Source organism: Platalea leucorodia (assembly GCF_965183815.1).
Source record: "Platalea leucorodia genome assembly, chromosome: 7".
NCBI classification, from domain to species: domain Eukaryota; kingdom Metazoa; phylum Chordata; class Aves; order Pelecaniformes; family Threskiornithidae; genus Platalea; species Platalea leucorodia.
The window spans coordinates 60,727,139-61,880,571 of record NC_138829.1 but is presented as its reverse complement, the minus strand read 5'-3'; the positions used below and the strand labels follow the sequence as shown (position 1 = coordinate 61,880,571).

At 38.5% G+C, this 1,153,433-nt stretch overlaps 17 protein-coding genes across 59 annotated transcripts; 9 read left to right on the top strand and 8 right to left on the bottom strand.

Annotated features, from left to right (window-relative positions):
- Positions 1 to 4,012: 4,012 nt before the first annotated feature.
- LOC309593239 (suppressor of IKBKE 1-like) lies at positions 4,013 to 4,516 on the top strand (the record flags this gene model as incomplete). Its single annotated transcript, XM_082317428.1, has 1 exon — positions 4,013 to 4,516. The coding sequence occupies one exon, from the start codon at positions 4,013 to 4,015 to the stop codon at positions 4,514 to 4,516; it is 504 nt and encodes a 167-aa protein (XP_082173554.1).
- Positions 4,517 to 206,300: 201,784 nt separating this feature from the next.
- On the top strand, positions 206,301 to 218,453 carry EIF4G2 (eukaryotic translation initiation factor 4 gamma 2; the record flags this gene model as incomplete). Its single annotated transcript, XM_082317302.1, has 22 exons — positions 206,301 to 206,570; positions 208,621 to 208,685; positions 208,853 to 208,918; positions 209,355 to 209,480; positions 209,883 to 209,985; positions 210,696 to 210,827; positions 210,921 to 210,987; positions 211,070 to 211,221; positions 211,675 to 211,785; positions 212,388 to 212,471; positions 212,555 to 212,653; positions 212,894 to 213,035; positions 213,127 to 213,287; positions 213,718 to 213,831; positions 214,609 to 214,734; positions 214,970 to 215,074; positions 215,174 to 215,389; positions 215,700 to 215,958; positions 216,154 to 216,358; positions 216,837 to 217,048; positions 217,199 to 217,320; positions 217,629 to 218,453. The coding sequence occupies 22 exons, from the start codon at positions 206,301 to 206,303 to the stop codon at positions 217,692 to 217,694; spliced, it is 3,003 nt and encodes a 1,000-aa protein (XP_082173428.1). The 3' UTR covers positions 217,695 to 218,453.
- Positions 218,454 to 218,592: 139 nt separating this feature from the next.
- CTR9 (CTR9 homolog, Paf1/RNA polymerase II complex component) lies at positions 218,593 to 258,515 on the bottom strand. Of its 2 annotated transcripts, XR_014228824.1 has the most exons (27): positions 258,380 to 258,515; positions 256,135 to 256,233; positions 255,302 to 255,541; positions 254,674 to 254,791; positions 253,944 to 254,033; positions 252,466 to 252,614; positions 249,779 to 249,886; positions 249,215 to 249,322; positions 248,860 to 249,096; positions 247,959 to 248,048; positions 247,727 to 247,855; positions 247,438 to 247,621; positions 246,309 to 246,397; positions 245,851 to 246,036; positions 245,583 to 245,670; positions 245,185 to 245,333; positions 243,107 to 243,223; positions 242,786 to 242,931; positions 241,140 to 241,211; positions 239,822 to 239,957; positions 239,155 to 239,301; positions 238,575 to 238,732; positions 238,198 to 238,294; positions 237,736 to 237,848; positions 233,418 to 237,480; positions 225,409 to 225,505; positions 218,593 to 224,728 (listed from the first exon to the last, which is right to left on the bottom strand). XR_014228824.1 is itself a non-coding variant. In XM_082317952.1 (25 exons), exons 1-25 carry the CDS (start codon positions 258,422 to 258,424, stop codon positions 237,072 to 237,074), a joined length of 3,504 nt encoding a protein of 1,167 aa, XP_082174078.1. In that variant the 5' UTR covers positions 258,425 to 258,515; the 3' UTR covers positions 228,381 to 237,071. The 2 variants fall into 2 exon arrangements, 1 of the variants encoding a protein (XP_082174078.1); XM_082317952.1 differs by lacking the exons at positions 218,593 to 224,728; positions 225,409 to 225,505 and having other exon boundaries at positions 228,381 to 237,480.
- Positions 258,516 to 264,740: 6,225 nt separating this feature from the next.
- On the top strand, positions 264,741 to 383,132 carry IRAG1 (inositol 1,4,5-triphosphate receptor associated 1). Of its 8 annotated transcripts, XM_082316836.1 has the most exons (25): positions 264,741 to 264,757; positions 266,783 to 266,884; positions 313,058 to 313,170; positions 331,572 to 331,669; positions 335,468 to 335,521; positions 336,249 to 336,434; positions 344,541 to 344,641; positions 347,464 to 347,534; positions 353,427 to 353,600; positions 354,610 to 354,687; positions 355,127 to 355,176; positions 355,610 to 355,651; positions 356,795 to 357,388; positions 359,701 to 359,779; positions 362,227 to 362,347; positions 364,048 to 364,078; positions 366,179 to 366,319; positions 369,161 to 369,292; positions 370,047 to 370,188; positions 370,893 to 370,942; positions 372,900 to 373,007; positions 374,178 to 374,245; positions 377,405 to 377,524; positions 378,433 to 378,564; positions 379,858 to 383,132. In XM_082316836.1, the coding sequence occupies exons 6-25, from the start codon at positions 336,369 to 336,371 to the stop codon at positions 380,096 to 380,098; spliced, it is 2,541 nt and encodes an 846-aa protein (XP_082172962.1). In that variant the 5' UTR covers positions 264,741 to 264,757; positions 266,783 to 266,884; positions 313,058 to 313,170; positions 331,572 to 331,669; positions 335,468 to 335,521; positions 336,249 to 336,368; the 3' UTR covers positions 380,099 to 383,132. The 8 variants fall into 8 exon arrangements, with proteins under 8 accessions (XP_082172962.1, XP_082172967.1, XP_082172964.1 ...); XM_082316841.1 differs by lacking the exons at positions 264,741 to 264,757; positions 266,783 to 266,884 and adding an exon at positions 303,038 to 303,165 and having other exon boundaries at positions 344,593 to 344,641; XM_082316838.1 differs by lacking the exons at positions 264,741 to 264,757; positions 266,783 to 266,884 and adding an exon at positions 303,038 to 303,165 and having other exon boundaries at positions 354,613 to 354,687.
- Positions 383,133 to 386,415: 3,283 nt separating this feature from the next.
- On the top strand, positions 386,416 to 396,302 carry LYVE1 (lymphatic vessel endothelial hyaluronan receptor 1; the record flags this gene model as incomplete). The annotated part of the gene is made up of 6 exons (XM_082318634.1): positions 386,416 to 386,497; positions 391,202 to 391,361; positions 391,468 to 391,607; positions 394,155 to 394,454; positions 395,224 to 395,302; positions 396,042 to 396,302. 6 exons carry the CDS (start codon positions 386,416 to 386,418, stop codon positions 396,226 to 396,228), a joined length of 948 nt encoding a protein of 315 aa, XP_082174760.1. The 3' UTR covers positions 396,229 to 396,302.
- Positions 396,303 to 399,829: 3,527 nt separating this feature from the next.
- On the top strand, positions 399,830 to 412,196 carry RNF141 (ring finger protein 141). Of its 4 annotated transcripts, none has more exons than XM_082318872.1 (6): positions 399,830 to 399,918; positions 401,896 to 402,098; positions 403,615 to 403,723; positions 404,723 to 404,904; positions 408,103 to 408,210; positions 409,428 to 412,196. In XM_082318872.1, the coding sequence occupies exons 2-6, from the start codon at positions 401,914 to 401,916 to the stop codon at positions 409,576 to 409,578; spliced, it is 735 nt and encodes a 244-aa protein (XP_082174998.1). In that variant the 5' UTR covers positions 399,830 to 399,918; positions 401,896 to 401,913; the 3' UTR covers positions 409,579 to 412,196. The 4 variants fall into 4 exon arrangements, with proteins under 4 accessions (XP_082174998.1, XP_082174997.1, XP_082174996.1 ...); XM_082318871.1 differs by having other exon boundaries at positions 399,837 to 399,918; positions 401,899 to 402,098; XM_082318870.1 differs by lacking the exon at positions 399,830 to 399,918 and adding an exon at positions 400,239 to 400,456 and having other exon boundaries at positions 401,899 to 402,098.
- Positions 412,197 to 415,137: 2,941 nt separating this feature from the next.
- Positions 415,138 to 450,388, bottom strand: AMPD3 (adenosine monophosphate deaminase 3). Of its 4 annotated transcripts, none has more exons than XM_082317794.1 (15): positions 449,926 to 450,388; positions 446,218 to 446,443; positions 443,967 to 444,162; positions 443,329 to 443,518; positions 440,791 to 441,010; positions 438,156 to 438,285; positions 428,145 to 428,339; positions 427,773 to 427,904; positions 426,741 to 426,904; positions 425,415 to 425,541; positions 424,404 to 424,567; positions 422,210 to 422,330; positions 420,563 to 420,736; positions 419,325 to 419,435; positions 415,138 to 418,393 (listed from the first exon to the last, which is right to left on the bottom strand). In XM_082317794.1, exons 2-15 carry the CDS (start codon positions 446,436 to 446,438, stop codon positions 418,217 to 418,219), a joined length of 2,322 nt encoding a protein of 773 aa, XP_082173920.1. In that variant the 5' UTR covers positions 446,439 to 446,443; positions 449,926 to 450,388; the 3' UTR covers positions 415,138 to 418,216. The 4 variants fall into 4 exon arrangements, with proteins under 4 accessions (XP_082173920.1, XP_082173918.1, XP_082173919.1 ...); XM_082317792.1 differs by lacking the exon at positions 449,926 to 450,388 and adding an exon at positions 449,365 to 449,558; XM_082317793.1 differs by lacking the exon at positions 449,926 to 450,388 and adding an exon at positions 449,365 to 449,558 and having other exon boundaries at positions 443,329 to 443,494.
- On the top strand, positions 450,307 to 776,953 carry SBF2 (SET binding factor 2). Of its 5 annotated transcripts, none has more exons than XM_082317789.1 (41): positions 450,307 to 450,426; positions 451,313 to 451,385; positions 548,245 to 548,330; positions 611,411 to 611,548; positions 627,031 to 627,144; positions 628,801 to 628,911; positions 631,281 to 631,386; positions 652,654 to 652,786; positions 654,358 to 654,466; positions 655,189 to 655,302; positions 656,138 to 656,215; positions 658,778 to 658,891; positions 659,401 to 659,529; positions 660,294 to 660,392; positions 666,996 to 667,200; positions 669,505 to 669,614; positions 670,968 to 671,117; positions 697,658 to 697,726; positions 714,764 to 714,934; positions 716,534 to 716,796; positions 718,082 to 718,254; positions 718,522 to 718,595; positions 718,986 to 719,181; positions 720,382 to 720,509; positions 722,772 to 722,947; positions 723,875 to 724,020; positions 727,924 to 728,122; positions 730,359 to 730,555; positions 735,811 to 735,948; positions 743,769 to 743,953; positions 748,229 to 748,405; positions 751,492 to 751,593; positions 752,833 to 753,018; positions 759,634 to 759,760; positions 761,109 to 761,236; positions 762,668 to 762,901; positions 769,381 to 769,485; positions 770,924 to 771,117; positions 771,549 to 771,636; positions 773,990 to 774,121; positions 774,426 to 776,953. In XM_082317789.1, the coding sequence occupies exons 2-41, from the start codon at positions 451,322 to 451,324 to the stop codon at positions 774,522 to 774,524; spliced, it is 5,547 nt and encodes a 1,848-aa protein (XP_082173915.1). In that variant the 5' UTR covers positions 450,307 to 450,426; positions 451,313 to 451,321; the 3' UTR covers positions 774,525 to 776,953. The 5 variants fall into 5 exon arrangements, with proteins under 5 accessions (XP_082173915.1, XP_082173913.1, XP_082173914.1 ...); XM_082317787.1 differs by having other exon boundaries at positions 548,242 to 548,330; XM_082317788.1 differs by lacking the exon at positions 450,307 to 450,426 and adding an exon at positions 450,664 to 450,695 and having other exon boundaries at positions 548,242 to 548,330.
- ADM (adrenomedullin) lies at positions 486,685 to 489,649 on the bottom strand. The gene is made up of 4 exons (XM_082317147.1): positions 489,565 to 489,649; positions 488,864 to 488,974; positions 488,439 to 488,579; positions 486,685 to 487,924 (listed from the first exon to the last, which is right to left on the bottom strand). The coding sequence occupies exons 2-4, from the start codon at positions 488,959 to 488,961 to the stop codon at positions 487,615 to 487,617; spliced, it is 549 nt and encodes a 182-aa protein (XP_082173273.1). The 5' UTR covers positions 488,962 to 488,974; positions 489,565 to 489,649; the 3' UTR covers positions 486,685 to 487,614.
- Positions 776,954 to 837,039: 60,086 nt separating the features above from the next.
- SWAP70 (switching B cell complex subunit SWAP70) lies at positions 837,040 to 878,839 on the bottom strand. 2 transcript variants are annotated; one of them, XM_082317720.1, is made up of 13 exons: positions 877,542 to 877,618; positions 875,306 to 875,365; positions 870,482 to 870,622; positions 863,898 to 864,071; positions 853,760 to 853,987; positions 850,069 to 850,215; positions 849,697 to 849,805; positions 848,208 to 848,389; positions 844,294 to 844,401; positions 842,526 to 842,692; positions 841,535 to 841,733; positions 839,887 to 839,983; positions 837,040 to 839,136 (listed from the first exon to the last, which is right to left on the bottom strand). In XM_082317720.1, the coding sequence occupies exons 2-13, from the start codon at positions 875,306 to 875,308 to the stop codon at positions 839,027 to 839,029; spliced, it is 1,665 nt and encodes a 554-aa protein (XP_082173846.1). In that variant the 5' UTR covers positions 875,309 to 875,365; positions 877,542 to 877,618; the 3' UTR covers positions 837,040 to 839,026. The 2 variants fall into 2 exon arrangements, with proteins under 2 accessions (XP_082173846.1, XP_082173845.1); XM_082317719.1 differs by lacking the exons at positions 875,306 to 875,365; positions 877,542 to 877,618 and adding an exon at positions 878,685 to 878,839.
- Positions 878,840 to 889,138: 10,299 nt separating this feature from the next.
- Positions 889,139 to 908,005, bottom strand: WEE1 (WEE1 G2 checkpoint kinase; the record flags this gene model as incomplete). Of its 4 annotated transcripts, XM_082316953.1 has the most annotated exons (14): positions 889,139 to 890,439; positions 892,936 to 893,081; positions 893,172 to 893,342; positions 893,595 to 893,680; positions 893,762 to 893,857; positions 894,263 to 894,409; positions 895,064 to 895,185; positions 896,123 to 896,295; positions 896,379 to 896,445; positions 896,955 to 897,163; positions 901,413 to 901,536; positions 902,011 to 902,094; positions 906,409 to 906,447; positions 907,939 to 907,995. In XM_082316953.1, 12 exons carry the CDS (start codon positions 902,064 to 902,066, stop codon positions 890,289 to 890,291), a joined length of 1,548 nt encoding a protein of 515 aa, XP_082173079.1. In that variant the 3' UTR covers positions 889,139 to 890,288. The 4 variants fall into 4 exon arrangements, with proteins under 4 accessions (XP_082173079.1, XP_082173080.1, XP_082173081.1 ...); XM_082316954.1 differs by lacking the exon at positions 906,409 to 906,447 and having other exon boundaries at positions 907,939 to 908,005; XM_082316955.1 differs by lacking the exon at positions 907,939 to 907,995 and having other exon boundaries at positions 901,413 to 901,533; positions 906,409 to 906,444.
- On the bottom strand, positions 907,939 to 951,881 carry ZNF143 (zinc finger protein 143). Of its 12 annotated transcripts, XM_082316945.1 has the most exons (19): positions 951,756 to 951,881; positions 946,567 to 946,682; positions 942,392 to 942,603; positions 941,796 to 941,940; positions 937,807 to 937,937; positions 936,913 to 937,005; positions 936,347 to 936,430; positions 936,040 to 936,120; positions 934,709 to 934,905; positions 930,669 to 930,743; positions 926,288 to 926,407; positions 925,193 to 925,268; positions 923,146 to 923,271; positions 919,949 to 920,128; positions 918,590 to 918,817; positions 917,183 to 917,331; positions 914,433 to 914,594; positions 913,467 to 913,613; positions 909,243 to 910,475 (listed from the first exon to the last, which is right to left on the bottom strand). In XM_082316945.1, exons 5-19 carry the CDS (start codon positions 937,928 to 937,930, stop codon positions 910,392 to 910,394), a joined length of 1,926 nt encoding a protein of 641 aa, XP_082173071.1. In that variant the 5' UTR covers positions 937,931 to 937,937; positions 941,796 to 941,940; positions 942,392 to 942,603; positions 946,567 to 946,682; positions 951,756 to 951,881; the 3' UTR covers positions 909,243 to 910,391. The 12 variants fall into 12 exon arrangements, 11 of the variants coding, with proteins under 11 accessions (XP_082173067.1, XP_082173071.1, XP_082173073.1 ...); XR_014228707.1 differs by lacking the exons at positions 941,796 to 941,940; positions 942,392 to 942,603; positions 946,567 to 946,682 and adding exons at positions 907,939 to 908,005; positions 908,311 to 908,335 and having other exon boundaries at positions 910,357 to 910,475; XM_082316947.1 differs by lacking the exon at positions 942,392 to 942,603.
- Positions 951,882 to 954,161: 2,280 nt separating this feature from the next.
- On the bottom strand, positions 954,162 to 993,607 carry IPO7 (importin 7). 3 transcript variants are annotated; one of them, XR_014228740.1, is made up of 26 exons: positions 993,350 to 993,607; positions 984,109 to 984,190; positions 982,311 to 982,464; positions 981,787 to 981,945; positions 978,846 to 979,002; positions 978,108 to 978,197; positions 977,575 to 977,669; positions 977,391 to 977,475; positions 972,986 to 973,120; positions 972,342 to 972,441; positions 971,217 to 971,293; positions 970,743 to 970,859; positions 969,280 to 969,369; positions 968,589 to 968,754; positions 967,720 to 967,880; positions 966,645 to 966,773; positions 964,959 to 965,025; positions 964,755 to 964,880; positions 964,346 to 964,443; positions 962,831 to 962,926; positions 961,600 to 961,820; positions 961,289 to 961,494; positions 959,828 to 960,034; positions 959,350 to 959,466; positions 956,100 to 957,117; positions 954,162 to 955,347 (listed from the first exon to the last, which is right to left on the bottom strand). XR_014228740.1 is itself a non-coding variant. In XM_082317499.1 (25 exons), the coding sequence occupies exons 1-25, from the start codon at positions 993,431 to 993,433 to the stop codon at positions 957,020 to 957,022; spliced, it is 3,117 nt and encodes a 1,038-aa protein (XP_082173625.1). In that variant the 5' UTR covers positions 993,434 to 993,607; the 3' UTR covers positions 954,162 to 957,019. The 3 variants fall into 3 exon arrangements, 1 of the variants encoding a protein (XP_082173625.1); XR_014228741.1 differs by having other exon boundaries at positions 954,162 to 956,175; positions 956,722 to 957,117; XM_082317499.1 differs by having other exon boundaries at positions 954,162 to 957,117.
- Positions 993,608 to 1,006,263: 12,656 nt separating this feature from the next.
- On the bottom strand, positions 1,006,264 to 1,010,561 carry LOC309593070 (uncharacterized protein). The gene is made up of 4 exons (XM_082317169.1): positions 1,010,086 to 1,010,561; positions 1,007,778 to 1,007,989; positions 1,006,885 to 1,007,151; positions 1,006,264 to 1,006,342 (listed from the first exon to the last, which is right to left on the bottom strand). Exons 2-4 carry the CDS (start codon positions 1,007,914 to 1,007,916, stop codon positions 1,006,296 to 1,006,298), a joined length of 453 nt encoding a protein of 150 aa, XP_082173295.1. The 5' UTR covers positions 1,007,917 to 1,007,989; positions 1,010,086 to 1,010,561; the 3' UTR covers positions 1,006,264 to 1,006,295.
- A 3,651-nt stretch (positions 1,010,562 to 1,014,212) lies between these two features.
- Positions 1,014,213 to 1,027,483, top strand: TMEM41B (transmembrane protein 41B). 6 transcript variants are annotated; one of them, XM_082318820.1, is made up of 9 exons: positions 1,014,368 to 1,014,923; positions 1,015,412 to 1,015,590; positions 1,015,736 to 1,015,758; positions 1,016,677 to 1,016,794; positions 1,017,947 to 1,018,075; positions 1,019,809 to 1,019,902; positions 1,020,760 to 1,020,864; positions 1,022,767 to 1,022,905; positions 1,023,769 to 1,027,483. In XM_082318820.1, the coding sequence occupies exons 4-9, from the start codon at positions 1,016,757 to 1,016,759 to the stop codon at positions 1,023,936 to 1,023,938; spliced, it is 675 nt and encodes a 224-aa protein (XP_082174946.1). In that variant the 5' UTR covers positions 1,014,368 to 1,014,923; positions 1,015,412 to 1,015,590; positions 1,015,736 to 1,015,758; positions 1,016,677 to 1,016,756; the 3' UTR covers positions 1,023,939 to 1,027,483. The 6 variants fall into 6 exon arrangements, with proteins under 6 accessions (XP_082174942.1, XP_082174946.1, XP_082174944.1 ...); XM_082318818.1 differs by having other exon boundaries at positions 1,015,736 to 1,016,794; XM_082318816.1 differs by lacking the exons at positions 1,014,368 to 1,014,923; positions 1,015,412 to 1,015,590; positions 1,015,736 to 1,015,758 and adding an exon at positions 1,014,213 to 1,014,351.
- Positions 1,027,484 to 1,033,117: 5,634 nt separating this feature from the next.
- Positions 1,033,118 to 1,104,601, top strand: DENND5A (DENN domain containing 5A). 3 transcript variants are annotated; one of them, XM_082317588.1, is made up of 24 exons: positions 1,033,118 to 1,033,314; positions 1,053,604 to 1,053,675; positions 1,054,270 to 1,054,379; positions 1,055,085 to 1,055,745; positions 1,063,249 to 1,063,325; positions 1,072,636 to 1,072,953; positions 1,074,744 to 1,074,959; positions 1,075,886 to 1,076,120; positions 1,076,584 to 1,076,734; positions 1,077,383 to 1,077,476; positions 1,080,604 to 1,080,735; positions 1,082,310 to 1,082,462; positions 1,083,322 to 1,083,426; positions 1,085,692 to 1,085,776; positions 1,087,252 to 1,087,336; positions 1,088,321 to 1,088,449; positions 1,092,308 to 1,092,429; positions 1,094,392 to 1,094,537; positions 1,095,099 to 1,095,217; positions 1,096,415 to 1,096,596; positions 1,097,482 to 1,097,564; positions 1,098,889 to 1,099,012; positions 1,099,588 to 1,099,756; positions 1,100,511 to 1,104,601. In XM_082317588.1, the coding sequence occupies exons 1-24, from the start codon at positions 1,033,206 to 1,033,208 to the stop codon at positions 1,100,692 to 1,100,694; spliced, it is 3,861 nt and encodes a 1,286-aa protein (XP_082173714.1). In that variant the 5' UTR covers positions 1,033,118 to 1,033,205; the 3' UTR covers positions 1,100,695 to 1,104,601. The 3 variants fall into 3 exon arrangements, with proteins under 3 accessions (XP_082173714.1, XP_082173712.1, XP_082173713.1); XM_082317586.1 differs by having other exon boundaries at positions 1,063,138 to 1,063,325; positions 1,100,511 to 1,104,600; XM_082317587.1 differs by lacking the exon at positions 1,083,322 to 1,083,426 and having other exon boundaries at positions 1,063,138 to 1,063,325; positions 1,100,511 to 1,104,600.
- A 5,993-nt stretch (positions 1,104,602 to 1,110,594) lies between these two features.
- On the top strand, positions 1,110,595 to 1,152,715 carry SCUBE2 (signal peptide, CUB domain and EGF like domain containing 2; the record flags this gene model as incomplete). Its single annotated transcript, XM_082317234.1, has 22 exons — positions 1,110,595 to 1,110,697; positions 1,113,061 to 1,113,183; positions 1,113,631 to 1,113,756; positions 1,116,786 to 1,116,920; positions 1,122,677 to 1,122,802; positions 1,123,198 to 1,123,314; positions 1,124,191 to 1,124,280; positions 1,125,897 to 1,126,013; positions 1,127,016 to 1,127,138; positions 1,128,986 to 1,129,102; positions 1,131,551 to 1,131,673; positions 1,132,209 to 1,132,325; positions 1,132,937 to 1,133,023; positions 1,133,729 to 1,133,833; positions 1,135,125 to 1,135,280; positions 1,135,645 to 1,135,848; positions 1,145,518 to 1,145,685; positions 1,148,295 to 1,148,456; positions 1,149,670 to 1,149,867; positions 1,150,460 to 1,150,612; positions 1,151,711 to 1,151,790; positions 1,152,563 to 1,152,715. 22 exons carry the CDS (start codon positions 1,110,595 to 1,110,597, stop codon positions 1,152,713 to 1,152,715), a joined length of 2,883 nt encoding a protein of 960 aa, XP_082173360.1.
- Positions 1,152,716 to 1,153,433: the final 718 nt, after the last annotated feature.

Sequence of the window (1,153,433 nt, the reverse complement as noted above, 5' to 3'; positions counted from 1 at the left end):
TAATTAAAACAAACCTCTGTTCTCTCTTTCTGCTATGTAGAAACTACTAGGAGCAGCTCCTGGGTACATGCTGGGATATCTGTGACTTAACTGCATAAGTGCTAAATAACTGAAATGAAACACGGTAACACAGTGTGTCCTTACCACCAACAACTCATGATTTTGGATGACTAATTTGAAATACCCCTAAGAGGGCCTGATTTCCAAAGGCAGGTGCTTAATGCTGTCTAATAAGAATCACAGCTCTGTCATGTTTTTTAGTATGGACAATCACACTCTAGAAAAAACAGTCAGTTCTGAAAATTGAAGTCTTAAACAAACTGTAAAGATACCGGCCTCAAAAACATACTGTTTAAAATTTGTTGCTGTTCTTTCTAGCAAATGACCATTCTGTAGAGAAGCTTCATTTACAGGGGGATTCCTATCCCCTAGCTTCAGGAATCACAGCCACCCATCAGTACTTCCTCTGCGGTCAGGGAGGAGTGATTGGTAAATTGAGAGGGCAATCCACCCCACAGATTCAGACTTTTCTTAGGATAGGACAGATTATTCTCTCTAGGCACCTCTCAGCTAACTGAACTAGCCAAATAACTTCAGAGAGAGAAGTGATGGACATGGAAAAAGAGAGTATCTTTCATTAAGCCAACTAATACAGCTAGAAAAAAATATTTCAGGCACACAGATCCTTCACATTAAGTAAACAATAAATTTCATCATAGATAATAAAAGCACCATAGATTAAAGGAGAATGAAGATCAATAATTTACATATCTAATATATTTATTTGGTGCTCAGATCTCATTTAAATTTCATTCAAGCAATGTTTCTTTAGCTAAATACTTTATTAATGAGTATTAGGGAAAAGGTGGGCATTTGGGAGTTTGGTGTTTTGTTTTTTTTTTGTTTTGGGAGCTTTTTTGTTGTGTCTTTGGGTTTGGGATTTTTTTTCAATATAAAAGTCCTGAAAATTCATAAAGCACCTCATAGAAGCACCATCTATTCCAGTCACTTAGTTTTCAAAAGACACGTTAGCTTTCACTACTCAAGATTCATTAAAAAACTCCATCCCCTTCACTGATGGTTAAAAGCTGCCCTGATCCCTTCAAGAGAGTGTCATCTCACAAGTATCTGTGACTGTTTCACCTGAGTGTATCCGGCATCAATTTATGCTTGGAAAGACTTGCTTTATAAGACAAAGTTTTTTCAAAATTATCTCCTTGAAGCTGGCAAGATTTGTGTAAGAAATATATTAAAAAAAACAAGACAACAACAGCCACCTGCTTCACTTTGTTGTTAATGCAGTGAAGAAATAAACACAAAAAATACCTTAAAATAAAAGCTCTCTACAGCATGCATGACAAGGAGAAAAAAATCAGTATTGCAGTTCCTCTGCCCCCTCTCCTACTGACTAGAAAGAAAAGGCCAGTTCTAGCCGCCCCTTGGGACTTCAGGGCTTTAGGCAGGATATATCTGGAGGAGAGACTCTGCTCTCTGGCCTGAATTCAGCCAGCTGCTCTTTACAGTTAATGCCTCACACCATTTTGCAGACCCAGTTTCTACAGTAAAAATATCTCCTCTAGGAACCTGTTCCCCAGATGGTTCATTAGCATAAAATTCATCCCTTTAAAGGTCATTTGGAAAGAGTAGATATATGTTGTATGTGTCTCAGAGTCACTGTAAAGATGACTGAGGAATATTGCCTGAGATAGCTATTTAGTCACAAAATTAACTGCAATAGTTTGAAGGGAAATCAATTCACACCTAGCAAACTGTACTGCTAACTGCGGCATGGACCTACTCCATGCTATTTTTTCCACTGTGATGTGATGGCATTAACAGCTTCTTAGCCACCTTGGAAAGCAGGCTACCACTGAGACAATACTACTAATAGGACTTTAGCGTTGAGTCAGCTTGAATGCCACAACAATACAAAATGCAAAAACCTTGATATGGACCCACTACTGGAGAAACTAGGAGGGGAGAAAGGGGAAGGGCAGCTAAGTGAGGTGCTTTCATATATCCTTAAACTACTGCCCAGTTTATCATGTTTCCTGATAATGCTTTCTTAGGATTTTGCATCTTCAGCAAAGCAATACAACAGCAGCATTAAAGATACACCAAGCATGCGACTGGGATCTCTCTTGGCTCAGAAGAGAGAACAAAGGTGAGGAGAAATTTAATAACCATCAAGGTCTGTGTGTGTGGTCTGTAAAAGTTTTGAAATTCTATGGATAAGCTTGGGCCTGTGTCTTGAAAAAAGGGAAAGTCCAACAAGTCTCATGTTGGTGATCAGGCATTAATTGATACTGTTACCTGATTCTACCTCACTACAAGACACTTCTCTTTTTCCATACGTGAAGAATAAACACATGCTAAAACAATTAGTTTTATAAAGAAAATTATAAAGAAAGACTACTTTGTAACAGTTCTACTGGATTATAACAGGCTACAATAACTGTTACCATAAATACCATTTGCTTTCACATATCAGAAGGGCTCTTAAAAGTCCAAGTGAAAACAAAGATCCCTTAGTTTCATAGCTGCGCACACAGTAGTAGGACAAATGGATAAATGGATAGCGAAGGACACACAATTTCTCTTGCTTAGTGACTTTACTGTCCATTGTCAAAACTGCAATAGCTATTAGGTGTGTACCATTGTCAGCTTTGTAGATTTTAGCTCTTTATTTCCCTAGATGCATTTCTTTAATTGCCAACTGCTGTCCCAGTGAATGTATTCCAAACAGAATTTAAACTGATGAAGTAAATATTTGTACAAGATATAGCAGAATATAGGATTTGCTGTAAATATTTGTTTATGAAAATGTCTCTCATAGGTATAGTGGCATATTAACTGCCAAGCCGCTTGACAAATCAAGAGGTATATTTACAGTTAGGGTAACACATAAGAATAAGCAATGAACAAATCATAAGAATATGAGGCATATGTAGAGTATGATTGAAAGTGAACGGTTAGCTGATACCAAATGATTTAAAGGTTTTCAGCTGTAAGGCATAACCAAAGGCATACGTTTATTGAATGTGTGTGCCTCTCAGAAAATAAATTACTCCTGCAGGCAAGAGTTCAGCAGTGTATGTAGCTTGCTATCTTTGGGCACAGTGCTCAGTACCACTTTCCTCTCTGCTCCCTTTGGTGTAAAATCAGCTGCCCAAAATGCTGAAAACCACTGTTAATTGATATTCCACCAGTTACTATCCCCACAAGCCTCTAATGCCACCTGTCCTTCAAAAAAGCAATAAAGTAGAGAAAAGTCATTTATCTGTACCATAGGTCCCACTCTCCAGATCAGCATGTGTGCAGAAGCAGATGCACAGGTGTCTCAGCCAGGACTTGTGAGGTTAAGTAGTGAGCCAGCTAAACAACAGCCCCAGTGCTGGGGAATGCAAATAGACCAGATAATTGTCTGTAGCACTGTGGCACAGTATTAAAGCAGCTTGCATCTGCCACCAGAGCAACCTTCTTGAACCAATGCTATGCTTCCTGTTCTTCCTTTAATTTACAGAAACATTGTACATCCTGTACAATGCTACACATTTTTAAAGGCCTGCATATCTTTCAGCCCTTCCCCGCTGTCTCCTGCTACACATACTTTGGAAAATGTCAACATTGCAGTGAAAGAATCATAGAATCATAGAATCATTAAGGTTGGAAAAGACCTCTGAGATCATCGAGTCCAACTGTTAACCTAACTGCCAGGTCCACCTCTAAACCATGTCCCTAAGCACCACATCCACATGCTTTTTGAACACTTCCAGGGACTGTGATTGCACCACTTCCCTGGGCAGTCTGTGCCAATGCCTACCCACTCTCTCCGTGAAGAAATTTTTCCTAATATCTAATCTAAATCTCCCCTGGCACAACTTGAGGCCATTTCCTCTTGTCCTGAGGGGCTGCACTGCCAGGCATGGGGCCACCACGAAGGTGAGGAGCGCTACTCACCTCGGCGCCCGCCGTGACCTGCACCATCTAGAAGATCCTTACGGACGCGAAGATGCTGCTGGAGCGGCTGAAGGAGCACGACACTGCAGCCGAGTTGCTCATCGACCAGTCCACCATCCTGCACCAGCGGGTGGCCACCATGAGAGAGGCGGGCGCGGCGTGGGTCGAGAAGGGCCGGGATGCCGTGGCAGAGCAGGCTGACCCACCTCGGCTGCAGCCGCATGTGCTGTTGTCCCAGGAGAACACGCAGATCCACGACCTGCAGCAGGAGAACAGGGAGCTATGGATCTCGCTGGAGGAGCACCAAGATGCGTTAGAGCTTATCATGAGCCAATACAGAAAGCAGATGTTAGAGCTTTTGAAAGGGAGAAAAGGCGAAGATGCAGAACCAGTCTTGAAAGTTCATCAGGCTAATTCCTTGGCAATTGAAAGTCAAATAGACAGAATATGTAAGATGGGAGAGGTAATGAGAAAAGCTATTCAATTCAATGATGATCAGTTCTTTAAAGTTCAGGAGAAACTAGCGCAGTTGGAGCTTGAAAACAGAGCTGCATGAACTATTGTCAATCAGCAAAGAATCTTTTGAGGTGGGGAAAGAAGATCTGCCTGACTGTGAAGCTTAGGTCACAAAATAACCTTATCTCCAAATCTTGACTTCAGAGTCTATTATGGAACTGCCCTGCAAGGATGGGTTTTGATTTGTTCTTTCAGGTGTTTCCTTGTATGTTTGTTTTATCTTTCAAAATGTATGTGCTGTTTTCTCTGCATTTTTCTGAAATTACATATTCTTGATCTCAAAGGCTTGCATTGCTGCTCTGTCTTAGTAACTGCAGTATACAGATGCTTATTTTTCTAATTAAAAAAAAAAAAAGAGAGAGAAAGGGGGGAAAAAAAAGAATGCTCTTGCATGCCTTGATAAGAAGTGGAACAGTTAACATCACCTTTTGCTATACTGACACTGAGCAGCTCAGTTACCACTCTTGTGCTTTAAAATTCTTTTCCACGTTCAGAAATGTATACAGGAGAGGGGGAAAAAGCAGTTAAACCTAGGTAGAAACATCACCTGTTTCTCAGACCACTATCCTTGTCTCACCTCCTTCTTCACTTGACAAAAAGTCTGACTGGCATCAAGTTTCAAAGATGGAAAACAAGGTCGGATTCTGATAGTATGTACCATGATACTCGTAAGAAAAAATACACAGTGAAGAAAGAAAGATGAGAAAAAGACTGGCATATATAGCTTCTGCTGCTCATGTTTTGTGGTCACATTCTGGCAGATTACAGATGTGCCTGGCCAAAACCCTGATTCATAATGCATTTGTTCTACTTTAGTCAGGTTGCTAAAATGCTCAAACGATGTATAAACTCACCCCAGTTCTCAAACCCTGAACAAAAGGTTCAAGACTTTTTAAAAAAATATTTTTTTCTACACTCTTTTTCATAACAAATTTTTTTACATTTGCATGCAAGTTTCCATCCTCCATAACCCCTACTTAGAGTGGCTGAAAAAGTCAGCCTTCTAGGCCCAACAGCGGGAATATTTCAGAAGTCAGGAACTTCAGAATTCAATTACATTCTGTCCTGGTTTCAGCTGGGATAGAGTTAATTTTCATCTTGGTAGCCGGTATGGGGCTGTGTTTTGGGTTTAGGATGAGAACAATGTCGATGATACACTGATGCTTTGGTTCTTGCTAAGTAGTGCTAAGCTGTCTCTAAATAGGTGCTAAGTGGCGCTCACACTGGTCAAGGACTCTTTCAGCTTCCCCTGCTCTGCCGGGGGCACAAGAAGCTGGGAGGGGGCACAGCCAGGGGGGTGCTGACCCAGACCGGCCAAAGGGCTATTCCATACCATATGACGTCATGCTCAGTATATAAGCTGGGAGGAGAAGAAGGAAGGGGGGGACATTAGGCGCGATGGCGTTTGTCTTCCCAAGTAACCATTACTCGTGATGGAGCCCTGCTTTCCTGGGGATGGCTGAACACCTGCCTGCCGATGGGAAGTAGTGAATGAATTCCTTGTTTTGTTTTGTTTGCGTGCACGGTTTTTGCTTTGCCTATTTAACTGTTCTAATTTATTTTACTTCAATTATTAAACTGTTCTTATCTCAACCCACGAGTTTTCTCCCTTTTACCCTTCTGATTCTCTCCCCCATCCCACTGGGGGGGAGTGAGCGAGCGGCTGCGTGGTGCTTAGTTGCTGGCTGGGGTTAAACCACGACACATTCACAAACACGGTAAACTGGACAGACATCGCAGTCCACTATTATGCCACCTGACAAGGTCATTTGAATGATATGAGGTATAAGGTAATAGGAAGCATGTAGCCTCCTTGAAAATCTAAATCTTCTGTCTGTTTTTTACCTGTATTTGAGAAAATTACCCAACCAAATTCATAAATAGCCACAATTTTTTTCTCTGCAGTAGAAAAAGCAAGAGGTTTTGTTCCCGCCCCCATCCCATCCCCATGTTCATCGTGATTAAGAAAGGAGCACTGGAGCTAGGTATCATGCCACACACAACCTTCTGCCAAATGTCACAGTCTAATCCAATGAAAGTTTGTCAGATCGCATTCTGATGAAAAATAAAACGCTTGATTCAATGAAGTGTTCCCTTCATGGTGCGTTAGAATCCCACTGCAGAGGCCAAGCTCAGAAAGCTGCTGTACACAGCTTTCCTCTGCAACTGACTCTGACTGGATTTCAGTGCAAATTTGTATGACCTGTTGTCTCCTGTTTTACCACCATTTCACTTTTGGTATTCCCCTTGGCCTTTACTGGCATTGCACAACTCATTTTCCACTTTTTTTACATTGGCCTTTGTCCCTTATGTCTGGTTCCCATCATCCTCCTAATCTGCAATCAAAATGCATGACCTCTGCTGCTGCTTATTTCTCATTCTGACAAGATGCAAGGTTTCAGGTCCTTTATCTTGTTCTGTCCCAGCTGCCTCACCCAAGTTAAAATGGCAAGGAAGACTTACTTATTACACTTCCCAAGTTTCCGCTGGCCAGAAACCCAACACACATTACTTTACCAAATATGTTTATATCAGAATACTTACACACAGTGCACAGGACACTATACAGGTATCAGTAACAAACCAAAACCAAGCAAAACTTAAGGTAGATAGGTGAATAACTATAGTTTCCTTGAATATTATTGCTCTACGCAGTTTACACACATCAGCTACAGGGCTATTAAATGAATGAAAAGGCATTTTCCAAAATTATTTCTACTACACAACTTACATTTTTCATTTGGAGACCAATTCAACTTCTAATTTCCCTGCACAGAAGTTTTGCTTGATGTAGCAGCAGAATTTTGAGCATCTGCCATTCTTTCTTTCCAGATGTCTACCACATCTCCATTACTTTCACCATACGTGAATTAAATCATCTTTCTTTTCCAATTTCTCTAAACATACTGAAAGTTTTTGCAGACTGTCATCCTCACTGTCCCTAGAGGAAGGACTTCATTAAAAAAAAAATCCTACTTGATTTTGGATTTGTTCTTAGATTTCATATTTAAAAATTCATTTTATAAAACTCACTGTATTTTTGCAAAGTTTAACAATTTAATCGGTTAAGGTCCCAAAGAACATACCTGTGTAACTCTTCACTGACAATCCTCTAGGTAAAATCATACCACAAATAAACCCAGTAAGAAATAGGTCTCTTTCATGGTTTTAACTGAAGAACAGAAGTACCACATCAATAAAATGCCACACTATAGCAAAGAAATCTCAATGAAAGAGTCATCATTATCTCAAGCCTGCTTTGGACAGGAGTAGCATGTTATGGATCATCTCAAAATCAGTTAGGACATTTTGGGAATAATAGTAGCTGTTACGAACATGCTATTCCTCCCCTCATAAGAATCTTTGTGAATGAAGGAAACTGGTTTATACTGCAGATTTAAAGTTGGCAGCAGGATTTAGTCTTATAAGTTACAGTTACTAACTTCAGGGTCTTACATAATTAAAAGTCAGATTAATACTTTGTTGTATTTTTATGAAAGACACCTGTTCTTTCAAATATTACTTTGATTTACTTGAGTAAATACTTACTTGATTTATGTGATTACTTGATTTAATTCATTTAATAGAGGACAGGAACAAGACCTTGGCAGTAAAAGAAAAAAAATCTCCTCCTACAACATCTAAAACTGAAACGATTTATGATTCACACACACACAGAAATCAGTTCTGAATAACCAGAACCACTCTGAAATGACTTGAACTATGACTGCAGCAAGGAAAGGCTCACAGCTCTAACATCAAATTCAAAATGGCAGCTTTGAAAGAGTAGGATGCTATATTTCCATGAAAGGATAGCACATGACGGTGTTCGCATCTCAACCCCATTTGCCACTCTATCACTTCTTAAAATGTACAACATAAGAAAGTAACAAATTATTGTCATTTTTTTAGATTTTATTGTTTAAAAATTATATTATGATTGACCATCGAATAGTTCTTTTTTTAGGCTTTAAAGACATATTTTTAATGACAAAAATATTTAACTAAAATTGCTGTAGCAAATATACTACGTATGTACTGACTGCAATTCTGTTACTGGATACAAATACGAATGTTTCCAAAGTTTAGAACTTGCTTTTTGGGTTGGGAGGGGGAGCGTTGTTGTTTCTTTTCTTCACAACACATTGGTTCATTGTTTCCATCTATAATAGAGATATCAGGATCTGCCACACATTTGGCTTCAAAGAAATTAAGAAAAAAATCTCAACTGAATGCTCATTTTTAAAAAAATGTTTTTAATTTACATTGTCATAGGACAATTTAAGAGTCCTATGGAATTTTCCATTTAATTTCCTTCAAAATGAAAGGATTTATCCTGGCAATGGACAGCTTTCAATACACTACTTTTTTATACTGATTGTTAGCTGACACTGCTATTGAGATTTTCCAGCATCATTCTTTCAATTCTTGATTACTACAGTATTTTTCATATTATCTTTTCTTCACATGCTAGTGTAAGCTATTTAGAGCAGAACAGGAAAACTCATAATTTGCCTCCTCCTATAAGCATGAGATCCTTAGCTGGCATAAATCAGCTGATACACACCTGCTGAAACCTTGGCCCATAGAGAGTTCGGGATTTAGCTGAGATGAGAGGGTTGGGTTTTTTAAAATATTTAAATAATGTTTTTCAACCTTGCAGCTTTCATTTATTTACTAGATGTCACCCTAGTAATTTTGGGTTTCAGATTACTAATAAGGCTACCGATTTCTGATGAAGGACACAGATACTCCAGTAGGTGCTGATTTAAAATCCAGCTGAAAGATCTTTGCAAAAATCAATTTAAAAGAAGCTTTTAAAGATATGACTTTGTCAGCTTCCTAAAAAGAAAACTGACAGATCACCATTAGGAGCATTTGGTTTAATATTGGTTACTCCTTGGACTGTTCAATTAAGCTTCTAATTAGGATTGATTTGTTGTGTCCTTAGCAATGAAAGCAAAGATGGCACCTGAGAAAAATAAAAGGGTTGGGTAATTTTTAATTAGTGTGAACATGCATGCCATTTGAAGCAAGCAAGAACTTGTTATATCTTACACTTCTTTCTGTTCACACACACACATATAGACAATAAGCTGTATCATCTGAAAATGGGCTGTATTACACTCGGACTACATATATGCAATCAACTGCATCTTAGTCAGAAACCTCTTAATGTGATTCTGACTATCTGAACAGAAAGCACCAGGAGAACGCAATGCTTTTTTCTCATAGTGCCTGAAAGGATACCTCATACATTCAGAGGGAAAAAGAGAAAAGAGACTACCAGGCCATTAAGTTTCCTCACAATTGATTCCCATGACATTAGAAACTATTCTCTTCTTTCTGTTTTGTGTTCTGCTGAAGGAGTTAAAATTCACATGCGAGAGGATTATGATCTCACAGTAGTGCCTAAAGAAATTTGCACTCTTGTTCCTCACTTTTGCACATCTATTTTGAAGCAACTATTTCTGCCTCAAGCAAGTTACTTGCTCAGAAGAGGCAGACAGGCCTAGCCTGTAAACTCTATTAATCAGTCAGCTGAAAGCAGGGCCATCCACAGGACTTTGAACTTCCACAGTCTTTATCCAGATTAAAGAGTATTTAGCACTTACTTCAGTCAGGTGACACTTCCCTCTCCCAAACGAGACAGCATGATTGACAGTGTCAATCACTATCCTATTTCTATTGACTCTCCACCATCCTCCAAGATTATAGAATCACAGAATGGTTTGGGTTGGAAGGGACCTTAAAGTTCCAACCCCCCTGCCATGGGCAGGGACACCTTCCACTAGACCAGGTTGCTCAAAGCCCCATCCAACCTGGCCTTGAACATTTCCAGGGATGGGACATCCACAACTTCTCTGGGCAACCTATTCCAGTGCCTCACCACCCTCATAGTAAAGAACTTCTTCCTTATAGCTAATCTAAATCTACCCTTTTTCAGTTTGCAGCCATTCCCCCTTGTCCTATCACTACATTCGCTTGTCAAAAGTCGCTCTCCAGCTTTCTTGTAGGCCCCCTTCAGGTACTGGAAGGCTGCAATAAGGTCTCCCTGGAGCCCTCTCTTCTCCAGGCTCAACAACCCCAACTCTCTCAGCCTGTCCTCATAGGAGAGGTGCTCCAGCCCTCTGATCATCTTGGTGGCCCTCCTCTGGACTCGCTCCAACAGATCCATGTCCTTCTTATGTTGGGGGCCCCCAGAGCTGAATGCAGTACTCCAGGGGAGGCCTCATGAGAGTGGAGTAGAGGGGGAGAATCACCTCCTTCGACCTACTGGTCACGGTTCTTTTGATACAGCCCAGGATACAGTTGGCTTTCTGGGCTGCAAGTGCACATTGTGGGGTCATGCTGAGTTTCTCATCAACCAACACCCTTAGAATATTTAGAAGAGATTCTCTCTTCTAAACAATTTTCCTTGGCCCTCCTGTAACAAGTTACCAATTTCTTCATGTACTGGGGAAATGCAGAAGCTGAGTCCTGTCTCCAGCTCCCTGCACCACGATTATCCTCCTTCCTCACTGTCTTCATTTGGTAATCCCACTATGTTAACATTAATATATCTTCCAGTTGTCTGGAGGCTGTGACCCTAGTCTATCTTTTCATTTAAATGCTTCAAAACCAGGTCGCCATAAACTTCAGTCAATAGTGGATCCTTTCATCACCTTAATGCAGTCTTGCTGGATTTGCACTGACATCATAAAACTGGGCACACTACTTTCTATTAATGTATAGCTACAACATTGCAGTAGCATAAATCCATGTAAAACTGACTTTGAACGCATAAAAATTTAAGCATTTACTAATAGCCACATTCATTCAGGTCCCTTCAGTTTTGACGTATACCAACATTCCTGTGGTGACAGAAATTACTGCTATCTAGTGATATCTTGAGAGCTGGTTAATTGACTTTGTACTGGCAGGTAAGTGTCATTAGCTTAGGATGAGGATGCACTAATTGTGCAAAGTAGTCAACTGCGGTAAGTAGCTTTTGCTTTCTGGAGTATTTAAAAGCAATTCAGGGATTTATTCTCGTTAATGGCAGTAACATTTGTGTATTCAGAGTAGAAGTAGAGCCTACCTCTGTCTATTTGATGTTATAATTGGATCAGGTAGGCTGCAATGAGCCACAGTTTATGAACCAACCTCAACCTGACTTAAAACTAAAAATCCAAAAAAATTCTCATTGTATATGCTAACTGAATCTCATTTGTACCAGTTATAGACAGATTCAAATAATTTCAGGTAAACTTCAGAAACCTTCGGCTGGGGCTGCACGGCTAGAAGGCGCGTCCCCCGGGTGGTGGATAGGGGATCCCTCTCTGGAGGGTGCACCGGATAAAATTGAAGAAGGTGCCGCGAACCAACGCAGCCTAAGGGAAGGCCACCCTGACAGAAAAACCACTGGCCCTCCAAGTCATGGGGGTTGGGCAGGAGGCCAACTACCTCCTCCCGGAAAAAAAAAAAAAAAAGTTGCAGAAACGACGAGCATCAGAAATGGTGGGGATGGAGAAAATCGGTAACGAAGTGAGGAGGAGGAGATGGAGATGGATCGGTCGTGTCCTGAGGGGGAACCGACGGAAGACTGCGCTGTGGCCCTTGACTCCAGAGCACGCAGCCGCAGACCGATCGAAGTGGAAGAACGATGTTCGCGCCTTGTGTGCCTCCTGGCACTGAGAGAATTCAGATCATATCAGAAACTTCAGAAACCCTTAATATATCTACTAGCAGCTGTAAACATTATTCTTCAAAGGCTAATTTCTGTGTAACTGTACTTAGCATTAAGGGCTGACTGAACCACTGTAATATCAGGCAAGGTTAATTTGTCCTATTATTTATGCTTTATGAACTATTCAGACTATGGAAAGCTAGCAGTTTTCCACATCCAGGGAAGCAGCAGATAAAGCATACAAATTTTAATATTATTTCAACAGTGACATTTGTTTATACCATTTGGAATGAACTTGATTAATATTTCATAGGTAGCAGTCCAGTATGTAGCACATTATGAATCTGTGCTTCTCAGTGCTTACCAATTTGAGTAAAGCCATAGCAAAGGCCTCAAAGGTCTTGAAAGTCTTTGGGATTCTACTGCTCTGGACATCACTACCTATGATTTCTATAGGAAATTGTAAAGTAACATAACAAAACCTAGAGTACAAGGACTTAAAAGTATTTAAAAAACAGTAGGCCCCAATACGAAAACCTCCACAGTGACCTTTCTTAGAGCCAGGTGTGCAAGTGAAAACTGCAGGTGATTTTCAAGAATTTAAGAAATCAACCTCAGAGTAAAACTTTCCCCCCAGCCGCAGAAAGGATTTGGGGCTAAAGAAGTGCTTTACTGTGTTAAAAGGGATTGCTTTAAAGGGAAGTGGAGTATATGCCTGTATGGCTGGTGTTCCTAAAATCACGGACTATGATATGGTTAAAGAATTGTTACTCATACAGTTCACTGCAGCTGCATAACAACTAAAATCTAACAAACATGCTGGGATTCTCATGCCTCTATTACAAAAATGAGCACCACTCAAATACTTAAAATATCGTTTATACTAGAATTTGGATTTAAAGACAGTGAGAGGGCACTAGGAAAAGCATAAGCCTTTGTTACACTGGGTCAAATTTAATCCAGGGTGAGACAAATAAAACATTAGGGCTATGAACAAAATAATTTGGTTCTTAGAGTGATGATAGAGTTGGAGCTTGAGCTCCAACAGTGTTCTCATTGCCTGCTCTGCTAACCATGGATTTTGCAATGAGGAGAAAAAAGGCATCAGCGGTCACAAAGGGTGCAGCAAGTGCCCCCACTGGTGTTCTGGCAAAGTGCTTCTCACTCACTTTCATTTGGGACATGGATTAGTCTAAATGGATTCTGGTCTGAAGTTTCTCATTACTGATTCATAGTTATTCAGGCTGCCTCCAATTATGGCTTGAAATGTTCTCCGTGGATGCAAAACTCATATAAGTGCTCACTCTACTAATGCACCCTCCATCTGATATGCAACTTTTCAAGGCAAGGGCAGAGACCAGGCACTATTGCAGGCTTTTCCCATTTCCTAAATTTGCACTTCTAACAAAATTCTTTGTTACCTACACTAGGATTTTGTAAAGTCTCTGGATTAGAGTTCCTCATCATCAGAGCTGTGATGTCATCTGTCCATCACATTGAAGTCAGTCATTCTACATCACCCTACAAAACTCAGCATCCCTTACTTTATTGAACAATGAGAGAGACTATGGAGTGCTGAAGAAGCATAACTGTACTCTGAAATGAACCTCAAAGGGCAAAGTGTTTATAAACAAATAATTCTGATCCTTGGAACAGATGGGTGTAAGAGTCCTGTACGGTAGTAAATTGGTTTCCAGTACAGTCTAATAATTGGCTGTCACTTTGAACAGCCCTTAGCGCAGCTGAACACCTCAGTAGAAAACATGCTGACAAACAAACAAACAAAAATTGAGAATGGGCTGTGTTTGAATTTCATTTTTAAGACAAACTCCCCTCGGCTTAAAAAAACAAATGGTAAAATATGGCCCCAGAAACCATGACATATTTTATCCTTTACATGAAAATAAGAGCCAGTATCATCAATTTTTAGGAAAAAGAATGAGATGTTTTTATACTGAATATCTGGTGGTCTTTTCTTTTTTACACGTGAAACTTGTTGAGAATTAAAATCTGCACTGATCCTCATTAATTTGTCCAGTAGTCAGAGACCCAGAGGCAGAACAATGTTTGTACCCCTTTGAAATGCACGACAGCATGCACACCATCCTTCACTCAAGTGGTGCAAAGCGGGTCAGTATCATGGTGCCATTTCATCTTCTGTCCAGTTAACTAATATCTGCCAGAGTGGTAGGCTGGAGGAATGAAGTGGAAGGGAAGTGGAAGGAGAAATGGAAAGGAGGGAGTCTGTTAAATTGGTATGAAAGTGGTGGAAACCAGTTGCAGCCTTTGCTCTTTGCTTTCAAATCAAAAGTTGCCTTAATCAATTCCTGCGAACAGAAGGGCCCAATCTGTAGTCCTGCTGGCAGTTCACCATGTACCGTTTATACAAGTGCCTGCTTACAAATGCGGTTGATAACTATTTGATGAATCTGCCTTGACACAGTCTGGTCAAGGACCTTATGCAACAGTCATGGTGCCAAGCGACTGTGATTCCATATTTTGTTTTACTGCTTATCTGCTAGTCAGCCACACACAAGTCATTTTAATTCTTTGACTCTGCTTGCTTTCAAAACAAATAAATAAAATCTATTTTCAGATTGCAGCCTTCAAAAACCAGGGACTACCTCCAATGTCACCATCCCCCAAGACTCATACCACCTTAAGACACTCAAACAAGCAATCTGAATCTGGGCCTAAATACATGTCAAAGTCCAGCAGGGTGCATTGCCCTGGGAGCCTCTAGGTGCAACGGTAAAGCCACATGTAAGTAATAAATACTGTTCAGTTCTGCAGTTATACTCCAGCCCTGGATTTCTCCACACAGACAATCACTATGGCTACCAAACTGTGAGTACCAGACTTATAGTGGAAGGGCACCCTCACAAAGAACCACAAGGACCAAATATCATCTGCGAAACTGTGCAACAAGCAAATGTTGTCATAACATAACTCTGACAGGGGTTTAGTTTCTGATAAAATGATAATCTGGCTAAATATAATGGCATTCTTTTTTCAAGATGCTATATACTCGTAAATATGTAAATAGCTTGTAAAAGGATCATCTTGGGGTTTCTTGGTTTCTCCTAGTTCATGGATTTTCTGGGACTCATTAAAACTATTTCTCTTTGTAAATGACTTCCATTGTGCACCTCTACACGATTCTCTAGTGTAAACTGCTAATCACTCACTCTCATTGTTAGTGTCTGAAAATTCCTTGGTGCTTTTTATCATAGTAGCGCTGGAGTACAAGGGAGACGGTTTGTTGGACTGAAAAGGGAGCAAAAGGAAGGGGAATTTTTCTATCTACTATACCATGGAAAGTACAGGAAGTTTCCCTCTGCTTTTCAATAGAAGAGTGGAAGCTGCTGGTTGCTCTTTTGCCCCTCTCTCCCAGCTGGCAAAGATGCACTGTTGTAGTGAAACCTGGATGCTCTGGTCCCTGCAAGTAACGGGGCAGGGGCGGTGAAAGAAAAGTTGCCTAGTTTATGTGAATGCATTTGTCTCTATGATTCACACAAGTCAACTGTTTCTCAAAAGCGCTCACTACATCCTGACCATGCCTCAAATGTCATCAAACCTGACTATTAGAACATCACTTGCACACACCATGGTTTGTTTTAAATCATCCTCCTATGAAAGACCATGCTTTAAAAAAGAAAAAATACCCCAAACCCCTTAAGATTCCAGAGCAATTACCTTAAAAGCATTTACGCTAGGGAAAGTGCTATTGATTGTTGCTCATCAGCTTTCAGCACATGTACACTACAACAAAAGGAGAATTAAATTTAGCTGTCTAACTACGAGGGATGCACTAAATTACCAGAAAACAATGCAGCAGCTCGTTTTGAGAGCAGATATTGCGGATATAGCAGATATATGGCATTCGGTAGCGTAAGTTCAAACTGTATGTCTATCAATGAGGGTCTCTAAGTTTTTCAGACAGTTGCAACATGCTTTTTACATGTCGTACAATGTATAATATAATATGCTACTGCTAAAAGCTAAAAACTAGGACACATAACTGCCTAATATAAGCATAACTAAATACGCCATGTTACTTAAAACTGAATTGTATTTATTTCAAGCCTGGAATAATAAGATTAACTTTTTTTTTTATAAAAAGGTGAATTCTTTCTGAATTGAAAAAAAACCTGTCCAAACTGAAAAATTAAAATCCTAAAAAATTACTTTCTCTGTCTATCTATAATTGATAGTTGGAAGGAAATGAAAAAATGTATTTGTTATTTCAAATGTGATGTACTTGAAGCCATGTCCAAGTCTCTTAATCCAGTTGCATTAAAATTTGCTACCCCTAACATGTTTACAGACAGGTTTCAAACAGCTAAAGAAAAAATGGCCATAGAAATAATTAAATATAATTTAAGAAAAAAAGCACACTAACAAATTCCAGTATTAATCACAGAAGCACATAACGTTCATCTACCAAATCATCCTTAAAAGTAGACAAAAGACTTGGAACATGTTGAGAATGAAGCCAATGCATCTGGCATACAAAGCTGGCTATTGGGTAGGCAGAGACACATGCATAAGGATCTGACTAAAATAATCCCTCCACTAAACACTACTTAGAGATGGAAAATTTACAGGACTTAGGAATAGAGAGGACAGAAAGAGTAGCCAGCAAGAGCTTGATAGAGCAGCCTTGTTTATACCATAAGCAGCCCATCTTGTGCCTCAGAAACCTCTTATTTTAAAATCTTTTTAGTAAAATTTGATGACCACACCTGTATTGCTGAGATAATCATAAGACACTCACCAATGCAGCCTCAAACTGCAGAAAGAAAGCACTGACAAATATAGCCAGAGGATATAAAAGATGGTGAGAAAATTAAAGAGGCACACTGAGAAGACCGAAAACATTCCTCACGATATTTTTTGCTTAGTTTTCAACTACAAGAATCCACAAGTTTGAGCATTTATTGTGAATCAATTGACACACAGCCAAATTAATTTACTTTCCATCCTTCCACCCTAGTTTAGGATGGAAAGTCAGGAAGATGCCAGTATATTTTCTACTTGAAATATTAATGAACTTAGCTTCCACTAGAAGTTTTGTTCAGGATGGCCACCAGGGATTTAAGAAGGGAAAAAAGTATTGTTGAGGGATTCTCATCACATTCGTTTTGTCACTGGACTACCACCGCTGACTTTGCTGGAGTTATTCTATTTTGTTCTAGTGTAAATGAGAGATAATTCAGTTTCATATACTTTAGGAGCTATCAGTTTTCACATCTACTGTAATCATAGAATCATAGAATCGTAAAGGTTGGAAAAGACCCTTAAGATCATCGAGTCCAACCGTTAACCTAGCACTGCCAAGTCCATCTATACCATGTCCTCGAGCACCATATCTATCCATTCTTTAAATACCTGCAGGGATGGAGACTCAACCACTTCCCTGGGCAGCCTGTTCCAATGCTTGACCACCCTCTCAGTGAAGAAGTTTTTCCTAATATCTAACCTAAACCTCCCCTGGTTGAGGTTGAAACAGCTTGAGGCTGTTTCCTCTCGTCCTATCACTCATTACTAGGGAGAAGAAACCGACCCCAACCTCGCTACACCCTCCTTTCAAGTAGTTGTAGAGAGCAATAAGGTCACCCCTCAGCCTCCTCTTCTCCAGACTAAACAACCCCAGTTCCCTAATCAAACCAGCTTCTTTTGCAGTAGCTAGCTCTTTCCTATCTGTAGCTCTTTTGCAGCTGAGTAGTTTGATATCTGCTAGTGACAACTTTGAAAATGATCCACGAAACTAGCAGGTGGGCACTTGGCAGATTTATACTCACTGCTGTTGCAAGCAACAGCCAGAAACAAAAATCAAAGCAAGAAACAGTTATCACACTTTTAAAAATGTGTATAACTAGTTCCACAGAAATAAATAAAAATATGTTTTCTTCTATTAGCAATATTGGTCAAATGAAACAAAAACTGAGCTCAGCTATTAGAATTATTATTATATATTGCTCAATTTTTATTACAATATGGCTCAATCTGATGCACGATTCCATGTCAGTTGGTTGCTATGAATATTACAGCACAACATAATGACACTGTACACCACTATCTGGAACTGCTCGAGTCGTAAATATAACATCAGGATTTGAACAGACAGTGATAACGCGGAAGCTCAGAAGTATTAGCCCAAAAAAGAACATATTTAGACTCTCTAGCCACCTCCTAAAGCATGTTGTGCTGCCAGTTGTACTCTGCACACATGCATTTGGAAGTAGCTTACTACCAATGATACACGGGAACATTGTTTATTACAGGAACAGTTTAAATGCATTGTTTACAAAGACACTTACAAATCTACAAACACTCCAGCAGTAACTTGCATCTTGCAACTGATGATCAATGAGCTCTCACACCGGCCAAGCTTCTCCCTTTTATCAGGATATACTGAGTGGCATTCTAGTGCTTCCACAGCTGATTTTTCCATGGTAGTAAACAAGCTTTACTACATTCAGACAGTATAGGGCTGATAAAAAAGACAGCCAGAGAGAGATCAAAGATTACACAAAAGGAATCCATAATTTGTTCTTTATTAGTATTTTTCAGGTAGATCCATCAGGGATAAAACAGATGGTGGCATGAAGAGTGGGCATCTACAGAACAGGTTCTGTGAGGGAAACCTGAAAAAATTACCATCGTTTAGCCTACAGAAAACAGGTTTAGAGAACATATGATAACAATCTTCAAATATATAAAAAACCTGCTGCAAAAATAAATTGCTTTCCAGCTATACAATGGATATGACAAAAACCAATGAACTAAAATTTCTACATGAAAGATTGATATTGGACATTGGGAAAAAATTTCTTATGGCAACAATAGAGAAGCACTGCTCTGTATTTCCTGCAGAAACTCTGGGGTGTCTAGTATCTCTTAGAAAAGATGATGAACTTCTGTATGGAATGACTCCAATCCAGTTGGATTAAGTCAATGGTTTTGAGCTTTTCTATATCAATGTATCTGTAAGGTAATTCACAAACTATTTTTGACAAAATGGACTTTCATCAAAATGAACTTCAGATTCCAGATGTTTGTTACACATTCATTTATTATTCACCCTTGCTTCCCTATTCATTTTTTTTTCATGTGTAATGAATGTGTAAGATTGTACTTAAAAAAAAATGCAATAGTTACACTGAAATTTTATGGACAACCAGTGGTAGGGAACAGAGTAAATGACCTTTTGATTTCTTCAAAATTTTTCAACTGGCTCTAATTATAACCTGTTCGCAGATTCATAAGCAAGAAGAAAGTCCCATATTCATCAGCTAAATTATTCCCTGTGAATAATTTATTTAGCATGAGCATAAAACCATACATTTTAAATTGAAAGAAAACATGTTTTAGAAAAGGTAAGTGATGAAAAGTTATCAAATAAATACCTGTATTTCTTGACAAGCTAGATTCTAAAGCAGAATGCTTGGATTTATTCAACTTTCTACTGGGCCTTTGTGGATAACAGCATCACTTACAGACAAAGAATTAATCTCTTTAAAAAACAAAACATAACTGTAATAGCTTTCTCCCATCAACCCCTATTAATCTATGAGCTGTCCAAATTATATCAGAGAAGGTACCATGGCATCAGACAGCAGATGCTAACCCTTGACCTGAGGCCTGTCTCAGGATCTAGGTCTCTGACCTTCCCCGGAGTCTGGCTATCACTACGTACCTTTGGTTGTGAGTAACGAGACAAGTGAACAATGACTGGCAGAGACGCTTGTTCTCTGATAGGCTTCAGCTTTGAAAGAAACTTGATGATAAGGCCTTATGTACCTTCCCGATCTCAGTATGGAAAAAATAGTTTAACAGTGTAATTCAGTTTTAGTCATCAATCATATACCCTGTTTTAATGGGGTGTCTCTAATCACCGTCATTGTAGGAGGCATCAATGATATAAAGAATATCTAAAGATGTATAACCTTCCTATGCAGTAGAAACCTTTGACAAATAACATCTCCAGTGTCTTTCCTTTAAGCTGGAAGTCATTCATATTTCAGTTATCTTAGGTGTACATGAATACAATGAAAGGACTCTGGTGTAAAATTAACCAACATGCAAGATCATTCTGTTTTTTTCTAACCTCCAGTAATAATTAAAGCATTTTGATGGCTACACTTCAGTGCTAATTTATAATTAACTTCAGGTGCTTCTTTGATCTTGCTGATATGTTTTTCCTATTTTCTTATCAAGAGTCTCCATGCAGCCTGTAATTACGCTTCTTAGTGTGACAGCAACTTTGAATAAGTAGATGCATTAATATATGCTTCAGGAAAATATCGGTTGATCTAAAGAAAGCTCTTACCACTGAGCTGGAGTATCATCTGAAGCACTGCTGATTAAAAACGTAGTATTATATAAGCTCATAATAGGTTTGTCATAAAAATAAAACAATGATTCTCAATGTTAAGCTAATGGATGACAGAAGCAGTAAAGCTAGCACCCTACCAGCAATACACACATTAAGGCATTCAGAGCATTAATATCACAACACTACAAAATGCAAGTGTCATGTTTTATATCCACCTCGGCTCTTCCTCTAAAGAGGAAGATATTTCAAACTTTTTCTGAATAATGAATACTGAACCAAAAGATTTTTAAAGAAAGTGTTAAAAGCTGTTATAACAATACAGTGATACAGCCTATCCTACCTGAAGCAACAAATAAATACATAATGCAAGGGAGCAGAGCAGTATAACTCATTTCCTCAGTTAAAGGAATGATCTGTAATTCTCAGAAGACAAACTCTAATCTCATATTTTCAACACACAAATAAGACATGCACCAGGGACAATGTAACTGAGATCCTCCTATTAAGCACTTTCTATCTGAGAAACATTAAATGAAAATTGCAACAAAAATGCTAGGGGCAGTTATTTTGTAAACACATCAGTCTACCGGTACAAATTGCAACTGGTACGGCTTCTTCAGTCACGAAACTGATGTTTCACTGATATGCTACTCCAAAATCCAAAAATGACGACAATTATGCAGGTATAAAGTACATTTTATACCATACATTTCTCTCCCCAGGCAGAGAAAGTCTGACTGCTGTAGAGCACTTTTATGATAACCACATTAACCTGCAGCATGGATGAGTATGCGTGCACAAACATATCTGGTTGGTTGGAGAGGACAAAAATGGGGAGGTTAGTTATTACTGTAACTCTAATACAGTACAATCTTATAGTGCATAAAAGTTTTAAGAAAACTATATGTGCAGATGTATCTTGTGATGTCATTTCACAAACATGTTTTTTAACTCATTGCTAAACATGTTAGCAGCAGAGGTACATATCAATCTTGACATACTACACGATTACTTTTTCAACTAACACAACCTCCCCACTCTAGGACCGCTTTCATTCAAATCAATAATTGTGACAGCACTTGAAACATCCATGAATTAACTTTCTGGGCTCTGACAAAAGGATAACTGCAAGGTGCATATGCCACTTGCGTGTCTGTACCGAACAATATCGGTACCTGCTCTGCCCTACCTCTCCTACCAGGTTCTGAGATGCACTGCAGAGACAGGACTGCACATCAGCTGTCGCGTTCCTTTCTGAAAGGAAAAAACAGATGTCCGATGCAATAGCGCTAGCTCCCTTCAGCTTCTGCCTCCTTCATAGTGGAAATGGAAGGCAACTAAACTAAAAACAAAGGAGTCGGAGCAAAACCGTTCAATTTTCACTGCTTAATTATCATCTGGAGTACCCCATTGATTGCGCCTTCCAAAAATAGTCACAGAATCATGGTCAGGAAGTACTGCTATATTAAAATGAAACACCAATATGCCTACTTTGCAAAAGAGTAAAGCTTTTTGTGGAAACAAAAACATTCCACAAAAGATGGAGAAAAAAGAATTCCAGAATGTGTGAAATTCACAAGCTGAAGCTAAGACTGATGGGTGACTAAATATGAAGCCACATCTTTCATCTGATTAATTTTTTTCCTTCTGCACAGCTGAGATAAAACCAGACAAAGTAGCACAGAAATTTTCGAACATTACAGATACAGCAGCCTCCACATCATACATCATCAGATGAAAGGCATGTCGTGCTTCTTTTACTGCAGATCCATTCATTATTCTACCTGGCAGCAACCTGGATTTTTTAAAATAAATATCCCTAGTACAGTCTTATAGTCATGCCACACAGCACAAACTGGACATCTGCCAAGTGCAAATCAAGTGGTTTGAGGAACTTTTTTCCTGTGCTGACAGAAGCAGCTGTCAATCCTCACAAAATCTATGTGGGATATTATATTCTCCTGCTTAAGAGCCAGAATTTTGTTGTGTGTCTTTCAGATAAAAGGTTGAGTGTTATCCATAATGGAGCTCCCACTTCTGCAAAGCAGTACTCAAGTACCCCTATAAGAACACTTGAAAGGACCTTACCAAAGAAATTTTGGGAGTGAGAATTTTTTTCTCTTTCTATTAAAAAAAAACGCATTTGTCCCTTTCTAAAGAAGAAAGAAACAGGAACTTCTCTCAGAAATGTATCAGCTATAGTATATCTTTATACATGCAGAATTTTTACGAGAGCTTCAAACAATTGTGTAAAACATCTACATAAGAACGCACAAGAAACTATGAGTATCATCAATATAATAAACAAATTAATGTAGTACATATTGATCACAAAACTAAAACCAAGAGGGCTTACTTTTAATCCCATTTGGAACGTTTGCCTTTGTGGAAGAAGTAGCCTTGGGAAGATTACACTTAACACTATTATCCTTCAGTTCAGCTCTTTCATGTTTTTCATAGCAAATTTTATCTATACCTGTTGCACTACAGCAGATAGATTTACACTCTATGTTAGAAATTCACTGTGATACTCAAGCATCATATAGACAGAATATCTGAGTGTTTTTTATGATTCAAATCTGTACAAAAATACCTACCTAGATGGACAGCATCTCCAAAAAACCACAATTAACTATACCAGAGTAGAGCTCTGAGCAGAACAATGCAGCCAGCACTACCACACTGCTATAGAATGATCATTAATGGTAACTGAACTAACTAGTTTAAAACCATCTTACATGCCTCTAGACTACTTCTGCACAGCCAGTGTACATGAGCTTTGCCTAGGATTCTTGTCTGTCTCTCTAGTATAGTCCACTGTTGACATAACACCAGATAAATGCTAGTATTTTTGATCCATCAATGTTCAAAAATCTGTATCCTGTTTTTTTACCACATTTTCTTTCAAAACATTCCTGCTGCAGCTGCACAGGGGAGGAGAAAACGGGAAGAAAATGGGATTTCATCGCTACTGAACTTGTTACTGATTACTGTATTTCCTATTCAAGTAGTTTTGCCCTATTCCAATACCTAAGAGGAGGTGATCAAAAAGATGGAAGCAGGTTTTACTGAGGTGCGTGACAGGAAGCTGAGAGACAATAGTCACAACTTGGTACATGGAAAAATATTCAGCTAGAGGATAGTCAAACACTGGAACACATTGCCCAAAGAACTTGTGGAATATCTGTCCTTTGAGGTTTTCAGATCCAGACTGGATAAAGCCCTGCGCAACCTGCTCTAAATTAATTCGTTACCCTGAATTGAGGAGGAGATGTTTTGGCTCTTAATTTAAAAAAAAAAAATCAAATAAAGAAAAATATATCAGTCAATAACTAAGCTAAGACAAATTCAAATGAGATATCAGTCTCAAATTTGTAACAGTGAGTGTGACACTTCCTTATGCTTTCTGAGTCTATTAGCTACTCAATGCTAAAATCTGTTAGGTATTTTTTTGTTTGTTTGCATTTTGCTTTTTATAGATGGCTTCTTTTTCACAGGCTTTTCATGAGTTATTTGAGCTGAAAAATGTACAGTCACTGTCCATCACAAACATTTTTGTTGACACCAATCATATGAATAAAACAATGTTTGAGCAGAATCTGCAGAAAGTGCTGCAATATAGAAAAAAAACTCCACAGAACTAAACAGATTACCCAGAACTAGAATGGCTCATTGCCTTGGGGAATTATAGAACAGTCTTTTAGGACAGAAAATTTCAGCTCCCAATCTATCAAAATAAACGCTTGTTTTCTTAAATGCATTCAGTACTATAAAGCACAAACCAAGAACTAGAATGAAAATGAAATAACAATTTAAATAATTGAATGGGTTAGATTCAGTATGGGAACAATTGCATGATTCAGTAAGGGTATGGTCACCTGAAAAAGTTATCACAAGCTGAGCAAAGGTATGAATGTACCGCACCTCAGCTAGCTATTCATAGACATGCTGCTATTCTGTGGTAAGACACATCACATTAATCATGAGGTGAAGCCAAGCACATAGGCAGCTACCAGAGAATACTAGCACACTAGAAAATCCATACTTCACTTTACTCATGAGGTCTGTTTTATGTGCTAATAACTTACTTCATATTTTGGCAACAAAAGCTCCTAATTAAAGCCAATTTCTTCTGAAAAGTAGTTGCAGCTCTGGATGCATGAACACATTATCATAATGAACCTCTGCCTCCTCTGAGGGAAGAGGTGTACAAACAACAGTCTAGACAGTCAGTGACAAAAACCAATGCATGTTCTTTGCACATGCTGTACTAGCAAAACGTGTAAACACCGCAGTGATCTCTACGCATTTCTGCAGCGAAACGCTGAAGGGAACAAATCAAACATTTTAGAATAAATTTTACAGCACCATAAAGAGGAGAAATGCAGACTGAATCCTAGTGACTAAACTAAGTGCCTCAATATAGACATATACAAGTTCACATACACAGAGACAGATACCTGATCTGCATGTGTAGATTTATGCTGACATCATCAGGGACCCAGTATCTTTAAAGACATATGAACAGACATTTAAACCAAGCTATTCATGAAAAAAGTCATTTGTCAGCAGCAAACATTAAGGTAACTTGAGAATCAGAGAAAAAACTGATACAGTGACTTTGTGCAGTAATGGCTATATGTGACTGCATCGAAGTGTTGTTTGATGCACATTAAAAAAAGATCAACCCAAGGCCCTGAAACATAAATATACATAAAGCAACTGACTATTTGCCTTTTAATAGAAGTCCCCATAAAAATCTAGTTAACTTCCTCCAAAAGCGGTGTCATTGCTGAAGAAGAAATAATCCTGAGACAATAAAGCAAGGCTCAGGCTAGCTCTGAGGGCCTTCCATAAAACCTGTGACAAAATTCCTGCCGAGTTCAACAGGGCTGCATCTTCACTTGTGCCTTTGGCTCAAGTCTGCATCACTGGGCATCACTTTGGGCTACAACTTAAAAACATTTGCAAGCTAAAGCCACAGCAAAAGCAGCAGCCTAATTTGTGATCAGAATGCCTTACTACAATGTACTGCTGCCTGCTTCCCAAAGCCACACTGCCTGCGTGAGAGCTGGAAGCTTGCAACCTCTCTGTGAGAAGTCACTTCTCCATTTCTGATGTACTGCAAAAATAGAAGTGCTGCAGAATGCCGGCACTAACTCGCCCTCATTTTAAAAGCTGGGAGAAGGGAGGTAATGCATGAATACACTGAACTATAGGTTTGTTTCCATTACAGTAGACAGTGAATTGTTAGAGGCTGCACCTATAAACCTTACTGTTTGCTTTATTCAGCAGAACTATGTGAAATAACTCTTTCTACAACTATGCAGGTAACAATTGAACACTTTGCACTCCTACAAAAACAATCAGACTAGAAAAACAAGCAATACCACGTGAAATGCTACAAAACATACATATTTCTTTGTAAAGGGGGAGAGAAAAGCACAACCCTCCAGCATCCCTTATTTTCACCATCAACCTTTTTCCCAACGTCCGTAAAATCCCTACTTAGCAACAAATCACTATGCATCCAAGAAGCACTAAATAAAATTGTTTCTGCAGCTTTTCATCATCTTTGGGTAAGCAGGTCAGAAGGAACTACCATCATTAGAGAGGAAGACCTCTGTCTACAGGGAGACTGCCTCCCTGCACAGCTATAGCAAAATATCACACTGCTATCCTTATTCCACTTTAATGCCGCAGATAAAACTGAAATAGCTCCCATGAATAAAAATACATTCAAACCACATCTCAAATTTGAGGTTAAAATCAAATATTTATTCCTGAACAGAAATCATATTTTCAGCAACTCTATAAAGGACAATTCTACAACAGCTACAGGAAAATTAGTTACTGCTCTAGTTCTTTGCAAAAAAAAAAAAAAAAAAAAGTCCTTTTCTCACTATCACAGACATCTCTAGAGACAACTCTGCCTCACACCACCCGTTCCCTTCAGAGACTATTCAACTGCAGACTGTTCTATGTGCTCACACCTTGAACTTGAAGCCCAGCATGGCAGCAGGTTACATCCAGGACGCCACTACGTCACTCCACAAAGACATTAACGTAGCTCCACAGATATAACCAAGCGGCATTTCTGTATTTCATATATGTCATTCCAATAGCATTAATTACAATAAAATTACAAGTAACCTAGCTACTACCTACGTGCAATTATAGCCACGCTGTACACTGCACAAGAGGAATGTGGGCTACTTAGTAGTCTCTGCTATATAAATAAGTCTAAAAAAAGGGTTGTGATTAGCAAAGAAATTGACTTTTTCAAAAAAAATACATGGTGGGACTGGGAAGATATACAGCATAACTTTTCTGACCAAGCCTGACTGCAGAAGGCAGCCCACGGAAGCCAGCAGCGCGGACTGCTGGCCCCGAGGGCTCAGTCAGAGAACACCGCCAGCCCCTCTGGGGACGCTGCAGTCATCTCTGCCGGTCATACCCAGTCAGTTTTTAGGAATATGGCTATTTGCAACAAATATATTTTGAACCACAGCCTACCTCCAGCTTCCAATAACTAAGGGCAGGTAGAAGGCAGCGTAAGATAGGAGGTGGCACACCGTGGTGGGTTTTAGGTAAGGTTTACTAACGAGAAACCCTTCGTGCCTACACCCGGAGCGCACAGAGCCTCACTGCACCTCAGGGCACCCCGAAGGCTGCCTTACTTAGCTACCTGTGTCCTGCTTTAACACACTGCTGCAGGAACTGATTGTTCCTACGGTGATTTCCCAACTGCTCTTGATACAAACCCCTAATTTACATACCGGTTTGGGCGGCACGCTTGCTTGCCTCTCAGATTAAAAAAAATCAGTCCTGAACCCACTTCCCCGGGCTGCCCTCAGCCTTTTGAAAGGCTGAAGCGCCACGGAACGGCCAGCGCTCACCTCCGGCCCTGGGTGGAGCAGCACAGGGCCGCCTGCCGCCGCCTGAGGGGAGCCCCCCCCTTGGAACCTTCGGGAACGGGCCCCGGGGGGCGGCGCGGCGCCCGGCGGCTCGCCCGGGGCGGGCAGCGCCCAGCTGGCAGCGGCGCCTGCCTGCAGCTCCCCGGTTTGCCCACCTGCCTGGTCCGCCACCAGCTGCCGCTCTGCTAGGCTCTCCAGCACAGGTGGTGATCAGCCCCGCGGGCGTACGCACACCAAGCTGCTCCCTGTCTCTGGCTATGCCGAAACCTGTTAGAATACCGTGTAGGGGCCTAGCAGCAGAAGAGCTCGCGGCCCTGGGTACGAGGAGCGCGCCTCAGCGGGGCAGGCTGCGTGCCCCCTTCCGCGTGCCGGGGCGGCTGGCGGGAGCCACGTACACCGGGCGCGGGGGGAGGCCAGAGGGGAGCTGGAGCTGCGTTTCGGGACCCGTGTCTCCTCCCAAAAGCAGCAAAGATCCATGCTGGCAGCAGCTCCTTCGCTGGAGGCTTGGACGTTCTGTGCATCCCACATCCAGCTGCAGCTTAAATCCCCATCCGTTTGTCTAAACTCCAACAGACCATGACAAAAATAAATGTGTCTAGGTAACCTTCATATCCAGTGCCTGTCTATAAAATATTTTTAATAAAGTCAATGATAGTACCAGTGATGTGTGGCAAGAGTTTAAGTAGTTACTAACATCAAACAAAAGCAATGATAATCGCCTCATGAATTACATGTTTTTATTCAGAATAACAACTGGGAAGTCTTATTTGCAAAGACATTTAAATCTGTAGTAACCCCTTTGTAAAAAGTCACTATAGAGCAAAATTTCTGTTTGTTGGTTCTACAGTTTCAGTTTTGTTGACAAACCAGAGTTTTACAAGCACACACTGGGGGATATTTGGATTCAGAGCTGTATCTCCTGCCTGATGGAGGGCTTTCAGCCATCCGTTGGTCATGAATTGGCCAAAACATTTCCTGACCCCAAGAAATATTTCATTTCACCACAGCCTAGCAAGGATTACCTGCTCAGCCCATGGGCTTGCATGCCTACGCTCCTGAGCCAGCTGACGACGTACCGGCGCTGAGCCTGTCCCCTGCACCTCGGCACCACGTCCCAGGTAACCTCCCACGCCTGCCAGCCGCGCTGCGGCCGTGCTCGCTCCCTAACCTGGCTCTGTCAGAATAACCCGCCAGGCAAGGTTAAACTCTTGAAGCAATAAGGCATAATGCCCCAAACTGAAGTTCCCATTTAGCCCTATGCAGACACCAGCTTAGAGATTAAAACATTTCAATTTGGAGGTTTTTATTCTTATACTGTCAATTTGAGATTTTTCTGAGACTTTCATTCAGCAAAAAGTTTTGATACTTGGACTTTTTCATTAGTTCAGGCTGAAAACAATGTTGAAATAGCATTTCCCTCAGGAAAGATTCTACCTTTCAGTCCTTTCTAGTTATTATTTTAATCATGGCTCTTTAAAAAAAGTTAAATGGCCTATCTAAGCATCAAACTGGGAATTCGCAGAGAAAGTGCGCTCTAACTGTTTCTCCATTTCTCAAAAATCCATTTACAGGCTTGCAAAGGTATTTGCTTTTATATGCAGCCAGTGTTTCTTTCTGCTCCCACCACAATTTTGCCCTATATCTGAACTAGCACTTTAGGAAACAGAAAACGGGAATACTTATTTTCTGCCCTTAGAATTAGTTTTTAAACTTTGAAACATTCTCAGTCTTCTGTTTATAAACAAGAAATGGTACTTGGTTCTTTAAGATCTACTTTCATTTTACTGGGAATATCTTGTGTTCCTTTCAACTTTAGCTTTACTAAGAAAAAGTCCCTGAAATGCTTGCATAATCAAATGCATTATAGTTCAGATTCAACAAAATATTTAGCCTCCTACTCCTTTTGATATCAACATGAAGTTATAATCTACACAGAAACTTGGAGCCAAAGCACTTCAATGAAGCTGGGCCCAGTTCAGCAAAACACTGAGTAATGTATTTTTGGCTCACTGAGGACAATGGGAATCAAGCATGGACCTCAAGTACTATAGGTAGGGATATATTTAACCACTCACAGCACGTAGCTAAGTACATTTTCCTGTAAGCTGCACTGGCTCATTTGCTATTACTATCCAAAATAGTAATTCTCAGGAAACTGAAAAAGTTGGTCCTTGTATCTACATAATTTATAGAGTTTGAGTACTTGCACTTCCAGTTCTGTTATGCGATTAGACCTAATAAAAATGGGGTCTTAATATATCTATGAATGTAAATCTGTAAAGAAATGCCATTTACCATGTAAGAAAAGAACTGCTAAAAACTTCCCTCTGTCCCAGTTATTCCAGATCAAAGCTATACAGGGAAAACCTGTTAAAAGAGAACCAGATAAAGAATAAACCTGTTAGGCAAATCAAACCAGCCAGTGGTAAAATAATAAAATACTGAAATAACTATTAAAAAAATGCATCCCTAAAACTCACAGCTAGATGAATACGTATTTTAATACTGCTTGACAAAGTGTGCTGTCTCTCATTTTTCTTCTACTACGTAGTATGTATAAGGAAATTCTTTTCAGGAATAGATCTGGTTACCAGCATGTTCATGTTTCATTGGCATATGTATCTCAACACTCCATCCTTCTAGTATGAAGGAAGTTTGTTTTATTTACAGAAGTTTGGAGCTGGAACCTAATGCTTTATTTGCCCCCCCATATCATAGAAGCAGTTTCACCATCATTCTTGTATACTGGCCCCTAATCCTGTTCCCAGAGAGGAATGTACTGGGTACATGTAGGCTACAATGTAGTACAACGGTAGACAGCAGCCCTCTTTGACATCCTACCATTTTTTTGTTCAGTAACTTTTCAAGCTTTGGAAACTTCTATGTGTTCTCTGAGAGACAGTATGCTGCTCAGAAAAATCTGCTATTAGAAATGCCTTTTTTCCAGAGTCCAATCAGAAATATCCTTTTAGAAGCTGTATGTGACCATTACATCATAACTATAATAATTTTATAATGATATTTCATATTTATAATAAATAATTATTTGCTAATTCCAGTAATATTTAATAATTTTAATTTTATTAATATTGTTAATTTCCATAAAATATATTGGTTCCTTATTGGATGTGAACAGATTTGATTTACCAGTTGATGACCTAGGTCATAGTGTTTCTTCACAATTGGGTCTTAAATTTGAATGAGCAAAGAAAGGAGGAGTGTGATCCTCAAAGGCAATTATTTTTAAAAAGTAAAGAACAGTGTGTATTTGAAGCAGTTTTATGATTCAACACAGTGCCAAACAGCTAATTTCTATCACATCCTGGTTCCCCTGAACATTACACCTGCTGTACATATGCTGTTTTTCGGTGAGTGTATGTATGATGTATTCTATGAAATGTGTGCACAAGGTGGCCTCATTGCTTTTTATGGTTCTGCATCCAGAACTGCGTATTGCCAGTAATTAGGTACACAGATAGTTACAAATTAGATCTAAATTCACAAGATAAATGATTAGGAGGCAAGTTAGAGACAGGGTAGCACTGAAAGATCTGAACCCTCTAATTCCAGTATATCCCCATTTAAACTGGATGCCTTAGAATGCCTGCTTCCTCAAACAAGTGAGTCAGGATTAAAGATAGACTTGAATTATTAATTATTAATTGTTTATTAAGACTCCAGTTTACATATTGTTGGGATACCATCTTTACTCATCAGTGCCTAAAAATTGTGTATATAAATTCAATATACTGCATATTTGCAAGTATTAGCATACAAAAAAATTACCAAGTTCTCTGGAGTTATCAGCCGACTTTTGAGACAAGCTCATTACTACCACTACTCTAATTGATATCAGTGGCAGTGGTTTATTAAGCTAGACTGAATGAAAACATGGGTTTTCTGCCTGTACATGCACACAGACACATGCTCACATACAAACACACATACAAGCACAGCTTCAGGTGAAAACTACTTGTGTCCTCCATTCTCCTCAAACATGAGCTATGTAGCAGGAAACAGGCTCTTGCCTTCTCCAAACAGAATAGAGAAAACTAGTAGTTCTCTTGCTCCACTGTTTAATCTCATCTTCCAAAGACAAACTCACATTCAGCTTCATCCAGTTTACTCATTAATTTCAGTTAAAACTGTCGGTATTGTCACATGACTCTTAGGAAAATCAAGCCTATAAAGACAATGTGTAATGCATATATTAATCATCTAACACATACATGTAATGCACACAAGCACTTTGCAAAAATAACATGAAGCATGATCACTCACACATATGCTATTTGCAAGTCACCTGTATTTTTCCATGTGAAGTTATTTTCTTATTGTTGCTGTTATTCTTATGTTCCTTTTATCACCATAATAAACTGCCTCTACCAGGAAAACTTTATCATACTGCATTTCCTGGCCTTAGCAGAAAAACATTTCACTTCTATGCGATGGAGATATATTTGTTTCCAGGTCAAGCAATCAAGTTCTACTTCTTACACATCATCTCTTCCACAGTCATCCATCACTGCTAGCTTTACAGTAACTTTCGTTGCAGTGGGCCAACCCCATCGGGCAGTTTCATTATCATAAACCCATACTATGCTTAGCATAAATATTGCCAAACACAGACCTAGTTTTCTAGTAACTTATTAGGTATGTCATGTTAGCTAATCTGCCATAAAATATTTATCCCCCTACAGGGATTAACAGAATGACATGCTGCTGTTGTGAAAGTATGAACAAGAAAAGTGGTGATTTCCCTGACAGGCCTGGATGGCTTTTGTGAGTTCAGCAACATTAATGTATGGAAAACAGAGCTTCTATGCTCTACTTCGGCTAGAACATGTCAGTCTATCATGTTAAAAATATCCACGACTTCAGTCAGCAAACATAAGTACCTTATCCTCCTGCCTCTGATCTTAAAGCCATATTCCACTGGACTTCATCTGCAGAAAGACTGGACAGAAAGTTGAGTAAGCATAAAATTACTCAAAAACTCTTATGAGTCTGTGTGTCATATTTCTTCCACTACCATTAGTAAATCCCTCGTCTGCGTCAGCTGTGTAAGCATATTTTAATCTAGAAAATTAACTGAACACCATGGTATTTCCATTCCTTATGCTATTAATAAGGACAGTAAAAGAACTGATGTATACAGAGCACATTCTTCTTCTGGCAGATCCGGGCTATTAGGGAAAGGAAGACATTTTTTAATGATACGGGTATATGTCCTGCTAGCTATCTTCACATTTTAGCTGTCAGAATGAGTAAACCAGATACTTTTGAAGAAGGAATTAGAGGTCCATTTGCTAAGCTGAAGGCACTTAGCATCCCTGTCATATCATATCTTATTGGGAAGACAAGTAAAGGATAACAATTGTTAGACACTGTTCTTATTTCAAACCTTATGCTGTTAAAAATATTTTAAGTTACTTTTCTATCTCAAAAGACTTTCGAGTTACTAAGACGCTGTCAGAGAGAATAATGAACTAGCTTCTGAGAAGCAGAAGTTGGGGGTTTTTTTCCATTCCTGTCGCCACTGAACCTGAAAGGTAGAAGGTTATATGACATGGGAGGCTCACACCATATATGCTTCCTGTATGAAACACAGTTCCAATTTGGATCGACGTTGTAAGCAAATAGTGCAACCAGGGTGATAAACTGTTACCACATCACCCACTGTTTGAATAATTACTTACAAGACAACATTTGTGTCCCCCACTGTTCCCACCAATCCCCAGTAAGGCATGGAGTAACTTGAACACCTGCTGACTCTATTCCCTCAAATACAAAAACCTCACTCAAGATTTTTAAGAGTTGGGATTTTTTACCTACTTGTGAGGCCATTCATTCACCCCACCTAACTAACTTTAGCCATTTAACTAAAGCACCCCTGTTGAGGATGCAGTCCGAGCTAGAGTATCTTCTGCAAGATGTGTTTTCAATGCTGCAAGCACCAAAAATGCCAAAAGAAAGCATATCTTTAAGTCTGTTCCACTGGGTGGTGTACAGTTACAGCTCTCATTGAAACTAAATGTCTCAGATAAGCCATGCAAATTATAATGCAGCTGCCTCTTTCCATCCTTTGGAAAAAAAAATACCATTTTCATTTTGCAGGGCTTGTGATTAAAAGCCATGCTTGAATCTTCTTCCTTGCAGGCAGGGCAGATGTGCAGAATGCTTGGGGGAATGCAGAGGTCTTCTCTGCACACTGTGTTATTCCTGGAGGTAAAAGAAATGTTTCTGCCTTAGAATATCCATGCATAGCTCAGCCTCCTCTGTGCTTCTACTTGAATCTCCTCATATTTCAGACTCGTGCACATTTCTGGACTCTGTTTGGTTTGACTGAGCCCCTTTTTCATCTCTGTAGCCCACAGGGAGCATAGTTCATACATCACTCTTGTAAATTAATTGTGTTAACAGATGAAGGGTGGAATCATATCAAAAAGTGTGCGTGTACCTCTCTGAAATCACCTAAGCCAAAAGACTCTTTCCTTACACAAATAGGGTCTCTGTTTCTGAGAAAGCCTGAGGCAAAACCTGCAAGACTGCTGGGGATACATCCCATTGGCTTCCTTACTCATTAAGTCAGTCGAGAAACAGTGGCAGCTCTGTAGTGTTGGGAACACCCCATATGGTAGCTGTTTTTTTACCGTGCAGCTTCTGGTTCCATTGTCAGCGTTAGTGCTGTCATTCCGTGTTCCTGCTTCCTTATCGTTCCTTCTTCTCTACCAACACCACTAATCACCACATGCCAGAGCACAGCATTTATTTTAAAATCCTTTCAAACCTTATTCACCTTGTAACAAATAATCCTGCTGTGGTCACTGAATAGCCACACTGTTCTTTGTATACATGTGGCCAGGCAAGGTGACTGGATTACCTCAATCAGCAGATGCTCAGCTGTGCTAAATCTGTGAGATTGTATCTGGTCAATCCACTTCTGCCAACCCCAGCATTTGTCATATGTAACTACTGTTTTAAGGGGCACTCCACAACATAGCTTCTGAAATTTAGTATTTTACTTTTTCCAGATACAAGCGTTTCCTTAATAAAATGTACCATTTCAAATGCACTTCACTTTCAAGCCAGATTCCTGCGTAACTCACCTCTGTAACAGTACTGTTTACTTTTTCTACATGCCAGGGAAATAAAGCAGAAAGGCTAAGAAAGCTGGTGTAACTAATAAAACAAGTAACAATAGTGTAGCACAATTTATCTCATTTGATAGGAGAAAGTGTCAGGAGAGATTTAATTCTTGGGGAGTGGTAACCATTTTGCTTTTCATCCTAAGGCTTTTCTTACATTGCAAGAGATTTTTACAAGATGAGAATGAATATTTAGTTGAACTTTAACTACAGGGCATCAAACTACAAGCTGAGGGAAACAGAGAAATAACATGACAACACTGCCAGTTCTTTTTGCAAGAGACCTGCGGCATCTCATTGCAAATGAGATGTCAATCCTGTAATTAGCAATTCAGTCAGTATTAATTGTGTGTATGTTACTTCACATCAATCACTGTCATTCCCATGTAGTCAGGATGTTTTATAGAACCTAATTTGTAAACAATATGCAAAAGTTTAACCCACTTTAAATTAAAATTGTCAAACATCTAGCATAACCTTCAGTGAATACAGATAACTGTGTGCAATTGTGTTTTGGCTCCTAAGTAGGAAAAGGGAATGTTTTAGCTATTTGTTTGTATAAACAGACTTTTAAAATCCTAGCAGGTCTTAAGGGAAAAACAAGCATGCATTAAAGGCCATTAGTCTACATTCAAAACCATTGTAACCAACCTGTAACACTTACTTTCTTGTCAAGAATAACACAAAACTGAAAAAGCAGGGGAACAGACTTCAGAATCAAAGGCAAAACTCATCCAGCAATTCATATTTTATAAAGCAATATCTATTCTTGATCTAAGATGTGTCCAGGGAAGCATAATCCATGGCTTCCCTGGCAAATGGGGGTCCAATTTTTAAACAAATATTTAATCTCCTGATTCTCAGTTTGTCGAGTTTCAAACATCAGAACTTGCTTTATTTTCATCTGATAGATTTCAGAAAGCCCTCTGTAGGAAAATTATATTTTTCATATATTATGAGAACGTATAAATTCTATTTCTCATATAATGACTACTACAACCACCCTTTCACCTTAAAATTGATAGATTAAGTAGATTGAGCTCCTGGAACTCTTCCTCTTTAATACATTTTTCCTATGCTTTAATTATTCCACTGGCTCTTCTCGCTGGTGATCAACAACCTTGCTGAATTGTCAACATTAGTCTTCCACTTGGAGACCCCTGAAAGTGCCAAATAAAACAAAACTTCTACTTAATATTCTCAGGATTGCATTAAAACCTTTTCTGCAAATTACATTCTTTCTCTCCTAGACCATAACTACTTCTGACTCAAAATTAATTGCTCATCCATTGCCTGTAAGCCACTTAGATCCTGTGCTTAATATGGGCAGTAGGTTCCTTAGGTATGTTTCTCACTGTGAGACTCATAAACACTGAAGCACAACAAGCATCAGAAAATTTTTCATGTGGCTAAAAGAACGTCATGAAATGAAATGAAATGAATCACAAACTGTGACCCTGTCTTCAGTCTGTCTCCCCTGGAGAGCTCAGCCCAGACCACAAACTGTAACTCTTGTGTGAAGCTGCCAAAAATGCAAATTCCAAACTGTCTACCACCTTTCCTTTTGCTTAAAACCAAACTTAATCTAAAAAGTATATACATTGTACAGCTTAGGCAGGTTTGCACAGTTTTCAGGTCAACTACCTCTTTACAAGTCAAACTTTTTAATAATCTGTTACTTTTGTGACAAAATATCTATGTATAAAAGTTGCCAGAAACAGAGGGGCATCTTTTCATATGTAGTATCATTTTTCAATACCTTATGCCCTTTCCTTACCCCCAGTTTGGGATTCACAAGCCATCAGGCCAGAAATGCTGCCTAGAAATACTCACACCTCATTGGGTTGGAAGACAGAATGAAGTTGATGCACTTTACTGGTCCTTTAAAACCTGGGACTTTCCTTTTAGCAGGTATACATTTTCCTTTGAAAATCTAGCAGATATGCAAAGACTGAAAGATGTGCTACATCTACTTAAAGTATAATGGATGTACAGTATTCATGTACACCATTGCCATTATGGCTAGTAGGAAGGTGTTCATACGAAGGAGACGACATACCCCAAGGAGTTCAGTGTTTAGAAGTTTTCAGCACAGGCCTAAACTCTGAATTCTTTACGTGCAAATACAATGTTCTCTTGATTAAACGATTAGTACAAATGTACTGTACAAATAAAATGAACGTAAATCTGAGATTAGGAAACAGATCAAGGCACATGGCACAAAGTTAGAATAAAGATGCACCAAATACACTCACAAAAACAAAACTAAGATTTGAAGGGGGATGGCTATGGTCAAAGTATCCAGCTCCCACTAAGCCTGATGAGTTTCTCCATTACTTGCATCTGGAACACATATGCATTTTACATTAACACGAGTGGTTCTGTGGCGTTTCTCCAAAGAGGCTGTTCTTTGCAGAGCAAACAATCTCCTCAATCGTGCACATCGCTAATGGATGAAAAAGAATAGGAAGAGCCTTCGACGAAAGATCACAAACTATCCACACTGACACCTTAAGTTATATTCACATACTTTCTAGGACAAAAGATACGGAAAGTAGAACTTAGTATGAGATGAGTAAAAGATTTACTTACCTTCCCAACTAACAGCACATATTCATTTTACTTATATCTTCTGTATTCTGATATGCATACATGTTTTACACTGTTTTACTGTTACCTCTAAATAACTGATGATTTATCTGTAAAACACTTATACACTTTGGAATCCATTTAAAAATATGGATAAAATAATGGAGAAGATGGCTGTGCTGAGGAATAAAATCAAAAAGGTTAACAAAGTTTTGATGTTTAGGGGACTTACAGATGGCATTAATGGGAAGCAACAAGATTTATCAGATTAGTAATTTGCTGTGCATATTTTTTTCCACTGGAGGTACTACGGCAAAATAAAAGGACCCCAGGGAAGTCTGAGCCAATGTTGTTCTAGATTCTGGAGCTGCTGTTTAGGAAGATACTTAACCATGTGGTTGGCTTCCAGCAGGATTAATCTTATTACTTTTAATGGAACTATCCACACGCTTCAATGAGGCATCCTGAATGAGAGTACGTTTACACAAAGTAAAAGGAAAAAAAAAAAAAAAAAAAAAAAATCACTGCCTTCCAGAGCATCTATTGTTCACAAAACTCATTAAACTAGCACTTTGCTGTTACAGCTTCTGCAATTGGCTGGGCTCAAAGAGCATTACAGCAATCTCCCCCCCCCCCCCCCAAGCTTAAAGCAACCTATCACTCCTTTTGTTTTTTGCAAAACTTTTTTGATCCATTATGACTGGATTCCTTGCATATACAGTACTTCTCACTTTGGCTTCTTTCACTTAGAGGATGGATCTCCACTGAGAATTAGCTTTCTCACGATTCAGATGCAGTAGGAGACACTTTACAGTGACACAGGACAGCCTTTTCAGAAAAGACAATATTTATTAACTGCTTAGAATACAGTACCTTAAGGTCCCTAGGTCAGAATGGACAAGCAAAGAGTAGAATCGTGTCAGTATCTGGAAGCATTAATTGTTCTTTTCCTGAAGAGCAGTTTGTGATTTCTTCTCTCGGTGTGCTTGCCAGTCAACTCAGCCCTGCATTTCAGCCTGCTCTTGTAGAGTTTTCTTATGTTCAGCATCCCTTATAAGCAAATGCCCAGTCACAGTGTGTCTGTTGTATCTTCATGGTAACATTGCTAATTTGAAGATAGTTCTTGAAAGTTCACTTGGATTTGCCTTTCTAACCAACAGCTCAAGAGAGAAATTAGTACTTTCGGTCCTGTTGAGACATAGCGCAAAAGTAAATGAGTAACAGCATCAGGTACGTTTTATGTAAAAAAGAACACAGGGATTGACTGTTTCCTCTACAGCTGTCATTTCCCCTTCAAGTAATTCCAATTTCTTTGAAAATATTATAGTGAATTTCTGCCCTTCTGAAACTATGGGCACTTTAAAGGAGTCAAGACTTTACACAGATTTGTTCCCTCCACCCCCATACATTGATGTCTGGCCACACATATGTTACTAAGTGAAAAGTCTGGTACACACCTGGTTTTTGCTCTGGTACACCAGGATCCACCAGCAGAACTGTGATATCACCTCCGGATATCATCTCCATGCTTCCACCCCCTCCTCCAAAATGGGAAAAGCATGTTTTGTTCTTTCGTGGGTTAGAACACATGCCATTCCACGAGTGACAAAAATACTGTCTCCAAATTGCTCATCTCAGAAAGGAATACAAGAAATCCACTGGGCCAAATTCTTCCTCGAGTTCAGATTAAATTCCACGAGATAGAAATATTAACATTCTGCTCCAAGTGTAAAGACAGCTTTCCAAGGAACTAGGGGATTAATCTAGAACATAATAAACTGGACAATAAGCTATGAAAACGTCCTGGGAATTTGTAGCAACTACTTTACATGGATGCTGTGATATTAATAATCCAGTCTTCCATATGCAATTGAGCAATGTTCCACACTGCTTTGCAACATTTCTGCTTCAACAACCTCATCTGCATAAGCTAATGTTGACATGGGAGCTAACAAAAAACTCTTTTAAAGCAGAGGTTTGTGATTAGCTTTTGTATCCAGTTGCACACACAAATACAATAACAGATGGAAGATTACTAAAGAGTAGAAGAGAATGAATTTTCCGTGCCATTATCTTTCAGAGATGAGAAGTACAAAACAACACCTATTCTATTACACGTCTGGCACAATGGGCTTCTGTCTTTGGGCCAGATGTGATCTGCTTTTTAAAGGAAAGTGCACATCTAATTAGAACATGCTGTGGAGAGACTGACCTTACACTCATCTGAGTTTTCATTAAAGTAGCTATATAAAGCACTTGATATGTTGCAGGCTGCAGCTGTCACCTTCAAGAGCTACTTCTGAAAGCTCTAAGGAAGAATTAATTGCACAGTAATGATTGCAGCACTATGGTTAGTGCAGCTTGCAGTTCCATTGCAAGACTAACCGTTTAATTACCAACAGTTACAAGAGGCTGTTCCTACGGACTCTGGGTCAAATTCTAGGAAGTGTTAAGTACCCACAATTCCTGTTAATTTCAGAGGACCTTGCCAGCATTTATCACCACCCAGGTTTTCACCCAGTAATGGTAATTGGATTTTTTAAACCAATACTTTCTTCTGAAGTTTCAGATATCCAGCCATACCTGTGGTAGGGCACCTGATAAGGTCATTTGCCTTTTTTTTTTTTTTTTTTAAAAGGTGTATTTGCTTTATAAAAATGTTTACTTTAAACAGCCTGCAGGTCTTTATTTACAAATGCACTATATTTTTTGACAATGACATCAATATATCTCATCTGCTGGTTTTGCTCGTCATTATGCAAAATTACTTAAGAGGATGTCACAAAAAGAACTGAGTAGTTGCCGGTTCATCTCCTCTCCCAATTAAATTCATAGCTTTAAGAATCCAGACCTTTTCCTTGATCTGACAGGTAGCAGAACAAAGCGCTTGTATTTTACGTGTTGTCTGTCATGTTTTATCTGAGGAAGACATTTACATACTTCAACAATGCCAAGAACACAGGCTTCCAAATTAATATACAAAATGGTAACTTTCATTAATCATCGATTAACTAGGCAGCAATCCAGAAGAGCAACTTGCTCTAAGAGCTTGATACCAACTGAACATCCATCAATAGATTTCCAGTATATCTGAGAACATTTTGTACTTCCACTAAAAATTTCAGCAGCAGAAATGTCAAGAAGAGATTGCAATAATGAATAATTATTTGTTATTACTGCCAACGAGTTAATATACTAATGGATCTCTACTTTATTCCCCACTTGTAAGCTAAATGATTGTTAATGCATGTTTTTATGTGGTAACATTACTCAAACTCCAAAACATGACATTACTCTTAGCAGGAAGTTCTGATACTTTGCTGAGTAAAAACACTGTAGTGTAGAATGAATGCTGCATATTGTTTTATTGCAACATTGCAGTTCTGCAGATAGCTGTGTTAAAAGCTGGTGTCTCTTGAATACTGAGTTTCTAAATTAAGATGTATACTGTAACTGAATACAGAAACATGAGAAAAACATGCAACAAGAATTTATTTGTTCTGTTTTCCACACAAAAAGGCTTAAAAGAGATGGACTAATCACCATGGTCACTGTAAGTCCTTTAGCATCAAGTACAGAAGCCTATAGTGGAGGCAGATGACCCTAACTGACAAATACAAGATTGTCCATATAGGTATGAGTGATATAAAACTTTTGCCAGATGCACAGTGATATTCATCTCTTGAGCAGGTCTGTGGCTTCATTCTTCACTAAAGCCTCTTTCTTGGACAAACCAAGACACTGCCATTGAAAAAGGTTTATTATGCTGTCTCTAACACTGGCACTTCACTGCTGCCTATTGGTACCCATGAGCACAAATGTTAACCAGAAGTTTGCCCTCCATCAATTCACTGGGTAAAAAAACTGGCTGGATGGCTGAGCCCAAAGAGTGGTAGTGAAAGGAGTTAAATCCAGTTGGTGGCTGGTCACAAGTGGTGTTCCCCAGGGCTCAGTACTGGGGCCAGTTCTGTTTAATATCTTTGTCAATGATCTGGATGAGGGGATCAAATGCACCCTCAGGAAGTTTGCAGATGACACCACGTTGGGCGGGAGTGTTGATCTGCTGGAGGGTAGGAAGGGTCTACAGAGTGACCTGGACAGGCTGGATCGATGCGATGAGGCCAACTGTATGAGGTTCAACAGGGCTCAGTGCCGGGTCCTGCACTTGGGTCACAACAACCCCATGCAATGCTACAGGCTGGGGGAGGAGTGGCTGGAGAGCTGCCTGGCAGAAAAGGACCTGGGGGTGTTGGTCGACAGCCGCCTGAACATGAGCCAGCAGTGTGCTCAGGTGGCCAAGGCGGCCAATAGCATCCTGGCTTGTATCAGGAATAGTGTGGCCAGCAGGACCAGGGAAGTGATAGTGTCCCTGTACTCAGCACTGGTGAGGCCGCACCCCAAATACTGTGTTCAGTTTTGGGCCCCTCGCTACAAGAAGGACATTGAGGGGCTGGAGTGTGTCCAGAGAAGGGCAATGAAGCTGGTCAAGGGTGTGGAGCACAAGTCTTCTGAGGAGCGGCTGAGGGAGCTGGGGTTGTTTAGCCCAGAGAAAAAGAGGCTGAGGGGAGACCTTATTGCTCTCTACAGCTGCCTGAAAGGAGGGTGTAGCAAGGTGGGGGTCGGTCTCTTCTGCCAAGTAAGAAGTTGCAGGACAAGAGGAAATGGCCTCAAGTTGCGCCAGGGGAGGCTTAGATTGGCTATTAGGAAAAATTTCTTCACTGAAAGGGTTGTCAAGCACTGGACCAGGCTGCCCAGGGAAGTGGTTGAGTCCCCATCCCTGGAGGTATTTAAAAGACGGGTAGATGTGATGCTTATTGACACGGTCTAGTGGTGGACTTGGCAGTGTTAGGTTTATTGTTGGACTTGATGATCTTAAAGGTCTTTTCCAAACTAAATGATTCTATGAATCAGAATTGCCTTCAGTGTTATCCTTGAAGTACTCTTTTTGATAATATGCTGCCTTTTTTCATATCCATAAAACCAACAGCTGCTTGCACCTTTATGTGCTAGCATGTTTTTCTGTACTATATTGTTCTGCACTGATACTTTATACTCTTCACTTCCATCAACCCAAGTAATAAACTTCAACTATCTGAAATATAAAACAAGCAACATTTGTGTCTCTGGGAGTAATTATGATAAGTACTTCCAAGTAGCCACCAATCCAGACAGCATGGCCAGTTTGGCTGAGGTAATATAGGATCTGAGTCTGGCTTACTGATGATGTGAAACACCTCACAAAGATCATACAAGAGTTTTATAAACAAATAAAGAATGAATAAGTACAAGCCTGTCTAGCACAGCCAACAGCAGGAATTCTAGGGACACAATATTTCACTTGGGTGATAATTTTCTCCATTACTAAGAGGAGATAGATATTTGCAAATCACTTTGGCTCTGATTATAACCTGGTCTATCTCTTGATGGAAAAAAGCAGAATTTTTTTTTTTTTTGACAAACACGTGGAGTTTGTGCATGACTACAGGAATGCTTAGATATGAACTGCTACTTAACTCTCCCCCAAGAAAAGACCAGTGGTCAGGAAAGGGAAAAGACTAGAACCTTAACTTCATCTTCCCATTGCACAGACTAGTACAGAAATGTCCTAATTTGCTGATGTTACAGGCCAGGAATGAATGGGTCATGTACGGAGCCAGGAACAGTTCTTCAGAGAACACACCATTTGTCTGGCAGACCTGCTGTATAGCACAGCTCGTGCATCATACACCTCCTGCTTTGGTTCAAGCCTCACAGGACAATCCAGCCCATCAAATAGTGAGGAAAAGCAACTTTTTCTCCAGTGAGCAGCAAAAATTATTCTAACTGCCAGAAAAATAAACCAGTAAGTTTTCCAGCCCTGCTGCACCTTCCTAATGAAATCACAGACAGGTCTGCAGGGGCAACTTTGTTCATCTTCAAAGCTTTGAATAATCTTCATATTCCTCTTGTGGGCAGGAAAGTATTAGTATCTGCCAATTAAAACCATTACAGAAATAGAGACACAGAGAAGCTGTAACAGCACAGTTCAGATGTTCTGAGTGAGTAAGACTGCCCACGCATTCTTGAGCTAGAGAACGTTTTGCTTCATTTGAAGTTCTGCTTTTTTCCTTTGCTTTGCTAAGAGCCAGCACAATTGGTATAAAGATGGGGTTCCTACTCTTCCTCTCTTCCCAATGCAGTCAATGGTAATAGGAGATAAAACAAAAGGCTCTGAGCAGCATTTGGAGCATCAGCTCTGTTTTGCTGTCTTTTAAAACTCACAGAGAAAGGTTGCCTGGCCGAATGTCAAAGAGAAACTCAGCTGTGCCTTCTATAGGAATGCAGTGAATCCATTGCAGCTCAAGAACAAAAAATACAAGAAGAAACAGGGCACACTCACCTCTGAAAATTATATCCATAAACATGCCCCAACATACTGCTTCCTGCAATAAAGGACTTTATCCTATTCCTTCTCATGTTCCACAGAGATAATTCAAAATGCATTTTAATAATTCAAAGTGCATCAGTACTGAGGAAATACATGAGAATCCTTAAATATTTCCTGGCTGCAATATTTTGAAAGATAAAAAAAAAAAAAAAAAAAAAGATAACTGCATGCAATTCACAGTTCTGAGAATCTATGGTCCATCATGCTAACCTGCTGTTCAGAAAAAGGCAGTCGTTAACACACACATGTGAAATCTTGCCTGCCAGTTGTAAGGGAAGGAGGGGAACAGGGAGAAGGGAATAATTTTTCACTCTTCTATCCTGAATCACAGTCTTTGCACAGATGGAAAAAATTTGCAAGTGGAAGCCAATTATGCCTGCCTAAACTACAATTTCTGCCTCACAGCAGGAAGAAAAGAGTAAGAGCTGAGATTCACCTTTCTCAGGCATAGAGATGCTCCGTCAGAACTTCCATCACAGGCACTCACCCCTCCAGTAGGAGGTTGTGAAAAGGCACCCAAGAGCATTGGAAGGCATATCAAACCAATTGTGGTTTTTCATATTGCCCCAAACAGACAAAAGTGTGATCACTCACTCATGGCTCTCACTTCCCTTTAACAAGAAATAGTTGTTCTAATTGTCTAGACTATAGACAGAATGACTCTTTTCCCCACTCATGAAGGTGAGATCCTTCATGATCGTGAAGGTTAGGTCCAGGCTTGCTTCCACCTAGCATGATCAGAGATAATAGTAACAATCACTGAAGGGAAACACCCAGAAAACCTTGTCCTTAATCTAATCACAAATTTATTTTCCAAATGCTTTTTAAAAATACCAACAAATAGGTTGAAAACCTGTAGTCTGAAGGTACTTGAGGATCCATGGACTACCTTTCATGTCTATAAGACATATCACCAAAGGAAACAAGCTTATGCCAGTAAGATTTAACTAATTAGGACCCAGGCCATCACTGAAAAATGTTCAGAGGTATTCACACCAAAAAAAGTTTGAAACTATTGTGTTAGGGTAGTTTTTCATCAAATAAGGCTATTAGATATACCAATCACTATATTTAAAGATATATCAGGTCTTACTATTTTCATGCCAAATTTCATATTTACATTTTTCTTGCTTGCTACATCACCACAATTTTCCCTGCTGTATTTTAACATCCAAATGCATTCAGAATGCATAGCAGATCCAGGTATCATATGCAATTTCATAGATAACTGAAAAATTAAATGTATGATACTATAATGGAATCAGAGGAACAGCTGGAAGCTCCAACACTTACTTGAACATAGGGCTGAGTTGGAAAAGATGTGGCAAGTTTCCTAAGTTGAGAAGAATGGTATTTTACCTAATAGTGGGAGGCAATACCTTCCTAAAAAAAAGCTTTTTAGCTTTGCATCACATACCAACCAGCACTGACTGCACAGGATACACAGCATGGGTTAGTTAAAACTCTGGTATGAAGCACATCTCTTCCACCTAAAAATTGCTTTGGCATGCCCTTATTTTCAGTATTGTTTTCCAGCCTCTACCATCATCATGCTATAATGAAAAAAATGGTACATTCCATTCAGTTTTACTGCCAGTGTGGTCTCTCTGATTTCCTTTATCTTGATAACTCAATGCTGGCCTGAAAGAAAGAATGAATATTCAGTCTTTCTTCCAAAATGAGAACGGAAGAAGGTGCGCACCAGGGAGTGTCTATCACAGGTTTCTTATATTCTCCGCCTTCTACATTTTGGGATATGTGTACCTTCAACTCCATGTCAGTCATTTACGCCTCTTCATGGAACTAGTCCTCCATGGATTCAAACTGAGGCCTCTTACACCAATCAACTCCCTGGCCAGCTGCTGTACGTGTTCCAAGGACATCTTTACATCCTAATGTATTCTTGCAGAGTCTACCAAATACAGAAATTGCACATTGACAAATATATTAGAACTATGAGCTAAGTCTTTAAGAAAGTATTTCTTGCTTTCTTTTGTACAGCTAGATACCCAGTCACCAGCCAAGTAGGACATGGTCCTAAGTTTGTTTTGTACTACACTTGGCTTAGCTCTTTGTGGTCTGGTCTTAAAATCAGCTAGAAAATAAATGTATTTGAAACTGCACAGGCAGAACTGGAACAATTCCATCACGAATTCTTGAAGCAGGAAGTTTCATAGGGCATTCTGCCCTGATGCACATCTGTCAGATTCTGAGAAATGGAAACCAATAAAGTGTAAAACCAGAAGAGTTTAGCATAAACTGTAATCTATATTTTAAAATAGAGTTCACAGTAGCTCGTTTTCAGCCTTAATGGAAATGTTTGTATTCACTGTGCAAAGAATTGTACCTCAGATGAAATTTGTGGTATTGCCTAGTTCTTGCAGATAGTAGAGTCTACTAAACAGTGGCAACACTGCATTTATTTTTATGATTACTGTAATAATGATGATATTTTTACAGAGATGCAGCATGAAAAGACACAATATTGTACTATTTTCTCAACATTTTTACTCAATTACTACACTAGCTAAGGTCTGTGGGCTTTCTGCCTCAAGTCACAAATTGTAAAATAACATTGTCCTGTCTGGTCTCCCCATTTTCATTTCCTGCATGTTTATCTTAAGGTGAAGATACATTCCAATATCTACATTATATATGTCATAGGCCATTAGAATAATAAACTTTTAAACACCAGAAGCCAGGATGGTCCAACAATCTGCAAGTCAAAGTTATAACTTAGACTTCAGTGCTTATCATCAGCCTTACTATACCTTGAGCATCTAGCTAGTCAGAACAACAATGGTCTGCCAGGTTTTACAGCATGATAATGACTAGAAAAAACAGCATTAGTTAGTGATCCTCTACTTTAGTTAACTGGTAAATGGACTGATTAATTCTTTATTGTTTATTTTATTGCACTAAGGTCACAACCAAGATGAGCGTTGCCCTGTAGAGGATATGTAGTACATTAACACCTCGCAGAAGACAGTCCTCATTCTCCTTAATTAGCAAAAACAGGCACAATGTAGAAAACAGAAGAGACTTACTGAAGCCAAACAGCAGATGAATGATTAAAAAGATCCCAAGACTCCTAATGTCTAATTCATCAGCACAGCCCCTGGACTACAAGGTGCTCAAGGTATTTTTCTGTGACAATAAACTACCATCTCCAATCTCAGTACTAACATTAATCAGTAAAAACAAACAAACAAACAAACCCAACCACCTTCTAGAAATAAACTCTGAAAATGCATTGGGGAAATCTAGCAACATTTATTTACAAGCAGCCAAAGCAAAGGCTTTATTTACTTCAGTCTGCAGCAAGACTGTGTTGTCTTTTTCTGCATAATAGTTTGCACAGCTACAATAACACTTACAAAGTGAAATGTGAATTGCCTATGTACATTTAGGCTAATTTATTGCTGAGAAATGTGTGCTCTGTTTACTATGAATTCCATGCTATCCTTTGGATTGCCAAATGTATTTCTTCTCAGGGAACTGTTTTGTTCGATACTGTGCTTTTGTTTGTTTAACAGACATGTCCTCATCCTGTTTCTTTTGATAAGAGTGATAGATCACAATGTAATTAATGGATAAATACACAGTGAAGTTTGCAGACCTGTCCCAGGATGACACAATGTAGAGATGCCAAAAGTTTTACTATAGAATTACTTCCAATGCTACTGGAATCCTAAGAACACACTTCACAGATCCTCTCTTTGAAGCTCCCTGAATAGATAAACTGCTACAATAACCTTAAGAGTAAATATTTTTCATAGAATCATAGAATCGTTTAGGTTGGAAAAGACCTTTAAGATCATTGAGTCCAACTGCTAGCCCAGCACTGCCAAGTCCACCACTAAACCATGTCCCTAACCACCACATCCACCCATTCTTTAAATACCTCCAGGGATGGGGACCCAACCACTTCCCTGGGCAGCCTGGTCCAGTGCTTGACAACCCTTTCAGTGAAGAAATTTTTCCTAATAGCCAATCTAAGCCTCCCCTGGCACAACTTGAGGCTGTTTCCTCTTGTCCTGCAACTTCTTACTTGGCAGAAGAGACCGACCCCCACCTTGCTACACCCTCCTTTCAGGCAGCTGTAGAGAGCAATAAGGTCTCCCCTCAGCTTCTTTTTCTCTGGGCTAAACAACCCCAGCTCCCTCAGCCGCTCCTCAGAAGACTTGTGCTCCACACCCTTGACCAGCTTCATTGCCCTTCTCTGGACACACTCCAGCCCCTCAATGTCCTTCTTGTAGCGAGGGGCCCAAAGCTGAACACAGTATTTGAGATGCAGCCTCACCAGTGCTGAGTACAGGGGCACTATCACTTCCCTGGTCCTGCTGGCCACACTATTCCTGATACAAGCCAGGATGCTATTGGCCGCCTTGGCCACCTGAGCACACTGCTGGCTCATGTTCAGGTGGCTGTCAGCCAACACCCCCAGGTCCTTTTCTGCCAGGCAGCTCTCCAGCCACTCCTCCCCCCAGCCTGTAGCATTGCATGGGGTTGTTGTGACCCAAGTGCAGGACCCGGCACTGAGCCCTGTTGAACCTCATACAATTGGCCTTTTTTTAAAAAACAAACAAACTTTGAAATAGATTTGTTTTCCTTCCTTAAAATTGGGAGGATCCCTCTGAAACCATCCCAATATACTTAATGGGAAGGGCTTGATTCCTCCAGTCATTCCCATCTGAATACCTGCCAGTGTGCTGCAGCTTTGACAACCACGTATAGAAACAGAAGTATCTGTCAGTCCTTTCTGAAACACCAGTTTACTAGCCTGTCATGAAGTACAATGATCTCTGAAATCTCAGCATCTACCCTCGATTATCACACAGCAGTATCTAAGATAACATGGGGAAAGAAATACTACTGTGTGCCAGCTGCAATCACAGCAGGTTTTTATGGTGATAAAGCTAGTGAAAAATCACTATAAGCAAATCCATATATGAGAAGAAAAGGAAAAACAGAAGATGTGAGAGAGGAAGATTAGAGGAAGATTTGTAAGAAAATAGTAAAGAAAATGGCAGCTGGAATAAATCCTGGAATGACAAGAGGAAGATAAAAAGCTGAACACAGAAAAAAAAAGAAGGGGACTATAATAGATGACTGGAGAAAGAGGCAGAGGCCGACAGAGGTTTAAGGGCTGGTCTGCAGATGGAGTATGTTAAGGAAGGAGGGTTTCTGTAGCCATAAACAGACAGTCATTATCAACAGGTTTGGAGTAGTGAACTCCCCAATGTTTACCTAGCTCCACTGATTTAAAAAAGAAAAAGAAAAAAAAAAAAAAAAAAAAAAAGCTTGTTCTCTTTCCTGGATGGGAGTAACCCTACTGGGAAAAAGAACCTTTATACCATCTGCAGTGAGGGTGATGGGAAGTAAAGCTTTTGAGGGTGTACAAGACTTTGCATGTCATTTATCTCATACTATTAGAGCTAAGGAATTTTACTTCCCTCAGAGGGATATCTAACTGTCCATTTTCCAGAAGTGAAAAGCAATCAGTAGAAGGATTTTCACTAAATGTGAGCTTTTATTGTGCATTTTCACCTATCGTTGTCAGAATTCCTTCTTTTAAACAAGTGGTACAAAAAATAATCCTTATACAGTTTTCTATGAAGCATATTAATTCCCAACATATTTTTAGCCCTGAAGTAGCAGGGCATACAGTCGCAACAGCCGTATTGTGCAGTTACCAGTTTTTTATGTGCTGCTTTGTGCTATTGGCACCTGGTTCTCTTTCCTCCTCTCTTTTCCTTTCTCTCATCCTGTAGTTACCATTTCATCTTTACTTTGACAAATCTATTATACGAAACGCCACTCAAAACAACAGAGGACAGAACTCTATCTATCTCCTGCTAAATATCTAAACAACTAGCTCTGACCATCCTTGAAACTTTGAAAAGAACATTAGAACCGAAACTTTCCTCACCATTTCATTTTAGGCATGTTGAATGTAGTCACTTTCCTCAAAAATATATCAACTCTGCAGTACCTTGTTGTGTTTACTTCACGCTTTTAATTGATTCAATTTGATTTTTCATATTGCTTAATTCTAAAGTACTGTAAGCTACTGTCTTCATTAACAGGCTTATTGGACTAAATTCAAAAGCTTATCAGGATAACGTTTAGAAAATGGCTACTCGTTTATGCTGTTTCTCCTCCTCTGATCTTGGACTCTGCTACATTAATGCCTCTCTTACAAGCCATGGAGTGTTTTAGAGTAGCCAGTAATGGCCATCAAGGGACTTAAATATCACATCAGGTGCATCCACATAACTGAGTGAGGTATCCAGAGAAGGAAGGATCACAGTTCATTTTGCTGCAATCTACTACAATTCCAGGACCAAGTGTCCACATTGTATCTTTACTAGCAATGAGTTCAGACTGGATGCTGCATGCCTGAGCGCACATCGTGCATGAGAGCTAACTGCTGGAGAACTCGACATCCACATTTCAAGTTGGTACTCTAAGTGGCAACCAGATACACAATTTCAATCTCAGTTCTACCAGGGATGAAACCACTTTGAGCACACCACTGACACAGCTGAGGGCATATCCCAGTACTGACACAACGCAAAGTTGTACCAAAAAATATCCTTACTTCACCCTGAGTTGCTAATATAGATGTACATGTAGACTGCATGTACTCTCAAGTGTACACTTAGTCTGTGTAAACCCTGCTTCTAAAAACTATGGCATACATAGAATCATTAAATTATTTGTTACCTCCACATTGAAAACAAAGGTACTAAGTGGGATTACTCACAAATTCGCTCTCAAAAATTCTGCAGGAGTGTCTGGTTTCTTCAAAACAGAACACAAACGTTTCAGTTATGTAATCAAAATGTAAATAAATTATCATAGGTTTGTTGAGTAGGGGAGGTGGGACACTTTTTCTTTCCGACTAGCTTTTGGACAAACACATACAAACTTGGGATTCAGTAAAGAATTCTGGAAGAGTCTAGTACATTAGGAACATTATCTTATCTATAGGGTACATATCACTGATGTATATTAATCACGTTCTTTCAGTCTGTGCTGACTCAGTTGAGATTCTGAATCACTTTCAGAAAATAGAAAGGATACATTTTGCATATATATATATATATATATGGTATGCACACACAAGCACCTATCGGATTTCCTTTACCTTCTACCAGCAACAACAACAAAGAAGTAAGGTTTTGTGTACAGTGTTACAAAAAGTCAATCTACTACTAGTAATTTCTTTAAGTGCCATATATATTTCCATTTCGATACAGAAATTAATTCACTGTTGTCTCCGATTATTGCCTCTGCCAGTTCACTTTTTTTTTTTAAACCCTGGAATAATAAGGGATATCCTTGCTATGTCAAAAGGCTTAAACTAGGATCTTCAGAAAGATGTTTATATCCAGAACCTGGAATTTCAGTAGAGCTAAGCTCCCCTTGAAGAAACAAAGTAAAAAGCAGGCAGATCGCCACATAAATTCACTGTCAAGAGTCTCAGTGCCTTGTAAGAACATCAGATGGTGAAAGACAGACTGGTTAATATTTAGCCTTTGAAAATCTGACCCTTTGGCCATAACACTGCTTGCTGTAGTGGAGGGCCTTCCAAAGCGTTCCATGTATGCCACTAACTGTATGTGAGCTACATCAAAAGTTATATACTGCCTAAGTATCCAAAGCCTGCCTCAACAGCCTACTGCTTTCTCCTGAGACGGCTCAGTAGCTAAGGCAAAGCTGAAACCTGGGATATCAAAAGAGGGTGGATAAAGGCTCACATACCTTTTCTTGCTCCTGCTCATCATTCTTCCCAGTCACAACATTGAGGAGCTTATGTTAGAGCACACAAAGTGCAGAAACCTGACGAAATATGTTCTTAGAAAGTTCTCTAGTAAACAACTGAAAACACACTGGCTTTTAATTTGTAACATGCCCAACAGAACTCTTAAATACACTAGTACTCTACCTAATACAAACCAAAATTTTCAAACATATCACAGTCAATCCACATATCATTAGCCTCATCCACAGTACACATCAGGGCAACAACTGCTTCAAAGTTCATCAAAACACAAACTCCTTTTTTCCTCAGTTTACTTCTAAGTGAGTTTTCAAAAATAGCACACATTTCAAAATGCATGCATTTACCTCTTATGTTAAATTATTCAAAAGTTTTGTGGGTGTCCAGCCTGTGGTACCTGAAAAGGGCCTAGTTTTCAGATTGTGGTGTTAATACTGAGATCAATCACATTGCTCAAAACTTAATATACCAGTTTTGGAATCCAGTGATTGGAAGCTTATATTAACTTGAGGCTATCCCACATCTATAAGCAAAGATACAAGAATCACAATCATCATTATTTCTGTTACAGATATCTCTAGCTCTCCTTTTTTCATTGCTATGATAGCTCACAATACCAGATCAGAACTTCTTGAAAAACATCTGTTCTCCTAGTAAGAAGTAGCAGCAAATACGCATTTCTGACATTGCAGGGAAGACAAGAAGGCAACAGATCATGAAAAAATGGTCTGGAATAGATTTTAAGAAGTCATCTAGACCATCTCTCTGCCTGAAGGCAAGATCAGCTATGCAGAAGCCATTTCTGACATACTAGAATACCAGTATTGAATGCTACTGGTTTAAACACTTCAGCTGACAACAGATAACTCTTATAATTTTAACCATTGACAGCTATCAAGTATATAGGCCTTAAATTTTATCATAAATATTTACCAAACTGCCTCTCAGGTTCAAAATAAACAACTACTGAAAATGAAATCAAATATCTCCACTAAAAATGTCGTGCCAGATTTATGGGCCAAATTGTGATTTTAGTCAAAATTAACTCCAGCAGAATGATTCTGGATACATGCTGGTTACTGAAGACTAAAACGTATTCCTGCAGCTTGGGTTACATCTCCATTTAAAAATGCAATGGCATATGCACCAGTGTGTGTAGCCTACAGTATGGGTTTCCCAACATGTTCTCATTCTGCACACCAGTCTGTCAAACAAAAAGCATGGAAAATGCACTTGTACAACCTCTGATCTATTCTGTAAGCCATAACATTTGCATCAGAAAAGAGGTGAAAAAGTATAGAAGTACTACAGCATATACTATTCCATAAGATATATGACATTGTTTAGGCTCTTTGTAACTGGACTTTGGTTTTGTCTGTGACGACTTCTTTTTTTCAGGTCAGAAAAAAAAACACACCACCATTTGGTCTCTGCAAAAAACCAAAATAACTCAAAGCACATGGATTTGTCTGGCTCTCAGTTTATGATTTTGTCATTGTCACGGCACTATTAATGTAATAGTAAATGTAAAATTGTATAATTAGAATACTAATTCTGTTAGCATGTTTCAAAGTAATATTCACCTCTTTTTTTCAGAGATCGTTTAGTGACCACAAGTTATGGGCGTGACAGTTCTGAACAACTGAGGTTTTCGTTTAAGCATAGTGCAAGAAGTAACATTTCTGTTTTTCACTTTAGTATGCCTGAACAATAGGTTCTTGAGCAAAGGGCCAGATGCTGCCCACCTTGGCAGCCTCTTTGCTGTGCGCAGCTGTCTTTCATTGCTAGACTGACAATGTGAATTTACATGAGCAGCCAGTAATTACTAAACCACTTCTGTGGAATAGTTTTGTATGCCAGAAGCATACCTGTTACACTAACTTACAAACTCGCGGCCTTCAATGCTGTTTCAGGAGACTGCCATATAGACACATGCACATGATACAAGACAAACCTTAGCATGAAAAATGACTTTTCTATATTAAAAAGGGACATAAGTACAAACATACTCAACATATGGTACACTGTTCTGCTGTATTTTTATTACTTCCATATATGCATATTTATTTTTAGTGAGAACATTTTTATTGTAAGAGTAATAAATGTTTGCCCCACTAGAGGAATCTTTTATTCCTATGAACAATGCAATTTACATATACTAATTGCTAAAACAAGAATAATAGAATAATAGAATATGGCGCTTGTCTTTCTTGCACAGTTAGTTACAGATTATGTGAGGATGGTATGCGTTCACAGTTAGGAATGAACAATAAAGCTCATAAAGGAAGAAACAGCAAGTCTTTCAACAGACATTCTGCATGTTGTGATAATGGAGATAAGTAGAGATGCAGATTGCATACGCAGGGAATGGGATAACTAACACATAAGCAAAATTAAGGAATGGAAATTACTTGACTGGATTTAGATTAAATTCTTGCTGTATGTATCAGAGGAACTACAAGTTCTCTGTTGGGATATTCCTTCTCTCTGGCAAGGATGATTCAGAAGTGATTCAGGGTGTCCAGCGCCTAAGAACTGACAATAACAGCATGCAGTGCCAGTGTAGCCAGCTGCGTTTCAGAACATATGGCATATTTTTATGCTGCCATTCTGAATGTTTTATACCTTTGGGCAAGTTTTACTGTTGAGGAACAGCTGGCACCTTTTAAAAGTCAATATCCTTTTAGATGAAATATCCTGGGTAAACCAACAAAATCTGGAATCAAAATCTGGCTTCAAACTTGTAATGCTGTGAAATACAATCACCTGAACGGGACCTATATCACAAAAAGAAAGTGTGATCTATGTCACAAAAAGGCTCCTACATTGGTAAAGTGATGCTTCAGATTTGGTGCAAGAAATGTACCTGAGAATACCTTTCTTGTCATTTTGCAGGTTGCTGAACATCTACTCTATGAGAATTTGACCTACAGTGGAACAATATAATGAAAGAAGCTTTTCTTTCCCATCACAGCAGAGAAACAAGGTCATTGATGTTTTTTATTTCTGATCCATCTTGTAACTCATAATGTGCTCCAATAATGGGTGAGTCTACGGTTACAATATTGTCAATGAGTCAACATGAAATCATCTTGGTGGAAAGAGATAATTTCCTGAGCTATCGTTCTTTTCTTAACATGATTCATGTTGCTGGCATTGCAAACTATCTTTGGGCAAGCAATATATCTGCTTTTATGACAACTTTGCCAAAAAAGGTGGTGTTCAATTTTTTGTTGATTAGAATACCTATATAGTTAGGCAAGAGTCATTAGAAGAGGCAGTATCTTTTCTTATACTGATTGATAACTGCTGGAAAAAAGCACTCAGATTTTCAGAAACACACCCTTTCTCAGATTTGCTTCTTCACTATCTGTCATTTCATCAAGCCACTTAGAAAAGCTCTTTTGACTCCTGGCTATCATTAAAAGCAACAAGCTTGATATACGGTGTCATATTTGCCCAGAGCCTGTTGACCAAACCAGGCTGTGAGCGATGCAAAGAAAGTAAAGAACGCAGATGTGCTGACCCCTCCATACATACATTTGTGGGGGAAAACTGCATGGAAGACCAATCCTTAGTAAGAGTCCGTGAAGTCTTATTGCAAAATTCAGTGAAGATTTTTCCATCTAAAACATTGTTAGAGAATTGTCTGGGCTTTAAGTGCACACAGGGGCCTTTTGTCCCACAAAACAGAGTATCATTGTGCCAAATGCTGCACATATGAAAGAGGCAGACCCTACACTGAAAAGCTTACAATGCATATGTGTGGAACAGACAAATTGTAAGAGAATCATTGCACCCCTTTCGTGGAAGAACACTGAGGCACACACAGGTTAAGAGACTTGCCCGAGGTCATGTAAGAAATTTCAGCTCTGGTTAGGAATTTAACCTCAAACATCTTGAGTCCTAAGCTTGTGCTTTAATCACCATACCATTCTTCTGCTATACATTAGCAGGCAAAGCTCAAGATCCAGTGGCGAAGTGCTTCAGAACTGGTATTTATTTTCGGCATATTTTCACTCTTGCTTTTTGCTGTAGAATTTTGAGGGCTTGGTAACACAGGTGATACTCTTTGGTTAGAATACATTTATGACTCCTGAGGTTAAATTCTTTCATTGCTATGCAAACAATATTGTAAATGCATTTATCACTACGCAGAAGTGAGTGCTCAGTGCCCTTGTGGTAAATAGGTCATTCACTTTCAGCTACCCACTGCCCTTATCTAGTGTATATAGTTGTGTAATTGTCCATATTTTATAATTTTCTCGTTATTTTGCAATCTGAGCACTTTATTTATCTATATACTTTTATTTTCATATCTAGAAAAATAACTAAAATATTGACTAAAAATATGACCACTTATTACTTGAATCTTCCAAAAAAAAAAAAAAATTCTATCAAAGGAATCTTGAGATATGTCCGTATATCCTTGCAGAAGATATTTAAATGTATTTTTAGATCAATTCAGTCAAATGCTTCTTACAATTCCCCGATTAAAATAATCACTGTCTCTAACCAATGCGGAAAATTCAAATTATTCACAATCTAAAGATTTTATTGTTTAGCATAGTCCTCTTTGAGCTATTCCAGGAAATCAGAAGCCTACTGCATGCTAATGTATAATTTGACTCAAACCAGGTGTCCTGCTGAAGAAATCAATATAGGAAGATAGCATAGAAAATAAATTCCAACAAAGTAACAACAACAATAAAACAGATAGATAACATCTGGGAAAAAATTGTGTCTGGAAAAACAGAGGAAGCTTCTAGCAAAGCCAAACACATGCAGGGGTGGGCCCATTAGTCTCAATACTCATGCAGCAAGAAAGGATACAGGATAGACAACATAGGGGTTTTTTTTTTATATAGCATATCTGGGCCAAAAGCAAATGTGAAAAATTTGAGCCTCAAATAATTTCCTGGTGGTAAAAAGTAACTGGTGAGGTTTAAGAGGAACAAGGTATTTCATATATATATTTCTCTTACCTAAAAAAGAGCAACCCAGAGATGTGCATGTTTAGCTGTTACATTAGTCTTTAACCTTCAAATACTCATTCACCTCTTAGTTTCTAGTGGCACACTAGAAACTTGGTACACCAAGTTTATGTCCCACCTGAAGCATGCAGATCGTCCCACTGAAGTCAATCATAACTCAGCAATGCATGTATGTACTATAACCAGTTAGAAAATGGCACTTCCAGTCAGTTGTTATGTTTTCTACATACAAATAATGTTACAAGTCTGGATCTCTCAAAGATGCTTGAGCTGAATGTTATTCATTGCTTAGTACCAATGACTTTAATAAAGCTTACCTTCGGTAAGGTTTATGACACTTTCAGAAGAGCAAAGAGTTTGGAAATCATAGTTGTTAGCTTGCATACATCTCAGTTATAAATATATTTGAGGAAATTATTTCCATGAAATTTAACAGAATATTATTTGACATCGATGCATTTTAGTTAACATTACCATTTACCATCTTGCACAAAACAACTAATACAGCATGATTTCTGTAAAATTGGGTTATCTCTATTCATTTTGAAACCACATAACTTCTGTGTATTAAGTAGATACATTGTAGCGTTAAGCATAACAAAAAGTAGTGTTATGCTACAGTCTCACAGATAAAGCTAATTATATGGAAAAGTCATTCAACTGAGTTTGCATCGCTTGACTTGATTCAGAATTAGAAAGAATTGGCTTTATGTTTAGTTTTCTAACTCAAATGAACAAGAAATGCACACGCACATAATTTTTCTCTAAACCTCTGAATCAAAGAAGTCTCTAGAGCTTGAAACTCTTGCTGTTCAATACATACAGAATCTCAAGGACCTCCATGAACCTTGGCACAGGCATAAGGATCTCCACATGAAGAAACAACTGCGGAAATGGGGCTTTACTTCCCCATCCTGGCTTTTACTTCTCTGGCTATATTTCTAACAGAATTGCCATATTTTTGGATGGGTCCTAATTAACAGTATATGAACTTTTGGAAGCCCTGAAATTACCTATTTTCTCTATCCTTGAGTATACTCCTAATACTGTAAGCATGAAAACTGGCATACACTTGGTGTTTTACAGAGGATCTCTCAAGAAACTACATGAATTTGATGGATGGGACATGCTGTTTTTTTCTCTCCTAACTTAGAGGTCTGCCCATGGATATTTTCCTCTTTCATAAATGAAACAACACAGGAAACATTATGGAGAAATCTACTCTCTCCCCCACTTCAGGAATTGAGACTGGTTATTTTATGAAAAGCATAACTTAAGAAATGTTCAAGCAAGCCTCAGAAAAGAAGAGATGATAATTAGGATATTCGTATCATTGTTTTGATCCCTCCGAAGTTTGGAGGCAACGTGTATTATATCATAGCCTTGCCAACAAAAACCAAAAAAAACCCCACGCAATATTTTGGAGAATTGAGCCCAATTGAGAAATAGCAAATTTAGACTCTTTTATTAGGGAGGCAGGACTAGGGGGCATAAACTCTATAGTGAACGACATTATGCTACCAGCAGTTGTCAGCTATCCATTAAGAAGGTGTGACGACATCAGTATGTTTACAGGGAAGAAACAAGAGATGACATATTCTCCGTACACTATAATGCTCTATAGAAAACTTGAATTAATGTAGTGAACATGCCCAGGATACATCATAAGAATTACTCCAAATGACTACATTGCAAAAGAATATAAAGGAAGATTTGTTTGTGGAAGTGAGCTTTAGGGAATGTGATCCTTCATGATGCACTTAAGTAGAACACAAGATTAGTTTCACTATATCTGAAGCTACACTTGTGAAAAATGTCATAATCCCCGATTAAAACTTTCACAAGCATGCACAGGTATCCAGAAAAATTCCACAGGAATTAATTATTGAGCCAGGATACAAATGCACTGTCCATAATCTTGAAAGAGAACAGAAAGGCAGGTTTGACTCCTGCCATCTCTCACGAGAACAATGGAAACAACAGGCGATGTGAAATTCTGAGGAAGCGAACATACAGATATGAATTCCAGGCAGTAGCAACAGAACAGCTCTGAAGATAAGAAATATGGTAACATGAAAAATATAATGAAATTGTTGGAATATAATCAGTGATAGAGTCAGAAGAACCACAGAAGAGACTACTGCAAGAATTTAAAGAAAAAAAAAAAGAAGTGGGTACAGTTTAAGACTGACAAGAGAACTGAGTGTGAGTATACAGTCAGGCTGGCATGCCCTCCTCAAAACACAATTAGCCATGATCTGTTGCAGGCATTGAGCTACACAAAACAGCACAAAATAACACACAAAATCCAGAATTTTCATGACTTGTTGGAAAAAATGAAGTGTAACAGAAGGAAAAACACTGTAAAGCATTATATAAGGTACTAATATATGAAGGAAATTACACTGATGCAGACTTGTAGAGAATGGGGGGAAAAGTTCAGTTTCAAAAAATACAACCCTAGAAAGCTCAGTGAGTTCTTCAACGCTGAAATTGCTACAGGGCAAGAACAAATGGCTGTTTTCCAATAAATTATCTATAGGAAATGCAGCTTCAAGGAGATTCTAGAATGATCAGAAATAACGAAAGCATCCATTGTTGACAGTGTTTCCACTGAGTTATTAAAAGCAATAATAAGTAGAAATAATATGTGATAATGAGTAGTAATAGGTAAAAATATTTACAAATTAATTCTGGCGCCCTACACTTCAGAAATCAGGCCCAATTAATGTAAAACTACAGAGGCATCCTCTCCTTACAGCAGCTTTTAAAATCCTAACTGAATTAATAGAGTATGCAGTAAAGACAGAGGTAATCTCAGTCTGGATTACAGACATATTAGTCCAGTGCTGAAAAAAATGTTTTAAATTCATGATGATTCAAGGAAGGAAAGGAACATGTCAGAATAAACAGTTTTTCAGGAGGAAAAAAAAAACAACTAATATGTTGTGAAATAGTCCTTATGTCACGGCAGGGTATTAAAGAATCATTATTATATATTAAGACAGCACAACTGCTTGTTTATAAAAATTGGTGTGTGAGAAAGTAAAAATTTGTCTCATTTAATACCAGTATGAAATTAATGAGGAAAGATTCCCTATCCTTGATACTCTTTAACATGACCATGGAAAAAACTAATGCCTTCACTATGTCATTTTCAGAATGAGGTCAATTCAAGTAGATTGAGCCAATACTTGCTGATGAACTGCCTCCTTTAGGAGTCTGAAAAAAGGGGGAAGACAAGTATGACTTCAGATCTAAAGTGTAGCTGTTGGCATGATAGAGTATTTCAGTTGGAAGGGACCTACAACAATCATCTAGGCCAAATGCCTGACCAATTCAGGGCTGACCAAAAGTTGAAGCATGTTATTAAGGGCATTGTCCAAATGCCTCTTAACCACTGACAGGCTTGGGGCATCGACCACCTCTCCAGGAAGCCTGTTCCAGTGTTTGACCTCCCTCTCAGTAAAGAAATGCTTCCTAATGTCCAGTCTAAACCTCCCCTGGTGCAGCTTTGAACCATTCCCATGCATCTTATCACTGGGTACCAGGGAGAAGAAATCAGCACCTCCTTCTCCACTTCTCCTCCTCAGGAAGCTGTAGAGAGCAATGAGGTTGCCCCTCAGCCTCCTTCTCTCCAAACTAGACAAGCCCAAAGCCCTTAGCTGCTCCTCATAGGACACTCCTTCCAGCCCCTTCACCAGCTTTCTTGCCCTCCTCTGGATGCATTCAAGGACCTTCACATCCTTCTTAAACTGCGGGGCCCAGAACTGCACACTGTACTCAAGGTGAGGCTACACCAACGCTGAATACAGCGGGATAATCACCTCTTTTGACCGGCTGGTTATATTCTGTTTGATGCCCTCTTGGCTGCCGGGGCACACTGCTGACTCATATTGAGCCTGCTGTCAACCAGCACCCCCAGATCCCCTTCTGCAGGGCTGTTCTCCAGCCATCCCTCTCCCAATTTATACTTGTGCCCAGCATTAGTCCGTCCTAGGTGCACAATCTGACATTAAGACTTTTTAAATTTCATCCCATTAACCGTTGCCCAATGCTCCAATCTATCTAGATCCCTCTGCAAGGCAACTTGTCCCTCAAGAGAGTCAACAGCACCTCCCAGTTTGGCATCATCAGCAAACTTGCTAATGGTGCATTCAACTCCTACATCCTGATTGTTGATAAATATATTGAACAGGACCGGCCCTAGAATTGAACCCTGAGGAACACCACTGGTGACCAGTCGCCAGCTAGATGTAGCCCCATTCACTATAACCCTTTGAGCCCTGCCATTCAGCCAGTTCTTCACCCAGCGCGCCGTCAACCTGCTCATCCCACAGTTGGACAACTTGTCCAGAAGGATGCTGTGAGGGACAGTATGAAAAGCCTTACTAAAATCCAGAAAAACTACATCCACTGCCTTCCCTTCATCCACTAGGCAGGCAAGATGAAGAGATATTAAACAGGTCACTAATCAATCAAACAACCAAAAATATCGGCACATTCGTTTAAATACCAAGAAGGAACAATTATTCGTAACAGCTTGGAAAGGAAACTAAGGCAAAGGTTCAGACCAAGAAGGCAAACCATTGTCCTTTATATACAGGATGCAAGACACAGACACTTATTAAAATGGAAAGAAATGTAAGAACTTTTATAAACAGGGTGCAAGGATGATAAGTTGAAGAGAAGTTCCAAGAGGACATGGCATAAAAATACATGAAGAACTAAGCCTAGAAAATGCATACAATCCTATTGACTTCATAGGCAAGACTTACAATCAGGGTAACAGAAGGCTGGTGTCCTTGGAATCCTATGTGCCTGTTGCAAAAGCTGCAAAATCAACCAACCAAACACAAACTGCTCTTGAAAGTAAGAGCTTGCAAACAGGAATATCTGCTTCCTAGGTAGGTTTATATTCTTCATGGTTTCAAAGGCAAGCCTAATAGACCAAAACTCATTGGACTACTACTCAGATTCTGCTTCAGATTGAGTATATAGATAAAGCAATCACAGAATACCTAAGGATTTGACACTTTTTGCTTCATTAAACTTAAACTCAATTTATGAGGTCAGCTGAAGATAATTCCTTACATTTTAACTATAAAGTTTAAGTGAGGGATTCATTTGACCAATCTTTTGACACCTAGAATTTAGACATCTAGCTTAAGCTGGATGCTCCCACTTAGGGAGGGAGATCTCCCTCTCTAGTCAATAGACAGAAAAAAAGACACTTCCAGAGCAAGTCTAATGCCAGCTTTCTCTGACATTATTGTGGATGGTTAAATATTCAAAAATAACGTAAGGCTACATACAAGTAAAAACTAGCTTCTATATATAAGCACAGCAGGCTTATAAAACAGTGTGCCTATCCAGTCTATTTTCCATTAGAACAGTATTCTATATCTCCAGAAGAATTTATTCGACACAATCACTTCCTAGGTTGGGTTATTGCATATTGTTACAATACATTGGCTGAACACTGAAATATCTGTCATTCTAATGTGTTCCTATTTATGAGACAATGACTTACAGCTCTCTGGTCATCTTAAATAATAATACATTCAACAACAAAATATTGTCAGTGGTTCAGGGTTTGTGTTTTGTTTTGTTTTGTTTTAAGAAACCTTTAACTTTGGCATGAATCCAGTAACCTGTGACAATATCTTACTACACTGAAAGCAGAACTGCAAATTCAGCTGGAAACAGCCAGTCAGTCTCCCTTCCTGAACACAAGCTGACGTTTTTCAGGTAAATCAAAAGCTAGTGCTAAAGATTTCCACAATCATTACTTTTTACATTCAAAAGTCAGCAAGTTGTGTTGGCGATGAGGACAAAGAAACATTTTAAAATGTAAAACTAGAGGATGCTATTCAGCAAAAGATGCCACGTGAATTTTGGTTTAGTGGCTGAAGAGATGTTAACTAGTTACCTATATTGAACATGCAGTGCTGTTGTAGTCATAGACAGTGATATGTCAAGAATAGCGAATCCAATTCGTTTATGTTAAAATATGCAGCCGTTTGTTACTTGTTCTCTTCCTACACTTCCTTCCATCTGTTGGTTTCATTTATCTGCTCTGTCTAGACTGTATTTGTTGAAGACTGAAAATTCTTCCTTATATATGTCTAGTGCGTGACTGTGCAGGCCCCTGACCTGGATGGAGTTCTGAGATATCCAGCTAAAAAAAAATTAAAATACAGGTTAAAGTGGCTTCCCCTTCTTGCAGCCTCTCTTTAGTCTTCAGAGCCAACCAGCATGTGCAACCCTTTACACCTCCCCTCTAGGTCATGGGCTGCTTTCAAAAGAACTATCTTCTCTCAGTTCTAAAGGTATTCCTATTAAAATTTTAATCTTTTTAGAAATTAAAATAACTTGAATCGCAAATATCTTGCATCCAGAAGTTCCTAAACTTTGGATCAAACCAGGCAATATGTTCAGCAGATACAGCACTTGTAAAAAGCTGTGTAACTAGAAAGCCAATAGCATTTGTCAGGAACATTCAATATGATACTTACAACAATGGCCATGGAAATTTAAAAGGTCATAAAGCCAAGTCAACATAGACATGGAAAAGAAAATGTATGGTCATCTGGTTTATTTAAGCACTCATGAAGATTTTAGATTGAGCAATAGACTGCTCCTATCAGCGCTACTAAATCCAATAGACAAATTTCACTCCATTAGATCCAATAGACTCCATTTCTACAGTGTTTCTTGCAATATTAAATTACCAGTGTCCCTTCCTCATCTGAAAGGTCTCAGCACGAGTTGACTCATATTATCTGTTTCTAAAGTAGGCCAGAGAGTATATATTACCTTTGTAAAAACTAGGCTGTTGCTTTACTCTCTGAACACATATATGCTTCTAAATGGAAGCTACTTTCAATTACGTAGAGCTGTGGGTTAACAAAAAAAATCCATTTTATTAAGCCTCCAGTCGGGAAGAATTACTATAATTTTAAGTCTATTCTTTCTGTTGATCAATAGAGTCTTGACTCTCGGAAATTAACAAGAGGGATAAACAACTCTATAAGCACATATGTCTAGAAGTACCTCTATTTCATGGGATTAGCTATTGTAAAAAAACAAAAAAAACCAAAAAAAAACCCAAAACAAAAACAAAAACCAAAAACACCCCAAACCATGAAAACCAAATAGATCCAACATCAGGCATAACATAACCTATAGCGTCTGATGATAAAGTGATTAATTAGTGCTCTAGCTGAATTTTTTTTGCTTTAAATCACAAAGTCACTTCAATGATATAACACATAGTTTAGTAATATTAAGTATCTCTTCAGAACAGAGCCTGTCTTTGATACTAGAACACAATGTGCTACCAATCAAGATAATAGGACTGTTTTACTGTGAAAAGGAGGAGGAATTTCTTGAATATTATCTGTTGGGTACCCCTTGTGTTAGTTCTGTCATCCACATAAATTCAGAAACATTTGACACCCCCATCAGTATCTGCTGAAGAATCAAAGGAAACTGAAGAGTAAAATAACACAGACCAGGAGTGAAACGTATAATGCTCTTATCCATCCTGTTCCAGCCTGTTAACATTTCCAATTTTCCTTTAATTCCAGGGTGACAAACAAAGATTAAAAATCAAAGAGGGAAGAAAATGTAATTTCTGCCTTCCAAAAACTTGCAATTTCTGAAATGCTGTTCATCACAAAAACAACTGCCCCCTCCACCTGAAGTTTGTTTTCATGAACTCTAACTTGTAAAAGTTTCCTTTGGAAGTAGCAAAGTATTCAGAGGTGAAAGCATTAGCATAAACCGTTTGTCTTGTTTCAAAACAGCTAAAGACAACACCAAAACAAAACATACTGACCTGCTAGGCTCTGAATGTGAAGGGCATTTTATTTCTTTCTCACTGTTTTGTTGTAAGAAAAGAGTAAAGAGCTGGACTGTAGCTAGCTCTTGGGAAAACCTGTCCTTCGAACATTCTCCAGAGTCCAATGCCAACAGACCCACGGACGCAACAGGCCGAATTCATTCCTCACACAGTGCTGTTGGCTCTTGTTCTGGCTGAAGGTGGTTTATAGATTCTATTATGAATTTTGCCCAAGTAAAAATTAATAATATCTTGACATCAAGATAGAGTGTACAGGTATACCCTGAATTATGACGCTGCAGAAAATAGTTTCACATTTTATGAAAATCTACTGAAGTTACCAGCCACCTGAACATTCAAACTGTTTCATTGTTTCTGCATGTTGTCAGAACTATACAAAAGTGCTAACTTTACAGAAGTGCTAATTTTTGAACTGATATCAATCTGCAAGCTATCTTAAAGATTTGGGGGTGAAGAAGGGGGTTTACCTCCTTTGATGTATGATTATTTGTCCAACACTTCAGCACATTTGCATTTTGTTTCCCCAGGTAATCTCATATACTTGCTTGTTAAGATCAAACCTGGGAAAAAGCAGATACATTCCAATAAGAAGATTTTATGAAACAAGTATGTAAGCTAAGTGGAAGCGTATTGGCTCTGAAGCATTGGGAAGACCTACCGAATCAATCTTTAATACCAAATACTCCGGCTGGGGAGACATTACACAGTAAAAATACTTCCATCTATTTGGGAAGAAAGATATGAGATTATGAGAGATTAAAAGGGATCAAAAAGGGATTTGTTTTTTAATACAAAGAACAAGGAGTTCATAATATTTAGATTATTACATCAATAGGCACTTTTACACAGAAATAAAAGCAAAATGTTTTGTTAAAAACTCAAAGAGTTTATTTAAATAGAGTATTTAAATACTATTTGAAAGAGTGTCTAAAATAAAATATTCACATTTTTATTTTTTAAAAATGGACATTTCAAAACAATAGATGCAACAAAATAGTCTAAAAATGCAGAAAAGAATCCAATACAGGATACAACCACTTCGGACACATTTCCTTCACTAACCATTGCGCCAGCTATGGAATACACCCCACCAAGTGTAGTTTTAAGCTGATCTTTATTGGAACACTAAACACAGCCAGCTAAATCCAGCCAGCTGTTCATGGTAATGTGTCTCATTTGGAGAACCAGACTTCAAAAAAAAAAAATACAAATGGATGTGAGCACTGGAATCCTAAGAGGACGACAATGCATGACACATGGAAAGACTGAGTGCACTGGTATTTCTATAGTCTAGACAGGAAGAATGAGAGAAGACAAGATTCTTCAAATTTATGAAAAGAAATTACCAAATCTCCATGTCCAGCTTAGATGATAGACAGGAAAGAATGTGTTTCAAACGCAAGAAGGGGGAGGGAGTGGGTTTAAAATCAGGCTATATAAAAAACATAGTAATAGAAAGAATAGGGAAGTATAAGACAATACTGCCCAGCAAGGTTGTGATTCTCCACAGCCACAGGTTTTCACAGAGCAGACCAGACAGATTTCTGTCACAAATTCTCTAAGAATAGCTCATCTTGCCCTAGAGAAAAGGAATAGGCTATATGATTTCTTGATGTCTTTTCTAGACATATTTCATCTAAGACCTTACAACACAGGGAATCTTACCCTCTTTTACTACCCTTTTGCATAACTGTCGTAAAGCCAGGGTCTGACAGATTCTGCCAACATAGAGCCTGACATGGGATTGGCATTAAGGTTATATTAAACTATCCAAAATATTGACCAAATTACTTAACTCTCCACTTCCAGTTTCCCTGTAAGGGACATGAACACTGAAATCCTCCTGTTAACCTCTGAAGCATAGATTAGACTATAGCATTCTTCGAACATCGAAAATACAGCATGTGTTGTCAAAACAGTGCCCCCATGCAGTAAATATTTACTATTTCCTTTTGATTCAGGCAGTTGTAAAACAAGAAACCCAGCCAGACCAAAATCTAGTCTCTCCTTAGATCCTTAAGAAAATACAAACACTTCTAGTTAGTCTTCATTATGTTAATTTTGTAAAGCGGTTTATTTACAGCGGGAGCTTAGGAGTTCAGTGTAGCCCCACGTTTTATGTACTTAAGATGGCACAAAATGTACTAGCTCTGTGCAATGTTCCATCTCCTGTCTCCACCAATATCACCCTGAATTAGGGCAAAAAAGTGTCTGAACTATGATTAATGCTTTCCTCACATATGGTAGGCATCCCACTGATAAATTTCTACTTCCTGAGTCTGTCATTAGAGTATTAGTTTTCCCACCAGAATGGTATCTTACTTACCAATCCAGTTCGAAGGAATGTTCTAATCCTACCTATTCTGTCCTTCCTCTCTCTTGTCCTATGCAAACCCTTCTTCAGTACCACAGAGTACAGTAGTGGGATTCAAGCTGCTTGTTAGCCTAATCTTTCTAATGACTTTGGAATTTATTTAATCCACCTAGAAATGCATGAACATTTGTGCATAACAAAAATCACACATGGAGAGCAATATTGTTGTTTCACTGAGAATATAAAAATTTTAATTAGTTTAATTACTACCAGACTTGATTATGGCATGTGTATTGAAATTTTTGATGCAGTCAAATTCAGGATCATATCATTCAGGTCAAGTGGAATGTATCTACAATGAAGGGGAAATACGAGTCACTGTACTGCAGCACTAGGCAACATAAGTTATTAATATGGCAGCTAAAGAGCTGAGAATATCTAAGAGACTTAAGGCTGGTTCAATGGATGTTCATGATTGGAATCAGCACTACTGAATCCAGGACCCTACATGCCCTTCTCTTCCGCCTTCTCTGATATTCTATAGTTGCAATTTGGGTTTTTGCAGCCTCCTCACTGTAATTCTATGCACGTCCATTCAGGAATCTATGTCAGAGAAGATATAGTATCATTTCTGCTGCAGAGCAGATTCCAGGGCAAGACCATTATAATCTCTTGGGATCCCAAGAAATTTCATCCGAATTTTTTTTAATCTATGCTGAAAGTAAAATGTTCACTAATTCAGTGAGAACCACACTATAAAGACTTCATTGAGGGCTGATCGGTCCTCCAAAGACTTTTACAGAAGCCAAATAGTCTGACCCATGTAATGCTCCCACTATAACAAATACAATTACTTAAATGCATAAAGTTGTATATGTGCCTAATGACTTGCAGGATTGCATACACTTCTACTAGTACACGCAGAATGTAGAAGCTATTATGGTAAGATTGAAAATGTAAGTATGTATAAGTATTTTTCGTCTTAAGCCTTTGTCACATATGGCTTAAAAAATTGTTCAGCATATTTCCTAGAAGTAATGAATAAAGTAATGCATGCTTTCAACAATGAACTGACTTAGAAAATTTGAGCATTTATGACTATAAAGAATATTTTTTAAAACAATAATGGCTTATGACTTCAGATTACTCTGAAGCTAAAATGACAGAGAACTGGAAAGCAGAAATCTGGCCTGAAAGCTACTTTTTCAGAAGAGAAGTTCCTTCAAACATTCAGAAAAATGGTTTTGACTTCATAAGACTGAAAATTGTTTTCACACTAAATTCTGATAGTACTTAGCTAAAAATGCCAAATAGCACACATAACTAAGTGAAACAGCAAGCTAAAAAAGTATCATAAAGCAAGTATGTGCAAAACAGAGTTAAATAAAGCCCTAATCTTAGCCAGAGAGCATTATCATTACTTCTGTGCTACTTCATCTGTGTTAGCGTCATCATTCTCCTTTGGACTGAGACAGAATATTTCAAGAATTTAATTCAAACCATTTACATCAAGAAATCCTATGGGAAGTTTTAGTTTATTGCTCCTTATAGTAACATTTTTTTCAAAAAAAACCACTCTGAGTTCAAAGACTTTTCACTCTTCTAAAGTAGATTGCACAAATTTTTTTGAAGCAAAAAGGGACAAAGTAAAAATATGTTTTCATATCCGCGCATGCCATTCCTACATTAGTTTGTCATATGCCTTGTGAACATCTCAGAACAGTGCACAGTGTTTTTCCTCACCTGCACTCTGAGAGCTACGTTTAATATGAAATTTATCATTCTCTGTCTGATCTGCTTCAACCAGAATGACAGCCAAGAACTATGGAATGCCAGTGCAAAGCACAACCAAATAAATGTAAGATGCAGCTGTGCATGCCCAGCCATGGTCTTCCTGCACCTGCAAGGCAGTAATGATGAGATAGCAGTTTCCTAGAGTTTCGTCCTCCTCAGCAAAAGAATGTGATTCCAACTGTTAATCATAACTTCCCTCTGTTCAACTATAAGGGTGTCTTAAGTATAGAAGTCTACATAGATGCCATAGAGGACAACCATCCAGGATGAATGATATTTTACATCTCTCTAGCAATATAACAATATTGCGATTTACAGGAAAATCAGGTCCTAATCACACTTCATATAAAGGAGCTAAACAAATGTAACATGAATATAATGCACAGGGCTCTCGCTGCATTAAAAGCATTATTTCATCACAGAGCCTTGAAGCTGATACCAGAGAGTAAGGGAAGTTTTTCTCCCGCTGTGAAATTGACCAGTAAGACTGACAAATTGAAAATAAAATCCTGCCTTACATCATCTGCCTCCTCTTGCCTGAAAAGAAATTACGGTGGAAATGCAATGCTAGAGTGGCTAATAAGGCAGGACATTTCTGCCAGCTTTTATGCAGAGAACAGAAGATACAGAGACACCTTATCCCCCTACAGTTTATAAATACACTGTAAAAGATTTGGTGAAAGTGTAATTGAGAGGTTATTTTTGTCTTAGTTCTCTGGATGCGCACACAATAGATGATGCTGCAGTTTTGTAAAAACATTAAAAAAATGTATGGATCTACAAAGACAGTTAAGGATTTACTTTATGCTGCATCTTGCAAAGCACAAACACCATCCGTTACAGTATCTTTCATGCTGTAGGCACTTTCATGCTATAGGGAAGAGAAGACATACACCCTGCTTATTGTTTTCGGTCTAAACATACGTAAATAATCTGTCAAATAACCACCTGGGTAAGAGGGAAATAATTTTTTATCCACAAAGCACCAGACTAGGGCTAAGAATATATATGTACACACACACACAGACACAGCTTGGATGGGTGCACTCTACACCAGTTAAAAACTGGCTGGACAGCCGAGCCCAGAGAGTGGTGGTAAATGGAGTCAAATCCGGTTGGTGGCCGGTCACAAGTGGCTCAGTACTGGGGCCGGTCCTGGTCAACATCTTCATTGATGATCTGGATGAGGGGATCGAGTGCACCCTCAGTAAGTTTGCAGATGACACCAAGTTGGGTGGAAGTGTCGATCTGCTGGAGGGTAGGAAGGCCCTACAGCGGGACCTGGACAGGCTGGATCATTGGGCCGAGGCCAACTGTATGAGGTTCAACAAGGCTCAGTGCTGGGTCCTGCACTTGGGTCACAACAACCCCAAGCAACGCTACAGGCTTGGGGGGGGAGTGGCTGGAGAGCTGCCTGGCAGAAAAGGACCTGGGGGTGTTGGTCGACAGCCGCCTGAACATGAGCCAGCAGTGTGCCCAGGTGGCCAAGAGGGCCAATGGCATCCTGGCTTGTATCAGGAAAAATGGGGACAGCAGGACCAGGGAGGTGATAGTGTCCCTGTACTCGGCATTGGTGAGGCCGCACCTGGAGTACTGTGTTCAGTTTTGGGCCCCTCACTACAAGGACATTGAGGGGCTGGAGCGTGGCCAGAGAAGGGCAACGAAGTTGGTGAAGGGTGTGGAGCACAAGTCTTATGAGGAGCGGCTGAGGGAGCTGGGGTTGTTTAGCCTGGAGAAGAGGAGGCTGAGGGGAGACCCTATTGCTCTCTACAGCTACCTGAAAGGAGGGTGTAGCAAGGTGGGGGTCGGTCTCTTCTCCCAAGTAACGAGTGATAGGACGAGAGGAAATGGCCTCAAGCTGCACCAGGGGAGGTTTATGTTAGACATTAGGAAAAACTTCTTCACTGAAAGGGTGGTTAAGCATTGGAACAGGCTGCCCAGGGAAGTGGTTGAGTCTCCATCCCTGCAGGTATTTAAAGAATGGATAGATATGGTGCTCGAGGACATGGTATAGATGGACTTGGCAGTGATAGGTTAATGGTTGGACTCAATGATCTTAAAGGTCTTTTCCAACCTTGACGATTCTATGATTCTATGATCTACTGTTTCAGCTGGTTGCACAAACTTTAGAAATGATAATGACAAGTTCTGTCACATACTAAAACTGTTAGGTTAAAATAAATAGAGTACATGTTGTTCATTGTTACCTCGCCCAATTCAAACCTTCCAAACCCATAACAGAGAACAATGCAGAGAGACTGTTATTTAAATAAATTAAAAAAAGAAAGAAATCACTTTGTGAAATTGACTGGAATTTGACCAAGAACTGCACATTTCTTGACAGTTGCTTAAGATTCAACTGCGGAAGATGACATTGAAGGTTGTATTGGGTGCATGTGTCTGCACTGGGGTGACTGTTGAAGGATTCAGTCAGTCTCTTTGGAGAATCAGAAGAGTAACGACAAATACACACAGTACTTTTTTTGCTCTGATGTTTTTAAAGCTACCAAATTTTTGTTATGCAAAAGACCTCACACTCTCCCTCTTCCCACCCCCACCACACAGAAAGCTCCAGAGTTATTGTATGATTGGCACAGCACCAAATCCTGATACTTTTAAGCTAATGGCAAAACTCTCACTAATTTGCACAGGGACAAAATTTGATCCATTAACAAACTGCAACTGTAAACAAATAAAATCAATGTGTTCTCAAAGCCAGAAACAGAACTCGGCTAAGAAACCTCTTGGAGAATATGAGTCAGTGGCAAATACTGCCATACCAATGTAAGGCTCTCAAATGCTCCACAACTTTTTATTTTTCATTTCAGCAGGCAGGCATCTGTAGAAACTAAACTGGATTGTCACAGTCTGCTATAGTAAACAAACAAAAAGTTTTAAAGCAATAATGCCAAAATAGCCGTACATCCTTCAGGTTTGGAAACTCAGAAGAAGATTCTCTCCTGCAGCCAAGCGCTACTCAGCACCAGCTGAGACCGGAACATCTTTGACAGCAGGTCGCTGATGGTGCATAGCCCAGCCCCAGCCGAGGTTAAAGCAGTTCTCAATTGCTTTTAACCTAGTATCAGTAGGGGCACAGGTCCCAAACATACATTGCCCTTGACCCCCTAGGGAAAGGTAGGATGTCAACTGATGACACGTCAACAACTTGACAGTAACAGTCTGTGTTCATAGTCTAGTAGCATAGAAAATGTGAAGTGGATCAACCACAGTGATGGTGACATTGCATTTACCCAGAAGTCAGAGTATATGTTATCATGGACTAATTGACACAGTATATATTTATCTATTGTATTGAAAGCTAAGGTGCATTCGTGTGCATGTAAGTCTTAAATCCTGAGAGAAAAATTTAGAGAAAGTTCTTATCAACCTATTTCGTACCAGTCTCAAAGTCAGGGTATCTGTTCTTTATGCAACTTGGCCCATATGTAGAGATGGCAGCCTCGTAGAAAAGAAGCGACTCACAAGCAAAGAGAAGCTGACTACCTCCAAAGATAACACAATATAAACAAAATACTCTGAAGAATCCAGTCCCGCCACAGCAAGACTGAATGAAACAAACTTCAACCCATCCTGTTTTTCTTTGCCCATCCTATAGATTGCATATTGCAAATGGGTATCTGCTGTTTAAAACTTCTTAGAGTTCCTATGCACAAGAACAAAGAGTTATCGCAGAGTCTGAACCGTTATTTGAAAGGTCTTGCTTTTGTAAGTACTTACTCAGTGCTGACAAACCTATTGGCTGCTTAGGGTGACCTTAGTGGGTCTATTTCTGGATAGTATAAAGGTGATTCAGTGCTCTTCTATGGGAAACAATTAGTCAGCAGAGATCCTAAAATGGCATAAAGTAAGGAAGTTGGAATACTGAAAACATTCTCCATGATAAGCAGCACTGGATCCTATTGTGATCATCAGATATCTAAATATCATAACAGTCTACAGCAAACTTCTAAAAGTTAGAACAGGCAAATGCCTATAAAATGATTAAAAGCTATAAAGATCAGCAGACTAAATTATCTGATATATCTATCTTAAAATAATAAGTTTTTTGCATAGATTTCATTACAGAAACTATTACAGAAATTTTCTAGAACAAATAATCTCTAACTGTTGTGGCAGTATGCAGAGCAATTTGAGGAAAACAGAAGCTTGTTTCACAAAGATATGTTTTACCTTATCTTGGTTGCATTTATATAATTTTCAAGGCAGATTCTTCATCTCTGAGTATGTTCTGTTGTCATATTAGCCATGGAGAAGGAAAAGGGAAATAAAAATGGAACAATTCTTACAGCTTTCTCTTCCAACTCTTCATTGTTTTACAGTACACAAAAAAAATCTAGTTCTTGGAATAAATTTGTAAGGGTATTATACTGCCTCTTCCAATATTCTTTGGGAAACAACACGTTTTGTGAGACATTTCACACTGTACTGAGTTTATAATAATTTATGCTGTGTGCATTCAGAACGTGAACTAATAAAATGTCTATTTTGACCCATCAGATATCATAGGGTGCTTGCTCTACTGAAGAAATTAAATTCAGTTGAGCTGATTGCCTGATGGTTGATTAGGCTCACATTTTGCAATTTATTGAAACAAATAGAATCAGAAGGAAATTATAAACAAATTAATTTTACTTCTAAGACCAACAAGTCTATCCTGATAAAGCAGTAAAGCTATGGTAATATTAATAGCGTAATTAAACTATAGTTGCAAAGTCTGATATTATTTTAAATTATATGAAGGTATAAGAAGCTTGGAATGGAGGCTGTAATTTTGACAAGCTTTGATACCAGTCATTTTCATTAATTATTAAATAGAAAGCTTCATTACACTTTCTGGAAAGTTGATCACTGTGTGTTTCTTTTTTCTAATTTTAAGAATGTCCTGGAAGAAAAAAAAAATTAAGGAAAAAAAGAAAAAAGGGATTTACACTAAATGAAATGTTGCTTTTTGGAGTGAGATAGCTGTGTTGTATCACTCTTTTTTTGCTTTTTGTGATGAATTGATCCTGCATTTAAAGTCATTAAACTTTGTCACTATTTTTCAGTGATCTTGGCATAGAACTTCAATTCCCAAAGCAACAAACCCTGAAGCTCTTCAGAGTCAAGAATGAAATTTGCAAGGATGCGACGGGTCTTTCACAGCAGAAAGCTTTTAAATTCTTTATCAGAGGAGAGCCACAAGCCTTACTGGATTCAGAACAAGACAGGAGATATGTTTCAATAAAAACAAACTGAAAAAAATAGGAAACAGAAAGGAAATAGAAATGATAGTCACACAGAAAAAATGGAGACAAAAAGAGATGGACAAATGAAAGAAGGGGAAAAAACAAAACCTTAAGTGGCCTGTGAAAAGCAGAGAGAAGAACTATAATACAGGATCAGCATGTACTTAGGCATTGTTGCTTTAAGTACTCTGAAATAATGCTGATCCATTAATTGAGTTTTCATAAAATCACTGAATGGCTGAGGTAGAGAGTGACCTCTGGAAGTCATCTTGTCACCTGCTTGCTCAAGCAGGGTCATCTCATAAGCGTTGCCCAGGACCATGTCCAAACAGCTTTTTAATATCTCCAAAGATGGAGACTCCACAACCTCTCTGGGAAACCTGCGCCAGTTCTCAGTCACTCACTGTCTTTTCAAAAGAAATGTTTCTTTTAAAATTAAAATGGAGGGGAGTCTTCCTTAACTGAGTGGAATCTTCCTTGATGAAAGTATTGTTGAAAGTGCTTCATGTAAATGAACAAGAAATGTTTCTTTTCAAAAGAAACAATTTTCAAAAAAAGATATGTTTTGAAACATTGCCACTGTAATCAAATTATTTTACGTTTATGCGAAAATTGATGTCATAATTATGTCCCGAATTATTACTTTAAAGTCAAAAATTACATTAAAAAAAGCTTTGACTATCATTGAATCATAGAACGTCCCTGACTGCTAGGGTAATGACTATGAATTTTCAACTAATACTACATGAAAAAAAGAAAATGGTTAAAATGTTAAATATTAACATTTTTCATGAAAAGGCCACTGGCAAAAAAAGAAGAGAAGTTCACAGGAAACATTCTTATCACCTCTACAGCAAATCAAGGAATCACTCTCTTCACAACTCAGGTCCACGTTGTTCATTTTCAGCCTGAAATGCACCTCTTCTCCAGGAAGTGTACTACTGCCCTCATCCTACAAAAAAAAAAAAAAAAAAAAAAAAAAAAAAGGAAACAAAAACACTTTTCAAGGGGTGAGAGTTGCCATGTATTCAGTCTGGTTTTGTTTGTTTCCTTATTTTTTCATGGTCATAGAGTCAATTCACCATTTGAGTCCTCCTTAGTCTCTCATTTCCTTCACCATATTGGAAATAATCTAATTCAATTGGTTTAGTCTCTTTATAGACAACCTCCATGAAGAAAATCTATGGAGGTTTGGCTTTATCCTACAGCCTCTGGAAATTTTGCAAACTACTAGAAGACTGCAGGGGGGTCCGTTATCCCCCGCAGCTATAGAGAATATTTCAGTTCTTGTTCATATTTTCCTTTAGGTTAGCACACTGAATATATTAGCTTACATTAATTAGAATCCAAAACAGTAAGTGACAAACTTGTAATCAGCTCTATTAGTATTTACGGAAAGGCACAGAATTATAAGCAATTGTTGAAAACTAAGCATGCTTATCACGTTGCTATTTCACAGTCTATCCTTTTCAGCTTTGTTGGCTCTTATCACATCTGAGTTCTTCCTAAAGAATATTTGCTGATCTTCAAACAAGATGGGTGTGAGAGGCATGAATTACAAGATTAGTCAAACTGCACAATAATCTAGCCAGAAGAGGATGGGAGATAAATGCCACTTCCTTAATGCAAGTGTTGTTGAAATTGCTTGATGCGAATGAACAAATTAAAGCAAGCTCCTAAGAAAGTTCATTTTCAGGCAATTCTGCAAATTACTGCTGATGACTCTGTAAGTTGCTCCTGGCTGCAGACCTACTTAATAGCAATGTACATGATAAACTAGGCGTGGTACTACAAAACACCAAAGTTCAAACAAGGCTATGTGGCAAGAAGACAAACAGTTCTTTTTCCTCTTTCTCATTTATGTACCAATAGCTTTAATTTTAGGGCAATGTTACATTTTTGTTAGATGGTTAGGTGTTAGTATGAAATAGTTGGATTCAGAAAATAAATTACGTGGATCTCTTACTGAATCCTTTTGACTGAAACGAATGAATACATTTCTTACTGTCATTCATCTCAAAATTTAGAGAAAAGAGCAGTGTGAAAACCTAGACCTCTCCATACAAAAATCTCTGTAAAAGAAAAGATTAAATCTGTGGCTGATGTTAATAAGCCTGACTGTCACTCTGTTACACCAGTTTTATGCAGATCTCACAGAACTAATACGCGACTCCACACCACAAATATGTAATAAGTTTTAAGAAGATACTGCTAAAATACTGAACTCTCTTCTGCTCACAAACTGTCTATGGCCAACAGCAAATTTGTGAAATAAAACTTCAGCATGGTATTAGAAAGAGGGGCTATGTTGACAGTCATATAAGCTCAGGGCCAAATACCATTCATCTGAGCTCTTACAAGCAGTCCCTTTTCTCCCCATAGCTTTGGTTTGCATGTGGTCCCACTTTTCATATAACATCATGTCTATGCCACTCAGGTACTATTTAATGACATGGTTGGTTTTATTTGTTAGAAAATTCTGGATTATACAGATTTTTAAGGAATTTTTTTTTTCAATTTACTAAAGGCTAAAGTGAGTGAATGACCCGTGTGTGGTCATATAGAAAGATACCTATCTGCAGGAGTGGGGAGAAGAGAAAAACACCTGGTTGGTACAACCAAGGCTGGTTCTAGGGTTGGACAGAGCAGGTGCTTGCCTGGTGCTATTGAGTGATGGGAGCAACACACCACCCAGGGCCCGTGGCCTAAGCTCCCTCCACCACAGCCCTAGCTGACTCCCTCTTCACTCCTGCCTTGGCCGCCGGGGAGGGAAAAGCTACGATGGGTGAAACAGGAGCTCATCAAGGAGTTGGGATTGAAAGAAAAGTCTTTTCCACTAAGAAAAGTTACCCTCCCATCCCTCAGCCCTTGCATGAATATGTCAGGCCCTATCTTTCCCCTTGTCCCTCTGCTTCCCTCAGGACAGCCAGGAAAAAAAGTATTTAAAAAGCCTTGGGCTACCTTAGAGCAATCTCCCTTGAACGGTGGAGTTCAAGTCTCCACTGCACCATATTCTGGCTATCCCCTCTCCCTCTTATGTTTAAAATCTCAGCCTGATGTAGTATAAGAAATATTTTAACATCTTGAAAATATTCAAAGCATATGAAAAATATTTTTTGTCTGCTTTCATTTACCAGTGGTCCTACATTACTTCATCTTACTTATTTCATTGCTTGTTTAATTTAACATAGCAAAACATCTTACAGGTTGGAATACACTAGTCATTTCAAACAAACATTGAATTACATAAGCTAAGAATGGTATTCTCACAAGTCTTCCATTTAGGATTAAGCATTTGCATGTTTATTAATTTAAAATTCATGTTCAGTTTCAAATGCATAAGTTCATGGAGGAAAAAAATTTTTCCAACTATGATGAGGAATAGCTTCTCCACTGACAGTAAATTTAAAAAAGCTTAATATTTTTTCCACTATTTCTCCTGCCTGCTTCTCAAATTTAGAGTAACTGTCAAGAAATTATTTCACCACATGCAAAATCCCACTGAAGTTGCAGTCACCATCTTACTTTACTGTACTGCTTATCTGCTTACCTGCTGCTAAAAGAAAGGTTTGTTTAACCTAATCCTCTCATCTTTGAATCATGACAGAATATCAAGCCTCAAACCAGCCAGTTGAAAACCTGGAATAATTTATAATTGGAAATGCTTCTCTGCATACATCATTTTCTCCTCAGAGATCAAGGAAAGACAGGCAGAAAACTAGCCTTGTTTCTAACAAATTATGCCTAAACTAACAGGACTCAAATGATCTCTCTATGGAGCACGCAGGTAGCTATGTTGGTTCCCTTATAAACATTTCTGGAGTGGAGTAGACAGAAGATTTTGTAACAAGGAACCTAACATTTCCTAAAACATTGGTGCATGTTTTTGCAAAAACAACAACAAAAGGCATATAGATATCAACAGAAACACTATTTGTTAAAACAAGCTTATATTCAATCGTTGTGTCATTTTCTAAGAATAGGTGTGACAAGTCATCCAAAATAACAGAAGTTGAAAATGGTAGCAGAAATCAACTGGGAAGTGTGATTAGGCAGTTATGAGAGATTTTCCCATAAAATTGGAATTTAAATAAAGGGTTTTCCTTTTAGAAAAAAAAAATGAAACAGATGAACTTTATAAAGCTACCACAACATATTTAGATAAGCAGATTTATTAAAATTATGTTTAACATTTCCCAAATATCTGTCATCCTAGATAAGTGTTCTCCTTGATCTGTTAAAATTCACAGAGGCTCCAGAGAAGACTGAGTTCCCAATTTGTTCTAAGCACACAGTGAAAGAAAGCACTTCTCTAAGGAGATTACTGTCAGTAGGAGAGAGGGCAGGATATGGGTCAGGATCCTCACCCTGCCTCACTTACATATATTAAGGAAAACAGACGTACTGCCAAGTCAAGTGACTTAAAATGTGACAGCTGTGGTGTCTTGAGACATTGACTCCAGTGTCTAGAGTTTGGTTTAAGAAGCCCTTGATATTCCTGTGCCAGAGCACTCATTCCTCCCATTGCATTTCAGTTCCCTCCTCTTCGCTGCAGTGACACAGCTGTTTCTGCAGCCATGCTATAACTCAGATGATTGAAATGATCCAGACTAAATATAACCTGGTTTGTGTTTGGAAAAGGTCTGAAAGGTCTTTATAGCTTTAATGGTAGTGGAAGGGGAAGAAAAAGTAGGCGAGGAAACTTCAGGCTTTGACTGGAAATGTTACCTATCTAAATTTTCACTGGACATTTCATAGCCAGAATATTTCTGCATCTCACAGTTGTAGTACAGTTCCCCTCCAGCCCTAAGCCTTTCTAAAAAACAGAGGGAGAATAACTAATTCAACTGATCGTCACTTCTCTATTCTGAGCAGCCTAATCTGGTCTGACATAGCTAAAATGGATGTCCTCAGACAAGTGAGAATCTAGTCAATCCCATTTTTAGTATTCTTTCTGATAGCAATGTCATTTCTGTACCTCTGACTAAGGGCTACAGTAATGTCACACATATTAAGCATAAAACACAGTAGAGAGATAATTATATTTTAGGCCCACAATCAGTTCTGCAGATCTCTTAAGGCAGAACTGATATTACCCAGAAGTTTTGGGTGTTGATCAGCAAGAGCAGCAGGTCCCAATGGAATTCTAAAAATGCAAAATGAGAACAGAAAAAACCCACCAATCTACAATATTAGCAGTTATGTCACTGGGAAGGAAGAATTTTTACATTCGTCATCCAAAATGCATAAACTCAGAAAAATTATTCAACTGCTAACTTACAGCAAACTTGTTTAACTGAAATTCCAATCTTAAAAGCCTCCTCTTCTAACCTAGGGATGATTTCATAGCCTCCTGCTTCATTGGGTTTAAGATTCCCTTGGTTGTAAAGATTTCTCTAAGCTGCTTCCCTTCATGAGCAGTAGATTGAAGAGGAATAATTTCTCTGCAGTATTTTTCTTAGTGAAAAGGTCCGCAAATTGATTTTTCACCCTTCGCCCTCCCTTTCAAGATACAAATTCAAAATAAACAAGCCAGACTGTCACTGAACATATGTACATCTTGCTCCTCAAGTGGCTTTATAACAAGGCAACATAAATAAAGTATTAGACTTGCATTAATAATAAAACCTACTCGAAGAGCTCACAGCAGCACTGCGGGGTTTCATAAAATTTCAAAGAAAAACCCTCAAAAATTTAAAAAAGAACACACTTTACTAAACTGGAAAACCTGAGAAGATCAAAAGTATTTCCTCCCTCTTAAACTAAACGAAGGAGTTAGATCTCTTGTTCTATGGGAATCCCAAACAACGAAACATTTTGCTATGATATTCTTAACATTGTAATAATCTTACAGATCTGCTTATACTATGTATGCTCCATACTTAAAATATTTCATCCTGCCACTGTATCACAGGAAAGAGTGCAATCTCAGAGGAAACCAGGACTCAAACTATTAAAACATTTCATACATTTAAAGACATTTCTTAAATGACACCTTGAAATGAAGCCCACAGGTAGAATACATTCCCTCAAGAAAAGGTACCTATAACTGTCAGTTGCATTCTGCTGAACTTCCTGACTGCAGCCTGCAGAGCTGATAAAATCTGTTAACAAAATGCACATTTTCAAGCTAAACAGCTATGACAATAAAATGCTTGGAGATATTTTCAATATACATGACATCTTTCTTCACAAATAGATCTATTCGTACTCAAAAGCAAAAAAACATCTAGCACTGGATGACTTCGCATCAGATACATTTTACATTTTCTTTTAAATAAAGTAAATTAAATTTCTATGTTATTATACATAAGATTTTCATAGTGTAAAAGACATCCCAATTATATATAGCTCTAAGCATCATCCTTGAGAAAGTGCCTTGAAAACTGGCACTCTGTGCTACTGTCCACTAACCTAGCTCTCACTGTGATTTTGGCCAAGTCATTCTCCCTTTTTCTCTCTTGAAGAGTGATTGAACCTTCCTACTTGCAAAAATTAGATTATAATAAATACATAACATCACAGAGAACTGGTGTGACTTAGTGTAGCATTTGGAAAGCCATTTGTAGTTCTAGAGCACTAGCGAATGCTAAGTCCCATTCTTTTTGTGTACAGAATATGAAGTAGTGACCTGCGTTACCTGAGAAGAGAAATATGTGAGGCCACAGCTGTGGGCACCCACTGTTTCAAAAATGTTGTATGCCATAAATAACTGGCACTTTACATCTTTATGACCTAACTTTATTTCACCTGATATTCAGAACAGTTCTTTGTCTCAAAAAGAGCATGCGTATGCAACTTGTAGTTTGCTGAAATATCTTCCAATCGCAACAGCCTCTAAGTGGTCCAAATTTGACAACTTTTACAACTTGACAACTTAAGTTGGAATACACTCGTCATTTCAAACAAACATTCAATTATATAAGGATTGGATTCTTACAAGTTTTCTATTTAAGATTGAGCATTTGCATGTTTATTAATCTTAGAATTTAGAGCTCTATCTGAATGCCAAGCTGTCAATCCTTTGACACACAATGAAAAGCTCTTTAGTCTCGTCACTATTTGAATTCCAACAGCAAAACCGAAGATTTTGCTGGGATTATTCCTTCACCTCTTCTTTGAAATTATAAAGTTATTTCAAGAATTGCTTATTTTTTTTTTTCCCAAATCCTTATTCCTCCACAAAGCTAACATACATTTCATTAAGAGAATGTTGATTTTGTTTGAATGTCGATTTCACTTGAAATCTCTCTCCTGGTAAAGAGTGATCCCTCTCTTGTCAGAGAAATTCTATACTAATAAGATTTTACAGGAGGTTTTTTTCATTATTAATTAGGGAAATTATTGCAACTATATCAGCTATCTTATAAAAAAAATTCTATAGCTTGTGGGGACACATAACTTGTCTGGCATATCCCAACCTATTCTGGACTCAAAGTACTACAAAGTCACCCCATTCAAGCCCTTTTAAGGAAACTGAGGTCTATGCCTCCCCTTTTGCCAGTCAGGAAAGCAGATACCTCAGTACTAGAGACTACTTCTGTCAATAAACATTCAGCATTTTTCATACTTCCAGTTGTACAGATTGAACTCTGCTCCCAGACCAGTATAAACAGGAGTCAAACCCCAATTTAACAATGTTGACAAATTGCAGACCATCAGAAGAAGCTGACTCCTGGCTGCATTTACACTGGGAAATTCGAGTACGCTTGACACATTAACTTGTTGGTTCAGAATTAGCCCAACTTTGTGATACTAAGAGTTTTAATCCATGAGGAGAGTCTGAGTCCATGAAAAAATGACTGTGTTCTGGATCGGTTTAAAAAGATTGTCAGGAATGCATTTCTTCTAGCTAGATAGCCTCTGAAATAAATAAATATAGAATTCTAAGATGAAAAGATTATACAGTTCGCATTTCATGGAATATCAAAGTAAGGGAGAAATTAATGTCCTGCTACTTATTTGCCTTCCACCAAATTCTATTTTGACATATTTCCTGGTTATGAAAATCTTGCAAATAATCCAGATAGCAATCCAAATTCCCGCAACTGCTTTCAAAAGTTTAAGGAGACTGTACCATATTGTGAGGAGTTTCTCAAAAGGCTGTCTGAGTTTTACATTTCAAGCCTTCTGGAACAGAAGTGTAATGTCCTTCACAATATTTAGTATTCTTTTAGTTTCACCCCAAGGTTGTGAAGGGTGTAGCAAATACAGATGTGGAAGGGCCTTTCACACACTTTCCTTCACTTTGCTAGTGAACTGTCTCCTTTAGATTTCTCTTTTATTGACAAGCCCCAGTAGTCAACCCTATACCCTGTTAATAAATTTGCTGCAGTTTCTGCGATATCATTAGATGCCAGTAATTGCCCAATTTATAGCAGTAGGTACCCTAAAATACTGTGAACCTTACTGGTGTCTAATTATTTACCTGAAGCCAAATTCTACTGTTAAATCCATGAAAACTTTTTTCCAGTACTAATTTTCACTGTAGGTATTTGCTATGGCCAGTAACCAACCTGCTGATCTTCAGTTCCCCTCCCCACTATCAATTATATTGACTCTCTAGGACATCAAAGGCTGTGATTTAGAGGCAAGGGGAGCATATTAAATATATATTAATATATATTAAATATTAATACATATAAATATATATTAAATATATGCAGAAAACCTGTTTTTAAAGCATATACTCACACCAGTACTCTACACCCAAGCATTATTTTAATCAGGTGAGAAAAACAGAAAAAGAAGGAGGTTTGTGTAATGAATTAGAACTAACCAACACTATTCACATACTGAATGAGTAATAGTTACTATGCACTGAAAAGTTTGCAAACCAGAACTTATTCCTAGATATTGGTAATTATTATTGAAAGACTGCTGATTTCAAGAGAATACTGCACTCCTACACAAATTGCAAAAAAGAAAAATGATGTTAAATTAGTTAGCTATAGGATAAGGTATGAATTATTTACTAAGCTTGATTCATGTGCATAATTCTTCACAGTCAAGCATGCAAATCACGTCAGGTAATTTCACACAATCATTCGATTACTAATTTCATATGCAATTACTTCATTGGTGTCTGCAGTTGCAGTATTTAGAAGTACAAATTTGATATATTCTTGTTTACATATCTTACAGACAGCTAATACGTTTTTAGACTCTATGCAGGTACTTAATATAGACTTTTAATACCCAATTTTTATACTTCAGATATCAAGATAAGGCCATATGCTCATAACAAAAGTTTTCATCTAACTGTAGAAGAGTTACTTGCAACTTCTATCTTTCTTTGGTTTGTAAGGCATAAATGGTAGTGTGTTACAAATCAGAGGTATTTTTATTAATGTCAGATAACATATTTCAATATTCATTTGAGAGAGAGTGGACAGCAAATGCAGAGTAGCATTTTACTTAAGTCCTAACAATTGCTACCATTAAGACTTAAGTAACAATCAAATTGCTGCTGCTATATTTGATAGATTGCTAACAAAGTTTTCTTCTGAAATGTTCTTTTAGCTTCCTATGTAGGTAGAAACTTAAGAAAACTGTATTCAATATTCAGAATTTCTGCCGACGGTTATATTCAACAGCCTGTTCTTATTTGCAGTTTCTATGACTACTGGAGCAGCACTAATTTCTTCAGATTGAAAGAAAATAGAATCCTATTTGTATATTTAAACAAGAACATGCACAATTTTCTTTGAAAGCTATTCCAGCAGAAAGAGCGCGCGCGCGCACGTGTGTGTATATATCTCCATTGTAATGCAAAAACACAGGCATATATATTCAATTTCAAAGATTTAACAGAGCAGAGAAAAGCACGATAAATTTTAACTACATATTTTTTTATGTAATATTAAGAAATTTTAGCCAGTATTGAAAGAATTTTACTTTTACCTTTTCCAAATGTTCACTAGAAGCCATGTGAATTTTTTTAGTGGGATGAAATAATACAATAAAAAGAACAACATAAATAGCGTGTTTCTTTCTCAAAGACTTTCCTATGCATCCTATATGCTTTCAGCTTACAAGGCTTAGGATCATTTTCTTCCTGTATCACTTACACCTGTTATTTAATTTGAATTCCCTGAATCTAACACAAGGAAGCACGAATATATATGCAGATGTTGTGAGATTATGACTCATTGTATTGATTTCAAGTCATACATTTGTGTAATGTCTTTTCTAGTAACTCCAGTTCCTTTAAATATATTGTGGTCTTAGCCACAAGAAGTCTAATGACACCAGAAAAGCACACTGCCAGAAAAAGCAAAATTCATCATACCTACTGAAGGTATTTCTAACTGAAGAAACTAGGGGTTTTTTACGCTGTTCCTATATTTTTACTTGGCTTTAATCTATCAGCTTTTAAAAAACAGATTTAATTTAATGCATTTTAAGCATGCGCTTACTGGTTTCACATTCAAAAGAATCCCTCAGACAAAGAAAATTTTAGGTACAAAAATTACCCCTTTGATAAGCCTCACTGCTGTGCAACTGGGCAGCCACACAGGCAACTTGCAGCACTGGACAGCCTGCACAGCTGCTAGTTAGGGAACTCTGAGTTCTGGATAACCACAGAGCCTCTCAGTCATCTAGCCCGACATCCTTGTTTCATGTCAGCTGGCTCACGTGGCCAGTTTCCCTTCAAATATTGATGAATTGACATAAAATACATGTCTGTTGAATCAACATTTTTCAAGGCACTGCTGTTCTGCCAGAAAAATCATAACTGGATTTAAAATTAAGTACTGGAAAATAAATTAGGATTTAATTTTCTGATTTAAATCAAAACAGTGAATCCATCCTTTTTCCTCTAATAATTCTCTCACCCTCGTTTTCCTTTGTGTCGAATTACTTCTTTTCTTTGAAAAGCCGTTCAGAGGGAACGGAAAACACACAAAAAAAACGTCTTCTAGGGCACAGTGGAGGATGTTCTCTAGTTTTCATTTCTTTCAGTGAACACCCTGTATTAAACACCATTCAGCAACCTTAAGTCTGACCATGTACTTCCATATATATCTTAAGACACACAAAAAGCTTTCCTGGCTAACAGTAAAAGATATTTCCTTCTTTATCAACCCCTAAACTATCAATTTCATGAGTCAGTTGGGTAGCTATGTGAAGACAGCCTTTCTTACCTTTTGGTTGTCCTCAAGAAGAGAAATGTGAAGGGCAGTCATCTCAAGAAAATACAGTCATAACCACGTTTAGAATCACAGCTCAACAGAATGGAAGACTTGAGGTTCAATTGTTTGTTCTGAAATTGCTCTTAACACAGGTCTTGGCAAGCTAAAAGCAAATAAAAAAATGTATTTTTAATTTTTAAGAACAGATAACAATCATCACATTAGTTGGGAAACAAAGGGAAAAACCCCATATTTTACAAGCACTTATATGTGTGCTTAAGTTAGATCATTAGGCTTCTCTTACCCTACAAAATTTAGTTAATATGCTAACAGATACTTCACACCTTTTCTAGCTGAAGGCTGTGATAAACATCCAGTCCTATACCTTCCATCTACATTAACAGAAAGCAGTTCAGATCAAGCAGCCTAAATTTTTTCTGGTTTTGGTAGAATTAAAATAAAATTCCTCTGCCTTCCATTCTTCTCCCTCTCCCATTTCCCCATCATTTAGTATCCAGAAAGCTGAGGAGGATTTGTGATTGCGGTCCGTCTTTTTCTCTCATGTGCCACCTTCCATTTTGGGGATGGTGAGATAACATTGGTCTGAACTATTTTTTCCTCTGTCTGCTCTGATGGACAGAAAACTTGGTGAGTTGTGAGAAACCAGTGATCTCTTCATTTTACTATGTCCATCATCAGTCTTATTCCAACCAAGATGGAAAAGCGGTATTTTGTAAGAACTGTCCATATACAGTCTTGCCACTTCTGTTAAGTTCTCAGAGAAGAAACTCTATAATTGACATTTGTAACCACACTGTAGTTTACTACAACCTCTATAGACACTGAAGCATTTTTTTTCTGACAAAAACAGAAATAAAAGCATAGGCAATGAAATATCCCTTTTTTTATAGATTAAGTAGCAATATATTGTTATGCTGCTATCAAGAAAAATTAAAATATCTAAGTTTAATAATCTGCACATGACAACCAAGTTAATATGGCCATTAAAACTTAAATATTTATCTTTTTCCCCATATAATTCATACAAGTCTGAGAAAAATCCACACCTTTCAAAATAGCCAGCTTAAGCTTTTGAGCCTCAATCCAGCAAACACATGTTTACAACATAGGAATTGTCCCATTTATTTTAGTTATAAATGTTAAACTTATCTTTTGTTGGATTGGAAACTTGGACTTGTAACTTACTTTTGTCATTAACATTCCTTTCACTGGTTAACAAATAGCTCTTGAATCTGGCAATTCTTTGGAGAATGAATCAGACAAAGAATCACTTGCTTTGGGGAAGAATAAAGCTGCTGGGTTTGCCTGTATCACATGTAATAAATGAACCCAGTTAACACCATTCTGATACTATGTTTCCAAGATACACACAAACGTTTTGCTAGCACAGGCTTATCTCTGGCTCAAGGCCTAAACGTAATTATGGCTCTAGGGTAGAAATGGAAGATCTTTCTCAAGCATTGGTAGGGCAGGCTGCCAACTGAAAAGGAAGGTAGTAATCTTGACAGATATGAAATACAAGAACTTATCAGGCAATAATGCCATATTGTAAGCATGTCATGCGGTTTGTTTGTATAACAGCTAATGAAAGTTTTTACACAGCAAAGTCCCTCCCTCAGGAGTCAAAAAGAATAACACTCACTACGGATTAGAATTTGCCATCTTACTTAGAAATCTAAATAACAAGCTAAATGTGAAAAGCACATGTGTCATTAATTACAGTTAAAAATAACTAAGTATGTAATTTGCTTTTGAGATGCATCTATTTAAGGTGATGTTATGCTTTACTCTCAAAAATCTTAAAAGTCTCCCCATTTCATTAAAAAACTTAATACTGGAATTCCATAGGCAGGGAAACCTATGATTGTCCAGGACAGGCAAAGAAAGAAAATAAAATGCAAAGAAAGAAACAAACAATAAAAGGAGTTGCGGAATTTATCAGTCAAATGGTTTATGTTAGGATAAACAATTTTGCTCAGTGTGGACTCAGAATGGCAGATGACTTTAGCTGATACCACATATGGCATTGCAAGTCAGCCATTATGCCACCACGTAGCTTTTACAAAGCTACAGATGAGTTCTGAGTCTTGGTGAAAGACAATGGGATTCAAGGTCATTGCCAATGTCTCTTTGGCAAATGAGATTTGAACTATATTATCTAGAGTGCCATCATCAAATCTGGCTCCAGACAAACCCATCCAGCTTATCTAGTCCTACTGAAACATTTATTATTGCTCTGAACATCAGAAAAGGAATTCCTGATTAAGGGAACTCCAAAAATAAAGTAGTACAGACAGCAGAAAGATCTTGAAAATCCAAAATACAGATTATAAACCTGCACAGTAAGCTCATAAATTGACAAAATGTATTGATAAGGCCCATTCCCACACGACAGTGTATTTCATGAGTCCAGAGAGGTTGTCATCCACTGTCTCTGAATAATTCAGTGTGCAAAACTAACTCATGAATGATGAAGGTGGGATTACGCTGTTTTGAATTATTGGGTGGGATAATCTATGAATTTACCCAACTGCAGTGGAGAATAATTATTGCTAGTCCATTTAGGACAAAATCTAATTCAAAATCTAAAAGTCACAAGACTTTACAGCTACTACATCTGACCTAAATTCCATAATCTCCTGAGTTCCACATAGTGAGTAAACCTAGGCACAAGAAGGTTTCTTGCAAGTGATGGTTGATATTTCAGCAGCTAGGTTACAAGGTGTTACCACCTTTTTATGCTGTTTGTTTTTATGCTATGGTTATACTTGCTGCTTGTACTATTGCCTGTATACTGAACTCTGTGTCCTTTATATGTTTTCAGAGACAAATGATTCAGTATTATTGACCTCCATGAGATACAGAATAGAATGGTCACCAAATCATGCATACTACTTACTGTTTGAGGCCAACAGGTTCACTCTTTAATGAATTACTCCAGTTCCAGTGATACATAAAAACCAATCTGTTTGCTATTTTTGGTTAAAAAGACACCCTGCCTCTGTTATCACAGTTACAGAGTGACTGAAGTGAAGCATGTTTGATGTTTTGATGATAAAGATGAAAACTGCAGGCAGGAAAACAGAAAACAAAATGGAACTTCAGTTAAAATGCTAGCTTTCATTTCCATTCCACACTATGACTATATTACTGGCCCTGGATGTGTCTTTTTCACTTTTTCCCTCCTTTCTTCTTTTATTTTCTGGGGGCATGATTGCCCAAAGAGCTATTTTTAACAGGACTTACTTGTTCCAGTTTCTCTTTCCAGGATTCTGTTTCACAACATTAACAACAACAAGCAAAAGGCAGTGGAGTGTTGCAATCATAATACACACAGGGTGAGGCAGAGATGAAGTCTGAATGATAAATCCTTGAACTGAAGGAATCCACAAGCGCCTGTCCAGGTTTCTTTGCTGGTATCATTATACACTAAACTTATTAATAAAAATGAATGACCAGCAAATCTCTTTTTGAAGTAACCAAGAAAATTCCAATCCTACCCAAAGACTCTCTTCATTAGGATACGATTGAGGCATCTGTAAGGTTTTGAAGGGTTTCTTACTCTAATCACAAAACATTTCATGAATCAACATCTTCTAGCTATAAGAATTAAGATAGGACCAAATCAAATTTCTTTTGTCTTCTTTTATCATGAATAAGCATATTTTAAAATGTACTGCTCTTTCTAAATTAAGAATGAGCATGAGTTTTCTTCTTATTTTTGTCCAAAATCTTATGGTTCACCTGTAATAAATGCAACAAGAACTAAGTAATTTGTATTTTCAGGGCTCCCAGAGAATTTTCCTAACATGGATCACACGTAATTAGTCATAATCAGATAGGTTTAACATTGAAAGCCATTTCTGTTTAGTTAATTTATATATTTATCGATAGAGTATAGTAAAGTTAGCTGGCTAAACTGAGCAAAGGAATAAGAGATGCTGAGTTTCTGTTATTTTAAATATTGCTTGTTGTTGTTCAGTGCTGAGCTACTACCCATCTTTTGCAGGCATTTCTTAGCATACCTATAAACTCAACTTCTGCTGTGATGCAGTTTAGATCCTAGATGACAACGATGTTTGTCAGACTGAATCAAGTAAGAAATAGTTTGATGTTCCAAAGGCCCTCTAACATGTAAGATGGTAAATAGACCTGCAGTAAAAAACAAGAGAAGTGGTTTTCTTCTAACACTATAGTCAAGAAATTCCAAATTGTCCCCTTAAGAAGTTTAGCACTATCACTGAGTTCAAGAGAGACGAGTACTTTTAGAATAATACCTTGTCTCTGGCTCTGTTACAGATGGCAGAATGGCAAACTGCCTCACCCAAAAAGGAAACCAGGACCACTGTTAGTGACAAATTAACTGAGGACTTCCAGAAGGTTACTTAAAACATACTAGCATTCTCCGTAAAAGTGGTACTTAAAAAGTAGAGTAGAACTTTGTGGACCTAAAAAAGACATTTGCAACATTTCCTTGACAATTTGTTTTACTCTCTCAGAGGAATTTCTGAAGTTTACTTGATTTTATATTCTCTGCTATTAATCATGAAAGGAGCTGCATCAGACTTGTCAACATACCAGGTCCAGATTATGTAATCTATAGAAATATCATATGATTCACATGCCAGAAGTGGTCTCCTCATCACAAAATAAGTATTTTGAATGATCTCTGTTTCTACCCAATCTTTTTCAGAACACTGAGGAAAGCTCTCTATTTACGTAAGCGGGCACAGTACCAGGTGTCAACGGAATCTTTTTTGTTTACACCACCAGCCTCAGACAACGGCCTGCTAATTAGCAAGTTGTTAATTTTAGCAATCATACTGCATATTACAGGTTCAGATCAAGGTTTACATGAGATTGGAAAAATTCATGAAATGGAAAGCCACTGAAGATTACTGAAATTATATAAATCTGGCAAATTGCTGAAGATAGGGAGAGGAGTCAGAGAAGGTTTTACTACAGCTTTGCTCATTCTTACAGCCTTCACTTTTGGTCACAGATGCTCAGGTACACAAACTTTCAGTCTGGCACAACAGAGTCTCCATGTAATTTAAGAAAACAGGAATGAAAGAATGAAAACATTGCTCCCTTTTATCACCCCAGGAGTCACCACTGAATCTCTGACTCAGTAATGTTCTGTGTCTTACTCCCAAGATCTCCCAAAATTCCATTTTCTGTTCCATTTTTAAGAAGGTTGACACTCTCAGTCAGGGGAAAAGAGACTCTAAAAAATTTTACCATTTAACCTTAAAGCATTTAAAGCTTGCCTTACTGCTGATTTCCATGCTTTATTTTCAGCTGGTGGCCACTCATAATTAAAATATTCAGCCTTGTGATTAAGTTAAATAACTTTACTCTCAGACTACTGGCAGTTGCAAAGTATGCAGCAAGATTTTTTAAATTTCTAATTAAGTTTCTTAGTATGAGTCACATTTGTAGAATCAGAAAAGGAAACACTTAAAAAGACTGCATTCGTCAGGCTCCCTCTCCCCAAAGCAGCTATGTATCTAGGGAAGAAGCTACATATCTGCCCATCTCCTAAATATTTCCTTAGTTCTCACTGGCAAGCTCAGTTGGAAAACGTCTGCAAGGAACAAAAAATGGGTTTTGTCAGACAAATGTTCAAGTCGCTTATTTTAAGAATCTGCAGTTCAGTAAGTTGTGCTTTTAAAATCCTTTGCTGATAGTCCATAGAAGTTTATAAGAGCATTCACAATATTTTTTTCATTTCTTGCTAATTGCTGTACTTCAGTTCTATAGAGAAGTGCTTGCCATAATGATGATGCTGTTCAGACTAAGGATTTAGTTTCCAGAAAAAGTTGTATTTACTGAGGAAGAGGCACATTACCAAAACCTAGATAAAATATAAATTTCATTGTTGAGATCTATTTTTCTACACTCCAAAATATTATTATATCTGCAATTCTCAAATTATTTCAGGAAGAGTGCCAACATCATAAAATACAGGAAACAATAATGAGAAGCCCTCTTGCCTCTGTGATGGCACCTTAAATTATTTTTGATGAACGAGGCAGGCTTCCAAAATTTCCTTTTCAGAAATCCAAGCCAATACTCAGATTGAATAAAATCAAGCTTGGCTCAGCGGCAGGCAGTTAAAGTCTGGGGGAAAGAGCCTTCAGTTTCCCTTCCCTTTCCCAGGACACTTTTGCTTAATAGCACAAACCCACCGGACCCAGACTGTTAGCTCACAAAGCCATATGCTTTTTAATAATCTGTGAGAACCATATGAGTATTTAACTAAGTGCTATCCTCCTTTAGACAGCTTCCTAGTCCCAGATTTCTTTAGCTTTTCCTTCATGAATATATTTAAATCTAAGAAGCTTTCCCTCATCTTTCTTGTCTGTACTTAGCAGTTTAGCAGTTTGAAGGATGGAGAGCTGAATTTTTTTAAACTTATTTTTTCTTTTAAAAAGAGCCACCAATAAGTACCTGTTTAGAATGTGACAATGAAATAAGCTTGTGTTGTTCATGTCAAACAAATCAGAACAAGAAAGGGCACATCCCACATTTGTTTCTATCTTTGCCACAAGAAAGAGGAGCCAGCATTTCAGTGCCTCATTTACCTCTGAAAGATGGCAGTAAACATTATTACTGTGACCTTTTGTACGTTCCTTAACTTGAATTGCTGGTCGTTCCCTGTTCTTCCCATTTACAGTAATCAGCACAAGGGCATGGGAGCCAAAGAAATACGAAGTAGCCACTCAAAATACAGAATACTGATTTTTAAAAATTTATATTTACAGTTCTTTAAAACTTCATTGCTCTCCACTGGCTTTGTTAGACACTAGCTTGCTTCTACATCATTTTTGAAGCAAATCACTAGCAGGAACAGTATCTAAGCTATTTTGCTGTACCACTGACCTGCAACATCTGCATGAGCTGATGTTCCGCTTGACAGGAGCACAGGTTTCCAGTGCAGATCAACCACATCAATGGGACAGCAACATGTGCTGGGAACATAAATAAAGAAATTATATTATTTACCTCAATCCTTATTGTTCCTCTACCTTTGTGAACTTGGTGCAATCATTAGATAATGAATACAAGTCCTTGCATTCACTTTGTTTTGTATCTTACTATCTGGTGACATTCAAATAAATTATATTTTCCATTGTTACAATTAATCTCACAAAGATTACATACTGCCTTTGTCCTTCATTTTTCCCCACATTGGTAACCCCCCCTCTAAAAACAAAGCAAAAAAAAACCTCATAGTTTTGTCTATGAGAACATCAGTCTATAAGCATATATAGACTGATCTACAGTGATCTATGTATGAAATGAGAAGCTGATGTTCAGCTTCTCAGAAGTGTGTCAGGACCAATGATTCCCAAGTCAACAGAAGATGATAAATATATACAGCTTTTGAAAATCTATAAACTGGTTCAGTTCTGAACACCCAGCTACAGTTTCAGTTATATGCCATTCTATGGATCTGATCACAGAGCAGAAATAGATCAATTTTAAAGAGCTTAGGGAAAAGCATTAAAAAAAAAAAAATCTTAGAATTATTAGGAGTTTCAGTTTGTGAAGAAGAAAGGTGTCAGAACAGTATATGGCTAAACTGCTTTCTCGGGTAAAACAGCAAACCCATTTTTAGCATTAGCAAGGCTTAAACATAAATAACGTTACTTTAAATGATATACTGAGTTACAGCAAGCAGTGGCAAATAACAGTACTTACTCCTCCAGAACTCTCCAGATGTGCACTCCACACACCTACATTTTCTTCCCTGTATTATCCTCAGTGTTCAGGCAGGCCTACGGGCTATATCCTAAGATTTCAGCAACATGTAGGTAACTAAGCTGCCACTTCAGATTTGAATATTTGCATTTCTCAGCAGTGCCAGGAACAAAATGAAAGTTCCCTGATTAGAGTAATACAGTGGAAGTACACCAAGGGAAGATTGAAGGGACATTAGCAGGTGTAAAAGCAAGAAGGCATAATCTGTCTCATAAAAGGGCATGTTTCATCAGTATCAACAAAATTGCATGTAACCAGATGACTCCTTTACATTTCCAAAATAATACTGAACACCCTTCGCAGGAACAACCATGTAAACGACTTCCTGCTGTTACGGATGTGAAGGAAATGTATGCTTACTACGTCATATAGAGACTTTGGGACAGAAGCATTTCTTAAGTCAAAAGAAGGGTGAAGATATATACTGGTTTTAAATGTATCCCAGAAACTAGGAATGGCTGAGAACATAGAAACCAAGTTCAGGGCTTTCACAAAAGCTTTTCCATATATAGTTCCCTTGTACAAATTTACTGCACATAGGACAGTTGATAGAATCACAGAATCATTTAGATCTTAAAGGTCTTTTCCAACCATCAAATCCAACCGTTAACCTAGCACTGCCAGGTCCACCACTAAACCATGTCCCTAAGCACCACATCTATACATCTTTTAAATACCTCCAGGGCTGGGGACTCAATTACTTCCCTGGGCAGCCTGTTCCAATGCTTAATAACCCTTTTGGCAAAGAAATTTTTCCTAATATCCAATCTAAACCTCCCCTGGCACAACTTGAGGCCATTTCCTCTTGTCCTATTGCTTGTTTCTTGGGAGAAGAGACTGACCCCCACCTCGCTACACCCTCCTTTCAGGTAGTTGTAGAGAGCAATGAGGTCTCCCCTCAGCCTCATCTTCTCCAGGCTAAACAACCCCAGTTCCCTCAGCCGCTCCTCATAAGACTTGTGCTCCAGACCCTTCATCACCTTAGTTGCCCTTCTTGGGGCACACTCCAGCACCTCTTGTAGCGAGGCGCCCAAAACTGAACACAGTATTCAAGGTGCGGCCTCACCAGTGTTGAGTACAGGGGGATGACAGTTCTGGCCAAAGCTCTCTGTTCAGCCAGGCCAGTCGTCTTCCCTGCTGGCTCGTCTTTCAGCACATGGGGACAGCCTGCTCTCGCACCTTTAAGATTTCCTCCTTGAAAAATGTCCAGCCTTCCTGGACTCCTTTGCCCTTCAGGACTGCCTCCCAAGGGACTCTGTCAACCAGGCTCCTAAACAGGCCAAAGTCTGCCCTCTGGAAGTCCAAGGTAGCAGTTCTGCTGACCCGCCTCCTTCTCCAAGAATCAAAAACTATCATTTCGCAATCGCTATGCCCAAGACGGCCTCCAACTGTCGCATCACCCACAAGTCCTTTTCTGTTCACAAACAACAGGTCCAGTGGGGCACCTTCTGTAGTTTGCTCCTTCACCAGCTGTGTCAGGAAGATATCTTCCACATACTCCAGGAACCTCCTAGACTGTTTCTTCTTCACTGTATTGTATTTCCAGCAGACTTCTGGTAAATTGAAGTCCCCCGCAAGGGGGATCAAGACCTATTACTTTGTTGTAATCTTAATCTCTTAGCAAATAAGGAATAGATTCCAATTCTTGAAAATGGTGACAAACAGTGCTCCTTTTGACCAACTAGCTGTGGTCAACTACAATTAGCACTGAAAAAAAAAAAAAAAATCAAATTTGTGTCATCAGTAAACCTTATCTGCTCCCACAGACTGAATTCAACAATAATTGTACTTGATTCTCAGCCAAATCTATAAGATTTGTCCAGGGGCATTTAAAAAGAAGTGTAATTATAACTTTAGGATTAACTATAAATTGTAAGGAGAGGAACGAAGGAGAATTCATGTTACCATGAAGTAAAATGGAAATGTTATACCAAGAAAATAAATGAGTCTGTAATAATGCAGATAGAAGAGACACATGTGCTTTTCCATTTTTCCCTGGTAATTCATTGGGAACTTTCTTCATTTCGTTCATGCCAATTATTCTAAAATTTCTGCTGCCATTACTGGCCATGAGCAGGGAGCTGGCGGGTCCAGACTGTCAACAGCTCACAGCAGCAAGTTTCTAGAAAATAATTTCCAGTTCCTAATTTGAGTCTGGCTGTTACTTAGTTTGATAAAGAAATCTTTCCACTTACCTTGTTCTTATTTCATCCTCTCTGAGGAGCTAGGCATATGTGAATCTTTCTGGGTCTTGTAATTCTTTAATAAGGAATAAGTCTCTATGGGGTAAAGAAACAACATGAATTAGACAGGGACAAGGATAGGAAGAAATCCAAAGCTACTAGAAATTTGAAATTCAGAATAAAAATCTCTCAGTCTGTGTAGCTATATATCAAAAGCGCATGTTGTATAATTTGAAAATCAGCTCATCATTAGATCTGTGTTATACAATGAAGCATAAACTTATTTTTGTTTAAACCACAGGGTATTGGATCCTTTGCTCACAGATCACCAGAACTGAAAGATGTCTGGTTCAATTATTTCTCTGAGATTTTCTGCAGATATTTCATAACCATAATGTCACTTATCAAAGTGCAATTACATCACCTGTGTGCCAACATCAGCATTTGTCCTTATCAGCATTCCATTTTCTGTCTTGCTCCAATCCTTTTTTTCCCCCCCAGCTTTCTCTCTCTCTTATTTCTTATTAATCCACAAGACAGCAATAGTGAACACACAAGAAACACTACAATATATTGTAACTTAGACAAATATTTTGCAAAGAGCTTTCCAGCTAAGCAACTGAAGTGAGTAAGTACCACTTTCAAAAGACATTAGGTTCCCAGCTGCCCATCTCACCCGTTTGCAGAGAATTACTGCCCCCACACCAGAGCATAGCAGGGTACATGCATGCAACCCTGCTCCCCAAGTTCACCACATAGCATATTAGTACCAACTTAGCATCAACTGAAATGCTAAGCTGTGAATAAGACTGGCAGAAGCTTCTGGCACACAGCTCACTCTTCTGGGGCAGGAACTTCTGGCAAGGACTGGAGTGCAGCACAGCGACAGCAGAACTCCCAACAGCTTCCACTAAATCACCCAAGTCCATCTGTCAAAGTCCCCAAATTACCTGGTATGTCTCCAAAATAGTAGTCCAGGTTTTGGAAGCAGAAGAGCCAACAACCATGACACCCAAAGGAAGCTTCTTGTTAGAGCAGTTAGCTCAAATGCTGACACTATGACTGCTACCAGCACAAGAGAGCTTTGAGCTAACTCTGGTACCTTTACAGGACAGTGCACTAAAAGCCTGAATGCCACTGTCCACTGAGACTCAGTTCCTAACTGCCTACCTGAAAAACATAGCAAGTTCCTAAAAATCACTGTGTTTTTGGAAAAAGAAAATAGCCCTAGTGTATGAGGAAACACAACTTTAAGTAGTCAACATTTATTAATGGTGAAGTGTCCTAATGTGCATTGTGGAGGCAGGGGGAAGGGAGAATGGAGAAGAACAGATCTATAAAAATTGTTACCCTCTTCTTCCTGTCTCGCTACCAGTTTTAGACTGCCCTCACTGCACTCTCCTCACACACCCTTTGGGACAGGCAACATTGACTACACTACTTGAGAAACAAGTCCTGTAGAGATGACATGCCTGCAGGCTGGTAGATGTAACGCGAAAGGGGAGACAACTTCCATTTCCGTACAACAGGGAAGATACCAAGAATTTCAGGAGACGGGCTCATCCCAAAATAGCTGCTCTGTCTCTATAAACACCTTTGAACTTCTGCAGAGTAGAAAAAAAGATATTTCAAACAAGAGGAATCTGCTTAGCTTTCAGTAGAGGCAGTTCCTTTATATCCCAGGAGAATATGCTGATCTAAACAATCTTTTAAGGATTTTTAGATTTTGTCACAGATACAGTAGGTATAGACAAACTATACCATGAAGACATTTTTATTCTGCAATAAAATCTGAGCATTTAATAAAAATTAGAACATATTCTATAGATGATTGACTATATAAAATCTTTTCAATGTTACTCTAGCACATCTCTAATGCAGAGATACTTCTTAAAATATTCAAAAGCAACATTAAACCATGTCACTAACAAAAGCTTTTATAATAGACTCAGTTCCCAAGAGTTTATAAAATAGACGTTTGTACAAAAGTTCCACTTCTCAGGTCTGCCTCCTAGCAGTCTCATTAAAAAAAATGCAGTTAAGCTATTCATACTTAAAGGTACTCAAGCACCCAGGAAAAGCAGCAGAAAAGATGGAGAATGCTAACTGGATATTGGAGATGCTGATGCTCTGTCAGTATGGGAAAAGCCATTTTCAAGACAGGTGAAGTAAAGAGGACGCTCAGACCAGTTGCTCTACATTTGCAATCTATAACTAGTTTCACTCATATATGCCTAAATACTTACATATATTTGTTTTTCATCCACAATACTAGCCAGTTTTATTGAATGGAGATAGATCATCTTCAGAGTGCCTAAAAAACAAATGCAGCTAAAAAAAAAATCTCTGATCTTATGCTGCAGTTATAACGTGTTAGATTGACTTTATACTTCAATAAAGCCATAGAAAAGTGTTACCACTTCACTTCCTTGAAAACCTGTTAATCAAATGTCTAGCTTTCATTAGCACAAAGCTTGCATTTACTAACATTTTAGAAAAGATAAACTAGTTTAAAAGACTTGATTCAGCAAAGTGCTCAAACCTGAAATCCCAATCCATTGCTACCACAGCAAACTATATGAACAAATACACGTTTCTTTCCATCAATCCCTAAATATAACTAAAACCAGAAGATACACATCTAAATGCCTAAAAGCCCATTTGAAACACTGATAACAATAATATGAACCTTTCTGCAGCAATTTTTACATGTAGTCAAGTGAAAACATTTTGACAGATTTTTTTTTAGAATGTTATTCAATTTTAGAGTAGCTCAGTTTTGAAGTACAGCAGATGCTGTGATTTTAATAGGGTATCATTGTACACGTTTATGCTTCTTCTCTATAGTCTCAATGTCCATTCCTAAAAGCAGAGATTTACAGGAGAATTAATTATTAAAATGTTTTGGTTTCAGTCTTGCGGATAAAAAATTTGTTTGGAAAGACAGCATTACCAGAGTGTACTTGAAACGCATTTACTTTGAAGAGTGGTTTTTCCTACACATACATCCGTGTGCATGCACACAGGCACAAACATTTATGTTTTATAAAGGCCAGTCATCTACCGACCTTGCTGTAGCTGCCTCTCAGAGAACCATATATAATCATAGCTATACACCTGATAACCAAGGCAGTATCATCAGGAATTTCCTCTTAAAACAGCTGTGACAGAAAGCACAATCAATGTACAAGATTAGAAGCAGACTTCATCTTTCCTTCTCCTTCTGATATTTGTTAACATAATAATAGGCTATCTAGAAAATACTGTTTGTTTCTCTCTCCTGGATGTAGCTCAGCAGATAAGCAAAGCTACAAGAGCTCTAAAATGCTAAAACACAAGTTCTGTCTCCTGGTGCACAAATACTTCTGTTTTTTTCTTTTAAAAGCTTAAGCCCAGAGCTTATCAAATTGTTGCTTTGAGTAGACTCCAAATCTCTGACATGTCAAAGTATGTGCTGTTATTCAAGGGTCCTATAAAAATTCAAGGCAGAGTTTAAATCCTTAAAAAAAAAAAAAAAAAGAAAAACCATCCTTTAACACAGTAATTCCCAAATCATGTAGATTTGTATGAAGAGGTTTAAAGATGAACCACCACCAGGTTCTCCGATCTTTACTTTTGCGAACCAACTCTGACTGGTAGTAAGATGTAAGGTGAATTTACCAGCAGTGAAGCCACTAGAAACGTCCTGAAGTATAATAGGATGAATAGGATGCCATGAAAAGGCAGCAATCAAGTATTTTCTAAGAATTAGGCCTCTAAAGAGCATCTCAGAAATGATGCTCAAGATGTTTGGCACCCAAAAATCTCCAATCTCTCAATAATCCTGGCCCACTACAGCACAGCCCACAGGCCCAGGGCAAAGGACATAGCTGTAATTCCTACCCTCCTAGGACTCAGCAGCCTTGTTAGTGGCCTAAGCAGATATATTGGAAATACTGCCCTTCTTCACCCTCTTCTTTCAAAGATAGAATTTATTTATGGGCAAACACGGGAAACAAGCTGGCTTCTTAAGCCTTGTGTCAGGGAATACCAAGGACATAAGAAACAGAAAACCACTCTGTCATGATGCTCCTGTTCTGTGACTAAACAAAGAATGAAGATTCTGAGGTTTTCTGACCTGGCATACCTTCTATGGCTTTGTACTCACTGCAAGGATTTTAATTAAAGAGAAACTAATAATATCTCACCCTTCGTCTACATTATCATTAACCTGCTTTCTTTACAAATGAAAGGCACTGAAGCAGGATTTTATTTTTTTAATGAGGCTATTAATTTCATTCTCTTGGATCTTTTACCTTTCTTGCACAGATTACTTGCCTGCGTTACTTTTAGTCTCATCTCTCCTGAGAGGTGATCCATTAGGTGAGTTATTTTTAATAATGCTGCTGCTGTCAAATACTTGGGTGTGAAATTTCTTCTAAAGTTTCTGCAGTGCTCACAATCCCTACCACAAGAGAAAAAACTAGCACATCTAGATCTGGAACAGTGTTCAAAAGGATGCTATCAACTTAAAATTCATACTGACCCACATCCAGGAAGTACGAGTTTCTCTCTTCTGAAAGCATACAAAAAACAGAAGTAGAAGACTGAAAAAGAATGACCACAGAAGAAAACAGAGGAAGAGTACCAGGGAGGAGGGAGCGTGCAAGATTAAATGACAAGCTGAATGGAGATGAGCTGAGAACAGATGATGAGAATAAGAAAATGGAACAAAATGCAGCAGGATTGTGGAAAATATTGAAAATGTTTTTAAAAACCAAACCAAAAAAACAAAAACAAAACCAGACCCCACCAAACCAAACCAGGAAGAAACTGGAATGTGGAAACACGAGACAATGCTAAAAAATATTTCCTCACATTGCTGATTGGTGGTGAGTAGTTTTTTTGGTCGACTGATACTCTGTAAGCAGGACTGAGTTAGGGGCATTCCTCACTTGTCCATCAGAAGTTATGTATAGCATACAGGGAAACAATCCCATTAGATTCTGTTACCTTCCCCACATCCTATCAGGTCTCAGTTCTCTGAATTCCCCTTCCCTTTCTCTCTTTCTTATAGTTCCCAAAACTATGTTGAGTGCCCCACAATAAGAAAATGCTCTGGCAAATCACAGCATGGCAATTTAGACAAATGTGCCTGATACCAAGCAGTACTATTTCACTTCTGTGATGGTTATGCAGAGGCACAAACTGAACAAGTGCTAACAGGTCACCCAAGGTGGATCTGACATAAGAAAAGCTACAAAGCCTGCAAGCAAATATTTGCCCTGCTGCAGGTATTTTTTAAATTTTTTGTTGCCTATTAAATATCGCACGGAACAGATCAAAATACAGAGTAAGGGTATTTTAATCAAAATGCATGGAGGAAAGATGCATATCTGTGTCCTGTTGTTTGGGACAAGATGCATATACATTGACATACCTGTGGAATAAAGCTCTCTACATTAATCTAGACAATTTAAAGCTTGTCCTGTGGAATGTCTCAATACCATGTCATGTTGATTAGTACTGTTACCGCAGTGTTGAAAAGCTAAGGGATTTTTTTCCTAATTTATCCCAAAGAACATTACTGTGCATATGTATTCAAGGCTATTTCAAAACTCAGTCTCAGGTTCTTGGAAGAAAACATGTAGACTTACAGCATTCAAGTCCTTAAGTAATTCAGTTGCAACATGAAAAACAGAAACAAAGTATCTATATAATTTGAATGAAGGAATTTTTAAAATAGTGACAATTCATTTTAAGAATACACTTTTGTTCACAAATGCATAATCTGAAATTAACACCTAGAAGTTCCAGGATATTGGGTGCATTTACAATATCAAGTAGTGAGGTGCAAAGAAGGAGGGGTGCAGGTTTGATGTGCTGCACTCCATTATGGTTCCAGGACCACATATCCACACTGTATCTTTACCCACAATGAAGTTCTTGCCACTTGCCAATCCTCGGCGCACACTGGGCATGCACAGAGAGAGCTCACTGCTGAAGTGCCTTCATTTACCCCACAGGCAGAGAAGCCTGAATGCCACCCCAGTACATGACTTCAGGCTTGGTTCCAGCAGGAAGGAAAGCATGATGCATTCCAGTGCATACAGCAAGTCTTGTACAGGCACAACATGAATTCGCACCCAAAAGAACCGCTCTAGCTCACATCACTCACCCCTAGTGACCTGCAGTTCTTATCCCAGCTCTTATCATCACAGACAATGCCATCAAAGACAGAGGCTGTGCCATTTTGACAGCATGCTCAGCACAACTTCCAGTCTGATTTCTGTGAGGAGAGATGGCACCTGTCAATCTGAGTGACAAGACATCCAAAATTTTCAGCATTGCTCTGACATCCATCCCTACTATGAGGTTTAACAAATAACTGCTTCAGCTTTCTCCTGGTAAAAAGTGAGGAATTATCCCACAAGAAGGAATATGGGCCAGTAGGAAGTACATGCCAGAGTAATTATGTTACTTGAAAGATCTTGAGAAAACAGCAACTCTCTTCTGAGGAGTTTTATAATACTTCACACACTCAGAATTCTCTCCATATGCAGAAGGACCCAGGGGCATCGCTGCTTGTAGTATTTTCATGTAGTGGCAAAAACATATGTGCAGCAACCATGAAGGAGTTAAAATGAGATAAAATGTAGGGTTACACTGGAAGCTGTAACAAATTAGGACCTGAAGACACACAAGCCAGTGAGAGTTAGAAGCTTCTGAGGGTCATGCGAGTCTCAAAGTTCAGTGAAGTACTGCCAAGCCTAAGCCCTGCTGTCACATATTCTGAAGATTTCCTAGGAAAAGTATTTGGTTGGTTTCCTGAGTCTCTACTTTTCAGTGCATATTACAAGATACTAAATGCATATCCAACTTAGATCAGCTACCATCTTTGTTTTCCCTCTAGGACTATTAAGGAAGTGCCAGTGGCTGCAAAATGTTGCTTAGAAGATTTAAAGTAAATTCCTGGTCAAATATTAAGCTTCATTCATCTTTTTCCTGTGGTCCTAAATCTTTTGGGAGGCATAATAAAGACCATGCAAGCAATAACAGAGTTGATAAATTATTTATAAAAAAAAGTAAAGGGAGAACATTCTCAAATGTCGGTGCAAGAAACATTTCCATTAACATATGAAGCATAATACATACACTCCATTTTAAAACAGACAATTAGATAACTGCCATACCCAAGCATGCACTACAGTGGGAAGATGTGAATTATGACTGGCAGAAAGCAAGCAATCCAGTGGACATTCAGCCAGTTCCCTTAAGAAGCAAGTTTCTCAGTGAGAAAATAGGAGTCCACCTAGCTAATATGGTACAACTCAGTGGATGAATTCAAGCTTCTTGAGAAACAGCCTCAAAACTTACTGACAAAGACTATTGTGCTTTATTAAATAATGAACTGTGCACTTGTCTTCTTTCATCAAATAAGTAGACTGATGTTCACCTACTAATACTGTCCACCCATTGCAATCAAGAGACATATGTTGTTATTTTTATTTTTGGAATTTTCTTTATCAATAAAGCATTTTTTCCACAGGAAGTAGACAGAGTAATGACAGCGTCATAGGAATCTCATTCTTATGAAGCTCAGGTTTTGCAGTCTCCAATGATATGCTTTAGCACACTCACACCAACTTCAACAGTTTTGCCAGTTCACTCTTATAAAGGATCTAGCCCATGATGTTCTGAGGTCATGTTAACTCCAGATAAGAGAACTGGCCTTTTAAAAGTTTTGGCTGCTTTCAAATGCAAAATGAAGTTTTTGGGATTAAAAAGTTACCACAGAAATTGATGCGTGGTTACCATCTTTGAAACTTCTTATGCTCAGTGGATATTCAGGAGTTAATTATTTGCAGCTTCAGCATCAATTCCTGTCACAACTAATGAAAGACTTCATATTGATAATATTGGCAATATGTAGTAATAGTTGCCTGATTTCTATGGACAGTGTTACATGAATGGAGCCCTTCCTGCCTTTACATATGTGCTAAATGGTGATTTTTACAGAATGTAAATTCTTTGTCGGGTACGTTTAGGTTTGCATGTTTAAGAATTATTAAAATTCACTGAACTTTACACAATTAGTCATGACATTGTATAATTATTTGCCCTTTGTCTTACCCACTGTCAGCCATTCTGATTTTGCACACATTAAAACATTCAAATAAATCACAAGTGTATACATAAACTTAAAGCAATTAAAGGGATTTTGTTTGACCTTCAATACTTCATGACTACAAGTTAACGCACCTAGGAAAACCACAGGAATCAGACAACAATCTAGAACTGGGATTAGTACTTTGCTGATGTGTTGAAATTCTGAGGTTTGTTAGTAACAAGCCTGACCCAAGGTCTGCTTAAAACAAGGAAGAGAATGTCTTCTTCCTTTAGAAACATTTTGGATCTGGCTCTATATTCTCTGTGAAGAAAGAACAAGCCCATTTCTTACTTTAAAAAAGAGAACACTATCTCTAAGCAGAACAAAATAAAGCCGTCCTCTACATTTATCAGTGAGAATTAACTTGACAGAAAGACATTAAGGGTTTTACTAACAAAGCAATAAAACAACTGTGATAGCAAGATGCAACCAGTAGTAGGGCTAGAAATCCTTCTACAATTTTTCCTGTAACATGCATATCTGTACTGTACAAGCATAAGGTCTGTAGACTGTTTGAATTATTCAAAATTGACTGAGCCTTCTTTCAGAAGGAAGCTCCCAGGAACCTAATAGAGAATCAGGGAGAAGATCACACAAACAGACTTGACCTCTTTCCTGCTTACAATTCATAATATAGCTACAGTGTCAAACAGCAAACCAGACTTAAATAATATTCTTCTTATGAGGATTAAACAAATGAGTAAGTATAATCAGTAAAACTATAATTACCAGTGCAACATTCCCATTACAGCAATAAAGAGAGAGTGCCTGTAGAACAAACTCTAGTTTCCTTCCTTCCAGGATAATCAACCACTGAAAGAAATGAGAAAACCATGAATAATTCAGGATTTTACTTGCTTTATGTAAAAAAGGGCCTTGCATGTAAATTTCAGATGAATCCCACATTCACTGAAAAATCAACTCATTTACTTCCAGAATAGTAAATGGAGAAAATGATTTCCTTTTAGACTACTGCACTGTATGCCTATTTTGCATCCTGTTGAACACTCAGTGAAGAATTAACTGGCATAAACATCTCAGCCCTTTACCCCGAAGGTGTGAACAGCACTGTTAAGAGCCTTCTTCATCTCTGATTTTGCTTTTTTACTAAATAAGCATACTTGCATAGACAAGATTGTCAAATACTAGACAGCAGAACATATTAAACAATAAACGAGGATAATTAGATCACATTTGAATACCACTTTTTGTAACTCCAGTGAGAGGAAATGAATAGAGTGACCAGGTCTCTGATGCTTTTGTCCCCAAATCTAATTCTATTAAGTCATTTACTCACTTTCAAACAGCTACCAAAAAGTAAAATGGAAGAGCATCCCACGTGATGCATGATTACCATAGTTTTAAATTTGTCCTGAAATAGAGTTTTACAGCATACACCAAGGAAAGCAGCAGAGAACTTGCTATCGCATCCTGGTGTCCTTTTACAGCAATCACCAAACCAGACCAGGTGTGAGAATGATCTACTTCCCGTCTCTGACAGCAGGTCTGGCCAGGTACATCAGAGGCAAGTACAGAAGCCTGCCCAGTCAGGATACAGTATTTTTGCTGATGAATTCTTCAGTTCACATCTCTGCAGGATTTTACATTAAAAACAGGCATCCTGTGATGTGCCTTAACTATTAAACCCCTATGCAAAAGGTGGATGCAACTGTCAAAATGAGAGGCTGCAGAACATTAAGTGCCATCAGTGCAGTCCCAAGGAGTTAACCCTGATCTGACCACAGAAAGCCTTTCAGATTTTCTTCAGGATTAAGGCTGCATCATTCTCTTAGTCACAATGGAGATTTGTCTTCTCCATGTCTACAACTCAAGATGATTCCAGCCATGCCCAACAGCCCTTACTTCTGTCCCTAAAAACAGTCTTGCTTCCAAATGGATGAGTCTTGTCACTTCTGTTAATTCTAGATGTATTCAGGAGTATGATCTTGTTTGCAAACAGTCTCAATCAGTCTTAGAAACTCTGAAACCTAAACTTTTCTTAGCATCCTACCATTGGTGATACAATCTCATATCTGTTGCTGTAGCATTGAGATGCACCCAGGATCCAAGACAACATACATTTTAGCAGCACAGGAAGTGAGAGGCATTAGTTCAGTCATATTCTTACTTACTTTGGTTGCAGTCACTGCAGTTTAATTTTTTCTTTACAACTTTAAAAATATCTGGATCTTGGACAAAACTTGAGTTTTCACAATCGTGATTTTAATCTGTTTTGCAAATATCTGTGCTCACATGAACATAAAGAGGCATTAATCATCTGAAATGGTTTCCCAACTACAGGATTCCTTGATATAAAGGTTATCATCTGCATCTTGAGACAAAAATCATATACAAACTTAATTCACGGGAGAGCATCTGAGAAGCCATCCCATCCATGTATTTTAATACAGATCTCCATCTGAGAAGGAACAAAACCTAAAAATATATTCATGGGCTTCCTTATTCAGAACTAAGGCATTCTACTCTGGAATGTAAATCTGCAGGTAGTATTTCAAAGTGAGTTGCAAATTGCTGGTTGCAAATTGACCACAATGACTATTATGACAAATGGCTAAGTCAGATGAACAGCAAGGTAACAGCAATCAAGGGCACTTTTAAAGTTTCTATTTGTTGTTTAAAACCAAACAGAAGAAAAACTGTCTTTTGGCTGAGGATAAGGGCACCTGAAAGAAGGTCAAAGAATACTTTAATAAATGAAGATTAAGGGCTCTCATCCCCTTAATCTCCCCCATGCAGAAGTGTTGCAGGTAGGAAGGAACGACAGAGGATTCCAGCACATGTGTATCAAGTGGCAGCTTCTTCAGGCAGGAAAAGGCGGGCAGTACACAACCCATTTCACAGTCAGTATTTTATCTGCATCATAGACTGCTTAGAAATTCTACTATAAAGATAACAAAGAAATGGTGGCTGCCTAGGAGAGCTTCCTGTTGTAAGCTGTCTGCAGCTGCCCCCTTGTGTATCATCTGTTACTCACTACCAAATGTTAATAGCCTCTGTCACTTGAGCTATGGATAAAATAGGACAACCAAAAATTATAGTCATATTAACAGAAAGTTCTAGATGCCCTAAAATACAGAAAAGAACCACTTGGGGGAAAAAGAAAAGAAAAGATATACAAATTCCATTATCTTGTTTCTGTCACTTTTCCTTCTATGTGCTTAAAAGAAGAAAAAGTCATGTAAAGGCACACATGCTGGATATTTTTTCCTATAAACACATCAGGCAGTCTCCAGAGCATAAATGGACTGTTACTCCATTTCACCCGTAGAGATAAACAAAAAGGCCAGCTGCTTATGGATTTGACTCACTGAACTCAAAAAGCTGCAGTGAGTCATATGTTCCCTACACTCACTGTGGGGTTGTCATAGTAATGATTTCTCCCTGTCATTTTTTCACTTTACCACATGACTCCATGGGATAGACTGTGCTTAGCTCAGCACAGATAAGTATATATACGTAGTAGGCAAGGGAATGTCATTGCAACTTTTGCTTTTCCCCTCACTCCATTAGAAAGTATCCCTCCATTCAAATGGCAGCCTGTTGGAATAGCATTAGAGTTCCTAAAAGAAGCTAGGCAGTTACTATAGGCACATCAGCTGGCCCAAAGCAAAAGAAAAAACCCAATTTACAGGGCCACAATCAATTCATACACCCCCAAGGAAAGTAAAATGCCTAATTTATACTCAGGTATGTTCTTACATACTCCAAAGTATAAGTGACTTGCTACTTGCCTTTAGGCATAAGCTCATGATTCTCTTCAGTGTTTTGTAGGAGGCATATCAACTTCACAAACTGCTGAGCATGGTGGTAGCTGGTACAGTTGCACCTTCACTGTGGTTCAGAGCCTTGCATTAGGTCACTTGTTAACTGAAAGGAAAACAGTGATACAGGGTCAAGATATTTTCTAGCATCATGTTTTTATTTACCCTGTACAGAAAGACTTAGAAACAGCATGTGGCCAATTCCTTGCAGAAGCTGCAGTTACAATGTCAGCCCTTTCAGCAGTTTAATATGCTGGCATTGTCTTGACTTTTCTTGTCTTAGACCCTAACTTTCTCATCTTGGAATTGCCCAGACCAACGTTACTCATCTTAAAGTATGTACACTGGGCATAACTGTTCTTCAGAAAAAAGGAACTTCAGGTAGGTTACCCAGTTTTTGACCCAAGGAAAGCACTTAACCAACGCAAATTCTCTCAGTGATCAGCAGCATACAATTATTCTGTGGGTTCCCACATGTGAAGCTATCTGAGTTTAACACTAAGGTAAGTTCCACACCGAGGGCTTTCTGTTCACTTTTTTTTTTTAACTGAGCATTTACTATGGAACTTGCACAAAAATGTCTCATCTGTCCATTTTAAACAAATAAATACATAAATAAATGAAGCATTAAATTTTCTCTCACTAACTGCTTGCTTTTAACTGAAACAGTTGTGAAACTCCTGTGTCAGAAAAGAAAACACCAGGGCAAAGTTAGAGAAACATAAGGAAAATGGGTTTAGTTACTGAAAGACAGAATCATACATTTCAGGAAAAGAAAGCGCCTTCTGGGTCACATAGCTTATATCCCTAGACAACAGGATGGTTGCTGCATGGTCTCTAATGTGTTTTCATTGATTTTTTATTTATTTTAATACTCCAGAGAGACAGCATCTCATCAAACCACCCATGATAAATTCCTCTTTGTCCACTTAATTTACTGCAGAGCTGGAAACCATTTCTTAGTGTCTGCAGAATTTCCTTTAATTTACTATGTTATCTTTAAAATATTTTAAATAAAGTTCCTTTCTTTTCTGATTGTAAAGTGTATTCTGACTTCAATACTACAGTAGAAAATGCACCAAGTAGCTTCCACGTTTCTCACATGAGAGTATTTGTGATCTGGAGTTCATGAACTGTGCTGCAGTTTGATACAATAAACAATACTTTGGCACATTCTTTTTAGAAGGATAAGCAATCACAGACTTAATTATTCAAGCATATTATTGAACAAATTCACCCCAGAGTTACTTATTTAATTTTACATAACCATTTTCAAAATATTAGTTTGGAGTTTTCCTGTCATCTTCATTAAAATATGTTTCCCTAAATACCAAATGTTGCAGACAAGCACGATTTAAGAGTCTAAAGGCAGCATCCCAAGCCAGACATTTTCAGATTTGGCTGTTCTGAAAGATTTAGAAGCTGCACACTGGCAGTTTACTTCACAAGTGATCACTGGTTCATAAACCGAAAACTACAGTTTCATAGTCACCTACAAGTCAGCAATTAATCCAGTATAACGATGACAACTATTACTAATAATGGTACAAGAAGTGGTAAAACTGGAAAAGGGGTTATTAGCAGGTTAAAGTCATCTATTCAGGAAGTAGAACACAGCTCAAAGTTTCTACTCTTAAGCAACCATGTCTGAAATTTAGAGATTCAGTGTAACTTGTAGATGTCTATATATTAAATTACTATTGCATAAAGACAATAAATCGTGTTTTACAATCCATCAGAATTTTAAATCAACTGCTATTAATAAATAAAAACCACAGAAATTGGTAATATGCAGAAAGTCTAGAACAAAAAGGAAAGGAAAAGCATAAGAAAAGCAAATAACACTGAACTATTCAAACTTATGAACAGTCATATTGGGTTCTTTAATTGCCTGTTTGCACAAGCAATTTTCACCCAGTTTTGAAAACGTAGCCTACTTTTGTTTGCAGGCTTCATGGAATATTGCAGTTAGCATGTTTGTAGCCCCCAGTGCAAAGTGTTCCTTCTCTGTTGACTGAAATTAATACAGTAAACATGGAACCATTACTTTTTCTTTGCTTCCTACTTTATTCAAACATCATAATTGAAACCTTACAAAACCTGGCATGCTATTAGACTCAGACGCAATAAATGATGACCCAGAATGTTTTTGAGACATAATCCCCTGAAGCTAAGTATTCCACATAAAGCCCCATAGTCCAAATTTCAGAATTAATTACTTTTGTCATTTGTGACAGGGATTATGAATCTGAGTTAATTATATTAAGAATGTCTGTAAACAGAGTAACAGCTCAAAGGAAATGCATCTTTTTGATAAAATTTGCCATGCATTTTTGATGCTGAAACACAGGGTCTGTTTGGGGAACAAAGCTAAATCTACCCAGAAAATTAATTATATAATACGGACATACTGCCTCCACTGGTTAATATGTTTAAAAGCCTGGCTTGTAACAACTGCTGTAAGAAAACTGACCTGTCTGATTGACAACAGCAGTACAAGCAATACTGGTATCTTAATAAGCATATGGCCACCAGTCCTAGAGGAACAACACAACTCAGGAACAGCACTGACCATATTTATCCGCTTCAAGGCTGGCAAAACAGCACAGTTTCTCTTTGAGAAAGGATGCAACTCTTCAAAACTCCTCCTGATAGAAGACAAGCACAGCAATCACTCTGAGGTACAGAAAATGAAGATTTATTCATAACAGTATATTTAGAAGTCCTTCCATAGTAAAAGCATATGATGGGCTAAGACATTTAATGATGTTTAAATGAACCTTCACAATGATTTCAGAAATTTGTCGTTGTCTCAAACCACACCATCTGCACATAATATTTTGTCTTGGACAAACATTTCAGGATTTGACTCCTTAGAGCAAGCAGAGATATTTTTTTTAAAACTGAATAACTAAAGTGCATTTACTTGAAAATGTTTATCAATCATCACAGCAAATGTTTATTTTAGTAAGTATTTTAATTAGGTCCCATTTTAATTTATATAGCAACTAACTTAGCTAACCGATTTTGGGAGTTAGCCTAGCCCTTTCCAAGCACTGTGCTGGAACTTTATGGTAAATTATAAACAGTCAAGTCCTCAAACAAAAGTTCGTGGAAACTGCATTAACATTTACAAGTATATTAGTCAAATTAAGATCACAAACTCTGTGATGAAATACTAGATGCCCCAAATGGATCCAAAATGATGAAGCATCAAGGTTCATAGAGGTTCAGTGCTATCTACATGAGATAGAGATCAGGTGTGTAAGATCCAAACTGCAAAACATCAGAAATGACAGAACCGACTCAGATTAACTTCCTTAATGCAAGATACTCAATACAGAGCCCAGCTGCACAAGCCATGGTTATGCTATCCACAGAGATGTCACTGCTAGGTTTTAGAGGTCCAGAACATATAGGAAATAGTCTGAACTTTAAACTGATGATTGCCTTAAACTGTTCAGACTTAAGTGATACCAGAGAGCGCACCAGCAAACTGCCAGTCCTCTTGCACAATATAAACAAGACGCAAATCAGTTCACTGTAGTTCTAGCTTAATTTATTTTAAGTTTCTTCTATTGTAAAATATTTCCCCCTCATTTCTTCCTTCCTTGAGTGGGAAATACACAATATTTAATAATGGCTAGTAGTCAGCCCAAGAGTAAACTAAATTTATTTTGGCTTCATTGAAACAAAATCCAAAGGCCATTTCTAAGAAATTAATGGAACAGTCAGATAATCTCATTTTTTTGACACTAATGTAAAATAAAACTACTCAGACCTTTTCAGGTGATGACCAAGACCTCAGTTTCTGTGACAATGTTACTGTTTCCATAACGCAAATGGAATACAGTCTCCTGGGTAAGAATGACACAGGGAACTTCAGAAGAGCATAAAAGCTTTATGGAATTTTTACATTAAACCCCAATAACATTGGCCAGTGGCATCTGGTTATCATCAAGTTTCTCCTGCCTTCTGCAAAAATGATTAGACTGTTTCTATATGTCAAACAGTTCCTAGTAGATTGCTTATTTGTATAAAATGATATATTATTGATCAAAGTCAGTGATTGTTGCTAAAATAACTCTTCCAAGTGATGCAAAACAATTGCATTAGGTTACCATCAGAAAAAAACCTGAACACATTTTTTTAAAGTGCAGAATCTTATCAGTTTCTGTAATTCATAACAGGCATTAAGGTTTTGTCTCTTTTGGAAGTTAGAAAGTTCACAGTTTTGATTAATTTTGTTTTAATTAGTATTAACTTTGGGAAACCATCTCCTGGATACTGAGGGAATATCAGAACTAACTTTTTTTAAGCTTTTAGTTTCAGTATGTAAAAAAACCAACCTATTTTTTTTTCTTTAGACAGTTCATTCCTAAGAAGAACACAGGCAGAACATTTTCAAGCCTGTTTTATACCGCTCTGGAACATTTCAAGGATTTCCTAAAGCATTTCAAAATCCTTTCTGTAAGGAAGGTCAGGATTTTTCCATGGAAAATAAACAAAAAACCCACTCTGCATTAAGATCTTTTTGAAGGGAATATGTAATGACATAGTTTCAGCACATACACAGAAACAAGTCAGTCTAGAATCTACCCTGAAATTCCCACAGGGTGCTTGCATGTTGGCCATATTTACGTGATTTGTTGTGTAAAGACCCAATACATGTTTGGACAGGATTTGATCTTTTTGCTCACAAAAGATGAAATGGTACACCAGTACAAACAGATACATACGTGTAAACCTTTAAGCACCTCACATGGCTATGAAGAACTTAATTTTTTTTTAAATTTAAAAAAAGTGAGACCAAGCACACAAATGAAGATGGGAGTAAAAGATATTAACAGAGTCTGCCTGCCTTCATTTGCAATCACTGGGGATGAAAATCATGCTTATTCATCTGTTTCTTTCTCATTGCAGGAAGTACAAAGCTATTCATCTCAGGAATATACTTTTTGTGAAGTAGCAAGCATAGCAGTCTAAGAAACAGTAGAGAAGTACACTGATTCTGTAAATTATAATGAGTCTTGCTTTGTGAACCTGAAAACACCCCAACAAAGTGTGTATCTCTCAAACCAGAAACCTTTTTCCAACATTTTCTTCTCCAAAGATGACCTATTAATCCCTGGCTGCTGTCAAGAAAGATTCTCTCCGATTTGTTACTGTTTGCTTTTTCAACAAATATTTTACAACAAACATTTGAGAGAGCCTAGTGAGGAGGCTTACTCATCAAGATTTTCAAGTACCAAAGATCAAACTTCTAGACCCTGAGCTTAAGCTCTCTCAACAGCAGAAGTTAATCATATTGGCTGTGCCTCAGTGACAAGAAATACATATGTAAAACAGGACACAAAAAATGTATAAGATACATCATATAAATATACTTCAGTATTGGCTGTTTACCCTAGTAGCTTCTTTCATAACTGCTAAATTTGTCTTCAGAACATGAAACAACAACCCATTCATGCAAATTATCATTCATATCATATGATCTTTCATTCACTCCACTTGTATCCATTCCTAACATATAACAAAGAATTATCCATGGGACAAAATGTCCAGCTAAAGTCCAGACTAGTCTTCCAAGGCTACAGCTGCTGTTTCATTAGTACAATGTAGTTTATGTTTTGTAATACTTTTCTATTGAAATTGAATCAGGATCGCTTTATTTGTCTGCAAAATATGAATGAAACATCGTCATCCTGATTACATAGTCTTTCCAATGCTCAATACATATTTTTGAAATATAGCGAGTACAGTCTTAAACCACCATTAGTAAACGTAGCAATCGGATTTTAGGAAGGTTCTGAATAGGGTGAATAGGGTGAATCTAGGTAGCAAACCTCCCCACTGAGTAACTAAATATTGCTGGAGATCAAAATATTTGCTTACCACTAGGACCTATTGGGACCATTGTCTGAAAAAAAATTCCATATTCTCATAGTGCTACTGTGGATACTAGTAATTTTGAATGTCAATGATCATTACAGATATGGTTGCTCAAGCCTCCATAGTCTCACCATGTCTTAAGGCCACATATATCTTCAACATTGTTATGTGACGAATGCTAGAGAACAAACCATAAAGTGTTTTAGGAATCCGGGGCGGGGAGGAAATGATCTTTGTTGGTTTGGGGGTTGGGGAGGAGAGGGTTGCATTTAGTCTGACAGCCAGATTAGCCTGAGGCAATTCCTATGTCTGTAGTATTGTAGTATGTCACAGTGTTTTGTAATATATTTCCTTCTATTGTCTTGCCAACTTCACCTTTATGATCATTGGCTTTTAGTTTCCAGACAAAAAAAAAAAAAAAAAAAAAAAAAGAGGAATAAAAGGATTTAAGGATTTTTTTTTTTTTGGTCAGTCTGTCATTAGGCTTTAATTGACTTTTATTGCTCACTACATCACTTGAAAATCCATTTAAAATTTCTATTAGTCTTCATATCACTTTAAAAACCCTTAAGATTTCTAACTAATTAATAATTATCCTTGCATCTCTAGACCAGTATCAGTCCCCGTTGTTACCCCTATACTCCATTTCCAATTTGGCAAATGTTATCGATCAAAGAGGGAACCACCTACACCAACTTCGCATAACGAGCATGGAAGGGGTCTAAAAAAGAAAATTACTTTCTTCTAATGTATTTCTTTAAATTAGTTCCTTTGCCTCTCCTATTCCACTGATTCTTGCCTCTTCATACAGCTAATTTTATACTAATGAACTTGGTCTGTAAGATCAGCTGCTGCCCTTATGCTGTTGTTTTTTCCAGCCTCTAATGGTGTACTCACAATACATTTAGTGCAGTGCATTTCTTTTCTCCACCTTGGTTAGGGACTTGCAAACACTTTAGTATGAGAGTTGTTTCACTGTCTAAACTATTTTTGGAATATATGACACATTGAAGTAAGCCAAAGCATGAACCTTATTAGGAGAATTAATCAAAGAAGAAGAGAATGACTTTTCAGGAATGATGAACGGCTTTTCTCATTTAAGAGCATAGATCATGCATCATTACGGCATCCGGTCAGGTAGAGAGCAGTGCACATGCAAAAGGCTTCATTGTAGAGATCACTCTAATGACACTGTCAATATGGAGGCGGGAGGAAATTTAGGAAAGCACAGGGGCTGAGAGAGAAACATGATTCAGATTAACAATTAAGGAAGGTCAGTCTCAGGGCCTAGCTTTTAAAACATAACAGCCTAGTATTTTCTCTGAATACTTTGCTTGTCATATTTTACTAGCATCACCAAACTCACTAGCACAGCACAATGGATTCACCATGCTAGCTCCCCTTCAGCAGACGTGTAGTTTCAAATGGTAATTTAGTTTTCTGGAATTAAAGACAAACTTTTCAGGAAACAGCACATAGAAGTCTACAGATTTTCTATTTTGAAAGCTAACGGAATTTCTAATAAATCAATATGATCTTGTTATAGACTGTTAAATTTTATTTCCATACAAGACAAGTTCAGCTATTAGAAGCAAGCATTATTTGTTAGAGAAAATAGCCTTCTCAACAAAATTTTCTTCTGTCACATAAAAAAATATCCTTTTTTAAGTAGATAAAAGCTTTTGGAATCAATCACCAATGGGGAAACTATGGCTTTTGAAGAGTATTGCGGACTTAAAAAAAAAATGTGTAATTTGCAGTTATAAAAACATACAATTATTTTTAACAAACGACAAGTAGATTATTTTTGTGCTACTGTCAATGACGGGATTATAATTTCTTTTATTAGGTAACAAAGTGCAGAGGTACCAAAAATTATAGCCCATAAATAAAACTCACGCTTTGTCTTTGTAGAACAAAGGCTATTACCAAATCATTGAAAAATGCTTTAGTCACTAACTAAAAGCTTTTTATTCGCCTGTCAGGCAATACACAAAAGGCTAACCGGATCTCAAATCTCACCCTAAAGGAACAGCTACCTTCCCTTAGTATTCAACTGTTCTGTGACTTTGCTTGTTTGAAGTGTTGCAAAAGGACCGGTTGCAATTCAAAGACTTTGTGAGTACTAAAGTAATATTCCAAAGTGGTACTAAAAAGCTGTTGCACGAGTTCTCCTTTGAATGAAACGGGAAAAAGCACCCCAACTTTCAAAATCCACTCTTATTTCAATTAGCAGTAACACACATTTTCAACTTTTTTCAGTGCTCTATCTTATGTCCCACAAAGGTGCAGATTATAGATAAGTGTTAACTGCTGTAGGGCATAGATGACATTGGTTAATAACGACCTTTGGCGTACCATTTAGAAAAAACCCACATGCTTTAGATTACATATCAAAACCCATCTCTACCTGTGGTATCTGATCTTATTCAAGCTGGACTGCTTACTCATCCTTCATTTAAGTAGCTGTCAAAAGCAACATAGAAGCATCTCACTACCCCAAAATGTAAAACTACTCAGGTATTTGGATGTTATTCAAGGGACTTTCTTGCTGTTCCTGAGTGCAAGAGAGACATTTTTGTTCCGGCTAAATAGTGTAAGTATCAGAGGTAAGAATCTAACTGGCTTAATTCCTCCTGCTTCAACTGCATTTTGGCTGCACAAGTTAAAACATCAGGAACTAGTACATAATTCAAATGAAATCAATCAAGCAAGAACTAACCCTTTATGGAAAACTGAGCCAGGTCACTCTTGGCTGGTCATTCAGACTATTTGTGTCTGAAATTACCATGTTGAGAAACTTACACTGAACAAGCCAGTGGAAAGATGGTACACGTAGGACATACAGGATTTGAGCTAGCTTTCACTTTTCAAACTTACTAAATTAATATTCACATGATGTTATTGTTAGTATCAGAAAGTTATGTATTAAGCTTGTTGGCAGAACTCATGATTTTGCGATGCTAACAGTAACACTGTACCTGCATAACATGCTATTCTAAGCTCAGCTCATCAATAATACCATCATCAAGAAGCATAATGAACTTTATACTCCTTAGATTCCATCTTTTTCATGGCTACCTCAGGCAATTTCTAAGGACTTCTCATTAAGATTATAAAAATGCTTCTTCCTACGTACTCCTTGCTCCATATATTATACTTTTTAAAAAAAAAAAAAAATTGTGTTCTCAGTGATCAATGGGAAGATAAAGATATGAAAGAGCATGTCATGCTTCCAGCAGACAATTTAGTGAGCATTTTGGGGCAGCAAGCTCCTGGTCTCTCCAGCTAACCTCTGAAGATCAGATACTACTGTAGTGACAAGAAAGCTACTGTTCATCATCAGAAATCTATAGGTCCAGTTGGAGAGAGGAAGTTTTGGAAGCATTTGCAATTTTGGCTCCACTTTGAACAAGTTACAAAGGATAAAATAGCTGTAAAGCAGCTGAAAAGTGACAGGTAGCTTGTAAGGTATCACCACGCAGAGATCAGGACAACACTAAGTGCAGCTAGGAGCCCGGGTGACTTGTAAGATGAAACAGAGTGCTTTGAGAGTAGGCATTTCTGCTTAAGACTTAATTCTTGGATATTTTTTAAAAGTTCTTTTGGCTCCACATAAAATGGAGTGCTAGAAGTTTGGCTTTGCCTGCAAATCTAGTTTCCCAGAAAATCAGAACTTAAGAGCTGGAACTTTTAAGTGAGCTAGAGTAGTTCACACAGCAAGTTAAGGCATTTTTGAAGTTCAAGAGAAGGCTGAACTACCTGTTTGGACACAATCTAAACCTAACAGCTTTACAAGACCACCATTACAGATAGAGCTATTATGACTAAAAGACCACTAATGATCTACATTCAAGAAATGTTCTTTCTTCGGAAGTTTATTTCTGAGAATTTTGCAGAAACCATGAATTAAGCAAAATTAACCATGTGGTAACAAATAATTACCAATTGTTAGATGAAAGTTATCATCTTTAGTTTTTCAGATTTACCCCTTAAATACTAAACTGCTCAGAAAAATTTAACATTTTTTCTGTTCCTACTGACTAGATCCAACTGCATGTTAGTTTTGACAACTTGCAGATGGTACTCAAAAGCATCACTTTTCTCCTTTGCTAAAAACCACTCTGTGCTAATGGCCATCATTGGAATCTCAGTCATAAAATACAAAGGGAAAAACATCCCTGTATGTTTATATTTTAGAGACAGAATATATAAAGCAGTGCTGTGAAGTCACAGCTGGACTGAGTGGTGCCAGATACAATAAGAGAAAAGCTCACTAAATGCTTTCCCCATACTTTTGGTTTAAATTTTTCCTAGTTGAGGTGTAGGTTTGTTTTTTTCTTTTTCCCTGTTATTCCTCCATTAAAAACTGACATTTTTAAACTGAGGAGAGAGGTCTTTTCACGTTACATTTACCTCCATAGCTCTCGTCTCCCTGTTTAGTCTTCTTTAAAAAGCTGAAAAAAAAAAAACAACCACCACCCTGTTTTGAGCCTCAACTTGAGCTCTCATAGCATCTATTCTACATTTGTCTCATAGCAAAACCAGTATTTCAACAGTTTGTTTCATGCTCAAGCTGATTTCCTCTATTTTAGTGATTCTATTGCTCAAGTTTCACCATACTTGTCCTTGTACTTCTTTCAACATGACATATTGTCATGACTTTTATTTGATGGTTTCAATTAATAGAAGTGTTTATATATTTTAACCATTTAAAATCCTGTGGCAGATAAGTGTGTCAAGTCTCTGCAGACATTTTTTTCCTTAGCCACTATCTCCCTATCTTAAATTGCACTCCAATTTGGAAAGATTTCAAATAACCAATAAGCTTTGCCTACGTAAGTCCCTACCATCTTCTTTTATTAACTTAAGATAAGTCACACTCAAGGGAAGGTTTTATAATTGAATAATAGTAGGGAAGAAAGTCTTAAAAAAATTTTATGTGTACATGGCTAAACTTCAAGACTCCGAGTTCTTAAGCTAGAGAGCATAAAATATTATTTTGTTCCTGCAATTCTGTAGAGGTATGAAAAAAAATGTTTCTCTCAGAAGAAGTATTTCACTAAGGTTGGTTTCAACCCAATATAGAAATAGTGAAAGTGGAATTATATTTGAATGGATTAAGAAGCATAATACAGCTGATCACAGAATCACAGAACAAGTGAGGTTGGAAGGGAACTCTGGAGGTCACCTGCACCCTCACAGTAAAAAAGCTTTTCCTTATGTTCTGACAGAGCTTCCTGTGTTCCAGTTTGTGCCCATCACCTCTTGTGCTGTCGCTGGACACCCATGAAAAGAGCCTACCCGCACATCAGGTATGCACATCTAAAAATGTGTGACAAACGTTAAGTTCTTTACAGAAATTGAGCAGTAATGGTGTCAGTGCTTCAGCCTACAGATTTATGACATCTTCAACATATTTGAAAACATGCTCCTCTGTGTCATTTTCAACTGAAGCCAGGCTACAATATTCTATGTTTGAAAACAAAGGTAAAGAAGATTAAAAAAAACCCTAAGTTTCTGGGATCATTTACATCTTCTTTACAAAGATCCTCAATATTTCTACAGACTCTGTAGTGGTCTTTAAATATACTGTGTGTTCCTGAAAGTCAGAAGTCTGAAGATACTAATCACAGAAGTCAGTAGACAAAATAGCCCTCCAATGCTTAGAGATTATAGCCATAAAACCTCAGTCTCATCTGTTGGATCCAGTTTCAAATTAGGATTTGAACACATTTTTTTCAGAAAAAAAAAGGTTGAGTCCCCATCAACTGCACCTAGAATTCTACTGAACACTGGATTAGTATATATACGCCCATTTAGCTAATTGTTTACAATTATTTGTACACTATTAACTTGGCAGAGCTTAAGTAAATTAGTACTAAAGCACTGATCTTATACCTTTATAGCCGAGAGTTGAATTTCTCATGACCTATTCAGAGGAACACAGAGCATGGCCAGAGGGGTGGTCAGCACACCAGGGAGCAATGTTCAGTTGGCAAACCATCACACTGCAATATGAACTTTTGAAACAACAAACAAAAAGATGACACTAGAAAAGCTTATTTGTCAGCTCTTTAATGCTCACCTGGTGTGAGTTCACCATGGTTTCAAGCCATTTCTGAAAAACTATTAGGATCAATACTGGTGTTGGCTACTCTGTTACTTAGTTGTGTTTTCAGTTTAAGTAATAAAGAAAGATCAGTGTTCTCCCAGCTCGTATTTCCACTCATTTCTTTCAATGTGTGACCTTTATCCTTCCACTGGGAGGACAAAGACAGTAGCAGAAATGTTCAAAATCAGGTACTTTAACTATTTCCTTTCTCTGCTCCCTTAAGCACTGTGCTTTCCAAATTGAACCACGTAAAATTATAATTTTAACCTTGTTGATTAAGTCAAACAGTTCAAATCATCTCAACATCAGTCAGTCATATGTATGAAGAGGTCATCGAGAAGACGGAACCAAGCTCTTCAAAGGGATGCATAGCAGGAGTACAAGTCAGCAGGCATAATGTGAAGCAAGAGAGACTCTGACTGGATATATGAAAATGAACAACTCTCTCCCAATGAAAGCAGTCAAGCACTAGAACAGGTTGTGTAAGGTACAGTCTCCATCCTTGAGGGATTTTAAACCCGACCGGATAGAAACTTGAACAACCTGGTCTGACCATGTCTGACCAGCATCACGTTGGACTATAGACCTCCTGATGGCCCTTCAAACCTGAATTACTCCATGATCCTATGACTTACTGCAGAGTGTTTCACCCACTTGCAAAGAGTGTTTGCTGAGTGTGATGGTATATTCAAGCTTAGCCTCCACTTTAGGTTTTTAAATCAAGTGGGTGGGTGTTGTTGGGGGATGGGGGTGATTTTTTGTTGGCTTGTTGGGGGGTGTGTTTTTGTTGTTGTTTGGGTTTTTTGGTTGGGGAGGTTGGTTGTGGGTTTGGTTTTGGTTTTTTTTTTTTTAACCATAGTATCCAAGTGCCTCACAAGCCTGAAATTTATATATCCTTACTACATCTCTGACACACAGAAATGGAGAATGGGAAAGCAGTAATACAAAAGACTGTATTTTTAAAGGATTCTGATACCTAAAATACAAATAAGAGTCTTATGAGAGTCTCCTAAATACCTAGAACCCTAGCTCACCAAAATCAAATTTGGACATGAGTGACCTAATAGTCATGCAGACACACGCTGTTTATGCTGGAAAAGAATTAGTGAGAAGTTGAAACTTAGACTAACTACTTGATGAACCAAATCCAGAGCAGCCTCAGCTAGCATTGTTCACCACAGTGGCATAACACAGCAAAAATGAGACACACAGCTGTGTTACTTGTATCCATATTTATAGCTTTCTAGTATTCTCCATAGAAATTAGTAACCACTATTCTGATTCCCAGACAAAATGACTTGTCCAGAAAGCAATAGGTACCTTGAAACAATATACTCAAATTTTTTTTTGTGCCGATGGCACCTGGCATATAGTCCCATCAGCTGCAAAATCATCATGCAGACTATTTTACTTGATGGATAAGCCCTTCACATGGAAATGGTCAAATTATAAGGTTTTGTGTACTCCTTTACCCTTTCCTCTCCTATAAGTAAACAGAGCCTAATTCGTTCTTCATTATTAAGAGTCTTGATGTGAAAACTTAAAATTGCTCACATAAAAAAATATCTAGGAGTAAGAAAAATTTAGCCTAGAGCTTCAGAATGTATTACAAATACTCTATTACCCACCAAAGCTTTTCTCCAATTAAAGAAGAGGAAAATATTTACATACATATTGAAAAACATATATAAATTTTAAAATTGCTTAGGTAGCTAAAACAAAAAGTAACACAGAAATGGTTCTAGCAAGGACACTATGAAGCATTACCATGACACTATAGTAAAAGTTACATAGCATCTAGCACAGAATAGCTACAGATTAAGCAAATGGCTTCCACTTCAGTCTACAACACTGTACTTTAGATATTATCAATTACAAAACAAAATTACCAGTCAGAATTCCGTTTAACAAAGTAAAAGCCACACAAAAAGCCTGGGGGACTCAACCTTTCTGCTGGCGATTGAGAACTGGAGTTTCACAGTTGAGTTTAGGAACATGTAATTAATGCCATCATAACTCCACTACAAAGCAACAAATGTAGCAACAAAAAAGGTGGCAGTAGCTCTGATAGATAAGTGTGTCAATATCTTACCCAACAGATATTCCAATACACTTCTTTTTCTGAATTCACAAGTCTAAAATGCATCTTCAAATAGTTTTGTATTACTATAGCACTTTAGCTCCTCTGATCACCAACTTGCCAATTTACATCATTATATGGAAAAGACGTAAATGACTTATGATCATCAGGCAAGGTCAAGTCCATTTACCTATCAGAAAACATGATACTGTTTAATCACTGTGATTTGGGTTGTGAAAGAACATTTCTCTCATACGACTTACCTTGAACTCTAAACCGGGTATAATATGGTATCTTTCAGTGCACGTATTACTAAGGTTTCCCACAGCATACGTAAAATTCTGAATCAATTTTTTTCAGATTTTTCTAAAACAATTTCATTAAATATTTTTTTCTTGTGAACTCCCCAGATTAAAAGCTGGATAGGAACAGCATTTAATTATTATGAGTAAGTAGGTATTCTTTCAGAGATAAGAGATGCTACTGGAATCCTGGCTTGTATCGGAAATAGTGTGGCCAGCAGGACTAGGGAAGTCCCCCTGTACTCAGCACTGGTGAGGCCACACCTTGAGTACTGTGTTCAGTTTTGGGCCCCTCACTACAAGAAGGACATTGAGGGGCTGGAGCGTGTCCAAAGAAGGGCAACGAGGCTGGTGAAGTGTCTAGAGCACAAGTCTTATGAGGAGGGGCTCAGGGAACTGAGGTGGTGTAGTCGAGAGGAGTCTCAGGGGAGACCTTATTGCTCTCTACAACTACCTGAAAGGAGGCTGTAGCGAGGTGGGGGTCAGTCTCTTCTCCAAAGTAACAAGCGATAGGACAAGAGGAAACGGCCTCAAGTTGAGCCAGGGGAGGTTTAGGTTGGATATTAGGAAAAACTTCTTCACTGAAAGGGTGGTCAGGCACTGGAACAGGCTGCCCAGGGAAGTAGTTGACTCTCCATCCCTGGAGGTATTTAAAAGACGGGTAGATGTGGTGCTTAGGGACATGGTTTAGTGGTGGACCTGGTAGTGCTAGGTTAACGGCTGGACTTTATGATCTTAAAGGTCTTTTCCAACCTAAATGATTCTATGATTCTATGAATTAAACTAACACTTCTAACTATTCATAAGTAATGGGTTTTAGCTACTTTCCGTGATACATTATATTTCCTCTTCCTCTTTAAAATAAGAGGGGAAATTCATAATGTAATAGAAATGAGCTCAGAGAAATGCCCCTTTCTAATCCGAATCCATTCACTCAGCTGTCCACTCAGTGCATTTACAGTCAGACTACAGTTTCCTTTGTTTGGTCCATAGGCTACTGGTTTTGTCATGCCAGTGCAGATACCTAGTGAGACAGGCGCTCCACTCTATCATCTACCTTTTAACGTGAGTTAAAGTATTCTGTTTTCTAATTCTTTCATTTCCTTGTAACTTCTGCAGTTTTGACTGCTACCTTTCTGTACGTAAAAGTTTTGGAATTCTTTAAATTTTGCCAAGTCAATGATGCCATGATGATCTAATGTGACAGAATCCAATGGTGAACTTGTGTCTTGCCCTTGGCTTAGTCTTCAGCAGCTTAAAGTAGTTCAAGTCCACCTTCAGCATGACGAGAAGGAGACAGGGATACCCTAGTATGAATATCATTCCATGCTGAACTTGCTTTATAAGGGTTTAACTATGACTATTCTGAATGCTACAGAAGGAAATGCTGCTGTCTTCCTCTCTTGGGAAAGATTTATTGCATATTCATACCAGTTAAGAACATAAATGCTTTTTGGTGCACATGCTAAAGGATTTTCAATATTGCCCTTGAGTTCCAGTGTTCTTTCTTTTGCCTCTACTATCCCTCCTCCTCCTTACATATCTATGCCTGTTGGATTTTATCACATTATTGTTACCTTCCTCCTTTGAGGGCTCCTTCTGCTCAAGACTAATCTGCCTCTCTGAAAACATTAGTCAAACTAGACAAAATACAACATTGTATTAAAATTCTACACAAACAGATTAACTTGTTAGAAACCATATCAAGTGTCACTCAGACAGATGTACAAAAGTCATCTGCATTTCAACTGGGAGGGCAGCTGAGGCTGATTTTCCAACAACCCATTTGACATGAGGTGTCAACATATTTGTGTATATGTGTTTGTGTGAAGTGGATAAAAAATTGAAAGCCAAATGTAGCACCATCGATAGAAGTGATATCTGCATTACCAAATACTATCATCACTTGAACAAGAGGTATGTCTTAGCAATATCATCACTAAAAATCAATGAAAGATATGCTCCCTGCTTTTTCTCTCTCTCCCTACAAGACACATTCTTGCAGTTTGTTTTGTACACTTAATGTCCACTCAGTTTCACTGTCCTACATCCATAATCCATCATTTAATTTCTTCTTCAAATGTAAATATCTCAGAGTATCAAGAAAAAGAAAAAAAAGCAGACAAGAGGTATAGGTATAGGTACCTATTGTGTCGCTTAATAATACTTTTAATTGACTTATTTTAGTGTAGATGTTGCTCCCTCAGTTTCCCCTGGAGAGTATCCAGGCCAAAATGCAATGGCTCAAATTCTGAATTTTTCACTTTCTAATGAGTACTCTTTACTAATTAAATATCTTTAAAAAAAGATAAACTTCTTCTGTGGAATATAGTCAAGATCTGAGTATACAGATCTGTGGGGGCGGAATCTCTGAAGCAGCAGAAGCTCAAATGTCTGTCTTATAATGAAGCAGACAAGCAGGCTAATCAGCCAACTAATAGTAGATTGCTTACTGCTTAATAAAAAAAAAATATACATATTTTATTCCTTTACTTATGCTCTATCTTGTTACTACAGTAGACCATTAAAGTTCATCAGGCTTAAAGCAGCTATGAGAATTACCATTCTTAAGACTGTAACTATGCATTGCACTGAATCCTGTAAATTCTTCTTAATATCTAATTTCATTGTCCTTGGGAGAAACTATTTTTACAAATTCCAAGAAGTATGGCCTCCTGACTACAGCAGCCCATTTATCTAGATATATAGTCCAGATTTTAGACCTCAGGTTTTCATTGAGTTAAAAGCTGTTCGCAATACTCTAGCCATCTTCTAGCTCCACAAATTTTTTCAATACAGGATTAGAAACCTGCCAGGCAGCAGGGAATAGATTCCAAACAGAGAGAAGTCTTTCATGGTCTAGGATTACATAATTCACTAAGTCAGAGTTTCATGCCTCCTTCTTCTGACAATATCTTCTCTTAGAAAGACGATGTCAGACTTGTTGGTTAACCAGCCTTTCTTCTCATGACGAACTACATACCTAATTTTCACTTTTACATCTCTGAGCTAAACAATAGTATGCTTTACAGAAATCTACTCTACCTTTAAACTTGTTTTGTATATGAGTATCATTATGCTTATGTAGAATTCCCTTTATTTATCCTCTAGTTTCTGGTAGTGGAATCTTTCATTTATACAGTGGAATCCATACCTTTCAAGAATATATTTGCTTTGTACAAAAGGCATCAAACCTGTGCGGTATTCCAGTTGCAGTCTCTTGAAACGCTGAATCTTGTGTTCAGCCTCTTTTTGGCTTTTTTTCCTCGAGGCTCCCTTAGTCTCTCACCAACCACAGGACAGCAAGTTCACCCATCCAACAGGCAGGCATCCCCCACATGGTCTGGAGCTCTGAAAAGATCATAAACAACAACTGCGTTTTAGCTGTGGGACACCTTCCAGTTATGCAGTAGGGAAGGAAACAGGAATTCAGTCCATGAGATGTTATATGGCCTGTTCCAGACCTGGCATTAGTTTGTACTATAGATAAACTCACATCTCACTACTTAACAGACAACCAAGTCAAAGAAAAAAAATCATTCCCCTCTTCCCAATCAGCTTTCCCTTCACTTTAGATACTCTGATTTAAAACAGTTGTCCCTTTGTACTTCACTTATTTGTATATCCACAAATATCCATTCTTCCAGGTCAGCTAACATTATATGAGATATATTGAGAAATAACTTCCTGAATTAAAAATGTATAAATTAATCTCTTGCAAGGGCAATCCGTCAGCACTTTTTTCCTTACAAAAACTTGTGCTGCATTTTAAACTCCAGTAACTAATGCTGTGAGTATGAAAAGTGCAATAATAGTTACCTAGAGGGACTAGGACTGAAATGTCCAGGCTGGTTTTAATCAATGTATTTATTAAACTTCAGCACATAGCATCATCCCCTATTGCAGAGGGAGGGGAAAAAAACCCCACCTCATTACTTTGTCAATGCTATTTACGTGAGGTTTACTTTACAAGGAAACTATGAATGCTTGCTTTTTCTGTGCTTGAAGCCTACTCAAATTCAGCAAACTATGTGGCTGTGAAATTTACTATACATTTTTTATCATAATTATTAGCCTAAAGAGAAATCATGCAGTGGTTTTGGCTATTCTCACAGCATTAATAGCCATCATTTGACATAACAACTCTTCAAGATTCAATATAATATGAGAGCAAAAATATTACTCTATTGAATAATTTCTTCTCATTTTGGATCAGGTAATGTAGGCTACAGATTACATCATTATTTTAAAAACCAAGAGACTACTTTTGTTCAAGTTAAACTGAAAAAATGAAATCATAATTTCCTTAAACTTGGAAGACTTATGGAATTCAGACACAAATGAGACCATCCAAGCTTGGACCTCTCTTTGTGAGTGACTGTTTTTAGGCAAAGAGATTGCCATGCTGATCACAAGGAAACAAATGGCCTAGTAAAAGCTTTATTTTAAAGATCAGAGGGTAAAGTTAGCAGGACAAGAAGCTTAACAGTAATGTACGTTTCCCCCACTCCTATCTCATGCATGTTTAATACACAGATGCAATCATTACAGTAAATTGCCCAAGAGCATGACAATTATTTCCAGTTCAAAAGACAGCAGAAGCTATTGTTTCTCAGACACACCTCCCGATAACGTAACAAATGCTGAGTTTCTATTATTTTGAGTCACAACTGCCATAAACAATTTTCTCTAAAACAATATGCTGCTTCATGTGAGTATAACAAGACTTGATCACTGGTGGAACTATAACATTTGTTGGGCTGCACATATACCATATTACTGAATATGATCGACAAGGATCCTGGACAGGGATTAGAAATTTACAGCTCAATTACAGTACTGCACACAGGATAGTAAGAAGGCTTTTTACATGTACGAATGAACTGCTCCATTAAGACAAAACAATCCTTTCAGCGAGGGTGGGGACGGGGGAATTAAAAATCACTGCTGTTGTCTTTCATGGTCCTCTTCAGATTGATCCAAAGTGGGTTGATGTAGCCCCCTTCCCCCTCCCAATAACTAAATCACTTTTGTAACCAAATCAACTTGTCACTTGCCAACTTTATGTTATTTTTGCTTCTGATCCCACATATAGGTACTTTCTGTCAAAAATGGTCTGGATTCAAACATGAAGTAGTTGTCACATTAATATACAGAAAGACATTCTGATTTTTTTCACTACTAATGCTTCTTATCAGTTACGTTCCTGCCACTGAGCTGTCTAACATTGTGCTTTTGTCCTATAGTTTTGCATTACAGTGTCTTTCCATTTCCATTGTCATCTAATGCTTCTATTTACGCAAACATACAAATATTTTCTCATCTCTTAAATCCATCATCAAGCTACCTAGTTTATGTAACCAAATAATCCCATCACTTCTAAGGCTCACCTGTTTTCCATGCGCTCTACCCACTCGCTATCTATCTAATTCTAATATCCATCTATTATATTGGCATTGCTTTTCAAACATGCAGTCCAGACTGGCTCAAAACACTTGATGAGCTCCCACAGCTCAAACTGACTTCAAATACAGGGATAAATTCTTCATCTCAGGACTGGTCACTGTGTCAAGTACACCATTTCATAAAATGTTACCCCAAAGTGTTCTTTTTTGTATAAAGACAACTTGGACTGAGCATTTTTTTTTTCCCCGGTAGCCGAAGTACCTTCAGAAGTGAGATATTTTGTCTCACTTCTTCCTCACAAAATATTCAGTGTAAAGTAGAACCATGTTAATTAAAAAAAAGAAATATAGCAGCTTCAGTCTTCATCCAGTTCCTATGATCTTTTCCCAGTCTTGACTCCATCTACATAGCCCCTGACTATATTTTGTAACAGCCCTGAGACCATTCTATGTTTTATCCTGACAATTATTATCCTTAAGAAAAAACAGCACAGTGAACAGACCCATGCTCACCCTGGAGTCCAATTTTTTTGGTAATTCTGTCCAAGTCCCGTGTTCCATAATAGCTTTCCATTTGAAAACATGACAAATGACCACTATTGTTAAGAACCAATTTTAGCACAGTTGGTAAGCATCCCCAGTTTAACAGAAAAGTGTTTAGCATTTATGCAACTTTTTCTATCAAAAGATCTCCAGTAACAATAGGAGTTTGTCTTTAACCCTTTTGTGTCAGTAATGTTCCCGTCAACTTTAATGGTCCATATTCTGAGTCCCATACTGAGCCACAGTGATGTAAAAAAGAGCAACTTTACAGATCAGTTTCTGAAAGCACTAATTTAGTGACAGAATCGAAGCAGGATATAGAACGCATTTCTGATATTTGACAAGTAAGTAAATAAGAGATTAGGGATATTTTCAAAAGATAAAAATATACCAAAGGTCTTCCCTAGAATATTATCGGCTGTATTTATAAAGACATTCCCATCATAATTGATAGCTATGTAGATTTCCATTTCTCATCACAGTCAGTCATATTGCAAATAGCATCATTATTGGCTCTGTAGAGCTTAGACTGAAGAAATAATAAATTCATTTCACAGATGTCACTCAGAATTCATGACCAAGCTGTCCCAAATCCCAGTCCTGGGCAGGAAATAAAGATCTCTGTAGCTCATAACAAGCTCTTGTACCAGCCCCACATCATTCATAAGAAAAACATCAGATTGTCTTTGATTTTTAATTTTGGCATTTTCTCATAAAGATCTACACTGTAACAAAGAGCCAGTATTCAAAAATATCATCATTTGGTAAAAGTATTCATGAAGAACAATGGATTAGTTCCTGAAACGCCCCTGTTAGGCTAGTGGTAGATTCAACATATTTATCAATAGAATCTATTTTCATCTAAAACACCATACAGCACATTCAGTAATTATAAAGCAATATGCAAGCCCTCTGTTCCTTGTGATAAACTGCACTCTTTCTATTTGCTGTTTAGTTGACCAAAACCCTTCCAAAAGAGGTCTTCAATTAGTTGCTGAACAAGAAAGCAGTGTTGGATAAGCATGTTAATGTTTGGCCAGCTCAAGGTTTGTCCAAATATTCCTGCCAGGAAGAATTTTTTTCCTGGAAGGTCACAGAAAACTGCCTTAAAACAGAACATCAAATAAAATTTAATAGAAAATTCTACATTAAGCTATGGGTTTGCAAAGTTAACCCTCACTCCTTCCATTCTATACATGAACAGAAGGATTTTATGCAGTGTCTTCTTTAATGAAACATACTAAAGAAACTTCATTAATTTCTTCATTTTTAACTTCTTTCATTTAATTTTCATTTCTTTAATTACTTTCTTTACTGAAGTGAATTAATGAGTCTTTCATCTATTCAGTATCACAGCGTGGGTTCATAAAGAAACAGGACAGAGTTCAGAAAGATAGATTACAGAGTCTGAGCCTTCAAAAAATAGCATCAAAGACAATATCCCATAGACTTATCCAATTCAAATACTATTAAGTTCAGAGGGTTTTGCCTAGCTCATCTTTTGCCTGAATAATGTCTGATAGTATGGCCTTCGTACAAAGAAAAGAACAGTTAGACTAAGGGAAGGGGAAAAAAAAAAAAAAAAAAAAATCTTGAAAAAGTCCACAATCCAGGAAAAATATCTGGATCTGCTGACTCAAAGAACATCAAGAAACTATGATGTCAGTGAAGATTAAATTCCAGAAGATTAAATTCCCCTTTTGAAGACATTTAATCATATTTTCAGATATTCAGGGAAACTTTCATAATATAATAAAGGAGATACAGATATTTTTTTCATTTAGAAAATATGTTCCAAACCTCTGTGACCCAAGGCAAAGATACAAAACTAAAGTGACTGTGATTTCATGAAGAATGGTATATGGCATTATATCATTTAGCATACTAAAGCTATTAAAACTCATTTCAAGACTTCATATTGACTACAGAGAATACACAAGTTCTCCCTCTTGCATGTTTTAATTTTAGCAATTACGAAAATAGCTATTTGATTAAAAAATACATGGCATCTTCAGCTCCTACCTGTGTCAGCAGAAGCTACAGATGTCTCTGAATCTTGAATTAATTCTGATTAGAAGTTTAAAATATGCTCATTGATGTCTAAATTTTATACAGTGTATACAAATTTACCCTCCAAGCAAGAGCCATAACATGTGCAGCGACTTACAAAACAGGGATTTTGTACATTAATTATATTAAGACATCCTTTTTTATCTTCAGTGATACACAAACAGATATGATTAGCACATAACACAAAGTATATTTATATATCATATAACAACAAAAGCCAATACATTTATATCATTTATATACTCTCAGTCCTTGGCACTACCATTAATTACTGTTTTTCTGAGTGAAATACAAACATTTTAATGTGTGTCATTTGATCTGACAAAAGATACTGCCTTGCAAACAAAACAAATTTCCCCTCAGAAACCCTACTGCCTTTTATATCATAGGCTGTCACAGCTATAAACAAGGTAACTTATTATAGCAAGATGCACATTTGCCAGTCTGACACCTCTGTTCTCTATTCATTCGTTCCAGCTGTTCTCTGCACCATCAGCAGCGCCAAGCACCCCGTGGTGTGAAGAGCAGGGTGTGACACGAGGGCGTAAGATGAAGACGACACATCAGAAAGAAGGTGGGTTTTTTTTAGTCAAATGAAGGTGGAACATCCACAACTGCTTTTTCCCAAAGGAACCGGGCTTTCTATTAGTCCAGAAACACACTGTGCTGGGGTGTTTGCTCTATAAGTTCTATCAGCCTTGAAGGCATCTGTTGTTCCATGTCAGTGGGAGGTGCCAGGAGAGAAGAAGAAGAAAAAAAAAAAAAAAAAAAAGAGTAGGGCAAGGCAATCCATTCATTGTAAAGCTTCCAATACATATCACCACAAAACCATGGCGTATTCACAAAACTGTTCTATTCTGGATGTTTGGAAAGCAGATAAAAAAAGTTGATTTCATGAAATCTTTGAGAAAATGCACTGAGCCACAACTGCATTCACATTCACCTAGCAAAATGAGCAACAAAAATTCTGCATATAAACTATGAAAACAAAGCTGAAGTAAAAGCCAGGAGCGTAACAGGAAGTCCAGCTCAATCAGGTCCCAAGTTATGCTTGCTTTTAATTCTACTGCCCATTCGCATGTGCATTTTTGTGAAGTGTTATTCACCTACTGATTGCATTCCTGGTTTGGTTTAGATTAAATTAATTTTATCGATGCAGAATTCAGCCAGCTAACCTTTACTATTTATTTTTAATAGGTTTGATGCAATACATTTTTAGTGCTGAGATAAGTATTGATCAAAGCCTCTGCCTCCGCTCATTTTGATTGCCTCATGTAATTAGGAAGTCTAATAAGAGTATTAAATACAAACAACATTTTACATTTGTATGTAGACCTGTGAATGACCTTTACAAATTCAATATATTTCAAAATACACCTGTCCCTGAGGTAAAGGACAGCAAATAAACAGAAGCCAGTAGACATCTCAAGGCATAAAAAAGGAATATTCTATAAAGTGCTGTGAAGTAGCATGGCATCTTCAAAGTCTGGACAGAATAGAAAGTATTCCCATGAACCAAGTCTAACCTGCCCTGCCTAATGCAGAAAGCTAAGTTTATACCGTTTAAGAGGATATACTCCTGATATTTTAAACCGTGATTTGAAGCTTTTTAAGCAACGCAGCAATTCCAAAAACTCCAATCCTACCCAAAGCTGTAAGATGTGGATGGGTAGTCACAAAGCTACACTAAAGTAGTCAAAGGTTTATGTAAGTGCAGAAACACAACCACAGAAAGACGAAAGCAAGGTCAGGGCCCAGCGCTTTCAAACAGGCAGGGAAGATTTGCCGGAACTGACCCGACTGTTTATCCGTGTGAGCCAACGTCCTGTCGGCAGCAACTGCCAACACTTGTTGACTCAGCTGGGAGTATAAAGAAGAGAAATGCCTGCTGAAATTTTTCCCCATCTTCTGAAAACTAAAGATCAGATTTGCCACAGATACAATCTCGTTTGCTAGATAATCTCCCAAGTGACATTATAACAACATTTAATGACATTTGGCTTTTATGGAATGGCTGATTAGACTAATTACAAGTGCAAAGAAGAGAACTTTGAAATATATTCTGTGAATGGATGCAGAATACATTTTCAGATAAAGCATTTTTATTCCCAAAAAATTGTTTAATTCATTTTATAAAGTCTGAGAAATCAGGTTTGGAAAGCACCAAGCAGGCCCATTTTCCTTCTCTCGCCTAGCGTGGGGTGCATTACTCATTTACTGTACTGTGCTATGTTTTCTAGCCCTGTCTCATTTTAAACACAACTTCAAATATATGAAGCATCCCACACTTCCCCTGGGAAACTACTCCAAAATAGTACAGAGGTTTATTTCTGACTTTTAATATAATCTCTCCTCCTCAGTTTCATCCCATTACACTCACTCTGTCACCTTCTAACAGAGTTTGAAAATAAGCAGACACGGATTTTCTGAAATCTTGTTTAAGTTTTGGACACTGTCATCCATATTCTGAGAAAAACATGTTACACCACCCCAAGCCTATCCTTAGTTATTTCTAAAATGCCACCCCCAAAGCCACACAGCCAGACTTACAGCCACTTTCCTCTCTCAGGGAACCTCAGTGAAAAAGGAAATTAACAGCTTTCTTCTATAGCCATGGCTGGGAAAGGCTATAGAAATATGATCGCAGTCAAGACATTTTTCCATAGCCCTTCATCAATCCCAAGCAAATTCACCTACTAGAGACCTCTGCTGATCCATAACAGTGGAGGAAACGTTAATGTCTATTTCTCATAGCAAAATAGAGTATCCTGCTGTATGAGTAAAGTTGGTTTTCCAAAGGAAATCTGATACATCATGTATTCTATGACACAGATCCATTTGACAATGGTATCCAGTCATAATAAGAAAATAATTATTTCAGTGAAACAAAGGTGAAACAGGTTACGAGGAGATCTGCTGCATACCAATAGCTGAGGTTTCCAGCTCCTTGACTGCGTAGTTGCTGCATATTGTACTGCACGCTATATAGCGGAAATTCTGCTTTTTACATCTGATGGACAAGAAAATGGTATTCCTCTCTCCAGACTGCAAGTACAAGTTGATAACTTCACTTTTTTCAACATTCATGCCACCAAAGCTTTTCTAGTAATGCGACAGCATTGCATACAAATAAACTGAAGTGACTAGCATAGGTACAATCAACTGACTTTGCAATGGAGTTCAACCTTATTTTCTTTTAGTTCTTTTTGTATTAATCTGGAAGATTATGCTTTAGTTGCCCTCAAACTGGATATAGCTGGAAGAATAGCATCCTGTGTTACAGCACTTGTTTCACTTGCACTGTGTTTGATACTCTGCACCTTGCAGGCGTTGTTTCTGCTATCACAGCATCTCTATTTTCTCACTTTCCTCTCCATAGCCATTCTTTCATTCCCATCTTCATTCCCTTCAGTATATTCTCTTCTGTGTCTCCTGCTGCCTCTATGAATCTGCATAGAAGTACCGACTCCTGATGATGGCTCTTACTGCATGGCAACTTGGGATTTTTCTTTATTTCCCTGCAGTCCAAGTTCTAAGTATCCAGTTTTCCCCATTATTTCTGTTTGGTTAAGTCTAGAAATTGTCTTCTGCATCTCCATGCTCTGCTTCATGTCTAGTTCTGACAGGCAGACATGTTTTTTCTCTACATGCTCTTTGCACTTTGGGACTCTGCTCTTCTAGTCTCGTCCAGTGCTTTCTTACTTTTTCATGATTTCTTCCTGTGATTAGTGCCTTATATATGACTGTTCTGGTTTCTGCTTCTACCCTCTCCACTGAAGAGCGAATGCCATACCAGATGAGCTACAACCCATCCATTTTAATAGTGCTACCTATCTCCACTACTACCAATTTCTGCTGCTGGTTACTTCCAGATCAACATCAAAGACAGGAATACTGAATTGAAAGAACTCTGGCTATCATATCCAAGGAGCCATAATACAATACTTTCTTCTAAAACAGATCAAGCTCCATCCTAAAAGTAGTTAGGGTTCCTTGGCACTATTGATCTTATTATGGAAGCGTTCCAGATCTTCACATCTCTGAACTTCAAAATTTTTAATCACATCACATCTACTTAATTCATTCCAAATAAAACAAAATTTTCTATTATTATTTTAAAAAATTCTAGGTGGTTTGAAGTTGCTTAAATTGCTGTCCCCATAGACACACAAAAAAGACTACAAAGAGATAATTTAATTAAATTTAATCATAGGAAAATTAACTAACAAAATAGGCAACTCGAGACATTCTTCTACCATATCATGCTGTAACTTTAGAAAAATCAGTGTCCTCATTTGACCTAGCTGGAGTAACAACCCAGCTGAGTTCAGTGAATAAGATCCTTACTCAAACAAACTGAATCTGAATATAAACTCCACCAAAAATTAGTAGGAGAATGACAGTGAGTTTCTTAATTTGGCAGATCTCAAGTATGAACCTAGATGGTCAACTACGTGCAAAGGACACTCTTCTGTTATGGCCCTTATGTAACTTCTATGGCCACGCAAATAAATAACAGCTTTCATGTACATAGTCTTTTGAATACCCATAAGCTGAAAGTGTTGATGCCCTCTCTCAGTCTTTAAAAGGAGGTATGTAACCTTTAAGTAGAGTTCTCTTATTATCTAGCATTTTTAAGTTTCCTTGGAAACTACAAGACATGCCTGCAGGAACAGAGTGTAACTACTTGGGTTTAGTGGCCTTTACTGTTTAGTTTTACCACCCCGCATGTTGAAGTGAAAATACAATAGGCTACAACAGAAAGATACATGAATGGAAGCCTGTCGCATACAAATGGGAGCAAAGGGAATCTAGCTTTGAGCTATAAATACATAAAGGTCCCAAGGGTACGTATGCAAGCAAAAATGCAGCAGCTAGCAGCTATGACATTTTCCTGAGACAGGATAGAAATTCCATAAAATAAGGGAATAATGAGACAAATAACAAAGCAGCACACTATGAATCCTTTGCATTGGACAGAATAGTATCAGACAGAACTTGCATAAAGGGAGTAGGGTTTGATCTCATTTTCCCTAATGGAATTTATTTCTAATTAATACCTCTTTACCACGATGAAACTAGCATGAAAAGATCTACAAGAAGCTTTTCTCTGTCTGAAGCACGGCCTTTTACATTTTGTCAGCACTACCACTGAGATCAGAATAAGCTCAAAAGGAATGACTGTATATTTTCAGAATCATTATGGAGCCAGAGGAAGGACTGGTACCAGATTTGGGGTGAACTGATGGCCCACTAAACTTTTAAATTAAGTTTTCCTAGGAAGCCAGAGTTTCACTTTAGGGAAAAAAAAAATTAAAGGAAGTGAAAACTGACAACTTAAGAATTGTGAAACTTTCAAATGAATCTTTTGTCTGACTTTTCCATTGCTTTTATCCTTCAATATTTTTTGTTCTCCAAAAGAACAGCACAGAGCCTACCAGTTGCAGTAGCTTCCTCTGACACACAAGATTATGATCCAGTCGGGGACTGTTTTAAGGGTTACAGCTGTGCACATATGAGGTTTCTGGATTAACAAAGGCAAACAAAATACAGATACTAAACAGAGGTAGGGAGTTAACGACATCAGTGGTGGTTTTTAAGTGTGTGATAGCACTAAGGAGGAGTAAGATCTTTCTTATATGAAAGGACATGAAAGGGTACTGTTAAAAAAATAAGAAAAATCAAGCAAAAGATGACTGCCCAACCTTTTTTTTTTCCCAGGAAGACACACTGACTTTATATGCAGCACCTTCAGAAACACACATGAAAGTGATCAAATGATATGGCTGACTGTAACGGCTAAGAAAGGTATCTAACGTCATAAGGTCCCTTACAATTTAAAGGTTCCTCTATACATGGTAACTTTGATACTAGTTTCTAATACAGAAGCATTTTCTTCACATAACATTCTTAAACTGGACTGTTTGGGGAAGGTATGCAAGTACAGAAATGGAATCTGTGTTTCCAAATTTCTGAGAAGCTTTAGTCCTCTAGATCTACCACTCAGGGGACAATCTTAAGAAAAAGTTACCACCTGTTAAGTATTTTTACTTAATCTTGTCATTCCCACTGGCTTTTCATGGCATTTTCATGCTTCCTTGTTTCAAGTATGCCTGCATGCAGAAATACAAATACGCTCAGAAATACAAATATGCTCAGGAGCACTTTGAAAGATCAAGCTCTAAGTGAATATGGTATTCAAAAGCTTGCTCATAGCTATCCTTGACATATTCTGTGAATTCTTTGAGGCATGATTATGGGCTGTGAGATATTCAGCTAAAATACACTGGTACAGATACTTAGTACTGATAAAATAATACTGACAAAGTAAAAGTCATACCATGTAATGAAAACAGTATTTAAGAAGGAAATTGTAAAATAATTAGAGACAGGCATATACCGCCTGCAAAAGACTGAGGAACTTCTCAAAGGTAAAAAGCTTTACTGACACAAGAAAGAAAAAAGGAAAAAAGAAAAGACTTAATGCACTTTTACAATCTCCAATGGTTTAAATTCAAAATTTAGAGTGTAGGTTGGAAGATCAACCAAGCAAGTCTTTTATGGAAAAGCCTCTGGCAAAACACCTCCTGAAGGCTAACAATCAGTTAAGGACTTCCAGCAATCTGTTTATACTTTTTGTCAAATCAATGAGTGCGGACTGAGAAACCTAGAGACAAGTCTGTTCCAGTGTTTATGCAGCCTTCGACGTGAAATTCATAACCAGGCTGAAGGCCCAGAAAGATTCAGTTATCAACCATCTAAAATTCACACACTCAACTTGGAGCTCTCTCTGTTCCCCATAGATTGGGTTGATTTCCCTTAAGTGTATGCACAGATAGTCACGGCAATGAAGTATTAAAGATAAGAATACATCCCAACTAGAATTAGAGACACGTCAAAAACATTGCAGAATTTCAAAGTGAAGAACTGCATGCTGATGCATTGAGTCAGGCTTATGTGTACTTTGGGGCACTCTGACAGAATTACAGAATAACTCAGGGTGGAAGGGACCTCGGTAGGTATCGTAGCCCAGCCTCCAGCTCACAGCAAGGTTGGCTGTAAGATCAGACCAGGTTGTTCAGGGCTTTATCCAGTCAGGCCCTGAGAAAGTCCAATGATGGAGACCACACCGCCTCTGTGGGCAGGCTGCTCCAATGCTTAGCTTTCCTTGCGGTAAACCTTATGAGCAGTCAGAACTGCTCTTATTTCTATTTATGCCCGTGCAGTCATGTCCTCCCAGTCTCCATCTTAAATATATGGTTTTAAAGAATCCATCTCTGTCCAAAGTCTACCTTTGCATTTTAAAATACAATACTTCCCACAGTGTACAAACTACAAACCTGTATACTGGAACATATGCCTTGAGTACAGAACAATTTCCCCCTTAATATCTTTTACTGATCATAGGTCTTGTGGCTCAGCTGGTAGACTATCTGAACTGCTGCCAGAGGGTTCCAGTCTAGTTGCTGCTTAGGTCACCTACTTTCCCAAGAAACAGCTGGGTGGTAATGCCAAGAGATGAGCTAGCGTCACATAAAAAGTGCTCCAAAGGCAAGTTAAATCACTTAGTAACTTTCAGCATAATAGAAGCAAGAGCAGAGGGAGATACTTTTCATTCAAAAACTGCTTCATGGAGAAGTGATTATCTAATTTTATTAATGTCCCTATACACATGGAGAGTGCCTTTTCCCCCTTATCCTGTTTCTTTATGTATAACGTTGTGATATATTACCATCCTTTCTGAATTTTGACACAGATGACACTGATGCAAATTACGCATCTCAATAAGATTGCAGTGCTGGAATTGAGATAACCGATACACAAATGTTTTTTTCTTTTCCCACAACTAATTAAAATTCCAGGGTTTAAGTAGCTGCTATCATGTCCAGAGGCAGAGATAACTGGATGAATACATAGAAAGCTCTGCATAACACATGCATGGAATAACTTCAGAAGACAAGAGAGGGCAGAATTAATAGTGGTTCTCAAATTGATAACAGTCCTAAAATGCCAGCAGTGCTTTGCCTCTGAACCCAGTACATCCTTTCATTTATGCATCCATAGCCTATGAAAGAAAAGCTAATTTTAAAATCTACACAAGGAGAAATTTTTAAATTTCTTCAAAAGAGCTTTTAGAATACTGAATAGGCCTATACATGGAGATTTGATTTGAAGGAAATTTTCTGTTCTTTTACTAGTCCTCAGTATTAATGTATTTAACTTGAAACATGTACATAGATTATATCTCAGTGTAATTACATTATTATAGACATCTCATGCTGTCCTGGTTTCAGCTGGGATAGAGTTAATTTTCTTAGTAGCTGGTAAAGTGCTGTGTTTTTGATTTAGTATCAGAATAATGTTGATAACACACTGATAGTTTAGTTGTTGCTGAGTGGTGTTTATACTGCTCAAGGACTTTTCAGCTTCCCCTGCTCTGCCAGGTGCACAAGAAGCCAGGAGGGAGCACAGCCAGGACAGCTGACCCAGACTGGCTGTTCCATACCATATGATGTCATGCTCAGCATATAAAGCTGGGGGAGAAGAAGGAAGTGGGGGACATTCAGAGTGATGGCGTTTGTCTTCTCAAGTAACCATTACACATGATGGAGCCCTGCTTTCCTGGAGATGGCTGAACACCTGCCTGCCGATGGGAAGTAGTGAGTGAATTCCTTGTTTTGCTTTGCTTTACCCATTAAACTGTCTTTATCTCAGCCCACGAGTTTTCTCACTTTTACTCTTCCGATTCTCTCCCCCATCCCACCGGGGGGGGAGTGAGCAAGTGCCTGTGTGATGCTTAGTTGCTGGCTGGGGTTAAACCATGACATATGCCCATAGACTCTGTGCACAAATAGTTCTGGTTTATAAATAAAGATAAGAATATGGGTAGGAATCTGACAGCTGGGACTTCAGAGAGAAGCATTTGTGAACTAGCACGCCATTTTCAAAAAGTCTTAAGCTATGTTCAAATAAAGCAGCTATAAGTTCAGATGCTGAGCCAAATTTTATACAATGTCTCTTTGTCTACAAAAGCCAAACAAACACTTACCATAAAAGCACGCTGAACATTAGTTAACTTCTTCCTTTGTGGAAGAGGAGCTGCACAGAAATAAAAGGGAAAGAACCATCTTATCTTTCAAAACACACCTATCAGTTAAGCAAACTTCTTAAAATATTCAGGACTTGATTCCTATCTCCTTGATAGGAATAGTTTGATAGTTTGAATAAATTCAGAAATTACACCCTTTCATGAATGTTTTTGTATCTTTCTTTTCCTTTCAGCAGTAGGATGCAAGTAGAGACTATACATTGGTTTAGTTAAAAAGCCAAAGCACAATTAAAACAAACACATTTTCTTTTAACATCTGAATTGTCAATGTGTAAAATGAAGGTATTCTGCTTGTAGAATTCCCATAAGTAATTTCTTTTTTTTTTTTTTTGTTAAGAAACTATTCCCTTGCATCATATTACAAAGGGTCAAGATTGAAACCACCAGTGTAATATTTACTTGTGCACAAGTGCCTTTAGGGGGAAAAAAACAAAACAAAAATGAAACCCAAACAAGATTAGTTTCCAATGAAGTAGCTGAAGACAAAGTAAGTAAATTAGTTTGGGGATTTACCTGTCACTAGTGGAGAGTGTTCTTACAGAAATAAATCAGAAGACTGAAACATTAGGAGAGCAGACGTGTTCCCCTTCAATTTGCTGTTTTATCAATCACAGTTTTCAAGTTGTTTTTCTATACTGGTTTAAACTCAAGGAATAAAATGGCAACCGCTGTAATAACTATTGCGGAACACAAGGTGTAGTAGGGAAATTTTATTCCCTACCAATGGCAATGTCCTGAGAAATACGTTCTAGAAGTAAATCTGTTCTGTGGTTAATATAGCTCATTGTACAGTCTGCCACAGACCCTAGTGTTGTCTTTCTCCATGTTGACAGTCACAAAGAAATGACTTCCTACTATATCAGACAGTTTAAAAAGGGGGTACAGGGTCATATTGATCTTGCATGACAGAACTAAAAGACGGACTTCCCCACTATGATATTTGGTTCAAAATCATATAGGAAATACCAGCAACAAAAAGCAATTCCCAGTATATGTTTAAAAAAAAAAACCCAAGGGAATTAAATTACATTAATTTATGGGTTCAGATAACTTTTTTCTAGATGAGGATAATAAGCACATGTAACTTCACTTACTTGCTTATCAACAGAAGAAAAAAATTTTACTCTGGCCCAGCCACACATCAATGTGTGAAAGAATTTGTGATGAATGACATTGTATCACACTTTCAATTGTGCTCCTAGTATACTGTCAAAGAGATAAATCCACTTATTCTTTCCTTTACATGTTGTATACGTAAAAGAAAGTACAGCAAGATTAAAAATCCAATAAAAGATGAAGTAATGTCTTAAAAGAAGGAATTCAAATCTGATTATTATTTTGGAATAGGTTGTATGCAAACATTTTCATTCTTCAGGGCAGTTCCTATCAATTATTTTGTTCAAGTAGTTGGATTCTGCTGACTGCAGTAGGCAGTAGATCTAATGTTACAGCACACAAAGGAGTAATGCTATTTACTCTTTACATATATCTGAGCATACATCTGAAACTGTTACACCACAGAGTATATAATTTTTCATAGATCCCAATGCACTGAGATTTCTAGAAAAAGGGACAATTTAAGATAAAATCTGTATCAAGACAGAGGAAGTAATATTCCCATTTTTGTACTTTCTAACCTTTAGAATAAAAAAAAAGTCTAGAGCTGTAGCAGGCAACAGCCATTCCAAAGAGAGACATAAGACACATCATCCCATCTCCTCTTTCAAAATCAGCCAGCATGGGTCTAAGGAAGAACAGCTGTTACATGGACTTTTTGGTTATTTTTTGCTCTGCTCCCTTGACTCTGCTGTCTGAATCTCCAGGACACCTTTTCTGTCAGTCACAGTAGATGACCCTCTGTCCTCACTCCACTACTATCTGTTAGCAACCATACTACATCAGACAGCTCTATATTATTTAGCTGTATTTTATTAGGTCATACCACCTACAGTATGTTTACTGTTATATTTTGGATTTCTCCCATATGCATCTGATGGGACTAGGATGTTCCCTTTCATACAGGCTAGTTTCACCACGTATCTTGGACTGCTGAAATCATTCAACCAGGGTTTTTTGTTTGTTTTGTTTACTTTTTTTTTTCCACTATTTCAGTGCAAAGCTCTGCTGTAAACCATCATCACACAAGTGTTTGCAACTCTCAGCAACAACACCTTTCAAGAAATACGCTCCTAGCTAATAAGAGCATCCAAATCAAGATTTTCATGTGGCTTACAGCTTTACTGCTAGTGCTTCATAGGGCAGCAATCCAAAACTCCAGCATCAATGACTTTCCAAGACCAACGATGCATTATCGCAAAAGATGGAAAAACTGAAGTCCCAATATTAGTTCATATATCCCAAAGCATACAGGCATCCAAAACACCTGTTGTGGATGTTACACAATGTAGTCTGAATTTTGGAGGAGTAGGCAAATACATTTTTCAGTAGCCAGGGATGGAAGATGAAGACTATACTGATTAATCATGTATCTTTGTGGCACAGATGGTAACATCTTAATATCTATCAGGTAGTTTACTTAAAAATGAATCCAGAAGTCATTCACAGTTAAACAATCCTAGATCTCAACACAGTAAGACTTTTCCCACCCTATCTAGCTAATCAGTGTTGTAACTGCTGAAGCACTTTGTTCTTATGATGGCTTCAGTTTACACTAAAAAAAGCAAACAAGGTCAAAAGCACAATATCTAACCATCACTACAAAATTCAAATGTAAGCTGAACACAAGGGAGAACATAGGGAGCCAAAACAGAGTCAGACTTCAATTAGGTGAATATCTTGGCAGCGCAAACTAAGGTGACTCCAAGCCTCTTTGCATCACTCTCCTGGCAAACTGGCTGGCTTATGTCTCCCTCTTCACAGCATAAACACAGCCTTCCCGATATGCCTCTGAAAATTCAAGTTCCTGAACAATTAGCTTTAAAAGTCCTGCCTGTCTATACAATGCAACTTTTGATAAAGCAAAACACACTTTCTAAAAATTATTTGAGAAGTATAAAGCAAATCAAGTATGTTTTCTCTCTGCCAAGTATTCATAAGACATTGACAGTACTTAGCTTGAAGCCAGGCTTAATCCACATAAAACATTTTGCTTCATTTATCTTTTTGCAAGTATGTACTACTGCACTGTAGTGTCTTGCAAGGAAGAGTATCTATAGTAAAAGCTGGCATTTTGGAATAAAAGCCCACCCCATTAGACACACATATATTCAATTAAAAGGCGCAGTTCAAATTCTTTCTTTCCTCTGTATGTACAGTTTATCTGCATTAAAAGTTGTCTTAGTGTCAAAGCTGTATCAAAGCCATAACAAAGCCTAACCAGAATCATAATCTGACACTTATTCTGCACCAGAAAACATTCTAGACTCGCATGCAGAAAAGCACAACTACACGTCTTTGCTAGAATGGCCCTGATGATCTGTACCAGTAAAGTAGCCTCAGAACTGGAGTGATTATTTGTATTCATATTCCAGAGAGCCAAATTGTAACTTTGTATCTCCAGATCCTTTACATCCTACTTGCAGGAAAGAGCAAATCAGAGACCTATCCTCTATCGGAAGAGCTGTGAACCAACCACTAAAAGCTTAACAGCATAACAACATTCAGTTACGATTACTAAAAGGAAAAAGGCACCCTCTCGGTGATGTAGCAGCTCCACAGAAGGCACCACTCAGCAGCTGACACAAGTGGGAAATGGCTCTGTATGAACTGCTTATGTTAGGGGGTGAGAACACAGAGGTAGGGCACTGTTGGTCCATTATTCAGGCAGATCTTGGTATGTAAGAAAAGATCCTAAGAGTCTCATTTGACATTCCCCAGCACTATTAGGGATAACTATCCCAGCAGCCTAGTGATGATGCAGCAGCCAGATCAGTCCAGCAAGAACTGGAAGCCCTGCCTGCACCACAGAATTTTTTAGCAATTAGGATGTACTTGAGACTATGGCATGTGAGATCACAGAAGCGCGGTCTACATCACTTTTCCTGGTAGCCTACAATAACTCCTGAAGAGAGTGAATCTGAGGACAGGGTGTCCAGACTGCCTCCAGGAATACACGGGAACATTCCAAGTAAGCAGCCTGCACCAAACCTCCTACGGTCAAGACCATGTAGCTGTTTATGGAATTTGTCCCAAGAAAACCACCACGAAGGCTTTAAGAAAGGAATGTAAATACAGACCTGTTGTAAAAACAGGTTTATGATCTGATGCCTCCAATGGTACAAAACATTAGCGAGCGTAGAAACAACCTGAGCACAGGCGTTACCTTTTCTGTCAGTTCTAAAGGAGGTCAGTGAGAAGGTTAGGGTCTTTCATGCTCTGTTATCTTTCTTCTTTTGTAAGAATAGTACAATAGGCATAAAGATGATTCCAAGTGGAATCCTAAACCCCCAAATCCTCCTTTCCAAAACAGTAACTTTTGAAAAGCAGCCAGCTGATAGAACTGCAGGTTTTAAGGGCAAGAAGCGTTATGGCAGTCCAAGAGCTTGCATGCAGAATTACAGCCAAGTCAATGTTTACATGCAGGTTGCAAAAATCAGACTGAAGTGTGGCAATAGGCTAGCCACCACAGTGAGAAGAATTGCATAGGAACACACTCATAAGTTGTTTGTCAAACTAATTTCCAGAAAATCACCATATTCTCAACTCTTCCCCTAGCCCCCAAAAGCTTACAGAATGCCAGCTTTCTCTGTGCTGTTATATGAACTGGTCCATTGATTTTGTATTTGATTTCTACAATCCCCTGCTGAAAAACTCTTTCAATAACAAATCCAGTTTCATGACATACTTGAAGTGATCTGAAATTGACTGCAAAACATGAGCAAACTTTCATTGCCCTGAAAAAAGAGGTAAGATTTTCTCAGGTATGCCCTTTGCATTAGTGTTAAACAACCTGAAGGCCTGAACTAACTTAGAGTAATTTAAGAAATATAGCATAAGGGTTCTTCTTTAGGAAGATTTTCCTCATCCACAAGTGCACTGAACTTTGTATTTTTTCTGTCATAATTTGATTACACACAGTCAGGTACCCTGTACACTCTGGCATGCAGTAATCCAATACATCAACTGCAGAAATATGACCTGATCTTTCTTGCATTTAGCACATGATTGGAATTCTTGCAGCATCTTGAGAGAGAGGTTTGGGTGCCCTCCCATATCTCTCTCAGATTTCATTTTGAAAATTACTTCCTGTGTTGAAATGTGTGCATAAGCCTAGTAGCCTGAGAGAAAGAAAGAACTGCCTTCCTAGGAATGCCCTTACAAATGAAATCCCATTCTTACTGCTGCTCATCAGTGCCCAGCAGGGTTGCACATGACATCTCATACTATAGCAGCCGCTTTGCACTTCAAGCAGCCTTGAGCTCTGTGACTGCAAGATGCTGTTTATTATAAGGGATGTTAATGTTATGTCATTAATATGACTCCTTAGCTATTATAAGAAAGGCATCTATATGTCTTTGAAAATCTCCATCCAAGTCATATATAGGTAGATAATTGTTCCTATTGCAAAATGTAAACCATTATTACAACCTGAGAATCCATCTAAAATAAAATATCCTTAATAATCCTCACTGGAAGCACAATTACAAGCCTTTTAAAACCCTTCAAGGCTATAGAAAATGTCTTCTCCTCCCCCCCACCCCTAATTCTTTTTCAGTGAAGTACCCAAACTGTCCAGTCTTCTGCAGATGTGCCAACCAAAGGCAGCCTCCTCCTCCTCCTCAGGCTCTGAACTTTTCCTCTGAAGTCGTTTTATCTCTCCTACTCCATCAGAATCACAAACTGGTATCTATATCTAATCATTTTAACTGATATCTGTATCTTATCATTTTACCCGGCAAATATACATAAACAAGTTTTGGAGAAAGGACTAGAAGGCAGGCCTGGTCTCTTCCAGGTAAGTGGTTTCATCACTAAGATATGGGTTCAGGCACCCTTCCCTCTCTAGCCCATGCAATCCTGCCTTTTTTTCTGCACAGAGACACAGCTTCAACAGGATCAGCGAGTCTTACCTCACCTCACCTCTGAATACCAATCCCACCCAAGAAGGGCATACCACCTGGTAAGGAGATGTTTCTGGAAGCTTGAGAAACATATCTGAAATTCATCAAGGCTTGAGGTAAAAAAGGCAATTGAATCAGGTTTCACATGTGTAAGACCATGGCAGGTGTGAAGACACAGGCTTTTCCACACACTTTCGGGATCATCAATGGAACAGGCATCTTCCAGTCCTCTCTACCCCTGTTCCAACATCTATCAATTCTACTTCTGTCTCCTGACACTTCTCACTCATCTTGTAATCTGCTAAGGACTAAGTATGCAACTTCTTCACAATTTTTGCCTAACCAACTCCAATTCCTGAATTTTAGCCTGAGCATTAAATCATTCACCAGCTCCGCCAGGACCTTTTCCCCTAGACTAACCTCAAAATACCCTGCCAGGAAAACAGGGAAAGCATACCGTAACACACTGGAGAGAAAAATCAAACAGGACATATGCGCATTATGGGAGACAAAATAAGATGCCAAAGACTTCTGTGGGCATAGATAGCCTGTCTTCTGCTCTGAATAATTAAACATAAATGTAATGCTCTCCTCATGCGTGATCCAGACCAAATTTGTGGTTAAGTGATCTAGCAGTGCACAAATCCATTATTAATGACTGTGAAACCACTTGTGGCTTGAGTTATTTTATGTATCTAGCCTTAGAAGTTGAGTATAGAGCCTATTAAAAAACAAAGGAGACACTTTATTGACTATAGTAAATTCTGAGAGAAAAAAAGAAATCACATAAGAATAAAAATCTTTGAAAATACTGAAAAGTTCATGTTTAAAGCTGATTATTCAGCTTGAAAGGAAGAATTTTTTAAAATGAAAATGCATATCAATGCAACCAACTCTAATTGGCTCTTTTACCCAAAACGAATTCTAATGCCTAGTAATTGCGAAATATTCAGTAATTATAGCCATTTAAAAGAGTGTACTTTGTACCCTTTTATCATTTACAAAACCAGAGAACAAGTCACAGCACTCCGTTCTCACTTCTATACTCAGTTAAGACATACATTTGTCTAAAATGAACTAAAGTAGAAGAGTCTTCTGATGGAAAAGGTAGTAAAATTAACACTGTAAAAATGTGAATGCAATATTCAGCTTTGCCACCAAGTTCCACCATGACCCTGTTCTCTCCATCTGTGCAAGAAGAATATTTTTCTTTTAGCTGTTCTGTCTACTTAGACTACATGCTCTTTCAGATGTGGTCTAACCATTAGTCCAAATGTATAGTGCCACACAGAGCAGGACACTGACTCTTAAAGGACTTATTGAGTGCTACCAGAATACGTTAGAAGCTATGTATTCTTTATGTATCTAAACAGTAAATTTCTAGAACTCCCCCTAATAATTAAAAACTAATTAGGAAATACATGCCAAAAGGCATATATTGTGCTTGCTGATATGCAAGCTAAGCCATTTAAAGTAAATAGATTTTCTAAGAAGGTTCCTTCTACATCATGTTCTTTGACACAGGAAAGGTAGTAAAACATAACAAAACCATGCAAAAATGTATGTTCTATTCTTAAAGGAACTTCTAAAGGTTTTACTGTCTAAGCAGAAGGCCATATACTATCACCAACGTATAGGGACATTGGAGCATTTAAGTCTTCTAAATAATACTACACTATGTATTTTCCCACATGCCCCAGAACACACACAACACAAAATAACTCTTTAGAAGTTCACTCAACTGAGAATAGTAATCTAGTCTGTGGAAGAACTGCATCTGAAGATGCCCATTCCTACAGGTTGCAAAGCCACTTTTCTGCCATTTAAATAAGAGCTTGTTAATATTCCCAAGACAGAAACTGTGACATTCCAGATGACAAACCCCAGTATTTTTCCCAAAACATCTGCCATGAATCAAAATAATAATCTCTTATTTTACATGTCAACTCACATCAAAGTCATTCTAGGAAGCACGAAAAACAATGGAGATATCTGAAAGATGACATGGAATAATCAGAAATATTTCTTAAACGTTCCCAGAAATTGATATTTTCCATCAACCTAAGGAGATCTGAGTCACTCTCCAGCCCTATACTTGGAGTCCGTGACACTAGAAGGAACTAGGAGCAGTGTTTCCCAGAACCTGCCAAAGCCAGGTAAAGGTAGTTGTCATGCTAATGAAGCAGTATTAATCTTCTATTAGTTACTATTTGTTGCCCACTCCATCATTCCATTCAAGGAGTCTTTAAGCAATGTTTTAGGTCTATTAAACGGGAAAAAATTAACTTCCAGAGACAGCGTGGCTGCTTTCTGGTTTCTTTGCAGTTTAGTACTTCTCCTCATTTACCAGCTTCCTAAATTGTCTTTGGTAAAATTTGATCAGAATCAAACACCAAGGAACTGCAGCATTAGTTGGGGAGATTACAGTAGTAAGACACCTGCTTGAAAGCATCAAGAAAAGATTTTGTGATAATCAATGTGCAATGCTGCAGTCAGACAGTGCTGACAGACATGGTGGAAATGTAGTTTCGTAATCAAACTTTCCCAAGCACTGGGTAACATCAATCTGGTGGGAGTGGAGTCTATTTTCCTAGCAGTTTCTTGATATTACTTATTTCTACAAGGAAAAACATGCTACAGTTGCCACAGCTGGCAGTGTGCCCAGGTGGCCAAGAGGGCCAATGGCATCCTGGCTTGTATCAGGAAAAATGGGGACAGCAGGACCAGGGAGGTGATAGTGCCCTGTACTCGGCATTGGTGAGGCCGCACCTCGAGTACTGTGTTCAGTTTTGGGCCCCTCACTACAAGGACATTGAGGGGCTGGAGCGTGTCCAAAGAAGGCCAACGAAGTTGGTGAAGGGTCTAGGCACAAGTCTTATGAGGAGCAGCTGAGGGAGCTGGGGTTGTTTAGCCTGGAGAAAACGAGGCTGAGGGGAGACCTTATTGCTCTCTACAGCTGCCTGAAAGGAGGGTGTAGCGAGGTGGGGGTCGGTCTCTTCTCCCAAGAAACAAGCAATAGGACAACAGGAAATGGCCTCAAGTTGTGCCAGGGGAGGTTTAGGTTGGATATTAGGAAAAATTTCTTCATGGAAAGGGTAGTCAGGCACTGGACCAGGCTGCCCAGAGAAGTGCTTGAGTCCCCCTTCCCTGCAGGTATTTAAAAGACGTGTAGATATGACGCTTAGGGACGTGGTTTAGTGGTGGACTATGGCAGTGTTAGGTTAATGGTTGGACTCAATGATGTTAAGGGTCTTTTCCAAACTAAATGATTCTATGGTTCTATGATTCATACTGGGATCTGGATAGACAGCAGTCTGCATAATAAAGGTCTGGATAATCAATCATTACTGTAAGTGTTCGATGATGATTGTAAGAAACACAAATACATAAATTTATGTTTTGACTATGCCTTGAGAGATGTGAAAGGATGAAGTTCGTTCTTTTTAGAAGCATTACTTATCTACATTGTCCATTTTTCTCCCCCAAACCTTCTTTATTTATGCATTAACTTTTGTGGGATAAAACCAAACAAAACTTACAACAACCTGTGTTTATTCAAATTGATAGTTATTTTTATGTCTCCCAACACTACAGTCAACCAGGTCCCAAATTGCAATATACAAGCTACTTCCAAATTACATTAAATATCTTAGCAGACTAATGTTACATCCTCCATGTATTGGTAGGAGAAGCTTCTATCACTTCCATGATAGGCTGTGCCCAAGGAAAAAAAACAAACCTCATAAAAGTCAGCTAATTTAAAGAGGACTCATCTTGCTCCCTTTGAAGTTACTGGAAAAGGTACTGTCTGAGTATAGCTATTACAATTATTTTAAATACTCATTTTCTACTCTTATGAATATTAATGTATCTTTATTCTACCCAGATCATCTTATCAGTAATACAGCTGATCCTTCTCTTGCCTACTGTTATGAAAGACTTCTTTTGATCTTCATGAATACCCAACAGAATCATTATGTTAGCCTGTGAAACCTTTGGAACACTGACGCTATCTTTCAACAAGTACCAACTGTCTCTGTAGAAACAATAGCATGACTTTTGAAAGAACAGGAAGCCCATAAGCCACAAAATCTTTAAACATTTCCTTAAAATAAATAAACTGCAGTGATGAAGTACTAGACTAGCTTTCAGCCCGTTTTAGCCATCTGTGGAACATTTATTCCCATTAAAGAGTCAGATTCTGCATTTACTGCTCTCAATTAGAGGTCACTGCTGATACATTGACATTAAGAAAAGGCATATAAATTGTAACTTTTTCAAATGTGGGCTGTTCAGCTTTGGTAATGTAAACCCTATGTATTCTTAAAAGAACTGATTTTCAAAGGTGCTCAGAGATCCTACAAAATTTTTTTTAGAGAAAGAATAGAAATGTGAAGCGGCATTACACAAATACTCATGCTGATTTTCCCATAAAATACCCAGCAGGTTCAAAAGAATGGACTGATATATCTACTCCAACCGAGTTCCAGTACAACAGATCAAATTGGATGTTTGCACAGTTTCAGTGCTCAGCGGCATGCCACAACAGATTTATTTCAGTTCTCCAGGTGGCTGGGCAAACAGTAAACCTTTTGTAGACTCTTGCATGATCAGAAAATATGTTCTTTCCCCAAGAAGGCCTGCCACCTGGAAAAAGGCATGGCAGAAGCACAGTTTGTCCTATATACCTACTAGGGCTGCAAGCAAAGGACTAGGCCACTGACTAGGCTGTGGCATGAGCTTAAGCCAACTGCAGAGGACATGGAAAGCTACTGAACATGGCATGGAAAAATGCCAAAGGTGAGAAGCTGACAAGAGTTACAGATAGCACTGTGAAGAATGGCTGGGCTTCACTGGTGGTAATGGGGGAGTTACACGAAAAACAGATGAAATCCGTCGATAACAGAGAGTGCTGGGGACTTTCTGGAGAGCAGAGTTGTGCAAGGCTGGCAGCATTTAGGTAGCCATATCAGTGACACCACAAAAGGCTGAGATTATCTAGGTAATGCTATCAGAAATGCCAAATCTGGGTATAGATGCAGCAAAACTGGGACTGATGGGGAAAAAATAAGGCAGGGTGAGGAAGAAAAAAGACTGGGGTGGAGAAAAGGAGGTACACGGGCAGCAAAAAGGAGGCCCAGGAAATGGGAAAAGGGATAATAAGGTATGAAAATCATGCTGCCTTGGGATGCTTGCTGGGAAGCCTTGTGCTCAATCAATCATCTCAATCTAAATCAAGATAATAAAACAAAACCTGTTCTGGCCATGCCACACAGCCCAAACCAACTCCCATGGTTAGGAGACACAGGAGGAAAGGAGTACTTTCCCTGGCGAGCAAGGGAACACCCCAATGGACAGATCAAGCACGCTAGTATTGCTGTGACAGCACCAGTTCCAGCAATGGTGCTACCCACCACCTCATAACAGTATCACTTCTTTAAGAGACTACTGAGTGTCTTAGGAATCCCGACACTCTCAGTGGACCAAACACAATTGTAATTATTCCAATGTTGCTGAATCCAACTACAATACAGAAACAAGCTAATATATGCTGCTTTTATCCAGTGCCTGAGTTATCAGATGAACAGAGGTCTTAGAAAGCTTATTACCCAAAATGAAACAAGAGCAAAACCATTGAGGACAGCAAAACACATTCACCAAACAGATTTAGAACTCAAAACTCCCTTCAGAACAACTGATGTTGGGTTTTTGGTTTTGGTTTTTTTTGATCTAGTACACATCTGAAATGCAAGCCAAGACTTGCAAGCATATATCCATGTGAAAAAAAACAAACAAGTCTTTGTGCCATAAAGCACAAATTTTATTATAAATGTGATCTAGAGTTCGGAATTTCCTCCATTGCAACTAGAGGAGAGTTACACCATCACGTACTGCCAAAAGCATACCATTTATATAAAGACCCTGTTAGTTAAAGCACCCGTAACCAGGATGAGGACTATTCCAGGTCCTTACAGCACAATTTGCAAAGCAGTCTAAAGCTGCATTTGAGATACTCGGAACTAATTCAGATTAAAGATTAACATTTTGCCTCAATGGACAAAGCACATGACTAATTCAATACGTTATATTCATCACAGCACTGAGTTTAACTACTGGCTCAATTTACAGTTCTACCATCCAGTTATACCTGACATATGGTTGTTAGCTGTATATAAATGCCAATTTTAACACACTCTGACTTGGATTTTTAGTAAGAACATCTTTTGCTTCTCACTCTCAGAAGCAGAAAGAACCGCCAGTGGCCGTCTGTACATATTCATAGTTATTTCACATTTTCTGCTGCATTTCTGAGCATCTTGTTTTATGGAGCTTGTATAAATATATGGGTGAGCATCTGCATCACAGGCCCTGTAACTGCAGAACTGTTAGATACTAATAGGGAAAATATCTTTCAATTGGAAAGATGCCATTCTCACACTTCACTCAGAAAGGATCACTTTCCATAATGCAGACTGCTGTTGGCTAATAGCCTCTTTTCAAACCATATGCAATGCAGCAATATAAGTGATAGAGATTTGTAATGCAGGCACACAGGGTTAACTGAAGAAGAGTTTGGGGGTTTTTTTGGTTTTGTTTTTTCGTTGTTGTTGGTTTGGGTTTTTTGTTGGGTTTTTTGTTTGTTTGGGGTTTTTTGTTTGTTTGGGTTTTTTTAAGATAAAGGAGAATACAAACCATTAAGCATGCCAGGAGCTTGCGTAACTATTTTAGGCTACCTAAGCAATGACATGCAAACAGGCTCTGACACAGGGCCAATCTTTAAGGGACCAGCAGAACAAAGGACACAAAAGGCAGCTGTTTCTCCTCTAATTAGTGCACAGAGCTATCAAGGCAATCATAGGCTCCCAAGGATCCTCTGGTCACAACTCACTGATCAGCTGGACCTGAGCTGAACAGGAAGACATAAGTAGATTGAATCATGCTTTACCATCAAGGCTGCAGCCCAACCACGTTGGGGGCCAGGGGGGTGGGGAAGGAGGAGAACATAGTTAAAGCAAACTCCTAAATTAATGGAGGAATATACAGAGCAACTCATCAAAAAGTTGTATACTGAAAAATGTTTCTAAATTCATCTAAGAATAGTAACTATCTTCAGATCTTCTACAGTCATTTTTCCTATCATACATGGCTGTCAATCTTTATTCTTTAAATGAATCAATATATAAAAACACAGACCAAATTAATAAAGGCAACATAATAATATTTCATGTTTGATGGGACAAGACTGTTTTCTGACAGTGCTTAGTTGAAGTGGAATGGTCATTTTATTGGAAGCCTGCCAACTGCCTTTCCAGTTACAAAAGGAGGCAAGTTTGTCACATCCCCTTTCACCATACTTCTTTTCCAAGCCAAACAAGAACACATAAACAGTCTAATGATACACCCTGCAGGCTTAGTCCTTTCAGACACTGCAGAATCAGCTACATCTACTTAAAGGCAGTTTTTAAAATAGCACTGAAATAGAAAAGCACTAAGCACCATCTCCACTGTGTGTGAGGAGCAGGAGTCATTCTAAATACACCATAAAACAGACATTTATGCACCAGCGTCAGGCACTGGAAACAATCTTCTTGCATAGCAAGAAGCCATCAGGATTTCTCACAGGGTGTACTGCAGGGTTTTGAACTATCAATCTGGAAATACTGCATACAGACTTCTTGACATAAGTGAGCAGTGCTGCAGCCCCACTCAGCCTTTTCTTAAATGCTTTGTGCAATAACTGCTTAAAAAAAAAAAAAAGACAAAAAACAAAAAAACCTGTTTTCTCATCCTTGATCTCCAATCCCCTAAACATTTTTCTTAGGTCCAGGAAACACAAACAAACCCAGAGATTTTGAGATCCCTTTTGCATGTTGGAAACACTGCAGATATTCAATAATCCTCAGTTTAGTCACCAAGAAGTGCCCTTAGGCAAATTTCACAGAGCTTCAGTGTTATTTTTAAAAAGCAGTGTACTACTGAAACAGGAAACTGCTATGTACTAGTTGCCAAGAGTACGTTATTAAGGAAAAAAGGAGTTAAGTCCTTAAAATGTAATGAGAAGGATTATTGCAACATGAAGCCACTCTCTTGAAACAGATTATATCTGGAAAAGAATTCAAGTCCCATTAGAAACCAAGCAAGTTTCAAAGAGATTGCAAAGTAATTTCTTTCAAATTACTTAGTTAATTTAAATGTATTAAACCATTAAATTAACAGAAAACATTTCTTAAGTTACAGAACTTCCTTTAAAGTAACTTTGAAATCAAATCTCACTGGATTCAAGTATGGTCTAAAGGTTACTTAGTTTTAATTACCACATTAAAAACCCCAAACCTTTATCTTAAATATGTATACTTGAATGTGTTAGGGCCCATTCTCCCATTCCATACTGTTTCCTTCATTTCTTGGTCACACCAAGACCACTCGATTGAATGAAAAAAATGAGCTACTACACACTAACAACACAGGCTTTCATCTCCAGTGAAGCCAATGTGGAGAAAACAGGACTAGAGATACTGCAAAGAACTTTGATAGTAGAACAAAAAAAGACAATTAAGTTAATGTGTATAAAAGTATCAGAAAACAACTGAATTTTGGGTTCATTCTTTCAAATATACCTAGTACCTTAGATGATACCAACTACTACTATTTTTTGAAAAGTATTTCAGGTGGAACTATGTGGAAACAGATCATTCTAGGATTCACGTTCACATACATATCCATTAAAGTAGCATGAGGGTCTCCCATGTAAATCACTATAAGAGTTTAGCTTAACTTTTTTTTTTCCTACCTATGCACACTACAAACCAATAAGAAACAGGGATCCTTTAATAACTCTTCACAATTGTACAACAAAGGATCTCTTATAAAGGTAGATTAAGTGATCTGAGCAGTGTCATTCCTGTCAGCGGCAACATTAGGAATAGCTTTTAAGTTAATGAATCTCACAAGTTTAAGGAAGGTTTTCACAATTGCCTGACTGGGCTTTTGCTGTTTCAACCCGATTAAACTCCACTGACATGGAAGCTAGTTAGCTCAGTGCAGAGTTCTACATCTGCCTGTAACCCCTTCTGAGGTCATTTGGGATAAAGGAGGTCATTTCTGTCACAAGCAGTTTCTTGAGCACCTGCAATTTCCAAGTCATTATGGCCCAAGCAATTCTTCAGTTTCTAAATACAGCTTTAGTAACATCTGAAAGTGTAAGGAGAATATGATCCAAGCTAGCTTTTCTAGCTACCTCTGTTAATATTAATTGATTTACAACCTTCTACACTGGAATCAGAATTACCTGAAACAGACCAAAGATCACAGTTCAGTCTTGTTCTGATTTAACAAGAATTTCAAAGCCCAGAACACAAATAGGAAATAGGCTTAGAATGTCTTATTATGCTCATTTGGGTTAAATGCCTAGTTATGATTCACTTTCTTTCCTGTTTGCTGGACTCGATCTGCAGCTTGAGCAGCATCACAGTTGTTTAATTAATATAGTGCCAAGGAAAATGCAAATACTGTTAAATCTCAACTAGAAAAATGAGCTTGTAATGCTATTGTCAGCAGGCAAGCTTGGCTAACGTCCCTTGGTTCAACGCACTAGGAAAATTTAAGTTGACTCAATTGTGCTTCTTACAGCATTAGCAGTAATCCAGACATGCATCACTGCACACAAGAATATCCACAAAATCTTCATGACAGCAAGTTTCTCTTGAAGCTCATTGCAAACCTTTTAAGTTACTTAACATTCCTATTCATGCAAAAACCAACACAACTTTAACAACAAGGCCCAGCTTTTTACAGAGTTTGATTATTATTTTTAACAATTCCTATTTTACATGTTCATCAGAGCAAGCGTGAGCTTTGCCTAGTAAATGGAGGCCATTTCTCACCTTTTCTAGAGGAGGCTAGTATACATCCTCCTCCCTATACATCAGTCTTATACATCCTATTAGGTTCTGTCCATTTCACAAATATCCTGTTGCAGCAAGCCAGCTTCATAATCCAAGTACACTGATCATTGGGGGAAAAGTCAACACTAAAACCAGTAAGATAACCCATGCAATGACACTGCATTTACCTCTCAGCATGACAAACGCTACTCTGTAACCACAGTTACAGATTAGGACCACAGCACTGTAGAAACTTCTAAACGTTCCTGCTGCCCATCAGTAGAAATTAGATAATATATCCTGCATTATTTCCCCTCACACACTATCAAATAGATTCATGTGAAAATGTCTGATACAACATTTGACTGATAAAATCAGATTTCACTACATGCATTTTCTTTTGAGCTGGATAGGTTGGTATTAAAAATGTTCAGGAAATTTTCAACAAGAAAAAATTTCAGCAGAAAATGTTATGTTGGGGGTGGAGGGCAGTGCAGAACGCAGAAAAAAAACACAGATTTTTCCATACTTTTCATATAGCTTCTGTCAAAAAAGGCCTTCCTTGTGCATAAGGAGAAATTTTGGTCCTGTATATATGTGAGGACAAAGGTTGCGGCTTCCCTTCTCCACAATTTAAAAATTTCTCCCTATCTCTCTGCATCAGCCTTTGCCCCACGCTCAGTCCTGCCTCCACTGTGTTGATGTAATTGTGTGGGAAGCCGATTTACAAACCAGACAACTGAAATGCTTGAGTTGAAGGTATAAAAAGAAGAAGAGCTCAGTGGTTAAATCATCTCCCCAAAATGTAAGAAAGAAATGCTGAACAGGATTTATGTTCAAATATTCTCCTCCACTGTGCATCATATATCAAGCAGTGATTGATTATTTTTTTTTTCCCCCAGAGAATCTCCAGTTTGATAGTTTTTTGTTAAAAACTGGAGATAAACTCAGGGGAGGGGGTGCAGAACAATAGCTGTCTGAGAAACAGTATATGAATAGGGAAATAAATATTCTTTAAGAAGTCACAAGACAGGAATGTAGATTTTCACCTGTGCCTAACTAGCAAAAATAAATGATAGGTCATATTAAGTTGCTTTGATAACTGATAGATCCTTCTACCATGAAGACAGGATGGGTGGTATAGACTTTTTGACTCATTTGCCTAGCAACAGTGGCAACCTCTTTTTACACAGAGTCAGCTAGAAAAAGAAAATTCCTACAGTTTTATGTAAACAAAAAAAAGTAGAGTCAAACAAATCAAGACTATCATTCCCTAGAATTCTATGAAGATAACTTTATAAGAACATTAACGGGAGAGCTGCAAAAAGAAGAGTTCAATCTCTTTTTGAGCTGTAAAAAAAAAAAGTGACTAGAAACGTCAAAAGTTGATAGCTTTCCCAAAAGGGATTCTAAAAGTTCTGAATTTATGTCAGTTGGTATTTCTGCATTTCCAAAAGACCAAACACTGCACCCTAATTCTGCAACACTGCTTTGATGATCACTGTTTAATGAGAAAAGCCTCAGAGAAAAGTTCAGAGGTACTTGCAGCAGAACATATAATGCAAAGTAACAACATAGATGACATAATAAAGTAACAACAAAAGTGCTAACTGTTCCTTATGAAGAAAACAATAGAAATGCAATATAAACAGAAAATTAAGCAAACTGATTTTACAAAGCTTGATTCAGCAGCAGTCCTTCAGCCATTTTCTTACTACACTATTAATTTAATTCCACACTCATTGGAGGCCTAAGGGGGGGGGGGAAATCTGTATCTTAGGAAAAAATAATAATGTTGGTACAGTAGGGTCATTGTTTTTTGTTCTATAGTCCACTTCAAAACAAGGAAGCTGTTTTCTCTTCTTTCCACTTACTATTTTCATGATGACAACTTACAAAAGAAAACCTTCAAGACTCCCAATAAGATCCTGAACATACCTTAAGAGGTAAAATAATGAAGCAAAAATGTAAAAATGAGTCAGTACTATATTTAGGACGTTTCAAAGACAGAAATCATAAACCAAAATTGTAGCTGTAACTCTCAAACAAGTAATGGTTAAAAAAAACACCTAACCCCCCAAAACCCCTGTTGCTATTGAAACATCAAATAAAAGAGACTGGTTCTAAATGAATGCATGCAAAGGCAATAAAAAGGAGTACAAATGTAAACTATAAATGCAAGAACAAATAAAAGGTGGCATCTACGATCAGTAACAAGCCTGACATGCCAAGACAGCCAAAGGAGAATCCAGGTAAGTTGGAATAGTGGCAGACTGTTTCTAAGGTACTTAACGTGGAATGGCCTCCGACCAATGTACCTCATACACCAAAACAAAGGAGGAACACACATGATAGTGCTGTAGGTGCCATTTTTAATTCAAAATGTCCTATCCTTCCTTCTCTTCAGGAACCTCCAAGCAGAACTAGGAGTCCGATTCATTCTTTTTTCTTTACTTTTGCCACCTTTCCCTCCTTTAAGTGTCTAAAGGCTCACATTGTTTAGAAGTAACATATACCTGGACTCTTATCTATATTTAATATTGCAGATAGTTCCAATGAAAGGAGAAATACATTGATTTCTACTGCTATATTTCCTGTTTCAATTCTAAAAAATGCAAAATTGATTTCTGTGAATCGTACTAGATTTGCCAAATGTGGAGAGGGAAATTCTCCATTTCTTCATACAATTGGCACCTGCTAGGTAGCAGCAATTTAATGTAACTCATATATCTTAATCCTGGCCCAGGAAGAGCATTTCTAAGTTGGCATCTATACCAGTTTAATTTTAATAGTTTAAGCTGTGAACTCATTAAAAGTGCTAGTCAGAACAGAATTACAGGTGCCTGCAAATAAATTCAGTATCTAAATACCCTAAATATGGTGTTAAACACACACACTTCTTGTGCCCTCATTTCCTAGAGCCCCCATGGACAGTACCATGAACACAGCTTAACTATTCATCTCGTCCTACCTACAGTTCAGGAAATCATCTGATACTTCAGTTACCACTGCATCAGCCTTCTTTCTTTATATTATGTAGAAAGCACAGATGTGGTTAGCAACACTATGCTGCATTTCCTCATATGAACATTTTCTTCTGAGATCAACTAAATCATTTCTCATAGACTGGTACATTTCATTCTTAAAATGGTTCCCACAGTGAATTGGGACAGCATGCTGGATCAATACCTTCCAGTCTGACTCTTAGCAACAAACTGCTGCACTAGCAGAGAGATTCACTGTGCTACTGATCCATGTGTTTGGATCACTACCTGTGGGAAGAAAAATTTACACATTGCCAGTGTGTAAAAACATCTAAATGCCATTCCAGTATTTGTTTATGAATTGTTGTGTGATTCAAGGAAAAAAATATATATAGTTTCCATTGCTGTCCAGGGAGATTCTTGCCATTAATTTCCAGAGTAAGAGACAGACATAGTCCTTTATATATAACCGTTTTCCCTTCCTTTAAGCATCTATTTGTCAACCTTTTTAAACCTGTATTTAAGCCCTCTTTCCCTTCCAGGCCTTTGTTTATCTGGTTATTTCAGATGAAGCAGCTACTATTCAGAAGCTCCATCAGATAAATATTAATAAGTATTTTTTCCAATACCTAGTCACAGTCCACTGCTGCTACTACTACATCTGAATTCCCACTCAAAAATACTGCAAGACGTATTCCCAAATGTAAGAAAACAGTGCAACTTCTTGCAGTTTAAAACAGTAACAAGTCAGTTACAGAGTAAACAAAATACTGAATACCCTGTTACTGAAGCATAATCGAACTTAATAAATGAGTAGTATTTAATGGAACAACATTGGAAAGCATCACTGTATCTCCAGCTAAGCTCCAGGCCTGCCTGACTCCATCAGCTCCTTAGGCTTCCCTCAGGCAAGGTTCAGACAATATTCACACATTAAGAGATGCTATTTCAGCACAGAAGCAAATACCAAGCACAATCTGTGATATTATCCTCAAATCACACCATTTTTCTTCATCATCAGTTGTGCACAGTTCTGTCTTCAATGTTAGAAATATAAAGAAATAAATTTACAATAATTTTTTCAAAAGTCTTAATGAGCATATAAATGAATGTAGCAAGTATTGCGAATACAACAGAAATAGCCCCTCAAGAGCTTCCCTTTATAAAAACTGATACAAAACCTGTTCTGTATAGCTATAATATGCCATTCACATGACTATTTTGCTAGAGGGAAGGTGAGAAAAGGAGGGAAGATCATGCTTACAAACTTCTGCCTTTCAACAGGAAAATCATGACAACTGATATTATGAGATAATCATACAATCAAACCCATTAACAATTTGCATTTCAATGCCTAATGCAAGCATATGTTTGGGATAAGATGGCATAACCACACACCCTGAAAATTAAGCAATTACGGATGGACACACAGAGAAGGGGTTTATGTTTACTATTATACGTATTAAATGTCAGAAAATTGAGGGTGGTAATTTTCCCAGTTGCACATAAAGACCTATATATTCAAACTGTCTCTTCTCATCAGTAAATGCCTGTTTGATCAGACTGTATGTCAGCTTCTCATTTTTAGTGAATGATGCAAATGCACGTTCTGAGCACAACTATGAAGGCTTGAGCTGCTCAGAATATAATTTTTTCAAGATTTTTTTTTTTTTAATTTCAAAATACAAGCAGGAGTTAAAGAGTTAAACTTACCTCATAAATAATCTGTAGTTAGTTCATATGCTATGCCCAGAATTCAAACCAGTGCAAGACTCAATTACTGGTAGCCAGTGTTTTGCTGAAAGTTCCTCCAAGGAAAGAAAAAAGAAAAAAAAAAAAAAAAAAAAAAAAGAAGAGAGCAGAGCTGGAACTGGGAGGACATTCATCCTGTAACTTCTAGGGAACATGAGCTTTACAAAATGCATGCAAAAGACTATGCTTTTTACAAAGGATAATATAACAGTGTTTTGAAAACTAATGGATTCAAGAGAGGAAATGAAAAATGGTTTGTTTAAGCTGCCGTGTACTGTCTTCTGCCTCTAAACTGGACAACTCCTTTTTAGCAGGAGACCAGGCATGAAAACACCATTTACCAATTTACCATTTGGTAAATACCATTTACCAATAACCCCCCAAAAGTCAATCAGACAGTAGGGTATAAGGTGTATTTGTAGATCCTGAATGCTCAAATACTATCGTCAAATACATTAATCATTATCATTGCCAACATTTTCAACAGAAATGTCAAAGAAAACCAAATATAAATATTAAAATTATATTCTTCCAAACAGGAACAAAAAGTCTGTATAGAGGTAACATGAAACAAAAGTCCTATAGTACCAAATCACTTCACTTGGCATGAACAAAAAGATGCTAGATTCCTCACTGCATTTAGTAGAGCAGATGACTGCAACAAATAATCCAAGTTGCCACTCTCTGGGTGGGATGTTTCTTGGTGTTCATGCAGATGTTCTACAAGCACAGGTTCTACATCCCATTTGCTCTTTAATTATCCTTTCATTTGTTCCCCCACTCCAGAGGCTGTAAGTGGGGTCAGGTGACCATGCACAAACTGTCATCCATCTCTCTAGCAGACACTGACAAGAAATCAGCCTTGTCAGTGCCTAAAAGACCAAGGCAAGGAAGGCAGCCAAGGCCCATGTATAAGCTGCAATAATTTAGGCCTGCTTATGTTTGTACAATAACTCACAGATGAGACTGGAATACAAACACACTGATTTTGCATTTACGGGACACACATGGACTAAATGTTACTGACAACTGAAAAACTTTGTAAGTTAAAACAGATTGGCATACTTAATCTCTGTATTGTTTCTGGCTGTTCAAACTTGCATCAGCTGTTTAAACTAGCTCTGTGGGAGCAAAAGCCATCCTAGTACATTCCTAGTAAGGAATTCCAAACTCAGCCTTGGTGCTTCACTTTCAGCCCACGTAAGTGTTTACAGTAATATGCGGTCACAGGGAAGAGAGAGGAGGTTCCTGCATCCATATAAATTTTGTCCCCTCTGCTCTGACTTTGAATCAAAGTAATGCGACATTTAAGCATCAAAGACATGAACTTCACAAATCACCTTAAAGGAATGTTAATTTCAAAGCTCATTTGTGGCCAATATAGGTTGACATTGCTAGTGTTGAGCCAAAGAGCCAAACATCTGAGTTGTGTCATTGAAATGCAATTACAGAGGGACAGCTGTGTGCTGTTCTGTGTGACCCTGAGGAGTAGTGCAAAATAAAATGCCACAGAACCAGAAGCATCCTGTGATAACTTGACGGAACACAAGCAAACAAAACCTATGCGTGATATATTTTAAATTGCTGCTGCTCCTAATGGAGCATTACAGAACACCAATTAATGAGCAGTTTAGCTCATTGCCATAACGTAAAATGACTTTCAGGAGTATATTTACTAGGGTCAAATCTCTCTCATATTCTGAATGTATGAAATGGGCAGCAAGTGATGGAAAGGAGTGTAATTTTGTCCACTCCATGCCAGCCACTTCTGTCTCGGGACTGTAGCAACGCTGCATTTCCCACGTGTCACTTCACACTGGAGAAAGGAATAACTGTATTTGTGCATGCTCCAAATGAAACAGATAAACACATACTTGTGTACGCAGAGGCTCTGCTGAGAATTAGGAGATGCAGCCACTGTATTGGCATCCTCTCAGTCCCACAGTATCCCACTACAATCCACAGAGATCCTACTGTTCCAAGGGCAGTAAGAAGTAGAAATAGGATTGGCATGTTGGAACATCCTACAGTCTAGGGAAGGACGGCCCTTCTGGGTCCACAGAATAATGCTCCCTGCAATCACTGGAAGCCATTCTGTAAGCTATAAACTGGGAAGTTCAACGTCAAGGATTAGTGAATAGCAATACTGTCTGGCAGGCTGCAACGTTTTTCCCCTAGACATAAAAAAAAAAAACCTAAAAGCTATCCTTGAATATCCAGTTAACCCCTGGACTTCTTGCCTCAATTTTCTGGAGAGAAAAAAAAAAAAGTAATTCTTTAACTTCAGTGGATTTGGATTTGTCTTCTGAAAGGCATGTCAGACAAGTAACATTTTTCTCTCTTATTACACATTATTTTATCCTCTGCTAAAAATAGAGTAAAGATGAACAAATACTAATGAATACAGTACATAAACTGTCTTTGGAGGCTAAAAGCACATAGAATTCATGAGAACAGATATGAGTTTTATAAAGCTTTAAGACAAAATTAAGTTTTCCATTGATATCCACATCTATATACCTAAATGATGATGTTTTAGCAGACGTCTTTTTAGCAGAATCTTTTTATTCACTAGCTCTATCAAAAAAGCAATTTCAAGCAAAGAGACTAAATAAGGAAAGGTTAAATATCAAATGAAAAAGAAAATTTATTGTGGAGTATCAGGTCTACCAAGCACAGGGGAATTGCTTGCCACAGACTCATATTAATGCATTCTCTTAATACCTAAGAATCTTATCCAAATGTTTCTCTACAGTATTAAGTTTCACAAATTCATCCCCTATTCAGAAACACACTAGAATCAGACAAGTAAAAACTAACTAACTCCATAGATCATCATTGAAATTTTAAGCACTTTTTTTCCTTAAAAAAAAATTCTTAAAGCCATGAGGTTAAATAAACCTCTTTAAAACAAAAAACCACTCCAGCAAACCAGGTATCAGGTTTATGTAGACAATGCCTTAGTATTAAGCTACAGCAGATCCAAGCTAAGAGTGACATCCAGTGGAAAGACAGTCTATATCCTCTTCTTTCTTCATGCTATTGTGGAGACAGCTTTAGCTCAGATAAAACCTATCATAATACATTTATGTCACGAATATTCAGAAAGATGTATCTGTCTTGTATTATACACGTCACTGGGAAGGCAAAGGTGTGCAAGAATGACAAATAGCACTGGGTTTCCATGGAGTTGAAAGTTTTGCTACACCTTGATTCATTTGGCCCAAGAGACAAAATTCCTATCATTGTTTCACCACCACAAATTATCTGCCTTAGAGTTAACTATTAAAACACGGAGCAACTGAAGATTTTGCATTAAAAAGTAACATGCTTCTGAGAATGTATTTGCACAGGTATTTATTGTCATAGTAACTAATTAAATTATCCTTGGTAATACTCTGCCCAACTTCCTAATGGCAATTAATTTTACGAGGAAAGAGAGATACTACAAACATGGAAGCTGCTATGTTTTGATCCAACGGAGTTGAAGTGTGAAAAAGCTAGGCAAAGGTTGACAAGATGAAATTTTTTTGTACGTGACGGAAGCAAATCCTTGTAAGTGAACAGGACTGTTTCCCCAGTTCATTCCTTTGGATATACATTCTTCTTGAGCAAAGAAAAAAAAAAAAACAAGGAGATAGACTCCACAGAATCCCAGGTACATTTCTCTGCACTTGTAAGCTGTGGGAGATCTGAATACTTCAGCAAAGGGAGATGTGCTCCATGTCACCAGCATCCTTTTCCCTACTTTCTTTCCTATACACATAGGAAGGAAGAACAGGCATCCATGATGCTATTCTCCCCCTTCCTCTCTGGAATTCCCTACGGTTCCAACACACTGGTTCTAATTCCATTATTGTCTGACCAGACTGGGAAGAAAGCTCCCCGCTACTCTGGTTCCATTTTCACTCTATCTGCCTCCTACCTTGCTTGATCTTAGATTCAACATAGCTTGAGAGAAAGGGTTGGGGGAAACAGTGTTTTTGTTTTTCACCATATCCCTTCAGCTACTGGCTCGTATCACATCAGGTCTCGTCTCTGCAAACTCATACTTAAATCAGTCAAAATCTCTTTGTTAAACAGACAGCATCTGCTGCAAAAGTCTGGTAGGCATGGGAGAGTCTCCATGCCCCTGTCAATAAAGGCAGTCAGCGGTTAACAGGCACCGATTGAAGACAAAGTAGACAAGTTAACCACGTGGTGATTGTAAGAAGCCTCTTGCAAGATTTCTGTGCTCCTGAAAGAATTTCCAAGTATCTTCTAATCCCAACGGCAAAGTAAATCCATACTTAATATAATGAGACACTGTTTCATAGCTAGCCAAATTCATATCCACAATCAGGAGCTCTTATTCTATCACCTGCTCACTACTGCTGTCCTACATACAATATTGCCTCTCCAAGAAAAATGGCAGTATTTAACTCTTGGGTTTAACAGTAACTACCTATAAGGTATGGCAGAAAGATTCTTCCTTTGGTATAGTCATATTTACAATATTCAAAAGCACTACCTTTTTTCCAGTTACATCTTCAATTAAATTTTCCCCAATATATTCTCTGGCTTCCAAATCAAATAAATGTTAATAAAGAAAAGATAACATTTATATTTCTACCATTCTGCAATAGAATTCATGTATCAAAAGATACTGAAGTAATTACAATGTTGAGTACTATTCCAAATTCTTAGACAAAAAAGGTAAGACACCAAAGCAAGAACAAGTACCCCCCTTATTTTAAGAAAGGCACCTTTTCAGTGCTTAGCTTTCCACGCACAAAATCTAACAAGGACTTAGTGTACTGACAAACTCTTTATTCAATGAAATTCTTTTCTTACAACAATAACTATGCACAGTATCAAGTACTGTAGCATAAGGGGGGACGGGGGTGGGGTCCTTATTCAAAATAAATCACCCTATACAATATTCTTTCCATAAGTAAATAGTAAAATTACTTTCTTTCAAAATTTCCTTAGAGTAGTAGGACCTCACTAGGGTGGTAAAGAAAGCCTAACCAAATGATCAATGGCACTATACAAAAGCAGAATTTCACTCCACAAAACCAGTTCATACAGGCATAAAGGACCAACCTCTCAAAGACACAACAGATGAGGTACACATCTGCATACACGCAGAATCTCATGTCTAATCAGTATGTGCACTTCGTATAATATTATGAATTACTAAATGGGCAACCAGCTGTGGGAATAAGTGTCATAACTAAGCAATATTGCATAACAGAGTGTATTTTAAAATACGCAAGAAATCAAGTAAAACAGAACACATATCTCCTGTAGCAAATAGAAAGCATGTAGATCTTCTAATTATTGCATTGGAGAAGATGGAGCTGGTTAAACCAGGAACATGACTGGAAATGTGAAATATCACAAAGATCTTTCTTCAGAGACAGAAATAGTGCCTATAATGATTGAGAATGATTATAAGTCTTATGAGAACATTTTGGATGGGAAACATGGAAGATAACTTAGATAAAAACAGAATGGCATAGTTTGATGCACTGGCTGTGCTATAATTATGAGTGGAATTTTCCTCAGTAGAGAAAAAAAACCCAAACAAAACAAAAAACCCCAACAGTTCTTGATTACTGAATCCTTTGAAAGCAAATCATCACTTTCTTTCTCATCCATTTATACCTCAGTCCTGCAGCTGGAGCTGCATGAAGAGGCAGTTATTCTTTTTGTACTACACCTTTATTTTAGTGGAAGACTTCATTCCAGTGGAAAATATATCAACCTTACTATCTAGTACATTTATGCAACAGCTCAAGAAATATTCTTTCTAAGGATAGAACCGTAAGTCTGCTTTTTTGATAGAATTTGTCAAAAGCCTACTGTTGTCTCACTGTAATTAAAAGCAGCCTGGAAAGTGAAAAAATAGCCCTACTTCTCAAAAACAGAAGTAGTTACAGAAAAGTAAAATGAGATTATGAACCTAGTACTGAACACATTGAGCACATGTTAAATTGCAAGCACTACGAATAGCCCCAGTCATTTTTGTGTGGCTACTTCAGTAGCTACAACATAGCAAGTACAGTTTAAGAATAAACAAAAACGTATTAAAACCAGAGGACAATTCTTTCACTGGTTTAAAACACCACCGTTCCATTTAAATCAATAGAGCTGTGAATGCTGCATCAGTTGAAATGAGAATTTGACATATTTAGACAGAAAGGCAGTTGATTACAAAACTTCTGTTTACATGCGTTACCTTAACCCCCTGGGAAAAATTACACAAACGGGGTGCTGATGCCACCTGAGTAGCCAAAGAGTCACATCAGATTAAATAGGCTTCAAGCTACAAACAATGATAACCAGTTCTTGAACCCAGGACACTGAATCAACAGCCATTCCTATGAGGTCAACGTTGTGAATGAAACAGAGGAAGAGAGCAACAAGACACTAGGAATGACTTGCACAGGCAGCATAGAGCAAGGGACTACAGACTCCTACGTAAACAGTATAAGAAGAGATCAGAGGTAGGAAAGGATATTTCTGGTCCTCAAATCTCTCTTAACAACAGAAGAATAAAAAGGTTCCCTCTGGTCCAAATTCTGCAATGAGCAAAGGGAGGAAAGATCACTGTGTCTGCACAAACTTCTATCAGCCTGGGCTGAGCTTTTATATACCCAGTGGTTTGTCAATAAAAGCTGACAAAAAATTGAAAGAGTAACTATATGGGATGGAGTGCAGCAAGGTAAAAGCAAGAAAGAGTTGCGTAACCAGATTTAAATAATTTGATATTAAAAGACAAAGGGAATTTCATTTTGCAGTGCAAAGTACACCACCTAGGGACAAACCAAAAAAAAGGAACTATATATTAGATAAGACAACTGTACTGCAAAGTTGGTAAAAAGAACAAATGAAGCTCCCTGAAGTCAATTCCATGAAGTTAACAGCTCACACTGACAATAAGAGAAGGAAAAATGGGTACAAAGATTCATTGCCCACACAGAAAAACAGTCACAAAATATGATGCAACTCTCAAGGCAGGTTTATGTTATCGCAAAAACAGTCTGAATAAGTATGATCTGTGTATCCTTACTCAAGCTTCTGAAGCATTGAGGGACAAGCAGTCATTAAGTCCAGAGCTCTAGGTTTCCACAGTACCTCATGCAGCATAACACAAAAATCTGAACATGGACCCTATAACTACTCACCACAAAAACAAGAGGAAGGAGAAATTTTGAAGTATCCATCCTTTCTCTCAATTATTTTCTCTGTGTCAGGAATGTGGCCTGAAACACTGTGAATAGCACTACGCAGAAAGTCATTGTGTTCTCCTTGTCAAAACAGCTTCAGAGGGAATGCAAATCAGACTTACTCTTTTACAGCAAGAATTCCACTGGAACTATAATTAAATACAGAAGCAAGATAAATCTGCCACTGGTACCAGGAAAAGCTCAAAAACCACCACAAAAATAACAACAAGACATAAAAGAGGACACAAGCCTTCTAACAATGGAACAGTCTTTAAATGGAGTGGGAAATATGTTCAATTTGCTGTAAATTACAGCCCTGATGGAATACTGCACATTAGGTAACAACATTGAGTGGCTGCTACAACAGGCATAAATTTTCCAGAAGTGCCCAGTACTACAGCACTGCCAATCAAAGTGAGTGTCTCTGAGGCACTTTGGAAAATACCATTACAGGAATAGCCACTGCAGATTGCTTGTGCTGAAACAAAACTAAATTTATTCAAATAGCAATAACAGCCTTGATCTGCTGTGTTTGCCTTACAATTAACAGTCCAGCTTAATGCATTCTGTGAGGATCATAAGGGTGTCAAGAAGTTTTAGCACATTGGGGTGGTTTTTTGTTTTTTTGTTGTTGGGTTGGTTTGTTTGTTTTTTGTTTTATTTTACAGTTTTTTTAATATATGCACTGCAGCAGCACCTAGAAGCTTACAGCTCCATTAGAATAGCAGAGCAAAACATTTGAAAAGAAACAGTTCCATGCAGAGTTGATTGGGGGGGCAGAATAACTGCTGTGGAAAATGTCATAAAAGCAGTTCCAAAAAAAATAGTCACAATTTGTCTTTAAAAGATTTCAGATCTTCATTTAAAAGTTACAGATTTCATTTCTGGCCTAAACACATGAGAGAACAGACTACTTCTGCAAAACATTTTCATTATGTTGAAATTACTTTTTTTTTTTTTTTTTTTAAGTTCTATGCTTAATTACTACTCAGAAAATTCGTAACCTCATTTAACACAAGATATAATTAGAGAATGAAACAAACACGAAGGAGGCACACAGAAATTGATAGCATAAGTATTGAAAGTACCAATTAAGTTGGTACTTAATAATTTTTTGAGGCATCTGTATTTCAATATTGGCCTTGTTGCAGCCCTTAAACTGCCAGTTTACAGTCTCTCGAGGACTGGTTATTTCTAACCTGAAACTCAATTCCTAAATCTTTTACTCAAGCTAACTAATCACACATACTAGTAATTGTGGATTTGTAGAAGAGGACAAAACATATTAGCAAAACAGAGGTTGAACATCAGATCTAGATCCAAAACTTTATTCAGACCTAAAGATTATAGAGAAAGCAACTAAAAGTCTAATTACTCTTTTCTTACGAGCTTTTGAGAAACCTATGTGGTAAGGAATTGAAATACTCTGTATTCCATTGACCACTGAAATCAGCGCATGAAGTGTTCTAAATGTTTTAAAAGAACGTCCATTCTGCAATCAAAAAATCTGTGATTCAAATAATCTGAGGCCAAAAGCTCCAAAGACTAAACAGTATGCCTAACTTTATCCTCCGACTGTATTAACACAGTGCTCTGCAGAATAGAACAAAACCACACAGTATTGAAGAATATCAATAGAGATTAAATTCTCTATATTCAGTCTATTTAACTCAGCCATTGTCCACCAGAGAGAATAGACATTACGTTGTAACAGAAAATGGAAAAAGCATATTCCATTTATCTGTATGTATGTGGGAATAATTCTCATATCTTAGAGAGAATTTAAACCATTTTAACTTATTCCAAATTGCCAGAGGCCAGCTGCACAAAAGCTTGTATAAAATTGCCAGCTCACCAATGACATCTATTCTCTACAAACCTTCCATCAGGGCCTTGAGCGCACCAACTGCCCTTAAATGCCCTGAGCAGCCCGACCGGGGACCTGTACCCACGCAACCACTGCCCAAGGGCCAAGGGACCTTGCTGTGGGACTGCACTGTGGTCAACAAGGGCACTGTCCTGCCTGCGTCATGGTCACTCTCGGCTCCTGGCTCATCCTCTCTCACAGGACAGCCCACACTCTCTGCTCCCAGACACAGGTACTCCAAAACATAACTTATCTCCTTGGGAAGGATGAAGGGGGGGAGGGACTACCCATCTATTTGATCTAAGTGGCCAAGATGTCAATTAAAAGTTATTAACAGGATTCCCTCTTTCACAGCTACAGCAATTTCCTTTCCCTAGAATTAAAAATTTGGAAGTCTGCCTTCCCCTTTCAATTAACTTGCCAGCTCCTTGTCTCGTTCTCCACTTAAAAACATTAAAGACAATAAGTTGGAAACAATTGGAATAACAGAGAACACAGTCAGTGACCAAGGCCAGACAGAGACAACACTGAGTCAGACACCCAGTTCTCAAAGATGAAAACTGGTGTGCCTCTGCCGACTACGGCAACGAGGCAGCATCATCAAGAGGGAGCACTGGCCTTCACTCACACCCATCGTGGCAGCACAACGAAACTAATTAAATAAGAGTAAAATATCTGGGAAAGAAGTTGATGCTTCAATGATTTCATGGCAAGTGATAAGACTGAAAATCCATATTATTAGTTGAATTTGGTCCAAGTGTCAGGTAGAACATTCTTTATCTCACAAGGACTTCCACCGATATCTTCAGACTGAAACTCTTAAAATTTAACAGAATATATCATTATGCTATTCTGCAAACACCCGAGTGGAAATATTTTATTTTCCAGACCCATTCATACATAACTCTAGAGTACAAAGCAGTAACCTTTAAAGAATTTAAGTGTTTTAATAAGCAAAATTTGGAGAAGAATGAGACAAAGACCTCAGTACAGGATTAAACCCATCTTTAAAAAAAGGAAGGTTAGATGAAATCACTATCAGTATATAAGGGTTTAATTTCAGCGTCTCCATAGACCCTGAAATGGCTGTCGTTCCCATTGTACTCTCCCAGCCATCTGACCGCCATGATAACTCTGAAGGTTTATACAATTAAAATATCAATATAACTGTTTTTCTGCTAATTATTTTACTAAAAAAAAAAAAACAAAAACCAAAAAACCCTAAGTTGAGGAAATCAGCCACTGTTCAGGATATTTTACTGTGCAGACACTGCAGAACACATACTACTCTGCAGGACTGTGATGGTGAGAAATAGGGAGCTTAAGACATTATCTTTCTTTCCAGCACAGAATGCTGGAATTTGCTAATTAGTGTTTGAATAAGGACTTGATCTTTCAAGTAATTTTTTTCCCCCCTGTTTCATCACTCAGGAAATAATTTGGTCTTCTGTGCTGTAACCACAATGGAAATGGTAAAAGTGACTGCAGCGCTAAGCTGGGAGGGGAAAGAACAGGCTATCAGAAAGAAAGCCTACTTTTGGAAATTACTATCTGCTTTTCTGGAGGGTTCTTTCACCAGATGTCAAATAATTTTATTTATTTTTGTTGCTTGGTATTAAAGTTTCTTCCACTGCAACTTCCCCTTTCAGATACATTTTAAAAAAAAAAAAAAGCCAGTATTCAACAGAACGCAAACTAATTGCTTGATAATGACCTTTTAAATGCCCAGATTAACCTTAATGGCTTTAAATGGAATTTTAATGAGTTATTCTGAGTATAACTAATTATTTGCTATTTATACACACAGACATGGACAGAGTATTTTTGATTAAATGAAATTTTAGCATAAGATGTTGTTTTAAGCTGCATTTTTTGCACAGATATATACCATGGGAGAGGCATACATATGAATATATTCACATACACTTGTGCTCTGGCTTGATAAGCCTGTCTCATGGCATGGTTTTAAACAGGGAATCCATATTCAAGTTCTGCCTGACTCTGGGTAATGCAAACTAAACTGCTCTGAAGCAAGAATAACAATAAGAGTAATAGAGAATTAGATCTAGATCTCCCACATTTCATGCTAGTGCTATATGTATGATATTGGTGATAGCCACATGCATATTTCCCAAAATCAAAAAGCTGAAATTCTTACTTTGACAACCCAATTTCAGGAAAATGGTCAAAACATTTCAAATTTTTCTGGAATGAAATAGAAAAACAACTTGAAATATCAGGCGTTCCTGAAAAATAGGTGTAGGAAGTGTAGATTCGCACAAGTGTCTTACTATGAAAAAATCCATTTTATCTTCTTGAGGAAGGAGGTAAGCAAGCCACATTTGCCAAAGTCCTAATTTATTTACCCTCTCAGTCAACTGAGAAGGTGAAGACATGGTTTTTTGCTTTGCTTTTGATGTGATTTTGTTTTTTTAAAGGGGTAGTCAAGCAATACTTCTTTTACAACTCTTAATTCCAATCTCTGCAACTCCTAGGGTATAAAGATTGAGGCAAGAAAATAGTACTAATAAAATTTACCAAGGACAGAGAGGAGAAAGAAGAGACAGCATCAAAAGTTGTCTTACGAGCCTGGGAAGGAGCTGAAGAACAGTGGATGTTTTGAAAAATTGGCTTCCTTCACAAGTCCCTAAAAACAACTCTGATGATATGTGCTATAGCATAGCATAAACTTGGACAGAAGTACTAGTACACTTGAGTTTGAGCTTGAACATTCATATATCTTCCAGACTGAACTGTCAGATTAACTTCATCTCCATTTCAGCTACTCTAAAACTACATTTCAAAATGTTTTAAATAAGGTTGCACAAGCTGCCTTTAACTGAAAGCATGTCACCTAGCTATCACAGAACTTCAGGATATAATACCAAAAAAATTACAGATAATCATTGAATTCTACTCTCTTGGTCTTAATTTAGACCAATTCACTCATTTTTATTGTGCCTTTCTCATTAAAAAAAAGTATATCTCATGTTGTATGACATCTGCCATCTGAGGTGTTCACATACAAACGCTAAAAGATCTGAAATTTACTTAAAATATCTATGAGAAAGTGACTTTTTCCCATTTGTTTCCTACATGACAAAATAGAGGTTCTCACACACAAAAATAAACTAAAAGAAGTTTTTAAGCCACAGTTAGGAACATTAGTAAATAGCTAAGCTAGTTCTTTATCAGGAAGACAGACTGAACAAACTAAAAAAAGAAGGGGTTATCTTAGAAGATTTCAGAAAATAGATATCAAATTTGGGAATCTAGGGCTAAACACCATGTTTTCTGGCAAAACAGACAGTTGCTGTAATTAAAGGAGCATTCTGCTTTGCCTTTCTGGCAGACATCACCTTCCTTGTATTTTCTAACAACGAAAAAACCAGAAATGGCAGTCAGCCACAGTCATTTATACCCTTACCTCTTCAAAGCTTTTTGTTGAAATTATTTACGGGGGGTGGGCGGATTAACTTCATTTTATATAAAAAGTAAGATATCTTGAGTCAGATATACTACCCTGATGTCTACCAGGTATGCCACACTCCACTAAAACCATCAGCCAAGTTCCACGATCAATCAGATGATAGCTTTTATGGGCTAGTCTCTTCATTGCAAAGCCTCTTGCCACAACCGAAGAATATCATAAAAAGAAAAGAAAACCATGCCCTCAAAATAGAGTGGGAAAATGAGGACACCGAAATACAGTTTTCATGAGCTAGTACACTGAACAGCAGAATTTAAATATTGTAAATTACGATAAAAATAAGATACCATCCCCCAGACACTATCAGATTCTTTTTTTCTTAGTCAATGTATCAAAACTTAGTTCTGCATGGAAACTTTTCAAACAGAATTCAGAGTTCAATTCAGTGCAAATTAAAGTTCTGCTCATCCCAACAACAGTTAAATTGAAAATCTTTAGAGGAAAATTGTTATTAAAATCCAGAACTTCCGTTTCTGAAACTGAAGTGTTCCACTTCGGCTTACTAAACGGACTGAAGACGTTTCAGAAATTTCAGTATTAGTGCAAGCTTTACCTCATTGCTGCATTACTCTTTTTGGTAAAGGAATTCAAATTCTTTCCACTTTTTTGTTTGGTTGTTTTTGGGGTTTTTTTTCAGTATTCATATGAACAGTTTCAAAATCTCATTAATAGTTTCACTTTTTATCATTAGAAAATTTTCTAATGGAAATCATACTTTTCTGTATGTTACATAACTTTTTTTGGATACAAAGATTAATTGTTTGTTCATGTGACTAGCAATCTATTCATTCCTTTGTCTTTTCATATGTATAAAGTATGCTCCTGGCTACACTAACTTTTTTTTAATTTCCCACTGAAACATATGCAAATGTCATAAACAGAGCTCTGATTTAAGTAGTTCTATTAAAATCCATGCATTGACTGAAATAACAAAAGAACTCAAGACAAATTTTGCAAGCTTTGTAAATCTGGTTCATACAGTTCTTTAGAACAAGAAAGTTAAAAAAAAAGAAATTTCTCATACCTTTAGGCAGCTAACAAAAAAGCAAAGCCAGTTTAAGAGTCAACTTAAATAGATTCTTTATAAGTGTCAGCAGAATTCCTCCAAGTAGCAGTATTTGCTACTACATTGCTCTGTCATACTTCTCAGACTTCAAAGATAACTTTACCCTCAGAAGTTCACTGGACAAATGTGTGTACAGAAATTTTTTTCTTCTTTTCAAATAATTAAAAGGCTGTAAAACATTCTTGCCTTTGCCTGACTGACAAGTTCGTGATCTACATTTCTCACACAGGAGACAAGCTGAAGAGAGCTGAAGCTGACAGAAGACTTGAAATATAAATCACCAGCATTAAGGGTTTTGCCAAACAAATATAAAAATTCAAGTCGTGAGTAGTTTGGCAGAGTGATGCATTTGTTATTTAAGCACATCATAACCCTCTTGTCGGTGATGTTGTGTGACACACAACAATATGGCATGCCTAAACAATAAAACATGGGCACTTCGCTGAAGAAATACACACTTATTGTCACCTTGGTAAGCTGCAATCACTTCGTATTTCTATGATAAGAGGAAGCAGAAAATTGGTGTGGCATAAACAGAAAAATGTCCATGTACATTATGTGCTTACAAGCAGAAAAGGGAAAGTTAGCTGACCCTCGGGAGTAGAACTAAACTGTTTTATTTCACCCTCATCTCCTTTTGTCTTCTCATTTTACCCCAATACTTGGATTTCTCAGTATTACGCATTTCTTTTCTTTCCTCAAAAGGAAGATCAGACATAACATTGGTCCATTATTTGTTGAAGTCGGTCACCTCACAAACAGGGATGTAGACAAAGCAGAGGTTTAATGCCTTTTTCACCTGTGTCTTTAACATCAATGATGGGTCCTGGGACACCCAGAGCCTTGTGTTAGAAGACCATGACTGGGGGGATGATAAACTCCCAGCCAATTCTGAACTCATTTGAGACATGCTGCTCCAGCTGGATGCACTTAAGTCTATGGGGCCCAATGGTATTCATCATAGGGTATTGAAAGAGCCGGCTGATGTCATTGCGGGACCTCTCTCCACTATTTTTCAACGGTCTTGGGAGTCCAAAGAGGTCCCAGTCAACTGGAAGCTGGCAAATGTCCCAATTTTCAAGAAGGGTAAGAAGGAAGACTCTGGTAATTACAGGCTGGTCAGTCTCACTTCAGTGCCTGGTAAAATTATGGAGAAGGTTATTCTGGGAGTTATTGAAAAACACTTGAGACAACGCAATCATTGGTCATAGCCAGCACAGGTTCATGAGGGGTAAGTCCTGCTTAACCAACTGAGTTTCCTTTTATGACACGGTCACCCATCAAGTCAACCAAGGGAAGCCAGTAGACATGGGTTTCTTTGGATTTTAGCAAAGCTTTTGATACTGTCTCTCACAATATCCTTCTGGACAAAACGTTCAAGCATACAGCTAGACAAGTCCATAATACGTTGAGTGAGCAACTGGCCGACAGGTTGGGCTCAAAGAGTTAGGGTAAATGGGGTTACATCAGGCTGGCAGCCAGTTACCAGCGGGGTTCCCCAGCGCTCAATTTTAGGGCCAGTGCTCTTTAATGTTTTTATAAATGATCTGTATGCAGGAATCAAATGTACATTAAGTAAGTTTGCTGATGATATTAAACTAGACAGAGCTGTGGACTCCCTCAAGAGTAGAGAGGCCTTACAGAGAGACCTGAATAGACTAGAAAGCTAGGTGATCACCAACAGTCTGAAATTTAACAAGAGCAAGTGCAGGACTGCACCTGGGATGGGTAATCCCGGTTATACATACAAACTGGGGGACAATAGCTTGGAGAGCAGCCCTGCGGTAAGAGATCTGTGGGTTTGGGTTGATGGCAAGTTGAATATGAGTCAACAGTGTGCCCTGGCAGCCAAAAGGGCCAACCGTGTCCTGAGGCGCATCAAGCACAGCATAGCTAGCCTGTTGAGGGAGGTGACTGTCCCACTCTACACTGCATTGGCGCAGCCCCACCTCAAGTATTGTGTGCAGTTTTGGGCACCTCAATATAAGGACATCAAACTATTAGACTGTGTCCAGAGGAGGGAGACCAAGATGGTGAAAGGCCTCGAGGGCAAGACTTACGAGGAACGGCTGAGGTCACTTGGTTTGTTCAGCTTGGAGAAGGGAAGGCCGAGGGGTGACCTCATCACAGCCTACAACTTCCTCAAGGGGGGCAGCAGAGGGGGAGGTGCTGATCTCCTCTCTCTGGTGACCAGCGATAGCACACGAGGAAACGGAATGAAGCTGCGTCAGGGGAAGTTCAGACTGGACATTAGGAAAAGGTTCTGCACCGAGAGGGTGGTTGGTCACTGGAACAGGCTTCCCTGGGAAGCGGGTCACAGCACCAAGCCTGTCAGAGTTCAAGGAGTGTCTGGGCGATGCTCTTAGTCTATAGTTTAGTTTTAGGTAGTCCTGTGAGGAGCAGGGAGTTGGACTTGACAATCCTTATGGGTCCCTTCCAACTTGAGATATTCTATGATTCTAAGATGCCTCCTCACATCCTTTGTCTCTTCCTATGTCTATTTTTTTTGGAAGCAGCATACCTGACTGTAGTTTAGAATATGAGAAGTCCCAGTCCCCCCCTTAAAGTTCCTCCTGAAAGATGCTCATAGAAATTGCAAGCTATAGAAAGAAGGTTGAAATACAGCAATTACATTTCTCAGAACAGCAAACAACAAAACAGATGCTTTAGGATTTTACCAGTAAACTGACTTTATGCATTACCATCCTGAATAACTATATGCATGCACCAAATTATCATCTACGTAGTATGGTATAGTATGTTAAATAATTAGTGATAGGAAAGTAGAAAGCCACAGGTACTTCCATAGAAACTCCTGAATCTTAAAGTGTGAGCAAAGAAAATTGTGACACACCAAGATTCAGGAGTCATCAGAAAAATAAATGCAGCATGACTCTTACGCTTACGAAACACCATTTGCCTATGTTATAGAGTAAACTCTTACTAAGCACTTAATAATGCAATTCCAAAATAGAATTTTCACAAAAGAATATTTACTGTCCTGGATGAAAGTGGGATAAATGTCAATTTGTTTGAAGTAAAATAAGACTATGACATCTGAAGCCTAAGCTTCTTTCACTACGTATCAGTAGTACTGTATTTAAATAGTTCAATTAATGGTAAGGCAAATACACAAACTAACTGGATAGGACAAATAAAATACTGTAGTCAAAACACAAAGAAGTTACATTACTGGCCATGCTTGGGACCTTTCTAGTCGGATTCCAGTATATCGCAGTTGAAATGTATCCCATGTTTGATAAACAAGCTTTGAGAATACGCAAAATAAAAAGATATGAAGTAACCTGCTCCTGATTCAAGGTTTCTTCCTGTCAAAGTTCACAGCTGTGAATAGTCACTCAGAAATTATCATACTCTAATACTGTTAACCTCAAATACAATTTTACCTACTGTAGACAATTTTGGTTTTATAAAATATAATCCTTTGAATAGATTTGTGCCCCATTACATTAAACAACAACAACAAAAAAATGCTTTCTACAATCCTAATACAAGGAAAGCATATTTTAAAACAAACTTTTATGTAGAGTACAGCTGGTGAGCAGAGGAGAAGAATACAGTTAGCCTAAATCCTATGAGAACCTAGGTTCTCACTTACAAAGAACCTGTATTTTCATTATAGCCGATATATCCTGATATTCTTAGTCTTCAGCAGGGCTGATTATGAGGCTGCAACATTCAGAATATATTTTTGCATTTGGAAGTAGAACTCTTCTTTAGACAAACATGTATTTGCCATCATGCCAGAGAGTACAGTAGTATGTGTCCTGATATTAATAACAATACAAATAGCTGACCAGGTCTTCTAGTTTCCTTTTCAGTAAAGGGACAGAAAAAAATCCAAGCTTTTTCCATTTGCAATTCTTCCAAACAGATGCTATAGTATAACTTGAAATCAAAAAGCTAGATACTTCCTACACACAGAAAAAGTTGTAATTCTTCTACACCAACATTTGCAGAGCTATAACACTGCTACTTACCACAGAATTCTCATACAGCAAATAGCAGTACAGAGTGCTATTAATACCACTTCCAATTTCATACTTAATTTATGAAATCTTCCTTTAAATCTCTTTGTCAGAGGGTTAGAAATTAAAGATTAATTGTACTTTTTTAAAATTTCAATTTAAATTAAGCATATCTTTGATAAGTGGATCAGAAGACTCTCTGGAGTTTTGGGGGGGGTTGGTTTGTTTGGGGGTTTGTTTGTTTGTTTTAAACAATCATTGTTATCTTCTCACAATTTCAACAGATCAATCCGTGCGGAAGGGCATCTGAATATCATGACACAGCAAAGATAAAAGCAATTCAACAGTAGCTGCAGAAGATTCCACACTAAGTAAGAATAATTAAAGCATAAGTAGAATAAAGTGATGAATAAAATAAAAAGCTTACATACAGATCCTGTAACAGGTATATTTTGGTGCTTGGTCCCAAATCAGAGTCCACAACCTTAAGAGATGTTGCCACATGCCCCACACAGGGCTCGAGAAGGGACAGAATAAACTTAAGTTAGCAGGAAAAGAGTAGCATTGCCAAAAGCTAGCATAGACTAAAGTTTTATTATAGACAACAGTATGCCTCTAAATATCTTTTTCAGGTTTGATGGAAAGCATTTTCATTCACTAGAGATCCATAGCCTAGATATCCCTCCCCTAAAAAAGGTACAGAGTCCATAAAGAGCTGGCTGGCACCTGTTCTACTCCTGTAAAATACAACTTGAGGAAAAGAAGTTTTAATTGTTCATGGAAGAGCCTAGCAGTCACCTATGAAATAAAAAGTTCAGCTTTGATTTTCTCCTCACAATGAGGGAGCTCAAATTCATGTCTTCCTTTTTCCCAGAGAACGTATTAACAAACAAGCTGGAAACTATTCTACAACACTCAGCTGAAGCTACACTACTGTAAGGAAAATAATTCAAGACTTCTTAGGCCAGGTAGATAGATCACATGAGAGCATGCAACTTGGCGTCTCACTAATGATTCTTACATTTGTTATTAGTGACAGAAACTTTACTGGAAGCCAGAACAAAGACTCAAGATATTCCTCTTCTCAGACAGATGGAATACAAAGATATACATTTTCTTGATGGCATAAATACAATTACATATGCCTTGAAGCCTGCTCACCACATACTTACACAAAAGAATAAACTATTCCATTAGTTTCTAATGCTCAACTGGTCAAAATTGAGAAAATTTAGTTGCACTAGGAAACTTCCAATTACAAAAGCAAAACGAAAATGGACTCCACGTGCCACCAGAAAGCACTTGCAAGCATTTTCAGAACTGCTATTTAAACATGTGAATTTGACAAAAAATGATGCCTTTAAATGCCTCATCTTTTGGGAGCAGGAATAAGATTCAGGCTTTTACTCTAAGCCACTGAACATGCATAAACAGAAGACAGCCATGGAAAGACAAAAAGAATGCAAAATCCAGAATGTTTCAATATACTACAGCCTTCCACTGTTAATCTTCTGACAGGGGGTTGGTGTTTTAAGGGATTAAAGGTCAAATAAGTCCTATAATGTTTAGCAGGAACAGAGACAAGTCAGTCAGGAAATATGCAAGTTACATTTCTGCCTTCTGTAGTCTTATCTTCAACATGCAATGCTACAAGGAAACAGGCATAGCATTTTTCCACGTCTACCCATTAAACACAATCCTCCTCCAACATAAACTTACCAGGGAGAAAGGTGGCACCAAACTGACATCCTCAAATGCTAAAGTGTCTCATTTCTGCTTCCCTACTGCTGCTCCAGGCTTGAAATCATTCCACAATATTTGTTATCATCTGCTGGATAATGGTATTCTTTCTCTGCCATAACGATAAAAAATATTTTGAGGATACCTTTTTAGAACATACTAAATAACCCCACATCTGATAAACATAGCAACAGCTCTAGCTGGAGTAGAGACTGAACTAGTCTCTCTACCCCTCACAGTTAGCAGCTCCAATGCATTATAACCTCGCTTGGGGAATACCTACCTGATTGTAAACCAGAGAATTTTATGCCCTGTAAAAACAGCAGTGTAAGATCATTATTTGACATTAGATCAGACACAGACCTCCTAAAGAGACAACGTGACAGGAAGTTCATTTAAAAATTTTCCCCAATTAAGTGTTCTTACCTCAGGTGATTAGATCACTGCCTGAGTAGCAAAAATGTCTGAGACAGTAATCAAACAATTGGACTAACAAGAAGACAAATACTATCATTGTTTAATGGTAAGTTAATTTAAAACCAGCTGTTATTTCAGCAAAATCTGTAAAAAAAAAGGTGTGTTGATACTATTAAATTAAAGGAAAATATTTGGCATTAAACATGCTCAAACTGTTCACATTGCTTGTCACAACAACACTCTTGATAAATAACTGAATAAATCTGAGTCAAGCTTAGTCTACTGCCTCTGAGGAACTAGAGGCTCATTACCAATATCATTATCTAAAACCAATTAGTAGTTGGTGATTGTAGCCTGTTGGCACTAGGAAGCTGATTAACATTCCTCAGAAACAAACAGGGCTGGGTTGGGGGAGGAGAGGGATATTTCCCTTTTTCTTCAGCCTCAAATAGCAGAAAGGGAATTAAATAATTAACTATTTATACCTGTGCACATTGCAGCTTAGTTTCTTTCATTAATCTATAAAACACAGTGATACTGGATGTACTTGAGGCATTTTCATTGCTTGACATACATTGAATTCTGAATTTTTTGCCTGGTTGGATGACAGAAATACAAATCTTGAAGTGCAATTAAATATTTTATTACCACTGTTTAATTAAATAAATACTGGATTAACTTGTCAAAGCAGATTTCACTGGTGTGCTAGAACAGCATTTTCATTTTGGTTCATGAATGTAATCTGTGCCTAAATACTGTGATGATCAGTGTAATTACTTTAAATAGTACTGGCTGCATTTAGGGGAGAGGGATGGACCAATTACTGAATATTCCATGGAAAACAGTTCTTTTCATTTCCCTAATAATATTCTGTGTAACTATTTTCCTCCTTTTTTAACTGAAGAATGGGTCCATTTAAAAGTCCTAAACTGAAGTTTAGGTCAAACTTAAGTTCCATATCAGAAGAAAGCCCTGCAGTGTGACCTAAGTCTCAGTGTCTTATTTAGTGGACCCGGTAAGAGTCAGATTTGCAAGTAAACTTTCAAAAATTTAGATATCTGTATTGGAAAATTTTCGTTTTGCTAGTACCCAGCCACCTTGTAAAGCGTGTGTTATTACAAATAGTTTATGCCCAATGTACATCCCTACCATAGTAAAAGATCAGATGAGCAGGAAGAGGTGAAATTTTACTTGTATCTCTGTTGGTCTCTGTATGGTGAGAAACGCACATGCACATATATGCATATATAAATATACACATGGATAAAGTATAGAGAGAAAACAGATCTGTCGACTCTGCTGCAAACAAAGCCGGCGGCGGGGTAAGTCCTTTTTTTGGTTAACAGTCTGAAGCACTAGATTTAATCACTGTGACACAGCTGGGAGGAGTCAATGCTCAACGGCACACTGCATCAATCGCATTACTGACCTCCAGTGGATGCAGGTGGTCAGCACGATCATCGAAATTCTTAAGGCTGCTGAGATTCTTCTTTAGTTCAAATATTTTCCTTTATTTGGAATAGGAGGATGTGAGATTATCCCTCTACTTTTATGAATCGGATGAAAACTAGCATTCATGAAGTCCTAAGTACACAAAAATATGCTATGTTAGCATTATAAAGTATACTTGATTTTGACAAAAAAATTGCTTAAAGCAAGAAATAACATGGCACAAATTAAAGGACAAGTAGTATGCTGTATCTAAATTTAAAGTCTGTATTTGTGCCATGCCTCAAATACAAGTACTAGAAATTTTGTTCAAAGTCATTTATTCATAACAAGATTAATTATAACTCTCACATAATGTGTGCAACATTCAAATCGTGCCTTGGTGCAAAAAAATACACAACTAGCACGAAATATTTGTACAAAGTAGTGAGCAGTACCAATAACGCTAAACTGGACTGTGTTCATTACAGTCGAACAAAACGAAAACGCTTCAGTTTCTTAAGCTTTGGATTTTAACGCAGGTATTTATAAGGCTGTATTTATAATGCTCAGACTCAGAAGAAATGTTCACAATTCATATACAGCAACTGAAAAAAATTACATAGATCCTTCTGATTAGAGTAATAGTCTGTAACAAGATTGATACCTTTTATATAAATACACATCTGAATGTTACAGAATTTTACAGTTGAGATCAGAGTGCATGCATTCAACGATTCTAACCTAGGTTAGGAGGACATCATGTGGCAGAATAACATATGAACAGACCCTGTAACTTTCCCACACTCAAAAAAACCTCTGACTACAGCTGCTACCCCTTGCTGACAAAAATATTAAATACTGTTGACAGACTCTGTGAATGTAGAAGCAATGTCCAATATTTGATATTAGGACAAAAGAGAGGATTATTAAGATGATCTGCAATTCTGTTACAAAGGTGTGGATGAACGATTGGACTCAGAGGAGGTTTCCTCAGTTACTAAGCCCTAAGTAGCCCTTTTAAAACTTTAGAAGTACACAGTCCCATTTACAGGATTAAATTTCACCCTTCCATGCACTTAGATCAAACTGTCTTTGCCAGAGCCCTACCAAAAGCAGTAATTTGTGCATCTGTGACCTGAAAGCATCAATAAGCAACTCCAAGGAATATATGAAAGAGCCCCATCCTACCTCATCAGTAAAAACTCCCCGGAACAACTCCATGATTACTAGCACATGAATCCAAAAAATAAAGTGCTAGACAGGTGTTTCTGGAACTATGTGGTTTATGTTGCATTTCTCTAAAAAATCCGTATTATTTCCCTTGTCAGAGGCCGATAATAAATCCTTAGAATATCAGATGAAGATGGAATCTACTTAAACCTTAATTTTAAAAATTAAAAATAAAGCAACCCAGTTTAGTTTTAATACTAGTCATAAATTATGGAATCAATTCAGATTATTACGATATCAGTCCAGGAAATCAGATAGAACTGGAAGAAGAGAGAACAATTTAATAGCATGGCTAAGGATGGACAAACCTCTACATGTTTAGAATTTCATTTCAGATAATCACTGAAGACAATGGAAGTTCTGAATCAGAAAAAAAAGCTGGAAAACAGAAATTCTAATGAGATTTTTCTCTTTCATGTTTCTGGCCAGAAGACATAGGCTTGGGTCATGCTATTTCCTTTCACAAAATCATTGAATCGTTCTTGAAGTTTTTTGTTTTTTTTTTCACTGAATTGGAAAAGCTATCATAGAGACATTAACACTACTTTTCAGTGCATTCTAAAATTAAATCCCCCCTATGGGCGAGAAGAATTCTGTAATGCTGACTTTAAACACACAATTGAGATGTCCTGAAATATTTCTATTTACGAGGCTTTTGTAATCAGTCTCAGCCTGTAACACTCAGAAAAGCCAAGCATTTCTTCCCCTACTATAGTATCATTTAACAACCCTGGATCTTCCACCCTATTCCTACATTCTTTATGGAATACATATTGACAAAATAATAGTTTGTGCATTCCCATAACTCATCTCAGTGAGCAATCTGAGACATATCTTAAACAATGCTTTAAAAAAAACTCCCCAGAAGAGTTTTGGCAACCCAAGAAAGTGCACAATCAAGTCTGCAAGCTGGGTAACTACCTTTCAAGCACAGGCTGACTAGCCATGAAGGCTGGACAAAGAAATCGGGTTTCTAATCAATGGGGTCCCAGAACAGCATTCTGGCAGGAGTAACTGGAAAGAAACAAAAACACCTACACACCATATTTTCATGTGTATATCCTGCATTTTATCAGTTGGAAAAAAGCTTCCTTAGCAGTAGTGCTGTTAGAAGAGGGGAAGTTTATTATGAAGAGAGGCCTTCTCTGCTAGCAGTGAGCAGAGCTGAGGCCTTTGAAGTTGCATGAACAGCATTTTTAAAACAATGTGGGATATCTCAGTACAGGTGAGGTGGGTGAAGAAGTAGTTTCAAGACTGAGTTTGGTTGTTTTTAACAGGATTTATGAGATGTGATGCCTGCTGCAGCAGAGAGGCGGATTCTGTGATCCAAAGAGTCACTTCCAGTCTCACATTCCTGTTCTGCAGGCAGAGATTGGGAAAGTATTGGAAAAGTAACAGCAGCAACTTATACCAAGACCATAGTTGTTCACTGCCTTGATCAGAATCAAACTTAAATACAAAAGAAAAGAAATCTGCTTTTCAGATTACCCTGACAAAGAAAAAAAGAAAAGCGCACGGCTAAAATCACACCATATAAAAAGGGTCACAGGGTCACCGAGTCTCCTAGTGGCTACATTAAGTAAAACTCATAACTGACTCCAAAAGAAAAAAAAAAATTGTCCTTACCTGCTCTCATCAAACCTGCTGTTGAGTAGTCAACAGTATAAAGTTGTTCTTCTGTCATAATCACTTAATCTCTTCTACTTTATCTGCTTTTGCTTTTTCCTAGGCAAATACATTAATAAACACAATATAAAAAAAGAAAAAAATCAGTATCAATGAAAGCACATTGGTGTCGCAGAGGAGGCTTCTATTTGAGCAACACACCCCTACAGATCTATTCAAGTGAAGCCACAAAAGGATTACAGAGAATGTACCACCAGAGTGTTATTTTACCTCAGTGAATGGGGGAAGGGAAAAAGTGGTGTATTTACGAATGAACACACTGTTTTTAGAACCCTGAAGGAACACTTCCCAAGGTCTATCTACCAAATACTCCCTGTGAGGGACAGAAAAATCTCTGCATGCCAGCAAGGGACCTTACACAATGGGAGTTCGGTCTCACCTGCTCTCATCAATCCTGTCTGATAAAGCCAGCAGGATAAAATGCAAAAAGTAGGCATGCAAATTTCTTCAGCCACAGTGCTCAGACAGCAAGGAAAAGGCTTCTATCAGCCAGCATCCAAAATAACCCAAGGTCAGATTTCCTGGAACTCAGCTGCAGAGGGCATGCACTTGAGCGTACAACCCTCTGCCATTCTCATGTCTCCTGATTCTCTCCAGGCTACTGATTTACATCTCCCACCTGCTGGGTAATCATATGCTATCTATCAGTAAGATTTGTTCACACTGTTGCACGGATTGCTGTTTTTAATCTCCGGATTGTTGAAGTCCAAAATCTCAGGTGACTACCCTCCAACACAGTTCCAAATGTAATCTGGAGGAGTTTCTAGCTGCCTGAGACAGGATTGGACAGTCTTGCTGCTTGGCAGGTGTTTTGAAAGGATTTTCCATCTCATCTTCTTGCCTTTCAGCAGTCAGATGAAAAATTTCTTGAGCATCTGGGATGACATGTATTTGGGGTTTTACACTTAGTCAAAAAAATATTTATCCAACAGATGGAAACATGATAAACTAGTCTCTAAAGTAAGCATGCCTTTTGAAAATCTCATGCCTGAGTCAACATTCATAGTTGGCAGTAGACTGTTATGATTTCAAAAGTGTCATTGCACACAACTGAGAAAATGTCAGAATCAATACCTCCTTCTTCTTTATATAAAAAAAAACGTGTTTATAACCTAAGAAACATATGGGTAATCTGAGTAATTGAGAAAAATCTAATACCTTAGAGGAGCTATTTATACACAGGATGAGTCAAAATTACATTTGCTTTACTTGCTCTAATAAATTAATCCAATCTTTGCAAAAATCCTCAATAAGGCCTGATCTACAATTAAAAGTTTCTGCCATCCTAGAAGGTTGGCTAAAAGGATGACCAAAAAAATCACAACCCTACTCAGTACTTTAATGCAGCGATGCACTCCATAAAGGCATAACTGCATTTGAGAAAAGAAAATTGCTTTTGAGTTTACTTTATTAAGCTGTAGAGGCAAAAGAATTATCTGTGTAAGTAGTTTTTATGCAAGTGAGGATTGTCAGTGTAAGCACAGAAAACTATGGTAGGAAACAAACTAAACACTGGACCTAAACTAAACAACAAATTGAACACTGGTCATCTTCGATATTTAGTTCCAGATCTGAACTTTGCAGACAGAATTTTTATCTAAGTAGTACAGCTGTGTTTGTATTTGCAGGTGCAAATATTACCTCAATTTCCTTTACTTCCATCACATATTGCGGCTTCAGAGTTACAGGCAACTGAAAAACCTTCTGGGCATGTAGGCATAATGAACTCTTTCCTAACAAAAAATTAGTCAACCTAACATTTTGATTGTACGACTTATCACAAGCCACAGGAAAAAAAGAGGTGTGACATTTCATCCTGAAGAGCCTTTTGTCAACAATTATTCATGGAGGTAAAGTTCAGTAAAAATTGCTTTCTACTTCCTCACTGATAACATTTATGAATATCATAAATTAGATCGTAAGAGTATCTTTAAAGCTTTTGTTCTACTTCAAGGGAGTTTATAGATTATCTGTACATAATATATTAACCACATCAGTAAGTATAATCTGTATATATTACCAGAACATAGCTGTCTTTATTCTTCACACTTTTTTTTTTAATTTAAATATGTACTGCTGCCTTCTGGAATAGAAATTAATGAAAATGGTCTTCTCAAGACTTCATAAACATGACTATGCACTTGGAAATCAATTACTTCTGCAACACCTAATGTTTTGGTAAAATAACTTCCACTCTTGTGCGGAACCTTCAACTTGACAGATATCGAATATCACCTTGAAGAAAAAAAAAAAAAAAGCACAAAATATGTTGTCTTTTACTATTGAAAAAAAAGCCCAAAGTATTTTCTATATGAGTTCTTCAATCATCAGAATATATTCTTTTGAGATTATACCTATGGTCATTCTGTTAAGGTTAGGGCAAAAAATTTCAGAGGTGAGTGAAATTAGGATTTTAAAGTGTACTAGGCTCATATGAAAAAGTTGATTTCCGAAAATATTGAGTCAGTTTCCTTAAGTACTCAAATTCCTCAGCTTTCAGTGATCTTAACTGTTCAGTACTTCTGAAAACTGCAATGACATTTGCTTAGACCGCCCCCTGCAAATTAGTGATTACTTCCAAAAGTTTTGGGTTTTTTTTTTCACTTGTCCAAATACACACAGTAGAACAATTAGCAAATGTGTTCTGGTTTGCAACAATGTTACTTTGCCTTTACTTAGGCAAAGTAACTTTGCCTTTACTTAGATCTATCACATCTGTCACAAGACTTCCCTTGTCCAGGATATAGCCACTAATGTGCTTTCAAGTAGCGTATATATCTGCACATGAACTAAGCATATTGTATCACGTGTATCTAAAGGCATCTGAGTGTATGTGAGAGTCATCTATGCAATTACACTCACACAAATTTCAATAAACAGAAATCTTTTGGGTTGAAATCTTTTTTTCTGGATCTCACTTATTGGTATTGCCTACTTCTCAGACTGAACAAATCAGGCCAGGTAAGTTAAATTCTGAGGCATTTCCTATTTTTTAAATGCTTTAGTTTGCAGATTTAATACGTTTTCTTTTTCTTAACATATAAATATACCTTTTGTGCTGATTTCTCCTTTTACTTGTAATTATCCAATTACAAGTTATATTCCAATTGTATTTGAGGTTAAGTAAGTTTCATGGAACTAAATAAGCAGATCACAACCCTATGGAAATAGTGAAGTTACACTCGAGCACAAATAATTTTTCCCCAGGGAAGTCTCTCTGAGTTCTACAGGACTGCTCAGTAACTAATTTTTGTAAAGGCGAGTATTTGTGGGGTCAGACCTTAATACATGTTATACTTTCTTCTTTGCTGCTTTCTCAAAACCAGTGCTTTTAACCTGCATATTACACTTGCTCATTGCTTATAAATTGTCACATCACACAGAAATTGTTCTTCTCCATCTGTATCCAAAATTTTAAAGTAACCTCTGATTTCACCATCAGACACACTGAGGAGCTCTCACAGATGTCACATATACTTCAGCGGAACTAATTCACCATCTTTACAGTGCTGCTGATAGATGTTTCAGCCTTAAAGGTATATTGCGAGCCACCAATTCTCAAAAGGCTTCAGAAGAAACACACTTTCAAACTTCATTTCAATCAATAGTAATGAACAAAGATTACATGGGCAAAAAATGTTGTGTAGTTATTTGTTCTCCTAGGTCTCAAATCAGCTGGCAGTAAAATTCCTGACCCTCTCTGTTGCAGTTATCCTATGAAAGGCTGGAGGAGGGAAATGCCGTTTTGGTATTTTACAGTGACCTTTTTTTTCTTTAACTATAGTTGCTTAGCTGCTGAATACATATGAACATGCAGAAAGATCCAGAAAATCATACTGGGAGTTGAAGAGAATACAAAGACCTGCAGGGAATTAATTAATTCTTACATATGCCACAGCCTTTTTTCAAAAAACAACCCTGAAGGACCAAGTAGCAATTAATAATCAAGCAATGGTTAGAATTACTCAGGCCCTAAATATGATTAAAAAGTAGATGTTCACAGCAAGATACCAAAGCTCAAATGCTCAGGGGTCAGAGACTTTTCAAATGTGTTGCACTACACTATGCTCTTCTTTCTCAAATGAGAGGCTGAGGATGCTGACAGAAACCTAGCAGAATTTAAAAAACCCTCCAACTCAAACAAATGAAACACTGCTCACCAGATGATCTTAAAATCAGCAGTATGATGAAGGGACTTCCCAACTCCGGGATTTCTGCTGAGTTCTGAAGAAGGTATTGGTCTTCTTAGCCAATTCCCTCAATATGTTATGGCTCCTAACCCCTTGCTAACTCTGCTGCCAGGCTTTCATAATCTGTAGTCATGGGTTGCCAAAACCTGCTTTAGACTGTACTCTGGCAAAACTCCCACTGACCAGCAGACATGCTGACGTAGTGCTGAAGAAAGCACTACATGTGGAACACCAATATATAATGATTCAGAAAAGGGGAGAGAAAGTTTGAGTTTAAAGAATGCTCATTTTACACAGTTTTAAAAATACAAGTTTTTAGTTATGGATTGATTTCCTTTACATAAAGCCAATAATACTCATGTTTAAAGCTACATAAATGCTGCAGCTATCATGCTAAGGCTTGTAAAAGCTTTGGTAACAAATTTCTATATGGCTCATTACCTCTGCTCACTTGATCGATTACCTATTTTTAGCAAAGTCTGCATAAAAAATGAAATGGTCTCTGTCTTTCTGTTTTTACCTATGTGGTATATATTATGTTACCAGTTTCCATTGAGAACCATACCAAACATAAGTGCAATAAAGCATTGTGCGTTCAGTTATTTAAACAAAGTTTGAACACTAAGATGTACGGTTCGATTCCATCGTGCTCTAGTATTCCATTACTAGGCTACCTCATGAAAATGAATGCATTCATTGCTCAAAGCAAGTCCTGCTGCATCTGAATAAGAATCAGCCTCCTCATATTGTCTTTCCACATGTGCTTCTATGCTAAAGCTCCTGTAAACAACTGCTGTCTCAGAAGACAAGCCTTGGCAAGAAATCCACAATTCTACTAATTTCACGAGTGTTTGAATTATATAACCTTCTTCAGTTCCATCATTATTACAGAACTATCACATTTCTCTGTGTTCACTTCTGTAGTATATTACAGTAACAACTCAGAAGAATAAAGGTAGCAATAGTTTCACTGCATTGTCTGCAACTAACGCTATAGAATTAAAAGTGGTGTACTGGATTTCATGCAAGGTCTTAAATTTATCAGTTTTCAGATTGTGGAGAATAAAAAATTTGAAGTCAGGGAAAGTTCTCTTAGTTGTAGCTTTACAAAAAGGTAAATATTGAAGGCTTTCAAATAGTCAAATCACATATATAGAAGATACATTTCTGTCCATGTACCCTCCATTTTAGTTTTGAAACAGTATGTCATCACTTACCAGGTTAGTCCTTTGTTATTAACCTAGCAAGTAGCTTCCATTGTGAACACCTTTATATTCTACCATCATGTTTCCCTCTCCCTCATCCTAGCACAGAGAATATACACTGGCATGACTTTTTTAAGCATCAGTGAATATAGAGATAATCTATTTTCAAAGGGGAGAAGGTACTAATTCCCTACAGTCTGACCGCATGTGTTAGCTTTTCAAACCATCCCATCAATGGCTGCATCTACATGAGTCTTTAAGTTCAGATTAGGAGTATGCTTTTGAAGTGAATCTCCTGTTCATTCCCTCTTACCTCACTTTGTTTCACACAGCACAGATCAGAGAGCACAGCTAAATATCCCTCAAATGACACAGAGCTGAAAGATACACTCTACAGAGCATCTAATGTGCTCCAACTATTAATGGACTTTCAGTTCACAGGAGCAAATTGGAGGTAGTTCAAAGCAGATTCCCTCCTTTCCCCTCACTCACATATAATGTGGACATCAGGTTCTCGGTACCAACTATAGATTGCCTCTTACTGCACAATGCTTCTTGCTAATGTAGATATGGACAATGGTAGCTCAGGGCGGTGGGGAGGCTGGAGCCAAATTTTGCATGGCAGGATGTATTTCCTTCTTCCATTTCAGCTTTCCTTTTAATAAAATTTCCTTTGATGAAATTATTTTAAAAATAGATCTTTTTGTTTGCATAGGAGTGATGGATGCAAGTTAGATTCACGTATGTCAGAAAGTTCAGGATGGAAGCTCCAAGTTCTAGCAATCACAGCCTGGCATGTTACAGGCACGTACATGCATGTTATCTGCATGTACAAAGATGAATACACCGAATGTGTGGTTTACATATATTTTTTTTATCATGTTTAGAATCTGCTATCATGCTTATCCTGTGACTCCAACATATTTTACCTGAAGTTTAAAAACCTATGTATTTATTTCAGAATATTTTGTGGCAAACAGCTTCATGTCTCCATTGAAGCACAGTAAAAAAATGCAAGTTGGGAAATCACAGCTAAATCAGTAACAGAGAACTAAGAAATCTGATTGATAGATTAATAAAATGCACTTATTTAGTCTGGATATGAACTCACGACTGAGATGAGTTTTGCTATTTTTGAAGCACCACCATGGAAAGGCTGAGGAGGGTGGATGAACTAGCTCTATTAGAAGACTGATCTGTTCTTTGAAAATAACCTCAATTTTTCTGTCGAACAAAATGAAAATGTACTTATAGAATAGAATAGAATAGAATAGAATAGAATAGAATAGAATAGAATAGAATAGAATAGAAATTTCAGTTGGAAGGGACCTACAACAATCACCTATTCCAACTGCCTGACCAATTCAGGGCTGACAAAAAGTTAAAGCATGTTCTTAAAGGCATTGTCCAAATGCCTCTTAAACACCGACAGGCTTGGGGCATCGACCACCTCTCTAGAAAGCCTGTTCCAATTATATCTTCACAGAATCTTAGTCCATAGAAAACGCAGATACAAGTTTTTATAATCTAGAGATTGGGTGATGTAGGTTAAGAAAATTGTCCTATAACAAACCAAACCCAACAGCATTGTTTTAGTGAAACCAAGCTAAACTCACAAAAATATAGGATTTTTTTACAGCATAAAATATGGAAATATTATTAACATTGCAGGTGTTATTTGTAATTATTTAATAATTTATTGTTTTCATGCTTTCATCTGTAACATCTTAGAATTAGCTGCTCTGCAACAGAAATCTCATATTACAAGAAAAAAAAAACCACTGGCTAGAATCAGTAAGAGAAAATAGCCAGCGTATAATATAATATTATATTAAGAATAATATTTATAGTAGATACAGCTCGGTTGGATGTAGCAACTTGGGATTTAAACTGAAATTTATAACTGAACAAACAATATGAAATATAATAACATCATTTTGTGGATATTGGACAGCTTAGTGGATTCCTAATGGGAAGATGCAAGCCTCTCTTTAACTGGAAAGCTATTTGGTGGCTTATATGGAACACACCTGTGTTGTTGGTTTGGTTTACATCACAGAGGTACATCACCACAACCAGCATCATCTGTCACCTATTTTTGCAGTTCAAGGAGGGGCTAATTGCTGCATAGGTATGTAATAGAGATACTATTTCCTCTTTAGAAGTGCTCTCTTCACTTTAAATTGTCAGAAATGGAGGGAGAAACTTATGCTATTTCCACATGTTCTGTGTCCTCTGCTACACAGTCTGCTGCCTTTGTGCGCTCAGACAACTGATACATGATGACCACAAACTGTCACGTGGGCCAGCCTGAGCAATAGTGTGCTCTCACTGCCACCAGTACACTGCGAGTGCCCGCTCGGCCCCATCAGCCTGTGTTTCCCTCCACTCAAGAAAAGTAACGTCTCTCACAGTCCAACACCTGTGTCAATGCATACTTCCAGGAGGGCAAGACTGAGAGGACTTCAGCAGCTCCCTTCCAATCTCCCACATCCTTGGCACCGCTGAGAGCACCACTAAAATACTAAGTATAGTGCGGTCCTACAGCTTTTCTCCATCTCCTCAACTGTACTTGCCAGATTGCCTCAGTTCCTAAATACGGCAAGTGAGATTGAAGAGGTGAGAAAAGCAGTGGTGCTGTGTGGGAAACGCAAATAATAGCAGTGCTATGACGGCAAAGCAGAAAAAAGGTTTTAAACCCTACCTCCACCTGAAGCCCCATTCCATGGGATCACCCACAGCATGCGATCATTTCTATTTTTAAATGCTGTATTTTCTAACATTGAGTCAGTTACCAATCTATTTCTAATCTGAACAGGAAGGACAGCGGAACAACTTTAATCACAGCTGAACCAAAATTAGAACAGAAAATGGCTCAGTTCAGTTTCCTTATTTATACCAACCAATTTTAGGTGTACCTGTATGAGCCAATCAGAATAAAAAAAAGACTATCTATAAGCTCCTTCTGTAGATACTGAGGATCAGAAGCTCGTTTAAAGTGTAATTCAAAACACAGAATTGGGTATTGGAAGGCACCTGTTCTCTCCAAAGCTTTTACTTAGAAAACTGGCTAAGTAATTCACCCAGCTAAATGAAGTGATCATGTAAGGGGTGGTGCCAGTAGCATGCCTAAGCAATGCCTGTAAGATTCACCTCTCCGTCACCTTGGTTTCGTTATGGTGTTTGTGCGGATCCAAGCACACCGAGGCCCTGACAGAGATGGGAGCTTCTAAACACCAGTATAGAACAGGGCAGCAAGTTGAACGTGAGTCAGCAATGCACTTCTGCAGTGATGAAGGCAAACCACACACCCGACTGCATTAGCACATGCATAGCTAGCATATTGGGGGAAGCTATTATTCCCCTTTGCTCAGCACTTGTGAGGCCACATCCAGAATATCCTTTACTGGAATACTGTGTCCAATCTTGGCAGTCAGTATTGGAGAGAGAAAGACAAACTGGAAGGAGTCCAGAGGCTGCCTCCCCCAATGGCTAGGGGACTGCAGCACATTACACGAGCTGAGACTAAGAGAACTGGGTTTGTTTAGTAAGTAAAAAAAAAGGCTGTGAGGAACCCAATTGCAGTTTTCTACCACCTAGAGAGCAGTTACAGAGAAGACAAAAGCAGACTCTTTCCAGAGGTGCGCAGGGAAGGAACAAAAGGCAATTCTGGCTGCGCACAAGGAAAAAAATTTTCACCGTGAGAGTGGCTAAGCACTGCAGCAAGGCCCTGGAGAGGCTGTGCAAACTCCATCTGTGGAGATTTTCAAAACTGAACAGGACAAGGCCTTGAGCAGGACTGTGAACTAGATGATCTCCACACATCCCTTCTGACCTTAATTCTACAATTCTAAAATGGAGACTCACACATCACACATACAAATATACATGTTAAAAGCATGACATGAACTGGTTAAAAATCAATATAAAATAGTTTAAAATAAAAGGTCATGCCAATGTGTGACATCAGAAGCCTTTTCCTCCATGGCAGACCAGTGATACTCTAGCTACAAAAATGGCACTGAAGAAAAGAAGAATAAATCCTTAGTAATAAGACTATGATGTTATTGAGGACATCTTATTATTAGATCAACAAAATAAGCTGGATGGCACTGGAAATGCAATCAAGCACCAAGATGGCAGAAATGAACTCATTAAAATATTAAATGTATAAGCATTGTTAAAACTGCAGAAAGACTGCTGTCTGTATAATCTGCTGAAGCCCTGCTGTTGGTTTTTCAAACTAACTCATCTGTATCATAATTCCTTTGGAAAACTTGCAAACAGAGAATTACAGTAATCAAAAACTTACAGAGACATTAATAAAAATACAGAGGTATCCTGATGTAAAAAGATAGAGATTGTAGTGGTTAACATAAATAGACAAAAGTAATTTTCAGCACCAAGGCTGCCCTGAAAGCTAGTTGCATGTGAGGCAAACATATCTAAAAAGGGGGAGGGAAAAATCTGTGTCTTTTTCCAAGCTGTTTTGACTACTAACAACCCAGTTTCAAGATAAATTCAATATGCGTAATATATGCAGCATATTTACATTCGGTGTTTACAGCTGCACTTAGGTAATTTTATAGATGTATGCACAGATAAGCATAGGGTCAGGCATGGATACAGTAAATTGCTTAATACAAAGATGGAGATTTCTTGTTTAGTTGCCTAGCAATAAGATCTGACTCCTGGAAGCTAACAAATACTGATTAGAGAACGGAATAGAATTATTTAATGTATCTATGTATCATACAAAAATGAACATAAGGCTATTGAAGAAAAGGAAATGCTAGGCCAGAAAAAAACAATTCTATCCAGCAAAATCTATTCAGGAAATATGTGATATAAAGAAACTACAATATCTAAATTAAAGAAAGCCTCAGTCTGTTCACTCTGTCAATATTTTTCATCGTTCTTCTTCTTTTAGCAGAAAGTCTAATTCCATCTTGGCTAATGGATCTGGCTTTTGAATTGCTGTGTTTAACTTTGTCCAGCCCCCTCAATAGTGCTTGGAAGCTGGAGAGAGAGATATTTTTTAAAATTGAACTGGATGAACATGATGGCATTTCTCTTCTTGGAAAACACAGTATGATACTAATGGAAAGTTTGATGACATTTACTACACTGGTGGAGAGGCAAAAGTCCACACGTGTGTTTTATTTGTTATGAAGAGCTTTAAAATTGCACCGATGCCTTTTAACACATTTATAAGGTCTCTTCTCTCAGTTCTTTCAATATGACAAATGTTCTTCTCTCAATACTTCAGAGGCACAACAGGAAGGTCACAAGCCAAGGATAGGCAGCATACTACAAGTCCAGCACAGATTGGAAGCACTTACTTCTTGGAGCAGTACTCACATTGACCTTTTTCCCTTATAATCTAAATTTAAAGAGATTAGTCTACATTAAAACCGGGAAAACAGAGGCCACTGGATAGTATTCCAGCATTATAAGCAGTGTGGACTCGTAATGCACTATTCGTGCATTATTTAAACTTGAAAGAAGACATGACTCCTCTTTCTGCTATTTCCAACCTCTCTTTAAAACATTCTTCTTTAAGAAAGCCTTTAAAAGAGTACTTCCCAAGATCTGCTCCTGTTGGACCTGTCACTTAACAGTATTCTGTCTGCTTGGCACAGAAACAGTCATAAAATTTCTCTCACGTGTCCTGTTACACCAGCATAAATTTAGAGTAACTCCACAGACTTCCTGTGTGACGCACTTACTCAGGGTTTGTCTACACAAGGAAGTAAACATAAAGGAAAACTAGCCTCAATTCAGAGCACAGTACCAACTCTGAACTAACTCCCAGTATAAACATTCTTACCACACAGAAAGCAAAGGCAGCTTTTCCCACTCTGAATATAGATTAAACTACTTTGAACAAAGACAGTCCTAGTAAAATCCAAAAGTGTAATCACATTCCACAATGCAGTGTTTTACAAAAAATAAATTAAATTTTCAGTATCATAAGCAGCATTTCTTCCATCTAGTCATATATATCCTGCTTCTCAAACGTTCCCTAATTTAATCTAGGGGTAGTTTTAGATACTGTACACAGCTTTTCATTTTGGCATGAAAATACCCTTTCACTGTCCATAATGTACATTTTAACAGAATAGCCCATAACTTCGTACTTAAACAGCGCTAATTTTTCCATGAAGACAATGCCTTTATTTCTTAATCTTCTTTCCCCAGTTGCAGACTGGGGACTACACAGACTAATTAACTACATCTTGATTTGGTCTTGTACTGTGGCTCCTTTGTCCTTGTTACAGCAGTGTGAAACACCCTTAAATGGGATATAAACTATATTTACTACACGAAAGGTCTTAATAAAACAGGAATTTACATTACTGATTTTTCTGTGTTGTTCAGACACTATAGTGATAGAAACTACACAAATATCTAAAACAGTAGAAGCAGATAAAAATGAAAGACATGCAAGTGAAGATTTTGATGTATGAATCATGGTAAGTAATTCAACCAGTGTTAATCTACTGAGATGTAAATTGAGTGGCTGTTTCATTACAGTACTTTCTCTATAATAGTAATTTACAGATTTCTAATAATTGAATCACCTATGCTCCTACCACCTATATGCTAAAAAAGCTAAGAGACAATATTTGCACACAGCCAATAGTGGATTAAACAATATTCAAAGATCTGCTGTCAATTACATAGCAAAGATCATGCCTAATTTGTAAGATGAATTGAAAGGAACTGGTATTTATGAACATATTTATCTACAATACTCACCGCTTCCAAACAGATCTATGTTGCCAATCTACAAGACAATGTATCTTACTTGGTGTGTTGTGACAGTAACAGGTTATTCTGCATTTGACATTTTCCAGTGCTTCACACTGCACAAGAAATCAAAATACTTCATGTTCCCAACCAAGATCCAGTAATCCTGGTTACTTATGGTTACTCCAGTGTGGAGAAAGTGAAAGGGAGATGCTCTGGTGAGCATTTATAAACCCCCCGTATGAAGTGTGACTACTCTTTTCTACCTTTTTATCTAAATCATACACCAGCAAATAGCCAAGAAACTGTCTTTTCAAATTAAATTTGATAATAAAACATATGTAACACATATATGTAGTCCACAACATTTTTCAATCATCTGGCCTAATAGCAAAGGTTATCAAGCTAAATGCACCACAAATTCTACTCACAGTATCATTAGCAAGGTAGTAATGCCCCTCTTTCTTCAAGTAGATGTCAGTATGGTGTATGCTGCTTTAGGTAGTCTTATCCTCTTCCTTTTTTACCACCCAAACCATAAATGTTGCTTTCACTGGCCATTTCTAAAATTCCTCTCAAAAATTATTAATTATAAGGCCTGCACAAATCCTGCAACTGAATAATAAAAAAAGACATTTTAGTGCAAGCATATTTTGTATACTTTTATCTACAGATATGGAGATTTATACTCACTGTCTAAGCAACCTACTTAAAATTGAGGTAAAGCAAGTGGTGTACTCTCTCACTGTAAGTAGGAAATATCCATCCCACTTTCTGTGTTTGTTGTCGTCTTAGCCAGGTACACCTCAGGCATATCCTGCCTGTGAGGCAAGATGTTTCCTTTAAGTGAATCCCTTTGAATTCTCCCTCTTACAAACCAGTCCATGAAAGCAAGAATCAATTTTGTAGTAGTCTGACCATAATTTTTTCGAAGGGGTTAATTACAGTTATTATCTGTAATAGGTTATAACACCACACAGAGGAAATGGCATCATATGAGGCTAGATCATCAACTGACATCACAAGGAGGCCAACAGTGTTCTCAGGTCTTTTTTTTCCAGGCAGCCCTAGTTGCATTAGTAGTGATTTCCCTTCAAGAGCTGAGTGACAGCAATTCTGAGAGGGGACAGTAGAAATGACAATTTTACATCTTGTAAAAGAACAAACAGTTTGAAACATCAGTGCCAACCCTTTTAAGATCAGCTCTAGCAAAACTGAGGAGTGAGATTTCTGACATCAGTTTTGTTGTTTACTTTCCAGTAAAATTTCTAGCTGCAAAAGCCTCTTTTGAAGCTTTTCTCATTGATTCTGAGACCTTGCTGGCCTAGAGTGTAAATACTGAAGTGGGTTTTTTTTTCTCTTTTTCTTGATAGCTGGCTAAACCCCAAAGAAAACAATGAATGCTTCTTAGTAATATTTACAGGGATTGGGAGAAAAAAAATCTCGAGTACTGTGTGCAGTTTTGGGTGCCACAGTACAAAAAGGATACAAAGCTACTAGAGAGTGTCCAGAGGAGAGTCACAAAGATGGTGAAGGGTTTAGAGGGGAAGCTGTACGAGGAGCGGCTGAAGTCACTTGGTCTGTTCAGCCTGGAGAAGAGGAGACTGAGGGGAGACCTCATCGCAGCCTACAGCTTCCTCACAAGGGGAAGAGGAGGGGCAGGCGCTGATCTCTTCTCCCTGACGACCAACGATAGGACCCGAGGGAACGGCAGGAAGATATGCCAGGGGAGGTTTAGGTTGGACATTAGGAAAAGGTTCTTCACCCAGAGGGTGGTGGAGCACTGGAACAGGCTCCCCAGGGAGGCAGTCATGGCGCCAAGCCTGACAACATTTATGAAGCATTTGGCCAACGCCCTCAGACGCATGGTGTGATTTTTGGGGTTGTCCTATGCAGGGACCGGAGTTGGACTCAATGATCCTTGTGGGTCCCTTCCAGCTCAGGACATTCTATGATTCTATGAAAAGATATTAAATTTCATCAGATATAATAAATAGTTAATATTCTTGATATGACTGAAAACATAAATACCATGGTGATATTCTGCACTTTTTTAAAGAAGCCTGAAGACTTTAGATTCTTTCTGCCTAAAACATATAAATCAATGAAATAGCAGTTTGAATAAAGGTGCAATAATTGACTGAATAAAGGAGTAATAATGGACCGATCATATTTTGCCATACCACCTAGGATGTGTTTTCTGTTGAAATATCCTTGATCTTGATAAAGACTTGTAACTTGTGAAACCCACTTGTCCTGCAAAGATTTGTGGAAAGAGACCACTATCAGAATAGAGGAACTCACTAATGAGTTTAATATATCAGCCACACAAATATCAGATCTTCAAATGCTGTATCTTACTCAGAATTTCTGCAGATCTGGGCAGTCACCAGATCTGAACATGAACTACAATTTATTTTAAAAGACTTTTTGTTCTTATTTCCATTGAGAAGCGACAACAATCTCCAGCAAGTATAGAGTTAAATTTCCTGTTCTGCTTTCACACAGGTGCTCAAGGTAGGGTAAACTGCAGCACTGAACTAGATAAGATTACACTCAAATGTTTGGAGGGCCTATGCAACTATGATAAAAGAAGAGAAAGGCTTTCAGAAGAAGTATCCAAAACATAGCTGCTAGGAGGAGGAGTACGTGGCCAGGTGGGTTGGGGTTTTCTTGCCTATATTCTATCTGATGTTTCTGCAGCAGTTTTGATACAATTTGGGCAGGATGAAGCTTGTTACAGATAAAATCTGTCTTCTGTAACTTAGCTTCTGCTGCTTCGCAACTTTTGCTAACACAATAAAGAAAAAACAGTTTGAGGGGAGCACTCTGCACCCACAATTCACCTCCAGTCAATTCAAATGGAATATAACTGTTCTGGCATCTTTCTTTGCATTGCCTCTTCATGTTGTACTGCTGCTAACAATTCATGGAGTGCAAAGCAATCGTCAGTCCCTTTAAGTGTAGTCTTCTTAAAGAAAGTATGTTTTCTGCGAGTGACCCTCTTGGTAATGCATCATCTGTTGATACCGTTGTGTGTTAAACTGGAAGAGTATAATGCTGGTTGATTACAGGTAGGAGGACAGATAATCTCCTATTCATATATAATCTAGCTTTGTACTAGTTCCTCCTCATCTTAGTCAACTGATGTGACTACACCTGTTGCCTACCAAACTTCATCTGTTTCCTGGAAAATAATGCTTACATTGAATTAATTAATGGTATCCATGGTTCTTGCTAGGAAAATACAGAGGTTAAAGATGCCACCCTAATCTGTTGTTAAAGAAACAAATGTGCATTATATTTTTACTATTAATTGAAGGGCACAAATATGAAAACAAGGAACCTGTATCTTATATTTATGAGGAAAATGTGAGTCAGGAAAAGACAAAAAAGACAGAACAAAAATGAGGTTTATGCTAAATAAAGCACAAGTGATCTTTTTTCCATTTTTAGTACACCCAAACGCCATAGCCTATGTCACCAATATTTGTGCAGGAGCAATATACCATTTGTTTTCCCTTTTGCAAATGTCAGTATTACCAAAATAAGCATATTTTTTTCTGTATATATTGCACTTGAAACCAATCCCTTACGGGTTCTGATTGCCATGAAAAGTGAAACTGGGAAACGTAGCTTAGAGTACTGGAAAAAGGAAAAGGGTTTAATAAAGACTCACAGAATATAGCTATTGTTTCACTACACTTTGAAGGCAGACAGCTTTAGTCCTTATTTACATATAAGAGGTGAAATGCTTTCCTTTAAGTCCTTGGACTTTTCTCTGTGGCTTCTATGTAGGCATACACAGGAAAAGTAATCTTAGTTATCTTTTTAAATTACCAGTTAAACTGTGTTATATTTCTAATCAGACATTCTTATTGCTCACAATTAATTTGGTTTAACTGGGTTTTTTTTAACTTACTTAGAAAGTGCTTTAATAATTTAAGACACCTGGCTGAAAGTAGCAAAGTTCTAATTGCAATTAATCCATAAACTCTGTGCATTTGGACTAATCTTCTGGAGTGTTCTCCTGCTGACACATCCTCAGCCTTGTACTTTTTCTATTTGTCACAGCGCTATCATGATTCTATCTGTGTGGCTAAAAGACATAATGTGAGTATATTTATACTGTGGTTGCTGGAAGTGAGACAAATGTGGAGCTGGCTAAGAATGTATTTATTACTTCAGAAAATCAGGACCAAGGAAGAGAGGGACAAGTCTAAGGAACACCAGAAAGCTTTTACCAAGCTAACTGAGGATAGAAATACCCATTGGCAGGAATAGTTTTGACATCATTTGTATATGCTTTGGCTCCTGCATGTGAGGTTGTTGCCAGGTGGCAAGGCCATACTTGCAAAAGAACAAAGTTTTCATAATCTTTTCTTTTCAGACCTTCCATTTTTACTCAAAATTGCACAAAAGAGAATCCAGACAAATGGGATCATGTTATTCCAATACACCTCTTAAGTCCTTTTTAGCTTTTGTTGATGATTATTCATTTCCTAAGTTCACTAAACTTGTGAAGCTGGCTAATGGGAAATAATTGTATGGTGCTGAAATGGCTTGTATTGCCCCAGAGAATTAAATATTTTCAATCCACAGAACACATTTAACATTTTCATAGAATCATAGAATGGTTTGGGTTGGAAGGGACCTTCAAAGGTCATCTAGTCCAACCCCCCTGCAATGACCAGGGACATCAACAACTAGATCAGGTTGCTCAGAGCCCCGTCCAACCTGACCCTGAATGTTTCCAAGGATGGGGCATCTACCACCTCTCTGGGCAACCTGTTTCTGTGTTTCACCACCCTCATCGTACAAAATTTCTTCCTTATATCTAGTATGAATCTACCCTCTTTTAGTTTAAAACCATTACCCCTTGTCCTATCGCTATTGGCCCTGCTAAAAAGTCTGTCCCCATCTTTCTTATAAGCCCCCTTTAAGTACTGAAAGGCCGCAATAAGGTCTCCCCGCAGCCTTCTCTTCTCCAGGCTGAACAACCACAACTCTCTCAGCCAGTCCTCAGAGGAGAGGCGTTCCATCCCTCTAATTGTTTTTGTGGCCCTCCTTTGGACCTGCTTAATTTTTACCGTATGACATAAAATCATGCCACATGAAGCCAGAAATACCTACTGGTTAATAAAAGCTAGCTTCAGAGTCAGATCTGGCTTTTTTTTTTTTTTTTTAACATCTGAGGGTTTTCAGATGTTTGGCCTGATTTAGGTCACGTTCTGACAGTGATTTCAGTTCTCTTCGCCTGTCTCTCTTACCAAAGTAGGTATAAGCAACAACTTGGGTACAAACGGGAAAAAGCATCCTTTATGCAATTTCTTTAGAAACCAAACTTATTTCACCAAAATAGGAAAAAAATACATAATTTCAATCAGTAGCTGCACTTGCTTTAAATGGGTTAAGGACTAAAGAATGCCAATATAAAAATACTCTACAGAAGTGCAAAGCAATTTTAACAGACTGTAAGTAGACTGGATTTAATAAAGGGAACCATAGGTCAAACAATGGAAATCCTGTTTATTGTAATCTAATGGTTTAATGTTCTTGAACCTATTCAAAAATACAGGTTTGTAATAACATGCTCATATGTACAAGTAATTATCTTTTTATACTAAGGAAAGGTCTTGAACTTTTCAGGCAGTTAACAAGGGAAAACAGAAGGACTTCACTGAATTCCAAAAGGTTAACCTGGATTTATAACTATTTGCCCGATTTCCCTGTATTTTTGCTTCCTCTTGATGACTGAAAATACTAAGTAGCTTTTCCTCACCCTTTTTCTAGCTCAAGTGGATCTTTGATCCCTAAATAACAGAAAATTTGTCCCTTACAGAAACCTAACAGAGTATTAATGCTATCCTTTGTCATTAATAGCAATTATATTAACAGCAACTATTGATAACTATTACACGTGACTATTACCTTAAATTGTAAGAAGGCATGCTACATTTCTGCCCATGGAAAAGTCAGGCAAACAGCAAGGAGTAGCTCACTACATCCAACAAAAGCCCTTTTCTACGAGCAACTAAAACTACATGTTCTGTGGTATATTCCTCGTGTTTCCTACTCACGCAAACTGTGACACAGCATTTTCTGCAATGAAAAAGATAGTACAAAATTATTTTGATAACACCAAGTGCAGCATTTTAATAATAGTAAGTAATTTCCTATCCATGCTTCTGAGTTCATCAATAATACATTTTTATAAAGATAAGAGTAATGCAATGCAGCTATAGGACACTCTGATGCTCTTCTAACTCAATCAACTATAATTTATGTTCAGCTCCAGTAGGTGTTTATGAATATGATAAGTATTTCATGTAGAAGATGACTGCCACAAAACCACTTAAGCAGGCAGATTACAATGGAATCAAGCCAATACATTTTAAAACCAATACAAGGCTTATTACTTCTTAAACACTGTACAATTAAACAACAGAACTTACTAAGACATGATATTGGAGGGGCCTAAAAAGTTGACAAAATTAGACATTAACATAGAAAATCAAAATACTAATAACTACAAAAATTACAAATTATAGACATGCTTTAAGTTAATTCAAAGATGGTGGTTAGGAGAAAGAAAAGCTCTTCTCTTGGCAAATGATGAAAATGATAAATTCTAAAGCTTTCTTACCTTATTGTAAAGTTGGTGCTAACCAATGTCAGAAACAGAACACTGCAGTACAGCACACTCACTCTGCTGATGCTAAAGAATATTAACAAATTTGTCATTTTAGAAGACTAGAGAACGTAAAAATTTTGCAGCTTACATGTTTCATTGAACTAGACCTGCTGAGAAGACAGTCACTGTTGGGTTTGGTTTTTGTTGTTTGTTTGTTGTTTGTTTTTTTTTTCCCCAGACCATTCTGGGAATACATTTGCAATCTTCCCCTTTGAAAGTTATGATGATTATGCATTAGTACAATTATATCAGCTAAAAATATTCACTGTTCTAAATAGGACTCTGAAAGCAAAGCAAGCTGTACCGTTATGGGCATTGCCTCACTTTCCTTAGTTGTCTGTATAAATATTCATTGATGAAATATCAATATCTCCGACACTTGAGTATTCTAGGCAGTTTTCACTGGCTAGCTATAAAGTCACACCCCAAATATCTTTCCAAATTTCTGACAAAAACCACCATAAGAGTCCTGTGCAATTGTAACTGACAGACTAATTGTTATACTTAACAAATCTAGCAAGTCTTCAGGGTCTTAAATAGAGAATAAGGAGATTTTTAATTTTTTTTTTTTTTTTAATATATCTGATAAAGGACTGGCTCTAAGCAGCAGGAAATCCAGGTGCTCTAGTTAAGATATAGGGAACACCATTCCAGAAGACAACTGGATGAAAGCAAAATTATTTGTTTTATTAGATAGAAGACTCACTGATATCTACGGCAAAGGATTTTCCAAAGAAAGGGAAAAGTGACCTCCCAGGTAGTTAGAAGTCCACCACTGTTTAGGAGGGTTGGAAAGCTCTTGCCTCAGTGTGTATTGTTAAATCAGCTTCCCTAAAGGTCATCTCTACAGATATTCAGAAGTTTTATACCAATAAATATTCTACACATTAAAATCCTGTAGAGAACAACCACAAAGTCTTCTACAACACTGTCACACCATTTGTGCTATATTGTACAAATTAGACACATAACCAACATATTAGTGCATTTTTGCAAAAGACAATGCAAACAATTCTTATAATAGTGCATCGGCACTGCATAAATGGGTTTGCCATTAAGAGCATTCTGCTTCAGCAGAAGTGCCAAAAAAGTTGTTTAAATGAAAAATATAGGTGTGGTTTTCAGTTTGGGTTTGGTTTTTGTTGTTGTTTTTTTTTTTTTCCCCCCAGGCCTTTTTTCTACAGTACAGCTCTCTTTGAGACAGACTTCTATCACAGGAAAAACTATATGAGTACATTTGGTTAAATGTTCGTGCCAGCTGCTTCCTTCATGGGGTGGGTCAGGAACTATATATACATGGCTTTGGAGAAAAATGAGGCTCACTTGAAAACGCAGGCAGAAAAACTGTTCGGAAAGTAAGAAGGTGCAGGAGGTGATTATTTTGGAGAAATTAGCATGGAGTAAACGAGGGTGTGAATTTTCAGTGAATTACTTACTACGCAGTAATTCTCTACATGGATGCTTTGGGTCATATTATATGCATGTCTATACTACATTAATGGGGCACTCTGCATAAAATCCAACCTAGCCAGATCCACAACCAGTACAGTGATGAGATGCAGTATTTACTGGAGATGGTACAGCGCCACACTGCTACAGCTACCCTGTCATCAGGACACTGTCTGGAATCTCCACCCAGCAAGGCTCAGCTTTGTAATCATTGCAATGCAGCCTACTACACAGGGTAAGTCATGGTGATTCCAGCTTGGCAATAGTAAGGAAAAACTCCCAGTTCTGTAAAGCTCCTTTCCCACTTTTTGCGGGTTGTTTTGGTAGACAACAGCAGCCAGTCCAGGTTCTGAGCTATGCCATATGCGCAGCAAGATGCATTCCTCTTCCTCTCAGCCAGATGCTGCGTCTGTGGCAGCAACTCTTGTTTCTGTGCCACACAGTCTGCAACACAGGAGGTTCCTCGTGACACTTTACAGACAACCCTTCTCCTCCAAATAACCAGTGGCAGTGCACTCAAGTTGGAATTATGCATAGATTCTGCAAGTTCAGACTTGCAGAAACAAATCCAGAAGCACCACTATGTCAATTGTAAAACAGCTTATTTGAATTAAAGCATCCATCACTGGTGTTCAGAGCAAGTGGAAGAGAGAAAGGGGGAAAATACAAAGTGGGAGGAGGAATTTGGACAATGCAGTAAGGTGACTGATAGATGAAAGGTGACACTGAAAGTGATAGCTATTAAATTCTGTTTGCTGACTTTGTTGTTGTTGTGGAGTCAAGGGGACAAACTGAAAAAATTCTTTACGTAAATTTGTTACTGAATAATCATATAAACAATTGCTGCTACATTCTCAGACATGAATAATGGTGTCTTCCATAACAGTTTACAGAATTTAAGAAGTAGGTGAGACCTATAAAATAGAAGGCATTTCATAGAATCATAGAATAGAATCATAGAATCGTTAAGGTTGGAAAAGACCCTTAAGATCATCGAGTCCGACTGTTAACCTATCACTGCCAAGTCTGTCCTCTGTACTACAGTTCATAGCCTTCATCAATCGTACTAGTGCAGCTTATCTATGAGGCTGACAAAGTGTGGCACAGATGTGAAGGAAAGCTATGAGCAGCCAAGCGCAGAAACTTCTTAGGTTCCCACCTGCCAAAGTCAGCGTGAGCTATGGAATAGCATATATCCTGCTGGTCTTAATATAATGTAGGATTGAGTCCCAAACAACCAATCACAGTTTTAAGGAAACAGTGATCATTTGCTGCTATTCTCTTACTGACCAAATGTTGGGTTTTTTTCTGTTGTTGGTAATAAGTATTTTATAGTATGCTTGAAAATAAACAAAAAAAGGTGATAGTCTGTCAACATGTACCTACCATGTTTTCCAGGTTTTCCATTCTCTTCTCCCCTTCACCACCCCCCCCCCAAAAAAAAAAAAAAATTCTCCTTAATTTTCACTTGTGGGATCTCTGCCCTAAACAATGTTGGAATGCTTATGCTGGAAACATAGCATGAGAATATTCTGTCATTCAATGCAAAACAAAATCCTTGCTTTCACTTCAGTTTTTAAGATTTACAAGTATTTTTATTACCCTTTTTACTCTGAGAATGTTTATTTCAATAATATTAACTGGTTTTAATATTGGTTTAAATCTTGTTGGCTTTGCTGTTGCCTTTGTGCCCTTCTTTCAAACTGGATTCCATTGATTTCAATGGAGTTCTGCAGAGTTCTGTTCTTGCAGATTCACATGCAAGGTCCAAGCTCTTGCAGTTAATATGAATAGTTAAATGCAGGAAAGTGTCATTATATGAAAATTCTGGTATGATAAGTACCTGTCACAGTTATGTTCACCCTTATGTGCCCAAAAATGTATGTGCTCAAAACTTACTTTCAGGTAGTTTACTCAAGATTTTCTGTAACACAATCTGAGAGGTAAACCGCCCTTAATGCTTACGGGTATGAGACAGGTTTCCCTATCTTGAACAAACTTCATCCCAGATATGATGTGACATAAGAAGTCCTGCATGACGGCACCCTTTAGGCCTTATATAACCCTTGGGACACTGTGGCACACTGTGTTGAAAGCATTAGGAATGAGGCTGGCTCTGGGAAACTGGAAGTTCTGTAATATCATCTGTTTGGACTTGCCATCTATATGGTTCAAGAGTTATTACATGTATCACTTTCTCCCAGTCATCTGAATTATGAGTCATACGAACTGAAAGCGGAAGGCGTATGTGTGAACAAAGCAGATGTGGCTGTTTCTGGAGTTTGTTGTGAGGTTTACTTACCTGTTGTTTTCTGTCCTGCCCCATCTAAGGGCAAATATGTTCAATTCTTTGGCAAGCCAAAGTTGCTACCTCAGTGACAATCCGGGACTGAGACCTGACTGTTAAAGGATAAAACCTCACACTGCTAAGTCTCTGGAATTCTCCCATGACTCAAACTTCCACCTACAGCTAAAAGCCTGGCCATCTTTGTTTTGTTTAACTGAGCAGGAGCAAGAAAACTCCACCAGCTGTGTGCTTAGCATCATAAATATATAAAAATGTCTCTCAAGAATCCTGGTTGTCCATGGGTTGCCTGCAGGACGCCCTGCCGCAGACAGGCCAGTTAATAGCTAGAAGCACATGCAGAGATAGAAATAGTTTCCAAACCCAGAAAGCAAACCTGAAATTGGATCCGCACAGACAGGCTCTTGGAGCTCAAATGGCAAGTCTCCTCCTTTGGATCTGATTGCAAGCTCAGGACCACAGTCTATAAAAAGCTAATTTTTTACCTCAACCAAAGTTGAAATGTGGTCTGACTGAAGGGAAACCTAGGCTTAAATAAATGTATTAAATAAAGCCAAACCAAAACAAAAAAACCTTATGAGAACACGTATATATTAAACTATCCTTCTATGAACGTGACAGAATCAACTGTAACTCACACGCTAGGCCTCTAGAACTGGGGCTCTGTAATGCTTGAAGCACAGGAGCAAACGGCGAAGGTAAGAGGCAGCCAAGCTGCCACCATTAACGGGGTACGCCACTTGCGCAAATTTCCCTTCCCTCCTAGGCCCTACCGCCAACCGTGTGGCGTAACGGCTTTCGCGAATACGGATGCTGCACTGCGGCGATGGCACACTTCAACCAAACTTCCTCCCTCGTCCTCCCACTTCGACGTTAAGGCCACCCCCTTTCTCGGTTCTGATTGGCAAGACGGGCGGAGCCCTTCGCGGCGATTGGCGGCTGCTGGGGGGAGGTGGGGTAGGTTGCGTGAAGGGTAATAAAGTTAGTGGGGCTGCCTCGGTGCGCTTTAGACGCGGCAGCGAGTCGGCTCTCTATGGAGGTGGCGGAGGGAAGTGTCGGGCCGGTGCCGCTCCTGCTGTGGTGACTCGGAGACTCGCCCTGTCTCGCGCGCTCCCCCCTTCCCCTCCCCAGCCCCGGTCCCCGGCTCCCTTCCCCTCCCCCCCCTTCTCTTGCCTTTTCCCCTGCCCTTGGTAGCCGCCGGGACCCGGGGAAGCTGACAAGGCCTTAGGGAAGGTGAGAAATGCGGGAGTGGCGGGAGAGTGATCTGGGGCCGGGAGGGAGCGGGTACTGCTGCAGTTGCCGCTTAAAATGGCGGCTGCCCGAAGTGGCCGCCATTTTCTCGTCGGCTTCTTCTCGCTTTCGAACAAAATGGCGGCTCGGGTCCATGGCCGCTCCTGCTGTTTTCGGATTATCGTGGGCGCTAAGCGAAGGGGTAGAGGAGATCGCCAGCCCCCGCTAGGCGCGGAAGGGGAGCCGAGCAGAAGCGTTTGAGGTTAAAGCCGCATATCTGCAGCGAGGGAGATGGGGTCGGGTAGCGCCGGGTCGTAGCTCTGCCTTTCGGGGGATCAGATGGGCTGCAGGATCCTCATCTCTCGCTGCCGTCTTTGGGGGCCCCGGGTGCCCGAGGGGTTTGCCCTTGGAGGGGAGTAGCCTCGGTACACGTAGCGGGCTGCGGTCTGAGGATCTTTAAGGATCCGCATGGAGGGGGACAGTTGTTTGTTCTCGAGAGTAGGGGGAGAGAGGATTTTCTTTTCTCCGCCTCGTTCACTTACTCTTGTCCCCGCTCCTCGTGGAGGGGAGAGCGGACTGCCGAGAAGCTGCGTCTGTCGGCAGCAGCCTCGCCTCGCCCATGTTTCCTGTGCGGGCTTGGGCGGCGAGTAAAGCGAAGGCGCTGCTTGAGCGGGGGTGGCGATGCGGGGGGGCACGGACCGCTTGCCGCCTCCCCCGCTTTCCGGGCGGACCGGGGCGGGTGCCGCGAGCGGAGGGCGCCGTTTTCCGCCGGCGGCGAAGGAGCGGAGCCCGCTCGCCTCCCTCGCAGAGAACAAAGAGCCGGCCGGGCTCCTGGCGGCGCCGGAGCCTGGAAACGGGCGGCGCCCGGTGGGGGAAGGGGAGGCGGCTGGGTGCGCCGGGCGCCGCCAGCTCCATGCGGCAGGGTAGCGCCTGCCTCCTGCGGGGGGCGCCCCTCCCGCAGCCCTTTTGTTCGGCGGCCGCCATGTTGGGAGCCGTTCCTCGTGCCCGCGCTGGCTCCTGCGCCTCGGCGAGCGGCCGGTGGCGGGGCGCGGAGGGCGGCCGGGGCGCGCTGGTAGCGGCCGCCGCCGCCGTAACGGGGAGAGGTGCGTTCTCTTCTGTTGGGCGTTCCTCAGGCTGGCTTTCCGAGGGGGTGGCTGTGTGCTCAGTACTGTAATGTCTCGGAGCAGACCTGTGATGGAGCCTCAAAATGCCTGTGTTTTTTTTTTACGCGCTCCCCGGGCGTTTCTATCCCTGAGATTAGCTTTCTGCTATGTGACCGGTGCATTGAAAATCTTTTTCATGCTGTTGCCTTGCAGGCTAAAATTTGAAGTCGGGAGGGGCGATATTTTTTTCATTATTTAGTAGCTTAATTGGCTGTTTGGACTTGGATGCAGAATACATCCCTTCTACTGTATTAAGCGTGCATTTTGTGATCTGGTTCTTCTCACTTTGAAACTTGATTACTTTGTCTTGCCATGATTAATCGTAGTTTGTAAACCATATCAGTAAAGGATTAATTTAATTATGCTGTACTAGCAGGAAAAAAACCACTTTTTTTTCTGCAAGTGGGTTGGGGGGGGGTAACAGGGTAAATTTGAGATTCTTACGTTCTCAGTCTGTGATTCCCTTATCTCTCCTCTCTCACCCCTGTTGGAAAACATGGCTATGATGACGAAATGTGCCGTTCTGTGCGTATCCTGAGTATCGCATAAATACGAGTTTTCTTACCTTTACTGAAGTATAGTATTTGGGGGTTCCCCTTTCTCTAACGAATGTTTGTACTTTTATTGTAAGTTAGATACTTTGGCTGCTAGTAAAACAACTATAATATGAACACTTGATTTGTCTTTCTAGGTTTTGTTTTTCCCCACCCCGTCAATTTAATTTTATTCTTTTGAAGATTCTTCGTTGTCAAGCCGCCAAAGTGGAGAGTGCGATTGCAGAAGGGGGTGCTTCTCGTTTCAGGTACTAGTCCTTTTGTTTGTTTGTTTGTTTGTTTGATGAGCACTTGGCAGTGGAAACTGTCCTTTGAGGAGAATTCAAATTTGTCTTATGGGTATACCAAAACTGATGTGGAATTGAAAGCATTGAGATTTTGAACTTACACAAGATTACATGGTTGTTTTTAACAGTGCTTCTTCAGGCGGAGGAGGTGGTAGGGGTGCACCTCAGCACTATCCCAAGACTGCCAGCAACAGGTATGTCATCTTGCTCTTCAATTTGGAATGATTTTAAAGGCAGAGAATTCATGATGGTGAATACTGAGTTGAAAATGGAGTGTGTTTAAAGTTGTACAAGAAATACTGAGTTCGTGACACATTAATGTCCTCCATTCTGTGGCAGGATAACATATAATGCGTTGAAAGTGTGTGTCATGATACAGTGATATGAGGTGCACAGACTTTTTCATGCATTTCACTTCAAAAGTTTAGAGGAAAGGTTTTCTTAGGTGTCTTTTTTTACTATTGTTGAGTGAATACTATGCAACAGATGTTGCAGTCTTGGTAGGGGTAAGTGCATGCTCTTAGCAAAGCTAGTAACAGAATTAGCCCAAGTGAGGCAATACTGAAAGGTTAAAAGGCCAGTTCTTGAAATTGTTTCTGTTTAACAATCATATTCTTAAAAACTTTACAGCGAGTTCCTGGGGAAAACCCCAGGGCAAAACGCTCAGAAATGGATTCCTTCACGAAGCACTAGACGAGATGACGACTCCGCAAATGACAAAGAACGACATGATGCAATCTTCAGGAAAGTAAGAGGGTAAGTTCTTTGTAAGACTTTTTTTTTTTTTACCCCCCCTCTCTTTCCTTAGTGTTTATTTCAGCAATATATATCTCTAATAAATGGGCTGGAGGAAAGGAAGATATGGGTCTTGAGTTCTGTGGTGGGGGCGGAGTGGGGGCTTGTGGTGCCCTTGGGAGGGAATGAGGCAGAAACTGATAGGCCAGCAGCAGCGAACGCTTGAGAAGCGATTCTTGTGAGAGGGTTAGTCTTTTCAATAATACTTTACATTCTAAAGATCTCAAAAAAACTGGTTGAATGGAAAATTGCACTTTTCAATTTTTGTTTTATAGATTTAAGAGGTAAAGCGGGGTCTAAAATGACTTGTAGCATGCTTAAAAGATCTGTAATCTGGATTTTTATTTTTTTGTTCCTCTTTAGCATACTAAATAAGCTTACTCCTGAAAAGTTTGACAAGCTATGCCTTGAGCTCCTCAATGTGGGTGTAGAATCTAAGCTCATCCTAAAAGGGGTCATACTGCTGGTAAGTTGGCTGCATTTCTTTTAAATACAGTTTTCTTGCATGTTAGAAATAGAGGTTGTCTGTTTCTCATGGGATACAGAAGTAACATGGCTAATGTGGTGTTTGATAACCCAAACATACAGAAATGTCATTCCTGTTTTTTGTGTGAAAAGGATACACTGGGGAGGAAGTAGACTTAATGCTCTAACTTCCTGTTTTAGAAGTCTCCAAGAATCACTAAATGTGATAGGGGATTTGTTTGTTTGTTTGTTTGTTTTTTAATAATCTAAGATACTAGTTAGCAGTCTTACTTCCCTGGCCCCCCCTTCCTGTTCTCCTGACAAACAAGCCTAATAGTCTTGGAAAAGCTACCGCAGGTGATCTCTTGGTGGTACACTGAATTAACTATCATGTCACTTTGTTTAATCAGGGAGCAGATTGGTGATACTAACTTCAGTGTTCTGATGATAAATTTCAAATTTGTCTTGTTCGTTGGCTAAGGGTTATAGAAGGTCTTTGGTAGCATAGAGCAGCTTTTTTCTTTTGCTTCAGCACTAAGATTAGTGTTGAAACAAAATCTGTTATTTCTGTGTTTGACAAAACAGGAAAAAATAGTTAGATGTCCTAGATCACATAGAGTGGTAATATTCCACTGTGTGTCTTGCAACTCGCTTTCCTAATAATGTTTGTATCCTACTACATGCTACCTTACTCAAAATAAATTTATTTAGATCGTAGACAAAGCCCTTGAAGAGCCCAAGTATAGCTCACTGTATGCTCAACTATGTCTGCGGCTGGCAGAAGATGCACCCAACTTTGATGGCCCATCAGCAGAGAGTCATCCAGGACAGAAGCAAAGCACAGTAAGTATCTCTTTCAATCTGGAATGATAAATTTTGCTGGCATGTGTAGTTGCAATGATTAGCTTAATTGTTTTCTTTGTTCTCTTTTCTTAGACATTCAGACGCCTCCTAATATCTAAACTTCAAGATGAATTTGAAAACCGAACCAGAAATGTCGATAGTAAGCTTTAGAACCACTTTAATGCAGAATTTATTTATCTTGGTTTGCACAGCGATGTTAAACAGGCTTCTTTGTTTTTCAGTCTATGATAAGCATGATGGTCCCCTCCTCCCTGAGGAGGAGGAACAGAGAGCCATTGCCAAGATCAAGATGCTGGGGAACATCAAATTCATTGGAGAACTTGGCAAGCTTGATCTTATTCATGAATCTATCCTTCATAAGTGCATCAAAACAGTGAGTATTCAGATTGGGTGGGGGCCAAGAGCAAAATAGGATTTCTGAACTAAAAAATGCAAATTTTTATGTTGTTTTGGGAATCTTTGAGCATAAATACAACAAAAATGTTTCCTGTCAATTATCTGCCCCCCCCCCCCCCCCCCCCCCGTTTGAAATAAACAGTCTTTTGGTGTGATTAAAAAGTACAGTCGGCTTTGTTCAAAGCCATGGGTTGTCTCCAAGTGAAGATGTAGTTTAGCCTAGACAGAAGTACCACGGGTACTTCAAAGTACATACACTTATGAGTAATAAGTAGTTCAGTTAGCAATTCTTAAAAACTAATCTTCGAGTCCATTTGTCTTCAGAACAAGATGAAATGTTTCTGCATGTCCCTGTGTACAAAGTTGTTAACTTACTATAAATTGTTATTTGTAATACTTTCAAATGCCTAATTCCCCTTTAATATTTCAGCTTTTGGAAAAGAAGAAGAGAGTCCAACTCAAAGATATGGGGGAGGATTTGGAGTGCCTCTGTCAGATAATGAGGACAGTGGGACCTAGATTAGACCATGCAAAAGCCAAGGTATGTCCGTATCCACTGCAGTCATTAACTAGTTAAATTCTATGGCTAAGACTTCAATTGTCTGAACCTTCTGTATTCAATGTTCCATTCGCAATTACAGAACTGAGGTCTGACGTTCAGAGAGCAGGAGTGCCAGCTGTGGTTCCTGCATCAAATCTCTTGATAGCAAAAGGAGCCAATCTTGAAATGATATTTAAATGTCTTCCCAGAATTCAGTTAGGGTCATTAGGAAGTCATAAAAGCAAGAATGTTGTTTCTCTAAACGCCGCTTGAAAAGATGCGGTGAGGAACTCTATTCTGAACACAACTAAGTTGTCTGACAGATGTATCTTGGACCTTGACTTCCAAGCTCTAAATGTAAACTTGAAATGGTGTCACAGTAATGAGAATTTTGGGCAGGTTTTTGTCTCTGACTCAGATGAGATGTTTTGATGCATTAGCTTTCCTTAAGCTCTACTGCCATCAAGGAGATTGAGAGGGCAGGGAAAGGGCAGTCCATTCTGTTTGATCTTAGATGTCTTGAATGTGGTCACCTTTCCTGAAAATACTGAAGACATTGATAGAATTAGCCCTCACTTGTAACATCACTTTTGTTCCCCCAGTCCTTAATGGATCAGTACTTTGCCCGTATGCGCTCCTTGATGTCAAGTAAGGAATTGCCAGCAAGGATTCGTTTCCTGCTGCAGGTATGATGATAAAATGGCTTACTGCTTCCTTTTTGTCTCAAAGTTGTTTTGAATCCTTTCCTAATAATTCATTGTGTTCCAAGGATACTGTGGAGTTGAGAGAACACAACTGGGTTCCTCGCAAAGCTTTTCTTGACAATGGACCAAAGACTATCAATCAAATCCGTCAAGATGCAGTAAAAGTAAGTGTTGCATGTAAAGTTTTGTGCTTGGCTTTTGCTTAAGTGTTAACAGTGAATCCTTATACTCTTTATTCCATGTTGCAAAATGCCGTGCGCTTATGAGTAGTTCTCACAGCAGAGGGTGACAGTGAGGGGTTAAGGGTTAAACTTAGATGGACTTCCATAGTTCAGGGCTAAAAACTTGACTTTCTCAGGGGCTATTACTCCAAACTGACCAAAGTTATAATTCCTGTTTTAAAGGATCTGGGAGTTTTTATTCCTGCTCCTATGTCTCAAGGGATGAGAAGCGACTTCTTTCTGGAGGGACCCTTTATGCCACCCAGAATGAAACTTGACAGGGACCCACTCGGAGGGCTTGCTGATATGTTTGGACAAATGCCAGGTACACTGAAACTGCAAGGCTGATGTCATGACTGCAGCTGTACTGTACTGAGCAAGAACTAAAATTGTCTTTTGTGTCCTTAATAATACAGGTAGTGGAATTGGTACTGGTCCAGGGGTTATTCAGGATAGATTTTCACCCACCATGGGACGCCATCGTTCAAACCAACTTTTCAATGGCCATGGGGGTCACCTCATGCCTTCTGCTCAATCCCAGTTTGGAGAACTAGGCAAATCTTTTCTGAAAAGTCAGGTAAGGAAGATGTTGCTCACAGAGTGACTTCAGCATGTTTAGAAGCTCTTCTACAGATGCGTATGTTATGGATTATAGTCTGCTTATGTTGAAAAACTTCTTCAGATTTGATTTTGATAAGAACTGATGCTCAGCTGATATAAAAACTCTAAACCACTTTTTAAATTGTGCAAGAGAAGCAAGGAATACACTTTTTTTTATGGCAAGAAAAGGTGCATGTGGCTTTGGTGGGTCAGAATGGTGTGTTTTATTTAAAATATAGCCCTGTTTTTAGGGATAGATGCTACTCTCCCACCACCCCTGCTCCTTCTTTCTCCCTTCCTGGCAAATAGAATCTTTGTTCCTCTGGTCCCTCTGGTACTACTTACCATATGATGTACGCCACTCCATCATCTGCACTTCTTTCTCTATATCTCCCTTTCTGAAATAGGGGCAAAGCCAGCTCTACCATAACCAGAATCAGGGACTCTTATCCCAGCAACAAGGACAGTCGAAGGATATGCCACCTCGGTTTTCTAAGAAAGGACAGCTTAATGCAGATGAGGTACATTACATGCCTACATTACTTAAAGCCTATTCTAAATATTGCCCAATGATTATAGCAAGACGCGTTATTATGAGGACTAATGCTGGAACTCTTTCTCCTCCTCCTCCTTCTTTGTCCCTTCCTCTTTGACCTTACCCCTCACTTTCCTTAGGGTATCCAGCGTCCTATGAGCAAGACTGAGATATGAGGGCAATTTCTTGGGGTGTCCCTTCCTTCCCCCACATCTCCCCAAGAACACTACTCTGACATCAGTTCCCATGCATCATATTGATAACAATACATTTAATTAAAACTTCAGAAAATCCTGAACTTTAGAAATTTTAGAAACCCTGAAGTGCTGGACCAGGCTAAATTTTTTAATTTTTTAATTTTTTTTTTTTTTTAGAACTGGCTAATAGGCAAAATGCCAAATGCAAATAAACTGCATTGTCCTGATTTCTGAGCAATTGGTAGAGTTTTATCTTGGCTGTAAAATATATCAGCAAACATGCTAATTATCTTCTTGGGTCTCTAACATACTGCATCTAAAAGGAGCAATTCCAGATCTTGATAGCAATGGAACTAAACACCAGTAACTTGCAAGCTGTGATTCATCGAGTCGTGCTTTTGGGGGAATTTCAGTACACATCTGGCTTAATCTGTATTTGAGCGTTAACATTGTAGAAACGGAAAAGTCATGCCTCAGTGGGATCAGTTGGTGTGAGCCCGTGGCTGTGTATTCTTGGTCAGAATACTTGAAACAGTTTGAGTTTTTTGTGACTTACCTGTTTACAGATTAGCCTGAGACCTGCTCAGTCTTTTCTAATGAACAAAAACCAAGTGCCAAAGCTTCAGCCCCAGATAACTATGATTCCTCCCAGTGCTCAACCACCACGCACTCAGACGCCACCTTTGGGACAGGTAAATATAAAAATTACTATATATTGTTGGCTGTACTTGATTTCTTAATGTATGTTTCTAATACGGGAAGAGAGAGAAGTCTTTTACTGCACAGAGCAGGGTATACAGAAAGAACGTCTGAAAACCTGATTAGACTTTCAGTTGCCTTTGTACATATTTAGTGTTCTTAAACTTGATTAGAAACGTAGGTAGATGTGTACTGTAAAGAAACACATTCTGGTACTACCTTTTTCAGCCTCCTCAACTTGGTCTTAAAACAAATCCACCACTTATACAAGAAAAGCCTGCAAAGACCACCAAGAAACCACCTCCTTCTAAAGAAGAGCTACTTAAACAAACTGTAAGTTGAGTATGTAATAGTGCTTCTTGAAGCCTTGTATATGTGCTTTAAAAATGAATGTTTGATTAACTATACTTTTTTTTTTCCCCCCCCCTCTAGGAAGCTGTTGTGACTGAGTATCTGAACAATGGAAATGCTAATGATGCTGTCAATACTGTGAGAGAAATGAGAGCTCCAAAACACTTCATTCCTGAGATGTTGAGCAAAGTAATCATTCAGTCCCTAGATAGATCAGATGAAGACAAAGAGAAAGCAAGTACTTTGATCAGCTTGCTCAAGCAGGAGGGAATAGCCACAAGTGACAACTTCATGCAGGTACTGCAGCCTAATAGGCTCACAGTCCTTGTTGCTTGGCTGTTCATGATATTTAGCTTGCGTAAAGGCAGTGTGCAGATCTCTCAAAGTCCTGTTGATCTGAAGAGGTAAAAATAATGTATAAACCCATGAGGGGCATAAGAAGTGATGAAGAAATGTAGGTACAGGATTTCAGGAATTGGAAATGGGGAACCTCTTCGCGAGAGATTCAATGCAGAAGAGAAACATGAGGCTCCTATGTAGTAAAAGTATTACTGTGCACAAGAACAAAATGACTTCGGCATTTCAACTTGTGTTTACTGTTTCTTAGGCATTCCTGAATGTATTGGACCAGTGCCCCAAACTGGAGGTGGACATCCCATTGGTGAAATCCTACTTAGCACAGTTCGCAGCCCGTGCCATTATTTCAGAACTGGTGAGCATTTCCGAACTGGCTCAACCACTGGAAAGTGGCACCCATTTCCCTCTCTTCCTGCTTTGCCTTCAGCAGTTAGCTAAGTTACAAGATCGTGAATGGCTAACAGAATTGTTCCAACAAAGCAAAGTGAATATGCAGAAAATGTTACCAGGTAAGAGTTACCGCATAGCTCTTATGTGTAGTGTTTTTTCCTTAAGTTCTTTATACCAGAGTAAAATAACATACAAGGTCATTTTGATGCAGTCAACTGTCATGATTCTTAAGAGGTGGTTAGACCCATGAACCATTGATTATAGGTTTTGATTAACACCAGCACTTAAGTGTGTCTGTCTTATTTGCTTGTCAGAAATTGACCAGAACAAGGACCGCATGCTGGAGATCTTAGAAGGGAAGGGGCTTAGCTTCTTGTTCCCACTTCTGAAACTGGAGAAGGAACTGCTAAAGCAAATAAAATCGGATCCATCCCCTCAAGCCATCTATAAGTGGATTAAAGATAACATTTCACCCAAACTTCATGTAGATAAGGGATTTGTGAATATATTGATGACCAGGTGAGATGCTATCTTGATGTAGTTTAGGCACATGTTTTGTTAAGCTACCAATAAGTCACTAACTCTGTAAAGGCTGATGTAGTTCTGTGCAGAAAAAGATGGAGTACATGGGGAGATAAATTGTCTGGGTGGACCTCCCCTGTATTAAACACCCATTGTATTTGAGAAGAAAAGCAAGTCTCTAGGCTTGCATCAGTGTGAAGTGTTGCTTTTGCTTGGGAAGGAGAAGTCTAGACCTGTGTATTCTTTTTCCAAAATGTTTCAGAGCCATAACAGAAGCGGAACTAGGATTTTTGTGGTGTGCAGTCAGCTGCAATACTGATCTAGTATGCATGCACCTAACTGCTGATACAAGCAGGGGAGGGTGTTTTTTGTGATAGCTACAAACTGAACTTGAGAGTACTTCTCTTACTGTTTCAGAATGTGAAATCTAGCTTATCAGTTTACAGAACTTACCTTTTTCTTTTTTTTTGTCCAGTTTCTTGCAGTATATTTCTAGTGAAGTAAACCCACCTAGTGACGAATCAGATTCTTCATCTGTTCCATCTAAAGAGCAGCTAGAGCAGGAAAAACAACTGCTTCTTTCCTTCAAGCCGGTAATGCAGAAGTTCCTCCATGACCATGTTGATCTGCAAGTGAGTGCTTTATATGCACTCCAGGTGCACTGCTACAACAATAACTTTCCAAAAGGTATGTGCATCAAGATCTTATCCAGAATTTAACTTGTGCCAGCTTGTTTATGTCTGTGTATGGCTTTCAGGCTTGTCACTACATTTCTTACAGTCAAGTAAGCTGTCCAGAAGGTTACAAAGCTAATGTGGTTTAAATTTGGTTCGATAGGCATGTTACTGCGCTTCTTTGTTCATTTCTATGACATGGAGATCATTGAAGAAGAAGCCTTCTTGGCATGGAAAGAAGATATTACTCAAGAGTTTCCAGGGAAAGGCAAAGCTTTATTCCAGGTAAATTTGCTAACATGGGCGATTTGTCTGTTGTGATCCCTGCTGCACTGGAGTGTTTGAGAACACTTTCAGACGGTGTGTAAGGCTTGTTAATATCTGGAAACTTCACAGAGTATTTCACTAGGAAGGAGTGAGGCAAGATGAACTAAATGTTTTTTCTTTGCACTAAACGTAGGTCTCTGGTGAAGTGTGGCTGAAAGATTTTTTTTTTTTTTTAAATTAGTTGGGGAAAAAAAAGCAGTGTTCTGCAGAAGTACATAGTGGGGAAATAATTCCTGCTGCCTTAAACTAATTTTATGTAACTGCAGGTAAACCAGTGGCTAACCTGGCTGGAAACTGCTGAAGAAGAAGAATCTGAAGAAGAAGCTGACTAAAGAACCAGCCAAAGCCTTAAATTGTGCAAACATACTGTTGCTATGATGTAACTGCATTTGACCTAACCACTGCGAAAATTCATTCCGCTGTAATGTTTCACAATATTTAAAGCAGAAGTATGTCAATAGGATATCTTCTGCAAAAGGTTTTTGTAGTATGTCTTAATAGTCGACAATAAAAATATTTTAGAGTATCTTTAATGTTTAGGTAACAGTGTATTAGCAGCATGCAATAATTACATCATAAGTTCTCGAGCAGAAGCAGTCTGTTGCAAGGGTCTTCTTTGCTGCCAGTTATCATAGGCTGTTTTTAAGTTAGAAAACTGAATAGCAACACTGAATACTGTAGAAATGCACTTTGCTCAGTGTAATACTTGAGTTGTTGCAATATTTGATTATCCATTTGGTTGTTACAGAGAATCCTTAACTGTAATCGATGGTTGTTGCCGTAATAGTATATTGCCTGTATTTCTACCTCTAGTAATGGGCTTTATGTGCTAGGTTTTAATATCCTTGAGCCTGGGCAAGTGCACAAGTCTTTTTAAAAGAAACCGTTTACTTGCACAAAAACTGATCAGCTGAAGAGATGGTTTAATGCCCTTTGGAAGAGGTTTTTGTGGGTGTGAAACATGACATGGTGAGAAATTTGAATTGGTCCCTCTATTATAGTACTGAAATTAAGTCTACTTAATTTATCAAGACATGTTCATGCCCTGATTTTATATACTTGTATCTATCAATAAACATTGTGATACTTGACTTGTTTCTGAATGTCTCCCAGTAGAAGAGCTTTGACTGACAACTAGTTTACTTCTGCAAGGAAACATCAGTGGGAGTTGACTTAGACTGGGACCATCTTAAGAATCTTTATAATAATTGTCTTAACATCCAAATGAATTCTAAATGTGGTCACAGACAAGATTAGACACTACAGAATTGCTGTGACAGGAGGAAAATTAAGGAATTCTGCTGAAGAAATGGTAGGAGTTTGCCTTGTGGTCCAATGTATGCTTTATCAGTGAGTATGTGCTTTTTAACTTCTAATGCTTTGAACTTTCCCCAGGTCACATGCATGTTTTTTAATCAAGCGTCACTGACTATTAGCTGCCTGTTTCTCAAATTGGCAAAAAAACCCCACAAAACTGTTCAATGATGTTGCATTGTACAGGCTTGAAATGTCATCTATTAAATACTCAAAATACCTTACTTCCTAGAACCTTGTCCCTAGTGAAATTTTTTTTTCCTCATTGATACTCAGACTTTCACTGTTGAAAGGTGATGTATTTGTAATGGCAAAACAGTAGCGTCTCCTTGACCGAAACTTGGTTTTGCCAGTGCTGGAAGTGCTTTAGACTGTGTACTGTCTTCTGCATCGTGGGAGATTAAAAAGTGGAGTGTGAGAAAGCTACCAGAGATCATAGAAGGGCTCACTTTGAGGGGAGGGAGAGTTTGCATTTATGCACCTTAAGGTGCTATGGCTGGGGGAGTGGGTCTGGTTCTCTCATTTTGCTGGCAATTTGCTGTGACAGGCAGGTTTCTGAACCCGCAGTTAGAAGTAGCGGCCTCTGGTAACTTAGATTCCTTCAGCGAGTTTCTTCAGATACCTCAGTAACTTGCTGTATGATGTGTAGCCCAGTAAATCAAGGTACCATGCGTCTGCAAATCAAATGCCATTCATAAAGGGTATTTTAACTTCTTGAATTGCTGACAAAAATTCCGTGACACTTAAACACTGTCTCTGCATCTCAGAAATGTGGCTTATCTAGCAGTAAACGGGAGAGCAGGATACTTCTGTGGATTCTAGTTCAATTAGGAGAAAAAGCGCTAACTACAGTGGCTTGAGGTCAGGAGCTGGCTGCTTTTGACGTAGCTGCAAGTTCTGTGTAACAGTGGGGAGCAGTGACATCGTGGGGCCTCCAAAAAAGTTCTTAATGTACGTTGTTCCTTCGAGTCGTGATGCAGACTAATCTTCAACGTATGGAAGTATTTCCTTTGCTATCTGTAGAGTAATACAGTCGATGCTAGATCTACAGCGGCTTCAGAGTTTACCCCTCACTTGATGTCCATTCTTGGGTAGATAAAGATGCTTCTCCAGTGGATGTCCTATATGCTCATCAAGGTTCTGCGGTTAAATACCCTTCATTGGGACAGAGGAACATAAGTATAGTTTCAAGGTTTATTTACTGCTAATTAATGCCAAATTCTGCTGTTTCAGCATTGCAGTTTTACCTGGAGAGTAGTAAGATGCAGTGTAGTGAAATTCAGCATTGTTTCAGTAACAGGGTTGTGTTTCTCAAAGTCTCTTAGTTCTGTTCGTGTGGAAATTTTGCTGTTAGAGCTGATGAGTTCAGTGGTGCATGCCACTATAGTACCGCTTTTTTGTACTTAAGTTAGAGGTTACTAGATAGACAATGCACTTCATTCCCATGTGCTGCAAAGCTGAAGATGGGGAGGAACTACCAAGTGAAAGAACAGTCCTAACCGGTAGTTTCCAACTAAATTTACTGTAGAGGTGACAGAAAAAGGTCATAGTAGAAGGAGGAGTGCAAGTAAAAAGAATTCTGAGTTAAGAGTTGAGGAGAATAGAATCAGAACCTGCAACTAACTTTTTTTTGGCCAAAGTTTTTGAAAAAGGGTAAGCTGGAGATTGTTCGAATAGCATAACTAAGCCTTGTATTCTTGCCCAGTCTAAAATGTAATTACTACGTTCTTACGTACTTGTGCATGGAGGCTTTTGCTGCTTGGCTTGTTTGAAACTAGTCACTGAGTTAGGAACTCTGTTAGGGAAGAGTAAAACTCCTCTTAAGAACTGTGACCAAAAATGTGGAATAGAACATATGCAGTAGAAAATGTCACTAAACTCTATCATGAGACACTTGCAAAATGTACAGGCAGTTAGTATGAACAATCTGGTTTCTTGAAACTGGTATAAAAATGGCTCTTTTAACTGCAGTGTATGTATGTATGTATCAAAATGGTATTTCCGTAGGTAAGGAAGGGGAGCATCTTGGTCTTGAGCTGCTTGTTAAGTTTTTAGTGCTTGACTGCAGTGCTTGTGACTGAGTCAACCTGGAAAAAGGGATGGGTGTTCAGTTGGTCTAACTCTTGTGTGGCTTTTAACTATGAGTTGCATTGTACTTTCAATGTAAACAGAGCGTACTCCATTTTAAACAGTAAAGTCAGTCAAAATTAAACCAATGTAACTGATGAAAAATAATGGCTTTTATTAGTATTAATTTTTTTAAATGTTAGGTGTAACATACACTCACAGGAGGATTGGAAAAGATTGCATATTAAATGCATTTCACACCTGTTAGAAGTTTACCTTCTGAAATGTTGAACGGTTTGCAGTTGCCATTCAGGAAACTTGGCTTCCACGTGTCAGTTGCCTGGTGTACTTGGCAGCTAAGCGCTGAAAAGCGCGTCCATTTAAATGCGTCAATCCATGTCAGATTTAAAGGCCTGGAAGAGGAGTTTGGGCTTGGTAATTGAAAATGAGCAGTCGCTGTGAATTCTCACCTCTTCCAAGAAATAAGCATAATAGTTGGACTGCTCTTCGGTGTCGGCGTTTACACCGGTAGAAGACTAGATCTCTTCTTCAAGCTACAATTGTCCCTGGTGCTTGGTTATGTTAAAATTAGATAGTTCAGGAAAGTGTTCTGATCAAAGTTTCCAAGAGTCAAAACATCTTCGTAACTGCACAGGCATAATTTTTCATGGGGAAGATTGCAGGAAGAAGCCTCACGGGGTTGCAGGAGGAGGAGGGTGGGTACCGAACAAACTTTCTGAGTGTGACTTAGCTGACATGTTTTTAGCAGATGGAAGCTGCCACCTGAATGCTATTTGGAGTTGTTTTTTTCCCCAAAGCCGTGAACAACTTCAAACAATGATTAGGTAACTTCAGCACAGTCTGCAATAACAGTAGTTGTAAAGTTTTAGAATGCATCCAAAACATGGATTATCATAGTTTATGTTGCAATCCAGGCTAGCAACTGCAGTGATGGATAAAAAATGAGTTTATTGCTGGTTCATGCTTATTCTCTAAAATCCCAGAGAGCTGCTGCACCAAACTAAAGGCGAGAGCTTACTCTCATGCGTACCTGGAGAAACCGACATTTATTAACTGTTGCTTGCTCCAGTGCTGACTTCAAATACTGCTCATCTAAGGACCGAGTATGCTGGCGTGTCCTTGTCCTGCGTGCAGGGGGTTCGGAGTATGTGGCACCACTGCTGTCACATGTATTCCCCTAACCCAGAACAAGGCGGGAGGGAGGAGGTTGGTACTTTGACAGCTGATGAACAGCAATAGTGGAACGCATATAATTCCCCGTGTTCCCTGCTGTTCCACCTCTCCCGCTTCGGGATGGGCACTGATGCGGGGCTGTTAGAGCAGTTACCCCAACTGACGTGTGTCTGGCCAAGGTTAACAGCCGAAGGGAAGCAAGGCTGATAACGGGGGGAATAAAGCAGCAATGAGTGCTTTGCACTCTCCTGGAAGGAGGAGGCGGGCTGTAGGAGAAAAGGAGGGTGGTGCTGTGTGCCACCTTATGTTGAAGTAATGGGGAATTGCTGAGGCATAAGTACACTGCTTAAAATGGGGCCTGGGCTCGAGTGTTTTTGGAATAGTCTCACCATGTGAGACCCATGTGTTAATTTTGAAGAGTTGCTTAAGTAATTATTTGCATTGAATACAAACCAGTTTTGAAACCGGTGACTTCATACAATTATAACTTGAATATGGAATATTCAAATATGGAAAATGAAAATTAGAAATTCAAATTCATCTGCTCCCAGAACAACCAAGCCAAGACCTCCAAAGAAAGCTTGCCGTTGCTTCAAAAGCAGCTGCAGGCAAAACCTTTGCTATCAAGTAAGAGCCAAGCAGTTCCCATGTCTCCCTCGATGTGCCCCCATCCAGGTCCTGCAGAATAAGCTTCGCTTCTAAATGGCCACAAATTCTCTGGAACAAAACCAGGCCTCTCCCTCTGAGGTGCGGGGACTGAACAAGATTCTTTAGGTAGGAGTCCCTTGAACGGGGTGGCTTTTAATGTGGTGATGTCGCAGTGCTACAGGCTCATCTGGATTCATTTTATAGCGCCCACATCCATTTCCTCGAACAGATGCCATACAGCCGGTAGTTGGAGACTAGCGAAATGTTATTTTTGAATGAGTTGACTAAGCAGCCATGACAACAGAGTTACACTTGGCATAAATACATGGTTGGAATGAGGAAAGCAGCTATCCGAGTGGGATTTTTATCTTCAAATATTCCAAAGTTTATAACAACATAAATCTTATATTTAGTTTTTGTTTATGCTAGCAGTGAAAGTGCCTGAAGGATCTGATGTGTGAAGTATTCCCAGAATTTTATTATCTAAGAAGCTATGCAAAACACTTAAGTTTGTGAAAGGAAGAGAGATCTTTTAACTGGTTTGATAAAGTATGTGGAGGATGAGGAGTTTATAGAATTTGTTATGTTATAGAATAGATGTGTTTCTTTTTGGTGGGACAAAGTGAAATTTGATAAATGAAGGGTAAGTTAGCAAGAACATGAGAGTTAAAACTGAAATAGAGGTGAAGGTTTGATCTGCATTTCTGTAGTGGTTTTGTTTAGCCCTTTAAGGAATGATTGCATATTCTTTCAGACATCCTAGTCAGTTGAAGATTAAATCGCTTTACGGTGTAGAAGAGTGGGTGACTGGCCCTTCTCAGGGAGGAAGCTTGCAGGCTTAGTTTAAATATTCAAAATAATACTAAATTACACCGAAGCGGGAGTTCACTGCAGTAGAGGCTTGCTTTGTTTCTGCTGTTAGCCAGGGCCAGTACTGTCATCTGCATCGCTCAGGGACCCACGGTATGATCAGATGCTTGAAAATATGTTTCATTGGAATTGGTCTCCTAACATTTTTCCTATGATGTATTAGTCAAATTGTAAGCCCAAAGTCTACGAGGCGCTAATGTACATTCTGAGGAAATGAACTTTGCAGATTCCTGTGATACTATGCTGCTGTTATGATTCAGCGATAAGGTGACATCATACAAGTACAAGTCTGGAGAATCAGTTACAGCTGCTGCTTTAGAAAAGAGTTGCTCTCCACAGCAAAGTCATAAACGAGGTGCCAAGCGTGCGCGTTTGGCCACCTCGGCATTCCTTCTGAGCCAGAGGCGTAAAGCAGGGGAAGTACTTAAGGCCTTTGTCTTGTCTATACGTATAGACACACACACGTGTATTTTGTATGTATGTACGTTATATACATATTAGATATATTGCCATTTATTTGTATTTCTTTTGTTTCTCTTAGACAAATGCCATTCAGTTACTCAATTATTTTAAGCTTGCGTTGCTTGCTGAGTTAATATTGCAGATTCTGATTAATAGTAGAAGCGTTAATACTAATTCCCCTTCCCAGTATGGATACCACAAAACACCAGGAACTGTACTCAGGTACAGCTGATGTTTTGACCTTCAGTATTTTCAAAACACGTAGTGCAGTGAGCCCCTCGGAGACGTGTAGGACGGTCTCGGTTTCATGCAAAGAGAACTGTTGTGAAGCAGAGCCCTACCCCGCCTCCTGCAGGAAGTGCCAAGCGTGACAGAGGAACGAGAGGGAGGGTAGAGATATTGCATTTTTGTTTTTCACTTCCAGCTTTGTAAAAGCTTGACCAGAGATGCTTTCAGGAGGGCATAGATAACGGATTATTCGCTCGGTCAATACATCAGTTTCATTTCCTGCTCCAGTGAACGTTTCCATGGTGACCTGCACTTTCCCATAGCTTTCCAGCTATAGAATTGATGTGATGACAGTACCAACTCGATTAACTTTCAAGACCATGAAGTATTTCCATACAATGGAAGGCCATTCATAAATTCAATTAGAGAAATAGTAGATTTACAATGTTGGTAGGGATCACAGTGCAATAAAAGCCAACCCCCCCCGCATTGTGGCACATACCTTCAATAGGTTAAACCTGTGGAGGCCCACTGAAATCAGTAGGAGTGCACTGGTCGTGGCAGGCAGGTGGCTGGAGTATCTCTGATAAAATATGTCAGTAGTATAAACCATATATATATATATATATATAAAAAAATAAAACATACACTTTATGTTATTCTATTAGCTATCCTTACTGAACTCCTGCCGGTGCAAAGTGCACAGTAATCATGAAGGACTGACAGCTCAATTCAGGGAGGGGGCCAACATCCAAATAATTTAGTATTTTGCATATTCTCCAAGAAGACTCTGCACACTTAATCTGGTTTATAAGAGGAAATGTCATTGATTCGATTCAAACTCTTCCTTTCCCTTTCGCTTTTATAAACAGACTGCTCTTCAGTCAAACAATAGAAATTCAGATAATACTGTTATTTCTGATGTCATGAGAGCTTTGGATTTCATCTTTAAATAGGAAACATTCAAGATAATAAAAGAGATTGAGTTGAATCCTGGTAATCCACCTATTATCTGTGCAGTAAAATACATAATCAGCAGCTGAGAAATAGGACACTGCACCCTGGAAACACTGACTTAAAAGCACAGGCTTTTCTCTAGAACCTAGGGCATGCGTTAGGACAGCTCAGTCGTGCACGTACGGCAAGATGAGCCCTCCGTGATACCGGTACGTACACCCAGAGGGGAAGGCTCCCCCACTCGCTACACCACTATAAATTTGGGTAAGAGTTTAGTTACACACTGTCCTGTCTTTGCGTACTTACCACAAAACTTCTGAGAGCTCCATCTTGATTTCTCAGACGCTAATTTCCTAGGTGCTGTCACAGATGCACAAGAAGTAGTTCTTAAGTTTAGCTGACACTATGGAAAAAAAGCTCAGTGTTGACATTTGCTGAAATAATAGCAGACCTAAAACACACACAAAAAATTTTTTTAGGGAAAAAACCCTAAAAGTAACAAAAAAAAAAAATTCCATAAAAGCCAAAAGGGAACTGGTAGATGAATACCAACTGTATGCAAGGCTGTTCTTGGAAATCTCCCTTTGGAGAGTGTGATCAAGGCTCACATAAACTTGATTCTACTCACTTGTTCTCCGGGGAAAGGAGAGGGGTAAATTCCATCTAAAATTCAAAGCTAATTCCAATGAATAACAAAGATTATGTCTGAGCTACCGTTTTGCTGGGTGGGATTCCTCATTCTTAAATTTAACTATCCAAATGTTGAGTGTCTAGACATCTGTATGCTCCTCAGGCAACAGGCAGAAACAGGTTCCTCAGAAAGTGATTCATGCCACCTACCTTAGATACTGATCTTAGGAGAGGAGGATTTGCCCTCTGGGGATGCCAGTCCATGGGCCTCCATGGGCCTGGGCAAGGCGTCTAGACTGCTAATTTTTAGATGTCTGAAGATAAATGAAATTCATCTAAATCACCTGGCCATATGACACGGAAATGAAATTTGCCGTAATTCTGCATTAACACGTAATTGCCCTGTACTCAAACTGTGAGCTGTCCCGCTGCTCTGGCACGATGAGGCACATCCGTGGTCTGACACCTGCTGAAGGCAGAGCACAACTGTCCCTGAAAAGCGTTGGCATTAATAGGTGCCTGTTGGTTCATCACGACAAAGTTTTTAAAAATACATTTATTGCGTTTTAATAGGACAAAATAAAATGTGAGAATGTAACAGGGAAAAACATCCATCGAAACCCAGTTTCAAACTGTATTGGTGGAACCAGCTAAAACTAGCAGTGTTCTGGAAATGCAAATGCCTAGGTTTCTAGAACTGCTAGAAGTTCAAATCGTTTGAGTTAGCCCATTTGGCTAATATACAGAAGTTACCATTGGCTTTAAAGTTTGCACCCTGGAAAACCTAAGCCCCACTCTGGGGACTAGCTGGGAACACTGAGCCTTTCATACGTCAGCAATCTCCACCACTTTTCAATGCCATTATTAAAAACGGACACCTTATTTCCTGTTTAAATGAAGTTATATGTTCAACTTTCAGTCACTGACTCTTGCGATCTTGTTGGTAGAGGAAAACTTAGGAATCTGATTGATCCAACCCTAAATTTCTCTTTTTTTGTGATCGCAGTCTTAGATTGACTCATGTTTGGGAAAGAAACTTAGAAATCAACATGGGAATTTTCTCTATACGACACTTAGAGTAACCCATTTAATTAGCGTTTTAAATTCAGATATGTGGCCTGTAAGAAAAATGAGATGTGATGCAGGAAATACATACCTTTACATAAGAAAAACAAAAATAGCAATACGCATAAAGAAAACGTCACTTAACGTCTCTAAAATTAATATTTTAAAAAATACCTCCTATCAAATGCTCATTTTATCACATTGGTAATCAATATATACAGATTTATTTTGTCTTTTTGTTTTTCCTTCTTGATTTTTCTTCTTGACGCTTCAGGAGTTTCTCTGAAGCACTGTATTTCCACATCTATAACCCATTCTTTCCCCTTCTCTTCTTTGCCATACTCAAGTAAGTGTTTCTGCCTTTCGACCTTGCTCCTCAGGCCCCTGGCTTTCTCGACGGCCTCTCCAGCTGCTGCAGCCCTGTCTCTTCGACACAGGTCTCTCAGTCCAAGGGAGACAATTAGTATGAAATTCAGAATCACCATAAAGGATAAGCAATCCATGCATACTTCTCCATGCATCACCGTGTGTATGTGCTATTTCCCTCCTCCTCTCTCATTTTCAATCTCAGCCATTCAAAAACGTGAGATGGGTCCATCAAAACCTTAATCTAGAAGGTTGGAATCATAAATCTTGACATATAGTAAAGACTGGTTTGGTTTTATTTGCTTTTCCAGTTTTGCATCTCCAGGGGACTTTGCTTCAGACATTCAAACTTTTCACTGCAACCACAAGGGCTAAAAGCTTTAAAAACAAACAAACAAACAAGCAAACAAACAAACAAGAAAGCCAACCAAACCAAACGCAACCCCAAACCACCAAAGAGTGTTAGTAGTTTTTATTATTCTTGCAGGTGGGGTAAAACCCCAGGTAAAACAAGAATCCGGATCCAATGAGCTGGTGCTACTGAATGCAGAAGCTTGATGCTCTGTTTCTCAGGTACATCTGTTTTAATCAGAGGTACCTTCTGGGAAGTAGACAGCAGTTAAAGAAGTCTTGTAATCTGACAAAAATCACTACATACATTTCGATATCTTTTAATTAAGAAGTTTGCTTTTCTTTAAAGTAAGAATTGCCTGCCCTTGATTCTCTCAGATGGATTTTTAGCTTATTCTTTTCATGCTCTACATGACTGTTCTCCAAGATAACTTTTTTATGGTTATTCTGTGCAACTCCAAGTTGCGTTCAAAATAATTTTTTCCCCACTAGACATTAATCGTGACTGTAATTCCTAAAACTAAAGTGACAAGAGCATTCCCTTTTACATCTCTAAACTTCATAGGTTAATATGAAGTTACATACTAGTGATTTAGTTGTCAAAGTACTGTTACTGCTTTTGTTAATAAATAGCTAAATAAATAAATAAATCGCCGAGTAACGACTTTCTAAACATCATTCCCAAGATCAAGTGTGGATTTACCATAGTCACTACCAGGGGCTACAGCACTCTGCCTCTCCAGGCAGCACGCACACCAGCTCACATGAAAGGGAAGCAGCTTAACCAGTGCATGTCTCCCTCTAACCTCCCCCTCCCCCTCCCCTGGCCCCCTCAAAAGAAAAACTGCAGCCGAATCCTGCTCGCAGTGGTGATTTTTTTGTTTTGTTGGTTTTGGGTTTTTTGGTTTTGTTTAAATATATATCCCATGAGACACTTAAAGCATATACAAGAAAGCATATTCCACGTGTTGATCAAAATCGTCATCCTCATCAGAGAGATGCAAATCTGAAGGATTTCTACTTTCAGAAAAAGAAATCTGGCTATGGAATAACCAGCATTGCCCTATCGTCTCCTATACCCCAAAAGTTATAACACTAGCTCATTTTAGTCATATCAGATTTACCAATTCTTAAAAAGAGATCATAAAAATGCATCCTCTTAACTATTACTAGAAATGACGTCTGTGTTTGTAGCAATTAATAGCATCATGAAACAGTTGACCGGTGAGTTGACAGCAAAGAAAACTACAATTGGGTGTTAAACGAAATCAAAGTGGAAGGCAGGGGGAAGGATACTAAATATTTGGATAAGCCCAACAGTCTAGTGAGATACATTCACTCAACTGCATCTACTGCAGTTCTGATTCACTGATTATGGTATCATCTGTGAGCTTGTAGGTTTGTCTAATGAAGCTCCTCCAGATAATCCACTGAATAGAATTTATGTCAGGATCTACCAGTTGTTTGAAAGTAAAGTATTCTTGATGTGAAGTCTACACCGCTCTGTTCAGCTCTAAGTTTTCTTCTTTTAAATTGTCTCAGGCACGCCTGCCTCCTTTTTCTCTTGACAGTGTTGCTCCTGGTTGTGAGCTTCTGCCCAGGATTTCTCTGCCTCTGCTAGAGCCAGAGACGCCTCCGCTAAGCGTGAAGCACAGATCTGCTTTCTGCTGGGAAGCGTACAGCTTCGGCCTCAGCTGTCAGAGGTCCCAAAGATGAGGTGAACATTTCTATAACCCAGCCTCAAGCACAACTCAAATACTGAAATTTCCTAGACAGTTGTTTAGTTAGGCAGCTTCTTCAAGAAATTCTGCAAGGAAACACGTCTGCAATGTCCCCTGCTGTCAAGGAATGAGGGTTACTCCGGTATGGCTGGAACCCTTTGTACCAGCTACCTCTGAAGTGATTCAGAGCACTACAGGTGCCAGTACCAGAGGAACTGGAACCTTGCAAGTCTTAGTTACCTCAGGCACCAGATAAGTCTTAGTATGCTTCAGGCACCAGGAAAGTGTCTTCTCTTTTCCCTGTACACTAGGAAAGCTAACTACAGCATGATAATTCTGTTAGTCTAAGTTAGTTGTCAGTCTTCCAGTGATGTACAAGCTGCTCATTTATACTCATCTGGGTTTTGGGAGGTTTGTTTTTTTGTGGTTTTTTTGTTCCGCATCTCCCGCCCCCCCTCTCCCCCCCATGATTGGTTTGTGGGTGGTTGGGGGGTTTTTGTTTTGGTTTTTTGTTGTTTGTTTGTTTTTTTTTTTAAACAAATCATCATGGGAGATTTCCACAAACAAAATAAATGCATGTGATTATTTGGCAACCTCAATGATTGTGCAACTCTAACCACAGCCTATGCTGAAGCTATCCAGAAGATATTGATTAATTGCCTACAAAAATACTCTGTAAAAGCAAAGCAGCTTTGCAGCAGTTTACTTAAGACAGGAATTGAATCAAGGCATGCCTGGCCCAAAACCTAGCTCTTCAACATGGAGATCAACAGTGAAGATTAGTTTTTAGCAATAAAGGTTTAATTCTGTAAGACAATTCTGGCCCTAATTTGTTTCCAAGTCACACTCTTGGCCAAGGCTTCAACCTTTCTAATAGTAAAATTATGTGTTTATATTCTTCTGGTTTTAAATTAAACCATTCAAAAACAAACCCAGATCATTTTCACTAGCCTTTCTACTATGAAGGAGGAGAAAGAGCCTGTTGTACATGTTGGAGATAGTATCCTATTATTAATCAAGCAACAATGCTTGCCATTTTATAATCAAGTAAGACACAATTTATGCTCCAAGGACCTTGCAGATCAGACAAAAATGGTCTGACATGAATTATACGAGACTGTATTCTCCTGTTGTGAGATAACAGCTAAAAAAGGGTAAGTCATCTAGAATTTGAGTGAAAAACATTCACCCAATCTGTATTATTCTATTTTTGTAAAGTGATTTTTTTTGCCACAGTAATGACTACACATGCTTTCAATAATCTAATTAAATATAAAAAAATGGTTACAAACAGTACAATAGTTCAGCAAAATGTTACTGCATTATTATTAAAAACAACAACCATAAAAATTAAAGTAATAGTAAATACAAATTTAAAATACAGCTGGAGATCTGAACAAGTTTGGGTTGCGGTATTTTAGGTACTGTACAACTCAGAAGTCATCCTGGCCCAAAGCAGCTTAAATTCTATTCAAGCCACACAAATGAAAGGGGTAAAAAGACTGAGCGAGTGTTCCTCCGCACATAGGCATTAGTGAGAACATGCTACATGAAATTCAGGTCTCCTGATACACAATTTGTAGCCCACCTCCTTGCCCACTATGCTTTCTTAAATATTTCTTAAAAATAACATCAAAGGCAACAATGTACGAAAACAGTAAGAAATACTACATCACTTCAGCTGGAATAAAGAAATGGAACATTCTGCAAAACTACAATTGAAGGTAACTGCTAATGTTTGTAGGCAATTTCCACCAAGACGGTGAGCAACTGAAAATGTGCAATTCTTTTACTAAGACTCATTTCTATGCAAATACTACAGATGTTACCAACCTTTATCTTATGCAAAGCTTGCATGGCAGCCAGCTGATGCGAGCCTTGGGTTCCTCTTGGATCACAGTGCTATTTGACTGACCTGGACGAATCAGCTTAGCTCCATGGTGTAGATACACTATGGCAGTTGAGAGAGCGGTCAAGGCATGTTTTTCTCTGCATGGTCCATTCAAACGTAACTTTCTATTAGGAATGCACGTAACTCCACTGATGATGTTGCTGCTTACACAAGAAAGTACCTCTGCAACTGCAACCACGGAGTGCTGCTGTTATGTGTGAATAACTTTCTGTCTCTAGATGATGTCTTTTGTGATATATTTTTCTATTTTTTTAATGTATATTTTGCTTGATTTTACTGTTACAATTTCCACTCTCTGGTTTCACAGTTGGATAGATCAATAGCTCTTGCATATGCACTAAAAAAAAAATATCCTTTGTCCTGCACTGTTTAAAGACAATGGAAATTGTAACAGTTATGGGCAAAGCGAGTGTGTCTTTGGGCATTAATTATGAATAAGTGAGCGCAAAAGAAAGCCAAAATGGAAGATCCATGTTAGAAATATGGACACCCAAGTAATTAAGTAGCAAGACCATAAATAATGTATCTATTTTAAGAACTAATCTGACACATCATTTCTTTTTGTTTCTTTCCTTCCCTGTCACTTCCAGTAACACCATTTTGGTACATGGCAACACCTGATCACCTTACATCCATAACTCAGCTAATGCTTGTAAGGCTCTTTCGCCTTGCACAAACCATGAACAGCCTACAGACTGAAGAAAGAAACAAGGAATACTCCAAGAAGGAGTTATGGGTTAAGACTCCTACAAGTACACATTAATTTCCCTGATGCAGTGACGATAAAACAAAACAGATGCATGAAGATGAGAGGGATTAGTCTGTATGAATACAGAAAAACCCAGCACATCCAGGTATCCATCTAGGGAAATGCTTTTTACTGTGTAACCAGCATAGTCTTCACCTACGTGGAGCATTTAATAGAAACTCAGCTAAGTTATAATGATCTGAGAGACAGAAGATCTCACCAGAAGTAAGCTCTGATATTGAGAGACAAATTCCAACTTTTGGTAGCTCATCAGGAGAATGATCAAGTTGAGTACCTCTGTTAGACCACCATCAAAAGCAGACAAATATGCCCCAGAAGCAGTCTGTACCCACCATTAAGTGCAAATATGCTTAACAAGTATGTCCTTGCTGAAATTTAGAAATAGGTATGCTGGAAATTAAACATCTATGTCTCTGGAAAGTCAAGATCATTTTGACTAAAATCACCAACTTGAATTCGTGCATGAATATGCTTAGGTCCCACAAACCCAAATGAGACACAATTCCTCTTTCCTTTTTAGTGCTAGAAAATAGCTGCTGACAATAACTCTTCCTCCCCGGCTGGTCCAGGACAGCTTCCCACAAGAAAAAACAATGTTACCTTTTGCTTAGACAGACTACCATGAGAATGTGACATGTACTAGACATAATTTAGTACAGCATGGCAGATACAGGCAGCAGAGCCAGTTTAATGCAGTTTGAACTCTACTGAAAGTTGGAACAAAGCAGAGTTATCTGTCAAGAGTGGAGGCAGATGAAGAGATGCTTCATATTCTCTGATGCATCTTCAGAATTGGAGCATGTGACACTCACTCTAAGGTGCTAAACAGAAACCGATTCTTTGGGTAAAGCAAGGTATTTGTAATTTTAATCAACAAGAAACGGGTGGGATAGGAATGAGACTCTTGAATGCTCATGAACTAAACACAGCACATCTGGAGCTTAAGCAACACCATAACAATGCTGGGGGCATCTCTGAACAGTCAAATACAGGGACATGCATAAGACAAGGATGATAAGTATTTAGAAGCAGCAAAATGGACTCTTCAGCATGTATCATTTCAAATGGAGCTATAAGAAAAAGGTAAACTCAATCAAGTGTGCCAATATGATGTAGTTTGCAGGCCAAATACTTAGCCAGTCCCAGGCTCTGGAAGCTGCAGAGAAAAGAGGAGTTTTTGCCTAAGGGTAAAGGAAAAAATAAAAAGGGGAAGAGAACAACCCAGAGGGACAGATCTATCCCTGACAATAAAATAAACTTAATTCGAAGAAGAACGTGACTATGATGAGCATTCCTAACTTCTCTAGACTAAGGACCAGAGGAAAAAGAGACATGTTACAAGCTGCATGACTATACAACTGTACCTTCTCTACGTTCTGCGGAGACTAAAAAATCCTAAATTTTCAAGTATTTCTAGTATAAACCACACAAAGTTTGAGCAGATGTGTAGACTGAAATTCCCAGATAGGATAGAAATACTACCCACTTTCAGTATACTTACTTTGAATTTCTCTCCTAAGTATTCCCATATTTGGTATTCCCTTAGATTCTGTCTCCAATTCAAATCCTCTTCTGTAGAGCAACTACGGCGTCTAGCTAAATAGTAAAAGACTATTATTAGGAGAGCAGTAAGTACTACTAGCTGAGAAGAATAAGTATTTGGTTACATACCCTTTTTCACATCCACTTTGTCAACTTGTTTTGTTACCCATATTAATACTGGACTTGTCCTTGCTGACTGCAGCTCCAGCTGTAGGAATTTTTCCAGGTAACTTCTGAATTCAAGATTCATTTACTTTAAGTTAGCTACTACTATCCACCAAGGAGATCATCAGAACACTACATGGTAAGAGTAAAGAAACTGCACAAAACAAAGTAAGGAGCAAACTTGTTTCAGAAAGCCTGCAAGTTTTAATATAAAATGTCCACAGTATTAATCAACACCTAATGTAACAGTTTAAATCTGTGCAGGAGGAAAAGGCCTTGCTACAAAAAACACTGCTCTCAACACTGAAATATTTAACATGGAAAGCAACTTATTCCCAGAAAGAGGCCCCTCCTTATAAAAAGAACTGATACAATTTTAGCTGTAGTGCTCCTACCATAGGTCTTGCCCTGTCCAAAGCATTCCTTGGCAGCACATTCCCAAATATATTCCTGCACCTTGCTTCTATGTGGCTAGACTACTGTGGGTTTCAGACTTGAATTAGCAGAAGTGGGCATTTAGAAAGAGAATGAATCAATTTACACACAGATGCCTTGTTATGCAGCAGTGACAGCCACTCCTTCCCACCCAGTACTGACCTGTAAAAGTTTCTCAAAGGGAAAATCTTGAGTAGGTGGATTGAAAAAAACAAAAAATGCACACAAACAAAAAAACCCCTCAAAACTACACAACTCAGCCACTTAATTTTTTTTTTAAGTTACATTTGAAGTGTTTGTTCTGTGAAGGGCCTGGTCTATAAACTTCAGGAATGAGATAATTTTTTTTTTTTTTTAAATCAACTGCTTGCTAACAGCAAACTCTACATGATCCTTTTCTACTGTATTCTAGAGAGATGTGCTCACATGTGAGGAGAGCCAAATGCTAAGCTGCAACAGAGCTCAACAGGAAACACTCTTCATACAGTCGTGCAACTTGTTAGTGGATGCATTACAGAAACTAGGAAAAAACCACTTCTACAGCAATGCAGTATTAAACTTCTAACTCCCTGTATTTTATTCTGGAATAGATTACTCCTATAAATAAAGGAATTTAATAGCTGCAAGCCAACCACCTACTTCAGAAGGCAAGGAATGCTGCCAAGAGAGAATGACGGCAACATTATTCCACCACTGCACTTTCAAAAAACATGCATTAGAAAATATGAATTAAGCTAAAACACAGCTTTCTCTCCAATTACAGCAACATGTGACTTTTTATATAACCTTAATCCTCCTCTTAACCCTCCTAATCAAAGGGAAGCAAAAACAAAAGTTGAAAGCTTTTTCCCCTTTTGTTCAGTAAAAGCAGAGAAAGAGAGAAGTAAAAGCATTCCCTGTCCCCACTCTTTTCCTGTTGATTGGCCTCTGGTGTATCATGCATTTCAAGCCCTTTCAAGTCATAACCTCTTCTTACAAGCCTCCTTTCTGACTGTGGAAAGCTCAAAAAATGCACTTCTTCCTCAGGTAATAGATGTACGGAAACCCCTTTTATTTTACACTTACTGAAAATACTTCTCTCCGACTGGATGTTAGATCTGAAGACCCACTCAGCACTTTATCTAAAGAGCTAACTTTTACCTACAGAAAATATATTTTGCTCCTACAGCACCAAACCAAGACCTTCAGACCTTTCATAAGAAAGATACAATTAAATAACATGATAAAGGTGCCTATGATAGTGGAAATGTATTTAAGGCAGAAAAAAGTTTCTAAGATGCCATAGTAAGTGCCGTACATTTTTTTTCTTCCTACTGTTAAAAGCTGGTTACTCTTATACTTGCCATTGCTGCCAGTGCTCCATTTGTTTCACCTTGCATGTATAACTTTTCCTTAGTTGCATTAGTTTCCTCACGCTTACTTCATAGCTTCATACGTGAAGCGGTGTGACACCAAGCGTACATACCTCATCCATCCACTGCTTCCTTGTGATTCTGAAAGCACCTGGGTCATGATTCTCTTGATGATAGGAGAATCATTTCCTACAAGGGCTACAAATTTTCCTCAAGTGCATGTTTTCAAAGTTAGCTAGCTTCCAGTCTTGGACTGTTGCAAATCTTCCACCTAAGTGACTCTATCAACAAGAAGACTGAATTAAGATTCAGTTTTGCTCTAATCCAACGAGCATAATAGCTGTTCTTCTATTCTGAATGTTACCACGCATGTAAGTTTTAGGTAAGACCACATACAGAAACTTCATACCACACTGAGCCATGAAAAGAAATGTCTCAACTGTTCTACATTCTGCTTTGTCTGCTATGGTTACCAACAGGCCATAAACACATGAAAAAACCATACACAATGAGAACAGCTAATGCTCACAGCAAACCAGAAATAGCAGCATGGGAAACTTATCTTTCAGTCAGTACTTGATGTGAACTTTCAGTAGTGACAATCCAGACCTTCTAAAAACAAAGCAACAGAATTTAGGCTACACAGTCTATTAAAACCAGTACTAATATACTATCCAGATCTATATAATCTTCTCTTAGCAAATGCTTAAAATAGGACTTCATGACCAATGAAAAAAGTTAGGAAAAAAAAATTTTTTGGACTGGTGCAAAAGACTTTTTCAGAACTGTGGGGAGAAATCAGATTCATTTCAGTCTACAACACAGTAATTTTTCATTGTTGTTCCTGAATACATTATATGACAGGACTTAATTCCAGAAGCCATGTACTTAAGCTAAAATAAAGTTAAGACTACCTCCTCAAAACACATTCCTTTGTCAAATTTAACATTTTCCTTTTCTGCTTATACCTTTTAAGGGGCAAAATAAATCACTCCAAGCAAAGGAGGAACAGTTTATTGTGTTACTGGCAACTTTGCCTTTCTCTTTCTTTTTTACCTGCCAATTTAAATATTTCATCTACATCTGCATCGTTACTTTATAAAAATTTCTTTAATATCTGTATCTTTTCAGCTGATTTAACACAAAAACAGAAGCAAAAGAACAAACTCTTGGAAACATAAGGAGTTTTATCATGGCAAATGTATTCTTTAATAGAAAGTAAGAAAAACCTCCCTACTGACCTTTATTCAGAATGAGGAAAAAGATAAATATCCACAGCTCTGCTCCATTTGGTAGGATTTTAAGATCCATCTATGCATGTTTAAGCACAGAATACACAGTTTTAGCCACTCTGGAACCACCTAAACAGAGATTTTATGTTCCATAGTTTTTACATGCATTCCATCCTTGGTGTGCTGATTATAGTACAGGGATTCTGTTCTTCATCTACAGCAGTTTCAATTTAAGAATACACCATAAGCCAACTTAGAGAAACATCCATTAGTTGCTAATAGAAAGAATCACAGGAAGGTCTCACAACAGCTTACTAAAACATTACATTTTTTTTTTAAGTCACAGTTTTCAAATATAAAAATTGGATTTTCGCTATAACTGAAATATATTTACAGGAACATTTTAAAAAGATGGTCTGTAATTTAGGTCTAATCACTGTCATCTGAGCCACCCTCAGACCCCTCATCGTTGGATCCTTCTGGTTCAGATTCGTTACCAGAGCCTCTGCCAGAACCCTCGTTGTCAGATCCTCTCTCAGAATCTCTGTCTGAGTCAGCACTACGAGAAGCTGGGCGAGATTCATTTTCTGAACCACCAGAACGACTTCTCCCCGACTGTACAGACTCATTGTCAGACTGCTCCGAATCTGACCGCCTCCTTTTTCTAGCTGACCTGTCACTGTCGGAATCTTCCTCAGATGGGCGGACGCTGGACCTCCTTGGACTACCTGCCTCGCTACCAGATTTGTTTCTGTTATCAGAATCACTATCAGAAACAATGCGTTTACTGTGCTGCTGCTCCCCATCATCTGAATCACTGTTGCTATTCCTAGCATGTCTGTAGGGAAAAAGAAAAAAAATCCAGTATTAAAAGATGCTATCCTTCACTTAAAAATAAAATGAGACACAAGGATTTGAGTAATGCCAGCGTTATCAGAATGAGAGGAATTAATTTGCAATGCAAAGTCATGTTGTGAGTACAATGAAAGGCTTCTCATTATCTTCGCATTATTTCATTATTATTAACACTGCAGTTTCTCTTGAAAGCATGCGTTGGAATTTTAGTACATACGAAGTTAATTAAGGTTCTTACCCATCATCAGCAATTTTGAGTTTATCCTCATCAGAAGAATCATCACTTGATGAAATGATGGCTTTTGATTTGATCTTTCCTTTCATTGAAGGAGGCAGACGTTCTGGTTTGGGCTGTATAGGGGAAAAACAAAAGGTTGCTTGTTCATGTGGCTGGTTAAAACATAGTGCCTAAATGTAGAAACCTATTCAGAAAACCAGAAGTGCTTTTAACAATTGTTCTGAAGTCATTTGATCAAAATTTTCCATTTACTATCACTTAATTCTAGATGGCTTCAGAAATATCCTTTTCATCCCTGAAGCAGCTATAGCAACAGGGGAGGACAAAAATAAGCTCAAAGGCAGTTTGCTACAAGAAGTTTCGTTGTAATTTTCAACATCAATAAATCTTTCTTGACTAGGGTAATGCTGAAGTCCAAATGCATATTTAGAAAGTGATGCAGTTATTCAGGGTTTAACTTACAGCCTTCTTTTTCTCTGCTTTAGGTGGACGTCGTTTTTTAGGTCTTGGACCATTTTCATGTTCTTCATCATCGCTCCCCTCATCTGCCTTCTGGGGTCTTAAACAAACATTTTATATGATGTAAAGCATAACATCACAAAAAAAACTTAACACATGCAAAAATATCAGTCTCAAGAAACATCTAGTTGACCAACTGTTACTCATACTTCTTTTGCAGAGTGCTGTTTAAGTCTTATAATGTGCATGTGTAAATAAAAGTTAATCATGTGACCTCTTAACAGCAGTTCATTTTTTAAGTCGTTATGAAAGACCGCATAAGAATATACTTAAAAGCCATACTATTTCTCAGGGAAGTCTAACATTAAAGTATCAGTTACCTCCGCCTCTTCTTCTTCTTTCTCTCACCCTCCTCTTCTTCTCCATCTTGTTCACTACCACTGCCCTTCCTCTTCTTTTTCTTTCTAGACATGGGCAGATCTTCATCACTGTCATCATTGACGAACTCATCAAACTCCCCTGCTCCTTTTTTGGAACGCTAAAATAAATAAAAGCCCCACAATATAGCCTATTATTCACCTTCCAGTTAAAAAAAGCTACCAGAAAACCATTCAAAATAGAGACTTTATCTGAACATGTTTTCGAAGACATGAAAATACAGACCTTCTTGTGCCAACTTTCCCATAATCTCTAGATTGATGTGATTAATTATTCCAAATTTGCACATAATAAAACAATAGTCTTCTGTTATTTTAACAATTGAATAGAACAGATTTTGGTGATGCCACTGCGCTTGGAACTTTTAAGTATTAGCTTCCAATTTTTACATTTGAGTATTAAACCTGTGCAATTTCACTCAGTGGAGCCTAGGAGCTTGAAATTAAAAACGTGCTACTGCAAAAGACCATATATCAAAAGGGGAAAATGAAGGATATTAAAAAAAAAAAAATTCTGTTCTACCCTGCCTCCACCGCCACCACGTTTTTTCTCCTTTGATCCTTCTACTTCACCAGTGAACATCAGAATATTCTTGGTTTTCTCCACATATTGAGCTCTTTGTTCCAGAAGTTTCTTCTGTTCTTCTTTTTCTCTTAGGCGCTTCTCTTCCTGAAACAGAGAGAAAACTAGCCATTACTCTTGTATTTACACCATCACGGTGATTATAATCGCAGGCGTAAAAATTATGTGCTGACAAGAAACTGGAAAACTGAGTTTTGACAGTATGTCATAGCAGAAGGTCCACGTGGCAAAAAAAAAAAGTTTTCTACAAGCCTATGCTAGAGTAGGTAAAAGTCCAAAAGAACTGTTGCACTAGGTGCTTCCTCATCCAGCCTGTCAGTACAGAAATTTGATGGCAGACCTTCTATGGCACCAATTTTATTTCAATATCGAAATAAAAATCTATTTCTGAGGCTGTGGGAAAGAAAGAGTGAGTATAATCTGTTAGCTATAACATTTTCTGCTAGTGCTTACTGTAACTAAGAAAAATAGCTACTAGACATTTTATCAGTAACACCAGGTTCCACCACAGAGCAATACGGCCATATATATTGTTGACAGGTATACTTTTTAAAAATAAAGTATACTTTTTAAAAAATACAGTATACACAATGTAACAGAATGAAACCTGTTCTTTAAGTAGTTTTTGGCGAAGCAGCTCCTTTTCTTGCTCTTGCTTCGCACGCAGCTCCCTCTCTTCTTCATCCTGCTTGCGTGCCCGAGCCACATGATACTGGGCTTGACTCAGTAAGTCAGAGCATTGCCTGTAACATGCAATGTTTTCAAGTAAAGGAAGGTGGCAGGCACATACTACAAGAAACAGTTTTATAGAGGGCACGCATCACAACACTATGTTCATATCACCAACAACAAAAAAAAAGCTACTTGAAATAGCACTATAGAAGAGTAGTACAGATTTTTGAGTAAACTAAAGCACTTTCTGGTAAGCTAATTTATCTTTAAATTGCAATATACAATTTCAGAACATATTGCTTCACACTTAAAATTTAGCCAATTCATATACAAAAAACCCCACATGAACATCAAAGGAATCATCCCAACTAATTTGGGCAGCTTCAGAATTATGCTTAATAAGAACTTATATTTAATCACAACATACAACATCTTAAAAACCCCAATTGTTTAAGAGTTAAGGTTGCATAAAGTGTCCAAGTCTCACAAAACACTGAAGCAAGGCGCTTTCAATACCCTCTTATAGCTTATGTTACAATGACATTTCTTTTAATATTAAAATTTTATTCTCTGCACAAAGTGCTTTAATGATACCCATTTAAGCAGTACAGCGCGTGATGGCCAACAGATGTTATTTGTATATGGCTATGAAAATCTTAGAAGAATGTCCACTAAATGAAACACAGGGCATACTGAGTAAAAACCTAAGAAATAAGCTTAAAAGGAAACCGATTTGAACAGGCTTGTATGCAAACTCATTACTCTGAGCAAAAGTTAAAGCATACTAGACTCTGCAAAACAAAAGCTTGTCATGTTTCAGTAACCAACCCATGCTATTCACCCATAAACTACCTCAAAAAAGCCCCGTGAAAGCAAACCTGTTGTTAGTTTATTATGTTTAAAGTCAAAACAGTGAGAGCTAGAGATGTTTAAATAAAGGTCACTGCACTCTCATTGATGGAAGATTTGCCATTAAAACAGCTAAAGTTTTGCAGGCTCCAGCTAACGGCAGACACATGTTGAGAATTTTAGACTACACAAAAACATTAGAAAGCAAAGACAGGAGAAGAATTAAACAGTAATAGGGAGTAACGCTTCACTTGTATTTCTACTGTTCTAAGAAACTGTCAGTTGAAATTTTGCAATCCAGTTTTAGTATGAAAAAACAATACAAAAACATCCCACTTGGTATCTGAATGAAGGGTTTATGTTTTGGGGGTTTTTTTGTTTGTTTGTTTGTTTAGTTTTTTTACCTGGCTTCTGTAGCAGCAAGTGCCAAGTCAAATCTCATCTTATCACCTACTTTACTCAAGTAACTGAAGTACCTGGAGGAAAAAAACAACAGACAAAACTAAGCAAGTACGCCATTACTTACATATTTGTTGTAATTTTGCCTTAAAACAAAACATTTACTGCTGAATTACAATCCCATAAAACTCAACAGATGAGGAAGCCTCACCAATTTTCTCTGCATGCAACCCCTTTTAACAGTATAAAAGTACCTTCAGAGTTCTCCAAATTTAAAACATTCTAAAACCACTCGAGAGCAGAACAAAAACCCAGAAAAATTCTAAAGAGAGTTTTAAGGTTTCATTTACTGACTCCTAGCAATAAAGACATCGCTGACCCCAGTAGATTTATTCTTTATCTGTCACAGCTTAACTGCTTGAAACCAGCATAAGAAAAGAAAGGAAAACTTATTTTTTAAAAATCCTTCCAGAATAGCTTCCTTGAACTTAGTTGACAGGTCCTTGCACATACAACATACCTTCAAGTAGATGGGTAAGCTATGATGATCAATGTTTTGAAAACAGTTTCTCCAATTCATTTAAAGGAAAACAACTTTCCAGCTTTCAAGGCTGCCACAGTTTCTTCCCATATTCCATCAGAGACATTTTAAATGAAGTGTATTTGTCCTACATTGAACTCAAATTCTTGTGCATATGAAGAAACTAATTCCTTGCTCAAGTTTTAGATTATGGAAAGTATTTTCCAAAATGTGATAGACACCTAAATTTTTAGTTAATGGATACAAAATAAAGGCTTTCATGCAACTTTAAGACAATAAATAACAAGCTTCTAACCAAATTTAAGTTAGAATTTGTGTTCAAATGTTTAGTTTGCATTATGTAAAGCACTACAATTGTGAAACGCTTGCTTTACTTGACAAAATTACTGAAAGGCAACATCTAGCCTCGACATAACAGCAGAGCTAGGAATGCATAAAGCAAGCACCAGCTACACCCACAATACCCAGGAGCAGAATAAACGGTTGAAAGCTTTCTGTTCAAAGATGGTGACAATTGGATCAGATCAATCACAGTGTTTTCTGCCCAGAATTATTTGGGGGGGGGGGGGGCGGGGGGGAGGGGGGGGGAGAAAAAGAGAGAACTAAAAGATCTCAAACACACTTAAGAGACTGCTTCTGTTGTTAAGCCATGAGAGTGCTTAGGCTTTACTTGCCAACAGGAGGGCAAAATTAGTTTTCAAGGACTACCAGTCATTAACTAGGCTCATATAATATAAATAGATTTGCTTTTGAGCCTTAGAGGTTGTTTTGAAAGAAATGTTCAAAAAAAGTATTAAATTCGTAGAATAATTTTCGACTTTTTTTCAACTATCTTCTTCTGGGAAGAAGCGCATCTTGGTCATAGTAATACAAAACCCTTTGCGAAATACATATTGGCCATGTGGCCAAACAAAACTGGCTCTGGAGCAAAGTCTGAATAAGTAGGTTTGTCAGGCCCAGGCTTTCTTTTCCTACTAGAAACTCTAGAATTACATACAGCGTTTCATAGGAGATGATTGCTCTTCTAACCAGATTTGTGACCTATACTGCAAATTTACTGTAAGGGAAAAACAAAATAGATTATAATGATTAGAAATAAATCATCTTTACCTGTGGGCTAGCTCCAGTTCTTTCACAGCATTAAGCACCTCCTTCAGATTGCTTTTTTCATCTTTCAGGACAGAGGTAGCTAGTCTTTGTAGCACTAAAGCCACATTAAACATAAGGACCGTATCACTTGGTGCTACATGCCTGGCCTGTAAATAAAAACCATGTTTTTAAGATATGCTACAACGTGATACAGAGGTATATTGAAGCAACATACAGAGAATAAGCACCATTATTTCAACCCCAGACTACTAAATAGAGACATAAACATGCATCAACTTACAATAATTTTATTCTGAGATACATGATGTTTTATACTCGTACCTTTAACAAAGTTTGTTTGCATTCCTGTAATTTGCCACATTTGAAGAGCGCCCGGGCCAAATATAACAATACTTCAGTATTTTGATGCTTATAGAACTTTCTGAGGCAGTTTTCATACTGAAATGGAAAAAAAATCAAATTAAGAGGTGACAATGGTCAGTTATTTTGGTTAGCCAACTCCAGCAAATGTTTCTATTCCTAAAAAGCATTATTGGTAATATGCCTTTTGTTTTTTAAAGAAGTGTGTCATGCTACATGGATGCCTCCTTTTCACTGATCAGAAAATTCCTTCTGCTATTCCATAGTAAGTACCTGATTTTTCTGGAAATTGGCAGCAGTCCAGGAGGCTATGTAGGTCTTAAAATACAATAGAATACTTTGCAAGTACCATCTATTGTAACAAAGTCCAACCAACACGACTCATTTTAAGAGCACTCAATTATTCTCCACGGTATGGGGGGGCAGAAATCTATTTTCTTTACTCATACAAGATACTTTGCAAATTGAAATGTATTTAGCGTAGTAATTCTATATATCTGATGCAATTAGTTAAAAAAACATCCACACCTTTCAGATAACCTAACATCAAATTTGTTCTGTCCATCTAGCTGAATAACTTGGCATGCCAAGGGGTATCTAGCTGTTCTCAATTGTAAAAGAAGATTTGTTACTACAGGAATCATTCCCCCTTTCTAAACCTCCAAAATAATAAGAAATACAAAGTAATTTTTATTTCCAGCTCAAATACATAAACTGCCCTGAACTCTAATGCCTGAAGTCGCTACTCTTGCATCGCACTGTATTGTGAGCACCCAATTTCCACTCACCTTTAGAGAAAAAGATTTTGTATTTAGCTTAAGTTTGCCTTGGATTTGTATAGTTTATGGTAGAGAACTCACTAGAATAATTGTTGTGGCGGCAGTACACTAGGCTAGTAAATTCAATTTGTTTCCCTTTGAGTCCAATACCGCGTATTTCAGACTGTGGCTTGTACCAACTGCATAGTAGAACCCAGGGAACAATAAAACACCTCAGTAAATAAACACATTTATACCAGCAGCTTTACTTAAATGTATTAGCAAATGAGTACAATATTTTTCTGACAAATCAAAAGGTGAAAATGATACCCAGCTTCCCCACTGTAATTCACTGCTTAAGCAATGGCTAAAATTAGCTTTTCATTAGGCTTTTTATCAATAAAAACAGATAAGGTGTTAAAAAGACAACAGACCTCATTCAAACTCAACAGAATGAATCTGATCATGTTACCAAAGCTTTTAACAGTAGTTCACTGGAGGACAGCAACTACCGAGGTCTTGATCAGATGAGAAAGGCCCAGTATCTCTTCCTTATAATCATCACAAAAAACTTCAGGATAGCTCTGAATTAAGTATTTTTGAGCCTCAATGTGGACTCAATCTTAATGAAACAAGTTTGTTCTGAGCTTCTGTCCTGTCCAACATAGGCTTTTATTTTTTAGCTTACTTGCATGCTTTTGATTAATTGAGTCAATTTAGTTAGAATAGGTTGAAACTTGGAAGTTAGCTTGCTAGAGCAGGTTGAACTAGATAACCTCAACAGATTTCTTCCAACATGAATTACCTTACAATGTTAACTGTGGTGAAAGAAATCATGGCACAGTCAGATTTTCAGACAGCTCTGATTGTTATTTATGCAATTGTGTGCAAGAACAAAAATAGGAAGTGTTGCTATTAAAAAAATCCCAGTAGCAAATTGCATTTACTTACTTCAGTAACATCTGAATGTAAATCACATACAGTAACTACACTGACTGAAACCTCTCTGACTAAATAATTCTAAGACCAAAATTCTAACCCAATTATGTTTTAACTCTGCTACCAAAAAAAAGTGTACAAGTTGGTAGGTGCTTTGTTACCCCTTACCCACATTTGGCAGTTTGTTTTTAAATCTAGACTTGACAGCCAACAGCATGCTAGGAATAGACCTATAATTTGTTAAAATATTAGTCAGAAACCTGCACAGCTGCCATGACAGCAGAGAAACATCCAGAAGTCATCTAACCAAATATATTACGTAGTTCAATTTAGAGATGTTACCATCTGCACAGCACTGATGTACTGTTTCTGTTCTACGTAGATATGTGCCAAATTCAGCCACACATCACTGATATCTGCTGTTGCCTCTCTCACTTGGGCAAAAACATCACGAGCTTCACGGAAATATCCTTTATGTGCCAAGACAGCTCCTAAGGGGAAAGTAATACATACAGCATAAGCTTCCAGGTTCGTGTACTATGTACTCCTACCAAAGAAAACAAAATATTGCCTGAATAAAGTTCCCCATTAAAGACTAAGTGACATAGCTGCCATATGAAAGCTATTCTTTCCTGTGCCCCACTACATAGCATTGAGGCCCTGCGAAAACAATTCCATATTAAAGCATGAAACGTACGGATATCATCACGGCTGAAGGAAAATTAGAGTCTAATATTCACCTATGCCATTAGCAGCATACAAATTCTTCGGATCATTTCTGAGGACTTGCTTGTAGATTGCTAATGCACGGTCTTGATGACGCTTCTCCTGCAGAAAGAAGTATCCCAATTGATCGCTCATTTCTATAATGGGGTATTAAAACATCTATCCAGAAGTTTTATGCACTATAATATGCCAAACAGGCATCAAGAAAAGGCTCCAAGTAGCTAAGAGCATATAAAAATTAAATAAATGAAACCAGATGTAGGGCAGACAAATGCCCATTACCTTTTCTCTGTCTCTTGTGGGTTGATGTAGAGTCTGCAACCAGACGTTGCCAAGAGCCAGCATAGAATAAGTATCATTTTGTGTGGAGGGCTGTTTCAATATTCTTTCAAATTTCTTCTGTCCTGGACCCCACTCTTGTTTAGCCAAATGAAGATTGCCAATCAGAGACCAAGCATCCGGATGGTCCTAAATAAAAATTCACTGTAAGTTGCAAAAGCATCATTTTCCCTTGCAACGTTACTTTTTCAAGTATAAAATGCTATTTTTCTTAAATAGAATTTTGTATTACAAAAAAAAACAACAGACAAAACGCACAGAGTGCAGACTACAGTAGTTCTCTCTTCTTCCTCTAGTTTATGTGAACAAACAAAATGAAAATGCAACAAAAGGAAAACAAAATTTTAAGTTAAGTTAGTATTTCAAGTGTTTTAACTTTAAACACTTAAGGGATTACAAACCTGATTTATCTGAAGTGCTTCTTTAAACCAATCAGAAGCCTCATAAAAATTTCCTTTATCCCTAGCCATAGCTCCCAAGCGCAAGTAGCCTGAAAATAAAAATAGAAGATAAAATAAAAATCAGGAAACAGGTTAAAGTCATCTCAAACAAAGAAAATATTGGCTATGCATGAATTTCAAAAGCAATCTTTTTCTTGACCTAAGGACTGCAAACATTAAGACACCTTTCATATTCTATTCACAGTGAGACACACCATGTGAAGAGGAACGTCCATCCACAATGGTGATACAGAAATTGCAAACTTCTAACAGTTAAAGTAACATAAATGTTTCTAATTGGTTTCATAAATTAAAGATGATTGAGAAACCTCAAAGAAAGAAGGATACATCAGGTACATAATTCTCCTCCCTCCACTTTAAACAGTTCTCCCATCTCCGCAAGCTTTGGGAAGAGTATCAGTTAGCAGGTGACAATGGAAAACAAGCAGGGAAAAGGCTATAGATTAGGTTGGGGCATCCTGCGTGCTGCAGCTTGCTGAGCAAGGGCTACCACCTTGCCTTTGCAGCAAATATCACAGGTCAGCTACCTGGGGGCAAGAGGAAGAACAGAGTAAGCAGAAAAAAAAAAAAGGATGTGCCATAGAAGCTGTGCTAACACCTTCAACAGCCCTTCTTCCCTGGAGGAAGGCCAAGATCCAAGACAAAGAGATTCTCCCAAAGGGTCGCTATTTCCACCCACATAAGCAGAGTTGCAGAGCCTGGGCATATCAAGCAGATGGCCGTGATTGCACCTGAGTGCTGAGGTGCTAGGGCTTTGGTGGGAGTGGGGAGCAAGTGAGCAACGGCATGCAAGTCTAGATAAGCTAATTTTGCTAGATTTTTGGGGTACGGTATGATTTACCAATAATTAGAAGGCTTAAAGCTGGAGACTGGACTATAAGGATGATGCAGGCCTTAAAAGAAAAAAAAAAAAAAAAGAGAAAGGGAAAATAGCGGGTAGGTAAGCAGGCCCCAAAACTACTATGAAAAGAAGTGAAGACACATATAAGGAGACCAGAAGACACTGTAATGGGAAGATTTTTGGTATTATAAGGAGGACCGTGGAACTAAAATACCAAATGTTTCTTACAATCAACGTAATTAGGATGTTCTCTTAAAATGTTTTTATACAGCTTTTCCGCTTCATGAAATTCACACATCGCCTCATATAGTCTGGCAAGGTTATAGGACGTTGTTACAGAGATAGCATTGTAATAATGCTCATCATGTTCAGCTTCTGCTTTTGCACGATCCAGTGATGCCAAAAAATATTTCTAAAGTATAAAAAGAAAAAAGGAATAAAACACTCCAGAATATTCTTAAAAGGAAAACTTCTGGGTGATCAAGAAACTCAATTCAAACTTTGAGTAATTACATACCTTTGCTTCTCCTAGGTTTCCCAGCCTGAAGTGCAGAGCACCCACATTATTCAAAATCTCTGGTGGGACATCAGCCTGTACTTTCTCTTGCAGAATGCGTGTGGCCGTACCATAGGCTGACAATGCACCCTTTACAAAGAAAGAAAAGGTGGATGAAAGAAATAAGAGAATGAGCTCTATGTGCTCTTATGAAAAGCACACACATAATTCACCAAGTGTATATTAATAATACCTGTATATCAGTCTGTTCCAGAATTTGGGCTAGCTCAATCCATGCCTCTACATCATCAGGATATTGTTCTGTGACTTTCTTTAGATGTCCCTGAAAAACAGCAGAAAATAATTATGCCTCTTTGTGGACACACAAACTGTTTTTAAAAAAAGATATAAATAAATCAAAAGAAAAAGTGAAGGTATTAACACTAGAAAGATACACCATAATGCAAAAGAAAACATCCTAAACATCTGCACAACTTGGTCACAAAAAAATGGCATTAGTTTCCTTTCTTCATTATTGTATTTTTCTGTGGAATGTAACACCAGCTTCGTCTTAGAGAATCAGAAACTATTACACTAACATGAGAAGCTAGAAAAGTGATGTCTAACATTTTCTGCGTGTATTTACCCAACATTGGATTAAAAAAGCCTTTCATTTAAAAAAAAAAAAAAAAAAAAACAACAACAAAACCAAACCAAAACAAACAAAAAAAGAAAACAAAAAACAAACATAACATTGTCCTTCCAGATAAGCTAAGGCAAGTGTTTTCTGGAAATCATTAGCTAACTTGCTCTCTTCAGGAATCATTTGCTAACTTGCCATCTTCAGAGAATTTTAACATATATGGGAAGAATTCTGCCCTTTTCATAGTACCAAATACAAATGTGAGGCTGGGGCTCTTCTAAATTCCTGGACTTGCTTTAGCCAGAGCCCAGTAGGAGTCTTGGTTCTGTCCAGGAGCTGTGACTCTCCACAGTTAGGAGGATCTCTCATGACAGCCAATATTAAATATTCTATACCTATAGCCAAGCAACCCTGAGTTTTATGCATCTTAAGGTACAGTCTGATTTAAAGTCTGATTTTCAAGTTCTGTTCTTGTATGTAAAAGTATGATGCTGGCAGAAGCAAAACTCACCTTCGCAATATCCCGCTTCTCCTGGTCTTCTGAAGCCGCATAAAGAGATCCAAGAATTTTCATAGTCTCATAATTGTTAGGATAGGCTTTCAAAACTTTTTCAAAGCATTGTGATGCATTCTCTTTGTCCCCTCGATAAATGTACATTTGACCCAGTCCAAAAAATGGAAGTACAAAAGAAGATGAGGCAAACTGAGTGGCCTGGTAATAATACTGGAAAGCTTGATCATAATCTTCCTAATTAAAAAGAAGTAAATAAAGAGCAGGTAGTGTTTTCACAGGTAAGCTTTGTATGAACTTTTATAACAGATTTTTAAGCATAATCTCAAAAGGGGGCTTTTAAAAACTGTCCTACCTGTACATGAAAAGACCTAGCCAGCTGATAACAACTCTCTGCCTGCATTGCTTCAACTTCTGTATTATGGAAAGCATGAAGAGCCAAATGTTGTACTTTACCATAGTCCTGAAAAAAAGAGAGTTAAACAAAATTTGAAAGCCTTCACTTTATTAATGATCAAGTGATTTATTATTTAAACAAGGATAACTGGCTAATACAAGAAAGCTTAAGTCATAGCACTGACTAAATTAATAACAATAGATTTAGTTTTAGTGGTTAGTGTTCTTTTCTCTATTTCATATTTTAAAACTTAGAAGGGAGGGAGAGGGAAAAAAAACCCAACCAACACTTCAGGACACAAAGGTGACCTTGACTTAAGAAATAAGCATACCTTTTTTCTTCACTTTCTTGAGAAAAGTTTATAAAAAACTTAAGTCAAAAACTTTACACTTGTCCAGCTAGATTAATGGTTCCATATTAGGCACCACTCAGCCTGATGAAATGAGATTGAATCTAACACTGGAATCTTTTCTATTCAGAGGTTATCAAGTATTTAACTGTAAAATTCCATAGACCTCTTACCTTCTTGAAAAAGAAGTGATTAGCCAAGTGATTCAATACCATTGGATTACTGGGATCAATTGTGTAAGCCCTAGACAGGAGTTGAACACCATTCTTGATGGAATCAGCCTAAATGAAACATTGACAGGTATCAGCAGCATCTCAATAGCTGTATCTTATTAACATCTTCAAAACTATTCTTCAGTCTAGGCTGCTGCAGGAACTCTGACAAAATCCTTGCTGGGCTCACAGAAAAAGTAAAGTCAGCTACTAGCTTTTCTCCCTGCAGCATACAGATGGAAAATGGGAAATGAAGCTACCACACAGGGATGGAAAAAAGCAGAGCACAACTTGCTAGGGAAAACAAACAAACAAACAAACAACTTAGTCTTGGTGTCCTCTGACATTTCACACTCACACCCTAATAGCATTCCTTCTACCGTTCAATGTCCCCAGTTCCTGTTTGGTTTAGGTTTCAACCTTTTACACAATTCATTCAAAAGCAAACAAAAATATTCTCATGTTCAAATTCTAAACAAGAACTTCAGATGTTGAATTAAAAGCTACTAGAACTTAAGTTCTAATTAAAAAAAAAAAAAAAATGGTAGAAATTTACTGTGTTTACATAGGGATATCATTATATCAACTTATTCTTTTCTAAAGAAACTTTACAGTTTAAATAAAGTTTTCCATGAGTACAAGTTTGACTTACCTACAAGTTCAAATCCACAACTGATAAAATAATTGCTATTTATTTGGGACACCCATGAGATTTACATTACAAGCATGTCAACTTAAATCTGTATTTCTGAACAGAAACACCAAAAATGTTATCATGTAACAATTGTGCTTTACTTTGCAGTTATTATCAACAGAAAGCTATCTTATTGAACAGATTAGGTTGAGATTGAGGTTGAGACATAAAAAGAAGTCCAACAGTCAGCTGAAAAACATAATTTCAGTTTGAAAAGGCACTATCTTCCCAAACCTAGTATAACAATATACCTTGATTAGGAGATATTGAATCATTCTTGGTTTAATTTTCAAAGGCAAAGAGGTTTTATAATCACACTATGTATATGTCTGAGTTCTCCAATAATTTGGGTCTCATGTCCAATTTCAGTCAAATCCAATAGACGGTTAGAGGTCTCAAAGCTCCTAAGCACTTTCATTAAAGAAAACCAGAGATAAGACAGACCTCAACAAGAACACAGTGTAATCTCAACCCTGGTTTGACATCATAACATCTTCAAGCAGGGAGAAACGTTAGAAATATCTAAGCACAGAAAAGATGTCAATTAGTAGTTTGCAGCTCAGAGAGAATCTTTTCCCCAGAGAAAGTGTTCTCCCTCCCCCATGTCAACTCTTCGATGTTACACTAACTTTGCAGTACAAGTTGTGGAAACAGTTTGAAGTAAAGCACAGATGATACATTTCTTATAAAGAACAAAAAACATATTCGAGTGGGTCAGCTTTTAATTACAGCTTTTTGAAGCTTAGGGTGAGTGGGCTCATCCCTTGACTTTAGTCAAAAGACCTTCCGGAAAAAAAAAGAAAAATACCAGGTTTCATTAGGTTCTTGCCCATGGAATTATTTATTAAAATTGGACTTCAGAATATTTGTGGTTGCGTCTGTAGTTTTAGGAAAGGAAACTCTCGTGCCCACACTTTTTGGAATTCTTCATGGAAGTCTTACCAGTTATTTTTTTTCCCATGATGTAGCAAAACAAAGTCATTTTCAGACATTCTGTGCCAACAAAAGATCTTTCTAGGGAACTATGTGTTCTACAGATAGCATAACACTAAATTTTAGCAACATACAATTATGGAAGAATTTTTTTTCTTAAACACTTAAAGGTCTCATCCTCCACTGATAACTTCCTCAGCATGGATTAACTATCTCAGATCTCATGATCCCAACTAAGCTGTATGAGCATACACATTTTTCTAGTGATACAACATCTAGAGAGGTAGGATCACCACTTTATTGTAGTTTCATCAGCCTAATTAAAATTTGTTCCTGCCTACTCTTTGATTTACTGTGTGGCATGCATGCCGAGGTAGCCTGAATACAACTTCAACACTTGTTTGAAAGCTTACGTTCCTTAAAGCCCAGGACTAATCTCCTGGGACTATGTCTTTTACCTTGACCTTCCTGTTAGCATGATGCTCTTTAAAAAAAAATTCCTGATGCTCTGGAATAGACCTGCCATTGCAAGTGAGGTCTCCAAGTATTTGAGGACTTTCAGAGCATCCTGACTACAAATGGATTTAGTTAACCTTCACAGAGTCACAAATTACTAAGTAAGGCTGGCTATTATACATAACTACTGCTCATTAAAGTCAGATTTTGAATTCAGTGCTTTTGGGGTTTTTTTAAGTGATTGGACATGCATTCACACATCTCACCATGGATTTTTATTATTTTAATTAAAATAGTTAACCTAGCACTGTTTTTCTGTACTTAACACCTCTATAAGCAACAGAGTTGAAGACTTTTAGCAATAGAAGTTATTCAGAATGTGCTGCTCACATCACAAGTACATATCTATAACATTATTCAGTAGTGACACAGACCTAAAATGTTTTAACCACAAAAGTTATTACCTCTTATTAAAAACTGGACTACATTTCAAAGAATAAAACATTTGCTTTTTCAGACAAGAAGAAAGTAAACTGCATACGGATTCTTGTTAAGTCAGACTCACCTCTTTATTATTGAGTTCTAGAACAGCCAGTCCAACCAAAGCCCCTACGCATTTTGAATTTAGCTCCAGAGCCCTGCTGAATGCTAAGCGAGCTTTTTCCAACTTGTTCAGTTTCACGAAGCAGTGGCCCATACCTAATCGAACCTCAGCTACAGAACAAGATGACACCATTCAGAATCCCAAAATTTCAACTTCATGAATTTTTTACATTCTGGACATCAATTAACATGAAAGCAGTACTTTTAATATTTCTTTAAAACCTCTAAGCCATTTAACTATTTGCTGTTTTTAAAGGCAGCCTCTCACACTTGGCAGGAAAACAAGTTAGAACAGATTAGTAAGACTTTATTTCTTCATACATTCCAGAACTTTGGTCTGTATCTCTGTATCTGTATCCACTCTGATACTAAAGAAATAACAAATTACTTTTACAGAAATGTATTAAAAAATAATAGAGAAAGGCATTAAGAAATCGCCAGACGAAAGGGCTGGAAATTTCTTAGGCAGGGTAAGTTCAGCTGAGACTAGTAGGCTTTCAGAAAACACAGACAAATAAGCAAGTTAGCTAGACGTTTCTCCTCAAATGTTCAACTGATTCACTGCTAACAAAATGTTGTTCATCAGCTTCTAACTTCCATGATCATGTACAAATGAGCTAATACAGAGAATTCACATCATATTGCCCTTTCAGACTGCCTGTCAACTAGGAATACAGAGACATTTATACACAGCAATTTCAACTCTACATGCGTGTGAAAAAGGGGAGTGAAAGAAAGATGTTTGTTTAAAAGTAAGGCTTGCATTTCTAAATCCATTTTTGCAGGAATGATTCTTATGCTAAACCAGACTACAGAATACACATCAACTTTGTCATAAATTCTTTTTCAGACAGGTTATGGCAAAGTATACCACATCTCTCAAGAGACTTTAGAGTGTTTATGATCCTAATGCAAATACCCTGAACTAGTATCTCTAAATCCCATGCATCGCTTTTACAGCTGTTACTGATAGCTTTCCCAGATTTTTCCATTAAGAAAAATCAAACACCACCAGGAAAACTTCATATTCTGCATTATAGGTAGAATTTTACTTTTCAGGTCTTGTTTCATTATTAATGCTAATACATCATTTTCTTAACCTGTATTCCAAAAGCTCACAGATAGGTTCTGCAACAGTCTTGGAACAGTTCCTCCCCATACAATTTTAATTTCTCTTACACGCAACGTCTCATTTTCTAATAGCTTTTTAAAAGGTAATAATTAGAAAAAATGAAAAGTATTTTCCCAAACACGATTTCCATCTCTAACAATTAAGGAACACTTCATGTCAAGAAACACATGAACTCCTCTATAATGAGGGATGGAGTTTTTTTGACAGATAAAGCTCACAAAGAAGCCCTTAGGTATTTGAATTAGGAAGACTTGAATTAGTCTGCAAGCACAGCAAATACTTCCACTAGCAAATACTTTCTGTCTTACCTGGGCAACCTGGATTGGTACGCAATGCTTTCTTGTAGTAGGCAAGGGCTCCTCTATAATCTTTCTTGTTGAAAGAAATGCATGCTTTACCTGTTATAACATAGCAGTTACAAATAAATCAGATATACAAACAAAGCAGTTATAAATCAGAAGCTCATACGTATTATTTGGTAAACTTGTGCTGTGCCGATTTTCAAAAGTTACAATTAAAAACTTGCAGAAAATTCAGACAACTACAACTTTTACTATCTTTGATGGCATCAAGTGTATGAAAGAAAATCAAACACGGGAACACATTAAATTTACATTTTCATGGTTTTCTGCAGAAACTTAATTCTTTCCTGGTCCAGAGGAAAGATGCTTGCTAAGGCTAATTAGTGAACAAATTAAAATACAAGTGTTACAGCCCACTGACCCCTCGCTACTGGTATCTTCACCTTCAACAGAGTATGCAGCTTCATTGGCATAATCAGGGAAATATAAGTAGTTGGACTGGATGTATGCCCATGGGTCTTTCAAGATGCTAGCTAGCATTATACTTTTTCCTAGCTTTTCCACCTACATATACTTCCCAAGTTTAAAGTGATCTCTGTCATGCATTTCTGGTCAAAAGCGCACACTTCTTTATCCCATTCTTTCTCACATACGCACCCTCTTCTTAAGCTCATAATTCATTCCAAAACTCAACTGGAGTGACCAGGTTTTTACACAAATACCCATAAACTCATACCGAGAAGGGCAGGAATATTATTTGGAGACTGGTTGAGCACAAAATGGAATTGCGCATCAGCTTGGTCCATCTTATCACCTTCAAGCAGACAAAAGCAAGCTCTTCCCAACAAGTGATTCTAGATAAGGAAAAAAATTTCTAATACATACATTTATCTTTGTAAAATATGAAGATCAGACTACTTGAAAGATTAACTGGCTATGCTATAATGCTTTCTACGATTAATTTATTTCTCTTACATCAGGACGAAAAAAATTAAACAGGGTCTTTATCATCCACATCTAAAGTTCACATATTATCAAGCAAGAGAGTAACAACCAATCCTTCCTTCCCAACCCCCAAAAGTTGACTGACATGGAACTACCAGGTGCCCCAAGCTAGAGATAATTATTCCTGGTGGCACCGCACACATTTCAGATACTTACAAGTTTTATTTACATGTACTACACTAACAGACTTTAAAGCCTCAGCAGTTTCTATCTTCCCTTTTAGTGAAACAATACTTGTTTTCTTTAGAATCACTTTTTGAATTCACACAGAAAACATATGTTGAAAGTAAGCTAAAACAAACCCCAAGAATCACTAAATAATTTACAAATATGGATTTTTAAACAGATTTTGTTTTTACCTGATCATACATGATAATTTTGTCAGCCATAGTATACAACAAGGTAGCTTGTGTAATGAGCTCCTTCTTGTTATCTTTGTTCTTCTCCTTTCGAGCCTGCTGTACATAGTATGCTGCCAGAGTATCCAGACATGTCATCTGATCTTTTTCATGGTCTCTATAGTCCAAGTTACCATCTATGCGTGCAGCTTCCAATAGCTTCACAAAGTCTTCTGTTTTCCCTTGCTTGTAGTATTCCAGCTATAAAGCATACAGTTTTAACAGACAATACTACCCCAGTAAGTAACATATCAAGTTGATACTTTAGGTGTCGCACAGATTCTTTTTCCAGAACATAGGGATAAATGTAGGAATAATTAGACAAAGGCATTCCAATATCACCAAATATTTTTCTATCATCATCCCAACTTAGTATTTTTACATTAAAATACAAGTCTTACAGCTATTTGTCAGTGAAGAATCAACTGTTTTTCCTCTGAACTTCTTTGAATTTTTGCACATTTCACCATATTTTCCATAGGGTAGATACTGTCCCCTCCTTTTTTATGAATTGCATAATCAAAGGCACAAAACAGAAAAACTATGGATTGAGAAAAAAAAACTTAGAAAGCAGGCCTCAAGCAGCATTGTTTCATAAAAAAAAAAAATGAAGTTAAAATCTTAATACGCATATGTCAAATCAGAAATATCTGGCCTAGAATCAGTAACTGAATAACCCAATTAAGTTCCTGTTCAGAATTTAGTTATCCCTAGTCATAAAAGTAAGGAAGTGGCAATTATTATGCGATTATCTGAATACAGTATTTAAATATACAACTTGTATATATACGAACCGCTAAGGCAATCCATATGTGCAGTTGAGTGTGTTCCTGTTTCAGTATACTTATAACTTCATCACCTTCAGGTAACTGATCGAAGTCGAGCTCAATAACCTAGAAACAAACAATAAAAATTTTCTTTTCACAAAGCATTAACAATGTTATCTATCACTGAGCTCAAAGCAAGCTGGACATTTCAGAGCACAAAACATAAATAATTTTTCGTGTTTAAACCAGGTTATGGACAAAGAAAGAAGTGATGATGTATTTCATTCTGTACAAGACAAAAGTGATGGTGTCTCACAAATATTAGAGAAAAGACAGCACAATGTTTGGGATACTAGTCAGGGAGAATAAACAGAGATGCTAATTCAACTTCTTTCACCACAGACTTCAAGCTCAGAATTTTTACAGTTCAGCTAATAATCAGCTTGACTTCACAGTGCTGAATTTCTAAAACTTTTCCTACAGGTAATACAAAGATCTAGGATATAGTCAAAATCTTCAAAGTAATCCGGTGTCAGAGAATCGATACCTCAGACTTATCTCAGAGCCCTGAAATTTTGTAAGTGATCTTTACGCCCAAGAAAATTAAGAAATTATTGAAGTGGCAAACATTACAAAGAACAGACTAATTTTCTGAATATTAACAACCATAGCCATCATGAACAAATGACATCAACAACTTTTCACCACGCAAACATTATTTTGCAAGTACTATTTTGCTATGTTGATCTGACATGGCAAATGAGGAAAAAGGAACAGATATTCCCAAGGTGGGATGTTTGGGAACACAATTTAACTGCCTGTTAGTTCACTTGCTACTCAGTCATGCTGCCTTTAATATTAGTCATCTACATTACGATTTAATTTTACAGCAAGGAAGAGCTGCAGCTGTTCTACCCAGGTTGTACCCTGATTACCAATGCAGGGACCCTTTCTCCAAAGACTGGATTAGAGCAAACCAGTTTATAAGGACTTATAGTTTTGATTATGCAAAACTTAAGAGGGCATCAGCAGATATATTTCTGCTACTAGTGTTATTTTTAGTTTGAGTTTGTCTTGCATGGTACCTCCTGTTTGACAGATAATAATGTTTTTAAATTTGGGCAACCCTCATCTACAAACTGAAATAGTTATTAATGAGAAATAGATATTACCAACACAGCAAATAAATATGGAAGTAAAAAAAGGCAGTTAAAAAATGTTTTTTTATAGCAATTCTTAGTGATTAATTCATAACTTCAGGATCCAAGTAGCCCCAGTCATAACTTCAACAGCAACACCAAGATCAACTATTCCTGTTGACATCTCAGACAGAAATTTCTGTCACAGAGAAAAAAGCCCTCCAACATGTAACCTACAGAGAGCAATGTACCTTTGTGAGACTTAAAAACACAATGGCAGTTGTATGGAAATCTATTAAGAGTATGGACACCTATGTTCACAAAAAGCTTTTTTCAACCTATAAGCAGTATGTTTCCATACCTTATTTACCTAAGGTATTAATTTAGTATCTGCCATGGAATAATTCAACTTCAAACTTTATAATACCCTGTAAATTTCCAAATACTTCTCTTAAATATTTTTAACTTTGGCTTGTAACAGCTTACCTTAAAAAAAAAGTTAAATAAATTTCTAAACTCACACTGAAATAACTTTACAGAGTGGACCAACTGCCCTACCTGTATCTATATGTTGACTTAGGAACTTGCATGCTCTTTACAAATCAGTGGAGTCAGAAAAATCAGTGTCTAATGAACTACAGAGAGTTTTTAGCTGGACAAGGCCACGGTACACAAGCACAAACTAAAGATTAGATACCGTTCCCAACAGGGTCTTGACTCCTGAGGGTTGCATATGCTTGAAGCGTATATTGGGGGAGAAGAGGCTGCCCCTTCTTCACAGACGTGTGGTACCGAAGGACGCGGGACAGACTGCCTGACTGTTCCCAGCGGCTCTCCTTCACCAGCAAGCCACTTGGCAAGGACAGGGAGGTTACAACTAGCAGAGGGCAGACACCGCGCACGAAGGGGCACCGGGGAAGGCGAGCCTGGGTTTCTTTCCCCAAAGCGATACACCTGCAACCCCAGCAGCTCATTCCGCTCAAGGAAGGGAGCGACACTCCCCCTCGAGCCCGGGACAAAACTACGAGAGGAAGCGACAAACCCCCGCGCCCCGGCACGCATTATGTAGCGTATCCCTTCCTTCCCCCTCCCCGGGACCAGGCCGCGCCGCCGCCTCCCAGCCCCCGACTCGCCTCATCGGTGTCCCGGAGAGGGATCTCAATAGACCCCCGCGACATGATGGCGATGGCGACACCGCCGTCGGCTGAGCCGCTGAGTCGCCCGCTCGCAACGGCCGCCGCGCGCGCACTTCCCCTCACAAACACCGACTGACCCGGACGTGCTCGGGCAAAGGGCGGGGGAGGCGGGATGGCTCCGCCCCCGAGGCTCAACGAGCCAATCGCAGCGAAGCACGCGCCTGGAGGGCCGCCTCGCGCCCGTGCGTGAGGAGGAGGGCGGGCTTGCAGGGTGAGTGCGCGCGGCCCTGTTGCTGCGGTAACGGCGGCCTCGCGGGCGCCCCTCAGCGAGCGGCGAGGCGCCGGCGGGCCGGGGCCCCGCGGCCGGGAGCTGGGCGGGCGGCCGGGGCCGCCAGCCCCGTCCCCGCCCCAGGCTGGAGCGCTACGTGTTGCGCTGTGTGACCTCCCGTGCGACTGCTCGCAGCGGTCTTCCGTGTGGTGGCCTTTTAAAACGTGAGCAGTCTCCTCAGAACAGAGTGAGGGCTTGCTGGGGACTTGCAGACAGGTATTAGTCCTGCTAATTTATACGTATATATCACGTACTTACCTACGGAAATATAAACATAGAATACCAAGAGATAATGCTGTGTGTTTATACATGCACAGACTGATAAATTGAACAGGTTTGCATCTGGTTGCTCTGTGGTCTTCAGACCACGAATCCCTCAGGCTATGCCTCCCCTCATATCATTTTAAAATCACTAAAGATTTCCAACGAAATGCATTAAAATGTGTGGATTTTCCCTGTCTCTGTGGAAAAGCAAATAATGTGTAAATCCAAATACATACTATCTGACTAGCTTAGGTGGTGTAACATTGTTAATACCTATTTACAATTTTTTAGCCACAGCTTGGCCAACTACTTTCAAATTAGCTAAGAGTTTTTAATTACAAATACTGAATCTGATAAAATGCTGAACCCTGAACCTACACGCTGATTCTGGAACTTGGTTTGTGTGAGGCATTCAGCCACATGGAGGTGCATAAGTAAAGAAGAAATTACAGAATTGGGTACCTAAATTGTTTTTTTCCTATTACAATGGCAGATGCACTGATGTCTTTGGATAAAACACTGCATGCATAGTAACATATGACCAATCTTGGTTATTTTTGCAGCTGTACCAAGGAAAATAAAAGGGTAGTAAGACTAAAAGATCCTCTGGAACATTTCTACTAAGAAGATTAAAAAAAAAAATTGTGACATATTACTTACACAGGCTATTAAACCCTAAAGCAAACTTCATTTTGTCCTATAGCTAACAATCCACAGAATACAGAATTTTGACAGAACTGATAGTCACAACTATAAAGCATTAAATTACTAAATCTGATTTTAAAAATTGTGAATTACTATAATACTATATATTATAGTAGTAATGACTAGCTTACCTGCAGTGTCACCTGTTCTCTGAAGCCAAAGCAAGTAGTATTTTTAATTAATTTAATCTTGAATCTCAACTTTTGATTTTTGTTTATGCACTAACTATTCTAAACTGAGTTACCTGGTCCAATGAAATGTAACTAGCATTTCTCCTACTCATATAGGTCTTTGAGTAGGTATGTGCCATAAACACCTTTTGTAGGGAAACTTTTGCATGTGGCAGCAAAGCAGAGTAACACTAAATTTAATAGGAGTGAGAGACTGTGGGCTTTTTTCTTTAAAAACATGCCCAAACCAATGTTATGCAGAACAAGATGCTAATTAATAGAGTTCCTAAGCCTACTTTTCTGATTTATAGGCTGATTTTTCACAAAGAAACTGCTTTTTAGATATTTTAATTAATGTTGAAGCAATTTGGACTGAAAAGGTAACTATGCAAACTATTGACTTTTATATTGTTTGAAGCAGGAAGACTCCTTTTTTCCATATACACTGATAACAATAAATCACTATCAGGTATGTAGAACTTCTTTAATGTATAAAATATTGTTCTAGTGAAAAGAACTTTTATTTTTTTACTTTCTGAGTGCTTAGGAACATTTCAAGAAAAGATACTTGTTTCCTCTTGCTGTCTTTTTTATTTCATCAAAATCTTTTATTATGAAAATTTAAATTACTACTTTTAAACTTGGATTGTTATCAATATCAAAAATACTGATATAAATAGAAAGTAATCTATAGCAAATTGAACTCCCACTTGTGATATGTTATATAGACAATGACAAATAATATTTAAAAATTTCATTACCACATATAATTATAAGCCTTTGTCAGGAATGAAAATTAAGCTTAACTAAGCTACTTTAATAACATAATAAAAAGGCCTCTACCTACCTGACCACTCTCTTTGCAAGCAAATTACCATTTATGTTTGAGGTGTGTACGCTTAAATAAATAGGCCTCCGTTTAGAACAGCTGGCTGGTCGGAGCAGCGTATTTTAGTAGCAAAGTTTCTTTACTTTTGATTATTAGAATAACTTTTTTCTTCAGGGTTTTTTTTTTAGAGTAAAGATAGGTATGGTTTTAGAAATGTTCAGAGTACAAATTGATTCCATTCTAACAGTGTGAGCCATCACTCCAATAGTCACTTGTTGACTCTCCCATTCAGTGAAGGCTGCTGTTCTGTCAGGGAGGGAACCCAGGAGCTGAGCACATACAGCCAGCAGGGCAGGGGCTTTGCCAGTGAGACCCAGCCCGGAGTACCTGAGCAGGGCAGACATTAGGCAAGTCCACAGTGATGAGGCAGGTCTGAGGTCAAGCTGGAAGTGCCAGTCAGTGAGGTAGGGTCTAACACAGTGTAGTTTTGACAAGACAAGATCAAGGTAGAAATCAGTCCTCAGGCAAAGGTCCAGATCGGCGTGGTATCTATTGCTAGGTAGGGATCTAGCTATGACTGACCTAGGGACCAACACTTCTACAGTGTAACTCAGGCCAGGACTGTGGGTCCTGGGCTGAGCTTAAATAGGGCTCCTGGGCTGTAGGCAGGGGTGTGGCAGGATGCACCACGTGGAGTTGGTCAGGGCCATTAAAGTTCGTTAATGCACTTAAGGCCTTGATACTGTATATCTGTCTTGAAGAGATAGTAAGGAGATTTAGTAAAATGCTGGTTTTAGTAAAATGCCGGGGTATTTGTCTGTTTGTTTGTTTTCTAAATTTGCTTTAGAAAGTGCTAAAGATGGAGTTAATAAGTGTATCAGTTGTTTTACTAAATAGTTCAATGTTGCGCTAGCTCTAGAGGCTATTGAATTAGCTGTGCATCTCAAACTTGCTATAGTAAGGAGTTAGGAATTTCTGTCCTGCTGATAAAGAATGCTGAAGCAGGCTTTGTAAAATGTACATTGAGCATCATTACAGGTATTCTTTTCCTACAAAACTAGCTTTTTCTTTTATTAAAGCAGTGTGAAATGTAGCAAGACAGAGCTGTAAGAATGGATGGTCTTCATTACTTTATGTTAATGCTTTGCTTGTAGATGCAGTATTTTTACAGACAAAGAAACACTTTGTATAGCTACTAAAAACTGTATTATTTTATGCTGTCAGGATTAGTAACTTTTTTGTTGTCGTTCATGCTTCTTCAAATGATTGTATTTGCCTTATTTATGTGATAAGTCTAGCTATGTCCTACTGAGTTAAATACTCACCTAAATCTAAAGGCTTGTTTTGCAAGCAAAAGCTTTAAAGTGTGTCTGTGATAGTTTGTGTTTTCCAAGCAAGTTGTGTATTTGAAGATAGAGAGAGAATGCTTTTGTGTTTAAGGTATGAAACCCTGAGATGCTTATACTTCATGCTTAACTGTACTACTGACTTCTTTCCAATCTCTGTTTGTCAATTAACTGGTTGCTAGACTTTATTAGCACTCTCATTTCTATTAACCATGTGCTTATTTGAATTCCTAGCATCAGAAACACTAACAGCAAAGTAACTTGGATTTAAATTTCGAACATCAGTACCTATCATTAAAAACTTCACTTGTGCCCTGCAGACCTGAAAGGTGCAAATAACTTCACAAAAAAATGGTGTAACTGTAGACTTGGTCTAAATACTCTAGTATATTCTGTAAGACTTAAAACTGTTACCCTGCAGATCCTCGTACCCAGCACTAGTATGCCAAGTATTTCAGCTTTGTATAGGTCTACTTCTCTTTACTATACTATTGGTTGTAGTTTGCTTGGGTTGCATAAAATGTAACATCTCTGTACTCAGGAGTATTGTGGAGCTGAGACTATAGCTGCACTTCTTTTCAGTATCCTTCTTCCTGTGGGATGTAGGAAAACGTTTCTGTTTATTTTTCTATGGATGCAGAACCTGCTCTGACCCTGGTACAGTTTGTGGTTAATTTTCAAAGGATGATTTTTTTTTTTCTGGTAGTTTTTGCACTGATAGCCTTCTACTTTCTGTGTATTGCATTTAGCTTTGATTAGTAGGTATGAAAGTATAGTTTTAAAAAAAAACCCACAGAAACAGGGCAGTCTTAGTTTTGCTTTGCTTTGCAGAATTTCTCTTAGAAAACTCTAGAGAGGCAGCTGTAGGATGCAGGAGTTTTTCCTTCTGTCCTTTGTGGGGCCAATGGAAAATGAATAGTGCCATAAAAAGTTAGCAGTACAAATGCAATTCTATAAAGTTAACTTTTTAATGCTTTAAAAATTCACGGAGGTTCCAAATATAAAACTGCCAATGAAATGCTTTGTAAGAACAGTATCATTACTGCCACCTTCTGCCAACAAAAAGAATGATTAATTTTGAGAGTCACTATCCAGCATTCTGTTTAGAGAAGGTTTGGGCTTATACAGTGGAGTTAAATTTAATGTTTTTTATAGTTACAGCCTTGCATTTCCCTATTGGAGTCATCTTTTTTTCCTCTCATCTTAGTATGTTCCAACATGTCAAAAATATGTTTGCTTGTTCCAGGAAGCTCTGATTGATAAACACCTAATTGTCACATGATAAAATTTATTTGAATGATAAACACCTCATATTCAAAGAGCTACTTAGCAAAGGCACATTTCTCGCGCCCCCCCCCCCCCCGTGAAGGCTTTTTCAGGGATTATGCAATAGCATTACAGTTTTAAAATGCATGTCAACAATTAATAGGACAAAGGAGGATTATACTGTAGAGGTATCAGATGAATTTGCAGTGCTGAAATGTAAAGAATAAAAGTATTACTGATTTCTAGTATAGATGGTTTGCTAGGAAGAGTTAGTGTCTTTAAGATTTTAATCAGATTTACACCGAGAGAGAGAGAGAGATGAGTTTTTTTCCAAACTTACTTATGATGAACTTCAGTAATTTTGTCATTCTGTGTTCTATCTCTTTTTAAAATAGTTTTACAAAAGCTTGCACTTGAACAGAGCAAAAGTTCTAAAAAGAAAAAAAAAAAGTTTGAGATGGAGACTACACTGATTATTCTTTGCCAAAGCTTTTTGACATAAAATAATGACATTTAATAATGACAGTTATTTTTCATAAAATGCTTAAAATATGCTCTCCATATTGAGTGGAATGTGATTTGTGTACTGAAAATCAAAGATAAGAAAAGACTACGGAATAGGTACAGAAATCAATGTTGTCTTCTACTACAATTGTACTTTTGAAAATATGAAAGCGGTGGAGGGACTACATCTTATTTAAAATATCTCCTCCTTGCTTTCTATCACTGTTAAAACAATTCTTTTCATTCTGAAATCTGTGCATGCTGTCTAAAAACCATGTTTTCAACAGAAAGTTTAAGGAAGGGAAAACATTATACAAGCAAGTACTTGAGTGTAGAAGTCAGTTCCAAAAATAACAATGAACACTTGTGCTGAAATTCTCAGGAAGGATGAAGCCTGAGAATCAGCCTGAAGATGAAGAAAGCTTTTGGGAATATGTCAACAAATCTTTCTCTTTTTCCTGGGGGTGGCTCATTGTTTTCAATGTCCTTTTTGTTAATGTGATTTATAATATAAATGATATACTGACTTCTATACATAGAAATGAAATAGGAGAAGCAATTAATTTTCATGTCTCTAACCTCCATAGTCTCGTCTCTGACGATTTACTTTTCTTCTATGTCTCTCTCCTTTTTTTTTCTTCTACAGAACCCTTTCTACTTTTGTTTAAGCAATAAAAGTGACAATGTTTAAATAGATCAATGCCGTTACTTTTTGTGGGCAGAGCTCTATCCTGCCAAATGAAATCTGAAAGATCTGTTCAATAGCCTGTGACTGCAAATAGCCCCTGATCTAGTTTGGGGGGGTAAAAAAAAAAATTAAAAGTTTATATAAATCTCTTTTGCAGCACAAAGAAGTCTTCTCAAAACTTAAAGCCTATTTTTAATGTGCTTGAAAACATGGAGAGCAAAATCCCAAGTCTGCATGAGGAGAAGGTTGAATGTCATGGATGTTGCAGAAACTGGGTATGATTTATATTTTAATTCATAAATGCTTTGGGGTTCCTGCCTGTGTAGATGTTCTGAATATGTAAAGTTTAAGATGTAAACAAGAGACCCAAGCTTGGAAGTTTGGGTCCTGTGTTGATTTTTTGAAACCTGTCTTTTTAATATTTGTCTGAGTAAATATTTAAAGCTATTAAAAGCTTATTCCACAACCTTTTAAGATCAATTTTTTTTTAATGAGGAGTGTCAAAATATAAAATATTTGCATTTTGAAATAAAGTATATGTACACACACACAGATATATATTTCCCCTTCCTTACACGCATGTGTACATTATAGTTAATGTATCATATATTTTATAATATACTATATAATACATTATGTATACATTTAAAATAATAAACTGTAAGTAACCTAGCTCTTCTGTCTATTTATATATCCCTGAACTTAGATTTCATGGATGTTTCCTTTGACCTTAGTAGAAACACTGCTAGAATACATAGCTACAGATTAAACAGCATTTACTCCTAACCACAGCATTAATTGTCAGAGATGTTGGGACTTTATTAAGGTTTACTTTATGTTCTCACCAGTGTATTTTCATATAACTTCATGGCCCCCTCCTCCTCTGCCCCCCATCTCTAATGTTTCATTAACATCTCTTTCTTACTTTTTAAAAAGAAGTCATTAATTTTTTGTTGGGCACGCAAATAATTTTGGGTCCTGGGGAAAAAAAAATAGTAATTTTAATCTTTTTTCCCTTAAGATGGGAACTATTATTCTACTGGATCTAATTACTAATTGTGAAGTAGATATATTTTCTGTAATTTTATTTCATCCCAAGAGGAAAAAGTGAACTTTTAAAACTTGGCCTTTATGCCAATGATTCTGTATAATGTCTTAACATGCATCTTACTATTAATAATGAAAACACTTTATTTTTTATCAATCATCTTACATTGTGGATGAAAAACATAGATTACTTTAAAACTCCAATGTAATAGCACAATGTGTGTCTAGCTATTAATTTATTTAAGAAATGTCTGTTCTGTGTTTCTGTCTAGCACTTGATGTGTTTATTTCCACATTTTTCTTAGAAGGCCAGGGACATTTTGTTCAGTTATTTGAGAAGTAATGTGGATGGATGCCATACTTGACTGTTTTCATACCTCCTATCAACATGTAACTTAAGTTTACAATTAACTTGATCCATGCAAGTAGAGACATTGATTCTTAACTTGACGAGGCGTATGCCTAGCTATCTTCTTGAATTAAGGCCTCAGATTGGAAGAGAACCAGTAACTGTTATCAGCCAGAAGCAAATGTTATTTTAAGATGCGAGGAGGTATTCTAGGCACTGGTTCACTAGATAATTTGGAGCCTATTTCCATGTGTTGCTCTGCTTTCTTGCTCAACTTCAAAAGCCATGTGGTAAGTGGATAACGCTGCTGTGTGAGCAGCAATGGATATCCATTGAAAAGTAATTTAACTGAACAAGTACCTGTTAACTGTAACTTTCCAGAAGCAGTGAATGGAATTTAGAAAGAAAAATAATGTGCAGTTGTAAGTTTTCAGGCATTCCTTTCCCCCTTCTCAAGGCATCTTTTAAAATCAATATTCCCTGATATTGTGGATAAGGTGGTTGTACAGGGAGATATTGGACTTAATATTCTCAACCCATGTTATTAATGGAGTTTAGGCTACAGACAAGAGCAGTAGCAATCTACCAGGCTCAAAATAGTGTGTTGCAAACTGCCTGGAAATTCTTGGGTTTGCATATTAGTAGAACAGTATCTATCATCCTCAAAGTGAGTAAGACTGAACAGTGTGAGGAATGAAACTGGCCTCTCTCAGTAAGCTGTATATGGATGTCTGCCTGGAGTTCAGAGCTAATTTCATTTGCCAAAGGGCAGTAGTGGTACTGTTAGTGTCTTGTAGTCCTCTGCTGCTGGAATTGCCATCCATGATGCAGTATGTTTATAAATAAAACTCTTTCTATCTGCAAGCTCAGCCTGGGATGTAAAGTCAAGTTGTGTTCTTTCCAGCTTGCACATCACCACTAATAGAGCTGCTGCTGGAACTTGGTCAAGAATTCTGTTGATTCAGAAGCCAGTGAAGAAACTCCCAGAACTATGTTGCCTCTGCAAGTATGAGTAAAAGTTTATATCAGTCAAGTGACTATGCATGCATAGAGATCAGATCATTTAAATGAAGGAAGGTGCAACTTTCACAAGTCACTCCTGATTATTATTTCACTGGGTAAAGAGGGGCTCCCATTTGCACCTCAGCAGATTATTTTGCAATTTCAAGGTGTATGTATGGTAATTTGTAATGTGCTGAAACCACAAAACTTCTAAGAGAAACACTTTTAACTAGTTAATAACTAAATATTGTTCAGACATAAATCCTTTGTGTTAATCAAATGTAACACAACGCAAGCAACAAACTGGGCAACTCATGTAGGTAAAATTGGTAGACATAGTACATTTGGCATCTATGTGACTCAAGTCTGGAAGAACAAGTATGTACGCATCAGATTCTCACTTTTTTTAGTCAGAGGTACTGCTAATATTAAGTCCTTTCTTAACAGTGCCAAGGGTCGTTGTGTTTTCTAATGTAATCTTAATTTAGCTGTGCCATTTTATGCAGAAGCTGTACACAAAGAATACGGTACTGATATTAATCTGTCTGAAACCATAGTGAGGGAAACCCTTCAAACCTTGTGGTGATCAGTTTCATAGCTTAACTTGGCTGTTAAAGTTTTTCAGAAAGTTTAGACTGAATTTCCCTTCCTGTTGTTTAATGCTGTTATGTCCCATTCAGCAGTAGATAGAAAAAGATGTCTTTTTACCTTTCTTTAGGGTAATTTGTATCTTACCATGGGCATGTAAATGGAGCAGTCTGGCTGGTTCTTTGTAAACAGATGCTGCTTTATGAAGGGCTTTTATATACCATCATAGGAGATGTGAAAACCGTGAATCCTTTGAATTCATATACATGTGATGGGTAATGTCACTTCTGCAAACATTTCTCCTAATATCTTAACTCTAATATAAAAATACCTGTATTACTTCCCCTCAGGAAAGTTCAATCATGGTGATTTCTAATAGACTATTATTACTCTACCTAGGGAATACAGGCAGTTTAGTAGGATCTCTTATTGGCTGTTGAGACTGTAGGAATACAAAAGAAGAAACAAACTCATGCACAAATTTAGCAATGATATGTCTAAAATAAGACAAAACACTTCTGCAGAAGACTTCAAAGATTGGACATTAGTGTAAGCATTAGAGAAAAGAATAATTTTGTTTAAAATTTAAGTAGACTGAAAATTTTGAAGGGAAAACTTTGACTTCCTTTGGCAAAGCTTTATAGCAGATTTAATAAAATTCAATTCTCATACAACTGAGAAACTTCTAAAATAGCCAGTCACAATCCTGACAAGTGTTTGAAGAAGCTGGCTTTCTATTGTGTGTTGTGTTGTTGTTTTGGTTTTATGTCCATTTTAACTGTGTCTTAAAAGCATTTTTGGTGCTGCCCCCCGAAGTAGAACCTGCCAGGAGTTAATGACAATAAATTACACCAAAATCCTTTTTTTACTAAAGTTTATAACAAGTTTACTAAGCTCTCTATCACTTACACAGTTATGTATATGTAAAACTATAGCTCAGGCAGCTGGAGATGAATAGCTGCTAATTCTTCTAATCACTCTGATCTTCCAGGTTTGGGAGGTTTCTCTGTCATATCCTTTTTAATCTCCTCCTTCAAGTTACCTGCATGGACTTGCTATTGTTGTTGCGAGGAAGGCCAAGAGTTCTCTTGGGAGCTTTTTACATGCTCTGGATAGGATTGTTCTGTAGCTTTGAAGGCTGCTGTGAAGTATCCTAAACTTCTATGGTATGAGGGAGAAGAAATCTACTTTGACCTTAAATATACATACACTTTCCAAACTGACCTGGTAAAGGTATTGATCATTTATGTTCTCTGCCATAAACCTAGAGATTCAGCCTGCTGTACTGATTAGAATATTAGAGAACAAGAACATTCTTTATTTCCTTCCTTCATTCACAGGAAAAGTGTTAAAACATTCACATAACGCAGCCTTGCAATTTTTCTGTGCGAATAATCAAGCAGTATAAACATCAGCAGAGGGCAGTATTGAGGTATAAATAGAATAATAATGAATTGAAATTGGGAAAAAAGTGTTGCCATGTGTTTTCAGTTTTCCTTCATAGAATCACAGAATAATTTACAATGAAAGGGGTCTCTGAAGGTCATCGGGTCAATCAATCCCTGTCTCAGAGATCCTAATTCAAAGTTAGATACAATCACTATGGTTGTGGTAATGTGTCTACATTGTTGGGTATTCTATAACAACCTGCAATCAGATTAGTTTTTGCTCCAAACCACTCTTCTATCCAGTTGTAAGACTGGATCCAAAGCATGCCCCGTGCTGAAGTGTAGTTATTTTGTCTGAATAATACTAGAAAAAATGTTTAGCCACTTTTGTTTACAAGGTCAGGAAACAGTATTTTTTAACAATTGCCCTTATGTGTTCTCATCAACTTTAACAGTAATAGGCAAGCATCTGAAAAAAAAAATAATTAGTCCTACAAATATCTTGTCTGTTACTTCTGCAAGGCAAGATTGACCAGAATGGTTATATATATGTAGCTTCTGTTGAAACAATGTCTTATTTTTGTTTGGGGTTTTTTTTTTGTTTGTTTTTTTTTTTTTGTTTGGTTTTTTTTTGTTTGGTTAAGTATAGTTTCTATAGTATTTGCTACTCAATAATATGGGTTTTTTTTCTACACCTTTATTGGAGAGCTGAGATAGATAGTGACAGGAAGAATTTACAAAAGTGAATATTGCACTTTATGTTTAAAAACTTCTTTTTCAAGATGTGCTGTATTGAATTTGTGGGCAGATTTATAGAAATTAGAGGCTTCTCCAAATCTGTAAGTTTTTATTAAGGAAAATTTTTCTTTTTTTAATACAAACACAGTCCTAGCCTATCATCATTACTTGAATTAATTCCAGTTCCTTTTTTCAATCTGCTTGCTTATATTAGCTAAAATTTTAATGGCTAAAATGATAAACTGTTGAATTTTGTAGGATACAGCATTTTCCTTTAGTTTATCCAATTCTGCAATGCTTTTCAAGAGTGTATTTGAGACAAAATTGCAGACTTTTGAGCTGCGGAACAAATGTCTATTATAAAATACTAAACACAGTGCTATGTTAGAGAGTTTACTGACACTCATGTCACATAAAAGCAGTTCTGACATTTACTTAAACCATTTAGATGCACTAATAATTTGTATAATTGGCTTTAAGACAAATATTTTAACTACTGTCTTCAGTCTGAGAAGCAATGTTGTTACCTCTCAGTGTCTAGTTGTCAATCTTTTGACAAACTATTAGTTACAATGTTTATTCAGACAAAATAGTTGTGATTCTACATATAAAACAGAACTGCTATAGAGGAGAACATCTGCTCCTAGAAAAGTGAATACTAAGAGTATTGTTAAGTCACTATTATAAGTAACATAAATGTTTGCCTACTCCTATCAATGGCAAACTGGAACAACTCATAAAGAGATTGTTGGCATCTTAAAAGCACTTTCCCCTCTCAATTAAATCAACTAGGTTTGAAAGCTGTTTGGCTAAAATTCTAGCTCTTCTCAGATGGCTAGCTACCCCTTTAACATAAGCAGTGGGATGTAGTTAAATTGGCACTTTAGATTCCTGGCAACTGTCCAAACAAATTAGTCTAAACTAGCTCAGGCAAATGGCCACGTGAGCCACATGCATTTTTGAATGTTGCTGTGTATATATCTTCGCAAGAGAAAATACCAGTTGTTGGAATTCAGTGAAGGCTAGAAAGTGCTGTGGAGACCTTACGTGGATGCAGACTAGGCCAAAACTGTTCTGTTATCAGTACCCAGCAGAGCTTGGGTATGGTATGTATTTCAGTTGGGATCAGAACTTTGGCAGGGATTATATGAAGTTTTATAAGCATAGTTACACTGCTTCAAGGCCTGCACAGCTTGGGTGGGCCCAGTTTGCATATCAGCACTGTGCTTCCCAGTATCTCTGCTTCTTGAAGCAGTATGCGACTGCTCTTTTTGCCACTGTTAAAATATCTGTTAAAAGTTGGAGACGGATCCAAACAAGTAGACAACATATTTTGATCACTGATAAGAAGCTTTTGTCTTTGATGGATGGAATGTTTGTCATGTAGGAATAATATAAAGTCAGAAAATGTATTCCCAATTAGTATGTTATTTAAAAAACCAAACAAACAAACAATTTTTTTTAAAAATTCTGAAATATTCTTAGTTTCAAAATGCTGAATATGTCTTTATTTTTTGTTTAGATAACATCAGTGGAGAATTTTTTTTTCTATTATTTCAATAAAGATTTTTTATTAAACATGAAGATGAGTAATACTAGCTGTAGGACACAGGTAGGCATAAACATCTGTGAAGGTAATGTGATAGTTGAGTGTGATAGAAGATGATGGCATGGAGGTGAGAAAGTACTTCTGTAGTGAATTTTAAATGATGTATAGTGTGGAAGACTTGGGGCAATGCAAGGCACAGAAAAGGAAAAAATCAATTTAGGATAGCTGCTAATGACAAATACTGTCTTTTCTGAGTACTGACTGAGACTGTATAATAGCTGGGCTTTAAGCAACACAAAATTCACAACTTGGCAGTCCCAGCAGTGCTCATGTGGGAAGGGTCCCTACTATAAACTTGTATCTCTTGTGCAGAATATGTAGCTCAAAAGGGCGGTCAGGGACGATGATGAGGGATTGACCGAACCTTAACAACATGGAAGTTATGAAGGGCCTTTTTTTAAATTATCGCTTTTAACTCCCAAGGTACAGTGGTGAACACCGTTGTAACCAATAGCACATTCAACACTCCTGCTCACAGTGTTTCTTGCAGTGAGTGTTCGGAGCGTTCTTGGTGAAAAGGAATGCAAGGTTTGCATTGTATCATCCAGTAACTGAAAAGAGTTGAGGTACATGAAATAATGTGGGAAAGCGGCTGTATTATACCTGGTAGACTGCAAAAGGAGCATATCCCTAGTGCTTTCAGAGGTAGGTACCATATCTACAAAAAACAAGTAATGATTTTAGTTATGACCTTGAGATCAAAGTTATCCTGATTGATTAGACTCGAGCGCATAGCACTACAGATCCTTCATGTGACATCCTGTGTTTTGCTGTTCCCCTTCCTCCCTGCCCCAAACTCTAGCACGTTGCCCTCAAATGGCTACTAAGCAGTTTTGTACTTGCATAATGAGATTCTATTGCGTATACTCTTTAAAAAAAAAAAAAAAAAAATTGCACATCATTGTCTAGTTTTACATGACAAGCTTTGCTTCAGCTTTGTAAAAATTATAGGGAGAGCTTTGTGATCTTTTCTGTTATCTTAATATTGTAAAGTTTAGTTGCAACTCTTTTGGTGACTTTTCCATGAGGATGACCAATTACTCTCTTGCTTAGTTTATATTCTGTTACTATTCTATTGGGATGAGTGAAGAGAAGAGGATATTGTTTATTTTTACTTTCCTCTGTAGGGCTTTGGTTTGTGACACTTCTCTGTGAAATTATCCATATGTTTCCTTAGTAGTTTTCAAGGAAAAGTTAAGTTCATTATTATACAGAAAAGGATAACATCTAAGGTGCTGCTCTTGTTTTGGCAACTTGAATTTTGTTCCAAAAATTTTGTTTAAAATAAAATCAGTGGGATTTGCTGTCAAGGATGTTTAAATGTTTCTTGTATTGTGGAACAAGTTAGAGTGAATTTAAAATCCTTCCTTTCCCCAAATTTATTCTGAATCTTAAAAAAAAAAAAAAAAAAAAAAAAAAAAAAGGGATGGGGGAGGGGAATTTCTTATAAACACTTGTAGGGGCACTTACAAACATATGTTTCTTGGATTCCTGGAATTGGAAGCAACTGTATGTAGCGCATCTTCCCAAATCCATGTAGCTAACTATCTACAATAAACTTTCTAAAAGCAAACAGACTAGATCAGTATATCTCATAAGAAAAGTTTTACACGGGTGCTCTACCTCTGATCTGGAAACAAAATTGGTAGGAATTTTCCATTTATTTTGGAAAGACTGACACTGGTAACAGTGGATTATCTGTGGGTTCTCTTACCAGTGAAATGTAGACAGAGCAACCGTATAAAGGAAGGAAGCAAGCCTTTTGCCTTTCTTTCATTCAACCTTTTTTTTTTTTTTTTAAGAAGAAATGGTAAATTACTTTAATAGATATATTTCCAAAAGTGAGAAGGTGTGTCTGTACTTGATTTTGTATAATGCCTGTCCTAATGGGCTTCTGAGCTTGGTTGAGGTTTGTAAATTCTACTATATTCTTTGAGTCAAGTTCTTAACCAGTAACTCAGCTCACAGATATTTAATAACATTTTTTGCAGCACTGCAAGTACAAATGGAGGTTTAGTACTGAGCAGATGGTACAGCACTGAGGAATAACTGGGGAGTTAATATTATTTAAGTAATCTATTTTTAAAGTTTTATTATTTTTCTTTTTCTTGACATTCTGTAAAAAGGAAAAAAAAAAAACAAACACAAAAAAACCACCCCAAAACCAAAACAAACAAACAAAAAAACAAACAACTGAAATTCTGTAGCAGTTGAATGTCCGGGTAGTTTATGCATAACTAGAGCAGTGGCGATGGCTACCTTACCCTGTTGCGTGGCAATAGGCTTGGCTTTTATGGATTATTGATAGCCAAACCAGTTGTTATGTTTTTTCTAGCACTTTCTCTTATCTGTGTTTGAAGACTCAGAAAGAACACCAATTCAAGGACCTTCCAGCAAGTGTGCTGTGTCTTGACTTGGCAGATCAAAACTATAAACCTTCAAAGGCCAATGCTAACCCTGCTTACTTTTGCAGAAGGTAGGACCATGGTCAGGTTGTACTTAAGGCTGCTAACTCATTTAGTGTATATTTTCTGCTAATGCATTTAGCATGTTCTATACAGTATGTGTTCTGTGTGACATCAGAACAACTAAAACATTATGTGTAATGGAAAGGATCAATATTTTGGAGGCAAGATTAGGAATACAAGATGCTTTACAGTCTGAGTGAGTAAAGGGCTTACATGGGAGTTAAGCGCTGTGGACTGTAGGGCAACTTACTGCAGCTCCTGAAACCTGAATGCATACATGAACAAAGCTGGGTGCCCTGTGAGCAGCAGTATCAATGTTGTCTTGCTATGACTGCAAAAATAATAAGGTTTTTATTAGCATATTCACAACCTTTTGTCAACTTTGTAGAGTTATTGCATACAATGTTACATGCAGTGCTGCAAGCAAACAGTGTATTTGTTTGAAAGATACAAACCTACTATTGAGCAGATGAAGCGGGGAAAAAGCACCTGGAAGTGGATGAAATTCTGTGCTGAATGTTTAAATGTCACACCTTCTTTTTATGCTTATGAAATGCTAACCAGTTTGTTAAATCTCTTTTCTAAATGTGAAACTTCTTACATGAGGATGGCTTTAAGCCAATGCCCGTGCTGGAGGGTAGGAAGCGACAGGCAGCTGCTTCTACAGGCAAGAAGCTGGAGCCAGCAGCGTGGAATATACAGAGCAGTGGCATCTGTTGTATTGTTTGTCTGGACCATGTTTACTCTCTTATATTAGGTCAGCTCTGAGGAATGAGACTGACTGTGGTTTAAGAAATACTACTTAAAATGGCTTTGTTTCCCAGATGCAGAAAGCTTGGAAGAAGGGGACAATGAAGCAGTAGCATAGACCGACTTTTCTGAAGAGGGATGGGAGGGTGAGTCTGGTTTCTTGTGGGCAAGCAAAAGAGGAGAAATCCTACCTCATATTATATGAGTGATGGAGGTGGGGAAGAAAAGTATCCTGAAGTAGGAAAGCATGGTGCAGGGGGTTGGTGAAGGGTGGTGGAGCTGATTTTGTTGTTCTGGGAGATTGGCTCCCTGTTGTTTTGTAGTGGTCGATGTTTTTGGGAAGCTGAGCGCTTGAGTTTTAGAATCTTAGGCCTAGAAATTTAGGTCCATGCTAAGATGAGATCTGCCATACCCATTTTGTTCTTATAAGTGTTTGTTTGCACGAAAATAGTTGGACACAAGTGTTTGGGGGCTGTCTGGTTGTGGGTAGTTGTTTTCTGTGGTGGTGTCTTTTTTTTTTTTCTAGAATGAACCTTGGAAACTGAATTTTCAGTTCAGTTATGAAGCACCTGTGAAAGCATTAATGGCATGGCATGGCATAACCTTAACTTCTCTTCTGATTCTGCAATTTCTATTCATGTGAATGTTAGACATTAGTGTGCAAATGACTACTAATGCATGTGCTGCCTCATGGTTTACAAAATACCATGTGATGTGCCTGCTAACCTTTGTGTCCATGTGTTGTTGTTTCGTTTTTTTTTTTCTTGACTAAAGTTTCTGGGTAAGGCTTTAGCAAAAGAACAACAAAAAGTATACATACTAGGGGTATTGCATGCCTGGTAAATTTTAAGGACTGCATATTATGAGCATTCAATTCTCTGCCAACTAATGCAATTGAAGTGAAAATTTATGCCTCCCAGTTTGGGGCATGCCATTTTATTGGCTTATGTAGGTAGTTTGCTTGGTCCCCCGCCCCCCCCCCCCCCCCCCCTTTTTTTTTTTAAACTGTTATGTTAGCAGTGGCTGCTTGTCTCAAGTCTTGTGGTTAAGCGGAAAACAAGTGCTTAGCACAAGCATAGAATTTTATTCAGCTTACAACTGGGCAGATATTTGCTTCATGGTAAAAGCCCACGTGAATGCATTGTTCTTAACAATATGGAAAATTCAATAATACTTGCCCAAATTTAGGAGGGGAAGTGTCCAGGTGGCTTTGGTGGGTGTTGCTATCTGATGTTCTCCCAGCTCTTCTAAACTTTTTTTCTTATGTCATGTTGAATGTACAGAAGGAGCTGGGATGTCAAACAGGTTTGCTTTTGAGCTGTTATCCTCCAGAGAATTATCAACTATTGCAGATCTCAGCATTCTGGAAGGTTAGAAAGGTGGAGCAGTTATGGATTAAGTTCTGGCAGGGAGGCTTGTATTGCACTATACAATCATGAATTTGCAATTGCTGGAGGCTGCACAGGACACTGAAGGCACCTCTGGGGACCTGTGAACACCAGCTGAAATGTAAACAAGCATCTTTAAGACTTCTGGTCCCTTCTTCCTCCCATAACTTCCATCTGAAGGAGCTGATCCTCCTCATCCAATGTCTATAGAAACTTGTGTAATTTTTTCTCACCCTTCTTTGTCTCATCTGTGTCTATCCTTGATATGTATCTTTTTTGTCATCTGCAGCTGTGCCCATGAGTTCCAGTTCTAGAAAACAGGTGAGAGCTGGTCTTTCAAACTTCTAAATGGCTGTGAAGAAAATGAAATGAGTTAATTTAAAAAAAAGAAAGATTTTCAGAACTATGTTCTTATCATGTCTGTATGTTAGTCCTGCTTAACAAAGCTGGGCGTTGTAAATTTTTATTATTTTTGTACAGCATTTTTCTCCTTTGTAAGCATAGTTGTCTGAAGACAACGTGATGGAGCTCTAAGGTCACACCTGGAGGGACTGCAAGACGTTTTTCATTAAAAAGATAGCTTTAATTGTCTTTTCAAACATCTAGGAACTTTCAATGGACATCAAAAGAGCATTAGTCATAACAGAACCTTATTAAACAATATTATTTTCTCCAAATATATTGGGGTAGGCTATTTACTGAGGACTAAATGGTGATGGCTGAATGGAGGAAAGACAAGTAGAGACTTCTGGGCTACAAAGTGAAGAGTCTTAAGACCTTGAAGGTGGCACAGGTAAAATCAGATGTGTATGAAAGCAGTGTTTGCACTGCTGTTTAATTTCATTAACCAAACAGAATGCATACTAGATACGTTTTGTAGAGGCTAGCTCCTAGGAACAAAGACCTGGAAAAATACTGATAAGCTTCAGAAGAACTCGGTGTTTACTAACTGTAGATTTGTATCTTCCCCTCTTCTCCAAGACTACAGGAGAAAGATGACTAGACCTGGTGGGGGATGCTATGGAGGGATTCAGTTATATCAATAAGGTCTTTGAAGGTATATAGAAGGTTTGAGGGTACAGGGATGGGAAACGGGGGAAGAAGGGAGAGAGTGATAATGTAGTAAACTCCATCCTCTCTTAGCTAGCATGTATGAAAAAGAATAAGCAAGACAAAACCAATTGTGAATAACTTAAAGATATTGACCACAGTTTTATAATACATAGTGAAAGGCAGTTTCAAGGTGTTTACATATAAATGAAATTGCTTTCAAACATATTGAGGTGTGACTTGTAAGACCAAAAAGTTATGGCAACACACAGTGAAAAATGGTAATGCTTCTATGAAAGCTTAAGGCCAGGCAAACTTATTCAATTATTACAAAAAAGTTTACAGCAATTATCTTTTATTAGACTGACACAAGTAAAAAGAGAAGGCTTTCAGAGACCAATGATGAAACCCAAAATGAAATAGAATCACAAGAGTTCAACAGTCTGCTAATAGCACAGTGCTGCAAAGAATCAGATGTAATCCCACTACAGTAAAGTCATTTCTCCTGAGACAGTCCTTTTCTGAGAACTCGTTCATGTGAGATTTTTTGTGTGGTTGGTTGTTTTTGATTTTTATTTTTTTTTTTTGCCTGAGGTTGAACTGCAAAATCTGTAGCACATTCAGATCTAAGCTCTTGTGTAACTGAAAGTAAAACAGTAGTGTAAGGATTTGTCTGTGTATCAAACTAGTAGAGAAAGGCAGAAATTACAATGAAGTAGGATTTTAGAAATCGGGTACTGCTAGTTTATAGCAAAGACAGCTTTCTAGTTGGTTTTTGTTTGGTTTGGGTTTTGGTTTTGCATAGGTATTTTTTGTCGGTTTTGTTTTCCGAGGAGGGAATTATACCTGTGTTTTCTTGCTGTTTAGCAGACTAATATTTCTACTGTTCATAACTATCATGGGATGAACTTTTTATAGCAATACAGTCGTGTTACAGCAAGTGTAACAAAAACCCAGTGATTACAATGCTAACTGGTGTTACAGACAGTTTACTTGTAGCTGATAAAACACTTTTACATTTGTGTTTTAGTTGTCCTATCACGCACTCATTAACAGGACATATATGTGCTTGTATTTTTCTAAAGGAAGCGGTTTGATACATAGTAACCATCTCAAGCAGGAAAGGGAGAAACTTAATTCAATGTTTAACTACTCTTACTTTTTTATGAGAGGAGAAAATGAGTCATAACTAAGGCAGGGGAAGAATAAGATAAATAAAAGCTGCTCTCAATTGCTAATAATAATTACAAAAGTACCATGCTAGTCTTAGGGTCTGGTTGTTGAGAATAATACAGTTAATAGCAACATTCCTTGGTAAATTTGTGAGAATGAGCATCAAAATATTTAATAGGGAATGCAGGCATTCCTTCTTGTAACAAGTATCTTGAAAGGCCTTTTTTTTTTTTCTTCAGTGAACTCTGAATAAAGCTGTGAACAGGACAGTAACTTTCATGTAGTCAGTCACTTGAGGCTCTATCCAGCTCTCACTAAACTGATGGCACAATTCTTGCTCGCTTCACTGAAGTGGATGGGACCTCAGATGTATGCATTTTCTCTGTAATGGGGGATAATGCTTGCTTTCTTTTTCCCTGTAAAGACTCAGCAGTCTTACCTACATATGAAAATGTAAATTGTGAAATTTCTAAGTTCTAAGCACACTTATTTTTTTTCCTCCTCTTCTGCTTCAGCTGCAAAAGGCCTACATCCAGTCAGTATATCCATGTGTGTCTCTATATTCCTGGCATGAATTTGCATTGATTTCATTTACATGTAGGATTACCACCATAATGTGTAAGCACATACTATAAAATTTGAACTTCCCTCTACATAAATTTATTACCTTAATTTTGTAGAATTTGTAAGGTAGTGTTTTCTAGTGAAAACTGGTTATTTACTTTCAAAGAGCTGTGTCAAAAGGGAAGATTTTAAGATACACTCGCCCTTTCCTGTCTTTGCTGTTTTGGCGTATAAGATAATCATAATGATGCTTTTGATTAAAGACTGCTGTTAGGACAGCTATACATAAATGATAAATTATGTGGTCTAGATTTTAATGGAAATGGCTCTTTGTTCTCATCAGCTTTGCTTCTTTTTAAGGTAAAGGGAAGCTATGCAAGCCCTGTTCTTCAGTCATTTTCAAGGGAAAAAAAAATACGTTTAGAACATTTTTGTTATTGCTTTTTTTAAAACAAATCCAAAGACCTTCAATAAATAATGGATGTAGGAGGAGAAACAGGCAGAGTGCTAACTTTTGATCATACTTACCCATCTATCTTCTGCAACAGAGTTCCTTATTTAATTAACAGTAGGGCACAAAGATCCTAACACTGTTGTTCCCGACATTGTAAAAATAATGCTGTCCCTGTCCTGAAGAGTTTGCAGTCTAAACATGTTCCCTCTTGATATATTTAGTCAGTAAGAATAAGTTGAGAGAAATTGACTTAAATAATTTTACCAAGCAGATAGCTTTGCCAAGTAAAGCTATTTTAAATATTTAAAAGTGTGAAGATGCATTATCAAAGGGACATAAATGGCACTTATTTGCTTCAGTCTCCAGCAGAGTCTTTATGCTGGTGGAGATTGCACAAATACCTAGAGTTTATGGAAGTAAGGACTTCAATATTGTTGGGTTAAATCTAATCAACTACAATGTAACCAATAAGCCCTTGGAAAAATACTGTAAGCTAGCAAAGGTGTCATTCTAGATGTAAAGTAAGCATCTGTGCTCAGAGGGCTCAGCTTTATATTTTAAGGAGAAAGAAGATATTTTAATAAAATATTTTTGATGAAAGTATTGATAAAATTGTTCTATTTATACAGCCTCTGATCTTGGGGAAAAAAATCAAATGAAGCAAAGGATTTGTCAAAGCAATGTAGAAGAAAAACAGAAAATCCAACCATTACTGAGATTGTGATAAGGAAGAATAATTTATTTCTGCCATCTTCCCAGGCCATATGAACTTTAGTTTTCAAACTAAAACCAAAATCCAAGATCAAGTGTCATCTCTCTTTCATACCAGGTAAAAATATTTAGGAGAGGTATTTAAAGCAGTAGAAGGAAAATTATAGACTAGGGTGCAAATGCTTCAAGTAGCTCAGTTGTGGCTTTCTGATAGTGAAAAACTTAGAGGTTTCTACAATGCCTGATAAAGGTCAAAATCCTTCTCAAAACAATGTGGAAGGAGAGCAGGTGTTCAGCAGGCAGAATGTAGAAATAAATCTTCCACAAAAGCATTATCAGATAAATATATAAATTTGTAAGACTATAGCTATAGTAAATTTTAAAATTATGCATCCAGCGGAATGGAAAATAGATGTTTAATTGATCTCATTGAAGCCCTAATATCTTAAGGAAGCAAACAACTTCATTAATAAATTTAGAAATTACTAATGTGCTGAAATGTTTCAAGCAGAATACTCGTCAAACTAAAGTAATTTGAAATCTGTATAAAGACTTTTATAGAAAATCTTGCAAATAGAGGAGAAGATTCTTTGAGTGGGAATGCTTTTTTTGCTTGCCTTTAGAAGGCCTTTTGTATTTAAAGCCTCTTGAGCAGATGTTAACTAGTGCAGTTGCAAACTTGGGTTTGTGTATGTGTTGTATAGTTTATATCAGTGCCCTGAATTTTATAAACAATTACAATTAAAAGACATTCTTCTGGCATCATGCTGTCACCCATTATCAAACATACATTGTCATATATTCTCAGTGGTTTTGGATCAGTTGGTATTATCCCTATTTAAAAGGAAGGAGTGTTTAACTTCTCTAAGTCTTCAAAAATCTCTGTTAATGTCTCTTATGGCACTTGCTGGGCCTGTACCTATGCTGCTCTCAATCTTTCCCAGCCCTATCTGGCCTTGGGAACCTTCCTAAGCAATTGAATTTAAGTTTTGTAGGAAATAAATGGAATAATCACATGTGACTATGGGTTTGGTTTTACTTAGTTTTTCTTGCATTATGCCAAAAGAGAAGCTCTATTAATCACATCTTTGTCTTCCAAAACATCTCAGCCCAATGCTTTTCTTCCCTCAGCTTCCAGCTGAAGAGGATTTACACAGCTGACCTTCACAACTTTTAAAAGAAAATCTTTGCTTGGGGATCTGTCAAAAAACCTAAGTATTTAAATGACTGCTTGTATTACTTTTGGATCGTTGTCCTCCAAAACATGAAGAAACCTGGAAAGTAAAATCAGTAGAATGCAGTAGTACTTAACATCAAAGATTTAAAACAAACCAACAAACAAAACCAACCAAACCCACAAAACAACTGATAGGTCTCATAATTCTGTTCTCAGTAGGTGTATTTTCAGAAATTAATGCTTGCAGTTGTTAAATTAAACTTTCTTCATAAAGTCTTTCAGTTTCATTTGAGTTAAAGGTAGTCTGTAGTACAAAGTTAAATCTGACCAGCTCTTTTTCTTGCTGTAAACAAAGGGCATGTTTATTAGCACTTGCATATTTCAGGTAGAATTTTCCAAGCACTTAGTAATGTAAAACTGCCCATTTTGAAAGAAGAGATCTAGCATTAACTGATTATGCTGGTGGAGGCATAAATGTGATGCAAAGTAAATTTCACATTATTATTCTGACTATATCATTATTATTATTAATTTTTTTCTGAATATCTTTTAGGTAAAATCAGATTGCAGCAGTTGTAAATGAGTTTTATGATCTCTCTCTGCCTTGCAAAAGCAATTTCAGCAATACAGTGCAGTTTGAATTTGTGAAGCAAAGTAATACAGTGCAATTTAGCAAACACTTTAGACTTTGAGATAATATTTTCATCTTATGCTCAGGTATTCAGCTTCTCCCTAGCTTACAATGAAGCTTCCATGTGTATGGAGTTCTTCATAGTAACTATACCCAGTCCATTCATAGTAACTATACCCAGTCCACTCACTGGCTTTTTATCTGTGGGGAAAAAACAATATATTAGCATGTAAAATGGTTTGACTGTTGGAAGAGTACTGTATAAGAAACAGGCAACCCATATTTGTTCAGACTGGCTTCAGTAAATACTTCTTTTGTGTATAGCAAAGTTTTAGTCCCCTGGGGACAGATTGCTAAGTGTTAAAACAATTTTTCACATTTTCTGAGAGAAGTCACAGTTCTGAGTTTAACAGTGAGCTCTAGATTTTGAATTGGAAAAACTGTTATTTAATTAAAAGTTGAAAACCATGTTATCTGGAAAGTGCAAAGAAGTTATGTATTCTGAGCAAAATAGTCAGAAAGCTGAGGAAAGGGAAAATAAAGGTAGACGAAATAATGAAGAATTATGTAAACCAAAAAATGGAATACTGTTTGGGATGGCAAGCAATATTAGAGAAACGAGTGAAGACCAGAGTTTCTAATCATGTTTTTTGAACTAAACGTGTGAGTGATATGCTCTTGTTGAGGAGAAAGGTATGTCTTTGAAGACATCTGAAACAGAGTTAATTGGTGCAGTGACATTGTAGCTGGCCCATTCCTTAGGATTGTTTTAATGTGCTGCTTATTTGGAGATATGTCTTTATTGAAGGAATATATGATGTGGTATGGCTAATGTAAGCCAAAAAGCCAGGTCAGTGAAATGGGATTTTCAGTATTGTAGAATTTAGCTCTCTGTTTCTGGCTTCTGACCCACCAGGCTACACATGAAGTACGGGTTGTTTAGTCTGCAGAAGAGGAGGCAGAGGGGTGACCTTATTGCTCTCTACAACTACCTGAAAGGAGGCTGTAGTGAGGTGGGGGTCGGTCTCTTCTCCGAAGTAACAAGCGATAGGACGAGAGGAAACGGCCTCAAGCTGTGCCAGGGGAAGTTTAGGTTGGATATTAAGAAAAACTTCTTCACTGAAAGGGTAGTCAGGGATTGGAACAGGCTGCCCAGGGAAGTGGTTGAGTCTCCATCCCTGGAGGTATTTAAAAGATGGGTAGATGTGGTGCTTAGGGACATGGTTTAGTGGTGGACTTGGCAGTGATAGGTTAATGGTTGGACTTGATTATCTTAAGGGTCTTTTCCAACCTTAATGATTCTATGATTCTATTCTATATAAAGTCATCTATAGTCAGAAAGTTTGAAGACTGGGTAGGAAGACTGAAAAGCATGTGGCGGCAGCTCTCAATGCTCAAACACACAGCAGTTGTCACATGTCAGCTGCTAGAAGTAATGAAGTATGTGTCCACCTGCAGCTAAACAGATATTGAAACAAATTTCTACCATGTGAGGTAAAAACACTTTGCTCAATGAGGTATAGCTGATATTTGATCATTCATTAACCTATAATAAGACTCATGTATAATCGTTTCTCCTGTGAACTGAGGCTTTAGGAAAAGTTTAAAATGTTGTAAGAATCAATAAAACTTTTTACTAAACATGTATCTGAATAATATTCTCATAAGAATATGTCAGGCTAAATTTTGGACTAATTCTCAGATGACTTTGTCATTGTGATGTAATGGCTGTTTGATTTCCATTTTTAGTTGCTTGCTACTTCAAAGCATTTTATTGCTTTGTTCTAAAAATTGCATTAATTTATCTGTTGCTGCCTTTTATAGTCTCAAAAGAATGTCAGACTTGCTGTGAGAAATGCAAGTACTACAAGGAGTTGATGAAGCAGTGGCTTCTCTCCTAAAGGCTCAGCTCTCTGTTCAATCTTTTTGCAGGCTTGCTTTTGGAAGTGCTCACTACAGAACAACATATGGAAGCAACAGGCGAATGTGCCTCTGTTTCAAGTGTATGCAGAGGTAATAGCTGATTGCTGGTGGTTGTAGCTGTTATCAAAGTGAGGGTTTAGTAGAGTGTTGTGGCAGTAAAAGATTCCGTTTTACCCCTGGGGAACTACTGCTAGTAGTTTATAAATGTTTGTGTTTCTCCTTCTGAGAGCCTCTTTTTTCATGAAGTAGAGAGAAAATAGTATTTGCATCTTGAATTTACTATTCAAGTCAAATTTATTGAACACTCAGCTCTAATAATAACAGAAATTGTCTGCCTTAGCTGCGTGGATACTACCTGCAGTCTCTTGGCACCGTTCCTGTGGTGCTTCCTTTTTATCCATTGTTCTCTTCTGAATAACAATACCACCAATATACTTACCCGGTATTACATCACTTGTTTGAGAGAACCTTGATAAAAGTTAGCTTTCAACAAGTTTAAAATGTGATCATGGATCATTGTGATGTTGATCACTGAGTCTAACAGCTGAGACAGTTTTCACTGGCCTTTTCCTGGTCTTTGAAATGCTGAAGAAAAGTAACAATTCCCAGACTGGAAGTTTATGCTCTCCTCTTGTTGAAAATTCAACAGCAGTTGGAAAATTAATTAAGTAATGCTCGTTCTTTTTGTATGCTGCAGGGGCTACGGTGTAGATTCAGTTAAATGTAGTTACAGAATTGCAATACTTAGTGCATAATCAACATAACCTTGTCTAATACACTCATATTTAATATGAGTTAACTTTAATTTTTTAACGTACTAATTTTAATGCATGCTCTATTACATATATTAGTAGTCTCTAAGAAGATAGATTTAAGACCCATCTTCTCCACTGGACTTTGCAAATGTGCTGGCACTTTTTTCTTTCATTTCTTTGATCTATGTGTGTGATGGGTGGCTGCAGCCCATTTTTTGTCAGGTCAGTGCAGTTTGTTTTCCATGTGAAGAATTGCTTGTACACTGCAGAAAAACTGACAGTAACTTTCAAAACACTGGAGTTTCTGTAAAGAAATGAGACCAATAGGTCAAATGAAGTACCTTAGAATTTTATTTGTTTCAATAGTTCCTTCTTGCTAGGCCATTGTCATCTCTTCAGATGAGAGATCCCCAGCCATTTCAAGGAATCTTTGTAGTTACAGAGATGAAATGGGGAAAGCGTGAGCTACTTGTTTTGAATCTACAGGAAAAGCTGCTCTATTTCATGATTTCTAATGAAAATATTCTTGCCCTTTTCAAGCGTTAGAAGGGCATCCTCTGTGAAGCAGCTGATACCAATGTATTTTGTTCCTGTTGGCATGTTGTGTTTTGTCCATTTGGGTGGCAGGGGTGGGGTGTGTGTGTGTGTGTGTGTCTGTTCTTCTTTTGCTACAAGTTTGAAAAATGCTATCAGTTTTTCCCAATCTCATATCTTAAGTTTCAGCACAGTAACTAGGTGGTAGAATGTGAGCTGGTAGTGATTGAGCATGTAACCAAATGGGGAAAAATATTTTTGCTTTATTGGCAAGGTAAATTTTGAGAAGAAAAAGAGAATAACTGTGTGGACAGATGTGGGCAGACTGTTCCAAAGCTGTCTTTTGTCTGTGATTCCGTAAGTAAAACTGGCACTGTGCATCTGCATCTATTTGCAAGGCTATGGTTTGTACATAATTCAAAAGCAATTTAGTCATAGTTAAGACCTGTTGTGTTAGGCTAGTCTCGTAACTAGGCAAAATATAATTAAGGGAATCCAATCTACTTCACATTGTGCATTTAAACCTATTTAACGTGATAGTTAGGGCTGTGAAGATAAGCTTAAAAAAGGGAATGATGTGTCAGCCTTCTTGAAAGAAGGAGTTAGTTTCTTTTGTTCGTCTGTCGTCGTCCCCCCCACTCCAGCCCCTTCCTTCCCCATGAGATTCCGCAGGGTGTTTGACTTTGCTAACACGGGTCATTGTGGAAGTACCAGCAACCTTAGGTGTTAGAAGGGGGAACAGAAATTTCTTCTCCATTAATGAAGTTGCTACTTTTTGGGAAGAGTGAGGTAGTTGTAACAGGTTAGATTATGGGGGTTGAAGGGTGAGTGTGTGGTGATATGGTGCAAGGAAGCATAACCTACATAAATGCTTTATCAGCTCTGTTGTGCCTGCCTGCTTATGAGGGTGCTGTCACCGTAAGGCCTGTCTCTTAACATCTGTTCTAGTGTTTTCTTTCAGGACAGTGAGGTTATAGCATGATATCTAATGCTGAGAATTGAATCTTATAGATAATGAGCTTGAATGTAGATATCTAGATAAAATACATCCCTATAGTTAAATTTATGCATCCAAAAACCAAAATGAAAGATCACTTTGTACAACACTGTCAGTTTGAGGTCTGTTTTGATCAAGAGTGGTATGAACTAGATCAACAGTCATTCATTTGGATTTAGCTGCAGAGTTGCTTATCTCGCTTTCCTTTTCAGAGAAACAGTGTGACTTCTGAAGTCTCCATATGTCAAGGCCATACAGAGGCCATAGCAGTTGCTCAAATGATCACTGAAAGAAAGCAAATCCAAAAGTTCTTTATTATTGAGCTCGTGTTCCATAGTTTGATTTAGTAGAAGTTTGGCCTCCAAAGTGGGATTAAGCTGTGCAGTTGTAGAGGTGTGCAAGCCAAGGTTTTGACTGATAGTATTAGGAACCAAGTAAAATGTTTGAGTGGACACGATGCAAGATGTTAATGCATCAAGTGGTTTATTGGTGCAGTGAATTTAATCCTTTTAGCCTTTATACAAAAAATACAATGCCTGAGAGAATTATTAGTAAAGCATTAATGAAATTCACTGAACTGTGCATATGTCTAAGAAGTATGAAGTGTACCAAACAGTAAAATTCATTTTTTAAGTTCTCAGAAAGATAGTGCTGTGAAAGAGACAGTTAAATGGACAATCACAAACAAAGCTAAAGGCCCTGTTAGCTCAGAGACAGGTAATGTCCTTACTGAACTGTATGTAGCAGGTTTTTGACCATCACTTCCCAAATAAGTAAATCTGGCCTATCAAGAGGGATGATAAAATGAGATGGATGCTAGATCTAGTCATTTTAATTACTGGATTTGTTCCATTAAAATGTGGTTGCCAGGATATTGTTGCCTGAGTTATATAGAAGACAAATGCAGATGCTGTATTCTTGCTTGTACAGAATATAAGGATGACAACATTTTTGCAAAGTTTTCCCATTTGAGCATTTCTCATGCAGTTCAAAAATACTGTTTAACAGTCATATCTGTATACTTGAAGTGTTGCATTATTTCCACTTCTTAACATGAACAGAGAAGTTATTCTGTATGTCAAGAATCCATCTTAGATGAAAGAAACACGAAAGACCTCAGCAAGGTAAGAGATTAAATTTGAGACAGATATTTTCATTTCATTTCTGGTTTTATACTTGTATAAATCAACATGTTCAGATTAATAACTGAGCATATTGCTCCACCAAATTTGAGTTTTATAGACTAATACAGGATTATACAAGGGCTAAATTGAAGTAGGATAATTCTGGCTGTTTCTTCAGATGACTTGCTTTGCAAGAATTTATAAAACAGTGGTCCCTGTGCACTGTAGGCTGGAATGTGACATACTGGTACTAAAGCAGCACAAACGAGCTAGCTTAAGTACTAGCCCAGCAATGGCAGTACAAAACTAATTAAGTTACCACAATGCCCTGACTGTCTTCAATATGTCACTTAAAATTGGCTTAGCTGTATTTGGCCTAGAGCATTAGGACTGTACAGGTTTAGAAGAGCACCTTTTTTTTTTTTTTTAAAGTCAGTTAATGATGTTGAGTGTGTGGAGAAAAGAATAAAGTTACTCCTGCAGGACAAACATGCAGTTATCCCATTGTAGATAAGACAGCACATATGTTCAAAAGCTAATAGGCATCAAGAAGAACATCTTTAGTTTATTCCTTCCTTCCCTTTCTTAAATTTGCATATTTGCAATATATAGATTATTTGAATGTAAAGCATGTGTGGTTTTCTTTAATCTTCTCTCAATTATTAAAAAAAGAGAGCATAAAATGTATCTTCAGGATAGAAAATGTTGAACTGTCTTTCAGCAGTTTGGTTTAGGGGCTACATGTTTGGTTTAGGGGCTACATATTTGGGTCTGACTTCACTGATTTTTAGACTTTTCCTCATCTGGTTAATAATTAAGTCTCATGTTGCTGAAGGGGTTTTGGTTTCTTTTTTTTCTTTCTTTAAACATTTAGTCAGTAAAACATTCCATAATCCTGTTTTTTAAATATGTTAACTTGTGGTCAGGACTTTTAATAACTTCAGGTCCTTTCCTGGGAACAATGTCTGCTTAACATTCTTTCTTTGCAATACTGCATCTTCATTCTCCCATGTATGCACAAACAACCCTTCTTTCCCGATTCCTTGTTTCTGTTCCTTGCAAGAGTTAAATTCTTCTAACAGAATAATTATCCTAAAATTCCTATGATTTGGCTAAGAAATAACATCTTATTAGTATAAGGCTTTTCTCATGGTTAGGTTAAAAGATTTTTTTTTTTTTAAATAATATTCTTTTAACAAAATCATGAAATTAAAGAGGTCGTTTTATAGTTAATGTTCTTGACATATGCTTGTATATATACTTACGTATTTTAGCAGCACCAAAAATTCTTTCATGCAGTATCTAGAAAACAGAGGGGTTTTGTTTTGGAGGCTTTCTGTGGATGTTTCTCTATATTGGTGAGGGATTTGCAGCTTTCTGTTGAAAGCCTGGGATTTCAAAGCGATGTCAAGGGATTGTATAGTTTACTGTATCTTTAGTACACCGAAAAGTATTGGTCCAAGTCTGAAGTTGCATGAAGAACAAAGAGGAATCTTTGCAATCTGGACTAGGGAGTGTCAGGAAGCAAGGTGGTAGGTTTTAAGACACATTAAGATGAGTTACATTTTTCACCCAGGCTTCCAACTGCTGTGTTGAACTTGGTTAATCCACATTCAAAAGAGAACAGAGTGGCAGACGATAGCAAAATGAAGCCTTCTAAGTTAATGCCAATGATCAGAAAATGTGCTTGATTATTATAAAGCATAAGGAAAAAGTAATTTATAATAGGCACACACAATTTATCTTTAGTTTTACAGCATGTCGCAAGGATTCACCTTTGATCTATGGGAGTCCTGTCCCATTCAGTGTATGGGTCAGCACAAAGATACAACTCCGCTGGCAGAAAATCTTTTGTGAAAAGTGCTGTGGGAGCTAAGGCCTGGGGAGGAAGATGGAAATGAAATTTTTACTAGGCAAATAAGAATGTTACTAAATGTAGCAAAGAAATGAAATTTATTAATTTAAAAAGCAGATAAAGGAAGAGAGGGAAGAGGAGGGGAATTATCTTCAAAACCATGGAACTTAAACAAAAAAACAAACCAAAAAAACAAACAAGCCACCAACCAACCAAACAAACCCCTATGAAAACAAAACCACAAAACCCTACCCCAAAAACAAACAAACCAACCAACCAAAAAAAACCCCATTACTTTTGGACTTTGGGGAGAAACTATCAAACCTTATTTAAAATAATCTTATGCTCAAAAATCAAATTTAAATGCAAAAATATGTGCAAATTTTACTGTTGGCCGTATGGAGGGATTGCCATTTTCCTGCTGCAAACACACACAAGCTTTACATTCTCTGAAATTATTGCTTGACAGTTCTGATTCTTTATATATTTCAGTCTTTCGAATCTTGTGCGTTCTTATCTTTCTTTTTTTCCCCACATCTATAGTACTGTACATGCAGGTTAATTTTTCCTGTGTATTGTATATATGTATTTGTGTACATATGTATATCAATATTTCACATTTCTGTCTCTGCTGCAATTTGTAAATGGGTAGTTTTTTCCTGTCTCATGTTGGCCTCTTTCCGGCAACACTGGGACATCTGTGTGCTGAAGGGTATGTTTTGTCATTCCCAGCAACAGCAAGATGGGATGAGGTTTTTCATAAAACCACTTTACTGCATGGGTAGTGAAGAAATGGCAACTGTCCTTGTAAGCCAGCTTCTGCTTTAGAGACAGCATGGGTGGCAGCTACCAGTTTCCGGAGTGGTTCTGATTAAGTTTTGCTGAAGAAGATTTTATGCACCCACTTTTAAGAAGCTGTTTAGCAAAAAAATCTTTTTTAAAAAAGCACCTGTTGTACCACATCTTTCTTATAAATTAACAGTGTCGATGACAAAGTGTTAGAATACTGCCTCTTAAGAACACAGCATATGAAATCCAGTGGATTATAGGCTGATCTTACTACGTAGAGGGACAGAACATGAAAACTATAAGTAAATTCTTACAATTGATTTCTCTGCAGGTGGGTGGAGACCCAGTCACCCATTACATAACAAAATTTACCTGTCATGACGTGTTACCAAAATGAACAAGCAAATTAAGGCATACACAAAAGGCAAGGCAGTATTACATACTAAAAAGGGACATGAGGTGGTCTCTGGTAATCAGACCTGATATAGAAGAATTCTATTTTGTCCACGGGCATATTTAGACTTCTGACCAAAGTGTTTAAAAAATGGATAGTAAAATGGCAAGTAACTGTTAAGTCACTCTTAGAAGGGAAATAATCCTGAGCTTTATTTGAGGAAATCCTGGAACTTTTCAAATAGCACTTCTATTTTATGAAATTTTCTTCTGTTTACGTGGCACTGTTCTGATAAGTGAATCATTTTGGTTTTCTATAGTGCAAAGGTGATTTGTTTTTAATCATGCTGAAACTTATGTCTCTCTCATTCTGGGAAAACCTGAGAAATAAACTAGAATTTACTGCATGTTTTAGCAAAGAGTAGATACTTGGATGAGGTGCCTCATGACTTATTGCTTATAAGGCTTTAAACATAAAATCCACTCTCAAATTGTGTCACAAATGCGGTCATACTCGTGTTCAGGCTTTTATTAGACTTCTGTACTGAGCCCACAGACAGGGCTTGCATGCAGTAAGCTTCCAAGGATCTTGGTATGCCCTGACATGCTTTCCTCCTTTGGCTCTGGCATTTTTCCTCTGCTGCTGCTTCACAGTAGCAGGAGTCTAAATCCCAACTGTTTTGGAAACATCCTGAATATTTGGTTTTCTGTCTTGTTTGTCTCTGAGGGCAAGTAATTGACTAACAGATTCCTCACATTACTCCATAGACATGTTGTCTATGGGCTATAGTTCAAGTCTTCCAAAAATGATAGGAGCAATACAAGAAACAATAGTTTTGAGGGAGTCCTAAAACAACATGATGCTTTATTTAATGGCATGAAAAATACCCAATTTCAAGGAAAAGAAATAAATCTGCCTTTGCCTTTGTCTTCTCTCATCTGCTGAAACAGTGTAGGGGATGAAAGATGTCCAGGATCTCTGTCATCATTATTGTCTTCTAAACCATGAAGTTTGTCCAACTTAGTACATTTTATCCTGACTAGGTTTTTGCTACTTACCTTGCTTGTTTCTTATGGTCTTTCCTTTTCCCAGCTTTGTGAAGATTATACCAGTTCCTTATTTGTTTCTGTGAACTTAGTGCATGACCTTCCCCAGAGACTACTGCTATTTTTTTTTTCCCCTTGTTTAAGGAAGGGTGATTCCCACACCCCATCCCTGAGAAGGATAAAAGTAGTAGCTCTTTCTAACTAGCCAATATCCTTAACATTCTACTTTTTTAGTCAGAGCAGTAGAGAAATTTTAGCCTTTTCCATTGTTCCTAGCTTGGTGAATGTATGCTCCACTAGCATAAATAAACTATGGATACAGCAGTTTTCATAGTGATAATATTGTATGATCTATTATTCCTCATTGATACATGTAACAGTTCCCCAAATCATTACATATGTTCCATTGACTTCCACTTAGTTTGCATGTGTACATATGGTCTGTGGTAAAAGTAGCAGAAAAGCTTAAAAAGACTTTCTAAGCAGCCTTTTTTGCTTGTCATTAACTTATTACCTTTTTTCCAATCCATGATGCAAGAACAATTACACATAACTCCAGTTGGCTTCCTATTGGTAAGAAGGCTTATTTCCACAAATCAAAGGAACATTAATAGAATTTTATATGTAAAATTCAAATCACTAAGGGTATGTGTGTGTGACTTTTGCACACTTTTTATTGCCCCTTCCTGATGTCAGGTGGTTTAACAGATTAATCACCAAACCACTTGTGTAAACATCTTTTGTTTGTTGCCTCTTCCGTTTGATGGTGAGCTGCTTTCTCCCTGGAAGTACCAGTAGGCTTTTTATATGTAGTTTAAAATAAAAAGTATGGGAGAGATAGTTTGGTCTTCTAGTGATAGAATGGATTATAATTGGTATAGATTATTAGTTATGGTCACTCTTAGTGACTGAGTATTGCACACTTAGTTTAAACTGGCTGCCAAATTTAGATTTGCGAGGAATTTTTTCCAGAGTGTACAGATAAGAACCTGTTGTTCAGTTGTTGTACTTAAGTTTTATTGTTTTGACAGGGGGAAAAGCTGCTAGATGTGGTGGTTGTTGTGGTTGCTTTTCCCTTCCCTTCTAAATCTAGGATGACAATGTGTAACTGCAGAAAAGCAGAGCCTAGGTAGGGGCTGAATTCCAGCCCCTCATATTTCTCTGTTACCTATATAATAGAGTTCTAACTAGGTATTTTGGTTTTCATTTCAGAACACAAAAGATTGATTTTTTTTTTTTAAGTTCCAGATTTGAATTAATCCCTATGAAATTCAAGCTGATCAAATTCTACTGAAGCTTCTACAGAAGTCCAGTGTTGTTTTAGACTCTATTTATGTAGCTGTGTCTAGCTCTATCTAATGTATTCTTACCAAAGGAAAAGAATGGACTTATGCAGAGCGTTGATTTAGCTATATGTGTTTTCTGATTTTTGTAGCTTGTAAAATTGCATGGCATGAAATACCAGAGACCAAAGGCATTTACCTAAAAATATGCTCCTCTATAAAAGTCACTTTAAACAAGTGTACATGCTCATTTAAGGCTTCGTTTCTTATTTTTTAAGATGGCAAGCTGATCATATAGGATTTTACATCTTAACTTTTTATATGTATAATTGCATTCCATTTTTTTTCTGCAAACAAAGTAGAACAGAGATACCTGTGTAAACAAATACCAATACACATTTTAACGTGATCAGACTTTGAGGAGTTAAGAAAATAAAAGAATCTAGCATAGATTCAAGAATACAAGGACTAGCAGCCATCTGAGACTAAAACCTGAAAAGAAACAAATAAGTCTAGGAAATGTAAATGTAAAGAACATATAATCAGAAAGTATTAGCCAACTGTGCGTTTCTCCAAAGAGGGATCAAATACTAGAGTGAACAAACAGCACTTTGCAGCCCAGTATTTTAATGTGCTTGTTCAGCATGCTTTTTGTTGTTGTCCTCTGGACTGAACTTTGACTTGCAGAAATCAGTAGTTTAGGTCTCTAAAAAGCAGCTGCCCCTGTAGTCAAAAAGGTAGATAGATAAACCATGATATTTAGCATGCTCTTCTTCAGCCAAGCCCTGTTTTGGGACACACACACACACGACACGGACACATGACCTTGTGTGCCTATAATACCTTTGATTTAATTGTCTCTTATTCTTCTAAAATGATAATTGCTTCCTGTCAGAACTGCAACTGCGTAGTTTTCCAAGAGGATGAAGATTTCAAAAGAAGGGATTGTTAACGTTTAGTGGCTATCTTTAACAAAAAATCAGCAGGTTATATTTACCTCTGCATTAGTTATTTTTCCCTGGCTTTTTTCAGTAAGAAATTAGGATTCATGTTTGTGAATCAGGTAAACAAAGGGTTTGGAGGCTTTCTTTGTTTTCCTTTTTCTAGTTTATGATTTTACTACCTCTCCTCTGATTTACTACTTCTCCTCACCAACCCATCTGAAAACATTAAAGGATATTATACTTTTTTTATGGGCTACTACCCTTGTTTAAAGTGACTTTTATAGAGGAGCATATTTTTAGGTAAATGACTTTGGTCTCTGGTATTTCATGCTTGTAATAGAGTGTAAAAAGTATTTTACACATATTTTTAAAGACATAGTTGTCCATATAAGTAATCATATGCAAATTGCAGTCTATAGCTGCATAAATGTAGGTTGTATTGCTTGAATATTTTAATTACATTAATTAAAAAAAAATTGTGATACCAAGAAAGTGTCATCACACTGTTAAAGCAATTTTAAAAATACTACAGTGCAGAAACTTTCAGTTTGTGGCATAACTAGTATCTGGCATAACTGATTCTGGTATGAAAGACCACCATGCAGATTCTGAGGATGAGAACAAGAATGAGGTTATTTTATTGTATTTATATTGAGAAATCAAATGAGAAAAAAAATATTTTTCTTGGTGTCTTGAGCAAGTTCCTTTATCCTGTACAGTTAAATACCTTCTGGTATTAATAAACTGTTCAAAAGAAATACGGGTTTCAGTGCACAAAGAAGGATGAAAATCGTCAAATAGAATATTCTCCTCAAGGAAATAACTATTTTTCAAACTTTGTATTGTTTCAAAAGACAAATGTCATCTTAACTTACAATTGAGGGGAAAAAAATGTATGTCAAGTAAGTGAAGTTGTAAGTACATTTGCATAGCCTGGAGCAACAGCTTGGAGAAGGGTGCTCAGGCTGCCTGGAGTTCTATAATTCTATAGCTATATAATTTGTCTCACTCACAATGTCATACAACTCAGCACTTTTGCTGTGGAATTGGCTACTTTACAACTGATACCCCCCTTAGTTTATTTCTATGCCTACAGCTGCCTTTTATTCTCCAGCTCTTCCCAGAAAGAACATGTAATTGAATTGTATTGTACAGTAGCCAGACTTCAGAGGGAAGGGAAACCAGAAATGCTTTGCGGCTCACAGTCAGGGAGGAAGGGGAGTCATAAGCTTCAGCTGATAAGATGCTTTTGAGAATGATGCAGGCACCTAGGACAGGTACATGGCTTTTCTGGAAAATAGAGACAGCACCTAAAACTCTGTGAAGCCATGTGTGATGAACTCAAGAAACAGGGGGAGCATTTCCAGGGAAAAGGAATGCTGATAGTCATTTTTCCTAACTGAAGCAATCCTCTGCAAATACAACTAATGCTGTCAGTCAAGAGAGAATGATGAAGCAATACTGAATAGTTTTCTTCCTTCCCCTGGTAAAAGCTATGCAGCTTGTTCTAGGGAAAACATTAATCTGTCAAAGCCTACGCCATCATCATCTCCATCACTGTGTGGAGGATTGGAGCATGTTTTTGTCCATGCTGTGTTTACATTCCTTATAGTGCACTGTTTAGGGGATTTGAGCACATGCTTGTGTTTGAATCCCGTTCAGGGTGGGAGAAGGGGGCTTTAGATGCCAAGCTGCTGCCAGCTGTTCTCGTCCTTCTGGTAAAATCCCAGATGCTCTGATGAACATTTGTGGGATAGGAGGCAAAAAGCGGAGTGGCTTTCAGCCTGCCCTGTTTGATTTCTATTATAAAAATAGAAAAGCTGTTTCCACTCTGTTCCAACCCTACTGGAGGGAGAAGGAGGTAATGTGACCTTGCTACCAGCCTGGGACCTGCAGGAGTACTGTGCACCTATTAATATTGGTACCTTATGCCACAACATTCACTTCAACACGTCGTACTATGACACTCCCAGATACAACACCCATCTTTAATTTATATATGTGGATGGACTTGTTGGCACAGTTATATATCACACTGGTAATTTTTTTTTTCTTACTAAACTGTACTACAATGGCAGCATCAGAATATAAAATGGCTGGACTCAAGGCTAATTAATATGCTTAATATTTAGTTTAACTCTTTCAGTTCCAAGATCATCATATCTCATCAAAGTTACTGGATTCTCACAATTCCCCTATTATTTCTATGTTCCCTTTCTTCAGGTAGGTATCTCTAAATAATATTGGAGTTGTCTTGGTTTTGTCTTGTATTTGTGGGGTTTTGTTTGTTTGTTTTCTTATGGGATAGTAGGTAAAAGAAAGGTCTGAAGCAGTTGTGGATGGAGATCGTATGTTTTAAATAAAGCGAACACTATCTCAAAAAGCAGAATCACTTGCTCTGGTGATTAAAACACAACACTGATGAATGTTTCATTGCCTTATTGCAGTATGAGATGATCCAGCTCTGAATATGCATTTCCTAGTAAAAGCGTGTCAGTCTCTTTTTTTTTTTTTTGTGAAAGTTCAGTATATCATAAGATGACTTTTTAAATATATATATTTAAATATAGGTTAGGGTATCTGCTTATCAGATTTTTTTGGTATTGATTTTCTGTATACAAGACTGCTGTTAGGTTTAACATTTCTTTTAAAAGAACAGATAACAGTTTCTTTTATAATTCTGTGTATGATGAATATGTCTACAAAAAATAGAAAATCTTGCTCATAACTCAAACAAAAAAACCCCCTGATTTTGCTGGTGTGTTTGAACAAAACCACTTGTGTCTTTTAATACTAGGACATTCACCTTGAAGAGAATCCTAGGAAGAGAACCTACAGAAAAATAGGTCACCTGATTGCCCATTAGGGAAACACCCACCAGGAAATTACAATCAGACTGAAGTATAGGAAGAAATGTAGAGAGGGGATATTAGGTTTTGGATTTGAGGTGAAAAAGATACAAACTAGATCAGAGGGAAGGATGAAAAGAAGAGTGTGGAAAGGAGCGGACAAAGAAAAGATATTTTAGAGTCTCTTGTTGATACTGGTATGTCTTTGCAACAAGTCATAAAACTGTGATTTAGGCAGTTCTGGAGGCATGACAGAAATGCAGCGTGCTTTAAGGGTGATCTGGCAAAAATTCTTACTGGAAATGCATCCTTTTAAGCATTGGCAAAGAATGAGGCACCAGTCCTATGTCCAGCAGCTACTTTTATATGAAGCTAGGAAAAAATAGAATAAATGATTCTGTTAATCCCAGCTTTCTCCTTGCGATGCTTCTTTGAGGCAGACAAACATTTAGCTATGTACATATAAATATGGTGATGCTGAATATGCACAATCAATGTTGTGTTCTGAAACTGCCAAACTCTTAGCATGTGCTTAGTAGAAATGTTATCTGAGACTTTAAAAAAAAATAAAATAATAAAATTGGGTAATTCCAAAGGGACAAGCAAAAGTTGTGGTTGCATCCATAGACTGAATCCCCTTTTTGCAAAACATCAAGTAACTTTGCTAAAATTTTCAAAAAATGTTCTTGCATATATTCAGTGTATATAATAAGTTTTACCTTATTTTTGGGAAACAGTCAAACCATGCTGGCTGAAAATCAGTGTTTTGAAGTCAATCACTTTAACCCAAATGATCATAATTTTGTCATATCTCAAATAACTGAAACTGTAAAACTGCAGTTTTACAATGGAAAGTGACAACCAATTTTATCTATAAAACAAACAAAAAAGAGTATCAATAGAATGTTTAAGTGTACTACATTAAACTTCTCTAAGAAAAAGTACAAAGACACGAACCATCCAATGAACCCTGCAACAGTCTGGCAGCAGCAGTCATCCAATCAACAAAAATGTGAGTTAAAGTTTTTCTCTAGAATTCTACTGGTAGAGGTGGAATAAGTTTTCTATCTGTATTTTTTTTTTTTTCACAAGCTGCTTGGAAATTTAGAATAAATGACAAAGAGTAAAATTCCAGCATTGAAAACAAGTATTAGCCAAAATCAGTCTCTGGTTATGGTTTGTACTTATTTTTACTTTCTGCTGTAGGAATGGAGATCAGTTACTGTGTCCCTGATAAAAGCTTCCCACGTTACTTACAGATAAGTTTATTTTTACCATGTGGTAAATGAATTATTCACCCTGCAACTAACTCTTAAACCTAGGGCTGTTAATTGAGTCTGCAAGCATTCTGGATCAATATGGGTAGGATACATATGCTGATACCATGTTTCACATGTGATTAAGAATTATTATTTAGGATTAATTCAGCAAGGGAATGTCAGCTTAAAGCCTAAAAAATATGTCTTGCATCATTTTCCTAAGAAAAAGCAGAGTCGTGCTTTTCTCTCTATGGATTAAAGTATCTTCTTGCAATATTTTAATTTCCCTTTTCTTGCACTGGAATATGATAGGAAGTCCAAACTTCAATATGAATACTGAATTCAGGAAGAAGCATAAATTTACTATTTTGGCCTAGATCAGTGTGCAGTACTAGTCTCCTTCACTTGTACTTTAGAGTACAGTAGTATGCTGTTATATGTATGTACATCCATGTGGAAGAAGCCTGTTATCTTTTGGGATTTTTTTTCACCTAATTCTTCTGCCTAACTTCTCACAGACAAGGTAAGATGGAGCTTAGTCATAGGGAGTATTAACCTCTTCAGGTTTCTAAAAAGATCCCCAGAAAAGTAATTGTAAGATTTCATCCCTCCTCTCTTGCTGGAATCCTGCGTTCTCTATGGGTAGTTACTCACCCAGTGGCGATGATTGTGTCAAGTCCTCTGGAATATTTTCTTTGATTGAAAAACTCTTCCCCTGCCTGCCCCCCCCAATATCAAAAGTATGAGTGCAGTTTTTTCATTTGGATCATCTTCCCAAAAGGTTTATCCATAGAACACAAGGCAATCACTTAACAACGTATTAAACACATTACTTGTACACATGCTAGGGTTTCAATTGCTGTTAACAGAAATTAAAGCAGAACTTCAGAAAACAGTTTATTAGACTAAGTGAAATGCATCAATGACCTTGGAAGACTGTGTGTGCTAAAAAGTTCAATATATTTAGCTTCTTGGTAGGCTAGATTTTAAGGGCATGGAAGCAGAATAACTTCCTTGCCCACAAAGGTTTAGATTTCTGATACTGCTTTGCTTTCCCTGTAAACTATATAAACGTCTTAATATGGTGCCTTTATTGGAACTTCACTTTTAAAACAACTTTCCTAAAGGGAGGGGGGAAAAAAAAGACAAGACATGAATATGGGAAATGAAAATATAATGGTTTCTGTAAATGCTTTGTGTAATATTTGTCCAGAAAGACTTGTCCATTTAAACCGTGTTTGTCAGTTTGGATCATTTTATTGATTATCTGGCAATGAATGCTAGTAAACAGATTGACATTTTGTTTCTTGGACTCTGTCTGTGTCTCATATAGAGATTATTAGCTGGCTATTTTGAGACTGTGAAAAATGTTAGCTTTATAAATAAAAAAACTTGTTATGGCTTAATTAGTAGGGTTTTTGCAAGCACTTTGAGTACTTCTCTCTAAGGTCTCAAATTTTTCCACATAACATGGACTAGTTTACAGGATCATCTGTATGACCTCAAAGCAAACTTTATTTACATTGTTGTCAATATAAACGTTTTCTTTAAGATGACTGGGCTCTAGCATATGTCTCCTTATCTCATTCTGCAGGCTTTTATTTTATTCTGTAATTGCATATTCTTTTAACTCAACATTTCTGATTCATATGAAGTCCTTCTCTTTTGCTGTAGAAAGTTGGAGGCAAAACTCCTGCCTTTCTGAAGACTCATCTAGAAAAGTTGCTGCACTAACATTTATTAAAAGTATCATAAAGTTTTGTTACATTTTGCATAAATAATCTAACATAGCTGCTCAGCTGACTGGTAGAGTGAATATTGACTAATACTATCCTCTTGAACCAACATACATTTTAGTTCAAGTATTCTAGATTCTAATCAGAATTTAGTATTCAGCAGAATGAGTGAGTCCCAGATGTGGAAAGTTTATTGCATGTTTTGCCTTGTATATTTTTTTGTAATGGATTTACTTATCAGACCTGTTCTTGTTTTGTTTTTTTTTTCTCTCCTGTCTGGATGAAGCTGGCAGATAAGATTGCCACACAGTGTTAGAGTTGCATACGTAAATGTGATCTGCATAATGGATGCCAGCATGTGTGATAAGATGACTTTTGTATGCACTATAGCAGTAGCAACATAGAAGCCAGAAAGCCCAGAGAAAACACAAATCTGATGCCTGATTAAGTATTTAAATTAGCAAAAAAATTCTGTGCAAGAAAATGAAGGCACACAGGAAATCTTGGGCATAAACTTGACACTCAGTTAACTAGTTTTTTCATGCAGTTGAGTAGAAATAAGGTGGTGAGGATGGCTGATACAATTGATTCAGTAAATAAATTGTCAATGCTTATTGGCATTTGTGAGGTGGACTTGAGGTTGACAAAAATGCATTCTAGATGTAGTAGGACAAAAGTCTTAACTGATAAAAATACTTTTGGGATGTTTTTAAAATGAAATGTGAAAAATCATGTCATAGAACTCCAGTTTTAAGTGCAAATATTATCACTTCTGCTGGAAACTTTTAGATTGCTTGATTAGATTATTAAGATTATTATATTTATTATTAAGATTATTATCTTTAGTCACTGAATAAAGAACAGAGCGTCATCACATGGATGACGATTATGTATGGGCAGAAAGGATAATAAGCAATATTTTTAATACAATGTATTTTAAAGTCCTGAAGCATAAATTCTTCAAAATAATATCGAAATTCTCTTTTATATAATTCTTTTCCAGGCATTAATCTGTATGTATAGTAGAGAATTTATGGCTTTATCCTGAGCCCATCAAAAACTCAAATGAAAACACCTACAACTATTTCTACCCAAATAAGTCTTTTTGAGTTAAAGTTCTTATCTCCCAGACTGGCCATTAAAGCCAAGACTAGGAAAAAGAGTGTAGCAAGATCACTTGTCTGCTGTTGCTCGAAAAAAGTTTGCAGTTGAAAATCGTTGTGCCCCAAAAATGAAGATCCTGCATGAAGTCTTACTTACACTTCAGCCCTAGAGCCAGAACTCTCAATTATTTCAGTATTACCAGGATTTTTGTGCTTGTGTTTGTCTCTTCAAAGGCACAAGTAAAAATCTTTAAACTTAGGAAGCCCAACTCACGAAACAGTGTTGATACGTACTGCATCACAACTTTCATAAGTCACAGAGCTGTGAAAAATCGAGAAGACAAGAAGTTAACTGGTGCAGGTACATACATCCCACTGCCAGGCCATACGTATCCCCCAGAGAACTACATCTAGCTACTCTGAGATACTTCAGAATATTATAAAAGAATAATTTTATATTGTACACTACCATAATACCAGCAACATAAATATGTTGGGCTATGTGAGAAAGCAAGGGAGAGTTTGCTGCTACTGTATGTGGCCAGTCATCTGTATTGGAAATGTTTTAAAAGAAGCTGGATTCACCAGATCTTAAAAAACAAAAACAAAGCAAACAAATAAAAAAGCTATATAAAAAAGGTTTCTTACATGGTATCTGTAACTATGCCTTCATTATACAATGTTAATAATCTAGTTAAAATAATTTATTGTTACATGCTAAGACTTCCTAATTTAAAAACTTAGAATTTAGCTAGCAAGTGTCACTTGCATTTGGCCAGAGATCATTCATGTTAAACAAATCTCTGGGCAAAACACCTGCCAAAGCATTGAGCATGCTATAGGATGCAAAAATATACAAGCGGTTTCAGGAGCTGAAGACTGATGGAACCATTGTTTTCCCCTTCTCATGAGTACCTCCAGGGTCGTTCTGTGTCCCCTAAATACTACCTAAACAGCAGGAGTCAGGTTGGTGTGGTGCAAGTGGATGGGGCAAACAAAAGAGAACTGAAACTCTGTTGCTATAGGTTTCTCCCATAGCAGGGGCAGTAGCTTACATCTCCTTTGCAAGCTACTGAGTTCATGAAGTTTCTAGGAACTGGAAAATATTTTGAGACCTCCATTGCTTTAAGAAATTTTGGCTAAATTTGGCCAACAGTGGTTATAGGATGCTAGACCAATGAACAAGCAACTTCATCAAAAAGTTTTATTTCCCACAGGATTTCCCTTTAAAAGGCAGTAAGCAATTTGTTCTTGCCAAAACTGGGTTCAAAGCAGTCTTTGCTATGAAAGGGATGCATGCAGATTTAATTCTGAAATTAAACATTTGACACTTGTGGCCTAGAAATTCTGAGAAAATAAAACTGAAAAAATGATGAATTACAGATGCTAGTAAGAATTCTGTAGTTGCAGATAACTAGATGGAAGACAGTAAACATGCTGAGTCACAAGAGAATATTTCAAAACTCAGGTTTGTGCATAAAAAAAATAGTAATTCAAGAAGATTAAAGGTTAAAATGTCATCAGAGAGCCAGTAATGGTGCAAAGGACTGTAAGTGGACACAGGACATCAAAACCTGAAATGGTTTTTGAAACACCTTGTTACTCCCATTATCTTGGGATCAAGCTTAAATGCTAATGTTAGAAGTTTTTCAAAACGTTTTTTACTATATTGATTTTGGGGACAAAGAATGTCTTAAGTGTAGAATAACATCGACTTCCTAATACAAGATCAAGCCTGATATGGCACAAATGAGGTGTCTGGCTTCTTAATTCCTTACGTTACAGGGACTGTGTTATGTTGCAATCAACTCAACTTTGGCCACTTCTCCTACAAGCATCCTCGTGTTTCCAGGCATCACTCCCCTATGGAGTGTACTTTCCAAGTCAAATCATCAAATCCTTACTTTCCTTTGTCTGATCGGTTTCTGCCTTGATGATGTTGTTAGCCATTATCAAAAGGAAGTTAATTTAGTATCACAGTTTACTCTATTCTCTTAAAGCAGCCCTAATATGTCCCCTCCAAACTCACTATCTAATAATTTTACATACATTCTGGTGCAATTTTTTGACATTTCCTACCTTTAGCTCTCTTGTCTCTACTTGAATTGTGAAAGGTTTTCTGGACAGGGTTTGGCTTGCTTGTATTTAACAACTTTACAGCACCTGGCATAAGCAGAACTCTTAGGATCTGTGGATGTAGTTGTAACACTTACAAATAAATAATCTGAATTGGTTAAAGGGCTGGAATAAGATCTATGTCTGTTTCAGAGCTGAACTCTAAATCACATGCATGCAATTCTTCTGCAGGTATCTGAATATAGTGTGGTAAATGTTTGGGGTTTTGGGTTTTTTTTCCCTCTTCATGCCCCATTTGTAGCTACATTCTCTCAAGGGATACAAGCAACTTCTGTGGACTTCAATGGGAATTATTCATATTCTGCAAGTGGAGAGCAGAGCTCATGACTGGACTAAAGCCAATGTTCTTTAAAAGTTCACATGCCTTGCACTGACTCTCTAATTTAGACTCCTTCTGACCAAACAAAGCTGGGGGGGGGGGGGGGGGGGGGGAGAAGGAGTGGATGAAAAATAGTAGCAGCTGTTTCAGTAAAAAATTCGAAGGGTTAACATAACATGATGTAAACTATTTCATCTGTTCTTCCTACTTGCCTATTTTAATCAGAAATGAGTAAGTAGAGCCTTATATGCAGTGAACTTGAAGAATGCTGATGGGATGTCTGCATCGCGTTGTACTTGGAGTACTTATGCCAGAATAGGAAAGCCTTTTATTCTGTAATTCTCAGAGGCAAGAAAGAGGCTTTCTGAAGAGTTGCTTTAAATTTAAACTCTCATTTTAATGTTAGACAGCCTGTTGGATCTCTGAGTTAAAAATTGCTTCAGCTTTAGTTACTAGAGCCAGATTTAACATTGACCTTAAATGGTAAAAGCTCCCAAGAGTGAAAGAGAGGCTGGCCTGAAGGGAAAAAGAGGAATAACTGAAGTTTTAGGTAAGTAATCTCTATAACCGAGAATAAGCTCTTTTTCAGCCGTGAAACAGAACGGAACCATATTTCCTCCTTAAAGGTACAGTACCTTGTTGTTGTGATACCGAGTAGTTGGTTCTTTCTACCTCTTCCCCTCCACCCCTTTCAAATTCTACCTCTTCTTCAAATTTAACTGCTTAAAACGTGGGTGTAGTTAACAAAACCTAGTTCTTCTTACGTACTGTTTGGGAACATACAAGAATGAAAAAGAAAAAGCTGTGTTAATTATACTGAGACTTGATTAATAAAGGTACGTAGTCAGTAATTTAAGGCAACCTGATTCACAGATACTGTTATTTGCATTGTGCAAATCATTAGAGAGTATTAGTTAGAGGCAATACATGTTATAGGGAAACAGATATTTAACAGATTTCTCTTTTCTTTTTTTTTTTTTAATTGTGTGACTTTCCTTCCCACATGCTTGCTTTTAACAGTGCCGGAGTTGTTAATTTTGATGGATTACCTACTTGTGTCTGGAACCTATCTTTTAAAAAGACATTTCCAGAGCTATTTCTTTATATAGTATGTGTTTGGTTTTAATCCTATTAGAGGTAAAATAATACCTTGAAGTTGTGTCTAATTGGAATGCTGTACAGAAAAAAAAAAAAACCTTCAAATGTTAAAGCATGTTTGCTTTAGTATGAAAAATCACAATATTTATATTTCCTGATATTTCAGTTTTCAGTTTTATCTGTGCTGTTTGGTAGATACTCTGCACTGAAGTGTATTTTATTTTCTTCGCAAATTAAAACACTTTTTTTGTCTTACTAATGTGTATGTTAAGCTCTTTTTTCAGACAGCAGTATGTAAACAATATGAAAGAATGAGGTCAGTACAGGGAAATGATAGCTGAAATTGAAGACTCAGGTTTCTGTTACTAACTCATATTAGTAACAACTTGTGTTAGTGAGTTGATTTTTCAAATCGTATATAGCATGGTTTCATCTGGTGAAAAATTCTCTGTAATCAGCAGCGAATTTCCATCTTTGTGGACTGATTAGACAGTAGTTTTTAGTTTATGCCATGCAAAGATTGGGTGAATTTAGAGTTCTGAGCATAGACAGTGTTCCTGCAAGTGCTAACAGTTACTGCATTTATATTTAATACGGTAGGTGTTGTGTATACTTTAACAAAAGTTCACTTCATCCAGCTTCAAGAGAATGTGATAAATGAATCTTACCTGTTAGAACATTTCAGATCCGGCTGCAAAACTTGTAATTAATTTTCTTTTTATTTTTCTCTAGACTATCGTTAGTGAACAGCTGAGTACTTTTAGGTTAATCTCCTAGCTGACCTTCATGTTTTAAATCAACAATTATATCCCAAATCAACAATTATACCAAGCTTGGAGCTTAATAATTTAATGATACAACCCACAGAAGTCTAAATTAGAACTAGCAGTGGAAATTAATAAACAGACCAATATATTAAATGCTGAATACTAGACAGTCCTTGCTCTTTAAATATTCTTGTATTTTCTAGCCTCCAGAGGCCTTCATTCTGAGTTGCTGGTCTTGCATGTTACTTTACTTGTGATGTTTTATGCACCCCTTCAACTTGTGCAAGGATGTGCAACTTTAGATGGTATTTAGAAGGCATTTAAGTTTTAATAAGCTGTTTTTAACTTTGTGTATGGGCTGGAATAACTAATGTGTATCTAACTCCTCCACATCTGAACTGAGTATATATTTCTAATAAATGATACCTTGTACCATTTCAGCAACTATTGTTCTTATCCCATACAATCCTTTTTTATTTTCTAACGTAGAATATATTATACAGTGCCTATGTAAATTTGTCTTCAGTAAAGATGTTATGATGACAATGAGTGTAATTTAATACAAAAAAGTACAGATTGCACATTTGTACATAGTGAAAATTGTGTGTTAACATGAGCACTATGGTAAAGTACCTGGGATTATCAATGCATTTAACTTACAAAAATTTATCTGCCTTACATCCTTTTGGATTAAGCTGTAAATTAGCTGTGGACATGAAACCTGTACACCTCCTTACCTCCTATCTTTTTATATGTTTGAGTCAGTTTTCATAACTATAGCCCTATTTATCTTGGACCAAAGCAGTGGAAGTTAAGAATTATCTAGCAGCCAGATTCGTAGTTCCAATCTTTAGCACCAGCTTCTTCCATCCTCCTTTGGATCAATCTGCTTTCTGACAGCTTTTAATGATAGTATGGTGTCAAATCACTTTTTGAAAACCTGGATAAGACAGAGTATGGCAACGGAGGTATAGGGAGTTGGTACTGAGAAGAGACAGATGTGAAAGCTCCTCAATTTCAAGGGTCATATGTGTATGTTCCTTACATGTCATGGAGTTCTTTTGCCTCATCTAGTTGCTGTTCTTAGAGAAGTGTATAAATCCAGGAAAAAGAAGCATCAAATGGTTTGTGATGGAAGGGGAAAGAAAATCCTTGCTGTTTCAAGGTTTGTGGGCTATTTAAAGATCAGGGCAATTTGTGGGCAGAGAGATCTCTTCCCTGTCCTAACTTGCAGCCTTCCTGTAAACTAAGCAGAAGAATTTCCTTGTGATGTGTTCTCTACTTGCACTTCCTTTGAAAAGTGGGTCAAAGAGATGTTTTGGATCTCAGTATCACTGACAGAAAGGAAATCTGAGTGGGTGATGGATCTTTGTAAGCTTATGAACTAGTGACTCAAGACGTGAATTATTGCTTATGTACACGTGTAGTGGTATGTTATGGAGAACTAAGACTGTGACTGTTATGGTAGCGCTTTGAAATAATAACTCGGTTTCCCTCCCTGGAAAGTAGGTCCTAAGAATTCTGAAAAGGAGAGAGGGATTTGATACTTAGAGCAAGTGGACTTGTAGCCTCAGGTTTTATTGGAGAGCTTGGGCTCTAACAGCATCCCGGCATTTAATCCTCTTCGGTAGGTAGATGAAATAGGCTTTTGCTTTATTTTTCTTTGCTTTGTTTATTTCAATGTGTCTATCATTAATTTTACAATCTGGAAAATAATTTGAGAAATTTGATTTTACATAGGAATTACCAAATGTATTAAGTATCTGGAAGATTTAAACAACAACAAAACCAATGACAATGACCACCACCACCCCCCAACTTATAGCTGAAATCAAGAATACCTTACCACCTGCTAGAACTTTTACATGCCCTTAAAATGTACAAAACCCAAAGTCTTTAGGTATCACAACTCATCAGGGACTGTAATATTGTAAATGTGATCACCTGTGAGTTTGGACAAGTAAGGCCTGTAGAATAAGGTGTGGTTTTTTGTTTTGGTTTTTTTTTTTGGTTTTTTTTTTTTTTTAATGCTAACACAGATTGCTTGGAGTGGGGAGGATGAGAGGGACAGGGAGGGACACATGCAAACTTGGCAGGTAATGTATGCCAAGTGTGTATGGTGTTTGTAAACCTGAAAGTTTCTTCCCCAAACTAATGCTAAAGCATATTCTGTTGTGTTTAGTCATGATACAAAGTTATACTTTAGAATCATTTTGCTATCCCCTAATTTATGTGCAAATACACCTATCTTGGTGATTGTCGAAACAGAACTGCTATCTCATGGCTATAAAATGGGGTCCACTGAGCTAGTTCCTGCAATTTCTGCAAAAAGCAAAGGAGTTAAAAAGTGGATATAAATGGAGCCGGGGGAAGCATTTTATGTAGGGTTGCAAACTTTTTTTTTTACCAGTTGTAAGGATTTGCATCCTGGAAATGGGTACATGGTAGAAGTTCTGTGCTGCTGGGTCAAGTACAGCAATTGCTTTGGGGCTTGCCTTCAGAGTAAAATTATTACTGTTTATATAATTCTGCAGAATGTTTTGTAACGCTGAAGTTATACATGGGGAATTTGGCTCTGAGCCTTTGCTTTTGAAATCATCAGCAAAGTTTCCATTCACTTCAGTGTGGCCAGATCAAGCTCTTGGTGAATACCACAAAGGTAAAGGCTATGTTAGTTAGGAGGAAATAAGAGTCTGAAATCTAGGAGAATTTGAGTAGGAGCAGTGGGTCCATTTTCACCCATCTTGTTTTGAACTTAGAGGGATACACTAACAAATGGAAGGATCTGTAGAATGAGATCTGTTTCTGAAATTTTGGAAAAGAAAAATCCACTATTTCACTTTCAAATGTTTCCCCAGTTTCATTTCTCTGAAATGTCTCTGAAAAGGCCTTTTTAGAAGGAGGTGTATGTGTGCAGGTAGTGAAATATAATAAAGCATGATGTCGATTAACGTTTCCTGTTAAAACTCCCGAAGTTGTGCTGAACTGTGCTCTAACTGCTGAACAGAAAATTTAAAAATAAAATGTTTAACCATAAGTTGAAGGAGAGCTTGTGGAGAGGATGGGAAATAATTTAACAGTGTACAAAAATGCACACATGCTTCACAATTTCAGCCACTGAATTTCCCATATTTTTCTTTTTAAATAGTGAATGAATGTGACTGACCTCTGGGCTTATGAAAATAGCATGATACAATTAGGGGCTTAGTCGCAATGGGTGGAGTTTGCCCCAGGAGGAGGTGCTAAGTCAAGCTGATGTTCTGCACATCATCTCAGACTAAAACCATCTTGTAAGCAAATCTAAATATTGCGCTTAATTCCCTATGCAAGTATAGTTGTGCCTGTCATCTTGACTTCCGTGAGGGCTGTTGCAGTTAATAAACTTATCATTCCTATTCTTTGATAGGTGTAATTATCAGCATTGCTCTAAAAGCTGGTTTTAGTAAGGGCAGTAGTCAGTGGAGCAGACTGTAGAAAACGAAGCAGATGTATCAGAATTCCCAACTATCTTAGATACTTAAAGCAAGATTGGGAGACTTGAAAACTGCTCTGTGTTTATTCACTGAATTAAGTGAAAATATCTGTAAGGGACAGGAAGAAGGAGTTTGTGGGATATATTCTAAAACCTCAACATGTAAAACTCAATTTTTATCTGTGTGCTGAGCTTTTGGGACCTGTTTGAAATCTCTCCTGCATAAAACACAGCATTAAAATGTCCCTTCCAAAACTGATATGTTGTGTGCTAATGGAATAGATTCACTGGAATATTAACAACCTTGTACCCTTATAAGAAGGTCTCAACATTTTCTGTTGGATTCATGTTTTTTAAAAGTCTTTGACATTTCCTGTTTAACAGATTTTAAATGGTTTTTGTTGGTAAAATGGCAAACATCAACCATCCCACTCTACACAAAGCTGACATATAACCATAACAGAAAGGTGAATAATACCTAAAGATCCCCCAGGAAATCTGTCCTGTTGCTGCTTGGTATATCCATGTCTAAGAATGTGTTCAGAAATTTTCACTGATCACTTCTCGAAATGATAAAGAACTTAAAGGACCCAGAGAAAAACACTGTACCAGAGAAAAGTAGCCTTTCTTATCATCTTTGGAATGTGCAGAGCTTTGCCCATGTGCATGAACTAAGGGTCTGTCTCATTGGATTTTGATGCCACCTGAGAATCTGGCTCCACTTCATATGGAGATGATTTCCCTTTTTCTGTTGCTTAACAGGTAAAGATCAGTGCTGATGACAAGTGTTTTCCCTTCAGAGTAGGACCTTGCAAATTTGCATATCTTTTTACAAAATGGGCACAGATCAATATAGTTTTTCACCTGATCTTGTTCTCAGGTAGTAGTTAGTGATATGCTTTCTCAGAACAAAATCTTTTAAACTCACAATATGCCTTACTCTTCTCTGTCTGCTTATATGATACAGAGATTGTGAAGTTGAGAGGTTTTTTCCTTCCTTTTGAAGGTGGGTACTGCACATTCATCTTGTGTACTTATCTTCTGAGCATCTGCTTAGAAAATAAAACAACATGCCATTTTGACATCCAAGAAAGTGCTATAAAAAGTCTGTTGCTATGTTTAAATGCCTACACTCAGTTGCTATAGCAATAAAAATCTCAAAAATTATGTACAGATTGCCATAGTGCTTTACCAGCTCTTTCTGGGACAGGGTGATTGTGGGACTGAGAATACGACAAAGACGCTCAGTATATTAGAGGGCAGAGTTGCCACGTAGTTCCAGGTGCCCTGTGAGCAATTCTGTGAGCAAAATGTGGCCTAACTCTATAAATCCTATAGTGGCTGTGTCAAAAGGGACAGTTGGATCCCTACTTAATTGAGTTGCTTTTCCATGACTTACATGACAGAGTTCAATACTTTGAGCAACTTCCCATTTCTCTGCAAGAGAAGTTGCTGAAAATGTTGATCTTTCTCTAAATTCCTTCAATCCCATGATACCGAGTGTGAAAATCAGCATACAGAGTGCATCGGACAGTGTAGATTTCCTCTCTGTAACATTACAATAGTCAGTCCGAAACGCCTTTGCTCCTGAGGCAGCTATGGGAACACTGCTATCAAAAAGAAAAGAAATTAAATAGTAGCTAATGGAATCCTTAGCATCTCTCTGGGGCTCAAAGCCTTGAACATTCAGTTGCTTCTTGAAGAGAGCAGGAAATTCAACTTCCTTCATAAAACATAGCAAGTAAAGGAAGGCATGCTGTTTTGGCAACTATAAGTTCAGTTATGGAATTGAATTGTTACTTCAGGCATTTCTATGCCTTGTTCTCTCTTCTACTGAGGAACAAGTTAGACAGGGAAAAGAAGACTTGGAGAAATTGGAACCTTATTTGAAAGCAATATAACTGTTCTGTTTTCTTTGTTCCTAATTGCTTGGAGGATCCTCAAGGTTCAAATGAGATTGGCTTGAACTGCATAACAGTGTGCTGTTCAGTTTGAATATGGTAATCCACAACAGTCATGTAATTATTTCAAGTGTTTTCCTTAACATATGCTTTGAAGTCCAGTTGAGAGGTCTGATATCAAGAATGTATCTGTGGTAGAAATACATATTTTAAATTTTTGTTTCAGTTGTTAGATAGCGATTAATGTTCTTGTTCAAGGGTCACTATGCTGGTAAACATATAGATGAAGTGATTCTTAGAGACGCTATGGTACCCTGTAGTTTGAGGGCACACCTAAATCCTCTAATACTTCTAAGTACATTTGGGCTACTTTGTTTTTGTACAAAGTCTGAATAAACTACTACCATGTACATGGCTTATAGTTTTTTTCAAAATAAGAGTTGCAGTGTTACATAGATAGTAGCACCTCTCTCATTTCTACTACAGAATAGTTTGTATTTGCAACCTCATTACAGTATTTTTCTGTAACAAATTTTGAGCATCTTTGGGATTTAGTTTTAATATTTCAATTTTGGTTTTAACTGTTGAGAGATTTGACGTTTTGTAGCTTTATAGCTGCACAAACTTCCATGCACATGGAAGCATGCTTCTTTCTCAACCTCTATGTGGATTCTTTGTTTACTTTCCTTCTCAGCTGCTCTGCATGGGGCACTGCACAATCAACTTCCACGTAGGTTAAACAAAGATGTCAAAAATCTTAAACAAAGATGTCAACAGGACTGATTGTGGTTTTGGTTTGGGTTTTTTAACAGATCTCATAGAGAAGTCCAAATGTTAGATCCATAAATATTTATTGATCCTTGTTTATTAAATTTTTCTTAGAATTCCAGTGATTATCTTTTATGTCAAGCTTGGGAGATGCTTCTGTGGTTACACATCGTGTGCCTGTAAAATTAGCATATCTATGCTTCATTTACAGTAATGTAACTTTTACTGTTGACAATACGTGGTTATATGAATAACCTCACTGGGGAGGAGGAGAAGACAATGGGAGGAGGAGATGTGTGAAACTTCGAAACTGTAGCTTTTATGTTTCATGAAACTGTCAAATACTTGAAATACAGAAACCTGATCTTCCTTAGAACTGTGTCCTGTACGTATAGCACCCTCACCACGATTGTCACAACATCAGTGTATTCTGTATTTCAAAGCTATTCTGTGTAGTCTCTGTTTCGGATGCTGTACCCCTGAACTTGCATCTGCCATGGAAATGCAAACTGCCTGATACCAGCCATTCCCTGGGTCAGCTTTGGTTGAACCTGTTCACCCGCTTCAAAAATTATTGCAGTGCTGGGGGAAAGAGGGAGAGTTGAACAGACAACATGGCTGCTTAAGCTTTTTTCAAGGAAAAAAGGATTATATGGCTACTGGTTAGGGACACATTTCTCATTATATATTGTGCACTAGCTGCCTTTTAAGTGTTAGCTATGCGTTTATTCTTTCCAAAATCTATTTTTGGTCTTGTTTTCCTTGGAATAAAGATTGTGCTCTTATTTTGGTTGTCAGCCAACTATCCTTCCCCCTTCTTCCCTGTCCTCCCTTCATTCCCTCCCAGTAGCCTTTGAACTTGTCCAACTTGTTGAATTTGGCAAGAGAGGATCTCAAAAGTATTACATTCCTACAAGTGAAAATGAGTGGCATGGTAAGAGAGGAGAAACCCAGCTTAGTGCTGCTAAGGGGGAAAGGCTCCACTGTGAGCTGAAATCATCACTGATTCTGTTTTATCTGCTGGCTGGCAACCTGGCGTGTGTGAAGCTCAAAACCAGGCACGGTAAATGCTGTCTCTTGTCCCTCCAGACTGGCAGGAGACTAGGAGACAAGTGAGCTTATTATGATGAGGGAGATAAGATGTAAAATCATTAAAATAAAATACCTGAAGAACAGGTTTTGTTCTCAGCAACTTAGAAACAACTTGTTTCTTAATGTAGAGAGACATAGGTTACAAAACTGTTTGTGCGCTGATATCTTAACTTTATTTTGGAAAACTTTTGCAAATGTGTGTGAAACAGATCATGAAAGCTACATGCTGATAACTCTCCTGTGATTTCACACTAAGTTCTAATAGTTAGTGGCAGTCCATATGTTTGTCATCTTTCCAAAGCAGTGCAGAGCACTGTTAGACTGTAGAACAGACCCTCATCTATTTTGCAGATTTTTTCCATCAAGGCTGCAATGCCAAAATGGAAAAGATCTGAGGTTTCTGCAGTCATTGGGAACAGGCTATAGACTCTACTCGGTCTGCTCTTCAGGCATGTCAGTCAGGCTCATGGGAATGTTGTTAGTGGACAGGTTCTTCCCATGGCAAATAAATGTCAGCCAGCCGGGTAGAGGCAGCCATTCTAATTAGACTTTCCTTATATAACAGATGTTTTGAAGCTCAGCCAGGGAGAATAAAGTAATATCCAGAGACAGCAGCCCTCATCTGCTTTCTGGTCATTTGAAGAAGGCAGCTGAGGGTCAAGAATCGGTTCCCTGAAAATTTCCTTGCAACTGAAGTGGTTTCTCCACTGATGATGTCCCTTTGTACATATACAAGGTCAGTATGCAAGCTGTAAGGTTGATGAAACTCCAGGAGTTCCATGTGATGGACACTGCTCACTTGCACCTGCTCCTTTAGGTACCCTTTTAATAACCTGTCATAGATTTAGTTTTTTCTTGAAAATATACAGCAAAATACTGAACTCTTTCTCTGAAGATTACTTAGAGTATGCAAATATTGGTTTTATGGATCAGATCACGTGTACTTCATTTCCCCCCCCCCGCCCCCTTGATTTCATGGGTTTTGAATAACTGCAACTAAAAGACGCTCACAAAACCAAAGAGACATGGTGATCCAGTTAAAGAACAAGTTTTCTGGCTTCCTTCAGCTCACTTTAGAAATGTCTAGAGGCCCTTTTTGTTGAAGTTAACTTCAGTAAAAAATGGCAGAATAAGATCTCATTTGTTCTTAAGCAAACTGGCTACATACTTTATTTCTGTTAGTCACTGATTAGTTATTCTGTGATTATTTGAAAGAAATTAACATCCCGTTTTCTTTCTTTGCTTGATCATCTGTTTGGGAGGAGGTTTTTATTTTGCTTAAACAAACAAAAAAACCCCTTTTCTGTCTAGATAACATTATATTTGTTTCTTTTTATGTTTAAGACAGGAGGCTCCTGCCTACAGCATTCCAACCATCAGCCTGCTGAATTTTCCCTACAGTGCTACAGGGCACTATGCTGACCCTGACAGTTCCAGACCTTAAATTCGTCTGATAGGTAATACCTAGTTTTCTGGTTGCATTTTAAATTTTGCTTCTGTTATTTGAAACAGTTGGGCTAATTTCTCATTTGCGGGTCTCATCCAGTGAAGCTAATAGGAGTCTTGTGCATATAAGAGTTACATAGGTCAGCTACTTGTTATTCTGACAATTTTAAAAGATATTTCAGTCTTTTTTTTTTTTTTTTTTTTGGTCGATTAACGTGTATGTTGACGATTTGCTAGTTTTTAAAGTAAGTGCTGCTTCATAAACCAATTTTAATTAAATTGTTCATAAAAAATAGCATAAAAGTTACAGATGAGAAGATATAGAACACTAAGAAAATGTTTATATAACACCGATTTCTGTGTTTGTACACTCTTCTATTGAGGTCAACAGTGGTAGCTTACTGTCTGTGAAAATGTTAATCCTTTGCAGTCCAGATCAGAAACTGAAGTTAATGAACTAGAAGATAAAAAAATCATTGTTGGATTGCTTAACTAATAGCCAAAAGCTATATTTTTGTCCGTAACTATCAAACATAATTCTCACTGAGTTCAATGCTCCGCCTAGATGGATGTTCAGGGATGGAAGTTATGTCATAAAACTCAGTATGTAGCTGTGCATTCTTGCTAACTGAAAGTGTGGTATGGTTTGGATATGTGACAAAAGTGAGATTCAGTTCAGACGGGCAGAAGACCAGACAGCTACTATTAGATAACATGATGAGTTTTACTACAGTGAATTTAATAATTAGGACCTATCCTGAAGCAGTATTGCACAATACCAACATCTGATAAACAGTTCAGGTGAAGAAGTAAGACGCAGTGGCCGGTTTCACTTAAGTGCGTTGGGGAATGATCATTTCCTCTTCACAGTTGTAAATCTTAGCTATATTGGCAAGTGTTTATTTGAAAAAGCTGAAGAATTATGTTGCTAGTATTTCGAATGTTCTGAGGTTCTTAATAGGTCTTTTGCGAAATAAACACACACCCCAAAAAACCTCAGCTTTCCCAAAATATTTGTGGGATATAGTGAGAGATGAGCCGTTATACAGTGAAAATATATAGTGAAGAACCAGATCTCTTGAATAGTTCAGAACTGAACTGTTGCATCCCTCCCTTTCTTATACACATGGTTCTAGTGTTTTTTGCTGTGTTTGTGCTATGAAATAATGATTTAAATTGGTGAAATTTCACCGCTCAGTTGTAAAGATTGAGTAATGTACGAATGTAAAGCATATTCATCATGTTTTCATGTTTACAGACTGCCCTGAGGAATATTAACCCATCATAGTAAGGGTTACAACTGTGTAGCTTTGTTAAAGTCAATTGAGCAAATAACTTCTGCATGCCTTTGCAGAGTAAATTGACTAGAAAAGTTATATGACTTACTAATGCCTGGGTTTTGGCTTGGTATAGTTGCAGAAATACAAATGAAGACAGAGTTATGAACCTGATGAGTGAACTAAATAAAATTCCATTGCTCCACTCTGCTGCAAAAATTGAAGGAGAAAATGTAATTTTTAATACCAAAAGTACTACTATTGTGTAATTGGTTACTCTGTCATTGAATATTCATGAAGCTCTGCAGTACAATGTTCAGTAGGGTATTGGTTGTAATTAAAACAAGCTATGTGTTTGAAATTTGTTCTTTGCTTCAACTTAGTTCAAAAGCATGCTTAACATGTATTTAGAATTGAAGTGTTTTTTCTTTCACGTGGGTGATAGAAAAGTGTGGTACCATTCACTCAGGTTGGCAAATTAATTGTTATGGAAAGTATTGTAGTTGCCCTGTTTGTTTATCTCTAGATTCTGTTGCTTCTTCAGCAAATCATTTCTGAGTTAACTGGATAATGAGAATTTTGGAAAAAAATCATAGCTGGCTCCTACTTTAAATTTAAATAATTCCTTTAACAAAAACACAAAAATGTCATGTTCAGTTAGTAACTTTATCCTCTTCATTCTGTAAAAATATACTTTTTTCCTCCAAGAGGGTTAAAAACAAAACACTTGGAGGGAACACTTAGAAAATGAATTTGTGGGTTGCCACTAAGCGCCATGGAAATTAAAATAAACATTGTTCTAACTAAGAAACATTAACAACAACAAAAAAGTTTGTGTTGGAAAAAATCTTTACATGCCTTAGAAACATGTTCAACACAATTTGACGTCATCTTATTTACACAGATCAAACAGTATCATTGTTATTAATTGATCTTTAGATGTAAATTTTTTTTTGCATAGACGTAGACATTGTATATCTTGTTTGTTAAGCTAGCTTGGCAAGTGTTACTTGTTCGTAGTCAGTTGTTACGTATTATAAAGAAGAAATAAAGGAAGGATAAGATTAGTGGAACATACATTAGGTGTTTATAGAAAATCTAGTTCTAGCTTTCTTATCTCTTTCCATTTGTGAGGCAAAACTATTGGGAAGATGGTTTCCTAATGACTGCAGCCTGGGATTTGGATAGAAGAGAAGAAAGAGAATTAAGATTTTAATTCTTAAGAATTTAATTTCTTAGCCAATAAAATTAAGAGAAGGATAGAAGCTATCTCTCTTTAGCCCGCTGTTCCTTCCTTGCCCCAAGCAATTTATTTAGAAGGTAATCTGAAGTAAGTCAGGAAAGGGGGTTATATAAAAAATGTTAATTTTAACCTTAATGAAGTTTGTCTCCCTGGGCTTCCCCTGGAGTCAGCTGAGAAGAGAGAGGTTTCTCCAGAGAGCGTACATTAAGTTCCTGATTGTAGGGCAGGAACTTAAGTTGACTTAGAAACAAACAAAAATCCAAACCAGCCAACTAAACAGAAAACTTAGCCTAAGGCCATTTGTCTTCCTAAAGTGAGTCTCCATGAAAGGTCCTCTTTCTACGTATTCTCATGCTTCTCAATCTGTTGAAGGCATGTGGTATTGTAATGACTCTCTTATTGAAGATGATGTACAGAATGAAATAGGTCTAGGCTCTTTTTCTTCTCTTACTCCTTCTCCTGCAGAGAACACCAAATTTGGTGTTACTGGTTTTGGTAGAAACATCTGAAAGAAATCTTAGCTCAGTATTTAACAGCTGTATCCAGCCATATCCAAATTGATGAATCTCTGAATGAAAACAGCATTTTCAGTTGACAAGTAAAAGCAAATATCTGCGTTGTCTGTAAGGAAAAAAAATAAAAAAACACATCCCAAAAAACAAACAAACAAACAAACCAAACAAAAAAAAAAACAAACAACTTCCTCAGCTTATCAAGGTTTCTTTCTTTATATCAATGCTAATAACTATAATAAGACTAATGTAAAGCTAGTGTTCACTTTGGTTTAACTGAATTGATAAGAGATATAAGTAAACTGGAGAAAGTTTCATAATGTGTACCAAAACACAATTTCTAAGGCAAAACTGCAAACATTAGAGCTTCAAGGGGAAGAAGGATACCGAGATGAGAATTTAACTTTTGGATGATGGAAAAACTGTCTTTTGAAAAGTTCGCTAATGCTTTTTTTTTTTTTATGTGCCAAAGCAAAAACAAGTTACAAACCCCTCTTCTTTTTCCTTGGAGAAATTCTCATCGTAGTGATAGAACAAACAAGTTATATTTTGCTCCTACTTTGTAGCAAATGTGGATATATTTTACTTAGATTAAGTTCTCAATCCTGATGATTTTTAATTGCAAGAAAATATACCATTTTAAATGCTTGATACTAAAGTGTTGTGTTTGTATCACAGAAGCTTTGAACTTGGAATACATATGTGATAAGGATGGTGACTAACATTTCATAACAATTCCTCCCTGGGCCAAACAAAGACAAGAACTGGAATAAAATATTTTAAATAAAAAAAGGCATACCTGTAAAACTGACTATGGAAGCAATCACACAAGGTAGACTAAAATTACATGTATTTCCTTTATAATAAATCTGTTGCTTTAATGGTGTATAAAAAATTATTTTGTAGTTTAATTAAATGGAATTATTCTTAGGACAATTTCTCTTTACAGCCAAAAAGAGGAAATACAGCAAAACTCTAATGGAAGCAAATAATTTTCAATAAATTAGTGACATAAGGCTATTTTCTATCCTCAGACATTCATTTGCAATTTGTAGTTTGAGAATGCATGTACAAAAAAGGTCAACAAGCCCAGCCTTAACTCATTTATCAGTATTATGTTAGGAGTGCTACGGTTTTGTGGGACAGATTCTCACTACGGAGAAATCTATACTTTGTGTGCCATAAAGGTATAATTCAACCTGTGTTTGACCCACCTCAAGTTGAAGAGGCAGTGAACTGGAAAAGCGTATTCCTATCCAAACCAATTCTGCATGAATATTAACTGTTACTCCACTTTTTCTCTCCTTTTCCATGATAAATTTTAAAACCTTTATCACCAGGATTGAAAAGAATTGTTTGGTTACTTTCTCAAAATAAAGCTTTACTTAGTTTCATGAGCTGTTTCAGGTGTAGCTACCCGTATGCATTTTGATATGTAGCTGGAAAATTATATACTTTTCTAGAAAACATGATGTTTCATTTAAAATTATTAGGTTGAAAAGGAGGCAGTATTGCAGCTCCTTACTAGTCTGTTATCAAGAGATGACTGTTTTTCCAAAATTTTCATACTGGCCATATCCTGAGTAGTCAAGCAAACCTCTTGTGATGTCAGTGGGTAAGAATTTTGGCTTTTTTATTTTAGAAATATGAAAAACTTTAAGTTCCTTAATCTACAATTATTGTGCTTATATTAAGAGACACTTCCCTTCCCCTACCCCAAAAGAGAGATACTTGCTGCTTTCCGAGTAACTGTGTTCCGGGTGAGGGTAATCTTGGAGTAGGCATTCAGAGACCACGAATGAAGCATAATAGCTCTTTTAAAAACGAGAGTCATTCCCTGCTTGGTATCATGTTCCTTTGCTTGTCTGTGCTCCCAAGATTTGATGTTAGTAAGCTTTCCTTGCTTAGTTCTGTCCTGAAGCCCTTACAACAGGAGGACAAGATGTGGTCCCCTAAGGTTAAAGGCATAATATTTAACTTAGTGATGCAGCAATCCAGCACAGGGAAAACTTGGAAGTTTAGAGGCAAACAAAATGTACCATCTATCTCTTCAAAGCTTTTCTGTAGTGAGTGGAAGCTTTGATTGTGCATTTTATTACTGGAAAAGAAAGTAGGTTGCTTACAAAGTTTGGTAGACAAGAATTAAATATAGTTTGTCTACTTTGATCTTGTGCAGGGACTGTTAGTTGTCTGTGTACAGTTAGTCTATGATGTAGAATCTAGCAATAGCGCCTGAGAAGTTATAATGATATATATTATCTCTTCATTGTTAAAGCAATCTCATTGTGGAATTTCTCTTATAGATTCAGCTTACTAGGTATACAAGGGAAATATTGCTTACGGTGTGAAATAACTTCGAGAGTTGGAAAATCATGTGGCTCATATATAGTATTTCTAATTTTTTTTTTTTTTCAAAATTTGAATACCTCAGGGCAGAAGGCCATCCATCATATCTGAGCCCAATTTTTTTTTTTTCTTAACATTTCCTTGTTTACTAAGACCTGATTTTTATACTGGCTGAACTAGAAAGAAACATTAATTAGAGAAAAAGAAGAGAGACTTCCAGTCTCTATCTCAGAAAGTTTGATTTATTTCTTTGCACTCTACTGGTGTAGATTCTGTGGGAGAAAAACAGTGGGAGTTGCAAGAGCATCTTAAAACATTCCCCCAGTTTGTACGACTGATTTGAGAAGAGATTATTTTCATGTTTTTTCTGACTCAGCCACATGTGAGTCGTTGGGAGCAGGAGTGTAGGCAGCACTGTGCAACTGAATATACGTGATAGGTAAGGCGATGGCAAAGGAAGAAACTGGTAGGCTAAGATAATAAGAAGGAAAAAAGATGGAGAATGGCAATAATCCTTTGTAATCAAGGCACGTGTAAGCCTTCATGCCAGTCTGTTTCTGGATCTTTTGGAGAAAGAAAGAGGGGAAGAAGATTCTATATTGATTTTCACCTGTCTTCTATTAAATAGTATTTCAGTCAAACAGAATTTTCTTCATACAGCTATAAAATTGGGAATGTCTTTTAGTGTGTGTGTGAGCAAATGTGTGTATGTACATGTAAGACTGCAAAGTTTGAAAAGTGCTGGCTCACTCTTTTCACCTGTGAAATCCAGTACTTCTTGTATGATAAATCTTAAAGAACTGAAAATACTTCCATCGTCCGGCCTGCCACCCAAATAGCCTCTTAAAAACATCTGAAGTCTGTTCATATGCAAGAATCTAAAATGTGACAAAGCAGGGAGATACCAGACATTCTTCAGACTGAGATATGTTTACTTCTTCAAGAAGGCTACTTAGGAATCCAGCACAGTACCATCCTATGGCAGCAGGATCTTAGTCCTGGATGTGGTCTTAGCATGTACTGCCTTGTATTGACTAGAAAAATGTAAGAGAAAGTCTTTTTCTCCCATTACTTTCTTCTCTCCGTTGTTCAATTCATCCCTTCCATCAGCATTGCTAATTACTCATAATGGGCGTAAAGGCAATTTTCCTTTGTTCCATTTCTCAATCAGTTTCTTTCAGAAATTGAACCTGCTTCCACCAGTGAACATTAGAACTACGTATCCAGGTCATGCAAACCATTCACCTAATCCCACATGAGGATCATGTTTATGTTACGCCAAAAGCAGGAACATTGTTTAACCCTCACTATTTTCAACTATCTGCTGATTAGGGCTTTCCAGGATCAGAGGCTGTATAACTACTACTGTACCTCTCCTCTGAATGCATCTAATCTCTTTTTGAACTCACTTATATGCTCCAATTCTTTCACAACTTCCTGTGATAACAAATTCAATTATTTAATTATATACTGTGTGAAGGAGCTTCTTTTGTACTTAAACTATTGCCTAATAACTGCTTTTGGCATCCTCATCCTTGTGTACTGTGAGGAATTGTGAGTAAATAATTAATAGGCCACCCTCTCCAGTCTGTTAATGATTTTTTTTTTTTAGAATTTCTAAGCTGTTTCTATCCAGCAGTGTCCCTTTTTCAAGTTGAAGTGTTCTAGTCTTTTTTGCATGGAAACCATTTGCAATTTCTGACTATTCTTTCTTCTGTGTACCCTTTGTATTTATGTTGCTTTTTTTTTGACATGTGACTAGAACTGTTTTGAAGATTTGGGCATAACATGCTCATAATCTATGTTGTTCTCAATTCTTTCCTACTAATTCTTGACATTTTTGCCTTTTTGGCTGATGCTGAATGCTATTTTCAGAGAACTATCCAAAATGACTCAGATCTTTTTCCTGACTGGTAAAACATAATGATGGGCTCTGATTTAGCTAAGTATATTTTATGGTTATTTTTCCTCATGTGCATTGATTTGCATTTTTTAGCAGTGTATTTCACCTGCCATTTTATCATTCAGGTGCTCGTATCCCATAAATTTCCTTGGCTGGCTTTAGATCTGATTATCCCACCTCATCTTTTAATCAGCTGTACACATCCTCTTTTCCAGATTCTTCATGACTATGTTGAACCGTACAGCCCCTGTGGGAGTGCAATCTTTGCAGTAGAAAGGCAGATCTGTAACTCCTACCTTTTGTTTCCTTCCTTAAATTACAAGAGGTCTTCCCATCTTGTCCTGTTAGAGCAGAGTTTCCTTAAGATATTTGGTAGAGAACTTTATCAAAACCTCTCTTTGTAAATACATATTGCTTGTATTAAAATGCTTGTTGACTTCTATAAAGAAATTTAATGGAATAGCAAAGTTTGGTATGCTGTACAGCCCTGTGTTAATCATTCTCATATCTCTATCTATTTAGTAATAAAATACTACATTAATTTCTTATGTAGGACAGTTGTTATCTTAAAGTTAGGAACTAGGATGAAAGCCTTAAATGATAATAAAATTATAAAACAATCAGCTCTCAAATGAGAGATTTGTTTTGTTTTGGCATAATAGCAAAGCACGTAAAGGTCAACATCAAAATATTGAAGGAGGTGTTTGGAAAGAATCAGTATCATTCATTGCTTATACTGTTTGCCTTTATCTCAGTCTTTTTAAGGTTTTTTATTTGCCCTCCACTACCTCAGGTAGTTAATGTGCAGCTTTTTGTGTCTGCATTTGCCAGAATGTAGTTCAGAGGCATTCTAAAACCCCAAAACTTTGATTAATAGTAAAACTTTTGAAGCATTGGTATTTCAGCATTTCTTCTGTTTTAGATTGGTCTTGTCTGTGTAGTTCTACAGTATTGTTAAAATTACAATGACTTGCTATATCTTCTTTTAAGACACATTTTCTAAATATTTCACTTTGGTTTGTATTTTTTATTGCATAATCTATTAGAATAATTGAATTTTTTCATTCCATAACTTTCTACAACTGTTTTAAATTTAAAATAAAGTAGCCACATTCCATTACTTTAATATAAATTTGTTTAGATTATTCAATATAAGGAAAGAATTAAAAATGGTAAGACAATAAATCTCAATGTACACAGACTATATATTGTATACAAATTGTTTATAAGCAGGCAAATACAGAATACTATTTTGTCTGATTTTATATATAAAGTTATAAAATGAGCATAATTAGATACACATCATAATTTCTTAAGACAGTAATGACAATAGCAATATTGAATTCTTACATAGCTGATAAAGTGCTATGAAACAGGGCTAAGAAAGATGAGTTCTGGTAGATTTAGCTCAGTATCAAGATGTGAATGCTGCTTCTCCCCCACGTTGTCACCATGCTCCTCTGCCAGAAGTTATCAAACTTTTAGCAGCTACAATGGAACAGGACAACCTTGGTCATTAGCAGCTTGAGCTAAACTACTGGTTGCAAACTGAGATGACTGAAAGGCAACTATGCACCTTATTCACTTGCTCCTATTGTAGAGAAGGTGCACTCTGGAAGAGACACAGAGAACAACTAGAGTGGGATCTTATATTCCTATTGCAAATCTTGACCCATGATATGTCCTGTTTCTCTTTCAAATTCTCTTCCATGCATAACTCTGCTCCTTTTACCCCTTCCTCACCTCCCCCATTTTCATTTTAGGTTTTGAGGCCAAAATTTTAAAACCTAGTATATAAAATATAACCCCCAAGTTCTATAATTCTCTTTCCCTGCAGAAGTAATTCTCTGGTTTAAGCTCACGTCTTTGCTAGGGGCTCCCTGTGCACAACACTGGTAAAACCATAATAAATGTGTGGGGTTTTTTTAGATGTTGATGAGATGAGATTGTGCATAAAGCTGGTACATTGGTTTTGGATCAACTCCTGGATATAATCAGTGATGGAATGGTGTTGGCTAAGTAATTTTATCAGGGAAAGATTTTGACAAATTGCACATGAGGAACATTTTGCTGCGTTTGGCTTGTGCTATTCCAGAAGAGCAAAGCTGTTGTTTGCCTCAAAGCTTTGTTCTGAACTGTCTAATTACCTAGAAAAATGTGGCTTTTTGGTACAGTACATGCCAGTCAATCCATAAAAATTCCTTTCTTGTTCTGATAGCTTTCATCTTTATTATTAACTTCCCTAGTTCTGGGGTTTGGAGAACAATTGTTGAAAACCACAAAAATAAGGTTAGCAAACCATCTGTTCTTAAAGACTTAGAGTTTTGTATTTGGTAGCTTTCTAAAGAAAATGAAAAGTTATTGGGTTTTTTTACTATGCTTTCTAGCAGATGCAAGCCAATGAGGATAGTTTCCAAATTAGAGTGCAAATCGTAAAGCTCCTGAATCTAGAACTTTAGCCAGTAACCAAAATGGGCCTCATTTCTTCCATATAAATACTTGTAAATCCTGCTGAGAAGGATTTAAAAGTAAGTGGAATTATATACTTGATTCACTTAAATCTGGTTTTAGGAGCTTAGCTTTGATGTTGCACATTTGAAAATGCTGACTTTAGTGTAGTCCATGTTCAGTACACATCTGTGTTTCCTCAAAGTGAGGAAACCAGCAGTAGATGGTTAAATTCTTCCTTGGGTCCTCAGTGTTAATATTTTGAAGGTCAAGCAGTGTAGAATGATTGAGCTGCTGTTGGAGTGGGTAGTCTAAGAGGGCTCTTTACTTTTAAGGACACCTGCAAAATAAAATGTTGAATTGTCACTTTTTCGCATTATCGTGTTTTCCCAATCCTGGGATTCTGTAGGTAAAGACTTTGTATGATAGATATCGTGGAAAGGCAGTTCTGGATTTTTTTTTTTTTTTTTTTTTTTTTACTAGCAATAATCTCTCGTCCCTCATTTTGGATTCCAATGAAGCCGAAGGGGAGAGCTTTGAGAACACAGGAAATGGGAACTTGCTTTTCTTTTCTTTTCTCACAAACTGTTTGCTTTCATTTTCTGACCATCCTTTCTGCAAGTCAGCAAATCTCTTCTTTCTGAAGTGATAAGCAGTATGCTTCTCCCTTTTCCCCACATTAAAATAAAGAGCTGAGGTTTATTTTTCCTGAAGCTACCTCATCTGCATGTTAAATAAGGATAAAACAAGGGCAAATTATTTCTCCTGTAATTTTGGCTGTGGGTGCTAGACTGCAGCCACTGGGAAGTCTCCTTCTGGTAGACTTTCTGTTTCTTGATCGAGCCACATATAGTTCAGGCCAAGTAGCTGAGTGTGCCGTCTAAGAGCAGGAGAGAATCATGACACTTAACTCCTCGAGTCAGAGACACAGCCAGAGACTACTTGAGGGACTTGCAAGTGCTACCTCAGATTAAGTCACCCTCCTAGGATACTGATATTTTCAAACTAGGGACAGTAGGCAGAACCTTACTTTTAAGTAATCAGTTGAAGTACCTGTGTAGGTAGGTAGGTAGTTAGTTGTAATGCTAATATGATGCACTGCTCTATTAAAAGTTTCAGTCAGAACTCAGCTGCCCTCAATCTTTTTATTTCAAGGACTTGTTTGCATTGGGAGTTTGGAACATGCTCTGATTCAGACTGGAAATCTGAACAAAGTATGGAAAGCCATAATGTGGGCTGCTTGCAAAAGGGTTCATCTCGCAAAGCTCACCAAATGTTATTTATGACTGAGGTTTAAATCAGTGCTGTGGCTGCATTATGAAATACCCTTCTAAAGAATGCAAATGAATATTTTATCGTATAAGATACAAGAACAGCTGTGTCATGAGCATGCCTAATAGAACAGTTTCTGCATTAACACACTATTTCCATGTGATGTGTGGAGTTTAGAGTATTCATTTTACTTCAGTCTTAATTACTACATCATCCTGTCTGACAGAATACCTATGCAGTCCTCAAATTATTAAATCAAATACTCTTTGTTGGTTTCACCTTGAAATTCGTAACTGTCTCAATTAGCACAATTAGCTGAAGAGGAAACGCAACTCTGAGGGATTTGTTGCTGTTTCAGGTAATATATGTACCTCATCAGAGAGTCATCCAATCCATTGCTAACTTGGCCAGTAAAATGCACATTGAATTTCTTCGCTAAATTCAGCAGTAACAGGGTGGTCTTTCTGTCACTAGATATTGTGGGTCTTTGTTTTTAAATGCCAGTACAAAAAAAGAGCTTCCTCCAAACTACTGAAAGTCTGCCTTTATGTAGTACGTAAGTTGAACTGTCCAGTAAATCGTCTGCCTCTTCCCATCACACCTTTTAAAAATTTAATTTAAATGAAAATCAAATCAGGGAATGATTACTGTAAGAACTTCTTAGTGTGAAAATAATACTATGTGACTACATCCAAAAGGTACTCTTCAGCATATTTTTAATATGGTCCCAGAAGCGTACTTTCAGTAGCAAGGAATAACATAGCCCACGGAAAACAGCAGATGATTCAGCAATACAGGCAAATGACCTTCTGCAAAGTATGTTTGCAAAATCTTGTGTTGCTTTAATAGATCTTTTGAGCAAGAACAGGGCTTTTGGCCCTGATTCTGCATTGACATCACACCTGAATGAGCCACTGAGAACCTTCCCCCCCCGGATAATACTGAAATGAATGATCATCCTTTGTATGATTAATCATTTTTTAAATTATTATAAGCTGTTTCTGAAGCTAGATATTGATAAGAGAAGTTAGTGTAGCTGCTGGCTTTCAAGTTGTTTCTATTTCCAGCAAAAGCCTAAAAGATGGCATTACAAAATGTTATTGCTTATTCACAGTTCTATAGTCATATGTTAGTGGGAGGCAAGAGGTATATATGTTGGTTTTTGCTTCTTCATGGACAGCTAGGCCTGCAGAATCAATATGTAATCTAGGGATAAAATTGGACAGTTTCTAGCAAAAGCAGCAATTCTTGTGATCTAATATACAGCATCCCTGTATCCAAGTTAGGACATTACAGTCTACGAGTGAACTACCAGGTCAGTGGAAAAAGCAGCTGAATAATTAGATTCAAATAATGTAGTTAGTTCATACTACTGGCATTACGTGTCACCTGGCATTACAAGTGAAGTTCCTTGAGGGTCTATCCATTTATTAGATGTGGAGGATGAGTAGGAATACATTTTCATTAGATGTGCTTTACCACATCTGGTTTTGGGCCCCCAGGATGTTGATAAACTCAAGCAAATCCAGGGAGAGACACTATGGTAGTGAGGAGGCACACATCCTGTGGGGGGATGCTGAGAGAACGAACTGGTGTTGCTCAGCCTGGAGAAGAAACTAGTTGCAGTCTTGCAACACTTAAGAAGATGTTACTAAAAAGATGGCCTCAGGCATTTTACGGAGGTGCGTGGCAGGAGAATGAGAAACAATGATCATACAGTACAACAAGGGACGTTCTGACCGGATGTAAGGGCGGGGCAGGGGGTGGAATTAGTGCAAGGGGTAATTAAACACTGGATCAGATCTACCAGAAATTCTACAATTTCTGTCCTTGGAAGTTTTCAAGTTCAAACTGGACAAAGTCCAAAGCAACTTAGTCTAGTTGCTTCAGTGCTGACCCTGCTTCAAGGAGGGAGGTTGGTCCAAATGACCTTCCGACCTGAAGAATTCCTTAATTCTGGGAATTGATCCTCCAGTCCTGGCCATCATACAATAACATATAAGTTAACTGTAGTCAAATAAGCAGTCAGCAAAGTCCACACAATGGCTGATTATTTGAATAAGTTGATACTATAGTTATTGCTTTCCTGGTGTACAACAATATTTTAAAAAAACTCAGTGGAATTGGATTCATAATTCTTTTCTCATAAACAAGGAAGTGAGACGCATTCGTGCTCTTTTGGGTGTGTTGATTTTTGCAATGCAAACAAAAACCTGTACATGTGTCACTAAAGTAAGCAACTGTGAATCTGATTTTGTCCAGGAAACATAAAATGAGAATAAAATACTTATTTTGCTGCTTTTCCATTTTTCTATGCAAGATGGAGAGCTGAGTATAATCTCCCTGCTTGAAAGACCACAATTGCATTTTAGGATCCCAAAGAAAGCTGTTTATTGTTGGTTTATTCAGCAAAGTGTGCCCTCTGGGATTACTCTTTGTAACTGGGAAAGAAAGAATTTTGTTTAATTTCTTCATTTGGAAAATTTTTTGCTTGACTAGCAACAAGACTCCTAGGTCACTAAGCAATAGTGTTCTGCCCTAATTGCCTTCAACTTATTTATGTTTCTAAGTTAGACCTTTGGTAGTAATTTTTTCCAAATGATATGAAGTTGATATCCAGCTGTCCTGGAAAACAGAATAGTTTATCGAATGTGTATATGTAAAAATTGCATTTGAAAATATTACTTCATGTAACAACCTTAAGGTTTTTCTCAAACAAGAATGAGTCAGCACCAAAGGACACGATTTTTTTTTCCCCTGATCTTATCTGTTTCCCCTCCCCACAAGCAAATTTGTTCTCTTTTTACATTGACTAAGAATATAGTCGAGTGGCAATTTGAGAAAATATCGTCTCAAGTTCCCAACTCTGCCTACATCATAGACAAAAATAAATGTGTAACTAGAATGTGATGTATAATACATGCAGTCCAGACAGTGGAAACATATCTAGGTTTCTCCAAATCTGTGAAAAGGAGTAGATGAAAAAGAAACCCAAATGACTCTATGTTACTGAGTACATGATGCTCATTTAGGCAAAAGCATGTTTGGTGGTAATATTATTTCCTGGTATTATTATTACTACTATCGTTAGCAATTTCTGTTGGGCAATTATCAGTGCACAGGTCCTGCATCAGAGGGGTCTTTCATGACCACAGAACAAAGATTGATGCTGCCTGCTAAACAAATTTGCATGTTTCTTTCAAATAGTAAGTTGTTTAGGAGGAGGAAGAGAGCAACATTTTTTACTTGCATATCATTTTCAACTTTTTTGGATTTTCTCCTATTTTAAGGTCATTGCCTTTATGTTGTAAGACAATAGGTTTTTCTCCAGATGCTTCCTAGCTCTAGAGTTCTTTAGAACTACCCCCCTGAATGACACTTAATGTACTGTTCTCCCACTCTTACCTTCACACTTTCTGATATGCTCTTCCTTATGCTTAGAAATCCTTATTCTCCATGCCAAATATTCACCCAATTCGCGTTCACATTCTTCCTTTAAACTGCATTTCCTTAAAGTCTATTAAAAATAATCTGCAAGTTAAGAAACATATCAAGTCTGCCTTGAGATCTGACAGTCTTCTGATCATCAGATTTGCTACTGCAGGCTGAATTCTTTAACTTGTGCATAATACTGAATAAATCAGGGCCTAATTTTTCCTTAACATCACATGTACTATCTTTTTCACCAAATATATATTTATTTTAAAGTACCTCTAAGTTTAGCCCAGCTGGTTTCCTAGAGGCCATCTGGCTGAGCTCTGCTGCTTGTTGTCTTGTTCTTGTCATTCTAGCTGAAAGCCCACTGATAGATAGAAAAAAAATGAGGTCAGTAAGAGGAAGGATGAGGTAAAATTTTTGTTTGCAAGTTAACAGAACTTATCGAAACAGCTGTCTATGAGTTGTAGAGTGGTGGGATTTTTTCACATGGTGGGTTTTTTTATGTTTGTGGGTTTTTGGGAGGGAGTTCATTGGGTTTTGTTTTGTTTTTTTTTACACAAAACAAGGGAAACCATTTTTGAAATTACAAAAGCAAGTTTGTTTAGGAGTGATTAGTTGAAATTTAAAATACAGGAGGCATATCTAAAAACTTCTAGATAGTAAGATCTGTCAGGCAGTTATAACTATTTTGTGACCTAGTCTGGCATCTGGCATGCTTGTGCACTTTGTTCTTCATGTGTAGCAAAGGTTTGTTATGTGGTTTGGGAAGACAATTTCCTGTGAGGTAAAGGATCTACCAGAATTAAAATTTGAAATCTCTAGCTGGTTCATTGTTGGAGAACTTTCTCTAAATAAGGATTTGAGCATAAACCTTTAGTAAGCTCAGTGAAATATATAAGTAGCTTTCACTATTATGTTTTGAAAGATTGAACATATGACTTCATATTCATTTCAATTTCTTCTACTTTCTGAAGAAGCTTCCTTGCTTTTGGCTAAGAAATATGCACAAGTACTTGGAGAGCGATAAAAGAACAAAACAGACTGTGTAGATAGCAAAAAAAAAAAAAAAAAAAAAAAAAAAAAAAAAAGGAAAGAGATACATACATTGTTTTCTCTTTTGCCACAGAGTCCTTGGCCATATTAGTTCTCTACTCTGGAGAGAATGTCTTAAGAGTGACACTGGAAACAGCTGCCAGTTAAATTAATGTAACTGTAGTAACTGTAGTTCATGCTGGATGCAAGCCATTGAATGAGAGAAAAGCTTTAAGGTCTGGAACCCCTGAGGAAGTGCCATCTCCCGTTGGTTCTCCTGCCACAGCTGTCCCGTTGTCTCTAGCCCGGGATGTGGGGAGTGCCAGGTTCTTGCAATGGCATGACTGGGGAGAAGCCTCTGCTCTAAGGACCTTGCAGATCTCTCCTTTCCCATAACTCCCTTTGGCTGTCCTTTCCGTACAAGAGCTGAGTCCAGTATGCTAGGCACATACTTAACCAGATAAAATTACATTACTGGAGTTTTGTCTTAAGCCGATTGGCTGAAAGAAAACCCCAGAATGAATAAAAACTACAAATTAATCACAACATATTTTTTGTGAACTTGCATACAATTCTTAAAACCATTTGATTTCACAGGGAGGTAATGCTATTTATAACCTCGTTTCCTTAAATCCTTTTTAGTGTTAAATAAAAACAAAACCTGAAAACAGACTTTGCATCCAAAACAGAGCAATTCAGAAGAATTTGATTCATGCAATATTAATTCCTAATTGCCCCTTAAAGAAAGTGGAATTAGGAAACTTTCAGGCTGCCTAAAATACACTTACCTTAAAAGAAAAACCTATCTTTTTTTTTTTTTTTTTTAATCTAGGTCTAGTAGTTTAAAAAGTTAGTGAAATACTGCTCCTCAATATTTCTAAAATATGTACATTCTTCAGTTGTCTGCTGATTGTCTGCAGCCTGAAATTCAGCCTAGAATTCTTGCAAAAAAAATAAAGAAAAGATTGCTTTGCTGCAAGAGAAGTAAACCTAAACACTGACTGCTAACAAAACAAAAATTGTAACTATTGCTAAAACAAACGAAGCTGGCTGATAGTATTTTACAGCAAAAACTGCTATTTTCAGGTACAGTTGCAATCTTTTAATGTCTTAAATTTCCATTTACCTACGTTAAAATAATTGTCTGTGAGTGAAGTCAGGTCCAATTGATTTTTCTCTTAATGTATCAGCGAAAAACCTAAAGCTGGGACCAGAATGGATTGTATTGGAGTTAAGTATGGAACTCCCAGAAAACATTATCCATTAAACTCTGTGGGAGTTAGTTATCAGATTTCTTTAAACTCTGATATAAAATTTTAGATCCATAACCAAACCAAATGCCTTGTTGTACGAGTTGTTCTTGTTGGTAATGGACCAGTGTCACCTCTCACCCACAAACTTTTTGTTTTTCCGTCTAAGCAGAGTGTCGTAACTAGCCATTACTGAGATGTTCTGAGTGCTCCCAGTCAGATCAGGCTGGACGTGCACCAAGAGAACATTTTACTTTCTGCCTGACCTAACTTTTCCTTTCTCTCATTCAAGCAGATTATTGAAAACCATCAAGTTTTATGTGTTCCTGAGCTATAAGGAAAACAGGAAGCAGAAAAGGAGATTCTTTCCTGTTGTGCTGCTCTGTAAAGCAAGTCCTACGTGGGTAGCTTGTAGTCCTGAGGAAGACTGTACCCGCTGAGTTTGAGAGACAGAAGTTTTTTAGAAGCTGGGGGACATTTGCTGTATTCTTCTTACACTTTTGTTAGTTTCTTCCTTTAAAATATTTTTGTGACAGAATTATTCACGTTTATCCCTTGTCTCTGAAGTTGCAACCTGGAAGTGTTCTGATTGTCAAGAAGTATTATTTAAGTCACTCAGGAATTAATCTCAATACTTCTCAGAATGAAAACAGGTGCTTTGAATTCACATAGTAGTTGAATACACTTTGCACGCCCCAGTGGTATTGTCCTGTATCTTATAAACAGAAACACCACTTTGTCTTTCAGATCTTACCTTGTACAGTTGTATGGATATTAATGTGGGTAGAACTCAGAGCATTACTGTTATCACAGGGATGCCCCACAGTCCTGGGGCTATGACTGTGTTTTGGTAAACTGACTGAAGCAGTATCTTAATATCTTGCAAGCTTAAGTATTTAATGTGAGAAACCACTCTCTTGTCATAGAAATTAGATGCAGTAGGAAACAGCCAATTTTTTTTGTGTTGCAGACAATAAAGAAAGTGTCTTCCAATTTCCATGTAGCATCTCTTGTCACATAGGGTAAGAATGTAAATGAGTCAGCTTTCATTGTGGTTTTGGGTTTTTTCTTTTCCAGTGAATGTTTCTATAAACAAAAATTTTGAAGTCCTAGTACAAAATATTAAAGGTTTTCTATTAAGATATTCTGGATCTGGTTTTATTGGTTTTGTTTGTTTTGTTGTGTTGTTGGGGTTTTAAAAATTTTTTTAGATAGCTAATGTATGCCAACAAACTTTTCTTGTGTATCTTAAACCATGTGTATCTATAACCATGCTTTGTGTTTGAAAACTTATTCTGTGGTACAAACATAAAAACACCCTGTTTTGCTCACACTTGGTTTGAATAAAATAAGTTTAGTGTTTTTTAGTACTTCGAAGCTGCAAAAATTAATTCAAAATGCTACATGAATTCCATATGCTTTTACAGCTATACAAAAGGAGTGCAAAAAGATACCTTTCTAATATGGTAATGTTTTACAACCACTTTGCAGGACAACAAAGTAAAGAGTTACAAAAAGCAGCTCAGAATTGTGCAGTTCAGCTGTGTTCATGAGTATGCAACTTCCATTGTTGACAAATGAGAGTTGCTTGACTTGACCGCAGGCAGCGTGAGGTCAAGAAATATTAATAAAATGCTTTCTTGACTGTTTATTTCTGCTTTTTTTTACATATCGTTGTTGTGACATCACAGAGCATTTGAGGTTAACTGCCAAACTATCAGTGGAGATGGAGTAAAGCACCTTTATCTACGCCTTTGCTAACACGGGACTCAGCCGTGACTCAGAGAGGGTAAGTTAACTAATCATACTTAGCTTTCTCTACTATGGTAAAATGAGTTGCAGAGAGAACACACTGAAAGCCAAGGGCCTCTAAATACTTTTCCCTTTTATGGAATAGAGCTCCCAGATCACCATTTCCTGGAGATTGAACTGTAAGCCTACACAGTGGTAAAAGAAAGTTCTCTGCATTCACTGATCTATATCTGACTACAAATTTGAGCTCAGGGAATCATTTTTTTCCTAACTATTTTAAGCAGTGAGTTTACAATAACAGACCAAAACATTAAAAATCACTCTATCCTCTATTCTTTCTTTCTTTTTCTTACTTATTTTCTTTACATTGTTCATCTTAGTGTGGGAATAAGCAGAATCTTGTGAATAGGATAGGTAATTTGTTTTTTATTTAAGCTCATTTTGTAGGTGCAAAAGGCTTGTGCAGACTAAGATTGTAGATCTTTGCCTACATCCACTCTTCTTGTGACATGTGAGTTAATCTCTAAAAGTATTTAATTTTAAAAGGTAATTTTGAAGGTCTTGCAATTTCTAAAAGACTGGAATTTTGGGGTGGTTCGTTTAATCTGATAAAACACTACAATAATCTCATGACATCCTTTGATAGGATAGAGGTAGGCCAGACAGAGTTTGATCAATGCCTAACAAAAGAAATAACAGAATCTTGAAATTTTCTTAGTGACCAGGATGCTAACATGTGCTTATGCATCTTGGCTGTTTCTACAGTGCAGATGTGGTTTTTTTTTTGGTGTTTTTTTTTCTTTTTTTTATCTATCCTTTCAGTATCTTCAGGGACAATAATTACAGTTGTTTCAGTTGGTATCTCACTGCATTGAATATATTGTTAACATATCATTTCCTCCTTTGACTGAAACATGTTTATGCTTGTGGAGGGGAGATAAAGCTGGCAAAGCAGCATGATTCCAAAGGCTGTTCAGCTGGCAGATGAACCAGGCTTAGAACCAGGATAGTCATGCTCTCTGTACTTTGGCTCCGGATTCAGTAAGGCTGTAAGCTGTTTTTGTAGATAGAGGTGCGAATTTCTGTAGGTTCCAAGGCTGTACTCCTCCCTAATGCTCTACTGAAGAAGAAGAAATATACCTTCCAGAGAAATAAATTTTCCAAGGACATTTCTTTTCTTCCTACATTTGTGAGATGCAGAGAAGCTCCTCTAATTCTTGTTAGAGTGTTCTCCTTTTTCTATATGTTTTGACTCTTACTGACATTTACTGGGGCTATTTTCGTTGCCCAATCAAACAGGCATAAAGTCACTTCAGCAGTGATGGAAGAAGAACATTTATTCACTAGTATCTTAAGGTTCCATCATTTCTAAACCTTTGCCTTTCCTGCTAGTATCAGAAGGCAGTAATTCATACAGAAAATGGCAGAACTTCTTGCACAGCATGGAGCAAGAAGGTGGCTCCATTGGTTACATCCATTTGCATATACAAGAAGTGATGTTTGTGCTGGTTAAGCATCATAAAGTCTTTAAAGGATCTGGACTACTGATTTTATGAACACTGTACAGGTTAAAAATAAGCTTTTAGATTGAAAAAATAATGATTCAGTAGTTCTAAATCATATAGCTTATGAATTGAACTATGTCCTTATATATTTTGTTGAAATACCAGTAAGTAGTAGCCCCTACTTTAGCACCTTAGAGGATTGCAGAAGTGCAGTAAACGTATGCAAAGACTGCATTTGTTTTAAGAAGCCTCAGAATATGAATCAGTATATGTAAGCTTTCACTGCTCCGATACAGTCCTCAGCACTGGGGTTTTCTGGAGAGATATTAGGAAAAAATGGAAAGTCAGAAAAAATTTTCCTACTGATCAGCACCACAAAGACTTGGAGCTTTTTCCTATTTGCAAGATAGCTCTGTAAGGAAGTCAGAGTAAGGTTCTAACTGTGTCAGAGATGGACTGAACTCAGTCCACTCCAAATCTGGGGGTTGTTAAGGTAGCGTAAATTCATCTTTCTACCCTCCGCTCTCCCTTGGCTGTACTTTCTGTGCTGCATCTCTAAGACAACACAACTCAGGATTTGTGCCTTTCTATTCTTAGACAAGCCTGCTGATTTTTTTTTTTTTTGCTTTGAAAGTTTTTTTGCTTTTTAAATCTGAAAAATGAAGTGAAACGTGATGTGCTTAATAGCTCTTTCTTGTTTCAATATGACTTGCATTACTTTTAAGTTTAGTACGTACTAGGAACTCAGCTAAGACAGGGAATAAACCACTTTGATGCAATAGCTTATACAGCTCCACGTAGGACTGCAAATACACTTTGGCCATGACTTGAAATGTTCCTGACTTTTCAGGCCCAGCATTCTGTTGAGTTGAGCCTATCAGAACCATTGTAAATTCATAAGGCAAACACTAAGAGGGATTAGATAAACAGCCTAATTTATATCTTCTCTTTTTTTGTTTTTGTTTGAATTTGAGTTCTTGCAAACTCAGGAATTGCGTAGGATGACAGGATTTTGTTACAGAGATGAAAAGCAAGTCCATGTCACTTTTTTTAGTTACCTCGCTTCTATCTCGTCTTCATGTGTTGTTAATAGTTGGTGACTGTTATTTGATACAAAAATACTTCACTGTTGAAACACAGAGATGTTTAATACTACTGCTATCTGCCTAATCTCTGTGGGTTTATTAAAATATATGTAATCATAAATGTCTGTTTTCCATCATATTAGGGACTTTAAAGATATTTTGCCTTAATAAATATTTTTAAATCTTCTTTTTATTCATAGAAAGCTTCCTCTACTCTTATTTGAAGTCAGAGGTGGGTAAAATCATGATACAAACATGAGCTTCCATGTATCGTACTAGAGCTAGAAATTCACAGGTAACAGGTTCAAAATGTCTACAAAAGACTGAAACATGCTGTTCTTGCAGCATATACTGCTTTGAAAAATATTATGCTCACTGTTCAAAAAAAGTCTTTATCTTGGTCTTCATAATGATGTCATATGTGCTGCGCCTTTTCCATTGTCTTTATCAAAGAACTTCAATGAAATAATTATTTTTTCTGAACACACTAATACTTGTGTAGAGATCATTTTTACAATCTATTAGTTCTGCGTTAAGTTTCATGTGAGGTGGCTTTGTATTCCTTTTCTAGTAAAAGAGAAAATTAAGTTTCCAGTATAATGTGAAATAAATCTAATACAAGCATGGGTCTTAGCTGCTTCTGTAGTCCAAACTTTTCACACATTTTGTAGGTTTCATAACACAGAATTTGTTCTGTGAAAACTGAGGTGAGGAACTTGTCACTACTGAGGCTGCTTCAGTATTTCCTATGAATAGTTTTGTCTCTCTGTTTTTGGGTTTTGTTTTTTTTAAATCAACACAAGTATTTTGACAATTTTAATTGTCAGCCTCAATAAACCAACATGTTCCTGAATACATTTCTTTGCTCTTCCCTGAAATGGAAGGGAAAACTGTAGAAGGTTAATCTTACAACGCTGCCAAGTGCCTTGAACTTCAAATCATCTCCCCATCCCAACCTCTTTGTTCCATCTATCTTGATTTCCAGAAGAGTAAAAGAATTGAGATGAGATTAGTAATTCAGGTTTGGGAGAAGGTATGTTTTGGAGGCTGAACCTATGCTTGTTGGGTATATTTATCTCCTTGGCACACTATTGAAGTTGTTGTATTACTGTTTGAGTGTATAGCTCCATTCTATACACAGCTGTGAATTAACTGTAAAGGGAATATAGTTAGCTCTTACGAGTCCAGACAGAAACTGTGTACCAGATTGTCTCTGATAACTGCATTGTCTGTCGTCATCTGTAGGCACCACCAAGGAGTCGAATGTTTTATTTGTGAGGACTGTTCCTTAACTATCCGGTAGGTGTCATAGTAAGTCTTGTAATACATACACTGTAGCTATAAGGATTAGTACTTAACATTTCTCACCTTCAGACTACTGTACAGGCTTTAATGCTAATAATATCCTTGTGAAGGCAGTAGCTTCCGTTGATACTAATAACAAGAATATTCTTAGCTAATAGGCAGTGATATTTTTTTTTTCCACTTGGGCATTACTGCTGTTTTGCTTCAGAAGTATCTTGCATAGTGTTGTCTTGTGTAAATGTACACCAAGTGTTTGCACAATTCACCTAGGCCTTGCTCTTGCTCAAAGGAAGAGTGCCACCATCTGGGTTTCCAGTTTTACTCCTTTCTTTGAGATCTGAGATCACGCTCTGTAGCATTAGGACTTCGTTAGTTACTAAAAAACATATTACAGATATCCAGGATGCTGTTTCCTTCTTAGAGGATTTTTCGATAGGGTAGTTTGGTCACAGCCAAAACAGTCATAGTAACAAAAAAAAAAAAAAAAAAAAAAAAATCTGTAAAATGGAGGGAAGAGATGGAAATAGGAACAAGAATGGAAGGTTGTCCATTTTGAATGCATTTACTAAGTTATACTTGACCTTGAAAACTTTAGTTAATAAAACACAAGATAGCATTTTTAATTTTAAACCTTAATACTGTTTGTTATTGTAAAGTCATCTCAGTGTTAGAGCATAGAGTTTTAAATGGATTTGATTTGTATTTTTGGCATCTAACACAGCCTGCGGATCACAAGGCCTCTCAGCGCTTACGCCTTCAGGCTAACTTGAAACAGATATTCTCAGCAGTGCATGGTCCTGTTAGTCCACATTGCAGTTCCACGTGCTTCACACTGTCCACCATGCCAACCTTACCTGAAGACAAGGGACAATCAAAAGAGGCACAATACAACAGTTCTCCAACCAAAGTAAGCACTCTTACAGAGGTGTTTTCTGACACTTCTTGGAAACCTGAGGCTGAAACCTGTTTGTGTATATTTAGTTTATAAAACTAAATCTAATCATCGCTATGTATTAGTGTGTTTTGATTAATTGATGAAGCTATGAATGATCTTTCAGTTGATATTCTTAGAATTCTTCAAATATTTCATAGACTAAGGAATGAGAACTGAAGTTGCTCAAGCACTTGTTTATCAATTTGATGTGGAGGCTTATATGTCTGTCTGTTCTGAACCATTTATATCAAAGCTGTCCAAAAATGTCCTTTGTGATGTTATTACAGAAAACTTTAACCTTTGAGAAAAGAACTTAGGCTTGTACTTCCCCATAGTCTTGAAACATCTAGTGTTGCTTTTACAGATATAGAAGATGCTATGCAATTCATGTGTGTGTGAAGGATGGAAATCTGCTTTTTGGTTTGTAGTCTTTCTCTGTGCTTTATTTGCCACAGCAATAGCTGAACGTATACTGGAACTATACAGAGAGCAGGTGGGTGCTCCCCAGACATATTCATCATTTTGCTACTCAAATTTGTGGCATCTACATGTTTTTATGTGTTTTATTTGCAGATAAATTTAAAAAATCAATAAGAGATTATAATTCTCCCTTTTGGATAATTTATATCACTGATAAAAAGTAATTTTATGTTCTAATAAAGTGTGGGGTTTTTTTGAATTGTTAGCTCAGCTGAAGTGAAGAACCTTACTGTGATTACAAAATCACAGGTTATCCAGATCATCCTGTTTTATGCAAACTGGTGTAAAGAAAGAGAGGATTTCTAGTCTGGCACATCCTCAGTTAAAAATGTATTACTGTCACTGGATTTGAGGACACTGTATTCTATACTTTAGGTGAAAACATCCGCTACTTTAACATTGTTGGAAAATATTGTCAGCACTGAGCCCTATGCTGATTTGTCATGCATTCCATCTAAATTGCATATTGTGCTGAGTGTTAGTTTCCTGGCTTAAGGTAAACACCCCAGATGGATGCAAGTTCATCAGACTATTAGCTGAGAACATCTACTAGGTCAAGAAGATTTTTTTTTTTTTTTTTTTTTTTTTTTTTTTTATCTCACCCATGTGAAGAGTATTTTAGTACAGAAGACTTGCTGGGTAAAACATACCCAAAGAAAAAAAAAAATGAAAAGCTAGCACACATCACTGAATCTAATCCTAAATGTGTTTGTCAAATGGGAGAAATGGAGAATTCCAGCCACCTAATCTAAAAAAAAAAAATTTAAAAATAATCTTTTAATACATTACACAGGCCATTTAGAAGTAGGTCTTAAATGAACTACGATAATGTGATAGTTCATGAATCAGTTAACCATGCAAAAGGCTTCGTTTTAGATAAATTGTTATTTTTAGGCACAAAGTAGCAGTGGAAGGATTTTAACCAACACACTGCTCATGAGTCTACTTAAGGATTGCAACTAGCCAATGTTGTGAGAATTTGATGTGTTCATACCTGTTATGACTCTTGGGTCTTGCTGCAGTCCAAGTTCTACAGCATGGCTATGTAATAAGTAAAATAGCTTATCTTGTGAGATAAGGACTTGCAAGCAAGGAGAGGGCATCAGAAGGAACTAACAACTGGTGGACTTGTTTTCTGCCATTGAACAAAACTTTCCAAGTCTGGAATCTCATCTTATCTAAAGCGCTGTCTAGTGTCTAAGAGTTGCCTCATTCTGTTTCAGGAGAGGCTTCCCCACCTTTTCCCTGCATGCACAAATGCACACACATTCACAAAACAGTTCTGAGAAAAAGAAAATGAACCTTACATCACATGTAGTTTCTTGCTTACTTCAACTATCTTTTACATGATGGGAAGACCTGGCTTGTATTTCTCAAAGTCATTTTGAGAAAACAAATACGGTTTTCCAGTTCAGTATTTCTTGCAGCAGCCTATGTTCACCATTCTGACTAACTCTAAAGAACATTCATCAAACTATTTATTAGCTCTGTGTTCCTGAGGGAAGTAGATGTGAAATTCCTGTTAACACAGGTGTGAGGGCAGATAGGCTAATTCAAAGAACTTTAGCCCCTTGTTTGAAATGTTGTCAGAATTAAGAGTATGTAGTTGAACTCTTAGTTTGTGTGCTGTCTTGTTACAGTAAGAATTGAATGTTTTATAAGTATTTTATACAGAATAATTTCTCCCACTATAACTCATAGAACTTCATAGCCAGATGTAATTTTTAATAATTTCCATATTTTAATTTAGATTTATTGCACATAGAATAATATAATATTATGATATGCTTTCAGTAATACCCTTAAAAACTGATTTCAGGATTTTATTATTAAAAATGTAATTTCTATACGTGTAATGCATACCTGCAGCAGACAAAATTAGATCCTTATCAGTTATGTTAAGATTTATAGTGGCCTATAAATCTCCCTACACTTTCAGGGTTGGTTGTGAGTGGCTATCTTTCCCTCTTTTTAAATCAAAAATCCCTATTTCTATTTCCAGCTTTCTCCTCTCTTTGTATCCCAAACGCTATTTTACTGGCTCTTCTGACTGCTGAGGAAAAGTCTGTCTCAGATGTTCGTAATGCTTCTCATACACTGATTATTCCATCATTCAAGCTTCTGCATTTCTTTTTTGTTATTCCTATTTAAATTTGTATTGTACTTTTATCAAATCACTGCATGTTATCTGTTTTGTTCTGAAGGAAGTGTCCCATGTTTACTTTGTTCTCCTGTCCGTTTCAGCTAGATGTAGTGACAATTGAATTTCATTACCTTACTTGCTAAACTCTAAGCTCAGCACTTCACTTAAACATCTAAAATTAAGCTCATTTAAAACCCCATCTCGCTCAAAAGACTGCTCTCTGAGGTGCGTAACTTTTCTGAGGCCTTTCATGTCAGTGTCTGTTTCAGGCCAAATTTGTTCTGAAATTCAGTCCAGACCTTTAATTAATTTCTAAGAATACGTCCAGGTGGCAGAGGACTTTTTTCTTTCCAATGCTTTAAAGAATTCAGCTGGTATACAGTAAAGCTTTATCATCTGACTGTCCTGGCAGGGTAGCTCTTTTAGCAGAGATTTTTTTTTTTCCCCTCCATTACTGTTCAAATCCATCCAAATTTGGCTGGATTATAAAACTTCTAAAAATGCATTTTCTGTATGCTTAGTGAGGGCTTGGTAGAGCTTAACAGCCAGAATGTCTGCAGATCCTATCCACCCTGAGTACCCCTGAGCCTCTTGGATCTTCTGTTATGGACCAAACTTCATGTGCCATCCTCTCAGCCCTGCACAAGCCTTCCTGCCAGACTAGATGGCACATGATCATCCTCGTAGAGCATATGGATCAGTTTCCACCTGAGCCATAGAAGTGGAGTCAGTTTTACCCTACATTTTTATGGGAGGAAGGCTTAGGACAAAAAGGAAGCAAAGACTTGGTAGCAGGCAGTCACTGGTAACAGGAGATGAGGCAGCTGTTGGGAACAGCCGAAGAGCAGACTTGTCTGGAAGCTAACACAGAGAGAGCAGTTACAGGCAGGCAATGGGAGGGTGATGGAAAACTTCTGTATCATCTTTGTGCAGATGTACAACTGTGAGACAGCTTAAGCTTCCTGTTAAAGCTTCCCTTCCAAGAGCTGCATATAGCAGCCTGAGTACTCTTCAGAGTATAAAGATTTCTTTTGATTCAAGCCAGCTGGCCCTGCAAAGAGCTTCATGCTCTAGCTCTTCCTTCCCATCTCCTATACAAACGTACAGCAGGTTTGGACAGTAGGAGGCACGAGTTTTCACCTGTATAGAAGCTGAACTGCTATAGCTGCTGACCAAGATTAATGTATTCTACCTGAGCTGAACTAGGCTTGGCTACAGCCTTTTTTCTTCTTTTTCCCTCCTCCTTTTTCCCTCCTTCTTTTCTTTTTTTCTTTTTAATGAGCTGTTTTTAGAGTCCTAAAATTGACTTGAGTGACTTTAAGGCTGATGTTACGTCATTCAAAAGCTTTTGCTCTTTCCCTCCTTCTTTTCTTTTTTTCTTTTTAATGAGCTGTTTTTAGAGTCCTAAAATTGACTTGAGTGACTTTAAGGCTGATGTTACGTCATTCAAAAGCTTTTGCTCTTTGGCAGTCATAAGATTAGTAAAAACAATGTGCGTGTGTACTCAGCTGTTTTGCCCTACACGCAGGGCAGTCACCTGAATTTTTGTCATTGACTGTTAGACAAAATACATTGTTACTTAGTAACATTTTCAAGAACACTACTAAAAATTGCTTTCACACTATTATCATACAATGCCAGTTGTGCACTTGAATCACATAATATATCATGCTTTTACATTCTAACATTTCCAATATTACAAGGTTATTTTTCTTAAACTTAAATCTTCATATCATTTTCTTGGCATGTTTCCCATCCTGCTCTCCTGTGGCTGACGATGTGAACTTGCTGAGGAACATCATATGAGAATTATGAGTATAGAAGTGTGGAGCTGCATGGAATGTATTTATTTTAGTAAAAAAAAATACAATTTACAACAGAATCAAGAATCCTAAATCAGGTGTCCAAACCAAAGCATATTTTATTGCCTTTGAGAGGAAGAAGGGTTATGCTATATACTTCAATATTATAGCATTTTCAAAATGCTTCTAGAGTTCTTTGAACTGATCAGAAAATACATTATTTCAACAAGAATAAAATGCAGCACTGGGAGAGATGTTGAAAGGAGTTCTGTTGTATCTGATAGATATTAGCAGTCATGTAACTGTTAGCTTTCTGGATGTATGTAATTCCATTTCAATTTATACTCTTGGCTACTTGTTTATTCTAAGAAACCTTATAACTATGCTAATCTCTCCACATGACAGTAGATGACTGAAAGAATTATTCATTGATGGCCTTTGTTTCAAATAATTGAAATGATTTAATTTTCTCTGTTCTAAAATGTTGACTTGTTAAACTGTGAGCTATTACATGCTTCATTCTGTAAATGCCTAAATTTCCCATCTACAAGAAGGGTTGGAAGGAGGATCCAGGGAACTTCAGGCCTGTCAGCCTGACCTTGGTGACAGGGAAGGTCATGGAGCAGATCATCTTGAGTGCCATTACGCGGCACGTGCGGGACAACTGGGGGATCAGGCTCAGCCAGCATGGGTTTATGAAAGGGAGGTCCTGCTTCACTAACCTGGTCTCCTTCTATGACAAGGTGACCCACTTGGTGGATGAGGGGAAGGCTGTGGATGTTGTCTACTTGGAATTTAGTAAGGCCTTTGACACTGTCTCCCACAGCATTCTCCTGGAGAAGCTGGCTGCTCACGGCTTGGATAAGTGCACTCTGTGCTGGGTTAAAAACTCGCTGGACAGCTGAGCCCAGAGAGTGGTGGTGAATGGAGTCAAATCCGGTTGGTGGCCGGTCACGAGTGGTGTTCCCCAGGGCTCAGTGTTGGGGCCGGTCCTGTTCAATATCTTCATCGATGATCTGAATGAGGGCATTGAGTGCACCCTCAGTAAGTTTGCAGATGACACCAAGTTGGGTGGAAGTGTCGATCTGCTGGAGGGTAGGAAGGCCCTACAGCGGGACCTGGACAGGCTGGATCATTGGGCTGAGGCCAACTGTATGAGGTTCAACAAGGCTCAGTGCTGGGTCCTGCACTTGGGTCACAACAACCCCAGGCAATGCTACAGGCTGGGGGAGGAGTGGCTGGAGAGCTGCCTGGCGGAAAAGGACCTGGGGGTGTTGGTCGACAGCCGCCTGAACATGAGCCAGCAGTGTGCTCAGGTGGCCAAGAGGGCCAATGGCACCCTGGCTTGTATCAGGAATAGTGTGGCCAGCAGGACCAGGGAGGTGATAGTGCCCCTGTACTTGGCACTGGTGAGGCCGCACCTCGAGTGCTGTGTTCAGCTTTGGGCCCCTCACTACAAGAAGGACGTCGAGGTACTGGAGCGTGTCCAGAGGAGGGCAACAAAGCTGGTGAAGGGTGTGGAGCACAAGTCTTCTGAGGAGCGGCTGAGGGAGCTGGGGTTGTTTAGCCCGGAGAAGAGGAGGCTGAGGGGAGACCTTATTGCTCTCTACAACTACCTGAAAGGAGGCTGTAGCAAGGTGGGGGTCGGTCTCTTCTCCCAAGTAACAAGCGATGGGACGAGAGGAAACGGCCTCAAGCTGCGCCAGGGGAAGTTTAGGTTGGATATTAGGAAAAACTTCTTCACTGAAAGGGTGGTCAGGGATTGGAACAGGGTGCCCAGGGAAGTGGTTGAGTCTCCATCCCTGGAGGTATTTAAAAGACGGGTAGATGTGGTGCTTAGGGACATGGTTTAGTGGTGGACTTGGCAGTGATAGGTTAGCGGTTGGACTTGATGATCTTAAGGGTCTTTTCCAACCTTAACAATTCTATGATTCTATGAAATTAGTGCTTTTATAACAGCTTTTTATTACCTGCCTATTTAATGAATATTACTAACATAAATGTTATTCTGAATTCATTAGACTTGTGTCAACCTCTAGTAGGTAAACATTCTTAAAAGGAGTAAGCAAAATTGACAGCAAATGCTATTTCAGTAAAAGCAAAATGGTGTTTATAACAGTTGAATCTAATTGGCTTTGTGCCATGGATAGCAAACATGCTCCTTTAGAAGATTCAGAAGCATCACGTCCTGGAGAGGTGGTCGATGCCCCAAGCCTGTCAGTGTTGAAGAGGCATTTGGACAGTGCCCTTAATAATGTGCTTTAATTTTCAGTCAGCCCAGAAGTGGTCAGGCAGTTGGACTAAATGATCATTGTAGGTCCCTTCCACCTGAAGATATTCTATTCTATTATCTAATCCAATGCCAACTGAAGTAAAAATTTCTTATGAAACTTTGGGATGTAGTTTCAAGAAAAATTTAGACTCCAAATAACTAAATAAAATGAAATATTTGTACATACCAGTACCTAGAAGAAGCAATTAGGATTTGAGAATTTACAAATTATTCTTTAAATTTTACAAGTTGATTGATAGCAGTCCCCTGCCACTTTTGCGAAGCTTTCCCTCCAGCTATAAATACTCACGCTGCTGTGATATGTTCTACGTATCTCATGATTGTACTCTAAAATAAGAATCGCAACTTCTAACAGGTGCCTACACTTTCCCCCCTCTGCATGATTTTATGTGAAGCACTTTTTTCCACTTCTTGACTGACTGTAAACACCAGATTGGTTATGTAGCCTTTCAGCAGTACAGGGTTGGTTTTTTTTTTTTCCTCTCTCCCCCCCCCCCGAATCTGAATGTAGTACATGGGGTAGAAGTAATCATTTTCTGACTACATATGAGCAATCCACAGTTCTTTATTCCAACTTGATGCAGCTCCATTTGGGTTGTCTCATAGGAAACAGATTCCTTCTCTTCAGCTGATTGGCATCATTGTGGTAGAAGATGTGGGATTAAGTTCTCAGGACAAATTCCCATATTTTTTAAGAAGGCAAGCATACATTGATATTCAGTGCCAGTTTCTTTTGTCACTTAAAAATTATATTGTATTTTATTAAATATTGCAGTTATATTTTTTTAAAAAATATTTTTCCAATTAATGGGAGGGAAAACCAAGTAGAACACGAACAAGATAACCTTATAATTATTTTCTTGTTTTTTGGATAGCGTGTGTACACTTAATACTGGATTTATTCAAGCTTTCATTGCACCCTAGTACCGTTTGGAGGTTTTGTGTGCCTGATTTAGCCCTGTTATACATAGCTGCTTTTCACTTTTGCATACAGCTTGTAAGTTCACTAAGTGTTGTACATGTACTTCAGTAGAGGTATGGTTTGCTGTGCAAAAAATCAGTTTGTCTACCATTTTAAAGCTTTCTCATTAGTTCCATGCTTATTGAATTTAGCTTGCATGCATTAAAAATTTGTAAAGAAAACAGATATTCCAGGTCTCCATCATCTCTTTTTAGCAATTTAAGTATAGGCCTCTAACTGACATTTGTTTTATCAAATAAGAGCTAATTCTCACTTAGTTCAGTCATTTTCTCTTTTAGCTAAATTGAGCAATACACATTATTTTCCACATACAGCATCAATGTTCAGTGTTTTGAACTTCTGTTTAACTACATTTTTATATTTGTCACAAACCATTCAGGATACTACTGTTGAAGGGACAACATGCAGTACACCTTCTATTGTTCTTCCAGAGAATGCTGTTATGCCAGATGTAGAAATTGACAAAAATCTGGTTAACAGGTACTATATAATACATTACCAATCTTTGCATAAATTGTACAGTAATTCCAGGAGCTGTGTTTCTAAAATATTGCTTTGAAATGTATATAGTATCAAAATATTATTGCTGTATCTCTATTTGTAATTTGATCATACTGTCTTTGCATTTTGATGATGATTTTTTTGGATGCAGGGAAGGGGCGGAGGGACACAGGAATATAACTGGTACTAGAAGAGTAGAGTTTCATATAATACTAAGCCTGCCAGCTTGACTCAGTATACTTTAAATTTGCGTGAACTTTCTTATCTTTCAGAATAGCATAATTTGAAACTAAAACAAAAATGTAAATTAAAGTTTTGCATAATTTGGACTAAAAGCTGTAACTTTTGAAGTCCATCCTTTTGCTATCAAATAAAATATGGCCTGGTGAGGGAAACATTTCTTGGTGAAATCCTTTTGTAGACATATAGTGGGGTGTGTGTGCGCACTACAATCCTACACCTACTACAAGGATGACTGACAGTTGGGTTCCTCGTGTTCTGTGCATGGCAATGTGCAATACTATCCTTCTGTCCAGATTTTAACCTTTCCTTAGACCCAGTCAATGAGCAACTGAGACCAAAAAAAGTTCAATTGAGCATTTTTGTGTTTCCTGACGTATTCCCTCCACCACAGAAATTTTTCAATTCAGTAGCTAAATCCTTAATTCTGGTCTACTAATTATATATGTACACCAGTAGTGCTGTCTTTAATCATATAAATATTTCCACTGAACCAATAAGAACTTTGTAGACTGATGCAGAGTTAGGAAATTAATCCTTGTAAGACTTAAAAACATCACTGTTTTTTAAATACTAGAGATGTAATTTCCTCAAGGTATGCTCAGCCATCAGTGTTGACTCTCGTAAATGGGAGTATCTTATGTACAAACCCTGTATTGTCTGTTCCCTTCTTGAATTAAAGAACTAGCTATATTACCATCTTATTACAATATTCTTAGTATGATGCAGAAAAACAGACATTGTAGCTATAATATTTGCAATCTGTTGTAATTGTTTTGTCTATTGAAAGGAAAATGCAGCAGCAAACTATGTTGTTCTTAAAAACAATCTGTTTGCTTGCTCCTTAAATAACTAAAGTGTGTTTTAATGAAGAAGGAAGGCTTTTGGCAAAAGGTGGACTTGCAATGTATGACAGTTTGTATAATAAGGCTTATTTGTGAGCGCAGAAAATTTCCAAGGAAGTCTTATGATCATAAAAATACTTTGGAATTTTTACTAATAGCTTTTGCAAATATTTTATATATTTTTTTATACTTAGCATTTTATAATTTTATGAACTGCTGAAAATGCTGCTTCTTTTGACAGGTTTAGCATATTACATATATCTTTCAGAATAAATGTACCTTCCAGTCTTGTGCATATTATCTTGGTATTGACTTAAAAGACATACTGTTAAATATAACTTCAGGTGGTGCTGGTGAGGCTACTGTTACTGTATATTGTTTCTTTTCTTACAAAGATTGTTAGTAGTCTGGCATTGCTGGCTAACTTTGTTTCATAAGATAATACTTTGAGATGTTAGAATATCATGATATTATTAGCCAGCATCTTTAAAATTTTCTCTAAAGCCAATTAAGATATGTTCAGTTCTTTTGAAGTCCTGAGATGAAAGCATTGGAAAGTGAGTTAATGGACTTTTTTTTCTATCTAAAAACCAGGTGCAACAAGTGTAGGCTTCTTTTCCAGCTCTTTTCTTTCCTTTTTGTCCCTTGTATCTGTTCAGTTCTCCTTACTGTTTTGGTGAAGTTGCAAAAGAAACTTCTGTAGCACCTGGAAACTGGGATAGGACCGCATTTCTGATCTTGTGAAATAAAATACTTATCAGTTGAAAATTCAAGTAGATAACGTTTCTAAACTAGACAGTTGGGACAACTTAAATGTCTAGCTTGAATACTATAGTACGGTGAGTTTTGAAGCAGATGTTTTGGCCTGTTCAGGTAGACAGGGCAAGAATACCACCTTGAGGTTAAGCATATGTGAAAGTAAACTGTTGAATGGAAATAATAGTCCCGCTCAAAGTTGAAAACTTAAATTCAGTTTTCAGTTAAATTAAGGCTATTGTCAGTCTTCTGATAAAGCATACTTCTTGACCTGGGATTTTTAATTTATTGACTTGCCATTAGATGTAAAATATGGGAAAAAACTATTGAGGAAGTATTGATCATAAATCTATACTATAATTTGCTTGTATTTTTAAAGGGTACTTCTCCAAACTTCAAGATTATTTAAGAGTCAGAATTACAATGCAGCCCTTTAAAAGCAGCATTATATGCTGGATCAGCATTTAGTTTTCTGCAGTCATTTGAGGCTTTCACCTCGTTTTCAATCTAGAAAGTTCCCATATTGCTATATGGGAGTGTCAGTGTGGCAGCCTAAGAAATTATTTCAGTAATAAAACTTAAATTAAGAAGCACTAACAATTTAAGAAGACTGATTTTTTTTTTTTTTTGCAAGGTACCATATTTACATGAGTTTTAAGTCATGATAATGAACTAAAGAAATGTAGTTTTTCTGAGAAATCAAAAGTTCACAATGTATGAGGTTATCAGCAAATGTCAGAACTCCTTTGTGAGAGCAATTTCTGTAATTTTCCTTCTTTCTGCAATCTTCCTCCATTTTCTATTTGTTTGGAGATGAGAGGAATTGCAATAAAACTTTTATGTTTTCACTTTTTTGATCAAATAAAAGTGCTTTCCTTTTAATGATAAATTTTTATAGAGAAGTAGAACTTTTTTTTTTGGTGGCATACTCCCATAATTTTTGTCCATTTTTCTCTCTAGGCCTCGTAGTCCTCATAGGAGACATTCTAACCGTGCCACTAGGAATCCAACAAGTTCATTGACTTCTGTTGGTAAGAAGTGACTATTCATTTAAGCTAGGATGTTTTCTCAGAAAATGTGACATGCAATAAAGACCTAAATATAGAGTCTGACTGTATTGACTACAGCTTTTTTCCTGTGCATGCTGTCTATAATGCGTGCACAGGGAATACTGCTAGCATGTTGAATTGTGATCATGAGTTTATGATCATAAGTGGATTGCATGCAGACAGATCCAGGGAAATATGCGTGCTGTTAGTTTCATAAATTTGTTAGATTAGTGCGTTAGCTTAATGTTTTTAGAAGGCTGGAGATATACATGCTTAAAATTCTTGTTGTACACAAAATACTGTTAAGTAATACTGGTTTTGTTACTTTTGAACAACTGGAATTTTTTTAGCAAGGAGCTTAACAGACACTTAAGTCTCAAGTTATTTAGTTTGGCTATCATATTTCATTGAACTTTTAATGAAAACAAGCTATCCAGGGGAAGATTTTCTTCATTTCTTCACTTTCTAATGAGTCTCTTACTACATAATTAGTTCTACTAGTTTTCCGGTAGCTACCTGTGGAGTAAATTGTTATTCAAGGGGACTAATGGTGTGGATGCAGATTTGTGAGTACTACAAACTGAGATAAATGCTCATCCTGTTAAGTCAGTGGCAAAGCTCCCATCAGTTCTTAGTCTTGGTATGTTTGCATTTGGATTGTTACTTGTCTCCATTTAAAAGTAAAAGTTGAAGAGAACTGGTAGAATGTTTATACTATCGCATGTAAAGGCTGAAGGAATAAGCATATGAGACCTTCTACTGAAATGGGGGGGGAGGATCAGAAATTTAGAATAAATTTTAAAAATTATTTTTATCATCTTTACAATAATGTTACTTTCTCCCAGCCATTAACTTAATTTGAGCCTATTATCACTGCTTTATGCTGTGCATGAAAACAGTTCTTGTAAAATCATGGACTTGTGTGATCATTGCATACCTTAAAAAAGACCGGTTTTGTGACAGACTTAAAACCAAGCTTATCAATCAAGTGACTATTCCAATACTCCCAGGGGCTTTCAAAAGGAAGCACCCTTTCTGCTGTCACTAAGGAACCTAGTTCTTAGGCATCTTGAAACAGGTGCTTTTGTATCTTTTTTTTTTTCATTACTAAAGCACTAGCAAACATCAGAGCCCTGCTAACTCTCTGATACTCAAAATATTCAGAATAAAAATTCTGTTTTATCAACTCAGATTCCTTTTAGTAATTGAGATTCTATTAAGGACTCTGATTAATAGGTCCTCTTTATGTGATTTTATTAAGAAACTCAGATGTGTGGAGTTATTCTTGGTCAATATATTGAACATATTCATGGAGCATTTCTGAATTTTCCAATAGTGAAGGGATTCCTGGAAGTCTCAGCAAATATTTCTTATAAGAAGCACTGATCTGCCGATGATAGCAGATCATGCATCCCTAGGGTTAAAAAATGGCTACAGCTAAGACTACTTTCCCTAAATTATAGCTTTGTTTCTACTTCCTCTTATATAGGAGGTACTGCATGAAGAAAAAAAATTAATTGGCACCTCTGAAAGTAATCCGAACTCTCTCTGCTATTAACAGTGTATATACCTTATTTTTTTTTTCTTTCTGGTGGTCAAAACAGAGAGGCCAGAACCCTTTCCGGCAGAATTCAATGTATTTTTACACATTTCATTTCCATTTTTGTGGATTTATGAGGGTTAGTTTGCTGGAATTAATTTGATATTTGTGGCATGACAAAAATACAATAATAATTTAATATGCCTGGGATCCTGGGCTAGTTTCACACAAATAGAGAATTGGAGATTTTTAAATTTAGCAGAACATCCTTAACATTGCCTTTTTCTTAATATGATAATAAAATATTTTACTTAAGTAGTATTTCCACTGTTGTACTAGAGTTACCTTCTCAGCTATGCAGAGAGAAGCCATGCTAACTATTCGTATCAATAACAGTCAGAATTAATCCTTACTAGTTTGTGATTCTGATGCTTTCATAACTGTGTACTCAGTTGCATCGGTATGCCTATAAAAACATAGTTGAGAGAAAGCTCACTGAAAGATTGTTAAGAGGCTCTGAAGAGTTGTGACTTCTCATGCATTTGCTCCAGTTTTGGAAGTGGTCCTTTAAATTCGTGAGTAAAATGTGGGTTTTGGCTGCTTGTATTCAAAGGGAAACTTCCTTTATATGTCCTATAAAACTAAGATGGAGATAAGATCCATGGAAATCAGCTCAGATCCACTTAAGGGAACTTGGAACACTTAAAATCTATCCTGCTTGCCAGCAGTTGATTGTAGAGATAACTAAACTTGCGGAAACTAAATAAATTTAGGGAACCATACTTATAGAAATTAGACTTATACAAAAGAATGATTATCCCTCCATATTCAGAGATGCAGCAGCAAGAGCTGCTCCCTCCCCACCTCGTCCCTCCCCCAAATCTGGTATCCAAATTAGGACTTTACGATCTGGATGGGTGGACAACTGGACAGGTAAAATATTGGTTGGATAGTTTGGCTTTGAGGGTAGTGACTGGTTGGTTGGTCATGTGCTTCCTAGACATTAGCAAAAGGAAAGAGTTCTCTGAAAGACACAAACCTTTCCAGATGTCATTCTGCTGAAGACAGAGCTTTGCTTCAAGCCTGCTTTCTGTTCCAGCCGCTGTGGCTAGCCTTTGACTGTATTTTGGAACCCACTCAAGAAAATGAGTTGCGCTTTCCATCTTTATCAGTGACCTGGAGGAGGACGGAGTGCACCTTTATCAAATTAGCAGATGAAATCAAATTGGGGCAGATTAATTAATATATGCTTGAGGGCAGTGCTGCAATTCAGAGAGACCTAGACAGGCTGGAGGAATGAGCCAGTAGGAACCTTAAGAAATTCAGCAAAGACAGATTCAGAGTCCTTCATCTGGGAAGGAATAACGCCTTGCACTAAGTACAGGCTGGGGGTTGGCTGGCTGGAAAGCTGCTCTGCTGAGAAAGGCCTGGAGGCCTTGGTAGAGAGCAGGTTGAACATGAACCAGCAGTGTCCCCTTGCAGCAAAGAGGGCTAACAGTGTCATGAACTGTACTAATAGAAGCTTAGCCAGTAGATCAAGGAAAGTGTTCATTCCCTTTTACTTAGCACTCACTAGACTGCATCTAGAAAACTGCAGCTGGTTTTGGGACCTCCAATAAAAGAAGGGTGTTGATAAATGGGAGTGAGTCCAATGGAGGGCCATAAAGATGGTCCAAGGGCTGAAACACTTGGCCTGTAAGGGAAGGCTGAAGGAGCTGGCCTAAATTAGCCTCGAGAAGAGATGGCGTTATGGGAAACCTAATACAGCCTTTCAATACCAATGAGAAGATTATCAAGAAAATGGATCCAGGTCCATGGCAGGAGGACAAGAGGCAATGGACGTAGTTTGAAACAAGCAAAGCTCTAAGTAGGTATAAAGAAGAATGTTTCACTCACTATAGAGTCAAGCATTAGAACAATCTGCCCAGAGAGGTTTTGCATCTCCATCCTTAGAGGTTTTTCAAGACCAGATTGTCTTGAAAGAACAGCAACCTGGTCTGTTTTCACCACTCATTCTGCTTTGAACAGCTTGGACTAGCTGACCTCCAATAGTCCTTTCCAACCTGAATTACTTTGTGATTCTAAGATGTTGCTATTCTAAGTTAGGCATTTTCTAATTAAACCTGTTACAAAATGTCTCCTGCCAGAGGTCTGACTTGCCTGAAAGAAATGTAATTTCATGGACATGTACAAAATCATGAACTCGTAGACCTGAAATAATCAACATGTGATTCTTTGAACACTCATCATTTGTAAGCAGGTGCTGAGATGGGACACAGCAGGAGAAACTGAAGGGAATTCATGGGAAAAGAGGAAATGGCAGCAAAGGGGAAGGGAAGTGGAAGTGGTGAAGAGGCAGAAGGCAAGGCAAATATAAAAAGGCAAAGATGTTGAGTATAATGAGGAAAACTTATCTGCTCAAGGAAGATAGAAATTACCATGTCTTGGGGCTCTCCTCTTTTGCTGTCCCAAGGAAAGTGCCATGGGAGGTCCTTCTCTCAAACTTTCAACACACAAATCTTAGTGTAAAACAAAACAGATATTTCATTAAAAATAGATTGCTTTAAGAATATCCAATCTGTGGGCATGCTTTTTGACAGCCTTGAAATTGAACTAAATTTATGGAAATTAAAAATAAAACAACGCCTCCCTCCCCCCCAAAAAACCCACAAAAACCAAAACCCAAACAACCAACCCCACACTGACAAACCAAAAAGCCTTGAGTTTTTGCTGCTTACTTATGTCCTTAGCTTTTCTGAAGACTGATTGTTCTGTAATGGCTCTTGTCAAATTTAGAAATGTTTTTCTCATATTACCTGATGACTTCCCTCCCCCTCACCCAAGCTGTTCTTTAGTAAGTTGTTCTTATTGCAAAACAGTGTTATAAATTCCCTCTTTCCTAATAGAGGCATCAAGCTGGGAAGAGAGACAGTCACAACTGATATTTCTTAGAACACATTTTATTCACTAAGCTGTTTTTAATATGTGATCAAGTTGTTATTAATACCAGATAACTCTTCACACAACACAGTCACTTATTCACTTATATAGTTAGTTCACTCACACAGTTACAAATGTTCTCAGAGTTACCTGAGAATAAACATCTGACTTGCAGTCTGTTGTTGATGCTAGTGTGTGCCAGTGGCCTTGTACAGATTGAGCAGACTCTTGGTGATCTATTTACCAGTTCTTAGATCGAACAAGCTTTCTAGTCTGTAGAGTTTATCAACCCATGAAAAATTTGCACACGCTACCTTGTCAGCATATATGTTTCCTTTCTTTGGCCTGTTGTTTTCAGGTAACTGTTTCTCCATACAAGCCTAGATGCTTATAGAAGCCATTCATACCAACTCACACAGAAAGGGCCTTTCCAACAACAGGCTACATTCTTTGCTTAATCATAGCCTGAAGAATTGTAAAAATTAGTCCTCAAAGTTTAGTGTTTTCAACCAATTTGGAAGCCAGGGATTAATGGGTTCTTTCTACAACTAATTAAAATTTGTTTAGAAGACAACGCATTAATCTAAAGGTCTAAGTGTAAGGGAGTGGCTTTCAGTTTGTGGTCCGTGCATTCTCCTGGGTCACATATCTAACATATCAACATAAGTGGGCATGAGGAAAAGCAATCTCTAACAAAGCCTTCTTTAACCATTGGATATTCTAATGGGATTTGCAATTCCTTTGGAAAATTCTTGCAGGTCCACCACATGGTAGAGATAGATTGATTTGCTTTTTGACATAGCTTTATAATTCTCAGGCTTTAGCTATTCAACAACTTCTGCCTGCAGCTTTGCCAGACGCAGCTTTACTGTTGCTTCTGCATTTGTGGGAAAAGCTCTTCTATCTGTATAGAATAAAACCTTTATACTTCCAAACTCTGCAGTTTATTTTATAGATTATTTGATGGAATCACCTGTATGTTAAAAATAGTGTGCATAAATCTTTGCCAGGTGAGTTTGTGGGACTTGAAAAATTGGACATACAAAATCCACAGAAAAACTGAGTCTACGACAGAAGTGCTGTGACTGCTAGTTGAGATGGATCTAACGCCACTTTTACTGATAAATTTGAAAACTGTACTGGGGACACAGCCGGAAAAGCCAGTTTCATATATCAGACCATCTTTGATCATAGTGACTTAATCTTAGTGGGTTATCTGTGTTTTTGAGGACTTCCTCTAAACTTGAGAGTATAACAACAAAGCAGACATTAATGTTTGTTAAATGCAAGCTCAAAGCTAAATTTATAGGTAAGTTTTGTACTTGTTACTCTGAAATGCCACAACATAACTGGAAATATGAGGTATAGCTCTAATTCTGATGTTTTCTACCCAGACAACAGTGGTCATGTGATTGATCTGGTAAATGATCAGCTACCAGATGTCAAAATATCAGAGGAAGACAAAAAGAAGAACCTTGAATTACTAGAAGAAGCAAAGAAAGTGAGCGAGAGGTTTCTAATGCGCAGAGGCAGAAAGTCAAGAAGCAGCCTTCCGGAGTCACCCACAGGTAGGTGCAGATTCTGAAAACAAGATTTTATATTCTACTTCAAAGATCTGCAAAGGCACAAACAAGCATCTACTGTAATGCATACATTGCTGCTGTATACATACACTTTGTTAATTTCAAGGTTAGAATCCCTCTGCCCCTCCTCACATTCCACATAAAACAGAAATGACCAGTCTCTATATTCAGATGTAACAGTGGAAGATGGTGTAAAGTTTTGAAGTGCCTGAATGACACCCTGCAAACACTAACAGGAAAGCATGAATTATTTCTATTGGAATCTAAAACTTGGTCACAAATTTCTGTTTGTGAGTATTTTCTTCCTAAAGTTCCTATTGTACCTAAAATGAAATTTTAATGGCAAGATTCATACTGCTGAAAAAACATTCCCCCCAGACATAATTACACAGACTTTTATTCTGAACATAGTCATAAAATAAGCTAAATGGACCAGATCCTCCTTTAAAAACAGCAGAATAATATGTTTTGTTCTAGAATGTCAATTGAAATTTTTTTTTTTCCCCTCATATGAAGTGTTTGAAAACTAGGACAAAATGCTGTTTTATCATGAAGTAGGGCTTTCATTTAGCTTTGAAATGCCAATTCAAAACAAAGTTCTATCTTAAAATTGGCTTGACGCTTTCTGGAGGGAAAAAAAACAACTATATTTTAAAAAATTTTCCTTTTTTTTTTTCCCCTAAATTCCTTGTGAACCCTTCTCTTGTGTCTACTTCTCTGCAGTGCTTACAGTATCAGAAAACTTAGGAGAATAAGGATTCTGTGTATCAACAGAATTGTATCAGTTTATGGCAGGTATACGAGATAAAATCTACTCTAAGTTCCTAATTGCCACAACTTGGCAATTAAAATGACTTGTCAGGTTCTGGACAAACACATGACTGATGACTATGAGATTCATGTTTTAATCTTATATGATTTTTAAAAATTCATAAGCTACAAGCCTAGAAAGTAAAATTACTATTTTTTTGTTTCTCTCTTTGTTTTAATGAAGCAGTTTCCCCTACACTTAGTCCTAAAGTTTCACCAGTAGCATCTCGGAGCAACTCTCTCACTCTTCCAGTTCCATCAGGTAAAATGGTCTATGCAGGCTCAAACTTTAACTTATAAAAGCTCACCAAAAATGTATTTTGTAATTTTTCTTGAGGAGAAGTCAAAATCTGTAGATTTAAGCATCTCCTCCTGAATATGACAAAGCTCATGAATGCCCACAACATATATTTTTACGTATATATTTTTTGTATTATATTTTTATTCTTGTGGTGCTGCTAGGTTACATGTTCTATGTTTTTATTCCTTTCAATAATAGAGTTATGAGAAGCTTTAATGATCTTTCACTTATTATATTTTAGATAATTTTTTTTCCCCTTTTACATAGTATTTTCCATGTTTAAATTTTATCCTTAATATACTACATGGAACTGTGCATGTATGTGTTTGCTAATGCTGTAATAGTAAAAATTTTGAGCAGAACATCAGGATATGCCTTAATTATGTGTGTGTCTTTCTAGGATCTGATGCATGCACAACCACTAGTGTCGAGTCAGTATCTCCAGGGCAGGTAAGAAAGAGCTGAATAGTCTGCACAGTAACCTGGTTATTACAGTACTACATTACACTATGCTGTCCTGTTAGTCCCTGAGGAAAATGGGATGTTTTGAATACCGTTTTATATACCAAGATTGGATTATTGCTATGTTTCTTCTGCAGAGTGAGGGACTAATAAATGTTTACTCTGAAGACAAAAATCCATGAGGTAACAAGCATTGAAGGATCATAGAGATCTGTTAAGTGTAGAAGATGGAAAAAGATACAATATAATCCTAATCTATTGAAAAAAACCTAATCCCTAAAATTACTTCATAAATAAATGTGACAAGCAGTGTAAAAATTAAGAGGTTCAAAGTTCATCCATTAATAGCTATATTTAACATTTGCAGCATAGATGTTAAAGATAACCTTGTAAGGCAACTTTCTTCTTCCTTTTTTGCTAGAGTAACAGAACTGTGAAAGAGGATGACAAGCAAGCTGCAGAGGCAAGTGTTTCACATTGTGGAACAAATCTACCTGTTTGTCTTAGCACACATATGACTGTTATTTATGTGACTAAAAGGGCTGTTCACTGAGTGAAAAGAAAAATGATACTGATCTAAGAAATTGTGAAGCACCTGCAAATGTAGTGGAGGACAGTGGGTTTACAGCTAGCCTTTACATCTTACCATGCACCCTGCTCTAGCTCAATTAAAATCAATATACTAAATACCTTTATAAGCAAAGTAAAAATATCATCTACTATAGCCACTTTGGTGTATGCTGGTGTTTTAGACAGACATCCTCTTCCAGACTGTTTTGGTTCAGTGCAAGAGGTTATTGTACCTTGTGTTCTGCAGCACTGATGGGATGTTACTGCTCCACACAACTCTTGGTGGAGCAGTTTATGTGAATGCTTCCTAATTTGTTTTAGATAATATCAGATGGCCCTTTAAAGAGATTTTGCTGTGAGTGGATTAGGCAATACCTACAAAAAACAGTATGGCAGCAGAATTTTGGAGCAGTAACTATAAAGGAGAGGAGTAGCAACATATCTAAGGCAGAGCCCACAGTTAAATTGTATGTTGGTTGCCTGCTGACACAGGTGCCCTTAGACAAAATACAGATTCTGTACCAAAGTAGCCAAGCTATAGGCAAACATTCTTTTGCCAGTTCTCCTGTAGAGATTGCAGCCAAATTATAATCTATGGTACTGCACACAAAGTAAGAAGAGATAAATTACAATATGTGCTTTAACTTAGTGTACAAGCCCATGTTTTTTTCCCTTGGGAGGTGAGGAACTAACAGAAAACAATCAAAGGAAAGTAACAGTGCTGTAAGATACAGGGTTAAAGGTGTGTACTCAGACAAACCTTACATTAAGATGATGAGAAACTTGGCTATATGAGGATTGCTATAATGGACTCTGGAATGGGAGGAGGTTATCTCAAAAGTTCAGAGAAGAGATTCCCAATTCAGCATACTTTCAAGTGCCTTTTAAAAATTATTTCTCTCGTCAACCGCACATGTTTAAAAGCAAATGTCACTGAAAAGGAAATGGCTTTTTACAGTGAAAATCTGTCCTTGGGCAGGAGAAAAGAGAAATCCACGTTTGTTTCTCTGCTTTATGTGTGTCCTTCTACTTTCAGAATGCTGCAAAAGGATTAATTGATCGAAGGCAGAATGATCAAAGAAAGATTTCTCAGGGAAGGTTGGTTCCTCGTTCTGCTGCTTTTGAAAACTCCAAAGAGAAGCTCTCAGAACAAAAAGAAAACTTTGATCCACGTAAACATATGGATACTTCACCAAAATGCTCCCCTTCAGGTGGTGATGGTGGCAGAATGTCTCTTAACACTTGCATAAATGTTTGTGAAAATGAACTTGGAAAATCATTCCTCAAGAAAGCAAAAGAAAATGATGTTCCTTTAAGAACCCATCTACCAGGACCAGGAATAGGAAATATAGACTCAAAGCTAAAAATTCCTGTTCCAGAAATGAGGGACCATAAAGTTTCATGTAAACCAGAATTTAAACTATGTGGACTGCGTCCTCCTCTACTACGGGCTGTATCATGGGATAGCTCAGAGCCTGGACAGAAAGATAAAACACCTTTAAAATTACCATCTGAGGAAGATAAAAGCTTTGTTGTTGATAATAAATCCAGCAATCAATTAAAAGCATTCAAAGACCTTCAAATCCAAGTTCAACCGGTTCGAATGCAGAAATTGACAAAGCTCAGAGAGGTGAGTCCTAGTCGTCAGTTGTATCCTGTTTTAAAGTTATTTTTATACCTTACCAAACTTTCAACTTGTTCAGCATTATTTTTATCATTGCAAGAAACGTAATATAAGGGGAAACAGTTGCAGCAAAATCAGTACAGAACTGTATTGTCTTTTTCCTTTGCAACTTTAGTAAATTGTAACCTGAAACTAAATTCCATGGGATTATTCTATTTCTTAGTTCTCTTCAAATATGCATCAACTGCATTGTGGTCTCTTCAATATGCATATATGGTCTTGCACATGCAGGTTTTGGCCCCCAGAAAAAAAATTGTGAGATTGGTGTCAAGAAAGTACTAATTGCTTTCATTGTGACAGAAAGATAGTCTAAAACACAATAGATTTCATTTTTGCACCGTTTACGTGACCTATAAACAGGAAGCAGTTGATTAATAATCACGTCATTTGTAAAACGTACTTGGGATTAAAATGATCTATTTTGATTTCTAAAGAGAATTTTTGATCTGAAGAATCTTTCCTTCCTCAGGATATAACAACAGTCTTTTTAAAAGGGTCACTTAGGCTCTTTTACTTCCTTTGCTTCCCTGCGCTATGCTTTTTCTGCTCCTTCAGAACTGTCCTCAGATCCACAGGCTCTCACAATATATTGACTAATCGACTGATTTATCTATGAGTGGGCTGAGACCTGCGTATAATCAGAAATCTTTAACTGAAGTTTGGGGACGGTTACTATACTCTTGTTTGAGGCTTACAAGCCTTTGCGTGTCATATACTATTTGTAAACTTTCTTTGGATTTTAAAAATCACTTTTACTTTGTTCAGCTGAGTGTTTTTGAGTCCTGTATTGGTTGGTATTCTCCCTTCTAAAGGCAGTAGTCCTGTCATTCAAGAATACTAGCCTTTGCAATAACGTTACATTTGCAAGATCTCAGGGGACAGGAAATTGTTTTGGTATGATTTTTTGCTTACTAAACATTCTCAGAAAATGTCTCCAAGTGTCCAGAGTTTTAAAACTGGGTGTCTCTGAGAGGAAGGGCAGGTAGAGGATGGCCAGACTTACAGTTCCTAATTCTAACATGGTGCAAATGTGTCAGCTTCTTGAAGGGGAGACTTGAACTATGAAATCTATAAACTAATCCGTTGTTAAATAATTGTCTAAATGATTGGTAAAAATTAAGAATTAAACCCTAAGAACTAACCAGTGTACTGAAAAAAGAGAAATGTCATGAAATGATAAACCACCATCATAAAACAACTACCATGTGTGTAAAGCAAAAATGACCTTTGAAAGAAAAGAAAAAAAATGTAGTAGTTACTTTCCTTAACAGCCTATTAGGAGTATTTTTTTGACCTGCAGTAGTTAATATTTTAAGATGAACACAGGGCTGACAGTTGAGGACCTCAAATGCTGCACTTTGATTATTTCATTCCCATTGTATTGCTTGAGAATGGCAGCTTAGTTATTCATCTTTTCCTGTTTATATAACACATACATTCTTAGCATATATGTACTGGAAGTTTTGATTATAAAAGACACTCGAGCCATATAATTTGTAAAGTCCTAGAAGCTGTTAAGCACAAAGAGTAGTTAGAGTCAGAAAATTAATACAACATGATATATAATTCCAGTTTGGTGAGATTTGAACTGTCTCCAGTAGGAATTGTCTACTTATAAACAAAAGCAGATGTTTGTGAATTTTAAACATATTTGAGAATATCAAAGTAGGAAATGAGGAGATGATAGAAGGAGAAATAAGATAACAAGGTTTAATCCTTGAGAGTACATTCTTCCCTACCTGTAAGGAATAGGGGCAGAGTACAATAACAATGAAGTATTAACTTGCAGCTGTAGCATACCAAGCTTCAGTGTGAATAAATCCTACTGACTAAGTCAAAGTGGTAAAGTCTCATATATCTGACTTTCTGATTTTTCTCTCCTTTCTTGGATACTTACTTATTACTATGGCTATATCAAAAGCTGCCTTTTTCGCTCTAATTTACTAAAACTCTCATTATCTCATTATTAAAACTCAATTTTTCTACTTGAGTAAGGGGCACATGTTGTAAAGCTCTATTTGCTTGACCAGGAATTTTTCTAAATAATGCATGTATGAAATCTGAAATATGTAATATTTAAGAGTGTGTGTGAATGTACATGTCAGATGCAATGTAGCATCTGACTATAACTTAATATAAATATCTCCATTATGTTTATTAACTAAAGTGAATGTTATATTTAGTGTTCACATGGCAGGGATATTTAAATTGAGATTTCTAGTTAAGTTACTTAGAAATGTTACTGTTTTTCTTAACAGGAGCATATTTTGATGAGAAATCAAAATTTAGTCGGACTTAAACTTCCTGAACTTAGTGAAGCAGCTGAACAGGAAAAAGGTGCAGTATCATAAGAGCTGGAAGGAGCGTTTGTTTGTTATAAACTGATTATTATAATTGACTAATGTGGAGGAAAAAAATTGCTTTCTTCAATTGCTATAGTAGTTGTAGTGAAGCAACAACTGGAGGAGGGTAGTAAATAATGAATAAGAGAGACTAATAATTGAAGCACCTGAATTTCTTGATGATATAAGCCAAGATACTGTAGGTATTATTACAACCACATGAAAATGTGCATACCTGGAACAGAGTCTAGCTTGTACTTAATAGATGGAGGACTGTCTCAAGTTTCAGTGACTTTCTGAAAAAAGTTTCAGCAGTGATGGATTGAATGGGTGTGACCTCTGCAAGATATTGTGGCCATACGGGTGAATTTGATCCTTAAAAATATAAATAAGAGATGGAATGCTTTATTCCTGCTTTTTTATTTTAGTATATGTGTGGCAAATATTGGAATGGCATGTTCACTTCTGGTCCACAGCTCTATGTCAATATGGATAAGTAAGAGTAAGGCCAGAGAAGAGACATAAATATGATTGAAGGATTGGAAAAATACACCTTAAAGCAAGTGGGGTTTTTTTTAGCACAATTTGTGTGATTTTTAATAAGGAAAATGCTTAAAACTCTATATAAATGAGGAAACAGAAATCTGGTACCAAATATTTTTTCCAATCTCACACAAGCAAATGAGATTTGATGCCTGTAGGCTGCATCTAAAAATATTCAAAATAGAAATAAAGAGTGAAGATATAATCCTGAGGACAATTCAACAACTGGAAGAACTAAATAGCAGTAGTGATGAGCGATCAATTGAAAATATGTAAACCAAAACTGTATATTTCTTTGGAAGTAGTTAAATCAGAACTTGCTCAGAGTGTTTTTAAGGCCACATTAACTGAAATAGAGATGGTTAATATGAAAGTAGTTGAAACTGAATTGTTCAAGATTCGATCTAAAGACAATTTCCATTTTTCCTAATACTGTTCATTTTGCTAATTCACAAATTTGCTTTGGGACTATTTCGTAATGCTTTAAAGGTTCTGTTACACAGGGAAATGGCTGAGGTATTACATTTCATGTTATCTCTGGAAACAGACAGATCTTCAGTCTGAATGAAGCAAGATTAAAAGAAACTTCTTGTCCTCTTTCTGTATTTACTGATTATATCTGCAGATTCTTAGATACTGTAATATTATTCTTGTCACTCTGCTAATATATCATTTCCCAGAAATTATTTAGGAGACTCTGTTTGAAAGTGTAAAATAGTTGCCATTTTACCAGCCTGTCACATAATTTTGGCAGATTTGAAACTTTTGAGGAAAACATTATGGAAAGCTAAGCATTATTTTATCCAGCTTTTCAGCCAAGATCTCATGAGCATCATGAGCTTTTTAAAGTCTACTAGCTTATCTAAATCATAGCCAGAACATTAAGGGTCAACTCCTTGTCCTCAGTGGGGGGAAATATGTGAGGCGTCAAATCCTTAGTTCATTTGTTAGGGAGACTTACTTCCTTACATTGTCATAAAAGCCACCTTGTGCTTTTTAACTGGAATAGTAATTTTGTTTAGACAATAGGAAATAGCCAGCTACTTCATTATTACTGTTATGAATCAAATATACAGAGTCCATCATGTTTTGCTATCAATGCCAAGTTATTGTGATCATCTTAGTAAACATAACTTTGCATGCACAGAAGTTTAGGTAAGTGGGATATATTAGATACGGAGATATTGTGATGTCAGGCTGGCTTTTTATCAGGACATGCATGACTGCTCTTAAGTAAATACTGGAGTTTTTAAATATAAAGGAAATGCACAAAACTAAAATGCAGCTAGAAAGAATCTCCCATTCTCTTCCATCTTTCATGTTAATGCTCTCCACATTTACAAAATTTGAGCTTTTTCACACTATTTGTTTTGCAAGTCTAAGAATCTTTGTTATGCCAAATGAACAGGAGAACTGTACAAAGATATCTTCCCAAGTCTGAGATTCAGACCGGGGAACCTGACTTTCCTATAGAAAAGTCCTTCATTAAATTCTGGAAAGGTAGAAGGAGATAAGGGAATTATTATAGATGAAATTAATAAAATGAAAATGAAAAAATTAAGTAACATGAATTAAAAAAAAAAAAGTTTAAGCCATATCTTGGTCCTTATGAAAGTGACAGATGTAGAGAATGTAACTATAACCTTTATGTCCTGTTTCAATGAACATGCAGTGCAAACAAGTACATGTTGTAGATTTATCACCATAAATAGTGCACAAAAACTTTAGTATAGTACATTATACTAGACTTCATCTTGACAGGTGACATGTAAAGCCTTAGAAAATAACAGGACTCTATTACAAAATCTAAGCTATAATATTCCATAAATTATGACTATTAATAGTTGATGCATGACTTTTCAAATAACATAAAAGTTTTTTATCTGAAAATGTCTTTAGGCCCTTCACCTCTTCCCTCCCCCACTGAAGAGGAAGAGACAAAGAATGGCTCTGATGTCATGCCCAGCATTCCTGATGTATTGCTGCGAAAACTACGAGTGCACAAATCGCTTCCGGGAAGGTAAAAGCTCATTAGAAGTAGAAAGACATCATCCGGGGGAAGGCACACTAATGGTTTCCAGTGAACTCCCTTTATGGAGTTTCATTCACAGGGGATCCATATAAGTAGACAAATTGCTGCATCTTAAAATGTGCAAGACAGATTTTCTGAAAAACGTTGGGGAGTGCACCAACTTCCAGTAGCTGGCCAACTTTTAAAATTAGTTTGCAAGTTCTACTTAAAAAGTCTGAAACTTAACTTGCATACTACAAGTATATTTTTATACAGATTTTTCTACTGGTCTGTCCTCTCCTGGTTTTTAGGATTGCGGCTGCAGATATAAATGCATGTTGAAAATGTTAGTATTTCTTTCCCCCAGAAAAATAATCAGGCCAGATATTGCTTTCCAGTGGTAAAATTTGGGCATGTAAGAATTCTGCAGTTTTGCTGCAGGTGACGATTTTTCAGGGAAATGGAGTTTATTTTGCAAATGTAGTTGAAGGACTTGCTCACTAATTCCCTGATCTTGGGCTGTGCAAGTAGGCACTTATCAACAGATTGCTTAACACCTGCCATGGCTCAAGAGTTTCTCCTTTCCCTCTTATGCAATCTGAAACAGTTTGTCTGCATGTTATAGATGTGTAGGGTAGCACCATACCAGAGATCATTTGAAACTAGAGCTATTGTTGCTTAATGCAAAAATAACTTTAGGAAGGGAATCCTCTGGTCCATACTCTTCTGAGTACCCATCAAGAAAAATCTGCTGATCATTGATGCCAGATGCATTGATTTCTATATTTGGGATTAATGGTGCAATGAATATTACAATAATATTTGAATTTTCTGAAAGTATCATGTCTGCACAGTGCATGATAGGTATGTCAGCCACAGCTCCTATCCCTGGCATCCACTAGAATTTGTATATACAGCTGCTGTCATTTCTTTCAGATGTTTCTCATCTCTGTTCACTTGCATAAAACTGAATAGCTCTCTGATGTTTTGGAACAATTACAGGGAATAAGAACCTGTAAATTCAAACACATTTGATGGCTGCCTTTAAGTGAGATCTTGCAATATAATGTTGTCTATCTCATTTCTTTTATAGTATTCTATGAAACTGCATTTTGGTAACTTTTTCTAGTTTTTGTATAGGCAGTAATCATTCTTGTGGTGGAAAACATAAAACTCAATATTTTTTCAGTGTCAGAATCATGGTCAGAATCATTGTTAGCTAACTTCTAACAAACTTAGCAGCCAAAACAGGATAGTTCAGTATACAGCAATATAGGTTTTGAATCTGCCCATCTGTGATTATCTGTGATCATCATCATGAGGTTTCAACTGTTAACAGAAGGAAAACGGGTAAAGATAATAGTCTGAAGTATAGCGTATCAAGTCACCCGCAACTCCAAAAGGGTAACGTCTGTTTTGCTCTTACAGTTTATCACAATGTAGTGCAGATAGCTGTATTTGCAGTTGCCAGAAACTTTGGTATGTTTTTCCAATACTTAGGTGTTACTGGGCTGTTGCGTTTAAAAAAAACCATGGGGTTTAGCCATAACAAGTACAATTGAATTAAGTAAATACTGGTTTCACCAAAAGAAACCACAAAATATTTAAAGGGGGGATGTCTTTTGTTGTTCTTTTCAATTAAATATTACAATAGCTTTGTTTTTAGAGACAAAACTAATTAAAATGTGAATTTTTACTTTTATTTCTAGCTCCCCTCCACTTACTGAAAAAGAAGTTGAGGTAAGTATGTTCTTCAACTCATTACTTTAGACATATACCTCAATTTTAGAATCATAGAATCATAGAATCATTTAGGTTGGAAAAGACCTTTAAGATCATCAAGTCCAACCGCTAACCTAGCACTGCCAAGTCCACCACTAAACCATGTCCCTAAGCACCACATTTACCTGTCTTTTAAATACCTCCAGGGATGGAGAGTCAACCACTTCCCTGGGCAGCCTGTTCTAGTGCTTGACAACCCTTTCGTTGAACTTTTTCCTAATATCTAATCTAAGCCTCCCCTGGCGCAACTTGAGGCCGTTTCCTCTTGTCCTACGACTTGTTACTTGGCAAAAGAGACTGACCCCCACCTCGCTACACCCTCCTTTCAGGTAGTTGTAGAGAGCAATAGGGTCTTCCCTCAGCCTTCTCTTCTCCAGGCTAAACAGCCCCAGCTCCCTCAGCCGCTCCCTGTAAGGCTTGTGCTCTAGACCCTTCACCAGCTTTGTTGCCCTTCTTTGGACACACTCCAGCACCTCAATGTCCTTCTTGTAGCGAGGGGCCCAAAACTGAACACAGTACTCGAGGTGCGGCCTCACCAGTGCTGAGTACAGGGGGACGATCGCTTCCCTGGTCCTGCTGGCCACACTATTTCTGATATAAGCCAGGATGCTACTGGTCTTCTTGGCCACCTGGGCACGTTGTCAGCTCATATTCAGGCGGCTGTCGACCAACACCCCCAGGTCCTTTTCTGACGGGAAGCTTTCCAGCCACTCCTCCCCAAGACTGTAGCGTTGCATGGGGTTGTTGTGACCCAAGTGCAGGACCTGGCACTGAGCCTTGTTGAACCTCATACAGTTGGCCTCAGCCCATCGATCCAGCCTGTCCAGGTCCCGCTGTAGGGCCTTCCTACCCTCCAGCAGATCGACACTTCCACCCAACTTGGTGTCATCTGCAAACTTACTGAGGGTGCACTCAATGCCCTCATCCAGATCATTGATAAAGATATTAAACAGAACTGGCCACAGTACTGAGCCCTGGGGAGCACCACTTGTAAGTGGTTACTGTAAGTCTAAGGGTGGCTATTAGAAAAAGGTAATGGGATTTTTTTTTCCCCCAAAAAAATATTTCTCAGAAAAAAAAAACATATTAAGCTCAATCAAAATAACAACTTGATGAAATATGGGCAATTGTCTCAGGCAATGTAAACTGTAAAGACTTAGGGTAGGAATAAGCAAAACACTTGTTTGTGCATTCTTCGTAATAAAATACGCGTTCATTTTGGAAATTATTATAATATACTTAAAGTAGTAAAAAAATTGAGATTAAATGAGACCAGAAACTAAATGAGTTAAATTGCATTTTTGTATTGGTCAATAAGAGCTTTGGGGCAGTTTTTCATGATACCTTGCAGTTAGTTTACATAATTTTTACTGTTTCAGTTCCAGACAATAATTTCTTTTTTTTTAGGTTGCTCTTTAGCTTTCTGGCTTTGTTTCTTCTTTTTTTTTTTTTTTTTTTTTTCATGTACCGGTCAAGAAAAAGATCTTTATTTACATAGCTGCAATCTAATGGAACTGTTGGTGCCTTGTGCTTTGCGAAGTATTAATCCTAAGAAATAATGCATCTGGTGAAGAAAGAAACAATCTTTAAAAGCAGGGTGCAAGAGAATAAAAATGTTAGCACTTAATCTTTTGCTGGCTTCAGTGGTAGGTGTTTATCCCTTAGGTAAAACAATGCTAATGGTGAGCTCATCCCTGGACTTCCTCTGCACAGACTATCTGTTTAAAAACCTTGGGGACCCTTGGAGGAAGTCCAGCTAGAAAACAGATCCATTGTGATTCTGATACTTCTGGTAGGCTGCTTCCTTCATTGTGTCTCTGCTCTACTGATCTCCCAGAAAAACATTCAGGAAAAGAGGCAGCAACACATTTATTCCTATTTTAGAGGAAGTAAAGAGAAGTGATTTTTGAAACAATCGGATTTAAAAAATATTTTCAGTTTTGTGTTTCAATACTTACTTAAGCACCAAAGTTTGTTAAACATACCTTATTCATAAGTTTTACTGGAAATTACATTACTGTGACACTTATTTAAAAATGCCTTTTTCAATCCAAACAGAACGTATTTGTACAACTTTCCTTGGCCTTTAGAAATGATAGTTATACCTTGGAATCTAGAATTAACCAAGCAGAGAGAGAGAGAAATCTTACTGAAGAAAATGCTGAGAAGGAACTGGAAAACTTTAAAGCAGCCATTACGGTAAGAAAACAACAATAGTTCTTTTTCCAAACTGTAGTGTACATGAAAGTGCACACACATTTGAAATATGTGTGGCTATGCTTGCTTATACCTATTGTAAATTCAACCCAAAACTTCTTTTTCTGCTGCACAAGCTCCCTCCTGTAAGCTGCCTACCACTCTACACGAGAGAGAGCATTTTCTGCCAGAGTGGGCCACCATTGCTGGAAATGCATAGAGTATGTTGCCCTACTTCTAACAGATTTCAGGAATAAATACTATGAATTTGTTGTTCAATTCTTGGAATAAGCCTGTGAGAAAGCTAAGAGCATTCAGAACTGCAATTTGAGCTCTGATCCATGCTCTCCTGGGCAAGACTTTCCTTAGCAGTAAATTGTCCAGTTGGTGAGATACTGAAATGATCCGAGTCCTTAGATTTGTGACTTGAAAGACCTCTTAACTGCATGCAGATAATAGAAGGCAGTATAGGAAAGGAAACAGCAAGGATTACTTAAGGAACACATGCAATCCCAGGGTCAGGTTATGGGCCTGAAGACATTTTCATTCCAGATGTCCCTGATGTTCTTTTATCAGCAGTAGTTTTTAGTCCTTCTTGACAGCTTTCTCTGGATTTTCTAACTGAAATGACAAGTATATCTGTGTGTCAGCTTATGTGCTGCGCATGTTTTTGTGCAAAAAAGGAAGGAATGCTTAGATACCATGCTGCTAAATGAAATACCCGTAGACCCAATTTGCATGTTACAAGGAGGTGCTGCCATAGTTTTGAGAAATAGGAGAACATGATTCTCCCATTTACTTTATCAAGAACATCATCAGGTAAGAAAGGATACAATTAAAAAAAGATTGTGGTATTTCTGTAATTTCAAATCTGCACTTCCAGATTAATTGTTCCTGGGGGGAAAAAAAAAAAAAGGTTTTGAATGTTTTGCTGCTCTTCCCTCTGTTCTCTGTCTAAAGAGCAAGCAGAAACAACCTATTAAATCTCTGGGGTTTATTTATTACGATGCTCTGTATACATACACATTTTTACAACTAGTATATAAGGGCTTTTAAAACTGGAAGCAATTAGTCTGTTAGATTTGACATATATTTCTATTAAGAATCCCTAATTAGGCACCAAGGACCATGTTGCCAGCATGGGGACAGATGTGATTAGCTTTTTCTTCCTTTGTGCAGTTCACATGCTACAGTCCGGCTTTTACAAGCTTTTTTACATAATTTATAACAAAGTGGAAACTGCCATTTTCATATGAAAGCTTTTGTTCTATACAACGGAATAAACTAACAAGCAATTAAATGATGTCTTCTGTGTAAACTGTATCATATTAGACCTAGACTTGTTCCAACCTCAGTGGGAGGTTATCTTCATTTCTGTAGGACAGGCACATGTTATATGGCTCAATGACAGTTTTACCAGTCTTTCTGGGTTTTTTATCAATCTTGTGATAACTGATGTTTTATTAAAAAACCCAACTTCAAGAGAAAGCTAATTTACATGAACTTCAGATTTGTTTGAGAAAATAAGCAAGTTACAATTGCCAAGCAGAATTTGAAAATCTGAAATTTTGTGCATGTTTTTCTGAAACAGATTCCCTTATGCCGTCCTGGGTCTTGCAGTCAAATTTCAGCTGCAATTTGTTATCACACTAGCTTCAGTAGTAAATAAGTTCAAGTTTTTTTTATTGTTGCAATTGTTGTCGTTGTGTCAAATTCATCAGTATCTTGGCTGTGTTTCTACACCAAAGGTTTGCGCTACAAATGCAATTTCTCACATGACTCTACCCAAAAAGTTACTGCACATGACTCCCTTCTTTTGAAGGGGGGGAGAAGAAGAGGAGGAGGAGGAGAGGTTATTCTTTTCACACAGATCATTTCAATGCGTTGACTTTTGCAGTAATACAAGTGAAGGGTTGCAGAGAACTAGGGCACAACGCAACTGGTCTGAGGGAGAATTGTGTGAACAGCAACACAGTGATTAATTACTTAAAACAACCTCAATGCCAAAACTGGTGCATCCTGAAAATGCACTTTAAGAATATAGGAATCATCCAGCATCATAAAGTCTGCCTGTAAGTCTGAACTAAATTGTATCAGGCTTTCTCATATCAAACATTTCTGTGAACAGAAAACTCATTCAGTGAAGAGGTGTTCACTAAGCCTTTGGCTAATAAAACATCTAAATTCACTCTTGCTTTTGGTAACTAATCCCAAGGAATTAATGTGCTTCAGTGCTTTTCAGTATTAATCTCAGCTATCCAAGTGACAATATTAATCCAGTGCATAAATTTGTGTATTGATTGACAAAAAATGGTTAAGAAATTGCAATTGCCTTTTGATTTACTGACCATATTGGTTTTGATTACTCTTTTACATTTGGAATTCTTGAGACTGTAATGTCTTATTTTCCAAATAAGTGAAGTACCATGGAATTGAAAGAACATAAATGGCCTCCTTAACGCCTTGTGGCCAGTGAATTAAAATGTTTTGTGTTTCAGCAATCATTTGTAAGTACTAGTTCAAATAAACTTGGCATTTGTAAAATTCATAGGTAGCTAGGCATGATTCATCATTAATTTCAAAAGGAAGAGTATTGCAAATGTGCTTAGCCCTTTTTAACTCCTCGAAAGGTGTACCTGCAGTATGCAGTGAAGCACCATTCTGAAACAGAGCAGCAGCACTCACTAGGTTATCTCTCGTGGTAGTGATGGCACCCCTCTGGGGCTAACTTGTCCGTGTGTAGTTCTGCCTAGACATGTCTACCCCACTTCTGTGGCTCAGGCTACTTAATCTGAACTAAAAGTGGCAAGACGTGACAATAAAGCTTATGTATTTTCACTTCAGTCTTCAGCTCACTTATGGCATCACTATGAACACAGAGAAGCTTACCAAAAGCTATTGGAGGATATTGCTGTTCTGCGGCGTTTAGCTGCTAGGCTATCTAGTCGTGCTGAGATGGTTGGAGCCATTCGCCAGGTAAGAACATCCTGGTGTCTAACACGTATCCTGGCTGCACATGTTCGCTTTTTATCTTTTTCAGCCATAGCTGGAGGTTATATTAGCCCATTGAATTTTATTTACCATTTTGACAGATTAAAGACGTTTATTGTGGTGTCAGGTAAGACACTATTCCAGTCTGGAAATAGAATTCAAATAGAAGATGATTACCCATGAAGCTATTCAACATCTGTACAACAGGAGCATATGTTTTATTCAGAACTATAGCTGCATCACGAGAAATATGTTTAAAATCAGTGCAGCATGAATAAGAAAACTTTTCTGGATCAAAAAGCTCATCTAGTTCAGTAACTTGCCTTTGGCAATAGCTTAGTCAGACAACTGTAAAGAGTATAAAAACAGAGCAAGTATAAATGAGGACACAGCAATACCCTCCCAGATTCAACATTGTTGCTTCTGCCCACTAAAGTGACTAGACTGGCGCCAGTGACTGAGCCCTGCGAGGGTTTGAAGACAAATGTGCATATACTGCATAACTAATAACATAAGCACACAGGCAGACTGTATAAATATATGACAAAATAAATTATGATATTCTGTGGATATACGTGAGTGCATGTGCATTTGTGTTCTAATTAGCTGCAGAATTTTCAGTCGTGTAGGTACTGATATTTCTTTAAGAACAACAAATAGATTTAGCCTTGACAGGGAGCATATGATTTGTTTGAGAAGTGTAGAGGTTACCTGAGCATTCCCCTCTTTTCTTCCTTAGGAGAAGCGTATGTCGAAGGCAACAGAAGTAATGATGCAATATGTGGAAAATCTGAAAAGAACGTATGAAAAGGATCATGCTGAACTAATGGAGTTCAAGAAACTTGCCAATCAGAATTCTAGCAGAAGCTACAGTGCATCTGGTAAAAAAAATAAAACAAAACAAACAAAAAAACCCCCCAAACCCACAACAATTTAAGGGTTTGTCTAGCCTCTCTATACAGAGACGTGTCTGGTGCTATTAATGATAAAAAGTGAAGTATTGTGAAACCTGTTCATGAAGTTCTGATCTACAGGAGTAGATTTCAAAAAGTTATAGATATAATAGCTAAAATATTTCATATAAGCCATACTTAATGCTATAGTACAGTAATTTAAAATCACTATCATTTACCAAATTCTGATGAGACCCAATGACATTTTCATTGGCCTCTTGCACATATGCATAGCTTGCACAGTTTTAATGCAACTACCTCTTAGATGACAGGTGATGGCAAAATTTCATTATTAAAAAAGGATTTGTTTCTTTTTGCGACCTTTTCTTTCCTAGTTTGCTGGAAACTGAAATATGAGTATTTTCTCTTGCAAAAAATTGTGTATGGAGGCAAATAGCGGGCTTTTGCCTGATCTCAGTAAAGATAGTAATGGTTCAATTTTTTGCAATTATTTCAAATTTCTTCTGCAGGTGTAATTGAGACCAGAACTGTATGACATATAAATATGCAGTCACTACAGACCTTATATAAATATACTATATCTGAGTTTGAAATACAAGCAAGGACTCTATTAATATTATTTACAGATACTCGTAGTCTAAGACTCTTCTTTTTCTACTGTTTTTATGCAGAAGATGGAGTACCTCGTTCATCTAGATCCATGTCTCTTACTGTTGGAAAGGTATTTCTACAATATAAAGAAAAAGAAGTGAACAATTTATGTAGTGAAATTTCTTTGTCTATATACATTCAATTTTATAAGCTGTGTTCAAAGCATAGTGCTGGTAAATTCTCAATATTGTTCGTGTAATTTAGTGCAAATGCTTTGTAATTTTGGATACGTGATGAAGAATGACTCTGTGCAATAATGATAATGCTTGCTGTGAAGCTATAAATAATAAAGGGACCTATTTATTTAAGATTGACTGTATTCCAGGCCACATACCTGTGCTCCAGAGAATGGCTTATGTCCTGTGCTTTGTTCTAGTTCTTCAGTGAGGAAGCTGAACATTGGATCAAAACTTACTATATGATTAGGGATTCAATGATCATACCATTTTCATTATCTTAAGAATTACATCATGTTCAGAGTACCTTAGATGTAAACAGGTTTTTTTAAGTGGGGCTCATTTTTCAGTTAGCATCAGAATATCTTATTTGATTTGACAAAGCATTCAGAGGGAGAGATTATCTCAGATTGTTTTGGCTTGACCAGTTAATAACTTTAACATGGCCAGTGTTCCATTCCTGCAAAACTTCCAAGTGTTGGAGATCAAGTTTATTACAAAACTTCCTAAAACAACCAGTGATTTGAGAGAGCCAAGTCCCAATGTGACCATTATGAAATTTGATGGTCAGAGACATTATATTAAGTCTACTATTTCTTTTAATATTTTTATTTGCTTGGGTTGTAGTTCTTTAGGTTTAGTTTATTCCTACCACCTCTGAGTGCTGAATAGAAAGAATGACAGCACAGAGCATGCTGAGGGCGAGACTGCATTTCAGAATGAGAACCACATAAGTTGAAACAGAGGTCCCCAAAAAAGGTGAAATTTAACAAAGACAAGTCCAAATAATAAGGGGGGGGGCGGGGATGGGACAGGATGGGACGGGACCTAAAACATTCGAATGGACTGCCTAACGTGGCTGCAGACTCTCCAGTATAGTTTTTCAGGAGCACCTTAGATAGACCTCTATCATTAATGAATAGGTATAGCTGGTTTTGTCTAGAACCAGGATCATGGAGTAGGTGACTCCTATATATTTAGTAAATCTGTGTTTAACTCCTTTCCTATAAAGTTATCTAGAGCAGAACTTAGAAGTGTTTGGATATGCACTAAGATGAAACTGTTAGATGCTGTATGTGCTTGGATTTTTTACTCAGTGGGAAGCGTAGATTTCACTAGGTGTATATCATAGGATGAAGTAGTTGACTACTTACCTAATGGCAGCAGAAACTTATATGATCTATACTTGAGCTAGAATATATTGTGTAAGGCTAGCATGTGTTTATCATATAAAGAATTTCCATGGTCTTTGGGAAATGTAAGCAATGTTGCATGATGCTAGATAGATACCTAACAACTCAAGGGTGGGGGAGAAGGCTCTGTTCTTTTGCAGAGGGAACTCGTTATTGTTTCTGTAAGTTATAATTTGAAGGTTTAGAAATAATTAATATATCATAGCAGGTACAATATATCATAATGGGTACATAGCAAGAGAAGAGTTTCATGTGTAACTTCATTATCTTCCAGTCATTGTGAGACTGGCGCTTTTCCCAGTATCGTTATACACCTGCTTTAACCAAAGATAATAGTCTCTCATAAGAACTGACAATAACAGCTCAGAACATATCTGTTGTGTGACTTACACTATTGGGCTTTCAGTGTTGAGGGAAAAGAGTAGCATCCCTGTACAACACCTCATTTCACACTAAGCACTTGCCATACCAGACAGTACTAGAAGCAGTTTTGGGAAAAACCACAGCCCTAACAGCCATTTATCTTAATTTTGCTCCCAACTCTCCTTTCCCCCCAGGGACCATTAATCTACATCTTTGCCACACCTATTAACTTGTAGAATTATTCTTCAGCCTATCTTGTTGTATGATAGAAAAAAAAAAATGTTTTTTGTCACAGAATATGCCTCGGAGGAGAGTCAGTGTTGCTGTTGTTCCTAAATTTAACTCCTTAAACATTCCTGGCCAGTCAACAACAGCTTCACCTATACCTTCAATTCCATCCCTGGTAAGTAAAACCCACAGTTTAAAGATACTACTTTTTGTCTAAACTACTTTTGCATACGGCCAAGCCATAGTTACTAAAAAATATAAGCCCTTTCATTAGTTTAGTTTATTTTTATTCCATCCTAGTGAATGGGATGGACAATGGTAATTCCTGTTGTGTCAGGGACATACGCTTTCAGAATCTGCCTCCATAAATGATCACTTTGGGCACAGAGGTGAATAGGGCTAGCTGGTGATTCAGAGGCATTAGACATTAGTTGAGGCAATTTGTCTTTTCATCTGTAGTAACGTACTGGAAAGAAGTAGTAAAAATAGTTGTCCACTGTAGGAGAAAACTTTTAACCAGAATCCATAGAAGATGATTGGACTGCTTCTCTTCATTGCCAGAAAGTCCACTAAACAGAAAAGCATGTAATTAATGTACATAAATGTATGTGGTACAAATTTAGAAGTTCTGTGATGATCTGGGATTAGCGGAGCTATTGGCCTTTCCCTTGATTTTTTGTTTATAAAATTTTAATAAATTAAATGATAATCTAATCTGAACCTAATAAATCTATATAAATGCTTTGGAGGAAAACTGCAAGGCATACCAGCTGTTCAGAGATGAGCTAAGATGGCACATAACCTGAAAATTATGCAGTTTTCTGTTAAAAATGTAGGGCTATTTAAATGAGGGGTGTTGCTGAGAGGCGAAATCCATTTTAGTTTTAAGAAAACAATCTGTTTGTGCAATTTAGTTGTTATGTACTCAGAGTCAATTGCTTCAGGAACCACGTGTGTTTATTTACCATGATTTATTATGATTTTTTTTTTGTTTGTTTAAAATTTTCCATTGAAAACTTTAGCTAACAAATTAATGTTCCTGGGATAATATGGAGAGAAGCAATAGAGTAATTTTACAGTTCAGTGATCAATATATGAAGAAGAAAGACCTTTCTTGAAAAAAAATAAGCAGGGTAGAAGGGAATGTGGCAGAAAGTTCTTCTTAGTGTCCAAGTCCATTGTTTACTGTGGTTAGTGGGAGTAATTTGGAAGCTCCATATTAAAGATGCCTTGCTCACGGGTGTGGGACGAAAACCTAATCAGCACATTAACTTTGTCATTTTCCTGAAGACTCATTTGAAATTAATTCATGGATGTAACATTTATTGCTGTTTTTCACTTACAGTCTGAATCACCTAGTAATGGAAGGAGCAATCTATCATCTACTCCTGTTCTGCCAGCACTTTTAGAAAAGTGAGTTTTCTCTAGGTCATCTCATTACCTATTAAATCCTAGCATGAAATGAAAATTAGATAATTTCTATCGTTCCTAACAGAAGTTATACCAAGGCATAAGGTATTGAAATCAGTGACACAATATTGGCTTAGGTTGATTCATGATCTGGTAACGGTATTTTACTATGTCACCATCATATTGTTCTTTTCACATTCAAAGAGTTTACAAGCAGTATCTCAGAACTAAATCAAGTCTGCTATGATCATTAGCACTCATCAAGTAAAACTGCAGCAGAAGATTATACATTTACACATTTGAGTAGGCCTGCCTTCAGAACTCGACAAAACTAAGAGTATTACATATAATGCATGTGGCTTTTTTTTTTTTTTTAATATATTTCTTGGAACAAATTAATGCTATATCTAAAGTTGGCCATGAGCAACCCTGGGTATGAATATTCCTTAACCTGACTATCCCAGTAATAGAAGTTTGTGTTCTGCCCTTGCCTTTTCAACACGTGGCCAGCTGGTAAGAATCATATTTTGAAATACTATGATATCCAGCGTCATGTAGGTTTTTAAATTTATGTGAATAAACATAAGTATATGAAATTCAAAAGTATAATTTATCATAATAGTAGATCATCAAAATTTTACAGAAGTCAAAACAATTATTAAATTAAGTAGTAATTTTTTTTAGTATAAAATCAGTTGAACTTTCAGCTGAATTAAAGCATTAGGTTTGAGATTTTAGTTTTAACAACCTGAGATTTTGGTTATAACAGCCAGAGAACTTTGCATTTTAAAATTAAAAAATAGAGATATGAAAGAGGAGGGTTTTTTTTTTTCAGCCTGGTAACAAGCAAATACCCCAATATCTATATTTTCCTTGTACCTCTAAATTGCAAAAATATTTTTCATTAAAACATTTGCTCTTTTGACTCTGTATTACTTACCGTTAAGTGTAGATGTCCTGCCTGGATTAAGGTGTGCTGTTGTGTGCTGGTTTTGGCTGGAGTAGAGTTAATTTTCTTTATAGTACCTAGTATGGGGCTATGTTTTGGATTTGTGCTGGAAACAGTGTTCATAACACAGGGATGTTTTCATTATTGCTGAGCAGTGCTTACACAGGCCTTTTCTGCTTCTCACACCACCCCACCAGTGAGTAGGCTGGGGGTGCACAAGAAGTTAGGAGGGAACATAGCTGGGACAGCTGACCCTAACTGACCAAAAGGATATTCCGTACCATATGATGGTATAGAATACCATGCTCAGCGTATAAAGCTTGGGGAAGAAGAAGGAAGGGGGGCGGGGATGTTTGGAGTTAGTGTTTTGTCTTCCCAAGTAACCCTTACACGTGATGGAGTCCTGCTTTCCTGGAGATGGCTGAACACCTGCCCTTCTGAGTCTCTCTCCCATCCCAACAGGGGCGAGTGAGCAAGCGGCTGTGTGGTGCTTAGTTGCCAGCTGGGGTTACACCGTGACATGTTGTTATCCCTTTTCCATAATAGTTCCATGATTCATTCCATGGGTTTAAATAGTACTACTTTTGGAGCAAAATAATAGTTATATAGACAAGGAAAGCAAAGAATTGCTGTGCTGGAAAGCATATGCATCTACACATTTCTGAAAAGAACTTTTAAGTTCTTCCAGTTGAAATTCATGTAGACATGTAATTTAATTTTATACAAGTTCTTGAAATGTAAAGCTTCTGCAGTACTAGAATACAAAGATAGGCAATATGAAGACATGTGAGACTGGGATGAGAACAGAAGGCATACTCAAGCTGTTCCACAAGGTCTTTGTAAACAGTTACCATTGCGGATACAGGTTGCATTTGCAGACCCATGTGTGTGTGTATACTTTATTCATATGTATAATCAGCCTAGAAAGCCAAAATAAAAAATTGTCAGGCACCTTTTCAAATACTTATCTCTTTCAGGAAATGTTGCACATTCTAAGGAAGTTGCTTGCTAATGTTTCAGAAGTAAAACTTATTAAAATATCACGTTGATTTTGTTGTTGTTACTACTACTGCTACTATGGTCATTTAAACTGTTTACAATATCACAATAAAATATCTGCAATACTAATTTAAATTAAAGTTTGTTAAGATGCTTTAAATGTGCAAATTAAAAGCTTTAAAATATGTAGATCTCATGGCAGTACAGAATATTGATTTTCAGGTATTTTAGATCAGTGCTGAGACGGGACAAAATTTACCTTAGGTCTTTGTTTTATCTTTGTGCCTTACCAAGAAGGAAAATATGCAATAACTGGGAAAACAAAAATGGTGAACTATGGCACTAGCTGTTACAATTCAACAGAACTCTGCAAGATTTAGACCATCTTTTGAAACTGTGCAGAAATTCTGGAGAAAAAAAAAAAAAAAAAAAAAAAACACAAACCTTGTCAATATTTCTTACTGGATCTTAAGAAAACAAATCATGTTATATCAAGTAACAGAAGCAGAACTTGAAGTTCAAGTTTGAGCATAAGTATGTATGCATGGGACAGCTACTATAGTAGTGTAAAATTACATCGTTCAGCAGAGTTTTGTATATTTAAGCACTTCAAGCTTATATTTATGATGTGTTCAAAGTCCAAGGGAGAATAATGTCTACTATTAATCTGACTTCTTGAGAGAAAATTCATTGCCCACAGATGCTGTCAATCAGGATGAATTATTCTGCCATTGATTTTAGTGCCAGAAAAATAAGTCCTACAAAAAACGTTAGATCTAGAAGTTGAAATGGGATCTACTGTTGAGCTTATTAAACCTTGACTTTGATAGATTTGCTAAGTCATGTCTGAATCACTTAAAGTCTTTGTCCTATACTTAAATAAATAAGGACAGGTGAGCACTGCAGAAAGAGAGCAGCATATATTGGCTTATCTTTAGGCTAAATGCTCAAGGCTTTTACTTAAGAAAAGTTTTAGCGACAGAAGCTATGTACATAGTAATTACTGTTCTTAAAATACAACATATTGAAACTAAAATTTTACTTAGTGTTTAATTTGTTTCTTTTGAAAGGCATTTTATTTCTCCAATGTATATTAAAGAAAAATCAGGAGTCACAAAATTGTGTGTTGATTGTTCTTGTTCAATAGTATACTCCAAATACAATACGTTTCAGTGGTGTTATTTTCTATTTGTTTGTTTCTTTTGTCTTGGCAGTGGTAAGACTAATGGAGAGCCTGACTGTGAAACTTCTACTTCTGTGCTGACACAGAGTGGGTTGGAAGAAATCAATCCTGAAACTAAAGCCAAGATAGAAGAGGAAGCATATAACAAAGGGTGGGAGTATTTTATGTGAACTAGAGCTGTAAATATGTGCTACCAGATGAGGACGTATGTTTTTATAATGTAATTTTAAATGGTAAATGAGTGACATAATCAATATGAGCTCCTAGAAGATGGTCGTAATTGAAGCAATGTGGGAAACAATGTGAGTGAGCTTCACTCATTGTATTTGCATTGTAGCTGTTCGCTTTCAACCTTTATTAATGTTAGCCAAAGTATAGGAGAGCAGTTATATCAGAGATTCTGAGTTGAGTGGGTGTTCTTATGTCAATAGCGTTCAGCTTCATGATAGGATAATCCAAAACAACTTTCTAAAATGTTTATTCTGAAAAGTGCACATGGCAATCAGTAAAGAGTAGGTATTAACTTCTGCAGTAAACTCACGTTTGTGTCACAAAGTGCTTTACACAGCATGTTTTGGGGCAATTAACAGTTTTGGGATCTGTTTCTGAATGTCAAGCAAAGAACTTTGTACTATGTGAAGACTGAGACAAAAATGTTGATCCTCTCCTGCAGAATCCAACATGCCATCTATCTTTAGTATTGATTTGCACTTATTCTCCAGGCAAATAAAATATCTAGAGGGTGTTCAAAATGATTGAAAAATGATAGCGAAATATTTACCAACACCTTTACAATAGACAGAAGTTGTGCTCTGCTGAGGACTATAACCTCTTTTTCTTTTTCAGGATGATAAATTTGGTAACAGAGCTAATATAATCCTCTATTAAGGAACGGTGGCTGTCTGTGTGCCATACTCATGGTCTTTTACTCTTGTCCGAGGCTGCAACACTGCTACTTGTGTTTTATTGCATGTAACAAAACATAAAGCTAATTTTTCATTACACAGGAACAGGCTTACACAGTGTGCTAGACTAAGAAAAATGTTTTGTGTGTTAAAGCTATCAGGAAGGCTTGAAAAAAACCAAAGAACTTCAGGAAGTGAAGGAAGAAGATGAAGAGACACCAAAAGAAAGTCATGATGAACATGAAGAAAGTGAAAATGAAGATGAGATAAAAAACCTGAAAAGCAGGTGAGACAGTGGTGTAATATGTCTGTGCAAGAGAAGCCACTTTTTTCTATTTGTGGTACCCAACCAAGTGTTTTATACTATTATCTTGACATGTTTTCTTCCAGTCTAGGGAAACATATTTGAAATAACAGTATTTTCTCAGAAAGGCATATTCCAAGATAACATCGTTGCAAAATGCAAAACTTTTAATTTTGATATTTCAACTAAAATTGTATGTGGACATCAAGATGCTTCATCTTGATGGGTTTTGGTTTTGATTTGAGGTAAAAAATATTCCACAGAAGTTCTTTAGATGCCAGAATGTATCTCTCAGTAGGCATGCACTGTCTCATGAAAGTTGTAATTCAGGAATCTGATGCCCATATTTGTGCCATATGTCATTCCCAAAGGGTCTTCACAGGTGAGTCTTTCAGTACATCTACAAGGTGAATGCAGATTAAGACAAGCTCCCAGCTATGTTGGACTTGCTCTGACTTGGACAGGCAGGTGCCTGCTTTCTCTGGAAGCTGTGTAGATGCAGCAGAACAGCACTATGCTGGAGTTCCTGTCTTTCAGCAGAGTGACACATTTATTGCATTAATCTGCACCCAATGCTCTTCATCTATACTGGGGACTTTTGAATCCTCTGGTTATTGTCTTACCTGAAGCGTTTAATGCCTAATTGGAAAACTTTTCTGAAATTTTCAACTTTTCTTAGAGCTAATCATTGAGTGTCCTCAGTGGTTCTACCACCCAATTCAATATACCTGCAATTTCCTGCATTTTAAAAGCAAAGAGACTTTTGCATTAGAGAGGAATTAAATGCTGGCCAAAGCAAGTAATATGTCCCATCGCAAGCTAATGTAGGAATCCTTACCTCATCCAGAAGAATTAATTTCTATTCCATAAGCATTATGGTTATAAACATCTGTTAATTTGAGATTTCAGCCATGTTCAGAAGGGCAGCTGTCTCGCTAGTCATGAAACTCTTAGGAAGAAATGTTTACATGATGTTCTAATGTTTAGTTTAGTTGAGCAAGGTATGAACAGTGCAGAATTTTACATCATTCCAGTTGACAGGTGGGAGAAATAGAAGTCAAGTTTATGATCTTCAGCCGTCTTGCAAATATTGCCCATATCTGAGCGTACGGCTCTTCTTAAAAGAACTTAACAGTCTGATTCTTCTTTGACAGGGTGTTTGTATTTGGAAGAAAGATGGTGCACCATACATCTATGAAACTTCTCAAATTGAAAAGCTTAAGATAATAAATTTGCATATGATTAATATATAACAGTTTTCTTTTAATTTTACAGCAGACTTGAAGTCATCATTAATTATTTACATATACTGTACCCCAAACTGTGTAAACACTGGAATGTGGTATGGCTTGTAGTGGCTGCGATAATCATTTTTGCTGTGGTGTTGGGAATCTACCATTCATACAACTCCTGTGATGAAAAATCAGAGGGACCTGAAGGGAAGGCCAGCTGTTCTGCTGCCCATCAATATTCCTGGTGGAACTCAGGATTTCAACATGAGCAACGCACTGAATAATAAAGAAACAACCATGTATTTATGGTACCTGAGCAAGTACGCATATTAGAACACAGTTGTTAAAGGTAGTGCTTAGTCATCCTTACGGTTGTTAAATGTGATCTGTTAGACAAGTGAGTTACTCCACACCATCAGGTTTGGGGATGCATTGTGAACATACCTTGCCAAAATGACAATCTGATAAATAATCCTGTTTGTCCTCTTATTGTAAATGACTGATACAAATAAAGTAATATTGAATCATTATAATGTTGTGGCAGTAGTCAGCAACCAGCAAGACATATAAAAGAATGATTTGCACAGGACATTGACATCTCTGCCATGATTTTGAAGAAAATTGTAAAACCTGCATTTGCAGTTAGTGCTTTACTTTGCATTTCCTGAATTTATTGGTGATTGTTGAAGTACTAATGGCATTTAAGTCCTTTGGGTTTTAAGAGTCTAATTAATTTCCTTATTCATGATTATTGGGTAGAAATAGAAGCTCTTCTATGGAAGGTTAGAATTATATTATCAGACCAAATGCCTTGCTGATAAAGTAATTTTATAAGAGGAATTATCTGTATGATTATTTAAATGGAATACTAAGTACATGCATAAATGTGTTTTATGACATACTTTAAGAATGGGACCACCACTTTTTTTAAACAGGATACACAACAAACCCTAAAATGAGGTTTAGGTGGCATAGTTGATATCATCAAATAAATCTGGGAACTTCTGATATATCAAAGGGACATGCTTTGCAACAAATTTGTGTATGCCACTCAGAGTCACTACTGGTTACAGCAAAAAGTAGTTGCTGTCTGGAAGATTAGATGTGTTGCCCAAGCCCAAAATACAGCAGTCTTGGATGTGGGAAGCAATCTTCAGTTCTTTATTAAAAAAAAAAAAAAAAAAAAAGAAAAAAGAAAAAAAAAGTTTTCAAACCTGTGTATACAGGTGATCATGCTAAGTGGACTCTGCCCTACTCCTAATACTGGAAATAGATATCCTTTGAGACCTGCCCTAGGAACACAGTTCTGCGTACAGCCAAAACCCTACTAGTGCCTAGATGAATCAGCACATAAAAGCAGTGAGGACTTTGAAGAGGTCACTGCATGTTTTTAGTAGTTAATTTTCAGAATCTGATGCCAAGTATATAACTGTTCTGATACGCTTTCAAAGCTAAACTATCAGGTCATAATAGATTAAGCTTTTGCCCGGATTTTTTAACAGTTCTGCCTATTTAGGAGTTGAGAGTTCTTACACAAGAATGTGAAAGCCTGAAATTTTTAGACAAGCAATTTCAAAATGGTGAAGCCATTATCTGTAAAAAACCACACCACCTAGGGCTGAGACCAAAATGCATGTCACTTACGGTATACCATACGTGCCTGCTGAACGTCACTTCTGATTGAAGATGAACTATGTTTGTCTTTCCATAGCTATATGCTTGAATCTAACCACAATATCAAAATCAGCGTGACACTTGATTGCACTCATGTCTTGCATTCTTCTGGCATTTTCTGACTGATTAACAGGTCTGTTTACCAACTGAAGGACAAGTATGTTATGAAATACTGTAACTTCAGTTCAGATGCAGTTAGAATTGTCTTGTTTTCTTTTGGTGTAACCTCAAGCTAACTATCAAAGAAAACAGGTTTGTAACTCAGTCAGAAATTTAATTCACATATCTGGCACTAGTAACAAATATCCTTCTGGTGAATTTTGTTTGTTTGTTACATCTTTAGCCACATGTTTCTTAAGAGACATTAATATGGAGAAAGAAAATAAAAATTAAAAAAATGAAAAATAAAAAAGCAGACCACTACCACTTTTTTTTGTTTTTGGTGGGGGAGGAAGTCTGTAAGCAGTTGGGACGGTTGTTTTTTATTTTAAAGTATATATTGTTGAGGAATAGTGTGTTTAAGGAAGTTCGAAAAGGATAATGGGAAAGTGTAATTTGGTCTAAAATTGTAATTGGTAAAGAACAAGACAGAAGAAGGTTTCTTGCAAATTACTTGGTATCTGGTTCAGTTAGAATATCTGACTATGAAGAACTACTGTGACATTTCATGTACTTTTGAAGAAACTTGTCAGTTGCTCTTTGAATACTTTTTTATTAAAATCAGCTTCTTTAATATTCTTTACAAATAGCATTGACGACTTAATAAGGCAATACAAATAGAAGGTAAATAGTCCTCAAGATTCAGAATCCTCTATGCCAAAAATTATGGCACGTATTTGATTATGTGATTGTGGAAATGTTGGGCTGCACTGAGGAAAAATAATTAACAGTGCCTAGAATCAAGTTAATTTGCTCTTATTTACATCTGCACTGATGTAGGTCCAACACCCACATGTAGAAAGTTATTGATAACAATAGGACTCTTGGACTGCTTAATGTTAAGCATGTGCTAAGTTTTTTTTGGTCAGTGGGTGAACAAGGCCTCCATCCTCTCGAAATTCAGCACACTGGCTTTTTGTGGACTTAGTGCACAAAGGCAAATTTCCATAAGTAGTTGTACTGATTTGAAGTTAACCACTTGCATGTCTAAGGCAAGTATAATTTAGCCACAAAGTTATTAATTGTTGTGTGGAATGGGCTGAAAGAGGCAAGAGATTTTAATGGGGATGAAAAGATGAAAATAAAGTTTATTTTTAAAAAAATTGTTCTTTTCAAAACTACTTTGAGCAAACTGTCCACTAAAAATAATGAATCACAATGACTAACAGCACATTGAATATTTTTGCTTATATTTTTCAGTTAGTTAATGAAGACACCTTTTTTTAATAGGAAACTAGATTGAGCTCAAAAACTATTCTAAATGTAATTTTATCTGTTGGATATTAGTTTGCTTTATCTGGAAAAAAAACCCCAACCTCTTCTGTGTTCAAAGATCACATCAGATAACAAGAAATAGATCTATTATTTATGCTATTAACACTGAAATAGTTTTCTTGAGGTGCAATATTTATTTTTCTGCTTTAACAAGACACGTTTATTGTTTTTCCTGCACAGCACAGATGTTTCTAGTAAAAGGAATTTTAAAAGGGCACTATTTTTGTGTATCATATTTAAATTTGTAATATTGTAAGATTTTGCACAAGTGTGCTGGTATTGTACTGTATAGTATCACATACTTGAGTTTTGAAATAAAAGTATGGTTTCAAAAAGTCCTCAGTGTTGCTACCTTAAAGGTTTGTTCTTTATATGCGCTCTGTCTGCATATCGATGGCTGTGTTCTTATGAAAGACATACTGCCTTGTCTGTACTGTGTAATGTAGTGCCATGTTACACATACCAAAGATCTTGTTCTTAGTCTTTCAGTTCTTCAGGAAAATGATGTAGAAGAAGCAAGCAAACTCCTATTTCAATAGAGAAAGTGTTCGTAAGCAGGGTCATCCCTGTCATACCCTAGAAACAAGATGAGAGAGGAAACTGAAATATCCTGGAGAGAGTTTGACTCCTGCTTCAGAGGGAGGCTGCCTGTCACTGAGGAGGTTGAACACGGAAAGCCCCAAGAGAGATCTGTAACCAAAGGAGACTGAGTGCAAGGTTAGGATTCTTTATTTGCTTTGTGTTCTTGTAGGCTTGGGAGGTCTGGGAAGCCTGGGCTTTGTGGAGAGCTGAACTGCCAGACCAGCAGGAAGGAGACAATGCTCAATTTCCACAAAGAAAAGAAATGTCATTTCTGAATCTCTGATGGTCTGTGTCAGGCAGGAAAAACTTTGGGACAGGGACAACCTTGAGAGGAATGACTGTTACCAGGAAAAGACCCTGATATTTGTATTTCCCACATAAACATTTTTTTTAAACTTGTTTCCTCTCCTGTTGTTCAAGCTTCAAGATTCCTTTAGAAATGATTGTAGAGAACAATTAAGTCTGTTCTCCCATATCAAAAGTTTTCTGTTTAGCAATTCTCATCAGCATTTTAAAATGTGCTGGCATGAGATGCTGGGAATTTTCCTTCTAGGTTACTGTAAGTATTTAGGTCAAATGCTAATTAAATACACAAGATAAAGACCCACAAACAGGTTAAAGACCTTTTATACTGTTACAGTCCAGGTAAGTAATCTTCTACACAGTTTTGGAACAGCTGAAATATAAAAAGAAAGGGGAAAAAAAGGTTATTTCCATCTCACTTCATCATTCTAAAATTCTTTTGTCCCTCTCCTAATCTTTTGGATCCTAATCTTTGTCCCTCTCCTAATCTTTTGTTTGCTCTTACAAAACCAGGAGGAAGGAGCTTATTTTTTTGTTTAGCGTTACAAAGGTGTTTATCTCATTTTTCCAGCTAAAAATCCTACTAACATCAATAGCATGGACAGAGTTTGACTAAAGGAACTTTGCCACAGTGAGGATAATAGGCACAAAGTGTTAAACCTTGGAAGGACAATTAGCATGCAATTTTAAAATGTCAGAAATCCAGCTTTTGATTAGTTTTCATGGTAGGAAATACTTAGGAAATTCAAGGTAAGCATGGAGATGGTAAGGTTTTGTTTAATGTTCTTGGTGTTTTACAGCCACAGTCTACTAGTCCATGAGAGCTACAGAATAACTCTTAGTTTCTGCTCCTACTTTGTAAATGCAAGTGAATCCACTTAGAACTTGCTTCAGTGAGAGTAAGTCCGATTACAGTATTTCAGATTGCCATCACTTTGTAGAGGCAGATAACTACAACACAATAAAGGAGTGAATAGAAATTGGAGCAAGAAATTTGTCTTAAGATCTCAAGGAGCTTTACCAACATTCAGTTCCAAACCACAGCCCAAACACAAACCAATTTTCATGTCTTTATCGCTAATGGATACATCATTTCATTAACCCACAGCATTCTGCACTCAGCCCTGTAGATGCCTGGCTGTGTTATAGTATACCCATAACCATGTTATATGCTGCTGTAAGAGACTGGGCCTGTGCCCAGATAAAAGTTAATACTACCTTAAGTGGGAACTTTCTGCAATGCAAACTGCAGTTTAAAGAGGTTGCTATTGTTACGCTTGTGTTTACAGGACCTTGAAAACAGCCTGGGGATGTAGGACATCTAAAAGTTACAAACTGAATATGCTGTAACAAAATCATCCTGTTGCAAAAAAAGGCTCATACCATTCTGAACTCTATAAGCAGGTAAAGTAATTTATTAATTAGTACTTGGCATTGGCAAGGCCTCAGCTAGAGAGAAAGAGTGAGCAAGCTGGGGTTTCTTAGCTGAAAGAAAAGTGGGAGCAGAGGCATAACTCTTTAAATACATAAGATTGTTGCAAAATATAAGGGAATAAACTATTTTCCATGTCCATTTCCAACAGGAAAAGAAGTGATAGTTTTACACCATGGTATGGGTAAGTCAGTTTAGACTAGGGAATACCTTTTAACAGTAAATGACAGTGAAGCACTGGAATAGAGCGTTTGAGGAAACGTTAGGAATTTGTCACTGGAAGTCTTTAAGAACAGGTTAGACAAACATCTGTCAGGAATAACATAAATACAGCTGATCCTACTGACTGTAAAGGGAACTAGCTGATTTCTTGAACTCCATTCCTGCTCTGTGTTTGTTGGAATCTCTGAAAAAAAAATCGTTTCTTTGCTAAGACTTCCTGAAGGTTTTCTAAGTTATAGCGGTGAGGATCATTGTGTTTTGAATCAGTCTATTGGAATCGCTGGGTTTTGGAATGTCACAAAAGGCAGCAGTGAAGGGACTGGCTCCCACCTCTGTCCCTACAGTCTCACAAGGAATTCCATTTACAGTAGTGTATCTCCAAATCTGTTCAAAACTAGGTATCGTATTATCTCTGTGTTATGGTACCTGTTTTTGCGTTGGAACTCTAAGGCAAAGGAAGGTAAAAGTACTACGTCAAGACAAATAGGATAGTGGGGAATGGATGTCTGTCCAATTCCAAAAGAAAAATCCTCCCTGGCATGCTGTGATACAATAGAGAATTCATTTTATTTACCAGATGAATAGACAACATGAGTAATGAGCTGTTAATCAGTAAAACAGGAAAAAATAGCAAAAGAAAGTGTTTACTGACTTAACAGCCTTATCTCCCTTCCTCAGCTGTATTTTCTGAGTCAGCACTGGTTAAATTTTCCAGCAAGACCTACATGAAAGAAAGTGTAAAGGGTCATTAGGGATTTCCTAAACTGGCCTCACCTTTGAGTGGGACAGTCAACACAGTTGCTCTGACATTCTTTCTATGAAGCAGTGCAGCGACAGCTGAAGTGGCTTTCAAGAAGTCATTTCAAAGGTGGTCTGACAGTATCCAATACCTTAACTTTTCTTAGCATAGGAGACAAATCACCTGGAATTTCTTAATTTTCCAAGTTGGTGACAATGGCAACTTATTTTGGAGTTACCTCAGCAGTGTTTTTCATCTGGGTTATGACATTCATGGCTCAAAATTACTTTATAACAGGTATGTAAAGTTCCACTTTTTAAAGTCTCCTAGTTGAACAGTAAAGTACTTGAAAAAAGTAGCTAGATTTGCAAACAAAAATGGGGGAAAGAGAGCACGTGTAAATGTGTTTCTGGCATAGGAAACCACAGGATTTTGAGAATACAGTGCAATGAAAACTACTCTAGCATATAGGGGAACTTTCATTGTTAGTCTAATTTAATTACTGTCTAAATGCTCCAGCATTATTGTCTAAATGCTACTGAACTGCTTGTTTTAAAGATTTGGTATTGCATTTAGGATTAAGTTCAGATCTACTGAAATGTGATTTTATTTTGTATTACTTAAAATACTACAGCAAACAGTTTTGTACAATCCTCAGAGAGCAAAACATGCATGAAACCAGGTCTATGTGTCTGTGATAAAATGCTATCTTTAATGCAAAGTGGTTTGCTCTGTTTTGGCAATATCCTGACACTGTCTTGATTTGCAACATTGAAGGAAATGCGTGGCAGGGATCTTGCAGCTGATCTCCAGGGCAGTCATGCCTGTCTCCAGTTAATACAATGCAAAAGTTCCTGTTTTGTATAAACTATCTGTTTGAAAAAATTAACATAAGGAATTGCCAACATCAATTTTATCACACAGTTCTTGGATAACTCTCCTCCCTCTAACATTATTATATGAGCCTATTTTTTTCAATCAGGGTCATATAATACCCCTTTTTTCTATGTGTTAGTGAGATGTGAATGTCTTCTTCAAATTCCATGACCAACTTGACGCAATTTATTCTAACTGCAGTAGCTACTAGGAGATCTGCAGATACTCAATGTACATCAGACGTTTCCAGATGTTTCACTGTAATTTGCAAGGAGTAAATGCTTGTGCTACCTATGTAAAAGAACATACACCATTGTTGCAGACAATTGATTTTCCTATCTACTGAAAGGCTTCTGAAGGAAACCTAGACTAAGTGAGTTAGATGCTCAACTCAAGTCCTGTTGAAATTCCACAGGACTGGAGTACCTAACAACAGTAGTCTCCTCCAGCAATCCCAACCACTGAATAATTTTGACTGGGGAAATGCAGAGCTTGAGTCTTAAGACTATTCCTTCCAGCTGTTAGGACCCCGCTTAGTTCCCCTCCAAGCCTCCGTTGGGGTACCTACTCATGCACCCCCGGCTCATTGGTCCAAGAGTTCCAGTTAAGCTCAGGGCTGATCTCCAGCTGTGTCTTTGAACTGTGTTGTAGCATGCCCTGTCCCCTCCTGTAGTGACATACTGACTGGGCTTCATGGATGGACTCTGGACTTAGGTTGTTTGTAGCCTTGTCTCCAGGATGGATTTCAGGCATGTGTTATAGGTAGCACCATCTTCTGCTGTTCCCAAATGGACTTTCTGGATGAATCCTGCACCTGACTCATTGTCTTGCACTCTCTGGGGCTGCCAGTGAAACCTGCCACTGTTACCACGGTGGTCCTGTTCAGGTGCTGCAGGACTGTGCCCTGGTCAATGAGGGCACTGTCCTGCCTGTGCTGTGGTCGCCCTTGACTCCTGGCTCCTCTTTCCTTGTGGAACAGCCTCATTCTTGCTGCTCCCTGACATCAGCAGCCAAAGGAAACTCTCTCTAATAAATCATAGTGAAGGCTTGGTGCAAGGCAGAAAGAGGGAAACAACAGCTTCCCCAAAACAGCGAGAACTAATGCACAATAAAGCCAATACCCGTAGCTTACAAAAATGGAACAATTTTCTTCCTGCCCTATGACAACTTTGTCTTGTTGCGAGATTCTTCTGTCATGGTCTTCTCACCTTTCTCAGTAAAACAGATTTTTTACACAAGACCCAAATACTGAGGAGAATGTCCCATTATTAGTAGGTTAACTAAATAGAGCAAAGCTTAAAGTACAACTCTGTGCAGCTTGTGGACCAAAAAGGCTAATATGCTTCTAAAGGATTAGTCTGTCTCCCGTACAAACTCAGTCACCTTTAGAACAGAGTTCAGAGGTGATTTAAGAAGTGATGAAAAGACTTGAAGAGGCTACTGTTCTCTTTCTGGATTTCTTCCTCACACTGTAAAACTACCTGGAATTTAGATTGAAGCTGATAACTTTTCCAAAACATTTCACCAATTTGTTTTAAAAGGCTTAGCAAATTCTAAGGTACAACTTTGGTCCATGTCCTACAGTCATTTTTCTTATCACTTAAGACTTAATTTTCTGGTACTGAATTTTTATATTATGCTATGTATCTATCATGCAATTCTCATGTAAAAATATTTGTCCTGTAATTGAATTACTAAAGACTGCAACAGTTTACAAGTATCTAGGCAACTTTCCAAGGTTTCAGGAAATTCCATTCAGTCAGCTGCTCAGCTTTATTTGAAATTTTTAAAGTTGATCATTGAGAAACTTTCATTCTCAACATTACATTTTTTAGAATTTGTATTAGCTCAAATCTAAAGATAGGAAAATAATTGACTAAGTAAGCAATAAGAGTAATAGTGAAATCTGAGCATAAAAAGTAGTAAGGGGAGAAAGGAATTAGGCATAAACCATAAAGGAGGAGTGGGGTCTTGAAAACTAAGAAAGAGGAATTGTGGGATGTGCCTAAGCAGCTGAGACAGGGAGTTACTCGGGAAACCAGAAATGATTCTCAAGAGGACCAGGAGAGTTGCCTGTTAGAAAAAGGGAATCAAGAAAATTTAACACTGGAACACCTAGGATAGGATAGGATAGGATAGAACAGAACAGAACAGAATAGAATAGAATATTTCAGTTGGAAGGGACCTACAATGACCTGCTGCAACTGCCTGACCAATTCAGGGCTGACCAATTTAAACCATGTTGTTAAGGGCATTGTCCAAATGCCTCTTAAACACTGACAGGCTTGGGACATCGACCACCCCTCTAGGAAGCCTGTTCCACTGTGTGACCTCTCTGACACAGAAGTACTTTGGCCAAAATGAAGACATACAAGAGGACATTCATGAAGACAGGCTGGCTGAAAGGAAGAAATTTGACAGTGTGAATCATCTTTACACTGGGACTACTTGGATAGACTTGAGGTCCTTGATACCTACACACGCATCTTCACTGAGCAACAGGGCTTCTCTGCATCCTCATGCAATATGTTTGGGCTTGTCTTATGTTCAAGTCGGGGCTGGATGCAACCACGATTTGGCTATGGGGTCTGCTCAAGTGTTCAGTGGCTCACCTGCCATGTGACTGGCTCTACACCGTACCAGGGAGTGTTAACGGGAGGCCACAGCCTCCATCGCTGCTGATAAATCCACCTAATTCCATGATTGCTCTACCAAACATTTAAGTCCAATTAAACTAAACGTAAGGACAGCAGAGATGCATCTTTTACCAGAAGCCATTTCCAACCCGACCACAGCCAGTGGGAGCAGGAGTGAAAAGCCTGCCTTTCTTTTAGCACTCCACACAAGCTTAGTCATCTTTTTATCCCCTTCTCATCATGGGAGCGGCTTGGCTGCTAGTTCTATCTTTTCATTCATAAAATTCAATTTAACCTCTATTGCTAAGAAGTCATGTGGTGGATCTGCAGGCATCACTTCATCCTGCCTTGAGAGTTTGTGGATTGCCTGTATTCTGATGCATAGATTTTATGAAGTGTTCATTAGTGTACATACCTGGTGAGCACACAGTCTGAAAAGCATATTGAGCAAGGAAGCCACATCTGTGGCTGTTGGTTATCTGAAATGTTTGCAATGAAATGGTGAAATGTTTCATTTAATATGGCAATTACTGTATATAACTCAAAAAGAAAAAATCTTTTTTCCAGCTTATGCTTCCAGTGAAATATGGAGGCAAAAGAGTAATATCCTTTCTCCTTGTCTGTGTCAAATCCTGAATTCTGTCCTATGTTCTTAACACAGGCTAAGAAAATACAGCAGGTGTAATCAGACCTAAGCTATGCATTTCATAGTATCATGAATAGTGTGCCAGCTGTGGCTATCTAAAAAAGCTGGATGAACTGCCTATAGAGGAGGAATGGGGAAAAGTGTCATAAATTCACCTGGCCTATCCCCTCTTTTCCTGCTGCCTGCCAAGCACTCAATAAATTCAACACTTGGCAGTCTCTGGGGGATGGAAGCATCATGCCAAGCTAGAAAAAAAAAAAAAGATAAGTTTAGGAGGAATAAGGAACATAAGGAATGATAAAATCTTTTAAATCACTTCTTTTCCTGTTGGAAATGGACATGGAAAATAGTTTATGCCCTTACATTTATTGATATATTAATTCCATGAGAAATTATGTCTAATACCTTTGATAGAACTCATATTGGTAAGAGTGGTGTACTGACAGAATCAGTGCCTCAGTGCAACTGTTAGTTTTCTCATTTTAATTTAAAAATAAAGAGGAAAAAAACCCTGTCTGATTACTCTTTCCATTTTGCATGAATAAGTATGACAAATAAGAGTGTCTTTAGTAAGAAACTGACTCCAGGTAGTGACTCAAATGCCAACTGTACACCCATTTAGTCTAATAACAGCCAAACCTCTTGAAATTCTAGACTATTGTGTTAAGAAAATATGTTCTATTTTTAAAGTATGTCTTTTTTGCTAGAAATTAGTTTTCTACTATCCTCAAGCTAGAAACTTTTAACAATGTTCAATTCAGTTGAACATGATCTTAAAGTCTTCATGAGGAATAAATGTTAATATTCAAATACTAACCTTGAATATTTATGTCTAAATTACAGGTTCCATTCTTTCACCTTGCAGGATCACAGGTGTAGGAATTTATATTGAGGAGAAAGTTAATTTCTCAGAAGCAAGTAATGCATGTAATCAACTGAATCTACAACTGGCAAGTAAAGACCAAGTTGAAAGGGCTTTGAAACATGGCTTTGAAACATGCAGGTATATGACATCAGTTAGTGTCTCATTACCTTTAGCGAACACCTTTACACACATCTGAGGCTGGTGATAAATCTAATATTAAAAGGACTGATGCTTTTTATTGTAGCTTTGGATGGGTGAAAGATGGATTGGTTGTCATTCCTCGGATAACATCCAACAAGAAATGTGGTAAGGGCAACGTTGGACTAGTGCAATGGCGTGCTGACCTCTTTAAAACATTTATGGTTTACTGCTTCAATTCCTCAGGTACGTAAGCATGACAGCTACATGTTTTGTGCTTTGGTTTGGTTTTTATTATTTTTTAACATCTGCATGAAAAAAATCATAACAAGTGAGTGAGTTCTTATAATTTGTCGGCCCTTTCCCTCCCAATCTTAAGTGTTGGCAAGCTGTACTTAGCTCTGTAGGGGAAAAAAGCTTCCAAGAAATACAAAAGGTCAATTCAGTTAATCCAAATTAATAATTTGGTGCTGCCATGAAAGCTCTTGAAGAAGAGTTGCTTTTACCGTTCTGTAATGTTGGCACAATGCTCTTAATATGTTTTGATTATTTAGGCACATTAAGTTGAAAGACAGTGAATCAAATCTTTAACCACGGTGTCTGTGTGTGGTGTGTGTTTTCTTGCAAAAAGACCAAGAGTGGGGTACTTCAGGAAAAGTTGAATGTTTTTTGATAAAAGGAAAGGTATCCATTAAACTAAATTAAAATATAAGCTAGAACAGCTGACAGACCATAAAACTAACTAGATTCCTGGTCTATTATCAATAAAATCAAACAGCTTCCTTTAATGTGCATCATCCTATGTGTGAAAAGAGCAGTCCTTCCCCTCATTCTTGACTGTTTATTCCCAGATTGAAGACACAACAGTGGAACTTGGGCCTTGATATAAATTAGATCTTCTCAGCACAATAGATCAGTATTGTTTCTTAATGACTTCTATGGTATTAAGCAAAAATAAGTATTTAACTAGAGGCATTGTGTTCCTGATAGTGTCCCATATCTATGGTTATTATGTAACAAGTATCCCAGTAATTAGACCATATACAGAATCAATAAATTATTCCTAATCAGTCCCTAGACCTCGCCAGTGAGTTCTAGATAACAAGAGCAAGATATTATGTACAAAATCCTGAAATTTTTCAGGAAAGATATATGAACAAGGGTTGGAAAGAGCAGGAGAAAGATGGATAGGCAAGATATGCACATGAAAAGATAAAAAGACCTAAGACCATGTCTGGTGACTGTGAACATTGGAGCTTATGAAGAGACTGAGGATAAAGCTGTTGGGGAGAAGGCCATGCCTTCACCAGTGGGACTTTGTTCATGATCCTGGGCCATTTTAGTGAAGGAGGGTAGGTAATATAAGTAGTCGGCTTACAAAGTATCTGACTGCTGATAAGAAAGCACTACAGAGAGAAAGCACCATTAAACATTGACGTCACCTAACCTGTAAGGTTAAAAATTACAGGATTGGGCTAACTTAGTTTTTCTCTACAGTCCATAGCTTTTATTGATGAATGCATAGGTGAATTAGTACTCGGGTAACATGCTGTAAAAAAGTGGCTTCTATTGGTACTGTTATTTCTTCTGTCCCTATGCAGCATGGTGTTTCAGTGCATGAAATATGTGTCATTCCGCATCAGAAATGTTGGGTAGGTTGGGTAATGCTAAGGAGGTAGCAAGTAATTCCAAATTACTTGCTTTGTTTAGCTTTAATTCAAAAAAATTATACTGTTACAGTATGTGAAGTTAAGCTTGTTGAATGGTTAGAAAATAATGTATATTTAACATTGGGATGATTCTTCATTTCGTTATCTTAATTGCCAAACTGCTGCCTGTTCCAGGCATTTCTTACCCAAAATAATATCAGAAGCTCATTCTGTCAATTTTCTTTGTGCCAAAGAAATGCCAAAATCACTTGAAAACTGTAGTGGAAAAAGTAAAAAGCCCCTGCCATTTAGCTTTTTATTCTGTGCATGTAACTGCGTCATCAGACTTCCCATGAGGATTCATTTGGAGAACACCACGTATGTCATTTCCCTGTTATTTATGTTGTAATCTGCTTGTTACTTTAGTGAAATTTTTATAGCTTTACAGAATATAGAACTTCACTAGAAAAGAATAATTTTCACATTTTCATATAAGCCTGATTTAGAACTCAGCTTTTCCATTTACATATAAAAGTCCACTTGCACCCATGTTTTTATATAGACAACATTCACATCATTTAAATGACTTAATTTCTGAGTGTGGCTGAAGTTGGTTTCTTTCTAGCCTCCATTAGAATCGTGACACTTTTTTATCTCACACTGGTGCCTGGTTTACCTGGAAGTTTCATGGGCTACTTTTGTTTCCAGAAAATCAAGGTGGTGTTCCAAGTATCAACAGTACATGCATATGTTTTGAACATATAATATAATAGAAATATTTTTGAATCTTGGATCTGCAGTTAAGTCTCCTGCTCTGCAGGAGGTCATATTATCGTCTTTATATGCATTATTATTCTAAGTACTTTTCGGGAGGAATCTTGTCATTTGTATGCAATTACAAAATGAGAGCCACACTTGCTCAAAAAAGTGTTTAACTACGTGAGTAATGATAAAAGGTGTGTAATCTGGGTTGTAGCCACATGTTTGAAATAGGCATGCCTGATCTGGGTAAGGCTTTTGTGAATAAACAAATAATAATTTGCCAGAAGGGAATGACTGAGGAACAATTTCAATAAACATGCGTGTACAGTAAGTACAAAACTAACATCCAACACAACTCATGTATTTCCTTTCCCTGCTGCAGATGTTCACATTAATTCATGTAAACCAGATCCAACTACAACCATACTACCTTCATCAAGTGCACCAACGGACTTAACTGCATATTCAGGCTCTGATTTGACCGAGAACACCACAGCAGCGCCCAATGTGACTGAGTCAGAACAATCCCTGAAAAATATAAAAATTCGCGTAATATGTATAACTGAAACTATATTGCCAACAGAAGGGACTACTACAAAAATCCCAGAGGAACACGCACCGATTGACTCTCCTAACTACACTTCCCACACTGCTTTTAAGAATGATGCCATTGTCTTTGGAGGTAAAGGCCATATATGGTAGCTATTTAATCAGAAGCACTAGTTACGCAGATGTTAGTACTAAAACTGTTTACTGGTACTTTTGTTTGCTACTCCAGCATCTATTTTGATATAGCTGAACTTGGAGGCAGAATAGGAGTGTTATGGTTTGGCAAAAGCAAAGCTTATAAGGCAGAGGATTTTAAAATAATTTTTAAGTAGAAGTAAGATCTTATTTTATACTTTTTGATAATATTTTAATATGAAATGGTGGAAGTTCATTCTGGTTAATGTGATTTGGGGTAAATACATTTCTGAGAAAGTCTTAGCAAACACCATGAGCTCAGACTAATGTAAAACTCAGCAGGCTCTTAAAAACAAAAGAAGCCAAGAAAGTTTTAAAGAGAATTGTTGTCTCCAAATATGGAAATGTTCTCAAGATATGAGGGTGAATAAGTAATTCTAATTAAATATAAGGAAAAGCATTCTAACTGTAAGCATAGTTAATCGCAAAAATGTGTTCTCTAGGCAGGTTGTAAAAACCCTCCAATGAGCAGATTAGACAAACATCTGTCAGAGATCGCCTAAATACCTGGTTTAGTCTCTCTTGAAAAAATGAGCAGGAGTAACTAACCTTTGGAGATTCCTAATACCTCTATTCTTGAGTTGATGTGTATGTACCTCTTACACTAGGCTGTTTTTAGAAGAATCTGTATTTACACTCATGAGCCTTTAGAAAGTCAGAATTAAGTACATATAAAAACCCTATGCTTACCTCATTTTTATCTCTAGGTATCCCCACTGCACTTCTTGTACTGGCAATCGTCTTCTTCATTGTTTCTGTTGTTCTAGCAGTCTGCTATATCAAAAAGTAAGTTTTTTCTTTTTTTTTCCTCTTGGACTGAATTAACTCCTAGAGTACAACCAGTGAATATTTTAAATATATAGCTAAAGAGCAGAGAAGTAATGATAATGATGTAACAGTGCAGCACAAAGAACAAAATCTTAAACCCTGTTGTTATGCAGATAAAGTTTGTTATTGCTGTTGCCATTCCCTGCTTTAGAAAAGGAATCAAAGACAAATATTGCCTATTTTTGATTAGGCAATCATGCCTAGTGTGCAACATTACCAAGTGAGCCAAAATAGCAACGCTGAAGTGCACATCTGTGTGTATATAAGCCTGTTTTATTCTTGTTTCTTTCTATGTCAGACTCAAGGTAAAAGTTTTTATTCTTGGGCTATGACTGTGTTCAGAAAAAACTAATTGTTGAGCTCATTTGTCATGCGTAAAGATCTTCAACACAGCACATCATTAAATCATATCAAAAAGTTTTGTACATTTCTCACATCCTAGCCCAGATGGCTTTATCGTTACGTACCACGAATCCTGAATATACGTTGTCTGTTTTCAAAAAAATACAAAAATATTTCTTTAAAAAGCACACTGCTTGAAAAAGCACAATGATCTAGCATGCCACTATTCTCTGTGAGACTTTTGTTTGAGTATGGCAAAGAAACTTAATTCTAGATATTTTTTACTTTATTTCTTGGGTGATACTACCAAACTATGTCAGCGTTTCTGCTTTACTATCCTTTTTTCTGTTTAAAGGTACAAGAAAACCTTCCCATTTTCAAACAAGAATCAGCAAAAAGAAATGGTTGAAACTACTGCCCTCAAAGAGGCTAAGTCAAATGACAAAACACCTGAGAAGGAAACAAAGAATAATGGAAAAAAGGTAGAAGAGTCTAAAATCAAGCCTGAGGCCACAGTAAAATGTCTAGAAGCAGAAGTTTAAGGGGAAGAATGTGCACTTCTTGATAGAAATATAAAACAAAGCACACAGAACCTAGCAATGCTTTTAAACATGGGTGATTGTAAATACTCATGAATGAATATTTTCTCTATCTTAATATATGAAAACTTGTTTTTTTAATAATTACATCTTTAGCTACAAATGCTCTTGCAGAAGAACGTGGTATCTTATTTACTTGAAATAAATAAAAAATCCGTATTACAGCTCATTTTTCATCTTTAATAAAGAAGTCCTTAGGAATATGCTATTAATGACATGCAGTGTGTTAACTCTTTTCACGAAATTCAGATCAATATATAATGAAAAGGGTTTTTTTTTGTCTGGCTGAAGGATATCTGCTAACTTAAAGTCTAAAATAAAATGATGATACTGTAGCTTGTGCTCATGTAGATTAGCTTATTGCCATTAAGTAGTTGCATAGTGTTTTTTAAAAAGTCTGTTTACAAACAGAAGAAATAAGTCTGTTTACAAGTGAGTAAAAAATCAAAGGATCAAGCCACTGTCATTCAAATACCCAAGGAAGGGTACAAAGATGCTGATGTTTATATATATACAGCAATGAATAACTTTATTAGATATCTTCATCATATCACAATTTACTGTTTTATTTATTAAAACCTGTATCATTCTTCTGCATCAGATATTTGACAGGGGGGAAAAAAAACCCTTGAACTGTATCTCAACAGTTATATTTAAGATCTTTTGTGTATATGTAAGTGTGGCTCTCATAATAAAGACGTCAAGTGGTATGGGACGTTTACAGTACTTCATAAAAAAATAAGGTATGGTAGATACGCTTGTCTAGACAATTTATTCTCATGAAAACTTTCTCACAGTAAAAAGAGCTCATATAACCGTAATGTTACAGAAGTAATTAGTTGTTATGAAAGAACACCAGCAATTTATCAAATATTTTCTTGAATAAATGGTTTGGATAACTTATTTTTATATGTGAAGGAGGTTATTATGGCAAAGGAAATTTCTTTTTCGATCAAGCAGCTTGAAAAATAAGTCTTAAATAAAATAGCAACAGAAGTGCTCACCTATATTGTGTTTTCTACAATGTAGGATACTGGGTTATGAACTTTCATATTTTTGACTTTCATATTTTTGATCACAGAAATTAAAAAATTGCCCAGTGGTTATATATTCCACTAGATAGTGAGTTATAGTGTACTGCTAATAGCATACTTAGAGATTCCCTGTGGTGTTGTTTGTTTTCCCCCTTTTTTTTTTTTTTTTTTTTTTTTTTTGATAGCTCAGAAATCTTTCATGGCTCCAAGAGTCTGGACTGTGTTGATATGCAGTCCACCACTGCCATTAAATCTATACTACTGCAAAAAGACTGTGATTCAGTACAGCTCTAAAACCCGCTAATTTCAGATGTCTATCAATCAACAGAATTTCAGCAGAAAAACGTGCAACAGAGGAAAGCACTAGGTACAGCCTTCACACCCAGTTAAGTAATCCTGTCCTTGCAAAATACTGCAGTAATGCCGTGTATCTCTCCTTGCCACCTGACTGAAAGCACCCTATGCCGTGTGAGCAGGGAGAGTAGGCAGCAGAAATAAGGCCATCGGAAAGGCCACAGCCAACACTTCTCATGACGGTGTCAGAATAGCAATTGGACTTAAGGACACGGGCAACGCTAGTGGATACCAGGTAATTTTGGACTTTTTTGTGACATATTACAATTTCCGTTCTGCCTCTCTTTTCCATGTTTTAGAGATTAGAAATTACCTGTTTCTCTACTCTTTTCCCTACCCCCAAGAGATAATAATCTGTCACTTCTCTTACTCTCCTACTAATATCATCGCTCTTCCTTTTCCCTCTGATTGTCTCATTCACACCTAAAGAAATTCAGAAAATTATTCTCCAGTTCCACACAGGCTGGAAGTTTGTTGCTTCTGTTTTAGATCTAAATAAGGGCTTTTTTCCCCCTGAAGTGTTTACTTTCTAAAAAACCTATACTAGTTGATATAATAAGATACTGCCTTAACCTATAAATATCTTGTTTTATCATGTACCTTAAAAACTCAGATAGCTTTCATCCTGACCTTCACACTGACATCTGGCCAATGCACATAGTTTGATCTGCCCCTCCTTTCCATCACACAATTTATGCCAACACTACAAGGGCTAAAAGGAACCTGTTACACTGTTCTACATGTACTAAAAGCTAGCTGTAAGTACTAATCAACAAGTACTGTATTTGATATTGTCTGTTTATAATGAGTACTACTCGGTCACATTCGAATTAGAAAGTAGGAAATGTTCTTTCTCATTGTTTAACAGAATTGCAAGGGATGTACCACTACAAAGCAAACAGGAAACATTTATTTAAGTTCTAGACTGAAAGTGTCAAAAACCAAACCCTTAACTGGTAGTAGCAGAAACTTAAGAGAAATTCCTCATTGTGTTTCTGACTTTCCTCAAGTGTCGTGCTTTTTTTACAAGACATTCTCAACAGCTATGAAGTTCCTTGATGTCTCAGAAATTGCATTATGCTCAAGTATCTTGGACAAATAATTATTCCACCTAGCAGGAGATCACAGTTTGTATTAGTCATTTGACAGTAACACCACTCAGATTCCCACACTGAGGCTACAGATGTTCGCTGACCTTAGGCGAAAGGGGTGCTTGGCCTGCAGGAAATACAGCGAGGTTCCCAGTCCAGCCCAATCCCTGTCTGGAATACAGGGGTGGGATATCGTGGGAAGTACGTGTGTCTATGTGTGAACAGAAGCGGGCAGGAAGGGGAAGTGCTACTCCTTTGACTCCTCTTTAAATAAAAAAAATAAAAAAAATAAAAAAAAAAAAAACAACTCTAGAATTAAACCTTGAAGCACCAGGATGCAGATGACCTAGAGGATGTTCTAGGATTTCTGTTCGTAAATGGCTTATCATCATTCATGGGTGTTGGGCTTTTTTTTGTAACCAGCTCAGCGAGCGCTGACCTTTGCCACAGGCATCCAGCTCCCACATCCTCCAGGCCGGCCGGGCTGCTCTAGCGGGGGGGTGCTTTGCAGTAGCAGTTGCTGGCCTGTGATCATCCCACCAAGGCAGGCACTCGGACTCCATTAAGTAGCATTTAAATCGCTATTTATTAGAGCTAATAGAGAATAGTATGGGTAGTCCTACATCCCTTCAGACGCTGGGAACCCGGAGCCGCGCAGCACTGAGCGGGCACCTCCCGAGGGTGCAGCAAGGCCCGTCTGCCGCCAGCTGACCCCGTTTTGGTCATTCGCGCTATTACAGCATTTTTCTTACAAGGAAACAACCCTGTGCACCGCTGCTGCTGCACAACGGAAAGGCTGTTCAGGCGGGGCCTGCTCCGCTCAACCGTAACGCGATCGTCGGCCCTCCCCGCCCGGATCACTGCCGCAGCGCGGCGGGCGAGGAGGGCGCCCGGCCCCGGCCCCGGCCCCTCCCGCGCCGCCCCCCGCCGCTGCCCGGCCGCGGCCCGGCGCTGCTGCCGCGGCCCTGCGGGGCGGGGCCGGCGTCCGCCGTGTCCCGGCAACAGCCTGAGCCGCGCGCTGGCGTCACCGAGCCGCGCCGGGAGCCGCCGCCGCGCCTGCGCCTGCGCCGCCCGCCGACTGCCGGGGCGCGCGGGGGAGCGGCCCCGCTCCGGTGCCCGTCGGGCGGCGGCGAGCAGGATGCCGGGGCGCTGGGGTGAGGTTGCTGGCGGGCCCCCCCCCCGTCCGCGGCCCCTCGGGGGCTGGCGCGGCCCGCAGTCACGGCGCCCTGGGGCGGGGAGCGCGAGGCCCGGGCCCGGGCCGGGGGAAGCCGTTGGGTGCGGGCGCCCTGAGCCAAGCCCCGTCGCCTCCCTGAGCCGGGCCGCGCTGCCGCGTCCGTCGGGGCGGGAAGGGCCGAGCGGCGGTTACCCGCGGGCGCGGCGGCCACGGGGAAGCGGCCGGGGGCGGGGGAGCGGACCGGGCCCCGCCCCGCCCCGCCGGGCGGTGCGCGCGTGACGCAGCCCGGCTCGTGCGCGCGGCCTGTCTCGAGCCCGGCCGTTGAGTACGGTTTAACGGTCGGGTGAGGGCAGCTCCTGTGCCGCGGCCGCTCGCTGCTCCTCTGGGAGGGGAGCAGGCTCGTGTACACCTGATGCGTCTGTGCATAGTTCTGTGTGTCTCTGGTCTTGAAGGCTATACGAAAGGAGACGTTTCTGCACACGTCTTTGCAGCGGTTTTTTTGTCCAAACTTTTCTGCGGTACGATCTTACATTATCAGTTCAGCAGGCTCACAGGCCGTGCTTTGCTTCCTCAGGAAGACTGCGTTTCAGCTAGAGGGAACAGAGAAGAACTGGAAGATATGGGCTAGGCTGTGTTTGAGGGGTGAAAGGTTACGCTGTTGGGAGGTTGTATCTTCCGGGTGTGTGCTCACCAAATGAAAGGTCTAGGGAGTGGAAGAGGAGATGACTGGAGGGTAATTTGGAAGGAGAGAAGTGACTCGAGGGGGAACACATCTGTCAGAGAATAGAAATTGGTCAAAATTCACGTTAGATTGGACGTTCATTCTCCTGTGTGAAATACCAGAATAGACCATAGAATGCTACGATAAGAACTCACTTTGTGCTGTGTTTTTCTTAAACCGTGGCAAGATCTTGACAGCTGTGGACCATGTTCCTGGGCAGTTTTATGCCCAAATGCAGCGATACGTACATGCAGGATGAAGTTCTGATTTCTGTGATGTCTCTCATAAGGTGTTTGTAATGCACCTAGTTTCAGATTATTGCATGTTTAAGTTAAGGTTGATATTCTGCAATTAGGTTGCCATTGCAGACCTCTATCTGTAGAAGTCTTAAAAGGGTGTGAAACTACTGGTTTGCATTACAAGCGACGAACTCTGTACAGACAGAATTAATTTGCATGCCTCTGCTATTTCAAGACAAAGAGCGAAGAGAAATTTGGGGGGAATGCCAAATGAGAGGGATCAAGGGGAGGAAACGGGTAAAGGCTCAGAATCAGAAGGCATAGGGTAGATCCTTATGCAGACTTTTGGGGAAAAAGGTATGAGTGTAAAGGGAAGGTGAAATAAGTTGAAGCTGGAGAGGTTTGAGCAAGTCAGTTCTGTAAAAACATCCTAAAGTTGAGTGTTTTGTGTAGATAGGGAGATTTCTAAAGTGGTTTATACTGACATGGATTCCTTGGCTTACCAGTTTAAGAATGCTGTGAGAGTTCTTTTGATCTGCCAGTGTCAGTCTGATGTAAGAAAGCCAATTCCTGATGTAGTGTCTGTGTATAGACATACATTGATACACTTATTCGTAGACATTCTGACTTTCACATGCACAAATATTTAGGAAAAACAAAGATTGTCATAAATTACCATTGTCATCTTAAGATTTTCTTTTCCATTCCATTGGATGTATTTATATGTGTGTGTTGGAGCTGCTGAAAAATCTGCATGAAAAATGATCTCTCTTTAATACAAGTATTGCTGTAAGCAAAATAATACATTTTTCATCAGTTGTTAATGCCACATTCCAGTCTCTTCTAAGTGTTCTGCATTGTTTCTGATTTGACTGTTCAAGTTGTGTTACTGTAGAATAATTAGACTGGTTAGTGGGTGGCTAAACTCTTACACTAAAAGAAAATGAGGGAGTAGCCGTTCATAAAACACACAAATGTAACTCTAAAATATTTTTAGCAGAGTCTCTACAAGTGAATGAGAACTTCTTTCTACGGAACTGAGGTGAAGAACTTCACCATGGGTCAACAAATTTCAAACCACACACAAACTGTAATTAACAAGTTGCCAGAAAAAGTAGCAAAGCATGCCTCTTTGGTTCAAGAAAGTGGTTTCCTAACGTATGAAGAGTTTCTGGGAAGAGTAGCTGAACTTAATGATGTGTAAGCCTTACTTTGTTTCCTTCTTTTTTTTCGTGTTTTACAGAGACCTTGTCTGCAATATATTCTCCTGTGCTGGCCAAGCCCGATCTGGCCATCTTGTTTTGAAATGTTTCCTTCAGTTCTTAAATCTTCTATAATGGTTGTAATTACACTTCAAAACCAAAGCCATTTCTCCTCCTTAAATTCACTTTTCTCCAATACTCTTCTTCCAGCAAGTGTTGCTTCTCTCTTAGATGTTCACAAGAGATAGACGTTCAGCAGTATCTTTTCGTTAGTGTTACCTGTCTCCCTTACTCTTCCCCCCTCCACCAGCCACCTAAAGATGCAATGCTGCTTCCTCTCTGCCCGTCACTTTTGGTAGGAAGTAGCAATACGAGCCCTATAAAGACAGTACTGCTACACTAGGAAGGTAGTACCTGAGACAGAACTGTTTGTGACCACCTCTCCCACCTCTGTGGACGTGCAATGCTGTTCCTTATTAAAGATGAGACATGCCTTTCTGTCTGAAACCAGTGACCAAGATAATCCCAAACAAAAGGCTGCATAAGTAAGATTTTTCATAACCTGCCTTTTGTTTGACTGATACATTGGTGGGAAAAATAAATTAACAAAAAAGCAGAGTTGTCATTTTTACCCAATATTTATGGTATAAAATGACATGAAGTGGAAACGTGCACACTGAAAAGGGGCTTTGTAGTGAGTGGCTTTTGGTAGTGTTTGTTGTTTAACTATAATGGGAATTTGTATTCAGTTTAGAAATTGTTTTGTACAGTGTCTTACTTTTATGAATGACCTTCAAGAACAGATAGCTGTCTTCTGGGTAGACACATAAATAGATTTTGAAGAACATTACTTTATGTTTTGCCTGAGAATCTAAGCGTATCTCAGTGTAATTAATTCTAAAATATCATTGTTATTCAAGGGGGTTTTTATTTCTTTACAGTGTTTACTTCAGCCTGACTGTAACATAGCTTGTTCTGATTCTTATGGAATAGACCTTTGTGTCTGTGTTCCATTTAAAAAAAATACAAAAAAGCAAAAATCTCAGGGTCACCCGAAGCTTTCACCTGACTGCTTCATTATTAATATATACTAACAAAAATACACCTCATCTGCATGTGTTGGTACCTGCATGCTTTTTTTACATACATGGTAAGGAAATAACCATTTTAGATTGGACCACAAGATTGTATGATTACGGTAATAAACAGTGAAAGTATATATAAATTAAAATGTCTTTAAAGGACACTTGCTTGCTGATGCTGGATCAAAAGACTTGCACATCATTTTCTGAAATTTAATGTGCAATTTAAAGTGAAATGGACTGTGTACTTAATATTTAATGACATGCTAAGAAGGTCATTACTCTTTAATTTCATGTCTCTGGGCAATATTGATAAAATCTCCTTAAGGCTAAAGAGCACGTAGGTGAACAATAAATAATACCACAGTGGCTGAGGTTGCTGATCTTTGCATGTCTAGCACATGATGTAAAACTGATGTTTCTTTATTTCAGTACTGCAAAATTGGCTTCTGGACAAGACAAACATCTGTTATTTGAAGTGCAGCCTGGTTCTGATTCTTCTGCTTTCTGGAAGGTGGTCGTTCGGATAATATGCACTAAAGTAAGATTGTTGAAAATTTTAATTTGGTGGGGGTTTTGTGTACAGATATTTCAGGACTGTCACTTCTACTGGCAAAGTCCAACACCTGCTACATATATTTTGCGTATATATTTTGATATGGGTGATGTATTCAAGGACACTATTTGGGATAAATTAGGTCGAAATTCTAAGTTTCTGCAAAAAGCAGGTTAACAAAAATATTTTCATAACTAAGTTTAAAGGAATATCTTCTAATGGAGTTCTTACAGCCCATTAGTTACCAATTCAGATGATTTGCGAGTTCAAGTCATGGTAATCAAATAGTACAAAAAAGTGGTAACTATATTGTTTGATAGTAGTAGAAGTTAGTCAGCAATTCCAAGCATTATCATTTGAGCTAGTGTAACTGTCTATATTCTCATTCCTTAGAAAACCAATCTAAAAGTTAAATGTTTAACTTAGTTTGAAGAGCATGACAAAACTTACTAGGTTTGCTCCTTCTAATGAGGAGATTTTTTCCCCTCTGTATCCTATCAAGGAACATCCTTAAATGGTCCTGAATCCAGTGAGGAATCTTAACATGCGTTTTCAACCAAGCCAACTCAAACTTCGTTTGAAACTAACAGTTTGCAATTTTCTGTTTGCTCTTAGTTTTCATTAAGGCAGCCATCATTGTAGGTTATTTTAAGTTCAAGTATGAAATGACTGATTATTCTGTTCTTTGTTCTAAGTTTAGCCCAGTTTTTTAGGCATTAGGTCCCTACTCACAACTTAATCCGTTTGAGTAGTGATGGTAATTGTCTTGCCCTAAAAATGTAGTCCTAACTGTGGTATTCTTCATGATGAAACAGCTGTTTTTGCGGGTCTTAACTCTTACTGAAGCAGACTGCAGTTGCTAACATACTGATGGACACTTGGGAAGGTGGCTACTGCCATGAGAACTGCAGTGCATTAAAAGAATTTTGAGCAATGTCAAGTAAAAATCTGATATGTAATTGTAAACAATTCTTGTATCTTAAGATAAATAAAACAAGTGGCATCGTGGAAGCTTCCAGAATCTTGAACTTGTATCAGTTCACTCAACTTTATAAAGACATCACCAGTCAAGCAGCAGGAGTTCTTGCACAGAGTGGTACTTCTGAAGAAGCTGCTGAGAGTTTGATGTCTGTGTCATCTTGTCAGGCCAGCTTGTGGATGGGAAGGTATTTTGATATACTCTAGCTTCTGACTGCAGTTACAACATAAATATTTTGGAAGTTGTGTGTAAAATCTGATCTACAAACACCTAATGATCAAAACAGCATGCTCTTGGCAGATGCAGACTTTCTATCATCACAAACGTGAATAGCTGCAATGTACTTGGGTGAAATTCTGCTGGTGCTACCATACCTTAGCTTCAGAACAATCATTTTAATGATCAGTTCTAATATAAACATGGTATATGTTGAATCTCCTGAATAAAGAAACAGGAGGAAATGGAATCAGCTGCAGCTACAAATCTAGGGGTTTTGACAGTGTTTGTTTAAACAGATTTTGTTATTGTTCCACTTAAACTTTCTCTTCCTCTTTTGCATTTTGGCATGTGAAAGTTCCCATCTGTTGCCACTAGAAACTCATCAATTATAGTAATAATTTAACTTGTAAGACTGGAAGAATGTGAACTGTCTCACACATGTTGACATCCTGCTTTGTTAACTAGAGGAAAAGCAAAAGACTGAGGTCAACACCTGCAGTAACTTCAGTTCAAACTGAATGTAACAGCAAGCAGCTTGTCACCCTTTCCCGTGGTGAAAATGTTGCTAGCAGTGATTCCTGACTTTTAACTTTCTGAATTAGTTCAGAGTTCTAACTCAGTTTTAAGTGAGGTAGAGAGAGGTTTTTCAAGAAAAAGTAGTAAATGGTATAGTTCTCTATATCAGCCAGTGAAGAGCTGGGAGCCAGGCATTTTAACAAAACAAGTTGCTGAGCTAGTTAACTGTCATTAGAGTGTCACACTCCAGCTGTTAGAATGAGAAGAGGGTTGGCTATGTTGTCATTCTACAGACAGAGCCCACTGTTTTTTCTACGTCAGTGGATGGCAGAATGTGTTCTTTTCATTTAATTTCCTGTTTCTCTTGTTTGGGAACAAATAATCTTAAATTATTGGCTGTTCTGAGTTATTAAAATGCTAGAATTTGATAGCAAATTGTGGACGTGTTTGGGAAAGCATATTTTCCTGCTCTTTCTCAAAGATACATGGTTATACTAGAACACATGTATATCTGGAAATGGCCTTTTACTTCAAACAAACAAACCAAACAAAAAAAACCCCAAATGCTTATGCAAAATGACTTCATATATTGCTACAAAAGTAGATATAAGGTTTCCTAGGTGAGTTTCTTTTTCAATTTTCAGACCTGGAGTTGGGGGAGATGAGCATCCTTCATGTTTGTAAACTTCATTGCTTGAAGTAGTATTAGTGATAAATAACAAAAAACCAGTATACTTTTCTAATATGCTGGTAATAGGCTGCATTTAGTGAGCTTGTATCTTATCCAAGTTTTTCAAGTCATTAAGGAAAATAGAGGCTGAAGCACCTTCAAGTATTTTACACCGAGGAAATCTTCTGTTTGTTTTTCCGTGATACCCTCCAATTTGCCCAAATTCTTCTCACTTTCAGACATTTTTCAGCTCTCCAAGAGCTAGCTGTCACTGTCCAAAAATAGCAAATATTATCTGTTTCATTCTTCTTCCTATCTTAACTTCTTCCACTGGAATACTACCCCATTTCTCTGGAACATCCGCTTCCTATTTGGAGCATTCCAAAATATCCATAAGTGTTTTATGCTTTCTGATAATGAAGAGACAAGCATTTCATTAGTTTGTCACTCTTGTATTTTACCATTTCTTCAGAAACTTAGTCCAATGGCTAAATCTTAGGTTCCAGAAACTTTATAAATAGGACATCCATTTTAAGTGTAATTGCTTGTATATACACCAGCAAATCTCAAAAATGTAAGTGTTATCAAAGGTTAGTACTCAGAGTTGCATGGGGGAGGGAAATGAAAGGGAGCAAGTCCAAAGAACTTAGTGAGCTAATCAAAATATAGGTTTTTTGGAAACTTGTCCTCATTGAATGCGAATCACCATCTGTAATTCTACAAAAAAAATCTCCTAGCATTCTAAAGTAATTTCTCAAAAAGCAAATTGAAAAGGAAACCCCAAGGACCTACTGAAGAATGAAACAAAAACATGTTAATTGCTGTCCATTAGCTGGCTAATCTATACAGTTAAAAAAATACTCTGTATTTGACAAGCTCCCAAGCTACCTAAGCAAAAGCAGTCTGGTCAATAGTCATTAAGGTGGACTGTCCCTCCTGAAATGCCATTCTTTCTAGAATGCTACTTCTGTGCCCCAAGTCACAGAAGGGATTCCCAAATCAGGATTTTTGGAAAACCTAAAAATTTCAGAACACTTACTTGGCTGTCTCGGAAGTGAGCCATGACTATAAAATTAGGGAACTTTACATGTCTGGTTAGGTCAGTGAAAGCTGAGGATTCTCTGCACCTTTTCACGCTTGAGAAGTCTTGATAATGCAAATATTACTACTATTAGGAACTTTCCATACAGATATCTGTTATTTGGGGGGAAAAAAATGAAGACAGATAAAATGAAAATGTCTGCGTGGGGAGTGATCTAATTTTTAAACTTCCCCACGCACACACTTCCCTGAGAACACCTAGAAGCTTAACTGGAAAAGCTGTGGTAACAAGTCAAGTTGAGAGAGAGCCCTAATTTGAGGGAACAATCATGAGGAGCATATTGCAAGCTAAAACCAGCCTTTTCAATCTAATGAGCAATTTGGCTCTTGGCATTTTAATGGCATGTGAAATTAGTGCGTTCTAGTAGTGATCCTCTCAACGTGCGTGTTTTTATCTAGGATATAAGCCAGTACGCAGAAATTTGACAGAGTTCGTTATGAAATAGTTCAGCCTGGCACTCCGTGAAAGGAAGGCAGATTTTTCTCCTGCCTTTAATGTAAACAATGTTTCTGTTCTTTTGCCCAGTCGTGTGATATGTACTTACAACTTCTCACCCTTCCTTGTTGATACCAAAAAAGAGTTGCATAACCCTTTGCAACACCAAAAGCACCACATGACACAACAAATAAATGCATGTTGTAACTTAGTTTAATTCATTTACTGCTGTTTGTTGGTAGCTTGAGGCTGTCTGCTGACGTAGGCTGGGATGATGTAACTAGGCCATTCACAAAAGTACATATTCCTTGCAGATAAGCACGGGTGTTCCTTTCTCTCCATTGCTAATTATTATGAAAAAGGTAGTAACTAGTGTAGTTACTAGGGCATAAATATAAAACTTATTAGTTATCTGGGAGAAAATACTATGTTCTCTTCTGCAGGGTTAAACAGCTGACAGATGAAGAAGAATGTTGCATCTGCATGGATGGGCGTGCTGATTTAATCTTGCCGTGTGCTCACAGCTTCTGCCAGAAATGCATTGATAAATGGTAATACATATTAAAGGATATTCATTATTTTATAGTATGTACCGGTTATCTGACATGTTTCAGTTTGGTCTGACAGATTCCTTAGTTCTCATGTAATTTAATGCCTGAAGGTATTTGCAAGCTAATGTACATATGATATATAACAAGCTTGAGTAAAAGCAGACTGCAGCAGAAGGAAAGAAGGATTTCAGAATTTTTAAGCATCTTATGAGGAATTTCATTTTGGAAAAAGAGATGTGAAAGTGCTTTTCAGCATTCGTTTTGTAATTTATTATCTGTTTTATTCTTGTAAAATTAAATTATTGTATTCTTGCTTGAAGACTAGAGAAGACAGGGTATGTGCTGATGCTGGCATGTTATGCTTCACAAAGTCTCATTAAAAGCTTCTTTTATAAGTTGCTCTTATAACTGCCATGCTCCCACAAGGAGAAAACATAGTAAAAATCGCTGGATCTCAGAGTGTAACTAGTCATCTCTCTTCTGGGAAAATATTTTAACATCAGCAATATATGGACTGTGGTGGAGAGCAGATTATTTTCTACTTCGGCTAATGAATCAGCTGAAGTTCCAGTTACACCATTCTAGTTTTGGTATTCGATTTTTAAGGTTCATCTCTTCTTAACCTAGGCATATAACAGAGGCTCGCAGCTCAGAAGCATAATTGTTTGGGACCCCTGAGTTAGTTGGTGGAGGGTGTTGCAACGCTGAGGGACCAGTTCTAAACTTCAGTGGGCTCAATGACCCAGGAAAAGGGTTCCTTTTTATATAGGAAGCTTATGGGGACTGGTTTCTGCAGTACCTCAGCTGAATATCTGAAGGTAGGAAGACTTAATTTAGACCATGGATTTCCATTTAAACTTTCTGGACAGGTAGCTAGATGCATTCTGTTTAACCTGAGCAAACTTGATTATGAGGAACATGACTCCAAATTTATCACTCAAAGAATGGAGCTACATTCAGAATTGTCGGCCAATCTTCCTCACCAAGAAAAAGTATTTAAACAACAAAAAAATATATACGTGGTCTAATCCAGTTGACCTGATCATTCTTGAAGTTCTCACTGGAATGGGGTTTGGTTTTTTGTTGGGTTTTTTTTGTTTGTTAGTTTGTTTTTGGCTTTTTTTTTTTTTTTTTTTTTTTGTCTGGGGGCTACTTTGGCTTTTTTTGGCCAGGAAGACCATCAATGAAAAATACTCATTTCTCTGGCTTCCTAACAGGAGTGATCATCACCGAAGCTGTCCTGTCTGCCGTCGGCAAGTGACTGGGGCAAGTGATTCTTGGGTGGTCTCAGATGCACCTACAGAAGATGATATCGCTACTTATATACTTAACATGGTAGACGAGGTGGGCCAGCCTCACAGACCCTGACACTGGCCAACAAGCTGATAATAGCAGAAGCACTTGAAGCTTTCGTTTTCACGAACGTCTGTTTTTACCTCTCATTCTTCCACAGTCTGTCTTTTACTTCTCTCCTTGGCTGCTGTGAATCTATGCTGCTCTTTTGAGAGGGTATATGAGCCGGTGTATGTGTGTGCGGTCTTAATTATTAATCTGTACTTTCAGTAAACTCTTTGGTCATTAACAAAGTTTATTTTAACAACTTTCAATATTAATTAACAGTTCAACTACTAGATGAAGCAATCTGTAACAGCACAACTACAACTGCTAACTGCTGTTTGAACATCACAGCGTACTGCTACAGAAGGTGAACCATGTCAGATGGCTTGACCCCACCGTTCTTATCCTTAAAAGCAGTCCCTTTTAGTTTCATGACAAATGTGAATAAAGATGATGAGTTAGCACTAATGATTATTAATCTGAAATTTTACTGCTGAAACTTGAAGATGTCTTACTGCCTGTTCTTCAGTAGCCAGTTATTGCTGCTTTTAGTGTTTACAGATACTGATTTCAATCTGATCCGTTATGAGTTTTGGTATTAATTATTTTAGATCTGTTTTGGAGAGTGTAGGCAGCTCTGTAAATGTACTTGTGCCCTTCCCTTTATTCTTCTCACAAGATTCTCTTAGAATATTTTTTTAAATATGATATTTAGCATAGTCTTATTAGCTTGGAAACATTACACAGTTTCATAAAAAAATCCTAAAAAAAAAGTAAATCGGTTTCTTTATAGTTTTTTGATCAAGAACAGCCAAAATTATTTTTAAACATTAGGCGTATCTGAAGAGAATGACTTTATTTGAATGAGCAGTTAAGGTGTAGTTCAGTCTGATGCCGTGGTTTTATCTGCTTCTCTTGAGTTTTTGAAGTGATGAAATCAGAGTTGTTATGAGGTATACTAAGAGTTATAAGGTGATAATCTAAGGGTGCTGTGCTTCATATCTACAAGTGCAATATGCTTTTATGTAGCAGAGAGAAACTTCTTTAATAATAATGTTGCTTGCAGTGAAATACGCGTGTGACAACTTGGGAAAAGGGATATCACAACTGGAGTGCAACAGTATTTCTGTGTCTAGCAGAGTAAAATCTTCAAAGAGCTGAGTTTAGACAGTCTAAAATAAATTGTTAGTATTCAGGAAACGCATCTAAGCCTCTTCTGCGTAAATAGTGTTATGGAAATCAACTGCTATTGTAGAGAATTAATTATTTTTTTAATATATACTAACCAATACTACTCTTTTAACTTGAGGCTATTGAGTGAGAAATACTCAAGTGTAGCATTTGAGGGAATATCAGCATACATCTTGCTTACTCTAAGACTGCATTTTTAATTACTATACTTGTTAAAATTCAATGATGCCATAAGGCTAAGGCTAAGGCCTTTCATCACAGACAGGTTCTGAACTAAAAGGCGTGTGCACACGTAGATATGCACATTTGAGTTATTTTTCTTAATTGACTACAAAATAATTTAGTTCCGTTGGGGACGAGATGCTGGGAATTTCTCTATTACACTTCTGTTTGTTAAGGAACGTGCATAGCATATGGCACCCATTTGAGCTTGGCTTATGGCACACTTGTCAAATTTATCATAGACATTAAGACAGATAAGCAACATACTCTTCTTGTGTGTATCATCTAAAAGCCAGTATGGCTTAGTGTGTAAATCTGTATTTAACTATTGAAAAATCCATTTACTAATGTATATAGCTTAGAACAATTTTTTCCCTGTGTTAGTCCTTTGATATCAATGAGATATTCCTCAGAAAACGTGTGGACCATTTGGTTGCATAAAGGCAGTTATTATTTGGGCTCAAAATTGTTAATGGTCAGAGATTTTCCACTAAAGTATTTGCAAATATTCCTAATTACACACCAGTTTGGTTTCTTTTTGCTTTTTGAGCTTGGGTTAGTCCATGTTCAGAACTTTAAAATAACCTTTGAATTTTTTAAACTTTTTATATCACTGGAACAGAAAGAGCATCTAAATTAAAGCTTCAAGCTAACTTTATTTTTCAAGTATTTCAAGAATTATACTTCTGAACTGAGATTTTATAAGTTGACTTTCTGCTGAGAACTTACGTGAACTTCTTAAAATGTAATTTTGTAATGATGCAAACAGGTTGTTAATTGCAGCATAATGACACTTGCAATTACAATATAAACTAATGCAAAAATTATTTAAATAGTGAAAAAGTAAACTTTGTATTCTGTACAGCTTTTTTTAATTAAGTTGCTGTAATTCACACTGCTGCGGTGTAGGTACTGTAATGTGTGCCTTGTAAAATATACGTACTGTATGTTATGTGGGATAATAGGTACATTAACACTGAAAAACAAGTAATTTGGTACTGGTTGGTATTACCTAGTCTGAAGTGCTACGTATAGCAAGCAGTTTTAGAAAAGGAGATGGAATCGCGTTGGCAATGGTTCCAGAAGCTAGACCTTGAAAATGTGAATTACTATGAATAACTGTTGGTGGGGGGCATTAGAACAAACTAAACTTTCTGGCGTTAAGTGAAGATTTCTTACAGGTTTAATGTGAAATTGTAATTTAAACATTGTAGATTGCATTAATAGCTAAGGACATTCCAGTATATTAAATTTGTGTATGAATTGTGCAATAAAGTTACTTTGGAAGAAATGTCAAAGTTCTTTTAAGCTTAAGGAATCTCTTGGCTTTAATACCACAGAAGTCTGAAAACTGAATTTTCATCTAAATATGGTTCCATGGTCAGGTGGTGTGGTTAAAAGCATGCCATTATGAGTCAGATGTCTCTTTCTTACACTTTGAAGTGTGGTATTAACAAGGCAGCTTAAATGCAGCTCTGCAAAAAAGACTTGGTCTGGTTCTTCTATTTTTCTTTTGTCAAAACAAATAAATTGGAATGTTCTGCAGTGATGGGAAACATCAAACAAACATCTCTACTTCTTAAAAGGACAGTATTGAGCAGCAGGTTTCTTTGGGGAAAGGATTCCCTTATTTCTCCCCCCCCGCCAGAGAAGTGTGATTTACTTTTTCCCCCCAAGTTATTCCATCATGTTTCTGGTAGTATTTTAAAGCTTAAAAATGGCAAGGTTTGCAGTATTCTTTCTTCTCAGATTTTTCCCGTTTTTTAGTAAGAATTGAAGTATGTAATTAATATAACTGTTTCCTCTGTCTGGTTACTTGGTTTATCTGTTTGGATCTTTCAAAGTAAGTGAGAAATGGGAGAGGAATTCATTAACACATCAGGAAATTAAAATTGGGAAACTTCCCAGTTGACAGGCACATGGGGAGGCAGGTGTACTTGGGGAATTAACAAATGTTGATATTTACTAGGTTTCCAGTTTAGACACCGTATTAATGTAATGTGCATGTTTCTTTTTTTTAGTGGAAAAGGTGTATTTAACTTCTTTCTTTCCTTTAAAAGAGAATTTTGTATGTAATTATAAAGGTTTTCTAATCCATGCTCATTCCAGTTCTGGAAAGAGAAGGCAACCAGTGAGATTTCTGTGCTATAGGTTTGAACTGAAGTGTTAAAATTCCACCCCTGCGTAGCCGTATGTGCCAAACACATTATTTTTAGAAGAACATCTTAGCTGTGGTTCTTTGTGCTTTGTGTCCTGCTGAATCCTGAATCCCTGTCATTTGTCATATGGCCTCCTCAGGGAGCCTTAAAGATGCCCGATATAAGTGGGAGCTCTATATTAACCTGTATGGTTTTAATTCTTGACACTGCATATACATATTCCTTAATTTTGTATCCACTAAATAACACATGCTCTGTAATGGAAGTAATTATATTGTGAAGTAACTATATTGTGACTAATATTACAGTAATGAATTATATTTTCTGTTGTTAAACCACTCTTGAAGAAAACTTACCATAAGGTGTTATCCTCACCTGTTTCAAGTGGGTGAACGGAATGCTGCTTCCTTCTAAGTGTCTTAAAAATCAGTAATTTCAAAACTGAATTTTTTTAATTGTCATTTCTTCAGATGTTTGGTTCCGAGGCCTAGAATTTGTCACATGGCAACATACTCTAAAGACTGAACAGTCTTTGCCTGTTGCTACAGGTAGCTGACGTTAACCTGAGTGGGATCGTGCTCTCTTCCAGTAACCGCAGTGTACCGTCACCAGGTAACGCATCTTGCTGTGAAGCAGCCACGTTCCAATTAACGTTATGTCTGTGAGGGATCTGACAGCGCCTTCTGCTTTTGTATCTATCTATCTGAGCTGTCACGATGTTAATTAGTAGGTGATTGCTTACCTATTGCTTACCTCACTAACCTAACTATTGAGGGTAAAATATTAAATGCTGGGCATGGGGTTTGTAGGCCTGAAGTTAAAAAAAAATCAGTTTTGTGAACTTGGATAGAACTTTCCCCAGTGTGAGTCTGGTGGAATGAAGAATACTATCCAGCAGGTAATTAAATGAGCACTCTTCTTTGGTTCACAGTGCTATTTAAAAATGTGGGATGTTTTTATGAATTAAGCTTAAATTAGTCAGAAACCTGCCCTTCTGGAATGTGATTGTATGTGGAACAAGGTAGGGTTTTGATAAAACAGTTTATGCTTCCATACTAACGTGGTTCCAACCCACTTTAACAGCCCTTCCAAAAACATTTTTTATGTGAGAGTGTACTCATTAGTCCCGGTTAACGAGCAATGAATTAGTGGTGTTGGTGGCTCACTATTATACGTACACTTTTCTCTATGCTGCTTAACATTGACATTTAGTGCTTTGAGAGGCATGGGGGAGAGATACACGTTCTTCAGTTACAGAGGAATCTGTACTCTTGTGCTTCATGAGTGCTGTTTCTGTACAGAAATAAAGGGTTTATGTACAGAAGAGACATGCATGTTCATCTAAAAATATTTATTACATTTCCTACTGAAGAAAGTAATTTGTGTTAAACTTTTTTTCCTCAAAAGTCATCTTGACTGTAGCAGAATGTCTGTGTTGGTGTTAACTATTTATTTCGGTTTGTCACTTGTTGGCTTCTTAGTTGTGTTCTTTTTGTCAGATGAAGTTGTTCTGTGTACTGCTTAACTGTGAGTGTCAGAACGGGTTTCCTGCTCCCAAATTCAGGTGTTCTGACCCTCAGTTTAGTATCAAGATGAGGCTCCAGGCCGAGGAAGAGGTGCTGCAGGCCCTGCCCTGATGCCCGGTTTGGATGAGCAGGGAACCAGGGCACCAAGAGGCAGCAGGGCAGCCCCGCAGTACGATTTCACTTCAGGACTTAATGCCAGGGCTTCTGTTGGCCCAAGTGAGAACAGTTGGTTTTCATTAACGCTGAATTGCTTTAAGTCAGCTAAGCTTTTAGCTCCTCCTAAATATCTTCTCTCTATCTCCACTGTTTTGTGCCCGTTTTCATGCTGTGGTAGTCCTTAATTTTGGTTTAGTCTTCTGTACTACAAACAGTTTAATTGCATAGGCTTTTAGTTCTACTTAAATGCAGCGATTTTGAGCAGCTACAGTTTTGTTGAGAGGTATACATGCACAAAAACCCTAACCGTGTTCTTTTATAATTTATTTATTGGTTTAATGTTTAATGCTTCCACCACAAGAAGCAAAAGAGAAACAGCATTTAACCCAGGCACAGAAAGAAAAAGCAGCTTTTACAGACATCCCTCCCCCACCCACCTTTTTCAGACTTAGATTTTAACTAGGCAAATAGAACAGAAAGGTTTAGCCACAGGTAAAGAACAATGATAGAAGATAAGGTAGCTCTGGGGTGCAAAAAAAAATCGTATTATCCAGTGGCAGAGCAAATGCCTTAAGTTTGCTGAAGTAATGTAACGGAATGGAAGAGCATCACTAGAAATTGTTCAGAGAGATATGTTGTAAACAGCAAATAACCATAATTAACCAGTTTAGGTGAAAGTATAAAATGCTCTGAGCTAACAGATGTAAGGAAGTCTTGAATAATGTTTGAACCTTAACACCAATGAAATGATGAGAAAAAACAGGATATTCTCCCATTCTGAAGCAACAATATTCAAATCCAGTTTGGGTTTTTTTTCTTTAATAAGAGCTACAGACATATTAGAAACTGATGTGTTTGAGGTAAGGAAAGCTGAAAAGGTATTAACAAACCTACACATTTGGTATAATATTAAGAAAACTAAATAAGAAATCTAAGTGACAACGTGAACAGCGCTAGTAGCAATCTTCAGGTGAAACAACCCAAGCAAAGCAATGTTTATCAGATGAAAATACTTACAGTTGAAATTCTTCAAACCAAGCATGTTGCTTATTTAGCCTGGACACAGATGCTTTTTGCAGGTAAATAATGTTATGTCGATAACAATTTATTACTAAGTTGTACTAACGAAAACAAGACATCTGCATTTTATGCAGCTAAAATGCTTCAACCACTGTTTTCAGACTTTGTCCCAAGAAAATTACGCTCACCAATCCTGATAATGCATTATATGCGCTGCTAAAGTTTCTAACAGTGAGGCCAATAGGCATTGTTGACTAAGAACTTTGGACAATTTTATTATCATACAGTTGAGCAGCGTAGCATGGTTTCACACAATTTTTAGCTGCACAAGGAATACAAAATCTGGCACTAGTTGAACACTGCAGACACTAGGCTAGGTCGCTGAAGAGCTAACGTCAAGTCTCCCGCCACCTGTCTGCAACCGTATTTTGGATGAGGAACGTCTGCAATCACCGCAGCTCCCTATGCACGGCACCAGCTAACTGTAATGGTGACTGGATGGCCAGAACTCCGCTCCTGTGCCTTGGTTTCCCTCAGAGCAGCCTTGCTTCCAGGCTGCTTCCGTTTAATCTCTCTTATGGGGCTCTGACAGGGCTGCACAGCTCTAGGAGGTGATAGGGAATTCTTCCTTCCCTTGCTTTGGTGCCATGTCCCTGCAATCACCATTCAGGACAGCAGGTACATTAAAAAAGTGTCCTTGTGGGTATTGCTTTGAACTGCCACAGCCTGAGGGGAGAGCATATGTCTTCAATGCACATATACATTCATGCCATTAATGAGTTGTTTGGTACTGGTGATGTCACCACTGCTACTTCTGGCTGCATTTACAAGGGAAAGGGAGACCTGATCAGCTCTGGAAAGGATGGGTGTAGGTGCCTGAGCCCCAGGAGAAGGGCCTGGCCTAAGAAATACAAGTGGCACAAGACATCTGATGTAGTAAAACATGCAGGGTTCTAGGTCTAGGGAGGCTTGATGGGCTAGTGTTCATGATTTGCTTTTTATGCATTAATTCTGAATTACTGGTCTAAGCTGCCTAACCTCCCTATGTATCGTATTAGATACCCAGGTCTGTAGCCTAGGATCCTAGCTTAGGGACTACGGGCCTTCAAACTAAGTAGTGTAATGTTGGACTTACAGGCATCAACATCCTCTGCTGCCCCAGCCTCCAGGCTGTTCTGGTGTGAAACTACATGCAGCTTCTACAGTACGTAGATGCTATCATGTTATTACCTTTAATCCTTTCTCAAAGAGTAGTACTGTGTCTTAAGAAGGATGATCAAACAGAAAAAAGATGGAAAGTGATAAATATTCCAGTAGCTGTATTCTACTAGCCACTCCATCATTAAATAAAAAGTTTAACGTAACATGATTTGAAATGACAGATTTCAAGTGGGGTAGCTTCCATATAAATAGACAGTTTGACTTCTCATTCAACTCTAATTGACTAAAATACAAACTAACACAAATGTGTAAAAAGATGTCAGAAGTAGGACCAGAACCCAGGTCTGGAGTTTCTACCACTGATTCGTAAGAACACTTCCTTTGTTCAAGTAAAAAATTTCCCTTCGCATGCAACCAAAATTATCTGCATAAATTTCCAAGTGATTTGAACTGGCATACCCATATATTCCCATTACAAAGCAATAAAAAAGTGTTCTCAACTTTCAAGGCAAAGTTTTCATGATACAGACTCATTATTACAATGTACAACAGCAATGATTTTGACACCATGTTTTCTACTTACTAGATTAAAAAGCATTCATCTGCTCTTCCTCACAGACATCCTACATGACAACAGGAAGTAATTAGTTAGTCATTACATGAGACTACCCGATTTTGGTTTGTCTTGTTTTCCAGTATAACTGCTGAAACATTAAGCTAAAAACTCTGTCAGAACACCTTCCAGACTGAAAGAGTAGCCTCAAAATTATGCATCCCATACAAACTGCTAATGAATAAAGGGTTAAACTTAGAAGTGCTAAATGCCTGATGGCTACTGAGACTAGCAGGACACAACCAGGTGCACGTATACGGTCAGCATCTGCAGAATCCTAAGGCGCATATCACAGATGCGCTATGAATATTCTCTGTTGGTTTCCAAGCTACAATATAGTGCACGGTCAGACAGTATGAAACAAATATTACGTGATTCTGAGTTTGCATTTAGTATTTACAGCAGTCTTACAAAGCCTAATGTTTGTCGAAACTGAAATTTTTGCAATGAGAATAATGCAGTAAAAGACAACAGCAAATGCTGTTTACCTTCCATAGATACTCTATTTTTCTCTGTACTGTTCAGTTATGCCTTGGTAGCATCAAAGACAGATGATTCAATGGTAATTAGCATCTTATCCTGCTTGGGAGTGAAATGTTCTGGTTTCTTTGAGTTTGTAACTACTTCGACAGAGTAGAAATCTCTTCTGTTCTCATAGCATCAGACAGGAAACTAAGTTCATTGCACAGTGTCTCGTACCTGAAGGCCATCCGGATCTGTGCAACATTTGTCTTTCGAATGTCATTTCCCTCAGGCCCTTCTTTACAGTAATTCACCCCTAAGAATTTCTGTTTTTCCTGTGAACGGGATTAAACATAAAGAGGAAGAAGTCAGTTCATCTGCTTTGATTTATCGTATAACTGAGTATTTGTTAGCTGAATGACTCCAGTGCAAGTGAAAAGAGCAGCTTCAACCAGCTGGCCAGTGAACTCTACCTCAGAGTCGTAACCAGTTTTGGAGATTTTAAGACCAAAGTTTATATAATTACTCAGCAGCGCACTAAGTCTGGCTTGCTAAAACCCTTTGTGCTAGTGTTCCATCTTCACTACTGCATCTTTCATGTGAGAGGTCAAAAAGAGGCTTAGGTTTCTTTTGTTAGTTAAATGTTGCACAAGAGGAAAATCAGTAGTTGTCATTAGAGAATACTGAAAGAAACAACAGAATATACTTGTAAAGCCCCTTCACATACAAGCTGCTTGGGAGGAATGTTTGAAGGTGACCTAGAAGAGAGGATGCTCTAAAATAATTCCTAGAGAAAGCCATGAATGTATAGGATTTTGGAGCCAAAAGGGAATTTAATCTAATCTGACTGCTTATCTAAACCAGAATATTTTCTGTAGTACTCCATTCTAAGCAAAAACATGTCTCGCTTATGACAAGCGGTTTGTTTTTACTCAGTGCAAGACATGATGTATAAAATTACTGGCAAAGGGATATCACCCAAGTAATTAAAGGTTTGGGACTGGAGGCAGAACAATATGAACAGGCATCTGGTCTCTCTGCATGTTTTGGGGATTCCAAAACAAAGCTCATGGGGAAAAATGTAACGTTAATACTTTTTTTAATGTAAGACTGCATAGCAGATAGTTTGTGAATATTTCTGGAAAAGAGGACAGGCATGTGCACAAAGACATGACGTAAGCACCCACTATTCAATTTTCAGACTATTGACGTCTCGGTTCCTACTTGCCCTAATATTCACAAAAGAGATTTTTCAGCCATAATTACCTTATCTGACAATCCGCTCTGTAGGACGCTGTTTCTTGCTATTTCACACAAGTCACAGGTACTTAGTTTCCACACCTGGGCTGCAATAGCGTATTCTTCCATGAGAGCTTCCTGTATCACCAAAATATGGTTAATATGAAATGACATGTAAATAAGATGTAAATGGAGATACGTACTCATTACTAATTAAGGAATTTATACATGCTCTTTAGATAGCTGTGAAAAATTAGAGGTTTAAGACTTTAACATCACTAACAAACAGAATTGTTTATTTCAAATTTCCCACGGGCAACGGTTAAATAATTAATAGGCACTGGATATCCAGTTATCTTAGTCTAAGAAATCGCAGCCTGCAGTCCAGCTCCTCAGAGGCATTTATTAGGCAATTTCAAATGAGATCCCAGGGTATACAAACACCTTGGAGGATCTAGTCGTAAATCTTTAATGAGTATGTGCACCGGCAGATAGCAGGGCAATTTCTGACTTCTGACCTCCCACACAAGGAGGCTGGCTCTGACGCTAGCGGGCCGTCACAGCTGAGGATCTTCCACACTACGCGTAACTCGGCTGCTGCTGCGTTACATCCACGCAGAAAGCCCCCACAGAAGCTCTCTGTCTTTTCTAGCAGAGACATGTCGCGGGCCGGGAGCAAGCCCGGGTGAAGCACACCAGAGCTCAGCTTGTCCTCAGAACACAGACAACTGGGCAATGTACAGGCCACTCTAAGGCCCAGCAGGACTCAGGTCAGTGCCAACCACAAAATTGGGGCATCAAAACCAGGGACGCGTCCCTTCTGTCCTGCCAGGCCACCCACGGGCAAGAATCGGTTTCAGTTCAGTGAGCAAACAGCTCATACGTCATCTTCAGAGACTCCACATGGTGTTTTTGTAATGTACTTCCCCAGATTTATTAGTAAGGAAACTGGACTTTCCTGGCACTCTAGAGGATTGTTTATGAAGGCTCAAACCTCCCTTCAGCCTCATCCTTCATTCTATACTTCAACAGCCAACACTGGAGAGGCAAGAGTACAAAAGAAACATAATTAGGAAATCAGACATTTCCCTCTGAAACCTAACAGTGAGCAGTACACTGAGAATGAGGAAGAAAAATGAATGAAGTGACTGATAGACATGAAACTTTATATCCTAAGCAATGATATAAAAGAGCTTTCAGGTCATTCTGGGCCTATGTGGTACTGTTGCCAAATTCAAAAGACAAGTGCTTTTTGCAATTCTTACCTTTGTATAATGAAACTGCATAGGATCATCTGTGGAGAGAGAGACATGAAGTCCCTTATGCAGAAATTCCCGCAGTGGATTTTTTGAGTACTCCAGGAATAGGCTGTTATTACTAAGCGGAGACATAGCAATGGGTATTTGTGCAAGATAATAAAGATACTGGAGGACAGGACTCTGCAAAACAAAACACAATCAGCGCTTAATGGTACTATGGGATAATGAAAAAAAGAAGGATTTCTCTTGGACAAAATGGGAACAGCATTACAGAGGGAGGACTAAGACCAAAAAAATTTAGGTTAACACTAAAATCTGACTTTAGAAAATATTCAAAAGTCTGAATTTTAAATATTACTGATCTTTATAAAAATAATTTACATTCTTCAACATATATGTCATCATCTTTTTAAAAATATGGTGAGTAATACTACTGTAAATTAGTAAGTATACGTGACTATTAAGGGCACTGCGTTTGACACTAACTGCATGCCTTCCCCCAAAACCTGAAAGTCACGGGTAACAGATGTGTAAGAACTGCTAAGCAATTTGTTATTTTCAAAACTGCAGTCCAATAGGTAAATTCTAGGAGCAGAAGAAGTTGTCATTTATTTGAAGTCATGTGTTGCTGTTGCACATGATATAAATAATCTGTGGTCACCTCATCTTTATTACTATTTTTGGCCTAACCAACCTGTGAACCTAGCAAGTGCCTTTATTATTATTATCTGCTATTCCATGTTATTGCAGCAGGCTAAGCAGGAGAGAGTGAAGAGGAGAATGCTTTGGTCACATACAGCCTTAGTACTACTCTGTCTGGGTTTCATTTTAGGAATTACCTGTTCTGAGCATAACATCAGACATGATTTTAGGCAAGACTGTTCTTGGATATGTTGAAAAATACAGAGAGAATTTTCCAGTATTAACCAGGAAATCCAACTTATAAGAGAACTCATTCCAAAAAAAATTACTATAAACTCAGTGCAAGTCTGCCACCCACTGACCAATATTTTCATTACAAAACGGTAGCCCGGGCTTGTGTGATGGTTTTTATTAACTGATACACCAGGAATGATAACATTCGTCCTGTCATAACAATCAAGTATATAAAATATTGCTGTGTTATACACCTATGTTAAATTTCTTCATCAAGTGATCCCAGTGACTCTAGATATAAATAATCAAAACCTTAATGAACTTCTGAATGAACCTTGAAGTACAGGGATGCCAGTCAGGGAAAATGACCTTCGTCCCTGTACAGAAGAAACTACAGTTTTCCTTAAATTCTTCTGGGACCTAAACCAGGGAGTAGTAACAAGTCCAAGCAGTTTTTTCCATGTAATTTTAGCTCTACTTGGAGTAACCAAAAACAGGTGCCACCAAGTCCTTGACATATCTGACAGCTGATCTTCCCTATAAAGACATAGCTTTAAAATATTCATTTAGGAAAAGCTGTGTTTTTGGAGCTTAAATAAGAAATAGGAAGTTCAGCTGAGCTCATTGATTTCTGATCAAAGCGAAGAGTTACTTGTGCCTTGCTAAGAAAATTAATTTTGGGCTGCCCACATAAAGTCAATTTGGTGACTGCTGTTTCAACCAGTGATGGATACCTAAGCGGACAGTGATTAGTTTAGGTGAGCAACCAAGCAGTACCTTCTTCAAGAGCAATCCGTGAGAAATGTTGTCTGCTGTCAGAAAGGCGGATACAAGGTGTGTGATAGATCCAGCTTCTCCACAGTGAGGTCGAAACAGAAAAGTACACATGCCTCTTTCCCTGAGGAGATCAAAAGCAAGTTCAACTAACAAAACCCACACTGTTCTTCATCTATTTTGTATATAATTATCATTAATATGGGAATTAAAAAAAAAAAAAAAGAGACACATTCTCATACAGTTTGACGTGACATCTAATCAGGCCTACCAGTGGGCTGCTGTCAAAGGGGGCACGTCCCTCTACACAAGCCCCTTCCACCACCTGACATATTTGTGTCTTCCTTCTTCTTTCCTTCCCCAGTTCCATCTCGTCTAGCAATTGCTTAGCTACTGGGTGAACAGTTACTGAACTATTTCAGTTAAGGGAACTGGCAGATGGAAAACTGATGCAACCTGTGGCCACATAATTCCTAGATTCAAAATGAGGGAAGAAGTGGAAGCACATTGCTGAGAGTTAGCTAACACTACCTAGTGTGGTGACAGCCTGCCGTCTCACCAGGTTAAGTGTAGCACAAAACCCCACCCTCAGTAGCACAGAGATGATCTAGGAGTGTTAGTTACTATATTAGACTTCACACTATCATTTCTAGAGCTATTTTATTTTTATCATCTACATTAAAAATGATGCTGGGTTTTGGGTTATAATGGACCCTGTTATTCACTGCAGACAAATGTCCCCTAAGTATTTGGAGAGGTTCAAAACCAAAAGAATTTCAGCAAGGACTGCTAGAGTATAAGGCAGTTCTAGGATGGATGTTTAGTAACTTTTGTCCTGAAAATGGATGTGAGGATGTAATCCATCCCTGCTGACTTCGCTAATACTACCAGAAGGATAAAACAGTCTTGTAATGGACTGGTGGTGGTAGCTCAAATACTCAGTATGTTTAACAGGGTGAACAGTTTCACTGACTCATTGATGAATTGTGTCATTATCTCACCTAGCTGTAAAGAATATTTAATGATTATCTAGGGAGTTTTTCAAACAGCAGTTGAAATGATCTTGAGGTAAAAAAGAAACGTGTAAGTTCTGACAGAATCTCTGTCTTTGCAAAAGAAAAAAAACGTAGACTATAGAGAATGTAAAGGAAGTCACGAGAAAGGGATGACTCAGATACCTGCTGTACCGTGTCCTTTCCATTACAGAACTAAAACTAACAACTAGGCCTGTTTGTTGCAGGTACAAGGTAATTTAAGGCAGATGTTTTTATTATGAGTTTTGATTAGATAGGGTGGTAGAGAAAGAAATGCTTGAGGTAGCAATGGGAGAGAAGAAATAACATTTTGAATGTTAACTTGGATAAGACCTGTTAAAATTACAGATCTGTGCACCTTCCATAAGAAAATCCCCAAACGTTTTATAAGTAAGAACGAACCAAATCCTTGCAAGGTAAGTGATGACACTTATCCATGGATAACTTGCCGGTGCCTCAATTTGAGTCAGTTGTGCAGGTCACTCAGTGAGACAGCCACAAAGTCAGGAACATAACTTCAAGGTGAATTTCATGCTTTACTTAGCCTGATGCCAAAATCTGTTTTTACAGTCATGATCTCACATTCAGTATCGTAACTCCCTGCATTACTTGCCTAGGCATCAGTCTCAAAAGCAGTAAAACTGAATGAGTCAACAAGCATGCTAAAGTAAGTTAGCTAGATGTGCAGTTTATAGTTATGTCCTCCTTTGTCTATCTTTGATAACAGCAGCAGCCCTTAAACCCATTATTTCACAACATAACCGTATCTCCTAAATTACCAGGAGATAGCAAGCTACCAAGAGATACATTATATTTGGAAATCCACTGTGAATCCAAGCAAAGGTCAACATGTCAATTTTGTGGGGTTTCTTCTTTTGTTTTGTTTGATATATTCAGGTTTAAGGAATTCACAAAACCGAAATACACAAAAATGTCAAACCAAGATATTAATCTGATGCCTTTACAATTTCTGAATATTTAATTTGAATTCATTTTGCAGTTAACGTTTTCAAAATAACTCATGTACTCCTCTTGGACTCTTTAAAATAATTCAAGATAACCTTTGCTTCAAAAGATATATGATCTAGAAACTGACTTAGATTAAGACCAAGAGTATTGATTTTTCTTTCTGGAAGCTTGTAAAAGAGAAAATGATTCCTTACCTCCTAAGGTTGTTTAGCAACATGATGTTCACATACATATAATACAAATAATAGCTATATGGGGGATTCTTCTCACTGGTCCAGAGGTCAGGGTTAAGGCTCTTGTCAGAGAACATATGGCCACTGTGTTTGGATTCATCATCAACACTGTCAAAGCCAGTCACCTGGTGGGAGAAGAGAATCACAGGAATCCGTGTTTTCAGGAAGCAAACTTCAATGTTACTTACTCTTGCTTCAGTACTTGCTTGTACAAAGCATCCAGTCCTCTCTTCATTCCTCTCCTTATGCTAGCAGTCCTGCTGCTCTGCCCTCCTACCATACCACACAGAGAGCAGGAATAATGTGTTTTCTCGAAGGAAGTTTCACACATTTTTTTCTTCTGAGACAAACAGGAGGCCCAGGTGCACAAAAGCCCTTAGACTCCGGGGGGTGGGGAGGGCATAGGCATGTAAAACTCCCTCAGATCCAGATTATAATCCGTTAAACTCATCTGCTTTGTTATTTGAAAAGCAGCTGAAGGCCAGAGGCTCCCAGGAAACCTCAGAGTTCTGATCTGGGGCATCCTCAGAAATGTATCTTTTAATCATGTCCCAGCAGCTACATCCCCACCTCTCTCCTGAGTCCCATCAGGATCTACGCAACGCTTCCTTTCAGCTGCCTCCTTTTTGAAGGCCAGTCCCAGAGGAAAGCTCAAAGAACACATCCTGGATTATGATATTCCCGCTGCACAAGAGCATGCAAATGGTTTTTGGTCATTCTTTATAGAGAGGATTACTGAGAGAACAAGTAAGTAGCCGTTGAGCTGTTTCAGAGGAAATAAATGGCAACTATTTGACAACAGGACCTTACCCGGGCTTTTACTAAATTGTATGTCAGGGCTTTAAAACAATAATACAAGTAATCTATGGAGGAGGAAGCTTTTTTAGTGTCTGGAAACAACTGTGGACACACAAAATTTAGGAGTAAGAGAGGATCCATTTCATGTGAGACAGAAAATCCAAACATACTTACATATTTGAGGAAAAGGTGCAATTCTTTATGGTCTTTGGGATTGATTGTTGCTTCAAACAAAGGTAAAAAGATGTTCTCCAACATCTTCCCAAAACTAGGCAGAATATTTTTTGACCTAAATATGTCACTGAAGGGGAGAAAAAATACACAGTTGTGACCATTCTTTAATCAGCTTATATTTTTCCTCCACTTTCATATTTTCTGTTATTTGTGTATATTCTACAGCTTCAGTTTGACCAGGATTCAGAAATCCAAAGTTTATGCCAGGGCGGGGATTGTCTCTGTGCTCCGTTTCCTGCACTGCCTGGCACTGTGCTTCATCCAGGCTCTGCTGAAGCTCCTCAGCGCTCCAAAAATAGAGATAGTATGCAGGGGTAGATGCTGTCTCAAGAACAGTGACCTTTTCCCTTATAGCAATCCAAGTACTAATAGGAGAGATAAGGAATTACCTCTCATGAAAGATGCTGTTTTCCAAAGTTGTAACTACTCCAAATGGAAGTAGAATGTTCTGCTTTAGCGAGCCTCTCGGAAAAGAGGGACAGTACTGCAGTGTGTCATCAAGCGCATAGCTTAATGAAAGTGTTGACTCCGCTATGTACGTAAGAAATAGCTATGTAAGAAATTAAAGGACAGAAACCTTCTCCCTGATGAGAAACACACTCCGGGGGATATATGCAACCATGACAGCTCCTTCTTTACTCTTATTCCAACTATGCAACAGCAAAACATAAAGCTCAGCTATTAAGGCTGACTAATGATAGTTTTGTTATCATGGGAGACTGTATTACAATATACAGTATTAGAAACAAAGAACTATTTAATAAAGTCCCAAAGGATGCTTAAAAACTAAGAAAAAGTGATATTGATTTAAGCTTGCAAATCAGCAATCTGGGCTGCGTTTCCAAGTTCACTGTCATTTAGTCACTGATCTTGAGGAAGTTTGATGGTAAGAGTTCTACAGAGCATTTTCTACTCCTTCATGGAATTCGAGAGTTGCTTTATTTTCATTACTGAATTGTATTTTAACTTGCCTTTGAATGCAACTTAATATCACCCAGTTATATTTTAGTATCTTCAGACTTACAAATAATTCACAGTAGTTTTGAATAGCTTCATAAAGAGCAGATTCAAACCCCATCTCCTGTCTTCCACCCCCAGACTGTCAGGAAAACAGCAGCAATGGTCAAGAATAAATTTCCCAGGCTGCTGCTTATAAATAGAACTACAGGACAGCTCATAAACCATCTAAAAAAATATCAGAAATTAAAACAAATCATTGGTATGATTTCAAACTATTAGAATTACCAAGAGCTCCTGATTACTTACTAGATTCTGGGAACCTGAATTATCCAGCGCATATTAGGGGAATAAACTTTATGCTTAATGAACCATTTTGCCAAGTTCAGCCATTCATCTGGAGACCGTCCATAAATGGATAAGCGGGGTTCTGTATACTGGTACTTACTTTCTTCTAGTTCACGGGCTACTTCCTATTAAGTAATAAATATATTGCTTTAATATGGACACTGAAGATCATTTACAGCTCGTAGTATATTTATCATCGTATTTTCCTCAGACCAGACATAACTGTATTGGCACCCTTTAAAGATAAAGGGAATCTCTTGTCTATTAATCCATTATTTTATTTTAGGCATCTAAATATTCTACCAGTAAGCTATCTCAGATATCATTTGAGTATAACTAACTGTAAGACCTACATTTAGAGGACAATATTCTTGTGCAGTTATTACTAACACCTTTGTAAGACGCATGTTTAAAATTGGTAAATCAGAATTATACTATTTAAACTGTAGTAAATGACTACATAAAATATGCAGACCCATGGAGAATATGACCCAGAATCCGTGGTAGTAAGCAATTTTAAGGCTATTAATTTTAGACAAGCACTTCTATACATCTAAGAAGAGCTGACATTTAGTTCATGAAAACTACTAATTCTTTTGTTGTAAGAAATGAATTTGAAGCCTGTGTATGCATGTGCAGATACAGATTTATGCAGAGGCGCGTCCCTAGCTCCTCCTTCCCTAGCAGCTGCCCCTAGCCAACTACATCCTAACAAAGTATTAAGCCAGTGAATTGACCCTTGGCTGCTCTCCATTAGTTTGAAACTGCACACAACTCTGCTTTGAGCTCATACACAGGTTATGACTCATAAAATTATTTAGAAAGCAGCAGTGGCTGACTTAGCAGAGGTCTTTCTCTGATAAATTGCTAGAGCAAACCCAATATTCGGAATCACTTAACCGTACTGTTAGCTCTAGAGATGTCAATTATGACATCACAAATCTTTTACAAACCTTCTTTCTCTACAGCTGGAAAAGCTTGAAACTTATTTACCTTGACCATACGAGCAAAATATTCACCACCAATGTAGTTCTCGGTTTTCAAATACAAGTCCCTCAGCTCACTGGCACCAACTGGATTGTACTTGGAATTGAATTTGTCAAATCGATGAAATGTTTGACGACCCTGGAGGAGGAAAAAACCCTAATAACCATGGTTTCAAGTATACGCAATAGTTTCTAAATTAAATTGCCTAGCAATAAAAGGCACAGAAAAGCCTATGCTAACTTACTTCAAACATGCAAAGCAATGCATGAGTTCAAATTCTGATTTATTACGTTATCATGCAAAAAGTGTAGAAACCAGAATCTCACACTTAGAAAACTTAGCTTTTTCTTGTTTCTTTTGTCATTTTAATAGACTTACTGCATGGACATCTAAAGAGTCTACAGTGAGGTCATACGGGTCCATGTGCAGGCTTTCGAAGACTTGCTTTAAAGTCATCTTCTTGCCTTTTTTTTCTGCAACAATCCTGTCGGGCTCCGTTTGATACGTATGCTTAATAAACCTCAACAAGTGTTTCTGGTTCATGCAAGCAGCAGCATGGATATGAGTATCAACCTGAAATCAAAAGGTTATTCATGCTCATCATCCATATACATAAACTTAAATTAGTAAAGTATCTATGCCAGTGACAACAATGACTAAAGCCTTCTAAAATATTCCTTAAGTGACAAACGGATTAGTGCCTAAGCAAATCAAAATGTCTCAGAACCCTGAGATTTTGGTTTTGGAGGAATTATTCAATAAGCAGAACTATAAATAAAATAGTCCTCGATTAATAGTTTCTTATTTAAATAAAAAAAAATTTAACAAGTTAAGATACATTATAAATGCCAATCACAGAACCTGGGTTCAGATTAAATTTAATACTTCCTTAAAGGACACTATGATCCTTTAGTATCCTTTTATTTCATCCATGAATCGATGATGGCTGTCTAGTTATAGACTGTATAACCATCCTCTCTGACTGAAGAGACCCGGAATTCTCCACCATTTCCAAGAGCGTAATTCATTTTTGTATTTCAATCACATGAAACATCTTAGGTCACTAGAACGGCAAAATGTACATGCGACAGATTTTGTCACTATTTGTCCAAGTTTAATTATAATACAGCAACTTATAATGCTGACAGATTTTTCAGTTTCTTTGGATCTCTTCACACACTAAGGGAAGTGCAAGCTTTACAGAAGGGCTGAGAGTACTCCTCCAGCTTTTTGCTGAAGTCCTATTAAAACAAAAAAAAATTGACAAGAACCAAATGGTTTCCATAGGTATGCTTTTCTTTTGCTCAGAAGCTTGCACTGCTATTTGAGCAGCCTATATTAGAACAAAATCCAGAGAAACAACTGATGAGATGTGGGGGTTGCTTTGTTGCTTTAAGTTCTCCCTTCGGTGTGTGTAATTCCTTAGGTGCCTCCAGCAGGTATGTAAAATGAATCCGTTGCAGTTCCTTGCAGTCAAGGGTTTATCTTAACTACACGGATAAAGAATAGAAGAAAACCATGTACATTCCCCAGCTGCTTCTTGTTTGAAAGGGCAGGTAATACTAATTGCAGTTCCTAAGGGCCAGGTACCTGAAAGGGAAGAATAGGCCTTGGCTGGGATAATGGCCTTAAGGAATCTAAAAGCACAGCAATATCCAGTGTGTGGAGCAGCGGAGCTGCTGCTGCAGGGTCCATTTGCTTTGAATTTCCTTGAGAAATTCTGACTGAACAACAAAACAGCCTAATGCATGTCCTAGGCAAAGCAATGAAATTACTCTACCAACAAATTCCTATCAATTTAAAACCAAAACAAAACCAAACCACTGTTCCAATTAGATTTCACAGTTGACACGCTATGAGCACAACGGCCCTGGGGAGAGCGTGACAGACTCCGAAACAGCCTTCAACTCCAGACTGCCAAAGCCTAGCAGAAGCAGTTTCAGCTCACCCAGCAGCTGCAGTGCTGCAGCCTGTCTGCTAAGCTTCCCATTTTCCTCCAGCCCAGGCCCTACCTGGACATAGATGGCCATGAGCACAGGGATGTGGTCAGAAGCAATCGCCAACTGTCACTATTTCTAACATCTGCCTTCTGTACCTACTGCCTGGCACTGCAGACAAGTCTTACAAGACCAGCTGGCAGAAGGGTTCTGCAGAAGGAGTAGGAAGCAAGATAGTCAGTTTGTAATACAAGTTGCAAGATGATATATAGCAGGGACAGGATGGTTCAGACAGCAAGTCTAAAAAGCACCACACGGTACTGTCCTATATCTTGGTAGGAGATGGTTTGGAATCATTATACGTAACATTTTACCGTGAAGTCTTATGTGAAACTGTAGTGGAAAGGGCTGCTCTAACTCCTCATACAGGGTACAAAAGGAGCTTCAAAGCAGAAATAAAAAATCGTCTTGCTTCTTCACAACACCAGTAATGCAGCTGTCAGAATGCACCCAGTTTTGCTGTCTACATTTAAAGATTTAAAAAACCCAAATACTGACAACATTCCCAAAAAATGTCACAAAAGGAAATAGGAGCTGGAAAACCCACACTGCCATGTGATTATAAAAATGAAACTTATTTGGCTTTCAAGGTGCAATTTGAGAGTTAATTTGATCAACTGTATACAGCTATTTGTACATCCAAAAGAGACCATGAGGCAGAGAGGGGGCTTTTCAATCTCACATGCAGTAACGTAACAAGATCCTAAGCTTGGATACTGACATTAGATACAAGTTCCTAAAGATACTTACTACATTGGAACAGTTTGAACCCAGTGCACTGTGCTTTTTAAAATGCAAGTAACTAGCATTCCCAGGGACACACTCCCAACACGAGCTGCGCAGCCTGTATGCAGGAAGACACGCTAGAAGGAATTCCCAGATAAACCAGCTATAAGGAGTCGCTGAACCTCCACCTCTGCAGGGACTCTCATCCAGGACTCCTCTGTCCAGGAAACTGCAAACACGGACACGTACAGCATGAGACCAGCGCGTTCCCCTTTGCGTAGTGACTACATCTGCAGCTTCCAGATTCCACCAACAGAAGCAGTTGACATCTGGTTCTGCTTATAAGGATCAGTAGGAAACAGATCACGGAGCACCTAAGTAACAGCCATACTCGGGCAATGTAAACCTCCGCTTATGCTATGACATACAGTTCACAGAAATGGCACTGTTTTACTTGGCACGTGTAGTCATTTAATTTGCAGTTCATACATACAGAAGTTGCTGCAGCCTTCTATGGGTAAATCTATCTCCATGTGAATGTTAATAGCACAACTAAAGACCAGGATATAAGCTGAATCCTAAACATTAACATTTAATTGTTAATCACTGCCTAGTTCAAATATGCTAGATGCTTTAAAGCTAAATGAAAAAGCAACAAACGTATTACTGTCTCAAAGTACACAACATGAAGTACATTACTAATGCACAGTAAACAATGCTGTGTCTAAAATAGTAAAAACCGCTCCGCTTAACATATTATTACACTCCTAAAAGTACTTGTATACACATTTGAACCCAAATGCATTATATATATGCTTAGTCAGGTTAATAAACATCTTCTGTTTTAGAAACCAATATTGTTTACTATAAACTCTTCCTGGACCAGTGAAATTCTACAAACTACTAGGCTTGGTCAACTTATAAGGGAGAGTGAAATAACAGTTAATAGATGCCCTATAAGCTCTAAACATTCAGGAAAAGCAAGTCATTAAGCATAGAATACCAGGCGTAGGGAACCTGAATAAGTGTAGTTCATTGAATTCCAGAATGCACCAGTTCCAGTGGTGGCTCAGCTACTGGAATTAATGAGTCTTGAAAAAAAAACAACCAAATGAAAACACTCCCTCTTTATTTAAACCAACATGAATTCACTACTGTTAGGAGGGCAAGGACAGAAAGCAAGGAGACATTTTGTTTCTTTTGTTCACTTGCATGCAAGGATCACATGACACAGTAGTAACTGCATTTCTTTTAAAGTCCTGCTGCCCTTTGAGAAATAATTCTCTCAAGTGTGCCTCTGCAATTCAGTAAGCTCCTGTGAAATCTTCTCCAGTCCCCTCCAACATAGCACACATAGCTCTAGAGCTCAGGTAACCACATCAGGCTTATTCTCTGAGAACCAAGATCTTCCTTTTTTTGTTTTTTTCTCCTCCCTCTCCTAAATGTATTTATTTCCCAAGAGTAAAAAGACTTTCCTGGAGTCTCTCTCATGCTTTTTCCAGAGAATATGCAGTACTTTGGCTACCGTTTTTAACTACCTGGTATATTTTGACCTTTAGGCAAGCAGCAATTTCAGTAACGAGAAAAGTCTTATAGAGTATTGCACAGCTTTTTCTTCATTGTTTTTTAGAAGCAATACAACTTTTTGGAAGGCTTTAATGACCTGAGCTTTGACCTACCCTAGCACATAATTAATTAGTGTGCATGCTTTTGTGCATTTTCACAATTCAGGGTGCAATCCTAGCTAAATGAAGCATCTAAACACAGAATCCTTAGACATAGCTTATATGGTCTGATTTGGTTAGGGATTTTTTTATTATTATTTTTAATTGAAATGTTATCATGCTAAGAAATTGTTACTAATTTCATTGCTATTCATTATGAAAGGCATCTACTAAAAGAATTTGCACAGATTGAGTTCATATAAGTGTGACAAATGCCCCCTTTGCCTCCTTCCTCCCCCCAAAAGACAAAACTCATGCCATTTTAAGCTGTTATTATTTTGTTCTTCATATCATATATGAAGTAAGCAGAGGCTTTTCTGGGCCATGAGTAACAAGCCCCGACCCACAAGGTCTATTTGCTTCTACTTGCAAACATTCTGCTTGCCTTTCCCAATTTGTTACAATGCCAATCCAGCCCAATTTCCCCTTAGTGGAAAACAACCTGGGCTACATTCCCTTAGCCAAATCGCCTGTTGCAGTTCTTTTTCTCCCCTCCCCTCAGGAGAAAACCTTTTAGTCAAGGTCACATTCATCTTCAATGAAAAGAAGAAACACAATGACTGACAGAAGCCTATCTTGGAACACATAATGTGCCTTCAGTGAACTCACCTTTTTAACAAATGAAAGCAACTCTTAACAAAAATGATTCCTTAATTCTTTTAATTCCTTCATCTCATTCAAGCAATGGTGGACATCAGTTTTCTTGCAATTAAAGGATGGTAGAATTGCCTTCACTCAGCAATTCTCCATGTAATGAATCCAGCCTGTCTTCCTCTGCACCTTTTCAGGTCAGGCTACCTCTTTGCTTTCCTTATTGACCTGACCACCCATGCCATTCCGTCTGCAGGCTTTGTGCATTAAATGCTTGTACTTCTCAGTCAAGATGGTTACATCTGTGCACAACTTACAGCTTGAAGTAGTTCCCATTGCCCTCCAAATCGCGTCTTACCAGCATCAACTTCCCTAAACCATTCTGCCTTCCTCATCTTCCTGCGCTGCTTCTCTTTCCTTCCACTGTCTCTCAAATCTCCACAAAAAAATCCATCTCAGATCTATTTTATGGATGTTTATCTGTGCATGTCAGAAATAGTGTTGCACTGAATTAGGCATATGCTCTAGATTCAGAGTGATAAGTGATAAATACAGCAAAAACAAATGCCAAGGGCAGCCCTTCTAATGATACCAAACTTTTCCCGTGCATAGATTAGTAGTATCCGCAGCTGCAAACTACCCGATTTTCTAAACACATGCACTTTAACTATAAATACGTCTACCCCAATAACTATGGGCTTCATGAACTTGACACTGAATCCTCTGTAGCCTTTACTTCAATGATGGATTGAAGGGAAATCATTCCACATCCCACTGCTAGATTCCCTGCTCACCAATATATTCATACTGCATTAGCTTTTCAGCTAGGATGCAACAGCTTTATACAATGAGCTTGATTCTTTCCTTGCAGCTCTGTAATAGGCACGAGAGGCAGAAGACACAAAATATTCTGCCCTAGGGTAGCGCAGTAATGCTCCTGGCAGCTGAAATAGTCCCTAGAGCTGGGCAGAGCCTCTCAGGAACTTGTCTAATTCATACTTACGCCATCCAGAGCAACCCAGAAACCAGGAGAGACAGGAGGTGCGAATCCCTGTGTCTCCAGCTTCTTGTTTGGCTGTACTCATTGCAAAATGCACCGAAGCAAGCCCTGTAATGTTTGCATTCACATGAATACAGATATACACTGCTGTGAAGAGAAACAAATTTTCTTTTCTGTTCTTGTCATTACTAAAAGAAAGGATAGAAGAAAAGCTTTCTTTATGGTCTTTACAGAATTTTTGCATTGTAATGATTGATGGCTTTCCACCTGATCATTTTGTGCTCACTTGCAAGACTGAGGGCAAACACAAGAATTTACCTCAGCATTTCTGCAAGACAGGAGGGGAGAAGTAGTATGCACAGTGCTTTGAGAGTGCAAAATACAGCTTTACTGCCAGTTAACAGTGGTATGGCACCATTACATGTCATGCTAACAGAGGTGCACAGAGGCATTCCTGTCCTTTGAATCTGATGCTAACTCATAAGTCTTCCCATTCACTATCACTTTTGTTTTGTATCATGAAACTGAATTTCACCACCAAAGTCAGTAAGTAGCTACTGGAGGAGAAAAAAAAAAAAGGCAGCAACCTCAGAATAAATCAAAAAGTTCAGGGAAGATAAGGTATAGATTCACTGTTCACTCATGAGACTTTTAATTATACGTTTAAAAAGCAGACATCTGTTAATTTCATTTAGTATTGTGTGAGATCTATAGAATTTAGAAGTATATAAACCCACTCTAACTTCCTTTCTTCGAAGTAACAAGTGGTATTTCAACCCTGTGGTCACAAACAAAAGCTAGAATTTACTTCCTTTTTGTCTAATCAACACTTTAAAAAAAAAAATCAGTTGCAACAATCTAGACCAAATGGTATGTCACGGCAGCAACCAGCTCTTGCAACACAGACTTCAGCAAGGCTGCATAAGCCACTCTGGAAACCGCATTCTTCCATGCACAGTTACCCTGGCCTGAGTCAAAGCTCTGCTGCCCCACAACGCTAGGCATTTGAGCTAGTGAGTCTGTACGCAGAAGAACATGATGTGTCAAAGTCACCGCTATGACATATCCTCAGGTTTGGTTTGCTTACACACTGAAATAATGGCTAAAGAGAAAGAAGACGGAAGGAGGCTTAGGCTGTCATTTTTTGATCCTTAGAGAACTGTACCAAAGCTATTTGCAGTGAAGGACACCTGCCAATGCAGTACATAGATATATGTCATAAGGGTAGCAAATACATGTTAGGTAAACAAATATCTTGGCTTCACCTTTTAAAAAAAAAAAAAAAAAAAAGGCAACCACCTTCCCCCTAGAAAGAACAATAGAGACAAACCAAAGTTCCTAATAACAATAACAGCTCCAAGACCAAGAAAGCACAGTAAATGCCCCCTGCAATCAGCAACATTTTATTAAAAGTAAAGTAATATTCAGGTGTAGGTCCTTTACTTTGAAGGTGTATTTCAGCTGAAAAACGGAACTATCAGCTCTGAATTATCTGAGGCTGTTGAGAACAGTGGTCTATTTGAGGCCCTGCTCAAAAATCTTCACATACTTGCTTTGGAAGGCAAGACACTCTAGTACACAAAGGCTGAAACTCAGTTCTGAGTTTGTGTGCTGTAGAGCAAAACTCTTATTACTTAATTTCATCCTTAATGCAGGCAACCCAGGAGTTATGTGCAGAATCTGTGTTGACTGCACTTTGCTGTGCATCAGCTGGAGAACGTGGGAGAGCCCTGCTGATGGCAGACTCAAGAGTCTTCTCTAAAGTTAGCGTTCTCCTACACAGACAGTTGTCCACCACCTGTGGGGAGCCGAGTGGAGCCAGCCACGCTATCTTACCACCTGTGGATTCTTGTCTGTCCAGAGAAATATTTGTCTGGTTAGTAAAGGGCAATTTTCTAGTTCCAGCTTGATCACTGCAAAACATATCTTTGGTTGCATTCTGGTTAAGTCCAATATGTAAGATATACACATACATTTCCCTTATTTAATAGAAGCCTTATCTTGGGATTTATTAAATAGATGAGCTCACTGGAGGAGAACTCCTATTAAACCAGAAAAAAAAGAGGGGAAGCAGGCAGGGAGAAGGGGAAAAAAAACAGTAACCTTTGATTGTCGTGCCAGCAAATAATGCTGGCCAGCTTTCTACTGTACCTTTCTAAATGCAGTAATACATGGTCACTGACTGACCTTGCCACTACATTCATAACTGTTTTAATTTTGGCATTTTCCATCAGTTACTTTGGCCCTTTTAGATAAGCAAACAGATTGTACCAGGATCTCCACACTAGTGTCCGAGGGATGTAATAGACAACTTCACTAACAGCTCTGTTGGGAGGTGAATCTTATTTCTTGCTTTCCTTATGAGCAGTACACACTGTTTAGGACTGATTAACAGAGAGACATCCTGAAAATACAGGCCCTAGAAGTGGCTGTTTCGTACTGTAAGTTTCACTGCTGATACTGTTATTAGGGAGGAAACGCTTTGGGGAAGTTACAGATCCAAATACTACTTGGGTTAGCAGTACATAGGGAAAACAAGATTATCTGGGGACTTATGGGAACTCTATCTACAATGCAGTTTACTTTCCATAGAGAGTGCTTCATAAAAATACTACTTGTAAGCTTGCTTCATAAAAATACTACTTTAAGCAAGATTAACTCTGTGCAGCAAGAATTTTTACAGCAATAACTAGCAGTAGGAATGATCTCTGCCAGAGAAGAGCAAGCTTGTTCCTGCTCTCTTAAATTTGGGTATTGCCAGAGGGGAAGTGATGCACATTTTGTGCTTTTGAACAACATGAATCCATTTGTAGATTGGCTCATTTAGTAGTAAATAATTAGAAAATAATTAAGATAGGCCTACAGACATTGAACATTCACTTTTAAATCAACAGCTGAACTTAGCAAGTACAATCCTGTTAATTACAGCTTCTCAGTAATCAAATCGATTGTCTAGGGAGTTAGCCGATCCACACCTCTGTCCTTCGCACCTCTCAGTCACCATGTGTTTTACTATTAATGTCTCTGTCAGCTAGTGAAGCGTTTTATCTGAATGTGGCATGGAGTAAATATCTTGTCCAGGGTTATGCAAGAAAACTGTCAAGTTAGGAGTCGAGTCTCTGCCACTTGAGTCCTGCTTGAGTGAATTAGGTAATACATCCTCCCATCCCTACGCTTAACAGATAAAAGTGTGAAATTCATTAGCATTTACCGAACAACCCATCTGCTTCTAGCCTTGTGATAGACAGGGGTACATTCATCAAACACTTCTATTCAGCAGATTTTGTATATGACAGTTTATTACCACAACAGTAGCAAACATTCAGTAGCCAGCACACTAAACCCTATAGGGAAAAGCCAAAAGGACTTCTGATGTACTAGTCCTTCACCCAAACATACCAACAAGGATTAAAGTATTGACCTAAACCCTGAAGTTACAAAATAAGGACTACCTCTTCCAGTTGCATATAGAAACAATGCAAAATGGACCTGAAGTGATTAAAAACACCAACGACAATTACTGCTTTGTGAAGAAATCTCACCTATTAAGCTGAAGCATTCTCTCTCCAGTAACTTCCTCTTAACTTCAGGAAAGGGAAGCAAACAAAGCAGCTTAACACTGTTGCTTCCATGCTTTGAAGAGAATGCAGCTCCCTTGGGTGTAAATACGTCAGGAAATGAAACCAGCTCCTTGATTCCCCTCCCTGTCTCCTAATTACATCCCAGTGTATCTCAGAGGCAGCTATATAATTCAAATAACAATCTTTTTACTTAATATGTCACAGGCATTTTTTACCAGATACTGATGGCAGCATGAACCCTCAGTTCAGTTTCTGCAGGAGGTCTTTTTTCTTTTGACATGTACTTTTAACACCTACTTTCAATACGAAGTGAAATTTTTCTCCAAAATCTATACAGCTGTTCCTACTACAGTCTAGTATGACTTACCCACATGAAAGCAGGAAAATGCACTTGACTGTCTTTAATGAGTTAATTAATTCTAATTAAACCTCCATGTGGATATTTTTATTCATAATCCAAGTGAGCTTCATTTGAGTAACTCTGTTTCACTCCTTTAAAGCAATCTACATACAATTAAGCCCCTTTGATTCTGAGTAAGTAAACAGACGAGTTTAGCATAATCCATTTAACCCACTTACTTACATTCAAATTCATTTTCCTGGTGTGTTCCCATGCTGAAAAATTTTAATATTCTTAAAATAACGTAATTCAATTGAGTGGTATGCACACACCACTTCACGCATATTATCTACACCTCACAGAAGAAAAGCAAAATTGCGGGAACTCCTACTAAAAACAATGTTGTGCCTTTAATCCTTTTCACACTTACCTTTCTCACATTATAAAAGTCTCGATGGGGATTACTCTTTAGTTCTTTAAATTCCGACATTTCATTTAACATCTCATGTAAACTAAATTTAGATTCTAAAAAGTTAAGCCTCCGATGACAATATGTTTTTCTGTAAAAGAAAACACAAAAGTTAACTGTAACTTAAAACTATTTGTATTTCAAGTTCAGAAGGAACTTGAAAGTTTTCACAGTAACAATTTTTTTTTTTTAAGAAGAATGGATTTGTCTTGGTCTTCGTATCGTACTGGTTAACAAATATATAAGCCAATATCCAATATGATTTCAGACCAAAGTTATTAGTGAAACCTCAAACAGAACTCTATATAACCGTGTTATGTCCTTTAAGTTGTCCAAGTATTGTTATCACTGTATCTGTGCATAAACTGCCATTCTTTTAATAACGATGACCAGAAAAAGCATAAAACCTGTAATAAAATGTGACGTCAATTGCTACTACTCTGAAACTACACCTCCAATAGAGCAGATCACCTCATAAATAACAGAAGCAACCTGTAATCCAGACTTAGTCACTATGGAAATAATTTTTTAAGATTTCCCCAATGTTTATTTGCTTTTTCAATGTGGATATAAGAAGCCAAGATAAGATCCAATATACTTTCATTTTTTATGCCTTAAAAACACATATATTATGTAAAAATACTTTTTTCCAAAATAATTTCTTGTGCTCTTCTTAGAAAAATCATGCTTTTTTGTTCCTGCTTGCCTACTCCTGTCTGCACTCTCATCTTGTTATGTTTCTCATTCTATTTTTAACCAATGACGTGGTTTTTCTCTTCACCATCTGTCAATTCTTATTGAATCTACAGTATTTTCGTAGCACTATTAATGTAATAGCCTTCTTTTTTCTGCTTTATTGAGGAGAGATTGTCAACAATCTCTCCTCAATGGGACACAAATCCCATTACGGATTTGAAAGTCCGATTCAAACACAGTCTAACTGTATCTGATACTGATCAAGACCTGTTTGCCCACTGTAGGAAGTCTTTGTTGCATTATACTATTATTCAAGAGACAGGAAGACTGAGGAGTAGGGGTGAGATTTCACCAGTTTAAGAACAGCAAAGATTAAAGAACAATGGGTTCTTGATCTCCAAGCAGCCCTATGTGTGATAGACACAAATGACAGGAAAGCACCTGCTGCAAACAGGGAAACAATAGTGTATGAAGAACTTACGCAACAGGATTACTGACAAGACTTTTTCCTTTTTGTTTGTGTGTATTTATCAGGGAGTATGAATCAGCCTACAAAAGCTTAATCTGAAGAAGTGAAAGGAGCAGATGATTGCTCCTACATTCACAAAGGTGCTGAGTGTTCTAAGGTGTCCTACCAAGGTCTTTCTTACTTATGGCTTCCTGATAAAGACTGTTAACAAAAGCTGCAAAAAGAAGGGACTTTTGTTTCAAGTTTTTCCTCTTTGTCCTTTAATCTTCTCAATATCTGTCTATGGAATATAACACACTGAAACCAGAAATGCATTTACCCATTGCATACTGTAAACAAGCATACTCAAGCTAGCTTTGATTTGGAGCAGAAGTGCTGATAATGCTGGCAGAAGCATAGGCCTTTGCTCTTGAAAAAGTGCTTAGGGAATGGGACGGTTCTGTTCAGCCCATCTGCTTTGCCACTATCAATGTGCAAGGCAGACAGATCATGCTGCAGCTGTCAGATTCAAAGGGGAAAGAATGCATCAGGTGTGACTAACTTGTCACATTGTAAGTGAAGATCCCACAAAGGCAGAAGGACTAGGAATGCAGTGCTGGCAGGCAGGGCAAATTGTTCAGAAGAACAGTCAGGTTGCCATCTTGTTCCGTCCTAGGCTGGATCCTTCCATTTCCTGGTGCTAAGGCCATGAGAAACCTTGATGTTTCCAGTCCTCAGCTGGAAAGCAAACTTAAAAACTGGATGCACGTGTTTTCATTACGCACTGGGCAAGGACATGGCTTTGTCATGAGTGTGTCAGTGACTACTAGAGTTGTTGTATTTCTGGTTTTTACAGATTTCCCAGGAGTCTGATGGTTCTGGGAAATTTCAGACCAATTTTGATTGTGCATGCGTGGATCAATTTTGCAGCACATGAGCAATTAATTCACATCTGGAACAAATCAGACTGAATATTTATGTTGCTGAGCTGTTCTGTATGCTCTACATAGGCAGGGTTTCTCTTGATGCAGCAAGAGAACAGAGATGAAAGAATTCCAGACAACTGTTCAAAAAAACCCTCAAATTCAGCATAGGCCAAAACAACATAAAAAAGGTGACGTTCAAGTTTCAGTTCCCATGCCTCAAGAAGTTTGGGTCAGATTTGACTTGAATGGGAACATTTGGCCAATTTCTTGCTTTTCTGTTAACTGCTTCTCATTTTGCCATGGCTGATGCAAAGAAACTGAAGAAATGAAATATAGTTGTATGTGGTGGTTGTTTTTTTTTTTCTCCTTTGAAGTCTTTCCATGATGCATTAATGCTTGAGAAGGACAAAACAAAACATTACTGTAGAATGAGTACACTGAGGAATTGAATATCACAAAAGTGAGAAGTATGAAACTAAATGTAACCAGCAGCCTGAAGGGGCAGAGAAGAAAAAGAGAAACATACGTTGGACCATCTGCAATTAGAGCAAGAACGTGGCTCAGGTCAAGGGTATAGGTCTCCAGGTCAGGATATGGCAGACTCCGAGGTTCATTGAGTTCCATCATTTCTTTGTTATCATAAACAAAGGGAACGCCACCTTTTATCTTGATAACATAATCCAAATTGTCTGGAGCATCATCAAGATTGTAAGGATCTTCATTTTCTTCTGGGGGTGAATGGAAATCTGGAAATAAATTTACATTACATTTAGAAGAAATAACATCACAAAAGGCAAAATAATTACAGAAAGGACTTTGTGCTTCTATAATGCTTCATTTCTAACAGATCTTAATACTTTCATTAAAATCACATTTTCAGTTACTATAAAAGATCTGTTGTTACAACACAGTTTTATTCTGACAGACTTTAATTGCAGTCCCTCTCTAAGCTAAGTGCCTACCTTAATTCAAATATTATACATTATTAGAGTTTTCTGAACAATGTATAAATAGATTTAATACTATTCTTTATTAATGTATGATGGAACAAGTTTCAAAATACATTTCCAGAAGAATTTAAATTAGGATGGTTGGAAGTACAGCTGAGATTTTTGAACAATAAAACAGTTGTTGACTTCATATCCACCTTCATTATTTTCTTTTCACCTTCTGATTCACTGTAGTAATTTTGGAAGTTTGTATTTAAGCACATAATAATGCGGCTGTTCTCATATTGAAACATCAGACAGAACAGAACAGGCTGTGCCTTACTTCTTCACCTCTGCCCTTCACACAACCCAATGAGCTAGACTAGTGCATACATACTAGGACTGTTTCCTCTTTCTCTCAACCATTAGAGAATATACTTCCCTCATGGCAGAGCAGGAAATATCTAAGACTCAGTGTCTCTCATTCTGACCAAGGCAGTGTTTGGTTTGCAGGTTTCTGGGGGGCTTGGTTGGGTTTTTTTGTGTGTTTTGATTGGGCTTTTTTCATTTGTGGGGTTTTTTTTTTGTTTGTTTGTGTTTTGGTTTGATGGTTGGTTTGTTTGTTTGTTTTAAAACTCCTTATTTTTATGTTTAATTGCTTTTGAACAGAACCAAGAAACACAGAAGCCAGAGACAGTTCAACACAACTCTAGTCTTCCCCTTGGCCTTCTGATTATCACCAAAATCGGAAAGTACCAGAAGCACAGTTGGGATTTGTTCAGTATAGTTTTGTAATCCCTTTACACAGTTACAATTTTTTTTTTTCTGAGAATCAGGTAAACACACATACTTCTGAGAGATCCAGCTTATGTGAACACTCAAATGTTACCACTCATGCTAGTGAATGTTCATTGCTTCTTTTACAATAGCTTACTAAGGCAACTAGCGTAAAATAAGTGTCTCGACTACATTTATGTCAACTGAACTACATTCTTGGGCTCAGTCTTATCACTGAGATTTCTTCTTTTACCTGTCAGTTAAGCCAAGACAGAAAAGTAATTAACCAGTCCTTTTATTCACCTCAAGCACTTGAATGTATGTTATAAACCGATACCATTCTTATCTCTAATATTCATAACTATCCAGCTCAAACTTGTGCTAATTAAGACATTGTGTAATGAGATTTTATTGTTTAAGTTTAAAATCATAACGGTAAAAAAGTTATTAACCTAATAATAGCTTGGAAATACCTCCCTGGCAACTGTTCCAAAATATCTTTCCTGTCTTGAATATTCAGGATACTGTCCTCTTTACACTCTTTCTGTATAACAAGCGCTTGAAAACATGTTAATTCACCCTCTTTCAACCACTGAGCTAGAGGGTAATTGATTTAAAATGTCACTTTAGGGCTGAGAACACATTGCCAACAATATGGGTACATCTACAGTGGCACATCTGTACAGACCAAAGGTTGTTCCTCACAGGCTAATTCAAAAACTAGCAGTGCAAACTGTTTAATGCACAAGCAAAGCTTTCAAGACACAACCCACTTAGAGTGACAAATGTCATTTGTAACATATATAGTGGGGAACACGTTCAACCTAATAAACCTTGTTGAGAGATCAGAGTTTATTAACCCAGGCAGAATGCCTGACAAATATGACTATACAGCTTCCAGTCTTGACCTGTTAAGTGTACCATGCCTGTGAAATTACTGACTCGGGGCTTGGTAACTGGTAAGTCTGTATACTGCTTCAATTTACAATGTAGATGAGATCATAATCCCTTTTATTTCAGCATGGCAAGATCAGGAGGAATGACTTTTCACTTTAAACCATATCCATACATCTTTTCCTGGAGGAACACAAGGGTACTACTTACCATCCCATTTGCTGCAAAAGAAAAAAATAATCAATGAGCATCTAATACGTTTTTTTTAGCTTTTGACAGCTTCAAAGTTTCAGATTAGACACAGAATTTATAGTTAGTTCCATCAGTGATTCTCCACCACTTACTAACAGAATAAATTGCAGTGGCAAAGACACTCAGAGAGATAATTACAGAAATCCAACTTACCTTTACTACAGCAGTGCATGGGTTTAATTGTATATTTTAATAAGAACAAGGATATTCACCTGGATATACCTCATCTTCAACCTTCCATTTTTCATCTTGCATGCTACACAAATACTGAGATGTTGTTCTTGGGAAGCGATGGTAGGCAAGACGTGAATACTTTTCTCGAATGAGAAGAGCTTTCACCAGGCTCTTGGCAGCTTGTTCATAATCATCTACTGTAACCTGAAAGGAAAGCCTGGATATATACTGACGAAAATAAAACAGCAGTTTTAGCAACAAACTGAATCCACGCTGGTAACAAGGCGACTGAATTTCCAGCAATTTAAGTGTACGTGGCTGGACCATAAGGATCTTACCCAGGGTCTCAGGAAGCCAATGACAGAAGCAGAGTCCAAATACAGTGTGCAAAACACACACAAGTTTTTTCCTCCTACCATATATTGCCCATTTATTTAATGCGTGATTATGTTTTTATCTATTTGATTTGTTTTTTATGATAAAAAGTATAAAACCACCTGACCTTGACTTTAACTGTTTTACAAATCAATGTGTTCACAAAGCAATTTACAGTTTGATGCAGAGAGCCATAATATACTGACATTTCACACTTTATATACATTAGCTGCTTGTGCTGCTTGTGGTTTGGGATTCCCTCCCCGCCAGATAAAGAAAGGGAAAAAAAATGGTTTCTTACCCCTGCACAGTAGTCCCCACTAATTGAAACTCTCTGAAACTCTGGTACATCATATGGCACTTGGACTGGCAGAAAAGCACTTGGAAGAACTGGCGTTGCAGGAGACAGAACAGGATTGGCCGATGGTGCTTTCCATTCCTGAGGTGGAATTTGTAATGACAAAGACTGGGATCGAATCATCTTGAAACTTTTCTTCCTATGAATTCATGGTACAAAGCATAAAATAAGCCATGGTGTAAAACATTAAATACACGGGAAAACTGATTATAGCAAAGAAATCACCCCCTAAGAAATTTTACAAATGGAATCTCTCATACCACAGGAAAAATGTTGGTCACAAAATATTTGTGCTTTTAGCTTTTTTCCTATGGACATTTCACATGATATATACTACACACAATTGCACCTACCCTCCACAGGAATACAATATGCCATGATTTATTTACAATCACTGTAAGATGCCCTAAGGTTTGTTTTGTTTCACTTTATACAAATTCAGTTTCAGCAAGTCACTGTACAGAAGGAAAATGTGATCACTGTGCTTACTTTAATAGGAGCTGATTCTTAGAGACTGGTAGCATCAGAATTCACAAAATATCAGACAGAAACAAGTGAATGTTATGTACAGTAAGTTGCTATAAGTTATCAGGCTATTACACATACTTTTCATTCTTCCCAAAACATGCAGGATATAAAAACTTTTATAAACTAGATGCCAAAACCTTAAAATGTTAGTAAGAACCACTAACAAAGAAAAAGGAATACTGCAATACTCTCTGGAAGCTGCATATTACTTCAGTGACATTCTGAAGAATAAGAGCATGCAGTGCTGGTACGATTAATACCCTATGACCAAATTCCATCCTCTCTTAAGTACTTGTAGCCACCTTTGAAATCAGTATGAAATTCCTGAAAGGCAGTGTTGGATCAACCGCAACTGAAAACAACACAAGTTTTACTCGTATAACTGTCCTTGAAGTACACTTCAGTCCTGTAGGACAGGGATGAATACTTGTTCTGTTCCCACATGTAAACAACATACATATAATATCCCACTTCCCACAGTTAAACTTGTGCAAAACTTGAAGTACAGTTTGACAGAACATATTTCTATAAGACAATTTCCCAAATTAAAAGTGAAACTTACTAGTTCAGGAGCAAAGATATACCAAATAGTTGTTTGAATGAAAACATCTAGTTTTTCCTTCTGTGCTTGTTTGTGTCTATGAACATGCCAAGTGGGAAACTCACTTGCACAATTCAAAACAAAAAGTCTCAGCCTGTATCATCAGTGTGTCATATCTTAATTTAACTAAATTGACTCTTCTCCCTTCTGTTCCAGAAATATGATGCCAAGTGTTTCCCAACTGATTGTCTGCAGCTAACTGGGTACATGGGTTTAGCTATCACTTTCAAAGGCTTCCTTGTTTGCCTGCTTTTTGAAGGGCCTGTACACATCGGAGCCATTTGGTGTCAGACTGCTGCTGAGCTCACATGACTCCAGGAAACAGTCTAGCCAGTCCACTGAAATTAAGATACTGGAACAGCCTAATATCAGGGTAAGGCTACCTCTCTGACAGAAGAAAATCATAAACCAATCAAGTTTGGCTTCATTAGATTCATGGGTAAACCAAAGGTGGACTGTGCTTTCTTTTTTTTGAGGAAAAACGCAAAATGTGTGCTTTTATGGATGACAGTGGTTAGATTTTATCTCTGTGAGTTAAAGAAACCTATGGATAACTTCATTATGCCAATACCACTTTTCACCTTCTCCTTTGATGTTAAAATGTCAAGTCTTGGCTTTCATCTATTTTTACAAAGACTAAAAGAAGTATCATACCACTGTCATTTTCTCTGTGTTAAACTTTTCTGTTTCTCTGAATGAAAGTAGAATAAAGGGGGGGGGGGGGGGGGGGGGGGAGTGTTTCTTTTTCTGACCCTTTTTACATTAAAGGGTCTTCAGGTTGTGTCCACTTCTACCTAGCTATACTGCTTGTTAAACTTGCATAAACAACATCTATGCTATTGCTGGAAACACAGCTAAGACCACCTCATCAATCCAAGCTCCCTAGGGCCCATCCCCACACCTTCTGCACAGTACAGCAGGACATCACACAGGTGCCCTTTGTACCTGCTGTTGACCTTTCTTCTGAAGTATAAGAGGCAGAATGTTATTTACCAGATATTTCAATATTAACTCAAACTCATTTAAAGAACTGTTTTCCTCTAAGAAAGCAACTACTTAACAAACCTTTTAGCTGTTTCCACAGACTGTTGTTCTGCCAGTTCCTTCTGCAGTTCCCTTTCCTTGGCCTCTTTCTGCCCAATAGGGCAGTCTTCGGGCACAGTGAATAGTGACAAGGCATCTTTGCTGTCTTCTTCTCGAAGAACTTTAGCAAATACCTTCTCTGCTAGAAGGCGCACGTGCTCATCAACCTCAGAGATGTTCAGCTTTGGAAACTGTCTCGGCATCTCGGCTAATAAGGAAGACAGTTGACAAAGTTATAAGTACACGAAGAATAGAGATATGCGAGAGACTGGGTTTATTTTGTAGTACACCTACCAAAATTAAGAGCTGAGAGCAAAAGCAGACTGAAGTACAACACCTACACAGAATTTAAACTAGTACGCATTACACAAGAACCACAGGTATCCCCTGAGCATCTTTACTTGGGCACCCATGCCAGTTTGTGAATCAGGAACTTCCTGGCATACCCATGAAAATTCCTAAGATATGTGTGTACAGATTTACCAGTAGATTCCACTTACTTGCATAATCAGATAGACTACTATGTGAGATATAATGTATACTTAGCTGCATGTACCTGCACCGAACCTGGAAATCACATTCACTCAGTTGCCTGCCTTCTTCCCCGCTCACTAACTTCAAACCAACACCACAAGCAAGTTAGGAAAGAAGGTTGTACATTTCTACCTCGCCCCATCCTTTCCACAAATAAGAAAGTCATGGAGCTGCTGTGAAATAAAATGGGTGCACAACAGGAGCAAACATGGTGTAGTTAACTCAGTGACTTTTTTTTTCCCCATTTGTTTTCAGTAGTTCATATCCTGCTTTTGAATTTTATGTGGGAAGCAGATATGATACAGACTTTAATGTCTACTTGGCATTTAAATATTATTTTTTGAAAAAATGTTTTATATTTTAAATTTTTATTTAAGTAGCCTTTCATCACAAAACATTTCTATTTTGTTATAGCAGCACTACAGAAAAAACCATCTTTAGGGTTTCTTCTGTAGTTTCTTGGCTTTATTTATATTTCATTCTCATACAATCCAAAACATGAATTTTGACATATCTGGTAGCATTCTGGAGGGGAAAAAAAAAACAGCGCTTGTAAGCTACTGACCAGCATTATTTATTACGTACTATAAAGCTTTTTGAATGCCTTCAGTATGATGGAGTTTGTAACAAATAAGATTAAATTGTTATTACATAAGTTAAAAATAGCAATGAACATGTCACACCAAATGGATCTAAGCACTGCCGGAATGTGAAGCCTGGGTCCAAAACTGGCATTGCAGATTCCTTTTTGGTTACAAAAATACAAACATTTTATAAGATGGCATTCATTTAAATAACAATGTATGCTGTAAGTCATCATGGAGCATGGCAGTTTTTAATGACTCCAGGCATAACTTATCAGGGCCTTCATTACAGTATTTCTGTAGGCATGCTGCAAGTTTCACATGTTGATATGTGATCCTTTTGATATGTGATCCTGTTGTTTTCAGCCTAAAAGATTCTAATTAACATCCACCTGTTTTCACAGTTGCTTTGAGAACACTTTTGCTTTTATGCTAAAAGCAAATATAGTATGAAAAGGTGATGAGAGATATATTGACCCATAACATGGCAATTTAGTGATCATCTACATTATTTCACATTCTTATTTTGTAAGAACCAATTCACAGCCCAGTGGAAAAACATCACTAGTTTTAAAGAACTGTAGATCTGACTCTCTGCAGTTTTTCTTCCTGGAGAATATTTGCTTTGCAATTAGCATTAAGTCTTCATAAAATCAAGTATAACTATAGAAGAAATATAAAAATACATACACGTTTAGCTGAATGATTCGATGACAATGCACTACGATGTCTTAGAAGCATCCAAACTTAGATTAGGTTTCTCAATTTCAAAGCTCAATGAAGTCATGGGAGTCTTTCCACTGACCTCAATGAACACAGTTGTCAGCAACAGTAACTGCCACACACACAGTTGCCAGCAACAAGGGCCTTTTGGGCCACTTCAAGCAGGCAAAACCAGTCTTTATAGTTACTGGACTACAGTAAGAGTGCTAGCAACAATAATAAAATGTGGAATAAAAATGTTTCTTCTGCTGCTAAATCAGCAATTAAAGTATTTTCAGTACTAGCTGACTAGGACAAGAAAAATCAATTGGTTGTATGTCTATCATTCGCTGAGCGTTTTCCTAATATAAACGAACTTTTTCTGACAGAACCGTGATCAGAAACAGAAATGCAGTAGGAACTATATTGCACGAGAAACCACACTGTATTTTAAATCATTACAACAAGATAGTGAAAAGTCAGAATGTATAGATACAAGTACGATCCTCTACTGAGACCAAGGTTTGGTTTTTTTCTTTCTTACAGAACCTGATCTCATGTTCTCCGCTCAAGCAAATGAGAGACTAAGACACAAAACACTTTGAAAGGTAGGTTGACCCACATCGCTGCTAGGTTATGTCACTAAAATGAGTTTAATAAACCTAAAATAGTCATGAGGCACTTCATGCAATACTCATGCAAGCTGTGCCATCCCGAACTGGAAGAGGGATGAGGATCTTGTATCCAGTATCTTCCTATAGAAGTGCTGTCCTTTACCCAAGGTGAGTGACTGGGAGAGCAACAACTAGACATCTTAATGGGATGGGGAGGGAGTATGAATGCCATTCAGCAACCAGCAAATGCTCTTTTCCTAAATAATCCTCTCTCACAGAAAGGCTGCTTTGGTTGCTCTTTAGTTCTGCACCTTTGTGGAAGAAACGAAAGCTATTTCTCTCGAAACATGCTGCATAAAAAATGATGGAATGATTATTTAAAAAGCAAATATTGATCAGGAATTTAATGGGCTTGAATATGGAATGAGCACACGCCACGAAAACAGCAACAACGCCGCCGCCGCCTCCAGAGCCCCACGGCCGGTCAGCCGGCAGCGCGGGGAGCCGCATCCCGCCGCCGGGCGCAGGTGGGGCAGGGCAGGGCCGGGCGCGGGGCCCGGCCCGCGGGCGCTCCCGCCGCAGGAGCCCCGGACACGGCCGCCCAGGGTCGGTTCCCGCCGGGGCGGCGGCCAAGGTCACCACCACCCCGGGCCGGGCCAGCCCGGCACGGCACTGCCTCCTGCCTCGGGACTTACCTAGCGCCCCGGGGAAAGCCATGCTGGGGCAGGGCCGGGCCGGGCCCCGCCACCGGCCCTCCCGCCGGCTGGGAAGGCTCTGTCAGAGGCCGCTGGCGGAGGAGACGGGGGAGGAGCCGCTCCCGCCAGATGCCGCCGCTCCTCTCTGCCGCCGCTCCTCTCTGCCGCATTCACCCGCCGGCCGGCCACGCCGGTACCGCAGTGCCGCGCCGCCCCTTCCCCGGCCCTTTATGGCAGCCGCGGCCCCCGGGCGGAGGAACCCCCTCGCCGCGCCCCCAGCCCCGCCGGGGCGGCCAGCTGCCTCCTGGGCGGCAGCATCGCGGCCCGGGGCGGCTCCGCAGCAGGTGGAGCCGGGGGCAGGCGGAAGGAGGGCGCTGAGGCGGGGGGCGGGGGGCGCGGCCTCCTGCCGGGCGAGGCCCCAGCTGCAGGGGCGACCCCCGCCTGCCCGCCCGCGGGTCCGGCGGGGCGAGGGGGGGCTGCCCCGCCCAGGCGCGGGGCGCCGTTAACGGTCGCCCTGACGGGGCAGGGCGGGGCGAGGAGGGGCGCGCGCCCTGTCCGTACCTCTCTGAGGAGACTCTCGCTCGGGGCGGCGGGGGTTGTTCCCCTCGGGAGGAGGCAGCCGTTCCGGGAACCGTCCGGCGCCGCTCGTCCCGCGGCTGCACCTGCGACGACGGGAGTGGCGGGGGCAGGGACGGCGCCTCCCCCGCGGGGCCGCGGCCTCAGTGGGAGCCGGAGGATCCGAGGGAAGCCTGCCTCCTCCGCGCCGCGCCGGCGGCCCCTTGCCCTTCGGAGGCTTCAAGACAGAACTGGCGCTGTCACATGTCTCCTCGCCGGCGTGGGAGGGAGCTGCCGGGGCGCGCCGCGCCGCCCCGGCCCGGCCCCGGCCCACCTCAGCCCGCCTGAGCTCGCCTCAGCTGCGGGGTGGCCGGCGCGGCGAGCTCCGTGAGTGCCGCCTTCGCAAGCGCTTATTTCAAAACTCCTCCTCAAAAAGCGCTTTAATGTAGAAAACTTTGGTTCGAGACCAGAACGTCGTGAGGCTGGTGCAAAGATGACACCTGATAAGTAAGTTTGCTGACGGCGTATCTCTATCGGAAGTGCTTTCAACAGTGTCCGTCCTTCAGTGTAGCGACACCGTTCAGGTGCTTGTGTATATTAAAAAACAAACAAACAAAAAAATAAAATAAACTTACTGGGTAAAGAGCCCAAGACAAATAACTAAAGGTCAAAACAAGCATGACTCAGCAGGAATGAGGATCTTAATATGTAAAATAATTTGACCTTATTTTGAGAGATTCCAGGGTCTGAAGCTGAAAGGTTTAGGGATGTTTATGGTAAGTGTGGGTGACAATACTTGGAGTCTAATCTGAAGACACTTAAATATAAAAGTATCTTTACAGTGCAGGGAAGTACTGGGAATGTAGTGACTGAAGAACAAGGCCCTCTGTGTAGAAAGACAAGCAGGGTAAAGGTAGATCTTCCAAAACATGAGAGGGATCGAGTAGTTCTGTGGCAAGTGTGCAGTCCCACCTACGTCCTCCCAACTTGGTAAACAAAGAAACGCTCCATTCATAAACCTCAGGGGGTTTTGGCTTCAGAAATTCCTTTACTTCACACAGCTGGTGAAGAAATGGAAGTGAAAAGAAAGTAGGTGACCATACAAAGTTTGAGTCGCAAAGAAGAGTTGCAAAAGTTTGCAAAGTCTTGAGTTGCAAAGACCGCATATTTTGACTCTTATACTAGTATCAACACAATCACCTTCATGTGCTCGTAAAAAAGCTAAGAATTATGGCCACATGCGCCAATCTAAAGCCTTTGAAAATGAGTCAGCCATCCAAAATCATAAAAAAAGAATTTATTTTAAAATAATACTAGTACTACTAAAAAAAACAGAAATTGTTTCTTAGCTTGGAAAAAAGGCTTATGTTGCATGTGCATGTTTCTCCCACAGTAACTCTGAATGTCTTCATCAGCTGCCAGGCTACACCCAGACAAGCCATCTGGCACCCAGGAAACTACATACTGTAAGTGTCTGTAAGTCTGACTCACGGTTGCCCTGCCCACATGATACATGAGTTAAGGACACCTGATGCTGCTGGCCATTCAGTACACCCGTTGATTGCTGATCTGTTAATCCTGCTTCCATTCTGCTGTTCCCCATGTCCTTCTCCCAACCACCTGCCTGAACATGCCCAAACTTGCCTGCTTCCCATCCCAGGGTTTGCCTGGCAGTTTGGGCTGCTTAGTGGCCCTGTAATCATAATTGTGCCCTGCCTGCTGGACTCAGGTATCCCATGGCTTCTTGGATTCCTCTTCTCAGCTTAGCAAATGGGTCTTGCCTCCACACTTGATTTAGTCTCTCTTCTAACCGTGGGACACAAAAGCCTGGAAGAGTTCCCTCTTGTGCTGTTGCTGGCTTTCTACCAACTGCTGTGAAGAAATAACGGTCTTAAAGATAACTGAGTTTTTACAGCTTTCTATCATGGAAACAGGCAGCTCTGTATGCCCCAAGTGAAAAAAAGGTTGCAGTGTGAGTTCACATTCTATGAAGGCCAGAGAATTCACACAGAAGGGAGACCTTAAAAATGCCTTAATAAAGAAAAAGGTTCTATGAGCACTGAAGTGCCAATCCACAAGGACGTAGGACACTTGTTCTAGGTGACCATGACTATTTAAATGAGCTTTCCTTTTATAACAAGTTGGAAACCTTTAAAGGCAAACTGAGATCATAACTTAGTAAATGCATCTATAGCAATTGAAGCATTAAGAAAATACTATTGCAAGATCTGTAATAACATCAGGATGGATTGTAAGAATAGGGTAATGGTAATAAATTAACAAGAAAATACTTCAAGTCCTCTCACATTTTGCAGAAGCAATTACTATGATCAGTTATTTTGCAAACTGTGTTCAGAACATACGTTTGACTAGTGGGTCCAGCTTCACGTCTCATCTCTGCTCTTATAATGAACAATTCACATGTATCTTTGGGAAATGGAAGTAACACTAAGCTGACAACAATAAAATAGCATATTTTCAACAGTAGATATTGTCGTGCCCTTCCATTAGCACCTGCAAAACATAAAGCATTAAGCTTTGCATCCAGACTTAGAACACCCCAGTGATGTCAGTCAACACCTTGTTAAACACTTGCCATCTGGACCATGAAGGAGGCTTTCTGCCAGTCCAGTTTGTGGGTAGCTTATACTTTTATACACCGTATTGAAAGTACTGCAAGTGTCTCCAGGGTTATTTTAAATGTTCTGATTCCTATTGTAAAATGTCAGTACTTTCTGAAGTCATCTGGGTTTTGGTTCACTTCTTTGTGTAGCAAGCAGTAGTTCTCTCAGGTAAATTTTGCACTGTGTAAAAATGTATTTCTATTTAATCTTATTATACAAAAAAAAGTTATCCCCTTCCTTTTACCACAAAGTTACAACTGATTACATTTCTTTGTATTATTTTTTAAATTTTGTATTTCTATTATGCCTTCAACTTGCTTTAAGCCCTACTTTAGAGATTATTCTTTTGGTGGCAGTAGTAAACTCATGATTATTCCAGTGTACGTGGTATTTGGACTGCTCTTTCACAGTCAGTCTATTTTAACAAACGGAAATGCAATAAAAGTTTTAAAGATTTGCTTGCATGTCAACATCTACTGAGGAATGGAATAAAATAAAGAAAACCCTACATATACATATCTATTATTAATACTTATTTTTAGAAACAGACAGATCTTGTCTGGGAGGTGATTAAAGCTGGAATGCATATTCATAAAAATTAGGAAATGGTCTCTCATTCTCACTTGAAGTTGTTTCAGTTGTTATAACGTACTGCTTTCATTTGAACAGTGGCTTAAAAGCTAATGGATTTTGAATTCATTTTTTTAAATAGATTCATATTACTGACTGTGATATTCATAACTACAAAACAACTAATAGATCAAATGAAATATTTCAATCTATAACGCACCCATTAGTGGCATCCAAGCAATATTAGACCTAGTGCTTGCTATTCTGATCTTCAGTTCATTCAGTAAATGATGTGGTGGCACACATGCATTTACTTGTTGAAAAGTAACTGATATTCCAATAGCAAAAAAAAAAGGTTAAATAAAATGATCTCCAAAAGCTGGAGGGGAGATTTGTGCCAAATCTGAAATGTAGTTGAATCAAATTATCAAATATTCTCTACTAGAAAGGAAGAATGATTCAACTTTGTAAACAAAACAATAGGTGAAAATTGTAATAGTTCAAAAAGGAAAAAAATATTCCACTGAGTGATTTAAATGATACAAAGCAAATCATCTATGTTTTATAAAGTCAGCAAATGAAAAAGCATCATCTTTCTTATCCACTGCTTTTCAAAAAGCTTGTAGAAATTATTGGGCATATGAGTATTCAGTCCTGTATTTGAATTAGACACAGTTAAGAACTCAATACAGATGACTGGGTCTTTCTCAGTATTGAGTTAAACTAGAATTTGTAAATCTAAAAGTTTGGTTCCTACTCTGAATATAAGCAGCAAATTTTCTATGTTTTGGAGACTGCTCAAGGCCATTCCAGAAAGTATGTGAGAGGGGCAACAAGGAGGAGAAACTTTGATTAGGCCAATTTTTTGTAAACTCCATCTTGGATAGTTTGTGGTGTTTGGAATATGTACATACAAGATGGGACTGTGCTTATATAGAATGCAAAATATTTTGAAAATGGCTTGCACTGACATTAGAACTGATAGTAGGTTTGCAATTCTGTTTCTTGTTTTTTTCAGTCAAATGACGTTCTTCTTTCTGAAAGGATACCTGCGATTATAATTGTCCTGTAGTATATTATTATAAAATATATATAGTATGCAAATATAAATCTGGTTGTTTAAAAACTGAAATGGAAGTGGGAGCTGTAGAAATTACAAAAGGATGTGACTGTTCAGTCACTGCTTTAAAAATAAACTAGGAAAGTATCTGTACAGTCCTAATAATCTGAATCTGAAATAACAGAAGTTTTCCATGAGTTTATAAATGGAATATACTGTAATACTTTGTTGCACAAGAAAGGTTTACAAGCAAGATGGGACGCTTTGGTGTGTTTGGAATTGTAAGCTGTCATTCAGATATTTGGAAAGCTTTCTTTCCAGCCAGTTGGAAAATTCTTCACTGGCATCTACTAACTGCTTTGCTTTGTCACAACAGCCCTGTAAAAATGCTAGTTTAAAACCAGTTTATCTCAAACCTACTTAGCTTGGACTTTGCAAGTATTTACCCTTGATGGAAGACTGCCTTGCTTTGACATTATACATAATTAATCTGAAATTCTGGAACTGTTCTAAGAAGGAGAGATCTGACTGTATTAGACAAACCTGTATGTGGAGCTGAAAGACCTTTAATCTGATTTATAGAAAGGAGAATTTTCTGAAAGTTACTTTTCACATTTGTTATGTGATATGCAGATGAAATACTTTTTAACCACCACTCTGATGTACAATGCTGTTTTACTTAGCTGTGTTTTAAGAGGAATTTTATTTGCTTGGAATGGACAGAAAATAAAATATTCAGCAAGCAACAGTCTAATGAATTAGACACTGCCCGTGCATGATAAATAACGAAACAGTGTAATTACAGCTTACAAAGGGGAACTCTGTGGTCTACTTTGGAAACCCCTAAAATAATGAATATTCTGAATGATTTGATTTCTACAAAAATCAGTACTGGAATCTAAACTGTATGTTTAGAATTGGTTTACACATTATGTTTGCAGTGGAAACACAAATAGTTCTGTTAAGTGATACTCAGTTCTGCCTTTGTTAGATGACCATTAAGGTGTTTGTGATGACCTGTGACAAGGGTTTGCATCTGGATTATTTGGGCCTCAAGTCAGAAGTTTCATTCCCGAATAACAGATATCTGTGTGATGCAGGTGGAGCACATAACTGCCCAGAAACTGGAAAATGCAAGATACGGTTTAGACATAACCTTACACAAACGTTATGTAGCCTTAAATGAACTCTGGGCTAGGTTTTGCTGAACTGTAGTGTTCCCTGTCCCCAGAACATCCTGCATCTTCTCTTTGGTTTACAAGTGTATTTTCCAAGTGTCTTCTTTTACAAGTGTGAGTGAAACTCTGCAACCTCCAAAGCCAGGAGTTCATTTGTGCACAGGGGTTCCTAGTGGCCATTTACAACCCAAATAAACCTTCTCTATATTGCTTATGTAGTGCTAAGCAAGCATAGTTGGCAAGAAATCCAACCCCAAATGTTCTTATTTTCATGTAGAAACTTAAACTTTCAGCTGGGGAAAGATTGCTTTATTATTTTTATCCAACCTGCCTGAGTAAAAAATGCAATACCTAGGCCTATGCTTATATGCAAAATGGCTTAGAAAGCCCCTGTCTTCTTTTCATAAAGCTCATCTAAAATATTAGGTATGGGAATCTATAGCTTGTGAAATTTTCCATAGTTTTTTTCTACCCTATAGACAATGGGAAAATAACATATTTTATTTTTTGTAACTGTGGTTCACCAAGAGGGCAACGCTAGCCTGCCGCTATCAAACACCACAATGTGCCCTGCGTTCCGCTCCTCTCTCGCGCCTGAGCAGGGCCGAGGTCTGTGGCACCACCGGCTGCGCCGGGCCGCAGCAGCAGCTCTCCGCCTTCCCTGCGGCTGTGTTATGGAAACAGCAGTTATGCAAGGAATGCAGATTTCACCTTTCATAACCATTCGTTCCTATCGGAGAATTCTTTATTTGTACCATTAGTGCGTATAAATTAAAAGGAGGGGAAAGCGGTGCTTGCATTATTAGAGATATATCTCTCTCTGGTTCCAAAGCGACTTGGTGACTTGTTTGCTGCTGTGGTACTTTTCACTCAGGCAATTTAGTGAAACTCCCATCGCTTCCTTAACCTGGAGGAAATGCCCTCTATTCAAAAAAACAGCACACATACCTAAGTCATATTTGTGCCCTTTTCTGGGGGTCTAAGAAAGACTTTACTGATTCATAGTTATTGCACAGAGTGAATGTAATCCAATATGTACAAAGGGAAATCAAGTTCTGTGTATCTCAAGCTTTATATTTCAGCTGCTGCCACAACCAGAGGACCTGATTCCGAAGTCTGTGTGCAAAGATAGATTTCCAAGTCACTTCAGTGCCATCAGGGCTAGACAAAAGAGCCCCATAGCTCAGTACTCTGTCTCTATCAGAAGTTAGGAGAGATCCCAGACACAGTGGGGTCTGCTTCTGTTCCCTTGTCCTCTTGTGTGCAGGCAGAGCATCGTCAAGTGGTATACACTTGGGATACTTTCACGGAGTAGTAGATGCTGCCAGGGCTTCTGTGCTTGATGCCTCACTCAATTCCCTCTATACTAATGTTTGATCCTGCAACTCTTACATACCTTTCCTTTTTGATTTAGTGCCCCTGATAAGTTGGGGGGGGGCAGTTTGTGTGGTTTGTTTGGGGTTTTTTTGTTGTTTGGTTGGTTTTATGTTGGTTTTTTTCTGCTTTTCCTTTAGCCTTTTTTCTCCCTGGAAAGGCCTCGAATTCCATGGATACATTGAAGGATTGGTGTACCGGGGTGCTCTGCTCAGGGTTTTGCCCTGGTTCTCTACTTACACATTTTTAGTCATATACTTTCCTTTTTCATTTGTTGCTAATGCCCAGCCAGCCCTATAAGGAAAATCCAGTACAAACAGAAACATTAGTATACAGTTAGATGGCGTCAAAGACAGAGCAATCATTTTCCTGTTGTGCCTCACCTGTATTGCTTTATAATCTTTATGAACTGGGGGTGGAATCTGGACTATCCTAACTGATTGTCATCGGTCAGTGAATGTCTTCCAAGAATGAGTCCAGTTCCATTTTTAACCGTGTCTATTTTGCTGTCCACAACATCCTATGGTAGTGAGCTTGTTCTACAGCTTCATTGTGCACTGTGAGCCAGGGGAATGTGAGCCAGCTTTGATCCAAAAATTGTATGACCAGATATAGCACAGTTCTTTGAGCTCTTAGCTTTTGCTGGTTAAGACTACAGCCAGTGTAAGCTCACGTCTGCTCCCAGTATACTGCAAAGACATCCTTTAACTGATGCTTAGACAGGTCACAGCAATACGCTATTGAGCCAAAGGAATGTGCCATAGATTACCACACTCGGGTATGTTGTGTGACTATGGAAAGACAATGGATCTGTGGGGACATTCTCTGTACGTAACAAACACTTTGCTAGATCATGCAGCTGAAAAGAAGTAATTTCCACAGGCACTATCTCAAACGTGGACAAATCTCTTTGAGACTGAGGTAGCCAATAGAGACTGGAGCAGATGAAAGAAAGTATGATATGAAAGGTGACCTGCTAGATTAGTCGGCTGTTTGAATGGCTTATATCTGTCATCTCCTGCACGATCCAGTGGGCATAAGTAGAGAGTAGGGGAACAGCCAGTCTTCTCAGATCTAAGCAAAAGTGGAAGAAAAAAAGAGCTGTTAAACTCATTGCCTGGCTTCCCTAGTAATTAGTTTCTGAATTTTGACAACCTTTTGTTTACAAAACAGAAATATCAGAGGCATCTAGAACTTAAATTAGTAGATAATTTAAAAAGAAACCATCACATTCATATTTCTTCAACTTTGTTTTTTTCAATGCGATTTAGTCTTTCTTCAAAACTCAGATTGTGTTGTTATTTCATATAAATGAAATACAGATTTTAATCTGTTTTATATACATATGCTACCCCAAAACAATAGAGAAAGGTAAATTTGCTGTATGCAAACATTCATTTAGTAATCTCATACTAAAACTGGATATTTGGTAAAAGAGCAAGAGTAAACCACATACATTATATCTCTTTGCTTTTCCAGATATGCTTTAACAGTTCATAATGTACTGAACCTGTTCATACAAAATATAGCTCTTAATTGCCAAAATACTCTGCAAGGACTACTCCAGTGATGAATTCTGCAGGTGAAAATTGTGCACCAGGGAAGAACAAAAAAGTTTTAAAGGAGTAACTATTACGGCCATGTCCAGGGTGGTAGTTGCAAGGTTGCTAAGAAAAAAATGCATCCATTTCTTCTCTGACGTGAGGAAGTATGCTAATTGTGGCTGAAGACTAGAGAGAAAGGAATGTAGATCTGCAATACCTCTGAAAGACATATAAAATGTTTTCACAGTCCCAAATGAAATCAGTCATTAATTTTGCTGATTGAAAATGTGGAATCAGTTTTCCCCAAAATTAAGGCTGGTTTGGGTCCCTTATTCTGAAAAGAAGCTATCTGACTGCCAGTCAGTCCGGCCAGCTCTGGGATGATCACTTTGGAAGAATGGAATCCAAGGATAATCCCTCAGAACAATTTTTCAGCATTTTGCAGCATTGTGGGAAGGAAGGGGTGCTTACATGACTTAGGGATCCATAGCTGCCTTAGTGGTGCCTTGAGTTACTTGTAACCAGCTCAAGACAAAAAGGATAGAGTTTTTCTTGTGCCAGTAGGACACAGAGTGGTTCAAGAATTGGAAGAGCGTATCAACAGCTTAAAACCACTTTTGCCAATTTTCTCCATGCATGGGGCCAGAATCCATAGCCTTCTTTTTCCCATCCTTAGTCACCACACAGGCATCCCATGGGCACAACTAACTGTGAAAATTCGATAAAACAGAGGGGAGAACCTGAAAGTCAATGCCTTTTTGCCCCTTGTGCTGGCTATCAGTTCCAAGTTGGTCAAAGGCTGAAGACAATTCTTTTTTCTTTTTCTTTTTTTTTTTTAATAGTATCTGTGATTTCTTGTGATCATTCACAATAGAGGCTCTTCTTAGAAAAAGTTACATAGTCCATAATGACTGTCAATGGAGCACATCTGTCTGAATTGTGCTCCTTTTCAAAACTCGTGCAGGCTTGGGAAATGCTGTATTTAAAAAAGCCAACAGAGCCACCTAGTGTTTAAATTAAAAATATACAGTTTTGTGTGTTTCAGACTTCTATGTGCAAGAGCAAGATCTAGGTGCGATATCAACGGTCAGAGAGGGAAAACAGCTCATAGGCTTTCATATTAATCCCTGACAGTTCTTGTTTCTTACAGACTGTACAGTTATTGATGCTAGAATTAACAGCGTTAGAATGGTACGTGGAGATTGCCATTACTTCACTAGAGACATCCAAGACTAGTCAAAAAGTTTTCTCTGATATTTAGCCTCAGCCACTTTCATATTACCATTTTTAGTTATACATTTTCATTTCTTCTTGGCATTCAAACCCTTCAGATACCTGCGCTGCTTCATTGCCCGCTGCTTCAGGGTGTACACTTAATCAGTTGTTTTCTGTAGTGTGGCCTGCCTTCTGTGAACTGTCTTTTTGATAGCCTGGCATATCAAACTTGATGCAGTGCTCTCGAGTTGGTCAGAAAGCTGGGAAGAGGCCACATTGCAGGTTTCTTATTTTTTTCCTCAAAATGCTGTAACAGGCTTCAGTGGCTGTTATCTCCCTTCCCAGTAATCAGCATGCATGCATGCACACAACAGACATGCACACAATTTACACTGATGTTTTCTTCATCATTTCTGATGGTGAGCTCAGATATAATTGCACAACATTTGTCATCCACAGTCATTTCGCTTATTGCATATTCACATTGTCATTTTCTGCCTCTATGGGTAACTTCTAGAGAAGAAGAAACATGATTTTTATAGTTACTGTCTAAATAGTTGGGCTGGCTTTGTTCTCCTAACGTAATCTAAGAAGGTGAGTGCAGATCAACTAATGACTACTCAACAAACAGGCAAAACAGAATTTTGCTGCCCTATGGAGAAAAGACTGGGGTCAAAGCAGAGCTGGGACCAAGACTGAGCCAACCTAACAGCTTCTGCTGCCATGGGAGATGCAAGACAGAGGACAAAAGGAGTCACACCAGGAAGAGCCACTGATGTTTCTGTGGCAAACCATCTCTTCCCTGGTCCATGTCAGAAGTCATTGTCCCATAATCATTCTCCTTTTTTTCTTTTTTTTTTTTTTTCTGTCCATGTCTGGTCTAATCGTATGCTTTTCTTAGGCAGCATGCAGTGATTCATTCAAATCCTAGTGTCCATTTAGCAATCTAGCATGTGTGTAATTCAAAGGTAAGACAGGCTTTGGGCATGGGAACTTATCTGATCTAACTTTAGATGTTTGAAAGATAGTTGTCTAAATCTAAGCTGGTATTCTAAGATTCTTTATAGTCTGTAAGAAGAAGCAAACAGTGTCCAAAAAATGGTTTCTTTTGATCTCCACATAGGTGCCTAAGAATGGTGGAGTCAATCATTCTCAAGTGTTGAATCCCACATGGCCAACAGTAACTACTAAAAATCAGTTGCGTGCCAGGAATCTCAGAGTGAGGAAGAATTATATTAGTTATTTTGCAAGCTACTTCGGGATGGCCATCTTAGACAGGAGGGACTATGTAGTAAGAATGCTGCCCTTCAAAGGAATTACTTAACAGCTGTACTCCTTTTAGTAATTGCCCAGTGTGTTCAAGAAAGGAAACTGAGTGAGTCTTGTGCTTTATAAACCTATTTTGCTTATTATTGGTGGCTCTTCTGCCCACTATATATTTAAAGTTTTTAAAAACAGTTAGAGTTTCTTCAGTGATAATATTGCCAAAACTGAAAATTAAGGTTCTGATAATATCACAATGCATTACTGTTTATTGAAACCCTTCAAAGGGACTATCATATTATCACTATGACCTCAAAAAAATGTTACTTGTTTAATCATTAGAACAAAGAGCTGGAGGCCAGAAAGATCATAATACAGCAATTAGGGACAGAGAAGAGCCAACAATGTGGTTCACAGAAAACAGAGACAAAAGACCTATCTGTGTCTGTGGAGTGTTTCCATTTTCCCCAGCTGATGTACTGCACAAACCCATGATATATCCAGTTTCTCCAGAATTTTAAGTTTACCTTAAAGTAAATCATGTGCTAAGCCATCCTGTTTACGAAAGCTTTTGTCTACAGAAGGAAATTGACTGATACAGCTCTCATGGCATAAGCTATTTCTGAGCTATTCTAAAAGCTGCAACTAGTTATTGAAGAGGAGCTATTGTGGAATAGCCTATGCTACAGTGGTTACACCCATCACTTTCCATGGAGAGAAAAAAATCCATTACAATATTCTAAACATGAAGTCATTGTAAACTTTTGCAGTATTTTCTTCAGGACTCTACAAATAGACAACTTGAAATAATATTCTGAATGGCGTTAGTTGTCTTTGAACAGTTAACTCTAAAATCCAATGGCATGACTTGGAATGCTTAGCAAAACTGTTTGATTGGAGGCAATTAGAATTAAGCATGAGAAGAAAGAGGAATTATTACAGGGAGGAAAACTCCAAAGGAAGGGAAGAAAAAGACTGAAAAGGGGACTGAAAAGGCATGAATAGCAGCAAAAGGAAAACTGTAAAGAAGAATATCAAAGTGTAGAAATAACAGTGAAAGTCAAGATGGGAATGTTTCCTCAACTGAGAAACAATCATGGTAGTAAGCCTGAGTTAGCTACCACAGTACAAAGGGATAGTTTATCCCCTTGATCTTAATGCCACTACCCCACTGATGTCAGTGTGCATCTTACTGTAGATTAAGTGTATCATATAATCCTAAATTTAGACAAGCAGTCATTAAATATGGAATGTGGTCTTCTCTGCAGAATGACTTTGCACATCCCTCACTTGGGTCCCAATGCCAAGACAATATTTTCTCCATTGCAAGCCCATGTTTGTTCTGCCAGCCTTTTCATTACTTACTTCATTTACTCACAGTATGTCAAAGCCCGACTCTGTGACGTTTCAGTCTGAGTATCTTTTAAAAGAAATGTTTTTTCTATCTGTTTTGAACAGTACAAAGCAACTTGCTGTGTGTTTCCCTCCCTGTGGCAGACGCTTCTGTCTTTCTAGCAGACTTAAATACTGTGATAGATTGAAGGAATAGCATGTTGTTTCCACATGTATGGCACGAGCTGTCAAGCAGGTGAAATGACAAGGACCCATGCTGTGCAACAGGAGCCAATAAGGACAGAATAGGGAAGCAGAGCCACCTCTATCAGACCTGCCCTGAGATACTGGCTGAGGTGGTGTGCCGCTAGTCTGTCAGCTTCCCACACAATTCATGGATAGGTTTTGCACATCCTTGCAGGATCAGGAGCTAAAGTGATTTTACAGAAGTGTTGCTTCTTTTATTTTCATAATTCAGGAGCTGATAAAAGATTAACTTGATAAAAAATGTAATTAATTGTAGTTGTGATAATTGAGGGAATGTTATCTGTGTAATGGAAACTTTTGCATGTTTTTTAACGTTTAGGTGTGTCTTTAATGCCTGTGTATGAATGTGTATCCACATTTGCTAAGAAAGCCTTTCTATCTGAGATTAGGAATAAAAGGGAGTCCTTTGTTTTAAATCTTATAGTTTGATGAAACAATTAGTCGAGGAGGTTAGATGAACTTTTTACTCCAAATGTTTCTGTAGGGGAATGAAACTTCAACAACAACAACAAAAAAGCCAGATGCTATAAATGGGTCTATAAAGTGGAAAAGGCTCAAGCACATAGAAGTACTAGAGAAAGAAATGGAAGGATTTTATATATAGGATGGAACTGAAAACATGGGACAGGAGGTCTGTGTTAGCTGCAGGAAGTGAGCTGGACAGGAGAGACTCTGGCTGGGGCTTTCAGAGAAAGGTTCTAGATAACTCCAGACGATATGGTATCTACTTGTAACAAGTGATTTAGGATGTGTCAAGAAAATACCCATTGTATTTCTTGGGTTATCCAAATGAAGAGCAGTAATGTTTTAAAAATACATGCAATGTGTGTTACAGTGTGTATACTTTCCACCTTAGGTACTTCCTAAGGTGTGAAATGTAATTCCAAGTATAGTTTTGCAGAGAATGCCTTTGGATTCCCTTGGGATTCTGAAAACTGGAGACAGATCAGTTGTTGGGACTATTTCTGTGCAGGGGGAACAGAGAACCTGTGTCCAGGAAGTGTATGTGCCACGGAGGCTGATGGAGGAGGTAATGCTGTAGCCTACTAAGAAAACCTTAGTGCTACAAGTGGAATGAAATCCAGGACAGCAGTTTGGGGAGCATATATTGGTGCAGTTTGAACAGATCTATGGACCATGGGTGAGTAGATGAGTTCACAAATAATTTCTCTGTGTGAAGTTATCAGGGACATAAGGGCTCTTTAATATTGTAGAAAGAGGGGAAAATGAGAACTTAAAGCAGTAAGGTGAAGCCAGCAAATTCAAATGAGAGGTTAGGCATGCTTTTTAACAGTGTGTATGATTAATCAGTGTCAGGGAAGTTGTTGATTTTTTACCTCTTGATGTTCTCACTTCAAAGCATTGCACTTTTCTGGAAGCAATCAGTTGAACAGAGTTGTGGATCTCAATATAGTAATAAATGGGTAAAATGTAATGGCCTTGACAAACAGGAGTCAAACTAAGAGATCTGTTGGTTCATCCTGGCCTTAAATTCTCTGAATCCGTGAAATTTCTTAGACAGCTTTGACTTCCTCATCCTAGATTTCCTATTGCTTCTTTCTGCATTTGGTTTAATGTTTTAAATTCATGCCTGAAGGCCAGAGGCACTTTTTTTGTTGTTGTTTAAACACTAGCTGGAGGCTGAAAACATTTCTGTTTGTCCAAATCTGGAAAAATGCGGAATGATTATATTACCAAAGGGAGAGAGAAAAAAAAGAAGAAGGAATACTGTGTACCCAACAAAACAGAGGCAAGAATGCAGGAATGTAAATGTGTTACAGGCTGTTATTAGGATTTTGGATGCAAAAATAAAACTTAGAAAAGACTGAAGTGTTGAAAAGGCATAATACGATCCAATTTATTTAGACTAGAAATTGCCTTCCCTAGATTGCTAAGGTGACAGGAGAAGACTGTGAAAAGAAGGTAATCGTATTTGTTTTAAGTCTGGCAGTTTCCACTAAAATGCCTGTCTCTCTATAATAGTTTTTTTGAAGAAAGTGCCTTGGGGAATTACTAGAAAAATGAGCGTTATTAAGTGTTCATGGCCATCTGAACTACCCACCCATCCAGTATAAATGTGTTCTGGCAAAACAAGTGTTTGTGTTGCCATGGCCTTTCCCATGATGTTATTTTCTTAAGCAAAAGCATTTTTCTAGCTGAGATCTTAACAAGGACACAGGCAGGGCGCCATGATTCAGTCCTTGAAGAGAAAAATAATGACTTGGAGGGAATAGTGAAGGAAAGAGATGGTCTCAGAGGGGGTAGAACAGAGGAATTAGATATCTGGTGACTCTTTTGCCCAACAGAAGCAGTGATCCCTTCCACTAATCACTCCAGCTCTGTGGGAGAGTAGTGCAGCCTCCACTAGCCCTGCAGAAACGCTGGTAGGCCCAGTGCTAAGATTCTCCTGTAGCATCCTCAGTATAGGGAAAATCTCTCTTAAAAATAGCAGCTCAATTGTTATTTGCTGAGCAAATCACACACCTCAGATACAGGCTTCCTCAAATCAAGTCATAGGGCCCTGTGCTGTGCACAGGTACAGGGACTCTACACAAAAATATGTCCCCAAGGTCTATGTGGATCCATGTCATAGATCTGCAAGATTTGAACTGTTCTGTATACTGCTTTCTTTTTCTTCCTTTGCCCTGCAAAATCACTTAGGGAAGGTCCCGCCTAAGGGTTTTATGTTGGTTTCTATTCTCCAGTGAATACTTCTGCAAGTTAAAATGATTGTGAATTTTACATTGTTTACTGATTTATACTCTGGTTTTAGATTAATATCAAAGTGTTCTATCATAAAAACTAGTGAGCTGCTCACTTAAGCATTGAACAACATTATTATATAATTAGTATATGTCACAGCAACTAAAGCAAAACTAATGGGTGCATATATAAAGTGCATAAGAACAAGGTAGGTATTGAGTCACCCTTTCTCTGCATGTCTTCCCAAAATCCAGTAATCATCAGTTTGTGAGGTAGAGCTCATATCTGTATCCTTCTGCTTCCCATCTACCAAGGGGCCACAAATTCTTTTCTGAAGGAATAAAACACACAAAAAAGAAGAGCAGGACCAAAGGCTGGGGCTTAGCTCTCATAGGGTTTCAATGAGATTTGGGCTCCTGTGAGACAACTCTTCTCTCTCAAACTGCTTTCATACCCACGTAGCTCCGCGAATCACAGCAGAACATTGATCTGATCTCACCAGAGAAGGCAAAGGGAATAAGGTCCACAAATGCTAAACGTAGGTCAAAATCCAGTTAAGTATCTACTTGTAGGAGAGAACGCATTACAAAAAACCAAGTAATGAAAAATAAAAATAGAATAGGCCTCTTGAGTCATCTTATCCCCCCAAAATTAGTTATCTTTATAACACAAACCACATCATGAGATGGTGAGCAGTACCCCTTCTGTTTGAAGCAATGCAGTCCACATCTCACTGATACCTGAGTACAACACCATTTTAGCAAACAGATCAATTACAGAACTATGGCAAAACAAACAAAGGAACACGGAACATTTTATTTGCCTTTAAATAAAATTAATTAGCTGGAAACTGAGAGAGCAAATAACGTTTGATAGAAATAACAGAATATGCCAGAACTTTACTTCAAAAAATATGTACTATGTTCCTGTAACTGCTGAGACCCATTCAGTCTCATGCTCCTGCACTGACATTACTTTTAGAAATCCCAGGAACAGAGCTCTACTCAGTCCCCTGGGAAACAATTCCTCAGCCTACCGCCTCACGATAAGTGCTTCCTGTTCAACTCAACATTTATCTGCCATCTCATTGATCTTATTGAAGTATCTTCAATAGCTCTTACTTGTCGTCTTTCATATTCATACCCACCGGAAAAAATCACAATATCTAATTTAAAGCTAAAAATCCACAGAAAGGAGAACTTGAGCTAAATCCAGCTTGCTTTATGCAACTAATTCCAATGAAATTAAAAGGCTATTTAGGGGAGGGAAGCAAGCTTACACCATTACTTAACACCAGTCATATCTTTGATTTTTTCATAACATGACCTTTTGAAATTAGATTAGAAAGAGAATTCCAAATTAAAATTGAATCAATTAAGTCTGTTGCTCTTGCAGTTCAGGAGGGATGTGTTTGATGCATGAGTCAACACTGGAACTACTTATTGTGGGATGTATCTAACTCATGGTCCTAAGTGGATTTAATTGTCACAGTGTGATGTAGGGAGTTTGCAAGCTCCATTCACCAAGAAGAGGGTTGACCTAGATAATGATTCTGGAGCAGAGGGAAAGGGAACCAGCTGCAGAGGATGACAAGGCTGCCAGGAGAACAGCAAGAATAACTCAGAATGTAACATCACTTAGAGGGAGGCATTGCTAAGTTGATGCTGACAGGAATTTGGAGATGTGGGGGAACCAAGAGAGATCTAGAGGATGGAGATAGGATTGTAAATTGAGTTACTGGTGCTTATATACTGTCACAGTGACAGTGATTTACAGGTGTACCTCAGTTGTCAGAATTCCCCCAGGTTGCTTGTAAAAACTCTTGAGAGATGGCCTATTCACATGCATTTCCTCTCTTGGAGTTTACAGTCCCTAGAGCAGAAAGTGTTTAATGGAGGTAGTGTTCTCTACTTCAGCTACAGATGGGTGCATTAGGAAGAGCTGCTTCTGATTTTATCTTTGGAAGGATCAGTCTTCAATTTGAGACTGCTAAAGCACTGGATATGCATTTAATTCAGCCATTCCTACTATTGAAGCCATAAGCCCCATGGCTGGGTTGGGCACTGGGAATGGCTACAGTCACTTTTATTGTCTCTGTCTGCAAATGTGAGTAAACCTCCTTTGAATGTGACCGTGGAAGATTAATTCCCATGACTTCAATATGTGAATGGAAAAAGATTAAGATACATTTATGTGTGATAGGAAAATTAAGCTAAATTAACTTCATGAACAGTGAAAGCTTATAAAATAGTTCACCTTCAACAAAATGCTAAAGAACACAATGTAATTACAATTTAGTTCCAAGTATATACTTTTTAATTATGAAAATTAATAGTACATTTAATTAATATGGAATTTTGGGGAATGACATGCTTTACTGAAGAAATAATGATGAATTCCTGAACATTAGAGATAAGTTTTGTGGTTCCTATGATAAAATATTCTTAGCTGACTAACATATGAAAGCATTTAGAATTGTTCCAGTTTTTTTAATGGAAAATAATTTCTTTCGTGAAATACTTTAAAATTATTCTTACATAATTTGTGGGGAACTTACCAGGCTTTTATTAAGTTCAAATGTTAATCAAGCACACATATTGCCTAATCTTAAAACAAATAGAAATCAGCAGGTATTTTATAACTTTGCACTATGGTATGTACTTCCCAATATGCATGTGGGATCAATCAGACCCCCAGTATTCTTCATATTTCCAAATAAGCTATGTGATTCTAGATTTTGATTAAAGAGAGATCCAGAACCTCATTTATCATGTAAATGAACAGTAAGATAACTCTTCTGTTTAGGACTTGAGGATGGGCAGTGGGAGATGTGGGTTCTAATTCCCAACTTGCCTTAATAATCATGCAAAAGCTGTTAAGAACCAACCGTTTCTTTGATGTCTTGATGGTTTGACTGTCAATTAATTAGCTGTCCTTTAAGGTCTACTATCATGGCCCTACATGGAGATCTAAGTGAGCATAAAGTGTCCCCTCTATTTCTCTGTTGAACTTAATCCTACAAGTAAGAGAGGTAAAGCAGGCTCTGCAGAACTACAAAGGAGGCTTTGGTTCACTCCCCAATCATTTGCTAAGATCATTGCACTAAAGAGACTTCAGTTTCATCTGATGCAAGACTGGAGCAGTTTTCTTAGTTTGGGAACACAGACAACTCCATGCTACTACTTTGTTCAGGGCAGATTACAAAGTGATGATCCAGTCCTAATTGTGTTTTTTTTTTTTTCCATCATTAAATAAACTAAGACTTAAAAAAATGTAAAAACTAGATTTAGTCTAATTATAAAACCTTAGTTATAGATGCATACCTTTAGGTTATGCAGTTAAAATGTTGCAAACCTTCTTTATAAAAAGCTTAAAACAATTTTGACCTAGTTCGTGTTTACATTCAGATACTGATGTAAGCTGAATTGTAATAGTCCAGTTGTATATCCCTTGTGGTTTAGATGAGAATGATCTGGTAATGTATTTCACTTTGAATTAGCAATTGAATAGCATAAGCTCAACATATGTCCACTGCTTTTTAAATGCCAATGCCAATGTATGTTGTAAATAGTCTAAGAATGACTGTCACCATTGGTCTGTCACAGAGAGGTATTACTCATATCCCAAGTCTTTGGCAGAATTAAGTCTTCTCTTGAGATTCATAAACAATATGCTGATAATTTCTTGTATAGAAATGAAGACAGCTGATAACACCCAACAGTGACACAGTGGGATGCAGCACAGTGGGACTCAGCTTGGAAGTGGAGGCTGTCCCAGTGCCTACTACTTGCTTCTTCCAAAGATTGTCACCTCTACTGCAGGGACAGTTGAACTGCATGCAAAAAAGCTCCCAAATCATCACATTCTGTAACATAAGCAGAATCAGTCCTGATTTTATAGTGCAACAGTTTAGAAATGGCTGGATGGATTATTCCATTTCCCTGTTGTGGGAAGCAAAGAGCAGCTGAAGGCCACCATCAGTTAAATCTGCCTGTGTTTGTGAGTTAACACCTTCACGTATTAGAGGACACAAATACCAAACTTTAAAGGAAAATACTAACATTTATCATGGCAACTGGCAATTGCTTGTGTGCAGCAAATCAATATAGGTAACCAAAAGTGTGGTTGTATGTTGAACATTGCCTCCGAAATGTTAAAGGGCCAAAGAACTGGCAAACCTGTCTGTATTGGGTCTGGCTGGGATGGAGTTCATTTTCCCCATAGCAGCCCTCATAGTGCTGTGTATTGGTAGCTAGAAAGGTGTTGATAACACACCAGTGTTTTGGCTACTGCTGAGCAGTGTTCCCACAGCATCAAGGCTACCTCTCCAACATCCCCCCTTACCCCCAAAGGCCAGCAGGCTGGGGGAGGGCAAGATCTTGGGAGGGGACATAGCCAGGACAGCTGACCCAAACTGGCCAAAGGGATATTCCATATGATATGACATCTGCTCAGCTATAAAAGCTAGGAGAACACAGGAGGAGGCGGGAGCATTCATTAGTACAACGTTTGTCTTCCGGAGCAACCGATGCCCTACTTCCTGGGAAGTGGCTGGACATCACCTGCTGATGGGAAGTAGAAAATAAATCTTTTGGTTTTCCTTTGCTTCCATGCACAGCCTTTGCCTTTGCTTTGATAAACTGCCTTGATCTTGACCCATGAGTTCTTTTCCATCTTATTTTCTCCCCCCATGTCCTGCTGAGGAGGGCAGTGACAGGGCGGCTTGGTGGGCACCTGGCAGCCAGCCAAGGTCAACCCACCACACTATTGGACATATGTTATGGAAATGTTGTGATGAACTTCATTTAAGTTGGATGCATTTTTATCCCTGTAAAGATCGTGACATGGCCAAGAAATGGAAGTGTATTCTTGTCCAAATTCTGTGTTTGTCCTCTGTGTCTGAAGGACTGAAGGACGTTTGCCAAACTATTCAGTTGTTGGTCAGAAGTTGAAAGAGCTAGCAGAATATGCTCCTCTAATACTTATGAATTATATGATTTCAAGTATCATGTTGCTAGCTTTTGAAATAGTGCTAAAGTATCTAAATGACTAGTATGATCCAGGAATTGACTACATTGTGAATCTAATCAGTTACTGTGAAGGAGATCAACTACCTTAGAACGTATGGTTCCTCATTGACGTTACTCAGATGATGTTTGTGGCAAGTGATCTCTGATTCTTAGAAAGAATTTGAGAATATGGATCACAGATCTCCAGCGCAGTGGCAGATAGTCGTCTGCACTGATAACGTGTTCGGGATGAAATCTTGGCTCCACTGAGGTCGATGCAAGTTTGCAATTGCTGCTCAATAATAAGACCATACAGCTGAATGAGGGGGGGTCATTCTTTGGGGTTTTTTAGTTAATTTTGCCCTAAACCAAATTAGCCATCAAGGTGTTACCAGTTCTGGTAAACAATGAAATCTCTTGCTCTGCTCTCTGGGGTTTCCTGTTATTGCATGAATGAAAACCAAAGAAAACGGGCTTTATATCTTGGAACCTTCAGAAAGGGAACTGAGGCCAGTGAAAGTGTCTGCTCCTTTCAGGAGATTTTGGTGTGGTTATGAGTCTTGGAGATTGGTTTGAGTTCACATACTATCTAAGAGACAGCAATTATAAAATTAAGCCACTTGAGGTCATGTCAGTGTTGCTAGGCACTAGACAGCCACGCTTCTTGGTGCTGGGCCATTGTGCAGAGCCTGCTTTGGGAGATATCCCAAGGATACCCGCTGAGTATGAAAGGAGCACTCAGCCAAGAAAAGCAGGAAAAAGTGTTCTTCTGAAGTGGGGGAAGGGATGCTGTTTGTTTTCTGTTTTTAATCCGTAGAAGTCCAAGAAAGGGAACCAAAAAATTAAAGAGTGGGAGGACTGAACTGGAGGGGAAGGGAGTAAAAGTATCTTTTTACGTCAAGAATGGCCAGAGCAGACCACTGTTTAAACCTTGGAACTCCATTATTCTTGGTCCAGCTGGCAGTCTGTTAGAAGAGTCCTCCTGACTCCTGGGTATCCAGAAAAGTTTGGAGAAATACAGGTTTTCCCGTTTCCACTCTTGCAAGAGTAACAATTTCCTTGCCAGAAGCACTGACTAGGGGAAAGCTACATACCTGCAACTAGAGTAAGGACAGAGAGAGCTGGGTTGCTGCTTCAGGAGCCCAGAGGGGAGTTCTAGTATGCAGCCAAGAAGAGTCTGTCAGTGTTGGCACTGAAGACAGTTAACTGACTGCGTTGTGTCTATGTTCACAAAGATTCCCTCAAAGTACAGTATTAGTCAAAGCCTCTGCTGTAATATGCAAGTTAGATTTCCAAAGGTTAACTGCTTTCTGCCAGAAGAAACTGGTTTCTGTCTCATCGTTTCCTGCAGAGCTTTCAGAAGCAGGACATAAGCATGTCACCAGAGCCACAGGAAAGGGGTGGTTTGTCTTGCCTGGCAGCCCCTGAAAACCCACGTCCTCCCTGATACTTTTTTGCCTAACGGTTTGAAAACATGTCACTGAAAGATGCTTGCAAGCAGTAGACATTTCTCTTTACTGCTTCAGTAAAAATGTCCACCCTGGAAAAATGCAGTGAGACAGTAACAAGGGAAGCAGAGATTACAGCTCGCAAGGTGAAGAGGCTTTTCCTCTTCCCTGCCATAGCTGATCAAGGCTAAAGTGTGTCTTGATATTGCAGTGACACCAGCAAGTCCTTCTCTCTATTATCTGTATTCTTTTCAGTGCCTTCTAGTAACCAAAAAGACAGGCAAGGGATCCATCAAATGGCACATGAAGAACAAAAGAGAAACATGGGGCAGGAAAAGGTACTTTTCTGGAGAAAAACTGAAGATTGTGGGAGATAAACTGAGCTCCATTTTGTTGATTGTATTGAATTCAGCAAGGTAGACTATAAGCCTATAACTTTTAAAAATAATATTCTCTCTTGTAATATAGCACAGTCTTTATGAACTGTTATTTCTCTCTTACCACTTTGCCTTTTGAGGCATTTTGAATTTTAAAGTCCTCTGTCCAAGCAAGGGCATATCTGCATGCCCCACCTAACCTCTTTAACCATGTATATATACAGATTTTTTAAGAATTGTATATAGAGGGAAAATAACCAAAATAATAGAAACAGGTAGTCCTGAAACCTTCACACAACATTTTTTGTTTCCTTGAAAATTATTTGCAGATTTGCTGAAGAAAAACATGAGTTCACAAAGACTACAGATTCCTACAAGAGGTAATAGGAAAAAGATTCTAACTTGATGCATTTCCCATTTTCTTAAAGTTCCAGCCAGCTTTTTCCAAAGCTAAACAGTGACACCTAAACACTGGCATACACATGCAGATTTCATTTCGAATTTTCAAAGGTCAGTTCTGAGCAACTATGTGCTTTGGAAATCCATTTAGGGGCACAGATACTGTTCTTAGACAGTAAACAAATGAAGATGGACATTTATGCCTTTAGCTGAACACTCCACAAACTTATAGAGAAGTCCACACCTGAATAAGTTTAATATTAAGTATTGTGTTATTCTGGGATTCTATACATTTTATAACTTCTTAGATACATTTAGTTAATTCTTGTTACCAATAAAAGGTGTCGTTAACCAGATATATCATCTCCTAACTACTTCCTAGATCTTCTGGATTAGGCACTGTTACACATAGTGTATGCTACTATTTGCATTTATTTTTTCTGGATAAGTTTTATTGCACAAGGAACCTGTGTTGCTGTTCTGTGGAAGTGTATACAACACACTGTGTTCCCCTGGGTCTCTCCCCTGAGAACTGACTTCTCCCTCACATTCTCTAATCTGTGTTATGTCTGGCCTGTCTCATTCTCCTTGCCTATCTGCTCCCAGTCTCCACTCTTCAGGTTTTTGACCCTTTCTAGCTCTTTTTGTTTTGGAGTCTCCATGTTCTCATTTAGAGAGTGAACCCTGGCTGTTTTTAATTCACATAGTCCCAGTTCCCCAACCACACCCCAGCTGTCTGCACAGACATAGGCAACCACTCTGCATGGCAACGTAGCAGAGTGGGCATGAACGACATAGAACTGCTTGGCTCAGGGACCAGGGATTGCTCCTTGGAGGAGATGACATAATCCATGAAGGTGTATCTTCTTCACATCCACTTGGCTCCCAGACTCCCCAGAGTATCCGTGTTTTCTGTTCTCGCCTTAATGTGATTAGGGGTAACTATTTGTTTGCCTAGTGAGTCCTACTACTTTACAAAAGGAGTGTCAGGTACACAGTAGTACAGGAAAGAAAAAAAAAAAAAATCTGTCACCAAGCCCAGGAAGAGTGAGGTTTTGCTAAAAGTGGTAACTTAACAAGTCAGGGAGGGAGATGTCCCCACAAACTCACAGACTGTGCCATCATACAGGCTCAGCTTTCTAGTTCTGTGTTTACTTAACCATTCAGTGAATTGCAGCTGTATTGCAGACTAATGCTTCCATTTCTAGGTTATCTGTGTAGCCACATTCTTCACAGGTGGCAGTGAGGCAAGAAAGTAATTGTAATTTAGCATTTGGAATGTTGACATGCACTTTTATGTCAGCTTCCCTTTTTAGCTAAATGTTGTTTCAAAAATCTTCCATGTTAGACATGGATGAAGATAACTTAGAGATTGGAGGACCTTTTCAGACGAGAGTCAACAGAAACAAAAATCCTACTCTACCTCTGCACAGTACAAGCAATATTTAAGTATTCCAGGCATTTTCACAATGGCTTGAGTTGGAGGAAATCTGGACTGAACACAGACCATAATCTTTCTAATGGCATTTTAAATTCGTTGAGCACATTGGCAGTTAGCCAGTTGTCTGACAATATTACAGGAAAGGGGTTAGGTCAGAATGACCTAGACACGTGCAGGAAAACCATTACCTTCTCAAGGCATTCTGCTTGGGATAGTAATTTTGAGAACTACAACAAGGAATGGATCGTGTCATAGCAGTGAACTTAGGAGGGAACACCTGGGCTAATGAGTGCTACAAATGTGCAGAAGTGTTGATACTCACCTCATTACTGCTACAGAGAAAGAGCTCTAAAAGGCTGAATGATGTTTAAAAAAAAAAAGCTCAACAGCATCTGTCTGGGAATGTTAGTTGCCTTCTGGCTCAGGATAACTGTTGGGCAGTACCACCTCAGGGTACTAGTGTGGGCTTTTGGGCTCAGTGGGAAACGCTGTGGTTCCAAAGTATCACTTTCAGACTGGGAAAGAGCAGCTGTGAGGTATATAACCGAGCACAATTACTACCGGAGTGTGTTGAACAGAACAGAAGGCTCTAAGGCTGTTTGGTACGGTTCCATCCCAGCTATTTGGGGGATGAAAGCACTCTGACCAGCCATCTGATCCATTTACTTTTCTCTCTCATGTCTGTGACACTAAATGTTTGAGAGAAGTCCCAAGAAATCCAGAACAAAACACTGAATGTGTCGTGGTAAGCAAAAGTATTTTTCTCATCCTCTTGATTCCGAGGCTGTGAGCTAAATCATGATGTTTGCTTTCCTTTGCCATCCACTTCTAACACATAAACAAAGCAACCACTCTTCTGTTGCAATGTGTCTGAGGTAGCTGTAATCACCATGCTGACTGACAGTAATTGGTATTTGCTTTGGTCAGCGTTAAAGTCATGCTCATTAAAACTGATCATCCTACTCACATATTGAAAAAAACACAGTATCTGGAGGCAACATCATGTTGTCAAGCATCAGGGGAAAACTTTAATAAATCCTCAGGCACCAATGTCTGGCTCCCTGAGAGCTGGCAACAGTAGCCTCCATGCTCCAAAGGAACACTTTGTCATGTTCTCTTGTCCTCTCAGTGTGCATCGACAATTCTACTAGTAGGACAAGGAAAGCTTATTATGCTAGGTAGCAAACCAGCACATATTGTCGATTAGGCATTCATGTGATAGCCAAAGATATTTACCATTTTTTCTGAAGTTTCCTTTCTCCAGTACTTCACTGGAGCACTTTCTTGAACATGCTTAACATCCCCAGAGACCTGTAGAATGGGGAATAGAAAATACTGAAATAGGAGGAAGAACTAGAGAATACAGCATATAATTCCTCAGGTGTGGGCTTTAATCAGGACACTGGAATCAGTACAGAATGCCTAATAAAACTCTTTAATTATGGCATGGTTTAACGTTGTCTTAAAGTACCTCCAGCAGCCTGTGCCACCCATTTTAAGTCAGTTCATTATGGAATCAGCAGAAAGTGCTCACCCTTCTGAAGCATTAGGACACTGCCTGGTTCAGCTGGGTCGTGTCCATTCAATCACTCACTAGCTACTGATGTTTGATAAAATGAGATTGGAGTCAGAGGCTTCAGAACAATAGAATGTCTTTGTCTTGTAACCTCTGTCTGCTCAATGAAAACCTCTGTAAAGACTTTCAAGTGATTTGAAATCTACCAAAATAGTTTTCAGAAGATGCCTTGCAGTTTCATAAGATATTACATGTTTTCACTTACAAAAACTTGAAATAGGTGCCAGGAAAACTAAACTAAAGAACTTCAAAATCAGATTAAATAGACACCAGTGAATTTTCCAGGACTCTTCCATCCATCATTTTCTAACTTGTTAATACAAATGCTTCTGCAAGAAGGAGGTCAGTACCAAGAAGAAAGTTCTAGTGTTTGTGTCTTCTTCAGCTTTAATTAATGCTATGTTATTTCATCAGTGTTTTTTATAAACCACTGATAAAACTAAAGATGAACTTGCTTCAACATCCTCCTTAAGATGTTGCCAAACTCATGTTAAGTATGTACAAAGATTTTATGACTGAAGATACATATGCATCAATTTATGTATGTTATCATTTGACAGCACTGTCATAAGATGCTATTTTTAGTGCCACTATTGTCTGCTTTAATTATTTTCTTTTTTGTTATCCTGGCAAACATGGAACTTGGCTGAAAATATTCAGGTTCTGATGTAAGTGAGAACTACAAAAATTGTAGGTTCCAAATGACTACAAGAACTACAAGAGGTCTTGATTAACCCAGATTTACTAGCATGAATGTTAGCTTTTTCATTGTTCTGTAATAGAGGATCGTACAAAAAAAATATACTTATTATGTTGGTGTAAGACATTTTGACAGTTTGGTAGACATTGCATTCCTACTTTCTTTTCTGTCTTGTATGGCATTGCTGTATTCTATACCATTTCGTAGTTGCATAATTGTTCCCTTTCAAGCATACAAACAATGAGGTCAACTTGAGTCATGTCAAATAACTAAAGCAAATACCGCATATGAAACCATTTAAGATAACAAGTCTTGTGATCACATATATTACCTCTCGCCTGGATTTTCTGGATCATACTAGAAGTGTGTTAGAATACACAAAAGCAGCAGAGCTTACCAGCTGACTATTTTGCCTATGAAAAGCAACTGATGAGCAGTTTATTGCAAAGTATTTAACACAGACAAGCTAGAATTTGAAAGTTACCTTCCTCCAAATCATATTTCTTCTTTAAACTGACATTTTCAAGGCAAACCCTGTGTTTTCCTGCAGAAAAAATATGCCAGGGATGAAGGTTTAATTTTATTTTAGTAGTTTTAATAACATTCAGCTATGTTACATTTTAAAGCTGCCTAATTATCAGATATAACATCTGGGATACAGTATCTATCAGACTGTGTTTTATCCAAACTGGGCACAGATACAAGAAAGTGTTATTTGTATTTATTAACTGGAACACACAGAGAAAGGTCAACACTTTCCCTATTCATCCTTCATCAGCAGAGAGGCTGGTGAGAAAGCAGGGTAAAAGTAAAACTCCTTAATCAAGAAACACTTGTGACTTCAAAAATATGCAAGACACATGAAAGCAAAGAATAAGCTTCTTGCCCATGCATTTTTTTTCTTTTATTGAATATCATTCAGTTCAATTATACTCATAGAGCACATCACAGACTTCTGCTGTTCTTAACTGAAGCCAAAAGAAGTGGTTTCTCTCTTGCTGCAGTGGTTGACAAGAAGAAAAGCATTAAAACACTGTTCCTAAACAAGCAGCAATTAAGAAAAAGCAGAACATAGTTAAAATAGTTCCCATTAATATGTTTTATTCCACTCTGCAGCACCCTTGAAGTAGTTAAACTGGTCAGTTGCTTCTATAACCCTCCCAACTATTTGTGATAGTAGTTACAATTACTGGCCCTTCAATGCAAGTTGTTCTGCCTTGTGTCCAGAGATTTTGTCAGTCTCTCTTTTGTTATCTACACTGCAAGGCCCCACAGAGAAGAGTTAACTCTCTTCTAACCTTACAGTCCTAGAGAGTTTCAGGCTGCCACTGGAGGTTGAACAACCCTGTTGGTATCTCTCACTGTGTAGGCACGTGTTTCTATACCTGTATGTTCTCATTAGCGAGTTTTCCAGTCATCTGCTACAGCACTGGCACCAAACACATTCCCAATATAGCACAACAGAGTGGCTTTTCTTACATGGAGGGGATTCTCAACACAGAAGCTTTATTCATGATAACATTAAAAATGTCTGACTGGGTTAAAGCAGTAGTTTGTCTAGGCCAAAGTGGTGCCCCCACTGTCTCCTGCAGTGAAAGGAGGTACGGTTTAGGGACGTCATGTGAACCTGGGCACTTCCTGTGGTCTATTCTCCTCATACTCTCCCAGCATCATTGGATTAAGGATTTTAAAGAGCACACCTCTGCCTATTCCCTATGGTATCTGTTTTGATACTGTCATCTGAGATATCTTCTTTTTTTTTTTTTTTGGACTTGCTGATGTCCACAGCCTTGCTACCTCCACAGCCTCTCAGGACAAGAAATTCCAGGAATTCACTAACTGCTGTGTAAAAAAAGTATTTTCTTTTATCAGTTTTAAACACTTCCCTGCTAGTTTCAATGAGTGGCCCCCGCCCCAATTGTAATATTGCAAGATTTAATGAATGACACTTCCACGTTCACCTTATCCACCACCTTAATGATTTTGTAAACCTAAACCACTCCTCACCTCCCTCACGTCTCCAAATGGAAGAGCTCCAGCCTTTTTAGTCTCTCCTCAGAAAGCAGCCACTCCATCCCCTTGACTCTTTTCCTTGCTCTTCTCTCTGTCCTCTGTAGATCCACTGTCCTTCTTGTGATGTAGAGATCGGAACTGTGTGCTGAACTCAAGGTGGAGGTGCACCGAGGTTTTATATAGTGCCGGACTGACCCCTTTGTCTCATTCTCACTAACCTTCCCGATGGTGTCCGACATACTGGCTTCTGGCTACTGCTGGACACTGAGCTGGAAGATCACTTTTCCCCCCTCAGCACCCCTGACTTGGCCTACAGCACCTATTCTCTTTCTAAAAGGACTGGGCTTTTCCAGTCCCTTTCTCCATCATCGGTCTTTTTTTTTTTTTTTCCTCCAGTCACATTTACTTTGAATACATGAGAGCTGCTGGAGTTAAAATCCAGACTAATTCAATGATTGGTGTCTTCAAACTGCTGTGTTTTTAACCAGAGAGCAGATAGGGATCCTAACTGGAAACCAAAGCAGAACAGAATTTGAAATATTTTGAAGCCCTTTTCAAACATACATATATATAAAAGTTACTATTTCAAAATAGTAATTTGACTGAGATCTGGCATTCCCTAGCAGATACAAGGACTGTTTAGACTAGTTTTTGCACAAGCCCTTGTTTCAAGACTGTAGCAAGGGTACCTGGCTGTTCTGTGCTGCTCTTTAGATTCTCACCGGGCTTGTTCACGCAGGGGCCTGCCTCCAGTGATCTCCAGTAAACAGCCTGTAATGAAAGAGAGCTGGCAATAACTTTGATTCCTGTTCTTTTGTATCTGTCAATTGTGTGGTTATTACTAATGACCTGCCCTGTAAGGTGACAGTAGGCCTAAGTTTCTCAAGCCTTTTCCCATCAGTCCTATGGTGTGCCTCACTGGGTGTGTTTACATGTATGTCTTTCTGTGCTATGTTTGTGTGGGTGCATTCATCTGTTGGGTAGTGCTGGTTCGGCCTGTTCATTAGTCCTGTCTCCCACTCCTCTGCCTGAATTGCCAGTAGTTAACGGCAGTGCTTCACCTTATTTGCAGCCTTACCTGGGGCCTTACAGAGGGAAGGCAGAGGGAAGCTGTTTTTCTGGCCTGATGCCTGTCCAGAGGCGAGGAAGCAAAGATGTAGGCTGAAGTAACTTCCTGGCTGAAGGTCCATGCTCCAAGTGTGCCCCATTTGTACATTTCCATTCTCATATTTGTAACCATTCATAATAGAGTATGTAATATGTAAGCCGGGTGGGCTAAATGAACCAACTAGTGAATCACTGTATATCCAGTATAGAACAAATTTAACCAGCACTGATTCCAAACCAGAGATAAATAAAAAAAAGTACCGTTTCAACTACTTGTTTTAAACCCATTATGAATAAAGGGCTGAATGTTGTATGTGGGCATCATATAGTATATAATTTTTTGAAGAAACTCTACAGTCATAGTGATGAAAAGAAATATTTTGATGGAAGGCTCATTTTTCAATGCCTGTTTGAGTTACTTAGCAGAATTAAAAATGAAATTTAAAAAATCCTTCACATAAGCCAAGAGGCCTTTACAATCTTTTACAAGCCATCTCTACTGTCTTCAGCTTCCTCAGGTAGAATTTGAAGAAGCCTTTCATACCAGATATACTACTTTCTTCTTGCATAAGTGTTACTGGATTACGTGTTATAATAAAAACATTTTGCAGCAGGTTATTTATTAAAATAAGAATACTTGTATTATACTAAGTATATATAACTTACATAATTGTATCAGAGTAAATACGACTGTGATTTCAATCCGGTATAAAAATGTCATTGCAGAAAATATTCCCTTCTGTTTGTAACAGAGGAACAGCTTCAGTTCTGTGATTGTAGAAGCTGACAGCTCACACCTAACTACTACTGAGGTGGTGCATTGTTTATGCCTTATTTAGATAGATGGGAGCAACAGGTCAGTCTGATTCATCACACTCTTCTGATTCCTGCCTTTTAAAAAGCTCTCTGTCTAGAAAGGAAGAGCATGTGTACATCTCTCCAATCATGAGTTCTCCTGAAAAGGCAGTACTGGTCTTTCTAACTTCAGCCTTCTTCACTCATCAGTAAATAGGTAATTCCTGTAACACACAGGAGCCAATGTTCTCCTTTGATCCCTTCATGTCACACCTTGAAAACATTATTTTCTCAAAAAATGCTACTATGTTCACTGTTCTCTTGGTAGCCCACAGTGGCAAAAGTGGTATCGTGATAGAAGTATTCAGGCATCCGTTGGGCAAAGTGTAAGCCCTGAGCTTGCTCAGAACAACAGAAAGAACAGAATAGTTTCCTTTCTCCATCTCCTCAGAATGTGTAAAGGTATTGTGCTGTTCCTGCTTTTTCTGAGTAAAGCCCAGGAGGAATGAAAAATTTGAGTCTCTGCCTTACTCAGCATATTGAGTAACCAGCCCAGGCCAGATACAAAATTCTTCTAAACGCAGGCCTCCCTGCTGGCAGCAGCACTGTGCCACTTTGACATCCAGCAATAATTTTAAATGAGAGTAATTTATTTTTCTTTAGAAGGCAGCAGATGGCAGCAAAGTTGTACAGATGTGCCAGACTAGTAGAAGAAGAAAAATATCTTAGTACACACATTCTAACAACATTCCATGGAAAAAACATATCATTTGTTTCTGTCTGTCTTGCAGTGTGGTTAAGACAATAAATCAGGTTTAATGGCCCTCGTGCACTTGTAACATGAGGGTTTTTTTCCCCTCCATTACCAGGAGTTAATGAAATCAGACTGGGGCGAGATGATGTGAATTATCACTCAGTAAATCATCTTTGTCTCTGCAGGAATCGCTTCTTTGTGCAAATCTTTTTATATCCTTCATTAAACAGATACTGATTGCCTTGTGCAAATATTATCGCAAAGTGCTAGACTGTCTGTGTGTGCACCCTGAATGATACAGGAGCTTTGACTGCCAGTCTCTGCTGTGAGCTATGTACACCACTCACTCTCTCATTTGACTTAGTTGTCTGGATACATCCTGTTCCGAGGCTTCAAAATAGGTGATGAGATTTTTTTTTAAGTGGAAAGAAGAGAGAGAGTAGGAGGGAAATGCTACTATATAAAGTCATAGTGTTTTAAACACTCCAAAATCCTACTGCATTAAATGAAAAATGTCTGGGTTTTGGACAAGAACACTGGAAGTTTCTGGGATTCGATCCCTACTCATGAACACATTTAGTGCCACACTTGACACATGTATGTTTGGTGAAGCTGTCGTTGCCAGCAGCACCACATCCACTTAAGAGGAGCAACAATGATCATACATTGCTAAACTCATTTCAGATTGAACCGAGAGTCTGAATTTGAGTTACCTCTTTTTGATAGAGTTCCTGTCCCTTACTTCTACCTTTTAGTAGTTTCTTTAGTCTTCAAAACCTGAACTTGTGAATAAATGAAGTATAAAGCAAACTTACAATACAATCTTTCAGTATAAAAATAGACATGTTTTTGAAAGAAAGCTGGGGCTTATTTTTTTTTTCTGCTGAAGCCAGTGGAAGTTTTGTTTCAATTAGATGGGATCAGTCTCAGGCCTGGTATTTGGTGTTGAGATTCCTAACTGGGCCACCAGTTGATCACCACCAGAATGTCTGATGTCTGTAGGCAGTAAGGAGACTAATGATATATGCCAGTTGCATACTTTTCATGTTGTTTATCAATAAGGGGCCAGACTATGAATTTGTTCCTTATGCAGAATGAGATGCAGAGCTGCACAGCCCCAGGAAAAAAAGAAAAAGTCTTAGAAATCCATCACTTTTTTCTTGTCTCTGAAGAGAACAAATTTACTTTACAAGGTGCAGCTGTCTTCTTCCAGTGCGCGGACTCAGATCTGCTCCTGAGTCCTTACATGCAGGCAGGGAAGTGTAGTGGCCTCTGAGAGTTTACTGCTTTGTAGCAGAGAGCCACAATCGAGTCAGGTCATGTAAGGGGAAATGAGGAACCCACACACCCTTTTGTCCTCTCCTGTAACAGCAGTGGGATGAATTACATGGCGGCCTTTTAGTCTTTGAGTGTTGCGGTTTCATGATAACTCCTGTGACAGTAACCACCTATTAAAAGGACAATAATCATGTTTGTTTGATGAACTGCTTAGTTTGCTCCTGAACTAACAGATAAGATCCGTTATGTTTTTTCTTCTGTTTCTGCCAGTACTACTGGACATCAGAGATTAAGACACGGACATTTGTTTGTTTATTTTTACACCATGTTAGCAAAGTATGAAGAAAACAGAAACCATTTTATAATTGCTGGAATAGTTGTGCGTAGTTTGCAAACTGACAGATCTGGGAAGTGATACTTAACTGAAAGTATTGGAGGAATATTTATTTTGCAAACCTATTCTGAGAGTCAGAATTTATTACAAAATATTTGCCTTCATCTGGATTGGACTGATCTTTCCTGACTTCGGAAAAACCCAGGCTTTTGTAAGTGGATGGGAGACTCAAGGAGGTCTTCTTAAATGTTTGGTAAAAGTTATCACAGAATCAAACAAAGCCAAAAGATTTCATTTGGCCTCCTCATTGCTGTTGTTGCTGCTGGGAATTTTGCAAGCAAAACACTCCAGTCTTATCAAATCATTAACATTGATTCTAGTCTTAATGGAACCATTTGTTTTTCATTTGGAGACATTATAGTTATCAAGCATTTTGACTAGCGTATATAGCATGTAGTAAAAAGGCTTTTACATAGCAAAGTTCTTTACTTCATGAACAAATTATGCTGCTTCTCCTCATGAAGGATACATGGCCCTGCTCCAAAGAATTGAGTATTTAAAAATTAAAACAATTTCAAAGCTGACACAAAGTATTTGGTGAAAAAAAAACCTGTTCTTTGAGAAATATTTGGATAATAAAAGCAAACCCTTGTGAATACAATAAACAAATTTCAGTTAGGCATAATTGGATTTAGTTATTGGTTGTACTCAGTCATGCTGGAATTTTTTCTCCTGATGCCTGTGTGCTCTACACTACTTAAGTATGATGTGAGATAATATAAAACGGTGTATTGACGGCACAAGGAAAATATTTGGATGGCTGTCTGGAGTTGCCATTATTGGCTTTAATTATGACTTGCTGTCCTTTGGGTACTAAATGGGCCAGAAAAGGCTTCATATGTGCCAAAGTATTCATTAGTATTCCCCTTTCTGTCATTGTACTTGCAGGAAAAGTTTATATCTGGCACCTGACTGCAGTTCTTATTAGCACGGACCAAGATGCTTTGCAGATTTTGATAATCATCTGAAAGTACACCAGTGTCTCTACTTTTTGGATACAGTAGAAGTTGTTTCTAGGTAACAGTGGCACTTGCTGATGTAATTAGAGAACAAACATTTTTTACAGTCCTCCATGTGATGTGGCTGCTTAACGTAAGTTTTGTGGTACGAACTGGAGAAAGAAAAAGAATTACTTGCTTCCCTCTTCCAGGTTAGGGGACCTGCACTAGGACTTTATGGGAAAGCGCTTGTATATCAGCACTTTAGGCCCCTTGCCACCATTCCGTGTAGCACTAATAATGGAGCCACAAAAATCTTTCTGAGATAAAAACAGCCTTTGAAATCTACTTTGGAAATAAAAAATTGTCTATAGTGAAGTATTTTTTCTTTGCCATAGGGTGTCTCTAGGGTAGGTACAAAACAAAATAATAACTCATAAAGAATATTCCCTGAACTCTTCTGACACTTCACTGTGGAGGCTCTGCTGAGAATGGTGACCACTCCTTTGGCATGCACTCTTGAACAGACTGGTGGACAAGGATGAATTCCTGCTCCAATACATATTTACCATTGCAAAACTTAATTTTAGTTTAGAGCCTTGTTTGAACTGAACTTGCAGTCATGTTTTAAGCAGCGTTTGAAATGCTGGCCTGTGGGACACCAGACTGTTCTTAGAAACGAATACTTTAACTAAGGTGTTGTGTAAACAGATGCTCCTGATTTTGCAGGCATTTGGTGACATCTTCCACTTCTCATCTGTCACATAGAGCATAAGCTGGCCTTGACCTAAGCACACAGCTCTTCTTGAACTTGTAGGACTTTAAGAGGATGCTTGCTTTCATGGGCCAATACTGTTTCACAGTCCTGTTCTCCCTGAAACCTCAGGAGTTTCAAAATCCTCACAGTCCTCAGAGATTTAAATCTAGTTCATGTATGTATTTCAACTCCTGTTTAAAGGTTAGTGCCCAACATTTTGCTTTGTGGGATGTTCATAGTGAAAAGATGCTTAGCCAAAGTTCTTCAGTAATGTCCTCTGCTTGGGTGGGAGGAGGATCTTTCACCTGGACAACTCTCACCTGGGGCAGGTGCAGAAATGGAGGAGGAGGGAGAATGCTGTCTCTATACACCTTAGCCCTTACAGACCAGTTCCCCAAAACCTGGAACTCAGTTTGGGATATGGGTTAACTGTGCAACGGGAAAGAGTCCCTGCCTGCTCTGTCATTCTCCTCCAGCCTATCTAGCCTAGCCTAACCAGGTTAGCTAAAATACGTGGTCATAGTATTTCCAGGGTTTACTTTTCAGCTCCATCCACTCAAAGAACGTGCTCTCTTCCAGGCACGGGGCTGCTCACTACTTTCTGGCATGTCTAGTTCACAGTGTTGGTCTTTATGCTTTATAAGACATGGTTCAAAGATTTGGGTGGAATTTTGGAGGGAATTTAGGAAAAAAAATCTTTCTTTTCTTTAGTTGCTGTTTATTGCAACTATGGAATTTTGCTTCTCCCTACAAGCACGGCAGGTGGTGCTCTTGATCCTTCCAAACAGAAACTGCACTTACTAAGCTCCAGTAAGGTCAGAATTATGCCATCCAGCACCAGCTTGCTGGTTTTAGCCCTGTCTGGTTAGTCCAAGGATCTTTCAGCTTTGAGTGAAGTGTTTTCTATCAGTGAAAGGAGGGAAGAAAAGGTATTTTAAGTGGGGACTGCGTTTTGGCAGTAAATGAAGAAAAGATCAATGCAAACAAAGTGGCTAGTTGGCAAGTACATACTTAACCACGCTATAGCCCAATCGAGCCTTATGTCCCAAGTTTAGACAACAAAGATGCTAGCTGTGTAACCCATAAGTAAAACATTGTGGCTATTAAATTGTATGGTTCTGTTGAAGTCGTTTCGGCTCTGCTACGTACTTTAAGTAGGATCATGCTTTCACCTACACATTGTAATTTCCCACTGCAAGCACCCCAAAACTTATAAGCAGCAACTATTTTAATTTCAAGATCTTTCATGATTTGAGAATAGCCATTTGCTTGTTTCTCAGCTGGCAGCTATAATCTGCGCTGAAGATCATGCGTTTGCTGTCACCCCTTACATCTTACAAAATCTGGATCAGAAAGGCCAACAGCAGTAGAGGTAAATTCTCTTCCAGCTTTTAACAGACAGATGGTAATTAAAACTGGCAAGTATCAATAGATATGCTTTTTTTAAAAAAAGAACATTTCAAGTGGAAAACCCACACCTCAAGATTCCAAAATTCTTATTTGAAAATGTTTAGGAAAGTTACTAAAAATAGGCAATTCTGAGCAGAACTTCAAAACTTTGGGGAGAAAAATCATTATGGATATACACCAGGTATCTAGTCAGCTGGATTCCTACGCAAACTTTTTTTTCAGCAGTACTCCTGGAAAGGCGTCATTGCCAGGTGTTTTGAATTTTTCTTGTAAATGTATGTTCCTTAGGCATTTCGTATTAGGTAAAAAAATATGCCCACTTCATTTATTCTAGCAGCATTTAGTGCTGCTGTTCCCCAGTCCTCTCCTGTATATGTTAACTGTGTTCAGAGATACTGTAAAATAGGGGAAATTGTATGTTTTAGCCAAGACGTTATTCAAATACACTTGTTTAGTTTTTAGGTTTGTTTTCTTGGCATGCAAAGAGTAGACACCAATAGATGGTGCTGTTGGTGCATTAGTAAGGTTCAGTTTCACATTTGTTTTGTGGTCTGTGGTTGGAATTTGTTTCTTAAAAAAAAAAAAAAAAGAGAACAAGAAAAAAAAGAACAAAACAACAAAATCCCTAATGCTAAGCTTTTATCCAAGATGTTCTGCCCACACTGAACCGGTCACCGTTTAACTTTAACCTGAACTGTGGCCCAGGAAATCCTTCAACATAAATAACCTTGGAAGCTGCCATGACCATTTTTGGAACGTGCTCCCTCAATAAATCTGTTACTTTGTTGTGCAATGTTGAAGTGTGCAGTTGTTTCTCTGATTAATTAGGGCAAAAAATAAACTTGCACGATCAATCCAAGCTGTGACACGTTTCAGCCCTGGCTAGAACACGTGGGTAGAAAAGGTCTTAGAGCCTCCCAACAGATCTGCCCTGGGATTTTAAGATGCATGCTTGCTTTTGAGTTTACTTGATTTGACTAGATAAGGTGGCTGCTAACAAAGCCTGTAACGGAAGAGTTTCAGGCTGTCACAGAACTGCCGTGCTAGCTTAGTATGGGCAGGACTGAAACCAGTGAGAAATCATTCCTCTTGACCACCTGCCCCCGCTAAAGACAACATAACAGAACTGGTTTATGTAATAGTGTTTATTTTATTTCACATATTACCCATGGAGAACAGCTGATACATTCTCTACATCTTTCACCAGTCTGGAATGCAAGATAAAAAAAAAGGTATGGAAAAAGAGTTTAACATTTGACATTCACGATATGAAAAATAGAGGGGATACAATGTTTTAAAATGCCCTTACGCAATATATATATATATATATAAAACGTATAAAAATAAAATATATTTTCCAAAAAAAAAAAAAGATACAAACAGGACATGACACATGACAATCTTAAATACCGATACGTATCTCATGATCCACACACACCGCACTTAAAATTAACAAAAACCACGTACAATTGCACTTTTCCTCTCTGTGACGTTCAAGTATATCGCAGTCCCCGCAGGGACTAGTGAGTGTCCGATTCCCTGCCGGGTGCAGATAACGCAGAGGGTAGAGCAGATGTGGGCGACCTGTCCTTGCCGAGGGCTGAACGCGCACCCCCAGACGCTTGGGGGCAGAGGGCGAGGCCGGGGCCGCGGCCCCCGGGCCCGGGGGTGCCGCGCAGCGGCCGGCTCCCGCCGGCGGGTCCCCCCCGGCCGCGGGGCTCCCCTGAGCAACCCCTCCTCGCGGCGGACGGGCCCGGGGCAGCCCCGAGCGCAGCCCGCCGGCGAGGAAGGCCCGGCCCCCCCGGGTGCAGCGGCGGGGCAGGGGGCGACATGGCGGCCGGCGGGGCAGCGGCGCCTCTGGCGGCCGCGGGCCGGGCGCCTTCCAGTCCCAGGCGGCGGCGGGCGCGGGAGCCGGCGGTGCCTCGCCCGGGGAGGGTAAAGAGTCAGTAGCCGCCCCGCCGCTGCGGCGGGCGGGGGGAGCAGCCCCTGCGCGTCCCTGGCGGGACGCGGCCTTCACAGCTTCCCCGCGCCGCCTCTCCGCGCCGCGGTCCCGCCCGGACCGGCGCTCTCCGCGAATCCTGGCGGCGGCTCCCGAGCGGCGGCGGACCTCCGCAGCGTCCGTGTCTCAGTCCATCCATCCGAGCCGGCCTCGGCCGGGTAGCGCGGCGCTCAGACCCCGAGAACGGGGGCGAGGGGCTGCGCCCGCCGCGTCCGGGGGCGCCGCCCGGCCAGGGGGGAGCGCGGCGGGCTGCGGCTCTCGGGCAGGGACCGCCGCCTGCGGCCGTAGCCCTGGGGGCTGATCTTGCTGGCGGGGGCGGCATCGTCCTTATACTTGTCGGTCAGCTGGTAGATCTGGTGGGCCAGCTTCTGCACCGTGCACGTCCCGAACCGGCACCCCGTGCTGATGGCTTGCAAGTGGGAGAAGCTGTTAAGGCTCTGGCGGTAGCGCTTGACGCGGATGTGAGCATCCTCCCGGCTGCTGCGAGGCAGGAAGAGAGAGAGCGGGCATGAGAAAAGCGCAGTGGGGCCCCGGAGGAGGGGACCCGGTGGGCCCGGGGCGGGGAGGGCAGGGAGCCCCCAGGCTGGAGGCGGGCCCGTCCCGACGGTGCAAAACTCCCCCCCGCCGCCCCCCGGCTCTGCCCTCCGCCGAGCGGCGGGAGAGGGGCGATCTGGTCGCAGAGCAGAGCTTGCTGCCGATGGGAGGAGAGGCCCCGCCGTTTTTTGGCTGTTACTTTATCTATGGATCCAGAGCTCAAGTTACTATTTATATTTGACTTTCACGGCAAAGGCGCTGCTATCTCCCGCCAGCTGAAGAGCGCGGGGAAAGGGAGGCGGGAGGCTGCTCTCAGCGCGACGTGCAGCCCGGGCAGGACCTGCCTCCGGGGCTGGGGGATCGATAGCGAGAATAAGCCTGAACTCCCGAAAACGAGGGGACCCCGAAACTTTCCACTGCCTCGAGCAAGTGCCCGAGCCCAGAAGGGGCTGGAATTTACCTGGGATGCGAAACTCGGAGATCCTCCTTCACGTCCTGGGTCCGTACGAGCGGCTGCACGTCGGCGGCTGCCCCCAGCCCTCGGAGCGCGCCCGAAGGCTTCACGTCCCGCTTGGCTCGGCTCAGTGCCCATTTCGTCCATCTGAAAGGAGCGCAAGGGAAGAGGACAGCCTGTTAGCGCAAGCCTGCAGGGCGGGAGCCAAACCAAATAGATTCGAGGGGCGATAATCTTTGCCAGCGCCGAGATTTTTTTTTTTTTTTTTTGGATGTTTCCTGAAAGGGCATGAGGCCTTTTAGGAGCTGTGCAATTCCCGCAGGGAATCCAGTCCCTCTGATCACGGCCGGAGCCCGGCGCGGGGGCGCGGAGGCTCCGCGGCTCCAGGAGCGGGGCTGGGCGCTGGCAGGAGGGCGCGCTCCGATACTCACTTTCTTTTGAACTCTGTCGCTACGTCCACCCTTGCAGCATCCACCCCGAAGAAGGTCACAGAGCCGAGATAGAGCAGGGCTACGTGAACTAGTTTCATTCTGGCTGGGCTCCTGGTGGAGGGAAAAGAGAAGAACTGTAAGCATGGTTGCTAATAAAAGTCAAGTAAGGTCTAGCCTTTATTTCTGGTGATTCCAGAGAGCTCCTTCCCTCGGAGAGCCCCCAGGCTACCGGGGACTTTGTGTGTGATATGAACCAGAAGCTAATATTTGCTCAGCAACTTATCACAGAGTAAATAACAGAGCCTCCAAAGTTTACGTTTGTCGAGAGTTTTACTTGCAGAGGCGGCTGAAAACCAGCAGGATTTCCAGAATACCCCCAGCGGCTTGCACTAGGATTTAGCAAACCCATGAGATTAGAGAGAGCTGACTATCAGACGCATCGTTTCCAAACTCCAGCAAGTGTTTTGCTGCCTGGAAGTTTATCCCCTGATAGCTCATCTTCCCACTTCACACGCAGAACCAGCTAGTTCTGGATCTTATGTTGTAAACGGCAGCTGATGCCAAGAGCCAGTGCAAGAGTCTGCAGCATAACTCCAAGCTCTTCAAAACAGTCCAGCTTTAGTAGATTTTTCACTTCCTCTCCACCTCTCCTGCATTTTTTTGTTGTTGCTGTTGGGGGGGGGGGGGGGAGAAGTTCTTACCTGACAGTGAGGATAATCCACTGAGACAAATGTTCTTGTAGTAGCGATCCGAACTTGCAGGGTTTCCTGAGGAGCGAGAACTCCTTCTTTGTGTGTCTGAAGTAACCACTGCGAGCTGCGCTCCACCGCTGCCTTTTATAGAGGCAGCAGCGCGGGGGAAGTGGGTGGACCTTGGCGTAGCGCAGCGATTTTTTTTGACACTTACCCCCACCCCCACGTCCCAAGCACTTCTTAATCATTCTAGCGTGGACTGGGGGCAACCCATACTAGGGTAAAAATAAGAGGATTACTGAAAATTATCTTAAACAATCCCCTTGGTATTTTGTTAATTATAACGAGAGCTTTTAGGTGTGGATTCCGAGTCATGGCATAACTTGCAAAATCTGATAAACCCCTCAGTCTGTTTTACGGGGGACAGACTTTTTAACTGCCGATATATAATTATGTTTACACGGTGTGTAGCATGATTTCTCATTCTAGGCATCTTCAGGTGGGAGGAAGCAGGGGAGTAGGACCTAGACCCGATCAATTTCGAAATCCATGCAAATCCATCAAATTCCAGAGTTCCAAAAATAAACCCATATTTGGGCAACGTGAACTGTAATGAGTAACCGTAATGAATGCCAGCCTTCTTTACATAAGTAAGGAGGTGACATATCAGACATCATTAATAATTATGACTCAACTTGGGTGCATTTTTTTATCTAATAAAGTGTATTTGATTTACTTGATCGATTCAAATAAATCACAATTGAAATGCTTTTGGAAGATCAAAGTCAGAGCGCACTTCTGTACCTTTGACCAAAGGAAGCGGTGTTGCTTTGGGGCGAGCACAGGGTCACAGAAACGCTTGGGGGTGTGGGCGCCAGGGAAGACTTCCCGTCCGTCGTTTTACCCTCAGTCCGCAAACTTTTATATACGTGAATGCACTTACTTCCCCGGTTATAAAGCTAAACCATTGCAGGATCAAGGTCTCTAACAGCATTCTCCCGGCTGGCCAGCAGCAAAACCTTGGTCTGCCCACGCTTCAGAAATGCAGAGGTCGGGCTTGGCAGGCGGTGCTGGAGGCCAGCACCAGAGGGACTGTTTCTCTACCTGCTTGTGGCAGTGCAAATTCAGCGGAACCGAGGGAAATGCCCCCGGAGACCTGCGCCCTGGGGCGCCAGGGTCCCCTTCCCAGCGAGAGATACTCGGGAGGGAGGGAGGAAGGAATAGACTGGCGTGTGCGAGATGTTTCTCTCGCATCTTGCCCCAAGCAAAGTGTTTCAAAAATCAGGTGAGTATGTACTCGTGACTCTGCCTTTCTAGATATAACCGCGGTATATAACAACACCCTGGAGAGGTATGTGCAGGGGGATGACGGAAACTTTCCCGTGCACGGCCGACTCGGTCTGAGGTGCTCCCTCCCTGCCTCGCCAGCAGCGTCCAGGCATCCGGAGGCTGCTGCCTCCGGCACCTACCTGTCCGGGGGCAGGCTGGCCCGGGCGCCGCCACCCCGTTCGGCCGCCGCCCCGCCGCCCCTCAGTCGCTCTCCGCGCTCCCCGCCGGCACCCGCCGGCAGAGAGGGTCAGCGCTCACTCTCGCCGTTCCCCTTCGCATCCTCCGGCCGGCCCGTCTTTCTTCCCCGAGCCCCCGGCGCGGCTGCCGCGGGGCCAGGCGGTTTCCTCGGCCGTGAGCTGGCCGCCGGGGCAAGCCCAGATCCGCTCCTCCGCCGCACCTGCCCGGCCGGAGCGCGGGGCGGGAGGCGGCGGCGGCGGCTCCGGGGGCGCCGGGAGCCATCGGGGCAGCGCGGCGGCTGCCCGGGGCGGGGGGCGCAGCAGGAGCCGGCCAGCCCCGGGCTCCCCCTCGTCCCTTCGGCCCGCCGGCTCCGCCGGTGCCGCTGGCCTCCCCGCGGACCGTGCTCCGGAGCAGAAACACACAGAGCGAGAGGCTTGGGGTGTAAACTCGGGGAGAAGAAATGGGAAAATAGGTGCTCTAGAACGGGACTGTGTCATGACCAGGGCGGCAGAACAGCATCAGACCACGGTGACGGGATTTTGGAGACCTCATGAGGCAGCTCAGGCTCGAGTGAGTTCAAGCATTACCCTGATCAGCAGAAGTTGAAACTGAATCTAACTTTTCCGAATGAGAAGGCAGGATTTTGTGTGATGACTATTGCTTTGATTCAAATTAAGCCTCCCGTTCCAGTAAAAAAAACCACACACTTCCCCAAATGCTGGAAAATCTCTCATTAAAATCCTTGGCTAAACGGGAAGTGCATTTTGTATACTCCTAAAAAACAATGCAGAAAGAATCCTATGTTGTTTTAGGAATAGTAACAATAGTAGTACATAACTCACATGTGACTTCCATACTGACTACAACTGTCATTTTAGTGATACAAAAATTAACTTGTTCTAATTCATGAGGGGGCAAACTTCGGCACATAAATTATCAGTTTGTTGCTGATATGGTTTGTGAAAGGGCTTCAGCAGGTACAGCTGGCTCAAATGTAACACAAAACATCATGTTCTTTGTTCAGATGCTCATTTTGTTCTTCCTAAGCCCTTGCATTCTCCTGCAGTTTGGAAATGAGCAATAGTCACTGAATTTGTACTATGAGGTAACACTGGCCCCTTTTAAAAAATTATTTTGTAAATAGTGAGTTATTTCCATTTCAAAAAAAGTTACACAGAGTGTTCTGCGGAAATATTATTCATAAACTATTATTCTGAGGCAATGCCATGCAGTTCAGCAAGACTGGGCTCTCCTCTGAAGCGCAGGGTCGCCTCTGGATGCTGCCTCATCCATTGCGGGAAGTTGGCCTGGAGGAACATCCAGCTCTTGTACTCGTTTGCTGATTATCTTGGGCAGTGTCATTCAACCTCTCTGTGTTGCCATATGTACAAAAGGCTTTACAATATGTATCTGCTCTGGCAGGGAGATAGTGAAGATTAGTTGCTGTTTGTACAGCATTTTATTCAGGCTGAGTTTTATTCCAAAAGCAAAGGTCTAAAATCTGTAGGCATCAATGGGAATCAGTTTGAGGCAAATATTCTGTGCTGATTATGCAAGAAAACTGTTGTTTGAAGCCAGTGGAAGTGCCTTTGCATGTTTCATTTTGGGTTTAAACAAATTTTACTGGATTTGTATGCCGTGAGTATGAATATACTTGATTACATTTCAGGCTGTATAAAATCAGCAGAAAGATGATACTAGTAGAAGAATGACACCCCATGAGGGATGTAAAACTTCAGTCAAGCTCCACACAGAAAAGCCTTGCTGTTAGTGCATGCACTCAGCCAGCTTTGTCTGTGCCAAGGGCACAGTGACAAGGGGCGATTCCATTTCTGGTAGTCCCATTGGAGGTGCTTTCTGTGAGCCTTATGTCTGATAGGTTTGAGTAGACCAGACAAAGCCTCCTAAATGAGGGTGGGACGCATATTGGTAGGGGAAAACCTGGTCGGGGTCATGGCTGCTTCCCTGTTCTGGGATGGGGTGGGGTGACACTGATTTAAGGGACTGCAGGCAGAGTGTGACCTTTATATTTCCTGAAGGAGGAGTTGACTAGAAGGTATTGTGAACCTTCACACCTTTTTGGTGGTAAGTGCACAGTCTGAGTGTGGCAACATTGTCCCTTTTGTGCTTCCAGTCTCCTGGAGGGGCTGCCGCCCCACGGTTCTTCCCCGGGGATAAATATGTGGCTGCTTACTGGGTCCTTCTGGAGACCTAGGCCTTGGTGTCCACCCAGAGCTTCTGCTCTGAGCCCCTTCATCTCCCGTGAGGAGCCAGCCTACGCTGCTGCAACAGAGGGAATTATGTTTTGGTGGTCTGGATGAAAGTTGTTTACTTTGCATTAGACGTTAGGTGAGCAAACAATCTGTCTGCTCCACTTCCTCATGCGTCCTATAAGAACATAAGATTGCTCTATACTAAAGGGAAGTCAAGGAAGTAAGTTACGGATGACTGACTCCTTTTGCTGTCCATGCAGGTACACTGCTGTGCTCAAACCCAGATGAACAGTGCCCTTCCTGTTACATGAGTACTTAAGATGTGCCACTTCTTACGACATGCTTTAGAAACTAACCAAGCTTTGGTTATATTGGTCTGGATGAAAGAAGGAGCAAGGCTGTAAAGTGGGCGCTAGTAGTATTGAGGAAACAAGAAGTAACATCTTCCTCTTGATCCAGCGTTTGTTAATGCCATGGGAAAAGTGTTAGGTGATATTCTCCTGCTAGAGGTGCTGGCTTAAAAGAGCAGTGAGACTTAAGTACTGAGATTTGTTATTATGTATTGAACCTTGTTATGGGTGCAGATACAATAACATCCCATTTCAGCTCCAAATTAGGTAATTTCTTAGCGTCTCTCAACTTTCCCTCCAGGTTTAGCTGTACAGAACATTATCCCTTGCTTTTGTAAACCATTGCATGTCCCGGCTTTGTGCTGTTGAACAACTGCAGCTTCCCCCCCTAGGAGTTACGGCGATGAGCTTTATCCTTGTCCACCTCACAGGGGTAATGTGTGGCTTCATTAAGATTTGTGTTCCTTTGTTGCTACTTCAGAAATGCTTTTAATCAAAAAGCTCAGTGTTTTGAAAACAGCTTTGTGGGTTTCAGTCATTAAAGTCTACAGGATCATGAACCAAAATATCTATGCATAACTGTAGAAAAGTATTCCTTCTAGCTCCTACTGAGTATAGGAAGTGACTGACCCCACAGAGTGCATTTCTTTCTCGAAAAGTATATTCCATCTTTTTGATGTATATATTATGCATTCTTTTCTACTCCTGAAGTTAAGCAATTTTATTAAGTTTAGATCTTTTTACATGGCATCTGACTCCAAAACAGTTAAGCCGCAAAGCTGATGACTCCAATGAGATTTCGACCGCTGCCCTCTGCTGAGAAGGCACAAGCGAGAACACTGTAATTGACTGTTGAAGCTTGTCGACCAATTTGCCTCTGGGTTATCAGCAAGACTCTGCATCGGTATGTCCCAGCTAAGTAGGAGGTGTAAGAATGGCATGTTTGAAACAGAAATGTCTGTGTGAACCCGCTAATGACCGTCTGCTGGGTCCCTCGCGACGGTGGACTGTCAGGAGCAAATCCAGTGAATCTGCTGCGTTTCCATGTGCACCACGGTACCCAGGGCTGCTGCAGCTCCTCGCTGTAGTGCAACTGATGTCCTTTGCGTTGGTTTTCTCTCTGGGCTGTCAAACAGGACGCACATGGAAGCTTCTCAGAGCGTTTTTGCAGAGTGCCGGTGAGCCAAGCGCTGTACTGTCAGATACCCTGTTTATCACCAGCGTCTCTGCGACTGCTGGCAAGCCCGCCGGGCTTTCGAGGGTGAGAGTCCGAAAGGCGTCGGCCTCCTCTGTACGTTACAAATAGCAACCCGAAATCTCCCCGCTGCCGTGCGGAGCGCCCTGGCAGCCCCCGCGTGTGCCCCGACCAGCACGTCGGAGGCCGGGGGGGTTACGCCGAGGCCCTGCCGGCCGTCGCCCCCATTAGCGGCCGTCGCCAGGCTCCCACTCCCAGGCGCCGCGACCCGCATGGAAGGGGGCACCCACGTCGGCCAGAGCGGGCAGGAGGACGCGGCAGCCGGCGGGGTCGGGCAGCCGCGCCGCGCCCCGCCCCGCAGGGCAGGGCAGCCTCCTCAGGGAGCCGCTGCCGCGGCCGCTGGGGACAGCGGCGGGGGTCGCCGCTCTGGCGTGAGAGAGCGCCGGGGCCGGAATCCCTCCCCCGCCGCTCGGCTGCCCCTCAGGCGGGCGGCGGGCAGCGCCGCAGCGCCCAGCCCAGCCGCGCCGTTGGGGCCGTTAGCGCCGCGGCAGCCGCGCGGGCCGACTTCCCAACGGCGGCACGTTCCGCACATCCCGGACAAAACGTAAACAGGAAACATCCTGGAAACGTGAATTCTCGATTCCCGGGGCTGAGCTCGGCGGGAATGGCGTTGGTTCGCCGCCGGGTTTTATTTTCGCACAGCCGAAGCGGGGGCGATGCCGTTCGCCGGCAGCTCCTCTCAGGAGAGGTCCCGGCGGAGGGCGGTGAGGTGGAGTCCCGCTCAGGCATCCCAGTCTTCCCGAGCGCGCAGATCGGTCGGACCTGCCGCGTTGTTGGTTTTGTTTTGTTTTTTTTTTTTTTAAGGGAGAAAGTGTCCCGGACCCCTGCCCCCTGGGTGGGTACTTCACAGGGAGGCTGCGAGGAGACAAAGCCTACCGCGGGGAGGGCCCGGGCCCTCCCCGCCCGCGGTGGGCTGCGAAGCGAGGCGATAGGGTTTCCACTGGTGACCCCCGACGACAGCCGGCGGCCCCCGGCCGTGCCGCCTCAGCCGCCTGCCGCCGGCGAGCCCTCAGCCCACGCCCAGCCCGGCGGGGTCACGGCGCAGCGGTCTCGGCGGCGCGCAGGCGCACAAGGCGCCCGCGCCTCCAACATGGCTGAGGTGGTGCCGCTTCTCCTGCAGCGGGCGCGGAGGGGAGGATGCTGAGCCTCCCGGGAGCCGCCGCCGCCGCCGCAGCAGGGGTGGTGAGGCCTGAGGCGGGCTCCTCTCAGCCATGGCCAGGCTGGCCGACTATTTCATCGTGGTGGGCTATGACCACGAGAAGACAGGTAGGTGTGGCTGCGCGCAGGGCTGCCCCGCGGTGCCTGGCCTCTTCCCCCCTCCCCTCGTTCCTGCCCGGCCCCGGCCCCGGCCCCCTCCCGCCTCCGGTCGGGCCGCGGGAGGAGGAGACTGCCGCGCACACGGGGCGCCTGTCCGGCCGTGGGGAGGAGGGCGGCTGAGGGCGGTGGGGCTGGCCTCACCCCCGCGAGGGGCGCAGCAGTCGGCGGGGGCGAGGGAAGGGTTAATCCCCCTTTCCTGAGGCAGAGCGGGCCGGCGGGAAAGCGGAGGGGCTCATCTGCCGCCCGGCGGCCGGCTGGCCGGGCCCTGGCAGCCTCCGGCCCGGGGGGCGGCCTCGCCTCCCTCTTGCGGCCTCAGCCCACCTGGCAAGCCCCGCTAACCCTGCCCCGGGCCCGCCGGGCGGGCGGCAGCCGGGCGGGGCGTACCCCGCGGCCTTGCCCCGCCGCCTCGGCCGGTGGAAACGGGCAGCGGTTCCTTCTAGAGAGCGGGGACAGCTTAAAATGTCGCCCACGGACGTGCACGGCACCGGCACCCCGGCCCGGCCGACCGCCGGTGCCCGAGCGGCCGCTCCCGCGGGGCAGGCAGCGGAGGCCGGCCGGGTGCTGGGGCGTGCGTGCGCGCCTGCCTTTTCCCCCGCCGCCTCTGCAGAAAACGGCGGCACTGGCCGCCGTTCCCACACCTCTGTGCTGTTAGCTGGGGCGCGTACAGCCGCGGCCTCAAAGGAAAACAAAGACCGAGGGGCTTTTTGCCTGTTTTGACTGGGGGCTTGCAGCTTATCGCCTGTTGAAAAGGTGCCGCGGCTGACACCTGGGGAAGCTCGGTAGGCTCTTCAGGAATGGCTGCTGTTCTCAGAGAATCGAGATGTTTTCTGTCTGCTCGGGTGAAAGGAAAGTGGTGTTATCTGCTACGGTTTTGTGGGTAAAGAGAGAGTGGTTTCTATTATGTAACTGTCTGTTACCGCATTTGTTGCTGGAGAGACCTTAAATCAGTATATAAACTGATTTGAAAATGAAGTGATTGTCAATTGGTATGTGTTTGTGCTGAGTATTTCAGAACGTTCCTTTGAATGTATGTTGTTAATAAACAATATTTTAAACAGTTGAATGTCCCCTAATTTATTTGCCTATGCATAAACCAAACAACACTCAAGTTTGTTATTCTAAGTAATTCTTTGAAGTGGCAATTGCATGTAATCTGTATTTGTTCATTCTAAAAGTGTAGCTAATAAACTCTTAGAGTAAGATTTTTTTTTTTCTTAAAGAAATACATTTTTCAGAGAAATTATTATATCTGTGTGTTTAAAGATACAGTGGCTTCCAAAATTCTGCAAAGGGTCTCCTGGATTTTACTATACCAGTATTATTATTCCATTAATTACAGCATGGTGCCCCCTCCCACCCCATTTGGAAATAGACTTGTCCTAATTGTAGTGGCAAAATTACAAGATTACATTGGAAAGCTTTATGTTTGTAAAATGTCTTCATCTGTAGCGTTTAAGTATGTGTTTAACTTCCTGTACATAAATTGTCTCATTAAGTTTAGTAGAATTGCTTGCATGGATGAAATTGAGCAGATTCAGAAATAACTCCAGAACCAGAACCTTAATTTGAAAAGGTCATGCCCAGAAAGTAACTATTTAGACTTCATTATTTAAACTACTCGTTGTTACTTTAATGCTTCATACTAAAAATGCTTGAAGAAACAACATTCTGTTGAAGACTAGGCATGCATTGTTTTCCAGATTCCTTTACCCCCACATGTGATCCCATAATACATGGAGTACTGACCTTTCTTTTTCTTGTAAAAGTCGTAGTTTCTTGATGCATTTATTATGCTTCCTTCTATATGAAGAAGCAGGGGCAAACATTTCTAGGACTGTACACTTATTACCTGTGAAGCTTTTAAATTTTTAAGTATGTTCTTTTTTTTTTTCTTTCTTTCTTTTTTTTTTTTTCCATCTTCAACAATGTTCTGGCTTGGTTTTAATATGTTTGATTCTAATGTTGAGTGTGATTACATTTTATAGTGTTTTTTTCAGGAATAATCTGTGGAATATCTTTGTGTAAACAAGCAAACAAAAATCCTGTAACCTTCCCCCTCTTCCCCAACCTGTACGTCAGCAGCAATTTGGATAATATGCACTTGTGGTTAATAAGAAAGGATGTTTATAGTAATGACTGTTCTCCCAGAAAAGCCCTACTGCCTCTGCTAGCTCTCTATAGCAGCCATCATCTGCTCTGACTTCACGTGGGTTATATGGATTTATTTACAGGTGCCAATGTGTGCAATATACTGAAAATGTGGTAAAGGTATTGCTTTCCTGTGCAGATTATCTAGCTTTATTCAAAAACATTCACTATAAATACCAAAAATACTGTGTTTGTGCACTTGTGCAATTTAGGAGCAGATTTCTAGATTTTTCATGTTGCAGAAAAACTTTGTTATTGGTGCTACAAGTTTTTACCCAACATAGTTGGTCTTAAGAGGATGTGAACATTTTTATTGTCCTCAAGTAAACCAAAGAGAGTATCCTTTGGGCATCAAACATTTTAAAGTTCATTCCTGTTCCAGGCCAGGCCTATGTAAATTGATGCTACTGCAGTCTTAGTCCTGTAATCCTTATTGTATTACATCTTCCTTTTGTTTTCAGCTTGCTTTAGGATGCTGACCTGTCAAAAAGACCTTTCTTGCTGAGTATTTTGCCTGTGTCACTGTATTATTTTTTTCCTGGGTTACTTTTCTGGTAATTTTTCAAACAGAGTTAGCTCACCAGGATGTCAGATGAATGGCAGTATCAGCATAAAGAAGGAGCAGGGGCATGCAGGAGGACAGACCACTGCAGCCTGAATTTATATTGGCTTAAATGGTCCTAGAACCTTGGGGCACAAAGATGTTAGCTGCCTTAGTCTCCTACATGCTCCGAGGAAAGCAATGCGTGCCTTTGAATAGTTGGCGTAACAGGCAGTTTATTTGTGCTTGGCAAGAGTCACAGAAATTCAGCCTGAGTGGAGAATGAGCTTTGCTGTTGACAACTTAAGTGTCAGTAGACTTTCAGGCACATAGGAAGCTAAGGAGAAGTCTGTGTGTTGTAAAGGATGATCTGATTTACCTAGCTTTTTACATGTTTCAGGTACAGTTGACTGCATTCCTGCTTAAAAATTATTTAAGTCTGTATCTTTCACCATAAAAGTAAGCTGAAATATATTATAGTTTTAATTGCTGTTGTGTATTTTAAAAACTCATTCTGAGCCACTACAAAGAACTGCAACAGCAGTAGCTCCTATCGGAAGTTCATGTTCAGTGTCTTGACAGAGTTGGAGAAAACAGATTTAATAAATCCCCCAGATTTAATAACATTGTTCTAACAGTGGAAATGTATAGGATTTCAGTGATACACCAAGGTTGATTGCTTTACCATGTTTATTTTGCATTCAGCTGAACCTTTGCTAAGGTAGATAACCACATTTTTCTCTAACATATCGGCACAATATAAAGCTGTTGTGTAACTAGCTACAAAAGGCATTTACAGAAGTCTCTGAGGGGAACAAAGTTGCTAGAAAATGTAGGCACTCTGGGTTAAAAGCTAGAGAAAAATCCCAGAAGACCTTATTGTATTTCCATTTTCTTTTTCCATGGATTTTGAAGTGTTTTTGATGTGCTTCACCAAAAATTCCCATTTAATATGTTTGCATAATGGAATGTGGACGGGATTTAGGAAGAACACAGATGTTTGCAAAGATCACGGAAGGGCATGAGAAAATGCCTTTTTGGTTTGTTTGATTTTGTTTTTGCTGGTATAAGCCATAATCATAAATTTATCCCTGGAATTTACATATAGTGGTCCTTGAAAAAGGTAAAAGAGAGAATGTTTTGTCTCTTCTTTAGCTTAGCAACTGAAAGGTAAGGTTAAAGAAGAGAGAACTAAATACTGGCTTTGATGAATTTGCCCATACACCCATAATGGCTTTCCTATAGGATGCTGTTGTGTACCCAGCAGTTAACTCTGAAGACCTGCGAGGTGAGACTCGTTTGCTGTAAGAAGACAGACTAATGGTTTTTGTTCTTGCTTGTGTATGCAGTTGCAATGCGTGTGACAAGGCTTGCAACAGTATAGTGGTTTTATTTGGCTGTTGTCATAACTGATAAATGCTGATATAACATGTGTAGGCTCTGTTGTGGTTGTTTCTGTTCTGATTTTTATCAGCTTCTTTCCAGGGAAGCTTTTCTTGTCTAACATAGCTTTGCATCTTGGTGGATTTTGAAACTAGACAATGATTGATGATAGAGTGGGAGAGATTCCTAAATGCAGTTGGCTGATTCTTTTATTTTTTCTGTGGGCAGATTTTGCCTGTGAAGAATATTCTTTTCATTTTGGGGGGTAAATAGCATATAATATCATGACGATTTTTTGGTGTATTTGTTGTATATTCATAGTTGGGCATTCCTCTGGGCTAGCATGTGTATGAGTGGATGATTTCTCAGTGTCTTGGTATGCAATCTCTGTAAAACAGAAAATGCAGAAAAATAAGGGAATCAAGATGTTACTTCAATGGCTTTCTTATCAGAGCTACAGCTTAATTTGAATCCAAGTGCAATCTAGGGAAATCTCAAAGGGGGAAAAAAAAAACCAACAGAAATGAAATCCTTCTTTTTGTCGCAGAAGAATTCTTGCAACTGTAATTTAATGAAACATCAAGTGTACTATCAGAACTGAAGCAGAATGCAGATATGTAAGTAACTGTGTATTGGTAAGAGATTACTGTAGTTGGCTGTGACCGGCGAAGGGCATGGGTGCCCAAAAACTTTTCCAAACAAATTAGTTGCTCTAATATAAGAAATTTTCTCTTTCTACCAAACCTGTCCTTGCTCAGTTTTCAAATACAACAGTCTCCACAATACCACGCTGAAACAGAATGAGAAAAGAATATTTCCCTTGCATTTGTGGTGTGTTTTGGTTGTCGGGGTTTGGTTTTGTTTTGTTTTTGTGAGCTAAGGCTATCTTGAAAATCTGCTTGGAGGAAAAAAACCCAACAATGCCAGTATTTTTTTGGTAGCCTGTCTTCCTAAAATGTATTCAAGCAGTTTCTTCTAATATATAATGTTGACTAAAAAAATTATTGTTATTTTGATTTATGGATTCACTATGATTTTGGAGAAATCTTAAAATCAATACAGATCAGTATGACACTTCTTTCCCTCAAATGTATGCTAATGAATATCTCTTAAAAAACTTGGATTTGCATGTCTTTGCTCACTTGGTATTGCTGTCATAATAACAGCAGCAATAAAAATACTTTTTTTCAGTCTTTCAATTTAAATCAGGACAGTCATGGAGACTGAATGTTTATTCTGTAAGCTATCTTCATTTGTCCTAAAATGCAAAGACACAGAATCTGTTGAGGGAAGTAGCATTTCATATCTTTGGGGATAATTTAAGACTAAATTGCAGTAAAGAAACTTTCTCTCCCCTTTTCTGTTCTGGATTAACTTTGTGGATTATCTAACAAAAAGACACTTTTCCTGCAGCATGTTCATGGAAAACAATTTGTTATGCAAGCCTGAATACTATTTAAGCACTGGCCTTCTATAACCGCAAGCATATTTTTCAGTGGGGGGACAAAGAGAATGACATTTTACTCCTCCAGCGTCACAAACATAATAGTCTTATCTTATAACACTGAGGACGATAATTATACTGCTATGGTAGTTCATTGACATGAATTTAAAATACCAACTACCTCCCTAGCTACTGGTACTTACAAAGTGAAAAACAAAGGAAAACCACAGTCACTGTGGAATCATTTTAAAATGTGGAACAGTAGATTCACTGTTCAACCTCAATAAACCTCAATGAAAGTTGTATCTTACAAATATGTACTGGTAGTTAGGAAGTCTTCCTTTGGTCCATCTCTTCTCTTACTCCTCCTTTGCTGTAACATGAGATTTTCAGGCTCCTTGCTTATATACTGAAAAAAATGATTTCTAATAATAACACTATCATTATTTATGAGATTAATTTTCTTCTACTTGGTGTTTTGTGAATTGTATTCTAGTTATATATATTTGTTGAAATAAATTATTCTTTTGGTGTCAGTGGTATATTCTGAAGTCAAGGGCGATCCAATTAGTGTTGTTTGGGATTTGGCAGCTAAATCCCTGCTCATTGAGCCAAGAACATGCTTGTTATTGCTTATCTGTTAGTGACTAGATACATCGTGATTTCATGTCTGTAATGTTTACAATTCTCAATTTGCAGTCTTTACAAATCGTACAATATGAAAAAATGGAATCATTGAACACAGTTGGAATTCTTTGCTTGCTTTGTAGTAGTCTTGTGCTCAAGGTAACAACAAAGTTACTAATCACAAAATTTCCACTAAACTGGACATAGGTAACAGGGTTTTAGTACTGCAGCCAAAACCAGGAGCTGGTCACAGTTGGTACAGTCTGAGGTTTTGTGTAGCTGTAGTAGAGGAATACCAATAAACGTAAAATACAAAATCATCATAATTTTGGATACAAATTCAGGACAGCTGCATACAAAACCACATCGGACCCTGGGAGACCTCAATGGATATAAAGAGACAAAGGAATGTTACTGGGGTTACAAAATCAATCACTCAGAAATTCAAGGAGGGGGGAAAGGTAGGAATAATGTCCTTTTAATGTGGTTCGTATGTTGTTTCCTAGGATTTAAAAACGCAAAACCCAGAAAATTCACTATCTGACACTTGGCTAGGTCTTCAGCAAGATTGGAAACGTATTTTTAAATGGTAGACTTGTATGTTGGGTCTAAAGGAATAGTAACTGGAAGGAAGATGAGACATTCTGGCAGGGGATTTCCTCAGATACTTGTGGATGCAAAGGAATGACGACTCTTCTTTCTAGAATCTTGACTTCAGTTGTGGAAAATTGTGCTTTGGAAAATGGTTTAATTGAGCTACTTCTGCCAGATGCCATAAATATTAATGCCAGGAGTATTGAGTGTTGCCGGTTGGCAGAGTCCCCTTCAGGCTCTGTAGTGGGCTGCATATCGCTTCAGTGTGGTTTGGGAACCCTTGCTCTGTAAGACAGTGGCCAGTCTCCCTGCTTACTCTGTTTGACACATCCTGGTATTTTAAAATTCTTTCTGTTTTTTAGTTTGGTTTTCTAGGTTTACCCCAGAAGAATCTCTAACCTTAGTATCTCTCTTTCTTTCTCCCTCGTTTCCTCCCTTCTCTCTCTTAAGCTCTGTTTAGCCATTTTTATCTACTCTGTGTTTTTCTGAGATGAAGTTCTCTTGTCCAGTCAGTCTGATTTTTTTGTGTTTTTTATCTTTAAATAAATATCAGTTCATCACATAACCACAAAGGCCAGGTTTCATTCCTGCTATAAATTTTGGGCCTAAAAGAGTGTTTGCTAGAATTTTAGTTTGGGCAAAAAAAGTCCTTTTCCCCAGTCTTATTTCTTAGAAACAGAAAAAGTATTTGGTGTGAAGTTTTCTGAAATAATTGAGCTAGAGACAGATCTTAAGCATTGAGACTTAAGATGGTACATTTAGTTTGGCTAAGGAAGAAATAATTGAAAATAGTTATAGAATAAGAGGTTAGACCTCCTTTAGTAATGCTTATGGCTGTTAGCTATTTGCATATCTAAAAAACATTGCACTCATGTTTCTTCTTAGTTTCTTATAACTGCACTAGTTGTAGCACAATAAACCTTTTAGCTTGATCGCTGCATTGTTAAACTCTTTCACATTTTAAATTTGTACATTTAACATGTGTATTTCTGCTTTGGACAAAGAAGTACAGACACTTGTCCTTTTTGATGACTATTGTTCTATGAACTATAAATATAACTCCTAAGTGGCAGTAAGCATAAGCTGACTGTGTGACTAACAAAATACTCAAGACTCTTTCAAAAGGGCAAAGTTGTGATCTTGTCATAAATACAACTGTAATGGACTTTTAATTCTTGAAATACTGTTGAATGGGCATACTGTACTTTTTAAATAACCGTAAATTAGGAAATCCGTGTTTTCTGAATGCTGTTACACAGGCTGCTTTTCATAAAAATGCAAATTGCAATTGCATAAAAAAACCACACGCTTTGTTCCTGCGGAGCTGTTTCTTCATAATTAGTCTCTTTTCCCAGAAAAAATATATAGTAGTTTTATGAAGCTTGTGGAATAACTAAGCTGTTACTGTTCTATATTGTTAGTATATGCTATTTTTAAACTAAGATTAACACAAATCATTCTAGTAGAAGTCACAGGAGGATTTCAGTTTTCTTTCTTCGTTGGTAACTTGTGAAGAGAGAAGTAGGATCCATATTTTTGAAGAACTTAGAATTTCTAAAAGCAAATTCCAAAGGAAAATTGATTATACTTTTCCTTCCTAAAACACAGATTTAAACCCACATTTTTTTTCCATATTATATTGGTAATTTAATCTATTTCTAGTCTCTTTCAGGTTGCGAGTTCTTAGAACCTTCAGTCTGTGAGAATTTTTTTTCTTCACTGTCTCTTGTTTAGTGATGGACACAGCTCTCAATACCGATCCTGTAAGAGCTGGTGGCAGATGCTGATGTGGTTGATTGAAAATTGTTACTGAATTCATTGTGTCTAGCAGAAGGGTCTGGATTTGCCCTTGCTATCCTCTTCTTTCCCAGCTTTGAAAACTGATAGTACACCCTGGAGATGGCTTTTGTGCAGTTCAGAAAGTCATCGCTCATTTGGTAAAGTGGTGGGTCCTTCTGGAGGTTCCTGGTGCTGTGACTGGCGTGGTTGCTGGTGGGCTTCTAGGCAGAACTTGCCTTTTGTGAAGTGGCTTAGCCTGGGGCCTCTGCCTGAGCAACAGATTGTGCCTGACTGCAACTGAGGAAGGAACTAGTTGGAATTCCCTGTTAAGGGAGGGCAGAGCTGCTGCCTGAGCATTGGCTTTGAGTTTGGGATTCACCCCATGTTTCTTAGAAATATAATTAATGAATTGTTCTTATTTTAAGCTTTTGAGGAGCTACTTGCTTTTGCAAAATAGGAAACTAATTAGTGTGTGTGTCTCATGATCAGCAAATTTCCTCAATGGTAGCAAGCCCAAAGTTTGGAATGGATGCTTTTAATAGTATTTCCAAAACAGGTAAGATAACAAGGCATATGCACAGAATAAAATGATGTTTTCTATGGTAATAAATAGTCAGAGTTTAGAGTTTGTGTTCAGAAATTCATGCAAGTTCGAAGTGTTCAAAGTGCTGCAGAGAATTAAGTCTCCTCTCCAGGTATTTTATAGTTGCTTAAACTTACGTGCTTATTTTAAGTAACAAATTCTGGTCTACTTTGCTAGAGTGAGTTAAGATGCTGCCTGTGGCAGCCTCAGATTTGCCCTTTAGCTGGAGGCAACTGCCCCTACAGCAATTTTAGACACTTATGCTGGTTCCTTGCTAGTTCCACTAATGAGCTGAGGTTTTGACTCAAGCTGCCAGTAACCATTCTTCAAGCTGAGACACCTGGATTTGTATTGAAATGCTTGCGGCATGGGGCACGTGTTCCCTTTTTCCAGCTCTGAGGGGCTGATCATTTCCAGCACAGAAGCAGCAAGAAGAACTGAACGTACCAAACCATCTCAGTAGGTTGTGCTAGGACTGGAGTGTCAAAGCTGTGGTGTGTCAGCTGTGATGGCATTGTAATTCAGCAGGACAGCCAAAGCAAGTGTCATATTTTTTCAGTTACAGGCAACTGAAAAGAAAACAAAACCACAGAGCCCTGCATGTTTGTGATTTGGAATTCAAAACTCTTCTTTCAAAAGATTCTCTTTCCTGTTTGATTAATCTGCGTAAATAATGATACCAGGTTTGCCACTGAGTAAACAGTGTTGATTCACGTAGTGATACTTTTGTAAGGTTGTTGTTTCAGTACTGTTTTTTCCCAAATATTTTGTTTATAGTGTTTATTATGAAGAGAGATGAGATCATACATATTTGACAAAATATCCTTGTGGAGGCTGTTTTTATTATTTTGTTCTTTTTTGCCACATGGCATCTTTTTGGAAGAGGCAAGACTGTCACTGAAGTTTTTTATTTTTTGTGAGAGAGTGGTCTTGAAAAGTATCCAGAAAACACACTTTCTACCTTTCTGACCTTGTGAGATATTTTTGCATTTTTTAAAAATTTATTTACATGTTTGCTTATGGGTTTCTTTTTCTTTCTTTTTTTTTTTTTTTTCTTTTAAGAAAATGTGGTCCAGTTTTTAGTAAATGGCCCATTTTTAGCAAATGGCAGTTCAAGAACATGTGGCTTCACTGGTCTGGTCTCTAGACATAGTCGTTGATAGTCATAGCTGCTCTTCTTTTTAGTAGCCTAGTAGAAGACAGAAGGTAACAATTTACATCCATACTTAATTCTAACAAAAATGAGGAGTGTTCCTTATTACAATGAGGTAGGATTTGAGAGGCATAACTAAGACGACTATTGTTTTCATAATCTGTGGTTTTCTTGATAATATGCTTACCATTGTTTGAAGTTAGAAAGCCCACCGGTAAGTTTTATGTAAAAGTAATAATGATAATAATAATAAAAGTCTTAACTTGAACTGGACCCATAATGTCATACGTCTTATGGAAGTGACCTTGGAGATGTTCCCTTTCCTAAAGTTCTGATGGCTAAAGACAGGATGCTGAAAAATAAAAACTGCACAACTCATATCTTCCTTTGTTAGAGTTGTGTGTGTTCTATTTATTCTCAGCCAGTGTGCTTAAAGTTATGATAAAGTTTGTGGGTTGCATTGTCTCCCATTGCTAACCTCTTTCCTCCTTCCCTTTCCTGTCTCCCAAAAAATCAGTAATTTTTCTTGTTTCAGGTTTCTTGTAAAACTTAGGTCATGGCTACTAATAAAATACTTCGAAATCCTAAAGCAGAAGACTCAAACTGCAGCATCTTGAACTGGGCCATCTCATCTAGATTGTGCTAGAAAGGTTGGACCAGATGATCCTTGAGGTCCCTTCCAACCTGGTATTCTATGATTCTATGATATAGTTCTGAATTAAAAATCAGTTCCTGTTTTATAAAGACCAATTTTACTTGTTCTTCTTTGGGTTGAAAAAAAAAAAAAACCAAACCAAAAAACAAGGGTGAATACTTCAACAGAATATAAAAATTGATAGATACTCTGATCAGTTTCTGTTATGCATCCTCGTGTTTGATAATAAACTTTATCATCCAGCTATAGAATCATAGAATGCTTTGGGATGGAAGGGACCTTTAAAGGTCATCTCGTCCAACCTGCCTGCAATGGGCAGGGACATCTACAACTAGATCAGGTTGCTCAGAGCCCCATCCAGCCTGGCCTGGAATGTTTCCAAGGATGGGGCATCTGCCACCTCTCTGGGCAACCCGTTCCAATGTTTGACCACCCTCATCATGAAAAATTTTTTCTTCGAGTTCAGTCTAAATCTACCCTCCTTTAGTTTAAAACCATTACCCCCTATCCTGTCGCAGCAGGCCTTGCTAAAAAGACTATCCCCGCCTTTCTTGTAGGCCCTCTTTAAGTATTGAAAGGCCGCAATAAGGTCTCCCCACAGCCTTCTCTTCTCCAGGCTGAACAACCCCAGCTCTTTCAGCCTGTCCTCATAGGAGAGGTGCTCCAGCCCTCTGATCATTTTTGTGGCCCTGCTCCAACAGGTCCATGTCCTTCCTGTGCTGATGCTGTCTGATTTTCCGCTGTTTTCTGTCAAACTATGCAGGTTTTGTAGCAAGAATTATTATTCTGCAAAACTCTTCAACCCCCCCAAACCCCAAAAGGATGAGCGTATGGCTTCTGTGAAAAATCCGATATAGAGGTGTCTACCTCTAAAAAACCCCCATATGAAGTCTAGAAATGAGCAGTAGTTATTAGGTGGTAGGAATCCCTAATTACTTACTGTCTAAATTGGGTATGTACTCCCTACCTAGTATTAACTGTGCTTTTCTAAAGGTTTGAAAATAGATTTGCAGAGACCAAAACACAAACCTCTATGTTTTATTAGATTTGTTTGATTTATGGTTTAATGAAGGCTCTGAATCTTTTTTATTCTTATGTATTTGACAGTTAACAAGAGATTTGGACTATAGTCATCTTAATATAGTTGTACAAAGCATCATATGCTTTTTACAGTTCTTACAGCAGAAGGACAAAGATTTTGTCAACGTTGTCTCGCCAATCTTAATTTTCAACAAATTTTTGTATCTGGGGCTTTTTGAAGAATCTAAGCTGTTGCTGGTTAAATGTTAAGAGTCTCAAGAGTTATGAGTAGATTAAAGGATAGAAGCAAGCAGTCACCATCCTTAGGCAAAGTTGGTAGCAGTTTTGCAGACCTTTTTTTGGTCAACTTGTAACTATCTGGTAAAAGAGAGGTGGAATAGTTAGGGGATGAGACTTGCAGATGATTTAAAAAAAAAAAAATCATTCGGGATAGCTGAATCTAAAGCTTATGGTGAAGGGCTCCAGAAAGAGCTTGTTATACTGAGTGACCAGATGTTAAAATTTTGGATGAAATGCATGTCGTGGTGTACCCCCAGCTGGCAACTAAGCACCACACAGTGGATCTGTCTGTAATTAACTCTATCCCAGCCCAAACCGGGACAATGCAGTATTGATAAATACAAGCTAAAGTACAAGCAGTAGTGAGAAAAGGTGGTTCTAACATACATTCACAACAATGATCTCTAATGTAGCTATTGTCACTTAATGAAAACGTTCTTGGAATTTGTTGGGACAGTTCTCTGTAAACATCAGCTTAGTATCTGGTGACAATGGCAACAATAAACTCGGAAATAAACAGTATGGAATTGTGGGGGGAAAAAAAAAAACAAAACAAAAACAACACTAGAAAACATTGTGGTGTTGGGACTTGCAGCCCAGGGGACAAGAATGGATTAGGTGAATCCCAGAGGTCCTGTCTGGCCCTGGTTTCTGTAGTCCTGAGTCTTAAGAAAGACTGAGCAGGACCTCTGGGAATCATCTGGTCCACTCTTCTCCCCCAAGGCACAATTAGCTGTAGCCTTTGCTAGTCCAGGTGGATGTTTAACTCGTTCTTAAAAACCCTTAATAACAGCACTTTCACAACCTGCTTTGTCAGTCTATTCCAGTGCTTCTCTGTCTGACTTTTAGAAGAGTTTTCACAGCATTTGACTCAAGTGGGCTTTGGTACAGTTTTAAGCCCATTATTACTATTCTTCTTGAAGTGTGGTGACCAAACTGGATGTGGTGACTTTCATGAAATCTTACCAAAACTAAGAGTGAGACTGTTATTTGCTGGTTTTGCAGGCAGTTCCATGTGTAGACATCACTCTGATTCCCCCCTGCCCCGCCCCGCATTACAACACCGAGGGTCACTTGTGGTCTCCTTTAACCTCTACATCCCTTTTAACCAAACTGATAACTATTTGGCCATTCCATGTATGTGCAATCTGCTCTTCTGACTGAACTCTGCAGCTTTGCAGTTCTCCTTAGTCATACTCTAACATTTTTTCATAACTTTTTCCAGTCTTTCAAGATCACTTTATATTCTTATCTTGTCCTCTAAGATGCTTATTATCTGCATTTTCTTAAACTAATTAATAATTTATGTGTGTATATAAAATATTTGGGGGTGTATATATATGCTTTTATATATATATAAAAAGAACAGCTTCAGTTACGTTTTGTGTTTCAGGCTGCAGTGACTTTAGTAAAAAACAAACCAAAAACCACCCCAAACCAAAAACTGAGCCTTGAACCCCATAATGACTTGCATATCATAGCTGGGAGATAAAATTAATGCTGCTGTAAATATGATTGAATGTATGTAGTGAATAAATTTGCAGAAAGTATATTCAGTTGATGTTCCAAGGCATATAAAATTTGAGGTGCTTTGTGGTATATTTAAGTAGGGCTATATTTTAAGAGGCAGGGTACTTGGAGAAATAAGTTAGTGAATTATTTCATAAACAACAGAACTAGTGTCATCTTTCTGTACACTTTTGTCTTTTGTCTTGAATGTCCCTAGTAGTCCTGCTACTGGACAAGCAACAAAGTCTCTTGAATACTAACTTTTTTTTCAAATCAGGGTCACTGGACAATATTTATTTGGGTTAAAGGCAGTTGATCACATAAACCTTGCTTCTGTAGGGAGCCTATCTGAAAGCATACTTACTTGCAAGAACATGATTTACTGTTACTTAAAAGAATATCTGCTTTCCTTTGTAAGAGACACATTATAGTATGCTCCAGTTAATACTCTGGGCCTGCCACAACCTCAGAAGGGAGAGGTTATGTTCTATTAATTTATTGCAGGCCCATAGTCAAGTGGCATTTAATTGTTTGCTAGGACATGGATGCAGCTCTGTTTTCTTCAATTATGGTCTAATTTCAAGCAACCAGTTCCTTCAGTTTCTTACAATTGCGAAGTATGGGTTGAGGAATATTTTTTAAATTATTATTTTTACTGCAAATGGTGCATGCACTGGAAATGCGTTTTGATGTGTAAAACCTTGGCAGTGTGGCTTATTATGGGGCAGGAGATGGCAGTAAGGAAATAGGTGATTTAGCACGTAAGCAAAGAATCATACTTATTCTTGCATTACAGTTTTAAAAGAATTATCTAAAAAAACTGAAAGAACATACTCATTGCTTAAATCACAAATTGATGTTTATTTTAGGCCTTTCTATTTGTTGATGTTTTTTCGTTTTAGCCACCTGAGTATTTAACAGTATTTGCAGTACTTATTCAACTATGCTTAGAGATAAGGTGAAATAATGTTATGCTATGTGGACAAAATATAATTCACATGATACGAAGTTCAGCGTTAGTGAAGAACTGACTACTGGTGTTAGAAGAAATACAAAACCACAGTAACACTACTGATGTTTCAAAGTTCATATGTGTAGGTTTAAAATAAATTTGGATACAACATATTATTTTTCAGCATCTCTTATAAATGAGTACATTCTCTGTTGATCCTCACTTAATTTAAGGCACTCTGGCAGCTGCATTCTTAGGGGAGGAGGGAATGAAATAAACTGTTAACCTTTGAAAGCCAGAACACAAACAAATAGTGTTTAACTTGTGGACGTTTGTGGATGTTTCAAACAATGGTGTTAATTTTGATTACCTTTTTGAAGTAGACTCATTCTTTTTGTTCTTGGTTCGGAAACTAAACGTATTGTTTGGAACTTTTCTGCAGCTGTGAAGAACAAAGTTTGTCATGCAGTAGCTTAGTAAGATGACATCATGAGATGATTTTGACTACTGTGGCAATCTGCTTGCGTTTGCCCTTGTGTAAGTGTGATCACTGGCACGTATTTGTTTCCATTTGGTTTAAATCAAGTAAGCATTGATGGAATTGCATTCTGTGGCTATTTACTTGATCCCATTGTTCTGGGCTGTTGTTATTTTGACCTGAAGATCATTCTACTCAATCTCTGTTCCAGTTTGTTCTTCTAAAAGGTGTTCCAGGTAAGTCCTCTTATCTTTAGACAGCAGAGCATTTCTGTAAGGCTGTGTCGGGCTGTCGGATGGTGAGGCAGGGATGTTTGCATGGTGACACACCGGTTCTTTGAAATTCTGGCATGGCAGAAGGCCATAACTGCGGAGCCTTGCTCACGCCCTGCCACATCCCTGGCTTATGGAGCACTGGAGAATGCAGAGCAAAACGTGTCTAAGCACTTGGGGCCAAACTCTCTTGAGATCATCTTGTATTGCTTTACAATACTGGCTTGCACGTACTTGTGTGGGGTTCAGCTGGTAGAAATGATGACCAGCCTGAACATTGGCATTAATGCCATTCTGGCAGGTGGGTAAGGAAATAATTTTTGCTAAACACATGTGGGCCATAAGATATGCTCACACTTACTGGAAACTCTTTGGTTTTGCTGTGTTTTTAGTCTATAGTCGGTCCAGACAAAATATTTGGCCTACCAGGATATGTGAATCATTCTTCTTTGTAAGGCTTCATTTATCATCTGTGTTCTGAAAAGGTTTTGTATGAGGGAAACATTGAATGTGCTCAGAAATTTTATTGTTAACGTGCGTTTTTACAGCTGTTGTGTAAAAATCATCCTTTGGTAAGATCAAAATATTATTTAATTCTTTTAGCCTATTGGAACCACAGGAAATATACAGGGTGGGAAACTCCCAAATGACTCCTGACTCCTCATCACCTGTAGGTGAGCAATGGCACGCAGACTTAAAATAACCACAAAAAAACAAACCTTAGCAGCTGGTTAGTTCTGGGAAAAAAATAAAAGAAAAATTGCGCCTTCATCCTTTATGCATTGCTGATACTCACACTTTGAGTAGAAAAAAATGCTTTAAAATTAACTTTATCAATGCAAAAATATATGTACAGTACAAAATTAATGTTAAGAATTGAGTAAACAGATTGGCTTGTGTTGGTTTTCTTTTTTTCTTTGTAGTCTGGTGTTAAAAGATACTAAGGGCATATGCATGTGAATGCAGGTGAGGAGGGCACTGTCTAAAATTCTATATGGACTTTCAATGTGCATCTCATTACCTGAAGGAATGTGGCAGTTGCTGTGAAGTTGAGGGGAGAATAATGTTGTAGTAGACAGTTGAGATGACCTTCCAGTCACAAAATGCTGTAAGTCTTGAACAAATTTTAAATGAAGCATGCCATCAGGAAGTTTGATGGCACGTGATATATATGAGTGATGTCTACTGGGGTGTGCGCCTGTACAGCTCCATGTTCCAATTCCTCTCAGAAAAGGAGGGTGGCTCTGTAAATGCTTAGAGGCAGGAAGCATTATAGAAAAATGGTATTTTAAATTACAATAAAGGAATGCAAAAGGGCACTGGAAGAGGAGCTGGGAGATCATAAACATTGTCTTTTAGAGAGCAAGTGTGCAGTGTACAGAGGAAGAATCCTGTGAAGGTAGTGGAGGGATAACTAAAGGACTTGGAAGTTGAGGTAGCTTCTTGTTACAGAGGATTGAAAAGTAGATCAGGAGGAAGTGAATTTCAGAGCAAACATCTTGCATGTTGAGATGTGCTGAATTCTATTTACAGATCGGAATTTAGATGTGGGTAGCTTGAGCAAGCTATGAAACAGGAATTTGCAGTGATGTGTGATATGGAACTACAAATAAACACTTGATTTAAGGCTAATGTGAGGCAGTTGGAGAAATGAATTGCATGATATCTCTGCAACACTGTCGCAGTGTGGGCTATCAAAAACGCCCTTATGAGGATAATTCCGTCTTTACGGATTTCAGACTTGAGGATTATTTTGATTTGGGACAGATGAAAAAGAGATGTGTCTGAAGATACTGCTTTCAAAACGAGGAAGTGAAGACAGGAGGGATTTATCTGTCTCTACTGCCTGAACTGTATTGTAGTTCATAGGCACAAATTTCATTTCAAATGAGCTGGCTTGATCACATATTGCAAGAATATCTTGAACTTAGAGATGTTAATTTTTAACATAGTTGGCAAATACTATTAAAAAGTGATTTTAAATTTTTGGAGATCATGATAATACCTTAGCTCTAGAGTGACGGTGTGTCCAGTGTAAAGCAGCATTAAGCTACACTGATGTTGCAATTTAGCAGGAAATGTGGATCTTTCAAATAAGTTTTGGGTCAAGCGTGTATTTCCTTTGATTCCAAGCAAGTGCTGTTTACTAAAGATCAATGTGTTTTCTGATGTTATGGAAATATTTCTCTTATTGGTTAACTACCCAACCTGGAAACGCTGTTAGAAGTGACGATTGTTTTCCTTGAATATGCATCATACCAACTTTAACAAGTTACAATTTGCTGTTTCTATGGAGTATCTTTCTGGTATTGAAAGCAACAAACCATACTAGATCTAAACTTAAAGTAGACTTAAAGCTTTGTTAACCTTCACCTTTAAAATTTCAGAAAGTACATTACCTTCTCTATAAAGAATGTTACTTATGAAGGATTCTTGTATTTATTGTAAAGCAAGATGCATATGGTAAAGCATGCTTATTTTGGCTTCTGGTTTCTTGGCTTGAAGAAGGGACTGCTTTTTTTGCTGCTGTATCTTTTACACAGATGTGCATTTTATTTCTTGCTTAATTTTACTGTAATCCTTCATGTGCACATTCTGTGACAAAGAGGCAGCAGAACATCCTTTACAAAGCATTTGGATACTTTACTGTGTACCAAATGATCACTTTGAATTCTGGGGAAAAAATGAGTATAATGAAACAGCTGAGATCCAAACATGTCAGAATTGAGCTTGAGAATAAGCATTCTGCATTTTTAGCTGCTCTGTGCAAGACAGTCTTTTGGAACATGAAATATGTAATTACTATGTGTGAGAAGATGCAAAGGACTTTTTATTTGCTGTAAACAGCGTCATAATGCTCCATGGTCTATTGTACTCCAGTGTTGGTGAGTACTTATTTACACTTTGTATTATTTGGTAAGAAGACATAAAGAACTTCTAAAGAAAGATCACAAAATACTCCAGATTATCTCAAGGATAAAATTTAATTTTATTCTTCATGGCAATCTTTCCTTATTTCTATGGGAAAAGATGTATGATTTTTTACAACCAGAATACAAGCCTTTGCCTTTTCAGTCATTAACCAGACATGAAGCCCAAATCCTCAAGTTCAGGGAAAAAAATAGGGCTCTATCACAACACAACTTGTCATTCTGATATGGAGAGGTCTGTAGAGCTTGTCAGCGCAGCCCAAGGCAAATCCTGCTCTGTCAGTGGGATGGTACAGTGAAACAATTGAAGGAACGTGTCTTGGGGGATTTGTCTGCATAGGGTCTCCACTGTGGGAGTTGCCATGTGGGGGATGCGGTCTGCATAGGTAAGGGTGTCTTATCCTTAATTAAAAATTCCCTTTTTGAAAAAGTATAAGAAAATATTTGTGTAATAGTACCCATAGCATTTTCTGAGGTAATCATTCTTTAAGAAATATCTGTTTCCCCTGTTGGATAGTTCTGAAATAATATCCATATTAAGTGCCTTCATCTTAGTACGTTACTACAATAGTGTCAATAAATTTAGTTTTGGCTAAAGATTTGCAGTTTAAAAGGTCAGTGGAAAAACAAACCCAAAATGCTTTCCACCAAAACCAGCTATTCTTTTTAGCTGCTTCTTTCCCTTGGCCTTGTCCCCCACCAACAGACCTCAGACTTTTCATGGGTGTACCTTGCTTAGCTTCTTTTGCTTGGACTTGTGAAATCTAACTTCAGTTTTCAAATTGCAAGCAAATGATTTTGTGAATGGATAGTCACTGCTCCTCATATAGTCTAGACATGACGTCTAGATTACACAAGTCTGTTTCATAGCATCTGAAATAATCTTAGATTTAAGATTTTCTTTTTTTTTTTTTCCAGCCTTGTGTTTAAGATTTAAACACTAGTGAACTTAGTGACTATTTCTTTGTCAGAGACTTTCCTCAGGCTTCATGCTTCATAGTGTTTGTGGCAGTTCTCTTTAAACATGTTTAGAATTGTGAACTCAGGCTAAACTCGATTTTCAGTATCCAGTTGTTGGACATTCTTCATGGGCAGCCTGAGGATAATTATTCTTTCCAGATTAGTTAAGGAGAGATATAGTAACAGGTTAGATAGTTACTTATTTGCTACTAGCTTACAGTTCTACAGGTGTCTTCCCTACAGTTAGACAATGTACATGAGAAAACGTAAACTGATGTCTTCTCTATTTTTTGGGGTCCTTCTGGATACTTAGTGCAATGGTTGGGTTGAGCTTTGCTATCTGTTGCCTGAGAACTTTCTCTCTGAATGAGCAGTAGCAACGTCTTCTGGATGGCGGCTCTGTCGTCTCCACTGAGAGAAGAGTATGCTACAGGCACTGAGGTATTTGAATGCCGCTGCAGCAGTCTCATTCATATCTTTATGCTTCTAGGTGATTCTTAGCCTAGTGCGGACGTGCAAGTGTAGACACCTCTCTTCCCTGTACAATCCAAGTTTGTCGTACATTGATAGGAAACAGAATTGTAGCTTGCTTGCTTGTTTACTTCAGACTAAGGCAGTGTGCTTGTCATGTTTTTCAGTAGATGTAAGAGGCTTGTACCAGTGTAACGAAAAATGTTTTCCTGAGTTGTTTTATCAGATGGTTTGTTACATAGTCCAAGTAAATTACCTGATTTAGAAGAAGAAAGCTCTGAGGGGAAACTGAGGTACTGTGCCCATAGCTGTGCATTTCCGAGTTCAGCATTGTCACGTTGACTCCCTCTCCCAGCCTCTTGGCATGGTATTAAGAATAAATAATCCCTGTATCTCTCCCAAGAGAGAAGCTTTCCAGAAAGACCTGGAAAATCTTGAGCAAAATTATGATCAGTTCATACTCTACCTATAAACATGCAACTCTGAGGTAGCAGATGTACATGGAATGTATATGCAGTGCCAAAGAGATTGTGCAGAAATTCCAGGTCTACATTGCAAGCGTGTTGCTGTAGATGAGGATGTTGGGGTGCAGGGAGAGGTTGCTGTGACTATTCAGAGTTGCGCTGGTAGGTTCTGCTCAACTCTCCAGGTGATAACCTGATCCTCCAGGTAAGATGGCGTGAAGCTGGGCATTTATGCTGCCAAAATACAGATCATATGATTATGGGCATATTCTAGGTCAATTATTTTATTTCTGTCTGTAGGGCTGCCTTGTTACATCTTGCAACACTGAACTCATGTTCCATCCTAGTGGGGAACATAAGAGGAGTGGCTTTGGCCTCTTCAATTTAAATTGAGGGCCATAATGAAACTTTTTTCAATAATTGTTCTGTTTGGTTATGTTCTAGTTTGAGTCATGAAGGAGTTGCCAAGTTGCCTTTTTTTATTTATTCTAATTGACTCAATAGAGTTGGGGTCTGGTAGGCAAGAAGATTTCTCATCAGAGATACATTCAGGAATGGGATTCCCCCCCCCCCCCCCCCCCCCCCCCCGGCAGGAAAGATGCTTGTAAAAATAAGCCAGCATCCAGACACTTAGCACAACTTTTTTTTTTTTTTTTCCTTTTAAATTGAGAGTATGTATCCTATGAAGTTCATAACTTCCTTTTCAGTTTTATATAGCAATTCTTGCACCTGCATCAGAAAAATTGGATTTTTGCCATTTTATTTACCTGTAATAAGATTTGTTGTTTCCAAATCAATGGCTAAACATTCTAATTTTTCTGTTAATGGAAAGCCTTGGATTTTTTTTAAATTTTGAAAGTAGATTTTTAACTTTGAAAGTTCTGAAGTTTGAGTACTCAATCTCCAGTAAATTCTTTTCTGCTTTGTTTTTCCATTGACAATAAACTTAACAAAAAAGTCCATGAGGTTAAATAAATGAGGACAGGTACAGATACAGGATAAGGGTAATAGGATGATGTCTGCGAACCTGTAACTCCTTTTTGTAAATTTCTACTGAAACATGTAGTTATTAAGAAATACAAGTCCTCAGAGGCCTAGTGTGCGAGATGTGCATACAACACTTGAAAGTCATGGTGATGCCAAACAATATTGGAAATTCCTATTAAAATTTAAAACTGTATTCATTGTATAACTGGACACAGAATGTATTATAAAGCCAGTGATACTGTGTCACGACTGCTGAGTTTTCAATTTATTATCTGTTGAGATCTCTGGAAAAACAACTCCTCTTGAAAGACTTGATGTTTTTACCAGCTGATAATCAATTATTTCTATATGACTGTTTTGCTAAAACAAGCGAATGGCAACAAGTTACAAATGTTAGGCAGTAGAAAGTCTGCATCTTCTCTGTCTGCAGCTCTTCTCAATAATTGTCAAAATATTTTTATTCCTTTTAGAAAGCATTAAGTAACTTGCCTCAGCTGCCACTTGAACAAAAATCAACCCCAAAAGCCAACCCTGATAAGTTACGCGAAAACAAGGGAGACCTGGAAGGCAAACAAATAAACAAACACTGCCACAAAAAAACAACCAACCAAACAAAAAACCAAAACCCACCACCAACAAAAAAACTAAACTAAAAAACCCCCAGACATCACTTCTTTTGTTTTCTTTATATGTTTTCTGTAGAAGTTTTGGGGCTTCAGATCCACAAGTGGATTCTGTCATTTAATTTATTTAAGTAATGGATAACAATAGGTTTTATGGTGTATGTGGTCAGCCACTTGAGGGAGGTAATACACAGAAAGCATGAGGATGAAAAGGTAAGACCTGCTTCTGCCACACAAGAGGTTTCTTACCTCTCTGTCAGAAGAGCTTTTTGCTAAGTCATGTCAACCTCTGTATGCTTGAAATATTATTCAGTGATAGGGCGGTGAGGTGCAGAGCATTGACTCTTGTTCAGCTTCTCTTCTGCAAACTTGTGGCGCTCTAACTGAAGCGTAAGAAGAGCATGTGCCTCGCTTGGTTCCATATACTGTGCATGTAAATTAAAATGCTTCTGCCTTTCTAGTTTCCAGGATAGGGGAGGGAAGAAAGCAGTAGAGACAATATCTTGATATTTTTATTTTTTTTTCGGGGCGGGGGAGGGGGCCTTTTAGGGATTGTTTTGGGTATGTTCCTGTTTCATTTCATTGTACCTTTGCATTTAAATCTGTCCTGCCTCTGTTAATTTCAAGTTAATATATGTTATGATTGTATTGTGGATAAGTAGGACATAACCTGAAACCTGGCTGGAGTATATGGAAAACTACTTCAGTTTAAAGACAAATGACTTCTTTATAAGTTGCACCTTAGAGTATTTATGTTGCAATATTAAGTGCGGTTTTGTCATAGTAATTGATTCAGCATGATGTATTAAGTCTGTAGAGGGCCACCTTACAAGCCATCCGTAGTACTTTCATGATTTAAAGAAAAACCTTCAAAAGTCATTGGTAGATTATTTTCCCCTCTTACATTCTTTCACAGCACATGAGAAAGTAACAAATAAATGAAGAAATCAATCTACCAAGGGTTTTTTCCTGATTAATTTAATATTACTTTTATTCAGTGCCATACCTATTAGAGCTACAGAACTGAAAAACTGGACTGAAATTGTAACTCAGACTTTTCTGTTGCAGTGCAATACTAGTTACACTTGTCATCATGACTGCAAGAATGACTAATGAGTTGGATTGGGGAAGATTACCCCAGTCTCAACTTTATGCAAGGAACTGAGAAGCAGAGAGAAGTGAAAAATAGAGGTATGTAGGTAGTGTGTGCCTGGCTGAGCAAGGTGGGTAGAAGCCGTGCTGTTAACCTTAATAACAGTCGATATAAAGTAGGTGTTGTACCTTCAGGAAGCTGGCATCGTCTGTAGGAAGATTCTTATGCATCTGACTGGTAGCTTTTTCTGTTTTATTAGTATTGATGCTCCTCACACTTTTTCCATTCTGACAGAGAGGTTCTGTTTTTCCTCTTACATCTCCATGGAGACTTTTTGGAGTTAAAGTTAATAGAGATTATGTACACACAATGTTGTCTTGTCATCCATAACTTCTCAGTTCTTTAAACTAATCCCAAGCATTTGTTAAATGTGTGATGGCTAGATTGTAATACTGTATGTAAGAAAAGAAATGTTAGACAGGAGAAGGCTGTTTGGCTTGGACAATGTTTTTCTGCCACGCTCTTCTTTCAGTGTCAGGGTGCTGACTGATACCAAACACTGGTTAGATTAGTAAAGAAGCTTGCAGCTTATAAATTTAGAGAGCAGCTCTCATCTGTATATGTATTTCAGTTATTTGGCATACTAAATCAGAAAATCAGGTAAGTAGATTTCAAAGTACTGGTACTTTTGCTAATAATAACAGAATGATAAAACTTTTTACTTGGGCAAATACATTGTTTGCAAGATAGAGGTTGTGGTTTTGCTTACAATATTTATCAAATAGAATACCTGTTAATCCTTTGTTCTTGTGGACCAGGCTTATGTGTTAAAATGTCCTTTGTAGAAGGGCTAGAGGAAAATTTTCAATGTATTATATGGCATATTTCCTTAATTTTGAGTCTTAAGTTTACAACTTTTTTTTTTTTTCTTATTTCTAATATAAGATACACTGAGATATGTATTTCTAAAATGTATACTATATATGCTCTTGTTGCATATATATGTATTTTTTTGGTAACATCTGAAGATATTGTCATCCTGAACAAACTAATAGGCCATAGTAATTTTTTCTTTCTCTTTTTTCTTTTTGTTTTTTGTGTTTGTTTTGTGTTGGGTTTTTTTTTTGTTTTGTTTTGTTTTTGTTTTCTCCTTTCATGGTGTCTGCATCAGATGTTGCAGTGGAAGAGATATAGTTTGTGTAATTAATCTGTGTTGTGGAGGGATTTGTTTGTTTGGCTTTTTACCCCTCAGTAGCCACTGGTTATGGAGGGAAGGTTGGAAAAAATGAGGAAAGGATAAGCCTGAAAGTGTATGACTTTTCCCTTAGATTGTAAAAATTATTTCCTTAATGGGTAAAGCAGTTAAATAAGATCTTGCAGGTCCAGTGAAGAGAACTTCAGGGTTGATTATTATTATGGAATTATAAAGCTTGAAGCTGTTACATTACATCAGATATAAATGTGACATAGAATACTCTGTTTTCAGTGGACTCATTAACTTAGGAGATATTTTGGACTGGCCGTTAATACTGACACGTTTGGTTGTACTATAATGGTAGCAGAATTTAGTGCTTAATTTATCAGGTTAAGGAATGCAGAGGGCTGGAACCGTGATGCACAGTAATTTTATTGCTGATGAATCGTTACTGAAAGAAACGTTTGTGCTGCCATGCTGTCTTGGCAGTTTTCAGCTTGTGCAACAGCCACTTGAAGGGCATGTTTAAGAACAGCCCTTAGGCTTTTTGTACATAACACTGAGGACTGGTCTTATTCCTACCAGGCAAAGGGTAAGGGAAGTGGAAAGGTGGCTTATAACCAACTTCCACTTGCCCTCTGGTCCTGTGCTGCTCTTTCAGGGCACCTGGCCAAGCATGCATAATGTGAAAGGCTTACTAGTAAATCACATTAGTTGAAGATAGAGAATATATGCAATCTGCAATAATTTGTACATATTATGGAAAAGGTTGCATTTAGGAAGTAGCAAAGAAAGTTGTTATGTATGGACTTGCTTAACAATATGAGTATTTTATAATAACGTGCAATTTGCATCTCAGTAGTCTTTTAAAAAAAAAAAAAAAAAAAACAAACCTCAAGGAACTTTCAGACATGTTAGTCTCATATGACAGATTCTTCGTTCATCAGGAGTAGAATTCTTACTGATCTTTTCCCCTACTAGAAAGTAGTAGCTCCCATGTACTCTCCTCATCCCAAATGCATTGTATGTTCTAAAGAATATGAAAGGTATTTCTTAAAGTAAATTATTTTGTACTCAGAGAAAGTATTTACTTCTACCGTTTAAATATTTAAACTTGACTGAAGAACAAAACAATATTTTAGTTTCATCTGTAGTTTACTCAGATTGCGTCATTCTGATTCTTCTATACATCTTACGTAGAACATTTTCCTACTAGTTTCAGTTTTTAGCTTGTACACCTCTATTATTCCTAGATCTAAAATGTGCTCTTTCAAAAAAACCCCAAGCCCCAAACCCAATCCAACTCACCCCTAAAAAGCAAAAAAACCCCCCAACCTTTAATGTTGTTATTCTCTCATAGTACACCTTTGTTAGCAGTACAGGTGAGGCTAAAGTCATTCTACTATGAATGTTCATAGGTCAGGGTTCTTTCCTCTCTCCTTCCCTTTCTGCGCAGGACTAAGGTGGTCACCAATTGAATATTGTTTTAAGTGTATCAGGACCTAATTTTGCCTTTATTCATGATTATTAATTTGTGTCATTGGAAGCCAGTTTTTAAGTGTGTTCTGCCTTTGGCATGTTGTGCTACAGCATTAGCTGTTCTCCAGAATATAATTAAATGATTGGAAGTTATTACTACTAAGGGAGAGAAAGCAACTACCATCCAGAAATAAAACATTATTACAATTCAAGGCAAATAGGATAAATAGCTCCAAAATATTCTTTATTAAAAGTCTAGGTCAAGTGCCTAAGTTTTTTATCATGAAACATGTTGGTACGTATGGAGATATTTACAGGTATTTCTGTGTTGGTCTCTTCAGACCTGAGTTACATTTGAAAGCTTTTTTTACTCCTACTGAAAACAATGAAACTCAGTACTGGTATGCATTGGTTTAAAATACATAGCATAGTTATTTATATGCCCAACATTTATGGTTTTGTTTCCCTGCTTGTTTTGTAAACTGCTATGTGATATAAAGTATTCTGATGCTTTTACCCATGCAGAATGACTCCAGCGGGGCTGATGAAGTTGAATCTGCTTGTTGCAGTTACTGCGCAGTACTGTGTGTATATCTTTCCCAATTTGGAATTGATCCAATAAGGAAATCTTTGAGGTAGTCCATCAGAATCCACAAAGCTGCTGAAATAAATATGCTAAATAAATATGCTGTATTTAAGCTAATATGGAGTAATCACATCACCTCTGAAACTAACAGTAGTGTGATATAGGTGAGGATTTTTTTAAAAATTTTATTTAAAACTTAAAATTATTTAGAGTTAGGGCCATTCCTTTTTTTTTTGCGAGCTGAAAAGAAAAAAAGTTTCACTTCTTAAGGTAATGTTTACTTTCAAACCTATGGCAACCTTTCTCTAGATTGTATGTTGTCTATCTCAAAGCTGTATTAGATCATTCGTTCTTTTGTTATGAATCACTAGAATTATTTGTTTGACAATGAATCACAAAGCAGGTTTGAATGAAGCTTATTGAGGAGTGTATTATTATCAAATTTGCATCACAAATGCTATGTTCCTACATATATTTCATTTGGTTTCATTGAGTTACTGATCCTGTTCTTCCTCTCTGCTGCTTCTTTCTCCCCTCCCTGCCTCATTTTATCTCATTCTTTAAAAGGACAGCTTGAATTCAAGCTTACTACCTTTGATAGCCATTGCATTTTCTTTTCTATTGCTTTAGTGTGATAGTTCGCCAAGCCCATCATTTTTGTAGGTAAGAATCCGCTCTAGCTGTAAAGTGCACCATTTACTTACACTAACTAAAAATGTTTTGATTACACTGAAATTACCTGGGTAGACGTTCATAATTCTGTCAAAAGCAAAATTTTACTATGTAAAATTAGCGGATAATGTAGATATTAGTTTCTAGGTCATGTTAAAGAAAAGATGAACCGCTAGTGCCTGGAAGCAGTCTACACTGTGGAGGTGTATCATTCAAGTTTATGAGTTAAATTATTGGTAGTTTCTAATCTTATACTTCTTGGGTAGTTTCTAATCTTACACATCTCCATATCGTACAATCAATTTTCATGTGAGTCAAATTTTAGTTACAGGCGTGTTTTGATTTTCAATAAATTCTATGTTATCTTCAAGAGCTTTCTTCTGTTCCCAACTGTTGCAGTAGTCTGTCCCTCTGGTAACAGTATTATCGATGGCATCTTAGGTGGCATTAACAACACTTGACATCTCTGAGAAAACAGGATTCCGAACATGTTGATCCAGGCAATAAACCCCCAAAATATGTTTTCTCTTATGGGTATGCGTAGCTAGCTTAGCGTCTCTGGTTGTTCCTGAACATACTTCATTCTTGGTAGGAGAAAATCAGGTAAATGTAAACTGCTGTGAAGTAACAACTGGGAAGTTCATAATGTGTTGCGATTTTAATTTATCCTACTTCCTTTTGTATGCTTCATAATGCTCTGGCTAGTTGGCTAGAGGATGTTCTTTGTGGAGTAGTGGGGAATTAGTGCTAATAACACATTCAGTCTTAAGAGAACTGCAAAATCCTTATTGGCTTTGGTATTTGCTTGAATTTGTTCTAGATTTTTTGTGGTTGCTGGGTTTTTTTCCTTTTTAGAAGAAGAAAAAAATGAAAAAGCAAAATAGAATAACAGAAGAGTTTCAATACAATATAGAATTCATGGGTGAACAAGAAAGCCAAGTGTATGTGCGTTATATTAATAGGCATAAGTTTTCATTTACTGTATATTTTGACACCGTTTATGAGTTTGTTTCTGTATAGGCATTTTTTTCCCTCAAGACCTATGAGCTAAACAATGTGCAGTCAGGATGTGTACCTTTCTTCCATGTCCATACCCTTCCTTTTGTTTCTCCATCCACTTGTCAGAATGTACAGGATCTAGCCATTGAGATGTAGAGCTGTTTCTTAAGAGGTGTGATATTTGGGTTTGCTCTTGCTAGGCAATGTCAAGGCTTTCAGCAGCCTCTGCTGCCCTCTCCTGCTGTGCTTTCTGGCTTCTGTTCTCGGAAAAGTGAGTGACTTTCAGGACGGAGCCAGGACAAAATGGGCCCTTCCTGCTTTGGAAACTGATAGGGTGCAGGGTTCCATGCACCCTGATGCTCTTCTATAAAACTGAGATATTTATAGCTTAAAACAGGTTCCCCTACGGGCTGGGGAGAAAAACCTCAAATGCACTACTTAGATTAATGTGAAGGTGAATAAAAACCATGTGAAATTGTCATGCTAGTTGTGATGGTAGCATAGTTTCTTACATTTGAAGTGGTAGGCTAATCTTGTGTGTTCAGGAAATTCTAATATACTTTTTCATATTCTTGGATAGTAGGAAAAACATCTTCAATTATATTATTAGTGGTACAAGAAAAATAGATACGGCGTATGGAAGTTAACATTTCCTGTGTAATTTGGGTGATCTAGGCGATGTTTGACCAGATGCAGGCTAGAATAACTGGTTGGACCAGTTTGTTTTCCTTTTAAAAAAGGCATAATCTCTCATTTCATAAAATGTTTGCATATATAGTTAAAACAAGGAAAAATAGTATTGAAAGGTTTGCAAGCGAAAATTCTGTGTAAAGATATGTAGTAGGGTATGAAAACTGCTTTGATAATTCTTTCTCTGGGAATTAATTGTTCCAAGTATAGTTGGTGGGAGCATTAAGGAAGGGATTAGAAGCGTGTCCTGGAAAAACAGTCATGCGGGGTTTTGCATGTATGCCATTAAATGGTGTAACAGTATCTTTAAGGGCTCCTGTTTTGGATAACAAATAGAAACACAAACAGGAACAGTTTAGAGAGAGTGTTTGAAAATACGTTTAAGTGAATGTTGTATAAATATGCAATGAAAACAACTAGGACTTGGATGACATTGCACAGGACAAAGAGTACTTGCAGACCTCTGTGGGAAAAGTAATGTTTACTTCAGAAAGTATCCTCTATCAGTTTGACAAATAAAGCTTAACTGGCATAAATTTCTATTATAAAAATCTGTATATGTGAAGACATTACTAGAATCTAGTTGCATAGTGAAACCTTTCTGAATATATTAATCTGAAATGGCAAGTGTCTATTCTGTCATTTTTATGCATTTATTCTAGCTAGCTGTGTTACAAAATATGTTTTATTTATGCAGCATACTTTTGGCTTTCAAGTTCTGGTACAAAAGGCTGCAGCACTTTGCTAATTCAGTAGCCATGTGTCTCGGGTGGAAATTGGTCTGACAATCCTGAAAATAGAAATACCATGTAAGTTGTTATTTTCCTCTGGGGAACATTGTAGGTGCAGTTATGATATTATCAGTGGCTGCTGGCAAGTGTTTGACTGAGCAGGCTTTAGCTGAATCACGAGATCATATTCTTCCTGCAGCTGAGACAAGTTCCTTTTCCTCTGTGCCGCAGGTGATGAGGAACTTCACAAAAGGATTTGGAAGGGCTGTGTATTCTGCCATAGACATTGAGTAGTTAGCTGGATGCCTGGCGCACACTGGTTGACTCTTATTGTCTGGGTCTAATTTGGGTCAAAACTCATCCTAGAAGATAAGAGTTTTGATGTTTTAAAAGTAAAGCCAGGTAACATCTTATTTAAACTCCGCATGCTAGGCCAGGCTGTACTGTTTGACAGAGTAGGTTTCGGATAACCCTGAAGTTGAAAAAAATCCATACTGAATTAAGGCGACAACATGCATAAGGAAGGATATCTTGGAGTAGTTTCATGGGGTGTCTTTTTGATCCGTCACTTTCAGCATGCGGAGAAATTCTTTCCTCTTTGTAGTTGCAATGATCTGGAAGGACACATTTTAAGAACAGTTGGAAGTAATTTGGCAATTTGACACTCAGACTGTATTACACATGCAAGTCCCACAGGATTTCAAAGTTTGTAGGGCTTTTGCACTTCAATATCCTTTTGCATGTAGTGGCAGGGCTGGATAATAGCATAGTACTTTCATTTGGAGGTTGCATGTTAAAGACAGTGGTGCCTGTATCCCCCAGGGGGTCTTCAGTGATAACCTTCTAGGTCTGGAATCTGGGAAACAGTGCCGTAGTGGTTTGCTTTTATTTTGATTTTTGTGTTTTAAAACTAAAAGTGCCACTTCTAATTAAGGATTTACAGTGGAGGTTCAGTTTTGTGATAGACATCTGAATTTTTATTCAGATGAATAAACTCTAATGTCTGTGGTGCTGGGTAATGATTCTGAATACTTTCCTAGCATTTCTATTGAGTGTTACGATTGTGGTATATGCTGAATCAAATTAATTACAATTATTGTTGATTTATACATTTAGACACTCATAAATGGCATATAGATCAGATAGAAGGCATGCTAGAGTCATAGCCCGTATCTGGGATTGGAATATGGTAGCTCTGTATGTATACATGAATGCTTTTTTTGTTTGTAGATAGCATAGTTTTAGTAGTAACAAATCTGGTGTGCCACTGTTATGCAATTTGCATATAATCCATATGTACATAAGTGAAGCAAGTCCCTGACTTTCCTAGTCATCAATCATTTATATCACTCTTGTGTTTGTTTCAGCATGTTTGAACTAACAGCTTAGAGCTTAATGGGAAGACAATTCTATCTAAGCCAATGTTCCTTATATACAGGTGATACTTATTTCTGGAAGAATTTTAGGATAGTCTTTCCACTGTTGAGATCCTGTTCAAAGACTTCCCTTTGGAACTTCAGATGCAGTTTTCGTTTAGTTTCTTTTGGGAGGCAAGAGTGGAGTGTTGGCTTTGGTTTCTTTCCTAGAGTAGTTTTTTTCCTTGGTGTTTTTTTGTGGTTTGGTGTTTTTTTTTTTTTTTTTTAAGCATTCTCTCTGAGTGACTGCAGCTTGTCACTGATAGGTAGGCAGCTCTCCCAGATTAAATATTTAAGGTTTAGTCATGTTTAGTCATGTAAAGCAGATTTTGCCTGAATGTGCCAGAATGAAACGACTTACTCTGATACATCTGGTTCTGTTCCACTGCTGAAGTTCTTGTAGGGTTCAAAAATCAGAACAAAAGGTAACAGAGGACACCAGTACAGAATAGTTGTGCCTGGTTGTACTTTTTTTGTCCTTTATTCCAGAGGGGTAAAAATCCTTTTGGGTACAGTTGATATAAATTTTTTACAGAATGGCAGTATAAACAGAAGGCGGCTTCCTGGGCCCTTTAACAATATTTCTTCAATAATGCATTTTTCACTTAAAGTACTATAGAATTTGTAGTCCTGTATTGGAGTGTAGCCCACATGAACATGTCACTTACACTTGAAAAACTTGAGAATAGGGAATATTGTCCTTGTACAGACGCTGTTCATGGAACATTCATGCTCCATGTGTGGAGAATGAGAGAACACATGGATGCATTAGGTGGAATGGATCTGGCACGTCTTTTCCTTGGGGAGATGGAGTGTTCCATAGCTGTGAGTTGTTTTCTTTTCAAAGTGGCAGAAAAAGTTGTTCTGTATTTGTTCTTTATCCAAGACATTCTGGCTTCCTGAATTCTTTTGCAACTTGAGAACTGACTCCATCTTGTACTCCACATATGTTGTGTCCCTGTTACCACAGAAATGGAAATGTTAAGATGCTCCACCAATCATCCTTTATCAAAACAAAAATGACCAAGATCTTTAGTTTGGAATATTGCCCTCTTGAAAAGGCACTGAACGTCTCCCTGGATCCGAGGGCCTGTGGCTGTCACAAGTTGACATCACCTAAAGTCAGACCATTTAGCACCATCTTTAGTGCCAGGCAAGTTTTTGTCAGCAAGCTCATCAGGTGCTGCTCTCCTAACAAGTCCATTTTGAGGATATTACCTCTCTGCCTGCATGATAAATTTGGCAACCTGTTCAGCATCAGGTCATTCATTAAAATCCAGGAAGACAAAGTTAATATATGCTTGAAGTGCTATGTTTTCAAGACCTCACGCCTTGGAGAGTATGGCTGCTTGTGCCAGGGAAATGAAATTAAGAAGCCAGAATTATGACAGTAGTAGTTGTCTTCCTTATCTGAGAGTTCTGGATTTGCTTCCTCAAGACCCGCATTCCTTTTCTGTGGCTACAGTTCAGGCATTCAGCCAGTGTATATTGGTTACAATATGCTATCACAGAGAAAAATAGTGTGAATTTATTTTACTCTAAGCAGGTTCATCTTTACTTTTCCAATGAAAATTCATCACCTTCATGGAAGCAGTACCTCAAAACCTTTCCAGAAGGTGGTCTCTGTTGGAACCATTATTTTCTTCTTGGGAAAGCTGTACTGCAGTCATTAAACTTGCTGAAATAAGTAGACAATGTCCTTCAGTGTGGAAATGGACCCATGTTTTGTGGTCATCTTTTATCATCTGTCTGCAGCCTGGATGTCATTGCCTGTTAAGGAAATCTGATTCACCTCCTGAATCCTCTGTGTGCTGGGTTCACCCTGGCCAGTGGCTAAGCCCTCACCCAGTTGTTTGCTCACTCCTCTACAGTGGGATAGGGGAGAGAATCAGAAGGGCAAAAGTGAGAAAAACTTGTGGATTGAGATAAAGGCAGTTTAGTAAGTGAAGGTGGGATGAATGTGGGGCAGGGAGGAGAAGAGATGCAAAAGTAATCAGTCTTTATGTCCCACCAGCAGACCAAAGCCCAGCCTGTCTCCGAGCAATGTCTACTTTGGCTGGAAGAACTCCTCCAGGTTTATTACTGAGCATAATGTTATAAGGTACTGGAATATCCATTTGGTCAGTTTGAGCCAACTGTCCCAGCTGTGTCCCCTCCCAACCTCTTGTCCACCCCTAGCCGTACTCACTGTGGGGGGCAGAGTGAGAAACAGAGAAGACCTTGATGCTGTGCAAGCACTGCTGAGTGAAAGCTAAAACATTGGTTTATTATCAACACTGTTTTAGTCACATATCTAAAACACAGTACCATATGGGCTGCTACAAAGGAAATTAACTTTATTGCAACTAGACCCAGTACACTCTGTCCTTGAAAGTCTCCAAGTTCTGTCATCTCATTGCTCACAGGGTAAATGGGGAATACCAGGTTTTTAGGAAGTGAACGCTTGCTTTAATCCTTCTTCTTAGCTAAGCCTTCCAGGTTCAAAAGCAAGCGTTTGAAGCACGAGGGTGATTTCAGTGAAAGCATTTGTTCCTTCGCCTCAGTGCAGTTGGGCTGTCAGATTATTTCACACTGCTTTCCTGAAGTTAACAAGCTGTTCTTCTTTGACTTCCTGCCCACTGAAGCCAGTTACTTTTTACTCCAAGTTGTCTTCAGTACATTTCTTCAGGAGTTAAGAGACCTAGATGATACCAGTTTGTGGAGTTAGCTGTTGTGCAAAAGCTGACTACTGTACCAGTGCAAGCTGTGGAGTAATTGGTGTTATTCTTGAATCCTTAGTGAGGAGAGGTCTACTTCCTATAAAATTGATTCCAGTCTTTAAGTTTGGTTCTGTGTTTACATACTCAGCTAACCACTATGGTAAATCAGTATGTCTTCCTTCTAAGACAGATGACCTATTTATCTTATGTGACTCATTGCACCAAATGTTACCTCAGATGACTTCAAGTATCTGGAATCATTCTGAGTTCTCCTGGCAAGCATTTCCTTGGTGAGCGGGTCAACATTGCTCAGATTTGCTGTGATAGTACTGTTCAGCACTTGTACTTCCCCGAATCCTCCAAAAAAGTGACATCATGTATTTCATGAGAGTTGGGAAGGTCATTTTCATTGTCATGTTGTGCAAGGACTATGGTCTTGGTTAGAAAATAAGTTTTACATCAATGCTGTAGGGCTCTGGACTCTTTGAAATGAGTGAAAGCTTAGATATGATGGGCAAGTTCACTGCCTGTTACTAGATTGACAGGTGGTATGATGCAGAGTTGTTTGTCTTTTAATAAGCAAATTGGTTTTTGGAATAAGTACATGGAAATTCATGTGTTAGCAGTTCATACATGTGGGGCTTCAAACTCTGATGTGCAAATTTGAGGTGTCTTGCTTCTAAACCATGAGCAGTAGACATGATATTCTAATTACAATGTTGGAAGTGAGGTGTCGATCTGGTCTTACAGCAACTGGAAGCTCTTGTGTTCCTAAATGAGTTTGTAGCCAAATTTTCTTGGATACACTCCCGATTACTTCAGGGTGCCTGGCCATACTTATGTTTTTCTGGTTCCATTGTTAAAAATCTTTCTAGCCCAAGGAAAGACAAGGTATGTCACTGATAAATTTTGATACTTGGATCTTCTGCAATTTTTGTTTTGTGTGAAAGGGTAGGGAAAATTCAAGGTCTTGCTTAGCGTTGTGGTCTTTCACATGTGTGTACGCACCTTATTTTTCAAGACTGGTTGAGCGTATTTCTTATTCTGCATTAGAACGTTCCCCAGTCTCAGGTGACAAGGTGTTCAGCACTGCACGAGCACCGCATCGCTCGGGCTCTGGGTCTTGGTAAGTAAACTTCCTCTGGCATTATTCCATCTCTGTTGTTTCCTGTTGTTATGGGTGGAGCGTAGTAGTCTGATTCTGTCCCAGTAATTTGCCTTTTTCTGTCTCAACTGAGTTATGAAGCTTTCTGTGAGTTAGAATTCATATTAGGTCATTTAATTGATGTCCTGGCAGGGCTTCAGAAGCATGTAAAAGAGCGTTCTTAGCTGATGTTTTCTTCAAAACTACTGTATAACCAAAAATGCTCTTGGAGAGGCCCATCTAGTGCCTTTCATACCACTGAATTCTTCTCACTGTTATATTAAGAAAATGTTCTGTATGTGGACTACATAAGAATACCACAAAACTAAAGAGAATTATTTATTAAAGTTTAAAGAATGTTTATTATTAGGCTACAGCTGAGAACAGGTTATAGTAAGAATTGTATTTTGTGGCAATAGTACTACTTAATAAAAATGGCTTTTGTAAGAGTTTATCTGTGTGGGGACACAGGAACTTAGACCTCTTGGTGGAGACATTTCACTCAGACATAAAGTAGCTGTATAGATGTTTTATCTATAGCTTTGTCACTTGCTTGTGGTTTTAAGCAGTTAATCTTTCACTGAGTATAAAATGGGGATGTCCCTGTTTTGACAGGTCATCTGTCACCATGGTAACCAAAGATAGCGACCTCCTTTATTAAAAGTGTTGTGGTATTATGATGGAAAGTATTTTATAAGTTGAACCATTAAGTTTGTGTTCTGACATCTGGCACAAGAAAAACGTCTTTTGAGTACAGCTGGCAGGCTGAAGAGAAATTAGTAGGCAAAATCTTTGAAAACTGAACAGTCTCTCTTTAAATATAATGGTCTAGGATAATATGTATTGAGTAGGCAAAACAAGAAAAAAAGGGAGGGGGGGCAGGCTATTAGCTTCCCTCTCTGCAAGTCACCCATGATAACATAGCCTCATGCTACACGTTTTCATATCACGTGCTGTGGCCACTGTTGGGTTATACCGAGTTTTCTGTACTGAGGTTCAGGGTTGCATCTGCGGCTGGTGTAGGATAAGTATTTTATATCACACTAATGAAGCAGCTCAATCAACACAGCAGCAGTCATTATAAGATTCTGAAATAAAATTTTGTTTCTTAGAAACTGTAGTACTAGATGATATGGGTGCTACTCCTTTATAAAGTAGTAGTTCCTGAGACAGTTACCAAAATTAAAAAACTTCAAATCCGAGGCTGACATGATTCTGTTCCTCTAACAAAAAATGCAGTAACCACTATTGGAGTTGTGTGTGTGTGTGCACTGTTGCATTTTAACTAACAGGATCCCACCTATTAAAGTCTGTAAGGTCAGGCTAATCTAGGGAAAATAAAAGCTGAGGGATATTAACTTGTAATTCCTCCTTATTTATGAGTATCTTAAACATTGCATATTAAATTTAAACCTTACATTTTTGCTTTCTGTATTTAAAACAGTGCGCCCTTGCATTTCTTCCCCTGACTCCCCTTGAGGAACTTGTATGTGATGCACAAGATTATTCCTATGGAAAGCAGGGTAATACAGTTTAACTGAGATCTTTATGTGGAAATGGAATAGTGTAGTGAATTCTGTGCAGTGGGTTGACCAAAGAGAGAATGATTGTGATGGGTAACTGAAATTCAACACCTGTCTACCTGGTAGAAGAGTTAGAGGAAGCTCTTTGGTTATGTGTTACTATAGTAAGCTTGCTTTATTTGCTCAGCTAGATTTGACATTAGCATCAAATCAATAAAGATGTTAAAAAAACAGATTGTGCAGGTCTACCTCGTTAGCAAGCTGATCTTCAAGGAGATTAGCTAATATAACTTAACTCTGTAGGAAGAGCCAGTGGTTTTGGATGTATGAGTAATCTTTCAGGTACTTTACATAAAAAAGTAGAGATCTAAGTAATGACAAATGGCTTGGCAAAACATTGATTTGTGTGTTTTGTTGATTTTTAAAAGGATAAAACCCTTATTACCTTTTTGTAGGTTACAGATAGATGCAAAATATTTGACTGTCAAAATATTTAAAAACGTTTCACAAAAATAACTTGAAATGCTATAGCCATTTATCTCGGTGTTTTTACTTGGAAGTCAGATACACGAAGCTATGTAAACCTGTAACTGCGTGTTTCTTTTCTTACTGCACCTATATTCTTTAAACAGGTCAGTTTACTTCAAAAGGTATATGAAGATTTAGGGCAAGGTGGAATGTATTCAGTTTAAAAGAAAAAAAGGTGTCTGATTTGTAGTGAAGATTCATCTTTCACTAAATACAGAGTCCAAACCTTCTGCTTCAAATATATGAACTTGGTATAGCTAGAACTATGTTCTACTGCTGTATTTGCTCTTCCTCATGGGATGGAAAATCTGTGCAGAATCTTCTTTCTGTCTCTCAAAGAATGTACTCTCTGCTCACTTATCATGGGTCTGTATGTTGGTGAGCCCTACATTGAACCGAAGTTATCAGCCAGCTCTGGGAAGTGTTTTGCTTACTCTTTTGCAACATTGCATTCCCTGCTAATTAGATACATCCGACTCCCTGGTGCCTTTGAAACAAGTCAACGCTTGAGAAGACGCATTTGGTCTTGTACAGTGACAGTTTTCCTCATCAGCAAAATTTTCAGGTGATAATTCACACTGGTAATCTAATTTTATCTTCTTCAGAGATAGACTGTGGTAGGGATAAGATTTCTCATGCAATCTGAATATTTGCTTGAAGTCCTTCTGACAGTGGGTCTCGAATGATGTTACACAAACCACTGTAATTTTTGGAGCAAAAAAACCCCTTTGTGTTCATCTTAGTAGTGGTTTATAAATCTCTTTAATAGGGAAAATATGTAATTTTATATACATTTTGAGAAATCCATTTGCTTTGGATTGTTTCCACTTTCTATTTAAAGATGCAATAGGCATGAAGTCTTTGTCTTTCATTTTGGAATGCTCTTTTGAATCACCATTTTTATGAGAATTTGTTTCAGAGCTCTTTCCTTTTTGACTGAATTTGAGCTCTGTGACTGCCTTCCTCAAACAAAAAGAGTTGTCCAGACCATTGGATACAAATGTGTGCTTCATGGGAAGTCTCATTGTTTGCCTTAGAAAAATATCTTTGTCCAAGAGTTTACACATCTTTTTCAAAAGAAGACCCAACCCCAAACTTTATGTGTATGCTTATTCCACCCTGTATATCCAGCTACTACTAATCTTATTCTGTCAAATAGACTAGATCTAATATTATTCTGGTAGCATATGCATCAGTTTTCGAAGCATTTCTTGAACTTAAGCCACTGTTTCTGTAAACAAAATTTTCCCCTACTTAGGTCTTAGAAGAAGCAATACAAATAGTAAGTGTTATGATGGATTAAGTTTAATAGTAACTTTTTCTTATTGATGTATTTCAGGTTTTGTATTCCTGCTTTTATTGTAAGTATGTTTATATCTAACACCTGAAGGGAGTGGAGAGAAGCTGATAGACTAACACAATATGCACTGCATAAGCCTCATTTCCTTGGGAAACCAGCTGGGGAAGGGTGAAGATATCCTGTTAAAGCCAAAGAGCTAGGAGTTCAGAAGGTGCTGAAAGTACCGAGTTCTGACAAGTTTTGTGGAAGTAGGTAGTCTAATAGAAGAACTGTACAAGTATTCAAGGTTAGAAAAAGCTTACAGTACAATAAAAATGCCTTTGCACACCAGACTGCTGTGGAGCAGGTATTACAGATGCAAGAAAAATTTATCAATGCTTAGACCTTATTAGACTGAGATTCTAACAAGTGGGATTAAGTCCTTGAGGAATTCAGGCTTCAGTAGCTTGTTGCTCATAGCTCTACTTGTTCTTCCTCTCCTCATCCAGATTTTTGATGTTGTTTTTTTGTAGTGAAGTTTCATGATTTTTTTTTTTTTTGGTTGACTTGATTTTTCCCTTATTCTCATTTGTTATTTAGCACTTTTAAAATGAAAATAGAATTGCAATATTGGGAAACAACTTCAGACTTTTTATACAGGGTTTAGTCTGCAACTTGCCTAAATTCTGTAGGGTCTGAAAGGACCTATTAAAATTTTAATTTCATGTTCATATATATGAGTTTTCAATATGAATAATTTATTATGATACCTTAGATGGCACTTAAAACGAAATTACTTTGTGCAGTGTTGTCTTTTTTTTCTTCATCACATGACTGTCATATTTCCATAGAATGTCGGAAGGAATCTCTTTTTGTGTTGGCTTTGTAACCTTGCTTATCAATGTTCACACAGCTATGAATGATGTTGATGTCAGAAACCCTCTGAACTGTATTCTTAACATTTTCAATAGAACATAATAGCATATTTCCATATTCAGTTTGCTGGGCCTGAATTTTGTTTAGGATTATCTGCATGATGTCATTCATAGATATAATTGTGACTTTCTCTGGCTATTACCAAGCATGATTAGACACTTCCAGAAGCTATAAGATGTTGTTTTGTATAGCTGAACAAATAGCAGATAGTCAGTAAAATGGCAAATGTAGGATTCCCTCCCCCCCTGCCCTGGTTTAGCTTTGTTTCTACTCTGCTTCTAGGAAAAAAAAAATAATAATAGAAGTTAAAACATGCTTGTACTTAAAATAGAAAGTAAGACAAGTGTTTCAACATATCAGGGGCTGGTATTGGGACTGGCGCTGTTTAACATCTTTGTGGGCAACGTGGATAGTGGGATTGAGTGCACCCTCTGCAAGTTTGCTGACGACACCAAGCTGTGTGGTGTGGTTTGTTGGAGTTCAGCAAGGCCAAATGCAAGGTCCTGCACATGTGTCGGGGCAATCCCAAGCACAGATACAGGCTGGGCGAAGAGTGGATTGAGAGCAGCCTTGAGAAGAAGGACTTGGGGGTACTGGTGGATGAGAAGCTCAACATGACCCGGCAATGTGCACTCACAGGCCAGAAAGCCAACCTATCCTGGGCCGCATCAAAAGAAGCTTGACCAGGAGGTTGAGGGAGGTGATTGTCCCCCTCTACTCCGCTCTGGTGATTCCCCACCTGGAGTACTGCGTTCAGCTCTTGGGGGCCCCCACCATAAGAAGGACATGGGCCTGTTGGAGCGAGTCCAGAGGAGGGCCACCAAGATGATCAGAGGGCTGGAGCACCTCACCTATGAGGACAGGCTGAGAGAGCTGGGGTTCTTCAGCCTGGAGAAGAGGAAGATCCAGGGAGACCTTATTGCAGCCCTCCAGTACCTGAAGGGGGCCTACAAGAAAGCTTGGAGAGCGACTTTTGACAAGGGGCTTTAAACTGAAAGAGAGTAGATTTACATTAGCTATAAAGAAGAAGTTCTTTACTATGAGGGTGGTGAGGCACTGGAACAGGTTGCCTAGAGAAGTTGTGGATGTCCCATCCCTGGAAGTGTTCAAGGCCAGGTTGGATGGGGCTTTGAGCAGCCTGGTCTAGTGGAAGGTGTCCCTGCCCATGGCGGTGGGGTTGGAACTAGATGATCCTTAAGGTCCCTCCCAACCCAAACCATTCTATGATTTAGGGTATGTTTTAATTATTGCATTTAGACCTGAACATTCATATTCAGGTATCCTGTAAATGCATACTGATACAGAAGAACTGTTGTAAATATGTTCTTCCTTAGCTATTATACTCCTATAAAGTGATTTAGAAAAATAAGTTTCAGCATATGAACAGACTTCTTTAAGAGTAAATGTAGAAAGCCTTTTTGTGAAGTTATTTCTTTGCTGGATTTTAGAGTGCGAACAGCTTTTCTTTATACTCAGCAAAATCAGATTACAGTTACAGCTACTTACAGCTCTGGACTGTAAATACCTGTATACTTATTCTAACCTTGTAATCCACATTTGGTTAAAAAAAACAACCAAACAAAAAGTAAAAAAGGTAAAAGAGAAGTATTTACTCAAGCTAGTTTTGTATAATATATTCAAATTTTGTATGCTGAAATGAGTGTTGATTAATACATGGAAATAATATTGAAGATATGAAGTTGTTTTAGGATAAAATTATAATCTTACAGTTACATTTAGGAGATTTCAAAGTGGAGCTTAATTTTTAATTATTGGGTATATCAGTTAAAGATAAATCAAAGGGTGGTTGTGGGAGGAAGATAACTTACTGAAAACAGAAATCAGATTTAATAAATAGGGCAGTGTTATTTCTAAAGCAAAGCAATATACATTCTTTGTTAGAACTGAGAAACTGCCTAAGTTTTCTTTTTTTTCTGTGAGTAGTCTGAGAAGCTCTAAGACATTGGTTCAGAGTACAAAGCTGAGTACAGTTTTGTCATCTTAATTTTTATACCTTCCTTGAAAACAAAAAAAAGATTTTTCCAAGACAGCTGAGGAAGTCTTATTCAGTTCGGTGTGCTCAAAAGAATGTTTGTTTAACATAGAATGTTTATTTTGAAGTCTGATCTTCCCTTCCTATCCAGAAGCTGGCAAAAGTGATTTGTTTGCAAACAAAAAGGGGAATTGTCCATGAGCAGGAAACTTTCTCCCTGCCAGCCCCCCAAGCTCTTTTCCAATTTCTTGAATATTATGCCAACCGTTGGATAGGGAGTAACTTGAAAATGATTTAACATTCACTGTTGCTTTCTCTTCTCTGTTGTTTCCTTTTAAGACTTTTGCAAAGCTGTGTTACTCCACCCAGCAAAAATACAGTGTATGTCCAGAAGTGTATTATGTCCCAAACTTCTCTTTGGAAGGAAGAGTGCTGAGCTGTTGCAGCCAACTGTGTTAATTGTATCAGTTACTTATCCAGATAAAATTTTGGGGGAGTTGGAATCCAAGTGAAAGGTGGTGGATGATGATACTGAAGGGTTCTTCAACAATAACTGATGCTTTCATAGGTCCTAGGACCCAAAAGCTTTTTAAAGGACGCTTCATGTTATTGCAGAAGTTCCCACGTGGGCTCTTAAAAACAGTAGATGCAACAGCAGCAAAAAGAAATAATTTTTTACAGAACTCACAATTGAAAAATGTCAGTGAGGTCATTGCCACTGGTCACTAAGGTTTTGGTCTTAAGCGTGGCTTTCAAAATGAGACAGCACTTTACATGGCTAACAGCGTTTCAGGTATAATACTGACCTGGTGACGTTTGGTACGTGGCCCTTCTGAGGGGTTAGAAGCTGACGGTGTCATGGTTGACCAAATCTTTGTGTGCATTGTCAGCCAGTGCTGTTGTGCCTGATACTGAGCAGTATTAGAGGGACACCACTGCAGTAGGTAAATATGCATCTAACCTATGGCGATGGTGATCACATCCCTATTTATTCCCTCTTCCTCTTCATTCTGTTCATGCTTCCCTTTTCTCTGATTTCCTTCCTCTTCTGCTTTTTATGGTATGTATCCATTTTCATTTCTGTTTGCACTGATACAACTTCAGTGGATGAAGTTCATCCTTAAATGTGAATTTTCCCCAGACTTCTCAAACCTGTTTTAGAGGTTTTCTAACTCAGTAGCAATTGCTAGCCTTCTTTCAGCAGAAACACCACTTGGTTTAGTGGAATGAGATATGGCATGTATTGCCATATTGCACAGCCCCCACCCCCCTGCCCATGCTTTAACTTAATTAAAATACAAGCTAGAATATTTTTCTTCCTTTATTTACAAAGCATAGAAATGATTTCTGATACCCAGGAATAATGAAGACCATAGTTGACCTGCATAGGAGAATATCTGTTGCAATAGGGTGATCCTGTGAATAAGGCACTAATCTAAGATATGGGTGGTATCGATTTGAGCCCGTTTCTTGTACATCCTTCGGGGGCATAGATCACTTTCTCTGTGCTGTCTTCCCCTGTGTATAAGATGGGTTAATGGCTCTGCAAAAAAGAAAAGTACCAAAATCAAACAAATATTGAGGCATTCAGGAATTTGTACCATCCAAGTATTTCAGGTAGTCCTGACTAGCAGTGCCAGGACGTTTGGGGAAGATTGAAATACTACTATTTTTTACTGAGAAGTTCAACAAATTTTTCCTGTTTACAAAGAAAAGGGCCTGGGGATCATGTTATCCTATTATTTGTTGTATCCTTGATAATATGGCAAGCCTCCAGAACGTGTGTCGTTTGAATTCCCAAGATTATTGCATGCATTTCTTTGACTTGATTGAGATGAACTGAGTATGAGTTGTGCCAGTTGTACACATAGCGTCTGTGATCACTGTGGGAAGCCTGTCTTCACTCCCTTCTTCCTACAAGTACCAGCATTTTGTTTAACCTTTTGCGGCTGTTAGGCTGCAATAAAGTCTTTCTTCTCCAGAATACATCAGAGTTAAATGTTCTTTATGTAGATTTCGATGCCAGGGCTACTTCAGCCTTTAAGACGCACATAGCCTGTGATGTGCTATAATGGGGTGGAGCAGATTTTTCAGAACTTTGTGCCGTGTTTTAGGCCTATCAAAGAAATACTTTTCTTTCTAGGTATTTAATGTTAGCTCTTCTTTGGCTTGTTTACTTCGATTCTGGCTCTGAGTTCTGTATTGGAACCGAATTAAAATGGGACTATGTTTTGTGGTATTTTCTGTCTTTTGGCATCAAGTTTTCTGTAGTGATGTTTCTAAAGGTATGGGGACCTTTAAAAAATCAGGTGCATTTCTATTCCGTTTTACAAAGGGAGGCACAGGATGGAACATGAGTTGTCTTCATACTTCCATGAAGAGCTTTTCCAAAACTAGAAAGTGACAAGAATCCTCAATCATTTAAAACTTCTGCTGTTTCAAATTGTTTAAGAACTTTGATATGAAAAGGATTTTACTTCACAGCAGATTTGCATGATTTCTTTAGTACTAGGTACTGTTTTGAAAAGAATAAGGGGTACTGTACTCTGCCACCTGCATCTGTATACCTTTCACACTACAATGTGTTTCTAACTTTGAACGTGTAAAGTTGTGCTTCTGAATACTCAAAATGATTTTTTAACTTTATGTGTAGGATCTATAATGGTAGTTTTAAAGTATTTTGTGTGGCATAATTACTGATGTTCTTTCTCTGATTTGTAGTGTTTCTTCTGCGCAGACTTGAAAATGATATCTTTTGTAACAGATCACCAGAGTGCTTACATCCAAAGCTTTGCATGTGCGATTAACAATACTTAGAGCTCAAATGTATTTTTATCAGGGGTTTGTAAGTGAAAAGACAGAGTTTATCACAGTTCTCATTAATTTGGAATGTAAGTTGCATTAACAGCTCGCTTCTGGAATTTCAAGGGCAAGCAAGAGATGGCATGTGACCTTTCATGAGGAAAGATTTATTTAAGAAGGGAGTTTAGGGGACTAGGGTTCAGGAACCAGCAAATTATGCCAGAATTTTAATGTGTTGCATGTTTGTATTGTTTAAAGAAAAAGATGGGAAAAGGGGAAGGAGAAAGAGGGCAGATCAGAAGAGGTTAGCTGGGGAGAAAAGTTGTTTTATCCTTAATAGCTTAAGGTATAGACTGCTCATTCAGCATTCTTATAGGCTGAAATTTCGGTTTTGGTCTTGGGCAAATTCACTATATGTATGCGCTGTACAGGGACAAGAATGTAATGTCTAAAAATTTGAAGCCTATTTACTGTGTGGTCAGCTTTCATTCCTAATGGGTTAGAGAGTTAAGCCATCTTAAAGATACTATTGGGTGATGATGATGATTATTATTACCTGGCATCCTTAATGAAAATGAAATTGCAATTCATTGCTGTAGATGTAAAAGTACAACTTTAAAAATTGCTGTGATATCTTCACAATTTTTGTGCCCCACTTTATAGGACATATAAATGTTTTACCACAAAATGTAAGAAAAAAAAATTGCAAAGTACTTCAATTAAAGTATAGGAATTGTTTTGCTTTTGTAGGAATAACTTTATGAAGATAACAATATGGGTGTTTAATAATAGCAATGGCAGAAGTTTTGTTGGAAATACGTCTTTTAAATTCTTGTTACTGCCAGGCATGCTTTGCATATATAATTAATACTGAAAGCAATTACTATTTTACGTGGAACACATTGTTAATATGCAGTGATCTTCCATGTTCTACTCACACACATGTATACTATTGTTGTCTGAGTGGTGTGCATAGTGCATCTGAATTTAAGCAGTTTCAAAAACCTCCAGAAACTTCCGTGTATTTATTTTTGAATTCAGTTAGCAGTGCTAGCTATGGGGTTTCCACCAGGTTTTTGGGCAGCTTGCACATTATTTGAAAGGATACCAAAAGACAGAAATCTTTCTATTGAGGAATCAAAGATCCTTCTTGCTGGCTGTGGCTATCTGAATCCATTAACACTGGAATAACCTATTTTTCCAACTTAGAAACAAGGTTTCAATATTAATGAGTGCTGGTTCTTCCTTTTGCTCTCAATAAAGGGAGTGGAATAAAGAGCAAAACCTCTGGGATCTGTAAAGCAGATACTGGCAGGCACTAACTGAGGACGTTACTGCTGGTGTTCACTGGCTGTTCAGTATGTGTGTGTTTTTAATGTGGTGGCACGTTTGGTTAATTAGCTTTAGTTAATAGGAATTTCACTCAGATATTGAAGGAATGTCCTTTTAGTCTTCAGAATTAATAAAAGGGCCTTGAAAGAAGACTTTGAAAAGGATAGATACAGAGTGGAGGGAATGTGCTAGGGATCTAAAACTTATTAATGGGAGAATCTCAATCACCTTATTTTTTTTTTTAATTAGAAAACATGGGCAAAGGCTGTTACTTGTCCTGTGAAAGTTGAGTTGCAGCCACCTCTTGAACAATCTGATATCTTCAGACATAACTGCTCTGCTGAAAGATGAGTGACTTCATAAAAGTCAGCTGAGGGCAAATAGCATCAACACTCCCTCACCCCAAACCGTGGGATTTAGGGACTTAGTACAGTTTTACTGTTATTTAACTAGTTGGATTGAAAAATGCCAACAGAGAATCAACAGTGACTACACTATAAAGTATTGGAAAAATGCAGTGAGCATACTGTACTGAATTGCTTTTATTATTAAATGGGACTGCACCTACTGAGTTTTCTCTTGCACAGATTTTAATCTTGTGTAGCAGCATTAAGCTAATTGCTTTGTATTTGCATTCGTGTAAAGGAGTAGAGTCTGTAAGACAGACCTTTTCTATCTATCTTTTTGTTTCTGTATAAGGATTAAATGTAAATTTCTGTATTTGCGTGAAGTATACTTCCGATCAAAGAAAGAAGTTTCTTGTGGCCAGAGCAGGCCAGGTCCTCACTGCCTGTAGCATGGAGATTCTTTCAAGTGTTCCTGGGTCTAAACTTTTCACAAAGAATGCAGCTTGCAGTTCAGTAACTTGTGTATTTGAAAATAATAATTTTATTTCTTTTCCAAATTTATCAAATCACAATGAATTTTACTTTGTAATTGCAAACATATACAAATCTGGGATTTTGAAGAATTGCCCTGATTTGGAAGGAGTGCAGATTCATTAAAAAAACCCAAACACCTCCTCTCTGCTCCCCGCCCCCCTCCGAAAACAAACCAAATTCTGCTGGGATGGAAAGAGGGTTTCCCATCCATCTCTATTGTATACAATTTAAGAAACCATGTGAAATAGTTAGATTTTATGCATTATTAGCAGATTTATAAATCTCTATCACAGGACTTTTCTGTGGAAGGATTAACAGTGTGTTGTTTTGTGTTTTTAATTTTTATTGTTTTTATTCACATCTGATGGATGAGATTATTTTTCTTATTTTTTCTGGTGCTCATATCTTGGCTATAGAACTATTCACTTTAATTTTTTTTTTTCCTTTAAAAGGTTGTACTTCTATGATGTATCCTTCTTGCATCCTTCCATGAAGTCTTTTTTCCAACTTTGATCTTTCTTTATATTTAAGTTGATGATTTTCTAAAGATTCATCTTAACTGCTGTGGGCCTTAACTTTGACTGTGTGATATCTGGAATTTTTTTGAGATTTCTGTGAGCCTTTCTGAAAAGGATCCTTTTCTAATTTTTTTGAAAACTTGGATATCAAATCAGGTGCGCTTGACCTAGAGGTAGATAGAAAATGTTTCTTTTTTTTCCAAGAGTGTTTTCCCAACAGTGGCCTCTAAAATGGAAGAAATCAGGAATAACTGTACTGGGCATAAATTGCCAAGTTTTGGGAGCAGGGGGCAAGTTGTACAAGAGGAGGTCAGGAACTACCCTGTGCCAGTCACGGCTGCTTCCAGCCAGCTTTGAAACCGGCGTAAACACCCCGGTGTGTGCCAAAACCTCAGCCAGCTAGAGGAGCTGGTGACACGTCTGCTCATGTGTATTTAAGGTAGAGCAACAGCCATGAGAGGCAGGAGATGTGGAAGGGGACGTTGCTGGGGACACAGCTAGAGACAGATTCTTGGAAGGAGGTGCTCCATGCCAGAGGAAGCACACCTGCCAAGGGACGCTGGACACTGGCAACCCATGCCGGATTGGGGACACCCCTGGAGGGACTGTAGCCTGTAGATCTGTGCTGGAGCAGATGAAAATGAACAAGAGGCAAGGAACAGCAGAATAAAACTATGTGCATGACCCCAACCTCCTGCACTGCCCATCGCCTTGCCAAATGATCTGGGATGGGTGGATCGACAAGGGAAGCTGAGATTAGGGAGTGGGGAGGAGAAGTGCTGGACTGAAGTGGAGCCTGAGTAGGGAGAGGGAAGACGTGTTCCCAAATCTTTGTTTAATTGTTTATTGTCCTCTTTGCACCTGAATTGGTGGTCAAAACTTTGTTAATTGGCAATAAATTAAATTGAGGTACCAATTCCCTGAGTCAAGACTGGTTTTCCTGCAACAATAACCAGTGGTCTATGAAGCAGCCAGTTGTCAATAAACAAACCTTTGTCTAGCCCATATATACTGCGTAGAATCTGCTAATTATCTTTGAGGACATTTTAAGCTGGTTAGAGCAGGTGATGTTTCAGACCTAATGAATCAATAGCTAAATCTACTAAGTAATGCTAAAGATGAATTTCTGAATCCGTTGAGTATCTGGAGTGATTTAACACATATTATCATACTGATGATAAATCTAATCTCAGCTACAAGGAGAATATAACTCAATATGATGGTGTGCTCTATTATATTTTAAAGTCACCTTGTAAAACTATTTGGAATGTTCTGAACCAGGCTGCAAGCAGCTAGAGCTTATTGCTACTCCTCATTTTTTTCTCTTGAAAGCACTTATTTCCAACTGAAGAGCAGCCCAAGCCAGTTTGTGCCTATTTGTATGTCTTTGTATGTCTTACCTTATTAAGTTACTAGATTGAAAAATATGCTATGCAATTAGATTCAAAAATATGGCTTCAGCTAGACCATGATAAAGCATACAGTTGATCACAATTTTGAAAGCATCCTCTACCTGCCTTCAATACTCCAGAAGAAAAAATTTGAAGCATGTAGGAACATTGTGCAGAAACTCTGTTTGTGTTTGGTAGTAGAGAGGAGTAAAACAATTTGAAAGTAGAAGGATTTAAAGGTCCAGTTGAAGAGTTCACCTTGGCTTTACTTGAGACTTTAAGAAAAGAAGAATAATGCATGTGCAGAAATGTCCAAAATGATTTTTTCTGAATAGTACTTGGAACGTTTTATTCTATATATTTCAAAATATCTCCTCAACATGTGAAACTTTCATTTAATTATTAGTTGTTTTGGAATGATTTCCCTTTGATCCTGGAGATGAACTGAAGTGCAAGTTCAAGTAGCATAAGAAGTTCAATCTGGCTTTCAGAAAATGTTCAAAGGTGCATTTCTTTCAGGTAGATTCCTACTGAGGTTTATAATCCTTTTTGAAAGCAAAATGGAATTACGTGCAGTAAGGTCTTTTAACACTGGTGGCCAGCATTAGTGGCCTTCCAAAGAAAGTAACCTAAAAAGACTGATAACATTTTGACATAAAGGAGTGAATATTACAAATTTAAAAAAATTGTATACCTCTTAATTCTCAGTTAAAAGAAGTTCCTATACTGTAATGTAGGGAGTGTCTTTCTAGCAGTCTAAGAAAAAGAGAACTAGAAGGATTGGTAGCTTCAAAACATGATGGAGAAGAAATCTTGAGCTGCTTTCTTGGATTTCATTATTTATAGGTGTAGTTGGTAGTGTCAGAGGTCTCAGTCTTTTGAGAGCTGGGGTGGATTCAGAGTAAAAAAAACTGTCACCTGTGTTTCCACAGAGAAACTTAGGGGACTCATACATAGCAGGGACTGAATATTTTTTGCTGCTGTAATTCTTTGATAACTTCCTTTCCGGGAAGTCTGTAGCTCTGTTCACCTCGGTCCTTCTGCCCTTTCCTGCTGTTGGCCTCTCAACCACAAGTTCTGCTCCACTTTGAGGGTGCTTGTGCTCATTGCTGTCTTGGCTGCATTTGCTGTCTCTTCCTTGCTCCACCTGCCAGTGTTAGAACAACTAGAGGAAGAAGAGATTTGGCAAAGATCTGACTTACGGAAAGCAGATAACATGGTTATTGGAGACTTTAACTCAATAAGGGAAGAAGTTCTGATACTGAGTCAGTGAAGGAACAGCCCTCTCAGACTCAAGAAGAGAGTAGTGGAGGCTATCAAGTAGGTGACTGTATAAAGGAATGGGAGGAATGGGAGGAAAGATGAGTTCTCTGAGTGGGGTACCAAACGTGAAGGGTGAGAGGAGAGCAGAGAAGGCTAAAGGGTGTTTATTGCACAATAGGAACAAAATACATTTAAATTCCTGCCATATCGAGTTGAAAATGTATCTGATCTTTTTTTTTTTTTTTTACATGGAAGAAGGAAACAGGGACTGGATGTCTATAGAAGAAAGGAGGAATGCAGGAGTGTGTTTGCCTGCCTTAGGAGGGAAGGTGTGTGACTGCTCCTCTGAGAGCTGTTTAGGGACAGAATAGTAAAGCCTTTCCATTTATGTATCCTAATTTTGGAAGGATGTTGAGATGAAATGGTGAGGGTAGAGGAGTGACAATTCAGTGGAAGGTGCTGCATAAGAAGGAGTACATGAGGCAACACTTGATCTTAAACAAGTGAAATTAGTGACGGGTGACCCTATTCAGTTCTTACAGTCTAATAGATGTGGAGCTCCCTTTCCTTACAAAACTGCAGCTGTAGCCATGTTTGTATTTGTTCCTTGGTTTCTGGCACATCCTAACTCTGCTTTCTCAGCACCTCTGCAGCTTCTCTCTAAATATGATCTCTCCTTTGGCTTTTAACTTGCTGATTACGTCTCTTACTGCTACATATATCTCACAGCTAACCCAGTCTGACTGCAGTTCTTCAGCCTGCTACCCTTGGGAATCACAATCAGTATGTGCTGTCTTGGGGGTAAGATTGCTATTTGGAGCTTGCTCTGTGTAGTTTATATGCCCATTGTGCCAAGAACATCTGTTCCTCAACTATTTTCAAGAGAAAATCATAGAATGTTAAGTGTAAAAATACATAAACTGGAGAGAATACTTCTTACTAAATTGTCAGATTCATTCTACCTAAAGGCCTTGTAAAATTTATTGTGGGTTTTAAGATAGAAGCAAACTCAAATTGTAAATTAACAGGAACCTTAAAGGAAGCATATTTTTTTCCACCATAACATTGATTTATGAATTGCTTTATGCTAGCAGACTTGAGTTGTGTCAGACTGAAAATTGTTTTTTGTGGTAAAGCCAGGAAAATAATGTATTCGTTGCTGCTGCTTGGGTGTCTGCAGAGGAAGCAACACATATGGACTGCTACTACTAATGCAGAATTTGTACTGTTTCATAATATCAAAGTATAGCTTTGAGAATTTCACAAGAAAATGTTTAAAAATTGTAATGTTTAATCTCAAAGTTTTGTAATATGACTTGAGAGAAAGAGTGATCCAGTTGAATGCGATGGGTCGGCATGGATTATTAAAACTATTAAAAGGTACTTTACATGGTTGCAAATTTCAACTTTGCTGTTTAGGAAGCTTTATATATAGTTTAATGAAAACTGGTTTCCTAAGTATCTGTTTTTATTTTAAATCAAACTTTTATCCATACCTGCAGTGGTATCAGCATGCTTCCTTATCTACCCTGTTTCTCCTATGGTCCACTTACTGGGTGAGGGAATGTAAATACGGTGGTAGTCCGGAGCTGTGTGTGCTCTGCTTTGTCGGTTTGAATGTGACTGCTGAGTGCCTGGGTGGGTGCTGCCTTACAGAAGAGGTAATTGTTCAGCTCTGCTGCTTTTTCTCTCTCTTCGGAGTAGAGGAAGGAACAGGAGTTTGGGCCTCTTGTCTCTACCCAGTGATTGACTTGCAAGCATGTGTGTGTTTTGTGTCTGCTTACCTCTGAAATTACATTGAAATCATCCAAGAGATGCAGAAATTGCTAGAGGGAAGACTGACAGATAGGTAATTTTATCACAGAAATCTTGTTTTCTTGGGTTTAAAATGTGTATGGAATGTTAGTCAGGTCTTTGGTGTGTGGGGGGTGTGTGTGTGTGTGTGTGTGTGTGTGAAATACGTGGCCGTGTTAAAGCAGTTTCCTTCAGAAATCAGAATAATAAAAATTTTTCAATTTGTTTGGTATATTTGTAAGATAAATATAGCAGAGAATTTGCTTTTTTCTGTAGGAAAAGGCAAGATTTGTGCAAGAGAAAAGATCGCTCTTCCCGCTATTGTACCATGCTTTAGATGTGGAAAACATAAGTTGAAGGGTATTGATTGCATGCTTTATCTTGTGTGGTGGCTCAGTTCAAAATGGTGCTAGCTTTCAACATTCCTTCAGGATAGTACTGATTAATATAAAAAGTACTTTCACTTTGCCACATTATATTGTGGTGCATCCCAGAGCTAAAATTCAGTACAAAAAAGTTATGATTTTTTCAATATTTACTCCAGGACTTCAGCAGGTGAAGAACAAAATTCATGTTTGTATGTGCATTCCTGTACCATTCAGGATGACAGGGTGCTACAGCTGAATATTTGTGGTGTTTCTGAAGGGCTTCCTATCTATAGCACTGTGGCTTTAAAAAAAAAGGGGGTAAAAAAAAGACAGTTGCTTCAGAGAGGTTACCAGAAATTAGCAGCTTTGTCTACACCTTTCTGTGTAGAAAATCACTGGTGACTTGTCCAAGGAAACCAACTAGAAATATTAGCAAGGAGCTAGTGTGTCCTGGATAAATCATGTGGATTTTTCATCTAGAGATTTCTTTTTGAAGACTGCTTGTTGACGGATATTTGATTTCTTTTTTTAAATATCGCATTATCCATTACATAGTTTTGAATTTACTACTGTTTATAGAGAGAGACTAGAATTACCAGTAATCATCTGTCACTTTGAAAACATGCATGACAGGCTGGATGCAGCTTGCAGCTTCATTTCATGTAGTGACTCCTTGTGTTATTACTGGAGAATATTAAGATTGTATTTATTATATGACTTGCAAGACACATTTGAGGACCCTGTTCTGCCTCTTGTGGCGAAACATTTCCTAATCTTGGGTATATTCTGAAAATATTCTCAAATTTATGGCGATTTAAATTCCACCAGTTTGTCTTTAAGTAATTGAATTTTATCTTCCAGCAGGCCCAACAGAAGGTTTGGGAAAAATAATACAAAGGTTTCCTCAGAAGGACTGGGAAGACACTCCTTTTCCACAGGGAATAGAGCTGGTAAGTTTGCATTACATTTTATAATTTTTAGAATTTCTTTCACATACCATTGGAAGATACATCTGCCTTCATGCAATGATCTGTATTATCTAACCCGACAGGGAATGGATAGAAATTATGTGCGTAGACAGGATAGATAATAGCTTTAAGAATAATAATTTTGGCTAACAGAAGATAATTTATTCTCGTCTGTACCACTAAGTAGATATTCCTAGGATACAGAAAAAGTCTGCTGCAAATTTAGAAACAGTGTATTTAAAATAAATGTTTATTTGTGTCAGTAAGTTTCTCATTGATTATGTTTTTGGAAGCAACCTTCAGATGGCAGATGGCTTTTCATTGTCATGTTCAGATAGATACAAATGTGTATTTGTATATTGTAAATTTAAAAAAGAATTGAAAATAATATTCCAATAAACTGGCTTGATTAAAATGGTCAGTCTTTACCCAGTATTCTGTCCTTGACAGATGGCATAATGGGTGCTTACAAAAACGGTACACTGAACAAGGCTAGTGAACAGTGATCTATTTTTGAATGCCCTCTCTGAGAATTCACTGAGTGCCACTTCTTTCCCTTCCTTGCTCTCATATTGTGAGATGCAATAAAAAGGTATATCTTACTCATCCGGATCAGGGATTCATTAAACATATGGCTCTAAAAATCCTGCAGAGAAATGAAATACTGTGGTCATACTCTGCAAATTAGGTTTCTGAGAAGTCAGAGTGAAACTCTTACTGCCGTGAACTTAGGAACTTCTGGGACAGGATGAGCTAGAAAAGGAGATGGCTCTAGGAAATGTTGCAATAGAAGTCTTTGTACTGTGGGACAAAATCAGCTGCAGAGGACAAAGACACTGACTCTTCACTGAATTTATTACACAAATACAGCAAAGCTTTTACCAGTATGATACCTTTCAACCAGTGCTCAGCTCACTTGCTGAGTCATAACATGCTGCTGGCCATGTGTTGTCTTCTCCAGTGAAAGAGAGGGGAGGGGATCTTGGTGTTTACTGCTTGCTGTCTGGTGTAGCAGAGTTTTAAGGTATTCGCTGTGTGCTGGTGTACGCGACTGGTTGCTCGTTTTCTTCAACAGTGTGGTTTTCATTTCTTCATAGTCAAGCATAAGCCTTATGTTGTGGGGGATGTCATACGTTAATGACTGGTGTAAGCATTATTTCGGATACACGTGATGGATAGTTACAGTGTTTGTGGTACACTTGCATAATACTAAATTTGGCAATGTAGTGCTGTGCTGAAACAATGGAAGCTCCTGCTTTCTCTGAAGTGTTTCTGCTACTGTTACAACATTACACCGCTCTGTATAGCAATTGCTGTTTGCTCTAGCCAGTAATTCTCTACTTAATACATGCCTAGCCAGCATGTGCTCGATGACTGCTGACCAAGTTCAGATAAGTGGCTTTTTTATATAGTACACACAGTTGTAGTTCATTAGAAGAGAAATAAACTTTTGATGCCAAGGCTTAGGGGTGTTTTCTTTCTTTAACCACTCTCTTGGGGTTGAATTAGGTGTTTTGATCTTGCCTTAAACAACTGGAAGAGTTTGAGTCATACTAAGATTTATTTGTCATATAAATATTCCTTACCTATTTCAAAGAAAGTAATGTGTCTGACTTCCAGTGATGTTTTGAAATAAATGAGCACAGCTTCTCTTAAAGCAGTGAAGCTTCTTAAGTGATGTATTGGTACCCAAATGTTATTTCCCATTTAAGGTTAACTGTAACATGTTAGCACTAACGAGAAATACCTTTCTAAAGGAAGACTTTTATTTTTCTTGATTGAACAAAACATTATTTTTGTATCAGTTCTCAAATGATTCATTACGCAAAGCCATTAAGACTTTAAACTTCCCAAGTAAAGTGAAATTTGACAACTTAAAAGTTAAGGACATTTATTCAGCCAGTTGGCAAAATTAATCAAATTTTGATTTGCTTTCCAAATGTGGTAATAAAATTCTAGTTAATTAAGGTCGAGGAGTTAGAGATATTGGAAAGATCAAGTACTAAAGTAAATCACTTATGAAAGTCAGATTTTGGCAGGATGTTTTTTTCAAGGTTTTGGATGAGTGTAACATGAATCAACATTAATTCATGGAAAGGAAAGAAGAAAAGCTATTTTACTGTTTTCTGTTTGTCACCTTAAAGGCAGCTTTAATATCATTAAGAAGGTAACAGGCAAACCGGGGGGGGGGAAGGTAAGAATTGAATAGTTGACATAAATGTATACGAGAATGAAGGTACACATTTTTATGAATAGCACTTAGTTCTATGAGTAATTTGAGTTAAAATCCTCTTAAGTGTACTTCCTCTCCTTTCAGTGAAGGATCTTTATGGAATTACATGGTTTCTCTGAAGTGGAAAAAAAGCAATGGTTTGTATATGAAAAAGATGTTAAGCTCTATTCACTGTGTTTTCATGAAGGAAAAAAATGCCAAAGCTGTTCATGGCTAACGATAGGACTGAAGGGAGATCTGATTTTTGAGTCTTGGCTTCTGCCAAAGTTAGTTCTTCTGCCATGAACCATGGAGACCTTAAACTGATTATTGGTGAAGATCTCACCGTCCCCCCTTGCCCCCTTTTATAAAGCAAATTATTTCCCCGTGAATTTGGACATTTGGATGTCCGAGTTTTTTTGCCAAATAATACCAGTTGAATCAGGTAATTCACCTTGGCAGCTGATGGGTGACATGATTTAATAGTTGCTTCCCATTCGTGTTGTTAATAGCATCTTATGAAACAAGGTGCGGGGGGAAATAGTGGAAAAGACCTATGCCCACCCCTGAAGTTTTAATACTTTAAGATGAAAAATGCCTGTTTGGACCCCTTGTGATCTCCATAGCTTGTAGAGATGCCTTTAGTCCAAGCTCCAGCCAAAAAGTTATGGACGAAATCCTTTGAGACTTTTGTGAAGGGCTGTTCTCTTTCCCCACCCTGCATGCCCCCTACCTTTCTGGGCTTGAATTCATGTGGTCAGATTTCTGAGACATAAATTAAGACAAAGTGGAAAGCAGAGTTGTGCAGGTAATTTTTAAGTTAAATAATAAAAACACTGCAAATATTATTTTTCATTTTGTCGAGTCCAGTTTTGGAAAATGGGCTAGCATGGGAAGATCTGTGCCTAATGGACCTGCCCTTGGCTGAGTGAAAAAGGATAGTTTTGAGAACATCTTATCTAGGAAAGATGATGACCCTGTTTCAACTTTTACTTTTAGCCTTGACTATATTTGTAGTTTTGTTAATTTGAAACAAATATGTAGAGAATTGGGTCATTATAAAATGTAATTGCAGTTTGAACTTTACTGAAGAGTATTTGGTGTGTGTATATATATTCTGTATTAAAGGATTAAGAGTTACTTAAACTGTTTCTATTTTTATGTGTGTAGCATGTTAGCTATGTTCTGGTCTTGTTTAACAAACACGTAAGTTATGGAATAAACACGTTGTCCAAAATTCAACAGAAATACTTAATGATTTTTTTATTGAAATCACATGTTTTAATTTGCCTTGTTAAATAAATTGTGTGCCTTTTGGTTGTCAGTGGTAAGTGAGCAAAGCCGTGAGTTTCTGTTGAGGGAAAGATACTGTCAGTAGGTCTCGGTCAGTGTATCTTTGTAGAGCTTCTACTTGTCTACATCTCATCAAATTACGTAAAGAGATTTTTCTTAATCTTACACTCTTTGCATTTGCCATTTCTCTAATGGGTTCACAGCTTTTAACTTTGTTCTGTTTATAACTGAATATAGAAACTTTGATAATTGAGCCACCTGCAAATTGCTGTGAAACATACCTGAAGATTTTTGTAATGGATTATTGACCATTACAGTAGCTAGTAAAGGCCCTAATACTTTTCTACCATTTGTCGAATTGTGATATAACTGAGAATAAGGTATGATATTTGTTACTATTATATGTCATACATATTGACTGTTACTTCAAAAGCAGTAAGATGCTGCTGTTTGATTTGCTAGAACCTTTTGTGGGCTTTCCAAGAGGAATATGGGACACATTTTTTATAATTTCAGCTTAGAATCTGAGCATCTTCAGTTTACTGACAAAGAGCAGTCGATCTGCAGTTTACTGACAAATACAAGTCAGAGTCAGTTTTCTCAAGTTTCATGGAAGTAAGCTGACTTTGAGGAGTAAGGAGACATTTATACTCGTTCTTAATAAAGTATTTGGCTCAGAAAAGCATTTAAGTCATTGGTTTCCAAAAGAATGCTGTTAGTTGCCCCCTATAATATTTTAAATGAACATGTTTGGGTATCCTTCTCCATTGTCTGTTTCGGAGAAGTTATTTCAGCTTCACACAGGTAGAGCTTAAGTTTAAAAATAACCCTCTAAAATCAGCTGAGACATATAGAGCAGTTTAAAATTAGGATAATCAAGCTTCTTGTTCTTGCTTGTAGAAAGAATCCTTGAGAGAGTATGTTGGTTCAATGAGTTGGCTTTATATTTCTGCATATTTTTCTTATTTATAATCCAGTTTTAATTCTGCTATACACCTTTCTAGACATCATAATTAGTTACACATCAAAGGAGGAAGCATTGGTATGTAATGTTACACTGTATACTCATTTTTGTCCCAGGGCTAAATTAGCTAAACTAAATGTCATCTGCATTACTCAGTGTTGGGAGGCTAATGTTAATTAGACCAATGAAAGTCATACCTAGAAATAGATACGTTGTCTTAGTTTAAACTAGATATAATGTGTTTGTGCAGTTTGTGAGTAGCAGGGAAGAAAATTTCCCGCTGTAACCAGTGATGGTGGTGGTAGTAGTAGTAGTGTCATGAATTAGTAATTTTCATTTCAAGTATGTGCAGGTATAGAAATGAACATACGTTTCTAGACAAGCTAATCACCTATTCAAATAATTACTTAAATTATAAAATGTAATTGTAAATTGTAAAAATTGTTATTTAATACAATCCTTTGAAGACAGCTTACCTGTATTATGATACCGAGAGAAATGCTTCTAAAGAAAGACTGTACGTGTCCCTTTGAGATCTGGTGGGATGGCTGCTTCCTCCTAGAGGAGGAGGAGCTGGTGTTGTTGGAATGAGCATATTACTCCTTTGTGTAGAGCTTTATCTTTGTTGTAGATCTTAGCATTTCTGCACCTTTGAGCAGCTTCAGATATGAACTCTTAAATAAACATGAAGTATGTCTTTTAAGAAACACTGGATTCAACTTTCAAATTCCAGCTAACCTGAGACCTAAGATATGAAAAAAAAAAAAAATATTAAATGAGAGTAAGAAATGGTATTTATGTATTTTCAAAGTATATCTGTGTTTCGACCAACCTAGTAGGTCTCAGTCTTTTGACAAAACCCAAGTTCATAGTCCTGTACAGATTTCCACTTCATGATGACATACATAACTTACGAGTGACAGCTATACCTCTGAGATCTTACATGAATATACACTGCTGTTGGAGCTTCACAATGGGGCTGGGGAGAAGCAAGCTATTAACACCCCACACACCACACCGCGCGCACACCCACCCACCCACCCACCCATCTTCCCCCCGCCCCCCCCCCCCCCACTAATTTGTCTTCAGAATGGCATTGAAAAACAGAATTTCTGTCAGTCAGTTGAAGACATTTTAAGGTAAGCCAGATTTTAAAGTAGTGAACTCCTAAACTTTTGGAGATTCCCAATGCAGAGTCTCTGAAAATCGTCACAGGTGCTGTCAAAAGTAATACTTTTAACATTCAAGGGCTAATCGCTTAGTGTTGTTGTGTGGGTTTTTTTGTGTGTGGGTTTTGTTTTTTTTTTTTTTTTTTTTTACCACTTTCGTATAAGGCATCTTTTCTAGGAAAAAAAAAAATCTGATACTTAACATTTTATTACTTATTTTAAATAAGACATAAGAGACAAACTGGGTTGCAGATTAGCCAGTTAAGACCTGAAGTGATTAAAGTTTTAAGGGAGTTAATCTTTAAATGCTTCAGTCTTAGCTAGCTGATCTGTAAGCCAATTTTTCTGCAACATTAATGCTTTTAAGGACTTGAATAAAGGGTTGTCTACAGCATCCATTTAATCTTCAGTGCACTTGGTCAGCTGCAGAGATTTTGGTTTTGTGAGGGTTTTTTCCCTCTTTCCCCTCAAACTTTTTTTACCTTTTTAAGAGTCATTACATATGTAATTATTTAATGAGCAACGGCATGACAGAGCTCAGTGTAGCACTTACAAATGCATTGTGTTCTTTCAGTCTCATTATGTTGCAGTACAGGTGCTTTCAGCAGTTAGTAGAAAACAAATGATAGCAAAAGTGTGGCTAACTTTTTATCGGAATTATATTATGGGCTCAGTTTATATTCCTTTAACTTGTCTATATTAGCCTCCAGTGGAAATCTTAGACTGCTGTAAATGTGGTGTATTTTACAGTAATGTCTCTGCTGTGCTGTAAAATAGTTATATTCTGGTTTTAGAATCCCACTGCTTTTACTGAGTGGATTTTAGCTCCTGGATTTTGTAGACTAGTGGGGTAAAATAACTTGATATTGAAATCTAAGGACTTGCAAGTAGTTCTTGCAGAGCAAAGCTTGGTCTTACTTGACCAAATACTGTGAAAGTGTGCAATTAATATTTTTTATCAATTGTTGTTGTTGTTTTCAATTGGGAGAAAAAAGAAAAGAAGAAAAGTGGAACACTTTATAATACAGTCAACATTTTTAGTAAAAATGGTAAAATATTGAAGTGACACCTGTTTGGAATTTCAACTCTGTAATCTTTCCATGGAGATTATTAAAAATAGTGTGTATTGAAGAGTAACCTTTTTTTATAACTGACATGGTGTTTTAAGATACCTCCTCCCCACCAAGATATTTTAAATTAAATTCTTTTCAAATCTTCTGGAGGAGAAAACCATTTTTATAAGCTTTCTTAAGAAGTGCATGGTTTTAGAATAATAGAATCATAGATTTGGGTTGGTTTTCTTCATTCTTGGTATCTGTCATCTTCACAAATAATATGTGGCTGCACAAGATGGTCTTTTCCACCTAAGCTTTGTGTGTAATTCAGTATCTCTATTATCTCTCCATAAGTTTTCCTCACCTTCTTTAAAAAATAGAGGAAAGACTGCAACACAGACATTTCTATAAGTCTCTGCTTCTGGGGTTTTTGCATAACAGCCAAGCAGAGGAGATTTTGAGACCCACGGTTATGTGGTGGTGTAACATTTACAAAACTCTGAGTATCTTGGTATTTTCAGCTTATAACTAATAGACTTGTCTGTGAGAAGTCTCCTGGAGGCCCTGCTTTTCCTGAATGTCCTGAAATTTTGATTGTTAAATATTTTTTTATGTTCCTTGTTTAAAAAAAAAAGCTCCATATGTAATGATGGAGATAATGGACGTACACACTGAATGTAGTGATGCAAATGTGATTATGTGTCATTTAAATAGAGTTACCATGATGGAACCATATCAGTATCATTATTCTTCCTCTCTGAGTTCCCGCTCTTGCGGGTGTTTGAGAATGATCTGTAGTTCTTCCCCTCAACAGTCCTGTCTGCCGATGTCCAGCCTGTCTAGGATTGTGTTCTTGCACAGATGTGGCATTTTCTCTCCCCCCGTGCTTCTCCAAGATTTGAGAGTCTACAGGATTATGGAGCGTTCTTTGTGCTCTTCAGTTTCACAGAGTACAAGAGTAGACTGTATAATACCCTTGGAATAAATGGTTTTGTGGCTAGTATGTTTCAGTAAGAATTTTTTTCCCTATCAGTTTATCCTATTATCTGTTTGTACTCAGTGTGAACACATAAACATTTATGAATATTTTTCATGCTTATTTAGAGGAACTAAGAAATGGTCAAGACTAAAGAGGGAGAACAACACAAAACTCACACAGTATGAAAATGGGCTATATCTCCAGAAACCAAAAGTGAAGAGCAGAAATCGTATTATATTTCATTTTTTGAGAGGAAAAGTATGGGCAAATTTCTATTCTTACTTTATTTTTAAATTATTTTCAGCTTTATTTTCCCTCAATGCTTTGTAGAATAGCCTGGTTATGGATGTGCTTTGTCTTTTTCCAAAAATGTTTCTTTAAGGTCATGTATTGCATTCATCCAAGTTAAATAAAGTGCTGTATCTGTTTTTGAATAGCTGAACATGTTCTTAACATCAGAAGAGGTTCTTTGCTCTGAGTGACCTATTCCACTTTGGACTAATCATAATTGAAAATTATTTCAGAATAATTCTATATGAAGAAAAATCATGTAAGTTTGGAATGCAAGCAACAAAAGAGAAACTTGTCCGGAAAGACACAAACAGTGTACGCTTTTAAGTCAGTTAAAAGTACTGTAAGTGCTGTACCTTCTGAGCTTACAGCACTGTTTTGATGTTGTCCCAAATACACAGAAATGAATAGAGATGTATTTATGTGCACTGTAGCATCCAGATCTGTTAATAGACAAAACTACTATTTTCCAATTGTTTCTTTTGCCATATGCAGTTGACTGTCCTTGTCTAAGTTAGTAGTATGCAGGTGTCAGCATTTCCCCATCCTTCGTCTTGGCAAACAAGTGTTGTGCATCTTGAGCTGTGTGAATCAAGGAAGTTTAGCTTTTGTAAAAAGGTAAACACTATTTTGAGATGGCCAGAGGGTAGACATGAGAAGACTTCAGATAAATAAAAGGAAGAGAATCAACTGTTCTCCTTGTGCTTTGAGAATGAGTTATGGTGAATGGATACTAGCAAAGAAGATTTGGTGTAAACAGTAGGAAACACTTAAATAGACGGAGCTCACACTGCCTAGAATGGAATTTTTGAGCAGTATTATTTGTTTTTAATGTTAGACAGATACATATGAGGAATGACTTGTGTGAGGCTAATAGTAAGGCATGAAAAGGGGAATAGCTTGGATATTCTCCTGAGGTTCTTTTTGGATTTGTTAACCTGAAAAGCTAAGGCTTTGGCTCTCTATCTGCCTGCTTGTTTGCTCCTCTGCAGAGAGAGACGATAGTAAGTCATTGGGAAGATACCAAACTGAGACATCAGAACGGTGATGAGTGAAGAAATCTGTGTGGATTACAATGAGAGATGAGATCTGGTCTTTAGGTATGATTGTCAGGTGTTTGTCCTTGCTGTTAACTACAGCAGGCTTTTTCTTAACAGCGCGCTCTGTCCCGTTGGATCAGTTTCCTGTCACTACCGGAGGGGAAGAGTGAAAATGAAACTTGGCCAAATGTTACAATCCAGTAAGGCACTGAAGTGAGGTACCTCAGAACCGCTTACCAATTTGTTGTTTAAAATCCCCGTGTCTTGTTTCAGCTCGTTATTACACATGAGTATTTGTCACCTTTCTGTAAGGAATTGGAACTTTTTTATGCTTGAAGTGCTGTAATTTAGGCAATTTTTTTGACTGAAGTTTCTGGGGGGTTTGTTTGTTTGTTTGTTTTGGTGTTTCTGTGTGTTTGTGCAGGGAGCTGAGAATTTGTGTGGTTTTGGAGAGAGCCAGAAAGCAAGACTGTTGTCTATTGTATTTATAACTATATATCCAGTTGTCACAAAGCTATCCTTGCTAGGGTTGTGTGAAGGAGCAGAAAGGCAGATAATGTGCATCTAATCAAATACAGGCTATTGGGCTGAATACAAGATTGTGAAATTTGAACTGGGTCATTGAATGTGTTCTGGGAATCCAGAAATAATTTATCTGTGAAGTCGATTCCTATGACTATAAATCAGGTTGGAATGTTTTCTAATAGTTCAAGAAAACAGACTAGTGGAAAATAAAGGCTATTTTACATTTTTCTGAACAAATTTGTTAATGGGTTGTGTTTTGTTAAAGCTGATACATTTTGTGCTAAGAATTTCTCATCAGTAGTACTTGTAAATCATGATATTTGCCCAAACCCCCAACTTGACCAACTTTTTAACTTGTACTCTTTATATAATTTTTGTTATATTTGATGCAGGTTTCTCCTACTGGCTTAAATCATTTCAGCGGTTTTAAAGCTTGACTTCTTAAACTTGAAAATTTTTGTGATGCCTTTATGCAGTATAAGTGCTTATTTACAATACGTTATAAAAAGTGTATCCTAGTTGTGTTCATTTAAAAACAAACAAACAAACAAACAAAACCAATAATAAATTTTCAGATGACCCTTCACAATTTTGCATATTCTGTGTGCCGCAGCTCATTGCATCAGCCCTTGTATTACCCAGTTAGAAGCCAAACAGAAACACTGGTGCAGAGACTTTTTGCTGTTTCCAGTTCATGTAACTCCTGGTTTTCCTTTCTGGACTCCGTACAGGGCAGAGCAGCTGGGTGCTCTAACAATACACCTGGCACAAACACCGATGCAGGCGTGGGGAGAAAGCGGCTGATTTCAGTGATTCAGTGGCTGACTGGGGCTGTGCCATGCGGAGTCCTGGGGAAAGGACTTGGAGGCTTATTTCCAATTTTTTTCAAAAGCAGCACGTTAGCCTCAAGCACCATCACTAGCTTAAGTGTCAAAAGGAGTTGAATTTATAAATCCTGAGGTTGGGATGTTGGTTTGTTTGTTTATAAAGCAAAGACTACTTAATATTGTTCCAGTAGGGCATGTTGATGCCATCTTTTGACTAATTGCATGGAACTGGCAAAACCACTTTCAGATCTTTCACTTTTTATTGTATGGCCTTTTTAGACTCTTTTGCCTATTTCCTAATAACATATGGCATATTGTTTTCTTTTATACAAAACCTGGTATTTGTAGATGGAAAAAGGAAAAGTTTATGAATGAACTTTCAGGTTAGAAGATAGAAAAGGGAGCTAGGCTATTTAGATGGCCCTCTTCCTCCTGTATTATTCTTTAATAATATGCTCTTTAATAATTTCTGATACGGTTATGATGCCCTGGTTTTAGTAAGGATTTGGTAAAGGACTATGAGAATTTTAATGAAGAAACCTCCTTATTTTAAGTAAAAGTCAATAAATAGTAATTTTATGGAGTTTGCTTTTGATCATAGTAAAGTAAAAGAGTAAAGGAATAATGTACACTTATATACAAAATAAAATTTGTATTAAGAGGAAGAAGAAAAATATATATTCAGATCTATTTTTTAAGTGCTTATTTTAGGGCTAGTCACTGATGAAGAATTTTTGTCTTTGTATTGAAATTCTCCTGAGTGGGGATCTGCCGTAAGCATGGATTCTTATAATGAATTCTGAGTATGGAACTACTATCGTGGAACCAATAATTTTGTCAGCTGTTTACCTGGACTTGTCCTAGCAGAAACTTTTCTTCTTTCTCTGTTTTCATTGATCTATGAATGTCAGAAATAAACCACTGAAACCTTTAGAAGTGGCACATTTCTAAGATGAGAGTGTTAATGCTGCAGTCTGATCCATGAAGTGTTGTAACCTTATTTAATGCTGCTAAGAGAAACCTCACTTATGTATGTTTAGTTGCAGTGTCTTCACAGATTTGGAGATAAGGCAATTCAGGCTTTAGTTGTGGTTAATGCTACTTGTATGATGATCCTTTTACAGTTCTGTAGTTCTTTCTCAGCCTGCAACTCATTAAATCTGAGCTGCAGAGTGAACCTAGGCAAAGAGGAAGAACACTGATGCCCAAATCTTCCTTTGAATGGCTTTTGGAACTTACTCTCAAGAGCTTCCCTGACCAGATATCACAAATCTTGCAGGTTTTAATGCAAGTTGAGAAGATAGGACATGTCATCTCTGATCACCTTCTGTACAAGGGCCCATATCCTCACTGTCTTCGTTTTAATATGATTCTTACTGTTACCAGATTTTTTCCATTTCTGCATCTGTCTTTGTTTCTTGTAGCTACTGTGTTTTCCTTGGGGGTAAAGAAGAAGTGGGTAGACTGAAATGTCACCTGTGCTCTGCATGTTTCCCTGACATAAAAATATTGCAGTACCTGTCTCAATTTTGTGTGACTTCAAGGAAAAAAAGAAAAAAAAAAAAAAGAAAAAAGAAGAAAAGAAAAACAAACAAACAAAAAAACCACAACAAAAAAAACCAAACCAAAACAAAAAAAAAAAAAAACCAAAACCAAACCAAAACCCCAAACACCACCACCACCCCCATATTAAAAGCATAAACTTGATCATTATGTCATGGTCCTGAGGTGAATTCTTTTTTCCCTCCCCATCTGTTTGGATTTATGTGTCTAACTAAGGTACTACTGATGTTTTTGAAGAAACTTTCCCATCCAGATTTTGTCATATAGGTATCCCCAAGCTACTTGCTCATCTTTTCCTTGCACTGGCTGGTTCCTTAACCTTCACGAGAAACTATCTTTTATTTATGTCAACAAAAGAAGATATGAAAAACAGATCACACTCAGATACTGAACAGGTTTTCGGTTATCCTCAAGTGAAAAATGTCTTTGTTCTTTTTTGTTGAAAATATGTATATTCTGACTTGAATCTCTGCCAAGTTACTTGAACTAAAGCAATCAGTATATAAATAAAATGAGGAATAAAGCAATTTTAATGTAATAACATGTAATAACACCCCCCACCCCCAAATAAAATGATCTGCTCTTTTACTGAGCTGCTAATATTCCTGTTGTCATTCTGCAGTAAATTGTGGGGAATTTAATATAAGAACTGGCTTTAACTTTCTGGGTTTTTTTTCCTCTTTGTCTCCATGTCTTCAGAACTTAAAGTTTTAGCCCTTTACCTAGGTAAAGGCAGTTAAACCCAAATCCATTCTAGTTTGTCTCTAAAACAAACTGGTGGGACAAGGTCGGGTTATGTAATTACTTCGTGTAGATTGACACAGTATATTACACTGGATTGTAATCAAGCAAATACGCTTTAAAAGTGCCCAATGCAATTATGATTTTGGTCCTTTATCTTAGGCTTACCTGTGAGCTAAGAGTGCAGGAAATATTCTTTTATTCTAAAAAATATAAATAAATTCAAAATTTTGGTCCAAGAGAGAATACCTGCTTTTGTAATTTACTGAAAAATCTATGTTATAATGTAGTATTTAAAAAAACAAGCAATATTGCCCTTCTGTAAATGACATACACAAAATCAACCTCACTTCATTTTTAACTTTATCGTTTCCTTTTCCACATGTGTTATAGCATGTGGACAAGAGAGATGTTCATTAAAATCATGGCTTATAAGCTCAGAATGAAGAATGAATTAGATTTAATACCAAAATAGTGGGATAAGAAGCGGGTACTAAAGTTACAGTGTGCATTCGTGACCTCAATGTTTTTAACATTCTTCGAATACCAGATTTGTCTAGTTCTCGGCATCACCTCATGATTATTCGCTATAACTGCATACCAGAAAAGCTTATTTCACAGTGATTTTCCTTCATTCTGGCCCAGTAATATACTTGTAGAGACTTGTTGGCATTTGCAATTTTCAAGATTTGTTGTTAGACCATTTCTGTATGTTTCATGTCTTGTATATTGAATTTGATCTCCTTCTCCCAAATAACAGAGGAATTGGCAAGACCTCTCAAAACGTGGGTGGAGAGTACATTCTCCCCCCAGTCCCCCCCCAACCCCCCCAATTTAGATATTTTGCTTATATGACCAATGTGTGTTAGCAGCAGCAACTTCTATGTGAGAAGCTTTTCAGTATCCACAGCAAGTTATCATATTTGCACTGAGTAACAAAAATTGCTTGGAAAAATCACTTGCTGGTTTTGGTTATGGCTGAATCATTTATATAAGCATGTTTTCAAAGTTTTCTATTGTGAAATTCAAGATTTGTTTCTTGTACCACTTTGATCAATACTACTACTTAAAAGGATGTGTTTTGGTCATTTCATGTCTGAATGTCTTTCTTGTAAAAGATTAGCAGCATTTCCAACTATGTAGTTGGAAAACTTCAGGAATATTGTAATAAATGAATATCTACAGTTTTCTTTGTTCTTGGGTAATACAATAGTGAAAACTTCACATGAATTGGGAAACTGTTCCCAATTTATATAACCAGAGATATTAAATGAATGGAAATCCATTAAACAACAATCATTTTGTCAAGTTTGATCAAGCTTGAAAGATTGTCGATGTTAGTTTTTTGTAATAGTATGCCTCAGCTGAAGAAAGTAAGTAGCTGAGTTATTTTGAGTATGCCTGAGAAAGTCTTCTGCAATAATAAATTCTGTGGAATCATATGTGATTAATAAATATTTAAATACATTTCAGTTGGGTTTAAGATGAAGGCATGTCAGCATTAAATTTTGTTTATTCTGGCTGCCACAAACATAATTTTGTTTGTATTTTGCATGGCAAAGGCTGAGTAGATAGTATTCAGTTAAGTGTTTGATAATATGTTTTCCATAATGTTTTAGTTTACTTCCAAGGTGAACAATGATATAATTAAGGAAAATATAATCAAATGTCAGATTTTTGAGCTGACTTTGGCTTTAGACGGCAAGTTGTGTAGTGTTGTTGTGGAAGAGTTCAGCTAAAACCACTTAACTCCTCAGTCCCTGAGTTCTGACTGAATTAATAGAAATAACCCAAGTGGGTTGGTTTTATTAAACCATTTCTTGGGTTGTTAAAATGGAAAGGCAGAAGCAGTTTAACCAAAAAAACCTAAGAGCCTATTTAAAGGTTGTAGCTGCACCTTGTCTTTCAAAACTCACCATTAAGCTTGCAAGAACACTTCAAAATTCCAGAAAACAAGAGATCCTTTTCACTGGCTCTCCTTCCTTTTTTTAAACTGTTTTTGTAGGAACTGCGAGTGCATTCATGGACACAAGTATTTTTTAACAGTCTATATATATGTAATTTGGTGATGATGAAAAAAAATTGTTAGAAATGGTTACTAGAGCAAGAATATTAGGTGGCATGTTTTATGTTTTTTTGATGAGACATCTTGAGATTATCAGCCACTAAATAGGCATCTTTTCTAAGTATCCTCATTTAATTTGTTAAATACATAGATGTGATCTATACTGAAGAATTTTAGGGTGTGTAGTATGGGATGATAATGACATACTTCTTGCATTATTAAGGCGTGTCATTATTACAGCATATGCACACCCTCTTATGTCTTATTGCTTAAATATGATAGTGCTTATAAGCTTTCCTTTTAAAGTATTAATTTACTGTGATGAGTTAGGTAACAGCATATTTATGTACATTATTTTACCTATTATGGGTGATACCTTACCTGTGGGTTGCAAAAGCAATACTACAGTGGAAACCTTAATTACATTAGGGATTGAATTTAGTAGTGGTTTCTGAAGTGTGTTCAAAGAAGGAAACTTAATGACTCTTGTCTCTTCAGATTATCAATTTCAAGTGTGGCAGAAAAGAACCTACTTTTTCAGTGTTAGTTTCACAGTATTTTATGTCTTGCACTGAATGAAGTAAGAGTGGAGGGGTCCTAACTGAGTCATCTAGCATTTTGTTTTAATATCGGTTACCCTCTTCTTCAGGTTTTCTTGTTTGGGTGGGTGAGGCTGGCCTCTATGCCAGCACTGATCCAGAGTGAGAGGAGAAAACAAGCTACCTAACTTAAGCTTCAATCTAGAACTGCATAAACAAGATTTGCAAAGTGAACTTACATATTTCAGACCCCAGAAAGAGAGAGACTGCAGATAAGATGTATGCTCTCTACTGGGACAGCTTTAGGATGACTTGCAGTTTAAATTTCACTCTAGTGGTGAAAAGCTGACCCTACAATTTCTGCAAAGTTGTATTCTTGTTAGTCTGTATGTGTTACCTTCTGCTTTCCTATAGTATCTGCTTTACTGCTATGGGAACCATATGGATTTTGGAAGGCTATGTTTTAAACATTCATTTTAGCAGTGTAACAGATAAATAGGCTCAGATCTATTAATTCTGCTACACCTAGAAATGTTATGCTATTGATAGTTGAGCTGCTTTCCAAAGTCGTGCAAGGTTTATGGGAAGATGCTGAAAACCAAGTCTTGGCTTCCTGAGGCTCTTGCAATAATTACATTGAATAGCAATGGAAATATTGATACCCAAGATCAGAATAAAAGTTGATCAAGCTTATTGTCCAGAATCCAACAGGAATCAGTGTTGGGGAAGGAGTGTAAGATATCATGAGTTTGCTTCTTTTGATAAATACACTGGCATATGCTGTTCCAGGCTTAAAAGGCTTCCACAATGATAGGATACATTTGGGCTAATGAGTGTGCTAGTTCCTCAGGAGCTTCTCTCCCATTTCTTTGTCTGAAAGTTTTTAAGCCCATTATTCTTTTGTCCTTCATAATAGTCCATGGCAATGTGTTCTGCAGCTTCACTATGTTTTGTGAAAGACTTCCATATGTTTTATACTTATCTTATATATATTTACTTTATACTTAAAATGATCACGTGATCATTTTATATAATGTTCTCTATTTAATTTTCATGAGGAATAATTATTCTGTATTTATATTATTGATTCTGTTCATAAGTATGTAGATGTCTGTTCTATTCCTGTCCTAGAGCATATTTTGTCCAAGATGGAGAAGCCCCTCTGATACAATCTTTCCCTGTGCAGAAGCTCTTCCAAGCCTCTGGATACTGTTGATTTTCTCTGTGACTTTCAGTTCAAATGTATGTTTTTTGAACTGCAGGGACCAAAATGGCACATCTTACAGTTGGTGTGTACCTCCCAGTTCCTTTCCTAATAATTTTGAGCCTTTGATTTTTTTTCCCCCGTGGTTACTGCACATTAAAGTGAAACACATTTCAGATTCTCTTTCCTGAGTGGTAAAAATGTAGTCTGTTATTGCGTATGCATCTTCAGGAATTTTTTTTTTTTCCCCTCATGTGCTTTAGTTTCTACTTCTCAGTTAGGGATCATGATGCTTTGTTACTCAATTACTTGGTATTGTGAGACCATTTTGTGTACTATCATGAAAGACTTCAGCATTGACTGTTCCAAATAGTTTATCTTCCATAGTTTTGACCAATTCACTGTTGAGCTTTTTTGATACGTTCAGAAATTGTCTGTAGAAAATAAAACAAAAAACCTCGTCAGTCAGCCCCTACTACACAGGCACAGATCTCAGCAGAGATCTCTGTGAATACTGTTTCTAAGCTGCCTCCATTGGGGAAAACTAACCATTTATTCCTACTTTTTAAAATCACTTATTAGTCCAGAAAAGAACTCTTATCCTATACCGTGACGATTTAGTTTAATTGATATTTTTGTGAGAATGTTCTTGCTAAAAGATTTTTGTTTTTAAAAAGTGAACTATATTGTTGTATTGAGTACATCCATTTGCTTTTGTTGAAGAACTGTTACTACATGGATGACTTATGATCTTGCTGTAGAGAAGCCTTTCTGATTCTTTTCCAGTATAGTTTATTTATCTGTAGGGTTACTAGTTCTGTAGTTTGACATTTTCTATGAGTTTGCTACATGCAGAACAAAAATTTTGGATAACTTCAATGCTCTTTAAAAACGGATGAAACGTTTGCCCGTCTTCCAATAACCTGCTATTGTCTCCAGGGATAGAAAGTGAAAACCACAATTTATAGCTTTCTAACTTCATATTTTGTTTACACAGAGATCTTGGAATAACACTGTCTGTTCCTGGTCGTTTGATACTTTCATTTTTGTTTCTGAAATCTTCTGTATCTTCCTTTCCAAAATACAGTATTGTTCTGGAAACTTCCCCAGGCACCTCTCTAGGGACCAATAATGTAAAGAATTCTTACTGGGGTTTTTTGGAACTCTTGACTAGTCATCTTTGAGAGATCATTTTACCTTTTTCCTCATTTTTATCCGTTGTTCTCACCAGTTTTTATAGCTTTCTACTTCTGATGCATTTTGAAACATATTTTAGTAGTCATTTTTATTCCGCCAAATTTCTTGATTAGTTTTATTGGTAGCTTTACATTTAACTTGCTGGAGTTTATGCTTACTTTTACTTGCCTCATCTTGGACAAGACTTTTTTTTCCTGGTGGCTAATTGTACTGTTTTCAATAAATAGTTGTGGAAACCGTGTGATATTAGGAAAATAAGTTTTTCTGAAAATACTTAGAGTATCAGATACCCAAGAATAGGATTCCTTGTGCATCTCTTGAAATGCACTCTGACCTCAACAGACTTCAGACTCATCACCACTTCTTCAGAAACAGTCAAGTCTACGTGAGGTTTGTCACATTGACATCCAACAAACAAATTGCTACAGGTTCTTGCTGGTATCAGGTATATTCCTACTCCCCTGCCTTTAGAGCCTGCTTTTCCTTACAAGCTGGGTTCATTGCTACTGTGAAGGTGTCTTCTATTGAAAGAAGTTTGAGGCAACTAGTGTGTAGGTCCTATCTTAGAATAATGCTTTCCTAATGTGAGACTTCTCTGTACTGAGAAAGAAACAGAGGCTTGAAGTGGAACTGTTCTGTGTGGCCTTGTTGGCCCAGCATGGTCTGACTTGGCCTGCTGCTTTCCCGGCAGAGAAGCAGCTGCATCGCATTCAGAGGAGCAGCGCCTGGGCACAGCTCGCCAAGGGAACTGTGTGGGCCACCTTGTTGTAGCGTGGGATGTGACAGGAGGAGGAGGAGGGAAGACAAAACAGTTTTCTGGATGCTGATCTTTCAGCTCTTATGTACTTACTGACAATTTTTTCTTAACTTTTCGGTTGGTATTTGATGCAGGAACATGTAATAAAAATAATGTTTAGAAGTTGAAAAGAATGAGTTTTAATGAGTTTTACCAAGCAGGGGGTTTGACTCTGAAATTTCCAGCTGAGTTGCCAGGAGTGTGCTTTCACGAAAGCCTGCGGCCAGCCCACTCGTGTTCACTTGGAACAGAGCTCTGGAGCTTGTGGTGCTTGTCACTGCTTGAATTTTCCTCCCTAGGAACGGTTTTGAGATTCCCATACCAAACCTCCTGTTTGTGATTATCTTTCCTCTGTGAAATTAATTTGTGTATGTTTTCACTGAATATTGTATATTTGTACTATGTTTACTTTTTCTTCAGGTTTACTTGAAAATAATGTACCTCTCCTGAAAGTACCTGAGGTGATGAAAATTGGATGAAATTGAAAAAAGCATTTTTCTTGCTCAGATATGTAGTTCAGGTATTTTAGTAAAGATCTCTTCAACAACGAAATATCAAAGATATTTTCATACCAAAGTGTTAAGACTGTACACGGTACTGTAAAACTTCAGTGCTTATCTTAGAACTTGTTCATGCATCCTCTTTGGGACGCAGCTCTGCCTTTTGAGGTGGTTACAGCCTAGTCCACCTGTAGCTCTTTCGTCAGCTCTTTGAACTGCAGGCCAGCCATACTGCCATACGCTTAAGTAAACTGGCAGATGATGTCAGAAAGCTTGCATGTTGATTGGCTTTAGTTTTATTTTTAGCGAGAAATTTATTTTGATTTTATCAGATATTAGTAGGAACCAATACTACAACAGTATGGTTTCCGCTTACTGTAACCTTAGCACTAAGTAATTCCTAGTAAGAAGAGCAATCCAAATCTGGAAGTGTGGATCTAGTTTAAATTACAAAATACTTTAATCTGTATTACTTAGCATTAAGTATTGATATGTGGAATATGTTAAAAGAACTCATAGTTCTTGGTTGGCAGGTTCTAACATATGTCTTTCAGCCAGTAGGATTTTCCTTCTGTTTTAGCTTTAAAAATAAATAAAGAAAGAAAAAGATCCAAACAGTACATTTTTTGCTTTGTATGCACGAATTATTTAATAGAGCCACAATATTGGAAGTGGTCCTTGAGCATTCTGTATGACGTAGGCTACGCAGCGGGGGAGGGAAAACCCCTACAAGAGGCGTATCCAAAACCAATGAAGGAGATGATGTGTGCTTGCATTTTCCTGCAATTGACTGCAGTGTCAGGGGCTGTACGTGTTGAATTTTACTGATCAAGTCCCTTGCTTCCCTCTGTGAGAGTCAGTATTGAAGAGAGCAAACAATTCAGGTCAGTATCCTTCACTAAGGAACCTGAAGAAGATTCCCAGATGCTTGGCTCACTAGGAGGGCGAGCGGGCTAAAGCCATGCTTCTTCAGTCCTGACCGAAGTGGGTAGTACTTAGAGCCTTAGAGCTAGGAAATGTACTAGTCCTCATTTTCAGTTGATTTTACACTTGTGGACTTTACCGTGGTAGGAAGACAAAGACTTTATGTAAAAGCTGTAGCAGTATTGTGGCACTAAAGTACTGACGTGGATGGTTGTTATGGTTGGGATTTTTTGTTTGTTTGTTTTTATGGGAGTTTTGTTTCTTTTTTTAAGATTTCAGGCTCTAATTTCACTGCCACATCCCATGAATTTTGCACAAGACTGCAGTTTACATGAAATGTTTTCTGTTGCAGTAAACGTTATTAATATCCTCATCTAGAAAAGAATTAAAATACTTGAGGTTGTGAACCTAATCCTTGAACACCATGGGTCATAATTGGAGTTAAGTCAATGTGACTGAATGAATGTGTGGATGAATATACGTAAAATAAAAACGTAACAGTTTTTTTTCACATATCCCTTATTTTTTAGAATTTCTGGGTAGTGAAAGAGAGGTGACTTTGAGAGTTTTATTGCATTTTGACTGTGGCTTTTAAAATGCATGTAAATAAGTACATGCATACTTTAGATTGAAACTGGATAAATGCATGGTGTGATGTTTTGTCTTGCATATACTGGCTATCTCAATATGTTGTATTCAATGAATACAATAATGTATTCACTTTTTAGTAATACAGTAGCTAATCTTTTATATTTTTTGTCTTATTTTGAATCAAATTAATCTTGTTCTTAAATTCTGTTTAAGATAAAAATGTGTGTAATACTTTGTTTGGGGCGGGGGGGAAGAAGCTTGCTAAAGGCTGTTAAATATTGATGTACATTTCCACAAGTCTTTGTGAATACTTTCATGTGGATTCATTGGAAATATTTCCAGAATATTTTTCTTAGAATTTTTTTTCCTTTAGTTGGCAGTATTTCCTTCTGAGGGTTTTTTAAGATTTTCCTTTACTAAGAATACTATTTTTATATTACAAAAACAAAAACCTACTGTCTCTGGAAACAATTATTTTAGATGAGACATTAGAATTATGCATAAATATGAACACTTCAAGTTTTTCTTAACTATTAACACTTGATAATTTACATATTTTGAAGAGTAAATTTACTCTTTACTCTTGATATGATAATTTATTCTTTATATCATTATTAATATTAGTTTTGCAGAATATGAATGTAATATTTTATCTTGTTGTGCCTTTTCTTTCTTTGGTGCTGGCATTAAAAGAGTATATTTAGTCAGGTATTTACCATCTAAGGGTATTTTCACTGTCTCATTTCAAGTATCTGACCCTTGGTGCTCCAAACTGTGTCATTGTTGAAGTGAATTGACATTTAAGAACCCTTCTGTTAGAGTAACCAGTAGAAGTTGGTTAGCATCAGTTACATGAAGAAACCACAAGTATCTGGATTCCAGCAGATACTGGAATCTGGTACTAGAAGATACTATCTAGCAGATACTAAATCCAGCAATCACAAAAAAGGCAGAACTCCAGTCCGATTTCCTTGACTTTTTCTCCCTTTACTCTAAAATAGAAGTCAGTTTATTAATTTTTAATGTTGCACAAGAATGTGCTTTAAGTACTTAAAAGAAATATTCATGCTGTAATTTCATTTGAGGATGAGCATTGTAAAATGTACGATTTGTAAGTTCGAGGATTTTTTTTTAACTACTTTTATGTGAGTGATGGTAATATTTAACCACTTGTATTATAACCCTTTTGGTTAAAAGTCCCATTCAGTTTTTTTTGTACTAAGACATGTAACTACTAACTACAACTAAAATTAACAAACCTAAGAAATGCTAACTTGGTTTGATCCACCCCCTGTGCCATTGCAGTCCACCAGTCATGTTCCTTACATGACTCTGCAGTCTGCCTTGTCCATCGGATGCTGGAATGGAGAGAAGCAGTGGCCCTGTGGTCCAGCTGCAGCCTCTTTCCATCCATCACCTGACCTTTCTTTTCTCTTGCCCTATCCTAGTCAGTTTAAAAAATTATGAGAGTGGGGAAATTAAGCAGTTAGGAAACCATAATTACTTCTTGGAGTAATGGTTTGACAATCCCTGCTCAACACTCGGATAAGCAGCCTTTTCTTATATACAGAGGAACAGGTTATCATGAAGGGAAAAGTGAGAGATGCTAAAGAGTTTATATATAGTACAGTGGCCCTTTAACAAAGAAGTCAAAATTCAGTAGATGTGTGAAACAAATAATTGTCTCATCATCAGAGGTCATCTGTTTGTGTCCAAGTAAATGTGTAGTAGTAGAAGGTTTGCTGTTTAACCATCATCATACTTGTTTTGCTTTCAGCTGTCTGCTTGAGAAGATGAAGTGACATCGCTTGATGTACACTATGCTCATCAGTAAAGACAGCTCTCAAATACTCCTGCCCCCATGTTTAAAATGGAAAATTTTAAATAGCTGATCTGTTAAAAAAAAAAAAAAAAAAAAAGCATTGTGTTCACTGCAGGATTTTTTTTTTTTCAGCTATTTGCTGAATCCCTGCAAGTGATTGCTCCTACAGATCAAATTGCAGAGGTGGAGTATTAGATTGTAAAATTGCCTTGAAACTTTCTACTTCATAAGTTTTAATATAATACATAACTGCCCGATCTCCTAGCTGATCAGTTGAGCACATTCCAACAGTACTAATTTTACTGTATCCCATTTCTGAATAATATGTATGCACATACCTCAATTTTTCTTTATTTTATATTTAATCTGGAACTCTATGGTCTTAATCTATAATTATTTGGATGCATTTGTTGAGAAAATGGTCAGAAAGAAAAACTTCTGTAAATTGTCTTTTCTTGTGTTGTCCTAGAAATGTTTACTGTTCATAAGAAAGCCTATTACAAATTTGAAATTTTTAGGACATGAGTTATGGGCGACCTTTATGTTGATATTATGGGTATGAGGCATGCATCCATGAGATCAAGAAGTTGATTTACTCGGGGTGAAAGAAGAGTAGCTCAGCAGTTTATGATCTGGATGCATGGGCAACCAGATGGGTAAAAAACTGGTTGGGTGACTGGGGTCAGTGGATGGTGGTCAGTGGGTGGTGGTCAGTGGATCATATGCTATCTGGCGGCCAGTAAAAATCGGCATACTGTAGGGGTCTATCCTCAGACCTGTCCTAACAACTGCCTGGAGAAAGGTGATGGAATACTTCCTCATAAAGTTAGCAGATGACTCCAAACTGGGGACGTGAGTTGATACACTCAAGGGCGGGGCTGCCATTAGGAGGAACCTGTCTGGACTGGAGGAATGAGCCAATGGAAGTATTATGAAGTTAATCAAGGAAAAATGCAAAGCCTTGTGCTTACGAGGGAAGAACGTTAATCAAGGAAAAATGCAAAGCCTTGTGCTTACGAGGGAAGAACCACCTGTAGTGTTTCAGGTTGGAGACTGACTGGTTGGGGAGCATCTCTGCTGAAAAGGACCTGGGGATCTTGCTAGACAGCAAGCTAAACATGAGCTGGCAGTGTGCCCTGGCAGCAAAGATGACCAACAGCATCCCAGGCTGCATTAACAGGAGCACAGCCAGGAGACTGGGGGAAGTAATTATTGATGTCCTGTACTCAGCACTCAATAGATCCCATCTGAAATGCTGCATCCAGTTTTGGGCCCCCCAATACAAGAAGGATATAGATCAACTGGAGCCATTCTAGAGGAGGGCAAGCAAGATGGTCTGGTCAGGGCCCAGAGCACTTGTCCTACGAGGAGAGCCTGCGGGAGCTGGGCCTGCTCAGCCTGGAGGAGGGACAGCTTTGGGGGGGACCTAACAGCAATCTTCCAACACCTACATGGAGGCTATCAAGAAGATGGAGCCAGGTTCTTCTCAGTGGCACATGATGGGAGAAAAGAGGCAACAGGTATAAATTGAAATGAGAGGTTCCAGCCAAATAAAGGAAGAGTTGTAGAAATCATGGTCTGATTTGAGTTTAAAGTAGTTTGAGTTTGTAATACGATGAATTTATTTGCATTCAAATATCTTGGATTTTTTTTTAATATTAACCTTAATTCTTAATTTATTGGCAGTCCATTTGTAATTTTTGGCTAAACATTTTCCCATCATCTGTTGCTGATGCATATTTCTAATTTTTACCTTTAGTATAAAGTCTAGAGGAGTAGAAATAGGAAAATATCAGCTGTTAATTCTGCAGAGAGCCAAGGCTGACATGGATTTTTCCAAGAACTTGAGGGACTTTGTAGTTAGACATAGTGGTTCTCTGTATTGAAGCTTTTGAAAATATTTCAGTTGATATTTGCTTATGTTTTTCAATTGTGGATGTTTAGAGAAACAATGGATGGTATTCTGAATAAAAGAAAATCATGATATAGTTCCCGGTACAGATGTAAACATATTTAAGTTGACAAAACTTTCTTTCCTTGGATATCATGTTCCTTCAGCATAATACTTGGTGACATATTTCATGGTAGTACGTTTAACCTTGGAATTTTTGGTGGTTTGTTGGGGAAAAAACTGTATATTGGAAATGTATTTTGTAATTCAGCTAGTTTTAGCTAGTTTGTCAGGGGTTTCTTGTGTGTGTATAAACTATAGCAAAGCTGTCCTTGGAGAAAATGGGCTGTCTACATATTTGTTTTAGTATGCTTTTAGGTCTGAAGTGTTTTGAAGTAGCTTAGCTCAGTAAAAACATCTGCAAGGTTACTCTGCAACTTGCAATTGCACATAGCATAGCAAATGAGTGATGTTTGTTTTGCATAAAAAGTGACACGGCAGTTTCTGTAGTCTAGAAAGAACTTGTACAGAAGAAGATGGAATTTTGCCGTAGACCCTGGAAAGTATTTTCTTTCTGAGGCATGGAGTCCCACAGGGCCAGGACTTTGCCTTTGAACATGTTGAGGTTCCTGAGCCAGTCTGTTTCTGCAAGCTGAACAGGTCTCTGCAATAACGGTCCTACCGCCAGGCTGTCAGCCGCTCCCTCCCCACCTCCGTTGGTGTCACTTGCGTTTTTGATGCAACTACGTCCAAGTGTCAGATGGTTCAGCTGAAACAGAAACATAAAGTAGAATCACAAAGAAGACAGTATTGGCAGATTTATTCAGAAATGCGAATATTTTAAATCTCTTCTATATTTTAATAATCTATTCACTGCACATATAAATACTGTTCTGTCTTTTTAAGCTTAGAGAAATGCAAGTGATTATGGGTAAAACATTCAATTTGCAACTGTAAACTTGATTTTTTTTTTTAATGCTTTTTTCCTATGTATCTTAGCATTAAAGGCATGAATATGTTGTCTTCATCCCATCAATTATCTTACAGGAAAAGTTTGTCATTCGAATGACTGTTTCTCTCCCAGGCAATATCGCTTTTCTTTATCTAGCTTTGTATTTGTTTTTAATGATATTTTTTTTTTCCCCCTCCATGATGTGAAAATACCTAAAAGCAATAATTTACAAATACACTGTATGCTTGTCATTGCAGTTTGATTTTTAATGTTAAAAAAAAAAAAAAAAAAAGAAAAAAAGCTCAACCACTGCATTGCAAAATGGCCCTGCTACTGAGCAAGAAGGACAGAGATGAATCCCAGCACGTAGCTCACTGAATGACTAGATAGGTCACACACATCATATGATTAACTTTGTAGCTGGTTTCTTCTAAGTAACACTGCAGAATTGTTTTCCAGCTCTCCTTGTTCTCCCTGCCCAACATCCTAAGGGTACTTGGTCTGTGAGCTAGTTCTGGCTGCCGTTCTTCAGCCTGGCCGTCGCTAACAGCAGACTTCCTTCAGTTGCACAGAACTAACAACTCCTGCAATTGCTGCTGTGTCCTGTTAACAAAAACAAAGTGCGTGTTCCAGAAATACCTTTTAAAGGACCTTTTTGGAAATAATACATTGTTAAAAATAAAACATTGTCAGCATGCTGAGGTGTAATGTAGGAGGTAGACCTATTAATCACTGCAAGATCGCCAACATTTTGATGTAGCTAGTAGCCTGCTTCACAAATCTGCATTTGAAAAAGATGAAGGAGAAGAAAGCAACTAGTTTAAAAATACATTTTTCCTTCTTAATATTTAACAGTTATTGGTAGTTTTCACTGCTCCATCCAGTCACTTGGTTTCTGTTTCTTTTTCACATGTAGAAGCAGATATGTAATATTTGGGTTTTAGTAATCGCTGTGACTTGGTTTATGGTATTAGTCAACAGCATCTGTTTTATAGCAATGTGCAGTGTTCCTAGAAACCTGTAGAAGGCAGAAGAAGATACCACTTCTAGCTCACCAAATCTCTTAGTCAAAAGTTATTAGAGGCCTGGAAGTTCTTCCCTATATGCCTGCTATCAGCCCTATCTAGAAACAGAATATATGCTTCATTAACTTGAGGTAGCTGTTGTTATTAGAAATAATTTTTATTAGTTGGTAGATGGTGTGTTTGTTAGGAATTTTGTAGGTGAACATGGATGTCTATTGAAAATTCAATGAAGGTAAAAATGGCAAACTTAATAAACAGTTGGGCTGAATATGGTTTCACATTTTGTTCCAGGAGGAGTGTACTTCTTCCATGGGAGGTGAGGAAGGCCACTCTGTATACAACACAGACCGCACATGTATGGCTTGTAGTTATGGCACTTAGAATGTGAGAAACAGCAGCTGCAAAGGCTGGATAAATAAATTCATGTGCTTTATCACATAATCATCTAATTTTCAGGAAAAGGAACCCTTAAGCAGAAATTTGTTTCGTTGTCAGTGTGTCAACTTACTAATTTTCTTACCTCTCTTATCACAGATCTGTAATTGTGGCCGATAGGCAAATGTTTCTTTTCTTTTTAAGACTTCAAAACTTTTAAAACTCTTTAAGAAGCCTAGCGGGCATAACAATGTAATTTTTATTTTAACTTTTAATTTTTTGAGAGTTATTTTTAATCACAGGTTGAACTTTGAACTCTGTTTTGATTGTGCAACATTATTTGTATATATATTTTTTTAACTTCAGGGAATGATGTGAAAGACAAAGCCATAATGTTTTGCAGTTATCTATTATCTATATCATATGGATTATTTTTAATAACTCATTTTTCATATTATAAAATGAATGTTCAAAATTAAGTGGCTCCATCTATTGCAAGACCTTTTTAAATTAAAATAACCTTGTTGGGAAAGTGGGTATTTTTCTCGATAAAAATATTAAATGCTCACTGTTTTCATCTTTAATATCAGTATATTTTGTGTTTACAAAATGCCTGTTAAAAGTTTTATGGAAATTGCTTTGAAAGATATCTAGATACCTTCAAGATGCAAATTGTGAAATGTGTTTTTGCATCTTACAGCTGAAATGTAATTAAACTGATGTGTTCCTCTAGTTGCAAATAAGTGGCTTTTTAATGTGCCATCCTGAAAAGGTGTTATTGAAAAGGAAAGTGAAAATATCTAAATCACAGAACAGTTGGGGTTGGAAGGGACCTCTGGAGATCATCTAGTCCAACCCCCTGCTAAAGCAGGTTCACCTAGAGCAGGTTGCACAGGATTGCGTCCAGGCGGGCTTTGAATATCTCCCGAGAAGGAGACTCCACAACCTCTCTGGGCAGCCTGTTCCAGTGCTCTGTCACCCTCAAAGTAAAGCAGTTTTTCCTCACATTCAGGTGGAACCTCCTGGGTTTCAGTTTGTGCCCGTTGCCCCTTATCCTGTCGCTGGGCACCACTGAAAAGAGTCCAGCCCCATCCTCCTGACACCTGCCCTTAAGATATTTGTAAGCGTTGACAAGATTCCCCTCTCAGTCTCCTCCTCTCCAGGCTAAAGAGACCCAGCTCTCTCAGCCTTTCCTCATAAGAGAGATGCTCCAGTCCCCTAATCATCTTCGTAGCCCTCCGCTGGACTCTCTCCAGTAGTTCCTTGTCTTTCCTGAACTGGGGAGCCCAGAACCGGACACAGTACTCCAGATGTGGCCTCACCAGGGCAGAGTAAGAGGGGGAGGATAACCTCCCTCGACTGCTGACCACACTCTTCCTAATGCACCCCAGGATACCATTGGCCTTCTTGGCCTCAAGGGCACATTGCTGGCTTATGGCTAACTTGTCCACCAGGGCTCCCAGGTCCTTCTCCGCAGAGCTGCTTTCCAGCAGGTCAACCCCTAGCCTGTACTGGGGGTTATTCCTCCCTAGGTGCAGGACCCTACACTTGCCTTTGCTGAACTTCATTCGGTTCCTCTCTGCCCAACTCTCTAGCCTGTCCAGGTCTCGCTGAATGGCAGCACAGCCTTCTGGTGTATCAGCCACTCCTCTCAGTTTTGTATCATCAGCAAACTTGCTGAGGGTACACCCTGTCTCTTCATCCGGGTCACTGATGAATGAGTTGAACAAGACAAACAAATGTTTATGCTCCACTTATTAGTACTGGAAGTTTCCTTTTAGTACAGAAAGGGGGTGCTCTGAGAGCTTTAGGCTGAGACTGTTTTCCAGTGCAATTTGTGTTCCAATAATTTCGATGAATAGGTTCCACGAGGGAAATGAGAATGAAACTCAAACACGTGCACCCCCCTGCCCCAAACTCCCAATCAAGAATGTGATGTAGATAAAGGCAAGTTTATGGGTAATCTGCAGTTCATGTAATTTTTTTTTTTTTTTTTTTTTTTTTTTTTTTTTTTTTTTTTTAAATCTTTTGTGTTTCTGTGCTTTATTTCACATGAGGTTTTCAGGGCAAACCTGACTGGGGCTTCACCAGATAGTTATGTGTGGAGGTATTTATCTGACAGAGACTGCTTGACTTTTTAAACTCTGCTCATTGTTATAATGCAGTCCCAGCTGTAATGTGGAATGCAGCACAAGCTTCCGGGAAGTACTCAAACACTGCTTTAAAAAATGCCTAAATAGGAGTACCATCAGTTGGTGACTAAGGGTAACTGAACTCAGCTTAGCAATTCTTTAATTCTTTTGTTTTCCTGTCCTGCGGTGAGACGTGGTCTTGGCAATGGGTGTTGTGATAAAGGAAAGGAAAGGTGAACACTGCTCATAAAGCAGGAACTGTAGGAGGCTATGTTTGTTTCTCTTACTTGTTTTGTAATGAAATCTGTTGTTTCAGTGAATAAGCAAGAGGCAATGACATGCAGAATTGCACGTTCTAGTGAGGTACTGACCTGCCAAGATTCCTTTCATTTACAGCATATTCCAGAAAAAAACTTTTGACCAGAAGCGTCATGTTACTACTTAGTAAGCTCATCTTAGAATAAGAGAATCCAGCATTTCTGAAACTACAGTTTGACATCTTAGTGTAAGAGGTTGGTGTGATTATAATCAGAAGAGTTACTTTGTCTGTGTAGTGTTGTAAAATACAGTATTTTACATTTTTTTTTTTTAGTTACTGCACTCTATACTACTTATAGTTGCAATATTTGCTCACCTGGTAGTTAGGTTTTTAAAATTCATTTAAATTTCTCCTGCTACTCTTAAGACCTTTCATGTGAAAGGAGGGACTTACTATTTTCCTTTGTACCTTAAGAGATGTTTTTTTTTTGCGCTGTTGTACTGATGATGCATTAGAGTTAGAATTCATTGCAGTTCATAGCTGTACTTTGCTGATGGTAAATTAAGTACTGATGTCTTTTATTTGAGTAGCAATGTTTTCATGACACAGAAAAATTTATGGCTACGCATCCTAGCTGCTTACATACTTCTAGTAATATACTTACTGCTTAACATATTTCTAGTAATTAAGAACACAAAATCCTGCAGGAAAGACATCATTATTATATAAAAATGCACTGAGTGATTTAAGAAGTACTGTATGTGTTGGGCCTTAATTGCACAGGTGATTAGAACTCTGTATGGAGAGTGAAACGGGCAGTTGGGGTTTTTGTTTGTTTTTTGGTTTTGTTTTGTTTGTTTGGTTTTTTTGTTGGGTTTTTTTTTTTTAGAGGACATCTAGTGCATGCCTTTTTATTAATAAAACTGGAAGTAGCATAAAATCTTTCAAGTGTGTGCACTGAAAGGATGGTAGGACTTATCAGCACAACTAATTAAACAGCAGATTATTTTTTTTAAAGCGAGATGAACAAGATACAGAAAAAGAAGTTGTTAATGGTTCCACAAAAGAAAACGGCTCCTCGTGAATCTGTTGATGTTTGAGTGCACATTCGGAACTGGATCCAGCTGTACTGCAGATGGAGAGGCTGCTCAGGCCATGCAGCTGATCCCTTTATCTTGTGACCTGGAGTGTGTGACACATCAGATAAGGGCTTCATTCCTCTCTCCTGCATTCCATTTTAGTAAATCCTTCCATGCCCGTCACCTCATCCTAAGCACGTTTTTTTTTTTTTTTTCTTTTTTTTTGTCGGTTCTGAAGTTATTTAGGGAAACCCCAGAAACAACGTACGCAGAAAGAAGGATGCATCCTGCTGACATGCTCTTCCTTTTCCAGGAACTGACGTTCTCTTCACCTTGACTGACAAACACAAGGGATATTAAGGTTTTAATAGTTGTGTGAAATAAAATAAAAAGAGGGAGGGGGACTGCAGTATTTTAGAATTTGAAGAGTAACTTCAGTTACGGTCTCAGAAAGTGTTTCATTTTGTAATTAGACTACTAATAAAAATACGCAGTTTTAAAAAACTGTAGCTGAACAAAATACAGAACAAAATTCTCTTGGTTCCACAAAGGAAAACTATGCCTCGCTAATCTATTAATATTCTCTGAGTGCATAAACCAAACAGTGGATACAGCTGAAGTCACTGACATCATTTATTTGAAGATTCCAAGTCCTTTGCCAAACCCCTTCAAAATAGGTCAAGGAAATGACAAGGCAGGGGGCAGTCAGGAATCAGGTAGTGACCAAGAGAGGTGAAAGAAAACAAAAGGTTACCGTAAGTGTTCACCACAGCAGAAGTGTTCCTTGTTAGAGATGAAAATGTTTATATGCAATAAGCGTCAGGAATAGGATTAGCAAAATTGCAGATATTAAAATTATTTATTTAGTTAGGATCAGAGAAAACCCTTGGGAGAATTTTGGGGAAGCCAATTAGTTGGATGAATAGCAAGATGGCAGATGAAATTCAATGCTGATGAATGCAAAAGCATGCATATTGAAGGCAGTAATTTGAACTGTGCATAAGCTTTACTGTGTTATGAATTAATTTTACATATTTGTAAGACATCTAAGCAACACTTTGGACAGCAGAGTTGAAGATCTCTGGCTCATTAAGCAGCAGTGGTCAAAAAAAGCGAAAGCTAAGATGTGTTAAGAATAGCATTATGGAAATAAAACACATAAATCAATAGTTCCACTGTTGCCTGGAACCACAAAACCGAGAAATTTGGGAATGATTACTAGAATCACAAAAGCTTGTGGAAGTGTGTGTGTTTGGGAATCTGAACATTTGGACCATTTTGCCTTGAGGAGTAGCTGTTTGACGTTCGGGAAAAGTGTGCAAATGTTTGATTGAAAAGCTCTGATACAGTACAAGGACACCTTTCTGCTTGTTTTGAGCAGGGGCAGTCAGTAGAACAGACAGCCTGTGAATGCAGACGCCCCCATTAGCTACTGCTCTGCGTGGTGCACAGCTACGTTCTGACAGCTGTTCCCAGGGGGTTATTACGGAGGTGAAAAATTTAATTAGGTTTAAAAAGAATTTCTTGGTAGATGCCTCAATGTAGACAAGAGTAATGGCTCAAGAGAACAAAATTTGAAAATATTATCATTTCTATGCTTGTGCAAGAAGTCAAACACCTAATCAGTAATAGGTGGAAGGGAGCGTTTATTAGGAGATGTTATTCCATCGCAACACACTAGCTGGGCATTTTCTTTGTAAGGTGGCGCTGAACCACTACTCAGATTTGAAATAAGAATGAGAAGTAGCCAAGTTGTTTCAAATTACAGATTGTGTACCTTTTCCATCAAATCACCTTCTGTTTCTCGAATGTTTTACAGAAAAATATTACTTGAAAAGTTTGAAACTATGTTGTATATATCTTTTCATCTTCTGGAACCTGGTATATTGTTCTGTCTTGTATAACAAAGAGATATATTGGCAAGTCTGAAGACAAAAATTGGAAGCAATGTTAAATGCTTAGAAAAACATTTTTTGAACGAGACGAAGTAATTGTAAGATCTTGTGATGTGTGTCAGAGAATAACAAGTTCTTTCTTTTTACTCATAGATTCTTATATTTCCATTTTTATATAGGAAGCATTCACTGTAGTTGAAGGATTTCCAGGTAAGTGAACACAACCTTTTACTTCAGCAGAAGTAAAGTTATTCAAATCCTTTAATTCAGGTAAATTTAATTTTGGATAGGAATTCCATATGTGGAGGAATGCCACCTTTTTTTTTTTTTTTAATTAAAAGAAATGAAAAGATATAAATGAAATTATATATACAGCATAGTTTCAAACTTTTCAAGTAACATTTTTCTGTAAAACATTCAAGAAACGAAAGGTGATTTGATGGAAAAGGTACACAATCTGTAATTTGAAACAACTTGGCTACTTTTTTTTTTTTAATTAAAAAAAAAAACAAACCAAAAACAACCAAAAACCAACCAAACACAGAACCAAACAAAAAACCCCCACTAATTCTGTCAGAGCTCTGAAATGAGTATTTTGTTTCAACAGATAATAATCAGTGGCATAATGAAATATTTCTTTTGTACATAACTGAATAAAATATCAAGTCTTGCCACTTAAAAAATAACTAATATAATTGCTTGGGAAACAATTTGTTGTCCTAATTATTTGATGATGATTGTCTGTACTACTGACAATTAACTGTCATTGTGTGTCCCTTACCTGTATTTGCTGTACTTTTGTAAGAGCCTGTACGATTATATATTTGCGATGCAGTACTTCTGTGGCACTCAGGCTGGAGTTGGACATCGTGTACGTACGCTTTTAGCCCCTACCTCCTCACTTTCAATACTCATCTTTGTGCCTTAGAGACTGGTGGTGGCCTTTTAATTTATAAGTCAGAGTTTATTAGAGGAATTATATCTAAGCACCTCATATGATTAATAAATGTTCCTCTTCCTGCTTGGAACAAGTGAAGCAGATGTCATATTAAAAATTACAGTGCTAATTAATGGATGCAGTGCTTCTGATTTAAATCATATCAATAAGTAAATCCTCTGTAATACTAAACAAGCTTGGTAGGTGCATAAAAATAAATTTTGGCTTCACGGTGAATTTTAGGAAACAGCAAAATGCAGCAAATATGCTGTATCATTTCTGAGCAGCAGCAGAAGTATTTTAAAATGACTTTCTGGCTCAGCCAAATTTCTGCTAACAGGTTATTTTGCAGCCGCCTTCTCAACATTGAGAATGGTTGTTATAAAAAAATAGGCGAACTGCCATGGCTATTGCATACCTTCCTAATTCAGGGTCCTCACTTGGCAACATTGCCAAAAAAATAAACTGTCACAAAGATGCACATGATACTGTCTTGCTTTGCTAAACGATGCAAGTGATTGTAGATAAAGCAGGTAATTCTGAGATAAATATATCTGTTACTGATGATTCTGTCGTACCTAGTTTTATGGCATAGATGGAATAAGCAGTGGTTTATTTTCTAGCAATTGTATGTTTTGGAGGAGCTGGCTTTACAACTGTGTCTGCAGGAAATTACTTTGGAATCAGTGTGACTGTGATACATTAGATAAATACTAATGACCGACTTTTTGAGACTAATTTCTCATTTAATAATGAGAATAAATGTTCTTCATATGTGTCTAGCTGATACAGGATTTTACTATTTGGATTTCTAAAAATTTGTATCATAAATGGAAACTTTTCATATTTAGTGTGCGTGTGTTGGTGATGCTCTTATGCTTGAAGGTGTAACTGGTGACATAAAAGCTTGGAAAAGCCAGTGCTGCTGCTTGATTTTGATCCAAGGCTAACATAATGTTTGCCAACTTTCACTTCTGAATGTGTTGGTTTGTTTGGTGTTTTTCGATTTTTTTTTTTTTTTTTAATCTACTGTGTTTCACTTTGCTAATTAATTTTAATTTTCATTATGCTAACATTTCTTCTATGCGTGTCTCTTCTAAAGAAGTTGTTAGAACTCAAAGTCTTTGGTTCTGGGAATTGCTGGGAGCGTAGCTCTTGCACACTTATCATTAAGGGTGGCCCTCACTGTTCAAATTCTTTTTTAATATAATGAGTAGGTATGTAAGGAGCAGAGTGACCACTTTAATTTTTCCAGTAGTTAATGTAGCAGTGTGGGATAGCAGACAAAGAAACGGTTTCACATAAAACTGGATGGAATGAAAAGATCATCCTAAAATATAGACCGAGGTGTTGTAGCCCTTTCTGTTCTGAAGTCAGGAAAAGGAGCAAGAAGTAAACTTCTGTCAATCATCAGATGATTCCGATAGTTACACAAATACTAGAGCTCTGTATTTGGCAAGTGGAGGTAAGTGGCGGTTGGAGGATGTTGTTGTACAAGACATTCTGGGCATGAAAGAAAAGAGGTGGGTAGCTGGCAATATCTGTTGTAGTTCTGCTGTCCTGGTCATTGCGTTGTTCTTCCAGTTCCATTATCCTCACGTTATCCTGAGAAACCCAGGATGCAGTTTACCCCAGGGAAGATAATATTTAATGAATAAGATTATTCTAGTTCTCAGGCTTATTGAATCCGTTTATTCAGTGTCGTACAGCTATATCTGATATCCCCCAAGTCAGGTTACTTCTCAAAATCTTTCCTGCGTGCCGCGGCATGGATTCACGTATAGCTTACTGACATGTCTAGAACATGTTTTTCTGAAAAGCAAAGCCTGCTTATCCTGGATAAAAAGCACGAACCTAGTAGCAAGTGCAGAGATTGGCAGTTAGGGCTTAATGTTCACAGCTGTTTACACAGAGTGCTCAGCTAGTGTAGTATATCACCTTCCCTTTTCAAGAGCTGCGGACTTTCTCTGAGCTCCCTGAATGCCCCCACCAGCTATCTCAGCTTTTCATTCTGTAATTGGGCTGTTTGACACTTTGTCTCAAGGAAGCAACTTCTCTGAGCAGCTTCCTATGCTCCTCGTTAGGTAGCTTCCCCTACTTAGGTTGTCATTAATTTCCTGAAGAGGATATTGGGTCCGCCTCTGTGTGCCTAAAGCTACATGTCTCTAAAATATCAAGCCTTTTAAATGTTGGTAGTAACTGTAATGAGGGAAGTTTTTCTGTAGGGAGAGAGGGAGTTACGGCAGCATGATACTGTCCCAGAGGCTACAAGTTAAAAATGGAACAAACCAGAAAAGCCTACCATCCCCAGCCAGAAAACCCTTAAAAATCCCCAAGACTTCATCAAGCCTCATTATAGCTGTCAGTAAGATTCTTCTAGGCAACAGTACTTAAGGGTGTATATATAATACATGTGCCAAAACAGTAACTTGTACGTGCAGATAAGTGTGAAGTATTTAACAGTTAACATCTCTATCGGGCAGTACAAAAACATTGGTAAGCTATAGGTAACCGGTTAGTTCATTCTGATGGTCTCCTGAATTCTGGTATCAGTTATATGTATTTGGCTAAGAGCGTACAGGGAGCTATGTTTGTTTGTGTGATAAAGAAACTCTTTTACTTATAAAGCTGAATTCAATCTATATGTGCTTATGTGTGTTTAAGTCATGCAGAAATGATCGGCCTTTGTGAGTTGCCACCTGTTTTGAGTTAGAGAAAGTCTAAGGTTGTCTGAAGTTACATATCTTCAGGCCTCATTTTCTTTGGCAAAAGTGCAGGCAGGAGATGCATATTCTTCTGTCGTAAGAATACTGACTGGTTACATTTAGGCACCTTCTTAAATTCTTGTATACATTGTATTTAACTACGTAGTATGACTTTTCAGTCTTCATTAGAAGACTAAATATTTTTCCGTGCTTAGCCAGTTAATGTCTTTATACTGTTGTGAATGTATGAATTTCAGTTCTGTCATCAAGAACATTGCTTTTTGAATCATGTTCAAATGACAGTATCACATACTAGCTTCGATTCAGTTGACAAATTTAAGATATGAGAATACATCTGTGTGTGTGTAGTTTCACTTATGTCTGCCTCTTTAATCCAGAATCTTTTTAACCCTTATTAATGCTAATACTTGAGGGTTTTTAAAAGCATTATGGTTACATAAAAAAGCTTATTCATTCTTTCTGTATTGTATCAATTTCAGGCAAGACTGATGACTACTGAAAGTTCTCTGCTAATTAAAAATAATATCTCTGTTTAAATCCTTACAGTACTTTATCTTGTACAGACTAGCGATTTGCACTGAGGCAGTCATATTAATGTATTCATGCCAGCAGCATATTTTAAGCATATATATTGCTTATTGGCTTGGAGGATTAAGTGTTCCTTATCTTATATCATGGAGCTCTTCATAAAACAAACAAACAAACTTCAAGGTTTGGAACGTAGTCTCTAGTATCACGTTGCCTATTTGTACTGCTTAGGCATTGCGCTTTTTGAGTCAGAGGAACGTATGGTAGTTAATTTCAACTTTTGTTTTCAATTTATTTGTTTTATAAATATAACCCAATTATTTGTCCTTCTGAAAGAGAAGAAACTAGACATAGTTTCTACACACTACATAGTTTCTACAACACACATAGTTTCTACAAACTACATAGACAAACATTAGAACTATGCTTTTAAAAATCTGACATTACTGTACATGGTAAAACCTAGTAAAAATTATAATTTAGTGAATTATATCATGTGTGTCTATTTTTGATGCTGAAATTTCTCAGGGAAGGTGCCTGTTCGCTGGAGAAAGATAGATATATGTTGTATCCATCATCAAAAACTGTAGAAAACGGTGTCTGGAGGAGGCAGACTGCAGCACAATCAGATTTGCAGGTGATGTGAAACTGAGGGGGGCAGTTGGATGTACTCAAGAGCAGATGTCATTCAGATGAACCTGAACAGGTTGGCGGAATGGACTGACAGGAACCTCAGGAAATTCCGCAAGAACATAAGGAAAAACTATTGTACCGGTCATCTCCATCTGTATAAGTTTATAGAGCTAAATGAAACTACCACTCGTGTCCAAAAGCCCACTATGTATACTCTTACACCTAGTTCGGTTACTGATTCCATGATGTATTTAAAGTTTTTAGAGCAGCTCATCTCAGCTTCTCTCTTTGGGGTTTGGAAACCCATAAAAGTGTCCTGCCAAGTTGCTGACCTTTTTCAAAACAACCATGCTTCACTGATCAGCAACTGCCAGAGAAAGGACAAACAGCTAAAGGTGCAAGCTCTTTGGCTTCTTTGAGCTTTCTACTCAACTTTTATAAACTATCAGCTGATAGGTGTGCTGCTTTCCTGTGTACTTCATAGAGACCCAGTTTCTCCTTTCCCTCTGTTGGGTTTGAGTTTATTCTTTCACTTCAGGAGCCTGAGGACCACTGATTGGCATGCCTGGTGTTGCGTGCTTCATCACTGATAGAAGCACAGAAGATTTTTATGCGTTAAAGATTGTTAATACTAATGAGTAGAGATTTCACTGTAGCTATGAATGGTTCCCATTAAACTGAAGGACTTTTGTTTCTGCTGGGTTTGACTGACTAAAAATAACTGTCTGATATGCATAATTTCTAGTGGGACTATAATTTTTGTATTTATAATGCCTTTCTCTTAGTACTAAAAAAAGGAAGTTAATTTTTCGTTTATATTTGCTGAACTTGAAAATTGCAGAATGTAGTAAAGATTACAGCAAGACTCTGATGTGCTTAGTATAAATATGCATCGTGATGGTTTTATGCTTTAGTAAAGTCTGCAAAACTTCAGCAGCCCATTGAGAATCATCCGAAGTGAATTTTTATTACACTTATCCAAACAATTTTTATAATCTTAGCAAACGTACTCCATCTTGAGGTTTATTTAGATGAATAACGTTTCAAATTTAGCCGCTCAAGGTAACTGCTTGGGAAAAAATAGCTCTTTATGTAGAAAGATTGCTGTCCTTTTCAGTGCTTGTCTATGTGTTTACTGGTACTAACCTCAATAAAAATAACTTTCTTCATCAATACACACAGGATAGGTGTGTGTTTCAGAGATGCTTGCAAACCTAGCTTCTGCTTTCCAGTTTTAAGAGGAGTAATGCATGTTCCTCCAGCTCAGGGGAAATTCCAGGGAAAACTAGATAATCTTGGTTGTGTCTGTTCAACTCTTCCGTTGTTGGGTGTTTTCTAAATCTTGACAGGAAACTTTCCCATCACTGCCAGTTTTCCAGGATTCGTCTGTGGGCTACCCCCTGTAGAGCACTGAAGACACTTTATTGGGGAAGGCATAACATAGCTTTAGCCTCTCTGGCAGACTTCAAAGTATGCATGGTTTGTGAGATTATTTTTCTATAGACATTTTCTCAATTTTAAGAGAGAAGAATGTTCTTGGGAAAGGCTGTTGTTTTCAGGCCTTGTGCCTAGAGGACTTTGCAGTGGTATGTCTAGGATCACTTGAGAAGATGAGAGGTGGCAGAGCTGGACGATTTGGGGAAATTGGACCCTGTTGGAGTGATTCTTCGTTCAGGCTGGTCTGCTTTCATCTGTTGTCTAACAGAGATGGGGGTTGTAACAGGGAGAGCATTCGTTCCTGGGGTCACTTGCTGTTCAGTACTCCAGCTACTAGGGTATTCTTTCTCTTTCTCCTGGTGTGTGAGCTTGGAGACTTACCCGTGTCCTTCCTGAGCCACCAGAAACCCTGTTGTCGGATTTAGTGCTATACTAAGCTATTTGCATCGCCAAAGATAGATGGCTTTCCAAAATTGTAATTTGAATAATGGAAATGTGGTCTGTAGTGAAATTCTAGATTTGAACTGTGCTGGGGACCTGAAAAAGAAGGCATGCCAGTTTTGTTCTGCATTCCATAAAACAAATGTGGTAAAGGGGCCAAATTTGCATCTTCAGAGGTTTTGTCCTGCTTACGCTTTCTTTTTATTCTCAATAGAAGAGATTGTAATTCCAGTTACTGTAAATGCAGTTAGCCTAGCTAGACTCGGAGAAGTTGAGATTCATTCTCTTTGTGTTCTATCCATGTTTCACTTCTGAGAAGCTTAACCTACAGCTACTGCTCTGTGGAGCTTTCGGTGTCTGGTGGTAAGAAGTAGGGCATTTTCTTTAGGAACAGAATTGTTGTATCTGCCAGAAGGAAAGCAATTTAGGACAAGTGCAAAAGGATGTAATGCAAATACCATGGAAGGCTCCATATGATACACTTTTTGCAACAGGAAAAAGAAAAAAGTAGAAGAGGAAGAAGCGGTGTTTGGACGGTTTCTTATAGTAATGAAAAATACAACTGTTAAAACCAGATTTATAGTCAATAAAACTTAATAATGCTACCTAAGATTTATCAAAAAGATGCATATCTCTCTATCTGCATACAAATTTCTTACTATGGCAAGACCTGTGCTGTGCTTCCTAGGAAGGCAAACTGGCAATTCTTACTCTCTTACTTCGCTTGTGTCTAGTCATTCGGGCCATGGTAGGGGTGAGGGACAGTGGGGAGAAAGTGTGTGGGGGGGGACCAGCAGAGTAAAAATCCCTTTCTGGGCTGCACAGCCACTCTGACATGAAACAGCCAGCTCCCTACACAGAGCTGTCCATGCTTTGAGCGTTTGAGTTGCAGATTAAGTGTGGCTTTGATGCAGTCCCGTAAGGTTGTTACTTTCCAGTTTCTATGCTAGCCTCCTTTAGGAAACAGTACCTCCCTTTTCTGCCTGTGTGGAGGGGAAGTGATACTGGCCTGGGGCTGATTTTGCCTAGAATCTGCTGGGAAGTATGTGCATTGTGCTTCAAGATCTAGAGCAGTAGTGAACGCAATGCAGAAATTATTTCAATGGTTTCTGCGTTGTCAGCTGGAGTCTCACTGGGTTTGTTAGCTTCAGATATGAGCTCAGTCCCTGTGAGACTATTCCCATAATATTCACTTTCCAATGCTCAGACTCAGGCAAGCTTTCTAGAATTGGGGTCATCATGGTCACTCTTGAGCTGGAATTAGTAAGTTCCACCCTGAAGACAGTGTAAAAGTTCTTCTCAAATGGCAGTGTGTGTTGTTTAGGGCTACTGATCTATAACAATTTTTGTTATCAGTTTGTAACCTAACAGAGTGAAAAATAGAAAACTTGAGTCTCTTAGTAGAGTTGAAGGAGGGTTTTTTTTGTTTTGGTTTGGTTTTTTTTGCTTTGTTTCTGGGCTTAGAAAGGAACGTACTCAATTGAATTCACATCTGGTTGGCTGATTTTCTTCGTGGAGAAACTCCAGATTCATTGTGAAGATTACAGTAAGCGTTTATGGGTTTTCAGGATTCTGAATGGAATTTGAAGTATTGTGTTTTCAAGCAGTGGACAAATCAGTTTTCTCATAGGTATTTGTTCATGTTCTAATTTTGGCATTTCTTTGTCTACATTCTAATTTTAAAAATTGTTTTATACTTCATGTTGTGTCTTGGGATTTTGTAATGTGCTTACTCTTTTTGCAGAAATGCACATGAATCCATTGAAGTTCCTCATGACAAAAAGTTCTCATCTAAAAGATGTTGCCAAGTTAGTTGGAATCAACTTATTTATCAAAATAAGCTGCTTATTAATGAGAGTGGAATTTGCAAATCATAAAAAAATTGATGAGTGTATTTATAAGCATGATTTGTTTTAAAAGAGTACAAACACGCTATCTTACTGTTGCCTTATTTTCTTCATAGTAATGGTTAACAAATGTATTTGTGTATGAAAGAGGTCTCATGAGCAAGATAAAGAAAAAATGGTTAGCCTGTAAAAAGTGCTTGCCAGCTAAAAATATCTTTCCTCGCAAACTTTACGAATCCCCTCTTTTGTGTTTAAACTCATGAATTGCAAATTATGTAGCTTTTTGGTGTAAATTGCTCTGGATTTTTGAATGTCCAGCATTGCAAAACTTGAGAGTTTTCCACAATTTTGGCGTTACGTTATCGACTCATTTCTGGCACGTCTCTCCATCTTTATTTGTAGATATTTCTTGTAAGTGTACTGTATTCCAAGAAGCTCAGAAAGTGGAATCTCCCACTAAACTTTTCTTGATCTTCTCTGTTTGAAAAATTAATTTTGTTTTCCTTGAATAAAATTAATTTGAACTAATGCCTAGCTTAGATTTTCCTGTGCTTTGTGTTTTAAATATCTGTTGTTTCTAAAGCGTAAGATTTTATAGAAGTTGTTGTGCTGTCTATGCATCTGTCTGCTTATACCGTAGCCTAAAATTGTGTTTGAAGCTTTGTGCTATGTCACACAGGCAGACCAGTTTGTCTACATTATTTCATATTAAAAACCAACCATTTGAGCCTTCAGGTTGATAAAAATATCATAAGTGTCTTTACTTGACTATAAATGAAAAGAAACCGTTAAGGATATGCAAGAGTGGGATGCATATGTTACTAAGGTACTTAATAACTCATTTTGATAATTGCGATGCAAATGGCAGTCACATAAAATGATCGTGTGGTCATATTTGCGATTTGAATTGGTTGATTGAAGACATGTTATTTATTCTGGCTAAAGGGGAGGATAAAACTTCAGATTGGAAGTTAATGTTCTGAAGAGCCCTGACAACATTTTGTTTTTTTCAAACTTCAACATCTTTGGTTTCAGCAGGAACTTGAATATTGTCAACAGCTTGTTGCAAAACATCTGTGGACCAGGAATCCAAAGACCAAGTTCAAGAAAAACTTTTGCTGCCTGTTCCAAATGTTTTTAGAAGGAAGACTTGAGGAGATTTAATTATTGTAAGATTTCTGGAGCTTTTTCCTGAGTCCTCCATGCGTATTATCCTAAGTCATTGTAGGAGGCATTTCTTGAAAAAGCTGTCGTCTTCGGTTAGCCTCATCAAAACAGAAGAACTCTCCTGAGGTTTTTATTACAATATGTTAATCTAGAGACAGAACTGCCCCAAACAGTCACTCAGTGGATTGTCTTTCTAATTTCGTTTTAATTTTCACACTGTGTTGGAAAAGATGATCTCCAAACTTGTTTAGGCCCGTCATTGGCTCAAAGAAGAGGATACCAATAGAACAATGCTGTTCTGGATTCATGACTGAGTCCATGTGGTGCAAATTCTCTGTCTGGTGTTGGTCTGGTCTCCTTAAAGTATTATCGCCATTGAGCTGTCACAGTTGATGAAATGAAGTTAAAAAAAAAATCTTTTTAGAATTCTTATCTTCTTTCTGCTTAGAAACCAAGCAGGCATCAACACCATCAGTTTCTTTTGGTCATGTGTCCATATTTCTTCCTCACAATTCTGTGGGTATGTAAATTTTTTGTTCCAACAGAGGTAGAGAATCTACTTGCATTATATTACCATACAAAGAGGGGTTTGAGGCATGACTGACGCTGTAACCTTGTTCTAGAAATGGTTGTCATCGCTTTGGCCTGCAGTTCTCTCCTAAGAAGAAAGGGGGTTTTGTGGGTTTTATTTTTGTTGTGATTTTTTTTTTTTTCAGACAAGTATTAGAAAGTCTTAGCTTTTTATTGATTGAAATAAATTTTAATTCAATACTTAGGCTGAAGTAGTGAATACCTTAGAGATGATCAGCAACAAGTAAGATCACTCAGTATCTTAGATAAATGTAAATCGTCATCTCCTGCTGCAGCCTCTGATGTGCTGAAGGCCATTGTGGAAGGGTCTAAAGTCACTTTCTTTGCTGTAAATGATTGTTCCCTGACACAGGGGCAGTTCCTTAGAGCTCCTGTATTCAAGACTCATATCACAACATCATGTTTTATTAAGATTTGACAACTTTAAGTCTGCAGCAACTTCGGTTGCCAAATCTCAAATATCTGTGACCTAGTTTTTTTCAGGCTGGTAATATTGCTCAGTTTCCTGCCAAATGAAAACATTTTCAACAGTATGTCTGCTCAGCACTTCTGAAAGTCTGGCCCTGTGACTGTGGTGTCCAGTTGTAGCAATTAGGGAGTACCTGTAAAAAGCAGCTTTTCAACATCACACAGTAAATCAGCGGCAGAGGCATGGGGATATATGCTAGTTCCTAAGACAGCAATTTATCAACTGTGTGACTGATCAAACACATGTATTGTTTTGCTGTACAAACACTTCCCTTGATTTCTCTTCTGCTTGTGATTGCCAGCCTATTGCAGCTGTTCTCCCCTCGTAGAAGCAGTGAATCTGCTTTGGAACATTTGCATGATTAGCACTGGAATTAAGAAACCACCTTTGAATTTCAGCAATGTCAAATACAGAATTATGCGTTTATCTTTGTTATTTTACAATTAGCTCACAAATACTTTTAGAGCAAGGATTGTTATGAAATGTATTTGGATTCTTTTTGGTTTTGTTTGGGTTTGGTTTTTATTGTTTTTAATGCCGATAGTGTGTTGTGGCATAAGAGAGGGTGGCCATTTACCTGTTTGCTTTCATGACAGTCTTCGTTTCATAGTCTTGGCTGTAGGCAGTCTTAGTTTCATTATGTAGGTTGTATGTGGAATGTATCCTTCAGTGGTCTGGGGCGCACATCAGCATGGTTCTGCCACAGGGGAGTTGTCTGAAATCCACATCAACTGTCAGTAGGTACTTCACCGATGTATAGGAAGCTCAGTGTGCATTATACTGCAGTGTTTGCTATCCAGCTGATCGCACTTCTTTTAACAGACATGCACAGCTTTTCCCTGCTCCTTCACTTTTCTGAAGTTCCTTTTGCTCACTTACAGCTGACATATTTACAGGTGATGAATTTGCTAGTAAAATTGGTTTGCTGTGCAACAAGGAATTGTAAAGTCGTCTTTATATTCCATCTGAATTTGCTCATTTCCATAAAATGTTTCTAGTAAACTCATTAGCAAGTGGCTGTAGTCAGTTCAGGGAGATGAGTAATTTCCCACTCCCAGCTTTCTACTACTGGGAAGTAGTAGCATCAGTTTATACCCTGCTTTCTGGAGTTTGGAACAGTTTCCAAATCAGTGTGGAAATATTGGAATTGAAATAGTTCTCTAGTTTTGGACGGCTTTCTGATGTGCTGAAAGATGCAAAGTATGTAGTTGAGCATCATCTTGTCTCCTTAGACATGTTTTGAACAATAGTTTTGAACTGTAAAAAAAAAAAAAAGAGAGAAAGAGAAAAGACATTTTGTGATTCTGTAATGGTTTTATAAAAGTGCAAGGCATTAGAGCAATTGAAAACAATTCTCGTTGCATTTAAGTAGTGCAATAAGTCAATGACACTTTGCATGCAAAGTTGATTAGTGGAAATGTCAAGTAAGGTGACAATATTATGGTGCAACTTCTAAATGCATCTTCAAGATGCATTTAATGTTACTTGAAGATTTATAACTTTTTAATCCTAAGAATATTGGCATCAAATCACAGAAAGTGCATCATTAAATTTGCATTTCACTCATGAAATATATCTGGTAATTATACAGCTGTTAGCAAGTCATGGGTTTTATAGAAACAAGGATATGATCCAAGCTTTGCGTTTGTAGCATTTCTTTCCCGTCTAATAACTTGTGTTGCAAAACGTTGACTTGCAAGCTATCATTCATAGATGGACGTTTACTTTTTTAAGGCACATATAACTCATAGTATCAAAATATGTGCCGTTTTACAAATAATTTTCTTCTTCAGCTATAGAGTTTCTGCCTCATGGAGGACAGAATGTTAACCTTTAGAAACTCGTAAGTGTATCAGTCAGTGTAAAGATTCCCAACTTTTTTGTTTCATTGCTGATTTAGATCTTTTGAAAACCAACATAGTTGCTCGTGTGATTTGCTCTTCTTTTACTATATTATAAGCAAGACACTGTTCTTGATCTTTGTTCTATGCTGTACTTTTTAGTTTACCCTGCAAGCATAGCTTAATTTGCTGCATAAGCTGTCTTTGTGGCTGTTGTTGAGCAGTTGGAGACAAAAAGAGAAAACGGACAACAGAATGATAGTTTTGAGGAGCAAGTGGACCTAAAGATTACTAAGATAGGAAGAATAACCCTAGTTTTAATTGTAACCACATTTATTGGCTAACGTGCTATTAAACATCATTGTATCTGGGGATTTATATTAAATCATGCAGAAATATATCCATTTTGATTTGGAGAAAGAAGAGCTGTGGTTTTTTGCGCGTATATTGTAAGACATGATCTGCTGACATTACACTGGTAGCTATGAACGCACCTGATAGAATATGCCACATTCTCAGTGTTGTGGGCTTCCTTTGTTATTTTGTTATGTTTTTAGCACTGAGAAAATCAGAGAAGTAAGGAATAGTCTTCGACAACTGAAATTAAACATGTTAGTGAAGATCTGAGTTATTTCATCCAAGATTAAACAAGTGTTCTTAAAAATATAAAAGTCTTAATGCATTTAGCTAAGCACAACTGCACCTCACTAAATGCACGGTCACCACAGAAGTGGAAGAACGCCCGGATTGTTCAAATCCCGTCATATCATTCCAGAAATTGTAATCACTGTTATTACAGTTAGAGGGTGGGGTCAGTGCTTCAGGCAAGAGGCCAACAAGTATCATATTGCTGTGCCAGTTCTATTAAGATGGGTTTGCAGAATTGGACAGTGTTAGGCAGTTCAGTTCCATCAGTTTAAATTGTACATAATTTTGTTATTAATGTTGTGCGTACGAAAATCTTTGTCTTGTAATCTACAACTAAAGACCTAAAATATGTAATGCTATTTGTTCCTTATTGCTATGATTTTATGTTTAGGAAAAAGACCATGGATTACTTTGTTTCTGAGGCAAGGTCTGAGATTTTCTTTCTGCAGCCTACCAGTTTCATTTTTACAAGACGTGAATTCTGTCTGGGAGTTGTTCATCTCTGAGACTCTTTGGGGTAGGATACTCAATATATGCAAAGAAACATCAAATAAATTTCACAGTGATACAGGGAACAGCAGACGATTCTCTCAGGATTTAGTCATGGCTACAGCATTGCTGTCTCTTTGTGGTTTTGGGGGAATATTTTTTTTTGAATGGGCAGCTTCCGGTGAGACATAAAACCGAGGTCTGCCCACTATAAGCACTAAAGATCCGTCCATTCAAATGTAGGAGTGTTATCCGCTTTGTTTTCTTTAAACTTCTGTCTTGAGTAATGACATTCTGCCTACGTTTCTCCAGCAGCTTTCCTGTGATGAAGTGCGTTGTGTCCAGCTTTAAAATAGTTCTGAAATTTCCTGAATAGAGGAAGAAAGTTTCAAAAAGGGCATGTTACTCTTCATGAATGGGACACCAGCAAAGTGTACGATGAAAGTGAGCACTGTTGAAAGTCAAGCTAATTGCAAGAGGTAGTGAAGAGAGAGTTCTTTAGCTGTACAAATGGCTACAAAAAGAAATAGGACTCTGTTACACTGTGAAGTTTGGATTAGGGTGAAAGATCTTTGTACAGTCCCAAATGAAATTGTCCCCTGCAGCTGTCCTTAACTGCAGTGGTAAACATGGGTTCAAAGGCAAGACGACTAATGAGAAAAGAACTGGAAAGTAACACTGCACCTCATACCTCACTGCTAACAGCGATTTGATGTTAAGATTTGTTGCACTGCTGTTGGGGACAGTTAGTTGAAGTTTATGCTGATTGAATAAACTGAGGATTCAGAAGTAAGTATTGCTGCAAAAATTAAGGAAAATGACATCCAGAAGTCTTAATTTAACCAAACCATTTCACAGGAGGACAGCTCAGAGATGAGAAGGTTTAAGGCACACGTGAAGGCTTTCCAGTGTACGTTGATTTTGGGAGGTGTTGAAGAAAATGAATACCTGTATCAAAAAAGTATGTTATTCTTAAGTATGTGGTTAAATAAGAAAAATAGGAAAGAAAAGGGGGGGGGGGAGGGCAAAGAACACATGTAAAAGTTTGTGTAAGGTGAAAATAAATTCTTGGTCTAGTTTTTAAAATCTGGACATTGCTTTGTAAGAGGGAACCCAAGAAAGGGTTCCACAAAGGAGCTGATGTAATTGGAGCCAGGAAAAAGCAGTTGCTCAGCAGGATTTTTAAAAATCAGTGAAAATTGTAGTGCTTTAGTTCTTCAGTATAGTGATCAAGGGATGTGGTATCTCAAACCATGTACTTATCAGTAGAATGTAAAAGAAAGATATTTATTAGGGGTTATAGAGGAAATGGTGTAAGATAAAGCAAGATTAGAGTCAGAGGTAAGTGAAGAACGGGTCAAAAAGATGCGAGTCAGTGGGTGACAGGAAGAGTAGGTGGTCAGCTATGGCAGAAAATTACATTTTCCTGGATGCTGGTGGGAAGACCAACTGAAATAGGCTTTGTGGATAATGATTCAAGTTTTGGTCTGCCACTCAGTCTGTAAACATGTTTATGTATCCAGTTCTTACTCTGAAGTGCTGATATATCTTTGTATGTTGCTAATTTCTTTTGGCTTAACGATAATGAAATAAATGATGTCTTTTTGTTGACCTTTCCCTCCTTCCCTAGTGTGGTTGTTATCTCTGGTTTTGAACCATAAAACATCTGAATCAGTTGGTGAATTGAGGGCATGGGTCCGTCAGTTCTATTACTGGCAGTCTGGAGGGGGCTGTTTGACTGCTTTGTTGTTACACGTGGACGTTTGATGGCAACTTCTGTGACTTGGAAATACTGTTTAGCTGTGGTTTACAAATGAAGAACACAGTCCGTGAGCTCTCTCATAGCCTATAGTTTCAGATAACATTGTCTAGATCCTGGCAGAACTGTTCTTTCCATTCCCTCTGCTTAATTTTGACCTGGTATTGTGGTATGTTTTTCTTTCCCATATCTGCTGCTCATCTGTTTAAGTCACTTTTCTCTTGCATTCACTTGTTTATTTTATTTCAATTTTTTTAAAAAACGGATGCAGAGGAATGTTTTTAAAATGCGTCAGTTGTTCCATGGTAATACAAATGAAAATTTTTAGTTTTTAGTTATGAGAAGAGAGTTTAAAATTTTGATGGCTTAGTAGATTGAGGTAATTGCTTGGAGAAGGCTACAAACATTTTCGGTAGGGTTTTATGTTGGCCTGTGTTCTCTGTAATGGGTCGCTTTTCATATTTGCAGAGGGACAGAAAGTTAAAGCAGGTCTTTAAAAATCACTGCACAGTAAAAAATAAGTCCATTTACTTCTATAGTTTTCTTTTGAGGAATTCCTCCCCAGGTGCAGGACTTTGCATTTCCCTTTGCTGAACCTGATGAGAACTTCTTTATCTGTGAATGTAGGAGTATTCTTGGATATAAATTGTTTGGGTCTGGGTTAAATATTAAAAAAGAGTGAGCCAGTATAGAACTATAACTAGTGTCATCTAGCTGGCGTTTTCAGTATATACAAATTATAGTTTTTTGTTATTTCAGTGTGGACTCTCTCTGAAAATATAAGCTTCAGTCTTTCAAACCAGCAGAACCAGCGTGAGTTTTTTCACAATAATACTAAGAGGAGCTGGCTCCTTTTTAGTATGTTTATTTCCTAGCCCTAGGCAAAATTTTGCAAAAGATGAAATTCATTAGGACATTTGACTTTCAGGCTTACATTCATGTATTCAAGATTTCAGCTAAATTAAAAAGAAATTAGAACATAGTTCTGGCTTTACATGGAGAATTCTTTTTGTTCTGGGTGAAATGTAGTTTATGAAACTTTCTGAAACTTTCTGACTACTTGCAGAGATGCGTAAGCCTGTGTTTATGACTTGGTCTCTACACAACCAGGGTTTTCAAGTTGATGAGGCTTAAGTTTTTAAGGACATAGTTATTATTATGAAAATCTAGGGGGCTGGGGGATACTATTTCTTGAAAAATAGTGCATTGGTTTCTATTTTGGTACAAATCTGTGCATAATCGAAAAATCATTTTGGCGATCTACTCTGAGGTTATCTGTGTGGGCCAAAACTGTTAGGTAGTATCTACTGCCTGTATGCTTTTTTGTAAGAAAAAGAAATTGTTTCTTAAATTGCATGGTGTTGACTAGCAAATATGGAAATAGAAGAAAATTTCTGTAATGTTTTAAAGGGTCCTCCAATCCCAAAATACCCTGAAAAATTGCTTTTCTTCTGTGCTGTTGTAGGTTGAATGTAGGACAGTATTGTTAGCTGTTCAAATGTCATGGGTCAACACATGTTTCCTGGCATGCAACTGTTGAAAGGGTTTTTTTGCTTGTTTTTCGTTTCTTTTTTTTAACGTAACCCATACACACATTGTCAAAGCTCATATGTTAATGTCTTCCAATGTTTGTCCAGTACTGCATAGTTATTTTCAAATTTTCACTTAATTTGTTTGGCGTTTACAGCAAATATTTTTTCATATTTTTCTTTAGTATGGTCTGTTTCATATTTTGGAGACTTAGGAATGTAGGAAACATTGATGCATCAGGAAATGCTGCATGCAGTAGGGTATTTCTGCTCATCTTGTATCATTACTCCTGAGACAAAATGATGAATACGCTAATGTTTTTATAGGCAGCTTTGCAGTCCTTGCTGCTCAGATGAGACCATCATGCCTGAGATGTTGACATCTTCGGCACTTATGACATAGTCATCATCTTGCTGACATAGATTGTGTCTTGTGGTAGCATTTTATAAACTTCTTCCTGCTACATTAATTTTTAGTTTTACTATGAGTGTATAGCTAAGCTGTATGTTGTTATTTCTCTGTTGAAATGTTATCTGACGTTTTCTGTTGTCTAAAGCAGTGGCTTCAAACTTTCATGGTCTCGTAGGTGTCAATGATGAACTACTGATGCATTTTAGACCTTAGGTTTTGGTCTTCTTTCAAACTTGACCATAGCTGCAGTGATTTGCTTGGCTGTGGGTAACTTCAAACAGTTTCACAGTCTTTTAGAGATGGCTTTTGCCAATATATTAATATGTTATGTTAGATGAGGGGAAAAATAAAAGAACCAAAAGTAGTTCAGTGTTTCACTGGAACACCATATAATTTATTCTTAGTAGTTAAAAAAGCCCCAAAGTTTTCAGGTGATTTTTATGTTGCCTGTATCATGAAAGAATACGTAGTCATTCTTTTAAAAGAACATGCTGTCCTTTTGGATAGCTGTATTGCACAAGTGATGTCCAAGTCAAGTGTGTGTTGTTTTTTTTGTTTTACTTTTTATTTTTCCTGCAGATGGCTTTCTCTTGGGTATAATTTGGAATAAAATTCAGTACTGTTAAGTGTTTTGGCTCTTTATTTTATTCAAAGTATGTAAGACATTACAGATGCCTTGAAATATTTCTATTTCCTCTGTATGCTTATGGGACAGTAGAAGGGAACCCCCCACGGTTGACTAGTGTTTCTATTTTTATATATAGGAGTACCACTAACATTTGCTTAATTTTGGAAAAGGAACATGTTAGTTAGTTAATGTTTTCAATGAGAATGTGATCTTTACAGTGTAATTTCCCATGTATTAATTCCTACTATTTAATAGCTTCTGTTGTGTAATAATTATTTGATAACAATTTAACAAATGTAAAATAATGATAATAATAATAACAACAATATATTCTCTGCATCTCTCGTGCAGTTTACATGAAAAAGATGTGGCTTCTGTTTCTGCTCCCGGTATTTGATGAAGTGATCTATAATTGATGATGTTCAATGATGTTCAGTTTGAAAGAAGCGTAAGGGCAGCCCAGGTGCCTTTGAATCTAAGAGACTGGAATTATTCCACCAGTAAAGAACTAAGAGAAGGCCTTTTCTGAGCATGCTGTCACTGCAGAGGACACTTGTATGCAGTTGAAATGTGCAAGTGTGCTTATATGGGATATTTTTTCTGCACTTGTTAGCTGTTGGGACGGAGAGGGAAACGTGTGTTTTCCAAACAGTAAAGTTAACAGCTTACATTTTTCAGTTCTCTTAACATTGCTTTGTTTTTGTTAATTACCAATAACTGGGATTTTTAAGCAGTAAAATATTTTACAAGTATTGAGTCTGACCAATTACTCGGCATTAAATTATCAAGCCACGATAGAATTATCTAATCCCTATCAACCCACTTGAAAAATATTTATTCCTTCACATCCAGTCCTACTCAGTACTTTCCAAGAACAAAACTTTACGATATAAAATGATATAACATTTTGGGTATGTTGCTCATAAACAATAAATTTTGCCTTCTTTTTTAAACATCAGTTTATTTTTTAAAACTTCTCCCCCCACCCCCCTCCCCCCACCCCCTTTTTCTGGCTTCACAGAGAAGACCATATGTAATACATCAGTTTATGTAGTCTGACTAGAGTCTATTAATCAGCACCACTGATTTGTGATACAGTATCCAGCAATTCTAGTTACACTAGCTAGTTTCAATTCTGTCCAAATTGATAGTGTTCTTGAGATTAGGATGAGACCAGAGCATCTCATGAGCTTAAGGCAATTGAGTGCATTGATGATACCAACATGCCATATGCTACAAAAGAAAACAAACAAGGAAAAGAAATCCCTGGATCCCTCTCAGCTTAATTTGGTAGAAACTCCTTCTCAGCCCTTGGTTTGGCATATGACATTTAGTCAGATAAGCAAGACAGGCCGGCCAGACTTCTCTGCAGTACCTGCCAGCCCCATGAAGTGCTGGATCGCTGCCGCTGGCTCTCTTGCAAAAACTCAGATGTCCAATTAGGTATTCAGGTGGAAATTCTGTCTAAGTCTCTATGCTTGAATGGTTGAAGCTCTGAAGTATGAGATCTGATTATAATCATATCATAATGTAGAGCTTCAAGTGTTATGAGCATGTTCAGGCCCTGAAAAGGAAAGCACAAGAGGTTTCATATACAGATTTACAGGTCCTACACTGGTCTGTGCCGACACACATGGACTGAATAATTTCTTCCAAAAGCTGTTCAATTTTGCTTGAAGGTCTCCAACTGAGGGGAGTTTAATGCTTACCCTGATAACCTGTTCCAGTTTTCCATCCTCTTCACTCACTAGAGAGTGACATCTTATTTTGAGGTTTGAATTTTTATGATGATGACTTCTGGATCTTGTAATACACTGGATCTGGAACACTCAAGATGTCTTCCAAACATGGAAGAAATGGGAGAAATGCCAAAAGGGAGGAAAAGCAGTTACCATGATTAGATAGGAACTTAGAAGTACTTTCTCAATGCCAAACCTCTCTGAAGTTTCATTTTGACAGATTTTGGAATCTCTTATTCTCTTCTTAGTTCAAGCAACTGCTAAATTCTGCAAACCTACCTGGAGGAAATACAGGCTATTCATCAAAATAGCACATGAAAGCATCTACAGTGGCACAAAGCCTTTTTGTTTATACTGGAGCTCATTGTGGATCCCATTTTTCTGCACAGGAAACTGAAACTCATTGGAAAGCACCAAACTTTTCAGCTGTCTTTTTGTGCTACTTATTTTACTGTGTTCTTGGTGAGAGTGCTGACAGGAAATGCATTTCATATTTTTCTTAATTAATGCTGTGGAAATGTAAAAGGCAGTAGTAGCAGCCAACGTACAGAACTTCATTAATAGGGTACATTTGTATTGCAATCCAGTAATTTTTTTTTTTTATTTACTTCAGGGCCTAGCCTAGGCTTTGACTCACATGAAAAGATGTTTCTTTGTGAGATTTTTAGCCATATTTCATTTTCCTATGTTTATGTACTTTCTCTTCTGTTTCTTTGTGGAAACTCACACCTGCAATGGGGGAAATTGATTGTGACTGTAAGTGGGAAATAGTAACACAAGGCATATAGGAACTATTGTTCAATTCCCAAAATGAACAGACCAGAAATATACCGCCCTTTCTGTAATTTTCTTTGCTGATTTTTAATTTGAGTTCCCTTAGCTTTTTGATGCAGTGAACTGTTGTAGTTATCTGTGTCCCTTGCATCTCCGATCAATTTGAGGGCAACGGTGAGCAGGCAGTGCGAGGTGTAGTGCAGTGGCTGGCGGGAGCGGTTCCTGCAAGTGCACAGTCGGTGAGGTGGCGGGTTGTAGGATTTGGTCATGGACGCGCTCTCTTTTCAGGCCTTCTACTATTCACATGGCTAGAGGGCCTCATGCTGGGCTAGGTGACTGCCAACCCATTTGAACTTCCCCAGGCTTTCCAAAAGTCCCTTCCCCATGCCAGCCATCCCCTTCTCCTTTCCTGTGATTTCCCCTCACTTAGATATAAGCTTTGATGTTGGGAGGAACACGCTCTCTCTGGGGAAGACTGGCAGAAAGCTGCTTGAGGTGAGTGTTTTCCGTGTTCCAGATCTTGGAGGCACACTGAGTTAACAGTATTTGGGTTTGAAAATAAAATTTTGAGTAGGACAGGTTAGGGTAGATCAATGTATTTTAATTTGATGTCTGGTGTCCAAAACGATTAAAAGAGGTAATGATAACTCACTGGGATAGATGGCACCACCATTTTGCTGGCATTATTTCTAGAGGATGGTTAGACCAGAAAACTTAGATCTGGTCCCAGGAAACCTGTTTGTTTCAGTCCATGGAGGGGAAGTATCAGGGAAGGCGAGATTCAGAAGTTAGCCAAATCCTGTGCAGGTTGAGTATCACCTACCCCAAAACATGGAGATTTTATATAAAACATGGGGGCTTTCGAACAAACTCCCCGAGAGCCAGATCTAGAAGCATATATCCCTTCCCAGCTTTAGATTTGCTAACTTGCAGCCTGCTGCTTGTATTGATCTGGTTTCCTGTCGCTTGTTCTGCTGCTCCTCCCAGGCACTTCTTGCAACTCAAAATGAGTTTGAGAGTTGCATTGTGAAGGGGTATATTTAAAAAAGAAATTTATTATCGTTTTGTTTGCCCCGAGTGCATTTTATCCAGGGGTTTTAAGGTGTATCTATATATTCTCCTTTTTGTACTTTGTTCTATAAGCATGTTCTAGTCTAATTTCTGCTCTCTATTTTAAGAGTAAATGCTGACTTTTTAATTAATTTGCGTATTTCAAGACTTCGTGTTCTGTATCTTGTCATCTTGAGGCTGTTGGCATCTCTCTTAAATCTCTCAGTCTCTTTTGCTGCAGGAGTCACAGGCCTTTTAGTTCCTAGGCCTCTGTCAATTCAGATCAACATTCTTTTTAGCATACACTGCATTACCACATACTTAGACACACCCCCACACCCATGCACTTTTTCTGAGCGTTGAGTCTTCGAACCCTTCTCTGGCAGATATATTCTAAGGAGTTCTAAGATCATGAATGCAAAAATGTTAACACAAGACTGCTTGCACTTTTTTTAACAATTGCTAGAGAGCAACAGGATGTGTCTTCAAACATGGGAGCAAGGCTGGATGCGGTATTAGCAGTGTGGTTTACTGTCTGATTGTGCAGGTGTAAGCTGTAAAAATAAGATAATGAGGACTTTGTGTATTACAGTAGTATTTTATATAACGTTGACCAGGTCCTCTGGAGGAATATTTAAGCATTAAAATGTCAAATCAAAATTTATGATCATATAAATAGCTTACTGTGTGCCAATTGTAATTGTTGAGTGATGTACATTAATTATCCTGCTGTACTTTTTTTCTTTTGACGTTCAACCAATGCAATAATGATACTTGTACATGCTGTGTATCTTTTGAAAGATAGTTTATAGCATCATCCAGAAAATGAGTTGGGAAGTCATTAAAGACTTCAAAAAGTTTATGGCTGCTGTTGTAACACAATGCTACTATGGTCAAAAGAGAAAGAAAGAAGGCAAGGGAGAGAGGGAGAGAAAAAAGAGCGTGTTAGGCAAGGCTAATATTTCATGCTTGACTGATAAATTAAATATGTATAAAATGCTCATTTATATTTCTAAATGGAAACGGTTTTTCTAGGCTTTTATACCTCAGATGACTACCAGTCTCCTCAAGTGTATAGACAGTGGTCAGTAAAAATAGAAGAAAAAAACAAACCCAAACCACACAAAACAAATTAACCATTGTCTTAGAAATTGTCACAATGCATTTTGAAACCACTCCTGAGCACTGGTTGTTAAATAGGTTGAGGGACAAAGATGCTTCTTTATCCATTTCGTGCTGAAAATGAAAGCGCTAGCATTTAAGACAAAGAATTAATTTATTTGATAATTATATTCTTTTTCAGAGTTGCTTCAGGAATATTCTAAATATCAGATATTTTCCACCCCTGCTGTCTTTTTTGTCTCATAACCAAACACAATTCGTTCACTATAGACCTGTATTCTTCACATTGAAGTATAATTTACTAAAGCCATGCCTCACTTGAATTTATTGCTGCATTGAAATTGTCTTTTCTGCTTTCATGTTGAATATTTAGTATCCAGACTTATCATTATTCTTTTGATGAACAGTGTCACTGGCAGCAATTATTGCTGACTAACAAGGATTTCTTAGTAAAATAAATTTTGAAGGCAGGCTATGTGTTCCTGAATTTCAGTTGCCAAGTCCCGAGAGTTTCAATGTATGACTCTTTAACTTTTTGATGAAGTTTAAAATGTATGTTTAAAAAAACCAAAAATCTCTGGCATAAAATATCTGCTTCAGACACCTAACATATTTGTATTTGGTTTGACATATTGATGTGTGTCTGAGAATTTCTGGTTACTGTCCACAGCTGTCTCACTGGTTTTGCCTGAGGTAGCCCAGAGCATGGTGGGTGTGTTGGTTTTTGTTGAGGGTGGTGGTAAAAAAAGATTCTGGGTCCAAGGGTCTCAGAATAATTGCCATAAGATCATCCTGATGGGCACTTGGCTGAAAACAAGAGGAGGGAGCATGGTTTAAATAAATGAATAAAAAAATCCAAACTATTAATTATTTGCACAAGCACATTACATTCCCTTTCTTACTAAACACAATTAGAATAGAGATGTCGGAAGTTCCTTTTGGGAAGAAAACCCCATTCAGAATGTCATAATTAATCCTGTGCTATTTCTGAAATAAAGGCATGAGCGTACAACCGTTATTTGTAAATCGCCGCATCTGTAGTCTAGGTTGCTTTTGTTCAGAAATAGTCACAAGATTATTTGACAGGTTGGGTTTTTTATTTGTTTGTTTTTGTTGTTGTTGTTAATAAGCCACTGGGATGGAAATATTAAGTGTTCTGAAAGCAGAAAAAGAAACTTTTCCTGGTGGGTGTAGTTTTCTTTCTAAAAGCCAGTTCAAATATTTTTTCAGAAGACAAACTAGGAATACAGTCCTTCTAGAAATGCTTTTTACAAGTTCGGGTTTTCAGCATGGCAGTTTGTTGGGGAAAGGTGTTTAAAATCACACAACGTTATGAGGTTTTAAAAAAACAAAGCAATGAACTTAGAACTGATTTTTTTCATGTGCATGTGTAGATGTACATCCAGGCTTACATATTTTCTAGTATGTGGAGGAGATTAACCTAGCTCTTGATGAATTTCAGTAAAAGACTTCTCCATCTCTATGGCTTTTGAGGATGAATTAGTTGATTTTAGTTGAGATGTACCCAAATATTTTAACTTTTCTACTTTCGTTGGACTTCTGCTGCAGGGTCTCTGTGACAAGCTTGAGCATCTGATTATTGAGGATCACTTTCATCTGTAGCTCAAATTAGAGAATACCTTGTCTGTCACTTGTGCAGGATTAGTGCCATTGAGAGATCTTTCAGCAACTTTCAACCTTAGGAAGCCTAAGAATGTGGTTGAGGATCTTTTCTCTGAGAGCAAGCGTTTCTTAGTGTCATTTTTGACGTGGTTGTTACATGTGACTGGGGAGCTGACTACTGAGGAGGAAATGTCCAGAGTGCGTGGGGAGAGTCTGTCCCAGGCAAGGAGGGGAAAGGTGATTCAGCTGTAGCTCTTCTTGGACAGTAATGTCACCTGTAGTCAGAAACAACCCTCCTGCCGCTTCTCATGTGATTCCCCAAAGTATTTCAACAAATTGCAGGTGTGGGAGGCTAAGGGGCAGGTAGTATCCACTAATGCCAGCATGTGCAGGCACCTGAGTGTGTTTTTTTGATTTGCTAAGGGGAGAAAGCAGCTCCTTGATGTCAAATGAACACTGCATATTTGCGTTCCTTTTGTCTTTCCTCTGTGTCTGGTGTCATAGGTTAGAAACTCTGAAATTACTGAAATATGTTAATGTTGGCTTCTTAACTTCTCTGGCTTCAGCACCCCGCCAGCCTCTGACTGGAGTGGGTGGGAGAGGTGGGCAGCTGGTTTGCACCCACCTTTGTGGGAGATCCTGGCAGCAGGTTCCGGCAGTTCAGGGGTGCCACGAGGTGACTGCGTAAAGGTTCATCTTGGGGAACTCTGTATTTCAGTGCATTCCAGGGTAGAAAAGGCCTTTATATTTATTTTATGATTAAAAGCTATTTTTTTCTTTATGAGCAAGTTTAATTGGTTATGGTTGATCATCAGAATATTCTACAACACTTGAAATGGGCTTTTACCTGGAAATAATTTGGAATATACTTTTAAGTGCACTAGTTCTATTTTAGACTAGGCTAAGGATAAATATGCAGTTTCTTAGATACAAGATGTTGAAAGGCAGGAAGATGTTATAAAATTCAGTGTATATTTTGTATTCTGTTTACATTCAGAGATATCCCCAAAGCTCCAAGCATTTCCTCAGATTTACAGCTTCATAACATTGCTTTTTTATTATGCCAGTGATTGTAATTGTTTTGTTTTGTTTTAAGTAGAGGTATGCATCCGAAAAAGAAAATTCCCTGTGCCAAAATTCCATACATAAGTGAATGGTGAAATGGTGAAATACTCAGCAGCTGGTGCTAGGTCATGCAAGTCCAGATGGAACAAACTTCCTTCACATAATGTCCAGAACATGGCCCTTTATTTTCAGGGAGGTTTGTAGAAAAGATGATGATGATAAATGTTAAAAACAAAGCACAGTTATTTGAAAAGTAAAAGAAAGCCTACAGAAGCAGACTTAATAAAATGAAAGTTTATGCCCAGTGATCCAAAGGAGAATGAAATGTTTGGTGAAAGAGTTAAACTAGAAAGGAAGGTGGATATCTGTGTCAGATGTTTTAAATTCTGAAGTCATTTTGGAATATTTTAATTCAGGTCTTGTCAATAGACTTCAGATGTTTTCTATTTTATGTGCATCCAGATCGCTTTGGATTTTATTTAACAAGAAACAAGTGCATGAATTTTTATTTTTTAAGAAAATAATGTGAGAATATATTTTAAATATAATTTTTTAATTATTTAAGTGCGGGGTTCTGTAATGGTGTATCACAGGCCTTGTCTTCTGTTCTTTATAAACTCTTCAAAAAATGCTTTCAACAAAGGACTTGCAAAGAATGTATCATGTCATAAACTTTCTGAACAAGCTTTTTCCCCTTTCCACTTTGGTAGTGCCATCAGAGGTAGTGGATTTCTGATGGAAAGCTGACCAGATCATTGATATAGAAAACAATGTAAAGTGCAGAGAGAGCAGTCTTCCTGTCTGCAGCTACGCAGACCCCGCTAGAATATTGGTTCGAGTTTTTGTTATGGACTTGGTTGTGCTTGGGGTTCAAGCCCAGAGGTAAATGACAAAGTTCTAACATGCAATTCAGCAAATGAGTAATTTCTGATCAACAGATATGGAGGGCAAATAATATAGTTCTGCCATGGTAAGGATACAAATGACTAAAATTTTTCTCTAATGAAACTTGAACACTATATAATAACTGTTCAGTATAGTAATAGTATTTAGTCTTCACTTCCACAGTATCCAGTAAGCCTTCTTCATACATCCTAATTCCTCCAGTGCTTTAATAGAAATTGTGACTATTTTTACATTTTCTTCAATTTTTCAACAGACTTTAGAGTGCTCCGCAGGGAAGTTGTTATGGCCTCAAGCCTGTCGGTGTTCAAGAAGTGTTTGGACAACACTCTCAGATACATGGTTTAACTTTTAGGTTGCTCTGTGTGGAGTCAGGAGTTGGACTCAATCCTCATTGTTCCCTTCCAGTTCAGGATATTCTGTGATTCTAGACACCAAAGCTGTATACAGTATATCTAAGGTATATGCTGATTTATGCAAATGATTTATTTTAATAGAGAAGGACAAGGCAAGGAGTAGGAATACAGCTATGGCTCTGGGTGGGAAACAAGGAACAAATTTATGATTCAAGCAAAGACGATGTTTTCGGCTTATAAAAATTAGAAGAAACAAATGTCACTTTTAAACATTCATTAATCATGTCTAGACTTTAGAGAGAAGGCTTATAGTGACGACAAAAATGTTTAAAGGTAACACTCAGCTACACTGTTTTAAAACACTGTGTGTAATTTTTAAATCTGTCTGGTTTCTTGTTTAGTGTGAAAGCATTTGTGGGAATAATTAGGAAAAAGTTCTTTGCTTCAGTGGGCACCTGCCATTTCAAACAATGCTTGAAGTGTCTTTTCAGCACCTTGAATGTAAGATCTCTGTTACATATTCTTCAGCGCAACTTCTGGATATTTGCACCAGATTTTAGAAGGCAATTAGTTGTAATGTGGTGTCGATTTGAAGCACTCGCTGCCATTAGAGTCTTATTTCTATAAATAGTGAGCCGGACAATCTGAGTCTTTCTAATTTTCAGTGTCTTTGATAGAAGCTATGTTCTGGTTCCAAGAATTCTGGCAAATAAGTGAAACAATATGGGAGTGTGTTCATTTTGAAACTTCTGGGGTTTTTTTCTTGTTTACTGAAGAAGCACGTGACCTTTGAATTATATTCACAGTGGTGCTTTTGTCTGTTTTGGTGTAGCATCTGGTTTGGTAAGGAAACATTTTCCTGTTCCTACTGGCCAGACTGTGCTGGTAATCATACTGGATAGTAGCTTGTATTAATAATTTGCAAAGTTTTTCTCAATGTTATTTGCATTTCAAATATTACACTAGTATTTATTACCTTATTTTAAGGAAATTACCTTATTTTAAGGAAATGAGAATCATTCATTGTTTAATTTCTTGGAAGAGCATGTTGTCTTTATCCTCAATCTCTATATTTATAAATTCCTTCCAGTTTATTTGAAAACACAGATTCTCTGGTAGCCAGTGGGTGTACTCTACTTCAGCTGTTTTCCTTAACAATCACTAATTCTTGTTTTCTGGTTAAATAGCTAAATCTAGAAAGCATATGTTATACACAAGACTATTCTGAAATCAGGACGAATTTTCACTGAGATGAATAGGGTTTAGACATGCATAAAGATTGAGAGATTGCTATTGAGAGCAGCCTGCCCAGATCAAGTCACTTCTGAGACTTAAAAATTTAGCTGTTGGTTTGCCCTTTGCATTTTCCAGTTTACAGGGGAGATATTGGTATAAATTTTATGCAGTAGATCTGGTAATAATGGCTTATTACAATAAAAAGAATTATTTTAAGTACATTTTATTTTAAAATAAATACAAAAAGTATATTCAAAATGAACCTACCAATACCTCAGAGTTCAAAGTTGGTAGATTCTATGTGTATTGTATGAAAACCAGCTCTGCATAAGCAACACATCCCAAGCTCACATATTTGTCATTTGGGTGCAGAATATATTGTTTGTGGATTATTTGGATGTAACAGTTCTTCTGTGCCTTTAGTAGGGTGGTGTTTGGTGTGTGCAGCATGGTCATTTGTCCAGGAATTCCAGACACTCAGAAGTCTGATCAATTGCTACTTCCAGGTGCGAGATGGGAAATTACCCGTAAAGCTAAAGGGCAATGGCACCAGCAAGGATCTCCTGTCAGAACAGGTAGACTTGGCAGATCTGAAAGAGTTTTAAGATTGTAAACTCAAGCGTTCGGAGCTTAAGATGTGCCAGAACTAGGACTACATAAGCAACCTTAATTTGACCTACTTTGTATGGATGATTCAGTTTTAACGGTATACCATGGAAAGGTTTTCTTTATCAACGGAATCTTACTGCATTCTTTGCGTTTTGGCTCATACTCATTGAACAAATAGCTATTCAGAGTTTTGGGGGTTTTATCTTTTATGAGCTACAGATTCCAGGCTTCATTTACTGCACACCACCTAAACTCTGCAATGCATACCGAACTCTAATGATTTTATTGTCAAACTTTTTAATGATGCTTTTGTTATAATGTCTGTATATATCAACCATATTACATTATCTTTATAGCAGTCCTGCAAGATTAATAGTGGTATCTTCTTATTTTTAACTGACATGGGATGAAAAACAAAGGGAGATTAGGCCAGTATTATCAAAATCATGGACTAATACTGGATGCTTAGCTTGGAATGACTAGGATGTCTTTTCTCAGGGTACTTTTTGATGTTCAGAACAGTTATTCTCAGATGCAGGAGGGGGTGCTTAGCACTTCTAAGGATACAGACTCAGATGTGTTAAGCTGACTATCTAGAATATGAAGAATGTAACATGAGAACACTTAGGTTTTGAAGATTTTCCCAGGATCATAAAATAAACTGTATATCAGAGGCAGAGTTTTAACTCCTGTTCACCTAAGACTACCCAGGTTTTACTGTAGAGGTTCTAAAGATTAATCTGTAGTAAATGTTTGTTTACAACTTATTCTTCATGCTCTTTCAGTTTTTAGCAGCTGTTCAGGGGAAAGAAGCAGTTGCTGGAAACATGAGTTTTTGACCTCTCTCTCTGGTTGCTTTGGTATCTGCATTGTTTAACAATTCTAGAATTTTTTTTTTTTTAATTCCTAATACATGCAGGGGCTATTACCTTCGCCCCGGGTAAATTCTAAGTTTATAATTTTGCTAACACTAATGTACTTGTGAATTTTTCATGTATGTGACTTCTGAATCTGATCTCTGAATTCTCTCAGTGCCAGGAGGCACATAAGGCGCGAACATCGTTCTTCCACTTCGATCGGTCTGCGGCTGCGTGCTCTGGAGTCCCAAGGGCCACAGCGCAGTCTTCTGTTGGTTTTTTCCTCAAGACATGACTTATCCAGTTCCATCTCCTCCTCCTCACTTCATTACTGATTTTCTCCATCTTCGAGTTGATGCTCGTCGTTTTTGCAACTTTTTATTTTTTTTTCCGGGAGGAGGTAGTTGGCCTCCTGCCCAACCCCCATGACTTGGAGGGCCAGTGGTTTTTCTGTCAGGGTGGCCTTCCCTTAGGCTGCGTTGGTTCGCGGCACCTTCTTCAGTTTTATCCGGTGCACCCTCCAGAGAGGGATCCCCTATCCACCATCCAGGGGACGCGCCTTCTAGCCGTGCAGCCCCAGCTGAAGGTGTATGTGACTTCAGCCTTAAGTAAAAGAAACAGTGAATACAAAATTCCATAAAGGCCATCTCAAGAATCTTCAGCAAACTGATTTTTAAATTTCAGCACGCTCTTCCGTTACCGGGAACAAGATATTAACCAGTGTTGTACTCTAGTCATTTAAAAAAGAAGGAAAAACATACACTTTTCCCTCTGCTTTAGCACTGTAATTCTCTTTTTGTTCCTGCTGCTTGTGCATCTCTGTTCTGAGGTCAGAATCGCTGTCTTCGGTTCTAGTGACTTGCACTGCCACGACCCTGGTCAGCTTGAAGGAACGAATACTGAAAGGACGTAGGCTTATTTGATGTGTGTTTTAAGTATTACACATACTTAGTCTGCTCATTGCTGCAAGAGCTTGGAAACATGTAGTATTCTAAGTACATAGGAAGTATTTGGAGAACTGCAGCCTCTTTGAGTCTGAGAAGCAAGTGATTTTCTTTGTCCCTGAGACTTATGAAGTCATGAAACTTGAACATATTTTTCACAGGGGTGGCAAAACTTATGTCCCTGCTGTGGTATGACCTCTTATAAAATTTCAAATTTTTACAATGAAGTTTATAGAGGTAATCAATAAATGGATGAAAATCATTGCTCTATAAAGAGTCTTTTGTAGGAGTAAGTATTGAATAACTTTGCAAGTAGGTGTAAGTGGAATGTCTATTTGGATTAGATAAATTAATGGAGAAGTAAGTGGAGAAATGAAAAATGTAGAGACATTCCAAGACACAATGATTTTAGCTTCAAGTTCTAACCTGTTATCCAAAGGAAACCTGGAAAACTTGTCAATTTATTCCTGTTATTGCCTGTTAAACCCTGCAAAGATGATCTTGAATACTGAATTCAAAGGAACACCTCTTCAGTTTGTAGAGTTTATTATGTCTCCCTTCATGTCTATAGAGGTAGATTTATATCAGTCTGACCAACTCCAAGACCTATTGGGTTTTTCCCATTTTCTCCAAATTTTGCAATCCTGCATACATTCACTTTAAATAAAATGAGATTCTTGTTTTAGATAATGTTCTGTTATATTGTTTAGAAATAGTTTTCATATTTCTTAAAACAATTGATATTACTGCTTAACTGTATGTCTTTTTTTTGTTTTGTTTTGTTTTTGTTTCATTAGTTTTGCCAGCCTGGAGGATGGCAGCTTTCGAAAGAGAGAAAACAGCCAACATTCTTTGTGGTGGTTTTGACCGATATAGACTCAGAGAGGCACTACTGTTCCTGCTTAACTTTCTATGAAGCAGAGATTAATCTGCAGGTAAAAACTTTACAATAAGTAACAAAAATGCAGAAAAAGGTGTCTAGAAACAATAGATTAATGTTATAGAGGATGGCTTTAGAAAATATTTTGCTGCTCCTGGTGAGGATATATTTTTCTGTTATATAGAAATGCATATATTTTTGTGCAAAGGTAAGCTCGATGTACTTGTTTGTGGTTTTTGTTTTTTATCTTCTTTGGGGGGGGGAAAAAAAAAACCAACCACCAAAACCATTTTGTAGAATGTCTTTTTCTCCACCACATATTTTTTATTAATGGGACAGCCAAAATGGTGTTCCTTTCATTTACTTCCATGTTTGACATAGCATGAATGATTCTCATCTTTGTTCTAGAAAAAAGGTTCATTAGCTTCTGCTCCCTCTGCTGGCCGACTCTGTCAGGCCAGCACAGGACAAATGTGTACAAGTATGCTGTAATGTATATACATATTTCTGTAAGTGCATTTATTGGCAAGATTTGCGTGGGTGTAAATAGCAAGATTTTAAAACTGATACAATAATTCTTCAGTTTTTAGATAGGTCAGATTTTGGGTGTCAGCTACTTGGCAGTGTTTGTTTTTAAACATGTATTTAATTATTTTTGGGCAACCTCAGTCTTTCAAAAATAGACATTTTGTTTCCCATTTGATGTAAAGTACTTCACAGAATCTCTGCCGTGACATAATACTTGGAATCTTTAGAAGCTAGAACCTAGGGAAAACCTAATCCAATCTGTAATTGTGGACTGTCGTCGTTATGTTTTTAAATGTTTTCTTTCCCACATGAAACTTAAAAAAATAAGTAAAACCTTGCCATTAAGTATATTAAATTTAGTTAAGATTAATTAGATGGCTAAGTAATTTATTTGCTCTTTTAGTGAAGAACTGTAACGTTATTGATTATTTTAAGAAAATGCTTTTAATAATCCAAGTGTCCTCTGTTGAATACTAGAGTTGAAATGTTACCCTTTTTATAGAATAATTAAAAGATGTGGCATAGTAATAATAATACTGTGCTTTTTCTGGGCACAATGGGAAGCCTGAGAATAATAGCTGTTCTCATTTCATTAATGCTACAGTTTAGGTGGATATTTTTGTAGATTATTAAAAGGAGTTAAAAGCAGAAAAGTAACCAAGAATTAGGTGTATTTTAGTCTTAAATTTTAGTGTAGATCAACTGACATCTTCCTATTACATATTTTGTCATTATTTTTTCTGTCATTGTTCCTTTATTTTATAAGTAAAGAGTGAAATATTCTATAGTAATTCTTTCCCAGCTGATAAAAATTTACAACAGCTGACTCTTCCTCCACTCTATGTATTTCATAACATACACTAAATTTAGCAAACTTGTTATTTATCCTGTGGATTCTAGCAGCTGCTTTTGATTCACTATCCACATCTTTCAAGTAATGCTCATCACAAAACATCCAGTATTAACTAAAAGTTTCTTTTCTTATATTGCCTAAGTATTAATACAAAAAAACAAAATAAAAAAAAAATGAGCACAGCAGGATGTTGGTTCTCATAATGCCATTCCTGGCTGTCTTGTAAAGAATGCATATTTTTCAGATGAACTTGCTGTGGTGAAATCTATTCTATGACTGCATTGTTTATAGCCAAACTTCCTGTTTCTTTCTAAAACCCAAAGAGAATAATTGAACGTGCCCTGTTACATGGTCATTAGACAAGAATTCAGCACATGTACAATCTGTAATGAAACATAAGCTTATGAAGCATTGGGCTATAAAAGTAATACTGATTTAACTATTCAGATGGATGCATCATTAAACAAACAGTCCATGAAATATAGTGTCCAGGACTTGAAATCTGGACAGTAGTTTTCACAGTTAAATACAGTTCAATTTTTTTTTTTTTCCTGAATGATATAACTCACTAAGACAAAAGTAAGATTAAATTTCAAAAAAAGAAGGGTTACTTCTTTCCCAGTAGCCTTCACCAGGTAAACCTTGCTGATACACGAGATTGGATGGAATTCAATATTTGGCTTGGCAGAATCACCTTCACAAAAAACGAATTAACCACTCGGAAGTTTCTGTGGTTAATTAAACTGCAAAGTGAAAACAAACCTATTTCTCAGCTTGTAAATGCTAGAGGAGAACTGTCGAACTTTTTTTGAGCCTCCTGCATAATAGTAGAAGAACCTTTTTGACAAAATTAATCAAGGTGGGTCTGAGAAAGGTACTTCTGTCATTCCAGTTCCCTTCATTCCTGCTTCAGCTGCCTGTTACAGGGTAATTTGTAAATAAATGCTACCTGTAAAAGTAAGGAGATTGTACTCACATGGTATATCTAGGTGGTACCCATGATAACCTAGGGTGTAAGATTAATATAGCAACTGTAAAAGTTATATAGTCTGCAGGAGAAAAGTATTCTTCCTGGTATCTCTGAAAGCCCTGGATTCAGTTTAATCTCTTGGCAGTTGCATGTCATAACAAGTTTTCCAGAGAAAAGCACAGGCTCTAGTAATCAGCTGATGGCCTATTTTCAACTTACTACCCCTGGACAGAAAATAAAGTACTATTTTATTTGTCGACACCTATGTATCATACTTTTCATTGTTGCAGTACTGTCATTCTGAACTGACACAGAATTTATTGTCTGCATGGATGCTCCTCAGTTTGATTAGCGATCAGCTCTCATAAAGTTGTGATAGTATATCAAAAAGATTGATGTTACATTTAGTCTGATTAATACTTCATATCTGTACTCATGAGGAAGGTGAACACATGATATTCCATTAAATATGGGAATAGAACTCACTTGGCGCTGTGAATGCAGGTGATACAGCTTTGCCACGTAATCTTTCATGAATTGTTCTGTTTTACGATGCTAGTCTCAATTATCCCAGTAACATTTGTTAAAGCTATATAAGGATATGTTCCTCATCTGAGATTAAAATCAAGCATTTGAAAGTTTGATCTTAACAAGAGCGTAAAGTTTGGAACATGACTAGACTACTAGAGGCAGTCTGATGATGAATTAACAATGGTAAAGCTGGTGTCATTTAAAGACTTCCTTAGTATGTTTCAGAGCAAGTTCAATATGCAAGATTACACTAGAAAGTGTAAAGAAATCTAAGATATTGCACTGGTTTCTTCTTCCAGCCTTTTGTGTCTCCAGCATGTGCTTGGTCTGATCCATGTTTCTGTGTGGCGTAAGGTGCCATCTAGATGCTCTAGCAAATAAAGCTGGATGCCATACTGAATTGCACATATCTACAGGAATTACGAGGAGAAGAATAAGTCAAAACATCCCTATTTCCTCTTCCCTCACAGTGCCTTGAAAGATTTTTTTTTTTTTTTCGTTACTGTAGTTTGATCCCTGCTGTGGACCTCAAATCTCATTGATTTGAAATCCGCTTGAAGTCACATTGATTTGAAGAAAACCTTGTCCTATCAACCAAAAAAATAGTCTACTTAACTTATTTTTCTGGCGACTGAAGCCAGAAGCTGTTGAGCAGCCCAAGGGTATTCAGAAGAATTGTAACTTACACCTACAGAATTCACCCATAAAACTCAGTATGTAACTTTATTAGCCATCAAAAAATGCATATATATACACCCACATGCATATATATTGTTCTGTGTGGCGTATACACTGTTTGCTCAAATGAAGTTCTTATTTCTAACAGCAATTTCTGGATGTTACCACTTAGCATACAAAGACTTGATTTAATACTTTTGACTCAGCAGATACTTCTACTGACCTCAGCTGTGCTTTTTACCAATTAAGCAGTTAGAATTTATACTAACAATGCTTGGAAGAGCACCATAGATAGAATCTTTTTAAAAAATGTTGACTTGCATCGTTTGGGAACTTAATGGTCAAATTGCACGTTGCCTTGCGCTTTGAAAGAAATTTATCCTCTCTCGCCAACGCCACCGTCAACAAATTAAGAGAATGATTTATGCCAGTAACTGAGCCTGTGCAACTGTATTTCTAGCATTACAGAAAATCTGCTCAATGAGATCAGCACCAAACCCCAAACTTTTGTTTAAAACAATCTTACTACAAGATTGTATCATTCTTGTGTGTTGTCTTAAGCATATGTACGTTAAAACGTTGTGATCACAAAGTTGGTAAGATTAAATATATCACTCTGGAAAATGCACATAAGTAATAATTCACAAGTCTCCCATTTCCTGCCATTCACATTCTCTTCCTCTCTCTGCCCCCTTGCAAAAAGAGGAAAAAGAAATTGTAAAAATCCCAAACCATAAAATGGCAGATTCACAACATTCACAAATATTTCCTGAGTCAAGGGAAAAACTGCCAACAAAATGACTTCATGCTTCATAAAGTTTTAAATTTTATGCTTGGACTGGAGAATTGGTGATCCTACTGTGTTAAAGCATATGCCGCTTGATGAGTCACTGAAGTTTGGTTTTTAGCAGAGGATGAGAACACTCGGTTCAGTTTTACCCTTTTTGAAGTGTGAAATCTGATCCCCCTTTGGATATTATATTAGCATGTTATTCTTAAGATGAAGTTTAATTTTTTGTGAATATCCCAAATGTTAAATTTGTTCTGAAAGTGACCTTTTACTGTCAATGCCCAAAACACATTTTGTGGAAAAAACACCCAATTTTTAAAATTATGTTTCGTATGTTACATCATCATCTTTCTAAATCTGCTGAAAAATGGATGGTGTGATAGCACCCAGAGATTTAAGTAATGCCTTATTTCCTTTCTGCTCCTGTGTAAAGAGAAAGTTGCAGCTAATGCTCTATATGATAAGAAATATATTTGTATTTTTAATGTCCTTTTATACATTTAAGGTCCTCTCTAGACCAGAATTTAAAGTTAAGGTGAGAACCGTTGTACAGAGGAAAGCATACTTCTATCTTCCTCATAACTCTGGCAGTAATTTCTCCTGTCCTGTTTTATCCCCTGGCTCGTGCGTTCACACACAGGCATGCACATCCCCAGTTTGATCTCATGGTATTGCAGGTGCAAAAGCTTGTTTTGGGTAAAGGTCTCCTTTTCCTCTTTCCTCCTGTGTTGTGTCTACGCAGTGGCCCCAAGTCTCAGCTCACAGGGTAGGGGGATACTGTCTTTTAAGCAGAGACTTTTCTTTGTCAGTAGAGATCAGATAATTTATCTGACTTTCAAACAGTAGTAGTATTAATTCATTGAAAGTCTTTTCATGTGCAATTTAAAGGAATTAATTGACTGTATTTTAATTTAAAAAAAAAAATCTGTGCATGTAAAATTTTGCTTTGGTGTACTTCCACATATACTGTTCCGTATTGTATAAACACCATTATGACTGAGTTAAAATAGGGTATGAATTACCAGCTTTCTTCAGTTAATTTGATTTTTGCCATTTGTTCTGCTTACGTTGCTTAGGTCTCTTCAGTCTCCTCACCATAGGTGTGTAAAGCTTGAAAGGGTGCAATCCATAGATCAAGTTTGCTGCCTTTGGGAAAATTCAGAAAGATTTAGTAAACTCTAAGCTCCGAAATGACTGTTTGCATATGCATAGTTCTTGGTAAAGACTTGTTACCGTAGTTCTTTAACATCCTTCAGTGCCAAGGTTAACATGTTGAAAGCAGTTACTTAATGCTGTTGATTATTGCCCTGTGGAATTTCAACATTTGTAGAACAACTGCATATGCATTACCTTGGACTTCCCAGATCTTCCAGGGTGTGCAGAGCCTAAGGGCCAACACCAGAAATACGCTTTGGCTTATGGCTGTGTAAGCTGGACTGAAAGGTGGAAAGCGTGGGGACTGGGTTACTTTTGTTCCAAACTTCTTTCAAGGTGTTTAGATGATAATGCATATAAGCATCTTCTGGAGTTTTCAAGTGAGGTACATTAAATGGTAAACATCTAATAGATGCTGGTGGTGTAAATTTTGTGTAATGCCGGAAGGTGCAATGCAAACTCCTTATTATCATATGAGTACTCTGAAGTGTCAGTAGTATTTAGGGAGTGAATGAGCTGACCTGTTGCTCTATTTGATAAGTTTATGATCTTCGCATAATTTTCTATCTTTGGTCCTTTTCTTTTTTAGTTGATAAAATCCCTACTGTGAATTACTACACTTTATTATACTGTTTTGAAATTATTAAATCAAGATCATGGCTTTTATGCGGGTATAATTATTTCAGTATAAGTTTAGCTGCAGTGGTATGATTCTGTGTGTGTAGACAAGCCATGAAGTAGATCTGGTCACCTGTGGGTTTGGTTTAGTTCAGTACAGCAGATTGTAGGCAGGATGCAGATTTGTCTTCTGGAGGCAGTCATCTAAGTTTATTTTAACTGTTGTACATGTGTTAGAATTTATTGGATACATGCGTTTGTATAATCTGAAAAGTAAATAAAATGAATTGATGCTGAATGTTTTTTGGCCTTTGATTGTTAATAAACCAGCTAAGAGTGTATTTGGCTGCAAATAAGACCGGCAGAGGCTAAGTCACATGGAGAGAAAGGGATCTATCCCAAATGAGCAATTGGCACGAGATTACTAAAGCAAACTTCAAATAATTTTTCTTAAAATAAGAAATCATGCGTGGTCTCTAAATCTTCTTTGCTGGGCAGTTAGTAGAAAAACAACAGGCTTGCTTAACTTGGCACAGTTTCAGTGCAAAATTTTGCATAGGGCAAACTGTTTTTGACAGTTACAATGAAGTCCTAGAGTGAAAGTTTTGTAATGAGAGATGTTCTTTCTCTCTCTAGGACTGGATGAATTAATAAAAGTACAAATCTAATTTTGCTTTCTGTTCACATTTGATTTCCTTTAAGTTTCAAATAATGCCTGCCAGCTTCCACCTTCAGAAGGGTAAAGCTACATCTAATGCTTTGTGTTTTCTAACTTTTCTATTAGTATCAGTTAAAATTGATTTTCTTCACTCTGACATGACGATAAACCTATTTTTTCTCTGCCCAACATTAATCAGAACTAAATGCACTGACTTCAGTAGCATATGCCCCCGGAGTGGAGATGTATGGTCAGCATGCCTGGATTGTCCTCGTGTCTGAAAATGAGTGGCATCTCTTACCAAAGGCAATTAATTCGCAGAGCTGCCTGCCACAGTGGTGGTTCAAAGATCCAGAAGAACATAGTGATCCAAGTGGGGCGAGTCAGAGCCAATGTAAGTGAAGACTGGATGGACAGCTGACAGTCTTGGAGAGTGGGATAACAGTTCAGAGTTGCTTTCTCTAGGAGCCTTCAATGTTGGAGATTTGATGAATGGCAGATTTGGGCATACATATTCAAGTATTAGGATGGCCATATCCAAGTTCTGAAGATGGGGGTGAAAACACAGGAGAGGAAGGATAGTTACGGTTCATGTGCCCTATAATTCAGCTGCGTATTGATGGAGCAAATGCTAATGTGTTCTCAAGCTGTGTAAGTTCCTTAACATCAACTACATTCAGTAGTAGGGAGAATTTTTTTGGACTACGTTGGTAGGTCATTTTCATCTTTAAAAATTGACTTCAGTTCCTAATGTAGATTTTGGCTAGATTGTTATTTTTAAGTTAAATGTCAATATTTAGAAGCAGAGCTGACATCTTAAAATAATATGATTGTTGTGGCAAAAGCAGGTTCATAAAAGTTCAAAAGGAAACCTTAAAGTTTGAGGACTAGACCAGAGCAATGAATATCTCTGTTGAATAAAAAAAGAAGGTTAATATGAGTGAAGTTGGCTGCTGTCATTTGTTTTCATGGCTGCCACATCTGTTGCCTTTAAATGAGTTGCGGTTTTTCACTGAAGTAGCACAAAAGCAGTCAACTTTTTCTACTAAAAGTTTTACCATAATTTCTTAAGCTAAAATTGTGGCTTACACAAAAATGTCTGTTTATGTGCTGATTTTCCACATGCAACGTTTTAAACACATCCGGTGTCAGCCAAATGTGGCTGACAGTAGAGATCTTGTATTTGCAGTAGGTTTCGTGAAAATGGGTGGGTGGGAAGCAGAAAGATATGTTTCATAGTCCACTGCCACATGAGGGAAAACCTGGAGTGTGAGATCAGCCCTTATCAGATATCAGGTAATCCACAAATGTTTTTAACTTCGACGTAAATCTACAGGAAATTGAATTAATTCATAGCTACAAAGAGCTATTTGCTTGTTATGTGGATGCTGTAATTGTTTTTCTTCTCTGTTCCACATACCTGAGACCAAGGCTGAAACCATGAATGAAATTAAGTCAGTTTATATTTTAGATTTGTATAAATGCGGGGTTTTTTGTGTCCTTAATATTTGTTCAGTCAGAGAGAAAAGAAAGAAGGGAATCAAAAATAAGTCTGTAATCACTTAATTGATTTTTAAGTTTTTTCTGTATTTAATAAACTGTCTGACTCAGGCTTAACCTTGCATTGGTACTTTTTCTCTGTGTGTGCTCTGGGTATCAGAAGAGAATTAATGTGTTCTTGAAGCTATTAACTGCCAGTGAACAATAAATAAGATACATTCAAATACGATACATTAAATACTTGGAAGAACATAAGAGTTACCATTTTGGGTCAGAAAGAAAAGGCATCTTGCATAGTATTTTGTCTCTGTGGATGGTTAGGAGTGAATGTCTAGGGAACATCAGAGGAACAGGGCATACATAATAAGTATCTCCATGAGTGGTCCCTCCTCTGCCTCTGAAGTCCAAATACCAACTGAGCCAAATATGCCTGGTGCGTATTTAGTAACCTCTCTGAATTTCGTTAACTTGTCCGGCCTTCTTATGACCCTCTATGCATTTTTATTACTACCATTCTGTAGCAGAAGAATTTCTTAAGTTAACCCTTGCATGAAGAGCTACCACTCTTTATTTTGAACATATTTCAGTTAGCATGCTGATTATGGTGGTGGTTGGTTTTGTTGTTCTTCCTTGAGACTAACTGTGAATGACCAGTTTACTTTGGGTTTGGTGTTTTGGGGTTTGGCCTGATTTTCAGGTGCCCAGTTTCTATGTGAGATTTTTGGTGTCAGCAGTAAAAAGTGTATGAAGAGTAAAACTAAGCAATAAGAAAAGGACGTGATGCAAAGGACTTTCAAACAGTTTTGCTATCGGTTTGATTGGTTGAACTTTTTGTCACGTTTCATGCAGCGTTATGACTTCTGTTTGGCAAGCCAGTACACAATATAGCTCCAATGAAATTTCTCTCACGCTCCTTTGATGCTAAGCAGGGAAACTAAACACTTACACTGTTCTCGGCCTTACAAGATGTCATAATTTTCAACTCTGAATATATATTTGAGATCTAAAGCAAACCAAATGCATTGGGCAGAAAATGTCTCAGGACTACTTCATATTCACCTTTGTACCCGCTTAAGTTTTGCTGAGTAGTGCATATAGTGCGTACTGAAGAAAGAAGGGACACCGATGAAGTTTTCAAATGGTATCAATCATATGTCGTTAAGCCAAGCCTGTGCACTCTGTATTGTATGCTTTCATAGACTGGCAGTGTTCATTACATTCCCTTTAACGTCTCCCTGGACAGACTGGCATAGGTACTGAATTGGGAAAGCTACATGACTGCTTGCTCCATTAGAATGTGTAAATCATTTTTCCACAGTACCCTGTGTGTAGCATATGAACAAAACATTTAATGTACATTTCCCTTTCAAGGAAGTTTTTGCTCTTGATCAACACCAATTTGATTGATGAAAATATGCCATATTTTATTATTAAAGTTATTCTTTGTTTATATTTATATTGTTTTATTCTTTGTTTAATACTTGAAATTTTCTTCTAATACCAGCCTTTCAAACTCTTACCTTATTAAAGTCTACTTGATAAAATGCTGCAAACTGTGCCCAGTTCTTACACTTTTTATAAATGTAGGGGGAGTTTTAATGCAAAAGGACACCAATTTAAAGGAAAACAATACCTTATTTAGTAATATGTTTATCAAGCCCCCAAGTATACTATTTTAACTGCCTCTATTAAAAATGTATGAAACCTTTTTCTAGACTGTGGATCTGGGACATCATGCCCGATCTGTTGGTAGGTAATTCCAGTTGTCAGTTACCTTCCTTATTAAAAAATGCTTGAATAATTAGTCTAAATTTGTCTAGCTTGGGCTTAATGCCATATACATCCCTTGGCTAAACTGAGGAACAAATTGTTCTTGGAAAACAAGCAAACAAATAAATAGCAGAATGATGATAAACAGTGCTGATCACAGTTAATTTCTCTCAACTATTGGTTATCAGTCAGGGGATTAATGCTGATTTTTATTTTTTTAGTTGGTCATGTGAACTTTTATGATTTTGTGAGGTTTTTTTCAAATGCTTGCACAAATGCATTTATTAATTCAGCTACTTTTATTGACCAAGTTCGTAAAGTGATGCTGTTAGTTCAATTAGTTGGTTATTGTACATCCCAGTTTACCCCAGCGCTTTAGGTCACAAATATGATAAATGGATGCTTCTCATGATATAAGAAGAAAGGCAAACACTTGAAATATATGCACTCATGCTCTCTCTTGTTCTGTATTCTCGTTTATGTAAGAACCTATGAAACTCATTACTATGTCATGTCAGGAATTGTGTATATATATTTTTAGTGTAGATGTGGGTGTGTACATTCATTAAAATACATGAAGAAAAAAAAAAAAGAGTTTAAGAATATATTGGTCTGTGTTAAATGTACAGGGGACGCAGTTTTTTTGGCCAGTCTCTTGAGAGGCCACTTTACAGCTATAGGAAACAGGTTGAGCAAAGTGAAATTGCATCATATGTCCTTCAAAAGAAGTTTCACCACTTTCTGAGTTTGTTTATTATATATTATTTATGCAGGAAAAGGGGGGGGGAAGGACAAGTAAACAAATCAAACACCCTGCTGTAAAACCAGATAAGATTTTTCTGTTTCAACTTATGATACATTCTCAACCATGTTCTACTTACACAATAAATAAATGCTTGTTTAATTGTATTTTAAAATTTTAAGAATGTAATTCTGTATCTAGTTTTAAAATTGGTTATCTTGATTTATTCCTGTAGTTTTTTCGATCTCATGGGACATAAGTATTAACATTCATTACTGTGATGTTGCATCTATGTTTTTGTGACATATGATTATTGAAAATTTGTTTAAGAAATATCTAAATTTAGCAGTTTGGCAATGCTCTTTCTTCAAGAGATGCAGTGGGGGCTAAAAGAAAAAAGGCAGTCCTTATAAAAACAAAGACTGCTACGTACCTTCCATGTTTCAGATGCCCAGACTGTCACAATCATATATATGTGAACAAGGAGCCCTCACAATGAAGATTTCTACAAAGACAGTTTTGCTTAGCTGGGGGATTTTGTGGATAAGAAATTCTGTAGTGAACATATTAATAATTGTAGTATCATCTGGTAGATTTTGTAAACAAACTGCTCTATGGATTTGAGTCAGCCATAGTTGACAGATCTCTGCACTTTTTTCTCCTTATAACTTTAGAAACCAAGTCAAGATGCAGAAGAAAAGAGGATTCTGGGTTTGGCAGGCAGGGAACAGGACCCTGATGGGCTTCAGTCAAACACAGATATAATTACAGGGGACCAAATATTTTAAGTGTGGTGAAATCATGTATAATCACAGGTCATCATACAGTTCGTTTCATTAATATGGTTAGATCAGTGTCTGTTACCTATTCCTTAGCCTACTGAAGAGCTTTTCAGAACTTTATTAATCTGATGTTAAAAAAATCATTTGTTCATTTCCAATCTAAAGGCACAGATATTTCTGAATTAGATTTTAAATGTGTATCACCTTTTCAACTAAATGGATCTTTAAGCACCTGGAACACTGGTTCGCTCTCTAGTGGTACATTTTTCTCATCTCAGCTGTTTTCAAAGTCTGCTTGTATGTAGAAGGAAAAAAAAAAAAGGAATCTCTTTCAATATTTAAGTGAAATTAAGAAAATTCTTATTCTTTTCTACCGTAGCATGAAGGGCTGCTAGCCAACAGTCTAGATGAGAGATATCAGGGAAGGCCCGTAGATATGTACCAAATACCATTATCATCTTCTTCCAACCAATATAAGTGCAAAGGGAAAACTATAATAATTAACTAGATTTTAAAAAATAAAATTAAAATAGCAGTATTATCTTCTTTTTTAACCCATTTAAACTCATCTTTTAGTTTATGTATCGTTAGCAAGGTTTTCCTTAACATCCAATTATTCTTAATTTAGTTGTAAACTGAATGCTGTATTTATAAAATAAAAATGTATTGAGGAGGAAAAAAAAACCCAACAAAACATCTCTTTTATTTTATTAGTTTTGATTAGAGAATATTTTTTCCTTAGATGAGAAAGGGGATAAAGAAAGATGAAATGTGCATGTGTCTGAGCAAAAGTGTAACTAGAAAGAATTAAGTTTGTGGTTTTACCGCTTTGTATTTAGTATTGCTTCAGAATGCTTGTGCTGTTAATACTTTGCTTGAAAAGTAGGTTAAAAGTCATGTGTTTGAAATGATTATCTACTTAGTCTAGTGACTCCTAATAATGTGCCTGTGTGCCTGTCAGAATGTTTAGCCGTGGAAGAAACACAGCTAGTCACATTACATTTTTCTGTAAATCTTTTATGAAGTAGGAGAGTGTTTTTATAGTGTAAATGATTTATCAATTCAATACTGTGCTGCTATTGTGCCCTTAAAGTTTTAAATAAAATCTAATTAAGAATTAATTCAAGACTCGATCTGAAGTTGAGTGGATTTTATGAAAATCGCTTTTTATGGAAACCTCCTCCCTGTCTATGCACCCTGAGTTTTCATTATCTTATTACCATGTGAATCTAGAGAAGCTTCCATATTCCCTTGCTTTTAGAAATGTAGAATATGTTTTAATTTCATTTTCTCAAATGTTGTCAGGGTCCACAGTTTGTCAGATAGCCAGAATCTGTTCTTTATGCCTAGAATTCATAATTGCTCTTTAGAAGAGTTGATAAAATAAACTTTAGTTGATTATGTGTTTAGTGGTGTATAACTGCTAAACTATAATTTAAAAATTCTTCTTGCATTTTTGAGGGCAGGGGGAGGGAACTGTAATTAATGTAAAAACTCTCCTTGTCAACATTATAATGGATGGAAATAAGTGAACATGTGTGGGACATGTGACTGTTGAGTTATTGTGTTTCTCTATTAATTTGTGAATCACGATTTTAACCTAGAAATGAGATGCAAACTAGACTAAGCATGTACATTATGTGTGTATTGGTTGCTGCTTAGGTAAAGGATTAATGTACAAAGCCAAGTATACGACCATATGTGTATATATATTGCTGTGCCAATTGTTTTTACTTTGGTATGCAAACACTATACATATCTCTTAACTAAAACAGCTTGGTTAGTAGAAACATAAGGACTCTCTTTTTAAACCATTTTTTTACTTGAATACTGAATTGGTTTTTAGATAGGAGGCTGTCCTCAGGTCAGGAAGTTCCTGAGGTGCAGATTGCTGGAGACAAGGAGAAGGCACTGGAGGAACGGCCTCACTAAGCCTGCCCTGTGCTCAGGGGGGCCTTGGCACCAAGACAGGGTACTAAGCTACAGATGAACCTTTTGTGTGACTCAGTATAGCGATACCTATTTTTTTTTTTTTTTTAATCTTGCTTAGACAAGGGATGGCATAGCATAAGTGAATACCACCTAACTTTTATGACCTGAAGAATCACAGTGGCAGTTTTACAGGAACCCCAGAATCTCATTTAGTTTGTATATAAAAAAGTATCAAAATATTTTATAGCATTTGTGTCTCCTCTGGTATACATATAAAAATTTACATGCCCTTTTTTGTCTATGTAGAAATACAAATAGAGCACCAAGGTGTATGTGCACACACACATACCTATATACCTTATTCTTTAGGGGGGTGTGTGAGAGAAGTGCTTTAGCATAGGCTGACACAGAACTTGAGTGTGGTTGAGCAGCTTCCAAGAGACACATGCACCGTGTTCAGGACGCAAGCCTGAAAGGCCAGGTCTGACTTTATGGGTAACAGGGCAATGAGCAGAGGCTCTAATGTAGATACCTTCAACTGTGGGTCAGGTTAGGAAGTAGCTCTTTCTTACCCTACAGCTCTCAGGGCAGCTTCTAGCTGATACCCAACTACTGGACCTTTTCAGAGTGACCTTTTCAATTCGGTGGTAGAAATGAGGAGGGCATTTATATAATAAAATGCAGGTCTTGGTGTGGAGGCAAAAACGATTAAGTGGTTCACAGATGATGACTGCTGCCTGACAGCTAATGTCTTCAGCTGCCACCATTTGGGTCTGACAAAGGCACACAGGACTGTGCAGGCAGGACTGGACAGGATAGGACTGTTATTATGTATTTTGTTTCAGTAGAAAGTCATTTAGGTTAGTTAAAACAAGTGCTTTTGAAGGAACCTGTTTAGTGTCCTACTAGAAGAACAACTGTGCTGTAGGGCGGTGATCTCCAAACTACTTTGTGCACCCCATGACTAAAATTCCCACCTGAAGCTTATTGTAACTAAACATTTTTCATAATTAAAAGCATTTATTAAGTCAGCTTTTTAAGTACTTCTAATATTGTTTTAACTGCTTTTATTTGGATACATGCGTTTGCTTAAAGTAACCATACATTCTGAATTGAGGTTGTGAAATAAAGCTCATGAACTAGCAGCATTCCTGGCATTTAAGATAATTTCTATCAGGTTTCTTCCATTTAGTAGAAAAGTGATGTTGGATTTTTTTTTTTTAATAAACTGAAATGATGACTAATAACATGACGGAAATAGAAGGTGGATATTTCATGTTGTCATATGGAAAGGGAAGTAACTTTTCTCGTATTCTTAATTAAGATAGTGATTTTTGCTTAGAAGAATGCTCGGTCAGAGGAACAAATGAAATACTTAGAAATTTGGTGGGTGGTGTGTGGGTGGAGAGAATTACATGCAAAAATTGGAAAGCACGGACTTTCTGTCACTTGAAAACTTAATCAGTTAATAAATTTGTCAAAGAATGTGTGGAATTTTAGAAATTAAATTATTCAGTGACATCTTTAGTTTTGTCCATGAGTAATAATAAAATATTTGTGATTGAATAGTAAGCACTGGCAAGGAGGTTATAGCAAGTTACACAATATCATGAACAACTGCAAGTTTATCTGCATTGTACTTTTCTCTCTCTTTTTTTTTTTTTTTTTTTTTAAACCAGAAACTTAGTGATTCATAAGTTTGAGGGATTTTTTGACAACTCTGAACTAGTTTTCGTGTGAAGAAATTCCTTTAGATTCCAAATTCACTGGGTCAGTCTGGAGATTACTTTATAGATAATTTTAGCTGTAACATTAGTAGAAATTCTGTAAGAAATTGAATTATATGGGTAGCACAACCAAACATTCTGGAGTTGGGATGTGCTCCTGTTAGTTGACTTCATTACGAGCTTGAAATAATGTGGTCATTTTCTTTTCTAAAGTTCTGAGAAATGTTAACTTTTTGTAAGAATGCTAACATTTCAGTTTGGGGTTTCTTTCTGCTTATTAATTGAAGTGTTTCTGTTTTCAAGGGAACAAAAGAAATTGAAGGTGAAGAGGAGTCTGGTTTAATTCCACCTGCAGAAGTATTTGCTCCTAAGAGTCTGGTATTGGTGTCCAGACTAGATTATCCAGAAATTTTCAGGGTAAAGAACTTGCTATTGCCATTTATAATATATGTCAGCAGACAAATCTGTTTTTAATGAGTAGCAGTGACAGTATGTTTGATTTAAAACATCTCAGGATTGATTTGGGAATTTAAAAACAAAAGTAGGCTTAGATTGAACTGGATAAAATTCAATGTCTATGACAGTAAATAGCCCCTATAGGTTGAAGCAGTGCTTTTTTACCCTCCAAGCAGTTTTAAATCTACATAGAAGATGAAATAGAGATTTTTCTGGGCTCAAGTCACTGTATAATGAAGGGAATTATTAGGACAAAACCAGACTTGCTCAGGTGAAAACAACACATTGACAATATTTGATTAAATATATAATGGTAAATTAATGGCAAAATCCTAGTTTTCCTCCATATATAAGGCAAAATGTCAGAGCCTCTTCCAGATCAAATTAAGATGCATGACACAGATTTAGGATCTTGGATTACTTTCAGCTGATGAAATATGGCTGATCTGAGATAAATGAAAAGCTTAAATTTTTATTAAGCTAATACATATTAAGAGAAACAAATATAGTTCAGTTTACAGATCAAGGGAGGAAATCATTCACAGTTAAGTTGTCATTAGACATTAAGAATGACTGTACCGAGTGAGATTAGAAGTCCACGTAGCCCAGCATTTTGTCTCTGATAGTGGCCTGTAGCGAATGCAGAGCAAAGTGTGTAAGAATAGGGTAGGCTGTAGAAATAATTCCGCAAAATACGTTCCTAATTCAATATGAATTATAGTTAAATGACATCCTGAACCAGAGATGTCAGTTGTGTGGGTTTTTTCATATAATTTGTCCAGTTTCTTAATGCTCAGATTTTACAACAACCCGTGGCAAGGAGTTTCACAGCTTAACTATGTGTTATATGAAAAATTACTGTTGGAATTATTTCTAAGAAGAGAATTCCTAAAATATTTGCTGAATTATCAAAATTACAGCAGTTAAAAGGCACCAAAAGGATGCTGTGGAACAAAGTTATTTATTTCCTATTTTCCAAAGGCTTCTTAAAACGCAATGTTAAATCATCTTACATTAAATTATTAGTAAAAATGATAAAGCTCTATCTGTGATTTCTCAATCAAAACTGGATCCATATAAAAAATATGGAAATGCTGAAGTGTTAATATACTGTTTGTTTTAAAATTTATTTATATTGAAATAATAAAATAAAGAATGTAAGTTAAATAACATATGGAATTGTTGACCCTTGATGCTAGCCTCAAAAGCTCATTGATTCATATGTGTGCTACTCTGGAAACCAGTCAGGTTTAGGTCCATAGAATTCAAAGCACAGATGAAGCCATGTTGATTTTATAATTTTTAAAAGTAACTTGTAGTAAAACACTTTTTGTATAATGAACAAAGCACAAACATTAAACATTTAATTTCTTTTGAATAAGGAATATATCTATACCTGCCAGCACATACATCCCTTCTAAATAGCCAAGCTATTTTTTTTTAAATGAATGATTGCTTCTATAGCAAATCAATTTGTCTTCAGTTGGAAAGTACTTTGCTACATTAATAACTATTAAGACACACTTATTTTAAAAAAAATATATCTATAGATCTTTAAGTAATTTGACATCTGCCTTCCCTGTGTAACAGTCTAATGTATTTTGTCTACCTTTCTAGGCTTGCCTTGGCCTCATCTATACTGTGTATGTGGACAGCCTGAACGTGTCACTGGAGACTCTCATTGCAAATCTGTGTTCATGCCTTGTCCCTGCTTCTGGAGGGTCTCAGGTAAATGGAAAAAAAGGGTATTTTCCCAGTTAATTTAATTTATGAAGAAAACAAAAAATAAATTCTTGAAATTTTTCTGAAGAAAAAAGATCATAGTTCAGCTGAGTGCTTTCCCTGTGGCCTGTGAGTGCTTTCCCTGTGGCCTGTCTTCTGAAGACAGCAAAAATTCCATTCCAGGATAAGGTCAAAGGGTTAATTTTGTCACTGAGTTGGCTTTTTACAAGGCACAGTAACAAATCAAGCACTTTGTATAAGTTTAGTTTTTAATAATAATGTGTGTTCAGGAATATTTCTGCTTGCTACAGATTTTTTTAAAGGCTTTTTTTCTTTGCCATTTTTTAACATGTCCTTCACTTTGGTTCATTTACTTGTGTCTTTTCCTTTATGCAGTTCAGGATTCCACTGGTCTTTTCTTTGGTAACTCTTTTAAATTTCTATTTTCATAAAATTTTTAAAAAATGCTAAAAAAGTAACTTGGATGTGGTTTTCTCAGAGGTAATTAAATATTCTGGGTTGCCCATGCATTCAAAAATAAGAAAAAAATTTTCCAGCAACTACGCTTCTTTCTGCTTTTTACCTATGCTTTCTGTGGGCAGAAAGTCAGGTTTGCATGTTGTACTTTAAATAAATTATTCCTATACATTTGTGGGTTTCTGACAAGCCAGTTGGGTCTTATTTGCTTGGCCTTTATTTTATGCTGTGACACTGCTGCAAAACTGTAGTCCTTATCATGAAACATACCTGGAAACTATGTACGCAAATGGCAATATTTTAAAGTTGATTTCATAAACATTTTCTCACACTTCCCACCCACCCTATGGATTATCAGCCTTCTTGGAATCCTACAAATCCCTAATTCTTTTCTGTTTTTCCCATAGCCCTGGCTGCTTTGTAATTTCTCTTAGTGCTGTAAGTGGCAAAGTGTCCTCTCAGCTTTGTCAAGATCTATCTTGCTGCTCTGCAGGCAACCACATCTCTGTGTTTTTGGATCCCAAGCCTTTTGGTTTTGAAGAGGAGTAATTAGATGGTATCTCCCTATCAGAAATCCTTTTTTCCAGTGGTACAGGTTTTGGTGATCCACTTGAACTTCTGGCTCCTCTTCTATCCTCTTTTTTTTTTTTTTTTTTTTTTTTTTTTTTAACCCCCATACATAAATAGAGCTTTCCCCAGTGGCCGTTTCCTCTGCTAGAAGAGGGAGGAAAATTCATGCTCCTCTGGCTATTCTCCCTTCTGCTTTCTGTCTTCAAATAAAATGTTCTTTCAGTTCAAACTTAAATTCGCTAGTGTCAAACTACCATTTTAATCAGAAATTAAGTTCTTCTGTTTTCTTTCTTAAGCTTCATGCTTCCAGCACTAAATCTGAATTATGTGTCTTAGAATGCTTATCTCCAGAAGTCCTTGAGGAGCGGCCCAGGTTATTCATGTGTCCACTGTTGAAATAATCAACTGCAAAATTAGTTATTGACCTGCATCCAGGTCTGCTGCTAAAGTGCTAGGGAAAAGTGTTTCTGCTACGGCTCAGGGACTTGGTTGATTTTACTGTGGAGTAAAAATCAAAAATTTTGGTTTCAAACGTCTGTGCAGCAACTAGAGCTTGCTACCTTCATACATTCAACATCTTTGGTGCCGTACAGAGTGGAGTTATACCACACTTACTGCTTGTATAGAAACACCCCCCACCCCGTGGTAGTTAGTGGTTAGGGGTGACTGCTTGAAATCACCCGCCGCTTGAATGTCATGTGGGTTTACTCAGAGGAAAGCAAGATTATTTTGCAGTTACAGTGCTTTTTGGGATGTGATACACAAGTGCATTCCTTTCACTCCCATTTCCTGCCTCCCTCAAGGGAGGTATGTTCTTGTGCTGGAGAGGTAACCGAAGTTTTAACTCTAATATGCAGAGTGGGTACATAGGAGTAGCAGAAGTGTCTTCTTCAATACCCATATATTACAAGTCTGTTCATACTTAAAACATACATGCAGACAGTAGATATCAAAGAACTTCAGTTAGAAAATAATACATATTTTTTTTAATTTGAATGGGTTTTAAACGGTTTGGTTTTTTCCTGGAAGGTATTTTAATATATTATGAAAAACTTAATATTGAATGCCTTCAAAGCCGTAACTATTTAACTAATTTAGTGGAAATGCAAGGAAGGCACTATCATACTATACATTCAAGGAGACATATCATTGTCCTCAAATTATATTTCAGATCTCTATTGGTCAATTCAATTATTCTTACTGACTTTAAACTTCTGTATACAAAATAAATAATTTTTGCAGGATGAATCACTTATCTGTATGACAACAGATTGTTTATTCTATATAAATTAAATTTATACTCAATTAAAAAAAAATTCTTTCTACAGAAATTGTTTTCTTTGGGAGCTGGAGACCGACAACTGATACAGACTCCTCTGCATGATAGCCTTCCTGTTACAGGCACCAGTGTGGCTCTTCTCTTTCAGCAACTGGGTATGTCTAGGTCTGCTTTGAAAAAAAATTCTTTTTTTAAATTACAGAATGAGGTATTTACTGTTCTCATTAGTTCAAATCGTGTGCCAAGAAAGCTACACGGTAAATATTAATTTCTTTTGAATGAAAGAATGACTAATAGTGCTTTTACCCCCTAATCAGACATTCGTATAACCTTTTTGTACATCCTGCCTGTGGTAAGTTATCTCCAATATTATCTAGTATCTGTAAGTGTACTGTGAGCAGAAGTGAGCCTGGCCTCTGTTTAATTACAAAAACATTCATGTAAAAAGATTGCCCACCCCTTGGATACTGTACAAACTCCAAGCAAAACCAAGGAGGTTAATAATGAAAGTAGTTTTAACTGAAAAGGTTAGTAGAAAAGATACCATGTGCTGATATTGGTAACTATGTGGAATTCATATTATTCTGTTGTTATCTATTATTCCCTATCTTTCAAGAAGATGATCTAACACAATCCTCATCAAAAGCTTACTTGTTCATTACAATTACAACATTGTGTCACTGTTACCTGGGTACCTCAATACTAATTTGACGTCTCATTAAATTTTAACACTCTGTTAGTCTTCTTTCTGTTGGTTTGTGAAGTGACTTTGAAGCGCAAATTTATAGCAGCCATGGATAAGGGTGCAATTAATAATCTTTTCTGAACTCGTGAACCTCATGTTTAGTCTAAAGTAATCAAATGGCCTCAGAATACGTGTTGTCATCCATTCTTCTCATAAATGGACAATAAGAACGGATGCAAACTGGAAAAAGAATAGTGGAGTAAGAGCTTATGTCACAGGAAGCGATATCAGATTTGATGAGCACAATGCCATGTACTACTGATAAGATTTAATTGTATCATTCCACAAATAATATTATTCCAAAAGGAATATTATTATTTTGTTGATAGCAGTTTAAGAAATGCTGCTAGCATAGTATAGATGCTACTTATGTTTACCAGAGTCCCTGAGGTTTTACTTGGCTTATTATGTCAAGATTCATTAAGATTACTCTGATCAGATTGCAGGCAATGTTTTAAATGTGGATAGGCCCAACAACTTTTCCCCTTTTCTGAAGATATAAAATATGGTGTGAGGTACCATAAGTACAGTGTGATATCCCATGTGGTGTGCTCTATAAGTACGCTATGTGATACCTAAGTTGAGGCAGTTTATTTCAGGCGACTGTAGTGAAGGTTGCTATAAATTCACAGGTCTGAAAATGTTAAAGAAAGCAAAGCTTTTAGCTACTGCTTAGATAGGTTAGCTACCATGTCTTGTAACACTTGGCTTTTGTATCGCAAATTGGGATTGTAGTGTTTTGTCACAGGATCAGTCCGAGGAAGACAACGAAGACAAATAATCTGAAAAGTCACTGTATGCATCAAATTTATAGAGGGAAACTGTGTAAAGACGGAGTGGGAATGTAAATATTTAAGAGGAAACAGAGGGCCATCTTTTCCTCTTATATTCTCAGTAAGAGTATGTTTGCAGAATGAGCTTTTTTAAATTCCACTCGTGTATAAAACTTCCATATGAGAATTTAAAATTGCTTTCATACACATAGGATTTAAATTAATATTATTAACCACATTTTATTAGTGGGTACATATATACAGATGGATGTTACGTAACTTTCTAAAGATACTATACATTTACTATATACTGAAAGGTTTGGAGTGTAACCAGGACTCCTAGATTGTTACACTAGCAATCAATAATCCTTTACCTTTCTATTTTGAAACTGTGTAATTCCTTATTAGCTTATATACACTTTCCAGTGTCTATACCCCTGATTTTGTCTACCATCTCATCTTTCTTTTCCCGTTTTCCATTAGCCTTCTTGCTGTAAACAGTCTGGTTTCTATGGTTTTGCTGCTCTTCCGCCTTCTTTTCTGAGTTACAGTAAGTGTTTGGAGGTCCAGTCTTTCTTGCTTTTTGGTGGCTTGTAAGAAGTACGAGTCAGTACGACCATGCTTACCATGTGCCCTTTCCAGTTACGGTGCACAGAAGGATATGAAAGTCAGCAGAAGGAGGGGGAGAGAAAGGGAGATATTGAAGGAGAACTTGCTCATTGCTCACAATTCTGGTTAGTGACGCTTCAGCTGGCCTGAAGAAACTATGTGATTATAAAACTTGGCAAATCTTTACAAAGAGAAGCTATAGGCTTACATTCTGTTTCCCTGAGGAGATGATACAAATTTGTAGTAAAAAAAGAATTGTCTCAATACCCCTTCTTTTCTGTTGTGGCATAATTTTCTCTTTTACAAGACTATTGAAACTATTAGGAAGAGCTTGTCTAATCGTCTTGCATAGGTCCTCTTCCTATCTCTCTCCTATTCTTTGGTGGGATGAGTATGGTAGTAGTTGCTTGGGAACGGGCCTGAAATTAGTTAAGGAATAGGCAAATAAGTTGGCAGGTAGATATTTTTTTTTTTAAGCAGCTGCTTGAACCCTTTGCAAAAGAGACTTACTTTTCCCATCTCCTATTTCTGACCACTGCTTTTGTGGGTTTGTTTGTTAGTGGTTCCCCCCCCCCCCCATGTGCCTCAGTTCCCAGCTGATGTCCCTCTCAAAGTTTTTGTGTCTAAGTATCTGGGGTTATAGCACAGTGGTAGAATCACCTTGTATCTCTAAGGACACAAATTTAAAAATGTTTGCATATTCATAGTGTACATCACTTTACAGAATTGCAGATAGTTCCTTTCACATATAGGTGGTGGACTGTCATCATCGTCTTAAGGCCAAGGTTTGTTAATGCTAAATTTCTGTTTGGATTTACTAAAAGAGAGTTGTTAATACAGCTACATATGTCTGTTTGAAATGGTTGTTGAATATAAAAAGAGGACCTGGAAATACGAACAGACTGTTTTAAATAAATTCTCATTTATTGTCACTTTTCATGTAGTCTTATGAAGAGTTAAAGGCAGTGAGTCCGGAAGGATGTGGTAGAACCTTTTAGCTCATCCCTTTGATAAAGTTTATTTTTCTAAGATAAGGCCTAATCCTTTCCTCTGATGATCATAGTTGAGCTTGTCAGGAATTTTCTGTGCTTTTTCTAACAATATTCACACTTGCTCTATTTCTCTCATTCCATTTGAACAGGAGCATAATGCATATTTGTCTCTACCAACCTGGACAAAAACATTCTACTTCTGTTGTCCAGTGTGGTGTTGGATAGTTACTTTAATGACAGCTGTTATCCCATCAAATGCTTGTGTTTAGGACACAGATACTGACTGGGCTGTTTGTCAAGTAACGACATGTTCAGTTACTTCTCTTCTGGTACAAGTCACTTTATCCTATTTAAATTATTAATAGAAAATTTAAGAGTAGCTAGAAAAATATTTGTGAATTGTATAAACCACCTTTTTAAAAATAGCTATTTCTTTGAAGAAGATGGGCAGCAAGACAAAATTTACCACTATGAATAGATACAAAAGTAATTTCAACATTTATTTTGAGAAGTATTGTGCAATAATAGTCTCATCATGCTTTTTCTGCTTGGCAGGATAATATTGTGTCAGCGGATGACCCTCCCTGTATTACCAAGTTCGCAGCATATCTGGAAATAGACGTTATTTTTACTTAGGCGTTAAACTACAGTTGGGAAAAACATCCCCAAAGGTTTTAAACTTAATAATAAGGAACAGCAGTGTTTGACATTTTAAATCATAGATTCTTCTTTTATTTAAAAAAAAATAATATATGGGAATAATGTGACAAAAGCCAGGCCTGTAGTTGGATCACTACACCTAAAAATGATTTCAACAACAAGGATTAGCTGGAAAAACAGTAATCGTAGTTACTTTTTAAAATTATCTGTGGTAGCTAGAAGACTTTCAGTACTCTTCTATTTCTCATTGTCTGTTAGGAAGATGGTAGGTATCTATAAAAGCTTCAAAACACAGTAGCCTTCTTCAGGCTCAAAGGAGATTTTGCTTATATTTTTCTTCTCTCTCACTTTATTAACAATACATTCCTGTGTTTCTGCCTTAAGCTCTTTTCATTTCTCCAAACTCCAGCCCTACTTGCCTTCTCCGTTTTGCTGGCAGTATGATTATTCAGCACTGCCATATTCAGTCATTTGTATCTGAGACATACACCTCCATCTCCCCAACAGGCAGTTTTTTCCAAAGCACCTAAGACGCACAATGATATTAGGGACCTGAGCAGCAAAACAAGAATGTAAGGTTTAACCAGCACTTTTAATTTTTGCATGTTTCAAGGACTGGTAGCATAAATCGTACTGATTCTGCTAAGCTGAGCAGAAGAATTATGAAGATTTATTTTCCTGAAGAGTTAATGTTTTCCCCTACTTTCCAAACACTTAATAGAAGGCGAAAGAGTTTTCCTTCCCTTCCTTCTTGTTTAGTCTCTTATCTGGGCTGTTTTCCTATCTTCTTATTTCCTCTGTTCCATTTCATTTGTCTGTGCTGGTTTTCTTCCTCATATCTTTAATTCACCACTCAAGCATTTTCAGTAGAACTCAGGCTGACTGTCAGCAAGTAATTTTTTAAGTGGCAAAAATGAAACTTTGAAGTAAATTCTACTTTGAATCTTCTGGATGAAGACACAAGGTAAGGGTGCTTTTGAATTCAGGGCTGTGTAGAATAGAGATTAAATAGATGGAACAGGATGAAGATGAATGGTAATGCCAGGTTGAGCCAGGTTGCTTGGCGAGCTTGTCTTTCATTTGTCCAACCTATGACGTCTTCTTCATGAGCGTGAACTTGCCTAGTGATCACTGTGACTGACCTGGCTGCCATTGCTGGACCTGATCCTGACCCTGCTGTGCTGACTTGAATTCCTGGCTTGACCTCAGACCTTCCTCATCACTATGGGCTTGTCTGGGTATCTTGACTTTTGGCTGAACCTAGCTGCTGTCAGCAGACCTACCCAACTTATCTTTCTCTGGGTACTGTGGGTCTCTGCCACTTGGTGAGGGCACTGCCCCTTCCCGCTTTGTTTCCATACTTGGCACCTGCCTTGCCTTCTGTTATGGAGCAGTGTGCCGTTGCTGGTCCCTGGCAGCTGGTGGTTCTTCAATTTTCACTGTTTACCTTCTAAAAGTCTTGAGAAAGTTGATATTTTGATATTAGTTCTTCACAATAGGTTTTGATCCCTTTCATACTAAAAATCAAACTTTGCAAGTCCTACAAGGATGTAGCTGTGCACCATTGGTATAGTTTGACCCCAAGGAAGAGATCTTTCTTGATCTTAGTATGCACGCTGGTCAGAGTTTCAGCATTCCGCAATAAAGCTGGCTTCATCCGTTAACAACCTTTCTAACATTTTATTGCTTCCCAGCACACTACCTCAGAAATTACGATATGAGCTACTGGAGCACGATTGTTTATGTATCACAAAGATAAACATCCCACAGTTCAGCAAGTGTTGACCTATGGCGAATGCAGAGAAATGATCTGGTGGAGGTCATCTGTAATTTTTTGTTTCAGTTCTAAGTACAAAGAATCACTGTGCTGAGTCAGACCTCAACACCACTAGACAGCAGAAAAGTTCAAGTGCGAGGTGTTTTGCTTTGCTGAAGAAAAGGAAGATCTTGTAGTCTACTGACTGTCACAATGTAGGGTGCAAATTAGTAGACATATATACTGAAAGAGTGCAATATTAGCAGTGCTGTCAAAGGTAAGTGATTTACAAGGCTGTTACGGTTAAACTGCATCCTATATAGGTGAGAGGCTGAAAAGTTGAATGTGACATGTAGCTTAAGAGCAAGAGAACCTGAATGCTTGAGTAGAGTGCACTCTCATGTAAGATCATAAGACACTGCCCCTCCATCATAAGTCCTTAACTTATTTTCTTCTTTTATGATAAGGAAGGGCTTAAATACCAAGGTGGAGATTTTCTAGAATAATTGAACCCAAACACCATTTTGCATTTCTGATAGTCAACAGCAAGCAGGATGCAGATATTTTGCTTTTCCCAGAAGCACCCAGTTGTGCCGTCTTATGCTTGTGGATATTGGTTTCAATCTCCCTTCTCAGTAATCCTGGAATTTGACTTTCTTCTTGCTGTGCTAGCATAAGCTACCTGGTTGCTTCTTCACAGATAGTCTTTAACTTCTGCTGTTGATGGTTCTTTTAGCTTTTTAGAATGTGTAAGTCAAGTAGAGGAACTGCATTCTGGACTACACAGTATTGTTTGAGAAAGAGCCCAATTGTATTAAAGGTATTTCACTTCCAGTACTGTGAATGGAACTACTTAAATAATTCTTCAGTTTCAGAAAACACTAGAGTTCAACATAGAATAACTCAATACTGGCTTAACTGTAAGGCAAAGGATACATGTTGGCTAGTGGCATGATATAGGAACGACGCTGGCTTCTAGTTTGTTTTTCCAACAAAATAGGTGTACTTGGTCTGTAGTTAAACACTGGGATAATTATTCATAAAAAAGCATCAGGTAAATGACAGATCATAATGTGTGTTTAGCTGCTAATTACTTCTGGTTATATTATTGTTAATAACTTAAAATAAATTTTACCTTTTTTCTTTTTAAGAATGATCAAATCCAGGAATTTCCTCTTTCCCCAGTACATAGCTAGGTTGGGCATTTATGGTGTGTGAGCGTAAAGCAGTAACACTTGGCAGTCACGGTCAGTGAGAGATTATCTGCAGTAGTTTACACTTAGGGAAAGTAAAACTGGTTGTCTTGAATGATCTGACAATTGCTTCTTCATAGAGGGGTTAGGTGCCTGAATTCCTTCGCTCTTACCATGATGGAGGAGCTTGTATAGAACTGTAAATAATTTAGGTTGGAACAGACCCCTGAAAGTCAAAATGTCCAATCCCGTACTCTAAGTAGGCCCACCTTAGAGTTAGATCAAGTTGGTCATGTAGACACAGATTGTGGAACAACTGATGCATATTAATGTTTGGGAGTTTGAGTATTTCTTCAGGCTGTAGGCAAAAATATGTCAGAAGCTTTTAGTTTAATGTCTGTAAATGTAGTATTTTGGCACGTGGCTTAGTGTTTAACAGTCCACTTCGATATATAGCTCAGTCCATTCTTGTTCAGCTCTATCAAAAGACCCCTGAGTCTACAGCAATTCTTCTCCTTTGGCCTAGTGTTTTGCTGAACAGGGGTATCCATGGCTGCCTATTAAAGTCTCTTTGACTTTAGTTTTTATAGTGACGGTTATTATTTTATAGATTTGCACTCTCATCTGATATACCTCAAATAGTTCTTACGGCAGATGGATCTTATATGGAACCATGTCAGGGAAACAATAAGAAGTAGAGCCAGAATTTATTACTTCTGCGATTAAGATTTTTTTTTTTTTTTTTTTTTAGGTAATACTTGACATTTTGTACTTGAAAAAAAAACAACCAATAACTCTTTGTAAATAGTGTTGTCACTCTCGTATAACTTTCATATATATTTTATAAGAGTATGTAATAACATTAAAATATAATTAATTTTACCATGATTATTAGAAAATACCTATCCAATCAAAAAGGGAAAAACTGAATTATGATGTTCCTCAAATTAGCTAACTTTAGTGATAGCTGATTTTTGAAACTGACAATACTTGCAGGACATGGTATGCTTTACATTTTTATTCTGAATGAAAGTAGGACTAGTTCCACTGCTTAAAAAGTGTAGCCTCCTTTAGAAAACATAAATCCCAAAATAACCCAAAATCTGAAAGGAATATTTAAATTGTTGGTCATATTATTGCTCATATTGGCTTTTAAAGGCTACTTTTTGAAGGTTAGGTTTTTCTTCTGTATTTTAGCCTTTTATTTTGCTCCATATCATAGACCATATGTGTTACAATTTGCTGCTTTTTACGAGTATTGTTCAGAGAGAGGAGTTCATGGGTGTACCTGCTTAAGCTACAGAAAATGGTGGGCATCAAGAGCAAACTAATATAAAAAGGTCATGAATCAACTAAGGCTGGAGGATAAAAGGTGATTTCTAACCATGGGAGGAGAAAAATTCTGAAACACCTTCTGTTGCGAGTAGTAACGACAAGCAGTATCAGTACATTTAAGATGAAGATTGATCAATTTGGGATTGTCTGATGTAGTTATGACGGTAAGAGAAAAAACTCTTTCACTGTTGATAGACCCTTCAGTCTCGTATTTCTAAAGCCAGGATATATTAAAATACCCAGAATTTTTGCTTTTGACTACATTTGTTGACAGTTTGAGGAATGTTTTCTGTAATGTAATAGTTTCTCATTATTTTAATTCTGGTTTAGGGGAGATACAATGTTCAGCCTCTCATGTAGTGTACTTTATGCCAACAGATGACTATACTGAATTATTGTATAAATGGGAAAAGACATTCCTGATAAATATATATGTGTATTTGTATGGCTGGGAAACATTATGAAAGGGTCACTGCACAGTCAGCACATGAGCTGGCTTCAACTTGTTAACTAAGAAAATCCTAGTGTCTTCAACATAGAGCAAGAATTGTTTATATTTTAATACTTCATTATGTTCAGAAATAATGTAAGGGCAGCTAAGCAATGAGAGATTTAATCTGCGCAACGTATGAAGTGACCAAATGCAGCATTTTCAGTACAGTAATACCTATAACTGGGAGATGCACTAAGATCAGAGCGTCGATGTGGGGCCCTTTCCACATCTCATGTTTGTTACGAGACTTCAATGGTATGAACCGGAATGGTTTTTTACCTCTGTCAGGTTGTTTACAAACTTCTTACCCAACTCACTTGATTTTTTTTTCTTTCCATGAGATGTCATATATTATGTGATGGGAACATATATACTCTTTGTTGGAATTTAACAGCATGTATGATTCAATTAAATTAAGACAGTTTTATTGAAGTATATAATCAAGAAACTTCTAATCAGTCTTTGATCTTAATAAATTGTATACTCTCCAGCCTATGGAACCTGGCACCACATGTTGCATGAGTGGGTGCTGCTGGGTTATGTTTTAGTTTCAGTGTAAATCCCAATGGCCAGCGAGCTGCAATGAGCTCTGTAACCCAGCAAAAGAGACTTTGCTGTTCAAGCCTTCCAAGTAGATTTGTGTAGTCTGTCAAAGAACAAACAGATTACCAAGGGATTTGATGTGGCATTTACTGCTAATGGGCCCTTACTGTTGCAGCAGCAGAGCAAAAAGAAAGTGTTCTTTTAGATGCTGTTGGAAATAAAGGGACATTGTGATAGTGAATTTTGTACAGGGACTCTTCTGCACTCCCAAGTAACTGCACTTTGCGGGCAGTCACCGAGGCTTCATTTTCCCAGCAGCATAAACTGCCAGGCTGCCAGTCCCGTTTGCGAATGTCCGTTTCCAGTTGCGCAGTCCTGTCCCATCCCCTGTACTAACGTGGTGCTTGGCTCACCCATGCTGAGCTATTTTATCTCACCAAGTTAACAGAAAATATTTGGAGGGTGGAAGGAGGAAAAGTCACATCTGTTTTCTGTCAGCAGTTTCAGGCTGTGGTTTGATGCTGTGGTTGTCAGTCTAATAGCAAAGTGCTGCCAAGAGAACAGATCCATCCCTCTTCCAGCTTTAGCTCACCTTGGGCTCTTGTGAGCCTCAATGCAGGTGTAAAGAAAGCAGCGTGTGGGTACGATAGGACCATCCCTTTCAATGCTAGCCATTAGAGCAGCTTACAGTCAGGTAATGTTAAACTATTCCTTCAGTACATGCTGCTCAGCTTTTTTACATTTGTTTGTCATATATGGATACACTGAGAGCTCTGTCATTACCAGTATAATGCTGGTGCTGGGATGCCAGCCATCAGCAGACGGGATTCTGAAATGTGTTAGGAGGCAGTGAACAATATTTCTTGTAGTGTTCACTGTTCTGCAGAACAACGAAGCACATGAAATAAGATGCCTGCTTACTTTTTATCCAGTCCAAACTTGTATTACAAATGCCTTTTCTAAGGAGACAAAATACACAGTAGTTCATTTTAAGCAAATTGTAAATCTCAGAAGGAAATGTTATCTGACATAAGTAAATACTACTATTAAAGTAAAGAAACTTGAAGCTGTTTATTTGGTAAAGTGCTGTATTTAATATGCTGGTTTTTAAAAGGAAGCTTTTCAAATAAGATGAAAAATAATAAAATAATATATTACTGTTTGCTTTGTAACAATAAGGTGAAATTTTTTTTAACAGTTAAGTGAAAATTCCTTTGGAGATATTTGAGAAGAGGGTAATTTTCTATTTATAATAAGACTTCGGGAAGGACCTCTCAGAAGAGTGAAAACAATTTTTTTTTTTTTTTCCAGAGATGGGAAAAATGTAAACTCCAAAAAGCAAATGTCTAATAAATAAAAAAACAAATTTAGAAAAGGCAAAGAGGCTTACCTCTGCTTATAGAAAATACTGAAACAGATCCTACTCAGAACAGATTACTTTCTGCTGATATGAAGGCAGAAATAACTTTTCTCATTATTCCAAAGCAAACTTGATAGCAGTTAAATCATAAGGCCTTGCAAAACTTTAAATTTCAAAACTTCAGTGTTAATACTTCTGCTGAAGAGGAAGGAAAAACAGTTCTATAGAAATTTCATTCCATTTGTTCTTGTGGAATGATGTTTAAATTATTGATTGCTGTTTAGTTGCAACGTGGGCTGAGTTATCAGTATCTCAGGAGGTCAGGAAGATCTCGGACGATTTCACAAAGAAAGAATTTTTAAAGATCGCTAAACATTTTGCAGAGAATCCAAATATGGTCTTTTAAGAAAATAAAGCGACTTTTTTCACTTTTCATGTTTATGGTGTTTCACAATTTCCTTAATTGAATATCTGTGTTTTTATGCTCCATGAATATCAACCAACAATGGCTGAAGGTAGCTCTAATAGAATATCCTGATCAGCCACCTCTGTTCTTGTTGCCTTTGCATTTGTTTGATTCCATTAATATAATGCTTCAGTAGTTATGTCCCTTGAGAAAGACTTTGTAGTCCTCAGGCAGGAAACAGATATGTTTGTAATTTCTTGTGTATCCTTGACCATTTTTCCTGTGTACAGTTCAAGAATGACAATGCTCTTCTCATTCTTGGATATTTTCTTTCTAAGGATCATAATGGCATTACTCTCGCTCTGCATTGTTTTTTTTTTTAAAGGACGTTTCGTTAAAGGACATTTTTCTGCTTTAAATTAATCCAGTCAAATTATGGGTATCCATTTGCTCCATCAGGATTTAATTTGTAGTATTTCAATTAAGCATATTTTACAATCCATTACACATGGCAGTCTTTCCCATATGTTATACTGTTCTTTTTCATATTGCAGCTACTCATAATTTTGTGGGTTTAACTCTCTATTTTGCCTGTCAGCTTTGAGTGAAATATTTGCTTTTAAAATTTTATGTAAATAAATAAGATAGGCATTTATCTGGAATTAGCCATTGTAGTTTGATTCAAATCACATGACAAAAATATCCATCATCAAGGTAAAAAGTCATTAAGTATTTTCATATGCTTCTTGTGTTGGTGAAAGTGAAATGTATTGATTTCATACCTTTAGCATATACCTTCATATTTTCAGAAATTCTGCTTTGCACCTTGTGGCTATGAGTAAATAAAGATTAAAGTTTCAAGATCAGGATCTATGATATGCTGGTATCTGTAAGTGGACATCACCATACCAGGTTTCTGATGCTACCATGGCTACGTCCCATTAAAAGGCTGTCATTAACATGTAAAAGTTGTTCAAGAAGACTCTGGGAATAAAGCCTGAATTGTTGAGATTGACAATGAGGGGATAAATGTAGTAATTTCATTTTGATGTGCTGCTTCCCTATTAGGTAACATACTTTGCTAATTAGCTTATATGCAGAATAATATCCAATAGTCTCTAAAAAGTCATGGTTATAACTTTGCTTTCTATTCCTCCTGTCATGGCTTTGAATCTGTGATCAGAAAAGTTAATATTTCTTTGTTGTAAGAATTTTCCTGATTTCTAAAGTGAAATTTTAAAACCAAATTGGGTTGTTTGAAAAAGTTTTAATGCTCTTTCTGAAGTTTAAAATGTCTGTTGGTTGCTGAACAGAAATCCTCCTTTACTTTCAGACAGTTTACCATACATGAATCAATTTGGAGAGCTGGTAAATTGCAGTATCTATTTTTGATTACTTAAATAAATCAGCAGTTGCTAAGAATTTCTCCTTCACATCAAATTACAATTTTAGATTTGCTATCAGAATAAAGAAAGATAATTTTGCCTAATTGAACTGCTATAAATATTTTTTATAGCATGTGCTTACTTTTCCAATGTATCTTTTGATGTAGGTGGGAGAGAAGGTTTCACAAAATATTTGGTACAAACAATAAATTCAGGTTTCTTAAAAGAAGGAAAGTCACCCATAAAAATTTTTAGAGATGTGGGAGCATTTCAATAGCATTCTTCCACCTCTACTTAGGGAAATTGGGCAGCATTTCAATTCATTAGTATCCGTTATCCCAGTCCACTCATTCTTTTACAAAATTCTTCCATTGTGTTTTGGGTAGTGTGGGCCCATGAGGGTTATACAGAAATTCTGTATCCTGATATTAATTTTGTACAGGATTACTGTTTACTTATGATTTTCTCAGAGCTGGAATACTAGATATTTATGGGATAAACATCTAAACCGAATAGCTTCCTATTTTAGGTATCTTACTAGATAACTAAATAACTAAGAGAAGATGAGATGTGAAATGAGATGTGAAAATAAATTGTATTTCAGCAGAATAGACTATTACTCAAATGTTAATGCCTGCATGCATATAGAGACAGACAGTAAGAGAACAAAAACTTTTGTTTTAATCTGATAGTTAACAGTTCAATATTGAGAAATATTGCTTGCCACTCTCCCTATAGGAGAAAAAAAATTAATCTCATATTTGATTTGCGTGAAGATTATCTTCCCCTTAACAGCTCTGAATTTAATTTTATATGCAAACATACTTTGACATTCTCTTGGCATTTATTCTTTACTGGAATTTGGTTTTGATGTGTGTTCAGTAAAAACAAAAACAAAAACAAAAAACAAACCTACAACAAAACAAAACAAAACAAAAAAACATTTAAAATAACTAAATCTGTTTTTAGTAGCAGCTCTCAAGCCTGTCTGTATGAGCCAGACATACAGTCCGTTGCAAACCTTCAACTGGTAATGCACGTTATTATAATTCAATGTTACTGCTTTCATGTAAATTTGGCATTTACCTCCCTTCCATGTGAGTACTTTCTATATACGAAACCATTATTTGTCTGTTTTACCTGCCATTGTCTTTTCTGCTTTATTGAGAAAACTCACTCAACACACTCATAAATCTTGAGCTTATCAGTCTCACTTTGTATATGCATAGCTTTAAAACTGCGCATATGAAATGGTTTTGCACATCTCTCTTTCAGGGATGAAGATCTTATTACCTAAATATTTTATTAATAATTGTCTTTAGCTGTCTTACTGTCTCTGGAAAAAAAAAATCGCCAATCATGGTCACTCAGTGTATTGGCAGACTTGTGTTTGAAGGCTCAAGAAATCCAGAGGGCTTTTGCTGCTCCTTTATATAGGTCTGCAGAGGGTTTTAATTAAATTGGTAATAATGAAGTGATATCAACATGCAAATGACAAACATCACTGTGTGTCTTCCTAAGTAGATCATATACTGTGCTTAATCCCTGTTTCCTTGTGCCTGTGTAATTTTGGGTTTGGATGACAACCGTCTGCTTGACTCAGTGTTGACAGAACACAGTTGATATTGTTAGACTTTGGGGGAGCAATAGTGGTAGGAGTATTTATCCATCAGCTGAAGAGATCTTTCTTATATATATATATATATATATACTCATTTTCATAGTCTCTTTGATGTGCTGTTTAACGATCATTTGACTTTTATGGCATTTATACCAGAATCTTTCTGTATGGTCCCCCTGTTCCTTACCTATTCGCTCCCTCCCCGAAGGCTGGTTTGTAGAGAAGCCTTCGTTCTGCCCTGCTTCTTACAAAGAACACGCAACGTTCATGGTTCAGATACTGAATTGCTTTCACTTCAGTTCCAAAATCAAAAGTTTATCTCTAAAAACGTGTTTTGATTTCAGTACTGCATGTCACACCCATGTTTGCTTCTATGTGCTCAGAAATGAGTATGAACACTTTATTCATGAAATGTTTGATCCTTTGAGGGAGCCTTTGCTGAAGGCTCTGTGCTTTAGAGACTGCTTCTCTTCCTCCTTAGTCTGACAAAGATCAAATAAGTTAATCTCTTGGGGTACTCGTCTGACTCATGTTCTCTGTTACCCAGCCAGAAAGCAGGATAAATTAACCCTCACAAAACTCTGCTGGCACAACTAAATTGTTCCCCATTTGTGAGCAAGTTTGGCTATGATTTAATCATGTAGCGTGCAGTGCAGTCCTACTCTAATAACAGAACTGCATACTTTTCTAAATGTGAATTGATCCTGAACTGAGTGACGTAGCAATTTTTTGGGGTTGTTTTAACTGTGTGCAGTTGATTGGAGATACCGTGTAATTTTTGGATTGACAAATGAGTGCAATTTGGCAAGTATTACCTATATGAGTATTGAGTACAATTGTTGCCTCTTATTTATTAGTGAAGCTCGTATTTTGTTCATTAGTAGTGCTACACAGCTACATCTAAAAATAAAAATGAAAAGAGTTTTGTTTTTCTCTACTTTTTTCCCCAGTTATCTTTAGAGCTTGACACTGCCTGGCACAGAACTTGTACTATGCTCTCTCCAGTGGCCTTTCAGAAAGGCTTTTCAGTCTTTGTTGACCCATTTCCTGGATTAGTCTGGCTAAGTTACGGATTATTTTGTCTATTAAGCTTTTTCTTGTGTCCAGTAATTCAAGAATGGCATATTGGCATAATAATGTATTCAATTAGTTGAGTTTCCAAATCTCATGTTTACAACTCTTTACGAAAGTCTGAAGAAGTTAGTGATAATATTTTGATTTCATGCAATATAGAGGACAGTTAATAATTTGTCGAGTACGCTTTGTGTTTGGGGTTTTTTTTTTAATCATGCTTAAATAAATACTTAAATTCTAGAACAACAGGAAGCAGGCAGAATGATACATTTGTTGATGTAGGATGTCAGATAATTTAGTACAAATTACAGATTCTTTAAATACTTGAAAACAGTGAAGGTCAGGAAGCCTCCATTCAAAATCTTCCAGCGTATGTATAATATTTTACAGGATGTCTGTCTGTCGGTAGACTGCAAAAGAGTAATCTGTAAAAATCAACTTGTTTGTTGTTTTTCGTGTTGTCTATTTATGCCGTGACAAATTAGCATCGGATGTAGTGTGGAGTCTGAAGACCAGTATGCGGTTCAAGGTTACAGACAGACACGATTTTGTCTTGTAGCATGGGAAACTGGGCTCAGGCTGTTATTTGGAACTGTTTGTTTTCAGTAAACAACATGCAGGGCTTGAAACAACACCTCGGTGGCTTGGTCAAATGATTTAATCAGTAGTCTAAATGGTTTAAAAAAGGAAAGTAATCAAAAGTCTTACTATTTATAATTTGTTTGATTTGATCAGATGAAAATTTCGTTCACAGTCATTACATTGTTCATACTCCTGAAAACATATTTCAAAGTACATGTGGAGTAATAATTTTGTATTGAGTTAGTGGCTATCATCTTGAAAATAAGAAAATTCCAGATTAGACGTCTATATTGTACACTTCATTTTATTTATTTTATATTCTTCTGTATTGTATACAGAGTATTTAAAAAAAAAAAAAGAGAGAGAGAGAGAGAAGGAAGGAAAACAACGGGTACCAAAAAGCTGTCTGGGCTGTACACGTTTTTCAGTCAGTGGAAGTGGTTAGCCTGGGTTTCACTGTCCAAGTGCATTTCCAAACTGAGTAGCCTGTTTTCAAGAAGTTGGTCAATATTGGTGATTAGCATCTCAATGGAAGAGCACTTCTATTATGCAAAAAAAAAAAAAAAAAAAAAAACCACAAAACAACCCAAACAAAAACAAACAAAAAACCCCACCCCCAAATTTCCAAACATCATCTTAGGTATAAATTTAGTATTCCTTAGGCTGTGAAGCTTTCGTTCAGGAAAGAAAAGAGTAAGAGCCAGTGAAGTTCACTTTAAACTGTCTTTTGTGAAAGATACTTAAAGAAATGACCTTATTATTTTTATATGAACTCTGATTACACAGGACAAGTCTAATACTCTCATTGCGGTATATTCATTTGCATTGTAGGTACCTTGCAGAAATAAAAATAATTTTATTTTCAAATGCAAGCAAACGAGATTTCTAGTGTTTTTTTCCCTTTCTGCTGAAATGTCGCCAGTTTTGGTGAGGTGACTTTCTGCTTTTTATGCATTCAGAACACAGAAAATGGCCCAGAGAATTTAGAAATAACTTTTAGATGGAGATTCAATCCATTGAAAGTTCCAGGTTCAGCTTGAAGTTAAGAACATTTATAAAGTTATGTCGGTTACACTGGGTAACTATCACACGTTTCCCACGCGGGTTTCTTGTACACCTTTGGACTTAGCCCAGATGCGCAGACAGGGCGTGCAGGAGATCTGTATCCTGCACTTCGTTCTCTGCTGCTCTGCTGAGGGGTTTTCTTGTGCAGGGATTTCAGGCAATGATAGATTGCAGGGCAGTAATGTACACAGTTCACAGCTACTTTTAACTGCTTTTTCTAAGGACCTGCTAACTTGGACATGTGACAGGGATTGCCAAACTGGAGAGACAATGCTTCTTATCCCTTTTGATATGTGAGTAGTTGGCCAGTGAGCTTTCCTTGCCCCTACCAGCCTCTTTCCTTGCTTTGGTGATGGCTTTCATCTGTCCCTGTTCAAACTCAGAGAAGGTTGGATATTTCCCAGTGTCCTTACTGGTTTTTTTTTCCTGCTATTCCTTACAAGACCTGCTGATTTATGACAGAGATGTGTTTAGATCGTCTCAATTTTGAACACTTTCATAAGTTCTGCAAATAAAGCAATGCTTTTGTCTTACTCAGCAAAGCTGGGGCTACATCTGGTGCATTTGTATCACAGCAAACATTTCAAGTTCATCTTTCATGGCCAGTTAAAACATAGTGAACATCTGAGAGACCAACTAGCAGAATGTAATAAAACCATGTTTGCAATAAATATTCTTCTGTGTGGCATCAAGTTCATACACAGGAGATAGTTGCTAAAAGTAGTCATCTTAAATATCAAATTATATTGGTGCTGATTAAGCTACAATGAGAAATGCCTTTGTGGAGTACAAACTGAAGCTTTATCTGCGGCCACTAATATGCAGCAAAACCAGACTAACTTCCCCAGTGAAACTATGAAAGCCTCTCAAACTGTATCATCACTGCTTAGTAGTTTAAATAAAAAAAGGCACTTTGGTTTATTTCCTTTTTTTTCCCCTTCTTTTTATTCCAGTAAGTGTTTCCTTTTGAGTATAGTCCCTTTGTCCTCCAATAAAACCTTGGGAGGAAGGTAGAACTTGTGAACTCCAGGCTTACTGTAGTTGAGTTCAGGTGACAAACTTGTTGTTGTTGTACTTCCCCCCCCCGAGTTTTACAGAGACAAAGACCTTATTTTTCTGGTTACCAAGAACATACTCTATTAGGAAGAAAAGTTGAACTTCAGTGGAACTTAGGCACTGAGTTTTGACCTGTCTTCTAACATAGTGTACAAGAACTTGGGTTCTTAAAAGAAACAATCAAGAAAAATTAGCAAGGAAAAAAAAAATTTACACTGACTAGACATCCAAAATTTTCTATAAATTGAAGACACTTACCAAAACCCATTTCTTACAGTGGTAAAGATAAAAATCTAACAGACATACAAGTTAACGCTATATATGAACATGAAGATTACCTGTATTAGCTATACAAGAGTATATCATTTTAGTATTCCCTACAAGACTCCGTGGTCTTGTGCTGTAGAGCCAATGTGTTCTTAATTTTTTTAATAGAATGAAAAAATCAATGTAACCGTAGTATTTTGTTTTGGCTTCATAGGCAGGTATCGACACTAGAAAGTCAGAATGTTTTGTGTACATCTTCTTTTTAGAAGGCCAGTGTTCAAATAATATGAAGCACTTGCAGGTGTTCTCCTTATACATAAACAAATAATTTTGATTTCCACTTCATTCATCTATTTTCTTAGTAAAAATTTTGCATTTTTAAGTGCTCATTAATTATGTACTATTGAGAATCATATATTGTTTTGATATCTGATGAGGAAGCCTATATTGAGAAGAGATTTCAAGTGAAAAATGCTGATACTGGATAAGATTCAAGACTTTTAAAGGTATTAAAATTAAGATATTCCTTCTAGACTCTTGAATCATCATAATGCACCGCAAGAGAATGTCACATAGCTAGAAAAAAGGGTGATTTTTTACACAGCTTGATTTCAATTGAATGCTTTCAGTAAAGGAATGTTTTCATTCTATGTAAAACACAATTTATAGCCAATAACATGCAGAAAATATTTTATATGTTACCTCTCAGCACAGGTTGCAATTTTAAGACGTGCAGAATGGACAACCATTTTTTTCAAGAATTTTTACTTATAGATATTTTGATCACAAGAGGTTTTGGGTTTTTAGAGAATTTAGTTGTACCAAATGTTGTGAATATTTGTGAGTTTTGTAGGGATTATTTTCCTCAGTAATAGCTGCCAGAATATTAAAGTTTTATAGAGGATTGCTTGAGAATTTTTATATCTTATTATAGGGGTAGGAGGGGTAGGAAGCCTCTACAGAGGGGTCTGCACAGGCTGGATTGATGGGCCGAGGCCAACTGTATGAGGTTCAACAACACTAAGTACCGGGTCCTGCACTTGGGTCACAACAACCCCATGCAACGCTACAGGCTTGGGAAAGAGTGGCTGGAGAGCTGCCTGGCAGAAAAGGACCTGGGGGCGTTGGTCAACAGCCGTCTGAATATGAGCCGACAACGTGCTCAGGTGGCCAAGAAGGCCAATAGCATCCTGGCTTGTGTCAGAAATAGTGTGGCCAGCAGGACTAGGGAAGCGATCATCCCCCTGTACTCAGCACTGCTGAGGCCACACCTCAAATACTGTGGTCAGTTTTGGGCTCCTCACTACAAGAAGGACATTGAGGTGCTGGAGTGTGTCCAAAGAAAAGCAACGAAGCTGGTGAAGGGTCTAGAGCACAAGTCTTATGAGGAGGGGCTCAGGGAACTGGGGTTGTTTAGCCTGGAGAAGAGGAGGCTGAGGGGAGACCTTATCGCTCTCTACTGAAACTAGGGTGTAGTGAGGTGGGTGTTGGTCTCTTTTCCCAAACAGCAAGTGATAGGATGAGAGGAAATGGCCTCAAGTTGTGCCAGGAGAGGTTTAGACTGGATATGAGGAAAAAATTCTTCATTGAAAAGGTTATTGAGCACTGGACCAGGCTGCCCAGGGAAGTGGTTGAGTCCCCATCCCTGGAGGTATCTAACAGACGTGTAGATGTGGTGCTTAGGGACATGGTTTAGTGGCAGACTTGGCAGTGCTAGGTTAACAGTTGGACCTGATGATCTTAAAGGTCTTTTCCAACTGAAACAATTCTATGATTCTGTGATTCTATAGGAAAAAAAGTGTCATGTTTAAAAAAAAAAAATATTCATAAGTGTCTTAATAAGATATTTGATGTAGAATGAAATGGTATAAAAAGCTCACTTAGCTTGAAAACAAAAACTTGGTTTAAAGCAAAGAGTATACTCCAAAGCAATCTTTAAAATCTTTTGGGAAAGGAACAAGGGCAATTTTGCCTAAAAAGGGCAGTTCAAGTTTTTAATTTCTTACAGAGATTGTTTTTTAAGGAGGTAGCAGTTTCTTTGTATTCAAATATATACATAGTGTCGTATGTACATACACAAGCAAGGACAGTATTTCAAGTTAGCTTCTAACTGTTCACTGATGAGTGCTATTTCATTCACATAAGGAAGCTATACTGGTTTTTCTTTAACACTGTCCTTACATGGTGTATTATAAAGCGGTTTGTTTTATACTAGCACAGTATTAATTATGCCACTGAAAGCAATAGCAAATATTTGCAACAGTACCTCACTCAGCATTATAACAAAGCCTTCTATCCTTGAGTCCTCTCAAGTCTCTGCCTTTGATTTCATGAGTCTGTCCTTAGGATTCTTGGAGAACCGACTTTGAAAGCACAAGCTATTGTGTTATTGTTTGACTTGTTCATCCTAAGAATTTAGCCTTTTTCTCAAAAACCCTCTCTGAATCCTTGTCCCTTTATATTTATGAACGAAGCTCCACTCCAGCAAAGCAAATTTTCATACAACATCATAGAAAAAAAAAGATTTGTCAAAACATGTAATAAAAATTACTTAAGCAAAATAAAGTGTTAATTGTCATATGAATATAGTGGCTCTCAGTAGTCACGCTTCTTATTGGGGAAGATGATTGCAAGATAAGCAGTAGCTTTGTAAAGGTAATACAGGCTGTCTTACTGATAACACAAGCTATGCCCTCAGGGAAACATCATACATTCCAGCATATTTCAGGAAATTTCATAAATTTCAGCGTATCTCACATATCTCAGACACGTCTGCTTCTCAGGATGGGACTTTGTTTTAAAGGAAATGTATTTTTGGTTTTCCCCTGAAAGCACATGGCTTTGTCTCCTAGGTAAATTATATTGTCTTAAAAAACCCCTCATCATCTGATTCATGAGTCTTACCCTAAATCTAGTGGGGCTTGTTTAAACAGCCAGCTCTTCTTTAACATATCCTTCTAATGACATGTACACTTGTACTGCCCTTTTTTAACATTGTGACTCCTGAATGCTCTCCATGGATGAATGTATTTGCTAGGAAGTCTTTGTCATTTTCTTTTGAGTTTGGCACTATGATTTTTTTTTTCCCCCCCATGGAGATACATAAAGGTTCATAAGGTAAGCCTGGATCAGTGACCAGAATTGACTTCTAGATACACAGAAGGCTATGCAGAAATACACATAATACTGCTTGAAGTCATTATTAAGCATTGCTGGGGTTTGTGCTGAGAAGAGGAAAGCCTTAAAAGTGGTATTGAAAGGGAGATATAATACAATATATTTGAAATGTAGAAATACATTCAGATAGTATTTTAGCAACCTGAAAAATAGAAAGGAAGCTGCACTAGTTAAATAAAAGGTAGGAAAACTTGGGGTTTGGCAGTTTATACATTTATCATATGCTTTTTCAAAATTTCTCCAGAAAATGGTACATTTTAATGTAATTTTGATTCTTCTTTTGGCACGTCATTACAGGTTTTTTGTTTGTTTGTTTGTTTGTTTTTTCAGGAATCCAAAATGTACTCAGCTTATTCTGTGCTGTGCTTACAGAAAATAAAGTTCTCTTTCACTCTGCAAGTTTTCAGAGGCTCAGTGATGCCTGTAGGGCTCTGGAGTCTTTGATGTTTCCCCTCAAATATAGGTGAGTTGAGTTTTGAATCTTTGAACTCTGGCTAATTTTATAACTCATTTTATAACTTAAATTACATTGTCCTTAACAAAAGATTTGTACTATGTTTGTTCAAATAAGCAAAGGTTTTCATGATCATATATACAAGTTCTAGTCTGTACACATTATTAATAAAAATCTGGTTGCATCACAACACTGGAAACAATTAAGGGAGAAACGTCCAACCTACAAATACAGTAGAAACCCTACTCACAGCATCAGTCGGATGGTAAAACTTGACCGTGAAGATCCACGAGTAAATGCATGCAAAAGATATGGGGGAGACCTAATAACAGCTTGCCAACAAGTAAGAGGAGGTGCATGAAGGGAGAACAAGAGATTGGGGTCACAAACCGAAACAGGGGAGAGGAAGGTTTCTGACTGGATGCAGGGAAAACTAAGCAGTGGAACAAAGAGCCTGTGGTGCTTCCATCCCTGTAGGTTTTCAGGACCAGCTGGACAGAGCTCAGGGCAACTTGATCTGGATTCGGTCTTGACCCTGCTTTGAGCAAAAGGTTGGACTAAATGATCTGCTGAGGCCCTTTACAACCCAAAAGTTTGTGTGGTTCTAAGATAACATCTACGTTAGCTTGTATCACAGTTTTAAGTCACTGACAAATGTCCACCAGAGAATGAATTCAAATGAACAAATCGATTCTATCTAAAAAGCCACATCTGAATCCAGCATTTTGAAATGGAAAACTTAATGTCAAGCTGTTTGGCTTTTTTAGGACAAAGACATCTAATTCTGACTCATGTGTTTTAAAAGATGCTTGTATTTTAGTAGCATATTTTTATTTAAAATATTTCAGAGATGGGCTTCATCTTAATATAGAATAAGAAGGAAAAAAATTGAAAGTGAGTTTGGGAATATGTTTCTTAATGCTAAAGTAGTCATGAATGTACATTTTTAATAACTATAAATTAGGTGTTCAAATGCATTGATCAATTTAGATACGGATTTTCATGTTGCTGTGATGAAAACACTAGTGTTTTTAAATTGTCGAATCAAGTAAACAATATCTGAAATACAGAATTCTATATATAATGTTTAGTTGTTATTTCAATATCAAAGCAAAAGATTTCATTTAAAGATTTCTTATTAATGATATTTTACAAAAGGCTGAATTGTAGGTGTCTGGCCAAAAACTAGCCATCTTTTTAAAATGGAAGTATTATGCATAAGTTTAATGTCCCTAGTTACCTAAAAGTTGTGGACAAATATAATGTCCATATAACATAAATGTTATAAATATAGATAGTCTTTTCTTATTTTGCAAAATACTCTTGTTTACAATCAATTGTAGACCCTATAATGTAATAATTTCTGGAGTTTACATGACTGATGTTCTTTTAACAGCATGGCACTTTATAAAGAAGTATTTAATAAGTACTTTAATCCTTAGTATTTTTAAAATACAGGTATTTATAGTAAATTTAATATGTAAAAGGAAGATTTTTATTTTTTTTTTTTTTTAAGAAAAAAGCCCTATGTGAAGGGATAGTCAGGAGCTTTTATTTTATTTTATTTATTCTTTTCACAGCTATCCCTATATTCCAATTCTTCCTGCACAGCTATTGGAAGTTCTCAGCTCACCAACACCTTTCATAATTGGCGTACATTCTGTCTTTCGCAATGACATTCATGAGCTTGTAAGTATGTCTACCCAGCATATTCATAGTCACGATGTGATTTGTGATGTTTAGTTGCAGAGATTTTCTGTGCTTGGGAGGTGTTTATCTGAACAATACATATACTTTTAAAATATTACCATACAAGACAATCAGTAGGAGAAAAAAGAAAAAGCGTCAATTCTTTTGTAAATACATTGAGATTATAAACTAGAGGAGGGAAACAATTTGATTCTAGTGCAGGATGGGAAGGAATGGATCCCTTTCCAGCTTTGTCCATGTATTTGTCATGAGTTTGAACAATTCACTTACAATTTTCAAATGTGTCCTCAATTACTTTTTTTTATCCTTACTTTTTAAGTACGTGCTTAGAGAAACTGGACCAGGTTTACAAAGGTACCTAGAAACATGTAATTTTACTTAAAGTTGTCCTCATTGTGTCCTTTTGCAAACAGCCTATTAGATCACTGAACACAGACCTGGAACATCCAGTAACAGAAGTCACTTTTGAAAGTTTGGCCTAATTTCACTTTCTTTGGTTTAGTTCATTTTTTACAGCTAGATGCAGTAATATGAAGTATTTGGAGTATTTCCTTTATCAAAAGCTTTCTATACATTAAAGTTAATACTGTTTTAATTTGTTTGTTTTAACTTATGTGCAGATCATGAAATTTGAACTGCTGTGTTCTTAAACTATGCTCACAGTATACACTACCAATAATATTTTTGTTTGTTCCTTACAGTTAGATGTAATCATAGCAGACCTGGATGGAGGCACAATTAAAATTCCTGAATGTATTCATCTTTCTCAGCTGCCAGAGCCACTGCTACATCAGACTCAAATGGCGCTTTCTCTAGTATGTTTTGATACAAACCCTATTTTCTATCCTCTTACTGATTTTTAAAGAATGAAAAATGAATTTCACTATTAAATCACTTTCAAACACACTGGAAATGTGAGATTTAAAACTATCATTCCTGCTAACGTTCCTGTTTTTAGAAGAATTTATTATCTAAAGTTAGAGTTAATATCATGAGTAATTTACTACTACAATGTTTTTTTCACTATTCAGAAGGAAGTTAGTGATTTTTCCTTCCTAATAATGCTTTTTTAGTAAGAGTTCAACCTCAGTGTTTGAGCAGCATTGTTACTATTCATTTTAGCTTCTTTTCTGTTTTCGTAAATTCGTTTCAACTGTACATTGTCTTGAAGTTTAACAAACGAATGACCAATTAGTCTTAAAGTTTATTTGTATGATGCCTCTATATCAATATTCAGGAGTAATTGATTGTACATTAGGGATTCACCAAAAAAAGTAGTTCCATTTGTCTTTTTAGTATCATTGTCATAAGTTAGAAAACACCTTATTTAGAGGCTTCTGAAAAAATACTATCTTCAAGAGAATAATTTTCGGTTTGTTAATCTGTTTCAGATTAATCAACTCTAAAATCCCTAACTATATTGATTAGCTTCATGAACTGTAATAGGAGATTTTAACTAGCTCACTTATAGAAACGTGAAGCTGAGAAATTAATCCCACCTTTATTTCCATACAGTCTTCATAATTTAACTCAATCTATTATTTGAGGTACTTAATATCAGTGAATATTAATTTGAGAAAGAAGAAAAAAATAATTTGTCCTTTGCTCAGCAAAATGAGGGAAAAAAATTTTGTTTAAAATATTCTCTAGGTTTTGCATCCTGATTTGGAAACAGCAGATTATGCGTTCCCTCCGCCACGAACAGCTTTATCACACTCAAAAATGCTGGTAAGATTTCTGTGTTTTGTCTAACTTTCTTAAATAGAAAACTGTTGACATTTTAGACTAACTTTCTTTTAAGAATTTCTACTTTGTGTTTTCTTTTCTGTATCCATATCTTTTATAGTATTATTGGTGGAGCAAAGAAATGCATCCTGCCCACTAATAGCATTCTAATGGGTTAGAAGTTTTTATAAACATACTTTTATTAATATGGAAGCACCTTATTTTCTTTTAATATTGCTGTCTATTAAGTTGCCTTCTCTGTTTTGTAGACCAGTAAAGCTGCAGAATTGTACATGAGTGGGCAAACTGGTCTATTATTGTGTGTGTGTAAATTTTAAAATTAAGTTGTCTTATAGACACCTCACCCCACCCCCAAGGAAAAAAAAAGTTCAGAAACATTAAAAATGTTATTCAGGATCTAGATTTTAGAGTAAATATGAGTAAAGATAGAAGTGGTAGCTGTGTCAACAAACATAAGTTACTGGTTTTACAATAATAATGATTGTTATTATGCATTGCATGCTTGGACATATAGGGAAAGGAGTTGTATGTTTTTTAACATTGGATTTGGCTTTAATGAACCTCAACCTGAATGAAACAATATGTAATTGTCTATACTAAAAAAGTCTGTAGAAAGTTTTGTACTAAAACCTAGTTAATTTAGATTAAAAGTAGTTTTGAAGCCATGATAACTTAACAACTTTGTAAAGCTGATGTTTTTAGCTTGTAGGAGTGTCTAGAATTGAACATGAGTTGGTAGTCCAAACTAAAATCCAAAAGGTGTAGGTACATTAAAAAATGTAAAACTCTGAAGTGGTACAATATATTTGTTGTTCTTATTTCTTGCTTTAAGATTCATTTTTTTCATTGCTGAAGGCAGAAAATGTCATCCAGATTTCATTTAAACTAATGGCAAAATTCAGCTAAGATCTCACTTTGAATAGTGAAGTTATGAATTAATGTAATTTTGTATCAAAATAAGAATTTTCTTAAATCTGAAAGTAATGACTATGTTTTCATGTAGTCCAAAAAGTCAGAGTACAAATGTACCTGTTAAAATCCTAGAGAGCAGCCTGGACACAAAGAAAATGAGAGTATCTCTTAGTAAAGTGAGCCCTTAAAAAACTAAGTTAAAAATAGAATAAAACCGATCATGTTCCAGAGGATAAACAGACATCTAGAAAAATATTCTAATAGGACAGCTTTATAGAATTTTATATATAGCTAAACTTATTTTTTAAAAAATCATTACATGCTTTAACTTGTTTAGGTTGTATTTTGCTTGTTGATTAGCTGATCAGCTGTTTACTTGATTTGTTAATCTAATATTCTTTGCTGCTTGTAACTTTTAAAGTTACAGTTTGTTTTAAAAGTCCTTTGAGACACCATAAAACCTGAGGTCATAAAACATTTTTTATACCTCATGTTTTAGATGTGGCAGCAGTCTGAGTAGGTACCTGAGCTAAGATAAAATAACGTGGGGGGCACAGGATTTGATCCCAGTCTTCAGTTGCATCTGGGCCAGCTGAAGATGTCACTGCCCCAAGTCTGCCCCCAACTGTTCATATCATTTCCGTTAACCCGTAGATGTTTACGTAAGCACTCGCTTACTCTTTTAAATGAAAATAAACCAGGACTTTAAAGATATACTTTTTAAACTTTTTAAACTAACCCTGGCTTATTTTGGCTGCAGTAGATTGACAAGTGAAGACATGAGTTGGAAGACTCCTAGACAAATAGCTGAGCAAACTTAGAGCAGTCTCCTCAGCTGGCAGAGGCACGGCGGATCACGATCACTGCTCCCCGGCCAACTCCCCCCAGTTTATATACTGAGCGTAACGTCATATGGTATGGAACAGCCCTTTGGCCAGTCTGGGTCAGCTGTCCTGGCTGTGCTCCCTCCTGGCCTCTTGTGCACCTGGCAGAGCAGGGGAAGCTGAGAAGTCCTTGACCAGTATAAGCACTACTTAGCAACAACTAAAACATCAGTGTGCTATCAACATTATTCTCACACTAAATCCAAACCACAGCACTATACTAGGAAGATAATTAACTCTATCCCAGCCGAAACCGGGACATTCCCCCAGCAGCAGCAATGCCAGCTTAGGCTCCTCTGGTTCCCTGCCGCCCCTGCCCACTCCAATGGTACTGCTTGTGTAGTGCTGCAGAGCCACATGTATTTTAGGGAATAAATCCAGGATAAAATACCCTCTTTCCTTTATTTAGCATCAGTTTTCTCTCATGGCAGTTCCTTCATGTGGTTCACCACATGACCACCCCGACAGTTACACTTGCATTGCCCAGAGGCTGTTGTGCAGGCACAGAAAAGAGCAGTAGGAGTAAAGGGGTGAATATGTGCTAAGTCTGTCATTGCCATCTGAGGACAGGTCAGTGAAACTGTAAGCCTCATATAAGATAACTTCATATGCGTGCAAGTGTCTCCATATGCTACACTGCTGCATTGTCTGATGAATTAGTAGGTATTTCTCAGATAGCTTTATACAAAGTGTGGAAAAGTTTAGAATAAGAAAATGTTTTGACAGCATATTCAATTACTGCTTACAGGATAAAGAAGTGCGAGCAATCTTCCTTAGGCTATTTGCACAACTTTTCCAAGGATACCGGTCATGTCTTCAGCTGATCAGAATTCATGCTGAACCAGTAATTCATTTTCATAAGGTAAAAGAGAAGCAGTTATGTATATTTAATTAGTATTTGTTTGTGTCATGTTACTCCCACAAGCTTGCCTTTTGAACAAGTGTTAAAGTTTAAAAAAAATAAGATAATTACATTTTGACATAGCACTATATCAGTGCATTTTAGTGGGGCTAATTGCAGGGACAGTGATGAAATGTGAAACAAAGTTAACATTAAAATTTAATACAAAGAAACATTTGAGGAATCATTAAGGACTTTTTAAAACATATGTATGTAATTAAAAGACAGTACTTGAAAGTACTAGTTTTCTGTTATTGCCTGTGAGATTTATAATATGTGTGCATCAAACTTCCTGTTACATCACTCCTGAATTTAGGTATAAAAAGATACTAGGTAATATAAAAGATTTAATTAGAAAGTACCACATATTACTATCAGGTGGTGAAAATGTTTAACTGCTAGTAGATGACTGGTAGGTTGTAGTTTTGGTACTTATAGAATACATGCATTTTTTTCTATCTTTATTGCAGGCAGCCTTCTTGGGGCAGCGAGGCTTAATTGAGAATGACTTTCTAACCAAAGTTCTCAATGGAATGGCATTTGCTGGTTTTGTGTCAGAGAGGGGTCCTCCTTTCAGAGCCTGTGATCTTTTTGATGAGGTGAAAACTGTTTCTATATTCCCAAGGAAATTAGAATGTACCTATGATATTTCAGCATGTGAAAAACTATTGAAATGCTTCTGAATCCTCACTGTTTATTGTGTGAAGTTTATACTAAACTTCTCAGTTCTCATTTTCTACTAAACATACATTTCTAGCTTACTTCAGTAAAATTATGCCCTGCTCATGTGTATGAAGTTAAACAGTTGTATAAATCATGGTAATGCTGTTTCTGTTGTCAGGTTTGGAACTTCGTAATGCATCACATGTGCTAGTACAGAATTATTTTGAGTAATTTAATTATATTCTTAGAAACATTGAAAAAATAATAGAGAAATATTAAATTAAATTCATACCCAACAATATAAACTGGGACAAATATTTTTTCTTTTAAAAAGTAATACCATATTTTTACTCTGCTGGCTTTTATTTGAATGTAGAGTACAAACAGAGATTGGTATTAATTCTGCCTAGTAGTAGTATATATGAGAAATATGGATTGTAGTATTAGAAATGTTAAAGGAATGTTTTAGGTACATAGGACTTTCTGTGTTAGGTAGGACTATAAAATCTGGTAACAGAAGCTCTATAAGAAGATGAAAATGTCCCATGTTCCAGAGCAAGATGACATTGCACATTTTTCAGTGTTCAGTTTTCTTCGCTCAGTTTCAATTTAAGATTAACATTTCATAACTTAAATAGGAAAGAAATTATTTTTGGTTGAATTATCAACATTTTATTCGTTTTGTTTGTTTGTTTTAAAGTTGGTAGCCTTTGAAGTCGAAAGAATTAAAGCTGAGGAGGGTAATCCACCAAAAATGATAAAACATGTTAGAGAACTTGCAGAACAGCTCTTCAAAAATGTAAGTTTACTATACCTGCTGCACTTTTAGAGTTGAGATAATAACATTGAAGATTCTTATTTCTGAGATTGATCCCGTATGTGAAAATGGAAATGACTGCTTGTGATAGTCATCTGCATTACAACAAAAGACTTTGGAACTTTAAATGTCACCAATTTTGTACATGTGAAGGAAGTTCAATATAGTAATATTGATTTATTATTGCTAATATTGATTTACATATAGCTACTGCTACTTGGCGCATTCAATTTTCTTAGTGTGTATTCACAAAATGTATATAAACTGTTATTTTCTCTGCTGCAACCTGTCCGTGCCAAATACATCTCTTTTCTTGCCTCTCAATACTTTTCCATATGAAAACTGTACATCCAATTTGGCGTAATGTATGCTTTCAGCAGATCTTTCCTGCTGTGCAACCCAGTTCCCATGGTTTGTGTGCTCAGCAAGCACTGTTTCATTTCTTACAGCCTGTTTCTTGGACTCTTTAGGTTTCCTAGAATACCATTTCCAGTTTCATTCTTGCCTTCCTATCATGCCTTTATGTTACATGGTGCTTTTGTAAAATCGCTTACCATTCCATTAGCTGTGGGGTTTTTTGTTGTTGTTTATTTCTTTTTTTTTTTTTTTTTCTTTTTGGCATCAGCTTATCTCTGTCCCCCTCATACTTCCTGTTGTTGTTCAGACTCCACAGAGCACCATCTACTAAGCAGTCAGTTAACACCTTTATCGCCCTTTCTTTTCTATATTCCATTTCCACAAAACTATGATTTACATCTACACTTCCATAAAAAAACCACAAGAATTACTAAGTATTTCTAAGTTCCAGGGTGTTTGGGGGGCAGATTTGGGTTGTGTGTGTCTTTTTTTTTTACCAAAATGAATTGCCTTTAAGCATTTTGTCAGTGTCAATGCAATTGTTTTTCAGGGTAAAATTAGTATCTTTTCCATAGGAAATTCAAAACTTTACAACCAGTGCATTCAGCAATCTTTTGTGTCAGTAAATTTTGGATGGAAAAATACATCTATGTATTTCAAGTAACTGGAATGTGTGAATAGTAAGGTGTGTGAAGAGAGGTTAGTCTGGCTTTAATGTTGCCCTTCATTGCAGAATTTGTGTGTCTTTCTTCAGACACACTCATTCACTCACTCGCTTTGTCTCTTTTCCTCTGAAATTGCCAAATGACTGTTCTAATTTTTTTGAAGGAAAGAACTGATACACGTTTTAATCTACCTTGTTGATATTAGACATTAGAAGAGAGAGCAAATACATCTTTTGTGGACTAAAACCATTTCACATTTAAAAATGTGTATGAAATGTCTCTTGTCCATATGTGACGTAGCATACTTACTGAAGTATCTTAACACTGATATCTTTACACTGACTCTCAGACTTAGGGTAAGAGAATGTAGGTTTTGGAAAATGAAGAGAAACATCAGGCATCAGAATAATTATTACATAGATTTATTTCATCCATGAGATTTCATCAGTAATAAAATATTATTTTTTCCATGGTATACCCCCTCATCCTGTAGCAGTCTCTTAATGATAAGTACTGATGGAATCATCTTCTATTACAAGCTAAAATTAAGTTACCAGATACAAAAACTTCTGAATAAATATTCAATTCTCTACTACTAATTTAATAGTGTTGCTGTATATAGCAACATGCATTTTCCAAATTGAGGTCTTTCTTTCAGGTTAACGCTGTCAGAAGGTATATTAGTTGACAGTTCTGTGACATTCAGAACTGTTAGTTTCATTAGAAAGTCAAATGGGCAAAATTAAAGTAAACAAGTTTGGTTCTTTTTGATCAGATGGCAGAGATGAGTGAATTCAAATTTGGGGAAGATACAGCAGAAAAAATGAGGAGTATTGCACTAAAGTGTCTTTAAAATCAATCTATCTTTTAAAAGTTTTTATTTCCTCAAGAGCTAGGGCTGTCATGTTATATAAGTATATGATTATTGTGCTACTATCCCATAAATATGGGAAATTGCTACAAACAATATAATTGTTATTATCACAGAATCATAGAATTGTTTAGGTTGGAAAAGACCTTTAAGATTATCGAGTCCAACCATTAACCTAGCACTGCCAAGTCCACCACTAAACCATGTCCCTGAGTGCCACATCTACACGTCTGTTAGATACCTCCAGGGATGGGGACTCAACCACTTCCCTGGGCAGCCTGGTCCAGTGCTCGATAACCTTTTCAGTGAAGAATTTTTTCCTCATATCCAGTCTAAACCTCTCCTGGCACAACTTGAGGCCATTTCCTCTCATCCTATCACTTGCTGTTTGGGAAAAGAGACCAACACCCACCTCACTACACCCTACTTTCAGGTAGTTGTAGAGAGCGATAAGGTCTCCCCTCAGCCTCCTCTTCTCCAGGCTAAACAACCCCAGTTCCCTGAGCCCCTCCTCATAAGACTTGTGCTCTAGACCCTTCACCAGCTTCGTTGCTTTTCTTTGGACACACTCCAGCCCCTCAATGTCCTTCTTGTAGTGAGGAGCCCAAAACTGACCACAGTATTTGAGGTGTGGCCTCAGCAGTGCTGAGTACAGGGGGATGATCGCTTCCCTAGTCCTGCTGGCCACACTATTTCTGACACAAGCCAGGATGCTATTGGCCTTCTTGGCCGCCTGAGCACGTTGTCGGCTCATATTCAGACGGCTGTTGACCAACGCCCCCAGGTCCTTTTCTGCCAGGCAGCTCTCCAGCCACTCTTTCCCAAGCCTGTAGCGTTGCATGGGGTTGTTGTGACCCAAGTGCAGGACCCGGTACTTAGTGTTGTTGAACCTCATACAGTTGGCCTCAGCCCATCAATCCAGCCTGTGCAGACCCCTCTGTAGAGCCTTCCTACCCGCCAGCAGATCAACATCACTGGTGAACTTCATGTCATCTGTAAACTTACTGAGGGTGCACTCGATCCCCTCGTACAGATCATTGATAAAGATATTAAACAGAACTGGCCTCAGTACTGAGCCCTGGGGAACACCACTTGTGACTGGCCGCCAACTGGATTTAACTCCATTCACCACAACCCTTTGGGCCTGTCCCTCCAGCCAGTTTTTTACCCAGCAAAGAGTACCCTCATCCAAGCCATGAGTAGCCAGTTTCTCCAGGAGAATGTTGTGGGAAACAGTGTCAAAGGCTTTACTAAAGTCCAGGTGGACAACATCCACACCCTTTCCTTCATCCACTAAACATGTCACATTGTCATAGAAGGAGATGAGGTTAGTCAAGCAGGATCTGCCTTTCATGAACCCATGCTGACTGGGCCTGATCCCCTGGTTGTCCTGTACATGCCGCATGATGGCGCTCAGGATGATCTGCTCCATAACCTTCCCTGGCACTGAGGTCAGGCTGACAGGCCTGTAGTTCCCCGGATCCTCCTTTCAGCCTTCTGAGGCAAAGAAGGCATTAAGTACCTCAGCCTTTCCCTTGTCCTTTGTCACTATGTTTCCCCCTGCATCCAGTAAAGGATGGAGATTCTCCTTAGCCCTCCTTTTGTTGCTAATGTATTTATAGAAACATTTTTTATTGTCTTTTATGGCAGTAGCCAGATTAAGTTCTAGTTGGGCTTTGGCCCTTCTAATTTTCTCCCTGCATAACATCACGACAGCCTTGTAGTCCTCCTGAGCTTCCTGCCCCTTCTTCCAAAGATCATAAACTCTCTTTTTTTTCCTGAGTTCCAGCCAAAGCTCTCTGTTCAACTAGGCCAGTTGTCTTCCCTGCCAGCGTGTCTTTCAGCACATGGGGACGGCCTGCTCCTGCACTTTTAAGATTTCCTTCTTGAAGAATGTCCAGCCTTCCTGGCCTCCTTTGCCCTTCAGGACTGCCTCCCAAGGGACTCTGTCAACCAGGCTCCTAAACAGGCCAAAGTCTGCCCTCTGCAAGTCCAAGGTGGCAGTTCTACTGACCCCCCTCCTTACTCCTTCAAGAGTCAAAAACTATCATTTCGCGATTGCCATGCCCAAGATGGCCTCCAACCATCCCATCGCATCAGTATTATGATACTAAATTATTCCAAAGGAGATGGCGAACATTTGTATTTGTTTTCTAGCGGATATAGATCCTTTTTATAATGAAAGAACCTATAAAGCATAAGTGAATATGTGCAACTTTTCACTTACATTATTTCTTAAAATTAGTGTCAAAACTAATTCATTTTAGTCTTTTATGATGATGAGATTTATTTATACCATTGTGATTGACCTGCTACTTCCCTACTGCTAAATCAATGACTTAGTGTATTTAAAAGTCAGATTTTTAGTAGTTATGCATACAGCTCTTTGAATAAAGCACTGTGATAAGTAACATTTCTTCTATAAGTTATGCATAGAGCTGCCTGATTTTAAACTCAGTGCATGACATATTTTGACATCTTGTTCCACAGTTTAAATAGTCATCATGTTGTAGCTGTCACAGTCTAGATACATATGAGAAACAAGGTTTGTTAGGGAGAGATAATGTTTGTATTAGTCTAGCTTGTACAAGTGCAAAATCTAGACAAGTTTTTGGCATACACTGCTTCAGTAGTTGAAGACATTAGACCTACATTCCTAGTAGCGTATACAGCTGAGATGAGGTTTATGATGGCCAAGATTAAAGTAACTCTTTCTGTATCTTTCCTCTGGATCTTTCTTTTCCATGAAATGGAACGTAGAATAGTTATTCTCCCTTTCTGGCTTTTTCTGTTATATGTCATCTGTTAGCCCTTGCTGAGATTGTGTTCCCTTTCCCTGCCTTACTTCTTCTGGCATCTGTTGCTCTCATACCCCTAGCTAGATTTTTTGCTTGATTCATTAAACTTTCCTCTGCAGAGAATTTGTATGGCTAAGTAGCTGGTTTGTTTTGACTGCTATTTCTCAAGTTGATGCATTTGATCTCTTTGTTGCCTTTTGCTCCCATAAACGAAAGTATCAAGCTAGCTCCTGTTTACAAGTTTTATTGCAAGCTAGTTGTGCTTGTACAACAGAAACCTAATGGATTGAGTAGCATTCTTTGGCAGTGGTACGTAGCCAGTAATAAGTAATAGCATAGAGTCAACTTGGATAACAGTAAATTCAAACATGATTAATGATAACCACTGGTATATGAATGAAGAGATGAAAATATCCTGTTTTGTTTGATTGGTTGTTACACTGCTCAAGACATGAGATGTGATCCTGTGAATGGTGGTAGAATCCTTGTGGAACATGTAGATCTCGGCTATATTTTGGAAAAGATACAACCTAAAATCAGAAGGGGGGAGAAAGAAAAAAAAAAAAAAAAGAGAAAGATGATCAACCATTTGAGGAAAAAAAGTAAAAGAAATGGTGAATTTTCATATCTTGCTCTCTTCAGGATATCTTTCTGGAAAGCATGTTTTAAACAAGCTAAAATCAATGTGGAAGCAGTTGAGTGAAACTTTGTGATGTACATGGTCTTTCCAGTTGCTGAACACCAGAGGCAGAAGATGCATGTCCACATATAGGAACACATATTGCACTGATACTGCATGTGGTGTTGGCAAATGCCAACAGAGCTTGCCTACATAGAGCAAGTCTTCAAGTGTCCCATGTACAGTCACATCTCTGTTGTATGTTACAGAGTGCATTTTGCTAATGTCTTCAGTATTGCAGTGTTGCATGATAATGTCAAAATCAAGACAAATATAATTACATAGTAGCAGATGCAGCAGTTATTTTGGTAAAACAAAAAAGTCAGTGTTCTGCAATGTGAAACTGATTTTTTTACATTTTTTTTAATTCTCAAGACCTCTGCAAGAAAACCCAAAAACAAGATAAAAGCTTTCTTTGGGGCTGCTTATTACATTTTCTTTTAAAGAAAAAGAAAAAAAAGACCATAAAAGAGTGAGTGAAAAATCATGTAGGCGAGCATTTATTTTCACAGTGGAATTTCTGATAGTTTTGCAACAATAGAATTCTTTTCTATCCTTTGAGAACACCCCAAAATCTGATGTGACAGCTTCTTTTTACTTTCCTTGTAGTTTAAGCCCATCATTTACTCTCTTTGATCACCTATACTAACTTTATTCATTTTTTTTTTAGTGCAAACAGTGAGCTGTGTGACATATTTTTATGGGACATACAGAAGATAAAAAATTGGTCCCTAATGAGGGATGGCTGTAGTTTGATACAACATGGTACAAAAATGAATTTTCACTTCGTAGTCTTGACCAAAATGAGAATATTTCTCAGTGCTTGGTGAAGAGATTGTATGCTTTAATATTCCTCAACCCTTTCTCTAATAAAGAGGTTGATTGTCAAACTAATTTCTATTTAAGTCCTAAATATTCATTAAACCGCATAAAATCAACCTAAGTTAAGCAGTGATTTTCTTATGCTCTCTTTCTTTTTGAATTTTGCATAGTGACAGAAATAATTTTATAGAAGCCCTTAACAAAGTTGGAGGTATCAGATAATGAATCAAGGGTGATATGAATATGAAACATGATATTAGTTGGCTGCATTAGATATTGGGCTTTTTAACCCTTCCGGTATGACAGATACACAGAACAGCAATAAAATTGGATGAGACAGATGGTAACACTACATAACGCATTTGTGTATAACCTTTTGCTTCTGACCTGCAGGAGAATCCCAATCCCCACATAGCATTCCAGAAAGTGCCACGGCCCACGGAGGGCTCCCACTTGCGGGTTCATATCCTCCCCTTTCCCCGGATCAATGAGTGCCGGGTGCAGGAGCTCCTCCAGGAAGGCCTCGCAAGGAGTCAGGGTGCCCCCCCCACCACCCGGGGGGATAAGAAGTGTGTCGTTCCAGCGGGTCCCCCTGTTGGTATGTGTACTTGTTCCCCAACTTACCTATTTGTCATCCTGTCTCATGAGTTGAATATATAATTAGCATGGCTGCAATGTGTTGCCTCAATGTCATGTTAATACAGTATTTTCAGCGATCGTAGTAAACTTTAGTACATAGGCTTGCCTGTTTGCCTTTGCAGGTTTAAAAGCCCTTTTGCACCAGCCTTCTCTAAGAAGTCAAACATCAAGAGTGTGAGTGGCATAATTACTAACAACAAAAAAAGGATTTGATCTAAGTTAGATTGAACTATTAAATTCGATATCGCCTACTCATCTAGGTCTGATGAATATCACTGTAGGTTACTTTTAGGACTGGCTGACCCAAGCTTTGAACTGTTAGGGTTTTTCCTTTGACAGTAGTGCAAGACATGTAAATTACTGGAAAAAGGCAAGGAACAAACATAGCATCTGTCTCAAAATAAATACACCTATATTTAAATATAAGGAACAGATGTAGACATTCTGGGCCTGTCAATTTCATTTTAATGCCAGAAAAATTCTATTAGTCATAGTCATATTCATCAATGCGAATGATGGTGTAAACAAGTATGTTTAGTAAACTTGCAGGACACACGAAGCTGGCAGAATTTGCAAAACTTTTTAAGGATGGGATTAGAATTCAAATCAGTCTTGAAAAATTAGAGATGTAGTCTCTGAATTTTGTCCTTCTCTACTGTTTTTCTTCAAATAAGGTATTGCACTTGCATAGGCATGATCAGCTGACTATGCAACAGCTCTTCAGAAATTAGTTTGGGGATTATAATGATCGTAGGGCAAACATGACCCAACTATATCAAGCTATTGCAAAAAAGACAAACATCTTAGTAGGATGTATAAACAGGAGTACAGTCAGTGAACCCCATGGAGAAATCCTTTCGTTGTACTCAGTAAGACCTTGGCTGGACTGTTTGTATCCATTTTTGGACACTGGAAGACTGTCTCCGTTTTTGATTCTGTTGGAGGGAGTCCAGAAGAAAGCAACAAGAATGACCAGCGATCTGGAGAATGTGACCTACAAGGAAAGATGGAGAGTTGTTTAGACTGAAAAAGAGAAGACTGAGGGAATGCATAATAGCAGTCTTCAATTACATGAGAGGCTGTAAAAAAAAGAAAGGGAATAATCTGTAGTGATAAGAAATAATGGGTTTAATTGCAGCACAAAAATAGAGTTATTTGTTAGGAAAAACTTGGTAAAATGAGGATTGTGAGGCAGTTGAGTGGATTTCTTGTGAAGCCATGGAGTCTCTGTTATCATAGAACTTTGGGAACATATTAGACAAACATGAGAAATAACATAAATACAGTTGATCCTCGGGACAGCAGGATGAACTACATGGCCTCTTGAGGCCCCTTCCAGGCCTGTTTCTGTTTGGGTTTATGTAAGAAGATAAACTCTATTCACCTGCCTTTGCTGTTGACTATATCATTGCATCTGTTACTTGTAGAGAATGTAAAGAGTATGTGCTTGTGTTCTGTTGTCTTTCTTTAAAAGGCTAGATGCAAGAGAAGGTTTTCTTTCTTAATAAGTCAATTTTTATGTCAAAGCTTTATTTTTTTTTTCCAAGGAACAGCTTTCACACTGGTACTCCCTGCTGTCCTGTGTGTCAAAATCCTTGGATATTAGGAGCTCATGATTATCTACAAGAAGGGCATATTCTGCATTTATATTCTATTTACTTGATAATAAAGAGAAAAAGAGAATGTTAGTTCTTCCATTCTGAATTTTCTTGAAAATTCAGAGCGGAACACTGTATTAAGAAAATAATCTTTAGATCTCAGCAAATTGGAATGTAGATAAGAGAACAGGTTTGTCAGGTTTATTCCGTGTCACAGAATTCTTGGCATGGCCAATGAATTCTTTAAGGAAAAATAGTTGTCTACTGGTACACAATATGCAAGGCTACATAGTTCACTGCAGAACACACACACACACACATATATATTTTTTATTAATTTGTATTTATTTATGTATTTCATTAGTATGTTAGAGGTTGGAATCTTTTTGTGCCTGTATAAGACAAACAGAACAAGTACTAAAGAGAATCAACTGCTCTAGTTAAAATGCAGACCACTCTCTTCTTCAGATAGTATAGGAAAATCAAAGATTGAGGGTCTTACGTTCCCATCTGTATATGCCTACTAATGCTATTTGCTTAACAGAACAAAATGGAGGGCACATTAATTTTTTAATTTTTTTTTTTTTTTAATTAACTTTCTGGTATTCTTTGTGACTCTTGCAGAAGACATTTCACAGATGTATATTCATCTTTTTCTTTGTTAGTTTCCATAATGGAAAAAGGAAGCACAGTTTTCAACAGTGCACAAAGGCTGGAAGTTGTTAGAAACTGCATCTCGTTCATTTTTGAAAACAAATTTTTGGAGACTGAAAAGGTAATAAAATGAAATTTTAACTCTCCCAAATAAGACTCTGTTCTATTAATGAGCCAATGGAGACTGACCTGTCACAAAGTAAGTTTTGAAGTAATTTCAAATACTAATGATTATTTTAACCATTTAAATAAATGAAGTAAGCAATTGATTAGCAGTATTGATTTGGAGGAGTGTAAACAAAAGGCATACATAGACATTTCAGTGTTTGTCAACCAATGCTCTTTTGAAATTTTCAGCACAGTAAATTTTGCTGGTTTTAAAAATGAATAATTTGATAGAACTCAGAGATGAATGTAAATATCTGGCATGTCTGTCTTCACTAAAATGTACTAGTGAGTTGTCATCTTTGACATTTTTATTTTTTCACATTAAGAAGTTGCCAGGTTTTGTACATTCTATCCTTAAGAGTTTTCAATTATTGATTCTAGAACAATTACCCAAACTTACTCCCAAATCTAATTCTACATATGCAAATGACTGTAAAATTATTTTAAGAAATTTTTTGATTTCTCAGAAAAGCATCACCTTTATATCTCTGAGACTGTGCAGCTCAAGATAGAAAATGAGCATTTCTTGATTTAAAAGTTATGTTATGGAAATGCATATAGGAAAAGTCCTAATAAAATGTGTAGCTCTTTTTAGAGTTTTGATGCATGTGTAACACAGTAGTTTTTAACCTCTTTCAACTTACAGGCATTTGGAAAATTTCAGTAGTGTTTTGTCCCCCTGCATGATAAATTTATCCTTAGACAATAGGCTGCCTTTTCTTATTTATCTGTTACCACCCATTAAATCTAGTCTAAAGGGCCACAGTTGATAATCATTGATGTAGCACTTGCTGCATCTCTAAAGCATTGGCATAAATATTATATTGGCACTGTTTTAGGGTAAACTGCGTAACAGCCTTGCGGCTTCATTGCTATGGGAGGTATGCCTCTTCTAAAGCCATTTGTCATTCACTGCTTATCAAAAAACATGCTGGTTGGCCTTGATATGCTAACTCGAGATGTGGCCTGGCTGGTACAGAATAGAGCACTTGCTTTCTTGCACAATAATCCATTTCTGATTTCATATCCGTTCAATGCCTGTCCATACTCAATCATTTCTATTTACAGATGTAGGTGAGAAATGCTGTTTAATGCATTTGAAAAAAAACGGGAAAAATTTAATACTTCATGACTTGAGCTAAACCAACCATTATGGCCAAGTTTGATATTCGAGCTAGTGAGTCATTTCCAAAGGTATTATTTACTATACTGTCACTTGCAGTGTCTTAATAAAGAATGAATGATATTCAGTATGAATAATGCCATTTAATTTCGTTTTCATAAAGTTAGATTTTCTTGTCTCCAGACACTGCCTGCAGCTCTGAGAGCCCTAAAAGGAAAGGCAGCTCGGCACTGCCTGACACAGGAACTAGGCCTGCATGTTAAACAGAATCGAGCAATACTGGACCATCAGCAGTTTGACTACATTGTGCGAATGATGAACTGTGCTTTGCAGGTACAGTATGTGGAGGTTTTGTTCTTTGGTTGTCATTGTTATTATGATAAGCAAAAATTGTTTAGAGTGATGTGGAGAAGCAAAATAAATTACAGGACCACGTACTACAATGATGTAGCAGATCGTACTTGACAGTGGATTTAAGGTATTTTGTTGTTGAAAGGATAAAGGAGAAAACACTCAGGTCTATACGGATCTGCCTGATAGGAAAAACAAAGAAAACTGTTCACATGATTCATAATTTAGATATAATTTAGTTTTGGTAAGTATTGAAGTGATTTATCTTAATGGCTTTAAGTACTTTTTTAATGAATGGGTGTTAGCTTTTCCAGGTAATTTTCAACTCTGAGCTCCTAAATGTGTATTACCCACTGCTCAGTTGAAAAAACTGTACGTTTGTCCTCTTTGTCATCACAAGTGTGAACATACTTCAAGAAGAAAGCATACTTTCTGCTTCCATGGTTCATGGTGGTAGTTCTACTTGTCATGGTGACATCTTACTTGGTCAGAGACTCACTGAAGGTGTTTGCAGTTCATCTGCTAAGTTATTCTACTGTTAAATAATTTTGTGCTGAATAAACATCAACATACAGTGGCAGCTACCTATGAGAGTAAAATACATGGATGACTTCTGACTTTCATTTGAATAATTGTTCTGTTTTAGCTTTACTTGTTGACAGTTCATTGTCAGAAATATTCTACAGTGTTTTCAGTCTGATATCTGAGAATGTAGTAGTATTCTTTTTAATTTGTAATGTGATCACATTTGGTTATAATTTGCCTCTTGTTGCCCCTGTGTAAGTTATTTTATCAAATTAGGGATTTGATTGAGACATTGGTATTTTAACTGACTCTCCTCTAACCTGAAAACCGTTGAAATTATTTTGCAGCAGTTTGTTGACCCATATTTTTAAAAAAGTGACTGCTAAATACAGCTTTCACTTAAGAATAGAAATAAATTAACATTCACTGAGCAAATGTATTAAGAATAGAAATAAATTAACATTCACTGAGCAAATGCAACTCAGGTCACCATCAAATGTAAGTTTTGTTGTCTGTTGTATTTCTTGTTTGTTCACAGTAGATATTTTTCTTCTGTTTGGAACAAAATTCAACTTTGCCTGAGCAGTGGTCTTTGGAGTAAAATTACCTGCAGTTAGCAGATGAAAACTGAAGTGGACTGGCTAAAATTGTACAGCATGTACCGGAGTGTGCTTTTTTGGTACAGGCTTTGGCCTTTTCCAAGCTCTAAGTTTAACCTCCGAGCTGGAAGAAAAATTGAAGTTATCTGTGAAACTGTATTTGTCTGCCCAAAATCATGACCAATGGAATACTGCACCTGCTGTGTATTCCAGAGTTAGAAATTTCATTTCAAACCAGAAAACAGAATTGTCTAGATGCGCCATAGATTTTGCTTCTACTTTTTTGATTGTTCCTGAGATAAATCAAGATGTTTTTAGACAGTAGGAACAAAATACAAATCCCCTTTGTTTGCTCTTAGTACAAAACAGATGGCAGAAGAAAATGGAGAGTTGAGGAAATTTCCTTTGCTGAGGAGAGAAATACTGACATCACCTTTTAATAAAGCAATAAAATCCAATTTTTCTCTATGAGAAAAATGTTATTTTTCTTCCCAGTGATTTGAAGACCCAAGAAGGACTTTAATGTTCATAGAAATGAATGTGTCTGAAGTCTTACTGAAGTTAAAATAGAATGTTTTTTCCTCAATAAAACTAGCAAACTCAAATCATGCAGAGGAAACAGATAGGTCAAGTAAGGAGGCACAGTTTTTATGCTTTTTTCTCCCCAACAGTATTTTCACATCTTTGAAAATATAAAATGGAATTTTCCATTTCTCAGGAGTAAGCTTGGCCAATATGAAAACGTCTGAACTCCTGACACTGGGCAGCTAGTTAGAAGCAAGTATTTAGTACATCTACTTTTATGACGTGTGAAATTATTTATTAAGTTAAAAGCATGATTTATAATTTGTCTGTGCACTTTGTTCAACTGTATTATTTGGAACAATGTGTAAATTGTGACATTTTGGAGCTTCCCTGTATTGGTCCAAGAAAAAATACATTATCAAGAACTTGAGTAGGTTTGTCTTTGCTGCAGTGGGACTCAGCAAGTCAGCATTTTGCTGTAGAGACATGAATTCTGCTAGCTGCAGGTCATAAGACCAAGTAATTTAAACAGTGTCTGTTAAAAAGATACAAAATACTCATTTAAGAAATGTGGTCTTAACTGTAGATGCATTCAAGCTTTAGGGTAATACCACATTAATTATGATGGAATTTTGGGGGGAGGGTTAGATTGCAGTATTGTTTCAAGACCTCACCAAACTATTGGAATTGTAGAAACTGTCGGTCATACCACTGAACATCTCATCACAAATTTTTCTGTTAACGTTATTTCACATTCCCATGGCTTCTGTAAGACACAAACTAAAATATCGCTGTGGCCAGGAGGCGTATAGCAGCTGATACAAAAGCTGAGAAGAAGGGAAGGCCCTGGGCATAGCCGCTAGGTTGGGCAGGGCCCTGGCGCTGCGCTGTTCACGCTGGGCTGAGCTGGGATGTGTGTGCTGCAAGCCCCAGCCTGGTGGTTTTCCCTGGGAAATACCAGTCTCTGCTGGCTCGCTTGCTCATGCAGATGGGAAATCTGATGCTCCCCAGCCACCAAACCTCTGCTACTGATAATGTGAATTGTTGCAAACCATGTGTATTTCAAGAGGTACAGGCTGGCCGTTTCTGAAAGTGTCTTTTGAACAAGAAACTCTATTATTGGCATGTACTGAATTCTTTCTTACTGGGAACAGTGCCACATATTACAAAACCAGGAGGACTGCATTCTGCAAGTTTATTGCAGATCCCTCTGTTACTATTTGAGCTTTTCCTAGTTGTTTAGTGTCAGGTTTTTTTCTTTTAATAGAATGTACTCTCTTGCTTTACTGGAGTCCATAAAAATACAGGTCAGATGCTTTTTCAGAGCTTCTGTATACTCATTTTGTAGATGAAGAGCAGTACATTAACAAAATGCTAGTAACAGTCCCACCATGTATATTGTTGCTGATCTCGTTATATCTGGTGTGACACGCCGGCTACCACAGTGCTTGAGAATAGATTAAGGAAGAGGAATAAAATATTCATACCATTGCTTCAAGTTAAGAGCTGGTTTATTTTAGTGAAAAATTACTTAGGCTGTATTTCCCCCAGTATCCGATCTCTATAGCCATTTTGCAACTGGGAGGAAGGGAGGGTGGTATTTTACGGATTTCTCTAGAGATGACAAAACTTGGGCTTGCCAGATATCTGGTGTTTGTCAGCTTGAATTTCTCAGTCCAAGAGTGGCATCCTTTTGAACTGTTCTTCAGACTATTTACAGTCTGGAGGTACTGGGCAGGATCTCACTGCAAATTTTTAATAGGCCTATGATCTATAGAATAGTGCAATAGAATTTCAGATTAATCTGCCCTATTTAGCGGCTAGGCAGCTGCATGTCAAGCCTAGGGGTAGACCTTAGGTGGCTTTACAGATACAGTTAATGTAAGGCACGATGCAGTAAGTCAACACTGAAGTGTTAAAAACATGCTTTACTGTGTCTTTTTGTGTCTGGGAAGTACTGACAATCTACTGGGGCTGAAATTAAAAAGAAGGAAGTATTTCGGACTGTTCTTAGTAGTATGACGATCAAAATGACATGGAGATTGTATTGCTCACTGATTAAAGCAGATGTCTTCTGATGAGGGCAATTAAATTCCCAGTTATTTGCTTTTATCTCTTCTAGGCATTGTCACTGGCCACTTGCTAAAAACTTTATTGTCATGCCCTAAGTAAGTAGTTTTCCACTGACAAATCATGTACTCTGACAAGCATTTAAATCAGCCTGTATTACACCAATGATTAATATCTGTGATGGCAAAGCAGAAGTATTATGTTCTGTTCCATATGTTATATAACTAAATTACTTTTAAAAACCATCTGCAGTGTTGTGAAAGGTTAATATATTGATTGACAATTTATTCATACAGATAGCACTGTACTAAGTAAAATGTGAAATTATTTCACTAGAAACTATTGCTGTGGCATTTTCTATCTGCTGCTGTGGCTACCTCAGAATAATTTGCAATTACGCATAAATTCCTATTTTAAAAGTGGTTTTTTTCTCTTTAATTTTCTGTAATGAAATGCTTTTCTCCAACATTTCAGAAAAGATTACGTAACTTTTTTGCAACCTAAAAGTATTTTTTACCAGAGAAACACCTCTTCTATGTAATTATGTTTCCAGCAACACATTGTATTTTTAATACCCATTGAGAAATAATGGCAAAAACCATCTCAAGGCTCAATTTGCATACTGCTCCATTAATTTATTACAAACAACATGACTTGTGGAGATTTTCAGTTGTCTCTCTGACTTTCCTCTGGCAGCAGCAAGTGAACGCTGTGTTTTGAAACATAGTAGCAGTTAATTTGATAAAATGTCAGTAAAGGAAAAAGAGGCCTGAAGATGGTAACTTCTCGCACTGTGTAGGTGGAGAGTACTTGATAGTCAGAAACAATTTTTACATTAAAAAGACATTCTAAACAATTTGTTTAGAATACTTAACAGTAAGAATAAGGCTTCCTAAAAAATATTTTTTCTGGGGAAAGATTCACTTCAGATAGTGCAGGACTATGAACTAGCTTCCTTTGGTAAACCGTTCATTTAAAAAGAAAAACTCCAAAACTACAATGTTGCAATATAACATTTCCTCTGTAAGATGTTGGTCAGTAATATTGCCTAACTGCATATTAATGCTTTTCTTTGGAAATGTGGGTCAAATTGGAAAATATGTGTGCCCCAGACATCTGGAGTACTTAATCTAAATGTGGATAGAGTGGGAATAAGGTGCATAAAATGGGTAAATACATAAATACTTTCAAAATTCTGGTCTTTAGGTGTAAGAAAGAGGTGGGATCTTCTAATGATGTGATTTAATCTGACAACCTACAAAGTCATCAGTGCTGTTTTAGGACCCGGTTTGCTCCAATGTCACATCTGTGTGAATACACGTGTTGTACCAGTGTAACTGAGAGAATATCTTTAATAGTAGAGAAATTATTCATTGGTTTAGCGCTTTAGATAATTTCTAATAGAACACTAGGGCTTTCCATAGTGGCAATGAGCAGATGTCTATCTTTCAAATAGAGTATACTGAGTATTCTAAAAGTATACTTATAGTATACAGTATGAAAAACAACTGTGGGAAGTCTTAGTAGCAACCAGGGCAAAATTAAAAATTTAACCTGTATTAGGTTACAGCAAAGGTACATCTGGGCCAGCATCTGTTCTCCAACAATGGCCAAGAGCAGATGAAAGATATTATTGATTAATTTTGCCTCTAGAATTTCTCTTGTGACTCTTCTGTATTGCTTTGGTGTAATAAGGGCCTCTTTCTAGCACTTACTATACAGTCTGTTGTGAAAGTAACTTTAATATGCAAAATTAAAAGCAATGGCATTCTATAAACAATACTAAATTTATTTTTCTTATGCAAATAACTTTTGTATTATATTCTGCCACCAGATAAAGTTTAAAAATTGTCAGTCAGTTCTCAGAATTCAGAGGTTTGCGAATACTGTCCAATAACAAGAAAGATTTTACTATTCCTGAGAGAAAATCAGCCATGTGTGCCTGTCATATGATTCAAATTCTTGGCAATATAAAGGTTAAATGAACTAGCATTTCTCATATTTTATGTTGAAAACTATGTTGCCAAACATCTTTATTTTGGAGATAGTAGGTTATAGTAGGTTTCTCTCCTTTCGGACTTTTGTTTCATGGCCTGTCTTTTGTTACTCAGTTTGACTTACGTTCTTAGAAGTAGAGACTCTCAGAAGTAATGTTTAAACAACAGCAGTATTTGAAAATATTTTAAGGTATTTTAAAACATAGAAAATATATCATGAAGAGAAATCATGGGAGTTTAACAGGGCCACACTTAATTATATTAATTTATCGGTTAGTAACAATTTGATCTTTTTCATCCTGTTAGACGTAGTCATAGTATTATTTGAGTGAAAGAAAGGAGATTGCAGTTTTTAAGGCTTGAACTTGAAAATTCCAGATTTAATTCCATATTGTAGTGCAGATTTTTTTTTTTGTCACAATGGGCACATCATATAGTTTCTCTGGTCCATGGTTTATTACCCAAAAAGTAGAATTAACAGTTTTTCCATCTTGCTGATTTTTCAGGAGTCCACCTATAATGTTCTGGACTTGATAAAAGAAGCTGCTATTTCTGAATCTTTCTGATGATGTCACTTTCCCAAGAAATTGCAAAATATTAGAATATATTGCACATGGCTGAATCCATGGTGGTCACAGAATTTCTCTAGGAAGAAAATTTCTTCAGTTTCTTTCTTTGCAGGATTGCCCATGTATGTGTGTCGCTCAACTTTGCAGACTTTTTAGCTTTACTACTGCTGCTGGAAGAGTAGCCCACAGTTACCTACTTTGCGGGTATCAAGGGAGATGACCGCCTTGATATAGCAGTAGCCGTTCCCTTCTGGGCTAGGACTCTCCCTGTGGAGGTGGCAGTGTCCAAGTAGTTCCTTTTTGCATCACTTAAGGGAGATTTGTTTGTGCAGTGGTCTCCACAGAGAGGTGTCTGGCTGATTCTGCATGTGTGTCCAGACACCGAGGTGGTTGTCTCAAGCTGCGTTAAACTGCCTCTGTGCTTTTAGTGAGGAATTGCTTTGATGACCAGGCAGCAGAAAACCATGGCTGCTTTTCACGCTGGCACTGTGCCAGTGGAGGTGTTCAGGAATGAGCTTGTGTGTGGCTGGGCCCTTCCTGAATTGCTGTTCCCCTGCAGACTTCAGAAACCCTACTTTTGGTAATCTGAAAGTGTTTGTGACTGCTGCTTGGACCTACCCTCCATTACTATTGCGTTGAGACTGTTACTTAAAGAAAGGAAAAGAGGAGGATGCACAGTAATGGGAGTCCCATGATGTGCTGTCTATACCCACATCTCCTTCAACCTCCCTCCCTCTTGGCTTCCCACCAAAACATATTGTGTTCACACGCTTCCTCCTCCTCTCTATGTATGCATGTATGCATGTGCATACACGAGGCACAAGAGTGATACAGATATATATGCATGCTATGTAGAGAAATATGTATACACATAAATATAAACTCAATAGTAACATAGAAGTTAAAATAATCCCCAAGTCCCGCTATGACTGGAGCAGCATGTTCAGAATGTGCATCTCGAACATACATCTTGAGGGCTCCAGTTGCAGGTAGTCCCCTGGTTTGCCCCAGGGCTCTTGCTGCTAACATGAAAAGGGATCAAAAACGTCAGAATAAAGGTGTGATAGTGTCCTCCTTTCTGTTGATATAACTTGCCATAGACATAACTTGTCTTCTAGACTGCAAGGTGTGGGGTTATTGATTATGACTTTCTTGTGTTTCTGTGCAGTTATCAGAGCAGGATTCAGCCTTGTTTTAAGGCTCTCTGCTAAATATTTTATTACAAATATCAAATGATAGATGGGTATTGGTTTTAATACCAGAATAGGTAGAAATACATGTGAGCAGCAGTGCCACCGGCTCCTCTGGCTGATTGCAGCTTTGGGGCTTCCCACGGGGTTTCCAACTGCGGCTGTGAGCAGCCCAGGTACCCCACAGCCCCCTGCTGCCCACGGCCTCAGTCACACCCTCACAGGGCTACGGCACAGTCGAAATCAAGGCCCTGAAGCAAAACAGCAACAACAAAAATAGGTATGTAAAGAGCTGTGATGATCTTGAAGCGTTTTTAGCATATTTTAGCAGATTTTGCATGACATTTACATAGCAATGTAGGCATTTTAGAAAAAAAATGTAGGATATAGTACCCAAACTGCAGGCAGACAGCTGGTCTGTGTCTGGGTTGCATTGATTTCAGTCACGTCATTATCTGGCTTACAGATAGATAAATAAAAATGTGGTAGCCTTTTGGACACAAACATCAGCTAGAGCATCAGACACCAAACAAGGTTGTCACAGCAAGTATCCCTGGCAGGGCTGAGGAGAGTGGTACAAACGCACCCGTCCCAGATGGGTCTCTGGGACATTGGTTTGCTAGAGCAGTCTTTACTCTTAATGGCCGTCTCCTGTCACTGGCTGTTGTTCAGGCCTCCTACATTTGCTGTTAACGCAGGGCATGCTCGCGTGTGTCTGCTTACACATAGGTATCTTACTGAAACCATGTAGCTTCTTGGAGCGTTGACGTGGTAGGCTCTGACTGCTCTTAAGTCTTCATTACTGTTAATTGTGGCCTTGTGGTTGCCAAGTGTTCCTAATAACTCTGTGTTCTAAATATTTTTGGTTGCCTTGATGAAAAGCAGACACGTACTTGTATGCCACTCACTGCTGTAAATAAAACAAGTCTGGTTTAGGAATTGTGTTATACTGCTGTGTAGTTGCTCTCTAGCCTGCCTGTGAAAGATGTGGACTGATGAAAGGTAGTTAAAAAAAAAAAAAAAAAAAAAAGTCTTTGATGTTGGAAAGAATAGGTGATTTGCTAATAGAATAAGTCAGGTGAAATCAGTGACTTCTGTTTTTACAAGTTTTATATTTAATAAAAATATGGAAGGAACACATGGAATTTTATTTTTATTTTAAATTTTATGTATGTATATAATGTGTATTTCAGTACAGGTACATAATTCCATATAGATTTGCATATAACACTGTTAGGTACGTGTACCTGCACTTAATCTGAATTGAGTGTTATTTTATGTATACAATAAGTAACAAAATATTGTACAGTATTGATGTACTCTAGCCATTCAGTGAACATACCTCTGTGGCCGCCCATATGTACATGTGTATTTAGCTTTAGTTCAGTCTTTTATTACTAAAATGAAGGGCAAGAGTTGGTCTGTCTAACATAATCTCACTCTTGTTTTTCCCGCCCTGCGCTTCACACTTCAAGTAACTGTTAAACTGAGGTGTAGTAGAGGAGCTGAAGTGGAATGCTTCTCTGCTCCGTGAGCAAGGTGTGTGCTCCCTTGATCATTGATGGTACTTAACTTATCAGAAGAAACATGCCGTGTAGAAGGCTTGTTTGTTGTTTCTATAAGGAATTTTATGAAGTTGTCTGGTTTTAAATGTTTTATTTTGCAGGAATTTGCATAAAAGTTGCCAATGGATGGCTGTAAGATCATCATCTTTTATTTATTTTTCACATACAGTCATTTCTAAAACAGAAAGAACATTGAAATATATTCAATGTCTTCTAATCATTTGGTTGCTATAATGTTTGTATAACCTTTGGTTTAAACAATTGAAATCTTGGCAGCTTATATTCAAAAATTGAAGTGTGATGTTGAGATAAACACCATAAAACACAGGCCAGTTCTGGGTTTTGTCAATATTTTGTGTAAACTTTGACAAATGCATTAATATGACAAACATGAAATAGTGAACATATGTGGCATTTTAGAATTATTTTTAAGGAAAAAAGCATAAGAATCGATTTCTTTACAATAATAGACCTACCTCTACTGTTATATAAACAAAAAGTATATGAAGTTATAGAACAAAAACAGAAAATAAAGGTGTAAACAGAAGAATGTCTGACAATCTACAGATGTAAAAAATTCTTGCAGCTGTTGACATTCATTTTCAATATTATAGCCCAGATTTATGACTTAGATTAATTGTTTTTTAGGATGCATGGGAAAAAGCCATGTAAGCATGCTATGGTGAAGATTACTTTTAGTAATTTCCCTCCTGTACACAGCCTGGAGGCAGACTTTAGTATCTAGTGATCCAACAAAGTATTTGAAAATAACTTCACCTAATATCTATAGATAAAAAAAACAACCAAGCAACCAAAAAAAACCCAAAAAACCACCAACCCCTTTCCCCACCTCTCTGCCCAATTCTTCAAGTCTAAACTCCAAAACTCCACTTGGGAGCTAGGAATTAAAATTTGAGTTGCATGTTTAACAGTCTAAAATCTCACAGTGTTTGTGAGTGTACAAATAGAATGAATTTTCTACCTAGATTATTTGACTTTTGAGGACAAAAGCAACTTATTTTGATGAAATTAATTCCTCTGGTTAGTTGAACACCTTGTAAAACCTTTGCTTTCAATGTTAATTGATTAAACATTACTTTAGAGAATACATATCCTTTGTTATACCTAAATAATATAATAATAATAATATAAGGCATATAACAATAAATAATATAATAATATATAATTAATAATAAATACATAATATAATAATATAAGGCATATAATATAATAATAATACAAAATATAATAATAATAATAATATAAAATATAATAATAATATAAGGCATATAACATTCTCTACCCCTTCCAGGTGTATGGAATGAAATATCTAACTAGATCATCTCTAACTGTAGTAATAATAATACACGTAAAATCAACCTGGACTATGAGGATGCCATGATTTTCAGCACTTCTTTAGAAACCTCATCTTTTTCCTTACCTGCATTATAATATTCTGTCTACCTCTGAACCATAGGCACCTGAGTTTTATGTATTGTACATACCTTCAACAGTACTGATGATTTTAGTTCCCAACAAGTTTTCATTTTTCCTCACTTTTAATACCTTAATGTAATTGCTAATATTTTATATATTTTCCTGTACTTCCAAGTCTCACAAAATTTTGCTTCTGTAAATATAATGCATGCTCTGATATCTTCCACTTCCACAAGAACATTAGCATTAGTACAATCTAGATTCACAGATAGAACAAAATATGATGCTACCCACAACATGTTTCTTGATCAGTGTCTTGCCTATGTGCCAGCAGTAGCTGGGGTTCACAAGCTTAAACCAAGTAAAGTCTTTACTGAATAATTTTTTTGGTATTAGAACAGAGGCAAAACAAGTTGTTGTTTTGGACATTTTTTTCTGCATAAGAAGAGAAAAAAATGTTAATGCAGGCAAAGCTGGTAGACTAAAATGGCCTTGAATTTACTGTTTTCAGGCCAAGTTCAAGATTTTAGACTATTGATTTAATTGGAATTTAGCCTGTTAAATTTATCAAGTTAAAAGGTATAATTGCTTTTGTGAAAAACAATTTAAAGGAAAATATTTATTTTAATGGACTATTTTGGAGCCTTGCCTTTGTCATTTGGGAATAGCTGAAATACTAACCATATGTGGTTCTGTTTAAAAGCCACAGGCCACAACTACAGTGATGTTAACACAATTTGTTACTCAGCCTCTGAATTGCATGTGTAAGTCATAGACTTTGATCCTGACTTGATTATGATAGATGGCTGTTATCTTCTCAATCCCCTATCCATTTAGCCTCCACCCCTACGGAGCCAGTTACCATGTAAAACCTTTTATGTGAAGAAAACTTAACTGACGGTAGGCTTGGGGTTTTTCAGTTACTTTTCACAACCTCTCAGGCATAGTCCGTGGACCGGCAGTGTTGCATAGATCAAAACATGAAAACCATGACTACAGAGAAAATCCAAACCAGGATGCTGAGAGATGTTATGAGAATCACCACTTCGATTATCCATATTTCAGCTAAACTTTAACAAAGGGACTCCGACTGCCACATGCATTTTACACGTGCTCATTGCAAAGAACTGCTTCAGGATAATTTGGTATAAAAGTACCATAAAACAAAGATTTGAGTTCTATCAGTCTTGTCTAATTTCTAATTTCAAATTGAAGATAGAACATGCATATGAAAACAGTAGGCATCAGAACTGATTAACTTAAAATCAATCCAGCAAACTGTAATTGACTATTCTAAACCATAATTATCTATTCATGAAAAATTGGCTTATGGAAAGGTGAAGTATCCTACCTGAAGTCTACTCAGCTTGCCATTGGTGATGTTCATTCCTGGCTTCAAATCTGGGGGCATTCTGTGCTTAAAAGTAAGAACAGCTATACTAAAATATATGAGCATTCTGATTATTTCTTTTATACAAACATTCACTTTCTTCAGTAGCCTTCTGGAAAACCATCTCATCTGAGATCAGCTAGGAGTAATCAAAACTGTGGGGAGAATTGCTGATTCTTGGGTACTTTTTTGCACAAGAGTGCGTTAAAGGTTGTTTCTGCAGCCAGAAATTTTCTGAATATTCCACAAACATTTTTGAGGTTGCATGTTGTCCATTCAGGTTTTATTGATCTCCATAAATACTGTTTTTGGAGAAGGAGATTAGGATTTGTTGGGGGAAAATAACTCTTTTTTCCAAGTCAGCTTGAACCAAATAATGTTTAACAAATTTACCTAAGTCAACATATTTTTTGGTGCGCATTGTTTCCATGACAGTTTGAATTTTTTTTGTTTCAGTTACTGGTAATATATATATGCTCTTGGGAGCATGAAGAGAAACAAATAAAGATGTTTGCTAAGAAGGAGAGGGAGTATTACAGGGAATGTCATATGTTCCGTGTTACCTCTTAGGACTATTTTCCATGTTTTCCATCTTAACAAAAAATTAAAATCTCCTACATCTATTCCTATCTATTTTCAAAATTTGAAACATAATTATGTACTTAAAAAAATAAAATTAACAGGTGTGTAGCTCAGTTTTCTGGTCAGTAAAAAGAAGCTGACCTTAGTGGACCTTGGGGTAGTTGAAATTCTGGTGGAGCCTGTAATCTCCGTGTTAGTGATGAAACATCTTTGGCTACTCAGGCAACAGTAATTTCTTTCTAATAAGAAAGAAATCATGAACAAATTAATTTTCAATGAAGTCATTTTAAGTCATAAACTAAATACTTTCAAAATTCTCCAATAAAAGTTTTCCTGAAGAAAGACTTTCAAAAACTTACTGAAAAGACTAAAACCAATATTTGATCATGAAGTTTAATGTCTAGTGCAGAAACCTTTAGCTTGTACCATACCACTGTAAAGCTTGGTTCTATCACAGATTTGTATGAATATGTAACTTTTTTAGAAATAAAAGCTGACGTACTTATTCAAAAATTAATTTTGGTTAGCAGTGTATGCAAGATCTACAGTGGTTAGCAGCATTTAAAACCCATATTATTAACAAAAAATATTGATATATTTCTTTTCCTAGTCAGTCCTTTCAGTTCAGAAGAGATGTCCCTGGAAGCAGCTAAATCAACATTCTCTGTGCTTTCTTCGTCTCCTTTTTATTCTTTTCTATATTCTTTTCACTGTGTTTGGTAATCATCCTTTGACGGTCATTTTTTCACTAATATTAAATCTCTTGCATTTCTTTTGTCATCACTCCATAGTGATTTCTCCAACTTTTTTTTTTTTTTCCTCATGACAGACAACCAACTCTACTACTCATTATTACAATGTAGTTGAATCTGTTGACTGTGTTTAGGAAATCATATATCAGTAAAAGACGTATCTGGAAACATGATGTTTTGAAACATTCTGCAATTCAGCTGAGAGGTGCTTCCTTAATTTAAGATTTCTTCATGTCTTGATTTGAGACACTATTGGGTTATGAGACTTTTACATATTCCAGAAGTTGTTTCAGTACTGTAGACTCTGCTATGATCATCTAATGGTATTGCCATATAGAGCTCCTTTATCTCACTTCAGTGATTACCAGTATGCTAGTAAAAGTTGGCAGGTAATATGCTTTCCTGAATGCTATATCTTTAAACTTATTTTTTTTGTTAACTCTGTGTGTGCCCAGATGAAGTAATCATATTATTTTAGGTATACAAAAGCTTCCATTCATGTGTTGATCTTGCTAAATTCATTACTGTTGTAAGATGAGATAGGGTAATCCTTATTTTGTTGTGTACTGGCTGCAGTGATGCCGTTATTAAAAACTAACAAAATAAGAATGCAACACATTGTATATCTCTGTACTTAACTCATTCAGGATGAACATAAAGGATTTGGGTCCAACATTTAATGACAAGGTATTTTCTAGAGATTTTCATCAAAATCAGATGTGCAGCATGTCCATGTTATTGTTACAGCAATGGTGAATTTTGGCTGACACTTAGCTGTCACATTTAAGGTCAGAAAAAAATCATGTACTTCGAAGGCAATGGTGAATTCTTTTGAAAACTTGGGAAACTATTTTTGTAGTTGCATACCAGATACTTGGTAAATTATCACAAAAAAGTAAGACCTTTTTATCTTTGCATTCTTGTAATTGGTAAAAATTTATCAAGTTTAACATATTGCTTGAGACAGCAACTATATCTAACTATTGGTTATATATCTTTATTTAATACAGTAAATCCCACAAGATTTTGTACCTTATAATATAAAATTCTGGTGCTTATCAATCAGCTTTTTACTTATTTTATTTCTAAAATAACATAAATGTTTAGAATCAGCTATTGTAAGAGAAAAATACTTAATTTTCCCTTTATTGTTATAAAAATATGATATTAGCAGATTACTACCATGCAGTTATTCCCAGCTATAGAGTTAAATGAAAATACTATAATCTGGTCTAAACTTCAGTGATAGCCAAGGGGGCGGGGAGAGGAGAGAGGTTGTTTTGGAGAAGTCAGGCTAATGTAAGTATTTATGAATTTAATTTATTAATTCATTCGTGTAAGTAAAATATAACAGATAAGATCAATTGCAGATTGAACTGTGAATGCAAAATGGTGAGTCAGTTTTTTGACAATATATAATAAGTGTAATGTTTGTCTATAGTGACAGAGGAGCTTTGTCTGCTCAGAGGGAGGAGGCGGCTATTATTAGTCTTCTGCTCAGTTGTGGTGCATTGAAATGATTTCCATTCACACAATCAAATCCTTGGAATGCATTACCTGGCAAGATAGCTTATTTTCTGCACCTCCCTGAAAATGCTGCAAGTTTGCTGTTGAGTTCACGTGCCCTCATTCAGCTGGATCCAGTGGTACTGCTGCAAGTGCCGTGCTATGTGTTTGGCATCCTTGAGGCTGATTTAGTCTGTTTACGTACTATGTGCTCTCAGGAATAGCTTGGACGGCATGCCTTCCTATACACCGCTGCGTCATTGCATTCACGTGTCTCACTCCACAAATGGGCATCAGTATACTACACAGTAGCATTTTATTGTGCTTGTGCATCCATCTCTCTCGCTGTGTATTAATATAGAAAGCCCAGATCTTTATTATTTTCTTTTCTGTGGAGAGGAGAAGGTTCAAAGAAGAAGGAGAAGGATGGTAAATAAGAACATTCGAAATTTTTATTAAATTGTTGCCTAAGATCACCTAGCAGGATGTCTCACAGTACTGAATAAAAAGCTACGCTCTTAAATCTTCGTACAAAACGGCAAAGAACAAGATCCAAAATTTCAGCAGCATAAGGAGCTTACACAAAATGTGACCATGGGACACTAGCATGATACTGAAAGAGAAGGCAGTGAGGACTGTGGGATTCATGTCAACTCTGATAGTGAAGGTCTGCCTGAAAGCCCAAGGATTTCTTTGCTACTTATAACTGCAGTTAAGATAAAAGGACTGAGAAGATGGTGAAATTTGATAGGATGTCTGCTCATATTTCTTGTTAGGAGGAGACACAGATTAGAAGTATTTATCTTTTGAGTCATCACATTTATGTTTATTGTACATGGCTGACAGTTCATGCTGATACAGTGTGTTTCGTTCAGTATACACACTAAATAATGCCATGCTGTCCAGAAATTAGCTATTGATCTTCAGAATTCTGTCCTGCACTTATTTGGTACTGCATTCTCAGGAACTGGAGTGTTGATGTTTCTAGGAGGCCAAAGTCATTGCTGATGCTTAAACTTCTCACTTGTTACTTTCACTACCCGCTCTTTTTTTCAGCCATTGCAATCTGGCTTATCCTTCTGAAAGCTCCAAATATGAATTGTGTGGAAGGAATTTCAAATAGCGTGAGTGTAGTTGGGTCTTAATGCTTCGCTAATATTTCACTGCACCCCAAGTTGCCTTTTATGAATCTTTTCATTGCCATTTACTGTGCTTCCGTAACAGTACTCCCCTTTCTGCACTTTCCCCCTATAATTTCAAGAAGGTGAAAACAAAGCAGAAACATGTTTGGACTAAAACCCTCAGGAAGGAAGATCAGATAGCCTAGGAGAAGATCTGTCAGGGTTTTAAAATGGGTTAACTGGCAACCTAAAAGCTGGTAAAGAAGGCTTTCGCTGTGGCTAGATAGCTGGCTGTTGCTACTAGCAATGATTTAGAAGGCTATGGAGCAGAAAAGGATCATACCGAGATTTCCTACAATTTGTATCAAAGAAACAGTTTTGGTGGAAGGCAATGCTATAGCAAAGTTTCCTACTACACTTTGGCTTCTTCGGTCCACACAGCAAGCTCAAGGATTTCTTCTTTCCTCTAGTAGTGTTTGCCCTGCAGAACTGTTTTTACAGAAAACAGGAATTTGTTTCAAGGACATCCAAACATGCCTCTTCAACTAGATGATAAACCAGTATGTTTTGGGAGCTTACTTTTTCACTTCTGTAACCAAAGTTGGAGGAGTTACTTCATGGAATTCTAACCTTCAGGTTTCCTGGAGCAATTTGAAAATCCCAGAGAGAAGTATCAATACAAGTTCCAAGACTGAAAGATTCAGGGGGTAGTTTTACAATTGCCAGTTCAAAATTGTTTTACTATTTCTTCCATTGTCTTTATTCATGTCTTACAAAAAGATGCTTCACAGTTGTTTTCACCTGTATTCTTAGAAAAACAAACACTTTATTAACATTAAAGGAACGAATTTTTAATAAAAGTTTCATAAGAAACAGTTCCCACATCTAGCATGCACTTATCATACTTGTATTACTGAATGACAAAAAAGTGTAAGATTTCAAATAAAATCTGTATCTATATGAAAGAAGCTGCTGCCCATGCACTGGAAAATACAGTCTGAACACTTAAAATACTTCACATTAAGTTGAATAAAAATATTGTATTTTTCTAATTTTTCTTTTCCATAGTTTAAATATTTGTATTAGAATGTATAATTTCATTGATGAATGTTGTCTTGGAGGGAGGACTTTACTAAATCAAGCAGCTCTTGAAATCCCTGAATCTCTTGGGCTTTCCAGGCTTTGCAACAACATTCTTCCTCGATCACACAGATTTGATGTGTTAATCAAGATGGACACTGCTCTACAACATGCTACCTAATCATGCATAACATATGTCCTTCAGTTTCCCAAATTTGCTTGAGGTATTCTTTTCTATGAACCACTTATGCTTTAAAGGACTTTTATCAGCCAGGGTTATAAAACCTTAAATTTGCTGGGAGCTTTTTCTCCAGAAAAATGGGATATTTCTGTTAATGGCTTTAGTAGCATGATTTTTTTATGATGTAGAATGAGCCTATGCTGATGTTGTTACAAGGTTGATTTTTGGATTAAGCAACTTGTACAACAACTTGTATTAAAGCTGTTAAAACTGCAACTACTCTTTGAAACATAACAGAAAATTTACATTCCAGTCTATTAAGGAACTGAGAGGTCTGGCAGCAGGGTTGGCAACAAGGGATTTTAGGTTCCGTCAAATTCACCAGCACAACTAATACAATATGTCATTTGTGCCTAAGCATGGAAAAGCCCTTGCTGGCTGAATTCAAGATTCACAACCTTATAATAAGCAGAATTACCTCAAAAAAACCACAAAAGCCCCCTTTGTCATCCTTGAAATTTTGCAGCCATTGCAGGTCATCCCAGAAATATCCTCTTCCAGCAGCTGACACTTGTTTCATGAATCCAGAAATGGAGCTGCACCAACAAAGCTGATCCAAGTAAACTTCTTCCAGAAGCAGCTGGTCATTGTCGTTCTTCTTGTCCTTTGGTGCAGCTGTACACAGGCTAACTGGTGCCTCTGCCAAAACTGTAGCAAAGCTTCTCATTACTATCAAGGTTGGCGTAGAAAAACTGAAGCTGTCCGACAACACAATGTCAAATATGTACTGAAAAGAGACTCTGCTTTTGGCAGTTTGTGAAAAACATGTCTCCCAGAGGCAGTGTTACATCCACACAAACATGTACTTGGGTTCCCAGGGGCACCTGCCAGAACCCTGCGGATGCATTTGGGGGGGATGTGGGGGGGTGTGGTGTGTGTATATATATATATTTAAAAAAAAAAATAATTGGCATCAGCTTTCTCTCGAATAATTTTTGTCTGTGCTGCTTGAGCATAGCATTTTCCCTTTATATACTTACTTAGTTCTTCTGGGCTTCTTTCAGTTCTGCACTCTGCTGACAGTTTCTGTCTCTTGGATGAGGTCCTTAAACTCCCTAATTGTTTTGTTCTTTTGCCCCTGCTATGAGTGTATCTCTTAGTGAGACTAATGTTTTTAACATTTTTTACTTGGTACAAGATACTCTTCCCCGTCCTATCTCCTATCAGTCTTATGCATTGTTTTCAATTATTTACTCTTTACCTCACGTATTTCTTTGAGAAACTTAATATCGCTACTGTAAATCAGTTCACTTCTTCTGCCTGTTGCTATTCTTATAATGCTTTTTTTCTGACATCAAGGTACTTCTTAGTATTTCCCTTTCCTTTCATGGTGAGTGCCTGTTCAATTCAACTGCAATATACAGCAACAAAACAAGGTAATTCATTTTGCACCTTTTTCTGAATTTTAGGGCACAGTCTTGTTTTGATGTGTACAACACAGCACATGGTTCCAGGTGCTGTTCACGTGTAGCTTATGTTTTGCATGGAGTTACCCTGTCCCTTGTGCAGAACTTTGCATTTGTCTTTGTTGAAGTTTGGGAGGTTCTTGTCAGTCTGTTTCTGGCAGGCTGTGATGCCAATTAGTAGCAGTCCTGCCCTCCAGCATATTTACCACTCCCCCAGATTTGGTGTCATCCAGAAATTTGATGAAGATGCATTTCATGCTATTTTACACGTTGTTAATGACAACATTAGATGGTGTTTGCCACAGTGTCAACCCCTGAAAACATAACAACCACCTGCCTGTTAAACTTGGAACCATTGACCACTGTCTTTTGAGTCTGACGGTGCAATCAGTTTTCCAGTCTTTCATCTAGACCATATCTCCTCAGCTTACCTACAAGGATAGCAAAGGAGCCTGTCTCAAAAGCCCTGTTAAAGCCAAGGTAAATGAGACATGCTGCGCTTTCCTCAGCTACAGAGCTTGTTATTTCATCGTAGAGGTTGATCCATTTGCCCTTGGTCAGTCTGTGCTTTCTGTTCTCAATCACTTTCTTGTTCTTCATGTTTCTGGAAATGCATTCTGTGAGCACTTACTCCCTACACTCCAGCCTGTAGTTCCCCCGTACCTGTTCCTTGCCTTCTTTGAGGTGTTGCCCAAGGTTTTATTTCTGTTTCCCCAGAAAATCAGTTGCAATTGACAAAGTACCTGTAAGATACTAAGTCTCCCAAGGGGAAAACTTCAGGGTTTAGAAGTTCTCTTTTCTAAGGTGATGTCAGTGAGGGTTTTTAGCATAAATAAAAAATTATTTTTCCATCACATGATATTTAATGGAAAATTTTGAGTGAGCCCTACTTGCAAATTGCATTCCATCAGCCATTGGTTGTTCAGTTTCTCCATAGTGAACTAGACGCAGAATCTTTTGGTAACTGATTTGAGCTCAGCATTGACACTTTGCATTTTAGAAGATAGATATAAAATTCCACTTCTATCCAAACAATATTTTTCTAAAGTGAAAAAGTGATTTTTCAGTGAATGACTTTACATACCCATAGAAATCTAATATTTTTTTTAAAAAGGCGTTAATTCCTGTTAAATTGTAAGAATTTGATAGAATGTGCACTGATGATGTGATGCATTTTTATTAAAAGTATATGAAATGAGAAAATTGCACGAAACTTAGAGAAGAATGGTAAAATTAAATTACGCAACATGAATGTGTTTTTAGATGTTTGTAACTTTGTTTATAATTTAGGAGAAGAGATGCTGCTGTGCACCGAATGAATGCTAGAATGCATAAGAATGTGTGCTGTGTACTTTTGAACTGATTTGCTAATAGATAACTGGACTATACTGGAATACTGCATCTATTTTAATAGTTCTAATATTTTAAACATTTTTCCATTGTTTCTGAATTCAATTAAGCAGGCTGTCTGTAAAGTGGTTTACGAAGTATCCTGTATTTATGTTTTGCAATCACTATATAAGTGCTTTGGTCTACTAGGGCTTCAGGAATACACTGCAGTCTGTAGATATATTATGAATTAATCAGCCCTTTCCAACTGAGTAGTTAATGGATATTGATTACTGTTTTGTCATGAATTGCAATGTATTCTATCGTTTGAATGTTGTTTGTCAAATACTTTTTACAAATTACTGTGCAGGACCTTGTATCACAGCTGGTGTAGTTTAAGGTTTGGACAGAGTCACTGTGAATGAAGCCCTGCTGTGAAATAAAAGTCAAAAGGCATCTTGGCATCCCAACCATTTCCTTGGGAGAAGATTACAGCCTGAGTATGTTGAACTTTATTGCCATGGGCCTCATGACAGTATTCAGAAACATGCATGGCATTTCTGTTAAAGAAACTCAGATGTGCTTAGACGCAAGGGATGGCATTCTTGTGTTTATCAGTATCTTGCAAAAAAAATGTAAATGTTTTTACGCTTTTGGGGTACAGTAAAAATACAATGAAGAATGTGTAATTTATGCATATAAAAATTGAGGTTCCTGATTTCCTAAACATAATTTGTTACGAGAGGGAGGAAATGACTAATCTCAACCGTAGACGAAAATGTATTTATTGAGAAAGAAGGCGGGGGGGGAAGGCTCGACAGCTCTTCTTTGAGTAAAATGTTGTTTCTTGTTTTGGCTTGCTGTGAGATCAGAAGTACAATGGAGCTGCATAGAGAAAATGTGCTGCATTTGTTAACTTGTGAACACGTGGAGTAAAGCAAAAGGAAACTTAAAAATCAATGAACATTATGTCCTTGTGTAATTCCATCTAAGTTGCATCAATTGAGTTCTGTCCCTTATAGCACTATGTTTCAAGGACAGACAAACCTGTGAGGGTTCAGGGCAAGGTAAAGACAAATATGAAGCTCTTCAGGAAGTAAAATCCTTCTAAAATGGAGTTGAACCTCCTGCTACCTGGAATGGCACTCCTACAGCATCTTGCATCCTATTGCTGACATGACAGGTTCCTTAATGAAGTGGTCATTATGAAGGCTCCTAGTCAGGTAGGAAAGACCACAAAGTCAAAACAAATTAGTGAGGATTCTTCTGGGTTGGATGCAGTTCCTTTGTCTTCTGTGTTTGTGCTTGTATGAACGTAATGGCCATAGGGGATGAAGAAAGTATTATATCTGGCATAATTCAAAGCACAGGTGAAGTCTGTCTGATATGGGCTTTGTGTTGAATTACTGCTGTCAGATAGTAACCAGGTAGCAATCTGAGAAGTTGCTACTCAAAAGCCCAAGGTATGATTCCAGTCAATGTTAAACCTGGAAACAATAGACAATGAGAGTGTACATTTTTGTTTTTATTTACTGAGAATCACTGCAACAGTGTTGAAGTACAACAAAAGTTAAATTAAAAGCTTGTGTTAATGAGTAACATGTAAAATGTACTAGGGTGATTTATGAAGGAAGAGGGTTTTGTTAGTTTTTTTCAATAATTTTTCAAAATTATTAAATTTTGAAAGACTGTATATACATCCTTATCAAAGTGAGAAGTTTTAAAAGTCATAAGAATTACATAAGGTGGTATCTTCCAAGTTTTGAGTGTGTTCTTGTAGTTCTGCTGATAGATAAGTCCACAGGCAGTCAGCTATATGGGCCTCCTAGGTATGTCTTTCTTCCATCCTGTTTCTCAACTCCCAGAAGAGTTGCATTTATCAAAATTGTAGCTGTCGCAGTAAGGTTTGATTTCACCTTTGGTGACAAGAAAAAAAGAAAACTTTGATCTCATGAGAAAGCAGAGCAGTGGCTAGCAGTGATGTTAATTTCACTAGGCAAAACTGTGTATGAATCTTAGAAAGAAAGTAACTGTATATTAATTTTCACTGAAAAAAAAAATTTGCGTTCAATAAGACGATTCCCAACTTTCTTTTGAAGTTAATTATATGCTGTTAGTAATAAGTAATGTAAGTAATTAGTGTCATGTTGGTATTTATTCCAGCAAAATATGTCAATTTGCCTGTTGCTCCAGATGATGGCTTTATCTGTGGAGTTAAAACTTGTATTTTAAATGCTTTTAAAAGTTACATTGGAAATTCCAAATAGGACTATGATTTTTTTCACCTTTCTTTCAAGGCAGCATGTAATTATGTTAGATATAATCAGTATGTTGTGAAATTGTCAGTTTATTTACTTGGATTTTTAACTCTGCTGAGATTGAATATAAAGGACATTGGTCGTAACATCAATTAACATGGAATAGGTTTTCTTTGCTAAAAAGTACCATTTTTAATAGTTCAATTGCATTAATATTGTATTTATATATGGATGCATAAACTTTATTCGGCTTATCTAATGAAAATTAGATCAAGAGCTGCCATGTTTAGTTTGAATGCATTCACTGCATGTTATGTTAATTTCATGCGATAGTCAGGCCTGCGGGTAATTCCATTTATTTATAGTGCTGCTGAGTGGAAAGCAAAATTGGGTCTCAAGTTTTCAGCGTACTCGGATTTCTGTAGATTATTAAAAACATGGTGTTGGCCTGAAAAGTTTACTGCCCAAAGCAGAATGTGGTTTAACACAGGAAACATACTGTATCAGCTAGCAGTTAAGGAGAGAGACTATTAAGATGGATTTAAAAAGAAAATTGCACTCCAAATGTTATCAAATATTTAATGTATCTCTCCTAGATTTTTATCATGTGATTAAAAGAAGTAGAAATCCCTAAGTATCAGTTGTTATTTACTGCATCCTGTTCAGGAAGGTGTGTAAGCTTGTGCATAACTGTCGCTGAGCTTCACTGACTTTGGCTTGCTCTTGTAGTCAGTGGGACATCAACCAACGGGTGCTTAAGGGCATTGTTGAATCTAGGCCTGCACCTTCAGTAGCACATCAAGGAGGAATCTTTACCTGCGGTGGCTTTTCTTAGCTGTTCACGGCTAGAATCAGATTGCGGAGGGCATCTCAACTTAATGGTGAGCTAAAACACCTTGTTTTCCAAACAAAAGTTCAGGTCAGTACTCATTTTGAAGTCAAAAATGAGAAGAGTTGCTGCTTCTCTCCGGTACCAGAAGCCTAAGCCACCTACCAGATTCCAAAAGCCATTGGTGCCTCACCAGATGCGAGCAGACCCATGCGTCCATCCAAGCAGTCAAAATCTGTAACTTCCTAGCTGTCAGTTCTGCAATGTAATGACAATATCTAACCACCAAAGGTTTGCTGCATATTTAAACTGAGCGGAACATAAAAGTAAATCACATGTATTATCAAAGTAAGTAACGTAAGGAAAAACATTCTCATTTTATTATTCACTTGTCAATTCAGTATAGCAAAACTATTTTAAATGTATATGAATTCTTGTAACAATTCCAGTCTGCTACAGAGTTCAGCAACTATCTGAATATATGATCAGTATGGCCAGAATAATGTGATGGGTCTTCACTCGATTAGGCATGGATTCAAAATAGTACTCTGCACATGCATGGTGGAAGTCCATTTATCACTGTCATAAGACATTGTTTTTAGGAAATAAATTTGCTGAGAATAATTTTTGTTCCCCAGATGTGTTTCAGCTTTGTTTTGTGCAAATTAGGGGGAACAGCTTTAATTATTTTATGGTATTGGATTTGTCTACTTCTGTAGCAGTAGTAAGATATATTTTTCACAATTGGTAGAGACATTATTATATATAAGGCAGCTGGATTGCTTTGTTTCAGGAGTCTATATTAATTGCATACAATACATGTATGACATTTCCAGTACTTTGCATGTAAAACTGAGAAGCTAAGATTTCAGTGCAACATCTCAGTTAACTATGGCATTCTGTCTTGCAGCTACAAAGCAGATAAACAGTTAATTAATTTCACTGTTCTTAAAACAGCAGTATTATACTTTATTCCTAACTGAGATCATTTTACATATCTTGTCATATGCTGGACAAGAAAAAATATAAGTATAGATAATACTTCCATACTACAAGTCCAGGGGGTACTGCTGACGTAGAATATGTGGAGAATTTCATACTTGCAAGAAGGAATGGAAAAATAATCTACTGTGTTGTTTATGTGGTGATGATATATATCTTTGAGACATATGTTAGTTCTTGGAATATTGAATGCTCTCTAGGTGAAGATACATTGCTCAGTTTTTATAAAGATATTTTTATGTATATTTTGGGTAAAAGCCAAAACTCTTACAAATAACTTGAGCTAAGGGATTAAGTAGATATCTTGAAACAATGAGGATGGATCATTTTATACCTGGTTATAAATAAGCATGTACAGAAATAAGATACGTATTTCTTTGAAAGCTGTTGAGCATTCCTAAATGTTGTAAAGTCTGATTTTAAATGGGAATTTTTCTGATTAAATGAAAAAATAATAACAATATTTATCATATCCTTATATTAAACTACAAATACATGCGCTAATTTTCAAATGGGGGTTAAGGATGTGGATAACAATGGGAAATAATGCAGAAACTGAAAATTAAAAGCAGTTGAGGCTATGTCCTTTAGTCTTACTCTTCTGACATCTTACAAACTAATTTGGGTTTTTTATATATGTGTCTCAATACCGAAAGGCATCATTAAAACATATGTTGAGTTTCTCAGTGACCACTTTTCTTACCGTTTTCCTCTACCAGATTGGAATGTGTTATGAGGTGTGAGCACTTGCACACCTTTTGTTTTCCATGCACTGTTAGCATACATGCATTCATGCAGAGTTAGACATGTTAAAACCTTCGGTAACTGTGCAGAAATAAAGCTTCACATCTACGAACTTGTTATACACCTTTTCAGAATACATATGTAAGTAGTTTTCTAAATGCTACTATATTTAAGTGTGTATAGACATTGGTATTCTGTTTAGGTGAGCTTGATAAAGTAACAGAAGATTAAGTATTTGTTATTGGAAAATCACAAAGGATGAAATGGACTTCTAAAGTAACAAGAAGCAAAATAGTCTTGTGATGAGTTTTTTGGTCTATTGTTTTAAACCTGCAGTCCATGATCACTCATCAGCCATTTAAGAAAGAAGAGATGAATACAAATAACATCCTAATGATCCTTAACATGATTGTTCCTGTAATGCAGATTTTATATTTCTGCTATCACAGTTGGCTGGTGCCAAGTTTTTGCTAGTTGCTGTGTTTTAGAGAACTCTGATATGAGATGAAGGCATAAATGAAAAGTCTGGCAGAGGAGCACTTGAGGTATTTCAATTTTGGAATTTGGTCAGATGTTATAGACAGTTAACAGGAGTGTGGTTTGAGTTGGAGGCTGCCTGTTGTAAGAATGAATTTTAAAAATATTGAAATGAGTTGTTCAAATGGAAATGTTGTTTTGCCATTCGTCATCCAGGGGCACAATGGTGATACATTCGTCTAATAGAACTATGTGCGTTATTGTGTTCTTCAGCGTTGGCAAAAAGAGCTAATGAAAAAAATCTAGCCACTTAAAAAATAGTATCTTTTTTAACTCTTGTTGAGTATTTTTTGCTCTATGTTTTTTTAAAAAGTCTTAAAAATTCAAGTAGTTTGTTTTTTAAATATTAAGTTACATTCCAATTCTGGTTTCTTTTAAAAGACTGCGGTAATAAAATCACTATTTTCATCAGTGCAATTACTAGTTGATTTACTTTGGCATACCCTTTTCAGCCTAAAGAGACAGGAGTGACACACTTGACTGTTGAATGAGGCATTCTGAGGCTGTGAAGAGAATGAGTTTTCATCTTCTTTTAAAGTTAACCTTGTGCCAAACTTTTGTAGAGGCTGTGGAGGTGATTATTTCATATTAAATATATGTAAATTTCTTTGTGTAAACTTTTTGAAAGTACATTCTTTGGTCATCACATCACTTCCATTTTAGTCAGATTTGCTGTTGACCCAAATGGAAGCAAGATACCTTTTTATTGTTTCCTAAACAAGGAATATTTTCCTTTTTATATGTAAACTATATTGGTCAAATTATGTTTGGACATGGGAGTGAGAAAGCTGCTAATAAATTCCTTAAATGGGAAGAATCATAGCAATACCTATCTAGCAGAAATTGAGGAAGGATATGTGTATGTACACACATACGCACACATAAATGTATGTGTATGTACACACATACGCACACACATAAATGTATGTTATTCTTACATGATATCAAGTGATTAAAAGTTACATTGTGTATAGAACCATAGAATCGTTTAGGTTGGAAAAGACCTTTAAGATCATAGAGTCCAACCATTAACCTAGCACTGCCAAGTTCACCACTAAACCATGTCCCGAAGCACCACATCTACATGTCTTTTAATATATATATACACTAATGTATATATTATATTATATTATATTATATTTTATATATAATGCTAATACATTATGTATAGGCAGGATATCAGAGGGACTCCATAAGGCAGAAATAAAATGATAATGCGTAACATTGAAAATGGTTTTGCTTATTTTCTTCATATGTTTTTCTTGAAGGATTGTTCATCTTCAGAAGAATACAGCATTGCTGCAGCATTGCTACCCCTGACGGCTGCTTTTTATAGGGTAAGTCTTTATTGAAAATCACTCCTATTTTGTATTATTTTTACATAACATACATTGTTAAAATGAATGAAGTTATGACAGGAGATACGTGGCGAGTAGGAAGGTTCATTCTAAAATTGCTTGATGTCAATGGAAGTCTTTTAATAGGCTATTATGGACATTGCTCCAGAATTACACTTACTGATGTTGGGTGATGATGATTGTGATAAATTTACCCAGAACTAAATGCGGGCTTATATGATGGGTTAGAGAATTATCACTGAATTATAACTAGTCACTAAAATAATTGAAAAGAATAATTTCTGATGTTAATGTGTAAAAACTGTTTATTGGAGTACTTTTTTGTTTAATTTGGCATGTTAAGCATTGGCCAAAAAGTACATGTTAAGTTTTCGGTCTGTGTAGTTGTTAACTTTGGAAAATGTTATGAATGGCTTGTTTTAACTGTATATTTCTTTTCAATTTCTTGTGTTGTTTTTTTTTCTTTTCTTATTTTGCATAGTGTTTGATAGTGATAAAATATAATAGTAAATATGAAAATGTAAATAATGAAAATTCTGCAAGTAATTATTTCAAAAGCAGAACTTTTGTAGTATGGCTGTAGTTATTTCAGTGTCCCAATACAGTAGCATTTTCTCCAGTTCTGGTTAGCTCAAGTGCCACTTTTTAGGATGTACGTATCTGAGGAGATAAGAAGTTCAAAATATGGACTTGCTTGCAATATTAAATAATCTTTGTTTTACATGAATATTGTTATACAACCCAGTTTGGGAAATAAGTGTTTAATCATTGGTAATTGGTACGTCATGATACTGCAAAACAGTAGTTACTGTGACAGTCTAGCCAGACATTAATAACGTGATAGAAATTAAGAAAAATAGAACCTTCCATCCTTCAGATGGTGTGTGAGGCATTTATGAGTAGCCATAAATAAAATGCAGAGATTCCTATTTTAGTTGAATAGAAAATAAGCAACAATAAGCTGAGAAATCAATCAGTGCTTTTTAATTTAAACTATACATTCTAATTGAACAATTTCTGGTTGTTTTAAACTAGAAATAGATTCTGTGATGTAGTTTTTACAATAAAAAATGTGGAATGTGGAACTTTACCAGTCATAGAACATAGAAACAGCTGCTGAAGACGAGAGCAATTTTGACAAAGTCATATGCACAGGAAGTTTCTTGAAATCTCCTATTTAAGCCAGTATTTACTACATACATAGAGCACAGAGTGGTAGATTTTCTCTTTTGTAATCGTTTGAACTGTGAAAAAGTTTTATTTCAATGAGCTTTATTTTAGAGCTGTACATAATACCCCAAGACTGCTTTCTAGAAAGAGTCTACAGAGTATTTTCATTCTTATATAAGCTAGTGTGATAAGACATTACATTTTTCAATCCCAGCAAATAAACTTTCTCCCATCTTTAATTACAAATTCATCTTTTTCTGTTCCCTCTCTTTTGAGTCCTTGAGTAGCAGTATCATGAGTTTTGTCATTTGTTGCTGCCACTAATACTTAATTTGGAGAAAAAGCTAATGAGCTATAGAGATTTTCCATTTCCCTGTTTTATTCTTGCTACTGCATTAATCCTATGTTATGAAGAAAGATTGACTTTAGTTTTGTTTTATTTTATGATTTTTAGTTCCTCTAATAAAAATGGCTAAGAGAGTCCAGACAGCTCTTTCTCTTGAGAGATACAGAGAGTATTTGGGGGAGTTGTAGCAGTTTGGTTAGATTCCTCATTTGGTAAAGTTCAATCAAGTAGGGAAAAAGAAAAGGCAGTAAAAAAAAAATACTTTTTTTTTTTTGTGTGGAGTATCATGAGTGTTGAAATAAGCTTAAATAAGTTTTAATTTCACAATCAATAAGAGCAAAAAGCTGGATTGAATATAGAATATCTTTAAGTAATTTCTTCTATACACTCGTATTTTTGGTAGGAGTACCAAGATCTCACACCATTTCTCTCACAGAAAGTTCTCTGAAATCTTTTGTTTAATAACCTAGTCCCATACTTACTATTTAACTCTAAAGCTATACACTCAGGAAACTGTGAGTCCCTGGATGTAAGAAGCATGATCATTTTTTTAATGTTCCAGACCTGAATTAAAAATTAAAGTAACCTGACTGTTAACTTGCAAAAGCCAGCTGTTAATGCATAATAGAAAAAGAATTTTGTTTTTCCCGGATCTAATCCTCAGGTTCAGTGATGGTCCCCTTCGGTATGTCCCATTAGATACAATTCTTTGGCAAAAGTACCTATTTTGGTATAAAACTATTCATACTAAACACAAACTGATGTGTTGTTCAGAACATAAGATCAGCAGACAAACTTTGCAACGATTAGTTAAAATTAAGATTAACAGTTTAAGGTTCTGTTTTGAATTTGAGTAAAAATGAAACTTTTGGGAGCATTGTTCAGCTTCTCTAGAGGTTTTCAAAATTGTATCCTAAACTAGAGTGAGTGTGTTCTACCTGGCATGAACCTGTGTAGGAACAATGTTCTGCATCAGTATTCTTAAATTAAGAAAAACGGGTGTCGTTTTTCCAGCCTGTTAACATCTCTATAACCCTTTGGAGGGATTCCTGCTCTAGAGTTACACTAAACTAATGTTCCTCTTCCCCTGTTTTGGGGAGAAATAATATCAAATCCTGCTGCTTTACTTTTCTCCCTTGAGCTTCCTGCTTTCTAATGTATTAACAGTTTATTATAAGTTCTCTTTTCACTGGGTTTCCCTTTACAGAAATCTTAGATAGAATGATTAAAGTTCTGTTGCTTAACACGGCATATTGCTCTTCTGTCTCTGATAAGTCCAGAGGAATGTACAAACTAAAATTAAGGTCATTTGGGGGATTATTTGGTTTTTATTAAAATACCTTCAGGAAAACTGGTATGTTTGCACTGTCAGACTATGTCATGGCCTTTTCTGCTGAGTTGCTTGTCAATTTTATTTAATTACCATATATAGTGTAGTTTACACACACATGCATGCGTGCAAACACATTTCAAGCTGCATTTCATTTTTCTGTAGGCAGAGCACAGGTATTCCAATACTGTTGCTTCAATATGCAGAGCTGTCTTACCTCTGCTATAAGTGTGATTGTGTTTATGCTTTCCAAAAAATGGGGAAGTAGAGCTTGGCAGTATGTACTTGTTTTTATTGATGTTTCTGTTATCAGAATACCATGTTTAATGCCAGCAGCATACTAACAATATTTCACCTAGCGCTTTTGAAACTCCACGGTGTTCTTGGAAGCCAGGAATAGACAAGAATTGTGAATCTAATAGTGACACGGGTTTTCATTTGTGTGTGCATTGGTATTACTGCACAAGTGGTATTCCAAATCAAGTTATCGGTGAGAAAGCCTGTAGTAAATCTAAATACGTTGTAGAGTTGTATCAGTCAAATATATATTTTGCCATCTATGTTTGCTATGGCATTTTGATGGGAAATTATGATGGGATTTCATATCACAACATTTTATCGTCAATGTAATTCATGTTGCTCTAAATGAAATAATAAAAAGAAGTTACACAACATCACAGTTCCTTTGTGAAAGGACTATTGTGTATATGAACTGTTAAGTTTCATTTTATTTACCTAACACAAAGCAGAGCACTAATGAAACAATTACCTGTTCTTCCTAAATAGCTTTAATGTACATGGCCACATACAGTGCGGACACTGTTTGAGGTGCATAAATAATGAGAAGGATGTGTTTTCATGTGAGTCCGGCAGATGAAACCAAGAAACTGAGTAGTAAGAGAAACATACTTCTAGAGGTGATGTTGGTGAGATTCAGGAATGGTCCTCTCATGAAGTAGTCAGTGCTGTAGCCTTGAGGTATTTTAAAATATTCTTGGGAAAACAGTAAAAAATATATAGAAAGGAACAAGCTTGCATGATCTAACAGGTCTTGTCTTAATTTCTTTGCTTACATAAAGATTAGTCTAGGGTATTTCTGCATATATCTAATTAAAATAACAAGGAACATCACCCTGTGTACAGCATGCTATCAGCTCTTGGGATGTCTGGTGAAATTTCAGAATTCCAACTCCTGAAGTCTGGTGAGTGATCTGTTGTGAAATTTGATCAGGCAGGATTTGATTGCAGTCTAACTCATGGCTGGTGGGATTAAATTCATAGACAGGAAGTCAGTACTGGTTGCATATTTGTGGCCTGGAGAAATAATTTAATTTTTCTAGAAAAATAGTCGCAATGCTTTTTAAAAATTTTAAATATTGGCCATGAGCTGTTAGCAAAATGTGACTCATCAGTGACAGTGGACTTTGGTGTGTACTGTTAATGTCACAAAAACAAACACATCTTTTGCTTCTGGGTTAGAAAAAGATTTTAGTTTACCGTTAGTAATACTGTTGGAATGTTGTTTAAAATTGAAACAGTATAAATAAAACGTATTTATATGTGAAGATAAAAGAATTTTTCCATGTTTTTTTGGTACGGATGAGCCATGCTTATTTGGTATGCTGTCAATTTTTCTCTGTATAAAATAGAAATGTAGTATATATAAAAGAGGTCTTTTTCTACATGTGGGAAGAAAGGACAAGATGAAAAGGACATATTTTAATCATATTTTCATTTTATTAACTCATCAAGGAAGACAGTTTAATGATCCTATAATTGGCATTGTCAAATTCACAGGATTTGGAGACTCTGTTTCAATTATGTCTCTTTGCCAAGGTGGCAAGGTGTCATGCAGACTGCGCTGCATTTCTTGAAGGTTTAGTATGCAGCAAGAGTGAGGATCAATGGCAGGCACCAGTTTCAGCCTGTCCACTGGACAACAGGCAGAAGGAGCAAAAGCTCTCTTCCTCACTGCTATTCCATGCCAAGTCCCAGTCAGAGTCCACTTCTCCATCTTCCCTCCCTTTTCAACAAGGTGATGTTTGGCAGTCTGATCAAACATTCTTTCTTGCATCCCTCAACCATTGCAGCACCTGAATGTGCAGATTATAATACAATTTTCTGACTTTCAGGGGATTTTTTTTTTTTTTTAATAATTAAAATTTTATGCTTCAACTGTTTCCAATCATCTGTGTTCCCATACCTTTCAAAGGATATCCTACCACCTTACATAGTAGATAGTAACACACTGGCAAATTTTTGTTATTTGGCATTCAGAAGTGACAGTTCTGATCACCTGTGCTTGAATAAAGGAAGTGACATAATAAAAATATACTATTCTGAAAGTAAAGTTTGTCCTGTGTAGAAATGATGAATGGACTTCCCTATTTTATAGACAAGCATTTCTTTAAATTGCAGTAGCCATAGCAGTATTATTTTTCAGAATCACAAGTATTTCATTTAGATTTCCCAGTCAGTTGTTGTTTTTAATGGCTTGATGTACACTTGGATAGTGCTGATCTTGTTTCAACAAAAATAAACCAAATGCAGTAAACTGTCTCACAGATTGAATATATTACATTACAATTGACGTTTGTCATTTAGCATAATGCAGTGAGATGCGTTGGAGACTGCTTCATAATTGTTATATGATTAAATTATCTAATTCTTGGGAGGGATGGAGGGAAGGATTGGGGGTTTTTTGTTGTTTTTTTTTAATACTTGTAAGCCACCAAGTTTTGAAAAAAATTTCAGTTGGATACTGATGCTAATTTTATACTATAACTTGCAATGAAACATCAGAGAAATATTTTGCAGACTAAGGCTAACTGAAATCCTTAGGGTATGCTATCATTTGGCTGTTCATCTGCATGTCTGCGCATTTATCATTTGTGCTCCATATGCGCATGCCTTTCTCTAATGAGAAGGAAATAGAATTACATAAAATAGGAGAATTGCTTTATTCAGTGTTTTTGAAAGATTACAAAAATTTGGTAAATCATTTTATTTAAAACTTTTGAATATAGTACAGAACATTTATTCAGGTCATCTTAGGAATTATCCTAGTAGCATTTTCAAGATTAAAAAGATGTTAGTCTGGGTTTATTGGAAGTGGGTTTTGTTTAATTTTGTTTACCTTTTTTCTTCTTTTTTTTTTTTTTTTAAATAATCTTCAAGGTGAGTATAAAATCGTGATTTAAGAAAAAAATTTGAAGTTAATGATAAAATGTGAAACTGGAAGTATGCCACGCTAAGACACCAATATAAATAATTCTAATGTGTTCCATAGTGAAATATATATGCTCTTTTGCATAGCAAAATAATAAAATGAAATTAATTTGAGTGTATACTTTCCTAGTTGAAATGAATTACCACGTTTCAGTAACAGTTATGACAGATGTTCAATGGAAGAAAGCCTTTACTCCTTGAAATGCCTAAATCAATGACCACTTTACTCCAAAGCCTGTTAGGTGTGGGAGGCATTCCCAGTTATAAGAATAAGGGATTTCTCTGAAGAGTGAAGAGGCAGTACTAGAGAAATTCATAGTAGTTTATCATATTTTAACTATTACCATCAAATGCTTTTCCAAGAGAGACCCAATTCAAGGTTAATTATGTAACAGAAGCGTCATAATTTGAAATGTGCTCTCTGATGTATAGCATCAGCTACGAAGTCACAGAGAAGCTACCTAATTAAAGGCTGATGTGGAAATCTGTCATGGTGGGTGAAGAGCTGATTCCATTTTTATTTCTTTATCAGGCAGATTTTACAGTTGGTATCAGCTGGAATAAGTGGAATATTGGTCCAACTGTACTGTAGAAAACAGTGGAAAATTTGGTACTAATGTTATCTCTGTTACTTTATAACAAATAATAATACATCAGTCTTTATTTTAGAATTTGTGTAAATACTAGGGAATTGCATAAAGTTATTGGATGACACAATGAATTTTGAAACACAAAATTAGTGGGATTTTTTACATTTAACATGAGCTTCATTCTTAACTTGTGTTTCTGCACAATTACAATTGGCCCAAGTAATTCTTATGAACATCAGCATCCTGTTAGCCTTCTATAAAGCTAGAAAGATTTTTCTGTAATGCGTTAGCTTTCTATACTGAAATATTTTCATTCTTACATCTAGATACTATATTTCCTTCTAAACATTTCTGTCTTACTCTGATGTGTTCTGATGTGCTCACTTCTACTTTAAAATTCTCCACTCTTGAATTGCTGGCTTTAATTTAGGAAACTCCCATCCTGAAAGACCTCCTTTATTGTCTTGGCAAGAAGTTTTGTCTGCTTCCATTAATTTTCTTCTTGTATCTCTATTCTGCCAGTTCTGATGCTATCTTAGTCTATGGGAATGTTGTTGTGACTGAAATTGTATTAAATAACATTATTTTTAATACTATACTTATTTATCCATTCTCAGAATGGTAGTCCCTTAAATGTAGAAATACATTAAGTTGCCTGCTTAAAAAACAGCAAGAACGTGCCTGTATCATATAGTGGATACTATGGAGGATGCTGAACCACAAAAGAAAATATATGTAGGCAGACTTTAAGTGGTTCCAATTTTTCCATAACTCTTCTAAAAGAAACAGCAGTGAATTTAGGGACATCAGACAGCTTTTTCTGCAGTACTTCAAATGAAGGAATAAGTATCAAAAGAACATATATTAGCTTTCATCATTGGATTTTGCTGTTCTTTCACTATCAGAGCCCTAATGCTTCTTTATATCAACCCAGATTGTAATGTTTCAACTCCAGGTACCAGTCTGTCCTGTTAGGAGAAAGTAAGTGGTAATGTTGGTGAAAAGTGTAAAAGGGCATGATACACATGCCCTGTTTTGCAGGGGTAGGGTTGGATGTTAATCCTTTCAGGTGATGCATATTTTGTAAGGAAAAAATACATGTTTATCCTTTAGGTTGAGGTCAGTTCCTAGACTTCTGACACTAGTGTAACTTAAACCACCATGCAGTATGTTTACAATATAAGCTAGATTTTTAAATCTTAAGTTAATTTAATATGTAAATTGATTTCCATATATCATCTTGTTTAACAATTCTTCATTCAGAGATCTTACTCATTTTGGACATATTCAAGTTGACAGGCAAAAGGCTGATTAAGGGTATTTTACAATATTATCAAGTGTGTATATTAACATTATTTGCATTACTGGAAAATGCAGGAGCCCTAATTATGAACCAGAACTGCTGGTCTTGCTTTTCTACAAAAGAACACAAAGATGAAGACCCTTATCCTCAAGAGCATACAATTTGAATTTGAAATAAGTAATAATACTTGAAGCCAGGCAGTTTGAGGCACTGCAAGGAAGCTGTGGAGCAATATTAGTCATCACTATTGTTGGTGATTCTGTCCACCAATAGGTTAACTATGGCTGAGGTTTTTATAGATGTGACATAAAAGCAGTGTTGTACTGAATTTTGAGAGAGGATAATGTGATTACTTGGCGGGTGCTTATGAATATGAGTGGGGTCATGGAAGAGAATAGTAAGGTGATGGTCAAAGTTCTGTCAATATTTCCAAACACTCTCCCAGTCAAGCATTTCTTTGCATCCATTAGAAGTTCCTTTCATATAAAGATTATAGTTCGGTAAATTATTTTTGTAAAAGCAAACATACTTTTTAAGTTAAAACAGGAATCTGGGGATTCTTGTTAGCTATGATTGAGTGGTTTTGCAGTATCACTTGCAAACACAGGTGCCAAAATGTTGTCTTTGATCCTTAAGATTTTAATTAGCGTACTTTGGTTTTGAATGGATACATAATACATGTCTGTAGAACAGATTTTATGTCTTTGCAGGTAGAGCATATCTCACTTCCGAAACTATTTTTAGGTGAAAAAAAAAAATCTGGAAGAAATACAACAAGAAAGTATAATATGACAGTTGAGCACATTAGTGGGAGAGACTAACTAGAGGATTTTTTTAACATGTGTCTCTAAAAGGAATTTTGGAAATTAATTACTGTAGTAACTTTGCTCTGTTGAAGAAGCTTGGTTTCCCAGAATGACAACATCATGAGAAACATTGAAGAGAACTTCGCAATCTGCAGTTCCTTTCCTTAGTGGTTTGTGGGAGGAGGTACTTGGTCAGGGGGAAAAAAAGGACAACACCCTCCCTCTCCCCAATTAAAATAAGAAGTAAAGATAAATGTTGTAGTAAATGTTTAGTTCTATAACTGAGGAACTGATCCATTATCTCCTAGAACAAACAGAAACCTTTCCATTGTAATCCCACAAGCATTGGATTACATAATTTGTGACTATTCCTTATTCCACTTGAACTCATTTTGTAGCAATGATGCGGAACTCTGGTTTGATGATAACAATTTTAATTTGGTTATAGCCCATCTCTTTACGTTGTTGTTGTTTCTAGGAGGGATTACAGTGTTACAGAAATACTGCTTCACTTAGAATTTTCACCATGAAAGAATTTCTGGTGGTTTAATTAAGATTTCCGGTAAAGCTTCTGACCTTAAAGTGAAAGAATGTAAATCTGAAATAACAGAGTCCCATGCATTTTCCATGTCTGTAAGTTCAACTTCACCTCCTGATCACTACGTCCTTATTCCAGTAGAATGGAACTTAATTTTCTGCATAAAAATACAATTCCTTTTATTGAATTCAGTTTCATTGGAGCATTATTACCTGTCATGATTTGAGCAGCATGTTTCCAGAAGAGAGCAACTGCTTACAGATGGTAAGATACGTTGCTGATACATTTGTGTATATGGCCTGCTTTTGTGTGAATTTGTATGTTGCCATCCTAGATAGCTCATCAACAATTTAAACTGCATGTGGCCAAAGAATTGGGGTGTCACAAATGCTTTCCTGTATTATGGTTTTCCCCTTCACTCATACATGTTATGATTCTCCCAGTGATTCAAGTCCATAATTGAAGTTTGTATGTGCTACTCTTGTTTTCATCCACATCCTTGCATTTTATCCACTTGCTGCTGCTTTATCCTTCATAATATTTGCTACCGTTGAAATTCTTGTTAGAATCCTCTTCTTCACTTCCTCTGATTCATCACTGGCTTTCTGAACTTGTGAATATCACATCAGCTCTTCGTCTTTAGTTCAAAACACTCCTGCCAATAAGAATTTACTAGGCAGATGTTGTAGCTCTCCTCTTCCTCATGCATTGCTCATGCCATGTCTGGATCTTATCATTTGGCAGAAGAGTTCCTTACAGTATCCTGGTCTGTAATGCACTTGCATCCAGCACCTCCGCAATCACTTTCTTTGCCTGTTGGTCAGACTGGACCTTCGTTTAATCTCTCAAACGACTTACCTCAGAGTGCAATAAGTTCAGGTTTCTTGTCCTTACTTTCAGAATTCTTCACAATGTTGCTCTTCCTGGTTTTGCCCATCCTCTCTCTTTCACCTTCTGAGCCATGTAGTATATATAATTTGTATTGCCAAGACAAGATCTACTACTGTTATAATTTTTTAATTATTTTTCAATTTATATTCTGTATTGTGCCCTTACATCTTTCTGACGGTTTTGCTCATCCTGTTCTTGAGGACTATTGTTTTAATAGTTTCTTCAGATAAGGGAACGCTGTATATTGAGAGAACTTCAGAGAGTTCTACCACTGAAGACAGAGAAAGCTGCCATAGGAGAAGGAGAATAGTAATTAGAGAAATACTAGAATGAAGTGACAGAAAACTTAAAAAGAATTACTTTATTACCTTTTTTGGGATTACTTAGGTGCTCTACTAACTGGGCTTTAAGTTTCATATCAGGTCATCAGTAATTTTAAGAACCACTGTCTGAATATAAATAAACCATAAACTTGTGAGATTTACAGGCTTTATTTGTTTCTGAGCATAGACCAGGATAACAACTTTGTTGCTGGGGGGTTATTTTTGTGGGTAGAGCCAACACCACCATTCCAATGCAGTCACACAGGTGCATGCTCACTGCTGAGCTACCTAATGCCAAAGTAATACGGTGACATTTTAGAAGATTTTCAAAATAGCTGTGTCACAATTTCAAAAACTTTTCAGCCAGATTCAACACTGCAACTGAGAATATGTGAAATCTGTAACTTAACTAATGGATTTAAACATTGGTGAATAGAGTCATGGTGATCTCTATAATGAAATTAGATTATTTTTTAAAAATACTTCAATGTACTGTAGACAGGGGAAAAATATCAGCATGTTTCTTATCCACTTCTTGGAACTTAACCTTATTTAGAATGGTGAAGTTCTAGTATTAAAATGTCTTCTCGCTTTCTTTTTTGCGGGTTCTGAACATCCTTCATTCTAGATGATTTTAGTTTCCTTAGTGTGTTCCATCTATAACAGAACTTTGTAAATCTTTGTGTAATCTCTTTTGAGAAAGGAGAAGTACGTTATTGTGCATTATTTAATGTTACATGTAACTTTGTGTTAGCATATATCTGTCTGTCTTGATACATCTATATAGAAATCTGAGATATTCTTTATGGTTTTAAGTAATGTTTAGTAAATTATACATGATCTTCAGGAATCTGGGATTAAAGATCATGAGTACTTAGATGTTTAAGTCACTTTTGCCAGAAAATGTATACAATAAATAAAGCTCCATCTAGAATTACATCCTAATTTTGCAAAATTCTAGAATTCTATTGCCCTCTGCTGGTTTAGTCTACCTGTCTGTGTTTTGGTAGCGCTGAATTATAAGTGAATTGGCCTTTCTTTTATTTTTCATGGTGAAATAATAGTAGATAAACAGTGTAATGAACTGCTTTGCTACTCACACTTTAAGGTATTTTAAAATATAAATCAATCTTGAGTCCAGTTTTGTTTGGTGGCTTTCTGAAGGTAGGAGACGTTTCAGATTGTTCTCTTTTTTGTTGCTGAGATTTTCTGGTTGGAGAAGTAGATTGAAGTAGATTGTAGTAGTTGGAGAAGTAGATTGATTCAGTATTTCATCTTTTTTTCTCAAGCAGGAAAAATCAAAACTAAAAAAAAAAAAGTAGTAACGGAAGCTTCACAGTTCTTACTTTATGCTTGTATGACCTTTCCCCATGTTTCTGTGTACAATATGTGTGGGTATAATTTTATATTTTAGACCAAATGGGAAAAGCGTTTATCAAATTGAATTTTTTGACTCATGTTACCCATGCAGTGGGTAAGCCGCTTTCAGCCAGACTTGAAAATGTACTCATACACACTTATACTTGTTTGAGTATGTGCATGCTGTGATAAATATTGATATATATGCACAGTGTGATGAAGTGTTATCTGCAAGTAATATATAGATAAGCCTCACTCCTGCAGGTCAATCTATGTAGGTTGATCCTGTGGGACTTCTTTGAAGTCTTTTTGAACTTACCAGGTATCTGTGTGGGCACCGCATAGATCTGAATGCAGGACTGGTTCATAGAATATGTTCATATGCAGAACTTTGTTTACATCGCCCTGGGCAGGGGCTGCGTGTTGCCTGCAGTAAGTGGTACCTCTTCATGATATGCAGTAGGTGGTAATTGACTGAATGTCTATATAAACAGCTCCTAGATGGGGAGTAACCCTTCAAAGTAGCAGTGTCACTATGTCCTGGATGAACTATAAGCTTACACTTGCAGACTTCCAGGGAGAATCTGAACCAATACAGGAGAGGAAGTGCTGTGATCTCCTTTGGTATGCAAAGAAGATCGGTGGGTGATTTCACAGGTGTTGCAATAGCTTTCTCACAGAGGTCAAGCAGATAACCCATAGCACAGTGATTCCTTGAGGAGCTGAGGAAGAAGCTATTCTTTGCATTCAGCAGCAACCTCCTTCCCACCTCTTTTCCTTCCTTTTCTCACCAAAAATATCCAAACCAATAACCCAGCATATAAGTTGGAGACAGAAGTCCAGTTTATTTCTGAAGTAAACGGGGTTTCTCTAAAAAATGGAGTACTGTTGAGTTTGCTCCTTCGTTTCTATAGTCACGAGATATGCAGCAAAATCCTGTGAGAAAAGAGCAGTCTCAGGTATATTTATATTCGATTTTTTATGCTTTTTGTTTTGTAACTTTTTTTCAACTTCACAATCAACAACTGGATTCTTTGCTTTGCTTTCTTCTTTAAGCTTTTGTGGTGTAAAGGATAATGACTGACGAGTGATCAGCACAAAGCATGCTTTTCTTTTCCAGAAACAAGCAATCTAAATAATACAATGTCATAGAGAAGCTCTTTGGGGACCCACACCTCACAGTAAGTTTGAGAGTCTTGGAGTTGGTGCACATTTTTTACTGAGCCACAAGTATCATTTTCAGAATCAGAAGTATCCAGTGTCAGGAAACAGAGAAAAAATTCTAGGCAGGTATTATCCAGTGCCACTCAGTAAGGTGGAAATAATGGAAAGATAATTCCTGAATTCAGGAAGTTGCGTATAGTCACACATAGCAAGTCCCAAATCTACCTTGTGTGTTCACAAACTGTAGAATGTAATTCATTATTTTCATGTGGGTAATGTCTGTTTCATACATAATTTAGGAGGGGAATGTTTGGGTGTTTTTAAGTGCCGTTAGTCTCTTGAAAGAACTCTGTGTCCTTTGCAAAAGTTAACTCATTTTCTGTTGGTTATTACATTTTACGCCTCAAAGCTCATTTAAGCTATCATACAGACAGCTTTAGAATAAAGACTTTATCAGTTCAGAACTATTTTTATTATTTTCTTCTGGGGTCTTTTTTAAGCTGACAGCCCTTAAATCCTCCCATATAAGTAGGAAATTCTTTTGCTGCCTCCTATGTTCATTCTGTCTGGCAGAAATGAATTATTGGGACAGGGAGAAAGAACATAAATACCAGTGTAGTTTAGCTGTCCTATGGAAAGATAGGTGCAGATTTGTTTTATATATGTAGTACTGCTTGATGAAAAACACTGAACTACTGTTTTACTTAAATTGGAGAAATCCCGAGCAAATTCCTTTGAATACAACAGTAAACATTGGGGCCCTTTTGATGTATTAGATTAGTTTCCATTCTCGTCAAATGGGCTGACTAAGCACTCCCAGGGTAGAGAACATAGACACTGCAAGCTTCATGGAATGCTTATATTTATACCAAGAGTATTTTGAATCCATGGATTTTGACTGCATAGGAGCAGCATGGGCTTCTTAAGGTTGGTATTCATAGTGCTTTTTTACAAACAAACCAACCAAAACAAGATCAGAATCCAAAGTGATTTTGCCCAAAATAACTGGGAGAGCTGAGCCTGGAACTGCAAGTCCTGACTTTGATTCTGTGCTCTGGCCACTATCAGGTTTTGCTATTTGTTTCAACACATGCAGGTCACGAGAAGGATAATATTTATGATTGCTTAGCTTTTTGATGGATTTTCTTTCATCCTTTTGTAAACAAACTATTTTTATTTTGCCTAGAAGTTACTGTCAGTGTTCGATTTATGTCGTCCTATTTGAACATAAATCTCTATCATTTAAAAATTATGTTTTGTACATGACTGTTAATGGTTTTAAATTATGAGCAGAGGAAGAGTATCTAAAAGCCCCTCAGCTTTCCTGTCATGTTTGTCCCCATGTGAAAATCATTTGTTTCATTTTTATTTCTGTAACGCTATTAATATGGACCCAGGGTTATGAGTTTAAACTCTCTTTTGGGTTTGTGCCAAAGATCACCCCCTCTTTACCTAGTTTACACAGTTACCTGATTTGGGCTGAGGCATCCAAGGCAGCTGGACAGGTTGATAGTCAAATCACTCCTTTGTGTGGCATTCACTACACAAATTGGCATGAGTTAACTATACCAACGAGCTAGGCTTGAACAGACATCTACCTTTTTTCTTTTTTTCTCCCTTTTTCCCTCCTTTCTCCCTTTTTCCCTTTTCTTCTCTCCCTTTTCTTCTCTCCCTTTTCTTCTCTCCCTTTTCTTCTCTCCCTTTTCTAACATCATACTCCCTTTTTGCAGTATATTGCAACTGGGAATTACTGCCAGTGAAAAAAATAAAGAGTAAATCAAAGTAAAAGTCATTATATGGCTTTAGCAGTAACTGTAGCTTTCAAGATGTGTTGTCCATATTTATATTCCATGATTTACCTGTCCCCATCCCTCTGTAACACAAGTTTTGTGCATCTGGATTTTGAGTTAGGTGAATGATTGGGCCAATTCCATTCTGTAGGCCCTGTGTTAGTTACCACAGCTGAACAAAGTAGGCCATTTTAAGCTAGCTGTATACACACCTGCAAACAGTGAAAGATATGAAATGTGTACAACTCTTAAAGAATAAAGATTACTGTAAAGGAGGTAGCTTTACAGGTGGATAGAGGTAGTCCTCCTGTATATTTTGTGTTTTAACATTTTCTCATTTTTTACAACTGAAAAACTCAATTTCATGTACAGTTAGTTGTCCTGCTAATTAACAGACTTGACATAGTCATAAGTTAGTGTATATTTTGTATGCCTGAGATTTTTTCAAGGGATGCCCAGCAGTCAATACAAAGATCACTAGGACACTATTTGAGCTGTCCTGTTCTGTAATCTAACAGCTAGATCAAGCATGGGAGCCATTGCTGTGCAATCAGTTATCATTTCCTGTGAGCTACCATAAACTGCATCACAGGTGAAACTTGGGAATTTGTTAAACAAACCAGCTATCTTCTGTTTCATCTGTATTGAACAAACAAAGTCACGTTTAATGTAATTTGACTCTTCCACACATTTAAATTTCTTAACAGGTTACCAAGAAATTTTGATGAAATTCTGCATGATTAAATCAAATTTACATTTCTCACTTTTTGATGGTTAATCGTGAGAAGATATTTCAGTTGAGTAAATTTTAGTAGCATGTCATATATCATTTCCTCAAACATACCCTTTCAAAGGACTTTGTCTTTGATAGGGAATGAATACATGGCACATGATCAGAACTTTTAGTTCATGATGTACTTGGAAGAGCATAGTGTGGAAAACACAGTTTGAAGAATTGCAAAAGCAGAAATCTCTAAACCAGACTTCAAATTTTTAAGTTGTAATCTTCTAGCCTTCCACTTGAATGCCTGGGTGCTTCCTAAGGAAGTGTTATATGTACTGGCTGTTGTATACAATTGTACAATTATAAATATTAAATCAAGTAGTATATATGCTCTACAGGAATGTGGTTTACAACACAATCATTAAAGTTAAATTTAACTTCTACATATAGTGTATATTTCAGGTACAGGTAGTATTCAGAGTGAAAGTCATTAAATGAGGCACCCAGTACTTTATTCTTCAGTTCTACTGTAGAAATAATCTAAATAAATATTTAGGTTACTTGTTTCTTTCCTATATGCAGGATAAAACACAAATTTTTCTGTGGCCTTTTTTTTTCAAAAAGTAAGAACGTGTGGTATAAGATTTCATTCTTCATGATTTGGGTTATTGAAATAAATTTCCTTTCACTGTATGTGGTTATCAAGAACAGTAAACAACTCAGTGGGAGACTAGTGGCACCCGAATAAGTAGACCTAATCGAAAAAAATGGTTCATTCATAATGAGTAATGCTGTAACAATTCTGGGGTTTTTTAAGACCTTACAGGGATCCAGACCCTTGTGACTTCAAAGAAAATACCCCATTGGGTTCTCTTTCAGGAGCTGGATTTGGATCATACAGTGCGGTAGATAACAATGAAGAGAACAATTTATCTAATCATCTGCTGTTGCAACAAATGCAGCTTATTGGAAGGACTCATTTGCCGCTTACAATTATTTTAAATTTCATTACTGTAGTTCTGACTTTTAAATAAAATGAGAAATAATTTCCATCTGTTTGAATACTGATTTCTATGTTGTAGGACTAGGTTATTAAAAATACTATATTTTGTTGGCAAGGAAAATGTCTTATATTAGAAATATGTTCTGTAATATCATCACAGAATTATTCTTCTCGAGTCTCATTTTTGTACTGTGAATCAAGAAAGCCATGCTTTGCACTGGCATTAGACTTGTATACAAGCCTCCCGTATGTTAATTTCTTTAATGGCACAAAACTGGATATAATTTCTCTTTTTTACATTGCAGTACAAAAGATGGCATATATTGCATATTTCAGTCTGTACAACTGATTTTATATATACATATATAGATTTCAGTACTCAACCCATAGCCTTTAAAGGAAATTAACTAATAGGACTAATTTGTCAATTTTGCACGTTCTTTGCTTTCAGAAATTAGCACCTGGAGTTAGTCAGTTTGCTTACACCTGTGTACAAGACCATCCTATCTGGACTAACCAACAGTTTTGGGAAACAACCTTTTATAGCAACGTGCAAAATCAAGTTCGCTCCCTCTACCTTACAGCCAAAGATGACAACCATGCAGTACAGTTGAGACAAAAGGTAGGAGAATATATTAAAGTAAATATCAAGTAGTATTTTTATTCACATTTTAATTGTCCCCTGAGTTATAGAGAGCTAAGTTATGGTTTCTCCAATTTTACATATTTTTCTTTCATTTTTCCCATATTAAACAGAATACAATAACATGAAAAATAAGAAAAATTTGCGTTTATCTGCAAAGCATTATAATTTGATGTTGCTTTTCTGATTTTTCAAACAACCACTTCTTGTATAATTTTCCACACTTTAAGGTATATGTTTTTCTTGAGAGTAGTAACTTATCATATAGCAATGTTATAAACTAGCGACAGTTCTGTTATGTGAACAACCTATGCTAGCAGCAGTTCTAGTGTCCAGTGCTAGATTATTACCAAACCCTAGGGTGGTTTCTGTTGAATGGCACTCAGTCTGCTTTATTAAAATTGGACAGATCTTCCAGAACAGAAATTGTCTGTGTCAGTAGGAAGAAAGTACATCTCTAATGCAAAAATGAAAGTATAATGGGAAGCCTTGCAGCAAGCTAAAATAAGATTTTTTAATTTTTTTTTTTTAAGAAGGAGCACATACACATAGTAAAGAGCCATTTGTAGTCTCTCTTCTTGTATGAGAATATCATTATCAACTATGTGACTGAAAAGCGTATGCTACACAGAGTCATACAGCATTGTAAAGAGAGGAGGTAAAATGGACGGAGATATTCCCAGAAATGTAGTCAGAATGAAGAACTGAAAAGGCATGTCAGACATAGCAGGGATAAAGACAAAAGGACTGTGGGATTGTGTACGGTAACCTCCTTCCAATCTGACACTATGTAAAGATAAATGTGAAGAGTAGTAGAACTTACAAGGAAGCATCTACTTTAACCCTCACGTGTGTTTATATGGAAAATTAGCTCAGCTTTAACTTAGTATGGAAAAAATGTTTACAAGATACCTAGTCCTTTAATAATTTAACATCAGGCATTAGGTCACTAATATCAGCTGCCAGATTCCTTTATTCTAATTTCCTCAGGCTATAATATAATTTGAATATGTGCCATCTACCTAGTTTGCTTCAAGCAAATGCTAGCATTGGACTCCAACATGTGAAAACATGAATGTTTCAGCTGGTCTGGAATCTATTTATATAAAAGCTTGCCTCACCTGACCATCCTAGGAATTTGGAGAATATCACCTGCATCAAGCAATGAGCTGCATGTTATTCCTCAATCTGATTTATGCTTGTTCTTATGTGACCTAAGTGGAGAAGCTAAGGAGAGCAGCTATATTAAAATCAGTAAACCACTCTAAAGAAATATGGAAGATCATATAGCATAAAAAAGATGTAGAAAGAAATGATGTTATGTAGATTTGTCTACATTGTGCTACTTGCATATTTCAATGAACTGCCTTCAAAACTCAGTTACTATAATCATAACTCTCCTTAAACCCTATTGAGTGTAGTTATTTGCTTTTTCTTTTTAAATTAATATATAATTTAAATAACCGAAGAAGTTTAATAAACAATTTAATAAGTAAAGTTTTAACTAAACATTGTTTTTTAAGTTATAGCTTTATTATTTCTTCTGTGTCTTTATATGTCTTTCTATGTGTCTTCTAGGAGAAAAATTCTGTAGGTCCAGACCAGGATAAGACAGCAATGGACCTGGCTGCTGAGCAGTTGCGATTATGGCCAACTCTTAATAAACAAACACAGCAGGAGCTAGTCCAGAATGAGGAAAGTACAGTTTTCAGTCAGGCAATTCATTTTGCTAACCTCATGGTCTACCTGCTGGTACCGCTGGATACGAGTAAGAACAAGTTATTGAGAACATCGGCTACTGGTGACTGGGAGAGTGGAAGCAACAGTATTGTCACAAACAGGTGGGTACACAAGTTCAGTGGTAATCAGTTAGGATGGGCCACAGTTTTCAAAAGCTTCTTAGTTTATTCGTAGCTTTTAGACTTATTCTAAATATCAGATTATTTCAGTATCTTCTCTTCTTTTCAAGTTTATTAATTAAGAAGAGCAGAAGTCTAACATGATTCCTCTTAAATAACAGAACTTAATCTGGAGTGATTTACCAATATTTAAAGTAACATAAAAATGTTATTGTCACAGTAAGAATTTTTAATCTAGTAATGCAAATGTTGAAGACAAACATAGGGTATGATGAGAAAGAAAACAGCAGTCCAAAAACTACTCTGTTAATTTTTATATGACTTGAAAAGAACAGTGTATGAACCTGAAATCAGGAAAGCATTTGTATAGCATCCATAAAATAATAATTTCTGTGCAACAGCTGCAAGGAAGAAAGGCACTGAGGTCACAAAAACCAAGAGGGCTAAACCACTGTGGCAAAGGTTAAATTACTAAGGAGGCAGGAGGAATATAACACCAGTTACATCCCCTAGCGTGCAAATCCAGGACATTTCGTAACAAGCCTTCCTCCCTCTCTATTTATTGTCTTCATTATCACCTATGATCCATCAGAATTCCCACCTGATAAAATTGTAGAACACTGCATGAGAACACTGACATCAAGTAAAAGATAGGCAGGCTATCAATGTAAAACTCCCCATGGCTACTCATTTCTGCTGACTAAACACTTCTAAACTCAGGCATTAGGACATGCTCAGTAGACGGGTTGCAGTACATGTTGCAATGTGTGAATCTGGCCCTTAATGTTATTGTGGGAGGCATTTTTAGATGTTCAAAGTACATCGCCCACTGACTTGCTTGCATTTTCTATCTGATGCACAAAAAATTTTTCTTATGGGCTTTCTAGCTTTTGAATGCTTTGCTCTGCAACCAAAATATTAATTTAATGTATCTTCCTGTATGTAACTGGATATTTGTTTACCATGGGTTGCAAATAATGTACTTGACTCTATGAAAAGAACACAGAGAGCTCACTTCCCAGCAGCTTTTTTTTCTCTTGTGGTCCTGTCTACGCTGGAATCATGGAGGAAAAGTTCTCCATGCAGTTCTGACAGCGTTAATGACAGTGAAAATATGGTGTAACTGTGGTACCACCATATGCTTTTAGCAAGGTTTATGTATTGTGACTAGAAAAAAAAACCCACAGCTTGTCTGTCTCTAGCCAAGTATATGTGCATCACCAGCTGAATTCTTCACACTTGAAATTTCTTTTATTTATGTCTATAGTATTGCAGGCAGTGTTGCAGAGAGTTATGACACTGAAAGTGGATTTGAGGACTCTGAGAACAATGATGTTGCAAACGCAGTTGTACGCTTCATCACAAGATTTATTGACAAGGTTTGCACAGAGAGCGGAGTTACACAGGATCACATCAAGGGTCTTCATTGCATGATACCAGGTAAGAATTGTGACAAAAAAGTGGTTTGTAGTCTTTCTTTTTTCTTTTTTTTTTTCTAGTGAGAGAAATACACTTTTTAGATTCAGTTACTTTCAGTGAAGTTAGAAGGTTAGATTTCTTTTCTAGACTATAATTGCTGTTGAATTTCAAATAATTATTCGCTTGGTTTTTAAATTTGAGAATTTCAGAATATCAGAGTTTTAATTAGATTGCAACTTTCTCTTTCATATTATGTGAGACTTCATTTATGGTATTACTGCTTTCCAGGCATTGTAGCAATGCACATAGAGACACTGGAGGCTGTCCATCGTGAGAGTAGGCGGCTTCCACCAATACAGAAGGCAAGTATTATGAAACATATTTGTATTCTTTACAAGTACTAGAATCATGCAATTTAGTCATCTTTTTTCCCCCGCATAATGTCAGGAGGAAACATCAAAACATTGAAAGAAAATTTCCACCAGTGATAAATAAAATGCTTGGCTTTGGTCTCGTGAAATATGAACTTATGAAACTAGTAGAGCCAAACTTCTGATCATAAACAAGCTGTTGCATGCCCACTGTTTTTTGAGACCCATTTCTCTTAGTTGAGTCCAAACTCTTGTCTCCCTTCTTTGGACTTAGTCTCATAACAATTTTGTTTTGAAGCGTTTTAAGCCAAATATTATAACTAGACTGAGGTATAACACTGGTATTGCCATTACACTTACACTTTCATCTCTTTGCATCAGCCCAAAATTCTACGACCAACTTTACTGCCAGGAGAAGAATTTGTTTGTGAAGGTCTCCGTGTACTGCTGGATCCTGATGGCAGAGAGGAAGCTACAGGAGGACTGCTTGGAGGTCCTCACATCCTCCCTGCTGAAGGAGCTTTGTTCCTTACCACTTACAGAATTATATTTAAAGGCACTCCTCATGATCAACTGGGTAAGAAAAATTACACAGTTATAATTGTGGTCCTTCAGATAGGCAGGACTTTGAGCTTGGCCTATCCACCTATTCAAGCATCAACATCAAAATGTATATACCTCACAGTATAATTTTTCATGTTGATCAGATAGCAATAATGTCTTAATATAGTTTTTTTTATCACTAGATGTGACAATGGTCTATTTTGTTTTTGCATTTAACTTAACTAAAACTTACGTCTTCAGATGAGGCATGAGGTGCCAAATGTTTGTTTATTCCTGCGTATTGGTAGATATTTAGAGTGCTGTCTTCAGTAATTTATGTAATATAAAATCATAATATGTACTTGTCTTGGAGGAAACGTCAGTAGAATGTCACATGGTATTATGGGCTTTTACAGACTACCTAAAGTTGGAGACAGAAAATAAGGATATTCCTGACTACTTCAGTAATTTCCATAGACTTCCTGTTTCGAATGGACAAAATGCTTACTGTCTTTATATCTCAGTTGCATCTGTAAAGTTGGTCTAGTAATGCTGCTTTACAGAGCAACGTTTGTAAGCTTCTTCACCACTAAGAGAGAACATATATACTGTGTGAGATCTGCAGCTTCCACTACCCCTAGCTTTTCATTGAACAGGTGTTTTTTCAGCCACTGGAAGTGTGTGAAATGAAAAATATTCATGAGTTAGTATTCTCCCTAATAAATTCAGTATTCTTTTTAATATGTAATGGAAATAGCTCTTCTGAATGATAAATTTTCATATTTTGACATCTGCCATTTCTAAGCAGATTGTCATTCAGAAGTATAAATTTATTGTGGAAAGTTCATGGTCATATGTAAAGATATCAGTGTATATTGTTCATTGTTTATAAGTCATATAATGCAATATGCAATTGGAATAAACTTGAAACTGTTTCTTCACCCCCTACCAACCTAGATTTTGGGGGTGCATTTCCATCGTGTAGAAAGACTCAGACGGAAGGAGAACATTTTTCTAATCACCCCAGCTGAAATTAAGCAGAAATTCAGATTACAAATAATATTTTAGGAATTTACCAACTTTTCAGGTATTTTGCCTGAAATTAATTCTGTACTTTTATTTTCATGTTGCTTTGTGCTTACTCATTCCTATCTATTCAAAGAACAATGTGACCAAACCAGATCTGATTCTGTGATTTAAGAAGTATCTCTAAATACAATTTTATCATCCTCAGTTGGAGAGCAGACAGTGATCCGGAGCTTTCCTATTGCATCTGTTACAAAGGAGAAGAAGATCACTATACAGAACCAGCTGCAGCAGAGTATGCAGGAAGGACTGCAGATCGCTTCAGCTACCTTTCAGGTAAAAGGAAGTTTTGTAAAAATTTGTGTGACAGCACAGTCCACTCAAAATACTTATGAGCATCACTTTGTCCTGATATTTGTGAAGAGTTCAGTTTTCTGCGCTGTAAAGTCAATAAAGAATGCAGTCCTGTCATAGAAACCCTGGTGTTTCTTGGCCCAGCTGATGTTTATGGAGGGTTACCATTTTCATGTTTGATTCATTTCACTCCTTTCCTCACCTTTTTATTTTGGATCCAGTAAAGGGCTATTTTTAGTCCAAAATCTCTTAATGTAAGTAGAGGCCTAGGCAGGCCAGTGGAAACATGCTTTCTCTCTCCTCTAGCTACATGGAATGAATATGGAAAAGCTCTAAATACTGCTTTCGTCTCAAGACTTGTCACTTTACCAGCCTTCTGTAAAAATCCATGGCAGAAAGTCATGGTACGTCTCACAGGGAAGCTGCACTTCCAGGAATCTTTAGAGTAGCCACCATTGGCTAGAACCAATGAGCCTCCGTATGACTTGCACAGATCCTGGTAGTTTCCAGACTTCTGCACAGATCCTGGTAGCTCCCTGCCTGTAGGATCCCCCTCAGTGTGTTCAGCAGAAGCATGTACTGCAGGGCAATTGAGAGAGATGGACTTAGAAGAATTAGAAATCATGAAGCCTCTGAAGTCTTCCCTAAATATTTCTTCTTGGTGGTGATGTTAACTGTGGTCAAACCCTAAGAGATGGAAAGTTGAAGGCAAAGAATTTTGTATCATGGACTTGAAAGTAGACTGCAGTACTTAAGATATGAAATATTTTGTTGGGTTGGCTGACTGCAGAAGTGTATTTTCATTGAGAACAATAACTCTAACATTTGAAAACATAATAAAATAGATCATCAGCACTTTACTAGCTCCTTACGATAATGCATATTATTTAGCTAATCATCCTTCAATGTCCTGTTCAAAAGCATAAGATTAAGAATACAAGTGTTCTTGTGGACTTTCAAGAGGACTTCATGAAGACTTTTCTTTTCCAGAAATTTATTTACCAGAATAGTTAGCATGCTTTAACGATGTGCTAAATACAGACACAGCTCAGTGTTTTTAGTGCTGGATTCGGTCAAACATCATCTTTGCTTTTGTTTAGCATAGTTTTGTATTAGGTTATGAAAACAAAAACAATCAGCAAACAGTTTACTTTCTGTTCCCATTGTAACAGCTAGAGTTCAGTACAGTATGAAATAGCCTCTCCTCTTTGTTTATTAACGATGACTTTCAGAAGGTTTTGGCTGCACTGACGCTATTTAATGTCTTTAAAACTTCAAATCAGTGTAACCCCTGAAGATTCAAGAGCTGCTTTCAAGGAGGTCCTAGAATAACAGAGTTATTAGTCATTCAGAAAGTATTTACAAAACAAGTGAAATTAAAAAAGCAATTATGAAATCCACCTTCTAGATGGCAAACCAAAGACATTCAAAAGATGTATAGGTATGCACTCATAAATAAAGCTCTAGGATATTTCTTCGTTTGCTTTTTGCACATTCCTAAAGTTCTTTTGGGCCCTTTTACAGATTCCCTATTTTCTCTCTCTCTTCCCTGACCCCACCCCCCCCAGCCCCGAATTGCTGACTGTCATCCTTTTGGCTGAGGATGATGGGATGGGGTTTGGGTTGGTTTTTTTTCAAAACCTTTCAAAAAGCATTTTTAGTGGGGTGGATGGATCAGTGTTGAACAGCACAAGGTTTTTAAGGATCAGATTTCACTATTACATTTTTATTATTAACAGTTTTCTATACTTCACAAGGTGAGGCAAAAATTGGAATGACTAAGTAATGAAAGTATAATGGTTGTGACATTTGAATGTTGGTTTGATGAGAGTCTTTGAAGTGCATTACCAACCTTAGTTCCTAGTATATGGGCAGAGCTGGCACAATGTTTCGAAGCTAAGCTATCCCATGTGACTAGTATTTGAGCTGTTGTAGACATCTCAGTGCCAGCACTACTACTTGGATTTACCAAAATATTTTGTGTTTGATATTAAGAGAATTCCAGATGCTTCTTAGTGAAAATACCTTACTATTAGGACATAAATGTAAAAAATAAATAAAAAATTAATAAGCTGTGTAATATCCCTCAAAATCAGTAGGATGTATGTACAGACATTTCTATTTTCCAATGGGCATAGTACTGCATAAGTATGGGAATTTTGCTAATATATTTTAGGATCTTTTCATTTCTTTAATTCTATAATTTTTTTTCAGTTTCTAACATGTCATGTCTTTAATATGCAGTTAATTAAAGTAGCGTTTGATGAAGAAGTAAGTCCTGAAGTGGTGGAAATATTTAAGAAACAGTTAATGAAGTTCCGTTATCCTCAATCTATCTTCAGCACTTTTGCATTTGCAGCTGGGCAAACAGCACCACAGATAATTTTACCAAAACAAAAAGAAAAGAACACTTCATTCCGGTATAGTCATTCTTCTTTTATTACTGATGTTCTTGTTTAGTATTAGTCAAATACCTTGAACAATCTGACAGATGTGCAAAAACGCGGATCATTCAAGCAGTTTTCAGAAAGTCAGACTAACCGATTGCTATTCTGCATCTTTTTATATTTACTGAATAAAAGGTAGATTAGTATGATATACATGTTAGTTTGGTATAGGAATATATTATTTATCCAAATATCTGGCTGCAGTAAATTTGAACAAGCATCTCATTACATTTTGAAACACACAATGTAAGTACAATCTTCAGCTATGCAAACTATGCCAACATAAAAACCACATTTCTTGTGTATTACTTTATAGGTTAATAACCTCATATGGGTTAGAATTCATTTTACCCTTAGTACAGTCTGTATGGTTGTCCTAGTGTTTTTTAATCCAGAGTTTGAGGTTTGGGTCCTCTTTTGAAGTTTATGTTACACGTTAATATTTACTAGAGTAGATGGATCTTTAGTCTGTTCCAGAGTGATAGTTCCTGTGATTCTCTGTTGATTATTGCATTGTTGACACAGGAAAGTAGAATCCCAAGCTAGTAATGAAATCCTAAAACTTTAAAGTAATTTGTATCTTTCCTGCCTTTACTTTGTCAGCTTTGTAGATTTATCACATTGCTACCAAAATACAAATACCTAAAGAAAGATGATGGCTGCTTATTCATTACCATTAGACATAATAGACAAAAATTTGCCTCAAAATAATAAAATTGGTGTTTAAAATTAATATAGGAAGTCATTTTTCTGGAGGTTATAATTTTTGTCATTATATTAAATGAAAAATTATGAAATACATTTCATTTGAGTAAGTGGCTTCATCCTAAAAATCTGTACACGCTATCAGGAAGAATCATATGCATCTTTCTAAATATTTTTGTTGCTATGAATTTATAGTACCTTCTCAAAAAGCATTGTGAAAGGAGCAAAACGTGCTGGGAAGATGACAATTGGACGCCAATATTTATTAAAGAAGAAGACAGGCACAATAGTGGAAGAAAGAGTGAATCGCCCAGGCTGGAATGAAGACGATGATATCTCTGGTAATAGTAAAACATTTTTTTCCATGTTGGTTGATAAAAGTCTATCCTATAATGCTTCCATTCCAATATATTGAATAAGTAATATCTTCAAGAAGAAATTGCAGAGTCTTCCTAGGCAGGAAAGAGAAAGGTTTCAAATATGTACATTTAATAAGTGTTTTCCTTTGTGATGATGAGGCAAAAGAGGAAGTTGACTTCATTCAGTGGTAAAGCAAAATACTAGATTATTATTTTTTAATTATCCAACTATTTGCATATAGTAACTTGTTTATCATTTTTTACATCATAATAGTGTAGATGAAACAGCACAGAAGCATGCTGTAGCTTCCATTTGCCTTAAGACGTCATGACATCTGCAATTAGTATGTGATGAGAAAGCAGTAATTGGTGAGAGTCAAGAAAGAGCAAATACTATGGGAGACTTTCGTGGATATGGAAGTGACAAATGATTTCTGAAAGCAGCAGAAGTCATTACTACTGAAAATATCACTTTTCCAAATTTTGGTTGAAAGGATTTGGGGACAGAAGGTAGAAAGTGATTTGGGCACTTTGTATAGTTCGTGTGATGGTGTGGAGTTTGACTTTCTTCCAAATACTTCTTTTCCTACCATGTGCCGCTGTCACTATATCCTTATCTGGACCAGTGCTAATTTATAATAAACCACTAGAGGGAACCAGATTCTCCTGTACATAAACAGGTATTGTTTTGTCATACCATTCTTTCTTTTTAAAAAAAAAAAAAAAAAGGCATTTCAGATAATGAAGTGTTTATCAAACACTAATAATCAAAACATCAAACAAGCCAAATTTTCCTTTTGAATATTTGGTCAGTGAGCAAGGCAACTTATGTGACTTAGGAGCAGATATATAAAAGTTGTCTGAAGCAGGACTGTGTTACTGCACTGTCTCTGTTCTCTCAGAAGGAAATGGAAGAAAGCCATTCCAGGAAAGCTAAAAAATACTGATTCTCTTCTTTCATTCCAGATAGAAGTGGTGGAAAAAAAGCAAAAAGAAAGGCTAACAAAATACAGAATATCTTTACAGTGCTGAAAAATTATGTTCTTAATTGGTTTTCCAGCATCTTCCTTAAGTGCTGAGTTAGTATTTGTTCTGATGTTGCAGATTCTTTGGGTCAGAAACAATTCTGCAGGCTGTACCTGTGTGATTTTGGGGTGATTTTGTGCCCTTGACCCAAAGACACCAAGCACAATCATACTTGTGTATTCGTACTTCTCTTGACGATGAAGAAATGTTAAGAGTTTTTGGTGATGTACAAAACAACTACATTCTTCCATGAACACAGGTGTTATATAAACATTAGTCATGGTCACTTTTTCCTCCCCTAACAAAAATATTAAAATATAAATTGTGAGGCTTCCTACCTGCTGCTTTCCAGATGTTTTGACTGGGAAGGTGTAAGGTGATCAAAGTCTGACAGTTTGCTTTTCTCTCCATGCTGCTCTGACACCTCAGATATAGTCAGCTGACAACAAGAGTAACTCTTTGCTTCAGACAGAGTACAAATAGCCATAGGAAATTTGCCATTTAATCACTGCTATTTATTTTATATTGACTGCTGTGAATGACTTTGTTTGGAAGTCTCAAAAACTGAAATATAGGAAACTATGCAGCTATACCATCAATGAAGCAAACGGGAACTATCTCCAGCAGGTGATGCATTGTCTTAAAAAAGAAATGTTAAAGATAGGGTTGGAAGGATCTTCAAGAGATCATCTACACCATCTCTCTGCCCCAAGGCAAGATCAACATACTTAGTCTGTTTCTCATAGGTGTTTACCTAACTTTTTCTTAGAAGGTTTCAAAGATCAAAGTTCCATAACTCTAGGCAATTTGTACTAATGCTTTAATCATCCTTAATGCTGGAGAAAAACAAGCAACTTTCTGATATTCAGGCCTAAACGTTTCCTTGCCACAACTTAAAAGCTTCAGTTCTTATTCTGCCACCATACACGTATAGAAGAGATGATTCCCTTTATTCTGATTGCAGTGCTTAATGCATTTATGCACTGTTGTAATATTTCTCTTCTCTTCTTGATATTAAATATCTGCAGTTCTTTCAGTTCTTTGTTTATTAGTCTTGATAGACTTCTGATCATCTTCATTGCTCTGCTCTCAGTCCTCTTTAGCTGGTCCACATATAACCTGCAATGTGAATTCCGAAACTGGGCACAGTGCTCTGATTATTAGTTGTTGCTAATGAACACCTAATTTCCCTGCAATTCCTCCCCATCTTTTTATTTTCAGAGTTTAGAATCTCATCACTACTAAATTCTGTTTTCTATAGGTGTTCCGTAAAATAGGAGACTGTAAAACCCACTTTTACAAACAGTCGTATCTCAGGAACAGTAAAATAAATGGATTATTGCTGCTCTTTTCAAAATCAAATTAAAAAAAAAAATCCATTTTAAACTTGAGGCAGCAAAACATCTTCATCTACTTCTTCAGGTTAAGGGCACTGATATGAGCTCTTATAATCTCTAGCTTTTTATGCACAGGGAAATGTTTTGCAAATTCTGATCACCAATATACCTGTTTTCATGGGAGAAAAATCCATTTAGAAAAAAATATTTAAAAAAATGCACCCTCATCTTATCTGAGTCAGTTATAGTTTTCCATTCAAAACTGTTAAATACCAAGTTTCTGTATGCCCTAAAATAAAATTATTTCTAAAACTCGTGTAATTTGTTTCTCATTAGTGCACTTCATACTTGTGAATGTTTTGTAACTACTTTCTTACCATGACAAATATGAAAACACAGAAAAAAGGAAATATCCGCAGCATTAAACTCTCTATTATTTAGGTCAAATAGAGAATTGTTGTTTTTGTTTGATGAGCTGCAGGGGCAATAAAATTATTAATTTAGCTTTTATGCTAAGATGCACAAAAAAAAATGTATATGGGTTCTGCTCCTGTAAATTCTGAATGTTGTCTACTGCCAGTAAAATTTTAATTGTATCATAATTTTTATTTTTTAAAATAATTTTAATTTTCAGTTGTATAAAGTCCTGTTTTAAGTTTAAATCCTTATATACTTTTCAGTGCCTCATTCATGAAGAAATACTTCACCTCATACGCACATATTTCAATGCTTGAGGTAGCAAGTAACTGATACATGCTGTGAACAGTAAATCTGCCTTCAGAAGTATTTGGAAATAGTTGGAAGTGTCAATAACAGGCAGGTGGCAGGTTTTGTACAAAGACCTTGCTTGACTTGAATTTCAGTATAGTTTGAACTTGTGACATGGTTGTTATCTCTCATGGTTAAAGGTTCTTCAGCTTTGGAAAGTGCAGCTGACGTGCACGGCTGAAGGAAGCTGCTGTTTGACATTGAAACTGAGGCATTAAGAAACCAACAGTCATCTGTTGTGAAATTATGACACACAAACTTTTTTTTATTTGAACCAAGCCTTAAAACTATTGTTACATCTTTTGAAGATAGTTTAAAAGAATTCAAAGTCCATTTTATCTTGGATGTTTAAAGAATTTATGTGCACATTTTTCATTATTCTGTCTTGTATACATCTTTGTATAGCAGTTGTGAGTTTAACAGGTTTTCATAAATTGTTGAAAGAAAGGTTATCTGCCTTCGGTTCAGTTCAAATGAATATATGAGATAAATTTTTCCAGGATTTTAGCAAGAGAATTGTCAGCCATGCCAGTCACAAGTGCATTAGGTAACTGTGAGATATATTCAGGTTTCCTGACTAAAATATTATTTTATTGCTTGTAATTTCTCTGAACTGTGGTTTGTGTGTATTAGTTCTTGTCATTCATCACTGACAGTAAGACAAACTAATATTTTGTTCAGAAGAAAATAGCATCGTTTCCTGTGTAGCTTCTGGCCTCCCCAAAAGCAAACTCTTAAAGATTTTTAACTTTAGTTTCAGATGACAGCGAGCTGCACACAAGTGGTACCCTAAAAGCATCAGAAAAATCAACAATGGAGCAATTAGTAGAAAGAGCCTGTTTCAGAGACTATCAACGTTTGGGACTAGGGACCATCAGTAGTAACTCTTCTCGCTCAAAAACAGAATACTTAAGAATAACTGCACTGAACAGGATGTATTCACTTTGCAGGAGGTGAGTTTACCAATTCAGTCAAGTAGTTGAAAATAAAGATGACGTAACACACATACTACATGATGTATCCGTTTAAGTAACGTATTCTGAGAAAATTTTTATCTACAGTAGGAGTGTTCAACCAGTGACCTTGAAGCTATTTGTATTCCACTCAGAGATTCGTCTCCTGGTAGCTGCATATGTATTCATCAGATTCAGAAAGCGTGCCAGCAATGGTAGCCAGAAGTGAGCTTTCACAACTGCCCCAGAAGCTCTGTCAGACAACACAAGTCTTCCTTCCTAGGCTCTTTCTATAGCCCGTGGAAAGAGAGTGCCCCTGGGGCTTCTGGAGGAAACTAACCCAGATACTCTGAATTGCCTTTTTGAAGGAGTTTCTCAGCTTTCTACACTGATGTCTAAATCATTAGGCTATTTTTCAGCTTTCTGACTTAGCCAATAAAGTTACTTGGTAGCATGCACTCTCAGCATGGTTTCTGTAACTTGCTGTGATGCTACTGGAAATTATTTATGTAATATATTTGCATATAAAAATCTATTCTGTTCCTAAATAAAAAAGCAAGCCTCAGAAACAATTATACATAACTATCTTCTTCAAATAAAAAATAGGTTTTAAAATTGAATTCATGAAGGTATCTACACTACTTTAAAAGTTTGTCATGTGCTGAACGCCACGTGCTGTGTTATAACATGTGAATGTTACTAACTCCTTTTTTATTGTGAAAGCTGATGTAGTTTACTACCACTACCCACAAAAATTCTTTTTAATATAGAAGCATATCTGCATGAGTCATATCAGAAGAGCATTTGCATTTTCTAAAGCCAGTTTTCGCTAGTCATTGCTTTCATTATGGATACTGAAGTCGCCATTTTTTCAAGAATGGCACACAAGAAGAATGTCACACGGAAGAATGGCACACAAGAAAATATTAGATCCTTTCTTGTTTTCTGACTTATTTAGAGTAACAGACTAATAACTGGTTTTGTTCAGTCACCATTGAGTACAATGCAGGTGAAGGCATTAAATCTGTACATTTTCATTATAGAATCATGGAATCGTTAAGGTTGGAAAGGACCTCTGAGATCATCGAACTCAACCTGTTAACCTAACTGCCTGGTCCACCTCTAAACCATGTCCCTAAGCACCACATCCACACGTTTTTTGAATACTTACAGGGACTGTGATTATGCTTTGAACATTATGCAGACAACTTTTTCCTCCCCTAAAACCACCAGTTTTTAATATTCTATAGGATTTTTTTGAAAAGATAATTAGTATCCGAGTGGAGTACAGATCTCAGGGTATAAATACTTATCTAGTGCCATATTAGTTTGGTTACTGTGTTTTAAGAAGTAGACCATAAATATTATGTATATTGATTTTGTGTGAGGGCAGTTCAATAAATGTCAAAGAACTGAATTTACAGAACCAGTGTACATTGTAGAGGAACAAAGTTGTTTAGTAAGAACTCACTTTTCCCTGCTTCTCCTCTTGGTTTCTTCTTAACATATGAAATTGGTACTTAAATTGAATATTTTTTGCAGGAGATAGAAAATAATCTTTCATATTGCTTGAGTCCTTCTTTCACTAACATGAACACCACTACCATCTTGCTGGGGTTTCTATTTTTAAAGCTATTGTATCAGTGAATTTCCTAGTCTCTCAATATATTGTAGTGTTTTAAAAAGTACATAAAAATGCATTTTCAAATACACTGTTCAAAGGAATCTGACTGTAAAATTTACATGTATTTTGACATAAACCAAAAACTATTGTTTTAGTTACGATACTTTAGGCAATCTAACATTCTTTCCTTTCAATTATCATATTTCATATACAAGTGTCAAAACAAAACCTACTGCATCATTTGCATGCCTCAAATTTCTCTTTTCTGTCATGCTTAAAAATATGGCTTCGTTATAGTGACAGGTAAGAGAGAGACTAAGAAGAAAAATATTACCAAATAAAATATAACCTTAAACACAAAGAGTCTAGTAGTGATAGTCTTTCAAATTTTTCATAATTAAAGTTGTTTTTAAAATGCAGTTTTCTTTACAAATTAATGTATTTGCTAGAATTGGACAAAAATGAGAGTTACTAAATAAAAAATAATTCTAACGAGGTATTTTCATTAAGATGTATATTCAGCTTGTAATTTTAGGAATTTTTTTTCATTTTTTTAAATTTTGAAAGCAATTTTAATTCTCTTCAATTTTCTTCACCTTTTTATCAATACAGTTATCCTGGGCTTCTGGTAGTACCTCAGTCTGTTCAAGACAGCAGTCTGCAGAGAGTTGCTCGCTGTTACCGTCACAATCGCCTACCAGTTGTCTGTTGGAAGAACACTAAAAACAGTACTCTTCTACTTAGATCTGGGGGCTTTCATGGAAAAGGTGTTGTTGGCCTCTTCAAATCCCAAAACACACATACTACATGTGAGTTGATGCAGCTAGGCTTTCTGTATAATATTACATAGAAATACTTATTTTTCTAGAGGAAAACAGTGATACTATTGAATCAAAAGCCTCAGGATGGTTATCTGATATTATATTAGTTCAGTTTAATTACTGTATGTCAAGAAGCAGATCCTGAATGGTATGAACGTGGCTCAAAAAATGTCAATGAATAATTTGAAAGGAGCTTATATACGTACCAAAAGTCTTTGGTAAAAGCTGGCATCTTCCAAATGCAATGCAAACTTCCCATTTCCGTTAAATTATCTTTTTCCTTTGCACTAGTTTCTGTAATGAGTGTATGTTGTCCCTTTTCATAGAGGATTATATAAAATATTAGAGGTATCATTATCCATTGGATTTTCTCATGGTTTTAGACCTGTGTTTATGTATAGTTAGTTTAACTTTTATCTTTCTTTTATAAAGCATAGACCTGAAAGATTCTAGTTGGGGTCTTTGCATTAAGTAAGTCTCTTCCTTTGTGTGATCAAGATTGGACCAGCACAAGATTTGTCAGAATAGTTAATTTTTCAGAAGAATATAACATATTAGGGCAACATTAATTTTGGAAGGAACATTAGTTGACTTCCGTCATTCACAGGCAGTGTTTAGGATACTTACTGTGACTGCCTGGGTTTCCATCTCTTATGCTGATAGTTTCTTCGGAGATAATTTCATGCCGAGTGAATTTGGCATATTGCTGAAGAAAAAGTCAGTATTCTCTTTAATCAAACTGATAGTTGTTCAGAAATTATTCTTGAATTAGGCCATAATTTTTCTTTTTTGAGAAAAAGAAAATGTGAGGTAGAATTGGAATACCAGGAACTGTTAAGGTAGCAAAGAAATTCCTCAGTCCTGTTTATGTTTGCATTTCACCCCATTAATGACTAAAACACAATTAAAGGGTTTGACTCTACTGAATATTTTGTTCTTTAGAATTTTGCAAAACCTGTAACAAGCATAGTGTACAAATATGTGCAAGTCACGTAAAAGTAGGTTGAAGATTACATGATTTAAATATTTTCTGCATAGTCCTCCTGAATTTTTCCTTCACAGAGCATCTTTATGAAAACCACAATTTTATTACTTGTAAAGACCAGTTTATATCAGACATAATATTTAGCTATATGAGGTTTTGTGTGTATCAAATTCACCTTTAACATCTCAAAATTTCAGAGGTATTATTAGAAAAACATTTTTTACATCAGACAGTGTCTGGACTGGCTATTAACACTAATTTGTGAATCACTAATTATCTGCTGGATATTCACTGCTACAGCATTGATTCAGTGTGTTTCTTCAGTGTCTTGTGGGGGCATTTTTTAGTTGGAGTGAGGAGCAAGGTAATGAATTGAGTTTTAGATAATGCATTTTTGTTGAAAAGATTCATAAAATGAATCAGTGAAGTACTAGCAATAGTTAACATAGCAGCTGCCAAAGCTGTGAGCTACACCAGTTGTTCCACACGTTTATGGTGTAAATCTTAAGCATGGTAATTCAAATCTTAGTCTTATAAACTGATTTAATACTGATTGTCCTGGCTGAAATACTGGCCAGGCATCATTAACCTGGTATAAATAGAATAAATTGAAAAAATTCTGCAGGAATAGTCTGCAAATTATATGAAGACAAACACTTTCATGTTTTCTGTAGTAGCTATAATTTCTATGTGCATGGGAGTATGAGAGCCTTCCAAAACAAGATCTTCAAAGCCTGACCCATTAAAGCACATTTCCTGTGTGTAATCTCATTGCTTTTGTAGGTGGTTTCTTTTTTTAATTTTTTATAGTCTTTTATATTGCCATTGTGGTACTTCCAGCAGTATATTAGGCAATAGATAATCTGATTGACAGTAACTGTATCTGTCAGACATTAGCTTCTGGAGTTACTGTTTCTTTTAAAATGTGAAGAAAATGGAGACTCTTGTCAGGAAGATACTGCAAGGAAAATGAAAAATATTTATAGAATATTTATTTTATTCATAATGAAGTTGAAGCTTGGTGAAACAAGACTTTTGAAGAAACTGATCAATAAAGATAGTTATATAGAGGTGCATGTATTTGCCTCAGTAGGAGTTGTGTACAATGAAGGAAAGTCTATATTGAAAAACTCATTGTGATGCAAACTAAGAGGACAAAGATAATCTTAAATTAAATTAAAGTTGACAGATACATACTTTCCTAACCAGAGATTTCATAGGAGTAGATTTTTATTAGGTGATTCTGGATTGATACACAGAAACAAAGAGGACCTGCTGGAACTTAATGAACAATTTTGTGATTTCCTGTTACATAGTATATTACGCAAGTTTTCAAAGCATAATTGAGATCAACATGTTATATAAGAAGCACAGAACACATCTTTTAGAGAAATTATGCACACTACTAAATTGCTGTATGGAACCAAACTACATGTGCAAGAGAACTGTACTTTTCTAACATTTGTCCACAAAGGATTATGAGAAGATGTTTGAATATGAGAAGGAGAGTATACAAGTCTTTTCAAAAGTTCCTTTGAAACATGAAAGTTGGTTTCTGAATTTCACTTTGGCCTGTCTGGGAATTTTTTTGCAGAGCATCGTAGTTATAAATATGACGTTCTACACGTGAATTACCAAGTATTGGTCAACTGCCATGTAGGAAGACCATTTCTGTTTCTTGTATGTAGTAACAATATCCAAGATAACTGTTATCTTGATACAGGCTGGATTATTGACTATATTAGGACCTGTTTTAAGATAAAGATGGGGCAACCTGCAACCAGGCATACGGAGTACATATTAGCAGCTGAGGCAATCTTATTGCATCACTAAGCAATGCATTTCTTTCCCGGGATTTATAAAATTGCTACCAGGATCTCCATCCCTATCTTCTGTTTAAACCTATGGTGTTGTGATGGCCTTCATGTATGATACAGCACTTAAAAGATCTGTCGTTTTCTAGAAATCCCTGTTCACCTGTGCAGGTAAGGGGTTCCTGCTTTGAGTCACCAGTAGTCTTTCATCCCTTTATACTGCTGTTAAGCACTGTGTGAGGGGATGATTGATAGTAAGGAAGAAGGGCAAATTTTCCATCTATAATCTTTCACAAGGACATTATTGCCCTCCATCTTTAATTCAGGTATCTGTCCAGTTGAATAATAGACTTTCATATCAGTCAAGCTATTCGTCTTCCTAGTCTCTTTCCTAAAGCATACACTATACTCTTTACAAAATAAAACTTTGTAAGTGCAGGTGGTAAGGATGTTATCCTTTCATTTAGACATTTAATTTCCTTTCATTTAACTAAATTGTTAAGATCTAAATTGGCTTTTTGAGGCATTGCTTCAAGGACTAGGAGACCCAGAGATCATTCAAGTGGATTTCAGGATGTGTAAACCCTGCTTAAGAGTTGAAGAGAAAATAATGTTTTTCTTCAGGCTTGTTCCACTTCGTCAGAGAGAAACAGCATGATGTTTCCTGCTCGTACATTTTCTATTCACTTCCTAATTGTGCTTCCAATTCAGACACTAATTTTAACAGGGCTATTTAGATACTAATTTTAACAGGTCTATCTTGAAATTTCTTTTGCCATCTCCAGTTAATTAGGTTACTGTCTATTAGTCTCCAGCATAGAATCTGATTGGATCAGCACTGGAGAAAACTATTTATAAATTACCATTGTGGTTTGTCAAAATGTGCTCAGTCAAATTCTTTGACTCTTTCTATCTTATTCCAAATCTTGGCTCTTGTGGTCAAGATACCAAATCCTGGCTTAAGCAGCTATGACATTTTTGTCCTATAGTGAGTCCACAGGAGGCTGCAATAAACTAGAAATCAAAAAATTTTGTTCGGCATTTGAAAAAAATCTGACTCATTGAGACTGAACACCTTTTTGTCATCATAGTATGGCCCAGGACCTGACCTTCATCTCCTTCCCTTCCTTTAAGTCCTTGCACCTAGACACAAATGGGTGGAGTTTTTCTGGTTAAGATTTTTCTGTTGTTGTTATTTTTCTTATTCTTGGGGTTTTTTTCCTTGATTCTGTTTTTTTGTTATTGGTTTCTTAACTTTTTCAAGCCTTAAGATTGTCTTAAGTGGACTGTCTGTTTAACTTCAGTACTTTCTCAGAGCATCGTACCTTCTCATCTTGTTTTTTTTTTACTCCACACTCTGTTTTTAAACTGTGTCTGTTTCCTCTCCGGCTTTGCTTTCATCCAGTCTTTCGCCGCTGCTTCTCTCTGTCTGAAATGCTCCTTCTCCATGTCTCCAGCAACTTAAGCAACATCAGTAACAACTGGAAAATGATTCTGTTTCTGAGATCTGTTAGCGTAGTCATCTGAAACTCCATGGATTATTCAGAGGTATCTGAGGTATTCAGAGGTTTTCGGAGAAGGAATTGTGATTCTCACAACAGTGCAGCCCTGCCTCCTACAAGTTACCTAAGCACGTGGGAAGACACTTTCTGAAGTTACCTACTGGTGAAGGAGCAGGTGGACTGTCACTAGGGAACAGGAACGTTACTTTTCAGAAGTGGAGATGCCTTGATGTGTGTTATCCAGGTGTGCATGCACTGTCCATCCCCTTTCCTCTCTTCTTTATCCCATTAAAAAGGTCAGATTCTGGGGGTAGGGTACTTGAAGGATATGAAGATTGTGTCCATTGATGTCTCTAAATGCAGCAGAGTGCATGAACACTGGTGTCTTTTGATATATGTATACTTTCAGTAAATGGGCAATATATCTCAAGAAACCTCCAGTTATAGGTAAGTAAACTTCTTTTACTGGAATGAGGAAGAGCTGGTTGAATATGGTTTTAACTTACTTTTGTTAAAGACACAGTTCTATCTGTTCTCTACACATTTTTTTTAAAGGCTGAAATTTGCTGACAAGTAGCACAAACTTAGAATTGTTACTTTTTGTTCAGAGAGTGAAGGGAAAACTACATCATCTCCATTCTGTTTGTATTGATCACTGGTTAATGATGCATGTTTTAAGTAGTAACCATGGGTTAACAGACTTTTAGAAGTTTAGCTTTGTGCAGTGGAATGAAAGAGAACATTGCGGGGTGCTGCTCTGCAGCCAGGTGATGAACATCTGAGCATTCTTTGTCATCAAAGGAATGGCTTTTTGAACCTTTGATAGACAAACCATGACACTTTCAGTGCTCTGCTTTACATAGTAAGCTTTTTATTTTGGTATTCTTTGTATTTATAAATGTACTTGTATTTTAATGCATTCCATTCTTCTTGTGACTCTAGCTCCTGCTTCCTTAGAATCTTCAAGCAGTATAGAACAAGAAAAATACCTACAGGCCTTACTGAATGTGATATCCGTCCACTGCAAAATGAATGGCAGTAATACTCTCACTGTTAGACCAACAATTGCTCTATCTCCAGGTAAAATCGATTTTGTAAAGTGTTTTTCTATGGTTAAGTTGAGAAATGAGTTTTCTCTGATTTGGTGTTAGTTCAATTTGCCCCATATGAATTCTGTTGTTTCTTTATTGTTGCACTTTCCAGATAGCTTATCACTCTTAGTTTCAGTGAATGTATTTTCCGTAGGTAAAGGATGTTTATAATCTTTCCCAGAATATTTTTCAGTATTCTTAATCTGACAGTAAACAATTATCTGCCTGTGTATGATGATACTTGAGTATGATGGGCCAGTCTTGAGGCATTAGTAATTTATTGCAATTCTGGAACAAATAAAATAGAGTTCTCCAGAATATCAAGATGCCAAATCTTTCCAGGTTTTGGGTTTTTTTTATATCAAATGCAACAATTACATTATATAACGGAATCAAAAGCAAAGAGCCATTTTAAAGTCTTTTATAACAAATTGAGCATATTGAAATCTGTATATTGAATAAGAGACTGCCAAATTGAAGAGAATGCAAAATACTACTCTGTTTCATATCATGAGAAAATACAAGATTGCAAACTCAAATTCTATCTGAACAGATGCACTATTTAGCTACAGCAGCAATGGAAGGCATTTTCATGTGTATTACATACTCATAATGGACTTCTAATGTCAGTTCCAAATAGAGCTTTACTTGCAGTGAATCTTTCAAAATACACTATTTGAGTTATGCATATGTGGAATCATGAAGAAATTAATCTATGTTTTATTTTAGTTATTTTGTGATGAAACCTAGTAAGGTTTATGTGAAGGTAACCCCCGTGTCTTAGAAAGAGGAGTACGTGACTTGAAATTGTGTCTGTCTTGTCTTATTCAGTTGGTGGTAATTGGCCTAATATAGCCAAACAGTGGCTTTTCTTATAAAATAACACAGTTCCCAGAGTGTGCATGCTTTGCTTCATTTATTGTAAAATATGTTGATTGCTTAGCTGTATCTAACATCTCCATGCTGTTGCCAATGTATACATGTGTCTTAAAAAATCTGAAGTACAAAATTGGCAAGAATAAGCTGTATTGTGTGAAGAAGGGCATTTTTATCAGTTATGTTAAGTGTTAGTCCGAGTAACACTGTAGTTTCTTAATCTTCTATTCTTTTTTTGGCTGACTTTAGGCACTGAAAGGAGGGCTTCAAGAATGTCTACTGTGTTTAAGCAGGTAGTGCCAGGACATTTGGATGTAAATCTATCCAATAGCTTTGCTCGAGGAGGTTAGTAAGACTAGCTCAAAGTCTAATATTTGAAATAATAAATGATAACAAACTGTTAGTGAAATAAAAATAATTACACTGCTTACCGATTCATTACACTGTGAAACAACAAAATAGAAATTACAGATTAGCCTCAGTCCATAACATTATTTAAGTATTAATTTCTGTTTAAGTCCTTTACTTACCATTGAAATAAAGCTCGTTTCATGTTGGAAATTAGTGGAAAATTAAGCACTCAGTTATGAATTATGTTTCTAAATACTTTGTGATTCATCCATATTTTTAATTCGATTAAAATGTATGGCCTGAAAATGCATATTTAATATTAGGATTGAATGCACTTTAGAATCTCCAATTACAGATCGTTCCAGCATTTGGCTGAAGATTAGCTGTTGCTTCATAAAGTTACAAATAATCTATCTGAATAATTTTACTCAGTATAGGAGGGAGTTATGTGGCCAGGCTGTAATAAATAAGGAGATACAGTGCGTTCTTTGGAAATAGTTATTCTTAGGTACAAGGGCTCATCAGTGGCATTTCTACAAGAAGCTTTCATTCTGTGAAGTGGATTCCAACTACTTTTACTCTTCTAGTCTGATGAAATTGTTATGATTTTTTAATGTGCATTACATGCATAAATTAGTGCATCAAATTCCTTAAATATATGTTTGTTGGGATAGGGATGAATCTGTTTTCCAAAAGGGAGCATTTTATATTTCGTTTATCACCTTTTAGCCCTGAAGGCTGCTCTTACGATTATTTCTAAGCATCTAAAAGTTACTTTTCTTCTTTTTTTGACTCCTTCCACTTTGTGAGCAGTGCATTAACCATGTTACAGCAAATGCAGCTCATATTTTCAGAGCTGGGAGTGAGAAAGGCCGTAAGATACCTCATCTAAAATTACTTAGACCTACTTTGACCTGCTGAGGTCCATTCCAACCTAAATTATTGTGTGATAGAAAAACTGTGGCTTCATATAGGGAAGAATAACACAATTTTGTAGAGAAAAACTTTCAAAAGAGAGGGACAGGATTAGAGAAAGGAAGGAAGGAAGGAAAAAAGCGGGAGGGAGGGAGGAAGGAAAGAAGAAAGGAAAATACTCAGGGCTGTGTAGAGAAGTTATGTGAGAATTGTAGCAGAAGGGAGGAGAGAAAGGGCAGTTAAATGGTGATCACCAAAGAATGGAAAATTCTGTGCCTTTTCATTAACCATAGTATATGCATGTTTCATATCTAAAAGTTCTGTTTATGCTCTCTGCTCACTGTGTTGTTATTCTAGTACATGGAGATGAAAAAAACATAGTGATTTTAATTGGATAGGTAAAGTGGCTAGGGACCTAAGAGAACAGGAGTTAATAGTGTCTGGAATTGTTAGATAAATTGGTGGCTGTGCCCAGCTTGACTTTGTACTGAAATAGTGAAAATGCTGGGTAGCTGACAGCAGACATTTGGTTGTATTCCATCCTCTTGTTTTGGGACAAAAGTGCCAACAGCGAAGTGGTGTTGAGGGGCAGTGAAGGTGCTCCAGATAAGTAAGGGAAAGCTTGCTGGCTGACTGTATGGAAGTTGTCTTTCGAAGATAAAAGGATTACTGAAATAACTATTGCTGGGTTCTGGGGTTGGAGTTTGTGGTAAGTGTGATAGGATGAGTTTGTTGCTACTCAGTGAAGAAAAAAGGAGTCTCAAGGCGGTATTAGGTCACAGACGTTTTGTTGGACATTGAAGTCTTTTGGCTAAATTTCAGCAGTAATCAGGAAGAGGGCAGAGAAGTTATCTTGTGTCTTGCTGGATTGATGCCACACCTGCTCTACATATCTGAAAGGTGTAATTACAGCCCAGTATCTGCAGTCTATTCACAGTTCAGCAGGATACATGAGGACTTCGCTGAAACATAAGAATGTTTGACAAGTACAATGGGAGCCCTAGTGAAGGTGAGAAGTTGACAGGGTAAGAGAGAACAGGGAAAGGGAGTATCTCCCTGTAGAGGAGTAAAGACTAGGTTTTTTAGATTAGCGAACAGAATTCTTTCAGAAGAAACTCTAAAATACACAAAGTATAGAGAAACTCTAAAATTGTTGTTCTCAAATAAATTGATTCACGTGATTTATTATTGCAAAGTTTTTTACTACTTTTTTACAGCTAGTTATATTTCACATGTGAAGTAGTGTCACAAGGCTGCCTGCAGGACCAAAAATACAAGGTTTTGGTCAGCTGAAAAAAAAACCAACTTATTTTATGCAGGCAGTCTAAAAATGGTGATTTCTCTCTCCTTCATATTCCTAAGAATAACTCAAAAAGCAAAAAAAAGAAAAAGGAAAAAAAAAGACAATGAGGTTAGCTAGTTACTTTATCATAGCAAGCAGCTATGGATTGTGCCCTACACTGTACAAAATACAATAGCAGTATTTTTGTGGTTTTGATTCTGGATCCCTCGTTCTTTCCTTGTTTTTATTCTCACACGTGCCAGGGCTCAAAAGCCAGGTTCAGCTATGATACACCAATTGAAAATGACATTTTCTATTTTTTGTGCCAGACAATGTATTTTTAATACACATCCATTTAAAATTTAAGTTAAAAGATATGTGCCAGTGCTTGAATAGTATTTCTCATTTTTAAGTATCATCATTGTTCTGAATACTCATCAGTTGTCCTGAATATTTGTGTCCGTGTCAGGTATGGTTATTTACTTTATCTGGAACATTGTAACAAAGTAGTTGCCTAAAGCCCAGTTAAGTTGTTTCTGATCTGAAATATTTAGCCAAATACTTATATTTCATCATATATTTTCATTCTTGGACCTTTTTTTTTGGCAATAGCTTGGGTGATATCTTTTATAGGAACTCTAAGTTCACTCAAAATACATACTTTTTCTTCTTATATTACTTTATAAGTATAGCGTGGTTCTACAGAACAGCACTTCTTACCTGGCATTGTTGTGTAATTTAGTAGAATAAAATGTTTTCTCAGTATGATTTGCTGCTGTTGGAAAAATACTAGGATATTTATAATTAATAGATACAGACTCAGCTCAGACATTTATTTTAAAAGCAGGAGACATTAATACTTTGAATACGTTTTAATAGAATATTTGTATTAAAAGAAGTTGCTTGTGTTGACGTGGTTTTTGAGCCAAAAATACACCCTCTGATAAGCATATAAGGCTCCCACTGAAAATAAGAATTTTTGCAAGGGGGGAGGAAATCTCTTTGTGTGATAGATAGTAGATGTTTTCTAAATTATATACTTTCACACAGTCCTGTAACATTGATTGTAGGTTTATAGAACTAACATCTTGCACTCCGGTTTGATTTTGAGGTCCATCAAATTATGTACCTAAAATAGACTAAAACAGTTCTTTAGAAAAGCACTAAGATTTGGGATTGTTAATTAAGCTAACTTTCAGATGGATAGAAGCTTTCAATAAAGTATTCAGCAGAATTATTTAATCGTTACATTTCCTTTGGTATTATAATTAGGGAAAAACACATGATGGCTGTGCTACATGTTTGAAACTATTGCAATGACAATGAAAATTACTCCTTTTTGATAAATGGGTACTTCCTTCCCATTTTATATTGGTTTTCTGGCTTGATTGATGTTTTGTCTTGTGATGACTAAGATTTGTGCTGTCTGATAAATCATGTACTATAAAGAAATTCAATATATACTAGATCTTTGGAAATTAATAAGTAACCCTTTTCTTTTCTCCGGCAATGTGTCTCGCTGCAATGTGCATTCCATTCCTCCTCCTTCTGTCTTAACTGTTATCTACCAGTGCTTGGGTACAGAGATAAATGTTTCACTCATTCAAATTCCAAACCAGCAACTAAGGGAAGAGTCCATCAAGGTACTGTATACTGTGTCCTGAAAGCACGTTCTTTTCTACCATCTCCATAACTACTGCAATATCTTAATACATGCTAAAGCGATACTGACAGAAAGCCTTGATTCTGCATTAACAAAATCTTGTTTTTTTTAGTTCAGTGTTGTGGTTTTGTTTTGTTTTGGGTTTTTTTGGCCATTGAATGTATGATGCGGTGACAGTGATTAGCCACACACTTCTACCATGTTATTCTTTAATAATGTTATGATCTAATGCGGAACGATATGTAGAAAATTTTCCGTGTGAAACTTTTAAACAGCAGAAAATTAATTCTGCAAAAGAGCATTTAGTACTCCTACTGCTTTAGTAAAATAGCTAAGAAATACCGTTATCTAGTCAATGAACTTTCTTTCCAAAATTATTGTTCATGTTAGTGAACATGGAAAAATTGATTTCTGCCAAATTAGAAAGTCATAATAATACGATATATGCCAAATAATAAAAGGTAGATATTGCTAACAAAAAATAAGGCAAAAAATACTGGGCAAAATTAGAATAGAAGTATAATACAAATATAATTGTGTCTTTTAATCACTGTTATCCATCACTGGTAAACATGTTCATCTGCATGTAACCAGTTTTGTTCCTGTTGATGTTCTACAGGCACTAATGAGGCCCTGCATTTGTAAAATGTTGGAAAGTGTGACTGTGTATTTTTGTCTGTATCATCTTTGGGGACAGTTGTCTGTGTTGGAGCTAGCATTTTTTCGTACCAAATGAACAAGAAATTATTTCTCTTATTAAACACTTGCTGTGATTTCTGCTTGCTGAAGTTTTTATTATTTCATCTGTAATAGTTCAGATGTGGAACAAAAGTTTATACTAAAAATACTACTTTACTGTGTGAGGTATTTTATAAAACTGGCTGTCTTTGAAGTGGAAACTGTTTAGAACTGTTACCAATACATAAGTTCCTAGCCAAGCATTCTCTGTTACTCCTATTCGTTTGCTGACATTTAAGACTAGCAGCCAGACAGGCAGACAAGCTAAACTGTACAGACGAGTCCCTGTTGAGGATTACTGTACAGAATTATTCTTTAATAGAAACATAATCCTGCTTCTAAAAAATAGAATAAAATTATTTTGCTGGTTGAGCTATCTCAGTGGAATTTTCCTGTTGTCTGCAGCTTTTTTCTTTGATGCAAGAAATGTTAGCTATGCATATTATTGGATTTTACTGAAGGGGCTGGAGGGGCTTTTTGGTACTGTTTATCTAAATTTCTACTACTATGAGGTATTTCTGGTGCCTCTTTTGAATATCTTGCTTCACAGATTTATGGACAAGAGTCTCTTCTGATAATCTGATTTACTGCATATTGGGTTAAAGAATTTCACACTGCCATTTGAATGCCAAATTTAGTATACTTTAAGGGATTTGATTGTCAAGTAGTGCTATTTATATTCTGAAAATCAAGTACCTTTCACATACCTCACATTGGACACACAAAAACAGTCTCACAAAATTATTGTTATTAACTAAGGGACAAGAAACAGGAAAGTATTTACTACTTGTCTTTTCTTCTGCTGGTCCTAAACAGGCCTTGGCAATCTGGTTTATCACTACTTTATCTTATGTTGAAATCACAAAATTTACTTAAGCATGATCAGATCAGAGCGTGTCTGTGTGCTGTAGGAATTTCCTCCTCTGAAAATGACGATATAGCTGCATCAGCAAGGCACAATATGCAAACTAAAAATGCTGTTGAGAGGCAGCGGTTATTAGGTTGGTACAATGCCATTCAAATATTGCTGTGCTGCTTTCAGATGCAAGTCCGTGGTTCCACGTCACACTGCACTGTTTCAAGCTCATGTTGTTGCTAGCTTTGGGATTTGTGTACCATGCCCTGCTGCCAGAGTAATGGTGATCTTACTGCCAGATTAAAACTGTAAGACTGTGATCATCTAGGCATCCTTCTCTCTGCTCACACAACTTTACCATAGTCACATTTGGTAGAATATAGTCGTGAAACACGTGATTAAAAAAAGAACTTCCTTAAATTCATTGTCATTTCTAATTGTCCATTAGACATGGACAATTAAAAACTAAAATTCATGGCATTCTGCATTTTAATCATGGCATGTCAAGAGTAAATATGGAATACTTTATCCTGAAATGTAATATTTGAACTGATCATCCTTATATACATTTTCATTATGATACGATATGGTTGATACTATTACATTGTGTAAGGTGAAAGGAACATGAGAATTCTAGGTAACAGGGAATTTTAAGTAATACTATTTCTGTTTTTGAAGTAATTAGATAATATTCTTACTAGTTAGACTTCCAAAATATTATGCCTTTGACAAGGAAATACATCAAATTTTTGTCCCTACTTCTGAAAAGAACAACACTAGCAATTTTATTTCCATAGACTTAAATGGATGTTAATTACTTGCAAGTTGTGATTCATTTTATCATTGTATTACTGATATCATAGCAACCATTTTCTCTTCAATAGAAAGCACCATGCATAGTTTGGTTAGTATCTGAGGTTAAATGACAATGCAGTAGGATGCTTTTGACAATTTTTGTTATGAAAATACTTCTTTCCGGTACGTGCTGTTAATTATGTCCTATGAGGGATGCAAATGACATGCTTAAGCATTCTACTTTCCAAATTATGTTTTAGCATATGCCTTAATAATTCTGATCTCCAGTGCCTCACGCAAAGAGGATTTTAAGTATTTTTCATCTTTATGAAGGTGTGTGGGCGAGTCTTCGTTCAAGCAACCGATTTATCAACACTCAGACTCCATTCATTGATGTTGGTGCAAGACTTGCAGGGAAAGATAACACCACTTCCTACAGTAGCAGCACTTTTCTGCAAAGTCAGCTTTTGAGACGGCAAGCAGCCCTCTATATATTTGGAGAAAAATCTCAGTTACGGGTAATGGCAATTTTTTTTTGTTTAATGTTAACGTAGTTTTTATTTGGCTTGAGTTTAATAACCCTAATGTTTTTACAAAACAGTAAATAATATTCTAGATAAGGTGAATGGATAACTCTCCTAAAGGTGTAAACTCTTATGAGGATTATTCCTATACACAGAATAACAATTAATGCCGTGTAACTCAGTGGGGGCAGGGGAGGATGAAAATCAAGCTCTCTGGTTATATAATACAACAAAGTTAACATAAATTAAAATATACTAAATTATCTTAAAGAGCAGTTAAAGATCAGGCTCAAACTCACAAAAGTTCTGTACATAGAGCCCTATTTGTCACTTTTGGTCAAGGGCTGATGTGTAGTACAGGTAAGAGATACAAAGATGGGTAACATGACTAGAGGAATGGAAGAGCTTTTGTACAAGGTAAGAGCATTCAAATGGGAAAGACACGGCTAGGAAGAAAATACATAGCTAGGCAACAGAGCATCCAGCAAAGCCTTCATATTCGGAAGTCACCACCTCTTCACTGTCTCAGCTGTCTCCCTGCATTGGCTTTGCAAGGAGCAAGGGCAGCAGAGTTTGGCTGTGCTCAGTGTAGCTGCTGGGATACAGATGAATTCCCTAGTAATGAGTGATAGGACAAGAGGAAACGGCCTCAAGCTGCGCCAGGGGAGGTTTAGGTTAGATATTAGGAAAAACTTCTTCACCGAAAGGGTGGTCAAGCATTGGAACAGGCTGCCCAGGGAAGTGGTTGAGTCTCCATCCCTGCAGGTATTTAACGAACGGATAGATGTGGTGCTCGAGGACATGGTATAGGTGGACTTGGCAGTGTTAGGTTAACGGTTGGACTCAATGATCTTAAGGGTCTTTTCCAACCTTAACGATTCTATGATTCTATGATTCTATGAATGGGGGGACTGTAGGCAAATGGAGTGAGGCTGGTGTAGCAGCAGCGGAGCTTGCTGCCCCTTTCAGAGACTGTTCAGAGCTATTCCAAGGGAAGTGCTGGAGTTGTGTATCTGTCAGTTATTGCTTTCAGAGCCAGGCTTAATTACACCTAAATACATACTACAGTATTCTGATTCTACTGACTACTCATATAATGTTCAGCTGAGTCGTCATCTCAGTGATTTCTATTTTGGGAAACATGAAACAGACTTATTTGGTAATTTAATTTAAAGTGTAATTTTATTTTTCCTGGTGTGTTGAAATATGTTATGAAGCAAACAGAATGTTGTTAGTCAGAAAAGCGATTACCAGAGAAGAAAACCTTTGTTACTGTGGGCAGCACTTAAACTCACATGAAACCAAATTCATGTGAATAAGGCCAACCCAGAAGTCTGCCCACCCTGATTTGATTACATGAAGAGGACCATGATGTCTACAGTTTCGTACACCTTTTTGGATAGATTTTAATATTTTAGATGCAGTTGTTTAAGGAACAGGTATCCTCTGCAATAATTCTTGGTAGCTTTACTTTTTTTCAGAAAATGAGGATTATTTTTTTTAAAATCTCTGCGTTCAAAGATTGAAAAATCAGTTGTTTTCTAATTTATTATTCAGAATGTCAGCATACATAAAATATTATGTACTATTTGAATTATATAACTTCCAAAAGCAGTTATTGGCAGTAGGAAAATACATCAGTATTCAATTCTTTCTGAAATTATGTTATATCAGGAGATGGAAGAGTCATGCTGTATCAGAATGATGAACCAAAATTCTTTGCAAATTTTGTTTCTATCTTGACTTTCCTTTGTAATTTCAAATGCTCTTTCATATCTTACTTGTATTTTCAGTTGTATTTTTAAATGATGGTTATATATCAGGTATTAGTTCTTATTCCATTTTTACTTTGTCTTTTAGAATTGGTTTGCAAATTCACTTTCCTTTTGGTTTCTTCATTACACATTGGTACACAAAGTAGTCATTTTTAATTAGTTAGATTTCATTTGACATTCTGTCACTTTCTAATGTAAGTAGCATAACAATAATTTGTAGAAATATCCAGAAATATCTATAATCAAAGTGTTCTGATTTAATATAATAAAGCATAAGAATATAACATAAAAGACTAAAGAGAAATCTTGAAAGTAATCATCATTTATCATTATTAGAACAAACTGTTCTTTTGAACAGTAAGAAAACTGTTTATTTTCCTGCAAAATTTTTCAGTTTTATTGAGTTGGGATTTTCATTTGCTTTTCTGGAGAACATTCTTCCCTAAGTATTCAAACAGGTCTATTCATACCAATTTTTCATCTTGTTAAGTCTTCTTTCATAACTGTAACCCCCAAAAGGCTCTGGCAGAGTAGGCACTTCAATGAAAAGGAACACAGGAAGAGTAATGGAAGAGAAAAAATCACATAGAATTGAATTGCCATAATCCAATAGTAACAATTATTCATGTTTCTATTTGTTTGATATCTTAATAAATGATAAATGAAGAGTTCAATCGTGCATCTAAAGATATGTAGTAGAAACATCTTTAGTCTGCTGCTTTGAAGTGACCCTTTAGACAACTTGAGCAGAAAATGGAAGTTGTTTAACGTATCAGCAGTCACAAAGTAGATGGGGGTAATATGTTAGTGCTTGGTATAGATTAAAGCATTTTTAATATGTTACCATACAGGTGTGTATTATGATGCAGAATATGAAAAGAGCTGACTATTGGATATACAAACAGCAAGCGTTGGACAAAATCAACATTAAATAGTCTGAAGTCCAGTACGATGTATATAATTTGGAAATGGTTTAAAAATCAGTACTTCAAGGATCCTTACATTATGCTGGATGATTTCCTTGCTGGCTTAGAGCTTACGGGTTTTTCACTTTTTGTTTGTTTTGTTTAATAATACAATTTTGCAGAAGATGAGTCATCTCTGGGCATTTCTAAGGAAAAGTGTATTGTGTTAGCAAATGTAAGAATAAAATTGCATAGTGATTAAGTGATTGTTTCGAACCTTCTCTCGTTGGTTTACATCTAGTCTATAAGATCAATTCAACTTTTGGTTTTGTATAAAGAAATTTTGTTGATTTTTGATTGTGAAGTATTTTCCTAGCTTTTGTTAGCATCCTGCTAACTTGGAATTTGTGCTGGCTTTGTAAGGGCTTGGCAGAGCATGCATTACTGGTGTTGATTCCTATAAGGACCTGCTTTATTCTGCAAAATATCATGTCACATAAATTGATGATACAAACAGAAATATATAACATTTTAAGGAAGTTGTGCTACTTTTCTCGATTGCTTTTATCATACATTATTACAAGTCAGCATTCTAAAAAAGCAAATTTGCTAGTTGAACTATTGAATTTATTTTTGAACCATGCCAAAATATAAACAGAACTAAATCTGGGCTTTCACTTTCCTACATTTTCACTTGGCATCCTATGAAGCAGCTTAATGAAGATTATTTGCAGGCCAGGTTTAATGCCATGAAAGAGCAATTTCTTAAGAAAACTGACAAAGTTTGCTGTGAAGATCTTCAGTGATGCTTCATACATGAGAATTGTTTTTCCTAGTAATGTTCTCCATATTATCCTTTTCATCATAGTTCTTTTTTTTCCAGTAAGCTAACTTGATCTCTTAATTCAGTTGTCCTCTCTTATTGCTCATTTTCTAAATGCAGTAAGTAAAACAAAACATGAAGAATTCTGCTAGGAAAACCTCACGTACCTCTTGGAAATTATATCAGGTGTTCCCTGACTGCTATTCTGTGTTGAAATAGGTACTTTAGACAAACAACTGTCTCAATATGCAGTGACTGCTTAGACGAGTCAGCTAGTTTGCAGTTTTGGGGGTTCTTTTTGGATTTGGGGGTTATTTTTTTCTGCTTTATTGAACTACTAGAATCTGTCCTGGACTGTTGGTATGTCATCCATACAGTTATTTTAATTTTTATTAATTTATTGTTAATTTGCTTTAAAAATATTGAAGGAAGCACATGATGTTGTATATAAAGAACTCAACAGATTTATCACTCAACTTTGGGTTTTTTTACTACTATTTTTATTATAATTATTATTATTTAAAATATGACTGCCATGCAGTACATTCTGCTGTTATGAGTAGTAGATGGGTACTTTATTATGGTACATTTTGAAAGTGTTGTAAGGATTTTTATTATCCTGGGCAGGTGTTTAACTAAACAGATTTTTAATTAGGAATTGAAATATTTAGTAACAAAGCAGGGAAAACTTTGAAATTTGATGAGACTGTCAGTGAAAAATATGCTTCCCTTTTAAATTACGTCTGCTGTTGTCCATTTCATACAGGGATTCAAACTTGATTTTGCTTTGAATTGTGAATTTGTTCCTGTTGAATTCAGTGACATCCGACAGACAAAGGCAAGCTTTAAAAAGCTGATGAGAGCTTGTGTTCCCAGCACTATTCCTACGGATTCTGAGGCAACATTCCTTAAAGCACTTGGGGAGTCAGAGTGGTTCCCACAGGTAATTTATATGACAGGTACTTCTAATAATCTATATGCAGTACTGCTTACACAAAATAAATTTCAGGCTCTTCTGACAGAGAACTATTGTGTTCTAACCAGCTGTTTTTCTTTGTTCATTGTAATTATTTTGTGTACTATCAATTCTGTCATTACATATGCATTATTATTTTAATACAATCATAACATTTACAAATGTGGGAAGCATTTTTCATAACATAATTTATCGTTTATAACACGACCACGTAGAGATGACCATTTTTTCTGCCTGTATAAATTTATGGTCTTTAACTGCTATTTCTTATTTTATATATTTTAAAAATCAGGAAAAAGTATAGAACAATAAACGAGCCTTTTGATTTTAAAACTGATATTCTACTCTTCATATGTGTTCCCACCCTGAATTTCCATATGCACAAGTATTTAACAAATAAGCTAGTATCTGTTATCTGTTGTGGGATATGGGGAAGTGTTTGCAGGGGAGAGGGGATTGTGTGTGTGTGTTAAACTGTTCTCTCTGAATCTGTTCCTTTACTTCCCTATCCCATATTCCCTTACATAAAGATTAACCAAACAAAGGCAAGACTGTGGAAGGAACTTTGCAGAATTCAAATTAAGAAGAATGTGGGAAAGTCAGCTCTTTGTAAATCTAAAACCATTTTAATTATAGTGAATGTTTTTTAACAGTTGCATGTTATGTTTGGAATCCTCTGCTGCATATGTTCTTCTCAAATGCAGTTAATCATAGAAAACAGAATAGACTTTTATGCTTATTTCTTAAGGAGGACAGACATGTGAGTAACACAGTCATTTCAGTAGTTATGCATCAAAAAATGTACTCCTGGTTGAAATGTGCTACAGTGCAAGAAGTGGCTTAACTTCTTCGCTTGAGGTGTGATCACTCCTTAGGGAGCATAGGAGCTGGTCATTGCTGTGTCTGGCCACCACGTTCTTCGGGAAGGGGAGAAGTGGGAAGAGCTTGAAGACTTGACTCCCTCATCATGTGAACATTTTCAATCACGGAGTAGTTGAGCAAGCTGATCAGTATAGATAAATTAATTGAATGTCACTTTGATGGAATAAACACGTCCCTACAGCAGCACAGAGATCAAGGGGAGATTGTAACATTGGAGATACTCTCTTTTGGCATATTTGAGAGGAAGAGTAATAGTGTATCACTCTTTGCTCAGGACTAGATCATAATGTCACACACTAGCTGTGGGACATTTAAACCACATTTCTGTGGTTTAAATCATGCCGTATGTGACTTATGTGATAAAGTTAATTTATCACTGATTTGACACATTTTTTACTATTCTTGTGAAAGAACATAGATCTGTCATTTTGGAAATGTGTTTTTATTGTGTTAAGCTTTCCTCTCCTGGGCAATAGAAGTTAGACAGTTTTGATTTTAACACTGTATAGGCCAAATATTTCTTTATACGAATGTGAATACGTAAGAAGAAATTTGAAGTGCTGCCCTATCTTCTGAACACAAATGATAAAAATAGTATTTTGCATTTTTTTATATTGAATCTGTATAACCAGACTGCATATGAGTTTCTTCATTAAGGATGGCAAAAAACAGCCTTTCTTCTTTTCTGCTGCCTAAGAAAGTATAGAACAGTAAACAAACTGATTAGTTTTAAAAACTGGTGCTCTTTTCAATATTTTCCTATTAAAAATTGCAGGAAAATTAGTTTCTTTTATTTTCTAAGTAATGGCTATTTGAATGTTCAGAGGAGTTAAGTGTTTTCGATCAGATTTTCCATGGTAATATTAATAGGATTGGGGTTTTTTTTTAAGAAGAAAAAATCAGACTGCCCTAAACAAGGATGAATTTTCTAGGGTTTAGCTGTTGTTTGGTTGATCTTTTTTCCTCTTTTTTTTTTTTTCCCCAATTTAATTTTGTTCTCCCTGAGTCACTTTCCTGTGCCTTCTGTACTTTCTGAACTTATTTTTTTCCTTGCATAAATGATCTTAGATATCTCTTGCCATCTTTTGTTGATTTGTTTTCCTACACTGCTTTCTCCCTTCTTTCAGGCTGTCATCTTTCCTACTGCTGCTATTGGTTGGAGTGTGTTCAGTGCTCTGCAAAGAGCAGTTTCAGTCTACTGTAAAAAGCTGAATTGCTTACATATTGTCTATTTTATTGTTTTCCAAAAATGCTGTCATAGTATGACAAAAATGGTAGAAATACCATGTAGATTTTCCTTTTAGTAATAATAATGAGAAGTCTCATAGTAAGATAAAATTGCACAAATTCACCTAAATCTTTTAACCTGCTTATACCTATCATGTTTGAATCAATCTCCTTCAAGTCAATAACCCTTCCCAGAGAAAATAGCTAACCCACCTGCTCAAGGAATTTTAGTATCACTGCATAATGAATATTAGAATGCAAATAATTAATGTATCTTCTTTCCATGTGTTTTAGGCAGTCTGCCTAAGAAACACCATTTAATCTATCTAAACTATTTCCAGGCTATAGAAATAGGATTCTTCTGTGTTCGTTTTTAGGTTTGTGGTTTGTTTTGTTGTTGTAGTAGGATTTTTCTGTGTTCGTTTTTAGGTTTGTGGTTTGTTTTATTATTATTATTATTGTTGTTGTTATTATATTCATTAATTTCCAGCTTCCATGAGACTGAGCATTAGAAATATTATCTTGTAAATACCTTACATGGGTTCTCCCATCAAAGTACATAGTGATTTTATGGAACCTTAACATTTCACAGGAAATTATTTTCGTGTTAAGCCCAGGATGGAATTTCTCTACAATAAATCTGTCAACTGTGTTGTTCGCATTCTCCTTTTTATGACAGCTATGTTATTACAGTACTCATTGGTTTTAATAGTTTAAGTTAGTATCTTCAAATCTTTACTTAGTTTTGTTGTAGGTCAGATGAAAATCCTGAGCCTGTTACATTTTATAGCTTTCTAATCTGTTGCATCAATGCATTTCTCTGTGCTACATGTAGATTTTGGAATATATATTTTAATATTAAATATTAAAATATTCTATTTATGGATTATATCTGGAAATGTGTCTTATACTTGAGTATGTTACTTATTTGTAATACTTTATAGCTTCACAGGATAATGCAGTTGGGCGTGATCATCTCTGAGCTCCTGGAAAATGGTTCTTCTGTATTGGTTTGTTTGGAAGATGGCTGGGATATTACTGCACAAGTAAGATGCTATTAAAACCTTGAAATAGCTAAATATTAAGAAAAAACATCAGCCAATTCTTTTTTACACAAGTGACTGATAATTTTGTATAACATTAATAAATTTGTCTTGTGTCAGCAGAGAAGAAACTAGAATGCATGAATCCTTGCATTCATTTGCAATTTACACCATGAAAGAGTTCCTTAAAATGCATTTGTTCCAAAGTTCCTGATGGACTTACAGTACTAAGGTTTAGATATAAAATCTGCATTCCTGCACCTGACCACGTGTAAGAATGAAAGCTGAAAGTTGCCACAACTATTCATTTATCTTTGTAAGCATAGTACACTTCAAACACAGCAGGGAAGGAGAGGAATTCTTTCTCTTGCCATTCACTTTCCATAAATGAAGTTAGGAGACCACACACAGGGAGAAAACTAAATTTGTGCCAAAATGACTGTAACACCTGCTGCAAGGACAGATCACCACAACAGATAACTTTCTGAAGCAAGCTATAAATTAGGTGAATGAAGCCTCGCTGCCTCATTTAATGCATGCATTGTGTCCATGTAGTTGCTTCATAATTCAGAAGATAAGCACATATATCAATAACTCTAGTAAATAAAAACTTCATGTGCAGCCAGTGTCCTGATACCAGGTAAACAAACCCACAAAAGAATGTTAACATAATTATTGGAATCATTGTCAAACAATGAAGAATAGAGAAGTGGACATACATAGCTGGAAGTGAAAGAAGTCTGTGCTGCATTTTAACGTCTCCTGGACGCTGTATATAAAAACAGGCTGAAATTGTCTGGTAAGCACCATAGCATGGCAACACTGCAGAAACTCTGAAGTCACCCTCAGGACAAATTCTTTAACACCTTCTTTGCTGAAGTAGCTGATACTATTTTATAAATGTTTATTATCCTTATTTTATTAATAAAAGTGGGTTTATTTCAAATGTAATTTAAATATGGTAAGCATTATAATGAATTCCAAAGTCTATAGTTGCTCAGGTTTTACTTTTACAGGTATCGTAAAGTCTCAATTTAATTGAAGCATTTTCATGTGAGATATTATTTGGTTTGTTTTATAAAAATACTTAATATATGCGGTAAAATACTTGTAATTGAGTTTATATGAAGGCTTTTGTTTCTTTGAACTATAAACACATTATGGAATATTTATATTCATTTACTGAAGTGTTCTCCTAACTTCTGTCACTCTTAACACAATATATCCTGTCTTGTGATCTAGGTGGTATCCCTGGTGCAGTTACTCAGTGATCCCTTCTATAGGACACTTGAAGGCTTCCGAATGCTGGTGGAAAAAGAATGGCTCTCTTTTGGTCATAAATTCAGTCAACGTAGTAATCTGACTCTCAATTGTCAGGGTAGTGGATTTGCTCCTGTTTTCTTACAGTTCTTAGACTGTGTGCATCAGGTAAGTCAATCTCTATCTAATTTTAGTTTACAAGAAGAATTAATAAATAAACGTGTCAATGCCACTATTTCAGATGTTACAGATAACGGTTTGAGAGAAGACTAGTAACCTCCTTCTCTAGGTTTTATTAAAGTGAATGGATTTCACCTCAAGAAGAGCTGGAATGGTTGCCTAGAGAGACTGACCCATCCACACAAAACAGACTAAGAGGGACAGTTGGCATTACAGATCTTTTAAGGTCATTTATGTAGAGATTTCAGATAGGAGTTTTTTAAGCTTAAGACTGGCTTTTCGCAGTCTGGAGTACCTTTATTCAGAAGAAGAAATCGACTGATTGTTAGTACAGTGACTAGACAGTTTTTAATTCCTTGTGCTTGATGATGAGCCTTGAAGAGGCCTTCTACTCCATTGGTTCTGGAAACAACAAGCTATAAACCAGGGGGTCCTGAGATGTTCTTATTTTTATATATACTGCATGTTCAGAAGAAGATGAATGCCAACAGTTACGTCCTGTAGGAAGAAGTTAAGTTAAGAATATTGCACTCATTTCAGGTTAATTCTAAAGTCTGTCTTTTTCCTTCATCTCAAACCAGTAAATATAAATGCTTTGCAGAGTCTCTGTGTATGCAAACACAAGATAGGATCTTGCGTAGTTCCTCTTGTAGATAGGTCTTTCTTTTCCACTCCTCTCATTTTTCTCACTGAAAAGACTCCTGGACATTATTAACCTGTATTAAAATTTACGGATGACTCTGTCTCACAGAAGATGACTGTTAAAGCACCAGCCCTCTTACTGGGAACAGACATTCATAGTGAATACTTGCATGAAGTAGACCCTGAAAGACAAGTCAGCAAGTAGACTTACTCTGCTACCTGAAGTAAAGTCCACAGATGGAATAACTTGCTAAACCAATGAAAAACAATCTTTAGATATCTATGGGAGACTGATAATGAATGGGCTTGTAAGCAGATGAGTAAAGACTTATGAAGAACATGTTGGAGAAAAGAAAAATTTTGTTTGTATCCCAACGTTAAACACCAACAGCCATCATTACTGCTGTCTTGCAAGTTAATAAATAATATACTTGGAATTTGGTTCGATTCCTACAGCATTCCCCATTAGAAAACCTTAGAAGTATTTGGCACATCTCCTGTTTCATCAATCTGTTTCCCAATGGCTGTGGTCCTCCGGTTAATTTTTGTTTGAAATGGGGAGATTTCCCTAAAGAGAATCAGTACTGTGTATTTCATTCAAGCAAGTTAATCTGCCCAGTTACCAGACTAACTATTCCTTATAATAGCTTAAGGTTATTGCTCCTTTTCTGAAGTAGAAAAAACAAATTCTTGGTTGCAGTGGCTACAACAGGACAGAATAGCCATGTCTGAAACCCATCTGCTTGGTGGTTTGTTCAATTCTGTGTGTAAATCATTCGTCTGGTTCTGTATTCTCTCTGCTGTCAGACATCATCTTCTCTAAGCTTTAATGAGCTGACTGGATAACGCTGTCTGTTAGCAGAATGGAGTAAACCTACATTTGATTTCAAGCAGTAGTGTAATTTTGAAGCGAATCCCTCCAGCATCTCCCCTTACCATTTGTTGCTGCTGTTTTGATGCATGTGTACTAGACTTTTCTTGGAAGAATTTAACCCAAAAGTTCTGCTTTGAGCTGCTCACCAGCTCTTAAAAGGATCTGAACCAATGATTCATCACTTAGCTTAAAACCATGGGGGTCATCAATGTACAATGGGGTCATCAACTCAGCTGGACTAAATCTAGTCCAAAGTAAAACAACAAATGTGTTGTATAGCTGCAGGGACCTCAGCGCCGGCTGCTTCAGTCTGTTTGTCTGCTCTTTTTGCTCTGAATTACTTGCTAATGTAGACATAGCCTACATCCTGTTTCTGACCCTGGAAACACTTTGCTTCAGTTTTACTGTAATAGATCTTAGAAAGTTGGCATAAAGAAAAGCAAGGAAATTATCTACACATACCTGTACAGTATTTTTTTCTCGAGTCCGGAGATCATGCAAACTTTGGAAACAAATGGGTTATCCAGAACAAAGACAAAAATTAAATGCAAGGATTTTGGTTTATTGTCATAAAATAGAATGTACCATGTTTTCTTCATGGCAAAATTCTTGGGTTTTCTTTAAGTTATGTTTAACACAATCTGCAGCTCTAAGAACATGGAATAATGGATTATAATTATCCTGGCTTTAAAAGTTAGCATGAAATGTAAAGTGGGATAAATCCCTGCTGTTAACAACTAACTGTCAGGTAGGATTTTGCCTCAAGATGCAAGGTGCCTAAAATATTGCTACTATACTTGTGAATGTGTCAAGGAAATAGAAGAACGTTGCCTTTGTAGTTCATCTCAGATAGCGGCTTTGATGCATGTCACTAGGTATATGACTCTTCTCTATCTTTAAGAGGCAATATAAAGTATACAAGTTATTAACAGATATATTTTACAGAAAGATCTGTATTTTCTGATTTTTGGTCTTAAGCTGTGCCCACATACCCCAGCTGCAGCTGTATCAGAAGAAAGATTACCTCCTGCAAGCAATCTGGAGCTATTCATCACTTCTCCTCTGGTGGAGATACCACCGTTCTAGTCTGTTAGTCATGTGAACCTGCCTGCCTTTTCCAATCAAAATGGTAGAATAAATTTGGTAGAAAAGACCATCTTATTTTGGTGTGTGGATTTAGAAGCAGTTCAGCAGGTCAATCTGAAGGAGGCAGTAACTTCTCATGAGGAAAAATAGGGCTGTCTAGGGGTTATAATCTTTTCAGCCAGTGTTATCTTCAGTCAAGAAAGGACATGGGACCACAGCTTTACTGCATAATCAGTGTAATATAGATAATATAGACTTGTCTGTTATTAGAAAAAATCTTTAAGCTAAATGAGTTACAATCCTATTTAGAATGCAACTCTGAATAAGTTTTCTGAAATAGATTTACGACGATCAGTCTTCTAACTTATGATGGCATAATATTCATTTACCAAATTCTAACCATATGGTTGTAAACTCTAGGGAAATTGCTTTTGAAGTCAAATTTAATGGTTGAAGTTTCATAGGAATTTACTATGAAAAAGAAATCTACTTAACATTTGTACTTCAACATTTCTGTTAAGTTTCATTGTTTTCTGTGCAACTTGTTAGACAACTACAGAATCCAATTAGATTGCAACTTGACCCTAAAGTGTAATATATTATGATCAGCATTTGAAAATCACCCACTCACTGGATATAAACATTTGGTCCTTTCAAAATATTTTTAACCATTATAGTCTCAACATACTAGCTGCAGAAAAAAAGTCACTACAGAGCCAGTATGTGCATTAAATGTCATGGGTTAAACTAAAGATACAGAGAAAACAAATGAAGCAGTGATTCCTAAATTAGAACTGCATCATCTTGTAAAAAGTCATTGTTTATGCCAATATCTCCAGGTGTCAGCTGAATTATTAATGCAAAATCATTCTTTCACAATAACAGCATCTGGCAGATACTCTCTCTGTTTCTAAGAAGACTGAGTTTATGAAAGTGATGTCAGTGCAGGAAGCTTTTCTTATTTTTCTTTTGTATCTATTTGGTAATTTATTAAATGTAATTCAAACGGAATGATTTTCTAGAACTGACTTCTTTTAAGCTCAATAAGGAGCTCTGTTACATCACCCTGTACAAGAGGAGGTGAGTGCACTACTCCTGTGGTAGATGTATTCAGTTATTCCAGTGTTTGCAGAAGTAGTCTCTTAGTGATTACTAGCACAGGACATTTCGGAGTAGTGTATTTCTTATTTGAACTAAGTAAATATTCATATATAATGGGACTACAAAACCAAAATGTATTGCAAAACTAAGGAAGGCTGATCGAAGTACTGAAAAACTAAGAAAGGCTGATAGAAGTGTAAGATTATTAAATACATTTAGGAGATACTTAAGTTAATTGGGAACATGGTGATTTGAAAAAGAATTCTGAAATACTGAGTTTCTCTAATCATAATGTTAGAAACACCTGTCGGTTTACTCAGGTTTTAAATGTTCATATATTATGGAGATCAAGCATTTTAAAAGATGATGCCGTTGTAATTTTCATAGATACCCTGTCCCTGTAGACCTGTCTTTCTAGGTGGTATGCATTGAAATTGTAAAGTATAAAACATTGCTTCTAACTTACATGTAAATTTTGAGTATATCCCTTAAAATCAATTAATTAACTGAAATGGCACCAGAGTTATCAGAGAGAAACCAGCTATATTTAACCTCAACCTAAGTGGTTATGTTGCCTACAGTAACAAAAATCTCTTTTATGTTTCTTTCTAATTGCTTAAATTAATGCAATTGTGTTCTTCTATGTTAAATTTCTAATTTATCACTTCTGATGTTGGAGCTGTATTTTATCAGGAGCTTTTTTCCCCTGATAGCTCAGTCATGTTTTAAATTATGCAGACTGCACTGCAGCTAAACACATCATCCGTAACAGTAGTCACTTCACCTCACTGTGGCACCTTTCCCATCTCCAAGTGTGCTGAAATCAGCCACAGCCATTAAAACACAGACAATAACAATAACTCCATTATTCACCTTCATCAAAGAAATGATTTAGATGGTAGTTGTTTTCACTTTAAAAGTAAATTATATTATTATAACTCCTAGTTGTAGCTCCAGAACTCTCAGAAATGGGATCACTCACAACACCTAGATCCATGACAGGATTTTAGTAGCAGCTTATTTTGTAACTCTTCAAACGTATTAAAATAATTATTGGACCATAAGTAGAAATTAGGATCCTGTATAATTCATGTCAAATAGCAGAATGTAGCCTTTCCTTCTTACAGTATATTAAAGAAAACTTCTCCTAACACAAGGAGAAAATGTATACTAAAGTACTTGTATATGTGTGTATATGTGTCTAAATGCACACACATATGCAGAGCTTTTTGGATCTCAGCTCAAAAGTACATTATGTCATTTTTGAACAGAATTGGTGTACTCGGATTATATTTTAATCTAATACATGCCAGAAAAAATATTTTCTTTTTTATAAGGAGAACTAAAAAGTTACTTTGTCTATGAAGTTGAAGTCTTGAATTTATTACAGAAAAAAATTTGCTTAGCTTTATTCTTACAAAACAGTGCAGGAATGTAGTCATTTGTATCAGGAGAGGAGTGGGGATAAAGTAAGTGTGGGTATATTGAACTGAGATATCTTAAAGTATCTTAGCATTTTAAATGCCTAGCTACAAGCTAATATTGAGATATGATAACAACAAATTCTCTGACTGAAACGTTGTGTATGTGTTTATAGGTCCTTTCAAGGGATTTTCGTGTCACTGTTGTACATTCGGTAGATAACCTTTCCTTGCTAAATGCATTTTTTTTTTTCTTTATTTAGCTGGTTGGTTTTTTTTTTTCAACTGGCGCGTGTGAAAATCTAAACATCAAGGAGCTTCAAGTAGTCTAATACTAGTTTCCATAAGTACTAAAAAAAAAAAAAAAAAGTTTCTCTCTTAAGGAACCAATAAGTAGAGATTAGAGAAAAAATACGTAATGGAAAAATGAGTGTGGTGGGAATGCAAAAGACAAGACATGGCAAGATTGCAGAACTAAAGGTATTTAGAAGTTTTATGTGAAGCTAGACAAAGCACAGTGGGACATATTTCAAATGTGAAATTCAATCAGCAATTTCTTTTTTGATTGCAAACTGTACTTATTTCCATTGTAATTGGGAATTTTCAGTTAATTACCATGCTTAATTCTGAAAATAAAGATCACAATTCATAAACTTATTTGAAGAGTAAATTTTAAATTTGAAATTAACACATGAAATTTCTGTGAGCAATATCTCATCAAGATTATTAGAATCTTGAATTTTATATGGATATCAAGTATAAATATCATCAGTAATTAATGCTAAAAAATTTTGCCATGAATATCAAACTTCATGATGAAAATCTTATACCAGGCTCTTTCTGATAATGTTCAAAAGGCAGCAGTTGTGAACAGCCACAGTGCTGTACTCTGATAATCTTGTACTGTCTTCTTAAATATCTGCTCCTAACTCCTGTTGCAGGCATTCACTGAATTAGATAGATCCCAAGCCTAACTGAGGATAACAGTTTAAGATGTTACATAGTTTTTACTGTTTTAAAAGAATGATGGCAAGGCACCTCCTCAGTATGTTTTTTTGGTTTGGTGGGGGGTTTTTTTGTAGTGTAATATTTTGGTGCATATTTTGAAAAGGAAGAAATATGTGTAGGGTAGCAAGTACTTCAGAAATTAGCTGTTTCAGTAATGGTAGATGGAATATCATTTGCAGCATTACCTCATTATATGTCTGCTATGTTGGGTTCTGAGCAATATCAAGAAGTCCGCTGCAAAACCTTCCAATTAAAGTTTGATTTCCAGCTACATCCAGGAGTAGCATCTTTGCCTATGAAGTTACATGGTGTCTCAAGAGTTATCATAAAAGATTTATATCCAGTTTAATTACTTTGAAGAATCCTGGGTTTTGTACAGAGTATAATGCTGCTTATTATACAGTACACCCTATCTGCTCTGAAACATTTTTTGCAGCATAGTAATAAATGAATTTTTTTTTTTTTTTTTAGATTCATAACCAATACCCAACCGAGTTTGAGTTCAATCAATATTATCTGAAGTTTCTGGCTTTTCATCACATATCAAATCGATTTAAAACATTCCTTCTGGATTCAGACTACGAAAGACTGGAACATGGTATGTGTGATGTTTGTTTATTGCATATTGGTTTTGTAGTTGTTGGTATTTTTCTCGTCAATATTTGGTCTACAAAAATTTGCCTAGCTTGAGATGGTCCAGTAATTGCATGGTGATGATGTCATGAATTCCATTTCAGGAATATAAAGCAAAATGGAGGTGAAGAACATGTAGAATTTTCTGAATGAATGATTCCTGAGCCATGCCACTGATGGTACTAAGAGAAAGTGGAAGAAATTAGTGCTGTGCCTCAGGGTTATTTAGCAATTTATCCACATGGTTCTGTTTCCTCTACTAAATACCTTATTTTAACACAAAATCCTTGGGAATCCCTCAGAGAGTGTATGAGGTTTCAGAAAGGAAAGCCTTTTCATCTATTATCTCTCACTTCTTTCTCTTGCATTCTCTTCAGTGTTTCTCTTCGCTTATATTTCCTTTTTACTTCATCTAACGTGTGCAACCTTACTGGTTCCAAGGCCTTATCTACACTCAGAGCCTTCTTAATAAGACTACACAGCCACAGTTGAGACTGTTCTTGGAACTTGTTCACTAAGCAAAACACTAATGTGCTCTGAATTTCACTGCTTTGTGGGGTGGTTCTCATGGCATATGGTCAATTTGAATGCTTTTCTTAAAAACTGTAGTAACTGCGGAACAGACTGCATTTGAGCAACCATTTTATTTCAACAAAAAAGTTAATTTCCATTATTTACCTTCATTTGAACAAAAAAAGGAAGTTGGAATCAATGACCTCCTGTGGTTCCTTCTAACCTGGATTGTTACATACTACTACAATTTGGGGGTGCATTGTTTTTTTATTTAGGGATAGTTTGCTTTCAAATACTATTTAATGCAATATAAAATCTTGTTTCCAGTAGTCTTTGGATAAGCTATATGTCCTTCCAAAGTCATTTCAGATAGCAGAAATCTATGGCTAACTTATTTACATTAGCCTGATTTGTTTTCCCTGAAATGAGGTAGCAAGTAATTGCAGGTACAGCTGGTCTAGCAGATTGGAAGGGCTGGTAACCTTGGGTAGTGGGTGGCAGAATCAGTTAGCAGGGCTTGGTGGTCTGCTGAGTCAGCATACCTGCAGGCAGAAAGGGACATTCATAAATACACTCAAGTATTTCAGTAAATTTCAGACCAGGTTTATAAATATAATGCTACTGAATAGTTGCAGTCGCAAAGTACAGCGGTTGTTTCATCAAATACAGTCTCTTGTTGCAGTGGCATTTGATAGTAGGTTTTACTATACATTTAGTCTGTGAAATTCCTTTTGGCTATGCTTTAGTGTTTGTTATGTATTATCATAAACCTATCTTTTTGCTGCTATGATTTTCCCTAGGGACATTGTTTGAAGATAAAGGAGATAAACATGCCAAAAAAGGAATTTGTATTTGGGAATGTATTGAAAAGATGCACAAAAGGAGCCCTATTTTCTTCAATTACCTCTATGCCCCTGCTGAAATAGAGGTATGATTTAAAAAAAAAAAAAAAGCTGGTTTGTTATTCTGAGTGATTCCTTGAGTACATTTTGATATCTTAATTATTCTCAACTGAATTAAGCATTTGGTGGACAAAGTTGACCCACCTTGATTGATTGCTTTGGTAGTGACCTTCACCCTGATAAATCATTTGTTTGCATGTCTGTCCGCTGCTAGTGGCCAGAAAACATAATGACGGGACACTCTCCACTGTCTCGGAGGCCATGGCACCACTGATATTTTTGTTGGTGTTTCTTGGTTTTCCTTTTTCCTCAAGTTGTTTCACCGCGCTGTGTCTTAGCATACACAGCACCTTGCACTCAAATCTGCTATATAAACTGACCTAATTTAAAAAAAAAAAGAGAGAAAAAAGATTATTTTCTTTAAGGCATTTTGAATCTGTATCAGATCGTTATTGCAGTGAACAGTGCAGCCCCTTTCAACCCACACGCACACACGCTTACACTCGCCTGATAAAGTGGTGATGCAAAAGGCAGGAGGAAGAAAACAAGACGGTGACATTCAGTAGATAGAAAGTGCTTCAGCTGTCTTTGTTTTAGAGAAACACCTGTTTTCTCTGTAGAACCATCACTGTGATGAATTTGGAGCTTGATGGGCTGCTCGTTCACTGTATGTTCTATCCATTTTGCTGTAAGCAGTAGCCTGATTAGTAAGCAATCAGGAGTAGCTTTCAATATTTTGGTAGTGTTTTCTTCTCTTTTTTAGAAGAAACTTTTTCCTCATATGAAATGGTGTCATAGTAGCAGAATTAGTCATAATAGCAGAATCAGTCATGACGACTGAGCATGACTCTTCAGACTTTAGAATTGCCCATTCACCTGAGGCAGTAATTCCCTTCAAGTAAGGTGCACGCAAACTGCAAGTCTTACCTTATTTTTTAAAAGAAAAAAAACATTTTAATAGGAAGTGATCTGTTTCAAACTACTCTGAAAGATCTACAGTCTTTACTTTATATTACTGTGGTTTTTCCAAGTGGCATATCCACCTACATTATACAGCCTGTCTCCTTTCTGTGATGGTAAAGAGTCTAAAGAGTCTCGGACTTTCTGCTGAGAAAAACTGAAGAGTAATTGCTATCAAGTGCCTTTTGTATCTTTAACAGGAGGCACAAAGACCATGAGGGTGTCAACTACATGTGCTGAATTAGAGTTCTTGGTAGGCACCTGGTTTAGTACGAGCATTAGAATGAGCAGTATATTCCCAACGCTAGTATTAGTTTTAGGTTTTGATCTGACTGAGCCAAGATCTTGCTGTGGAAATTATCAAACTGCAGCACTACTCACACAGTGCAATATACTGTTCAATTTAGAATAATCTAGAGAATATAAGTATTGTGTTGTATTGTAAGTCTGAAACACAAAGATTTCCTGTCATTATAATAAAACTTTGTTTCAAATAGGCACTGAAACCAAACGTAAATATCTCCAGCCTCAAGAAGTGGGATTATTATGTAGAAGAGGTTTTGGCTACAGGTCCTTCCTATGATTGGACCATGGTAATGGCAAAATGCAGTGTTTCAGAGGAAACTGACCAAACGGATGGTTCGCTCTCTCAGACTAAGAGGAAAATAGTATGGCCATGTTATGATGATGTTAAAAAAATACAACCTGATGCCATCAGCAGCCTTTTAAATGTAAGTACACGTGTTACACAGAACAATAAGTTCTCTTATGCTCATGAAATTCATATTTACTTTTTATTTAAATTATTGCCTTATAGATACACTGTTATTAAAAAGGTCATGATAGATGTCAAAACAGGTGTTTAGTAAAACTGATTGATTGATCTTGAGTAGTGATGGTTGGTCTGCGAATCAGTCAGACTTCCTGCAAAGCTTATGTTGTTCTGAACGAACGCTTTTCTAGGTGTACACTTTAATAGTAGTTAATGACTATGAAAAAACCAGTCATGGATTCATTTTTTCACTGTCTTTTTTAAATAATAAGGTAGGTAGCATAATAATTTTTAGGTTGCCTTTTTATAAGAAATGCAGGAACTGTTATTTTAATTTGGGCAAATGTTGAATCTAGCTTTCTTGTCGTCTTTCTACTCAGTGTAAAGTAGGTGTGCGGTAAAATGACAAAGACCCAGATTTCCAGACAGATCAGAAAACAGAATCTGACACTTGTTGATTTTTATAAGTGAGCGGCAGATACACAAACATGAACTGAACATCTTGGCCTAAATTTCTCACAAAAGCTTTCCATGATTGCTTTTAGTTTATTCATGTTTACAAGGACCTAACTGGTAAATTTAGATTCTTCAGAATATTTTGGTACTTGAAATAGGTGCTTGATTTTGGCTTTTTCTTGTTTGGGCTCATGTAGGCTGCTTAGGATTTGTCCTTTCTTCATTAGATGAAAAAGGATCCCGTTCTCATGATAATTGTTGTAGTTATTTTGAATGATTTAACATCTGCATTTTCTTAAATGTTTGTTGGTTGATTATAATTAATTAACAGTCCTAATATTTAGATTATCATCTTAATTGATAGCACAGGAAAATGACAAGGGCATTCTTCACTTCCTGGAGCTATTGTTTCAAGCCACATACATATTCAGATACACATCATTATGTACAGTTTTTTATTTTGAAAACTATTTGCAGACTTCACCTTACATTAAAGCTGGCATTATGGAGCCTAATATTGCAATGCTTGGAAAATTGGGATATGCTGTGGGTCCCTGAACTGCCCTGAATCAAAGATGATTTTAGCAAAGTCTTAAGGCAGGAAGTTTCTGAATGTATTTGAGTCCTTGAGGATAAACTTGCTTTTGCTGGAGAGTTAGCTTTATTCTGGCACATTCCTCAAATTTCTTTTTGTCCAGTCCTTCCAATCATAATTGATCAAACACATAAACAATGCCCGATTAAAAAAAAAAAAAAAAAAATCACTTGTAAAACTCCCCTTGACTCACAATAAGATAGCCAGAACTTCTCAGAGCTTATAACTTCACAAATGCAAAGAAAGAGCAGTCTCTCAGCAGGGGTCATATCAGGGATTCTTTAGCAAAAAACCAGAAAGCTTTCATATCAGGTAACCAGAGGCCAGAAGTACATCAGGAATATAGCAACAATGTTGTTCTGCAGTTCTTCCTGGGGTAGATGCCAAGCTATCTATATCCGCAACTGTGAGAAACTGCCGTATAACAGGGAAATTAGCCATATTATATTCTAAAGATATGTGGGTCAGGTTTTATAGAGTTTAAATGTTATTTGTGAATTAGATTATAGTAATAAAAGATAGCAACGGAGAGGAACATTTGGAAAACTTTGAAGAGGTTGTATAAAGGTTACGAAAATATTCTTCTAAGTTTAAAAAGCAAAGTGAACTTTCTTTTAAAACAAGTTGTTAATTTAGGGCTATTGCTGATGTAGGAGAAAGACCTCTCTTTAATCATAAATCCATTGAGAATGTGTTGGTATCCAAAAAATGTTTGAATTGAGACCATATTTAGCAATGGTAAATTACTAGGGAAGATTGATTCTCCCTTAGTTTATAATGATAAGCCCAAATTTGTTTGTTCTAAAGATATTTTTCAATTGAAAACTAGATAGTGCTCTTCAGGATGTAAAGCTGAAACAGAGAAGTTATTGAGTGTCTTAATTCAGAATTTTCCTTGGTAAAATGTGGTGCTCTTCTGTTAAGAGCAAAAGGTGTAATTTTTTAGCAGTAAATGTTCTAATGTGTTTTGGGTACGTAACAATCCACCTCTCACCAGACGTGTGATGGCTCTATGGTTTCCATAAATTCTTATGTTTATGAGTTGTAGGAAGTTAACCAATCTGCACATTTCATTCATTTAGTCCTAAATGAATTCTTTTAAAGATTGCAGATGATAAACTGCATTTCAAAATACAGATTTCTGTATAAAGCTTCTCAGTTCACTTCTGCCACATCAGAGGCAGCCAACAAATAGGAGCTAGGTTGTTCAAATCTTAAATTCTCACAAGTGTACTTTGGAGAATAAATGTTCAAAAGCAGATCCAAACAGAGGTGCTTACCTTTAAGATCATTTTCTGATGGTCTTTCTGCATGATAGAAATCAGAAACAAGGTGCCAATAGTAAGAGTAGCTACCTATCCATTTTTTAAAGAAAATGAAAGGTAATTGTGAAACAGCACACCTGTGCCTCTATTTTGTCTTTCAGAGATTAGTTGCGAATAGTTTTAAAGATAATTTCTCCATTTAAAAAAGGTAGATTTCTCCACAAAGCTCAAAAACAACTTATTTGACAGGAACTTTGAGGTTCTTGCTCCTTTTTTTTTTTTTTTTTGTAAGCACTTGCTTTCCTTGCTTGTAACATTCAATAAGATAATACCACAGTGTAGCACATCCAAGAGCCATGTCTTCAGTACAGGCTAAAGTTCTGGGTTAAATGTTTCCCATAAAGACTGGCTCTTCAAATGATCCTTTGACATGAGTATGTTGTGATACATTATAAATGAGCTAACTTACCTGAATGATGTTCAACAAAGGGAAGTGCAAAGTCCTGCACCTGGGGAGAAACAACCCCATGCACCGATGTATGCTGGGGGTGCCCAGCTGGAAAACAGCTTTGCAGAAAGGGCTCTGGAGGTCCTGGGGAAGAGCAAGCTGAGCATGAGGCAACAACGTGCCCTTGCAGCAACGACGTGATCCTGTCCCTCTATCCAGCCCTGCTAAGGCCAGACCTGGAGTACTATACCCAGTTCTGGGCTCCCTGGTACAAGAGAGAGGTGGGGCTACTGGAGAGAGTCCAGCAAATGGCCACCAAGTTGATTAAGGGACTGGAGCATCGCTCCTGTGAGGAAAGACTGAGAAAGCTGGTACTGTTTAGCCTGCCAAAGAGAAGGCTCGGGGGGAATCTTATCAATGTATATAGTTATCTGAAGAGAAGCTGTAAAGAAGATGGAGCCAAACTCTTTTCAGTGGTGCCCCGTGACAGGACCAGAGGCAGTGGGCACAAACTGAAACAGAGGAGGTTCCATCTGAACATCAGGACACACTTTTTCACTGCAAGGGTGACGTGAGCACTGCCACAGGTTGCCCAGAGAGGTTGTGGAGTCTCCATCCTTGGAGATACTCAGAAGCCATCTGGACACAGTCCTTTGCAACTGGTTCTAGGTGGCCCTGCTTGAGCAGGAGGGTTGGGCCAGATGACCTTCAGAGGTCCCTTCCAACCTCAACCATTCTATGATATATGCCTGGTTGATGGTTTTATTAGAGGTAGTAATCTACCTATATTTCAGTGAAAATGCAAGTCAAATCCTTGAGGGCAGACATATCTCCACTGTTTCCCACTAATTTGCTAACATTCCTAAAAATGTATGCAGTCCCCATAATTCATTGGGAGTGGCTGAGATTCCGGTACTGAGAGATGACCCTACATGTCCTATTCTTACAAATAAGCAGTTACATCATGTAACATTAGATGATGATTGCTCAGAAGGAGGCTGGCAAACTCAAAGATGCCACTTCAGGATGCCAGTCACCCAAATTAACTCTGCCATAAATACACTCTGTAAAGAACTAAAGATATATAAGGGGTCAATGAATAACCAGCAAAACAATAAAAGTAGCACTTCTGATTGTGAGCTGTTTTATAGCTTTTGGTTATGTGCCAAAAAGGCTGATCCATCAAAGTGGACCCTGAACCAAAAAGTTTATTCCAAATATTGAACAACCAGTCATGTACAACTTGTTGCGCACACAAGTCTGAACACTTGACAGAGGCAGCAGTTCGATCACTGGATACACATCCAGCATCTTTCCATTTGTAGTCAAAGTCTCAGAAGCCTTCTAGCCGGGGGTTGAAGAGAAAATACTAACAAGGAAGGACTTCCAAAACAGGGTGCTCTGTCACAGTCAAGATGGTTCACTAGTGTAAGACTTTGTCCAGATTGTTCTGTGTGTGCACAAACGCATTGTGGATACAAAGGAGGTGATCAGTCTCCACAGTTCTGGAGTGTCTGCAGAGTTAACTCCTGTCTGTACCATTTGAATATTACAAAGCAGATTACTTAGCAGACACATCTTTTGAAAGTCACAGTAATGCTAATTGCTTGTAATTACTAATTTCAATAAATGGATATTCATACAATTGTATTTGTTATAGCCTTTCTTTTTATACGTATTGACTTCTGCTCTCCTACGTCTAGGCAACAGGAGATGAACCAGAAAGATAAATCTAAGGTATTTTTCTTTCAAGGAAATGCAGCTATTCATAGTCTATTCCACACATGGAAGGAAAAAAAAAATCTGACATTTCCAGTAAAATTTAAAACTGAAGGGGCAAGAGTAAATCTTAGTGATGTATTGCCATGTAAGTTTTTTACATGGAGTTTATTAAAGGAGAATTTATTCCTAACTTTTCAGGTTATATATAGGAGACTGTTGAAAGTTTTTCATTTTAAGTTCTGGAAGCACTACTCATTGTGGAGCCAAAAAAGAAGGAATGTGACCCAGTTGCTAAGTAACAAGTTTCAGTTACTTGCAGATTCTGCAGAGAAAGGCTCATACTCAGAAGTCAAGACTAGGGCAGAAAGAGAATGATCAGATTAAAACCTGACTAACTTTTAGCACTGAAGAGCATGTATCCTTTTGCAGCAATTTGGAAAGCCTTTTACATAAAAAGGCTGTGGTAAATTGATTCAGTCGTATGTATCCCATCAGGAAACGTTTTACACTCAGCACTTTGAAAGAGGAACAAGTAATCTAAAGAAGCCTTTAGTCTGGCTTGTGTTCACCATTCCTTATTTTTGTATCTATCTATGAAGATACTCCAAACAAAACTATTCCGGTTTTATTTCTTGGCAGGAGGAGAGTCCCAAAATATTTAATGTATATGTTGCTTTCAACTACCTTCAGTATTTAAAACTTCTGGTTTGATTCTTGCTGTTAAGCCAGATTTCTTATCTTTAGTTTTACTTTTGAGTTTTCTAATTTACCTTCAGCAAGGAAGAGTTTGTAGAAATATTTTGCTCCTATTAACACTGTCAAATACTGGCTTTTTTATTTTCACTTCAGAGTTCAAAATTTAGTTCAGGAGTTAATTTCCTGGTCAAAATGTTTTCTTACCTTAAAAATATAGTCATTTTCTGTAAGTGTTTCAATCAATAACAATTTCCTGAAGAAATTGTCATTCTAAAAGACCAATAGGAGTTAGAGAATATTCTGAAATCTACTTTAATCATTTGGTATAGTAGAAGTAAATAAAGTCAGAGACTTACTGTCTCTACTTTGAAAATAAATGTCTTGGGTTTTAGTTGACTTTTATATAGCATGGGAATTCTCTGTCCTATGGCAATTTTTTGTTTCATCATCAATTCTTAATTGGATTTGCAAAATTGAGTTTTTAATTTGATTTCGTTAAGAATCAGATTTTCATAACAATATGGTTGTTGAAAGTAAACATATAGAAAGGAAGCATGGCAAGGAATATGGACCGCACATCAAAGTAATGACAAATGTATCGATGAGTGTTCACAAGTAAACATAAACTAATGAAAATGCCTTTTTTTACTTAACTTTGCATGCACTGTCTTATTAGCAGGAAATCACCCTAACTGGAGGTTATCGACATAGGTCATATTCCCAAGTTCCACAACAAGAACATGTTGTTACAGTTTGGCATCCAAACTGAATAAATCTTTCTGTTTCATTTCCGTCTTTTATTACAGCTTTGTATCACATTTTATAAACCAGGCTAAATGTTAATATTGGCAATGTACAATGTTGGTGTCACAGCACAGAATTTGTTCTTCGTAAATATTTTTGTGAAATATAGCCTGTCCTTATCACTGTCATGTTTCTATTGTGGCAATTGGTATTGAATTTTGTGCGTTCAGGAGAACAGGCAGAGAACTGAAAGCACAATGGCTCCTCCAACCTGTGACATGCAAGAAGAATGATGTGGCTGATGCTGTACTTGGTTGCCTTTGAGTCCTCAGTCTGCTTGATTTCAGTTTATAGCTGGTTTGACAGAGGTTTTTGTACTTTACTGGGCAACATGGCCTAAAAGTGTCCTGTGTAAAAAAAATTGACTAGAAAATGGTTGTATAAAAATGATTGCCAGGAAGTGATCAGTTCAAAATGTTTATCCTTAAGAAAACCCTTGGTATTCATTTCAGGAAATCGAAAGGTTGGAAAGTAAATTAAATCAGAGCCCAGAAAGGTGGCAGCTTTTGTGGGAAAGAGTCAAAATGAATCTAAAGGATGACACCAGACAAGACAATGTAAGTAATAAAAGAGCTTATCCAATAGAATAATTCCATTCCTGCTATATAGGCTACCTGGGGCACTGACAAAAATCACTGTATTTCTTGGACTAAAATACTGCTTTTGAAAAATGGAATATGTTGTTCTAACCAATGACACTGGCTCTGTATTTCTGCATATAGAAAAGTATATTTATACTTGTGCTATTTATCTAATTGCTTTTCCAGAGTAGATTAAGGCATACAGACTAAATGAGCAGGTGCATTTTACTAATACACAAATATATGACTTTATATATTTAAAAGATTCTTGAAGTACAAAAAAACTCAGTTCCTGAAAGTAGCCAAAAGGACATCACAGAGTTCCAGAGATGAATAAAGATATTTCCATGTCTAAATGGAATTTTGGAATTGTAGATTCTAGTAAAGGTAGGAAGTGTTCATGCTTGTGTTTCCAGTTCTTGACTGTGGTAAAGAGAATAGCTGACAATATAGATATTTTCTAAGTCAAAGGGTGCCTATCAAATGCTATCTGCATGCACTAGGAAGAATGTTAGATACTGCTTTTTATGAGCTTTCCCTATAAACTTGGCACAGTGAGTTACCAGCTCAAGACTGTACCCTAACTCTTCAGCTTCATGTGCTTGTTCAAATTTGCCAGCCTCCATGCAATGGTTAGTTGCAGCACTACTTTGTTATTTGTCCTTTGCTCTCAGGAAAGAAATATGCTTTATGTCTGTCAGAGTCATTCAAGTTCACTTTATACCCTAGACAAATTCAAGATGAAAAAAAGTTTTATCCTAGCAAAGCAGAGGATTTTTTTATTGAATTGTAAGCAGAAAAGAAAATGCAAGTATAAATTACCTGATATCAGTCTCGTGTCCTAGCTGTTGTTTAAGGATTCTCAGATAAATGCAATAGCTAAGGATCAACCCCAAAGAACCCCATCTCTAGGATGCTGTCATTTAGATTAAGACCAAATTCAGGATCCCTCTTGTTCCAGGTTATTGAGATTCTACTAAAATTATTTGGATATATAAAGTAACTCTTGGAAACTGCACTCTTTTTCCTTCTCTCCCTTCCTTCCCTGCCTTTCCCTTCCTTCCCTGTGAAATTAGGGAAATTTATTGCATCCAAATGTCTGACTAGTTCTAGATACTTCTGAGAAAGCAAGGGAAACATTGTTCAATATTATATCACTGGAATATACAAGGCTTTTCTGAAACACTGATTTTTTCACACCATGTGAACCCTTCTGCTTAAGAAATTCATTGAATTGCCATCCCTCTGACTTCTTTTCTGAGGCAGCACTGACTTGTATTATGAAGATTTTTTTGGCCTCATAATAATTCACAATTTACATGTTGTACCATGTATTATCAGTATAATGTTGAGACAGTCTCACAATACAAGACACATTGCGTTACCTTTTTTCTTTTATTTTCATCTTTTTTAGCTCCGGAAACATCCTTCTGGCTCCTCAGGGATGATGTCAGCTAATCTACATTCCTATCAAAAGAGGTCTTTGTTGGAAATACCTGACAGTGGGCTGGGTGAGGAACAGAGTGCAAGCATCTCTCCCTCTAATGGAGTAGACAGAAGAACAACTACGCTATACAATCATTTCACATCAAAGAATGATGAAAATAGGTAAACTGAACAATCACAGAGTATTTGTGACCCTCATATTTGATTGGTACAAGTCTCTGCCTTAGGAAAAAAAGAAAAAGATATTTTCATATGCACAGAATGCTTTGTGACTACTTTATTCCTTCTTTGTGGTTTTGATTACATTTAGTTGTCTTGATGGATGGGCCTCTATCTCCTAGCAGTATCTTTCAATCTTCTCCTTTACATGCACAAGCAAATTGTAGCTGCACATTTAATGCATCCAAAGTACTGAAACAGTGTTTATCAGTGTATCACAGTTACAAATAACTAAACTATCAGTTTAAAACTGATCTGTTTTACTGCACTAAAAGAAGTGTTTGAATATGTATGTAGTCATTTTGGGGCTTTTATATGTCACCAGCATTCATGTTATGGTATCATGCGCCGTTTGTATTTTCTATACCTTTCAGATCTTTTGAAGGTACGCTATACAAAAGAGGAGCTTTACTAAAAGGTTGGAAACCTCGCTGGTTTGTGCTGGATGTGACAAAACACCAGGTAAAGCCTTTTCAGATAATGGATGTTTTTGACTAGCTTGCTGCTTTTTTATTTACTGGCTTTGTATAGAAGTTTTTATAGATGTATACATTTTCAGATGTGAGGTGTGTGTTACGTCATTATAGACCATATATCTATGTTTATCTTTTGTATCTTGTAGCTGATACAGCATTCTGAATGGACAGAGGTTTTTTAGTATTTTGGTTTTTTTTAAAACAGTGATAACTGCTTAGCATATAATCATAAAAGCCTTCTTGGACTAGAAGTCATGCATTATTGTTTGGGCCCAAACATTTTTGCCTGCTTCATACCTCAGGAAAAAAAAGCCAGGTAGTGCCTGAGGATATTTTCTGGGCATTGTGGAATACAAGCAATTAATTTTTAAAGCACCGCTAACTCTAGAATGTCATTAAGCAATTAAGTGGTGAGCATAATTTGCCCTTTAATATGACCTCTGTAGTTTCCAAAAGAACTAAAAACTCTTTCTGAACTAGAGAGTGAAAAACTTAGAAGGTATTTCCTCGAGTGCAGCTGGCATGCTGAGAGCCAATATGGTAACTGATAGTAAGTTTATTTCAGGCATTCATGTTGAAACTGTAGTAGTTACTGTATGCTCGGTGTGTATTTTACAGCCTCTTTGTCCCTCAAGCACTTTGCCTTGAGCGTTTTTCTTTGCAAATGAAAGGGCATGATATACTGTGGAAAATCATAATCTGAATTGCTTCAGCAGAAAAATCCATTTACCTCACTTGACTTTTTAGTGGTTTTCTGTAACCTGTATTTGAGAAAGCTGACCTGGAATCTCTGTATGAAAGTCTTTTCAAATATGGAGAACAGGATCACAGATCACTCTGAAATTAGTTTGAATTTTGTAAATGACTTAAAATGAGTTAAAATGTCATCTCAAATCTGTATTTCTAAAAGTCCTGAAATGCCAAGTTCCTGAATGAACAATAATTTCAGGTGCCGTATATAGGAGTATTTTAGGTTAGTCATAGTGATGTAAACTTAGTAGCCAAAGTGTTCATAAATACTCTTGACAAATCATTGTACAGCAAGGAACACTGAAAACAGAGGAGATCCTTTGGTCTACACATCTTACCCAATTTACAATGTATGCTGGAGTTCTGCAGTGGAAATTTGTGGTCTCGTGTACTTTTAATAATGGTGGGTCATCAGGCACTAATCTGCATTGAGCCAAACATTCCACACAGTGTGGGTTGTAACCTCTGAGGCTCATGTATGCTTTTGTTTAAAAATATTAATTTATTGTAATCAATACACTTAAAAAATATGTAATATAGATAAAGACAGTCATCTTTTAAAATGCTAATTGAGGATTTCTCGATTAGTGTCATAAAATACCAACAAATGTGCTGATGATAATTATTCTACCTGATATACAGGAGAAAAGGTTCATTTTGCAGAAGGAAAAAATACTTTAACATTTTTGTATATCCAAATATCCTCCTGAGTATCATAGATGTAGGAGTAATATACGTCAATCTTAGTTGGAATTCTGTTGTTTGACCTTTGCTATGAAGGTTTTCTTTACTATTTTGCATTGTGGTATGGGATGTCGGAGGGCTGGTTTTTTTTGAAAAGCAAGTATCAGATTTTCTCTTCTGGAACTTGTTTGCATATTGTAGCTCAGTGTACAAAGCGGTTAACATTCATATCAAAGTATCTTTGCAAGGAGGAAAGAAAAAAAGCAAGCTTCATTCAACCGCTAAGTGCAGTATAGGAAAATGTGAGTTTTCTATGTAGTTTATAATTATCTAAAATTATACTTAAATTTTTGCTGATCATTTTAAATTCTTGAAATACAGAGAATAAGTGTTCTGTTAACTCCTTAGTGAAGTAAAGCTTTTGTGTTAGTTTCAGTGTAAGGAACAGTGAAGAGGTGGTTTCTGTTAGAAAAACTAATAAGGAATGCTGAATCCTAAAGACCAGGTTCTGCTTTCATCCTTCACACGTCCCCTGCCCAGAAGCAATGCATGACTATTTGAAGCTTCTCTGCTCTGAAACTCTGGTGACAAAATGCTCCTTCCCCAACTCCGTGTCTGCACAGGAGCGGACGGTGGAGGCTTTGCTGTTACCCACAGATGTCAAACAGAGGACTGGCCAGTTAAGGGCTATCACTGGTCCCACCATTTTGTATATACCAAACCTGTGGTTTCTGTCAGTTGCATCTTAGAAATTTCCCATGTTTGATGTCCTCGGGTGCTAATAATATTTGTTCCTCCCACCCTTACCCCTCTGTGCCCCCAAGTTGTATCCAGAAAAAGGGAAGAAGAAGTGAAAGGTCCATCTAAATAGCATATTTGGATTTTTTTTTTCTCTTGTGGTCTAGCTGCGATACTATGATTCTGGTGAGGATACAAGCTGTAAGGGACACATAGACCTTGCAGAAGTAGAAACTGTGATTCCTGCTTCTCCAACAATTGGAGCCCCAAAACATGCTAGTGAAAAGGCATTTTTTGATGTAAGTATATCTGGTCTTTACTTGATCTTTATGTGAAACTTTCTTTTCTTGGTGTGTTTAACGTACTACTTTCAGTCCTGCTGGAAGGTGTGAGCTAGAAAGGACCTGTCATGCCAACTCAAGACAAAAAGTTTTTACACAGCTAGCATCTGGCCCTCACTCTCAACAGCAGAAATTCAAAAAATGTTACATTCAGACCCAGTTAGCACATTGAGTATTACAGTTTAAAGTAAAGTTTGCAAGTTTCTTTTTCTGTTTTGTGTGTTGACTTGTCTATCTTCATGTTCTTATCTTTCCTTTGCAGTTGAAGACAAATAAACGTGTATATAACTTTTGTGCCCAAGATGCACAGAGTGCTCAACAATGGATGGATAGGATCCAGAGTTGCATTTCAGATGCTTAGAAAGAAAAAACGTTCCATAATAAAGACACGTTTAAAGCACCTCCTCCTGTAAGAAGCTAAGTTCTGAAATGTTACTGACAGACAACCAGCCTTCCTTACATTTCAGCCATAAAAGTTCATAATATGCTAAAGTTCCTCTTCTGTTTAATAATTATAACCACTGTAACTGCTATTTTTTCTGCAGGGAGGACTTTGAAAAATAATAATCCATTTATCCTGAATTTCCACTTTCTTCAGTACAATTCCTAGCTATAAAGTGGGCTGTATTTGCACTATCATCTAAGCCTGGTTTTCTCATTTCAGAGCTACTCTGTTAGGAAACCTGTCCAAAGGAAATTGTAGAAATTTTCCCTCCAACAGCAAGTGTATTTTCACTTTGTTTATATTTTTAAACAGAATGTTCTTATTTCAAAGCCAGTCATGAATAAGAGGGAGCATGTCTACAATTCCTAAAAATAAATAAATAAATAAAGCTTGTGGGTCCAGTGACATATATATCAGGTTGCCAATGTTTATAGACAGTTGATATTTTTAAAGACCAAAAAGTGAAATTGCCCAATACCAGACTTTCAAGTGTCTTCTCAGTGTGCAGGTCATTCTCTAATCTTGTGCTCTGCTGAGTGCTTCTGCAATGTTGTTATGGAATTTCAAATGCTAGGGATTATCTGAAGAGCGTAGCACTTTTATTTTAGATTCTGTTTGCAATTACAATGGAATAAATGAAAGGAAACTGGCCGACACTATCCAGGAGAAATGGAAAACAACAAACTAGGAATTCGGTAGAAGAAAGATCTCTTATGTGTGAGTTGTATATGTTAATTTATATGCTGTTCTGCTCACTGTAAAATAAAAAATAACAAACATGATAATGCACTAAACAATGAAGCAAGCACTTGCACTGAAATCTTTAAAATGCAGACATTTTGCAGGACAGAGGTAAGTTATTTATAGCAGAACAATACTAGCTAGTTAACAACATTTACAGATATTAAATATGTACATAATCAAGTTTGATGTGTCGTGATTTGATACTTTTTAAACATTTTTTGCACATGAATTGGAAGACTGTTTATAGATTTTTACATTTGATAAAATTGTGTTTGTTCAGCTTAAAATCCTGGCGAAACATTTTTAATAGCCCCAAATTAGTAGAAATTTTACAGTCTACAAATATTGATGACATTGAGTAGAACATGTAGGTAATTAAGCCATTGTTTTTATTTTGAAATGTTAATATGTTAAATAGCACACTAATATTACAAAAAGTTTGTATATATGATTCATTATTTTCTCATTTTTCCAGACGTTCTGCTTGTAATTTAATGTCAGCCTAACCAAACTGACTATACTTATAAGATTTTTCAGTTATTAAATTGTTTGTGGTTTTTTTATAACTAATGTATTTTGTCAGAAAGGAACATAAATTTCTCACCACACACAATAGGAAATGCAGCTGTTTTTAATGCATTTGCAATTTCAAAACAAAACTATGAAGGATTTTTCTAGCATTTTTCAATTGACAAATTTCCACCTGTGACAATGGTGTTTGCACATTTGTATTTTTCTTTGTATATGAAGTACTTTTATATGTACTTTGTAAAATACTGATCCTGTTCTTAGGTTATATGAAAATATACATACCACTACTTATTTTGTAACTAGTTAATTTTAACTCTTGTATGTTATGTGATATATGTATGCTAACCATCTTGTAATAAATACACTTCTTAAGGAAAAGTAAAACCTTTCCTTTTACTGTAAAAGAGAAAAAAGCAAGACCCACATGTTGAAATATTTCCACGGGCACAAGACAAATCCTTATTTACTCTGTATTAAGAATAGTGGGCATATTAAAAACTATGTGGTCTTTTGTATACTTGTAAATATTCTTACATAAAAGTTGCACCTGAACATCCTTAACTCAAACACTTGTCAACAGTAACACTAAAGACTAAAGAAATCAGAATTTAAAGCAAAATTATCATTCTAACAAGTCTCAATGCATAGCCTTTACTAAAAGGCTAAATACATATACTGTTCATACTAAGTTGTTGAATAATAATGTTAAATATATTTTTTAGAAAGAATCCTATATGGTGTCACAACATAAATCAACTGCATATTTTCACCCTGAAACGTATCTCGCTCATTTATATCACCTTATGCAAAAATGATCTAGTTCATAAGAAATAAAATATAAAAAATGACAAGGTCTTACTTGAGAATGTTGCATCTAAATTGAGTTACTGAGTGTAGTGTGGGATAGCAGAGTTACAATGGAAAGGGAATGTGTGATGGAGGTAGGGGACCTGTGACAATTCTTGGATGCTGTGGTGCTTAGATGATAACGTTTGCATATTGAGCTTGGCATGGATGCTAATGTTGCCTTAAATGTTGATCTCAATTTTTAGTGTCTGTATTGATGGAAAATGGACTTGAGCAACTTAACTTAAAAATATCCAAATAAAAGCTGAAATGAGATATATGATATTTGTGGTGTTTATATAAGGAATATACAAAGGAACAGTAGGCATAGGCTCTTGGTGTGACGACACAAAGTTTGCAGTGTACCTGAGGGTCTCTTCTATACAAAATGAAGATTCAAACAGAGACTTAGAGAAAATGTGAAGAAGTTCATTCACAAGCTACCGGGTTTGTCAGTGTGTTTGAGTTGTGGCAGCAGCAGTAGATATTTAGGAACAGAGAATTTGCTTGGGAAAAATTCTGTGTACAAAGGGATCCATCTTCATATTCTATGAAAATTTTCCATAAAAAAGGAACCCATCCAGGAGTTGGGGATGAGGTAAACATGTGCTTCGTCTGGTGTGTCATATTGCTATTCCCATACTGTGTATCATAGCATTCCTACTGTAGAAAAGAGTATTATCAGGGGCTTTACATAAGGGAAGACGATTGCTTGCCCTTCTCTGCGGTGAGTAACAAAATGCCCGCATAATAGGTGGCAGGATGAACTGAGTTTGAGTTTTGAAGAGTTGTTACTGGTATATTATATTTAGTAATTTCTCTTTCCTATCTAATGTACAAATATTTTCTATAAAAATCCTTACTTTTGATGGAAGTTTAGAATTAGTATACTAAATAATAAAATACTTAGCATGCCACATGTGTGGGTCACTGGTTATGTAATAATACACAAACAGCTAACAGACCCAGGAACAAATGTTCAAAATTTGGTATCACATCCCACACACATTATTTGTATCTGCTATTTTGTGAATTGCAGACATAACAAAAATGTGGTGATCTTGTCCAAATATCGTCGTTTTGCCTTTTCATCCTGTAATATTCTTGGAGTATGTCGAAGTGGCTGCACCACATTTCTCATTTTTCATATTTGTGATCATCCAAATATTTTGTCTGTTCATGATTATCCTGTGGTTGCTTTGGGGAGTCAGGAAACTGAAATGAATCTACCAGTTCCCCAGTTATGCTAAAGTTCATGCTGAGTATCACTGTTGCACCTACTTTCCGGGGTTTTGTCTGTATTCAATTCGTTTCTTCCCAGATTTGGCTACTGTGCAAGCCAAGGGCAGTATTAGTGTCCCCATTCTCATTTAGGAAATTTTCATCTTTGAGGTTTTTTTCATACAACTTTTTCTTAATTGACTGTCAAATAAGAATGCTGCAAGTTCACTATTGTTTCCTCTCTTTACTTACTATTCCAGCTAGCCTCTCAAAGGAATGGATTACTAATACAAATACTGTGGATAAGAATTGCTTTTGTCTTTCTTTTTGCATAATACAAAATCTCCAAAGACTAATCTTACCTTTTTTATTTTTCTGCTGTAGACCTTTCCAGTCTAAGCTGATATGACTTTTCATCCAAAGAGACTCTTCAATTCTTTATCTCTAATTCAGTACTCTCTAACATTGTAAGAGAAAATCAATTAAGTGTAGTCAACTATGGCTACCATCTTTATCTACAATCACAGTCCAGTAATTAAAACCCAGATACTAACTTCCCTTCTTACCACTGACAATTATGGAAGTTTCTCCTTCATCACAAGACTGCCCGTCGAGAGCTGAAGGGACTGAACACTGATGTCATTTCTGGTTTAGCAAGCAACTATGAAATAAACACGGTTTTTAATGAGTTGAGATTGTCATAATGCTCACCTGAGTCATTCCTGAGAAGACAAAGAGTCTTTCTTAAGCTGAGATATTTGATTTCATATGTGGACTCCATAGACTCCTAGAAACTTCTCAAAACCAAATCTTGGAACAAAAGGTAAAAACTGTGTTTTAAAGGCAGACTCTTCAACGTAATTTATTTGTTTATACCTTGATCTCTATGCAGACCCTACAAACCAGGAGATGGGCTAGTGGCAGCTGAATTATAATTCCAGATTACTAGTCATGTCTAGCCAACATACTGTCTTACTTATCTTTTTCATGATGGTCTAATCTGATTGATCTCTGCTTCTCTAAAATATTGCTTGTTGTCAACATCCAATGGGAAATTGCATCTCGTCCAGTTTCAGGTTGCACCGTATAGTTCAAGATTCTTCCTTTCTCTTCAAATTTTGCTTACATGACAGAATTAGCACATTTATGAATCGGAAATATTGCTTGATTGTGGCAAGTTTACTGTTGCTGTTGTCCATTGCCTACTATTTGGTAAAGATGTTTTGTTTATGTCTTCTAGGAGATCCATAGAGAGCCTATACTTTTATCTGTAAAACAAGCAATAATAGAAGATAGAAATAGGGTAAAAGGACCACAATATTATCCTGGAAGGAGATATGAAGGTAGCAGTTGTTTCAGGTATTGAATGGTACTTCTTCCTGCCCCTCATACTCATCTAGAAGAACCTGAGGCGTAGTCTTGGTTTATTTTAAGATTTATTGATGACCTATTTATCAATGTCTATTGACAAAATATCAGTGTATACATTGTTTAATGAATTTCTCTCACTGTTCGACTCACTAAGGATTGTTATATTTCAAACCCATTCAGCCTGTCACCAAACAGGACCTCCAAAATTTGTAGTGTCCCTTTGTGTTAAAAGTTCTCCATTAATTGTCAAAAATTCATGCTAGGTACAACATCCCTGTTTAATGATGGACAGATGAGACTGCTTTGAATTTAACACCCAGGAAGAGTGTTCTGTGCAAATGCTTTCTCAATAAGGAGAAATCATCAGGTAGCTCAAGAAATGAGTATCTCACCGACAGCATTGATGGCTTTGCCAGGTTACGCTGGCTATGGGCCATCTTCATCAGTAGTGCCAATGAGTTCAAAATTCTATTCACATCAAGACCTCCAGTAAGTTCAAAATGATAACTTCATAAAATTGTGTATAATTATGAATTAAGCTCAATATAGTAAGCTATAGTACAGGTAAAATCACTCTCATGTTTAAATACTTACATGTTCAGGTTTTGCATATGTTGCATTGGTTTTGTGCTACCACAATAGTTAAAACTTTGATTTTTATTTCTGCTGTGCTCAGATTATCACTGGCAAATATTTTAATGCAATAGTTGAAGCAATGCTTACACTAACATTTTTTTAATCAAAAATGCTTACATTGTTTAGTATAAAGCATTCAAATCTTTGTAGTGTTTCGTGCAGGCAAATGATTTAAGATTGGAATTTTGAAAAAAAACATTGGAGAGTTGGTGACGCAATTACCATTGAATTTTGATGAAGTTGGACAGCCTGTTTCTCTGAGATGCCTGTAAGATATTTTTCATTATGATATTCCTTTTAAATTTTCAAGGAACTTTTATTGAAAATATCCAGCTTGCTCCTAGTGCCTCCTGAATTAGAGTGTCAATAATTCATATATTTGCTTTAAAGTAAAATGAAATTAAGTTCAAAAATCTCTTCTGCTTTCCTTACTTTACTCAAAACGACTAGTTTTCTTCAGCTTTAAAACTGTTTTCTGACCAAAAAAAAAGGGTCAAAATTCAAGTAAAAATTAACTTGGCTTCTTCCACTTCAGGCTCCTGACTTAAAGGAAAGCTTCAATAAGTCTCCTTTTCTGCTACAAGTATGTAGCAATGCCTGAAAACCTGGAAAATATCCCATCAAGTGATAATGAACCAGAGCCAGGAATAAACTGAGGAGTTAGTTATGGTATGTAGAATCATGTCATTGACCACTGTGTGTATTACGTACATTAACAGTGCTAGGACAGGCTATAGGTCTTATTACAATCTCAGAAAGTATCATACTGTTGCTACAGCAATCAGACATCTGTTTTACGCACTAAAATATCTAAGCTTTGTATCCTCTTCTTCCTGCAGAAATAGTCTTCTGAGACTTTGTCTCTTTCGTGACACACATTTCTGTAGAGAAAATAATTTTTAAGATAAACTCATTTTTATCAATTATTATTTCAGTTGTTAAAACCACACAGCTGACCACACAGTGGCATATGTGACAGGTTTCTCAGCCTAGGAATAAAAACCAAACGTAGCTATTTCCTGTGATACTGAATGTGTTTTAGTTCAAAGAATACTGCACACTGATTTTTGTCATGTGAGCAGATTTTCCATTTTTGCTATCAAAACTAAATATTGCTGTCAATAAGGTCATGTGTACCCTAGCAACTTGCTACCAATAAGGTCATGTGTACCCTAGCAACTTGCTATGGACTACCACAAAATTTTTAGCTGTTGTCAGAAAGGCCTCAGTTCAAAAATATTTCTCCCCTGTCCTAGGACATTGCATGCATGTTGCCTTATTATATTCAAATATTTCCTGAAAACACAGCTCTGTGCAACTTTTCCACTTTTTCTTTTCTCAGACCTATGCACCATTTCACAGTGAAATGTTATGCATATGTATATTGTTTTAAATTAAATTCATATAATACTTGAGATAACGACTGCTTTCCTTATTTGATGATGGTATCTCAAGACAACTTGATAACTTTATTTGAAAAGTGAGTATGTGCAACCAAACCAGACAGAGATCCTTCAGTTTATCTTGGAATTCTAGCCCATTGATTTCTGTTAATTTTCATTATCAGTCTGAGTTACATGAAAGTGGAGTGAGGCCTTCAGTGACACTTGAAATTACAAGTGACTGTATTACTGCTCTCACTGGTGTATATAAGAAGTTAGGATTTTAGATTAACCTTTGTATATATTTTCCTCTCACCAAGCCAGGATGAACAGAGATTATGAAGGCTATGGGTGTCAAAAAGTAGAGAGATGCAGGGGAAAAGCAAGCCCTGGCTGGTACTTGGTGCCTAACACAGCAATGAGTTGATGTCACTGTGAAGCAGAGATCAAAACAGCATGTGCAAGCAGCTTAATGTGTACTCATCTGTTGGACAGATGATCAAAGAATTAGAAAGGAAAAAGGCAGGTATCTGTGACAGAGTGGAGCATAGGAAAGCTCATACTGCAAATGGGGAGAATTGCAGGTAAGCAGGCCGTGGAACTGGATCCCATACACCCTCATCTCGAGTAGCAAAGGAAGACTTCCAATCTCCTTTGCTTTCCTTTGGGCAGTTGTGTTATCTGTTCACCAAAATCTCCCTTTATACTTGTCTCACTCCCTGTTTTGTGTTTTTGACCTTTACTCGTCTGATCATGTCTAAATTTAGATGAGAAATTTTTGAGAAGCAGAAATGATCAGTGTTAACTTGTTCCCTAGAGGTGCCTAGAATACTTGCAGGTGCTGTGATGTAATTAAAGCCAAAAAGGAAAGAGTCTTTGTTTTTCAAAGTGCTCTGAAAATAGTGGCTAATTCAAGTTGCACATCTGTATTTTGGAATTTTGGGGGGTAGGGAAACAGGGTTGGTGACTGAGTTTGGTCTGCTGTAAGGGATAAGGGGCCAGTTCGTAAAATTGGATCTGAGCCTGGATTTCAAACACTCTCAGCATTTGACATGTGATTATCGCTCTTTGGAATTAGATTTAACAGCACTGAGGAAAGAGGTTAATGTGAAGCCAACATGAAGTATGCTGAACTCTGGTCATTGAAAATACCATTGCTAATATTACTATAAGTGTATTTCCAGTAGAACATCACAGCTTTGTTTATCTAACGCAGACTTAGCCAAATTATTATCAGCTGCTGAAGATGGGTACAAAGGATGCACTGTCAAGTATCTACTTTAATTTCCAAATTTGGGCCATTCTTTCCATGATGTAACATACTTATCTGTTATATGGATATTCTCAAATGTGGAATAATTAATAATACAGAATTTTATCCACACAGTAGAATATGGATGCCTTTGCTTATTTTTTGTTGCTTTAACCAAAACAATTTAGTTACAAATTTTCTTGCGCTTTCTTCAATTAGCTGAGCATGAGCTACTGTCAGAGATGGCACAGAAGGCAAAATGGACCAGTGGTCTGACCAAAAATTGCTAATAAAATACTGTGTCCTATTATTAGGGTAATTATTGCTAATATTATTTTGAGCTAGTATGTAATTAATATTGTTCTTTCCTGTAACAATGAGAGAATTCCTAATGGTTTGAAACACAAACGGCACACCTAAAACAAGATCTCCTTTGATGTGTATACTGATTGTTTTTCAACCAGAAACCATGCAGCAAACACGCCTGTTCCATTTTATGTGCACAGGGAGGAAGCAAAACGTAGAAGTGATATGCCGGTAAAAGTGGGCCCAGATATCACTCATTGGTGCTAATAAATAGTTGAGGAAAGTAATGCTACTTAGAACTATTACCTTTGCTCCTCTTAAAGGAACTTGGTAGGTAACGTAACCACTTAATTTTTGGTAGATTGCTAATACATGGTTAAAACAAACCTGATCTTTTGCTGTGTTAAGTAAAGCTGTTCCTTTTAAAGACACAAGCACAGTGACACTGTGCCCTAGACACTGTAAGGAGAAAAAGTCATACAGCCCTTGAAAAAGATGAGAATTAGAAGACTATTCAGGATTTCTTCTATGCAGAAGTGATCATTATCAAACTCTGGTTTGCAAGGCTTGAAGAGGATGCGAGAGGAGAGAGAAACCTGTAGTCCGTCTCTGAGAACAAACATGGATAGTAGTTACAAAGGGAGATGTGTACTTAGAAAACAAACCCTCATATTGGCCAACATCTGAATTATTCACTGCTGAATTAAAAAACTAAATGCTAATAAGGTACAAAATACTTTTTTCTTAAATTAGGAGTGTTATCCTGAATTTCTATATAAAAAACAAAGTCCAGGCCTTTATGAAAGGGCATGTACAAATACAACACATGCATAATAAGAAAAGTATAAAGTAGATTCTAAAAGTGCTAGCCCTTGCCTTGTTACACAAGGTAGCATTAAATGAGGAGGAGAGGGACAGAGGAGTGAGCTGATTTAGAGTCGGCAGGACAGCAGCCGGGCAAATGGAGAAAATGGGAAATTATATTTTACATACAAAACTTGAAAAAGGCTGCCATGTTGCTTGGTATTGTATAGGCTAGCAGAGAGCTTTAAAGAATAAAAGACTAAAAATCTCAAGCCCAGGGTGGACAGAAATTGCAGACTGCATTTTTATCTAGGGTTGATGTGTTTGAGTTATGGTGCAGGAGCATGGCAACCTTTTCTCCTGAAAGAAAAGACTGAGGACAAACTCTGAGGTGGAAAAACATGTGTGATTTGCATTAATGTTACCATTTTAGTAGATGTTATTTAAATTAATGTTTTGTTATTCTGAAAGGGAAAAGAGGATTGTCATGAGGACAACAGATTATTAAAGCCCTTGCCAGAAACACTTTCTGGATGGATGAAATGGCAGCTTGTGCACCAGAGGAGTTGCCCTGGGGTGGTGGCCTAGAACAAATGAAAACGTGCAACACAATACCAATGCTTGGAAATGGTTAATCAGCATGAAAGTGTCTGCAGCTGCAAATGGCTCTGGTCAGCTGAGGGCAGGGACTGGCTGCTAGCTGGGCCTGGCAGCAGTGGGGAGGAGGGGGGCTGCTAGTCTTCACAAAGATAGGTCTTAAACTTAAATCCTTAAAAAAGGATAGGCCTTAAACTGAACAAAGATGGTAGAAGAGAAACATGCCTAATGCATCCTGAAGCACACTCCTCATGCCAAGTGGGGTTTACTTCTACTTGTCCTGGGTGCCCTCTCAGAAGAGAAAGGGGTTCCGGGCCCAGGTGTGCCTCGTGCACGGCCCAGCTGGGGCAGCAGGCCCTGACAAGTGGCACCTGTGCCTGTATCTGGGGCAGGGCTGTGCTGGGCAGAGAAGGAAGGGCAGCGATGGCCGTGCCCCTGACTCTGCCTTTGTTCCTGCCTGGGCAGGTAAGAGGTGATGGACTCTGGCAAGAGCAGTCCTCAGTACCTGCAGAAAAGGTGAGGCTGTGGGGCAGAGCTCAGCTGGCAGGAGAACCCCTTTCTGTTGGGGGGGGAGGTACTAGTCCCCAGGCTCTCCTCAGCTGGGTGTGAGGCGGGAAACCTATTTGAGGCGTTTGGAGACAGTGACCCTTGAGGCACGGCCCTGAGACCAAACAGCCACATGGCACTGGATGGTGTTAGGAGCCACTGAACGGGAAGAAGCAAGGGTCTGTGTTGGCTAGGAGCTGAGACTGGTCAGGGGAGAGCTTCCTGCATCACAGCAAGGGCTCCTGCTTGCAGGAGCTCCCTGGGTGCAGCAGGACTCCTCTGCACCTTGACTAGCAGGGAGCAGGAGCCGCCATGTTGCCAGAGTGTAACCCAGTGCTCTAAACGTGAATTTGCCCAAGGAGGTTCCAAAAGGTAAGCAGGGGGCATATAGAGTTTGTGAGGGGAGTGCTAGAAGCGTTGATATGATGGTGTAATTCCAAGAATTATTGTTCTCTAGAAACTGCTAAAACATGAAGGGCTTTTGAACAGTAATAGTTCAGTATGCACCAGTCTTTTAGTGTAATATTTCAGGAATATGGTGTTGCTGTGCTTGAGGATATGTTCTGTTCTGGATGGTTTTTCTGCAGCCTGTGTCGGGAAGATATTCAGAGATGTCTTTTGTGTTAAAGGGCCTACCACCTGAAATGAAGGAATTCCCTGGTGATTTTTTTTGTGTGCCATTTAGCATGTCACCGCCACCTTCATCTCGCTTCATAGCGAGCTCTGAAGCATGTGGTGTGAAACTTGAACTCTGTGATCCAGGTGATTAACTCAGCCCTGAGAAGGGAAGTTTCCACTTACTATTAAAATAGTTGTTCTAAGTCCAGCTGCATGACTTGGTGGTTAGTGCTTGAGATGTGTTGCACTGCTCTCTCACAGAACATTTTATGCAGAGTTCTTACAGAAGCGTGTGGATATTGCACCCTGCTTGAGTTGATCTCTATCAACTGTGAGGTAAATTCAAAGGTGTTTCCCCTTCCTTTAAGTGGTAACACCTAAAGCTTTGCAAAGTCCTAGCAAAAACTGCTAATGTGCTATAGAAATAGAAGCAAGCCAAAAGGTGGCTGCAGCTGTTGTTTACTGAATTATTACACATTTTGGTTCCGTTATGTGCCTCTGTGGAAAAGAAGTGCTTCAGAATAAGCAAATAAAAATTACACAAATTGGAGAAAATAAGTACAGTTAACCCACCTTCAGCATCTAATTTCTACATTACAACAGAGCTTTTCTGTATCCAATCCCAAGTCCCCAAAGGATTTAGTGTAGATCAGAAATACCTCTGAGCCTAATCATGTCAGTGGAGTTCTTCCACAGAAAAATAAAATACCAAATCTGCACATATGCTGAACGTGTTGAAGTTGTATAGAATAAAAGAAAGTTTGGACATTGTGTTAATGTGATGGAGAATATTTTGATGTTGTAATTTGCTTAAAAAGCATGTGTAAGTAATTGCTGCATGAGGCACTGAAGTCAGACTGACTGTTCACAGATGCAAACACTTCCATCTCCCAACCAAGGATTCCTGATTCATTTTGCATTACAGTGTGTTCTAAAGCACTGATAGGTACTCAGCTTTTTCCTGTTGTTAACCATGGCTTATGTTTTATCTGAAAAATTTTCATGCTTCTGTCGTCTTAGAAAAGATTTTTTTTCTTTATTCTGTTATCATTATGAACAACAAGAAATCTCCTGTGCTCAGAAGAAAGGATAAGATGTTCCTCTCTATTCTGATCATGGGAGTAGTATACTTGCATGCATTGCATTTTGGGCACTACATATGTCATTGACGTGTATGACATGCCAGTTGAGGCAGAATCTTTTTACATGTTGTTGCCCATCCAGACAGCTCATACTAGAAACCATGATGTGACTGAGTATGTGGCTAACTGAAGAAATTCCCTGTAGGTTGCAGGTGAATGCTATAGGGGAATTCCATACAGTTTTGGGAGACATGGAGTAGGATGAAACCTGCAGTTAGTCCTCTTTCTCTATGCAAAAAGATGAGTACATCATCTTAAAATGCTTTTTAAAGATGCCTCAGCTACTGTGTTTTAATGGTTGTAGCAATAACTTCAGATAAGCCATCTTAAACAAGATGGATTTTTGCTTTACTACAGTACTTTTGGGTGTAGTTGACCCTCAGAAGGGGTCAATCACTTTGCTCTTAAGTGATATTTCACCAACCAGTGCATTTCTCTGTGATTACATGAATATAAACAGCATGTATTGGATATTACAGTACTTAGTTTGACTTATAACTAACTTCCTGAATAGTATTGTCAACAATAAAAATATTTGGAATTCTCCATTTTCTTGGGACATGGTTTGACAGGTCAGTTTCTTTGCTGTCATAGGTAGCAAAATCCAGGAAAACCTGCAGCTGAACAGCTGTCCTATATGTGGGACCAGGAAAAGGGCTATTTTTAGTTCCTTTGGTTTTGTACTCTTGTTCCTGAATTCCTTTTTGGGGGGTGAAATTATGGCCTGCTAACTCTTTGGCAAAGCTCACCCTGAGTTCAGCAAAGCAGAGATTTCATCTCTCATGAAGGTTATCATATCTGTTAAATTGAGTTTGAGCTTTGGTCACATGGAAACCAATACTTGCTGTTATTATTAAAGTTGGTTTTCTTTTAGCAGCATACTTTGGAACCATATTTCTGTCCTCGCTGGATTTACCATCATAATTTCCAAAAATACTGTGTTTTGGAAAGAGAACAAAAATAATACATGTTAATAACCATGGGATGAAGGGAAACTTCAGCTGGGTTTGAAAGTGACACCATAAATTGCTTTTAATTCTGTGGATTTATGATTTCACAAAAGAAACGATGAGATAGTGTTTGTTACAAGTAGTAATCAAGATGAATATATGATGCAGGAATTATTTTCTTGCAGAGTCAGCTAGTTTGATTGTAGCTCTTCACTAATGCAGCAACTATAGATACTAGTTTGTACTTCGTATGCAGCATGTTCTTGTTATCTGTAAAATACATACAAAGCTTTTATGTCAAAGCATTCAGCAGTCTGAGTGCACAGTCAAAGGAGTGACCCTGAGATCTTGCTCAGGTGGGTTATGTTTACTGTGTGACTCAATCCTTCAACCCCTACTTATAGAGACATAGCTCAAAATAAACTAGTGTAGAGTCATAATTTATAATATAGCCTACAGAATTTTTCCCAGTTACCACTGGAACTATTTATAAGTAAAACATATATTCCTAGGTGTCAGGTCAATATCTGATGGTATGAGGTATATAAAATTCATTACTTCGTATAATGAGCAATTGCCCCTGGATCAGCAGAGGCCTTGGCTCAGGCCACGCTGCTAGGGGAGGATGCAGATCTGTAGACCTGGGGATGCACTGGGCCTCTCTCTCAGGCTGGGCAGACGGTGTCCTTGCCTGCCAGAGGTGGGTGCTGGTGGAGAGCCTGTGTCACCCAGTAAAGGAGCAGTGGATACTGGGATGGTTAAAGTCTCCCATGAGTACCAGGGCCTATGAATGTGAGGTTTTGCCCAGCTGTCTGAAGAAGGCCTCATCTACTTATGCCTGATCATATGGTCTGTAGCAGACGCCCACCACAATATTGCCCATGTTGGTCTGCCTGCTAATGCTGAGCCATAGGCGGTCAGCTGGCTCATTGTAGGTTCAAGGCAGAGCTCCATGCATTCCTGCTGCTCTTTCACATTGAAGGGCAACTCCCCCTCTTCACCTTCCTGGCCTGTCATCCCTAAAGAGCCTGTATCCATCCATCACAGCACTCCTGTTCTGTGAGCTATCCCACCATGTCTCCCTGATGCAAAGGAGATTGTAGCCTGGCAACTGCCTGCAGACCTCTAATTCTTCCTCTTTGTTTTTCAAGCTGTGTATGAGTGCACAGGCACTTCAAGGAGGCATCCAGGTGTGTTGATTTCCCAGAAAAAGTACCATAGTATGTTAGTATTGCTCTCAGTGTCACTGAACATTTTAAGTTGGACAGCTCTAGTATTAGAAAATGGAAGTTGGCCCAGTGCATAGAATAGGAACCTGTTCCTGAAGTGATGTTCAGTACAGGGCAGCTCTTTGCTTCTAGCACAGCCTCTTAGAGTAAACATAATTATTTATAGCTAAAGAGAAACTTAAGCAGGGCTATGTTTGCTCTCCTGAAGTCTTGTGCTGTGAAACATCCACCTGGATAAGTGATGCAACTGAGAAACATTCCCTTGCGTCATGATTCAGTGCAGAGCTGGACTTGATGGATCCCTCCAGTCAAGTTACAGACCAGCTGAGCAGTTTGAATCCAAGAAATTCTTTAAAAGCACAGAGAAATTCAGATCTGTTGTTCTGGTTCAAGCCAAACTCTAGTGAAGCCATGTGATGTCACTTACACCATTTTATGGCAAGGAAATTCAGAATTCCAAAGATTTTACGAAGCTAGTTAGTGTCTACATAAGTTTGACAGGCTATGCTATGTGACGTATGTCCTGTTCTAGCTTGGTTGCCAATGTGGTTTGCCAATGACATTTTTACTGTGGGAGCAAGACACGCAATACTTTCAAACAGTTTTGCCGGTATTTCTCTACCTCAGACCCTTCAGATGGAGATTTTTCATATGGTTTGCATTGAAAAATCATTTGCATTGCATTCATATGGTTTGCAATGATATCCTGCATTGCTCTGTATTTGGACATGGCTTTGTATTGGTCAGTCCTAGGGTCCCACTGAAGTTTTCTAGTCTGTCCTTACAATGTGTCACAGATAAAACTGCTATGTCAAGACACCACAAAAATGCTTTTGTGTCTTTTGCATCTGTGCTCTGCATGCCAGAACCATTTATTTAATTTACATTTTTTCCTTTTGAATATCCATTATTTAGAATGTAGAAACAGTAGTACAACTTCCCTTTAACTCTGGCTTTGATAAAGTTAAAAACATTACATCTGAAGCGTTTGAGGCTCTGTTAATTGGAAAGAATTTTTCATTTTTTGTGCACAAAGCAGCTAATTCTTACACAGGAAAAAAGCCTTGTTTGTCATAAATACTGTAAGAGCTAGAGTTATGTCAGCTGCTGTCATCTCTGTGAAGGGTGATGCAGTAGCAAGGATCCACAAGGTATATAAATGAGTTGGGGGTGGGTAGGGGGGTAGCATTCTTTGTTGGTTTGGTTTCTGTTGTGGGTTTTGTTTTTTGTTTTTTTTTCTCCCTCAGCTATGTCCCCTCTGCTGACATAAAAAGCAAAAAGGATATTCCTAGTGGATATGAGCCCTATTAGTTAACACCTGAATTGGTGCTATAGTGTGTGTTAAAGCACCAAGCTCTTAAGTGCATTTCATAGATGGCATGATAAAGTTCCATCATCTTCTGTCATTAACAAATGTAAGACCTTCTATTTCCTGTTCTTCTGCCCCCAGAAAAAAAATCATATATTTTCTTGGATGCTGAAATTTTTTAAAAAGATAAATTGGTGAGAAGTTGTTATATTTACATTAGAAGAAATAGACCAGGTGTTTTTGATATTTCTTTCATTTTCCCAAAGACACAAATCCAGAGGCATCATGAGGTCAACTTCATGATTTAAAACAAAACAAATAAACAAACAAAGAAACCAACCAAAACAAAGCATAGGCACATAGCAAAATAATACGGTGTTAGACTTCTATAAGAAATTTGCTCAAGCCACATGACCTCAAGCTGAATATGAAGTATTTGTGCATTTAACTCATGAAAAATGGAACTGAATCTGGAAGTGCTAACTCAAATCAGTGTTCTGTAGTGGAACAAAGACAAGACCTTGTGAAGCAGAAGCAGCAGAGGATCATACTTGAGTATCCTTTGCTTTTTATCTTAGCAGTCCGTTTTCTCAGAAACTGAAACCAGCCACATCTGTACCCCAACATCAGATTTGAAGAAGCTGAAACAAGCGCAATGGTTGCTTGTAAATGAGGAACATTACATGAAGGCCTGTCATTGTTCACTGATGCAGAGATATCTCAATAGAAAGCATTCCAAGCCTGGTGCTTGGCAATGTGGGCAAATACACTGTCTTTCTGGACTGCCTATTCCATAACAAAATACTGTTGTTGGTAACACCAGAGAGCAGTTTCAGTCTCTAATGTCCTACAAAGTATCTCGCTGCACCAGTGTCAGGCTTTCAGTCTTGCAATGTGATACTTTACTCCTAAATTTTTTTCTTTGTTATCCAAATGTTCTACTTATTCTGATTATCCTGAGTTTCTCATCTTGTTCTCATTATGAGCCAAGAACTTCCCTAGATAAAAGATGACTACAGCAAAAACTCACACTCTATGTAGTTTTTCTGGGTGGGCATTTCCAAAAAAATTGGTGTATTTTGAAATTATTTATGTACCTTTGTTATAGATCTCCTAGTCCTTTGCACAGTAAAACCAAGATATCAGACAATGTAGTATATTTTTTCATGTGCTGTTATCTTTTTGTATGCTGTAGTTTAAAATATAGAAGAGGTCTCCTAATTTACAATGAAGGTGGCTGCCACTTTGTGTTTGTGATTTTCTTCTTTTTGAAGCTTCTTTTCTCTTCGTAATATGAAAGAGTTTTTAGACTGCAAATATGACCTGGTCTTTGTGCATTGTAGGAGATGAGTGTTTGGATGGCGGGGGGGGTAATTTTTGCTTGTTTCATCGATACTTTTTTTTTCTTTAGAAATTCTATTTGAGAGAGACTCTTGGCCTAAAAATTCCTTTTGCTGTTAATAATATCTCTGCTATAAAGCATTTATGAAAGTGCTGCGATATTTGGTTTGCAACCAAACTGTTACTGTTGGGAAGATGAACAGTTTTGTTTAAATACTGATGGAAGTTTTTGGTTTGCTACCCTGTCCTTGAGTGTAACAAACACTGTTTAGATGAGAAGTCAAAAACAAACAGGTTTGAGAGGTTAGTTTTATGAATGTCTTCCTAAATGAATCCTAGGACTATACAATATGCTGCTTAATGCTTTTGAGAGTATTCCTAGATATGACTTCAGATTGTTAGGCAATGTCCATCAGAAATTCTTGCAAAATATTCGAACACAATATACCTTTCATACTAGTGAGTGAAATTCACTGCATGCTCTTTCATAGAAACGAATAATCTTAACTTCTAACTTTATAATTCCGAAAAAAATAGGTTTTATGAGGACTCAAAACAATTCCTATTTAACTTGCTCAAGTTTCCCAAATATCTTATTCCAGATGACAGCTATTTGTTTTTATGCCAAACTTTGAGGTATCTATAAGATTGGATTCCAAAATGTCAATGCTGATATAGAGTATACATCAAATTTGAGGCAGCAGGGAGGGAGGGAAGGAGTGACTACAGGAACCTATTTTGTTTTCAAAGGACTTCACACACTCATGTGGTCTGGGACATACCTGAGGTCATGTTTCATTAGCCTTTGGTAATAAATTGAGTTTAGCTCTTACTGGTACTAAATAATGCTGATCTAACCTTGTCTAGACACGTTCATGCCCCCCTCCTTGCCACCCCGAAACCTACTCCATCCCCCACTCCCAAAGATTAAATATATTGTTGAACTGGGTATGGATATTTATGCTTCAGCAGTGCCTTGTGAAATCTTCCACAAGGGTTTATTTAGGAGCAGACCATCTGAACCTAATTCGGTTTCTTGTTTTCAATTTGTTCAGGAACTATTATTATAAACTCTTCAATGTGGAAATAGTCGTTGGCTTTTACAGTGTTCTAACCTTGTCCTCTTTTTGCCTCTTTTAGTAACCTCATTTAATGAACAATGTTGCTTGCTGGGATATGTGGTTAGCTGTAGCTTCCTCTTTCTTCCGTGGTTATCCACACTGATTCTCTTAGTGTTCGTGACAGAGACAGTCTTAGTTCACAGGCTCTACCTGCAGCCCGGCTTCCTCTCTCAGTTCTATGGGCAGCTGGCACCTACTCTGCCAAAAAGCAGAAAGGGCGCTGGCGCAGCCATGCTTCACTTCCTTTCTACTACTGTTGATGGTGAGGCAACCTTTAAAGTCCAGTCACCCTGCATATGTTCCTATTTTTATTTAGCTTTGTATGGTTTTTCCCCATGGTGGTAAGGGAGAACAAGCAAAACCTTAAGATGTACCATCTTTCTTTAAATAAATCTATCCTTATTCCAGAAGAGGTTTCCAGAGTCATCCAAGAAGTTACAAAGCTGTTCCCACACAATACTCCAGTGCTTGCTATTAAACCCAACTTTAACAAGCCTGGCTGTGCCTCTTGAGTGTTACTTTTCTTTGAAGGCTACTAAGAAATGGAAAAAAAGGATGTCAAATCAATTACATTGGTACAGGACTACCTAGGCATCAGAAGGAGAGCTGTGTGAAGTCTTCAGGTACTCTCTTCGTTGGTTTTGATCAGTGCACAGTTCCATCCTGATCTCCTGAGCCATTTGTGCCCCTGTCCTCAGCTGCGCCACTCAGCTGGGGCTCACTTTTATAGGTACCACTAAGTCTGAAAAGGACTGTTCTTGTAGGTAGGTACCAGCTTTACACAGTGTATGTGATACCTTCTAAGAAAGCTTGCCTAATATAGCAGGTAGTTTTCAATATGAGCATTTTAAAGTCATGTATGCTCAATCCTCCTGTGAATGAGAACATGAGAATCTAGAGCCACATCAAGAAGCACAGAGACATCCTGAGAAAGAAAATACGTAGCTTAACAGCTCTATTTGTTCACTTAGTCATGAAGAGGAGATGATACTCATTCTGCAGTGTACATGTGTTGAATTGCTAAAGGTTTCCTTTATACTAGAAAGTGATGACTCAGATGGGAAAAGTCTGTCAATAGACTGCAGCATTTTATTCTTTCCTCAGAAGGTGCTTCAAAAAGCAAAGGGGGGTGGCAAGACTTAACATTCTGCAGGTAGCACTGGTGTCATCAGAGGGAAGGATCCTGTTTCACTCCTTGTGGTTTGAACAGCATAACAGTAAGTTGCTATTGCCCTTTTTTCCTGACTAGGGGACTCTGCTGCATAATGAAACCTGTATTTTGTTATATTTCTCAAATGCAGAAATGGCCTTTAATTTGTAGGGCAGAAATGGCCTTTAATTTGTAGGACAGAAACTTATATTAGCTACCTGCAAATTTCCTTTCAGAAAGTCCTGAATGGCTCACATGGTAATTTTCACGAACATTCACTACTACAACCTGAAATGCAGCTGTAGTACAGAGTTTACTTTTAGTTTTATTCCAGTATCTTTCCTCGAGGGTAAACCTCAGATAGCATCCTGCAGTTTATTGAATATAAATGCCTTGACTGTATCAGCACAAGGAAGTGTGTGTTCTTCTGCTCCAATTTATTTATACTTTGACAACGAATTCGAAATTGGTTTTAGCTCTCCACAGGGCCCTAATTGTAAGAATAGATGGAAATGCAAATGTTCTTGTTCAAAACAGCAGTATGTTCTTAGCTTGTTAACTCAAATGAAACTTAATTATGGTAGACCTGTAATTGCTGCTGTCCTGAACTGAGGTCAGTAAGACCTGGCGCTGTCAAGATAGTTTTTGATTTGGTTGCTACAAAATTATTTGTATAGGTAAAAGAAAAACTTGGTTTTGTTTTGAGTCCTAGGCCTCGCGATGCATTATGATTAATGTCTTGAGAGCATAGTTCTCAGTATATTCTAAAGGATTTAGTTATAAATCTCTGTCCTTGTACACTTCTTCAAATTAGCCTGATAGGTAAAAACTTCTGCTTATAAATATTTTCTCTGTTCAAGAGAGATTACAACTGCATTTACCTGATTTCATTCAAATGAATGTTAGAGATGTGCCTCAGTTGGATCCAAGCTTTTTCAAAGTTCAGGAATACTCCTGAACACATCTGGGGCTCAAGGGGAAGGAACTGTGAAGTTTGAATTCAGATCCAAATGTTTGGAAAGAGCAGACGCAAGTTGTAAGCTCTATAATAAATACTGTGGAAAAGGAGAGGTATCCAGTTGGAGCCTCTTGAAGTTCACTGTTAATGGCTGTAGTTGTTCATCAGGCTGCATTAATATGTATGAATCTTACCTTGATTTGTGAAATAGACTGTTTGCTTTCAGGAAAGGAAGCTTGTGGGGAGAGAAAGCACTCCTGGTTTTCTGTATATCCTTTAATTCTCAAGGATATTCTGGCACACGCCTCGCAGCCTTTCTGCAGTAACAGCCCCAAGTCACAATGAGCAGAAAGTAGAGTCTGGCTGTGCCCTCGGTGAGGGAGCTGACCTCCTTGTTACACTGTGGGTTGTCTAGAGGAGCTCAAGCGTTGTACTCTGGGGGTGGCATTTTTCTTATTTATTTGTTCTTTGTTTAGCCCTGCATTTTTACGTGCTGGTTGCAGGTCAGTCACTGCTCAGCCAGCAGCGGTACTGGCCAATTCAAAGAGTCACTAAGATGAACTAAAATGTTAGTTTGTCTGTTAGTCCCTAGGCTTCCCAGGATTTCCAGCAGTAAATCTGGAAAATACATCTAATCCCACTGAAGCATTTGCCAGCTTTTTTGACATGAAGGATGGTGTGGTGGCCATTGTGATTTGTGTGCAGCAATGGAGTCTCTGGGACACAAACCAGTCATTAGGAGCTGCGTGATTTGGGGGGAAAGGGGAGAGTTTGTTTGCTATTTCTGGATTAGGGAAGGAAGGCAGTTAAACTTTATATTAATGAACTGACTAGAGGAAACAGACCCAAAATCCAAAAATCCTGCCAAATATTAACTTTTTGTTGACGGTAGAATTTATTCAGTTTATACACCTGCTATAGAAGTGCTTTTTATCAGAAGTTGGCTCATTTCCAGAGTTGAATATAAGCCTCTGGCCAATAACAGACAGAATAATAGAGAGAAACAAAAACAAAATCACAAGCATCTGTCCATAATGATTTATTCGCATTTTCATCCACATTGAAAGCAAATGTTTTGATTAATTTGCTGCAAGTTTACTTCTCATGTTTTCATTAACATTTTTGTTTATTATTAGATTTATGTCTTAATACAAATAGTCTGCTATATATTTAGATATATTGTTTTGTTTATAACAATCTAATTGGAAAGAAAGATGAAATTGAAGATAGCTACTGAGATACAATAAATTAAAGTTTATCAAATTTGTTTTCAGATCACTACTGCCTCTTAACTATGAAAGGTAGAAACCCAAAATTTCATCATAATTTTCTTTTCCTTGTTGTAGAGATGGTGGCGCTGACAGGAAGGTTGATGATGGCAGAGTAAACTTTAAAAAAGAGAGAGAGAGAGAGAGAAATACTTGTGATTTCTCTAAAATGGAATGAAAGGGGATCTCTCCTAGTGTTGTACTATACCTTTCTGTCCATAGATTATGGTACACAATGGAAGCATTTGGCTCCAGGATGATCTTGCCAAATAAACCAAAGGGGGATTTGAGAAGTTTGGTCTGATGCTTTAACTCCCTGTGAACTTGGGCTCTCTTGCAGAGCTGGTATAGGAAAACCGGGAAGCCTTCATGCAGAAACAAATGGATAGATATTCCTTGCTAGGCTTTTTTATTTATTTAAGCGTTCTGAACTGTTGGATCCAGTTTGGGGCAGAAACTGAGGAAAACCTAAAGTGGTATTACTTGAGATGAGTTGTTTCCACAAAACTTGTGCAGCTGTATGTTTCATATACTGCAATAAACATGTTGACTGTTGGGTGCTTCCCTTTGGAAAAATGCCCAGCTCTTAACATCTTTTCTGATCTGCCCACTGTCAGTGCTTTCACAGTGGCTGATGCGGAAATGAGCAGCTCTCTTCCAATGATCTGAAATGAGCAGTGACGCTTCCTTTTTTCTTCTCCCTTGCTGCGTGCTGGGAGAGGGTGGCTGGCTCTGGCTGTGTGCGCCAGCTCCTGCCTGTCGGCTTCTGGAGGGGGCCAGCCTCCGCTTGGCCTCCTGACGTGCAGCTCCAGAAGAGGACTGCAGAGGCAAGTGACGTCCAGGCTTACCTTTGCTCTCCAGGACGAGCTAAGCAATTCTCACCAACTGTTTTGATCTACCGGAAGTAGCTCTAATTTATTTAAATGAATAGCACATCTGACTCTCCTGTTTGCTGTCTGAAAAGCTGGATCCTATTTTCCATGGCCTCACTCCTCCTTCCACCCCCGCTCTCTCCTCCTTCCCCCAGAGGAGGCCAGCGCTGCCATACGGCATAGCGATCCTCGGCGCTGGAAGTGGCCAGTTCAGGACAACTGGAAAGGAATTTGAGCCATTACTGGAATTCTAATCTCAGACTCTTCTAGAAAAGAGCTTAACAGCTTTTTGCTTGTCCTCTTGGGTCTGATGTTTGACAGGAAATGAGTTTGAAGGGTTCAGGAGCAGGTCACAGAACTTGCCTTGCTGCCAGCTGCTCTGCTGACCTTAACAGTGTGTTTGCAGAAATCTGATACACTTGCTTATTATTAAAGCCTTTTCTCTGAGAAAAGTTACTTCCAAAGCCAGGTCCTACCAGACGTATTGCTAGCATATTGCATCCTCGCCTCTCTGAATTCTTCTCCACTGACACTTGTTATGACCTAAGACTCTAGCCATGTGAAAAATGCTGTTTTGTAATTCAAGGCAGAGTGAACAATTGTGTTTGCAGGCATGTTTATGTTTGTCTTTTGCAGCTCTTACTTTGTTTGTCCTTTATATGCCCATCTCAAAGAAACCCAGATACTTTCCTGATCTTGCATAATTAATGTTCGACTTCATAAAATACCTCAAATCTGGTCTCAAGAAAGCAATTTTAATGGACAGGATGACTGTTTCCTGTGTAGAAGCTGAGAATTATATTCCCAAGCAAATTTAAAAGCAAAGCAGCCTCCATACTTTCTTGGAATCTTATTGGCAAGTCAGTGTTGTTCAGACTAGTACGAAGTTCAAATAGGCCATGGAGACTGATGGCATGTCCCTCTTTCTTCACCGTGTTTCTGATTTAGAAATCGCTTTCCAAATTAAAAATATCAGAGCAGGGCAGACCAGATCAGGACAGTGTGGAAGCCCAATAATGGAGCTCCGCTGGCAGGAATGTTACAACTATAAAGCTATAGCAGACGTACCCTTGATTACCTGCTTTGAGTGCTACATCTTCCCAAGAGGACAGTTTAGCAGCTTTGTATGTTATCTTGTAGTGCTCTAGACATGTAGCAACATGTAGTTGCTACATGTCTAGAGAATAATCCTTGCACAAAGCCTCTACTTCAAACCCAGGAGGCTTGCTTTTCCCCTCTTCTTCCTCCTGCCCAAGAACGTCAAGTCTTCTTGCAAAAATAATTAGGGAGATGAAATTAAAATAACACAAACTATGTAAGACTGACTGGCTATATCACTGCATTTTTTTAGCATCTTTGTCTTTTTATTTCTCTCATGTCTTCATTTCTGTAGGATTTTGGCTCATCTGCAACTTCTGCTGCTTTAATACGTTGGTCAGTTTGCACTTCAGTTCAGCCTTCTCAAATGTCTGCTCTCTCTCCAGAATCAGTGTGTCCTGGAAAACTAAATATGTGCAAATACACTGACAGACAGACACATGGAATACAGGCATATACCATTATTTTGACTTCTTAGTTTAACTACTGAAAAGTCTTCCAGAAATCTTGAACAACTGAAACGGGCTTGCAAGCTCAAAAACCTGTTATTCATGGATAACAACTACTTCAGCCTTCATCATTTGTGGTTCCTGCTCCAGTTTAAAAATTACTGCATAGGCCAGGCTACTAATAATGCAGAACTGAATAGTAACCCTCTCATTCAACAGTATGATCCCCAGACTTGATAGCCCTAAGCAAAATTAAGATGTACCTTTTGCTTCAGCACTACATATGTACAGCACTCTACAGAATGGAAAAGCCAGGAATTAATAACAGGTAGGATTCTGACTTGAAATGTTTCTGGTCTCCTTGTCTTCCTTAGGGGTTCTTAAAAGTCCTGCTGCCTGTCCTTAGCTGCACTATTTGAGAGGAGCTACTTCTATCTTAACAGGAGCTCACATTTAAATAAGAGAAGAGTGGAAATGTAGCAAAACTATTATATTACTTTTTACTACAATGACTGCTGTGCGTATGGTTAAAGTAGGATAGGTCATGGATGGCACAGATAATGCCAAAGCCAGTTGAAGAAGTTGAAGCTTACTGCCTGCTCGGGACCTCCTTCTCATAGGATACAGTCAGGGTTTTCTATGTCAGAGCTGGAAAAGGGGTGGGGAGAAACCCACCGTGTAAAAGCAACAACAAAAAAGCCATCAGTGCTCCAATAGTCTGGTCCTTTTGCAGGTGCCTCCTTCCCCAAATCCAGAACCAGTTCCCTTGCTGTCGATGGAGGAGCTATAACAGACTGCATAGTTTCCCATGGGAGTACTTGGGAACTTTAAAACAGTGAACAAGCTCCTTAGAAGGAACACTCTGTGCACCTCCTTGCTACTGGATAAGGAAGCAGGCCTGTCTACATGACCCCTCAGGTAAAACCTCCAGACTTTCAGCCATACAAAGCGGCAGCTCAAATTCACATGGGATCCAAGCACTCACTTTAGTGCCACAACTGAGTCTTCAAAGTAGAGGACATGCGGGCACTAAGAATCACTGACCAGTAGATATTTATGAGCTTCTGTACTTTTCTGTGGTGTAACAATAGTTTTGGATGCTCTCGGTGCATCAGGCACGATGTGTTTAGCGTGTGCAAGATGAGAAACTTTGGGGCAGTGTGGGTAGGGATTAGGCACACCGATAGTGGAGTAAGTATGCACGTGACATGCCTCAAGAAACCAGCTACATTAATTCTTTTTCTAGATGAGATGAAACATGGGACCAGCCTTAGCAGCAGGAGTCAGTACTAGCTTTAGAATCAGAAGAGAACATGTATTTTTTCTTTCTTTTTTTTTTTTTTAATTGCTGAAGGATGCCTTGTTGAGATAGGCCTAATTAAAAGATCTCCTTCCATAAACATCACTATTTCTAAGACCTGTTTTGAGTATGGACATGGGAGGTGATTTGTGTTCCATATTTGTTATGAACATTTTAGGTTATAAAGAAATGAACGTGCTTGTTAGTACAGCAATAATGGAGTTGTAACAACCTCTGTAGTAAGGCTGGATGTATCTGGAAGAGCATCTGTTCCAGCTATCCAATGAGGATAAATATTCTCCAAAATAACAAAATCATCAAAATTCTCTAAATTAATAAAGTGCTTCTGCCTAATTCCTTGAGAATATCATATCCTTCTCATTAAGGAAATGCAAAAGTTGACTTGTATTCATCTGGAGGTAGACTCATATGTGAAGTATGATGGAGACAACAATGAGACTGAAGCTTGTCTTAAGCACACTGAAGTGAGAATGAAGCAATTGGAGGACAACCAACACTAGAGGAAGAGATGGGAAAAGAGACAAAACTGCATCTCAGTAATTTGATTTACAGCAGGCATATAGTAGCAAAAGCCACAACAGCCTGGTTCTTGGTTAATGGTGACCTGCTGAGACAAGGATGCGATACACTGTTCCTTTAGACCATTGTAAATTGGCCATGGCTTTGCTGAGTGCTTTCATAAACTTGGGGTTAAGGTATGAGAATCCAAAGACTCTAATTCCTTAGTGAACGGGTGGTCACCCTTCCTGACCACTTTACCAAAACATCTGTGTGGCAGGGGCCACAGGACACGTTTCACTTCTACATCTATATATACAAAACCAGAGAATGGATAACCTTCAAAAGCAGCTCACAAAAAGGAGAGAGAAGTAGCTCTCCTGAGGCCTTATCTCCCTGTTGCAGAGGCTGCGATTCTGCTTACAGCTTTACCCTAATCACTGCCTCAGCACTGCACTGGTGTGGTAGTGTTCTCCTGTGGGCACTGCCCTGGAAGTGTGTCAGCCCAAATGTCTCCCTCTTTGCCCATGTGAACATAATTAGCTAATTCTTTTGATCGTTCAGTTGCTCTTCAGCATCGTAAAGAGCTAAGAACTGCAGCTTTTAAATTCCTCTCTGCTGGCTGACTTTTTCTTTAAATTTTTAGGCAGATTAGCAAAGTACACTGGTGAAACAAACATCAAAAAGGAAGTGCAGTCTTGAAAAGTTTAAAGACGGGAATGTTTGTAGAGGAGCTTCAGAGTACAGACAACTATTGACCCAGTGAAGTCACCTGGATGGAACCACTGAACATTGCTTCACTGCTTACAGTATAGCTTAGGGGGGTTCTTTTGCTTATGTTTTTGTGGTTTTGTTTTCTTAAAGAACATTCCATTTTACCACAATGGAAGCTGAGAAACCAGTGCTGTTCTTGACTGGGCCTTTATCTCAGAAATTTCATATCAGGAAAAAAAAAAAAAGTGACTCAAAAGATAATAATGATTCCAAGAATTGTTAACTTTCCCCTTCTGGACAGAGGCCTGAAAAAGCTTGCTTGTAAAGGCAGAATTTCAGGGGAAACTCCAACTTAAAGAGTCATCCTTAACTTGCAAGCCAAACAACTGTAAATGATGAATTAAGAGCAGTTTAAGTCAAATCTGCGTGTGGATTCTCCCATTTTTGTCATATGCTATCAGCTTTTCACGTTTAAAGGTTCTCTTCACTGTTGTAAAAGAGCTACACAAAAATCAGAGGAAACAATGAACTTGACTGTGCACAAAGTGTTATCACACGTGCAAGTTCACTGGGGTGGAGAACAACACTATTTTCTATTATCACCTCTAGCTATCCTGGGTATGCTAACAGTAAATGGGTGGAAAAAAATGTTGAAAACAAATGTTGTTTTCTTAAATTGATGCTATTCACAGCAGTTCACCCTTGAGTGCTGAGGCTAGATGCATTGAGTTTTTACTGCCTCACGGGGTCCGCGATTACCTTAAAGGAAAATGCTGATTAAATATATTTTTCTGAAACAAACGTGATTCTTCTTGCACAGCCGCTTTAGTAATCATCTCTTGTGGCCTGATCGAAAAAATCCAGTGGAGCTGCAGTGGGATTCATTTCATTGACTTCAATAAGCTCTGGATCAGACCCATGGGGAATGAAGAATGACTTTCCCCTAATCTCTTAAATTCTTCTCCTCTCTCGTTCCAAAGTGATTACAAAACTGGTGAAATGGAAGGAATAGTTTCTCTTGGTCTCGTGTTCTTCATCAATCTTTGGGTTTATTTTAGGCCATAAATTGCCCTAATCACGGATGCTTTCTTGTTTTTGTCTTACAGTGTTTAGCTGCAGAAGGCCAAAATGCATGTTTACTGCCTTTCTGCAGCTGCTGTTGTACTGAGATTGTTTATCGCATAGTGCCTGTCTGCTGTGACTTCTTAGGTATTTCACAATCTGAGAAGCTCAAAACTCTTTAGTAGAGTTTTCAAATTGATAAGAGAACCGAACCACAATGTTCTGGGAAGGAATCTATCAGACTGAAAAAGCTAGGTTTTTTCTACTTTTGTGAAAGCATTGCTGGGGGCCAGCATAATAATAGCAATTTTCTGTGGCTGTGCTGTCTTGTGGTGCTACATGCCCCACTCCATTGCTGGCAGAGCACAAATGTGTGCAGCAAAGAGTTTGCTTAAGGGTTTGCATGAGGCTAGTAACAAGATACATACAGTGGTTTTATATAGTTGAATTGTATATCCATAAACATCGTGCAGTGAATACTGTCATTCTACAGCCAAAGTCGTTTTAGCTATGGATCACTACAACTGCCCAGTGCTGCAGTGTTTCCAAACAAGTGTTGGGCTCTTTAGCCAGGCTTTCCAAGATGTGTTGCCACTGCTGTGTAAGATCCTGGGACTTTATATACTGTGTGTTGTGGCATCCAACTGCAAGATGATGGAATTTTGAGGCTTGGAGTGAAATTTAAATTCCCATGATTCTTCTTATCTCACATCCATCTCATTTTTTGCAACCCAGCCAGCACCAGTTTAAAAACATTGGCAAGCACTGAGATGTTCATGGTGATGAATATAAACAGGCTGTTGCAAACATGTCTGAAGACATGCAAAGTTTTCAGGACTAGGGCAATGAGGGCAGCCAAGGGGTAGTCTGCCACCAGGCACACAGAGCGCTACCCCTACCCCAAGCGGGGCAGCCTCGCCTGGTGGAGTGTGGTTCATCTTGGGCGGCCAGTGATGATTGATAGCAGATTAGTTTTGTAGATCTGGGATTACAAATTGGTAAAAGCCCCTGCGACCAAAGCCCTTCTCAAAGCCTGTACAGAAGCCCTTTGGAGGGGTAGCAGGGGATTCATTATGTAAAGGCAGTTCTCCCTTTGACTCATGCTTCTCCATTCTTAAGCATGCCATGAGTTAGCCGCTGACTGTCTGTGCCAGGCAGAGCAGCTGACTGACTTGCATAGGAGCCATGTGCTGCTGTCATGAAAATGTGGTAGGCTGAACAGTCTGTAATAGGTACTCACAAGTCTGTGCATTTGTGAGTCCCCAAGTTGTTTGCTTCGGATGACTCTACTGCTTACGCTTGGAGGCCCTGGAATAATTCTGTAAAAAAGGCCTCACAAAGCCTGCAATTGCTGTGAGAGTTTCACCTGTATTAAGGCATAACAGTCTTGAAAAGCCACTTGTGCCAGGCTTCCCACAGCCATGTTTGCGATGCTTGGCCTTGCAGCCTCTGGCTCTGTTCCTCACTGCTCCTGCGGAGGAGAGACTAGTTTGTTTGCCTGTTACCTCCATGTCAGGCGTGTCACCACCAAACTTCACGGTGACTGCATGAGCTCTTCTGCACAACTTTTCATGAAAGAAAGTGCTGCAGCCTTATGCAACAGATGGGGGAGGAGGCTGGTAGACCCTGAAGGCAGACTTATTCCATAGCAATTCAAAACACTAAACAAATGCTGCCACGACTGGACTACAGTCACTCATGCTCCTGCTTTGAGGATTAGGACTGCTCATGGAAAAATGTGTGTTGTGCTTTGTTTGGAACTCATCCCACATGTTAATGTTGTGATGTATAGCCTCCATCCTCCCCTTAAGTGTGTGGCTGGGGTGGTGAACATGCAGAAATGCTTTATATGGGGGAGGGTTCATGCTTTGTACAGAAAGAGAAGATTTCTAATAATAAACACATTTTGTGTGGGTGTGTGGCGAGTTGTTTGTTTGCTTGGTTGTTTGTGTTTTTTCTAAAGAAATTATTTGTGAAAGATCATAAGTATGTGTCCTCAGTGCACACTGGTCATTGAATGCTAAAGATAAACTATCCTACTGGTAAGAGTCAGCGTTAAGGCTCTCCCAGTGCCCAGAATTCTCTTTGCCATCACTTCACGCAGAAATGCATGATGGCACGGGCCAGATGGCAGCATGTAGTGTGCACTGGAAGAGGATGGTTGCAGAAGCAGGGGTTTGCAGAGGATGCCCGGGCTGCAGCCTGCAATCTGTGGTGGACTCTTAGTCCGAGTCCCTAGCTGGGTGAAGCAGGCTGACTCTTCAGCTGCATCTGTGAGGCCACTTCTGTATCCCCTGTTTTGCTTCAGGAACCCTTTCCTCCACTGCTCTGTCTCTTTATTTGCCTCCTGGGATGCCCTTGCGAGCATTTTGAACATGTCGTCATCTCTGGAGCTCTTCTTTTTCCTACGTAGATTGGATAAGTATTTGCTTAACGACAATAGCAGCCCTGTCCTTAGTTGCCATGAGTTGTCAGCTGTTGGGGGGAAGGAGAAAATGAGCTATTGTAAGAATGATGCTTTTGTGCCAACTGGAACAAAGAGCTTGGGTTGCTCCCCCTTCCCCTTTTGTTTTAGCTTTCTGGTTCTTCCCAGTCTCGGAGATGGCAAGACATTTTCAAAATCTTTTGCCTCTGAAGAATGGGGGGCATCAGTCTACCTTGAGGAGAGGAGTTTAGAAAAATTCAGTGCAAATCAGGCTAATGTCTGCATATGTTCTTACAGAGCGTGTTGTGGCAAGGGGATAACAATGGTGCGTGCAGAGGCAAGGTGGTGTTTGTTTGCATGTTGGTACTGCCTGTCCTTACTTAAGCAGGTATCCCTTTTCCAAAAGGCATCGGACACAGGGAGCTGTTGCACTGGAGTGGAAGGGATACCACTGGCTCTGACTGGTACTATCCGTTATGAGTCACTTTGAGAGAACTGCAGTGCTGTGCAATTCTCGTCCCTAAATTAGATTTCCTTAAGGTTGCTATTATTTTTTGGTTCTCTTACCTTTCCCAACAACTGCAGTCAGCATGAATTGCACAACAGTTAAGTGACCCAACAGTGCAGAAAGAGGTATGCGAAACCCCAGTCGTGCCTTGAATCATTTGTATTTTTGCAATCTCTGGCTGTTTTTTTTTAATCTTCAGCTGCTGCTTTGCCACTACGGTTAGAGCTTGTGTTTCTGTTCTGTTAATTGGTGCAGTGCTGCAATGTTCAGTTAGGTGACCACGTAGGGTGGAGGGGAAGAGAGAGCGTTAAAGGGAAGACGGTGTAAGCAGGCGCATGGTACGTGGCAGGACTGAGCAAGTAAAGTGGTCATTCTCGCTCGTCATTAAGGGGAACCCAGAGAGCCTGTACTTTTTCCAGCATGGCCTCTACTTGGAGTGAGTGAGCGATACTGCCTTTTGTTAAAAAAGAAGGTGGGGATAGCGTAGATGAATACAGCAGCCTTTGTAGGCTACCTTGGAACCAGGCTGCCCTAGTGATAAAACTGTAAGGATAAGAGGAGCTCTGACACAGCAGAAACATTCCCACCTTCAGCTCTGTGATGCGCCTTGTTTCACTGATCAGCACCATGGTCTTCAGACCATCTCTTCTCTGGCTGAACATACTGAGGCTGAATGTTTCAGTGTTACATTGGTCCTGTGGCTCCCTGATCACCTGCAGCAGGGACAGATTTCTTCTGTGACACCCACAAAGTGCTGTGATGGGTTTTATTGGAAGTATATCCCAGTTCAGGGAGCAGTAAGGTTTGGGTTTCTGTGAGCACTCAGGTCACCTGGGGCTCTGTTCCATCCTGTGGGCCACCGTTGGCAGTATCATCTGGATAACTGCTTTTGTGCATTTGTTCCTCACAGTGGCTGCAGTGCAGATGTGTCCTGCTGCCCACCTCTCCCCAGGGCAGGGATACCAAAGGCCTGGGGCACTGCACCGGGCAGGGGCATGAGCCACAACTGCTTGCCCTTGCAGGATGGGGAACGCAACATAGCAATCGGGAGATCCTCATGGCTGGATCTGCAAAAGAAGGTCCCAGCTGCCCATCGGCACTGTGAGCTCCCATTGGGATGAGAGCAGCCCTGTGACATGCCTGGCAAAAATTACACAGGTTGCTAGGGAACCAGGGGGATGCAGGGTGGGACCAGCCTCTGGCTTCACTGGAAGAAAACTGAACTCCCATCTCCCTTGTGCACAACTGCTAGAAAATTCACAAGTAGCAGCAACAAAATTTGAATTTGCAAGCAACTTTTTGGAGTTTGGGGTATTTGTTATGTTTGGTTTGTTCTTGTTGTTGAAGTGGAAAATTTTTCTGATCAGTGCATGGTAAATTACAGCTACAGGTAAGTCCTAAAAGATGACATAGTGTAGATACAGTCTGCTGATAGAATCCAGGCATGGGGTTATATTGAGGATTTGTCACAGACTGATCATAGTTTAGACTTTATCCACTATAGGTTTAGGTCTGATTCCTAAAACTGTAATTTGTGTGTGTGATCCTTTCTCTCCCTGAAGCCTCATTAAATGTATATTTTAGTAAATAGCTTTATGTTTCTAATATAGTTGACTGACCCCTAGTGCTTAGAGGAATTTCTTGTAACAGGAGTGCTGGAGCTGCAATGAGATGATGGATAGCATCAAACTGTAGGACAGCTTGCAAGATGCATCAAATGTGAAGTCAAAGTGTGTGCACATATGAGGGACAAATAGCCTCCAGCAATAAAAACAGTTCCCTATTGCCATATGAGTGAGTATGTCACAAGAGCATTAATCAATACGTTTATTCCAGGAATTATTCTAGGGCTGAAGGGCAGTCTGATCATCAGCAGAAGGATATTGGTGCTGCCAGAAACAAAGCTGCAAACAGCACAGGAATTTGAGAAAACGCATTCGATGCTGTATTTGTAATGGATTTACATATTTGTATAACTGCAGAAGAATGAAATAATTATATTCCCACTGCTTACAAGGAAATCTGAGAAGATAATATTTTCCACTGATGATAATAAATGTGATCTGTATTAAGTAGTTAAAAATTATTTGAGCCAAAATTCCATAAAAATTGGCAAACCATGTATGGGCAGTTTTTCCTGAAAACTGGCAAGAAAGTGAACTCAAGGAGTGTTGCTGGGAATCTGTATGTTTATCTATACTTCTAATGCTGCTGGAAAACGCCAGGAGGTTTTATACTGGCTTATGCAAAAATATGCAAAATTATGAAATGCTACAGGAAACTGAAAGTATTTCCCCACCACCTTTCCGTTGCTCAATGCAGCTGCCGTGCCAGCCACCTCGTACTGGGGCCAGGCGGCACAGCCACTTTGTCAGCCCCGCCGGGTTCCTCCATGCCAGGGCTGGGCCAGGGGTGCTGCGGTGGGCAGGGCTGTGATTGCCTCTGGTCTGCACCACCAGCCACTGGTGCCTGGGAAATACCTCCTCAACAGCACTTTCGTGCTTTCAGGTCAGGGAGGCTGAGGCGTTTCTTTCAGAATCCCGTGGGACTTTCTGATATTTCCAAAACAAGGTGGTTTTTTTACCCATTGAGAGGGGAACCTTTCAAAATGAGAAGCTTTCAAAACCTTGTGTGTATTTATGTGCATATATAAAATAAAGATAACTCTTAATATATATATGTTTAGAGCTATATTTATCTGTAAAATAAAGATATCTCTAAACATACATAGTTAGAGATGAGACTAAAGCCAAATGCACCTTTTAAGCCCCAGGTTGCCCCTGTCCCTTTTCAGGCGGCAGACACGCAGCAGAGCCAGCTGCAGAGATAAGAGTCAGCCTCCCTGCGGCAGAGTGATTAAAACCTCCTGATCTGAACTCCCGCAGACTCCCAGCACTTCTGATCCAGATCTGAGCTTGGTGGCACAAGCCTGTTTCTAGCACTAGCGCAGATAGCTGAACCACTACAGCAATCACGGCTGAGCGCTGGAAAATGGAAGAAGTGAGTCACATGAGGGAGATGAAAGCCAACGCTAAGTGCTGTGATTATTCTATCAAAACGACTGCTATAAACATGTCTTTAAAAAAATAATCCTTAGCTAAACAATACCATCAGGTGATATTAACTGGTGACACTTTCTAATCTGGGATTGTGAACTAGCTGGCTTTGTGTACGCTTTGCTTTGCAGCAAGCCGTCAGGAGCAGAGGGGTAGCCGCATTCGCCAGGATGGAGGCCCAGTGGGGTACGGAACACCAGTGCTGGAGAGGGGCTAGCAGCCCCCTGACCAGTTGTCACACAAAATCATTTGTGCTGGTACCGCCCTGGCAACGGTTTTGCCAGCGCCCCAGTGAAGGGCAGGGGTGATGCGGTGGGTGGATGGCACAAGGAGGCACCCAGTTACTCCTCCTCAGGGCCCTGGGCGATCCCTGCCTGGCAGCAGTGGGGGGAAGAACACTGTGCCATGGGGGTGCGGTGGGAGAGGAGTGTGGGGCCAGGCGCGTAACGCCGCTCACTTACTCCATAAATGGGCTTAGCAGAGGTGGATTCAGATGCGGTTATGTAATCTGACAAATTATTTGCTGCTAGAGCAGGAGACCTAACCTGTAATCCCCGGGGGGATTTTGTAACGCTGCTTCCTGTACCTGTGCTAGCAGCAGCCAGAGGTTCACTGCAGGCTGTAAAACCTGGCCAGAAATCAGAGTGAAGTTTTGGGACCTTGACTGGGATTGGTTCTGTATCACTGCTTGGGATGGTAGCTTGAAATTTGTTTGCCTGTCCCTACATACGCATTAACATTTACATTGTTTGGGATGCACTGTTGATATAACATGCAAAGCTATGCTTGGGCAAATTCAGAAGTCTGCTGTGGTTAGATTCAACATGCATGGCTCACACAGTTACAGCTACTATAAAAGCAAAAAGTCCAATTATTTTAGTGCTTTGATGGGTGGATGAAACCCACTATTTTGCTGCAGTGGTTGCACTTGCAACTGCTGTCAGCAGCTCTCCTTGCGCACTTTTGGCCAGCAGGCTGTTTTCTGGAGCCCTCCTCAGCAGGAAAAGCCTCTCTGTCTGGAATCAGAGGTATCGGCTGTCCCTTTCAAAGAACTGAAGAACAGGAGAGAAAGGAGAGATTTTTCTCACACCACTGACTCTCTTCATGAGACCAGGAGAGTCAAACTCTGAAAAGTTCCTTTAAAATGTCAAGATGATGTAAGGTACCTGTGTCCCACCCTTCTTGGGTGTTCTTGGCTCCACTGTCCTTGACCTGAGTAATTTCAGTACTATGTTTTGAGTAATTTTGGTTTTGCTCCTGCATGTCCCTGTGAATAAGAAACAATGTTTCTGTTGGCAAGGGTTAGTTCTCCATCCACCCATGTCTCCTCAAGTACGATAAAAGCACAGGATGAACTCTGTCTCTGACCTTTCCAGCGTATGTGTGCGCGTTTTGTCACCCAAGTGGACTGAGAGCAGCATTTCATCCTTTAAATGTTCACGTGTCCATGTTAATGGAAGAAGTCGTAAGATTTGGGTCTAGACTTTATAGATACCTCAGTATTTGGATTTGGAGGTTTGGTTGATGCCACTCATAAATCCAGCTCCAACTTCTGTAACTTGAGAACTGACTGTGTGAAATCACTGGGAGCTCTGCCATGCCTATTTGGGCGTTACAATTTCATGCTCATAATTTCCTGGGTTTGAGAATCAGTGTTTCTATCTGAACCAACTTTAAGTAGGGAGAAGCAGGTTATTAGTAAGGTTAGCTCTCCAGGGATATTTTTTTTTCTTTGCATGTTCACATTTCTGGGAACTCCACACTGCAAAACTTTGGACCAAAGGTCTTTTCAGGTTTAAAAAAGCAAGGGTTCTTACAAGGCTGTGGGAGGCATCTCTTTGGCATCCGTATGCTCTTGTCTGCAATCTTCAAGCCTACTGGGAAATGAGTGAGAATCTAGTCTTCTGCACACAGTGTCAGAGTGCCTGCTAGTTTTAAACTTACATTTTTTTAAAATGGTTAAAACACCTTCTGTTTAAGAAGAACGAATCTCCCAAGAAGTATGTCTGCTGCAAATGAGAGGACTGCAGTTCCCATAAGCTTCTCCAAAGCTTGATGGAAGTTCCCTGCTAGATCTGTAACCCTGTCAAGTTCTGAGTTATGGAAATCATCTCTGTTGAGTTCAGATTTCATGACCATTTGTTCCTTCCACAGACTATTATTTGTTTACTCTTCACTGAAATGTTGAATCACTAAATTAATAACATTTACTGATGTCAGTGGCTGCAAAAGGTAGAAGCTGTCACTTACTAGGAGTGTTAATAGACATGTTGGATGACTTTGTGGGATGCCTAGCTTATTTTTATTCTGCACTGCTACACAGCCATGGTTTTTATCTTGCTATATTCCTAGAACCAACAAGACCTGCTCTTGCATCTCCCCCACTCCTCCTTTATGGCCTAGAAAGGAAAGCGTAATGCTGCTGCTGTTCATGGGGGTGCACAGTGATGGTAACTACCAGTCCTTCTGTGACTGGGTGTCTGCCTCACGGCATCTTCAAGTTCTGCTTTCCTTTTCCTAGATGGGATACTCCCAGTCTATGCTAGAGTAGCTACTTCTCAACGTGTGACTGCAGCAAGGTAATTATCTTCTAATGTGAGATTCTTGCTTGTGCTGTACCCAGGACATAGGTTATTATTACCCCAGAAGAGAAAAGTATGTATAAAGTATATACCTATACAATATATATAAAAAGTATATACCTGAACAGAAAAGTACTGATATTGTTTGCAAGTGAAATGAAGTGAGGCTAGAGTGATTGGTTTTTTGTTGTATGCTCACCTGGGTCTCGTTTCCTTTTTTCCTCTGCTTAAAAAGGCACTAAGAGCCTATATTAGAGAAAAGAAACCCCTGAACTTTTTGTCAGGGTCACATAGTGGTTACATGATAAAAAAGGAATGTATATCCTTGAGCAGACCGTGGCTTACTTGACCTGGTGAAATCTTAGGGCCTGTGATCCCACGAGAATTAGACAAACTGTAGAGTTTGGACTTTCTCCTATGCATCCATGTTATTTTGGTCAGAGGCTACCTTCACAGCTCTGCTGCTTCTATGTGACCCTGCACGAATCCCTAAACTTCTCAGTTCTTCAGTCTTCTGCCCAATGAAATACAGAAAAATCTTGATTTATCCCTGCCTTACAGGGTTAACATGTGGCTTGTTTGTGCTGTGTTGTGTGATCCCCTGATGAAAGCTAGCATGTAAACTCTGATAATCCAGCATGCCCATACTGAAAAGCATGCAGTCTGAATAAGCTAGACATGCTTTCTTCTCACTTTCAGAGAAGACAAGTCTTTCAACATGTTTTGTTTTCAGATTTTGATCTTTAACCTTGATACTTACGATGGCTGGAAAAGGGAGAGGCTTGGCAAGTGTGTTTCTGGTAGAGATTAACCAGACCAAGACCAGTGGAGCAGCTGGGGGGATCTCAGGTCTTTCCTGTACAGCACACCTAGCCCAAGAGTAAAGTCTGTGTCATGTCAACAAGAAAAGATCTGCCTCCACTTGGCAACAAGTCCGTAATACTAAACTTGCTTTCTTGCTGTTCTTTCTCTCAGTATTGCTGGTATTTTCTTCACCTTCCTATGTCAGCTTTCTTCTCCAGGCACAAGGAGGGTCACCACTGTGTTCTCTTAACAAACTTGAGATGAGGAAGTAATGCTAAAAATTAGTCTTTTGACAGCACTTAAGAATCCTTCTTTCCCGTCTCCCCTTCAGGAGAAGATGATGTGGGAGAGTTCTAGGATTTTGTTTTGACTTTGATTTGCTGAGGTGTAGAAACTACATGAAGCAGCCTGGGGTTTTAGTTTCATTTGTTCTGTCCTCTGGTTTTGTATTTTGGAAACGTAAACAATGCACAAAGTGTCTTGTTGCAACATCTTCCAATAAGAGCAGTATAAAATTGTCTTGGTTACATGATTGTTTTAAATCCCCGTTGCCCATAATATTCTTTCTGATTAAGTAATTCAAAGGCATACATCCAAATCAAGATGTTCTTGATCTCTCTTGTTACCGTAGTGGCTTCTACCATAGAAAAGACTGTAAGACTTGGCCCGCTTTCTGCAATGGTCAGTCTGCACTCCTGCAGCTTAAATGTTAGTACAATATTTTGAAAGAGGCTGATACCTTTGTAATGCTGGGTGAAGTGCTGCAGCAGTACTCCCCTCCTTGGCTTGCCCTAGGACAGGAATAGAGTGGAGGCGCAGGGTCCATACCTACCAGGCTAACTCCTGGATGTGCAGAGAAATGCTCACTGGGCATATTGTGAATGATTCCCACCTACATCCCCAAAATGCTCTTTCTTAGAGAGGTTTTGCACGTGTCTGAGCAACTTCCTGAACAAAGCCCTTCATTTGTAAATCTGCTATGTTTGTTATATACCAATAGAGCTATGGTAACAAACAAGTGACAGTTCTCACAATTAATGCCAGCACATGACTAGCCTCTTTCAGACTAAAATAAGTAATTCCACAGTCTTGTGAGTGCGACTATGAGGAAAGAGATTCCAAAATACTAAGTACTTGAGGGGATTAGCAAAAAACGCGAACGTTTGTCTTTCAGGTTAATAGCCCATGTGGATGCTGTCATTCTGCCCTCAGGACCCTGTGGGTTGGCATCAAGGCTGTCTCTGAGCGTGTTGAGAGAAGTTAAAGCATTATTAATATGGGCCACATTCCACTGATGTGCAGCTTCGAGGTGCTGAGGACGCCCTTGATGATCTTGGCAGATCATCACAAGCATCTTCCATGCTTTTGGCCTGAGGGAGGTGTTCCTTCATAAGCTGCATTAGTCAGGAAAAAAGGGGAAGGTTTCAAAACAAAGCCAAAGTTCAAACTCAGAAGAAATCCTTCTTTTGCCTTTTTAAACTAGTGTACGGTTCTGGGGCATGTAGTTGCAGGCATGTGCAAAGCCATAGGAGTCGTGAGGAAGGTGTAAGGCTTGCTGAGAAGGGAGCTTTTGAGCTTTCTGCATGGTCTGAAAAGTACGGACTCCTCTGTTAAAGACTTGCACTTTGCCAGGAAGTTTTCCAGCTCAAGCAGACGTGTTCCTAAGAGTGAGAAAAAACAGCTTACTGAACTTCGATGAACTTGCAGAAAATATCTGAATTTTTACTGTAAAAACCTTTTCACCATGCAAGTGAACAGAATGCGTAGGGCTTTATGACTAATGGCAAAAACTTTAGAGCAAAATGAGGGTGTCATAAAGTCAAATTCTGTTCCTTAGCACCTCCCTAAGAGGCTTCTCAGGGGGGCATCCTCTTTGGTTGGCCTCTTACAGCTGCATGAGGAACATGTTGAGAAGTGTTAATGTAATAGATACCAATTCTGCTTCCTCTTCAGTGGGGAATCTCAACAGCTGGGTGAACCCACCAGGAGCAGTGTCCTATGCAGTCTTACCTTACTAGTCTCTGTCCTTTAAGCATAGGTTACATACAGATGAATGTTAATTCTCTGGAAAGGGAACAGACAGGATAGCAATTTTAAAAGCATTGTAGAAAAAAAAGAGAATCCCTGTTACACTAGAACTTTATATGTTGTGCACTTACTTTGAACAAGAATGCTGGAAGCTGGTTTAAATAAGCGAGCGTGCTTTAAGTTCCTCTCTGCTTTGCACTAGGTGTTTTCAACCCCAGGTCTTGCGTACAGATAGATAAGTCCAAAGAAAATGTAATTACAGTATACAGTTAGCTTTTCTCCCTGCCTCAAAGCTTGGAATCTGGTCATTTTTACAGTTTGTAAAAATTCATAATGTTGTCAGGCTTGGTGAAGCAATACTAACTTCTGTGTAGCTGGGGACCTCTGTTCCCACTGTATTCTTCACAAGAGGCAATTCCTGACCACTGTAAAGACTCAAGTGGTTCGTGGAGTGGTCACCAGCTCAGGCAAGGTTGTAGTTTGAATATTGCTGTGGTTTTTATGCCGAAACTTCCTGATGAGTGGGGCAGCAGCTGAACCTGCTGGTCTACTCTGGCACTGGTGACAGACCTGCTTTGAGCAGGAGCTACGTAACATCCAACGGTCCCTGCTGACCCACGTTTTGTGGTAGTTCATGGAGGTGACACTGAGGTTCAGTAACATGCAAAGGCAAGCAAGCAGGCAAGGTGAGGAAAACCGACTAAATAATTACAATAGCATTAGGCCACGAAGGGGTGTTGAGGGATGGCAGTTGGGTTCACATGCCTGTACATATGCTGGGGTTTGCCTACTCCTACTGTATTAAGCTAGAAGTGAAAAGATGTAATTCTCCGTCTCAAGAGATATCCAGCCTGCTTGAAATGTTTATAGCAGTTAAAGTTTCTCTGTTCAGAACAGGCCAAAAAGACTGGTGTGCTTTGGATGAGTGTGTCTCTATTCATATTTCAAAAAATGCCTGCATTTTAAATTACTTTCTGCAGGCTGCTACAAAGAGTGAAGTGCCAGGGAAGGGCCTTTATACATTTGTAAAATGATACATTGCGCTGATGTTGTGTTTGTCATCTGATTTTGAAAAAATTAGCACAGAGGAGAAAATGTTTCCTATTTTAAATCTGTCTGATTACTCTATCTGTGAACAGTTTATTAATCCAGTTGGCCTGTTGTAAATCTGGGAGGGATTCTTTGGACAAAACACCTAGTGTATTTTGTACAGTTTTAGCTGAAAACAAGCGATCTTTTGAACTATCCACTTTGAAAGCATGTTCACTGGCTAAATTCAACAAAATTTTAAGTGCCTGTTGGGGGTGTGTTAAGAGAAGTCTGAAAACAATACTATTTACTGTTAAGAGAAAACTTTTATCAGGGTGAAGAGACATTATTTGGGATTGTTACTGAACTGCAAATAAAGTGGGGAAAAATCAGTGCTGCCCCATAGCTTATATTGGTAAGTAGGGGATGGTCATGCTGAGCAGCTCACTGCGCAAAGAGAAACTACAAAAATTACTCAGGACCCCCTTGTTCTCTCTGATGCATTTGCAGGGGGACTTGGTGGTTCAGCAAGTGAAATCTGAAAAGCTTGGTCATCACCCTATTTTCTTCCCTATAGGGCCTTCAGGTGGATATAACGCTGTGCTCCCAACCATCGTCCTGCACCCCACTAGTAACATCCAGGGCCAGGGCTCCCCATCCTTGGGGGGGGAAAAGAGCTCTCTTGCGTGGGAAGCAGCACTGTATTTGCAGCTTTCTAGCCTGCCAGAGAGCGCGTGTTGGTGGCAGCAGCAAGCGTGTCCCCAGCAGCCGTGCTGGCTGCAACCCACCACTTTGGCAGGGAGGAAGCCACAGCCTAGCCAAGCCCAACAGAAGGGAAGCATCCAGCCCACGGGGAGGGAGAGCGATGCTGTGCTGTGGTGGCAGGATGGTCCACTGCAAGGAGGAGATGTACAACCAAGATGGTCTCCCATAAGAAATCTAGGAGACATTTAAAGTCGACTTTGTTCAGCATCTGCCAAAGGCAAACCCAGGAGCCTTGCTCTGTCCCCTGGGGCCTTGTTGAGACCGTCAAACGGATATTCAGGGGTACGCTGGAGCAGAGCTAAGCCCAAGAGCACACAGCTGTTTTACCACCGTAGAAAGTCTAACTTACGAAGAGGAATTTTTCCTTGTTGATTTGTATGATTTTCTTTGGAGAGGGATGGTCCTTTGGGCTCTCTGCTTTTTCACTCATCTGTTAAAAAGCCCCATTTTGGGACATCCCAATTCTTCCAGCCAAGAAGAGCTGGATTGTGCTCCTGGCTTGCTGAGAAGTGGTTGCTCAAGAGCAAAATGAAGCATTCCTGTCAGGAATTGGATGCACAACATCCAATGCACTCCTGAGGTCAGAGAAATAGGTCTTAGGCTCAAAGAGAAATCCTCTGCATGGCAGTACATTACGTCAGTACAGAAATGGACCATCCAACTTTGCATTCCAATATGAAACACAGCAGCCAGGTGATATGTCCAGCAATATGCAAGTTTAATAAACTTCCTGTTCAACTTGCGGACAGAATAAATAGTTCCATGATGTCTGCTTAACAAAGCCAAATCGCGCACCTCTCTATATTGCAACTAGAACTGCTACAGTTAAGGGACTGTCAACATTTCCCATCTGGATGGATGATTTAGCTGCTTTGCTTCACATCAGGGCTAACTTGGCATTTGACTTACCCAATGCTGCTACAAGATTTCTGTTTTTACTGAGTATAATTTGCATCCACTGGCTATGTCATTCTTGGGCTTGAAAAAGGAGTTTTAAGCAGCATTAGAGTAGAAGGAAAATTAATATTTAAACACATAATTTTGCAAATCCCTGGAGAACGAGAAGAAACTTACAGGCAGATGGACACAGAGTCTGGAGATGGCAAACATTCCCCCCTCCTTGCTTTTAGTTTTAAAAAGGTCCATGGGATTGAACTATTACTCATTAGTGTCTGCCCCCCCAGCTTTCTGTTCCGTACCGGACGCACAGTGTTTGCATAGAAAGCAAACTTATTGCACTGTGTAATAAGATTTGAATGCAAACATTTAATTAACGTTATCTGTTCAGAAGCATTGTTTAAACAAAAGTTAACCTTTCTGTGCCAAAGCTGAATGAAACTTCGAGACTGAAAGTTAGTTTTTTTGTTCCTCTGACCAGTGCCATGGATTGATGTGCTGTTGATACAACCGCTTTCTCAGATTTCACGTATGGAAGTGTATGATGGAGTAGTAACTTCATTAATTTGGCCCATACTGATTCAGTTGAATACTAATATTTTGACCTTATTCCCTAGGAAATATTCTTCCTGCTGCACAAACTTGGAAAGCATGGCCATCCCTGCAGTGTGAGCCACATTTATGACAAGCTTTCAGGAAGATAATATTTCACACGTAAATACATGACTGTTGGTTCTTAACACTTTCCGTATTATCAGAAAGAGGTATAGGTCCAAATTGTCCTGTAGTTTTTGAGTGTTCCTTTCTTTCCCTTTTTTTAGTACCCTGAGGTTTATATTTCTGTGTGCCCTGTAACCCAGGGGGAACAAGAATGTGGATCCTGCGCACAGCTGACCTCGCCTGGACTGACATAGAGCTTGGAACCTTGGGCCCCAGCACAGAGGATAAGGATGCATATCTACAAAGGTATTTAAGCAACCAACTCCTTTAATGCCTTTGTGCATCTGAAGCCCTGTAGTGGATCCACTAGCCTCCATTAAGTAGGTATGTGGAGAAGCTGGACGTTGGTTACACGTTGACCGACCCCTGTAGTCTAACTCAGTAATCACTGAGGTGGAATCTGCCTGGTTATCTCAAGAAGGAGGAGGAAACTGGTCTAGGAATTATGTTTTGTGAAAATACAATACAAATTCCTAACCCAGTTTTCAGTCAGGAAAGCATGTTATTGTTGAACAATTGATACCACTTCATGGAAGCTTATTTTCTGTGCCTTAAGGAAAATTCAATTAAGTGAACTTCTATTTTAAAACACTGTTCTTTCCTGTCACCGATGAAGCAATAACAATTACAGAACATGGGATTTTCTGGGAGTGTTCGTTGTTTGTTCTCATTGATATTCATTTTGCTGCCTCTGTTTGAATCTTATCTATAATACTCCCTGAGGCAGCTCACTAGAGACCTAACTGATTTCACTGGTGACTCCAGGCTGGTTGTGTACTTGCTGCCTGCTAAGGCAAGAAGAAAGGCATGTCCCACAGCTGCAGGAGTTAGTGCTAGAGGTGCTATGGCCCCGATGAATAGGGCTGTACATGACAGTAGCCGAGGTTTGTGGCGTACCATACCCGTGGGCTGTTGCTGACATCCAGACGAGCTCATTTCTCTACACAGAGAACTGCTTCTGTCACTAACCTGCCCAGAAACCAAAATGTTTACAAGTGGTGCAAGTCCATTGTCTAGTCCTTGCCTTTCCATGCTCATTACAGCTCAGCAAATGCAGAGATTTGAATCTAACATGACAAGAAGTGTCAGAATTGGGGATTAACTCTCTGTGAAATAATTTCCGTGATGGGATCCTGCCAGGAAGCTTGACTCTGCATTCCTTGGACACCCCAGATTCCCACAAACTGTGAGGAGAAGACTGTGTGGGCAAGGAATGTGGCACAAGCTTGTAATCTTTTCAGCTAGATAGAGATATGTTAGCACATAAGTGGGATGCTCTTAAGGGCCTGCTGTGCCAAGAAGGCGACCCTTCTAGGACTGGGACCGTTTATAGAATGCTGATTTTTAGTGTAGAGCACGTTTTTATAACTGACTTCTATAAATGTTAAATACCAGGCCAATTAAGCTTAACAGTGCTGACAGAGTCTTAATTAAATCAGTGTGAACAATATCAGTCTTGCATAACTGTTTCCATCAAAAGCATCAGAAATTATGATTGTTTTTTTTTATTTGTCCCTTGTAAGAGATGAAGTTGTGACAGCTTGTTCCCATTTCCAGTACTGCTGGTTTATTAATTTGTGTCCATAACTCTGATCTTTCTACTCCATTCCCATCTCTCTTTGGTTCTCTGTTTTGCTTCCTTAGTGTTGACGTTTTGGCTCATTCCCTACAATGCTATATACTGGCTACAGAGAGTTCAAGTGTGCCTTTCCTGTAACCCTTCTGTCCCTCCATTTAATGGCAGAGGGTACATACCTTCAACAAGGATGGATCTTGCAAAACACTAACTACCAAGAGCTTGTATTTGGTGTTAGGCACTTTTTTTTTTTTTTTTTTTTGGAGACCGAGTCCCTAGGCAAAACTATCATTTAAGCACAGTGGAAATTCAGCATGCAAGTAGACTGCTGAGCCAGGGCTGCTCCAGGATGTTGGCAATCCACGTGACTTCTGTGAAACGGGTGCTGATTAATTACTGGGTAGGTAAGAGTCAAAGGTAATGTAATGTCTGGTCTTGCTGTCAGAGTCTCCTACCTGTCTGCCTATGCGCAAGGGGGACCACTTGCATGCCAGCCTTTGAGTCATGCAGCAAGACAAGGGCAGCCACACGTGCGAAAGAGCACAAGCTAGGGCAAAGTCCTCTGGTTTCTGCACAGATGAGGGGCAAAAATCCTGGAAGGCCCCCTGGTAGGAGCTCTCTTCTTTCTCTGGTTTTGATACCTGCAATTCAATACCCACCAAAGCAGCTGTTACCTGAGGTGAGGGCACAGAATGCTCATGTGATTTTTGCAACTTCACCCTGCTGGGCTCCTCCCAGGGGACCACAACACTGAATGTTGGTTGTCCCCTCCTGTTACCAGATGACTGGGGAGCACCCACTTTGTCAGTGAGGAGCAGACAGCAGGAATCTGGCTTCATCTGGCCTGATGCCACCCATACGTCCCCCCAGGAGAAGGAAATTCCCAGCTGCTCCCAAGGACAGCTTGAAGTTCTCTCTTTTTCTGGAAATGGTGCAAGGGGAACTTAACCTGGACGTGATAGCTGGGATCTGGCCTGAAGTCTCCTCTTCAACTCAAGAAATAGTTTGTCTGTCTCTCTCCAAACATTTTTGGCTGTCTCTGCTTAAAAGCTTTATATAATTTCACAAAACTACTCACACGTCCAGCACTGCAGAACAGATAAACAGGGAGAGGAGCTGAGTGTGTATAGCAAGCTGGAATACAACCAAAAAATACTTAGAGCCTGTGATCAACTTGGTAGCACACAGGGACCACCAGGGGTGGTCACAAGGGTTGACTTGAGTTCTGCTCTCTCTCCCTCTTCTGCTTTCTTATCCCATTTACATCCTTGATCTCTGAATTCTGTGATGACTTAGGCTTGATCAAACCTTCAGATCTTGTGAGTAAATGTTGTTAGCGTCTTCAGGGAACATGTGGATCAAGTTCTCAGGGTCTTGAAAGTGCCACCATGTCCTAAAATACCATTTCTTAGACTGCAGTTCATCTTCTTGTCTGTTCTCCATTTGATTTGTGTTCAGAATCAGACCGCATGATGTAGAATGCAAATAAAGAGGTTTTGTGGAAGACTACTAGAAGATTGTAATCTTCTGGTCTTATCTCTCATTCCAGATGTATCCTGAAATGACTCGTTCTTTCTTCTCTTTTTATTTCACAATGTAAGCATTTCACAGAGGAGGTGACATCTTTCAGTGCTTTAGCATTTCATCTCCCTATGTCTTCACATTTTTTTCCACTTTCTCATCTGCATGTTACCAACTTAATTAAACTGCACAATGACTTTAAAAATACAAACTCGAACAAAGATTAACGAGGATGTTTCTTGGCAGCTGGTCATTGTTTTGCCTTAGGCCCACAGCCTCGCTTGCTGCTCTCCACTGGGTGCTGAACCCATGCTTGTGTTTAAAGATAACTGCTCCACGCGTGACTATATCACAGTTTCTGTGTATGCTTTCAGGAGGGTTTAATGTTGTATAATCTGCCCATTATAACCACATTTCCAGGCAATAGCAGGCTGCAGAATACAGTGCAATAAAGTGTTAGCAAATCTTGTTCCTATTCATTCCCTGTCATTATATTTAGGTTCCGATTAGCTGGTTTAAGAGCACACAGGAAAAAAAAAAAAAAAAACATGAGCTAAAAGCAATGGCTGCAAACGTAACCAGTTTTCTTAGTCCACAGGCAAAGATGACACGACCTCTAGCCGAGGTACGTGATATTTTTCCGCTGAATCTCTCTGTCAAAGCAGCATAAGCTTAAGACCTTTTTTATCTAGTCATGCAGATTGACTAATCGTGTTGATTTGACTGGACCAGCTTTCAGTAAAGGCACTGGAGAATAACTGCAGCAGCTATCATCTTTCTCTGTAGGATTTCAGGTAAATTACTGCAGCTCAGTGTGTCTTGCAAGTATGAGCAAGCAGAGTCTGTTGAGAGCAGAGGAAGTTTCTCATTCTTATTGTCGTCTTATGACCTGTTTTCCACAAGCAATACCACAATGCTAATTGCTTTTGTAGCAGAGCAATTTGTCGTGATTTACTTATTTCTTCTCTAAGCATAGCTAGTAGCTGAAGGAGTCAAATTCTATTCAAGATTGAGTGTAAGTGACTTTGCCTCAGTTTTCTGCCTTGTTAAAGATATAGCTGATGTTTAAAGAGTTGGGAAGTCATGTTCCTTGAAAGACCTGTTCCTTTGAACTCCTGTAAACAAACATCTTTAATTTCTGAGTGCCATGTGTCAGCAAAATCCTGAAACCATGCTGAAGGCGTGTTATTGCCACATAGGTGCACGGGTCAGAACCATCTTTTGCAAGACGAGAAAGGATCTGATCTTGTCTCAAATTGTTCTCCTGGTTCCTAGAAATACTCTTGCTAAAAGATAAGCAAAATGGTGTAATCATGGATGTCCACTGGGTATTCTGGATTGAATGAAATCCTCCTTGTGTACCATGGGAATGGTCATAGAATAAAAATTCCAGATGCGCTAATCATAACACAAACATTTACCGAGGTTTCAGGCTGGGACATCTGGGAGAACAACTATGGAGCAAAATGCTAAAAAGAAAAGCTGTGTTCATCCTGACTGGGGAAAGCTCTTACCTCAGAGTGGCCAGGGCCCCTCATTGAGGGGAAGTGCCCTCTTCATTTGGCCAGCATTAATTAATGACAGGATTCCCCAGCCAGTCCACTCTTGGACTTGAAGGTGAGCTCTTGAAGCTACCTATTGGGTGGGAGGAGGGGCCTGTTGGGGAGCCATGTCCCTGGGGAAGGGCATCATGGAAATCCCTGGTGCCTGGGTGAGGCTTTGAGCATGTCCTCTGTTTGTCTTCATTAATGGTTTAATTTATTTTGTGGAGAATAGAGCTGACCTTGAGTTTGCTCTATATGCCATCTACAGTATTGGGATGAGAGAGACTTCTCCTCCTGCTGAAGCCATCTTTATGCTTTGCATTTAATGTAAACAGTGTGTTTAGAAATGTATTGTCTGTGGCAGATCTGACATCACAACCGAATTCTTTAAAATAAAATGTTTAGGGGGAATCATGTGTCAGCTGCCTAGCACTGAAATGTATGGAATGGAATTAAGTAAACCTTTTCTTAATTAAAAAATGAAAATGGATTCTGAACTTTATCTAAGGGTCACTTTGGGATGATTTCTAGACAGAAAAAATCTTGGCTTTCTGGCAGGACAGCTGTGAGGGAGTGTTCTATTCATTAGAACACAATTTGTCCAAGAAAATACGTTCCAAGTCCTAATCAATTTAGATGAAAACTTGCTGGACAAGGTTCAAGCAGACCAGTTATGGAGTCTTATAAAGCCAAACCCACATGTCTCAGTGGGCAAGAGGCAAGATAATCTTAGCTTACAATGGAATGTTTAAATTTATACAGCTAAGACACTGACATAGGCACAACGGTTGGTTCTTTTGTGGGTTTTTTTTAACCAGAAACATGTGAAGAATTAGGATTTTTAAAGAGAGGGAATGTCCCTTTAAGATATAATCACTCATGGTGAATGGACTGTGGCCAGATTCATCCTTGCTTTAGCGTCTATAGAAAGATTTTTTGGAAAAGACCAGCTTCCAAAGCACTAGAAACATAGGTGTGCCTCCAAATGAAGGTCCTTGGCATCACAGGCTCTTGCAGAGTTTTATAATTCCCAGCTGTATAAGGATTTTTTTTAATGAACTGCTTCAGCAGTGGAAATTCAGCAGTTTGGAGAAGCTGTTGCACAGTTAGCCCTTGGGAAGGTAACACCATGCAGGGCATTGTTCAGCTGTTAAATGTACGCTCTTTATGATGATACATTGCTACCGAGCACAAAAAACCACAGGGTAACACACTCTCAGCCTTCCTGGTGTTAATGGTCACTATATTAGGGTTTGCTTTTCTGTCATTCAGTTAGTTTCTCCTTTATTGCAGCTAGTGTTTCAGGCTGCAAAAGGGTACTTAAATAACTTTCAAACAATGCATTTGCAGATCCACGCTAAAAATTCCCCCAGGGCTGAGATATAACCTGAGCAATCTTTAACCTGGGGAATATTTCATTTCTTAACTTGAAATGGTTTTCTAACTTCCAGAGTCGTAGCCAAGGTTAATCTCCACCACAAACATGAATCAAGCGTGTCTTTCGCGGTAACTGTCGATGTTTGGTAGAAAGCCACAGCAACAAGTTGATCTCTGAAGTGCCAGCTTACATCTGCCTCTTTTCTAGTGCATCCTCTGCTCTCCTGCATCTGTCCCTGGGAAGTGACAAACACACCGTTTCTCCCATCTCATCATTCTCTTCTAGCACTTGAAGGCCTCCACTGACTTCAGGGGGAAGAAAAAAAAAACCTTTCTAGCTGCAACTGGCCCTGTCTACACCACAAGGCAGTCCCTCAGTCCCTAACTTGTTACTCACCAGCTCTCTCCCTGTCCAGGGGCCTGAGTCAGGAGCTGTCTTTTCTCGTCATGACTCCTGCAGTTTCAAGGGGCAGTGAAACACCCCCTCTGCCGGTCCTCTTCTCCCAAACAGCACCAGCCACAACATCACGCATGCACCTGCGTCCGCCCTCTTGACTCGAAGAGGGATTTACCCACATGACCAGGGCTGGATGTGAAAGAAAAGGAGCGTACAGTATTGTTAAGCAACTTGTGGTTAAAGTCACAAACTCTGGAGACTCCTTGACTACTGTAAACGCCAACCGTTTGTTGTCCCACAGCCTCTTCCTTCCTTCATGCCCCGCTCCGCCAAGTCGGCCACCTGAGACTCTGCTCATTGCTCTTGTTTTCCCTGGCTCTTCTCACTTGTTTACTTAAAAATCTCTTTCCCTACCCTGCCCTTCATTTGAATTTCTTGCAGGAGGGTCTTATAAGGACACCTACTTTAATCAGAATTTCCTGTGAGTTAATAGGCAGCTTTTTTTTAGTTTTGCATGTTTTGAAATAAAAGTGTAATAATTTCTTAAATGCCCCTTTCCCAATCTCTGCTTTAAAACAAACCCTTTTCTTACAGAAAGTAATGGTTTTAAAGCCACAGTTTTTTATAAAAGACAAACTCTGTACAGAGAAGGAGGGATACTTTGATGCAGCAGGACAGCCTGTCACCCAAGGGAAAACAGCCAACATGCTGCTGAAGCTGACCGCATATTTTCATTTTCGAAAAGCGCTCAAGACTAAAACCACCTGTGAGGGAGTCTAGCCTCTCTGGCTGATTTAGTAGGGCCTAGTGCAGAGTGTCCTGTCAAAAGGCACGCTTATTTTCACAAGGCAAATGAATCAGTTTTATGTGGCAGGGCTACAGCTCGTTGGGATGAACTCATTAAAACTTTGTAAAACAAACTGCAAGTGAGAGGTGCAATATTTCATTATTCAAACCCAGAGAATAGACAGGCGTCCTATGGAAAAGTGAGTCATATTCTCTGTGGTACATTCTGTTCATTCTGTTATAATAAACACGAGTGTTTGTTTGCTGAGCCCATTAGCATCCAGCTATAAACTTGATTAGGAGGACGAGTTCCTCAGCCTGCTGCTGGGTTAGTGTGTGCACTGCCGTTTGGTCGCTCTGTTGTATAACAGCACCGGTCATGTCAGGCTGCCATCCCAAAAGGAAATAACAGCGCTTTCCTCATTTCTTTCAAATCCATCCCAAATTTCTATTAAAGACATCAAAGAAATGACTCTCATACTCTCCATGCTTTCCGAATGACACATCTTCTAAAGAAACTGCTGGGAAATAAGGCACCACCACGGTTCCTTAATTTCAGGGTTTGAGACTTTTAAGAATCTCATAGAAAAAAGTCAAAACAAGAAGCCACAAACCCACCTTCTCATTAAACCCTTTTCCATATTTTATATATTAGTATTAATTTCTGTGCTACCAGTTTGAGTTCGTTTTACAAGCTACATGCCAGAAGATAAAACAGGTCGTTAGTGTAGCTTCGTGATTGCAGAAGGTAAATTAGCTGATCAAATGTATTTATTGCTACCATTGTTGGAAGATGATGGCCAAGGGAATGACTTTTAAATAGGATGATGGCTGGCTGCATCTAGAACTAATAGTGAAATAAGGGATTGTCTGCTGGAGACAAAGGGACTTCTGGGAAAGAATTTTCTACGCAGCATAAATAGCATTTTGGAAATCTGACTCTTGCCTAGTTGTAAGAATGGGCAAGGTCTCCAAATTTTTAAATGCTTGCTGCATTTCTAATGACTGTAGATGGGGTGGGAGGGATTACTGCTGACTTCAGTGGGAAGAGAGTTGGAGATTAGCCACGGGTTAGAAGCTCGTTGGGTTATAGCTTGAAGTGTTTAATCTATTTCCATAGCATCACTTGCTTTTTGCAATTATTTGTCTAGTGCAGTGCTCCAGGAAGTGAGGTTCCTATCCTGCAATATCTGAAAGGAAGGGCTGAGGACGATGAGTACCCACTGTCTGGCTCTGTCAGATAGGCATTCCCAGCTTCTGGGGTGCATGACGGTATCCTTAAGACTGCTCATTTTGCTGACTTTTTTCTTCCACCTTCTATCCACATGTCAGAGGGGCAGCGGCATGCGGTTGCAGACTCTCTCTAGCGCAAGATGGAGCACGCACTGAAAAGCTGTGGAGTAACAGCATGAGACTGCCGGTAAAATGGCTACTTCACTCCTCAAACTGAACCTACCTTGGGGTACTCAAGCAGGAAATAAGGAGTCTTTTGTCTTTTTACTATGGCAGATATCTGGTGATAGGTTTTGGGGTGCTTTCTGTACTCGATAATAATTTTTTTAAAGAAATTCCTCTTCAAGGTATCCAATTACTAAAGTCTGTTCCTCCTTTTAGGTCTGATACTGCAGGTATTTTTAGCAGTCAAGGAAAACCCTGTATTGTCCCTCCTCAAAGTCTCCTCATGCCATTCTTTGTTGAAGCAGAGAAATGCTTCAGAGCCATGTCAGATGCTTTTGGCATGCAGCCGTGTGGACAAGCCGGCCCCAGGAGCCAGTCCAGCTCCAGGTTCCCACCCAGCAAGATGTCTCCCATCACACAGCGAAGCAGCAGCCGATGGCTCTCCTCACCCACTGCAGCGCCTCAGCTTACCTCTGTGAGTCATATGTTGCAGGAAGGTGCCTCTTAACTATAAATGGGATGTTTAATAAACCTGAGGTTTTTTAATCTTTAGATGTTCACAGCTATTCACAAAAAAATAAAATACACAGTCCAGCATGATTAGCTACATGCTGGGAAAAAAATACATAGCACTGAAATGTTGTAGTTGAGCAGGGCCAGATCTCTCAGTGGGTTCTCTGGCAGGAACTGAATGGTTGGCATTGTATTTTTCTAGGTAAAATATAAGAAGTTTATCTAGTAATAGAGCCTGTTGAATCCAGAGCAGCCTGAAGTCTTGTAACACCCCCTGCACACACATGCCTGTGTTGCAGGTAGAAACACCACATTTAAGAAATGGACAGTGACTTTAATATTTGCTGTTTATCCCTAACTTTTCCCTACCAGTAACTGTCTTCTTCCCATTGTGGAAATTGTCACCCTGCAGACACATGGTTGAAGTTATTTTTTTGTTGTTGTTTTTTGGTTTTTTAATCTGCTCTCCCTGGAGAAAGGGATGCTGTATGTGCGTGGGTGCTTAGACCAAAGCAGGGGATGTTGAGACCTGCAGTTCCCGGTCTTTGCTGTGCTGGCTCCCAGTGAGGCATGGATGCTTAAAGCTGTTTGGTATGTGCTGCTGGAAGAAATAAATGCGCAAGCATGATGTGATATCTGTGGGTGCAGGAGCACCTATTTGGGAACTCTAATGTTTGGTTTGCTGACGATACTGCTCCAGTGAAGAAGCTTTTAGTTGCTTCCCACCTCAGTTTGTTTATCTGTAAAATGGGAATAGAGAACTTTCTAGAGAACCCAGAGCTAAATTTTTAATTACTTATAGCTTTTGCATATGCTTGAGGAGAGTATGAGCTGTAAATCTCTGAAGCTGCATACCAACATTTCAGTGGGTTAAGCATCAGGGGACCCCCTTTTCCAAAGATACTGCTGTATTCTCCTGGCTACGTTTTGTGGCAAGCGTGTGTTCAGCCCTTGGTATGCAGAGTCTCAGCACCTAGACCGCACGACCCCTTTCTGTGTGCAGACCCAGTATTTTTTCTCTGAGGAGCCTGTCCTGCTGAGGGCTGTGGGTTTGCTGTTGGAGCTAGGAAGGTGCCTATCATGTGCACTGTGCTTTTGAGGTGCAGACAGCAGCATCTAGCAGACCTGGACTCCATGGTCTGTCGGGGCACAGCCCTAACGTGCGCAGGCAATGGTCCCCTCCCAGCATCAGCACACAGGGCCATTCGCCGCCGGGGCTGTAGGCACGCACAGTGCCTCCCCAACCGGCTGGAAGGTCAGTCAGGTCACCCTGTGCCTCTTGGTAACAGGCCCCAATGCTTTACCATCGGCTCCTGGGAGGCTGTGACATTTGAGCTTACGCTGGCTGCCCCAGCACAGGGAGGTCAAACAAATTGAATTACTCTTCAAATTAGCTGGATATGGCTTTGATCACTGTCCATCTGAGACCTTGTGTGTTTTAGCTAGAAAAATGCACGCCATGTTCCAGCTACCTCCTCCAGCCAGGGGAGCAGTGATGCCACTGGCAAACGCGTGCGCTCACTGAGCGTTACTTAGCTGGAAAGTTATCGCTGAAGCATGTCCTCTATCGAGAATGATCTCGGCTTCACTGGGCCTATCTCTTACAGATGTTAATTCCTTACTGTTATCTTTGCAAGTTCCAACAGAATAGTAAGCTGCAGTAAAGAAGGGATATGTTCAATTTAAGCAATGAGATTACTATGCTCTGAATAAAGTCACTTTTATTAATAATTACCTCTCTGCCGTGACTTTAAATTCAAACAGCTGGACAGTCTCTGCTCTTTATTAATTTCCTTGGATCCTTTGGCACGAAGCCCTCAATTCCTGTGATGTAATGGTATAAAAAGTTGGCTCCTGCCTGAGCTTCCACCCACAAGTTCTAAATTTGGAGCATGGCAAATTTCTGCAGATTCCAGAGACAGGCTATGCTCAAGACGTGCTGATGCCTTCAGTCCCATCCTATTGCACCAAACAACAAGATTGTGTGCTTTTTATAACTGGGATCATAAATATGACTCAGATGCACATGTTGTCTATGTAAGCACTTGAGGCTGGCTATCACTTTATGGCACTGGGAAGAAGCCAAGCCAAATAAAAATTGTTTTGAGTAAATATTACATTTCTAGAGCATGAATAACTTTTCTCTGCAGCCAACGTGTCACTAATGGGAATAAGGAAGAAGACGGGGTGGGGGGAAAGCAGTAACTAAATCATCCCACTAAACATAGACAGTCTGCAGCAAGACCTGTTGTTTCGACTCGTCTGGGGTATAATATCCCAGATAATTCGTAGCAGGTCTCAGCAAGGCCACAAGCGATGGAAATAAAAATAGCTGTATAGTTCAGCGCCATGCTGCTGCACGGCTCTCTCTTGGGTGGGATCTCCACCAGCGGTATGTAAAACAGGCGACCAAAGAACCAAGTGTCCTTCTCTCCCCCGCTCCCAAATGTGCAGAGGCTTGAGCATGTGGATTGCTCCACAGAGATCAGTGCTGCTACTCACGTGCTCAGCGCTAAGCGTGTGCATATGTCTGTTCAGGATCCGGGCCAAAAGGAAGGATGAGTTTTTCATCCTGCGACTTTGGGACCTCAGGGGATGTCTGCATTGCAGAACACGGGGAAACAGAAAATGAGCCCGCATGCAGCTCTGCGCTGCTGCACCAGAAGGCAAAGCAGCTTATCGGCAGCTCTCTGGGACAGCGATATGCCATCCCACCACCAGCATGCACTACAGCAGGGCTGGTCAGCGTGGCTACTGGCTCTGCTCCAGCTCTTCCAGCAAGCTGACATGTCTCAGCCTCTCCTCACCCCCAAAAAACCCAGTTACTCCTGCCCTTGAGCAGTGCTCAGTGAGCAGCTTATGAAGTGCTTCATCTACCTGAAATGCAAAGGGGTAAGAGCAATGCTCTTTCTGTAAGAAATTATCAGGAAACGTTTTCTGATAAAAGGAATCTTCAAGTCTCCCCAAAATAATAGCCAGATGGAAATAACAAGGGAGAGTCTAACTTTGAAAATTATTAGTGACTTTCCCATTTTCCTAATGGGCATGTAATCCTGAGCATTGTGCATTCCTTCATGTTGCACCTGTAAGATTTTGCATATCAGATAAGTGCTTTCCTGAACTTGCCTATCTTTTCCTTTTTTACAGGCTTCTTTGGCATAGCAGAAGAAAACCTGGCTTTAAAAGAGGCGTTCAGACAGAAAGCAGCAATGTTCCAGGAGGATTTCTGAGTCAAACAGGAGAGCAACTGGCTCCTCAAAGTGCATATTTCAGAGATCCCCAAAACATGCTGCTGCACAGTTGGAGCAGGTGAGTGGGGAGGCGTCGAGAGCACTCGACATTCTCATGTCCCAGCCATCCCTATCAGAAGCGTTTGAAGAGCTTTTTTGTGCAGTGGGCTGGACTAGGGCTTGCAGATAAAATGTTTCAAGGGCTGTGAGCCCTGCAATAACAACAACAGCCTTGACGTCAGCAGACCTGTACCTCCAGGGACTAGTGCTGAGAAACCAGTGCCGATTTGCCCAGCTAAGGCAGCTTTGACGGTGTTTCCAGGATCTGGGCGATAAGTCTTTTTTCCATGCCTTGCAAGCTGCCAGTTGTCATTTTCTGCCAGGAGAGCAGCCCAAGCAGTGTACAAGGGACTGATTCCCTCCCCTTTGTAATGTATTTTACAATTCAGAGAAACTTTTGTAACACAAGAAAGTGTTTTTACATATTAGAGGTTCTAAATTGTTAGAACAGTTGGAAAATCCTAATTGTCTTTAGCAGACAAGAAAAAAACAGCAAAGAAAACATTTTGGACTGCAGAATTAACAAAACTGGGAGCTGAAGATCAGTTTCCAAGACCAAAAACATATTCAGGAGTCCTGTTGTACTTGCAAGTTTAACACAAATACTCAAGCCTTCAACAAGTGATTTGCACCTACCTGCAAAACTTGTTGCTCTGAGTTGCAGAGCTTAAACTCTGAAAACTGTCTAGAGATGCAATGTCCAGGTCAGTCACGTCTAGATTTACCCCAGGATGTTTCTGGGGCTCCACATGCACAAGGGAGGGGAAAACCTACCTGGGATTGCTTCAGCAGCCTGAATTAGGGATGACGAAAGAGGGCTAGGCTGAGTGCATTGTGACTTTATGACTACTGGCTTAATTTTCCTGACACTTTGGGGGTAGCTACGTGGTGATTTAGCTCCAGTTAATTAGAGAGCTAAAGGCTGCTTCAGTTTGTAGTTGTTACCCAAGAGCTCAGAGGAGGTTTTCAGGCCGCCAGGTATCGTGCATAAAGGTGGAGGAGCTGGAGGTGCTCCTGCGAGGGGCTCCAGGGGATGGTGCCAGGGGACTCTGGTCATGCAGGGGTTGCCCTGGTTCACGTGGCCCTTTCCACGCAGCAATCTCTGATTTGCACCTTGTGGACACAATTTCAGTTTATTGTGGTATTGCTTGAAGAGCTCTCTTTTAGGGACAGCTGAGTATTTTGCAGATGTCTGTGTGCTTTTTTAATGGGTAAATATCACTCACGTTTCATCAATGAATAACCGAGGCATAAGGAAGTTAAGGGACCTGACAAAGGTGATAGCAAGTCAAATTGTTTGGAGTTTTGTAGCTCTGAAATATCATCTTTCTAAAACAGGAAACCCTCTCAGGAGTAGTAGGTTTTCATTAAAACAACAGTTCAAACCTGTCGATCTTGATATATCACGAAAAAGAGGAATGTAGAAAATGTGAGAGTTAGCTTAGTCTCTCTTAAACTAAACCACCAGGTTCACGTTCCTATGGAGAAACAAATACCTTGCAGGCATCATGGTGTCTTTGATTTATTTTTGGAAGCTGAAAGCTCCCCCTTTTTGTGTCTGAGCTAAGAAAAAAAACAAGGATTTTGTGGGCCAACAAAAGGTTTCTGGAGGAAAAAACCTCCAATCCCACTTCTCAAGAGTTTATGACATGAGCAGTTAAGCTAACGAAATGCAATTTAGCCTCCCCTATATTTCAAAATCGGATTAAAGTTCGTAAGTCGTTGAGGGAAAATGTTACCCAATAGAGTAACTGTATGACTCTCAAATTAGTGTCGGGCCTTCGCAGCTGTGGGACCCTGGTTTCAGTCACCTGAATAAATCGGGGTAACCAATGTGCACGGAGCACAGGAGGGGGTGAGATGCATCGCTGCTGCTCAGCCTTTGCAGTTAGGTGGAAGCCCACCAGGATGTGATGACTGGGTATGCTGACAGGCTTGTCGTTCGTAATGTGGTCCTCGCTCTTTTTACTTTTCTTTGGTGAGATAAGTCATCCAAACCCTAAGAAAAGGTTTTGGTTTGCTGTTACGTGTGCTCTCCTTGCAAAGCAAGAGTGGGTTTTTCCTCCTGCAGTAGCAGTGCGCTGCTGCACGTACACAAGTGACGCAGCTCCAAGCGTGCTACCAACTCAGCTGTAAAAAACCCGTGTAGTACCGCATCTGTGTGAATCTGCCTTTCAAAACAGGATCCGCAGATGTGATTAATTACCAGCCTCCCGAGGAGACGCTTTGCTCCCGTGAGCTGTTTCGGAGGGCCGTGCGGCGGTGTCCGGCTGCCATCTGCCGTCCGGCACCCGGTGGGGGCCATGGCGGGGTAGGGCCCGCGACGCATCCCCCAAGTCACCCCGGCCTGACGACAGGGCTGCTCAAGTGGCAACCTCTGGTCTACGTCCAAGCTGTGAGCAAATCCTGCCCAGACTCACCAGGGCCCCCTGCCACGGTATCTCCCGCATTCCTGCGGCAGATCTGGTATTTCTTATTGTTCTCCCCGTCTCTGGGGGAGCAGCTGCAGCTGCCTGGCTGGCCTGCCGGGGCAGGAGCTGGCGGAGTCCTGTGCTGCGGGTCCCAGAACTAGCCGGGGGCTTTGGAAAAACTGTGTCAGTCTTCTCACCCTGCTTTGGCATGTAGGGAGTCGGGGCTGATCAGGAGGGGCGAGACAAAAATGAGAAAACAGAAAACTGGAAGAGCAGCAAGTGGTCGTGCACCACCACTCGCCTGGTGGTGGCGCGGACTCGGTACACACTGGCCTGGGCCCAGCGCTCGCCCAGGAGCTTTCTGCTAAAATAGCTGCCCCAGTCTGCAGCATCAGAGCACGTCTGATTTGCTGGGTGGTAAATGCCTGCTAACTGGTGTGCTGTCAGCTGAGTCGCAGGGACTCCAGTAGGAGTGACTGGTCACAAGAGGGTGAGGAGGGGAAGCAGAGGCAGAGCAGGCTTTAAAGCTGTGCAGGACCAGTTCGCGCTCTGCAGAGACAGCAGAAACACTGGGGAGCAGCCCGGCCCAGTGAGTGTTTTTGGCACCCAGTGTGGTTTTCTTTTCGCCTTTGCCTTTGGTGAGCTGTTCTGCCAAGCTGGTTCTCGTACCGCGCCCCATGCTTGCACCCAGCCCTTGGCTGCCCATCCCTTGGAAGTATGATTTCAAGGAATATATGCTCTGGATTTTCTCCTGCTGGTGGGGAGGATTTGCTGGCCGGAGGGGGCCTGAGAGTAGTTGTGGGTTTGGCTCTTGCCATCTGTAATGGTGACAGTGAAGACAGCATGCGGGAGCATGGGCAGGCAAGTTTCTTTTGCAAGTGGGGCCACGTACGGCTATGCTGCGAGACCAGGCTTGGGGTGATGGTTGTTTCTGGCCAACTTTCTCCCCAGGATGCTCCGTGGACCAGCAGCTCCCCCCTTGGGCATCGTGCAGCCCTCACAGGCAGGCAATGGCCACGCTAAAGCAAAATAGCAAACGCAGAAGCAGCCACCTCCATCCCCACAGGGAGCAGCGTCACACCACTCAGCTTTCTGGGGGGGACCTGTGTGTGAGCAGGCTGTAGCCCTCTCTCCCATCGTTTCCCACCTTCTGTCTGGGAAAAAGCAGCCTAAGGACAAGACAGTCTTTCTGGCAGGGGGGGAAAGCCCAGCTGCAAAATGGGGCAAGCTTGGAAAGAGCGAAACAGCCCAATGCATCGCTGGCAAAAGAAACGGTTGGGAAAACACAACCTCAGTCTGCTCCAAATGCAAAATTTTGGTCCCAGCTATGCCGTGAGAGGGACTTTCTAAAGGTGTCTAAGCAGAGTCTGATCTTAAATAGGTTTTTAAGTGGTTTTTTCCTTTTTTAGTCAGGACCAAGGAACCAACACCCCAGAGGACCTGCACTTCCCCAGCACTTGCACACTGTGTCTGGGCTGAGCTGCACAAGCCTCTTCGGAGTAGAAGAGAAATCCCCATGCTCTGGTAGGCATTGAAACTGTTAATAAATGTCAACACTGAGGAATGCCAGGCTGCTTTTGAAACTCTCTCATGTCAATGCTTGAGTTTTTAATGCCATCTCAGATTCTAATGTGTTCAAATTAGACTTGTTGGCCAAGTTAGGTGAAAGGATACGGGCACCTTGTGCAACTGTGGGGGAGAGCAGCCAATGTAGGCCTGCATGAGTCATGCCCAAACGTCCTCACAGACACCCTACTAGGTTCCCCGTGGTGAAATCTGTATTGCCTCAGGAAATCGCTGTCGTGTGCTCAGAAAACAGGTGACAACAGGAATAACGGCAGGTGAGCGTTTGCACAAAGGCATTATTAGGCCCAGATCCTGTAAAAGCTGTTTGTGTGCTGTAGCCATGGCAAGTAGCTCTATTAATTAGCAATGATATTAATAACAGTGTATAAAGCTGGTGCTAGAGCAAGCTCCTTTGATAGGCAGAAGAGTGATGTGAGCAATGAGCACACTGACTAAGGCAGAAAGGGTTAGGTTTTTTGAGCTTCTTTTATTTATTAAGGAATTTAAAGTAATGGCCGTTGGGGAACAGTAAGTGCAGTTGTTCTGGGGTTTGTGATTTTTTTTGTTTGGTTGGTTTTTATCAACATTCTGCCCAGTCTGTCATGGGCTTTCCTCTGACCAGCTGCTCATATCCTTTTACATTACCTCTGTCAATTAGGCTAAAATATCAGAAAGAAGGGGGGAGAGGGGCTCTTGCCAGGTGGTCTTTCCGGGATTGTGCTAAAAACTGCCTCATTAAAGCTTTTCAGGATGTTTTTATCTTTTGTTTTGCATCATACTCTTCCAATTTTAATTTCTTTTGGAGGTGAGAAGCAGCTACCTTTGTCCAAATCTTTTTTCATCTTAAGTGTTAAAACAACCATTGGCCTTTCCATTTTTTGAAGGATGTGTACTTTTGACATACCCAGCCAGCCAGTTCATAAAACGGTGCTTTTCTGCACTTTCACTTCCCTGGCATTTCCAAGTGGTTGAAGTTCACGGTGAGACTCAATGTATGAAAGTCACGATAGTCTCTAAATTCACGGAGTGTCACAAACTTCCTCTTTGTGTTTTATTTTGGAACTCACGGCCACATTAGCAGTAACAGGAGTCCTCAAGACATGATGTCTGTATGGGGCGGGCAGCCCCGAAGTGTTTCAAACCACAGGCTGGTCCCTCCCCCCATGCCACCCCCATTTGCGACTTGAAGGGATGAGTCTGGGTCCTGCTCCCAAAGGGGGAGCACGTGTGAGCTGGGACATTGCACATCCTTCTCTCAGCCCCGCTCTCACAGCCTCGGGGCTTTTTATCCTGCAAGTCGGTGAGCACCGTTCAGTAGGACGAGGGAGAAGGCAGTGGGGGTGAAGGATAAAGGAGGCGTGTACGTGAGGCACCTGGGAAAACACTATTTACAAGCAAGTAACCTTCCTGACACGTTTTTTCCTTGCCCTGCTTTACTCCCATTAGGAAAGCTGTACGGCAGCCCAAGCTTTGTGCTGCAGCTGGGATCTTGCTTGATGGTGTATCTGACCGTATACATTGTCCTTCCATGGTGCAGTGGGGTTTTTTTGGAAAATATGCCTGAATTAGCTTCAAGGCTCTGAGCATAAATTTATCCTAGGCCAGTGGTAACGCTCGTATTGTAAAATCCTTTTTCCTAGGCTCAGAGGACGTCTCTGGGATCGGGTATACTGAGCTGAGATAACAGAAGAACTAAATTGGCTTATCAGTTCAAGGACAACAACGTGCTACGATGACAGCAGAGAGGTAATCGTAATACAGCAGGAGACCCGGTTCGTGTAACATTTTTCCAGCCTTTGTACGTCATTGCGCTTCTCTCTTGCAAACGGCCGCTGCAGTTGCTGAAGGGGAACGAAGCTGAAGGGCGGTTCTCATCATCTCGGCACGCGTTCACAGGGTGCGTAAAACCCCCGCTACTGCAATCTGGGGAAGCTGGGGCGCTTAAGGGCTGAGCCACCACCAGATGGCAGCTGGAGTCCAAATATGAGGCCGGCCCCAGGGGCCGGCTTTTGTCCCTGCCCGCGGCTCTGCCGGCGGGCGCTGCCGGGGCCCGCGGCCGGGGGCCGGGCGGGCAGGGGCCGGGCGCCCGCCGTGCCACGGAGAGGTAAAAAAACCAAACAAGAGAGCGCCGCAATTTTCAAATAACCAGCACAGCGCGGGCAGAGCTGGAAAGTTCCCAATTGATGAGTGCGGGAACTAAAATCTTGCTAGTGTTGCAGGAGATTTTCATTCTGTTAGAGATGGCAATGTCATGGCACATTAGAATTCCTCTCTTCTGTGCCCTTTACTTTATGAACAAATAACTACCTCTCTCCCTGAAGCAGCTAGGAGACATTATGGATATCCCCTTGCCTGGCCAGGCACCGGTTTGCTCAAAAATTGTTTACTTAACTGCTTCACGTCTTCAAGATAAAAATCAGAGCAGTTATTTTCAGTTCACTTTTACTGAAATGGATGGTGTGGCTACTGTTCCAGAAGGCCTGCGTGACTGAACAGTTGCTTCTTTTGGGGTTGGCCCCCCCCCCCCAGGATACAGATATTGTCCTAACATGCCGTTGCTTTCCCGTCTATCTAGGCTTTGCTTTTGTGGCTGTTCATGCAGGACAGTTAAACAGAAGTAATACGAGTTGCTGGAAACCAGCCTGTTACAGTTCGGGAATGTGTGAAGAAGTATGCAAGTCTCATAAATCAGCTCCATAAAATGGTCACAGGGCAAAAAAACACCCATCCTGTTCTAGGAGAAAAAAGCACGGTACTGTGCTATTGGTTTGCAGGACTGTTCCACCATCTGCAGCAGGTAAACATGAATCTGGGAGCCAAAACAAGCGGACTAAGTCCTCCAGCGCATCTACTGAGGGGTCAAGAACAGCAGACGCAGCTTTCCACTGGCCTCTGCGCAGGTAAGCCTGGCCTGTATGTAAGGCACTAGGACGGTGAAGGCCTCTCGGGGCGGACCAGAGCCCTCCGTAGCATGGCATTGCACTGAGGATATCCTCACCGTTAGCAGTCTCGGTGGTGTCTTGGAATAAGCGCGCTGTAACCCGGGGCTCAGCGGAAATGATACCGCACCAGGGGCTGCAGTTTTCCATGCTGCACTGTTTCATCAGATGTGGTGACACTGACTCACAGCGCTACTCTCTCTTTGAATGCTGTGTTTAGTGTAGCTTTGATGGACTTAGTCTAAAGTGGTATTTTTGCTCAAAATGCAATTGGTTAATTTTTAAAACAACCTCTTCCCCCACTTTCACCATGCAACGCTTCACACAAAGCTTTCTTAATTTGTCAGAGCAAGCAGGGACAAAGCTAAAAGGAGACTTGTCTCATTTCCTCTTCTAATAGTGACTAAGAAATAACTCAACACAGACGTATGCAGACGACATTTTAATGACGGGCTGTTCCGCCTGCAGAGGCACATGTCTGTATGTGCCAAGGTACCCTCACTCTGTGGCCGCGTTCCCCCGTTAGCTCGCCTGTAAGAGCAGGTCTGCCCTCGTCCCAGGCTAGCACTCTAAGTGTCGATGCGTTACTGTAGGTGCAACTGTTTGTTGTACCAATCCAGTTCCCATCTGGCAGCATGCTTTGTGTTTCAGGGAACAGCTAAACTGCACCCTCAAAATACTGTTATTGAGCAACGCTGCCTGCAATAGCTCAGCATTGTTATACTGTATCAAGGTGTCCTGAACATAAGCATTTAAGAGAAGTAGTGCTGTTAAGACAAATTATCTGTGTGACCGCTGCCTTTATTGTGGCTTTAATCTAAATCCCATTGGATCAGACCATTAAGAGTCTATTTCTTCCATCAAAGTAATATTTCCACACAACAGTTACTGGATTTGAACTCCAGCAACCCAAAAGAAAGAAACCCACGCAAAAAGACATCATTTAATTCAGAAATGTAAATGACTTTGTATTACTTTATTAAATAGCCAGTTCTAAAGAACAGTAAAAAATATGAAAACATGCATCATTTGGTGTTCTTAAAAAACATTTGTCCAAAATAAAGACTGTTAGAAAAATTAAACAAGTTTAGCCCCAATATACCCTTCTGCTCTCCACATAACAGATGTTTGGTAGTTATAAATACTGTTCCAGCTCCTCTAGCAAAGTTTAACAATGTGTACATTAGTATTTCTATTACAGGTTTTTTTCACATTTCTTCTGTAAACATAATCAATTTTAAAAAATGCCTTGTTAGCAAGCTTGAGGAACTACTGCTTTCCTGTACAGTAAATACAAATAGGAAGATCCTGGATTTTCCTGCCATTCTAATCAGCACTCCATTTACTGAAACATTAAAGACTTCAATTAGTATAAAAATATAACCAGAGAATAAATGTCTAAGAAGATTCAGTATTTGAGTGAGTCTTAGTTAGCAGGCAGATCAAATGCTATTGACTTCCAAATCTGCAGATCACTTCTGTACAGCTTCAGCTCTTCTGAGATCCAAGGATCACAGTGCTGTACACAAATGCACTGGTTATCCGTCTGAAACATTCACTTCTTCTGTACTAAAAATAATTTAACATTTAGCTGAACTAAAAAGCAGGTGCTAAGAGATGGATGTCCATGTTCGGTGTACGTACAAAGGTCAAAGCTGACTAACGAGCCACCCAATGGGCACCTGCTCTTCAGGAGGGGGGACTTAGTTCTCAAAATGTCTGTACTGTTTAGCAAGAATACTCTTTTACTTAGCGATAGACTGACTTCTTGTCTGGTGTGGGGGATCTACGAAGCAAAATCAGAGACTTGTTCCCTTTCCCTACAGAAACAGAAAAGACTGGCTTTGTCCCTGGAGGGAATTTTGAGGCAGAGCAGTAGGCTCTTTGGGAAGCCTTATTACCCGAAATGCTGAAATTATTTTACTAACGGGAATTAATTTTTTCTAAAGCAGTATTGCTACACATTTATCGTTTTTATCTAAAATAAAAATGTCAAATTTTGTTTTCCTCTTGCATTTTTTTTTTAATCTGGCTGCCAATTAAGAATAAGACAAAAGCGCTGCATCTAAAATTGTGGTATGTTATAGTCAGATTTCTTGCACAAACACAGCCTTGCTGCAGAGGATATTTGGCCTGTATGTGCTACCATCTTCCATTCACCTGCTCCAGAAACCTGTAAGTCAAAACTGCATCTTTTAAACTATGAAGAGAACTCTCAAGGGTTTTTTTTAGCACTTATGAGACAGTACAAGAACAATCTTGCATGACTACTTTTTCCAAGTGTTTTACAGGAGCATTTTGTACATGACTGTTTCTGGTTTTTTGTTTGGATTCCTGCAAACAGAAGAAAACAGGACACAAAATCCGACCAGCCAGCAGTACCCAGCGATGCCAGTCTACCCTCGCTAAGGAAGAATGTATCTGAGCACTAAGCACTGTGCAAAGAGCAACAGACGGACAGAGCAAAAATAAAAGGAGACTCAGTGGAAGGGAAGGTAACGCTCTATCTCAGAGTTGGACAGAACCTCCAGGACTGCTTTATCCAGGGTTTAAATTATACTAACTGAACCAATGAAACAACTGCTTCCCTCACGTTTTGGAATGAAAGTGATGCTGCTTGATGGGTTAGATGCTGTCAGATTGTTACAGGCTAGTATAGAAACAACTCTGTCACAAGCTACATTTAAATAAAAATCTTCAGTTGGAAAGTTTTGTATAAAAGAACAGAATTTCTGGAAACGTGAGGGAGAACGGCAAGTACTGTCAGACACCACATACTGTAATTACTGAGCTCTGAGTAGACACTCCTATGTGGTAAACAGTATTTTCTTTGTAGAAAGGCCCAACCCGATGAGCAAACTAAGGTCTTTATAAGCAAGAAGCTGCTCTGTGCAAAGCAGAACGAACAAAGGTGGGCTTCTATTCACGAACGATACGTCAGCTACGGTCGTTACTCAGAAGTGGCTTTCTTCCCTTTCCAGCTCTTTTGTCTTTGCTCAAGTTCAGCTTCAGTGAAGGCGGCCGGGCCCCAGTTTGTGATTAAGTGAGGATTCTTGGAGCCTGGAAGACAGAGCGCAGCACTTGAAACAGGCGTTTCTGACAGGGACATCGCTCACCCACCGTCAGTGGGACAGGCCAAGCGTCACCACAGGATGCTTTGGTAAGTGCCGTCTCTTCTATGACTCGAAACCCTCTCAAAGGTGACCTGAGGACCCACCTAACCAAGGAGCGAGGAATGCCTGGGACACCGTCAGCGAAGGTGCTTGGTGTGAGAAGTTGGCCACTGCTGCAACCTTTTGCATCCTTATCTCCCAACTCCCCCACCCCAAATAGTTGTATCTTAGTAAAACCCCTCTTCTTCTTGCCTTCAGAGATGCCCTTGAAGGAAAGAGATCTCTCCAGCACTGCATTACAAAGCCACTTTCCTCTGGGCTGGCACACTATTAAGCTAAGAAATTAAACTTCCCCCCAAAATAAAATATTTTACTTTACTTCATGTTTTTGGCAATTAGCATTTATGCTAACTAACTGCATTAAACACCCAAACCATGCAATGTTCAGGTTGATCCTTGCTTTGTTTTAAACAAACAAACAAACAGAAAAATAATAACAATAAAAAAATTAATTGCTATAGTAGGGCCAGTAGAGGTAAAAAGTTACCGTCAGCAGTTCTCACAAATGGGATATTTATAGGCTGCCATGAAACCAATAAGCTACAGGAGAAGGCAGACTTCACTAAATTGCTAGGCGATCTAAGTATATGAGCAGAATGAATACATATTTTTTGTAACTCTTCTGTTGATAACTTACCTGGCTCTATTAGTCGAATTAATCCTTCATGATGAGCTACTTTATCTTTCCAACTCTTGGTGTTATTAGCTGCCGTTTCCAACTTCTTCTTAACCTCCTGAAATAAGATACAGCCCACTTGAAAACAAGAACCACTTTGTTTATATAAAAAGAAAAAACATCCTTTTAAATCTAATGACAGAACCACACTAATTCAGCCAGCACTCCATTTAGTGTAGACAGGAGAAATTAATTTCTAACCATCCTAAATAATTTAGTTGTCCCTAGCTGTATAAAAGTTGTCAAACCAGAATCCAAAAATAACTAGGTTTTATAAGAATTCTGTAGCTGCGTAAGTAGGACTAGTCTTCATGAAGACTGAGAGCTTAAACTGTAGTTTCAAAACAGAAAGAGGCATTTTTCTGTTCCAAACTAAGACCAGCTAGTGGGTCTCTCTCAGAAAACAGAAAATGTAAGCTGGGAAAAGGACCACTGCTGTTATGCCCAAGCAAGCAAGAGAGATTCTTCAGTCTAAACTGGTCTTTTGGTCAATTCCAAACGGAAGGCCAGAATGTTTAATTATTTCTAAAATACTGAGTCAACTCTCGCAGTGACCTACTCCATCATTTGTTTCGTGGATTTTTTTGTTTGGTTGGTTTTTTGTCTATTGTATTCATCAATTCCTTTGGACTAATAAATGATGTTTCATATACAAAAAGCCTGAGATGTCATAAAAAAAAGTAGTCAAGTATTAGCCAAAAGCAATCTAACGATGGTGTTAGATGTAACACCAACGCAGTAAGTTGTAAGGTGGCCAGAACGACCCCACCCGGGCCCTTGCTTGCAGTCACTGCAGCATTTGTATTCTGTGCCAGTCGAGGCAGCTCACTAGCTTGTCCTTCACAGAGCTAACCTCAATGGCACAGAGACAGCATAAACACACTCCCTAGTTAAAGAGAAATCCAGTCATGTTTTGTTTCCTGACCTAAATACACGCAGGATCAACACCTCCCTAGCCCTAGAAAGTACGCAGCACTTCAGACTCTGTACTCACTGGATTTGCACTCTTATTTTTTCCATGAATACAGCTACTGCCCTTCACCAAAAACACTCAGCAGAGCAGAGAACAGGCCTGGCATTTGGGACACGAGGCACTGCTACACACTGAGAATCTGAGCTAATTCCTAGCTCTCCTTGACATCGGTCGAGTGCTTAAATACCTTTTTGAGGAGCAAACGCCTCCAGTAGCACATCATTGATTTTTTTATCTGTAGAAGACAATATTGCCCCATGACATCATCAAAACGTTGCAAGAATAGCTAATTCAAAAGCATAAGGCGTTTAGGTATGACAGCAATGGGACTGCATAACAAGTTAGTCTACAGTAGAAGACAAATGTATACAGAGTATTTCAGGATATGACGGAGCTGGCTTGCATGCGAATTGGGACAAAAGAATAAAGGTGGTGGTGTGTCCGGAACATGTCCTCTTCTTAAAACAGATCTACTGGTCTAGGCCAAAAAAACCCAACACATAACTATCCTACCTGTTGTTATAATTTTTGTGCCATACTAATCTTTAAAGAAGCATGATATTGATGAACTTGAAATTCAGTTAAACTACTGAATACCTGGCTAAGTATGAGAGGCTGATGAACAGAACAGCTCACCTCGTATTGCTCGAGGGCCTCCTTCCTTTCCAGTTCAAGTTGTTCCAGTTGCTGCATAGCAACCTGAAGAGCCCGTTCCTTGATCATTCTCTGGTTTTCTAGCTCTTGCTTCTCTGCTTCTGTCATCTGAATGGTCTGTTGCTGCTGCAAGTGCCATTTTTCCAGTTCAGCTCTCTTTGCTGACTCCTCTTCCAGTAATCTGCAATAGGAATTGCAATGTTAACTGCACTTTCAAGTCAGCTGTACCCATTATGTAGCATATATGTAGGGAAGCCAAACTAATTATTTTCTTTCCTTTTTTTTTTTTTAAAAAAAAAAAAAAAAAAGGCAAGCTTGGGAAGCAGGGAAAAAGTTATTGCTTGTTGGCTCGCCTTCAGTGTAAAGCTGAAAATCATGCCAGCAGTGCAAGCAGTCTGACTGCTACAAAGGGCTATTCAGAAAATTTAGTCAATAATGCAAATACACAACACTGAAAACCACAGAAAAAGCAAGCATGCATAATTTATCTTAATTGTCTTAGGAGGACTGAATATACGAAGAAACAAACCACACTAAACAAAGCCCATATGAGTAAGAGGAGAGTTAACCCTTTATCAATTACCTATGAAAAAATACAGCAGAAAGTCATGTTTACAGTAACTGCTTTATAAAACACACAGTTGAAAAGCATGCACAGAGTGATCTCAGTTTTTCAAGTGTTGACATGCACAACACCTGATGGAAAAATAAGTGCACCTGCTTTTCTGAAATTGCTGAGCACTCCCACTGCTAAGGGCTAATCAAACATTTTAAAAAATCATAACTACCAGCTTTAGCCTTCATAGCTTAAGGGGGGGGTAGGGGAATCTATCCTGTGTTTGGACTTCAAGCTAGTCTCCCATTCCAGCAGCGTGTCCAAGACGCAAACAATCTTTATAGTATGGCACAGTTACTTATTATTGCGGGAGGGAGTGGGGAATTGAAATAAATTTCTACTAGGTCAAAGACATACCTGGCTTGAAGTTTCCTCACAGTCTCTTCATCTTGACGTGCCTGTTTCTCATCCTCCAAAGCTTCCTGTAGCTGTTTATACATTTCTTCCAGTTCACGTACTCTCTGTAAATACTGTTCCAGTTCAGATGATTTCTGAGCAACCTGCTCTTCCATTTTTTGTCTCACCTAGCAGCATAAATTGAGGACACACATGAGCTACCATTCACCTCAGGTTTCAAATTTTTAAAGGAATTGCCAGGTTTCCCTCAGATAATGTTTTCAGAGACAAACCTCCTGCTGCCTGCAGAGCAAAACTGATAAAATTGAGTCTAGATTTGTAGATGTGTAACTAAGAGCATTTAAAAAAATAAATAATAATACAGGTTACTTACATTGCCCTGCTTCACGCAGCACAGGATTTTTACAGGTTTTTAAACCTAACTTCAATCAGTTTGATCTTGTCACTTAGTTTACAGATACACACTAAACTGAAGGAAGAGAAAGCTTGTAGAGTGTCCAGACACAAAGGTCAGGCTGGTTTAATGACACTGTTTCCACTCCTGTCCTCAGGCAGGCCCTCCCTGGGCAGCAGTATTTCACACACACGTATCTGGAGGATGGCACTGCGACAGCACAGGATGGATAAAGGGCTGGAAATCGGCTAAGGAGGTTGGCTTTGCTAAAACAAGTGCAACTGTTACAAAAAACAAGGGTAAGGGATATAGGCAGGTAAGGGGATGCTGCATATCCACAGTCACCCAGTCTCTGATCCTCATCCCCCCTTTCACTGATCAGAGCAGGAAAGCAGGGGGGCCCAGCGGCACCGGAGCTGTCCTCCCACTCAGCCCATCGCTGTGCTGGGGACAACAGCAGTCAGCTGGCTTCGGACTGAGCCAGGATAAAGCACCAAACCCTCCGCAATCAGCCATACAGAACACGTGCTTCACAGAAGGTAAGCTCAGCGCCCGAAGTCAGCAAAAAAGGCTTGCTGTCAAGTGTGGCAGGATGGCATGTCCTGCTCCACTGGTCTGCCGTCCGCTTTCCCTCAGCTAACCTAACTCCTGCTGACCCAGAAAGTGATCCTATGCAGGAACTCACACTCGGCCCATAAAGCAGCACTGTGTGCATTTACATCCCGAGACGTTCCATCACATCCACTTGACTACTTCTGCTTCTTTCCTCCAGCTGACAGAAAAGCCTGTTATGCCTGACAAAGCCCTTGAAGATTGAAAATTAGTTCTTTGGGAAATTTTCAGTGTGGATTATAGTAACAGTGTTGCAAAGCTACAATATTTCTTTTATTTCTTATTTTATTTCTTATTTCTTTTTATGTTTGTGTGTGTAAATGTAAAAGAACACACAATATAAAAAAGCAATAGTTTTAGGAATATATTCAAGTCAGAAAACCCCTAAAATGCATGCTGATTATGCCCGTGTTCATTTTGCATATTCATATAGTATGTACTGGCCTCAGGTTCCCCATCTTTGAAAGCTGCAAGGATAACTTCAGCCCGCATTTATCCTTCAAACAGTCAAATTTTTCTCAATTTTCCAATAATACTTAAGCTTTGAATGCTATACAAATTGTAGGCAAGCAGTTCCAGTATTTGAATTCACCAGTAAAAATATTTTATTCCTACGTCTCTAATAAAAGCAATGCAGGTTGCATTCTCCAGCCTCCTGCAAAATCTGCGGAATCCTTTCAGTGACTGTCTGTGAGGGAAGTCATTGCTGAACACAGTGCTCGCTCTCTGTAATCGTAGCAAAAAACCACATGCACTACTCACCATTTTTTCTCTCTCCAGCTCCAAACTGAAGCGATCTTGTAATTCGACTTGAGTCTGAAGTCTTTTCTTCTCTTCCTCAGCAGCACGAGCAGCTGCTGCTTCCAGTTGCTGGAAGAGAAGGGCAGGGGGTAGGGAGAAGAAAAGAAGGAAAAAACAGTTTGTCAAAACTAAAACATTTGGAGGGAATGGAATTTTATTTAACAATTTTTGGTTTTAACAAAAATGGAAGAAACCTTCAAAAGCATTAACACACCAGCTTTTTTTTTTAAAAAAAAATGTCTGAGGCTACTCTCAATCTCTATAATTTTTAATCTCATTATTCGCAAGACAATTTTAAATTTACCAGTGAAAAGTCAATTATCAGTCTTCCTCAAGCTTCCTTCAAGTCCTGCTTTGCACAACCAATAGAAATCGCGACATTTCCTTCTCTATCTCATATAGGACAGAAAACTATTACGGAAAACCACATCCCAGGCAGGACTGCACCGGAGTTCCAACAGTGAAAACACACCAGCATGCACAGAGTTCATACAGAAACAGAAGTGAGAAACTCTAAATTGCCATGGGAAAGCAGAAGCGCCACAAACTTTGACTATAATAAGCGATTGTGCTATTGTGAATCACATCCCTTTAACATCCCCTAAATTGCCATGTAAGGTAAATAAAATTCATCACTTGAAATTAGGGGGAAAATTAGCCTAGTCAGAGCTAAGGCCTAGGAAACAGCTGCTGGTACCTTCACGTCTTCTTGCAACTTATTTAACTTTTTTTGCATCTTGATTTCACAAATAAAAATAGTCGTTACGGTTTTTCCTTTCATCAGGATTTTGATAGCACGTGTTTTTAGAATGCACGGAAGGTTAGAAATGTATGAGTACCAGCCAAAACTTTACCAACACTGAAAACAAAATAATTCTTTCACAGAATTTTCCTAAGCAACTTAGCTGACATTTCAGAGGAAACAGAAAGCAAGCACCCTTCTTTTGCAATATGCTAAGCTGATGAAATTGCTTCCACAGACCTCCAGTAAGAGCCGGACACCCACCTTTAGCGTTTTTGGAAGGTACCACATTTAAACCATCTTCCCTCACACAACCTCGATGAACTAATGGGATGCCTAAACAATTAAAACTGCCAAGCTAAAACTTTCATTCCTTGACGTGCTTGTGATAACACTCTAATCTGAAGTAGATAGGAAGAAGGGAAGGAGAAGGTTCCCAGTTTCTGTTTTTAAGCTGTAGAAGATAGTATAGTACAGGATTGCTCTCCTTTGAAAGGCTTAAATGATGCCAGTCTTTTAGTATTCCTCCTCTGCCAGAACATTTAAAAGCATGTAATTGTAGTCAAATCCAAGATGCCTATTAAGTGAAATTTTCTTTTGGTTTCCTTCCCCACTTTGAAATTAAACAAACATTGCCAGTACTGAGCTGAGAGGGCGAACGTGCAGAGTCACAGGCAGGGGTGGGTGCTAGGCTTTTGCCAGAGAGCTCACCAAGAAAACACATTGTTTGTCCACTCTTTATCAGCAACTTCCTGCTTAACCCCTGTCGGAGGACTTCAGTTCCTGGCAGGTAAGGTTACTGGCAACAACTGTGCCGTTTAGGGGGAAAGTCCCAAATGCTGGGGGCAGGGCGGGAGGGGGAATCAACAGGAACACACCATTCCAGCAGGGGTTAGTTAGCACAGAGTCTCTGAATCCCATGCAAGACCCCAAATTGAAACAGAAAGGGTCCACAAGTTTTGTGCATGCTCTCTTGGTAAGAAAACGTACCTTTCAGTCTGTTCAATGTGTGCATCTATCTCAAAATTCCATTGAAAAAAAAAAAAATCTATTTTAGACAAAGACTCTTATTCTTCTGAAATTTTCTACTGCAGGAGCTATCAAAATACAAACCAGTCTCAGAATGCACTTGGGCAGATGCCGCCTAAGTGGTGGCTCACTGCCATCAGGAGCAAATTTAACTCTTAAGCTTTCCAGAACAATTCCATTTCCTGAACCATTTACAAAGCATTTTCCTTAAAGAACATTTTTCTAACTAATCAAATGCTTTAAGTTCCTCCAACACAGTACCTCCCCACTAATTCCATTTAGTCAAAGTGCAGTAGTTCATGTCAGAGACTAAACTGCTTTCCTTGAGAAGTCATTTTAATCCAGTCCACTTCAAAAGATGCCTCTTGCCACAACTCTTTAGTTTACCCATTGTGATTTCTACAAAACTCCATGGAGCCTGTCCACATCCTACTGCTCCTTTGGGGTTGCTCTCACGTTATCTTCCCCCCTAACTTTTTCTCCACAAAGTAAACTCAACACAGAACTCCAGCCCTATGATTTCTGTTAACAGGCATATACCAGTAACTTGCAGGTAACACAGGCTATCCTTTAAAGCATATTTTGCATCCTGAATCTTAAACACATGGTAGAATATAGGTGCTAAAATTAAATTAAAAATTGGTTTTCCACTGTCAGACTCCATTTAAGGCAAACAGAATAATACCCACATCAGTACTGTCAGTGCAAGGTTAATTAAAAAAAGACAGATTCCTCCTTGCCACAAATTGTGACTTAATGACAAGACTTTTAAAAAGATACGGTTTGGATTATCTTATTTGTTTTCTAGACTCAGCACTTTTCACGTGCTCTCACAATATTTATAGCTTCCCCCCACCACAAAGATCATTGAAGTTTTTTTCTAACTGAGGGCTGAAATTAGTTTTAGTTAGTGTTTTTCATTTATGAAAAGCTCAAGTAATGATGCAGACTTACCCTAAACGGGAATGCAAAAAATCAAATTAATTGAGGAAGGTAGTGAACAGCAGACTCTTTAGTCTAAGCACAGAGCAATGATCTGGACTGCTCTAGCAGCAAGGACTCAGCAGCCGAAATGTTAGGCAGCAGTGGGGAGGGAGGCATTTGATGGTGTTCAAGGCACACTCCTCATTAAAAGGTATCACAGCAATAAATGCCTTAGTAACTCTCCTTGCAAGTCTTTTTAAAAAGAAAAGACAGAAAGTTTATCTGGATACTTATCAAGTCTCTGTGGAGAACTATTGCAGAGGCACCAGTTGTTCCAAAGTACAACGATCCATCAGCATGTTCAACCTATTGACGGTGTGTGCAGCCACAGCAAAGGCAGTCATTAGACTAAAAAGCTGTCTTTTAAAATAACGTATTCAGCAAGTCTTCTGCTAATACTCAAAGATTTCTAGTCCAATTCTCAGGCTTTTAGAAGTCAATCCAGCACTTACAAGGAATATACATTTAAACAGTTTGTAAATGGTCGCTATGTGTCTCAGCTCTAGAAATCTCTCCCGAACTACTCTAATAAAATCATGCCTATAAATACTCACAAAATCACTTTGCATCTTTGGAATCTTTGCAAATTAAATTTGTATCTCTGGAAACTCTGTCTGTGTGAAGAGAACAGTTCCCCCACACATACAATTCACATAACATAACTTTGGAAAACTATATAAGAAAAATCTTAATGGAAAGCCCCGGGTTTGACAGACATATCTGACAGAAAAGGAAAAAAAAAAAGAAAAACCACAAGTAACTGAAAATGCTAGGCTCTCCAGTCCCCAAACACCATCTGCACATCTGGGGCTTTCTTCTACACTAGCTTCACAATACCCTTATAAGTACAGGGGACAGGGCTGGGCCACATGAGCTACTCCGAGCCTGCTGAACAGTCCTTAGAAGCTGCCGCAGTCAATGCCCGAGGCTTTACTGCAGGCTCAAACAGCAGGGCTACTTGCTTAGGGTGCCGATGCTGCCATAAGCTCACCTCCTCTGGAGGAGTTCACTCAATGTCTGACCACCTGAACAGGAAACAGATGCCTAATTACACTTCAAGAAGCCCAGCTTAACCACAGATTGAGTTTAAAGCTTGAAGGTTAGCAGCTCCCACTCCCACCTTTCGCACGGTCTCCAGTTCCTTCTGCTTGTTCTCGTTGGCCGTTTGCAGTTCTTTCATCTGCCGCTCCAGCTCCTCTTGCTCAGCTAACAGCTTCTGGCGCAATTCTTTTCGTTTTTGGCGTGCTGCTTTGTGGGGTGGGGGGCTCCCCGCTCTCAGCAGGTTTACAGTGGTCTGTATGGCTGGAAAGGAGCATGCAAGACAAAGGGAGAGGAAGAGAACACTGGTGAAGGGAAATGCTAAACTTTCTGGATAGCCTTAGTGAATGAGTACTTGTGGTGTTGTGGTGTTTGTTGGGATTTTTTTAAATGTATTTTTAAATCAGAAATAACTGTTGCTAGCTCTCCTAATTCTCCTCAGGCTAGCTGTCAACACAAACCAAAAGTGAAAGACACTTGGCTTTCAGTATTGGCTGTGTGCCACAAGGATAAGGTCTGGTAATTCCAATGCATTATATCAATCCCAATATTGATTTCTAACAGGCCACGGACATACAAGTCACTTGTATGCTTAGCTACAAAAAAAACCCCCAAAATACCAAACCAAAAAACTCCAACACTTCAAGATTTCTTACTACCTAGATTCAGTGACTCTCATCAAGCAGTGAGATGTTAGCTAACATGTACACCACTTACTTCCCTAGAACCAACCTTACACCGTTTCTTCTTACCGATACTCCAAGGGAAAACTTTCTCCCAGTAAACTCTCATTCACTTATATTCAGTGAGGAAATATTCAGAGAGCAAAGCTGAGGAGTGGCAGGTGATTTTGATGTTTTATTCATCTACTACAACCATGAGAAAAGATCTCCTTTTGGACCTAAGTAATCATTCGTCATACATCTGACTGGTGCAATTGAACACATTCTTTAGGTAAAGAGGGAAGTGCCAACGAAAGCATACGGCTCCAAATATTTTAATACTGCACATACTTCAATGGCATTGGCAACAGTGGCTTTGCAAGGGCTTCTACCTCACTCGACAAAAGATGCACGTAACTATCACTCAGCACGTATCTGGGAAGGTCTCACAGAAGGAGTAACTTCACTGTGGGAACAGAAGAGGAAGCCCTACTTCCCAGCCTTATCCTCAGCTCACCAAAGCATACTACCTCAAGCAAAACTGTGAAAGCAAAGCCAGTATTTCATGATGCTGAAATGAACAAGCTTTCCCTTTCTGCCCAAACGCAACAACTTACAACGTATTCCTCTTCCCTTCCCCATCCCCAGAAGTACAGCCACTACAGAAAAAGCAAACAACAATAATATGCATTTCATTTTGGTTATGGCTGCCTAAATGACAGAAACCGATTCCCCTTACGTGGATCCTTAGTTCTTCCTGAGTCTCAGGCTCCTTAAAGATCCTTTCCATGTGCCCAAAATGGAGACATCAAAAATCATACGACCAAGAATTTCAAATCCGAGTAAAGCACAGCTGTAAGACTTCAGCTTACCTTAACTTTCACATAACTAAGATGTTTGAAATCTCACCTTGAATCCACTCCTGCTTCTTCTTTTTATCAGAGGCGCTGATCTCAAAGCTTTTATCATGACATTTTATGAGAAAAAGGCATTTCTTTCCATCTTTGTCAGGCAAGGCCTACAATGGGTAACAAAAGGATTGGCTTTGCAAACACTGAAGTCTAAGTTATATTGTCAAGCCCCACGTAAGCAGTTATCTGTTTCAGAGCTACAAATACCAGCACTAAGAACCTTTATTACAAGAGTGTTTATGAACTGTTTATATAGAGTAAAAAAAGCTCCATTAATGAAAGATATCAGGAGTCCATCCCACAAACAAAAAAGGATTAATTCTTATCTTTAGAGACATTCATAGTTTTTGGTGGTTTGTTTTTTTTTTACCTCTACACAACAGTTGCCATCCAGTATGATGTCTCCCTTCTTGTCCTTTAAATCTTCACTTACATAGTAGGAAATAATATTAGGTTTTAGCACAAACCATCGTTCTGTCCAATTTTTCCTTTTGTGACCTTTTTTCAACATATAGCCCTGTAAAAAGCAACAGATCAGCTGAAATGGCCGGCCGCTGTTGAACCGCCTGGTCTTTTGGTTATGTTGGCTTCAAGGCCCAATAGAGTACACAGAAAAGTTAGCTCGAGGCCCTAAATACTTCACCAACACACTTCCATTCCTAATACCGGCACACTGGTAATTGTTTAGCCCATGAGAAACTACTCACTGTTCTTCTCTCCTGTTTTTAAGTAACTGGGTCACCTGAGGAACTGAACAATTATTATTATTATTATGTCATTATGTAGTCATTATTATGACTCCTCGGTCCTCTTTGATGACCTTTGCTATTTAATTTTCTTCAGTCAAGCAGAGACATTTGCCATCGCTAAGACTCACCTGTAGTACTTTAATGACAGCCGTTATTAAAAATCAGTCCTGTGCGGATGCACGCCCCAGTGACAGATGTGGGCCTGCACCTACGCACTGCAAACCCAGCCTGTTACGGGACGTTCCCAGGGACAAAGCGGAAGCACCTCTGCCCTGCCAACACACTCATTTAGCTGCACCCCACCACAGAAGCAATCCATATAGGATACTTCAATGACTATGTTAGAGAAACTGGTAACAGAACCATATTCCTTGCCTCTTTATTGGATGGGATATGGGAACACTGGTGACGCCTGCATTTTCCCTTAAAGGAACAGAGTTGTACCTTGATTTAAAGAATGCCAAGATTTCACTCGCAGTATTTTATTCTCCTTGAAAGATGATCCACTCAACTTCCTATATAAGAAAAACACTTGCAAGCCTTAACAAGCCTATTTCAAAAGAAGGAAGAAGCAGCCCATACTTTGCCACTGAGCTTTATACAAATAAAAGAATAAAAATTATAATCTTCTGTAATGACAATAAATGGGGCTGGTATCATGATCGAATCATCCAAGTTTGCCTCTATTGAATATTAACATATCTAAAATATAAGCAGCAATACTAAGTGCAGTTATACTAGTAACCCTGTTATACATTATCCAGCGTGGCTATGGCAATTCAAAAACCATCTCATGGAAAAAGGTGCATAGAGAATGATATAATAATTGGTCATTCTTTCAGGTATTTTATTTGTAGTTATCTTATCGGGGCACTGCTGTGACCTAGTCAGTTTTTAATTTAGAGTTTCAAAGTTTGCCAGTATTTCAGCTATACCTGCCATTTCTGAAACCGTATTCCCCAATCACTTACATACTTTTGTCTGACTTCTAAGTTCAGAAAAAAGTCGAACCGCAGGTGAAACTGAAACACCTACATCAATATAGCTATGAACAAGCCATACAGAAAGCACTGTACTCAAAGTATTCCAGATTAAGATGATGGAAAAGTTAGAGAGGAGACCAAGGAACATTCTTCTGTAATGGCTTTTAGCTACAGCAATTTTGGATACAAGCAAACAAATAAATGTGCTGTGGCATATTTAAGTCAAAGACATCCTTCTGTACAGGTCTGATAGGAAAAAAAAAAAAAATCAGTTGGACAGTTGGAGAAGCTCTTTTTTAAAAAACAAAACAAAACAAAACAAAACAAAAAACCCCACCACCCTACACATAGAGCTTATCTGTGCCAAGCTTTTCTAGCCAGTTAAATGTGGCCAGAGCCAAGGCCGTGCCTATTCCCCTGTGCCACCCCACCCCCTTGCTCCAAAACAGGAATGTGCAGAGAAACAGCTTGCTTTGCCGCCTCCATACTTTGGTCCAAGGTCTGGGTGGTCGCAAATGCATGTGAGGGACTCCCACAGCTTCACTCTTTCATGCCTTGCACAGCCTAAGTCATAACCAGGTGTTTTTCCCCTTCCTGACATACTGAATTTGCTTTCAAAGCCAAGTCAGACTGGTATTTTCCCCTCAAATTTCTGCAAAATCTTTATCTATTCTTTCAATGCATCAGCTGCTTCTCATCTTCCAAAAGGCCACTGACAGCTCCTGGGGATCTTTTGACACCAACTATCACACGCAGGACACATCTTTCAGAAAACTAAATATCGCAAATTTATTTATCACTGCTACCCTCCATAAGCCTTGGAGATCCAGGATAAGTGTACAATAAAAAGGGTAGTATGACACTGGCTACGATAGGACATATCATTAATTAATACCTTGAAGTAATCATGTACTGCAATAAACAGGATGATTCCGTGAATCAACAAGGTATCAGGGTACAAGCTGTGACCGAACCAGACGTCTGTAGGTCACACAAGGAACTCTGTTCTCCATTACGCCAGTGACTGTCCAGGAGGCGCTGGGCCAAATCTTGACACAAACTATTTTTAAGTGTCAAGGAACCATTCAAAGGCACTCAGACATCCTTGAGAAAGAGGCCCAGCCACCAAAAGAGGAAAGAAAGGAGACAGTAAAAAAAAAAAAAAAAAGGGGGGGGGGGGGGGGGGAGGGGGAAGAGGGAGGCACAATGCAGTACCAAAACTGAAAAGAAATCCAATTTCCTCACAAGTTTCAAGTGGAAGGACTGGCCTAACACCAGTTATTTTATTTTCATGGTATTAAACAGCAGAATGACTTCATTTTGCCCTCAACTGACTATGTGTGTGTGTGTGTGTCCCCAGCCCTCACCTCCAACAGGCAACCAGCAGTTAACAAAAATAGACTTTTGCATTGTTCTGTGGATATTCTGAAAGAATTTCCTGTGCCAAGACCTTCTGATGATTTCTTCAGAACAGCTTAGGAAAGCCTGCCAAGAAAGCCTTTGTTTCTCTCCTCACCAAGAAATCAAAGATGAAAAAAATTCTCTGTCAGGTAAAAGTCAATTTTAAATAGCTCTCTAGGTAAGCTCTGCTGTGACCCCTCAGCTCCCTGGGATATTTATACTTCCCACAAAAGAAATGCAGTTTTTAAAGCCATTCCTAAACTGATAATCCAGCCACTGGAAATCTGAAGAAACTGAAGATTGACAAAAGTTTGCTAAGAACATAAAGGCCAGCATGACTTCTTGTGTTTGAGTACAGGTAAATAAGTTGTCAGTCACGTAGCCTACTGAGCAGAACAAGAAAGGAGAGAGCTCTGGAGCTCTTCTACACCTTTTTGCCCTGTTGAAGCAGCGCAACATAGAAGCACGCCTTTCAGCTGGAGCAATACCCTTGTCCAGACCCCCTTGTTTGAATACAGAGGTTATCATCTGCAAAACTTATATTTGCTACAACGTAACTAGAAAAAAGGCATTTTCAAAGGTTGAAGAGCTTTCACCAGTTTAAGAACTCACAGCATGTTGCAGCTAGCAAGCAGTTGATACTAGTATAAAAAAAGGCTGTATTTTAAGTCAAAGTGCACTTCTTTTACTTTGTAAAAACAAACTCTCCCAACTCATTCATAATACTAAAACAATTACAACAATCTGAACAGCAGCACAATTTCTCTTTTATAAAAATAAGCTCATGTTAAAGAACCCTTATAAGTAATTTACCTAATTTTCCCCTGCTCGTTGTCCATCAGGTAAAGAAATTTCAGTACAAGTCGAACGTTTTCTAATTATGCAATAAATTCTTCTACTTTAAAACATCAGTTCTCTGTGTTCTTACCTGTTTGAGTACATCTAATATGAGCTCATTAAAGACTTCATTGATTGCCATGGACACCGTCTGTCGGTCCATCCCTTTACTAAACTGCCCACTTCCGACGAGATCAATCAGCTCCCATGCAGAAAGGCCTTCTCGACTGGTGTTGAGAGCAATCTTATAACGGTCAAACTGCTCTTGCTGCCAGCCTGCTCCCATGGCTTCGGTGAGCTTTTTAAGTAAATATTCAATCTGTACAGAAATACAAACAGAAATTAATCATTTTCAGCAGGCAAGGAAATCAAGCGTTTCAGAGCTGTAAGCTAAGCTTCTCTAGAGACTATCATTACTGCTAGATTCGTACATTCACATGTAGGCCCCTAAATGTAGGTGGTTTAATTAGCAAAGATTTTAGGCTCCTGTCTCAGTTGAACTTTTGACTGCCAAGCCCATCCCGCAGCTACTCTCTTCATAGTAAAGAAACAAAGAATTGAACCTGACAGCCTCTTTTAATATTTCAGATTCCTACAGAACACACGGGACCTTCCCTGCAACAGCTTGCAAATCGTGATGACTGAAGTGTGAGAAAGCAAGAAGTTTCAAAAAGTATTCTTGTAAGATAGAAAGCAAACAAATTAGAAAAAATAAGAAAAGATGGCAGTTTGGATATGAAGTGAAACAAAAAACTACAAAGGTATGATCACATATCTTAGTCTTCACCCGAACCCTCTTCTCTAGCTCTCAGGCACTCCCTCACTGGACACAATCTTGGCAGATGTTTCAAGAGAAGTAAAAGAACAAATTTTTCATGTCCGATTTTATTGTTTCCAAAATAAACTCTCCTTTTCCTTTAATCTTTCATCATTCTGTAAGCATTACTATGCACAGTGTAATAACACTAATAACACTAGTCAAAATAAACACAAGAATGAAAAAGAGGGAAAAAAGGCTGGGTTTCTTCTTTTGTTTGTTTTTTTTTAATGTTGTTTTTAAACTCATCAGCTGTTTGCTCTTTAAAACACACAGTATTTTAAACTAAGCCCATCTACAGCTTTGAGCATATGTAAAATGCTTTTAATGGCTCCTTAAAGAGAATTGGAAAGAGCTTTCCTACAAAGACCTCTACACAACAAGAAACACTTATAAGTTTCTATGACTGAAGTCACAGGATACCAATTGCAGCGTTTAACGCAGTTTTGAAGACAGACCAAGCTAATGTGGCCTTCTGCTGTTTTGGGTAATGGCTCACTGGGTTTCCTCACCAGCTTTGCAGGCAACCTGACTGCCTTCGGCAACCAGCCAAGGCAGACAGTAAAGCCACCCGCGCTCTCCCTAAGGAGGAAGCCTAGGGAGAGGGTGCACCGGAGCACGCTCCCGCACCAGCCCACCGCAGGGACAGGGCAGCACCCTGGGCAGGGACAGGGCAGCACCCCCAAGGGCCGGCCTTTCCCTCCATCCAGCCACCACAAGGCCAGCACAGAACCATCTCCCGGCAGGTCGCCCCGCAAAGCTGCAGGCCAGGGCTCCTCCCGGCTGCCCCACTTCTCCGCAGGCATGAGGGATGCGACAGGGCGGGAACTGCGCGCTGCCCCGCGGAGCTGGGGAGGGAAAGCACCACGATCCTTTCAGGTTCTCTCTGTGCACGTGGAAATAACACAGAGTTCCTTACGTACTGCTTTTCTGAAGGTTAGTCCTTCAGGACAGTCTGCTCCACTTGCAGTTCACCTATTTTAGGTGTGGTTTTGGAAACACTAAGTGACTCGGGAGTCTGAATCCCATTATCAAAAATGACTAAGGTGTACAGTATGAACATGCCTCACTGAAAAGCAGCGAAAACCAAATGCTTTCCAGGACTTCATTTTTCTAATAACCAGTGCTGGTTCACCTCTGTTCCTGAGCACTGCTTGAAAACACAATGTAATTTCTCCTACAGGTAAGAAAAAGCCCAGCTGAGAGAGCCAGGGGATGTTTCACCACAGAATAAATTAATTTTTCAGCTACAGCTCAGAGTCACTTTTCAGCTGGTCTAATAGGCTTTTGAACACCTAGCTGTCTCTATGTAAGAGATTTGGGAGCACAAAGAAATAAAGAAGTGTTTTTTCCCCATACATTTCACCACAAGGACTCCAGGCCTCAAGGTTTTGATGCAGCATATATGCTAATTTTGTGGCTGCTGCTTCTCTCTTGCAGCCACTACAGGCAAATCCCTTCCCTTCCCTCACATCATTATCAAGAAAGACACAAGCATGTACCAGAACACACTCATCTGGCAAAGAAGTAAATTACCAAATTCGCCCTATAGATGGGTGGGCTTTTCTTACTATTTCAGCTCAGTAACTGTTCTTAGTCTCACAGTGCCTACTCTAGTAGCCCATGGACTAAAGCTACAGCAAAATGGAGAAGCTACTGAAAGCCACTGCATGGCCTAGAGGGAAGTTCCCGCTGCGTTGAATGAGCAGCAAGCACACATCCCTCCGAGATGTGGCTGTCGTATCCTCCTCCTGAAGACTGTCTTAAGAGAAGACAGGCTAGCCAGGCACAGAATATGCCTCCAGGGTGGGTACAGCAGTCGTAGAGAGCATTGTTTTGCATTTCAGCTTCACCGAGTAAGGCATTGAAGTATTTTTAGCTTCTCATGTAATTCTTACTAGCAAAGATATGATCTGAAGAGGCCTCTGCAAAAATGGCATTCAAATTGTAGACAAGTGCAACTAACACAGGGTACAAGGTTTATGGTAATCAGCAAAGACGACTTTCAGCTCTGTGCTGTGCTCCTCTGCCACCTGAGAAAAGCAAAAGCACCCCCGGAGGAGGGCACACCCGCTTCGCCCCCTCCGTGCCGGAGAGGGTGGCATGGGCCTCCTGCTGCTGCAGTGCCAGGGCTCTGCTGTGCCACGTTCACCGCTGCTCGTATTCGACTGTTCACCAGAACGGGTCATGAAACTGTGCTTTGCAGTGGTTCCGTGCACAGCTCTGAACCGCTGAAGTTAATACAGTCACATGATAGCAGGGAAAAAACCTGCACGCCCTCCCAAGCAACCAACATATAACTTTTGCTAGATTTCTGCAAAATGCAATAACTAATTCCTTTAGAAATCTTTAAAATATGCTTTGCTGATTTTCACTCTCCACAATCCTTAAGTTAAAAAATTAATCCAAGGCTTTTGAGCATCAGCTACCATAAATCCTCAGCATTCAGTTAAAGGCAGGAAGCAGCTTACTTCCTACTCCAGGCAAGTTTTATAGGAAAAAAAAACAACCCAAAAAAGCCCTTCACAGCATGCAAGAACAGTAGCATTGCAAACTTGTTTCAAAACAAACCTCCTAAAACCTGGATTTGATGAGCTGAAATGAGCTCTGGCATCAATGCAGGAGTAACTTTTTTTCCCCATGTTCGAAACACATTCTGCCGCTCAGCTCAGTCCCTCTGAGCAGCACCAGTTCTGAACTACGATCCTGGACTTTAGTTGAAAGGAAAGGTAAAATAACTGAGGCTTAATTAGGTAGATAATATACCTGCCAAAATGCTAGACAGTAATTAAAAAAAAAAAAATCATTAAAACTTAATGAACTTGAACTTTAAAATGTATTGTTCCAAGATTTCACAGCCTATTACACTGCTTGAGGCATGCAGTTCTCAAATTCCTTTGGTTAATTATCTCAAAGTACTAGGACTCACTTGCAGACAAAGGGACACACACACACATAAAAAAATCATACCTGGATAGATTTTTTTCACTTTTTTGCTTAAGCCATATGAACAAAATGTATATCAAACTAATGGTCTGGAAAAGAAGCAACGCAAAACTCTTTAGTGTAACACACTAAAAATAAGTCAACATATCCTTTCCTTTAATATCATTTATACACATTTTGCCTTTTTTTGATTAGAACAGATTTAAGTCTGCTATCCCCCATCTGCAAGTCACTAACACGACCACAAATCCCATTGAAGTATATAAAATCTCATTATTTTAAAATACATTAACTCATCTGAACTGAAAAAGGACCTGTGCATGTTACAATTTAATTTCTAATTAAAAAAAAAAAAAAAAAAAATTTTTCAAGCTTTATCTTGCATTCAGATAAGTACATGGCTAACCGAAGTCCCCAGAAAAATTCTGTCTAACATATGCGCTCAATAGCAATAGTGAGTGTTGGGGTAAGGTATAAGTATGGAACAGTGCAAGGTAAATATAAAGAAATAAGTTGGATCTGGTAAGTGTGGAAGCAAAGAAGAGACCATTCATTATGTGCTCAAATGAGGAAGCTCTGAGAGCAAACGACATTTCCCCTCCTCCACAGAGAGCCATGTCAACTCAGCAAATAACCGACAAATTAAGTCTACTGGCTCAAACATAACCTACTCTTGTGGTTAAGATGTAGAGTGTCAAAAAGCAAATGTGAAGCAATGTTTGCTGCTATTCTGACTGGACCTTACTTTCAGATACGGATGTAAAAACACAGGGGAGTTGCTAACGCTACATACACCAGTATGGACAAACTGGGCCCACAGTATGAAAAACAGCTTCTGTGTCAAATCAACAGAAACTTTTCAGCCAAAATTTTGCTAAGAGAAAAAAAAAAAACAAACCCAAACCAAAAAAACCCAGAGGCTCTTTAACATGAGCTATGCAGCCTGTCTGGTACCTTCTTTCAGAAGGCACTTTCTTTTCCCCTGTTTCAATACCTATTTGCTTTGCTTTTCCAGGTATTCCTGGCACTATCCTCCACGGGGAATGAAGTATCATAGATGTTTCACATATTTTTCTGATATACAAGTGGGCCTCTTAGAAGATGAAAAATGAAAAATAATGTCAAGGAGGCCTTCACGCCCAGCAGAGCACAGCAGACAAGGCTATTCTGGTTCATGCTATTCAAATAAGGTTTGTGATATTAACAGAGCAGATATAAAAAGTCTATTCACACTGTACAAAATTCTGTGGAAGCGCACGTTACTGGGCAAGAGACATGAAAGCAATTATATCCCCGTTCACAGTCATCATCAATTCCTTTTTTTCATCCCATCAGAACATCACTTACTTTAAAATCAAATATTTGTTTCTTCCCTTCCACCAACAAAAAAATCCCCATACTAGAATTTATTAAACTTCATGGACAATAACTACTCTGGATTAATAGACTTTGCGAAAACTGTGTTCATTATGCAGTGTAAGCTATTACCTTATTTCTCTTTTTAAAATTAAATTAGCATTAAGTAATATAATAAAGGTCAACTCAAAAACCAGTGTAATATGTAAACATGTAAATGCTAAGGACAACCTGCTGCATAAGCTGAAAACTGTCCTATTTTTTGCAGCAATCAAGGAAAAGAGTAGTGAAATGGGAAGAACTGATGCAAGTCATAAGTGACTAAACATCTTTCTAACCGTCATCATCAACTTGTAGAGGTCATGGGTCAAAACCCCACGCAAGCAGCTTTCATTCTAGTTGTATCAGTTTTGATTTTATTTCTGAACAGCCGAAGTTCAATTCCCAGTATTTCATTCACTATCTTAGTTTCTGATACTAGAATGCAGAACAAGGAATCAAAGGCGGTCACAAAAAACCTTTTTCTGCAAGAAATGCCTCCAGAATAATCACCACTGGACAGCTTCAGACTTCCACCTCCTCAGTCTAAAAAACATGACCTCATTTTCAAATGCACAGAAAGCCAGACAAGGTTTGGACCTTCCTTGTCCTAACTAGGAGGATTAGAAATGCCATGTGTTAATACAGTTGAAGGCTAGAGGAAAAATGAAAAAGGACCGTACAGATCTTCTTTCCTCAAGAAGCCAGGCTTAAAAAGCAAAGACACCAAATACATTTGGCTTATCTAAAACAAGTTATGTGAATGCCATATTACAACACACAAAGATTGTGCAGCTTGCAGTGTACATATCTGCAAGTTTCACCATTAAGGGTGGCCCAGAAACACAGCTAACCACATACCACAGCTTTCAGGTGATAAAGCATTCCCAAGGCTGCAGTCACGTGTCCAGAAATAAGAAAGGGGAAGTGTTTGGAAACCTTTTTATAACACAAAAAATGTCTGGTTAAACAATACCAAGGCACACAAATGAGTCTGCAACAACTAAGAGGTGAGTTGTAAGGGAAGCTTATGACAGACTAGAAATATTTCTCCTCTTACGGCTACAGTTCTCTCCACCTTTCTTCCCTTTATTTTACCCATCTCATGGAAGAGGTAATGCCTGTGAGAGCTGAAGGAAACACACACTTGGATATCTGTGTCTCAGATGAGCTAGTGGAAAAGACTGGCTGCGGGGAGGGGAAAGGAGCTCCCACCCAGGCCCCTGCTTTCCGGGCACATTAGCAATACAGCTGCTTGGTAAAGCTCTGCCCGCTGCACCATGAGGCAATTCTGTTGTTAGCCAATAATTGTATTAATTCTGAAAGCTGTCCACTAGGACCAATTTTAACTAGAGCAAACAAAATACAGCATTGTTTTTCTCCAGTCCATCCGTATCTCTTTGAAATACCACATTTCCTTAGTCCACAGACATGTTTTACTTTGTGCATAGCAAGGCTTCTCACTTGAAAGGGGAGTGAGCTTTCAGATTTGATACCATTTTGCATTTCCCTGGGACATAAGCACCTTTGCAAAATAGACATTTATGGATCTCTGTTCCTTTCCAACTCTCCTAACTGCTCTCAGCTGCCCACCAGTCACCAGCAGAAGCTACACTGGAGCCCAAGGCCATTACCAGCTGAGCCCAGTGCCCTGCACAGCCACCAGCTCCTGTCTCTCTGTGACCTGACTTCTCCCAATAACATAGAGGGGTCGTCTCAAGCTTGAAGTCACATCCCAAAACTGCGCACCCCAACCCAGGCCCTTCCCCCATGCTGGATTTTACTAACCTTATTTCCCCGAAGTGCAGAGCTGCCTTCTCTCCTTCCACAGCAGGTGAGGAGCGCAGGCCAGACGCTGCCTCTGGCTTTCAGCCTGGCCTCTGCTAAATAAGCAACCGCTGGCCCTTGTGTCACCTCTCCAGTGCTTTCAAATTCCCTCTTTGTAACGGTTTCCTCACTTTGCTCTTTCTAAAGCCTTCCTCAGCCTGCGTCTCCAAAACCTTTCCAAAGCAGCCTGTTTTCCCTTCTCTGGTTGAGCTGCAGCTGTTCCCAATTTGCTGCCCATTCAACACCTGGGCAAGGAATCAAGACTTAACACTTTGCAGATGGGGGTAAGAGCCCCACCACAATTAGCTGTCTAATATGAAAGGCCTAGCGCAACAGCACCGGTGCACGTGTACACAACATGGGCAAGAAGGAAGGACAGCAGCCTCAATCTTTAGTCAGTGCAAAGAAGGTGAAACTGCACCCAAGCAGGAGAGTTTTCCAGAGATGAAATTGTTCAAATGAGTGCAAGACCCATTTATCTCATTTAAAAAAAATAAAAGGAAAATCAGGCTCGCAAGCAGGTCTCAAAGAGCAGGTCCTCCAAAGAGGAGAAAGAGAAGGCATCCCCATAGCCACATGAAGTTGTATCAACACATTCACTGGAGACCTAAGAAGTTCTCCCTATTATAATTTTCCCATCCACAAGATGGGATACAAAAATCTTCAAGGGATCAGCCTTCCAACCTGAAAGTATGAGGCAAGTTTCCTAGTTACTTATAAAGGGGAAACAAAATCTCCAAAACCCAAAAAGCTACAAGGTGGAACGGAGGGAGGAGGGGAAACAGCTGGATCCCACACAAAGGACTCCAAGCCAGAAACTGCGGTAAATTAAGTGTCGCAATATTCTCAGCCAATGATAAGAGCAACAGACAGGGAGGGAAGGAAAGCTTACTCCCTGGCTGGGAAGCTATAGTCACCCATGAGAGGTTTACATTGCTCTCATCAAAACATAAGCGTCACAGAACAGCGATGCTTCCATCACCCTCTCCTCTGTTCTTCACTTCAAAAAAATCCCCTCACTTATACATGACATGCAAACCGTTTTGTAATTAAATGACAGGATGCAATATAAAGTGGTGATGACCTAATACATAATCAAGCTTTATTATGAACTCAAGAGGCATAAAAAGTAAATGGAAAGAAAAATACCTTTACTAGGTACCAGTATCATTTTGAACACTACTGAAGAGTTATTTTCAGGAAGAAATTCTCAGCCCTAAGATAACAACTACAAGTTTCTACAAAAAAATGCTTTGCAAATCTGAAGTTTAGATTTAACATTAAAAAAACCTAGACATAAGAACTTAAAAGGCAGATATGAAAAGTCACACAGAGAAAAAGCAAAACTGACCAAAATTGAGACTTTGCATCTCTACTTTTGGAATTTTGTCTAAAAGGGTAAACGAGTAAATGTGGAAATTTCCAGAAGCACAGAGACCCCAAAGAGGACCAATGCAAACCAGAAAGGAGTGCATTCAACAGACAGCATTCCTCCACCGACTGATTACATTACCTGTGTGGTCTAAGGCAAAAGGTTAGAGTGAATACAGGCATTGTATACGATAAGAACAGAGCAGCCTTTCTTTCTCAGGCTCTATAAGCTTTCCTTAAACAGTATTGCACAATTTTAATCTTGCTGTAATCAAGGACATGCAGACACAGATCCCCCCTAAGAATTTTAAAAATACTCCAAGTAGAAGAGCAATACAGGTTAACCCTGGACATTAAGGATGGGAAGGAAAGTAAACAACAGCAGCTATGAAATCTGGAAAGCCTCTTTTGGGCTCGGAGACAACTCTGCAGCCCTTCTCCCAACAAACGGACACATTGCCATTACCTGGCATCAGCTATAGAAGGCAGCACGAATCTGGCGGCTTGCTTGGTGGAGGGGGAGCAACGCCAACGCCTCAGAGCTGGCAGCTCTGAAGCTTTTAACCATGCCAACAAATAAGGAGATGTGAAATATCTACCCTCAGGTAAGCCAGGCTGCGCAGTGGGGAACACAATGACAAACCAGAGATGCGGATTTGAGTCCCAGTTTCGACACTTATTAGTGACTCTGACCTTCTATCAAAGCCAAATCTGGCACCATTAAGAAACGAGCTGTCTTAGCTTTTATAACAATGATCCCCATCTCCCAGAACTGACAGATAAAACAGGAAAGCAAGCAAGAAGACTGTCCCATTTCTCAGGGGAATATAGCATGGCAGGTAGGGCCCTGTCATTACCCGTCTGGCAAAACCAGAAACATTGTACCGAGTGAAAGTCTCCTGCTAAGGAGTGAGTGATAAGGCAAAACTGAGTAGTTTATTTTGATAGGGAAGTACTTTACGGTTTGGCACAACAGCTTGGAGTCCAACGGTTATGTTGTAGTAGCATGTAAATCAGACTGTTTTGATCCCTGACTGTTCAACAATTTGCAAATACTTATTAATCAGTACTCCAGTGCTGAACTGCAAACTGCTGTGATTTCTGTATACAGTTTTGCAAGAGATTATTTATGCCTACAGTTCTGATCTTTCTGCTTCTTCCCTTACCCCTCCCCAAGGGGAGAATTGTGGAGATACCGAAATCTTGCTTTAGGGTTAAAATACCTATTTGAGCATTGCCCATTCTTGTTCATGAATTTAAAGTATAAAGAGATCTCTCTGGTATTATTCCTTCCACCATTTCAAGCAAGAGTGTTCAGGTGGTGGCTGCTTTTGATCAGAAACAGACATCATCATCAAAGTTCATACTTCTCCTTTTCATGAGGAGGGTGACATGAGACTGAAGACTCATCTTGCAAGTCACAGTAACACAGAGCAGAGGGGAGAATTTTTTTTCAGATGTACTAACTGTGCAAAATTTTAACCACACATAAGCAAGTTCAGCAAAGCAAGAACCTTAATAGCTCCGAGTGCTGGTACTGGAGCTAGTCTCCCGAGCACCAGTCAGTCCTCACAAAAAGCAAAACAAGCTATTTACTGGGCGGCAAGCAGCACGTCCCATTTAGTCCAGGCTGTTTAAATGACAGACACACATAGCCATCAAATACCTAAAGTATTCTGTGGGAATCCCCGCATATGCACCCTGGAAGACAAAGAAAAGTACCCGAGGCCTTACATTATTATAGGAGGAGAACAGAAGTTTTATATTAAACAATTATTTTCTCTTAAATCTCTAGAGAGTAGCAAACATTAACATAGTTCAACTGGGACATTAGGCAAACTGGTGTTAAACAGCTTACGTTTTTGTTTCTTACCTCCTCAGGTACAATGATTAAAGGGTATTTGTCCTCTGATAAGAAGTTAAAAATAACCCACACTTTAAATGCATCTTCATCACTAATCAGCAAAGGACTTTTAGAGAGGTTCTTTTTAGCACAGAGAGTCCAGCACATCCTGTTGAATTCAACTTTGTCAAAGTTTCCTTGAACCTAAAATGAAGAAATTGAACAAAAAAAATTAATATGCACAAATGGCACAGAATAACAGACAGATAAAGTTTAACAGGCTAAGTCATACAAAAAGCACCAAGAAAACTCCAGTTTGCAAGAAATGCCAAGGCCCAAAACCAGCGCTGTAGCAGCCTAGTCTGACTTCCTGCATGGGGTCAACTAAGGAATTTCTTCCAGCAAAATCTACATGAACCTCTAATTTCTGGTCGAGTTAATAACACCTTGACTTCATGTGAAGGAGGCTGCACTGCATTCTGCATTTCCTCTAGCACATTAGCTGTAGCTTCCAAACCATCTTCATGACTGTCTTAGTTCCAGCTGCCCTTCTATTGCATCAAGTTACTGAGATTTTACACAGCAAATTTGGAAACCATTGTAGCCAAAACTACATGTGGATATGCTAAAAGCAATATTGGAACAATAGCTGCGAAACACTTTTAATATGTTTTTCCACTTCATGTTACTCAAACGTAACTCTTGTAGGATATTCATAAACATGTAATCATTTTTTTCTCGAACACTAATCTACTTAAAACCTTCCCTTTTTCTCAGACTTGCAAATCTTCACCTTATTGATAAAAAAATTCCTCTTGTTTTCATTATCCTTTATCATACCTAGCAACTGTACAGACCACCTGTGAATTATTTACATATGCGAAAGCTTTCATTTCCTCTATTTTCTCTTTAAACCTTCATTTATGTTAGAGATTAAATCTATTTATCTCCCTACAGCCTAGCAATGCTATTTCTTTGCCAACATGTAACTGATAAAGGCATGTTCTGTACTGTAACAGAAGTCCCTTGAGATTTCAGAAAGCATGTCTAAGAAAGAGGTTCTTGTACCTCTTGTGGTAACAACAGCAGTAATGCTCAACAACATTTTCTTATGATAGGCCAAACCATGCATCTTAGATGCTTCAAGGACACCGCTGCAAACTGTATGATTTCCTATCCAGTCTGGTAAGTGGTCAAATATAGTGGAGGGTGAGCCACAGTGGCTAAGTCAAAGATAGACTAAGGAAGTGGATGAACTGATGTAGATGGAGGGGGGAAAAAAAAAAAAAAAGACAGAAGTAAACAGGAAACTAACCCTATGCCAAGAAGCATACGGTACAGTTTCCAGGACTAAAAGTGAGACTATGAAAGAAAGCCATAGACTTTGCATGTTTGCAGAGCAGGTCATCAATATAAGTGATGATGCCAGAGGACAGCTACAGGCTACAGCTGTCCTTTGAAGAAGGTGGAAGCTGTAGAAGCTATAGCTGCTATAGCCACAAGCTCAGCATCCTGGTTGTTTGCACAAGATGCATGGGTCTTAATTAAAACACCAGCTAAGCGAATGAACACCCTTCGGAAGAAGGGCTAGAAGCCAGGTTTCCTTCTCCTTCCTTCAATTTGCCAGCACCTCTTTTCCCTGTGCTTCTTCCTGCCTGTCCTCCTCACCGTGCCCAATGAAGCTTCACTTCTTTTCTAAAACAACTTCATCTACTCAGATGATGAGCAGTTCCACCTTGGAAATGTCCTAGTGGTTATGCTACTCCTGAGGAAGATGCCAACAGGGTGGGAAATCTCCTTTCCTACAGCCACCACCTGGCAAGTGCTCTAAGCACTATAAATGAGGTAGGTTGCTCTACGAGCAGCTCACGTTTTAAAGCATGGCAGCAATCAATGACCAGAGGGAGACGAGTGGAGAAAGACATGGGCCCTGGCCGGGGTAAAGGAAAGCACGTGCTTTCTCCTCACGTAGCAAAGCTGGATCACGTGTGCCTCAGAAACTCCTGTCAAAACCCAAGGCACCTACAGCATGTTACTGCCACCAGGATTAGCAGGAGGTTTCAGGACCACTTTGGTGCCGGGGACTAGGACACACTGTGCCAGAGGTCCCACTTTGGACACAAAGGCCTTTTTTCAGAATTCAGACTTGATTCTGAAATGGACTTCATGGGACCCACGGGGCATCTGGAGCAGAGACACTGTTTAGGAATTATTCAGGAACAGTACTCAGATGAGCACACAAGTCCCGGCTCTCCAAAATAACTCTGATTCGCATCTGTGGTTTTTTTTCCAAATGTTCAGGCTGTCTGTTAAATAAAGGATATAACCATAAAATTGTTGTTCTGGGGATACTGGGAGTTCGGGATGGAACTAAATAGCGCTCTTTAATGATGAATAAAAATTTTCCTCAGCAATTTCATGTAGCAATGCCAACTATTCCTGGTACCTATATTCTACAAGTACATTTGCATGGGGTAGGAGGGGAAGGAAGGTGAAAATGCCACAACTAAACCCAAATTGCTTTAGAGCCAACTCCATACTACAAAAGTCTTGGCTGTGCTACTTTGGCTTCCTTGACTGGCAATACTCCAGTTTAGGTGGCTACGTAATAATTACTCTGAATGAATAATCTCTCTGGATTTATGAGAGGTCATTTCTAAGCATCATTTCAAAAATTATTCAACAGTTTCTAAAGTTACACTTGAACTTATTTGCAAAAGTACTTCTAACTTAGTTAAGAAACTGTAAAAGTAGAAACTTTTCAAACAGGAGGTTCCGATGTCAAAAAAAGTCATAAACAAATACACACATTACTTTTTCATGACATGAACAAAACACATATTTATTAAAACAGATTGGGTCAAAGACTATCCTGGAATTTAAATTTAAAGAGGATTCCCCAAAACATCTTTAATTACAGTGAGGCTCTACTATGAATCCTACATAGAAAACATCTTGATGTGAAACTAAAATAAGGAATTTATGACACTCTACTGAGAAACCAGAATTTCAATTGTGTTTGGCCAGAATACTCATCCTGCTTGCAACCTGTGTGAATATCACAGAATTCTATTGCTTAATTAATGAACAAAACCTTGTACAAGAGATTTTTCCTGTGCACTAGTATATGCTTTTAACTGTACTTCATAATTTGTCCAAATTATTTGAAGCCACCATTTCATTTGGAAACTTCTATAGTACTCCACACTATTAACTGCAGCAACTATCACTTTTATTTGTGAATTTGTCCAAATGATGAAATATGCAAATGAACTGACCCCTCCAACCTTAAAACTGCTTAAACTCATAGAGATAAAAACATGATATATAAAAGACACCTACCTTCCCTTTCTAAGAAGTTTTACAAAATAATCAAAAGAAAAATGCAGCAAAACCCATACAATTTTCTAGATCTTTAATTTCTACCAATATGCAAAGTATAATTTACCATCATCAATATCCTACTAAACAACTCTAAAACATAAGGAAATACAGAAAATATGTGGATTAAGTACCAGTAATCAGATCAGTTCCAAAAATATAACAAGCACTGGCAGTGTAAATAGCATTCACTAAGTTGTCTGGAAGATGAGATAACCTGAAGTTTAAAACTATGTCCTTCTTTGTCTCCCCCCACTACGACTCTTCCCTGCTATATATAAGGCATGCTGTAAAATACCACCATCACCATAATTGAAAATGAAACATTTTCAATTGGTATTAACAGACATACATTGTAAATAATGGAACATGCTAAGATATGGTTATGAAACCAAGTAAAACAAATTACAAAGACGTTACACTGGCAAGAGACAGCTCCCTCCTGAAAGGGACACTTACAGAACAAGAATAGATTTTGCTTCAGATGCAGAAAAATCCTAGATATATCTGTCTGCTAAGTAAAAAGCAACACGATACTAGAAATCATCAATAAGGCACTATTAATCATTCAAACTATTTATTCAAATTCCCTGTTTGGATAAAGGAAATTAGTTGCAACCAATTTGCCTCATTAAACTAGTGACTTGTGCCTTTCTTGGTGACTCCTCGGACTTTTACATGAAAGAGGCTATATTGCAGGGTAACACAGGGTAAGCCAGCGCTAAAATATAAAAAGCTACACTGCATTTAAGAATACAACAGAAGTTATTTCAAAAGGTTACAAAATTCCCTCAATAAAATTTTAAGTTACAGTTAAATATCTGTTTTAAAAGAAATCTAGGAATTCATTCTTTAAGTATTTTACTAACATTTTAAAGCAAAATATCTTGAGATAAAAAAAAAAAATCTCTCTTGAGCAGGTTGCTCTTGCTCAAATCAATTAATTCACCAGAAGATGTATGACTGGAAATTGAGAGAACTTCCTCTGTATTCAGGGGTATAAAGCACCAGACCTTCTTTAATAACTTTGCTTACTAGCATAAATTAATAGCATTTGTTCTACAATTACCCCATCTAAAAGAACAGATTATGCCTTGGAAGAATGAAAAAAGAAGGGGGTTCTTGTTTGCTTTTTTTGCTTGTTTGTTTTAAACAAAGGAGACATGCTATGAACCAGTGACTTCATCCCACTGCATGTTGTCTTTTGGCACTGATGTAAAGTCATCTCTAAAAGATGAGATGTCACAATCAAGATTTTTCCAGTCCACAAAGATAGCCTTCTGTCTGAAGAATTTCACTAATTTTTAATAGTACATATCTAAACTGTTCACAAGCATTTAGTCAGGATTAAACAATATGAAGTTACAGGTATTTTAATCCTGTTCCTTAACATTTTCATCTTTTAAGATGAACTAATGGTATGGTTGTATCAGGCAATTATCGGAAGCCAGATCAGTGTATGAATAAAACAACACAAGAAACTACATGCAGTCATGCTCTTTCCTTTCATGAGAAAGCAAGGTAGCTTGTCCCTCGTTTTTACCATGGAGTAAGAAGGTGCCCCAGAGAGCTAAACACTGTAAATTCACAGCAATTTGCTTATGTAGCCAGGTCTTTAATTTTCAAATTAAAGTGTTACTTAAATGCAATTGCTCCTCATTTCCATAACTATTCTTCCTATAAACACCCTTTAACAATAAAGCATGTTTATACTTGAAAAAGCCTTCCATCTCTTTTTTTTTTTTTTTTTTTTTACTTAATGGGTTGCTCTGCCTACAAATGGTATTAACAAAAACCATTGTGGTTCAGACTCTACTACCGTAATCCTTCAGTCAAAATAAAGTAAGGCCTTTTCTTTTTCCCCCAAGATCTGTATACAAACTGCTTGGTCTCCCTGGAATCTTACAGGAACTCGGGCAGCCAACACGAAGTGGAAGTGAGATCACAAACTTCTTAGGGACAAACCAAGATTGTCCAACATCAAACAACCAAGACATTAAGCAGGTACCTTTATGTGTATTAACAGCCAACAGCTCCCACACATGAAACGGGACACTATTACTGGGTATGAGAGAAACACAGACTAGAGAGGCAGAGGAGCTGATAAGTCTTAGCTAGATATATGAACCTTCTTCTGCTTCCAAGCTGCCAGACTGCATTTTTTATAAAAAAAAAAAAAAAAAAAATATATATATATATAAAAAATATATCCCACATTTTCCACCAGTATTAAATACGGATTAAAGAAGCAGCGAAAATCAGCAAATCGGGCTAAGGAGTTTGCATAACCTGCAGTTGCTGCATTGGACTTCTCAGCAGCATGTCAGTTCGGGACTTCTTAACATTATAAAAGAAAGCAAACATCTATGTATCTGCAGCCACAACATCAAAGTTTGAGGGTTTCTGGGGTCAGCCCCCAAGTATATGAGAAATCAGTGGTATTGAAGCTGTGATATCAGTAGTGTTGAAGCTTGCTCTGTCACATGGGCTGGTTTCTACCGTCTAGACCAATCTCTCAACAGAAGTTGTCAGAAGAAAAGCAGGAAGATACTTTCAAAAATTTCAACGTAAATCTCAAACACACAGCTCCCAGAGCCCAGCTCTGACCCAGTGACTACCTGTCTTAGAACAAGATGGAGAGAAGACCAGGGAAACCCTGCTGGCTTTCCAGAGCTTCCCCCAAAACAAGGCACAACAGAAGACTGAAGAGTGCTCAGACACAAAAGGAAATAACTTGCAAGATGGAACTTAGCAACACTCCCTAATGTCACCCACTGTAACTATCTGAAAGAATCTATTTATTAAAATACCTTGTGAATAGACATTAAAGATATTTTTGCCCTTCCTGTTTGCAAATGAGTCTATGACAATATTCTGTTATAGCCGTAATATAAAGTGGGACAATCTATAGCTCCAAGATACTTCCAAATAAATTCAAGCTGAGGTGCTTTATTAATATGAACACAGTTCTGCATGAACACAGCTTAGACAATGACCAGGTGTAACAGGAAATAGAAACCAAGGAGAGAAAAAAGAAGTAGAGAACAGTACACCCTTCCATTTAATGCACAGGCTCTCCAGAGTACCTGCCCCATCACAACGCCACACAGGCACACTCACAACCAGAGTGTCTTCACACCAGCGTGCTTCCTGCAAGCAGAAATCTACTGTAACAACACTCTAATACAAAACCTGATAAAGGGAAAAACAGAACACAAGAATTCAAAGCTTACCTTTTCCAAGATGAATTTGTTTAGATAAGGCATGTAACCCTGATTGGAAACTGGTCCTTCATCATCGTCCCTAAAGTGCTCTTCCAAGGCCACCGGGTCATGGGGAACATTTAACACTGTGCACAAGTTGTGAGAAAGGACCTAAGGACAGAAGAGAAATCAATGACACCGCTGTTGGCCTTAATCATGCTGCACTCCCTCCAGAGCAGGCCTGTGATTCGCAAAACCATGCGCAGAAAGTGACACCTTTGTGTTAGCCCAAGTTCTGCCCTGCAGATTTTTGTCAAAAAACAAAACGTAACTAAAAAAGTGGACTCCAAGGATTTGATGGCTTCAGACAGTGGCACGTTTACAGAAACAACGTGATCACAGATACGTCCATTCCTACAGAAGTGCAAACAGAGCTACAGAAGCTACCCTCTGTACACATATGCATTTGAAAACCAGGAGAAGCGTGCAAAAACACCAAAGTAATATTTACAGAGTGAAATTAGATAGCTACAGAAAACAACCACAAACACCTAGCCTTTGAACTTATATTTACTGCCTAGTGAAAACAATTAACAAATAAAACAACTCAATATGTACCTTTACTTTACAAAGACATGGCCACTCAAATTAAAGCATTAACAACAGATTTCTCTCATCTGCTTCCTTTTGGATTGCTTCTCAACATTCACCCCATGTTTTAGTCAGCAAAGGAAAAGTAATGTTATAGAAAGGGGAAGGGTTTAGGCGTGCTTCTCAAATTTTTATTTTAAAAAGGTATTTGCATGAATTATGTGAAGAGCTTCACACCCACCAGCACTTGTGTCTGTTCTTGAGAAATTACCTTCAAGAAGAGGCTACATGCTTGATTAGTTTTAAGGAAGTACTGAATTATTGAAAACTAACTGGTAGCCAACGCATCTCAACTTTTTCAACTTAGGCCGAGTTTTGCATGCACAAACTAACGCCTTGGTACCAACAACAGGAAGGCAGAGCCTGGCTAGCACTCATTCCTGTGCCACCAGCACTTTCCTAAGAAAGGCAAAGCACCGTCCCTTTTGTCGTTCACACTGTCTTGAGTCAGGTCAGTCCTGTAACATGCTGCCCACTGGGTCTTAAACATGCCGTCGCTCGGAAGTCCTCTCCCCTTGGCATGATGCAGAGTTAAGCCTCTGAAGACCATGTACTGGCTACAGGAACTGGGTTAAGGATTTAACTTCACGTGCCCAGGAATGGTCTGCATTGAAAAAAACATACCTAAGAACCAAAGGCAAAAAATACAGGTACAACAAAATTAGGCAGAAGTCAAGCAGATTGCATCTTTTGAAAAGGCATGCTGCTTGTGGTATTTTTTTTTTTTTAATCAACAACTAGATGGGACAGACTGAAACTGAGTTTTGGTATATGTTTTACTTTTTCACTGTGCAGCATAAAATTAAAAAAAAAAACAGACCCAAATGATGCAAAGAGAAAGCAGTAAAAAAATGTAGAGAAAATTTATAAGCAGGTCTGTTTAGGTGAGTAGACATAAAGCAGTGGAGATGGGGTAGCTGCAAAACAAGAAGTGAAAGTCTGAAGTCGTCAAAGCCTAGGAAATCAAACCTTTGCCACACACTTAAAATGGCTGGGCTTCCCACCCCCCACCCCAAAAAACAAACCCATACATTTATTTTTCTTAAGTATGATAAGGAGACATGCAGAGTCTAAGCACTAGTTCGCATTAAAAAAACCTACAAAGATAGCCCAAGATGCACGTTCAGTTCAGAGGAGAATTCCTCTCTACGTACCTCCAAAGTTAGATTTTCTTTTAGAAAAGCACACATTTCCACAAGAAATACATATTTTCATTGTCGTATGCTAATGTTAAGCCACTGGAGCTAACCAGGTGCAAAAGTTTAAAAACAGAAAAACAATAGCATCAGCCATATTACAACAAAAGCTGTATTTCACAAGATACCAAAATAGTATTTAGAAGTTATCACATTTCACGCTACCCTCCATCAACAGTATATTTCCCTTCAATCTATCCTTATTTTTAACCACCACATCAAATCAAGTATTTGAGTCCATGTGATTTACATATGGGGGGAAAAAAACGTACTATCATGTGTGTTTCCCCTTCTATTTAAGGCTTCTGTTGTTATTTATGGAAGACTGAGGGATTCTTGAACTTCTGAGAAACAAAGATGATCTCAGTTTTCCAACCAGACTGTAGTTGCTAACACTATAACTAAGAAAAATACTCAGCTAATAAAAATATTCTAAAAGCGTGACTGATTTAAGCTTATTACCAAAATAACTTAAAAGTCTCAATAAAATACTTTCTCATCATGTCCTTTCTACATGTTTCTCTTCTCCCTTTTTCAGCCTTCTTGCTGTGCTTGGGCTGTCAGAAACCTAGGTGGTTTCCACACCAAGCAACCAATTTACCAGGAAAGAATTCCACTTTCAATCATTTTCTAAGATCTGCCTTATCTGTGATCTCTCCTGTGCCCAGTACTCTCTTTTCACAATTCAGGAAATTCCTCAGTGCCTGCCAAAGCCTGCCATTCTCTAACACGGCCAAGCGCCAGCTGAATTCTTCAGTTGCAGGGTAAGCCTGAAAAATTCTGTACTGAGGTCTGGTTTTGTTCTCTCAAATCACGTTATCTGGACCATGATATACTCTATTTTAATGATCAATTAAAAAAAAAAAAAATCTAGCTGAGTATTAGGTTAATTGTGGTACAAAAAATCGCCTTGCCTTGCAGAAGCTCCATCAACCATGAGGAAGTTTTGCACCAGGAAGGATTATTCCCCCCATGCCCACAGGGTTGCTAGGCAGCTTTTTCTTTCAGCACTTATTATGCTCTGGATGCCACATTTAACAATCTACCTTCATGCCAGAGCCAACTCCAACCCCAGGCCGGAGACTCATCTCTGTGCTGCGGCAGATGGGTACAGCGGTGGTCCCCAAAATGTAGTCCATGAGACAGTACAAGTGGTCTGCAAAGGGTTCCGAAAACCAGTGCACTCCGGGCGCAATTCTTCCATTTTTAATGAAAAGTTTCGTAAGAAAGATGCCTAGTCGTGCCCAGGGAATACTGAAGGTGTTCTGCTCCAAATATAAATAACCGGATGAAACAAGCAAGCTGACCACCAAAGGTGGTTACAGACTTTGGATTTACTTTATTTATGGCCAGTCTCATGCTGCTTTACCTGGAGTGCAGATCTCCAGCCCAGCTCTACTCCGCCACAGCTGCTCCCCTGTGAGCTCCCATTTTCTAAAACATTGATCTTCCAAAACTTTAAGCACGTGTTGAATTGTTACCATCTGAGTAGTTCCATTTAACCTTGTCCATAAAAGTGATGTGCGTTTCTAAAGGGAAAAGGAAGATCTGCTAGACTACGCACTGCTCAGCGACAAAAATTTGGCCCAGATGATAGTAGGAGCATTAACAGGGCAGACTAATCCTACAGCGGCTATTGTCAGTTTCTTCAGTACTTTTTTCTTTTTCTTTTCCATCTTTCAGGGGGGTCTTCTCCCTTCCCCGTCTCTTTTTAAGATTTTAAAATGTTGGCATCGCAGATCCTGACAGCTCCATTCAGTGGCTTCGAGTGAATTCATTCCAAGACATTCTTGGCTCATCTCTCCCTGACATCCATGCCAGCAGCTAGCCAGCCAAAATAAGGCTACTCACAAGTACTTTCCCTTTTCCTTTTCTGACCAGTGTGGAAACCAGCATCGTATATGCCCCCTGTCACAGGCACAAGGTCTTTTCAAACAGAGTACATCTTAAGCATACAGTTTCTGGCATCACAGCATCTCCAAGCTACAGCTTCCTTACCCACTCAGGTAGCAAATGCTCCATTCGGAGTCTCATTATTTAACATCGGGGTTAGTGCAGCAACCTCCTTCCCAGTCAGATGAGCGTATTCAAGCCCCGCCTTCACCAGCTCACATTCCTGACGCTAGTGCCTTTTGCCCACATCACCTCTCCGTTCCTTCATCTTCTCCCTCGGGCACTCACAGACTCCTTGTCACCATTTTTGACAACCTCACCCTTCCTCTTGTCTTCATTATCAGCATGCCCCCTCTGGCCCCCGATCACGTACTGGTGCCAGCCTGCATCTGTCCAGTTGCCAAGGGAATCACCTTTCTGCCCTGTGGCTCACGGCCCTTAGGAAGAGCTCCCAGTAAACATCCTCCATCTACTGAGCCTTTCTCTTACATCTTCCTTGAAAACAGTTGACAAAACCTCAAGGACAAAGGACAACAAGCTGCTGATCCACTGGCAACTGCTCCTCTCAAACACAGTATCATGGCCCCGCTGTTTCTTAATGTCCCCCTTTTGGTCTACAAGCTGCCTTGGTTTGCCAGCTCTTCTGGAAGAGGGGCATCCCTCCCCTCGCACCTTACAGACACAATTCCTCATGGCTGCCCTAATACACATGCTTCTGAGCCCCGTTAATAACGTCAGAGTACAACTCTCTCATAGTGAGTCATAATGACTAATTTCCTACCATCCTTCAATGTTGTACAAAATCAATTGTCTGGCTGGGGTCCTGCCCACTCGTCACAGGCTCTCGACCCTTCCAGTGCCTTGCCACATTGTTTGAGGTCTTCCTCTCCATTCGGACCATCCCTCTTGCCCCTGATTACACCATTCTTCCTCTTCCCACCGGCCACTGACTTCCCATTTAGTAAAAAGGCAAAACAAAGACAAGAGGTCTAATAATCCTGTAACATCCCAGATACGATTAAAGACCGGTTTAAATTTTCTAAGCCTGACTAGTAACTTTGGTCACCCACATGTTATGGGCCTGAATGAGGCCGTATTTTCACGAGGTGCTCACCATTCATGTCCTGCAGATATCATGCCAGGAATCCAAGACTTTGAAAATCCACCCCAGCGGCTGCACACAAAACAAAACGAGAACAGCCAAATAACTCCATTGCCTAAGCAGAGACAAGTCACAAAGCAATGTAAAGAAGAGCTTCCAGAGTGTAAAAACTAATTGCTATGTATTCTCTCCAAGATCCAATCATACACACATACTACAAGGAGTATTGATGGGTGCTAAGTGTAACTACATTTAAAACCACAGTGTTTCAAGATCCAGATGAAAAGCAAATTGAATGTTGGCATGTTACAGAAACTTTTAAAATAAGTCAATTTTAAAATTGCAGATTGCAAGAAAGATTAAATTGAATATAAATATAGGAAAGCAAGTATTTGTGTATAGCTTGTGCTCAAACCACAACAGCAACTGTAACTGCATACACAAAACTTAGACTTCAGCCTTGCTCTATCAGTGTTTGAAAGTGCTGAAACACACTGACAAAATCCATATTTGAAGGTGTAATTTAAGAACAGAATACACAAATGTTTCTGCTGATATAGAAAAAAGGGTAGGATCTGCAGCCAGTATAACAGAACTTCTGAAGATTACTGATTAGACAAAAAAAAAAAACCAACAAACAAACCAGTACATACTAGAAAAAGATAATATTCAAAATTACACAGAGGAACTATTTGACTGTCTCTTCTCTCAGCAGCTCAGACCATATATAAAAGATACCAATGGATAAAAAACATCTCATGAAATCCTTACTATTCCAAGGAAGTCCTAGTTTTTCCTCCAAGCATTTGCTGTTTCTCCAGACTACAAAACAGACCCAATTCACTCACCTCCATCCCTTTGCTCTAGATATATTAAGAACAATGTGATGTAAACCCTTCACAGTAGTGCCTCAGCTACATAACACACATTCATTTTCCTTGCAATATTTAAAGAAAAGTATTTATTTTTATGGAAGGCTCAAAGATCACTTCTAGGTAGAGAAACTAGAAATCACTGTCTTTAACAACCAACATATTATACTTAGAACCTTCTGTGCAACATGACGGCAATACCTTATACTGGCTTATACAACTCAAAGATCCGTTGTCAGTAAGTTTTCTTATTGAGGAAGGAAGAGTTCAGCAAGTTACAACACTGCATGCTGTTCTCAGAAAACAAATAGTGTTTTACCAGTTTTTTTTGTAACAGGAGTTTCACTAAACTATTAAACGTATTTTTCTAATGCCACAGATTGCTACTAACCTGTTTATCTCCAAGCCTCATCTCTCCATTTTATAGGGGTGCTATAACTTCCTCATGATAATGTGGATCAGAAATACTTTATTGTGAAATACCTTAGTACAACATAGCCCTAAATCAATCAGACAGGAACTTCTGCTTTGCTGTCCTGCCTACCCCTTTCTGCTGCATCGATGTGGGGCTACTGCCATAACGTACACCTTTTCTCCCCATTAGGACTATCAGTTTGACACCACATTCATCATTTGCCACAAAAAACCTACAGAAGAACACTCTCTACCCCTTTTTGTGTTTCCTGAAAAGTAACTCTTGGTGGCCACAGGAGAAGCCAGCAGCCTCATTTCAAACTTGTTTCTGTATTCCTAGATCCACTACTTGACACTTCCCTCAGGAGCCTTTATATCACAGACAGAACTGCACAGACCCGCAAAGACACACTTTTTTTCATCCCTTCTCTCTCACAGATAGACAGAATGAAACATCAAATCTGTTTAGGAAGATGTGTGATAGGTAACAAGGGGACAAGTTTAATTTCCCCTCTCCTTTTTATTTTTTTTACCTTTTTTGAACACAAGCATTTGTAAACACAGGGCTCTAATAAGACAGAAGAGCATGACAAGACAAGGAACTGCACTTCAGTTTGGAAATACAACTGCTGCCCTACTCTACCTACATCAGTCAATGATCTTAGAGAAGTGATGACACCTCCATCAGAGCAATCCGTACAAGCCCACCAGCATCCTGGGTGCTTCTTCAGCCATTTAATTCACCCCAGCACCTGTGCGATCACAACAGCTTCTTCACCGACCGGCATGCTGACACGTGCTGCAGACACACCTCCCGGGTGACCGCACTGAGCACGCAAATCACGGCAGTGCGCACAAGGCGTGGTAGGGTGACAGAAAAAAGGATTCCTTTAAAAAGCAGGACAATAAAAAAACAGCTCTCTGCAACCTACTTCAGTTAGTCCTGCAACACAAATACTCACTTTCAGGACGCCACCTGTGAAAGACCTGGGACCTGCACACGTTTTCAGCTTCAGCTCGCAGTCAGGTCTGGCCTCTTGCCTGACCCCTGCCCCACAGTCACTTCTGGACGAGTCAGGCTGTATCTCACAGCCTGATCACCCCGAGCGAAGAAAAGGAGAAGAGGAACAGGCTGCTTGCAGCACGTTGCACGTTGTGGACGTATTACATAATGCTGAAAACAAAGTCCATTAGCTACTGACCGCGCCTGGAAATACCGCCCGCAGCACGGCCACTCTCCCTCGTGGAGTTAATCCCACAAAGGGCGCAAACTTCAGCTAATTGTCACGGCTGACACAACTCCAGCACTCAGTACAAGGACCCACAGTCTCAAATGTCAACAGGTGTTGTGTTCTTATTGAAAATATTTATTTAGCCAGATTCCTGCTATTATTTCCAGGCCAAGACGGTCCCATAAAGCAGGGCCAAGATGGGATCGGATTCAGCAAGCTGCCTGAGAGCTCTTTTAAGAGCACAAACATTACTTCAGCGTATAAGCTAAGGAAATAATGGCACAGTTGGAGCCTCTTGACTAATTCTCCTGTTTATACCCAAATAAGAGAGCACTGTGGAACCTCGCTCTCTCCTTGGCAAGCTATGAATTTCACTTGGACGCAGCCAACCCCTATAGATGGGACCTTGCGGCTACCCCACAAAAGATTTTGGCCAGAAAGGGTACCAAGGACATGCGGTTGAAAGCGGACGAGAAGCACAACAAGGGTTTGTGCATTGACATCTCAGGGAGGACGAAGCGCTTGCCTGGGCAGAATGAAAATAAGCCTCCTCAAGTGCGAGGAAGGGCCCGCGCAAGCCTCCCGTGGGACGCAGGCGTGCAGGAGCCACCGCGACTGGCAATGCCGTGCGACGAACGACAGCCTCAACGGAGAAAACGCAATTCAGGGCTCCCAAGTGAGCTTCGAAAACAGGCGGCCGCGTCCCCTCGTCTGGCCCCGAGCGTGACCACCTCAGGCAGGCCCCAGGCCGAGCACCCCCGTGTCCGCCGCGGAGGCCCAGGCCCGTGTCACGGCCCCTCACACCCACATCGGGCCCCGGCCCCACACCGCGTCCCCCGGGCTCGCCACCCCCGGCCGGGCCGCCCCACTTGCCTTCAGCTGGGACTTGGAGACCTTCCCGCTGCGGTCGAGGTCGAGGGCGGTGAAGGCGTGCCAGATGGACTTCAGCAGCTCCTCCTTGAGGCCCACCATGGCCGGCCCGCCGGCTGCTGCTGCCGCCCCGCTCCCGCCGCCGCTCTGCCTTCGCCTCCCCCGGCCCCGCCGCCGCCGCGCCCGCCCCGCGCCGCCCCGGGGGCGGGTGCCTGGCCCTGCCCGGCTCCGCAGGCGCCGCCCCGGGAGCCCAGCGCGTCGCGTCTCAGAGGCGAGGGCCGAGAGCAGCGGGGCCGGGCCGGGGCGGCCTCCGGCGCTGAGGGGAGCGGGAACCTGGCGAGGGGCGCCGGAGCTCCCCGCGGGCAGGGGCGGCCCCCGCCAGGTACCTGCCTCGGCAGCGCCGGCTCCGCGGCCCCTGCGAGAGAGCAGCCCCGCTGCGGGGGGCTCCCTGCCCCGCCTGCAGCTGCTCTGGCAGCGGACACCGCCTGGTTTTCACAGTAGGAAACGCTCAGGCAGAGAAAAGCAACTTTCCTCGCGGGCTGCTTCAGCCCCAGAATTTCAAAAAGCAGCTTGCAGCGAAGGCTGCATACAGCTGGAGCGAGGGAAGGTCAATCAAAAATAACGAACACCAGAGCAGGAGTGGTACAAAATACCATCGCAAGGAAGCAGTTGCGGTGGGAGGGGTTTGGGGGGGTTTTTTTGGTTGGTTTCTTTCTTTGGGGGGGTTGTTTTTTTGTTGTTGTTATTATGTCCTCTTAAATGCTGTGGGTTCAGACTAAGCAATGGTGAGAGCAATGGTGAGGACTGCAGCCGTCTCCCCACTCCTTGCGCTTTCTAGCGGATCCCTCCGCGGTATTTCTCTGCTAACCACGTGGTTAGCTGCACCTAGGCCAGGAGTGGCAAGAAGGTAACACTGCAATATATATTGCTTTGAATACTGTATTGAGATAACTCGCAGTACACAGCTCATGATCAAGTTAAAGTTTCATTTTCATGGATTCTAAGCAGAACCATTAAGATCCCAAATTCAAGACAGAATTTTTTTTTTTCCTTGTTAACTTTTGTCCAACTTTAGTCTTCATTCAGTTGCATCATCAAAACAAAAATAGCACTCTGCAAGTGCAATAGTTCTGGCAGGTACAGCAAGATGACTGTTCTGCACCAGGTAGTGCTAGTTCATTATGATCCGGGTAAGAAAGGCACTCAGACTCTAAAGTACCACTTAAAATGCCGTTTACTGGAGCTAACGCTATAATGGAGAACACACTATTGATAATCTTACATTCCCTCAGGTGCTGGGAACCCTGAGCTGTACAGCATCCACCACATCTCTGATCAAGGTGCAGCATGTCACGCAGATCCTGCCCATGGAAAAGTTACACCATTTTGATCATTCAAGCTATTACAGGATTTTCTTACAAGGAAACAACTCTATACATCGTTTCTACTGCCAAACAGAAAGGATGGTCACACGAAAACCTTTTGCTGCATTTTCAGGTAACGGGCAGGCCACGCAGGGGGTATAATCGCAGGTGCCAAGTGGGAGCTGCCCACAGGCTCTTCTGGTACAATCGACCCGGTAAATTTATCCCATGGCCACAGGAGACACATGGCCCCACGTGGGCCTGGAGGCCAGGCTGGATGGGCAGTGCAGTGCAGCACAAGCTGAGTAGGCACAGGCCTAACTTACATAGATCACTAATCCTCAATGTACAATGGTCTTCTGGTCAGGATCACTACAGATGAGGAGATAGAAAGTCCACTGTAGGAAGTACTTTTAATTCTCATATGTTATAATTCATAAAATGAGTTTTCTATACATGGGAAATTGGAGACTAGAATCATCCACAGATTTCCAGTGATTTTTTTTCTTTAGTGTCTTCTCTAGCTTACAGCAAGCAACAAAAATACTCTAGCAATGCAGAGATGTCATAGTCTCCCAGCAGCACAGTGAATAGTCAAACACAACCTGCTTTATTCACCAGGTATATCCCAGCAGCCTTTTCCCCCCTCATTTTTCTTAAACCTTTTTCTCCATAGTTTATTCAGGACTTTGGAATCCACAAACAATTATTTATGCTCTTTCCTCAAGATGGATGGTGTGAACTATACAACATCAACGATTAATTGGATTAAATTTTCTAATGAACCTGATTTGCTAACATTATAGCTGCTAATATTACCAGAAACATCTATCATCTTGAAATACATTAGCATTTCACCACAGCTATTACACTTAAGGAGGCAGGTGGCAACTTTTGTATATGCAGATAACCTAATGAACTTATTTGGTAGCTGAGCAACCACAAGGTCACCAGTAAATACAGAACATCCCTATTAAAGCGCATTAAAATACAGTTAGGTTCTGAGAAACAGCACTGAGGAAAAGCAATTAATATAGTTTACACATGAATCTCCTCATGGCAGGGACTTAATTTCTGTTTTGAACAGAGTTCAGTGATTTTTGGCAGCTCATTCTTCTAGAAACAATAGAGTGGAAAAATGAAATTAAAACAAAATGCCCCACAAAGTAATTGTAAAAAAAAACCTGTGTGCTTCTCTTCATTCTTTTTGCTGGCTTCTGTTATTCCCGATTTAAATGACATGCTAAAATCCTTTGCCAGAACAGGACTTGTTTTCCACCAATATAAATAGTTCCATTCCGGTCAATAGGTTGACAGTCCATGCTTAAATGTTTCATTAAAGTTAGTAGTTTATATAAGCCTCAGCTGCTCCAGCTTTGGTAGGTTAATCAAAAGGATACTTACAAGTTATGCATAAAACTAGTACATTATTTTATATAGACATACTCATATTTAAAATAGTTTTTATAGGATTGAACTAATTGAGGAAAAACAGTTAAACCGAAGTTCATATGCAGACATAAGCTTGCTGTTGAACAAAACCTTTGTTTTTTATACTTACCCAAAATAGCTTTAACAAAGTTACAGGACTAACTGCATCCACACCCAAAGCGTGAGTTATTTTAAGCAACTCTTCTGTTTTAATGTGCTAGTCTGGATCTTTGCTTATCAAAGACTTTACATTCTAAACCTTTGAAGATAAGATTGACATATAATCCATAGAACATTAACTAACAGCGATCACACTTAACCATGAAGTCCTTGATAGCACTACATAAACTCTAAACTGCTTGCATGGTACAAAAGTAAGTTCTGATGCAACTTAACATAGTTCTGCTTTTCTTGAAAGTTGTCTGAGATCTCAGCAACTTTATTTTAAATCTGTTATTCTAATCTTATTCTAATCTTGTTTGCTCAGGACAGTTAAAAACATGGCTGAAGGGTGGTGAGGAGATCAGGGAGGGAAAACTGGCTCACGGTCTCATAGGAGTGACTCACTTTTCAGGAAGAAGCTTTAGTTAGACCCTGCTGAGGCTCAGCCTTAAGAGGTCATTTGCTTTTCTCTTCCTCCTCCCTGCAGAAGCTTAATTACTCCTTGTTAGCCAAATAATAAGTACTTGTCAGGGAGATTCTAACCAGAGGAAAGATGATGCATTTGAACTGTTACTAATTTTGTTTTATGCCACTGAGTCAGTTAAACTGCCATCAAGGACAGAATTCAGACACATCAGCAAACACATCAGCAACTCCGTTTTCTGCTCACTGTCAGCCCAGAGAAAAATCTTCCTGACCAATCATTTTTAGTCTTCACAGGAAAACTAAATTGAAACAAACAGAAATTGAAGACCATTAAGCCAACTTTGTAGCAAACTGTGTTTCCAGTATCTGCTATTTTACAGCAATGTTTCAGTAGAAAATAAAACTAAACCAAATGCCAGTGTTTGTGATCAATGCGTTATAGTTTCTGAACAGACTAGTCCCACCATAAAACATCTCAAGGAACCGTTGGGGGACAGTGTAAGAAACAGTAAGTATATTTGACATACCGTAACCCAGTCCTCAAGCCACTGGAGGAATTTGTTTTTCCTATTATTTTTAAATAATTTTAAAAATTTTAGAAAGTTTTATCTCTGACCTTATACACATGCCTCAAACATTCTCACTGAAACTACGTAGAAATTAAGCATGAAAATTACTTTTAGGTGAAATAGGAAGCAGCATTAGATGCTGAATCTGAATGGCAGCCCAGTCTCTCCTACAAAAAAAAAAGTTAATTTTCCATTCACTTCTAAGACTTCTAGAGCAATCTTTAAAGCAATTCCAGCAAAGCACACCTACTTTACTATAGTTTTCTGCTATTTATACACATATGCACAACACATGCATTTCTATTCAAACTTGACAAAAGAAACAAAACGAAGAGGTGAAACACAGAGCATTAAGATACCTTTCAGTTCCTCCCTGGTAACACGCATCTTACTCTACGCTTGTAGCTGATAAGGTATTTCTCACCAAGTTACAGAACTCACCGTAGAACAGAATACCGCAGATACCTCACCTGCAGAAATGAAGAGGAAATTAAATCCCCAGTGTGTACTGCAGTAACCATCTGATACCATGTTTTGGGATGGAAACTGGAGAAAGAAATGGTCAATGGAAAAAGCCCTTTAAGCAGAGATAGCACAGAAGACTGTCAGCCAATATTGACTCAGTGTCTACAAGACCAAAGGAGATTAAAATCCCATTTACTAAGTCTTGGAACAAATATATGGGGAGAGACTGCCCTAAACATCTTAACACCTAAGCAGCTGAGAGTGAAAAGAGGCAAGAGGACAGCTGCAGAGGTAGGAAGATCACTTAAGGTTGGTGAGACTACTAAAGGCTGGGAATAAGAGGTAGTTCTCCTGCCCCCCCCATCCCTATCCTGCAGAACACCTTGCCTAAAATACTTTCCTTAGTGGTGCATTCTGTTGTCTGTAAATCGATAGATGAACAAGATCTTCTCCACCAGGATGCAGGCTGAATACGCAGAATCTTTTCCCGTGCATAAATGGTAATTCAGTAACAGCAGCAGTTTTTATGTCCATCAGCCCATCTATCTGGCAGTAACCCTAGGGATACATAGAAGACCATTAATTAGAATTAGGCCAGTTATTCTGCTTTCATCTTGAGTCAAACAGAGAAATCAGTTTAGATCAGCATGGTTATTCAGATGTCATGCTAAATATTGATGCTGAATATAAGAAGGGAGTCAACGGACCAGCAAAAGGAAGCTCTTTGAAACCAATTATTCAGATTTTTCAAGACTATCCAGAATCTCAGATAATTTTTAAGCATGTACAACCTCAGATCTCTGAGCAACAGTAATAAATTGCTTCCTGTTTAATTAGGCACAGCAATATTCTCTCCTTGGGGCACCTCCTTTTTCCCTACCCCAATCCCATTATACTTTGAGAAGATAGCATCTTCATCCAATTCCAACTGTTTAAACAGAAGCAGGACCTTAATTTCCTGTGTGCTGTCCTGCCCAGTCGCTGCTTCTTCCTGCTTTCTCTCAGCAGTGTTTCTTGAGATGAGAACCTATCCGTCAGCTCGGCAGCCTCCAACCAGGGGAGCTCGCAGCTCGCTCTCGGATGGTTTCCACCATTCGCTGAAAGAAGGTTTAAGCAGGGGACAGCCCTGCTTTTGACTCTTGCTGGCCATTACTTTAGACCCGAGTCCTCAAGCACAGCTATAGCAGTGATAGTCAGAGGTAGCACACACGCACAGATTTATTAAGCATGCGTACGTGTTATATACCAAATCACATACATGGTGAAATCACGAAGATGCCTTTTCCAAGCCTACAGATCTGAAGGGGTGGGGGCAGATGAAAAAAATAAAAGTCAACACTTACCTGAGCTACTGCTGGCAAGAATGCGCAGTCACTACTGCAGAACAAGATAATTGTTTCTAACTTTCAGGGTTGAGTGTCATACTAGTGCGCAAACACTTTAAAGACAAAAATTTAGTGTACAGTTGACTGTTTTGTCCAGCAGGTGTTGCTGGAGACTACAAAACAAATTAAAGACAAGGTCAAGCTGGTCAGCTTTTGGTAGAGAGTCAAACAATGCATGGTGCTTTTTTCCTCCCCCAGCTCAACAAGAATAGGGTGACTAAGTATAGTTTTATTCATGAAACTTTTAAATGTTATAGTTTAAAGTAATGCAGTCTATGAAACTGAAATCCTGTTTTCAAATATACAAGCAGTGCCTACCTCCATTTCTAGGTGGAGGTAAAGCTTGTCTGTAACTTCATAAAAAAAGCCAAGTAGTCAGTAAGTTTTTCAGGTTCTACATCTTACTAATTCAGATCCATCTCAACTAAAATAAAACATGTTATTAGGTCTGTGGTAATCAACGGCTTGTATCCCAGGGAGGGGGGAGCAGGAAATCAGTGAGCCAATAGGTCAAGGTCAGGTCAGACGAGGCTCTGAGCAACCTGCTCTAGTTGAAGCTGTCCCTGCTCATTGCGGGGGGGGTGGACTAGATGACCTTTAAAGGTCCCTTCCAACCCAAACCATTCTGTGATTGTATGACACTTGGAAACTGGGGGGGGGGGGGAAATCTAGACAAATACTGTGTACCAATAGCTTAACAAAAACAAAACAAAAAAGATACTAAGATGACCTTAGTAATTTTAGCCGGTTAACCCTGTGTGAATTCATGGCAAAAATTGCTGGGAGTTTAATATGCAATCTATGAAAGTAGAACAATTTCTAGTTCTGCCATAGTTTCCAGCTGGAAGGTGCTAACTTCTCTTTACAGACACACTCCTCATCCATCTGTTGGCCTTCATGGCTAGAGCGGACCAGTAGTATGCATGACTATCACAGTACTGTTTTCTGGAAAAAAAAATTCTCCAAGTAAATCCAATTTTGTTTCGATAGTAATGGCACAAATAGAATTTCATATAGTATTTGAATACCATATGTGATTCAAAATATTTAAAAAAATATAGCACTTATGATTTGATTATAATGGTTTAGCCTGCAAAACAATTAAAAACTAAGGACCATACTTCTACAGGTAGTCCATGGAAAGGTTTGATTCACAAGATTAATTATCCAAAAAGTTAATCAGTCCTTGATACCTGAAATTCACATTAAGAAGTTGGGGGGGGTGTGTGTGTGTGTGTGTGTGTGTAATACTTTTTGTTTGTTTCCAACAAGAACTAGTTTTGTACAGTCAAATAGAAGACAACAATTCATCCACAAATAAATCATTTAGATAGAACAATTTCAGAATATTTTTTTGGAAAGCAGCATTTGCCAGTGTTAAGCGCTGTTATGTCTTTACAGGAAACTCATTCTGTAAGAGCTTTAGTCCACCACACCACCCACTCTTTGGGCACAAGATGCAGCAAGACTCAGCAAGACTAGACAGGTAGTGTCGTCCAGTAACATATCATTAGAAGATGGATTATAGCCACTGGATTTATATTCAAAGGCAGGAGACAGAAGCAGACAAACACCTAGAGGAGGCAGGGATATGAAATACCTGCTTTCAGTTGTTTTTAGGTTCTCTTTCTATGTAGTACTTCATCAGGTACTCTGATCAAAAAAGTTAAGGTACTATGCTACCTCTGTATTGGAAAATTAAGCTAGATGGATTAATGAAAAAAATGGTTAAACATTAAATGTAGCTATTTTGAATAACATTTGCCACCCAACTCTAATGCTTGCTTCTTAAATTGAGATAAAGCTTTCTTCTTAAAGTGCCAAAGTTCATCTTGTTACACCATGCTTGGTAGAATTTCTTCAACTGACATCTGACTTTCTACATTTTGTGAGAGGCTAGTAGCTTCTTCTACCTGAAAAGGTGGCTTGCTTAACTACATACAAGTTTTGCCCAAATGTTGTTTTTACAATAAATTCGTAAGCTACCAAAATTACTGTATGATTGTTTCTATTAAAAAAGAAAAACCCTTTAATGTCAGTAAAAATAAATACCACTTCTTGCTCAGCAAGCATCTGAATCATGAATCACTGGATGCTGGGAGTATTCATGGGAAGCATTAACGCACATTTTCCAAATTCTCTGCTTCTTCCCACTGGCCACTGTTGGGGCCAGGATTCTCAGCCTCACCACTGGCCTCAGGAAAGCTTATGAAAACTTGAGATAAAATTTCACCATTTTACTGCTCCTGTAAACTAGTAAAAAGAACCCTGAAGCTCCTTTTTAAACATTCTCCTTGGCACCCAGGAGAAAGTCAAAACATCCAAAGCCATTTCAGTTGCATGGCTTAGGCTGGGCATCCCTTCCATGGCAGATAGAAAACCTGTGACCAGCAGTAGAATAGAATCATTTAGGTTGGAAAACACCTTTAAGATCATCAGGTCCAACTGTTAACCTAGCACTGCCAAGTCCACCACTAAACCATGTCCCTAAGTGCCACATCTACACAGCTTTTAAATACCTCCAGGGATGGGGACTCAACCACTTCCCTGGGCAGCCTGATGCAGTGCCTGACCACCCTTTCAGTGAAGAAATTTTTCCTAATATCCAATCTAAACCTCCCCTGGTGCAACTTGCGGCCATTTCTCTCATCCTATTGCTTGTTACTTGGGAGAAGAGACCGACCCCCACCTCGCTACACCCTCCTTTCAGGCAGCTGTAGAGAGCAATAAGGTCTCCCCTCAGCCTCCTTTTCTCCAGACTAAACAACCCCAGCTCCCTCAGCCACTCCTCATGACTTGTGCTCCACACCCTTCACCAGCTTTGTTGCCCTTCTTTGGACACGCTCCAGCCCCTCAATGTCCTTCTTGTAGTGAGGGGCCCAAAACTGAACACAGTACTCGAGGTGCGGCCTCACCAGTGCCAAGTACAGGGGGACGATCGCTTCCCTGGTCCTGCTGGCCATGCTATTTCTTGTACAAGCCAGGGTGCCACTGGCCTTCTTGGCCACCTGAGCACACTGCTGGCTTAGCAGGCTGTTGATCAGCACCGCTAGGACCTTTTCCGCTGGGCAGCTCTCCAGCCACTCCTCCCCAAGCCTGTAGCGTTGCTTGGGGTTGTCGTGATCCAAGTGCAGGACCTGGCACTGAGCCTTGTTGAACCTCATACAGTTGGCCTCGGCCCATCGATCCAGCCTGTCCAGGTCCCTCTGTAGGGCCTTCCTACCCTCCAGCAGATCGACACTCCCGGCCAACTTGGTGTGGTCTGCAAACTCACTGAGGGTGCACTTGATCCCCTCATCCAGATCATTGATATTAAACAGAACTGGCCCCAGTACTGAGCCCTGGGGAACACCACTCATGGCTGGCCACCAACTGGATTTAACTCCATTCACCACCACTCTTTGGGCCTGGCTGTCCAGCCGGTTTTTTTACCCAGTGAAGAGTACACCTCTACAAGCCCACGTAGCTACTGCATACGGCTTGTTTACACAGCAAAACCTGTACTGATGTTACAAGCCTCTGAAAATGAGTGATGCAAAAGCACATAATTATCATAGGTAAAGCAAATTTATTTACACTGTAGGGGAAGAAAGGCTTATTAAGTTTGTTGATCCCCCACCAACTGATATTTATGACTGCTTAGAAGTATGCTTTAAGAGATGTCTCCTTTAGTGTAGATGAACATTAAAATGCTGCAACAAAACCATATGAGATATTCTAAGTTCTCTCACAAACAAGACAGGGCTATCATACAAAGTGAAAACTTAAAGGTATTCCAGTCTATCAGTTTTTACTGACGAGAACTGCATATTCAGAGAATAAAGTTACCTAAACCAAGCCTCTCAATTTCACTGTCATGTATGAATAGCACCTAGACCTCTTACAAATAAAGCTACTTAGCAGTTTTAATTTGCTAATTGCGAAGTTAAATTTTATGATAGTCCATTCAATTCACAAGACAGCTTCTCCGATAGTCACCTTTGACTCTTTAATACAGCAATGTAAAAGCTTCCCCAACAGACTAATCTGTTACGCCTTTATTAATTTTACTGTATTTCTCTTCTTTAATTGAGGTGGAATACAAATGCATAAATGTTCTGCATCCATGCCACAGAACATGCGGTTATTGTTCCTGGGCTATTCCAATTCCTCCCACTGTTTTCTTCCCAACTATAAGTAGGCACTTCTCTGCCCATTCTCAGCAATTCGTGAGTTTTCCTCCTTACCTCAGACCCAGGTCTTTCTTCAGTTTCATCTAGTCCTCTGTCTTCACAGTCACGTGTTGCACTTCAAATCTTCCAGGGGCTTCATCTTTCCAACATGCAGTACCATTTCTGAAGCTGTAGAGACAGACTGCTATAGATACTAATGCACAGACCGTGGTGCTTCTCTCCTAACATAACTATCAGCGAGTATATTACCTCAGTCCCACTCTCATGAGAGGGAACCACAAGCATTACACAGGAGCAGAAAGCAAATCTAATCAGGACTTGCCATAGTATGTTCCTGACTCAGTATTTTATTTCCACAACTATAGAGTTAAATAAGTGTTAGACAATATTAAACAAAACTTTTAACTTTAATATTCAAATTCAACACTAGTAAGAACAAATAAAGCACAAATGGGAAACATTGTTTAAACTAAAATTAATGAAGAGAAAAGCCAGTAATTAGAACAGTTCTATTTTTTAGCAACATCTGTCAGCCTAGGTCCAACATCAGTACAGGTTCTGACAGCCACATTCTGTTCATTTTGGAACTTAGAACTGAATAGCGAAGCTTTGTCTGTTGGCATCTCAGACTGCAGTTTCAGTATAGTATACTATAAGCACGATCAAACTTATGTACATGAACAATGAAGAACAACCTGAACACTTACACTAAACAATTATTTACAAGTACTCCAACATTAAAAAAAAAAATATACAATAGCCTCAAGAATGGACAACTGAAGAGAATACCAACATTTAGAGAACCTTATTAGAAAGAATTACAAAACATCAATAGCCAAGACATTAACAATTGCACTACACTAATACAGAGTCCAAATATTAAATTGGTGCATTATTTCACAATGCACTAGCTTTGAGAGAAAAATGCTGCCTTCACTAAAACGCAGCTTAGATTTGTTTCACGTAATTGTTTTAACAAGAAGCCTATTAACACAATAATGATTGTTTTAATGCTACAGTTTACAGCGAGGACAACAAACTAAAAATAGCAGCAGTTCCACATGGCACTTAATTCCACAGGTTTCTAAGCTGTGGTTTATGCAATGCCTACAAAGTGCTCCCAGTTGAATATACAAATAAAATTCACAATAAAAGTCTACCTGACATCAGGTACATTGAGTGTAGGTGGCCTTAAAGCCTGTCTTTCAAAATTTATTCCCCTCTGCTCCAAAAAAAATCAGTAACTATCAAAGCAAGGCCCCCTCCCTCCCTCTTAAAGATCATTAGGGATATTACTTCTTATTACAATGCCGTAACACTACAAAGCAGCACACCACTATAGTGGTTAACCCTGGGACGATGTAACATCTAACAGTGTAACTGAAAGGCTTATGGATTAACATCCAGGATCCTCTACAGACAAGATAGTAACTGAGTCCATTAACTCAAATGGTTAATACAGCTGATCAGCCATATTGTACAAGTAAAAACCCCGAAGCAATTCCTGTAAAACTAGTGACACTGATCAAGGACAGGACAAGAAACCAGGAATTGAATGCTTCCTTCAATTCCTTAGGCTTCAGTCTGGCAGAGATGCTATAGCCATCCTCAGTAGTTCTTTTAGACTTCATAGTTAGTATATAGTAAGACTAACTGAGCGGTTCATTTTCTTCCCAATGAGTCGAGATGGTCTATTTTGTGTCGTAGATCTAGTTGTCATTCTGTCAGTGAAGAGTGCTCGCTCCTCAGCTGCGGCCTTTGCCATCTGTGCCTTCTTCAGCTCTCTGCAAGACATTGAGAGAGTCACACTTATGCAATGGTATCGGAAGGACTACAGGCGTATCACAGCAAGAGCATTTCAAATGCATTACAGCAGTTCAGAACTCAAGACTTGCCGTCAATTTAGGTCATACTAAGACCATTATCATTTGCATCCACCTGTTTACAACCCAGAGGACAGAAGTGGGATGTTCATTACTCGTCTAGATGTTCTTTCTTTTGAACAAGGGAAGGAAATGACAAATTCACACAACTCAGATTTTGATATCCAGCCTTTTATAAGCAGCTCAACACTTCAATTACCAGAACACGGTAGGACGCTGTTTCCTTTCTAGTACCAACCGTATGATAAATCACTGAAGAGCTAATTACTGAGATGTGCCCAAATGAAACATTCAGCCACAACTGAACTTCTGTGGAAGATTCAGACAGACACACACACACACTTAGATGAACGTAACTGGCAACAGACAACTCAGGAACCATCCTTTTCCTTTTGCACACCCACATCAAAAGCTTATCACCACCTAAATCTTTTATTGCCCAACATCAAAATTTGAGCCCAAAACTGCACGGCTGAGTCACTAAAGGTAGCACAAATCGTTGTCCCCATGCAACATTCTGTCAACTATTCTGTTTCAGAGAATTACCAATACTCAGTCTGAGGATGAAGTTAAATAAAACTCAGGACAAAACTATGAAACAGTCTGACTAAAAAGCAAAGTTATCTTTATCAAGGGTTTCCCCATACACCCCTTTTCTCCTTTCCTTAAATGCTGACATATGGCTAAGTGTAAGGATTCCCTCCCAGACTCTCTTTTCCTTCTCCTATCTCAAACTACCCCTCACAGAATTTTCTCTACCGTAGGAACCAGTATTTGTAATCTCACTTCACATCCGGGCTCCAAAGCAAGATCAAATTTTACAAGCTTGCTGCATACTGGTGTATGTGTATTTAGTTTAAAGTTACATGTTTTAGTTTAATAAGCTACTCCCGTTCTTGTAAGCCAAAGTATTATTCATTAACACCTGTGCCCCATCTAATCCTCCCCACATTATCACTGTGTCAGTTCGCTGCAAGAGAATGCAATCTATTTTTAGTCATCTTCCCTAAAGATTGAACGTCAGTCACAAACGCACACACGTGTGCAAACCCACCACACCAGTACCGGGAAATTAGGTTTTACAATATACTTCCATTCTTCCTTCCTCTGAAGAAGACAACACAGTAGAACAGCTGAGTTTCCTTACAAGGATTCCTTTCACTGATGATAACTTACATACACAAGTGGTATGTTAAATGGGTCAAACGCAGGAGTGTTAAACAAAAATAAAACAAAAAAACCCAAAAATACCTACCTGAACAATTTTATGGAACACTATTCCACACGTTAACAACTACTGTGGATAAGTGTTCCTTTTAAATCATTCTTGCATTTACAGTTATTTTGTAAAGATGTACCTTACTTGTTGCCAGCCCAGAAGTAGTCTTCACAAAATATTAGCTTTGCCAACTTGCCCTTTCACATGATACAAAAATACGTTGTCTTTATACAAGCAAGCAAGTTACCTCAGCAAATCTGTCCTTGAACAACCTGCACAAAGTGTCAAATTATTCTTTCTGCAGTCAGTATAATTAATATTATAAAGATAACCATCTAAAATGGCAAGTCAGGCTACATTCAGACTGTAGCAATGACAAGATAAGCAGATAGCAATGGAGAGAATCCAAACGCAAAGTTAACATCTTCTTCATTCAAAACAATCCACTCAGAAAGTAATCGGTGTTCTATATTCCCCTCTTTTGTTCTATATTCCCTCATAAAAGCCCGCCTATAGTACTTGCAAAGTTAACTGCAGTGAAAGATTCAGATGATTGCTTCTTAACTTAGTAACTCTTTCTCTGAAACTTAAGAAGAAATCAGACTTTCCTAAAAGGAATCTCTTCTTCAAAGCTTTAATTCAGAGTTGAGCGTTTGAACGAGGGGTAGGACAAGATGACCTCTCAATACAAGTGATTCTCTGGTAACCTAATAACACTACTGTGTAAAAGTCAAACTAGTCTAAAAACATTCCTGATGTGCCATTTGATTTAAGTTCGAAACAGCTCATTTAAGTCCTGTTTTCCAACATGTTTCAATGTACAGATGACCTAGGAAAACACAGACTCAAATAATATAGATATAAGTTACACTATACATGTTGCAAAAGTATGCATTATGCTTGAAACATCTTTTTTTTTTTAAACTGTAATGTTTTGTATGCCTTGAATACTAACAGTGTAGTTGAGATTCCCTTAGAGTGTTCAAGAAGTTCCTTCTATGGAGAAAGTTCCTTTTTGAAGTTACATAACCCACTTTGTACTCTCAGGTATGTACATGCATACAGATTTGTCGACCTCGTGCAGAAACAAGGACAGCCCTGTTTTATCATCACGCTACTATCATATGAAAACCCATTAGAAATTAAGTTATATTTAAGGACTCCAAGTAACTACTTACTTCTGCAAGAGGGAGTTTTTGAATTTTTCAGCATTCAGTTCTATCCGGAGCTGCTCTGCGCTCTTTTTTGCAGCAGAGAGAAGCACTGAATGCTTGACTAGTGCCACAGCTGACGGCCTTTTCTCTGGATCAGGATTAATCATAACCTTGGAAAAAAGAAAATAAGGCATTCTAGTTAAGGCCAGTAATACCGTAAATTACACTAATCAGTGAGCCACTGGTACAAGCGTTCTTACTTTTAGTAAGTCTAGTAATTCTTGAGAAAGCACTTGTGGTATTCTAGGTAGTTTTCCTTGTCGAATTTCATGCCATTGGTCTCCATTAGTTGGAAGTGGTTCAGCCCCAGCAGCACAGACAACAGTCAGAGCAAGAGCAAAAATATCTGCTTTCGGCAAATGAGTGTAGTTCTTGAAAAACAAAGAAAAATAAATTTACTATACATACCACCCAGTGTAAGAAGAAATCTAACAGACAGCTAAACTATTCAGCACTGAATACATCCACAATATTACATTCCCCTTTAAGTACTACCAGTGTTCAACGGGATATCATTTAGGAAGTTTCTCCTCCAGCAAGGAGGCGGCAGACAGCAACTCATTACTCTAAAGAAAACAGCATGCAGACCTAACATCACTATTTTCCACAAACAAAACAGTTACCTCTTGTAGGACTTCATTTGCAAGAAAACGGCTATCACCTTCCTCCACTTGTGGACTAGATACTCGAGTTACATGACCAAGGTCACCTGCAAAAAGTAAAGAAAGTTATTTTTCAGAAGACAAGTAGACAATGCAATTCTTTTGAGCACAAGTGTGCTTCTTCTCACCTATTTTAAATATGACTCTATCAGACGACCAGTCATCATCATCACCTTCTTCTGAAGTTGTACTCGGGACTGATGTCCTAGATATGAAAATATTACCTGAAAAAGAGCAAAATTGTTTAAAAAAAAAAAAAAACCAAACATTTCTGTCCAATTTCTACTTTATCTAGTTTCACTGGTTTGCTTCAGCCACACAGACGTTTTAGTTGTATACATATCCAGTTCGTAGAGTAAGAAACTATAACTTACTCACTCTGGCCCCTCTGCTGGGAGGAGAGCCAAGTGTTATGCAAGTAGAGTCAATTACACAAAAAGGACCCAAGATAAACTCAACAACACTAAGCTTGCTAGCCAATTTTGTAACTGACATCTTTGTACTGCTATTTCGAACTTCAGTGAAGAATTTACAGTTAGTAAGGTGTGGCTAACCGCTCGTTTTTTCTAAAGCAGATTAAATTAACTGAGGGAGTTGTGAATACAGAGTAAAGCAGTTTACAAACTTACTAGGTTTGATATCCATGTGTACCAGTGACATTGAATGAATGTACTTTAAGCCTCGAGCCACCTGAAGTAGCAGGTCCTTCAGTTCTGGTTCAGTAAAATAACGCATATTCCTGTAATTTTCACTTATGGCATCTGCTAAACTACCGCCTAAAACAACATTAAAGAAAACAACTAATTATTTCACATCAAACAGTTGACAAAGTAATGACAACTTGCTTCCAAAAGTAAGTACAACTGGCTTCCAAAATTAACTGTGAATATATCACCAAGAACTTGCTGATGATACATACAAAGTGTAAAATCTAGTGCTGCATCCCCTGTTTATAGCCATGTAATATAATTATTTTTCTGCTGTAGTTGCTGTGCAAATTAACAGGATACCAACACAAGGGAAGAGACCTCTCTCCCTCTTCCAAATCTCTGGCAGAGTATCAACCACAGCAAAAAGCTTCAGAAATCAGGTCCACCTCCCTTTTTAACGGAAACTCTCGTAATTTGCTGTATTCCAGTTTCTACTATAGTACAGAAGAACAGTTTTGCTACTCGCAAATGTCTCACTGTACTTCCAATATTCTTGAATACTTAAGACTTTGTCTGCAATTTTGTATAGTTTTTGCTTCATATATCTGATATGCCTTTTCCAACAGAAAGGAACATCAGACACATTTGAGACGATGGTATGAGCTATGTGTAGGACCATCAATTCCTAACTAGTGCTAGGGATTTGTAGAGATACCTGTGTATCTTCAAAAATTAGATTTTTTGAAAGCAAGTTCAGAACAAGTGATAAACTTTACTTACCATTGCAATATTCATTCTGTATAAGCATATGATCATCTTCTGCCCATGCAGAGTAGTATCTTACTACGTGAGAATGCTGTCCCAGAACTGCATGTGCATAGACCTCTCTTAAAGCATTTTGCCTGTTACAGTCACAAAAAATAACGGTACACAAGAATATTATGAGGTGAAGTTAGTCCAATTTCAGTTTGATAGAATCACTTATTATAATATCATGCCCCTCTGCCAGCTCAGGTTTCTAATTAAAATCTTCATAATGAGTTCTGCAGCACCTTAAGGTGGATTTGTATTTATATCCAAACAGCTAAAATAATTTACATTGTATTAAAAGACTAAGTATATGGAATGTCAAAAAACAGGTTTTATTGCAGGTAATTCTTGAGCAAGCTGCCACTTCCATTACATACTTTCTAACCAGCAGCAAGCTTTGAGAAGCATCACTGAAGTTTTAAGAAAAAAAAAAAAACTAATGAAGATCATAAGCCAGGAGTATGACTGAACTCAACACTCCTAACTTCTTGTGTGTAAGTCTGGTATGCAATTTTGAGCAACTCAAACTTGTGGAGTTTTATATTGTAACTATTAGAACAGTGGGGGATAAAGTCATGAATTGCAGGCTCATTTACAAATGCCAAAAAAATAACCCAAAACTGACTTAACTAATCTGCATGTCACTCAAGTTGACAAGGATGAGGACCTAGTTGGGAATATTGCTTTCCTTTCATATCTCAAAGGATCATCACTGCAGTTTATTCATATAGTCCCTCCTGCCATTAATACAAGTAAGCATTATTTTTATTTTCCAGCTGAGAACAATCTGTTTCCACACAGAATATTGGGACGAACACCTGCTAGGAGAAAGGCCAAGTAGCCTTTCCTCCCCAGTACTGCACAGTATTCGGGGGCGGGGAGTAAAGTGACTTCAAAACTGTATCTGTTTTACATTTAATTCACGTATATTTACATTTTTCTTTTAAATGCCTTCTCTAGACACAAATACAAAGAGACCTGAGAGGAAACAGCACCAAGAGGCGACTTTTAATAGCAGGAAATACTCACTCATCCACTGAGCCAGCTAAGGGTTTCTTGGATCGCTTTATTGCATAAATACAGCCATCAAGCCTCTTCACACATTTAAACACAGAACCGAATTCACCAGATCCAATCTTCTCCAACTCATGAAATTCGGTGGCATACCGTGACTTCATATTACTTTCTGTTATTGTTATCCTCTGCAAAGATTAGAAAGTAAAATACTTAGATCTGCAGATACACAAACTGTCAAACTTCGTATCAAGTTCTAAAGATTAATTACCTTAGCAGGTCTGATAGTTTCATCTTCAGGCTCTCCATCACTTGCTTCCATGTCCTCTCCACAAGAGCTGAAATTCACACCAGTTACTTTTGCAGAAGTAAAATGGCTTAAGTAAACTTAAAACTGAAGTCTAGCAGCTGTTGATTCTTCTGAGATCTAATTCTCCCATTATACCTAAGTTTAGTTTAACTAATGCTAGACATTTGTAAGCGCAAAATCATAAAATAAAGGTATCACGCTAATATTTTTGTCATTTCTTTCTTCACGTTTCATACTAGTATTTAACGTGTTTTTCCCTCCTCAAGAAAAGACTGTGTGCGTAGCTCATTCAGTCAGGTAAAATGACTGTAGGACACAGCCTAGTCTATCCTCTCTGTATACTAATCAAAAGATCTAGTGCTAAATGATTATTTCCTAATATCATACACCTCAAAGCAGATACTTTAAGAGCTATATTATGCAACACTAACAGATTTGCAAGGAAAAATACTTTCATAGAAGCAATTTGTAGCAAAACTTTTGCAGCTAAAATAGTTCTAAAGATAAGCTTAACAAAGGAAGATAGAAGTTACTCACTCATTCCAGTGCGTTCTCTTCCTCCTACGACATTTTCCTTCAGAGTTGTGAAGGAACATGGAATCGGGAGTGAAGGGATTAATGTTCACATGAGGTGTTTGTCTAATATCTTCTTCTTGCTTCTCCGATTTCCCAACATTCATAAATAGAGAGCCCCCTCGAAGTTTGACTGAGCTAGAGCCTATTCCTTGTGCTTTAGAAAGCAAGCTCTATATTTATTAAAAAAGAAAAAAAAAAAAAAAAAAAGACATTTATAGCCTTAATATTGCTTTAGACACAGTCAAGTCATGCTTGAAAGCCATCATTACTATATTCTCTAATCAAAGTTAGCATGAGTTGTTCAAATATCTGCATTTCCATCAAAAAGAATTCCAAAGAAACTATTAGGCTTTATACTCTACATAAAAACAGTTAAAGGAAACACTGAATGTTAAAACAATTTTTAAAAGACAGGAACGATTATGAGAGCAGTGCTTTTCTGGCTTCAATCATGTCATCACCTAAACTTCTTGGATGATTCTTTGTCCATGAAACAAACACAGATGAAAACTCATGGACCATCCTGTGCTGCATCTCCATGATTTTCACATACAAGATATAGAAGTTAGATCAGATATAGAAAATTATCTCTGGCGACTATAAATTCAGGTGACATGCTAAAAAAAAAAGTAAATAAAAGATTTAATAGTGACACACAGATGCCTCTTCATGAGCCTACAAAGAATTGGTCAAGAATTGACAGCACTGTTGCATCGTCAGTTCAACATCCAAAGCAGATCTTTTGGGTGGTAATTTGTCAGACCAGGCATTTTCCAGGCACACGATGAAAACTCTCCCAGTTAGGTAGGGAAGTCTGCACCTGAGTCTCCTACAGCCTGGTGAGGATGCCAAACACAGACCTATTGGATCACAAGCAGGAGTATTGCCTTATCCTAGCATCACCTTACAAAATAAAGAATTGACATACTAAAGCCTAAACCACCATAGGGAAGAAGGCTGATACTTGGGAATCTCAACTGCACTCCCCAAATCTGGACTGGATGAAGACCTTTAAGTCACTGTGTCTCTCAACACACATTTCAGTACTTCCACTGGATACCTTAACCAAATGATTCTTCCAGATTCCAAAGATAATCGCCCCCAGATAACCCATGTCAAATTTGGGCACCTAATTTAAGAATCCCACTGAACCGCAGTGTTAAGACCTTGTTTTTAGTGTCACAATCCACAAGACTCTTGCATCTCTAAAGCATCTGCTCCTGACTCAGTACAAGATCATCACTGATTTTAGTATTTCCAAGCATGCACCACTGATTTCTACAAGTGAAACCTCATTTGAGATGGAAGCTGTAGAAAACCAATTAACAAGGTTGCCTTCCTCACACCTTAAGTCAGTTGTTTTCAATCTATAGTCTATAGACCCCTGGGAGATTATCCCCGGGGATTATCCCTGGATTACTTCTAAAGGGCTATATGAAAAGTAATGAAGAAAGCAAGCCTATTATCACTAGATTTAAATTCACTATACGGTGTTTTACATGAGTGTTGAGTTCAAAAGTTGAAATGCTTTCCAAAAGTCTGTTATTGACAGAATTAAGAGCTACCTATCCCTTCAAGCTTTCAAATCCATCGGTTTAACAGCATCGGCTACTCCAACAGCCTTTTACATCTGATACAGAAGACTGCAGTGACTGAATTTGCACGGGCATGCGGTACAACGAGGGCAGTACTCACGGAAGGCAAACCGACTTACTGACAGACACGCAGGAGCGAATTCCAAGCCAAGCTTTAACTTTCTGGTTATAAAGGTACAAATGCCCACACGACACTAAAATATTTGAGAGTTTAATATTCTACTTTCACCCTTTAAAAAAATCTTGTCCACAAAATATAGCAAAACCAGGGTACTTGTATATTTATATACGTAAGTAATATATCTATAGAAGTGCATTTACCTATATATTGTATACATGTAAGGGGGGTTGTTCCACGCCCCCAGTCACCCCGCGGGACAAAACGCACGACGGGGGGCGCGGCACCACCTTCGCTCCCCCCCGCCCAGGCGGTGGCCGGTGGGCGGACAGCGCGGCAGCCCGGGCTGCGGCGCGGAGCGGGGCGCCGGGCTGAGGGAGCCCCGCGCGGGGGCGAGGCGACGGCGCCCCCCCCCGGCGCCCGCCCCTTCCCGGCCCCCACCGGCGCGCGGGGCCCGAGCGTCGCCCCCCGCGGTTACATAACCGTAACGGCCGGGCTGTGGGCCGGCCCGGGGCAGAGGCCAGCTCGGCGCTGCGGGCAGGCGGGGTGGTGCAAGCGGAGCGGGCGGCGGCACCGCCCGGGCCCGGGCCCCCGCCGCCCCCTAACCCCCGCGTTTCCACCGCGGGGCGCGGCGCCGTGCCTCCCGCCGCCCCCCCCCACCCCCCCAGGGGCGGGCCGGCCGCCGATCGCTGCCCGGCCCAGCACGCCCCTCCGCCCTCTCCGCGGGCAGGGGGGCCCCGCAGCGCGGCGGAGCGCTCCGGCGGCGGGGCGGGTGCCTCACCTTGGGGGTGTGCGGCGTGTCGAAGAGGCGCAGCTTGCGGAAAGTCTTGTGAGGCGGGGTGCCGGGGTAGTCGGGCAGCGGCGAGCTGGGCTCCTCGCTCCGCGCCCGGTAACCGCTCGCTGCCGGGTGCGGCGGGGAGCGCCCGCAGTAGCGACGGCCCTTGTGGGGGGGCGGCGGCGAGGGCGAGCCGGCCATGAAGTAGGCTCCGGGCGACTTCACCGGAGAGGAGCCGAAGCCCTCCTCCTCCCACGAGTCCCCCTCGTCCGGCAGCGGCGCCGCCGCTGGCTCCATCTCCTCCTCCTCCTCCTCCAGCAGGGGCGGGTCGCCCCGCGCCGGGGTGCGAGCCGCCGAGAGCGGCGAGTCCGCCTCCTGGAAGGCCGAGTCCTCCCCGGTGCTGTTGCCGCTGCTGCCGCCTTCCTCCTCCTCGTCCTCCTCCTCCTCCTCGCAGTCGCTGTTGCCGCTCAGGAACAGCAGCTTCTGCCGGATCGGGGCGGCCGCCCGCCGGGCCGAGACCCGCCGCGGCGGCGCCGCCTGCTGCAGGCTCAGAAAGCTCATGGCGGCTCGCTGCGAGCCCCGCTCACGGCCGGACCCGGCCGCGCCGCGCCCGCTGTCGCTGCGCTGCGCTGCCCCGCGTCCCCTCGGCGCGCTACGCCCCTGGGTGCGGCGGCGGCTCCGCACGGCGCTGCCCGCGGGCACGGCTCGCCTCGCGCTGTTCGGACTCCGCGGCTTTCCCGCGACCGTTAGTCACGTGGCGCGCACGCCAGCCAATCACGCCCGCCCACTCGGTTTGAAAACACGGAGGGAGGGGGCGGGCCGACACGCGGCCGCGTCACGGGGCGCTTTGGCGCGAACGCCGCGGGCGGAGGGGGCGGGGCGGGGGCGGGGTTCGCCCCCCGAGACCGGCACTGAGGCGGCCGCGCGTACGCTGCTGCCCCGTGGGGCGCGAGCCGGGCGCCATCTTAGCCCGGGGGCGCGGCCCCGGCCAGCCCCGGCGGCGGAGCCTGGGGCGCGGCCGGGCCGGTGCCGCCCGGGAGCGGGTCTTGGGCGGGCGGCCACCCCGAGCCGCCAGCCCGGCCGAGGGGGGCCGCGCCCTGCCCTTCTGCGGGTGCAGCTCCCCGCTGCACAGCAAGGTGGTTTTGCTCCCGTTTGGTTGCTAGAAGAGTGCGCAAAAATCTCCATTCATGTGCCCAAAAACAGTAACTCCTTTTAGGCCAGTGAAAGACAGCCTTTTTTAGCCAAACCAAAAAATGCATGCATTCCCAATAACTCGACTCACGTGATTTAAAAGGCAGACAGAAACACAGGAGCCTCAAATGCAGCAGCCCATGCTGTTAACAATAACTCCTACAGGACACTTGCAAATGAACCAGAAGTCTCACTCTAAATGTGATTTGCAGCGGATGCCATTTATCAGACAGGCTGTCTCCCTACAGATGCCACAACTTTTCCTCTCAGCTTCATTTTCCATCTCGTACCACCTTGATCAAATGTAACCCGCCAATCTCTCTCCTGTACCAAATCACCTTAAAATGAACCCCTTGGGTAACAAAGGTCCTGACAAAAATCAGTGTTTTCCAGCCACAAGAGCCCCGAACAACCCAAGGAAAGCCAGGCGTGCATCCCTGTCGAGTTTCCCTCTGCTCCCCGAGGCTCTGGGCAGGCACACTGTCCCCCGGCCGCGTGGGCCGCGCCGGGGCTCGCTTCCCTGAAAGCTGAGGGCACATGGGATGCTCGGACCCTGGACACACAGCCTGTGCCCGGCCGGCCTCCGCCCCAAAGCCTACCCCTCCTCGCCTGGAGGACAAAAACCTCATCTGCCGCACATGGGACACCTCTATAGAGAGCGGCACCGTCTGACAGCTTCAAAGATAGGGAACTAAAACACCTAAGGGCCCGTCAATAGAAAACAGAAGTTTGTACTTAACTGTGTTTCCCTTGTTTGCCAGTCTCCTGTCGCTGGGCTGCTGGTCCCCGGTGTCCACGGGCAGAAGCCTCAAAAGCAACTTCGGACACGGTTCCCCCGCAGCCGGGGCGCAGACGTTCCCGCTGCTGAAGGAAGGGCTGCGGTCAACAGCCGGGCTCGGAGGCCCTTTTCTGCTGCCTGCTGAAACGGGACACCTGTACCTCCAACAGGTAATTATTTTTAGACAGATTTTCTATTGAGGCCCAAAACAAAAATACCGGGATACTTTTTTCTGCCCTTTTCACACCGGTGCTGTTCACACAACTGCCACTCTCCAAGTCAGCGTGCTTTTGGGACGCAAGAAGCAGCACGGGGATGCTGGTGTCCCACACTCCACTTCTGCTAGCGACTCCTCCTTTGGTAACCTCTCCTGCCCGAGAATACCTGTTTCTTTGCGGAGAGCTGCCGCGCAGGGCCCCACAACTGTCCCCGATGGCTCTCGCTGGTGCCCCGCAGGGACGGAACCAGCAGTGTGCGCGGGGGCAACTGCCTGTGCCGCCAGCATCGCACGAACGTAAGAGCGTTTTAAATTAATTTGGCTGATATAACTCTGTACTCACACATGCTCCCTGTGCCGGCGCAGTTTTGCTTGGAGCTCCGTCGCCTCATGATGCATGGGTCGCTACCTTTTTCTTCTGTAAGGCCTACATAGAAACATTTCCACTTAAATATCGCATCCCCACATTTCTCACACTTTCAATGGCCTAAAAGCTTCAGAGAGTTTTTGTTTCCAGGACAAGCAGTGGCAAACCACAAGAACACAATTTTTGAGATTATGGAAACCTCCTGAAAACTAGTTTCAGAAAACTGAAAGTAGTCAACATAACCTACGAAAATGGGATTGGGCAGCATTTACAGAGATACGGTTATATCAAGCCAAGTGCTGTACACACGCCTGGTGTGCAATAATTTAGAATCACAATAATGTCCCATTAAAAATACTCATTTTTAAAACTGAAATGAACTGTATAGCAAATACTAACTGAAGCATTCAAATTTTAGAACAGATGATGTATGAGAAGGCTATTAAAAAAATACAACCTCCATCTCTTTCTCAGTTAACAGCCCACAGAGGGAGATGCGAAGCAATTCCACTAGCTGTGGCTTGCTTCAGTCATATATGAAGTTTCCTTTTCTTTAAAAAAGATTAAAGAATTTAAGCTTTCAATAAATCCTTCCCCCTGAAATCTTGAAGCTGCAGTTTCCTTCCCAAACTCAACCTAAATATAACTGGTGCTGCATTGTTTTCTGGAGTCTACAGACACTGGTATTTAGTGAGGGTAAATGGCAAACTGGAATTCAGAAGCCCTATTGTATAGACTTTAACTAATGAATTGCTAATCACTGGAACAGTTTAAGTGGGACAGAATCAAATGGAACAATTCAGAGTTTGTACAGAGAAGGAAATATTTCTGAAGAGAACACAAAGATACGAGAGGAAAGGAAAAAAGGAATAGAGAAAGAAATAAACAGCAGTAACACAATTGTTTTAAAAGAAAGTTTATTTCCAAACTGAGAGCAAATAAGAAAGGGAAGTACTGAATAAATATGTAACTATAACAAAATGCATAGTTGCTATATAAGGACTGCATTCATAGGCTCTACATATGTGCTATGTTTGCATCAGTTGTTCTTTTGCTGTAGTTCAACAGGACCATCAATGGTTGTGTTGAAGAGAAGATGATTTTCCCCCAAACTGAGTGTGACAACTCTGCCATCCTGTCCACCATGACAACCGCTATAACTAGCATTAGGAGGCCTATAAACAGCCTAACTAAGAAGCACCGCTTAGCCAGTTCCCTTAGTCAGAGTGCACATTAGCAATGGACATCATCGCAGGAGGAAGAGAGGTGAGCGGGGAAGAGCTCTGCAGGCTTCCACTGCGCCATACTTTATGAGCCAAATTCATCCCAAATTCGCTGAAGCTGATTAAATTGCACCTTTGAGCCTCTGTAGATCTTGCAAACTAAAGCCCTGATCCTCCAAATAGATGTAACAGCACATAACGTGATGTCCAGGCAGTGCCTGACTGATACTCCTACAAATTTGAGTGGTTTAAGGGTTTTCAAGATATATTTGCAAAATTGGCTTCTGGTTTTCTTTAATACTTGCTTTGAAATTAAAAAATAAGTATATCAGTCTGGTGCACTGAAGATTTTGCTACCAGAAATACTTATCTGGGGCAGCACACACTCACTGACAAACAGCTGCTTTTAACTAGGAGTTTGCAAGCTCAAGGGAAACTGTTGTTCTCTCTTTTGTGGGTAGCAGGGGAACCCAAATAATGATGAATGGGAAAGAAATAGAACAATGGCCAATTTGTCTAGCTGTCAGAGGAAACTGCTGCAGAAGTGGGTACACTGCCATCTTGTCAGGATTTCCTGCACTTACAAGTTCATCGGCAATCCCCCAAAACCACTTTGATCAAATTGGAAGAGGTCTGCCAAAAACTAGATGAAACCCATTCTACATCAGCCAGGATAGTCATGACACTATGATGAGTTCATCTTATTATGAGAAGGGTAAATGGAGTGAAAAAGCAGAAGAGGAGGAAGGTCAAGGTGCTTATATGAAAAACAGACACACTACAGCTACTTGTGCCAAGGCTGTTGCTGGAGAACCGAGAGCAGGGACAGATCTGTGCTGTTCCAGGCTTTTCTCTGGGTTCCAGCAGGTACCTAGGGACCAGCGTGCTTGTCACCGGTGCCAGCGATGGCGTTCCAGTGTTTATGCAAGACTTGGCATATACAGGGCTAACGGGTCTCAGTGGTAGTGTGCCAACTGGGAGATGTTGTCTCTGGGCCACTGACAGCTTAAAGGTGAACAGTTTAAAGATTATTTTATCTGGGGTTGTGCTGCTAACACCTGCTGTTAGCTGGCAACCTCTTTTTCTTCATTACAAGGTCCAGAGTTGAATGGGTTCTCCATCACAGGTGGACTTTGTGTCCAAAGACATGCCTGTAGCTGATGCTGCCAGTCCTTTTACTCCTTTTAGCCTATAGTCTGCATGCAGATAGAGCATTTCTCATGGATGTATTCACCCAGGAAGTGTAAATAAGAAGAGAACAAGGCAGAGAATAGAATGGAGAATTTGACAGCATGTAAGATGCCTCCCAAAAAGCGGCTCCTGGGCCCAAAATCTTGCAATTTAAGGGAAGATCTGAAGATACTCAGAAAGAAGTTATAATGTACAGGGTACATTAAAAAAGCCCAGGTTTTGCCAAGCAGTCACGTACAATTCAGTATTTCTCTGTGACTATGAGAGCACATGCTCTTAACAGTTTTTAGTGACTCCCTTTTTGCCTGTCTGCCTCTTAACACTTGAAATCTCTGCTTACAAAGAAAATGGCAAAAGAATCTGTATTCAGATCAAAATTTTCGTCCAAAACATCCTAAAAGTTGAAGAGACAGAATGATTGCCATGACTGAAAACAGGTACAATTAGAATGCCCCATTCGTGCGCTGAAGTTAAAATGATCAGAGTAGAACAGAAGTCAAGATTTTGTATCTGCAGTTAAAAACCTCAAAATGTCTAATGCACAGAAACTAAATAGTCACTACTAATTAACCAGTATCACTAACCTCCTTCGTTTTTCTCCTTCAGGGAACATGCAAAACCATAAAAGAGGTACTCAGCCTTTTTTTTAAATTTACTACTATTCATTTTAATAATCTCTTATGCATATCATTTAAAGTAAGACATTTTGCACACATTTTTTTAGAAATGCAGATAAAAAGATAAAAGCCTAGTAAGAGTTTCAAGAAGCTCAGTCACCTTCTTCCCACTAATACCATCCTCAGGAACCTACATACATTCAAAAATCTGTCTCATTGTCTTGAATGTATCTGTTTAAAAACAAAAAGCTGCTAATCCTGTCTGTCCCACAAACCGTTCTTGTACTTGTTGACTTTTCAGTCATTACAACCTATGTTCAAATCTGAATTAGCTCTGCACCAAAGCAAAAAGCATACTGGAGATGTAGCTTTGGGATGCTGTCATTTCTCCAGAAGCTTTCTACAGCCATGTGGTAGTTTCTGTTACGCCAGCAGACCTGCCAGATGTTAGGAAGTCAGCCTCTTTTCCTTGTCTTGCCTCACTAAGATACCTGCTCAGAAGCCTCTCAGCCAAATACTATAGAATCAAGCGGTAACACGATGGAGAGTCTAAAACTCCCCAGAAAAATAAGGAAAATACAGCAGCCAGTCAACATAAAGGCTGGTGAGGGATTTAAATAAAGGAAAGGGTAAAATGCTGGGGTTTTAACAGTTAAAACAGCATAAGACACTGTTTTGTTATAGAAAAAAATGCCACACAATCACTTATGCCCTGAAAGTGTAAATGTTTTGCCATTCCTTTGAGTAAAATGCTTCAAATAATCTAAACAGAACAAAAATAATGCAAATAAAATCTCTTACTGCTTCAGAACCCAAGATGGATGGGATTTAAGGGGGTCACGTTTCCATTAGAGAGAAATACACAGATTCTGTGGGACAAAATGCTTGCTTGTTGATATAAGCTTGTTTATTGGGATAATTAAAGTCTGCTTTTAATATAACCGTCAGTTGAAAAAGTCTGGTATCACATTCCTGATAGGCTTAGGTGTCAACCACTTACTGCTAATGGTGATGGTCTAATTAGATTGTTAGATTTTCCTTTGGCCAGTGAACTTTACTAGCAGAATGAAAAATAGCATCAAAGGAACGGCAAACTGCTGGCAACACCTAAGCTACATTTTGAAATACACGTAACACAAGGAAAACAGCTTGTTTCTGTGCCTTATTTGGAGTGTACTTTACTATTTACGACGCAAGAACGGAAAGTGGCTCTTGATTTTTTGGTCTCTTGTCATAGGGGTCCAAGCTTTGGAAGGTTTTTATCAATGGATCAAAAAATACTTTTGGGGGATCTGGTGTTCAAATATATACTGCTTTGCAAAAAAAAAAAAATATAGGAGTACCTTACTATTGACAACCAGCTGGAGTTTGGATTTATGCATCTGCAAAGACAAGGCATGTGTTAATTTCTATCTTTTTTGAGACAAAAATGATGCAGGCTGAATAAATATATTTTTAAAGTTCCAAACAACTGTAAAGTAATAGCTGAACAGAACACAAATTACCTTTCATTTCCTGTCTCTTAATGCCTTACTGCTTAAGAATATCAGTTTGCTTCCCACCCAACTATTGGCGAAATTTCATCTGTGCTGTATTTGAAAAGTACCCAGAAAATTTTACAGAACATTTAATTGTTTTCCTTCAATGATAAACTAAGAGTGACTGGAAAAGGCTTGTTATAGGGCACTTCTGCATCTGGGTAAGTAGAAGCTATGGTCAACCTGAGGTGTGCAATCTGACTAACCTCAACAGCTGTAGTGCTGAAGTTGCCAGATTCAGAAACTCTTGATCACATCCTCACTCCATACCATCTTTTCCTGGTGGCTAAATACCGATTAAGTAGCTTCCCGTCCCTGGGGAAGGGTCCCTGACTCTGCGCTCTGAGAAGCACACAGCATGCAGAGTGATTTTTCCGTATTCTAGTACAGCATAATCATCACAGAAACCAGAGCATCCAGTCAAGCAAATTACTCTCGGCAGCATTTGAGGGGTTATGAGGGTTAGGAACTAGAGTAAAGTTTAGGAAGAACTGCCTTCCAAGGTCAGACATTTTGTTTATCTGGACTATCAGCTCTGTCCTTCTCTTGTGTGCTAAGCAGACACCACATGCCTTTTCTCCCACACTGTGCCTGAATATCTCTGGTATCAGTCAGCTGATCGGTTGCTGAGATTAATTATACCATCAGGGATTATGGCTGTTTACCACTTTGTTGTCAGGCTTCAGGATTTACTCTTATAAAAACACACTCTTCCAGTGTCAGCCTATTCATGTGTGCTTTGGCATTAGCTCTTTAGGGTAAAAACTGTCCTATTGTTATGTTAGTGTGTCTGGCACAATAGGTCATCAGCCTGGAGCACCGAAAATAATTGCCTCTCTCTTATTACTGTCAGGAGAGGCACTGAACTACGGTAAAGAAAAGCAAAGCCCACAGTGGTGAAAAACGGTAGAAACATTTAAAAGGGAAAACTTGACTGCAAAGTCTAGAGAGGTTTTGGGTTTAGTCCTTTAAGGGAGGAGTTGGCGTAGGCCTGGAATTCAGATCTGAAAGAAGAAAGTGTCTGGGAATGCTGGAAACGTGGGAGCCAATTTGTAAGAGGAAGTGATATACTGAGTTGCCTTACTTTACAGGATTCCTCTTTTACTAATTATTTCCTTCTAGTGTGCCAAAGCATTCCCTTTGAGACAGAACTGTCAATGAGTAAAATCTAAGGGGAAAGGATAGAGATTTCTACTGCCAAAAGCCCAATGCTTTTTGTCATATTCTGTTTCCTCCTCCTGAAATCCTTTTCACTAATATTCCTGTCTAACCCGATTTCATCCTGTGTGATCTCCACTACAGGTGCTTTGACACCAACACACAGCATCAGCTTACCAAAACAGCTCCTTCCACTCCAGTCTGAATGGAAGCAGGGTGGAAAAATCACACAGGTCTCTCCACTCTGAAAACAAGTCTATTATGAATACAGGCCTCACAGCTAAGACACATATAATCACCTCAGCTTCTCTTTAAACACTGAGCAGTCCAAGTCAGTCTGGCTTATTTATTCACTAAGTATGTTTTCCTTTGTAGGGGTAGCTATCACCAACATGGAAGCACAACGTTTGACTTGGGAGTTTTACAAGAATAACTGGTAAGAAACCAGTAAGAGCAATACTTTTAAAAATACTGCAGCTTTTCCTGCCTGAGCTAGTTCTGAATGCCTTGCAGCAAACCAACTAGTATGAAAGAGGAAAGAATACTCACATTTGTACAGTGGTCAGAAAATGTCCTGGGAAACGAGAAGAAATAAGAACCAAAGTTATTTCTTTGCTAAGTCAAAAGCCACCGTTCCAGCCACCGTTTCCAGAAACTATTAGCAATGAAATTTAAGAAAAAAACCTTGAACGTTCATGTCAAATGATACATCTTTAATTTCTAAAAGGTGATAAGTACTAAGAAACTGATCTAGTTGACAGGCAATTAATCCTCCTTGCATAGTACATTTATCTCCTTGGGATATCAAGAATTACAACACTTCAGGAAAACTGGCACCTAAGTGAGCAAGCAGCCTCAATCCTATACAAAAGTTACAGACAACCTCAATGTTTCCAAGTTTTACTTTGCAACGGATCCAGAGAATAGTCTTTGCTTTGTCCACATCTATCCCACAGTACTGTATTCTTTCACTGCACTTTTCAGTTGGCCATCTGTATGAAAAACATAAAAGGCTGCAACCCACACTGATATAGTAATTCACAATAAATTAGCTTCATTCTAGTCAAACTTGGCCTTTTTGAGGTCAAATACCTCAGGATACGTAGTTATGGACTTTATTTTTTATGTAAAATGTGTACCTCACAATACTTATAATGATTACTTGATTAACACTTCATCCAGAAGATGTTTAATCCTTCCCTTGAGAAGGTAAAAGGTGAGGCTTCAGTTTCAGAAGTGCTCTTGACACTTATCTAAAATAAGCACTGAATCTTACATGAAGCCAAAAAATTTTAACTTGCTTAACAAGCTTACTAACAAGACAAGAGTAAAGACACTTTTTGATATAAAAAAAATTAAAGTTATGTTTTACTGTATGTGTTAGACTATCTACAACGGATTTTTTTCCTTTACAGAATGATAGGTGGAAAGGAGCATTGTACGTACTTACATCATCATTAATTAATCCCTTTTTTTCTAATAACTTGTGTCCTGATTTTCAAAAGCACTGATTATCAGCATATCCTAGGTACTGAATGGTAGCAGCAGGCACTCAGAACTGTTGAAAACAGACTATTAGTACTTGTACTTATGCCGCAAATGCACCATTTGAAAATATTCCTCTTGAAAACAGGTAGTTTACTTTTTAGTCAAAATCGGTTGACTAATTACTATTTTAATAATTCTTGTAGTGTTTTAGAGTGTTTAAAGTAACTATTAACACTAATTTCTTAATACACTATAGTGGATTATGATCAAAATTAATGTCAAAAATTTATGATAAATAAACTTTGGAAAAATTTATACAAGGCCGTAAATAAATAACTTGAACTTCAGTCTCATTAAAAAGTAAAACAGTACGTCACACGACAATATCATCCTATCTAGACAATACAATCTTGCTATATTTTATTGCATAATAATTTGAGAGTAACATCTTCAGTAAAATATGTAAAGAAACAAAATCATTAGATTTACTTCCTTTAATATTGAACAACCAAAGTTTCTCCTTTGTACATAATCCAATTTAAAGATAATATAATTAGCACTTCCAGCATTAACAGTCTGTATTTACAATTAATGAGATGGGGTGGATAATCCAAAGAGTATTCAAATCTGTATGAAACAAATCAAAATACGAAGATTTACAGTAGGCTCAAAATCCAAGACTTTTCCTTTTATGGAATGCAATTTAAAAGGCTTTGTTGTCTTTATTACTTGTAAGGGTTCCTGAAATGATGATTTTTAATAGTATTTTGAACATTTGAAATCTTCAGTAATGCCTTCATTATTTGTACATGAGATTAAAAATTAATTCCAATACTTCTATTTATTTTTTCACTTGCTTGTAGACCAGTCTGAAATCTGATGAAAGGATAACAAGGAAATTTACTGTATAATCCTAATTCCATATTCCTGAATATACAATGGTTGGAAGTAGATGATGTCAGTCCATTCCAAGGGTTATGTACACAAAACTTACAAAATGTTCTTCGCTCTTGCATAAAATGTGTACAGAGTATCAATGAGCAGGGAACTTCAAAGTTTTTATGGGTTGCTGCTGGCATGGACCTTTGTTGATTGAAAATAAAATACCTTTCACTCTATTGTTCTGGTAGCAGTTTTAGAAGTTAATCATCAATCCCTGGTGTTTCACCCTGTTGTATTCTGGAGGCTATTCTAATGGCTTCTTCCAGAGACTGTTGTTCTCCAAGCTGAAACAAATGCATTTAAACATAAATAAATCCAAAATGTTACATAGGGATATAAATGTGTAAAAAAAAAAAATTAAAGATGAAACCAAAGATCTAGATTTGGAGCAATACTTTAGCACAAATAAGTGTGATCAGTATTGTAACACCTCTTCTGGGTAATATACACTAGCGGCTATCTAATCAGCATGACAATTAAGATAGCTTCTGATAGCAGATAAAACTGAGTTTCTATGTATCTACCGAATAAATTTTCTTCAAAGAACTGCTGCATAGTAAACACATTTCATGACACACAAAGTGGATATTTCAACTTGGCAGATACAACAAAGCTAAGATAAGGTTTTCAAAAGCCATGGTGGCTGTTGAATTACATTTTAACACTGGTAAAGCAAACAAACATCTTCATTTTTCTTAACTCTTTTGCAGAAAGTCAGCTCTTTGGAACACCATATGACATTTATGTATATAAAAAGTGTATACTTATTGCAGAATCCTGACGGTATAAAAAAGCAGTCATGATGACACTGTTCGATTCTACAGTAGTTTAAAGAGGAAAATATCTTGTAGTTGCAACTACAAGGCCATCAATGTATCTGGCACTGTCAGAAGCAACATGAACCAACCCTGAATAAAGACAACTGGACACAATTTTGGGAAAGAATCCATGGAGTTTTATAATATGTACACCATGCACATAAATCCAATGATGGGAACACTGAAGACAACCTCAGCCTAACAAAAACATGAAGTTGGCCGTTACCTATTGGCTCAGGAGAAAGATGTATGAGAGTGTGAAAAGTAAAAACAGATTTGACAGATGGATACACGTAATGGGGCAGTTCTAAATATCGCTTCTAACTTGTTTTTACAGTCACTGGATATCACATTCTGGAGCCACTCAGATCAAGAAGAGGTCTGTTACCACCCCCTTAGGATTTCAATCTGGCTATGAGGCTACTGGCTTTATCAGCCTATGTTTTACTTTCATTCAGAGGACACGCTGCTGAGGGTGCAAGTTACTTTCTTCCTTCCTCTCATGCAAACAATTGCCTTCTGATATGCTTTCTCTTACATGCAGTTTTGATTACTGCCAACTTAGCTTAGAAGACAGGAGTTCAGAATTAAGAGCTTCTCAACTTCCATTGTTCTTCAATCAGCATCTGACTTGCTATATTCACTTTAACAAAGTGGAAAATAACAATCTCTCATTTCTGCTTGAAGATATTAACACAATTCCTTTCAATCTGAGCTCTTAAGAGAGTACTGTGCATACATACACTTAGACTGCAGCATTAATCCTGACACTCAAATGCTCAAAGGTTTTGATCTCTCATTAGTTTCAGCAAATATGAACAGTCTGAACGAACCAGACTTAAGCTGCTGTTACTTCCACACGCAAAGTATATTTTACCCCCTGGAAATGAAATTTGTCATTGCATTTTCTGCACTTCTTTTTCTATTTGAAGCTATTTCCAAGAACCTTCCAAGAACACGTATTAACTTACACTGCTTAATGCTGATTTGTTTAGAAACTCTTTTGAGCATCTCCTCTCTGCATAGCCACACTGATGTTCTTTTATATTGGTATTTGTCAGCGCGAAGGCCCATCATGCAAACCATACTCAAGACAGTTGCATATACTCAACTCCCTTTGAAATTCATAGGGTGTATCACATCCATGAAAATTATCCTCCTTGTAATTGTATACTGTTTCACAACATATGGTTTCTGTGATTTTCCATGCTCTCTAGAACAAAATTTGTGTCTGTGGTGATACCCAGACAACAATAGGATCAAACCCACAAAGCGTTGAGTCCTAATTCCACAGTAAATTTGAATAAAAATGTAGCTTCATTACATCCCCACTGGACTTCTTATTTATGCACATAGTTAAGCACAGAATCAAGAGGACTACAAGGTGGACCAAAAGTATTAGGTACTTTGCAGGACTGATACTACTATGCAACTCAAAATTTAAACTAATTCAACTCCTTTTATTTTACTTTGAGTTTAAAATTGACTTCTGTCACTGGAGTGGCAATTTCCCCTAAGATCCTTCAGTCATCTATTTGACCCTTGACTGCAATGTCATTTAAAGAGATAAATTTTTAAAATACTGAATCTTCCAGATTTAAAATTTCCAAAAGCTTCTATTAACTTACCATCATATCATATGTAACAAAATAAAATATACACATAGTTAATTTAATGTTTGAGTAAGGAGCATACTGGCCATCATTTGCACTAGAAGTTTCGTTCAACCTTCCAGTCAAGCTGAGCTTCCCTCTGAATAAACTGTTCACAAAAATACTTGTCTAGGTTTTGGGTTTGGTTACTTTCTAGACAAAAGCTTAATTTGTGCTTGGTTTCCACCTTCTTTTAAATTAGCCCAATTTAAAGTAAACTCTTTCATACCTAGAAATTACTCTTCCATTACAGTGTTTGGACAATGTGAGGAACTATTTACAGAGACCGCTGCTTGTACTGTACTGATCTGACACCTAAACAGAAGGTTACTATTTCCAGACATTTCTGATTATTAATCTTTCTATATAACGGTTTACACTTTTTCACTATTAGCATTTCAAGGTTCAAATAACATAAATTCAGTAATTTTATCTGTATAAGTTCATAGCAATTTACTCTTGAGAGTTTGGCTTTATATATATCAGTTCTATATGTAATGCTGAAGGATGAATGAAAGCGCTTTTCCACTGAAAACCTGTGACTCCATGAACGATTCAGTTGACCTGAAGTTCGGCCCTCCTCTAACCTCTCCCTTTTTTGGAAGCTCTACAAGTAGATTTGGAAAAATCAGATGCTTATTATTCCTCTTCCTAAACCTATATATTATTTAAAGTATGAGATCATATGGTTATGGACTATTTTTTCAGGGGAGCCAAGCTTATTCAAATCATTTTGTTACATGACTAGGAGCTTCTAGCTCTAGAAGTAAGAAGCACTCCAAAAAAACATTTATCACCATCTTACCTGTACTGCAATTTGTGTTCCATTGGATGTAGCCAACAATGTAACAGGTCTAGTTTCTGTAGTCACTAAATGGTGCCCATGTTGCTGATGTCCGATTTCTGATGAGGCACTATGAAATGCTGCTAAGTCTTGAGCCACAATAGCAACCTTCAAGACCAAAGGAAGAGAATCAACTGGATGACAGAGCCGTTACCATTACTGACCTCATACAATGGTTATCTTCAAAGTTAAAGTTAAATTCAAAGCTGTGATTATTCATGAGCATAATTTTATTGTGCAAAAGATAATTTTTTTAAGAAAGATTGCCATCACTGTATTCTCAAAGTTATCTATTATCTCTCAAAATACAAATATCCCCAGAACTGCACAGAAATTCAATAAATGTGCCTATAAGCCTGTGATTATTTATACATACAGAGCACAGTGATAAGTATCTTAATTTTCATGTGACGCATTTTTAGAATAGTGGAATGCATTTTAACTTAAAGATTAAAAATTATATCACTATATTTCTACTAAAAAAGTTAGCTATTGTATATTAGAAACAAAACCGCAAATATACACTTACACAAATGTTCCCTATCTGCCAAATAAATTACAGGCCCATAATATTAAGTGATAAAGTTACAGTTCATTCTGGATTCTATTCTTAGCTCTGCCACTCATTTACTATGTGACTTTGGGGAAAATGCTTAGCATTTCTAGGTCTTAGTTTACATACACCAAAATGAATTACTGGACTGGTACCTCAGAATTTTTTTTGGTGCCCAATTGTTTTAAAAACATTCTGCCATATGTTGATGTATAGCACTGGAGCAGAACACATCATACTCTTATGAGGGGAATGCTATGGCCAGGTGTTGAAAACTGCTTTACTTAAATAAATCTATGTGAATGACAGAACTGCGATGGCTTAGGTGCCTATTTTATGTCATCTTATAAAGGAACATTACACATGTATCTTACCTGCTGTCCTTCAGTGCCTTCTGCAGTAACCATTGCTACGGAATGTGTTCCTGCAGAAGAGATGACTGCGTCGTGGGCAGGGACTGTGATGGTGGTGCCATCTTGTGTTACCATAGTGATAGTATTGCCAATGGCCTGCATATCTGCCTGCGATATGTTGACCTGAAACACAAAATAATTCCTGAAGTAAAAAAAGAAGGTTTGATTGCTGCTCAAGTCATACCTGAGTCTTAGCTTCTGGCAACGTAATGTACGTTTTTAAGTAAGGTTTGAAAAAAACCGATGATATGCATCTGAAGTGTAACAGCATTTCTCAAACAAATTCCTGCTAGTTGGTTCAGCAGGAATACTCCTGCCTATTCTTTTTCTTCATTTGAAACAAAATGCGTAGCAATCCAGAACAAAAAGGCAACTTGTTCATAATAGCAGGGAAAAAATATTTTAAGCCATGATCACAAGTCAAAAGCCATGATCACTGGTCAAAAGATCTAGTAGCCATTATTCTGCTTCCTGACCAGCATGCTCATGCATTCCTTGAGAATCACCATCACTCTTTGGCCAAGTCCCCATCTTGGACAAAGAGTCCTCATCACATTCATCTTACTGATTGGGATCTAATATTGCCTGAGGGACGGGATGCCATCCAGAGGGATCTGGACAGGCTGGACAGGTGGGCCTGTGTGAACCTCATGAGGTTCAACAAGGACAAGTGCAGGGTCCTGCGCTTGGGTCGGGGTAATCCCCAGTATCAGTACAGGCTGGGGGATGAAGGGATTGTGTGCAGCCCTGCCGAGAAGGACTTGGGGGTACTGATAGACGAAAAGCTGGACATGAGCTAGCAATGTGCGCTCGCAGCCCAGAAGGCCAACCGTATCCTGGGCCACATTAAAAGAAGTGTGGCCAGCAGGTCAAGGGAGGTGATTCTGCCCCTCTACTCTGCTCTGGTGAGACCCCACCTGGAGTACTGCGTACAGCTCTGGGGTCCTCAGTACAAGAAGGACGTAGGCCTATTGAAGCGGGTCCAGAGAAGGGCCACAAAAATGATCAGAGGGATGAAGCACCTCTTTTATGAGGGAAGGCTGAAAGAGCTGGGGCTGTTCAGCCTGGAGAAGGCTGCAGGGTGACCTTATTGCAGCCTTTCAGTACTTAAAGGGGGCTTATAAGAAAGATGCAGAGGGACTTTTCAGCAGGGCCAGGAGCGATAAGACAAAGGGTAATGGTTTTAAACTAAAAGAGGGTAGATTCAGACTGGATATAAGGAAGAATTTTTTTACAGTGAAGGTAGTGAAACACTGGAACGGGTTGCCCAGAGAGGTGGTAGATACCCCATCCTTGGAAACATTCCAGGCCAGGCTGGATGGGGCTCTGAGCAACCTGATCTAGTTGTAGATGTCCCTGCCAATTGCAGGGGGGATGGACTAGATGACCTTTAAAGGTTCCTTCCATCCCAAAGCATTCTATAATTCTACGACCTTTCAGACACACTTATAACTGTTTATGGAAATACAATTATGGCTCTCAGTAATAAGAAGAAGGATGCATACTTGCCCCCAGAGTCTACAACTCCATGTTCATCAGATGATATCCCAAATAACTGCATGATAGATGATCTATGCATGTGTCTTACACAGTGGACAATGTGACTCAAGGTAGTACCATCTGACATACTTTTAACTTAATAGAAGTACTAAAGAAGCCTATGAGGGCTTAGAATTTAAACCACAAATAAACAATTCATAAGAAAATAATGATATAAGTTACTGATGTCTCCAGTATAAATGCATTAGGGCATCAGATACATGATTTGATGTCTGATTTACAAGGTGATAAAACATCCCAGAACTAAAGTCAAGCTGAAGGACAATTTCAATAAATGCGAGAACTCCATGTCAAGGCTTTTGCAGGCCTTCATTTTAGAGGGTAAAAATGCCAGTTACTTAGTATTGCTGCAATGTTCAGGGTTGGCAATATAACAGCCCCCTTTAATATTTAATTTCCAATTTGAATTTAGAAGATATCTTTCATATGCTACTGGCATCTTAGCTGCCTTTCCAGCCGAGATATAAACCTTTCCCAATATGCCTTCGATATATTGCCATAGCTAAATGAAAGAGTTGTGTTGAAATCCCTGCCCAATGAAATTTCATATGAAATCCTTAAAAAATATATCCATGGGAATCCTTAAAAAAATATACCCATAGGAATTTTCAAGTGGAGGTAGTATCAAAGCATTCCTTATCCTCTTGTTTATGTTAGAAATTGTAAGAACTGCACACTACCAAACAGCTTGTAAAGCAGGCACCTAGACTAGAAAGATTTCCCACTCCTCCACCCCTCCCAGGATGTGCAGACCAGACTGCAAGTGTGTCCAGTGAAGATGACCATCAGACATTAACAGAATAATCAGGGAATTCTGAGAAACCTCAGAAAGTAGACTGTATATATAACAATTGTTAAAATAGCCTATGCCTGCTTTAAGAGTGACAAAGAGAACAAGGATAGCCAAAAAATGTGGCTTTGTATTAATAGTTTCAGATGTCAGAATATGTGGTTTAATTTAGGTATTCCACAGGAGGCCCAATGCTAAACATACCCCGACCCAGCTCCAAAGAAGCTTCTTCCCTTAAGAAACCCATGTAAGTATTTATCAAGAATCCGAACTGATTTTAGAAAGCACATGGAGTACCTGCAAACACCTGCCTCAGTTCTCAACATATTTTTGTCAGCTCTTTAACACTGGGGTTACTTACATGTTGCGTTCCATCCTGGGATATTAGTGCTACTTGTTGACCTAATCCTGACTGAGTAACTGTAGCAACCTGTGCAGAAATGACATCTTCTCCCTCCACACCTGTCACATAGGTTATCTGGGAGCCTTTGAGGACATCTTCGCCTTGACCTGTTTGATACAAAGAAGGCAAGAGGGTAGTTTACATACTCTAAATGCTGCCATGAAAGCAAATGACAAGGATTAAGTGTCAGCCTGGTTTCAAGGTTTTAAACACTCCAATGGAAAAATTTTAGTGGAAAGATGAGAAAAATAAAAGAAGGAAAGATACCAAAAGCAAGTCAGAAAGTCTGTTGTTTTGGGAACACAGGGTATAATCTTTTAGCAATGCGTTTTAACACACATAAATACTCACAAAAAGAAAACATGTACATTTAGTTTATAAGCAAATAAAATGGTGACAAATATTTCTAATGGATTTATTAAATGTTACCCTCTCCATACAAGAGGGTCCATGCAAACACAACTGGCAGCTTTTAAAAAGTTATTAATTAACAAACATACACAAGAACACAGTGATGCCTTTGTGTGAAGATTTAAGTAAGTTCATGATCTTAATAAATGTTTAACCTCAGTAAATGAATTTTATCATTCCCTTAGAAGAAGGAATTAGACTATAGCAAATCTGCTTGAGGCATTCAGTGCAGCTTCCCACAGATGTGTAGTAAAACAACTCTCCTGACCAAAACAGTTTGTGCGTGTATTTCCTATATTCAGTCACATCTAAAAATCACAATTTGACAAGTGATATTTGTCCTATCACGGTACTTCCTTCAGTCTGATCTTTTATAGTCATAGGATTCAATACTCATGACACCATGCAAAACATATTCCAAGGAGTACTGCGGCACATGAGCTTATTTTCATCTGTGCCTCTACGACAGTTTGCAGAAGCTGCTATTAACTGCAGCAAAACCAGCACAGTATCAGGGTGCTGCAAAGACAGATTTTCCTTTTCTCAAGGCAGTGCCTTTACTCCTGCACAAAAGACTGCCACCAACCATGGTGTTATACATACTCTTAGAAAAACACCTAAGAAAAATCCAGTAGGTTGCAAACATAAACATTTTAGATTCTCTCAGGCCCCTTTCCACATTCATGTTTATAGCAGGTTTGCTAGGGCTGCGACTCAAATTTCTCTCTTATCCCCAGGACTGCTATAAATGAGTTTATGATCTGGTCAATTACTCTCTCAGTTTCTGTTTACAAGTTGCCTACCACACTAAAAAGTCCTACAAAGAAGTTAAATAACTTATTAAGTACTTCAGATTTTTTATCTATGCTCTCATTTCCTTGGTTATTAAAAAAACAGCACAATATTATCCAGCCCATTTTTTACAACAAGAGATTCAAAGACTGAAACTCTAACCTGGAGGTGGCTCAAAAAAAGCCTCTTGTTCTTCTTCAATGGGCTCTGTGTCATTGTGTGCTGTCCGCTTGTGCATAGCAAGTGTAGAAATCTGCTTGTATGTTTTCCCACAGTGATTACAATTATATGGTTTGGAATGAGTATGTACAACATGATGTTTGTATAAACTGGAATACTCCGTAAAACGTTTATCACAACCAGGAACTGTACAGACGTAGGGCTTCTCCCCTGTATGGAAAAACAAAAGGGATAAAGAGAAGTTTATCCAGGATGCACAGGAAAAATTCTCAACAAATGCTATTTAGTGACACACCTTCATTACCATCCATACTTCAATTTCAAAAGCAACAGTGAAGCTCAAGCTCACAAAGCTTATCAATGCAGCCTCTCATGGTCTTTTTTTTTTAAAAAACTACTGCCATTAGAAGTTAGGCCCTTTTTTCTCCCTATCATTCCATCTAACAAATCCTTCTGATGAAGACAGAATAATACAGGCTGAAAGCTGCAATGTCAGTTTGGCACCATATTGAGAATTTTGTTCTTTTATTACTGGAAGCCCCATGTTTTCCTCAATGATCGGGTATGTTGATACACTGGTACAATTTCACTTACTTCTGAGTCTTTAAGCTCTGAAGAAATCTATAGGAAGCGTACGTTTGAACAATTATGGTTTCATATAAAAACACCTTTCATTTAAAAATCAAGGAAACAAATGTCCAAATTACATTATAAACTAAAAAGATAATCTGAGCTACAAAACATACCTCTACGAAACTTGTCTGTGCTTCTATAAAACATATAAGGGTACCAAGATGATATGGCTATCACTGGCTTTTACATTTTACAACCTTCAAATTTGTGCAGATTATTTCTGCTAACTCACCCTGATAATCAGGTTGGATAAGTATTTTCACCTCCAGTCTATTAAAAAAAAAAGGTTTTGACCACTGCTCCAGCAGCAGGGAAAATACAGCTGGGATGAAAGGGTGACTCACAACGGTGAGCCAAAGTCAAGCTCAGACTTGTGCTTTACTGTTATTTAAGAAACAGCTCACAACAGAGGCAAGCCCCAGAACCATATTAAGGTTTTAGCCCAATGTCCACTGAAGACCAGGTTTTGCATTCGTTTTAAAGAACTTTGTATCCAAACCAAAATTATTCTGCCTTGACAGCGAGGTGGGAAACCTAACTCCTTAACTATCCTCAGCTGAGGGGAGACAAGTCCCAAAAGTACCAAGCCCGGTCATATAAACATGACTATATCCAATTACAATGCATGAAAACAGTGTTTACAAGGAGAATTGACACAGCCTCTCCCAAGCAGATTCCACTTCAAAATAGAAAACATCATTCATATACCTGTGTGTATTCTCACATGATTCTTATAATTAGTTGCACTGGCAAAAGCTCTCCCACATCCTGGCTCTGTACAGTAATAAGGCCTTTCGCCTGTGTGTGTCCTGATGTGAACCTTTCTAATATTAGATGTTGTGAATGACCTGCCACATCCTTCAAATGGACACTTAAAGGGCCTTTCGCCTGAAAAAGAAGAAAAGAAAAGGTACACATGCAAAAGTTATAAAAGAACAAAAATCCTAACTTACACTTAGACTGAAGGTAGGAATCTAAAGCTACTTAATTCTCTCTTTGAGACCCTCAGTCAGAAATACTGTGAACATGTCACTGTGGAGTGTTCTACTATTTAGCCAAAACTGGCAAAATTCAGGAAAATCATACAATCTGTAAGCTAAATTATGAAGCACTTAGATTAGTACTTTATGGTGTATAAAACAGACTCAGTTGCTTGGATTAGCTTCCACATTGTCCATATTCTAACATGTATTTAGCAGCCCCCCTCCAATTCATACACACATTATCCAAAACAAGGCTATCATACCATTTGTACATTTGTCAATTGTAATTCATAAAATGAAAAAAAATACCTTAATGATTTAGCATATACAAGATACAAATGGATTAGTAAAACTGATTCTAGAAAGCACTTAACTTTGCATGAGAAGAGCCAACTTTTTAAAGAGAGACAGCCCTGAAACTCAAGTTTCAAACTCCAAAACCGAAGGAATCCCAAATACACGTTCTTTTTAAAATAAGTCTATTCACATAATATAAATTTAAGCACAATAACTTACATCATTGCACCAAAACATTTCACCATGAACACTAGATACGGCCAACCCCTGTCTAATACCCCAAATATGCCTAACCTTTCAGATCTATCAAAGCACACAGAGGGGGAGAGTGAAGGGGGTTAACTTTGGAGAAGTGTGAGCCACCTGACATGCTGTCTGGTTGTAATTGCACACTTCCTAGAGCTAAGTACATTCCACCCACTGTACTGCTTACCAAAGAGAAGAATCTGAGAGCAAGAGAGGGCAGATTACCACTACAGATACAACATTAAGTACTTAGAGACAGACAGAAAAAAAGTCCTGATAGAGACATTAATACCACGGAACTCCAAAGTAGTTAGCTCCTTGGCAGAAGAAACTATAATTCACTCCTTAGGGCAGCTGTTTCGGGAAGGTTTTTCAGCTTCCTGCCAAGGCAGTGTGTGTGTATTAAGCGTACAAGCCTCAGTGTTGTGTTACCATGGCTCCCCTAATCCTTGCTTCAGCACAGAACCTCAAATCATGCCTGAAAGGAGCAGCGCTGCAGAGTCAACCCCGCCCAACAACAGACCCTGCAGTAGAAACCAAACCAGACTCCTCTTAAAGAATGCCCGCAAGAATGTTATCCGACCGGTTGGTGAGGCCAGCCTTTTAAGTTTCTAATGTACTTGTTCGAAAAGCAACCTGTTTCCAGGTGACTGAGATTTCTAGCACTAGAAATGCAAAGCAAGTCAGAAGCCTTCAAGCTCTACCCCACAGCAGCTATGAAGAACCATCCGCGCCAGCTTTTCTGATACCAGAATAGTACTCGGGAAGCCATGGAGGAACCCGAGGCAAGCATTTGATGGCAACAGAAAGTGAGACTGGACTGCCACTGAAAGAGAGGGGAAAATCACTTTTGGCTAAAACAGGCAGAAAATGAAGAAAGCGCTAACCCTGCTCTGTGTGATAAAGGAACGAAAAGGTTTCAGAGCCATGGGAGAGAGCGGGCAGAGCCCAGACTTGCCTGCACTGTTGCAGCTTGCATAGAGTATGAGCATACACTACTCCATCCATCTGCACCAAGGACTTGGGGCAATTTTCTTCTTATTCTCGGGCTTCCTGCAGCTACTCATAAATCTAAAAGAAGACACCCCTGAACTCCAGTCCCTGGACTGCCAGGAGTCTATGACTGTATTATTAATATTGTTCAAATGGGTAAATGGTTACATAGGGCTGGCTCAAGTCTTTTGTCTCAACTGCTAAATTAGATTAAAGCAATTAAATTACCATACAACTCCTATGGCCATAAAGAAGTAAAGAAAACAGTCTACAGCTAATCAAGTTGTCCATAATACAGAAACATTTCAGTTTATAGGCTGTGCTTGATGTACTACATAACGTGAAGCAGTTCTCTTCTAGAACTGAAAACAGATGACAGTTTTATGTCTTCATCCTGATGACCAATTTAACATCAAGATAGCACTAATCCCAACAAACTGTCTTTGAATACAGAAGTCCAGGAAAGCAGAATTATCTCAATGTAATCTTGAGTTTTTATAATTTTTATTGCCTGCTTTTATGTCCCCCCATTGTTCTTTTTAATCAGAGAAAAACTATTTCTTTTGTTCTTTTTTACTCTCCTAAGATTGACAAAGTTCAGTGGAAAAACTTGTCGGTGATCTAGCAGGCAAGTAAATATACTTAATGGAATAGGCTAGTAAACTATAGATTATTCTTCCTGTGTTTAAGTTTTTTTTTTTCTTTTTTTTTTTTGAGATCTCAGGAGCAAAGGAGACATTGTGCAAACTTGTTTACATGTGTGTGCACCCATAGAGTTTTGCAGAGTGCAGTGTATGCTGTCTGGAATTTATTTGTATTTTGGCTTTCAAATGAACCTTTTTTTTTAGACAAAATGTAAGATTTTTTTTAATGCATTTGGAATTTTTAATAACAGTTGGTTTTCTACAACATTTTGTTCATTTTTCTGCTGCAAGAAGAGAAGGGAAATCAGGATAACAACAAGCTCAGAACTATAAACCTTCGTGAAGCTGGCATGCAAGTTATCTTAAAGCACCAAAACTGAAGAACACTGATGCCATTTCTAAAAGGCGAGCCATATTATTGAGGAAAAAGTTCCTTGTTCTGTTACAGCTGCAAATGAAACTGTAAAGGCACAAAGTGACTCAGTGACAATGTAAGTGATGCATGGCTAAAAGTTAGTGCATTTGCAATAGCAGTGTGAATGCTTAAGCACTTTTTCCAAGAAAAGCATGCTGGATTTTCAGTAAATGCTTACCATGCTGAAATGCTGTTGAGCTCACTGGGCTTCAGAAAGAGAATATACACAGACTGATTTCATAAGTATAAAGTCACAGAATGATCAAAGAGAAAAAAAACCTACCTAAGTGAATTAACAAAAAAACCCCAAATGGGTAATAATAGTACCTGTGTGTGTTCGGATATGTTTCTGCAGGTCTCCTGAAGTCTTGAATGATTTGGTGCAGTTTTCTTCTGTGCACCGATAAGGCTTTTCACCAGTGTGTGTTCGGACGTGACTTTTTAACCCATACCCTGAAGATCAGAAAGGATATTATAATAGTGTAAACAAAAAATTAGGATACTCATAAACCATCATCATCAAAAGCTGCACTTGCCATTCCAATCAGGAATCTCCCTGATGAGTAAAATTTGCTCTTTCACTCTTCACAAGCTCTTCGTTCTACCATACAGAGCAGCAGAATTCTAGATACAGTTTAGAAATTCTTTCATCCTTCATTTATGACGAAAGTATACTTCCATAATGCTTCCTTCCGTTCAAAAGGATAAACTGTAATGATTATAATGTGGACAAATTTATTCTGTCTTCTGAGGAAGCTGTATGCTCTGTATCCATCTACTTTTTATGTCTTACCACTACTGTCATCAAAATGACATTTAATTACTCGCTCATACAAAAATCAGTACCATTAATGAAGTCAGCAGTAAAAGCTCTACTGCTATCCAGGCTCTAAACTCTAATTATTTTAAAACCATATTGTTAACATCACCACATATATAGCTGCCAACTGATAGCCGTCACGGACACTCATTGCTTTTAAGATTACTTTTAGGAACTCACCGTCATCAAAAACTCTACCAGTCTAAAGCGAGCTTTGGATCAGGCCCTCTGTAAATTATTTTGCAAAGAGCATTTTACCTAGATTGTCTTTTCTGCACTTCCCTGAGAAGAACATGACTAAAGAACCCTGAAACAGCCATTTTAGAAAATGAATTTGAATTTTACTTGTGTCCACAAGTGATGTATGTATTTCTACAAAATAAATTAAGAGTCTGTAAGAAAATGGCACCTGCTTTAGTTTCACAGTGTGTGTTCTCACTAAAACAGCTGAAATTCCTATTCTTGATGTCTTTAAAAACATAAATCATGTCTACCAAGCTGAGCATTAATTCATTCTTACATCTAAAATAAACTCAATTTCATGATCCAACCCAGCAGAGTTCTTAATATTTGAACTGAGAGCATTCAGTACTTAAAATTAACTTTTTCGAAGGCAAGGATTGCTGAACTATAGTGGTACAATAGCTCTGCCCAAAAATATGGTATTGATAGACAAACAGCTGTTTATAGCCATACATCAGTCTGTTGCAAGGGAAGAGAATATTTCGTTATGTAGTTTTGAAATCCCTTTACAAACACTACGCAATTTAACTTAGGTGCAACCCTTTAAGTGTGGTTGTTTCCCTCCTGACCTTTCTCATCAGCATTTCTTTTGCTTGTTTCTATTCAAAGAAACAGTATTAAATATATTAGATCATACGAAGTTATTTTAAAAACACCTTATGTTTTTTTTTAAAAAATAGAGCCTAACTTTTCTAAGCATTATGCTAATTTACATTCAAAGTAAAAGAATAAAATTTGAAACAAGTTTTGCTCTTTCACTTTCTTCCATGTTTCATTCTTCATAATTGCATTTTGTACAATCAAATTCAATCTCAGGGAGAGCATAGTTTGTGAACAGAGTAGTCTGTACAAAATGAGTTCGCTTCTTGAGAAATGTCACTCTTTGATACAAATTCAATAAAGAACGCTTAAAACAGCATCTTCCACCAAAGTTCCTTTCAAATTTGGAACAGAAGACCAGGTATTTACTTCTAGCCAACAGGTTCAGCTTCTTATTATCACCTCATTTAACTTACAGTATTAAGTTTCATGTTAAGAAAGGTCTATTTTTTCAACATAAAATCTGACTGTAATGTAAAAGATGAAGAGTAAGGGAAAGTGTCAAGTGTTTCACCTCATTCTGCCTTCAGTAACTAAGAGTCAAATCCTCTGTCATTTCTATATGCTACGCTAGCTGAAATGATGACTTTTTTTTTTCAGTTCTCCCAACCAAGTTCTTTACTTAGCAGTTTAAAAAAGGCAGTATGAAAAACTTACTTTATACAGAGACAAACACTGACAAGCAGGAGGAGCTAGTCTACAAAAGATTACCTGTTGCAAAGGCTTTGCCACATCCAGGATGTTCACACTGATACGGTCTGTCTCCTGTGTGTGACCTTTCATGCACCTGTCAAAACATCCAATACACTGACTTAATGAAATGTTGTATCTGATTACTTCAACGCAGAAACAGTTCATTCTCAAAGACCACATATTTTATTTCCTTTCCTAAGATTCACATGTGAGTATCTTCTTTTTAAACCAGTGATAAAAAAAAAAAAATATGGTAAGAATGTTTCCTCTAAAACTAAAGATGTCTCTTTCCAAGGTCTAACCTGATCCTTTCAGTTAGTTTTGCAAAAAACATTTCTGTAAATACACACAGAGTTGCCATCACGCAACTACATTAAAGACAGTACGCAAAAATGCCTCAGAGCCTACTCTCTATCTGATTTTTGACTCCACTGAGCACTTCTAATGATGATCTTATATTGCATGAAACCTCTACAGTAAGGACATCATTTTAACACGTGATCCATAGAGTCAATTACTCAGACTCAGGAGTGTTTTGTCAGAGACAAGGCAGCACTGCAAGGAGTTTACCTCATCAGCAAGTGATTATCTCAGCCTAAGCTGGAATGTGAACAGCTCTACACCCTTACTGTTTCAGTAATTCCTTAATTTAAAAAGAAAGGATGAGCATTAAGGAGTTGCCACCTGTAAAGAAAAGATGTTCCAGCTTTTCACTTTGAATGTTGGATTGTTTTGAAGAGTTAGACTTTGTATTATGATGGTAAAATCTTTCAAAAATTGGAAATGATCATGCATACACATAAGGTAGATAAAGCAAACACTGGATTTCAGAATTTCTGTGACATTGCTGGTAGAAACTATCTCAACAAGAGAATTCTTACATGCTGGCAATATAGGAGCCTAACATGATCCCACACCTGCATCTATCCAGAACACTAAGCAAAATCAGCTGAGCACCCAGGACAACGAATTATTGTAAAATAAATCCAATAAACATTTGACAAAACAGCACCATTGCAACTGGCCCTCTTAATTTCTGTTACTTTTAACTACATAAGCTGTCAAAAAACCCCATGTGTGCAAAGTAACAATGCTCATTTTACATCTCATCACCTTAAGATGGTGAGCTGTTGTGTACAGTTTTCCACAGCCATCATAATCACAGCGAAAGGCTTTCTCTCCACTCTGCTGAGATTTTGGAGTCACTCTTGTTCCATGTCCTTGCAAGACAATCTTAAGTTAAAAAAAAAAAAAATTAAAAACAAACAAAACCACAATGGATCAGAAAAATCACACACTTTATTTTGCTATCAAGCCAGAGCTGATTCTGACAGGTTTCTTTTGTCTCCCTTTGCTGTGCCATGTATTTCTTAGTCCTTAATAAATAAACTAAAAATAAATAAGTAAAAAGCATAAGTTCTGAAGAAAGGAAAAAGAGAAATTGTAAAACATATTTACTTGTAGCTAGCAAATTTAAATGCATGCATTAATTAGCCAAATAACAACAAAGACAAAATAATTTGAAATACAAGCCCAGTGGTATGATGACCAAATTAGTAGACAGAAGAGGCTTAGATTACATCTAAGGTGCTGGATCTGTTCCTATGGGAGATTAGCCATAAATCAGACCACCTTCAAAGGTAAGTTCATGCAAAGGCCAAACAATAACTAAATGCACTTATAATGAACACTTTTCAAAAATGAATGAAAGCATTTTGTACTTTGTTAGTGATGCATCTGTTTTGATCAAATTAATGGGAGCAATTTGAGCTAGGTTCTACTCTCCTTTCTGGCATGACACAACAGGAAAATATACAGAATAGCTTTGCGATGCAACTTAAGCCCCTTTTAAAGGCTTCTTTATACACTAATATGCAAGAAACATTCATACAGACTGAAGAAAGAGGCAGAAGCCCAAATGTAAAGATTTTGAGACAACTGTACACAAAGTAATAGAGACTATTTTAAAAGGTCTATCCTTCTTTTAAGCCACCCCCCTTTTCTTATGGATCTAATTCTATTCTGAATTGTCAAAAGAACATTTCACAGAATGGATGAGGTGGGCAGGCACCTCTGGAGATCTTCTTGTCCAACACCTCCCGCTCAAAGCAGGGTCAGCTGCAGCAGGTTGCTCACAGCAGTATCCAGATGGGTTCTGAGTATCTCTAAGGATGGAGACTCCTGAAGGCTGCTCCCAGCCTTCACATTCCCAACTAATTCTTCTTGGTAAGTACATGGTCCAGCAAAGCGTCTCACCTTGCCAGCTACTCAATAATCTGCTTTAGGTTGCCAGTTGCCATCCCTGAACTCCAGAAACCTCCTGGATTCATGTGCCCTGTTGTGATGCTCTTCCAGCAGATACTGAGGTGGTTAAAATTCCCCGTGAGGACCTGGGCCTGTGAACATGAGGCTTCTTCCAGTTGTCTGAGGAAGGCCACATCTTCTTCCTGATCAAGCACGCTGTAGCAGCCACCACACACCACCCACACTGGTCTGCCAGCTAATTCTGACCCATTGGCTCTTGGCTGGCTCATCACCCATCCCAAAGCAGAGCCCTGTGCAGTCCTGCTGTTCTCACATGAAGGGCAGCTGCCCCTCTTCTCCTTCCCCACCTGGCCTTATTAAAGAGTCTGTATCCATCCATCACAACATTCCAGTCATCTGAACAATCCCACCACATCTCCCTCATCCCAACGAGACCGTAGCCCTGCAACTGCGCATAGACCTCTAATTTCTCATTCAGATAGATCAGAAATTTGATTGAGAACAACTTTCCTACAGATTCTTCAGGGAGGATGCTCCCTGTTACCTTCAGTCTGTTCTTAAGACTAAAGATGCAATGTTGAATATGAAATTTTTAATCAACTGAAATGTACAACTCCACCACTTCAGAAAAGCTTCTCTGGAACCATGGAGAAACACATAACCTCCTGAATCAAGAAACCCATTACTAATACAATTGTTTAACCTATGATATCATGAATCATAGAGGTCACTTTAATACATTAAGGGTCATGAAGAAGCTGCTTGATTGAGCACCTGCACTTAAGCATTCATTTGTTTTTCTATCAGTAAACCTGCTGGTATTTCTTTGTTGTTTCAGCATATAAAAATACATATAGTTGCTAAGATCCGCTATAAAGCTGAAGTATGCCAAAGTTTAAAAGAAAATTAAAACAGTTCTATAATCAATGTGCTAATATCTGCAAGGAAATAACCAGACATAATTTTACCAATATTAAGACTGATACAAAGTGTGTGTATATGTGTGTGTGCGCGCGTGCGCAATAAAACAAACAGAAGACTTAGGAAAAAAATCAGTTGAACATCACGAGCATTTGTTTGTTCAAACAACTGTTGGCAGAAGTATGTGTTTCTTCACAATACATTAGTTGGTATGACTTGAGGATTATTAAGAATTCAGTTAGTATTATCATTCAACAAGGACGGATATAGTATTAAAATTACCATTCTTAGAAGAAATACACTCTAATTAAACTAAAAAATTCAGATGTTAAGAGGCACAAAATCAGAAGAACATAGCGAATAACACACCTTTATAATAATGCGAAACTTGTTGAGAGGAATTGTGTACTTCAAAATACTTCTAAATAGACAAAATTTTAAAAAAACTAATTTTAAAAGAAATCACCAATGCTCCTGAGATCAGACAGGCAACACAGGAGAACAAAGGTAATGAAGATATCGGATAAGATTTTTATATTGTATACATACAAACTTCAGTTGTATGATTCTGCTTTTATTATGAACAGATGGGTATGACAGGTTTGAAAGGAAATCGTCTGATATCCATTTGGGGACACGTAGTCTTTTGTTTTCACGTGTAGAAATCACAAAGAGGTTTTATGCTTTTTTCTTTGGTGAAAAACCTAACCACATGCAAGTTTGAATGACTAGTTAGCAGCACGACATCTGTTCTGTTCTTATGTTACCTGTGGACTTAAGTTTATAAATATACACTTATTTAATACTATGTCTAAATGTGAGATTATTTTATCCCAAGTAATATATTATTTCAGAATGAGTTACAAATAGGTATTTACTTAAATCAAGATATAAACATGATCAAGATTTTCACAGATAATTGATAGCTTTGGGACCCTTCAGTTGGCCACCTGAAGTCACCTTATAGGGGTCAGAATTTGAGACTAAGCCTCAATACCTTTTGAAATATCAGATCTTTTTTTGTTTGGAACATATAATGCTCCATAAGATTGGCACGTTTCCATATGGCATATGTGTTGCCATACATGTATAATATAAAACAACCTCCAGATTCAGTTTGTTTTGGGGCTGAGGCTGAAACCAAAAAGTAACTAGATACTGCTTACAGGTCATTTTGCTTAATAGGCTCTTACTTCCAGGTAAAACCAACCAAGATCTTATCTTACTCTTCCTTGAATTTTGCATTTTGTAGGAATTGTATCCCTATTCCAACCTTGTGTTGGAACCTTGATTTGCACACTTGATTTCATTTTATGGAATATATTCCAATACCATAAATAATGGATGTATTAGCTATTGTCTCCCTTCCCAGTCACGCTACACAGCCAACAGTGGGGTGTCTGCGGCTTTAAATTTTGTAGGACCTAGCTTTTTTTTTTTTTCTTCCGTTTGAACATGTAAGGGTAGAGGGAGTTTATTATTATTTTTGTTGTTGGTTGTAATTCTTTGAGGCCCAGAATATGTTTTGTTTTGTCTTTTCCTTTAATAAAATATATTATGATGACAAATACCATTCTCCTTACATAATTTTACGGATCCCAGGTAAAAAAAGCTTGAGACTTAATAAGTTGCATCTGTATTTTCCATTGTCCTTTGAACTTTTAAGTTAATATTTTCACATTGAAAAGGTTTCTATATTTCTGCATACTAACAATATGAATACAGAAAAAGAAATGGAAGTATTTTTCTGCTTCTTTAAGTGTTCACTAGCAGCAACACTCTTATCTACTGATTACTTACAAAACTCGCAATAAAAGTCAGGGACTCTAACAGGGCAAGTGGAATCAAAATAGTCACCAAAGAGAGAACAGCTCCAGACACATGCCTGGAATTGTCTCTCTTGAGAAGAAAGTAATTCATTAATTGAGTCAGCGTTCCTTCTGCCTCAAGGACTCTAAGAAGTGAGTTCACTCTCTGGAAAAGAACTTCTGAAATACTTACACCCTTACTGATGAAATACTCAGGTCAGCTTGAAAAATCTTAGAAATCCAACATAATATTTAATTACCTTTTAACAGAAAAAACCCAGAAAACAGTAAGTATTAGAAGATCTTTTTAAAATCCTGTGAAAGGATCTTGTACAAAGTGAGAAATAGGACCTATCTGTATAGGTTTGAGATCTAAAATTCCTGAAGGGTAGCAGCAGACCCTAGGTCATGGCTACACAGGACTACCTATCATGCACATTGCTGGGCAGAGAAGACAGAAGGAACAGATATATTTAATTATTTTGTTTTGGGCTACATACCTGCATTTTTTTATCTTGTTCATTTTCACCTATCATTCCTGTGCCACTAACACTGTCATTTCCATCGATAGACACCTGAAAAACAAAGTTGAAATGGGGTAAAACATTTACAGGTTATTTTTATTCATCTGAAAAACAAAGGGTTACAGACAGTTCCTGAGGGCTTATTATTTCATAGCTCTCTAGCTCCCTCTTGAAACATAGTTATCCTATAGTACATTAGCTTACATGAAAATAACCACTTGTAGCACCTGCATTATAGAATATGTAAAGTGAGCATCTCAAAGTTGTCTTAAAACAAGGTAGGAAAGACTGCAAGAACCAAGTATGTTAAATTAATAGACTGACAAAAGTATTAAAATGAACTAATAAATTTAACAATACTGAGTTTTGACCAAAAAAAAATGTTTACTTCTTTTGTAATAGGGATATATCTCTCACTCCCTGTTAAGCAGAATTTACTTGTTTCGAACAGCACAACTTCTTTGGGATCAAAATACCTAAGACAATGTGTTATATCTCAGTTCAAAATAATCAGATTACAACAGCTAAGCAAAGACTTATGTATTGCTCCATAGGTTTCTTTTTAAAAACAGCCTACAGGAGGAGAAAGGTATTGCTGCTTTCCAAGGAGCTTATAAAAATATTTGAAAGAGTATTAGATGTTAATTTGAAATTTTTATTTAAATAAAAATATAATTGCCCAGTTTAAAAAAAAAACCAACTCTCTCACATACATCAACTCAAAGAACAGCATATTATTAGTCACTGTAGAAAAAACTAATTTAAAGTATACTTTATGTAGTTTCCTATTGCTTAATTGCCTCTGTATTGAGCACAGGCATTCACAATACTCTGCATCCATTACACTCAAGGCTGAGATTGATGCACCTAAATCTAGTCTAAGTGATTTTATTCTTCTCTAAGATAGTTTGGCAGGAACCCTACTTCAGCTGGTAATGCTTATGCCCTTTCACTAAGGAGGTCACAGCACGCTCCTGAGAAAGTTAATGGTTGTGTAAAGTATCTTGCTCAAAGCAACAGCTACCAACATTTTGCTTGGAGACTCAAGGTGAACTTGTCCCGTAAGAGGTTTTCAGATTGTACTGTCTTTCTAAATCAGACGATTGTGAGCAATATACTTTTGGCAACTTTGAGCTAAAACAGTGAAGAGGAAAGTGCCCAAGCAGAGGCAAGTTTACATTACAGAGAGACTGCAATGAGAGTCTGCAAGCGGGTAATTCTTGTGTGGTTTTTTTTTTTAAAGGAAACAATAGCCATTTTGGGACCTTTTCCTGCAGAATTTTTGAAGGGAGGGGAGAGAACCTGCACAGAAGGGAGACTTGAATCACTTCATCCTGAACTTCCTCTTGTTGGTTGAGAAAGACGCTGCTGACATGAAAATAAAAGTTCATCAATACCACTGGAAACAAATGATCCAAACGGAATATGCGTGCATGTGTGTAGACATACACAAATCCCAGGAACTGTCCTTTTCCAGCAGCTGGCACGTCGCACGAAAATAGCTTATGGAAGAAAATCATGTTTTGTAACCTCTTCACAATTTCATTACATATCTTCTGACTTTATGTTCACTGAGAGCAATGATCTCTTTTCTCCTTGGTTGCTTTGGGAGGAAGGTGGTATTGACTTAGCCCAATGTTAAGAGGACTCTAGTTAAGTCTTTGCACGTGCTCTGGAAGATGTGGGAAGGTAGTACTATGCCTAAAGGAGAAGCAAGGGACAATGAAAAATGTACATGTTCCACCACTTCCAGTGAGCTTCTCTGTAGTCTTCTTGGATCTCTTTGCATGAACTCTCTGTAAGAGTTTCTACACTGATCTTGGGCAGCCTACTGATCTTTGCTATTTCTGCATGTTATGTAGAACAGGGGAACAGAGAAGAACCACCATTCTCCAAATCCGCCTTTAAAATTTTCTTCGCCCTTTTAAGTTTTGAAGAGAAAACCTTCAAAATTAACAAAAAAAAGCAAGGCACACAATTTTAAACCTCTTTTTTGCAGTATTGGGAGAATTCTGGAAGGATTCCAAGGAAGATCTTGGAGTTCCTCCTAAAAAACTGTCTTAGATTCTAAAGAAAGATTTAGTCTGCTTTCAATTAAGAACATAAGAACACCTATACTGAGTCAAACTAAAGGTCAATCTAGTACACCATTTTGTTTCCAACAGCAGCCAGCAGCAGATGCTAGAGAAGACTAAAGGAACAGGCTGAGTATACAATGATACATTCCCAGAAATATTCTCCCAACCTCCAAGCAATTTGTGGTTTAGTAACTTCCTGAACTAGAAGTCACGTGTTTCTACCTAATAGCCCTGAATACATGTTTCTTCTATGAATTTATCTAATTAGTCTTTCAATCCAGGGACATATTAGCATCCACAGTATCCTACAAGCAGTACCATGGCTTAACTTTGTGCTGTTTGAAAAAGTATTCTTCCCTTGTTCTTCTTGAACCTGTCACCTGAGAGTTTCATATAATGTTTCCCAGTTCTTAGACTGGTAAAGACAATGACAAGTCACTACTCTTCTTTGTGCCGCTTAGAATTTTATAAAATTCTATACACTTACCTTGTGTATTTCATATGTTTGGTCATCATTGTTGCCCCTTCCTCTACCTTTTTCAATGTTCCTATACCAGCTGCTATGAAAAGTATACATTGCTTCACTATGAAGCGTACACGGACACGGAGTAGAATCACAAAACCACATTTCTCCTTTTAAGAGAAAGACAGGGTTGTGACGATTGAGCTATTACTTGCTTTTGTACGTAAAACAGGTGCAAACTCACTTCTACTGACTTTCCCTGAGAGGTTCTAGCAGTACCTTTCAGAATAAGGTTCTGAGATGAAAGCTTAAAGAAAATAAATAGAATTTTTCCTAGACACACACAAGTACACTACAGAAAACAAATTTACATCACAGAATTAAACAACACATGTTGAGATAAATAGGACAAAAATGCAAATTTATTTGCACTTCTTCTGTTTCTTCTTCACCTTCTCAAAACAGAAACTTGTAACAAATTATGATTAATATAGCTCCTTGTTAAGAAGGACAAAGTTATGATTGATTTAAACCTAAATTAAATAGTAGCTAGGGAATGTGTAAAAGCTTGTCACTACAGCTCAGCTAACCTTGAATTACCTTTTATTTTATGAAATGTTAAGGCATAGCCAAACACAACACAATCTGACTGGCTCTCTTAGGATCTCTCAATTATAACAGACAGAAGCAAAATGGAAAGAAAAGTGTATAAGCCATTTAATTATCCTAACTGGCCTTCTCCCAGAATTTGACAACTCTCAGTGACGCTAGAGGACAGATTTCAAAATTTATTCTACTCCTTTTCCAGAGCAATACAAGCACTGATGGTAATCAACCAGCAACTGGGACACTGCTAAACTATAAAGTCATGGAAGTTGCACCACCCATTATTACACTTATATCATGCTTTACAGAAATCCAGTAAAGTGGACAACATGAATTTTGCGCATCATACTACATTTCATTATTGAAAGTATGGATCAAAGAAGTTTTTTCCAAACTCAGGAACTGTCTAATTGTCTATTTTACACTTCATACCACGCGTTGTAATTGCCCAGTACACAAGGCCCTACTCTTCCCAATGCAAGAAAAAAAAATAAAAATCCAGCAATAGTGCCTGAACAAGAATAATTTAACTTTCTCCTTCTTTCCAAACAGTGTCCTCTCAAGAGGTTCCTTTCGAATGCTATATTTTAGAGAAAATTATTATTTAGTTGCCTAAATCGCTTTCCAAATCAGTCTGACTCCACATCATTTCAGTGTTCAATCTTTTGTTCCTTTTATGGAACACTACACACTGAAGCTGCTCACGATAGTTAAGCACGGTCATGACAATTTGGTGTTCTCTCTTCTAAGAGTCCGAAGACTCTCTTAATTACCATTTTAATTCTTAAATCACAATTGGCTTTTGCTGCCAAATATCTTGTGATGCTACATTAAAACGTTATGGATAGGGAAAATGTCTTCCACCATACCTTAGCTGCATATTGCTCCAAAGCACTGATGGTATCTGGGTCAATGGCAGCATCTCCTGTATGAAGACCTGCCACTGTGCCATCAGCCTGAATGGCTAAAATGGTATCCGACTGTGGCATCTGCACCGTGTGGTGAATGTAGGCAGTAGTTCCATCCTCCAGCTGGACTGCTTGTAATGCACTCTGGTCGTAGCTGTCTGAGAAATAATATTATAAAGTGTTATGAAAGAAAGGGAATAGCAACGTCTGCATGTTACACGACAAACTACTGCTGTCTAGGAAATGTCTCCTGAAGTCATATATATGTATGAAATGTATGAGAAATATAACCACTAGCATATGAGAAACATAAACACTTAAAATATTATTATGAACAGCACTAATGAAATTTTTTCAAGAAAACACCTTCCATAACTTTATTTCTGCACACTTATAAAAGTGCAAAGCCAATTTTATATTGATCTAGCTTTATTTACAAAGGAAACCAGGAACACAAATATGCTTTCCATTTCGTATCCACTCATAATACAATGAAAATAATGTAACACCTGTACTGATGTCAATACTTATTTTAGAATTCTATTATTATTTTAGAATTCTGATCATTTTAAGAACAAAATCATGTAAATATGCAAAAGAAACACATAAAATACAGAGTGACTTTTAAGGAAGAAATTCTTTATTATATTCTCTCCTCTTAGTATTGTTGATTGTAGAATGTAATGCTTGTCACACTAGTTTAAAACAGACTTAAAATATCTACTTGTTCACTTTTTGCAGAGAAGTAGTACTATTTCCAGGACTAGTGTAATCATCTTCTGCAGAAATCTCAGTTATCATTTAAAATAAATACGTTTGCATTCTTAAATGTCAGCTGTCACATTTTCTGCCCTACTACCTCATGGCAAAATCATCACTGGCATGATCTTCAAAATTTAAGTCAATCTCTACATTCTTTAGCTCAAGAGGGATTGACTGATTGATTCTTACCTGCTTTCTCTTCTCATTTACACATGCAATTATTGCTGAAATCTGTATAAGGGCTTACATTCTCTACTAACATGACATACTTACTTTAATGTGCTCCTGGGCTAAAAAAAACTGAAATACGCTGGTTTTGATTCTGTTTGTAACTGTTATATGAGGCCCAAATAAGGAACTGAACCAGTCTCATTTCAACAATTTCCAGATGTCACAAAGTAAAAGCAACAGGTAATCTACATTGGGAATCACACTAAATGACGTCATAGTCTAAAAAGAGTACCATACTTTATACTGCTGAAGTTCTGTTGAACTCTAATGTAATAAATCACACTTAAAAAAGAAATTACCTTTCGAGGTGTGATGAATAAATGCTGTAGTTCCATCTTCGAGCTGAACCGCTTGTCCATCTTCCAGACGCAAGCTGTCCCCTGTTCAGAAGAAAGAATTACAACGCTTCAACAATAGTTTGAAAAATACATTAGTTAGAAAGATTAAACACTAAATACCTAGGCTTACAAAATACCTAGGATCTCTTCAAAACTGTTTCCATTAAAATAAGAAATCAAGCTATTATACTGAGTGTTAATTACTTAATATCGACATTTATCATTAATACATTATTTTAGAATATATTTCTTGTATTACTACACTTACTGCTTTTAGGCATGGGTACATGTTGAACATAAGCAGCAGAACCATCTTCTAATTGAATCACTTGGCCATCCATTAATTTACCATCTGAAATATACAATTAGAATTCTTAAAAAATATTCTGTATGACACATCACAGTTTAAACACACAGTTGATACTTTCTCAATTAAAATATCAATAAAATATCACTGAGAAATAATGTTTGGTAAAGAGTAAGCACAGTATGACTATACAGAGGTTTTAATATTCTGGGGTAAAAAAATGGAAAAGGCCTGATGTCCTATCCAGTAGGAAGAATGTTGATATTTGGGGTTGAAGCATAGAGATCATCTCACTTTTGTTTGACTTATGCTTTGCATTTGATACTTGCATCTTATTAGTAGAAGAAATAAATATTTGTTTTATAGGTATTACTGTAATACCTGTAATTCCCAGCTGGAATTGGAACTTCATGAACATTGTACAGATTTTGCCTGACTTTACAATCCAAAGGGGTTCACAATCCAAAGACAGGGTTAAAAAGGGCAATACAATTTCAATATCAATCAACTTCTAGTCATTTACCTACCTTTAGAATTGTGCTGTATGTAAGCAGTGGAGCCATCAGCAAGAGTAACTGCTTGCAAACTTACACCTTCCATGTTTTCTAAGTTGTCACCATCTAGCAAGGAAAACAAGTTCACATTCACTATTACCAGCATCAAACCCCCAAAATCACAACTTAACCACCTCCATGAACGATTACAACCCCTTAAAGCATAATGATTTCAGAAATAATAATAGGATATAGTTCTTACTTGCTTTCTGGTTTTTGAGCCTTGAACATATGCTATGGTCATATGTTCAAGATTTTGCTCTGTAAACGTGACAGCTAGAATGTTATTTTCCTTAACTAAAAAAAAGTTACAATGTCACTGAATAAATAACTACAAAGCTGAGGTTATAGGAGAAATATTAAGTCATGAATGTCAACAGTGAAATAATGATATATATTACTTGTATTGATAATTTTGTTTTGTACACTACTACCTGTCATTATTATACACAAATCTATCTACAGTAAAACACAGATTTAGGAAAAAGTTTTTAATCATGTAAAATTGTAACGAAGCTGTCAGAAAACATCAAGTTCAAACCAATCCTAGATCACCAATCTATTTAAAACTCCACTTATTTAATACATACTTAGATATAAACTGAAGTTACAAAGTATAAAACAGTAAAACTATAGCGAGAATAAAGTCAGATTTTATATTTCCTATTTTGGCACATTTACACTCGTATTACCTTTACCTTAATTAAGAGATCATTTCCTTTCAGAATTAAATTAGTGAACTTAATCATTCTCACTTAACTAAGAATAATTTCCATTAGATTTTTCATTTAGAATACACTACGTGAGTTTTAGAGTTTTATCTAAATTACAAACAGAAAAGACACAATAATGTAGAGATATTTTAACCTGAAGGTTCACCTTGCACAGCCACAGCTTCTGTTAGACAAAGAGTCACATGCTGGGCCTCCATTCCTCCTCCAGAAAATTCAGTCATTCCCTGAGAGTCTCGATTTATCTGAGCTAATAACATTGTCTACCTAGAAAGAAAGTATTCACAAAACACAGACAGAAAATTTAAAACACAGAACCAGAACGAGTTAAAGACAATCCAAGTTTAATTAGATTTTTATACAGCTGATACAAATATTTTGTTACCTTCCATATAAAGAAGATGCAATGAATGAAATGACTTACCTGGAAAATACTCCAGAGGAAAAAAAGTTGTTTGAAATAGCTAAATGTTATTACCTCAATTAACTAAGCTGTTAAGAACTTCAGGTAGCAGTTACTAAACTGAAGTGCATCAATCACATTTAGATTTCAGTTAAATATGAATTATTCAACCAATGTATAAAGAATAATGGTGGTGATGATGGTATAAGTAATGATATCTTTTTGTCCCCAGAATTAAAATAAAGCTGACAATTCACCCACAGTCACCCACGACAATAGCAGGGCTTTAACTATATAAATTAAACATCTCTCTGGTGCCAGCAGGAGGTTTAGAATCTATCACACACTGGGAAATACAGACTTCATTAGTAGGTCTGACTGAATGATCCAACTATTTCCCTAAACTTTCCCGGAAGGTTTCTATTTAAAAAAAAAAAAAAAAAAAACCAAACCAAAAACCCAAACCAAACCAACAAAGAATTAAAAAAAATCCCTCCTAATAAAGTATCTCATGATAAAATGTATTAATAAGACAACAGGATAGTGATTAGTGAGCAACAGTCACAACTCTGCATGTATCTCATAGAACCAGATACAGCCATCCCTTTGGATACTAATTTTTTACCCAGGCATGTTTCAATATGGGAGATTAAGTCTACTGAATCTGAAAGGCTATTACTAATTTTCAGTATTACTAGATTAAGAAGCTATAAAGGAAATATATAACATTGCATTCTACTAACTCAGATGTTGGCTTTTACCACAGGAAAAAAAACAAAGACAAACAAACAAAACAACCAAAAAAGAGTCACGGAGTGCTGCAAGACCTTTAGTTAATGTAACATACACTTAGATGTGGATGAAAGGAAAAAATAATATACGTGTATATATATATCACATAGAATTGCAATCTAAGCTACACAGCATTAAAGCAACTTTCCCCCCACCCCAATCTTTTTGATAGTCAAGAGTTTTTCTTACAATAAGAAGCAGTTAGATAATCTCACAAAAAGGTTACAGATAAACAATCAAAGCTTTTAATCTTAGTATGGTTCTATGACCTGCTGTTTTACAGTTCAAGGCTGAGAAGAATAATCTAGGTTTTCTTAATTTACTTATGATTACATTTCTAAATAACTAAACTCTTTTTACCTCTACAATCCAGAAATCTGCCCTTGAATGAGCAACTCATCAACGGTCCGAAGACCGCTGAGAAACTCGTGCTTATGTCAAAACTAAAGAATAACAAGAGCAAACTAGACCATTTAGGTACTCCAGCATGCCTGCAGTATTTAAAAGGTTTGGTACGCTAATTTAGTAGTTGAAAATTATACCAGAGTAATATTTTCCAAATACATCCAAGTGACTTTGAACCACACACTATTTCCTAGAGAGGCAGGCAGCTACCTAGGTTTCTTAGTCTCAGCAGAGAAAAAGCCAACCCATACCCAGCTGCTGCAGCTCTGCTGCTTTTGCTGTCTGAAACACTTTAACCCAAGTGCTGTGCACAAAGCAAATGTGTTGCTACGGTCCAAGTCCCACTAACTTTTAATGTGATATTACACCAAGTACCCATATTACCTCCTGAAAATGGACCTGGAGTCTAAATCACCTTGGCATGTATGAGAATATTATTGACAGTTTGGTTAACTGTTAAGAGCCCAGTTAACGGACTAGACACAGTTTAATAAAGAAAGCAGAACAGGTAGCTTTAGGAAGGTTTTAAACCTCCTGTAATAAAGCAATTTTTTTCATGCGCTACATTGAAAATCATATAAGGAAAAAAACACTGCTAATGATCAGTTCACAATTCAGTGAGAAATATGCCCTCCAAGATTAAAATCCTATATAATATCTATCTATCTGGAACATTAAGGAGATTAATTTATAAGCCTGTAATAGAGAATTTGAACCTTGAAGAACTCTGAGCATCAAAAAGAAGATACAGTTAAAATAGAAACCAAAATATAATTCAAAAGAGATATGAGAGATTTTTTAACACCCAAGGGAAGATGGGCAGTTCTTGTTCCCAGCATCCTTTTCAAGAAAAGAAGCTTTTATAGAAAATGAGGTCTCTAAAAGAGATGTAATACAACAGAAAAAGAGCCAGTGCAGAGAAGCCATCCAGACTAAATTGCGTTTATACTAGATGTTTCTGAAGAAAATGGAATAGCTAAGTTCTTTTGGATACTATAATCTAAGGGACAAGGAATTGTATGAGGACATAAGAGATCCTGAGCTCAACTCCTTCCTCTACCATCTCCATGTTAGTGACTTTGGACTAGTAACTTCTTTCCCTATTACTCATTTATCTCCCCTATCTCAAAATAGGACAAAACGCTTACTTAGAAAGTGCTTTGCTCATAAACCAAAAATAGGACAACATGCTGTAGCCACAGCATCAGCTTAAACGAGCACTGAAGTGGCCCTATGCTCAGTGTTCGCATACTGTACAGCAAATAAGATCAGAAAACTGACGCAGTTAAAAAAATAAACTAGCACCAAAAAAAGTTTTATTCCAGACCAGTTTGCAAGGACTGCTTCTCCAGAGGTACTGCCAGCTTGTAGCAAGTTCAATTAAGTAATTATGGTATTAGATGCTAGTGGTGCACAGAGGTTGTCTTGTCTTCTTAACTGCTAACAGTGTTCTGTACTGTCAATATTTTCCATTCACTCAATTTTCAGGACGCCTCATGGAAGGAGGTTGCAAAGCAGCTAGACCATTTCACACACTGGAGAAGAAAGGCTACACAACCACTGGTTTTCACTAGAACCATATTCTGAAACAATTTCAGCAGGGGCTGCACCACAAAGGCCTTTCAGGTCTACTTTAGAGTATCCCTTCTCTTAGACAAAGTATCTTTTAAGAAGCCCCCAGCATCTTTAATATATTATCTGCCTTTAAAATAGAATAATGTCCTTCCTCCAGAGCTTATACTTCTCTCAATTTTGGGGAAGTAGAGAGGAAGCTAGTCAATGCAGACAACTGTGAAGTCCTGAAAGAGTCAGAGCGGAACCAATTGCTTAAAGGGTCAACGGCTATTTTGGAAGGAAAAGAAATCTAATGCAAGATAAATTCAAGGGCCAAAGGAGCAAAAGTATTTGTTTAAATTATTCTACAGTGTTTGTTATTGTAGTGTGGCTGATTAATAGTTATCACACACTGGAAAAAAAAAAAAAAAAAAAAAAAGAGAGAGTGAACTGCTGCACACAGCAGAACAACGTTCACTACTTTCCCCTATTCCAGATGATCTGGACGATCAATGTGCTGTAACTTACACAGACTGTGTTGCTGTTTTCTCCCAATTCCAACTCCTTTAAAATTATCCCTTCCAATATATCCTCTTCCCAATCCTCTGTCCTTCCACTAGCTTTGTATCCCCAGTGCCATCCCTTCTCCTTGAAGTACCAGCTTCCTTCTTCAGCCAGTCCTATCATGGTACCAAATTACCAGCACGTCCCTCTTCCCAAATATAATCCCATCCTTGTCAAAATAATCTAAAAATATGCCAACGTCCACACGAATTCCCTCTGCAACTAGTCCCCAAGTCTTCTCTTACTTCTGGCCTGCTCTACGTGTCCATCTCACCATTGTCTATCACCCTCCTGCCTCTTTGTTTCAAGACAGTTCATGTTCAGACCCATCTTAGAAGTACATCCCCTGTAATGGAGGTTGTAGCACTGGAACCCTCCCAAACACCAAAACCCCAGCTTTCACTCACTCTTTGGTGATGCAGCAGTTTTGCTCTGTTACTCTGTTGTGCAGGGAGGCATAGCCTCAGCCAAAAGTAGATGTGCTCCTCACTTTCAGCCTCTCTTCTTCCTCCCCAGTGGAGAAGACAGGCTAACCAGACAGGCCTACAAGCTCTGAGGAAAAGGATAGGGAGAGAACTAAAGGAGATGTAAAACTGGCCTATGTTGTAGAGAAATAGGTCAGGCTATCACAGAGATATTGCTGCTACAGTGTTACTGCCCGCTGCCCAAGAGTGGTCAAATACAGGAACAGATTGCCAAGAAAGGTTATGGACTCTCCATCCTTGGAGGTGTTCAACACTCATCTTGACACAGCCCTGGGTAACCCAGCTTAATCAGACCCACCTTGATTGGGGCTGGACTAGATAACTTCCGGAGGTCCCTTCCAACTTAAACTGTTCTATGATATCTAATCATTTTGATACTGCATATACTTAAACCAGTATCACCATGGTGTTGGAACATTGTTCATCCTGCAAATATAGTCTCCTATCGTATTTTTATTCATTTGCCTTGGTTTTTTGAAACCAGTCCGTTTTCATCAAACTCAAGTCTCTTCCCTTACCTCAGCTTTAGTCACTCTCTTCCTCCACTTTTCTGCTGGCTTGTATGTTGCCTTCTCCTCAGCTTCCAGCAAATTTGTCTTCATCCTTCTTCCAATCCGAATCTCACCAGCTTCTTTCCCTAATCCACCTCATTGCTTTTATTTATGTGCACTTGCATCACTAAGCTTTTTCTTTAAACCTCCTGTCTGCCAGGAATTTTGTCAGCAAGAACCTGGGAGAGAATGATTTCCTTTACCCACTTCATATATTGCACCTCGTTAGTCAAAAAGCAGCTGAAAGCATCCATTTTTAGAAAAATACATGAACCCTGGGGTGGGACCTGCACGGCTGCTCAACAAGATTGATGCACGTGTATTCTGCTTAATCTCAAGAGCTGTCCTACAGAAAAGACAAGTACAGGCTTAGTCATGAGGTACTCACTGAAGTGAAAACTTGAGACTTGACTTTGTGAACTCTTGCAAACCTTCACAGATCATACGCAAGTTGCAATTTTCAAAGGCATGTTAATGATGATGTTTGGGAAGACTTTCACAAGGACAGTAATGCATATTGCATTCCTGAAATGATTAGTCACTGAACTACTCCTATGGTATTCATGCAGAGAAAATCTTACCATTCTTTAAGATGGTTAAAATACTTCCCACAAAAAAATCAGCCCGAGACAGAAAACAATTAGACTGAAAAATCTCTGAACTGAAAACAGTGCCTGATAGAAGGAAGCAACGGCCAGTCGCAAGAAGTGATGCTGAAACAAGTCTCGCACTGTTAGTTACAAAGCAAAAGCAGTGAGTTAGTGATGCGCATTGCTGATTTTATTATGCTTTTTTACAAAAGCTGCAAAAGCAATGTAAACCCCCAGTGTAACATTGATAGATAAAATATGCCATCTAGCAGGGCACATAGGGGCAAGTTTTTATTAAAATAAAATAAATAAAAAAAAAAAATCAAACTACCCCTCCCAAATTCTCTGAACAGAAAAAACTGTGAACTCAAGTATGCTTTAAATTCTCAACACTCAGCAACCAGAGGGATCCAGGGGTGCGGGGGGAAAGGGAAGAGAGAAGCTGGTTAAAAATAAAGGCTTTTTCATTAAGACTTCATGAAGTTGTCTATCCAGAGAGCACCTCCTGTGTGTTTCCCTCCACTAATACTCAAACAAATAGAATCTTTTGGATGCTGTCATTTGTTTTGGAGAAAAGATGCAATGTTAAAAGAGAAGTTTTAATGTAAACTCAATCCAACTGGAAACAGGCATCTCTGCTGAAAACTAGGAATTGAAGAACCAAGAAACAGCAGGTGGGATTTAGGCAGCTGAAAAGCAAAGTGAGAGCTGGTAGAGGGCATGCTGCCATGGAGCAGAAAGTGGGTTTGGGGCACTTGGGAACTCTGGCAGCTGAGAGGACAGCATGAGGAGACCCCATGTAGCAAATGTGGCAAATAACAGCTGGAAAATAGCAGGAATTTGCCATTTAAAGAATGACTACACCACTGTATTGCCAGACAAAGGAAAAAACCTGCAGTGACAGTAACAGAAACTCCTTAGAGAAAAAAAAAGATGATGCTTAGAGGATGATTACCAGGAATAAAGTTTGTAATAGCAGTCATGGAAGAAAACTTATGGTTATAAAATGCAATCTAGAATGTGCAGGAAGAAAAGAACTGGGAAGGAAAGACAGGAAAAAAAGCTACTCCAGACATTCAGCAGCCTTGTGACTGTTCACCCTCCTTGTGCAGGCAGCACTGAGAAGTTTGAAATAATATCAATTTCTTTAATTTGAAAAGAAACATCACTTTTATTTTTAATACACTTCTAGATAATGTACAAAACCATTGTAATTTTATAAAACTTATAAAAACAACAAATAAAAACCAATCCAGAAAAGTAAAATGGCAAATGATACAACCCCACAATACCGAAACTTTCATTAAGGAATTTTAGGGAACTGCATTCTCACATTTGATGAAGCTGGATCCCAAAACCAGTTCAAGTATGTCAGCACAGTAACATAATTAAGGTTTTTCTGAATTAAATACTGGTTGCATTAAGGTCCTTAACAACTGATATGATTGCAAATATCAGTAATTTCCCCAAACTAGTCCGATTAACAAACATTTGTGAAAAATCAAAATTAGTACCTACAATTGACATTCTGGTTAAATAAACTTCAACTGATAATTAATATGCATTACAGATTTCTGGGCCTCAGTGCAAAAAATGACTGACATAGACTGAAAAACTGACTAGTCCAGACAAAGTTTTTTTTAGAGGACCCAAGTGTATAGCTTACTAATTACATAAAGTCATTTGACAGCTGTAAGCTCAGAGATAAAAACATGGCAGAACTAAGGTTCTCCAAAATCTTACTTCTGTTCTCATGTGTACCTGTATGATAATCTTTTCCAGTATTGCACTAGAAATCTGTAGCAGAATCAAAAATGAAATCTAGATCCTTTGGATGCTTCGATGGAATGATTCAATAGATGAGGCATGGATTTCTTTCTTCATCAACAGCCCTTACCTTTTTCAGTATTTTACCATTGCACTGAAACACTGATTTCATGCTATAATCTGTCAGATTGAGTTTTACTGAATAAACATAAACTACTTAATGTTAGGCATTTCTAAATTTCTACGTGTTTTCCCCTATAATCTTAAGTTCTTTTACTGCATTTTTTTCAGTCTCTTGTCAAGGCAAACGAACATAATTAAACAGCAATTTCCACCACAGTAATCACCCACTGTATAAAATGGAAACAAGGCTGAAATACAGAACAAAAACCTCTACTAAAGAATCTCGTACCAATAGCTGGATTCAGATAGAGGGGTAAGATATGCAATTTAATAGCAAAATACACAATTATTTTCTAGATAGTGAAGAAGTGTTGTGAATTATGAATCACGGGCTCTAACCCTGGCCCTGGAGAAGAACTTAATCAAGACTGACAGCACTGGCAACTGCATAGGCATGATGTATACACTCCGAGCGGCAGCACAGCTAACTGGGACTCATGTTGCCCAAAGCAGAAGTTTGCAGTCAAACTCAAGGCTCCTTTTTACTCTTTTTGCAGTATTTCAACCTTTCTGTTCCACCAGAGATACATCCCAATTATAATGCAGTTCAAGACTAATTCACTGCCAGAGAGTTTGGTATCTCTTCAGAAATAACATATACATGCAAGACCAAATTTATCACTGCCACAACCAAGCACAACTCTTCTGACTTCAGTGTGAGCAGCGAGAACCACATTTAGCCTCACATAATTGCTTTATGTTCCAGCAGTCTTTTTCCCCCTCAAAGTCATCACCATATATTGTTTACATCATGAATCCCGTCTACAAATCGTGAATGTTAAAAGTATTGTCAGATGCTTGCATTTTATAAAAAAAAAAAATTGGATTAACCAGTGCAAATAAAGAATGTTTACAAATCCTTACTCTAATATTACGAGATTATGCGTATGTGTCCAATCTCACACTGTGGGAGTGCTAAGGATGCTACGATTTTCAAATGTATGGCCCGCAGGCAGATCAGAAAGCCACCCACCAAGAAGTCCTACACGTGTGGAGAAGACTCAGGTTGATCCCAAATACGACTGCTAACTTCACATGTTTCTTGAACATATTAGAGAAGAAATTACTAGTTAATCCACGGAGGTCAGAATAGTTCCATCAGTATATTAACTGTCAGCAGTGCAGACAGAAAGCTAATTAAACTCATGCTGCAGCTCTGGGACAAGCACCTCACCAGCAAATGCTTAGTTCAATGATCACATTTGCCTTGGGTGGCACTATTACAAGAGCACTGCTTCTAAGTAACTACCCCAATGACCAGCACAGCTTCCTGAGCCAGAGATTTGAAACAGGTTTGGGAATCTTCCAAGAGATCCAATTCCAAAAATCCTGCACGGAAGGTAACAAGCAATTGAGATCCATACAGCACTGTTTGCAGAAGTACAGAAACCAGGATTCTGAAAGCTTTATTAAAGTACAAAAAAAGTATACTAATGCACCTGGTCAATGATCAATGCACTAATGAAACAGGGCCATACAATCTGTACCAAAACATCAAATTCAAATATGACTGAAAACACCTATGCATCATTCCGAATACTTGTGTGCATGCATAGAAGGGCTTGCAGGTGTACTGTGACAGGAACAATGTAAATCACCTACCAAAACAAGTCAGCAAGTTTCTCTCAACTCAGATGGTATTCTTTGCTCAAAGTTAAGACACATTTCTTCTCTCATGGCCAAACTTGTATTATCAATGCTCAGGCATACCTTCTTTTCTAAAAAAAACAAAAACAAAAACAAAACAACAAAAAAACACAAACCAAAAACCAAAAAATATTTCTTTATTGCAGACTGACTGGTAATAAATTATTTTTAATAGTCAAAAAAGTAAAAATAAATAATTTTGATGTGCATGCTCAGAAACTGGATGTTGGGCCTGAGATCAGAAAAAATCTGAACCTATGGTAGGTCATCTGATTTTGTGTTTTGTACTTGAAAAACTTAGAATGTGATTAACAAAGCTGAAAAAAAAACCCAAACCCTTTAAGTAATTTTTCAGCACACATTAGTGAGATAAAGCACTAGATTTCATTCCAAGTGGATTTTCCCCCTGGAAGTCACAAAGTGAGAAACAGACTTAAAGCACTTAACCAACGAACCTATGTGTTTTTAAAACTACTGGCTTTGGGGGTTTGTTTTTTACCATCAAGCACATCTACACAAAATACTGGCTATATAAAGAAGGCATCCAGATGATGCATGTCAGAATTGTATTCAAATTACTCCTAGAAATGACCAGTAATGCCCATCTGCAGTGAAAATAAAATAAAAAAAAAAAAAAGATACAGTTAACTTCTGAAGCACTTCAGGAAGCTACTTAATCCTTATATCATAAAACCTCCAGTTATATCAGTGAGTGGTTTAAATAAAACAAGGAACATTTGGTGAACAGGTGAATACTTAAGGGCTAAAAATCTAAAAGAAATTAAGACTAACTATTTCTATCAATGTTTTACTTCGTGTCAAACAGACTTCTAACTCTCTTAATTGTCAAGAAATCACAAGTGTGTCTAATTTACATCACCAAAACAATTAATCCTGTGCCCCTTCAAATCCTGCAAATCCACTGAGACTGCCAACAAAACAGGGAATTTTGAGCAGGTTGGTTTGTGTGGTTATGAGTTAATTAGTAATCTGATAACTACATTACAGATGTATCAGTATTAGCCATGACAGTTAACAGCAGTGTTTTAGTCTGTGCTTGTATTTCAGGAACTAAACGGACAGCCTACTGAATTGCCAACCTCTACCCTGAATTACAAAAAAACAGATTACAAATTTAAACTGAAAAACAGTACATCTAAATATATTCTAAGAAACTCTGTGTAATACCATGTTAGCTCAGTATGAATATACTTAAGATATGGGCAACACCAACTAACTTGCAAATACAGACCCATCTTCCAATTCTAGAGAAGTCTGTCATCAGAAATGAAGACCAAGAGCATTAAGCAGATAACGGAATTTTCCCCTCAAGAAGTGTATACAAAGGAAAACATTCAGCAGACAATAAAATACAGATCGAGGGAAGCATTAAGTAGTTGTAACTCTGATATCAACTTTGAATATTGCAGAATTTGCTGGAACTGTAAATTCCCTTCAAAACTGAGAACTTCATTTATTTAACAAGTGTTATCTTGGTGGAGCAAAGTACAATCCCACTATACAATTAAAAAAGCTGCGTAACCCAGAAAATTTTAGCAGACTAAGTCACTGGAAGCACTCACTAATTTAGTTCAATTCCATTTTTGAGTAACCGATCAACAATTCCTGGTGCGCAGAGCACAGAGTGAGAGGACCAAAACCATATTCCCCTTAATACAACTAAGGGCCGATCAAGTTACAGACTTAAGGTACAGGCAGAACCCCATAAACCCCATTACGCCATGATGGGTCGTAAGGCTTCCTTCCTCTCCTCCCCCAGAAACATGGTGTCCATGGACAGGCACCTCCCTCAGATTCCTCACTCCATCCTCAGAACAATACCTAAGCACACCTCTATTTACAGGAACTTGCATTTCAGAGCTGAATTCTCAGATTCCAGAAGAGGATCCATCTGGTAGGATCACGATCTATCTTAGGGATCCATAAGCTAAGCAGAAACCTTCCTTCAATCTTTCGGGATCTTTTGTGGCACAAGGCACAGGAACAGGCTACCCAATTCATGCTCTCTTCACCAGGTGCACCAATTTCCTTGCAGCACAGAAGAGATGAAAAAATACCTGCCCACCTATTAATGCAGAAAGAGCAGAACGCATGCTGTTGAGCTGTAGAAACGTGCAAGGGATGTGACAATACAGGAAAAAAGCCAGTGGCAAGGAAAGGCAAACAAAGGTTGGCCTGGGATGCTACGGTATGTACATACACGTCAGAGCCAGCAGGAGTTACAAAAGACAGCATGGGAAGCAGAAATCATGGAGATGATCAAGGAAGAGGGTACAACTCAAAATGCAGACGGGAAAAGAGCAATGAAGGAATTGGTCTACAAGAGCACCGAGACAAGTTAGATCTTCCTCGTGAGTATTTGCATTCTGTGCATTGCAATGCCTGAAACTGGAAGAATTGCCCTGATTATCGGGAATGTGCTGTTCACTTTGTGTGTGGAAACTCATCCAAATTCAGCTGAGCCCTATGCTTTGGAAAACAAATAGTTTCACACCCGCCAGCTAAAGACTCCTCAAAATTTAGTAACAGTGTTTCTCAAAGACTCCACCTATGCTGAGCATGTTTTAACGCAAAACTCTTAAGGCCAAGACTTACATGCAACAGCAAGGAAGGATCAACATCCCACACTCTAAATGAAGCTCAATTACATTGTAAGAGAAGCAACCCAGTTCAAAACTGCTGTCTTTTTAGCTTTATTTTAAAACAAACCCCATACATTTTATTAAGGCCAATACATAAGTGTGCAAGAATACACACACACACACACGATGTTTTAAGGAATGCCCAGAAAAGATGGTGTCCAGGGAGAGACCATTACGACCACGAAGCTTAAGCTGAGGCACCCTCGGCACATCCAAGAGAAGCGCGGGGGAGAAGGCAGCCCGCAGGCAGCCGGCGCGCCAGCAGCACAGCTGTGAGCGGGCACGGCGGCGGCAGCGGCCGCCTGCTGCTTAGTCCTGCTCGCTGCTCAACCTCCCACCAATTCCCTTCTCCTGCATAGTACGGGACAGCAAAACGCGGGCCAGCAGCAGTCTGCTGAGCTGAAACAGTACATCATTTGAGATATTCTCCAGACAAGAACAGATCTACTACCTAATTTTGGCACCCATTACCAGGAAATATTCATCACTTTATTATTGCTGCACCCATCTCCTCTGAGAAAAGGGATTGCCAGCTCATGACAGAAGTTATTTTGATGTTTAATCATCAAATGCTACACAGGCATGAAGACAGAGTGAAGCCTGTGCAACTTTCTAGCTAAGGAAACTTTTACACTTGCTTAAGCATTTGCTTTATTTGAGCCTGTAATATAAGGCAGAATAACTCTTCCTCAGATAGGATACTAGAAATGAAACATTATTTCATTACAATAATGAGAATAGTTTATGTACATTATGCAATCAATTTGAAATACATGTCTCAAAGCTATTTAAAATGTCTATTTTTACATCTCATTTCAGCAGCACTCTATTACCAAAACAATCATATATTATTTGACTACATATTCCCAAGTTTCATCTTCTGCAGTGATCCAAATGAATAGCTTCTGACATATACACAGCTTGAAAGCTCAAGACTTTAGTGCATGAAATACAAAGAAACAAGCCATGAAAACGCGGTTATGTTGTACTCCACCATTCTAAAGCTGTATGGCAAATACAATTACACCAAGCTAAAATATACTATGCACATACTACTTCTCTTAAAAAGCTACTAGTTAAGGACAAACAAATTTCATTTTTCAGGTATGATCACCTTGAAGCTACAACAGAAATATCTGGTATATAGTCCTCTAAAGCATAACAAGATTTACAACACCTGAAGCAGAATCTTCAGAAAACTATATGACAAGAGAAAATGTTTTCTTTGAAAGACTGTAAGGTTGAAGTTTCTGTATCACTGGAAACAGGAATAACACTCCTTGGAAGTACTGGTATCACTCTGTGTATAACATCAAATGTAATTCTTTGGTAGTTCAAAACAAACCCTTAAGAGATTTTATGCATAACTGGAGCTGCTCAACCGTAGGCTTGTTTTAACAGAAAATTTAACTTGCATGGAAGTCATGCCATTTTTTCTCGACAAACAAGCACCGCAAATAAGACCTTATCAGAAAATAAAATCTTTGCGTTATAGCAGGTAATTTTTCTAAAGGAGTAGCTCGTCGTTGTCCTGTTCTATTAAAAGTTCTAGACAAGAAAAGCTGAAGGAAACGACAAGAGCTGTAAAACTCTTAAAATGATTTTGCACGGCATACTGGTGAGTCGGAAGAGATGTACTACACCAGATGGTTACAAGCCCGGTGCAAGGACCCTCTCCTGCGTTAGCACGGCAACAGCCGGGCTCGCGGCGCTACCACGCAGCAGCGTTACGAGCAAGCGGCTCCGTGCAAGGGCGGCGAACGGTGCCCTCCCCACCGCGCGCGCCTCCAGCCGCACGCTAGGCCGGGAGAGCTCTGGAGGCAATTGTTTCAGTGCCGTTTTGCAAGTCTGCCCTCCGTCAAAATGGAAATACCACGTTAAAAAGAAAAAGAAAACGTGACAATAAATGAATCCCCAAAATAAGGCGCGGCGAGCGCCGGCCGCCCCGGGACGGGCGCGGGGCCCGCAGCGCGCCAGGACACCCCCCATCCCCCCCGCGGCGCTGCCCGCCGCCCCCGCGCCCCCCTCCCTCCCTCGCCGCCGCCGCCCGCGCGGAGAGCGCGCCCGCCGCCGGCAGCCCCCGCCCGTGACGCAGCGGCTAACGGGCGCCCCCGCGCCCGGGCCCGCCAAGGGGCGGCCGGCGGGGGGCCGGCCGGGGCGCCGCCCGGGCCGGGGAGGGGGCGGCGGGCGGTGGCCGGCCCGGCGCGGTGCGGGGTGCCGGCGGGCAGGCGCGGGCAGGCCCGGCGGGAGGGGGAGGGGCCGGGCCGCGCGGAGCGGGCGGGCGGGCGGCTGAGCCGCGGCTTTATTCGTGTCGGTCGGTGCCGGCGCTCCCCGCCTGCCCCCGCTCGCTGCCCCTCGCCGCCTCCCTGCGCGCAGGGCGGAGGGCGAGGCCCGGTTCGGCGGCCCGGCGCGGCGGCCCCAGCCGGAGATGGCGGTGGTTAGAATAAGGCACACTGGGTAAAAACACATTTATATACTAACCTCGCCGAGAAATTTTCCAACAATTCCTCCGTCCGACCACCATGCACCAGGACAGGAAACGGCCGCCTCAGCGCCCGCCCGCCTCAGCACCGCCCCGAGCCGCGCGGGCGGACCTGGCGCCCGGCGCTCCCGCCGCTCCCATTGGGCGCGCCGCGCCGTGCGTCACCGACTCCGCTCGCCATTGGCCGCCTCCAGGCCCCGCGCCAATGCCCATTGGCTAGGCGCCCGGGGCCCCGCCCCGCGGCTTCATGGCGTCTCGGTTATGCTGGGTTCGGGGCCGCCGCCGCCGCCATTTTGTACCGCGGGGAGCGAGGCGTTTGTGCGTCAGCGGGGGAGCGAGGGAGCCGGGCGCCATTTCCTTCCCCGGGGAGGGCGCCCGGTCAGCGGCGGCGCTCGGGGACGCCGCGGGCAGGGAGGAAGCGAGGGAGGGGAGCGCGGGGGGCCGGGCGCGCCCTGAGGCCGCTGTCCTTGGCAGGGCGGCCGGCCCCCCGCGGCGGGGACGGAGCGGCGCGGCCCGAGGAGGCGGGCGCCTGGAGCCGGGCCGCCGGGCGCCCGCAGGGAGGGACTGCTGCCTCGGCCGCGGCCCGCGGGCGGGCTCCGGCCCCGCCGTCGCGGCCCCCGCAGACGGCCCGGGCGCGTTCTGCTGAGCCTGGGGCGCCGCCGTCCCCGCGGCGGACGCTGCGCTGGGCTCCGTCCGTTGTCGGTGCGGGAGCCGGAGGGAGGGAGGCGGCTGGAAGGGCGGCGGGGCGCGGGGCCCTTGCGGAGGGCCTGCTGCTCGGGGCAGGGCTGGGGGGAGCGAGCAGCCTGCCCTTCCCCAGCCTCCTTAGCTTCTGCTGCCTTTCCAGCCCAGCTCTTGCGGATGAGGATTCCGTTCTTAAAGCTATGCTTGAGAATATTTATCCTTGCGTGATTTTTTGGTATGGAAACATCTAATAGTCCAGCAGCAGTTCCACAGGCAATTAAAGGGTATTACAATTACTTTGGTAGACGATTTTTCAAGAAAACCCAACTGTGCAATTAACATGAGTAATTGCCATTGATAGGGTGATGTGCCCAGCTCTGTAGGGCTTACTTGACCTTTCTGAACATGACATATAAAAGCATTTAAGATTTTTTGCCTGAAACGCCAGAATAATAGTTTTAAATTCTTGCAGTCATACAAACAGCCAAAAATAGCTTATTCCTGAATAGGCCGAACAGAGAACAATATTGAAATACCCAAGACGATAAAATTATGTTTTGGGTTTACCAACTCCTTTATGTTAATAGATTACTTGTTAACATCTCTGTCAAATCCTACAACTCAGTATTTCCCATTCTGAAGTACTTTCTAGCATCAACATCTGAGAATGTCTGGTTACAAAAAGCACAAATATGCAACCGAATGACATGCTGTTTAAGTTAAATAAGCTACATACTGATTGCAAAGTAATTCATAATCAGTGCCACGCCACCAGACAAATGAAGCTTTTCCACATTCCTGGTTCTGTGTATGTGGAAGATCCCACAGAGCACAGGGAAGAGAAAAAACCCAGCTGAAGGGACTCAACTCTGGCCTTTATAGTCCATAACAGCATATACAGAGCGCCTTGGACCTTCCAAGCTTTTCTCAAATTTTCATTTTGGACCAGCATTAGTTGAACTCGGCCACATCTGTTAAATCAAAAGCCATACGCAGACAACACTGGCTCTACCACCGATACTGACTTTGGAGCCACGTCCTTCTCCCTGGGAGCCTCCAGCACCCGCCGAGGAGCCCTCCCCTCGGCTGCACTGCTCGGAGCCATCAGCGAGCATCAGTCCCGTTGCTGAAACTCCAGAGCGGGATGCAGCTGGGTATCTTCGTGTTGAATACACAGAGAGCGTCAGCAGGGGTCTGACTGCCTACGGTATGAACTACTGAAGTGCAAAGTGCTTGCAGTTTCTGAGCAGCATCTCAAGGGAGGTACAGGGGGACAAATTCAGGCCCAGGAAGTGAAAATGGTTTGCAAGAGAAAGTATGTATGAGGAAGGACGGAAAGGAAACCTGACAGAAACATGAAAAGATATAACATGCTAAGAAGCTTCATGATGTTTCTGCAGTAGTAATTCTAGGCAACAAGAGATTTGAACAGAGCTTTGCTGTACTACACTGACACCTATTAATTCTTTTAAGATGGTGATTTAGGAAAAAAGGGTATTAAATTTACCCAGTATGTTAACATTTTAAAAAACAGTGTATGACATAAGCCTTTTGTATTTAACACAGTTAAGAGAACTGTGGTTGTGCCTAACACTTCTGCTTGAAGAAATATTTTAGAGAGGAAAATACAAACCGTAGAGCTATGTAACTGGAACAGGACTCCCAAGTACTTTAAGAATACAGCTGCATTCAAAACACCACACTGAAATAACTGAAGATAAGGATTTGCTTTAGATGTTTATTAATCCAAGGAGATCTTCCATAATAGAAAAAACAGAGGCTTTAAATTTCCCAGCTCTTCCTTTAGAGTTGCATTATCCTTGAAAATGGAATGGATAAGTGCAAGCTCTAGGAGGAAGATCAATTTTAAATTTGACATAAGTGTATCACTGAAATTGATATATTGCATCACAAAATGCACTATCACCACCAACAACAATGCAAAATTGTTTTGCAATTTTATATAAATACATTTCTTGGAGCAAAGGAAAGCGAAGTTCTAGATCCATTCTTAAAAAAGATGCTCCTTGCTAACCAGTCTAGCAACACATAAAAGCACCCTTGAAGTAAGACTGTATTCCTCACACCAAGATAAAATTCTTCCCTTGACTTGTGACTTGAAAAATGTAACTGTTCCAGAAATGACAATGGCACTAAATTGGTGATTTTCCCCTCATTTTTTTTATCTGCTTTGTATATAGAGCCTTCTCACTGCTTCTCTGTCGTTACCTTCTGCCATGAGGCAAAAGCATCTCATGTGTCCTAAAAGCTTCCCTTACATTTTTTGGGATGCATAACAAGATAAGCAGATACCCAACAAGCAGATGTTCAGAAATTATTTATGTCAAACTGGGCATTTTTCAAGGTCAAGGAATGCACAGGAAAAGGCATGCTGTATTTATGTCTGTCACCTTTTTCTACAAAAATAAAACCTTGTCTAGAGATTATCTTGAGGCCAGAGTACACCTGTACGTGCTCATGAGTTACACATTTACAAAGAAAACAGTTCTGCTATAGGTACTTGGCCAGTCAGCTAAAGATTCAAAAGTACTACTGTGGTTCTCGTACCACTACTATAATGGATACTCTGATTCAAGGCTTAATTTTTCAGGCTTTTTCGCATCAGGTGCAATACCCATCCTTTTAGAGTCCACAATTTGCTTTTAAAGTATCCCTTTGGTATTCGGCTAGGGCAACGTGGCATTATAGTCCTGGCTCAGTCTCTCACATTAGCACTCTGTGCGCAGGGAATTGCATTTGCCGAAGAGAGGCAGACCAGAGAGGAGTGACTGGAAAAACCCATTACACCTGCCCAGAGAAGCGCTAGCGGTTGTGCAACAAATGGAAGGCAGAGCATGGTGCTGGTCAGCTCGTCAAGGAAACCCCAAACCACCAACTCCTGCTACTCTGCTGATGCAAAAAAACACACCACACAAACCAATTTTCTGAAGACTGCATTTTGAGTATCATAATATATATATGTGCATTTCATTTTTACAGATATAAACTCAGTTTATTTTTAACCTGTATTTAAATTTTGGAGGCTTACATTAAATTAAGGTAGCTTGTTTAATATCAATTGTAACAGCAGGTGACATTTTTATATAAAAACAGCCAAAAGAAAAAAAAAAAACAAACATTTGATTTAAAAGACCTGACACCAATGATCTCAAGGCAAGATCAAAAACCTATGGATTTTTGCTTTTAGAAAAGAAAAAGGGGGCATTTAAGCCAACCCATTCACAGCATCTCCCTGCTGGCTTCTTCATACAGTGGTTTTGATAGTGGTCCCAGAGGGAACTGTATTTTGCCTCTCTAGCTAAAATACTAGTTACTATAGCAACTTTGAAGGAAGAAAATTGTGGCTTCAAAATGAAAGATTGGCAAAACTTCAAATACACTGTCTGGATCAGGCAGACAACAGCACACACTAATGCTGGGAGTGCAAAAAGAGGGGGAATGAAATGCAAGAGTAGTGCACCTGCACTACCACGTGCTGGAAAAAGAGTATTTTGCAAAAGTAGGGGGAAAAAACTGCATTCATAGATCACAGCCCAGATTAGCCAAATTAAATTGCTGTGTTTTGAATAGATTGCATATATAGATGTTTCATCCACACACTCCAATTGACTCTTAAGAGCAGAACTTCACATCTTATTTACCTGCTTTAGAGAAGGTAACTTTATCCTCAGTGCTTACAGTACACATTTGTATCCAAATTTCACCTTGTACAGTGATCTTCAAGAAAAACAAAGGACACGGAGGGTGGTTTGTTTTTTTTTTTAGCAGCAATGAAATATCACTAACCCCTTTATACATAACCGAATTCAAGTCACAACCAGAGGTGACTGCACCACAAAGTCACCAGGTACAAAACTGCTAGTTCATTTTAAATTAATAAGTTGAAATTTTTTTCCCCAATACATCCCTTATTTTTTATTTTTATTTTTTATAAACAGCAAACATTTTGCTATTTTTGTACATAGGCTAGCAGGCTTGTTTCAATATGAAAGTGCTAATTCATTTACACATTTATCAGTTATGTAGTGCTACATTAAGTGTCCAATATTCTACATATGAACAATCTTGATAAATGGAAATGATGAAGATTAAGTAAGGCTGATTACCTTATCTTATTTACATTAAAAGAATAGACACCCAATAGGAAGGGAGAAAAGGGAAATAAATTGGGCAAATATTCATACTGCCACAGGTGTAAAAATTAAGTCTGCCTTCTAGCTTGTCCTGTAAATGAGACATTTTAAATAGTCCTGCAGCCCATACCTATTTTTTTTCCTCAGAAAAAGAAAAGCTGCCTTCATGACATCCCCTCTTGATTTCCGATTTCCAAAGTGTGTCATTTGAAGCTTTAAATTCAGATTCTTCCTATCTTCAAAAAAACCTCTGGTTTGCTTTCCAGTATTAGGTTGCATGATCAGGTCCCACTTCTGGGGCTTTTGTCCAATCTATTTATCAATTAGTTTAGAGTGAGTTGTAGATAACATGAACCAGTTCTGGAACCACTATTGGGAGGAACACAAGCTCTTCACTACAATCACACAGTAGCAGGAAAAGTGATAATTCAATTCATTCCTGGGGCGGGGCCTCCAAAATTAAATGAAGTTGGCACAACTGGAGCATTGAATTTGTATCCTCCATGCTTTTCAATCATTTTGGATTCTAAAACGAAACAAAAAAAAAAACAGAAGGAAGGTATTTTATTTTAGTGCGTGTGTAAGGGTGAAGACAGATTAAGATTTTGTGACTGACCATTTTGAGTATCTCAGAGATACGGGTTTAACCAGGGGTTACCCAAGAAAGTAATCAGCACCCACAAAGTCAAAATGTGCCAGGCCCCAAACAACAGATGGACCAATTATTTATTTATTTTAATTTCTCAATATTGTTATAGCTATGCTTAAATGAATTGATATTTTTTAAAAGCCCACACTTTTGGACACGAGTATGTAATTTTCACATTTCGGAAACATGACCTGAATGAATGCTGGACTTCTGAACTTGCTAACAGGTGCCCAGTTCTTTCTGATTAATGGACTTTTCAGTCAATTCAATAACAAAGCACACATACAAAAAAGCAGTACACAGATATTAGCTAAATTTTCAGTGTTCCTGTCTCAATTCAACAATATAAGCAGAAATAGCCACTGAAGCACCAGAAACAGACTTTTTCGCATACATGCATTTCCCCCCATACCCAAGCAGTTAATTTGGAGTTTAGGTTACTAAGACCATATAATATATTTCTGAAATAAAACTACCAAGTTTATCACTTTTCATTTTCAACCAAACCATAAGATTGTTAGGCATCTGAGGTCCATATATCCATCACTGTAACTAACAGTGATAGTTAAGCTGTCTGGTTTTACTAGGTGCGTATTCCATCCTTTGAAGATTACTGTTAGACTGGGTTTTACAAGCTCTAATACATGGACAACTGAAAATTAGATTGGTAAAGAGCAGGTAGAAATGTGTATTTCTATCCACCTTTACTACAATCTAGATAATGCAGCAGAAGGTTTGTATTATTCCCAGCTCAAGATAATGAGGCTTATTAATGTCTTATTCCTAGTCTAAGAGCTCTCTCCTACCTCAAAATAGTTGCAATCTCTCTCTTTCTGGGAATACAGGACAGCTTGTATTATCTAGAGGATCTGCATTTGTCTCTGTTTCTTTGGAAACAGGACAAAAATGTTGCCATGGCTCATGAAGGAGAACATGACCTGGGGAGCATCGCTTTGTTCCCTCCCGGCTACATTGTGCACAGAAGACAAATCTCTTAGCTTATGGAAATTCTTCTTAGCTACATTAATGAGAGATAATTATATTCAAAATCCTTCTAACAGGATGTCCCCATGTGTGGTAGGCAGCCTAAATGGAGTATCAGTGTGCTCCGACAGTATGCAAGAATCTCCTGTAAGGATCTAGTTGCTTAAGTTAAAACTTCAAAATCTGAACCTAACTTGCTCTATGAATAAGCAGCTGAAAAAAAGAACATACTTTTTCATAAAATGTACAAGTAGTATATAATCTCATCAGTATGATTTCTAGTGCTTAACAGGGGTCACAGTGAAACTGTATTTTATAACCATTAAAAGTTAAAACTTACAAACTTTGTGAGGTAATTTAGGCTGTTTTCTGACAAAAACTACTTATAAAATGTGCATTCTTACTACCCATCTTTTTATTGCAAGATTTGTGAACTTCTATTTTGAAACGTCTTGTAGTAATTGCTCAATAAGATGGAGGATATGAGACTGCACTGATCACTCAAAATTCAGGCTTGACTTTAGAGAATGCTATATATTGGCTTACTCTCAAACACCTGGGAAAACTTGCAAAAAAACCCAAAACCCAAACCTGAAGATCTGCCTGCTTCCTATATATTAAATCTGTATTGGAGAATAACAATCTGAAATATTTAATAGGCTTAATAATGTAGTTTTACAGATGGATATTACTTCCATAATTTGGTATTTTCCCAGCCATAGAATCATTGTCTATCCCAGCTGGACTAGGTCACATCAGGAAATAGTTTGTCAGCCAATTAATGTGTTATCATACCTAGAGTTCATCCATCTTCAGGTAATCGAATCAATTGTTTTCAAATCCAAGCAATTATGACAAATACCTTTTTATTTACTTGCCCACTTCATTAAGATGTTTCTATCATTCCTTACACCTACGGTATGCCACACAATTTGTGCATTGAGGCTTTGTGACCTGCTAATCTTAAAGAGATTTCAAACATCTCTGGAGCTTAAAACAACTCTGCTTTGATGAAGACATTATCAAACTTGAATTATAGGCATTTTCTGAATTATGCTTCTTGAGCACATAAACAGCATTCAAACAGTGAAAGAAGCAATTAATGGTATAAAGGGGGAAAAATACCATGTGCTGCCCGCCTCTGATCTGCCAGAGTTGCTATGTCCTGCAATTGTTTTCGTTGTTCTTCATTAAGACCCTGTGTCAAAGCTTGGTACCACACAGGGTTACGATTCTGAATTGCTGCAAGAGAAAGAAAACATAAGCAAAAGGAAAGTGTTCATTAAAACGTTCTGTAACTCAAAGCTTAGTAACTCACTACCATTTTAATCAGAATAATATTCTGTTAGGGTTACATACTTCAAGGCATTTAAAAACACTAATACAACCTCTGACCTCTTCCCTCCCACCATAAATTAATTCAGGCGTCTCCCCTTCTCAAAGTTTAATGTCGGCTTCCCCTTTCCAAAGAAAGAACTTGCTCAAAGCACATATTGGAAAGCCTGTTTGGAAGCTTTCAACAGGTTCTATTTTACAATGGTATATACTAAAATTAAGTTAAAACATAACTTGTTGGCCACGAAAGGAAAAAAAAGTTACTCACTCTGAAAAATTGTTTTAAATATCTGATATTCATCAATAGGGTTGTCTTCATCATCAATAATTGTGGAATAGCCTTCCAAAGCAGTCTCTTCAGCATCATCTTCTTCCCAGTCTTCATCATCTCCATCTTCACCTGCCTGTTTTGCTAGAATTTCTAGATATTCTTGACCATCTTCATCAATGTCATCTTCATCACTCCCCAATTCCTCTGAGTTAAATATCACACACACAAGAAGTTTATGTCAAGAATAGTTAAGAACAACTCTTTAGGTAGCTGCCTGATTATGCAAAACAGGCAATGGAACTGGTAACAGTATAGCGCAGACTAGAAAGGGGGAAGCTCATTTAACTCCTCTCCTAGTGCCTTGGTCTTACCCCCCAGACACTCTTCCCTCACTGACACCAACTGTGTAAGTGAGAACGGAAAATTTTATTGTCACAAAAATGTATATAGAAAAATGTATTTACAGATAGTTTGGAACAGCACTTGATAAAACTTTAGGCAAAGCAGTATTCGTGCTCCAAAGTAAGTCTGAAATAATTTGATGAAAATACTTTTAAAGGCACATTCAAAAGGGCTGTTAAAAAGAATGCTTGAGAAATACAAAATATAAGAGTATGAATGATGTATAATGGCAATAGTCTGGAGAGTCCAGAATTCAACAGCAGAGATCAAAAAGAAACTGGGCTTTAAGTAGATAGATGAAAACCAACAGATATTCCCCTCTGAGTGTGGAAAACTGTTTCAAACGATCACTCACAAAGACACCAGGCTGATGATGGAAAGATAAAAATACGGAACAAGAACTAAAAGCTTAAGCGGAGTACAGGGAAAAGTGGAAGAAACAAGTACGGGGAAGGTGTAGGTAATTTTGAACTTCATATAAAGAAGATGGCAAAAGACGTGAAAGTTTGTGAAATGACTGTATGAAGAAGAAAGTCTATAAAGGCTGATGAAGTTGAGATTACATTGGTCCAGAAAGAGGGGACGGGAGAAAGGGGGAAAAAAAAAAAAAAAAAAAATTACAAGAACTGTCATTTTCAAGACACAGCTACAACACCAGCAACTCATGGGACAGTTTGTAATATATAGTCCAAACTGTTCAATGGATAGAAGGATTCGTGGAAACTCCTTCTGACTCTTACCCCTCACTCAAATGGGAAACATGCCCCAGTAATAATTCCTTTCAGCAATGACAGCATTCACACACAAAAGCTAGCTTGATGTGATTTTGAAGAGACTCAGCCTAGGAAGTTAGCTTTTAAGAGGGACTGGAAAGTAAGTCAGATATACTTGAAAGTCGCTGAAAGATGCCCAGTGTTCTACCGCAGCTTTTGATTTTTGGAATTAGGGAACTCTGAAGAATTCCACAAAGGAACTCAGCATCTCCATCAGAAAAAAACAAAACAAAACAAAACAAACCAAAAACCCAGAGTAGCAGTGATGTTTCAGTTTCCATACCTGTTTCCTCATCTTCTTCAGCTTCATCATCATCATCGCTGTCATTCTCATGCTCTGCATGACAGGCATATGCTCTTTTCAATCCATTAAATAAAAGAATAAAAGCTGGCAGGATCTGGCCAGCAACTTGATTTAAAACCTGTGGTATTTGCTCCAGATCAATAAGAGCACACAAGCCAAGCACACACATCTTTCTATCATGAAGTCTACAAAACAAAAGAGTAAAAAAGTTACAAGTTTTGTTATGATTTACAAGCAGGTAATATAGAGGTATACCACAGAGACTAATCTTAAAAATTATAAACACTTACCCCAAGAAACAGTCCACGTCATTAAGCCACTGTGTTATGAAGTGATTAGTGACAGGCTCCACATTATTGGGAAAACGAAGATTTTCCAATGTATTTAATAGTAAATGAGGATTGTAATACAAAGCAGCTATGGCAACCTGGAGGCACATTGTTCGCAGTTCACTTGTTTTCACTTCTCTGGTCAATCTCTCTAATGCAGCTTCCACAAATAAGGGTATGCACTGAAGAGTGAGAACCATTACAAATTTAGTGATCAAAAATAAATTTTGTAGTTCTGTATTTCTGAACTTGAGAAATGGCATAAAACCAGTCTGGAGCATAAATACAGAGGGCATAAAATGGGAATAATTTTTCATTGCCAGCAGAAGTCATATACAAAGATGAAATGAAAAGGTGAAAAGATTTAATCTACTCCGAGCACATGGATTTGTGACATCATGCATAGTAGATGTAACTCCTGGTTCTATAATCTTGCATTTTAAAAATGAAAAATAGAGGAAATGTGTACACTAGGAAGTCTGGAAAAATCAACTTAGTCTTTTTTAATATCCACAACAAAGTCAAGAGATATTACTAACACTCCAAGAAAACAGCTAGTCAAAGGAGTAGTCTCTTCAGAGAAGCCACACTGAAAAAAAAAAATTTGCTATAGAAGAATTTCTTTCAAATAAATTAAAAATTAAAATTTCCAGGGACCATATCTACAAGTATTAAAAAGCATGCAAAAATGTTTAAACAGCTATTATACAGTTCTTGTCATGTACAGAGTGGAAGCACATAAATTCATCTCTCATATTCCAACTTCCATAGATGCATAATGAAGTCCCTGGTTCCTCTATGACATTAATTGGGAATCTAGGAGCTTCCATTTTCATTCTTATTTATTTCAAGGCTATTAACTTGACAGATTGAATAATTTTCATGAAATATTCACTAGAATTAACTTAGAATATAATTAATCGACTTTTAGAACAAAGGTGCTCCCAAAACAGTACTCTTCTAGATTCATGATAAGACTTGAGGTTTGCAGTGTCCTAAATTCTGGAGACAAAGTGTGGAATAACTATCTCTGCAGTGCTGTTAACCAAGTAACATTGAAGTAGAAGACAGGATTATTAGTCACACTACACAAACTCCTCAGAACGGAACTCACGTTAATACATCATCAATTCATACTTCAGAATAAAATCTTTTTAAAATATAAATTATAGGAACCAAAGTTGTTACCAACCTGATCAATGCCACGCCCTTTACACTGAAGAATAATTACTTCTAACAGCTTTGCTGCATGACATTCTGCATCTTCTCCAGCAACTCCTGTAAGGACCTGAAAAATAACAATTACTGTTGATGATACCCCTTCAAGAATTATTTTCTATATACTGCTTTGCTTTAAAAAGCTGGTATAAATTTACCCACGCTATTACAATGCTAGCATAAACATCCATCAGCAAAGCAGCCAAATCTACAGCAATGGCTCAGTATCATAACTAGAGACTGATTGCGGGTAAAACTAATCTAAATGTAAAAACATTCAGTAACTCTATGGATGCAGAGCTTACAACAGTAACTGTATAAACATCAGCTGCCATTTTGCAAAGGTTTATTTCCATACACAAAACAAAAATTTTTGTTATGCACTCATGTATATCTACAAATTTGGGATATGCAGCAGGAGACCACGCAATACCTAAAACTTCTGTGTTAAAGGTTCACTGTGCTCAGCTAATAAAAACTGATCACTAAGAGGTTATAACAGGCTAATTTTCTTTTTTTATATGTACAAAGTGTTCAAGTATTTACAATCAGCCTTGTTGCAACTTGTTTTCAAATAAAGGCTGGCAAGAGTTATTCGCTATAATATTTAAACACCTTCAAAAGAATTACTCAGGAAATACCACGGGCAGAGCAGCTGACAGTTCACCATAGTTCTCAGACAGACACAACACATGATATCCAGAAGTGGAAAACTGAAATCCCCACAGATTACTATTAGAGATTATAAAATATTAACACCATGTTATAAAGAAGTATTCATTTCCTCATATAGGGCTAATGTTCTGGAAAGCTTTGTATTCTACATATTAATTGGATCAAGAAAGCCCAGTTGGCAGCTACCTATAATACACAGGAGCTGAGAAGCTAACTTAAATACAAAAACACTGCCCAAAAGTGACTGGACTGAGTCAGAACAACTGCATTCTGCTCCCAGCTTTCATCACTGACTTGGCATGAACTCAGGAAAATAACTTCCTTTTCCTATCCCTCTACTTTCCATCCCTGCTCCACTTGTTTTAGCCAATAGATTTAAGACCTTTAGCATACATATGGTATGTGGTGTCCTAGCCACAGTGAGGCTACAGATCTCAGATAAAAGAAACCATCTACCTTTTGCAATATGCATACATGTGTTTTGCATGCCCGTATGCACAAAGTATATTACACAAAACATGCGTGCACAAAACCTGGGTTGTTTAATCTGCCTTTGTTGTGTATGATTTATTTTTCCCTTTTAGCAAAAGCATGTATCTGAAGTTTGAGGCAACCCCTTTAAGTTTCTCTGCAATGACTTAATAATTTGTGTAATCACAGAGGATGTTAAACAGCATAACGCTTTAAGAGCGGATGTCAAAATTCTTCAGTTTCACAGTCTGCTGTTGTGGAAAAAAGTACCCAGTTTAAGAGCGTTAAACTAAAGATTACTTCAGAGATCACAGGTTTCATTATCACAAAGGAATCTACTTACCTTCTTGCACATACTGTAGATCATTTCAAGATATTTTGTGTCTGACAGAAGTGTGTCTGTATCAACAGTAACATAATTATGCAGGAGAGGCATCATGTCTGTATTAAAAGAATGATCACATTTAGATATTGTTTGCATGTTTTATTAGACGAGCTGTTAAAATCAGGTTGAAATCTGTGTATTAATAAGTTAATTACAGTTCTTGCTTAATGTTTATCAAGATAAGCATGCATCTAGTCACAGATGCCTTAACAAAACAAGCCTGGTTGCAGCAACAACAGAATAAAATACTTCAAGCGTAACCTCACTTCAGTGTTCTCCTAACACTTCAATCAAGATGCAATTCATTGTATGGTTGAAATCACATATGTGAAACCATTTGGCTTTCTGATTTATTTGTATTACTTACCAGTAAAATAATCAAAGCCATCCTGCTGAAAGACTTCAAAAACAAGAGGAAGAAGCTGCCACATTTGTGCAGAAACTTGTTGACAGGTCAGACTATGAGCCAAGGAAAAGATCTCCTCATAAAACTCTAAAACAAACAGAATCTAGGTAAATTTAATGCCAATCCCATACACTTAAAAAAATAAGCCAACAGAAGTATAGATACCTAATACATGCTGCTGCAAAACTGTTCCAATCACTTGCAAACAGATCCCTTCCAGTTGCTGGGTAATCTGAAAAAAAAAAAAGAGATTTATGACTGTTTTCAGTACTTCAGAGTTGAAATTAAACACATTTTATAATAAAATTATGCAAAGCAGTTTCTATGTATACAATATAGTCTTCTAAAAACAATTCAATATTTCTCACATTCTAGACCACTAAATGTATAAAAGCAGCACTCAACTAAGGATTTGTAAGATAGCTTTTAATATGAGGTGGTTTTGGAATATTCTTTGAATACTGGAAGAATGGCATTATAGGGTATCCTTTAAAAAGAAAAGCCTGATGGTAACCCTGTGCAACAGTTCAGTCCCATTAAAACACAGTAAGTAAATGTATGTATCAAAGGGGTAAGCAATGGAAGTTGCAGGAAGTATCTGCTGTTTCAGAAAGTGAAATTTCAAAAAACAAAACCAAACACATACCAAACCACTTCCCAAACCTAGCTTAGGATGTTCATAAGGTATATGGACCATCAGTTTAAATGCTGGTCTACAGATTCAGACATGCTTCCCAATGCATATTTATTAGTACATGGAACGGCTAACAGTCATTAACCTGTTTGTTTAGGGCACTTACCTTGCATAGGGATAAATAAGGGTTGAGTTTCTGGTCTTAGCTATGCAGAACAGGATTTGAAACTGACCAGCTAAACACCTTATTTCTTGGAACACTGGTCATGCTGTGTGAGATTTCTCCAAATATAAATGTTTACTGATCAAGGTTTACAATTGAGTTCCTCAGGACTAGCATATTGTCATACAAACTTTTTGTTTAGATAGCAAGAATTTGCTGACAAAAACAAGTACACGAAAAGCTTGCTAAGCAGCTTTAGCAACAAGTAAATGAGCCAAACTGGTCCTTGGTTTATTGCATGGCAGCACTGGATTCCGCCCTTGGGCACTCAGAATTCATATTATGCTGCTTCCTTAGTAAAGTCTTCAGAGCCCTGAGAGTATGATTTTTTTACTAAACTGTTTAGTCATTAAAAAACTATAATGTATTATCAAAAACCAATAGCTGACTTTGTCAAGAAGGATTTTAATCAGCAATAGCAGCTTTTGAACAAGCTGTACTCTGGACAGAAGTTAGTCCATTCAGTACAACAAAACTAAATAACAAAAGTTTTCTGCACTGCAGAATTCTCCAGTGTGATGATTAGGAAGGTAAAAAAAAAAAAAATCATTTAGCATAGCCACAACAGCTGTATTTACAGACATTGATTCTGTTGCAGAGAGCAAACTACGTCAGCAGAGTCAACATTCAAAGTTAACTGAAGTTTTATCTATTTTCTTTGAAGGGCAGACCTCATCAAATCAAATGCGTTTTTCCAGCTGAGCTGACGGAGTTCCATTTGTTAGAGACAAGTTGCTTCCACCTATTTGAACAAGAACCTGGATTCTTATGGGAAATATTGTGGCAACATTTATGCTCTCTTACTACATGGATTGTGTTAGAAATGTGACCCACTCTGTTACAACTTTGTTGCAGCACTTCGCTGTTTTCTGTTTCAAGAGATTTTTGGCTGAAAGGACAGTTTTTCAGATAACAATGTCAGGAACACTGGAACTACAAAAGACTTTCAGTGTCTTAGACAATACATATTAGCTTTCAAGTAATTTTTACTTACTTCCTTGTGATCTTCAACCACACTGAGAAGTGTATCAATAGTATTCAAGATTCCCATTGCTGTCACTGCTTTGTCGTCACTGCCCTCTTCATCTGGTCCAGTCTGGATCACCTGGTTAAATGTCATTGCCTGCATGCAATAGCAAAGCAACCCATAAATATGTCATTTAACGAGGACATGCTTGGAGATGAAGAACAATTGTGCAAGTCTGGTATTCTCCACAATTTAAGGAGGACTTCTGCTAAGAAAACATGTATAAATATTAGGAGGTGACTGCTCCATTCCAGAGTTTGTTTTCAAGATTGATAAAACTTGAATGTTAAGCCATTTGAGCTGTCATCCTTTATTCATTCATTAATAAAAAGATATAAGTGAATGTTAAGCCATTTGAGCTGTCATCCTTTATTCATTCATTAATAAAAAGATATAAATGACATTACTCGCCATGCAAAAGAATACATTCAGTTAGTTTTTCTGACACAAGGTTTAATTGGCAGCTGAACTAGACGGGACTACTTTGCAGGCATTCCCAGAAAGGATGTGTAAACAATTTAGTTTTAACTCCAAGGCAAAGGCCTTTAATAGGGAAGCACTAAGCTGACCTCTGCTTTTGAAACCATTAGCCCAACTTGCTAGATATGGCCATTCAAACTCTGAAATTCTCCTGCAGATTCAATTTTATTTTCACATTACAAACAACATAACATTATTTTCACATCAAATTTTTTATTAAAAATCTACCCTATAATTTCCCATTTTAAATCAGAAAACTTAAGTCACATTGTGGAGACTACCTAAAATGTGCTACTGAAATTCATTATTAACATTATCGGGAGAAAATATGTACAAAGATTTCTCAAACATTTCTACAATCACTCTTAGAAGTTTCCATTTACTTCAAGTTATGAAGCCACTTTTGAGAAAAAACAGTTTAAATGTAGAAGAAAATTACTTGTATCAATGCACTTAAGCGGACTGGAGTAACAACAGCTATCGATTGATGGAGAACTATCTTAATTTTAAATACCCATCTTTCACATATTAAACATCTTCCTAAGTCACCGGAAAGTCTTACCAAATGCTGTGTCATTTCTACTGCAATTGGGGTAACTTCTTCACTATATTCACAAATCATCTTCTGAATCACATTAGTAAGATCATCATTTTCAGTCTCTCTTATAATATGAAGTAAAGCTTGCATCACAGGTCTAATGAATGGAGTAATATATTCTTTAGCTGTAAAACAAGTGGAAATATTTGAATTTACATTCTTACAAAACTACAGTATCAGTATAAGAAAGTCAATATATATACTTTATTAATATTTAGTGCTTTGGCATTAATACGCCAAAATCATGGGTAGTATAAAGCATTATAGCAATACCAACATTCAGAACAATTTTTTTTTAATAAAAATGTATACCAAGAGGATCACAACTTAACTATGAAAACCAGAGTTCTACAGTCTTTATGGAATACATGATTACTTATCAATGCAAATTTTAATGGAACAGGAATGGGTACATACGCATTTTTGTCAAATTAGCCAAAGTATTTGGTATAGAATTTATGTTTGCTTTGTGGCTTTTATGTCAGCTTCAAGAATACTAAGCAATGTAAAGCCTGCCAGGATAAACACAACTTTTTTTAAAAAAAAAAAAAAAAAAAAAGTTGATGAGTGAATGTATGCCGAGACAGATATGCTTATAATGCCACTGTATTTCCAATTCAATGATTAGGTGCTGTAAAAATGGATTTATTGTACCATGAAATTGTGATAATGTTATTTATAAAAAATATAAAATTTTCCAGCTGGAAGTTACAATAAGCGATTACAATTACAAGAAGTAAATTAACATCAGGAAAGAAGAGAACAAGTCTCCCTGAACATCGCAATATTAATGCCTATTCCATTAAAGCTTGCTGTAGTTTTAAAAGGGCTACCTTTCTCTTGATTACTGATCAGAACTTGAAGTGCTATTGCAGCTTCCACCTTCACAGGCATTTCCCTATCATCTATCAGACACCGTCTTGTGAGTTCTAAGGCTGTCTGGAGATTCTGGTCACTCTTAAATTTGACTTCACAAAAATAATGAAGAACCCAACAAGCCTGAAAAAAAAAGACATTAAACAAATTCAGTTACAAAACCTACAAACAGGATTATCGACTAGTCATATAACCATAAGCTACACAAATTATTAAATTTGAAGTATAATTACTGTTGAATAAAGATACTGTAAAACTTCTTAACAGATGAAGATGTTTGAGAGTGTGGAGGCTGGCCAGTGGGAGGCTCGTCTTTCAGACGTCACTAGACCAGTACTATGATCTCAAGTTCATCTTTGGCCACAGGTTTTGTGTGAGCAGTACAGTCTAAATGCAAAACACAAATAGACCATACCACCAGACACAGATGGAGAACTATGCACACAATTCTGCAGCCACTTTAAAACTACACAGTAGCTATCTAGAATCACACATAAAGACTGATACTAATCTCCGAAATAAGCATACAATTTGTTACAGAAAAGGTGCAGAAAGGAGTGCATTTGTTAGAGGGAAAAATTTAAAGAACATCCCTGAACTCTTCAATTGGAACAGTGTATCTTAACAGCATATCTTACACTTTCTTACCCGTGCTCTCATGTAACCCAGCTCACTGCTGAAGAGAGGGAACACATGATTCTGCAACATATATTCCATCTGATCTTTATATATCTTCTTCTGTCAGAATATGAATAGAAACACATCAGTTTAAAAAGTTATACAAAAATGAATTCCTAATCCAGTAAAAGAGTCACATATAAAAGTGTGAACAGCACAACAAAACCCTCAGACTTTTAACCTCCCCCTTTACTAAAGGCCATTAAGCAACAACGAAATCCCACATTAGTAATTAAACTTGGATCCTACATGGACTTTTATAAATTTCAGTCACAATAGCGACACTTTTCTCATGTCGTTTTTTGACTCCTAGAGACACCTTTTGCTTGGCAATACATTACTCTTATCAAGAGCAAAAGTGGTTAGGGAAACATCTCAGAGCCGTGGTCCAAACACAAGTCCATGCCCTGCATCTTTTTTGCTACCATTCTAATTGAGCAAGGTTGCTAATTTCATTTTATTTCTTCTCTTCTATACACAGAAAAGATCTTGTTCAATTAACAGCCTTTCACTGGATGGACTTCTTTTCCTTCCTTCCACAAGAAAAGGTGTCCTGGTTTCAGCTGGGATAGAGTTAGTTTTCTTCTTAGTAGCTGGTAGAGCGCTGTGTTTTGGCTTTAGGATGAGAACAATGTTGATAACGCACTGATGTTTTGGTTCTTGCTGAGCAGAGTTTACACTGGTCAAGGACTTTTCAGCTTCTCGTGCTCTGCCAGGTGCATAAGAAGCTGGGAGGGAGCATAGCTAGGACAGCTGACCCAGACTGGCCAAAGGGCTATTCCATACCATATGACATCATGCTCAGTACATAAGCTGAGGGAAGAAGGAGGAAGGGGGGGGACATTGGGCGTGATGGCATTTGTCTTCCCAAGTAACTGTTATGCATGATGAAGCCCTGCTTTTCTGGGGATGGCTGAACACCTGCCTGCCGATGGGAAGTAGTGAATAAATTCCTTGCTTTGCTTTCCTTGCGTGCGCGGCTTTTGCTTTACCCATTAAACTGTCTTTATCTCAACCCATGAGTTTTCTCACTTTTACTCTTCTGATTCTCTCCCCCATCCCACCGGGGGGGAGTGAGCGAGCAGCTGTGTGGTGCTTAGTTGCTGGCTGGGGTTAAACCACGACAAAAGGGAATGTAGTTAAGTGTAGCACAGGAAATGGTGTAGCAAGTCTTACTAGAAGCAGATAACTTAAAGGAACTTAAAACAATAATCTGAACTTGAACGTGACCTAATAAAACTTGTGTAATTAAGCTGACAACAAAACCAAAACAGTTAAGTTCAGCAGCTTTAAAAAAAAAAAACTGGCAGTGATTCAAAAACTCGTAAACTCAAACAGCTATCCTCATTTATTCTAAGATGCTATATGTGAAAGAAAGGAAAAGTAGGACAAAAAAAAAGAACCAAAAGAACCACCAGATTTGTTATGCTTACTTTTAGGAGAATTTCAGCCAAAGAACCGATCATATGTAAAGCACCATCTTTCTTACGAGGGTCAGCATTTGGCTCCGTGAGGATCTGATAACAAAAGCCCATTGTCTTCTGCAAGACCTGTATTACATGTAAGGTTAGTCAAAGTATTTAAATCATCTCAGGTACCATTCTCAGTGCTCTGAAATGCTTAAGTCTCTCTTCAATCTGCTCCAAGTCTGGAATTTAGATAAGGTTTTCTGTCTTTGTTATAAACACACAACATTCTTGATAGATAGGTCCTGGGGGAAATGGCAAATACAAAAATCACAAGTAGACCATTGCAAAATAAATTTGAGAGAAATAATGAATTTTAGTGTACTATGATGTGACAGAGAGCAGAAAAGTAAAACTTCTATTAGTAGTTCTTTAGCAAATGGAGACTATAAACTAAATCTAGCTAACGTCATATTTAAGTAAGATCTTTGAATAGCTTACCTCTTTCCTTTTACTACATGATGTAAACAATAATGTCTGAGCAGCAGTTGTTGGAGAAATGAAGTCTTCAAATACATCTATTAAGCAAACATATAACAGCTATAAATTTTGGTCCTTTACTACAGTTCATGAACCTAATGTAATCTAATGATTTAATATGAAACAAAAAAGCAACAGTTTTCCTTTTTTTTCAGGCGGTTAATCATGCTTTCTTACTAGAGATATTCCAAGACCAAACAACAGTAACACATGGTTGGAGATTCCTGATACATGTTTCACCTTTTTCATGATCACTGGCTCTACATGTCTAATTTGAAATTGTGTCTTCCTTTTAAGATAAATCGTTTGTAAAAATAGAAGCAGACACAGCGGTCAATTTTTGACATATATGTTATTTGCTGTACAGGCAAGCACACATAATTGAGTTAAAAATTCTCAGTTTCTTATTTCTTTGCATAAGAGGATTATTAGAGCCTTGTATAATAGCTGTACTGTTTACAGGTCTGCCTCTGACCTGAGGGATAAGAAACTCCCAAACCCTTCAAGATTCTTTGTTCTAGCCACATAAAAGTCTTAGTGGAGGGAAGAATTTGTTCAGGAAGTCTGAAGTATCTTCTTTCTTCCCCAGCCTGAAAGGACTGCACAGACTTAGAGTAAGCCCCAACAACAAAGTAGCAAGCCAAGGGAGGCAAAATTAGACAAGCCTGGAATGCTAGGCTTACTTCATAATGTTTTATTTACTGTTACGGTAAATCTGTTCTGAACTGTTCCGTGTGTGAAATTCCTTAAGATCGTAAAAACTCCAGGGCCTGAAATATTAGCTGTTGTAAAGCCTAAACTTTTAATAACATTAAACTTAGGTAATTATTGTTTGCAAGACTTGGACTGTTTGACTTATAACAAAAACGTTTTAACTGTCAAAATTAGCTCTCGTATGTTATCTGTCATTTCCACCAGTATATCCAAAAGTTAACTCTATGAAGTCATAGTATTTGGATAATACAAACTGGTTTTCTTTTTTTTTTCTTTTAAATATTAAAGCCATCTCTGTTTTCACAAAAAACTATAAAAATCCCATCTTTGTGTGAAGTTATATTTTAACATGAGTAGATTTCAAATTCTCACCAAATTTCATGCGAATATATTCATATGGATCTTCTTGCCAAAGCTCTTCATCAGCATCTGTATAGCACATCAATGGAAAAATAACATCTTGGATAATTCCCTGCAATAAAAAAAGAAGTTGAAAACAGGCTAGCACTACAAAATCAATCTCTATATTTTCTCCTGTATTTCACAGATTTTGTCCGTCCTGTCACTTCTCATATAAAATGGTAACATTCTACAACTATTTGGACATACTGGATTTTATGTGCTACCTTACCAAAAAAAGAGATCTCTTAACTTAAGGTAGAGCTACAATACAGTGCAAGCTATTAGATTTGCTTTGGATAATGGTACGTGGAGACGATTCAATGCCGTAAATTCAGTAGTTAACACCATCTCCAAATTTGTTGTGTTGCTGTGTTACACTGTAATCCTTAATATATTAAACTACAAAGGACTGACAGCAAAAAAAAAAAAGGCAATTAGCTAGCTTTGCTCATGTATCAAGGTAACCTTCATCAAACAGGCTTAAACTCTTTCCACCAGCAATTTATAACAGAGGTCCCTAAAACTTGAATTCTAGCCAGGATAGAAACACTGTGTAACACACTGACTAATGTACTACTGAGTCATCTAAGTCTTAAACCCCAGAAATGGTTTACTTGAATATGAGGTTTCAGATTCTTCCAGGTGACTGCATGTGACACTCCTTGATTGATGTAATTCAGTGTTTGCTGCAGAACTCTAGGAGCCATGTACTGCTTTTCCTTGTATTGATACAACACCTTCAGCAACACCTACAAAAAGCAGATCTCATCAATACCTTATACGGAGCACAGACCATTTTAACCAGAAGAATTCTACCCTCCCTCAAAATCCTACAGAAAACCCCCTCTAAATCCAACAAAAAAAGCCTGTTTATTCATTAGACTAAAATGGGTACTGACTAATCCTTCTACTAAATGTCATTGTTAACTTTATAAGGCAATCTGCAGCTCATATCAGGTGCTGCACATCTTTTAAAAATACAGTAAGACAAAACATACATGCTAATTCATCACCAACATAGCCCAAGGGACCTTTCCCTCTGAGGTTTATTATTCCATCTTGCCACTCTTTGGAGGCAGAAATTCATGCCCAAACACTGGATTGGTAAAATATTCTACACTCATGCAGTCTACTGATCCTTGCCTATGTGCAGCCTTACAGCAATGACACTATATGAAGAACGTATGTGTTGAAGAATGATGAACCAGCCTCTCTGGCCTCAATTCTTCTCCTGAGGTAGCATTCAGAACTATTTACAGGGATTTACATTTGTTAAAGTCCATGGCTCTCCACAAATAAGGACATGAAATGGACATGGGACCATTACTAGTAATTAAATTCCAGATGACTGGAAAGTTTGGCATTGGTAATGCAAGGGGGTTTCATTGTAGCCCAATTCAGATCAGTGGCAATGCTGCACCTTGAAGAGCAGCAGCACCAACTGGAGAGAAATTATAAATCCCATTTCCAGGGTTTCATTCAATTCATCCCATAAAACAACGTTTAAAAAGAAATCCAAAACTGAACGAACCAAAAAGATACCTATCAATCTGTAATATCACCAAGAAAAGAATTTGGGAAAATGAGATTCATTATTTCAAAAAGTAATTCCATTGATAACATTTATTACACAAGGACTGAAGCATTTCTCCCAAAGGAGATGCCTTGCACTTGGGTTTAAAGAGAACGCACTCATTTACCATGAAATTCATAGCTTTACAAGTGGTTTTATGCTCTAGATGCATTATCAGTCCTCAAAACTGCTCATGTTTAAAAGCCTCGTGGACTTCAGAAAGAAATTACTGGTTGTTACCCTCACCTGAGTACAAGCCTTTGGTGGCATTAGATATTGACTTAGGATAGGAAAGGAAAAGAGACCAAATGTTCAGATTTGCAGCTGTTTCAAGGATTATCAAAGAATACATATGTCAAAATTTCTTTTTAGTCTCTTTTGAACTAAGAGAGAAAATTATTCTCTGCAAAAACAATACCTTAAGTGACAGGTGTTTGTAACTTCCAAAATCAGTAAAACATGAGTACATGGTAAGACTAACATGCTTCTTCAAGTTAGAACAATTAAGAAGAATGCTAATCATTAAAAAGAGTCTAACAAACTGGTAACAAAATTGATTAAACACCTAAACAACTCTGCAACATATTTTACTTCCTTCATGGTATGCCTTAAATACAGTCCTTCCAGAAGTAACTGGGAAGACTGGGATTTCTTGCGGTTTTACACAGAGTACATGACATTCTAGAAATTGGCTTCCTTTATAAATTTCAACACAACCAACAACGAAATTACCATCACTGTATTATAGTGAACTTTTATAATGCATGGATCCGAGATAGGCTCCATGGCCTATGTCACACCATGGTGGCAGCTCAGGAAAGATTTAAAAAACCCATACATTAGGGTTTCTTTGTTCTAGGCAAAAGTAGTAATCCTGGGTCTTCAGCAAACTAGAACTCAACATAAATTAATACAATCTTCTCTGTGGAAAAACTTATCCAAGAAGGTCCAGTTGTGTATCTGAATTTTAGAAGGATCTGAAGTTTATTTTTTTTAAGAGAGAGATTCTCCAATGTAACAGGTCAGCACACAGAAAAGCCTAAATTCAACAACAGTCAATGAAGGGATGGGGAATAGTCTTTGGAAATGAAGACAAAGCTGAGGCCTAACAAATGGTCTTTGCAGCCACGCTATTTAGGACAAGAGTTTTGGTCCTATCTTTCACAAATCTAAGCACTTTCATGATTCAGATGCAGTAAGTAAAGAAATTAAAAAGATTAAGAAAAGGTTTAAGAACTGCAGTGAGGAAAAGCAGGATGTGGGATGGAGGCTCCAGGGCAAATAAAGAATATGCTGCAACCGTGCCAAAGAGCAACCAGGCAGCACTGTTGGACTAGGGCTTAGTTCTGGCTCATCAGGTCTTTCAAAATGGGATGTCTTGAGCAAAACAGCTGCTAACACAGGGGATAAGAATCAAGGTATTCCAGCTAGGCAGCTCAGCCTGTTTTGGACAAGCTTAAGAAAGTTCAACTAGAACTAATGCTCAATGTACTGGATATTTTTTTTTGGGGGGGGGGGGGGGGGGTGAGATGCACATTACAAAAAGATACAGAGTAGATAAAAAGAATAACCCATGAGAAATAATTATGCGAATAATATTGGCAGTATATTTTAAGTTTATACTTGAACAACCCGTAATCCCATACCATGTATTTATTACTCCTTTAGTAAAAGGGTGCGTACACTTTGGAGAGTAAAGAGAACTCAGTGAAGCGTATTATCAGAATTTGTATTCTTCAGTATTTCACAGATTTCCAATTTTTGTAAAGAAATACACCCTGTTCAAAAATATTCTGTAACATTTATATGAAGGATTCAATTTCTTGAGCACACATCCAAGATTTATCTTCTGCACAGAAATAAGAGGACAGCACCTTAAAATAATCTGTATTTCTAAACAAGTCACATTATTGTATAGGAAGAAACTGTAACCATTTTAAAGTCTTACTTTTCAGCAATTTTCTTAAGACTTGAATTCTTGGTGTTTCCCAGATACAGTAAGGATCAAATTTGATTCGAAGAAAATGTAAAGAAAAAACACAAAGTATTTTGCCGAACTGGTTAAGTTTATCTTTTCAAAGACTTCTTTCACCCATACAATCTTTTGTCAGAACTTCATTTTATCTTGGAAGTGCAAAGCAACCAGTAAAGTCTTAAAGAACATGTAATAATTATCTGTCTGATGTCATCTACAGGTGCCAGATGAGCACTTCAGAAGGTGACGCTGACTCCACTTGTCTGAGTAGAATGTTGGGATATATTTCCTAACACCCAGTGTGACAAACATTCTTTTCCCTTTCAATACTTCGGATAACCTTCAAAAAACATGTATTTACGAGATACTTTCCCTACTTTTCCTCTTTTAAAGTCCTGTAGTGCATTATAATTTCATTAGGAATGAAAACTAAGAAAACTGAAACTGAACTAAGAACTGTTTCTGATTAAAATAAAGGCCTTGAAGAAAATGTTCTGCTCCCTGAGATTTTCATAAATTGTCTATTTACATTGACAACCTAATCACCTTAATTTAAACAGATTTATGAGCCAATACAAGGAAATTTTACAAAAACTACTTGAAGTTGTTTTATAAATAAACTTCTTTCAAAAGAACAGAAGTCAGCTGTACAGCCAGGAGCTGAGAATCAGATCCAAAAGCTTCCCAATATTCATGGGAATTTTCTTGCTAGTTCAAAAAGTTCAAATAACTGACTTTAAACACACATGCACTATAAGAAAGGCAGATGACAATTCCTGCCCCACCAAACCATTCTGTCCCTTCAGGAAAGTCTGTAGGTTGCTGCCATGTGGTAGGACTATCTGAATCATGAAGTTACTCCAATAAAGGTAAATCAAGGATAGTTTGGCATAACATTGATACATCAGGTTAGAAACTGCTATAGTCCAGAAGATGCTTTGTGTATAACAGACCCTGTAGAAGTGGCAACCCCCAGACAGCAAGAAGAGTGGAAAGGGACCAGACTTACCTGTTTGTAAGCAAGCCTCTGCTTGATCAGGCTTTTGCAGAAGGCTGCAAAGCTTAGTATTTACTGACTTTGAGTCAAAGAAGAACTGTATCATCAGAATTAAAAGCTAAGAAGGTCAACTACACCACATAAGTATTTTACCTGTCTCTTCCAGAAAAAATCATAGCATTTATCTGAAGCTCATCTGAGGGTTTGTTATATGAGAGCTTTTACTCTATTTACAGATTATCAATGCTGCATAGGCTATTTTCAGTGGATTGTCCTATGTGGCAAATTAATATTTTTTTTAATCATTCTTTTCCTTTAACCCATAGATGTCAGTGCTTTCCATACCAATGTGCTTAGAAAAACCCTAATTGTGAAGAGCAAGAAGCCTCTTTTCAGAAAATAATGAAATAAGAAATCACTACTAACTCTAAACTTATCCTAATACTGCCCCCCCGCCCCGTCAGTGTTTCTTACTTGCTGAACACCAACAGCAAATGCCTTCAGGAACACTTCAGCAAACTCATTGTACTCCTTGGAAACATTACCAGGGCTTCCATACCTAGAATTAGAAGCAAGTATGCAAATTCAAGGGTGCAGTAATATTATTGACTTGAATATTTGTTTGGTTTTTTAAAGATAATAATGGAAGAGAAAATACCTCTCAAAAAGCCTAGCCAAGATATGCAAAGCCCACTTCTTGCATTTCCACCACGGCAACTCAGGTCTGTCATCTACATCAACCTGAAGGGTTTCCTTTAGGGAAGAAAAGAAAAAAGAAAAAAAGAAAAAAATTATTTACCAACTATTCACAAAGAGTTCAAATTATATGTATTTTGAAAAACTATATAGCATATTTTGCTTTTAACCTGCCATTTGCACTTCTAGCTTAACAGAAGTACAGCATATATGAAAATAAATCCCATGATATATGCTGCATAAATGGTCAACAAATTCTTGAAACAAGAAGCCAAAATAAGTTGTGCTATAATTTGAAACCAACAGAACTCCCATACAAGCTACATATTTTCAAAATTTGTCTAGTCTGTTTAAAACACCGTACTTAGCTTAAAAATTTATTTTCTTGGCATCTATAGAGAAAAAAGAATGCAGAATAAAAAGTTAAACTTTTTAACATTCTAATGAATGAAAAATATTTAAGCTTAAAGACATAAATAGCCAAAAGCCACTTACAGCTGGTACATCCCTGTCAACAACAGTCTTCAGGATTTCTATCCATTCAGTCAGGTTTTGCTGATTTATCAACTCCAAAGGTAACGTGTACTTATTTAAAAAAAAAAAGGGGCAAAATAAATTTATTATAAAGCAATTTGAAAATAATGTCACTTTCACAGTTTGAATTTTAGCTCTTTCAAATCTTCGTCTACACTTAGCTACCACGAAATATTAGCAAATGACTCGGAAAACCAGGCTAAAGAACTTAACACAACCTAGTCTATATCCTCAATATCCTCAAAAGTGCCAGAGGTCTTTACTCCAATGCATTCTGCTTATGCAATGCTAAGACGCTACTTAAATGGATGTTACACTAATTTCTGAAGCAATTAACAGCATATTAACAGTTTCATTCCAAACTGCTGCATTTACACTGGTAATTCTATGTAGGCTGGCCTCTACAATCTGTCATTAGAAAACTGATTTTCTAATTGGATTTCTAGCAAACACTCTACCTTAGAGGATGGCATGCATAAGTTCTGTCTAATGCCAACCAGGAATAGCACTTTACAAAAGTAAAAGTACAGCACAATCAAGCATACCAAAAACTATGATTCATATCACAGCTGAGTAGTAGGGGAAATGATTCAGATGTAATCTAATATTGTTAATATTTCTGTCATTTACTGTTTTAAGGAAAAGCATACTGCTTTAAATTAAATTACTGATCAAGTAGATACAAAGTTTATTTTTTACCTGGACAAGGGCATAAAATATTTTGAAAATCTGTTTCTGGATGAGGACAGACTGATCAGATGGATCACTCAAGAGCTGAATGAAACTATCCTTCAGAACTGGTAGAAAATGTTGCATCGCAGCTATCAAAGGACTCCGCTCCTCTGGTTTCTTGTACCTTTAGATGAGAACAAACTAGTTTTGTAGATCTTTCAAGTAGCTTTTGAATTTTAAAAAGTCCACCTTTTCCCAGCATAGACACAAATAGGCTATATTACAGTTCATAACAACATATGATTTTTTAAAGACCTAGCCATTTCTTGTTACAGAATTTGAAATAAAGGTATAGGCAGACAACATTACAGTTAAAAGGCAAGTTAGAAAACCACTGAGCATCCATTACTCCCCTATATATCCACATTAGTTTTCTCCTGGTAATGCACTCTTGCCAACTTAGTCACTTTGAATAGTGCGCCGTGTTCAGCTACACCATTACTATAGTGAAAAGCAATCAGAGCACTACAAAAACTGCAAGCAAAAGGTACATGTTTATTGCCAAGAATGGCACATGCCGGGCTAGTCAGTAAGATTCCAGAAAGACATTTATCAGAGTTCACAATTTATCAAAATATTTCCACAAGCTAGATTACTCTACTGACATTGAAGAAAGTAAACTGTGAAGTCTCTCACAGTTTACCATTGATGTCTAGACCTCACATCTTACCATTTAATTTGCCCAAATCTAACAATTTGATGGAGAATGTAGGCTTCAAGGCTATGTGGCGGACTGTAAGCAGGCTGCAATCGCAACCCCGCCTTGAAATAGTGCCTCAGACCTTCCCATGCTGGTGACAGTCCACCAGTTTGCCTATGCTGAAAACAAGGCTCCATTTCCTTTCTCAAAACATTTCAGAATTCCTGAAAGGAAACGAAGTCGCATTTTGAAATCTCCCCCCAACTTTTAATTTAAAAAGAAGAATGTCCTCATTGACTCAAGAGTTATCACAGCAGAATAGGATCTTGTCCATACTTGTGATGACATTAAGAACAAAATAAAATATCACTTTCAGACTGTACAGCTTTATTTTTTGATTAAGTAATTAATACTATAATACTCAGACTACTGTGAGAGATTTTTGGGTTGAGGGATTGGGTTTTGGTTTGGTTGGTTTTTTGGTTGGTTGGGGTTTGTTTTTTTTTTTTAAATACATTTTTGGTAGACTTTTCACTAATATTAAATATCAATGCTCAGCCTCTCCAACAGTGCCAATTTGCAGAAATATAAGATAAAGTCTACTCAATTTGCTGCAAGATGGCATGTTCTGTAAAAACTACTACAGAACACTGAGCTCCAAAATCCCCTTCAGTAATATAGTTTCCATGTTTTTCTGAAATAGAAACCTAACTCTAAGAATTAAATGTTGCTCAGGAAAACTCAGTTTCTAGTTTCTGCAAAAGACACAATTGAAAAAAAAAACAGAAGGAATGACTACACAAAGAGCAGACATTTGATCTTGCTGGCTGGACTTGGGGAAAAAAAAATTCAATAGCTAAATATTCCTACAACTCGAGCAGTAAAAACTTGATCAAAGTCATAACATTATGCAGATTTACCCCCCCAAAAAACGGACATAAGTAATTTAACAAATTTTACAGAGACCTGCTTTCCCCCATATTGTTACACAACGAATCGTGCATATTCCTATGATTTGTGAAACCGACCCTCACTGACTTCAGCAGAAAGCTAAACAAGTATGAGCAGTTCCTGGCCTCAGCTAGTGTTTGATCAACCAGGATTATGAACACACCTGTTACCTTAATCACACAGTGACTGTGCTCTTCTAAAAATTCTTCCCTAAACAAGGATTGTTATAATCACAATATACTACCAGTGAACACTTCATGTTTTATTTCTCACAGATCTCTGCTGTATATTTGGTTAAAGATGTTTATATTGAATATCAAGTGAGAAATTAGTTAGTTTCCTCTCCTAGCAGGACTTGCAATTTTCAGCCACGAAAAGAAGTCCAACATGGGATTAAAAGGTCTTTATAGCATTGCTATAAAAAAAAGGATTTTTGATAAACTCATATTCACCTGTTTTACATTAATTTACATAAAATTCATAGAATTAGACAGTGAAAGTTTTCAATGCAACATTTTAAATGAAACAAAAATGAACCTGAAACACAAATGTTATGTATGACAGTGCTTTGAAACAGTAAGTTGTGGATTCCATCAGTTCCACTACTACAATTCCCCGACTCCAGGATTGCACTTTTCTCTGACCCAGCTCAAATGAGTTTCCTACATGTCAGCAGCAGCAGCTAAGCCCCACGTAACTTCTCAAAGGGCAACCTCAACTTTAAAGCTCTGAGCATAATACCAGATACAGAGCAAAGAACATACACCTGTATCCTAGCCCAATGCCTTGCGTATAGGAGAACTGTAGGCTTTGATAAAGATTTCCTATGATGGGTTGGCTGAGGCTATCAAAATGATCATATTAAAGTCAGTCAACTAATTCTGAGCTTCCTAACATTCAAGATTTCATACTTTGAAACCTTTACATGTACACTTTCACTGATACCTAGAGTACAAATTGTTTAACAGTCTAAACCCAGTTTAAATCATCATTTTCTGCAAAAGTTGTGATTTTGAGCAGACTTTCTTACTGCTATCAATCCATAAAAAACAACAACCAAATTAAGGCTTTAAAACACCCTCTCTTTTCTGATCTCAAACCTTTAATGAAGGCAGTTTTTCTGTCATTTCTTCTGTGGAGAACACATATGAGCCAACATCTGCACAGTGACTATTCAAGAATATTTTCTAAAATTAGATTTCTATCACCTTTGTGCAATCCCACACGCAATTCTACATGGTTACAATATATATACAGAACAGAAAAAACACACACAAATATACTAATTCTTCTGTTTTAAATGGTAGAAAAACTTACTCATAGTTTTTCACAAGTTGATAAAGACAAAGAAGAATTCCAAGCCAACAAGCACTGTTGTCAGACTGAAGATAAAATCCAATTTTCTCCACAACTGCAGTCCAGCGACTAGGATAATCATGCTTGATAATATGGTGAATGCAAGTAGTAAGCTGTACTCTGGAAATCAAATGCACAATGATTAAATAAATTACTACTATTATTTTAATAATATTCTTGTGGTGTTGAAACAGCTAGTATTGCCCAAACTTAGACTTATTTCAAGTTTTGTTTAGAAGGTTTAGGTTCTGTACCTTCTGCTTAACATTCTCCATTTGAGGAACTTTAAATTTCTACATGCTGCACAAGCTGAAAACTGTTTTTCCATCTACTTTAATTCTATGCTTAGGATACACAGTGTATGACAATGATGCTTAGCATGGTGATCTTAGTTGGGGGGGCGGGGGGGGGGGGGGGGGGGGAAAGGAGAGAAACCAAACAGTCAGAAACCACAGCCAATTCATAAACAGGTTAAGACTGCATACCTAATCAGCTCAGGAGAGTGAATAATGGCTTCTACAATATTTTCACGAATACAGTGTCTATCTTCTTCTGGGATGGAGTAAGGTGGAATCTCTCCTGGTGCGGTTTCACGATCTGGCCAATACTGGGTTATCATATTTTTCAAGTAGATAACTCCTGTGAGACAAGTGGCAAATCAGCTGATAGCCATTCAAATTACAAAACAAACACTCATTTTGCAAACAGATCTATTTTAGAACAAAACTGCTTGAAATAACTAATTCATTGACCATTTCTGAGTAGGATAATCAAAATACATAAACCATGCAAATTATTAACCTAATAATCTACTAGGTTGATACCCTTTTACCCATTTATTGTGATGTCTGTATTTTTAGTTCTGTAAAGAATTTGTTTTCATATAAAAACACTAAATGTATTGCTTTTATCTGTGCTACAGATAAATAGCTGTGGAACATTTTAGCAAGACACTTCTGAAAAATCCTTTATAATTATTTTCTCAGTATTTTCATTAAAACAAAGCTAATCAATACTAACGACTATCTAAAACATCCCTTGTAAGCAAAAAAAAAAAATCTAATTAAGTTTGTGACACAGGAGTGAATGCTAAAGAGAAACAGAGCTCCTTTATACCAAGGTTATGGGCCACAGCACTTTGTAGCAATCAGGTTGCTGGCACAAATGCCTGCATTTACCATTTGACAACCAAATCCAAATGGCTTCTGTGGCAGAATATAGATTACAGCACTTGGAAAGAAAAGGACTTACAACATGCAACAGGAAATCTCAAATGACAAACTAATAACAAAGTTACTATTAATCTAATTCTATGTACAAATCCATAAAGCTACTTTTCTGCCCAAATTTCATATGCACCTTCTGAAGATTCAAAAACCAAAGGGTTTCTGAAAGTCTGCAAAGGTAAGAATCACTTAGCAGATATGTGCTATTACAAGACCGAACTGCCACAGATTTAAATCTGTCCTCAGTGGGATTTATCATGCCATTAATTACTTTGCAAAACATGCACTGTTTGTAAGCTATGCATTGTATGAGTTGTCTCCATTCTCTACTGCTTTGGTTTTTAATTGGCTTACACTGAGGGTGAATTTTCAGAGGTTGTTTTCAAACCTCCCCCCTTTTTTGCATGTTATGCATGTTAAGCAGTAACTTTAGGAGTCATCATCTGAATGGTACCCCCAAGCACTAAAATAAAAATGCAAGTTAGGCTTATACTACAACTGAGAATAGTCTACTACGTGAAAAATTCAAATAAGTGATCAAGATCACACTTCCTGAACTGTCAGAAAAACCACTGAAGTATTATATCAGAAACCTCTATCAAGTAATCATAGTGGCTTTAAGGTGGTGCTTGGAGTTGCTAATATTCAATATCCAATTTTACAGATGGCTCATGTGCAAATGAGCAGGATTCCAAAAGACATAATTTGTTTTCTTCCACTTAAAATGTTTAGAAACATTAGCATTACTAGTACAAGGTTAAATTACCTCCTTGGACCAAGTGTACTGGCATCATAAAACATTCTGTTTCCTTAAAGACCTTCATTCACTAGAGATAAAGGGGAGCAATCACTGAAGAGCCAGCCACCTTTTCTTTCTGTCTTCCCTATTCAGTGTATGGTGCCAGATATAGTTCAGGATGACTGTAATTTGAGTGTCTCCCAGCTTTTGAGTATTTGAGATTAAAACCATTAGAATTCTTTAACAGTATCTGCATATGTACTTGTGTGTATGCACCATTAAAGTAGATACAATGAAAAAAAAGATTTGAAAACTTGCCTGCCTGTCTCACTGGTAAATCCAGTTGCTCGGACATAGTGATCTGAAGCAGAGTTGAAACAAAGTTCACTGACTTATGAGCCTGTAGAGGGAAAAAAAAAAAAAAAAAAAGAAAAAAAGAATATTATTTAGTCATAGTTTGTTAAGTTTTAGAATACTCCCCTTAGGTTTTACAATATCTTTATAATGATGTAATGCAATCAGTAGAATACCAGCAATTCAGACTGTTTCACAGTAGTCAGCTAATCAACCAAAGCATTCCAGAGTTTCATGCTCACTGTATTCTGAAGACAGCATGGGGGAGGAAAAACCCCACCGTTTAAGGTAATAGAGTTGAAGAAATCATTAAACGGGCTTCAGGAATCAGTCTTTTACAGTCAGCAAACATGTTCTTCCTTCAGAACAAATACTTACTTCAAAGAATATCTAAATAGCCAGAAAAACCCAAGCACAGCAAGTTTACAGTGACCTTTAACAAGGTATGAATTCATTATATAATAATCTAAGAAACAGATGGCAACTATGTTTTAAAACTAAGCCCAGCCTTAAGCAAGCCTGTCCAACTCAGTCCATCTTTCTACAAAAACAGCTTCAAGCGACCATTTATGCATTACTGCAGCAACTGTCAGCATACCTATACAACAGCAAACCAACAGTACAGAGACCTAAATGGAGTGACATCCGCAGAGTAACAACTTTGCAAGGATTTGCAAAAGTTCAGTTTCAAAGAAAACAAAACATGTTTTTTCTTACAATAATGAGAAATGTCATTGGTACACTAAATGTGATATTGTACTTTCAATACGAGGAAACTAACCTTAACATTATTATAGCATCCTTTACCCTAAGCATTAAACCCCAAATTTCCCTGGGAAAAGTGAATTGTAATGCTTAAAAACTAACTCCAGTTTTTATAACTGGAAAATGACATAATTTTCCTCGAGTTCAAGAGTCAATGGACATGAGCTGCAGTGAGGGGAAATTCCTATTTTACAAAAGAAAAAAAAAAAAATCACAAGGGTGGACAGGGTCTGGTACAGTCTGTCCACAGAGGCTGTGGGATCTCGTCATTTGAGATATTCAGAACTCAACTGGACAAGTCCCAATCTACCTCATCTAACTTCGAAATAGTTTTGCTTCAGGGGGCTGGACGAGATGCTCCGCAGAGGTCCCTTCTAACCTAATTACTCCATGACTCAAATTGCCAAGATACATTTCTGCTTTATCTCCACTGACATGTCAATATTGTTTCATACGCCCTTTGCGGCACTTCCATCAAAGACAACTGCATAGATCTACATAACAATCTTTAAACTCTTAGGAAAACACCTCTTACCTACTTGTTACTCAGTTTATTACTCCGTACATAAAGCAAATAAATTAATACTTTGAAAACCATTGAAATTACACTACTCATTTATCAAAAACAAATTATTGTCTCAGTTACTGCAGCAGAGCAAGTTAATATCCTAAAGAGACACAATGAGAAGTTATCTTCCTATTCTTTTAGTAGGACCAAAAGCTCTTTTGATGGTATGAAATATCAACATTCCTCCTAAGTATGTAACACTGCCCAGCTCACTCCTACAGCACCAGGTTCTTCTCTTCAACTTTCCCTAGCAAATTCAACGTTCTACTATGAACAAGTGTAAAAGGGACAGCCTGGGACATGTCATTTGTTTACGCATTTGTACTTAGATTTGATTAGTGTAGCTTGTTTTCTATCTCCTGTTATTCAAAACTGATTTTAAATGAAGAAACGAATTGACTTAAGAATCCCCCCAAAATGTTGAAACGTGGTTGTACTTATTCATCCTGTGCACTAAAAATCTACAGGCTACAGAAAACACACAGAAGCAACACTCGCATCTGGTCCAACTGATATGTTTATTTGTAGATTGCATTTTGATGAGTTGGGAGTAACCGAAATTGCAATATAAGCACGCATCTTTCTGACCCACATGCCTCTGATATCCCCAAAGTCCTGAAGAAGCAAATACACTTTCAAATGAAAAAAAAGTATTTGTTTTCAACTGTCAAGTAATACTTCAATAAATATATTTAAAATAAAATTTACTTGTTGGTATTAATTTCTACTACAGCTCCAGGTCCGTTAAGTTCCTTCTTTTCTTAAGTAACATTAACAGACACACTTCTGCAACACATAACAAATGACATTAGACCCTAATTCAGCACAGTATTCAATTATATGCCCAACATTAATGTCAGCGGAAGTACTCCTGCACTTAAATGTGTTACTATGAACTTGCTCAAGAAAGCTTTCAGTTTCAATAACCTTTGACTCACCTGTGAATATGGGCATGTTACAGTCTGCATAAAATGGACTTAAAAGTGCAAACTGATGTCTTTCCACAATGACTATGATAAACTTAACAGCTACCTTTTCAATAGCAAAAATTTGCAATGTATTTCACGTTCGGAAATTGAAAGGCATTTAGTTCTAGAATTTTAAAAATGAAGGATTACTTTCCCTTTTTCATGATAAATGACAACTATCCTTTTAATAAAAACTATCCATTTCAATAAAAAATATTGAAATAGCTTAAGAACTATGAAGGAACTAACGGGAATAACAAAAATTGAATAAAAAAAAAAGTTGTGTCTTAAAAGCAAAAAGCAACAGAAATTAGGCAGTGTACAAAACTGCCACACATTGAAATTTAATAAAATACCGAAGAATAATCTTTTCTTCATTAAAAAAACAGGACTGAGCCTATGCCTGTAGCAAGCTACAGAAGCTGTCCAGAAATGTCAATTATAGTAGTACGTGGGATTAATATATTTTCACTGGATTCTTTGAACTATAACAAATTTTAAAGGATAGGACCAAAACATCTATACCATTACCTTGTTTTTTTTAAAATCTTACAAGTATCATCCTTATTAACATCTCAAGCAGACACCAACCAAACACGAGGCTGAGCTACTTTATCACCTTGAGTCGTTCAAAGCAGTGATTCAGACTAGAAATAATTTGTGCTTTTAATACAAGGTAGCATAAGTAAAATACCTTGTACTTTTTGAACAAAGCCTCCTCTTAATCCATTCAATTCATAACTAAATTCACACAGAGCTACATTAACACTTCTATGCATTCTATATGGAATATAAAGGACTTCCAAACTCTTTACAATGACCCCCTTCCCATGCCACTGAAATGAAGGTGATTCCAGAGAAACTGAAATGTGGGGAGGAGTAAGGACAGCTACATGAAGGTATGTGTGTACTGAATGGTCAAATAAAATCCCAGGTACCACAATAACCTGTCACTTGCTCCCTTGTTTCGCTTTACTATTAAAAAGAACATCCAATGTCTTATTGGCACCCAAAAAAACCCAACTGAACTTAAAATAAGACACCACATAGGTGCCAACTTTCTATCTACGGCATTAAAAATACTGAACACACATCCACTTCAGCTATTTTAATCTTTAGTATTTTTACTCTCCAAAGATGGCTGCCTCTCAGGACATCATGTTCCTCTTCACTGACAGCACTGCTAAAAAAAAAAAAAAAACAACAAACGAAAAAACCACACCTATTTTAGGTACATATTCTATACAAATACTAGCTTGAATACTTTGCTATACAAAAGGTGAGCTGCAAATGAAGATTCATTAAAGGTCTATCAGGGAACTATCTGAACAGAGGATTCTGCTGGCCCATGCGTGCCCCAGTGATGACACTTCCGTGAAAGCCACTGGCAAGTAGTGTCATTCTACACAGAAGTCCCATGGCTCCAGCATGCGAGAATTAAAATCAGGATTTCACAATGGTGGCTATTGCATACTCTAAACTGCATGGAGAATAGAAACAATTTCTATGACTTTAAAGTTTTGACATCCGCAAAACTTTGTCTTTTATTCTCTTGCTCCTTGTTTACAAATACCCTTTTAAAATAAATATTAAATTTAGAGAACTACAATGATAACTGAAAAAAAAAAATGGTTCTGTCACAGTCAAAGTCTGTTTCCCAATATGTAACTCAACCTTTTAAAAAAACAAAACCAAAACTGATCTCAAGTTCTTCCCCCTTACAAATCCTCCAACATGCCTTGTCACTGGTATGACTTTGTTGTCTAAGAGCCAAAGAACTCAGGGACTTTTCCCAAGAGCAATCTTTGCTATGCAGCCTCGCTAGCTGAGGAATGTATTCTATCAGACCACAAACGCTGCACCACTGTCTGTTAATATCAATCACTGTTCCAGAACACACAATCTTTGTGCATATTTCACTGCAGTTTTTCCTAGCAGAGTTGGTTTGTTAGCCATGTGCTAAAACACACTTGAGAAAAGTGTCATGCCAGATACATAATCTGAAATATAAATGAAGTTTGAAGTTAACATTAAAGAGACCAGTTCATGGCATATGAACTATCAACAGTTAATTATGATACGCAAAAGCACTTTCTCCCTAGTAGCAATACTCACTAAGGTCAGTTAAATTCATCTTTAATACTAGAATTATTCATATCTCATACAAAGCCTGCATGCCACTAAATGATAAAAACAAGAAGCTTCATCTCAGGTAAAAAGAGCTCTGTGCACTCTTCTTAGACATTAAGAATTTAACATACCATAACAGACACAATACTATAGGTACCTTCTTTACTGTTACCAAAAAAGCAAAACAGAAGGGTAATACTTACTATATCTTGCTGAACTAGAACCCTATGTTATTTATATAGTTATTCAAAGTAGCACACATTTAAATAAAGGTTACTTTTTTTTTTTTTTAAGGAGCTGAAAAAATAGGAATTCAATGCATCTCCCCCATTCCAATTTTGAAAAAATCTACATGCAATTTTTGATCTAGACCATAACAGGACTAGATGAACAGAACTATTATACTGAGATGAAACAGTTTGGGTTTTTTATAGAAAGGTAAGGTCAGGAACTGTTAGGCCATACTGAATCAGCAAACTGCCCTGTAGCACTCTTTCAATTCTTTTTTAAGAACTCAGCAGGTGTGGAAGTCATTCTGACCTCAGGTTTTTGCAAGCTAGTTCTGCCACCTCTTATGCAGCCACAATGTATATGTAAATCCAGTTAAAGGTCCACAAAAAATACATACACGCTTATCTTGCAAACGTCCTTGATGCTCATTTCATCAGAATACTGTCTGCAAGTTCTGAAGCCTATCTGCTCTTGTGTTCACAGAGGAAAAACGAATGTGCTCCTAGCAAAGGCTAGCCAAGCACACATGGTAACTATTTGCTAAGTCATGAGAAAGTGGCAAGTCGCCCTGCCTGCTAGGATTTTACCTTGTACTGGTTAACATGCATCAAGAATGTAACTTCTTCCTAACCAAGACAAAGCTCCCTTGGTTCCTTACTGCCCCCAAGGGGATTTCTGGTGTTGGACCAGCCTTGATACACAAAATTTAAAACCATCCTTTCCCAAAGCATCTCTCATCTAGCACGCACCAAAATACATAGATGGAATAAGGGAAGTGAAAATAATCAAGTACTTTGGGCAAAATATCATCGTAACAACCTTAAAAGAGAACCCATGATCTGATAATCAGTGCCAGGAAACTTATGCTCAGTTCTTGTTCTTACTCACACTACAATATATAGCCATAAGTGTTATACACGAAGATCATGTTAGAAAAGGTTAAAAAAAAATTAAAGATGGGGGTAACACTATAAATACCTACCCCAAAGGATCCAACACATAGTATTTCAGCATTTGGAAATTCCCGGATGAAAGGCACTGCGTAATAAGCAGCTTGTTTCTTCCCCTTTGACAACCTTTCACTCCAAAGCTCCCCGTAGTTAAGAGTCCAATCATTAAATTTAATCATTCCATCGTTCTGACATTTGTATCTATTAAGCAGGCAATGAAAGACACTGAACTAGGCCCTACTGTATTCTGTTAAACCGATGGTGTGCAATGGCGACTAGTCAACAAGCTAAAGCATTTTTCCTTCCCCCATCGCTTATATTAGAACATGAAAAAGCTTAAACATAACTTCTGAAAGGCAGTTTTTTAGTAGAGCAACAGGATAACATTTTCCTAAACAAACTCTGTTAAGCTTTTGACTTAAAAAAATTATGAGTTATTGGGGATTGATCTTTTTTTTTTTTTTTTTTTTAAAAAAACATTGTCAGACACAAAAATTGGGTGGTTAGTCTAAAAAAGATGTCTTAATAGCTCATATGTACTGAGGTTAACCTCAGATACTTACAAGACATACATAACAGTTAAGTTATAAATTCCCTGGAATTACAAAGAAGAAACCTGCAAGGAAAGTACTATCTAACAACTGTGCCTTTATAAATATGTTGATATTAGAAGATGAAACAACACTGTGTATTATTTTCAGAGCGTCGTTCCATAGCTGCATAGTTAAAAATATCTATTTTCATCACCATTTCTGGGAAACACTTTATACACGCAGTACAGACTGTTTCACAAGGCAACAACATCTTCTTGCTGCTTTCCAATAGCTTACTTGAAGAGTCTGGTTTCTAAGTCCTTGTAAAACACAGCTTTCCCCTGTAAGACAGGGATAGAGATGGGCAAACACCTCAGGGTACATCACCAGCTGGAAATTACATGAGAAGCCGTCGGACACAAGAGCTAGTGGTATCATTCCCTATAACTTATTTTCACAGGGAGGAAAGTAAAGTCAAAGAGACTGAGATACCTGCCTTTTTTTTTTTTTTTAGCATATCTAAACTCTAAAAAGTTCTCACAGCACTTCATGTGCAGGCAATATAATCTGATAAAATTTAGTGAAAGAAGAAATAAAGCACAGAACAATTCATGACTTAGCCAAGGTGAAAGGAAAAATAACACAGCCTTAACAAACCAAGAATCGTACACCCCAGTTCCCTTCTCCAGTCAGTGGAAACTTTGTTGATTATGATGAAGACAACCTAGATACTTAACTCTTCCATTAATTAGGAATATCAATTGCCGACTGTAGCACATTCTTTTCTGATATGGTAAAATGACCATTCTACTGAAAACCAGTCTCATCAGCTCAACAGAGGCACTTCAGACAAATTAAAGGTAAACTAAAAGGTCAACCAAGGGCAACTATTAAACTTAAATTATAAAAACACTTGTGTGTGCCTGGCTATGTGCAAGAATAGCGGTCACTGCTGCAAGATTTCATCTTTACAGAGAAAGAGACCCTCATACCTGAAATAAAATATTAACTGGTAACACAATTGCCCTAACAATTAACAAATGTAGACCAGTATCCTGCAAGCAAATGCACAACTGACTGCAGTAAACCTATGCAAAACAAAGACCATGCATGTGACAAACTGCACACATGTACAAGTGCTTGCAGATTTAGGGTTTAAGAAATATTTTTATCACAAAAGGTCTGTGAAAGATCAGTGAGGCTACATTTCCAATAATAGAGAATTCTTACGCATTGGTTCAACGTCTGGTGCTTTTAAAGGGGCACAGATATGTGGCTTTTATACCAATTTAATACTTGTGTAGTACATGACAGACCATGATGTTTTGATTCAAAAGTGTGAAACAAAGTCAGTTGCCGGTGAGCATGATCCTTCATGCAACAGTTAGCCATTTGCTGAAGACCCCGACTGGCAGACAACGTAATTTCCTGCATGTTCAGCAACTCAATACCTGCAGAAAATAGCTAAAATAGATTTCAAGCAAGTTACTATATATAGATATTGACATACATAGAACACAAAAAATTGCATTTTGAAGCCAGCTTAAGATTTCATATATATTACTATCTTTATAGATAATTACATTATTTTCAATTTTGGTTTAAATAAGAAACACTAAAATACTTTTTACTGAAGTATATGGAAAAGATAGCCAATTACTTTATACAAACCTCAATTGAACATTGAGTAGTTTTACAGCTATCTATTTCAAATGCACCTAATATTTATTTGCCATTCACTTGTTAAATGACATGCAGGAATTCAGCTTAATTACACTTTTTTATAATATAAGAAGCTATACCTTTAGGTTTTGAAAGTTTCTCTACTGCCAGCAGAACATTTGGCCCACCTTTATCTAAGCTCTGCTGAACATCTGTTGCATTAAACGTGTTTTTTCAGGCCTAAAGTCTGCTTAAGAGCAACAAAGAAAAACGTTTGTGGAAAAGGCCAACTAAAGGCACCACAAGAGCTGCCACACAGGCTTATCCTTCACCTCCTCCATCAAGCTATCACCTTTTCTCCGAGTCAAACACTAGAACACCTTTTTTTTCCAAAATGTCTAAAAGTCCCGTGGCTGTATCTCATCGATAAAGAAAAGTTTTCACCTATGAGGTGGAGTTAAGTCGAACAAAAATATAACCTTCTTCCAAAATTGAAACCTGTGGAAGCAGGACCTGCTGGTTTTGTTATATTCCAATATGACACACGAATGTAGTCTAAGCGGATGACATATCTGGGTTGGGAACCCAGTCTTCCCCCGTCTCTTGGGCACGTGTCGATACTACACCCAGAAAGCACACCTACCTCGACAGCGCTGCCGAACCCAGAGCCCAAAGGGTTTGCTCGAACACCAAAGAACGCCAGGCTATCAGATTTATTTGCGAACTCAGCCCAGGCCACTCTTACACTAACAGGCTGCACTATTTATAAAGTGATGGGGGTCTTGCTACCTCTTTTCCCGTTGACAAATTGCTGCCTTCCACATCCAAAGACTGCCCTTAAACAGTCCTAGGCAGGACTGGGTCCAGCCTCTGAGCCACTGGGGGCCTGCGCCACCGACGATATTAAACCCTTCTATAGATTACCTTCCGAGCAGGAAGACAATGGAGGTAATTTGTTACCAACAGGAAAGGCAACGGGGGCCTCCTCCCCAACGCCAACCGCTTTCTGCCGCTAACCCCCCCCCGGCCTTGAGCAGCCCCGCCCGGTACGGCATGGCCTGGCCTGGCCCCGGCCGGAGGCCCTGCTGCCATGTGCCGGGGACAATGCGAGTCGGGCGGCCGGGCCCGGCCTGCACCGCCGCGACACCAGGCGGGGCCCGGCGGCGGGAAGGGGCCGAGGGCGCGGGGAGACGGCGTGAGGGAGCGGGGGGGTGTGGAACCGCTCCTCTCAGCCCCGTCTCCCCGCGCCCTCGGCCCCTTCCCGCCGCCCCCGCCGGGCCTGCCTCGCTTCCCCCTCACACAGGCCTGCCCCGACCCTGCCGCCCGCCCCGCCGTCCCCCCCGCTTTCCCGTATCGCAGCGGCCGCGGCCCCGGCCCAGGCCCCGCCGGCGCCCTCACCTCGTTAAGCTGCCTCTCGGCGGCTTCCCGCAACGCCGGATCCATGGTACCCCGCAGGGCCTCGATGATGGTGTTGGGGTCCATGGTGGCGGCGGCGGGGGGAAGAGGAGGAGGCGGAGGGCAGGGGCCGGGGCCGCGCCGCGCCGTGCGCACATGGACCCGCCGCCTCGCAGCGGCCGCCGGCGCGAAAGGAAGGGAAAGCGCCAAAGGCCCGGATAGAGCTGCCCCCCGCCGCCGCCAGGGAGCGGCGCCCCTTCCGCCGCCCGCGCCCCGCCCCCGCGCCGCGCGGCGCCACGGGACCTGTAGTCCAACGGCCGCCGCAGCGGCCGCCGCCGCGCGCCCAACCGCCGCCCGCCCAACCGCCGCCCGCCCCGCCAAACCCAAGCGGCGGGCGGCGGGCGCGCTTGTGGGGGGCCGCGCCGCCGCCCCCGCAGGCTGAGGGGAGGCGGGGAGGGGAGGGACGGAGAGGGGTCCGCCGCTTGGTTCCCCCTCCGTGTGAGGGCTCGGCGCCCGGCTCTGCAGGCGGGGAAGGCCGGCACGCGCTCTGCCCGGAACTCATCGGCCGCGTTGAGGTTAAGCGGAATCCGTTCTTTTATCGAAAGTCCCTCCTTTTACCACGTACGCTTCCCGCTTTCGGAGCGGCTTGGGTGGCTGGGGAGGAAGGAGGGATGCGTGGAGGCATGGGTTTCCTTCAAAGGTGCTTGCTTTATAATGGGCACAGCGTGCAAACAGGTCTTAAGCATTTGGGAAAATCCAGCGTTTTGTTCCGCTAGTTTTAGCAAAAAAAAGAAAAAAAAAAAGTCCCGAAGATTTGTCAGAAATTCGTCAGAAAATCAGCATAAAGAGAGTGGTCGTTTCTGGAGGGGTTGACTCAGTCGCAAAATCAGAATTGGACTGCTTAAGTTGGTCCTCTGTAAGTCACTTCTGCAGGCTTTGTCCTACAAGCGTTTAGGCACTGAAGTAATTTCACTTACATGAGTAGTCAGGGTAAAATAAGCAATGCTATTTATAAGTTAGGTGCACAGTGATTTGTAAAATGTTATTGGTAGTATACAGAGTCATTCACTGTCACGTTTTCAATTGGGGGATGACATGCAGTGATGTACTTCAAATTTTGAGAGCTATTTTTGTGAGAGTAGTTTATTGAACAGTCAGATAATACAATCAAGAAAAAAAGCTTCAGAAACAGCCCATCCTGGAACAACTCTGAAATGAAGGCACATTAACAAAGAAACTGCATATCAAATTGTAAAGCAGAAATGCAGATACGTACAGAAAATAAATTAGAAGTGATACAATTTAGAAAATTGACAAAGGACAATATCTCTTTACTAGTTAAGTTAAACAGTTTCAGGAAATGCCACATTAAAACTTCACCCCCCTTACCACCCTACTGCGCTAGTGGTCTTGCAGACGTTACCCATACATGGAGTTAGCGTGGGCCACAGGCCGTTCCCAACACGTAACCTGGATGGAGCCAGCTTGGCTTTGAAGGCCATCCTCTCTCAGCTGGCCACCATCCCAGAGAATGGCCTAAGGCAGCCTACCCAGTACCATCTCAGCTGGCAAAATCTGCACTGTCAGGTTTCTCTAGAGTGTCTTTTCATATATGAAACAGCTTAAGAGACTTCCTTTTGTATATAACTTTTCCAAATGAGTAACTTTTGCATGATTGTTGCTGGACTAAAAACCGGATTTCTCAGTTTCTCTTGCTACTGGTTTGTTGGTGGTTTTTTTTTTTTTTTACATAATGTTAAAAGCTGTGATTTACACTACATAGCTTTTTCTTTTTATTGCAAGTGTGAAAATGAGTGCCTCATTTATAAAACGGTGAAGCAGCAATGAATGGCTGGCTTTCTAAATAAGCCCAGGGACCCAGAAGACCCAAGTGGCAATGTAGCATAATTTCAGGACATAATGTCATGGGATGTTCTTCTGTAAGTTGCCCAGATCTGCAGTCACACTCCACTTCTAGATGTTGCCCAAAATGCAAATAAGGTGAAATACTGTAGATTCAATACCATTAAAAAATGCTACAGCAAAGTCTTTTCCATACTTTTGTGTCACAGCACAGATAACAAGATCAAATCTCAATGCTCTTTGTATCAAAGCAGCAAAGCAATAACGCCTCTAACCAGAGAGAACGTAGATGCTGAGCTGATCCAACAACTTATGAAACAGAATATATCTTCTCTAAAAAGAAAAATAAGTACTTCAAAGGACAAAGGGCTCATGATGTGCTGGTTATACATAACACTCTTTGTCAGATATACAGTTGCGAAATGCTGCAAAGAAAAGCACAATGGGATGCAAACCATTGTCAGCAGAGGTGCTGTGGCTAGAGAAGCTTATTGCCAGAGCTGTTACCATTTATATACAAAAGTGAGGAGGACAAGAAAAGTTATGCAGAAGAATGTGTTAAGCAATTGTCCAGAGTCTGAGTACTCTCAAAAATAAAACATTGTATGTCAAGGAATGTTTGCATTCACAAGGATGTTTGCATTCTCATCTTTCCTTGCCCAGAAGTAATAACAATAGCTAACCTCAGAGCAGGATTAATTGCATAAATGATTCACAGAAAGTAATAAATGCAAGATTCAGTCAAGATGGACATTTCATGTAGACTGGACACCAGCTTTAAGAAGAAACATCCATGAGGTTAAAAAAGAATTTATCACAAATCTGAACAATTTGTTGATAGATTACATTTGCCATGGGTGGTTTCGTGTTAAAGAGAGAGATGAAATAGTAAAGAGCAAAGAAAGCAGACATACTAGCAGTTTGAGTGGAGCAGCCTAACAGATGACAACTGACATCAAAGTACAGGGGACGGGTGACCTGTGTCATCTTGAACACTGAAATTCTGACAGGATTAAATAAATATACCCGCTTTTGTCAGATACTTTCTTTGAACAGTGTTAGCAGGACAAAAGAGACTAAGTCTAGCCATCACAGCACAGCAATTGGTGAGGGCTTTGGCCAAAACTGTTTAGCAGACAAAGGAGGCAAAAAATATCCTACCAAAGCATAAATAAATACCTTGCAAGATGCAACAGATGAGTTGATGTAAGAATTTCATTTTTAAGTCAAATTTCAAATCACGAGAGTTAACGTTGGAGAGAAGTGTGTCCCTTAACCAGACAAGCCTCATCAAATTCTTGGTCTCAGAACAGAAAAAAATGTGTACATGCTGCAGAGATTAGCTGCCTGATACTGTTCCCTGTTGTGTATGAACGCTTGTAGACAACCTCAGGCCGCTGTGGGAGAACTGAGCTTCTCAAATTATCTCATAAAAGGCAGATGTGGTATTGTGCAGGCCTCAAACATTGGATACAAATCAGTCCCAATTACTCCTGAAGATAAACATACTCTCATAGACCGTCTTGGGTTTAGCAGCCATGTATATTTTCCCTGGAAAGTTGGAACAATAACAAAGACGATATTTGACAGCTTTAATAAAGTAGTATACTCCCTTGGAGCTGACTGCAGAGCACTGCTTAGCATGTGTGCCTTTCTGGGGTACCATTCTCTTTATGGTAAATTAAAAGCTAGAAGCCGAAAGTTGTGTATAAAGGGAGCACAGCTATCGAAGATCTTTCTTGAGCCTCGTCAAGTTTGAGTGCTTTCACCAGATCTTTCTAAAAAATTTTGCAAAAATTTTTATGCTGTCTACATATTTCAAAAAAGGTAGTAACTGATAAATGCTGCTATCAGCTGTTCTGTGCCAGAACAGATTTGACAGCAGCCAAATTGACTCCAGCTATGCCAAGTGTATTCCTGCATCAACAGCATTCAAAATATCAACCCAGAATTTGGAAAAAAATGCTTGCATGTGAAGGTACCTACCAATCCTACAAATCCAAAGGGAGTTTGGACATGGAGTGGATGCATCACCAGCACCCAAAGCTATCCTGGAGCTACTTCGGGTAAATCAAAGATGACGATAGGAAGGAGAAAGTATGCAGAGAAATATTGTGTCAATATGCAAAGTTTTCGAATAACTATTTATATTAGTCTTAAAAGAAAAACCTCAAATGGGATTCAGATATGAAGCTATAAAATGAAACTGATGATAGTCAACAGGATTTGGTGTAAAATCGTCAAACAAATGTGATTAATTGTTTGAGGAGTTCTCTAGGTTGGCTGGGAAAATGGTGCAGAATAAACAGACTTCTTTGCTTTAAAATAGCAGGGTAGGCTATAACCCTGAGCACACACTGAAGGGATTGAGAACTGGCTAAATTACAGTTCTCGGTAAAAAGGTGATAAGTGAAGAGTGATTATTTAAGGGACTGGTTTCTGTTGGGTTTCTACTGATACCACTGGCTGACTCTTTGCTACTGGATACTTTGAGCAGTTTTGAAATAAATATAAAAATCGCTGCAGATCATTGTGGGGATGACATAAGACTAGCAAAACAATTCTGTATGGATGGGACAAGCTGGTAACCTGAACAACGAACAGAAATGCACTTTAATGCAGCCAAATGTAAAGTTATACATTTAAGAACAGAAAACACAGGCAGGTTTCTGTAGACTGAAAGAATTCTCAGGGATACTGTGGGCGTGCAGGCTGACATGAGCTCCCAGCAGGACATTGTGGCAAAAGACTTAGTACAATCTTCGACTTGAAAACAGAGGTCTGAAAAGGGGGAGTAGGGAAGTGATTTGTCCCTTCCTCTGGTGCTCTCCACAGATGCTACATTGCCAGAGAATAGCTCTAGCATTTACGTTTTTTAAAGTATTTACAAACTGGATTGTATAAATAGCCACAAAAATGATTTGAGGTGATGAGTTTATTCTCTTAATCTGTGTGAGACCTATTTGAAATGTCCAAGTTGGGTTTAAGACAAAAGTTGAGAGTAGTCTTGATTTCTGTGTGTCACTACTATAATGAGATAAAGCAGAGATTGAGCGGGCAGCGTAAGGAGGGAGGTGCGTTACCGAGTCCCTGCTCTGAGGTTGGCTCTAGCCGAGAGAGCAGGATGCCACAGCGTGCCCATCCTGTGGTTGCCCAGCTCCCTTTAACCCCTGCTAGTCAGCTGGGAGTTGGCCTCACCCCCAAGGTAAACTTTGCTGAAATTTTGTTCAGGATGGATGTAAAGAAGCCGCTAAGCTCCTTTAAGTAGCCATGAGCTCAATAGTTGCTCCACCCCACCAAAAAAAAGCACAAGTCACCCCCACCCCCTCCAGCCAGATGGCAAGGCTTGAGCAGGTGCTAATCCCCATATTCAAACAAGTTTCCCAGGGGACAGAGGCTGAAAACAAGTTTTGGTCATTAGCTGGTAGAAGTGTATGCAAGTGGAACAGCAGGAGTAGAAATGCTGAGATGAAGCAGCAAAGTAACAGTCGCTGTAATAGAGCCGGTGATATTAAGGTCCTGAATAAATGCCAAGGAAGTAGAGCTTGCATAGAGCTTTTAGACCAATGGCCTCTTAAAAAAAAAAAAAAAAAAAAAAAAGCTTGAGCAGTGTAAAAATAAGAAAAAGCTCTGATGTATGATACTTCTCAGTTGAGAAAAACTGGACCTTTTTTTTAATAACCATCTCTTCAAAGGTGCAGGACTCCCTCATCAATTCTTCAGTTAATTCTGCGCAGCAAGGGAAAAAAATGGGAAATGGGAAAAAAAGAGCGGCAGTATCTCCTCAAGAAGAAAATACTGGGTACTGAACAGCTCTTTAGTGAAGAAAGATGTAACGGGATCAAATACCTAACAGATGAAACTAGAGAATCACTGAAACAAATTCCCAGTGGCAGTAATCAGTACTCTTGTCTGTCGATGTCTTCTGACTGAGACTGGATGCCATTCTGGAAGATGTTTTAGTGAAAACACAAGCTGTTCTTCAGTCAAACCGACAAGATTAGGGCTTTATTAAAAAATATGTGCATAAAACTTGAATTGCCAGTACTGTACAGGATGTTGTACTAGATGATGTGATCATAAACTGCACGATGGTTTGGTTTTTGCTGTTTGCTTTCAAGTCAGATGTATCCGCTCCTGAAGGCTCAGTTTCCACAACGGGGAAGTCCAGCTAACGCAGCCCAGAACCTGCTTCAGGCTCTGTGCGACGGGCAGTGGAGCAGGAGTCTCTGTAGCTACAGAAGTTGTATCTCCTTCTACCTCGTGCACTGTTTTTCCAGCCTGTATATTTATATACGCATCTATGCTTTTAGCTTTCCCTTATCGTGATATGGAGTCCTCTCCAGCTCTGTAACTCTACCCCCTGCCCAACTGCAAAAAATTTACTTCCCTTCATGCAGGGAAAATGAAACAGAAAGAGGCAGTTTCCACATAGACACAGACAATGAATGTTGGACATTAGAAAATGGTGAATTCTGTGTGCAAAAACATTGAATTTCATGGCTCTTAGGTAAAATGCCAAACTTACAAAACTGCAGAATGGTGGATCTGTGACACCCTGGAGAGATAAGCAGGAGATAGTAACGGGTACCTGCAGCACTAAGATGGCACTAACAGTTTATGCTTTTTTCATCTTTTTAATTCAGTTGCACAACCACAGAAGTTAACAAATGCATTGAATGGAATGTGTTGTATTACTGTGAAATGAAAACTCATGCTGAAGATCACAGAATTACTGGAAGCGAATACAACATTCCTCAGAATAATGACTGTGATCACTGTGTTCTCCAAGAATGTTTTCTCTTCATGTGCATTATGGGCATGGTTTTATTTTAATTTTGCAAGAAAACAAGTATGTCCTTTCCTTACCATTCTTTAAGTAGGACCCCAAGCTCATCTTATTTTTTATGATTGTTCCCAAAATGGGCACCTGTGGATCAAATGTAATGTGGATCAAATATAAGACTTGAAATTTTGAGGAAGCAAATTTATAGAAAATCAAGTATAAGGGATGCACATCCATGATTTATTAGTGTTCAAGCAGATGCTGATTTTTAAAACACAGGCTTTCTAATGAAATTTTTACAGCCGAGATGCACAGAAATAGCTGTGGAAATGTTCAAGCTGGGCAACAGGCAAAAATTTCTGAAACTTCCTAAGAGTAAAAAGTACATTTAAGCTATAACTTTAGCCATATTATTAAGTATGTGTTCAAGTGAGGCTTATGCAAGCTATATGTACATTTATCAAAGTATAATATTTCTTTCTATTTAATAAGACAGAGAGTTCAAGTTAGTCCTGTTTAGAATAATCTTAGTCTTCATAATCATATCCTGTTTCCATTTAAATGGATTAAATAACAATGAGTACAGTAGAACAGGACTAGGATTTTATTATATTAAAAATTCACTCAGAATAAATTCTCAGCACTTAGGAAAAGCTTTTCATTTGCAAGGAACTACATACACGCATTAAGAATTTTAGTAATCTAGTAACAGCATTCAGCTTATTAACTCATGCCAGTCTGCACAATTCTAGGCAGTTCCCTCCATAACACATCTGTGTTTAGAAAGCATGCCAGCGTGGCTCCGCGGCAGCAGACGTAATTGCCTCCGAAGCATTTCTAGAGTCATGGCAGGCAGGGAGGCTGCGAGGCAGCCAGGGGTGGTCAAGGCCGTGGTGAGGAGCCTCTGGTGTGCTCAGGGCTGCCCACACCCTTGGCCATCAGTTCCTAATGCTACTGTGAGGTGACACCACAAGCCAGGACGTTGGGAAGCTCGGTTTCCTTCAAGCGCCTTAAATTGCCACTAGGTATTTAAACTATGCAGTTTTCCACAGATGGTGAGCAGCATGGATGTCATCAGTAGCAGTGAGGATGTATATGAGAGAGAAGAAGAATGTGGAGGTGGCAAAAGAGGAAAAGAGAGGGAAAGAATATCAGAAGTGGAAAAGAAGGAAGTGATACAGGAAAAGAAGGTATAAAAAAAGAGGTAGAGGTAAAGGGATGAAGTTGATCAAGAAGCCTATTATGACTATTATGCAATATGACTGACATCAAATGGCTGTGGTAACATTCATCCAAGGATGAGATATCAGTAAATATGATTGAACTCTTGTGATGACCACAGTCTTGATTGCACATTTGGGATTTATTATATATTTATTATAAAAAAGAAAACATACATTGTTTTTGCTGGCATGGTACAATATTCCTTTATTTTACTTTTCCAGCTTTTCAAATCTGCCTTTCCCTCTGTCCTTTCTAAACTTGAGGAGGCAGTTATGTATACTACTAAGTCAATATAATGCATAATAGTTTATCTTTAAATAAAAGACTAAATTGAACCTTTTAAAACTTTCCTGTTTAATTTTCATAAATAGGAAGTTGAAGATGACAGTTGTCCAGTGCCAAACAGATACCCTTAAAATCTATTCTATGCCAAAATTTTAAGATTAAAATTTAGGCCAGGCAATTCGGTATATTCTCTACTCCCTTCCCCATTTGATATGTAAACATTTTTTCATTTAGAAAAGTAAAGTAAATGAAGAGTACAGTTACCAGATTTCTGCATAGTACAGGGGAAGCAGGTAGATAGAAAAGAAGCCTTTTATGCAGGAAAAATATAAACCCAGTTCTGTTTCTTTACGGAATATATAGCTGAAATAATCAGAACTGTGTTAAAAGCAGAGGCCCCACGCAGGGCAGGTGAAGAATCGGAGCTACATGGCCAAGTGCATTTCTTTGGGTCTGACTACCAATAAAGGAGACTGTTGCTTGGTGAATTCTCTGTCTGTTTGAGAGAAAGCATAATAAAGGCATCAAAGAAATACTCAGAGGCAGGCAGGGAAAAACTAAGACGAGGTACAGAGTTTGTGAGCAGCAAATAAGCTGGAAAGTTTACTTACAAGTACTAAAAGAAACATATTACCCCTTTCTGTTTGATTCCTGCTACACTAAGTGAAGGACAACTTTTGATACGTATTTTTTAAATAAATAGGATTTCATAACAGTACCTTACTCCTTCACCAAATTACTCTTCTATTAGAAAATAGCTCTATAGATCATAAGCCTTAGATAGCTGCTTATGTTAAAAAAGTAAAAAATAACAAAATTAGAGTTGAAAAGTGTGATGTGTATATCCTAGATAGAGCAAACATAAATATCAGAATTTGAGTGTATTAAAATACATTGTTTGTTATAAGACCAAATTATTTTAATTCCCTTCTTTTACTTGCATTTTAGATGTTATCTGATCAGCACTGTTATTAGGTGACTGTTATTAGGTTATTAGTGTTTATTGTTTGCAAGTCTTTACAATTCAGTATTGCTGTCCAAATGGGATGAATGTTTTCTATTGGGTTATGTTGTTTTAAATACTAGTATTTCCTTATTTAACAAAAGCAGTTATAATGCTGAGGAAGGGTAAACATAGGACCCATTTTGACCTGTATATAAATTGCTAAAGAAATACAGGTATTAAACCAAGCAATGAAATTGATATTATTCAACTTTATACTCTACCTGCGGGCACATGTATGCGTCTCTTGATGACTGTTGGTGCACCACTAACTGTTTATGTGGAATAATAGGTAGGTGAGCTGGAGTGTGGATGTGCTACAGCTGGGTATCTGCCTGCAACATACAAACACGTAGGACACGCAGCTTTATCTTCGTTAGCTTATGCACGAGCAGCAGCCCAGATGTATTAGCATTATCGTCGACTGAGGCTAGCTGAGTTAGTATGGAGCTGGCCCAGAAATTCATACTCCTGCAGCTTCCAGGCTTTTGGTAGCCAACAGCTAGATTAAAATTAGCTCACTTAGCCTGGCCTGTGGGACAAACGCACCTCATGATTGCTGCATGCTAATTCCAGTAGCTGCAACAGCAAGGCAGGGAATGTGTGTGGCAACACGAGAACCATATTGCCAATGCCCATGTCTTTGGCTGAACAAGATGCGGTGTCTTTTCCACGTGTTTGGTAAAGCAACAAAGTGGAAAACACTTGCCCCTCATTTCACCTTTTGAAGGCACGTCAATGATGCATGCAGGCCAACATCAAGTCCTCAGGATAACGAAGAGCTGTGTCAGCTTTCTCCCTGGGTGCTCCTCATACACCTTGGTTCCTGCTTGCCAGCATTCTGCTGTTCTACTCCTGGTCTTTCCTGAGCAGAATTCCTCGCTTCAGAATGTGAAATGGATTTTCATTCATGTTTCTGCTGGGTTGACAAGATAAAATAAAGAATTGCGACAGCTAAATCAAGCTGAAAGTTTATTAAAAGTATTTGCATGAAATTGTATCACCAGTACAGCAAGTAATTCCACATAAAAAAGCAAACGTACTGGTTCAGCTACAATAAGGATTTCTACAGAATAATGGCATACCAGCCTTTTTTAGTTCTTATAAAACCACTTATCAGTCTTCCTGTGGATTCCTTTAATTTTCTCCGTACTAGTGTTGCTTACTCAGAAATTATTACATCATATTAATGAATAATGTCTTACACAAGCGTCTGACATTTATTTTCTGCAGTCATTTGCTTTAGCCTATTTTGTTGTGGGAAGCAGGCCAAAAAGCTGATCCTATGGTCTGTCCACAGGCAAAAAGGGAACTAGTACTGCGTGCAGTAGAAAACGTGTGTGAATTTCCTTATCACAGATATTTGTAGATCTGGACTTCTGCATTCAGCCAAGCTATTCGACAGGAAACTTGCCTAGGACTGAGTGCATTATGTTCAAGATTGAAATGATGAGGTTTCCTTCACAGAACTGCCTTAGGTGAAAACAGTCTATACTTATCAGACCGTCCCCATTTAATCTCTAATCCTGATTAACAACTGAGTCTGTGATGCTCATTTATTACGATAGTAAGTCCTATCAGTCATATTACAGCTTTTTCAATTAATTTAATAATTTCCCATAGGAATACATGTACAGCAATTCATTTCTCAGAATGTTGGCAGCTTTTCTAAAATGTTTCAGTTAAACACATTCTGACCCCTTTGATGTTGCTCTGAATTTTAATTATTTTCCATTGCAGAATACTGGTTTAATGATGACCTGAATATATTTTTTAAAAACTAACTCTATGTGTGATTGCATATAGCAAGGGTGAAAGGTTTGTTCCTTGTGGATTGGTTTTCGGCCCACTCTTTATGGTTATTTTCTGGAAGAACTTAGACCTTAGAGGCCAGATCAGGAGAAATACTGGGCGCTCTCACTGCAGACATTTTGTATCTCACAGAAAAAGCAAAACAGAAGAAAATATGGCATGACATTTGCACATATTCTGATTAGACCATGCATTCTTAAATTGTGAATTGTGAAACACATTGTAACAGGAAAAAAAAATCATCCTATTAACTTTTCCCCTCCTAATCTCAAATGGAAATCATGTGATTTATCTGAAGGTTGCAGGGACTCCTTACAGTATGGGAAATGTTTAGAAGTTCTAAACTTTTTCACTGGAAGTTTTGCTTTTTTTTGGAAAAAGTAACACCAGGTTTTCCTACTTTTCCTTTTTTCTTATCCTTCTTTTTTCTACAATCTGTTTTACACTCCCATATTACCTGAACACACTTCTCCATCTTCTTTTCCCCATCAAAACTGCCGTTCCACATTTTCTTCCTGAATCATGTGTCTAACCACTATGTCATTTTTTCCAAATCTTTGTCTGGTCTCCACTTCCAAAGATCCCCAATTTTTCCTCTCTTCCTCCTCTAAGACAGAAGAAATTTTCAATGAAAGTAGAAACTCTGATCTCTCTCTTCAGAGCTCCTGAGACCCTTGAGCAACACCTGGAAATAAAGCAAAGGATCAACCAACCTTCAGTCTTTTGCCTGCCGGCCACCAGCCAATAGTTCATTGATGACTGTAAATAACGGCTGGTCAGGCTATTTAAATATGAAAATTATTAATTCTGAAAAGTAAGGTGCATTTAATTTTGAAAACCTTTATTCAGGTTTCCAGTGCAAATTGGGAAAAACTGCAGAAATAAACCTTCAGCTACCTGACCATACCGTTCTCGTGCAGTATTTCTGTACAGCAGGTGCTTTCTGACAGACTTGAGATCACCCGCTTTCTCTCCGGAGCAGGGGCACTGCCTCTAGTTTCAGCCATTTTTGATCACTCTGTATGTTGCGCATCAGTGCTGTGAGAAGTGGCCTGTTGTGAGCAGGAGAAAGAGCCTCTGCATTTGTATGACTGTGTGATGAACTACATATTCTTCCCTTCTTATCCCACACGTGTACACGCTTACTTTCCAGGTTAATGTCTCTGCAGTGATCCTCTTCAGCAATGAAAACAACTATCTCTCAGAGCGTGAGCAGTGAATGGCTTTGATCATCCAACCTGCTACAATTTGTGGGTGCGTTGGTGATGAGAATAGGTTCAGAGGCAACACTAAAAGCAGCAGAACGTCAAGCTGATGATTGCATGAGGGTTGCAAGAAGGATGAGCAAACTAGTGCCCCTGTCACTCATAGCACTAGCCAGTATGGTGCGTAAAGCCTTGTGTCACATGAAACAGGCGGCTTCTGCCATCAGCCCGGAACCGTGTTCCTCCTGTGTGACATAACATTGTTTACCAAGTTATGTAGGTAAGAGAGAAATGTATTCCCAGAACAGAAAAAACCCCTAGGAACACAGTGTCATATGACACAGTGCTACATTGAGACATTCTGAGCCTGAATTTCAGAGAAGCTGAGGTCAGAAGTCAGAGAGCATTTCTGAAAACCTCCGTCTTTATAAATTTCTCCTTTGCCAGGCATGCTTACCATAATCTGGGTCACATTGCTTAAGGTCATTCTGTTATTTAGGTAATTAATGAGAATACATGCAAATCCTTCCTAACACTGAAGCAAGTGTTAATTTTATGCTTTATTGGTCTATTTTTCAGAACTATGTGACAGTGCTGCTGATTTGCTCCTCCTTTTCCAAGCCAAATGCATTTACCCCTTAACACCAAAGGATGATTAAAACTGCACTCAGAGTGCGACACGGAAGACAATCGCTGACAATTTAACTATTTGACTCTGCAATACCATTAGGCAATTGGCTGTTGACATTCCCCTTCTGCTGGTAACCCAGTTCAGATAACCAAGTGGCGTGTTGTGTAAAGACCATGTTCCAAGAGAGCTGTAGAATAAATGGGGAAGCTGAACTCGTTTCTGTTCAGATCTCAACAAGTTCTCATTTTTCACAGTGTTTACTCTCTGTTTTGTATCTTATTAGTTTCAATTATTTTTTATAAACACATTTTCTCCTCTAGCTTCTATCTTAGCATTAGGGGACAGAGCTAGGACCTCAATTCAGGGCAAATTAGAATAAAAGGAGGCTTGCTTTATGATAGCATAACCTGCTTAGCCTACTTATAGTAAGAAAGCAAAATGCAGAAAGGAAATGTCAATGGACAGTTACAATGATCTGATCCCTTGTCTATTTTTTAAGCACCTGGCAGCAAAAGGAGATCACTCGGGTCTTGGTGAGTTCCAGTGGGTGGTTCCACTTGAGCCTTTGTGAGGATAGTGGAAAAATCAGCTTAAAAACACCTCACTGCACTCTGCAGCATTAGTTTCTGTCATTACTCCAGCACTGGCAAAGCTACACACCCCAGTATGCGTTCAATACTGGGAGGCGGCCCGAAGCTGGCTGTCAGACCAATGATCTTTGTGAGTTACCTTCAGGTGAGCCCCAAGCTTTCCGGATGAGGCACGTTACAGGCCCATACGGCTGGACAGTGCGTGTGGTTACGTCGGGAACAGTGACCGGGCCCACAAAGAGGTGACAGAAGATGATGGGGTTGAGACTGGACAGAACAAGCCTCAGACACAGGCTGTTTAAATGGGAACTGGAAATCTCCAATTCTGACTTTTCTTCTGCCAGTATGCCATTCCCTGTGTTACTTTTGAACAACTCTGTGGCCATACAGTGAGGCAGTTCAGGAACTAGTCCAATGAAGAATAAACCAGCAAAAAGAAACAGAGTGTTATTCAGTGAGATCAAAGGTCCCTGCTCAGGTTCACTATTCACCCCCTCCCTCTTGAATTTGTGTGCTCAAGAACAAGAATCAAAAGACAAGAAACTTCTGCCAACACCCCAATATATATCCTAAGCCTCAGTTTAACTGAGCTGAAACTCCAATTCCACATTTGTAGAGGCAGAATCTGTAAAAACAGTCTGAAAAGTATGTAATGGCATCTAAAGAGAAATTCAAATGGGTCTTTGATCAAATTAAAGATAGTGTTTTTATCAGCATGGAATTATTTAGATTTGGGAGCTTTTGCCCTGCAGACAGGTATGTCCAGCTACCTTATTGCTACAAATTAGAAGGAATCCTTGAAAGAACATATGCTTCCTTAGAAGGAATATTGGAATTTTCAGCTATGTTAGTATATACTCAGCTGCAGACAGGGTATAAATTTGATCATTACATTTAATCCTAACCTAGTATTAAATATGAATCACGACTAATGGGAGTATCCAAGAATAAGGGCATAGACATTCTCTACACGGAAATTTACAAATGTGATAGTTATCACAAGTAATAAATGCCAGATTATAAATACCTCACCTATGGACAAGCGCTGCATGGCTGAAGTCTTGTGCAGCTGTTTTTGAGTCAAGCAAGGACTCTCTTCGCAGCTCCGCATACTCACACTCGTCTTGCACTGCCTGCCTTTTATCTGTCTGTGATTTGGACTGCTGCTCATGTCGGCCTCCCTCTCCAGCGCTGTGCTCCGTTATGCGTGGGTTGTGCTGCGCTTCACAGGTGCCTGCAGAGAGCTTTGAAGAAAGAGACACTGAGCAAGAATAAGGTGCCAGGAAGATTTTCTTGCTTTGGAAATATTTTTACTTCCCTTGCTACCTATCTTAAAGAGCTGACATTGGTTGAACTTGTTAACGTATTTTCTGCCTGAGCCCGTTCCCAGAACTGTGATGCTGTAGGCTAGACTAAGAGTTGGGATGAGGTAATTGACAGAGAGAGGTGGAGTTGTTCAGCCCTCTTCCTGTTACAAACAGTAAGTTATTTATTTCTGTCAGGAGTACACTTGAGATTCCCTGTACTGTGATGAGACCTCCCTCTTTTCCTGGTATTTTTAATAAGAGTTTTGACTTTTTAGAGAAAGCACTTTCCGAGTGTGAGGGGAAAAAAAAAAAAAGAATCAGAAGTAAGGCCTCTGAAGGTTGGTACTACATTTAAGGAACCTGAGGGAGCTCTCATGACCTTTAGTTGGGATGGCATAAGCTTATTACAGGGTATGTTTCACTCTTAATTTGCAGCAAGACAAAATAACCTTTAATTCCTGTCTTCCTGCATTCAAATATAGGATATGAGCAGACTAACCAGAAAAGTTTCTTTCCCCGTTTCATGCACACCACTGGCACATGCAATAGAAAAAAAAAAATGTAGCTGGCTATTTCAGTTGACCTATGAACTATTAATTGGGAACAAGAGCTGCATCAGAACTGAGAATCTGGCTTTTATTTTTAAATTTTGGGATAGAAACATGATAGCTATCTATTTTACTGTGTTTCTAATTAATTAAGCAGTAATGAAATAGGTATATACTGTTAAAAATGTGGATTTTGTACATTTGTACATAAATCTGTGTACAGTGTATTGTATGTACAGTATGTACATACAGTATGTACATATGTGCAGTATGTACATAAAATGTACAATTGTACATAAAATGGACAATAGGAGTTAAGAAACGTGCCTTCTATAAAAAAAAATACCAGGAGAGAAACTAATCTGAACATTTATGATTCCTGAGTTCAGATTCAACTCATTTTAATGCTTATAAGTTTTGCTCTCCCTTGCTGTTTAATTCATTTTTTAGCTTCTGTCCTTGAGCACTGACTTTTGTAAATAAAATCTTTCATTAACTCTCCTTCTGGCTCCAAGATATTTCTAATCCTTCGTTCACACAAACAGAGCTATCCAGCTACAAATACGTGCTTATTTCTGTTTATCTCACTTGTTGGTGACATTTTTCTATTCATTTCAATCAGTGCATTCCATCCTAACTTCTATGTAGATGCTCATTCACCAGTTACATCCTCAAACTCTTCATCATAGCTAATGAAAGTATGAGCTCACCAAAACACACAAACCCCATTCCTTGCAAAGGACATCATAGGTTTATTTGGTTTAAATTAGAATTTGGATAGAATGAGAACAAAATAAATGTTAGAGGTTTAATTTCTGACAGGTATTGCTCAGTTTACACAGTAGTCAAGCTTTTTTAATTGTACTCCAGTAAAACCATACTTCGGACAACTGAGAAGTGGACTCTCTCAAAAATTCCTAACTCCATTAAAGCCTGTTTATATATGAACATTGCATCCATAATTTAGATGTGCTTTAATTACATTAATGCCAACTTCTTGGAACAATGTCCATATACCATACTAATAGTATCTTTAAACAAATTTGTTGAAGTTGGTAAAAAAAAAAAGTAAAAAAATCACTAAGGCCATGTGTACTTTGGATTAGCTTACCAGTTACATCAGTGTAGTTGTGCATTTGATTTTGTTGTCTTGATTTCCTTCCCAAGTGATACAAATGAAGCTGAGGAAAGATCTTTCTCTAATATAACAAGAACATCTGCACAACTTGGAGAATTACAACGGTGTAACTCCATTGGTTAACATTTACACCCCAGATAGATAGGTTTCATGGGATTGCAAATCTTTTTTTTGAGGCAAAGGTGGAATAAAAAATGCATCTGCCACAGAATACAAATTCCTTTGTTGATTAAAAATGGATCCGCTAGGATAATTTTGTTCAAAACTTTTGAAAAGGCAATCTTACTCCAGCAGACTCCTGGGTATTGCATGTATGTACTGCTATACCACAGACCTCTTGTAGTTACCTCAGAATGACTGTATCGGACTCTTCTTTGCCAGCTTCTTTCCACATCTGTGCTCCAAGAACAAGGCCTTTGGCTACCCTCCTTTCTGAACTGGCTGAAGCACTGTACTTTCTCTTTCATTGGGATTACTGTTGTATTTGGGAAGTCACCGTCACCTCCGCATGCAGCACCCAGCAGCCATGCTGGGAGACAACTCGGCACCATCACTGAGCTGTGACAGACTCAAAACCAACCAGAGACGATATGCTGAGTGCTCATGAACTTCAGGCTTTGTCTACCCCGATCCTAACCAGGCCAGGGAGGAAGAATCAGGAAAAAAGCACCTGTGCAAAGTCCTTTTCGAGAAGCATAAGGAATGATGTGACTAATCATGCCATCTCTGCACACGTTTCTGCTGGAACAGCGTTCAGCCTCCGCGATGGCTTACGAGGGGGCGTGGGCAATAGCAGGCACTCTGCACCTGGTAGGTCGCCCAGCTGAATGTTACAGCTGGGCCCCCCACCACTTTCCAGGGAATGGCCTGAGGCAGCGAGGTGAGCTCTGGTGTCATCTGCCTTTCAGGTTGTTACAACTTCTTTTTGCAAGCTACTGCCTCTCTGAGATGCCAGCAAAGTAGCTCCCTGTTCTGTGTAAAGCAAAATCAGCTGCTTTATTCTAAAGTTTAAACTGTTAGTTGGAACAGAGTAATTTCTTGCCATATTTATACATAATAAAAATGTTAAAACAATGCAGTTTTCTTTGTGGTGGTCAGAAAGAAGACAATAATGGGGGAAAGCAGGAGGAAAGGGTTCTGAATCTGCTCTTCTCCTCCTCAAGAAATTATATGTATGATTTACTTATTGATTAATGCTCCCGTTTTCAATAATTTTCAGCTAGAAGCTCTCAGGAGTAGGATCACTCTCAGTCTCTTCCTCCTTCCTCTTGCTGACAATTAGTATGACTCAGTCTACAAAGCATCGGCAGTGTCAATGACTCAGCCCTGTGACACGTGCTCTATCCGTCCATCTAGGCGTGAGTTAAAAAAGAAGCAAATACAAGTTTTTGTGCTGTGGGAAGACAGCTCTTTCAATTTGATAAAAATAAAACATTCCATCCAACCACCCACAGAAGGAAGTGACTTCATATAGCTGACCACTTAGCTGCCGCCCTAGTAATAGTCAATATATTTTGTTTCTTTCCAGCAGGTCAAAAAAACATTTTTCCTTTTGATTCACATATAACTTGAAAGAATTCGTATTCTGAGTTTAAGGTATATTTTCCAAATTCACATAAAGCTTGTGGGTACTTGCCTCATTCAGTCTATAGCCTCTAAGTACAGAGAGTGCTGCTCCCACTGCTAAAGACACAGAGCAAACTCCAGCTGGAGACCAGAGCACTTCTATCATTCTTTCTCTGCTGAACTAAGTATTGCGCAGCATATGTTCTGTATCAGGAGGGGCTTAGAAAGAAGCTGCAAAGACAGAGGAGACTTTATGTTGTTTATGAAGTTACACATTATGTATAGGGGATACTTTATACATGAGGAGAGTAAATCTATTTTCAGTCCACAGCTATCGTTCTCAGTATGCTGTGGAGTGAGGCTGTTTCCGGCAGTGCTGATCTCAACCATGTGTCAAGTTTCCTTGATCACTCACTCACTGAGTTCCAATTACTCTTTCTCCTCTGAACACACAAGGGATGTGGCTTATGGTGGTATTTTTCATTCTTTGCTTTCTTTCCAGTAAATGAATCTAATTTAATGTTTTAAATAGAGGTTTTGAGTTATTTTATTTACAGAGTGAATCCAAAGGAACATTCCCCAGACATGTCCCTTTTTCTTCCTGAGTGAATGCAGAGGTTCTGCGGATATTTGTTAGGTGTGGACATCTTTGGAGGTGACTATTTAAATTGTCAGCAGATACTAAACACCACTGACAGTTTCCAAGTTTAGTAAAATAGCCAACACATTCACAACAGCAGTATCCCCCCTGAGGGGAACCAAAACAGCATAAAACAGACAGTCTAAGAGTCTTCCGATAATCTAGTCTAACAAATATCACTTACACGGTATATTTCAGCTTCGAAGTGATCTAGGTAATGAATCCTTAAATTTCACTCTGGCAGCAATTCAGAAAGCTGGAGCTCTGTAACACTGAGTTGATTAGAGTTATCATCTTCTCTATTTTTAATGAGACACATACTAACACTGGGAGCTTACTGCAGAATCAGCGTCCTGGGAACCATCTGCAGGCCATGCGCTTGTACTAAACAGAAGGGGAAACATGGAGCAAATTTGTATTGCTGTAATTGTTTGCTGTATGTCTTACAGTGGTGTCTTGGACAGTGGGAACTGTAGAGAATTTAGCAAGAGTCAGATGTTAGTCTAACCCGCATTTGGGTAACACGGAGGGGCTACACAATACCAAGCAGGTTAATTAGAAGTCAGACATCCACCGAAGCAGGCTCTGCCTCACTCCTTGGCTCTGAGTGATTACTGAACAAGAAACATGCCAAACTGGGATTCATGCCCCACCGTACAAACCACTACACCCAAATAAGAGAGAGCCCTTGCAGCATTTAGAATCTACTCTGTGGCTTTTAAATTGTGGAACCTATTTTATTTACAACTTTCAGTATGTGCTTTTTCTCCTCTGTTTCAGGATGACTTGGTAAACATTTTTCTGCATAATAATCTGATTAACAATTTTACTTCCAACATTCTTCGGTTCAGTATCTATTTGATGTTTTGTCAGAAGTTATCCAGACAGGAAAGAAGTCCCAGTGTTTGAATCATTTTACCTGGAGTACCAGAAGCAGCAGGATAATCAAAGAGAGATGACAAACATGATGTGCATTTACAATAAGGGAAAAAATGCTATCTGCTACGGTGTCAGCAATTCCCATCTTGCTCATATGTACAATCTTCTAGTGAAAGGGTTTGAAAAAACAAAGAATTCTGTCATCTGGCACCAATGCCCAGAGCAACAAGTTCATAGACCTGACTGGCTTCTCAGGGCACTAGCATTTCGGAAGTATCAATTAAAAATATTAAAATAGTGAATTAAGATTTAATGAAATAATTTTAAATAATTTGATTCTAAACATAAGAAATTCTGAGTAAATTGAAGTTTTGTGTGGAACCTGCTCATGAGTTGAAGCTTTATTTGGAATCTGATCACAATTTATAGTTTGGATTATTTCCTCCCACTGGATTTTGGCAGGGGCTGTACTTGTGTAATAGCGTATTAGACTATTTAGATTCTAAATGAATCATCAACTCCCTGTAGACACTTACACTGTAACACAAGTGGTTTTTGTACAGCATAGCAAAGTAAAGCAATGCTTTTAAGAGGTCTGCTGTGTGCTGAACTGCATCTTCCTCATTGCTTTATAAAGATCTATGATCTCAGGAAGTACAATCTGCAAAATTCTACTGCTATAAAATTACTTATCTGTTGTATCTTGTACAAGCATTTTTAAAAGCTATGTTTAGTCATAGTATAAAGTTAGTTGCAGCCAGAGTATTCAGATAAATGAGGCTGAAGTTAAATCTTAGAACAGTGTCCAGCTCTCTCATGAGAGCTTCCTTTCCAGAAAAAGACCCTGGAGAAGATGTGTAAGTAGATACAGCTGGAAAAGGGGAGAGAGGGTGACACACTAGCTCCCTCAGCCAAGAAGTCTGCCCAGAAGCTTATGCAATGTGTGTTGTCTGCACAGTATCAGAGTGTTCTCTCTGGAGAACACGTACTGTAGCACTTCTCACTGGTAAGGAGAGTTGAAAGGTTAAGAGATGTCCTATTGCCAAAAGATTGCATGAGGAAATAGGTGCTTCGAGGTCAGATTCCGCTTGAATGCCAAGGAATCTGTGAACACTGGGACATGACGCTCCAGCTTTTCTGAGGGATTCCAAACCTTCTTACTGACAGGAAAAGACGTGAAGAAAATCCTCAGACAGCTAGACGAGTTTTCTTTCTTGCCGGGAAAGAGCAATCCGGCTCATTTGAAACTGCACACTGAAGCTTTCCTCTCGAAAGAGAGGAACAAACCGGCTCGAAAACCTAAAAACCTAACTGTAGAAATCAGATAAGGTTCCCCCTTTCCCTCAAAGCTCACTACTGTTCCAGGGCTCCGGTGAGCGCCGCCCCGCCCCGGAGCCGCCCGGGCACCGCCAGAGCCGCCGCGGCGGGGCGCGAGCGAGGCCCAACCGTCCCAACCGCCCGCCGAGTGAAGCTCCCACCCCCCGTTCACAGATGCAAAGTCGCTCCCACGCCTCACGCCGTTACCGAGGTAAAACAAGCCCGCAGAGGGGTTTTATCCTGCTTCCCGCTGCACGATCGGCCTTTCCCAGCCGGGGCCGAGGAGGCCGGGCTGGGGCGCCGCCACCCCGCCGCGCTGAGGAGGCACCCCGCACCGTATTTACCCCTACTGAGCGCACCACCGATTACCGCATATAACCATACGGACGTTCCCAGAAAGGAGGCGCTACCGTATTTACCGTCACTAACCCGCCGCCCCATTTCACGACGTGAAGCCCAACACGTGCTCCCGTATATCACGGCGCAGAAGCGCAAGGCCGTAATGCCCCTCATAAAAGCGGCACGCCGGGAGAGCGCATGCGCTCTGCGGCGACGGGGGTGGGAGCGCGACCCGGTGGGGTGAGGAGGAGCGGCGAGGAGGAGCGGCCGGTCCCGCCTCCTTCCCGCGGTTCTCGGTACCGGCGAGGCCTTTCCTGGCCCCGATTCGCCGTGCCGGCGGGCCCCGGGGGTAGAGCGGAGCCATGGCGCAGCGGAGGGCGGCGGAGCGCGGGCCTTGCCAAGGGGCGGCGGAGAGCGCCAGGCACCAGCGGCAGCTTCTAGAAGGTGCCGGGGGTTGGGGCGGCGGGAGCGCGCTACCTCGTCCTGCCAACGGTCAACCGGCCGGTCAACCGCCCGCCCAACCGCCCGCCGGGGCCGGGGACGTTGCCCGCTGCGCCGGCCGGCGCAGCGGGCAACGTCCCCGGCCCCGGAGGGCGGTTGGGCGGGAGAACGGCAGCACGGCCGCCTCAGGGGGGCTGGTGTGTGGGGGGGTGAGGCGGGCTCCCGCCGCGGGCCCTGTCAGCCGCTCCCGGCGGTAGGGCCGGGGGCCGAAATGGGGCAGCAACCCGCCGCACACACGCGTTAATGAGGAAACACGCGTACGTTCGTGTTTGTGTGTGTGTGTTATTCCACTACCGGCACGACTGTAGTACTAAAAGTGGCAGTGGCAGAAAGTGCAGTTCGCTGTGTTTTCCTTTTTCGTAGTTCGTTTTGTGTTTTTTTTTTTTTTTTTTTTTTTTAAATTTTATTTTATTTATTTTTTCTCTCTGGAGAGGATGTTACTAAAATAACCACCGCCGAGGTATTCGTGCTTGTAACTGCTACACGGATGCTGCCCTCTGCCCCTTCGGCCTTAGCAGAGCCAGCGCGCACCTGCGGGATCACGCTGACCTCAAAGCGAAAAAACGTTAAAGCGAGTAAAATTGCCAGCTCGTCCAGCCGGCTCTGTTTGGTCCGTGGGTTTCGTCATCCTTTCGCTGCGCGTCGCAATAGCGAGGTGGCAGCGCGACCCGTTTGAACCTTGCGCGTTGGCATTGTAGTCATGCCACTGGCATCTGCGAATGAAATACAGCCTTGGCGTTTTTTGTGTTCTTCAGGTGACCAAGGCTGACGCTCCCTGGTGAAGTTGTGCTCCCTGGTGAAGTTGTGCTAGCCTAGCAGTGTCTGAGGAGAGAGAGTGTTTTAATACACACACACATACATACCCTAGTGTGGATGCGGAGAGCTCTTACTGTTTATTTCTCTGTTTAAAATTCTTTGTGCGTTTAGCTGCATTTGTGTTAATCAGTGTATTGTGTATATATGGTAATATTGGTAAAAATCTAAAGTCTAGAAGAGGCCTAAAGTGTAATTGTATCACTTAATCATTCCCATTACTTCCTTTACACAAGAATTTAAAGGCTAATAAAAACTTATGTAGACATATCCAAGAGAAGTCTTTTTTATATGAGTGTAAAGCATGTGTAATTCCCAAGTCTGAGAACTGTAATCGTTATATCACAGGCTGGTGTGTCTGTGTGTGTTTACATACGCTTTCTCCTGATGAGCGTGTCTCACCTAGTTGGCTAGCGGCTGTGCCTGGTGTTCTTTCTTAGGAGGAAAAAAAAAATAAATCTGTTAATGAGCCTGTTTCAAAGTTGCATTCTACATACTGAAGGTTTAACTTCAAGGTAAATTTCCGGTTAACTAGATTGGCAGAAGATTTCTGGCAAAAAGGGAAAAATATGTATGGCTTACTTTGTTTTGCTCTATTTTTCTCTTTACAAATTTATTTATAAATTGAGGCTTAAATTATTATGGATCATAGAAGTCGACTTCTATGGGATGTTTGCCAGTGTAAGAACTTAAGATTTGTTTGAAAGCTTTCAGGGAATGTGCGCAGTGTGTTGTATATGTTATTGAAAGCATCAGTGGGAAGATTATGTTGGCAGAGAGCTTACCTTAATGCTTTCTTAAAGCGTATGTTTGAAATATGTTGTAAGATGTGAGAGGTTTTTGTTGTTGTGTTGTTTTTAACTCTGTTTTTGTTTAACTTCAGGGAAAGCTCAGGCAGAAGGTGGATCAGCTCGGACATCACTTCTCATTTTAGTGTCTATCTTCTTATCAGCTGCTTTCCTTATGTTCCTGGTATATAAAAATTTCCCACAACTTAGTGAGTAAGTATGTCAGGAAAGATTAATTTATTTGCTTTTCATTCAGGATCATATTGTAGAGGAGTTAAGTGATTTTTAAACTGACATCAGTTAATTATAGATATAACCTTTTTTTTTTTTTAAAAGGAACCTTGTTTTTTTTAAAAGGGAATTTGAGTGTATAATCTGGAATATCAGGATGCAAAGCTTAATATTGAATACTAACTGGTAGGATCTGTGTAAACAGAGTTGTACTTGACCTAGGGTTTCTGTTGGACGGTTGAGATACTGTGTTTTGAAAAGTTGCCCCATGTCACATTAGCAATGGTAACTCACCATGTTCTTAACCTTCTTCAGTTAAGAGCCAAAATGTGCTTGGTTAGGGCTAGGTTTATTTTAAAATTCTTTGTGCACTGGTATAACTGCAGGCTGTCATCAAAAGGGAACGTCCTTCTTCCTTCATAGCTAAGCTTCATGTTCTCTTTTTCTCCTTTTTGTTGCATCTAGTACTTGTGTTGGGAAGGTAGATAGTTTGGCAAGATGGAAGCCTGCTTGTCTGACAACTTTCTTTTTTTCTTTTAGTAGTTAATTTTCTGTCTGATTAACTTGCTCAACAAGTTCAGTTTGCAACAGTCCAATCACTAAGTCTGATACAGAGGAAGAGAGGACACTCAACTGTGCTGCCCAGGGTTGCACCAGATTAAGGTGTGACATGAGATTTCGCTCTTAAAGCTGTGTTTGTTTGTGAGGTAAAGCTCTGCTGCTCTTGCTGCACTTCAAATGTTATGACCTTAGTGTTGAGGCAGTTACAGTTGTTTTTGGCTGAAATGACTGCTGTTCAGTTGACAAGGTTTGGTTTGAGTAATTATTTTTTTTGATCAGTACTTGGTGAGAAAAAACTCAAAACCCTAGAAATGAAGCTGATTATTGTAATGAATAAAAAAATATGGTTTGCAAATATCTAGAATTGAGTGTTTTCTAATACAAAACACACTGTAAATATTAAGTGTTCATCTGAGAACATTATCACAATAATCATGTGGTTTATTTGCTGAGGTTGTAGTTTAGTCATGTAGTGTATGTAATCATCTATATATTCAGTAAGTAATTTTACTATACTGTTGGATTATATTTACCACCATTCCTGTTTGGGTTTTTTTTTCTTTTTTTCCCCAGAGAAGAAAGAGAATGTATAAAGGTTCCTAGAGATATGGATGATGCAAAGGCCCTGGGGAAAGTCCTGTCCAAATATAAGGACACATTTTATGTTCAAGTATTAGTGGCTTATTTTGCCACATATGTTTTGTATCCTTTTTCTGATATAAATGGCAGTTTTGATATAGACATGCTTCCCTGAAAAAGAAATTAAAAGTAAAAATTCTTGATCATGGGTGAAGGAGGCTAACATACCTAGGTGTGTTTATAAATAGACACAGATATTCCAAAAATCTTTGAACTTAAAAACATCTCCTATGTGTTTCAGTATGCTTTTTGGTCTGTAAGAAGGAAATTGATGCATGTATGTATAGTAGTAAATGCTGTTGGGGATTTCCATGCAGCTTCACCTTGACTGTGTCTGTTATGGACAATATTATTAGCTTTGATATTAAACTTGATCTCCTTTTAGAGTTATGCTAACTTTTTAAATTGCAAACTGAACTGCCAGTTAGAAATTACTGTTGATTCTAAAGGAAAACAGACTAGTGCACTGCTGTTCCTTGAGACATTCAAAAGTGCTATATAAGAGTAATTTATAGATTATTTTACAGCATTTCTCAAGGAAAGGGTTTTTGAGCCTTCTTTCATCCCTGCAGTGCCCACATTGAAAAAACAAATCTCTGTTTCCTTTTAGAGGGCACTAAATTTCTGAAGTACTTTCTGCCTAGGGAGACACAAAGGCTACCTGTGTTCTGTGTTAACTTCTTTTTCCTGAGTGCTGAATATATTAATTAATCATTAAACACACTCTTAACTGGAACACTTAGCTAAAGGTTAATAACTTTTACAAGCTGTATAAAAGGTCTGTTTCATAGTTTAATGCAGGAGGCTTTCATAACTCGGAGAAAAATCAGCGCTGAATGTGCCATTAGTATTTATCTTCTAGCTCCTTGTCTTTAAGTGTAGTTCACAAATAATAGATTTTTGAAGAAAATTAAAATGTTAGTTTATATATTAATGAGAACTAGAACAGAATTGGCTGTTTATTAAACTACTATAGCAGCTGATGTGATGACATTTACTGTCTCAGCAGTAAACTGTGATCAGTTGACAAGCATGTTAGAGTTATCTCAGAACCTTGACACTTGCTTATACTACTCGTTGTAATGGGCTTAAAATAAAGAAAGATTATTTGATATTTCCATCAGTTCAACTCAGCTAAAATAGTGTGCAAATGTTTTTGCTTTATAAGATTTCTATCCAAAGTGGGCAGTGCGTCATAGTCTCAAGTATGCTTAGCAAGCCTTAAGCTCAACAGCCTGTTCGCTTATGCGGCAGAAATTTAATTTTTGCCTTCTTGAAAAATTCTGACTGACATTAGTGATCGTGTATCCTAGTTATCTAGTGATTGCACCGTGCCTATTTGTAAGGAAGTAGTAGTTGCGTTCATACCTGTCAGTCTTCCATGAAACTCATAGTAGTTACGGGCTCGGACAGGAGTTCTGTGAACTTTTCTGAGAGAATGGCTGAAATCTGTGTGTCTCTAGTCAACAATGTAAAATCAGAAGTATGTGTTTCCTGTAATGTCACAATAAATATCCAGTGTCAATTGTAGCACAGATAAAGAAAAAAATGTAGTATAGCTTTTATTATTTAGTGACTTATTTTTGTATGTGTGATGATGAATCTACCCCTTGTTTCTCTGTGCTTGGGCTTCTTGTGCTACTCTGCAAATGTATTTGGAAGTAAAGATCTTTAGAGGCTATGTCTATTTATATTTATGCTTTTTCAAATTGTAATATGTATCCTGACTGCTTCTCAAATTAAGAATTCGGTAGCTTTTTAAAAAATTTTTTTTTCCTTAACTAAGATGCATCCAGCTTGCAAACATTTGCTATCCCTGGGTCTATATTTCTTAGTATCCTGTCAGGGTTTCTTTATCCCTTTCCGCTGGCCTTATTTCTTGTTTGTCTGGTAAGTATGGAAAATAGTTTGTGAGGATGTATATTTCTATCCATTTGGCATACAACAAAACATCTAAACATCTTCCTGTTTGAAATGATCAGAGTCTGAGTGAAATAGGGGTATGAATGAGTTCTCATTCAGTTCTGATGCAAGAATGGCGTTACCCAGAAAATTCACTGTAGCACTGGGTGATGATCCAAAGGACTAAACTTTTTCTTCAAGTTTTCTTAATAATGGAGGCAGCTGGGTGTGAATCAGCCAGTGTTTCCTTTACTTTAAATTTGTCTACCATCCACCAGAACCTGATTGTAATTTCAGAACGCAATTAGTGCGTTTTTATTATCACACTGCAAAACACATCTGTTTTTAAATGGCTTAAATATCCAAAAAGCTTAATTTAAGATATGAAACGTGTGTTATTGACAAGCTTCAAAAAATGTCATTTACAAAAGATGCAGTCATAATGAGCCTTAGTACTTATGAATGAGATAATTGAGTAGGTATGGAGGACGAAGTTGATGAATTTTCAAGTTTGAATCTGTAATGCCATTGTGCGCCTTATTTGTAAAGCTTTCACTGTTCAAAATCTTAAAACTGCAGAAGCACTCAGTATTAACTAGTAAGTAGTCAACATCGTCTACTTCAAATGTTAAGATTGATCTAAATGCCTTGGAAATAAAGGAACTGTCTTGGGTCAACAACGTTCTTAGGGAGTGTGTACACCCTGCTGAAGGAGAGCCCTTCAGCCTCAATGGAGGGCCGCATAGAAGTAGGCTCTATCCAGCCAGTGTAGTTAATAGGGATATAAGGCTAAGATTAATTAGAGTTTCTGCTCATTTGTTCTTTTTTTTTTTTCCCCCCTGCAGTGCTCAGGACTTGGAGCTTCATTCTGCTATATGCTTTCATACCTAGTGGGACGTCCTGTTGTATACAGATATTTAACAGAAAAAGCAGTAAAATGGTCAGAACAGGTAAAGTTTCTAGAGATGCTGAAATTTATGATAGAAAACGTATAGTGCAATAGCATGGAAAACTAGGGGGTCTCGTGCTCATGTATCTAGTTACAAAGAAAGGATTCTGGCTCCTTTCTGACACTGTGTAGGTACTTTCTCTGGGTGTTTTTGAACAGTGGGGAGTATTCCTGATTTTATGGTATTTCCTGTGAGGAAGCTGTTTTTAACCTAGGAAGAGTTTACAGCTGATAACCCGCCTGGTTTAGCTAATGTCAATAGGAAACCTCTCCAGTTTCAATTTAAAGTAATAGCTCTCTAAGCATCGGAACTAATGAAAGCTGAGTTTGTGTTTTTTATAGGGGAAGAAAAGCTGTAGCTGTATATCTGATTGCAAAACCTTAATTTGAGGATGTTATTGTGGTTGGAGCATTTAGAACCTTTCTCTTACAGTATCGGTAACATTAGTTTCAGCAAGTGTTAATCGTCAGATGAAGTTAGATTTTTGCAATACAAAATCATAATGTGATTAGTATTTGACCTCATGTCTCTTGCTTTGATACTCTGAAACACGTTCAAACAGACTTTTTTTGGCAAGTATACTGCTGTACTCTGTTCAATGTGTTTGAATCGCATAAAAATATTTTAAACTTGTTCCTCATTAGGTAAGAAGTGGAGCTGTGTCCTGCACAACTGAGCTTATTAAATAATACAGTAGTATTTTGACTCTTGACCCAAGTAAATATTAATATCACAGTATAATCTTGAGGCTGTTCTCTGAGCAGCAAATGGTTACTAATTCTATTAGTAGAACTGGATATGTGATTTAAAATTATGTAATTACATGTGCAGCTCATATCTCACTGTTTCCAGGTTAATTGGACTATATCATGCTTGCATTTTGAGGGCTAAGACATTTTATATGCAGGATTAATCAATGTTTAAGTATTTGTCCTCACTAAGATTAAAAAAACCCACAGTGAACAATATCATGGCTCCTGACTTCAGTGTTGCAGTTAAAGTTGGGGGGAAAAAAACAGGGTTGTGACTAGGGTGAGTTGCTACCTGAGGTTTCAGATGGAATTGCAGTCAGACCAGGTTTGATTTCAACTGTTTGGGGCCAGATGACCATGTTTAGGCTTAGGCTTAGTGAAGGTCTGCCAGGATATGCCAGAAGTGGTGGATGCTTTGCTACCCTTATAACTTGGTTTGAGGTTACAGTTCTTGTTTGAAAGGGCTGGTGTGCTAAAGCCAGGCTGGAAGGAGAAGAGGCTTTGATGTAGTAATAGTGTAAGGAGCTGGGCTAGACTTGAGAATATAATTAAGACTGTAAAAAATGCTGGGGCTACTGTGGTAATGGGTAATGTTAATGCTAGGCATTATAACGTATGGGTAGGTAGGCTTTGCAGCTGTGCTGGCAGCAGCCACCTGATCAACTTCAGAGCTGTGACCTGGGTAAGTTTCCAAGTGAGGAATACAGCTGTGTTTCAAGTTTGATCATGAATTGGGTCAGCATGGGTTGAGGAACAAACTTTGTTGCTAGTTCCTGCAAAAGCCTTAGGAATAGGATGAGGAGTTGGCCGTGTTGATTGGGCTACAGTTAGAGAGGCTGCTGTGCTAAAGTTAGGGTTAGGCCTGCTGCTGTGCCGAATTACTTGTTGCTGTTGGATGATTCAGACACATCGTCACTGTGCTCTAGCACAGACTGGTATTTCCAGACCAACTTCAATACTACTTAACAGGTGATTCACTGATGACTCTTCCTTGAGTCACTCATTGTTTAACTGATTTTTATCTTTGCAACTCGTAAATTTCTACAAAAGACAGACAAAAAACCCCTAGCAAGCCTCTGGTAGTAAAATCATTGTGTATTTTCAAGGCAGGGATTTTTTTACTGAATCGTTTTTTGTTTTGTTTTGGCAGGTTGAACGACACAGAGAACACCTCATTAACTACATAATATTTTTGAGAATAACGCCTTTTCTTCCCAATTGGTTTATCAATATAACATCTCCTGTAATTAATGTGCCATTGAAAGTATTTTTCATTGGCACTTTTCTAGGTAAGAATTCTGGCTAGTGAACTGCAGTTTGGGGGTAGCCAGAAGAAGGGATATTACTTGCTTCTCTCTGTATGCGTTGTTCAGCAGAGATCACCACCTACTGGACAGCTGAAAGATTACACAATAATATTTTTGTACTTTTCAATGTGTGGTGCTTATAGCATCAAAAGATTTTAGTAGTCAGGACTATTCTGATGTACTGGATGAGAGGTAATGAGCCCAGGCTAATTACTTGCTTAAGGAAACATACATTATATGAGCACTTTATTAGTAACTTTTTGTTCCACTCCATGACTATAATACTTCTGTGAACTTCTATAAGCTCCTGTTTTGAGCTCAGCATAGTTGTGTGAGGATGTATGTGACTTTGATCTGAAGGATTGCTTCTCCCCTTCCCACTCCACTTTGTTCATCATAATATGTATTCCTAGGAGTGAATTCGTAATTGAACTAATGTAGCGCTAAACAATTTAGTTTTGGCATATTTTTGCAAATACTTTTTAATCTGGTTAGGAAACAATCCATATTTTTCCTTTATGAACTTAAATAAAATCTGTTTGTAGAGAGACAACTTGAAACTGCAGAGTCTAAACAGCAGAGATTTTTCTTAGTCTTCTGTGTTTAAGTTGATGTTAAAAATAATACAAATGGCATAAAACCAATTCTTTTGGTAAGGGTTTTTTGTATTTGAATTTTGTATCTACACCCCTCTTAAAACAAAAGTACAAGGCAGCAAAGTCTGAATTTCTTCATGTTAAAAGTTGGATGACTAATTTATGATTTCTTTTTTTTTCACCCTAACAAGCTGTTTTTTTTTTTTTTTCTTCCTTTGTTCTCCTACCCTTCCAAATTCCCTGCTCCAGGTGTGGCACCACCGTCTTTTGTAGCCATTAAGGCAGGAACAACGCTGTACCAACTTACAACAGCAGGGGAAGCTGTTTCCTGGAACTCTGTTTTTGTTCTCATGATTCTAGCCATCCTCTCCATCCTACCAGCTGTCTTCCAGAAGAAACTGAAACAGAAGTTTGAATAAGGATGAAACTGGACCAGAATTTCCCATACTTCATCTCAGGATCAGCACTTCTGATATTTGTATATTTTCTTTTCTATTGGATCTTAAGCAATTAAAGGGGAGGCTTGTAATTGATAAGAATGTCTTTAAACGAACACATGGCCTAAAATAGAAGGAACTGTGTTCAGAAATGTACTGCATATAGTTTTATAACCAAACCATCAGTGTTTTACTTTGGGAGGGTGCGTGTGGGGGGCCCTCAGGATGAGGGAAGTGAAAACACAGACGGAACATTTTGCTCTGATTATCTGCAGAGCAAAAATTGTAATGTAGACATAAACTACAGATAATGCTTTCTAAAACTTGCAGGAAAAAACCCTTAATTATTCAGTCCAATTTTGTAACATTCTCTGTAGGCTTGCGTGTGATCTGGTCTGAGTACATTTCTCATCAACAATATTTCTTTTTTTTCCTTTTGGAGTTCCACAATAATAGCATAATATAATAATGGTGCTCACTCAGAAACAAAGGTTTTTTGCAGTACTTTAACTACAATGATATTCTCATCCTGATTGTTTACTTCCATTTATTAGTGCTGTGTGGATTTAAATACTTGAACCTAAATCTGCTTTACTAACTGGATTAACAAGGCAAAGTATGACATCATTCCTTCTTGTTCTCTGTAAAGTTTTATTCTGGGAGAGGATATAGGAAGGGACAGAGCAGGTTAGAATTTTTATCGTGGCTGGCTGGTGATTTTGAAGTTCTAATTTTAATTTTTTAATGTTGATTATTTTGCCAATATTTCACTTGCATAGATTTATCCTGCCAATTTAAGAAAATGATCGTATGGTTATATAAAACTCTCAGTTCTCAAGTGATTTAAAAATGTATAACTTTAAGCAGTGTAATATTACCATTTCTCAAGCAATATGTAAAGAGTATAAAATCTTCTGTTGCAGCTGGATTAGCTAGAAATGTCAGGTACACAAATTGGTGCAGTTATTAAAGAGCCGATTCCAAATAACATTCAAAGCATCACGTAACAGAAGGGTCACATGTCAGTGTATATAAAATTGAAAGGACGAGTCCATTGTCTGGTAAGTCAGTAGCTGGCAATGGGCAACCAGCTATGATTCACCTTTAAGTAAAAGTATATATATTCATGCAATAAGGTATATGATACCTCCCCTTGTATGCTTATAACTGTTGTAGTTTGTTGTATTGTCAATGGAATCCCATAAAATGAGGCCCTGATCAGCAAGGAACTGGGGTACGCATTTAAGTTTTATCCTACTGAACCAGTGCTGCTTATATGCTTTAAGTTGATGCCCCTGAAGTATCTTGCTGAAATGGGAGTTGACACGTTATCATATGCTCCAATTCAAGGGTTTATTTGTTTGTATCGTCCTGTTAACTCATCATATGATAGATTGTTTGATATGTAAGAGAACAGTTCCATGTATGTGATAATGTGAAAGGTACTGGTACCTTTAAAGCGTTTTGTTCTTTTTGTAACATAATGTTAACTGACTCCTTCATTTTATCACAGTATTAGATGTAAATATATAGTAAATATTATTGATACACTATTTGTCTTTTATTTAAATCTGGGCTGCACATAAACGGTATTTTTTACATAGGTGTACAAAGGAATTCATATCACTCCTGTTTGCAAGTTTATTGTAACATCATTTAGCTTCAGCAATTGTTTTGTTATTTAGAATTTACTCTAAAAGTGTACTTTATTGGCATTTAAAACTGAACAGTGATTATTTTTATTGCTGCAGTTCTAATCTCAGAGGTCATCTACCCAGGGGATTTATTGCATAATAAACTTGAGTGTGAATTTAGCTGTTGTGAGCAACTGTCCCCTGGACTATTGAGTGTGAAGTCGCTGTAGATTTACAGCCTACTTTTCTGCATAGTTAATTTTTCATGCAGATGAAGTCTCAGAATAAATTACCTACTACTTATTGTCCAGTGGCTTTTCTCAAAATTTGTCTCAATTTCTGGTTAATAACAGATGCTGTTGTAAAATCCCTTCTACTCTGTATAAAGCCAGTGTTTGGGTGGAACCTTGACACTAAAGAAGGAACTGAACTATGTTTCAATTTAATGTGAATCATGCTATGACTTGACATTTTCACTGCGTTGTATTTCACTGTGTAGATGGGATCAGGCTATGTTACTGAAAAACCTGTCGTGTTTCAGCCATAGACTGGGTTCCCATCACAGTGGCTAAAAGCCTTACGACTTTAAAAAGGTTGAAAATACAGTTCTTTCCCTTTTGCAAAACCTTAGTGTTTTTTTAACCTGTCCCTTCTGTGTTTATCTTCAGCTGCCAACGGCCTCAGTTTCCTACCCTATGAGGACAGCTTCTGAGGGTTGTGAAGAGTAAGAAAGGCCTTGTGAAAAAGGCAAAAAATCACTGTGCTGTGGAGTACTGTCCTAGCCCACTCTTTCCTTTAGAGAATCTAGCAAGTGATCCAAGAGATAGCCATAATATTTTGACAGGAAAACAATGTCTGCCGTGAAACAAACCAGTAATTCAGGAAGATGTAGCTTTGTTTTTTAATTGCAAGGAATTTTGAGCTGTTAGGTGACCTGTTTATCTTTTGGAATTTTTTTGCAATAGCTGCATGACATCACTACTAAATGTCTCTTGCCATTTGATAATAAAGCTATTATATAAAACATGAAACATTGTATTTTTGAGTACAATGAAGCATGCTGAACTTCCCACTAAGCTTAATTTTTTATTAACCTGTTTAAAAGGGATGAGTTCTTCTTAAACGGTATTTTTAATGACTGATTAAAAATTAAACTGAGCTGATTACATCTGTGGATGAGATTCATTCTGTTTCTACCTTTATTTCAGAACACCTAGGTAAACTTGACTTCCTTTTCCATCTGAAATTAATTTCTTGCATAAAACAGTAATTCTGAAAAGTTCTTATATTTTGCACTGGAAGCCAGTTGGGTCTAACTCCTCAAACAGAACCATTTACATAATTTGCTCTTTTTTGTGTGAGCCTTCCATCAGGAATTCACACATGTGCTAAAGTTGTTATAGCTTGATTCACCTTCCCTTAATGTTCTGTTACATCCAGTTTATGGAATTCTTTTTTTTTGCCTTGTATAGAAAACTGATGTTGAAAGCTTGCTAAAAGGTTAAGACAAAAGAAGTAGAAGTTTAAAAAATGACAAGTCTTTCTTTAAAATGTTAGTGAGCTATACTATTATGCAAAGTCAAAACATGGTTTTTGTTGTCAGGTAACTTTGAAGATTTTTTTTTTGTGTGTGTTGTTCCTGAGACTATTCATCATGTATAGTTTCTGTGATAACCTAGTTTTATGACAGTAACTAAAATGCAGTGTGGATTGCTCTGCTTTGCATTAGAACTGAAGTGTGCTGCCTGCCTCGTATCATGCAGTTTACTCTGGATTAAGGTGAACAACCAGCAGAATCGACTCAACCAGGTAGCTGATCAAGGACTGAAACACCCAGCAGCTACTGCAGGTACATTTTTACAAATGCAAAGACTAACTGAAATAGACGCCTTTGTGAGAGCTGTTGCTACAGGAATGAAATTCGTACCTCTAGCGTTTTACACTAGAAATATATTAAAAAAGAACAAAACAGGAAATGCATTTCTTTTTCTTGGTCATGTTTTTTTTTTCTTTCATTCTTGTAAGTAATAACAGTGGAGTAATAACTCTGGGAATTGTGAGGGCTAGAGCACTAAGAATCATACCTTCTAGTCAGATTCCTCCATTCAAAATTAAGTTCGGCACAGTGAGCAAATCCTGTCCCAGGAGTGTCCCATGAGTGCCTGTCCATTCCTTAGCACTACTACACAGCCAGTGCCAGAAAGGGGAAGTCTTAACTATCCCTCAAATGTATAATGAATTACAAAATAGGGGGACTTTTTTCTTTTCCTGGGAGGCTGAAAAGAATACAGGTCAAATTATAGAAAGCTTTCCTGTCACAAATAGTGTGAGGTTTGTGAACCATGTATTTTAGTGTGACAGTGTTAAGAGAGCAATGAAAGAAGTTTTGACAGGAGAGCAGGATCCAGAGTGAGCTTTTCAAATTTCCCTTAAAGAGAAGTTAGTTATTCTGATTATTTTTATGACTAATTGATGTCTCGCAATGAGACACATTTCTATCTAACTCTCAGCTGGTGGCTTTATAGGTCCAGGTCACCCAAACTGAAATAAGTTATGGCCTTTTAATAATGGCAATTCATATGAATAAAAGCATAATATGTTTACTAACATACCATAACTCCCCTTCCTCTTCATAAAAAAAATATTCCACCTAGTGTAATAATTCATGTTTCATTGTTTTATAGTACACAAGGAAGAATCTGGGTCTGGATTAGGAGAGCCAAGATCAATGACTGGTGTATAACTGTGTTAGAGGCCTCATAAAAGCTCCGTTCTGTAGATAATCTTCAAAACACAAAATTCTGCTTCTGCACATCTCTAGGACTTCAGTGATGTCTTCATAGCCTTAAGGTTAGTAGACACAAGGTTAGTAGGCTCTGGAGAGGAGAATGTGCCATAGTGGCAAATAGCTTTTAAAATTCTGCGTCAGAGTTAAGATCTAATGTTATGGTCATAATTCCTGATTTTTCTTTCACAACCTAGCCCTTGAGCAGTTGAATCCAATAATCTGGAATTTGCAATGCTTACTGTACTTGGAAGAGTTCCATGCCATGAAAAAGTGTTTTGAGCAGATCACTAGATCATTCTTATATTTGATTATTTGTTCTGTGTTAAAATGATTTCTCAGAGGGAGGGCGAAGCCCAGCTGGCCTGTCCACTGCCTCCAGCGAGGGGGCAGGGCAGCCTGGGGGCAGCCTCAGCCAAGAGCCTAGGTCATCAGGCAAGTCTGTAGTGATGAGGCAGCTCTGAGGTGAAGCTGGAAATGCAAATCAGCAACACAAGATCTGGATTGGGCCCAATAAGGGTAACCAGGGCCTGAGACAACCCAGCAGCCTGACTGAAATGGACCCGTGGTTGGTGGGGTTGAGACCCAAGCTGAGGCTGGTCAGGGCCACTAAGGCCTATTAGTGCCCTCGGGGCCCTCTTATAGGCAGCTTCTATCTTGATATGCTGACTTTGATGGGATTTATCCCGAGTTGTGTCCTCTAATATCCTCTGATTCTCCTCCAGTGTTAAGGGAGACCCTAGATGCTCAGTCTGAATACAAAAAAATTCTATTAAGCAGATACAGTAAATCAGACATCTTGATAGCCAAGTCCCCTTTGTGGATCTAGCTCAGTGTCTCAACTGGAACACTAGGCCAGGCAGTCTTCAAACCAGACTTCAGACTTAACTAATGTGTGACCTTGACTGTGTCAATATTGTGCAGTTTCCTGAAAGCCTCTTGAGCCTATGTTTGCCTTGGTCTTGACATCAGTGATGAAAATCAGGGTATTATCTTCTTTCTTTTTCATGGTTGATTCTGCAGTCAAAGGGAACCTCATAATGATATAAAGTTCAAGCTTGTTCTGCTGTGGAGTGCTTTTGCAGGGGTTCCTGGGCTGCCTTTGCAGCTCCTGGGTTGAGTCTCGGGCCTCCCGCAAGTGGGAAATGCACAGACCTTTGTGAAACTGTGGATGTTTTCAAGAGCCTTCTTGGCTGTCACTGCCTCCACCTTGGAGGACTCGGCCTCCTTAGGCTGGGGCACCATCCTCAACAAGCGGAAGTGAAAGGCGTGGAAACAAATTAAACCCGACTCACATACTCGCCCTCTGCCCTCATCTCCGATATTGACAAACTCTTGGACCTCACGGACAAGTGGCCTGGTGCCACTGCCCATCTGAGGCTCTGGGACACACCTGCACAACCGATCTGTGACCTGCTCACAAGCTGCACCACTGGGTGTGGCCTCCTGGAGCTGGGGAGAAGAGAGACAACGCTGCATGGGAGCTAAAGAAACATCCAGCACCTTGACGTGACAGTTCTCTGCTCTGTGCCCTGATGTGGGGGGACGTGCGTGTGAGGCGATCTGCTGTGCAGGCTGTATTCCAGAAGTCTGTTGCATGGGTATCGCTTACACCAAATGCATTGTCATTAAGCCATCGCAGCCAGTTTCAAGTGTCCAGTTTTGCAGACTGGAGGGGATTGCTTTAATGTTAAGTGTCACTGATTTTTTTTTTTTTTTTTTTTTTAAAGAATCCAGGGTAAATATCTTAAAGTAGTTAGGAGACACCATATCCAATCAGCACCCTGACAAGTGTTTATGCTTTGAGCTCTGTTACCTTTCTGAGCTTACCTCATCTTGGGAACCAGCTGCACAGAAAAAGGGCAGATACCCTATTTCAGACTTTTTCAATTCTCTGAGGAGTATGGAATGAAATTGCAATTTGCTGTTTAGGTTTCTTACTGCTTATTAAATAAACTTCCAATAGTCATGACTCTGTTGGTAAAATAAGCCTGAATTAACTAGTATGAGGAACAATCAAGATATGTTCACGTTGAGTTCAGTCTTCACTATTTTTAAAAGACTTTATTCTCTTTGATTTAAGGCTTGAGCTTGAAAATCCCAGTCTTTACCATTGAAAACAGGAGCGGAATCAACAGTGATAGTCTTCCCAAAGACAGTGGATCTTTTAAATCACTTCCTATTTACTAATGTAGCTTTATGATTCTCTGGCTAAACAGTCATAGTTTCCACAGATTTCACAACTCCACAGATTTTCCATATTTTGGATGTTTTCTGTGATGGGAACATTGCTCAAGGAGACGGACAGATTAAAGCTACAGGCCTTTGAATTAGACGTCACAGATGTTGCTTGTGGTCCCTAGGCAAGAGTATCTCAGAAATGAAATAATCGAGGGGGGAGGATACAAGGGAAAAGAAACAGTCATTTGCAAAATGGGAGGAGAAAGCTCTAGCTGTTTGGGTAGTCTACTGGATGCCGAGATTTAAGAGAGGCTAGGCTGTAAGCTGTCTGGGAAAGCAGAGAATTTATCTGACAAAGTATGAATGAGCTTTTCACAGCAAAAATTGTGGTGACTTATCTTTCTTGATTAATTAACCTTTTGTTGATTCTGGTTCATGCAGTTCCTCCCTTGTTGTTCCTTTCTTGTAGCAGTTTGAAGCACATCTGAATTTCTTAGTCTGAGATTCTCCTTTTAAGAAAATATTTATTATCCCTTACCCTGTTGCATAGCAAGGCGTGTGTGTGTTTAAATATTGCTGCTCAACGGTATTTCTGGTAATCCTCTGCTTGCTTACTGGCCCATCTAACTTTATTTGCTAAATCTTCTAAATACATGGTTATTGCTGGAACAGTTAAAGTGCAAGTAAGAACAATTTTTTATTTCCCCATTTTACTCTTGACCAAAAAAACTCCTGCCAATATCTGGGCTGTTTCCCTAGACTTTCTGGCAAGTCCTTCCGAGACCCTCAGGCTATGACTTCTGTGTATAAGGGTTAAACTACAGTTCAGGCTTACTCAAAAGAAGTTTACCACGTGCTGAATACGTTGTCCTTTGCCACATCTAAAGCGCACCAAGAAGCAAAACGTGCAAAAAATAGCCGGAGAACATAGCAGAATAAGGGCAACCAGATTTAGTTAGTTCTGTTCTCTGTTGCTGGCTTCTGCAAACCACCAGGCAGGCTCAACGTAATCTAAATATATGTCCGTACTGTAGGGTTAACTTGAGACTTTCACTCTGATATTGCTCCAGTTATCCTGCTATCTTTATTGAAATCTCTCCCTCAGGTTTGCTACTGCTTTAAAATTGAACAGTCAGAACTGTCAATCAAATCTAAGCAATACTTTCATTCATTGATAACCCATTCTGTGGCCCATACAGTCTTAATCAAGTGAATACTAACAGCACCAGTGCTTCTTACAGTTTTTCAGATTTCCCAGAAGGATGGAAAAGCTCTCCACAATTCACGAGGCAAAATGGTGTAAGAGCTTAGTTACTGTACTGCAAAAGGCTGCAGACCACTGGCAGTGAAGTCTTACACGTGCTGCTGTCTCTAGTGCCCAGAAAGAACTCGGTATGTCTGGGCAATGTAAACTCAAAATATGTGAAGTTTCACATGCTTGATAGCATGTTATGTTAGATTGGTGGCTGATTAATTCAGCATTATGGATTCAGCAGCCTTAACTACTTGGGCAGCCCTAGATAATAATCCTAAAAGACTGGAAAGTTTTAATTTCTCCTCTTACAAGCCCTACAAGATAGGGAAGAATTCTGATGTGAAAACCGCAAATAGAGAACTGAGTGAGGAGAGGAAGGGGAACTGCTTACAGACCTAATTTTTGTCTAGAGAGGCTATCCCAGGTCCCTCTGTGGTCAGTGGGGAGAAGTGCTCTTCACTCAGAGCACGGGTATGTGTTACTAGTCCCTCAGTAACTTGGTTTGAGTCATTCTTGTTCTTCTTCCCCTCTTCCCCAGGGGCTCTTTTCTCTTCCGTGCTGGGCCCGGGTGTGGGGGGATGGGTTTCACTCATCTGTGCAAGCCCAAGTGTTAACAGAGTTGTCTGTGATGCTAATTCAAATAGGAAAAAAAACCCTAAAACCAAACAATCCCAAAAGCACTTCCCCTGCACCCACCCTCTCTCCCCCGTGACCTGGGCCAGTTTCGGGGTGTGGCCGCCCCACAAAGCTGTGCAGTCACCACCACCATCGGAGCAGCAGCCTTCAGGGAGTGGGGATGAGAAGCTGTAGGTGCCAGGGGAAGACCTAAGTCCAGATGCGCTTTCAAAGCACAACCAACGCTAACCCGTGCTTTGAGCGAGCAGCCCCTGGTAGGGCCTCCCCGTCCCCTCTAACGGCAGAGGGGGGCAGAGCCTCTCCCTGCCTGAGGAGAGCCCCTGCGGGGAGCCCCTCACCCACCGACCCGCCGAAGCTTAGGCCGGCGCCGTAACCACGGACCCCTCGCCGGCAGGCGCAGAGCGGAGCTGCCGCCCTGCGGCGGCCTGGCCGCCTCCCCCGATGGCTGCCCGCCCCTCAGGCAGCTAACGGCCCGCGCGCCCCCCGCCAACTGCCTCTGCGCGCGCCGCCCCCCCGCCGGAGCAGCAGCATCACGTCATCCCCCGAGCCCAGCGCGCAGGCGCAGCGTTGCGGCTCCCCTGCCCGCGCCGCCCCCCCGCAGGAACAGCTGGGGGCTGTACCCACAATGCCGTGCGGCGCTGCCCGCTCCGCTCCATCATGGAGGCGGCCGCCGCAGCTGGCGCAGCTGGCGCAGCCCCGCCGCCCGCCGCCGCCCGGCCCCGCACCCCCTGAGCCCCGCGCACCCCTCGGGCTCCAGCATGAGTGGCGGCAGCGGCGGCGGCTCCTCGGCACCCGGCCGCTTCGCCGACTACTTCGTCATCTGCGGGCTGGACACCGAGACCGGGCTGGAGCCGGACGAGCTCTCCGGTGAGTGGCCGCCGGGTCGGGGGGCGGCGGCCGTTGGCGGTCGGCTCTCTGGGGGCGGCGGCGGCGGGACGGCAGTCCCTGAGGCGGGGTCCGGCCTCGCCGCCTTCCCCGCTCCGCCGGCCCGGGGCACTGCGGGGGGAGCCGTCGGCGTCCCCCGCCGCCCCCCGCCCCGGGCAGCGGCGCTTGTGCCCCGCGCCGCCGGCGCCTCGGGGTCTGTGCAGCTGCCCCGGGTGCTTGAGGTGCAGAAACGCCTGGCTGTGCACAGACGTGTATTTGTAGAAGTGTACTTAACTTCTCTAAAAACCCCAACGGGGTACCTCTTTCAAACGGCCTTTTCAAAGTGAAGGTTGTCTGGTGGCGGTGGTGTTATTCTAGATCATCTCTGTCTTAACAGCGATATGCTGTGCTCTGTTTGGAGCTTGGTTGCATTTACCAACTCTTAGTCAGGCTCCTGGACATTTGAAACACGCAGGTAATCTCCTGTTTGGAGAGAAAGCGAAGACTTTTTGCTTGTTCTGTATTAAGTGTTGTTGTAGCAGCGTAGGATAAGAATTCTCTTCCAGCAGTATCCAAGAAGAAATTGGATTAGGAAGTAATTATTCTGTTAGATGAGAATGTTCACACCAAATACACAGCTAAACCATACCAATCTATCCCACAGCACCGTGTCAAACCTGTGTTTTTAAGGTTACAAATCTGTTCTTTGTTTTAGCAGCACCTTGTTTTAGCTTTAGTTTTACTGTACTGGCTTCAGTTAAATTAGATTGCTGCTTAGCATCTTTAACTGTTCAAAAAGATGTAGGAATGCAGTGCTGAAAACCTGACCTAACATCAGTACTTACTTCGGATATTTGAGCTCAGAACTTGACCAATGATATGTTGTTGTTTTTGGTTTTGTTTTTTTTTTTTTTTAAAGTAGCTTGCTTTTTTAAGATGTAATGAGTTTTGGTTTTGTTTGGGTGTGTTGTTTTTTTTTTTTTTTTTTTTTTTTTTTTACATCATTGTATTAAAAAAAGAACCCACTAAATAAACACTTGGTTTTTGTAGAGTGAAATTTGTGTTATTGTAACTGACTTCTTACATTGAACTCTCCTAAACTTTGGCTATGATGGAAACTTTCTTTTTTTTTTTCTTTTCATGACTTCAAACAAAATTTCTCATCTGCCTCTTATGCTGAGCAGTACCTTACCCTAAAAGAATTCATGTTTGTCTCATGTTAAAATAACTGTAGACTACAATTTGAGTCTTGAAGAGTAAATACAGCATAATGGTCTGCTCTATAATGGCACTTTAAATTACAGCATCAATTTAATTTAAGAAATCCAAGAGAACAAAATGCAATACAATTTCATTGAAGGATATGTGAAGTTCCACAGATTTTTCTTGATTAAATCACAAGTGAACAAAGTTTCTAGATTTGAAAACAGTTTCTGATGTTAATTTTGTTATTAATTTACTATGTATCTATTTGTGTAACATAGCGCAAGGCATACTTAGTAATTCTCCCTGATCTTGATAGGAACATGAATGACTCTACTCGCGTAATTCAGTTTAAAATCAGCAGTGTATTACTTTGAGGTAGCTATCTAATAGTAAACTGGAAGACATCAGTGCCTTTTTTTAAGTATTCTGTCTGAGTGCGCAGGTCTGAAAGCTGGAGCATGATGTTCTTTCTGTATTTGCTTTCCCTGTCAAGGACTACATCTATAGTATGTAAAACTGTAGCGTGCAATATATCTTGGATTCTGCTATTCTACCGTGATACTGTAATGGTGTTGCTTGTGACAAGGTGTGGGTTTTGCGGGGGGGGAATAGGTTTTAGTATTTATGGGGGAGACTGATTTTTGTATGATTTGAGGAAAGGGTTTAAAAGGGGGGGGGGGCAACAAGGGGGAGGAGGCTAAATTTATGATAACATCACAGCACATGAGCTAGCTGGAATTCCAGTGCATTTTCTTGAGTTTGTTGTGTTATTAATAATGCATGATCATGTGACTGATAATGCTTTCAAATCGTGTCTTAGGTTATAGCCTCCTCCAGTGTCCACCGATATAAATGGAAAGGGCCTCTGATTTCAGTGGGTTTTGGATAAAGCTGTGAAACACTTTGTACTTCCTGGAAGGCTTTCTTGTTTGAATGAAAGGGTTATTGTGCACTGTTTTTTTCCCCTCCTTCTTATTTCTGTGCTGAAAAATAGATTCTGAATCCTTGTACTGTTGAAACAATTTGCTTTATAAGTGTCCATTGTTGGAAGAGAGGCGCTGGCACTTCAGCTGGTGGGCGCAGGGGTGGGGAGCGGGATACTTCCCCAGCACGGTGAAGCCCGGCACAGTGGGTCTCTCCAGGGCTTTCCTGCATCAGGGCTGCCGGAGCTCAGCCTGGCATGATGTCATCGCCGCCCCACCGCCGCAGGGGACTGGCGGTCGCTGCCAGGGCCCCTGGGGATGCTGCCGGCAGACTTTGTTCTCACCAAGCTAATGAAATTGTGTATTTCAGGTATTCAACCTTAATATTAATGATACAGTATTTTCTGTAGACTTATAAATGAAGCATAAGAACATGAATTGATGCTCAGTCTAGTTACTTTGCTTGAAGAGACACCTATGATAGCGTTTTTCCTTTGTATGTTGGAAGCTTACGGAATAGCACAGCTGTAACACTTTTTCCTGAAAAAGTCAGCTAACTGATGGAAAATACACAGTGTGTGTGTGTGTGTATATATATATATTTGTTTTCTTTTAATAAAGTGAGAAATACTGTACTTAGGGCTTTGTAGTTGGCATGGGTTAAAGATAGCATGTTCTCTATTGCTAGGGCTTTTTTATCCTCAAATTCAAGTGATCTGGTTATCTGGGCATCCTTTCTTATTTTCTTAATTGTGTTCACACTGGCTGACCTGGTAAAGCAGATAGAAAACATTTACTAGGCAGGAGTAAAACAAAACAAGCAAACAAACAAAAACCCAACACTGGATGAAGCCTGAGTTTCATCTAGTGTCAGTTGCTGAGGTGGACAAGAGAGGAGCTGAGGCACATTTCCAGGGGGTGTTGATGTGCCAGAAATGATGACAGAAATCTCTTGAGTATGCTACAAAGGTCTGTTACAGATACATTTCCTTCACAGAGGAAATCACAGAATGGTTGAGGTTGGAAGGGACCTCTGGAGGTTTTTGGGTCCAACTCCCTTGCTGAAGCAGGGTTACCTAGGGCCAGTTAGTTGCCCAGGACAGTGTCCAGATGATTTGTTAATACCTCTGAGGATGGAGACTCCAACTTCTCTGGGCAACCTGTGCCAGTGCTCAGTCACCCTCACGGTGAAAAAGTGTGTCCTGATGTTCAGATGGAACCTCCTGTGTTTCAGTTTGTGCCTGTTGCCTCTTGCCCTGCCACTGGGCACCACTGAAAAGAGCCTGGCTTCATCTTCTTTACACCCTCTCTTCAGGTATTTATATACATTGATAAGATTCCCCCCTGAGCCTTCTCTTCTGCAGGCTAAACAGTCCCAGCTCTCTCAGCCTTTCCTCATGTGAGCGATGCTCCAGACCCATGATCTTTGTGGCCCTTTGCTGGACTCTCTCCACTATGCCCATGTCTGTCTTGAGCTAAGGAGCACAGAACTGGGCACAGCACTCCAGGTGTGGCCTCACCAGTGCTGAGCAGAGGGGAAGGATCACTTCCCTCAACCTGCTGGCAATGCTTTGACTAATGCAGCCCAAGATACCATTTGCCTTCTTTGCAGCAGGGGCACATTGCTCGCTTGTGGTCAACTTGGTGTCCACCAGGAAATAATGAAATACATCAGCTACCAAAAATCTTCTGTGTGTAATACAACTTACCGTAATGCTGCAACATTATGATAGGATTTCTTAATTTAGGTTGTATGACTGTGCCCTGGAAAGGTAATGAGAATGAAGTCGTGCCTCATCTCGTCTTTCAACTGGAGTCCCTTGTCTGTTGAGTTAGAGTGATCTGAATGATGGTGGAAATACTTGCATTATATGGAACTGTTGGAGTTTCTGTTCTACGTTCTTTTTCATTAAAGATTTTGTTTTCTTCTCCTCCTCTGTGGTGTGTTAGTTTTTAACAATCACTTGTCAATAGAGTTTGTTTATTATGGTAGTGGCAAAACAAAGGATTGATTTGCCATTGCATTACACTTATGTGTAATTGTAGTCTGGAAGTTGCTATTACAAAATATGGAACTCAGACCTAAATATCTGGACACCATATTCTAATCTAAGATTTTTCTGTTGCACATGCCTTAGTAGTCTTGAATGTCGTATCATAAAGATGATAGTAGTTATTTCAGAAATAACAGTGTTACAAAGGAGAAATAGTGTAAAAAAAAAGAAAGAAAGAAAATGCTTATAATCTGTGAATAAAAGATTGATGATTTAATAATAGAATTGGTTTTAAAAAAAATCTTATTCTGGAAGACTAAGGCCAGTGTCTAGTCTGTCACCTGTATTTCTTTCTGTGTTCCTTCCCAGTCTGAGCTAGTCTTTTAAGGTGTGGTCCAAAAATTCATCTATTCAGTAGAGGGACTTGTGTTCCTTTTGCCAAAGTCCTTATCATGGTGCTTTGAGTTGTCTGTCTGATCATGAGCTTCATCCTTAAAGGAGGATGAAAATGAGTGTTAGGTGAAGCCCACATGTCCAGGAAATATCCTTCCTGCAGGCACCCTTCATGTGTCTTTTCTGAATCCATATTAGGTCTCCTTTCACTCTAGTGTATGCTGATGTGATACTATTTTAATTATTCTTTGTCTCTCATACCTTTTTTTGTATTTTGTTTTTAATGGTATTGAGGCAAGATCTGTGTGTGTGTAGATCATGTAGCATAACGGGACAGATTATGAGTAAGGCATCTATATGCTGGCACAGTCGCCACTTTATTAGTGCTGGTGTGTGAAATTCTGAAGACAGATGATACCTGGTGTGTAGTATTCACCTAGCTCCACTCAAAATTAATCTGACAAACTGATATTAGAGCAAGTGTTGTCTCACCTCATCCCTCTGTTTGTAACTGAAGTGTTGCTATTGTTCTATTTTGTTGGCTTCAGATTTAAAATGACAGTTTATCTTCATACATTTCCTGTTGGTAGGGTTTATTTTAACAGCATTCTGTATCAATATAAACTTTTAAAAAATATGGATGTGATGAAATGATTGAAGGCATTTGTCATATATATAAACCAATAAATTGCTTAGTATTTCAGAATTGGGGTAGTAGTTTCCTTTGTGGTAGTCCATGTAGTAATGCTGCTACCAGCACCTGTCTTAGTTTCCAAGTTCAGCAGACCTAAATAGTTACAGGCTTTTATTTTACCTCAAAGGTATTTTAAGGGGTAGCTAAAGGGAAAGAGGAGGAAGAGCAAGCTTAATTTAAATTAGCAGGTATAATTTTCTGCCTGACATTTGACCTGTCTTGTACTTTCCTCTTTTGGGCATTTTTATCTTGGAATTAAGACATGGCATTTGGGGTTGGAGCCAGCTCCGATTCTTGCAGTGAAGCTCTTCTGCAATACTGTGTATTCCTTGGGTAAATAGCGTGTGAGTAAATTTCTCTGTCTTTGCTATGGTAGTAGTACCAACGTTTGCTGCAGATGCGAATTGCATTGGTGGGAGCTATTGCTTGATTTTTCCAAAGGCTGAAGTGTTCTGTGATTTTGGGGGTTTGTTTTTCGTGGTTTTTTTTGTTGTTTTTTTTTTTTTTTCCCCATCTTCCTCTCTTTGTCTGTAATATGGATGGTAGCAGTGCAAGCTTCCCACAGTTCCCTAATGGGTATGCCTCTTCCCTTGGGGATTCATTCTGAGACTGAAAGGGAGGTTTTTCAGTTTCTTTACTTCTCTGAGATTGCTCACCAAGGTGTTAACTCTGTGGGGGGCCTCTCTAGTAGCACCAAGGCTGAGACCACACACTGTTTTCCCATAGGTCACTGTGGACGGGCAGTAGGTAGCAACAACTTTTGGCTGGACTACACTGGCACATGTGAAACGTTTTAATCCGGATAATAGTTTATTCCACTCCTCCCTACCCCCTCTATCTTTTCCCAAGGAGCTGGAGCTGTTTGCCATGTTTGAGTGCCAAAAAGATCCTTTGTCTCTTTGGGAACTGAGGCAGACGTGCTAGGGTAGCTGATATGTAGAATAAAGAATGGGAGAGCTGATGTAAGAGGGAAGCAGCTGTACTTTGCTGAACTACATTTGAAGCCACAGTTTATTAGGTGATGTTTCTGTAATGCCAATCTTGTGATTATCATATTTGTTTTTTAGATTAAACTAAGCTGTGTGCTTTAGAGAATCATCCCCTCAAAACCCCCCAAACTCTTCATTTTTCCACCCTTCAATATTTAGTTACAAAATTGGCTTATTTGGAAGGCTCTTAGGTAAGGTTTGGGGGAGAGGAAAGGTTACAGGTTCTTGATTTGAGAATAGACTAAAGATGCTAAAACAGTGTCTAAAGAATTAAAGTTTACAAGTCTGACTTTTGAAGCCTTTTAAAAAAGCCATACGAAATTCACCTTATTAAAGCAAGGCACACAAAGATGGGTTGATTTGGCTTTTTGTTCCTTTGGGGTTTTTTATGTTATTTTGTTTTCTTTGCAGTTTCTTTTGCAAGAGAGAAACTACACAAAGAAAACATCTTAAATGGACTGTATGGGAAATACTGCCGTTTGCAAATAATAAAACACTTCCCCCCCCCCCCCCCCCCATCTTCAAATTGTTGATCCTGTAGTTACAAAACACTACAACTGCTTTTATGTGCTTTTTGACTTAGTGATGTCCTACTTGAATGTTCTTGGTAATGACTTCTCATACTTATATGTTGAATTCTCTCTAACCTGCAGGGCTCATGTAGCAGAAATAATGCACATGAAGTGACAATGTCAGAAGCAATTACTTATTGATGTATGTTGTGCCGTAATTATTCTATCTGAATTTCTTGACAACCCTTTCAGATTTGTGGTTTGTAGTCAAATTTGCAGTGAACTGGGATGTTAACCCTGGGGGCATAAAATATTATTGCGCAGAGAAATTATCAAGCATTCCAACGCAAACTGATGAATGATGAAGAGTTTACTTGGGGCGCTTCTGCTCAAGGCTTGTTTCTTAGTCTTTCCAGGAAAATGCTACTTTGCTTATGGTTTGATGGGCAAGAGACCTTTAGTTTCAAACTTTCCTGTAGAAGTGTAGAATATTGCCTTTTTTATATAGTTTTTTTGGGTTTTACTGGTTGTATGATCAGCCACAGTCAGGTACAATGTGTACCTCTGTATTGAGTCATTTACATATTGATACTGAAGCATCTTGAGAAAGAAACTTTATTGTATTGCATGGATAAGTGATCTGCATACAGATAACATGGCAGTCATAAACAACCTTTTCATTTTCAGATATAGCAACATTTCAGTGTTTAACTGAGTGAGGAAAAAAGTTTGGTTTTACAGAAACAGATATTCTTTCAGCATAACTTCAGGTGAGTTTGGAAAAGTTTTTTTGCAATTGTAGTTGCTGCTGGTTGTGTTGCACTCTGTTGCAGAAATATGTGGTCAGAGGTCTCAAGGTTGCTGCAATATACTGATCTGTGCATTGCTTCTGTCCTCTACAAGCATACATTTTTGAGCTATTTTACCATTTGCATATTTTACTTATTCCTCCTTAACTTGCTACTTTCAGCAAGCTCCCTTACCAACTGTTGTTTCCTGATTTTTACTCCCCAAGCCCAGCACTGCCCTACTGATGTGTCATCAGAATTGCATTGGGGAAAAGTCCCTTAAGGTCACAAGGTCAGTGCCAGCTCTAACCAGCAAAAGACAGTCATGTCGCTTTCTGGCTCTTTTATGTGTGTGGTCTGGGAGCTTGAAATGTGAAATAACTTATTCAAAAGTTTCGCCGAAGGCTGGTAAAATTTCTATTTATCAGTATCTTGGTCATTTCTGAGAATGAATATGGCAGGGATTTTATGGCAGCCCAGGCCAATCTAACTGTAGGTTGTCATGGTCTCCCTTTCCCTGTCCTTACTGTGGTCATGTGCTCCTGTCTGCTTCCCTTGCCTGAGGACTCACTAGTCCTGCTGGACGTGGTTCGGTGCCGCAGGTTCCAGGGAACACCAGGCCTTGGTGTGAGGAAAGAGGCTGGTAATGCGCAGCCGTTGATTAAATTGGCATAGGTGCCCTGAAGCACAGCTCCATTGGGGGCCATATTCAAAAAGTTCTTTAGACTGAAATCTGTGTGAATGATCTGCAGAACACTGACCTGGCCTCGAAGGGGTTTGTGATCCAGAGGGCGCAAGTTACTTGTGCTCTCTGAGGTTGCTTTAATGCTGCAAGGTCGTGGCAGGCAGTGAGCATTGGATAGATGTCCCAGTGTTCACGTCTCCCCAGGAAGCGTGCCCAGGATCCATGAACTAACCTTTGCCTATGCAGAGGTCTGCCCTTGCACGTGTTAGTAGCCTTGAGAATGGCTGCCATTTCACAGGTGAGGTCTTGTAAACAGGGCCTAATATCGGCTTGGAAAATGAAGGAATCTGGACGTATCTACTGAATGAGGTGGATTGATGGTTCTTTGATAAATCATTCCATGAATAGTCCTGAGTCTCTTATGCATGCGTGACAAAGTGTGCTCTGGGAAGTACTTGTGAGGCATATATGTGTGGGGTATTTGTTTTTTTTTATTTGCAGGTCTTTTTTTCCTTTTCCTTCCTATAAAGTCTTCCACAGTTAAAACTAGATATAACATAATGTTTTGTTTTCCTCAAGCTCGAGCAGGGAAGGGATTTAACTCAATCTTGGTTCTGTGGAACCGTGAGCTGTCATCTTTGTATATGACTTCGAGCAAAGGGGTGATACGCAGTTATAAGTGGTTAACTTGGACCTGTGACTTGTGTTTTCAGGACTCAATAAAAGTACTGGACTTTGTTCTTCCTGTTCTAATCAGATTTTCATATTGAAAACTTTTTTTTTTACTGGACATGAATCATGCCATGTGAAGAAGAAAGGTAAAATTGATATGGTACATGTAAAAGGAAGAAGGCTCGAGAGAAGTGGTTGGTGAGATGATGAGGAAGGATATAGTCAGAGCTAAGACAAACTTCAGAGTTTTTCATGTTCGTTGACCAAACTGTCAGCACATCTGATGAATTTTCTGGTATTAGAAATCACTTATAATTTAAAAATAGAAAAAAAAAAAAAAACAAAACCAAAAAAAATCCCCAAAACATCAAGCAACTTGATGACTTTCTTACAGGGCATTTTTTTTCAGTGGGGGGGCAGTCCTTATTAAGGCAGGTTACTGCAAAACACTCTTTTCAAAGGTTAGATAACAAAGTGAAACATATTGGACAGGACTCATATACTGAGATGGTTGTATAGCTGAACTTTTTGTATTTTGCTGATCTCTGTATGTCACTGGAACCTGCTTGAAAGGCTTCGTGTGTATCTTAAGATATGGCTTTCCTCTTCAATGCAAAACCTCAGTGGTATCCCAGAAGAATACAAATACTTGGTTAAAGGACTGGACAGATAACATTTGGTCCTTGTGCTTTTACACAGACGTGTTTCCATCAGTCCTCAAAACTGGAGTTGGAGGGCAATGGGAGTGCAAAAAGTAGAGACATTTAACTGGATGGGACATGTCACTGTAAAAGGAGATCCAGAGTGTTCAGGAGGATTGCCTGAGATGGTCTGTGCTTCTGTTTGCTCAGGCTTTCCTGAAGCAGTCTGACTGGGTCTGCCAGTCTTAGATGGGCACGAGGAGAACAGCTGATTTCTATATTAAATATACTTAAAATATGCTTGTCTCCACTTCTGTTTCATATTTCTAGTACACGTAAAAGAATTGTGTTCTATTCTGAAGTCACCCTTTTCCTTTCTTAGTGTCTTCTGTTGCGTGTATTTCAGATCCATTGTGTAATGGAAATGGTGCTCTCCCCCAGCCCCCGTGGCTGAGAGCACGCCTGTCATTGTAATTTTGAGTGCTGCTTCTGTTGTTTAGTTGGAAACAGACCTAAATATCTTTCTGTAAGTCTTTTTGCTGTGGCTAAAGCAGAAAAGTCGTTTGGTAAAACAATTATGTTTTTAAGAACATTTCCTTGAAAATTTCTGCCAGGCAGTCTTGATTAAAATACATTGTGTCCATCTGCTTTCCTGTGTTACATGCAAAGTAGTAAAAAAAAAAAAAATTTAGGATGCTTTTAAAGATGCAAGCTGAGGATTTTTGGGGGGGTTTTCTTGTTTGATTTTTAAAATTAGATTCTGCCTTAGATTCTTGATGGTTTCTTCTGCCACTTCCCTGCCCCACCTCTTCCCGCCTTCCTTGAAACGGTACCAGAAAAATAAAAACAAAAGCTTTTGGTTTCCTGACCTTATAATCACAGAATGCAGATGTCCTCAGCTGTTTTTCTGTGGTGCTTTAAATTCATTGTTGCAGCATTTGAAACTATTCCAGAGTGTGTGTGGCAATATGTTTTGTTATCCACTAGATGAATGCTGAATCTTAACTGATGAATGGGTATCTATTAATTCCTAAATTTTCATTTGCTGTAGAGGGCTTGGAAGAATTTATGCGATCAAAGCAATGGATGGTCAAGAGATTATTTGTATCCAGTGGAGTTTACACTAAATATCCAGTTAGTGAAATGAACTCTTGGTTTTTATTTCAGTTCACAGTGAGGTTCTTCATGATACAATTCTAGAAACATTACAGTTCTTGAATTCTGGAATGCAAAAGAAAATGGGAAAATAACAGGGGATTTTTTTTACAGTCGACAGATTAGGGTTAACTTGTCTCTTTGTCCTTCTCATTTTTTTTTAGTGACTGCAGTAGGAAGAATGGTATTGTCCGTTGAATGTTAAAATGTATGTTGTATGCTGAAAGGAATGTGTTCTTATGGGACTGGGATAAGGGATTGTTATAAGAAAGTGTGGGTTCCCTAGATGACAAACAGGCCACAAAAAAATTAGAGCCTTTCATCACTGGTTATTTCCTTCCTCTTCTCTCTACTTCCTCTAAAGAAAGCCCGTTAATTTTCACAGATGAAAGATGGCACCTCACCCAACACGTGTTTCAGTTGCACCTAAGACAGATACCTAAGTAGAGGGCAGTGCGTCCATAACACATATTTGCACCTTTGTTTTAGAAAGGCATACAGTGGAATTCCTTTGCCTTTGAGCTCTTTTGTCAGGGAAAGTAGAACAGTAGCTTGCGTAGGGAAGTTTTTAGAGGAAGTCCCAGATGTGAAAATCATAGGTTGTAGATCTGTTACAAATCCGATAGAATGACAGCTGCTAGAGACAGTTGTTGAAGCCCCTGATCCATTAAAGACAGTGAATGAAACCCCTGATTCCAGTGAGTTAAACAGCAGTGCTGCAATAAAATGAATATCATCCTGAAGATTTTCTCATATGGATAACCTGATCCACTTTAAAAACTGTTAAAGTCCCGATTCCAGTAACAAATTTACTGGTATAACGACCACTTCAGCTTGCGCTATGCCTGATGGTCTTGCCAACAGGGGGAGGGGAGATAGAAGTGCAGGACAGAGGGTTTATGTGTTTCAGGATAAAAGGGAAGAATTCTTTTTTTGTGTATATCCGAGGAAGAGGTTTGCTGGGGAAGGGGTCCTCTTTAATGAGAAATACGTGCAGTTCTGCTTAAGGAGGAGGAACTGGAAGGAAGGAAGCAAGTCATAATCTGAAGGCATTTGTCCATTGAGGGAGTGGCCGTTTGCTTACAGATTTGGCAGCTGCAGCTTTTCTTGATTCATGGTTTTTATTCCAAGAATTCTTGTTTAATGAATTGCTTACCTTAGTCTGCCAAACTTGGGATGTTTATGTCCTACATTGTAAAGTTTTTTTTTGTGGTGTGTTTCCCCCCCCCCCCCCCCCCCCAGTTATGTATGGTTTAATATTTGTTAAAGAAGGAATTGGAGAAACTTACTGTTTTGTTTTGTTTTTTAAAATAAGCTTTGGCTATTTATTAGTATATTAATAGCTCTCTAGCTATGTATTGAAATGACTTTTCTTTAATATTAGAATATGGGTTTCTGAAAAATCAGAATGGTATTGCTGTCCAGATCTGGGGTTTTTACCTTTTTTTTTTTTGTCTGTTTTTTTAAGGGCTAGGATAAGTCAACAGATTGCCGTCTCATTTCACATGTAGTATGGTACAGGCCGTATAATTTAGTTACTTGTTTGATTATCCCAGTTTTGTTCTTAAGACTTGGAAATAGAATATTTGACCATTTCCATTGGCAAGTGGAAATACGGCAAGTCTTATTTTTAACAGAATTCTTTTGCCTTTGATTGGTTCTTGGCTTGACTGTCTTTCCATGCCTACATGCATCTTAAGCACCTGTATTTGCTTTTACAATGTAACCAGGTCAACTATTGGTCATCTGTCAGTCTGGGTAATCAGGAATTTCTCAAATCTCTCGGTGTACATACCACCTCTTCCTCCCAGTGCCCCCCTTCCCCCAAATTGCTCTCATTTGCTCCATACTTTCATCCTTTCTACAGTGTGGATTCCAGAAGTATGTACACCATCTTGCCAGCCAACTATTTTTATTTATACTTGGACCATGAATTTTAGAGCTGGAGTAGATTTATGTTCAGTAAACATAATTATTTACCTTAATATCTATAGCCTTATTGTGTGTACTGAGAATGATCGCTGGCTGAACCGGGAGTCCTGCTGCTATTTATGACATTAGCTGCTGGTCTTAGATTAACTTAATTCTAAATGTGTTGTGGACTGCTGCCATTCTTGTATCTTTGGAAACAATTCAGACTTTTTTTCCCTGTGTTGTGCCCTTTGACAGGCATGTTATTGCAGTTAACTCTGTTTTCACCCAAATCCCTAGAATGAGAAAGATTGTTCTCAAAATGTCCTATGATGTCCATTTTCACCTAAGTATGGCTTTGTGCTTTTTTTTTTTTATTATTTTTTTTATTATTAATTGAAAGCAGGATAGAACTAGGCTGTTCTCTGGATAGTGTTTATAATTCATGCACTGTTCAAATCCCCTTGTTGACTGACTTCTGACTTGCAACCCACACTTGGGAAAACCTCTACTCCCTGGCTGTCATGGTCAGCTCAGTCTCAAGCCCCTACCCTGCACAAGTTGGGATGACTCCCACCATTGCAAGCTTCTTTGAACTGTTGTGTGGAAAGTGCAGAGGTAAAGGGCATGGTTATAGGATTCTATAGGGTATTCTGAATCCCAAGTTCAGGTTCTCAAGTGTGCTGCATAGTACAGGAAAGCTGCCCTAAGTATATGGCTCATAGTTCCTGTTGCTGGTACAAACTCTCATTGTTCTTATTCATTTGTTTAATTACAGCAATATGTCTGTTTCATGTTGAAGCTGTTTTATATTTACTTCATTAAGACATCCATTTTAATGGCGGCAGGAATTGCACATACAGCCTCTCTATGTGAAAAGATTCCTGTAAAAGTGTCCTTATGTGGAAAATACAAAGTTAATGTTTTGATTGCATGCTATCTAATATTTTTATTTGAAGATGTCCTGTATACAATAAATGTACACCAAGACTGAATGAATTTAATGAATAACAGGCTGTATCACAAGAATTTGAAGAAAGGAGCTTCTTGGCCAGGTGAAAGCAACAAACCACTTAATCAGAATCAGTAGAGCTTTCTGGACATATTTGTTTTGTAATTATTTTGAGCAGATCAGCGGACTCGATGAACAAATGAAGGTGGCAGTACTAATGATTCTTTAAAATCAGTGTTGCGTGACCATTCAGTTCTTTTATTGGGCACTTTTTCTGGTAACTAGGGTAGCTTCTTCTGACTTGCTCCTTATTGGCATAGAAAGTTGAGCTAGACTCTACCTCTGAAATAGCTGCTCAGAGTTTTTTCTAGCTAGTATGCAGGAAGAAGTTCCTGTACAGTTCTTAGTCTTGCATAATTTTTAGAGTTGCAGCACTGCAGTCACTTTCTAAAAACTAAAACCAAATAGTGAATTGACAGCATATACAAAAGGCTGTGATTAAATTTTAAAAAGTTTTGTTCGCAAAGCATCCCTGGTATTTTTTTGATCAAGTTTGCCCTTTGTAATTAAGGACAACTTAAGCCACACGGTACTGTTCTGTACTAGATAGAGCTTTATTACATGAATGGAAAGTTTTCATGGCAGGGTGTGGGTTACAAAGAAGAATGATTGATGTATTGAAGAGGAAAAAGAAAAATCTAGGGCTAGAGCCATACTTGTAAAGAAACAAACTACTCAGCAGGGAAAATTGAATTGTTAGAATCATGTAAAAGTTTTCTTGAGAATTTGCATTATAAATTTGCAAGCAATCCATCTGGAAGTGTTGCTTCTGTTGCTTCTGTTGCTATAAGCTACCTGAGAGGACATATATGATTGGCAGGCATAGCTTGAATTTACAGTGTACGTGTTAAGAGGTTTCAGTACAGGTCTAACTTATTTCATGACAACACATGAAGGTTAGACAGCAAATATGTTACTAGTTAGCATGATTACATGCACGTAATAGTAGTGACAGCAACCATAAATTGCACTCCCCTGTAGTTCAGGTTGTAAACAGAACTTTGCAAATGGCATTGTCAAAAAAGGGAAGGGACTGGAGTGAGAGGTATGTGTCTGTGGTGGCAGGGTTTAAATCTGAATTTCCAGCCCTTTAAAAAGATCTTGCCTTCCTCTTTTGTTGAGAATTCAAAATTTCATCTCTCTCACTTACAAGTTTCAACTGAAAAGTGGATTTACTGTAATTGTTTATATATTAGGGGGGTCATCGTAAGTAATTGAAACTGCAAGTTGTACAACCTAGCCATTTTTCTTATTACTGTGTTGGGAAGACACACCCCTTCACCTCCCCCCTTTTCCTGAAGAGGAATACGGAAGGCAGTGAATCAGATTTTTCTCTGCGTAAATCAGGAAAGAGCTAAAATTAGACCTTCAGAATTCACACTTTTTATTGCCCCTCAAAGCTGAGGAAAGCTTGGTGGATAGTGTTTTGCGGGTTACTGAATTGGAGAATATTTTAGTTCATTCTAGCTTCTGTAACTTTTTTTTTCTCTGTATAGTCTTCTAGAAAAGTTGTATCCATTGATATGGGTAGTTTCATGCAGATACTTCCAAAGCAATGCTGTCCTGCACAGGTTGGAAACTCCATGTAGTATCTCTGAGTTTGTAAGTCCTAATTCTTATCAGCTGAAGACACAGACACAGCTGTCTTCTGCTCACAGGTTGAGCAGCAAGAAAAGTAATACAGGTAAGAGCAGGGAGGAGCATAAAAATGAAAGCCAGAGAAGTTTCCTGCATACATGACAAATCTACATTGTGATAAGGCTAATGTTCAGTATTAGGTGCCTTGGTAAGATATCACTCAATGTAATAGGTGTACTGGTTAGTTCAAATGTAGGATACTTAGAGTGTATGTATTAGCTGTTCTAATGTGCTTTAATTAGGAAGTCCAAATTACAGACACGTAGGCCAGCATCATTTAAGGTGGTATAAATAATATTAGAACTGGAAGTCCGTCAGGCCTTATGGTTCCTTACACTGTAAATTGTATTAGATGGCTGTTAGAGGAGTGGTGTGAGCTTCAACGCAGCTGTGAAAAGGGGCTGGTTTTAACTACATGTTCCAACTAAATGTAATGTGTTTCGACCTTTGGTCATCTTGAGCAGGTTTGTAGTTTCCTTTATGCGTGCAATACAGTCCGTCAAGTTCAGTTTACTGAAGAGATGTGAGAGGGAGAGGATGGAGAATTACCTGCCTCTTATGTGAGATTTAATCCAATTGGTACCGAGTGTACCTCACTCCAGTGAGACTGCTGTGAGCTGAGCTCTGCATTCAATGTCCTGGACATCCCTCAGCCAAGGAGACTGCTTCAAAGGTTATGCCTAGCTGGTGACTTGCCTTTTGATAAGCAAGCTTACTCTAAGAACTTAAGTCTTTTAGGCATGTCTTTTTAAATTACATGGTAACAAATAAGGAGAGAGCAATACAGGACTGTAATGAGGCTGACAGCCTACATACTCAGTAGAACAGTGGGAATACCTTGTTTTTGCCACAGTTCAGATGGATAAAATCTTTTCAGGTCACTGATTGCTGTAGCAATCCACCTTGTGATGGAGTCTTAGAGGGTTGATGAAGTGTGAAAGAAGGGAGAGGAAGGATAAGGGCATTACCGAAGCCGGGTGGTGGTTGCTGGTGTTGAAAAATCTATTACCTGGCATGGCAGGAGCCAGGAGGTGGCAAGCTGTGCCTCAGGAGGAGGAGCGGCTTCAGGAGTTATTCAGTTACGCATGTAGATTATTAAAACTCTACTATAGTCCCATGTTTTCTTCAGCGCACCAGTTTAAGAACCTCTGTGTCTGTGGTTTACTCTTTGCTTCTCTTCTGTTTTGGGGGATCCCTATAAGCTAATTAAGCTGTTTGTGTGGACATGGGCTAAACTGGATTAGTGAAACATTAATCTACGTTAACCTCTTCTACATTCTCTATTTATTTATTTTATTCCAAATCGTTTCACTGATCCTATTTTGGGTGGGATGCCACAGATAGTGTTTTTTCCAACGACAAAGAAATTCTGAGATTCTCTGTTTCACTGCCATTGCTCTGCTGAGTGCAGCACCAGGTCTCGTTCTAAACTGGTGTTTGTGGATTTGTACAGTGCCTAGTGAAATGATGTTTCTCTATGCTTTTATGGTATCATTTACATTACAAAATACAATGGAGGTCTTACTGTTTTGAAGATTTGATGTTGAGAAGCATGTTGGCCTGAAACTTCCTGAAGTATTCCTGTTTTTTTTTCCTTGGAATTTTGTATGTTTCTGGATTTTATATGTTGTATGACAATTCCTGACAAATAATCTTATAGTTGTAGCTATTTGATTACTGTTTCTGCTTTACAAACTTGCGAGTAATTTGGATTTAGTCTGTGGGGTGGTTTGCATCTTCATTTTCGAGAGCTTTTCCTATGCTTTGACAAAATGATGAGTGATAATGTATATGTGAGGATCATCAAACGTGTTTGAGAGGCCTCCTTAGTCTTCAGCAGGCAATGCTGTTTTCCATTTAAAAAAAAAATCCATTTTACATGGAACTTGCACAAAAGAAAGAAATTATTTACAGATAAATCATGTTTGAAGACCTCTTTATTGTAACTCGGATCAATAAGGAAAGTACGCTCTAGCCATCACTTCTGCTAGAGGAGAGGAACCTTATGAAAAGCATGATCTGATGGTAGCAGTCCTTTGATAGTCGTTAAATGTGGGAACTTGTACTCACTCTGAAACTTGTGGGATACGTCATATTTTTATCAGTTTATCTTCTCTTAACGTCTTCATTTTCTCAGTTCTAGAATAAAACTTTGTCCATTTTTGCTGATGGGTTTGTCTCCTGCATTTGTTAAACCTGCTCTTGTCTTCAGTGTTCTTATCAAAACCATTTCAGTTAGTACTGAATTAGTCAGATGTCTAATTCACACAGAGACAGATCTTGAAACCATGAGTTATTTTTGCCTTCTGGAGATGTGCTGCAATTGGTATTTTGCTGGAGCAGGGTGTTTGCGTTTGAGGCTTCTAACTGATCATAAATTTAGAAATGTAGAGTTAATTGCTTTTTGACTCTGGATATAAGCAAATATTGTTTGTGGATTTTTTTTTTTTTCCCCCCTCCTGTCTGTTGATGGCTATCTAGTGACAAGCACTAGCTGCTTAGTGGGAGAAGTGAAGGGGGAAGCCTAGGCAATGGACTTGCTGGTGCTCAGGTTCTCATTAGTTGTAATGGCAAGAGAACAAGGTGGCCAGCGTCCTGGAGTTGCACAGATCACCTTTCTGTTCCTGGGCTGAACTTTCCAGATGTTGGTGGTGAGCTGTCACTTGAGATTCCCTGCCCTGTCTTTGGAAGTCAGCATTGCTCAATCTGAAGGTCCAGTGGTTTGTTGTATTGCAAGCATGAAGGCTCTTACAAAAAGAGATAGCTAAAGATGGAAGACCCTGCTGTCGTGAAAGAGAAAACGAGCATCACACTTGTGCGGAGGTTGGCATGACAAATATGGTATCAGAGCAGGGTGGCTCTAGGAAAGAAGTGTAATGTGGAGGCACTTTGGCAAGAGCAGTGTCTGTGCAACAGCTGAATTGTTTGATGAATTACAGGAAGGGATGTAAGTGTTGCCTTATGTTTCTGTCTGGATCAGGACTCGGTGGGTTTCCAGAAATCAATTTCAGTACTTTCATACTTTAATTAAATTATAGACAGACTTCAGGTCTAAAAAATTTAAGTGTGTGTTGGAGAGAATGTCTCTTGGGAGGAGATGGGGCGAGGCTTCTTAAAACATATAAGCATCCATTCGGTGGGTTGTTTCGGTTGTTTTTTTTTTTTTTTAATCAGAAGGGAAAAGCAGCATCATGTGTTTTGCAATACTAATCGTCTTAATGAAAAGGTCTTCAAGTCACAAATTTTCTTTTTATTTCCAGAATATGCATGACTTTGTACATAGGTGAACCCAGTGATTGTGGTGTGTGGTTTCCAAGTTCAGGAGAAAATGTGGCCATCAGATTATTTTCTCCCTTATATGTATGTGGAAGAAAAAAAAAAAAACAAACAGGAACAAACCAGCTTAGTAAATGTCTGAAATTTTTCCTCAATTATCTAAAAGTTGACATTACATCATCTGCACAGATGTAAATATAGAAAATAGTAGGTGTGATAAATCTCCTGACTTATTTTTAAAACCTCTTTTACAGAGGACTCTCTTTACTTGAGTGTGTTGGTGTCAGTAAATAGAGATGTGGCATTATGTCCATTTTTCTTTCTCCTTCTGGGAGACTGGAGGTTTCTTTAAATGCTTATTTTCATCTTTTAAGGTTGTTTTTAGCTCTTGTAGAAATGCTGTTATGTTTTCTGTCATTGACTCTGCTCTTTCCCAAGATGGTTATATTTCAGTGGTGGTCTGTTTTTTCCTAACTATCTCCCTCTGTATACACGTTTCAGATTTTCCCAAATATACATTTTTTTCTCTCTGAATAATGATATTTTGAACAAAGTAATAAATAATGTAGTTGAGTGGTTTTGTATGAAAATCAGCTGAGCTGTTGATTTTTCAGACAAACAAGAAAAACAATCCTTCCTTTAATTTCAGTGCTAAAACCCAGAGGATCAGCAAAATAGATGTGAATATTTTGTGTATTATCAGACCTGTCCTAGGTCCTGATTCAGGATAAGTTCCCTGTTTGAGGTAATATTTAAGACTTAGTTTAAACAAAATCCAGAGTTATATGACCTCTTAACTGTGAAAGGACTTCTTAAGCATTCAATGGAAATGAAGTTTTGTTTGGTGTAGTGTGCTTGTTAGGTTCTTTATTGTCTATAGGTGGTGTTATAACTATCTCTGTATATGGCTACTTTGTGGAAGTAAATGTTGTATGAAATAAAGATTCTAAGTTGGATTAGAAATTGAACTTTAAATATTACTGTAAAAGTACAGAACAAACCCAACCAATTCTGAAATCAATTTCTATTGCCATGTAATTGCTGCATGTAAGAAAACAAGCGAGGAGTCGAAGTGTGTTTTCTCTTTTGCAGGTGTTGCTGAAATAGTTCAATTTATTTTAAAACCTATGATTTCATGCAATTGTGCCTGATTGTTAGTGCAGCTGTCAACAGCTGCATGCTCATTTAGCTAATTGCATTCTAGTAAGATAGCTAAGCTTATTTTAAGATATGCGGTTGGGCGCTTTTTTTTTTTAAAGCAACTACACACATTCAGAAGATTTACTGCAGGAAGTTCTGTGCTATCGCAGTGAACAATCATTGCTCTAGAGGAAATTTAAGAGCTTATAAACAAGACTGTATCAGCCAGTCTAGTGTATGGACAGTATCTGTGAAAAGCTGGACCATGCCACTTAAATTCATGTAGTTCTAAAGGGCTTGAAATGGTCTTGTGCTTCGGGTTAGTTTCATCGCCTGCTCTTTGGGAGTATTTTATAGTTTAACATGTAAAACTTTCGTTTAACAAGCAACTGATTCCTATTGCTGCATCAGTATTCTGGTTGTGTACACAGGAACTATGAGCTTCTGTTACATACTGATCATCTCCTTCAAGAAATATGTACCTGAAATGAGAAATTTGTATGAAGTGGTGTATGTATAAAAAGCATATTAGGAGAGCAGACTATCATGCATGCTAATTCTGTATAGAATACTTGTATGTTTTTTACTGGTATGTGTTAGCTACGTAATTACAGTCGACAGTATGAAATTTATAATACAGTGTTGTTTTTATTTGTTATATAGCTTTATGCCAGTATATACAGGCCTCTAAAACCCGAGATGGTGCCAGCCGTTTCATTTCAAGTGCAACAGAAGGTAAAGGAAAAAGTGTGGGGAAAAAAAAGCACAATTTTTTGTTCATCTGATACCCTATCTTCATGGGCATTTATGTGGTTCTTGATCTTTTAACCTTCTAGACTCTCTTCGCAGCTAACTTCTTGTAATAGATGGTGGATACCCTTTTTTCCTAAGTCTTGAAGAAGAAATTAAGTGATGCCACTTGTATGTCTATCTTAACCTTGCATCATCTTTGCATCTTGTCTATTTGTGCTTTTCTTCAGTAACAAAATTCCACTGAAACGGAAGCTTTAGCTATGCTTCAACAAGAACCTGAAATATCTGAAGAGTAGCTTAGAGAATTGCTGTCATGACCACAATCTCAAGATAGTCACGCTTAAGGAAAAGCACAGATACTTAATGACATAGGAATGTTACAATGCTAATCCTTGCTAATATCTGCAGTCTGATTATATGCTAACTAACTGTCTTGCACTTTCTGTTTCTCTTAAAAGGAGTGTGTGCTTAATTCACTTATCCTTGCGTCTACCTGCTGATGTCCTGCTTTTTGGCCTTGTTTCACCTTAAAAAGAGAATTAAATATTTACTTCTATATTTTTCTTTCACTTGCAGGGGAAAACTTTGAACAGACTCCATTAAGACGCACATTTAAATCCAAAGTTCTTGCTCGCTATCCTGAGAATGTTGAATGGAACCCTTTTGACCAGGATGCAGTGGGAATGGTCAGTATCACTTAATGGCTTTTGTTTTTAAGACAAAAACCTACCTTAACAATTGAAGGCATTCATCTGTGTTTTCTTTGACAAAAAATTGCAAAGTCTATTATAGATTGGAAATAATAATTAATTTCTCTAAATGGTGCAGGCTCAAAATGCCTTTTCATTTAATTAGGACATTTTTTAAAAGAAATTAAGTTAAAACTTAGAAGTGGTAAGTCCCTAGGAGAGTTTTTTGTTCTTTTATAACTTCTTTGTTACATTCTAGAAAATTGATAGAGAAATAAATTAGTCTGCAATTAATGAATCTTCTTTGTGCATGGTTTTTCTGTTTAATGGCATGTGGTGTGGTTTCTTAATTTAGATAAAATATAGTACTTTTCTCTGTCAGGTTTCTGGTCTTAGTGACCAAAATACTTTCCTTTATCTGAGGTTGAATTCTGTTATTTTATTCCCATTGTGGTAGCTAATAAAATGGTTATGAGTTTCAGCAGAAGCTGCATGCAGCCCTTTTTAATATGTTCCTTTAGGTTTTCTGATTTAGATGCATGTTACTGTATTGTACAGAGATGTACCACTTAATAGAATTTAAAGTGAAATGTGATGGCAGTCTGTGGATTCTAAATCCTATTTTCACCAATGCTTCTGGAGTCAGGGGGAGAGAAAAGTGTGTTTTAATTGATATTATCTCCCCTCCTCACTTTTTTATAGCTGTGTATGCCTAAAGGGCTTGCTTTCAAGACACAAGCAGATTCCAGAGAACCTCAGTTCCACTCTTTTATTATTACTCGTGAAGATGGCTCACGGACATTTGGATTTTCCCTCACGTTTTTTGAAGAAGTTACTAGCAAACAGATCTGCAGTGCGATGCAGACATTGTATCATATGCACAATGCTGAATATGACATTCTTCATACTCCACCCACAAATGACAAAGATAGCTGCAGCAGCACTGGAGACTGCAATGGCACTTCTGTTTCAAAGCTACAGCGTTTTAACTCGTATGACATCAGCAGAGACACACTCTATGTCTCAAAGTGCATTTGTCTGATTACTCCAATGTCTTTCATGAAAGCTTGTAAGAAAGTACTAGAACAACTTCATCAAGCAGTGACTTCACCTCAGCCGCCACCTCTACCTTTAGAAAGCTACATCTACAATATTCTTTATGAGGTTCCTCTTCCTCCAGCAGGAAGGTCGTTAAAATTTTCAGGTGTTTATGGACCAATTATCTGCCAGAGGCCAAGCACCAATGAACTACCATTATTTGATTTTCCGGTTAAAGAAGTTTTTGAATTGCTTGGAGTAGAAAATGTGGTTCAACTCTTTACCTGTGCCCTCTTGGAATTTCAGATACTGCTTTATTCACAGCGTGAGTACTTGGGTTTTGTTTTCTTATCTTTTAGTTGTACTGGCACAAGGTCTTTTCATTTCTTGAATTTTAAAAAACATACAAACAACAGAATAGCTGCATTAAAGTGGCATTAGCATGCTAATGCAGTCAGGCTGATCTATGTGCAGCTTTTAATGTAAAGAAAAGAACTGGAGTTGCAAAGACAGCATTGCATTGGCTCCTGTTTTTAGACACCTGAACTTAAAACTTTGGGCTTTCACATAATCTCCTGTATTCATGGACTGACTGTCCCCTTTATTGTTGTCTCTGGAAATGTTGTGCTGTTGGATAGAGTAGTACGCCTTCTCCCATGTTCCTCTCCAGCTGCTTAGCTGAATTCCCTTCTATCTCTGCAAATTATCGATGCATTTTGAGAAGATACATAGTTAATTATATATGGTCCTGAAGAATAATTAATGATTCAAATATAATTTTCTCTTTGAGTACCCAAAGTCACATGTCAGTTGTTATTTTGAAATAAAATTACCTGAAAAAAGTTTTATTTGACTGAATTTAAATCCCAGATCTCTGTTAAGGCCTTGAAACAGTTATTGCTGAAGTCACGTAGATAAAGCTTGCTTTGAAGAGGATAGGCAGCAACTAAGCTGAAATAGCATCTGTGGTAGTGATAGCCATTTTTGGTGTTGAAATTTGTGAGTACTGGGCTTCTTACTCTGCATCCTGTTACTCTAACGCAGAGCATGTGGAGTTATGCCTAAAGATAATTTTTCTCCTTTTTTTTTTTTTTTTTGTCCCGAGCTGAGTAATGTTAGTCCAGACCCACCCATCCATAATGGTGTGGTTTAAAGTAGGCAGACTGCATTTTGAACACTGTTTTATAGTAATGGTAAAGAAGCCTAGAAGACCCCAAGACAAATCTAGAGATAGACCACAGTGTAACTGAAATCTGTTTTCGATATTTTCTTGCGTTGAGCTGTCACTGAAATATGTAGAATACAAATGATAACTATTTATAAAATATAACCTGCAGTTATTAGCAACATCCTCCAAGCATGAAATACAGATGTTTGTGTGTTGAGATGTGTGCATAGACTAAAGCCAAAGATGGATTTTGTGTGTATAGTCAAGGTGATTAACAGCGTATAATGGCAGCAGGGCGTTATGTCATAGTTGTTGCATTGTGTAAACACTGTGAACTGCCAGAGAAAAACTATACAGTAATTGAAACACAGTCAAAAAAACTTATTGTACTTAATAGTGGTTACTCTCTTGGATTTAAAAAACAAATTGCTTTGCTTATTATTCATAAAGAATCTAGAAATACTTGCCTAGCTGGCAAACTTCTTTTGTGGTTTCTCCAGAAATGGATTAGACATATATATGTTTGGGATTTAGGGAGGGTTTGTTTATGTGGATATCTGTATCCCACCAGTGGAAGATTCAAATATCAGCTCTTCCATCTGAAGAAGAATGCAGTCCAGTTGGCCTGTAGTTGTGCTTGAGACCTCCTGTGGTGCAAGTGCGTGTGCCTGGCTGGTTGGAAGCACTGCAAGAAAAGCAATGCGTGTGTTGCCATATCGGAAGAGTATTCCCTGATCTCCTTTCAGGCCGTCGCATTATAAGTACTCTTTTCTGCTGGGCTGGAACTCGGCTCACTTTTGGCTAGTCTTCTGTATTCTGGGATCTTTTTCCAAGTCATATTAATAGGTTCAACATTTTTTCTTGGGCACTTTCCAAGTGTCTGATCAGTGGCTAATTAAAGAAGCTTAAAATAGCACTGGAACACTTGAACTTCTTGTTTGCATGCACAGACATACGGAATTCAAAGGGGTCCATGCAGCTGAAGGCTTGCGGGTCTGGATCTTTATGACAGTTCTGTCCGCTGTTCCCCCACCTCACCCCAAGCTTTGGCTGAGTTGGGCTGCGTTGCACCTTATGGAAGTGTCTTGTCTGTCCCTATCAAGTTCTAACCTATAGTTTCTGGCTGAAAAGTCATCTTTCAGTAGAAAAATAATTTTAGTTATTTGCTTGCTGACTTTTGGCCCTCAGTTTTGGTGAACTAGCTGTGACAGTGCCTTCTCAGTAATAGTAGCCATAGGTTTTTTTTGAAATGTAGCTTCTCTTAAGTACTTTCTGAGGGATCTAATCTCTGACACTTTTTTTTTTTTTTTTAACCTGCTGTTTCTTCTTAAAAAAACCCTTTGGCACAGTTACTCAGAATACTTTCAGGGCTCCTAGTGAGTTGATAACAGAAGTTACTGCATGCTGCTGGCGTTGCCAACAGCCAAGATGATGACTTTGCTAAAATGCTTTTGATACACGTGTAGTTTATTTTTGTATTACTTGAGATGGGAGTGTGAAATATTTTGAAGTTCTAGAAAGTCAACTTTTTCTTCCTGTAATTTCTGGTTTTGTCTTTTCTAACCATGATATTCTGTTTTCTGCTACATGGCAGTGAATTAGAAAAATGTTTTAGTAAAGCAGTTGCTTGCTTCGCATAAAGGGATGATATCAGTAGGAAAACAGAACTTCTGACTGAGGTTCTGATTGTCTATACCTTTACTTACCAGTTTTCTTCTTTTGCTTTGTTTTGGTTTTTGTGTGTTTGGGGTTTTTTTGTTTTGTTTGTTTGTTCGTTTTTCAAACTGGAGTATGCTCCTAATACATTCTGCTCTTTCTTCTGTATGGTTGATTAGCATTCATTTTTTGCTGTTTGTAAAACAGGGAATGTTGAATGTAGATTGAGGTCATGGTGGACTCAGTTCTAAGTGGAATCAGAAATTGCTTGAACTTTTGTAAGGGCTTGCTTATGTTCTTGCATGTGCAGTAGTGTAAGATCTAGGTTGTCCTTCAGAATATAAATATTTTTTTTATGTCCTTTAGGTTTGTTAAATCTCTTGGTGCTCAAACCTGTTACAGTTGATGTGGTTGGGATCGTTTCTTATTCTCCTAGGTCAGATGAGATTGTGATATTCACTGGGTGGATTTCGATTTAGAACAGTATGTGTCAGGATCAGAGAGTTTGCTTCTAAGATTTACTTTTAAAAACAAACAAACAAACAAACAAAAACTCTTGGAGGACTTTGCCAGATGCAATCCTTTTTGAAACAAATTATTTAGCATCTTAAGTTGCAGTCAGTCCTTGGAATAGGAGTAACTTCACTTGGCAGTGAATGTGTTTTTCTTAAAGATTCCTTTGACATGTTTCTGACTTGATGCTTCTGGAAATTCTTCTTTTGTCCCACTATATTGGCACAGCCTGTATGTTTTGGATCAGCGTAAGCCAAATGTAGGGAATGAATTCCTTGGTTTGATTGTCCTCTTGAGAAAGTTGTCTCCCATTTGGGAAACTGTAAGAGGAACGCAGGTGCTTATAAGACAGCGAAGAATCTGAAGCTGCTCGTAGTGCTGGGCCAGTGCTGAGGAATGCTGGCAGAGAGACAGCGGTGCTGAAGGAGGCCTTCAGTAGTGCCATCACCAGATTATCCTGCAGGAGCGCTGGTTTTCATTCCTGCAATTTATGTTGCTCTTGTATCTGTGAAACAGACTTATTCCTTATCTCTGTAGAGCACCTAGAGCTCTTCTGAAAAGTGTGCACTGAGTTAAGACAGCTGTGAAATCTGCTTGGAGATTTTCTAAACAGCTACAAACAATAAAAGGAGAAATATAATGCACCACTGCCACAGACTGTGATCTTGAACAGGTTTTATTTTCTGGGTATTTGCTGTCTGCTGCCATATTTAAGTACCAATAAAGTTTTTTTTCTGCTTTGCTTTGCTTTTGAATCACTTCTCCCCATCTTTCTTTCATTTGCTTAAAATTATGTTCACTCTGGAGATTTAAAGTATTAGTTTTATTTCTTTGCCGTATTAGTCCCATGTTGCCCAACTCTCATCTTTTACATAGGACGTTTTCTTCTTATGCCTCCAGTGATTTAGGAAACTTGCTGCTTGGTGCAGGCATCTTTAATCAGCCTGTCAGACACAGAAGTGAACACGAATAAGAAGTACTTTGACCCACTGCTTCTACTAACCACAGTTCTGTCTTACTGCAGTTACAGGTTTTTTTGAAGTAAAAGGCCCAGTTAAAGAAAAGTATGCTTTCTCTAAGGAGTCTGACATACTGAATACCTGTGCTCAGAAAAAATTGTTGAAAAATGTTTCTTTTACATTTCGCTTTCTGCTATAACGAGGCATACCTAAAGGGAACTCCCCAGGCAATGCTTTATCCTGGTGGCTCAACTCCATTGCATGCTACCTGTCCATAGGCACTGCCTATATAATTTTTTTTCCCCTTCTACTCCCCTTCAGATTAAAGAGAAGCTTAATCCTGGCAAGTAGCCCATCTTTCTGGTTTATCCATATACTTTCTGAAGATCTCCAGACTCATCTGTAGTAATGGTCCTCCACTGTAGGGGCGACTCTCTGCCTTAAAGCAGCAATATGGGATTTGCATGTGGAATGGAAATTACTTGACAAATACAATGGTATTTCATTGTGATCCATGAAGTAGGAAGATTAGAAGGAAAAAAATATTCCAGAATGTGATTATGTAATGGTTTTAAATTTGGCCAAGTCAAAGCGTTTCTGTAGGCACTTGATAGACTTCTCTCTGGTAGAATGTGAGAATGGAGATGTGGAATCATGGGTCTTACAGCTACCACCTTCTTTCCATCCTGCCTCTTTCTTTCCAGACCTAAGACCCCTCACTACTTTTGTTTCCTGGATTTCCTTGCTTTTTACAGGTCAACAAAAATGTCTAGATATACTAGACATAGATAAATACTAGTGTAAATATCTTCTCCTATGCACTTTAAGGGATAATGTATTTTACCTACAGTAATTGGTTAGAAGAAAAAAATCATCCTTTTTCTATGTTCTTAAGTGGCCACATTAAAAAGTAACAGATTTTCTTTTCCTTGCACAGTGATCAGTTAAGTACTTCCCGAACTAATAGCACACTAGTGGAATGTCATTTTTGCCCTACCAGTGCTCATGTACAACACAAGGCCAAAAGACTCTGTGTCATTTGCACCAGAATAAGCATATTCTGCTTTCAAAAACAAGAGCAAGACCACTACTGAAGCACTTCTTCCCTCTTTTAAGTTTTTTGTTATTATTATTTTTAAATCTTTTGTAATGCTTTCATGGTAGAAGTGTGCTGCTTTCTTCTTTTTTAAAAACAAAAAAAAATCCATACACTCTCAGGATATGTATAACTTAAGAAAACACTTAAGTTATTTTGGTTTATGTTTGCAGGCTTCTTGCCTTTGTCCTTGCCTTTTGCCAACAGCTCCTGATGTGCATAAAGCCTGCAGAATGCAGTCATTATTACTTGCAGGCTGCGACCGTGCTGGCCAAATAGTTGGGAATGGCTTAAGCCGCGTGGATATCCAGGATCAGAGAGCTGCATTTGCCGATAACTCGGTTGCAGGAGGTAGCTGCTGAGTGGATAGTCTGAATTATTGATGTTACTTTGTAATTAATTTGAAAGGCTAATACTAAGGTTAGCTTAATGACAGAGAGAGAAGTTGTATTTAAATTAGCCAGCGGGATTAGACAGGGGGAAAACACTGTTTCTATTCTGAGACTTGTTCTTTCAAATAAACAGGCTGAATATGAACCAGCTGGAATGTTTGTATATATATGGCTACATTTAAAGTTCCTTTTAAAGCTGAAGAAAATAGGGTATGGAATAGATTCTTTTTCCCAAAGCTTATAATTAATTCATCACTTCCTTGCAGTCAGGCTGTGATTAAAGCTGCAAACCAATAAGTAATTGTGCAGGCAGAAGCTGGTGTCCAGGCAGAATAGGGGAGTGCTGCTGGTGATGTTCATTGATTGTTTCCTAACGTGTTTCAGTCCAAGTAAGTTTTTGGCAAAAACTTTAAACTGTTTAAGCTATTCTCACTTGTTTTGATTGAAGGCTCCTTCAGTCACAGTAGGTCTACTGTGAGGCAGTGACAAGTAGCTCTGTGCAGTAACCTTTTCCACCAGCAGAGCTTCATCTGAAAAAAATCAAAAGCCTAGATTGCAGAATTATGACTGAAGCAAAACTTGTGCTGAGTTCCTTTTGGGTAGTGAGACTCTTTGCAGACCTCAAACTCTGCAACTTTGACTTCAAACAAAATTAATCATGAATGCCGGGAACTGAATTTCTTGACCCTCTGTCTTCTGCTATCTGAAGTCTGAGTGGAGGGTGGCTAAAGAATAGAATTAAAGCCATAACCTTAGAAAGTGCACAGTTAAGTTTAAATTTTCTCCAGAGCATTTGTTTAGAACAAGTGTTATTTTTGCAGTTTTCATTTGCACTCTGCAACAGTGTGCAATAGCTTCAGGAACCTCAACACCTGAACCTGGGCATTCAAGTGTCTTTTCCAATTTCCTAGTGTCTGCAGTTTTATAAACATGTTAGGAGAAGACACACATACCCCACACCCCAACACACATATGAAGGATACTGATTTTTTCCCTTCCTCCTATTCCTGCCTGCCCTTTCCTGGCTGGAATTGGATATTGTTGCAGTATCATTATAGCTTGACTGAAGGTAGGAATTGTCTTAGTCTTGTGAGCTTGTTTTATACTCTTTCCAGCCTGGCAGCTCGGAAGCATTCTGAATGTCTCAGCACTTGTATTAGAGCACACGCTCCGAGTTCATCTGGTGTCAAAAACCATAAAAGATGATTCTGTAGTATAAAAGAGGAGGGCAAGGTTTTGGCCCAGCATACTGCAATGTTAACTTGTCTAGCCACCAGCTGCTGAATAAAAAGATCTTTTGGTATGCGTGTTGCACAGGTGCATTTCGCACTGCTGTTAAATTCTAGGAGGAGATGAGTTGTTTTTACATTGAACTGAGGCTTTGGTCATACATTGCAAAGGATAAATGAAGCTAATCCTTTTTATATTCTACAGAGTTATTTCAGTCGCACTGTCGGGTTGGCTACTATACAGCATGCTTTATAGACATTTAAACACTCTTTTAAAAAATGTTTATCTGAGAGATACCAGATGCCTTGGGTTTCATCCAAGGCTTCCATAGAAAGCCATAAGCACAGAGAAAAGCAATTATTTCCAATGTGTTTCTTAGCCAATTACAATATTGTTTCCATACTCGAGCTGGTGTTCCCGGTAACCCTGGTATAGGTAGCAGAGGGTGACTTAATGGATGCTAAGACTCAATTTGCTCATTTCCATATGACTTGTAGAGTGACCTACTTTGCGTTGAGCTCTCTTTGTTGTTTCAGCAAAATGTGCTTGGGTGTAAAAGTCTGGGCTTTCATTAAGATGCTTCTCAGCTAGTGCTGGGTTTTGTGGTTTCTGCTTTAAAGCAAGCTCTCATTTCTTTAACTCAGATTCATTTACTAAAAAATGTTAGTGAAAGAAATATTTTTTTTTCCTTGATCTTTTTCAGATTATCAAAGACTGATGACTGTGGCAGAGACCATCACAGCACTAATGTTTCCATTTCAGTGGCAGCATGTGTACGTTCCTATCCTTCCAGCATCCCTCCTTCATTTTCTAGATGCTCCTGTCCCTTACCTCATGGGCTTGCACTCTAATGGGCTGGATGACAGGTCTAAGCTGGAACTTCCTCAAGAGGTGAGAGGAGCTCGTCTTGATTGATGAAATATTGTATGTGACTATGAGGGAAGAGAGAAATGAGCCACAACACTAGTGCTAACTGTAACAGCCATTGTGAAGTTCTTGCTGGCTCTAGTTTGGGATACCTCTTACTTTATTTTTTGGAGATGCTGGAGAGAATCTGGTGAAATAGATAAATAAACTCCTGTTTTGGAAATCGTATGCTCTGATAAAATGAAACTGTAATTTTACAGGTATTGATGCAGTGAGGTTACAGAAAGAACATTTTTGTGCTGCAAAACTTAGCCCTGTAGTGCTAAGAAATGCAAGAAAGTGCAGTGTGAATTCACCAGCTGTGGCCAAAAGGCTGCTTCTGCATGGTGCTGAGTGGGCAAAGCTTGACTGGCTTCAGCACCGTGCTTGGGCTGGCTCCTGGCTGTGCAGCATTAGGGTGGGCTTCCCCACCCTGCATTTCTGAGTTGGGGTGGCTTACGTGGACCCAGCCTGTCAGGCGTCTTCACCAAAACTATTTCAGATTTTCTTCTAGAATGCATGCTTCTGTCTGCAGCAAAATGTCAGCATCTACTTGAGCAAACTGGTGCTAATTGGGATAGTGCTCAGGAAGTCCTCCCTTGTAATGAGGCTCTGTTAACACCAGCCACTGTATAAAGGAGAAGCAAACGGTCTGTAAAGGTCCTGCAACTCATACATGGGGCTCGGACTACCTTCAAACTGCTTAGAGGTGGTTTTTATTTACTTTATCCCACTGTTCATGTCACAAATATTCTTTTTAGGGATGTGCCAAGAGAGAGTTTAAGAGCTGGTTGTGAGGATCAGGGGACCAAGTGGTTGAGCACTACCTGAGGTAGCAAAGGAAATGTCTGCAGGAGCCAGTAACCACCCGTGGGAAGTATGTCAGGTGGCTGGCGCCTGGCTGGCTTGTGAGGCAGTTCCATCAGTCATCTGAACGACTTCTCTCATCGAGCACCATTGAATGGTTTATTTGCTCTTGTCTGTAGAAAATGCTGAGTGTTACTGTATGGTCTGGCTGGCTGCTGTCGAGAAGCTGGACACCTCAGCCCTGTGGGAAGCGAGTGCTTGCAGAGTTATGAGCTGCAGAACAGCACAGCGCTGGCCCCTGCTAGAGTCTGCTTACTTGTAGGTGTAACTTTGCAGGGGAGGGACTGGGTAAACCATGGGAAATACCCTACTTACAGGCACTGGTGGGATTCTCTAATATCTTTTCTCTGGTTGTCTGTTTTCTTCTATTGTCATTCACATTACTGGGAAAGCAGAAGTGTGGCAGGCAGAGCGTTTTGTGGTGGGGTTTTTTATTTTCATTATCAGGCAGTGTTGCAACATAGCTTGACACAAAAAAAAAACCCTTCTTAAAAAAGCTGCGTGAAATTAAAGACAAGATATTTTTGTGAACCTCCAGTCTGGTCACCATGCCAACATTGCTCTTTTTCTCAAATCCATATGCTGATAGTTTTCATTTGTTTTTCCTGGCAAGTTCAAAGGAAAATTTCTCTTCAAATGGTGTGATTTTTTTCTATGAGAACTAAAGTATTTAATCTCTTGATTTCTTTCTTTTCTCCCTCTCTTTTTTTGCACTGGCATAATTACAGAGTAATTTATGTTCTTGCCATGAAAACAGTCTATTGCTTTGGTTTACTACATTTTTACAAAATTTTGGATGTACTGACGGGCCTAATTAATATGGTTAGTATACTTTTTAGAGAGGATAGCTGGTGAAGTAAAATGCATGTGTGGATATGCATGTTAATATGCACCATGGATGTTTTCACTGTTATAACAAGCTTCTAAAAGACTGTCCTCCTTTTGTAAAGAATTTCCTCATTTTAAAATCACTGTAATACTTCCAACTAAATAAACATATTTTAATTTTCAAATAGATATTTCAATTATTTAAAAGGTAAATGGTTTTGAAGAGCTTTATCAGCTTACTTTGGAGGTTTAAAGTAAGGTAGTTGATCTATTTTTAGATGTTAAAAATGAAATCAAAGTAGTATTAAAAAAATCTGGTACCTCAATTCACATTTTATTTTACAGATAGACTTTTATGAAGGTGGAGGAGTATGTTTTTGATAGTATCTTGCAGAGATCAGAATTGGCTGGGAGGGGAGGACACACAGGACTGAGTTAGCAGCAGCAGCAGTGTGCCTATGTGATGGAATTTGCTGCAGGACTTCAACTTGTCCTTCTGAAGCTTCAGCTTTTCTCTTTCTTATTTGAAGAGTGAGCTCTTAAAGCTTTGCACATGATGAGTATGACTTAGTCTGAGAAATTCCCTTGGTAGTCACTGCTGAGTAAGATTTCTTGTGAACTGTTGAAGTCCTGAGCACTGCAGGCTGGGAATGTAGCTATGGCATAGAAATGGACTTGAACATGTGCTGGAGACTTCAAAGATGACTAAGTTATCATCTTATACCAATAGATTTGCTTATCTGAGAGACACAGTAGACTGGGAAGAACAGGAGCTCATTATTGTTGAGATTTTCATTGTAGAGGGTTTACTTAAAAAACCAAAAAAAACCCCACAATGACAAAATAAAAAAACAACCCTACTGTTGCAACAAGAAGTAAACATACCATTTTAAAATGTAAAGCAGAATTCAAAGTGCATGCTGGTCTCACTAAGTGAAACTATTGGTCAGTATCAGTATTTCTGATATTAATTTCTGATATTAATAATTTAATCAGTCAGCTTTAATATATTTCGAACTACAGATTACAGGTTCATCTCAAAACTACTTTGCTTTATGATTAGGCCTTCAGATACCCTTCACTTAAAGAGCCAAAGAAGCTCTACAATTAATTCCTGACATAGAAACTGACAGCGAACATGCATAAAATGTGTTGTTGTAGAACAGTAGAAGAGGGCATATGGATTCTATTATTTGTACTTCAATAAAGACAAATCTATCATCAGTAACAAAAGGGATATGAATATTTAACATTGCTTATCTCTAAAGTTTGGAATGTATATGATCCTTTATGAAATCATCGGGGTTATATGAGGAACTGAATTTCCCAGTCCTGCCTCTAGGCTCCTGATTCATAGATATAGGAAGTATCAGAATTTTCCTCACTTATCACAAAAGGTATATAAAGAGCTGTTCTATGTTCTAATTTATTCTGAATTCTGCAACAAAAATATCCCCCCCCCCCCCCCCCCCCCCCCCCCCCCCGAATAAACTGCATCTCTGCTGCTAATTTATTTACATGGATGCATGGGACAGCTGCTGTTAAAGAAAGCAATATCTAATTTAGACAAGGGCCAAAGAAGTGAGCTTTGACAGAAAATCTAGTTAGTGCTTCTCAGTTGAAGGGCATTGTGTGAGAATATAATATTGCTGTCTAGCATAGCATGAATGCCTCAGTGTCACTGTAGACTTCTTGATTGTGGTCTTATAATGAAGTTTTAAGAAGACTAATTTGTCTTGCTCAAAGTGTTTTAGGCTAATACATGTGAAAATACTATCTGTCCTAACTTGGTCAAATTTGGTTTAAGTCTTGCACACGTATGCTATAAGGCTTGTTTTGGTTTGCTTGTGGTGGCAGTCTTCCGTATTTTGGTCACTTCTGGTGGTTTAAGGGAATGCTTTACCATGGGAGCATGGAAACCCAGCTGTATTCTAGAAGTTGATGCTTTGTCAGATGATGATTAAAATCTTCAGCAAAATAACTGCATTAGTACAAAATTCAAGTTTAGACTGTCCCTTGGGTACATCAGAAAACAGTGCCTGATGGAGAATTCATTGAAGTTCACCAACGACTTGAAGAACTGACTCTCTGTGGCCCAGTAAAATTGTAGAAAACACTCGAGGCTTACTGTAGGGTTGAGTTTCTTGTACGTGTCAGTGATAGAGTGCACTTAAAGTTAACCTTGTTCTTATATGTATTGCCGCTTTGCTGAGGGCTCTTTCTGTATGCGTGAGCATCCTTGTGGTTTCACTGATAGCTGCATCAGAGGCTTGTAAGGAACCCAGAAGAGAAAGGGGGGGGCATGGGAGAAGTGGTGCTGCAGACATCAAAGGGGAAGGGAAGAACATGTAGCTGTTTCAGATGTTGCTGGCAAGAGTGTGGTTTGTTTATCGGTAAAATTGATCAAAAAAGTAGTTAAACTAGCTTTCTTGCAGATCATAAACCCAGCAAGTACTAAAGTAAGATTGTTCTTTTGATGTGTCTTCAAATTTCCTTTTATAGAAACTTTTGCAGTGCTGTAGCAATATATTTTTAACAAGCAAGTTAATCTGGGCCATTTCAAGCTACTGGATTTGCAGGTGCATCTCGCCTGTAATGCAGGACAATGGTGGAAATTTAAATTATTTTGAGTGAAAATAAACAACACTGAGTCTTCCAGCACTGGTCAAATCAAACAAAAATAGTATCTCATTAAAAAAGCTTGTTTTCAGTGGAGTGATCCCAAGGGTCTTGGGCAATAGCTTTTTCTTTTAGAAAAGTTGAAAGATCTAAAATCCAGTTCTCTGCTAACATAAGACAGGTATATATTCTCAGTATTTTTATTTCAACCATGAAAAAGATGTTATTCAATGCTAAATCTTAACAAATTCTGTGGGTTTTTATTTTTGTATGTTGTTTTAGAAGAAAGATCTCTTGAAAAGCCTTTTTTCCTCTTGATGCCAACACATTTAGACCAGACTGACCAAGATAATTATTTTGAAAGATAATCACTGCTTTGTATGTATTCTCAGGCTATTTGCTGATGTGATAGATCCTTGATAATACTGCAAATTTATTGACAGACTTCAGTTTTATGTTTTCCTGTCCTTCAGTGTTAAACAGCCACTTGAGGAGTTAAATTCATGTTTCTGAAAGCTGCAGCTGTAAGCTGTTCTCAGTCACAAATTCTGGGTTTACACGAAGAACAGTAGTGCTGAGAATAAATGCAAAAGGTCACTGTTTGCTTACAGGAATGGCACAGGAGCATCCTTTAGAGTTTAGGACCACTGTAAACATTTTCCACAAGCCAGCCATGTCTGTATAAATTTGCATATCCATGTTTTCTGTGTGTTAAGGGAAGTGGGTAATTATTTGCAAGGTTGGGACCTAATGCGCAAAGGTGATACATGCTGTAGATGAATAGGTTTTAGTTTTTCAATGCTGTATTCAAGCAGAAGCCTTAACTCCGAACCATGTTTCAATCTGATTGTCTAGGAGGGGATGTGAAAACCTGTATATAACCTATAGTTTGAGCACCTGTGCTGCACAGAGAATTCAAGTAGTGGTGATTGTGCTATCAGAACTGACTGTTCTACGTTGTTGTAGGCATCTATTTGCATACCATGTAATTATGTATTAATGTTTAAAATAAAGCATATTTTCTCTTTAGGATGTCAGTGGGGTGGGGAGCTTACCCATTATTAGGGAATGTTGGTTGCTCCTTAGACATCCTTTTGACAGAACCTAGATCATTTCCTCCTATATTTTTGAACAGAGCTGAAAGGAAGTATATGGGCTTGGTGCAGGCATTGCTAGACACGTGTGGGGGTTTGGCCCTTGTTGTACTGAGGTCAAACTAAAGAATTGCAATTGTCCTCTGGCTTTGGAATTGATGGGTGTAGTCCAGACTCCACTGAGCCAATGGAAAGTTGTGCTGTTGACCTCGGGGGACCAGACTTTGTCATCAGATACATGAACACTGACTTACTTGCTTCCACACTTCTAAGGTTTGCAAGACTTTCACCTGGACACCCCATTATTTGTGATGATAAAAGTTTATGGGAAAGACAGGTTTTTAAATTCGGATGTGACACCCTTGTTCCTTAGCATAGTGTCTCAGGAGAATAATTTTATTGGGTGATGATGTTATGTGTTCTCTCTTCTAGCAATCTGCTATTAAAGTGGTGTGTAACTATTTGAGGTTTTCTCTTGGTCAGAAAATCGATACCTCAGCAACAAATAAAAGAATATTTGCCTGTTCTAGAGACCTGAAATACCAAGTGTCTAACTTAAGTATGCTCTTTCCGTTGTATCTGTACTTACACATGTTGCTAAGTATCTTGTCTTTATTTCATTTTAATTTTGTATGTGTAAAATGATGATCAGTGTATCCATAGAGGCTTACATACAGAGCTGTCAGCTATTCACAGCTCAGTCAACTCTGCTGCCTCCAGAAATAAAAAAACTAAAACTAAGTGATCAAAGAACTCTGTTATTTTTCTGCTTTGTGTACTTGCCCAGTTCCTAGCATGCAAAATGCTTTGGATGGCCATGATTTCATAAAAAAAAAATAAGTGCCATTTCATTTCTTTTGCTTTTTTAAATAAATTGAAGGTGGGGACCCCTCTATCCTTACTGATATTACTTTGTCGGACCTACAGTGTAACAGCATTGTGAGACTTACTGTTTGGTGTCTGTTACTGCTGTTTTTTTTTTTTTTTTTTTTTTTTTTACTTGGGATTTAATTTTTACAGAAAAATGTTATTTTGGTACCTCTTGAAGGGCTTGTGATGTGACGTGTCTTTGCCGTTTCTGTTCCCTGGGGAACATGGCCTTTTCAGAAGTGCTTATGCAGTTCTTGAGGATGACCTCAGTCTCCCTAAGTTGAGAGGCTAAAGCCATCTGTTGAATCTCCTTCGCTTATACTGCTCTAGGTAGTCCTGTAACTTGTGGGTTATTAACCAGGCACTGAATAGAGTGTTCCCCAAAATACTTCCTATGCTCTTTACAGTATTGCTGCACACTAACATATTTCTTTTTTTAATGCTTCTATATAGGGCAAATTCTGAGAAATGTAGTATTATGTTGCGTGATAGGCAATCATCGTTAGTGGCTTAGAGTGGTTAAACTACGTGTATTGCTCTTAAAGGGAAATTCTCCAGAAAAGATATTTAACTGTTGGAAGAATTAGCCAGATGAGCCTAGATACTTATAAGCAATTTCAGCAAGCATTAAATTTGGCTTTTTCTTCATTGGCAAGGAGTTTATTTTTCATGTGAATACTAGAATCTCTGCAGTGGTAAGGTTAACATTTGATTGCTTTTTAGCCAAGCACTTTTTAGGTACAGCCAAGCTTAACTAAGAGTGGTGTTTTCTGCAGAATCTGTGCTAAGATAAGATAATCCAAAAAAGAAGGAAAGTTGAATGGAAACAGAGTTTAAAAGGAAGAAATGCAATTAAACTGCTTGAAGAGTTTCTTAATGAGTCTGTCTTGACATTTCTCAGACAGCTTGTGGCAAATTAAATGGTTTTTGTTCTTCCCTCAGCACCGATGGGCAGGCATTGTGCCTTGTTTCAAGGCTTTATTTCTCTCATGTCTTGAAGCACTTACAGTGTTCCTGATAAATATTAGCTGACTTGGCTTCTAATCATCACAGAACCATGTGTATAGTGGGGGTCTTGCATCCCAAGCGTGCCGCTGCAGCTCCCTTGCTAGGTAGGCACACACAACACCTGCTGTGTTTGAGCAGTGTTGGTACTGGGGAAATCTAAACAATGTCACCTGCCCTAGTTAAAAAATAATACCTTTTTCTAGGGTGCACCAGAAGCTGTTTCAGAATCAAGGTCTTAGTTCTATTTCTTGACCTTGGATTCTTTTGCAACACCTAATTCAATTTGTGATTTAATTTACAGTAAAGAATCTATACAAGAGCTACTAGACTGTTTTATATGCATTCCTTTGAGCATAAGAAATAAATATCAGTATTAAAATACTAAAACATCAGGAAATGGAGAACTGGAATTCTTCTACTTACCTTTGTAGCTATGGGTAATATTGTAGCAGAGCATAAGTTGGACTTTTTCACGCAAAGTTCTGTGCAAATCTGGTGGAATATGTCCAGTGGAGTTCTGCGTTAAGAATTACAATGTCTTTTAAATTTTAATGTTGAATTTCAAGAAATCAAACACAACAGATATTTGTGTTTTAAGGAGAATTAACATCCTAACGCTGTTCTGCAAAAATGCCAAGAGAGCTAAATCTGTCACAAGTATTAAATGTATGTTTTCACACCAGTTTACTTAAATGAAGGGGTCTCATCAGGCACAGCTTATCCTAGTCTACCTATGACCAGTTGCACAGCAAAATCCTACCAGAACTACTTTGTCCTTACTGATGCTTCACTGCTTGTGTACATCGCTCTGATTTCTGGGATCATCCATCATTCGTTCAGTGTGAGGTCAATCTCTTAGAATTCTTTCTTTCCTATTAAATTGTGAGAGTGCTTCCATCCTTCTCCACTTACTGCATCGTAAGAAATAACTGGAGATCTGTTAGCTCTCATGACTTGATATGTACTTTTGCTGCAGTGCTATAGTGAAACCTGAGTTCAGGTGTGCCTCTTTGAATAATGTGATGAAGCTAGGTTGAAAGTACCCCATAATCTGGGTGAAGGGATTTTTTTTGTAGGGAAGGCTAAGTGACAGTCCACATAAATTCTGCAGTGAAGAAAAACCAAAATGCTTCTACAGAAAAGCAATGTTTCTTCTGTATACTTAACTTTACAAGCAGATTTCAGACATGAATGGGGTTCTTGCTGTGAAGTATGTAATTATGTAATGTTAGGGAACCATTTGTTACAGATTTTGCAATGCAGAAGCCAAAAGGGGACCCCCCTCCCCCCCCACCAAATGTAGGGTGAGGTAAGTCCTTGAAAGATGCATAGCTTCTTTTGATGTTGCTGTGGAAGCCGCATAGGTGGTTTTTCTTTCTTTTTTTTTCTTTTTCTTGGTCTTTTTTGATGGTAAATGAGAAAGAGATTGGAACAACAAAACAGAATTGAAACTAGTTCAATTCATTTTTCCCCTTGGAAACAAACTTCTAAACTTGTTCAAGGAATTGCCTTAGTTCTCAAGTTGCTTACAAAAAAGAGAAGATAACTGTATTGCACCTCCTGCAATATCAGCACACCTTTTAGAATGGCATTTGCCAAATCTCTTAGAGGAGCGGAATGATAATCTGAACAACAGCCAGTCACCTGCTTATGTATGCATGTGTACAAAATAATGTTGCAAATATCCTGTAGTTAAAATCTAGCTGTATGTGTATGAAAAATTTTGCACATCTGTACCTAATATGTGCTACAATCTCTTTTGTACCTAGTAAACAACTTAAGAGTCTTCTTTCTTAGTTACCTCCTTGAAAGACCTGGAAATTGTGCTGTTTTCTTCAAAGCCAGCCAACCAGTTCAGTTATGGTTGGGGCAAGTCTGTTTTACAAAACAACCAAACAAATGCAAATGTGTTTGAATCTTTTAATAAGCACAAAACCCAAAGATGAATAAAACGTGACCCTTGTGCTTAGTGATACTGTAATGGTATCCTGTTCTAAATTAAATCCTAGGCTAACCTGTGCTTTGTGGATGTAGACAACCATTTCATCGAGCTGCCAGAAGACCTACCCCAGTTCCCAAATAAACTTGAGTTCATTCAGGAAATTTCAGAGATCCTGATGGCTTTTGGAATTCCACCTGAGGGAAACCTTCACTGCAGTGAAAGTGCCTCCAAGATGAAGAGCCTCAGAGCATGTGACCTGGTTTCTGATAAAAGAAATGGGAACATAGCAGGATCACCTTTGAATTCCTATGAGCTGCTAAAGGAAAATGAGACTATTGCAAGACTCCAAGCACTTGTTAAAAGAACAGGTGTGAGTCTAGAAAAGGTAAGCTATGAAATTATGTGTATTCTCTCGATCTGCAGTAGCAGGTCATCTGAACTCATGGTCCAAAGACTCCATTTGTCTGTCTTCACTAGAAAGAGCTGTATGTTAGTGTGTTCACAAGGCTTGTGAACACCTGTAGAGACAGGGGCAAGCTTAGGGGAGAGAGGGAGCGGGACTTAACCCCCTCAACATCGAGGAAAACCTTTGGCTATCCCCAAAGTGTTTCTTTGCCAAGATAATGTGTTTAAAACTACACCTTGCCTTGTTTGTTCTTGAAGATATATTCTAAATTTACACCACTTTCTTATGATTTACATGGCTAAAACTGACATCCAGATAATTCTGAAGTTGGAACCCAGTCTTGGTTTCTATAGGTATCTTTCTCATTGTGTGTAGAATATGTATAATCTTGCTTGTATATAATATGCTTGCCAGAGGGATACTGTGATGCTTTTTTCTGGTTGATGTTGTAAAGTGCATTAGTGTCTGATTCCCAGCAAGTGAATGTGCACAGCTCATGGTGACCCTGGTTGGATTTTTTGGGTGATCAGAATTGGGGAAAAAAAGTTGTTGCTCTTTCTGCAGAAAAGGTATTGCCTGAGAGACCTCTGTGGGTTTTTTGAGCCTTTGTGGAATGGAATGAAGATTTTATCAGCAAAGGTTTTATTTCTTGCATGTTTAAATTATCTTGACCAATTCTTCATGGCTGAGTCTGATTCCTACCTGTGTGACTGTAACTTGGGCTACAGGTGGGGCCAAAGAGAGATAGAAATTGTGTCCCCTACAACAGGTTGGGGAGGAGAGCCACTTTGTGGGGAGGGAGCTGCAGGGGGATTACAAGAAGTGTTTGGTTACTGGAATGTATGTAAGAAATGGCTGTAGTATGCTATTTGTAGCTGGCCTTGGACTGCTGTAAGCAAGGTGCTTTAAGAAGCATAGGACAGCTGCAGCAACTGCATCATTGTGCAGATGTTGTAAGCTCTAGGTATTAGGTCTAATTATGTATGGCGGTGCCTCTTATAATAATTAACAAAGACAGGGGTAGCAAATGTGTAGTCAATATTGCGCGTGAATGCTTGTGACTTTTTTTTCCTTAGATACTCAATTCTTATCAAAACTAATAGAAATGGAGTATCTGAATCTTATATTGCTGTTTTCATAAATCCTAGCCCATGTGTTAATTGAAAATGCATTTTATTTCATTAAAGATTACTATGGGCTGTGTAGTGATGAATTGTGCTAAGGACTGCTAAGGACTTAGGTTAAAGGAAATTGGCTACTAGACATGCACAGCTTCTTTTCGCTGTGCATTTCTGTCTGCATTTGAAAGCTGGTATGTATTGAACTGTAGCAGTTCTAAACCTGGACTTGTGTTACACCAGACAGACGTATGTATTTGCCTAATATGCAGGGGTAGTAAAACCCCCTAAAAAGCCTATGCAGGTGATTAAAGGGTAAAAGAAAGTAAATGAAGTATATGGCATACATGAGCATGTTAGTTATCTATGCTATGTTAGTTGTTATCTATGCTTTTTTTAATCTAACGCATATTGAGTGAACTAGTACTAAAGTAGGTTATTGTTTATTATTGAAATTAGAACTTTTATAGACAAACGTTTCTTTCTAGATTTTTTCATGTTGCTGTCTTATTACAGTGCTTGAAACTTTATTTTTATTGGAATGTTAACTTGAGGAGTAGCAGCTGAATGGCAGATTAAGATCTTGTGTACCTAGAATAACTGACAAAGCAACAAAACAAATTTTTTTTTTGTATTCCTTTACTTTCTCAGTTGGGGGTGCGAGAGGAGACCAGTAGCAAAAAGGATCTTAAAATTCAGTGTGATGAAGAAGAATTCAAGATTTACCAGCTGAACATTCATATCCGTGAAGTTTTTGCCAACCGCTTTACACAAATGTTTGCAGATTATGAAGTATTTGTCATTCAACCCAGTCAGGACAAGGAATCTTGGTTTACAAACAGGGAACAGATGCAAAATTTTGATAAAGTAAGTTGTAATAAGAAGATATGCTAACGTGAAAAGCAAAACACTATTCAAACCTAAGACTTTGTTTATTGGGCCATAAAATGGAAAGCAGTACTGTCAAAATTGTAGTTTCTTCCTTAAATTTCAGTGTTCCCCAAAAAAGTCACATCTTGTATATTATGTGGAAAAATATATACATACACACGCTTAGAGAGATAAAGGTACTCTTTTAAGGATACTGTAGAAAAATACAGCTTGCTGTAAAGAAATAGCTTAGAAAGCCTAACTTTATGGCCAACCTCTACATTAAGGTTAAATATTACTAGTGAAAATGATGATTTTTTTTTTAAACAAGAGGAATTGCTGAATATGTTAATGGCTAAAGCTATGACCCTACACAACACTAACATATGTGTGTACCAAATGTATCCCTAGCTCTTTGCTAGGGAAACACAAGACCCAGTTCTTCAGATGTTACTACTGTCTTCTTTACTGGAGATCAGGTATTTGTCAGCATGATAGTTCATGTGAGTGAAGATTATGTTGCAGCGCTGCCTGCTAAAACACTAATCTGATTCCCATCAAATCATATGAAAAGATTCTCATCAACCTCATAAGCTTTGAGCCCAGCCAGAAGTACATAATATCCACACCTGTAGTACTGTTGTTGTGGTTTGCTGGAATTCTGTTGAAATTTTTAGAAAATTAAGGAAATGGTAAAATCATAGTTTAATAATTATTGTGCTATATAGTAGGTGATTGTCACGAAACTGAAGATTTCATATAGACTGCCTGTTTCAGAGATAGAATTGGTGTGTGTAGCAAAACTAGGCTTGAAGGGGCACCAAAGCACTCTAATACATCCTTGATTAGAAAAATCGGTGCTTTTGGTGGATGTATCTCTCTCTGCAGACTCCCAAACACTCTTATCTCTTCTTGTCTGTTAGGCATCTTTCTTGTCGGACCAGCCTGAACCTTATTTGCCTTTCCTCTCGAGATTCCTGGAGACCCAAATGTTTGCATCTTTTATTGACAATAAGATTATGTGCCATGATGAAGATGATAAAGACCCTGTTTTGAGAGTATTTGATTCTAGAGTGGATAAAATTAGGCTGCTAAATGTTAGGACACCAACTCTGCGCACATCTATGTATCAAAAATGCACAACCACTGATGAGGCTGGTAAGAGTAATAAGCCACTTTCTTGACACTTAAGAAAATATAACTAGTTAGTGCTGTTTGTTGTAGACATTAGGTTAAAGTTAAGTAATGATTCATGCTTTGAAACCTCAAAAAAAAAAAAAAGACCAAAAAAGCTGAGGCGTAAAGCTTAAGTGGGGGACTAAATGTTACATAGGAAGCTGAGATGTGAGATGAGTTTCATGTAGTTTAATTGAACTCAACTGTTTTCCTGCATGCTTTGTGTGAAAAATGTTTGAGCTTAAGAAGATAAACATTTTTCTCCTTTTAGTGTCAGTTCTTTGGTATTTAATAAACTCTTGTACTAGTGTACCTGTTGGGGTCAGTAAGAAACTTCCACCTCCTCTCTTAAATTTGGGATCTGCTTTTAGTTGAGGATGTGTGATTATAGATACATGTCTGATTAAGACATCTTTAAAAAAACCTAACTTTCTTACAATTTCAGAGAAATCTATTGAATTAAGGCTAGCGAAAATAGATCATACTGCAGTCCACCCACACTTGCTGGACATGAAAATTGGACAAGGGAAATACGAGCTTGGATTTTTTCCCAAGCTTCAGTCTGATGTTTTATCCACTGGACCAGCAAGCAACAAGTGAGTAAGCTAGGGCAACAGATGCTGGATCTTGGCGAGATCTATAGAATGGTACTGAAACAGAGATATTGGAAAGCAAATTCAGTATCTTTTTTTTTTTTTTAAATGAGAACAAATCAGATGATATGGGTGGGTTGTGTGTGGTGGGGTGTTTTTTGTTATGACTCTTGGTTGTGTTTTTTTTTTTTTTTTTTTTTTCCTTTCTTTTTAAAATCTGGACTTCCAGAAGCACATTGACTTAAGAAAGCCCTATTATGTTTGAGGTTATAGTTGATGTACTTTGAGTTACTTATAATTACTGTTGATATAAAAGCAGATCTCCTTATTGGATCTCAGTTAAGAGCTGGCAAATGTTTTGGGATATCTTCTTATAAAAACTTTGAAAGAAGAGGAAAAAGGTGTAAATTGTAACTGGATATCATAAAAGAATGGAAACATACAAAGTATGTGAGCTAATTTTCTGAAATCCTTTGGTTGCCCAGTGTTGGATTCTTCTACAGAGATTCTTTATGTGTATTTGCAGCTGCACTTTGATGTAATTGATGTCGACATGTTCAATATACAATAAGATAGAAACTTATTTCCCCCGTTGCTGCTCCCCTTCACCTGACTCTTGACATTTGCTTAATAATATTCCTCTGTCTGTAGGTGGACGAAGAGAAATGCTCCTGCACAGTGGAGGCGGAAGGACAGACAAAAGCAACACACAGAGCACCTGCGTCTTGACAATGATCAGAGAGAGGTGAAAACTGTTCAACTATAGAGATCTGATTTTTTTTTTTTTTTTCCCCCTAATTGCTTGAGTAATGCTCTGTAAGCTTCAGGAAATGTCTAGACAGTTATTTGCAGTCCATCTCTGCTCTCCCTTATTTGTATTTAATACAAATGAAGTTCCTGGTCCTTAGCAGACCAAAAATACTTAGTTTGCTTATTCTAAAAGTTATGCTATTTTTACCCCCTCTCAGGACAAAATTATTTCATCCCATGTATAGGAGAGTTCCCCGAAAATGTCATCACATGCTTTAAAGTTTAGAGAAAAAAAAAAAAGGAGGGGGGGAGGGAGGAATTAATCTTAACAATTTTTAGCCATCTATTTCCTATTGCTAATTAACTTAAGTCACCCTATGCTTCTTTTGTATATTTGATGGAGGAAAGATAACCACCTCCAGAGAGTGATTAATTTCATCCTAAAATCAGAAGCATTGCCTTTTGGAGTTGCCTGTTTTTCTTCTGTAGACCCTAAAAGAAGTCTTAAGGTGGCAAATGGGCGCACAACCTCATGCTAAGGTGGGGATGTGAACCCCACACATACTGTCAGGTTTGTGTCTGCCTGTTTTTACACAGCACAGTCTGATGCTGATTTACCCACCTTCTGAACTGCTAGCTTCTCTCACCAGTGCTTCTACAGCTGACACAGTTATCCTTTGTGGTGAAAGGATTTTGAAAGATCTGGGTGATGTGAACTAATTACAGCACTCTTTCTGATTCATATGATACAGACTGCAAACTGTTACACCAGGTGTTGGTTTATGGGTAATTCCAAGAATAATCTGGTTTAAAATACCAGAATTCATTTTTTTGTTTAGTAACCTCAGAGCTTTTCTTTTGTTTAAATGTATGTTGTTCATTGAAGACAATATTCTCTTGCCTTGTTAAATATCTTCAGAAAAGCTTCATTTGGAATTTTAAAGTAGTCTTGTGTCTCTTAGGATAGTGTTGTCAAAATCAAATATCTTTGTCCAGTTCATTCTTTTATGGTAGTGATGAGTTTAATTGCCTTTCCAGTGTACTCATTTCCAGAATTTTCTCATTGGTTTGTTAAAATTTTGTTGAAGTATAGTGTCATCTGTGTCATCCATAACCATGTAATAGAAGAATGTCTGCGTAATAAAAAAAGCTATGAGTAGTTTCTGGCTTTGTCATGTTCCATATGCTCAGATAACTCTCAAGTACTTTTTACTTGGAAGTAACAGAAGTGAAGAATAGTTGATTTGTAGCCTCATTATTGCTTTTAACAATTATGATATTTAGCACATGTAAAATTCTGAGATTTCAATTAGGTAATTACAAAAGCAAAAATCTACCTCTAGTCTCTAGGGTTTTTTGCTTGTTTTGTTTTTTAACTGACTCTTCACATGTTGATTATCCTATAGGAGTTATTCTGTCACACGAGGCAAATAATTTCTGAGGAATAAAAATTACAAATACATGCTCAGGTGAGGGTACCAACTGCCAGGTTATTCTGTGCTGGTGTTTTAGGGTTTTATGCTGTACCTTGTTAATTACATAATACTGATTGGACGTTGACCCTCTCTCCCAGGTGAACCAGAGACTTTCCTATTAAGTTGGAAAGAATGGGGAGGGAGCCTTTCTGAGGTGAACACTGGGGATCAGGCTGAGCAGGAGACAGTGGTTTCAAAGTGCAGTGTTGTGTGTTTTAGACAAAGTGAAGATTCGTGGCAGCCAACAAAAATCTGTGGAATTGAGACTTAGTGGCTTTTAACTTGCAAATATTTGTGCCCAGCGGAGCGCAGAGTTTACACCAATCTGATGGCTGAACACTGTCTTGTCTTTTTTCCTTTCAGCTTCATTACTTATGAATTTATTTTTATGTTGAATGCTTGGGAGTTCTGCATTGTATTATGTCTTCACTCTTTTCCTTTTCTGTTTTGCATGCTTGCTTTTATTACTTCATATGTGCTTACCACTTCTGCTTTACATGGTCTGCTTGGCTTTTTGCTACCAACTTGTCCTGCCAGCACCTGGACTTTTCCATGTCAGAGCTTCAGTTGCAGTTATGTTTAGACTGGGACCAGCATGTTTGGCCCTTCATGCCCTCTATAAAATCTGTGTCAGAGCGTTACCTGGTATGTCCAATGCACAATATGACTGTAATCATAGTTCTGGATAAAGATGCATAATTAAATGTATATATCATAGCTCCTTAGTGCAAGGCTGATGGAGAAGGTGTGGTTTTCCCTCTGTGCAGAGATCATGTCATGTTTGATAGATTTGTCTAGTCATTGAATTTTCAGTTGGTCATTATTTCAGTGTAAGCTAGGGAAGTTACCTATTAATCTGAAATATGTACTAATTGTGAGTATTCTGTCAGTGCTTGTACAGGACTTTATCACTTATTCACAGTTAGCTGTGCCCCAACCAATCTCTGATCACCTGTCTTTCAAAACATTTGTCAAATTATTCTTGTCTCTGAGGCGAAAACAATGGCAACTCCTTGATGGCAGTAACAGGAGCAGAAAAGCTCTTTCAAGTATAGCGTGTTCAGGAAATTATTTTGCTCAAAAATGCAGATGGTTCACAGCTGAGAGCTGCTAGTAGCATTTTGCAGCTGCTTCCTGAAAGACTGAGAGGGTGGGTAAGAAACAGGAGATCTGCAGGAATGCAGGGCATAGCACAGATCTCGGATGTTGTCAAGCTCCAGCCAAAGCTTTCTTGCAGTGCCCATGTAGACCAGTCTGCCATTTGAATAGTCTTGGTCATTATTACAAACTTTCATTTTATATGAAAAAAATAACAAGACCATTCTCAGTGGTGGAGGGAGTAATTGCATCTCTATGCATCTAAATATCCTTGGCAGCTTGTATTGTGTTTTTGTTATTCAGCAATGTGTGTTCTAATACTAGATAGACAATGTAAATGGGGATTTGACCTCCAATGAAATAGTACCTTAAGTGTCTCAGCCCAATATAATGCTGGATATGAAAAAGAGACTTTTCTGAAAGGGAATCTGATCCTTTCCTCCTCTTTGCACAGGGGTGGGTTGTAAAGATAAGTTTATCCTTTTCTCTTAGCAAAGTAGTCTCACTTGCACTTTTATCTGTATTTGTCAATTTTCTACCCCAATACAGAAGTATATCCAAGAAGCCAGGAATCTGGGCAGCACTATTCGTCAGCCCAAACTGTCTAACCTCTCTCCATCGGTAATTGCACAAACAAACTGGAAGTTTGTAGAAGGCTTGTTGAAGGAATGTCGAAACAAGGTAATACAGAGAATATTTCTGTTCTCTTGCACCTCATATCTATCCTTTCTGGACCATTTATTGGCCAGTATGTTTGAACACCCCTCTTCTACCATCTGTTTCTGCTTTATCCATATAAAGATTTTTGAATGGTATCTGTATAAAGATTTTTGCATGGTAGTGAGAAATTAATGAAGAGATAACGTATTTAGAAATTCTGCAAAGAGTGGAAATTCTATCAAGCAGATTTATGATAGAGAATGTCAAATGATAGAAAGAGACTGAGCATTCTGATGGGTCTTTATCATCCCGCTGCCCATGTCTATTACAGCTTATTTCAGTTATCACTAATGAGACTATACTATTTCAACAAGAGTGGTTATTCCAAAAAGAGGAGTTTGTGGTGAAAATGTAGGAGCTTTTCTCAAAACTGAAGGAAGTAGGTTAACAAACTTCTGAAACGTAAGTTTTCAAGCACGTAATGAAGAAATTTGGCATTAGTTTGTAGACATGCTTCACCAGTATATATTTGACAACATATTCATCTGAATTAAATGTTAATGTTTATACTAACACAGCAAAGAGAATAATTATCAAATAGACACATTCTTGCCTTGTGTCAGTGGAAGTAATATAGCAATTGTATACAACTTTTTGTAAAACTGTGTTTAATACATGCATCTACTTCTGATTTCACTTTCATTTTCTGTATGTATGAAACTGTCCAAATAATCCCTTTCACTCAACAGAGGCATATGACAGTGAAAATAGTTGAAGAGAGACCTGACTGTAGCTGTTAGCAGAGAGAGAAATTACCAGGGCAGGTGAGGAGGAGAAGAAGCTAGAGACTAACTTAGAGTTCTTCATCTCAACTAAGACTGTGCATAGGTGCCTAAGAGAGTATTATTTATTTGAGAGCTACTCTAGAATAGTGACAAAGATGAAAAAATGTCTTAAGAGATGAGCAGAAGTGATTGCCTAGTCATTTTTCCCTCCAGGTATGTTGAATATGTTGTGACTGGGAGACTGTACTTTAAGAGTTGGTGAGAGCTTTATTGACCAGTATGAAATTGTGCACGATTTAAGAGAATGTAGCTCATTGGGGAAACTTGAGAGATGCACTGCAGAATGGGTTTGATTTAAATGCAGATACCCTTCTGACAAAACAGGGTCTCACCAGAATCATGTATCCCCCTGCTACTTGGAACCACTTGTGCACGTCCACCTCCCCCCAGGGAGCATACTGCTCCCAGGCCAACACTCAGAAGCCTTCAAAAACACCCAAGACCTGTGTTGCAGGGCCTTGCTGCTAGGCCTCTAGCTTGTCAATGTGTGTCCTGCTGTTCCCTTTGTTGGGATTACTCTGTGGAGGCTTATGTGCCCATTAGAATGATCAACACTCGTTCTGCCATGGCTTGGAAAACGGGCGTAAAAGAAATGAAGTCCTCCACTAGCTTCAGAAATACTCTGTACGCCCAGTTATTCTGCCACATTGTTGCTATCATGTGCTTCCTTGTTGGCTATTTAAAAAATGTAAGTGATCTTGGAAGTTCCCATTGAAAGACTTAACTCTCTTTTGCCTTGTCCTTTTTGAGACCAAGAGGATGTTGGTTGAAAAAATGGGTCGAGAAGCTGTGGAGCTAGGTCATGGTGAAGTGAATATCACAGGTGTGGAAGAGAATACCCTGATAGCCAGTCTGTGTGACCTCTTAGAAAGGATATGGAGCCACGGCCTGCAAGTCAAACAGGTGAGGAACATACAAACAGGAACATTCCTGTATGTTGCAGAGCATACTTTCCTAAAGTCATGTTATGCTCTTCCTCTCTCTGCTTTCAGAGGATCCCTTGTGTGTGTATACAGACGTGTTAAATACTTGTGTGTGTCCCCAGCCTTTTTTATGTCAGTTACTGCCCCCTTGTCTGTCTCCACTTATTCCTCTGGGATATGTGCAAATGCACATGTAAATGTGTTCCACAGATGACTTCTAGGAAGACTTTCTCTCCATTTAACCTGGGGTTTTTGGTTTGGTTTTTGGGTTTTGGTGGTTTTTTTTTTTTAATAGGATGGTAAATAAAACTGTTTCAGTGTTCTTCATACTTTTGTTATTGAACTTGCATAGGCTATAAGGCAGTATATGCTAAAGGTGCTGTCAATGGGATATGGTATCGGGAATTTGTTTTCATGAAGGATAATTTAGTTTTTAAGAGTAAAACCTGTGCTATTTTGGTTCTTCCTGAATGCTGTAGGGGTAGTTAAGTGACGTTTACAAGATCACTAGTTAGAGGCGTTGTTTTTTGTATGAAATTAATAATTGTTTGTTGTGCTCTTCTGTTTGGAGTTGCTTATGGGACTAGATGGAGTTTGGAAGGCCTTTATCCTTTCCTCCTCCTTTGTACAAAGGAAGAACAAGGACAGTAAGGGTTACAACTTTTTTTCATAGAATGTGCAGAATAAATGTACATAATCCAGACAACTGTCATTCAGTATCTATGTTCCCAGCACCCAAGCACCAGTGTTTAAATCTGCTCTCCTTCAAACTATATAGCAGTTCTCTATGTGAAGATTTATCATGTGATTCTCTCCCTTCCCTCTTGTATATCACTTAGGATAGAAGCTGTACTGCTTTCGTCTTAGAAGACAGAGCATCAGTATACTCTGCTTCAACTCAGATTTGGGCCTTTCAGACCACCAGACGGCCAACCCTACATAAGGTTAATGCTTTGGATTGATTGCAGATGTTGGCAAACAGTGCTGAATGGTGGAATAAAGAGAGTGGTGGAATATAATAGAGGCCTGATGGAGGAAGTGCAGTGCATCTCATATTATGACCCACAGTTTGAAAACAAACAAACAAAAAGCACCACCAATTCTCTGTGTGCTCTGGCCTTTATTAAATATGCAAAAGCCTGCTGCTTTATACATCTATGTAATTTTATTTTTCAATAATGCGCCAAGGAAGACTGCTTTCTCAATTGACCATAGTAATGAGGATGGCTTTCCTTCCACCAATCCCTGCTTTTACCTCTTCCCTGCTGATGAACCTTGATAGTCCTACATTAGCTACCTACTGATTCTTCCACGTGCAAAGTGAATCCACACCTTCCTTTGCCCAGAGCAATGCAGGAGAGTTGTCGGATGTAGGGTCTAATGACTGAAGTAGTCTGAACTTTCAGAAGGCCTTGGTTATTCCCTTGCCCGTTCTCTGTCCCACTGCTTTCCTTAGGCTGTCTTCCTTTCCCTTATAGATACATCTTGCATCATCATTGCTATTTGGTGAAGTTAAAGGAGAGTAACATGATGGTAAAGGAAGTGGGCAGATATATACTGCATGAGTTCTTACATTCATCATGATTGTTGACATCTATGTGCTGCAGGATCCTTTGTTTGCTGCTTTATGTTGCAGTTCTTGCCATGGCAGCTAGTTGCTGAACACTAGACTGTGTGTGCATGTGTGTGTTTATTGAGAGAAATGCCATTTTGGATGTAACTGTTGCCTGGTTGATGTTTTTTACGCTCTCTTTATATGTTTTTATAAGTCCTGCAATTTTGGCTTTCCATGTTGGATCTGTCAGGTACACACATAAGGCATTGAGCTTCTCTGGACTTTTTTTGTATCTTCACCACTGAATGCACTAAATTTTTAATAGATTTCTCTCAACACAGATGTTACAGACGCTCTAGGCTTTATCTTCTGGAGGCATGCCACTTCTGGAATAATCCCTCATGGTTGTTAGTTCTTTATGTCAACTGTAGTGAGTTATAGGATTGAAGTGTTTAGAGATTTTTAAAGATAGTTTTTTAAAAAAAAATATTTCAGAGTTGAACCATAATTACTGCAACTCCAGGAAGGCACTTACATGATTGTAGATTACATTGATAGTGCTGAATTGACAACTGTTGCTTTACGGTCCTAGTTTCTTTCTGCACAAAGTTGTAAATAAAAATATGGCTTTATAATATGACTGCTTTTCTGAAATGCAGAATTGCTAAATCTTTACTGGGATTTCAAGTTAATATAATAATTTAAGAAGATGATAAGTAATACTAATTAATTTCCTCTGTAAGTAATTCCAGTTAATGTGCTGGAGAGCCCCTGTTCAATTACTGCTGCCTTTCTGTGGCTTTGAAAGGTTTTGATTTATCATGCAGAATATTTTAGAATGAATCCAAGAATCTTTTTAGTTTGCCAGCGAAAGATTTCCTCACACTCTGCTTTAAGCCACCAGAGGTTTAAGGCGGCAACATAATGAGCAAGGTGCACCTTTTAACATCATTTGACGGATTTATCTTGGCCTAAATACTACATCCCAAATTTTAACTCCTAAGTTGGTTTTATAATGTGTAGAGCTGGAGTATTCTTGCTGATAAGCTTTCGTTGTCCTGCTTGTGTTTTGGGTTGTCTTTTCTTACTGTGTTTGTGATTATCCAAGTCCTTTGCTTGATGAAATTGAGGGGGATCTTTTGAGGTTCTGAAAATTGACAGCAGGCACCTATAGGCCTGAATTTCCCTGAAGGGAACAAGACTTGGTCTACGTATAAGATGGTTTACTCAGGCTGGCTCTGTATCTCTTGTCATTTCACTGCTGGAGAGGCCGGGAGGGAAAGACACCTAGTACAGGTTACGGCCTTAGACTTAGAACTCTACTTGCACATAGTGTTTTACAAGCCTTTAAATGTTTTCTTTTCATGTTAATGAACTATGAGAAATAAAGTCCGGTTGACTTTTTCCTGCTACCAGAATCATTAGATACCAGTAGTTTGACTCTTGCTTTTCTTCCTCAACCTCTTTACAGCTCCCGAGCACCTCCAACTTATGTCTTGTTTTTTATTTTTACCAATATCTTTGTAGGGAGAAACATATTTAAAGCAAGTTTTTGTTATGGCTGATATTTTCAATGATGATTTAAACTTTTTTTTTTTTTTGGTCAGCTGATAGTGAGTTCTTTAACTAATTTTTTTTTTTTTTTTAATTTTAGGGAAAATCTGCTTTGTGGTCTCATCTGTTACACTACCTAGAAAACAGACAGAGAAAAACTACATCAGGCAGCTTCAGTACCTCAGGTAAGACTGGCTTCTGCTGGAAGAAGATGATAAAAAACCTATGAGTAAGAGGTGCCTGCAGATTTGCACCATGCAGAGATTGTTTCCTTGGAAATATCCTTCACTTAGTATAACTGAGCCAAGTATTCTATCTGCTACAGAATTAATATGGACCCGGTGTATTGTCTCAATATGTTTTGTGAAAAATAAACTTGTTTGGATTGAGCCCACTTGTTTGGGTCTGGTGTCTGACTACTGCAGTAGTCAGATACCAGAAATATCTGATGTTTCAAAGATAGGCTTTAAAATGGATTGCTCTGATATACTATCCTCCATATGACACATAGTCACTGCATGACTGGCAAAACATATTATGTTATGGATGGGGGTGGAAAACAAGTATAAGCATATAAAATTGTGCTGTACATCCTGAAGTTTTACATTCTCTCTTGAAAAACAACTGAACAGCAGGCTTATTGTTTAAAAGAGAAAGACATTATAAAAAGTACAAAAAACACTGAAGAAACATATTTTAATTTTAATATTTTAATTTTTCTTATATCAAGTATTGCAGTAAAAGTAATGTTCCAGTGATAATCTGTTTCTAAGGTTATTAATGTAATTTTAAAACACTATTTCTTGTGTCAGATGGGGGCATAGGGTATAACTTTGGAGAGAACAATGGATTGGGGGAGGTAGTGTGGTTTTTTGTTGTAGTTTGTTTTTTTGTTTGTTTGGTTTGGTTTTGTTTTTTTTTCTTTTTTTTTCTTTTTTTTTTTTTAAAGTTGCTGTAGACAAAGAGCTGAGCATTACTAACATGGACATGGTCCTGTAAGCAGTCAAAACCAAAGATTTCGAAAGTATTAAGGTCTCCTGAATATCACTTGGTCCATAGTGTTTTTGCATATCAGACTGAAGTCACAATCAGTTTTATGGTTTCTAACTTGGGATTGAGGGCAGGGACTATATTTAATATAAAACTTGATTCTAGAATGCAATTTGAAAGATAAGAGCAATAATGCTTAAAAAAGAACGCAAAATGTGCTATTTTAAAAAGTAGTGGTGTTACAGGAGTGTGGAAAGTGACAGATTAGTTAAGCATGTGTGGTGTACTGACTAAAACATGTTGAACGCTGGTTTCTGGTGTCAACAGTGCCAGTCAGCTTTACTACATAGAAAGAAGATAGGGTAGTCTTTAAAAAATAATACTTGATTAGTATATGTCTTAAACCATTTGATGTCATACCAATTTCAGCTGAATCTAAGCTCGTTAATGTGTTAATGCTCAGTATGTGCTGATCTGCATAACCATCTGTGTAGCGTATTAGATTTTCATGTCATTTGAAGTGGAAATATGCCACAATATCTTCACAAAGCAGTGAGTCACCAGTAACAGAAGAGTGCAAGTTGGTGTTAATTCACCTTCTTTTTCATATTGATTTTAAAATCTTTAGATGGATTTCTACTAACAAGAAATTCTGTTCTTCTGAATCTAGGAATACTTCTTGATTCAGAAAGGAGAAAGTCTGATACCAGTCCAGCCATGTCACCTCTTAGAATCTCTCTCATCCAGGATATGAGGTGAGTTTAAACTATTAAAACCAACACAGAAAACCCGTGAGATTTGCATACTTGTTTCTGTGTATAATGTGTACCATACAGAAGAGTCTGCGTTTCATGTATCAAGAGGGGAATATGGGGAAGGAACCTGCTGAACTGTTTTAAAGTATATAGCGCAACCTTTTCATTGACCTTTACAAAAATGTTTCATGCTGAGCAGATTTTATATTGTTGCAACTACTGGCTTATAGAAATACTCTGACACAGTTTTAATCGTTTTGTAAGTATTCTGTATTGTTTTATTTCCACAGAGATGTGTGTGTAGCATATGTATTTTCCCAGTCATTGCCAAGTTGGTTGCGTAGCTCTGAGGTCGTTCTTGCTTCTCGGTGAAGAAAGCACTTTAAAGAACTTGTTTGATCTAAAGAATGGGTTTATCTAATATTGAATACTGTAGTGTGAATAAAACTATAACTTCTGCTCAATGCCCTCTTTTCAGTACATCAAAAAACAATATGCAGAACTTCTAAATTTTGAAAGTATTTTCCTTTCCTCCTTTTTCCGTACCAACATCTAATTTTTTCAGTGGGGACGAGTGAATTGAGGATTTTCAAGGGAGATGCTTGTCCTTTCAAAATATATAATTTGTGTCTTGTATGCAAGAAAAGCTACTACTGAGCATGCAAAGACAATTTTCCAAAGCACTCAGGCATAAATATTGCAGTGATAAGGTCCAGAATGATTCTTAAATCATGTGAGGCAATGGGCCTGGTTTAGAATTTTGTAAATAGGGCACTGCATTGCAGATATTTCCTTTTCAGGCTCTTATTCTTTTTCAGCTAGATATGCAAGGAATTTAGATACTGCTGAATATTAAGGTAGTCATGCCTCTTTTTCCAGTAGTTTGCCTGATATTTTGCATTCTTGGCAAAATTCCTTCTTCAGCCAACTGTCATACTTTGAAAATACTGGGCAGTGTCTTTTTTTTTTTTTTTCTCTTTTCAGGCATATCCAGAACATTAGTGAGATCAAAACAGATGTTGGCAAGGCCAGAGCCTGGGTTCGTCTCTCTATGGAAAAGAAGTTGCTCTCTAGGCATCTAAAACAGCTGCTTTCAGATCATGAACTCACAAAGTAAGATGGTTTATCTTGGGCAAAGCTTTTAAAAATTAAGACTGTTTAGTTGTTTGACTTAACCCAGAAGTGCCTGTTCTTCGATCTGCTTAGCAGTGTGCAAAAGGAATAGAACAAACTAGCCTTCCAGGTGTGTCTCTGTACCTGTGTATGAGCTATTTGGGAACTATGATTCGATGCTGGGGTCCTTCAGATACAGAATCAGTTCTGTCAGCTTAGACTGTGACTTTGAGGTGAAACCTTCAAAGATTACTAGGGATTAAATGAAACGGGGCATAAGTCCAAATGCCATTACTTTGCTGAGTCAAGCTTTTTATCTTGGTCCCCTTTCTGTGACTGTGGGATATTTTGTTTTCCTTGGATTGTTTGTGTGTTTTCGCAATGCATGGCAAATTGCAGCATAGGTCCTTGTATTCAGTTCTGTCATGATATGAAAAGTGTAAAGGCACATCCAGATGTGCTTCTGTGGTTCTTATTAGTATCACTCAAAGTGACTGTTCCTTAGCTTCTCAGTTCTGTCTCCTTATCTGAGATGTTCTTGTAACTCCTTTCAGTGCTGTGTAAAATAACGTAGATAAAATGAACTTCTGGTGTGGTTTAAGAGAGCAGCTGAATGGTGTACATGCGGTACCTGGGACGTGACTAAGAAGGCTGTGATGATCAGTTCTTGCATCTCATTTTGGGGCAATAAGCTCAAGATGAGATCTGGCAATCTTTTGAAATCTTCCATCTAAATCTTTCAGAGCACGATTGTCCACATCTCTAGATCAAACTGACAGTGTCTCTGCTTTGTTTGTCCTCTCCTACACAGGAAAGGTTTTGCATTTATATCCTGCTTAAGAACACAAGGTGAATTGCTTTTGTAATAGTCAAATATCTGCTATTACGATCCATTTTTTGTTTTTATTACTTCTAAACATTTCAAAATGTGACTTTCAATTCCTTGTATGTGAAGTCATAAAAAAATTATGAAAAGACCCCACCATTGAGACCCAAAACACTACTTAAAGAGTAATTGTACTATACAAAGAAAATGGTAGAAATATACAAAGTATGGGCAGGAGGGGGATGTGAGTTAAAACTGAAGACTTGAACCTGGAAAGAGTTCCAAATCCTGCTGGCTTAAACTCTGTCAAAAGTACTCTGTGCTAGTGCTTGTTTTAAGTACACATCTTAAAGGGCAAAAGAAGAAATGCTCACCACAAGGACCTATTTACTTGGTGATATTCAGAGCACATGTACCTTATATTATCACTGTAAACATAAATAATTCTTTTGTAAATAGTTGTACAAATCAGAGTACAGGCCATATTTAATACTAATTGTTTTAGGAGTAACAATCTGAGGTTGATTTAGTGTAACCTGTGCAGAAAAAAAAATGTATTGCTGATAAGGTTGAATATACTGTTCACTGTGTGGAAATTAAAGGTTCTTTTGTATGGGCCCTAGTAATTGTCATTAGCTTTAACTGAAGACTTTTATTTCTGGAGACAGAAACCTGCTGTCTCCAGACAACCTATGCTGTCTACTTTTCCTTTCCTCTCCTCTCCCCCACTCACACCACCTTCCAAGAAATGTCTTCACTCCCCCAACCCCCCCAAACCCCAACTGCTAATTATTTGAGATTTGCCTTGTATTGAATTATGTTGGACATTCTGATGAAGCTGTGGCTTTCCAACAGTGAGCAAGGAAAAGCTGAAGGACAGTGAGGTCAGCTAGTAAATCCACCTGTATCTCTAAATTAAGGTTAGGCCTCTCCAGTGAAGTCGAAGGTCCAGATCAGGTTAAATTCAGCAGTGCTTGTCCCATGAGGAACAAGTGCTGTGAGAGGACTTTCCACTCTCCACCACACTCCACTCCCCCCCCCCCCCCAAAAAAGGAAAAAACCCAACTCTTTTAACACTGGCCAATGCACTGTTCATCTATCAAACAGATTCTGATTCTCTAGAACAGAGTGAGATGACAGCAGCAAAAATATGTTTAAAATGAAAATGACAAGCAAAGGAGCAACTTGCATAGGAATGATATCGATTCTTTGTAATCTTGTGTGCTTTGTGCTGCATATTTAGATATCCTACTTAAAGGTGTTCTAAGCAGCATGATTTAAAGTGTGCTCCGTTTGTTGTTTTTAGAGGAAGCAGTGCCAAGTTCAGTGAGGTACTAAAAGTAATTGTGCAACTTTGGCCATTTTACAGTTAACATGATTGCGTGTTGTTTTTCGAAGCAACTCTTAGACATTTTAATTAACCCATTCACTTCATTTGACATTGCTAAAAAATATAAGAAAAGTGAAGCATGTTTGGTTTCTTTCTGGTCTGCAAAGGGACTAGAGTTAGGGAACAGGAGGAAAACAAATAGCTTCACTCCCCCGAGACCTTTATGTGCAGAAGTAAACTGAGAAATCTTACACTTTGAAAAGGCAGGACAGCACGTACCCCTGTGGACAGGCTGTCTAAACATGTGGTTCAGATTGTTCAAATGAAACATGGACACGGTCACCTGTGAGACCTTTGGGTTTGCTACTCTTCTGGCTACAGGCAGGTTATGTTGATGTAAGGCTCAGTATCTTTATTTCCATTGAATGTTTCCTGTCAATCTCTAGTGTTATGTTTGTTATGTAAGTGAGAATATGTGTGTGTGCTGATCATCGTTGATTTGTTGTGAGTCACTTGCTGACATTTTTGTAATTGATATACGAAATTGAGGGGAATTGTCAGGATGCCCTTCTGGCAAGAGCAACCTATCCATGGCTGTGTCAGCATTTCAAACACCTAATTCATGCATTCATGATGTTTTGAATATTCCTCTAGCATCAGTTGGATTTTGATGCATCTTGGCATGCTCTTCCCTTTGTGATTATTCACCGACACTGGTATTACTTATTGGTTGCATAAGTAACAAAAATTGTGGTGGTTGCTACATACCAGTGAGAAACTTTAAGAGTATTTTCCTGTCAAAATTTGCACTTGAAGAGGTTGAGGTTGTACGTTCTTTTCAAGGTTTCTCAGTTGCAAGTCTTGTAGTGTTAAATTCTCTAATGTGTTCGAGTAATTTCAATAAGTATATAAGATTGTTTCCATCTACAGTGCATTCTTCTGCATAGGCGTTAGTGTCTCCACTAGTGAGAGAAGGCTACTGACCTACATCTTTTGATATTTCCACTTAAAAGAAGTTGCAGTTCTGTGTGGAGTTGCAGTCCTAGCAAAGAGTTTGCAACCCAGTAAAAGGGAACAGTAGGACTTTAGGCCACCTTTGCATGCTTATGATTTTGATTATGTCAGGAGCTCTATACTGTCAACACTGAAGCTATTCCCTAGCTTAACGTGCAGGTGGTTGTAGGCCCTGGGTTATCACCTATAACCTAATAGAAGCAGATAGCCCCAGTGTTTGCCCTAGTGTCCTTTGGAAACACTCTTCTAACTGTCTTATGTCATGTGCTAGAGGGCTCTCCCATGGCACCTTTTGCTTGGAAGTAACTTACGAGGACTCTTTCAAATTCTTCAGTTCTTTCATTTTACATGGGCAAAAGAAGTCAGAATTTTTTCCAAGAAAGTACAAAAGTCCTTTTCCTATCTTTTGGGATGTTTTTGGGTGGGAGAAGACCCTTAGACCACCCCAAACCTTGCTTTTGAGGAGTGGAAAATAGTGTGAAGTATTGGACTGATGTACTTGGGAGACTTCAGACTTGGAGTGTTGACATGTCTTGGCACATTAAATACTGTTGGATCTACCAGTATCGCTTGTCATTTATAATCACTTGCATATTCTTCATAGTTTACCTATTAAATATGCATAATAGAAAACCTTTCACCGAAAGCATCTTGTTACTATGACAGATTATTTGTTTTGCTTTGTCAGAAAACTCTACAAGCGTTACGCATTCCTTCGCTGTGATGATGAGAAAGAACAATTCTTGTATCATCTCCTGTCATTCAATGCTGTTGATTACTTTTGCTTTACCAATGTTTTCACAACAATCTGTAAGTATTTGCTTTCCCTGGAACTCTGATTTTCAGATTTGGTTGAATCCTTATCAAAAATTCTAAACAGCTCTGAGCAACATGCCTTAATGTAATTGTTCCGCTTTCTTCCTGTGTCCGTCTGTGTATGCTGTATCACTATTTCTATGATCCTCTTCTGGTGGGCAGTAGTGTCTCTCTCTGTGCCACTGAAGGCTTTTGTTTATAACTTGGTAAAATACGGGCAGCTTTAGTCCTTTTAGTTGGGGGAGAGTTCTCAACAGAAAATTTTGTAGTGGGGTTGTTTGCATCATGCTAAACAAGAACAGTATGGATTGTTCATTATCAAGGTAAGAATATTAACTTAACACATGCTAGGATTTAAAAAAAAACAAACAAACAACTTTCCCCTTTTTGGGCTCAGCCTACTTTGCTGCGTGGCTGTCTCTGAGTTTGGGATAACAAAGAAATGCCCATTGAGGGCGGCATCAGAACTCTGCAACACATTGAAGTACTTTACCCCTGCTGCCCCCCCCCCCCTTTTTTTTTAAAAAGACACCCTAGAGAAACTCTTGACCTGTTGTTACTGATGCTTAAATGTGTTACAGAGTTCTTATGCATTTGTGTGCCTGCTGCCACAGGGCCTCACTAGTAAGGCAGAATAAGGAAAGACTTTAGCAAGGTTTATAAAATTGGGGGTAGGGTTGTGTGCAAGGACCCCTCTGGCTCCATGGTGGGAGCTCCTCTTGATGGTATGTTATGATCCATATTTCTTTGTAAGAAAGACAAAGCAAGCAGACATCTAAGCAAAATAGTTTTTGATCTTGTTGTGGGCAAGTTCTGGACAATGCTAAAATCTGGTCTGCTGGATGCAGTTAAATTGTCACTTACTTTAAGACTGTCAGCACAGAAAATAAAAAGGGAAACATTTTAATTCATTCTTAAATGCTACGAGCATCAAGCTTTTAAGAAATCCAACCACCAAATGCTTTCTTGAGGGCACTGACAGCTGAGGAGACATCGAAGGAGAAATGTATTAAACGCCTCAGCTGAAAAGCCCTAACTATAATCCATTTATGCACTATAAAAGAAGGGCAGGCTGCCACAGAACACAATGACCATTCACATAATTGGATTTTGTTATAAAAGTTTGGTTAACAGGGGGCTGTGCATGAGATGCTAGGCGATTGAAGAGCACATGCATTTCCCCAGGAACACATGCCTCCTCAGTCAGAGAAGGGGCTGTAACTCCAGTGATACTATGTTGAATTAGTCACTGGTAAACCGGGGGACCAGAAAGCATTTGAGCATGTGCGTGGTCCCAGTTAGAGGGCAAAGAAGTTGTTTGTCCTTTTTAAAATCAAGAAATCTTACAGTTAGCATAACTAAAAGTAACATGGTACAGAGAAACTTGCAGCATTATAATGTATTTTCACTGAATTTGTTCAGCCACAGTAGTGAATGCTGCTGCAGGCAAGCCCTGCAAGCAGAGGCTTCAGTTAGTAATTAGGTGGGAATTGGTGTTGTGTAGTGTGCATACACGCACACACAAAAGCAGGCATTAGGAGTTGAGTTGTATGCTGAGCTACAATATAGTGCAGGATACACGAATAGTCTGTCTTTACTTCCTTGTCTCTAAGCTGGGGACAAGTAACCATCTTCATGACGTGTTTTGAGGCTGGTAAATGAAAAATTATTATAGCCATATGAAGGCATTATTCCATCCATATTTCTTTTTTCATTTGACAGTGTTTTGCTATCAGGTCTGCTTCTTAATCACTGCTATGTGTACATTTCCTGATTGTCAATCAGTGCTCAGTGTGCAAATGTCAGCATGATTAAATAGCAGCTCTGATGTTGTTTTAACATTTCATGGCACTGCAGTATTATTTTATGGCTTATCTTTTCCCCCTCTCTTCATTAAAGATGTTAGGTAATTATCCTTCTTCATTTTTGAAGTGTTATTTCTTCTTGTGTTTGCAGTGATACCATACCATATATTGATTGTTCCTAGCAAGAAACTTGGTGGCTCAATGTTTACAGCCAATCCTTGGATCTGTATCTCGGGAGAACTGGGTGAAACAGGAGTCCTGCAGATTCCCAGGAATATATTAGAAATGACTTTTGAGGTTTGTATTGCTTGATACGAAAAATGCTTTGGATGTTCTGTTTGTTCAGTTTTAAATTCTTCCCTTGCTGTACCATCTTGCCGTACGTTTCATGTCTTTAGTCTATGTGGTTAGTCACAAATACTTCCTGTGCCTGTACATGGCAAATTTAATTTATATTTAATAACATGCAGAGCAAAATGACTGACAAATCCTTAGTGCAAGGATGGACAAGACTGTCTTTATATTACAACTTTGTGCTGTAATGGTGGGAGGTGTCATATCCTCTTTTGTTGGAAACAAAGAAGTGATTTTGCTCTGATTTTTGTGTGTGCACATGCATTGGGTAAAATCTAATTGAAAAATCTAGTTCAGCTGATGTTCTCCCTGCTGATCAAAATAGCATTTAACAAAACAAAGCAAACAAACAAAAACAAATAAAGCAACCTAGCCCTAAAAAGCCCAGAATCAGTCATGCAGCCAGAAAAGGAGAACCACATTTCTGATTCCCTGTCTAAGTATGTTCTCTAATATGCTGTTCTCTTTTGGCTTACTCTGACAAACTCTTTGTTTAATTTGCAGTGCCAGAACCTGGGAAAACTGACCACAGTGCAAATAGGACATGATAATTCAGGGCTGTATGCCAAGTGGCTAGTGGAATATGTTATGGTCAGAAATGAAATAACAGGGCATACTTACAAGTAAGTATCATCCTGACATTTCATGTTGGGTAAGTAGCATTTCTGCAAGGAGCTGGCACAGTAGGGCTTGTTTGATTTAGAGAGGTCTTATCTCCTGAAACTCTGTGTCTACAGCTGCCACTACCTGAAGGCATAGAAAGGTCATTTGGCTTCTGGCATTAAACAAGTTGTGATTCTTACAAAATTAAACAGAGTTTTCAGTTTGCAGATGCTCATGTCTAGCCTCCAAACATTGGTGAAGATGAGTTGACTGTTAGGCATCTTAAAAATAATCTGCCTTGAACCCAAAGAAGAAATAGCAAGTTAGGCCTTGCTGATTACCAAATATGGGTGGTATTTTATATTAAGGCTGAGTGCTCGAGGTGTTATACGGAGATCTTTGGACACAAGCTGGAACACAAGGGCTTATGAATGTTAGAAACCTGTGGCTGTATAGTGAAAGTAAAGAACAAGATTTACAGTAAGAATTAAATTTATTTGTGTTAGGTACAGCATAGTTTGATGCCCTGTCCTTTGTTTAGAGAAACTGTCAGGCTCATGTTGATGACAAATTGGTGGGTAAGTGCACTCAGTTCTCCATGCCAGTTTGTTTGTAATTAAATGAAGAGGCGAGATTCTATTTTTGGATACTGTTCAGTTTTCTGATTAAGCTGATTAAACTGACATCAACATTGGTTCATAGAAAGTGCTAATGAGCAAGTGAGCACGTGTGCTTTCTAGTGTCTGATTTAATATCCCAATTTCAATAGATGTATTGGTGTTTTGGCATTTAAGTATATGACTAAGGTTTCTTTTGTGGCTGGCCTGCTATGTAACGTATTAAATGAAAGCATAGCTGTATTTCACCACCTGTCTGTAGTGTGTAGTGGGCCTGCTCCTTCTATCTCTTTTCCTCTGCAGCCCTCAAATCATGTGCTACATATAGGACACAAGACAAAATCCGCCACTGTTTGCTTTGCAGATCATCTAGTGTGATATTTAGCACAAACCTGGAACTGAAAGGCTGTTTTAATTTTGCTCCCTCTGCTGGCAAAAGCCAAAACCAAGAATTTGTTTGTTTGTTGCTAGATGAGTGAAGTATTTCTAATAACTATACTAGCAGAATTTGGGTTTTATGCAACTGCAGTTGAAAGTCTTTGGCATGGAATTGAATCTGGGTTGAAGGACTTGATCCAAATATCTCCTTTATTTTCTTAGGTTTCCCTGTGGAAGGTGGCTTGGAAAGGGAATGGATGATGGCAGCTTAGAGAGGATCCTGGTGGGAGAGTTGCTGACTTCCCACACTGAGGTTGATGAGCGGCAGTGCCGAACCCCTCCTTTGCAGCAGTCACCAAGCATGATCAGAAGATTTGTCACTATATCGCCAAACAATAAGCCAAGTGAGTGGTGGGGGATGTCTTGTCTTGTACTGTTCTGCATCGTCACCTGAGGAGAGCTGCTTGCAAACAGAACTGTAGGTTTTCTTGTATTTTAGAACTGTAGCTTGGAGAGGACCTATGAAACTCACTTAGCCCAACCTTTTGCTCAAAGTCCAGATAACTTCCAAGTTACAATCCTGAGCAACCTTTTCTATCTACTCAAGTTTTGAAAGTCTCCAAGGATGGAAGGAAGATGTCTCTGGACTCCTGGTTCAGTGCTTAGCTGCCCTAGTGGTGTTTTCTGTATTCTTGTCCTTCACCTGTGGAATGAATGCTATGGAGGAAGGTACAAATTTGCTGTGCTGTCTCTTATCTGTCCTTCATGGATGAAAAAGCTTGCTAGCGGTTTCTATTCATGGACTTTAGTTTTCTGTTGAGATCACTGTTCTGGGGTTGTCTTATTCCTGATAAATCAGGTGGTTATTTTGCTCCCAAGCATGCTTGGGTTTACAGTGAAACTATCACAGGAAGTATTACCAGGATGCCCAGATTTGGTGGTCCTAATCAAAGCACATCTCGTTTTCTTAGGTTTGGGCCCTGGTCTGAAAATGCACATAATATGTAAAGAACCTTTCCACCTGTTACTGTGTTGAAACACCACGGTGTTAACTTCGATATTAAAACCAAAGCATCTCCATTTCTACCTCCTCCACAGTAAATAAAAGTAGAATTATATTTCTATTACTCACAGCTCAGTACCTTTTCACTAACAGTATACATTATACTGGTTCATGCTCCTCTTTTTTTTTTTTTTTTTTTTGTGTGTGTGGTATGCCTTATCCCTTATGCACAGGTACAATTTCTAAAGATGTTACAGAGTGACTGGATGTATTTTTCTATTTTCAGAGTTAAATACTGGTCAGATACAAGAAGCTATTGGTGAAGCTGTCAATGGTATTGTCAAGCATTTCCACAAGCCAGAGAAGGAGGTGAGGAACTGTGTTGTCTGTGTAGTGGCACTCCTGTCTTAAAACTCTTACTAGTAAGCATTGTAGAATATATAACAGAAATAACTAAACTGAATGAACAGTCATCTGTTTTGAAAATTTTGAAAATTTGAAAATCTGTTTTGAAAAAAGTGGAGCAAAAATGAGATACTGAGACTACACTGTTGGAATAGTACATCCTCAAGTACCTCAATTTTGCTGCTAACTGGAGCATTCTGTTAATTTAAATGTTAACATTCTGTTATTGGAAATTGTGGTGTTAGTCAAATTCTGTTGAGGATTCTACCTGTACCACTGTCAAGAGTGTTTAGTTTTTAGCCTCCTGTTTAGTTTGTTCTGGATTAACTGATATTTTACATCTACATTGAGTACTGGATAGGTTTTTCGTGCCTGTTTTGCATTATCTTTGCTACTTAAAACATGAAAACCCATGGGCCACTTTAAAGAAACAAAAGACCCCCACCCAAACCCCACCCCCCACAAGTGAAGCAGAATTGCTCTCAAAGACTCTGGTATACTTCAATATTATACATGTAATCATCTTAACTGACACAGTAGTTATTTCCTGAAACAAACTTAAGAAGCCTGCCTCTGTCAAAGCATCAAAATCCAGCCCTTGTGAGCAGGAGTGGTGTAGAGCAGTGCTGACTCCTGTATGGATAACTCTTGAACATCATTATTTTTTTACAAATAGGTCCTCCCATTCCTACCACACCTATCTTTTCTAAGTTCAGTATAGCATGGCAAATTCACATATAGTATAATTCTGGTTGATGATCACATTTACATGATAATCTCAAGTGGTCATGCACTGGTTTTGCAAAATAGAATTTACCATCATGTTCTAAAGAAGAATTTGGTTTTTTTCTGAGGTTTGAAAATTGCATTGAATGTTGTTTTTGTTGATGAGCAAACAGTCTGAGGCACCTACTACAATGGACCTGTGATCTTTATTATTTAGTAAAAGAGGAAAATATTTTCTTAATTTTCTCTACAGTGGTTATTACTATAGGTAAATTGTGCTCATGATCTTTGTCTTGGCCTTTTGGTGGCTTCATTTGATGACAATGAGGCCCTGAGACTGCTTTCTTCAGCCTCATTCTTGGAGAGGTCAATAAATTTTTGAATGCTCAGGACTTGTGAGAACTGGGCCATCCTGTCTGGAGCCACCGTTTAGTCAGTAGACTGTAACTTTGGGCATCTATTTGTTTAAAAACTGGTTTCAGTAATAGATACATGAGACACTTTGTGTTCCAGGCTTCCAAACTGAGATAACAACTGTGTGCTTTCTGTGTGTGCTTGGCAGAGAGGCAGTCTGACACTGTTGCTGTGTGGAGAAAGTGGACTTGTTTCAGCTCTTGAGCAAGTGTTTCAGCATGGATTTAAATCACCGAGACTCTTCAAAAACGTCTTTATTTGGGACTTTTTAGGTAAGTGGGAGGAAGACATACCAGAGCCTGCTTGTGTCTTCGAAATATATCCATTTGTGTGCCTTTTCATTGTCCCTGCGTCTCCCCTGGTGTGAACAGCATACTCCTTGGAGGCATCTTGGTGGCATTTTCTTTATATCATCATTTTACTGTAGCATCTCAAAATTCAGTAGATACTAGAACCTGTTTAGCACTGTTCACAGGGAAGGAAGTTTTACACATGGGGAACACAAGACTGAATCAAACAGAAAAAAACAATGTCTAGAAATAATCGTTCAGGAAATTCATGGATGAGCTTTGAATCTAGGCCTTTCAACTTTAACTGTCCCCTCCATGATGTAGAAACTCATGCTGAGTTGCCAACGGTCCAATATGGGCATCAGATAGCCTTATGGATTTGTAAGCATGCTTATGGGGGAACCATTATACTGAGGTGATATTAAATTTAATCATCTAAATTTGAAGGTCATAGTGCCTAATTATTTTATTCCAAGCACAGAAGAATGATATTTCAGGTATTTTAGGACTGCTATATGCACTGATGAAACTTCATTATCTCCCACCATTCTTTTAAGAAAAAGCACAAACATACTATGAGACCCTTGAGCAGAATGAAATGGTCCCAGAAGAGAACTGGCAGACAAGGGCCAGGAATTTCTGTCGCTTTATCACTGCTATCAACAACACCCCTAGAAACATTGGGAAGGATGGCAAGTTTCAGATGCTGGTGTGTCTTGGAGCCAGGTATAAAGAAACTTCTTTATTATTATTATTGTTATTATTGTTGTTATTATTATTATTATTGATACTTTAATAAAATGAAAAGGATGTTGCATATTAGTAAGATGAAACCACACAACTGCTGGGTTGTGCAGTTTGACTATTACTTATACAGATCTTTGATGCAACTAAAGAAGGATCAGGCGAATCGTGCCCTGACTGAGTTCTTAGGCATGTGAAGTGTGGGAAACCTGAGATACAAAACTGGGTATCCCAAAGAGCTGAGCAGCTGAATCAAGAGAGAAAGGTAGTAGGCTGGTGTGAATAGCCTCCCTCTCAGGTACAGCTAGCAAGGTCAGAAGATAGAAAAGCCATTCATTAGTGAAGCCTCTCCAGTTAATGGCTGGGTGAATTCCCCACCCTCCATCTGCTCATTGTAGGAGATGGGTAGGAGGGGAGCTGAGACCATCTAGAAGCCTCTTGACACAAAGGCAATGGAGCAGGCTGGTGACTTTGGGCCTGCTTGGGACTTCCAGGCATCCTGTGAACCATATCTCATGATGTGAGGGGTGGAAAGCCTAGAAACATCTCTCTCATGGATACTCCCTACTTCAACAAGTTCCACAGACAGTTACTCCCCCTTCCCCACCTTATAAAAAATATGCGGAGAAGATAGTAGGTCTGTTTAGAAGGCAAAGAATAAAAATCATGTCAGTGAAAATGAGAAATTAACTTGGCTTTATTTTTATTTCCAAATTGCAAATTGCCACTTTGTCAGAGACCACCTTCTGCATCACTGGATTGCCCTGCTTGCGGACTGCCCGATCACAGCACAGATGTATGAAGACATAGCACTGATTAAGGATCATACTCTTGTGAATTCTTTGATTCGAGTGCTGCAGACCTTGCAGGAGTTCAACATTACGCTGGAGGCATCTCTTGTCAAAGGAATCGACATTTGACCCCTTGTCCCACAGGAAAAACTACCTTTAAACAAACAAAAAAAGCAACAAGGAGCAAATCTCGTTAGTATGCAAAAGTTCTGTCTGCCAGTACATTGTATCGTGAACTCGTTCATGGCCCTAAAATGCAACTTTGACTTTTCTTGAAGGAAACTCCAAAAATAGTACAGGCAAATGGATAGAAGCTGTAAACTCAATGTAAAAAAGAGGATTTTGGTATAAATCTATTTTAGAGTTTATTTGCTGATTTGCTTTTTACACACTTTCATGTGAAAGAGATAGAGATGAGTATTGTGCAGCTTATTTTAAAGCTGCAGTATTTCCTTGTCATAGAAAATGTGCAGTGAGCCTTTCAGCATTCTGTGAACTTGCCTTCAGATATGCTGTATGTCATAGACCCCAATGTATACACTCCATTTCTGCTGAGAAGGTCATTCTATAGTTTTTAAACTAATATTTTATATATTAACATTATTACCAATGTTTGATTTTTAACGTATCGGGTCATGTTCTGCTGCAAAGGAACTACAAATCTGATGTGTGCTTTTTTTAATAGCTCCAAAAGTACTGATTTGTCAACAAATCATTTTTTCCTTTATTTTTGTTGTCAGTATTATTTTTAGTGAAATCCAGGAGACTGAACCGTGAAATGTGCAGAGATCAAAGTAATATTTTTCATATTGGTACGCAATTGCACAGAAGAAATTAAGCGTGTTTTTTAACTGATGTTTTTTATTTATTTAACCTATCATTGTGTTTTGTAAGCTTGTCTTTAAAAAAAAATCTTCTATGATAACTGGCTATATTATGTTGCAATTCAGAATTTACAGTGCAGCCCACTTAAATGAAAAACCTGAAATAATGGTTCACAACACAAATATTTCCACTTGAACCAGCCTTTTGAAGTGCGGTATCTGGTTGCTGCTGGTAATTCTCTTAACTGCTAATAAAGAGGGACATGAGTTCCCCAAATGCCAGATGACTAAATAAAGATGTTTATGCCCCCACGAAATAATAATGCCATACCTTACTAACAAATGTAAGGATTTCTTAATTTTTCTGAAAAGACAGCGAGTAGTAAGGTTTTTTCTTTTCCTTCTGAATGAATATGTCTCGGGTCCTGTTGTCACAGTCTGCTTCATTTGGGATGCTTTTGTTTTTAGCAGAGAAAGCTTTAGTCCACTTTAGCAATAAAACACAAATATTTTGAAAGCTTAATTTATTGGAGATCTGGAACTTGGCAAATGCCTAAAGGCACCTCTGTTCATTTGAATCCTCTGATATTCATTTCAAAGAGATTTTTATGTGACTTAAGAACAGGCTGATTTATCAGCATCACAAATTACTGTACAGAAATTCAGGGCTATGTATTTAAGAGGTCTCCACTGTATAAACTTATCTCAGTATTGTCTCTCTTTTGAGAAGCAGAGTCCAAGTTTTTTGGTTCATATAATGTTGTAGCACCTTTTCTTTACCTACAGCTTAGTCACATCTTGTGATATTTTTATTTCCATAATTTATAAGTATAGCACATGTATTAAATTTTTGACTATTTTTACTTTTGTCCTATTTATTTCATTATTAAACTGAGAAGTTCCTTTGTCACTACTTATCAGAGCAAGATTCTTTTTTGATTTCACAGTAGCATTAGGAAGATGCAAGGGCAATGTCCAAGCCACTCCTCGTGCTGGGTGGGTATGAATTCTTTCACAGTCTGGAGCTTACAGGAGCATTTCACAGAAGTACTTTGTGTGTGCAGGTTTGGTTTTGTTCATTTTTTTTCCCATCTTTGGAAGGGCAAAAACAAAATAGATGTACTTTATTCTAAGAATTTCACATATTCAACTTAATATGTTGAGATAATCTTTACACGCTTGCCCCAAATTGCTTGTTTATGTATTAATAATAGCAAAAAAAAAATTTTTACAGTACTTTCAGCTATATTTAAGACAACTTTACTAGGCCTGTGTATTTCAGAGGGTCTATGTAAGAAAAGTGTTGGATTAATTATTTTGACTGTAACAGATTAGTTGATCCTGTTAAAACCATATCTCTCATAGTATTAAGTATGGATTAATTTTATCTTGCATGAGGTAATTAACCCTGAATTAAGGTCGGTTTTTTCCTCCCCCCCCCCCTTTCTTTACACAAGTTCACCTCGTGTGGCATGATACCATTGGTTTAATGGCTTGCTTTGGCGTGGATCTTTTTGGCCTCATTACGACAGTTAGCGATACCTGGGGTGGACACAAGCTGGGGTTTGCTGGTTCCCAGGTGGTGAGTTCTTTGGCTAGCACGTGAGGATGGAGCTGTCCCTCAGTGACAGCACCCTGTTGTGCAAGCTGTCCAGATGCAAAAGGAAGATGCAGAGGTCATCTTCTCAGCTCCTCAGTCAGTTTATTTTCACAGGGAAGACCACTTTGTGATAGACCCTTTTTGCTTATCTCACAGGGGCAACTATGCTTAATCCCAGTAGGATTCAAAGCACTTTTTGGTATGGATTTCTGATTCTGGAAGGATTTGCTTCACTGAAGAGCAGTAGAAGATTCTGAAATGCAGCAGAAAAAACATAGGTTTTGTTGGATACAGAGGCCACCAAGGAAGACTGAGATAGCTCTGTGGCAGCCTGTGCTAGGGTTTTGGGAGGAGATTTGCCTGGCATATCTAAGAACAGTTCAGTCTGTAGTTGCAGCCATAAACCCTACCACTCTTCAGTGCTTACCACAAACCAGCCTACTTGTTTCATTGATGTAGCTAGCATTGGTCCCACAGAATAACATTAGGATCCAGCATTTGCTCCTTCCATGCCAGTCTGCTGAACTGGATGACTCTGTGTAAGAACAAATGGTGTAGTCGGCATCTTTTACTCTTCAACTAGAGCTTTGTAAAATCCATTTCCCTTTTTAAAAGGGAAATGCATTTTTTGCATTGCATTGCATTTTTTGTTCAGAAATGAGCTATAGAATAATGCAATTGTAACCTTTTTTTTTTTCCTATTACTTTTCTAAAATAGGGGAGCAGGTTTGGTAGGTGCAGGTTAATGTGGCTGTGCTGTTTTTCTGTGGGGTTTTTTTTGTAACAGTTAATGGGAAAAGATAATGTTTTTTTTAACAGCAGACATGCATTCTGTAAAGAGAAATATAATGATAAAATATAAGTAGTTCATAATGCAGTAAATATACAGTGCTAAATTGGCCAAATATGTTTACAGGCTGATACCTGATTTGAGGAAAAAACCCAGGCTATCACCTGTCAATTATTTATGCTTCTTTGATTAATGCTGTCAGACTTGATACAATGATACTTTATATAAAAAGAAAATGCGAATTAATAAGAACTTGTTTTAAATGTAACGAAATACTATGACGATAAGTTTATACAAAAAATAGCCTTTACCTGCCATAAACTTAACCATCTGACATTCTGTAGCTGAAAACATATTCATGAACTGAAGACTATTCCACAACTTTTTCCATTATGAAGAGTATTTTTCAAATTGTTCACATGGGACCTACTAGCTGGATGATCCATATTTTTGATGTGTTTTGAATTCATTAATATGTTAAGGTTTCTGCAGTGAAACTATTCAGAGTTAACTTTTTCTGTATACTGTCAAATGATTTTTGTCCATAGTGCAAGATACTATAGGATACTTGAAAATACTTGAAGATATTGTACATGTACTTCACATCTTTGTAGTTCTTTATACCTAGAGATTGGCTGTTAAACTAAGATAAAGCATCAATACCTTATAAACTATATATTTTACTACGTGGGGAAATCACTGGCTTGTTTTTTTTAAGGGCGGGCATTGAAGTTTACATTATAATGACAAAACCAGGTACTGTTTTTCCTTTTTTATTTTTCCTGTGACATTTCAATCCATTGGACATTAAATGTGAATTGGATATACAAACCAGTTTTACAGGTGTAGCTCATTTGCTGAATTGCAATAAAATTTGTCTTCTAACATGAGAAATAGAATTAATGTGCTATTTTCAAAAGCCTGTTATTACAATTTGGCTAATCATCTTTTCTTCTTTGCCTGACTGCAGGTATGTGTGACATTTTAGTGTCTGATTTCAGGAGATGTTTTTTGTACAGTTTTGTATCTGATCTGTTCAACTAAATGCCTGCCTCCCTCCCAGCACCAGTGTAGCCTTCTTGCAAGCAGTCGTCGGTCAGACTGCCACCAGTGGAAGAGATGCCTACTCAGTAATCAGGGCATGGGGAGAACAGGAAGGCAAAGGGACTAATGCAGATCTTGGAAAGTAGCTGTGAGTACACACACACATATGTGCTGCCATTTATATTAGCTTTTTTCCTACCTTAGAAAAACTTTTGATCCCAATAACCAAATTTGGTGGAGGTCTCCAAATTTTATGTTCTGAAAAATACAATTAATCACCTCAATGTACTGTGTACTCAACCTTTCTCTTTATGTGAGAGGATCCATGGATCCACTCCAATTGTTGAAAATGTAACTATCTGATGCTTCAAATATAAGGTTAAGTGAGAAAATAGCACTGTCTTCCATTTCAGTCTCTGACAACATCTGTGGCACATGTGTGTGCCCAAGCATTATTGCCTGTATTGCCTGTTTCCTACTTTTTTTTTCCCCCCCCTTTCTTTGTCCAGGGTAAGATCTAGCTTGACAGATAGTCCTGGAGGAGGAATTGTTGGGTGGAGGGGTTTTACTGGCACAGAGGCAAAAGTATGGTTCCTTCCCTCTCCATTCATTCACTTTTTGAACGATTTGATGTACATACCGATGTAGTGGAGCCCTGTATAATCTTCGTTCATTAGATACTGCTCTGCTTATCTCACCTTGAAATTGGTTTTGTCTGCCTTACTGTATATTAAATCTAGTTTTTAGATTTGAGTAGAGTAGTAAACAAATGTGAGCGCAACTCATTTGTGGTTATGCTTTTGTAACTTTTCTGCTGCCTATGTCCTGACAGTTCTATGTGTCAATTGTATGAGAAGCAGGGAGACCAAGTCAGTCTTACTCACTTTCATCTCCTGCTTCATCCAAAATGCACTCTCCAGGACATCCCTGCTTGAGCAGGGGGGTTGGACAAGATGACCTCCAAAGGTCCCTTCCAACCTCAGTCACTCTGATTCTGCGGTTCCTCCCCACGTACAATGGCAGGAGCAGGTAAGAAGGCTGAATGCCACTTCCCCCATGTTGTATGGTTTCTGCCATTCCTTAGTAGCCTAGCATCTGCAGAACAGAGCTCATCCGTCAGGTGCACTGTTTTTCCTGTGTTGTAGGGAGCTGCCTGCTCTTTCGTCAGCTATAGCCAGAGAGACTTGCTTGTACTTCTGACCTGCATGTTAGCAATGGCTAATTTCTGCGTTGACAAATTTCTGTTTTGAAGCTGACAAATACAGAAGGTAATTTTCTCAGCCTGGGAACAGTGGTTCAAGTTAGGACTATTCTGAAGTGGCTGGGGTTCACTCTGTGTTAAACTGTACAAGGTCATCATTGGATGTTTTATACCATCAGGGAAAAGGCAGAAGGGAAGGAGTTTGGTCATTATTTGGAGGTATCTCTGCTTCCGTCACCTCTCTCTGCTTCTCCCGCCACATACACCCTGGTCTGTGGTGGAGGATTTTTTTAAACAAAGCTAAATAAAAAGTGTTAAGATCTCTCCTGGGGGAACCACATCAGTCTTTCTGACAACTAACAACTGATGGTGTCATCCCGTGGGCTCGCTGGGGGAGATGCTGAGAGGGTGGACTCGGCCTGCCCCATGCTCTGATGAGGTGGTGCTGGTGGCCTGAGCCTTGGACAAGGTGGGGCAGGGGGGGTGCAGTCATGAGCTTGGTACCTGCTGCCAGGCGTGCCATGCTTGTGTGAAATGCCAAACCTGCCTCTCTTGGAAACTGAGACCATCTCGATTCCCTAGGCTTATTACACCTGCTGCTTCTAATTCCTCTGCAGGGCACTATGAGGATGGATGTGGGGCAGGCCTGGATGGAGCTGTGAGGTAAGCACAGCTTCAGAAACACATTCACTTCATCACAAGTGGCCTCAAATCTTTCAGACTTCCTGCAAGGGGAAGGAACAAAAAGAACAGGGGCCTTGGTGAGCAAAGTGTGTGGTGCAACTGCTGGGTTCACAGCGCTTTTGCAAATGTCAGGTCTGAGGCAGTTTTATAGAAGGTGATGCTTATTAATGTCTATTGGTGAGGAGAGTTTGAGTGCTAGGCAATGATTATCTGTTGACTAACTGGTCCAAACATGTGGGTCGAGAAATGTGCTTGTGTTATGATTTGTTGTTGTGATGACTTGGAAAGTTCTTGCCGAGTACAAATGTCAGAGAGCTGCACCAAGCAGATCTTTGTCTAAAAGTTATTTCACATAGAAAAAAGTCTCCTTTTTTTCCCCTATTAACTCAAAGAGGTATATTTGTTAATAGAACATACTGTATTCAGTCCTGCAATAAACAGGAACTGTTCTTCTTCAGTGACAGTGGCGGTTTAAGATACAGATCCTACAACATTTAAAATATCACTGATGGATCTGATGTTTGTTTCAGGGAAGTTTTTCTACCGGTGGCATAAAAAGACTTAGATAAGGAGTATAAATTATGTGAGAGGGTCTTTTAGACTCCTTGTGACCAGAGGAACCCCCGATTTCCTCATTGTTTGAGATAAGCCATGTGCAGGTCCTGCTCCCAGTGAAAGCCACTGTTAAACTGCAAAACCGAATGCTGATTACTGAAGATGTGTTATTTTATGTAGAACTCAGCAACCTATTTGGTAGCTCAGAAAACCCTTGGATGCTAAGATGGAAAGCGTAAGTGCAAAAGTTTGATTCATTTCAAAGAAAAACAATTGTTCAAAACCCAGTATACATCCGGAGATGAGTAAGACTTGAAACTACAGCTCTGAGATATTATGTGTGTGAAAAGCTTTGGAATAATTAAATATTTGAAAGTATTTCCTCACCTGACTGTCTACCCCTTTCCCTTTTTTTGTTCTGGCATCTCCCACCCCCCGCCCCCAGTTGTTTTCAGCTTCTGTCACAAGCACTCATTGTGCTCGCTCAGTCGTGCTAAATTTTGGGTCGGTATGAAGCAGACCCACTGCTTCCGACTACATTAAAGTACAAATTAAATGGCAATCTAGATGTCTTCAAATAATGTTTGCTTATCATTAAAAAAATAAAATTTAACAAGGATTATAAAGCATAAAGTAGTTTTTTTCCCAAATTTTCAGACAAAAGTATTTGACTCTACTCAGGAGATGAGGTACAGAATTTCTAGAGCGGTTTTTACATCGAACTGCTCTGTGGCAGCTTAGTCTCGATGTCTGAACGTGGGGCAACTTAAAGTGGAGGGCAGGGGGGAATTGGGGATCTTGTCTGTATAGAAGAGTTCCTTTGGAGCAGCAGATAGTGTTAGTAGCACTGTTGTGCTCCTGGCAGTCCAAAGAGATCAGACAGTGTTAGCGGGAAGAAGTTCTAGGTTTTGCAAGATTGTAAGGGAGCACACACATTGGTACAATTGGAAAAAGCAGACAAGTTTTCTGATGTGCAGCCTGTCTCCAAACATAAAACAGCCAAACCTCTCTCTTGCCAAAACATCTGTGAAACATAACTGAATGGGACTCTGGTCCACACAATACTGAGAAAATTTAGTTCAAGACTAAAATGCTGTATAGTGTCTAGAAGAGCAAAAACTTTGCTCTTGGTTTTAGGATCAGTATGCATAATGTATGAAAATATTCCGTTTGCATACACTTCTTGCAGGTATTTACCAGTAGCTATTGTCCTCCCTAAAACTTTCTGACTTTATTTTATTTTTTAATTGCTGAAAAAAACCCAAACGGTGCTATTTGGGATCTCTTCCTGTTGAACTGCCCCTGGTATGTTTGTTTTTCTTTCATCATACTTAACTTATTGCTGAAGCTGAGTCTTAAGAATTTTTCTGGCTTCTCTCTCCCAGTGAAGATTTTGGTACCCAGTGCGGTCATCTGTCACTTTGACTCTACAGTTGAATAGAAATAGTTAAGAAGGCTACAGAAAGACGTCCGAGTTGAGGTCTGATCTTCTGTCTGGTTTGTGTCTTTAAAGAGATATTTTAGTGGCAATTCATCATCATAAACAAATGAGTATTATAGGTGAAATAATAGCTAGGATCCTTCACAAAGCACTTTGGGATTTATGTGTAAGAAATGGTTTAATTAACTAAGACAAATTTAATATTGTTCCTGTTTGTTTTCCAAGCTGTGTTGAGATCTTTTGATCTAACTCAGACATTCCCAAATATTTATGTGTCACTTTATATTTTAGTTTACAGAAGTAAATAAGATGCTTTGCTTTTACCATGTCTCAGAAAGCTTTAGTTGTTTGGGGATATGGCTCTTCTCCTCAGTGTCTCTTACTGGTTTTTCTGCCACACTCTTCATATGTAGATTTTATGTCTTTCGTCAAATCTTGTGCTGAATTTTAATTAAATTAATATTGGTCAAGTTCATTGAGGGCCTTGACTGGAAAGTGCCTGAAATATGTAACAGCTTTTCTGTAAGGTAGCTTGTAGTGACGTGCCGCAATGGGAGATGGCTTCTCTGTGCATTTGGGAGAATTGTTTGTAGAGACACCGTGACTGATATCCCCAGATGAGAGGTGAGTGGATGTGGGAATTCCCATTGTAAGTATGACTGTTTATTCGTGAGAGCATGGAAACTGTGGAGAAAGTCTTCAATCATTTATTACTTTCTGTTGGTGGGGGAGGCCTGGGGTATGGTGCGGGGCTGGAGAATCCTTGGAGTGTTTAATGAGCAGCTTTATGCATTTATAGATGAGCTTGACTAAGACTGAAACCATCCAGGAGATACAATAGGTTGTTTCTCATTGGATTTTAGAAGAGAATAACTTTGATCATTTCAAAAGCAATGAAGCCTGATGCTCCAGTGAGAAAGGAAAGTGGTAATTTATAGCTACCATTAAGGAAACAAAGACAAAGACTGAGGGAAAGTTTCACTCTGAAGATTTACTAATGTGTATAAACCACCCTTACAACTAGAAATAGCGTGGTATTTCTCACAGAACAAAACAAAAGAGAAAAGGCAGCGAAATGGGGATGGGAGGGAGGGGTGGAAAAGAATACTGCCTGCTTTCGCTTGCACCGTAAAAGGTCAAACAACATTTAGGAACTTATCATTTCAGTGGATAATGGATAGGCCACTTTTACCTGCCAAGGGAAGGACAGCTGTGAGAAATCCCTGTCTGGGAAAGGAGGTGGGATGGGGCCAGGGGTGGTGGTGTGATATTGTGGGCTCTGGTACGGCCTTCAGACGGGGACTTCACGCGCTGCAGTGGGGTGTAATTACTTGGTAAAAATTGTAATACTGTATTTTTGAAGAAACACAAGCAAGACTCGAGTGAGTTGTGTATCTATGGGTTGTGACAGGGTGCAGTCATACAGGATCTTTGCAGGGGCTTGTCTCTACTAGAAAGAGACCGTTTTATGGGCCGCTCCAGAACGGGGAGCACCGGTTCCAATACACTTGCCGCTGGCACCCGCGGTCTGCGTGTGAGGTATTTTATGTACCTTCAGGAAGCGTCGGCTCCCCGGGACACCTGTGTTTAGGGTGTTGTGCAGGTGTTTGAAGGCTGGTGCCGCGGGTGGGTGCACTGGTGCGGCTGACGGAGGGTTTGCATGTGGGACGGGGCGGTTCGCGCAGGGGGGTGCGCTCGCCGCCGCCGGGTGCCGGCGGGCGGCCCGCGGGGAGGGCAGGGAGGCCCGGGCAGGGGAGGCCCGCCCAGCCCTCGCCGCCCCGCGCCCGCTGTCAGTGCGAGGCGGGCCGGCCGCCCGCAGACACCGCCCTCCGCCGCCTCCTCCCGCCCGGCGGCGGCAGCAGCAGCGAAGCCGCCGCCGCAGCGCCATCGATGGGGTCCGGCGGCCGCCGCGGCGCGGCGGGGCCGCGGGCGCTGCCACTGCTGCTCCTGCTGCTGCCCGCGCCGGGCGCCGCCGCCGCCCTGGCCCTGCCCGGTGAGTGCCGCGCCGCCGCCTCGCCTTCAGCCCTGGACAGCGGCTCCCCCCGCGGGGCACCTGGCGGTCCCGGCGCCCCGGCGGGCGGCTTTCCCCTCGGGGCGCCCGGCCGTCGCTGCCGGGGGCCGGCACCCGGGGCGGGCGGGCGGGCGAGGCCGTTGGCGAGCGGCGGCCGTTACCGGGGTGAGGCGCGGCCGTTGGCGCGCGGCGGCCGTTACCGAGGTGGGGTGAGGTGCGGCCGTCGGTGGGCGAGCGGGGGACCGTGAGCGGAGCGGGGGCGTCGCTCCCGGCGGGGCGCTGCAGGCACCGCCGGTGACTTCCAGATGCCGGTTTCCCGGCGGTCCGGCCGGGGAGCAGGGCTGACCCCGAGGGCAGGGCGCCTGGTTGATGTCTCACCTGTGCCGAAGGAGCGGGGAAGTAAAGTCTGCGTATGTCACAGCTTAATCTGCCTTCGGTCGCCGAGGAATAAGCCCAATAATTCTTCCTGCAGCCTCCTCCGCGTCCGCTTTGCTGCCAAGTTTAAGGCTGGGATGTTTGCTCACAGTCTCCCTCCTCCAGGGTCTCTCTTCAGCTCAGGCTGCTGTCATTACATGAGGAAATCTCGCTTCCTGTGCCCAGTGATTTTTTTCTAGCCCTCTTCTCCCTGCCTCTGTATGCATTAAGGCTGGGGTTTCTTGCTGCTGCTCTTCCCTGCGCGCTGTAGACCACAGAGGATCAGTGTAAAAATAAAATAGCAGAACGGCCGTTTTGCCGCTGGCATGAGATCTAGTTGACGTCTCTGTGCCATAGCTTTGGAAGAAGCCCCCTCCCTGGTGTGTGTTTTTGGGACCCGCCTTGCCGGGGCAGGTGTGTCCCCTGGCCTCCCTGGCCCGGGCTGGGAAGGGGGGAGCTTACCCTGCGGGGGTACGCAGCCAGTGCATGCAGCTGGTGCTTCATTCTGCCTGCTGTCTTTCCTTCCCCACCCATCCTTTCCTCCTGACCCATCTACCTGAATCCCACTACCTGGATGCCCCTCAGCAATTCCCTGCACCCTTCCTTGCATGACTTGCTCCCCCAATTCACTGCTTCCCCTGTTTTTTAGTGGCTTGACTTTTCTGCTTTGAGAGGAAGCTGATTCTGCCGCACTCTCCAGCTGTTTTCCACCTTCCCCTTGCTTTCTGGAGGTGGTACCTGAGGACCCCATCGCTGTTACTGGTTCTGTGTGCACCTGAGAGCCAGGAGAGCGCTGCTGCTGTAGCACTGGCTCTTTACCTTGTTTCCTGCTGCCAAACGCCATTAGGAGTTAAAACTACATGAATACTTTCTGAAGTTGGCAATGGCTGCAGTACCTACAGGCGTATTTTGTGATTGGGGAAAAAAAAAAAGAAAAAAAAAAAAAAAGATGAATGCTATAATTGTAAATGGGAGAGGTGCTGGCTGAAATTCCCCGTTAGAAAGTGATCCCCGCTATAAAAAGTGGCTGACTATTTAAGTAGTCACCTTCTGCTGATACTCCTGCAATTCCTCCTGTTATTTTAGGAGTCACTTTTTGTACCTATGTGGGGTGCTGCTTCTGCAATTCTTCCTTTTAGCCTGTTGCTGGAAATCTTCTTGTTTCTGTGTTTGAATTCTCTTCTGCTGATGTCTTCTGCTGCCCATAACTTTTCTTCTTCTTCTGTCTACACTTCTTTGTCTCCAGGGCTTCCTCCTGTTGGTGTTTCCCTTTCTCCTCATTTCCTCTGCTCTGAAGTTTCTACCTGGATATTTTGCTTCAGTATGCTGTGCTTTGTGATGGCTGGCCAGGTGATTTGGCATTGCTGCTCACCAGATACTATTCTTGTATAAAAAAAAAATTGGCATTATTTATAAATTATACAGCTGTTTACTGGTAAGTCAGCCTTTTAATGTGTTGGTGGTGACTTTGAAAGTACATTTCTGTAAACTCCCCTTGTTAGTTTAAATATCATTGGGCTTCCTGAGGGGGATGTCACGGATGCAATCAAGAACTCTTTCAATAACTGTTTTTTGTTGACCAGAAAGATTAATAGTCTCTAATGAATCTCTGTAAAACTGTTAGCTAAATCTCATGGAGTATCTAGCCCATAATAGGTTATTTTGGATGTAGTTGTAAGTGGGTACAAAAGCTTAACACAAGCTTACCTGAATTGCATACAAATACATCTATATGCAGGTAGAGCGTTATGCAAATTTAAGTTCAGATACAGTCTCTGCAGGTTTCTATCCTGACTGACAAATACATACAATACGTGCACACGCACCACAAACAGGCGCTCAGCCTTACGTCATCTCGTCAGTGATGTGTACCGGGGAGCTGCCCTGTTCTCCACCTTCTGACATCCCTTCTGAATCTTGTCTTTCCACAGATGTGGATGAATGTGCCCTGGGGCTTGATGACTGCCACGCAGATGCTATTTGTCAAAACACCCCGAAGCTGTACAAGTGCATGTGTAAAGTGGGTTACACTGGCGAAGGGAAGAAATGTGAAGGTAAAGTGATGGAAATGCTATGCTCTGCCTGTGTCAGCATGAGGTATTTCTAAGAAGACAGTGCCATTAAAAATAATGACTTAGAATATGAAGGATGATTTTTAAGTCAAATTAGTAATTGTTCCATCACCTGATTTACTACTTGTTTACAAAATCAAAGCCAAACAGATTGCATAACTTTTCACCTAGTAACATCAATTGGTCTAATAATTAGTTTGTTGTTTAACCAGCAGCCTTAAAAACTATAAGGTAAAGCTACACGGGAATCTCCGGGCATTTTGTCACTCTTTAGAAACATTCAGCAAGTAATGTGTTAAGTATAGTCTATTTGCAAGACAATGATGATTTCAGACAGCAGTTGCTGCTCACATTTACACAGTCACATCTCTAACTGTCTATAACACTCAAGCAAGCATCCATCATACTGACTTTTGCTTTATTCCTTAGACATTGATGAATGTGATAATGACTTCAATGGAGGCTGTGTCCACGAGTGTTTCAACATACCAGGAAATTACCGCTGTACTTGCTATGATGGCTTTATGTTGGCTCACGATGGCCACAACTGCCTGGGTAAGAAGTGTGTTCATGAACATTGTGAGTGGTGATGCTAACATAACCCTTTAACTACATCCATGGGAAATGCATGGCGATCTGTTGGGCTGAATCAGCTCAGCGAGAGAAGAATGTTACATGTGGGACTAAGGAATTCCAGGTACTGATGTACCATCCCAGTGTGGTTCTTTCTCCCTCTGCGAATGAGGAGGATAATTATGCTACGTTTCTGTTAAGTGCTTTGGGTTAAAATGTGTGAAGTGCCATCTATTATTACACTAAATGGATTTATGTAAAAGAACATGTGCTATCATTGTCTCTTCTGTTCCAAAGTTAGTTTAGGATCAGTTCTCAGGTTGTGTTTCTGGGCTTAGAAATCTCTACCATACACCTATAATGTGTGGGCTTCTCACTCTTACTGTGTCTGGGTACTTCCTGACGTGCAAGCTGTAAGGAAAGGACAATTAGGAGTGTGCGGTAGTTGTGTATCATAAAGGCCACTGAAGTACAGAGGGACTGAGCCAAATGCTGGAGTTTCCCCAGGTGGTGAGTGGGAAGCCAAGTACGCAGCTCTGGAAACGTGTTCAGTCCTGATAACACTCCCTTGACCCTGCATGCACACACTCTCTCTCACCCTCTTTTCTTTACTTAAGACCTTGATAGTTTCCTTCTTTTTGTGCACCAGCAGGTGAAAATCTTTAAAAATGGGTAACAAGACCTTGTGGTTTTACTGTGATAGTATGCTTCAGCACGCAGTGCAGCAGTGTACAGAAATGCATGCGTTGCCAGCCTGTTGGCAGTGTGGTATGCTGCTGGTGTTATTTCCCTAGGACAGAGCCTCATGTTGATGAAGCTGTCCTGCTTCCAGGACCCACGCTGGGTACCCTGTATGGCTCTGCCCTTCACTGTGGTACCTGTCCCATTTACTTTTTCAGAGATGGCTCAGTTTTTCTCTTCTGCTGCTCTTAAGTGTGGATGTGCCTGGGCAGGCTTCCATGCCCATGTCAGTCAGAGGAAAAGTTGCTCTCACAGCATGATTTTAAGTTTGTAGTTAGCTTGGCTGGGGTATTTCCCGCTAGTGCGTGGCATCCCTGGGCTGTATCTTCTGCTGGGACAAATCAGAAAAGTTCTGGAGCCTCCAGTGGGATTGTGTTGGGTTTTACCGGCTGGGAACCTGATGCGTGCCCACAGATTAACTTTGTTACAGTGTAAGTGGAGGAGAGGATGCAGTCACTAAGTTCCAAGTATTTCACTAAAGTAGAGAGGAAAGCAAAATATCTGCAGATACTTTGAAATGATAGGAAGGCCATCTTATTTTTCTCTAGTGCGTTTGTGTAAACACACAGTGGAGTTCAGTTGAGGTTAACACGAAGGGCTGAATGTGAAGGAACACATTGCCTCTTACAGTGCCACCAAAGGGTGTATTCTCCTTGTATCCAGTAGCCCCTCTAGACCATGTTTCAGCTGACTTGTTTGTGATCAGTAAGACCTAAACATAACTTAAACCAAAATCTACCATCTGCCATGTTACTAGGAAGCTGCTCAGTATTGCATGGCAGACTTTTTAAAACAGAATAAAATGTCATTGACATACAATGAAGTTTTTACCATTGACCTGCCAGTTTTGAGATGTGATGTAAACGTTAAATAAATATTTTGGCATGCAGCAAATTGGATCACATCTTCTCTTAATCTGTTTATTTACTTTGTTCACGCCAGGGTTGCCCTCCTCTCACCCTTATTTTTGAAGATCTCTGCTGTGTGCCTGGGTTTAAGCCAAATAGACAATTACTTGTTGGAAAGAGATGATTTTTTTGAAAGCTTTCCAAGGTCTGTAAGACAAACATCTGCTGGAGCTCAAATCTGTAGTACTAAAGACTCATGGTGGCTGTTTATTCATGATTGTTTGCACATTCACATCACTGTAGAACTCTAAAATATTCAGCATCTCTGTGATGGAGATATGTCAGCCGCTCTTTTTACTACAGCAGGTCACATTCTTTTGCATCCAGTTGGCTTACTCATTGCCTTCAGTAGAAATCAAATCTGTTGTAATACTATGTTATGCTTCTTACTAAAAGCCGTTCTCTTTCTCTTTTTTTTTTTTTTTTTTAAGAAGACAGCTGTTTTATGCCAGAAATGCTACAATGTTAAATTAAAAATGTTGTAGTATTAGCACAGGAACAATGAACAGAATAGGGAGCAAACATGATGTTCCATATGAATCTGCAAATGAGACCAGTGCTTTGCCTCAGCAATGTTTTGTCCTGTTTTTTAAGGGACTGAGCACTTTCACTTCCTGTTCAAATTGGCATTTCTGAAAATCAGGGTAGGAAAATTCTTTGCTGGTAATGGTTACAAGAACCTGTGCTTATTAAGGGGTAAAATTCCAACGAACTGGAGGTTGAGATGAGCATCCTGTTGTTCAGAGGCTTAGCTGAAGTTTTTCTACTCTTTGTTTCTCTTGGTTATCTTGCAAGCAGAGCCTTTCTATATCCTCTGGTATTGTTGAAGTTCTGAATATTGCAAAATCAACATTAAAACTATTTCCAGAACTTCTGCTCTTGTCCTTGACTGCAGTCAGGCAACACAGCAGCAGCCTTGATGGTAAGTGGTGATGACCTAGATTTGAGGGAGGAGGATAATAAATCAAACTGACCATCAGAACAGATGTGATGTGTGCATTCTAGCTAGAGTGAAAGTAAGGATCAGGGGATAGGTTTTAAGCTAAATTTATTCTGAGGTTTGTATTTTTCTTGTTCCACCTTTGCTTCAGAATGGGGTAACTCTAGTTAGTTGGCCAGCCTTTCTTGGGAGCCCTGTGACTGATTGGGCAAACTGCAAACAGAGGAAGAGCATCAGCAAAAAAACACTTTCCCAAGGGTTGACAGCACAACAACAACAGCCCAGCCTGGGGTGTCTAAGCTGCCCGGGTGGTTACATGCTGAGTAGATGGCTGTCTGTACTGCATATTGAGCGGCTGCTGCCAATATGAGTGTATTGGCGTTAGTACAAAGCTGATCTCTCTCTTTATCTCTCTCTTTCAGATACAGATGAATGCATGTTCAACAATGGTGGCTGCCAGCATGTTTGTGTCAACACTGTGGGGAGCTATGAATGTCGCTGTAAGGAAGGGTTCTTTCTAAGTGATAACCAGCATACGTGCATCCACCGCTCAGAAGGTACTGGCTGCTTCCCTCCAGGCACCAAGCAGAAGTTTTTGACAGAAGCTAACTGCAAAATCTCTAAAGCAGCTTCAAAAGTATTTTTAGGTTGAGTTTTTCAAAGTTGTGAAGGGTCTTGAAGTCCTCACTCCTTTTAAAAGGAACAGTGTGTCAGAATCTTCTAAGTGACTTTGAAGACTCTTTACATCCCTTCTGCCCCTTTGATCCCACCTGTATGTCTGCAGTGTTGTGCTTGTTAAAGGCTGTACTGCTGTACTCCCAGTGTACTTTATGCTCTGTTTTGTAGCTAAGCTGTGTCCTGATCCAGGGAATGGCAACAAATTGAAGGACAGTGAGTTCTGACCATTTCCATTGGCTTTAGTTATAGGGCAATATCTGCATTACCTTCAGATACCTTTTAGATTCCTTGTACAGTGTTTAGGTTTCAGCTAAGAGATTTATTGGTTGTCAGCCCCAAAGGTATTAAAATCACATTCTTTGTTTTGAGTGAAACCTTTATGAAGCGACCTTTGAGAGATCAGAGAGCCTTGGATATCTAATTAGACATCGGATTGAATAAAATTTTTTTGGATGCCCTTAGGGAATACTTTATAGTGGTTGCTCAGATCAGGGAGTTGTCCATTGAACTGTACAGTGAATATCTTACTAAGAAGTACTTGAAGCTGCAAAGCTTTCTTTAATCTATGGCTTATCGTTGGCATGACTATAAGAGGAATGTGAGCATGAATAAACAAATCTCACTTTAAAAATCCCCATAGTGAAGACATCAACATTTACAGACATATATGGCCATCCACAGATGAGTGCACTGAGGTGGCTGTCATCTGATGTAGTTGAACTGATCTTTTGTTTGAATTAAGAATTTGTATTCTCAGCTTCTCTGGTACTGGGCTTGGTCTCATGGGGCTCTGCTGATGCATGGTGATTTCTCAGGCCATTGCTCAGCTTGCCACTGCAGGAGCTGAGCCAGGAGTGGGGACAAGCAGGAAGGCTGCAGTGGTGGGACAAGGCATTTCCCTTCATGTTGCCTTGCTAGCAGTGATGTGTGTTTGTGTGTGTGCATGGAGGATGAATCTAAGGATGAAAATAAGTTGCTTGAATGCCTTGTCTTGTCCGATGCCAAGGGAGGAAAAACTTCCAACTCTTTTTATTCTTACTTGCTGCTACTTGAGTACCTTATACTTTCTTGAACTAACAGCAGCAGCATTTCCTGTCATTAATATTTGTTACCTAAATTGTACCTTTGGAATTCTACTTCTGTTCTCTTATTTTTAAAGATGCAGTTAATTTCTTTTAACTTTTTGGCAAAAAATGTCTTTTTTCCATAATACCAAATCTCCATTTAATTTAGTCTTTTTTTTTTTCCTTTGAAAAAGAAAAGCAAGAGGAAAAAAAAGATGCATTTTTTTCTTCATACTAAAATACAGAAGTGTTTGTTTTGTTTTCTTTAAAAGCCATTTTTCAGTTTACCATGCTGTGACTGTTTCCCTCCCACCTCCCCCCCATTACTCTGTAGAAGTGCTCCATGGGACTCCCCACTTTTTTTTTTTTTTTTTTTTTTTCCCTTGGGTGGGCAGGTCTGTTTTAAGCCAAATCTCATTGCTTTATCTTTCCCCTGACTTTGTTCTCTGGTTTTCTGCTTATTGCTGGGTTTTCTATTCTCTGCCTTGTGTATGCATCTCTCAGTGTATATACTTTATTAGTTCTCTTTTGAGACCTCACAGCATTGCTCAAAACAGCATTTGGCACCTACTGCCTAGACCATCTATTCAGTTTTGCTTCTTATCTGTAATATAAGGGAGTATTTCCTTCCCTGTCTCCCAGCCCGGTTAAGAGAGGCCATAAATTAATGCTTGAGAGACCTTCCTAGTAGTCTGCAATACTGGCCTTTACATACACAGAAGAAGAGTGAACTGGAGTCAAGATGGGAGAAATAGAGAGGCTTGGGGCTGTTGTATTCCTCCGGATGACCAGTGTAACAGGGGAGCCTATGAGTCATCTGCCCTTCCAAGTCTATCTGCCGTTATCCTCTGGGTTCCCTGTCACCTACTATGACGTGGGACTCAAGGTCAGGTAGCTATTAGAAGAGAGTTTGATAATTAAAGTTGATTTTTCATCTGATATGACTGTGTTGGTCTGAAGCACAGGGGTGCTCTGAGGGACTTGATGGTTCTGCCTAGCCCCTGCTTAAACAACAGGAACTCAGAGTGTCTTGGGAAGCTGTGCACAATCCTATTTTTCTCCTTGGCTGCCTGCTCTGAATGAGCTCAAATGTGACCCTGCTCATATTCATCTATATGTGGGAGAATGGATTTACTTTGGGAGGCTATTACAGTAGCTGACAGAGCAGCCATGCACATGTAGCTTGTTTCTGTGTTTAACTTGCTCTGTATTAGAGAATACAAAAATTTGAAGGAAAACAAGAGTTTTTCATGAGTAAATATGTAGTACGTATTGTGGTTGCTATTGCTATGGTTGAGAAATCTTGCCACTCTCCCTTGTGGTATTTCACAGACATAGCTATCTACTTGTTGGGCTGAATCAATGGGAGTGAATTGGACCTGCAAGATGAAAGCCACGTTTGAAATCACTGTGTGGACTGAAAGCTCATACACAGGGGACCATCTCAGCTGTTGCTCTCAAGAGTCCTTCTGACTGTGGAGAACAGTGATAACTAGAAAGCTTTTTGGAAAAAGTTGCCTTAACACAAGGATGTAGAAAGCATGATAAAAGACTAAAGCATTCCTGGGATGTCCTGTTCTGCTGGCTGCACTGATGCTACTCGCCATTTGTCTATTAGAGGGTGCCTCGAAGAATCTCTGGTAGTTCTCTGTACCGTTGCATCCTCTCCCTCTGTCCTATTGAGTGTCTGTTTGAGTGTGTCCTAAATGGAGCCTTAATGTTCTTAGCAGATTGGTGGTGATGTCCCTACATCTTCTGTGTAAAAAAGACAAGGATTTAAACATAGATCATACATGTAAGAGACTAATTTAACGTGACCTGATAGGGAAATACTGTGCTGGCTTTTTGTCTGTGTCTTGCCAGTGACAGGAGTGCTCAGATCTCACTGAAGTTTGCTGGGTAACTTTGCGAAGGTGCAGTCATCAGAAAGGACTCATCTGCCTTGGGGTCCGCTAGGCCAGGCAGGCACTGGATTCAGCTCTCTTGGCTGTGAGTGTGGCGATCAAGAGACTCATCCATCCCAAGACACTCCTGTATCAGTAGGGCAGGGTCTCCTGCAAGAGAAATTGTGTGTCTGGGAAGCATGTGGTGGGATTTGACTAAAACTTGTTTGGGGTTTGGTACTGGACCACAACCTGCCATTGCAACAGCTCTGGAACAACGTGACCTGGGAGGCTTTGTGTCCATGAAGGAGTTTGCAGTCACACAGCGTTTATGGTTTTACAGACGTTTCTTTAATACAACCTTATAAAATGGGGCTGAGTAGAAATCTACCACCTTTGGAAACAAGCAGCAGCTTCATAGTAAATGCTAGAATGTGTGAATGTATGTATCTTCTATGAAACACTGTGTTTTGGGCCAGCTAGATTTTGGTGGCTTTGGTCATGTACCTTGTTACACAATGGGTACTTTGTTATTAAAATGTGCCGTGGTTTGGGAAAGTGCAGTTTTAGCTTGCTGTGGAGACCTGATTAAATTCTGCTCACTCAGAATGGAGCAATCCCAAATTGAGCATTTAAACCATTTGTATGATGTCAGTGAGCTTTACCAAAGTACCTGCTTGAACAGTTTCCCCTTTGGTAGCTCAACAGAGACAAAAGAATAACTTTGTTAACAGCAACTAAGCTGCCAATTCTCTTAATGCTTTCTAACACCTCTGAGCTAACAGACCAAATCATATTGCGTGCTTAAGAACAGAAATGTCACAAAAACACAAGAGTTAATGAGGCTAATTTGTGGCCTCATAGGTCGTCTTGTTCCTTGACTGACAGCACAATAATGGATGACAGCTTTCATGTGGGCTCCTTGGGCTGTGTCTGTGTGCTGCAGGATTTGAAGTGTCATTGTCCTGTTAGACTTCTAGAGTCCTCACTGTGGGAAAGGAATCAAAAAGCCAATAGAGCAGAATAATCTAGGCTCTGCAATATCCATTCTTTTGTTGCTTAAAGCTGTCTTAATAGATAAAGGGTACTGTAGCTTGTGCTTCAGGTGGTGAGAATAGTCGTGTGCAGAGCAAGGACCTAATTGAAGTGTAGTGGAATTACGGTGATGAGCTGACCTCTGCTTGCCAATACAGGGTTTTTGTTTCATTTAGTAATAAGGCTGCAAAAAGGGCTGTGTAAGTTCAAAAAATATATAAGGTGTGGAATTCTTCACACAATCCCTTTTTAGCAGAATGGTCACCCTTTTCATCCTCTCTGTGGTTATGCATCTGCTCAGCTCAGTAGTTCTCTGAGGTAATGTGGGATAAGCCCTTGCAGCCAAAGTATGCTCCACTTAGTCTTCTCAAATGAAATGTTCTCACCAAGAAGAAAGAGCATTTTGGTGTAGCATGTCTTGTAAAAGCCAAATGCAACAATGCAGAGAATTTGATGGCAAAGGTGTATTCTCCATACCTGAGGAGTACATTCAGTTGTCTTCTCTCCCAATTTTGTAGCACTATAGAATACTTTAGCAAAAATCTGTGGTGTACTGTTAGAAGAAAAACTATTCTTTTAATTTGGTCTAATGATCCCATTTAATAACTCAGCCAGCTGCTGTGTAGTTTTAAGTTGTGCGTGTACAAATTGTGTCACCACAAATTGTCATCTTGCCAATGGCAAAGGCGTTGATTTAGCTGAACCATGGGGCAAGGTGAAAGAAGTTATTACAATAATTCTAGGAACAATTCCTCCCTGTTTAATTGACTTTAACTTTTTGCAAAGACCAGACAAGACACTCTGGCAGTCATTGAGTGCTGGTGCATGAACAGCTTGTAACTGTCAGAGACAAAAATGACAGGATGTTTTTAGGAGGTGCACCAAAAGGAAGAAAGCCAATAGTGTCACATCACTTTTTCATTTGGTTAAAGCAGGCACTGGCACTAAATTCCGTCCAGCTGGGAAGGTGTGTAGAAATACAGAACACTGTGATAATCCCCAGTGGGATTATTTTGGGAGGTATTTATTAAAATCAAGAAAAAAAAAAAAAAAAAAGAAAACAAAATGGTTATCAAAAAGAGAACTGACATACAGCCTATGTACAATCTGCATGTCTGCCTGGTCACTACTTGGTCACTGCTGAGGTGGGTTATGACTTTCAGAATCTGCTTTGTAGGCCAGTGATTGAAATAGAGATGACTTTTGTGACTGTTTGCTTAGGCATTCATGTGTCTGGTGGCTGTTCTTTTAAGTAGAGAAATAACTTCACGTGAGGCTTTGATCTTGCCAGGTATCAGCCACCTTGCAATTTTTGTAAAAGAAATGAGGAGGTTTTATAAACACTGGTATAAAGTGAGAGCGTTGGATGAGAATGCAGATACTGTACAAGTCTAGGGATGTTGCTTTTTGACTTTGCAGTCAAAGAACATGGGCACAGAAAAGATGGAGAAAAGTTGAGGCTGTTCACTTTGCAGGATTGAACTTTCTGCCTTTCCTGTCTGTAAACTTATTCTTCTTGTCCTAACACTGTAGAGTCTTCCCAGAAGTAGCAGGCTGTTGTCTGTGTGTGTACTGAACTGACTTTATTTGACTGTTGCCTGCACACATTGATGAAGAAGATTCTGATGCTCTTGTGCTTGTCCTGTTTTGCAGAAGGCATGAGCTGCATGAATAAAGATCATGGCTGTGCCCACATCTGCAGAGAAACACCCAAAGGAGGAGTTGCCTGTGAATGCCGACCAGGATTTGAACTGTCCAAGAACCAGAGGAGCTGCATTTGTATGCAACATTCTGCATATGCTTATGGTTTCCCAAAGTGAACAAATAGTGTTCTGTTTGCAGTGATATGGGATTTGGTATGTTATAGCTAAACTGGGATGACAGGCCTAAATTGTGTGCATTTGAATTAAACTACAACCAATGGCTTTGCTGGACACTCACACACTGGTCTATTGCTTGCTACAGTATCTGTAGTTTGGGAGCTGCACCATCATTCATAATGAGGGGGAGTTCAGCTCCACAAGAGAGCTCTACAGTGCTTCAGTCTCACAGAGTTCTTCAGGAAAGGGGCATGTGGGGAAGGTGTATTGGATGGTCAAATGGAGACAAAATTGCACCCTGTCTTCCAAAGATGCTGGAAATATTGTGAGATGTAATGTATATTTTCTTCCTAGTAACATGTAATCATGGAAATGGTGGCTGTCAACATACATGTGATGATGCTGATAATGGGCCCATTTGTGGATGTCACCCCAAGTACATCATGCATGTGGATGGGAAAACCTGCCTGGGTCAGTATACAGTGGAGGGAAGTAGTTTTCTGTTGATGACTGACTCTAGTGTGATGTGGTGTTGCTGTGTGTGCATGATTAATGCTTCTCATAAGAGTACGGCTAGAAAATGTCAAGGAATCCAAAACTAAGAAACCTGCTAGTGCAGTTGGTGAGTGAGTTGGTTGGGTCCAGGCATATGCTTCACTATATAGGTAGCTACTTAATACTACTACAGCCTGTAATTATCGCTGGTCCCTTTGAAACACGAGGCCTGTCACTAACCAGAGAAGATTCCCTTCCCTCTAGGATATTTTAGGTTCAGTTTCTTATATAGCATGAGCCAGAGAGTGTAACCAAGCAGTACGTTTGTTAAAACCAGAACTCTGAATTCAATTAAAGTACAAGTTTTGCAAGGCAGTTATCCAGTAGAGAAAGCACTTAAGATTTATAAACTCTTCCAGTCTCTGGAAGAGTTTGTCAGTTGATTGAAATCAAATGCTCAGGCATAGTTGGCTGCTCCTTGTATTAGTCCATGATAGATGATGACAGTGTGCTCTTAACAGAACAGTTCATGACAGTTCAGTTAGCTCTTTCATGTTGCTGTTCACTGCATCCGTAGCACATCTTCTGTTTTGCTAAGAATACTGAAGCAAACATGAGTTGTAAGGAAGCAACAAAAGAAAAGTATTCTCATGGTTTTGACTGAAAGGTCTTCATGATTTTCATTATTACTTTCTTTTTTAAAAAATAACTTATTTCTGCCTAGTCAGTTCCGACTGTCTCTGATAATTCAGTGTGCGATGCAGCTGTTTGCGTGTGTGTATGTACTGGGTATCAGATGAGGCTTCTGGTCAGGGCACCTTTACTCATTTGCTTTTTTCATGTTCCTTACAGAGAGGGAAGAGGCTGCTGTTGACATTTCTGAGGGAAACACTACAGCAGCAGCTGATGTGGACAAGAGGGTGAAGCGACGGTTGCTTATGGGTAAAAATGCTTATCCAAAATAATTTTGCTGTTTGCCAAAACCTTCCAGATTGAAGAATTTTTTTTTATTGTAACCATCAAGCTCTGGGCTGAATTACTCCAGGAAATAATATTATTCCATAATGTATAAGAAACTATGTACGTTGTTTGTGACGGTCGGTAGGAGGTGTCAGGAACTTGAAGTAGCATATGTTTCCATGGTTCTGATTCATCCTGGGAATGCACTACAATCCCTTCTATGCTACAGTTTTAGCCAAGTGATTGTGGAGGAAGCAGTGTTTTACCTGCTTCTCTTCAATTGAAAGTATACTTCTGCATGGAAGAGAATTGGGCCCAGTGGTGGGTTGCATCTAGAAGGACAAGTTAGGATACAAGGCCATCTTATTCTCCTAGGGGTGTTTGCATCTGGCCCAGAATGTCAGCCTCTGAGGGTCTGTCACTCCTGGGAAGGCACTGGCATGAGAAACAATCACCGTGGTCTCAGGGCAGCTGGGTCAGTGGATGTCCACCTCTCAAAAGCCCTTACTCCAGGCAGTCAGGGTGATTTACTGTGCTTATTGGCATTTGCTACAGAAGTGGCGTGGAGCATGGAGGCTGAGGAAGAAACTAACAAAAAGTATAGGGCTAGCTCTAAGCTCCTGAATCCATATTTAGACACCTAAATGAATAGCCTCATTTTCAAAAAAATGACATTTCTGTGGAAAGAGGAGGAAAGAAGAGGCAGTCTGTCTTCACGTGGAGGTTGGATACAACCTCCCACTATTGAATGTGAGATGAGAGACTGGGAGGGAATAAACCAGTAAAGGTCACAAAACTTGACAAGTAGCATATGCTTGATGCTGCAGAAAACTAGGAGACAGAGCTAGGAAAAGAGGATTTCAAAAAGCAGACATAGAAAATGATCTTTGCAGATCTCTGAATCAATATGTGCTGGATAAAATTGCATTTGTCCAGCCAGTGAAAAGGTCATTAGACTGACTGAGGTGGTTAGACCGACTACCAGAAGATGAATGCCAGAGAGTGAATTATTTCTGTTTAGTTGAATGTGAAGAACTGTATTTTAGGCGTGTTTGCTAGAAAGGTTTGGTGAGATTTAGACGTAGTTTGCATAGGGGGAAGTTAGAGGAACATTAGGTTGAGATGGCACCTGGGTTACAAGCCTGAAGGAATGCTCAGAGTGGGTGTAATCCACCATGACTGAGAGCACAGGTAGCATGTGAAGGTGCGTTGGGAGGGATTTAAGAAAACTGGTTTAGTAGTGCCGAGTGTGACCAGGTGTCTGAGCATTGGTGGGATCTGTCAGTGGATCAGCCCGGATTGAGTGTGGGCATAAGGAGACAGACTGACAGGCACAGATTCATCATCAAGGAGCAGGGATTTGTGTTTAAGGGCTAGAATATCCAGAGACAGTATCTTAGTTTGCAGAGTCTCAGCATAAAACTGGACACAGCTGAGGCAGGGATTTTGCCAAGACATGTGTTTAGTAGTTGCTCATGTATACTAGACTAAATGTGGTTGAATAGCAGCGTGCTGGGAACCATACCTTGTATTACATGATGTTTCTTGTTACCATTATAATATCCCTGAGCAAACTTCAGCTTTATCTTGTTGGCTAGAAACATGTGCAGTAAATAACGGTGGCTGTGATCGTACATGTAAAGATACATCAACTGGAGTTCACTGCAGCTGTCCTGTTGGATTCACACTCCAGTTTGATGGGAAGACATGTAAAGGTGAGTTTTATACTTGTGGACACGTGCATACCAACACCTTGCTGTAAGGTATTAATCTCCAAATGAAAGTAATCCAGTGTCAAGAGGAAAAGCCAGTATGTGTAATCTGACCTAAGGAAGGACTGCAGCCAGGGGTAGACGCACCAGTTCCATCACATCAGGTGCATCATGTGCAGAGAATCTCTGCTGCTCTGCCCTCCCCCTCACCACTTCCACCCCTCCTGCAAAGATGGCCTCATTTTTCACAGGTGAGGTCTGGTAGGAGGTAATACAGGCCTGTGGTAAGGTAGAGGTAGGCATGTAGGTTGTCACAGGCATACAGTCCAATAGTCTGCTATTTTACCTGCAGTCAGCTGGGTGTTAGAGCAGTTTGTAAGTAAATATCAGTGTGTAAACAGGGACGTGTGGGTGGAATTATTTATACTGGTCCAGGCAGCTCTAATGAGAGTACTGGAAAGGAGCAAAGGGACATTTAGGTTGTATGTTAGAATACATTTTCCAGTAATTAGATGTTAAGACTGTTGTGCTAGGCAAAAATGATGAAATCCACATGCCTGAGTCAATTAATATTAGATAAAGAACTCATTCTAATATTGGCATGAAAAGGACAGTGTAGCTCAGGAAGCCTCCTCGGTCTGAGATTTCCGCAGGGCTTAGGAAGAGGAAATGGCGAGAATGTTTAAAAAGCTAAAACCTGTTGGAGAGCATTTAAGTCAAAGTGTTTCCAAACAGAACTTAGGGAAATGGTCTTTTGTGAATATGTGTACCCAAAAGTAACTGACAGCAATATGCTAAATGAAAGCAACTAACACTGTCATGGGGCTGAATGGGACAGATCATTCTTAAGAGCTGGATCTGATCTTCCTTAAAATTTGTAGTAGTCTCGCTAGATTTTGTTTCTGGGCTTCTCTAACTGATTGGACGTGACTGTTTTCTGGATTTGGCAGTGGAAGTATGTTGAATGTACTGTGTTTATTTGCTGAAGCCCTTTTTTTGTTACAGATATTGATGAATGCCAGTCCAATAATGGAGGCTGTGATCATTTCTGTAAAAACACTGTTGGCAGTTTTGATTGCAGCTGCAGAAAGGGATTTAAATTATTAACAGATGAGAAGTCTTGTCAAGGTATGTGCAATGGAGAGGCAATAGAAGTAGAACAAATCAGCGTGGCTTGGACATCTACTACAATGATGAAGTGATAATGGACTCCAGAATAATTTCTGTGCCTCAGTTTTGTTTGGTTTTTTTTTTTTTTCTTCCTTTCTGAAACAGCTGTTGAGTTAATACAGTTGGCTTGCTACTATTGTAGGAGGTATGTTTAATGGCACAGTGAACTATCATCTGGAAGTGACAGAGATAGCATCATATTAAAAGGCTCTTTATGAGGATAATGCTTCCCTCCCTTCTATTAATGATCTTAAAATAATTTACAGGGAAAAACAGACAATATCTCTCTGTCCATCTTACTGACTAGTTCACCATTGAGTGAAATTATTTTTTCTTAGTGGGATATTTAGATGCCATTTAGAGGTTCATTATTTAAAGAAAAAAAGATATAACGTGATCTGTCAAATTATAGGCCTGTAGACAGACTGGAATCACTATTCCCTAGAACATCATAGATCATTTGATTTTTAGGATGACATGGATTTCTTCTGTGAGACTTACAAAGCATATTTGCTTTTCTGTATAATGGTTTGTACATATAGAGTTAGCAATCCTGTTTAAGCTGCTTAAATATGTGAAAATGTAAAGATCAAAATGGTCTGTGGTTTTGGAAAAGCTACAATATGAAACAATGTAAAGCCAATCAGCCAACTGGGGAGGTGAATAATTCCATTTCCTAGACAACCAGCTGATATTAATGATGAATTTCAGAAAGCTGAACTGACCCGCAGAAGATAATGCTCACCTGGGGTTTTGGGGCATTCTTATCCTTTTTAAATCAGACAAAGAAGGACAACTATTTATACGCAACAAACTTGCTATAAAAACATAAGATTTTCAAGGTAGTTTGTGGGTTTTTTTGATGGAATCTGTTTATGAATGTATTTTAAAGACTTGCATCTCCCTTTTGTCCTTGTCACTTCTGTTACTTTCCCTAGATTGTTTCAAAAGTGGTATTTTGAAGCATGCCAAAGCCCAAGAAAAAAGAATGATGTACTGTGTCAGTGATGTTGATGTGAACTTTTTTTGTATCTTGCAACATTCTTACATGGTATGCATAATGTACTAGTGCAGAAGTTTTAGGTGCTTTTGATGGTATAATAAACATTCAGGGCCTCAAAGTGATGGGAATTTTACCATTTTACCATTCAATTCACTGAGATCATGATTAGGCTATTACACTAACTATGCTTTACAAAGAAGATGTGTGCAAAGTGTTTGCAATGCCAAGGAAAACTTTCACTGGAGAAAACAGATGTCTCAGCAGCTTTTACAGACAGACATTGACATCTAAATATACAGTATAATGGATCTGTGGAAAAATTCACCAAATTATTCCATTCATCTGTCTTCAGGTGTATCTCAGAAAACATTGTGATTTTCAGTAGACTTAAATTGGGCACTGCATATTCATACAGAGTTAAAAATGTGGCCTTTGCTTTCATTTATGAGGAAAAACAAAGGCAATACTTTCTTTTGTAAATCTATTTCTGCAGACCTTATGTAGACTTTTCTTAATGAAATAAGAGTTTTGTCAGCGTTTTTTTTCTCGCATAGAAGAGGAATAATTTATTTTAAACATAATTGTTAAAAATGTAGCAGCAGTTCTCATGTTTGCCAAGAAAAATCTTGTTTGGCGACCTATTTGTTCTTTTAAAAGTTGTCATTTCATTATGTTACATTATTTGCTTTAAAAGAATTTGCTTAGTTTCCACAAATCTGCACATCTCTGTCCAACTTTGTTAGCTCGTCAGTGCTTCCTTGTCAGGCCAAAAGATACTGATGTATCCCTTTTAAACTTGCAGACATTGATGAATGCTCTTTTGAACGGACGTGCGACCACACGTGCATCAATCATCCAGGCACCTTTGAGTGTACTTGTAACAAAGGATACGCTCTCTATGGCTTCACACATTGTGGAGGTGAGTTATAAAAAGATACTACAGGCCATGCTGATAGAGTGCTGTTGCCACAGGTCTAATTAGTGTCTGTGCAAGACACAAGCCTGTGTATATGCAGTAGGTGTATGGAGTAAATTGTACTCTTTGCCATGATAAGGAGACACATCCAAAGTAGGAACTAATCCTGCTCATTTCTGGCTTTGCTCAAATGCTTTTCCCTTCCCACCCTGCACCCAGAAGGCACCTGTGACTATTAGAACAAACTGAATGCATTTTGCACCTGGATATGTAGCCATAATTTGATAGATTTTTCACATGCAGAAGTCTCATTGACTTCAGTGAAAAGTTGGTGGAATAGGACTTAAAGAACGGGAAGCTCTGGATGACTTAGAAAATTACAGTTTTGCAGGTTGCTCTTGTGCATATGTCAGATCCACATATGATGTTGATTGGAATTTAGCTGATGTAGTACCACTGATTTGCATTGGCCAAGATTAATACTCTTAAATCTTTTATGTCTTTCCTATAAGAAAAGTTCAAGGCAAGAGAGAAAGATGTTCACAGAACCTCGTGTGTGTCAAGTGTGAATATTTCTGCGACAAATTCCCAGAATTAACATGAGGAAACATGAATAACTGGACACTAAATGGAATTAAACCTGTTTTATATAAGCTCTAGGCAAGACCTGACTGACTCCATATGCTTACTTAATTCTGAGTAAGACCTATTTATTTCTGAGGCAGAATGAGCACACTTGAACTTGGAAACAATTCAGAGATCTCTGTGTGCCTGATCTGTTCTAATCTCTGCCTCTAGAAAGTCTGCAAAGAAGGTTACAGGGCTACAACATCACTGTGTTTTATCCTGATGAACAGGGAAACCTGTCTGGATGGGGAGTGACACTGTTCATGTGTTCTACTTGCTAGAAGTCTGTTCTCATGAATTCCTCTGCATAAATTCCATTTCTTTTGGCCACCAATGAGGGAAAGGAACTGTAATTTTGCTGTTGGCTGCTAATTGGCCTCTTCATATCATACTCCTGTGCAGAAGATGTTAATCCTTGTACCATAGTAAGTCCTTCATTTACTGGCAATCACAGGCTGTGTCAAAGCTGGTAGGGATACTGAGTGAACACCTTCTGACCTATATGGAAGAAGTCAGTAAGTGCTGGAGACAATAAGTTGCCATTGCTTGCAGCATCTTTACAAAAGGTCAATGAAAACCGAAGATTTGAGCCTGTTTTGTGGTATCTTAGGCAGCAGTACCAATTTAAAGTGTTCCCTTCTTTCTCCATTATTCTTCTGCTGCTCACTCCTACCCCTGCTCTCTCAGTTCTGTTAGTAGCACATTTTTCCCCTGAAATCAGCTCAGTTTTGTAATCTGTTTCACAGTGTTTTCTACCAAATTGTTACCTATCTAGAGAGGGGGACAAATGGTTGGGGAGAGCAGTGATAAGAACCTGTTATTTCCATTGAGAAAAGTGTACATAAAAGTGGGTACCCTCAGTTGCACAAACTTTCTGGGACTCTCAAGAGATTTCTTGATGGCAGCCTTCTAGGTTTATGTATAATTGCGGTAAAGCTATTGGAGACAAGCGAAGCAGTCATCAGGGTGGATCTGAGAAGCAGAGACAGAACTTTGCATTTCCCTTTGTTAAAATTCATGAGATTCCTGTCGGCCCATTTCTCCAGCCAGTCAAGGTCCCTCTGAATAGTGGCACAACCATCTGGTGTATCAGCCACTCCTCCCAGTTTTGTATCATCTGCGAACTTGCTGAGGGTGAACTCTTGTCCCATCATCCAGGTTTAATGAAGAGGATAAATAGTATTGGCCCCAGTATTGACCCCTGGGATACACCACTGGTGAATGGTATATTCTGCATCAGCATGCAAGTTTGCACCAAAGGCAGTATGTGGTCTTGTCAGTAGTTTCTCCTCCTATTGACACTTATTGGGGTGGGGTAAGGCCCCAAAATTGGATAATTGGCCAAAAGGACAATGGTGATACAATGGTGTTATTTGCCCATGTGGAGTCAAATAGTGTTCCACAGCAGTTGTATCTATCTGAGCACTTTGGAGGACTGATCAGTGTGAATCCTGTCCATGTTGTATGTCTTTATTCCAAATTAGAAATATTAATTAACCAGACACAGTGCAATGCAGACTTGATCTGGTCTCCTTTTCTTTGAGTTAATTTGTTATCATATTGCTGAGGCTGGATATTTTTTCATTATGTGGTTTAAGGACATACCTAATATCTCCCCTCCAACAACATTTGATCAGTTTTGACTTTTATCAAAGGATTTCCATGAAAACAAAACTATTTCAAGGTGAATGTCCAGATAGCATTCCTAAAATCTTTTCCAAACCCTACTAAGCAGTATTTGTGTACATGTTTACCTAGTGGAGTTAGAGTACAGAACTTTGGCAAGAGTAACTTTTTAAAAGTATTTTTACCTTTCTTCTGTAGATATTAATGAATGTAGCATCAACAATGGTGGCTGCCAACAGCTGTGTGTGAACACACTGGGAGACTATGAATGCCTGTGTCACTCCAACTACAAATTACACTGGAATAAAAAGGATTGTGTTGGTAAGGTGCCTAGTAAATACATTTCTACTCCTGATGTGTTTGATGGCCGTGTAGTTATAGTCAAATCTGAAAATCTTGATCTGTCCAGTTAAGTGGTATGAGTCATCGTTCCCGGTATTCCGCTTTACTTTTTAGTCAGGCATGATGGTACTGATGTTGAAACTGGTAAAAACAAGTAAAAAAAAAAAAAAAACCAACCAAAAACCAAAAACAAACCAAAAAAACCACCAAAGCCCAAAACAGGAGATACTTTGAGGGATTTTGATGCTTTCTTTCCTGTGTTTTTATCTAGCTCATTCTTCTATTTCCTTTTATTTCTTTGCATGAGAAGGTTTGCTCATGATAGCTTTACTTGAAAGGAAATTACTTATGTGATTTTCCAGTGGTTTTATTTTGCTTTGATTTTCTGTCTAAACAGCATATTAATTGCATGGGTGTTCTCAGGTACCAGCTACAGAAGCAGCTGCATGTCGATTTATTAGTAGGGTGTATGTAGATGTTTTACTTCTGTGAGTATTTGTTTTATCCTATTTAGAGACAAAGGGTCCCTTGCCTGATAATATGTCACCCAAGGTATTGCTGCACTGCATTAAAAGTGCTGGGAGTGATAAATGCTTCTTAAGCTGCTCTTCAGATGTCCAGGTATTTTCTGGTAAGTCAAAAGCAACAAAAACAAGCATATGATTCTGTAGAGAGTGTAGGAGTAGCAAACCTCCTAACTCTCATGGAAGCCCCAAGAAGTAGACAATCAACAGGGACCTTTCCTCTTTCACTATAGATAATAAAGGGCTATAGCCCTGCCAGTGTCCCAGGAAAGCCCCCCTTTCCTTGTCTTTTATAACCACTCTACTCTCAGATTCCCTTCTCAAGACAACTGTCTTTTTGAAGCTGGGGAGGACAGGGCAGAATTCTCTGTGCTCCCTGGGCCATTCCTTAATTGGCCCTGAGAGCTGCGGCTGAATGGGGTGAAGGCATTCCAGCCCTGCGTGGGGTCTGAGGTTTTGCCCGCACAGCCCCTCCACCCCACAGGACACAACATGCAGACTTGGCTGGTGCTTATGGGACAGACGCTGCCTTTCTTCCTGAACCCTTTAAATTGCTTAGGAAGAGACAAGCTCTAATGTGGAGTATTTTATGAACAACATTGTTGAAAAAGGTGAAGGTGATAATGCCCATCGACAAATGAAATATGCCTTTTATAGTACAGGATTCTTCAGTCTGTGCCTATGTCTTTTCTGTCTGTCTGTATGGTCTATCTGTTAGGAATACAAGATGCCTACACCCTCACCTGTGGCAGGTCATCTCAGCTTAAGAAAAAGCAGCAAAATACAAATGCATCCAGCTGGCTGGGTAATCACTAGATTTACTGTTGCATGATTTGACTGATTTCTTTTAATAGATAACTGTGAAATAAGGGTGTTTCTGTCGACTTTCTATTTTCCCTCTCTGTTAGACTCCCTCTGTTTTTTCTTCCTCTTCCTCATGATTGCAGATCGTGATTACAGCAGGAAATTCCCTTTGTACTGCTTCATCAGCATCACTCAAACTAAGACTTAAAATAAGGAAAGAGAAAAAGATGAGTACTGAAATAAACAGCTACAGCAGGGCTGTCATGCTTCTTTTTAGACATCCAAACTGGACAGTCTTGGCAACATACAATATGTTTAGGTTGAGCTGTTGGACAGTAAAGTTTAGAAAACATTTAAAGATAAACAGATAAGAGGTACTACTTTATATAGACATATAAACTACTTTCTGAACTGGTTTGGAGTATCTCCTTTGATTTCAGCTAACCTTTATTTGATTTACCCAATAGCAGATCTAGATTTGATCTCATTCCTTTTTTTTTAAATAAATTCTATCACACTTTGTTCCAATTCCAGTTGTGAATCAGCTTCACAGAAGGAGGAAGCTGGCATCTCTTTAGGTTTTCTGTGATGATCGCTTTTCACTTTATATCTGCATACTTTTTGATGTCATCATTATGATGTGACATTAGGGTTATATAAATTTTCTATTCCTTTTTTACAATAACATCATTTTTTCTTCCTGAAGATACCTCAGCCATCAAGATAAGCGTAACCTTTAAATTAAATGAAGGAAAATGTAGTTTGAAAAAGACTGAGATGTTTCAAGAAGGTCTGGAAGAGATGATACCAGGTATGAATATAAAAATGCAGGTAAGCAGGTTAGAGCCATAGCTCAGGGGTTAAGTGCTTTCCAGATATGAAGTACATCATAAGCAAAGCATAGAGGACTGCAAACTTTCTGCTCTTCACTGACCTCATGAATCACGCTACTTCCCAGCCTTGATTCTTGCAATAGTTATCTCAGATCACAGGACTTCCCTGTGACAACCTTACAGTCTTGTTAGGAAAGCCCTTCTCCTTTTTTGTTTGTACCACTGCAAATAAATTCTCAGTAAAATCAACCATTCTTTTAATTCTTTTTATTTCTTCCTTTCCTTTCTCTCTCTATCCCTTCTTTCTGTTCTTTCCTTTCTCACCTGCTCCTTACTGTCTGATGCCTCAGTGAAGAATCTCCTGGCCTTTTATGCTGACTCTATTGCCAAAGGGTTATTCCTCTTTTCTCTTGTCTTCCTTTTATACTTGAGCAGCCCCAGATGGACACAGTGAGGTCAGCTCTTCCATCTGTTCCAAGGCAGCAAGTATAGCCTGGGAATTTACATAGTCAGCAGAAAATGAGGGGGAGTACATTTTAAAAAAAAAAAAAAAAAAAAAAAAAAAAAGGAGCTGGGGGAAGAAGTCCCTAAACAATATGATGAATCAGCATGTCAGTTTGTTTGTCCTTAGAAGAGTTAGAACCTACGCTAGATGCTCAGTGAAGAGTTATATACTCCAGAACCAAAACTTATTCTGGTGTTTTCTTTAACTAAATCTTATTTCCTCATTGAAACCTTGAAAATGGTCTCCAAATGTCCTGTGTATGCAGCCACTACTTAATTTAAACACCATTATAAGCTAACACATTTTTCATGTGGTTCATACGAGTGCAAAACTTTTTCCCTCGGGTAGCCTGCCTGATGCAGGCAGTGTCATGGTTTTAAGATGCTTTGCGTAGTACAAAGGCAATTCATTAGAACCAGCTAGCAAAACACAGGGGAAGGGGGCTGAGCACTGCAGCCAAGCTCTCATCCTAGCAGTGAATCATGCCTCAGACCCGCTGCAGTGTCAGAGTCTCAGTCCGACAGTACATCTGTAGGTGCGTTGGAGTCATGTACATCTGTAGGTGCGCTGGAGTCATGATTCTATGTGAGGATGTACCAGTTGAGAAACTGGCCAAACTGTCTGCTTCCTGGTGTGTGGAGTTGATCATTTGCTCCCCTTTAACTCTTCATGACAACATATGTGCTAGTATAACACTATGAACTAGTGAATGTTCAGTAACATAGCTGGCCAAGCTTTTGCTTCCTTTAATTTTGTTCATACAGAGAGACATAATTCAGTAATGGAGAGCTTCCACTATGTAAACCTAACATGCAGCTCTGGCAAGAAAGTTCATGGATCCCTCAGTAGACTGAGAGCGACTAGAGCAATTTTTATCACTGTGGACTTTGAGCTTGAAACAAGCCGAAAGGAGGTGACAGGTTGGTTGGAAAATAATCCAAGGTGCGGTTTGAAGCTTCTTGCTGTTTGTTCCTTAATTTCTGTATTTTTCACTTCTATCTGTATGCAAAATGATAATAAAAAGTATCTCCTGTTTTGAAAATGAATTTTACTGCTTCAAAAAGAGTGAGGGATGGGGATAGTTTCAAAGACCAAAGAGCTGCCCATAGATTAAAGTCTTGTGGTCTGATTAATTTTCTTCTAGCCTGGTGGTCTTGTCCTTAAGGATTTCAGACTTGTTCACAGAAGTTGCTTTCTCAGTGATTTGCATTGGTTGGTCTTTTGAATTGGGTGGATTTTTGTGCATGGTCACTTATAGCAGCTTTCACCCTTGATACTTTTCAGACACATGTGATGTGCGCTGCGCTCGGAAAAAGACTGAAAAGAGGTTCCGTAAAACCATTCGAACCTTACGGAAGACAGTCAGCAGGGACCAGTTCCGCATTCGCGTCTCTGGCATGGACCACGAGGTTGCCAGAAAGTCTCTCAAGCTATCAGAGCCGCAGCAGTCTTGTGGTGTAGGACAGATGCATGTGGGTAACAGATGTGGTAAGTAAATGTAGATTAGGAACAAACCATCACGTGTGTTTTACTGTTTTGCTCAGGTGTGGTGAGGTTGGGGGGATCGTGGGATGCTTGTCCAGAAGAGAGGAGGGCTGCATGGGAAGAAGTAGGGGTTACTGTCTGTGCTACTGAGATGTGCCCCACTATGTATTTATTAGAATCATAGAATCATGGAATCATTTTGGTTGGAAAAGACCTTTAAGATCATTGAGTCCAACTGTTAACTGCCAAGTCCACCACTAAACCATGTCCCTAAGCACCACATCTACACGTTTTTTAGGTACCTCCAGAGATGGGGACTCAACCACTTCCCTGGGCAGCCTGTTCCAATGTCTGACAACCCTTTTGGTGACAAAATTTTTCCCAATATCCAATCTAAACCTCCCCAGTTGTTGGCAGTTGCTGTGTTATAGAGTAGAATAAGGGCTCAGTGCATTGCCCTTTGTTATAGTTGATGCACAGCCTACAGTAAGCTCAAAGGTAGAAAATGTGGGAGTAACGTCAGGCACCAATGGCCTTGGCACCACCAGTGTTATTTTTAAGACTACATTTAATATCGAGTATAACGCTGTGTTTCTGAACTTGTGAACATTTCATCTCTCCCTTGTTCCAAAGAAAAGGCTGGACAGAATTTGATACAGTCACATTCTCTTTGCTGATTAAGCTCTGAGTCCCAGAGAATCTTCATGACAGAGTTATAAATTCATGGAGAATAGGGGTTTTATAGGCCAGTACTGAGAAAAATCTTAATTATCATGGCACTGGAGGGCACCACCATAATGCAGCCCGTAATAAATGCTTCCAAAGCACAAAAGTTAAGGAGAGGGGTCAGATGTTATCTTAACAGGGGCCTAACAACCATGACGGCTAATTCAGGCTGCATAGGGTAGGCAGCATGTAGGTGGCTTTGTGAATCAGCAAGCCTTTAAAATGTTTGTCAGATTGAATTAGTACGTCTTCCAGCAGCACCCCATTCAACCTCAGAATAGATTTTCCAATCTAGTTTTGCTAACTCTGGAAAAACTTGGATTCATAGAATAGAAAAATGAATTGGTGTTGTTTAAAACACCTGTGCAAGCAAGCAGACTAGGGAATTACTCAGGAATTCTGTTGCAAAAAGCTGTAAGATTTCTTTTTTTTTTTTTTTTTCTTGTAACATTTTAGTAAGTCTGAAAAACTTTGGAAAGTTCACCAAGATGAGTTTACATGGATGTTTGCAAGCTGTTGTGTTGGATGTTGGAGGAAGGCTTTGAAAAACTCTGTCTCAGTCCATTGTACAGAGCACAGTATGGCTTTCAAGCCATTTGTGATTTCATCTGGAAAAAATAGCAATGAGTAAGCTAAAAATACTGCAGGTAGAGAAGACAACACGAGTTACAATTAGGAATTGGAACAACAAAGAAACAAAATTTTCCTTAGGTTGCTGCCAGTTTAATTTCTCATTACAAATGGGAAGCTTACATGGCATTTTGGTGCTAGTTCAGAGGGAAAGGGGGCTTTTGGAGAATGCCTGGAAAACTCTTTGGTATGGTGAGCACAAATAGCCTGTCCATGGTTAAAACAGAGACACTGAGCATATTGAAGACAAACGTTTTAAAGAACAACTTGTAAAAGTCAAGCCTCTTCTGTTGCTGAATTGGTGCCACAGTTTGCTCTGTACATCTTAACAAGTACTGCTGTGAGCCGTGGAACTAGTAAGATATGATTCCCTGTGGGTCTCATGCCTTATGGTTCGATTTGCTCATGCCTAAAAAGGTGCAATCACTAAATGAATCTTCCTTTCTTCTGCTGAAGTATTCAGACCATGTGCTTGTGTAGATGACTTGCTGTGATTAAACAGGAGACGGAACTTGCACCACAGTCTTTTTCTTGCATGGATGCTAAGAAGGTCTCTCTCCTCACTTGCATGTTCTCCACTTATTTACATTAAACGTACAGAAACTTAGTATCTTTGAAACCTCTCCGCATCCTTTGTCAGATTGCTGAAAGCTGGACAGAAAGTTCACTAGTTGCTGAGGGGACACGAAAGTACACATAGAGGCAGTGCTGTTACATACGCCTCATTTCCTTAGAAAAAGCTGATTGTCCTAGTGTGTATGGTAAAGGCAGCACTGGGCGGCTGCTGCTGCTGCTTTGACTGCCTGTCAGAAGGAGCTAAGAAATAGACTGGGGAGAAAGAGAATGGAGTGGGAACAGTGTGGAAGAAGAGGAAGAAGCTAGCTCAGGGATGTGTGTGGGAGAGTCAGGGTTTTTTGTTTTGTTTTGATCTGATTGTTTTGTAGAGCTGCTGAGAACTTCTGAACAGGATTGGGGCCCTGCTTATCTAGACATGCTAATGATTCTGGGGAGAATGTGACTCCATAGTAAGAGATACCAGGTCAGCACATGGATTCAGCACAGGTGGTGGATGTGGCCTCTGGACAGGCAGAGAACTTTGGCAAAGGGGTTTTGCTCAGTCTGACCAGAGGAGCAGGAAGCAGCGAGGGAACAAAGTAACTTGCAAGTCTTCTGTGATGCAGATAGCGAGTGAAGTGCAGGTTTCAGTTCATTGTTTTCAAACATATTTTTTTAAAACAAAATTCTTGGAGTATGGCTAGGTTAGATACAGTTTTATTGATTCAGAGAGTCTTGTACTGGTCCTCTTCCTGTGGTAGACTTCTGGCACAGCACTGTCTGAAACATTAGCTGTGTCTAAGCATAAGAGGGAAAGTCCAGCTCCTGCTCTGACAGCTTTTGTCTTGGGTAACTGGCCTGCAGTTGCAGCAGGAAGCTAAACTTCATTTGGTTTCACACTTTTAGTGAGGTAGTACATTTCCTGATTTTCCTGGCACCAGGAACAGATTAGATGTGATTTCCAAGGTATTTCATCATTCTTAATATGCTGAATGGTTGCATGTGTATGTCTGCTGTTCTTTAAACAGCTGTTGATGGTAAAAGGGAATTCACTGCTGATTCTGAGGGGTAGTGTATTTTATTTCAAGTTTGCTGTTTAACATACAGTTCTGTTTGGGATTTTCTGATGCTTTAGAGATTCAACCGTTGCATGTGTTATGTGCGAGCTCTGTATCAATAAGTAAGCATATTTAGCATTGGCTCACGCTGATTGATTCCATGAAGTCCTGTGAATGGCTTCCAAAGAGCAACCAGCAGTAGGTCTCTACTAATGTATATCACAGGAAATGCATATAGCAAAATGGAACCTTCATCAACCTTCCCAGAGAACTGGAGTCTCATAGCAGGAGTGTGATCTTTCCACAATGAAGTAAATCTTATGGTAAAAACCATGTGTATTTGAATGACAGTGCTTCAAGACTGGATGAACCATCTGAGGATGCTGGGAATGCTACATGCTCCTTTGAGAGGAGAAGGGGGAGAATGCAGTTTCATTCACTAACCTGGCTACAAGTATTCATTCTCCAGTATGAGCTAGACTTTTTAGACAGATTTAACAGCCAAAGGCCAACTGTTTAAATACTAACAATTCCTTATCAGAAACTGATTTACCAGAAACCTCCATACTGAAAGAGAAGTAGTTGATATCTTTTGGGACCCTTTTGCCCTCAGGCACTTTCCACTGAGGGAGAAACAACAAGCAATTTAGCTGCTTTTTCCATTGCTTAAGACTCTGTCATACCTTGATCACATCCCATGGAGTTGAAAGTATGCCTTGCCTGTTCCATCTGGTGTTTTTTGTGTTGGATACACGAATACTTTAAGAGATGGAAGGAGGCAATGAAAAGTACCATTCCTTGAAATTGCTGTGTAAAAGGACACATGAGCGTGCCCTTGCTGCCCGGTAGTTGCAAGTGGATTCATCCAAAGAGCTGTCACTTCAGAGAACAGCAAGCATGAGCAGCACTGGTATAGGCACTGCTCTGATGTAAATGCTGAACAGCTTTATCTTGCGTGGGAGGTGTTGATGCATTTCATTGCTCAGCATTCAGCGATTTTGTCCCCTTAGTTTAGAGGGTGCAAATAAAATATTAACATTTCATACAAAATGATGAGCCCCATCTCAAAGTTTAGATGTGGTATGGTACTGGCATTATAAAAGTATGAGAGAGATATTTAAAGAGAAAAGAAGAAAAAAAAAAAAAAAAAGGCCTGCCTTTGCAGTTGTTACAACTAATAGTTGAGTTACACAACAGAGAACTGTATGTTGCATTATTTTTTTACAATTTTATAAAAATCTGACAAGAAATGAATTACCAAATGGGAGAAAGGTGCTATTTTTCTGCTAACCTGCTTGCTATGACAATCATAGATTAAATCCTTAGGATGCGTAACCATCTCTTGTGACCTAAATGTGTGAACTGCTAAAACACAATAACTTAAAGGATGCCACTTCAGGATCAATTTGCATCAGTTGTTGGTGATTTTCCTTATAAAGTCAAGGCATCGTTCTTAAGAAAATGTTGAATTGGTGGATCATGACCTTCTTTATGAGGTTCACCTTCTCAGCCACTGAGATACTACAGCATTTGTCCATAGGAGCAAATGCTCAAAGGCTAATGTGTTGAAAAGAGGGGAAGAGCCTTTAAATGTCTTTGTAACTGTTAATCCTGGTTCCCTGTGGGCCCCTCTTCTCCCCCTCCCCCGCCCCTTTCTTCTTGTTTTTGCATCAGAAAAGCTTTCACATATTTTTTTTTTTCTTTAAAACAGCTGCATGAGACTCAAGACTGGGTTTTTAATGGGTATTGAAGACAAACAAAGACAGTGGCTGCAGAAATGAAGTCTACTAGAGGCAATTGGTTCTTTTGTTCATTTGGAGAAAAACAATCAGGTTTCTGAAAAAAGAGCAAAGCCAGGCAGTGGAATTCTGATTTAATGTCATTATTTGCAAATCTTCAGATATTGTTTCAACTGGGTATTTCCCATGTGTCAGGTGGGACCATGCAGTTTCTAGTCTTGTGAAATGAAGCTCATAAACTTTTTTGGTTTCATTTAAACAAATGACAGGAGAAGTTTGAACTCTTAGAGATGTTTCTTGGGGTTTTTTTTGTTGTTTTTTTGTCCTTTTTTTTGTTGTTGTTGTTTTGTTGTTGTTTTTTTTTTCTTTGTGTCATCCTAATTTCATGCACAGTCCTATGGAATTTCCATGGGATGATTTCTGTGTTGACATAATGTCCCTATAATTAATGTTACTATAATTGAACCTAACACCAAGTCTGTCTGTTATGCTAAATTGGGCCCTGGTGAGTGCTGTGAGCTTCTAAACAGGCTTTCCTCTTTACCCCTGCTCTGTGCTCCAGTGGGGTTAGATGAGTGTCCTGTGTTTGGAACATTTCTAGGTGGAAGGTGGGGAGGAACTGGGAGCAGTTTACAAGGAATGTGTTTGAGGATCAAATTGTCTGGACACTTGTACCACTTTGAAAATCTTGGTTTGATGTAGTCATGTGAAGAAACTATGATACATTTAAGAGCATGAGGCATTAAAGCTTGGGCATCACTTGGAGTAATTTTAATATTTGCATTGAATAATGAGTATTTGTTAGACTGTAAATAGCTAAATATGTATCTGGATGTATTAACCTCTTTTCTCATACGCATATAGGCTCTATTAAGACTTGAAGTGTTCGGTGCATCTCAGAGGTCATAGTGGGGGAAAGACAGGGTTATGCATTTTTCTAGGCAGTGCAGTATTTCAAACTTAATTGTCCCAGTCTCTGTATTTTACATGCTTTATAAACTTAATCCAGAGTTGCTTGCTTTTTTCAAGTCTCATTGATTTCAAATTGAGCATGGGTGCTTAACACCCTTGAGAATAAGGCTCATTATTGCGTGTAGTAACATCAGATTTGAATACATGTGGAGTACCCTCATAGGCCTATCCACCTAGGCCTAGTCTCTCCAGTTCCAGGAGGCACACCACATATGCTGCTTCATAAGCCAGTGACCTCTGTTGTAAAAGCAACTAGAGTTCCCCTCGCCCACTCTGTCTTGGAAGGCCACTCCACACACTGGGACTCTGATAATGATGTGAAGTGATTTCTGAGGAGAGAGTGGCCAGCTAGGGTGGTGTTGTCCTGGGAACCCAAATCCCATGGACACACAGAACTAGCCCATTGCTTGTCCAGCAGGACTCCTCTGTCAGCCTGGTTTGTCTCCAGCAAGATGCCATTGCCCAAACAGATATTCTTATTTTTAAGCAGTAGTTCATATTGAAAGAGCTGGGTAGTCATTACATTGCTTTCTCCCCATATCGGGTCAGCCTATCCTCTGTCCTCCCACTTGATCCTTTTCTCTCTCCAAGCTAGTTCACAACTGTAACCACCACACTGTACGCAGCTTTTTTCAGCTGGTTTTGCACACCCTATTACACTGGTCGTAGCTAGTTGGACTTTTTTTTTTTTTTTTTTTACAGTTTTCTTTCTGTTGTTGCCACCTTTTAGGAAAATGAGAATGAAATACTTGATTTGTTCAGATCAAATGGAAAAGCTTTGGTTTGGCCCAGGTTGATTTTACACAGTTCCTGCCTTTCAGTGTCTCAGCCCTGTGTTTCTTCTGTGGGCGCTGTCACAGGCCTAGCCTACCATCCTGCTGACCTGCCACAGTGCATCCCTGGGGCAGCCTGTGCAAGTGGAAGGCAGGGGGGAAACAGGGCCTGAAGCAGCTGGAGTGTAGTTCCAGTGCAGCCTAATGGACCTCAGATTAAGGCTGAGCAAAGTTGAAACAAAATGTCAGCCTTCTTTCAGTACACAGAAAATGCCAAATTGCAGAAGTCCTGACAGTTGATCAGCTCTAATACTTGTGTAAACATAGTCTTTGTATCACCTTGCACTTTAGTAGTCTAGCTGCTGACTGCCTAATTTGTCTTTGAACCCACAGACACAAAATGTTAGTGACCTGATATTTTTTTTCTTGTTGCTAGTTAACTGAAGTGTGGGAAGGTACTATGATGGTGAAGGAGAAAGTTGTGTTTTATGCCCTAATAAAACTTAACAGGATGAGGAAGGACAAATAACTTGTGGCTCTTACCCCAGTCCTCAGAATCCTGGAAACCAAAAATTAACTGGAGCTCACAGTGTGTCTCAATGTGGAGGTAAGGCACAGAAACAGACCATCTGATGCTTCTGCCCCATCTTTCTCTTGCTCTCAGAATTCAGTTGCGCAAAGCATCTAAGAATGCCCCACGTTGAGGATCTCGGTGATGTCTGAGGAGATCTTTTTAAGTTTACTTCCTCAATGCAAATTTTCAAAAATCAGGCACTTTGCTAAATAATCCGGGACGATTTAGATTAACTCAGTTTTCTTCCACAGGGAGCTCTACAATTTTACAACATGCGGTTTCAAGGCAAGTAAGGTGCAGATGATAAAGCTGTCAAGAGACATCTGATGGGATAAGTTCTCAAATATAACATTTCCACATAAGTGGTGGGTTTGGTTCCTGCCTGGGACAGGTTTCCTTTGAGCTCTGTTAGCCAACCTACTGTTATGCTGGACTCTGAGCAAGTTCAGGAAACCTGAAGTACAGTTTTAAGGTTGAATTTGTATGGTTTTACATGTGTCAGTGTAAAGTAGCATTCTGTTCAAAACAAAAACAAAACGAAGACACACACACACACCGCCAATGCAAAAAAACCAAACCACCCCAAACTTGATATGTGATTAAAATGAAGGGAAAAAGACAGGTTAAGGGAAGATAGCAGGGAGCTAGTCTCTGGTGAGGCCAGTCAGAGCATTGATTTCTCATAGAGCCATAAAGTTTATTGAGGGAAGGAGATTTGCACTGGTCTTTCCATTGCTTCTGCGTTTCTGAAGTCAGTAGCCACTTCTCAAAATCACCTTTATTAACCTTGATTTCTTTCCTTGTCACAGAATTGTAAATAGCGCTCTTTCCTTCCCTTGCTAGGAGTGCTGCAATGAAAGCCTTAATTCATTCATGTTTGTTGAGTTGTACAAAGAGTACAGAGATGAGTGTTCTGTAGGAATGTTTATAAAATGAAGAAAGGCTTGAAAAGTGTGGAAGCAAATGAATGTGTGTCCTTATGAGAGCAGAAGTGATGTGTGGTGGAAAAAGTTAGAACCAAGAACTAAGACTTCCTCACTAGCTTTCACTGATAAGCTACAGAGCATTTCTTAACCTGCTGTGTTTTATTTTTAAGCTAAGGAGGAACACTCACTATTCCACTCAGTGTATCAGCCATAAACAAAACTCTTCATCATTGATCATGACCGGTAGTTAATGCCCTGCTTGTTGTTAGTCATATATCCTGAAATGAAGCCAAGGCCAATTTAACTTCCTAACAAAACAGCTATTCACTGAGTGATTTATTGGAGCTATAAACTAAAACTAACAGTTTATTATTGTAACAGGTCTTTAAAAGGACAGAATTTTTCAGCACAGCTGAACAACTGCAACAGTGTTTTGTGCCTTTCCAGAGCAGGGTAATTATTAAATACTGGCAGTGAAGCCAGTTCTTTTGTGAAAAGTTTGAAAATCAGAATTTTTCAAAGACACCCATAAATATTGCTGAGCTTCATAGATAATATTGAGGTGTGTGTTTAAGTAAAATCAGTCAGATTTAGTTAGTGTTATCTATGCACCATACAGAACACAGCAATCCAGTGCACAGATAATCATTATCCAAGATCCAGTATCAGAGGAATGGCAAGAATATTTCCACTTCAAAAGTCTTTGAGGCGCACATAATGTTTAGTTTAGTGAATTTGCTGGAGCATGTCCAGAGGAGGGCAACGAAGTTGGTGAAGGGTCTAGAGCACAAGTCTTAAGAGGAGCGGCTGAGGGAGCTGGGGGTGTTTAGCCTGGAGAAGAGGAGGCTGAGGGGAGACCTTATTGCTCTCCACAACTACCTGAAAGGAGGCTGTAGCGAGATGGGGGTCGGTCTCTTCTCCCTAGTAACGAGTGATAGGACGAGAAGAAACGGCCTCAAGCTGCGCCAGGGGAGGTTTAGGTTAGATATTAGGAAAAACTTCTTCACCGAAAGGGTGGTCAAGCATTGGAACAGGCTGCCCAGGGAAGTGGTTGAGTCTCCATCCCTGGAGGTATTTAACGAACGGATAGATGTGGTGCTTGAGGACATGGTATAGATGGACTTGGCAGTGCTAGGTTAACGGTTGGACTCAATGATCTTAAGGGTCTTTTCCAACCTTGACGATTCTATGATTCTATGATTACTTGATGTGCTTGAGGTTTTCACACAATTCAGTAACACTGATGGTTATGAAGTATGAATATTCAGTATTATTATGATTAAAATACTTAGAGAAATCTGGAAGTACATTTTTGGCATCTTAGGTTCAGTACTAAATTATTTCACTTGGGAGGAGTCCAAGAGTTCTTTAGCTAGAAAAAGGAGATAATCACTACATAATTGGACCATACATATTAACGGAGAGTACTGGACAGGCCTAGTGTCCAGTGTGGCCTTGCAACAAAGCGTGAAATCCATTCCAGCTCACAGAAGAGCTCACTAGCACCAGAGGTTATCAGTGTCTGTTTCAGTTTTACAGGGTACGTGGCATGCATTAAGTTCTATCTGTTGCTAGCATTCAGTTCTGAAACCCTGGCTACTGCTCCTCAAGGAAAGAGGAGAGCGGTTTGACCATGAGATTTCAGGTGCTGTGCAGGCTCACTAACATACCTTCATCTGTAATGTACAGGTTGAAGCAAGTGTGTTCTTCCTCTTCTAGATCAGTGCTCACCAGGCGAATATTCTCCTGACGGCTTCAAACCCTGTCTGCCGTGTCCCCTTGGAACATACCAGCCTGAAGCTGGGAGAGTATCCTGCTTTCCCTGTGGAGGAGGTCTAACAACAAGACATAGCAGTGCATCCTTGTTTCAGGACTGTGAGACCAAAGGTAAGGTCAAGATTTATTTGATGAGCTGCGTTACTCTGAGGCAAAAGTAACGGCTGCTGCTACAAGTGGGGCATTCAAAAGAAGGGTCATTCTCCTTTCAAGAATCTCTCCTTCCAGGGGACTCATAGTTTGCTGGCCTGGCCTGGCTGCAAGGAAACTCAATAAAGCCTCAATTCTTTTTATAACTGATTTTTATACAAGACTTGAGAAGGGGTTGGGAGATATATGGAAGTTGGTCAGTGAAGTTGTTGATCTGTGAAGAGTCATATAAAGGAACAGCAGGGGAAAAAAACAAGTCTCAAGAAAAAAAAAATCAAGACCAGTATGCCTTACTGACATTTTGGGTTTGAGTCAGCAGCAACATGAAAATGTGAAGGAGGGAATTGCAGTCCCGGATGATAAGTAAGAAAATAGTTTCTTCATGCTCATAATGAGAAACTGGCTTGGATACCTTGGGATATACCTAAAAATCTAGCATTCAGCTTATGTCAGACAGCCCTCTAAATGTGATCACAGTGGAGCTGACATGCAATCACCTACCAAGGTTTTTGTCACAGGAGTGAAAATCAGGTGGGGATCATATCTTTATAAACGAAGGAATTTCATTAACATCTTAGTTATGTAAAATGTAAAAAGCTGAAAGACAGCTATGAATTTGTCTTTGAAAGTGCTGATAAAAATATGTGTCCATGGAGAGAGATGAAATGTTAATCAGTATAATGGTTTGCTCAATGTCTTAAAGCATGGGTAAGAGAATATCACTTATATCAAAATCACCTGAAAAAAAGCGTTAATAGAAAACCTACTGCCATAGAGTAGAAATAAGGGATAGAAATAAGGTCCTGATGCAGTCATTTGGTAGTGGTTTGGATTAAGAGATCTCTCTAGTGTCAGTTAATCTTGCACTTCTCAATAGGAAACATAATAGAAGAATTTTGCAGTATGGTTGAAGAATTAATATTACTGATAATAATGTGATAGCTAATAGATTTTTCAGTGAAGAATCACTGAATCCACAAATGCTGTTGTTTCATACTTAATTTTGCAAGGGTAAAGCACTAAAAAACCACGTTAAAAACCTTGGATCAAGATAAGAAGAACTGACTTCAGTTTTATTTAGCATAAACAAAAACAGGTCTATAAATGAGGTTCAGTTTTCAAATTAGAGTGGAGATTAAAGGAATTTTTTGTATTAACTGGAATGAAGAGCTCAGGGATTTGCATGTGGAAGAGGCCACATGAGACGTGGAATCACAGATGCAAGAACTATTTGGAACTTGTATCTGAAGCATTTGGATTGGGGGGTGGAGCATGTAGGGGAGGGACTCCAGGCTGAGCTAGCTTACAAAGCTCAACAAGACTAGGGTTATTTGGGAGTAAGCAGGGCTTAAAAAGAATAGAAAAAAGGGACTGTGCAGCATAGAAAACTACATTTGAAAGGCAAGGTAGTAAATTATTTTGATGTTGAGCTGAGACAGGTAAACTTGCCAAATGAGGTAAAAGGAGTAGGAAAAGATTTTATTTTAATTTGGTTTTTTTTAGTCCCACAAAGAAAAAGGGCAAGGAAAAAGAAGCAAGGTGATGATGGAGTTAAGAGCAAAGATAATATATGGCTGATGCTCTTGACTGCTTTCTGTCAGGTTTCAGTACAGATGATGATGGGCATAGATGCAGAATAGCTAAGCAAAATCAAATGAAAAGAAGCATATTAGAGATGTAAGCAAAGGTGTTTGGGGTCTTGTATTCTCAGGTTGCAATGAGAGAAGAAAATCTTCCTGTCTGCATGCAGGGAACTAGAAAAAAAGTTGCAAGTCTGCTGGAAAAGATTTTTCCCCTATGTCTGTCTATATCATGTCTAAAACTTCCATAAAATCTGTTACATTTGTGAAAGAATTTGTATGTCAGAATGGGGTCTCGCTTTGGTGATGCAGGAGGTACTCTCAGCAAGCTCTGTGCGGGCTATAGCTTATGTCATGATTTGCATGACGTGATGAAATAAAGTAGCACTAGATCTGGTGGAGGTGGCTGTACCCTGAGTCATGGCCTGTTGTTGCAAGACAGTGTGTGATCATGAGAGAAGGCGGCAATATACCAGTTTAATCACTAATATTGATGCAATGTGCTGCTTGTAGAGGGCCAAAGACTTTCACCTCTGCTTGTGGTGAGCTGATCACAGGTGTATACTAGGATGCAGCAGCAGTGCACATGCTGCTTGGCATAAGCTGGCAAGAAAGAAAGGGTTAGTTAGTATTTCCGCATACAGTTCATCTTCCAAGTCAAATGTCAGTGGCTAGACCATTTGGTAACACACCGTTTTACTTGGTGTCCTGCTTACAAAACCATGGTGGTTATACTCACTCCCCCATATCTTTTATTACTGCTTCCACACAGAACTGCTCTATAGTGTTGCGTTTGGGACTTTTGAACTTGCACAGTGACCTGATAAACTAAAATCTGTTCAATTACCTCTGCTTTATTACCCTTGTAGTTTATGAATATCGCATTTCAGTTATTGAAATTATACTAGGTCCTATAAAAATGCATAAAATCACATTCTAACATGCTACTGCCCCTTTTTTAACCATGCTGCATATTTAATTACTCTCCAGTTCAGTGTTCACCTGGCCATTTTTATAATACCACAACTCATCGGTGTATTCGCTGCATGGTTGGGACATACCAGCCTGAGTTTGGACAAAATTACTGCATTTCATGCCCTGGAAACACCACTACTGATTTTGATGGGTCAACAAACGTAACACAGTGCAAAAGTAAGTATAGCAAGATGGTTTTGATCATCTCTTACAAATAAAAAGACTGGGCCATTAATATTCAGAGTGGCCCTAAGGGCAAAATTTAGCTTTGCTCCAGGGAGCTTGGAGAGAAGGCAGTGGTGTTGCTCCTCTTTTGCTGCCTGCCTGCATCTCATCCCACATGGCTTACTGAGGTCCATGAGAGACCATTTCTGCAGACTGGTTCCATCGTTCTTGTTAAGGTAAGTGATGATTGTGTCTTGCCAGTTGGTGCTGGGTCACTCCGGGTCTTGCTATTAAATCTTTTCTCCCATGATATAGCAGACAGAGTTTGTGTTCTCGGCACCCTGATTTCTTTCCCTTCTATTAAAAGTAATGGAAGTTGGCTCACAAAACTTAATAGCTCTAGTAAATATTTCTTTTTAATAACAACCTTTGAAAGAGGCACTTACAAAGACAACCACTGTTCTAGATTATGGTAGCTGTCGTGTGGGAAGCTGAGGGTAAATTAAAGAGGGAAAATAGAGGGCAGAGAGGCGACTCCTCAGAAGAACCTCTGGAGACACTTATATACACACAGACGTATGTACACATACATAGATAGAAATACATTTCTGGGAACTGCATGTCTCTCACTTAAAGAATCCATTCCCTGGGCATTTCACACCCACACATCACTGTTACAGTGCTGTATTGCCGAGACCTTTCTGGCCACACAGAGTTGGGGAGCACAGGCAAAGCATCCTGCAGTGGGGTTCACCCTCTCTTACTGCTAGCAATGCTGATCTGTGCAGAGAAAGGGCCTACTATACTCCCTGTTTTGTGCTGCTGCAGGGATGGTGCCTGAGCAGAGCACCTCAGACTCCAGTTCGACTTCAGCTGATACTTCTATAAAAATGTTCTGTCTGGTACAAGCAAGTGCAGCATCCTTGTTTTACCATTTCTATGCCCTCTTACAACTGCCTTGCTGCTTTGCTCTGGCTTGGTTGATAGCACCTTCTGTGTTAACAGGGACTAGTCTGTATTTTTATGTCTCAACATTGATTAAAACACAAAGCCAGAAGCAGACAGCAGTGTGAAGTGAAGCTGGTAAAGAGAACTGTATCTGCATCAGCTGCAAACAGAAAAGTTTGTGTGTCTGTCACCCATGTACCGTTTCTGCAGTGACTGTAGAGAGAGCTGTAGGATGACCTCACTTTGCCTAGTCTTGCATACTGTATTGCTTTTTCAGATAGGCAGTGTGGAGGTGAACTGGGAGATTACACTGGATATATTGAATCACCAAACTATCCCGGGGACTATCCTGCAAACACCGAGTGCACTTGGAATATTAACCCACCGCCAAAGCGCCGTATTCTGATTGTGGTTCCAGAAATATTTCTACCAATAGAAGATGAGTGTGGAGACTACCTGGTGATGCGAAAAAGCTGTAAGTCTGAAATATCTACTGAGGCATATGCTATCTATCTCAGTGTCCAACACAGGTTTCTCACATGCATTGCTGTTTACATAAACTAAATGTAGGCTGGCTGGCCTCTACTTAAGAGTAGAAACTTCTTTAAATGACAAATTGAGAAATCCTATTTGGTAATGCTGCTCCATAGGTTCAGGTGAAACAAGGGTGCAAGGCTATGATGTCTCGGTGAACTCCAAGAGAAATATTGTTAAGAAGGGGTAGATGGTTCAAGCTAACTAGTCATCAATTATGCTAAGCAATTCTAGCCTGGGTTAGGAAAGAGGAGATGCTTGCTAGTCCTTACAAGGTGCCTGATGTGTGAATAAACAGCTTCAGTTTCTAGTATAGAAACAGTTGACTGTTTTTTAAGAAAAGGGGAAATGTTCCGTGACCAAGAAGTCACTCATTGATGGCCTGTCATCCATTGATGGCCTGCCACATTTTTTAGAGGAGGTTTCTTAACACCAGCAAGCATTTCTTATCATGGTAGTTTAACCTATTTTGTAATTGTTCATTAGTATGAAGCGTTGTCATATAACTGCCTATTGTGTGTTTTCTTCGAAAGCTTCTTCCAACTCAGTGACCACATATGAAACCTGTCAAACCTACGAACGGCCTATAGCTTTCACTTCTAGGTCTAAAAAGCTGTGGATTCAGTTCAAGTCAAATGAAGGAAACAGTGCCAAAGGATTCCAAGTTCCTTATGTAACGTATGATGGTAAGCGGATGTGAGCAGCTGAGCCTATGTGGACTAGTGCAGCTGCAGCAGTGCAGAACTCCTTATGGGCTCCTTGACCCTTCTAAGCAGCAGAGTAACCCAGCGCTCTCAGCAGCGTCACTATGAGACTACTTCCAGTAGCTGTTTTCATTTAAAGCTAGTTCAAGGAATTCTACATTGCACTGCAGTCGTAAGTGCCACCATATTTCCAGTCTTCCACAGACCTAAACAAAGAGCTGGGATTCTGGGCTCCAGCCTGCAAAATGCAGAGCTCAGAGCGAGGATCTAGGTTTTATGCATTTTTGTGCCTTCCCAGTTCTGGGTTGCTTACGTGGCAGCAGAGTGCCCCCAGTTAGGAACTGGGCAGAGCCCAAGTGCCTCTGATTTATTGTGTTGCTGTTACCACCTGTAATCGAGTACCAGATAGCAAAATATCTATATTGAAAAGAAGCTTGAGGGGCCACAGTTTCACCCTGTCCTTCTCAGAGTCACCAGGAGTGAAACTGGAGCTGAGGCTTTGCACTTCAGCATAAGCGGTATGAAAATGATATGGCACACTTCTGTTCACACTGGATGAATTGTGAAGGAGTTGTCCTTGCTGTGCTCTGCAGAGTTTCATCAAGAGTGGATAATTAATTTTTCAGGGGACACCTCTCCTTTTGAAGCGTTTCAAGTTTTGATTGACCAGGGGGGTTGCCTTTTAAGAAAGCTTCCTCTTACCTGGTTTTTTTCCTTCTTACTGTAGAAAGAAGTCAATAACACATTGTGGGTATTTACAGATAAGTTTCTGCACTGCAGTTGGTTTGAAGCAGGCCACCTGGTTACAGTATGCACTACAATCCTAGATGTATTATGATTTCTTTTGCTTTCAAAGAAGCAAGCTGCTGAGCAGTGCAACAGAGTACACTGTTTTCACAGTAAACATAAATATAGTGTCGTTTCTTTACAGAAGAGCATTTGGAATATTTTCTGACTGCTAATATGAGGGCCGAGTACCACTGGTTCTTTTTGGGGGTAGGGCTTACATGTGTAACCAAGGGAGGGATTGAGTATGTAAGCAAAGTGAACCTACAAATTACTCTTGTGCATTCCCCGTAGAGGATTACCAAGAACTAATAGAAGACATTGTTCGGGATGGTAGACTTTATGCATCTGAAAATCATCAAGAAATACTTAAGGTATATTCCTTCCACTAAACATGTTGGTTTTGATTGAGAATGACACTATTTTGTGCCAGTGAGGTTGCCTCCTGCTCTGCATCAGATCTGTTCCTTGGTGCACTAGACACATGCTACTTCAGGGAAGTGGGGTGAATCAGCACACCCTGATTGTGCAGAGCAATGGATATGAGATGCTTTGCCCCGGGGGGATTAAAGGTAGATGAGACCTACTAGGGAAATCTATGGTGAAGACAGCCCCTTGAGCCTCACGTAGGCTGTGCTGGAAGGAATCAGTGGAGCAAACTGAGGGACATGGGATTTAATCTCTTGGAGAAGCACTTGATGCTGCTACTTGTAGCCTGTAGATTAGCAACGGCTTTTCCTCCCTGGGCAAAAAAAAAAATATCTCTTTGTGGATTTCACTTCTCTGACCTTGGTTAGGGGACAGTTGCATGGGCAAGTTGAGTGGATGTCATCTCAAGTAAACTTTTCTTTTGCTGGATATCAGATTCACTGTTTGTTTTGTGTTTTGTTTTGGTTTGGTTTTTTTTCCGTTTGCTGTTCTTGGAAGTAAGAGGAGAGGAGAAATCCTGGTGCCGCTAATGATAAATGTGAAACTCCAGTGACTTCCCTGGGGCCTTGCTCCACTAGTTTTTGAGCCCCTGAAACATTAGTACTTGAAAAGTAAAATGCCCATAATCTTTTATGAGTTAATCAGTCATTAAGCCTTGATAATACTGACCCTAACTCCTCTGTGGAATTACTGTAAAATCTGCTTTCCTTTTTCTAGGACAAGAAACTGATAAAAGCATTGTTTGACGTGTTGGCGCATCCACAGAATTACTTCAAGTACACAGCCCAAGAGTCAAGAGAGATGTTCCCAAGATCCTTCATTCGGCTGCTGCGCTCTAAAGTTTCCAGATTTTTGAGGCCTTACAAATAGTTGTCACTGTACTTAAAAAAAACTAACCAGCCCGGGGCATGCACAGAGGGGTTGTGGTAGGTGGGGCTGCTTTCTGTGTTTTACACACTGGCAGAGAAATGCCAGGGAAGCTTGCCAGCTCTGTTCTTGGCAAAGTTTGGCTTTCTCAGCTAATATAAATATTTTGGTGAACAGAGTTTTGATTCCTTTCCAGATAATACCTTTTGGGTACCAAGGATACTTCATGGGTCTCTGAATTAGAGACTGCCCATAATTTCTGTAACTGAATGGTGCCAAGCAGAAGTTTGTAGAGCTCTGCCCTGTTGCTTCATCAGTAACTCTAAAAACTAATGAGGATAGACAGGCTAAGTAGTGTGGTTTGGGATGAACTCTGGGCTGCCATTAATGCATGTTACATCAACAAAGGCGGGTTCATGTTTGATCTTGCTGAAAGTGAGAACAAGATTGGTGTCTCTCATAACTTTGCTATGCAGTATATTCAGAGCTAAGATTGAAATAGTTTTAGTCCATACAAGTGAGTCCAAGAATTGCACAAGGTGTAATTTTTCTCTGAACTATACGTTGTATGAGGCATATGGAGGAATAAGCAAAGGGTTATTAGCTTGAATGCTCTAGATCACACTGTGTTCATACTAATGACTTATTGGTTTAAATGGACTGATATGAGAATAAAACCAGGGCACCACAGTAATGGAAAACAGACCCTGACCCGTTGTAC

Coding starts and splice junctions, on each gene's coding strand:
- IRAG1 (XM_082316836.1), top strand. CDS start 336,369: ATGCCAACCTTACCTGAAGACAAGGGACAATCAAAAGAGGCACAATAC. Junction 364,079..366,178: donor TTACTGAAAAAGAAGTTGAG/GTAAGTATGTTC, acceptor CAATCCAAACAG/AACGTATTTGTACAACTTTC. Junction 377,525..378,432: donor GAGGAAGCATATAACAAAGG/GTGGGAGTATTT, acceptor TGTGTGTTAAAG/CTATCAGGAAGGCTTGAAAA.
- ZNF143 (XM_082316945.1), bottom strand. CDS start 937,930: ATGTTATTAGCTCAGATAAATCGAGACTCTCAGGGAATGACTGAATTT. Junction 936,431..936,912: donor CATACAGCACAATTCTAAAG/GTAGGTAAATGA, acceptor TGTATATTTCAG/ATGGTAAATTAATGGATGGC. Junction 914,595..917,182: donor CCCAGGATGGAACGCAACAT/GTAAGTAACCCC, acceptor TTTGTGTTTCAG/GTCAACATATCGCAGGCAGA.
- RNF141 (XM_082318872.1), top strand. CDS start 401,914: ATGAGAACTTCTTTCTACGGAACTGAGGTGAAGAACTTCACCATGGGT. Junction 402,099..403,614: donor GTAGCTGAACTTAATGATGT/GTAAGCCTTACT, acceptor TCTTTATTTCAG/TACTGCAAAATTGGCTTCTG. Junction 408,211..409,427: donor CAGAAATGCATTGATAAATG/GTAATACATATT, acceptor GCTTCCTAACAG/GAGTGATCATCACCGAAGCT.
- IPO7 (XM_082317499.1), bottom strand. CDS start 993,433: ATGGACCCCAACACCATCATCGAGGCCCTGCGGGGTACCATGGATCCG. Junction 979,003..981,786: donor CAACTTGTGAAAAACTATGA/GTAAGTTTTTCT, acceptor TCTCATCTAAAG/GTACAAGAAACCAGAGGAGC. Junction 966,774..967,719: donor TAGAAATGACACAGCATTTG/GTAAGACTTTCC, acceptor TATTGCATGCAG/GCAATGACATTTAACCAGGT.
- SBF2 (XM_082317787.1), top strand. CDS start 451,322: ATGTCTTCATCAGCTGCCAGGCTACACCCAGACAAGCCATCTGGCACC. Junction 658,892..659,400: donor CAGTAATTCATTTTCATAAG/GTAAAAGAGAAG, acceptor TCTTTATTGCAG/GCAGCCTTCTTGGGGCAGCG. Junction 751,594..752,832: donor GCTGGGATATTACTGCACAA/GTAAGATGCTAT, acceptor CTTGTGATCTAG/GTGGTATCCCTGGTGCAGTT.
- LOC309593070 (XM_082317169.1), bottom strand. CDS start 1,007,916: ATGAGCAGCAGTCCAAATCACAGACAGATAAAAGGCAGGCAGTGCAAG. Junction 1,007,152..1,007,777: donor CATGCAGCGCTTGTCCATAG/GTGAGGTATTTA, acceptor TCATTGGACTAG/TTCCTGAACTGCCTCACTGT. Junction 1,006,343..1,006,884: donor AGCTTGGGGCTCACCTGAAG/GTAACTCACAAA, acceptor TTTATTCTACAG/CTCTCTTGGAACATGGTCTT.
- DENND5A (XM_082317586.1), top strand. CDS start 1,033,206: ATGAGTGGCGGCAGCGGCGGCGGCTCCTCGGCACCCGGCCGCTTCGCC. Junction 1,054,380..1,055,084: donor ACCAGGATGCAGTGGGAATG/GTCAGTATCACT, acceptor ACTTTTTTATAG/CTGTGTATGCCTAAAGGGCT. Junction 1,063,326..1,072,635: donor AGCTGGAACTTCCTCAAGAG/GTGAGAGGAGCT, acceptor ATTAAATCCTAG/GCTAACCTGTGCTTTGTGGA.
- CTR9 (XM_082317952.1), bottom strand. CDS start 258,424: ATGTCGCGGGGGTCTATTGAGATCCCTCTCCGGGACACCGATGAG. Junction 249,323..249,778: donor ATCACTTCTTTTTCAAGAAG/GTAAGAGGTCTA, acceptor TCTTTTTTTCAG/GACTATGGTAAAGTACAACA. Junction 247,622..247,726: donor GAAACCTAGGAGAAGCAAAG/GTATGTAATTAC, acceptor TTTATACTTTAG/AAATATTTTTTGGCATCACT.
- SWAP70 (XM_082317719.1), bottom strand. CDS start 878,783: ATGGTGGGCCTCAAGGAGGAGCTGCTGAAGTCCATCTGGCACGCCTTC. Junction 864,072..870,481: donor ACAAATTCATCTTGGAAAAG/GTAAGCTTTGAA, acceptor TCTTCATTTTAG/GTTCAAGGAAACTTTGACAA. Junction 848,390..849,696: donor GAAGCAGGAGTGGATTCAAG/GTGAGATTTCAA, acceptor GCTCCTTTCCAG/CCATACAGACCACTGTAAAC.
- TMEM41B (XM_082318815.1), top strand. CDS start 1,014,842: ATGGCGCAGCGGAGGGCGGCGGAGCGCGGGCCTTGCCAAGGGGCGGCG. Junction 1,014,924..1,016,676: donor CCAGCGGCAGCTTCTAGAAG/GTGCCGGGGGTT, acceptor GTTTAACTTCAG/GGAAAGCTCAGGCAGAAGGT. Junction 1,019,903..1,020,759: donor CCTTATTTCTTGTTTGTCTG/GTAAGTATGGAA, acceptor TCCCCCCTGCAG/TGCTCAGGACTTGGAGCTTC.
- ADM (XM_082317147.1), bottom strand. CDS start 488,961: ATGAAACTAGTTCACGTAGCCCTGCTCTATCTCGGCTCTGTGACCTTC. Junction 488,580..488,863: donor GCGACAGAGTTCAAAAGAAA/GTGAGTATCGGA, acceptor CGCTCCTTTCAG/ATGGACGAAATGGGCACTGA. Junction 487,925..488,438: donor CTCCGAGTTTCGCATCCCAG/GTAAATTCCAGC, acceptor CCTGCCTCGCAG/CAGCCGGGAGGATGCTCACA.
- AMPD3 (XM_082317792.1), bottom strand. CDS start 449,386: ATGGCTTTCCCCGGGGCGCTAG. Junction 428,340..438,155: donor ACTTTTATAATGTGAGAAAG/GTAAGTGTGAAA, acceptor TTTTGATTTCAG/GTTGATACTCATATCCATGC. Junction 427,905..428,144: donor ACTCTTTAGATGTCCATGCA/GTAAGTCTATTA, acceptor TTCCTCCTCCAG/GGTCGTCAAACATTTCATCG.